General features: G+C 40.8%; 2 protein-coding genes, 1 non-coding gene and 2 pseudogenes across 4 annotated transcripts; 3 read left to right on the top strand and 2 right to left on the bottom strand.

Moving 5' to 3' along the window:
• The first annotated feature begins 115,704 nt into the window (after positions 1-115,704).
• UNC5C (unc-5 netrin receptor C) lies at positions 115,705-481,331 on the top strand. Its single transcript, XM_062199151.1, has 16 exons — positions 115,705-115,828; positions 333,186-333,407; positions 364,304-364,447; positions 384,715-384,818; positions 413,200-413,380; positions 416,817-416,984; positions 419,350-419,514; positions 439,317-439,508; positions 440,186-440,530; positions 443,350-443,437; positions 453,690-453,858; positions 457,998-458,231; positions 471,679-471,828; positions 474,244-474,408; positions 480,405-480,583; positions 481,166-481,331. The coding sequence occupies exons 1-16, from the start codon at positions 115,705-115,707 to the stop codon at positions 481,329-481,331; spliced, it is 2,796 nt and encodes a 931-aa protein (XP_062055135.1).
• Positions 426,840-427,001, bottom strand: LOC133766162 (U2 spliceosomal RNA; annotated as a pseudogene).
• Positions 481,332-492,076: 10,745 nt separating the features above from the next.
• Positions 492,077-926,396, bottom strand: BMPR1B (bone morphogenetic protein receptor type 1B). 2 transcript variants are annotated; one of them, XM_062199848.1, is made up of 14 exons: positions 926,331-926,396; positions 794,880-794,943; positions 735,830-735,887; positions 667,788-667,876; positions 551,811-551,970; positions 540,262-540,364; positions 537,350-537,452; positions 529,467-529,563; positions 528,274-528,412; positions 518,109-518,301; positions 516,458-516,755; positions 502,231-502,406; positions 497,578-497,708; positions 492,077-495,915 (listed from the first exon to the last, which is right to left on the bottom strand). In XM_062199848.1, exons 5-14 carry the CDS (start codon positions 551,951-551,953, stop codon positions 495,790-495,792), a joined length of 1,509 nt encoding a protein of 502 aa, XP_062055832.1. In that variant the 5' UTR covers positions 551,954-551,970; positions 667,788-667,876; positions 735,830-735,887; positions 794,880-794,943; positions 926,331-926,396; the 3' UTR covers positions 492,077-495,789. The 2 variants fall into 2 exon arrangements, with proteins under 2 accessions (XP_062055832.1, XP_062055833.1); XM_062199849.1 differs by lacking the exons at positions 667,788-667,876; positions 735,830-735,887; positions 794,880-794,943; positions 926,331-926,396 and having other exon boundaries at positions 540,262-540,359; positions 551,811-551,925.
• LOC133766101 (U6 spliceosomal RNA) lies at positions 614,417-614,519 on the top strand. Its single transcript, XR_009866657.1, has one exon. It is a non-coding gene; the product is annotated as a U6 spliceosomal RNA (small nuclear RNA).
• Positions 796,514-798,183, top strand: LOC133765310 (magnesium transporter NIPA2-like; annotated as a pseudogene).
• Positions 926,397-1,011,250: the final 84,854 nt, after the last annotated feature.

Below are 1,011,250 nucleotides of genomic sequence, written 5' to 3' on the forward strand. Positions count from 1 at the left end.
AAGAAATTTTAGATCAATATGCTACCACAAAACAGGCAAAGATCATGAAACTAAAGTATTTTAAAGACTCCTCTTTACCATACAGCTGTCTCTCTTGTTGCAGTTGTATTTTCTAAGTCAAAAATAGCCTCAGGGTTCCACTAAATATCTACAGAATGATCTCATTTATCACTACCTAATCTAAACCATAATTCATGTTTCATTCCCATACCATCTTCCTGGACTCATCCTCTTGTACAAAGGATTTGTCCCCTTGAGGCTATTCCATGAAATAATCACTCCTGCATCATGACTCTCCATAATCAATCATATCAATAATGGAAAAGTCAGTCATCACTATGTTCATTTCTGCTCATGATTGCACACAGGAGCTGCATGCCCATTTTAAGGCTTCCTGGGTCAACAACAACAGCTTGATCTTCAGAAAGCCCTGTCGCTACTTTGATACCATATTTTCTGACACTCTTGTGTAATGAATCACATCTTAAAAACTAGGAGGAGGTATAGGTATATCAGTCATTTAAACCTACACAGGTACATCTTGATTCAAGGTCAGTTCTCCATTTTATTCAACTTTTTTTTAATCCATATGGATGGGTGGATTTCTTCACACACAAATTAGATGTCAGTTCACCCCAGTTGTTTCTCTGTTTACTGTAATTAAATATGAATAATATGTGAACTCTTCATCTGGAACAGTAAATGTACTTGAAAGTACTTCATGTTTAACCTTCAACTGAAACTTCAGAGCTACATAGAAAGAACATAACTTTGGAGTCTAATAACTCTCACTTAATCTTTGTTCTCCCAGTTACTACCTGTGGGGCTATGGATAGGAGCTTTGCTTCTCTGAACCTCAACTGCTTTAATGTGGGTGTGATGATGTCCAATTTCATGTGTTGTGATACTTCTGTGAAATCTAGATGAATTGCCTGTCATATTTTTAGTTTAGTATTGTTATAATTAACATTATTAATGACATGTTTCTGAGTTCATCTTATATAATATTCTAAAAAGTCAAAGGTACATTGTCTCAATACAGGGGTATATTCTGGTTTATTTATAAATTCATGTTTGGACAACTTAAATTCAGTAATTATAGATGATCAAATAATGTTAACTGACTTAATATGATCTCCAGCTTTATAAGTGACAAGGAAATTGCTTATGATTGTGATAGATCAATAGCACTGCATTTCTTTTCTCAAGATCCTAAGAAAATATCTTACTGAAAGTATTGTCCACCAATATATAACCATTTTTCCCTGCAGCTTTAAAATATCTTACGTTGGTAAGACAAGATGTCAGTGGTTTTACGATAATTTTTTTAATTTCCCAAATACTACCATAAAAACAGAGAAACTAAAACATGAAACATTTTTTAAAAATCTAAAAACATGCATTAAAATAAATAAAATTAATAATAAGATACAGAAAGGAAAAATAAGCATCAACAAAACCAAAAGTCACTTCTCCAAAACACCAAGATTGCAGGTGTTAAATATGACAAGGAGTTAACCTCCCAGAAATAAAAAGAATTATGAGGAATACTATGAACACTTGCATGTCAAAAATTAGATAAAATACATAAAATAGATACATTATTAGACACATACCACACACTGCTCTTTAACAAATAGAGACTGACTAGACCCATGATAAGAGAGTGAAATAATAATCAACAAACTTTTTACTTAAAGAAAATCCCAGATTCCAATAGCTTGATTGGTTTATTTTACCAAAAATTTAAAGAATGACAAATAATTCTGCACAAAATCTTCCAAAAGTAGATAATGATGAAACACTTTTGTATTCATTCCATGAATTTAGTAATTATATGACAACAAAACCATATATACCAAAGGCTATTATAGACCATTATTCTTTATGAACATAGAAAAATGCTCAACAAAACATGAAAATCCAAATCCAAAAACCTGAAAAGGATTACATGTTATGACCAAGTTGGATTTGTCTCAGAAATGCAAAGTTGGTTTAACCTTGAAAATCAATCAACAAAATAGAAAAGATTACAAAACTCATATTAATCTCAGTAGTTGAAGAATATGTTTTGTCCAAATCTCACACATTTTATGGTACACTCAACAATTTAGAAACCAAAAATTCTCATAACATGATGAAGTGATTTATGACTGCTCTAAAGCAAATAGCAGACTTAATAGTGAAAGGAAGAGACGTGTGCCTTCACCTATTCTCTTCAATATTATATTGAAGGTTCTATTCTAGGCAATTAAGCATGCCCAGAGTTATAAAAGATATCCAGATTAAAAAGGAAGTGATAATATTATCTATATTTCCAGATGGTATAGTCTTAGAGATAGAAAAATCCCAAAAAATTCTAAGGAAACTTTTTAAATGAACCATTATAACAAATAAATGAGTCCAGCATAGTTGCAAGAGTATATAATGTCAACATACAAAAGCAGTGAAACAATATGAAAATGAAATTAAACTATTCCATTAAAAATATTAAACCCCGCGGCTCACTAGGCTAATCCTCCGCCTTGCGGCGCCGGCACACCGGGTTCTAGTCCCGGTCGGGGCACCGATCCTGTCCCGGTTGCCCCTCTTCCAGGCCAGCTCTCTGCTGTGGCCAGGGAGTGTAGTGGAGGATGGCCCAAGTCCTTGGGCCCTGCACCCCATGGGAGACCAGTAGAAGCACCTGGCTCCTGCCATCGGATGAGTGCAGTGCGCTGGCCGCAGCGCGCCTACCGCGGCGGCCATTGGAGGGTGAACCAACGGCAAAAGGAAGACCTTTCTCTCTCTCTCTCACTGTCCACTCTGCCTGTCAAAAAAAAAAATATTAAATAGGATACAACTGAGAAGAAATTAGATAGGTATAAGACTTATACACTTAAAACTACATAGTTGAATAATAAGAAAATAATATCCAAATAGTAAAGAAATCTCATGTTAATAGATTGGAAATTTTCTTTTTTTTTTTTTTGCAGTTTAAAATTTGCTATTTTATTATTTTTATTGGCTACCAATATTTTTATTGTAAGAAATACAAAAGGCATGACAAATGAACATTTTCTGTTTTGTTTCATTCAATTTAGCTTACACATAAGTGAACACAATGGACAGTGACACTTCAACAATTTTGAAAAAAACAATGAATTCCATTATCTGACAATAAATACTTAAATTTGCATTCTAGCACCCAGTAATACATCCAGTTTCCAAAGAATCATTGAACTGTAACTCTCTGCATTTCCTGATGACAGAATCGCCACTACAGGTCCCCCTCTCTCCAATGAAGTGTCAGTTAGGTGTGGCCAGGAATGGCTCCCTTTGACCTCAGAAACCAGGGGCATGTGGGGGTGGGGGGGATGGGGGGCGAAATTTTCAATATGGTTAAAATGTCCCAACTTGACTTAAAGGTATAACACAAGGTCAAATTCTCAGATTACCTTTCTGCAGAAACCAAAAAGCTGATTGTAAAATCTGTAAATAAATAAATAGTAGTCAAAACAGTATTGGAAACAAAAACATAAACAAGGTGGATGACTGACATATTCTAATGTCAAATCTCTCTACAAAGTAACTGTAATCATAACAAACTTACAAAGCAAATGGGTAAACGTATTATTAATAAAACTGAGAGTCCAAAGGCAAACCCTTTTGTTTATGTTCAATTATTTTTAGAATGTTACCAAAAAAGTTCGAAAGATGAAAAAATAGCCTTTTTAACAAATAATGCTGGAACTATTAGATATATACACATGAAATTATTAAACTAGAACCCTTTCTAATATGAAATTTAACCTAAACTACACCACATACCTCAAAGAGCTGAGCCCTATAACTTAAGTACAGGAGTAATTTTTCATGACCTTGCATTAAATAAACCTTAGATATGACAATGTAAGGTGAAGGGAGAAAAAATAAATTTGACTTCATCAATATTAAAATATTTTGAGCTTTGAAGAGCATCATCAAGATATTGAAAAAGCCACCTGCAGAATCAGATAGATATTCCATGGCTCACTTGGTTAATCCTCTGCCTGTGGCACCGGCACCCCATATGGGTGCCGGGTTCTAGTCCCAGTTGCTTCTCTTCCAGTCCAGCTCACTGCTGTGGCCTGGGAGGGCAGTGGAGGATGGCCCAAGTGCTTGGGCCCCTGCACCCGCATGGGAGACTGGGAAGAAGCACCTGGCTCCTGGTTTTGGATCAGTGCAGCACCGGCCGTAGCAGCCATTTGGGGAGTGAACCAACAAAAGGAAGACCTTTCTCTCTCTCTCTCTCTCTCTCTCTCTCTCTCTCTCTCTCTCTCTCTCTCACTGTCTATAACTCTACCTGCCTTTATAAAAAGAAATTTAAAAAAAAATGACAGATCATCCCCTAGTGCAGAAATATGAAGGTAGGGACAAAGAACAGCTATCAAAAGATACATGAGGTGGCAATGACCCCGTAGCAAGACACAAAAAGAAACCGAAGTGATTAGCTTAGCTGTTAAAATACCAGTTAAGATACTGAGGTCCCACATGGGAGTGTCTTGAGTTCAATACCCAGCTCCTGATTCTAACTTCCTGCTAATAAAGACCCTAGGAGACAGCAGTGGAAGCTCATTAGCTTCATGCAACCCATATGGGTGACGTGGAGTTAGCACCTAGATTCTGCTTTTTATCCCCTAGGCCATTTCAGGCATTTGGAGAAGGAACAAGAAGGTGGAAACTCACTCACTCTCAGTCTCATTCTCTCTCGGGATGCCAAGGAAAATACTTTAAAAAAAATTTTTAACAGAGAAAAGAGATTCCCAGTGGATTTCTAGAGAGAGATTTCTAGAGAGTCAAAGTCTATGAAATGAAGTGTCAATAAGTATTCCTTCCCAAATAGAGTTCTCTCATCTGTATGCAAATTTCAGTGGATCAGTGGAGAACAGCAACTGAGACTGGATAAGAGCAGGCAAACTCCATTTCTGTCAAAAAGAGAAGACATTGCAAAGTTTCACCAGTCCAGGGCAATCTGGGCTCTCTAAACTGTAAAAACCAATGAATTGTTGCTAGTTTCTAGGACTCATCCCACCCAGAAAAGAAATCACCTGGAAAGAGAAAATTAAATTGAGGAAGAAGGTGGCATTGTAGCCTAAAGAAAAAAAATTCCAAGTAGGAAGAGTAGCTGATGGCACAGGTCTCAAAAGTGCACAAATCCATGCTTTTAAATATCTGGTGTTAATAAAAGAAGAGGGAACTCTAGACATAGGGTTGTGAAAACATATTCTAAGCTCTGTCTCTTCTAAGAGAACAGGAAAACCAGTACTTCTGCCAATCATTCATTTATTGAACCTCATTTTCAAATCCTCCCTGCTATGCTTTGCTCTGTGATGCTCAATCTGGGAGTTGCAGACTGTTTGTCAACTTGATCCTGCTAGATTCTCTAGTGATAGGATGTACTTGAAGCAGGCCCTAGAGGGACACAAAGGCAAATTGCCTTACTCTTCTAATTTTATATTGTTCCTTACTATTGCCCAAGGCAGGTTGTTTTAGCATGACAGCAGCAGTTGGTTCTGGTTTCCAGATGCCTTCATCACTTCCAGAACTGGTGGCATGATTACCCCCTCCATCATTATCCTTGGTAGATGGACAGAGCCCCCCGCCCCAATAAGAAATTCTTAGTCATAGCTCCATGAGGTCTTCATTGAAGAGTAAACTTTGATAAACCCAACTTCTTCCCTGTGTTTTACCAGGTCTGTATGTGATGGCTGTTTCCAAAGCTATAATCACCATGTTTACCCCAGTGTTCCCTATTTTCACATATGTACTTTCACGACTTGCATAATGAGTTTATATATCAAATTCACTGTGTTGAAATAGCCAGTTTGTCTACTCTGTTCTTGAACAGACCCTGAGAAACGCTAGGGTTAGCTGGCAGTGTTTTGCAATGCAGGCTGGATTGCATGACAGTGTGAACTAGGACCCTGGAAATCCATAGCATCTGGTGGCAGGCATCATGATAAGTTCAATTTTTTTGCTGCTGCTGTTTGTGCCAAAGTGTCCTTTCAAGTATATACTTTGACAGGTCAAAGGGTTGTTTCCCTACAATTGTCAAGTGGTGGTAATGGTAACTCTAAGAAGCATGGGGAGGGGCTGGTGCTGTGGCGCAGCAGGTTAAAGCCCTGGCCTGAAGTGCCAGCATTCCATATGTGTGCCAGTTCTAGTCCCCGCTGCTCCTTTTCCGATCCAGCACTCTACTATGGCCTGGGATAGCAGTAGAAGATGACCCAAGTCCTTGGGCCCCTGAACTCACTTGGGAGACCCTGAAGAAGCTCCTGGCTTCAGATCAGCACAGCTTCGACTGTTGAGGCCACCTGGGGAGTGAACCAGCAGATGGAAGGCCTCTCTCTCTGTCTCTACCTCTCTCTGTAACTCTTTCAAATAAATAAAATGAATCTTTTTTAAAAAAAAAAAGCATGGGGAAGGATGACTGTTCCTTATTACATTGGAGAGATTTACAAAAAGAATGACCAAGTTGTGACTTTGCACTCTTTCACTGTGACTTAAATGGAAACAGAAAACTTGTATTCTCTTACAGACCTAAAGGAATCATTTGTTCCTTAGAGCCAAAGAGCCAACTGATAATAAGACTCAGCATTTAACTGGGACTTCAAAGTACTGTGCAAGTTCAATTTACAGATTCACCAACAGAAAATTAGCTGTTTCCCAAATGATTAAAAAAGACTGGAACTCTGAGATTTGTGATGGGAACACATAGGTGAACCCAAATGATGCTGAGCATCCAGAATCTCAGGTTTGCCTGAGTCCTCTACCCCCTCTCTCCATGTTAGAGGAAACTAGTCCTCTTGTTGGAAGACCGTGTACTCCACGTAGCTGAGGCAGGAGCATAGAAAGGAAGTGTGATGCACCTGAAGAGCCACCCTCAATCCTTTATTTGTACCTCTAGGCCTGTATTTAGGGTCAATTCTCAGGAAATTTGAAGAGAAAAAGTGAAGACTAAGAGGATGACCTTTACTTCAATGTAATTATAACTTTTTAAAAAAGATTAGCAAATTTGGGAAATGAAGATGAATTCTCAGAGTGTTAGACAGAACATGGTTCTTGATCACAGCCAAAGATTAATAGGGAACAGCCAGAAGCAACTCTAGAAGTTGACCTGAAAGTGGCCTATAATCAATAAAGTTTATATGCTGCATTTTGTTTTGTAAAATACTGAGATAGCAACCTAAATGTTTTGGAAAGCATCGATATAAGATAGACTTATGTGCCATCTGTACACTTAACACTCAATACTGTGAGAGAACTCAGTGGTTGAACCTTTGAATAAAGTATTGAAAAATACGTCAGACAGGGTGGAGGCTTTCCCCAGAGTTACTGATGCAAAACAGCAAGGCTGAACTTGGAACATCTCTTATGACCTATCCTCAGAAGTCACATATCACTTACACAATACCTATTGGTCACATTATTAAACTCAGTGAAAGAAGTGAACTGTATGAGAACACACACACTGGGAACAAAAATCTTCAAGGCATAAAAATTTTAAAAATTTAGAAGCTCACTACAATATTTGTTGTGAATTTGACTTCAAAATAATAAACTATTCCAAATAAGATAAAATTAGAATATAAATATCATAAATATCTTAAGATATGAAAGACAAATATATTTTTATTTTGAGAAGCAGAGAGACTTTAAGGGACAGAGAGTGAATTCCCATCCACTGTTTCATTTCCCTACTGCACAGAACAACCAAGATTGGGCTGGGCCTGGGCTGGACTGAAGCCTGAAGCCAGTAACGCAATGCAGGTCTCCCGAGTGGGTGGCAGGAACCAAATTATTTGATCCAAGGTCTGTGTAAGCCAGAAGATGGAGTCAGAAGCAAATGCCAGAAAACAAACCCAGGATTTCTGATATGGGATGAGAGCATCTTACTCATTGGACTAAATACCCACCCAAAATGCAAAGTTTTATTATATATCTATTCTAGTTACTTATTGAGTTGCTACATAAGCAATGACAGGAACTTCTCAAGTAACTAAATACAAAATTTGAACTGTGCTTATGTATCCCTAATTCAATATACCTTAAAGAGCTGAGAAAATAATTTCAAAAATGTTTTGTGTGAACGCGTTATTGGTGGTAGTGTTAGTTATGTTTTCTTCAAACTGCTTTACATGTACAATATTTGGAGTAAAGCACATGACTAATTATATTCAAGTCATTGAGACCCTCGGTATTCAGGGTTGTTGACAGGGGATACAGATAATCACCAATGAGATTATATATACAATTCTAATTCAATTATTCCCACATTTGAATTCATAGTCTGCAAGGACTTAGTAAGTGTTGTATATGCATTTGTTAATTCTTCCTCTAAAAAGACCTAGAAACTACAAATGAGCCTAGTTGTATGGCTTTGCTAGTCTAGTTCTCAGATTATGGTCTGTGAATATCATTTCTCACACAAGGGACTCTTTGTACAGTGATTCATTCCATGTCTTGGGAGGAAAATGTTTGAGATGAATCTGGAACATGTTATCAGCCAGAGAGCAAAAGAATCTAGCAAAGACTACAGGGGTTTAATCAAAAGAACTCTGTAGCCAACTTGAAGCATTTCCTACTACATAATAGATTAAAATACAGCAAATATGGTTGAATTCATGGTCCCTTAAGATTCTATTAAAAACTAAAAGCAACAAAGGAGGGGAAAGAGAAAGAATGGGAAAGAAAACTCACTATTCTTTCTTCAAAATACATACTTTATTATTCATTTTTAAAAAGTTAACATGGAAAATAATTAAGTATTTTTCCTACATCACCTATATCTCACAGCCAAATGTCTCAAGAAGTTTTTCTTGATAATTATGGACTCACTAACATGTGTAAGAGATATAATTACAGCAGCATCATTTTAGTCTTTAGTTCATAGATTTAGATAATCAGTAGATTACCTTAAAAGAGACACCTATGCTTCTTGATGGAAACACACAAACCAAATCTGAAGGTTTTGTTTAGTTTTGACCAGAGTCTAACTGAAGTAAGATCAAGCCCATAATTTAACACAAAAGTTTCAGAAAATACAAGGATCAGAAAATATATTTCCACAACAAAATTAAGACTGTCATGAAATCCATGACAAATGATTCAAGTTTTTTCAAAAAGTTAATTTAAAAAAATATTTTAAAAAATTAATATAAAAAGAACAGATTTCATGTATTTTATTGGTGCAGTTTTAAGATAACCAAACTTGCCTCCCTTCCTCCCTCCAACAAATCCCCCTCCTCTTTAGTTTCTTGTTTCCTTTAATTTTTGCAAGAATTTTTTTTTATTTTATATATACAGTTTTAAGAGCATAATGATTCTTCTCACCATATTCTCCCACCCTCTCTCACTCCACCCTCCCTCTTTCTTCTCTTATTTTTAAAAAATTTTCACAATAATATACTTTAAATTTTCTTTGTAATCACAAACTTAACTCTCCAGTAAATAAATTAATCTTTTTAAATAGGGGTGGATGTTCAAGATGCTGCCTGGGATACCATACAGTTGTGCCTGGGTTCAACTCCTAGCTCCACCCTCAATTCCAGCTCCCTGCCAATCTGCTCCATGAGAGGCAGCAGGTGATGTGTCAAACACTTGGATACCTGCCACTCATGTAGGAGACTGCACTGAGTTCTTGGCTCTTAGTTTTGGCCTAGACCAGCTTAGCTATTACAAGGATTTGGGGGGTGAACCAGCAGATGGGTGATCTCCCCCTTTGCTTCTCCCCTCTTCTTTCCTCTTCTCACTTCACTCTTTTCTTTGTGTTTGTCTCTTTCTCTGTAGTCTGCCTTTCAGAAAATAAAAATAAAGAAATTTTACAAATAATTAGAGACTAGTATTGTGGCTTAGCAAGTAAAGCCACTTCCTGATACACCAGCATCCCACGTGGGCACCATTCTAGTCCCAGCTGTTCTAGTTCTGATCTGGCTCCCTGCTAATGGCTTGGTAAAAGCGGCAGAAGATGGCTACTGTGGGAGACCTTGATGAAGCTCCTACTCCAGGCTTTGACCTGGTCCAGCCACAGTCATTGTGGCCATCTAGGGAGTGAATCAACATATAGAAGACCCCTCTCTCTGTCTCTGGCTCTCTCTCTATATCTATGACTTTCAAATAAATAAATCTTAAAGCAATAAGATTAAGATACTTGGGAGTAGGCATTCAGTGTAGCAGTTAAGATGGTTGTTTTCCACACTGGCATATCTAGCTCAATTCCCTGCTCCAACTCCTGACTCCAGCTTCCTGCCAGTGCAGATCCTGGGAGGGCATAATTATGGGTCAAGTAACTGAGTTACTGTCACATGAATGGGAGATCTAGATTTTGCTCTTGCTCCATGTTTTGATTGTGGCCCAGCCCTGGCCGTTGGAGGCATCTTGGAATTGAACCAGTGGATGAGAGCTCTCTACTTCTCAATATCTATGTCTCTCATATTTATAAATATTTTAAATGATTTAATGTATATCAACAAATTACAGTGCATAAAATTTGCCTCTTGGTTTAAACAAACACTTATGAGACAAAGGGGCGTATTTGAGCACGGATCATGGAATTTGCTGGTATTAGAAGATTTTTTTTATTATAGTAGTGGTACCAATGCTTACCTTTAAAGATTGTACCTTTTGGATACTTATATTAATATTTATAGATAAATTAATACAAAACTTGTATTTTCTTCAAAATTAAATCTAGGAAGATGAGAATGAATATGGATATAAATTATTGGCCCAGAGTTGATCATTTTTGAGTCTAGGTCAACAGGTATGTGCTATTGAAATATATTTTGAGTTTTTAATAATAAAATGCATTTTAAGATTAAAATATGAAACATATTTTAGACTTTTACTATGACTCATAATACTGATGGTTATAACATCAAATCTTATATAGTGCCACATTAATATCTATTTTATACCTGGCAATCCTTATGATTAAAGTATCTTCTACTTGATCTGTATTGCTCCTGGCACTTTGGATAGCTACAACCTTGCAGATTAGCACATGGCTTTTTGCCCAGGCTGTTAGACACGAGACTAGAAGTAACAATAAAATTATGACTAAGCACTATCTGTTATTTACCTTTAGTTAGATGCTCAAAGGCTTTGGATTCCACAATTAACCAAATTACATTTGGCTTCAGATAGTCACTTAATTTTATAGCCTGTTGACTCTGATAGTCATAAAGAACATGAGTTGTAGAGGGGAAATTTGACATACATAGAGATAAAGTGATTGCGTTAGTCCTTATTATCCTTGCATCTCCAGGTCTATCCAGAGTGCTTGGCACACAGCAAGTCATTACTGAATTTTGATTTCTCAATAAAGGAAGGAGAACAGAAAGAGATTAAGGGAAGAAGGGAGATAGAAGGGTGGGAAGAATCACTATGTTCCTAAAGTTCTATAGGATGTGCATGAAGTTTATGTATCTTAAAGTTTTCCAGGGGGAAAAAAGAAAAAAAAAATTCTAAACACACACACACAAAAAAAGGAGGTGAAGGGAAATGGAAGGAAGCCATGCCATTTATCTATTGCTGCAATTGTGCTGTGTAAAAAGTACCACAAAACCTCTGTGGCGTACAAAATTAAGCCTTCAATACCCAAGTGTCTGGCATGTTTTCTACATGGATCTGCTGAACTTTACTGCACTTGCTGGGTTGGTATTAAGCTTATCCAGGCAGATCTCAGATGAGAAAGCGAGTAAATGGGCCCTACTATATGTGTCTCCACTCAGACAGGCATGCCCTTGTGGTAAATTCAGCAGGACACAAGAGAGGTCAAACTGATACTTCCAGTCTCTTGCAGCTTTGTTTGGTCATGTCTCCCGATCTTACTGACTCAAGAAATCCACGTGGCCAACTATAATACAGTGCTAAATAGATGATCATGAACATTAATGTATGAAACAGGCAGTAATTGAAACTTTTTTTCACTTTTTTTTATTTTTACCATCTACTACAAAAGAAATACTAGAAAGAAGAAAGAGGTGAGATATCTGGCAGATTATGTTGGAGTTCTGAGTATTGGTTTCTCTCTCTCTCTCTCTCTCTCTCATTTCAACTCCTCAACAAAGCCAATTAATCAAATATTTTGGTTTTAATGTTTATGTTCAGTAGGATTTTCAGATCATTAATTCATTTATTCCAACAAACATTTATTGAGCTAAACCTCTTTGCAAACATCTAAATAAAGTGGTTCCATTTTCACATAGTAACTACTTGGTAATGATTGATTATAGCAGTTTGGGTCACCGGTGCTTTGTCTACTTAGTACCATTCCTTACTTGTCCCCATTACCTCATACCCAAGAATTGTCTTAGACAAAGCAAGTATATTACCTTGATTCTTCTCTCTGAATGATTCCTTAGATATAGAGGCAGCCTGTCTAGCATCACTGGTCTTTCTGTTCACATTCCACCTCCATCTCAGGTGGAGTGATTTTTCTAACTAATGAGCCTGGAAAGAGAAACTTAAATTTCCATCTCTGTTTCTCTTTGTCATAGGAGAACAGACTTAAACCAAAGCTAGTTTTGCTCTATCCTGATCCTCTATAAAGTCTCTGTTACTATAGGATGAATACCATCTAGTTTCTGATTCAATATTAAGAAGGCCACATGATTTCAGATATGACGCTCCAACAGTCACATCACTGTACCAATAAAAGATAATTCGGGTTGTTTATACCTGTTTTATGATTTAGAACTTACATGTAGTATGTATGTATATGTTTTTATGTGTGTGTATATGTGTGTGTGTATATATATATGTGTGTGTATATATATATATATATATAGAGAGAGAGAGAGAGAGACTTTTGACTGGTCTATTTTCATTTTATTTAAAAGGCAGATACAGAGAAAGATCTTCCACCCACTAGTACACTTCCAAGTACAAATAACAGCCAAAGTTAGGCAAGGCCAAAGCCAGGAGCCTGGACTCAAGTTCTTGAGCATCATCTGCCACCCAGGGTATGCATTAGCAAAAAGCTATGTTCTAAGTAGAAGACTTGGAACTTGAACCAGGAGGTACCACAATATGGAATGTGAATGTCTTAAGTGGTATCTTAAACCTCTGCACCAAACACAACCTGACCAAAATAGCTTAGAATTCCAATAATAGTTCAGGAAAATACATTATTTTTATGCTTCCCTGACCCAAAAATATCATGAATAAGTCACATATTTTAAAATTTTTATTCTTTTTAATTCTTTAAAAGCAGAGAGATAGAGACAGGGACAGACAAGAGCTCTTCCATCTGGTGGTTCATTCTCCTCAATGCCTACAATAGACTGGCTGAACCTAGCCAAATCCAGGAGCTCAATCCCAGTTTCTCATGTGAGAGGCAGATTCCCAACTACTTGGGTCATTACCTTTTGCCTCCCAGGATGAGCATTATTAAGAAACTGGAGCCAGAAATGGAGCTGTGATGCAAGCCCAGAAACTCTGATATAGAACATATGTGCCCAAGCAGTATCTTAATCATTGAACCAAATCCCTACCATAATACGTAACATTTTATTATCCAATGATGTAATTTATTTGTTATTAGAGTGTTGGTAGTCATGTGGATTTGATCTAACACAAAGGAAAACATATTTCTCAGACTGCATAATCTCTGTCATCTTCAAACAGAATTTTGAGAAAATCAAGATGACTACCTTTCTCGCATTCCTTTCAATGTCAAATTTTATCAAAAGAGCTTAATTCAAAGTCACTTTCAGACTGAAAATTTCAATAACTTTCATTTCAGATAACATGCTTCTTCTTATTTCCCAAATGATCTACTAACTTTAGCTTTGTATAATATATTATATCTAAATATTTTCCCAAACCAGTTGTATAATATATATCTACAAAATAAAAGATGAGTAGCTAGTCTTGAAAATAAAGATGATGGATATAAAAATTTAAAGTGGCATAGCCCTGCTCTATATCTTGAAAATAAAAATTCAGCATTTACAAAAATTATATTTTTTTATTTAGTAACTAAATTTCCAAAGTACAGTCTATGGATTACAATGGCTTCACCCCCCCCATAATTTCCCTCCCACTCGCACCCCCCATCTCCTGCTCCCTCTCCCATTCCATTCACATCAAGATTCATTTTCAATTATCTTTATATACAGAAGATCGATTTAGTATATATATTAAGTAAAGATTTCATCAGTTTGCAACCACACAGAAACACAAAGTGTAAAATACTGTTTCAGTACTAGTTACAGCATTACTTCACGTTGGACAACATATTAAGGACAAATCTCACATGAGAAGTAAGTACACAGTGACTCCTGTTGTTGACTTAACAATTTGACACTCTTGTTTATGGCGTCAATAATCTCCCTAGGCTCTAGCCACAAGTTGCCAAGGGTATGGAAGCCTTTTGAGTTCGCTGACTTCGATCTTATTCTGACAGGGTCATAGTCAAAGTGGAAGTTCTCTTCTTCCTTCACAGCAAGGTACCTCCTTCTTTGATGGCCCCGTTCTTTCCACTGGGATCTCACTCGCAGAGATCTTTCATTTAGGTCTTCTTCTTCTTCTTTTTTTTTTGAGTGTCTTGGCTTTCCATGCCTAAAATAATCTCATGGGCTCTTCAGCCAGATCTAAATGCCTTAAGGGCTGATTCTGAGGACAGAGTGCTATTTAGGACAGAAGAAAAACACCAGAAATCAATCCAAACATTTACAGCCAACTTATATTTGATCAAGGATCCAAAACTAATCCCTGGAATAAGGACAGTCTATTCAATAAATGGTGCTGGGAAAATTGGATTTCCACCTGCAGAAGCATGAAGCAAGACCCCTACCTTTCACCTTACACAAAAATTCACTCAACATGAATTAAAGACTTAAATCTACAACCCGACACCATCAAATTATTAGAGAGCATTGGAGAAACCCTGCAAGATATTGGCACAGGCAAAGACTTCTTGGAAAAGACCCCAGAAGCACAGGCAGTCAAAGCCAAAATTAACATTTGGGATTGCATCAAATTGAGAAGTTTCTGTGCTTCAAAATAAATAGTCAAGAAAGTAAAGAGGCAACTGAGAGAATGGGAAAAAATATTTGCAAACTATACTACAGATAAAGGGTTGATAACCAGAATCTACAAAGAAATCAAGAAACTCCACAACATCAAAACAAACAACCCACTTAGAGATGGGCCAAGGACCTCAATAGACATTTTTCATAAGAGGAAATCCAAATGGCCAACAGACACATGAGAAAATGTTCAAGATCAGTAGCAATCAGGGAAATGCAAATCAAAACCACAATGAGGTTTCACCTCACCCCGGTGAGAATGGCTCACATTCAGAAATCTACCAACAATAGATGCTGGAGAGGATGTGAGGAAAACGGGACACTAACCCACTGTTGGTGGGAATGCAAACTGGTTAAGCCACTATGGAAGTGAGCCTGGAGATTCCTCAGAAACCTGAATATAACCCTACCATACAACCCAGCAATACCACTCCTTGGAATTTACCCAAAGGAAATTAAATTGGCAAACAAAAAAGCTGTCTGCACATTAATGTTTATTGCAGCTCAATTCACAATACCTAAACCTGGAACCAACCCAAATGCCCATCAACAGTAGACTGAATAAAGAAATTATGGGGCCGGCGCCGTGGCTCAACAGGCTAATCCTCCGCCTTGCGGCGCCGGCACACCGGGTTCTAGTCCCGGTCAGGGCACCGATCCTGTCCCGGTTGCCCCTCTTCCAGGCCAGCTCTCTGCTGTGGCCAGGGAGTGCAGTGGAGGATGGCCCAAGTGTTTGGGCTCTGCACCCCATGGGAGACCAGGAGAAGCACCTGGCTCCTGCCATCGGAACAGCGCGGTGCGCCGGCCGCAGCGCGCTACCGCGGCGGCCATTGGAGGGTGAACCAACGGCAAAAGGAAGACCTTTCTCTCTGTCTCTCTCTCACTGTCCACTCTGCCTGTCAAAAATAAAAAAAAAAAAAAAAAAAAAAAAAAAAAGAAATTATGGGACATGTACTCTATAGAATACTATATAGCAGTCAAAAACAATGAAATCCAGTCATTTGCAACAAGATGGAGGAATCTGGAAAACATTATACTGAGTGAATTAAGCCAGTCCCAAAGGGACAATTATCATACGTTCTCCCTGATCGGTGACAACTAACAGCACCAAAGGGGAAGCCTGTTGAAGTGAAATGGACACTATGAGAAACAGTGACTTGATCAGCTCTTGTCCTGACTGTTGATGTACAATGTAATACTTTATCTATTTTAGTATTTTTTGTTCTAGTACTATTGGTTGAATTCTGTAATTAACACATAATTATTCTTAGGTGTTTAAATTTTAACTTAAAAGTGATCTCTGTTAAATATAAGAGTGAAAATAAGAGAGGGAGGAGATGTACAATTTGGGACATGCTCAATCGGACTTGCCCCAAGTGGTGGAGTTAGAAACGTGCCAGGGGATTCCAATACAATCCCATCAAGGTGGCATGTACCAATGCCATCTCACTGGTCCAAGTGATCTATTTCAGTTCACAATTGATCACACTGATAGGTCTAAGAGTCAAAAGGGATCACACAAACAAGACTAGTGTCTGCCAATACTGACTGATAGAATCAAAAAGGGAAAGAACGATCCATCATGGGAAGCGGGATACACAGCAGACTCATAGAATGGCAGATGTCCTAAAAATTATATTTAATCTCAATTTAATCCTCAAAAAGTATTTCCATGTTTGTAAGTGATATTTTCATCTATGGGCAATGAAATTATTATAATTGGACTCGAAGATTATTTGATTGCATAGAGAATAATGGGTAACAAAGTGAATTAAACATTATTTATGAGTTAAACAGTATCTTTTCATGACCTAGTGCAACTTTGAGTAGTAAACAAGGACATAAGAAAGATAAAATCTATCAATGTTATGCTTCAAATATCACCTCTGTAGATATAGTTTATTTCTTATTGCTAAAAATGTGTTTGAAAAGGGTTCTCAACTTATTTGAAATTCAAATAAAATTTTGCTCATGAATGAAAGGATTTTGTTAGTCATGCATGTACTGTTTTTTTCCTACGTGACCTCTGTTTTCAAGTGAATGAGTCATCCCTTTTCAAAAGCTGAAGGATTCTATGAGGGGGAAAAAAGCTACTCCAGCTTTGAAAGACAACTATTTGCCTTAAGTGCTTATTTCAGTATATTCTGATGCAAAGCTGAGATGCATCAAAAACAATTTCCCTGGTTTTATTTGTATTGAGTTTACCATTTTGGAAATGCACTTGGTATAAGAACTTAATGGAAGGATTGTGGATTTTCTTGGAATCCTAATCATGGCTCTTAATTTAAATGCACTGAAAGATGTGAAAGTGTCAGATAAAAGTAACATAAAAGGAAAAGTAATAGAATCTATCTGTGTAGTCGTGGAACATGACTGAGTAGCAGAATAAATATATACAATCCATAGGCATATTGTATTCTTTTTATATTATCACTTCTCCTGTGGGAAATTAAGGGATATCTGATGAACCACATTTCAGCATAAAATAGAGCACAGCATTTCTTACACTACCTAAAAATGCTTTTGAAGGCCAACTCCAATCCAATATGTAAATAGCTGTTACCTAGGAACCAGGGATGCCTTTCGTTGTCATCAAAATTATAACCTTCATGTAGCACAAGAAAATAGATTCATTCATTTTGTAAAATAACACTCTTTCACTCTGCCTAGGAAGCCTTGAGGTTAGCAATAATAACTGTGGATTTAATGTTAACATTTATTATTGTTCATAGAAAATTACATTTAGAGAGCAAAGATTTAACATTTTAATCAGAGGCATTTTAGATTGTTTTCTTTTTCAATTCACAGTTGCTATTGTGCTCAGGTCTTCTTATGGCTCAGATAATTCAAGACATACACATAAATTTAGAAAGTTGGCCAATGTTTACCACAAAAGCAAAGGAAAAAATATGCAACTGCTTATGTATAAACTATAAAATGAAAATCACTTCTGAAAAATATTTTAGTTGTGTTATTCAATCAGTATATATACATTAAGTGCCAATTCACTAAATGCCAACTATAGTACTAAGTCCTTGAAGAAGAAAACAGAACACAAACATATAGGCATGCCATATAGATGTGAAGTTTCAGTTGCAACAACCACAATAAAATAAGTATCACAATATAATGAGTCACATGATTTTTTTATTTTCCATATAATATAATAGTTACATTTATACTATAGTGTAATCTAGTAAGTGGATAGTATAAGTATGCCCTTAAAAATGAAGCATAAACTTTAAAAATATATATTGATCAAAAAACATGATATATTTGGTTTTTTAGGTCTATTTAAACAAAATGGTCTCCAGTTTTATCAATTTTGTCAAAAGACAGGATTTCATTCTTTTTTATGGCTGAGTAGTATTTACCTATATTTAATAATAAATATATTAAATATATTTAATAATAAATTTATATTTAAATATAAATATATAAATAAATTTAATAAATATCTATATTTAGATATATAGATATAAATTTTATATCTATAAACATATATAACATTTATAAATATATATTTTATATATTTATATATAGATATCTATATAGATATACCATGTTTTCTTCATTCTGTCATCAGCTTATGAACCTTTGGGTTGATACTATATCTTAGCTCCTATAAATAGAGCTGCTATAAACATGGGGGTACAGATTACTCTTTCATATGTTGATTCACTTTCCTAGGTAAATTCCTATGAATGGGACGTATGGGTCATATAGCAGATCTATTTTCAGATTTCTAAGCAATCTCCATGCTGTCTTCCATAATGAAGTGTACTAGTTTACATTCCCACCAACATCCTCACTAGCATTTGTTACTTTTTGATTTTTGAATGAGAGCTTTTCTAACAGGGGTAAGGGGAAATCTCATCGTGGTTTTTAATTTGCGTTTTCCAGATGGCTAGTGATCCTGAGCATGTTTTCATGTGTCTGCTGGCCATTTGTATTTCATCCTCTGAAAAATGCCTGTTCATATCCTTAGCTCATTTCTTAAGAGGATTATTCTGTTGTGGAGTTTCCTGAGCTCCTTATATATTCTGGATAGTATTCCTTTATCAGATGCATACTTTGCAAGTGTTTTCTCCCATTATGGAGGTTGCTTCTTTGTTGAGTGTTTCCCTTGCTGTACAGAAGTTTCTTCGTTTGATATATCTATTTTTGCTCTTACTGCCTGTGCTTCTGGGTTCTTATGCAAGAAGTCTTTGCCTATTCAAATGTGTTACAGTGTTTCTTCCAGGTTTTCCTCTAGTAATTTGATGGTATCAGGGTGTAGATTTAGATTCTTAATACATTATGAGTTGATTTTTATATAGGGTGAATGGTAGAGGTCTTGTTTTATACTTCTGCATGCAGAAATCCAGTTTTCTCAACACTATTTGTTGAAGAGACTGTTACCAGAGAATGCAAGGGTTCTTGTCTTCATGCAAAATGAAATCAGGCTTGAGACAGAGAGTAGTGGAAAGCAAAATAGTAAGGTTTATTAGGGTAGGGACATCCATAGGAACGGATGGACACCTCTCCAGACAGAACCTGAGAGAGAGTGCCCAGTCGCTCAGCCTTGGGGAGAGTGGGGTTACGTGGTTGAGAGGAGAGAATACACCCGGGCAGGGCAGACGGGCTGCTCAGCAGAGAGGCAGAGGGCTGAACGTGCAGTCTGGTTGAGGTCAGGAGTTTTTAAGGGGATCGGTCTTGCCTCCCACCTCTGCTCCTCCTGGAACAAAGGACTTTTTGGATGTAAATGCGAAAAATTCCTATCTGAGTTTTCCCCCTGAAGTTATTAGACAGGAGGAAGCCTGGCTGGTGTCACCCTACCTTAGAGGAAGGATGAGCAGAACCATATGGAAGATTAGAATCCAGGGCAGGATGTTTGAAGTGCCGATACTGGGCTGCACCTGGAAGGTTATCAGGCAGAAGAGGCAGGGACCCCCACCTGGCAGATTATCAGGTAGAAAGGGCAGGGCAGGATGTTACAAGTACAATTATGGGGCTGCCCGTGGAAGGTTATCGGGATGACTTTGAGATGCATATGCTGGACATAGAGGTCTCCTTAGGCCTTTGTCACACACACACACATATGCTCGTATCTGACTTTCTACCTAAAAAGACTATTATTTTTCCATGTTGTAATTTTAGCTTGTTTGTCAAAAATTAGAAGGTTGTATATGTGTGAATTAATTTATGATCTTTCAATTATGTTCTATTGTTCCACATGTTTATTTTCATGCCAGGACCAGGGTGTTTTGATTATAACTACCTTATAGTATGACTTAAAATCTGGTGTTGTGATACCTCCAGTATTGTGTACATTGTTTAAGATTGCTTTAGCTATTCAAGATCTCTTGGACTTCCAAATGAATTTTAGGATCTTTTTTCCTAAATCCAAGAAAAATGCCCTTGGTATTTTGATTGGCATTGCATTGAAATTGTAAATTGTTTTGGATAGTATGGACATTTTGGTATTAATTCTTCCAAGCCAAAAACATGTAAAAATCTTCCATATTTTTGTGTCTTCTATTTATTTCCTTAGTGTTTTGTAATTTTCATTGCAGAGATTTTTCATGCCCTTGGTTAAGTTTATAACAAGATATTTTAAAAATTTCTGTAGTTACTGTAAATTGGGCTGATCTTAGAATTTCTTGCTCAGCCTTGGCATTGTTTATGTATACAAATGCTACTGATTTTTGTGTTTTATTTTATATACTATAACTTTGACAAACTCTCTTCCAAGTTCCAGTAGTCTGTTAGTTTAGTCTTTTGGTTTCCATATATATGTATATACATTTCCATATATATATATGTATATATATACATATATATATATATATATGATCATGGCATCTGCAAACAGGGACAATTTGGCATCCTTCTTTCCAATTTGTATCCCTTTAAATCTCTTTTTCTTGTCTAATGACTCTGGCTAAAACTTCAACACTTATATTGAATAGTTATCTTTAGAGTGAGTTTCCTTTTCTTGTTCCAGATCTTAGTGGAAATGCTTCCAGCTTTTTCCAATTCAATATGATGCTGGCTATGATATGTCATATATTGCCTCAATTGTGTTGAGGTATGTTCCATTTGTACCAAATTTGCTTAGGGTTTTTAATCATGAAAGAATGCTGTATTTTATCAAATGCTTGCTCTGCATCTATTGAGATAATCGTATGGTTTCTGTTCCTCAATCTGTTAATGTGATGTATCGTATTTATCAATTTTCATAGGTTGAACCATCCCTGCATCCCTTGGATAAATCTCATTGGTCTAGGTGTATGTTCTTTTAGATATGTTGTTGGATTTGATTAGCTGGCATGTCACTGAAGATTTCTGCATCTATGTTAATCAGGGATATAGGTTTATAGTTCTTTCTTTGTTGTATCCTTTTCTGATTTTTGGATTACAGTGATGCTGACCTCATACAAGGAATTTTGGAGGGTTCCATCCCTTTCAATTGTTTTCAGTAATGTAAGAAAGACTGAGTTTAAATATTCTTTAATTAGTAAAATTAGCAGTAGGGTCATTCAGTCCCGGGCTTTTCTTTGTTAAGAGGGTCTTTATTAGTGATCCATCTACCATTTTGGTTATTGGTCTTTTTAGCTTTTCTATGCCTTTGTGCCTCAATTTTAATAAATTATATGTGGCTAGAAACCTATCCATTTCCTCTAGATTTTCAAATTTGTTGGAATATAGGTGTTTATAACAACTTCTGATGATTCTTTTTATCTTTGTGATATTAGTAGTAACATGTCCATTATCATCTCTGGGTTTATTAACTTTGAATCTTCTGTCTTTTTTATGTGTTTTGGGTTAGTGGGGTCAATGGTTTATCAATTTTGTTTGATTTTTTTCAAAAAGAAAATAGCTCTTCATTTCACTGATTTTTTGTACCCTTTTTAATTTCAATTTGTTCTCTATTTTTTATTCTTTCCTCCTACTAACTTTGGGTTTGTTTGTTTTTAGGTCCTTGAGATGTATTATTAGATAATTTATCTTATACCTTTTCAATTTCTTGATGTCTACACTAATTACTATATACTTTCCTATTAGCATTGCATTTGCTGTATACCATAAGTTTTGATGTGTTGTCATCTTCATTTGTTTCAAGATATTTCTTAATTTCCCTTTGTTTTTCTTCTATGACTCACTGTTCATTCAACAGCATGTTTTTCAGTCTACATGTGTTTGTATATTTTCTAGAGTTTGTTATGTTGCTGATTTTTCATCTTTATTCCTTTGTGGTCAGAAAAGGTACATGGTATGATTTCAACTTTTTTGAATTTGTTGAGAGTTGTTTTATAGCCTAGCATATGGTCTTAGAGAATTTTCTGTGAACTGATGAAAAGGATATATATTTTGCATCTGTCGGATGAAATGTTCCATAGATATCAATTTAGATCCATTTGGTAGATAGTACAGATTACGTCTATTGTTTCTTTGTTGATTTTTTGACTGGTTGATCTGTCCATTGATGAAAGCAGGGTGTTACAGTCCCACATTCTTATTACATTAGCGTATATCTCCCTATAGATACATTGACATTTGTTTTAAATAGCTAGGTACCTTAGTATTATATATACTTTTACCATAGTCAAGCCTTCCTGTTGAATTGATCCCTTAATGATAACCTTCCTTGTCTCTTTACAGTTTTTGTCGGTCTATTTTTTCTGACACTGAGATACTCCTGTTCACTTTTTATTTCCATTTGCATGGAATATATGGAATCTTTTTTCATCTTTTCTTTCAGTCTGTGTGTATCTTTGTTGTAAGGTGTATTTCTTGAAGGCGACATATGGATAAGTCTTGCTTTATAATCCATTCAGCTAGTCTATGTGTTTTAATTGGAAAACTTAGTCCATTTCAGTATTTTCTCCTGAAGTATCATTTGTAAGGTTGGCCTTGGAGATCATTATTTTACCTTAATTTATAAATAAGATATAATAATTTATAAATAAGAGTTTCACTGGGTATAGTGTTCTGGGTTGACAGTGTTTTCTTTAGAGACTTGTGCTATCTCTCTCCATTTTTTCCCTCGCTTGTAAAGTTTTGATGAGAAATCAGCTGTGAATCTAACTGGAGATCCTTAAAGGTAATCTGGCATTTCTGTCTTGAGCATTTTAGGATATTTTCTGTTTTACTTTTGAAAGCTTTAGTATAATGTGTTATGGTGAAGATCTTCTCTGATCATGTCTACCTGAATTTTGTGTTCTATTCTTGGATATCCATATCTTTCTCCAAATTAGGGGAATGTTCTCTTTTTATTTTACTGAATAAGTACCCTAAAGCCATTCCATTTTTCCATTCCTTCAGGAACTATTAAAGCACATATATTTGGTCATTTGATGGTATCCCATGGATCCTGGACACTACTTTCAGTTTTTCTAATTTTTTCTTTTTTTGTTTCATTATTTCAAAATGTTTGTCTTCTGGCTCATCAAGTCTATTAATGGTTTTCCACTATATTCATTTATTTTATATATTGAATTATTCATTTACAATATTTGTTTGATTTTTCTTTATTATCTCTATCTCTCTGCAGAATTTTTCATATCATCATGCATGAAATTCCTCAATTCACGTTACTAATCCCCTGCAGATATTTCATCATTTTCTCATCTATACAGTTCAATATTGATTTATTATCGTGTTCCTTTTGGGCAGTCATATTGTTTTCCTTGTTCAAATTTCTTGTATTTCTATGTTTACCTTTATGCATCTGGAGAAAAAAAAAATTGTTGTCTCCACTGAAGGCTTTGTTCTTGGAACTGTGCCTCTATGGCTTAGTGAAATGGCTGCACCTTAAGCAGATATCCAGAGGTGTATGCTATGTGGGGCCAGGTAGTTCTGGCCAGCATTTGGGGGCTGGGCAAGAGTCCAGAGTGACACCCACATTGGTTGTCATGGATCTCATCTATCATCAGTAGGAGAAGGGGATGGTCATACTGGCTGATGTGTTCACAACCTCAGCCCTTCTCTGAACTAAGGTGAACCAACTGCCTAGAGTGAGTTCATAATTCCTGCTAACCCCACCCACTCTGGCACATGAACCTAAAAACGGATCTATGCACTCTGTAGTATGAATGCCAAGAACATGAGGTGCCTCCCCTCACTCAGGGAATTCTGAGTTTCTGGAGTCAGACCATGTGATTCTCCAAAGACCCAGGCATCCCCTAAGCCCTTCTCAGTTTCCTGGTCTATGTAGAAGTCAAATAGTCACAAAGGGTTCCCACTGTCATAGGGTACAGGTCTCCAACAGTCACTGAGCTCAGGGGATCCACTCTCAGTCTTGGAAGTCTCCCCATCCATGGTATGAGCTGCCCCTTCCCCAGAGCCAGGTGCCTGCTCAACAAAGGTCAGCTGGCATTCTGCCTTGGAGAGCTGAATCTGGAACTTTGATTTGGGGGAGGACAGAGAAACTACATGGCCTCCCTGCCCCCCATCATCTCTCCTTGCCAGTCTAAAAGTCAGTGGGAACTAGGGAGTTCTCCCTCTGACAATATCACCACTGGCTTGTGGGCTAAAGCAGTCTACTCTGACCAAACTCTGGTAAGATGGCATCTCCCTTCAGGCCACTGGACATAGAAGTCACTGGGAGTGTCCTGACAGCTTCTGCATATTTGTACACTGTCTTTGTTGCTCTATGGAATCTGCCTTTTTTATTCTATATACTTTCCACAAAAAACTCTCCAGCTGTCTCATGGGAAGGAAGTCCCTCCCCTATTCTTTTGGCATCTTCCTGTTGTCAAAATCCAAGTGTCTTTTGTGTATTCAGACATCTTGAATTTCCTTTAAACTTGTGCAACTTCCTCACCTATCTAGTCCTTAGTAGGTATGAAGATTGTTAGTGCCTTGCTCTGGATTAGGTTTTGGCTTAAGGGATTGCTGTGACTGGTTTGATCTTCAATCTAGACTACTAATGATAGTTTCTCCTTATCAGCAATAAGCTGTTTTGCTTTCTTAACATTTGTGTGTTCATAAGAGTGCCACTTACAATTCCCTTAAATAACTTTGTATTCACTACTTGGCCAACTGGTTTAAGAGACCAAGTTTTCAGCAGGTCCCAGTTTTCAAATTGTCTTCTTCACTAAGTTTATTCATGTCTAGCTTTTGATTTAAATTTAAAAAAAAATGCGAGTCTTCCTTCCACTTGAACGTTTAGAGGCCATTGTATGGTTATTGATTGGCCTAATATCAATATTGTTGTGTCCAAGTGAATAGGGAGATTCAGAAGGGGAGAGAAAAAGGTAAATGGTTTATCTGGGTAGCAGTCAGAACACACACACTTATCATTTAAGTTCACCATCTAATATAGGTGCTGTTTCCAGCACCCCAAACAATTACTATTGTGAATCTCAGATCACTGTAATAGGTATACTCATAATAAGTTTAAAATATTGTAGGTTTTCCAAAAATGTGATACCAGAAATGAAATAAGCACATGCTACTGGAAAATGGCATTGATATACTTGCTTGAGTCAGGGTTACAACAAATCTTAAATCTGCAAAAAAAAAAAAAAATGGGAATATATAAAGTACAATAAAACACTGTATGTCTGTACTAGCACCCATTACCTTTGTAGTTATTTTGGACACATAGTGGGTATGACTATAGTCTATAGAAGAGCTTACTGATCATTAGAAGGTTCAATAGCTTTCCTGAGCAAACAACTGGAAAGTGACACAACTTGGATCTGGACTCACAATTATTGGCCTTGTATCCTAAATACCTCTGTTTTACTTGATGGTTTATTTGTTCATCTGATCTACTGAACCCCTGTCCCTTTGAATTCAAAGATTGTGCTTACACATTTTTCTCCATTGCAAATCTCTTATGGCATTTATTATCTGGAACTCACTAAAGTTTCTGCCTTAGCATTGTCACTAAGGTGGTAGTAATGGATTAGGGAAGGTAAATAATGGATCTAATAAATATTGGTGTGAATAAAAAAGTCCCAAAAAGATTGATACCATATGTTTTCCCTGATCAAGAGTAACTAATAGAGTACCTACAGTGTAATGTATTGGAGTGAAATGGACATCTTGAGATTCGATGATTGTTTATAGCCCTTATCCCTTCTGTTGAGAAGCAGCGTTTTGTTTTATTTCCCTTCATACCATTTGTTGAATGATTTTATTTAGTGTAGGGTTAACCTTAAAATTATTAAGTGAAAGTAGATGTCTATAAAAATTAAGACTGGGAACGAAAGAGGGAGTAGGTGGAGTGTGGGCAGGAGAGAGGGAAGTATCACTATGTTCCTAAATGTGTATATATATAATACATGAAACATGTATAACTTAAATAAAATTTTAAACAAAGAATAAGTTAAAAAAAGGTAGATTTTGCTTACCAAATAGATAGACATTGTCTCTTTTATATATGCAAATACTTGTGTGACTTCAAATGGATGTTAGTATCTTAGAGTCAGAAAATCTTAGACTTTAGACTTTATGCCCTTAATATGGGGAACTGAGATTCAGGTTCATTAAAGTAACGTGACCCATGGTGCACCAGTCTCAGGTTTCTCCCCATGTAAATTGATTTTTTGATAGACAGCAGCAAATAAATTTATAATGTATCATAATTTTTAAAGAAAAGATTTAATGAGAAGATTTGGTTAATTTTGGTGTGCACCAGAAGTGAAATATGGTTTCTCTTGATAAGATCTTATATAATACTCATCATTTAATAACTCCTCTCTAAACCAAATATCATTGTGTTCATAGAGAATTATAGACTAGCAACGTATAACCTTTGAACAGCATTCTTACTGGTTAATAAGAAAACGAAATGACAAGTTTTAAAAGATGCAGGGAAATTTCATATCAAAGGTTTAATATTATGCCTTTTATACTTGCAATACATCTATTAAAAGTTAAAGATTGATCTTTGGGGCTTGCTGAGTATAAAGATTTTCTAATACTTAAGAATGTTACAGGAAAAAAAACTCAGCTCAGCATGATTGTAAATGAAATAAAAAGGCCACTTAAAGGTAGAAATTTGAGCCATAGCATAGGAGAAACACAAGCTTAAAATTATTCATAAATTCAGGAAGGTGGCAGTAATACCAAGCTATTTCACTTCCCAGAATTATTATATTTTAAGCAAAAAGCCTCAGTGGTGACAACCCCCCACAAAATGTGTAGATAAAATTAAGTATTCATTAAGGTTATAAATCCATGTCATAAAAGGAAAAAAATCAAACAATCAACATTGAAATGGTGATGTTAAGTAGGTGGCATTTGATACGTTTCTCATAATTTTATAAAACCCAGGAAAATTATTAATGCTAATCCCCAGGGATATGACTAAATTGGATCTAGATAGATTAAATGTAAAGCCAATTAAAAAATTAAATTGCTAATATATTACTTTTTAACCCTGAACTCTTCTGGTTAACAGTATTGGTTGCTTCATTGAATGGCACAGGAAAAGTAAGGATGGAAATTTAATCAATTACCCGTGAGTTATTTTTCCCACACTCCCACACACTTTTTGACTGACTGCTATGTCCCTGGAGAGTTGTAACCCAGGTATCACTGTGGACTTTGGAAATAGGTTTAGGTACCAGATCCTGCTGTTAAATGAATTAACATGCATTGCCATCTGAGTGTTAAGTTTTTCTAGTCCATTCCTAGAACATCCTGTGACTTCACCAGAACCTGAGGTTTCATGGTAGTCTGAGCTCACATTGCTCCATTAATGCGGCTTCCAGGGTTACACATGATAAATGGCAATGGTAGCCTCACTCCTAATTTTGTCCCTAGTTGCCAGTCTGACTGTTGCCTATCTCATATTTATTCCATAATCACTCTTCAAGCCTATGATGTTTTCTCTCCTATCCTCTTTCATTGTTGATGATCTTGCGTCCAATTGTATTAAGAGAGTAGAAGCAATAAAAAAGAGTTAACTCTTTTGCTAACTCTTTCCATGTTTCTAACTCTAGTTCTTTTGTCATGGCTGTACTCCCTGCATATCTAACAAAGAGTAATCCATCAGTCTTCTGGGTAGCATGCATGCAAAGACATCATCCCAGCCATTTTTCCCTTTCTTCTCTGCCTTTCCTTTTTAATATTTAAAGATTTATTTACTTATTTTAAAAGTATAGCGAAAAAGAGACAGAGAGAGAGAGAGAGAGAAAGAGAGACATCTCCCATCTCCTGGCTTACTTCCAAACAACTGCAACAGCCAGGGCTGTGCCAGGCCAAAGCCAGGAGCCTGGAAATCCACCCAGGTTTTCCATGCTAGTGGCAGGGGCCCAAACACTTGGGCCAGCATCTGCTGGTTCCCCAGGCACATTAACAGGGATCTGGAGAGGAAACAGGGCAGTGGGACTTGAATGGTACTTGGATATGGGATGCTGTCTTGATAAGCGCTGGATTCATCTGTACCACAGCACCAGCCAATCTCCTCTGCCTTTCAAAATAGTTCCTTTTCCGCTCATTTCCATCATCACAAAAATGCACTAAAACAGTTCCTTTTAAAATGCTACCTTCAGCCAGCGCCGGCTCACTAGGCTAATCCTCCGCCTTGCGGCGCCGGCACACTGGGTTCTAGTCCCGGTCAGGGCACCGATCCTGTCCCGGTTGCCCCTCTTCCAGGCCAGCTCTCTGCTGTGGCCCGGGAGCGCAGTGGAGGATGGCCCAAGTGCTTGGGCCCTGCACCCCATGGGAGACCAGGAGAAGCACCTGGCTCCTGCCATCGGATGAACACGGTGCGCAGGCCGCAGCGTGCCTACCGCGGCGGCCATTGGAGGGTAAACCAATGGCAAAAGGAAGACCTTTCTCTCTGTCTCTCTCTCACTGTCCACTCTGCCTGTCAAAAAAAAAAAAAAAAATGCTACCTTCAGTGCTATAGGCTTCCAAGTGAGAATCCACTATCTCTTCTGTTTACCATTATATTCTTGGAAAGAGCAGTTTACTCAAGAGAATAATTAGTTCCATAGTGTCTTCTCCCATTCCCTGTTGAACTTGCTCTTTCCCCCTACCTCCCCATCAAGGGTTGCTGATGGCCACTATATCCATCACTAAGCAGAATGATTTTACTCCACAGTAGCAGCATTGGACAGAAATGATTGTGTTTTCTATGCCATCTTCTACCTGGCATATTTTTTTTTATTTAATTATTTAAAAAGAGGGAGGAAGGCGGGGGGGGGGGGGGGGTTCATCTGCTGGTTCACTCTCGGAGTGACTGAACCAGCCAGTGGTGGGCCAGGTCAGAGTCCAGTGTTGCTCCTGTGGGGCTTATCCACAATGACAACAAACCCCATTTCATACATTATTGAAATGATCTTCCATCCTAAGGTCTACACCAAGATAAGTCACAACAGTCCTTTCAAAGTCTAAATCAGGTCATTGTAATGCTATGTAAACAAACTCCTAATTGCTGCTTTTCTCATTCACAATAAGAGGCAAAGTCTTCAGTTTCCACTCTCTCTGGTTCCCTGAGGCTGCTCTGACCTCACCTCTACTCTTCCCTTTTCTCCACTCACTTGCACTTTTCTGTACTGTTTAGAATTGACCAAGGTCGCCATTACCTTGGATTTTGCACTCTCTTCTGCATGAGATGGTCTTGGCCCAATAGAAATTCTCTTGTTTTCTTCCTATCTTTGCTCTGTTGTCATTTCATCAGCCAGATTGTCCACCAACTCTCATATAACAGAGCAACACTCCCCTTTTGAATCTTCCAGTGTCCATTATTCTGTTGTATTTACCTCCATGGTACTTACCACCACCTGAGTTATGGCATACCCCAGCCTCACACAACAAGATAGATCAAGTTGGAAATCTTAATTTGTTCATTATTTCATTCCCAATAGCTAGAATAGTGTCTGGGTCAAGTATTAGATTCCTAAGTAATAGAAAGCAGCAGATGTTCCATGAGTGTTTGTTGAATGAATGAATTTTACTGCTCTTTGCTGCCAATGGAAATTTCTATACTTGCTAAATGAAGTCAATTCTTTTTTTCAGGCATTTTAATTTAAACAACAGAAAATTCAGTGGAGGTCAACATAGTTCTTTATGCCTGACAGATGTGTCTTTGAAAATTGGCTTCCTTGATTTTATAATCCCTTCTCACCTTGACCAACTCATCTCATGTTTGCCTGCATGAATTTTGAAACTTATCTCAGCACTGTCCATTTCATCAATGATCTGCTAGAAGTTCCAGAGTAAATTGCTGCAAATAATTGCCAGCAGGACCTAAAATGTGGAGAACAAAGGCAACAAGCACTGCACTGGCAAGTCCAAAGGAAGCCTTCAACTCTGTTCTGATTAGAAGAGCAGACATAATACTTAGCAAGGTCTGCTTACTATTTGAAGGGCAACTGAGACTGTGTCCCCAGATTTATACAAAGTCACCTTGAAGTTCAAATTCCTGGCACAGAAGCCAAGCACAGCAAAGCTTCTGGTTCTTGTAATTAGGTGAATATCCTTTTTTTCAGGCTACCTGGTCATATCACCATAGCCTTTTGTGTGCTAACAAGTGGGTCTGCAGATGTTGGCACTGAAAGGACTGGCTGGGTGTATTTCAGAGCAAGATTCAGCCATCTTTACATGCACAGGGCCAGCCAGTAAATATTTTAAGCTAAATTGGCCATATCTTGTCCTTGTCACATATCTTTTCTGAGCTATAACAAAACCAGGTTACACTCTGTATTTGGCCCTTTGGCCATACTTTGCCTACCTCTGTTTTACAGTTGAACTTTTTCTAACAAGTGAAATGCATTTGGGTATGGAACAGGACCCCACTTATTAGGAAGATGTATACACATGCAAAGGTATATGTATGAAAAAAAGGTATATGTATGTATACAATTGGACAGACCTCACTGAGGAGAGACAGATAGTTAAGTAGGCACTCAGATGATAAGAAGATCACTACATAATCCAACTAAGATGATGGCAATTGTGAAATGATCCAGCAAGGAACTTTGCAGGTACAAGGAATGATGGGAAGGCGAGTGTGCCTGGAGCATTATAAATAAGGAGAGGCACCTATGAGACATCTCTTCCTCTGAACCCTATCATGCTCTAAGCACCTTGATGTGAGCTGGAGATAAAAGCACAGGCTCTGCTACCACCACATATCATTCAGTCTCAGGTAGAAGCACTGCAATTATACAGAAGGAAATCGAGATGAAGCATTTACTGAACACCACTAAATCAGAAGTGATCCAAAAAATCAGAAAATGAATCAGAAAATAAGCTTTGTATTGAGTCCTCAAGGCAAACTTGAAGGGATGGGTACCAGCCTAGCAGTTAATAGCTTAAGGGATAACCACATCCCTTATCGGAGAGCCTGGGTTCAATTCCTGGCTCTAGCTTCTGACTCCAGCTTCCTGCTAATGCAGATTGTGGAAGGCAACAGTGATTGCTTTGTAGCTGGGTTCCTTTCACCCATGTGGGAGAACTGAATTGAGCCCAAAGTTTTGGGTTCTGGCCTGGCCTCGCCCTGACCACTCAGGGCATTTATGGACTGAACCAGCAGATGAAAGTATGCTTGCTCACTCACATGCACTCTCTTTCTGACTTTAAAATAAACAAGTGAACATTTCTCTCTCTCTTGTTTTTAAGCTACCTTGTAGACTGAGTTTTTAGTTATAAGACAAACCTGTCAGAGAGGTTAAAGAACCTATCAAGTACAACCACTTGGTACCTGACACCACAGCCTGTGTTCTTCTGTGCTTTAAGTGACTGGAAATTTGGAGACTCATTAAGAAGCACGGCTCAAGGCCAGTGAAGCCCTAAGAATTAGAATGTCTTGCTATTAAGCTTACACCTGCTTTGCTAGAATTCTTTACCTAGCTTGTCTAAGGAATGGTGTTTTGGGGAGTCTTGGGGGATGCTGAGCACACTGCTGTAGTCTAAGCAGTTGATTTTGGAAATGGTAGCAGCTGCTGCTAAGGTCGACAGGCAGATCATTATTCCAGTGACCCTCAAAAGAGCCCACAAACCATCTAGGCCCTTTGCCCTGGGTATCCTGGGGACATTTCGTTATGATTTTGCCATGACTCAATTTTATGTCCACGTCATTTCAGAAACACATTTTTACTTATATCTTAAACGGGAACATCATTCTTTAGAAAAACTGTTGGCTGCTTAAAAGATAGAAGGACTAGTACTTAACAAAATAAGCCAAAACCCAAGACTGGAGATCCTAAAGTTATTAACCTGCCTCAGAAATGAACAGTTATGTCTTCTCTTCAATTTCAGCTCTATTTTATTAAGACTATTAATGTGTCAATGCATGGCAAAAGAAAGATTTTTAGAGTCGTTACCTTTGAGACGGAGATAAAATCTTCCTACATGAGAGTCTGTGTAGAACAAGGACTCGCATTTTGTGGAAAGACAGATGCCGATTGTTATATATTAATGTTAGCCCTTGCAAAATACACCGAACACCGGAGCAAGGGAAAAGGTTTATGGGGGGACACCCAACAGATCGGAGTGAAGGGGCGGTGAAGGAAAAAGAGAGAGAAAAAGTATAAGAGAGAGAGCCAGAGGAGAGGAGCTAATGAGAGAAGATAGAGCAGAGAGACGAGAGACGAGAAGAGGAGAGGAGCCAAGAGGGAGCCAAGAGGGAAGAACCAAGAGAGTGCAGGAGAGAAGGGCCAAGAGAGCAGGTGTTCAGGAACAGGCCCTTTTAAAACTTTGCCTGAGGGCAGGCAGGGAAGCAGGAGCAGTGAATCACATTAGGATGGGGTTGGAGCCTGGCTCAGGTAGCTGGGCCATGCGGCCACCTGGCTAAAAGTGCTCCAGTTTCCTAACACTAATGATAGAATAATCATAGTGTTCTAATAGTCTGGATATTTTCCCCTGCAGTGTGAAGGCTTCCCTAGGTTCCAATGGAATGTCTCTGTTATTTCCTACAATTGTTGGCACTTACCTACCATCTTTGGGTCTGAGCAAATGATTAACACTTGAAAGCAGCAGCACCAGAGTGTAGTTATAGACTGTCATCCTAACCAGAGTGTTTTAATGCAATTCCGCATTGGTACTGGAGTGGAGACCTCAGGTTAATATCCACTGCCTTTCACTTGCAGTTTAAATGGGAGATTAAGGATGATTTGCTCTTTTTGAGCGTGACAGAGATGTTTTAAGATGAAATGTCTTTAAGCCAATTTGGTTGCTGGAGTTGTTGGACTCAAATCCCTAAGGGTAAACATGATGGTGACTGCTGAGAAATACCTCTGAAGTTCTTAGAAATGACTGCTTTTTAACTGACAGGCATGAATACCAAGCAAAACAGTTTCCTTTCTGTCTTTTGCCTACTCATCTTTTCAAAGAAGAATAATTTCCTTGGCCAAAATACTTTTCCTTACAGCTTCTCTCCATTCACTCTATCTTCTATTTTTTCCTTCTATGGACGGGAATATCAGCATTCCTTTTCCTTCATGAAAATGTACTATATATCCTTATTCACCATAGTTTTTAATGGCCAAGTCATGCAGCTTTCAATTTGTCTTAGATTTAGTTCAATACCACCGTGGGCTGTCAAGTCCTTCAGATGCAAGCTTAAGCAGTTAACTCCCTTTTGTATTGGGTTCTTCCCAATCCTTTCAGTGCAGCGAACCAACGTAACTTTAAAATAAGAGCAGGATGCTCTAAAGTAGACACATTTTACTCTTGATAACCAAAGGAAAAAAAATTCGTTATTCTGGTCACCCATAGGCTTGTTTTCCCCTGCTCTTGCTGAAGTTTGCACATAGTAAGTGCTCAATACATGGCTGCTTTTGTTTTACTGTGTTTGCTTTTAAGGAATATGAATGATGTGTTTTTCAAAGTTTCCCTCTGGATGAATTTTAATAAATCTACACATACTCATATACTAGCAAAATTTGTGGAGTTGTGCTATTACAAGAATAACCCATTCCGTGACTAAATCGCTTACTTTCATATTCTAAATCCTTTAGGAGCCTCAAGTTTCAGGGCATTCCCACTGCAGAATAGCCTTCAAATAACAATATTGACAGAGTTTAAAACAGCAGAAAAGAAAAAAAAACAGTATTATAGAAAACAAACAATGAAAAGCAGTAAGGCTAAATCATAGACCAACTAAGACTCGGATAATCTCTCTAATCTCTTCCAGCTTGCTCAATGAGAAGTACAAAGACTCAGTAGAACTAGATTACAAAAGATACAGTGAGAAAGCCAAGCAAAACTGTATCAGGTATATGCATTCTATCTTAAGTTTCTTCTTATAGTAAGTTTAATAAGTTGTGCTAATTGAACCATAAACATACCTATCAGAATGAAGTAAGCTTTATAATTGCTTTTATGCAATTTTTATTTTAATTTCCAAGGATAATTATTTTAAAGAACTAAATGTAGATTAAGAGCTCTTAATAGAGGAAATCTAGAGGAAAAATAGTGATTTCAATAGCTTTCCAGTTATTTTAAAGCCACAGATTGTCTTTCTCTTAATTCAATCACACAATCAGATGCCTGTCCTATACTTTTGCTGCCTCTCATTCCAGAAGTTTTAACAATATTCTGTGCAAACCGCAGCATCTTAAAGGGGAGTTCCCAGCTGGAGAAAGCATAGTGGGCTATGTCTTGGCCCCCTCTGCCAGCGTGCTCCTCCTCTTAGCTTTTGAATGCAACACAGTGAAGTGCGTGGTACTGTGACCTTTTTCATCCCTGTTCCCTTGTGATGAGAAAAGTAACTAGGTCAGAGTGATGTCTCTGAACTCAAAATTGTACATTACTCCAACTTAGCTTTCAAAATGTTTTCACTTAAACAGAAGTTGACAGTACATTTCAGTATTATACACCATACTGTGCATTGCAATATTAAAGGTGGGAAAAAAAGAATATCCAAATCATCGGTGTGCTTAGATCTCCTCTGCATTCATTTGTTCTCATTCTCTCTCTCTTCCTCCCTCCATTCCTCCAGCTTCCCAGACTTGATGACTGCACTCCTGAAGGATGCAGAAGGCACACACAGCTGGGCCTAAGGAAGTTGTAGGCATAGATGGGCTGTGTGCGAAACTATTTACACTGGTGCGTGGGAGGAAGCGAGAGATTTTGTTGCCCGATAAAGAGCAAGGAGAACAGGGGAATGGGAATTGAGAATAATAAATGTTAAGAGCCTCAACATCTGACATTTAAAATGTTTACAAACCATGAAACTTCCATTAACATAAGCAGTGTTATTTTAAAGCAGCAAGATACAACCTAAAGAGACACATACACAAATACTCTGTGTATTTCCTGCATCAGCGCAAATGGCACTAGATGACCTCTAAGTTTCTTGTGGGGTGACTCTGCTTAGTCTTGGCTTAGGTGCACCATGGACATCGCTGGCATCAGAGAATGCATACATCACAGGGCTGCTGCTTTTAAGTTGCAACTACTTTCTTTCACAGAACTTCATGTTCCAGGATTCCATAATGGCATTATCATCCTCTATAAATTGTTTATATTAAAATAGTAAGCTCTAATAACATGTTAAAAATTTGGCTTAGTACTCAAATCAATTCAAGGCAGATGCTTTCATTTTTCTGATCAGATATGCTAATCGGCAAAATTCAGTCATTTGCCATGGGTTTCCCTGTCAGGGGTATCCATCAAGGGGGCTGTCCCAGATGCAACTGAAAGAACAGAACAAGAGAGGGAAATAAAATAGGTTTTCTAAAACATCCCTGCAAACCACTTTGAATGAAAACTGTGTGGTTTTTAATGAAAAAATACAGTGAGAGTTGAGAACATAACACCTTGAATTTATGGAGCATTGTAAACCTAAGGAATCTATTTTAGGCTCAGCTGTGTGTGCCTCCTGCATCCTTCAGCAATGCAGTTGTCAAGCAGGAGGGAGGGAGAGAAGGAGGGAGGGAGGGAGGGAGAGAAATGAATGAATGCAAAGGAGAGATTTGGAGCATAGATGATTTGGAGATTTTGTTTTCCTACCTTTAATATAGCAATATACAATATGGTGCACAATACTGTAATGTATTCTCAACTTCTGTTTAAGTCCCCTTAGGAGCTATTTGGGTAGTCTGTAGGGCAATGATTTCCCTCTGCCTGCAGAAAAAAAATATGGTAGCAGTTGCAGCAATGCCCCGTTTTAGCACTGCCCTGTGCTTAATTCGTCTAGAAATGAAGAATTAGTAAATCTTTCTTATTACATTATGTTAATTTGAGATTCGATTCCTAAAACATCAAGAAAGACTTTTGAAGTAGTTTCAACTATTAAGCTATTCAACCTGAAATTCTATTAACTTGGAAGTCCCCATGAATCCAAGCCAAATATTATTCAGTATTACGAGGTCTACTTTAGTTATGGACTCAGTGCATGTTGTCAATGAGCAAATGGTAAATGAATGAATATGATGTCCTCAACCATAAGTCACTCTTTCTGGCCATTCTAACCTATGTCCCTTCGTGACTCAGTCTTAGGTTAGATTCCCTCCAGAAGAAAAGCTGAAGCTAATGATTTGAGTGTAACAGTTGATTCTAGAAGTTATCCCAGGAAGTGTAAGTACAGTGGTGGGGAAATGAAACAGGAAAGGAAGCTTAACCAATAATGCATGGATTCTCATGGTACAGTGCATATCCTGGGTTCAGTCCTGCTGGCAACTTCTGGGAATCTCCAAGATGAGTTGCGTAGTCTTTCCACCCATTGGGCAAAAAAAGCTGCATATTTAGATGTCAACTACTGTGCATTATGGCTTAAATTCTGCTTCTGTTAAACTTAGAAAAGGGCCGGCGCCGTGGCTCACTAGGCTAATCCTCTGCCTTGCGGTGCCGGCACACCCCTCTTCCAGGCCAGCTCTCTGCTGTGGCCAGAGAGTGCAGTGGAGGATGGCCCAAGTGCTTGGGCCCTGTGCCCCATGGGAGATCAGGAGAAGCACCTGGCTCCTGCCATCGGTGCACCGGCCGCAGTGCGCCAGCCGCGGCAGCCATTGGAGGGTGAACCAACGGCAAAAGGAAGACCTTTCTCTCTGTCTCTTTCTCTCTATCCACTCTGCCTGTCAAAAAATAAAAATAAATTTAAAAAAAATAAAACTTAGAAAAGAAAGTCATGAGGGCTTACAGGGAGAGTCCATTGGAGAGCACAGAGTGGTGAGCACTGGGGAGATAAAAGCAGGGCATCCATAGCAAGTGGTACTCTCCAGTGCAACAACTGACCTCGCAAGATTCTCCCACTACTCTCTATCACAAAAATGATAGACACTCAAATTGTAGAGGTAAAACCAATTATAATTTTATTTTAATTTTGAAACAAATTACCTGGACAGGTACAAATATGCATGCAGGTGGATACAACATCCTTTATGCCTTAATAAACAAGAGCATAATTCATAGCTTCTCAATTTGTTTCTCATTAAAACCAACTGAACCACAGGCAAGGTATAAATATCAAAATCATTTTTTATTTTTTAAAAAAGAAAGATCATACACTTTCTGCATTTGTCCATGGAGCCTGTATGGGAAGCCTGTATGTATTTCATCACAACTAATAGTCATATACTTATCTGATGCTGGTAATATTTTTCTAACCCTTTTTAACCCCACCATTTCATGCACCCTCAGCCAATGTTTAGGAATTCACCATCATGGAAGACTCAGTGGAAAATATTTTGTCAGCATTCAAAAGGGAGAGATTAACTCTCTTTTGGCACATAGCTGACTCTAGAACCTTCTGTCCTCATCAAAGTTGTTTACTAAAAGAGAGTCCGTAAGAACTTGATTTTTTCCCAGAATTATCTCATGTTTCTTCATCCTTCACCTTCCTATTGAGAAAGCATAGAGCTCTCGGTAGGTTTGAAGGAGGAACAGGCTCCAAGTAGGAGTTTTTGGATGGAAGAAACAATCTGAGAGGGTTTCTTTGTGTGCTACTGTACTTGAAGTCCACAGGCCCATATGGCCCTGGCCATCTGTGTTTCTGCCCACATAGCTACTCCTGATGTGCTTCTGAATGTACTCAACTGTTCCCTGAAAAACACACATATTTAAGGCATTTGTTAACGTCCGAATAGTAAAAACAACCATAGGAGGGCTCATTAGTGCAGTTGCAGATGGAATTAGCAGCAGTTCCCAGTTACAAAAGGTGCTGGTGAAACCTAAATCTGCCTCACATCCATATCACTACCTTAGAACTTACTGTCTTGCTAATTTTCATCAAGTTTATGGTTACCGACACTACCTTTTCAGATTTTCGAAACTCCATCCTTTATTCAAGGTATTTTTTGTGATTCCCATTTCATGTATTTGCTTCCTCTCTTTACTCACAATTGAAAAATTCAGATGAGGAGAAAATAGACTTATAAAGGCTAACCAAATTTTGCCAGGACATACCCCTAGCCACACACAGAACCATGAGGCCCATACATGAAGGACTCCAAAGCTTAAGTCATTGTCGTTCTTCTGTGTTTACAATGACAACATAATAATACCCAATATAGACAAAGGGGGAAGTCTGTAGCAGAAGGGATAAGAACTTTAAGGGGGACCTCCCTAACAATTGGGAAAAGAGGAAAGGCGCATAAGGGATGCATAATAGAAAAATAGGGTTAGAGTCAGTGAGTCATAATAGTACTTTACATTTTATAGCAACATGTTTTACCCCAATCTTATCAATGCATTTTGTGTATCTGTTATCCAACATTCACTCAACAATTTTTGTCAGCACTTATTATATTCTAGGTACTGCAGATACCAAAGTAGAATGCAAGGTCTCATCAGTTTTTCCATGGTGATGGGGCAGAAAAACAATAGACAAAGAAACAAATAAATCACTAACATAATATCAAAAGTGAGGGATGGATCATGGTCAGTGATTAAATTAGTGCATCGGATTCATTATTCTAGCTCTAGTTCTAGTTTAACCTGCTAGTTCATGAGCTAGATACTATTTCAGATAGGTAAAACACACTGAGGAAATAACATTAAAATATCACTTGGCTGTTACTGCTTTTGGGAGGCAGAAAAGAGAGTATACTCATTTTCCTAAGAGAAATCAACTCTCAGCTCAGTGAAGTGGCTTACATGTTGTGTCATTATAAAACTTGGAATGATATAGAGAGCTTGAGATATTCAAGTCACTGTTAATAACAATTGTGTTTCACTCCATTCTCTCCTTTGCTCCTGTTGGCTAGGAAAGGTTTATACCATTATCTTATTTTTTTTTCAAGTTAATAAACTGAAGAAAATAATTCTTAAGAACTTAACCAAAAGTTAAAAAATCAAGGGAAAGTCTGATTTCAGCCCTCAGACCACTTTTTCTGAACCCTTATCACACACTGAAGTACCTTCCAATGTATCAACAGACTTCTGGTAAGCATTGATTCCACTCCTCTTGTAGTAATTTAAAGCATTGGCTATATTTCAACAAGTGTCACCCACCATGCACACAGGCTTCTTAAAAAGAAACAGTGCTGTATTTCCAAGGAATGTGTGAACAAATTGGTTACTAGAGTCCTAGGTTTTTAGAAATCACGAATTCTTGTGAGAATCTGAGGAAGGCTAAGGGCAGTCTACCAAAATAAATTCACAAATTTTCAGGGTTCCCACAGGCATTTAGATGCATATTTGTGAACTACTGGGGTCCAGGAACTTCCAGGTAAAAATTTTGGTAAGGAATAATGTAATTGTGAAAACATACCTCCTATAAAAGCAAACAAATCAGCATCTCTCCTTAGTTAGGCATTCTGACATCTCAAATGGATGCAGTGTCCATTAAGAAATTAAGGGAATGAAGCCACGAGACCATATAATCGAAAGAGTGACTGCATAGGACCTGAGCCACACAGACTTGGCTGATTTCTCTGAGCTTTATATTCTTGACATGATGCTTAATGTCTTTGGACTTAGTTTCCTCATTAATGAAATGTGGAAGTGATCACCAATCATTTTAAATTAGATAATGTACATCAGGTACTGAGGTCAGTGTCTATGCATCTGTAAATACTACATCATTAGTATTTAGTTTATTGTTTTTCTTGCCATTGTGTTATGACTCTGAATAGGTATTACATAAACAGAGTATTGCAATTAGAATTTTGACAAAAGATCATGTTGGAGATGAGAACTTACTACTATACAGAAAGCTCCAAGTTTGGCCAGAAGAAAAAAGAATGATGTGATAAAAAGATGAACCGCTGAGGGTTGCACAAGTTATTTTGCAAGACAGTATTTTGTTTAACTGAAATAAGGTATAATTAAACACAAAAATAGTAACTGCTATTTCAGAATCTTTTTTTGGTATTTGAGAAATGTGTTCTATGAACAAAATGCATTTATATGGATAGGATTGTAATTGGACACATTTTTTAATCAGTAGGATTATGTCTCCAAATTTTGAAACATTATACAATGATAAAAAGGATTAGACAAAAGGAAAGGACAACTCCTTCAAACTTTCCCCCTGCATCTGGGGAAATGCTAAACAGCATCTGAACAAAGATAGCTGACTTTCCATGGCTCCCACTGATATGTTCGGATTTATATACAAGACGAGAGAGTCAGTGTTTATATGTTTGGTTATATTTGTTTTAAATATTTACACAGTGCAAACTGCTTAAGCATTTTGAAGATGTTTTGTGAATTCCTCATAAAGTTTTAGTTCAAATTAAATTTGTTGAGAATGTCAACATAAGTGAAACCATTTGTTGACCAAAATGAGTCTTCCCATCAGAAAGATGGGAAGGAGGGGTATATGTTCAGATATTTACGCTAACTGACCTAATGTATCTCTCCCAATAAAGTAAGATAGTCAAGCTTGTGCTTGAGATCCTAGTACTTCTAAAAAGAGTGCCATATTTGATCTGGGTCCTTGATTTCCATTGTAACCACCATATGGTAAAGACTGAATCATCCAAATACAAACTTATTCTCTCTTTCATTATTTCCAGTAATAGCCAGGAAATCATAAATCATTTTCCTAGTCCTTTTGAAACAAGACATGGCCATTTAACATTCGACACAAAAGGAGGAAGTGTTTTGCAGGGATTCTGGAAAATCCCCTTAAAGATGAAGAACATGACTTTAGTCTACCATGCTGTTTATCTCTTGCTGGGAGGGACCTATTGGGAGAATTTGCAGTATCATTCTGGTTGGTTCAGATGGTGGCATGCTGGGGAAAGAAGAGAAGTAAGATAATGGTACCTAAGAATCTGATGACTATGAAGTTGCTGCACTAGTAAGAACCTATACCTGGGTATTAAAATGATAAATTTCTATATTTTGCTTTTCTACAATTGACAACTACAACAAATTCAAAACTTCATTTTATTCCAGCAAGTCTTTAAGAGATTTGCTTGCCTCAGACTTTATATCTGGCTCTCATTGACTGCTATTCTTTTATTCATTTACTCACCATATATTTATGAAGAACCCTACTATATCCAAGCTATTGGGGCAGTACTTGGTGGTTGATCAAGGGACAGAATAGATAAGATTGTAGCACTTAGAGTCTAGCAGGCAGACAATTATTAAATAACTATATGCTTAGAAACTATAGTGTGAAAAAGGAAGTTATGTGATGGAATTTAAAAACACTTATTGATTTGGATTGAGAGTCAAAGCAGGATTCTCTAGGAATGATATTAAAACCGAAGGATATGCAGTTAGTAGAAAGGAGTTGGAGGGGAAGAGCTTGTCAAAATAATATCAGCCAAACAAACGTTAAGTTTATTCCAAGAAGTGGAAGACAGTATGCCTAGAGGCTAAAGGATAAATTAAGGAATGTTAAGAGATGCCACAATCCTACCTACATTGGGATGGGTTAAATCTTAGAATACCCTCAACATTGACTGACAGTTTACTTCTTCTAATATCTCTTTACTACCACTCATTTTGCCTGGTCCCTCTAGTTGATATGCTTTTATTCTGCATCCCTCTTACCCCTAACTTGAGTGTATTCTTTGATTAAAATCCCTCTCACCTATACTCTGACAGCAAAGAAAAAAATCTGTTATTGTCTCATGTTGACATAGACAGGACATTTGTTAGAATTGCCTCGGGCCTTCTGGTTCTTCCCTGGAGGAAGATACACTCCAAACATCCATTCATAAATATCCCCATTCTATGAAGAACTTCTGAGAGGCTGCCAACCTTCAGGGTTCCAGTCCAAAATAATGTGTCCACATCTCCTCTGCTTTTCATTCTGGTCCCTACATGAGTTTGGTGTGGCTTTCATCATTTGCCTCCCCCTCCATCATTTTCAGACCTGAGATAATCAGTCATAGATCCCTTCACAGAAACTCCAACTCATTTGCTTCCTGTTTGACTGCTGATCTCTGTGCAGGTTACCTCTGAGTTCCAAATGAGGACAGACTTGTTACCCACGTGCTGTGACTTACTAGTGGTACTAAGAATGTAGAAACCGGCCGGCCGTGGCTCAACAGGCTAATCCTCCGCCTTGCGGCGCCGGCACACCGGGTTCTAGTCCCGGTTGGGGCACCGATCCTGTCCCGGTTGCCCCTCTTCCAGGCCAGCTCTCTGCTGTGGCCAGGGAGTGCAGTGGAGGATAGCCCAAGTGTTTGGGCTCTGCACCCCATGGGAGACCAGGAGAAGCACCTGGCTCCTGCCATCGGAACAGCGCGGTGCGCCGGCCGCAGCGCGCCTACCGCGGCGGCCATTGGAGGGTGAACCAACGGCAAAGGGAAGACCTTTCTCTCTGTCTCTCTCTCTCACTGTCCACTCTGCCTGTCAAAAAAAAAAATAAAAAAAAATAAAAAAAAAAGAATGTAGAAACCTAATCTAACCCAATTGTGATATGTAGGAGGCGGGACCTAATAGGAGGTTTTAAGGTCATTACTGGTGCACCCTCAAAAGGTAGTTGCAACGGGACCTTTCAGTTCTCATGAGGGTGTTGTTACAACAGGCTGAGTTTGGGCAGCTTCCTCTCTGCTTCCTGGCTCACCATGTCATCATTCCTCTACACATACTCTGCCTTTGCAGTCTGCTGCTCTCAGTGGCCAAACTAATGGGGCCACTCAATCTTGAGGTTGAACCTCCAAAAGCTGACTAATACACCATGTTTGCTCTTTTTAAATACTAAGAATATAGCCTTCATTCTACTGTTCCTAGGTGCCTTACCATTTGAAATTCAAAAGCCCTGCCCTAGCACATTGCAAATCTTGACTCAAAAGGCTAATTACCTTCATTGTGAGTTTTAAAAGTCAACTTAGATAACCAAAAGCCAAAAATCTGTCTGGTTCATTGTTTCCTATATTCTATGTAATTATTTCCTAAAGCAATGCTTGCCTCCCAGAGAAAGGGGAGTTCCTCAGAGTAAAGTGATAGAGAATGAGAAATAACCAGGAGTATATAATTTCAAATTTATATAAAAAAGTCAACCTACTTATATTAGAGGTCTGAATCTGTTCTGGTTTTGAGATAGTTATAAGTTCTGTAGTTTTTGCATCAGACAATCTGGATTTCAGTCAGCTCAGAAACATCCCAGCTGAGATGCTTTGGGCATTTTAATTAGCTGTTCTAAGCATCAATATCTTTATCTGTGCTGTTACTTGTATCAGAATTGAAAGGATTGTTGTGAAGACTAAATTATATAATCCATATTAAGTGGTTATAATAATGCATTTAAATGTAACTAGAAAGAACTCAAAAAAAAGTTTAGTTTCATTATCATTGGCCAAAAAGTATATATTTAGTGATTTTTCATAGCAAATTATACCAGCAAATTATATCACATAGATAATCTAATCCAGAACTATCAATCTGTACAGGAAGAAAACAATTTTTCAAAGGATATAAAACCTGGGCTCAGCCTTTGAATTCAGTACTTTGTACTCTTATTTTGTCTATTTTATCATATTAACACTGAATTGGGTGATCATAAAACCAAATTTATTTACTGATTATATAATCATTAATAATACCTAGATATATACAATTGATAATTTTAATATTAACATTAAATATGAAAAGCTGCAAGAGTATTTGGCTACATCAAAATATTCTAGTTAATGAGCAGTCCTCTTTGTGTATATCCATGAGGCAGACACATTTAAAAGACACTTGGAACAAGTAAATGCAGTTTTATTTCTGACCTGAGATTCAGAGTTCATTCCCTACTCTGTTTTTAACCAAAGATGGTCCTCATTGCTATTTCTCTAGAGCAAATGTTACCTGAATCAGTCTTAAAGCCACTGTATGATAGAATAGGGCCTTCATTAAAATTTGTGTGTACGATGCAGAGGAAAACCTTAGTATCAAGAGATTACATTAGAGGACAGTGTTAATGTATACATGGTGGACACAGTTTTAATTTTAATACATCAGATTGAAGATAAGGTCGAATGATTGAAAAGTGGCAGTATTCATCATTTGTTGTCCATAGGTTGTTTTAGAAGAAAAATACTACATTATAATCGCATACTAAATGGAGTAATAGGAAGGAAATGATGTATTTACAGGGCAGAAGTCCTTGAATGGAAGAAAATGAGCAGGATTAAATACATTCTGTAGTGCCCTCAAGAGCAGGAGAATTGGATGCATTGTAGAAGGAATACAGATAGTACATATACAGCCATATGTATGTATTTGATAAATCTAGTAGCAGGAATATAAATAAGTTTTCTTCTCATTGCTTGAAATAACAAGACCATCAGCAGAGTCCACTTTGAGACTGTGCAAGGGAACTGACTTGGAAATACAGTGAGTATTGCTAGGAAGTGATGAGAGTAGGGTGGAAGTTTGACCTAACTCACAAAAACATTCCTATAATAAATAATGCACTCAGTGAACCAAAAGAATATAAATGAAATGCAACCAAAATCGTGGTGCTAAATATAAAATGTTGGAAAATGTGATTTTACATGTTTTAATAAAATAATGAGATAGAGGATGGGTGCAGAACAGCAAGAACACTGAAACTGACACTTTCCTTATAAGGGTCTTCTTTTGCAAGTTGATGATGTGCTTGGTAATGATGGCAATGGAAAACTAATCCACTAAATGGCTCAGACAACTGGCAAGTATAGGAAGTGGCAGCAAAGCCAAACCATAGGCATATGGGCACGAAATCAAAATTGTTATTTGAAATGATCAACAGCAAGTGAAGACCCTGATGTAATTGATAGCTCTGACATGCACTCAATTTCAAAGCACGGAATATCCAAACTGTTAAGCATTGGTTTGAGGAGGGATATGAAAGGAATGATGCTGACTACCGAAAGGGGATCATACCACCAATAAAGTAAAACAAAATAGGAGGTAATATTTTTGCAAACCTTTGAGCTACCTACCATGTAGATACCGTCTGTGGAAAAAAAAAAGTTTCATTAAATAAATTTGAGGATGGAGTTACTGTAGCTATTTTATTTTTATGGTCCCAAATTCATGCTCAAGAATGAAAGGAAATAGCAAAGACTCTAAACTATGTTTTGGAGTTTATTGACAAAATTTTATAAAGAATTTCCATCATAAATAACCTTAGCAAACAAGCAAAGAGTAAAAGAGAAAGACACTGGTTAGTCTACATTTATTGATGAATTGGATATAAATAAAATACAGAAACAGAATCTCCATACAAAAGTTTGAGAAAATCCTCAGTTGCATAAACTATAACTAATGTACATGCCCATGATCATAAAAAACAGATTTGCCAAGATGTGCCCCAATACTCAAAGTTTCCAGAAAGAGCAACTGAGCATATGCAATTAAATTATCCTGACTTGCATGGCAGGAAAGCTACAGGCATAACACTATTTTCAGAAACGCAATCCGTTGAGACCAAGGCAACATCATTCTCAATAATGTCCTAGAGTTCTTTGGGAAGGACAAATAAATGGATGGACAAGAAGAAACTAGTAGATAATTGTTTTTGACAGTAGAAGTTTTAAGATGTTATTAAGCCTCTATAATATAATCAAATTTTGTTAGCAAGGCAAAGCATGAAGTGATTTTTAAAAAATTCTGTGTAAAATAGTTGAAGCCCAGATTTCTAATTCATCTTACCTGAAACCTATCCTAAATCTCTCCCATATTATTAACACAACATGAAAACATGCATACATACTTGAAAATATCAATATGCCTTGTCTGCATCCCCTTCCCCAATTTAGTAGGAATAATTATCATATAATGCAATCGAGTCCAGATATCTGTGACTCCATTGTCTCAGAAGACATGGACACAAGCAGAGGAGATCTTGATCCCTCTAACTTGAAAAATACAAGAGCTGGACTTAAGAGAAGGCCGTAGTGCAAACCGGATTCCCACCTCTTAGTTCATTCTCTCCACTGAAATGCCACAGTGGTAGGCTGCACAGACAAGTGCTACACAGCCTCACCAAGGGGAAAGACCGCAGACCATTAGGCAGGAAGACAGCAGGGCTTCTGCCTGACATGAGAGTGAGGGCAACTTCAGTAAGGCAGCCAGGTATCAAAATGCCTTCCATTTGTCACAAAGGGAAAAAAAAAGGCCAAGCCAGAAAGAAAAAAAGAGTACAGATATTTGACCTTTCAGACAAAAATCCACTAAGCACAAAGTCTGCTGGAGTTACACACTCATACTATGCTCTCTTTCCACTGTACTCTGGATCCAAGGTCTCTGAACTAGTAACATAAGCTTACATCAAGCACCTTTCAGACACAAAGAATTTTTTTAATTTAACAAACACACAGAGAGGAAATACAAAATAGCAGTAACTGTAGAGATTGTGACCTGTGACTCATATTTTAGATAGAGAACATAGAGAAGCTGGTTTGGGAGCCACACTGATTCAATTAATTTGGGGTATGTTGAGTTTCAAGTGGCAGTGATATACTGGAAATAGATGTTTAGTTGGTGATGGCTCCCAGTGTTCTACCTCCTGGTATTAATGCCCTTGTATAACCCTCTCATCTTGAGGAGGCTGGACCATGACTCAATTCGAATGAATGGAATTCAGCTAAAACAATGAGTTGATACTTCCACCGCTAGGTTATACTAAGTCTGTAACTTTCTTCTTACTTGCCAACCTCATTCTATTACTCTGAGCAAATCCAGCTTTTGTATTTTGAGCTGCCCAAAGCAGGATCTCACTGGGCAAGAAATCAGGAGGTGTTCAAGGCCAGTCCTAGGGAAGGCCTACCAAAAACCATCACAGTGCTTATGGAAGCAAGTCTTCTTCCAGGCGGGTCCTTAAGGTCACTGTCAAGATTTACACATGGACTGCAACTTAGAAGAGACCATGGGCCACAAGATATAGTTATGCAAAGCCCTAATGTCTGACCCAGAAATACTATAACATATTCAATGTGTGTTGTTTTAAGGGGCATTTTGGCACACAGAAATAGAAAACCAACTCAATAGTTGGAAATAGCTGTATAGAGTTCAGGATAGAACCCTGGAGTGGTCTTGTAATTTTAGGGATATCAGTGTGTAGGTGATATTAGAAGTAAGAGAACTCAGGGAAAGACAACAGCACAAAGCATACCATACAGAAGTCTACATATTAAGTATGTCACCTTACCTACAAATAGCCTCTAAAAAAAATCTTTTTTATCTTTTTTTAGGATTTGCTTGTTTTGAAACCAATTCATCCCAAGCATGAATACACATAAATATTCTTACAAAGACGCCACATAATTGATACCTGCCTTTTAACTTGAGATTACCTTTTTTTCATATGTATAATGACGCAAATATCACATTGGTTCTTTCTTCTCAGAACCAACTATGAAATAGCAAATTGCTAACTTATAGAGATATTTTTATTCTAGGTCAGAGTGTTCCACCAAAATGCCTTTGAGCTGTTTTTAACTGCGGCTGCTTTCTGAGAAAAGACAAAATGTCAGCAACAGCCAGTTAAACAGGGGTTTTTGTTTGTTTCATTTTTGTGTTTTAGGATCATGTGTTATGATATTTTTGAGAAAACAATAAAGAATGATTAGAGCAAATTTCAGTTAAAATTAAATCATTTAATTTTTCTCCATAAATGACAGTAGGGACAGTAAACCTTATATTATGATAAAATTTTAAACATCAACATTTCCATACCAGCATCAGCAGCTCATGCCTACTGATATACTGCCATAACTATTGATATTCAAGTTCTGAAAATACTGTAGAAAGTCCTCTTCTTATGGGAATGTTAAAAGCCATTTATATATTTTATTTACATTATCACATCAACAAGACTGAAGATATTGCAACAATAATTTGATAAAAATCCTAAGCCTTGCTGAATATCTAAATGTTTGTTCCAAACTCAAATTTGTTTCTTATAGTTTCTAAATTATGAAATAGATAATGATGGAAAAATCAAGAAGTAATTGGGATAACCTAAGCTAAGTGTAAGAGTCTAAATGACAGGCAACAAGTTTAGAAAAAGTAATCCATATGGTCAAAAACAGAGTGTAATATTCCTTTGAATAAAATATAGACATCAGTTATATACTTTAATTTTATAAAATCCAGACCTCCTTAATACCTCTAAACTTAACATGAAGGCTAGCTAAAACTACTCCTTTCTCTCCCAGAGTTTAGAGCTATTTCTGAATGACCAAGAAATGAGGATGAGCAGCAATGCATGTGAGGATGGTCAGATACAAATGATCATGAAATAAATATCCTATAATTCACTCAGATGATTCTCACTGTGTCTCCCTTCACTTGTAAGTCAATGTCCATATTGGTGTGCTGATGATTTCTTCACAGTTTTCCCTTTCATAACAGCATTCTACAGATCTACAGTTCTTGATTTGGGTTGGTATCCCAGGAGGATGACATTCATGTGCTTCCACAACCAGACTCCCTTGTCTTCTGGCTTTTGTTTAAGTTTGGCCCATGGCACGCTCCAGCAAGAGAGTGGAGAGCTATCACAGATGGAGGTGGAGATATCCATGTCTGTGGATACTTCCCTATCAGACCATGGTAGGGTGCTGGGTTATTTCCTGTAACAAATGCACCTTTCCAGAGCTTTCGTTCATGTCTTCAAGTGCCACTCCATTCCTTTCCCACTGCCCCTTTTCATGCTAGGTTGTTAAAGCTGTCTATCCACAATTTTATAAACTGCCCGTATATTGAGTTCCTCTTAATTATTTCATTGAATCTATCATTTTTTCATGCTAGAATCCTGAAAATAACATAGGCAATGTATACAAACATTATATAAACTTAGGTATTTGTATGAAATTACCAACAGATTCATGGTCTTTTAATGCAACATACACAGACATTCAAATGTGTGTGCAATTTTTTTTAATCATGCACTTTCTTTCTTACTGTATAAATTCAAAAGTAATAGGAAGGAGAAATACTACCTTTATTTCCAAAATCTGTTGTTAGTTTCCAACTATTTAATAGCAGCGTGAGTGAAAATAGCACTCCCTTACCCGCAAAAGTGACATACTACAGAGTGGCAACATCCCAATTTAATCTTTCAGGTGTTATATGATCCAGCTTTAATATTTACATCTGCAGTAGAAATCTCTATTCACAATTTCCCAATAGATTTATAAAGGTATTTCAAAAAGTTCATGGAATACTAAAAATAAAAGAGAAGTCTATTACACAAGAATTTGAAATTCATGCATAGTTTTACCATGGTATGCATTTTCCATGAACTATCTGATAATGCCTGGTACACAGTGATTTCAGTATTTTGCACCAAGATGTGTTTTATTTGAGCAAGAGACAGAGAGAAATAATTCCTATTCAGTAATTCCCTCCCCAAAGGCATCTAACAGCTGGGGCTAGGCCAGGACCAGACCCAAGAGCATCTCAAGACTTCCTCACGGGTGACGAGAATCAGAATACGTGAGCTACAGTGGAGACGCTCAGTCATTGCTGTTGTTTTTTCACAAAAATAAATTCTTTTAATTCCATTATTTTCATGAAATTTTTAAAGTATCCTCACATATGGTACTGTTTCTCAGTGGTTTCTAGATGATTCTTACCAATGCGAATGTTCCAGGTGGTCATGAGACAGAATATAAAGGAATGAAAGCACAGAACTATCCTCTTCTCTCTCATTCTAATGTTCCATCCCTTCTCCTGTTTGCCAATAAATAAATAAATGAGCCAGATCGCTATGTTCTTTCACCGAATAACATCATAACTATTCGCAAAAGCAGCCCCTAAAAGTTTTGCACATTTCTCAATGTCGAATTTGAAAGTTGGTCTTTTTTTTTTCCAGAAAAGGTCTCTTCTCTGCATCTCTAGTTGGCATTTAAAAACCTCAATCTATGCCATGAACTGCAATGTAAAAGCTCTTTCCTACAAATGTAAAATGCCAAAGTGATATTTACAGAACTGTAAATATCGCCTTCATCAAATTTAGAACTATCACATAGGAGGGCAAGAAGTCACTCCTTACCAGTGCTGAGAAAAACTAGGACAAAATCAAATAAGTAAATTTTCTGTCACAGTTGACCCTCACCACTGCAAATGTCGCTGTTGGGAAACATCAAATAAAAGACAAGTGTGTTATGGCAAGACCTAAGGAATGATTCTTCCTTTATTACATGGAAACCTGGCATTGAATTTAAAATTTACCAGAATTTTTGTCAAAGTGAAGTTCAAACCATGAATGGTTATGAGACTTGGCAGAGTTTTCTTATCTATTAAGTGAAAAATAATGCTACCATATATGACTCTGGAGGATTCTGTGCCTTTTCTGTAGGAGTCCTTGTTGAACACTGGTTTTCTTCTCCACTGCAATTTACTACACAATGAGTCATGTCCACACAAAGCAAATTAGGTAGACTATGGTACATTGCATGAAATGTATAAATTTCAACTGGAAAAATATTGTTAGATATTATATCTGGTTGATGCTAGGTCAAAGGCATGAAGAGATAGAACTACAAAACTGGAAGAGGAAATGGGAGCTTGCCAGCAGAGTAGCCTATTTTAAAAAAAGAACTTGAAGTAGACATATCTGAAAATGTGGATTTATACCAGTGCAGTCTTGACAATGTGGAAGTACCCTCCAAAAATGTTTTCCTACAATTGTTAGCTACCTTTAATGAGTTGCTTGCTTGTTGTGGTTTCATCTGAGTGGTGAGAGGTGGATTTTCATAAACATTCTCATACGGATTAGATGAGCAGAAGAGCAAGTGTTGCAGGGGCAGATCCATCAGAAGTTGCTGAGGATAGCCCAGGTGATGTTGGGATGAGGCAGCATAGGTGCAAAAGGCCTAGAAAGTGATGGAGAAATGGAGACACACCTCAGCTGATAACAAAAGGCTGAATGTTCATCTAAAAGAGAACAGGTAAAAGATATGTCTTTGAAATCAAGCCTGAGTAACTAGTAGACTGGCAATATCCTAGCCAGAAGAAGGAGGATTTTGGGAGGAAAGCTGAGGAAGTTAATGCTTTCACATAAGGGATTTACAGAGTGAAGACATAAAAGTGGCCATTTTTAGTAAATGACTAATCAAAAAATCAAATATAGCAAGACCCCCATGAATAGAGAAATACATTAAGAATCCATAGTTAGAAGCTGAAGATGTGGATATAGATAAAGTCATAAGATAAGGAAAAAGAAAGCTAAAGGCATGGGGTCTAGAAAATCCCTGTATTTATAGATAAAAGAAAAATTATTTGGAGAAATATAATTATGGTGCTTGCAGGAGCAGAGAGAAAATCAGAGCATTATAATATTGCATGGTATTGAAGAAATTAAGCAGACTATGGTTCCAGTCCTTGCTCTGCTTCCTCACATGAACAGTGGAGATAATAATGGTACATGTCCCACGAATTTCTGTGTGATTAAATCCAGTGATATAAGGCAAATATTTAGTAACATGCTTGGGACAGAGTTACTATTCAATAAATTTCAGTAATAATCACAAAAGAGTAAATCTTCCAAAAATAAAATAAATCTGTGAAACTGATCAGTAAATATCATACAGTCTTTATTTTGCAGATCAGAAAAAGAAGCCAGAGTGGGGTGGACATTTGACCTAGTAGTTAAGATGTGGATAAAGAGTCCATCTCATATATCAGCTTTATTCCTGGCCTCTGAGCTTGATTCCGGGTTCATGCAAATATGCAGGTGGAGAATTTTATGGTTTGTGAATTTTTTCTCAATGTAGTTTTTCTAAAATGTCACTAGAGTATGATACATCCATACATGACAAGTAATTCGGTTCCTGCCTCCCACCTAGGAGGCCTGGATTGAGTTTCTGGCTCCCAGCTTTGACTTGTCCCAAGTCCCAGACATTTGGCAAGTGACCCAGCAGTTGGGAGATCTCTATGTATGTCTGTCTTTGCTTCTCAAGTGAATAAATCAGTGATTATTAAAAAGAAGAAGCCAGGGATATTAGGTACCTTGCTCAAAGAGCCATAGATGATGCCTCCAATCTCTGACTCTAGAATACTTATTCACTTGGTAGTAATTAGTTTTTAGACTCAAATTCCCTGAAAAATGATTCTAAATTAAGGTCTATTCATGGGCATGCATTTTAGCTTGCTTTCTCAAATTTTGTTTTTGTTTCCATGAACTGGATTTTGCCCAGAAGCTTGTAAACAGAAGCTCCAAATAGCATTTATCAAGCACACATGTGCATTCTGAATTTATATTAATACAGTGAACCCATATATTTGCCTCTAAAAGAATTCTTAGTACACTTAAAATTTGTTTTTTGAAGGTGTTCTAGAGTTTGAAAGAAAACAGCTAGAAATTGTATTGCTTTCAATTTTGTGAGATATTTCAGTTTGTGAAACATGTATATTCAGAACATTCACTTTGAGATTAAATTGTGAAAGAAATAAACTAATTTGTTAGCTCTCTGTTGATGCGATTACTGTTTTAGTGAGATTAAAAAAAATACCCTCCACAAAGACAAGTATACCAGCAACAAAAAAGATTGAACCATTTTTATTCTGGTGACTATTAACTCTACAAGCCATCGTAGGGCAGGATAGAAAATGGAAGATGAATATGACACTTGAAACAGTTCATGGAAACTGGAATCAAGCTGTAACTTGATTTTGGTGCAAAATACTTGAAATTCATGCATAGTTTCTTCATAATACTTAATTTCTATGAAATGTTGAAGATACCTCATTTGCGTATATTCACACACTTATATGCACATGCTTAAGTTAATTAAATCCCTACTCTGAAATTCTCAAAGATTATATTTATCAAAATTTGATAAAGGCCATCCATTACATTCTCTACAAAACACATATAAATCACAAGATATAAAAAGAGATATACGGGCAGCAGCTAGTCAGAAAAAAGTTGATGTAGTTCTCCTAATATAAAATAAAGGATTTAAAAAAAAAAACTTCAAAAAACATCAATTGCTTTATGAAAATAAACATTTCAAATTACCAAGAGTCTATTCTGTACACAGATGTCCTTAGTAACATAGCTTCAAACATAGAAATATCAACCATAAAGTAGAGGTTTTACACACATCTCTTCTGGTGGCTGATAGAGCAAGCAGATAAAAATAAAGTGAAAATAAATTGGGATTACTTGGAACAGCACGAAGGAAATTCAGAAGCATGCTGATGAGCAAAAAGCAAATCACATAGAACACAGATGAGTGACTATAAGGCTGGGGGCTGTGAGGAGAATAGTGAGGTAATATTAATGGGCATGGCTGTTTTGTCGGGGGTAGTTATAATCTAAAATTAGATTGTGTTGATGGTTGTACAATCTGAATATTCTAAAAAAATGAGTTGTACACTATGGGTGAATTTTTTGGTTTGCAGATTTTTTTTCTCAGTGCAGTTTTTCTAAAATGTCACTAGTGTATGATATAGCTGAGCATTTAAAATGTTTTTCATGACAATAATCAATTTACAAATAATGATAAAGACAAAATCAAAATGATGCTACAGCTTATCCTGGGCTGCACGCCAGGAGACTGGTGTGAAAAGAGGGCATAGAGATCTGCCACGGTAATGTTTGGTTTTTCTGGTTGCATGCTTCTATAATTTTATTATCACACTTTAAACCTTTATATATGTTGTGTTATATTTGTCTCTGTGTATGCACTATTTCATAATTTTTAAAGCACTGATTACGTTACAGTTTCAAATTAATTCTGATTGTTGGTCTACTCATCATGAGTCCAAATAAAGTGGGTGCTGATTGTTTCCACCACAATTTCATATGTGTTATCTCACTTCAGCTTCACAGTGAGCACAGTTAGGGGCTCCAGCATCATCATCATAAATGAGAAAGTTAAGGAAAAGCAAATGTCCAGTTGACTGATTCGTAGAATCATTGAAAAAAATCCATAAATTCTTGTTGAAGACAGAACTGTTGCCCATGTTTCCTGTTCTAGCCCAGTACATTTTCCAGTACAACCAAACTAGCATTATTCTTGTTTGTTTCTGTACTTCTCTCCACCAGGAAAACCCTGTGAATATAATGAGAATTATTGAAACAACCTGTCACTGATTCAGTGCATACCATGAGTTTGGATCTCTACTTTAATTATCTCATCAAATCTTTCAACATTTTGGTTGAATACCGATAGAAACATTTTTATTCTTACAAATGAATATATGAAAAATAGGGAAATATTTACTTATGCAACATTATAAACTTCAGATGGACAGGTGATAACAAAATACTGGCTTACATAGCAGCAAAACCAACATTTTGTAAGAGTACATTATCGGCCGGCACCGTGGCTCACTTGGCTAACCCTCCGCCTGCAGCTCCGGTACCCTGGGTTCTAGTCCTGGTTGGGGTGCCAGATTCTGTCCCGGTTGCTCCTCTTGCAGTCCAGCTCTCTGCTGTGGCCCAGGAAGGCAGTGGAGGATGGCCCAAGTGCTTGGGCCCTGCACCCACATGGGAGACCAGCAGGAAGAACCTGGATCCTGGCTTTGGATAGGCACAGCGCCGGCCATAGCAGCCATTTGGGGGTTGATCCAATGGAAGGAAGACCTTTCTCTCTGTCTCTCTCTCTCTGACTGTCTAACTCTGCCTATCAAAAAAAAAAAAAAGTATTTTATCTGCCTAGAATTTTTTTTATATTTTCTTTTTTTTTTTTATTTTTTTTTTTTTTTTATTTTTGACAGGCAGAGTGGACAGTGAGAGAGAGACAGAGAGAAAGGTCTTCCTTTTGCCGTTGGTTCACCCTCCAATGGCCGCCGCGGTAGCGCACCGCGCTGTTCCGATGGCAGGAGCCAGGGGCTTATCCTGGTCTCCCATGGGGTGCAGAGCCCAAACACTTGGGCCATCCTCCACTGCACTCCCTGGCCACAGCAGAGAGCTGGCCTGGAAGAGGGGCAACCGGGACAGGATCGGTGCCCCGACCGGGACTAGAACCCGGTGTGCCGGCGCCGCAAGGCGGAGGATTAGCCTGTTGAGCCACGGCGCCGGCTATATTTTCATTTTTTTAAAAAAGATTTTTAAGATGAACAAATTTCTTGTATATCATATATACAGATTTAGGAACATAGTAATACTTTCCACCCTACCCTCCCTCCTTCCTACCCACCCTCTCTTTTTTCCTCCTTCCTTTCCCATTCCTTCTTTTCTCATTCCTTTCTTCAATTTTTATAATGATCTACTTGGTTTATTTTATATGATACCCTAAGTAAGGAATTCAACAAACAGTAGGAATAAAAAAACATTGTACATCAACAGTAAAATAAGTAAACAATCATCAGATCTCAAAATACCAATTTCACTCATACATTACAAGTTTTTGTTATTCTGTTACCACAGATCAGGAAAAACAGGGTATTTTTTTCAGACTGGCTTATTCCACTAAGTATGATGGCATCCAGTTGCATCCATTTTGTTGCAAAAGAGAGGATTTCAGTCTTTTCTATGGCTGAGTAGTATTCCATATTGTTTATTTCTTTAGCCATCAGTTGATAGACCTCTGGGTTATTGTGAGTTGGGCTGTGACAAACAAAGGTACATATCACTCTTTGATATGCTGATTTCATTTCTTTTGGGTAAATTCTCAGGAGTGGCATTGCTGGGTCATATGGTAGATTTATTTTCAGATATCTGAGGTATCTCCATGTTCTCTTCCACACTGGCTGCATTAGTTTACATTCCTACCAACACTGGATTAGGTATCTTTTTCCCCACATCCTCACCAGCATTTATTGTTTGTTTTTTATTTCTCTAAGACAGCCATTCTAACTGGAATGAGGTGAAATCTCATTATGGTTTTGATTTACGTTTCCTTGATGGCTAGTGATCCACAGCATTTTTATTTCGTGTGTCTTTTTTTTTTTTTTTAAATTTTTGACAGGCAGAGTGGACAGTGAGAGAGAGAGACAGAGAGAAAGGTCTTCCTTTGCCATTGGTTCACCCTCCAATGGCCACCGCGGCTGGCGCACTGCGGCCGACGCACCACGCTGATCCAAAGGCAGGAGCCAGGTGCTTTTCCTGGTCTCCCATGGGGTGCAGGGCCCAAGCACTTGGGCCATCCTCCACTGCGCTCCCGGGCCATAGCAGAGAGCTGGACTGGAAGAGGGGCAACCAGGACAGAATCCGGTGCCCCGACTGGGACTAGAACCTGGTGTGCCAGCGCCGCTAGGTGGAGGATTAGCCTGATGAGCCATGGCTCCAGCCTCGTGTGTCTTTTACCATTTCAATTTCCTCTTTTGAAAACTGCCTGTCAACTCATTTGCCCGTTGCTTAACTGGGTTGTTATTGGGTTGTTGTGGAGTTTCTTGAGCTCTTTATAGATTCTGCTTATTAATCCTTTAGCAGATGTGTAGTATGCACATATTTTCTCCAATTCTGTCAGTTGCCTCTTTATTTTGCTGTGTTTCCTTAGAGTGCAGAAGCTTCTCACCTTAATGTAACCCCATTTGTTTATTTTTGCTTTTATTGCCTTTGTTTCTGGGGTATTTTCTGAGAATTTTTTGCCTATGCCAGTATCTGACAGAGTTTCCCCAATGTTCTCCTCTAGTAATTTGATGGTATCAGTTTGTAGATTTAGATCCTTGCTTCATTTTGAGTTGATTTTGTATAAAGTATAAGTTGGGAATCCTGTTTGATACTCCTAAGGACTCACTGGAATTTAGGAGGGTTTAGAAAAAAAACTGATAGAATTTTAATGAAGATACATTACATGTATGGAATTTACAGTATGTAGCCATTATACAAAAACTGGTGGTACTTTAGACTCTGGTCTCCTATTTACCTGCCCTTTTTTTTCACAAAGATTTATTGATTTATTTGAAAGACACACACACAGAGAGAGAGAGAGAGAGAGAGAGAGAGAGAGAGAATCTTGCATCTGCTGCAACAAGTAGGCTGGGTCAGGCCAGAGACAGGACATCCATTCAGGTCTCCTGCATGGGTGGCAGGGATGCAAGACTTGGGCCATCTTCTGCTGCCTTTCCAGGTGCATAAACAGAGAGCTGAGTCAGAGGTGGACTTGAACCAGCGTTCATATGGGATGCTGGCATTGCAGGCAGCAGCTTAAACCACTGTGCCACAACACTTGCACCAGCCTGCCTTTAAACAAATAGTTTAGGGACTAAAAGGAATATTGCCAAATCTATTTTCTGATACAGATGAGTACAGTTCCTAAACTTTTAACTTTGCATGGCTTTTTTGACGGGCAAAATTTCTAAATTTCATTAGTAAGAGTAAACCCCCCAATGCCAGGAATACATACATGTCTTAGTTTGGTTATCAATTAATAAGTTTTAATTTAATTTCTGTTCTGAAAGTGAGACAAAACAAGACAAGCAGTAAGCTTTGAAAATGAGATTAAGCCATTGGATTCAGACCAGAAACATAAAGCAGAGCTTTGCAGCAGTAACATAATTTGTTATTAATGATTTATTTATGTATTTGAAAGTCACTGTTAGAGATGGGGAGAAACAGATAGATCTTCCATTTACTGGTTCACTCCCCAGATAGCTGCAATGGCCAGAGGTTGGCCGTTCTGAAGCCAGGAGCCAGGAGATTGATCCAGTCTGCAACGTGGATGGCTGGGCCCAGACACTTAGTCCTCCTGCTGCTGCTTTCCCAAGGCCATCAGCAGGGAGCTGGCTTGGAAGGATAGTAACTGTGACACTGGACCCCATGGGAAGCTGGCGCTGCAGCCAGTGGCTTTACCTACCACACCATAACGCTGGCCCCAGAACATAATTTATCAAACACTGATGTTAACAATCTGTTTGATCATAATTCATGCAAATTATCTATTTGATACATAGGTGATTTGGGTGGAATATGTGGCTTCTCTTTAGAGTTTACTAATATAATAAAAGAGTTTATTGACTATCCCTTCCAAGACAGAATCATGTTGCTGAATACCAAAATTCAAACTTGGGAAAATCAAATTTGGATGTTTAAGTTTTAAATAGCATTTATAATTATTGATTTATAAATTAACTAGTTAGGGAACCGAGAGGACAGAGAGAACATATACTCCTACCTACTGGTGCACTCCTCCTATACAGCAGCTGAGATTGGACCACACTGAAGCTGGGAGCCAAGAACAAATCCAGGTCTCCCACATGGGTGGCAGGAGCCCCTATCCCTGCTACCTCCCCATGTGCACATTAGCAGGAAGCTGGAGTCGGGAGCTGGAGGTGGATTTTGGACCCAGGCACAGATGCTGGTATTTTAACAGGTATCCTAGCTGCTAGACTAAATGACAGCCTATGCTTTTTTCTTATGAGGTGTACCAACAAAACTTTACCAACATTTATAACTTTCAGGTCAACTTGTAGCTATTGAAGAAAGTTATGCTTTCTAATGACGTGTCCCATATCCCTTTAAGTTGTCTCCTACTTCTATGGGGATCTTGATGGTTCCCATCCCCCTTGAGAATAAAGTGATTATAGCTTAATTCACATGTGGATAGTGTTTGGTCAACAAAAAGAGAATTACATTTTGCAATTACTCTGAAGATTTAATGATGGCTTCAGCATCATCAAGCTTATTTAATCATTTGGTCATAATCAAATAATAAAGAGAATGTGACTACCAAAAAGCTCAAATATTGTTTCCTTAAAAAACTTTAAGTGGGCTGTCGGTATATTCAGTTCCAGTTGTCTATTACAGTAATAAATATGTTAAAATTTTTCTTGGATTGTATTTCATTAAGACCTACATTAAACAAAATAATAATTACTTTGGTAAATGCCTAGAAATTTTTTCTGTATGTTTAGTCTAATGTGTGTATGCTCAGTTTCATATTACTATTTCCTAATATATTTAAACTATTGTAGTCTTTTTATTAATTAATGCATTTTATTTCTATTTAACTAGCCTAGGATAGGAAATGTAGACTTGTTAAAAAATTAATAGTGGATAGCTGTTAATCTGGGTGTTCAGTATATAATGAGAATGAAATATACTAGTTTGAAAACCAAAATTGTATTAAGTCCTTTAAATTACACTCGTGCTTATTTATGTAAAATGATTGTGGGATCAGAAGAGTGTAGGGACAAGAGAGTTCTGACACGAGGTGAGGCTTTACAATAAACACTTGAGATTGGGTAAGACTGAAAGAAAGGGTAGTATGGCATGACAGGCTTTGGGTGATCTAGGCCATGCTCCCTGCTGAGACTTCTTGTCTGAGTACTGGAGAAGAAAGTGATTCAGCTGTACAGAAAAACTCAATGACTGTGTTTTGCTCACTTTGTTGACCTGGATATTTGAGAACCAGGGACTCGTGTTTGCTGCCTATTGCCTGCATGATGTAACTAAAGAAAATAGATGGATTTCTGCATTGATTTGCTTTGCCATCAGAGCCTACATGGCACTAAAGCTAAGGCTGAGGAGGGGAGACCCAGTGGGTCACCACTGGATTGAAATGAGAGTAGTGACCTGAAGTCTTCCTTCCTTTGGGCACTTCTAGCTCTTCTATGTTATGAGAAGGATCCCAGGGCTCCCAGTGAACACTTAAAATGATCTGTTTTCTTGAAGGCCAGTGTCAAGGGGAGTATAACTGTATTGGAGGATTTCAGAGGCTGTGACTCCTGGAGCATACTGAGCGATTGAAATGGGCACCCTTGGGGAAGATCCAAATGTTGGCAAAACCTGAGTGCGTTGCAAGCTGAGCTTTATAATTGTGAGAATTGCAAGTGTGTCATATGCTGCTTTGAAAGTGGGTCAGAAAGAGAACTGGATACCAGAACAAAGGGGACCTTGAAAGACATCTAGTTTTAGTTATGTCACAGAAATCTGAAAAAATAAAGCTGTCTGGGAAGGAGATTAAAACCCACCAAAGAAATGTAGAGTTGGAGAAATATATTGATAATTAGAAGAGAAAGGGAAGAAACCAAATAAAAAGCTATTAGAGAGACTTGAAAATAAAATGTGCTGTCATGTGCTCAGGCCCTTGCTCTGTTGTGTGTGTGTGTGTCTCTCTCGCGCACACACACACACAGCTGTATTCTATATCACATAGACAACTCTGTACTTGGATCATGCACTGAGCACCAGCAGAATATGAGCATCACCACAGAAAAATGCTTCTACATGTCTCTTGACTGATGACCTCAGAAGGTCACTGTGTGGGGATGTCATATGGAATTGGGACCAGTGCTGTGGCAAGTGTAAGAAAAGAACATGGCTCCCAAATTTTATAAGTAAGAAAAATGACAGTTAATCATTTGTAAAAATTTTCCCTCAAAAAATCAGGAGGAGTAGATTCCTGTGTAACAAAGTATTAGTCTCAGTAGTGCCAAGCATTCAGCATTCATTTTCATTGCTTTGCTCTTTGTCCCAGATAAAGCATCTGGAGGTACTCTTGGGCTTGGGTGGAATTTACATATTCACATGTGGTGTCTGAGAAATATTTTGCAACACTAGACGACTTAAACTATTACACCTAAGTATTCACAGGCCCATGTCTACACAAAACTAGATGTTAACTGGAGCTACATTTGATTACTTTTATAAAAATATTGGAGGCCAGCGCTATGGTGTAGCAGATAAAACCACTGCCTATGATGCTTCTGCATCCCATATAGGGGCCAGTTTTAGTCCTGGCTGCTCTACTTCCAATCCAGCTCCCTGCTAATCCATGTAGGAAGGCAGCAGAGGATGGCCCAAGTCCTTAGGCTCCAAGCAGGAAACCTGGAAGAAGCTCCTTGCTCCTGGCTTGGGATTGGTCCAGATCCGCACTTTGCAGTCATTTGGGGAGTAAACCAGCAAATAGAAGATCTCTGTCTCCTTCTCTCTCACTCTGTAACTCTGCCTTTCAAAAAAATAAACACATCTCTTAAATTATTTAATATTTTAGTATGAAATTTTCAGCATACTTATATAACTTGATTTTAAGTTTTTATTTACTAATGATATTTTTTGTTTTTTCTTAAAAGATGTATTTATTTGAAAGGCAGAATCACAGAGAAACAGGAAGAGACAGAGACAGAGATCTTTCATCTGATTCACTCCCCAAATGGCCCACAATGGCCATGGTGGGGCCAGGCTGAAGCCAGGAGCCTGCATTAAACCACGGTCATTTTGTAAAATAGAAAAGCGACCTAATAAGCAGGCAGTGAGTCCTTCATTCTTGCAGATGGTTGGGAGGCCATCATTTCTTTCATCAGTACCCATTGTATGCAGCACTGATTGAATCTCCAAGGGACACAATTCTAAATGTTGAAATCTCAAAAACAATAATCTCTAAAGTCTAAAAGCTTGAAAAGTAGCAATCCCAAAGATTAAAATACCCAATATTGAAATCCTGAAAGCCATAATCCCCAGGACTGTCATTTCCTTTAAGAAGTTGGGTAGAGGCTATGATAGGAGAGGTAGAAAGCTAGATTCTGGGGCAATGGCTTAGCTCACTTTCAGTCACCGCCAGGATTCTTGCTTCAAGGTAGGTGGGTGATGCGGGCCAGTCGCACCTGTCGAACAGAACCTGAAGGAGGGAGTGGGAATGAAAAGAGGGACAAGGGCGCAGAGAATGGAGCCAAGACAAAAGTCTGATCAAGGCTCGTTTATTCCAGCATCTCAGCGATATTTTATACATAACCAGCTGCAGCTCAAGGCAACACAGAAGTGAACAACACAGGCAAGCAACTTATCAGGCTTTTGCAACACAATCATAACATAGTTAATTTTAGTGTAGTGTTCTTGTTTGATCATTCTGCTGGAGTATGGGAATAGGTGACTTTTGTTCCTCCCAGAAATTCCACAAGCCAAGACTGACCTTGACTTGTCTATGACTTGTTTATGGGCTGCGTACAGGTGGGCAACTACATAGGTAATGAGAGCTTATTGTGATTATTTTATGAATTCCATTAAAGACTTGGATTATTGGCCACCACATTTATTTCAGATGACTGTCATTATATTCCTGGGCATTCATAATTACCAACCATAGTGATATGTGTTTATACCTTATACTTTTTAACTTGTTTCTTGTGAATATGGCTTACCTGTTCATTATTCTTACACAAGTCCGTCTCTTGTTACTGTACCTGTTTTTGCTTGTAGAAGTTTGTATCTTATTTATTATGTATAAAATGACCTATAAAGTGCTCTGTCATTCTTTTCTGTTTCTTATATAAATTTTATTTTTTAAAATTTCATTTGAAAGGCAGAGAGAGAGAGAGAGACAGAGACAGAGACAGAGACAGAGATCTCTCATCTACTGATTCATTCCCCAAATGCCCACACAGCTGGGGCTGGACCAAAACAAAGATGGCAGCTCAATCCTGGTCTTCCAGGTGGTATCAGTACTTGAGCCATCACACCCTGCCCCTCAGGGTGCACATTAGCAGCAGGCTGAAATTGCAAACATAAACAGAACCCAAATCTAGGCTGGCGAATAAGGGGGTATGTGTCCCAAATCAGCATCTCAATCTCTAATGATTACCCATACATTTCCTTTTAAAAATACAAATAAATGTCATTTAATTTTTAAATGATTTTTTCCAGATTTATATTTTGCAGTTTTGGGTCTTTGGGGATTTTATGCTTTATGGATTTGGATTGTTTGGCCTTTCAATATTTGGAATTAGGATAGCCAGAATTGTGTATTTTGATATGGCAGCCCCAACTCCATTTAGCGTTACCTTTTCCCTGAGCTAAACCCTTGACTGATGGGGATTCTTCATCTGAGGGCTCATCCAAAGCTTCATTCCTAAAGAATCTGAATCCTCTGTGTTTGTACATCTTGGTTTGTTTGTCTTGGTACGGTTTTCCAGAAATGTTTACTACTGGATATGGAAACACTCAAAGCCACCACAGGAACTGCACTGGGTTCCAAGCATAATCTGCCATTACCCCAGTAGAAAACAGTATCCCAGTTTCCTCTTGATCATTGCCATAGCCATTAGAGCAACCTCTTCCCCCTTTCTTTGACTATTGACTCAAAAGCAGGAAAACTTCAGAATCCACGTAGCAATCCTGTTCAGTGGGCCTCTTGTCATGTCCCAGCATTGTGGTCCTCCTCTGACAGCTTGGAGCTCTGAAGCACCATAACTTCAACTTACATAGAATGGAAGGAGGATCAGCCTATGAGTGTGTCATTAGGTGTAACTGGGAGAAGGGCCATTTTTATGCCCAGCCTTGCTTCCCACACATTTTTTTTCAGTAAAAATTGTAATGAATTGGTCACTGATTCAAGCATAAACTGTACCCTGGAGGATGGAATTCTATTGTTTCAGGGTCCCATCTCTGAACTGGTGCAAGGGAGTGTTACTGAGAAAACACCTTAATAGTTAGCACATGTATAGAATATAATTTATTTTTGGCATTTTATGTTTAATATACATTTTTGAGGCAACTGTGTTCATTTTCATGTTTATATGTAATTGTACTCTATTTTTAAACCTAGACCATTATAATTGATTGCAAGACCAGATCATGATAAAAATAGAAGATGCATAAATGGAACTTAAAAAAAGATGTTTGAAAAACAGAAAATCTCCTGAGAGTTCATCTGCTTAAATTTTTAAATGTTGAATATGTAAAAGAAGTAAATTCTATCATAGACAGCATATAGCATCTGAAGATGAGATATTTAAATGTTAATGATATTTTAGTTACTAATCATAATAGAAATTAGCATTATAAAATTATTTAATTCTCAGCTTGAGTAGACCTGATAAAATCAAGCATATTATATTATTTATTGGATGATGTAATTACTGATTCAGGCAAAGAAAACAAAAACCAGAAATACTCATAGCAAATCCCCAATTCAAGACTAGCAAATACCTGGTAGAAAATTATATTCATGAAGTTGGTAAACTGGACAAAAACAAAAAAGCAAAGGTCCTCAATCATCTATGATGTTTATTAGATGGTAATCCTGGAAATTGGTAATCATCATTTTGAAAACATGAGAATATTTCTAGCAAAACATAATTTGAATTTAATGATTCAGATTTATCATTCCAATTTTCCTTTCTATTATCCTGACAGAATATTTGTATTTAATTTTATGCCAAAGTTATTTCAAATGGAGAAAGAAATCGTGGAAATGAACATTTAAGAATTATCTAGGGGCAGGCATTGAACCTAAGGGGTGAAGAAACCAGATTAGATGCTTGCATCCCATATCAAAGTGCCTCAGTTCCATTCCTAGCCTGCTGTTGACTTCAGCTTCTTGCTAATGCACACCCTGAGAAACAGCAGGTGATAGCTCATGTAGCTGAGTCTCTGCAAACACATGGAAGAACTAGATTGAGTTCCTGGCTTCCAAATTACCCTGACCAAGCCATGGCTGTTTGGGGAGTAAACTAGTAGATGGGAGGACTTCTGCAATTCTTCTCTCTCTCTCTCTTTCCTTCCCCCTTCTCTTTCTCTCTTTTCCTCTCAAGCTTAAAAAAGCTTGGCAAAACATAAATTACATGAAATTTACTGCTTTATCCATTTTCAAGTATAGAGCTCAATGTTATTATGTACATTAACATTATTGTATAACTCTGACTAGAAATTTTTCACTACCCCAAACTGAAATTCTGTACTTATTCAAGGATTCCTCATTCACCTCTCCTCTTAGAGAAATGAGCTTTTACTTTGTAAATTATAAATTATAAAATTATGAAACTATTACATTTTTTCACAACCTATCTTCAGTATCAACCTCAGAATTCATGCATGATGGAAATGTTTATAGTGGCAAACAACAACAACAAAAAAAATCACTATACAGAAAGACACACATATAAGCAACTGCAAGGACCAGGGACAAATAAAAATGGGAAAAACAGCAAAAACTCAACAGCTTTCAATACAGGCAAGCAAATGCCCACAGTTTTTTCTCACCTGGGGGATCAACAGATGACCTGGGCTTCTGCCCTCCACTTCTGCACTCTTGTTACTTACATGTGTCATTGCCAAGTGTGAGTTTTATTTTCACATCTTGTTTTGAAAAACATCATGCATTTAATCTACTTATCAAAGTTGCCTCTTGGGGATGAAATTAATTCTCTCAGAGTCTGGAGAGTTTACTTGAAAGGATGTCAAGGAGATTACTCAGTATTCAGGAACTGCAGGGTTTTCTTCTGGAAACAGTTTCTCTGTTCAGACTGTGAATGCTGCTCTCCTGTGAGCGTGTGCTTGGTAGCTGCTGTATGGTGTGGGTGGGTCCTAGGCACGTATGTGCACTCACATTTGTGTGGAGGTATGCAATTCTCATGGATTGGAACCCTACAGTCAATACTGTCTTACATGAGCAAAATGATAACACAACTCAAGATACTCATGGTATTCAGATTTGCTGGAGAAGCATCGAGTCTTTGAATAACTAAACCAAAGTTAGCTAATTCATGATGCTTAGTTATTTTCTCTTTATGTTTTTGGTATAACTCCTCCTATACAAGAGAAGTCTTTTTAAAAATTTTTTTCCACATATGCTTATGTTGACTTTTGTTAGGAGTGGAAAAAGAAACTTTCTTTAACATATCAGTAAAAAAAAAAAGTTTCCTTTATTATTTGAAGTCTGGGGTGTTCTTTTTCCTTTTGAGGAATGATTTTTCATTTCCATTTCATGGAGGAAGGCCGTTAGAATAAAAAGCAGGCAGGGACCCAGTGAGGTGGAATGTCAACTAAGATAGAAAAGCAAACATCTTTAAATCCTTCCTGCCCTCAATGAGTTACTAGTGAGAGATTTGAGCCCTTGGTTCTGTTCCCTTAGGATGCTGTCTTTTACTCTGAAAGAAAAGAGAAATGAAATATTAATTTTTCCTTTTTAGAGAACACCAAATGTAAAGTTCTTTTAAAAATTTATTATATTCTTTAAAGTTTCAAAGAGATGGCATAAAAATCCAAAAAACAGATCAGTTCCTTAGTCCTGGCTGTGGCTCAGAGGTCAAAGCTTCTGCATCGAGGATGCCACTAAGGTCTTAGTTAACATGGGACTAACACAAGTTCTGTACACCAGAGCCAAGGTAGTAATGATCCTTTCTAACCCACGGCAAAGAGAAAGCTGGATGCTGACCTGAAATGCTCAGTGTTTGTCCTAACGTGAAAGAAGATGGAGCAGCTATTTAACCCAGTGGTTAAGAAGCTTGCTTCCTACGTAGCATGGCCTGGATTCAATCCCTGCCAGCTGCCGATTCCAGCTCTCTGCCAAAGCAGATCCTGGGAAGCCGTAGTGATGGCTGTAAGGAATGGTCTCTGCCGTGCAGCTGAGAGACCTAGGTTGAGTTTCCATCTCCAGTTTCTGCCCCAGATGTTGCAGCTTTTGGGGAGTGAACGAGCATCTAGGAACACTTTGCTTCTCTTTCTCTGATTTCAATATTTCAAATGAATAAAAAAAGGAAGGAAGGAAAAGGGAAAAAAAGAGTAAGAGAAAGAAGGAAAGAACCTTGAGCTGGAGCTCCTTGTAATGGAATTATATTTTGTAATGGAAATGTGCAGTGTAATTAAGACTCATGTCATTTGATTTTTGTAGAACTAGGTGACATATAAAAGCTTATATGGAAGTTGTTTCATGTGAGTTTCCTGGATGAGGATTTCTCTGTGCTAACCCTGTGTACATTCCCCAGAATTTCTCAGTATGGCTTCAATTTTGTCCCATAAGTGCCTCTAAGCAACTCAGGCTAGGTGCAAGCATAATTGGGAAAACCTCAGCAGCTCAGCTGCCTTTTGTCACTCACCTGGCAAATTTAATTTTGTGTGAAACAAAATTTGCTTGGGACTTGCTGTGGTTAGTAATATTTGATGCGGAGACATAGGTAGGAAACATTTTCTTGTGTGGCTTGATAGCCAAATTATAAACTTTACACTATTCAGGAAAAAAAAAAAAACCACAGGTACAACCAACTAAAAAACAGAAAGGAAGTTACCATGGGAAAGTAGGTAAAGGGAATAGTCTCATGTTGATGAAAAAAAACTACAGGGTTTTCTAAATGGCTAAATAAGTATCTCAGAAACGACCTTCAGCAAAAAGGAGAAAGGACAATTTTCATAGAGATGCACAACATAGGGCTCTCTGGTCAGTCTGGAGCTTATGTCCTTAGGGTTACAAACACACTTATGGGTCTCTCTCTCTCTCTCTTTCTCTCTTTCTCTCTTTCTCTCTCTCTCCTCATTTTCATCAACTTGAAAGGCAGAGTTACAGAGACATCTTCCATCTCCTGTGTCACTCTCCAAATGACTATAACAGTCAGGACTGCATCAGACTGAAGCCAACAGTCTAGAACTCTGTTTGGTTCTCCTACATGGATGGCAGAGCCCCAGACACCACTCTCTGATCTGCCTCCCAGAATGCATCAGCAAGAAGCTAGATCCAAAGCAGAGTAGCTGGGACTTGAACCAATGCACTCGTAGGGTGCATTTCAGGGAGCTGGAACTAAACTCCAGTGAGGGCGACAGAGGAGACTGTATGACACTCTTCCAGACATAAAGCTGAAGGTCATGAAGCAAGGCTAAAGAAGCAAGAACGAGCAGGAAAGCATTCTACCACACTATTCCCCTTAAGTCTCAGACATTCTGCTTGCGAATTGCATTAATCCCCACAAAGCCAATAGGAGACTGATGTAGGCACAAAACATGCCCCTTTACGGTGAGATGTATGACACTAGGATCTAAGAACATGGACTGGGAATCAGCTTCTTGCATCAGAATGTTCAATTTAGCAGAATTTCTTATACTGGTGTATGTGTGATAGATACCTCATTAACCAATCATATTGGAACAATTCTTTAAGGAATGTTGTGCATTTGCATATTAACATTTGCAAATGTTAATACAAGGTTGGCACTTAAGGAATTTTTTCCCTTTTTCCTTGTGTACCTACCAAACCTTTCTGTGTAGTCTTAGGCACTAGACTAGACTAGTAGTCTAGAAGGCAGCCACACCCAAACTGCGATTTGCCAATATGCTAATTTCCCTTTCTTCAAACTAGCTGTGTGGGTGGGTGTTTAAACCAGATGTGGAGGTAGGGAAAGGGCAAGAAAAGGGCAGAATAGCCTTGTTACTCTCAGAAACGTGACAAATGGAACAACATAAAATCAAGAATTCAAGCTTTAAAGTGATAACTCCCCTGACAATAGACTGATATTGAGCATTAAGAATAACAACACAGCAATTATAATTTTTTAAATATTCAGTTTATCAAGTTATTATTCAAGGTTACATACTTCATTTTTTTAAGATTTATTTATTTATTTGAAAGTTACACAGAGAAGGAGAGGCAGAGACAGAGAGAGAGGTCTTCCATCTGCTGGTTCACTCTCCAATTGTGCTGCGCTGATCTGAAGGCAGGAGTCAGGAGCTTCCTCCAGGTCTCCCACGTGGGACTTGGGCCATCTTCTACTGCTTTCCCAGACCATAGCAGACAGCTGGATTGGAAGTAGAGCAGCCAGGACTCGAACTAGTGCCCATATGGGGTGCTGCCACTACAGCCGGCGGCTTTACCCACTACACCACAGTGCCAGCCCTGCAATTATAATTTTGTAATAAGTAGAAACCATCATGTAGTCAAGGTAGTCATTTAGAATATGTTAAATCTATTAAAAGAGTCACGTTCATACCTACAATCATGTGTGTGTGTTTTCTGGTACATACATAATTTCCACTGTTTTATTCAAAATTTATATTTGAAAAGTTAAAATAACTATTCAACAAATTTGTTGCTTTCCTGCTTCAATACCAGGCACTATTCTACAAGAGTTGCAGCAGTGTGCAACAGACATAAAATCCCTTCCACTGTCAAACATTCCTTGTTAGTTTTCACTCTCCGCTTTTGATTAACATTCATCCTCAAAATTATGAATCATAAGTAGAAGTAATAGGGAAAATCTTATTAAGGAGTACTGTTAAAATCATATCATTGTATTATCTATTTTAAGTTGGGAAATATAAGAGCATAAATATCAAGATATATAAGTATCAGCAAATGTTGAAATCCCTCAGCTTCAGTCTATGATAAAATGCAGATAAAAATTACAGATCAGTGATGATATCCAAATCTCTGAAATTAGGGCTTATAGGGGGAATGGATCCCAGCAAAACAGACTGGGAAACTGAGTGCTTGTAAGAGTTGATTTTTAGGTCTATGAACAAGATAACCTTTAATACCTTCAGACAGCTCTCTGCCGCCCCAACCACAGCCTGCCCCTTGGCCCACCAAGTGAGGAAAACAATTCTACAACAGAGATACAAACTGAATATCTGTAAGAGAACTAAGCAAAATCCAACCAAAATCAATTTTAGATTGCTAGCTAGAGATACAGTGCTCAAGGGCCCCACTAGCCATTAAATCTATGTAGGTCAACTGCAGCTGCCTGCCTGCCTGCCCTAGTTACCAGTGAGAGCAAAGGTAGGACTATTATGATAACCAACCAGAGTTAGCTGATATAAAAAGAGTAGGCAATAAAACATGGACTTATGACAGCCTTTTGATCCTCAAATAGGGACCAGGTGTTCATCACAAGTGAATCCAAGGATGCAGTTGGAAATATTTCATGCATCGAGGTCTTGATACTTCTTGTTTGCTTCCTGCAGGAAAAGGGCCTTCCCCTCTAGGGTGAAGATGAGAGAAATTTGGACTTCCTGAAAGTCAAAGCCTTTGAGGATAAATCATTTGCATGAATTGAGGAAGCCTCTGGGCTCTCTCAATGCTGGCTTTGTGGGGAAGATGTTGTAGGCTGTGGATACAAGCTGCTGCCAACAGGGAAATCCGTGAAATCAGAGAAAGAAAACAGAATCTTCCAGCTCCATCTGACTGAAATGTATTAGAATATTGCAGCCAGATTTAAGTTTCATTCTTGGTATATATATAGAACCGGTGCTTTTCATAATATGTAGGTCTCTCACTTAATGCCTCTCTTACCTCTCATTTTTCTTGTTTCACATTCTTTGAAGAGATACAACTGCTCACTACACTCAAACACGTCTGAAGATTATGTCATACCCTTTTCTCCCCATGTCAAAAAGACTCAATGTCTTTGTTTCATACTCACTGAAACATCTGTATTACTCACATTTGGTCAATAAGTTAATTCATTAAAATTTGTAATCAGAAATACTTCAATATTCCAAACTATTTGGAGAGAAATATATTTAATAGATGCTTTAGAATTTACCCCCAGCTCAATTTCATGAAAAACTGAATTTCCTCCATTTTGCCTTAATTTTTTCTTTAATATTCATTTATTTATTTAAGAAGCAGAGAGAGAGAGAGAGAAAGAGCTGTCATCTGCTGGTTCAGTTCTCAAAAATCCACAATGGCTGGCACTGGGCCAGGCCAAGGGTGAGAGCTGGGAACTTAATCCAGGTCCCCCATGGTGCCAGGCACCCAGTTACTTGAGTATCACTGATGTCTCCCAGGGTGCACATTAGCAGGAAGCTGGAGTCAGGAGCTGGAGCTGGGTATTGGACTCAGAGACTCCGTTGGGTTTTTAGCTCACTGTAATTATTATACCTTCCTTCCTATTTTCACTAATGCTGATACCACTTCTATTCTACCTGCTTCTCAGACTGAACACTTCAGGGATTTCACAACAGTCTCTTGCTTCTCTAGCCCCCCTTCTTTCATTTCTAACTTTCTTCAAACACCTGTATGTATCACATTATTAAATATTAGGTGAAACCATCTCCTTTCTCTCCATGGCTCTTCCCTAGTTCAGTCCCAATGCCAGTTACTTGGATGTTTCTCCTGTGACTGGTATCTACATCTCATCTCCTCTGTGCACTATCCTGTGTCAGAGTGCAACCTGCTGGAATTTTGCCTAGACACTTTACATTTCAAAGACAAGCTTCATGTCCTCTGATTCTGGGAATGAAAGAGGAAGCATATGAAGTTGGCCCTCAAACGGCAAAACAAGTGACAACAGTCTGTGCCCCTCGAGGGTAAGCTGTGCTCCATGGTGCACACCTCCAGTGCACTCCCACTTACCAGCATGTGCAGAGTGCTCTCCGTTGGCTCCTTGGAACCTGGAACCAAAATGTCAGGGCTTGGCATCCCAGGTTTGGGTCCTACATCTGCTGCTCAGTAGATGTGTGAGCCTGGACCAGGTGGTCAGTAGCTCTGTACCTCGGTTTCCTTTCCTATTAAAAAGAAATGAGAATAGCATCTCCTTCCCATATTTGCAAGGATTGAGTTAATACCAAGTTCTTTGAACCGTACCTGGTGTCAAGAAAGCACTAAACAAACGCTGACTGCTGTTACAGTTGAAGAATAAATGAATGAAGAACAGCTCAGCTTTCCACTTAAGAGCAGGCCTTTACCACCTCTTTAGTGTCCCCTTCTAATGATTAGCTTCCTGCATTTGCCCCTCATACCTTTCAAACTCAAGTACTGGTTATGACTTTATGACGTTGCTGCATATTTCTGCTCTCAGAAATCCTCCTATATCCGAGGCCAGAGTTGTGGCACAGCAGTTCAACTCAATGCTTGCAAAGCCAGCATCCCATATCAGAGTTCTGGGTTTGGGATCTGGCTGCTCCGCTTCTGATCCAATGTCCTGCTAAATATGCCTGGCAAGAAGGGATGATGACCCTAGTGCTTGGGCCTCTACCACCCACGTGGGAAACCAGAATGGAATTTCTGGCTCCTGTCTTTGGCCTGTATATTGCGGCTATTTTTGGGAGTGAACCTGGGAAAGAAAGATCTTTCTGTCTCTCCCTTTTTGTCTGTTGCTCTGGCTTTAAAATATGTAATTAAGTCTTTGGTAAAAAAGAAATTCTTTATTCAATATCCTTCTCATACTTGGTTATTCTTAGTCCTTTTTTAAGAAACCATGTTGTACATATATACCATTCATTGGTGTGATTTTTTTTGAAGATTTTATTTATTTATTTATTTATTTATTTGAAAGATATAGTTACAGATAGTGAGAGAGACAGAGAGAAAGGTCTTCCATCCATTGGTTCACCCTCAAATGGCCGCAATGGCCAGAGCTGTGCTGATCTGAAGCCAGGAGACAAGAGCTTCTTCCAGGTCTCCCAGGTGGGTGTAGGGGTCCAAGCACTTGGGCCATCGTCTACTGCTTTCCCAGGCCACAGCAGAGAGCTGGATTGGAAGAGGGGCAGCCAGGACTAGAACCTGTGCCCATATAGGATGTTGGCACTGCAGGCAGAGGATTAACCGACTGCGCCACGATGCCAGCCCCACATTGGCATAATTTTAACATGTACCTCGATTGTCCTACAGTTGTACAGTTATCCTGTATATGTGTTTGTATATATATATATATAATATATCCTGTATATATATATATATCATATATCCTGTGTGTGTGTATATATATATATATACATATATCATACATCCATTACTTCTTTCCTGAATTTGGTTTTAAACTCTCTGAACTATATACTTTTGTCATCTGGTGTAGGATTCAGTGTCTAACATCAGCATAATAATCCATTTTTAAAATTCCTCTTAACTCTGTGCCAGGTACTATTACATGGGATAGTGTACTTAATCCTCACAATGACCTTGAGTTGAATATTATTAACCCTCTATTGATGAGCAAACTGAAACATGGAGACTTTACACAATTTGTGCAAACAAGACCAGAATCAGATGGTCATGCCCTTACCTATTTCCTCTCTTACAGAAAGTTTGCCTGAAGTCCTTGGAAAAACCTTTCAGAGTAATGGAATGACTGGTCTGAAAGCTGTCATGAAATAACATGATTTTCTCTTGGTCAGGTCTGGAAAATTAAATGGTAAATGTTTCTGTCCTTGTAAGAAGTGTAAGTTGTAAAGTCAACGGCTGCCTCCAACAATTCCTGCTGCAAGGACTTTGGCGAAGAATTGCTCCAAGACTCACTTTTCTTGTTTATAAAGCAAGATGCTGTGGACCTCCAAATATTTTTTAGAGATTAAGTAAACAAACACATAAAAAGACCATAATGTGGTGCTTGATTCTTACAGAGGGCCCAAGGAATGTGTAGAAAGGGATTCATTCTATAGGAGGCTTGAGGTGAATTGTTCTTTGAGATGTGTAATCAAACACAAATAAGACGCGGCTGGCACTGTGGTGCACTAGGTTTATCCTCCGCCTGTGCACCAGAATCCCATATGGGTGCCGCTTCTAGTCCCAGTTGCTCCTCTTCCAGTCCAGCTCTCTGCTGTAGCCCGGGAGGGCATTGGAGTGTGGCCCAAGTGCTTGGTCCCCTGCACCCACACGGGAAACCAGGAGGAGGTACCTGGCTCCTGGCTTCAGATCTGTGCAGCGCCAGCCGTAGCGGCCATTTGGGGGGTGAACCAACAGAAGGAAGACCTTTCTCTCTGTCTGTTTCACTGTCTGTAACTCTACCTGTCAAATAAAAATAAAATAAAAATCTTTTTTTAAAAAAACGCAAATAAGAAACACCTGGAGCAGTAGGCATGGCCAGCTTGAAGGATAGGGAGTGTGTAAACATTGATGTAGTTCTGTCTCTACCTGCAAAATCCAGTTTGGCTTTTTATTTTAATTTTTTAAATAGGTTAGTGTAATTTAGCATTTGTTTCAATGTTTCTAAGTGCATGAAGTGTAAGGAAAACTAATGACTCATTTGTTTGGGGTTCTGTGGAGTTGTCATAGCGATACTGGGTTTGGTTTGTCTTCTGTAGTTGTCTATTTTGCCTCCCAGTACACAGAGGAGATACTTTGTCTTCAAGAAGCAACCAGCTTCACAGTTGAGGCCAACAGATCTCTTCCCACTTCCTGAGAGCACAGATTACTACACTTTAGTTTCAGTGTGAGAAGTCATAGCAAAGAAGGAAAAACAGAGCTACTAATGAAAAGTCACAGGAAAACAGACATTCTGAGCTCTTAAGCAAACATAAACTGACTTCTAAGTATCCTCAAAAATATGTATATTTTACTGAATTCATTCAAATACTAGGAGTTACTCATTTAAAGTACTTGAAAGCAAATTTCATATTCATACAGTATCATAATCTTTGTCTATAAGACCCATATTTCATTTCTTAATGTTACTGTGGAAAATACACAATGGACAAGGAATGGCATGATCAGACATCTCAAAGGGTGCCCCATTCTAATGCCTTCCTAGATAATCAACAAGTGGACTTCTATATGTATGCCATGAAAAGTACTTAATTTTTTTTAATTACTTAAAAGTCAGTTAGAGAGACAGATCTTCCATCTGTTGGTTCAGCCCCCAAATGGCTGCAATGACAGGACTGGGCCAGGCCAAAGCCAGAAGCCAGGAATTTCCCAGGCTTCCACATGGGTGCAGGAGTCCAATCACACAGGCTATCTTCTGCTTTTCCCAGGCCATAACCAGGGAGCTGGATTAGAAGTGAAACAGGGTGTGAGCTCATGCCCATATGAGATGCCGATATCAAAGGCAGCAGCTTAACCCTCGAAACAACACTGGCCCAAAAAGTACTTTATATTCAAATGACACTGACAGTTAAACTAACTAGTATAGATAATAATTTCTCAAAAAGGAGATTTGTCTATCTAACTAAAAGGTAGAATTACAAAGAGAGGCAGAGGGCAGGCAGGTGGGAGGGAGGGAGAGAGAGAGAGAGAGAGAGAGAGAGAGAGAGAGAGAGATCTTTCATCTTCTTGTTCATTCCTCAAATGGCCACAATGGCTGGGGCTGGGCCTGGTGAAATCCAGGGGTCTGAAATTCCATCCAGTCTCCCATCTGGGTGACAGGGGTGCAAGCATTTGGGCCATTTTCTACTGCTTTCCCAGGTGCTTTAAAAGGGAGATGGATCAAAAGTGGAACAGCTGGGACTTGAAACAGTGATCATCATACTGGATACAGGTATTGCGGGCTGTGGTTTTACCAGCTGTGTCACTACACCAGGCCCCAGTATAGATAATTCTTAACATTTTATTTTATCAATGGCTGGTTTATTACTTAGATGTCTCTAATAATATAGAATTTGGGCTTCATAAACTTTTTTTTAAAGATTTTATGTATTTATTTATTCATTTGAAAGGTAGAGTTACAGACAGTGAGAGGGAGAGAAGACAGACAGGTCTTCCTTCCACTGGTACAATCTCCAAATGGCTGCAATGGCCGGTGCTGTGGCGATCCAAAACCAGGAGCCAGGAGTTTCTTCCTAGCCTCCCATGCGGGTGCAGGGGCCCAAGCACTTGGGCCATCTTCTATTGCTTTCCCAGGTCAGAGCAGAGAACTGGGCTGGAAGAAGAGAAGCCAGGACATGAACGGCACCCATATGGGATGCCAATGCTGCAGACAGTTAACCTACTGTGCTACAGCGCTGGCCCCTCATAGACTTTTGTCAGCGTTTTTATGCATCTTCACTTTTGCAAGAATACTAAACACCTCCAAACTGAAAAAAAAATTACCTCTGGCAAGAGTAATATGCCTCTCAAAAATGCATATTTGATCTAAATTTTTAGTCTTCTAAAATTTTATTAAATCTTGATCTTATCAAAATATTACTACTGAACAAATATGAACTTATTACTTAGGGAAATTCTGTTCCCTCCTTTTTCAAGCCACTGTAGCAACACTGCTATTTTTAAAGATTGTGCTCAAATGTGCAATATGTTTCTATCTCCTCTCATCTGTACAACAATCTCTATTTTCATATGGATAAGACTTTCAGAAATATAATATTTCTTTGTAATATGTAGGAGAGGGTGTTTTGATAGCTCTTAATACTTTAAAAGTTTAGTGCAGTTGTCAAATTTTTTCTCTACCCTTTTTAAAAATTTTATTTAAGGTATATAAATTTCATATATATAGATTTAAGAACATAGTAACACTTCCCACTCTACACTCTCCGCCACCCATGCTTCCACTCCTCCACCCTTCTCTCTCCTCCCTCTCCTATTCTCAGTCTTAATTTTTAGAAAGATCTATTTTCAGTTTGCTTTATACTCATAAGATTAACCCTACACTGAGTTCAACAGATAGTATGAAGAAAAGAAAACAATATTTCAATATTTCTCAACAGTAGAGACAAGACCTATAAACAATCATTGAATCTCAAAATGTCAGTTTCACTCCAAACATTACAATTTAGGTGCTCTATTAGTTACCACAGATCAGGGAAAACATGTGGTGCTTGTCTTTTTGGGACTTGTTTATTTCACTAAGTAAGACTGTCTCCATTTGTATCCATTTTATTGCAAAAGACAGGATTTTTTTTTTTTTTTGCTGCTGAGTAGTAGTATTCCATATATATATATATATATAAAATACACACACACTATAATTTCTTTATCCATTAGTCAGTTGATGGACATCTGGTTTGATTCTGCATCTTAGCTATTGTGAATTGAGAAACAATGAACATGAGAGTACAGATCACTCTTTAATGAGCTGATTTCATTTCATTTGAGTAAATTCCTAGGATGGGATGGCTGAGTCATATGATAGATCTATTTTCAGATTTCTGAGTTATCTCCATACTGTCTTATACATGACTACACCAGTTTATGACCCCACCAACAGTGAATAGAGTACCTTTTTCTCCACATCTTAGCCAGCATATATTTTTTGTTGATTTCTGTATGCGAGCTATACTTTTTTTTAAGTTTTATTTATTTGAGAGGTAGAGTTAGAGAGAGAGGGAGATAGAGATAGAGGTCTTCCATCAACTGGTTCACTCCCCAAATGGTCACAACTGCTGGAGCTGGGCCAGTCCAAAGCCAGGATCCAGGAGGTTTGTGTCATTTCTTTCTTTAATGTTTTGTGGTTTTCATCTTAGTGACACTTCACATGCTTGGTTAAATTTATTCCAAGATATCTGATTTTGGTAGCTATTGTGAATGGGATTGATCTTAGAAGTTTTTTCTCTTGGGGCTGGCGCTGTGGCAGAGTGGGTTAACCCCCTGTCCTGAAGCACCCTGTCCTGAAGCATCCCATATAGACGCCAGTTTGAGACCCGCCTGCTCCACTTCTGATCCAGCTCTCTGCTATGGCCTGGGAAAACAATAGAAGATGGCCCGAGTCCTTGGGCCCCTGCACCCATGTGGGAGACCCAGAAGAAGCTCCTGGCTCCTGGCTTCAGATAGGTGCAGCTCCAGCCATTGCGGCCAGTTGGGGAATGAACCATTGGATGGAAGACCTCTCTCTTTCTCTGCCTCTCCTATCTCTGTGTAACTCTTTTTTTTTTTAATTAAACTTTTATTTAATGAATATAAATTTCCTAACTCTGACTTTTTTTTTTTCAATTTTCTTTTTTTTTTTTTTAACTTTTATTTAATGAATATAAATTTCCAGTGTACAGCTTATGGATTACAATGGCTTCCCCCCCCAATAACTTCCCTCCCACCCGCAACCCTCCCCCCTCCCGCTCCCTCTCCCCTTCCATTTGCATCAAGATTCATTTTCAATTCTCTTTATATACAGAAGATCAATTTAGTATAAAGATTTCAACAGTTTGCACCCACATAGAAACACAAAGTGAAACATACTGTTTGAGTACTAGTTATAGCATTAAATCACAATGTACAGCACGTTAAGGACAGAGATCCCACATGAGGAGCAAGTGCACAGTGGCTCCTGTTGTTGACCCAACAAATTGACACTCTGGTTTATGGCGCCAGTAACCATCCTAGGCTGTCGTCATGAGTTGCCAAGGCTATGGAAGTCTTCCAAGTTCACCGACTCTGATCATATTTAGACAAGGTCATAAAAGACAGAGTGAGGATAGTAACCAATGATCCTAAGAGTGGCATTTACCAGGTTTGAACAATTATACAGCATTAAGTGGGGAAGAGGACCATCAGTACACACAGGTTGGGAGTAGAGCCATTGGTGGTAGAGTAGAGGTTATGATTACAAAGGAATGAGGCCCAAGTGCACTAGACAGGGCCTAGAACAAAGGACAGAGTCATTATTAGAGGAGCTAAGAAAGGTGCTGTCTAAGCTACAATTAAGTTTTCTGATTGAGAGGCAAATAGAACCTGATAGAAGGGGCTTGATAATAATCTGTTGGGCTTTAGGCCTTGTAAATTCAGAGGCCCAGACCTATCTATCTCTTCACATGGGGTATATCCTAAGGGAGGTGTGAACCTCCTAGGGGAAGGCACTCTGTTGACTTTCATTACTTGGCTGGCCTGGGAGGAGAGCTGGCCAGGTAAAGGCAGGGGGCATCTCTAACAAGAAATTTACAGTTCTGCCTGCAATGTTGCTGACCCTACTTGACCATCCCCTCAGCTGCAGTGGTCACTTTGGAAGTTGGGCTGAGTGAAGGGCTTTTCAGCTTAGAGCCAATAAGATCTGTGGCTCTGACCTGGGCATCCTTCGACTCCAGGGCAGGTCCATTTCCAGTGATCCAACTCTTGGCAGAGCTGCCAGGGCTCTTCACAAGCTGACTTCTGCTGAAGCCCAGGCTTACCACATTGAAAGCCACTGCAGTGGACTGGCCTGTTGGGTCTCCTTGAGGGCAGATCACTGTACAGATCAGCCATTAATAGGCCTGCCACCCATTGCTTCTGATGCCGAGCTTTCTTTTCCTCCTGGTTTGTGTTCAAGCAGACCAGAGGATGCAAGTCAAGGGAGTGCCCGTTTCCCATCTCTAATCTTCGGTGGCCTGAACTACAAGTCTATAGTCACAGGCATGTTCTGTAGTAGTTTTTCTAAGGTAGACAATGCCCATGAGGAAAATTATATTCTCACTTTAAAACTTTCTTTCCCTTTGGTCTGAAAGGGAGGTTTTTTCTACTTACTGTATACTTCGCTGATGGCGAAGTGAATCTAGCTATGAGATTATTATTTGAGTTCTTATTTTGGCTATGCTATTGCAGAAAAATGTTAGCCATCTCTTTTATAAGGTCTAAAAATTAAATTGTGCATCCTACAGATTCCTTCATAATAGAATTAGTTTCCTACCTTGAAGAGAATAGAGAAATGAAAGAACAAGTTGGGCTTAGAATAGAGAAATGAGGGAGCAAGTCCTAGATCGCTTGCTGACAATAGCAATATCACATGAATACTTAGCAAATAGTTTCAACCATTAGATAATAACTTAGGAAAACATTTACCAGAAGGTCCAATGCCTTCTATAAATTTTAAGAATCATGTATTTGAAAACACCTCTTAAATATCTAACATGGTGTAGTTTGTTTAGCCAGTAAACTTAAGCACAACCATCTAAAATGTTTTTAGTTTCTTTCTACCAACAAGTCTAAAACATATGATACACAGATTCAGGTCCCACAAATTAAAATGTATCTTTGATTGATTTTAGCAGCTTAAATTTATGGACAATCTTATCTATAAGCCATTTAAAATAAAACTCTTAATAAAATTTCCCCATGTGGACATACAATATGTACACACATATAATATAGCATAATAGACCAATACATCAATTTTAATAATAGCTTTTAAAATCTTTAACTCTTTTTGTAGATTGCCAATTGATTTGAATTGCTTTTTCTTTTTAGTAACCTCAGTTAACCATACTTTCTCTCAGTTGGTACTGTTAATACATTATTGGCTTCATCTGTTTACAGAGGCATCCCAAAGTACTGAATACAATAAAAGTGGCTGGAAAAAGTCCATAGGAACCTATAGGAGGACAGCTAAACACAGAACCAACAACACTTTAGTTTTATGAGCAGCAGATATTCAAATTTTTGAAAAAAGCACATATTTAAATAACCCATATCTCTTAATAAAAATTCAGCTGTTTTTGAACAATTAGAATTTAACAGACATCAAGAGAACATAATAGATTACTTTAACACATTGCTTTAACAGAGCATCAGAGTTTAATTCTATGTCAAAGAGAAATTGAGCTTCCTGTGATCTTTTGCTGTGAGGTTTCCTTCCTTTACCTTCTTTCATATTGGTGACCATGTTTCTGTGTTTCTGTGTGTAACACATCTTTAAGCATCTTTTGCAGGGCAGGATGAGTGGCAACAAATTCTTTCAGTTTCTGTTTGCTGTGAAAAGTCTTAATTTCACCTTCATTCACAAATGAGAGCTTTGCAGGATATAGTATTCTGGGCTGGCAGTTGTTCTCTCTTAGTACCTGGGCTATGTCTCGCCATTCCCTTCTAGCTTGTAGGGTTTCTGATGAGAAGTCTGCTGTGAGTCTAATTGGAGATCCTCTAAGAGTGATCCGACGTTTCTCTCTTGCACCTTTTAGGATCTTTTCTTTATGTTTCACTGTGGTGAGTTTGATTACAACATGTCGTGGTGAGGATCTCTTTTGGTCATGTTTATTAGGGGTTCTATAAGCTTCCTGTATTAAGATGCCTCTGTCCTTCTCCAAACCTGGGAAATTTTCTGCTAGTATCTCACTGAAAATGCCTTCTAATCCTTTCTCCCTCTCCATGCCTTCAGGAACTCCTAGAACCCGAATGTTGGGTTTTTTAATAGTATCCTGTAAATTCCTGACAATATTTTTTAGATTTCTAATTTCTTCTTCTTTTCTTTGGTTTGCCTGTTTCCTTTCCTGTTCTCTGTCTTCTAAGTCTGATATTCTCTCTTCTGCTTCGCCCATTCTGTTTTTAAGGCTCTCTAATGTGTTTGTCATTTGATCTATTGAACTCTTCATTTCATTATGATTTCTAGTCACTATCAGAGTTTCTTGTTCCACTAGTTGTTTCATTTCATTTTGATTCCTCCTTAATATTTCACTTTCACGAGAGAGATTTTCTATCTTGTCCATGAAGGATTTCTGTAGTTCAAGAATTTGTTTTTGAGAACTTCTTAATGTTCTTATCAATTTTTTGAGATCTGCTTCTTGCATTTCTTCGATCTCATCATCTTCATAATCTTGAATTGGGGTGTCTTTTTCATTTGGGGGCGTCATAGTTTCTTCCTTGTTCTTGTTAGCTTGGTTTTTGCGTTTGTTGTTTGGCATGTTGGAGATATTTGGTTTCTTCACTGTGGTGTTTTTTCTTGTTACACTATGGCTCTATATTAAGTGGACTGTCTGCTTTCAGTGGAGCCTTAGAGGCTTGAGATGAGTGTGGACTGAGAGCTGTGTTTGGTTCCTCAGGGTTGAGGGTGTGTCAAGGATGACACTCCCAGGTTAGGTGTGGTAAATCTCTCTTTCTTTTTTTGATTTAAAAGGGAAGTAATTCCGCACAGCTGAACGTAATTGGAGGTAGTTAGCAGGCAAATGATATACCCACAGGAGCCAGAGATCAGAAGCTCTTTCCCAAGGACCACACAGGGAATCTCTGCTGCCCTCAGTGTGGGCTCCAATTCTCCTGCAGTCTCCCACTGGGTTGCCAAGTTAGATGCTAATCTCCTGTTATTTCACCCCTCCCCACAGAGTCAGGTTTTTCTGCTAGGCTCAGGGCTGGTGCAGACCTGAGGTCGCCCTGCTTATGACGTATGTCCAAAATGGCGCCTGCTCTGTCTTGCTCGCCTGTGAGAGGTGAGCGGAGAGAGAGAAACTTGTGTCCGTATCAGTCACTTTTTTTATTTTTTTCTCTCTCTCTTCTAGTTAGCCTGGTGAACTTTTCCCCACGGAGTTTCAAGCCTCGTTCCCTCTAGCCTCCTCTTTCCGTTTGCCTGCCGGTATCTCGGGCTATGGAGGTTCGGCTCACCTCGCGTTCCAGCGCTGGTGCGTTGAGTCTGCCGCTGGTGTCCCGAACTTGGGCTCCCACGCTCTCCACGCAGGTCCACTGTGAATCACTAGTTCCGGAAGAGTTTCCTCTGCTGTTTCATCCCCTACTCTTCCTTGACACTGCAGTATCTCCACTTATATTAAACTTTCTCTCCCCCCGGACTAAGTGTGCTTCCTGCCTATTCCGCCATCTTGTTCCGCCCCCCTAACTCTGACTTTTAAAGAAATAAATAAATATTCTAAAAAAAGTTCTTTCTCAAGCCATGGCATTGTATGCGCATACAATGGCCATTGATTTTTGTGTGTTAATTTTATATCCTGTGACTTTAACAAAGTCTTTTATGAGTGCCAATAGACTCTTAGTGGAGTCTTTTGGTCGCTCTCCATATAGAATCATGTCATCTGCAAATAGGGATAGTTTGACCTCCTCCTTTCCAATTTATATCACTTTGATTTCTTTTTCTGAAGCCAGGAGCTTCTTCCAGGTCTCCCACATGGGTGCAGGGGCCCAAGAGCTTGAGCCATCTTCTTCTGCTTTCCCAGGCAATTAACAAGGAGTTGGATTGGATGCAGAGCAGGGGGGACTCATCTGGCACCCATGTTGGATGTGTGCACCACACACGAAGGCTTAACCTACTGTGCCACAGCACTGGCCCCTGAGAGCCATTCTAATTGAGGTGAGGTGAAATCTCATTATGATTTTGATTTGCATTTTCCTGACGGCTAGTGATCCTGAGCATTTTTTCATGTCTGTTGGCTATTTTAATTCCTAATACCTGTTCAAGTCCTTTGCCCATTTCTTTACTGGGTTATTTGTTTTGTTGTTGCTGAGTTTCTTGAGCTTTTTATAGATTCTGGGTATTAATCTTTTATCAGTTGTGTCATTTGCAAATATTTTCTCGCATTCTCTCTATTGACTCTTCACTTTGCTGAGTGTCTCTTTTGCTGTATGAAGCTTCTTAGCTTGATGTAATCTCATTTGTCCATTCTGGCTTTGATTTCCTGTGCTTCTAGGGTCTTTTCCAAAAATCTTTTCCTATGCCAATATCTGGCAGAGTTTTCCTAATGTTCTAATAATTTGATGGTATTGGGTCATAGATTTAGGTCCTTGATCCATTTTCAGTGGATTTTTTGATTAAGGTTTAATCATACTTTTGTATACGGGGACCCAGTTTTTCCGGCATCCTTTGTCAAAGAGACTGTCCTTGTTCCAGGGATTTGTTTTAGATCCTATGTCAAAGAAAAGTTGGTTGTAGGTATGTGAGTTGATTTCTGGAGTTTCTACTCTGTTCTATTGGTCTATATGACTTTTTTTTTTCTTTATCAGTCCCAGGCTCTTTTGATTATAACCACCCTATAGTGTATTTTGAACTCTGGTATTGTGATGCTTCTGGCTTTAGCTAGTCAGGAGGGTCTCTTGTGTTTCCGTTTGAATTTTAGCATCATTTTTTCTAGATCTGAGAAGAATGTCCCTGGTGTTTTGATTGGAATTGCATTGAATCTGTAAATTGCTTTTCGTAGTATGGGCATTTTGTTGATATTAATTATTCTAATTCATGAACATGGAAGATTTTTCCATTTTTTTGTGTGTCTTCTACCTATTTCTTTAATGATTTATAATTTTCACCATAGAGTCCTTTGGCATCATTGGATAAATTTATTCCAGGGTATTTAATTTTTTGGAAACTATTGTGATTGGGGTTGATCCTAGAAATTCTTTCTCAATCATGGCATTGTCTGTGTATACAAATGCAATTGATTGTTGTATGTTAATTTCATATCCTGGAATTTACAAAACTCTTTTAAGAGTTCAAATAGTCTCTTAATGGAATATTTTGGTTCCTCTACATCTAGAATCATGTCATATGCAAGTAGGGATAGTTTGACTACCTCCTTTCTAATTTTTATCCCTTTGATTTCATTGTTTTGCCTAATGGCTCTGGCTAAAACTTATATTAAATAGCAATTCTGAGAGTGGGCACCCTTATCTGGTTCGATCTTAATGGGAATGCTTCCAACTTTTCCCTATTCAACACGTTGCTGGCTGTAGGTTTGTCATAAATTGCCTTGATTGTGTTGAGGAATGTATCTTCTATACCCACTTTGCTTAAGGTTTTCATCATGAAGACATGCTGTATTTTGTCAAATGCTTTTTCTGCATCCATTAAAATAATCATATTGTCAAATTTATTAAAATGTGTACAAGTAAAATTGTAGAGACTCCAACTAATCTTATATTGACTACAAATCTTACATTAGAAATATTTTTAATTGATAACCTAATTTTCTTTTTTCCATGTATTTGCCTATGATTTCTTTTAATAATTCAACATAGATAATCTGATCAGTGAAATAACATCTTCATTGAATGTACTCATGTGTAGATACATACAAATGTGAAAATATCATGTTTGCTACTAGCACAGCACCTGATGTATAGGAATGACACATTAACTCATTTTAAATAATTGAATTTCTTCTTTTAGGATGTGAAGAGAAGCCTCTAATATTTTTATCAGTAAAAATATGTAGTTAAACAGTTATATTGAGTCATTTATAGTGTTCTAGAAATTCTGCCTACTTAACAGGACATATTTTTCAATATTTGAAGAAGAAAATATTGGGGTAGAAAGCTTTATGCAACAAAAATACTTAGACAAAACTATAGAGTTAAGCTTAAATTGTTAAATACAACCTAGTGGATGTTTTATAAAGTATAATACAATATATGCCTTCTTTATAGCCGGCGCCGTGGCTTAACAGGCTAATCCTCCGCCTTGCGGCGCCGGCGCACCGAGTTCTAGTCCCGGTTGGGGTGCCAGATTCTATCCTGGTTGCCCCTCTTCCAGGCCAGCTCTCTTCTATGGCCCAGGAAGGCAGTGGAGGATGGCCCAAGTCCTTGGGCCCTGCACCCGCATGGGAGACCAGGAGAAGCACCTGGCTCCTGGCTTCGGATCAGCAAGATGCGCTGGCCGCAGTAGCCATTGGAGAGTGAACCAACGGCAAAAAGGAAGACCTTTTTCTCTGTCTCTCTCTCTCACTATCCACTCTGCCTGTCAAAAAAAAAAAATATATATATATATATGCCTTCTTTAAATCCTAATAGTATTAATTTTCTAAACTATTATATATTTGTAGTAGAAAAAAAAAACATTAATTCAGAAAATCACCTGTTGTGAAGGGAGAGAATTTAAAAATACTAACATCTAATGATATATATATATATTTTTTTTCTTTTTCTGGGCACTTTGGTGTTGCTTAAAAAGGAATTTAATTATCATGCAAAAAATGGCATTTCTCTAGCATAAGAGTCTTCTCACAGACAAATGCTCTTTAGGTACTAATCTATTTAATCCTTTGTTAAAAATCACTAGTAGTCAGATTTTATAGCTCCCACCAACAAACCTCTTTCATTACTGCTACTTCATTTCCTTACTCTAAACCATATCATAGTCCTAGGAACTATTGCACAAAAAGTAGAATGAACTACCTCAAATCAATATCTTCCCTAAAGCCACCAGATTCTATAAGTCCTTTACTGCATTTTATTGTTCTTATTATCATTAAATCAACCAGGACATTTCATTTAATTGATGCTTTTGTATTATCAGTGACTCTTCAAAAATGCTTTTATTACTGGACACATTTTTAATGGGCTCCTTTCCTTTTCATAGAGTCATTGGAACAACCAGGAACAAAAATCATAAATTTGATGTATTGGTTCACTGGAGATTTAATTTGCCGTGGGTCCCTGCTTTTACATTTGGTTAAGGTTTAAGAGCTCAAAGTATTATTCTTGACAACACGTTAAATGTTTGAGGTATGGATGTATAATGGAATAATGCAATAAATGTCTTGTGTCCATATTGATTTTTTAGATGAATCTGCTTTGAACGTTCTGGCACCCAGCAGCCGAATATCATTCGACTGTGGTAACCTTTGAGTTTTTCAAAAGAGTGTGGCACTTCTGTACTCAGGTGTCGTCTCCAGCAAACTCCTAGTGACAGAAGGAGAATTGATTCTCATCCTCTCAAACTCTAAGGTCATTTAAAGGAATTAGACTCTCAAGAGCTGCACTTCCAGGAAAGCTAGGTGATGCCAACGAGCAGAGACACAATTTGAGGTTTTCTACAATGTGTCTGGTATTACTTTTAAGACAAAAGTATACCTTGAGAATTATGGAATTACTGGGGTATGGAGCTCTGAGATGTGACAAACAGTAAGCAGTGTCACACCTTCACATTAGACTTACCAGTATGAGATTTGTGATGAGTTAGAATATTCTTTAGAGATCTGGATAAACCTCATAAAACAATGGAGGAATTCTCTGTTCAATGAAGGTAACAGAGTCCAGAAAACATGAGGATTCAACAATCAGTTTCTCCTGCCGAGTTGATATTTCAGGGTCAGTGGAAGAATGTGACAGCATAGACAAGCTGTGATGGGGAGGAGAAAGTGAAAGAAGATAGGGAAAGCATATCTTTGAGGAGCTCCTTCGTTTCTTGATTCCTGTATTCCTAGTCCATATTCTCAGTATCTGTTAAAGTGAGGAGCTTCCTAGATAGTCCTTTAGACTTGTCAAATCTTAAAGAAGATGGTTGAGTCTTTCGGTAGAGAATCCATTAGCCTGTGTTTGAACAGGAAGGGAGGAAATCAAAGAATCAAAAGTGGAGGGAAAGAGAGGAAAGAGCAAATGAATGAATTAAGGAACAAATAAACGGGTGTTTATTCAGAAACTGATAAAAGAAATCACCAACTGAATCATGATATATTCAGCAACTTTTGTCTCTGTCTTCTCTTGGTCACTTTTCCTATCAATGAATAATATTCCAAAACAAAAAGCTATGGTGTATTGTTTTATGCATTAGGTAGTTCTCTGCATCTGTTCCTATGATTGAGGATGCATAGTGATTTTTAAGTTCTTCTTTACAGTGCATTTCATTTTGTATTACTTTCCTTCCTATACAGAGCTGAAATCAGAGAATATCATGTAGGAGAACAGCTTCAACTCACATTATGTTGGCAAATGCATTCACGCCAGTGTATCAGTACTCTGCTTTCCATCATCCTAAAATAAATTTCACTAATATTCTATCCAGAATGATCCCATGTTAGGGAGAATATGTTCATTCTTTATATTTTTAGGGAACTCATCTGCATGTGATGGAAAAATTTCTTGAGCATCTCGGAGGCTGTTGTGTGTCCACATTCGTCCTGGTCCTAGGGCCCCATCCATCAGTCAGACATCCTGGTTCACAGGTAATTAAGAGCCCAAACAAAAGGCAGAGACTAAACCAAAACAAAAATATTCACTTAATCTGTAGCCTCATTAATACATACCTAAATCAGCCGTCACTTAATCACATATTAAAGCACCTTTAGTAAATAATTGAGAAAAAATTATCCTGGGTCATTTTCCTGAAATAGGAAAAAATAATATTTATAAACTTTTAAACTTTGTTTCTAATACAAATACATTTTATTTGTCTACTTCTAATCTTTCAGTTTGGTGAAATGTCTGTAATGTTAATTGGACTATTTATCAATTGTCAGAATGTTGGTTTTGTCAAATTTAAATTCTGTTCTCAGCATTCATTTTTCATATCATTTAATATTGCAGAGTGCACCCTTTTAAACTGTGTGCCCTACATACAAAATCATCAGGCATAAATAATATCTGAGTAACATATAATTCTTCAATGAATAAGATTCAGTCATATGAAAACAATACATAGATTATGAAAAAAAAGTTTGTCTTGGACCATCCTAAGCCAGATAAAGAACTTTTTAAAGAATAAACATACATATTAACATATCCTTGCGGTGGAAATTAATATTAACTTTTATATTCATATTATCCTTAATCTTAATGTTATTGGATTAAGTACAGTTAAGAAGAAAAATGCATTCTGTATCCCTTTTGCACTATTTCGTAAGTACCGCATTTTAAACTATCAAGTGACCCAAAGAAAAAGTATTAACACTATAAAGGATGCAAAAGCGATTTGATAAAACGTTGTTTGAAGTCTCTGAGAAGTCTCTGAGGCTGCTAAAGGCCAAATACATGGAAGTTTATTTTCCATCTTTACTAACTGTGGTTTGATACAGACGAATGAGCCTTTCATTTCATGGTATTTTCTCGATGCATCGCTTGAGGTTCTTGACTCACCACTATTAGGAAACTGGAAGAAAGCAGAGCTACAATTACCAGGGCAAGATCCTATCTGACACAGCGACTTGGCAAGCTGTTACAGTGTGTTAGGCTGCCTTTGACCTTTTCCTCATCTCAGTGAGCTACAAAGCAGAAACTCTCCTTGAACTGTTATTTTTCTCCTAAGATCCATAACTTGTCAAAGCTTCAAACAGAAGTGTCCTGATCATAAGAGAATACAATCACAATCTATTGCCCCCAGAAGCTTCCTGAAGTCTTCAGCTTGCTACTTCCACATTTTTTTGATTACTACAAAACACTTGTTAGCAGTAACTTTGTACCAGAAATCATAGTCCAGCTGGTGGATTTTATCCGATGTAACATAAATTCATGACTGTACTGTTTTTCTCTTGCTGAATAAGGAAGTATATTGAAAATAATTGGGGTGAGGAAAAGTTTGGTTTCCTTCTTTTATGTTCACTTTTTGCTATACTTTGTGGATATACTGCCTCATATTGTTGCGTTTATATTGTCTCTCTAGGTGCACTATAAATTCCTTAGAACAATGGAGAGGTTTGCTAATTTGGAAAAGCTGCCTTTCTTACCTAACACTGAATAAAATGTACAGAATCAAAGCTTCCTGAAATAGCTAATGTTTAGTTAATGAAAGACCACTTCCTTTGAAAGAAGTCAATTCTATAATCAGTATCTATAAAATTATAAATTTGCTTTCCAAAATATCAAGAATATTTTTGAAAAAAATCTGTTACTTTTTTCAAGGTAAAATATTAGTTTGCATTCTTTTGTGGTAGATAGCATCTACTACACTTATTTTACCATACATAACTCACATGTACATTATACATTATGCTCACATATACATTATATATGTAACCATTTTTAAATCCATGCATATATTTCTCATGATACACATATTCCACTAAGTTTTTGAAGATTCCTTGTGTACAAGACTTCAAAAATGTTTTCACCAAAATAAGATTTTTGATTCAATTCTCCATGAACGTTTTTATGTCCACTCTCATTCATATATAAATAGACTAGTATATTATCAACTAAGTTATTAAATGATATAAAAAAATCCAAATCTTCAAAAAGTTGAAAATACAGTATTTTTCTTAAAGGACCATTTATTTATGTACTCTTTTATCTAATCTCACATTCCTATGAGCATTGAAAGTCTTTAAAAACACAGTTGTCTATCCAATAAAATTAATGATTAGATCTAATCATCTAGATAGTGACTTTTAGGTCAAGTATAAATTTGATGGAATCTTTGTTTATTCTACTTGGAGGGCAAGTCCCTCTGTTTTGTTTGCTTGTGTAATCCAAACACAACAGTGCTTGCTGCTTGATAGGAACGCAGTAAGTATGAGCTGAGTGAATGAGTGGATGACTTATGAATATATACAGAGGATAATATGTATGTTTATATTTGGTGGCGATATCTAGATGAAGGAAAATAGGATAAAAGTTGGTAGGAAAAGAGAATAGCATGTGCAAAGGTCCTGTTGCTGAAGACAGTGAGCAGTGTTCTACTATGTAAACCCTGAGTCAGTAGAACACAGAAGATGGGGGAAATTTAATGACTTAGCCTCAAAGGTATAAAAGGGCTGTATTATAAAAATCTTTTGGGGACATGTAAGAATGGTGGCTTTTATCATCAGTGTAATGAGAAGTATTGTGGAATTTTAGGCTGGTTGGGGACGTGATCTCATTGGCACTTGGGAGAAATTATACTGGTGAAATTGAGAACGATTTGATGGCAAGAATGGAAGCAAGGAGCTCAGCTAATAGCCTGTTGTGCATTGCTCCAAGTAACAGATTAAGTTTGTTGGAATAGATGACAGTGGGGAAGATAGAAGTTTAAGGTCACAAAATGTTTTGTACCTTCTCCATCTCATTTATTGGAGTTTGTAATTCTGCATTTGTTTGTATGATTATTGAGTGATGTCTGTCCCTACTAATCCCTTATCCACAGAAGGCTGAGACTGTGTTTAATTTGGCTGTCCATTCCACCATTGCTTAACACTGCACCTGGAAAATAGTGTGCCATACATATTGATTCAATTAACACAAGTGCTTTCAAAATTTAAACTGTCTTGTCCCAATAAATAAAAATTTTAAAAGATTTCTTGTTATCCATGCTTACAGCTCTAAATTTTACAATTTATAACAAATTCAAAAGTAATATAGAAACCTTGAGATGTGTAGGAATCCTAGAGTTTATCATATTTTACAGTTTGCAAATTATTTTAAAATGTGATTATCACCTCACCCCTGTCAGAATGGCTATAATCCAAAACACAGACGAAATGTTAGGTAGGAAGTCAGTTATGAGCTTATGTGTGTGTGACAGGCCTAAACAGAAGACATCTATATGCATCTGCATCTCAAAGTCATCCTAACAATGTTTCAGGGGAAGCCCAGATTTCGCATCCTGCCTGCCCTGCCCCCTTTTACCTGATATAACCTGCCAGGTGGAGGCCCTCACCCCTCCTGCTTCCTGCCTGATACATCTTCCACAATCTCCCAGGTGCAGCCCAGTATCTGCATCTCAAACACCCTGCTCCCTTCCTCAGGTCTGATAACATTTGCATCCATAAAGTCCTTTGTTTCAGACCTTCAAGAGAAGTTTTTCTATTTACATCCAAAAAGCCCTTTGTTCCAAGAGGAGCTGAGGTGGGGAAGCAAGACCCATCTCCTTAAAAACCCCCAGCCTCAACTGGACTGTGCGCTCAGCTCTCTGCATCTTTGCTGAGTTGCCCGCCTGGCCTGGCCTGGCCAGATGTACTCTCCATTCACCCATGCAGTCCCCCCCCCCCCCAGTCTGAGGGACTGGGCACTCTCTCTCAGGTCCTGTCTGGAGAGGTGCCCATCCGTCCTTACAGATATTCCTTCCTAATAAACCTTGCTATTTTACCTCCCACTACTCTCTGTCTCACGCCTGAATTCTTTCTTGCGCGAAGACAAGAACCCTACAATTTCTCCGGTAACAGAAACAAATGGTGGCAAGGATGTAGAGAAAAGAGAATACGTATACGCTGATGTTGGGAGTGGAAATTAGTGCAGCCTCTGTGGAAAATGGTGTGCAGATTTCTTTAAAAATCTAGAAATAGACTTGCCGTATGATCCAGCAATCCCACTACTGGGTACAAACCACAAAGACTTGAAAACAGCGTACCAGAGAGATACCTGCACCACCGTGTTTACAGCAGCACTGTTCACAGTAGCCAAAATTTGGACCCAAGCAGGGTGCCCGTCATCAGATGGGGACACACACACACATACACACACACAATGGCCTATTATTCAGCTATAAAAAAGAATGAAATTCTAGCATTTCTAGCAAAATGGACACAACTGCAGGGGATAATGTTGAGTGAAATAAGCCAGACTCAAATACTGAATGCTCTATATACAGGCTCTAGAATTTGAAAAACAAACCAAAAAAGTCTGTATCAGTAGTATAGAAAACATAATTTTGTAAAATGGTTTTATACATTTATCAAACCAATAGTTAAGAACGTTGCGCTACTATAGTTTTAATGATCTGTGATTGCCTTAGTCTACTGTATATGGGTGAAATGATCATTTTGTTGCAATCACCATTTATAGCTATTGTCTATATTCCCTCTAAACTAGGGTCTTTTTGCTTTTTACTTGTTGAGCTTCTTATCCAGTGAGGTATCAACCCTTTTTATGGTAACATAAATTTAAAATTTTAGCTCTACAACTAAAAATAAAGTAGAGGGAGAAGAAAGGAGGGTGAGAGGGAGAGAGGAAGAAGGAGAGAATATCATTATGTTCTTAGAATTGTATGTACAAATCACATTGAATCTTAAAAACTAAACTTTAAAAATTAAAAATAGGGGCCGGTGCCATGGCACAGTAGGTTAATCCTCTGCCTGCAGCACCAGCATCCCATATGGGCACCGGTTCTGGTCCCAGCTGCTCCTCTTCCGATCCAGCTCTCTGCTGTGGCCTGGGAAAGCAGTAAAAGATGGCCCAAGTGCTTGGGCCCCTGCACCCACATGGAATACTGGGAAGAAGCTCCTGGCTTCTGGCTTCAGAATGGCGCAGCTCCAGCTGTTGCAGCCATTTGGGGAGTAAACCAACGGAAGGAAGACCTTTCTGTCTCTCCCTCTCACTGTCTGTAACTCTACTTCTCAAATAAATAAATGAAATCTTTAAAAAAAAAAACCTATAAAAATTAAAAAAATAATGTGGATTTTGAAAAGTATTTATAAGAATGACAGAGGCAGACAGAGCAATTTTCCATCAAAGCCCAGAACTCCACCTGTGTCTACCATATTATTGACAGGCACCTAGACCATTTTCTGGTACTTTTCCAGACACATTAGCAGGGAGCTGGATCAGAAGCTGAGCAGCTGGAACTCCAAGTGGCACTCCAGTATGGAATTATAGCTCTGCTACAGACAGCATAACTCGCTGTACTACAACACTACAACAGGTTTTTGTTGTTTTTTTTTTGTTTGTTTGTTTTTTTTGTTTTTTGTTTTTTTTAGTTATTTTATTTGAAAGGCAGAGTTACAGAGAGAGAGAGAGGGAGGGAGGGAGGGAGGGAGGGAGGGAGGGAGGGAGGGAGAGGTGAGAGGGATCTTCCATCCTCTGGTGCACTCCCCAAATGGCCACAATAGCTGGAGTTGTGCTGATCTGAAGCCAGGAGCCAGGAGCTTTTTCCAGGTCTCCCAGGCAGGTGCAGGGGCCCAAGGACTTGGGCCATCTTCTGTTTTCCCAAACCATAGCACAGAGCTGGATCAGAAGTGGAGCAGCCAGCTCTCAAACCAGCACCCATATGGGATGCAGGCACTGCAGGCAGGTGGCCCCAACACCAGTTTCTCAAAGTTTGAAGTAGTTCTCCCATGAATAACCCACTGTCCTATGAGCTAAATAATTCAAGTGCCAAAGAGCTAGACATTAAGGAAATTCCCATAATAAAACAAAAATCTACATTCTTTTCACTTCCACTATTAACCCTAGCTGTGAATCCTGGAACAACAGAGGGAAGAATCTGGTACCTTTTTTATGTTACAGTTGTCTACTTATTTAGAGATGACCCTGCTTACTCTACTGTTCCAAGACTAAGTGATTTCTTCTATATAACGTACTTTCTGCCTCCTGAGATACTGGATGTTGGGGCCAACATGTGGCACAGCAGACTAAGATGCCACTTGGAAAACTCCCATCCCATGAGTGCCAGTTCATGTCTCTGCCTGACTTCTGACCCAGATCCCCCACTAAAGCTCTTGGGAAATCAATTGATGATGGTCCAAGTGCTTGGGCCCCTGCCATCCCTGAGGGAAACCCAGATGGAGTTCCAGGTTCCTGGCTTTGGCCGGTCCAATCCTGGCCTTTATGGTCATCTTTATGGTGAACCAGTGGAGGGAAGATCTCTGTCACTCTGCCTTTCAAATGGGATAAATAAATCTTTAATGAAAATAGGACTCCAGGTGCTTTCCTATGGATTTTTTTTTTAGTTTTCCAATGATCTTAAATTGTGTATCTACATTTGGAAAGCACACATTGTAGATATAGCTGTAAGCAAACATTTTTAAATGTGTGAAACAAAGGATCTCATGCCATGGCGTTTCTGCTTCCTCTGATCTGAGCATCATCTTTAAACAATTCCAACTGCTAAAAGCCACTAAGGATAACTTGTGTACCTAAGCTGGGAGTCCCTGATTCCCAGTCCACGGTCTCACCCTGCAGGATTATGTGAGCCTCTGGAATAGCACAGTTAAAATAGGATGGTTAGGAGAAAAAAGATCTTGTTCCTCAATGACTTCCATTGTTGAAAAGCACATACGTATTAGTACTTTCTAAAATCCAAGCATGTTGATTTCAGTGTAAATAGCTTTTAATAAATTAGGCAGGTTTCCTTATAGGAGAATAGATAACGTTGTAATCAGAACTCAAGTTCTCTGTATATAAAATATGGTTCATCTAGGAAATGCACATCTGCTTGGAGAAGCAATTACAAATGGAGAACCTTGTCAGTTTTAATTAAGGGAACAATACAAACCACACCACGGAGGTGATTTTCTCTTATCTAATAAGCTTTTAGGTAAAGATCTGAAAATGTATTTAAAAACACATAAAACAAAATCATATACGGTTATTAAGGGCAGCTGCTGTTTTCATCTGCTTGCAATTTTTCAACCCAGATACAGTTTGTTATTGCTATTGTATCTGATATACTGAAGTCTAAATAGTATAGTGTAATTGAGTAGGTTGTTAGTTGTGGGAAAAAATAACTACACCAGAATCCATTATACATTATATCTATTATTAAATGACAACCATTGCTGTAACTGTTATATTGACATAAAAATACGGGAAAATGTTAAGGAATTTCTAATTATTAAATGTATTGCTTCATATTTTGCCTTGTTTGACCTTCTAACAACAGATAAAATCATACTTGATAAATTTTTTAAAGGAACTACTATAGAGAAGCAAGAAAATGAACCTGCATGGCAAAATGTTTGTCAAATGGCATAGTATATCATATAAAACTAACATTTATTTTATAATGAACATTTTTACTTAGTATTTGCTAATGTGATATATTATCTTTAAAATTTAGTTGAATTGACTTTAATTGTGTTTTAGAATAGTATGTAATATGTACAGTATATAAATATGTTTTCATGTGTGCACGTATTTCTTGAGCTGGAACACATTTAGATAATGACATGTACTTTTCTATTAGTTGAGCAGTTATTGGTTTTTCAATAGATAAATAGTGAATGTAATTAAATTCAGATTGTTATTCATAGCAGGTTCTTTCTATTTACCAAGTCCATTTGTTATAACAACAACCATTATTAGTTTGTGCAATAAATAAGTCTCAGCTCATAAAATTCAGGAAAAAATAGTATCTGGATTATCACCTAAAAGCTGGTCCAGGTGATTACTTAAGGTTCCATCTATTTATATTAATCTATATTTCTGGGTTATAATTTTTATTAGTCGAATAAATTAGTTGTTACTGTGATTAAGATGTGATGTAATAAAACAATATAATTAGGCCGGCGCCGTGGCTCAACAGGCTAATCCTCCGCACACCGGGTTCTAGTCCCGGTCGGGGCGCCGGATTCTGTCCTGGTTGCCCCTCTTCCAGGCCAGCTCTCTGCTGTGGCCAGGGAGTGCAGTAGAGGATGGCCCAAGTTCTTGGGCCCTGCATCCACATGGGAGACCAGGAGAAGCACCTGGCTCCTGCCTTCGGATCAGCGCGGTGCGCCGGCCGCAGCGCGCCGGCCACGGCAGCCATTGGAGGGTGAGCCAACGGCAAAAGGAAGACCTTTCTCTCTGTCTCTCTCTCTCTCACTGTCCACTCTGCCTGTCAAAAAAAAATTAAAAAAAAAAAAAACAATGTAATTAGACTAACAATCTTCAAAATTCTACTTAAATACTGCCTAAGAGAATTTTGAAAGCCTATAATCCCTTCACACAATTTTAGCTGACAACTTTTCATAAAGATTCAAGTCATTGAAATTATATAATTTTAACATGTTGTAGTTACTGACACTGTTAAGTAAAAAATCTTCCATCATGTTAAGATATAGCCAGTAGAATTTCAGTATGATAGCAATTTTATACATGCAGTTTTCATGTGCAAAGATAAAGGAAAATGTCTTCAATAGTTAGAAATTCCATATAATGAATTCTCTCCTTGAACTTACATATCCATTTCACTTTTGTAGTTAGTTTCACTAAGACATAATAACTTAGCAGGTTCTCATTTTGTATTATTGTACTATCATACTTATCGACAGTAGAATATGTATTTAGATTTAAGTTTTTCAAACATTTTCCCCTGATTATAGGGTTCTTAAGTCCTAAGAGCTTCTTCAATGCAAAGAACTACAATTATTACTATAAAAATTTATGTAAAACAGCATGCATGTATTATGTGTTTCATAATAGTATTACACATAAAGAAAATTTTAGAAATTCATCTTTTAATGAGATGAATGCAGTTTTAGTCTCCTTGTTAATTTTTATACCCAACGATGAATATTATTTATTACCAGAGTAAGATAGGTTTCTCCATCAATTCTATTCAATTTGACTATCATTAGATAACACATCAATTAGATACTCCTTCAATTTTGTTGAAAGCAAAGAATTAGACACCATCTGATTTGCAAATGGATTTGATATTGTTATTAGTTTCATTTACTACTTCATAGGAACAACCACATTTATAATTGTCATTTTATGCTGAACTAGGGCTTGTCCACTAAGAAAATTCTATGATGGCTGCTACGAAGGATGGAAGCGAATTGTGTCTTTCCTTTGTGAAGAAAAAGACAATTGTAAAGGGGCAAGTGAGAAAGGAAACCAGGCTTATTTTCTCAGGTATGATTTCTCAGGCCAATCAATGCTATTTTTAGTACTTATGTAGGTAGAAGATCTCTGATTTTACCCAGTGTTCCATTAGCAAATTAGTCCACTGTAAAGCAACCTTGAGAGGTAACAGCGGTCACTAGCCCTCCATGTCCACATTAGCTCAATGCAAGTTTCAGTATTTAAGAAACTCTCTGGTTGGAGAAGTAGCGCTGTGGAGAAGGAATTCTTAGCCCCTCATTGGTAACCAAAGCTTTCGCTCAACTATTTGAAATTTCTCTGATTTGTTCTGGACAATGGTAGGATTGAGCATAATGTTAACAGGTACTACACCATCTTGTAAAACCCTGCTTCAAATGATTTTAATCAACACCATCATTCAGGTGAAGTAAAACTCGGCTTTTAAGAAATGATCTCATACCTCTCCTATCCACACACAGGCATTTCCCACTCAAAGTCAGAAGGATCCATTGCTGTGGTCACTGGAGACTCAACTTTATCAGTTAGATTGACTTTGTTTTTACTAATAATGCTGGTCATAGTTGTTCTATGTAGGTCACGTTTTAAAACTTGTTCTTATTATACAATCAGTTTTTCCCTGATGTAAACTACTGCATTCCTTTTGAGCTAATATAGGCAACTATTTTCCCAAAAGAAAATGGTGTTACTTTGAGATAATATTTATCGTGCTTTCTACTAAATAACATTAACTTATATTAAAGTTCACAAATTGTGTGACCTAGAATTTTTTCCATGGATTACTATATTTACCAAAATGAAATTTAACCATTTCCTTTTTTGGAAAGTAATATTTGCTAGTTTTCCAGGCTTTTTTCATCCCTGCCATTTTTTTTTTAAAGATTTTAGTTACATTTTTGAGAGAGTTATTAAGAGAGAGAAGGAGACAAAGAGAGAAAGGTCTTCCATCTACTGGCTCACTCCCCAAGTGACGACAATGACCAGAGCTGGGCCAATCCAAAGCCAGGAGGCAGGAGCTTCTTCCAGTTCCCCCACGCAGGTGCAGAGGCCCAAGCTTTGGAGCCATATTCCCAGGCCATAAGCACAGAGCGTCTACCATTTATTTTTGATTCATCAAACATCATAAGAAGTTATATATCTTTGTTTATAGTCATATTTCTCTGTGTTTACATAGACACTGCCAATATAAGACAGCTAGACATTTTATTATCTGACTGGCTTTTATTTTTTTCAAAACTAAGTCACAGTTCGCAATGCATTTTGAAAGTTTCTTTTGACAGAAAAATGAAGCAAAGCATTAATTTCATTAAATGAATCAGGATAGGCTGCATTTCCATGTGAATTACAGTGCTAGAATTTTTGATTTTCATCAGAACAATTTGCATATTTGAATATGGAATTTTAACTATTAGACATACCCACTTATGCAGACAGGGCATGGATGATTCATGTGTACACTATAACTGCCCATTTTATAAAATTTATTATTTTATTTGAAATGCAGAGTTAAAAATAGAGACAGATCCTCCATCTTCTAGTTTACTCCCCAAATGGCTACAACTGCCTGGGCTGTGCCAGGCCAAAACCAGGAGCTCAGAGCTTCTTTTGGGTCTCCCATATGGGTAAAAGGACAAAAAGACTTGGGCCACCTTCTATTTTCCCAGGTGCATTAGCAGGGAGCTATATCAAAAATGGAGCAGCCAGGCCCCAAACTAGCACCCACTTGGGAGGCTGGCATCACAGGCAGTAGCTCAACCCACTACACCACAACGCTGGCCCCAGTAGTCTGTTCTGATGAACATTTAAGTCACTGTTAAGTCTTCTGCTAAATGTGTCCCACTGAAATTATTTAATATTAAACTTACTTAATTAAAATTATTAGATTTAATTATCATTAAAATACTTTATTTCTCTTAAGGTAGTTCTTATGCTGTAATATAGTCCTTATCATAACTGTATTAGTACGTTTTTCCTTCATGGTAAAATTGGTATCCATCATCAAGAATCAAGCTAGATCCTAAAATGTTCTCTGAATGAAATCTTTTCTTTTTTCTTTATTTATTTTTTTATTTTTGACAGGCAGAGTGGACAGTGAGAGAGAGAGAGAGAGACAGAGAGAAAGGTCTTCCTTTGCCGTTGGTTCACCCTCCAATGGCCGCCGTGGCCAGCGCGCTGCGGCCGGCACATCGCGCTGATCCGAAGCCAGGAGCCAGGTGCTTCCTCCTGGTCTCCCATGCAGGTGCAGGGCCCAAGCACTTGGGCCATCCTCCACTGCACTCCCGGGTCACAGCAGAGAGCTGGTCTGGAAGAGGGGCAACCGGGACAGAATCTGGTGCCCCGACCGGGACTAGAACCTGGTGTGCCAGCGCTGCTAGGTTGAGGATTAGCCTATTGAGCCGCGGCACCGGCTGAATGAGATCTTTTCTAAATAGTATTGGCAAAGTGAATATCACTTAAGTCCCATATTTTTTTTAAAAAGATTTATTTTATTTATTTGAAAGAGTTAGAGAGGTAGAGACAGAGAGAGAGGTCTTCCATCTGCTGGTTCACTCCCCAGATGGTTGCAATGGCTGGAGCTGTGCCAATCCGAAGCCAGTAGCTTCTTCCAGGTCTCCCACATGGAGGACTTGGGCCATCTTCCACTGCTTTCCCAAGCCATAGCAGAGAACTGGATTGGAAGAGGAACAGCTGGGGCTAGAACCAGCACCCATATGGGATTCCAGCGTGTCAGGCCAGGGCATTAACCTGCTACGCCACAGCACCGGCCCCAAAATATGAAATTATTATCAACATTTTCCTAGTAGCAATTCTAAGTGTTTAATAAGTCAGGATAGAATACCTACCAGTGAATTAGAAACTTTCCTAGACCCTGAGAAACCGGTAGCACTTTCATTTAGTCACTGAAGTAGTTATGAGGCACCTACTATGTGTCAGACACAATGAGAGCACTGGGGAATCAGTAGAGAAAAGGTAGAAGGATCCCTGCTTTCAGAGCACATGTACAAGAGACAGAATCAGTCTGGTAGTGCCAAGTATGATGAAATTAAAAACAAAAAACTGATAAAGAGTGGAAGTTGAGCGTGGTCATGGAAAACCTTTTCGGGACCCTTCGGGGCAAGAGGTTGTAGCAAGGAGTGGTGGAATTCAATGCTAACCTTGAAACATCTTTGACCTACAGGACTGACATCCATCTCATGGATGCAGGCTGATTTTACAGATTGGCCTGCCCTGTTACAGAGCAGGCAAACCATTCCTTCTCCATTTCCTTCTAGGTTATCTGTATGCTTTCTTCAGCCAGATCCTCCCATCAATCCTAGAGTTCCATGATAAGTGCAGTCTTATAACTCAAGTTTTATCTTGGGAAATTATAGAAATGGGAAGAATGACAGAAGTCAAGTTTGATCACCTGGCCAGCATTGGCTAGTGTGTTTGATATGGAAAATGCTCCATGGTTGTGGAGGGATCCAACACAAGAACTGTTGTTTTTACTGTGAATGTACATGAGATTAAAGACCACAGCTAACCTGAGGTCTAGGTGATCCAAAACAGCATAGCTACATAAATAGGGTCAACTGGGGGAAACACAGCATTCTTTTAGTAAATGTGGATGAGTCTCAAAAAGATAGATGTCAAAATTGAGATTTCTCTAAATAATTATTCAAGTAGCATTTTGGGAAAATTCTACCCTGGCCAAAACTGTCCCAGCAGCTGGGGACGTAAGCTTCAAAACTATGGAAGCTACTTCCCATGTAACCACAATAAAGCAGTAGGAACAGATATGCACATAAATATTATGCCCAAGAAAAGGAGTGATCTCTTTTTCCCTGAGATGGATCTGTGATTATTTCATAGACAGTAACTGGCTGGTTTGATGGACAAATAGTTATTGAATGGGTGGACATTAACAAGTCCTCTTATGCTCATACAAGGTAAAAAGATGCCTTAAGTAAATCAAGGAATTATCTAGGAGATGTATAGATAACCTGAAGAAGGCAGAAGGAGATCATGCAATGCTTCAATCCATACAGTATGGCTACTGACAATGGAAGGCATAGTTTTATAGCTACAAGTTTGAAGAGAGTTAGAGGGTAAGAAGTTGGGGGTGTAGCCTTATGCATTTGCCCTAGAAAGGTTACAGATGTCTGAGATGCACCCGTGCTTGTCAGGAGAAAAAAAAAAGATGCTTTTCATGGAACTATCAGCTACCCACAAGGGCAAGAAGGCATCTACAAAATCCAAGTAATACTAGCTAGACAGAGAAGGATCCAATAATTTCAACAAATGGCTACTTTGATGCTTGTATTACCTTTTGCACTTCCTTATTATATGAAAACATCATATTGTTTTTTGAGGGAAGCAAGTTGCTGTCCAGTTTAGATCAGAATATTAAATCTGATAGGGGATGGGTGGCAGCATGAGCAAACTCCTCCTCCAAGAGGAAGCTGCATGTAGGGACCAGGAATGTGACATGGAAAGTTCAGGACTAGGTGTTCAGATATGCCCTCTGCCCTTTAATGAGCGTGTCCTTATGGAAGGTTAATTAAGCCATGATATATTGGCCCCTTTCCTGGGATGGAAACAATCAGGAGGGAAATAGTTCAGAGGCGCCAAGAGAGCTGAAGCTTTCAAAAGCCTTCATAGGCCCAGCAAGTGTATCATCAGATCTGAGACACTGATTCCAGCACACAACGCTTGCTCTCTACCCTGCTTAGAGAGGGTAGCAAGGACTTCTATATTCTTTCTCTTATCTACTCCTTTTTGTATTTCTCAAATATTCATTGATCAACCCCTAAGTTCCATGCTTTGTGCCAATGGCCCAAGAAAGGAAGAGGTGCAATGATGATGATTTAGGCAATTGTCCAGGCCTGAAGGGAGTTCAGAGACACCTACAACTTTTAGGAGTGGGAGTTCCTGCACCTCTGGACTACTTCAGCATTCAGAAGTCCAGAACTCTGCAAGGTTTGTTGGCATTTGAGCCTCCATTGGCTAAACTTCCTGTAGACTGTAGAAGCGTGCAGAAACAAAGTGGGATAAAAAGAAGGGAGAGAAGAAAGAACAAGAGGACTGTTCAGGGCTCCTGGCTTCAGCCTGCCCCAGCCCCGACTCTTGTGGGCATTTAGGTAGTAAACCACTGGAATGGAGGTCTCTGTCTCTCTCTGCCTTTAAAATTAAAAAAAAAATCATTAAAAAATAATTAGGAATGGTGAATTGCAAAGAATTCACAACTGTAAGGCTCTTAATATCCATGGGGGACTGGTTTCAGGGCCTCTGAGAATATCAATCTAAGGGTGTTCAGGTCCCTTCCATAAAGTGGGTGACATTTGCATACAACCTGCACACATGCACCTACGTGCTTTAAATCATCTGTAGGTGATAATAACAAATAAAATGTTAATGCTGTGTAAGTGGTTGTTACACTATTGTATTACTTGGGGAATAGTGACAAGGAAAACTTTAGTACCATCATAACATTTTTCTTTAATGTTTTCAGTCTGGTATATTGAATATAGCAATGTGGAGCCAAAGGATGGATATAGATGGTCAATAATAAATGATATGGAGATGTGTGTGTGTGTGTGTGTATGTGTATGTGAAAGAGAGAGAGAAAGAGAGAGAGAGAGAGAGGAAGACAGACATACTACAAAATTACCTGGTAATGCTGTACAACTAGTGTTAGGGAAGTATTGGTGAAAATCCCCAAAGAAAGAGCTCGTTAACACGTTCACATAGTCTCTCCTTCCTGTCCTATCTACACAAACACATACCACTATATCAGGCTCATGTTGAAAGTCAGGGTAGATTGCCTTATTCAGAATACACAAAGAGCAGGCATCAGTGTTACCATGTGGCATTTGACCTGGTGGCCAGGCACATCCTCAGTGATGAGCTGCTTTTCCTACCCCCAAGACTGTCCTTGCTCCTAGCACAATTCTCACTTGCTCCAGCCCTTTTTTCTCTTTGTAGACAGTCCCCTCCAGGGAGTATGTGTATGCTGAAAACTGGGCTGGGAAGACCCTGACATACACTGCCTTATCAAAATAGACCTTGAAACACAATCTTTTCCATAGTGTATGGAAAAGTGATCCATTTCTGACAACTTCTCTTCAGGTATTCCAAACTGATTTGATTATAGCACTATCTAAAGAAAGGCAGTGAGGCTGTCTTCCCACCCTCCCAAGCATGGGGATCCTTTAGTGCAGGTGTAACTCCCTCTCCTGTGGCAGAGATTGTGTGTCCCCAGGGGATACCAAGGCAACTGTTTGGATTTCTCTCCCTGGCATCCATTACTTTCTAGGATTAAATCAAGGCCTGAAATTCATGCTGATTTGAATGCTCAGACATATGCAAATTATATTTTTCTTCTCCTTTAACTTAACCATTGGACCTTACATTTTAGCATGCATAAGAATGATGGGGTGAGTCCATACACATAGGCAGAACACATTTACTATACTTCATGGTATACTTAAAGGATCTTTCAAAAGTAATTCTGGCTATAATTATTTTAAGTATTCTAAATCTAAACCTAGCTTCAGTGTTTCCCCTAATAACACTTGAGGGGGTGGTTGCTCAGATGATAATGCATATAGTTGTGAATCATTTTAGTGTGACCTATGTATGTATAGAAACCTACCCAAAAATTATCTTTGAATGACCATGTAAGACCTACAATCCAGCACCTCCATACAAATGGAAATAATGTAGTATTTGAGCTAATCAGAAGCTTTTAACTGTGCTGATTTTAAGACATTGTTGGGATATTCATGCTTTGAAATGTATGACATGAAGTGCAAAAAATGCGATCACATAAGTCTCTACTAGGAAAAAAGTTCATTTTTTTACTCTTTAGCTCAAATCCTTGCCTACATGACATTTATCTCTGTTTAAGCTCTGAATAGTGCTACACAGTGGGGGTGAAGCACAAGGCTATCAGAATTACCCAGGAAGCCTTTTTGTAACTACACCAGCCTGCCCCTGCCTGCAGTACCTCCCCCCCCCCCCCCCCCGAGGTTCTGCCTAAGATGTGTCTCTGAACTTGAGGAACACCATCTGTTCACTTACAAATAGGCATTTTATCTCCAAAAGGGCAGGCTTGTGCACATGAGCCTCTTACATGTCTAGAAGGGGTGGGGAGAGGGGGACCCCAAGGCATACATCAATGACATAATCTTTCAACTGAATGCTGACATGTTCAAAAAAATGGATATGTCGCTAATAATTTCTGAGTGATATATTCAGTTGGTCAAACTCTTGTACTAATGAGATGAAAATTGCTACTTTAAATACTCATACAGCTCAGTAAGCTTCTTTCTGTGAAATTTTCATAAATGCAACCATTTGAGAAGAGTGCATCAGCTTAGCTCAAACCAACTATGTACTTCTGTTCTAAAAGCATGATGGTTACGGTCAACTTCGTATCAGAAGGAACAAGTCATTTTTATTCTGTACATAGTTCCTATACTTTATATCCCCAAGACCATCATGTCACAATCCCTTGAGCATATTTTTTTCCTTTTAAAAACCACTGCGAGAATTTGTAGCTATTGTTTTATTCTCCATGGAACTGACCTTCCAGGCTTCCTTTGCTGAACATCTTTAGTTTGTGAACACAGGGTACAAACATAAATATACATACTGCTCACATTTTAATGTTGTATTCACATAACTGAATAAAATGATTATTTGTTTGTATTTTATACTTCTTCATTTGAAAGGTACAGTGACAGAAGGAGGGTTGAGGTAGAGAGAGATCTGCCATCCACTAATTCACTTCCCAAATGGCCCTGACAGCCAAGGACGGGAGCCAGTATCTCCACCCTGGTGTCCCATGCAGGTGGCAGAAACCTCAAGTACTCGAGACTTTATTTATTACGTTCCAGTTCATTCGCCAGAAGCTGGGTTGTCAGCGAAGTAGCCTGGACTCAAACCATTGTTCCTAGGTGGGATGCGTGTGCCCCAAGCATCAGCTTAACTCAGTGTGCCATAACACCCACCCTAATAGTTGAACTATTGTATTTTAGTATACTTTTGCCAATTTATTTGGGATATAGGATGTGTTGAGCTTCTTTAAATATTCGTAAATCATTTCATTTTTTAAAAGTGGAAAATTCGAGCAGATGTGACAAATTACTTACGGAATTAGATATTCAAACTATTAGAAATATATAACAAGTGTTCACATCTGTAAAAGATTTATGAGCTATCTCTTATAAATACTTATTTACTGAACTATAATATTTTTAAAATATAGCTAGCAATAATTTTTTACTCTGTCTCAAAAAAATGATTATTGTTACTCGATGTAAATGAGTAATTTCAGATAGAGCGGGGAACATGAGCAAAGGCCTAGAGACTGGGTGTTACCATTTTCCTAAGTTAATATTAAGGCTGTGGTCCACAGAAAGCTTGCAGCCTGGGAGAAGGGAAATTGGCCATGCCAAGAGGGAATCAGTGGTGCAGTCGTAACACCCCTCCTCCAACCGCTCTTTTTACTTCTGGAGAGAGTTTGGCTTCCTCTGTTCAGATAGACTTTAATTATTTGGCTTCTTTTATACAGCCACATGTACTCACAGATACTCCCCCTGAGCTACAACCAGCACACTTTGTGTTTGCGTAGATGGTCAACAGCATGAAATGTAAGCCATTACTCATACATGGTTAGCCTGTATTTATAAAAAATGACACGTCAGCCTACAGAGAAGAGAATGATCAGTGAGATTCTCTCTTTGACCTCATCAAGACAGAAAGTTAAGATGACATTTGCGTTTAAGAATAACAATGAGTAAGAGATTCTCTTGGTCATTAGAAGAAATAAAATTACAAAAAGCAGGAAAATAGCATCAATTAAATTAAAATGGATATAAACATAATTTTCACATTTATTTATTCATTATCCAGTTGTTCCTAGGTTCTAAGGGTTAGACTTGGCTTAGGTGATGCTGAGTCAATTACTTGTATTACTGAAGTAGAGTAAAGTCCTTCTTAGGAAGCTCAGAGTCTTGAACAGCACATGTAAATAAAAAAGCAAGTAATTGCAAGGCCATCTGTGTAGTGCAGCAAGTTAAGCTGCTGCTTTAAGTGCGTACGTTCCTATATCAAAGTGCCTGGTACAAGTCCCAACTACTCTGCTTTGGATCCAATTCTTACTAATGCACTGGCTAGACAGCAGAGGATAGCTCAAGTACTTAAGACCCTGCTACTCATGCTGGAGATCTGGATAGAGTTCCTGGACCCTGGTGTTCTGGACCATCCCCAGCTTTTGGATAGTACGCAGCAAAATGGAGGATATTTCTATTCCTCTCCCTATGCCTGTCTCTCTCACCATCCCTCACTCACTCTGCCTTTCAAGTAAATAAATCTTTTTATAAAGGCCATCCGTTGAAACAGCTGGCTTGTAACATTGTCATGAATCTAATATTTGGCTAATCCTACCCCACATCAGGCTGTTTTGGCCATCAGGGCCAGCTTGTAGACCACATGAATGATTATTATGAACCATTGTTTTTTCATTATTTAACTTCATCTTATTCTTTGACTTTTGTCTCAGACAGTTTTGTTTAAAATACCTCTGGCATATTCTCACTTGAATAGCTTCTCTCTTTTCTTTCCTAGTATTCTCCGTTTGTTTCCAAATTATAATAAGAAAAATTCATTTTTTACCTTCATTTGTATTTTGTTAATTTACCAAACCTCCCAAAAATCAATATGAGGAGATTTAGCACTAGTGCAACACTTATATTAAAGAAAATGAAATTTTTCTATTTACAATCCAAATCAGACAAGAGAGGGGATGACTGGCTTTATTGTGGACAGTTGTTGGAAATATGAAATGAAATTAGAAATTGCCGTAAACTTTTATATTTTCTTCCTAGTCTTTATTTATAGCATAAGCACAAAGATCAAATGCTTCACCTTTGTTTGACTTAATTATGCTATGTTTTTATTGAATTTTATGTGCTATAATAGCATTGTTTTCTATATAATGACACATGATTAACAGGATTGTGTGGGCTGACTTCCAGACCACAATTTATGGCATGTTTCTCAAAGATAAATCACCATACATTTCTAACAAAGAACTTACAATAAATTTAGAAATAAAAAATTTGAAGTAAATTTGTAACAACTGATTTAGGTTATATTCTATAACAGTTCCTTATGTCTAATTTAAAAATGTTCCTTGGAGTGGGCATTCAGCCTTGCAGTTAAGATGCTGTTTGGGACACCTGCATCCCATATCACAGAATATCTGGGTTTGACTACTGGCTCTGTTCCCAATTCCAGTCTCCTTTTAATGTGCACCCCAGGAAGCAACTGGTGATGGCCCAAGTAGTCCAGTCCCTGCCATTCACATGGGAAACCAGGATTGAGTTCCTGGGTCCCAGCCTTGGCCGTTGAGTAGCCCTAACCCCTAACCTTGGCCCTTGTGGAAATCTAGAGAGCAAAGCAGCAGATGGGATCTCTTTCTCTCTTCCTCTCTCTCTCTCTCTCTCTCTCTCTCTCTCTGACTCTCAAATCATTTTTTAACTGTGTATTGATTAACTTCTCTGTTCCAAGCAAAATGTTAGGGAGTGTAAAAACAAATACTATGACTATATAACCAAAATAATATTAAACCATTACAATATTATTTGAGTAAGCAATTTCAAATCCCAATGAACACTAGTAGTCCTAAGAAATTACTGTATCTCTCTCATCTTTTATGTCTTATTTTTAATTTTTTAATGTCTTTAATTAAGTTGAGGGTAGTTTACTGTTTCAAGTAGCTTTTCAAAGTTATATAACTTATTCTTAATTATATCATGAATATTTAATAATACTTTTTTTTACCCTGTGTTCTGGAAGCAGTAGCCACCAGTTCAACATCTTGTATATATCCTCTTCATTTTTTGCTTATTGCTACTTACATTCAGTCTCCCTACTTCTCATAGAATCCTAAGTGGAGATGCCATGATTTGTCTTCCCACTTTAATCCATTTGCACATTGGTGTCATATACTATGGCCATCTCATTGCTCAAGACCTTTGGTTGCTTTAATGCATGAGGTAGGGCAGACCACATAATGATCCTCCAAACGCCTCTCAAAAAATAGCCCCCTCTTCCTTTCCAAGTTTACCTCATGGTATTTACCTATATCCAGATGAATTCAAGTTCAGATCCTAATCTGATACTAATTTAGTGTAAGCAATTTCCTCCTGCTTAAAAGGAGAATATAATATTCTCAATTATATAGAATGCTTTATATAATGTGTGTATTAAATTAATACACACTATATACATATGACAAGGTGTGTTTGGCTAACTAATGTTCAAAAATATTGACCACAACAATGTTTTAAAATTGCAATTAGTAGTGGCATTACATGTATTACACTCTGGGTTCCAAACTAAATCACTCAGTATTTGCCATCCATGTCTTGCTCCTCTTCCCAGCCTTTTATCCAGGAGTGCCTTTGGCTTGAAATGCCTTCCTCTGCAATTCAGCAAACACAAAGTCTATTTTTTCCTATAGTCCTAGATTTAATGTATTTTTAGTTAAGTCTCCATTGATCCTTCAATTTGAAGTAAGTGTCCCCTCACCACACCTACTGTAGGGATCCATCCATACCTTCTCCATGGCAATTCTGCTGTTCACTCTCTTTAGTTCTATGGTCCATCTTATTATCTCTTACCAGTTCATTAGCACAGCAGCAGAAACTATCATATGGTTTATCTTGAACTTAATCTGAAGACACAATTTCCCACACTACGCTTGTCAGACAGCTCTTGCTACAACAATGCTGCACATACACACACACACGCATCACCTGCAAACATGGCAGCTGAACACAACAAGTACTTTTTTCTTGCTTATGGGTCACTGAGTCTGATGCAATTGTGTTAAGCTCAGCTAGATCAGACTCTGGGCTCCAGGCTGCACAGCTCCCCATGTGTCTTTCATGCACCTTACACTGGTGACCACCTGCAGAATGTTCTAGTGGCTCATGACTAATAGCAGGAGCACATGGAAAAGAGTAGAGGTATGCAACAGGGGAAAGTGCAGCATGGCAGCACCCCCACATTCATGGCAGAAACAAGTCACTGGGCTAAGCCACCATCAGTTAGGATGTGAAAGCAGACCAGCTTCTACGAATGCAGTTACAAGACCACTTGGAACATGCACATATAATGTGTGGCTGTGGTCCTGTGAGTCCCACAGACCTTTAAGTAGGAGAATTGTATGGATTTAGTAATTGAGTAGGTGAAAGGAGAGAGAGATAGTAAGAATAACTCTAAAGTTTACACTGAGGTGCTGCCATTCATGTACAGAAAGCCACAGTAATGAATACTGTTCTTCAGATTATTATGTAAAGTAAGTACAAGGAACAATATAGAGCCTATCATAATAATGTCTCAAGTATAGACACGTTACAGAGAACTTTTGCACATACCTCATGTTCACAGTAACTTTATATGTCCATACTGTTGCCATTTTTTAAACAGAGAAATTATGAAGGAGTTACAGGGACTTCTGAGCAAATAAGTTAGGCAAATGAAGACTTAAATTCATGTTTCCTGATCCATCATCCCATAAAGTTTCTTCTCTCTTCAATTTGTGAGGAAAAAAATGGTATAATTTTAATGAAAAATTAGAAACAAAACGAGGTATTAGAAAAGCTCCAGTGAGCAATAATTATAATAGTTATCCTTAGAAATATTCTTCTAAATTACACATTTTGTTATATTCCTTATTTTTGTTGAGCTTTTCATTGTTTTTCCTCTTATTGCCACTATACCATACTATACAAATGCAGAAATCACAATGTATTTGATTTATTTGCTCTTTTATTTTTCTTCTCATTCCTCTTTCCCTTTCTTCCTTTGTTCTTTGTATGCTTCTTTCATGCTTCTTTTTCTCTCTTCGTAAGCTTGTCTGTCATCGTCTTTTCCGCTTTCACTTTTTATTAATATTGTCTCCACAATCCAACTCCTTGAAATGTTCCCTCAGTGCTACATACAACACAAAAGTTCAATGAATATATACTAGTGTCCATAAGTGGAGTCCTTTCCATTTTTTTATTTCCCAGCATGATAGAAAACATAGCCCTCCCCCTTTACTCAACCAACACTAGAGCTATTATCCATCTACCTGTGATTCTTGAAAGTACTCCTCAACTCTTTTAATGTCTTTTATTTCTGTCCCTTTCCTCCCAGAGAGTTGTGCCAACCATAGATGATCTGGCCAGCATTCACAGTATCCATTATTGGTCACCACCTATGATTGAGATTATTCTAAAGGGACCATTTGATGACAGGAGATCAAGAGAATTAAAATTACTTGGGCTAAGGGCTTCCAGAAAAGTTATTGTGAAGGCATCTAATCTCACTACATCCCCCTGATCATGTTCTTTATTTACCCTGCCTCAAAAGAGCCCATGATGTCAAGAGGTGGAAAAGCCAAAGGCAGATAAATAAAATAAAAGCCACCCATTATGGGACATGGAGCCAAGCTATGAAAAGAGCAGCACTGACCTCCCACATTGGCCCTGGACTACCTATCCCAGATTTCATATTGTTGGAGAAAGACCCATTATGCGTCATATGACACTACTGATATGAATATGTCAGTCTTATTTTCAGGTGTGTCTTTTCCCAGACTCCCACAGTTAAAAGTATATCATGTTCTTACATTGTCACAATATTTTTGACCTATACTTAGAATTCTTTCATCAACTCATCTATATTGTCTGTAAGATGGTAAAGCCTTGATTCCCAAGGATTATTCATGTGTATTCTTCAGGAGCCCTGGAGTGGGTTCTCAATATAATAGGAGCCAAATGAAAGTTTTCTGAATTGAATTGGACTCAACTCTGCCAATTAACAGTAAAAGTGGAATTACCTGTTTTTTAGTCATTCTTAAGCAAAGCTCTTCATTTGCCACAATGATGTGTTGTGGCTCAAAAGTAAACAGGAAGAACTAATTCCCACACAGCACAAAAAAAAAAAAAAAAAAAGGAGGGGGAGGTAATCTGTTGTTCTGCCTTTCCTACATCCATTCTCTTGGTATATATTCTTTGCATTAATCTTCCATCTTCACATACTGACTTTTCTTTATGAGGGACACCTTCTGCCCACTCTCAATCCAATTTTCCAGTGTAAAAAAAATTGGCACATGCCTTAGATCTTGCCACTGAGCTTATTCCAACCATCTGGCCATGGTGATTCCCTCAATTATTGGTAAGTGAAACAAGATAGGCTGGAGACATAATTCTACATTTTCTTGGCCATCTCAGAATGAGGATGCTCTTTGTGTTGAGATTGGTCATGATGAAGACAATGTAAACTTAGAGCTTCCAGGAATCAGAGCATGGAGATCACAAAGTCCATGAAGGAGACCAAATCCAAATCAGAGGACAGCAGAACCAAGCTATTGGGGTGGGAGAGGAGGACCAAGTCCTATGAATGTTTAAGTTCTTGCATTTAGAATATGACCCGTGAATCAGGCACTAAATAAGTGCTAGTCTAGTATGACCTTGGGGCAAGTTATCTAACCACTCTTTTCCCTCACATATAACATAGGGATAATAGTTGCTGTGGTTTGAATGTGCTCCCCAAAAATTTCTGTTGGAAATATCCCCAGTGTGGTAGGGTGAGAGTCAGGGCCTAATGGGAGGAGTTTGATTGGTGGGTGGGGGGAGGCAGGGGCAAGCACCAGTCTGCTGAATGGATTAAAGCCATTACCTCAAGACTGGTTTTGTTATCATGGAAGTGGGTTTCTGAAAAAGGAGGAGAGCTGGTCACCTCGTGCCTCCCTCATAGTCTCTCTTCCCCCTCCACCATCAAGAACGTCATTGTCAGTTACTAGTTCACAGATCTTAGATTTGCCAGTCTCCAGGCCTGTGATAAAATAAGTTCCTGTGTTGTTGTTGTTTTTTTTTTTAATAAATTAACCAGTCTGTGGTATTCTATTACATCAGCACAAAACAGACTAAGACAATAATAGCACTATAATTTAATCCCCAATGTGAGAATTACATGAGATAATCTATGGAAAGACCTGGGAATAGTGCAAGACACACAGCCAGTGATCAGTAAATGTTAGCCAGTATTAGTCTATGTTTTTAATCCATCAATTTTGAGTTATGCATAGGAATAATTTCACTTTTTGCTTAAGCTGTCTTAAGTTGGGTTTCTTTCAATTGCACATAAGTAAGTTTCATCTGATATAATTCATAAAAAGCACAAAGCTCCAGGATGCATGGGCTTATGGCAGGCCAGCTCTTTCTTGGGGCTAAGAGAAGGTGGGTTGATCAACTGAATCGGGACCATCTGGCTCTCCTTAGTTGGTGTCTAGCAAGAATGTTGTCTGAGGTTTCTGGGCCCCCAACTCCTACTTAAGAAAAAGTTTCCCCCACATCATCCTATTTGTTCACTAAAATCATCCTTTTTTCTTGCTAACCTTCCTAGTATGAAGTTATTATTAGAAACACATAAAAAGACAAAAAGTAAGGAATCAAACATAAGGACAGAAATAAACCTGGAAAATATTTCTATAATTCAAATATATGTTCAGTTGTTTTTATTTAAGCCTTAAGCTGGAAACTTTTCCCATACTGGCTTAGAGTAAATAACATTATTACTAAGCAGCCTACATGCTAAATAGCATACTTCTCTTGGTGTAGATTTCTGGAGGGATATGCAGGGGATTTGCATGCTTAATTCCCATTAGCACCTGTCACTGGGATTTATTATCCCAGAGTTAATTCTGTACTCACTGTAGCCAAGAAAAAGGAAGCCCTTGTATATGGATTTAAATGAAGCTTTTTATTTTTCAAAATGAGATGAATTTCTCATCTGTTCCTTAAACACCTGCATTATCCCAACCCTAAAAGATCATATTCCGATAAAGCTTCAGTGAAAAAAAAAATTGTCCAAATTAGTTTTTATCCAATAACTTGTCAAGTCAACTCATAATTTCAAACTGCACAGTGGTGGGGGTGTTAATCAAAGACTTCATTTAAAATTCATTGGCTCTCATTCACCCATTGCATATTCAGTAAACATTTATTGACCATCTATTCGATGCCAAACTACATTCTAGATTCAGGGTACAGAGTGCTGAACATACTATAAAAAAAAGAATTCCTCCCCTTGAGAAGCATGCAATCTCTTGGAAAGAATACATACATATACTCATACCTGTGAGTATCTGTATATTGTGTATACACGTATGTGTATATATAAAATAATGACATATGGAAAGTGGACACATGTGAATGCAGTTGAGCATGATGGATTGGTGCTGTAGGTATGCTGGTCAGAGAAGTCATCTCAACAACAGGGATATTTGAGTCTGTGTCTGTGTGACATTAGCGACTCAATGGCTCAGAATTCCATGAAACACTGTGCTTTCATTTTCATGAAAAGAGAAATAGGATAGTCAACAAAATCTCTGCAGAGTATGTTGATAACCCAAGATAAGCTGCTCTGTGGCTGCAGATAGCAGGAAACTTGCTGGCTGGTGAAGCCCATCTATTTGCAAGTGTTTTCCCTGCCCTTGTGCTCTCCCTCTCCCCTGCTTTCCCATCTCTGCTCCACAGACCATTTCTCAAACCATTCTTCTGCCCTCTTTAGGCTGAATTTCAGTACTGAACCACTTTTTCCCTTTTGATCCCTTAGTCTTTCTGCCAAGGAATTCATTTCATGTGGTAATGGTTATAGAGCACCTCAAGGCTCAAGCAGTAGTAGGCGACAATTTCAGCCTTCTTTGACTGTCCTGCACACTGAGAATTTTTCCCTTTTGAACCTTTGTGATGATGGATTAATATTGATTGAGCACTAACTGCATGCCAGGCTCTGTGCTAGGAGCTGCAGATGAAATGATAAAGGCAAAAGTCTCTGCAATAGATAAAAAGTGAATAACTTTTGGATGTTGTTCATATGAGAGGGAATATCCAGAGGAATTTACTTCTTACTATTACATCGTCCTTCTTGGAAAATTTCTAAAAACAGATAACAAATGACCCTTTTTGGTGATCCTCAAAAGAAATGATGGTCTTGCTATACCGCCCAACATGGTAGCTACTGATCACATGTGGCTATTTAAATAAAAATTAAAGTTCTCAGTTCACACTAGCCACACTGCAAGTGCTCAGTAGCCACATAAATCTAATGTCTACAAAGTTCTGTTGAACAGCTCTGGACTAGATAGCCTGAGACTGATGGAAATCTCCCATCAATGGAAAGAACAGCAATTAATGATAACTTTGTGTTAGACGGTTTACATATGTTTAATCCTTATCCTTATATAAGGATTGAATAATTACCCTACAAGATAATTATTACTACTACTCCCATTAAACTGACTGGGCAAACAGAGGCACCTAGCCTTATTGCTCATTACCTGTCAGGTAGTCACTGGAACTAAGAGTTTAACCAACAGTCTGGCACCAGCACTCCCCCCACCTCCCTTTACCAAATGTCACAGTATCTTGTCGTCTGACAGCTGAAGAGGGGGTGTAGAAATTTTAGTGTGGCAGGCAGAAACTCCATAGATATAAGACAGAACAGTTCGGTCAATGTCTTTGGCAATCATGATCTTTACAGACCTATCAAATTTGTCCAAGACAGGACTCACTGGCTCTTTAGGTGAAGCTGAGCAGACACACCACAGCATGTCAGAACTAACAAGAAGAAAATATTTCACAGAGGAGACGGGCAAAGGTTCCCTGACTGGCCCAGGGTAACAGAAAATTCAGATCATAGCCAATATAGGCCTCCAATGCCCTACCCGTGTGTTCACTACGCCCCCCTTGTACATAGAGTTTTAACATTTCCCTGATGCATTATCTATTAATTTAGAAGTGTACTATTCTTAGAGAAGGGATTTGTTCTTCCCAAAATGCTGGCTGAGCCTTGCTGTTTGACCTTTTTACCCATCCCCCTGTCTTTTTGTCTAGCCTTGCCTTAGTTTTGACTCCTACATTCCTCATTTAATTCTTCCAACAAGACTTCACCACCTAATTACCCAGACAATCCTTTCCCATAGAAAGGTAAAATATTCAGAGGTTTGAGTCCTTCCACTTCCCGGTAGGAATCTGGACACGAAGCTATAGCTCCCACCATCACTTTGAGTATCTACAAATATTGTTCTTTTTTTTCCTTTTCCCCTGGGAGATTTTCTCCCAGTATCCCCTCACCACCCATAACATACTCAACGTGCCCAGTCACCAGGATGCACGCAGAGCAAGCACTGCTGAGGAGGACTTTTCTTGGAGCTTTTAATTTTTGTTCCACAACAGACAGGTCATGGACGCTCAGAGCATAAAACAGTCTAAGTGGCACTGAGCACTCCAAGAGTGCAGTGGACTGGGGCACTGCCAAAGCTTCAAGCCTTCTTCCCCACCACTGAGGACTTCAGTTCTAGCTTGCACCTGGCTTCGCCGCCGCAAGACCCGAAGTGGGAGAGCGAGTCCAGTCCAGTCCCGGGAATCTGGCTCCGGCTTTGGCGACTCGGTGAAGCTGGCAGGAGGCAGGCTGAGCTCCACTGCAAGCAGCCAAGTGGCCCGGGGCGCGCCCGCTGCCCTCCCAGAGCCCAAGTCTGGCGCACCGCGGGGGGCAGGCGCGTTCCCATTCCCGGCAGCCGCCTGGTCCTCCGTCGCTCCCCGGGCCCTGCTTCTGCGGGTCGCGCCAAGGCCGGTCCCCACCATCCACGCTGGCTGGCTGCGGGTCTCTCTCCGGAGTCTACCTTACATAAGGCGGCCGGGCGCGCTCCCGCCGCTGCTGACCCCCCAGCGGAGTTGGGAAGTGTCCTGCACGCCTCCTTGACTGCCTCCTCTTGGGAGCTGAGCGCCCCTGGTAGAAGGTGACCCTCCCTGGCCGCCACCAGCAGCGGCAGCCTGGGCGTCTCTGTTGCCCGCTAGAGAAGGCTGCGATTGGAGCCGGGAGCGCCTCGCTGTGCCCAAGCGCCTTCCCTCTGCTCCCTCCTCCTCCCCCCACCCTGTGGCTGTGTGTGTTCCCTGCCTGTGAGGGGACCGGGCCAGCAGTCCAGGCTCAGCGCGCGGTGGAGCTGCGGCTGCTCGTGCTGCTGGGAGGAGCGGTGGAGGTGGCTGCCTTGCGCCTCCCCAGACTTCCCAAGTGGGGGCAGAGCAGGCGCTCGCTGGAGACATCAGTTAGAAGGCACAGGCAAAGAGGGACCAGCAAACTCCTCCTTGGCGTCTCCTCTCCACCCCCTTTTGGTCCCTGCCCTTGGAGAAAGTGGAGTGTGGCGCTGGGTTGTGGCGATTTCTTCTGACTGCTTCGTGGAGCACGGATTCAGCAGCTGCCGGGCGGCGCGGGGCTTTCCGCTGTTTGCGCCTCTCTCTGGGTGGCTTCCCCACGGCACACCTCTGTCTACCATGAGGAAAGGTCTGCGGGCTACAGCGGCCCGCTGCGGACTGGGACTGGGATATGTGCTACAAATGCTCGTGCTACCTGCCCTGGCCCTGCTCAGCGCCAGCGGCACGGGCTCTGCCGCTCAAGGTAAGGGGGTCCCCCAGGCTCAGCGGCCGCCTCCCCGTGCTTCCTCCTTCCCTCCTTCTCCCTCTCCTGCTCCCCAGTTCTACCCTTTTCTGTGTAACCCGTGGCTCGCAACTGGAAACCACTTTGAATTCCACTTTCCTAACTAGTCAAGATGCGTGAATGGTGCTGATGAGCTTGAATCCATCTTCCTAGATGGGCATGGATGCAACGGGGAGACGTACAGGGTGTGGACTTGGCGTCCCTGTCAGTGCCTGGGGGTGCCTGGGGGTGTCCTTTGCACTTTCAGCCCTGCACACGCATGTTGCTGCCCGCGGTGCACGCCAAGTCCCGAACCTCGGTGGCGACAGCTGGGTGGCATGCCAGAGATGCGCCCTGTTGTGCCTGGTGCTCGGAGCCTTCCGTGCTGTGCCACAGCTGGGGGTGCAGGATTATCATTGCTTGGAGACCAAGGGGAGCTCCGCTACAGAAATAAGTCCATTACCGCTGAGGACCCACCAGTGCGGGTTTCCCCCCTGGGCGCTGTGGAGACAGAGCCCTCCAGGGCCGGCTGTGGCAGCGTGGCGGGTCTAGGGAGCCAATGCCTCTCCACGCGCCTTCTCCCCCTTCCCAACAGGCGCCCGAGAAACTTAAAACCCCAGAGCTCTGAGGGATCCGGCTGGTTACTCCTACCAAATCCGAGACTTCCCGGGGTAACCGGCCAGTTTATAAGTCTGACATTTTAATTTAACGCGTGTGAGCTTGGAAATAAAGTGTCCCGACCTGGGGCTACGCCGGTGTTGGGAGGGGAGCGGCCAAGGCCACGAAGGAGTTGGTGGTGGGCCAGGGAGGAGAGAAGGCACCGGGCTGCTTGCCTGGCTCCCTGTTTCCCCCGGAGTTTGGAATGGTCTTGGCAGCTCCCAGCCTTCTGAGCCCAGGAAGCTGCGTGGAAGGGACGTTGTGGGGTTGGGCAGGACAAAAAGTCAAGGCTGCCCCCTTTGGGGGTCTCTCTGTGGTCACCTGGGCCCCCAACCTTCTGGCCAAGCCCACCTGAGTCTTTGCGCACAGTTTGGAGGCGATAGAAGGCTGGGGGAGGGCGGCTCAGCTTTTCCTGGAAGCGAGGAGAGGCTGAAGGCAGCCTAGGCAGCTTCACTAGCAACTCAGGGACCCCCCATCTCCATTATACTTCTTTCCAAATTTGGAGGGCTGGAGAGGAGCCGGCAGAAGCCCCCGACTCCTCGGTGACATGCAATCGCACACGCCGTGGTGCTAGGACAGCATTTCCTCCGCTCCCTTCGCTAGCTCGCTGGCTCCGCGCAGGGCGCTGGGGACGGCACGTTGGGGGTTGAGGGCGGCATGGAGCCCTGGCTGGTGCGCGCGCGGGGGGTGGGGGGGTGGGGGTGGGGTGGTAGGTCATTAGCAAAGCTTTGTGAATTAGCGCTAGCTACTTGCGGAGTAAATTTTCCTGCTGCCCTGCTAAGTGGCCACGCTCATAAATCCTTCCTTCTCTTCGCGCCAGATACCTCCCATCCTGGCTCCTGAAGGGTCCGCTCTGGTTTTCTCATGCACACCTCCAGAGCTCTACTGCCTGTCCATTTCACAGAAGCTCCGTTGAGAATCGGAGCTTGTTTGCAGATTGCTTGCAATTGCTAAGAACTTCTCAGGATCGCTTAGAAGAGGGTGATGGGAAGCTTAAGTGAACAACCTGATGAATAGCCGTGGAATCAACCGCGTGACTCCCTGTGGAATCCGCCTGCTGTTATTGGGCGCACAAAGAGCTGAGCCATGGGGTGGGGGGGACGGAACATAGTGGGGGGGGGGAGGACAAGTTAAAGTCCCTAAAGATGCCAACCAGGAGATAGGATCCCTGCCGAGAGCTTACAACAGCTAAATTAAAAAGACTGGGTAGAAAAAGGATCAATAAAGATAATCAAACAGGGGAGATTGTAAGTGGATTAATATTGAAAGAAGAAGGGAGAAGAGATTAAAGAAAACAGGCCCAGGATAGACTGTTTTTGTCTTGCACTTTTTCTTTGCAAGCACCAGGCAAGTCAAAGATTGAGGGCTGATTCTGATCTCCGGTGGAAAAATAAAACCTATTCTGTTGGGTGTGTGCATTTCAGTGCCGGTCTTCTCCGTTTACTTTAGTTCCTTTGGTTCCTGGTGAATAGCATTTTTGTTCAAATCTTGTGATCTGTGACATGCACCATTCTGCCACTTTTATCTTTGTTATCCTCCATGTTCCAACATACTGGCTCTTCCTGTGCTGTCTGTTAGATAGCAAAGGAAGTACAAAGCTGTAAACTCAACTATCAGTGCTATCACTGTCACTGCTATCCCTTACACCAGCCTGTTTGCTATTGAACTGCAATTAACACTTTCCTCTCAGAAACACATATTTTCTAATGGTCCCAGAGTGTGACCTCCACTTCTTTCTTATCTTCCTTTCTTCTCCTCTCTGTAGACTAGAACCTTAACTCATACCCCCAAGGAATGGTTCCCTTCTGTTGATGACTTAAAGATCAGAATGAACTGTTTTTAATCAATGGAAGTGCATAAGCAATTAAGATGGGGGAGTTAATTTAAGCACTGTATACTGTGGCTGAGGTTTTTATTGTGTTAGAGACATGTTGGGAAAATCAAAAGTTTAAGTATATATCTCTATAGAGATAACCAATGAAACAACATAAGTTTAAGATTAACCCTCACCCTGTTTTTTGTTTGTTTGTTTGTTTGTTTTTATTAGTGAATGTATTCAGTTTTGTAACTGTGGTTTAAAGAGAGACAGCAGTCACTTAAACAGGTCCTTGGGAAATTCTCTAGGCTTAGGCAACAACTTTCTCCTTTCTGGCTAGGCCCTAATTGTTTCATTCAGGATTGCTGGGAACTCTTAGCTCCCAGGAATTTGTGGTGCTTCTGACTTCCAAGAATGATAGGTTTTACTAGGACAAGGCTGTGTGTGTGTGTGTGTGTGTGTTCAGTGTGTTCAGAATTAATGACCTCCTGTTGTACATATGCATTTATCTGGACTGCATAGCATTGATATGCTGCTTATCTAGCACCAACTAGTGTTATGAGTGTTAACATCACCAAACATAAAATTACTGACGACTCTAAACAGATTGGGATATTTTCCTATTATTGTAAAAATAATGGATAGTGTCTTTAAAAACAAATAGCAGTTCTTTCTATATAGGAACAAAAATTATTTTCACATAATATTTATGCATAGTGACACAGTACAAATAGAAATTTGGCTTCAAAAACAACCGAATTGCATTGAAATTCTGTCATGTAATTTTCCATTTTAGGAGCAGAGAAAATCATGAATTCATGTTGGAAATTTGCATGAAAGAACAGCAGACTAGTTAGCCATGATTTTGAAAAATAATTCCTTGTAATCTAGTGCAGAGAATGTTTAAAAGCCTTGAGTGAACAAACTTTTCAGGTCCTTGCAAAGAATGCGGAATCATTAAGATTACAACAGGCAGTTGTTGACTCCCTGGCCTCCTGAGCTGTGGACGCTGGGCGTGAAACATCAGGGTCCTCAAGCATAAGCATCTTCCCTTGTACTTTGGGAGTTCATTGTTGTAATCAGAATTGATGCGGATCTATTTTAAGCAAACACCTTAAGGACTGCACCAGGCAAGAGATCTCCCAAGCAAATCCTCTCAGCTTACGAAGTCTTGCTGCTGAGACTTAAACATAATTGTTCTGCAATGTATGCTAGGTCCTGCAATTAGAGCGAACAGCCAGAATGTGCTCTATTAGGCCTTCACTGCCGTTAGCACTCTTGTGATTTAGGTCATGGCTTTGCTGGAGCAGCAGAGGGAGTCACTCTCAGAAAAAGCATTAAAGTTACAGGCTGCCACCACTTCAGGAAGATAATGGAGGAAATGGTGGGGGCGGAGACTGAGCTCTTGCCTTGCAGTTTTAGCCTAAGTCTTATTTACTTTGACTTTTGCATACGTGGCAGTTAAAAACAAACCTGTTCACATTTCCCTACAAATTCGAAATGTATTAGCTCATTTGGGTGGAGTGTTTGAGGTCTGGTTCATAATAGTCATCGTGCACTTATGCTGTTTTCCCAGACTGTGTGTTATTTGGTAGACATACAGTGTTGAAGACAATTTCCCTCAAGCAAGGTAGACATGGAACCATATAATTATTAATGCACTTTCTGAAATATAGCAGAGGGCCTAGGTGTGTGGTCCTTTCCATATTCAAGCATCCAAATATAGTAAATAGAGGTCAGCTTAGGATTCTAGTGGGAAGGAGAGAAGGAGTTACAAACTTTTAGCACAGAGGAACTTCAAGGCAATGATTTGGCTGGACATGAGATGTTTTTGAAGCTAAGTTTGCATGTCTGCAGTGTGTTAACAGATTTAAAATGTGCTGTCTGGCTTTCAGTAAAGTGAAGCTATTAGTGATGACCACCTATTCTATCAGAACAGTGGTTACCAAGGCCCCATATTCCTACTTCCAGCACCTCCTACCCATGTGGTCAGGGGTAAGTTATTTAACCTCTCTCTCTCTGCCTCAGTTTCCTCTCAGGTAGAATGAGATGATATATACTATAGGTTATATTAGGAGTAAATGAATTAATACATGTGTAGTTTTTTAAAAAATGTTTAGCTCATGCAAATTAAAAGAGTTGTTACTTCCTACTCTGTGGCTAGCCAAGAAAACTAGATATTAAAGGTCGATTTTTTTTTTTATTTGACAGATAGTGAGAGAGAGAGACAAAAAAAAAAGGTCTTCCTTCTGTTGGTTCACCCCACAAATGGCCACTATGGCTGGTGCTACGCCGATCTGAAGCCAGGAGCCAGGTGCTTCCTCCTGGTCTCCCATGCAGGTGCAGAGGCCCAAGCACTTGGGCCATCCTCCACGGCCCTCCTGGGCCACGGCAGAGAGCTGGACTGGAAGAAGAGCAACCGGGACCAGAACCCGGTGCCATTATGGGATGCCGGTGCAACAGGTGGAGGATTAACCAAGTCAGCCACAGCGCCGGCCCCAGGTCAATAATTTTGATCTCAGAGTAGAGATAGAGGCAGAGACCACTTCCCCCAAAACCAACAATGGAGCTATCTGAGACGATACACCACCATGGATCACTGCAAACTCCAGGTCAGGGCACAGTCCTTGAATAGTTAGTGGGAATCTCACTCCTTTCCATAACCTCTTTCTTCCTTTTTGTTCTCTCTGGGAAAACAAGCCTTATGAACACCAGTTCTAGAAATGCCATAGTGAGTCACTATGAGTTAGGTCCTGACAACAAACTGAATCCTTGACTTTTTTTTAAATTGTTTATTTTAAAGTCAGAGTTACAGAAAAAGAGGAAAAGACAAAGAGATATTCCATCTATGGTCTACTCCCTAGATGGCTGCAACTGCTAGGGCTGTGCCTGTGGCTCTGGCTGTGGCCATGGCTGTGGCTGAGCCAGGACCAAGCCAGGAGCCAGGAGATTCTTCCAGGTTACCCACAGGGTAGCAGGGGCCCAAGCACCTACACCATCTTCAGCTACTTTCCCAGGCTATTAGCAGGCAACTGGATCAGAAGAGGAGCAGCTGGAACTCGAACCGGTGCCCTTTTAGGGGATCCCTGCATTGTAGGCAGTGGCTTTACCAGCTACACCACAACTCTGGTCCAGACTTTCTGACTTTTCAAGGAGTATATTGAAAGGCAACTTTTCATAAAACCATAAACACTTCTTTGGAAGAAAATAAGTCACTTTTAAGGGTTTCTGATAAGGGTTTGGAAAAAAATCAGCCTTTTAGGTGAATGAGAACAATTTTTCTGTAGAAGAAAATAGAGACAAATGTACAGCCCATAGACCACAATGGAGTGCCAATTGAAACAAAATAAGAAACATATAGAAAAATAGGTTGACATGAAAGCAAAGCAAAATCAGCAGGACTCTATTTTTATTTATTAAGATTGATTCATTTGCTTGAAAGGCAAGTATAGAGAAAGGAAAAACAGAATGAGAGACAGGGATCTTCCATCCACTGGTTCTCTCCCCAAATGGCTTCAAAGGCAAGGGCTGGGCCAGACCAAAGCCAGAAGCCTGTACTACCATCATGGTCTCCTACATGAGTAGCAGAGAACCAAGCACTTGAGCCATCATTGCTGCTTTCCTAGGTGCATTAGCAGGCACCTGAATCAGAAGTGTAGCAGCCTGGATATGAACTGACCCTTATATGGTAGATGCTGCTGTCACAGGTGGTGGCTTAACCAGCTGCACTACAACAATGGCCCCAGACTTTTATTACTGATACAATAATTGCAATAAAAAGTTTATGCATTCAGCCGGCGCCATGGCTCAACAGGCTAATCCTCCGCCTTGCGGCGCCGGCACACCAGGTTCTAGTCCCAGTCAGGGCACCGATCCTGTCCCGGTTGCCCCTCTTCCAGGCCAGCTCTCTGCTGTGGCCAGGGAGTGCAGTGGAGGATGGCCCAAGTCCTTGGGCCCTGCACCCCATGGGAGACCAGGAGAAGCACCTGGCTCCTGCCATCGGAACAGCGCGGTGCGCTGGCCGCAGCACTCTACCGCGGCGGCCATTGGAGGGTGAACCAACGGCAAAAGGAAGACCTTTCTCTCTGTCTCTCTCTCACTGTCCACTCTGCCTGTCAAAAAAAAAAAAAAAGTTTATGCATTTTAATTTAGGACAGCATAATCTAGATACATATAATATGTTAAAATCTTTACATTTAATTATTTATAATTGTATTAACAAATGCCCTGTTGCTCTTTCTTCGCATGCTTCATGCAAATGTCATTTTATGTCAAAATTTTAAAATCAACCTAGTGATTGACTGGGCTTGTTATAGTTGTTAAGACAGTTCTTTCTCCTACAAAAGTTGTCATTTCACTTTCAATTATTGGTAGCCCTGTTTTTCTACCCTTTCCCTCACCCAGTTAACCTGACTTCTTAAGTCTAAGTGTGAATTCTTCTTGATCTCATTTTTATTTGGACTTATTACTGCTTATATGTCTGTGGAGCAAGGCTAACTGAATATGAGACCTCAAATACCATTCAGGTCTCACTTAGTTCAAATATATCTTACTTGTAGAAACTCAGTGATAGTTTTTATGCCACCTCTTTGAACTAGCATAGATCTGCCTTGAGTGATACTCAAACACTAGGGTTTTCTTTTTTCTGGTTCTAGAAAAGACATTGAAGAATTGGATAATTGATAGTTTGCCTTGTAAATATTTATCTTCAAATATACAGAAGTTTTTATTAAAATATATTTTTTGCTTTCTGAGTTAGCAAGTTCAGAAATAGTAAGCTTTTTCATCTTCTCTACCTGCTTAGAGTTTCCAGAAGAACTCCTGCCTCTTCATGAAAACCCAAAACAAATATTTGGAATCTTTATAAGCAAAATGGCAGAAAATATTGAGCTGTAACTTTACAATTGAAAAATGAAGTTTTGAATTGAATTTTTAATGCGTTTGCTCACTTCTAGTATTTCTGTCCCCTCACCCAAAGTTGCTCCCTTAAATGTACATAATGAGATTTTGAAGTACAAAAGAATATCTCTGGATGTGATAGCTACTTAAACATACCTAGCCTTCTTCATGGAGTTTGTCATATTAAAATTACAGTGGCGTTCATTAAACTGAGGTTGTAATTTAAAAAGTGACTCTGCCTTTGAAAAGTGCCAAATATGCACATTTGTCCTCATGTTACTCTACCTTTTATTAGAAAGGAGCAGCAATTCAAAAGTGCTTTAGCAAAACTGAAGTAAAACATCAATGTTTCAGGGACTATCCTCTTTTAATTAAATGAATAAAGCACATTTCATGGTCAGTGAAGCAGTGGAACAGGGAAGTAGGGGCAGGTATGTCATTATGTTAACATGTTTGAGTTCTTGTTCAAATACTTGAGCTCACAGTAATCGTGGCCCCAATGATATTGATTAATCAAATTTAACTACTGAATTGCTAGTTTGACTTATTTTTAAATGTTGTGAGGGTAGAGGATTTTTATCTTCATTAATCATTTTGTCATGTGGATCCTGTGGATCATTTCATTTCTCAGCAATTATGGGAGCCACCAAAATGCCTCCTAAAGATGAGCATGTCTTATCTGCTCTTCCAACTAAGGGTGTTCAACAGCAAAAACTCGCTCAGCATGTTTAACCAGTTTATTGATGAATGCTAGCATTTCTCCTTTTTAGTCAATGTCATCATTGATTATTTAATCATGGACTTCCTGAACTCAACTATAACTTACTGTATTCTTTTTCTTTTTTTCTGTTTAGAAGAAAATCCTCAAGTGTTAACATTCCTTTCCAGTCAAAATAGATCAGTGCTTGCATTTAAAATATATCTTTAACCCCAGCATGAGGGCAGCTATATTATCCAGGAATAGAAATGTGGATTTTTTTTAATACTCAAGATACTTAGTGTATATAATAATAAAAAAATGAAAGAGTATTTTAAGAGTAAAGTATACTGTTTGTTAGAAAAGTATTCATGTAAGATTAATTCATAATATGTATTCTTTTAACAATAGAAATTCAAGGCAATATAATAGGTATGTGAAATGATACATTTTTTGGACTTTCAAGAACCTAAAACTCCTTTCAAGAACTAGATCAAAGAATAGTTTTTAACAGATTGCATTCTCTAACTTTTCCAGAAACAAAAAATGCTAATCATTGACACAATACTTTTTTATACATGATTTTCACAGATTGTTATCTCTAATCAAAACCAAACCAAAATCCAATTACTACCACAACAAAAACTTTATGATTAGAAAGATGAAGTAAATAACTGTAATTTCAGTTTTAGCAGGTGTCTGTAATGTATTGACCCTGGTGTTTCTCCTTTTGGTGAAGAGGAACTGATACACTGTATCTTCATAGAAAGAAAGAGAATTTACCAGATATACACATTGTAGCCACCCAGTGGAAGTGTTCAAGTTTAACAAGCAGCAACCTACAAATCACTCTGAAATAAAACAGTAATTATGTTGCCTGTCATTTTCTTTAGCAACTTTCCTTCTTCCCTCTACTTCTCCACAAAATGATGAAAAAGATATAAGCTGAGAAAAGTGCTATGGATACAATTCAAAAATAGGATTGAATGAGGCTAAGATCTTTCCCTCTCAACCAACCACAGCCATCACCCACAGAGCGTGCACCGTGGTGAAAACAGAAGCCTATTTAAGTAACTGCCCTCAGAAGCTGAGGAAAAACAGGCATGTTGAAATGATTTATTATTCGTGTTATCCAGAATAGACAGTAAGATTTGTATTTCTTCATAATATTATTCAACAGGCCCACTGACATGAAACTTTTATCTAAATAGAGTCTTGATTTGCCCTTATTTCAATTAATGTAGCCAAAGAAACTGCAGGTATATACTTGTAAGTAATGAAGCTTGGATTTGCTTTGACTCATTCAGGTTTGATGTGTGTGCTTGAGAAATCCAGAATTATATCGCAGACATATTGATATCCTTGAGTGCGCTTTATAAAATGCATTGCTATTTCCTGAGTTGCTCTGTTAAACATTGTCATTTATAACAGCATCAATATTGTACCGCCAATCTCACCTGCACTGAATAGAATACTCTTAGAATGATATAGGCATTCTTACGGACAATTATCCCACACAAGATATTGCAGTAGTGGAATTTATCTTCAAGAAAACATGAGTATACTTTAAAAATATTGTCTCTTTTTCTGCCCTTGTATATTCATTGAAAACATACCTTTATTATTGTTTGTACATACGTATCTGTATAGAATTCAAAAGGCCACAATGAATAAAATATAGTTTGCTTACTATATCATGAAGACAAAATGGAGAAGAAAAGACTCAACAGGACATACTATTTCCCAGTGGCAAAGAATAGGGGATCATTTTATTGGATTTCTTAAGAATGATGACCACACAAAAGATACATGTGTCATTTTTTATTGGGTTAAATATCTGGGAGAGACAGTATTTTTAGGCAGACTCTTAATGAAGTGGAGAATTATAAGAAATAGACAAATGTAGTTCAGTAATTCCCTGTGAGCGTTCGTAAATATATGCATGAGCCCATTGTGAGTTTGTATATAGCTGTTTCTGTTCGAGCAGCAAGAGTTCATTTTTCAGACAGGGAAATATCCTCAAGAAGCAAATGGAACATATAAAATGAAAATAAAACTTTTAAACTTATAAACACGTCCATAAAGGTAGTTATTGAATAGGAATTTGGATTTAATCACCAATTTTCAGGTGAAATTATCTTATTGCGACAAGTTGCCTTGCTATAGTAAACTGCTAAGTCATATCCCTCTTGTACAACAATGGTGCCTCATTAGTACAGTGGCTTATCTGGTGGAACCAAGTTTTGTTCTGACATCCAGTGATCTCCACATTGAGCCGCTTCTTCAAACGTGTGTTGGAGAACTTCTGTTGTTTTGCTCTAAGGTGGGTGATGATTTGTTGACCAAAGGAGAGTGTTGCCTTTCATGCATGCAGGGGTAAAATCGTTTATCCACTTTCATGATAGCATATCTGGACCATCTGCAGGAGAGACAGCAGTTTCCTGGTAAGCAGCCTACATGAATGGCCTCTGCTGTGGGCCGATCGAAGCTGAGGCCAGTTCCGTTGTTCTTCCCTGACCAGAATGCAGTGATTGTTTGCTTCAGCCTCTTCATCAAATGGCTTGACGTTTGATTTTCTTGGACTCTCTCAGATGCCATACTGATGGCTTTATTCCCAGGTTTACCTATTACATACCTTTAAAGATTGATTGAAACAGAAAAGCAGAAAGTCAATGACATAGCAGAAGGTTGTGACTAATGAAAGAACATAGAAAATTTCAGGATACAGTGATAATGTGTGTCCTTACTTATAACCAATATTAAATGCAAGTTAATATATAAATATCTTCATGCTACATCACTATGTAGTTATATTCTGATTATTGCAGTCTGCTTCCACATCATTTGGTATTTTTGAATGTCCTATTTTTAAAAGATGCAAATAAATTTTGCAACTTGGGAAAATGTTTTTGGTGTTCCCTGTTGTGCATATTTATTGATGACATGGGATTTTCTTGGAAAAATATACAGTCTGCCATTGAGAATAGCAAAGTGTACAATACTGCCTCACAAAGTTTTGTGATTGCAAGTGTAAATGTTAATGAAGGAGGTTTCCTTTCTAATGCTGAATCACAAGACTTAAAGAGAGGGTCTTAAAGATAACAGAGGACTCCGGGAGTCCTTGAGTTTGTTTTACATTCAATGACAGTCACTAAATTAGGGAAAGGAATGTTCAAACAACACACTTGAGGAAAAGTGATTTTTATAGAAAGGAGCCATTTCTGCTAATAGCCAGTAACTGCACATAACCCCGCTGACATTAAAAGTCCATTAGCTAAGCCCAGTTTAAATAGCAGCTGATGCAGTGTCAGCTAAATGTACATTGGAATTTTTTCATATAACACAGTAATAGCAGTTCCGTAATTTTTTTTTCTAAAACTATGTACATTAAGTAAAACAAATGTCATCCGATAGTGGTCACAAGGCCTCTAATAAAGAGGCAGAGATTTGTGATGAAACAAAAGTAACAACGGTCTTTGTAACGAGAAGATAATAAACGGTCGGGATGGTTTCAAAGGGGAGCTTTTGAGAAAAATCATACGGAGCAGCTTAAGCTGACATGCAGAAAGAGTTGTTTCCATAGAAGCATGTATTAACCTGAGCTACTCTGAGATATTCATTTAAGGTGGGATGGATTTCTTTTTTCATATTTAGCTGCAAGGTTTAGATTTTCACTGTATTTTTTTAACTACAGGATCGTCCTCCTCAGATAGTGTTGTGTATGTCAGGTGGGGAGAGGGTTAGGGATTTGAAATGGGGAGAGTGAAAACACGGGTATAACTTAATAAGCGGTAATATTTTAAAGGTGATTACTGTATTTTCAAAAGCACTGTGATGTATTAGTGCTTTCTGAAATGAAATTGAAGGTTAAAAGGTCCATCTTGTCCTCCCAAAAGAGTTCTTTAAATATACGTATTTCCATCTCTCGAGTATTTTTCCAATCTCCATTTTAATCATCTGAATGACAAATCTTATTGCAAATTGTCTTAGAAGCCAAAGATCTTTAATAAGTTGTTTTCGAGTATTCTTTAAGCCAGCGTTCTGTAACTATGAGACCATTGTGGAGGGAAAACAGGGTTGCTCAGTAATCGAATGTGTGAGTTGAGAACAGGGCAGTAATTAATCAGTGGCTGTCGTGCTCACACCACTGTAAAGTATTACGAGAACCTCCATGCCCACCTCCCCCTCCCTATTATCAGACCATTAGTGAAACCCTGTACAAGTAACAGTGCGGGAGCCCTGCTTAAGCAAATGACCCCAATAGATGGTACATTAGCTTGGTGAGCATTTTCACAATGATCATTTCAAAGCTCCACACTTTCTAATGCTCAGAATTATTTATTCAACTCTTTAACTAGAGACATCACATCTTTTATTTGCTTTATTATTTATCTATTTCTATGAGGGTATTTCAAACATTTCATGGAAAATAGAATTCAAAGGTAATTTTTTGATGTGAAAAAAAAAATCCTGAGCCTCCTGCATAGAATTTATTTTCATGATACACATTTTTCTTGAACTTTTTGATGGTATCTTATTATACCTGGATTTCAAAAATTTTTTGCACCAAAATAAATTTAGCTTTTAAATCAACTTACCATGAAGTTTTTGGAGTATCCATGTATTTTGAAGTTAAGTTCATATTTTTATATATAAGGAAAAAAAAAAAAAACACCTCACATTGCCCTGAATTTCTTGAAAAGGAACAAAAAAAGAAACTTTAAAAAAAAAAAAGAAAATGCTTATTCTATAACTGTAGTGGAGTGACAGAGATCTCCCTTTCATTTTACTAGATCTTCATACAAGCATTTCTTAATAAAATCAAGAGGTACTCCATGGTGTTGTTGCTTTTAATTCAGTTCAGGCCACTATGAATGCTTATTTTGAAGCAATTGGGAGCTTACACAGACAGAGTCTATGAAATTAGATTACTAACCAAACTACTATTTACTAACATATTATAGCATAAGGGACTTGATGAATAATCTCATTTTTGGTATAGAACTCAAACATTAATAACAGATGGAAATATGCCTCAGTTCAACCAGTGGGCTTTGATTTTTAATTCTTAACTCCCTTTATTTTTTGTAAACAGAAACATCTGCCAAAAGTGACTATTTTCCGTGTGTTTTTCCTTTTGTATTGCCTAAAACTTAATTCTATTGCAAGATGAAAAAACGATTGCTTGTTGTGTTTGGCCACACAGTAAATCTGTACACATCCATGACCCAGTATTATGAAATTGAATTATGTTGTAAATAATAAGATGATGCAAGATTGATTGAAATAGGACAATTATTACATTAGAGTTCAGAATAGATTTTACAAAAATGTATTAGTCAATGTTAATATATTGTTACTTTCTGGAGTAGATTTAAGTTCATTTTTTTAATTACGTTTTTTTAAAAAGATTTATTTATTTATTTGAAAGAATGACAGGGATAGAGGAGAGAGATCCTCCAACTGCTGGTTCACTCCGCAAATGGCTGTAATAGCCTGGATAGTTTTAGGACAAAGCCATGTTCCTGGAAATCCATCCCAGTCTCGTGCCTGGGTGTCAGAGGTTCCTAAGACTGCAGCCATCTTTTGGCCCAGGGCATGTTAGTGGGAAGCAGAGCAGCTGGGTGGCAGCTTAACCTGTTGTCCTACAACAAGGCCCCTACACGATTTACATTTTTAAAGCATTTGAGTGAACACAATATATAATAGAGTTTTATTCTCACATTAACTTGTTTATATAGCTATGCTTGAGTAACTTTTCTTGAAACAGTGTCTAATAATGTCCATTGTTTATGGTAGCATGTCTATGTTTCAGTGAGTGGGTGGTTTCAAATCTCATTTTTACCAGCTTAACTTTTCTTTCTTTGATGGATAAAAAATTAAAAATGTTTTAGAGGTGTTCATGTTTGTGTGTCTTTGGATCTGAAAATGGAAAATTTCAGATGTGGGAAATTTGGGATGTACACAATTTAATAAAACTCTTTAAATAAAATGTGTGTGTGACAACTGGGGAGGTAATAATGCCAACCTTAATATAATTCTTTTGGTAAAAGTAAATAAACTGCTTGCAAATTCCATACAAGCCTCAAATCTTAGTGTCACTCCATTTTTGCAACTGAAAGGTCAGAATAATTAGAACAGTCCAGCATAGAACTGTGAAGATTGTTATTCAAAGAACTGAGAATAGTTCTTGGCACCAAGTAAGCACTGAGTTCACATTAGCAATTGTTGCACTTGCTGTTCTATTTTCAATATATTAGTGTTTGCAATGACTTTCATTTGGCATTGCTATGGAATAATTAGGCACATCACAAGAATGAGGGGATTCCTTTCATGGGGAGGGGGAAGAGTTGGGGAGGAGAGGACCATCTGGTGGGAGAGAGTCATATGGACCAACCAAACCGTATTGAGAGTTAAAATTCCTAAAAGATTCGGTAGATTTTGAAATTTCATTTTATGTCCAGTTCTGAGATTTTAATTTTGCATTAAGAGCCTTTAGAAAGTCATCACATGTTTGTTTTAGTTGAAAGAAAGCAAGTTTGGGCCATTTCTCTCTCTCTCTCTCTCTCTCTGTGTGTGTGTGTGTGTGTGGCTTTGAAGCTAGAATATATTCCAGTGAAAGTAGTACCTGATAAACTTTGATAAACAAAAAATCATGTTGTGCTTTTCTCTACTGTACATTTGCTGTACTTGTAACGACAAATATAAGTTAAAAAGCGGGGAAAACCAATTAGCAGTTTCTCTACTTTGTGCTAGCACATAATTTCTGTCTAGAGAAAGAGAAATAATTATCCTTATCCACTTCTATAAAGAATTTTAACACAACAAGGCATTTACTGATCCTAGGATAAAGGCAAGAATTAATTAAACTGAAGTTTCGAAGGAAGGTCAAAATTCTACATGTCTAAAGGAGCATATTATAGTTTAAGCAAAAGCAAAATTAGATACCCAAACTGTTAAACATATGTTAGCACTGACATATGCTTCATATAATTAGTTTTGAATGGATTAGTTAAGGAATAGACTGTAGTCTAACTCTAGTTTCTCACAAGCATGCCTGGGTTATTTATGACATATAAGAAAGGAAGGGGAAAAATTAAAAAATAGGTCCAGTTGGAGAAAGTTTTCCATACGTTTATGAAATGAAAGTGTACGATTGCTTAAGCAATCACTTTATTTTGAAAAAAAAAAAAAAAACCAAAAAAACCTTTCAGCTACAAACAGTGTTCAGTATTATGCTTTTTGATTTGTGGTGACATTAATAATCCCTTTTGTTCTTTTTTATATTCTTTAAAATGCTTCATTGTAAAATTAAGATAAAACAAAGCATAAAAATTCTTTTCTTCAAAGCATGTCAACTTGATAGGAAGAACATAACCCACAATATTTATAACCCAAATTAATGCAATTGTAGAGCTTTAGCAAACATAATGCAATAAATGCCTTAAGTAAATAAACAAGAACAACTCCTTTTCTACATCAAAATGATACCCACACAGAAAACACTTTAAGTAGTGACAGTGAATTCAAACTCTTTTTTTGTTTGTTTTTGAGCAAAAAGCAAAGTTTAACACTCTTGTTTTTCAGCCCCAGCACTCTCCTCCTCCACTTCACCAAGTGTTGTACTGTAGCGAGCATTCCTCTTTTTAAGAGGTAAATTAATAAGTGCTCTGGAATCAGCAGTGTGGCTCAGTCCCTATATAATTATAAGAAGCTCTTATCTTCATAGGATCTTATTACAGTTAAAGAACCCAACAGAAATAACCTAGAATGCCTTTCTTGTGTGATTGAACTGCTTAATTTGGGTTTTTAGGCTACATGTAATATTTCATCTGCGGTAGTTTTCTTTAAAGATTTCTGGAATGGGGGCTGGGGATTGAATACACAGTGCCATCAACCATGAGATTTTATTCATGGTCCCTTCTTCTTGGTAATAACTATGTTGTTTTTCTAAAATGAAAACAAGGGCAGGCCTAGATTTTAAGCCATCAGTTAAATATCTGACTCCAGCTTCCTGCCAGTGCAGACCCTGGGAGGCAGTAGAGTTGCCTTAGGCAGTTGCCTCCCCAGCACCCACATGGGAAACCCAAATTGCACTCCCAGCTCCTGACTTCCTCACCAACTATTTCAGGCATTTGTGGATTGAATCAGCAAATAGGGATTCTATTTGTCTTGCTCTCTTCATCTCTCAAATAAGTTTTGTAAGTATAAAATTTACAAAGCTTCTCAATGTTAATTTTCTGAACATTAAACTGTCTTAGGAAGTTGTGTTTTGTGATGACCAGAGTTTGTGTATTTTCATTGATATGAATAGTATTTGTTTTGTGCCAGAATATATAATCACTTGCTATTATTTTGTTGAGTAGGAGAGGAGCTTAGACAGCCATATGTTACACACAAATAAAAAATTACTTCCTGGAGCCCCATATATGTGTGCAAAAATTGAAACATATTCAAACATTTAATGATGTTTTGTTAAAAAAGATGGTGTGTGTTACCTAAATATATTTCAAGTATATCTGTTTTTCTCAAATGATTCACTGAAGAAGACTCTGCCGGTACTTTGCTGTGCTGACCTACACTCTCTGCCGAAGCCAGGCTAATCTTAATCCCATCCCTAGGGCTCCTTTTGTTATAACTTCTTGATGACTTTCCACTGCCTGTAGAATAAGATCTGAACTCCATACCATGACCAACAGGGTTTTATTAATGCCTCCACCTCTGCCTTTATTTCCAGATACTCCTCTGTAATGGTCACCTCCTTAGACTGTGAATCTTCCTAAGTGTGATGCAAGTTGTTCAAGTGCAGCTCTAGACAGGGACATCCTTCATGCTGCCATGCTCACACAAGAAAGCTGCACTGATGCTGTCTTTCCTGTGCTATGTACAATGTTCATTCTTCATGGTCCCTCCTTTCCCCTGATTGACTCCTATTCAGTCTTTATGTCTTAGTTTAGGTCTACCTTCCTTCATAAAGCCACCTTTTACATCCAGCTGAATTTTTTTTTTTCCTATGTCCCCAGCATGTCAGCCTGATGAATGCAAGACACTTGATCATCCTGGTATCTCCAGCATGTTTGCCACATACTTAATATGTAATAGAGATCCTTTAAATGATGTTGGGCAAATGAATATTTTGTTTAGGCATAAATAACATATATTAAAGGAAGTGTTGTGAGTGTGTGTGATGATTCATGGTGGTAGAGTGAGTAGAATCCTTCCAGCTTCTTTTTATCACTTCCTGTGAGCTAATGCACAGAGTGAGGTGAATGGGAAGTTCTAGGTAGAAACTGAGACGGTCTCAGGTTTGCGGGCCATATCTTAGACACTAATTAAACAGCCAATCTCCTTATCCTCAGAAATCCATTCCTGACTTCAGATATTCTACCCTGTAATTTGGCACTATTAAGTCATGAAGAATTTGGATTGCATTGTAGTTGAAGCACAAAAACCCCAGACAATTGGTGGATAAATAACATGAGCACAACTGGAATCTAGCTGATTTGTTCAATTTGCCAAAACTCACAATTGTGAGTTAAAGAAAACTGTAAATCAAGCTGTACCCCAGTATCCCATCCCCAGAGAATGTTTTAAATTATTCCATTATAGAATTTTATCCTATGGAATATTGATAAGATCATTGACTTTCCAACTGGGTGGTGGACTTTGGTTTGCATGACAATTGCTGTTACTCTAAAATGTCCCATGGAATATTTATTATTTCTACCCACTATAAAGTAAACAGATCTCTTACAGGGTGTGATAGCTTGAGTGTGAAGTGGTTGGGGGGAAGGGAGGCTATTGAGTTGTGAACACAATGGCCGAGTCAATAATAAAACCTGGTTTCGGGTATAGATTACACTCAGGTTGTTTCCCTGTAACTGACTATTGTCTGACAGTTCCTTTGGTAGGGCCACAGCTTATTATCTTTAGGCCGGATATTTTGATTTTTTTAGACTAGGAAATAGTATAGTGAAATGTATCATTATAAAGCATTATTGAATCAAATATTCTCATAGGTACTTTTAAGGTGACCAAAAGATGTTATGGTTTATGCTACGTGGCTAACAAAGAGGAAATTATAACAAGTAACTGCTTCTTTTTTCTTAAGCCTTAGGTAAATACAGACTCAACTTGCCCTGAATAATTACTGCAGAGAGCCAAGCAGTGGTCTGTAACTGGTAGTTGTTTGTAATCAAGCAGCCTGAGTCTTGCCTTGACATAAAGCAGAGGAAGTGGTTAGGAGACAGACCTGTAATTATCAGCAGCAGGTGCCCATAATGGAATGCCAGAAAGATGTTTAAAGAGGCAAACATTACTTTAGAAAGATTTCAGGACTGTCAATTTAGACCAAAAGGCATTTAAGTTAAAAAAAAAAAATGGTTTGAGAGCAGTTATATTAAAAAACTACTTTTTTGAAAAGAAAATGTATATAAAGATTCATTATATACAAAGAAAAATGTATATAAATTGCCTCTGTTGCAAATTCACCCTTTCTTCCAAATGTTTAAACACTACCAAGATATAAAATCTAAAACCTGACTGGATACCACTTTCAGCAAAATGGATGATTTAACATTAGACTTTTCTATTTGATTATTAAAAGAAGATTTGATTATTAAAAGAGTTAGACAGTGAGAGAGAGAGAGAGACAGAAAGATCTTCCTTCCATTGGTTCACCCCCCAAATGGCCGCTACAGCCGGCGAGCTGCACTGATCCAAAGCCAGGAGCCAGGTGCTTCCTCCTGGTCTCCCATGCGGGTGCAGGACCCAAGCACTTGGGCCATCCTCCACTGCCTTCCTGGTTATTTATGGTATAAACCAAAAGCTTTGCTCTTTAATAAGTACCACATGAAAAAAGTTGAATAATTGACATATTAGTTTCTTTTTTAAATTTATTTTCATGACTTCAAAGGAGACCACCAAAGCTTGGCTTCATCAAATGAATGTATGACCAAAAACTTTAGTCATACATTTTTTGCACAAAATTTTGTGTTTCAATGCTAACATTTGTTAATTTTCACTCTTTTTATGAATGGAAATAAATTGTTATCATACATGGTACTCAGTATGTGGTAGTCTTTAAGAATTATGAGCCATAGGATAAAGAATATATAATAAAAACTTAGAATCACATTAGATAGAAATGTTAACTGCTGATTGATGATACCAGTTCCCCTTTTAGAAGTATCCTAGCTGTTTTGATAGTACACTACTATACTACAATACTTTTCTTTTTATCTTAAGCAATATACTGCTTGATTTATATTAACTTACAGGAAACTCTGTTGTATGAGGCATAGATGAAAGAAAACCCACAAAATATAATTGCCATGGTGGTTTTTTGCATTATTTCAGTGGAGAGATTTCTTTTACTTTTTCTTCCTTTCCCAAGTGAAAATATACTTTGGTTGTTTTTAAGTTGTGGGAGTGAATGAAACTGGTGGGACAGAACACTCCTAACAGAGAGGAGTCGTGAGATATCTGTATGACCCCATTCATTCTCAGATGTGCTTAGCACATATTTTGGGGAATATTTTTTTTTCCTGCCTAATGCTAACCATCTATTTATCACTATGAAAACAAGTGCAGAAGTCAATCATTTGCTGTGCTTGCCAGAAATGCCTTCAGCTCCCACAGTAGTTGTATGTCAAGATCTTGCCCTACTTAAAAAGGAAGACGTAAAATTTATTCTGGAGGTTTACCAAGACAGACTAGCCTTCAAAAATGTGAAGGAAAAGATCTCCGTAGCTAAATTAACATAAACTTAAGTCACACTTGACACATTGTTCTTAAGATAACTCCATCTAAAAATACATATGTAAGTTACAGAGGTTCTCAGTTCTTGCTCAAAGTGGACACCAAAAATAAAAGAAATTCAAAAATTACCTAAAAACACATGGATTAATAAAAAGGAGGGCATAACATTTTTAAGATTTGTAATTTATGTGCATATTTTGACTTACTTGGAGTTCTTTTTCTTTAGGTTGTCAAGTAAATTAAACTAAGCCTGACACTGGGGCTATAGTTTATATAGGTGTAAGAAGGCATCCAAGTAATTTCCTGAATTCTCACTAGGGAAGTTTTAAATTTACATGAGGATAAGGATGTGACTGAAACTAAGGATGTAGGATTTTGAATGTAGCTATATATTTTAACATGTAATATTTTCTCTCAAACCATGGTTCAATTTAACTTTTATTAATGAAGAAGTAAAAAATTCTGCTCCAACTAAGATTGATTAAATTCTGGATGCATTACTGTATCCTGGAAAGATAAATGAGATAGATTAGGGTCATCTACATTTTCTGTCTTTAAGAAAGTTAAAATTTTGTTACAAAAAGAGTACAGATAAAATATATAAAGCTACAAAAGAGTAGTAGATGTGACAAAGTATATAAAAATACTTTGGAAGAGATAAAAGGAGTGGAAAAAAAATGTAGTTTGGTGCTTCGACTTTTCTACGGGGATAAACTCCAAACTGATTTCAAAAAAGGGGTAAAGCAACACTTCTCATTGCTTTTAATGGGAACTGTTCTCACTTAACTCAGGCTACTGGGGTTTTGTTATAGCCAGATACAATTATGTTTCTCTTTTCACCTCTTTCCAGTTTCATTTACTTTCAATTTTGAGAGCAATTCCTCTCCCAGGCTTCCCCTTCAAATAGCTCTTGTCTTTACCTTGAAGTGAGCAGCTACACAGAGATCTGGTCTCTGATTTCTGGAGGGCTCTCTGTCTTTTCTCGTTCAGGGCTACGTAACACTTCTGTGGTGCAAAATGAGCCTCCAAACCAAATTTAGCTCCTTTATGACATGTACTATAGCTAAGCCACTCTGAGCCAGACATGACTGCATCTCAGCAGCAGAGTTTGAGTTTAAGTTGTGCAGGTTTGTTGTCTCCTTTTAAATGCTGTTTGACATCTTTTAATACTTGTTTGGATTTTGAGTAATGGTCTCCTTGGTGCTCTGGTGTTTAGGAAATGATGTCAGGCGTTGAAGGTAGAGAATGGTGATGTTAAATATTTCTCCTCTCCAAAGGGTAGGTGAAGAGGAGGGGGACCTAGTACACAACTGTCTGGGGATTGGGGAATTGATGGAGTTAAGTATAAGTAGCCTGTAGAATGACTTCAAAGTCAGTTGTAGAAACTTCTGCAATTAGCCAGAATTCTTTTGGCAACTTTAAGTAGAAAGACTCAGAGGAATTATATAACTGATTCTGAAAGATTTTAAATTCAAAAGGTCAGTATGTTTTTACCTGACATCATGCACTAATAAGTTTTAAAAGATATGTACTAAATAGATATGCCTTTTAAATGTCTCCACATATGAATTTTTAGAGATATGATTTCCTTATTTATTAGTCCTCCTTTTGGTAAAGACTTAAATTTTTCCAGGGCCTTTTGTCATTTGGAGACACTAAGAGAACTACTAGAGTAAACAACATATAGGATGCCAAGGAATCTTTCTGGAGATCTAGTATTCTCTGCGTTTAGAAATGTCAGTGTTGAAAACAAAAATGTAGGTGGAGTGCAGGCAAAGTGTGAGAAGCGGTATGTGGTGTAGTGTCTCAGCCATACCCTTGACATAAATTTCTCAATTGATTAGATGAAAGTGCATGCAACGAAATTTTGTGTTTTTAATTAATAAAGACGACCCCACATTTTCTCAAATGAAGTCAGCATAATTTTAAAATCCTCTTCTTCTCATTTGGAATACTAATTATAAGTCTATAAAAATAGGCAATTCATTTTCCTCCAGTCTATTTTAAAACACAATTACAGAGTTATGAATTTCTTCCTTTGTGGAATGGATACATGAAAACATATATTGATATTGATATCCCTTCAGGGCACTAACTTGAAGACTATGAAGATAGATATGCAGGCAAAGGGTTGCTCCAGTATTTGAGAAGCCTAAGCTTACCAGAAAAGTACTGGGGGATCTTTCTTTACCTTTATCAACTCTGTTCCCTAACTGTGATCAGTTTTTCTGATTTGCAGTCGTGTAACTTTGTGCTTAAAATGAAAAAAATCTGTGTTTCTTAACTATAATTTTATATTCATAATACCAATGTAATGAGACTTATAAATGTGCTGAATATTAATATTAAGATAAATGATCCATTTAAATATAATTATTTAGAATTCAGAATTCAGAAAGTACTGATATATTTTATATATTAATGTGTTTTTATCATTAGTTTCTAAAATATTTGGAATTGACCTAATAGCTTGAGTTGAGTCAGTTTTTATCATTTGATTATAAAAAATAGATAGTTTTGGAGTCCTCATTCTCATGAACCTTGCAAATAGGGCTGAAACATGTATAAGACAATTTGTCTATGGAGTGTTTACATTGATTATTAAATATTGTGACTTGAAACTTTATCGAAAAAAATTGTGATACCATGCCTATAGAGGTGTTTTGGTTCATATTATGATTTTCTTTATTGCCACAATTTTTTTTAACAAAAATTGAACCCCCAGGCATTTTTAATTAAGGAGATAGTCCAAATAATATATTTTTTATTTTTCTTGTTTGTTTTGTCGGTAATATAAAGTGTTAGGATCATTTTCCAATACACATAAGTAGCTTCAAAGCAATACAGAGAAAAAATACATTGTGAGAACAGTATTTTACATTTTAAAAACGAGGGGCCTATTTCAGACCCATTTTCAACATTGGTTTATCTGAATTAATTCATTACACAGTGTTTGGGATATAACTTTTTAATAGGTAATCTGTAACTGTTTAAATAGTTTGGTTCAATTTTGCTTTCCAGACAGAACATTTTCACAGATGCTACAAATGATGCATATGATCTGGTATTACTAGTTATTTAATCTAGTTAACATCTTTGAAAAGTTTTGTCACTGCTTAGTAAACTTAAAATGCAGCTTGAATGAAATTTGAATGGAAGTATGGTTACTTGCACTTTGTATGGTCAGTCTCCTTTGTTGAGCACTTGCTTTGTCTGGTTCAGTCTTGTTGAATCAACATGTCTGTCTGCAGTGCGTTGTAGAAATGTAGGAATGCATGGTAGTGACCCAAGGGGTAGAGGCTACATAATTTATTGCCTAAGTTAGATCAGCTTTCTGGATAAAATGGAAAGGTATCAGTAATTACTCCAGCAAGTAGAAACTGGAATTGTCCTGGGTAAATGGGAAGGAAAGTCACAGGACCGGTATCCTGAAAGATCATGTGATACTACTGTCTTAACCCCCAGAAGGAAGATGTTGGGTCTTGCTCAATGCTATTTTCTTTTCTCTCTGTCTCTTTTTTAAAATATTTATTTATTTATTTGAGAGGCAGAGTTACAGACAGAGGGAGAAGAGAGGCAGAGAGGTTTTCTATCTGCTGGTTCACTCCTCAGATGGCTGCAGTGGCCAGAGCTGGGCTGATCTGAAGCCAGGAGCTTCCTCCAGGTCTCCCATGTAGGTGCAGGTGCCCAAGAACTTGGGCCATCTACCACTGCTTTCCCAGGCCATAGCAGAGAGCTAGATTGGAAGTGGAGCAGCTGGGACTCAAACTGGCACCCATATGGGGTGCTGGTGCAGGCTTAACCTACTACGTCACAATGCCAGCCCCAGCACATACTTTTTTCTATACCTATGTGGATCGTGTTCACTGTTGTTTAAGAATTAATATTCATTCTATGTCTCTGAAAAGTTACTGTCTATTCATGATGTACAGAGTAACAGATGAGCCAGAATGGCTGTTGTCCTGCCTATGTCAAATAACAGAATATGCTCTCCTTGTGCACCTTCATTTGTCACTAGGTCTGTTTGAATTTTTCTCCTTAAAGGTATCCTAGGAAGTAAAACAGTTGGCTTCCAATAACAGATTACTTTTTTTTAAAGGAATAGAAATCAAGGTTTGTTGAAAAACCCACACACAAACTTTGACTATATGTGGCCAGGGTTGATCCTGCCCTGTTTTGTCCTGTCTTGGTTAGCTGTCATTACACAACTGAGAATTTTTCCCAAAGATCATCTACCTTTGGGTAAGGCAGCTATTCTGATCAGTAACAGAACATTAAACAGAAAAAACGTTAACAGTAACCTTCTGTATGTTGACTTACTGCCCTTTGTTGATCTCTATTTCAGAGGTTATTGAAATTCAGCCGAATGAGTCAAAATAGATCATATTTTTAACAGAAATAAAAAATTACACACATTTGGGGGTACTATGTGACATTTTGCTTGATTGTGTGTGTGTGTGTGTATGTGTAGTGTAAATATACCTTCAGTATAAATGCATTTATCTCTTTAGGTATTTAGTGTTTCTTTATGGTAAAGGCATCCAAAATCCTATCTCCTAAGTCTTTTTGAAGAGAAATATATAGTATTTAATATTGCCTATAGTTACCCTACTGTATCTGGGAACCCCAGAACTTCTTATTCTTATCCAGGTAGTACCACTGAGTCATCTTTTCCTCCCGCTTCCTTCCCCAGCTTCTGGTAGCCCCATTGTATTTCTAACTTCTATAGGACCACCTAGTTTTTAAACTGCACACATGAGTCAGATCATACAATAGTTTCTTTCTGTGCTTGGCTTATTTCATTAAATCTAAGTGATGGAAAATAAGTAGTACACCCAAGGAAGAATCTTGGACATCAGCAAGATATATTAGATGTCTATGTCTTTGTTTTTAGAAATGATCTTAGCACACCAATAGGAGAATTACATATATACCATATAGGTACTATCTTGGATGAGAATATTGGTGACACATTTTGAACAGCACATGTCTCCCATCTTTTTATTGTGTGCAACTTGCAAGAGTCATTTAATTAAGAATTTCTAGACTAAAATCACTAAGAATACATCATGACTGCCATAAATTTCAAAATGTAGTTCTGCAAGTTTGTAAGAGAATAAGGCTGGAATTTTACTCCAGAAGAATTATAAAGCAGATCTCATTTCCTTCGATCCTAGGAGCATTTGTGGCTACATTAGGAAGAGGAACAAACTTTGGGGAAACAATTAGTTCTATTTATTCAGTTAGAACTAACTCGTGAGGCCAGCAACACAGGGAGGGCATTCTCAAATTTGCTACTCTTATGTATGTTAAAGTTCCTTTTGGCATTTGAGCTTCCAAATGTATTCCATCAACTCTGTGTGCAGCCTTTCTGTTTTTGACAGGGGCATGTGGAGTGAGCGCTTTCTCTAATTCAGCCAGGCTTCAGTGGCCCACTAATTTGGCATCATTTTTAGAAAAGGACACATGAGAAACTGAAACCCAGATGGGGACCTGGCTTGCCTTGTGCTCTGAAACTTGACCTACCCAGAACATAGATTTCACAGATGAGGAAACAGACCCCTTACAGAGCCCGGAGTTCACACAGGTGTTTATGTCGAGCTGGGCCTGTCACTTACGTCCCCTGGCTCCTGGGTCCAGCTGCTTTCTACCACACAGCACTGCATCTTCCAATAACTACCCCTATGCAGGTTTATATTTCATGCCTCTGAGTCTTATTCTTCCTTGGCAAAGCCACCCATCCCAAGCTCCAGTGCCTATTGGGAACAACAAGGTTACATGAGTAAGTGGGCTGAGTGCAGGGTGACAGATACTAATGGGGACTGTGGCAAACTGGAGAGCACATGTCCTGTCTGACAGAAAAGTCTCTAGGTCTTCCCTGCAGGAAAATGGCCCCAGTGGGGTGGTAGCTTCCAGTTTTTTAAGAAAAGCCAGATCTCAGTTTTTATGTGACATTTCTTATGGAGGGCCGACCCAAGAAAACAGGCAAAATGCAGGTGGACATTTGCCAGCTGCCTGCCAAACTGCAACCTCCACTTCAGGCATGTTCCTCATCTCCCCAGCAGCAGAAAACTCATAGCTCCTGATGCTTAAAGTGTGCACGGCCCCGTTGATGTGTTGTCGCTTTCAATGCGCACAACCCAGGGAAGAGTTGAAAATGAGCAAAGTGAGGATCTACCAGTTTGAAGTCATTTACCAGAGCCAAAGAACTAAATGCAGGGTTAGGATTGAAGCCCAGGTCTGTCTCATCCCACAGCTTTTAATATAACCTTAACGCCACTCAGCGTCCTTTCTGCCTCGTTGCTGATAGAACGAAAGCTATGGGTGAATCTGGAGAGCTCTCCCAAGGCCGTTCCATTCAGCTTCTCAAACACAGGTTGCATGAGCACTATGTAAAAAGTATCGTTGTACCCTGCAGAGGAAAGTTAGCATTGCAGAAAGCATGAAATTTGGCCTGGTGAGCAAGCTAGACATGTAAACTGATAATTAGTTTAAGCATCGACTGTAATCATTTCCAGAATTTAAATCAGATCTCTGGTGTAATAAAATTCTAACTGCTTATTTCATTGGCTTCTAGATGGGTAGCCATTTATTTCTTCTCATTTTTCTTCTGGAAAAAAAGAATCAATAGATTATTTGTACACCTTTAACTGAGATGAAATTAAGGCTTCTAAAAACCTTATTAAGGGATTGCTACTCTGGCCATTTATTCCTAAAGGTAACATTGTTTCAAGCTGATTTATTATGTATTTCAAAATTTGAACTCTAATTGGGTCTAGTTTACATGTGATTTTTTGTGGTACATCATTTAACTGCAATTATAAACATTAATTATTTGGTTATTTATTACCTTGTGTTTCCAACATGGAAAACAGCGTCATCACTGTCACTCTAGTGAAACTAGCAGAACACTTTTTTGAACATCAGTTCTGAATCTGTATAGTATGACTGTCTCTCTCCCTCTACAGTATAGCAGCCATGCATTCTTTCACAAGCTATGCCCCTAATTAATTGCCCTGCCAAATTTCATTCCAACTACAGTCATCACTGTTCATCTGTCCTCACGTCTGCTTCTGCTCCTTGCAGAGATGATCAGTTACGTCCAAGGAAAGGTGACGGAAATCCTCTAAGGAACGGGCACCGCAGTGGATGCTGTTGCTTTCCTGCCTTGATCTCCTTTACTGGACGACTGCACGCATCCCCCAGCTGCTGCCCTGTTGGCGGCTAAAGGCTCACGGCTGCCCCCTCCTCCCTTCTCCACAGAGCTGCCTTTGGCTGAACCAGGAGCTGCCTTGCCTGTTTGGCTTCCTCCAGGCTGGAACAACTGAGTGGAGCAGTTCATGCTCCAGAGCTCCCTCTGGAGCAGGCTGGGGCTTGGCTCTGGTTGAGACACCCTTTTGCTAAGCGCCTCCTCTCTTCCCTGATGCCCCACTCCCTTTCTCCTGAGGATTCCTCCCAGGGAAGTCTCAAGCACACAGGTTCTCTTGGCCAAGCTCTTCCAGGAAACCTAAGCAATGAGACAGAACACATTAGTGTTGCTAAAACACATTGTAACTTGCTCGGAAAAGTGTCTATAACTGAGGGGCCCTTTTCAAATCTTGTTCTTCCCTGTGGTCTCTGGTAGTGTACAAAACCAGGAACCCTAGGAAACTGGAGTGTCTGTACTGGACAACTGTGAGAACATAACGGCTGCAGGCTCCTCTTCCCAGCAGCCTCTTAGATTAAAAAGTCACTCCCGTGGGACATGCATTTGAGCCAGCAGTTAAGACATTGGTTAAGGTGCCCACATCCCATATCGGAGTCCCTGGGTTTCAATCCTGGCTGCACTGCTGTCTCCAGGTTCCTGCTAATGTGCGCCCTGGGAGGCAGTAGTGGTGGCTCCAATGGTTAGGTTACCGCTTTGCATATGGGAGACTAACTCCCAGTGTCAGCCCAGCCCAGTTTTGACAACTTGTATAGACACTTCAGAGGTAAACCAGCAGATGGGAACTTACTCTCTCCCCCAACCTTTTTCAAACAATTGAAAATGAAATATAAATTAAAAGTGGCTGTTAGGAGAAAAAGAAAGAAGAGGCTAACAGTAAAATTCCATAGTGATTTCAAGAATGCGGCACAGAGGGGTTAGAAGGCAACCCTTTTTGTGAAGGCAAATGGTGCTGCCATCTGCTGATTTTAGAGATTTGCTCTCAACTCTGAACTTCTGGAGACTCATTGTACAATGCTGGGCATATTCTTTCCTCCCTGTATTAAAAGACAAATCACAGTTTCTTGTTGGTAGGCTGTTTTTTGTGTTAACTTCATCACAGAGACTGGCACTGTGGTGTAGTGGGTGAAGCCACCACCTGCAGTATTGGCATCCCTTATGGGCGCTGGTTTGAATCCCAGCTGCTGCTCTTCCAATCCAGCTCTCTGCTATGGTCTGGGAAAGCAGTAGAAGATGGCCCAAGTCTTTGGGCTCCTGTACCCAGTGGGGGACCCGGGAGAGGCTCCTGGCTCCTGGCTATGGATTGGCTCAGCTTAGCCATTGCAGCCACTGGGCAGTGAACCAGTGGATGGAAGACCTCTCTCACTCTCTCTCTATGCCTCTGCTTCTGCCTCTGCCTCTCTGCAACTTTGCCTTTCAAATAAATAAATAAATCTTAAAAAAAAAACTTCATCACAGAGAACCAACTTTTAAAATTTCACCGAGACCTCTAACCACTCCCTGCTCTTCCTTCCCTCCCTTCCCCAGGCCTCACCCATGAGTGGATGCTTTCTCTCTGCTGTCTCCTTTCAGAATGGCTGTCATCCTGCCCAGTGTATGGTTGTGGAGGGAAATCTTAGCATTTCACGTGTACAATGATTACTTACAGCTCTTGGCCATTTGTGAGATAACAATATATGCACCATTCAGGGTGTTTTGATTTTAATTATTTTATAGGAAGGTTATTTTTTAAACATTGTTTTACATGTGTAACCGAATATGTGGAAATCAAATTTACAAACTATACATTTCTAGAAATTTTAGATAATATCCTATTCCACATGCGGCTGTTCAGCCAGGGACTTGTTTGTAGATGATCTTGGAGGATTTAATATGATTTAGTGTATACAATTCAATTAATCCAGAAATAAATTACTGGAAGAAATTTGGTCATTTTTTTTTCCTCAGGAAGAAAATGCACATTTCTGACATTTATTTTCAGTTTGATATTCATTAAGTTGAATTACACAATTTGTAACTGCCAGTTTGTAATTCACCAAGCCAAGACCAAATTGAATGATAAAATTAAATAGGAAATTATGTTTACTTTTTCATAATTTCACTCATTTTATTTTCCCTTGCATTCTTTAATGAAAATAGAAGGAAGTTTTAATGATGTATGATTATTTCTTTTGGGTCCTCATATTTTAGCAAGTATTTTGGGAGGTTTATGAGAATTTATGCACCTTTCTCACAGTTTTATCATGGATGAACACTATAGATTACATATGTCCTCTAAAATTCGTCAGTTGCAACCCTAATCCTCAGCATGATCGTATGGAAGATTTTTGAGAGGGGATTAGGATTAGATGAGGTCAGAGGTTAGAGCACCGCATAGGGACTAACATAACACCCTTTTATAGAACATATACTTGAAAATGTTTCTGAAAGAAAAAGTTTTGAATCCGACTACTCTAATAATGCATGAAATCTCAGTTTTGCATTATTTCATTTTAAATCATTTTATCCAAAGATAAAAAATATCTTCAGATGTAAATATATCAGACTTCAGAGATAAACTCCTATCATATTTTTGCCTTCATCCATTTGGAGTTTGTTAACTGCTATAACCTGAACAAATACATTGAGTCAATAAATCATTAAAACCAAGTAATGTAAGCCTTGAATTTTACTCTTATGTTTAAATGTAACTAAAGATAATTCCCATTTTAAGTGATTGCATTTTTGGAATGACGATACAATGAGACATTGATAAACCTACAGTTAAATTTCATATTCTATATGAGAAAGCAAGGTGATCAACAAAAAGATCTGGAGATCTCTTTCTTGTTTGGTATCTGGAGACTGGATAACCACTGTAACCTTGGGGAAGTCATGTGAGGGATTTAACATTTCTTCAATCATCTTTAGGTTTCTGGAGAGTTAGTAGGGATTGTCATATCCTACAGTTTATCTGAAAGGCTAAGAATTCATTTTGGCGTTTCACATAGAACAGTTTTGTATAATTCCCAGCAGCTCAAGTGCTGGTGATACCTGGGTTAATGACTCTTCAGGGAGGAGAACGTCTTTGTTATGAAGTCAGCATGTTCCAAAATCTCTTTATAAATCATATCTGTTAAAGATGCAGGCATTTGCAGTTATACGAGACAAAAATATCTTCAGCTATGCTTGCAATTCAGGTTTGAAGGTAAGTAGGGCAGACAGTGGGAGAAATGGGAAATCCATAAAGTCTCCCCTTCTGTTCCCTCATGGACTCTGGACAATTAAAACTCATTTAATGAATACACCCTCAATTAGTTCCACCACTTGCATTGACATAGAAAAGTATTTGCAGGTAGGCAGGTAAGTTGGTTTTATTTGAGCCCCATGAGTTGTACTGGAGACATCGCCCCAATCAGCCTGTGGAGGAAAGGTTTAAAAAAAAAAAAAAAAAGGTTGAGGGTGGGGGAGTAGGAGTGTGTGTGCTTATATTTCTTTTCTGAAGAAAAAAGTTTTCTGAGATAGTAAGAGAAGCGATGTTCAGGTCCATTGGGCATAAGCAATGGTGATAGTAGTGATGAAGCAATAATTTGGGTCTGTGAAGGGGGAAATCATTTCAATCATTTAATCACTCTGCAATCATCAGGCTGATGTGAGGGCCTGATGGGAGGTCTCTGGGTTCTCTCTCCCCATGGACTCTTCCTATTCTCAGCATGAGGACATGCTGGTCTTACTCTAAAATCTAGGTACCCAGTTCCACTTTCTAGGGACTTCAGGCTTTATTTTATTTCCATCAGAACTGTTTTTGCACTTAACCAGGTCCTTGCTGTTTAGTGGACTACCCAAGCATGATCATAAAATTCTCTTTAAGGGAAGGCAGTTAGCCAACCAGTTAGGATGGCCAGTGAGTACACCTGCTAGGGTACCCGGCTTCAATTCCCAGCGTCAGCTCCTAACTCCAGCTCCCTGCTAATGCATACACTGAGAGGGTGGCAGCTGGTGATTGCTCAATTACTTGGCTCTCTGCCACCTACATGGGAGACTTGGATTGAGTCCTGGGTCCTGGCTTCTTCATGGCTCAGCCCTGGCTGTTGCAGACATTTTGAGTATGAACCAGCTGAAGGGAGATCCCTCTATTGTGTCTCTCTCTCTCTCTCTCTCTCTCTCTCTCTCTCTCTCTCTCTCCCTCCCTCCCTCCCTCCCTCCCTCCCTCCTCTTTTCTCTGTGTTCTAAAGCAACATTTCCTGGTCTGTGATCTTGGAACACTAGTTTCAAAAGATAAACCAAGATAGTCCACAAAAAATAGAAACTGTTTCTCTACTCAGATTTTCTCTCTCTGATATTCAAAACTAGTTTCTTATTAGACAGTTTTAGAAATATTACTTTAAACCAATTCCATTGATTCTGTAGCACCAAGACACAATTTTTTTTTAACCAGAGCTGCTTCTATGCCTCCTTCAAATAATATTGTGGATGTGTACTTATCAAAACTTAAATCTTAGAAAAGCAATCTCTTCATCAAAAGGCTATTGGTATTTTATTTAATTATACTTTGAGCTCAAGGAAACACCACACAAAGTAGGTCTTGGTCGATTGCCTTTCTATAAATGAAAAATGTAATTATTCAAGATTAAGTGACTGAAAAGCATTTTTAAAGAGAAATGACAATGCTTCTATATATTACAATGAAAAATAAATCTTCCAAGGTGAGCTACTATAGCTGCAGTCAGTTTTCTAGGGTTTCTTTGATATTTATGTATCTGAATTTGGGTTCTCATGAAGTTTTCTTTATAAGCATGCACATTTAAATTCAATTTGAAAGTATTTTGACATTTATAGCATAATTACTGAATGAGTTTCTGTGTGTATTGTTTTAGCTTTACCAAGTTTAAATCTTATCTTGAATGTCAGAGTCTTGCCTTTAGTGTTCTCTTGAGGTTACTCTACAGATAAATGGAGTGTTGCTAGAAGAAAGAGAATGAGGATCATCATCTTGCTCAATGTAAATACTGGGTGCACGATAGCCTGTGATTTATTTGGAGTGAGAAAATGGGCCTTGTTTTCACAGACACTGTCACCAGTGACACACAGGCCAAACATAAAGGAGATTGCATGGCTGTAGCTCTGGAGATCTGGTGGGACAAGGCTTTCTCCCCAGCACTTTATCAGCTCCTGGACAAGGACTGCAGGGTTATGTTGAGTAACACATTCACTATCTCAGTCTTTTCTCCTCATTAAGGGAAAAAAAAAAAAAAAAAACTTGTGCCATAATGTGATCCATGATTAGAGTTAATGCAGTCTCTAACGTCTCCCAGATGTTTTAACGTCACTCCCATCTCTTGCAGAGTTTATAAATGTGATTTGTCTACTGGTATATTCTTTTTTGGAGCAAACATTATCATTCTGCTTGAGGAAAAAAGAAAAACCTAAATCAGAGTCTCAATGAGTTACTTAACATAATTTACAGTATGTTTAGAAACATTGCTAAAATGCAGAGTATGTAATCAATGGCACATTCTCATAAAGAATGGATTTGCACTCTGTAACAGAAATGTGATCTTGCCAAAATGCCCAGATGTCTCTTCTTAATGGTATGCTTTTTTTAATGCTGTGCCTCAATTTCAACTTTCAGTGATCATAAATTATTTTCCTGTTTCAGTACGGGGATGGAAATCACATACTTCCAACCTAGGGAAGTCTGCCTTTGTAGTATGGGGCTACTAGTTTAATTCTCAAAATTGCTGTTGTCATCACAATAACTTTAGGAATGACCCAATCTGATTATACTTTTTTGTTTTATTTCAAGTTTCTGTGTTGCTTCAGTTTTCAGTTCGTGTGTGTGTGTGTGTATGTGTATGATGCAACTGGAACATGTCCCTTTCCATTTTTTATTGGGTGTGTTAGGCACTTTGCCTCAGTCAGATGTTGCTATGCGGTAAGCATGACTGTATCATAAGGTCCCTGGGGCTTAGAACACCATCCCTCCCCATTCCCAGATTGAAACACAACCAACTCACCGAACGAAGATGCAGAAATTGAGAATATAAGGATTGTGTTTAGAGGAAAGAGTAATTTTTTGAGTAGAATTCAAGGAGTAAGGTAATAGTATCTTGCATTTAAAGAGCACTTTAATGTTTTTGTCATTATTAACAATCACCAGGATCTAGCTTTGCAGTTGATAAAAGCAAGGGGCATGCGTTGTGAAGCTTAGCCTTCACAGTCAGCCACAGAGTAAGGAGAAATAGATACTGAGATTCTCTTATCCCTCCAATTGCTGAAGAGAATGCAGATGAGTGAGTAACAGCACCGAGCACCTCTCCTGCCAGGTGCTCTTTCTCAACACTGTGCAGCCTCTCACATCTGTCCTGGGACTTCCATCCTCTTTTCACATTGCACTCTATGTAAATGCATTACAGCAAGCACAGAACTTGGCATGTACTGTGGACCCTTTAGGGCACACAGGGATTGCCATTCCAAGAAGAGAATTTAGAATGTGTGGTCAAAATGAAGGCCTTCTGTTGCTTGGCTCTCCAAGATGATCAACACCAGATGCAGACATTGATGTAACAACAATGATCTAGGCGGATGAGTGTGTGACTTTGATTACACCAGCAATGCACTCAGAGGCGGTGCCTGGAAAAGCTTTGAGAGCAGCAGGAGACTTGGCAAATCCATTTCTCCCTCCATTCTCCAGGTCCCCGTGCCCACTATGAAGAGGGCAGTTGACCATCACTCACTGTTCACATAGGGTCATCTCCAAGTTTTCACAGTACACCAGCTAAAAGTCTAGGCAAGCAAGACATTTAGTCTTCATAATCTGAAATATCAGCTGGTTACCAACAGTTTCATTGGGACTGGGGGTCATGTGTGTGTGTTTTGCTCTTCATCAGAGATGCTCGTTGCTTAGTATGTTTTGCTTGAATGAATGAAGGAAACTCCAAACCATAGGCCGTTCTGATCCAGTGCTCTGTTTTCTTTTAACATTTAGATGTAAGGGGCACAGTCTAGTATTCTACAACACGGTGAAGTGACTATAGCTGACAGCATCTTATTATATTTTATGATATATATATTATATTTTATGATAAGCGAGGACAGAGGAGCTCTATGGATCCCAACGTAAGGTACTGATGAGGTGGAAACAGTTATTCTGATTTGATCAGAACACACTGTATGGAAATATCACACTATATACCCACACCCAGAAATATATGCTAACTTTAATTGCATTTTACTATATTTATTTGGTTTTATATAAGCCAGAGAGAGAGAGACAGACAGACAGAGACAGAGCCGATAGAACTATGAGCTGGTTCACTCTCCAAATGCCTGCAGTAGTGGGGGCTGGGTAAAGCCAAGACCAGGAGCTCAGTCTCCATCTGCCACATGACTGACAGGGACCCAATTACTTGAGTCATAACCACTTGCCTCCCAACGTACACACCAGCAGGAAGCTGGAATCAGCAGTGAGGCTGGGATTTGAACCCGGGCATGATAATTATTGTTATCTAAATAATGTGATTAACTATAACTGAATTATATTTTAGGCATTCACTTGGAAAATAAAAGCAAATATTACTGCCACAGTAACAAGGGGAGAAAATGAAGATTTTTCTGCATGGTGATCCAGTCCAAAAGCATAAGTAAATATAATTACTTAATTTGACTTGTCCTATATATGCACAGTTAACATGTTTTAATATAAAATGTGGTATGCACATACATATACACTCATAAAGAGTTGCTTACAGGACACTTTAAAAGGTTTATAGAGAGGGCTGATGCTGTGGCCTAGAAGGTAAAACTGAACTGTCGCCTGTGATGCTGGCATCCCATATGGATGCTGGTTTGAGTCCTAGCTACTTCACTTCTGATCTAGCTCCCTGCTGATATGCCTGGGAAAGCAACAGCAGATGGCCCAAGTTTTCTTGGGCCCCTGCACCCATGTGAGAGACCCAGAAGAAGCTTCTAACTCCTGGCTTCATCCTGGTTCAGCCCCGGCCTTTGCAGCCATTTGGGGAGTGAACCAGCAGATGGAAGATCTCTCTCTTGTCGCTTCCTCTCTCTGTGTAACTGATTGGACTCCTGGTTTTGGCTGATCCAACCCTTGCTGTTTCAGATATTCAGAGAGCAAACCATTGGATGGAAGATCCCTTGTATCTATCCATTTCTCTCCTACCCCTGCACCCCCACTGTGTGTCTTCTTGCCTTTCTAATAAATTGAAAATACTTTTTCAAGTAAGCTTATCTTTCAATTCCACTTTCCATGGACATTTTGGAACATATCACTCCAAAGTTGTTTAGAAAATCTTTCCATATCATGTTCTTTGGCTGAGGATGCCCGAGTAGGAAAAAGTGATCACTAAAATGAAGAATTGCTAAAATTGATTTTGTGTGTATATGTTTGCCAAAATAGACCTTTATTTTAAAGTGAATTATTGCAAATAAATCCCATTAGATATGTTAGATGTTGTTTCCCCCTGGGTCTTTGTTGAACATCTGTTGACTATTGGCTATGCATAGTACATGATTATAGCTCTTTAACTACATTATTCATACTTAACATTCCCTTCTTCCTTTACTAGAAAGGAAAAATTTAGATGCTTCCAATTATCCATTTTATTCAGTGAATAAAAACAGGCTCAGTGAAGAAAACCTAATATGGCAAGCCTAAGTATCTTATTTTGAGGGGCAAGTTATTAACTAGTACTCCAAGAATTCTGTCTTTATATGATCTTATTCAGAGAATATCAACTCTGTCGGTATTCTCTGCCAGGCATTTACTTTGGGTGGGATCTGAACACTTTGAGCCTCAGTTTTTCCACCTTTAAAGCAGGGGCATTAGCACTTTACCAGAGACTCCTCCGATGATTTATTGAGAAGATACACATGCAAGCAACAAGTTCTGAGAATGTACCGTAGTTAGGAATCAGAGTTTTTAATTAGTCATTTCTTCACATGCATGCTAGTTGAAGTACATATTATGTAAGAAGTGAGATATTCTTTTTAAACTTTTACTTATTTTCAGTTTATTTGAAAGAGTGACAGAGAGAGAGAGAGAGAGAGAGAGAGAGAGAGAGAGATGTTCTATTAGCTGGTTCAATCCCCAAATGCCCACAGCAGTCAGGCCTGAGCCAGGCTGAAGCCAGGAGCTGGGAAATCAGTCCAGTGAGCCTTCCTGGTAGTGCCTTACCTACCATGTTGGAAATGCCCTCCCCAAGAAGTGAGGTATGCTTGATGCTATTTCACAATCATTGTGAATTTCCCATGTTAGAAATGTAAAGCAGTTGACATATATATATGTACATATACATATATATGTGTATATATATATATTGTGAACAACCTATCTTTTTTTGAAAATTAGATATATTTAAGATGGTTTGTCATACAAATGCAGAAACATCAAGCAATAAGTCATCATTTGTCTATTCATTCATTCAGTAAATACCTACTGTTTCCTGGCACCTTCCTTCTATCTAAGGATTTGGTGTAAATAAAACTAATGTGCAATTCCTGCCCTCATGGAACACACAAGCTGCTGTAAGAGAAAAACGGGGTGAGCAGAGGAGGAAGTTATTTAATTGCAATTTGTAAAGTGCCTTGAAGGAGAGGTACAGTCAATTACAGAAACACATGGCAACTTGTGGAGGGTGCGGGAAGGCTTCTCAGAGGCTGGTGGGGGATTTCCCCTCTGGAAGGTTCCTCAGAATTAGCACAGCTTAAAGATCATTCCAACTCTCTGTTAGGGGTCAAGAGAACCCTAAAGTTTTCAAGATTAGTCCCAGAATACTAAAGTCACCCACATTTTTTAAATGTCTGGATTTATTTTACGTTTGTACTTATTATGGAACATGATTTTTTTCTTTTGATATTCCTTTAATTTAGATACACACATTGAATGTAGACATTTAGATACAAATGAAAATTTTCTTTGCATTCCTTTTGAACTAATAAAGCTTACCTTTAATAGATTTGATCTTAGGTTATAATGTAGATAATTTTTGGACAAGTATTTTCTATGAACACGTTGTTGTGAGAGAGACCCTAGGAAAATAAGAGAAGTATTACTAGGATTGAAAAAACTGGTTATTCTCAGAAAGTGGCTTTGAGAAACCAACAGTTTATTTGTGGCTAATTTAGGAAATTTGATATTGCTTCTGAAGCATAACATCTGCCCAGAGCATGGGGTAGCACATATTTTATAGAACTCAGAATTATCCAAGTTATGCTTTAAAGTTCACAGAAGTGAGGTAAATCTGCGATTTCTAAAATTAAAATTCATGTATACACAACACAAATGAACTGTCCAACCAAGTTAGTCACACATTTGAGAGCCTCCTCATGATGGTTGACAATACAAGGACATCCAAGGACAATATAATTTTCAAACTTCTGGAATATTCAAAAGAGATTTGCCCAATTGATCTAAGGATGTTGTATTAATATGCACTATTCCTATCCAGTTTACCTCTTACATTTGGTATAATCCATCTTTCCACATCTAGACATTCACAATGGAAATAAAAGAATTAAGATGTACATTTTATGTTGTACTCATGTATCTTAAAGATATATATTAAGCTTGAGCTTTTTGAGGGAGTTAGTAAGAATTACCATGAAAATTTTACATGAATAAGAATGAAATTTTCCAATTCTAAATTTTACCTCATGAAGGCTAAGTTGATCTTAACCTTAATAATCCTGGCAGGTTTTAAATCTCAAATGTGTTTTAGTCTATATTATAAGGTGATGTAGCAGAAAGGGAAGTTTATGAGAGAAAATTGCCCCTGACTCAGTGAGATTACAACGTATTTGTTTCTCTAACCATGACCTTCTTATCAGGTTATGAATGGAGGCCCCACTTAGCACACTGGGCGAGGGTATGCCTGGCATTCTGAACCTTAATCTGACTAATGCCCCATTGCAAGACGTAAATAGATTACAAAGAAAAATTCAATATTTTCTCTCTTCTCCCACCAGAGCAGCCCACATTAGCTGTTTCCTGACATATAATTGCATTACATGCCAGGATGTGATCCACGGTTAATGGCAGTCACAATCAACTGTCACTTTGCTTTTAGCCTGGGTCATTCAGTGTGATTTACATATTTAGCACCATGACAAGAACCACGTGGTGATAGCTACCTCTGTGAAGAAAGTGGTTGTTTTCAGTTTGCTTTGTCTCCCCAAGAGGAACACCTTTCCCAGGGAGTAAAGTGCACTTGTATGTTAGTACACTCAGCATCCAAAGGTAAATTAAGTAATTGCTCAAGGTTTTCTATGTCCTTAAAACTGTTGATGATATTACTGGGACAACAATTTCAGAAATGATTTTATTACCTGGAAATTAATTTTCATAATTAATGTTCATAATTTTTATAACAATTTACCTAACTTTTAAATCAAATAAATAAGAAATTACTTAGTATCAACAAGTACCTATACATATTTGTATGAACCTGACATGAAGACTTTATCAGTCATTAAAACTTAATTTCATGGAAAATTTCCTTGAACCTTATTAAAATGTGAGAGAAAGCAATTCATTTTCTTACAGATTTATTTATGTATTTGAAAGGCAGAGTTACAGGGAGAGACTGGGGTGGGGAGAGGGGAGGGAGGGAGGTACAGAGGGACAGATGGGTCTCCCAACTGCTGGTTCACTCCCCAAATGGCTGCAAAGGCCAGGGCTGGGCCAGGCTGCAATTAAGAGTCAGAAACTTCATCCCAGGACTCCCACGTGGGTGCAGAGTCCCAGTCACTTGGGTCATCTTTGCTGCTCTCCCAGGTGCATTAGCACAGAGCTGGATTAGAAGCGGAGCAGCCAGGACTCAATCTGTCCTCATTTAGGGTGCTGGTGTTGCAGGTGGCGGCTTAACCCACCGTGCCACAATGCTGCTCCCCCTCCCATAGTAAATCTTGTACTAGTTTCTGTTATGTATACAAATAATTCAATTTAAATGCACTTAAATCATTCAGCTATTTATAGGAAATTTTCTTCACTGGAGTTGCGTGGATACCCTAGAATTCTAAGAATGAAAGGTAGGGACTGTATATGTATATGTATACACACACACATATATATGTAAAATACACTCTCTTTTCAAAACCATACCCAGTTTACCATATCACATTGTTCTAGAAGAGAAGGATGAAATAATTGCTAGCTGTGAGCAAAAAATTGTGTTTTTTGGCTGCAAATGTACTTCCAGTCTCTCTGTCAGTATCCTGATCTATACATATTAAGACTAATTGGCCAGCATCACGGCTCACTAGGCTAATCCTCCGCCTGTGGCGCTGGCACCCAGGGTTCTAGTTCCGGTTGGGGCGCTGGATTCTGTCCCGGTTGCTCCTCTTGCAGTCCAGCTTTCTGCTGTGGCCCGGGAGTGCAGTGGAGGATGGCCCAAGTCCATGGTCCCTGCACCTGCATGGGAGACCGGAAAAAGCACCTGGCTCCTGGCTTTGGATCAGCATGGTACGCCCACCGCAGCGCGCAGGTGGCAGCAGCCACTGGGGGGTGAACCATCGGAAAAGGAAGACCTTTGTCTCTGTCTCTCTCTCTCACTGTCCACTCTTCCTGTCAAAAAAAAAAGACTAATTGTCTGACTCCAAGCTATTCTTCATACCTTCACAATGCTCTGTGTGTACATGAAATGCAGAAGTAATACTACTTGCTCAATTTTTTTCACATTTTTACCATATTTTTCTCTTGTACCCTCATCAGGTTCAAGCTTGAACCATTAAATGGTCCCTTATCACCAACTAAAGGGAGGCACAGTTCCTTGAGGGCATGAAGTATGCCAGGCCATTCAGGCTCTGCCTCCTCCCTCCCATCTCCTTGTTCAGACCTGGCTTTATTTCCGTGTTCCACTTACATCACCATGTTCTTCAACCCCACAGTGCTCCATGACTGATGTTCTGCTTCCCCACATCCCACAAGTATTCTTCACAAACCCTTCAAGTTTCTGCCCAAACAAGATGATCTTGGTAAACAAGATGATCTTTAGTGCATCAGCTTCCAGACAATGCCCAAGAGGTAGCTGCTCCTGCAAGTCCTCAGAGAAAGCTTCCGCTGTCATTGGTAAACATTTCTGTTGTGGTCTTTCCCCATTTCGTGTTTGGAATCCCTATGCTTTAACACATGCAACAGGAAACTCTACAAGGGAAGAGACAGTTGATTGGCTTTATCTCCTGCTATTCTAACAGGGGCTGAGTTATCTGAGAGTAGATGTGGTTACTGCTGTTTCCTGGAAACAAAAATTGAAGATCTACAAATTCTTTCTGAGTAAATGAATCAGTGCAAATGTTAAGGGAAGAAACCATTAGGCAAACAAATTAACCTGATAGTTAAACCTTTCTCTATCAATTTGTATAACTTTTTTTTAAAATTTGTATGTAATTTAATTATGTTAGACATTTAACACAATGCTGGTGCTATGTGCCTTATTTTTGGCATGGGGAGGAGAGGCAGCTTCTATTTCCATTAAAAATCTGGCATAGCACTTGTGCTACATCCAGCAGCATGCCATAAAAGTGTTGGGGTTAGAAAACACTTTGAACCAGAGATTAACCAGGATTAAAAGCCATCTCTTGTTAGAGAAAACTCCTGCATCCAGATACAATTAAAAATATGTGCATATTGCTCAACTCCTCTTTGTGGTGTGTGGTTTGGCTTCTGCCATGGTATTATTAGCTCCTGCTAATTTGACAAGGTCAGCAGTGCCACTCTCTGCCTTGCAATTATCAAAGGTTGTAAGGCGTTTCTCTGGGATGAATCACTAAATCATTAACTTCTCTATCACTGAAAGAGCTTCTCAGCTATTCTTTCTGTCTTTCGGAATCAATATCCCCAGGGTATCAGTGTCCTTTTATATTGAACAGAAATTATGAAATTGTTCTCCCGTGCTTCTCAGGGCAGTGGCTAATGGGAACCTGAAGAAGACTTTAATTGTCTCTGACAACAACCTAACCTCCTCTTTCTTTGTATATTGATGTTGGTCTGCTTAGTAAAAGAAAGGGCAAAGCCAAGTTTGGAAAATGCTGAGACAAATTCTGAGTGGTGGTATAGAACATTGCATAGGCCTTCATTAAAATCCCATTCTTTGGGGTTTTATGAATACATTTTATTGCCAAAAGCTAGGCTGTGATTTTCATCACTAGAGATCTCCAATGCAACTTGTCTGATAAGTTTGGATGCCTGATTTGGCTATAGCACACTATATTTATAACACCGTTTAAATGACAAGTTGTGGAGGGAAAAAAATCACTCATGGAATGTAAACCATTTTCATTTTCGTGTGTGTGTGTGTGTGTGTGTTGGGTTGGGGAGAGAGAGAAAAAATGAACCAAAGCTAAAAAGAGGCAGATCTGAATTGCTTTAATTGCTTTAATTCCATATTCGTGGTGCCTAGCACTTAGTGCGAACTGGACAAGTGGTGTTGATTGAAAGAGTGAAGAAATGAAGGAAAGAGTGAGCATTTGATGTAACTACTAGCTTGAAGGAGCGCTTCCATTCAGTTGTTGTAATTGAGATCGGTGTTGCTTGCCCTCTAGTGGTCTGTTTTAATGGGTTTTAATTCTGGCTTTTAAAAGGTGAGTATTTAACGTGATCATAGTAAAATATTTATGGAAAATCATTTATAAATGAATAGTAAAAATTTTCATTTATTAATGAAATATGTTCAATAAGCTACCTTATATACATTGGATATATTCTTTTGGAATATTCTGATCACAACTAATTAAAAACTAATAGTTTAGATACTAGTGTGGTTGATTAATGCTTAGTTTTTTTCATGTTATTTCTATTGCTTATCTTTGATTACTATTATATAAACAATTATTTGGATTCAAATAGCTTCAGATTCTTACATCGAGAATGGTAATCTAATGAGTATAAAATACACATAAAAATACACATAGAATGGAAGGGGAGAGGGAGCGGGAAAGGGGAGGGTTGCAGGTGGGAGGGAAGTTGGGGGGGGAGCCATTGTAATCCATAAGCTGTACTTTGGAAATTTATATTCATTAAATAAAAGTTTTAAAAAAAAGAAACAAGACACTCTGGAAACAAAAAAAGAAGACCTAAATGAAAGATCTCTGCGAGTGAGATCCCAGTGGAAAGAACAGGGCCATCAAAGAAGGAGGTACCTTTCTCTGAAGGGAGGAGAGAACTTCCACTTTGACTATGACCCTGTCAGAATAAGATCGAAGTCGGCGAACCCTAAAGGCTTCCATAGCCTTGGCAACTCATGACTAGAGCCTAGGGAGATTACTGATGCCATAAACAAGAGTGTCAAATTGTTAAGTCAGCAACAGGAGTCACTGTGTACTTACGTCTTATGTGGAATCTGTCCTTAATGTGTTGTCCAATGTGAAGTAATGCTATAACTAGTACTGAAACAGTATTTTACACTTTGTGTTTCTGTGTGGGTGCAAACTGATGAAATCTTTACTTAGTATATAATGAATAGATCTTCTGTATGTAAAGATAATTGAAAATGAAAAAAAAAACTTGGTTTTAAATTGGAAATTGCATAGAAAATTAATCAATTTTTTAAAAAAAACCTTGTAGGATCTCTATCCTTAATGTGCTGTACATTGTGATTTAATACTATAACTAGTACTCCAACAGTATTTTTCACTTTGTGTTACTATGTGGAGGCAAACTATTGAAATCTTTACTTAATATATACTAAACTGGTCTTCTGTAAAAAATATACACATAAAAACTTACATTTCAGGAAATGTATTTTTCTTTCAGCATCTCACTAATTATCTAATAATTACCTTCAGTCAGTATAGTTGCAATTATTTTTAATTGAATTAATGAGTATATATTTTCAATGATTTTTACAAAGCAATGGTTGAGTCAGTTATTTAAAAGACTGAATGTCAATCTTTAGGACTTCTTTTAAATTTATTCCTTCTTTTGTTCTGATACTCCAACATCTCCTTTTTTTGTTTTAGTTTACACAATAGAAATATAAAATCATAATCTTTCAAGCTAGAAGGCAAGGCATAGAAATTGGAAGTTGATGTCAGAACTGTGTGCAAAAGAGCATAAAATTATAGAATAAGAGTAAAATCAATCCATGAACAAAGTATTTTAAATTTATTTTAAAGTCAGAGTTACAGAGAGGAGAGAGAGAGGGAGAAAGACATTGATCTTCCATCCAGTGGTTCACTCCCTAGATAGCCAAAATAGCTGAGGCTGGGCCAGGCCAGAGGCAGGAACCAGTAGCTTCTTCCAGGTCTCCCACATGGGTAGCAGGGCCACAAACCCTTGAGACATCTGCTGCTACTTTTTTTTAAAGTATAACTTTAATCAGCATTGTATTATTCTGCTTTCACTTACAACCATAAGACACATTAATTATTGCATTTTAAGATATTGCTGGAGGTTGCAAATATCTTTTATGGTTACTTAAAAAAAAAAAAAGCTATTAAAATGTATTACTCTAGAGGCAGGCATTTAGCCTGCATCCCACATTGGAGTATCCAGACTCTATACCCAGATTTGGCTCCCAATGTTACCTTCTCATCAATGCAGACCCTGGGAGGCAGTGATAATGATTCAAGTGGTTGGGTCCCTGCCACCCATATAGAAGACCTGAACTAAGTTCCCATCTCCTGATTCTGGCCCTGGTGGTTATGGTCATGGCTTGCCCTGACCAATGCAGGCATTTTGAGAATAAACCAGTGAATGTGAACATTTATATTCATTCTCTCTCCCTCTCCCCCTCTCTCCCTATATATATAAAATCTTTGGGTTTTCAAAGTTCTTCATTGCTACAGACATTAATCAAGAGTAAACTTAATAAGATGTTATGAGATATTTTTAATGCTGATTATTCCACATGCATCATATGTTGACCTTCTTACTTGATAGAAAATTTTTTCAACACTCATTTTTATAGGAATGACTTGAACTCAGTTTTGAAATGTTAGAAACAGTGGGAAATTGTGAATATGACATAATTTCAAATGAAAAGATTTTGATTTCTTTTCCTGACTCTGAAATATTGATATCCAGATTTCTAATAGTTTCTGGAAGGAAAAAATTGTCTCATCTTCAAAGAAATTTAAGACACTGTGTTAAAAATTCTTTATGTCACACATTTCAGAAACCATTAAATATTAATGTGTGCTATCTATCTCCAGGATAGGTTATAACATACAGCTTTTACCTAATTTAAGGAACTCCTCTAGACAATTTGTGGCATATGAAATCCTGATCGGATATATCCTCTTCACAAACAAGCAAGGCTTGAGTTAAGTCATTGAAAAATGATTAGCATGGTAAAGGAGGAGAGAAATGAAAACACCAAAGGAAGACAGGAACGTTGTGAGTCACAGCACTATTGAAATCATAATTGCAAAGTACAGTTCTTAGTTCATCCTGCTTGGAGCAGAATTTCTGTTAGCAAACACTGTTCTTTGAATCTGAATGATTAGCACAGTCTAGGCTGTGCAGAGGCTGATAGCCAGGTTAAAGGATTAGGGCTTTATCATATAGCATCCAGGAAGCTATTGACAGTTTTTAATGAACAAAATATTAGGAACAATAACAATGACGATGCTTTATTGAGTACTTGTCCTGGGCACTTTCCTGAGGGCATTATATGCATTAACTCATTTATTTCTCTAAGCAAGCCTATGTTGTAGGTCAGGAGTAAGGAAGCAAAAGGTTATAGAGCTTTTCCAAGATTGGTGACCTAATGAATGTTGAAGCTGGCACACATGCATTCCCAAGCAATGTGATTCTAGAACATTTAAACTCAGTTCAGTAGTATACAGGAAGCTCATTTACAAAGAGTGGTATGGAACCATATGGAAGAAGAGTCCAAGAAAAGTACACTGGGAGAAAAATTGCTTGGACAGGAGGCTATTACAATAAACTCAGTGTGAGGTGCTAAAGAGTTCAATATGACAGGAGTAGGAAAAGGAAGGAAAGATTGAAGGTTAGCCATTCTAAGAAGGAAACATTAATGCTAAAAATTTGACTTAATTGATGGCTGCACATTGATTCACAGAAGTGGAGATCCCTGTATCGGTTATAGCTGATGGTGGCTTTTATTAACAAGCCAAGAGAGAAATTATGATACCAGTGACAACACTGAGAACCTCACACAAAAGAAACACGCAAAAGTGATGGGTCGAAACTTTAAAATTCCTTTGTTGGAAATGTCAGTCTACTAGAATTTTGTGACTATAAGTTGGTAGTAACAAATGGCTATACATAGAGTACTGGAGTCATCAACACAGGACTGTGCTGAGATCAGGGTAGGTATGAGCTTTTAATGCGAAGAATGAGACAGGAAGAGATGAGGCTCATTACTACAAATGGGTGGAGGAAGAAAACTCAGAGGAATGAACTTAGAATTTCTAGAGAAAAAATTGTAATGGGACAGAGCCTACATAGAAAAAAATATTTGAAGTGGTGATACCCAATGCTGTTAAAGAGGACAGAAAAGAAAAAGAAAGAGGGGGTGGCAGTGAAGCCATTTCTGTGGGTTAAATTGTTCAACTGACATTAGGAGGAACTAAGTAAGTCACTCCAGTTACCAGCTGTCATTTATTTATCCTAATTATCTAATGGTGAACCATTAGCTCATTTCTTCTTCCTGCTAAGTTTAAATTCATAATCCCTTTCCTTTGTACCTGCCAATTAGTTTACACCATATGATATTATGTAAGAGAAGAAATGAAAATCATTCTCTATTTTTTTAAAAAAATATGCTTGATAGTCTCAAATTCATAACCATAGAAACTTTGAAAACTGAAAAATTGTAACACATTTATTATATCCCCAAATATTTATTGAGTTCCTACTCTGTGACTAAAAAAAAATTTAAATCATTTTCAGGTAGTTTACTTACAGTTTTTGATTGCCCAAGATTTATGTATGTTTTTGTGTATGTATGCACATAGCATTATATATATATATATATATAACACTCATATTATGCCTGTATTTATTAAGCTACTTACTCTAACATGAAAGAGTGAAAGTATTGAAGGATACTAATTATGAATGAAATTCAGATATACTTTGAATATTATCATTGCCATATATATAAGAAAGTATTTCCTTCTTTATTTTTGTATTGATTTTTATTTAATTTGAGAAGCAGAGATGGGGAGAGAGATTTTCTACTTTGTTTAACCCTCAATGGTGCAACAGCTAGGGCTGGCCCAAGTGGAAGCCAGGTGCCTGGAACCCCATCCAGGTCTCCCATGTGGGTAGCAGGGACCCAAACACTCAAATCATCTTTCAGTGCTTTCCCAAGCACATTAGCAGGGAAGCTGGACTGAAAATGGAGCAGCTGGGATTCAAACCAGTGCTTCAATATGGGATGCTGTATGTGGCTTTAGCCTGCTATGCCACAACACCAGCACCTACAAGTTGCTTTTGATTATTTTCAAGTAATATATAGAATGTTTTCTACTTTGTCTACTCTCAAAGAAAAAAGTATTGTAGACTTAGTTCTCACTGCTTATGTTAGTTTAGTCTTGTCATCTTGGAATCTGCTTTTGGACCTCCTTTGAGAGAAAGATAAAATCAAAGCTGTGGCCTTACTGCTGGTCCTTCCAAATGACATAGTCTCCCACCACCGGCAGAAACTGTGCTATTTGCTTTCTCAGCATCTCTTATGTTTCTGATTGAGAGTAGGCGGTTTTGTTGTTAGATATAAGGCTATATAGACACATGATTTTCCCCAGTAGTGTAGCTTGTGATGAATTCTTTTGGAGATCATTAAAATTTCTAGAACAAAAATGCAATGTGCTCCCATCACCTAAATCTGACAAGTGTTGAGGAAGAACTTTTGAAAGTAATGATCAGACCAATTTGCTTGACTTGCTTAAAATATTATGTCACCCAATGACAGAATAAAAAAAAGTGTTTATAAGGCATATGGCATAATTAGGAAGTAAATTCCTAAGATATATGGCTAATGGGTTTGAATAACACCATTTCGAAAGCTGAATCATGCTCTTTGATGAGAGTGGACTATAACAATGCAGGCTTTGAGAGCCTTGCAAAATCTCAATTAAGTTGCTGAAATGTTTCCACAGTTTATTTTTCTAGGATCTTTTCCATGACTGCTTGCTCATAAAGACCTGGCTGTGGAAGGAAATTGGGCAGGAACTTTTGAATCGGTCTCTTGTTTGCCTAGTTCTATTGACCTGTACCATGGTGGTTACACTTTGGGAGCTGTAAGTTGTTCATTTGCTACTGTTTGTAATCAATAAAGTGTCCTCTGTTAATGAATCTTAAAAATGACTTCTGATAATGGGCTGATTGAAACAGGAAGCAAAGTTCTGAAATTAAAAAGTAAATATTTGTTGAATTTTCTGTCTCTAATATCTAGCATTGTGATTTTTATTTTTTAAGAGAGTATCAGAAATATTTGGGTAAATAAGCTTCTGAGTGTTAGACTTATTAAAATGTAAGTAATTTTTTATAATAGAAATTGTTTATGGAAAGTAATTGTATGAGAATTAAAAACTACATAATAGTAGATGAAAAGATCATAACACAAAATAAATATCTCTAAAATTTAAACTTGGATGTCTGACAAAATAAAACAAATATTAGTCACTGAATCTTGTGAGAGTATGTCCATGAATATGCACTTATAGTATCTTTGAAAAACCATTAATTTAATTGGGGAAAGGGATTGACTTTCAAGTCTGATTTAAAAAACAAAACAAAACAAAAAAAAAAACAGCTCAGTTTTATTAGGCTTGCAGTATTGAAGTGGTATTTTCCTCCGATTAAAATAAGTCCTATTTGTCTTTAAACAGAGAAAATCATAATGAAATTCTCCCTAAATTATTCAATACCATTATAATGATTATAATTCAAACCAGTTTTTAAAAGAGTGCTATCAAGAAATTCAGTTTACAAAGATTGACTTGCTTGACAAACATATGTGGTATTTATATGTATTTGTCACAGAGTGAGGTCAGAGAAAATCATAGGCGCCTAAAAGAAACAACTTGGGGATTTGAAAACAGGAAGTTAAAGAAATGCTTAAAGTGTTCAGTTTATATTCTATTGTGTTTAGAACTGAGTCGGTGAACTTCTTGAATAGAGAGTTCTATTTGCGATAAGGGGAAGAAGCACCTCCCATTCCAAAGCAGAGAAAAGAATCTTCTCTGAGAATCCAAGGACCAGGAAGTAGCATCTTATGTTACCACCCATTGAATGTTCATTATTTCATAGAAAACGTTGGTGAGATTTTAAGAAGCAAAGTCTTACTTTACTGTGTAATACAAATGGAGTTAAGATAAAAACTATACATTGCAAACCTGTAGGAAATAAGTTTTTGGGATTCTTAATGATATTGGATAGTGGCGATTGATTAATTATATACATTTCAAGTTCCTCTTACAATAATGTGAGGTGACAATTAGGGACCGTGATGAAAGAGAGGAAAATGCTACATGTTTCTGAATTTCTGAATCTCTTTTGTTACATGCTGGATCCCAGTGCAAAATAGCCTCCAGATATAAGCAAAGTAAGTTGAAAAGGGTGAAGGCAGTGTTACATGACTGAAAACTATAAAAAGTCTGAAGCGAAGAGGGGCTATGCCATTTTCTGCTTTTCCAAAAAGAGATGATTAGATGTTTTTGCATATTCTTCAAGTAAAAGGGCAGAAATGTAATTAAAAAGTATGTAATTTATGTGATTATTCTTCTAGTATTGTAATGTCTCCTATTAAAATTGCTGAAGCTTTCATTTAACTTTTATTCTACAATAATTTTCAGAAAGGTATGTCCTGATGGCAACCAAAGAATGTTAGAAAAATGAAACTGAATTTCTTACATTAGAAGAATTATGTCAAATGACTCCTGTAGGCAATAAATTACAATGTGAGTCAACATGAATGTCAACCTATTAATGTTACAAAAAGAAAAAGATATATTGCCCAGTAATTACAAATTTGAACAAAATTCAAGACATATGAGCCAAACTAAATAGGAAGTTAAGATATGGAATACATTTAGTGAATATAAACAAAAGTCAAGAAAGTAATTTTTTAAAGTGAAGAGGAAATCAAAGGCTGGTCAGAATCCAAGATAATATCTCAAATATGAGCTATGTGGGAGTGGATATGAGTGGGTGGAACTTTTAAAGATTCTGGTGATAGTTAGTGACACTGTAATGTTCAAAGTAAGCAGAATTTAAATCTGTGTTGTGTCTTAAAAGGAAGTTATGGGGATGATTTTATTAAGTGTGTCATTTTTCATTGTTGAGGATAAAAATGATAACTGACATATGTTGTGTGCTTTCCGTGTATGGTGTCACACCTGTGCTGAGAAATATGCACTGTCATTTAACTGTTCTGATTCAATGTAACTCTAGCACAAAATGTTTGCGATTAAGTATAAGTCAAAAATTGTTTACATGGGAATTATTTTTTGTTGCATTTCTAATCCAGTTTTTACAAGATCAGGGCAGAATTGAATCCATGGTAGTAAAACAATCAAACTAGAACAAGTAATGTGTTCTTCATTAAGAGATCAAGTATAAATGTTCATTCACTTCTTTTGTCAAAACTAGTGAGAGAGTATGAACAACTCACCACCATAAGACCTTTTTTCTTCTTTAAAGATTTATTTATTTATTTGAAATGTAGAATTACAGAGAGAGGAGGAGAGACAAAGAGAGATCCTCCTCTGGTTCACTCCCCAAATGCCTGCAACTTCTGGAGCTGGGTTAGACCAAAGCCAGGAGCCAGGAGTTTCATCAGGGTCTCCCACATGGGTTCAGGACCCAAGTACTTGGACCATCCTCCTGCTGCTTCCCAAGGCCATTAGCAAGGAGCTGGATTTTAAGTCTAGTAGCCAGCAGCCTATATGGGATGCCAGCGTTGTAGGCAGCAACTTAACCCTCTTCACCACAATGCCTGCCCTACCACCATCAGATCTTGAAAGCATAAGTATATAAGTATTCCTCACTATGGCCCGTTTTTTTTTTTTTTTTTTTTTTTTAAGGAAACAGAGTAGTAGCCACTTCTAAGGGGCTTGATTTGTTAACCTAATACTTAGGGAAAATAAATTTTTCTCTTTTAACTGTGACTGCATCACCACAGGATTCTCATCAAGAAATAAACATTTCCAGCAAAAGAGAAGCTTTGGTTAGTATGTATGTGTGTTTCAAAAACTCTACGGAAGAGGTCATTCATCACTCTGAGAATATTTTCAAAGGTGTGTCAAATGTGAAATTCAAAACTGCCTCAAAGCTGAATCCTGAAAAAGAAACTATAACAGACAAAAAAGTACTGGGTCCTATACATCTTCCTAGGATTCTGTTTTGCCATCACACTATATTTATACAAGTTAGAGTGTGTTATTTTAAAGCAATTTCACTTTAAAAGTATTGTACTTCAGTATCTAGTCTGTGTGCATGTGTTAACAAGAGCCAGTAATTTATTAACTGTAGTGTTTGAGATTTCTGTACTCAGGATTGTGTGATATTGCTAATATTTGTTAGGTGGAAAAGACTTTTTTTTATTTGACAGAGTTAGACAATGAGAGGGAGAGACAGAGAGAAAGGTCTTCCTTCCGTTGGTTTACCCCCCAAATGGCCGCCACGGCCGGCGCACTATGCCTATCCGAAGCCAGGAGCCAGGTGCTTCCTCCTGGTCTCCCATGCGGGTGCAGTAGCCCAAGCACTTGGGCCATCCTCCACGGCTTTCCTGGGCCACAGCAGAGAGCTGGACTGGAAGAGGAGCATCCGGGGCAGAACCCAGCGCCCCAACCGGGACTAGAACCTGGGGTGCTGGTGCCGCAGGTGAAGGATTAGCCTAGTGAGCCACGGCGCTGGCCCCAAGACATTTGTTCTAAGAAGAGGTTTTATTAGTTAAAAAAAAGGGGGGGGGGCATTGTAAATGGGGACAGTTAGTGTTCTTAGAAGTCAAAATCCTTCCAACTTCTCTTAAATAGTGAGCTTATATGTAAACATAGTATTTACTGAATGATAGTTGTGGACAATAGAAACTCTAAATCATTGCATAGTTTGCAGTTTTGGTCAATGAAAAATTCCTCTATCTAGTCTTTCTTTTAAAGAGCATAAGCCCACATGAAACAAAGGACTAATTGCAGATAGTTAAAAGGTTAAATTTAGTTGCACTGTCATTTATTTCAATATTTAAGGCAAAAAATAATTTCCAAGTACTAAAATAAGATGAATCTATATTCTATTTTAAGGCAAAATCTCAACTTTTTCTCTCCCCATACCCATGAATATGACCTAAATTCCACAAATATTCATTGACACATAGGAAATACTATCATTCTAGGAGTTTTTCCACTCATGGCTAAGTAATAATATTTGAAATAGCCATTGATGTTATAAAGTTGGCACATTTGTTTAACACATGCTCTGCCCAAGGAAGAAGATTGGCCATAGTTGTATATAAACCCAATCAAGGTCATGTCATGGGTTTGATTTTTTTCTTCCTTAACCACTAAGTGAAAATTGCTCTCTAGTATTTCAAAGAAGAAAGTACTAAAAACTATTAGTGAAAGAGATTTACACTTGACTGTGTTAATTTCCTATTCATTTCATTAAAGGAAAAGTTTTGATAGAATTTATAAATTGTAACATGTTTCTAACAAAATAATAGCTTGAGGAAGAACACACAGTGGGTCTCTTTAATAAAAATAAGAGCAAGTTGTTGGTTCTGCAGCTGAGGAACCTTGAATTGGGATGCTTCTTTTATTATTTCTATGTCAAATTAACAGTAACACATAGAAACATGGCCAAAGATGTATAAAAATTTAGCATACAATATACTAATGTGACTCTGATAGACTTTTTTGGGAACTCATCTATTTATTAACCAGTTTTTTGTTATTTTGTACTTAATATGGGTTAGTCACTGGGCTTTTTTTCTTTTTACAGGTAGAGTTAGACAGTGAGAGAGAGACAGAGAGAAAGGTCTTCCTTCCGTTGGTTCACCTCCAAAATGGCCGCTACAGCCGGCACGCTGCACCAATCCGAAGCCAGGAGCCAAGTGCTTCCTCCTGATCTCTAATGCAGGTGCAGGGCCCAAGTACTTGAGCCATCCTCCACTGCCTTCCTGGGCCACAGCAGAGAGCTGGACTAGAAGAGAAGCAACCAGGACTAGAACCAGTCATTGTGCTTTAAGCAGCAAAGCCATCATTATAAGCAAAATATGGCTCCTGTCCTCATGGAATTTATTGTTTGGAAGAATGCTAGTGAGTAGAATAAGGCTTATAGGATTCAAAACTTCTGTGAAACTGGAGACCCTCTCACTAATACTCTGTATGGGATGAACAGGGTTCCAAGAATGAAACCAAAAATGAAAATTAATTTCTATTAAAGGAAAATATCACAGCACTTCTGTGAACTAGGTGTTAAAGGATTGACAGTTTCCAAAACAAAATAAACCTCCAAAATTTTTTAATCATTTACATTGTTTCCATGTCAGCTAGCTTTACAGACTACGTTTATTTAGTCCAGCCACTATCAATTCTGGCACCAGCAGTGTATAAAGTGTTCAAGGGATGGAGGGATTCATCCTCATGTACCCTGTGATTCCTGAAATTCAGGTCTAGACCTAACCGACTAGACTAGCAAATGACTGGTTCGCCTTCCTGAAATAGGCCGTGGTCCTGCCTTGAGATGTTAATCTGCACAGTGAATGAATGGCTGTCCTTTCATTCCAGTCTTTTTCCTCCTCAGCTTCCCCATGTTTCATCTGTGCATGTACATGACAGCAACTTCTAACTGGACATCAGTGTAAACTTACTTAATAGCTTTGGCAAATGTCTGTGAGTGATGGGAAGGAGCTGATTGGAGTGTGTTTAGTCTCCTTGGCAGACATAATGGGGTTGAGGATTTCTGTGATTAACTGTTCTGCTCCTCCCCACAAGCTTTCTCTGGCCAGATCAGTGTCAGTGGTTAAGTGAATCTGTTCTTTGAAAGCTTTCTGTTGACCTATCCATCATGACTGATTGCGTGAAAAGTGCCCAGGGGTGAGGTTTCCAAAGAGAAGGACAGTTATGCACCTGCCCAGGTGGCCACCACTCCCAGTAGTTCCCACAGAGGCAGGAGCTATGTGTGTGGAAGCAGGGAATGAGATCACTCTCAAGTAACCATAAGCTAGCAGAAAGCCACATGTAACCTCTTCCATAGCCTGTGGGAATTATTTATAAAGAGAAGACGAAGTAGAATATTCCTGAAAGGGACAGTGACCAGGTCTTGGTTTGCCTAAGATATCAAACCAACTTTCCAATCTTCATATATTATTTCCAGAATATTCCTCTTACATTAATTCTGAGGATTTCCAGATGTGATTTTTTTTTTCGAACTGGAAATAACATAATAAGTGAGATGTGGCCTAGAGAAGGAAGCATTTTTTGAAACTGTCTTCTTACAATATTTTCCTTCCTTAAGCTTGAATTTTATCTGGACTTTGATAAACATTCATTTTTCTCCATGATCACAAGTGAAAAGAGGTTTCATTTGCAAGACTCAGCCAATAGAAAATGTTATGATGTGCAGCTTTTTTATTCTGTCAGCACAAATGATGTGTTTTTATTTGAATAGTGAAATAGATTTACCTCAGCAGAAGATAGTAGAGAATGGTGATCGAAGCAGCAATTATAGGTGTCTTGGCCAACTTGAAAGTCCCCGTGGAGTTTTATCTATCATTTCATAGAAATCAACTGCAAACAAATATTTTCAATAATCTGAATTCAATTTTAAAGACATGTGATCCCCAGGAAAAATTATATTTAGCAATCGGAAAATATTTTAGAAGGAATAAATGATAAAAGAAGTTTTCCACTTTATAAATTTTTCAAACATGCAGAGATGGGCTCACATTTGGGATACAATTAATCAGTATATCTTGTAATTATTTGTTATGATTAACTCATGTTTTCCAAATCATGGGATGTTTTTCTTATGTAATATTTGTCAACTAATCAGGACAAATGTAAATGTTTAAGTAGCTACTATCTGCTAAACTAATTGTTAAAATACATTTCTGATTAGGTTAGAAAATAAGGAACTTGGATCTGGCACTCAGTCTAGTGGTACAGATGTCATTGGGGACACTCTCATCCCATATCACAGTGCCTATGTTCCACTCCAGGCTCTGCTTCTAATTCCAGTTTCCTGATAATGCAGACCCTGGGAGGCAGAAGTAATGACTAAAGTAGTTGGGTTCTTTTCATCTACATGGGAGACCTGGATTGAACTCCATGGTCCTGGCTTCTGTCTCCCGGCTCCAGCTGTTGTGGGCATTTGGGGAATGAGCCAGAAGATGCAAGCTTCCTCTGTCTTCCTGTACTTGTCTCTTTTCCTATGACTCTCAAAAAGAATATTATGTATGTGTTGGGGGAGCAAGGGAGAAAATAAGAAACTCAAGGGACATTATTATTTGTAGATAGTGTTTCAGGAGGAGCTAAATAAAATAATCCAAAGAGTAATTATCCAAACTATCATAACCTAAATCTGCAACCTTAAAAATTATATATATATATATATATACTATTAAGAAATAGTAGCTATATATATATATATATATATATAGCTACTATTTCTTAATTCTTTGTTGAATTTCAGGGTATATGATAGAAACTTTCTAAATATTTCAGCCCTGATGCCTGTGAAGCATGACAGGGATTTACTATTATCTCCATTTTACTGATGAGAAAATAGAGTAGTGAAGTGGTAGAACAATTACCTAAATCTAAACCCAGTCTCTGAGATTTGGAAGCTTGTGGTCTTTACATTATGCCAAGATTAGGATGCAACTACTCACCACCTAGAATATTATGTAGCTTTTTAAAGCTTATCAAGGAATTATGTTCAATTATATGAGAATGCTTCTGAGAAAGTAAATCAGAATTTATGTTACAAGGAAAGACATTTTTAATAACTGGAAAATCATCTAAGATGAAAATGATTTTTATACCTTTCTGCCCTTTCATTAACTTTCCTTAATACCATTATAATTATATTGCTCATACATACCTATTTTTAATTTTTAAAATTTATAAATGCTTATTTTTAAGTAATAAATGAGACAAATGGTTGAGTGGTAAATGCATCTGTGGATAATATCAATAATTGTTTCCTTTATGTGCCTTTTATACTATGTATCACATTGTCTTGAAATTCGCTCACACCTCAGGGAAACCATGAGCATTTCTGTATGAGTGTGGCTGGTGTTGTCTTCATTTGTCCACTTTCATGACCTCCCCATATGCTCACTAAATAAACCCCACGTGGATGGCTATTGAATAATCAAGGATCCTTGGTAAAGCTTATTGATAATAATAGTTTGTGAAATGAGAATAGAACAAATAGCTTGTAAGATGTATGTGAATATGGATTTATATTTTAAATAAGCACAAATATCTGCGTCTTTTTATAGTGGTCTTCAGTGCTGTTTCTTTAGTGCCCAGCATTTATGTCACTTGATCACGCTCAGGCTCTCCTAGTTAACAATAATGTCTCTTTTAAATCTAGAAAGGGCTAAGGCGGTTCTTTTGTTGGTAGTATATTCTATAATATTTTCAGGTTTAGAATTTATAGATCACTGAGGGTAGGCAATCATAATTTCCTAATTAAAATAACAAAATCTATAATTATTTCCCATTCTGTATTTTTGAAATGTTTAACACATCACAGGTTTAGGTATAAAACACTTTGAAATGCACAATCAGTACTTTTAATTTCTTGTCAGGTATTAATATAGTTCTTTGGCCAACCTGCATCATTCACTATCTTTTAAGAAAAAAAAACTTTTTAGAAAATTTTGTTAAAGCTTAATTTCAGAAGCTAGTACATGTCTCCTCTGAAAATCAAGAAAACTAAAATATGCACTGACAGCAGAGGATCCTGCTGTGCTTCTTGCTAAATTGATAAAGATTTATGCACAGTAATTTATGTATAGAATGGTTAATGGCTAATATCAATTTTCTCCAGAATATTATGCTCTTCTGATCCTCAGATTTTCAGTTTTCCAGTTGTAGACATTTTGCTATTAAAGAAAAAAGTACATTTGGCTAGCATTTATTGACTTGTTCCTCTGTGCAATATAAATGGGATAATGTATGAGTAATCCCTTAAAAATTGTCAGAATCCTATACAAATGGAAAGGATTTTCATTAACATTAATTTATGTCCCTGATTAATTTCTAATTTCTCTGAGTAAAATGTTGCATGAAATATGTTTTTCCATTCATTTGATCTTTTTTTAAAAAATTGTTATTTTATTTAAAAGGCAGAGTTAGGGAGAGAGCTCCTCCACCCACTGGTCCATTCCCCGAATGGCTGCAATGGCTGGAGCTGAGGCTTTCTGAAGCCAGGAGCCAGGAGCTTCATCCGGGTCTCCCACAGGAGTACAGGAGCCCAAGCACTTGGGCCATCTTCCACTGCTTTCCCAAGCCATAGCAGAAGCTGGATTAGCAGTGGAGCAGCAGGGACTCAAACCAGCGCCCATGTGGGATGCTTGCATTACCAGAGGTGGCTTTACCTGCTATGCCACAGTGCTGGCCCTGTTTATTTGATCTTGATTAAATGTTTGGGAAGTTTTCTCTCCTTTTTGGCCCTTTGTGTCATTGTTGCTGTTCTGGTTGACAAGGAGGGATTACCACTAAATGTATAAATTAAAAATGAGGATAGGGGCTAGCTCTGTGGCATGGTGGGTGAAGTCACTGCCTGCAGTGCCAGTTTTAGTCCCAGCTGCTCCACTTCCTCCAGCTCTCTGCTGTGGCCTGGAAAAGCAATAGCAGAGGGCCCAACTCCTTGGGCCCATGCCCCCACGTGGGAGACCCGGAGGAAGCTCCTGGCTTCTGGTTTCAGATCAGCTCAGCTCCAGCCATTGCAGCCACCTGGGGGATGAACCAGTGGATGGAAGACCTCTCTCGCCTTCCCTCCCTCCCTTGCTCGCTCTTTCTCTCTGCCTCTCTAACTCTGCCTTTCAAATAAATTAAGTCTTTAAAAAAATGAAAATGGCAGTTGGCGACAAGAAGAATATGAGCTCCAAAGTTAGAACATGAGAATTTTTGACCCTGGGGCAGCCAAGTCACCCACTGGAGCCATAGTTCCCTATCTATAAAATACAGATTTTTAACCCACGTACTAATTTATTTTCTGAGATTGTTGTAAGTTCCAGAAAAATAACCTATATGGACTTAAGGTGATTTTTTATGATGTTAAGTATATACAAATTACTACGTTTTTATAATAATATAATGCATCTTGATTCCCAAATAACATCTACCCTTTTCCTCAGAGGTTCCATCAGGCCAAAAAGGATGTGTGCTAATTTGATCTTTAAATTCCCACTTCTCTCCTCTGGTATTAGGAGCAATGATTGTGTCAAATTCAGTGAAGCCTTTATACATGGTCAGAACCTGATCTCTGTATTGGCTATCCATCTGTCCATCATAAAATTCACAAAGTTACAGGGATTGTACTGTTGTTGAGATCATTTCTAAGAGTGGAAAATCTATCTCAGGTTCCCTTGCAGTTAAGTTAGAATATAAAAAATTGTATATATGGAGAGAAATACAGAATAGTTTCCCTTTTGAAATAAGGAAAATGAAAAATGGGTATGGGACACTGGGGGAAAATATATGTAAACTCTTTCCAACTTAATGACCACCTAACTTCTGTTAAAAATAATTAGAAATGCATGCATGATTAACATGTGCAATTATACATATTTTCATGACTGAATTTATTTGGACATCACATCCAATTTACAGATAATCTTGATGTATGGTGGCTACATATATTACTATAAACTATTCAAATTTGTCATGCAATGTGTCTTCATCCAATTAATTTTTTAATTCAAATTGAAAGAAAGGTTGTATTGAGTTACTTCTGGGTACAAATACTAATGAAGACTTTCACAATAAATAGTGACATTAAAAATTTTGTAACAGCGCTGCACTTTGATAACATGAATAGCGTGTTAGCTAAGATTTGGTTTAATAGGTTTTAATTTTAGCATTGTCTCTCAAAAACAGGACACAACCCTTCTTTCCCCACCAAATTTGTTTTTTTCTCATCTAAATTTTACTTCTTCAATCTTGAAAATTTTTGTTTAGTTTGAGAAGACCTATAAGGAGTGGCATTTCTTTGAAAGGCATTCCACACATTTTGTCCCAGGGAAAGCAGTACCTTCTGCAAGTTGTACTTAAGGTGATAGAGAAAGCAACAAGATCTGAAGATCTCCAATGCCCTAAGCAAATTATGGGACATCTTTGGTCTTAATAGTCTGGAAAATCTCATCATTAGTAACCTCAGCATTAGTAATCATTTTTAAAGATATATTTCTTTTTATATAAAGCAAAACAGTGAGAGAAGGAGAGGCAGAGAGAGAAGTCTTCCATCCGCTGATTCACTCCAGAAATGGCCAGAACAGCCGGAGCTGCACTGATCAGAAGCCAGGAGCCAAGAGCTTCTTCCAGGTCTCCCAAGCTTGTGCAGGAACCTAAAGACTTGGGCCATCTTCCACTCCTTTCTCAGGTCAGCAACCAGGACTTGAACCAGCACCCACATGAGATGCCAGCACTGCAGGCGGCGGCTTTACCCGCTATGCCTCAGCACCAGCCCCAGTAATTGTTTTATAGGTCCTGAAGCCTTTGAATGAATCACTAGTTGCCATTACTAAGATGCTGGTTGAGTATCTGAACATACAGATCCGCCTGGACACTGCCACTGAATTACAAATGCTTTGCTCTTCTGCGGTGTGTAAATAGATCTAAATATCACTGGAGTCAAACTTTATATTACCAACTCATTCCACTCTTCAGCCTATCCAGTGAGCTAGGTTATTTTTAAGCAGTCATCTTTCCTTTTTGCTCACTGACCCTGTGTTTGTTTGTTTTTTTTTTTTTTTCTTTCTTACTCTTTTCAATTTGGGAAATATTTTTAAAGAAAACTTGACTGAGGTCAGATAACTGAATCCTGCAGTCTTAATACCTCCTTATTGAATTTGGATATCACACTTTGTATTTAATCGTGACATGCACCATATATTTGATATCTTTGGCAGACTCAATTTTTTAAAACTAAGAAGAGGGTTTCGTCATCGAAATAGAATGTAACCGGGAAATAGTATTGGAGATTTGTTCTCACTGCCTTCAGATTGTTTATTAATAAAAATTATTAATTATTATTAATATGCTTGGGCTTTAGATCAGAATGTTGTTGATCGATCGGGCATCTTTAATTTTCAGCTAACAACGATTTGCAAAGCTTTCCAAAACAAGCAGAACTAAGCAGCAAGTTGTTTTCACCTTTTTTTTTTTTTTAACTTCCTGACCTAGTTTAGGTAGCTTAAAATACTAAACATTTGCGTCACAGTACGTAGTTTGAAATGAATACTTAAGCACAATTTGAAAATTAAAAAGATTTATTGAAAAACATGTCCTGTGCTTTTTTTTTTTAACCTTTTGTGGTGCTATTGACTTTTACGCTAAGTTAAAAATAAGTATTCTTGGGCCGGTGCCTGTGGCGCCGGCATCCCATGTGGGTGCCAGGTTCTGGTCCTGGTTACTCTTCCTCCAGTCCAGCTCTCTGCTGTGGTCCAGAAAGGCAGTGGAGGATGGCCCAAGTGCTTGGGCCCTGCACCCGCATGGGAGACCAGGAAGAAGCACCTGGCTCCTGGCTTTGGATTGGCTCAGCTACAGCCGTGGCGGCTATTTTGTTAGTGAACCAACCAACGGAAGGAAGATCTTTCTGTCTGTCTGTCTCACTCTCACTGTCTATAACTTTACCTGTCAAATAAAAAAAAAAAGTATTCTTAAAGTTTATCAAAGAGCATCATCTATTGTTGCCATCCACTAACAAAGTGTTTTGGGTAAAGGGATTAAGAAAATTCTTTTTAAAAACAATATACACAACAAACCCATCATTTGAAATTCAGTATTTAACAGTCTTTTCCTAACTCATCTCTCCTGCCATCTTTCTAGCTGTGAGTTCTGGACTGTAATTAGGTAGATATGCTCCAAGATTTCCAAAGAGATCTCACGAATTCCTATCTCCAAATTAGATCCTTGCTCTGTCCCTGGAATTTCTTGAACTTTCTCCGCATTCCAATGTGTTCTAGCTCCTGGAATATCTCAGTCCTAATAACCACAGCCCCTGGTCATTTCACATTTACTTCTATTTGGAATTATAATTTATTATCTTTATTTGGGGATTAATTTTACATTACTGTATAGTAATGTTGGCTACCATTAAAGGTGCTCCCAAACTTGTCAATATTTTAAGTTCCATAAAACATATATCCCCCATACAATGAGCGTTTAATAGATATTTTTGGTTAATTTTTAATTGCACAGAATATTCTGAGTTGGTCAAAATTTAGAATTATATATTAATTTAAAGGAAATGCAGTTATTTGCTACTAAATAGACATCTACCTACCCAAATAAGAGAGTACTTTTAAAATTTCATGGAAATGTAATGAAAAGATGTGCATTTGGGTGCAAAATTGAAATCCATTTCTTGTTTTTTTCATAATATGCGTCTTCTATGAACTTTCCATGAAGACTTCTTCATGTTAACAAGTAGGAGTCCTTGGACAATTGCTTTAAGACATAGATGAGAACAGGTAACATTAAGCCTAAAGTTTCACCTAAAGTAGTCGAAAAGTTTGTTCCAGTCAGTTCAGCACAGAATTTGTATGAATGTATTCATTAGGTAATCTGTCACAGAACAGGAGTAAACTTTTAACACAGGCCTCTCCACCAGTAACTTAATTTGCATGAAAGGTGAATTTGGCATTATTTTTTATGATTACATAGTGAATAAATTGTACATTTTTTTCTGCCTTTAATATAAAAGGCTAAACATGGCTAAAGGTATCAGTGCACAAAGCTTACCATAAAAGAAAAAGGACAGATACTAACTGAGGCTCTACAGGCTGAAAGTGTAACAGGAGATAGTTTCTGTGAAGTTGATTCCCTGTTAATATTAATGGGCAGATAGAAACAATATTTTTAAAACATGTAGCAAAGCCCTGAGAATTTCTAATTTTTAAAAACTCAATAATAAATGGTAGAAGCAGCATGACTGGAACACCCACACATAAAAGTTAAGAACTATTATAATATGAGCACTCAGGGCAAGGAAAAAGTATTGTATTAAGGTATGTATGAAAAGTTCCATACAAATCCTTCCAAAAAATAAAACTGTACATTCCTATTTAAATATCATAAGAATATACCCATTTTACATTATAAATTAATTTCTCTCTTCCATCTTCCTTTTTCTGTTTTTTTTTTTTCCACAACTACACATTCCCCTAACAAACACAGGCACAAGCAAGCTTCCTTATACAGTTTTGCACAATATATAAGAATTAGCTAATTAATATACTACATTTCAAAACCTCAGTATTCTTATTTTGTGTATAAATTTTGAGACAAGCCAAAATTCTCCAGCTAACCTTTATATTAGCTAAACAGTGACAGTGCCTTGGACATTCCAATAGTTAGACACAGACTGAACTATCTGATGTGGTAATTGTCATTCCTTAGTGTAAACAGGTCCACCAATGAAGCAGTGAATTAGGAATTGAGTACCCATTCTCTGTGACTGTCCAGAGGTCTTCTCTCTCTATCACAGCTTCACAGTAAACAGAATGCATTGTTCCAGAAAACAGTATGACTGCTTTTGCTGACTTATCTATTTATGGATAAGCAGTTTTCCCAGACATAAATCTTTAAAATATTCATTAAACTACCTTATGTTTTGCTTCTTTGCCTAACACCAAGCATTTCTTATCCCAAATTCAGGGTTTGTGTTTTTTTTTTCTCTATCAGTAAGTGAATATGATTACTTCTACCAAATATTGCTCCCTTTTTGTGTTTCAAATCGCAAGATAGCACTGTACAGGGGAGATTGGCCATTTGTCCTGATGATTATTTTGTCAGTCTGCAGATACAAATTTTACTATGCTAGCATTTGCTTCCTGTTTACATGCAAATTCTAAACATATATCTGCTTTTTCAGCTAGTCCTTGAAAACAATTGTGTTTGCAAATGATAGAATTTCAGAGTGGCAATTTTGTGCATTCCCTCCATCTTACTTTGTGCTACTCTCTGCCATTCATTTGTTCATTCAGCATGGATACTAACTTCCTACTCCATTTCCTGTGCTAGGCATTGGGGAATTTGATACACCCAGTCTCTGCCATTAGGCTCCTTTCTAATAGAAAAGCAGGGAATATATATAAGTTAAATAAATTGTACTCTATCTTTAATCTAGAGCAGTAAAATGAGACCTGCCTGGATATATAATAATTTAAAAGTTGTTAAATTTTAATTATTTTACATTGCAGTAAATTTTACATTTTAAAACATTTTGCTGTTTATCCTTTAGCACAAATTATGAACTTCAGAGGCTTAATGGCCTATCTTTAGATGTTCTCATAATCAAGATGACTAAATGAATAAATGTATTCAGAAACAAAATTTTCCCTTTAGCAAGATTTTTGAGAGAGAACTGCTGAATGATAATTTTCTTTGGCATTTATGTTGGGGATTATGCTGATGTTTTCGAATGATTGAAGCAGTAAGGTTTCTCACTAAAATGTGGCTGAATCTATTGTGTGTGTTAATTAGGATATATTTCATACTATAAATGGACAATCTGAGTCCTAGTCAAGATGTTACTCATTCTGTAATGATTACAATATAGTAATATAGGGGCACCTTTGTATATTCAATAAAAAGTTGACAATGGGATCAGCTCTTTAGATAAGCAACAGACAGGTTTCTCAGTAAAAATATCTTGGAAATTTAAAACAATTTTAGAGTTATTCCAATTGAATGCCCTTTTTCCTCTTTATTTTGTCCTCTGAGTGTTTGTAATTACCTTCTGGGTTTGAACTTGACCATGCAACCCTTCCCATCTCGCCAGAGTATTTCTCATGACTGCTGTGAAGTTGCATCCTGGTTCCCTCTGTCTGTCAGATCTTTCCCACTCAGTCTCTTTTCTGACTCTCCTCTCTCCACATCTCTTATGTGCCAATGCTCAGGGCTGCATCCGGGGTCTCCTCCTCTCCTCTGTGCACACAAACATTTGAGCTGCATGCCATTGTTCTGATGACCACTGTAGACTAGGGCACTAGTCGCATGGACTGGAATTTCATCTATATGCTGATGCCTCTTGAACTCAGAATCCCAGCCCTGCCCTTCCCCCTAAAATCTAGAATCTTATGGTCAGCCACATAGTTGGCATTCTCCTTTACAAGCTGTTCATAGTAGAATCCTGGGTCTCTTGCCTTTCTTCTCTCACCTTAAACTTGTCTGCATTCCATTCACACTCTTGTGGACATTAGTCATCAGCATATCTTCAGCATATTTCTGGATCCATCTACCAACACCTACCCCATGTGCATCTCTGCATCTTCTCTACTCCCTCTCTACTGCCTTCCCCAGAGGATGGCAATAATCTGTTTCTGCTTTGGCCTCCAAGAAACATTCTGCAGAGCCAGGGAGGACTCTGAAAATGTATACCTCATAGTGACATTATTTAATATGATCAGCTAATACTTCCCTGCATTCAGAATAAAATAAGCACTCTTTATTGTGGCTACAGTGCTCTTTATCATCTAGTTTCTTTTGACTTCTCATGTTACATCTTCCTTCACATTCACTCTGTCTCATCAAGACCCACTGGCCTGCAATTCTGTGCCCTAAAAAATCCCCATGTCCTTTCCAGCTTTGGGTGTTCTATTCCTCAGCCTGCAATGCCCTGTTGTCAGAAGTTGAATGACCTGTGCTTGCTTATGGAAATTGGCCCTATCATAATTGCTTAGATCTTGAAAAGTAGACTTCATACTTCCTGCTTCCTTCCCACCCATTCTCCCTCCCCTCCTTCTGTTTTCTGAATTATCTCATTTTGACTGTATCATTATTGCCTCCTTCCCTTAGTGCATGACATCTGCCCCCTTGCAAGGTGTAGTCAAATGCTTGTTTGCTGGGCTGATCTTTTCTTAGGATCCCTCTGAACGCTGGAGAGAATGCATAGGCACATGAATGTGAGCTACTATTTTATCCAACACGATCATTATCTACAGTTATCTAAATATTTGAAATATTCTGTGCTAACAACTCTTGCCTCCTCCTGAGACTGTGAATAGAATTATTTCCAGATGGTCATGAAGTTTCAGCATATTGCTACAGTTAACAAAAAGCTTTTGTAAATGTTACATTAACCACTATGGGGCATGTGCTACCACTAATTTGTGTTATGAGTTCCTGTTATTAATGGCAGAGTTTGCCTGAGTGAGCATTTTTCTCCTTAAATCATATATAATAATTATAGTATGGGTTGCTAAGAATCACAGATACCAAAGAACTGACATTAAAGTACTGAAAAACATGTTAAGTGTGCCTCTTCACAGAGGACTCACTTGCAGAAGCTGTGGAAGTATTGCACTGTTAGATCTAAAGGAAAATTTCTTTAAAAATCTCCCGAAACAGAACTAGAAAGACTTAGGCTACTGTTGTCAGCAAGTGCATAGTGTCAGACTCACATTTCATATTCTGCTTTATATCAGGTAAATTAATGTAAATTCTCTTTTGAGTTTCTGTTTAATTGGTAGTATGAAAATAATAGTGTAGTGCATAAATGACACTTTGTTTCTTAAAGTTTCTTTATTTATGATCACAGAGATTACATTTAATTTACAAATCTAGCATTATTACTCCCACTAGGGGCTCAATGTTTATTTCCAAAATATTTCCAGGTTAGAGAGTATTTAAAAAGTCATTTGGGCAAGTGGTAGTTTGACTAAAAGAAACTAAAAATTCATTTACATGATTGACCCTATGTATTAATCAAAGAAAGAACCAAGTTGTCCCCATTGTTTTCGCAATACAAAACATTCAGAAAATTTTTGAAGAAAATAGGATGAGATTTAATAAAATCCTTCTTAACCTACTTATAAACAGTTGACTTAAATGAAAAAGACAAACCTAAAGTTAGAATGCTGTAGCCCACGAGGAAGGAATTAACCAATAACGAATTCAAGGTCATAAAAGTATACTTCCTATTTCTTTACAAGAACCTAAGGCTACAGTTTCTCTTGCTGCTTGCCAACTTATATATGGTTTCCAAGGTAAATTCCTGTCCTAAATTATGTTGCATGGAACTTAAATGTATATTCTTAATTTAGACCACGAATTTAGATTCCATTTTTAATAAGTAGGATGTGGTAGGAGGGAGTTCTCTAATAAGTTAACATTTGTAGTTTCTTGCTTAAAACAGAAAACTTTTTGGCAGCATGTAAGTATTTATGGTAGTATAAATCAATACATAGCACGTCCAACCAGCTCATAAATTTAACCAGTCTGGTTTCTTTGTCTAAATAAAATAAATTGGGCAAAAAGCAATGTTTTACTTTGAGCGATGATTTTGTGTATGAATATTTAAAAGTATACCATGGAGTTCAGTGTTTATAGAGTATTGCCCTTCTGTATCTCTTGTTGTAAAATACATGCTGGAGATTTATGAGCATATATTCAAATGGAAATAAATATTTAGAGAATCTTAGAGAACATGCCAACTCAGTCCTTTCATCAAGCCTTGCATTCAGATATTAGAAATAGCTATTCATTCGCCCCTTCGTTTATTTAAAAGCAACATACTGTTTGCTACTAGGTACAAAGCAATGTGTACGAAACAGCAAGGATTCCAACCAAAAGTTCTGCTCACTTTTAAGGAGCACACATGGACAAAGGGTGCACTGTCAATGATCAGAGAACATTTTGATTAATTCTCTGAAAGAGCAGTGCTCTACTTGCCTGGGGTCCCATGGGCTGGAGGGATCTAGGATATCTCTCTGGAAGAAGAAATGTTGTACAGATGTCTTGAGACAAAGAGTAACTCAAGTGATCAGCTCCGGAGCAGTCTGAAGGCTGGTGGAAATGAATTATGACTGCTGTGTCATCAAGTATAGGTAAATGACAGTAGGAATGTCAAAAAGTGATGACAGAGTATTGACAAGACAATGATTTGACATCAAAGAATGTTCCAGAATGAAAGGGCTATTGATAGTGAATGTCTATATTTTATAGGGTAAGAAGTGAAAGCCCAGAAAATAATTTTAAAACAGGCAGGCCTCCATTGTGGTACAGAGGTTAAAGCTATTGCTTGCAATGCCAGCGTGCCATATCAAAGTGCTGGTTTGAGTCCTGTCACTCTACTTCTTTTTTTTTTGCCAGGCAGAGTGGACAGTGAGAGAGAGAGACAGGGAGAAAGGTCTTCCTTTGGCCATTGGTTCACCCTCCAATGGCCACCGCGGCTGGCGCGCTGTGGCCGGCACACCACGCTGATCCGAAGGCAGGAGCCAGGTGCTTCTCCTGGTCTCCCATGGGGTGCAGAGCCCAAGCACTTGGGCCATCCTCCACTGCACTCCCAGGCCACAGCAGAGAGCTGGCCTGGAAGAGGGGCAACCGTGACAGAATCCGGTGCCCCGACCGGGACTAGAACCCGGTGTGCTGGCACTGCGGGCGGAGGATTAGCCTATTGAGCCGCGGCGCCGGCCGTCACTCTACTTCTGATCCAGCTTCCACTAATATGCCTGGGAAGCAGCAGGAGATGGCCTGAGTGCTTTGTCCCCCTGCCACCCATTGGGGAGACCAGGGTAGAATTCCTGGCTCCTTGCTTTGGCCTGGCCACACCCTGGCTATAGTGGTCAGTTGGAGAGTAGAGCAGTGAATAGAAGATCTCTGTCTCTATGCCTTTCAAACAAATAAATAAATCTTTTAAAAATAATAAATAAAAGACAAAAGGGATATTAAGGCTTTGTCATTGATGAGTGTGGAACAGTTTTAGAGACATTTTGTACCCTAAGGTTAATATAATAAAGCTTCCACAATGGTTATAAATTCTGAAAATATACATTGTATTTTATGTATATTTGACATTTTGAACTTGATCAAATCAGAAACTAAAATGATAAGCCTGATAATATTCTTTTAAAAATCAAAGCTGATTGAATTAGGAAAAAAATATTTTAGCCAAAGGTTGTTTGTTATTCAACCTTATTTTTTTCTAGAAAATTTCTGTATAGTCCTTTTCCAACATAAATTTATGAAATTGTTTCATGTCATGTAACATTTGTTTGGCTATCACAATGATCTGAATACTTCATGGGAAAGGTATTGGAAGATGTACAATTGAATGTGTGATTGGAGCTGTTGATTTCATGTTACCCAGTAATACACATCATTAAAAGTGACCATCTAGGTGGTGCATTGATGTGGTTTACAGAACATGCTAGACCTGGCCCTTTTAAAACCATAGTTGAGGTTTAATTACAAAATAAATAACAGGAGAAACTGCCAAACCTTGATCATAATGAGATTTCCTTCTCTATTCCCCTTGACAAATAATAGCTAAAAATCAACAGATAGTGCACATCAGGCCTGTATTAATTTAGGACCATAGTATAGTCATCACTATGACAAGTACTTGTGTTGTGAAATACACAGGGCAAATATGAAGTATTCCTGAAATTTCTGAGGGTTTTTGTATTGTATAATATTCAAACACTGTTCATTTCTTTGGGTGCCACATGAAAGTCTTTATATATAGTGTTCTTAAAAACATTATACTGTGGTTTTCTTAAGGCAGAGGGCATTGACCTTAGGAAGATTAAGAGCTTCTTTATTTCATCAAGACATTACTAGGCATTCATCAAATACCTAGTACGTGTTCTCAGGCATCACCATTTTATTTATTTTTATGTTTGCATAAAAGCGAGTTCAAGACATTCAACATCAGACATGTCTTTAACTGTAGGAGCAACTTTGCCTCATATATGGCCTTACTGAAAGAATGGAGGCTGCCGTAGTCTGTCTTTACATAAGGTTCTTAGTCATTCCCAGTAGAGGTGAGTGAAATGAGTATTCAAAAATCAGGTCTCTTCTTAACAGAATTTGTTGTCAGAACATTCAATTAATGATATCAGATTCCACTAAATAGAAATTGATATTCTTTCAAAAAATATTATCCCACTAAAATGAAGGTGAAATACAAGTGTCAGATATTCACTACTATGTTAGTTAAGGGAATTATGTCACCCGAAGAGATTATGTATACTTAAGTGGAACCTATTTGCTATTTATTATTTTTTACCAAAGACAGAAGTGTAGAAAGTGGGTTCATATCTAAAAATAATTTTAAAATTTAATAAATTTGCTATAAATAAAAGAGAGGAATCAGCCAAGTGATTTAGCTTTAGCTTCAAAATTTTTAAAGATCTCACCTCCACTGATAACAACCTGGGTCCAAGCCACTGTCATCTCACAACTGAGTTGATTGTCACACTTCCTAAAAAGCTTATTTTGTCACAACAGGTTAAACTTTAGCAGAGATAATTCTCAACTCTCCAAACTTCGGTGGTTTAACACACACACACACACACAAAGTATGTGTGTATGTAAAAGATTTTATTTATTTGAAAGGCACAGTTACAGAAAGAGAGAGTGGGAGATAGATCTTCCAACTGATTTGAGCCAGTCTCTGCTGCTTTCCCAGGCATATTAGCAGGGAGCTAAATGGGAAGTGGAGTAGCCAAGACCTGAATCAGTGCCCATATGGGATGCTGGCACTGCAGGCGGCAGCCTGGCCTGTTATGCCACAATGCCGATCCCCAAGGGTGTATATTTTGTTCATAAATGTCTACTTTAAGTTGGGAAGAGAAAAGGAGGGGCCAGGGAAGCATCTTATAGTCTCTTTTTTAAAAAAAAATTATTTAATGAATATAAATTTCCAAAGTACAGCTTATGGATTACAATGGCTTTTCCTCCCCCCATAACTTCCCCCTACCCGCAACCATCCCATCTCCTGCTCCCTCTCCCCTTCCATTCACATCAAGATTCATTTTCAATTATCTTTATATATAGCAGATCAATATAGCATATATTACGTCTCTTAAGGATCCAGGCTGACAAAGGATATGCCACCCCCAAGGTGGAAGCAGTTGGGGAAGGCAGGGACTGGAGAAACCTAAGCAGTTAGGTAGAAGTGACATGTCACTAACAGCACATTTCACTGCCCCACACCTGTCTCCTGCAGCCCCACCCAACTGCAAAGGGGCTGGGAAATGCACCATCCCATATGACCAGACTAAAAAGGGGGTGCTGGGATCTGCTGAGCCCTCATAAGTTCTCTTACTTTGGTTTTGGATACTGCATCCCTTCTTTGCAATGAAGGAATCAACAGAACAGCCAACAAGCATCATTTGAATGTGTCAGCCCATATCACTCCTCTGCTCAAAATTACTGAGTGGCTGACAAAATATGAATGAATGAATGAATGAATGGGCTGTCCTAAAAAGCCTGTTATCAGGAATCTCATTTCCTCTGTATAATTAACTTGTTCATCATGTACTATTCATCAAGTACTGACTTCTTTTTTCTCCTTGCCTTTTTTCTTTCTTTCTTGAGGGTATTGCTGAATTCATTCACACGTGATTATGCCCTATGCTTAATGAGATCCCGGTTGAAAACAGTAAAAATGAGATCTGCCAGCCAAACATGGGGTACCAGGATGCTCTTGCAAGATTGTACTGGGGAGATGGAACCCCACAGTCTGCAGAGACCTGATTTGGGGAGCCTCCTTACTGTGGCTTCTGAGTCAAGTTGAATTCATAAGAGGACAACATAGAATTAGGAATGGATCTATCTCTTTATTAGATTTGTTTTCAGAATGTGATAGTAATTTTTTAAGTAAAGGATGCTCAGACTGCCATTTTATGTGTTGAAGTCGTATTCTTCTAAAAATTAGAATGTTTCTAGTGGACAGTTGCCCTATTAACATGATAAACAGAGAAAATATGCATCTATGTTATTCATATCACCTTTACATTATTATTTACAAAATAGAGAAAATAATTATAAAGATAATGGGAAAAGTGCTGATTTGACTTTAATACTTGAAAAATGAATATCTTTTTCATTCACTTGACAGGAGATGAACTGTCAAAGGGAAGACAGAAGGGAGTCTGGGTGAATTATATGCTAGCATGAGACTGGTGATTTATTATGCCTGAATGGAACTTGAGTTCCTTGCCAGTGGACAGTCTAATATACCAGAACCAAAACCAAGGCATTTGCTGTTAGCAGGAGGTCTTGAAAACAGGGTAGGAATGGGCTGGTGCTTATAAAGGGCTGCCTTGTGGGAATTCATGGAGCTCCCTGCTGTTCTTCCAGTGAATTCCATTGTGGTCATGTTAACATGCTGCCCTCCCTCTTTTTCATGTGCAGCATAATGAGTTGGCTGTGTACAATGGCAGAAAAATGACAGGGGGTGGTCTTTGAGAAATTTTTCAACCAGATTCCATCATATATATGTGCAAATGGTAGCATTTATTGCTCATTTCTAAGGTCATAGCAACTATGCTTTAGGTAACTGATACGGAAAAATAGTAAGTACCTAAGAGGTAATTAAATCCCTTTTGGATAAGTCAGTATTCAGAGAAACGGAATCAATTTGATACATAAGCGTGAAGAGACTTATTGTGAGGAACTGGCTCACAGGATTGTAGATACCGGGAAGTCCCCAAAACTGCAGTCAGCAAGGTGGAGACCCAGGGGTGCTGATGGTATAGTTCTAATCTGAGTTCAAAGGCCTGGTAAACTGGAGAGAACCAATGATGTGATGTCCAGCCCGAGTCCAAGTCCAAAGGGAGCAGATGAATGATGTCTCAGGTCAGATATTCAGGAAGAGAGAAAAAAGTCTCTCTCTCCCAACCTTATTGTTCTACGTAGGCCTTCAGCAAATTAGATACGACCCACTCATTTTGAAGAAAGTTATATTAGTTACCCAACTACGAATCCAAATGTTAATCTCATGTAGAAACATCCTAATAGGCATAGTCAGAATAAAATGTTACCAGATATCTGGACATTCATTGACCTAGTTAACATGTAAATTTAACCATTGCATCCATAGAAAGTAAACAATTTGGAGGGTAAGAGAGTGGTTTGGGGGGGATATATATACACTTTCTTGGGTTTTTCATAAACTAAAATATTCCGTATGATTATGAGGACTTGTTTTCTCTGCTAAAGGCATTAAATTTGCCATTTTGGATCTTTCATGGGTTTTGTTGATAGGTTCAGAACCTCAGTGTTATTTCAGATGTTCATGTAAGTAACAGAGGATAATCCTGAGTACTATAATGATCATATAGTATCTACCCTCTGCTGTGGCTTACACCACAAGACTTTAGTCCTGGCTGCACATAAGCATCATTACTTAGGGGAAAATATCACTTATTTCTGGCATGATCTTTAATACAAACCCAGTATAATCTGTCCAGTGATCTAAAATTCCATATCATCTAAGCCCACACAGGAACAATGAACCCAATTTTCTAACCAAAAATAGAAACAAAAAGAACGTATATATCTAATCCATTATATGTCTATATAAATAATGGGAAACAATAATTGAAATGAAAAATAACCTGGAAAATAAAAATCAATACATTTCCATACAAATCAACATAAGGGGGCAGCTATGCATACCGTAGTTCCTAATGGTAGATGTTCAAATGAAATATGATTCTGGATTTTAGACGTAAGAGTCTGCCGTGTCTATCATTGACAGAGTTAAATAATCAAATGTATTGAGTAAAGAAGAAACCTCTACATCAATCCAGGCTAATTAAAGTGCTTACCAGGGAGCAACAATATCAGTGTAATCTACAATAAGGGTATGAAATTGAAACACCACAAGATATTAGAAGGGTCGTCAGCATGAACACTATTGTCTCTAAAAATGGCAGAGGGGATATATAGTGGATGTGAAGCGATCCTAAACTACTGAAATGAGTAGAAGAATGTCTAGGATCTTAGTAGCTGATTATGGAAAATAAATGCCCAGTAATACGGATATTAAAAGATGATTTGTTAAATGATCTCAGTGAAAGTAGCTGTGGGAAACAAGAAAAATGATTGCCTTTTCTCCTTGTCCTTTGAGGAGGAAGCTTAGTAACATAGACACATGGAGGAAGGTTCAGTCCTCATTGGCAATGAGTTACCAGGGAAAAGTGGCGATGTTAGCCAAAATGAATGGAGGGATAGGAGAAACTTGAGAAGCAAAAATAAAAACATAGGAGAGGTAGTCAGTACGGACAGTTGCCTGTTTACAAGTTTCCATCATACGATGGTGGCATATGCACTCAGTGGAACCATACTTTGAGTTTTGAATTGTGATCTTTTCTAATCCAGCAATATGTGGTAAAGCAGTGAGTCACAACTCCCAGCAAGCCATGTGATCGTGAGGATTAACAACTAATTCTTAAAGTGTTAGGATCTTGATAGGTTAGTTGTATTAAATGCATTTTTGACTTACAGTAGCTTCTTAAAATTTTTTATTATTTTCTCTTTATTTGAAACCCAGGTGCGCACACACACACACACACACACCCCACACATTCAGAGACAGACTAATAGGGAAAGATCTGCCATTTGATGGCTTACTTTCCAAATGACCACAACAGGCAGGGCTGGACTAGAGCTAAGCCAGCAGCCCAGAATTCAGTCTGGGTCTCTAACATAGGTAACAGGGACCTAAGTGCTAGAGCCATTACATGCTGCCTCCAGCAGAGTGCATTAGCAGGAGGCTGGAACTGGAAGTGGAGCTGGGACTCAAACCCAAGCACTCCCATGTGTGATGCAGAAAAGGTCCAAACACCAACCCCCCCACACACACACACACAACTTACCATATTTTCAGCTTATGATGAGTTGATCAGGATACAAGCCCTTTGTGCATTGAGGTAAAGAGAGGAGCATCTGTATAGAAAGGATGTACAAAAAGACTGACAATATTAATAACACCAAATAATAGTTGAAATCTATTGAGCACTTAGTCTTTGTCATATACTGTTCTAAGCTGTTCACATTGCTAAACTGATTTAATTTGCATAACAGGCCATAAAGTAGGTACTCTTATTGGTCCTAGAAAGAGGCTATGTAATTTGGTCCCAGTCACATGATAAGTAAAAGCTGGGATCCCAATCCCCGTAGTCTAGCTCCCAAGCCCCTGCTCATAAGTATAGTGTGTGTTCGTCGTACTAAAGTACTTGCTCTTCAGTGTGAACAGCAAAGGTGTCTGTTGAGTGTGTGTCAAGGGGCTATGCACAAAAACCATGCTTTTTACAAATCCAGTATTATTCTAGATTTAGAGAAAGTTCACATGGAGCAGGGGATTGGTGAAATAGAGCGGGAAAAGGCCCGATGTGCTGTTTATTACACAACATTTGAAATGGCTGCTTGGTGCCTGTGGACCAGGACAAAGGCATTGGAGGGGATGTTGTTTATGAAAGGTGCTGAGCTCTGACCACCTGCGTCTTCCTCCTCATGTGGGAATGACCCTGTCTGCTAGACCATGATGCTTTAGACCCTGAAAATGCCTGGAGTGGCCCCACCAGATCTTTCCTTTTCTTCAGTCCACATTAATTTCCTCTTACACTGACTTGTTTCCTTTATATATGTCAATATTATCACATAAATCTTTTTGTCTGGGCATCAGGAATCTCTTAAACGTAATGTTACGTAGTAGAGTACCTAAAATGTAATCTATAGAAGAGAAATTGACACTTTGAGATGCCATGACTTTGAACAGCCATTGACTGGACTGTTGAGGAGCAGTAGATAGATAGATAGATAGATAGATAGATAGATAGATAGATAGATAGATAGACAGACAGACAGACACACACACACACACATAAATACATATATATATATAATTTAACTCTGTACTTAGTGTAGAGTTAATATTATGTGTGTAAAGTTAATTGAAAATAGATCTCAGTAAAAAAGTAAGAACAGGAATAAGAAAGGAAGGAGGAAGAAGGGTGAGAGTGTGAGTGGGTAGGGTGTGAAGAATCACTATGTTCCTAAAGTTGTATGTGTGAAAAGCATGAAATTTGTAGACCTTAAATTAAAGGTTTCTGGGGGAAAAGAAAAGCAATTTTACGCTTTTTCTGTTAGGAAAAGAGTTGCAGATTGGTGCCTCCTCACAAGCGGCACCAAAATGTTAGGAAAAGAGGCACCAATAGAGAGGAGGCAGTGTACGAATTTACAGCCAGACCGAATTTATTCAGAGAAAATAAATTCGCAGAGGTGGGTGGCCAACTGCCCACGTGCACACGATGGAACATGTAGCAGAAGGCCTCGACCCCCAGGGGCCGGGACTTTTTATATTTTAGGAGGGCTAGGGATGGGTGTCCAGGGTAGGGGGCATCATGCAGAGGGTTATTCCTGGAACTGGTCTTTCAAGTGTTCCCAGCAACTGGTCTTTCAGGTGGCTGTGGGGAATGGGATATGAAGGCAATAGGGCCTGAGACCCAATTGAGATTCAAGGGCAAGGAATACATTCCAATGTTTACCTTTTGGGCAATGAGCAAGAATGGCTGAGGCTTATGTCTGTCCCATCACTTTCTTTGCTTTGATTTCTTTTGTATTGATTTCATAGTTTAACCTTCACCAGTCAATCATGTTTCCAGATTTGTGGTCTGCTGTTCAGTATGACATAAAAAGGATGATAAAAATCATTTGTCCAAAGGAGACCTTGGGAGGGGACCTAGGGTAGGTGGTTTGCCTGATGGTTAAGACACCTGTGTTAAACACAGGAGTGCCAGGATCACACACCTGACTCTGGCCCTTGACTTCAGGTTCCAATCAATGCAGATCCTAGGAGGCTGCAATGATGGCTCAAGTAGTTGGGTTCCTTCGACCTACAGGGGAGACCAGAATCGATTTCCCTGTTCTCAGCTGGCAGCTTAAGCTTTGGTCCACCCCTGGCTGTAACAGGTACTTGGGGAATGAATCAATGGATGGCAGCTTGCTCTCCCTTTCTGTTTGTATTTTTGTTTGTCTCTTTGCTTTGCAAGCAAATAAATTTTTAAAATAAAAATTGTTAAGGGGGAGCCTAATTTATATCACAGACAGTAGGCAGGCTGTGACATACATGCCTTTAAAAACAACTTCCTACATCTTTACACCTGTATCTATCTGCTCCTTCCCAAAATGTATCAGCAGTCTAACTTAATCATTATAATAGCTAGCTTTGGGCATTTTCATGCTAGTTAAAATTGATTTCTATTTCTCTTGCTATCTCTTTCTGTTTTGGGCACACATGCACACATGATCACAAATTATCACAATTTAGATTATGGTTGTGTCAAAGAGGATGAATTTTGGTGAACCTACTTTTCCTCAAACAAGGCTGTGGAAAAGATGCAGTCAGACCTGGGCCAAATGTTATGGGTGACCTTGAGGAGTCATTTAATCGCGACTAGGCGTGGTTTTTTCTTATCCGTAAAGTAAGAATCAAAACAGTATAAATTCCTCCCAGGATTGAGAAGATCAAATGGAAAGATTCTTACCGTAATAATGGAAAATATTTAGTATTGCACAACTATAAATTTTAGTAGTAGAAGCAGTTATGTACCTTTCTTAAGTGTAACATTGTTTTTTTCAGAAAAATTTTGGAACCTGTGTCAAAACAAATACTAACATTGTACGTGATCATCTTGGCTCTGATCTCAAACTAATCCATATTGAGAGAAAAATGCACAAACACACCGAGAGTTCCTGACTTTGTAACAAATTACTTTTACTGAATGCTTAGCCTGTCATTATATACAAATTAATACATGTAACACACAAGAAGATTAATCCATTACTTCAACTCCACAGCAAATTGCAGTTCACATCTTACTGTTCTTACTCAGTGAATAAAGAGACCATCTTTCAGAGACTATGAAAAATGTGCCCAAGGTTCCATAGCTAGTAAGGACCATAGATTTGAACTCAGGCCTGGCTCCAAAGCCTAGGCCCTTCTCACTCCATTGGCTGCTTTCCACTTTTTGCAAAGTGCATTTCACCTGAGATTTTTCTTTTATCTACATTTTATATTTTGGTTAGTGTAAAATGTATAGGAAAATATGAAGCTGTTTGTGCTTTTAAATTTAGAAAAAATAATAGAGATCAAGAAAATAATCTCAAAAAAGGCAGTGGACACCCACTTCTAAAAAGTTCTTTTTCTCCTGGGTATTAGAGATACTATGGAATTTGTGTAATGTTTTCCGCGTGATCTACCAGCATCTTCTGGAGCAAAGTAAATAGCTCAGGATCTGTCCTCCCCAAACTGTGACATTCTTCTGGGACAGCGAAGTACCCTGTGGTGAGGGTGGATAGCAGCCCTTTCAAGACTCTACAAAGACTGGATGCCAACTGGTTTCAAACAGAAATATTTACTGAGAAACTAATCCATGAATCAAAGATCTGAAGAAAAAGAACCTGGCCAGCAGCTGAAAATAGAGCTCATTACTGGAGCAATCTGCAATGATCCCAGAGGGAAGTTCTCTCATGCTAGACAGGATGTGTTTAAAAGGGAAGGCCAAGAAACAAAGATAGATCAAATGGTATCTTTGAAGGAAAGAGCTGGACAAAACTGAAGTGACTGAGCGTTAATAAAAACACATAAAATAAGCCTCATTAAAATAATTATAAGGCAGCATGCAGCCTTCATTCATTCATTTTCCCAATTAGGAATATTGGCCAGTACTTGATAGCACATAGTAATAAAGGTAAGCATAGTCTGCTTGAAATAGTTACAAGAAGTTTTATAAACCTTTTATGGCTCTAAGAAATGCAGTGGGGACTTGCTGGTTGCCCTCAGATCTCTTTCTGTCCATTAGCTAACGAATGAGTTGGTAATAGTTTTGATGCAGGGTTAAGCAAGAAACAAATTTTTCAGTATGTATGTATTTCTAACAGGAGGAAAAGCTGACAAGGTAGTTACTAGTAAGTGCTAAGGTCTCCCAGGAGGCTAGCTGTTTATTTTGGTATGAGAAGACTAGTTTTTCAAATCCTTGTGTGAGTTTAAGGAGACCGTGACTTGGAGTACCCTGATGATGCTACATGTTTTGTATGCTGGAAACCTTGTGACTTTAAATTCTGAGTGAGCACCACCAAGCAGAACTGAAGAGACCTGTCCGCTGAAAGTGTACCTACACCAGTCATATTTTTAAGGTGCACCCTCATTTAGGTCTCTTAGCAATCCTTCGAGTTGGGTGTTGGGTGTTGCTATTGCCTCCCCTTTATGAACTGGAAGATTAAAGCACAAGTGAGATGGCTCATGACTTAGGCAATGCTCCAAATGGGTCTTGAACTCAGATGCCATGTTCACACGTTTGCCTCAGTCTTGTGGCTACTTGGTGGAGTCCCTGGAGTTTCTTGTCATCCTTAAGTCAAGGGGAGAGTAGTGTGGAGAGTGTTTCTACCATGGCAGCTAAAATGTCATTTAGGGCATCTGCCTTGCATTGTGGAATTCCTGGTTTCCAGACTTGGCTCTGGCACCTGAATCCAACTTTCTGCCATTGCAGACCTTAGTTGGCAGCAGTGTTGGCCCGAGGAATTGAGACCTTGCCCCCGTGTGGGAGATTCAGATTGAGTTGCAGGCTCTTGGCTTCAGCCTGGCCCGGGCCTGTCTGTTGCAGGCACTTGTAGAGTAAAACAGTAGACAGGATTTCTCTCGCTCGCTCTCTTTCTCCTCTACCTCAGCCCCCGGAGATTTATTTACTTGAAAGTCAAGAGTTAGAGAGAGAGAGAGAGAATCTTCCATCCACTGGTTCACTCCCTAAATGGCCGCAACAGCCAGGGATGGGCCTGGCTGAAGCCAGGAGCCAGAGGTTTCGTCTGCATCTCCCACATTAGTGCAGGAGCCCAAGCACTTGGGCCATCCTCCACTGCTTTAACAGGGAGCTGGATCATAAGTGGAGCAACCAGGATTCAAATCAGCACCCACATGGGATGGCGGCGTTGCTGGTGGCAGACCAATCTGGTACACCACAACTCTGGCCCCACGTCTCTTATATAAATGCATGAATTTTAAGAAACAGGAGAGATCATAAAGACACATGTTTTTTAAATTTAAGACTATATCTTTTGTTCCTGCTCTGGAAAGCTCAGACATTTGACCTGAAAGTGAGCAGAGCAGGAGGTAGAACCGATGATCACTTTGGCAGAGCTCTGGTAAAGACAAGAGACTGCAGGCACCTGCTTCAGTGGGCTTGGAAGTGGAGCAATACATGGAGAGAAAATCAGCACAAATGTGCTTGATAACATAGGTAGAGTGAGGCTTATTTCATACCAAGTGTTCTAAAGCAATCTTAAACAGTTCACAAACTGGGAAAGGAAAGCAATGTGTAGCATTAGAAGTCAGCATGGGGGCTTACACTTGTACTAAGAGGTGACTGAAGACAGTATAAGAGGAACTCCTGGGATTCTGGTCCAGAATCTGTTAAGCTGTATTTGCAGTCCAAGTATTGTTCTTATTATCCTTATGTTCATTTTATTCTTTTATTTATATATAATTAAGTTAGTTTCCACAGTTATCTGGCCCCTCAGGTATTGGTTTCAATCCGTTTTTTCTGCAGCATCTTACAGATATAAATGACAATGTATTTGTTAAAAAAGGAGCATGCATTTACCCTAGTGATTAAGAGCCCTGCATCCTCTGTCTGACTAGCAGGGTTTGGTTCCTGCTCTAACTCCTGACTGACACTGCCTGTTAGTGTGCAACAGAGGAGTCAGCAGTGGTGGCTCAAGTAGTTAGGTTCTTGCCACTCATGACTCCTACATTGAGTTCCTGGCTCCCAGATTTTGCCCCAGCTCTACCTCAACCATTGCAGGGATTGGGGTAGTGAAACTGAAGACAGGAGCTCTCACACTGGTTTTCTTTTCTTTTCTGCCTCTCAAGTAAAGACATAATAATTTTTTAAAATTGTGTGTATTTATGTATATCTACATATGTATGTATGTATTATGTGCATATAAGTGCGTGTGAATGCATAAGCACATATACATATGCCCAGTTTGATCTATCTCAACTTTTCAACTCGGTGGCTGCAGGACAGTCACAGGAGGCAAATAAGTTGTGAAAAATGAAAGTACATTTCTGTGTGATATGAAAAAAGTGGGAAAATAATAATAATTTCTGAATGTAAGGAAAATAGCGGGTAGAGAAAAATTGAAAGAAAAATTCATCACTGAAGGCTTAGGTGATATAAGCAGGGTAGTTGATTAAATAAAATATCAGTGCCCTCAACACTGAGAAAATAGAAAGCTGAAGAAAAATGAGTTTTGTGATTGTAACCTACCCGTGTTGAATAATCCATCTCAAGGATTCAGCCCAGAAAAGAACCAGATCATCGGGTGGGAACTATTATCCTAACAAACACTTCCCTTTTAAAATTCTGACATTCTGAGACTCTGTGCTGACCTCACTGTCCCATAATGAAGTCATTTATAGCACTGTCACCCTCCATAGAGGTTTTCAGTGCAAATGATACTGGATTTGGAGTCCAGCGCAAAGGCCTGGAGATCTTAGTATTTCCTAAGCAAATTCAGCATAAGTCATTGCCTTTGGAAATCTACCTTTATGTGACCAACTCTAATAAGACTTCCTTTCACGATGGCCTTCTGGGAAATGAATACATAAGACAGGTCACCTCAGTTTAGCCATGAGTTACACCTGTGATCAGGAGAACATGGAAGAAAATTAAACCATTATGAAAGATGAAATCTAGGTGGAATTTGATCTTACTACAAAATGTGAGTATTATGTAGGGAAATTTCCCAGCCCAAAGAGAAAAGGATATAAAATAGTGTTCATAGACAAAAAGCAGCAGCACGCGCTCGAGAGTCAAAAAGGAATTATATTGCTAAACTGAACAAGAGTGACTTCAGCTTCCTTTTCACAGATATGAAAATAAAACAGGACCTCGAGATACCATGGATGGAAATGTGACAAAAATCTTAAGCAAGTGTGTGTCTTTATTAAAATTAGGTTGCTGATATTCTGATTGTGGCAGCTCCTGATCACATGTTCCTAGGGGAAGTTTTAAGGTAGCCTGTGAGAAGTTAATAAAACACAGACGAGGAGGAATTGGCACGAGTTCCTGGATGAGTCTCTCATCTCATGACATTTTGAGGAACACATTAAGAGTTAAATTCCAAATGCTCTGTAGCATTGGCAGCAAAATATAAGATATTTGAATAACAGTTTTGTTATTAACCGATTTATGATCCTTTTATTTCAGTGGAGCATAAGGGACATGATGGAAATTTACTACAAGTAAACGGCAGCTTGTTGAGCAAGAATTTTTTTTTTGTTAGATTTTACAACAATAGAATGGGCCAAATATCCTTGTAAATTGCATTAATGAGATTGATTGCTACTTTTAATGGACGCCCTGTGCTCTATGTTATGCCTTATGCAGATTTGCCAGTTAATAAGCCTGAACTGTGTTTCTGTTTGTGGAAAATGAATCTGAAACGATTGTCAGATTATCTGTTTGGCATGCCTGGCTGGTATCTGGAATGGCACTTTGCTAATGTGCTATTACTCAGTGTCATTAACCCACACAAATGATTGAAAGGTGAATTTATGTGTGTTCCATGGGGTTCAGCACAGGGAACAGGCTGCAGGGAAATGGTGCTGCAAAGGATAAAAGGAACCCTGCATTCTAGATGTCCATTCTGTGATCTTCGTGGTCTCACTTAAAAGACACATGGTATTGAAGCTATTGGAAGCAATGAGACAGGACTAGGACCTAAAAACACACAACTTCACCTTGCATGAAAGTTACGTAGTTGGAAAATGATCCTCGTGCTTGGGGAAATTTGACACAAAATGATAAATTAAGGATTTTAAATCCTATTACGTACAAGATTATTTTGGAAACTTTTATTAGAAATGGAGAGCTGGTGGAAATGTGAAATGAAAGACTTCTCACTCCTTCATGAGAGGAATTTAATTTATCATAGTGTAGATTAATTGAAATACTTCAAAATGGAAAATTTTTTTCTTTAAATAGTGACGCTATGACAGAAGTGACTATAGCAAATCCATCAAATGGGAGCCACAAAATATTTTTCATTTTGGTCTTTTAAAATTATTTTATTTACATCACGAGAATAGGTTTCATGGATTTCATATATACAATGTTATGCACATCATATTTTGCTCTTTTTAACAAGTTTCGTTTGCTATTCCTTCAGAAATTTGAATACACATCTATACTTTCTAATTCCAAATGTTAAGGAAATTCTGAATGAGTTTTTAAATTAAAGGGCAAGTCCTCGTTCCGTCAAAGAAACAGAAAATATGCTCTGAATGTGATTCCTAAGTTGCATAAAGCTGTATCTATTTTTAGGCTTACTGGAAGTACTTGAGGCCTAAGCTATTTCTAACCCACCTGATCTAAGTCTAGGTGTTAAGACTATTTGAAATTTTAAGAAGAAAAATAAAATTAGCCTTCTTAAATTGAGCTGTCTGCAGGGTAAACCTTTTGGATACTGATGGATATTCTTTCACACATACTTGTGCTTTTTAGATCCCCAAGGAAACTGACACCTCCCCCAAAAGGTAGTAAATTACCTAGGTATGAATGTGTTTGCAGGAAAAGGAGATTTTGCATAAATAACGGAGAAGCAAACTGTTAATGGAAGAAGTCATTTTTCCAGTAAGATGAGATAATAATAAATGAAGCCAGGGGTCATGCTGACAGGCAGTGTGTAGTCAGTGAAGACGGGGCAGAGCCTTCTAAGTGCAGTACAAGCACTCCTGCAAGCTCCAGGTGACCAGAAATGCATTCTTGTCTCTGAAATAATGTATTAGGTAGCTAATTTCCTCTGTTACAAAACTGTTATTCAGGTCGTTCCCCCATCGCAACACTGCGCTTTTCCTAATCATCTTTTTGAGTGCTGCCATCTTTCTTTTCATACTTTGCACATTGGCATACTTATGTGAAGTGTGCCATCCATGAATTCTTACCTGTATATGGCATTATTATCTTTATCTTATAACATGGTCATGCTATTTTCCTTTGTCCAGTTTCAAGTTAAAATCAACATTTTGAAGAAAAATCCTTTCCTAATTTTATTTCTGGCTTTCTCACCATGAGCTTAGAACCTCCACCCCACAGAAACAAGGAGATGAAGTTGTAGTCAATATTCCTCTATTTAAGATTCAGACAGAGCACAAAGGATATTTTCAAATGTTCTAATTTTAGGAGTTACTTGGATAATGGTTTCCATCTTTGGATCTCCTCTTTGATATAGATAAAAAATTTAAAAAGTGCTTCCGGGCATTCCTGATAGCTAGAATTTTTCAGCACCATTAATCTATCTTGTTGAAAGATCAAATATTTCATACTTCTTTTTTTTAACAAGGCAAGCCCTTGAAATTTAAAAGAATAATTAGTAATTTTTGCTCAGCTAAGCAAACAGACCATAAGGGTAATTTGGAGTTGCCAGAAATGGGTTTTCTTTATCACCTCCTCAAACTATTTATCAAACCAGAATGTTGTTTATTTCCCTGCATAGTTAAAAATGTTTGTTAAGCATAACATTTGATAAATATCTGTCCTGTCTGAACCTGTTATGTAAAGCTTTACTCTGAGTATTCATTTTGTTCACTCTTAGAATTTGTTGTCACCACACCCTGCAATTTTTCCCTGGCCTTTCTCTCTGCCCTTTTTTATCCACCACTTGCTTCGCATCCCCAACACCTAGAGCTACCTCTTCCAAAGCAGCGACTCATTCAAAGATATAGTCCTCCTCCCCTTCCTGGAAGCTGTACAAACTCATGATGTTGACCATCCTCTGCCAGCCCATTGACTATGTTAACTCAATAAATGGGTCCATTCTCATCTGCTCGCTTTCCTGACAGGCCTTCCTGGAAACCATCCTTTTATGTAGCAAATATGCAGACACAGGTCCTCATTTAACTTTCACTCAAATTTGTGGCTCTTCGGCATTTATCCTTAGAATCCATGTAGCCATTTTGGTTAACTGGGAAAAGTTGCTATGGAGTAGTGATTATAAATTCCAGTGAACATCTGCAAAGAAAATATATGCTTACTGCAAGGATTCCATGTGCTTTTCTCTTCTCCCTCTCTCTTTGTCACTTTCAGTTGGTCTTCATAAGTTTTTTCTCTCTCCATACACACTGATTGCATTTTCTGTTATCAACTTAAAACACAAACATTGATTGTCTTGACATAGGTTCAGAGGGCCTGGAATCCAGAAGTAGTTGAGTTGGTTGGTTCTGGCTCGTGTTCATTCATAAGGCAGCATTCAATCTATTATATGGGCCAGAGTCATCTGAAAACTTGCCTAAGGCTGGATGTGCTTCCAAGTTGGCTCATTTACATGGCTTTTGGCAGGAGGCCTCAGTTTCTCATTATGTCCAACATGACAGCTGGCTTCTGCAGAGCAAATGATCTAATAGAGAGCAAGGGGACAAGCAGGGAGCCATGGTGACTTTTCTGAGTCATTCTAAGGTTGCACACTGTTAGTTCTTCCCATTAGAAGTGAGTCGCTGGATCTACTCAGTGAGAATGGAGTTGGGCTCCACCTCTTGAAGGAAGTAGAATCAGAGACCTTATGAACATATCTTAAAATTGTCATCCTTATTGAGAAACAAAACATATCAGTCATTGCAGTACCACCATAATGAGATTTATGGATGGCTTTTACAATTCAAACACATTCGCTTTGAGGGCTGGGATTTTTTTCTTTTATCCACTCCTATATCCAGATCTCAACTGATAACATAGAAACTGGCATTCAGTAATAGATACTGAAAAGCTGTAGAATTAATTGATAGCTGGCTTGTGGCATAGCAGGTAAAGCCTGTGAGACCAGCATCCCATATGGGCACCGGTTTGAGTCCTGGCTGCTCTGCTTCCAATTCAGCTCCCTACTAATGGCCTGGGAAAAACCGTGGAAGATGGCCCCAATGCTAGCTTCTCTGCAACCATGTGGGAGACCTGATAGAGCCTGGCCTGGACCCAGCCATTAGAGTCAGTTAGGGGTGTGAACCAGTGGATGGAAGACCTCCCTCTCTCTCTCTCTCTCTCTCTCTCTCTCTCTGCCATTCAAATAAATAAAATAAAACTCTGATTAAAATATTAATTGATGTCTCTAAATGCTAGGATGAGTTTTCTGAACACTTAAAATTTTACTGGCTATACTTGGCTCCTCTTGCCCTGTTTCCAAGAATGTTACAAAGGGGAAAATGAAATTGGGCTTATTTCCTTTCATTTTGATTTGGTTGTAAAACTTACAAGTGTTCCAAATCATCTGCTTATTACTACCCAACATATGTGTGGTTTATATGCAGTATATTACTACCAGTTATCTTTCATATATTTTGTTTATTGTCTGTTACCTTCACTAGATTTTAAGGTTCATAAAGGCCAGGACTTTTGCCAATTTTGCGCAAGGCACTATCCCGGGACTGGGCCACTCGACATATCCTATGAATTCTATAAATGTTTATAAAATGACTTAAGTTTCTCTAGGCCAAGGATGTCAAAACCTTGCCATGTGCATGGATTTCACTTGGATAGTTCTACATGGGCAAACTTATTTGGAGATCTTCAAAATCTCTCTCTGGGTTGAAGTTTTCAATACTAAAGAGTTAGCATGTAAAAGCCCATTGTGGAAACATAGTTGTTGCTATTGCCAAGATGCAGGCCATTAGGACCAGTTTATTGATCAGCCTGTTGTACCCTCAAAAAGTAGAGTAAGAAATGGGGTAGAGCAGTTGGACAGTCAGAGTATGTCGGAGAAATCCCTGGTAAGGTTAAGCCAACATGTCCCAGGGCCTGAGCAGGGGGGCAAAGAGGAGGAAGGTCCTGGTGGAAGTCACTGTAGCTCCAGTCCTGAAATTAGAAATGAAATCATACATGTAAACCCAAGCTTTTTTAACCTGCTTTGGTTCCCTTTATATATGTTTATCATCATTAGGTTTTCTATTTTCTGCATGTAAATTGCTATATATCCTAAAATAAACTACTGAATATTCTTTATGCATTTTTACCCATCCCATATGTTAACCCAAGTGGTGGTACCAGTCTACCTTAAAGAACCAAGAAGTCTGTTCAGAAAGGAAGGCACTGAAAGGGAGACTACTCAGCTTTCTTCCCCTGAGGAAGAAAAAACAATGCCCATAGATAGAAGCTTATGACTTTTTTTTGTGAATCCAACACAGTATCCTAGTGTAGCACATCACTCAGATAATTCTCAGGTTCAAAGTGACTTTAGAGACTAGGTGTTCTTGTCTCCTTTGATAGCATTAGGTAAGTCGGGTGATTTTCCACCTCGAGTGTGTCAATGTGACAGTTTTTCCAACTGAACTTCTTCATCCCTGCTTTAGAGATGGAAATTACTGGCTGCAATATAGCTTGACAGGCATGGATAATGTAGGGAGTCTCTTCGAAATAACTCAGCCACATCCCTTCCTGAGCTTTCCTAAGTCTTTGTGGCTTTTTGTTTTAAATTTTTTATTCTTTACTTAACACAGCCTGCAAGTGACCCGTGCAGTTTGCTTTGGAATATATGCCTTAGTGAGGCTTTTTATGACACCCTGAAGATGTCAGGCAGCGGCCAAAAGGGTTTACACCATCGCTGGGGACACGTGGGCAGGCTGGATCATCTCCCTGTGAAGAGTTCCAGAAGAATTCCTCTTTCATTATTTAACACCCAATTATGGTATTTTATTTGAACATTTGAATGCTTCAGGTTCAATTCTTTGGCCAAAGTTGAAACATAACTCTTAACCCTATCGTGTAAATTGGTCAGTGTTGAAAGGTCTGAAAATGGAAATGAATTCTGAGTATTTTTAAGTCTGAAAACTTGCATGTGGATAGGTAAGAAAACACCCTCAATAAAAAAAGAAAGAAGAAAAAAGCCTGTTAGGAATTTTTTTAATGCTCCTGATAAGAAAATAAGAGGGTGATTTGTAATACAACTTTATAAAAATAAATCTCATAAATCACTTTGATTACAAAATGAGTTGGATACATTTATAATTAAGAATGCATCTATGACATTTGGAAGTATCATTAGGAAAATGTTACTTCTATTATATATTCTTGTTGATAATGCATGAGCACATGTGATTATATTCATAAATTGTCTGCCTTAAAAAACCCTTTCCTATGTCACATAGGCACTGTCAAATGACAATTCCTAAGCCTTGGAAACTTCTGGATGGGACTCTTAATGATGCTAAGCTCTATGCTCGAAATGTGCCATCTTTAACTGTCTTTGACTAATTCTTGTGTCTTTAAGAAAGATGGAATGGCTCTCAAATGCTAAGATTAAAATGCCAGATGCGGCCCATGAATCAATTGTAAATGACAAAAAGGAACAGTAACAATTTCATTTCAGTAGGAACCCATTCATTATTATGCAGCTTGCCAGCAATCCCCATTGTTCCCCGCAGCCCAACTTAGCCTTCACCAAAGAGTTCCCCTTTAAAATGAAATCAATACGAAGCATTTTCAAAGAAACTTCTGGTGTGATTCAGCACCAGTAGGTCCCAAATAGACTGTATTGGGTCAGTAAAATGAGATATTTCTCTCCATCCACATATCCAACACTTTGCTGTGATAAGAGAAAACAAGGACCTTGTGCATAAAGAAATGAATCGTTCTTTATGTAAGCTTATATTTTCGGCTGATATGGAACTATTTATATTGGTGTACTTCATCTTGGAGTTTGCGGGAAAGTTGGTTTATAGTAGGATTAGTAATTATTCTATTAGATTGCTCCATTTTCTCCAGCTGAATACTAATAGCTTAATAATAGTTGTAGAATTAAAGGTTGAGCCCATCTTTTTCCCTCCCTAGACTGTCCCCAGAGGTCACAGCCTGTTGTTGAAGTTTTTATGTATAAAGTACCCAGTAGAGTGGTTTGAAAGTAAAGAGTCAATACAGGTCTAAAAGAATTAAGAGTTAAATGGATATAAATATTATCACCAGGCAGACAGTTTTCGAATGCCTTGGGATTTGCATTTACGGTAATCAGAGAATTACAATATCCCAATGTAGTTATCAGCTCCATTTTCTTCCCTCCTTCAATTTGTCTTCTGTGTCATATACTGCAGGTTATTCATGGATTTTACCAGAAAGACAGCTCAGTACCTACAGCACCCAGGTTTTGTGGTCTCACATCTGCTTTGCATTAGAGTGGGTCTTTGGGTCCCCCAGCATCTGGCCCTTTAGTCAGGAAGTCTGGTGTCTTCTTGGGCTGAGATCTTTCCTGCCTCATCTCCTCCTAGCAGCCCAAGCAAGCCAGCTCCTTTTCCCCTTCTGCTGAAGCTTCCCCCAGACACTGAGCTGCTTCACTGTTCTTGTCGCTTGTCCCCAAGCCTAGGTTGCCATTGGATACCACAGCATGACTGCCCCTCCAACCACTGGCCACATTCCTCGGCGCCTTCTTTAGTTCTCTATGTGTCTGGGAGCCTGGGTTTCGCCAGTGGGCAGAGCACAGCATGTTTGAGGGTGGCAGCTGAAGGACTACCTTCCCCACAAGAAACAGATCAAATGCTCCTCTAAGGTATTTCCAGGCTTCCTCCTTTAAGAGAGAGACGGATCAAAGACACTGTCACCCTGAAGGATTTGAAGACTAGCAGAGCAGCCACAAGGCATTCACCCCTTCATGACCCCTAACTGTTCACTGTGTTTGTGGTGACTTTGCACTGTGTGATTTGACTGTCTCCTTTAATCAACAAAGCTGGGGAATCAAATGATACACTTAAGCAGACATTCTTGAATATCAAGAATAGGGTCATTCATTAATTATTTGAATACCTTGGAAGAAAATCATCTGTATAAGTTGTCTTTATTTAACCAGGGTACATGCTAATGATGGCTGGTATTTCTCTCTCTCTCTCTCTCTCTCTCTCTCTCTCTCTCTGTGTGTGTGTGTGTGTGTGTTTAATGGAAAGTTTAAAGCATGTAAGGTTAACTCTTACTCATTATACTCATAAAGGTTTCCCTGACTTTCCCTTAAGACTGAATTACCTGCTGTGTGTTGTGACATTGCAAGAATTTAACCTTGATCTAGGAATTACCTTATAGCCAGGGATAACTTGACTGTATTCTCCCCTAGCTTTCAGGCTGCTAAGAGCCTTTATGGGAAGGAAATGGGTCTTACTATGATTTTATTCCTAAAGTCTAATATAGCACCTGGAACATATTTGTCACTCAATAAATATTTCTTGAATGTCTAAATTAAGTCATAATGTACATGTGCTGTTGTTGTTGTCTAGTCTGAATATTCCATTTTTTGTTGTCCACACTTGGAACCACATATTTTCTATGCATTTGCTTAGGTATCATCTGTATACACATACATATGTTGAACAGAAGGTATTTATATAGAGGGAGAGAACATGGGTGAGTGTTGAGGAAGTATTTTGCCCATGTAGTAACAGTTTAAAAACAATAGTTACTTTTGCTTGTGGTTGTGTTGTATATTTCAGCATATAGTTTTGTCTCTGCTCAATCACCTCAAATCACCCCAAGGTTCTATCAAGTTGATAAAGGAATGTGTAAACAGATTAAAAAGTCAGTAAATAGTTCCAACTGTCAATCATATAGCCATAACATAAAATAGGCAATCAAAAGCAGCAGAGAAATGTTTCCTTTTCTGAGCAGAATTCTCATGCTGGGGAAGCACGCTGACTCTACCAGCAGTGTTAAAAGCCCATGGACAGCATCATCACGCTTTAGTTCCAGCTCAATTCCTCCTTTGCAGCAGGCTCTGGGATAGGCAAGGGATTGGAAGACGCAGAGTTTGAACTGTGGGACAACATGCTGAAGATGGCCTTGCCAAATTACAGACCCAGAGCATGTGTCGTTGGTATATTTTTTAAAATTTACTTAAGGTATATGAATTTCATGTATTTCATATATACAGATTTAGGAACATCGTGATACTTCCCTCCCTACTGTCCCTCCTACCCACGCTCCCACCATCCTTCCTCTTCCCTCTCCTATTCTCACTGTTAATTTTTACAAAGACTTATTTTCAGTTTACTTTATACTCATAGGACTAACCCTACAGTAAGTAAAGAGTCCAACAAATAGCAGAAAGTAAAAAACACTGTTCCTCAACAATAGAGACCAGGGCAATCATTTAAGTTCAAAATGTCAATTGCACTCCTAGACATTACATTTTAGGTACTCCTAGTTACCACAGATCAGGGAAAATATATGGCATCTGTCTTTTGGGGACTGGCTTATATCACTAAAGATAATGGTTTCTAGTTGCATCCATTTTGTCGCAAAAGACATTTCATTTTTTATAGCTGAGTAGTATTCCATAGTGTGTGTGTGTATACCATAATTTTTCAATCCATAATTTTTTCAACAGTTGATGGACCTTTGTGTTGATTCCATATCTTAGCTATTGTGAGTTGAGCTGCAATAAACATGGGAGTACAGATCATTCTTTCATCTGCTGTTTCATTTCCTTTGGGTAAATTCCTAGGAGTGGGATGGCTGGGTCATATGGTATATCTGCTATCAGCTTTCTGAGGTTATCTCCATTCTGTCTTACACAATGGCTGTGCCAATTTATGATCCCACCAAGAGTAGACCAGGGTACCTTTTCCCCACCTTTTAGCCAGCATTATTGTTTGTTGATTTCTGTCTGAGAATCATTCTCACTGGGGTGAGGTGAAAACCTCATAGCGGTGTTGATTTGATTTCCTTGATGGACAGTGATCCTGAGCATTTCTTCATGTATCTGTTGGCCATTTAAATTTCCTCTCTTAAAGAATACCTGTTCAAATCCTTTGTCCATTTCTTAACTGGATTGTTTGTTGTTGTTGAGTTTCTTGAGCTGTTTATGGGTTCTGGATATGAATCCTTTATCAGTTTCATAGTTAGCAAATATTTTCTCCCATTTCTCCGGTCTGTCTGTCTTAATTTTGTTTTTATAGATTAAGACTAAAGATAATGTAATAGAAAACAATGTGACCACCAAAATTGAAGAAATCTGTCACTTTTAGCACTATGGCTAATCTTGCTCTTAGGTTTGAGATAATGTTTTTAGGTTAAAATAGAAATTATGTTTAGATTAATAAAAATTCTTTCATTTGGATTTTAATGGTGTTGTCAGAAGGCATACAGTGGGGTTTATGGTTTATTTATGGGAGTGTTTTTTTTTATTTATTTTGATTATAAAATGTTCATAATATAGCATTTTTATCACAGAGATTGACAGCTTAACAGCTTTTTTTTTTTTTTTTTGATAGGCAGAGTTAGAGAGAGAGACAGAGAGAAAGGTTTTCCTTTTCCATTGGTTCACTCCCCAAATGGCCGCTATGGCTGGTGCACTGCGCCGATCTGAAGCCAGGAACCAGGTGCTTCCTCCTGGTTTCCCATGCAGGTGCAGGGCCCAAGGACTTGAGCCATCCTCCACTGCCCTCCCAGGCCACAGCAGAGAGCCAGACTGGAAGAGGAGCAACCGGGACAGAATCAGGCACCCCAACCGGGACTAGAACTGGGGGTGCCAGCGCCGCAGGTGGAGGATTAGCCAAGTGAGCCGCGGCGCCCGCCCAACTTCTTCTTTCTGTGATTTCTCTCTTCTGACAACAATTTAACTCATTTCTGCTTCCTGTTTCATATTGGAAAAGGGCTGTATTGCATGTTATTTTTATGGGAAGATTCAAACTAACATTAAGTGAAGTAGTATAAATGTTGGGCTTCAGACTATCATTGGAGGAAAAAGATACTTTTTATTAGGAAGTCTTCCCTTCTATTCTTTCTGAAAGAATAAACAGGATATGTATATCACTGGAGTAAGTAACTAAGGAGAATAGTTGTCATTGTCAGTACTGTAATTTAAAATTGGAATTCATGTGGGTTGGTATTGTGGTACAACAGGTTAAGCCACAGCTTGTCATGCCCAGCATCGCGTGTGAGCACCGGTTCGAGTCCTGGCTGCTCCAGTTCCAATCTTGTGCCTGGGAAAGCAGCAGATGATGACCCAAGATTACATGGGCCCCTGCCACCCACCCATGTGGGAGACCCAGTTGGAGTTCCTGCTTCTTGGCTTTGGACTAGCACAGCCTTAGCTGTTGCATACATTTAGGGAGAGAATCATTGGGTGGAAGATTTCTCTCTGTGCCTTTCCCTCTCTCTGTGTAATTCTGCCTTGCAAATAAATATAATAAAACTTTTTTAAAAAATAATTATATTTAATGAACATTCTTAATCCACAATTAAGTAATAAATATGTAGCAAATTAGAAAATTATGAAAAACATTGGTTTGAAATTTAATGACTGCTGACTGCTATTCCATCATTAGAGTCTCATAGGCCATCACATGGTGAGCTGCTCTTTCAATGTCAAATAACTTTAAGCCACATTCAAGTTTCTCAGTGTTGAAGTTGGATGAACACTAGCTAGTCTGCAGTTAACTATATTATCCTTGCTAAAACTGTGGCCAGAGTCATGCTCAAGGTTGTTAGAATATTTATAACTTATGAGGAAGTGTATCAAATCCATTGTATTGAACTAGCTTGTAATTACAAGTCTATTTGTATACATTTATTATATTTTCTCCATTTACAATGTGACTTATGGCTCTGAAATAGTCTCAGTCAATTACATTTACATGATGATTATCGAACCAAAATAGACAATGGCAGACCAGTGCCAGTTTAGTCCGATGCTATAATGGGACTTTAGAGACTTTTAATACACTGATTACTGGAACAATAACAATGTCAATCTACTAGATGACTTTGCACATTTTGATTTTTTTTAAGTCTTCAGATACAAAACAAAGTAAAAGTTACAATGCCAAATGAAAGGTCTTGCATTTTAGGTGTATGCAACATTACCATTGTAGTACTTTCGGTTCTGATCAAAGAAAATTTAAAATGATATTTGATGTTTCCCTTTGCTTTTTCTTAAATTAGATGTAGTGAGCAAATAAGACAATTTCTTGGCAGGGTTATAAACGAAGACGTGCTCACCATGTTCCCACATCATATCTCAAATTGCAAGAGAAGAGAAGCCAGAACCTTTTAAGAGCAGTCTGAAGTAAATTAGAGTTGTCGAATTCCTTTAATATTAAATGCCTGAGATTAAAGATAGTTAGACTGTTATGAAATCCCATCATATCGATTAAATTTGACAACACTGTGGACTTCAGAATGGTGTTAAAGAATAGCTGTAATAGCACTTACTATATTGAATCATTGTGGGGATTAAAGGAGTCAGCATATGTAAAGCTATAGTAAGTATTCAATAAAATGTTACCATTGTTCTTCATTTGTTCTTTTAAACCAAAATTTCCCGAATACCTACAACCTGTCTGAAGAGAAAATGTGTTTTAATAATCAGCCTACGCTGAAGGAAATAAGCTTAATTCCTGAAAAGCCTTAGAAGAGATGTCGGTGAAGCCCTCTTCATTCAATTAGCTCTAATTAGGGCAGAGAGATTTTGTAGTTCAAAGAAAAGTGAGAGACAAATGTTAAAGTTTAGAAAGAGACCCCAAAGCGCAGGCAACAAAAGCTAAACTAAACAAATGGGACTGTATCAAACAGCAAATGAAATGATCAAGAGAGAAAAGAGACATCCAGCAGAATGGGAAAAAAATATTTGCAAACCACCTTTCTGGCAAAGGATTAGTATCCTGAATATATCAGCAACTTAAAAAACTGAACAACAAAGACACAACCAATCCAGTGGAGAAACGGGCAAAGGACTACAATAGACAGTTCTCCAAAGAAGAAATACAAATGGCCGACAAATATATGAAAAAATGCTCAACATCACTAGCCATCAGGGAAATGCAAATCAAAACCACAATGAGATATTACCTCACCTCTGTTAGAATGGCTACAATCCAAAACACAGTAACAAATGCTGGCCAGCATGTGGACAAAGGGGAAAAATTATACATTGTTGGTTGGAATGTAAATTAGTGCAGCCACTGTGGAACACAGTGTGCAGATTTCCTTAAAAACTAGAAATGGGCTTGCCACATGAGCCAGCAATCCCACTACTAGGTATATACCCAAAAGCCTTGAACACAGTGTACCAAAGAGATACCTGCACCACCATGTTTACAGCAACACTGTTCATAGAAGCCAAAATTTGGAATCAGTCAAGCTGTCCATCATAAGAATGGATAAAGAAAATGTGGGATATATACATACACAATGGAAGATTATTCAGCTCTAAAAAAGAAAGGAATTCTCCCATTTGCAGCAAAATGGTTGCAGGTGGAGGACATCATGTTGAGTGAAATAAGCTGGAGCCAGAAAGACAAATACCACATGTTCTTCCTTATATGTGGCAGTTAAAATTAAAAAAAAAAAAAAACAGATAAAAATAGAAAGAAATACCCATGTTTACCGGTATTGCTGCAAATATGGTTTTATAAAACTGTGTTGTATACCTTTGTGAAACCAATGGTTAAGAAAGCTATACTACTCTAGTTTTGCTGATTTGTGATACTTTGACATTTATTATATATGGGTGAAATGGCCATTTTTCTGTTCAATTATTATTTATAGCCATTGTCTATATTCCCACTAAACTAGGATCTTTTTGCTTTTTCTGGTTTAACTTCCTATAGGCAAAGTATTAAGCCTTTATAATGTAATGTAAATTTAAAATATGTTATCTCAAAACTAAAAAAAAATGAGAAGGAAGGAAGGCAGGAGGAAGAAGGGGGAAGGTAGGGAATATCATTATATTCTTAGAATCATACCTAAAAAGCACAAACTAATTAAAAATTTTAAAAGTGTTTTATACTCTAACAAAAAAAAGTTTAGAAAGAAAAAGGAACTGGAAAAGGCCTTCTAAAAATCAAATATTTCTCAATTTCTGTGAGAGGGAAGTATGTCTCAGGGGAACAGCAGAAAATTCTATTGTTTTTACTTTTCAATCATTGATTACTTGACAGAAAAATATGTTCTGCACAAATTCTCTTAGTAGGAAGGCTTGATACAGATATCGTCCATTCCTTTTCCCTCAGTGACCCCAATTTTCTGGCCAAAAGGGAGGCAAATGGGAAGAGAGGCACAGGTTAGCCCTTGCCAGTGCCAGGCTCCACTTGGTTCATTTCAAACTCCTGAAGTTCCAGCCCCGTCATTAATAATAGGCAACATGAAAATTGATTTCCTTATATGTCTTTGTAAGCTGTATTGAGGCAGTGTAATTAAACAAAATTAGAAGTGAGAGAAGAAATGCATATACACATGTATATACACACACATTCACAACCACACATGTTCAAACAGAAACAGACATGGAAAAGGAGTGTGTATTGAAAATGCAAAGATTACCTCCATATAAATATTACCAGGCATCAGAGGCTGCGTCACATTTTATATGCTATTTACTTTTTCATTCTTATTCATGAAGCAAACCTTAAATTCGCTTCTGAAGATATATTCTCCTGGGTTAGCACAAGAAAGCTATTCACATGGCTCAGGGTCCTACAGGACAAAACTCCAGTGTCTTCAGCGTGAAGTCAAGCCGCCAGCTGACACTACCATCTTATCTGAGGCACACGCCCACTTCCAGGCTCTCTGGTGGTGGTTGTTGCCAGAACACAGTTCTTTGTCTTTGTAAGACTGAGGTCCCTGTTTTCTTTTCTGCCAGTTCTTCAAGACGCTCAACCTCTCAGCCTATCCTCCTTTCCCTGTACTCTGTCATCTCCATTTCTACCCCTCATTTCTGTCTGTTCTCTTCTCCAGAGCCTGTGACTGAGAATTGAGAATTCAATAGCTTAAAAACTTCAGTTTGGCCCTACTGCTACAGTTGCTGAAATATTAAGAGCATTGAATGTAGGCAAATAGGAAATGTGAGTGGAAACCGAAGCCTTTCTTCTGTGTACGCTGCTCTTACTGGTTCCTTAAAACAGAATCTCTTGTGCCTCTCCCAGACCAATGGAAAGTGACAAAGGCTGTGGCCGTATTTGATGCTGTCACAATTCCTTGAAAGCAAAAATTTGGCAGATAGCTAGAGAGGACAAGAGAAGGTCACATTCATATTTGTTTCCAAGAAGCACATATTTTCAGAAGAGTATAAAACACCCTGGACAAATCTGTAGTCTTTGTGAAACATGGTTCTTTTATCGACTTTTTAAGATCATTTGCTCAAAATCTGTACATAAACAGGTCTGAAGTAACAAAATATACATTCTTAATGATTCTCAATTCAAGTTGAAATTAACTCAAAACAGAGCCTTCAAAAGTATGATGAAATACTTTTTTAAATGTATTATTAAACATGTAGATAAAGACTTTAGTAAAATTTTATAATTCGATTTTAATTTGATCATTTAAAATATGTCAACTGGTTTATAAGTTATTTAAGCATCCAAAATAGGTAGGATTTTCTGAGAACATTAAAGACAAAAATCAACATATCTTATTGCGATTGTTCGTCATGACATTAAAAGTCAACCATCTATTTGTTTGTTTGTTTGTTTGTTTTGACAGGCAGAGTGGACAGTGAGAGAGAGAGAGAGAGAAAGGTCTTCCTTTTTGCCATTGGTTCACCCTCCAATGGCCACCGCGGCTGGCGCGCTGCGGCCTGTGCACCGCGCTGATCCGATGGCAGGAGCCAGGTGCTTCTCCTGGTCTCCCATAGGGTGCAGGGCCCAAGCACTTGGGCCATCCTCCACTGCACTCCCTGGCCACAGCAGAGAGCTGGCCTGGAAGAGGGGCAACCGGGACAGGATCGGTGCCCCGACTGGGACTAGAACCCGGTGTGCCGGCGCCGCGAGGCGGAGGATTAGCCTAGTGAGCCGTGGCGCCGGCCACATCTCTTTGGTTTAAGTACCTATGGTCTTAGAAAATAATCTCAATTGCTTTTGATTTTCTAAACAAATCAGTCTAGCTCACATTTGCAAAGTATGTAGTATCTTTTAATAGTATTTATGTAAGTCTCATTGATGAATGTGCTCTACCCATTGAATGTAACAGTATATATAATTGTAATTTTAAAAATAAAAGTTGGGGTGGGTATTTAGACTACAGGTTAAGATTTAATTAGGACATTTGTATCCCATATTGGAGTACTTGGGTTCAATCCCACCTCCAGCTCCTGATTCCAGCTTCCTGGTAATACAAACCCAGGGAAGCAGTGGTGATGGCTATAATTGGGTTGTTCTCCCCCATGTGGGAGACCTAGATTGAGTACATGGCTTCTAGCTTTGGCTCTCCTGCTGTTGTGGCATTTGGGGGGTGAACCAGCAGACAAGACATCTCTCTTTGGATCTGTCTTTCTTCCTGTCCCTCTGCATCACAAGTTTATAAATCTTTATACAGAAGAATCTTGTATTTTCATGTATATATGTAACTTTACCTTCTTCCACCTGTGCAAATCATGGGTCAATCTTAAATATTTTTAATTTCCTTACTATGAGAGTACTTTTAAATGCTTGCGGAAAAAAAGTCTGAAAAGAACATTTTATTTTGATGCAAAATCATTTGAAAATCCTTGCATAACAAGAGATTTTCAGAAAATTTATAAAAATTCATATTATGGAAAAACTGTGCATAGGTTTTAAAAACTTCACACCAAAATAAAGTTATCTTTTATTTCCAATTTTCCACTAACTTTTTAAGTATCCTTGTATACCCTTGGTTTCATAAAGTGTTTTTTTTTTTTTCAGATTGTGCAGTATCTGATATCTGAAAATTAAGTGTAAAAACAACTCGTCACTTGATTTTCAGGATGTGGGTTGAACACAAACAGCAAATTAATCTCCTGCATCCAAACTTTAATGAAGTTTCAGTGATGCAGTTGGTGAAAATTCTGATTTGTGGCAATTGAGTCTACCAAAGCAAGTCTATTTCTGTGACCTCTTTGGTTAATTTCAATGAACTCTCCATCCTTGATTCCTGCAATGTACCCAACCTGTGTACCTTCTTCATACCAAGAAGACTTAAATGTGAGATTAGGAGTGGGCATTGTGGTGCAGAAGCTTAAACAACTGCTTGGACACCCACATCTCATATCAAGAGTGCCTGGGATGGAGTGCTACCTCTACCTCCAATCCATCTTCCTGTTCATGTATCTATGAGGCAGCAGGTGATGGCTCAGAGACTTGCGTTTCTGACACCAATGTGGGGGGCCCAGATCGGGTTTTGGATCCCCAGATTCAGCCTGGGCCATCCTTGGCTGTTTTAGGCATTTAGGAAGTTAATCAAGGGATGGAAGGTATCTGTTTTTCTGGATCGATAAATTGATCTCTTGCTTTTGCTCTTGCTCTGCCTTTCAAGTAAATCAAAAAGAACAAACTTTTCTTGAGATATGAAATTGGCTTATCATGTTATAGTATTTTTCTTCAGCAAATTTTCTGAACATTTCTACTGTAATCTCTCTTAGGTATTGGTGGATACTTCTATATAATAAAGCTTTCATTGCCCTATTATAATTATCATCATTATATACATAGCAGTTAAAATTGAGGGAACAAAGTACTTTTCAATGCAGCCACTTAGCAATACAGTAAGCTGTGTTTTGCACACAGACCAAGTCCTAGGCTGTCACCCACAGACCTCACTGGGTAGCAGCTGTTTCCTTAGCAACTTAACCACCATCTTGCTGGCTCTCAGACTTGTGGCTGCATAGATTGATTCAGTCCTATCTCATAAATATGTTGATATATATCAAACTAAAATGCCAATCTAAAGTGGAAAACAGAATCATTACGTGGCATGTAATAGTCCCATGGACATGGTAGGCATAGTCTACATGCATGGGAAGTTAAATCTTATGGAATATTAAGGTATTAATCTACAGTAAGAATTAATATCTCCAGAACATGAATATCAGGTCTGTATGAACACAACTTTCTATTTGGTAAATGTGCATGGAGATATAGTAACAAAGGTTGCTTGGAATCAGAATATGGAAAATTACATAAAGCATAGGTTTCCTGGCTTTGGGTTATTACAGATGGACACCAAGTACAGCACAGAAAGTTTGCAAATGGACAGGATAATGCAAACCCTTGCGTTTATTTTCAGCTTAAAATGACTTTGCCAGTGGAAAAGAATTCCTGAAGTCTATTGCCTGAAGTTCATACTCTCCTGGACAATGTTTGAAATGTACTTTAAATATTGACCTCTTTGACTAGCCATTTAATATGATCCAATGGATGATTGATGGTCCTTTGTCTCCTCCAGGAAATAGGATGTTATTTTTAATATATATGTACATTTTCCATGTACTTCTCTTGTGCCATTATATTTTGTATTTTACTCATATTCAAACATTAAGAGAACAAAATAATTAATTTCTTGATATTTTCAAGTTTTTGAGGAACATCCTGGCCTGCAAATATTTACAAGTATGTATCTCTTAATGTCCTTCCCAGATGCTTCGTTGTAACATTAGAAATGTTCAGCGTGTGTTTGAATATGGATATGATCAAATCACAAGAAAATGAGTTTTATGAGGGTAGTTGATCTAAAAATACATGTGCCTGCCATTGCCCACAGTTATAGCCAGAAGATGATAAATTCTGATGTCTCATTCTATATAATAGAACACCTCTGGAAGCACTGTACTCAACCAGTTGGAGAGCAAGGCAACTGTACCCTGCAGCTCAGTATATGGCACTTGTAATTCACCTCTTTGTCCGTGTATCAATTTCCCCTCCTCCACAACCCCCACTTGCTTGTTTTCTTGCAAAGCTGCCAAGAAACTGTGAACAAATTTAATGTCTGAATAACTGATTGCTCTCTCAGTGACCTTGAAAAATTACTCACATCATTAAAAATTCATAGGAAATAAAGTTTTTGAAAACACTGCCATACGTAATCATGCAGCCTCCTGTTTTGCTTCTTAGGATTATAATCTTGTGAACTTTAAAGAGTTTATCAAAGACATTAACCTTTATCTAGTTATCCAGTTATATCCAGAGTTTCTCTCTTACGTTTTTCTCAAATAGGATCACATGATTTTATGCATATAGAGAGAAAGAGAAAAAAAGAAGACACTGGTTATTTCCCTAAATTTTTGTGACTATTTTAAACTGACACAAAATGTCCAAGTATTTCAGATATAAGGTTTGTTGATGTCGTTTGGAGAGACAGACACACAGGCAGACTCAGGAAAGAATTCCCATCTGCTGGTTCACTCTCCAAATGCCTGAAACTGGCTGGGGTGGACTGGGCCGAAGATAGGAGCCAGGAACTCAGGATGGGTCTCCCAGGTCTGGGCCAGGAACCCAGATCCTAGAGCCATCACCTGTTCCCCACTCCTCACCTTCAAGGGTTTGCCTTGGCAGGAAGTGCGAGTGAGGGGCCTGAGCCAGATATCCAGCTGGGGGACTCTGCTTTGGGACATGGGCAACTGCCTTCACAGTTAGGCTCCCTCTTACCTCTGAATTGTGTTTTATAGAATTAGTGTGAAATTCACATAACGTGACTAAGCATTTTAAGTTTGTGACTTAGTACTCTCCAGTGATTTGTGTTGTGCTACCTTCACCCCTCTCTAGATTGAAAACTTTATCATCACCCCAGAAAAACATCCTTTGCCAGTTAAGTCATGAGCACCCACTACTTTCTCCTTTCTCTTGGTAATTCCTCATACTTTGTTTTCATGGACTCACCTATTCCAGACTTCGACTGTTTTCATTGTAAATATGTGTAAATTACAAACTCTGTTCATTGATTTTATACATGATTTTCCCTGATGAAAGAGATATTGAAAAGAAAGATGTGAAATCCTGAGAATAAGCCTTGGGAACTTGAAGAAGAGGGAAAGCTGTTATCCAAAGTGGCCTTCTGATAACACCCCCCAGAGCAAGTATCACGGTGCATTGTAATGGTCTCTTCTTTGTTTTCCCTTCAAGACTGTAATCACTGCTGGACTTCTGTTCTCTTCAGTTCTACAGCACCGTGCCATGCCATCATATGTGTGAGTGCTTGACTTTTGCTGAAGCAAATGGGAGGGGGAAAGAGAAGGCAGGGAGCTCATGGATAATATTTGACCCTACATTAAAAAATGAGAAATGATTCAATTGGGTTCCCTTTCTCCCTCCCTCCCTTTTTCATTCCCTTTCTCTCTCTCTTCCTCCCTTCCTTCCTTCCTACCTTTCCACCTTCATACCCTTACACCTGCCTTCCTTCCCACTCTCCTTTCCTTCCTTCCTTTTGGTCTTTCTTAAAATTACTTTAATAAATATGAAATTGGTGTGTGTGTATATATATTTTATATATATATATATACTATATGTGTATCTATATCCATATGTATCTATATATCTATCCTAATATATATTCATATATATATATATATATATATGGCTAGGAACTTCAGAAACACTATCTCTAGCCCTCTGAATTTGAGGGCTGCTCAGTGATATATCTGTGTTAGGGAAGCTACAGTAGCTTTTTTTTTTTTTTTTATTTAAAGGACTTACTTATTTGTTTGAAAGTTGGAGTTACAGAAAGCGAGAGAGATGTTCTATCTGCTAGATCACTCCCCAAGATGGCTGTAATGGCCAGAACTGGGCCAGGCCAAAGCCAGGGGCCAAGAACTTCTTCTAAGCATCCGACATGGGTAGCAGTGGCCCAAGCACTTGGGCCATCTTCCACTGCTCTTCACAAGTCGTTAGCAGGGAGCTGAATACCAAGTGGAGCAGCCAGGACTCAAACAGCCACCACTTTGCAGGCAGTGGCTTTACCCATTACGCCAAAACACTGCCCCTCCACCAAGTACATTTATGGAATTAAAATTAATTTTACTGAGCTAGCTTTATTGGCACATAAACAATGATTATAGAGCCCATATATTATTGTCTAGTATGTAAAAGAGCTACACTTAATTATCTGAGTGTTGCAATCTGCCTTTGCTCTGCCTCCTTGCTTTCTCTAGATACCATCTTCTCTTGCAGAACCCTCATCTTCCAAACCCACCACCACCCTGTGTCCCAGAGCCTTGGTGCTTGGCCTACTCTGGCAGGTGCAGTCACTAACATTTGCCTATGGGAAAAGAAGAAAAATGAGTTTCCAATTCCATTCTTCCTCCTTTATATTTTACTAAAAGCTGATTATTTTGCATGGGATGAGGTAAACATAATAATTTAAAAGCCAGTTTCAACCCCATTCAGTTTCCTCTAAGATGGCGGGCTATCATTTCAGCAACAGATAAAATATAGCACTCTGTTTGCTTTCCTTTATTCCACCTCATATTTTAAGATAATTCCAGTAATCATCACAGATCTGTATGGTGAGGCTAACAAAAACCAAGGGGAAATAAGAGCTGTGCATAAGGCTTCAAACTTCAATGTCTGTGAGACCTCATTCTGAATTGGCTTGGGTGATGTCTTCCTAGGTGAGCATCAGGAGTGTATTTTAATCTTTTCTTTCCAAAGTTCTATCAAGATAGTGCTGCATATTTGATTTGTGGGTAAGTATAGCTCCTGGTTGACTTCAGTGAATTCCTAAGGAAATTGTTTTCTGCTTGTTTTGTCTTTCCTCTGGATAACACATGGCATCATCTTGTATGGTGGTGTCTGCTGCTTGCTCCTCAGTGCCATTAGCATACATCTGGGCCACCCTTTGTGTGGGACTGTTCCCTGGTGAAAGCCTCAGTGGGCTGGGATGGAGAAAGACTGCAATTTGCAGAGTCCATTATCACCTCTGGACGTGTACAATGATAATGGAAGTGACAGAGGTGCAGCTGAAAATTGGCTCTTAATATTTTATGTGTTCAAGCAAAAGATTGGAAATCTCATGCTGCTCTTTAGGGAAAATGAAGTATGTGGTTTTTTTTTTTTTCCTAATGGAAAGTTATATGCAAGGGGTTGAATGCAAAGTTTCATAAAAAAGCATGACAGCATATTCATCTTGTGTTAACCAATACTTCTCACTGGAGGTTGGGAGGGAACAGTACCTCTGTGTGAAAAATTAACACATGGAAACAAAATCTATCCAACATTGAAGCCAAGTTTTAGTGGACAATTTTAAATCAATGTACTACGACTATTACTAGTCTTTTATAACCAATGTGTTATATCTATAGAATCACAACTATTTTAAAAAGATTATCTTCAAATTTGTTTTTTTTTTAATTTCCCACCAACATATTCTTTTATTGCTGGTATAACTTAGAAATATGTTTCAAGAATTATAACTATCACACTGGTTTTGAAGACAGACATTGCTTTATAGGATAAGATAGAAAATAAAAGCTGTTGAAAGAGTTGTATTAATAATTTAATATTGACCAGTATATTGCAGTTATTAAACTCACATTAAAGAGGTTATGGTTAAAAGAATTTCTTGAAAAACATAGTTGTTTTCTGTCTTGCTTAAGATGTGAAATATGTTACCCTTTTAATCAATATTTTGCTACCTTGCTTTAATCTTAGACAAAACAAAAATAGTACAATTATGTTCTTATTAAAATATGATTTGAGATTTAATAAATCTCAATATTGGTCTGCATTGTTCTAATATATATTAATGATAAGAATTTTTACTTTCTTCCCTTTACCAAATGGTGAACACTGTTGGCATTACTGTATCACTATTGCCTCATGGTAAATATGTCTAGATTTCATATTTTGAGGAATTTGGAGATGGAGGGATTCACTTGATGGGGTTTGCACAGCTGCTTTTTCAGAAAAGACAGTCTAGAGTCTTGTGTGGGCTCCTGTCAGTGTTTCTTTTCCAGAAATGAACATCACTTTACTAAGCTGTGAACAGAAAAAGCTTCAGGTGGCTTTGGTGGGCTTCAACCCCCGTTTAAATCAGCAGTGGTTGCCCCTGAATAAATCCTCTGTGGATCGGTTCTTTTAGATGTGTCATTTGATTCAGTTGCCACAAACAAGATCAGAGTCACAAGAGTGGTAGGTTAAGATTTAAAGAAAATTCTAAATGCTACAAGGTAATACCTTAGCAGCAATGCCCAACTGATAGCTAGTTATGTTATAAATTTCTCATATTTTTATGACACAGGTACAGTATTTAAATTGTATAGAATCAAAATTAACATCACTATCTTATCAGTAACATTTTTTGAGTAATATGTGTCAAACAAAATTTTAGGCCCTTTTATATATATGTGTGTGTGTGTGTGTGTATGTATATACATATATATGTGCATATATATACACAAACATATATATGTGTGTATATATACATGTATATATCTATTCTCTATATGACACTAGTCTTTTCGGGTTTCCAAGCTTGTGAGGCAAAAAATGGCTGTCTTGTCATTGTCAGCTCTGGACCTGATTAATTAAGATCCTGGAAATTGATAAGAACCCCCTTAAGATTTATTGAATAAATAAGACACGACTTTAAGTTACAACATGCTAACTAGGATACTATGTAAATGTTTTATTTTTCTTTAGACAAGTCTTATTTACCATATATTCAGAGTGTGAGAGCTCACACCGACTCCCCAAATGTCTGCCATGGTTGGGGCTGGCTGGGGACTGAAGCCCAGAGCAGGGATCTCAATCCAGGCGGTGGTGGCAGGAACCCAGCTGCTTGAGCCATCACCGCAAGCCTCCCAGGGTCTGCAACAGCTGAAAGCTGGAATTAGGAGCAGCAGCCAGGAGTCATCCCCAGGCCTGCCAAGCACCTTAACTGCTGGGCTAAACTCCCACTTCTGTGTGAAAATTTAAATTTACCTCCTTCAAATAAGCAACTGCGGAAACAAATGGTTAATGTCTTCAGTTTGCCAAAAGGTAAGCAAGCACATGACAGAATAAACTAACTTCAGCAGCATCACTGATGAGAGGGAATTAAGAAATAAATTTCCTCATTGAGGGCATTGAGACTGAGGAAGGAAGCTGAAGGAACAATATCCCCCAAACTGTTTTGCACAGCGAATTGAACAATCTCAGGTCTTCATCATAAGTAACATTCTTTTCACCCTCAGCAGCACTAAATTACCCATAATGACTAGAGGCAGGGATGACATGTTGGAAAGGACAGACCCACCGCCTGTTTTTTGGCAGATGAAATACAAGCATTCTTATGGAATTGAACTCTGCTTACTATTGGGAACCAAAATCAAATCGAGAAAAGTAATGACTCTTGAGTAGTTAAGAGTTGTTTGTTTCAGATGAGAGTAACAAGTGACTTGGGTATAATTGGAATCCTCCATGTTAACCTGAATACTGAATTTATGAAACACAAGTCTCCAAAGTCCAGCAAATGCTCCAGTATTAAACACTGCTAGAATCCAGAATACTCACCACAAAAGCAATAAAGTAGGACAGTAAAATTTAAGTGACCTTTCTATTTCAACAAATATGACTCATATTTTTAGTATGGTCATTAATATACTTTTTAATTGACACATTCACTAGTAGTTTCTGTTCAAGGTTTTTATGTATTTGTTTAGTTACAAATCTAAAACTTTCAAAAATATCGCTTGTTACAAATCTAGAACATTCAAAAATATTGCTTTTTACTGTTGATTCAAACATCTATTTTCTTTCTTTCTTTCTTTCTTTCTTTTTTTTTTTTTTTTTTTTTTTTTTTTTTTTTTTTTTTACAGGCAGAGTGGATAGTGAGAGAGAGAGACAGAGAGAAGGGTCTTCCCTTTTTGCTGTTGGTTTTGCTGCGGCCAGCGCATCGTGCTGATCCAAAGCCAGGAGCTTCTCCTGGTCTCCCATGCGGGTGCAGGGCCCAAGGACTTGGGCCATCCTCCACTGCTTCCTGGGCCATAGCAGAGAGCTGGCCTGGAAGAGGGGCAACCAGGATAGAATCCGGCGCCCCAACCGGGACTAGAACCCGGTGTGCCGGCACCGCAAGGCGGAGGATTAGCCTGTTAAGCCACGGCGCCAGCATTCAAACTTCTATTTTCTAACTGCCATGTATTTATTAGAGGCACTTGGAGTTGGCATTCTTCTGGGAAAACATTTCAAACAAAGCGGGAAAATTCTATTATTCCATGATCATGAGAGATCCAGCTGCATTGAGATGTAGGTACTGCATACAGTCATTCTCCATGCACAGGATGTACATATTCACCATGACAAATTCAGAAATATTCTCACTGGTCACTCTCATGTAATTAAGTGTTCTTTCCAGAAGTGTCAGCGATTATTTTTCCAGGAACTGATTTCAAGAAAGGCCTAGAGTTCTGGAACTAATGATAGCATAGTAATTCTCCTTTTGCTTTGGGTACCTAGAGTGTAAATAAATGAAATTCCAGAGATAAAGGCTTTATCAAGCTGAGGGCTCTGTTGGTCTTCTGTTTTGGGTGGGCCAGATAACAGTGGTGTTTCTTTTTTTTTTTTTTTTGTTTCTTTTTTCTTTCTTTCTTTTTTTTTTTTTTTTTTTTTTTTTTTTACAGGCAGAGTGGACAGTGAGAGAGAGAGAGACAGAAAGGTCTTCCTTTGCCGTTGGGTCACCCTCCAATGGCCGCTACAGCCAGCGCACTGTGCTGATCCGAAGGCAGGAGCCAGGTGCCTATCCTGGTCTCCCATGTGGGTGCAGGGCCCAAGCACTTGGGCCATCCTCCACTGTACTCCTGGGCCAGAGCAGAGAGCTGGCCTGGAAGAGGGGCAACCGGGACAGAATCCGGTGCCCCGACCAGGACTAGAACCCGGTGTGCCAGTGCCGCCAGGCGGAGGATTAGCCTGTTGAGCTACGGCGCCGGCCAACAGTGATGTTTCTTTTGTTACCTCATATAGGTATTCCCTCTGGATCTTGTCACATCTGGAACAAAGTATCATATCTGAGGTGTCCTCTACATAATTTGTCTCTGCTTTGTAGGGCTAAGTTACATAAACAATAGGGAGAGGCAATGAGCATTGCTCCTGATCCTTCTGGATCAAATGGCCTCATAACTTTCAAGGGATTTACATTACTGGTGGCCCCAAGAAAAAGGGGTACCTAGAACTGAAGGAAAACTACCTCTACTGTCAAATTAGATTATCCTGAAACCACTTGAAAAGAATTTTCGCATCCAAATACAGTGAATCATAAAATGCTATAAAATAGTCATCTCAAAAGACAGCGTATCTGTTACTGACAGCTTTTCTGTGCGACAAGGTATTTCCCAGGTGCTGTTACATTAGCATATACTTTCATGTTAAAAATATGCAGGCATTGTTGGTAGTTGTAATTCAATTTATCAAAGGAAAACACATCAAATTTCCATTCTTCTACTTTTTCACACAGCAGATCATTATATGCACTTGTAACACGTCTACATCCATTGCCACCATTTTCTCTCAGCAACATTGCAGTGGGAGCTGACCCTTGCACCACACATCAGGGCAACACTGGGTCAGCAAAGCAGGATATGGGCATATTTTGTCTTTCCTTATATTGCTCCCTTTTATTCCCTCACTAGAATTTGAAATGCATTTTGTATACACATGATGTATTTTGATCATTGCAACATTCTCCAAAGAGCAAGACAGGGCAGATCATATTATTATTGAACTTAATGTCTCAGATGAGGGAACTGAGGCCCATCTGGGCTATATGGTTGGCCCCTGGTGATGAGATTTTCAAATGGTGTATGTAGGGCAGCAACCCTGGTTCAGTGTTCATCCCACAGAAGCCGTAACATAATGTCCACAAATCACACTTACATTTCTCTTTCTCTTGAGTTAGCAGTCATGGCACCCAACCAGACATTACCTAGAAAAGCATTAGTAGCGAAGTAGTTGTTTCTTCTACTGCTAGCCAACACAATTAAGGTATAGAATATCATCATTGTGGGTCAGTGCATCTGAAATTAAGCAGATTGAAGTCTAATTCTGCAAACTGCCACTTTGACTAGCTGTATGTCATTGAACATTTTCTTGACCTCCAAAATACCTTCATGCCCACACTGTGCTAATCCCGATCCTTGCTCCCATTTTATTGGTACCACTTATCTGTTTCTTCTATCTGTAGTGTTTTCTTCCCTGAATATCATATAAATGTGATCATATAGTCTGTAATTATAAGAATTTGTGTACAGATCCGTAAGCTATAAGACTATGAAACATAAGTTTTCAGTTCTCTTGGATAAATAGATTTTAAAATTATAGGGTATTTAAATTTGAATAATTTTATTTAAAAATAACTGAAGATATCTTATCCTGATATTTTAATTGAATAATTCTAGATTTACTTTGACTTTTCAACAAGATTAGGCATCATATAAGATTTTCCTAAATAGTCATCATGAACACAACTTACTGATATTATTGTAAGTGATTATTTGTTGTTTTACTACATGGTCCTTCAGAATGAGTAACCATACAAACATTGATTTTTTTTTAATGGATTCAGACAACTGTTTTTGCATTTTTCTCTTTAAAAAAAAGATTTTTCTTTCCCATTTTGTCTTTACAACTTGCTTTCAATTTACCCTCTGGCTACTACTTGATCTCTTGTATGTTCTTATATTGATATCAGTAAATCCAACAAAGTCAGTTGTTGAATTATTGGTTACTGTACACCTAAGTCTCTGAATGAGTCCTTGTCTCTTTTCAGTACTCTTGAGAGAAAAGGTGTCCATCCTCATTCTAAATCCTTTATAAAATCCACTGGCATAAAAACCAACCACTTTTCTGTGGGTTCTTGTTAGAATACTGCTGGTGTTTTGATGAGGAACTTGTGGCAGTGCTGTCTTAGTCATCCCATGGAGTCACATGCCAGTCTTACCCCCTCTTCCACTCCAGCAGTGAGCACCTGTCCTTCATGTAGTAGCTTAAGACTTCCTTCTACTTTTTCAGAAATGCATCTTGATGATTCTAGCTAAGTTTCTCCATCTCATGTTACTCAGATTCACCTAGTGCTCTATAACATACTCACCTGTCTCTTAATAATTTTGCACTTATGTTGGCAAAAAAACTATTAAGAATTTGCTTCTTCCCTCGAAATATTTCCCTCTTACTAGATGTGTTCCTGCCACACAGGTAAACATTTAGATTGGCTTCTTGATTAGATGCTGTAAAGTAACATTACCAATAGCATCATTGCATTACAGAACTTGCATATTTGGTGTTGCTGATTCTTTCACAGGGAACTATTAAAACATTCACATTCTAGCTGTTCTTGTCACATATGATGGAAGAAAGACTAAGCTGCAGCCAGACAGAAGGGGACAGAACCCTATGCTGCATTCAGCCACACCTCCCTCCCTTTCTCGCAATAATTCACATGGAAAAAAAAGAAAAAGAAAAAGTTTCCTTCCTCTCACTAATGTATCTAAGAAAAGAATGGAGTATGATGAAATTAAGGAGAAAAAACATAAGAACAGAAATGAGATATGCTTGATTTGCATGTGAGGTGGAGAGAAATAAGCCTTGCTGTTATTTTAATTTATAAAGCATCCTCTGAAATTTGATATACATTTGCTATGTGAATTGTCTTTATACGCTCTTCTTTGCAAAAATAGAAAAGCAAAAGCAACTAATAATAAAAATAAGTTGGGTGAGGTGACAGCTTTGTCACTTTTTTAATTGGATTCACTTTCTCTTTCCTTCTGGAATGACGCACTCAAGGCTCTGCCTCCACAGCTGTCAGTTAGGTACCTCCAATGTCATTAAACCTTGCAGTGAAGGCACCATTAGAATAAATCTTCCAGAAGTGGCTATTTATATGCTTCTCTGTACTCTTCTAAATATAATTGAAAACTATCTTAATGTAATATTTGAGTTAATTTTTTAATGGAAGTACAATCTTGGATTTGCAGAATGGTGATACTGCTCCTCAGGCTCATGAATATCAGAGCTAGACCAGGGACCATGGAAGCCAGGAGTCCATGAGGGAAGAAGTAGTGATCTACTTCTTTTGTTCTGAGGACAATTCTACTTATAAGTGTAGTAGATTCAGTGTTGCCTTGAGTAATCCTATGGGTTCAAACAGGACTTGAAAAAGTGGTCCAATCCCTGTTGGCTATCTGTCAGACAGACAAGTATCCACACTTTATAAAGAATCACGGAAGCCCATTCACAATCTCGTAGTGAATAAAGGAAGAAGAGATTAGGAGATGCCCATCTACTAGTGGTATATTCACTATAGAGTCCTACACTAACAAGGGTGATCCCAATTCTTCTGTCCATCTCTCCATCCCCAACATAATACATGAAGAAAGCTTTGTTTTCGCAAAGGATATAGTAATAGTAGACTAAGGATATATGAAAATGTTGCATTTTAATAGTCATAGCCATGATAAAAGACTAAGGAGTTCACTCCATCAGTATTCAAAAAGGATGAGGAATTCTTAATGGATTGATATGTGATTATATATATATATATATATATATATGATTCATTAGTTAGGAAGTTTTCTAAACTTTGTTTTCATCTATGTATGGTAAAAAAACAGTTTTCATATCATACAAGAAGGAGTAGGTCAAATCCTACCTGTACTTGTATGTAAAATTCAATAAACTCACAAAGCATGTATTTAGCCAAGCAGATAAGATGCCCATATCCCTCAGTGAAGTGCCTGGATTCAGTTCCTGGCTCAGCTCTGGACTCCAGCTACCTACCAATACAGACCTTGGAAAATGGCAGTAATGGCTCAATGAGTCAATAGGTTCCTGAAACTCAGGTGGGAGAACTGGATTATGTTCTTGGTTCCCAGGTACAGCCCTAGCATTTTTTTGGTATTTAAGCAGTGAACCAGCAGATTAGAGCTGTCTTTGTGTTATGTCCCTCTGCCTCTCAGATAATAAATTTTTAAAAATAAATAAAATTTTAAAATTTCAGTAATCTCACAGAAACTTAACAAAGAACACTAATATAAAGACACAACAAAAATATATCCCAAATAAACTTTGCCTACCCTTTATTATCGGTAAAAGTATCTAGAAACATGTGTTTTCATATTATCTCTCCAAAAATGTGTAAACTGAAAATAAGAGTAAGAAAATGACACAGAACTCTTCAGATTCAAATGTTCAGGTAAGGTCTGTCTTCATCAAACCTGGAAAACACCTGCCAGGGATACTAGCATAATGAATGACTTAGGAAAAAGTTGAATGTAGTCTGTATCTGTATAAGTGTGTGTGTGTGTGTGTGTATGTATGTTTACACATACACTCATGCATGGGGCTTGTAAGAGGAAAGTAAAGAGCACATCTGCATATACTATTAGTATAATAGCTGCTATGTTGACATACGATAATAATTGAGTCTATGTCAGACAGCTGTTATCTTGCTGCACCAGAGTTTTTCCAGCTCTGAACAATAGAAGCAGAAGAGAATAGACATGGTTAAAAGCAGACAAGTCTTTACAAGTTTACCACGTTCTCTCCACTCATCCCACTGTTAAGGTCCATGAGGTAGAAGAGACGCAGAAAGCTGACAGAGTGCAGAGGGTCACATGTCTAAGAGACCATGCAACAATCCTCCTGACTAGCCTCCTAAATGGAAGCCAAACAGCTTCTCACTTTCCAGGCTGTCCTTTCTTCCCCGTGGGCTAGCTAGATCTGCCTGCCTGCATCTGATAGTCTTAGTACTTTAGTATACTAGTTAGCGTCTTGTGAGCAACTTATTCTAAAACAGTACCTAAGAGTGCTTCAGGCTTGGGAGTCAGACTGAGTTTGAATCCTGACTATATCATTCACTAGATATAGCACCTTAGTTAGGTAAATAACAACACAATGCCTCACTTGCTCATCTGTAAAACAAAGGTAGCAATCCCTGTCTTTTGCTGTGAAGATTAAATTAAATATGAAACTTACTATTTTGCATGTAATTACATAGGCAAATATATGCATGCTTAGTTTATATATATACACACAATAGCAATTATAATTACCAGTTTTCACTGTATTTCTAAAACACTAATTTGTAGAGTCACTTAAGGCAAACAAAACTCAAGTATTAATTTATATTAAGCAAATAATACCTAATCAAAGTAATTTAGCAATTTTATTATTAGTCAAATACTGATTTTTCAAAAAACATTCTGGGTATTTTTTTCACAAGTAACCATAGAATTTTCCCTCACTATTAATTAAATGTAAAATAATTTCAATATTATCTTTTGAAACATATAATTTTAAAAGTTAAATTTACCACAAGAGCATAATAAATTCATTTGAAGTCCATTAAGAAGGACTTTATATTAAGTATCACATTAGCAGTGCCATCACTTCCTCTCATTAATCTGGGTAATGAGGAGACAGCCATACTTAGCTATTCAAGAAGTTGATAGAACCAGGAGGCAGAAATTAGATTCTGGTGGCTTTCCACTGAAATTAGGGCTTTTGTATCAATCTTGAGACCAGCTTTTTAAACAATCTTGAATGTAAATAGTCTCTGTAAAACAATGCTTTCATGCGATCAAAATCAATTTTAAAAATCAGAATTTCCAAACTCTAGTGGCATGTTGACTCTCTACGTCTACTTCTTTGTTGTTTTCTTTTTTCAAATCAGCTGGACAGGTCTTACAGTTTCTCTTTGTGACATTCTTTTAGGTTCTCCAAATGATTATTATATAACTACAAAAATATGACTCTTAATTCTCAAGAGTGTTAGAAAAGTTACTTAATGTTTGTGAAGTACCTGCAAGATGAAAACGGTGATGTTAGCCCTAAGTGCTGTTTTATTTGGTAAAGACAGTCATCCTAGAGCTATGTTTGCTGATGAGTACTTTTTGAATTTCCTTTCAGTGAGCTTCTTTGAAAAGGTCACTGAGGCATGGCAAAATGTTACTTAAGAGCTCCAGGAATCTTTTCCCCCTTTGGGGAGGTTCTGTTTTCTTTAGTGCCTGGTCTTAGGAATTCTGATTGTCTCTTCTTAATCATCACCACTGTTAGCATCTAAATACCTATAATGCCTTAAAATTGGGTTCAAGTGAAATCAGAAATATTTGCGCTTTTGTTTTTTGCTGTAATTAGTAGTATTCTCTTCATACTTTATTAATTAAAAATCCAACCTCTGTTTGAAATAGGTGCAAGAATATTAAAATGAGAGAATCAACCCTTCTCTCAGTGGTGAATAACATGAATTACTACCATTAAAGAAGGTTATAAAAATAGTCTATTTTGTTTGAATTTCTGACATTTAGGAAGCAAAATTTTCTTTAAGATGTGACCAAATTTATCTGGACAGTTTGTTTTTCCATTTTCGCATTTTTCTCTAGTTCTAGTGCATAGGAAAACAAACAAGACAAAGCCAGGAGACTCAGATAATTCACTTCCCACTGAAAATAATATAACGTTCCCCTTTATCCGTGACATTCAGTTCTGCCTCCTTCATCTATGTAGAACAACAGCGAGCTCCTCTGATTTTATAATCTCCGCACAGAAACACCAACGAAGGCGGCTGAGAACAGCTGTGATGCCAGTCAGCAGGAGTGGCAGAACCCCCCATTTTGGGAAACAGAAGCAACAGCTGGCCACATTTTTGGCCTCAGAGAGAGAGAGAGAGAGAGAGACAGACAGACAGACAGACAAAGCATCCCCTAGTAAACCAGGAAAAAGAAACTACAGCATCCTCAGTGGGTAAGTGCCTAGCCTGTCCCCTCCTCCTTTCTCTTCCTCTCTAACACTTCTCTTTAAGAAGCTGGGGGAGGCGTGAGGCCAGGGAGTTCAAGAGAAAAAGTGGCATTCCCTTTCTTAGTGCTTGTGGGGTCACTATATACCTTGACATGTGAGTGTATGTTTCCTACCCAATTAGCCAGTGTAAAGGGGAGTGCTCAGTGCTTTAGACAAATCCAGGTCGACACGAGCATCTCCTAAATTTATTTGACCTCAGAGCACGTTTCCCTGGAACTCCAGGAACTAGTGTTCCCTGGGGAAACAATGCTTTAAAGAACCAAAGTTCCAATTGCAAATTCAACATACCACATTTATAAGGGAGTATGTGATGTTTTGGGGTAAAGGAGTTCAAATAAACCATGGCTTTGTTTCTAAAAGTCTTTTCCTTTCATCTCAGAAGCCTATCTATGACCCCAGCCGTTTCCAGTAACTCTGGGGATGTTTGTATGTTGTGTTAAATAAACTTTCTCTTAAAGCATAAAAAGAACAGGGAGAAAGCAAAGCAAAAGCTCCCCTAACACCCTTCTTTTTGCTAAATGAGTCTGATTCTTCCTCTTGAGTTTATGGTTCAAACAGCTTCCGAACTCTTTTTCAGATTATCCGTGCCACCCGTGCTTATAAATCTTTTACATTCTAGAAGCTTGGGATGTTTTATTATTTATCTATATTTGTTGGGTCTAGTCTTGGTGAAGAGGACTGTTTATAATGGACTGCTCATTGCAAGGCCTGTGAAAGAAAAATAAGCTGAACTTGGCCTGTGAACTTGGATATGTACCAGGAGTGTGATTTTTCTTGCTACATGACAGGACAAGAAGAGACTGAATATCACTGAGAGAGTTTTTGAAGATTTAGGGATTGAAAACAAGCCTATCTGGTCTCATCTTCTCTTGGGAGGAAGGAAGGGCATTGAGCATTTCTTGGTGACCTGCTCTTACCCAGTGCCCTAAATTTTACTGCTAAGCTTCTTCATTGTTTATGGATAACAGGAAAAGAAGTTGGCACATTTTTGAAAAACTAAATATTTTTAGAAATTGGCAATGTCATTTGTAAATTTTACAAATCAATGGATTAATAAAATTAGCTGTTTAAGAAGGGACACACAGAGCAAGCATTTTATGTTTCATTATATCTAAAATAATATCTGCTTAAATTTCTCTGATACAAGATACAGATATAAGAATATACATATGTTTTCAGAATGTTTGAGTAGGAATTCTGTTATTGCTCTCATTATTGATAAAGAATTGAAAGCATTTTTCTTTTTTTTTAAGATTTATATATTTATTTGAGAGGCAAAGTTAGAGAAAGAGGGAGAGACAGAGAAACCTTCCATCCACTGGTTCATTCCCCAAATGGCTCCAATGGCCAGAGCTGCACCGATCCAAAGTCAGGAGCCAGGAGCTTCTTCTGGGTCTCCCATGTGGGTGCAGGGGCCCAAGGCCTTGGGCCATCTTCTCCTGCTTTCCCAGGCCATAGCAGAGAGCTGGATCAGAAGAGGAGCAGCCGGGATTAGAGCCGGTGCCCATATGGGATGTTGGTGCTTCAGGCCAGGGCTTTAACCCACTGAGCCACAGCACTGGTCCTTTACCTTGAGTTTTTTCCTACTGTTGGGAAAGAAAATGCATACAGACTGTTAGTGAATTCAGAAGTGTGCATGTGCACAGTTTACCTGTGTTCTGGTCCATCTCTACTGCCCAAATAAAGTACAGCAGAGGTGTTCTCCATTTGTCACACCCAAGCCCTGTGCTCTGATGCAGATCCTGGCATTCTACTCTAGTTCCTTTGATGCTATAAACCAATTTAGCACTTTCCATAGTTGGGCCTTGTGCTTTCATTACAGAATCATAGGGTTGATGTTGTAACTGTGTGACTGAGCATCATTCCAGGGGTCGGGGCCAGCTTGTTCTACTTTACTGAATTATAGAATTGCAGGAAGCTGGTTGATATTTCTACATCTGGACAGACTTTGTTATCTACCTAATATGAAACACGGGTGGCTTTTGGTAGTCAAAAACATTTAGTAGTTTTGAGGTGAGCATTTGGTACGGTGTTTAAGATGTTACTTGGTATGCCCATATCCCGTATCAGAATAGTTAGGTTCAAGTTCCAGCTCCACTTCTGGTTCAGCTTACAGAAAGAGCACACCCTGTGAGGCAGCAGTGATGGCTCAAGTTACTTGAGTCCCTGTCCCCAGGGACCTGTGCGAGACCCAGACTGAGCTCCATACTCCTGGCTTTGGCCTGGCCAATCCCCCACTGTTAAAGGAACTGGAGGAGTAAACCAGTAGGCAGAAGATCACTCTTTGTCCAAACACTCCCAAATTCCTCCGTCCTCTTTCTGAACCTTTCAACTAAAAATAAATTACTGGAAAAAAATTTATGCTGTAATTTCTTATTTAATCATATCTCCTTTATTTATTGAAGAGTATTTGGCATTTCTTAAAAACTTGAAGATTTTTTTTCTTATTGCTACAAGTTTCTTATGTAGTATACCATAGAAATAAAGGCTTTTACTCTCATTTATATGATACTGTGATTAAAACATCTTCAACAAATAAAGTAATGGCCTTAGTAATTTAAAATCTTTTTCATTTTTGGAATCTTTGGGAATTTTAGATTGTACAAAAGAATTGTAGTATATGGTATAATATAACAACATATTCAATAATTCAGGGTCACCTACATGTAAATGTTTAATATTTTAACAAAAATTTATGAATATATTAGAATTGACATGATATACTTAGATAAATCTCACAATAAGAGTTGCATAATTTATTCTCATAAATATTCGACATGTGTTTGATGCTCTACTATGCTTTTATTCAGTTTAAGATGGTTTCTATTCTATTTAATTAGCTCAGTTTGCTATCTCAGTTCTTTTACTTTTTCCTTTCTCTCCTTAGTTAGAAAGTTGCATTCCTACTGTTTTATATTAAGTGCCTCTTTTTTTTAATAAAAAAGGCAAGGAAAATCTAAGTTCAGGTAAAAGTTGTTTCTTCAGTTTATGAATACCTCAAAAATGTTCTCTGCTTCTGTGAAACATTATGAAAACTCCATGATACATCTGTCACAGAAAACAGACACTGAAAATTACACGCAGCATAAAACTCTACCGAAGATCATCATTTCTAAGATCATAATATTGACTGTGTTCTGGAACAACAGAGTATAATGTCACAGAGACAGGTCTCCCACAACCTTCCTCAACTGGTTTGTTAGCATACTCTATATTTCTATCAGTGACAGTATGTCGTATTCTAGTAAATTCTGAGAAAATATTCTAATATCTTAGTAGCTGAAAGTGCTCACTTTGAGTTACTCCCGGAGTTCATTAACAGAAACAGCACATTGCGTTTTATCATAAGTGACCAGTCTTCACAGTTCTAGCAACATGGCTGCCTCAAAAATGCAGAAACGCAGATTAGATAGATCCATAGCTGTTTCTACAATTAATGCTGTGGTGAATCTTTGTGTTAGTCACAGTGTAATATCTGGACAATCATTGTGGTTACAACTTGCTTGAATTTGGTAATTATGAATTTGATTCAGTTTTTCATACTGAAGAATCTTTCCTAACTTCAAAGCAGCCCTACATTTCTTCTTCAAGAGCATAATTCTTAGAGTTTTTGAAGATACTTTCCTGTAAAAGAAGTGCGTTTTCTCCTTTCAAAGTGGGAAAGACTCAGAGACTCACGTGGTGACATTGTGGATAAAGCCACCACCTGCAACACTGGCATAGCATATAGGAGCCATTTCTAGTAGCAGCTGCTCCACTTACAATCCAGCTCCCTGCTAATGGCCTGGAAAAGCCATTAAAGAGGAAGATGAGCAAAGTACTTGGGCTCCTGGCTTAAACCTAGTTTAGACCTGGCTGTTACAGCCTTTGGGAAGTGAACCAGTGGCTGGAAGACCTGTTTCTCTCCCTATCTTGCTGTAACTCCGACTTTCAAATAAATCTTTTTTTTTTTTTTTTTTTTTTTTTTTAAGAAAAAAAGTGGGAAGACTTTAGACTGGCAACTATGGACTGTTATGTTTTTATCTATGAGATCTATGAGGTAATGGTTGGTCCATTGAATTTTCTCTTTTTTTTTTCTTCTATCACAGAAATTGTAACTTCTTATCTCCCCAATTTTTGTTAACCTTATATATGGATAACATTAAATCATTGCAGTAAGAGTTTTATTTTTAAACTTGCACATAATTTTTTAAAATTCAATTTGAGAGGCAGAGATAGACAGGGAAAGCTCCCATCCACTTGTTCATCCCCACCCCTGCAGAGGCCCACCAAGGCTGAGACTCAGCTGGGGTCACAGCCAGGAGGCATGAATTCAATCCAATTATCCCAGATAGGTGGCAAGAACACAGCTACTTGAACCATCACTGCTACTTTTTCAGGGTTCAAATTAGCAGGAAGCTGGAATCAGGAATAGGAATTAGATATCGAATCTAGCCACTCCTATGTAGGACATGGGCATCCTAACCTCTAGGCTACTAAACACCCACTCCAAATTTGCATCTATATTATAGCAGAGTGATGGTGTAAGCAATGAGGTCCCTGTGACTTGTGTGAGAGACCTGCACTGAGTTCTCCCAGCTTCTGCCTGGTCAGCTGTGACTCATACAGGCTTTCAGGAGAAGAATCTGCAGATGGGGCAGCTTGCTCACTCGCTCTCTCGCACTCTCTCTCACCCTCTCACCCTCACTCACACTCCCTATCGATTTAAAAAAAGCTAGACATACCCAGATAGAAACCCAATACAAATGGTAGAATAATTTTCCAAATGTAAGTGGTTAATAATACCTAACTGATAGAAAAAATATGGGCACAGTTTACCTTGAAAGAGACCAGAAGTTGGCTTGTAGAAGATGATGCTGAAGAGCCACAGCTTGAGCATTAATGGGAAAGAAGTGGAAGGAAGGCTGTCTCAGGTGAGACAGAAAACTGTAACAGCAACTATGGGCAAATGTGCCTCCCAAGACACATGGAAAACTGAGATAGCTGGCAATTGTTTGTGTGTGTGTGTTCATTTTGAATATTCCTATTCCATTTTGTATAGCTCAGTTCAACTGGGTGCAGTTTTCTGAAGTCATTTATTGTTTATCACAAATGAAATAATGTATAATTTGGAAACTTGGATCATGCTGAAATTATTCCCTGTGGGGAATTCTCATTTTCAAAACAAGAACTATAGAGAAATGACTCTACATTTGAAAAATGGGCTGACGACCTTTCTATCTGAATATGATGTCACTATGATGCAAAAAATAAAAGAAAAATTGACTCAGGATGGGCATTTGGCTTAGCAGTTAAGATGCACACATCCCATATCCCTGTGCCTGGGTTCTGTTTCCAACTCCAACCCTAAATCCAGCATGTTACTAATGCAAACCCTGGGAGGCAGTAGGTAATGGCTCAAATGCTTGGATACCTGTCACCCACAGGAGACTTGGATTGAGTCCCAGGCTCCTTGCTTCAGCTACCTAGCCCCAGGAATGGTGGATGTTTGGGGAATGAATAAGCATCTGGGATCTTTCTCTGTGTGTGTCTCTCTCTCTCTTTGTCTCTCTGCCTCACAAACAAACATACATTTTTAAAGGGGGATTCTATAATAATGTCACTAACATCAATATAATTGAAGGGCAGTGTTTTGAGTTTTCCATCCACTGTTAATAGAAAATGAACTTTAACCTGTTTGTTCAACTCGACTCACTCATTCCAACTCGATTTTGCATTGAGAACTAACATCTTACCTGGAAGGAATATTCAAATTGCAAAGGCCTCTGAGTAATCACATAACATTTTAAATGTTCTTCATTTTTCTGCTTTCTTGTATTCTCTCCCTCTGCGAATTTGTGCTTACCAAGCAATCAGTATGAGCAGCCAGGGCACTGTATGCGTTCAATGAATGAATGAATTTAAAGGAGCAAATGAGAAGTGTGGGGCATGCAGAATTTATTCAACCTGACCGATTTCCTGTTGTACATTTTTCTGCTAGAGCAGAAGCTCCGGGGATGCGTTACCACACCCTGAGAGAAGCCAACAAATATTGGTAGGGATTGGGCTTTCACAGACTTCTGGCTTCTCTGGCCCTTGTGCTGCTGTGCTTTCATATTCTGGAGCTAGACTCCAGTGCAAAGAGTAGAAAAATAATAAGTTCTTTGAGATGAAACTTCATAGTCACTGTGGGATATTCAAGAAGGAGACCAATGGGGAGAAAGATAATATAGTCATAGCTTTGAACTTTTCCTGGATTTTACTTGCTAGGAACCAGGCGAGAGTCACTCTGACACCTTATTATTGCAAGCTCTTTCTCCGCATAGGGAAAAGTACTCCACAGTCCATGTTGATAAAAGTGAAAGGGAGTTCACACATGAGAGAGGAGGAGGTCTGAATTTATGTGTAAAGGAAGTAGAGTAGGCTAAGATCTGCTCCAAGCCTTAGCTTGAAGACCACTTTCAGTAGCAAGTCTTGCCTACCCTCTCCAATCCAAGGTAGGTGCCCTTTCTTGCATTTCCAAACACTTTGCAGGCTGTATCGCATTCGTTCTCCATTGTGGGCTGAAGACAGAAATGTTGCATTGCTGTTTGGTTCCCCCATTGAATTTCCCATTGTTATTTAATTGTCTGGTGCAGAGAAGGTACTTCATAAAATTGCACGAATGAGTAAATAGGCATGAAGACTCCAAAGCTTACTGTCCAAAGGGAGAGATAAAAGGCAAATATAAACACTGATTAAGAAACAATATGATGCATTATTGTAGAAAGAACGAGTAATGTTCCAGAAAGAAGAGATCAAAGTGGGCTAAAATTCATCGAGTCCACAGTCTTTGGCTGCATGCCTCCCAGGTTTCCTGTGTCAGATAACTAGTGTATTAGAATATTCCCACAATCATAGAGTAGAGGATCTAGCATACTATGTGTTTATTCACTGAATAAAGAAATTATGAACGCATACATGATTAAAGCTTTGATAAGCAGGATTATAGAGCATGGCTGGGTAAACAAATTATTTGGACAGGTGATGGTGGCACTTCTTAAAAAAGTTTATTTAAGGTATACAAATTTCCTGTATTTCATATATACAGATTTAAGAGCATAGTGATACTTCCCACCCTACCCTCCCTCCCACCCATACCTCACCCTTCTTCCTCTTCTATTCCCTTGATCTTCCCAATGATCTACTTTCATTTACTTTATACTCATAAGATTAACCCTATCAAGAGTTCAACAAATAGTATGAAGAAAAGAACACTGTTCCTCAACATTAGAGACAAGGATTATAAACAATTACCAAAGCTCAAAATGACAATTTCATTCCTATCTACTACATTTTTGGTATTCAAAGGTGATGGTATGTGAAAGTAACAACTGAAGATAAGGAGAAACACAAAGGATTGACCTGTGTACTGGAGCTCAGGTTATGGGTGAATATGGGTGAAAAAAAAAGAAGACTGCTTTAGCTGGAGATAAGAAAACCAGGCAAGGTGGTGAGGGGTTATGAGTAGAGAAGCCACTAGAATCAGACCACAACCTAGTAGAAGGTTTAGATTTTAATCAGGAGGTTGCATGCATTTGCTCAAACTCTGTGAATTCAAACTTAACACTTGTGAATTCTTCATTGCTAAGATATTACATAAAAATGCTGGACACATTGAACTCTTATAAATGACATATATGTTTAAATATTTAGGAAGAAGAGTTATGGGGTTTATAATTTACTTTGAAATGTATCCAAAAAAATAAGATTTTCAGGTAGAGGAATGAGTAGTTATATAAAAGCATAATAAAAACAAATATAGCAAAGTTACCTATAAAATCTAGGCAGTATATATAAAGATGTTCACTGCAAAATTCATTCAACTTTTCTATTTTTTAAAAATGTTCATAAAAATATGTTGTGGGTTGATGCAATTATCCTATATGGATGCCAGTTCACATCCCAGCCTTTCCCCTTCTGATCCAGCTCCCTGCTAATGTACATGAGAAAGCAGCAAAGGAGGGCCCAAGTACTTGGAACCCTTTACCCATGTGGAAGACCCAGATGAAGTTTCTGGCTCCAGGCTTCATCCTGGGCCAGCCCTGGCAGTTGTAGCCATTTAGGGAGTAAATCAACAGCTGGAAGATCTCCGTGTGTGTGTGTGTGTGCACATGCGCGCGTGTGTCTGTTTGTCTTCTCTCCCTCTGTAACTCTGCCTTTCAAATAAATAAAAAGTCTTTTTAAAAATGTGGGAAACTAATGCTCTAAAGTATAATAATCATGCAACGTATCATAATCCAAAGGATTACTCTAACAGGTTACCATTTGATTCTTTTTCTATGACCTTGTGTTTTCACAGAACTGATACCCTGCTTTTGCAATAAGAAGCTTATCCCATAGCTTAAAAACAAACATTTTAAAATGCTTTCATCATTTGGCATCACTTAACCTTCCAAGTTTCTGATTAAGCATTTCTTTGAGTAAGTAAGACACGCCTGCGCGATGAGAACCCATTGGCCCTCTAGTGTCTCACCAGTGCATTTCAGAGTAGCAGAAAGGGAGGGAACAGCCTAGAGTCTGTGACCTTGGTCGACCTTCAGTGGAAGATACTTTTCTCAAAGGTTGTTCAGGTTTGTGGTTGCTGTCAGTGACATCAAGGAAAGAACCACTGTGTCTGAAAGTGAGCTGGGTATGCCCAAAGTCGGTGTGTTCAGTAGTGCGGCTTCCAACCTGTCTGGGTACCAGTGTCAGTAGTGTGGTGTGAAGGCTGAGGAACAGACTGCTGATTTCTTCATGAGTTGCTCCCCACTCCAGGTATTTTGCTGATAAATGAGTGCATCACAGAGTCCCGTTAGAAACCTCATGCTTGATCTCCCTGTGTTTTCAATGAAAACATTTCCCTTTTATTGATGTTTGCTCTTATTGACCCTCTGAGGTCAGAAGACAGAGTGTCTTTATTAAATCGGTAAATCAGGGGTATTTAATTGGCTCTAGAAACTTCTGAATGGTCTTGGCCAATTCCAGCCCCAAACAGGGTTCTGACCAACCACTGTGAATTCTGCTTTTCCAAGAAGGTAGGGGGTGAGACATTATAACAGGCTCTGTGTAAGTAGGCAGTCGCTCATTGCTTTCAAAGCACTGATTTTCTTGGTGTAGGCAAAATGCCAACATCAATGTTTTTAACTCACACAAAGGAAATAGTTCAGCATGTAGAAAACTGCCTGGCTATCCCCTTTTTCTGAAAAACCATCAGATGTTTTAAAAATCTTGTGTTTTTACAGAGGGACTTAATTTCATTCTCCACATTACACAGAAAAATAATTAGATGATTGTTGGCATTAGCAACTGTGCTAAGATCAATGATACTGCAGGCAGGATGAAGGCAGACTTTCATAATGAGAGTACATGGCCCGCAGTCTGTGAGCTATTGCTGGGGATCCTGTTAGAGTGCCACCACTGCTAATTAAAACCTGAGAATCAACACCAGAACCATTCAGGAAATATGAATGCGGATGGCAGCACCAACCTTGCGGGTCATTCCAATTTCAAAACCATCTTCACTGGAACTTGATTTTTAAAAAATGTCTCCAGAGAAGCCTAAGCCTCACTTGCATTCATATCCTTTTTCTATCTTTCTTACTTGGTTTCCTAGGTTTTTTGTTCTTGTGCTTGACATCATTATTCCTTGATATGAGGCATTGAGAAATGAGGGGAGCAAGTTGTTCAGAAATCATGCCTGTGGCAAGTATTTCCAGACCAGGGAATGCAGCCTCATTTATCATCATCATTATCACTAAAAAGCTATAGGTCAGGAATGTCTGAAGTCCCCTGTGTTTCAGCATTGTCTACTAAATTGGGGTTAATTAAAATGTCTCTCTTAAAAGTACTTCTCTTCAACACACATACACACACACACACACATATTTTCTCCACTCTTTTTAGAGAAGGCTCATTATTCAATTTCTTGCAGGGAAGATGGGCTTTACACATGGAGGGCATGATTTCATTTTTCTAGACGAGAAGAAAGATCATCTGGAGAATTGTGACTCTCAGACATGTAAATGGCTTTACTACCACATAAAAGCTATATTCCACATTAAAAAAATCCTTATATTTGGTGGTCTTTACCCATTTTCTTGTGATTTTAATGAAGCAAAGGTAGTTTTTCTTTTAAGTTTAATTTATTTATTTGAAAGCCAGAGTTACACAGAGAGAGGAGAGGCAGAGAGAGAGAGGTCTTCCATCTGATGGTTCACTCCTCAATTGGCCACAGAGGCCGGAGCTGTGCCAATCCGAAGCCAGGATACAGAAGCTTCTTCCGGGTCTCCCACGTGAGTGCAGGGGCCAAAGACTTGGGTCATCTTCTACTGCTTTCCCAGGCCAAAGCAGAGAGCTGAATCAGAAGTGGAGCAGCTGGGTCTTGACCCGGCGCCCACATGGGATGCCAGCAATTCAGGCCAGGGCGTAAACCCGCTGCGCCACAGCACTGGCCCCGATAGTTTCAATTTGTGTTTCTTCCCATCCAAAGAATATATTTCTCTGTCTAGTGGTGCTGAAATCGATATACTCATTACCTGGGAAGTTATCAGTAGTACAGATTTCCCACTCCCGCACCCAGAGATTTTAATTCAGGCGGTCATTGTGGGACAAATCAATCTGTTTTAACAAGCTTTGGGGGGTGATTCTGAAGCCCATGGTTCTTGGACATGTTTTAAAAATCTCTGCCTTAGTGTTAATGTAGAGTGTTATGTTGGGGACAGGGGCTGGGGTACTATTGAACTGCACAGGAGGGGAACCTAAAACAAGAGTGGTGGCACTGAGATGCCAGCTGAGGACTGAAGGTTATGGGAGCTACCTAGTCAGGCAGTTAAAAGTTCATGAGCGTGAGAGGGTGAAGACATTTTAGGTGGAAATAAATTCAAGTGCAAAGACATGTAGGAACTAGAAAGTGGTGCTTTCTAGGGTCCATAAATACACATATCTGGATGAAGAATATATGAGTGAGTGTGTATATTATTTGAAGATAACTACCACCCAATAATTAGAATTGCTTTTCTTCCTTGAGCCTTGAGTCATAGCAATTGGGAAAAAAAAAACAATAGCATTGTGATAAAATAATGTCACAAGGAGAAAATAGGAGGAGGAAACAGACCTAAAATTCTACAATTTAGGTCCTAAGGCTTATTTTTTAGTGCATTTCTTTTTCATTGGAAAGTAAAGGTAAACAGGGCACCTATGGTTACCTTTGAGTGCATTTCACCATGTAATTTAAATAAAGAAGTTAATGTCTCTGTCCCCATCCACAAACTGTTAGGATACACATTAACCATTCAACTGAAGTTCTTTAGACTTTATTTTTTAGGTTTATAGTTTTAGGTTCATAGCAAAACTGAGCATAGGGTACAGAAATTTCCCATACACTAGCATTTCCTGCCACAACATATGTACAGCCTTTCCTATGGTTAACATCCCCACTAGAATGATGTATCTGTTACAGTTGGTGGACCTACATGGACACATCTTTATCACAGTCTGCCATTTACAGTACAGTTCACTGTTAATGTTGTCTATCCTATGGGTTTTGACAAACATACAATGACACCTACCCATAGTGTAGTAGCAGAGGGGTTTCCCTGCCCTATAAATCCTCTGTGCTCTGCCTATTCTGTCCCCACCAACCCCTGATCTTTGTTCTCCAGAGTTTCTACAATGTCTTCTAGTCAGATAACACAGTAGGTAGCCTTTGGGGACAGGCTTCTTTCAGTTAGCCATGTGCACTAAAGTTTTTTCCATGTCCGTTTAAGCCTTGATAGATCATTTGCCATTCATTTTCTCAGAGTTGGCAATAATTGTTTTCTCCTTTTGTGTGTGTAAGCATATGTTTTTGTATCAAGAATTATAAATTGAGAAATGGCGAGAAAATGTGTCCCAAAGTGATCGGAGTGTAAAAAACCAACTGACATGAGCGTAGATTTGATGTGTTGACTCTGCTGCTGTGAACGCAGCTTTTGTGACAGCCACCCTGATGCCCATCAGTGTGCAAACACGTTGGAAAGGAAAGCCTACTGCCTGCCAGGGAGAAACTTTCTTTTTTTCTCCACTTAACTTTGAAAGTGGGGTATTTGGCTTTCTGAACTGTCAGCCAGTGTCAGTGAAGAACAACTAGATTTTCCTCCCTCGTATTTGATTTCTTAATCTTCCCTAAGACCTAAACAAGAAAGCAGCCATCCCTCTAAACAGGTGTTGGGGCAAGAAAACTCTTCTACACTAGGAGTACCTGACATCAGACAGACAGTGTGTGCTCTCTAGCATTTGACAGTTAAATCCAGAGTTGTTCTGTTTTGTTTTTAGGAACGAGGGACAATTATTTACAGGGAACATATACATTGTTGCACCAAGTAGAAATCAAATCCTTAAGAGTCTTTAGAGGCGATTCAGACATGTCATCTAAATGCAACTTTGAAAGTGCTGCCTAATGAACCAGAAGAAACCTTGATGGGCAAATTTGCTTGCCTGTGGTCTACTGAGTAGGGAAAGGCTTGTTTAGGGTGGGTTCTGCTTTCTCAAATTGCCCTTCTTAAACAAACAGAGCAAGGGAGAAAGCTTTTAGATGTATAACATGAAGCCATTACAAGAAGCTGAAAGTCAGCCCATGAAAGAATGGAGCTGTTTAGCGAGTTTCTAGTTAAGGATCTGGGTGGTGCTGGAAACAGAACGGTGGATAATAGACTTCCAGTGACAGGGCTGTCAGGAGACAGAAAACTGTAGCAGCTCTGTGGGAAAATAGAATTGCTGGGTTTGCCCACTTGACCTTTACTCTGAATAGATGGCTTAAGAAGATCACAAAGGGCTTTGCAAAGAAGTGGTCTGCCTAGTTCTTTCAGTGCCTGAAACCGCACCCCCTCCTTTTTTTTACTGTGGATTTTAAGGTTTGTTTCTTGTTCTTCTTAAAGGGGTTCTGTGAAATCCCTATTATCATGCCACAGGTATGTGTTTTAAATGAAGGTATTGCTCACTAGATGGCCATCTCATGTTCTGGACATCAGTGACACGGAGTGTTTCTGAGAAAGGATTACTGAAGAGGGACTCCAGCCTCTGTATGCTCTGCGTTCTCAACTCCCATCGAAGGCATTCATTGAGTGCCCTTCTGAGTTTCTGAGCAATTGCATAATCTTATTTAAATGAGAGACACAATCACCATTTGGAGGCAAAATGTGTATCAAATGCATATACACTGCTATGTAGATGAAAGGCTTGCAGATTAATTGCCAGCATTTTCAGAAAATAGGACTTGACAGTAGTGGTTCATGTGAAAAAGATCTGGGAGATTTTACTCAAGTGTAAGTTGAATACGGGCCAAGATTGTGACATGGTGGCCAACAACCCAATCTAATCTTAGTTGCACTCATAGAATTATAATTTCCCACCCTAGGATGCATGGATGCCAGTTTCTCGTTTTAAAAATTGTGTCTAGTTGTGGACATCACACTTCTGGATAAAACAGAAAATCAGAATGTAGAGAGGAGACCACTTTTCAAATCTCCTGAAAAATCTTAAAATGGATCAATCTTACTAAACATACAGAAAACTGGTGATTTGGTTGGAAGAAAATTGGTAGGCATGATAACATTTAAAATATTCAAAGGCTAATTATGTAGAAAACTATCATCAGTGATGTTTCAGAAAATTTATAGTTCCCAAACCTCACATCAGAAAAAAAAAAGGATAGATGGAATAAAGAGATAGATGGGAGAAAATCATAAAAATGCAGAAGAAAATAGAAGCAAATATGTAGTTTCTTTGGAGCTAAAATGGATAATTCAGAAGCTAACAGAAAATGTTGCTATCAATGCTTAGGAAGAAGTAAATCAAAAAGGCTTAAAAGATCATTTTAAAAACTGAAAAATATAAACTGAAGAAAGTCTAAAAATTACATTCAAGTGTGGGTATTTTGTGCCCTGACTGATGTTTCTGGGGATGTCCCCTTCCTATACTGGAATGCCTGGGTTCCAATCGCATCTCTGCTTTCAATCCAGCTTCCTGGCTGATGCACATTTTGGGAAGCAGCAAATGATTGCTTAAGTAATTGAGTCCCTGCCAACCATGCAGGAAACATGGCTTGAGTTCCGGGTTTGTGACATCAGTCTGGTCCAACTGTGACTGCTGTGGGTAGTTGGGGAGTGAACCAGTAGATAGAAGATCTCTCTCTCCCCCTGTTTCAAATAAATATTTTGTTTAAAATTCACATTCAACAACAATACTCAATGGCAAAGATAAATGTTCACAATATGATGCTGAATAGAAGATTTCTAAATCAAATTTTCATTTTTAAAATTAATATGTATATGTATATCCACAAAAATCCCTTTAATGGATTATTTTGGGTGATTAACTTTATTGGTTTTTCCTTTATTTGTGCTACTTTTGCAGTTTTCAAAACTTTCTAATAACAACCCTATTTTCTTTATATTTGCAGAAAATTGCATGAAGTAATAGATACACAAAACAAGGGAGTCAATTTTTTAGACGTCATGGGTACATGCTTATAGCTAACAATAGGAAGGTATTTCTAAGAATTTATGGGCTTTCCTTTCCATTGGAAAGATCCATGGAGAGAAGTGCTGTAAATTACAGAAGTTACAGAATAGACTTCTCCCTTGGAGGGAGGGAGGCAGGCTTGGTTTGGTGACCTCAGGTGCCCTTTCAGCATTGAACTTTAGAAGGATGAGGCCTAGAATGGGGAGTATTTGCAATCTGAAACATTAATCAGGTTGAAATTGAAAATTGGCTTCAAGATCCACAACTCCAAGTTATGTTTTTATCTATGTTAAATATGACCAAGTCCTTTGAAGACTGCTTTTTAAGGAGCTTGAAAAGTAATCTTCTTTGTATGTTCTCAAAGTTGCTGATCTGAGAACTGAAACGAAAAAAAAATGGAGGTCTAGAGATTCATGGTAATGAAGCTTAGACCAGTTCTCACCCCTACTATAGAGATGATAGTTTGATGGTTAAAAAGTACCTGTGTTTGAAACCCAGTTCCATCGCCTCTGGACTTGTCCATGCCTCAGTTTCCCCATCAATAAAGGAAAATACCAGAAGGCCTTTTACAGAGAAAAAATATCATTTGTAAATGGGTTTCTATATGTGTGAGGTTGCTGAGAAATGTAGGCATTTTCAATACACAGAAATTAGCACAATGCCTGAAATATCTGAGTGATCACTGTAACTGGATCATATACCCTTATATATATATGTAATACTTTGGGCGGTTTTGTATTTTGCATTTTTAAAGATTCATATATTTATTTGAAGATCAGCATTACAGAGAGAGGGAGATACAGAGAAAGGGGTATCTTTTATCTTTGAGTTCACTCCCCAAATGGCCATGAAGGCTGGGGCTGTGCCAGGCCAAAGTTGGTAGCCTGGAGTTTCTCCTGGGTCTCCCTTGTGGGTGGCAGGGGCTCAAGCACTTGGGCCACCTTCTGCTGCTTTTCCCAGGCCATTAGCAGGGAGCTGGATGGGAAATGGAGCAGCTAGAGCATGATTCAGTGCCCATTTGGGATGCCAGCATCACAAGTGGCTACTACGCCACAGCACCAGCCCTGGTTTTGGTACTTATATATGTGATAATTTTGATGTTTTGATTTTGGCTACCATGGGTAGGTATATACAAGAGTATTTTACAAAGTTCACAGAAAAAAATGGAATTAAAAATACATTTATTTGAGGCAGGTGTTTTTCATAATGGTTAGGAAACTGCTTGTGAAGCCTCCATCCCATACTGGAGTACCTGGGTTTGAGTCCCAACTCCACTTCTGATCCAGCTTCCTGTAGATGCATAGCCTAGGAGGCAGCAGGTGATGTGTCAAGTAGTTGGGTTCCTGTCACCCACATGAGAGACGTGGATATTCTCTCCCCAACCCCTCTTTGTGTTTGTATTTCTACCTTTCAAATAAGTGAATGAAAATCAATAACTAATTTTTAAAAATAATCAGTTTATTTTGGTAGGAAAATTTTTGAAATCCATGCATGGTATTTTTCCCTAATATGCATTTTCCATGAATTTGTTGAAGACCTGTCATGTATGGAGTGTGTGGGAGGGATGTCAAGGGCTGGTCCACGTTATTTGTTTAGTGTCTTTGAACCTTCAGAAGTCGCTTACTGGTTTTCCCATTCTGCCATAAGTCTACTAAATGTTTCATGAGTCAGTGGGACAAAAAAAATAGAGTCCTTGTCATTTTTCCCTCTTTGAAAAGGCGACTCCACTTTATGTGTGAATTATTGCTCACCTTTTATTTAGTATTTAATGTTTGTGGAAATTGACTCATTTTCTTGTACAGTTAGCCATGTAAAGACCTTCAAGTTTGGTTTATAAGCATATTTTGTTGAGTTCTAGAAGCAATAATAACTACTAAAAATGCCCATTTCGCTCTTCTTCAAGTCCTTATACTTTAAGGTTATAAAGGTAGTAAGAGAGTATGTAATGTTACTAGGCTCTGCCTGTTAGGCACATCAACACAAATGTTCACACGGACAAGAACTTCTCTGTTCTATGCATGACCGATTGAGCACAGATGGTCAACACTTTTTAGAGAAAAAGACTGGGATTACTTCTGCCTTGGAATTCTACTCTCAATTTTATAAGACATTTCCCCCCAAATTCTTCTTTAGGTATCCTGTATTTTTTATTTATATCCCCCTAACTTCCAAGCAGTTTTTAACTATGGAAAGAAAAACTTCTTAAAATATATTTATTCCAATTGAAAATAACACTCTAAGCACCCTTTTTCTGTCTTGTGAGTGTATTTTATCATGACAGCCTTTTCAGTTCTTGTAGCAATCCATGGGCAGAGTCCCTTACATGTAATATCATGACTTGGTGTCACTTAAAATTATTTAAATTATTTAAATACACCTGTATCTGCTAATGTGAGCCTAGAGCAGATGACTTGCTTCCTCCCACCACTCAGAAACAAGAGCTTCACAAGTGGTAGTTGGATCCATTTATTCTGGGTAGCATGGCCAAATCATGGTCAAATCTTTAATATCACAGAGGTTTGAACAGCAGGTTTGCTTCTGCCAACCCCCAGGGAGAAATTCCTTCTAGTAAACTCAACATGATTTTCAGCTCAAGATATTATGTCTAGCAGAAGACACTATCTTTTCCTATAGAAAATGTCAATCATTGCACTGCAGCTTGTTGAGGGATTTGTCTGCACTGATAACAGTGTTCCCTGGGGTGGCAGGGGAAGTCTCACTGTTGAGCAGAGACCATGGCCACTTTATACATATATATATAATATATACAGTATGCATATTAATATATAAATGTATTTTACAATCATTCTCCTGAACTTTCAAAAATTAACAGACTTAAAATTTTTAAATTTAGGCCGGCGCCGCGGCTCACTAGGCTAATCCTCCGCCTTGCGGCGCCGGCACACCGGGTTCTAGTCCCGGTCGGGGCACCGGTCCTGTCCCGGTTGCCCCTCTTCCAGGCCAGCTCTCTGCTGTGGCCAGGGAGTGCAGTGGAGGATGGCCCAAGTCCTTGGGCCCTGTACCCCATGGGAGACCAGGAGAAGCACCTGGCTCCTGCCATCGGATCGGCGCGGTGCGCCGGCCGCCGCGCACCTACCGCGGCGGCCATTGGAGGGTGAACCAACGGCAACAGGAAGACCTTTCTCTCTGTCTCTCTCTCTCTCACTGTCCACTCTGCCTGTCAAAATAAATAAATAAATAAATAAAAATTTTAAATTTAAGAGTTGCCACTTTTTATAACCCACTCACTATGCACATCTTTGTCTTTGGGGTTCCAACTTCAGGAGTTATGTTTTCAGGGACCTTCTTCATAACCCTCATCTCTCTCTCTCTCTCTCTTTCTCTCTCTTTCATAGCTGGGAGAGGAAGCACACCTAACTACACGCCAATACAGCAGAATTATCCACTGGCAGCTATATCTGCAGAACTAATTAAAGAGAAGAGCGTATTAACATGCACACTGTAAAGTTAGCTCCATTCTCTCCAGAGTGTTCTCTCCTTGAGATACTAGAACTTTATCTCTGGCACAGTGGGTCTGAACTAATTGAGATGTCATAAAAAAGCAGTCAGTTAAAAAGGTTAGGGGAGCAGGATGTTGTAGAATTATCAGTCTGCAAGAAGTCATTCATTGGTGAAAATACAGCTCCCAGATTTGGCTCTAATCAGTGGTGGGTATGGGACATGGGGGGAGGGAGGAGAGAGAGAGAAGAAAAGGGGTCTCCATGAGAAATAAAAGAGCAAGACCCTAATTGAAATGGGAAGCATTCTCATTTTAGAAAATGTTTTCTTAACAGATTGCTCTAGCCCTCTGCCTCAAGGTTTTGATTAAATTAATGATGCTAGTGATAAGCTCCATTAGTGTTGTTGTTTCCAGAGGGAAATTTCTGCAGCCTCCTCTCTCCCTTCCTTCCCCAAATCTCAGGTATGACAATAGAATTGCTAATTGAGGCCAGAAAAAGCCAAGAAGATGAGCTTATTATTACTATGCAAATGCAGACAATCCAGGAAATTAATATTTCATGTGCACCTACCTAAACGAGTAATGTTTCCATTATGGGCTTGGTGTCACTCAGCTGGGAAGCTGTTGCTGCAGCTTGTTGTCGTCAGTGAGGTCTTGAACTTCTCTTTTTTGTTTCGTGTTGCCTGCTGTCTGGGGACCAGTCAGCACATCTGACACGTTGTGCTCAGTTGGCCCTGGCTGTTACCACGGATCTTTGACGGGTGCAAATAGATGAACTTGTTGTGATCCGTAGGACATTATCAACTTGATTTCCTGTCCTGGTAGTAAAGTATGAGAAGGAAAGAGCAGCCAAGTCCTAGATAATAAAGAAGGAGGAATGTATTTCAGTAAAATGAACCATAAAATCCATAATAGCAACTCGTCCATGCAGCGTAATTAGCTTACCACGAGCTTTGGAAAACATAGTAAAATGAGTGCTTCTTTGGGGGCCTGAAATAGTTCCCCTAAATTATTCATAAACATTTGTTTGCCAAACATGATTATATTTCATAGTCTGATGAAGACTATTGTGTTAACCATTGTGTATGTTGGGGATGTAAGGGGCATGCAATAGAACAAGTGTGAAGTCATTTTGTTTTTTACTTTCTGATTCCTATTTTAGACCAAATACCAAATAATAGAAATGCCACTTCAGAACAGGAACCCAAGAAATATAGGGTTTTTTTTTTTTAATCTACCATAGTACCTCAAATACCACCAAACATTCACATAGCCAAATAGATGTTCAATAAAGATGCCGAATGTGTTTTTCTAAAGTCATTGGAAAATAAGTATGTTGCAAAAGGGAGACACAGAGAAAAGGGGTAGAAGATGGACTTGTTGGGGTCTACCCTGTCTCATGCTGTGTGTGTGCATGGCCATTGATCTGGATATTATATTGCGCAATTTGCTAGGGTTTACCTTAGCTTTACGAAAAACAAACTTTAGCTATTAAATTACATTCAGTAGTAGAGATATTTTTCAGGATAATAAATCAACAATGTTCTGAAAAGATCATGTGGAAATGATTCTGTTGTAAAGTTTGGAGGATGCAAAGTAATTTGTTTAGATAGAAATGAGTGGAGAAGGGATTTTAGAGGGGGAATGTGTGTCTGATAATTGAGAAAGGCAGAAGTGTTATTCATATTTGCCCAAAGGATATGAAAAAATGCTGCCCTAAAACAGTATAGGAATTAAAGGCAGATCTTTCAGAGAACTGGCTGCAAATCTTACTAGCTAATAGGAAGTGACCTGGAATTGAATTTCTGGATAGCCTTGGTTTTAGATTTCCTAATCTCAAGTGTTAATCAGATGATTTTCTAGAATTTGACCATAGACATTTTTGTTCTTGATTTTAAGATGGAACACTTTGTTAAATGTGACCTTGATTATCTTACACATCCCTTTTCCCGACCTCCTTCAAGTTTCAGGTTTCTTTTCCATCTTATCTATAATTCTATTGTGCTCACTACAGAGGCTTCCTATGAAGATAAAGAATATGTTCTGCTTTTGTGTTAAATCTACAGTTAGTTTGAAACTTTTTATTATTTCAGCTCATTATAGGAAACTGTAGAAGAGAATTCCATTTAAAAGGTAACACAAATGAAGCCGGCGCCGCGGCTCACTAGGCTAATCCTCCACCTTGAGGCGCCAGCACACCGGGTTCTAGTCCCAGTCGGGGCACCGGATTCTGTCCCGGTTGCCCCACTTCCAGGCCAGTTCTCTGCTGTGGCCAGGGAGTGCAGTGGAGGATGGCCCAAGTGCTTGGGTCCTGCACGCCATGGGAGACCAGGATAAGCCCCTGGCTCCTGCCATCGGAACAGCGCGGTGCACCGGCCGCAGCGCGCCAACCGCTGCAGCCATTGGAGGGTGAACCAACAGCAAAAGGAAGACCTTTCTCTCTGTCTCCCTCTACTGTCCACTCTGCCTGTCAAAAAGAAAAAAAAAAAGTAACACAAATCAATACACGAGTTTAGACCGATTTAAAACTCTAGTATTGTTTTAGCATATTCATCAATAAAACATAGTTGTATCAAGTTTTAATGGGATGTATTTATCAATACCATTTTATAAAATAAAGGTATGCAAGTGCAAATAGCTAGAACAAATTAGATTCTTTGAATCTTTAGAGTTATGAAAATATTGGTTTTTTTTTGTTATGTGTCCCCATTGACACAAATGCATCTGACATTATCAATGAAATTGCTTATAAAAATAGGCAAACTGCCTGGAATTTTATATGGGACATGCTAACGAAGTTAACCACGGAGAAAAACAGGAATTGAAGCTGAAGTTACTGAGTTCAATGAGTTTTCACCATATTTGGAGTGTATAGGTTCATAATACTTTCCAATAAGACTTTTTAACCTGACTTATTTTTATCATAGAAAGGTAGAATAAATTAACAAGTACTAAATGCTTACTAATTCTTTGCTTCCACATCTAATATTTGTTATTTATATTTAGGATTTCTCAAAGGGGAAATATTAAATACATCATTTTTTCATAAGACACATCAAAATTAAGGAAATATGATGTAAAATATCAAGTCCTTTTTATGTATACGCTCTTATAAACAAGTTCCATGTAATCCATTGGAGCTGTCCTGAGATTCTATTTTGGAAGCTAAATTGTAGTGAGCCAGGATCCTTCAGATATAAATTTATAGTATCCAGTATGTCATCAAGAGCAGTTGTTATTTTACCATGAACCAGAAAAGCACAACTCTAGGAGTAAAATCCCTGCTTACAGAGATCTTGAGTAGCGAGGTGGTGATTTCCTTATTATATTACTGCAACACCACTGTCTTATATAGAGTGGTGCTCAATAAATACCCATTTATTTGAATTGAGTGAACGTAAACAGCATTTACTAGAAGCCCTCTGTTGGCAAGCCATTGCATGAGGCTTCTGAGCCCATGGCATATCCTCCAGGGAGTTGGAGGGATTTTTTAGTCTCAACCTTTGCTCAGAGAAAAGGTTCTCAGTTGGGATTTCTTTATAACCACTAACATGGTTTGATAGCAAAGAAATTTCTTCTTATTATAAAGAACCTTTGGGTAAAAAAAAAAAGCCAATGGAGTAAAATACTGGGTATTCTGGAAATTATTAGGGAATTCTTAAGGATTTTCATCCATTTGAGAAATTATTACTTTTTCTGTATATGTTTTCATAGTAACAGGGCTCCTTTGTCATCTTAATTTTCCTGATATAAAATCAAGTAAGCCTGAGGGCATATTTAGACACCAACCAAAAAACCACCTGGATGTAATATTTTTCCACCTCCATCAATCATTTATCACAAATTTGATATCTTAATGTTTCAGCTGTTGGAATATTGACTTTAGCTAATGAAAGGAAGTCTTTATTTTTGTTTATATTATCCCAATTCCCAATCTCTCTCTCTCTCTCTCTCTCTCTCTCAGGAAAAATTAAGGGATGTCCAAAATACTGAAGATTATTGAGTCTCACCTAATGAGATGGGTACTCCAGAAAGTGAGCAGTAGAAAGGCATTCTGAAGTCATGAGAGCAGGAGTGGGGAGGAGGGAGAAGGGAGGAGGAGGGGGTTAATCTCAGACATTCAACTGCACATGTGCTGTGAGAACTCTGTGTTAGCCTTTGACTGTGACGAAGAACAGAGTCTGCCCTGTAACTGTTTATCATCTTTCAAAAGAAAGTTTGATTTTCCCTTCATTACCATGGAAAGCTTTCCTTTTTTCTCTCTATAATGACTCAAAGTATTTGATAACGCCTTTTGTTTTTATAAATGGCCAGGAGTCGGAGTTCTGCCCAGCTGGTGCTTGTTTAGGAAAAGCTACTCATGTTATCATAGTAAAAGGCAGACCTCAAGTTACTATAAATACTTCCACATTCACTACTCAGATGTGCATCTTGGATCACAGCATGATTCCTTGAAGTGCATTTTGTTTCATCCTTTACTTCTTGATTTTTTTCTTTCTGAAAAATTCCTATCCATGTTTATCCTAAAACTAGCTTCCAAGATCACTTGACGTGCCTCCGGGTTTCCAAACACTATCAGCAAATCTAAGTGAAAACCACCTGTCATGGCATTTCTAATCAGACTTGCATAGTTCTAGAAATGAATATTGAAAGACAGCAATAACCACAGGCTGATATTTCAAAAGAGGATGACATTGTTGTTGAAAGGAAATCGCCACTATAGCATGACTAAGGCTGTAAAGCCAGGAGGGTCCAAAGCACAGGTCCACATTGGTCCTTCATCTGAGTGGAAGAAATGTGCAAAGCTGAGTTTGGAAGAAGCAGCCCATCCTAAAGGCAATTTCTCCCTGACTTTTTGCTCCTTCCTAAACTACCACCCCTCCATACTGGAAAAGGTGTAGTAATAAATTGCCTAATCACTTCTTGTGAATATCGATTGCTGTAATTGATCAAGAAGCCAATGTCTTTGGGAGAAAAAGCAGCAGACTATCTAATGCTCATAGTATTAGGTGCAGAAAAGGAATCACAGGAAGAGGGATTTTAATTGTTTAAGCTTTCTCCAAGCAGTGACTCCTTAGCAAGCAAGTAAGTCCGCTGTTGCCAAATTCTAGAATTTGGAATCATTCTAAGAAGCATAGAGGAAGTGTACTTAAGTAAAGTGAAATACCAGGTTAAACAGAAGACTGTAACTGTCTTTAGACAAAGCTGAAAATGTAAGCAGACTCATAAAGCATTTAAATTGGGAATACTTGGGTGTGTAACCCTAATGTTTTACAGTTGGTATGGTGACAGAGAAAAAAATGATACTTCTTGTCCCCAAGTGCCAGTTGGATGCAGAATTACTTGCATACTGAATTATTTAAATACAGCTTTCTCTTCTTATTTCCCCCCTCTCTCTTTCCCCCTTCTCCCCCATCTCTTTCTCTCTCTGTTTTACTTTGAATTTCCTCTGTTCATATATGGTGGTTTTACTTGTCTTTGATAACAGATGAGGGCAGAGGAAAGAGTTGGTGTGGTTCCAACAACCACCTTTTGTCTGATCCTGCATAGTACTGGAAACATACACTCAGTTCTGTGAGTACACATGAACCTACTCATTCCTCTGGCATGGTGCCTGCTACCAATTCTTTCCTGCCTTGACTCAACTTCATGAATAATCATCACACAAATGATGAAGTGCAACTACAAATTGTTATGTCAATTACAGAAACTTTACATGATGTTAATTATCTTAGAACCCGAAGATGCTTGCTGCCTTTTTCCTTAAATTAGTTTTAATCTATCTGAACAACATCCCAAGAAAGCATTTGGAAGAAGAATTACAAAATGGTCATCAAGAGGATGATTTTACTTCCCACTAAATGTGAAAATCACTATGCAACAAGTGCATGATGTCAAACACTGGGAGTTTATTAATAATGGAAATACCAGAATGTAGGTCAAAGAGCTTTGTGAGTGGGGAGCCACATCTAAAACACATGATTAAACTTAATGCAAATTCAGGACTTACAGTGCTAATTTATGTGAAAAGATTTATTAAGTCTTTACCTGGCAAAATCATTCCCATGTGCAGTTCATTTATTTTCTTTGTGCGATAGAATGATAGCTCTTCATACTGCAGGTATCCTGGTGGTGCTCATTCTAACATAAATGAAGAAAAATGCAGTAGAACAGGAGGGATAGATAGAGTTCACCCAGCCCAGATTTAACTGTGGGTAAGTGTGTAGATTTGGAGATTGTTTCATATTTTGCACTTACCTTGAGCCACTCCCTTGGCCTCGGTTTTTCAACAGGATGAGAAATGGCATGGAATCTGCCTCATAAAGCTATTCTAAGAAATAAATGGGACAAGAAATGTAACACCCTTTAGATTGGAGGGACAGAAGCATAGGCCATCATAAGCAGTCTACTGGTTCTAATATATGCCTTTGATGAGTTTTCATGGAGTGTTAGCATGTGGCAGGATAGGCTCTTTGCTAGGTGATGAGTCTTTCCAAACTGCTTTGTACTGCATATGCTATTCAATGCTTAGGTTGTCAAGAAGAGGGACTATTTAATTATGTTAGGGATTTGGCTCTATTGCCCTGTGACTTTGTCATGATATGCAAACATTTTGATAAAAAAAGTTTTGAAAGCAAATGCTTATTTTTGGATTGCTAATAAAAATGACATAGGAGCAGGCGTTTGGTGATCATAGGTGTCCTTTGTCCTGTGCCCACAGAAGCAATGATGAGTGTTTTCTGCTGAGGAGCCAGTCCATTCTATAGAAAAATGCTGAGATGTTCTTCTTTACAGTGACATAACTCTTCCGATCTACCATTCCCCAGTTCTGTGTCTGACCTCTGGGCAGTCTCTCACTTATTTTCCCCAGTTTTAATTTGAACGTGCCAACTCCTATCTATGTTTTTTTAATCATCTGATTAGGTTTGGAATTGGGGATGAGAGACAAAGGGACCTTATTATCTTTTTGGTAATTTCCAGAATAAAAATCAATTTTAAAAAGTGATCTTAAAAGCAATTGAAAAGTAATCTCGTGATAAAGGTCTTTTAAAAAAAGAATGATTCTGTCCCACTTAGGGTTGCCTTATAACAACTTCACTTCCTGAACTGAACCAACAAATCCATCCTATTATCAGAAACTTTCCAGTTATTCACCATAGACACCCATGCAGCAGATTGCTCCCCATCAAGATTGTTTTGGAAATCAGATCTGGTAACTATAATAAACCTTATTTGAAAAAATCAGCATTGCCTTAATGAAAATGAGGCACTAAATTTAAGGGTTAGAGAGTTGACCTTATGAATAGTGTATAACTTGTGCTTAGAGACAAGAAAAGTGACTGGCTCATAAAAAACTCTCAAGGAATATCAGTTCAATCAATAGCTGATTGGTTTAGCATATGCATTCTATTTCTTATCTACTTGCTCTTTTGGGTCAGTCAGTTCACTGGTTGGTTGGTTAGTTGGTTCTCTTAGAAACTTGTATTTAGAGATAACTAGGCCGGCCCCGTGGTTCAACAGGCTAATCCTCCGCCTTGTGGCGCCCGCCGGCACACCGGGTTCTAGTCCCGATTGGGGCGCCGGATTCTATCCCGGTTGCCCCTCTTCCAGGTCAGCTCACTGCTATGGCCCGGGAAGGCAGTGGAGGATGGCCCAAGTCCTTGGGGCCTGCACCCGCATGGCAGACCAGAAGCACCTGGCTCCTGGCTTCGGATCAGCATGATGTGCCAGCCGCAGCGGCCATTGCAGGGTGAAGCAACGGCAAAAAGGAAGACCTTTCTCTCTGTCTCTCTCTCTCTCACTATCCACTCTGCCTGTCAAAAAAAAAAAAAAGAAACTTGTATTTAGGGATAACTTAAACATTTGCTATGAACCATCTATGTTCTCAACCTCCTTTGTCCTTGGAGATTTGGTTTCAGAAAGCCAAATAATTTGAGAATCATTGTTCTAATATATTTGGGAAAACTGAAATAAAAATTTGTGACTACTATTAAAGAAAATAATAGTTAAATATACTTGTTAAAGTATGGCAAAGAAGACTTAATTCAAGCCTCTTGTGATTAAGTACAAGAGACCACTGCACTGGGGTCTTGTAGTAAGGGAGAGAAATTGGGCTCAACTCTGAACACGACATGGGAAAGTGAGAATTCATAGCCAAGGAGCAAGATGGGAGTTTAGCCCAGCCATTAAAATGCTGGTTACATTGCCTGCATGGGCATTTGGGGAGTGAACCAGAACATCGGAGCTCTCTCTGTGTCTGTCTCTCTGTCTCTCAAATGAAAAAACAAAACTTATAGCCACAGAGCAGGATAGGGGTCAGTGAATAGAAAATTGCAAAGAGGAAACATCAAGGGCAAAGGTGACTCTGACTTAACCAACCAAATAGGAATCCTGCTAAAGATAAGCCAGGGTGATCAGACGCCCCGTCCAGGGGATAGTGGAGGAGAGGAATCAGATCAGATATCCAGAATTGAAGATTCCTGCTCAACTGCAGTAGCACAACTCTTTGCTAAAAGCAGATTTTAGCACACATGGGCCTAGCATAAAATGCAGCAGCCTGACTAAAGCTTGGCCAAGTGAAGAATCTTTGTCACTGGAAGTAGGAAGCAAATAAATGTTAGACTAGGTTAAACAAATAACTGCTAATGAAAATATTGCAAACCAAGCATTTTGGAAAGACTCTTTCACATGTGTGCTTCCAGCACTGTATATAGGAGGTAAAATAGGTCTGTGGCAGCTCGAGATAAAGTACCAACAAGATAAGAAAAGAAAGAAATTCTTGACTGTGATGGCCAGGCCTCAGATGGATTTATAATCAAGGGTGAGGCTTAAGCGTATATGAATTTAATATGATGAGTAAACATTATTGTACTGAAGATTTTGACTTTCCCTTATTTCCCACTTGTAAAAGAAAGGTCACAATAATCTCCAAAATTCTTTTCTTTATCTTTTCAGCATAATTACCCAGATCATTTTCTGTCCTGCACTGCACTGTATAACCTCCTTGAAGGAAGCCTGCTTAAGTTCAAAGACAGTTTACTGAACCTGAATAAATTACCTCAAAATATTAGGTTATGGGTTTCCGCCTGCCCATTTGCACATGTGGCTAAGGTTATAGTTATTAATATTCTCTTATAGAGAGGAATTTAAATTACCTTTGACATGTACATGTATATTTTATTAGAATAGAATGTGGACTAAGGGTTAGAGAAAACTGACATCATGAGAGTGTTTATGACCACATGCTCACACAGTCATAAGCTCTGTATCCATGTTAAACACAGGAATGGTTGGCTCTAGGTACCATCGTTACTGGTATTTTCTTTATACTTTGCTTTTATCATCATCTGGCAAGTAAATTCAGATAAGAGCTTTTGTTGGCTAATAGAATTCAAACAGCTGCTGGGAGTCCCCAGAGCCTACTCTGGTCCCATACTCAACTTGAGTTGTAGGAAACTGGTCAGCAAGAAGAAAGGTGAGGGAGCCAGAATAACCTGTGCAGGCAGGGGACTTTTGGATACTTGCCCAATTTCTTCACCAGTCTGACCCTCTATCCCCTTTTATCTTGCCTGTCTCTCTTTGGGAACTTTCTCTCTCTACCAGGACTATATTCCTGGTGGAGGAAAACTGAAGAGGAAGGGACTTGACACTAACTCTAAGGAATTCATAAAAGAACCTGTCCTTCATTTCAGAATTTCTTTTTTTACCAACTGTGTGAGCTCTTCAGTGAATTAACTCGGTGTGCTATCTGGGCTAATGCACAGATGGGAGCACAAGAAATTGTATTTGTCTAATGTGTCTCTACTATTTAATATGGTACAGGGAAATTTGACTCTGCATTTGGGTCCGGGTGCAAATTAGGAAATGGCTTTTCTTTGAAGATGAGAACTCGCTCTTTCCACGTCTTACATTAACAGGACAACTAGGGAGCCATTGAGCGGCTGATTTAACAGCTGCACACTTGCGGGGCTTGCCATGGAGGCTGTGCAGCCTGATGACTCCGGTAGCTGTGCCAGGAAATTTATGAACTTGTGCCTCCTTGGCTCTTGTTGCACAGACTCATGAATAGATATGTGGGGAAGTTTGGCACTCTTTTGGAGGAACTTCCCTTTAATGAAAAGTATTTTTATAAAAAGAGGGATGGGTGTTTGGTGCGATAGTTAAGACTTGCTTGTATTAGCCACATCCCATATCTGAGTGCCTGGGTTTGATTCCCAGCTCAGTTTCGAATTCCAGCTTCCTACTACTGCCCGGGAGGCAACAGATGACGGTTCAAGTACTTGGGTCTCTGACACCCAACTTGGAGACTCAGATTGAATTCCAGCCTCCTGGAGCAGTCTGGCCCAGTCCTGGCTATTGCAGATATTTGGGGGAGTAAACCAGGGGATAGAAGACCTTGGTCTCTCTCTCTCTGCCTTTCAAATAAAGTGACTTTTAACAACAACAACCAAAAGGAGCAAAAATGAGCTATATGAGAGTCCTAGAGAATACTTTGCCCAGTCTGTGTGCCTTTCAAGCTTCCTTCTCAACACTGGCTGAAGGAATTTAGCTGATTATTCTGAATCATGTTATCTTCTACAAAGTGCAAAGGTAGTAAGACTCTCTGCACAGTTGTGGTGTAATCAGGATAACTAGATATTAGATCAGATCTGAATGATGAGGTTGATGAAAAACCATTCCAAAAAGAGGACTTTTGAGGGGAAAAGGTTAGAAACCAGGCCTGAGAAGCAGGGTTGGAGGTCAGCAGGGAAATATAGGTCAGGACTGGTGTAGGCCTCTCCAGAGAGCAATAAAAAGCCAGGTGGGTTGCATGGTGATATTGTGGGAGATTTTTGAAGCAGAGGAGAGACAGGCCATTACAGAACATGGAACGGTCTATGTCTCAGGCTTATTAAATCAAATTTGGAACCCAGGAAAGTCCAGGACACAGTAAGACCAAGAGGTTAGATAGTGGCAAGAGCATTGGCATATGAGTTTGGGGAATTGAGTGTAGTGACGAGGGAAGATGGTTTTACCAGAAAGTCACATAAGATTCTTCCCTTCCTCTTCACCAAGATTCACTGTGTCTATGAAAGAAAAAAAAGTGTGTTGTTCACTTTGGTTCAGTTTCTATAAGTGAAAGAAATGAGGAGAATCTGGATATGTAGATGGAAAGTAAGGGCTGGTGCCAGGGGTGGTTAAGAAGTTGATCAACATATGTTCATTCTTCTACCCTGTTCCCTGTCCACTCCTGCCTCACCCTGTGCTACCTGCCCTTTCTCTTTCCACTGATATCTTGCAGTCTTTTGCTCTCCTCTGTGGTCACAGTGAGAACCTAAAAACTAATTCAAGGTCAGGAGTTGGTGACTCAGGGTGTTAAGTCTTACCAAGAGTGTTTGCACTTTAATAGTCTCCCAGGAATTAGGCTATAAATCATTTACAGAATAAATCATGAATGGGAGATTTTCAGGCATCAGTACATTTTGGGCATGGCAGGGGGTCATAGGGACAATGCTTAACTTCCTATTCATTCTCATATCAGACCAAATATGGTGCCGTCTACCTCGATGTCCTCTTAATGTGTTCGTTTATCCAACACAAAGTCGTCAAGTGTTCACTAAGATGTGCCAGGTGCAATGCTCAACACTTTAAAAAGACCCTGACCAGGTAAAGGTCAATCCTTCAAAGGGTTTATAATCTGGACAAGGGGAGGGTGCCTCACAGAAGCATAAAATGTCTCACAATAAAATGTGAGACAATTAAAGCGGGTCCAGAGGACAACAGTGATGGAATAGCTGTCCCACATGGAGTGTTCAGGGCAGCCCTCATGGTAAAGCCAATGCTTGGTTTGAATTGCGCATAAAGGGAAGAAGGGTGGTGTGGAGGAGAAGAGAATGATATGCGAACATAAAAAGGTTTAAACCAGTACCCTCCCTTTGAAGAGTTACAAGTGAGTTGGCCTGACTTCAATGTAGGTCAGGCAAGAGAAGCAATGATGAAAGAGTAGTCAAAGGAGATCACGCAGGGCCCTTGGCCAACCAAAAGTTGGCATTTGCTTTGTGAGGAAAGAGATGAGACTTTGCATGGGGGCATTGACTGCAGAATTGTGCTGTAGAAGAAAACGTTCTATGGCCTTGTGGAAAACTGATGGGAGGGAGTGAAGACAAAAGGCCCAGGGGGTCAGTTAGAAGACTGTTGGGCTTGTTAGGGAAGGAATGGTAACTTCCCTAATGAAGACAGGAGCAGTGGGTGCAGGCAGGAGGGGACCAGTTGGAAGGAAAATAATGACTGGTCTAGGATCCATGATCGCCCCTGCTGAAAGCCATTAGGAAAGCTTCAAGTTAATAACCAGCGGTATCTCCTGGACACCACTTAACCAGCTCTGAACATTTTCAGTTTACAAAGAAAAGGAAGAGATGGAAACCCAATTTGATTGTGAATTTTTAATGTGCCTAATTTCCTCCAGGGCAATACGAGTTCAACCCGTGATATGTGAATGATTGAAAATATATGTACGTTTCCTGTAGTGTACAGATTTATGGCTGGATACAAGAGAGTCTGATGCTAACCATATGTGCATATTCGTTTTTGAAAATCAGGGAGCTAGAAAGTGACTAGTTCCTGCAGGAACTTCTACCAGAAACCAAAAAAAAAAAGTAATACTCTGTAACAGAAAGCTTAAGGGACTGGATCAAACTAAATGGCAAGGCAGGGAGCCTGGGCCACCCAAAAGAAGGTAACTTTCTCTTTCATATTCTGCCCTCTGTACCTCTAATCAGATGGGCCAAGTGATGGACAGAGTGCCTCTGATGGACATGCGAGTTTCCTTTGCCCTCTACGCCAAAACATAAATCTTGTTTCTCTAATAAAGACATGTAAGGCAGAAAGTTATGATAGTGTTGTCAATATCTTACAGTTAGATGTGCAGGGACTCTTGAAGACATCCATCTTCCCTGTCCAGCACTTCGCTGGTCTCTCCCGAGGGACTGTGGCATGTGTTTTCCTTGAAATTTTCAATAAAAGATAAGAAAATAATTTCTTTTGGATCACCCGCTTCCCCTGCTGCACTCCTGCTAGGTTGACTTGTAGAGACAATTAGAGCCAGCGTTGCTCAGTGTAGGTGGACATCGTTATTGCAACATTTGTCCCTTTCCTGACAAATTGTATTATTCCTCTGCCCTCCGAACCATTAGAAGGTCCAGAGGGAGCCAGGTGGTGATGAGGAGGGGCTCATCTCACATTTGTCAACCCCGAGGCAGGGCCAGGCCAAATGCAGAGCTCTCTTTGATTCTGGACACTGGGTAAACGGGCGGAGGGCTGCATTGAGGTGGGGTGCTCGCTTAAATGCCCTCATCTGCCTCTGAGCACAAGGCCGTCATCTCGGGTGTGCAAAGTGAATGTGATGCCCCCAGATCCGTTCAATAATTGCCCTGATTTCTGCCTGAGGCTTGACTTTCTTGTAGCTAAACGTTGCGTCCCCTAACACTCTCTCCCATTACTAACAAAGTGGCTCTTTCATTCCGCTCTGGGCAGCACTGTTCGGCCTGGGCTTCAGCTCTCAGGCTGATGCAGCATCACAGGCTGCCCTTTGTAAGTGTCTCCACCCCACTTTTCCTCTCCCCTCCTCCAGGAGATGAAAAATAATGGGGGACTTTAGTTAATGCTGAAACATCTGTTGAATTCTAAAGAAGGGGGTAGTCTTGAATCCAGGCACAAAAGTGAAAGTAGACAGGTAGCCCTTTGGATGGAATCTGTTGGACTCTTCTCTATTGCCGGGACCATTACCTAGTAGGAGGCAGCCTGCATTTGGAATGGGTGAAGACAGTTTTTAGGTTCATGTGGATGTAGTGAGAGGAGCATCAGCCCAGAATACAATGCTCTTCTGAGAATCAGTTCCACCCGCAAAGCAGACAGAAACACCCTCCTTACAAATCAGGGTGCAAATGCAGTCATATGTAAGCCACTAGTAACTGCATGCCTCGCACTCACCCCCAAAACCATTAATAATCACTGTCTTCAATGATGTAGTTGTTTTCCTATGTATACTGTGGTCAGCTGCTCTAAGAGTGTACAGCCATGAACCAGCTGGGAGATTAGATGTGGAAACATAAGATTAAGATGTCCACGCTGTATGAATGGCCTCCTTTGAGCCAGGGCAATCCTGGGTACTCAGGGTGGTGAACCAGGGCTTCGCTGCCTCTGCCTTCCTGGACTGCGCCCTCTTGTGGGAGAGGAATGGAGCTGAGCAGGCCCCCTTACAAGTGGAATAAAATAAGTGAATGTCTGGGTTTGTGATGAGTGCTTTGAAAAAGAAAAGGGGCTGAGATAGGGAATAGTAAGTGGAGTGTGTGCTTGATTTAGTTTGGCTGCTCAAGGTGGGCCTGTGAGTGCATGGAGCCCACTCTCCAGACTTGCTGTGTAGGGGGTGTGTTTCCAAAATAACAAAATGGCGCTCACCATTTTTCTTTTTGTACTTTTAAATTCCATTGGTTTGAGGATATACAAAGAGAAAAAGCTGCTAGAATTCAGGAAAAAGCTTCAACACAATTGTATATTTTATTTAGTGGTGTACTTTCGATGCACATTTAGAAAATAGAATTATACTCGTATGTGTGTGGGATATGTTCTTGATTCCTTCTAAGGATAATGCCAAGTTTGTACTTGAACTTGAGAATTTGAATGCTTCAAAATTATTCTACTCTCCCTCCACCTCCTGATCTTTCTGCCTCTCAGATAATAACCATACAAACAAGGATAGTGATGTCTTATTTGGTCTCCTAATTGTGTGAGGTTAAACCAGACAGGTGGGAAAGTTCTTGTAAAGCATTTTGAACCATGTAAAAATAAAGTGTTGACACTGGCTTGAAATAGGGATTCTAATACCCTAGAATCAAAGTGGGTCAGTTGCTTTAAAAGAGGTATTTGTCATGCTATGCTCTCCACTTGCATCTTCCTGGCTCAGAGCCATGAGGAACACCTCAGCCTGAGTCCATCTCTCGAAAGGATGTGAATGTGACTTAATCACAGGCTCAAAAGTGAAAATGGGGCATTATCCTCACCCCTATGATCTTAGGGAGGCTATGCAGTAGAGACTAGTTAAATGCTGCAGAAAAAGAGCACGTTTTCCTTGTATTTGACGGAGCAAGGAATCTCTCTTTCTATATTATTTCCCTTGTATAGACTCCCTGCTTCCATGAGTAAAAATGCACAATTTTTGTAGACTATCTCAGTGCAGTAAGCACTGAGATTTTGCTTTGTTAAATAGCCATGCCTCATGCATGATCTGCCTTCGTCTATATAGTTCAGAGTTCAGTTAGAATATGTAGAATGATATTGACTCTGTTGCCTTTATATTTGGTAGCCAATACTTGACTATTGAAAGAGGTAAGATTTCCTATAGAAATTCAACATAAAGAAGGTCAGCAATTCAGAACAGATCCTATAATACACCATGTATTTTTATATTTCAGTGGAGAGTGAGCCACTGCAAAAGCACTAATTAAAACCGACTTAATGCAAGTATGCGATAAAGAACAGAGAAGGAAGATTTCAGGGGAAAATCCTTGGTGTCTTGTAAGACATGGAATGGTAGGCAGAAAGTAGAGCATTTTAATGCTACAGAAGTCTCAAAAATACTTTGAATCATTGAAAACATATAGCAGACAAGAAGAACTTGAATATTTTGTGGCAATGAAATATTCTTGCTACATTTTACATTCAATGGTATAAAAATCTCCTTTGGGATATTTACAGAAATTAATTTATTTTAAAGTAAATGTATTGAACAATATATATTAATAATGTTGAGACATTTACTTCAATTTTCAGATTAATTAAAAGGGTAACACATTTTGACCAGAATGATAAAATATGACATTTTAAAAAGTCACATAATTCCTTACACTCCTCTCTCTAGCCCTTAAGTCAACCAATTTTGATGCTTATTATTTAATTTTTGCCTATTTCTAAATTATTATTCTATTCTTAACATTTCAGTCATTCCAAGTTTGAATTTTGATCTGATTTAACCCCATTTTTTGCCCTTCATCCCCACCCTGCCATCTTTCCAACAAAGTAATATAACACTCTTTGGGTGAATTTCTATTAGATGCATTAGCCCTTTGTCTGAATATTATTCAAAGGTGAATTATCCTATGAATTTATTCACTTATGTAAGCAAGAATTTGCAAGTGGGTAATTGGATAACTTTTTGTTTTTATTGAAGGTAATAATTTGCCATCCTGCACAGCTCTTCCCTGCCACCTCCCATTTCTCATCTCCTTGGGTTTCCACGTACTGGCATTGAGGTATCCCCTAACGCTTCTTCAAAATTCTAAAACTTCTCCCCAAAAAGCCAAATGCATCATGTGATCTCTCTGTTGTCCACTGAACTAACTCCATTCAGAGACCTCTGCCCCAGCTCTGTTGGTAGCCCCTGGACTTGTCATATAAGTAAGGTATCTACCTAAGTTTTCCCAGAAATGCACTCTGCCTCTTACTTTTGCTGGACACCCTGCATTTCCAAATACCAACTGTCTCCTTCTATGTTTTACTCTCCGTTGCTCCTGTGTTGGTGAACCATGCTGCTTAGTATCTTCTTCAGAATGGATAAGTGTGGAAGGTAAAATTTTAGTGAGCTTGTACATGAGAAAGTATCTTTATTCTCTTTATGGAGTCAATTGATGCACTGCATATAAAATTTTAGATAAGAACTCTTTTATCTAAAATCTTTTAATAATTCATCATCTTGTTTCTATATTCAAGTGTTAAAAAAACATTTATTTTTAATCTGTATGTGTCTCATAAATACAACATTATGTACATTTAATTCTTCCCACCCATTCTCCCCCTTCCTGCTCTCTCTCTTATTTTAATCCAAGAAAGAGAAAGAAAAAGAAAAAAAAGAACAAATGGAGTAAAAAAAAAAAAACAAAGTGAAGTGTTCCTCAACTGTCTATACAAGGGCTCATCTATGTTACTGCATCTTGAAGGTGATTTTGCTTTTTCTCCCCCTTCCTCCTTGTCCTTCCTTCCTCTCCCTTCTTTCATTTTAGAAATTTAATTGTCTTTAAAGAAGAACCCAAGGATATTACTTCTTTTGTGAGCTCTTGGACATAACTATAATTTATGAGACATAATAATATCCTCCTTTTAATATACTAAAAGGAAGTGATTCTTGAGAACAAGTTTTACTATTAAGTGTCATTGTACAACTCTTTGGGGACAGAGGTCCTGCATGGGAAGTTAGGGCACAGTGACTCTTGTCGTTTATTTAACAAATAACACTCTTATGCATGACATCAGTAATCGCCCAAGGCTTTTGACATGATCTGTCTCTGCTATGGAAGTCTTTTGAATCCATTAGCTCCACAAAGCCATAAGCAAAGTAGAAGTTCTCTCTTCCCTTCACAGAAAAGTACCTCCTTCTTTGGTGGCCTCTTCTTTCCACTGGGGTCTCACCCATAGAGGTTCTTGGTGTAGAACATCCTCTGCTGGAGTGTCTTGGTTTTCCATGCCTGATATGCTCCTCCTGGACTTTCTAGCCTGACAAGAGTGGCTTAATGGATGATTCTGAGGTCAGAATGCTACCTAAAGCAATTGTTCTTCTATGAGTCTGCTGTATCGACTGCTTCCCATGTTGGAGCCTTTTCTTCTTTTTAATTTTGTTTATTATTGTTTCCATAAACTTAGTCCTATTTATATGATTACTTGTTCACTGAATCCTATCTATATGGTCACTTTAGTACTTAATCCTACCTATTTGGTCTTTATAGCACTTAAGCTGCTATTTTTATCAACCAGGTTAAGGGATTTTGGGGTCCTATAGCATTTTGTTTAGCTGTACCCTTACAAGGCGTCTGTAGGAGAGTATGTAGGTCTATACTGCTTTGCAGCTATGCCCTTCATGCTTTTCAAAATTATATGACCTAGCCATCCTGCTCCTGGGAATCTACCCAACAGAAATGAAATTAGCATATGAAAGAGCTATCTGTACCTCCATGTTCATCACAGCTCAATTCACAATAACAAAGACATGGAGTCAAACCAAATGCCCATCAACTAAAGACAGGCTAAAAAAAATTATGGGATATGTACACTATGGAATACTACACAGAAGTTAAAAAAAAAAAAGTGGGCATTTGCAACAAAATGGATGAAACTGGAAATCATCATACTTAGCAAAATAAGCCAATCTCAAAGGGACAAATTCTATATTCTGTATATTCAGAATGTATTCTATATTCTGACATCTGATAACAAATAGAGCAACTAAAAGGCAACAGGTAGAAATGAAATTGACACGATGAGAAGCAATGATTCTGAACACCCCTTCTCTTGACTATTGAGGAACAGCTTTTTAGTGTATATTTTTGGCTATCCTTTCCTTTCTTTTTCCCTAGAGTATTTTCCTTACCTTTTTCTCTTTCATACAAATCACTGAACACTATACATAACATAGATTAATCATATATGCATAAAGTTAATTGAAAATAGATCTTAGTAAAGAATAAGAGAATAAGAAAGGGAAGAGGAAGGAGGTGGAGTGGGTAGGAGGGTGGGAACGGGGTGGGGGAGGAGAATTGCCAAGTGTTTCTTTTTAACAGCCTTCCTCTACTATTGTCTATAGTTGCATTCTCTTTGATTTCATGTGGTGTAGCTTTTCTGTTTCTTCACTGGAAATAGTGGGAGCTGGGATAAAGATGAAATTACTAATACATTAGTGAGTATTGCTTCCCTCATGAAATCTCTAAAATATGCCCATTTGATATATTTCTTAAATTGTCATCTATAACAAATGAATTATTTGATGGTAAAGGCAAATGTTTGCATTTTTAAATAATGAAATAATGTTGTAAATATAGTGGGAAAGAACCACTTTTTAAAATACATAAATTACACTTCTATAACATTTTGAAGCCTTAAGATTTAAATTTTACTTAAGTAGTACTTTATTTCTCAGTGTTTGAGTTGCTTCATAATATAGAATCAAATCTTTATGCATGAGATAAGTAATGAATAAACATTGTTAATGATACAGGATAGCTTCAGGGACTGAAAGAAATCAAGGGTTATGACCCATTTTCTTCATTATGTAACCTATTTTTTCCACATTCTGAAAAATTTGGACTGTGAATCAAGTCTGCCCTAGTTGCATTTCATATAAGCCATGCTAAACTAGAGTTGTCAGTTTTCATTTTGAAGAAATGAGATCAGGGCCTGATGGAATCAAACAATAACTTTTCAGATGCTGTCAAGGTCTTTGAAAATCCTGCCACAGTACCTGTGGATCCTGGCACACTCTCCAAGAAGCCAGTGTTGTATAATGCAGCACATCAACTGGACACGAGCGACTGTCCCACCCAACCTAGTATTAGTACAGAGGAGAAGCAGAGCATTAGGAAGCCAGGAAGTGAGCCACATGACTAGTAAATTGTTTTATCAAATGATGTAGAGTTGGAAATCAAGATCTAGGGGAGTCAAAAAATTGGAATTAGGGAGGATATTCATTGTAGCTGTTGGGCTGCCACTTGGGGCACTCACATCCCAGATGGGAGCTCAACACCTGGCTCCACTCCTGAATTTAGATTCCAGGTAATGTGTACCCTGGGAGACAGCAGTTGGTGGCTCAAGTATTTGGGTCCCTGCCACCCATGTTGGGAGTCTCAGATTCTGGCTCTTGGTTCTAGCCTGACAAAGTCCCACCTACTATAAGCATTTGGGGAGTGAACCAGAGGTTGGGAGATCTCTCTCAGTCTGTTTCTGTCGAGTTATTTTCTCACTAAAGGAAATGGCCTCCATTTTCTGCCACTGTGATGCCTACCATCAGCTTTTATGAATGTTCATTTTTTTTTTTTTACTAACGGTAGTTTTAAGTCCAGACTTCTGACAAGAAAAAAAATCTAAGTAAATGTTGAAACAATGTTAGGAGTTCATCTTACATGTATTGGTGACCTTCTACTCATGCGATTGACACTAGTTTCCCTTTACTGAGATTATACGTTGTTTATTCTAATTAATATGTTCAAGTAAAAATATTAATTGGTCTCCATAAAATACATACAAATGATAGTAAAAGTGGTGATAAAATATATCAGAAATTATGGACCTGGTACACACACTGCTGAAGCTTTGGAAATGCAGAGATGGGGAAAAGACGGGAGGTCTGGACTGTGGTTTGGAACTTGGCAAATGTATGACATGAGCAATTCGTTTAACGTTTTCATGCTTCTCTTTCCTCAACTAAAAGAGAAGTTGAATGAGATTCCTTCATAAACCCCTTATATTTCTTTTTCTTAGAAGATTTATTTATTTATTTATTTGATGGCAGAGAGAGAGGGAGAGAGAGAAAAAGATCTTCCATTTATTGTTTCCCTTCCTAAATGGTCACATCATCCAGATCTGGGCTGATCTGAATCCAGGAGCCAGGTGTGTCTTCTGGGTCTCCCATACGGGTGCAGGGACCCAAGAACTTGGCCATCTTTCACTGCTTTCCCAGGCCACAGCAGAGAGCTGGATTGGAAGTGGAGCAGCCAGGATTAGAACCGGTGCCCATATGGGATGCCAACACTGCAGGCAGAACCATTACCTGTGACATCACAGCACCAGCCCACCTTATATTTCCGAAACTTTGTGATTTCAAGATGCATTGATTTGAATATGGTTTTTCTCCCCCAAGAGTCCATGTGTTGGGGACTTCCCCAACGTGGCACTATTAAGATATGGTAGAAACTTTAGGATGTGTACCTTCTGAGGCACTGCCCTCAGAAAGGTTTAATATAGGGGGACCCAGTTACTTCCTGTGAGAGTGTTTTATAAAAGAGCAGGATTGGTCCTTCTGTGGTCTCTGGCTGGCATCCTGTCTTATATTATGATCTCTTCCACACATGCTCCCACTCAAGGGAGACTGTGTCATGAGGCCCTCATTGGAATCAGGCAGAAGTCGGTGCCATGTTCTTGAATCTCCAAAACTGTGAGCTAAGTAGACCTCTTCTCTTTATAAATACCACACTCAAGGTGACTTGTTATGGCAACAGAGGATGGGCTGATGTACAAGGACTTTCTCTCTCATATATATATATATATATATATATATATGTGTGTGTGTGTATGTGTGTGTATGTGTGTGTATGTGTGTGTGTGTGTATATATATATATATATATATATATATATATATATATATATATATATGCTTTTCTTTTGACGCAGCTAGAGAGGAGGGCAAGATTCCAGATCAGCAAATGAGAAGCATCCATGGCATCCCAGTGAGGAGCATGGGAGGGATGGAACAGGCTAACTTTATTTCATAGCTTTAGAGCTGGTGGCATCCTCAGTGATAAATCAGCAAACTAAAATGTTCCAAAACCTTATGTGACCAACTGTCATACAGTTCAATAGTTAGAGGCAAAGAACTAGTTGTTGTGTTATAAGATCTTCCTGATGTTAAGAAGAAAGGAGAGGTATACCTAGGTGGTAAGAGTGTGTACACCCAACACATTCAGAAATGAAATAAGGCTTAGACAAGTGGGCCCTGGAATAATCACAGAGCTAGTATCATCAATACAAGTAACTAATGAAAATAATTCAAGGCATGTTTTCTCCTGGTATACTGTGCATAGTTTTGTCTAAAACTAACATATGTCCCTTTGGCGATTAGAGCTAACAGACATCTTGCAGGAACATCATGAACACTATAGACATTACTTCAGAATTGTACACAGTTGAATGATTAATTGTTTTTTTCTCAGTGATAGAAAATAAAAAGTGATTCTTCAAGAAGAAGTGGAGGAGGAGAATGCGGCTATGCTTTTGGTCTTTTCCTCCCAGTCCTTTCGAGTCCATTGACTCTTCATCAATTTAATTACTGCATATAAATGTCTAATGCACTGGCTACACAGGATGCTAAGTACTCTCCTTCCCCCAAGGTAGTTTTGTATTGCTGGAAAGCAATCCATCCGTGAGCCAGGCTGGCCTCTTTGGAAATATCCTCCTATTGATTATTCTCCTAGAAAGAACTTTAAAAGATGACTCAAGGAACACTACTGAGGAAGCACCATTGTTTCTACCTTTCATTATGACCTAAAGCAAATTCCTAAAACAAGGGCTGCAAAAAATGATTCATGGAGCCATGCAGATGAGTGCAGTGGGTAGCAGGAGATGGGTAAACCAGAAGGAGATGTACATAGACCAGAAGCAGGGTGCTTGTGAAACAGTGAGCCATCTAAGCCGCCTTTGAATACGGAAATATAATTTTCCACAATGAAGTTAGTATATTTAAACTATTTATAGTGACTCCCAATGGGAAGCAAGGTTTTGAATGGTGGCGGAAACAAAATTAAAATATTAGCAAATATTTATTAAGGGATATCGTCCTCCCTGCCCACTTTCAGTGGCTCCCTGCTGTCTGTCAGATGAAATGCCTTCTCTTCACCTCCATGCTGAGCTGGGTCTCAAGTGTGAATCCCAGCCTCCATCTGGCAGCTGGATTCCAGCTAATAATCTGACTAGTTCATGAGCAAGCTTAAGGTTGCTCTTCCAACATGTTTTTGTGCAGTCTGTTTTCCCAAATGTTCTCTTTCCAGCACTTTCTGCTTTTGGAAATGTCATTAATACTGACAGGCTCATTTCAAGGCCTCACTTTGAAAAGTCCTACCTGTGTCTCTCAAGCAGATGCAGTCTTTTTATTTTTAATGTGTACCATACTTCTGCTAAGTATCCCCCTTAGTGATTATTGGCATACATGTCTAATTCCCTTTTTTTTCTTACTAAGACTGTAAAGTTCTTGACATCCTCCTGAATGTAAAAATCATTTGTTTTCATCAAATTGCAGTGACATTTTAAATAACCTACAATGTGTTTTAAAGAATTCGTATCTGATCCATGGAGAGGTAAATCTGGAACTACAGAACAACCATCTCAGAGACTTGAGAGAGAGAGAACATTTATATAATGACAGTTGATATGATATAGCTCACAAATTGTAAATATCATATTTGTCCTCAAACACAACCATGTACCACTTAGATGCTATAAGCTTTCAAGATCTTTTAGGATTATCTGTTTATTCTTCCTTATTTATGTGATCAGAAGCAGGGGGAAGCATTATTATGCACTTCATTCCACTTAAAGCTAAGCAGTTCTTTAAAAAGTAAACAAGTAGAGAATGATTATGCCTGTTGTGCAAAATAAGACACTGAGAGAAGTGTGCTTGATCACAGAGCCCTGGCTTAAACATAGGGCTCTTTGCAATGTTCAGATCTCCGACTTCCATGGCAAAGCTTCCTGTGTGTTGCAACAGTATGCTCCCAGGAAGAAGATAGACCAGATATGTATGCAGAGCTGATTGATGTTATACATGGGTTTGCAGCCATCGGAAAATTGGCATGATCACAGTGCAACATAGATGACATATTTAAATTGTGCAATAGCACTGATATAAAGGCATTCTGAAAAAAATTATGAGTAGGTAGAAGCAAAATTAAATGAAGACATTGTATTAGTAGTAGTCACAAATTGAGTGAAACCACAGATATTACATCTATAGAAACAGCTTTTAGGAAAAGCTAGATAATTGGTATTTGAAACTGCACTCCGAGAGCAGAAGCACCATTTCTGTATTCATTTGCTCCACCAGGAACACTGTCAAAGTCTTCAACAGCCAATGTAAGACACCATGTTCAAAACGTGTGCTTGTCGATACCCCAAATGTACTCTGGTATCTCTACAGCTTTCCATTAAAAGTCAGGGTTGCACCAATGTCAAGTCTGCATTCAGGGGAATCCATAGAAGAATAAATTGTTATTCCTGGCTTCCTTTGAGATGGGGGAAGTATGCCAGTGTACCCTACCCAGTGTCTCCTCCTGCAGGCCCTCAGCCACTTGCTCGGTCCCCAAACTGTCAAGGACACTGCCTCAGCCTCTCAGAGATAAGGGCTAAAATCAAAATATCATGAAGAGGCTCTGAAATGTTCATTGAATCCTTTGTATTGTTATCCAGTCTGTATATATGATTGGACTGTCTGTTGCCCATTCGCTTCAACACCCCCTCAAAATTACAACCTAACATACGTATCCTGTAGTGTATGTGGTAGGTACCCTGTTATGAACAAAATGTCCAAATTACAAAATATGTTGGAAAGGAAAAAACCTCCCGTATTTCAAGGGAAAAATGCTTATTTTAGTTAGAGAAATCATCTCAAAAATATCACTAGCATCTAAAAACTCAGTTATTAAAATAACAGAAGATCAAACTATACTGTAAAACGAGAAATAAGGCGTTTGAAGGGAATTTGCCTCTGGGTGTGACCCAATTTGGCAGTTAGATTCATTTCTGCTGCCACACAAAAATTCCCACAGAATGGCAGCTTAAGGTGCTCATTTGTTGTCTCACATTGGCTGTGGGTAAGGCGTCCATGCAGTGCTGGCCTGAGTTCCCTGCTCAGGCTCTCACTAGGCCACACTGGAGGCTCAACCTGGGCAGAGGGGCAGGATCTATTTCCAGGTCACCTTGAGTTGTTAGTAGTCCGTCTCCTTGTGGCTGTCAGACCAAAGGCCAAGTTTTCTCGCTGCCTCTTCACAGAATCGGTATTCACATGTTCCTGGCTGTTTCCCTGATCAGGACATGGCAGCTGGCTTATTCCAAGCCTGCAAGAGGAGTCTGCTGAGAATCGAATTTATGATAATCTACTCACAAGAGGCATGCCCTCACCTTTGCCATATCTGGTTACATGCAAGTCACAGGCCCTTCTTCCCACAGTGAAGGAGAGGAAATTATGGAAACTGCTGGCATCGACTTAGGATGTGTCCACAACAATAGTTTGTGCACCATGATATATATCATGAGATAGATAGCTATATAGCTATCTACAAATAGATGTGAATCTATGTATTCAGATATATAGATACGTACATGTTGATGTCTAGAGTGAGAGAGAGTGCTCATCTGGGAGAGAGAGAAATGAAAGATTGGCTTACATTATCTACAACAGTGTTAGAAACGAAGTCCTCACCTGAGAAGTTATTTCAGGAAAATGTATATATGTGAATACACACAGATATAATGCTCTCTTAGAGATAAACAATACAAGCATATATAGTTGTGGAACATATCATCTCATAGGGAAGATTAACATTAGAGACAAACATGAAAAATTTTATTCCCATAAATATTTTGTTTCCAATAAGTACTGAGAAGGAATTGAGCAGAATTGTAAGAAGAAAAAAAAATTAAGGGAAAATTGCTTGGGTGCCAAGAGAGAGAACTATAAGGAAAAGAACTCTGGATTTCATGATCATCTGAAGAGTTACTAGAGGTTAGTCAAGAGGAAGGTAAGAGAACTTGGGATAGTGATCACACAGGGGCAAGGGGGCCCCAAGGCAGGAAAGACCAAGAGCATTTGAGAGACTAGAAGACCAGGGCAACCAGAAGAAATGCATCATGGGTAGATGAGGAAGCAGAAAGGGGCTGCAGTCCATGCTACTGATTTCATGTTGATCCTAAATGCAAAGAGAATCCTTGGAGGGTTTTCAGCAAGGGAATGGTATGATCCAACCTGAAAAACATTGAAGGAGAAAAAGTATTTTGAAATTTCATTTTCTTAATCCTCATTAACTTTAAAGGGTCCTTGCCCGTTGTACTTGATGTGGTGCTTTTGTTGTTGTTGTTGTTGATAAATTTTCCCAGGTAATCTCAAGGGATGGCCCTGCTTAAATTAGCTGATACTTAATCATGTATCAGTCACCATTCTTAGAACACTGCTTTGGGATGACACTTCCTGTGCCATTGTGTGCTTATTTTATAGTGGTTGTATTTTCACTTTAAGGATGTCAATATCGCAAGCAACATTCATCTGTTTATGTTTGTCTCCCTAATTTTGTCCACAATAGTGCAAAGACTTCTGTAATATAAACTGACCTCATTTTGGAAGATGTCAGGGAAGAAATACACAACCTAAATTCTCTATTTCTCCAGTACTGTTCAGGAAATTCATGAAGTAAAATAATGTTTTCAAGTCTCCTCTCAAATAATAAATAATATATTTCTGTGATTTTTATCTAATTAGTTCTAAAGCAGCATTTATGTCTGAAAATTCTGCACTTCATTCCCGCCCAGAATTCGCTGTTGGCAGAAAAAGGACACACTGCTGAAGTTTTTTGCTACCAATTAAATAGCAAAAATCCATCCCACTGAGAAAACACAGAGGAAACTTTATCTCATTAAGACAAAGTCCAGATGCCTTGTTTACTTGTGGTTGAAAAATCAATGCCTTTTTGTCCAGGAATATATAATTTGCAACAGAAACAAGAAGCAGGAGGTATATCTTCATTGTTCCATGTAAGCTAGTAATTCAAATGCAAGTTTTTATTTCCAAATGGACACTATTAACAAGCCAACAATGGTTTAAAATGACAAAAATAACTCAAAATGGAGACTTCTCGGCCATGGTAGAATTTTACTTATTGCACTTAGAAGACATTCAGTTGTTGAAAGGATGAATAATGAGTGATTGGATGAAGTTAGACTTGTGAATTGCAGCTATTATCTCTTGAGTTTGGTACACAGTTTGCAGTATCTGGCCACCAGTGTTGGGCAAGAACAGGGTCACAATCAAGGACGATGCTTTCTGGATTGCAACTTAAATAGAATGAAAAAATTCAATTATTCGGAAGTAATAATATTCTAGGGAGACAGTCTCTTCTGATTACCCACACAGTTTGATGACCCAGGTAAATGGTTTTGATTACAACCAGGGAATCCTTTGTCTCAATTTACATATACTTAGTGATATGAATTTTCTTCCTGCTTTTTGGGAGTAAGGATGTGTTATCTGGTGTAGCGTTTTGCATAGGAAGGAAAAAAATGCTACATTTGGTTGCTTCTTTTTGGGAAATTGTATTCCAAGGGTGTAGTAAAGATGCCAGTTTTATGGAACAGATGTAGAACTGGACATTACTGAATTATGAAGATGGAGTAGAATGCAAACAATAACGCTACTATTCTAAAATATAGAGGAGTTTCAGAGAAATGTTTTTGATAGTTGTCTTATTTGCACAATAGCATCATCTCTATTTCCTGCTTTACAGAGTTAATTTTTAAAATGTGCTTTAACCCATGAAGTCTGTCAAAAAGCTTTGCAGGGCAGTAAAAACTCAGGCATTATTTTTTCAGTATATGGGTATTTTACAAAGGACAAACTTATACAGGATGCCAATAGCCTTGTCATGTACATTCATGTCCTGTGCATCTAATGACACATTCATACAAGCCGCTTAAAAAGAGTTACAGAAGTTTCTGTTTGCACTTTGTCCTATACTTTTGCTGTTCAGGTGAGAATATTTGGGGTATGTTTGAAAATTATTAGTGTAATATCTAATGCGGGATTAGGACTTTGCCTAAGAGTGTAATTAAGTAAATCCTTTAAGTTGCTAAGTGTTTTCTTACTGACTTCTCTAATGGTGCCATTTAAAACTCATTAGTGGGATGGGGATCGCCAGATATCAAATGGGAATTCTTGTATCCTTGCTTGTTTGGTTGAAAATATAACAGACGGGTGAATATTTCAATGCACTTAATTGATTAAGCTTGAATTTGTTAGTTTCTCACTTTGTGTAAAGTACTTGCATTTCACTGAACTCTGAGTGGAACCTATTTTATGTTATCTAAGAAACCAGACAGCACATGCCAGACTCTGTGCCCTTCCTTCTCCCACTCCTTCGATGGCATTGGGCAACCTGGCTGCTCCAATCTTAAATGTGTTGAACCTGTGGATGCTCCCATAATGTCCAGAGCATAGTAGGAACTTTAGAAAATGTAGGTAACCTTCAGCATTTAGGGCTTTGATTCCTTTACCTGTAAAACAGGTTTAGTGGTAGTACCCTCCTCATAAAGTACTTATGAATATCAAATGAGCTAAATGTTAATGAAAAGTATGTAAGTAGTGTTTGGCACATAGCATCATCATCATCATCATTATCAAGATCACCATCCTCTTATAAAATTAAAACTCTATTAAAAGTAGAGATGTTTCCATTTTTGTGAAAAGAATAAACTGGTAATTTCTTTTTCATCACATCTCATCGACTTAGAATTTTGAGTATTTCATGGGCCCTTGAATCTTATATTTGAGATCTTTTTAAGTAAGAAAAGGGATTGCCATAGAGTTGGAGTTACCTTACCCAAGATTCTACAGAAGGTTAATGGGCAGCAGATCTTGATCCAATTGTTCTTGCATCCATGGGGCCAGCACATGTTTTTATATGGCAGAGTGTCTCTTTCCCTGTAGAACTCTACGTTGCTAAGGGCACAAACCCTCACAGGAGTATCTTCCTCACCTGAAACTCTTGCCCTGGTTAAAAGTTATCTGTCTGCTACAGCTTGAAAGTTGGTACTGAGAGCTATGATGATGAAGTTTGAAAAACTGTACTGCACTGAGAATTGCCCACCTGCTTCTTCCAGCTCTGCAAGACCCAGAAACAGACAGGTCAGCCTCATGGGCTTGGAAGTCAAAGGTTCTGGAATTTAGAAGAGTCCCATGCTTAATTTCATACTCTGCTATTGCAAGGTGGGAATTCTTAACGTTTTTTATGCAAGGAATCTCACATTTTCATTTTTCTCAGGGCCCTGCAAAGTTTTTGGCCAACGTACATAAAAGTAATCTTTGTAGTAAATCCCTCGACGTTCAGTACACGTCAGATCAGCTTTTTCTTGGGAGGAACTACTATTAATAGCAAAACTCAGGACTATAAACCCTTAGTAACAAAGATGAAAACTTGTTTTCATAAGAGCAGCACGCCGTATTTTGTCTAACGAGGAGAGAAAGAGAACTCTTTAGCTTTGTTGTGACAGCTGATGACCTGTTCTGAGATGGCTGTACCCTTCGACAGGTCTTAGAAGAGGACACTAAGAGTTTGATCTCTGTAAATTTAACCTGGCCCAATTCAAGTTCTGTTTAAAGGGGCCTCATTCTAATTTTCAAAACTAAAAGACATAGTTTAACATACAAGAATAAAGTTGGGGATGGACATTTGGCTCAGCAGTTATGACTCCATTGGAGATGCCCACATCCCAATCAGAGTGCCTGGTTCAAGTCCTGGCACCTCTACTTCCTATCCAGCATCCTGCTGACATGTACCCTGGGAGGCAGTAGATGATAGCTTGATTACTTGGGCTCCTGCCACCTGCATGGGAGACCCGCATTGAGTTCCAGGATCTACAAATGAAAGTAGCTTTACCGTGATGATCATCAGTATCTAGACCATCCAACTAGACTTGTGGTTGTCCTGGAAAAGTAATATGGTAACATTTAAAAACAATCACAGGCGCTGGCATTGAACCCAGTGGCTAAAATGCCCACATCGTACATTAGAGTGCCGTGTTTGATTTCTGTCTCTGACTCCTGACTCCAGCTTCCTTCCCATCCAAACCCTGGGAAGTGGGAGTGATGACTTTAATGTGTTGAGTTCCTGTCACACACATGGGAGACCTGCATCGTGTTCCTGGGTCTTGGCTCATCACCGGCCATTGTGGGTATTTAGGGAGTAAAACAGTGAATGGGGGCTCACTCTTACTTTTCTCTCTCTCTCTCTCTCTCTCTCTCTCTCTCTCTCTCTGTGTGTGTGTGTGTGTGTGTGTATAGACACATATATAATGTGTCTGGGTATAGCTCTCTCTCCCTCACTCCTTTTTAAGTTTTATTTTTAAATCAAAAAGATAAATAACTTGGGATCCAATTAACCACCCGTTAGTGTTCCAGCATAGACAACTGGCGGAGCTCAGACTAATAGTACGCAGGACGTGGTCTCACTTTTCCAATGATGTGCAATAAGGCTTGGCCTAGTGACCTGCCCTCCACCGAGGGCTCCTCCAAACTGTTTACCTCCTGGGCAGATAGGAGCGCTGCAGAAGCAGACTGGTGAGAAATGGGGAGCTTACTCTGAATCTTTGCCCTTTGAATTAATTCTGCTTGACCTATTTGAGCAATGATTGAGGAATTTTTGATTCAGTTTGCCCCAATCTTTCCCCTGGTGAGCATGGGCTTGTTATTTTTTAATGAAACCATTTTCACAGCCTGTTGTTTTTGGTGTCAAGAATAGAGGAGAATGAGGCTATTATTTTCTTTTTTTGATTCTTATTCCTTTTTTTTTCTTCAATCCTTCAGGTGCTTGTTTTGCTTTTCACCAGCATCTTACAGCAAAGCATAGTTTCTAGCAAACAGCAGGATAACACTAACAAAGGATAAAAATGATCCCAGATGATGACAAATAAAAAAATATATATATATATATATATGTGTGTGTGTGTGTGTGTGTATAAACAAATACCTTTCCATAGCAGATGCTGGAATTGTGATTGATTTTTTTGTCATCCTTTCTGATTTATGTAACAATTTCTGTTGAGAGCTATTTGTCCCAACATTGAACTTTTCTAGAGCAACTTATAACCTATCTCTAGAAATCAACATAAAAGAATTACTTTATTTCGTTGTTCCGTTGTTAGAGTGAACTGTTTATTTACTCCGGTTTTCCTCTTTTAAGGCAGGAAGGGTAGGTAAGGGTCAAGTCCTGTTCTCCAAAGAGGCATTTTCCAATTAGAAGCACTTTATTCAAACTCTACAAAGGGTCGACTGCACAGTTTGCATCCCTCAACTCCTAAGGTGTCATCACCTCCTTTTAAAAATTGCTTTAGTAGGATTGTAGGTGTCTTCACAAATTATTCATGAAGTTGTCTAAATGGGCAGAGGTCCTGATTAGATAATTGGAAAAAAGCTGGGTGCACGAGTCAAGTTTAGCTAACTCTTAAAATAAAATGAATGGTGTAGCAATAGCACAGAGAATAGTTTTCTTCATAATATCAATAAGAACTGCAGAATGCACACCTAAAGCTAAAGCATTAAAAAACATTCAGTACCAGTTTGCAGATAACATGTCCTTAGCTACCCAGCCATACATATTCAGTTGTTTTTCTATTTCTCAATAAAACTATCAGAAGATAGGTTTTGAAAACTGAGTGCCATTATCATAACTTTAATCTTCTTTAAATTCAACATTGTCCTCTAGGGTTGATGCCTAAAGGAGAGACTTGCAGTAATCTATCAAACAGAAAAAAGGCAGATTGCATGGAAATTAATACTTGGATCCTTTTTTTTTTTTTTACAAAAGCAACTTGGTAAAAATGTCCATTTTAAGTTTTAACTTCGAATGAATGAATGATCATAGGAAGAAAATATCAGTGTGCTAAATATTCTCCCTATAAACCTGGTAAAATTACACTCATGTCCATAATTTAGAGGTTGGGGGGTGGATAATTAGACTGCAGAAACAATATTCTCATTCAATATTTAGAAGCAACAAAAATATTTGCAAATGTTAATGGTTCTCAAAAGAACCTCCTCATGAAGTCCAGAGAGCAACTCAAATTACTCTTAGAAAGTATTCCAGGAGAACCTTAAGATGTGATCAGTGTCCTGTGGGGCTATCACTCCAGTCCAGACAATGTGTGTTCTAAATTGGGTCTTTTTTAAGATTTGTTTATGCCCTTGCTTAGTATATACTAAGTTGATCTTCAGTATATGAAGGTAATTGAAAATGAAACTCGATAAAGGGCGGGATGGGAGAGGGAGAGGGAGAGGAGAGGGCCACGGGAGGGAGGGAGGTTGTGGGGGGAAGCCACAACAATACAAAAGTTGCACTTTGTAAATTCACATTTATGAAATTAAAAAAAAAAGACCTGTTTATGTATTGAAAGGCAGAGTTTACAGGGAGAAAGGAGGGAGAGACAGAAAGGTCTTCCATTCACTAGTTCATGCCCCAAGTGGCTGCAATGGCTGGCGCTGTGCCAATCTGAAGCCAGGAGCATCTTCCAGGTCTCACACTTGCTTTCACAGGCCATTAGCAGGGAGAGGGATTAAAAGCGAAGTAACCAGGACTTGAACCACTGCCCACATGGGCTGCTGTGTTGCAGGCAGCAGCTTTACCTTCTAATGCCACAACATCTGCACCCTTTAAATATCTTAAAGAAAACAATTCTATGCCTCTTTCCATGCTATGCCCCTTTGATTCCTCCAATGTTGCTCCACTGTCAGCTCATGTGATCAGATCATCATAGTTCCATCTTGGAAAAATTAAATGATTTCCATTCACCAATATTTTCCATTTTGTTCTTTGACATCTTTAAGATAATAACTCCTCATATAGTGGATGAGGAGGGAGGATTAACCTTGCAGCCAACAGACAAGACGTCTAGCTTCTCTGAGAACCGTCTCACTCCTCCATCTCTCCTCCTCCCACCTTGCACTGTATCATGAAGTGACACAAAATAGAAGAGCAGCATAATAAATCTAAGCCTGTGATTTACTATGTTTCCCCAAGGGTAGAAGTCCCTTCTGTTTCTTTTCTCTTTTGTTTCCAGGTTAAAGGGTGCATTTGTGGACATCTAATACCACGCTTGCTGATCTGAAGGAATTTCCAGGGTGGGGGGCAGAGGATGTGAAATGTATATATTTTATTTATAGTCTCATGGGACATTTTTACTTTCAGATACTCCCAGTTAAATCAATATGGCCTCAGTCCTTCTTAACCAGTGATATATGCTTACTAAATTGACTTATAAAACTTCTGATGAGTTAAAATTCTTTTATTTCTTAAGATGCTTTAGAACATTTTGCAGCAATAAGTATTCCATAATAGAATAGGCTGTGAAAAAGTGTTTAGATAATTTAAACTCTTAAAAATTACTGTTTCAAGTATTTGACTTATGACAAAAATTGGTGCAATTTTTAGATTCATGACTTGTTTTAATTGAACTGCTTTGTCTTAGCCTAAAAATGTCAATCAGTTATATACAGTAATCATTTCCCATTGACTCACAGAAGATGCTAGAAATAACCATATAATTATTCTGTAATGAACCAGTATCTGGGGAGGAAATGGAGTTTCCTCAGTTGAAAATCGGGAAATTGTCAAAGCTATGTGAGTTCTTATAGATCTCAAAGATACATTTCCATAAAAATATTCATTGTTTTAAATTCAAATCAAAAATTATTATGAGTACATTTCAAAAAGTCATTTTTTTCCATGAAAAGAATATGTGGCTCTTTCATAGTTTGTATTACATGCTATTTAAAAAAAATCAAGTAGGTTGTCATAATATTTACAATACTGTCAACTCTATCATTTATATCTATATTTGATAAATTCTAAATTCTACAATATAAACTAAGTGATGTTGGTAATTGAGAAATAGGAAAGTACAAGATAGAGAATGAAATGAGAGTCTGATTAGCTGGCCCTTCTCTTGTAAATTAAGACATGAAAATGACAATCAGAATAATATACTGGAAATTGATTTAGATTAGTTGTAGTCCCAGGCTCCACGGTTTAAAGAAATATGTGTATCTGAAGGACATAAAGCCTGTTTGAATCTCAGATTTCTCCTCCCTAAGAGGAAGTGAAGAAGCCTTTCACCAGATTGCTGTGAAGTAAGTACATGGAAGTGCTGCGAGAATGTGGAGTGCTGTGTGTTAGCGTCTCAGAATTCATTTAGAATCTCAAACTTTGAGCACTAGAAGAAGCCTTTACACATAGTGTGCCTCCTTGTCACCATTTTGAAAATAAAGGAACAGGTCCCAGGAGGGAGTGACAAGTGGGAGATGTGGACTTCTCTTTGGTTCACCTGTTTATTTAGTGGTTGTGTGTGGCTCTATTTACCTTTGGCATGCCATCTACAGGGTAGAATGCTGTTGGGATCTATAAGAAGCATAGAATTGTGCTCATTTAGAAGTGTAGACGCCATGGATGGGAATGCTGTACAAATATCCTTAGTTGTACACTCCTCTGTTATAGTAAATGGGTCTATTTTTTAACGTGTTAGAAATGTACCTGGGTGAGTTGTCTGCTACTCTCAGTCTAAGCATTTTCCCATACCCTGATTTAATTGAACCAGTGCTATTGGGCACAGTGGAATGAGACACCCCATAGATTCTCCCAGTTTTCTCTTATAATTAAGGTGATTAAACCCCTGTTGAGACTCCTTAGTAGTAAAAATCACACTTTTTTTTTTCTTTTTTTTTTTTTTTTTTTTGCTGTTGTAAGTAGGATGGAGGTTATGATTGAGATAAGTTATTATGATTCGGCAAGTTTTGGCAAAACTAGCAATGATTTTACAATCTTACTTTCTAAAGCAGTACTCTGAATAACTAATCAGCACTACACATAAATATTTTGGTAGTAACATTAAAAAAGTAAAAAGCAGCAACTAAAATTAATCTTAATAAAATTTAAATTTGATATAGCTGAAATGTCATTTCAACATGAAATATTTGAAAACAATTTTTGTTTTTTTTTTAAATTGTATTTAAGATACACAAATATCATATACACAGATTTAGGAACATAGTGATACTTCCAGCTCTACCCTCCCTCCTACCCATGTCCCCATCCTTCTTCTTCCTCCCTCTCCCATTCCAACTCTTAATTTTCATAAAGATCTATTTTCAGTTTACTCTATACTCATAAGATTAACCCTACATTAAGCAAAGAGTTCAACAAATAATGTGAAGAAAAAAACAGTTGAGACGAGCTGTAAAATATTTAAAGATTATTAATGAGATATTTTATATTACCCTCTTTTACACTAAGTCTTTAAAATGTGGTGTATATTTTTGTGGGGAAAATGTACCCTAATACACTCTTGTTGGGAATGTAAACTGGTGCAGCCATTTTAGAAGACAGCATGGAGATTCCTCAGAAATCTGAAAATAGATCTACCATTTGACCCAGCCATCCCACTCTTGGGAATTTACCCAAAGAAAATGAAATTGGCCATATGAAATAGTTCTCTCTACCCCCATGTTTATTGCAGTCAATTGACAATAGCTAAGATGTGGATCAACTCATATATCCATCAGCTGATGACTGGATAAAGAAAATATGATATATATACACATAGAATATTACTCAGCCATAAAAAAGAGGGAAATCCTGTATTTTGCAACACAATTGGATGCAACTAGAAACCATTATACTTCGTGAAATAAGCCAATCCCAAAGAGACAAATACCATATGTTTTCCTTGATCTGTGTTAATTAATAGAGTGCAATAAAATGTAATGTATAGAGTAAAATTGACATTTTGAGATTAGATTATTGTTCATAGTCCTTGTCTCTACTGTTGAAGAATAGTGATTTTTTTTTCCTTCTTACTATTTGTTGAATTCTTTACTTAGTGAAGGATTAAGCTTATGATTATAAAATAAAGTATTTCATTGTAAAAAATTAAAGAATAAGAAAGGAAGGAGGAGGGAGAGTAGGGTAGGAAGTATCACTATGCACCTAAAATGCATTTATGAAATGCATGAAATTTATTTACTTTATGTAAATAAAATAATATCTGGCATGTATTTTATATTAGCAACACATCTCAATTCAGATGCTAAATTTTCTTCAGAAATGCATGATCTGTATTTGATTTCATAAAATTTGCACGTGAAAAAGTAAATTTACATACCCAAGTTGTTCCAAACATACTTAAAATTATCCGAATAACTGCATTTGATATCAGTCATAAATTTAACACTAAAATCAATTAATATAAATTAAAATGAAAACTTCACTTAGATTAGTTGCATCTCAAGTGTTCAATAATCACATGTAGATAGTGTGCACCATAAAGGGTGGCACAATGGAACAGCGCCATTCCAGAAGATGTACATTGCTCTTGTAGCACATTGCTGTGTATGTTGAAGGAAAAAAAAAAAAAACAGAAAAATCTATCTATGCATGTATTTTATCTTATGTAATGGAATAATGCTTTATTTTGTAATGCAAACATTTCCTACATACCTTCTGTAGTAAATACTAGGTTAGGTTTTCCTTTCTGTAACCTGTAGTAAACCATCCTTTATGAGAACTGATGGGAAGATAAAAGTTGGGAAATTGCCTTGACTGTTATTGTTAGTACTGGAATTGACCAGATTTCCTTTCCAAGGGCTGTGAATGCTTTGTGGGTTTGTGTAACATGTGCCTTGCTTTATAAATACTTTCAGAGAAACCTGCTTTGTTTCACTTGATTGCTCTAGCATGGTTAAGGACAAGTGTTTTTGAATAATAACAGGCCTATCAAATTGCCAACTGGGAGATTCTGGGAATATGCTTAGGGCAGCTTTTTGCAATATTTCCTGTACCTGGTGAAGAATTTCAGGAAAAGCAAACGTTTAATAGCAGAGTGGATTCTTAACTGGCAAATTGTAGAAACCACTTCTATATATGACATACCTATTTATTACCTAGCATTACGTTGTAAGGTTAGAATGTTTGGGGCCAGACAGACAGTACAACAAAGAAATTCAAAGCATGGCCTTGGAGTTGGACTGCCCATGTTTATGCTGTTGTGATGCCACAATTTATAAATTATGTGAATTTGGTCATAGTCAATTAGTCCTTCCAAGCCTCAGTTTCTTTATTCTGTGATAGAGCTAAGAAGAGTTCCCAGTTAATAGGGTTGTTGGAGAATTAAATAAGGATATACCTTTAGCCTAGATCTGGCACAAAGAGTGCTCATGAAGTGAGTTATGACCCTACAAGACTGCTAGAATTAGAAGCTTCATCATACTTTATCCCATCTCCAAAGGTTAAGGATGGGAGAAGCAAATGCTCTGTATGACCCTGAGGTAGAGAACTCAAAGGGCGTAAACCCAGAAGCACAGATCATGGAGGCCTCATCTCCAGTCTGTTTGTCTGTTGTCATTTTTCATTAGTATGCAAGATGTTTCTGTCAAGGACCAAAAGGCATCATTCATCATTTTCACTTGAAACTTTTTCTTCTCCTACCTGTCCCAACATGACTGGTTTGCATCTGTTTTGAAATAAGAATTTATAAACACATTTTCTAAAACCATTCTATGAATAATAGATCAAACATTTAATCAAGGTATGGTTTTATGTTCAGAAAATTATAGCAAAGATAAACATCATAAAGTACATTTACTTGGCTTATGTAGTGCCAGATTGGTAAATTACTGTATTTTTTTGCTGCTCCATTATTGTTGTTGGTGGTTGTTTTTTAATTTATATCATCCTTCGTGTTTCTGGACTCCTATTTCTCAGAACCTCTTTCTGTATTATTATTATTAGTGTGGCACATTTAATGTTTATAGCGTTTGCATAAAAATAGATCATCTCTGGTAGGTACTTTCCAATGCTAAAGCAAATGCACTTACTCATTGAATTTAAATAATATTCCCTGAGAATAAATGTAGAACTATCCATCTCTTGAGCAGAATTCGTACAAGTTCTTCTTATCTGCCTAACAACAGATAACTGTTGCTTCAAAAACAGCTTGGAAATCATTCCTGTATTTATGGGGCAGTAGTCAATTATTGAGACAGTGTCCACTGAACAGAGCTTCCTTGAAGGAATCAAGTTATTACATATAAAAAATATTTTAGAGCAGGGATCTATGCCAGCAAATGTGAAAACCTACACTGAACTGATGTTTAAAAGCATTATCAGAGGCAAAAAAAAAAAAAAAAGTTTTCATCATTGTTGGACAGGGTTAGTTACCAAAGATTGTAGTCAGAATAACAATGCAGGAACACAAGGTATTAGAATGTTAGGCATTATTTTTAAAACCTTAAATATTGATTGTTACCTTTGCCCATGGATGGAATTTCAGAGTACTTGTTTTTGCATTTTAAAAGTGGAACTAGGGCAGAAAGTGGCACAAAATTAGAAATGTCAAGATAACTTAATTTTTTAAGATCCATTTATTTACTTGGCAGTCAAAGTTGCAGAAAGAGAGAGGGAGAGACAGAGATCTTCAATCTGCTGTTTCGCTGGCTGCAATGACCAGGGCTCGTCCAGGCTGAAGCCAGGAGCCAGGACCTTCTTCCAGGTCTCCCATAGGGTACAGGGGTCAAGCACTTGGGTCATCTTCCATTGCTTTGCCAGGCATATTAGCAGGGAGTAGGATTGAAAGTGGAGCAGCCAGGACTCAAATCAGCACCCACTTGGGATGCTAGTGCTGCTGAGGGCGGTTTAACCCACAAAGCCATAGCACCGGCCTCAAGAATATTTAATTTTAAAGTATGACTCTTTATTCTTAAAGATAACCTAATTCAAACAGTACACCTGGTCACATAAAACATGAAGGTGTTTTTAAAATATTAGTTTCCTTATGTGAGTTACAATGTATTTTTTTCCATAACTTAAGTGAATATTCCTTAAATCTCATTTTATTTTTCTGAAGAATGAAAATGAGTGTCTCTATAAATCTGAATTTAGTTTGGCTTAAACATTGCAGCAAATGCCCAAACCTTAGCATGCTCACTATATTTGGTTGGCATCTCATATAGGTTTCAAATCTTGTGTTAAAACTCTTATGTATGTCCTTTAAGATCTATAAGAAGATCCCCATGAAGAAACAATAAAAACTTTGCCACACGAAGAGTGGGATTCTGCATCCCTTCCCTGGCAAAGTTAAAGACCCAGCCATAGCATTCTTAGCCCCAAAAGAGCCCAGCATGCCACAGTCCCTGCTAACGTTGATCTGAACTAGTTAACAGAGATCATCTGCATCTCGGAGGATTAAGCAAGCATGAGACAGAGAAGAACAGAGGGCTGCAGGTGGACAGGGGTGTGATCAAAGCCATTCATGTCCAGACTTTGCAGCTCTGCTGAGAGTGCTCAGAAGAAAGAAATGCTTGAGTAGATTTAAAAAAAAAAAAAAACCCACAGTGTCACAGTGAGGAATCGGGGAAAACTGACAAAATGTGGAGACATGAACACTCAGCCAACAGTATACAAAAGTGTATCTGGTCACAAAAGTAGGGCCAAGAAGATCAGTTAGAAATTTAGGCCGGCGCCTTGGCTCAGTAGGCTAATCCTCTGCCTTGTGGCGCTGGCACACCGGGTTCTAGTCCCAGTCGGGGCACCGGATTCTGTCCCGGTTGCCCCTCTTCCAGGCCAGCTCTCTGTTATGGCCCGGGAAGGCAGTGGAGGATGGCCCAAGTTCTTGGGCCCTGCACCCCATGGGAGACCAGGAGAAGCACCTGGCTCCTGCCATCGGAACAGCACGGTGCGCCGGCTGCAGTGCGCCTACCGCGGCGGCCATTGGAGGGTGAACCAACGGCAAAGGAAGACCTTTCTCTCTGTCTCCCTCTACTGTCCACTCTGCCTGTCAAAAATTAAAAAAAAAAAAAAAAGAAAGAAATTAGTTGCAGTAATTTGTAGGAGAGTCGGGAGAGAATGGAGAAAGATGAGAGAAGCATCAGAAAAGTTACAGGGAGTCAGACACTGCAGATTGCAATGGGTGATCAGAAATGGACTAAAACTTGTACTGACTACTGCTATGGTAGTACTGCCACGAACAGCCACCGGGTGAAGAGAGGATTAGGAGATGTGTTTTGGGAAAAACTAGGGCTTCTTAATGTTTCTGCTTTGTACAAACCTAACTCAACTCCTAAGTAACTGAGGATTTGGTTTATGCAACAATTGTCATGCTATATGCCAGCCAGGTTTTCCTCAGGTCAGCACTAAATTGCAGCCAAAGTGAAGAATTTTGGACAGATTAGAACTCAAAAAATATGCTAAACCAAAAACAGGAGTTGAAAGGTGAATTTATTAAACTTGTGACTTGAAGTTACAGGAGACTGAGGCTGAAGCTTTGCCTGGCCAGCACTGTAGATAACATATGAATAGCTATCAGCAAAAATCATAAAATTATGGTAAGAATTCAAAAATTGGCAAGATCCTCCCAGGCTGTTTGTAATGTCCATTTTTTCCCTTTTTCTGGAGTAAGAACCAGCTACTTGGTAACAATGGAGACTTCTGACATTGCTGATTGTAGAATCTTAAAATAATACACTATACTGTTAAAATCCTTCTTTCACTGTTCTGTGTTCTGTGAAACATTATTGAACAACTAGACCTTACTCAGACTTCTTGTGTAGTGGTGATGATAGTGTGAATGAAACATACTTTTCACAAGAACAAAATTAAATTTAGCTGCCCAACACTCGACGTGGCTTCCATCCTTCAGTAAATAGCAATCTATCATTTTGTATAGGTTATGAGCATCCCAACATATCTACCCATTAGGGAAAAATTAAAAATGGCTGAGAGCATGATTGAACTAAAATGAGTTGTTTCTTTCCAGCAAGAAAAGGTTGTTTCTGTTTAATTGTGAGGCTAGTAAGTACTAGGCAGGGTGATGTCATCAGGGGACCCCTGGTTGTGCCAGTGGTGCAGAGCATTTCGCCTTGGTTTGGAAGACTGCCCACTGCTACTTCCACATCAGTCCCAGACCTCCTCCTGGGCACTGATGCCATGTGAGGGGACTCCTGACCTTTCTCCCCCTTTTGAACTCTATCTTATTCTTGCATCTTCTAATTTATTGATAACACCTGCCTGCCGGCCGGTGCCGTAACTCAACAGGCTAATCCTCCGCCTTGCGATGCCGGCACACCGGGTTCTAGTCCCGGTTGGGGTGCCGGATTCTTTCCCAGTTGCCCCTCTTCCAGGCCAGCTCTCTGCTATGGCCCAGGAAGGCAGTGGAGGATGGCCCAAGTCCTTGGGCCCTGCACCTGCATGGGAGACCTGGAGAAGCACCTGGCTCCTGGCTTCGGATCAGCACGATGCGCCAGCCGCAGCGGCCATTGGAGGGTGAAGCAACGGCAAAATGGAAGACCTTTCTCTCTGTCTCTCTTTCTCTCACTATCCACTCTGCCTGTCAAAAACACACACACACACACACAAAACAAAAACAAAAAACACACCTGTCTGCCAAGGTAGATAACTGTGTTCTTATCTCATCCTTCCCTCCCAGTACTCCTATCCAATCAGAGATCTCATCTTCTCAGTCCCACTTCTCTGGACCTGCAAAATTGTATTCCCCATCTCCTTCAAAGCCACTATTTCAGTAGAGGTCTCTGTAGCCTCTCACTGGCTTTGCAGTATCCCTCTGCCTGCTTGTTCCATTTCCTTTCTTCTGCCCCTTCGGTCCCTCCCCCTCAGAGACACCAGAATTCACATTTTTAAAATAGAAATCTGGATGTGTTACTCTCCACCCACCCCCATAAAAAAAAAATGGAATTGCCCCCTGCTGGGAGTTCATCCAAGTTTCTTTGTTTGACTTTTGAGATCTTCATAAGGCTCTCCAGCCTTTATCCATGCTCAGACATCACCAAACTCCCTGGGGTTCCTTGCACCCTGGGGCTCTGCTTGGCCCCTTCTGTAGCATGGCAATTGTTTAGGGTGCCTCCTACCCACAGGCTAACCTAACCAGGTCCGCTTTCAAGATTCTGATAAAACGTTATCTCCTGCAGCTGCTTTTATCCTTGGCATCATCTGTTCCCTTTGCTTTATCCTTGTATCCATTATTCCTATATCTGTGATCATTCTCAGCTTCTCCACTACACTGTGAACTCTTTCAGGACACAAGGTACCCCTAAGAACTTTGTATTTGCAGGGCCAGGCACAAAACCTAGCACAGTTATTTAATAAATATTTGTTTCACGAAGTTGAGAGGAAATAGGCAAAGATGTTGAAATAATGTTCAGTTCTCTACTTAACGATATCATTGACAAGCTTTCATATAAAACCTATTGAAATAGTTATCCGTCTTTCTCACATATATTGTATTATATATTAAATCCATATTTTGGAAAGATAATTATATGTAATAGAATATTTCTATTTGGAACATACTCTGCTAGCTATAGCTCCCTCTTAGAGCAAATCATTTTTGGAATATTCTTCTGATAATTAATAAATAGTTTTTTTTAATGAAGTAAGTTAATGCTATTTACAACAAGTTTAGTATATGAATGTAAAATTACATTTTTAGAGAAGCTAGTCTTCTTTTTTAAATGAAAGAGACAGGTTTGAGTATCCTGATATGAAGACAAAAAGCAGCAGGCCTCATTTAGAATTAAGATGGAAAGGTTACATGTGTAGTTATTTGCCAGTGTAATGAGAAAGTCCGTGTCTCTACTTATTAAAAATAGGGAAGTTTATATGAAAGCCAGTTGCCGTGCTTCAATTAAGTTAGCAAATATGAATGTCAATATTATCACAAATGCAATATTGGAACTGGTGTTTGGCCCTGTGTTGAATGTAATGATTAAATTAAGTCTAGTTTGCTACTCGGTCATATTGAATAAGGAGTAAACAGGCTGCTATTTTTTTGTCACAGAAATCTCCTTGGTATGTTATTGTAGGATATGTATAGAAACAAGCAGGTAGAAGAAGTAAACAGATTATTTTTAGGTTGTTGTATCAGTAAAGTGATAATTGAGTCTTTTTTTTAAGATTTTTTTTTTTATTTGAAAGGCAGTTACAGAGAGGCAGAGGCAGAGAGAGAGAAATTGGCATCCTATGATCCACCCCCAAGATGGGCGCAATGGCCAGAGCTGTGCTTATCCAAAGCCAGGAGTCAGGAGCTTCTTCCAGGTCTCCCATGTGGGGGCAGGGGCCCTTCCCAGGCCATAGCAGAGAGCTGGATCGGAAGTGGAGCAGCCAGGACATGAACAGATGTCCATATGGGATGCTGGCACTGTGGTGGTGGCTTTCCCCACCAAGCCACAGCGCCAGCCCCAATAATTGAGTCTTAACATACCAAAGTAGAAATTTACAGAATGGTTCTAATGGGAATAATTTTCAAAAGAGAAACCACTAAATCACTTTATCTCAGGAATTTTATGCATTTAACAAAACAATAAATAAAATTCATGCACTTGTAGTTTCGGGTGTTAATTCCTTTATAACCATTCATTAATTTGGAAAAGATGCCCATGTACAAGTACACATACACACACACACAAACACACACGGTCTTCAAAAAGTTTCTGGAAAAGGCAAAGAAAAAGCTACGCAAGGATTTCACAAAAATTTTTGCACCAGAGTAAACGTCTTTTTTTTTTTTTTGACAGGCAGACTTTAGACAGTGAGAGAGAGACAGAGAGTAAGGTCTTTCTTTCATTAGTTCACTCCCCAAATGGCCGCTATGGCCGGCACGCTGTGGTGATTCGAAGCCAGGAGTCAGGTACTTCCTCCCGGTCTCCCATGCGGGTGCAGGGCCCAAGGACTTGGGCCATCCTCCACTGCCTTCCCGGGCCCCAGCAGAGAGCTGGACTGGAAGAGGAGCAACCAGGACAGAATCCGGCGCCCCAACCGGTACTAGAACCTGAGTGCCAGTGCCGCAGGTGGAGGATTAGCCAAGTGAGCCGTGGCGCTGGCCAAGAGTAAACATCTTTTAATTTAATTTTCCCTCAAGCTACCCGAAGCCCCCTTCACATTACATGTACTTGTATCCTTTGTTGGAAAAAGAAAATGACAAAGTGTTGACAGTTTAGGTTCTCATTCCTTTTTTCTCATCAATTCTAATGTCATATTAATACAAAGAGAAAAGATTCAGTGTAGTTCATAGATACAATTCTAAGACTATATTGATCTTTTATCCTTCCATTGTTTCCTCTCTCTCTCTCTCTCTCTCTCTCTTTCTTACTTGTTCTCTAGTTTTTGAGATAACATTTTTAAGAGATGACATATTTTTAATTTACATTATAGTCAAAATCTTAATGCTCCACTAAATAAGAAGTTCAACAAGTAAAAAGTAAACAGACCTAGTTCTGCGGGATTGTGTAAGGGCTGTAAACAATAATCAAATGAAGAGATGACCATTTACTCATACATAATGAATTATAAAATAATCACAAGTCATTAAAACCCTCATAGTACATCATTCTTTTATTTTTGTTGGCTATGTGCACGCTGATCTCCTTTGATGCCACATCAGGCTTTGGCAGTATCACTCACTGTTCTTTCTAGGGATACTTCCCGTACAGACCCTCTGTTACCACATCCTGCTAACAGTATGGTGGATGGAAATTTGGGGAAAGCAGCAGTAGGAACTGCTGTGTATCTGCAGTAAGTTAATCAGATTTTGATACCCCAAAACTAATACAACCCACAAGACTGATAGCCCAATGCTGCAGCAAATTGTTTCTTAGCAGGAAATCTACAGTAGCAGTGTAATTTGGACAATGGAGCATTTGACAGCTAACCCATCAAAGCAGTGCACCCTGAGGAAGTCGCTCACTTGTGGCTTTACATGCAGTCAAGCATTGGTACAGCAGTGGCTAAATAGGGGAATCAATTTAGAATCGAATAGTAGCAAAGCTATTTATTCTATTGCCAAAAGGGGACACAGGCAGATAGCAGATTACCCTACCTGAGGTCACCCATGCCCCCTGAGATTCTTTTGAGTGCCAGTTTGTGAATACAATAAGCATGATTAAAAGCTATGCTATTACTGTTCCCCAAAAATGGATTTATGCTAAGTAATACAAGATAGTTCTAACTTGTCTCTCATGCAGGGTGCAAGAAGTAATCAAAATATAGAAGATGTTCACAACTTCAAAGAAGAAAGATATCTAGAGAATATGTACTAGATGTTTCTGTATGCAAGCTTACCTTATATAGTGGGCTAGAGTGTTAAAGGATTTAATGAAGGTAAAATACATTCCACCTCCCAAACTTGGAGAGCATTTCTGTGAATATGAGATTTTAGAGTGTTGTTTTTTCATATTAGGCTAACTAAATACACAGTAATTTCACTTGTCCCACAGTTGTCTCAATGGGTCAAAGCAAGGTCCATAAGGAAGGGCATTTAATATATAGTCACCCTACTGACTCTCTGCTCTTTTTTTTCTGTCTGAAAGTAAAAGATTTCACATTCAAGACCCTCACTCCACTACCCAGTGGGTGCAAGGAACGGCCAGAGATGCCATGATGTTGAGGTAAAGAGGGACAGCCACGCTGTGACCGGGGGAGCTCAGTGTCACCAAGAAACCAGACCCAGCATCACATCTGTAGGCACGTAACCAAGACAAGTGATTTGCTGTAATTGGTGTAACAACCGGGCCAGCATCAGTGTGCCATCAGGAGCAGAAACAAACACTTGTAAGCTAAAAGGAAGAAGCATTGCAAAATGTTTCGAAGATCACCATGACAAAGAACTGCAAGCTTGAAATTACAGGATGTTATTATCATTAAGGAAGCAAGACAAATCAGATTAACACATACTAAATGTATAACCTTTGTCACCTAGGAAGGCCACCAGAGAGGGCAATGAAACAAACACAAAAAAGAGTATTACAGCTGTGTGGCAAGCTGTGAAGAAAGGTTTCTTTCCTGAATTTTGTGATATATTATTTTCAGATTTCTAATTTATAACTTTCTTATTTTAAATAATATGGTCAATTGGCATCTAAACTTGTGGACATCATATTTTAATTATACATGATTTTGGGTGGTTCTTTTAATGAAGCCTCCCATATTTTATGCTTCCTGAAGGTCAGAGATGATTATGAATTAAAAGTGTGGGGGGGAGACTTTACATTTCCCAAGTGCTGATGTTGTACTGGAGATAGGCCACTCTTGAGCAGAACAAATACATTAATAGCAGTTGTTGATTGACTGGAAGCTCAAAGACCAAGTTCTCACTAAGCTTAGTCTGGGGCTTCTGAGCTCCAGGGTGGATGGACCACAAACCATTTAACTTGAACTTTACTCTTCTCTTCAAGCAAGACTCTGTTACCAATCAGCTGTCCTCCCCAACCCTGCTTCCCAACACACTCACACGTGGACACACACACACACACACACCCTCACACCTACACACCTACATATTAGGGTTGTGAACAACAGCCAATCCCTGTTGAATAGATATTATACCAGTATGGGTTTTGAGAGTACTTCAAAAAGTACATAGCAAATGGAATTTAAAAATGAATTTATTTTATTGGAAAAATTTCTGAAGCCAATGCGTAGTTTCATAGCTGTTTTGTAATATGCATTTCCTAGAGATTTTAGATGTTTCTCTCTCTCTCTCTCTCTCTCTCTCTCTCTCCCTCTCTCCCTCTCTCCCTCTCTCCCTCTCTCCCTCTCTCCCTCTCTCTCCCTCTCTCTCCCTCTCCCTCCCTCTCCCTCCCTCTCCCTCCCTGCTTCCTTTTCTCATATAGGTATTTGGTAATTATAAATGCTTTATTTTATGCAGTATTCCCAAATTTCCACTATTGACATAAAAGCAATTTAAGAGGAAACTATCAACTAATTAGGTTGTACAACTTGATATGACATTCTAGTGTCTTAACTTTAGATATATACTTCAAAATTTATTTCTTTGTTAAAATGAACTTTATGGTCACTCAGACAGGGATATGTGATAGAGGAAGTTCTTGTATGGTTTTTCTTCTCTGCAAAGCTAAAAAAGACAAAAGATCAAATTAGAAGACAGCAGAATAGGAATCGTCACTCATTCCACTTCCATTTCCTTCTCTCAACATTGCACTCCCACACCTATATACATTTTCCTTTCACAGTAAATCTGCTGCAAACTTCAAGCCATTCAGCACCTTCATCGATAGTGTCACAGAAATATACAATCAACACATCCAGCTCTACAATGTAGTTCTTCAAAGTGACTCTCTTAGATGCACTCTGGGTGTTCAATAATGATGAGTGTCAATGTATACAAGCAAAGAATACATCTCATCTGACAATGAGGAATTCAAATTTTACCTATTTGATGTTAGCACTGTAAAAATGTTATTAGTATATAACTCTAAGATCAAAAGCTCAGTTACAATATATGATTTTACTCACTTGAATTAAACAATATTTAACTCCTATATATGTTGTTTCCTGTGTGGCAAACAAAATCCATTTTTAGTGTAAATGACATCCTTAACAGATATTTGTGAAGATGCTGAACTGATAAAGTAAAACTGAACAGAATATAAACTTTCCCGTTGTACCTGCCACAGGGTCCCTGGGAGAGAGACTTTCTTTGATGAGGTTAAGTTAATTCAAGAGGCTTTAACACTGTTAACTACATGCAAAATATGAAGCTAAATCCTTAATCATAGAAATTCAAGACATCATTTAATGAGTTCTGAGTAAATAGTGTGGTTTTACCTTAGGGCATTCACAAAAGGGACTTGTTTGTCACACATACAAAGAAGGGTAAGAAAGACAGCATCACTGAAAACCTGGGATTCAGCTTGCAGTGTTTTGTATTTTTCTGAAAAATGATCATTTCAAGAAGTTATGATAAAAATAGTCATTTGAGAAATATAAAGTTCATCAAACATAAGGAAAAAGAGAAATTTATAATAATAATTATATAAGCAATCCTGAGTTTTCTTTATAATACATTATATATGACTAAATCTAGTTATGTATAATAAATACATTATATATGACTAAATTTTTAAAAGATTTATTTATTGATTGGAAAGGCAGAGTTACAGAGGCAGAGGTAGAGAGAGAGGTCTTCCATTCACTGGTTCACTCCCCAGATGGCCACAACAGCCAGAGCTGTGCTGATCCAAAGCCAAGAGCCAGGAGCTTCTTCTGGGTCTCCTACATGGGTGTAGGTGCTCAAGGACTGGGCCATCTTCCACTGCTTTTCCAGGTCATAGCAGAGAGCTGAATCAGAAGTGGAGTAGCCAGGACTCGAACCTGCGGCCATAAGGGATGCTGGCACTACAGGCAGTGGCTTTAACCACTAACCACAGTGTCAGCCCCAATCTAGTCATTTTAATAGTACATAAAGTGTACATTGATATCCTTGATGTTAATTTTTAAGTAGATTTAAATGTTATATATTATTTTAAACATTGAAATCAATATATTTGATATATTTAAAAATGTAGAACTAGATGTATGAGGATATAGCTAAAACAAAATGAAGAAATGGACAAAATATGACAGATGTCCATCAAAGTGGGTGAAGAAATGGAGTTACACCAACAAAGGGGACCAAAATAAAGAGCAGAGAGAATTTCCAAATCCAAAACTTTCAAGGGGATGTTCCTGAAAGCTTCCACTGGAGAAGGGGGAAGGTGATAAAGGAAATAAATGCTGCAATCATAGCTATCGTTTTACAACGTCCAGCATCTCGGCTTCCTGCCACTTTTCATGGTCCTTATCAAATCTACAGGCCAAGCTAGCAACCAGCTCTAGAAGCAATTGACGGGACTAACAAAGGCATGAGGCCACATGGCTGTCTTGTCACCTCGCTGTCCTAGTGCTGTGCAGGGAGTCCCCTTATCTTCCTCGGAAGTGCCAAGTGCTTGTTACTCTGACGACTGCTGAGCACTGATCTACCATGATGTGAATCTAAATCATGTGAAACTAAATCCAAAATTCCACAAGGAATGGGGTCAACCTATCAGTGAAAATAATAGCCCATTTGAGCACCGCTGCTCTCTCTGACCGGAAGGCAAGCTCTTCAAAGTCCTCTGGGGATATTTCCTAAAAACACTTTGAAAGCTCACACATGTGTGCTGTGATTTTTTTTTTTAGAAAGCAGGATACCCTGCTTGGGGAATAGGATGGCCTCCGTGAGAGTGAAAAACGGTAGAAGTGGGAAAGATTTGTGGGCATGTTCTGAGAGGTTTTTGCATAATTTAATGTTGTTTGTGTTTTCTGAAGCTGAAATAAATACTTATTAAAAACTTTAGCAAGGGGAGAGAAATAGTGCTTGCTAAACAGTAGTCCCTGTACGGCCTAAACCTATTTCAGCAAATTTTCCAATAGTGCACAGCATGCATCTGTGACTGAGACAAAAATCAATGCTTATGGATTTAGCAGTGTAATCCTATCACTTGTTTTGTGAGATATGATTTGAAATGTAAAGTACGTTAAGACTTAAGTGAACTTGGAGGCATGAAATCTCTGGGGAGTTTCTTAGTATCCTATTTATTATTGATCAGACTATTTCTTTATTGTCTCTCTCTACTCCTTCCCCCGGTTATCCAACCCCTCCCCCCACCAATAGTTTTTAAATTTTGTGCCTCAGAACCAGTGAACCAGTATGAATATTTAGTTACGACTTTCAAAGCAAGTGGCAATTTTAAAGTCCTCAAACCAAGAACATAATCGTGAGACCAATTGGACTGTCTTAAAATACTAGTAAAATAGTAGCTGAAGATTTTAACTTGGCCAAGAAAACTTAGTGTTTTCTCTAAGCACATAACAAAAAGCTAGTGAATCAATGACTTCTAGGTAACCTTAAATAATCCAAATTATTGTGCTTAGTTCTATCAGAAGTCACTAGTATATAATTTCAGAAATTAGAGATCTTAATCTAATTTTGTTAAGATTTAAAAATTGCATGCTTGCTCTGCCTTCAAATTTACCATGAAGGAACAATTCAGTGCACTTTGAGATAGTTATAGTTACCTAGAGTAACACATTCATTTATTAAATACATATCTACTGGAAATTTACGATGTGCCAGGTACTGACAGGGTCTGAGAAAAGTCCTGAATTCTGAGAAGGCATATTTGCTAGAGATCCATCATAAGTTCTCCATGGGCAGCAGTTAGTAACTGGAATCGCATAAACCACATTTGATTGTTAATGCCAAAAGATTGACTTTCTGTTAGCTTCTGGGATGATCCTCAGCCAGAATGGCTTTAGGAAATTTTTTTAAAAAGATCTATTTATTTATTTGAAAGTCAGAGTTACACAGAGAAAGAAGGAGAGGCAGAAAGAGAGAGAGAGAGAGAGAGAGGTCTTCCATCTGCTGGTTCACTCCCCAATTGGAGAGCTGGATTGGAAGTGGAGCAGCCGAGACTCAAACTGGCACCGATATGGGATGCTGGCACTGCAGGCAGTGGCTTTACCCTCTACGCCACAGTGCCGGCCCCCAGGAAATCTTACGTTAGTTAGTTACATGGACTTTCTCCAGTGCCCTAGTCCAACCTGATTTGTCTAGGTGAGTAAATGTCCTTCCCACTCATGCTGCTATCTTTCCCTGAAAAGCTGATTTTTAGTCTCCATTTTGAATGTGGATTACACCTTGCATTTACCATATTCTTTTGACATAGGTAATTCAGGAGCAAACTACTCTGAATTGTTAAAACTCTTATTCTCTTCCTCAGCAGTGTATTCTTTGGGGGAAGAGTGTGGCCTGATGATGAAAGTTGGGCCACACTCTGCATAAACTCCCGAATGTTGAGTTTATTTTACCTGGATGGCTTTGGACATAGGCAAAAGTTGTAAAAGACAAAATGGGCTTCCACCTGAGGTAGAGCATGCATGACACCATGCAAAACCACTTCTGTCCATATTCTGTGTGTTAAAATAGAGAGATCAGCGCTTCTTGCTTGGATGTTTGCACCTTTTTAAAGCAGATCTCTTCCTGAGAAGGAATCCTTCTGAACACTGTGAACACCATAGATCCTATCTGCTTATGCATGCAGTCTGAGTCTTTTAAAAGTTATTTTGTCTTTAAAAGAGCACATCCACAGAATGACCTTCAGCTACGATTAATCCATCTAAATGTAGGGCGTGAATGCAGAACACATCTGCCATCTGTCAGTGGAGAATTCCCCTGCTACCATGCGGCCCCACTCCCTACAACGTCCTCTTGGGGCTAGGATAACTTAGGGAGAGGTCTGTCTTGGCTGGCAAGGAAGGAGTGCATTTAGACTAATCATTAAAACCCATTACCTAACAAAGTGCATGTTCTTAAGGAACACAGTGATACTTGCCAATGAATTAATCAGCAAAGTAGACTGTGAGAAGGTGAGATTAGCAGTCTCAGAAAAGATCAGAAACCATGAGATGCCAAAGGAGTTTCAGATGTCATAAATCTCCCCACAGTTAGAGGGATTTTCTCTTCACATTTAGAACTCTGACTGGGCTTGGTCTATGCTATGCGGTAGCTGGGGATGGAACAACCACCAAGGTTTTCCTGGAGCTTGAGAGAGAGAACCATTTATTTGAATAATTGATCATTCAATTAGTAAAGCAAATGTTGAACAGTTGGACAGCTCTTTTATCAGTGTTGAGCAGAAGTAATTGGCTGCAGTTCATTATAAAGCAGAAAATTGAAAAGTGTGATTTTAAAATAATAATAAATACTGTCTCTACCACCAGATAAAGCCCTCTTACCTGCTCTTTCTGTCATCATCGTTTGATTTTCTTTACTTTCAGTGCAATTATGTGCCAAAATATAATCAAGCAACAGATTACACCCCCTGAATATTACTGAAGAATGATTTGCGTATACCCCAGTTGTTTCGGCTGTTAAATAATGAGGCTGACAAGTGGAGAATGATACTAGCATTTTATTGGTCTAAAACAATAGAGAGAAGGAAGATAATCAGAATTATCATTATAAGGAGCTCTGTAGAAATTTGGGCTATGTCAAATCTCTACTTTGTTTGTAAGAAGAAACTGTAATTTCAAGAAAAATTCTTGAGGGCCAGGCATTTGGCCTACAGTTGAGAGACTAATATCCCATGCTGTAGTTTCTTGCTTAAACTCCCAGAACTGCTCAGATTCCAGGTTCTATCCAGTAAAGACCCTGGAGGGCAGCAGGTGATGGCTCCTTATGTGGGAGACTTGGATTGAGTTTCCTGCTTCGTTTGCAGGCTTTTGGTAGTGAAGCAACATATGAGAGCTTTCTCTGTCTCTTTGTCCCTCACTGCCTCTCATATAAATACTCAGCTAGAAAGTGAAAGACAAATGCTCGCACGTTACATGGTCATATTGAATTTTTAATAATAAAATATGTGATGGATGTAGGGTACGTTATGGCAATAATAATGCTTTATCCTAAAAGCAACTTGAAAATACTGAATCAAGGGAAAAATTGTATAATTCTAACCTGTGCTTATTTCAAAAGTACATTTAAACACGTTAAAAAAAACTATATTTTGGTTTGAAAGGTATATTCACAAATCAGCTATCAGCATAACTAAAATGTTTTATAGATTCATTTGAATATTTCAAGAAATTTTCTTATAAGTTGGAAGGTATTTTAAAAAAAAACTTTATTTCACTGAAAAAAGAAAGCTATGTATTCATTGCTGGTTCTCCAGTTGACCTTGTTTAAAACCGACATAAATATTGATAGACTAGCATAGTGTATATATATCTACTTGGTCATATGTAATATGAACCTAAATTTTTTAATATTTAAAAGGAATCGACTACTCAAACAGTACTCTATACTTTGTGCGTCTGTGTGGGTTCAGTCTGTTGAAATCTTTACGTTGATCTTCTGTATATAAAGATAATTGAAAATGAATCTGGATGAAGAATGGGATGAGAGAGGGAGTGGGAGCTGGAATGGTTGCAGGTGGGAGGGAGGTTTTTGGGGGAAAAGCCACTATAATTCAAAAGTTGTTCTTTGGAAGTTTATATTTATTAAATAAAAGTTGAAAAAAAGGAATCTATTGTATTTTAGTCTCTATCATCAGATAACCTTATTGCAAACTAATACACTTTACTGAAACCATATTTGTGTGTATTTATGTATATATATATATATATGCTCATACACACACATAAATATGAGAAACATATCATTTATATAGATAGTTACTTCAAGGGAAAATAAAAACAATCAAACATCTATCTTGTTTATCCCCTATATTTAAAAATAATTTGGGGGGATGAGAACTTACATAATAATGTTATTAGAACTCTTATTTCTGGATTCATAGCGACTTTCTCAATAATTTTGCCATTGAGAATAATTGAGACAATTATCTTTGCTTTCCTACTTTTATTTTCTTCTTCATTGTAGAAGGAATATTGATTTTTTTCTTGAAAATGATTTCTTTCAAACAACCCATTTCTGTCACTTACCCTGTTTGGTAGTATGAAAGATATATCTTTCTGTGACATTAAAGAATTTTAAATGAAGGTACTTATACACTGGTTTCTTCTTGTTTTACCTAAATTTTAAAATGAATTCTTCAATTATGTCTTTAAACAACCCATTCAAATTTATTTTATGGTAAACTGAAACTCCTATTGACATTTTTTTTTAATTTAGCTTTTTATTTGTTCATCTATTTCTTATCCAGATATTTACTAAGAGTCTACTATATGACAAGCCACTAAACAAGGGGGATGAAGGAGAAATAAATACAAGAATATGCTCACTTCCCAACCTCTGTTTAGTATTTTCAGTACATGGCACTCCAGTCTGTGTTGTTTTTCATATCAATTCAACTATTTAATTCTTGATGTTGTAAATATCCACTATAACAATGTACCCTATATGATACATTTATATGTACCCTAATGATAATTTAGCAACCCTGGTTGACTTCCTGAGAATTGGTAATGTGCTTTTTCCATTCCATACTGCATTTACTTTACGTGACTTAAGTTCTATATTAGACTTCCTTGCTTTTCTCCCCTCATTTCCTCTTATGGATGCGATTATTGTTATCAGGCTATGCCACCCTTAGCCCTGGCTTAAAGGACCTGCTACCCTGGATCTTCTTCTCAAAGGAGTCTCCATTCTGAATCTCTTCCAACTAAGCCCCTCTTCACCCACATCCTCTTCTAGATTGTGCCATGAGGATACAGGACTCCAGAATCCTTTGCTCCATTGGTTCTAGCTGGCTTCTGGGCCTCCATGGACTACTTCCCTGGGTTTGTTCCCCTCAAGTATAAACCTTATGGTCAGTGTTTACACTGCTAGGTCTGAGGGGTGGCCAGCTAGATGTTGATGGAGGTCAGCAGCAGACTGGGATGGCCACATAGGTGTGGGCAAGTTTGCTCATGGAAACTAAGGGATCTGGGGAAAGAGAGCAGGTCAACTCTTCCCATGTCTCCACAGAAAACACAGCATCTAAGAATGATAATTTAGAACCTAGCCATACCAGAAATCCCTGGAAATCAACTTGTCAAGACTGGAAGATAATAAATAGTTTAATAGTTGATCAACTTGACTTATAACCTTAAAGTAGTTAGACATATGGTACAGGTACCTCCATTTGCACTCGTGTCCTAAACTCTGCAAATGCTGGAGACTGGTCTGGGTTGAAATATTATTTTCTGCTGCTTTCTTGAATTATTTCCCTAATTCATTTGAGATGTCTGCTTTGACATCTTCTTCCTGTTTTCTTAACATCGGAGCACATGTTCCCCAAGTTTTATGTGAGGATGTAGGTAGACCTGCTGATAATGTCTTTGAGGGGCTAATTCAAACGCATTCTTCAAATTCAGGGAGAGATGACAGGTGCAGACCAACTGGAGATGAGGGCTCATCTCTGGTGATTTGATTACAGATTATCATCAAAACAACTCCATTACATTTAGAATTGCTTAACACTAAGATGAAACATGTCTATTCTTGCCTTCTTACTTTGAAGGTTAACATAGTTAAACCAGCAGAGGGGAGTTAGGGAAAGCATACCATCCGCCTCCCACATTTGTAAAAAGAATTACTCTCCTTCTATCTCATTTTCTAGTAGCTAAGTTGTTTATATCCTGTAAACTAGAGGTTCATTCAGTTATTCAGTAGCTATTTATTGACTGCCTGCCTTGTGACTCTTGCTGTGCTAGTGCTAAGGATATAGCAGTGGAACACATTTTAAGACACCTGAGAAGAGGAATCAAATAAAATTTCTTTCGAAAAAGTCAACATATGCCTTAATGTTGGGCAAAATTAAAGGCCAAAAAGAAGACTGAAGTAGTAATTAAGGAGATATTTCTCAGAGAGGAGTCTTCTTTGGGGCTGCTATCCTACAGACAATTCTCAGGGAAGCAGACAGGGCAAAGTGTGCAGGTACCTGAAGGAGAGTGCCCTGGCCCAGGGGAGATGTTTGGCAAAAATGAGAGGAACATCCAGAAGGAGCAAATGGCTGAGACAGAGTTGGGGAGGGAGACAATGGTAGGAAATAGGATGGAAAAATAGAGCTAGAGTCAGCTCATGTACATACATATAAGCTATTCTAGGCCATGGTGAAAGGAAGCCACTGGGGGATCTTAAGAAGCGTTGTAGCCTGTGTTTATGGTTTAAATAGCTCACTGTGGCTGTTGAAGGACAGTAGCCTTTAAGGTTTCTAGTCAAAGGGAAGATATAGAGAGGCTATTGTGATAGTACAAGATCACGGTGGCTTTGATCCTCTTGGTAGCAGAGGGCCTTATAGGAGGTGGTTGCATTGGGAGTATATTTGGTGCTATGGAAATCAGATCTTCATTAATCCTAGCTACAAGGAGTACTCACAGAATCTGCTACCCAATACCCCATCCCCCACTACCCCTTTTTAAACTCTAGTGTGAAGTTGTTGCTGCCTAAACTTACTGAGAGTCCTGTGTGGCTGCCTCTGCTCAGCTTTTCAGAACTCAAGATGTACTCCTATTATCATTGCATCCTCTGAGCATGGCAGATGACTTCTAACTACTTGGCTTAGAAACAAAGCAAGAACATCTCTCCTGCATTCTAAAACCACCAACTGCACTTTATCCAGGCTTTAGTTTAAGTGCTGCATTTTATATCTATTTCTATTATAAGATGCCTCCAATCTCATTTGGAATGTGAAATGAATACTGATTTTTCATTAAAATGTCACGTGATTCAAACAAGACTAAAGAAACTGAGAAGTAGTGTGTTGTCATCCATAAAATGTTTTTGGCAGTTTCTCAGTTTGGTAGACGGTAAGAGGAAGGAATGAGAAATCACTTTGCAATCAATGATATACCTAATAGAGAAACTGTTTCCTGTTCCAAGATGGCTTTCCTGTGTGTAGTGGTGGCAGGAGCACCACATACAACAACTGGAATATCACGGAGACCACTAACTCTGCACTTGTGTCAGTGGGTGAACTTAATTTCGTCCTCTACTATGCGGTTGCCAAGCACTTAGAAAGCAGCTGTTCTTCTAAATGTATTAAGCAATTTACTTTAGGTAATGTAGCCTATAAAATTTTAATTTTGGATTAAATAAACCATATCCTTCAGCATGCCTGTTGCACCTTGATGTTCAAAAAATGAAATATAGGCATATTTAGTGAATTTCTACTCAGGATGCTCCACTGGAGAAGGGTCAATAGTTTCCTAATGAAAATAGTCAATAGCAATTCCTCTTAGGAAGCTCAGAGAAATTAGCATTAAACAACAAGCATGGGCGTCTTGGGTGTTACACAATTATGTGAGAGGATTGGTACATGCTTTAGAAAATGGTTTCGGGAGGCCTTGCGTCGAAGAGGTAACTGATAGGAAGCAGTGTAATTATCTTGCCTCTGCTACTGGTTGCATTATTATCTAGAAGCCATAAAGGCACATAGCTTGAAAACCTTTACTGAGATGCAGAACATGGTCTTTATACATAAATTGCCAAAGGTTACTAAGGGTTATTGCATTTTAATGTTATGATTTGAAAGAGAGCAGATGTTGTACAGAGTGAGAATTTGAATTATATATCAGTTTGATTTATGGCTTCTCTAGTGCTCTGAATGCTGTATGCATGAGATTTTGAGCTTGCTTCTTTCTAGGAAGAGCTATTTATTTAACAAACATGGTATAGCTCTTGTGTTTCCCATGCTTTGTTCATATGTTTAGTTAACAAACATGGTGTAACCCTTGTGTTTCCAGTGCTTCGTCCACATTAACTCCTTTAGTCTATATAATGATGCTTTGAAGTTGGTAATAAAAGTATCCCCATTGCTCAGATGGATAAAAGAGAAACAGAGAGAAGTTAAGTCACTTGTTCATATTCACACAGGAGTGAAATGGAGAACTCTGACAATGTGTGTATACACAGAGACTTGGCTCCTAGCCTGCCATCTTACTGCCTCTTTCTTATCCTTCAGAGAAATCAAAGCTGATGATGTTTTCTAACTATAATTGCAAGCTCATTTGAGTTTACCAGAGGAAAAAAAAATCCTGGGTGTTTGCATTTCTTTCTTACCATACCTGGAGGTTCAGTAGTTCTTGAAGCCCAATGTCCGACCTGCATTATGCAAAGCAATAATTGTAAAACAATGTGCGTTGTCTCACCTTTACATTTCTTAATTATTTTATGCCACTGTATCTGTCAAGATATTACCTGTGGAAAAAACTTACCGAAGCGTAGTGGTGACAATAGCTTAACTGAAGTGTTGGTGAAATCAGACAGGCTTTCGATCCCTGTTTAAAGTTACTTCCCAGTTAAAAGAAGGAAATTGGTCACAAATATTGAGCCACAAAAGTTTATCTCTTTGCTCTGTAGCATTTAAATAAATAAAAAGTGAAAAGAAAATCAATGCTTGCCTATTTCCTAATGCCAACTCTGGTTTATTTCATTGTCTAATTAACATTTGACATACAATGTAGTGTCTTAAAGAACACACAGAATTCACCAGTGGCTACAAGCAAAATCCACTGCTGTGATTTTGCTAGACCTCTGAAGCTAAGCTGTGATAGATAAGTAAATTGCAAAAATACCAAGGACTGTTTTAACATTGGAGAAGGTTTTTTTTTCCCCCACATATATGGCTTTTGTCCATTAAAGTCCATTCAAAATTAAAGACAGCTGTTCTAAAAATCCTATATGATAATGTTCAAAGTTCCTGTCACAGGCTTCACATGTCATTCAATCTTTCTTTTCTTTCTAAAAAGTTGGCACAAATATAGGAAATTATACCTTGTCTCCGTTTGTCCTTGAAATTTTTTCAAGTTCAATAGTAGCCTTGCCACCATTCTGTTTGATAAAAGTATGCCTTATGTTCCTCGGTTAATAGCCCTTTTTGTAGCTCTGTGTAGATAATTTACTGAACACGTACTAAGCTACTACTATGTAGAAGGCCAGATAGATGAGAAAACACATTGCTGTCAGTTTGATTAGCTGACTGCCAATGAAACCCGTTAGATAAAATTAAGTGTTATGGAGGCATGCAATGATATTGATTAATACACTGAAGAAATACAGATAAACTTCAAAAGGAAGGGAGTACTGAATCTGTGGATGTAAGGACTGGTGAGATTTTGCCACCTATGGGATGAGTAATTAGGCAAGGGATGGGGGGGGGGGGCGTGCCTTGGAAACGGAAGATAGAAGGAACAAAGTCACTCAAGGATTGTATATATTGAATCAACAGCTATTTACTAAGCTCTTTGTGTTTTAGAAACCATTCTACTCATTTGCAGTGATGAGTGTATCAAGGAGAGAAGCAGACAGAGATCCCTGTTCTTGGTGGAGTCTGCACATTTTAGGTTAAAATTGGCAGTAAATATTAGAGAAATAAGTAAATTGTCGAAAGTTAGGCACTTATAGACAGGAGGGGGGAAATGTATAACAGAGTAAGAAGTAAAAGTATTGGATGGGGGATGGAGGGCTGCAATTTTATTAAGTCAAAAGAAGATTAAATGTAAGAATAAAAAGCCAAGAATTGAAGATCAGCACCAACAATTACATTAAGGCCAGGAGTTAAACCTCTAAATTATCAGAGTTCTAAATGTCAGATTATGCTAAAAATGTGGACTTGAATACAAGGGTACTTCACAAAGTTTGTAAAAAGTAGAATTAAAATACACTTTATTTGATGCAAAAAGTTTCTGAAATCCACAGGTTTTTTTTTTCCTTTCTTATTTTCTTATAAAATACTTAATTTTTTTTTTTTAATTTGACAGGTAGAGTTACAGACAGTGAGAGAGAGAGACAGAGAGAAAGGTCTTCCTTCCGTTGGTTCACTCCCCAAATGGCCACCATGGCTGGCGCTGCCCAATCCAAAGCCCAGAACCTGGTGCTGCCTCCTGGTCTCCCATGCAGGTGCAGGGCCCAAGCACTTGGGCCATCCTCCACTGCACTCCCAGGCCACAGCAGAGAGCTGGACTAGAAGAGGAGCAACTGGGACTAGAACTGGCATCCATATGGGATGCTGGTGCTGCAAGTGAAGGATTAACCAAGTGAGCCACAGCGCTGGCCCCAAAAATACTTACTTATTTTATTTGAAAGGCAGAGTAATAGAGAGGGAGAGACATCCACTGGTCCGCACCCCACATAGCTGAAACAGCTAGGGTTGGGCCCAATAGAAGCCAGGAATCTGGAACTCCATCTGGGTCTCCCACATGGGTGCAGGGGCCTAATTTCTGGGGCTATCTTCCTCTGCTTTCCCAGGTACATTAGTATGCACTTGGGTGGGAAGTGGAGCAGCCAGGGCCTGAATGAGTTCTCTTATGAGATGCCAGCATCACAGGTAGTGGTTTAGCTCACTGTACCACAAGGCTGGCCCTCCATTGTTTGCCATAATACACATTTCCCAAGACCTTTTTGAAGACCCCACATATGTTGGGATATCAACAATTTTGCACCAAAATAAACATCTTTTAATTCCATTTTCCATAAAGTGTTTGAAGTACCTTCATATACAGTCTATACAATCCTATCAAGTATTTGTCTAATAAGTGATCTACCTAGCATCTCTCTCTCTCACTTCTGAGCACTTAACACTCTTTTATTATGAAACACGGTTATTCTGTTGATCTCTTCTTTTGTTCCTGCTCATCCATGAGTTCAAAGCAACAACTGAGTCAGAGGGACAAACCACAAAACTTCACTCTTTGCCTTGGTTTAACTTAATGACCTCGAACACCGCAGGAGAGTTCACATTATTTTCTATTGTTACTATTGTTATTGCCTGAGAGCTTCAGTGGGCAGAATTCCTTAATTCATCCTTTGCCCCATGGTAACAGATTAGTAACATAGCCCCAAAATTTCGTATGTGTTATTGGTTAACTCCTTTAGAAGTTGCAGTGTAGCCTAACAAACACCAGGCTCTACAGTCGGGCCAGAAAGCATTTCCTTTTCTTCAGATTCACAAGGAAGCCAAATGACCTTGGGAAAACTACCTTCACAGCTCCTCATTCCTCATCTAGACCTGAGGTGCATATATGAGTGGAATGTTACAGGCATTCGGAAGACCATGGACATGAAGTGTCTATACACAGTATGCTCTCAATGAATCTATGAATTATTTCTGAGAAAGGAATGGCAACTGAATGAACAGAGGATGCTGAACACTGGCTATGACAATGAAGAAGAACCATCAGACAACTACTTCATGTTGTCAGTTCAATAGTAATCAAGCCATAAGCTAATTGAGCGATGGTAGGGACAACCCCAGGAGTACACTCCTTCCTTTCCTGCTCATTTATTAGAAAAACAGATGTAGCAAAATCCCGTGTTTCTGCATATTCTATTCTAAAGAATATACCTCTTCCATTTATAATTGAGATTTCAGGTAAATAGTTCTGAGAGAAAAAGGCAGATTTGCTGTGATTACTATTGATTAGAAATTTATCTGAATTAGTAATTGGAAAAACATTCCTTAATGCTAGAGAGCATGTAGTTGTATACATTTGAAATACTCATAGATACCTACATGGAATGCTAAAGTCAGTGTTTACATAAATTGCCATTTAACTTCTTACAGCAAGATAAACCTTTTAAAAGGTGAAATTTATTAGCTGTTTTAGATTTCCGTCATTCAGGCAAACTTATCATCCCTTTAAAAGAAAGTAGTGGCATTGATGGACCTCTAGTAGGCTGTCCTTCAATGTGACTTTGTCCATTTGTTGCCTTTTTGAAATCAGTGCTTGTAATTGGTGTGATTAAATGGTGTCTTTTTAATGAGGCTTGCCTAGTTCCTATCCTAAGGGCTCTCTTCAGGAATCTGGAGAGGCTCATAACTACAGCTTTGGAGGGCAGGAAGAAATCGACTCCTCATTATCTGGGCCACAGAAGTGTGTTAAGTGACAGTCCCAGAGCAGCAGACAGAATTCCTGTTAAGAGCCAAACATAGAGAGTTTGTGGTGTAAAAGCAAACTTTCTTCACACCTGGAAGATGAACAGAACCTTCATGAAGGATGATGGGCATGGCACCTCAGCTGAATGAGCAAGTATCTCCCATGCCAAATCTGTATTGAGGAATTTACAATGCTAATGCTAAGAAAGAGTACCAAGGCCAGGTATGATTGGCACCCTTATACCAAGACGTTACCACCGAAACCAGATGTGATATCACTTTATAAGTTGTCCATACTGAAGATTCCAGATACCACTTAAATGTATGTACAAACAAGACATGCAATCCAGATTTGAGCAATCATTTTGCCTGTCTTGGTGAACACTAAGGATGCTATATTTGCCTCCTGCTGGCCCAACACATGCACAGCAGAGCAGTGCAACAAGCAGCCCAACACCCTCTCAACTTGTCTGACAATCTTAGGACAATACTTTTTATGTGACAACCAGATCGACGTTGTAAATATAGAGGCTTAAATAAAACTATAGCTTTTCTTCAGACTGCTGGCCCATTACAAAATATCAGTGATGACTTAGAGTTGCATATTCTGTTGAATTACATACTTTTTTGTACAACCAATGATTATTTTATTTATCTAATCAGTCATGCAGTGCTTTTCTCATGGTACCCTTGCCTTACAGTGATAAAACGCAAAGCTGCACGTTGTAATTGCACAGTCACCCACAATGGGCGGTGCAGCTTTGCTACTTCTGCAACTCCTAAAAAATGAAAAGCACAAATCAAGCTGCCAAACCTAAGGGAGAAAAAGAAAGGTTCAGAGAACAAAACAGCAATTAGCTGGAAATGAGTACAGATAAGCCTTCCTTTTCCTGTAGGTCCTGGAGTACACCTTAACTCTGTTTGCAGAAGCCTATGAGAGGAAAACAGAGGGCTCCACTGTGGCTGTGACTGTGCAGCCTCTTTTTTTAAAAAATTTTTTATTTGACAGGTAGAGTTATAGACAGTGAGAGAGAGAGACAGAGAGAAAGGTCTTCCTTACATTGGTTTACTCCCCAAATGGCCGCTACAGCCAGTGCTGCGCCGATCTGATGCCAGGAGCCAGGTGCTTCCTCCTGGTCTCCCATGCGGGTAAAGGTGCCCAAGCACCTGGGCCATCCTCCACTGCCCTCCCGGGCCACAGCAGAGAGCTGGACTGGAAGAGGAGCAACTGGGAATAGTACCTGGTGCCTATATGGGATACCGGCACTGCAGGCAGAGGATTAACAAAGTGAGCCACGGCGCTGACCCTTTGTGCAGCCTCTTGGTAGCCCATTGATTCAGTGAAAATCAGAAATCTTTCATCAGGCCTCAGGTGTCAACTCTGTGATGTTGGCTGTTTCAAACGTTCTCTCTAGATAGTGATAATAAAAATATAATAAGACTATGAATGAAAATTTTAATTGTCTAGTAGCTTCAGAGAAAAAAGTGAAATTAATTTTAGTAATATAAGTATATAACCCAGTGTATCTAAAATGTTGTCATTTTAACATGTATTCAATATTTAAAAACATGTATTCAATATTAATATTATTAATTAGATATTTTACATTTTTATTGCTAGGTCTTTGAAATTGAATGTGTATTTTATACTTACACCCCTTCTCAATTTGGACTAACTATATTTCAGTTGCCCAATAGCAACTATGTGTGGTTAGTAGCAAATGCATTGGAGAATCCAACTCCAGACAAAAGTTTTCTTACTGATAAAAAGAATTTGAAATAGATGGTTCTTAGTGCCTTTATAGCCTTAAAAAGCATGTCCCATGTTCTCTTGTGGACAGGGAATAGACAGGTGGCAGTATTATTCTGAAAACAATAAAATGATAGAATCACTCTGCTGTTTGGAAAAAAATTAGACTTATAAAGAGCATTAACCATGATGGCATTTCAACTTGTCTTCATGCCCTAGAATTCTGTTCTTATCTCCTGATGTTTTACCTCCTATTGTTGTTGAAATATTTTGCATTAATTTTCTTTTAATCTGTCCGGTATAATAATCCTAGAGTTGGACTATGGGGCCATTTAGGGCTTAAATATTGCTAATGTTCTAAGGAATTCTTACCTTTATTTAATTTGCTTAAACGATTCCAGATATGGTTTTTAGGAAACTTCTAAGGGTTGGTGGTGTAGCAAAGCTGGGTAAGCCACAGTTTGGCATGTTTGCATGCCATATCTGCGTGCTTAGTTTCAGTTCAGGTTACTCCACTGCCAATTTAGCTTCTTGCTAATGCAACTAGGAAGGCAGTAGATGGTGGTTCAAGTGCTTGGGCTCTTGTGACCTGCATGGGAGACCCAGATGGATTTCTGAGTTCCTGGTTTTGGCCCTGCCCAGATTATTGTGAGCATCTGGGGAGTAAACCAGTGGATGCAAGACATCTGTCTTTTGCTCTCACTCATTGTCACTCTGTCTTTCAAATAGATGAAAATAAACATTAAAAAAATTCACGTTTGGATAAGCAAATCTGCCTTTTGAAATACACACACACAAATATATATACATATACACACACGTATATATGAAAACCAAATTCAAATCAAGTATTTCCAGTGGAAATTCAGCACCCAAAATTCATTTCCAATTAGATTGCTGAAACTGTAAATAAAATATCACACTGGGTTTCATAGGATTGGTATAAGAAAAGTAATATAAAGCATCTCACCAGTAAATTTTAATATATGTTATAATAGCAATATCCCTGGTTATATTTAGTTGAAGTATAACCTTATAACTTATTTCATTTATTTCTTTTTACTGTTTTTGACCTGATTGGAAAATTTTAAGTTACATGTGTGGTTTGCATTGTATTTTATTGTACAAACACAGTAGGTGTTCCTAAAGACACACGAGCTTTGAGAATGTCTCCAACAATTCATTTGGGAGTAATGGCCAAAAGTAGAATACATTGCTAAAATCTGTACATCATAACTAGCTGATATGTGACCTCCTAAAGCACAGTTTATATGAAATGCAAAGTAAACATTAGCCAACATCAAAACCATTCCTTATTTTCAAAATATTGCTCTGTGCTTTTTGTGTTTCTGAGTTTGTTGAGATTTTTTTCCATTTGTTTATATATTTTTAAATGAATTAATAATTTTTGCCAATGCTGTAATGGGACCTGAAATGTACTAGTAAGCCCTGTAATTGGTAAAATTTTTGTAATTGGTAATAAAAAAATTCCACAAATTATTTTATTTAGATTGTGTTGGTAGAGGGAAAGAACATAGACTCAATTCCTTATTGAATTTGCTTTTCTAAATACCTCAGCATTCAGTTAAACTACTCATTTATGGTGTATTATAATTTCCCGCATCAGTGATAACCAGATCACATGTTATTTTAGATATCAAGATGTTTTTAAATCATGAAAGCAGTATTCGTATGCTATGCTAACAGATTGTCAGCACACCAGAGGCTAGTTCAGACTCTGGGTTGCTTCCGTGGCCTCTAATGCTTCAGTGAAAGCATCTATTCACTGTCCCATATCTGTCTTTCATCAGAATGAATTTTTTATTTATTTGAAATTCAGAGTTACACAGAGAGAGAAGGAGAGGCAGAGAGAGAAATCTTCCATCCACTGGTTCACTCCCCAAATGGTCATAAGGCCAGAGCTGCGCCGATTTGGAGCCAGGAGACAGGAGCTTCCTCCAGGTCTCCCACGCGGGTACAGGGCCCCAGCCACTTGGGCCATCTTCTGCTTTCCCAAGCCACAGCAGAGAGCTGGATCAGAAGTGGAACAGCCAGGACTCCAATGGGCACCCATATGGGATGCCAGCACTGCAGGCAGTGGCTTTACCCACTGTGCCACAATGCCAGCCCCCAGAATAAATTTGTCAGCCATTTCTAGGAAAGATAACACAAAATATTTTCTAAATATACCCTTTGTGTTCAATTGTTAATCTGTAAACTTCTTAGATAGCAGATCAATTTAAAAAGAATTTCTTAAGCACCTACTATATGCTAACTATGGTAGGCAACATAATCCACTCTTTTGAAATAACCAGAACTTACATGAATCATCCAAATAGATCTATGTGAAAAGTTTAAGCACCAGAACAAAGAAAGATGATGTTAATATTAGTATTAAAAAATCAAAGTGTTCTAAAGTCTGCATATCATCAAGAAAACAAATAGTCTTTGTGTGATGTGATTTTCTAGGGGTTAGCAATATGGTCTTGGAGGAAAGATAATCACATATTTAGATAATTAGTATAGACTATTTAACAAGTAGAACATTTAGACTGTCTAACATCTATAGTCAAAGAAAGTAGCAACAAACAGTGTTGAAAGGAACTGTAGAAGATGTAAGAAGATGCTGATTCTAGATCTGACCTATCATTGACCAGTCATATGAGCTGGGGATATGTTATTAAATTTTCTGAGGCTTGCTATCTTTATACACAAAAGGGGGATTGATCAACCCTACTGGGCCTGATGTACAGGGTCTTGGTGAAGATGAAATGAGATATGTTTGCACAGGGTTTTTCTGAAACTTGCAATGACTAGTCAAATGTGTTCTAAATCTCACTTCCTAAATTCCTGTGAAGACTTATAAATTCCCTTGCTCTCTATCTAGACACTATATTACTGCAAAGTATACCAGGGCATAAATTGCCTCACAAAGAGATGCTATTGTTATTTTACAACAGCCTCAATGTTTAGCTCTGCTACTTTTATGTAACAAAAATAAGATTAACAATTAGAAAAGATATAAAACATCAAGTTAGATTTGTCAGGATTTAATCAGAAGGCCTTTGATGGCTGTAATATGGAACTACTACATTTGAAAATCATTTGGTATCCTAGATATGAACCTTGCATTTTATGCTGTAATAAATCCTATCCGTAATAGCTTATTATTAAATTTTACAGTGAACTTTATGACTGGGCTGGTATTTAATTTTTCTTATTCAAATAGGATATTTTGGGATATGAAGCAGTTTCTCAAATCTCAGAGGAAGCCAGGCAAGAGATTGGGATTTTAATTGTGTGATTGTTATTGTTGGATGCTCTGAGGCAGTTACAGTTCAGCAGGAAGTTTTGGGGAAAAAAAAGAGAGAGTGACTCATCTCATAATAAATTTTGGATGTAATATAATTTCTAAATTAATTAGTGACTTCAACATCAATATGATTTATTAGTATAAAGCAATGCTTATTACCTTGAGGTATATTTCCTCAAAAGAGCATACACTTGTACCTTTATCTTTAGAAAAGTGGGAGGTTCCAGAAATTTTGTGACAAAACCAGAGAGTGTATTGGCAGCATCCTTGCTCAAGGATAACTCACAGAAGCAAATTAAATTTTTCTTCAATGGAAGAAAAAACGTATATTGAATCAGGTCCTAGAATTTGGATGAAAAAACTGCTTCCTGGGAAATTCTGTAGAGTGAAGAAATCCTGGGGGGGAATATTGTTCACTACATGGCAGCTAAACCCTGGATAACAAGGAAAATATTGCCTTGTGGATGAATGTCTGCACTCAGGTCCCTGGAAGCAATCAGTCATCCCAGACAACCTGAGTCTTGTTATTGTACTTGTGTTTTATGTTGTTTATTCTCAATAATTTTTCATATGCACTGATATTTAGGACATGTCTCAGTTTAACTCTATGTATATTAGAAAATGATCTGGGTTTGAAAAGAGAAATAAGAATCAGTTGACATTTTAGCACTAAACTCTTAAGAAAACTCCTAAATAAATATGAGCATTGAAATGAAATCTTTAAGGAACATTATGAAATAAAATTTCCAGTAAGATTATGATCATTAAGAGCCAAGTGAAGCACTATCTCTGTTAGAAAACTCATGAAAATATTTATTTTGTGTATATCATGCAGTGCTCAATAATGAATTTGACAATGCTTAGAAAAATACAAAACCATAGAGAATAGCATAAATCATTAAGGAAATTGGTAGAAGAGCAAAGTCATCATGGCACTTGTGATGATGAACTGGTGACGATGATGATGTTTTGGTCACTCTGTGCCTAATGGCAGGCGCTGCTGTAAGTGCTTTTTGTGTATAAACTAATCTCATCCCCACAGGTACCTTAGAGAGAACTTACAGACACAGAAAAGGAGTTAAGGTGCATGTCCTCATCACAGAGTTAAAGCAGCAGAGCCCCTGTGTGGTATCTACTGCCTGGCCTTCGACCTTGGGCTCCAGGTCACTGAGCTCCCATCTCCTCTCTGTAAAGCTAGCATGTGGAGTTACATACACTTTTTACAGGTGCTGCAGATGGGGTTCTGAGACTTTAAGCAGCTAAAGCAAAGCCACAAACAAAATCATAATGTCCATAGCACAGAAATACTAAGCAGTCTGGGGATAAAGTGGAATACATTATAGGCATTTGAAATCGTCTTGCTGTGCCAAGTAAGATAGTCTACTCTTATCAATTGGGGCATACATTACATGACCCACAGTAGATGCCTGAAATTATAGATTATAGGGAATTGCATAAATGTTATGTTTTTTGTAATATACATACTATAACAAACTTTAATATATAAATTAGGCACAGTAAACAATTAACAATAGATTATAATAAAAATAGAACAATTTAAAATAAAAATTATATGAATATTCTCTTTCTCACTCTCAAAACATCTTGTGCAGTGCTGGCACTGTGGTGTAGCAGGTAAAGCCATTGCTTGCAGTACCAGCATCCTATATGGGCACTGGTTCGAGTCCTGGCTGCTCCACTTCCGATCCAGCTCTCTGCTATGGCCTGGGAAAGCAGTAGAAGATGGTCCAAGTCCTTGGGCCCCTGCACCCACGTGGGAGACCAGGGAGAAGCTCCTGGCTCCTGGCTTTGGACTGGTGCATCTCCTGCTATTGCAGCCATCTAGGGAGTAAACTAGCAGATGGAAGACCTTTCTCTCTCTGCCTCTGCCTCTCTGTAACTCTACCTTTCAAATAAATAAATATTAAAAAAAAATCTTGTGTGTACTCACCCTTCTTAAGATGTAAGATGGTATATCGCCTATGTGATAGGATGATTGACTTCTTTTTTATTTAATATTTATTTATTTATCTGAAAGGCAGAAAGATAGAAAGAAGGGAGGGAGATTTCCAAAGGCAGTGTGTGTGGGGTGCTCCCATCAGCTAGTTCACTCCCCAAATGCCCACAACAGCTGGAGCTTGTCTAATCCAGGAACCTAGAACTCCATCCATGTTCCCCATGTGGTTGGCAGGAGCAAAAGCACTTGAGCCAATATCTGCTGCTTTCTCAGCTGCCTTGGCAGGAAGCTGGACCAGAAACACTCTGTTATAGGATGCAAGTATCCCAAAGGGCAGCTTAACCCACTTTGCCACAACACCCACCCTACTGTTGACTTCTTACTTGAATACAAGCAGTGTGATACAGTGACAGTCCCTCTGGTCATACCAAAATGGCCACTAAGTGACAAGGGATGGAGGATCACACAGAATGTCGTTCGACTGGACAAATGGATGATTCACTTCCTGACAGGACACAGTGACATGGAATGAGATTTCATCATGTTGGTCAGAATGGAGTGCAATCTGAACTTACGCTTGCTTGCTTTCTGGAATTTTCTACAGACAATTCTCAGAGCATAGCAGACCTCAGGTGACTGAAACCATGGGTGAGAAGGAATTACTATATTGAATCATGTTCTGAGTCAGATTATCACCCATGTCAGTAAGAGGTTATAGCTCTTGAAAGGATCCACATTCTTCACATGAGCATTTTAGTGCAACTTTGGTGTCTCGGTAAAATATCTCCTCAGTACGAGGATTTGCCCTAGCAGCTTAGATGCCACTTGACAACCAGTTCCCACATCAGAGTGCCTGGGTTTGAGTCCTGGCTCCACTCCCAATTCAAGCTTCCTGCTAATGCACATCATTGGGGAAAGGGTGCAGAAGGTAATGGCTCTGGTATTTGGGTGCCTGCTCCCCAGTTGACAGAACTAGATCGAGTTTCCTGGCTTCAGCTTTCCCAGTCCTGGCTCTCTTGTGAGCATTGGAGGAATGAGCCAATGGTGGATGCTCCCTCCATCTGTCAGTCAGTCTATCTCTCTCTCTTTCTCCCTCTCAAATCTGTATCATATATTATATATATATATGATTTATATATAAAAATTTTGAAATCATGGTTGCCTCTTCAATATCTCCAGACATAACACTGTAGCTCATGGAACTGTTGGTGGAGTCATGTATCTGAGCCAGGAAAGCACAGTTGCATTTTGCCAGCTGAGTTCACAGCCAAGCCTCTCAGCATCCAGACCTTTGATATTTGGGGCATGCAGGCCAGGGAGTGCTTCAGAAAGGTGCACGTCATGGGTTAGAGTGGCAGCCGAAGGTTGCACTAGGAAAGATTGAGATGGATCATTTTGAACATGCAGTCAAGTGGCAAATCTTAGTATGTCGGTGCATACGGGTGTGAAAGTGTGTCAATTTGTCATCACAAGACTTCAAAGAATTGGCCAAGCATGGTTCCAACGTTGTAGTACACTTGCTTCCCCCAGAAGAGTGAGATTCAGTATCTAAGTATGGCAAACCTATGAACTCAAGTCTGGCGACCAAAGCAGGGAGGGTGACCTGGTCTCGGTTTGATTCCTAGGGGGTGAAGGCAAGCTGTGGCTGTTTTTACACCAGGGAAGTTCTGAAAGCCTTTTCTCCAGCTAAGCAGTGAATTACCTTGGCATTGTTTCAGAAGTGGCATTATATCAAAGAATGTTCCCCCCCCCCTCTCTCTCTTTCTGTGACTAAGAACAAGAGAGACGCAAAGCCTCTTTTTATATAGTGCATATTAATCACTATCAAAACACACAGCTGTTGGTTTAATTTGGCTACTAATTTACTGATAGTTTGATTTTGCCACTTAAAATGAAGTATTATGGCTGAGGCAACAATGTGAGAGTGTGTTGTTATAAAAGGCCTTGGAGTCATAAAAGCACCACTTGTTTTGCCAAATAATTAATCTGATGTTTCATGAATCTCCCACTGCCCAAAGACCTCTGTAATCCCGAGATGAGACATGTTGTGTTTGCAGATACTTGATTTAACGTTGCCTCTGCCGGTCGCTCACTGACAGATGATAGCAGAGCCAAGTAAGACCGGCAAGATTTGTGTCTGGTTTGTGTAATGGTAAACCTGTGGTGCCAGCTGTCTGCCAGAAACACCCTCTAAAAACACGGGCAATCAGCAGTTCATTTAAAAATGAAAGAGCCAAGGAGAACCATTGTGGTGATTGAAACCACTTGCTGGTGCAAGGATTTCCCCTAGCCATTGCACCAGCTGGCAAAGATGTCAGCCAGTAGGGTCATGGTGTATGTGTGTAACTACAGGGGAAGACATTTTGCTAACCTGTGGTGTCAATGGCGCCCCCTAGAGTCGTGAAAAATACTGTCTCTACGTTTTCATTTTGTACAGTTCAGAATTCTTTTCATAGGATTCTCTTATTATTTAGCACATTTCTGTTTCTCTTTGCCTGTAAACTCCTTCAGAATTTGTTTCATTTTTGTGATTTTCTATTCCCAAGTCCTGGAGTGCCTTTTGCATAACAAAAGTGGTTTCTTTAAAAAAAAAAAAAAAAAAAAAAAAACTTGTTCATTCACTTGAATAAAATTGCAAAGAGCCAAGGATTTTAGCTTTTGTGTTTAAGTGAGAAATTTCAAACACTGCTACATATGTTTGTTTGCTGCTCAGTCGTCACATTGTAATAGGAATATGTTGGGAACAAGTGAAAAGAAGCCCAAATCAAACAAGTTTAAGTCAAAGGGAAAAATAAAATTTATTTGTTCATCTAACAGAAAATTGGATCTATCTGGTTTCAGTGGCAGTCAGATCCATTGACCAAAATGATGACCTGAACACATTCTTGCTCCCTGTGTGTGTGTGTATTTAAGATTTATTTAGCTATTTGAAAGTCAGAGTTACAGTGAGAGAGGAAGAATTGGAGAGAGAGAGAGAGCGAGCGAGCTTCCATCCACTGGTTCACTTCCCAATTAATCACAACTGGGCCAAGAAAAGCCAGGAGCCAGAAGTTTCTCCCTAGTCTCCCTTGTGAAAACAAAGGCCCAAGCACTTGGACCATCTTCTGCCACTTTCCTAGGCCATTAGCAGGAAGCTGGATCAGAAGTGGAGCAGCCAGCACACAAACCAGAGCCGATATAGGATGCCGCATTGCAGGCAGTGGCTTTAGCGGCTGCGCCACAGTGGACACTCTGGCTCCATCTCTGGGCTCTGCCTCACTCTCTTCTTTCTTCTGAGTTTGTCCTTTCTGTCCCACATCAAGATGGCCCCTACAGTCCCTCCCCAACAGCCAGTCTTTCAGCAATCATTTTCTTTGCCTGACAGCAAAATCCCAGGTCTCATTTTAAAGATACTGCCCTGGGTCAAGTGCTCATCCTGAACCAACAATTGAGATCAGGGGATTAGAATATTCTAATGCACTGGAAGGGAGGCAAGTGGGGAACTGAGCCACATAGCCTGACAGTGAAGGAGACATTTCTGTTACGAAACAGGAAAAGATGAATGGTGGGAATAGGAAAACAACATTTTCCCACTACGTTAGCCCCCACTTAACAGGTGGTAAAACAGGTTGGAGTAGATGTGTATCATTACTGTGCAAGTCTTCTGACACCAAGTCACTATGTGTTTGACGTTATGTCCCATTCATTCCTTAGTAGTATCAGGTTTGTAGGCAATTAACAATAAGCCTTTTTTTTTAATTTCTCAGACATGTAGCACTGTCACCTGAGAACACTGCAGAGCCAGAAATAGTGAATGACAAATTGATAGTGAGAAGCATACTGCTATTTTTTGAGTCTTTAGTTCAGTAGGCTTTGCTTGCTTTTCAAATTTATGCAAAAAAAAAAAAAAAGGCAGCTTGATTTTCCTGACAGATTGTGCAAGTCGAAGCTTTCCCTGAAGTACTGGCAGTGATTTCAAGAGAAACAATCAAATTCCAGTGGCTGCCCTGGTTCTCTGCACTCCTGATTAGTGAGAGGGTTCTGTTGGCTTGGATTTGGATGTGGTTCTGCTTTCTGCTGAGAATGAAGTAGCTCTTTGGCCTGAGGGGCTGGGTGTGTTGGGGAGTCCTGGGCATTGCAGCTGCTGGCAGCCCACCCTGAGCCAGAGACGTTTTCATAAATGCTGCTTGATTCTGCATTCACAACTGAACAGCTCAGCGTAGCCTGGTTAACCGCATTCTAACCTAGCTCTGTTTATTTTTTAATTCACTTGGGATGACAGTTTCTCGGGAAGGTCTGAACTGGCTAATGATTTCACAAGAACTTGGGCTGAACCCGTGCAGAGATGAGGGAGTTAGGCAGCCCTGAAATCAACCTGCTTATTTGAGTAGATTTGAAGAAAAGCAGAGCATGAAAACAGCAAATCAGCCTACCTTATCTAAGAGGAGTGGATAAAATAGTCCCTCCAGGAGGAAACGTGTAACCCAATCCAGCAGTTTATCACATCTTCAGGAAACCTTGAAATAGCTCTATGAATTTATATTGTTTCCGAAAGACATGTGAGCCGTGCTGTGTTATCCTGCCCCACTGCGAACCCTGAAATCTATCCGTTGCTCTCTCAAACTTTGGGAAAATGATATGCTGCTCGTCTCCGTGAACTAGCTGCATTCCCAGAAGGCGTTTTCACTCCCTGAGTTCAGTGAAGTGGAAGACACAAAAGGTATGCCTGCCTGCAAATAACCACATGGGCTCCAAGACCTCTATTTTCCTGACATGAGTACATTTTTGATCAAATGTTTCCTTAACATGAGAAAGCCTTGTGAGTCTCCCTTTCCCCAACTCACTTACCTCCTTTATATTTGCAAACATTGTCAACTCCTATTTCTTTTTGGAGGTTTGATAATCAGAGGTACTGGAGAAAGGAAAATGGATAAGATTCAAGGACCCTCACCTCCTGCCTCCACAGAGGCCAGCGTTGGACCCTGGGGGCCCCTATCTTTCTACAGATCACCACGCTCTGCCTCAGTTTACATTAGTTCCAAGCCATTGTTTTATAGCCTAGATATTCCAAGGAAGCGCATTAGAGGTTGATATAATGCAGGTTAGGATTTCTGGCTAACAAGCAATAGAGAAAGGTAGTTAAGTATTGCAGTTGAATTGTACTGATTCACTTGCAGTCTTTCCTTGTATTCTTTTTACAAAGTGTATCCATTTGCTATTATTTATTTGACAATAATTCTAGTGTGCTAATACTGTCCTCTGTGGAACAGTTTACAATGTTCAAATAGCTGGCACACATTCTGTGCACCTTGGGTTTTATTGTCCCTCTTCACAATGATTTGCTGAATCTTTTTCCTGTACCTTACAAAATAGCTTTTGCAGGTAATTTAAACCAGTTTTGACCAACGTGTTGGCTGCAAAAATTAGAAAGTTGAGCAAATAAAAGATCCCTAAAAGTATATCATGGTGATCTCTGAGGAGACCAGTAAATATAGTATGTACTAACTTATTTATGTATTGAAATGTAATCTTTGTATACTTATTAAGCAATAACCAATAAATGGTCATTGATCCCACTATAAGATTTTCCACTGAGCTGATTATTCATTGGGTGATTTTCTTAGTGTTTCTAAAAGGAAATTTAGGCCAATTATTATCTTTGTAAACCTTGGGCAAGTTAATTTACTTCTTCGTGCCAATTTTTTCATCTTTAGAATGGAGATAATGATATTATTACCTGTGGTGCTATTGCAAGAATTAAATGAGTGGATTTATGTTAAGGCCTCAGCAAGGTCCTCAGCATTTAGTAAGTGCTTTACCAATTGTAGTTTTTTAATAGCTGTTTTGATGTCATTGCTAAACTAATACTTGAAGAGAATTGTCTCCATACGTAAGTCTTTACTTTGTGGGAGCCAGTGTCACATATTAGCCAGAAATACCTAGATCCCTTTCCTGGCACCTCTTGAGACACACAAATAGTCGTGGGAAACACACTCCAACTTTCAAAACCCAAGTTCTTTTCTAGGTAAAACATGAATACATTTAAAAAGTAACATCCCAGAAGGGAACTGAAAAATGAGAAGGCAATAGTATTAAATAATATAGGAGGAAAATGGCTTCAAGAGAAAATATTGCTCACAGTTTCATATAAGCAGTATGGTGGCAACCACTAAAGTGAGAACGTGCTTCTTTGGCTTACACAAGTCATAGTGGAACCTTTCTGTAAATATCATTTGATTTTTGCCACAGAGCTGAACACCCTTGACCAACAAATGAAATTTTATGCCTGATATTTAATTTTTTAAACAGCAAAAAGCACCATTTTCTAATACATATGAAATGTAGAAGAAAATCTAAAGTAGTTGGCAACTTGACAAATTTTCATTTTGTTTCAACATAGAAAACACTTTTTTTCATTAAGGTTTTTTTTTTTTAATTTTCTAAAAAATCTCTAAATAAATTTTAGCTGTGGTTGATTGCTATGGCCTAGATCCAGCATGTTATTTAATAGTTGGTCAAATTTGAGTATTATCATTGCTCTTTAGTGTTTAAATCTGTGTCATAAAATTGAGGAAACAACTGATATTTGTAAAGTACTTCATTAGTGTATTTTATTGTTACATATTTATTTGTATTTTGGGGGAGGACATAAAGGATACATTTACTCCCTAGTGATCATCAAATTTAATTGTACTGATTTCTTCTTTTTTAACAAAAATTATTTAAGGTATACAAATTTCAACCATTTCTTACATACATATTTAGGAACATAGTGATACTAGTATACTAGTATACTAGTATACTAGTATACTTCCCACCTTACCATCCCTCCTGCCTGCGTTCCCAGACTTCTTCCTCCTCCCTCTCCTTTCCCACCCAATTTTTACAAAGATCTATTTTAGTTTACTTTATATTCATAAGATTAATCCTACACTAAGTAAAGAGTTCAACAAATGCTATGAGAAAAAGGTCCTCACAGAGGTTTAGGAATTAGATCTGGAATATGTCACTGCTTTATCTGTTGAGATAAAATTTGATTTAATTCTTTGCTGTCTACAACTTTCCCTTTTGTCTTCTTCTGAATATGTAATATTAAAAATACTCCTTAATTTAAATATCCAACATAATTCCAAAGACAGACTTATTGGGATGAGTTCAAATGTACTTCCTGTTTATTTTTCCCCAACTTTTCATTTTAGTCCCCCCCAAAAAAACCCACTTTCAAGTGGAATATTAAATCTTAAAAGTTTAACTGTCTTAAAGTAAGACCAGAGTCCTTGGAACTTTTTGTTTGTCGATAAACTTCTAGGAACTAGAAATTTCACGGCTGTTGAAGCATTTGTCACATTTGAAAATGCCATCTTTATCTGAAGCATCAAGGTAGATTTAAGTCTTGAAATTTTTTTTTATCATATAAAATAACTCACCTCTTTCAACTTCATAGAAGGATGGCAGGCTGGGCTAAAGTGACAAAGAATGCCTTAAGGGGAACTTGGAATGAATAACTTTGAAGGAAACCATTTTCACCAAAGACTTGTCCAGATTTAATTAGTTATGGGGGTTAAAGAAAGGAGGAAAGGCCAGATGCCTGAAGGGATTTCAAGAGTGAAGTGTCAAGGAGAGGTGAGGTCTCACATGGAGAAGGAAGTGTTACTGCTTGAAGGTTTAATAATTTTGTGACCCAGTGTCAAGTATTGTGATTTCCAGTAGCAGGGAGGTAAAAATGTAAAACATTAACCAGCCCTGTACTTTGCTGGAAGTGATTCATACTCTTACCCTCTTCTTCCTTAAATTGGGTATATTATCTTCCAAATAATAAATTTTGGAAGAATGCCATTCGTTGCATCAAAAAAGGATAAAATGGGGGCACGTGTTCATAATCAACTGCCTCACTCAACCAGCAGAATCCACCCTTTCCTGGCAATGTCATAAAAGATGACTTTGTATCACATGCCACATGGAAACTGATTTCAAAAAGATAACAGAGATTCAGAATTTAATTACTGGAGTCAAAGATAGAAATGACTTCAATAAGGGCTGGGATGCTTGTTTTTGTTGCAAAACACAGAAGATCTGCAGAAATTTTGGTGCCATGCAAAATCACCAAAATCACCAAAGCAATACATGTGTAGTATTTTCTTAAAAACGTTGGATGATGTTAGTTTATGTTAAAGATAGTAGGACAGGAGTTGGCATGAGGTAGGTTTATGTAAGTGGGAAATCAAGCAAGGCAGAGAGTATACTCTGAAAAGTACTAGCCAGGCCACAGAACACTTACTTGCAGAATCCTATTAGTATTCTTTTTACAATGCTATATAAATATTCACACACATTTACACATGCACATTTACATTTTTTATTCTAGGATTCTAAATAATTGAGCTGCTAAAACATATTACTATTGTGATTTTTTAATGAAGAGAAGATCAAAACAATATCCCATGGGGTAACTCAAAACTAAGCAACAGCAAATAAACTCTCAGGTGAGTTAGACCTCGGGCAAAGGGAAATGTCAGGCAAGTTTCAGGTTGTGGAAGAACTTTGGGCCACGCTGCCAAACCTGGGTTTATCTTGCAAAGGTTGTATGATTTTAAGAAGAAAGTGACTTGATCAAATCTTGCCTTAGACAGGAGGTAAAGGACACCAAATTACAAGATTTTTTCAGTGCTCTGGCTGTGGAATCAGGTAACAACAGACTCAAGAAGTACCGAAGTCATAAAATGAGTAGGACTTGTTGACTAATTTTTAAAATGTTTGTTTGCAAACTTGAAACGTAGAGCCACAGAGACAGAGACAGAGATATCTTCCACCTGCTGGTGCATTCCCCAAATGCCTATAACAGCCCAGCCCAGGCTAGGCTAGGCAGAAGCCAGGAACCTGGAGCTCCATCTGGGTTTCCAGTGGGAGTGGGAGGGGCCCGAGCACTTTGGCCTTCCTCTGCTGTCTTCTCAGGTGCTTTAGCAGGAAGCTGAGTTGGAAGCAGAGTGGTCAGGACTTGAACCAGCCAGTCTGATATAGGAGGCAGACATCTCAAGTCGGGGATTAATGTACTGTGCCTCAACATCTGCCGCTTGTTGATGATGTTAATGTTGGAAATGTGGGAGAGGAAAAGAGTCAAAAATGACTGTTAGATTTCTAGCATGGGCAATTGTTTAAAGGACAGATTTTATAATTTTGAAATTTTCTGTCCTCATGAACTTCATTATGGATGTATAGACAGCTGTGTTTCCATGTGTATTTTTAAAAATCATTTTATTAAATTTAAAGGATGACTTCTTCATTCCAGAGTGATTAAACAGTTTCTGATTTGAATGACAAGTCTCTAATAAAAGGTTCTTAATAGTTGTATCTTTTAAAATATAGTTTAGGCCATGTTATCTTAATATTGTTCATAATTCTTTTTACTGTCTTAGTTTTAAGGGTGAACATTATACCACATAAACTTGGTATCTAATTTTCAACCTATTCATATTTCATTTTCATGGTTTCCAATATATTATAAATCTACTTCTTTTTCTTAGCTTGGTGGTATTTGTCTTATTCATTATTTCTGCCTAGCACTCTGATATCTACTATCAGTTTCCCTTAGTTCTGAATACTGAATATGTTTTTAAAAATCACTTTTCCTATGAAAAAAATCAAAATTCCAAAAGTTGGCAAATGGTTGGAATTTGTCAAAGCTGGTTTATGTGTAACTAAGGGTCTCTATTCTGTCAGTTTGCATACCCTTGAAATTTTCCATAATAGTTAAAAATGTATGCACATTTTTGATAGAGACTGATAAATACATTCAGGTAACTTGAATTCTCATAATATGTAATCTATGTAAATGAAATTAACTTTCTTCATACTTCATGAAAAAGGACATCAATTTTGATGTGTTCGCTTCCACAGAGAAAAATTTTTGAGCGTATGAGGTGTAAGGTAGAACTCACCTGTTCTAAGTGATTGAAATTCTCAAATTATGGTAAAGAACTTCATGAGCTGGACAAGGAATAGTTTTTATCTGAGAAGATTAAAATTAGATTTTTGAATGGGATTGAGATAGGCATTGAAGAGTCAATAGGGAATAAACCTTTATGTACAGAGTAGATTTATGAAGTGAGAAAAAATTTAAAAGGTTACATTTACAGAATATGGACTCACCAAATTTGGCTTGGTGACATGATAAGTAAACTGTAGACTGAATAAGTTTTGGGCCATAGTATGTGGAACACTGAGAGCTTCCAGCAGAAGCTATTATGATTCTACTTTCATTTGGAAATGCTAATATAGTGATCTGAAACAGTCATAGAGTAGAGACAAAAGTCAGAAGTAGAGCAAGTCAGTCTCTAGGCTCTTGTAACAATCTACCTTTTAAAAAGGTGAGGACCTCAACTTAATTACTAGGGCTGAAAAGGAGACTAGGAGTGGCTGATGAGTGACACAAAGCTGGCATGTACTGCATTTGGCAATGGATTATCAAAAGGAGAGACTAGGTTTAAAGGGAAGATAAGTTCATGTGATGCTGATGCTGAGGCAATGGTGTTGAAAAAATGGATAACATTTCTGATCTCATAATACTTGAAGTTTTATGGGAGAGGAAAGAAATAAAACAGCTTAGTAAACAAGCTAGTTTGAGATAGAGATAAATGACAGGAAGATCAAACAGAATGAAGTGTTCTTGGAAGAAGCATCAGTTAGAGATTGGGTGATGGAGAATTTCTCGTTGTCATGGAGACATCTCTAGCTGAAGCCTAAATAGCAAGAAGGAAAGGGAAGTGAAGGGCAAGAGCAAGTGCCTTAGGCTGGTGTGTTTGTGTGTTCAGATACCAGTCACAGTAGAAAAAGGACAAGAGACTTGCAAAGGAGACTGGACGCTGGAAACAATCAGATCGGTCAGGTCCTTGTTGGCCTTGCCATAGTCTGACTACATTCTCAGTTGAATCAAAGGCACCTAAATATTTTAAGACATGGGGGAGAGGGTGTTTGTGGAGTGGAAAGTTGTGTGTGACACAGTCTGATAATTGAAGTGCTTTATTTTTGTGATGAGGTGGTCCAGGGAGAGACTGCAGGAGAAATCTTAGTGAGTATCTGAATGTATTTAGGCAGCAAAGAAGAAAGGGAACAGTTGAGTTGAAGAGATAGGTTGGGAAGCAATAGAATGCAGTCAAGTTTATGTGCAGTCTCTAAGAGAGAAAGAAGCTTCCAAAAGGAGAGAGCCATGTGAGATGTCAAATGAGGCCAAGAGTTTTGGAGGCACTGTCATGAGATATATCGTATTATTTACCCTTCACATGGGGGAATCCCTGTGTATGTGTGTGTGTGTGTGTATGATTTTGGTTTGGGAACTGGATCAAACTAACAATAAAGAAATAATTTTAAATATATATGATTCTGTTATATTGTGTACAAGGCTATCATCTAAGTCCTGTGATTGCAGCTAATATAGTCTCTATTCATTTCTTGCTTATCCTGTAGAATATCTTTAGGGACAATGCAATGTAAAAACAAAACCCTGAAAACTATGCCAGCCACTGGATTAGACTGAACTGTGCAGAAATGGGTTAATTACACCTGTCATTGATCTTTTGCACTTAACCTCTAGTGGAGATGAACAGAGAGCAATAGGAGAAGACATCAGGGTTGTGTCTAGCAGGTGAGGTCTTTCGGGGAAGAGATGTTTAAACTGAGAACTGAAGCATGAGTAAGTTAGGAGGGCGAGTAGGGATGGCATGGTAGGGAGAGTCTGATGGTATCAGCTTGGCCAAGCCATAGTCCCCAGTCATTCAGTCGCCCACTATTCTAGGTGTTGCTCAGAGAAGACTGTGCTCTGCTTTCAATGCCTTTCAATGGTTTGAACCAGGCAAACCCAGACTACTCAAGTTAGCTTTCCTTACTTAAGTTCATAAACATTAGACTTATTCACATCCACAAAATGCCTTTACAGCAATACCTGGAATCATGTTTGACTTTATCTCTGGGAACTGTAGCCTGGCCAAGTTGATGCACAAAATTGACCATCATACAGAGTTTTACAGGAAAGAGATGTGAGAAAAACTGTAATATTGAATTTTCACTCTCTATTAGATTCTACACTATAAATCATTTGTATTAACTAGTCAGGGTTAGTCCTATGTTTATGTTCTTATTTATCTTTCAAGAATTGTTTAATTTTTTTATTTCTCTTTTTTGTTCTTTAAATTCTTAAGATTCATGATAATACATAATTTGTAGCTCTAGGCATTTATAAAAACTAGGAAAATGGTAGAATTTGTCCTAATTTCACTATGCAAAGCTTACCACATATTAACAAACCTTTCTGACATCTCCAAATTAAACATTTTAAAGTGAAAAGTTAATGAAGTATAAATTACTAATAAACATGGCACTTATATTACCAGACTAATAGATCTATTATTACTGTAAATCAAGATTATCATAAATTTAATATCTTCTGTCTCATGATTTATTTTTTAAGCAGCAAGATTTTAAAGTACAGCTTCAGCTGCAATAGCCAGGACTGTCCTAGTACATAGAGGTTGATCAACAAATATTGATTTTTGAACAAAATGTGAGAAAGGTAGTAATCTATGTTAGTTCAAAGTCAGAAGTCATAGAAATGAGGATATCAAGAGAATGGACTATGAGAGGAAAATGAGAGGAAGCCAGGAAAATTATATAATTGCTGCATACTTGCAGGTAACATGGTCTGAAGCTACAGGTTTAATAGAGACATCAAGTAATTTTTCATGGAGTTAGTGTCATTGGTTCAGGAAGTTGGAATTTAGTGAAGAAACCTGTAGTGATTATTCCAGGCAGAAGCAGTGGGTTGTACAAGGGATTACTGAATTTTTCCATCTCTTATTTTGAGTAGCTCAAAAATACACACACGAAAATTAGAAATCTTCCATAATCTAGGATTTGAAAAAACCTATTTTAAATAAAAGTAGAAGTTCCTCCTAAGCCCTCCAACTGTTCTTTGCACAAGCAATGACAATATTTTTGTGCATCTGCTTCTAGGCCTTGTTGATGTATTTTGTGATCTATTGGTGTAGTCCCTTCAACACACACACACACATACCCACACACACACACACACACACCCTTTCCTAATTAAATTTAGAAATTACATAATTATACAGAAATCAGCCCCAAAACTTGTTCTAATTGCTTAGTAAATAATGGATATCCTAGGTAGACCTATACAAATCCACCTCCTCATTTGTATTGGCTGAAGAGAATACTCTTGGTTGAGTGTTTCAGGGATGATTTAATTGTGGTACCTATTTACATTAGGACAAGTATACGCAAAATACACATTTCTGCAACTCCTCATCAGTCATTTAATGTTTTCAGCTTGGCTGATAAGCAAAAAGAAGTTTACTTCTTTGCATTATACTTACTAAATGATTTCAAGAAAGTAGTAAAATGATCTTTACATTCCTCCTAAGAGCAAAATAAGTCTGAGCTAGAGATGGCAGGTAGGCAAATATTTCAAAGGGATTTTTGTTAGTAAAAGTCAAAGCTCACAAAGCCTTAAACTGGGGCAGAAGGAGGTGCCTCCATTTCCAAGGAACATGTGTGTCAGATAGCATGCTATGCTACCTGTATATCCCTATTAATAATGAGAGGGCATGATTTGGCAAAGTATTTCTTTAAAAGCAAAAGAAAAAAATGTTTTCTTTCTTTTGAAGTTAGAAATTGTTCTGTACTTCCAAATCGTGCAATAGATTTAAGGCATTATATATATTCAACTACTTGAATTTAAATGATAAATCCATTAATATGTTGCATGAAATAAAAACCACAGTCTTTGTCTTCCAAAGGATATTTTAATCAAAATACTAAAAATAAGCTGGAGTTCCATTCAAATAGTTAATTCCAGCTGCCTTTTGTTGCAATATATCATGAATTATCTCTCTGATGGATGGGTAGCCAAATGCAGATAAAATTAGCTTTGCAGTCATTCATTTTAAATTGCTCTTGAATCATTTGGAAGTAAATTCCATTTCAGAAGAATATGCTTCAGGTCTTAGACAAAGAGATAATGGTCCTATATTTTATGATATATGCAATAATAGTTTAAGTCTTCTGATTCAGAAATATGGAAACTTATGTATTAAGTTGATGAAAATTAAGGCTTGATATTTAGCAATAAAACCAGCAACCCAAAGCTTCTTAGATTGATGTTCATAACATAATATTTTCCTGTCAAGAATTAGGTGGAATGAAAGTCGATAAAAATAATACATGCTGCAAAGCTTTCTCGTCTTGTATATAAATGAATGAGCAAAAGCCTATATGAGATAACAGAAAAGGAAATACTGAGATTTACTGATATCAAGATAGAAATGGCACTACTGTTGGAATGTCATTATTGAGTAACAGTAGAAAGAAGAAAATTAAGTTAAATGTTAGAGGAGCATGAAATGAATAATAACATTTTATCTAAATCCCCCAAAACGGCAACAATAGCTCTAAGTTGATACTGAATTTGGTGAGCAGACCAAAAGCAAATGGAAATTTTGACTTTGCTAATTTGAATGAACTGCATGTAGAAAACTCGGCTAGCAATTTAACTAATCAAGTCATTCTGCCCAAATGGTGCAGTGCCGTCAATATCAGTATCTGGATTGTGTATTTTTCCAGGATGTAATCGTTTAGGATGACTGTAACATGTTACCAGAAATAAGTTTGCAATCTGAAGTTGCTGTTCCCCAAATTGAATTCCTATTTTCACCTTGAAGTCACTCCTTCAGATAGTTGTATTAACAAATAAAATGGTAAGAGGATGCACTCACTGATCTCCCTGAAGATAAAGCAAAATTGTTCCCTTATAACATCAAGCTTTGTAGCCTGGACTTTATAGTATCATAAAGCTGGTTAGTTTGTACAGTAAAATGAATTGTATGCTAGGATTCAATCTTGGTAAATAGTCTGCCAGCTCAGGGTAGCATCTCGCACTTTCTTATCCCCATGTATACCACAGTTCCTTCGTGCTCAGAAAGCGCTAACCTCAGCGAGGACATAGTTTGAGTCAGGCCCAAGGAGAAATGGATGGAGCCTGGGGCACCTCTAACAGGAATGTCACAAATGCACAAAATGCCTTCACTTGCACACCACTGCAAACAAAATGCTTAGAGAATTGTACCTGAGTTTCTATGTTTGAAAATCCATGTCTCTAGGGAAAAAAAAATTACCATAAGAAGGTATGAAATACCAAATGAGTAAAATGAATATTCACTAACAAAGATGTAATTTCATGTGTCAAGATTTCCCTACAGTGGAACACTCATTGAACTGACATTTGCAGACAGGGATAGCTTTGTGGGCCTGTGACCTGTGCTGTCACTCAGGACTGGGCTTCATTTAATGTACTGCTGTCACCATTTCAGAACTCTTAATACATTTTTAACCAGTGTCCCCAATTTTTCCATCTTCACCAGCCATACAAATTTTGTTACCAGTCTTGTTTGTAGATACTATTGCTATGAAATCTTATAAGTAAATTTGAGGCACTAAAAATTCTAAAATACCTTGGGTAGCTTTTAGGAATGGCCCAAGTTGTCATTAGCATGGCATTCATGCTTTTATAAGATTTGTACAGGACTTGGCACTGTGCTAAAAATGCGAAAAGTAAAAATGAAAACAACACAGTCCCTGCTTCAAAGACATTTTATTCTAGCATGAAGCAATTACTAGATAACCCTAATTTTTTGAAAATCGGTAACAATTGCATAAAACCAGTTGCCAACACAGAACATTAGATTGCTCCATACATGTGAGAGACAAATGCACTCTGCAGAGGAAAAGATGTTCATGCAGAGGAACGAGCATTTGCAGCACAGATTTTCTCATTAAATACACATTCAGATGGCTCTCCCATTTATAATGATTCACTGTAACAACTTTTCTGCTTTATGATGGCATGAAAGTGATAGGTATTCAATAGAAGCCATACATAGAATATTGATTGTTGACCTTTTCCTAGGCTAGCAACATGTGGTGTGATACTCTCTGGAGTGGCTAAACAGTGGCCCCTGCTCCCAATCAGCCCTGCCATTATGAGGGCAAATGACCAGCACTCTATAATGTGCTGTGTGTCAGAGCTGGTATGCTCAGTAAGTTGGGTACATGAAATGTGTTTTCCACTTACAGAAGTCAAGGAGCATCATGGATGTATCCATATTCAATATTTAAATGCTCAAAAGATTTAGATTTTATTTTGTTTGAAGAGAATGGGCTTATTTAATTTTCAAAACTTACTCTAGAAGAGAATATTTCTAGACAAAATTTCAATGACAAATTTCTAAAATATCTCTGGCTGTGTATTTAGAAACTAATGCTGACACCATTTTTGTCTACAAAAAAGTCCGAAAATGTTCTCTTAGCTTGCTTAACTTGAGGAAGAAGCTGTTTTATGGAACAACTTCCATGATTGGCTGTTGTACCCAGGCCTTGTGGTGCAACAATGGAAGGCAGAATTTTGCAGTAACCTATGAGTCCCCTAACTGTAAGCCATTTTGCATTTTGTCTCTTAAGTCCAACTGTATATATCTATAATCTAGGAATTTTGATTTTTCTTCATTAATGTCATTCCCAACACCCAAATTGAGTATTCTAAAGGACATACCATATTTTGCCTGATGTGAATTCATTCAAGGTATAGACTTGGATTTGTTGTGCAAGATATATTAATAAACTAAGATGCTGTGGGTTGGTTAAGGCATCTCTAGATCAGCCTTACAAGATGGGTTCTGCAGAAACTAGGACGGCATGGAAGAGAAACACTGGCTTTATCACTTGAAAAAAAAACATTTCTGAGGGTAGAAATCACTCCTAATAATCTCCTTTTTTATTTTTTTATTTAAGAATTTTATTAATACGTTAGATACTCAGGGACACAACAAATGCATGATAACTACCACAACACAACTTTCATCAATTCTCATGTTAATGTGATATTAATGCATAGAGAACAGATTGAATGTAGTTCATGGATACAGTTCTAAAAATAAGTTGCATGATAATTGTTAACAAACACCTTGGAAAATCAACAATGTCTAAAGCCTCAAAATGAGCCATGGGTTTATTTCCATTTGTTTGTAGTGATCATCTTTTCTTAAAATTAAGGAAAGACAGAGAGGATTTGCCCAAAATGTTATACATAAGTATAAAGTCATTACTTCTCCCACACCCATGCCACCCAGTAATTAGCATAGCTTTTTTGACTTGAAAATATATGCATGACTGTGTCATCTTGCATTAGTTTTGCCAGTAGTTTATGCTAAGATAATCAGAAGAAAGAGATACATGCTTTGGCAAGGCAGGGAAGTCAAGTTTCAGAGACTCTCTGTGAAGTCTTAGGATATGAACTGTAGGAATACTTTTGCTACATTGTTGAAGAAGGGAAGAACGGAAGGTGGTATGAAATCATTTAATGTATTGCAGCAATACCTTTTTTAAAAAAAGTTTCACCGTCCCAAACAATGGCTGAAAAGGGGGCTTTGTATTTTGCAAATTCAAATGCATGCAAACATAGTAAATGCATTCACATGTTTTATAGGTATATACATACACCAATAGAAAAAAAAATCTAGTTGGAACCTTTGCCTTTCTGAATAACAATTCGAAATAATAGTTAACCTTCTACAGAAGTCGGGGCTTAGATTTTGTGGAATTTATTGATTACCAGCACTGCCCTTCATCACATATACCAGGAAGTGCTTGAAGTGCTTTAGAAGGAAGAAGAGATTGGACCAGACCCTCAAGACCTCAGTTTTGCGTTGGCGGATCTTTCAGTGGTAGTTCAGTTCCTCACCCCTCTGCCTGTCTGAGCTATGTTTATTTTAGCAGGCTTGAGTGTTCTTGCATATTGACGAGAGGAGCTTGAATAGATGGAAAGTAGGTTATTCTTTGGGAAGCTGACAGTTTGGGTCCTTGTTCTTGAACAATGGCAAAGTAGAAATGATGCCCTGCCGGGGGAAAAAAAAAAAAAAAAGGCGGGGCGTCAGGGAGGCAGAATGAGAAAGAAAGCAAGCTATGAGAAACAACAATTGCCGAGCTGCTTTGAAAGCTAATTTTGTCTGTGACGCAAGGAAGACCAATTTTTCCTGCAAAACACATTGGCAGAGACTGGGCATCATTGCTGAGTAACCTAGATAAGAAAAGTCCCAAGCCAGGTTTCTTGGAGAACTGATGTCTGCTTTACCAATGGCCATCTCCCAAGACAGGGCCACAACTGAATGAGTAATAAAATGAGTGTCTGGGTGTCGTCTGAGCAACCAGTCTTTACGTGCAAATACCACAACCTGTATTTCCTGCTGAATAGGTGTACATTCAAAGAACTTGTGAAAGTTTTAATTTTGACCTCTGAGTTTCAACCTTACGTATTAGGCTACAGTATTTAATCAATACAAGGAATTAATAATAGTTTTGTTCTCCTCTGTCCTTCACGGGAAGATGAGTATTGGGTTTCAATTACTCATAGTATGTTGAAAAGACGCTTCTTCCTTTGATACTTGTAAAACATGATAGTAAGTTTTATGAAAAGACATTCTTATAATTTTCATTACTTGCTGAGAATCATACAGCATTGAAGTTAAAGAAAAACATACTACAATGAGCACAAATATCTCAAGGGATTTCAGGTTTTGTTTAGTCTGTGATGTTGTAATATCAGGGGGCGAGCAATATGAAAATTTGCAGTGCTTTAAAAGTGAAACCATTGTTCTCCATGATCGCAGTGAGTAATAGTCTGGGGAGAAGAGCCATGACCAGTCATAGAACATTAGGTAAAATCTGAAGAACGTTCTCAAAAAGAAAAGACCAAATGGCAATTCCAAACTCTAGGTTTGGAACTCCAGGTTCTACTAGGGCTCCCCTATGGACCAACTTGCTATAGCATCTGTATTATATTTCCATTGCTGAGCATAACTCTCAGTGGGATAAAGATTTTTTAGCTGATAAAATAAATGAGTATTCACACAGCAGCATCTTTTAAGAAATAGCAATAGACTGGAATCTTAACGTGAACATCCTTAATTGCTGTTTCTAGTATTCTGTGCAGTTCACTGCAAAGGATTGAAGGTGAACCTATGAACCTTAATGCTTTCCAGCAAATTTGTCTATTGAGGGTCTTTTTGCTTTGGCCAGCTCTCGGGGATGGCATGGTTTTTGACAGAAAAGCTTGAGCTCCTGTCCCAGTTCTGCTGTTTCCTACTGTTGACTCAGAGCAGCTTATCTATCCCCCCTGATGTTGAGCTTCCCCATGTGTAAAGATGAGAAGAATCATCTCAATTCTTAATTGAGCAACCAACCAATAGACTGAGCATACTGCCTGGCAAGTGGCAGACACTGGAATCACTTAATTAGCTCCTTTATGAGTCACAGTTTTCAAATGAGTAGCAAGTAAAAAGCAAGTTGTTATGATATTTTCACCATTTTTTCCACTTTCTTCTTGTTTACTAGACGACGACTTTTTTCATGAACTCCCAGAAACCTTTCCGTCCGATCCACCTGAGCCTCTACCACATTTCCTTATTGAGCCTGAAGAAGCTTACATTGTGAAGAACAAGCCTGTGAACCTGTATTGTAAAGCCAGCCCTGCCACCCAAATCTACTTCAAGTGCAACAGTGAATGGGTGCATCAGAAAGACCACATAGTAGATGAGAGAGTAGACGAAACATCTGGTGAGTTTTCTGTTGCATTTGGACTGCAGTTTAAGATCACTTTTGAGCTGCTTCTGGCCTGTTGTTATACCTTTATTTCAATTAGTGAGATTGAAAATGAAGTTATTATCCTTTGGTAGAGAGTTCTCCATCAGTTTTAGATAAGATTTGATGGTCTTGTTCCAGGCATTACAAAGGAAAATATAATGAATAAATTTTGGCTTGATTTTTGTTGTTGGACTACATGAAATTAAAACACAGATTTTACCTAAGAAGATAAAGAAGGTGAATAAATAGATTGAATTAATGCGAAATGACAGCAAAAGATGTCTGAATTCACTTATGCGTTCATCAGTTTTAAATAGCTGGAGACTTATTCAATAAGGATAAGCATTCAATAAGCATATTCAGTAAGGATAAGTTGTACTTACATCATTATCAAATGTTCATTCTTTGCATATCTTCCCTTTATTTATCTAAGTAATCTGTAAATTTTATAGATTCAAAATATCTTATATCCCAAACTTATATCCAAAAATGACCCTTAGTTTCCTAACCCCTAACTGCTTTGAGGGACATAAGTGGTCACTGTCACTGCTTTCTGGGTGATTCTTGATCAGAGTATCTTTGCCTCTGGTGTGCTTAAAACTGCTGACTTTATCCTTTTGTAAATATCACCTTTAAAGATAAAATACAAAAGGCATAGAAAGGCTAAAGGAGATTTTAATAACCTGGGAGATTTAGACAGGCTATAAAGTAAACTTTCTCAATAGCAATATTTTACTCCACAATGAGTAACTTAGGGATTTTTGGAGTTCTTTTAAATTGGAAAGACATTTATCTTTCTACAGTAGTTTAAATGTTTTTGCTCTCCAGCAGGGAGAATGATTCCTTGAACTTCCAGAACACTTGCAAATCTGTGCTTTTATTGTATTACTACATACATTTCAGGCACGAAAACTTTATTGATCAACATTCCCAAGAAACATAATAACAAATAAGACAAAGAATAGAAGTGTTTAAAATTTTTCTTAGGCTGGGCTTTTATCCTAGCAGTTAAAATACTGATTAAGACAGCTGCATCCCATCTCAAGATACCAGGGTTTGATACCGGGCTCTGGTTCCTTTCTCTAGCTTCCTCCTACTGCAGACCCTGGGAGACAGCAATACTGGCTTAAATAATCATGTTCCTATCATCCATATGGGAGACCTGGATTGAATTTCTGGGACTCCAGCATTAGTTCCAGTTGGGGGCCAATACAGGCATTTAAGGAGTAAGCCAGCAGATGGGAGCTCCCTCTGTGGGTACCTCTCTCTTTGCCTCTCAAATAAATAAATAAATAAAATTTTAAAAACCTTTTTTTATCCTTCATTGATACCTCTATGTACCAAAACAGATGCATGTTTTCAAAATCCAAATTGTATAGTGATTCATACACGTGCCCAAGTGTTGGAATAACCAGCCAGAGGCAAACAGAGACAGAACTTAAGGAAGATTTACATTCAATGTTCTTAGCAACATACATAGCATATCAAGGAAGTAGAGCATACAGAAATAGGCTAGACCATGAGCCCCCTTAGAGGAGTATATGTTGGACATACGTAATATAAATGTCTTAGACAATCAGGAGGCAGCTCTACATAGTTGTTTGTCAATTCATGAATCAATATGTTCACCGCACGCAAGCTGATGACTTGCAGAAATAACTGGGTATCCAATGGTAGGATGGCTTACTTCAGGGAATTGTCCCACCTCCCAGTCTAATTACTCAGAAAATAATCCACCAGATGTCTTTAGATCTCAAGTGTATTGAATTTTACTGGTTTCAGCTCATTTATTTGTAAAAATTTCAAACACATAAGCTTTTAATGATGGGGGAAACAGAAAGAAATCACAAAAGCAAAACTGAGAGTGATAACATATTTAGTGAATCTGTCTTCTCTAAATTAATGAAAATGCCTATATGCAAAGCTTATAAATAAAAACAAAACCTCTCTTATATCGAGCACTTCTGCCAACCTTACACTGTGTTGATTACACACACCCACGTATTTTCTTTGTGTCAAACATTTATTTCCTAGATTTCTGTACAAAGTTAATTAAGTTAACTATGAATTACAATCTGTGGCACAATTTCATTCCTATTCAGGCTGGATAGATGAGAACTACAGGAAGATTTGGGAGCTCCAGTGCCTGCGTAGCTCTCATAAGATGCAGGGATGTAGTTAAATGTGGTGTAGCTTTTAGCCAGCTTTCATTTCTATCCAAAACTTTATAAGAAAGCCAGCATTCTGCAAAATGTTGACACAATAGAGCAGTGTAAGTACTACCTTTAATGCTAGCAAAGACAGAGATGCCCACAGATATCATGATTATTGAGTACAGTGCTGTTAGATGAGATACATAGTCAGGAGCCATACAAACTGTAGAGAAATGGGAAAGAAAAAAATTAAAAATAAGAGAATACAGAACAGTAACTGATAAAAAATTTACATGATCCATTAACTTTTCTGTGTACCAAAAGTCAATTCAAATTGAAATGCAGTAAGATATTACTAAGAATTATAATCTAAAAGGAAAACATATAGGCATAACATTCAGAAATTTACAGAATTTTAGAAAGGAACGTTTTAAAATCTCAGAAATAAATACATTTATACACAAGGACACACACACATGTTTAATGACCTGAATAAATGAAGACATATATTATTTGGGAAAATAAATGAATATCTTTTAAATGTCTGCTATGTATAAATGAATCTGAAAAGTCACAAATATTATATGAAAAGTAATTTGAAAGATGTCTGGGGTAGTTCTGAAATTGGAGAGTAGTGAGGGAGCCCTGGCTCTTTATAAACATTATAAACTTAAAGAAAATAAAGGAGTTTGAGCTAACAAAAGGACAAGACACACTGATCGATGGCTTGTACTAGAGAGCACTCACACACCTAAGGCTTTGTAGAATGCAGTAAGATAATTTTGTCAACCAATGAAGAAAAGAATTTATTCAATACGTGTATCGAGAAAATGAAGGAGGTTGTTGGAAAGAAGAAGAATAAATAAATGAAGCTTGTATTCAACCTCATTTAGAATAAAATAAATTCTGGATGTTAGGGTTTAAAGTCATTATCATTATCATCATCATCATTATTAGCATTATCACTTGGAGAAAAAATTAGCAATTTGTCAAGTGATTGGTTAGTGTCAGTAGCAGGCAAACCTTTCTCACTCAATCACAAAATATAAAAGGGAGGAAAGCATTGTTAAATTTTAACATCTGAAGTAAGAAAACACAAGCAAAGGTAAGAAAGTTTAAAAAAATCTGCTTTTCATATCTGTAGATACAAATAAAAAGAATAATTTAAATAATACATAAATACCTCTTAAACTGTATTTAAAAAATTATTAGCAACCCAATATAAAATTCAACATATTTGAACATGGACATACAGGATAAGAAATACGAATATTAAATAAACATCTAAGGAGGTATGGTTAGATCAAAATATTTCTTAGTGTACAGTGTTGGATTAAAGGCATACTTTGTCAATAGGCGTATAATTTGGTAATACGGTTTTAAAGACTGATTTGAAAATACTGTCGATATCAAAAGATATATTCCATTTCACTGGGATATTACAGATATATCAAGATATAAAATTCCAGATGTGCACAAGGCTTGCTTGCAAGGTTTTCTATTGTACTGGGTAGCAAGTAGTGTGACAGGCACTGTTCAATCTAGGATGGAATGTTGTAAGGCTACTTAAAACAATGAGGTCACTTTGCATGATAGCTGTGGACAAAGCTCTCAGATAAAATTTTATGTGAAAACCATAGCAAAGACCACAGTGTGGGATATGTTCCCATTGTGTAATGAGAGAGGATGCGCACATATGCGTGTTTGTGCATGCATTGGAATTTTATGGAGAAATGGACCAGCAGGGATTCTTTTGGGGGTGGTGGTATTGTGATTGTATTATTTTCCTAACAAATAGGGAAACCTGAAAGAGTGCCCATAACACTTTTTTACAACTCTTTGCTTGGTATCATAAGTCTCCAATCTGGACAAATGTTGGGACAAAATTTGTAGGCCTCTTATCTTAGGGCTCTCTTGATTTCCTGTGAGAGCAGACATATTGTGAATGAAATTCAGATAGAAACACTGGAGTTGCATTTTTGTTTTCATTTGTTTCGTTTTTTCTTAAACCTGAATTCACCAGCAACTTTGGTCCTCATCTCTTCATTTGCAGACTGACAGCAGTATTGTTGGGCCTTAGTGGTTTTCAATAGTAAGAAATGCTAGAATACTTTGTGCTGAAATACACTGCAAAAGAGTGCAGTTTTTGTGGCATTTGAAAAGCAGACTGGTTGTCAGATAATGGTACAGAGAAAAATCACTGGAAACAATTTCATCTTCACTGTTGCCTCTGCCTCAGAATAATATTTTGAACTATATGTAGTGGCATCTGCTACATCCCCTTGAAACAACAAATGAATGCATGTATTTTGCATTTATTAGATGCAACTACATTCAGTAAAATCTCTATCAAAACTAATTCTAATTTGGAAAACCACAAAACAGTAAAACTGAAAGAAAAAGAAAAGAAAATCGTCTCCAACTCACAAAATTCATTACTCTCAGGTGTGAGGATGATTATTTATACTCAATAAATAAAGCTATAACATTGGTAGATACAATTGGTACTGATGAAGGGTCATTAATTACCATTACTTCAGAAGCCTGAATATAACCCTACCATACAACCCAGCCATCCCACTCCTTGGAATTTACCCAAAGGAAATTAAATTGGCAAACAAAAAAGCTGGCTGCACCTCAATGTTTATTGCGGCTCAATTCACAATAGCTAAGACCTGGAACCAACCTAAATGCCCATCAACAGTAGACTGGATAAAGAAATTATGGGACATGTACTCTATAGAATACTATACAGCAGTAAAAAAAAGTGAAATCTGGTCATTTGCAACAAAATGGAGGAATCTGGAAAACATCATGCTGAGTGAAATAAGCTACTCCCAAAGGGACAAATATAATATGTTCTCCCTTTTTGGTGATAACTAACCTAGCACCAAAAAGGAATCCTGTTGAAGTGAAATGGACACTATGAGAAACAGTGACTTGATCAGCCCTTGTCCTGACTGTTGATGAACAACTTAATATTTTATCCCTTTTAGTATTTTTTTGTTCTAGTTAATTCTATTGGTTGAACTTTGTAATAAACACAAAATTATTCTTAGGTGTTTAAATTTAACTGAGAAGTGATCCCTATTAAATATGAGAGTGGGAATAAGAGAGGGAGGAGATGTACAATGTGGCACATGCTCAATCTGACTTGCCCCAAATGGTAGAGTTAGAAACGTGCCAGGGGATTCCAATTCAATCCCATCAAGGTGGCATGTACCAATGCCATCTCACTAGTCAAAGTGATCATCTTCAGTTCACAATTGATCATAATGATAGGACTAAGAGTCAAAGGGAACACATAAACAAGACTAATATCTGCTAATACCAACTGACAGAATAAAAAAAGGAGAGAACGATCCAACATAGGAAGCGGGATACACAACAGACTCAGAGTGGCAGATGCCCTAAACAGCACTCTGGCCTCAGAATCAGCCCTTAAGGCATTTGGATCTAGCTGAAGAGCCCATGAGAGTATTTTAGGCATGGATGCCAAGATACTCTGGCAAAAAAAAAAAAAAGGACCTAAATGACCTAAATGAAAGATCTCTGCGAGATCCCAGTGGAAAGAATAGGGCCATCAAAGAAGGAGGTACCTTTCTCTGAAGGGAGGAGAGAACTTCCACTTTGACTATGACCTTGTCTAAATAAGATCGGAGTTGGTGACCTCAAAAGGCTTCCATAGCCTTGGCAACTCATGACAAAAGCCTAGGGTGATTACTGAGGCCATAAACAAGAGTGTCAATTGTTAAGTCAACAACAGGAGTCACTGTGCACTTACTCCTCATGTAGGATCTCTGTCCTTAATGTGTTGTACAAAGTGAATTAATGCTATAACTAGTACCCAAACAGTGCTTTACACTTTGTGTTTCTGTGTGGGTGCAAACTGCTCAAATCTTTACTTAATAATTTAGTATACTAAATTGATCTTCTGTATATAAAGAGAATTGAAAATGAATCTTGATGTGAATGGAATGGGAGAGGGAAGCAGGAGATGAGAGGGTTGCAGGTGGGAGGGAAGTCATGGGGGGGGATGTACTTTGGAAATTTATATATATTAAATAAATGTTTTAAAAATTACCATTACCATAGTCTTTCCATAATTTAAACCACCTTGACATTTTTTGTATATTTGTAATATAAGAAACAGAAAAGTAGCAAGCAGCACATAGTGGATATTTACAAAACTTCAGTATTCAGAAGCTGTTGATTAGGAAATTTATGTAGCCTTCAGAAGTCTATAGGAATCTTGATCTCAAAATTTTATGATTACACTTTTAAGAAAAAAGTCTCAGCTGCTTACTTTCTATGTACTGGAAGTCTTTTCAGCTCTTGTTTCCATGGTACTTAAGATCTACCTTCCAAAATCAAACCACAGAACACAAAATAGTTTAAGAAAGCACTGTGCAACACAATTGGCATATTTTTTAAGAAAAGAAAATGTGGTTCAGAATGTCAGCTGTACGTGTGTCTGCCTTGCTTTCCTTGCCTGGTGTCAGTTTTCCACATGAAGGCCTTTGTGATTCTTTAATAGCATAAACTAGTGCTATTATTATTGAGGTCTAGGATTTATTGTTTTTGTTTTTGAAAGCCTTTAATATTTGTCAAGTTAGCAAAATGCAGGCCTTTAAAGAAAAAAAAAAAAGAAATTGATGAAGAGAAGTTAAAGTGTGGCCTGAATTTTAGTGAACACCTTCTACCCAAAAGCTCAACATGGAACTATTACAGACCAACTGTGTTCACTCAAGTCCCCATGTATGCCGGTAGTGGCCCAGTTGAAATTCCTTCTCTTGTACTAACTTAATTCCTCTTCACTAACTCAGCACCAAAAAGCTCAGCTTCATCCTTGAATGCAACAACCCAAATGATCATCAGGTACTACCAATGCCTTCTCATTTTATCCACATATTTTTAATATTTGCTTCTACTCCCCTCATACAGGTCTTTTATTTGCCTCCTAAATTAGTTAAGCAGCCCCTCTACCTTCTTGGTATTGGCATTTCTTCTCAGTGGTGCATTCTCTAGGTAGTTATGTCTATTAGTATATGAGAGTCTTTGGAAAGTTCTACCACTTGGCCACTGTATTCTTTTTTCATAGACCCTCTATTAAAATCTCAGGAAACGTTCCTGTCACACCAGAACATGAGTGGGAAATGTTGCTCGTACACTTCAAAGGGAAATTGGAGAAGATTTGCGTATTTGTGTATTTTATTAAGTGATGTATGCTCTTTTCTTGACATTTTCATGTCTTAGAGTCATCGAAGCTTTAAGTTTTGAGAACAATTGTAGCCATTTAAATTAAGGAGTTGTTGGCATTATCTGAATAAAATTGAGAATAACTATCTGTTCTCTTTACTTCAAAGATTAGAAAGTAAGTCTGGTCACGTCCTCTTCCCTTATTAATGTGGGATACTAAAATGACACTGTTACTGGTATCTCTTTTCCCAAGGTCTGTCTTTTGTTAATTCTAAATATTATATACTATAGAGTAAGCCCTATAAAATCAGGGGTTACGGCTGCCTTACTATTCCAGGCCTATGCTTAACTGGTGTTGGGTACTTAGTAGGTGCTCAATTGATGCATACTGAATGAATGAATTCTCTATACCACACTTTACTCCATCTCGATTTTGTCAAAACCTTACTCATTCTTAAAAATATCTTTAAGAAGTACTTCAAATGCAGTGCTGTGGATAAAACCCCCAGGTGTAAGGAAACATACTCTCATTTATCTGTAATTCTATTCCATTCTGCTCAAATGTGTTCATTCTCTACGTGTTGTAGGTTATCATTATGAAATTATCAATGGTCCACCATGTTTGAGGTGCAAAATTTGTAATTTCATTTTTTAATTTTTTTAAGATTTATTTATTTGAAAGAGTTAGAGAGAAGGAGAGACACAGAGAGAAAGAGATCTTCCATCTGCTGGTTCACTCCCCAAATGGCTGCAACAGCCAGGGCTGGGCCAGGCTGAAGCCAGGAGCAAGGACCTTCCTCCAGGTCGCTCATAGGTGCAGGAACCCAAGTACTTGGGCCATCTTTTGCTGCTTTCCCAGGCACATTAGCAGGGAACTGAATGGGAAGTGGAGCAACTGGGACTCAGCCTACATGGGGTGCTTGCATTGCAGGTGGCAGCTTTATTAGCTACACCGCAACACCGGCCCCCATGATTTCTTTTTTTTTTTTTTTTTTTTTTTTGACAGGCAGAGTGGACAGTGAGAGAGAGAGAGAGACAGAGAGAAAGGTCTTCCTTTGCCGTTGGTTCACCCTCTAATGGCCGCCGCGGTAGCGCGCTGCGGCCGGCGCACCGCGCTGTTCCGATGGCAGGAGCCAGGTGCTTCTCCTGGTCTCCCATGCGGGCGCAGGGCCCAAGCACTTGGGCCATCCTCCACTGCACTCCCTGGCCACAGCAGAGAGCTGGCCTGGAAGAGGGGCAACCGGGACAGGATCGGTGCCCCGACCGGGACTAGAACCCGGTGTGCCGGCGCCGCAAGGCGGAGGATTAGCCTGTTGAGCCACGGCGCCGGCCATCCCATGATTTCTTATAAGTCAATATACTGTGTTATTTGAGAAAGTTTTATATATATATATATATATTTAATATATATATGTATAAAACATGCACGTGCGTAGCTAATATCTATCTCTTCAACTAGATTGGGATGGTGTGATGTGGCTTATATTTTGTAAAGCTTTGTATTTTCTGAAGTTTACAGTTCCTGTACTAAGTACAGGAAATGATCAATGAAATTTTATTTTGTGAGATTAGGGCTATTCATCTCATTAAATTTGAGTAATGGCATTTAGTGAAACATACTGATGGTGTGTTTATTTGGAACATTTCATGAATTGGTAATTTGAAGAATACATAAAAGTAGCTTAATGTTCTGTAAGAAGAGTTATTTTACACATTAAGCGTACACATCATACCAAATGCTGTTCTCATACAAAATTATTTTACATTTAGTTCTCATTAACAGAGTGAACACTTTCAAAAGGAAGTTAGGTGGGTTTTGTTTAAATTTTAGTAAGTGATGCATAAGACTTGGAAACTCTATTTTAACTGCATTGCATAAGTTTTTGTTTAAATCAGTGACAGTGTTGCATTTGCCAGACTGGAGCCTTGTATCTGTAATGCAGTTGTCTGCCAATGACGATGAGTGATTCTGGAATATAAATCAATTATTTATTTGATTTCCTTTGCTGAGGTACGTATTTCAATACCAGAATGCAACAATTTTTCTTTTCAGAATGAGGTTGGCCTCAGGGCCAAGTTTAATATATATATATATATATACACACACACACACACACACATAAAATGGATAGGGACCCATGTAGTACACGAAGGCTCTGCTACCCCGTCGACGTGATATATATATACACACACACACACACACACACAAAATGGGTAGGGATCCATGTAGTAAACGAAGGCTCTGCTACCCCATCGACGTGACACTTTCACAAGGGAGTGGTTCTCAGTCCTAAGAGAATGTCAGTTATCCTGAAGTATATGCATTGTTTATTCATCCCCTGGTAGTATTCACAATCGATGCATCCTTATTTCACCTTGACTTAAAGTCTTTAACCACTGGGGTTGCCATAGCCAACATAATCTCAGCTGTAATCACAAAAACACGGTTGGGTTGGAGTTCTCAAACTTGGGTTACAGTTGCTGCTTTCACTTCTGTTCAGTCAGGAACAGCATGAGAGTGCTGACTGAGTTTTTTGGATCCCCTACTGTAATACATCTGATTTGGGTCTTCATCCTTTCCTTAACTTACAAACAGAAGTGAGTACTGGAAATTTTTAGGCTTCACACTTGAATTCCTTTTATTTCCAATCTATTGTCATGAAGCTATTGTTATTGTTATTGTGTGTTCATTTTTGATAATAGTAAAATCTGCAATTGTCAATATTATACTCCCAAACACATTGACTGAGCTAGGACGCAGAAACATGCAGCTTTAAATTATTACCCCTGGGGAGTATTTTTGATGTTTGAATTGCATCCTGTATAGAAAAATTTAATATGCATGTTCATTGAACAGATATAGTCCAGAACATGATTACAAAATAAAGGTGAGAAAATATTCAATGCAATTTTTTATTAGGAGAACAAAGGAATTTTCTAAAATTACACGTAGTGAAAGAGTTTTATTAACATAATGAACACAGAGGAACTCCCTCCTACCAATTAACCCTTAGGGTGAGGTTACTTATAACAAGTTACTCCTTTTTCTTCCTACAGCTAAGATAGAAGCATTGATTAATACAATTAATTAAGTAGATGCATATAAGTAGAAATGTAAATATGTGCATATTCATGTGTGTCTGTTTCCTTAAATTTAGAAAAGAGAAAATCAAATCCCATCCCTCCTCAGGCCCACACAGTGGCTACAATAAGAAGCAGGAGGCCAAGGACATTCTTCATGTATATTGCTTGTTCTCCACCCAGGGCATTGCAAGAGCAAAACTACTGATTGTGTTGCTATGGCAATTTTGCCATGTGCCCAGCAACCATGCACATGCTATGGCTTAGAGTGTTCAAATGCCCACTTCAAAGTGAGAATAGCACAATGGTTAAAAGCCGTAGTGGGCTTTTTTAATCTAACCATTGGCAAAAATATAAGAAGGTTTTAAGGGGAATCTCTTAGACTTTGTTTTTGCAAGAAAGAACATATTTGGTTGAGTTTTGGGTTGTAATTGAGACAAATCAGACATCATGTTTACAGAAGTTTAAGAAAATTTAAGCTTTAAAGAGGGGAGGGGTGTTCTAGGGTGGATATTTAGCCTAGTGGTTATGGTTTTTGTTAGGATGCCTGTGTCCTATATCAGACTACCTGGGTTCAGTACCCAGTTCTAGCTCCTGACTCCAATGTCCTGCTAATGCAGACCCTAGGAGGCAGTGATGATAGCTCAAGTAGTTGAATTCCTGCTACCCACTCCCAGAAACCTCCCAACAGCAGCCAGAGCCTCTACAGGCGATTTTGCATCCAATAGTGAACCAGGAAATGGGAACTCTGTGCTATATATATATATATACACACACACACATATACATACATGTATGTATATTCACATATATGCATATACACACAAAAAAAACACACATATACACACATAGAGAAAGAGAGATAGAAAGTCTTTTTTGGTGTCTGAGCCTATTGTGCTAAATGGAAATAAACTTAGTCAATTATTTTGAGATAATGAGCCAGGCTCTAGCCCTTTTTATCCTGTGATGGTTCTACTATTTGAGTTTGTGTATCATTATATCTTAGTACCCATTATTCTTCTGAATAACTTGCCCAAAACCGAGCCTGATGCTTTATTTCTCTCTACCCCAACATTTTTTGGCACTTTTAAAGACACAACAGAGAACATTGTTTTGTTTGTTTAAAAACCCCATAATCAAGGAGAAATATAATGCTACAACTGGAGGGGAGAGGATTTAACCACTTCTGGATCCTTTCATCCTGTCTGTTACAAACCATCAATCCTGCGTCATCCCTTAGGTAGTTCTCAGACCCCTCTCAGGGCTGCCTATTGAAATACCCATCCTTGCCAGATATTCTGCAAAGCACATTTGGAGATTTAAAAAAAAAAACAAAACAGCATGTATAACATGAGAGCTACAATTAGCCAACATCAGGGGCTGGCAAAAACACAGCATGTAGGAAGTGTAACATCTAGTGATGAAAAACAATTCGGATTAGGAGCATCTTGGACTCATTCCTAATTTCATCGAAGGTTTAACCTTATTATAAAAATCTGTTCTGGAAGAAATTTCCCAGAACATGAAGGCAAAAGCAACAAAGAACGATTAGAGAAGGAACTGTCAACCCTGACTGCACTTGACAATCACCAGGGTGGGGAGGGGGGGAGTTTGAAAACACCTATGTCCTGGCCCCAGCCCCAGAGATAATGATTTAATTGGGAACAGGGCATAGGTTTTCCTTTGTTTATTCATTTGTTTTACACTCACTTGTAGTGCTAATGTACAACCTGGCTTGAAAACCCAGCATGAGAAAGACACTTGTATCAAAGCGTGGCGTACAAGGAGTACGTAGACCTTCTGTTCAAAAACCATGACCCAGATTCTTTTTTGGTGCATAACCAAGGCATGATGACTGCATTTAAGGAGATTCTGGTCTAGGGGGATCAACACAGAGAAGGGAGAAGACAGAGAGAAAGAATGTGCTCCGGTTTTCATGTCATTCTGAGGATAAATTCATGAAACGCCTTGGTAGTTCTGTGGTGTAGAGTTACGTGGGATGGAGCCCCTGCCTTCTTCAATATCCTTTCCCTGTCTCTGCCTATTAAACCACTAAGACTGAGAGAAAGCAGCCTCCTGGGGAGATGGGGAACTTTGGGGCTTGAGTGAATTAAAATTTAGCTGGAAAAACCCAGGGGGATGTTCTGTACAAAGCATGTGCAGGAATGGCAGGGAATGAACGACATGGCTCTCTTTATAACCACAGCCTGGATGATCTCAGACAATGAAACCCTCTGTGTAAAATGACGTTAGGGATTAAAAGGCGACCTCCCCACGCCCATTCTGGGGGCATTTGTGAAACCAGAAAAACACCCCAGGGCACACAGCTTTTCCTCACCTTGTTGATCCATCAGATTTCTTGAGTCTACTCTGAATGTGGAGACCCAGTTTGAATGAATGTCCTTAGTCATTGTATTTGTTTTCTAGGCCTGCCTCCATAAATTACCGTGCACTGGGTGGCTTAAAACATCGGAAATTTATTTTCTCACAGTTCTGGAGACTCGAAGTCTGGAATCCAGCTAAGCCACCCTCCCTCCTGGGACTCTAGAGGGAAACGAGCCCCTTGCCTATTCCAGCTCCTGGTAGCAGCTCTGCAAACCCAGGCTGCCTCTGGTGTCACATCTCTTCCTCTGTGTCTGCTCCTCTGTCCCTTCTGATCTAGGGCTCCACTGGAAAACCCAAAGTGGCCTCCTTTCCTCATCTCAAAGTCCTCAAGAGTCCTACAAATTCCTTTATGCCAAATAAGGTCCCATGCATTCAGACATGTGTGTATCTTTTGGGGGCCATCATTCAATCCAATAGAGTCACCAACCATCTGTTGAGAAAGTCACCTAAGTTGCTATTGGGAAAGGGATTGAAGGATGAGACAGTGTATAGGTCTGGCAGGGTTTCAAAGGAAAGGCTTTTACCTCACTATCTTTCCTCATTTAGCCAATATTTCTAACTATAAATGAACAAGCAATGAAAGCATTCCCTGGTGTTTAATATCAGTTTTCAAGGCCTCTGCCAATTTGCTCTGTTGTATGCTGGGCTAGAGACAGGGAAAGAAGGGCTTGATCAGGCTCTGCCGGTCTCAGTTCCTCGTGCCCATAGAATGGTTGCCACCCCTGCACAGTGACAGTCATCCCAACCATGGATACCTGAAACTTGCAATGCTTTGTTTCCCATGCAGATCCCTTCCCTACATCATTGCTGAGGCAAACCCAAAACTGCCAATACAATGCAAACGGCTTCACTTCGTAATTTCCTGTACATACATGCACTCATGCACACACACACACACACTCTTTCTTTTGCTTGGCCTAGCTACACAATGGGAATGTAAACATGTTGTTAATGCAGCCGCTCTCAGTTGGCTTCCCAGATGGCTTAAGTTCAATAGATTTTTCCCCCTGATTTCCTCAGCTTCTCCTAGCAAGTGCTAAACAGCCATTATGCCTTTTCGTGCACATTGAGATTCATCTGCAGCTTCTAAACTGCCTCCAAAGTGCTTCAATTTTGCATGAGCGCTAAGCTGGGGACTGGGAAACATTACCCAGTGCTGAAGGCCCAGATCATTAGAAAGAGCATGTAAATCCTCTGAACCAGAAATAAAAAGTGCAGAGACTTCCTTTGTGAAGTCCCAACTGCAGCTTTATGGAAAACACAAACCTTTGGCAAGATTTCATGTAGCGCTTTTTACCTTCTAAATTTTGTTTGTGCTTTTCTTCCACTTTGGCATATGTATTCTAATTTCTTTTAAGCAATGAGTTTTCTATCAGAAACATATTAGTTAATAGTCATTCCCTGTCATTGTTTCTCTTCTGACACCAGGTCCCTGTTCACTTGTAGAGGTGATGCTTCAAAATATTACTTAAGGGTCATCCATGTGATAGGTTTTTAAACAGATCTGAAAACCAGCTGAATAGCAAGAGATATTGAGGTATGTGAAGGAGAATGGGTTGATATCCATAAGATATGTACAGGTTACATAAATCTATATTATTTAAGTATAGATGTAGGGAATGTTACAGATAGTGGATTATAGAAAGAAGTTGGAATAGAATCAAGAGGGGATTGTGAAATTTATCCCTGTATATTTGTACCTAAAAGTCTCGTTTTTATTTTTCAAACTGAAACACATTTTATCTGCACTTGATCAGTATTTTCACCTCTGCTGTGCTCCCAGTCTGCTGGTCAGACCATCTTGCTGCAGACTGAAGGTGTGTCCATGGTCAGCTCCAGCAAGAGCTAGAGAAGGTGGGCAGGGCAGGGTTGCACACCAAGATTCCCGAGGTTTGCATGCTGTGGCGTTGGCCTATGCCCATGCCCATGCCAAAAGGTATGGAAAAGGCACTTAGGAGGGGAAGATTGGCTCTCCAGCTTCGCTTGGTACTTCCATACAGCAGAATTGTTTTCACAGTTCTAAAGACCTTTTTTGGTCCATTGTGTATCCATTCAAGAGTAAGCAACTAGGCTTCCTTCCATGATTGCTCTACAATTGTAGAGCATGATTGCTTCTATGTATGAATATGATAGGTTAGGCTGTCTTTCTTTTGGGATACTGACTGAAAAATATGTCTCATATACGTTTATGATCGGTCACAGCAGTTCATTATTTATAAACACGTCCAAGGGCATATATTAACAACTGATATATTCGACAGGGCATATGCCAGGAGGATCTGAAAGACATGTAAGTAAAAGTATTTGCAATAGAATATGAAGTAAGTGCATTCCAACTTGTAGGTAAAGAGAAAATACTAAATAAAATATGCATGTCAATGTACACAGAGATGTTAGGTGCATGTTATGCTGTCTATGTAACAGATCCACTCAATGCTGAAATTGTTTTGTCAGTATGTTGTCTGTAACCTTTAATCAGAATGTGCTACCCATTAATTTCCCTCTACTAAAAGCATAACTAATCATGACAATGTCATCGTATTTATGAGTGTTAGTATCCTTGCAAAATATTATTTTTATGATTCTGTACTTCCCAACTCCTAACTGTACATATTAAATAACTAGCTTTCATGTTCTTTCCATGGAAATTATTTATCCACCACAGTATGTATCCTTTGAAGGGGATTCATTTATAAAAGAAGGAGAGCAGAACTTTGCCTAGAGATATGAACAGACAGCTGATTGAAGCTGTTTGTTCAGTTGGCGATACTCAACAAGTACAGCTACATGTCTCAGAGAGTTGGAGTCCTGGTGGGAAACAACCGTTTTTCTTCCTTTTTCTTTGTGAGGCTAGTGTGGAAGGGGCATGAAGACGTTTCAAAACAAACAATATCCTGAATCAGCTGTAAGAGGTTTAAGTTTTTCTGTCTCTTGGGAAAACATCAAAATGTGATTGACAGTAAACAAAAATGATATTGGTGATTAAACACTATGACCTACCATTTCATATCAATTCAACATTTATATTGGAAAATATATTTTGAGAATCATTACAGATATAACATTTTGAAAATATTCTGAAAAAAAGAAAAAGAAAATATTCTGGGTGCTGGTATTATGGAATAGCAGGTTTAACAGCTTCTTGTGACACTAACATCCCGTATCAGATTGAAGTCCCAGCTGCTCCACTTCTCATCTAGCTCCCTGCTAATGATCCTGGGAAAGCAGCAGAAGATGGCCCAAGTGCAAGGAACCCTGCAACCCACATAGGAGTCCCAGAAGAAGCTCCTGGATCCTGGCTTTGACCTGGACCAATTCTGGCTTTAAGGCCATTTGAGGAGTGAACCAGCAGATAGAAGATGCCACCCCCTTACTCTGCCTTTAGAATGAATATTCATACACACACACATACACACACATATTCATATGTACATATGTATCCTGGGACCAGCACTATGGCATAGCGGGTAAATCCGCCACCTGCAACACCAGCATCCTATATAGGCACAGGTTCGAGTCCCCACTGCTGCACTTCTGAACCAACTCCCTGTTAATGGGCCTGGGAAACCACCAGAGGATGGCCCAAGTACTTGGGTTCCCACACCCGTGTGGGAGACCCAGATAAAGCTCCTGGATCCTGGCTTCAGCTGAGCCCAGCCCTGTCCATTATAGTCATTTGGGAAGTGAACCAGAGATTGGAAGACCTCTCTTTGCCTCTTTCTCCCTCTATGTAATTCTGCCTTTCAAATTAAATCTTACAAAATAAACCTTTAATAAAAATTCTGTTATATAACTAAGTTCCCCTGTTTATTCTTTTGAGGATAATGTTAGAATTAAACATTGAGATATTTGAAAAGTTGCAGAATTAATAGAAATTCTCTAATAAGCTCACATTATAAAAATTTTAATAATTTGGAGGTAAACATGAAAATGTGTTTAAAAAGAACCAAAGTATTCTGAGATTCATTTGTGTTTTCTTTATCCATTTATCCAGTAGGATATTTTATTGAAAGCCTGTGTACCAAGCATACTGTAGTCTGTGGATTTTAAGTCTCTGCTCAGCTATAGCAACGTTGAGACACCCACAAGGATAGAAGGGCTCAAGCATGACGGCAAGGTGCAACTGCTCACATAACAGTTCCCAGAAAGTGCTCTGCTTCCCTTCATCAGGCATCCGCCCAGGCTCCTTCCATCCTGTGTCTCTACCATCCTGTAAGCCTTCTTTCTCTTCCGCATTCGGCCAGCAGGGGACCAACCCAGCTGCTGCTAAAGCCTGGCCAAGGAGTACTCCACGTGCCTCCTGCTCTGAATTCTATTGACTGATATCACTCGGGACCCCATCTAAAATGAAGGAAGCTGGAAGAGGTGGTCACATTGTTCTTGTGGGAAGATGTGAGGGGCTGGCTGTTTCAGCCACATAGTCTGTGTAGAAAAGTAGTTTCTTAGGACCAGCGCTGTGGCAAAGTTTAGCCTCCACCTGTACTGCTGGCATTCTTTATGGGTGCCCGGTCAAGTCCTGCTTGCTCCACTTCCCATCCATCTCCCTGCTGATGCCTGGGAAAACAGCAGAAGATGCCCTAAGTGCTTGGGCCCCTGCACCCACGTGGGAGACTCAGATGAAGTTCTTGGCTCCTAGCTTCACTCTGACCCAGCCCCAGCCTTTGTGGCCATTTTGGGAGTGAACCAGTGGATAAAAGATCTTTCTTTCTCTCTCTCTCTCTCTCTCTGTATCTCCCTCTCTCTATGTCTCTGCCTTTCAAATAAATAAATGAATCATTAGAAAAAAAATTGTTTCAGGATTTCTTGTGATTCCATGGCAGTCCTTGGAAGTACATGAAGAAAGACTATTTTTATCAATTCAGCACTTCAGAAAAATGAAATATTTCAATATCTTGCTCCAGGTTCTTCATTGTAATAGCCATGCCAGGACCAAAAACTTGATTTTCTTCCTTTTAGTCAAATGTTTGTTTATTTTATCTTTTAGTTCTTTCCAACAGGAAAGATGTTCATACCACAGAAACCAATAAACTCTTATTTGACTAGACTACTATTAGTATTTCAATTTCATTGTGATTTCTTAAAAATGAAATTCCTTCTCTCTATTTATGTAGCTTTATCAATTATATTGCAATAGGACTTCTAGTACTCATAGCTACTTCTCTTCTCCTTCCTGGGCATGTGGGAATATGACTTTCCCAACCTCCTAGGAAGTTCAGTTTCTGGCCAATGGGCTGCAAGTAAAAGTTCAGCTGCCTCTCCCAAACACTGCCTTTTTTTTTTTTTTTGGACAGGCAGAGCTAGATAGAGAGACAGACAGAGAAAGGTCTTCCTTCCATTGGTTCACCCCCAAATGGCCACTATGGCCAGCATGCTGCGCTGATCTGAAGCCAGGAGCCAGGTGCTTCCTCCTGGTCTCCCATGCAGGTGCAGGGCCCAAGGACTTGGGCCATCTTCCACTGCTTCCCGGGCCACAGCAGAGAGCTGGACTGGAAGAGGAGCAACCGGGACAGAATCCGGCACCCCAACCAGGACTAAAATCCGGGGTGCCGGCGCCGCAGGCAGAGGATTAGCCTAGTGAGCTGTGGCACCGGCCCCAAACACTGGCTTTTAAGAGCAAGTTGTGGGTGGATTGCTAGGAATTTCACATGTGTTACCTCACAGGATCCTTACAAAAACCACTGGGGTCTGGAATTTTAATTTCATTGTCCTGTCCAGTAATGCAACATGTAGTAAGATAAAGCAACCTTCCCAGGGTCACTAAAGGATATCAGAATTTGAACCTTTTTCAAAAATCATACTAGCAAAGCAATTGGTGAGGAGTAATTATAAGACCACCACAAAACACACCAAACACCAGAGTTAAGGGAAAGGTTTACTGTCGGGTGGCAGAATCCCCACGGGCTGCAGGGAGAGGGCCGGAGAGCAAGGTATCAGAGAGAAGGATCAGGAGAGAGAGAGCATGTGTGCTGGAACAGGTCCTGCTATACATTTTTAGGGGGTGCAGGACAGGGAAGTAGGAGCAGGGAATCCCATTAGGGTCGGGGTGGAGCTGACACCTGTGGTTAGGCCATGGGGCTTAGGACAGAGCTTATTGTGCAAGGTAACTACAGGGTCCTGAGTCTAAGATGGCATCCTGGACATAGATGGTGCCACAGATAAGATGGCATGATTTTATTAATGGTAATTCAAAGTAAAGTTTTATTGGTATATCTGTAGCAGTATTATCTTCTGGAATTCAACCATATCATTGGAAAAGCATTCTGTTTGTTTAAAAAAAAGTTCTAGAAAATGGATTGTGCTTGCTTGTATTGTTTTCATTAAACCTCTCTCCTTTTGAAAGAATGATTTGAGGCACAGTTTTCAGAAAGTATAGAAATGTTTTGGAAATACCGGAACACATCATTATTTCTCAATTTCTATATAAAGTTAACTTTGAAAATGGGTATTCCAACAAAATTCAATGCATGTGGCTTGGAAATATGACATGCTAGCATTTGTTATCTCTGCTTCGAGTTTTCCAAGTAAGATTTTTTCCTTCAGAGTAAATTTGTGAGTCACCTTTGCACTTGAGAGTTCCTTTAAAAAGATAAAAAGCAAGAGAATTGGTAATTGATCTTTGTTCAATATTTGTTCTTTATTATAGATTATTTTGTAGGTTCTGAAAAACATAACCATTTGTTTCCCATTTTTTTGTGACTGTCCATATCAACGTTGAAGTAATGTTGTTTGAATGAAATTTTTCTGGCTATGGTGGAAATAACAGCTCCTATCGTGACAACAAAGTTCATTTACTCCAAAATATAACTATATATAATCAAATATCTTTCAAATAAGATTGTGATAATGTCCTGGGGAAATATTCTTTCATTAATTCAACAAGTATTTACTGGCTGCCTACAGTATGTACTGGGGGGATTCTTCTAGGCCATGGCGATCCCATGTTAAACAAAAATCTCCACCCTGTTGGAGCCCACGTTCTACTTTGGAAGTGAAGAGAGACTGTAGAAATCATGACTATACTTAGTGATTTCACATTTTCATATAAATATGAGCATTTTCCTTTTCTGCCCCAAATTAGTCAGAACTTAGCCTACTTAGTAATGTTTATTCACTTCTTGAATGTCCTTGCCTCCCCTAGATGATTGTAAAGGAATACAAGGAAAGCCTGGAAAAATAAAACAAAAGCTGTGCAAGCATTTTGGTTGCCAACATAAGTAAAGCTTATACATTTCCTCTTACCACATCAGGGTAGTTCCACTTCAGTATACTGAAAGGATACTAGTAAAATTCCAAGTGACTTGGCTGAAGGATGAGAAACTGAAAGGCAAATCCCTTTGAACTCCTTTCTTCTGTTCAAATTTCATTTACAGGTATCCTATCCTCACCTACATTGCCCTGATCAGCCAGACCAAACTCATCCAGCTTGGGTGCAAATTTCCAAAAGCAGCCGTATTTTCACATCTGGACATGTCCCTAATATAATATCCAATCCCTCAATGGTGCTCCTGTACTCTCCTATGTATGCTTAGTACTTCAAATGATAATTTTGTATATACGATGTGGCTTTATTTTCAAAATAGTACTTATTATTATGCTGTATATTTTAAAGTCATTTAACAGATCTCAAATACATTTGCTATCCCATTTCTTTATTCACATCTAACAAACCAAACACATTTTCTGCCTAAATTTATAAGTTGGGAAACCATGGCTTGATGAATTTAAGACTTGCCATAAGTCAGCATTGAGCACAAACACAGAGCAAGAATTTATTTTCATATCTAAATAAATCAGTAGGTTTCTGTGTGTTAGACTAATATTTTCTCAGTGCCCCAATTGTAATAATAATTGTCCTCGGTGAGTTGAATTTTTTAAAAATGTGAACCTTTGCAGATCTGTTTGAAAAGTTTCATTAAGAATATGAAACATACTGCTTTCAAAATAAACAATAACTGTCCCCAAGAATATACTGTGTGTGACCTACTATAAGTGGCAGTCACTTAGAAGTGATTGCTCTTAATGCGTATTTTCAAATCATCTGGGGTAAGTGCAAAATGAAAGCTCAACAGTACGCGTAATTATTATTCTGAACACATGTACCTGGTTTCAATCAGCAAACAGTGTTTTGAGAAGGTCACCAGGACTATTGCTCTTAACATGCAGAACTAATGACTTGATGTAAGATCAGAGATCTAAAGGCAATTTTGCAATAACATTAAAAGTTAAAATTATTAAAATTCTTTTAAAGTACATCAACTTAGCCTTGTGTACTGATAGACATGTTAATCTTGCTAAAGCATATGTCATTTTAAAAATTGTCATTTCACCAATTTACAATTTTCTGTCTTCCCCATTCCAAAGAACAAACTTTGCCAGCTGTCATTCAGAGCTCTCCGTGAATCTCTCATCTAAGTCAATGTCTTATTTCTTAGCTAAAATCATGTAAACTCTTCTCATCTGTAGTGTCTTGGTGCTGTTCCATCTGCCTGATGTGTCTTGAAATTTTTTCTCAATTTTTTTTAAAGGACTCATTTATTTTTTTGAAAGGCAGAGAGTCACAGAGAGAAAGAGGAAGAGGCAGAGATCCTCATCCAATGGTTCACTCCTCAAATGGCCACAATGGCCGGAGCTGGGTCGAACCAAAGCCAGGAGCCGGGACCTTGTTCCAGGTCTCCCACGTGGGTGCTGGGGCCCAAGGATCCGGGCCATCCTCCACTGCCTTCCCAGGCCACAGCAAGGAGCTGGATTGGAAGTGAAACAGCCAGGACTCAAATTGGCACCCACGTAGGATCCTGGCATTGAAGTTGGCAGCTTCAGCAGCTACACCACAGTGCTGAACCCTCTAAATCTTTAAGCCCAGAACATGCTTCAGGGTCAATCTCAAACCCTCCACTTCCTCACTTTCCCCCTTGTCTCTTTCTGAAGCTATTCCACCATAGCTTTCTTCATGGACTTTTCAGAATTTTCCAAATTGTGGGTTACTTTTTTTAAATAGCTCAACATCCAGAATGCTCAGCAAAGCCACGTTGAAAGCCAGGGTGAGATGGGGCTCTGTGTCTACAGTACTGTAAGGCTCTAGTGTTTAACACATAGAGGGGAAACACTGCTAATCCACATGAAACAGATTTCTTTATACAGAAGTCCTGATCAATGTCTTCAATGTACTGATGGCCATTCAGATTTCTTAGTGGAGACCATTAAAGAAAAATCCCCAAGCTTCTTTGACCATGGAACGTTTTTGGAGACACAGTTTGAGAGATGCTGGTGTAGGGAAAGGAATAGAAGCATTGGATCCACATGTGTGTGACTCTAACTCCTTACTGCATTACTTTCTGGCTGTGTGGACAGTTGTTTAAATTCTGACTTTTGCTCCTTGCTTATATTATAGGTGTAATAATGCTAATCTCCAAGGACTGATATGCAGAGTAAGACACAAGATAGAGTCAAAAAATACTACTTACCTTTACTTTTGCAGGCACAATGAAATGTACTTATACCTGGAATTCAGCACCTTATGTTGTTTTATAGTTAGTGTATATGTACAAGCCACTCATTCATTTCACACATTAATTGGACAAATTATTGCATGATGGATGCATAATGCTTTCAACAGAGTCCCTAAACTCAAGGCCCTGCTATTTTAATCTTTACACTAGTAAACCTCTGAAGCATTGATCCATAAGTAGCTCATTTCTAAGGAAACTACCACTACACAAGAAATAGGTGCTAAAGAATTATCTTCAAAATGCAGTGTTACCCATGGGAGGACAGAGACCTCACCTGTCCTCTTTACCATGGTATGCCAGCAAGTGGAAGAGCACTTTGCCTACAAGAGTTTAAGTAAATATCTATTGAATGAGAGATTGAGCAAGAGTAAGGTTAGGTCTATGGTTTATAAGTATACTGTTAAGATTTCTAAGAAACATATTACAATGTTCCACTCTTCTTGACAGGAATCTTTTTAAAAAATTTTTATAAAGTTACTGAACAAATGCCTGATGCAAAGAAGCAAATAAATACATGTAGTCAAATTTAGATCATAATTAAGAATTAGACTTTAAAAGAAAGTTGGGCCAGTATTTTGGCATAGAGGTTAAGCTACCGCCTGCCATGCTGGCATCCCAGATGGGTGCCAGTTTGATCCCGGCAGCTCCTTCTGATCCAGCTCCCTGCTAAATGACATGGGAAAGCAGTAGAAGATGGCTTAAGTGCTTTGGCCCCTGTGACCTCTGTGTGAGACCTGGATGCAGTCCCAGGCTCCTGACTTCAACCTGTCCCAGACTTGACCTCTGTCATCATTTGGGGAGTGAACCAGCAGATGGAAGATCTCTCTGTGTGTCTCTCCCTCTCTGTGGTAACTCTGCCATTCAAATAAATACATCTTTAAAAATAAGTAATTAAGAAATAATTAAATAAAGTTGGTATATACATTCAGGTACATATAATAGGTTTAAAGTAGGAATTATTTTAATATTTTAGTTTCATTTTTTGTTTGAAAGAGACAGATCAGAGATCTTCCATTTACTGGTTCACTCCACCAAATGCCCACAACAGGCAAAACTGTGCCAGAACAGTCTCCCACAGACATGGCAAAGACCCTAGTACTTAACCTATCATCTGCTGCCTCCCAGAATGCGTATGAGCTGGAAGCTGATTGTAAAGTGGAGTAGTAACTTAAACACAAACTAAGCACTCTAATATGGGATGCAGGTGTCCGAGCAGCAACTTCACTAATGTTTCTGCCCCCTGAAATAAGAAAAATGCTTAAAAGAATGTTGCATTTAACTCAGTGGAGCGTGCTCGGTGCCCTCCAGAATTAAACGAATTGCTATCCTATTTTTACAAAACGGCTTTGTTATATTCTAAAGAACATTGACACATATGGCAGAAGTTAAACTGAGAAAGTATTTTAGTCCTATTTTGGTCTCAGAAAGGCTTCTTGGCACAAATTCATCATATTTTTTCCATCATCAAAGAATAGGAACTAACTGATGGTTAATGCTGGTAAGATTGATTTTATCAACCCATTACAACTCTAAATGCAAGACAGAAATATTTATCAGACTTCCCACTCCTGCTATCTCTCAAACATGGAGCTTCAAGTATAATGGTCATTGAAGAATCAAATTCAAAATTGGAGGATTGTTTCTCATGTAAAATACAAAATCTAACACTGTCCAAAAAGGAGAGGATAAAACCATGTTGTTATCACCAGAGAATCACTTATCACTCTCTTTTCCCACTTTATCATTAAATTTTCAAATCTCAAGAGGGAAAACTGCATTGATCTATAGTTCCATAGAATTTTCTAGAAGGAATAAAAATCCCCCTGAATGAATAGTCTTCTCAGTCTACAGAAAACAAAAATATAATTAAATACAGATCCTTATTTTACGTGTATGGTACCGGCAAACAGAGCCAAGGAAGTAAAAGCCATGAATATAAAAAGAATCAAATGGATGACCTTGATGTGAAATACCTCCAGGCCAAGCCCTTGAATGATTCATTCCCAGCTATGTTATTTTTAATCCTGTGAGTAAATTTTTTTAAATTATCAAAAATTATATATATTTATGTTATATAATAGGTTGTCTTAAAATATGAATACATTGTGGAATGACAAAATCAAGCTGATTAACCTATCCATTACCTCGCGAACTTACTTTTGTGTCTTTGTGTGTATATGAGATAGGAACACTTAAAATTATTGTCTCAGTAATTTTCAAGTATATAAGACATTATTATAGTCACCCATTGTACATTAAATCTCCTGACCTTTATTCTTCATATGTAACTGAAATTTTGTATTTTTAAAAGATTTATTTATTTACTTGAAAGTCAGAGTTACACAGAGAGAGAAGGAGAGGCAGGGAGAGAGAAAGAGAGAAAGAGAGAGAGAAAGAGGTCTCCCATCCACTGATTTACTCCCCAATTGGCTGCAACGGCTGGAGCTGCGCCAATCCGAAGCCAGGAGCTTCCTCTGAGTCTCCCAAGTGGGTGCAGAAGCCCAAGGACTTGGGCCATCTTGCTTTCTCAGGCCATAACAGAGAGCTAGATCAGAAGTGGAGCAACTGGGACTCTAGCCGGTGCCCATATGGGATGCCAGCATTGCAGTCCATGGCTTTACCCGCTACACCACAGTGCAGGCCCCTTTGGTTTTTTATATGTAAGATTATGTCATCTACAGATAAAGATTATGTCATCTACAGATAGAGACCATTTAACTTCTTCCTGTGCTTTTTCTGCGTCTATTGAGATGAACATAGGTTTTTGCCCTTCATGCTGTTGATATGCTTCACCACACTGATTGATTTGCCTATGTTGAGCCATTCTTGTGTTCTAGAAATAAAGTCCACTTGATCACAATTAATCATTTTTTGAAGTTCTGTTACACTTATTTTACTAGTATTGGATGTTTTAACACACTGTTCAGGCCTGATCATTTCCTGTCCTGTAGTGTCCCCATCTAGTTTTGGTAAGAGAATAATGCTGACGCTATAAAATGAGTGTGAAAGTATTCCCTATCCTTTGCTTTTTGCTGGAATTTGATAAGGATCATTTTTAGCTCTTTGAAAGTTTAATATAATTCAGCAGTGAATCCATCCTGTCCTGGGCTTTTCTTTGATAGAAGGCTTTTTCTTACTAATTCAATCTCCTTACTCATAGGTCTGTTCAGATTCTCTGCTTTTTTCGTGAGTCAATATTAGTAGGTTGTAAGTTTCTTAAATTCTTATCAATCTCAAAGATAGGAAATGTGACTTTCCAAAATCATACTCATAACAAAGCTAACATACCAGCAAGTTACAATTCCCTATAGCACAAAATACTTGTAAACTTGAGAGCCGGTTTATATACTATGTACTATACGAAAAATTCAAGGAAATCTTAGAGTGTTGGTAAACTATGTGTTTATAGTGTCTTATTTTCCTGCTCTAGTTCAAAGATTGCCAAATGACTTCATGTACGATAACATAGCATCTCAATTATGAAGTTCTGCCTTTCAAGTTATCATATCCCAATTTTTATAGTGAAAGTTCTAAGTTGCTAAAATAATTACCCGGTTTTTTGGTATGACATCCTTCTAAATAATGTCAGGGTATATTTGTGTTATTGAATTTATATTAAGGCATCTAGAACTGGTATGTTTCATATTTTAGATCATATTAGTGAAAACCAATAGGATTAGGCTCTGAAGAAAGCACGAAAAAGAGCTTCACTAATTCAATATAACATTGTAATATATTCCAGAACATCTCTACCTGCAGATTTGTACATTTTCCACCAGCCTGCATCCTAGCAGTGAATGAACTATAATGAGATTTGGCGAAGTGAACGCTACAGCTCTTCTCCCATTAGAGAGGCTGCAGGGGGAAGCTGAATTGCCATGCCTGCTGAACAGTGATGTCTCAAAACTTCTCTTTGCTGCGTGAAAAATAGTCATTGAGAGTGATGAGAAATACAACTCAGATGTACATCACGCTGAAGTTTAACGATGGGTTAGAAGTTTTTAGTGAAACACATGAAGGACATCAGAAGGTGCTGAGTGATGGCCCCATTCTTTAAAATATTTTAAGAGGATAGTTTTTTTTGTTTGTTTGTTTGATTAGGTTTGGGGTTTTTTTTAGTATTACCGAATAAACAAGATATGTTTAGACACTAAGTGAACAGCTTGAAGCTAAGTAATGTTTGATCTGTCTTTACATTTCTAAAACATACTGTAATATCTGACATTAATGGACTCTTAATAGGTATTCATTTGATAGCAATATGGGTTACATTTCTGGGAGAATGTAGATATTTTTGTACATAATTAAACAATAGGATTTGACATGTATTTGGGATACTTTATGGTAATATCCTAGAAAAACACTGTGTGGGTTGTCGGGCCACTATTAATGAAATCAACTTATGCTAAAGACAAGGAATAAATGTCATTTCCAGGTTTTATTGGCTGTTTATGTATGGCCTCACAAAGATCCAATCAGAGTGATGTATTTGCATCTGGATTTCTGCGTTCATTTGAAAGTCCCTACTAACAAGTGCATACTCTCACTCATTAGAAGACTTCTGGGCAAAACATGCTAATTACTTTCCTGCACCCTGGCTCCCAAATCACAACGAATCCTCTTATAAAAGCAAATCACTGCAAACTTCAAACAGTGTGCATCCTTGAGATGCCATTATGAAAGGAAACACACTGATGGGAAATCTTTGATGTTATCAGATGTGATGGAAACTACACATTTGTATTTGAGTAAGCCCTGTCAACTGAAGCATTTCCCCCACTGTTAAATAACCTGAAACCAATTTCAGGTTCCCAAATGCTCTTCAAAGCAAAGTGCCCTGGAAGTAATGCTGATGGCATTTCAAATTTCAAGGAAGCTTGCTTTTTCCATCTCAAAACTTCAAGAAGATTTTAAATTTTACTTTCAAAGAGAATAGATATTACCTACTGGTACGCAAACTACTAGGCTATGGTTCGATGAGCAGAAAGTCCCAGGTATTGAACTTACCTATGTAATGAAATGATGGTGTATAACCAAGCAGCTCAGAGTCTGAATAATGCAGCTTATTCCAGGAAATTCTGAGCTGTGAGTGTTAGATACTTCATGCTTCAGTTCTTTCTTGTTCTTGTGTTGCTGACCAAAACTTGGAAGGTAAACTTTGGGCTATGTGACACAACCACTGTACATAACCCACCTCCTCCTGAATGGGGTGTCTGTGAGGCTGAAGACAAAAATCAGTGTGTGCTTGACTCCAGCGTGCCCAGGGAGTCTGGGCCATACAAATCAGAACATTCATCCTATGAATAGTTCCTGTAGTGGGAGGGTCGGTCTGTGGCTTCTTAAAAGGCTTCAGGTTTGTGGTCAGGCAAAACATCCATGAGCCTATTTGGGCTAACGGATATGGCGGACCTAGTGAAGTTCCACTAGCATTTAATTTGGTTTCCTGTAATTGCTTTAAGTAAAAAGAGAGGAATGAAACCTGAGGTTATCATCTTGGGACACAAAATATTTGTATGTGGTTTTAATATCCTGAGCCCATTTGTCGCTGCTCTGCATTTGAGAAAGAGCCATTATGGTTTGAAGGAAACACACACTGCAGGTATATCAGCCCTTCGGTGACTGTAAATTTACTGCACCAAACCTTAAAGGAAGAAGTTTGTTTCCAGTAATTGAGTTTCTGCATGAACAGGGAACATAAAAACAAGTAAAAACAGGCAAAAGCAGTAAATGCCAGAGAGTGGGAACAGAGGGAGAAGAGGAAAGTGAGGGGGTGGCGGGAGGAGGCTGTTCTCTGTCTTCCCACAGATTCCTTAATAGTGGAATAATGAGAAAAATTAGAAAAAGATGGGAAATGAGAGGGCTGAGCAGGGATCAGAAAAGAAAGAAGAAAGTAGTGTTATTTATTAATAGCTTAGGATTAGAGCTGTGAAGGTTGTTGTATTCATTGGACATTGGGTGAAATAATAAACTAATATTTTCATAGACAGAGTGACAACTGGGATATACTGGCTACTTGAAAATTCTTTTAAAACGGATTATTATGTAAACCATAGTAATGCTGCTAATTTTCACAACTTTAAATTCATTTTAAACGTACTTAATAAAATTTTGACAATAGAGTCTCCCCTTTAGGATCTTGCCCTGTCGTGGGATAATAAAACCCTGTTTTCTGGGCTTCAGTCCAGTTCAGGGAGACTTTAGTGGACCTTGGGGTCTAGTAGTTTCTATGATGCAAGCTGCATCAGCTCTCAATAGGAAGCCTTGTTTATTCCCCCAATGGGAAAGCACCTACTTCCATTGGATGGTTGTTAATTTCCCTGAGTGCTCTTAACCATTAGAATATTTCCTAGGTGGTAGGGAAAGTTCTGAAACACTTTTTTTTCTTTTTTAAGATTCCCAGAAGACATACCTTATCCTATCACATATGTTTAAACATTTTTTATTTTTATTTTTTTAACTTTGCAATCCTTTAGAGTTTAACACATTTTGAATACACAAGCATGCATACACACACACACACATATATCCATTCACGAACATAAAGGCTGTTTCAAAAATTCATGGACAGTGAAATTAAAGGTTTATTTTAGTATAAAGAATTTGAAATGCATGAGTAGTTTCTTCATAAAATGCATTTTCTATGAGTTTTTGGAAGATCCTTCATATATATGTACATGCGCACGCATTTCTATGTCTTCCATATCTTAAAATTATCATATAAACGTTTAATTCTCATCCTGTCTTCTACATGCTTAAAACATCTTGATGAGATCCCTGGCTCTCCGGAACATACCCAAAGTCATAATTTTTTTGTCCAAGAGTGAATCTGAAATTCAGCAGGAGTCTGAATTACTTGGAGGGCTTATTAAAGCATGGATTACTAGGCCCCATCCCCAGAGTTTCCTCTTCAGTGACTCTGGGTTGCAGCCTGTGAATCTGCATTTCCCAGAGGTCCAAGGTGATGCTGCAGCAGCTGTTCTGGGGTCCACTCTTTGAGAACCACTGTACTACAAAGCCATATAAGCTAGACACTTTCTTATGTATAGTTTCATCTCATAACACTATTCTCTGTATCGGCTGCTGCACTCTCTTCTCCCTGGTTCTCAACCTCCCAATTCTCTTCTTCCCATATCTCTTGCCCTTTTCATCATATAATTTATCTGAATAATTCATATTGGATTTTTCATGTTAAATTTGGTTCCCTTGTTATTCACTCTCATCTCTATACATCTTCTTTGCAATATTGAGCACAGTTATACCTAAATAATAAATCTGGCAAAGCAGCAAAGAATGGACCAAGAAGTCCCTGGGCCCACGTAGGAGATCCAGATGGAGTTCTTGTTTCCTGGTTTCATTCCTGTCCAGACCTTATGTTACTGCCATTTGGGAAGTGTAACTCCTTATTAAGATGATTCCCCTTCACAATAATATAAGCTCACTGGGGATATGACTAACTTATCAGAGTCTCACAAGTGCGTAGTTCAGTTTCTATTATGTAATTAATATTTAATAAATATTTTCAATGAATGAATAAAAATAAGTTGTGCATCATTCTTCTTGTAACCATTCTTGCCCCAAAGCAAATTCTCCTGCTATCTATAAGAGTTCTGCTAGTTCTCCCAGTGGACATGAGTCTGGAAATAGGTGCCTTCAATCACCCTGAGACCTAGCAGTTGCCCAAATATATTACTCAGATAATTCCTCTTGCTCAGTGCAAAGAGGAGCACTGCACAATGAATCTCTGAAACAACCTGATACCTCAAGATAAGTACTGCTAAAATGATGATCTGACATTCATAGTTGAGATTTTGTTATGTAGGATTACATAATGCTGTGAAATAAATTCCAATTATTTGAGCATTTTAGCTGGAGGCACTTTAACAGGATTTCAGTAACAGTGCAGTTACAAAGAAGCATTTGGGCTTTCAACATATTATGCATGAAAACCTCATTTATTTTTTTGGATAAGAAACCAGAGGTCTATTGACTGAGGCTAGTATTCTTTCAAGATAAATGATGTTCCATCATAACCAATGCATAACTGTTAAAGTAATTTAGTTGTTAAATAATCACTGCAATTGTAGCTTAAGGTTATCCTTTCTTCATTTCATGAAGAGCTGGGAAGGTCTAGCTATTGTAAAACAATGTACAATATGTGGATATGTTAGCCACAACTTAGCAATCAAAGTAGGATCCTTACAGATTGGAAATTCAAGTTCAGGGCTGAATACACAGAAGTCGATAACTTGGTGGCAGGCAAATATTAGTGATCTCTATGGAGGAAACATTATTTTGTGGGGTCATAGATCTACTCCACTTTCACCTTCAGATGAAACTCAGAAGATTTGAAATAGCAAATAAGAGAATGGAAAACTTGTTGAGTAAATAATTGGATCCAGAAGAAAATCAGAGGAGATGAGGGAGAATATCTTGGGTGTTCATCTGTGGCATCAAGGAGGATCACTGAGGGAGAAACGTGGTGCGATGTCTTATATATTTTTAGTAGACACCTTCTCTTCACTTACATCTGCCTTTCTGCCATCAGGTCTCATTGTCCGGGAGGTGAGCATTGAAATTTCACGCCAACAAGTGGAGGAACTCTTTGGACCTGAGGATTACTGGTGCCAGTGCGTGGCCTGGAGCTCAGCAGGCACCACAAAGAGCCGGAAAGCCTACGTACGCATCGCATGTGAGTCCATGTACCCAGACACCTTGGCTTTCAGAAGCTGATGGGATGATAGAAAGGGTTATACTACAAAGATCTAGCACAAAGAAACCCTGGTAAAAAGTCAGGTCCAAAACTCTTCCAAGATTTCTGCATTTGAGCTACACTTTCCTTTCACATCACCAGGATATTTTAACTTCTGTTGCGTAGTACTGAGCAGTTTTCCTTCAGCATGTGAAAGAATTCGTGCCTTTTTCTAAGTATTATGGTTATCTTGTAATCTGGTAGTAATTAGGGCTGTGGGAGAATCAAGTGTATTTCGTGGTATCATTTGGGAGCTTGTAACAGGATCCCTGAGGATGCTCAAACCCCTTATATGAAATGGTGCGGTGTTTGCACCCGTGTACCTTAAATCATCGCTATACAACCGAGAATCCTTGCTACAAATATAAATGCTATGTAAATCGTTGTGAGGTTGTACTTAAGTAATAATGACAAGAAAAGAAAGCCTATGCATGTTCACAACTGATGCCTTTTTCCCCCAAATATTTTCAGTCGAGGAAGATTTCTTGACTCTGGAGATGTGGAACCCCAGATATGGAGAGAGGCCTACTCTGTATTCCTTTAATGAGTTTCTTCTGCCTGTCAGTTGAATAGTTTATCAGAGAGAGAGATTACCCAGATGAAGGTTGTATTTCTTTATTTTGGAACTATTCTAGAATAGTGAAGCAGAATTGCTTTCAAATTCTGTTCACTTCTAGAGTGTCACATTCAGGACTTCAGAATGTGCCTTGAAGAAAAGGGTTCTCTGATGGCATGAACATAGGGAATATGTTTGTGACACATTTGCAGACTTGGCTTCCTGGCGCGACTTTGGAGACTCTTTAATATGCTAATATGCATCCCTGAGAGGCAGCCCTCTCTCCCTCTCTTGGGACTTTGCTCAATGCACAGTCTTCTGGCCACCCACAGCTGGAATCCTGCTGCAGCCTGTCTTAAGGTTCTGAGCTGAGCACTGCTATCTTGTAGGAGAGAAGCCATTGAAAAGCACATGTTCTATTTTCTGAACCTCAATACAGCTCTGCATGTTGCTCAATTCTACTTGATGGTTGATGTCAACATTACATAGGTGCAATGTGTTGCTCCATCCTAGCTATGCTGGCTCTGATACTTCCCACACTTGTATGCTGGCCCCTTCCTTCCTGTCTTCTTGATCTAGATCGAACCATCACTAAAGGCACTTCAAGAATTTCATGGGAAATTGGAATTACAGGATCAATCTGTTTGAGTTGAAAGGAATTTTGAAAATCACGCATAGGGTTTTCATAATATATGCTTTCCATGAGCTCCATGAAGACCCCTCACACTTCCCAGAGAGCCTCTACAGCTTGAACAATTTCCCAGTTTGTCCTCCCTCCACAAATGCAGTCTTCCTAAAACTCAGGCCTCATTCCATCTAACACACCCTGGCTTCAAGCATGGCGGTGATGTGTGAGATAAATCAAATTTCTTACAATGGCATTTAAGATGTATTAGTTTAGTGGAGCGGAGCTGCCAAAATAAAGTGGCACCAACTGGACATCTTCCACAGCAGAGACCCTCTTTCTCCCAGTGGGGTCTTGCTGGAAACCCAAGATCAGAGGGTGGGCAGGGTTGGCTTCTTCTCAGCCTGCAGGTTTGCTAGTGTCCTCACATGTTCTCTCTGTGGGTGCACCTTCCATGTATCTCATTACATGTCCAAAATTCCTGCACTTAGAAGGACACCACTCAGATTTGATTAGGGCCCATTTTAATGGCTTCTTGTTAATGTAATTATTTTAAGGCCTCATTTCCAAACCCGGTCACATTCGGAAGAACTGAGGGTTAGGGCTTCAGCACAAGAATTTGAGAGGGAAACATCGCTCAGCCCATGGCAAGCACATTGCGTGGTTCATGTATCCAACCCATGTTTCTACCTCTGACCTCTAAGGATTTCTACCTTTCAGTGACATTGTGTAGAAATACTATGATCTCCATGCCTCTCAGCTATGGTTCGTGCTGAATGATTTCATCCTTGCCTTATTACTCTTCATAATTGTAAAACATCCCCTGTCTGACAAATATGTAGTGACGATCCCCTGTGTCCTTGCAACCACTCTGGATGTTGGGGATAGTGTAGGGAATGATACCCATCACACTCCTTGTCCTCTTGGAGGACCCTTTGGAGTTGTCCTGTCTAGAAGACTCGTCGTTCCTCTCATAGACCAATCAGTGGATGCCAACTCTTCCTTCTCTCCCCACCGCACCAGTCCACCAGTGTATGTGGCTTGGGCCAAGTCAGCTCTCCCACCTGAGGTTAGTCCTCCAAGAGAGAGGCCCAGAGCCTCCACCACCAGCACTGCCCAAAGGTGGGATCAAAGCCCAAAGGGGATCTTGATGGATTACCACCACAGTCACTAGACCTTTCCACCATGAATGTTAAGGAACTGATGTTTTTGTAAAGAAAGATCACTTCAGTCACTTTTTAATAACTAATTGTTTTGGTCAAATATGTAAGCAAATTCAAAATCAGCTTTGAATGGCAATACAGAGACACACTGAGAACAATCAATGCCTTTATCTTTCGCTTCTACAGATTCATTAATGTCAAACAGTCTACATTTTACACTAAATTGGCATGCCCAAAGTTTAAGGGCTGCATAGTTCCAAATTATGTATATTTAGTTAACTGATTTTTAGAGATTATTGTACCAATTTCATATGTATGAAATGTAATATGTAAGTAATCTTCCAAAAGTTCATGAGAAAATGCATATTATAAAAAAAACTATCCATGAGTTTTGAAATTGTACCAAATTAAACTTACCTTTGAATTACATTTTCCATGAACTTTATGAAGTAGCCCTGTACCGTGTGTGTGTGAATAACTTGTTCCTCATGAAAAATTAAATACACGTAAGGATAAAATTCCAATTTGTCTTTGCAACATACTTTGTATACTTCAGTATTTTCTTCATGACTTTTACATGTAATTTGGCATTATCATATAATGTTTAAGAAAGCAAACTCTTCCTCTAGGAAGAGACTGATTTATCCACAACACCTTCACCTTGAAGTAATAAGACTAAAGAATAATTTTCCTTGAATTTCATAATTAACTGAACTCATATGCATGTGGCCAAGGAATACCATCCATTGTTTCTAGATTTATTCTTGTAGATATATTTCGTGATGAAAAACAAAAAAAGGTCAAATGTCCAATTCTCTCTGCAAAGGCTGATCCCAGGCGAGTGGGTTCTTGCCAATGCTGCAGAAGGTGTGTAGATTCTCCAGTCTGCCCTGGGTCAAGTGAGCCATGGTGCTTTGTGCAGTAACACTTGATAGATGGCCACCAAGTACATGGCAATTACACTTAAATTTGTCACAGGTGAGGATAACCACAACACTAAGGTTAAATGAGTGCAATTACCTTTCACTGAATTAGATTTATGCTTATTAGGTGTACTATGGTGGTGCCCATTGTTCCTTCATGAAAAAGCTCTGTTTTTATGTTTAGCAAGTAGAAATTAATACAGACCACTCACTCAATTGACTTACAGTGTTTCCTTCATTTAAACTATTTAAAATATGAAAATCACTTCATGAGACAAGAGGGTCAGAGAGAAAAAAATGGAAATACAAAAGTTCAAAATCAGCCAGGCACAAGCTGAGAGCATAATATGACTACTGGGGAAAGTGCCAGTTTTTTGGGTGGCTATTCTAGCTTCCGTTACAGACAGATGTGTATTGGGAGGGAACTCAGGTTGACACTACAATAGTTGTCCTAAATAGAACTCTCATGGGCATACAGCTGGCAGTGTCCTAGGGTTTTCTAGAGTCTCTTATTATAGTCCAGTGGGAAAACCCCCAGTGTGCAAGGGAGTATTCAATAAAATTTCTAGGAAGCTGCTATATTATGAAATATACCTTTGGTCTTTAGCCCTATTCCCTTCCACGTAATTCCTGAAAGTCTTTGAATCTCTGTGAGAGTGTTTTGGAAGTGAAGAGTTGGCTAATGGCTCGATGTCCCTGGGTAGCTTCAGATCAGTCACTGGAAAGACTCACACAGGATTAGAGGGAGTGGAAAGGAATGAAGGTTAAACTGATTGCTGATAGCCAATTATTCAATCAATTGTGCCCTTTGTAACTGGGCCTCCAGACTTCCACAGACCCCTGAAAGAACAGGTTCCTGGAGGGCAGCACGGCCTTCTACACCTGACAGTACATCTCTTCATATGTGTCTCTTTGTGTAAAAAACTGGAAAACAAAGGTACTTCCTGGGTTCTGTAGGCTGCTCTAGAAAGTTAATCATAGCCAAGAAGGTACCACGGCCACCCTGATGGACAGCACAAATAACACCATCTGGGGCTTTTGGCTGGCCATCTAAAGTCATGGCCAAGGGGCAGAATGAGCCCTCAAACTGTGGGATCAGTGCACCCTCCAGGTAGACAAAGTCAGATCAGAATTGGATTGGAGGACAGCCAGCTGGTGTCTGTTGCTGTGGCATTGCTTGCTTGCCAAGGGGAGAAATCCTCACACCTGCTTTGCTCACAGAAGTCTGAGTTGATTGTTATGTTCTGAGAGCAGAGGAAAACAATTCCTTTTTCTTACAGAGAGGCTTTTGATTTGGACTGAGTTCCTGCCCTGGACCCAGCAGGCCAAACCAACATAGAGTTCAATCACGGTAGCTAAGCTTCAGGTAATTGCAGGAGGCTTTATAACCAATAAACCAAGTAAGCTGTAACCAATTGAGTTTCCTTAATGCCTCACTCCCATTTTCTATAAATGCTGTCAGGTCGTGTTGTTGTCGGAACATTTTAGAACATAGTCTGGTTCTGAAGGCTGCCTGACTCACAAATTGTTTCAAGATTTGCTCGAAGAAACTCACATTTAAGCTTGTCCGAGATTTTTCTTCCTAACAGTAGGAAAACTTTATTCAGGCCAAATGGTGACAAATATTGTCTTTCTTCTGCGTCTCAGCACTGTGGAGTTGCTGTAAGGGTTGCCCCTGGTGCTGTGCTGCTGGGTGTTTGGGGAGGAACGCAACGTGAAATGAACAGCATGAGGGAGCGACTGGGGCCATCTTGAAGCCAGCTTGACTCAGACCCTACTTCTATCACTCCCTAGGGTGACGTTGGTCAAGCTACTTGGCTTCTCTGAGCCTTACTTTCATCAACTGTGAAATGACAATGGTAGCATTATTTTAAGATTAAACAACATAAGCACATAAAGCATAAGGCCTAGAGTCAGGGACCAATCCACTGTTCCGTGAAGGATAGGTATCTCACTAACAGACCCCAAACACTTCCTTCGTTTACTGTGAAACATCAATATCAAGTAGACGTCAAAACCTAAAAAGTCTCTCCTTCCTTTGCCACTTCTTGTCTCTGACTAGGGCTGTCCATCCTTGGATATGAAATACTCTTCTTATTCCCATGAAATTAGACAGCAGTTTTTCCACATGCCTGAGTAGGCAGGAGCACCCACACGCACATCCTGCTCCTACGATTCCAAGAGCACTACAGAGATTTGTGTGTGTATCCAGAATTGATCTTCTTGAGAACTCCTTGGGATTTTCTCCTCTTCGTGTGTGCAAACCAGTAAATCACATCCAGTGTCACAAAAGCTCTGGCTCCTGAGAGAGATGGAGTTCCTGGAAAGAAGAGGGATGTCAGGGTGGCTCCTGCTGCCCTCCCCTCACAGCTCCCTCCTGCTTTTCCCTGGGATGAGAGCTACCCCAGGAGTCACTGTTGGCCCAGGACACGCCTTGCTCATGTTTATAAGTCTCCAGCATCTAGCCCATTAACGATAACAGCACTGTCCAGCAGAATTGCGATGCTAGCCACATGTTCTGTAAATGTTTCAAGTAACCACACAAAAAATAAAACAGGTAGGATTCATTTTAGTCACCTACTTAGTCTGCTAGCTATCATGTCAGTGTTACCACCAGTATAAACAAGTATTAATGAAATAAACTTGTGCTCTGTTGATATACTAATAATCTTTGAGATTTGGAATGTTTGAGCTTATAGTACGCCCGGGTTACAATGAGCCACATGTCAAGTGCTCCAAAGCCCCTGGGTGGCTAGTGTTAGACCCTCAAATACAGCAATGGCAGTGACGTTCCGTTTAGCTTTAAAGGCATTAGCTCTTTCAGTCCTGGCAACCACGCTGTGTGATGTGTGCCATCATTAACCCCATATTATAGATGAGGAAATTGAGAGCAAAGGAAGATTAACAATCCTACCTGAACTTCCATGGCTGGTATAGAGTACTGAGTCGGTACAGAAGCTACGTCCATGCTTTTAAACAACGTACCAGGTACCAGTGAGGGAGAAAGTGACAAGAATTTTTGTCTGGTTGAAGTTCACAAACACATCTTATTTTCCACATACAGGATGTTTAAAAGTTATTATTTATAATGTAAAAGTATAAACACACTTTGGCTTCTTGCTTTTCTCCTTTTTGCTTGGTCTGCTCTAACCACACCTATTTTCTTATTTTCAGAATGTATCACTTTCCAGATGCAGGCACTTTGTGGCCATTGTCCCTCCCCACTTGCAAGACTCTTTGCCCAGCTATTGGCTGGGTTCACCTCCTTTTGCTCTGGTGTCCCCTCTTTGAAGGGATCTACTAGGCCTCCCAACCCTGTCACTCTCCTATTCCCAAGACTGCTTTATTTTTCTTTATACCATTTTCCTTCATCATCACTCATTTTCTTTTGTGTTGAGCTTAAATCCCTAGAATATAAGCTTCACAAGCAAGGGCTTTTTTTCTTCACTGTTCTATGCCCAGTGCCTAATAGCATGCCTTGAATGTAGGGGGTGCTACATAAATGAAGACATACATCAATGGAATCAAACTGGAAGCATATGAGGCGAGGTAAGGATGCGGTTCAGTGTTGGCTGTTCATTTATACAAATGTTTTCATCCCTGAGAAACTCAAGAACACCAGATATCTTGAAGTGACTGCCTCTGTGCTCCTGTTCACGCCACCATTGCTCTTGTGGCCTTCTTTTTCTCCATAGCTGTTATCAACTTCTAATCTCTATGCATTCACTTACCTACTATGGTCATGCTTTGCATTCTGACCCTTCTCATCTCCTTAGAAAGTAAGTTCCACATTGACAAAGATTTTTGTTTGATGTGCTCATGGATGAATTCAAAATGTGTAGGGTGATACCTGGCCCAGTGTAGGTTATTCAATAAATACAATCAAGCAATCAACAAATACTTCTATATTTATATTTCTCCAATTAACTTTATATGTAATCTTGTGAGTTACTGTGTTAATTTTTATATATGCATATATCCATGTATATGTAGAAGTTATTTGTTGTGTTCTAGCTTGTTATTCCATTTACTGTCTACCTAGCAGAAAATAAAATTAAATATGCAATTTAACCAAATACTACATTTCTTTAGCCAAGCATTCTAAATCGTGTAGGTTATATCATACACAGTATCTAGTAGCCTGATGCCAGATGTCTTGGTAGAATCCAACAGGTTTCTCACATATCCAAATAAATGACCTCACATTTCTGAGTTGAAGTCTAATCCCTTATGCAACCATTAAATAACCCAATAATCCAATTTTAAGTAGCAGGGGTTATATTTTGAATTAGAAAAGATGTATTACATAATTTAAAATATTTTAGATTCCTGAGAAATTTTGTGTAATAGGTTTTTTTCCCTTGTTTCTTGTAAATCTCAACTGTATTAAATAGCTCATCATGCTGCCCCTAGTTCAAGATTAAAAACTACAATGCATAGCTGATTGTGTCAGTCTATATTTTCTCAAACACACTTGCTGTTGTACGTAGGCAGATAGTACCCAAGTTTCATGGAAGCCCCACAGATCCATGCATACTTATAACCTATTTTTATTCTGAAAGCTAGAAAACCAACTGATAGAACACTGTCTCATAAGTCATATTTTAGGGGAAATCATCAACCCATATGTCATAGGCAGGGCTGATAACCCACTGGACTGAAATATATTATAAAAGTATGTTTTATGCCAAGTGAAAAGTAGCATGTGTAGTTAAAATGTTTATTTGCAAAAAAAAAAAAAACTTAACTGCAATTATTTTAGTCTTTTTGTTCATTCTAAGAAAAGAGCCTTAAGTTCTTGGCATGTCAGGTTCTTATCCATAAAGCTGGCATGTTTCTTACTATTTATCCCTAATACATACCTTAAAAATGTTGTAATGACATACAATCACTTTTTCTGAATCTTAAGATTCAGTACGAATATAAAAGAGTGACTTGTATTTTTTTTTTCTTTTCCCTTTTGGCATTCTAGTTCTAAAATCTTTCTTTAAAAAGGAAGAAAAAAAAAACCTTTAGTCAGATTATGTGAATACAAATGTATTTGTTCTGTAAATGCCCCAAAATCAAGAAATAAAAAATAGCTAAAATTGTGTTTCCCTTCTGCAAAGACTATGCTCTCTTGGAATTTCTTTATTGAAATGATCACAGCACAGTAAGAGATACCCAGGCATTGGCCCAACTAATGATAATACCGAGATAATTTTCCTGATGAGCTTAAAGATCATTCTGGCCTCTGTCCCTGCACATGAATTATAGTATTATGAAAGTTTTCATGTGAATTCCAAAGAGCAGATCAAAACTTTAGCTCTTAAAATGGTAGAATGAGGTTATGAAGAAACAGGGGGAAAGTAAAAATTTATTGCCATCTTTCATCCTTCTTAAAACACTGTGTCAGGGTACATTACAGCATTTCTGCTATGTGCCTAACCCTTTTGTAGCTCCCTGTGTGTGTTAACTATGATAATTCTCACAACAGTCCTACAGAAGGTAGTTTCTGTTATTATCTTTATTTTGTAAATAACAAAACAGAAGCACAGAGACTTCAGTAACTTTCCTAAGTCACCTGTTTGGGAAATGTGAATTTGTTGTATTTATTTATTTATTTATTTATTTATTTATTTATTTATTGAAAAACAGAGATCTTCCATCCGCTGGTTCCAATTGCCCACAATAGCCACTTCTGAACCAGGTCAAAGCGAGGAGTCAAAAAATCCACCTGGGTTTCCCAGGTTGGTAGCAGGATCTCGAAGACATGAGCCATCTCTTCCTGCCTTCCAGAGTGCACATTCGCAGAATGCTGAACTCAGAAGTGGGTCTGAGTTTCTAACCCGGGCACTCCAATACAGGATATAGACAACCCAAGCAGCAGCCTAACCACTGTGGCCATCACAGCCTCCTGAGTCAGTTTGAAAGCAATTTTCTACTTGCAATCCAGTTCATTGCCCAGAGTTTCAATCTAATCATCAAAGGAACTACTTGTGCTCAATATTGGCTTGTTGGTTGGATTTTGTTTACATTTATTATTTTACCATATTTGAGAAGGAAAGGCAAGTAGAAGATTAGATATTCTATTGCTGAGAGAGAAAAGCAAAGCAGAATACTGAGGGTCCCATGGCATGATGTCAGGCATCCTTCATGTTTAATAAGTGCCCAAAACACTGACGACCAGTCTAGTCTCCCAAAATAAGCTGCACCAGTCGGTTTGTAGCAGTTATTTCCTGTTAACTGCCAGATTTGGTGATGTAAGAATGAATTCTGCTCCACTATGACAACATAATTAGTCCTTTCCATCAATATTGGAAGAACAGTATATTTTTCCCTTTAAGAACACAAGTAGTGATGCTTTGTGCAATGATGAGGAGTATTTTGAGAACACATTCAAACATTTTTAATTGAAAATGTATTTAGTACCTTTGTTCACTGAGCATGCGAGAGAACTCATGAAAAGTAATTTGAACGTGTGAAAATGTGAATCGTGGTAAAACAGCTATATTTGTTCATGCCAGGTCTGCCCTGTGTCAGAAAGTAGGTAAGATAGACATCAGCAAGTGCTACAACATGAATCTCGTCTGATACAGGGTCTCCTCAGATATGCAACCATTTTTTCAAGACTAGCTCAACTTGGGAGTCAAAAAACTTAATTCTGATACAAAGGGTTTTGGGCTGTTGGTAAAAATTAAATAAATCTGTAAACATCAGAATAAGCACGAACTCTGGGAACTCTTGAAAGCTTTGCTGATTTCAGGGGCAGGCAGGGAGTGGTAGCTACATCAAGACACTCATAGACACCAATTTATGTAACTGCACTTTCCTAAGTATTGTATGTGTTTAATATTAATAATATTGTTAATAATGTTAATAAGCAATAAGGGCTATAATTATCCTCATTATTATGGGTGATGCAACCTCACTAAGAAGCAAGATTAAACCCAGGGAGAGGGGACCCAGGCTCCATGCTTGCAGCCACTCTAGTAGGCTAGATTATGGCACCTAAAGGCATGGGGTCCAAATCCTTGGAACTCGTGAATGCTGTTTTACATGGATAAGGCACCTTTGTAGATGTGGTTATGGATTCTGAGCTAGGGACATTATCCCCAGTAGAATCTAATTAAGTGCTTCATAAGAGAAATGCAGACGGAGATTTGACAAAAGAGGAGAAAACTTCGTAACCACAGAGGCTGAAATTGGAGGGGTGCAGACACAAGCCAAGGCTGGCAACCATCAGAATCGTTAAGAGGCAAGGCCACATATGAAAAGCACTTCTGCCATGTTTAGGAGTGGCAAACCCTCAAAGGGTTCTCTCCACAGGCTGGTTGTGGACAAATGAGCTGGAAGGGAATGCAGTGGTGCCAAATATTGCCTTTCGTAGCAAGTGTTAAGCCAGATCATATCCACTCTTTTTTTTAAGCTTTTATTCATTTATTTAAGAGGTAGAGTTACAGACAGAGGGAGAGACAGAGAGAGAGGTCTTCCTTCTGATGGTTCACTCCCCAGATGGCTGCAATAGCCAGAGCTGGGCCAATCTGAACCCAGGAGCCAGGAGCTTCTTCCCGGTCTCCCATGCGGGTGCAGGGCCCAAGCACTTGGGCCATCCTCCACTGCTATCCCGGGCCGCAGCAGAGAGCTGGACTAGAAGAGGAGCAACCAGAACTAGAACCGGCGCCCATATGGGATGCCAGCGCCACAGGCAGAGGATTAACCTAGTACACCACGGCGCTGGCCCCAATCATAACCATTCTTAACAATTTCCTGCCATACCTGGAAGAGCTTCAGGGCAGAAGGCCCGACTAACAGTAAATATACTTGCACCCCAAATTGGAGTACCTGGGTTCACTTGCTGGTTCCAGCTCCTGACTGCAGCTTCCCACCAAAGCAGAGGCTGAGGGGCCACTAATGATAGCTCAAGTAGCTGGATCCCTGCCACACGTGTGGGATACCTATATTGCATCCGCAATTTAAGACCTTGCCCAGCCCCAGCCATTGCAGACGTTCGGAAAGTGAACCAGCAGTGGCAAGCAGCGTGCTCATCTCTCTCACTCTCTCTTGTCACTCTTGCTCTGTTTCTGCCTCTCAAATAAATAATATAAAAGCTTTCAATTAAAAGAAGAGCTCCAGGGTTTTAAAAATTGTATCTATTTTTAAAGTATATTTGAAAGAGAACTCCTAAGTGCCTTGTTCACTCACCAAATGCCTACACTGGCCAGGGCTGGGCTAGGCTGAAACCAGAAGCCTAAGAACTCAATTCTAATTTTCCACATGGGTGACAGGAACTCAACTGCTTGAACTTTTACCAGCTGCTCCCCAGGGTGTGCATTATCAGGAAGCTGAAATCAAGAGCCCAGCAACTTGAAGCAGACACTCCAAAACGGATCGCAAGCATCCCAAGCAGTGTCTTAACTAGGTATCCATCGAGAGCTTCACATTCTTATATGTAGCAACACTAGCAGTGACAACATAGGTTCAGAACAGAATGTAGGGACATTTTTATCCTATGCAGTCACCACGAATTACAGAAATGATGACAGCATGTCTTTCGGTCATCAAGGAACTTTTTGTTTGCCTAACCAGGAGTTTCGATTTATTTAAAAAGTCAATCCTTCTGAAGTACACACGTTTATTGCCTAACATTCTTTCTGAAAGTAGGTAAGGGAACATAAGTTAAGAATTGTAAAAATCTAAGTCAGAAAATGTGATACATGCAATCCTCCTAGCAAACCCACTTTCCCCCACCAAGAGCTCTTGGTGAGCTTTCTCGGTTAAGTATCTGAAAGTGAGAAGCAGAGGTCTGTGGAGAGAGCCTTGGGCATTTTTTCAGAGAAAGGAGAAAGGCCACAAGAAATATTAACATGATATTTTCAGCATGGGACTAGCTAAACCAAAGGCCTCAGAATGACAGCCCACAGACCCAATATGGCCACCAACTGTTTGGTTTAACCCTCAGAATATTGGCCCACACAAGTGTTTTTTTAAAGTTTCAAGGATTTGGCAACATATACAGTTAAGGGAGAAAAATCACATGAAAACCTGCATTACCGGCTTCTGTTAGTGATCAGATACAGGATGTATGGCCCTCTGAGCCTGCTTTCCTATCTGTGACTTGCAGCCAGAGCCAAGAAGCAAGAATAAAGAGGAAAGGGATTGGTTTTGTACTCATGTTTCCAGAAATTTAGAAAAACAATCCAAGTCGGCATTCGGTTTCAAGGGGGAAAAAACCTCCAATGCCTAATTTTCTCTTTACATTACTTGCATGGGTACTAGACAAATGTGAAATTCAAATGCCATTGTACACAATATCAGCTGGCAGCTGATACCAAACAGTTCTGCCGACACCGTGGAAGCTCCAGGCAGGTAGAGTCACAGTGTGGAAGCAGATCTACTTGTCTGCCCAGAGTGCTAGCACAATGCCACAGGTACTATGGTATTCCATAAATAATCAATCTGTCATGGGTTCTAAGGTGTTACTGCAGGGCACAAACCACACCTGTAGGGTTTGATAAGACCATATCTGCAGATTCCCAGAGCCCAGCCTGAGTATGGAATCTGCATTTTTTTCATGTCTAGCATGATAATCTCTACATTTCTCTTTGTGAACCATTACCTTCAATCATTAGCTCTCTTACACTCTAATTGCTTTGTCTCATTTGGTTGTGTGTTTTGACTAAAAATAATACCAAGTGTTGTTCTGACTTAATAAAATTCATTATACTGTGGAAGAAAGGTGTGGTAGGGAATGACTATCTTTTGACCACTTATTATATGCCCCATGTGATAAGAATTTTATGGGCACTCCTTCCTATAACTCTGTGAAGTAGTTGTTATTACTGTATCCAATTTCCAGCTTAAAAAGCTAAAGCCACGAGAGGTTAAGCAACATACTTAAGATCATACAGAGGGTCAGAGGTAGAGTTAAGAGGTAGAGTTGAGACCCATGTTTGTCTCACCAAGCCCTGCTGTTAGCCACAATGTTATCCTACCTCCCAGTGGCTCTCTAATTGTATTACAATGACCTATTGTCAAAAAATGTTTATATCCTGATCTATTACATGTATATTCCCCTCCTCACACAGGCAAACAAATGTGTAGGTAGGTATTTGCACACACATACTTAATACTATGTATAAAGTATCTTGACATTTTCTGATACTCAGTTTCCTATTTTTCAATGCTGGCTCTTACTCCACTAAATAGATTTCATAACCCTCTAAAGGGTCATGACATACAGTTTGAAAAACAACAGTAAACCTGAAATTCCACAAGAATAATCAGGAATGTTAGAGGATATGTTTTATGGACCAGATGGCCAAAATCTGTAAAGAATGACATGTTGAAAATTTACACATATGAGTAATCATCTTTCATTCCAGAACTCTGTGTAATAATAGATATGATGATAGTCATTTATTATGTGTGTTTTCTGCCTTATTATCTTCCAAAAATTTTTCAGATTTAATATTTATTGTAGTATTAATAAAACCCTTTGAGGTCTAAAATTAAAAACAGATAAAATTAATAATGTAATATTTCATTTATAGCTTATTCCATGGAATCTAAGGATTTGAATTTTTGCTAGAATAGTCTATTGAAGTATACCCATTGGGGAATTCTTGACTTCATTATGTCAGTCTGTCATATCACTAAGTCTTTATATTTTTTAAAAGAATTATTCTAATAAATATTTTGCATAATGAGTTGAATTTCTGAGAGAATAAACATTTTTAATAAATGTAAATCATTTTTAAATATGCAATAAGAACATGTTTATCTGTTTCAAAGATGATAGTGTCAGCAATCTGCCTGCCTAAATATAATAAGAATACTTTTGTCCTCACTTCTCTTCTTCTCTTTCCAGAATCAGCATGGCACATAAGTCCATTATACTCAAAGCTGTGGCCTGCCCAGCCTTTATTTTTCCATGACGGAAGACACACACCCTTTTTAGGGGATGTCAGGCAGAGTTGCTCAAGGACCATCTCAGGGAAGGTGACATGGCCTTCTGCCTCTTTTGTAAACATGCACACTGACAGGAGTAGTATTTCCCTCCACCATCCTTCTTGTCCTGTAAATACAGTTTTGTCGAAGTAATTCTTGGTACATTTACAATCATCAGACTTTAACTTTCATCTGCTTCTGTGTAGTACAGTATGTGTGTGTGTTTGTGTGTGTGTGTGTGTGTAAGATGTATTTATTTATTTGAAAGAGTTACAGACAGAGGGAGAGATGGAGAGAGAGAGAGAGGTCCTCCAAATGGCCTCCAAATGGTCTGGAGATGAGCCGATCTAAAGCCAGCAGCCAGGAGCTTCTTCTGGGTCCCCCACATAGGTTCAGGAACCAAAGCACTTGGGCCTTCTTCTGCTGCCTTCCAAGCCATTAGCAGAGAGCTAAATTGAAAGAGGATCAGCCAGGACATGAACTGGTGGCCAAGTGGGATGCCAGTGCCACAGGCAGAGGCATAATCTACTAATGCCACAGCACTGGCCCCAAGTACAGTATATTGTATATTACTCTCTCTGATTAATACAAGAATGTACTGATTTTTTAAGATTCATCTTCTAGAACCCACCATCTCCCCCACATTCTTTTCCCCATTCTTTTGGATCTAAGTGTCCCAAAGTTCTATGAAAGTTGGTCCACAGAGAATATTACATAACTTTTCAAAGATACATCAACTCCTCTGCTTTAAAAAATAATTTTCTTTATTTCCCTTGGATGCTGATAATTGCAACCAAGAAGTAATGTATTCTCTCTCTCTCTCTCTCTCTCTCTCTTTTTTTTTTGACAGGCAAAGTGGATAGTGAGAGAGAGAGACAGAGAGACAGAGAGAAAGGTCTTCCTTTTTGCCGTTGCTTCACCCTCCAATGGCCGCTGCGGCCGGCACATCATGCTGATCCGAAGCCAGGAGCCAGGTGCTTCTCCTGGGCTCCCATGCGGGTGCAGGGCCCAAGGACTTGGGCCATCCTCCACTGCCTTCCCAGGCCACAGCAGAGAGCTGGCCTGGAAGAGGGGCAACCTGGATAGAATCCGGCGCCCCAACCGGGACTAGAACCTGGTGTGCCAGCGCTGCAAGGCGGAGGATTAGCCTGTTAAGCCACGGCGCTGGCCAGAAGTAATGTATTCTACACAGGATTAACTTTCCCTCTCTAAAATCTTAGTGTGTTCAGTTCAAGGTCCTTATAGCCACAGAGTCCTTCACACACATCTAGTCAGTTATTTTATTTTATAACTAAGGAAAGTGAATGCTAGTAAGAATTCTGTCTCTCAACTCTGTTTTCTGTTAACTACAATGTGAAAAAGTAGAGTTCATGTTTGCCAAATTATTAATTAGTATATCCCACATCATGGATAATTTAAAACCACAATACTATTACTGTGACCAAAAATCATTGAAAGCTGTACAATTCTACCATTTAAAAAAGGGGCTTTGTGTGCTCACATATGTGTGTTCAAAGACTTTCTTGGGTTATATGTAAATGGTAAACAGAAACCCATATTGTTTCAGATCCGATTCTACATCTGCTAATTGGATTTCAGTGTATGGATTTAGTAAGCCAATATTCATGTTTTTAAGTAAACAGCTCACTGAACACATGCATATGACAAAGCTGATTTTTCTTTTTATGGGTAGAATCAATAACTAAATCAGAGTAGGGCCAAGCTGACATTGCAAAAGCAATCTAGGTTATGATGAAAGGACTTTATACTTGTACTTATTTTAGTAACAGCCTTAGAACTAATGGGAAGAAAACAGAAATGTCAAATCCTGACAGTCATCCAAGGGCAGGAATTCATTTTTTCTCTTCTGACAGGAATACCCACGTTATTCTGTACCATTCTGTTCTACATCTAATTCCTGGCTGGCAAGTGTCCGTTTTTCATGCTTATTCATTCGTCACCCTTGCATTCTCTCTGCCTGCAAGGCATCTGGCCTGCCTTCTCTTATATCCCCAAATGATACAGGACAGGCTTTCGCTGTGGCCACCCTCAGCTTGCAGAGTGATAGGGAGGTACACAGCACAGTCCACTCTACGCTCACTACACAACATGCAAGCTAGAAAAGAGGTTTTATGGCAGAAATTAAAAGTGGTTTTCTGCAAGAAGTATGGCCTGCTAGGGGGTCAAATGTGAGCTCATTTTAGAAATTAGATCAAATATCTGTACAGTTTCAAGCCAAATCATTAAAACAAAATAATTGTATGGTCTTCAATGACAGTTGTGTTAAATCTGACTCTTGAATTAGGTGCCTCTGGCCATCACCGTTTTCAATCAGGAAATGAAGAAACCAAGATGTGCCCTCTTATGTCAGGGATTTGAAAACTGTGCCAAAAAGTACACCATGTGTTAAGGAGACTTACATAGCATGCTGCCCTCCAGCCCACGCCCCTTAGCTTTGCGGTGACTTCTGTCACCATGAAACGTTGGGAAGTTGTTGGATGTCCTCAGAATGGTCCTTTCCCCGGTCCCCATGCACTCCTCAGCACAGCTGGGCTTCTGCTCCCTTTCCTGTCTCAATCCCCCAAACCAGTGAGTTCCTCTCCCTTCTGAGTCCTTTGCTGCTTGTCTCCTGTTGACCTCCCCACTTGTTAAAAGCCGACACTTATCTCTGTGGACTTTTCCCCACCTCTTTGCTCACCCTCTGTCATCTTTCCTGGCAGCATTTCCTCTTAAATGTCGATGTCCTCTTTTATTTATGGGACTGTCCCTGCCCTGGTGATGTCATCTCTTTGCAGTGCTTCAGTGACAATGAAGTGTAGGAAGTCCTACCAGGATGACTTTTCCTAGCTCTAAGCCAGTGGTTCTCTACTTTTCTACTTTTTCACCCCAGGGGATATTTAGCCTTGTCTGGAGGCGCTGTTTCATCATCGTGACTGAGAGGGGTTCAACTGGCATCCAGAGAGTGGATTTGGGGATGCTAAATATTCAACTTTGCAGAAGACAACCCCACAATAAAGAAGTATCCAGTCCATAAAGTTGGTAGTGTTGAAGTTTGAAGTCATGATATAGGGGGCTAGCATTGTGGTGTAGTGGTATATGGTGGCATCACAAACAGGCACTGGCTCGTGTCTCGGCTGCTCTACTTCTGATCCAGCTCCCTGTTAATGGCCTGGGAAAGCAACAGAAGATGGCCCAAGTGTGTGGGCCCTTACACACACTTAGAAGAGCCATATGAAGCTCCTGAATTTGACCTGGCTCGTCCCTGGCTTTCGTAACCATCTGGAGAGTGAACCAGGAGACAGAAGATCTCTCTCTGTTTCTGTCTCCCCCTCTCTCTAACTCGTTCAAATAAATTAATAAATCCTCTTTTAAAAAAAGAAAACCATGATGTAGACCTACTAGCCTTTTACTTTTGAAGATCCTATAGATAAAAATAATCCAAACTGGTACCAAAATAAATGTGTAGCCTTTCTTCCTACTTTTTTGCCTAACTTGCTACTATTTTGTTTGGTGTTGGTACCAATCTAACAGTGTAGTACCTAAGAATATAGCTTTATTCTTGCCATTCCGCCCTCCACAAATACCTAGGTCTTCCTGAGGGTATGATCTCTTTCTAGAATCTGCTTTCTCCTCCTTCTGCCCACCATCACTAGCTGAAATAGGGACCCCATTATCCCTCTGGATCCATTCAGATGGGTCCCTAACTACTTTTTGTCTCCTCTCCACAACCTCAATCCTCTGTCACTCTGAATATGACATCTGTGATCCATGCTTCGCTTAGAACCCTTTGAGGGTTTGCATTCCTACACATGGTAGAAGGGTTTTTCATAAACAACCTACCTCTCTAGGCTTAATTGTCTATCTCTCACATCTTCATCCTAAGTGCCTAATTAAATGTCTACCATATAAACTTACTGTAACTATTTGGATACATATGCCTGGCTTTTTCTTTCTCTTAGCCCTTGTTTCGTGATTTCCTAATTAATTTAAATAAGAGTGAGCCAACATGTTACTTAATCTGAAAGCTAATTCCAGTCATTGTCTTCTCCCACCCCCATATCAGATGGGAGTTCCTCGGGATCATTTTTCACAAACTAGATAAACTTGTCAAGAACATTTTATCCTATAAAATTATTCATTGCTGCTCATTTTATTGGTATCTTCTGTTTCGCCAGAATTTTTATCTCAGTAGAGATAAAAAATAACAAAGAGAAATTGCTCTATCAGTAGAGAAAGGCCTTAGTGTTTCTATTGGAAGGATACAGATTAAACAAAAGGGACATTAGAAGCACTTGTGAGGTTGCAAAATATCTAAAGCCGACATTCAATAGTTCTAATGTAGCATCAATTATTTTGTTGTAAGACTTTGTGTAATTTGGTAAACATACTTCTCATACCTAAATGGGGACATGCTTTATATAACTTCCAAATTATTGTAACTCTGTGGATTCTAAATGTTCATTTCTACCACGTACTCATTTTCTTGAGCATCAAATTAGAAGTGCTCTTCTGACAGAAATTCTGTCATCATATAGATAGTCTCTAGTCTTAACACAGGCCCACATAGATCTATAATTTTTCTCTCTAGCCCTATAATCTCGAATATTTCCTTCTGTGGAGAAATTCAACTAAATGGCAAGTATGTAACAACAGATTCTTTTTTCTCAGTGCATTTTCCAGTTGGTGCCTCTGGTAAGGGTATGTTAGGGTTATACCTCTGGACTCTGTATCGCTACCCATTGGTTCAGTTGGCTGCCATGAGGTTTTCAGAATGTTTTTAAAAAAATTTATTGATTTATTTGAAAGTCAGATTTAGGAGACGGGAGAAACAGAGAGAATGAAGAGTCCTACCTTCTGCTGTTTCACTCCCCAAATGGCCACAACAGCCTTGGCTGGATCAGGCAGAAGCCAGGAGCTTCATACAGATCTCCCACGTGGGTGGCAGGAGCCCAAGTAGTTGGGCTATCTTCCACTGATTTCCCCAGGCTAGTAGGGAGCTGGATCAGAAGTGGAGCAACCAGGACACAAACTGGTGTCCAAATAGGATTCTGGCATCACAGGAGGCAGATTAACCCACTATGCTAGCCCCAAAGGATTGTATGTCTTCATCAGGGTCATGGATGAAAGGAGACAGGAGGCATTCATCTTTATTCAAATCTACTGGATTAAATGCCAGTAATCTACTCATGCAAAATAAAGTTACTGAGGAATTTTTAAACACTGTAAACTCTTTGAATAATTCTTAATTGTGGAAATTCAATAAAATTTACTGAGTTTAAAGTCAAACCATTCTATGATGGCTTAGTTAAGTCTTTTCCTGAAGTAGGTGCCCGTGATGTGTTCATAATGAAAAGCTGGTTTCTAATACTTTTGCATCCATCTTTAACAGTTTCTAAAAGTTCACTACATATTGCTGTAAAAGCTCTACCACAACCAGATTTTTGAAAAGGAATTATTTAATCTCCCCTTTGACAAATGGGCACTTATTTAGATACAGACATACTTCTGGACTCTTCTCAATAGTTGCTTTTCCCCTGCCTTGTGCTTGAGACATCTCAAGAAGTTATATTCACTCTTTTAAGATTCCAGCACTCTGTTTCCAACTCTGAAATAGCAATTTGCTTTTGATCTATTGATCAAAATGTTCCAAAGTTACTACAACTTTAATAGTATCTATTGTAAGAAAAGAGTACAACATTTGTGTTTGCAAGGGACATGAATAGGAGTTTCTTTTGATTAAAAATGTGATCACCATAGTTGATTACCAGGAACCACTAAATAAATGTAATTAATGAATTTCACTGATTGTTAAAATGGAGATCCAGAAGGGCTAGAATTGAAGTTTAAAGTTGGAATATTTCATGGCTTCTGAATTTCGTAATTTCCACCACATAGATTATGGCACATTACTAAGAACAATGGGTTTAAAAAAATAAAAAGACATAAACTACAAAGCTGTAAATGGATAGATGAGATTCAGTTGACACACATTTATCATTTGTGCTTTCCAGATCTGCGGAAGACATTTGAGCAGGAACCCCTGGGAAAGGAAGTATCCTTAGAACAAGAAGTCTTACTCCAATGTCGGCCACCCGAAGGGATCCCAGTGGCTGAGGTAACAAAAATTGTTTCCATTTAGCAATTGACAATTAGTTATTCTAACAGAGGCCTAATCCATGGCTAATGGTGCAGTGAATTAAGGTATGGCATGATGAATGGTTGGTAATGGCATCCTAACTGCCTACTGCTGGCAAAATAGATTGATTGGGAACTGATTAATGACTTCAGAGTCAATTAGAATGCCCCACTGGACAAAGCCACAGGCAGCTTGGTTTAATTTTTTCATTCTTTCAAGAAACCAGAACAACTGTTTTATTTAGTACTAATCAGAGAGAGGTGGTATGTTTTTATGTACCAACAATTTTGTATTGGTCTTGATTATATGCAGAAAAATGTGAAATTTAACTGAAAAGTGATCCTTGTTAAATATAAGAGTGGGAATAAGAGAAGGAGGAGATGTACAGTTTGGGACATACTCAATCAGACGTGCCCCAAATGGTGGAGTTAGAAACGTGCCAGGGGATTCCATTACAATCCCATCAAGGTGGCATGTACCAATGCCATCTCACTAGTCCAAGTGATCAATTTCAGTTCACAATTGATCACACTGATAGGTCTAAGAGTCAAAGGGATCGCACAAACAAGACTAGTGTCTGCTAATACTAACTGATAGAATCAAAAAGGGAGAGAACGATCCAACATGGGAAGCGGGATACACAGCAGACTCATAGAATGGTAGATGCCCTAAACAGCACTCTGGCCTCAGAATCAGCCCTTAAGGCATTCAGATCTGGCTGAAGAGCCCATGAGAGTGTTTTAGGCATGGAAAGCCAAGACACTCTGGCAAAAAAAAAAAAAAAACAAACCTAAAGGAAAGATCTCTGCGAGTGAGATCCCAGTGGAAAGAACGGGGCCATCAAAGAAGGAGGTACCTTTCTCTGAAGGGAGGAGAGAACTTCCACTTTGACTATGACCCTGTTGGAATAAGATCAAAGTCGGTGAACTCAAAAGGCTTCCATAGCCTTGGCAACTCATGACAAGAGCCTAGGGAGATTACTGATGCCATAAACAAGAGTGTCAAATTGTTAAGTCAACAACAGGAGTCACTGTGTACTTACTCCTCATGTGGGATCTCTGTCCTTAATGTGTTGTCCAATGTGAATTAATGCTATAACTAGTACTCAAACAGTACTTTACACTTTGTGTTTCTGTGTGGGTGCAAACTGATGAAATCTTTACTTAATATACTAAAGCGATCTTCTGTATATAAAGATAATTGAAAATGAAAAAAGTGAGATGAAGGAGGGGGTGTGTGTGTGTGTATGTGTGTGTCTGTAAACCTGTGACCACACACATGAATTTACTGTTCCATGATGGAAGCATGGACCCCACAAGTGTATCTCCTGTCCAGTAATGTAATCATGAGCATCCCTAAATGTCATATACACACATTTGAGGAATAATGGGTGTCAATTAGTTTTGTCCTATGAGCTTTCCATCATGCTCTTCATTTTTATTTTTTGTTTCCTGCTAAAACAAAGCATATGTATTGCTAATGAAGTATTAAAAATCAAATTCATGCTGTGACTTTTCATTAGCACCAAACAATACTGTGCCCTTTGAAAATTCATGTCTTTAGGGGTAGGCCTACATGACTCCCAGGAGAAAGCCTGTTCTCCTGGGGACATTTACTATCATCTCAGAGCATTCTGTTGGGGAAAATCTTCCATTTGTTAACAATTCTAAATTCTAAAGAAAATGCTACCTCCATATTATTATTAAATGACATCCTTTATAGGCTCCAAATGGCTGCCCTAACTGATCTAGTATCCAGTAAACCCAGGAAAACTTTAATTTGACAAATGATATAGCTGCCAATTTGTAGGTGGTCCTGGTTAGCATCCAAACTACACTGAGGCATTTGGACTTTCCATTCTTTATTGCATATGTCAAAAGCAGCATATTTCTGTTACTTGGACCTGTATATGGGTCCCATAGATAGGGGTGAATTGAGTTTTTGTAAAATTAACTCCTGAAATTTTGCCTTTTTATGAAATTGAAAAATAGAGTTATTAAGACATTGTCCAAAATGTGATTAATATTGCATTTATAATTTGATTTCTCATAGTTTTTCGTCTTCTAAATATTGAAGCAATGGTTGTAGTCAGCTCAGTTATCTGTACCTCTGGCAACAAAATCAAACATCACATCATTATTTCTAAAGTAATACTAAAAGTAGTAAATGAATTAAAAATATAGGCAAGACCTTTATAAAATGACTCCATTTTTCTGTCACAGACATTCATATCTCCATGAGTCAATGCAAAGACTCAAGGGAAATTTTAATGAAATTTCCTTTTTAAGCTTGAAAAAAAGAGAGCAAGCCAGTTTTTGCCTTGTAATTGGCATCCTGTGGCACTCCCTAGCACTGTATCAGAGTCTTTGCATGATTATAACTATTTCATCCAATTCCAAGTCCTCATCTTCCAGCACTGAGGCACAGTATGATTTAGTGTGACTAAGATGGAAAGTCTTAACTATTCAATATTTCATTTCAGTGACTACAACAGTTCATCTGTCTCCTTAATTGTAGTTCTGAAACCTTAATGCAAACCTCTCCCAATAAACCACCTTAAAGATCAAAGCATATCATGAGTTACTTGGGTATCCATTGCTCCACTTTTACCCAGGGTTTCTCAAAGGTAACTTCTCTGTGCCAAGACACTCAGTGAGGAGATTCTAGTAATTTCTTCATTTTCTTCGGTCTCCTCAACAAAGTAGTACACTTTGTCAGGGAGTAAGATTCATGACTGCAAACTAATTGGCTATGAATTTTATTTGTATCATCACTGGGGAAGAGACCAATTAACACTTGGCAAGCTCAAAATTCATATACCCATTTGACATTCAAAGAACTATATTTAATGCATATTACTTTTCCTTTTTTTTGAAGTCAGAAGACAGATCAAACACACATTCTCAAGAGCAGGCTAATAAACTGCTGTGTAGATTCTTTTCAACACTGTGAAAATCACCAAGATCAGAAAGCTAATGAATACCTTAACATGACATATTACATCTGCCATTTGCTCAAGAGGAACAAATAAATTTAAAAGGAGAGGGACATGAGGGAACTTGGCAAGTTAAAGGATTATATGACCATTTAAATTTAAATATAAATGCATTCATTATTTAATATCTCATTTCCATTTTAAGGAATCTTAAAGCATAAAAATAGCATGAAGGGAAATGTTGATCTTAAAAGGAAACCAGCAGCTAAAACCCAATTGTTTTATAATAATTAGGATCAGTCCTTAGGATAGCAGACAAGACTGAATATGTGCTTCTTTTGTATCCAAGAAAAATTATCCAAAATTGAGTCATATAGTAAGTGTTCAGTGAACACACAGCTAATTGAGTCAGTTGATATTTGTTTTATAAGCCTATGTCTAGCTTCATTGCAAAGTAGTTGGGCACATTCTTTGCAGAATATCAAGAAACAGAAATTTCCTTCCTCTACCTAAGTCAGTAAATTATCCAAGAATTCTAATAATAGTTATAATAGCTCCAAGTCATCTACAAATAATGGGACAGGCACTTCTGAGGTAATAACATTTCGCTTCTCCCCTGTTTCACCTCATTTCCTTACAGAATTCCAGGTTTAAACCTAAGCATTAACATTTTTGACTCTTTGAACTGAAATTTACTCAAATTACAAAAGGGAGATAATAATAGTATCTGTGTAAAATGTGGATATAGGGTTTAAATGAGATGTTGTGTACCAACGATTTAGAACATGTCCAAAGCAATCAAGGGACATTAGTATTATTATTTTCTCACTCATGAATTCACAAAATGAATTCAACCTCTTGGTTTCAAAATAGTAACTGAACTCCTTGCTCTCCTGTTTAGCACTGAGGAATATGCGGAGGGGGCTTTCAAATTGATGAAGAATCAACAGGACAGAACCCCCTTCTATATTCTCTAATTGTTTTGGTTGGAGTCCAGAACCATTGCAAAGGAAGATAACATTGTGAGCGTTAACACAAGGAAGTGCCCGTTCAGCATTGCTGTCACAAATAACCTGTTCATGTAAATACCCATACCGGTTTCTGACGTGCTGCTAGGCTGAGTCAGATTATTAAAGCTCTTGTTGATTTGGTCTTCCTGGTTCCAGGACAGAAGACCAGTCCTCACATTTTTCTCTCAAGGAGGAAATTTAGGAAGAGCCTACTGTTGATAGATCTCCTTTTTGGAACTCAAGGGAAGACAGCAACAAAGAAAGTCTCAGAGGAAGAAGAGGCCAGTCCAGGACTCTTTACATCCACCTCTCCAGGCAGTGGCAGTTCTAACAGCTTCTCCCAGTATTCATCAGTTAAGAAAAATTACATCACAGGGACCAAGTTTCAGGACCCTAGGGTTGCCTGCTTCTTCCTCTGCTCCCCCTAAGCCCTTTATTTATATCTAGTGAAATTGTTCAAAATATTTAATAACTGTACAGCTTCCTTAGCACTTGAGCAGAAGTGTGGGAGTCAAGAAGGTCCTCTGTTGAATCAGATATAATCCCTCCACCTCCACAGCCATAGGGGGCACCAGGAATCCTTGGAGCCAGCCAAGGAATGGGGCTGGAAGGCCATATTATTTAGTGACAGATGCAGAATTATTTCAGTATTTAACACCTGGTATGGAGGAACCAGCATGACTGCTAAGTGGTAGCCTGGATATATCACAATTTAAATAGCTCTGACTACTACTTTTATTGACATTTATCTGTTTTCTCTTCTGCCTTCCTTAACCAGATAGTGATGAGGAGCCAAAGGTTTATTGCCATGTTTTTTCTCTCACATCAGCAGATTACAGGTCACTTAGTAGATTCTCGACATATATTTAACTAAAGGAAAGGAGCAATTTTGTTGGATGTGATAGAGGCTAGATCTCAAAAAATAGAACTTTTTAGAAAAGGGATGTTTTCACCCCTGAATATGCAACCTGTTAAGAGAACCTGGTGTAGAGTGAGGGAAACCATTCATCTTAAACCTTGAAACCAGGGTTCCAACCCACTAGGACGAAGAATAAAAGACCACTTTAGTTTAAGGATTGTAGAGGAGGTTAATAATACTAATATTAAACTTTTGAAGTAGACTAGATGAAAGAAAGAAAAACTAATCCAAGAAATACTCTGGTCTTTTTTATAACACTGCACTGTTTTTAGGGATGTCAGAAATATAAGTCTATTTTTCCATTTCTGGTGAGGAATTTTAACAGACAATCCTCCCCCACAACTCCCAGAAGAAACAAGAAATTAATGCACCAATGGAATGGTGCTGAGCTGCTCCAGTGGCATAATAGCAACACTCTGTGAAATTAATCTCTCTTTGCTCATTTTAGTTTCTGCCTAGAAAACATTTCTGTCGCATGGCAGACCAGATATAGATTCGATGATGCTTGATTCCATAAGATTATCTCCTTTGGAGCAGATTGGGATCCAAACATCAATAGATACAAGATCTGTTGGCATCTCAAAAGGAACAAAACTGAATTTTTCACTAAAAGTTGTGATTTGTTTCACCTTTAACAGGGGGATAATTGCTTCTCTAATTATAATTGAGCTATTTCTCATAGGAGTTTAATTGGAGGAACAGGGCACAATGTTCAACTTACTGACCCCATCGTGCATAAATACCATCATCTTATTTATCAACATTTGCATCTCTAATTAGCAAGTGGGAAAAAATGGGGTGAAGTGCAAAAGAATAGATTATTTTGCTGCGTAGAGTCATGATAAATAGGGAACAGGTTTTGTTTTTTGTTTTTTTTTTTTTTTTTTTAAAGCTGATACTGCCAAGGCCAAAAGCTGCAGGCAGCTAGAGGCACCGTCTGATTATCAACAGGACTGCTGCACACTGTTGCATGAGAGCTATTTGCATTTCCCTACTGTCCTCTCATAATCGGAACTTCATGTTGCTGAATTTCCACACAGGTCCGTTGTCTCCCAAGCTGTGCTTTATGTTCTTTGTAGTCAAAAGAGATAGACAGCAAACAAGAGTTTGAATACTAATTTGGAGAAAGAAATTCCTTTTAATGCCCACTAATATCTACAGAATAGATAGATTCCTTGTAGATAGACTTCTTGTAGCATTGTACAGCAACAAGAAGGAGTTTTGATTGTTGTGTGATTAGCAGCCTTGAACAGGAGTTGTCCCAAATCTTAAGTTCCCTTTCAGGCTTTGCATTGGTCCCATCAACAGCCACCAAAGTCTTTGTTATGATCACCCCATACTTTGGTCTCCAATATCTGCCCCTACCAGTTATATGCAGAGCTCATCACAAGTCCAGATAGGCATGTAAGCAAAACTAAAAATCATAATAAAATTAAACAACACAAGCATACTTCTGGAAAACCAAAGTAAGAAACAATAGAGCATAGTTGACATAGATTCATAGCTTTCTTTCTGCACATGCAGAGAGATTCCATCCAGCCTACAGTACAGAATGCAGATTTTATGTATTAGTCATCAATTCTTGTATTCAATCAATAAAGATTCATTGTGTCCCAGATACTCTCCTGGTGTCATGGAATATGAGTCCACTGAAGCCTTAGAAGAGGAAAAAACAATAAGCAAGAATATAAAGGAATAAAGAAGATATTTTCAGGTAATTACAAGTGAAAGGAAGTAAGACCAGGTCCTCTAGGAGAGGGTGTTGGTTGGTATGGACTGGAAGTCACTTCAAAGTTCAAGGAGACTCTATCTGCAGAGATAATATTTGAGCTGAGATCTGAGTGACAGGAAAGAGCCAATCTTCAAAAAAGATCTGGGTCAGAAAGCTCCAGGCAGTGAGAGCAGCAAATATAAATACCCCCAAAAGGAGCTGATGTGGTTACAGGATTAAAAAGCAGGCCAGTGTATGTGAGACTCAGCGAGCAACAAGATTACTCAGTGTGTGGGGGGTGAGAATCTGTGTGTGGGGAGTGGGGGAGTTCAGGGACGGACAGACATGGCCAGAGACTTGGACTTGTTTCCTAACTCGTGAGAAGTCATTGGAGATTCTAAGTAAGGAACTGATGGATCATTTTGGCTGCTACATGGAAAATATATTTTATAAGTTCAATAACAAAAGCAGAGGGAGCTTTGCTGTGACCGAAGCAAGAGGAGAGGATGCTCGTGCTAGGGTGGAAATAGAAGAGATAGGGAAAGGGATATATTTTAATTCCACTGGGAATCAAAATCTCTGAATTTGGCTTGTGAAATGAAGAAAATTTAGGAAACATTGTTGTTGTTGTTTTTTTTCCCCAAGATAAAATGAAATCATCCATGCCAATGATCAGCAGGCCCACAAGAATGAGCTGTTCTTAGCTGACCTGAAATCAGCGGTCAGGGGACCTCAGCTGTTTTCCAGTGCAATCTCTGTCTCAGGGGTGCTTCAGCCAACAGGCAAAGGGCAAAGAGCTAGCCTGTGCTTATAATCACAGGGCAGGAGGGTCTTTTGTTGTGAGGGCTCTTATATGCTGTAAACAGTGTATCTAGTTTCTCTGGTAAGTTCCCCTGCCTTGGAGTTTCTTTCAGTGATTATATGCCTACAGGCACTATTTGTCATAACCTCATTGTGGCTGAAAAATGGCTGCCATCAACAGCAAAAAGCCCGTACTTTCTAAAGACGATCAGACTTAGCTATAGGCCTGAACACTTTTCATTGGTAAATAACAAGAAGGGCTGAGAGTTCCAGATCCTGAACGAAAAGTTTATAGAAGGGGAAAAAAAAAATGGGGGGGAGGGGGGCTAGAAACAATCCATGGGCAAGCCAATTTATAATCATTTTGCCCTAGAAAATTTGGTCTCTAAAGGCCATTTTGGTACCATTTTGTTCCCTTGGAAAGCACTCATACATAGTCATGCTATTTTGGATTTGATTGATTGGTTAATTGGAGGGGGTGGTTTGTACTATTTGTTCGTTTGGCAACATGCTATGATCACCCCAAAGCTGAACTTAGGTTTAGAACATTACAGATTTCAGGAGACGTTCCCCCTCACACCATGGTCTATATGCATTTAGCTCTCAAAAGCAATGAGCCAGACATATGTGCAATTAAGGCAGTGTTTCCCCAGCAGGAAAACAAATTCCCTATTTTTGGCAAATTCCTTCTCTATGTGGAATTTGCAACAACTGAGCAAAATGCCACCACAGTTTCCACTTGATTTTTTTTTAATCCTTTGGCTATGTTTTTACAATTGTCTAAAGATATAATTTCAATTTTTTCAAACACCAACATTTGTTAAAGCAGAAAAATTCCCATAATCTTGGAAACCCATTGAAGGTACAAAGTATATTGCTTAATGGTCAACACAGAAATGAAAGAATACAGATTTTATTCCAAATATGAGAAGCTGCATACCAAGGTACATTTCATTCTTGCAAGAAGATATGCAGCATAATGCTTCCCAGGTGAGGACTTTGAAGCACCAAGAAGGAATGAGTGACATGCCCATTCCTGGTATGAGAAACTAGGAGACAGTCCTAAGATTCCAGTTGGGGCAATTGGAGCCCAACCTAACTGTGAAAGTCTTCAGAAGGCTTGGTAGCTATAGCTATAGTTTACAGTGGTGAAGGGGTTCCTATTCGGGTGGGGGCACATAGCTTATCCACACTGACGTAATCTGGGAGCTTCACAGAAGAGCAGAGTATCAGGCCCCAACCCGGATCACTTAGTTAGAATCTGTATTTTCACAAGATCATCAGAGCCAGGGTACAGCATTGGTTTTTACACTTGGAGAAGGTTGGAACCACTTGGGGCTCATCAGACCACACTCATGCTTAGGTCCTACCATTAAGATGCAAGATTACTAGGTATGAGGTACAACCTGGTTGTCAAGACTTTTTAAAGCTCCCCGGGTGATTTTAAAACACAGCCAAGTTCAAGAACCACTGGTCTAAAGGGCGAGTAAAACAAACACACACACCGAACCTTCAAACCTGTCACTTCTAAAGCAGTCAGTAATCCTTGGCCGACTCCCAGCAGCTGGCTAATGCTCCTTCGAGAAGCTTGGCTTGGCTACATGTGCGTTTGATAATTGCCCCATAATTGCTTTTCCCATTTATTTGATTAATGTACCTGTATACAATGATTCCAAACTGAATCTCCATTCTCATAGGTGTGCACACACTTCTCAACTCTGTTGTGTCATTTTCCATCCCATTGTGCTGACTGGATGGACCCCGGGTTGAGTTTCATCTTTCTGATAGATGTGGATTTCTCTAGCTAATGGTTGCTAGACTCACTTTTCATGTTGGGTGGCATGTGGCAGTTTCCCTCTGTTAATTAGGACAAATGTGCCAATTATGTTAATGTTTCTCCTGATAGCAATCAGTGAATAATTAGATACAACACATCTGTCTTTCGCAGGGGAGTAGAATAGAAAAGAAAGCTGCAAGGTGTTCTTTTCTTTATTATTGACATATATGATTTGACAATACCTTACCCAATCACAAGGATAACAAGTTGATGGATCTTATAGAAAAAGGTGCCAACAGCAGGGCTGACACCACTCTCACTGTTAGCATAGTCCTGACCCACATGTGAGGAATCTCTGCATAGGATTCCAGTGGCCTTTCCCTCTGTTTTAACAATAACAACAAGCTTCCATTGCCCTATTGGTAAGTAGGCCATCTACTTACATTTAACTGTAAAAACAAGAAAATTATTAAGTGAAGGTACTTAAACCTATCATAAAAAATTCACCTTTATTGATATGAAAGATCCCACTCAGAGAAATGAAAAAACTTTCAGTCTACTGAATTGTATTGAAGATGCTATAAACATGTAAATTCTCATTGAATTATAATTTCTTATAATTTCTGTTTATGTGTTTATAAACAACTTTGGGGCCATATGGCTAATAGAAAAATTGATTTTGTTTCTGTTGTCATCTGGGGGGAAGTTTCTACCTATGCTGGAAAGGGCTTTAGATTGGTGGAGTTGTAGCCAAATGATATCATGATACACACCTTGCTCTTGTGTTGATTATAGAAATGTGAAGAAGTAGCACAAGAAATCAGCACCTTAGTGTCCTTGAACATAGTCAAAGTGAGCCCTAAGATTAAGCTTTTTATTTAGTTTAAAATGTAAAGAAATACTTTCTAGCAAATATGGTTCACATTCCTAATGTTTTTAGAATTCCACTCTGTACCTTTATCATTTAAAGGTACATCCTTTGCTATTGTAATATGTATCATTGTTGTTTCAGATATATTGTCCCTAATGTTTTGCTAGAAGCAGTTGGTCAGATAAAATCACCAGAATGTCAGCTTATAAATGTGGTTTTTTGTTTGTTTGTTTGTTTTTTACTATGACACTATAGGGGGGAAAAAAGGCACAATTAAGAAGGGACATTTAATGTATTTGAAAATACATTAAATAAAATACCAGCGCCAGGCATTCCAGAAAGCCCAGAGTGTATGAATCATCCTGGGATAGATTTCTTTGCCAAGGGGATTGGAAGCAATGAAGTATCAAGGAAGGAAACCATGGTGGTTGATCTTTATCATTGTGTCCCCAATATCCTTCTTTTTTAATAGCAAAATAGGAACATATTTCTATATTAAGCAACTTTTCATAGCATATCATGAAAAATTTACTGGAAATAATACTTGATACATAGCTGTCTTTTCTAACTGGGTCCTCCCTTTCTAGATTCAATATGAAAATACTGTTGGAAATTTTAGAATCTGTCTTAGGTAGCCTCACTTTTATGATGTTTAATTACAAAGATGGAAGGGGGAGTGAATGAAGGTGAGAAAATGAGTATGGGAGATCAAAATTAAACTGAGGATTATAACTTATCCCATATTTAATTATGAGCTATAAATGGATAATCCATTGGGAATGGTAATCCATTTTTCTCTGCTTTGTTGGTGATACAAAGCAAAAATAACTTTAAAGAGTAAATTACTTAGGGAAGGAGTGATAGAGAACTTTTGCAATATGAGGGTTGTTGAATTCTGGAATAGCCACTAAAAAAAAGTTATGGAAGCATGAGCCTTTTAAAAATTATCTCCATGTTTTGCTGCAAGATTTCTCTTTTCTGAACAGTACTTAGACAGCCAATAGTTCTGACTTTTATAAAACACCAGTAACACTGAAACTATAAAGCCATGCAGCTTTGGAGCCATAAAAAAAAAAAAAGCTATTTCTTAAATCACACCATACACAAGTAGGGATGGCAATTTTATACACATTTTTTGAGAACACACAATATGGAATCAATATGCTCCAGTCCTAAAACTCGTAATCAAATTGGGGATCACTCATCTCCATTAATAAAAATCACGTTAGTATTTTGAGAACTCTGTGCCAGGCAAGAGGCATCAGTAGAACTAAATACCCTACCTGCTGGAGGGATTGCGCAACACCTCACCCTCCTGCTAGCAGAGTTGGGAAGCAGTTCTCACCAAGGAAGGTCAGAAATATGACATCTCTTCTGGTGCATGCACTAGACAGGATTGAGGCTATAAATCAGGGGAAACTTCCCTCAACAGGAGAGTTTTGTGAATGAAGACTCATAAACCATCACCTATAATCCTGTGCAGAAGGAAATTGAAAGATTTCTCCTGGGTGTTTTGTGTGTGTGGTTTTGTGTGTGTGTGTGTGTGTGCGCTAAATATTATGAATTTAAAGATAGAAAATTCTTAATGGAGACACTGACAGAAAGTTACTCCTCAATGTTTAAAGTGTATTTACGTAAACACAGCTCTGTTTGGAGTAAGTCTGTATCAGAGAAGAGGTAATTAAAATAGACTTATTGACTGTCTCCTAATTCCAGTTGCTTTTCCTTCTGTATCTCAGTTAATCCTCCTACAGTGACAGGAAGATTATACTTATACTCCACCTTATACTGGTGGAGATTGTGATCTACAAGCTTACAAACCTACACGAGGCTGCAAAGTCAATTAGTGGGCAGGCTGAGCTATGGAGGCCAGACTGACTAGGGCCCTATCAGATCCTTGTAAGAGAAAATAATTTTATTGACTTTATGTCTTTGAAATTTGATTCATGAAAATGGAGCACATTGCATATGTGACTTTATTTGATCAGCTTTTATAAGCTCCTCACATAATATCCAGACAAAATTATCTTTTGGAAAAAGTCATTTATTTAGCGTCTTTTGGAAATAGTCATTTATTTATAAACAAAAGCTGGATGTGGTACATTAATTGTGAAAAATACTAATATGACATGTTTATAGGGGAAGTGGATGGGGGTATCTGGGCTCTCTTTGTATTACTATTTCATCATTTTTCTTCCTAGAATGTAAAAGAGAAACTCAACTTCAGGGTTCATTAATGACTCCATTATCTAAGAAAAAGATGATTAGGAAAACCAAGATTACAGAAAAGGAACCAATGTGAAAAAATACCATGATGGTTTCAATACCTGTTAAGCTTGTCCTATTTGTTGAGCATTCACATGGAATTATCTAGAAACTCACTGGAACTATGAGTAGATCTTAACAAAGACTGGGACTGAAGATAATGATCTTTTGAGTTATCAACTCCAAGAGTAAATTAGATCACCTGGACAACACATAGAACCCTATGGTTCTCAAACCTGGCACATTGGCATCACTTGAGGAGCTTTTGAAACTATCCATGTGTGGGCCCTTCTTCAACCCAGTGAAATCAACACCTCTACAGGTGGATCCCAGGCATGAGATATTACTAAAAGTTCCCCAGGTGACTCTGATGCACAGCCAAGGTTAAGACCCACTGTATAAAGAGGAGAAAAGGATAGAGAGATCCTTGAGAAGGACCATCTGAAAATGATGGATGAAGACAGGGAATGAGTTGAAAGAAATTTTAGAAAGAACAGAAAATTAACTGGCAAGAAAATAACAGAAGGTTTTCAGAGGGACAGTGCAGTTATCTGTTATGGAGAGGCCTTTGAATCTGGCAATTAGGGTGGCCCCAGGTCACCTTTGAAAGTGAAGTTTGAGTAGAGTGGTGAGCAAGAATCCAAAGGTCAGTTAAAGAGTGAGAAGGCAAGTGGATTGATGGAGACTGAATACTCTACACTTTAGACAGATTATCCACCAAAGAAAAGAGAAGACTGCCACTTAGCTGGGGAGGGCGGGCATGTCAAGGGACAATTTTGTTGGTTTGTTTTAAGGGCAGAGTAGATGTGTGACTTTTGTGGGTTACTTGAGACTCAGAAGAAAGGAAGAGCTTTAGGAGCAGTTTCACCTTTTGGCCTTTTTGCTTTGTTAAAAAACAGAGGTATACAACATCTGCTCAGGATAGGGAGATCATGAAAATACTGAGGACTCTGTGGATGACCCAGGGCCTCAAAAACCTCAAGAAGTAGACAACTAGGAAGTCACAAGTAAGTGTAGTTTCTGAATGCAAGATGTTAGTAATGGAGAGTTGGGAATGGTCTTGGAAGTGGTTTCCAAACCTTCAAGTTTCTCTCTTCTGGGTGAACTTGCCTATCCAGCACTTTTCAGCTAGAGTAGGCTGGCCTTATTTTTTTTTTTTTTTTTGTCTCTCCTTGAGTGAATGTTGAGCAAGGCCTTACAATGTGAAGATGACTCCTTGCCACTGAACATGTTACCTGAGAAAATAACAAGCCACAGAGTGTCCAGTTAGACTTCACATGGTGAATTATAGCATCGGGATATGTACAAATAGTATCATCTGGACAGAATTTAATGGGATGTAGTTAGGTAAACAAATGTGTCCATTGAAAATATTTTTTAATATCTTTCATTTTGTACTAGACATTATCCTCTTTATACTAAACTTACATCTTCACTGATAACTTATTTAATGTAATAAAGACAACAACTTAATGTGTGGAATGAATTATTTACTCTGTAAAGGAATAATCCTCTTTTAAAGATTTATTTATTTGAAAATCAGACAGGGGGAGAGACAAAGAGATGATTGATTGATTGATTGATTGATAGATAGATTGTTCTTCCATCTACTGGCTTACTCCTAAACAACTGCAGAAGCCAGGACTGGACTGGGCCAAAGTCAGAGTTCCACATGGGTATCCCTCTTGGATGGCACAGGCTCAGGTACTTGGGCCATCTTCTGCAGTTTTCCCAGGCACATTAGCAAGGAACTGGATCACAGGTAGAGCAGCTGGGACTGGAACTGGTGCTTTGATATGGGATACCGCGTTGCAGGCAGCTGTCTAACATGCACAACACCTGTTCCTAGTGGAAGAATTAACTTAATATTACTATCAACTTAGCATTTGCATGGCAGTCATCAAAACTGTTTTCACATCTATTATATTTTTCATAATTCACAAAAATCTTAGGGAGTTGCTAAGTAGCTAAGTTATTCTTAGTTTAGAGGGAGATAAAAAAAAAAAGCTTTAATGACTTCTTCCTATGATTTGTTCAAGATGGTAGACTAACTGAATGGCACATCTGGGTCTTAACCCTCGGTCTTCATTCTTGACACTCAAGTGTCTTTGGCAAGATCTCATTGGCCTTCTGTAGAGGTGCAATGGCATTAACTACAGAAACATCTCAGAGAAATTTGTGGAACTCTACCGCCTTGGTCTCCAACTCCCAGTCCTGTTACTCTCCTGCCCATTATTATTCCCAGGTCTGTTTCCTTCATTCTTGCCTGGTAGAGCTCCCTCCTTGATGACAGAACTACAGTTAGCCCATACCCTACTATAGAGATCTTCAAATCTTTTTACTAGCATATCCATAAAAGTCTTTAAGAAAAACTGTGTATTCCTCTGCATACTCTTAACTTAGTATATAAAAAACTTTTATCACAAAAAGTGGGCAAACATACCATGTCTGGGTATATTATGAATATTGGTATTTAAAAAAAGTTAGAGAATCCAAAGTTATCTAATGGAATGTAAACACCAAAATGATTTTTTACTCAACATTGCCAATTAACAAAATATGAGAGCAAATCCTTCTTTACTAGTAGCAAAATTTACAATATTCCTTTTTCTACTGTAACTTTTATTTCTACATAGCTCCCCATAGATTTTAATCCTGATATAAATTTTAGTGATAAAATTTATTGACAATCATATTTCTCTGAAATAAAAATATGCATATAAATTTTGTCTCCTATGACCATTAGAATTTAAGTACTAAATTTCTTCTGAATTACCTTGTCAGTATATTCATTATGATTATTACATGATTAGTCTAAAAAACTCAAATATATTTTGATAAGCAATTAGCATAAAGACTGAATTTTTATTAGAAATATATCTTTTAATAGGAGAAATGGGGTTGTCATCCGCCCCTAATAACTTCTTAGTCATGTGTGAATGTTATTAATGCTGAAATAAGACAGGATAAAATCAATTTTCTTTCTTTCTGCCATTTATAATAAATTCAAATACTGAGAATTTTCTTGTCATACCTAAGTAAATAGTTACTCAGAGTTATATTATAACCACGTCCCTCAACTCTGCACATTATAGGCCAAAAATTGAATAGTGACTTGTTACCAAAATTTACATTCAATGAGCCATCAACTGGTCTTTTAGGTCTTCCTTCATTTTCATGAAAGTAAAGAATTGTAGAGGCTGTGGTATAGCAGGTAAAGCCTCTGCTATGCTCCCACATTGGTGCTGATTTGAGTCCCAGCTGCTCCACTTCCAATCCTGTTAATGTGCTTGGGAAAACAAAGAGAATAGCCCAAGTCCTTGGGCCAACTGAATGCAGATGGGAGACCTGGATGAAGCTCTGGGCTCCTGGATTTGGCCTGGCCCAGCCCTGGCTGTTATGGCCATTTGGGGAGTGAACCAGTAGATAGAAGACTTCTTTCTGTCTCTCTGCCTCTGCCTCTCTCTAATTCTGACTTTCATATAAATAAGTTAATTAATTTTTAAAAAAGAATTGGAAACTATCTTGTTTACAAAAGGATTTATTACCTGGTTGTTCCAATCCTGTGTTGTCTCAACTACTGCACTCGTATTCCCACCATTTCCCCATCTTGGAAGTTCTTGCTCAATGTACAATGGTAAGATTTCAATGCAAGATATGCCTTTCTTTTGAAAAGTAGAGGACAAGTTCTTGGGAAGTTATATTGAGCAAGAAGTATAATGTTAAGATAAAAACACAGATTTGCTTAAAAATACTTTTGCTTGCATCTCCCTTAGATATGTTTGCATACTACTGGATCATTGATGCTAGCTTTGAAATCTTGGTTTGAAATCCTACTTGAATCCAGTTTGAAATCCTTGGACTTGCAAATACTTTTTTAATCTAGAAATTATTTATAACTAGAAACCATTTATATACCTTCTTTTATAATGTTCAGCATGGCTTAGTTTATGTTATTTCACCAGGTCATTTGCATGTGAAGAAAACCTAATAGAAGAATTAAAAGCTAGTCCTTAAAGACATTTCAAGTCACACCAAAGATTTGGGAAGCAATTTTGAGAGCAATAAAACTTTCCTGTTGTCCCTAAAATCAAATCACACCCAGTCCTGGTGGTAGCTATGAAGTAAACCTGTACTGGTGACCACTGGTGGTAGTGGAGGGCACATTCAGTGCCTCTTTCCTACGGATCTCACTTCTTCTCTGGGAGCACCAGCCAGGAGCTGAGCTAAGTCAAGTTTGGGGGGGGGGGGGGGCTAGGATGTGTCTTGGTATCTCATCTTCATCCAGCCACTAGCTCATGACCTGGTGCCCTCAGTGACCATGCTCAAGGTTGGAGCATTACAGTGGCCTCCTTCCAATTCTGTGCTTAGCAGACAGAGAAGAACCCAGAGCTCAGGCAGTTGTGAATTCGGCACTCAAGACTGAACAAACAGGCATGTAAAAGGCCTTTCCAGACCTGTTGCATGGACTAGAGGTAAAGTATACAGTCTGCTTAGCTGGGTGCCTGGAGTGCGCAATAGAAGCTCTTGTCTCCTCCATCTCCTCTGATGGCCAACCTCTCCATTCCTTTTACCCCTATCTGTGCCCTGCTAATTTCAACATAAGGAATGCTCTCTGCTCCCTTAATCCAGGTTCTGATTCTTGTGATTTGCATTAAGAACTACAGGGTGTCTTGGTCTCCTCCAGATCCCATGCTGGATTTCTCCTGCACCAAAGAACAGTTATTGTTGTGTAACCACAAGATGTGTCTGATAATTCCTGCCTCTTTTTATTCCCATTAAACCAACCCATCTACCCCAGAATCCTCTCTGTGGGAGGAATAGAAGCTGACAAGTGAGCTCAGAGACAATCAGTCATGAATTTGGGAGTGATGGAGACAGCAGAGGTGACTAAGAGGAAATCCCATCTCTGGAGGACTTGAATAAAAATATTAAAGCTCCTGATATGCATGCCATGCAGTAGGGGTGGGGCAGAGTAGACACCGATGTCCCTGAAAGAATCAATGATGGCAGATAAGTTGAAATACTAGGAGAAAAAGACTGAAAATTCACAAAGGTAAAATTAAAAAAAGATCATAATGTGGATGATTTAGGCTAAGTAAAGAAATCCACATTTTTATAGTCTCTATTCTAAGTAAAAATAATAGTAAAATATACTGCCTATCATTTGCGCCTTATTAGCAAAGACAATAGTGAATATGTCTCAGATTAATTTTCATAAAATGCCTTTGATTAGAAGTCTGCTTATACTTTCAAAAAATGATGCAGTATATGATTTCTTTAGCTCAAAAGAATTAGAAAATAATATTTATACAGATTAATTAAAATGTTCTAATAACTGCAAAGCAAAGGCATGCAAATGACATCTCCAGAATTACGGATTCATAGAATTTAAATAGAACTACATATTTACACTTAGCATACAAAAAAGATTGGTCAATTTAATACTCAATTGCTTTAATATTTCTAATGCAGTTGTATAGTTATAATCCAAAGGTGAGTGGACTTTGTCTGGTAGAACTGTCAGTGTAAGTAAAAGAAGCTCGGATGTTAAAATACTTTTTGTAGCTTTTAGATTAATACCACTTATCTTTTTTTAGCATTATTTGTGCTTTGTCCATCACCTTTAATATATCTTCTAATGTTAATAATAACTTTTGAATATTTCCTCTAGACCAGGCTCTAAAGTGTTTCACATAGTAACTCATCTAATCCTTAAAAATCTTATGAAATGGCTCTAGAATTATCCTCATTTCCTAAATGAGGACCCTGAGGCATGCAGAAGGTTAGACTCTCATCCAAGAGATGTGCAAACTTTAACCCAAAAATGTTGGAGCTTGACAGCTAACAGCAGCTCTCCTAGTTGGAACTCCAAAATAAGATTTTCAGTTGCACACAATGGGGCTATTCAACACCAGTCGATGAAAGAATATACAAATAGGTCACCCTAATCTGGCCTTACGATTGTTTTCATTACCTGTTAATAAAATCCCATGCCTTTATAAATACTTGGGAAGATTACTTCAAATATACTCCAAGTATTAAAAAGTCTGCAGTTCCTGAGCTACAAGGACAGATGCAATTTGAACAGTACTTTGTACCACTGCAACCATGACAACAAGTTATGGTTAATGATCGAAGTCTTTTATTGTTTTCTGAACTTCCATCTATTTTTCTCCCTTCTTGAATGTTTTATACATATCTAAAAATAACTCCTAACCCAGAAAGACTTTTCTCTTGTATAAATCTTGCTAAATGGACAGTATGGGGAGAAAACCAGCCACAGGGTGAGATCAACAGAAAGCATTAAAAATGCCAAAATATGAAGACTAGTCCAAAGCCAGTCCAGGGTACTGACTTCTGATTAGTTTGCAAATAAATATCATTGCAGTAATATAGCTAATTAATTACTGACCAATGCAGTAAAATTTAGCACCATAAAAAATCCCATGTTTCTTAGAATTTTAGATACAGTGAATGTAAGGAGATTCACTCTACAATTAATTCAGATGGAAGAGCATCACATTCTCTAGCAGTGTTTGTCCTGAAGACATTGCATGAAAAGTATATAATTTTTTTACATATTTTTATGTATTTATTCAACAGGCAGGGAGAGGAACAGAAAAAGAACTCCTATCCACTGGTTGACTCTCCAGATGTGTGCGATGATGAGGGCTGAGCCAGAGTTGAGTGCAGGAGCTGTGAGTGGCAGGCACCCAATTACCGCTGCCTCCCATGGCCTGCATAGAAGGAAGGTGGAATCAGGCGCTGAAGCCAGGGATCAAACCCAGGGACGCTGTTGTGGGACCCAAGTATACTAACCACTAGACCAAACACCCACCTGAAAGGATTATTTTTTTTTTAAGAATTATTTATTTTAAAGTCAGAGTTACATAGAAGTCTTCCATCTGCTGGTTCACTTCCCAGTTGGCCACAAGGGCCATAGCTGTGCCAATCCACAGCCAGGAGCCAGGAGCTTCTTCCAGGTCTCCCACGTGGGTGCAGGGGCCCAATGACTTGGCCCATATTCCACTGCTTTCCCAGGCCATAGCCAAGAGCTGCATCGGAAGTGGAGCAGCTAGGTCTCAAACAGGCACCCATAAGGGATGCCAGCACTACAGGTGGTGGCTTTACCCACTATGCCACAGGGCCAGCCCCCCTAGAGGATATTTTTAAGTTGTGATTGTGTCTCTTACATTATTTTCTCTTGCTGATTCAGGCAATTTTTGCATGATAAACAGAAGTATTTTCACACATTGTTTTACCCACCTTGTATCTTCTGTTTTAATTAATGCTTTATCATTTTTATCTCAGACAAAATGGTAATAAAGATTGTTTGGGCCATATTAGCCCTGTACATATTCTTTTTAGCAATATCAATTTTAAGTTCTTAATGCTAAAATAAGGCTGATTTAACAGAAGCAGAAGTCATCAGGATTTCTATTTGTGTGGATTTTTTTTTTTAATTTAAAAGGCAAAGAATCTGAAGATACAGATTTTTCCAACCACTGATTCACTCACCAAATGCCTGCAACAGCCAGTGCTGGGCCAGATCAAAGCCAAGAGCCCAGAACTCCATCCGGGTCACCCACATGAGTGGCAGGGGCCCAACCACTTGAGCCACCACCTGCTACCCAACAGAGTACACTTTAGCAGGAGCTTGGAATTAGAAGAGTCAAGACTCAAACCCAGGCACTCCAAATGGAATGCAAGCATCCTTGGTAGTGCTTTAACTTCCAGGTCAAGCACATGTTCCAAAGTACCAACTTCATGGATGCCTAAAAATATGCATAACAAATTTAATCCCATTACGTTTGTACCTTCATCCAACACTAATTAAACACCTACTACATGCCAATTCTAAGTCCTGAGAGGATAACAATGATTAAAAATAAGACTAAAAATCTCTAGAGCTTACATTCTATTGGGCAATACAGCCAATAAATAATAAAAGTGAAATATAGAATATGTGAGATGGTAAGAAACTCTATGAAATACATAAAGGAATGGAAGGTGATAAGTTAGGGTATAAGCAGAGAGATTGCAGTTTTAAGGGTTGAACAGGAAATGTCTCATGAAGGTGACATCTCAGAAAAGAACAATAGAAGGAAAGAGAGCAAATTTTGCAAGTCGCTAAGGAAAGATTACTCTGTGCAGATGCACCAGCAGATTCAAATATCCAAAATAAGAGCATCCCTGAGGTATACAAGGACGAGGAAGAGGGTATACCTGGTAAGAGTGAGGAAAGGAGACAGAAAGCAAAGGGGGTGAGTGAGCTCAGAGGGGACAGGGGCCTGGTGATGCCAGCTGATCGTTGTAAGGACTTCAGCTTTGTGAGATAAGGAGATTTTGGAAGGTCTGCGATGTGGAGTAGCATGTTCTGATTTAACGTTCATGAATCACACTGACTACTGTGTTGAAAATAGCCCTACTGGCCAAGGGGACAAGGAGAAAATAAGACCAGAATTTATTGTGAGGATGTGAGAAGTGGGCAGAGCCCTGCTGTGCTGCTCTAACACCAAATGGGCAGAGAAAGTGGGGAGATGAGTGAGTGTGTGAAGCCTGGGGTTTGTGTCTCAGTAACTGGAAGGCTGCAGTTGGCCGTCCTGAGCTGGCTGAGGCTACAGGAAGAGCAGGATTGGAAAGGCAGTGCCAGAGGTCACTATGAGACAACTGAGCGGTGTCACACAAACGCGGTTGGATATATGAGTAGAGAGTTCAGGGGTGGGGTCTGGGCTGGAGATAAATTTAAGAGTCATCTGTGTGAGACTGGATGAGCTCAACAAAGAAGAGAATGGATAGAAAATGCACAAGAGAAAAGGCCTAAGTACTGTGCCATGGGAGCACACAATGCTGGTCCCAGCTCACTGTATCCTACAGCAATGTGCCATGAACAAAGAAAGCCAGTGAACAGTAGGAATGGACCATCTCCGTCAAATCCTGCTGATGAGTCAGGTCCAGCGCATTCTAAACGGGCACCAGCAGGTGTCACAGAGTGGTGACTAGAAAGTGAGGTTGTGCTGAAGTGCTGGAACTGAGTACGATTGAGGATGGGTTCTAGAGAGATGAAGAAGGGAATTGAAGACAGCGAGCATCAACAGCTTTGTCAAGGAGTTGTGGAGAGTGAGCAGGGAAGTGTAGGGGTGACTAGAGGCAGACGTGGGTAGGGAAGGTTTCTGTTTTAAGTGGTGAAAAATAATAGCATGTCTGCTTCCTGATGGAAGTGATTCAGTATCTGGAGAAAGCTGAATGATCCAGGAGATAGAGAGGGGATGATGGCCAGGATGAGTCCTTGAGAATAGAGTGGGGATGGGAGCCAGAGTACAGATCAGACGTGACATAGAGGAGCACAAAGAGCTCCCCCAGGGACAAGAGAGAGGGTGTGGTTGGGGTGGGTCTGTAGATAGGGGAAGCTTTGGGATAAACTCCTGATTGTCAGTTCTCTCCGTGACAAAATTGTGGTCATCAGCTGTAAGTGAAGACGGAGGAGGCGGTAGTGTTTTAGGAGAGAGTGTGAAATCGTTGTCTAGGAGAGTGGGAGAGTGAGCAGACGGTGAAAATAGAGTACAACTTGGCAGAATTAAGCGCCCACTTGCGTTCTGTTATCCTGAATTTAAGATGAGCCCATCCACTTGTGTTCAGTTATCCTGAATATAAGTGTGTATGATCGTGTTCCATGCCAAGAAAATAGAGATAGTGTAGGAGAATAGTGGGCAAGGGAGTGGCTGAATGACAGACTCGAGGAAATAATGCAAGGACTGGTGATAAAGTTAGGCACTGGAATTTATGCTTGGGAAAGATGGGTGGGGTGACATGAGAGGATAAGAAATAAAGATTGTAGGTCCTGGTGAAGGGTTGTTGAACTAGGCATAGACTCAGCAGGAAAGATGGAAAATGGTAAAAGGAGTGGGTGGTTGAAACCGAATTTATGGAAGAATTGCAATTCATTATAAGGACAAGAATTAAACCAGTGCTTCTCAAATTTTAATATGCATATGAATCCCCTGAAGTCCTTGATAAGGTTCACCTTGGATCTGATAAGTCTACATGAATGGAGCTGAGTTTCTGCATTTCTTTCAAGCTCCCAGGCGATATGGATGCTCTTGGACCAGGAATCCCATGTCAGAAAGCAGTATTCAAGCTTGGTATTTCTCAACCCTAGCAGTAATTTACAATCCTTCAGTGAGTTTAAAGATAAAAACACTAGACCCCTGCAGATCAGTGAATCAGAGTTTCTGTGGGTTGGATTTAGTTTCTCTGGGTTGAGTTTAGAATTGATATACTATAAATGTTCTGTAGGTTATTCTGCTGTGAACCCTGACTTGAACTACTTCTGGCCTTTGAAGATGGCACTTTAGAGACCAAGATCATTGTAGGACAAAGACTCTTGGTACTCAGGGGACAAGATGTTGGCAGTATCATTCTTGTAGTTATCAAAATAGAAATTATATTGGATAAAGTGACTATACGCCCAGAGTTCTGTACGTGACTAAAAAAATGTAGTGCTCAGATGATAGAATTGGATGGCATGAGATTCAGAGCATCTGAATCTGGAATAGAAAGTGCAAAGCATGGACACTTACCTGTAACCCAGGCCCAGTGGCACTCGGGATTTAGGAAATCAAACATTCATGATTCACATGGATGCCAGAAGAATAGATGCTAATGGCATGAAAAAGAGCTAGGGTTGCCCGGTGCCATGGCTCACTAGGCTAATCCTCCACCTGCGGCGCCGGCACACTGGGTTCTAGTCCCGGTCGGGGTGCTGGATTCTGTCCCAGTTGCTCCTCTTCCAGTCCAGCTCTCTGCTGTGGCCCAGGAGTGCAGTGGAGGATGGCCCAAGTCCTTGGGCCCTGCATCCGCATGGGAGACCAGGAGAAGCACCTGGCTCCTGGCTTCGGATCAGCATGGTGCGCCCGCCACAGTGCGCTGGCCGCAGCGGCCCTGGAGGGGTGAACCAATGGAAAAAGGAAGACCTTTCTCTCTTTCTCTCTCTCACTGTCCACTCTGCCTGCCAAAAAAAAAAAAAAAAAAAAAAAAAAAAAAAAAAACTAGGGTTTAGTTACAAAAAGTTGAAGGCAATACTCTAAAAAGAGTTTGAAACTGAATAATTTATAATTTTGCTGATCTATTCCAAGGCAGTGTGAAAAGCTCAGGGCTTGTGAAGAAGGGGATGTCCAGTGCAGCCTGCAGCTACGGTACAGGTGGTAAGGAAGGACCTGCTGCCATGCCATAAGCCCCTTGTGAAGAAGATGGTCCCAAGGCAGAGGGCTGTGGCACCTCCAGCCATCCTGGGACTTGGGAGCTGAGGAGGTTTCCAGAGAAGATGAAGTCTTTGGCTCCCCTCTTCATTCCTGCATCTGTTTTCTACCTTTAAAGTCCTTTGTTTCTTCCAACAAAAGCACACAAGTCAACCCAACGTGGAACAGATGAAAAACAGAGCTTCTGTGATTTAAGAGGTGGTTAGGGGTGGGAGACTGAGCCCTCTCCAGGTCTCTAAGGCCTCCACACTGCTGTTGAAGCTCCTCAGGAATCCTAAAAGTTCAGGCCATGGTCACTGCTCCAACATGGGCAGCAGACACTTGAGAAAAATGGGGGGTTATGTATGAAAAAACAGAGGTCATCAACCAACAAGCATGTGCATCTCTTTAAATCTTCTGTCAACCATGCACATTGAACTCTTTCTTTCATGTAATAAATTCTTGAAATAAATAAGTGGTTGCTTATATTCCTTTGGATCCCTTTAAGTCATCCATGATTAGGATAACATCACCAGTGTTAAACTGACTCAGTAACATAGACGATACCATAATATTGCACAATCAAGACTTAGGCCAGGATCTCCAGAAGCAAGCCATTGTATCAAGTAATTTTTAAAGAAGTGCTCCCAGAAGAGCCTAGTAAAGTTGAAAGAACAAGCAGAAGAGCAAAGGTGAAGCCAAGTAGTAATGTAAACTCAGGCCATATCCCAGGCCTATTGCTACAGCCCACAAGGGGGCTGGACAGAAAGCATATTTTATTTATTTTTTTAAGTTTTCAAATATCTTTTTTTAAATTGTTTTATTTATTTGAAAGACAGAGTTAGAGAAGTAGAGACAGAGAGGTCTTCCATCCACTGGTTCACTTCCCAGATGGCCGCAATGGCCGGAGTTGAGCCTATCCAAGGCCAGGAGCCAAGACTTCTTTCAGGTCTCCAATGCAGGTACAGGGGCCCAAGGACTTGGACCATCTTCCACTGCTATCCCAGGCCACCACAGAGAGCTGGATCGGAAGAGGAGCAGCCAACACTAGAACCGGTGCCCATATGTGATGCTGGCACTTCAGGCCAGGGCATTAACCCACTGCACCACAGCGCTGGCCCCAGAAAGCGTATTTTTTTTTTCTTATCATAGGATTTTTTTTAACTTTTATTTAGTAAATATAAATTTCCAAAGTACAGTTTATGGATTACAATGGCTTTTCCCCCACCCATAATTTCCCTTCCACTCGCACCACTCCCATCTCCCGCTCCCTCTCCCATTCCATTCAAATCAAGATTCATTTTCAATTATCTTTATATACAGAAGATCGTTTTAGTATATATTAAGTAAAGATTTAATCAGTTTGCACCCACACAGAAACACAAAGTGTAAAATACTGTTTCAGTACTAGTTATAGCATTAATTCACATTGGACAACACATTAAGGACAGATCCCACATGAGATGTAAGTACACAGTGACTCCTGTTGTTGACTTAACAATTTGACGCTCTTGTTTATGGCGTCAGCAATCTCCCTAGGCTCTAGTCATGAGTTGCCAAGGCTATGGAAGCCTTTAGAGTTCACTGACTTTGATCTTATTCCGACAGGGTCATAGTCAAAGTGGAAGTTCTCTCCTCCCTTCAGAGAAAGGTACCTCCTTCTTTGATGGCCCCGTTCTTTCCACTGGGATCTCACTCACAGAGATCTTTCGTTTAGGTCGTCGTCGTCGTCTTTTTGTTTTGTTTTGTTTTGTTTTACCACAGTGTCTTGGCTTTCCATCCCTCAATACTCTCATGGGCTCTTCAGCCAGATCCGAGTGCCTTAAGGGCTGATTCTGAGGCCAGAGTGCTGTTTAGGGCATCTGCCATTCTACGAGTCTCCTGTGTATCCTGCTTCCCATGTTGGATTGTTCTCTCCCTTTTTGATTCTATCAGTTAGTATTCGCAGACACTAGTCTTGTTTGTGTGATCCCTTGACTCTTAGACCTATCAGTGTGATCAATTGTGAACTGAAATTGATCACTTGGACTAGTGAGATGGCATTGGTACATGCCACCTTGATGGGATTGTAATGGAATCCCCTGGCACGTTTCTAACTCCACCATTTGTGGCAAGTCCGATTGAGTATGTCCCAAACTGTACATCTCCTCCCTCTTTTATTCCCACTCTTATATTTAACAGGGATCACTTTTCAGTTAAAATTTAAACACCTAAGAATAATTGTGTGTTAATTACAGAGTTCAACCAATAGTGCTAGAACAAAAAAAAATACTAAAAGAGATAAAGTATTACATTGTACATCACAGTCAGAACAAGGGCTGATCAAGTCACTGTTTCTCATAGTGTCCATTTCACTTCTACAGGTTTCCCTTTTGGTGATCAGTTATTTGTCACTGATCAGGGAGAACATATGATATTTGTCCCTTTGGGACTGGCTTAATTCACTCAGCATGATGTTTTCCAGATTGCTCCATCTTATTGCTAATGACCAGATTTCATTGTTTTTGACTGCTGTATAGTATTCTATAGAGTACATGTCCCATAATCTTTATCCAGTCTACTGTTGATGGGCATTTGGGTTGGTTGGTCTTAGCTATTGTGAATTGAGCTGCAATAAACATTAAGGTGCAGAGAGCTCAGAAAGCATATTTTAAGTACCCTCTTGCAATAGCTAACGGGGAAGCTGCAGATCAAGTTATGAACTCCTAGGCATTTCGAGGTCATGAGAATCCCAAACTCTGACAGTGGTTTTTAAGGAAAAGGCATGCTGAGCAAAAACAGTAGAAGAAACTCTAAGAGCCAATGAGTGCCTTCTCTAAGTTGGAAGTTTTCTTTAGAATGGAATCGATAACCTAGGTCATGACCAAATTAACCAACATTAATGTCAACTTTCAGTTATCATCAAGGAGGTTTCTAGTAATATAAATTTTGCTACCATTTCCTGAGCACTTCCAGTAAGATCATATTTCACACAGAATGTGATATTGGAGAAAATCCAGGTCAAGTGAGTATGCGTATGTACGTATTCCAAAAACTTCATGCAAAATGGAATTAAAAGAAAAGTTTATTTGGGTGACCACAAAAAGGTTGAAATACACACTTACACAGAGTCTTAAAGAAGTTCATGACATTATGAAAAAGTTATGCATGATTTCAAAATTTGGAGTGCCAAAATAGTACCTTTTAGTTTCATTTTTATGAACTTTTAAGTCCATATATCTATATATATGTATATCATATGAGCTATATCTAAGAATGGTCCTGACTTAATGTACAGTCTGTTTTTGAAAACAAAAATCATACTTTCTTTTAATTCCATTTTCCATGAACTTCTGGAATTCTGTGCATAAATATATATATATATGTACATATATATGTACACACACACATATACATACACGCACACACACACACACACACACACCAGATGTATCCAAGGAATGCCCTGATTAAAGGTGCAATCTGTGAAAACGAAAGCATACTTTAAAAATCCACTGTTTGAGGTGGATTCTATTCCTTTGCTCACTCACATTAGTGTAAATATGAAGGAGGGTTAGCTATTTCAGAATTTACACCAATACTGATACTTGTTCAAATCTACATCCCCCTATGTTTCTGCATTTCAGGGCTGCTGTGTGTTTTTGTTTTGCCCTTTCTGCATTGCCTCTCTTCTAAGGATTAGAAGCACGTTATTGGAGAGTCCCTGCATGCCATCTAATTGAGACCTGTGATGTCAAGCCCACTGGCAGATTTAGAGATTAATTCCTAGACCTCTTGTGGTGCTAGGGAAGCTTCTTAAAATTTTTGAAAATGGCAACAATATTGACTCCTGACTAATAAATGTTACTTGTATCCACATCTACCATAATGTAGGAGGAAAGTTTAAGTGTGGTAAATACCAATGTTGTTTTTTCTTTATTGAAAAAAAAAATCCATGGTTAGCAAGAAAAACAACACAATTGCCAAGATAAGAAATAAGTTACCCTTCACAAAGATAGCGTATACAGTTGTATTTTCTTCCTTTTATTCAGCAAGGATAACATCACTGTCGCTAAATTGACACTATTTACATAGAAAAACTGTAATTCAATGATTTTGAACAGTCAGATCTTGAATCTAGTTTCCCAAAAGCAAACCATGAGCAGAAGACCAAAGCGCTAAAGATATACAAAAAGAATGATTTGAGTAGTACTCATCAGCTCTTTGAATTGTATTGAGGGTTTGTAGAGACAAGTTTGTGTGTGTGTGTGTTATGTGTGTGTGTTTTAATATTTTGGCTTAAATGTGCTTTGCTACATTTTACAATCAGTGCATTTTCAGGGAAATTTAATCCATGTGTTGCAGTGAGGCTACACGTAAATCATCCAAATGTTGGTTTATTAGAGCTGCATGATGTCTAAAATGCCTTTTGAGCTTTTTTATAGTCCTTATATTCCTTTCTGAAAAGCAGCAGGTAAGTTGCCAAGAGTAAACAAATCAAATAGCAAAAGGTTTGAGTTGGGTTTGAAATGCTTAGCCCATTATTTTTGATTGGGTTCTGAACTTGGCAGTGCATATACCCCATTCCTGCCTGCAGGGCAAAGTGAAAACAATTTGAACACTGTATTCCCTAGTGGGTTCATTGACATTTGAAAATAATGTAGTACAGACAGAATCAGCATGTTTGGCAGGTGAGTGATACTTAACATGACCTCGCAAAGTTACTTGCTTCCAGTTTGCTGAAGTTCATAGTGTGGAATGATGTTATACATGTCACAAAACACAAGTTAGGGTAAACAGTCTTCAAGGGCCCCATACTGGGGATTTATCTGACTTTCTTGTGCATCTTTAGGTGGAGTGGTTGAAAAACGAAGACATAATTGATCCTGTTGAAGACCGGAACTTTTACATTACTATTGATCATAACCTCATCATAAAGCAGGCCCGACTCTCTGATACTGCAAATTATACCTGTGTTGCTAAAAACATCGTTGCCAAGAGAAAAAGTACAACTGCCACTGTCATAGTTTATGGTGAGTAAGCTTTCCAGCTCTCTGTCTAGTTCACGTCCAGCTGCAGTATCTCGTAGGTACGGGTAATTTCAACCTCCAGTGCTATGCTTTCTAGCCTCCCACATGGACAGTGAAGTTTACCTACTTCCCTGCTACCCAGGTAAGAAAACCTTGGCTTGGGGCTGGCCCTGTGGCACAGTAGGTTAAGCTGCTGTTTGCAGGGCTGGCATCTCATGTGGACACCAGTTGGAGTCCCGGCTGCTCCATTTCTAATCCGGCTCTCTGCTAATTGCTTGGAAAAGCAGTGGAAGATGGTCCAAATGCTTGGGCCCCCATACCCACACTGGTGACCCAGAGGGAGCTCCTGACTCCTGGCTTCAGATCAGCCCAGCTCCTGGTTGTTGCAGCCAACTGGGGAGTGAACCAGAGATGCAAAATTACTCTCTCCACCCCCACCCTGCCCCATAACTCTGCCTTTAAAATAAATAAAATTAATTTTTAAAAAAAGAAAGTCTCAGCTTAAAAATTCTCAGCCATTGGTCATGAGCTTCCAGAAAAGTGTCCATGGATCCCCAAGACACGCACCACCCACCCCGCCTCAGCCCCACCAGCTGTGGCACCAAGCCCTATGCTGAAGTCTGGGGAGGAAGATGCTTAATCAGCCTGCTGCTGTTTCTGTGGGCAGGGCTCAGCCTAGCGACTACCAAATCTTTGGAACGCTGGAGCTGGCCTGTTCCCCAAGCACGTCAGAACTTGAACTTCCTAAAACCTGTTGATTCCCTCCCTGAGACACATGCAAAGGGATGATACGGACTGCCATGGTCAAGTGGCCCTCACCCCAAGAACATGCCAGAGTCCAATATGATGACTTCTTCAGCTTCTTCCCTTTCTGGTACATGTCATCTCTAAACCTATCATTTTTCCTCAAGTACTAAGCAATTTCTCACTGAGTTTTGATGTGGCATGCGTGCTTTGGTCTCCCTGGGCAGTTTAGCATTCCATTGTTTTCTGGTCATTTTACGAAACTTTCATCTTCCCAGCGAAACTTTAAGCTCCTCTGTAGCCTGAGAGACAGGTGAGTATATTGATATATTTCTCACAATGTTTGACACATAATAGATCCTTGGCATATTGATGATTTATTGTCTCAAAGGAGACACAGCAATCCTAGGAAGAATTGTGAGATTTTTGCCACCTCCTGTAATGATAAATGCCCATGCCTTGTCACTACCCCCTGCTTCTGTGTTGAATGATACTCAGGAGCCTTGGTGCCTGCCTGACTGTGAGGAAGGGGTAGAGGTAATCTGCTCTTGGCACTTACTTACTTCCAACAGCACTAAAGGACTTTAGCACCTGGCACCCCCAAAATACGCCCTTCTGACACATTGATTCCTTCTAAGTTAAAGGCATTTGTCATGCAGCTGATATGACATCCCTGCACCTTCCCTTCTGCTGCTTAAAAGCAGGAGATAACATTCCCCTGTGAAAGGCGAGTTCCCTGCACTAGAAGAAAAGTAACATCCAGGAACAGGAAGTCCAGACCAAGAAAGTTCTATCTAGATCTTATTAAAATAACTCTCTCTTGCAGCCTCACCACATAATTTGCTTACTTGTACACAATTCACTACTCTATCCAAATTAGTATGTGAGTGGTTCACTCCAACTCAACGCTTGGGTCTTCATTTTTTCATGAAGGTGCCCATGCCACAGACAGCTTGCATTAAATATATTTGTATCTTTCTCTCCTATTGCTTTCTTAAGTCAACTGAATTCTCAAGTCTAGGAGAAAAAGCCCTAAAAGTATAGATGCTAAAATTTTGTCTCCCTTACAGTACCATTCAGGTAGACGTATACTTATGATAGAAGAACTTATGAGGACAGAAATCACTGTGATGTTTCAAAGACTGAATTTAGCAATCCTTTAAAGCTGTCGTTTTAATTAAGGACAGATGCATGCAGATTTTCTTGATCCTATGATTACTCTGGGGTTTAATTTCCTAGACCAGATAATGGCTATGTTGAATTATAAGCAATTGCCTTTCTTAAGTCATAATAAAATGTTTCCTGCTTTTTATCTTTTTCTAAACTGCCTGAAAGTCTTAACTAACAGCATTTGAAATGCAAAGAAGCAGTGGGGCACAATCACAGCAATGTACCAATCGTGAATAACTAATGAGAACAATAAATATAGATGTATTCTATGGATGCACAAAACTCTGCCTTCCTACAGTATGCTTTCAATATCCATAGTGCAATGTATGCATTTTCTTTTAGGAAATATAAAACCCAAGTGATTTTAGCATTTTGAACTAGGAAAAGAGCATTGTACTGAAAGTCGGGAATCTTGTGTTCTAGGACCACATCTGTCACTAACTGTGTTTTTAAACCTGGATTCTCTGAGCCCTTGTCTTCCCTCTATATGATGGGATAAGCCCAGAATCTTCAAAGAGACCTTTCTGTCTCTGAAAGTTTCTGATTATTCAGCCCTCATTAGAAATATTTGGCAGAACAGTGGTTGTAGCCCATAACCCCGAATATCAGCTTGCCAGTATGTTAGTAAGCAATTTACACTGACAATGCCATGACATTTGGAATTTGTAAAGCTGAGCAGGTTAAGTTCCTTCCTAGCTATCAGCCATCTGTTTGTCCTTTTCATGGCCTCATAAAGCAAGTTTAAAGCTCATGGATTGGAATCATCAGAACTCTACAGAAAAACTTACACATTTAACTAGTATTTTATTTTTTGAATTTATACATGTATACTTATATATATATATATGTATATACATATGTATACACACACACACACACAGATAATACACACACAAATACCAGAAAGAGATAATAACCCTTTATACACACAATAAGTGTCCATTCCAGTTCCATCAACTGGTTGGATTGCCAATTCAAATAACCAGTTTGCTTAAAACTCCAACACTGTAAGAATTTCTTTTTTAACCTGCTTCACTTATTTGTGGGACTGACTAAATATACTTAAAAGGTTGTTAAGTTTACATGTACCAAAGAGATATAATCAATCATCTGTTTTTTAAAAACTAAATGGTTTTATTCAGTTCCCATACTACGGACTTATCCACTTGCAGCCTTGGCATAAGGATGTAAACATTTATTGAGATAAGCTATCAAAAGTAATTTGGGGAATTCAACAAGGGAAGGGGGTGTATTTTTTTTAAAGAGTGTTGGCCAAGGAAAAGAGACTACAGTCCTATTTATTTTTGTGAGTAAATCTTGGTGAATAAATTTCCATTTATGTCTGTGTTTAGATCTTTCAATAATATGAGTGCAATAAAATTCTGTATGAAATGGCATGACTCTTCTAGCCTTCTTTTAGATGTTTTGTATGGTCACTTGGGAGAAGACTTCTGTTCGCATGTTGTATGTGGCTTGTGTATCTTCACAGAGGTGCATCTACTTGATATTGTCTTTCTCCTTTCAGTGAATGGTGGTTGGTCCACCTGGACAGAGTGGTCGGTGTGTAACAGCCGCTGTGGACGAGGGTATCAGAAACGTACAAGGACCTGCACCAACCCAGCACCACTCAATGGTGGTGCCTTCTGCGAAGGGCAGAGTGTTCAGAAAATAGCCTGTACCACATTGTGTCCAGGTAAATCGGTCCATCCTTTCTGTCCAAATGTGTCCCACCGTTCTAGAAACATGTTTTAGAGAACAGAGACAAGTGGCTAATTCTTGACCTCAGGGTGTGATAAATATTATGTAAATCCATCCTACAGTCAATGTTTACATTGCTGGAAAAATCAAGTGCTTTCTTCCAAAAGAGTACTTAAGGTTGTTATCCAAATATGCAAAATAGTATCAAAGAGGAGATTAAACACTCTTGAACATAATCCATCTATATTATTCAGCAGAACTGCTGGAGCCCAGATTAGAGGTTCTATAATTCAAGGGATTTTGAACAGCATTGAAAGCCACACATTTTTAAGAATAACAACCCTTGATCCTCAGAAAACCAGGGAACTTAATTGGAATTGAAATTTAGAAAGTGTTTTAGACTGAAATATTTGATATGTGGTGTCAGTTTCTGGGCAACAGCAAATAAAACATTTGGAATGAATTAAAAGGAAGACAGAGCTTTGTGATACATGGGATAACGGATTTTGAAAGTACAATGCAGCTATTTCTTTATTATCTATACATGTTGGTCATCTGTGTTAGTTTCAGTTGTACCTATAGCAAGATTGTGTCCCTTTGCTGTCTAGCATCCTTTTGTACTATTTCATATTGTCAACAGCTCTTATCCCTAGGTAATCGAAGCTAATATTTACCAATACCAAAATCCATTAAAATGTCTACTTATATAACATAACCAAAGTGAGACTGAACTTATATATAAATGCTCAATACATTTGATACACTCATTGGAGTAGCTATTTTGTTGTCAGTTTAATTGTTTTGATGCATAAACTCCTTCTCTTTATTTTACCTAACTTTGCTCCAGTTCATCCTTTTAATAGAATTTTTCTGAGACAAGCTGCAGAGATGACTGGAGAGAAAAATATAATTGACATGTTACTTTCTCAAGTGTTGATTTCCCAGTATCAAAACAGTCTCCCACACTGAACTCTTTGAGAGCTTTTATTTATAGAACACATTTTGGCACTTAGCTAGACTTGGAATTTCAGATTTTGCCTTGTACTACTCTGTATTTTATCTAGGAGCAGACTCAATTAAAAGTGAGTGAGAGGTTGTGTGTGTGTGTGTGTGTGTTTCTGTTCACTATAACAGTCTAGGCCTAAGCAGATGTCTTCAGCACAGATAGTTGAGAGTTGCTGATACAGCCAGTTCTGTGTGATAGAAATATTAATGCCTTCATTTTTTTGTATGGACATATTTCTAAGCCTATTATATAATATATATAGAATAATTTGACTATTAAATCATATATATTTCCCAAAATATGTAGACCATCTTCCCAAAATATGTGGACTGTTTTGCCAATATGCAGGTATGATGTTTGATGTTTTATATCAACTCCTAGATAATCATAATTTTTATGTATTTCAGAGAACATTAAATGTTTTAAAACTCTTCTTTCAACATTTTTATCCTGTTTCTGTGATAAGCTTAAAAGGATTCATTTTAAAGTATGATGGTGAATTAACTCTCATGTATTTTCTTCAAACTGAGATTTAACTTAACTTGCATGATCTATAGAGATAGCTCAGTTCATTATCATTGAAATTGCTGACAAGTTGGCTACCAAAACTAGAAGGACAGTGAATCAGTTTTAAATGTCTGGATAACTATAAAATTAGGGACTTAGCTAAATATTATTATTAAAATGAAATGAGAACTAGATATATGATCAAATAATGGAATGGAATCATCTGATAATAAATGGAAGGTTTCAGTAGAAATTAGCAGCCTGGATGAAACAGCTAAAGTAAATGGGGTTTAATGAGAAACGGATTGGTGAGTGGATGGATAAATGGATAGGTGGATGAATGGATGGACAGATTGCTGAATGGAGGGAGGGATAGTGGATGGATGGATGAAAGGACTTCCCCCTGCTGTAGCAACCTGTTCTCTCAATTCCCACACAAGCTTTACTGTCAAGATGACACTACTCATAAAGGAGTGTTAGACCCAAAGAGATACCCCTAATTTTCAACACAAAATCCAGAAGCTTCTTTATTAAAAGAAGGCAGAGGGGGCACCCTCGCCAACTCTCGTGTTACTCCTGGTGACCACTTTGGTTTCTGTGTGTCCCATGAGCACTCTTATGGCCTGGGTCCATGAAGAAACAGTTACACATCCTCTCAGAAACATTCACAAGACCCAGACAATGTAGAACACACTCTAGTTTTCAGTGATGGAGATGAACACAGTACTTCTAGGTCCAACCTTTCCTTCCATTGTGGTCTCGTTCTTTTGTACTTGAGCTCTGCTTCCCTTCCCCCTCCCCTGGCTGCTTCTCCCCCTGATCTCATGTGGGCTTTTTTTCACGGCAGTGGATGGCAGGTGGACCTCATGGAGCAAGTGGTCTACGTGTGGCACAGAGTGCACCCACTGGCGCAGGAGGGAGTGCACGGCACCAGCCCCCAAGAATGGAGGCAAGGACTGCGACGGCTTGGTCTTGCAATCCAAGAACTGCACGGATGGGCTCTGCATGCAGAGTAAGTGGATCTGAGCAAACTACAGACGGCTGGAGGGCCTGAGATTGAACCATGTGAAAAATCTTTGGAGAAAATATTAGAAATTAAGAATTCTTTGAACAATGGCCAAAAATGCTCCAATATAGCAATATCCAAGCTCTTTCTCTGAAAACTGGAAAATACTAATCTCCCAGGAACCGGAATGAATAATAACTGTCTGGTTAGCAAGTGACGCACAGTATTGCTTTCCCACGAGCAGGGCATGATTTAGTCTTTTCCATGGAGAGATCGTCATTCTTTCCAGACCAGGGAACCATAACCCAGTGTTATTAGAGGGCACAAAAGGGTGTTCTAAACTCACGGAGTCAAAACATGACTCCCAAAAAGGGAGCTGTTTATTCGTAATTCATGACTGATACAGAACCAATGTCCACAGAATGTGAAATATACATAAGGATGGTAAATATTTGTGCAAGCAGATTTGTCAGTTTACAGTCAATGTTTAGGATGTACATCTTCACGTCCCCTTGAAAATGACCAGTTTGTGTCAGAAGTTATAATGCGGGTTCGATTTAGTTTATTTAAAGCACATAATGTTACATACATGACACAATGTTACATACATTTTTCAAATGAGTGCAGAAAATTGGCTCGGGAATGGAATGGGTGTTGTAAGCTAAATACTCTCCTTTTTGCAAGCCTTTGTTCTTTAGATTATCTTGATGAGGTGGTAGTTTAATTTCCATGCTTACCAACTCTTTTCCCTTTATCGAGGATCCCTTAGGTATACACAGTTTACCATGTCTTTCCATGAGTGAAGGTATAAGAATTGTTCTGGGCCGGCGCCGTGGCTCAACAGGCTAATCCTCCGCCTTGCGGCGCCGGCACACCGGGTTCTAGTCCCGGTCAGGGCACCGATCCTGTACCGGTTGCCCCTCTTCCAGGCCAGCTCTCTGCTGTGGCCAGGGAGTGCAGTGGAGGATGGCCCAAGTGCTTGGGCTCTGCACCCCATGGGAGACCAGGAGAAGCACCTGGCTCCTGCCATCGGAACAGCGCGGTGCCCCGGCCGCAGCGCGCTACCGCGGCGGCCATTGGAGGGTGAACCAACGGCAAAAGGAAGACCTTTCTCTCTGTCTCTCTCTCACTGTCCACTCTGCCTGTCAAAAAAAAAAAAAAAAAAAAAAAAAAAAAGAATTGTTCTGAAATCACATACATTCAGAATAATGAATCAATGTGCTATCTTTGGATCTAAACGAATGGTGGCCAAATGTTGACATTCTCCTAACACGTTGCAAATTGCTTACAGAATACAAGCAGCCAAATGTGTTTGTGTAAAGGTATTTGTGTTTGTCATTTAGGAATGAAATATTTTGTTTTCAGCATATGTGAAATTGTTTACCTTTCAGAGTCTATACACACAAGGACCCTTAAAAAGAAATCTTGCTTAAAATACAAATAAATAATTATGTTATTCACACAGAATAAAAATCCAAGAGACCACTTATTTTTATGATCAGGATGTATTGCATTCTTTGACGAGGAGCTGCTGCTGAGCTTTCCATAAAGCTGCTGGTTCTGATTTGAGGACTGCTACTGTGCATCCTACAGAGTTTGTACCAGAAATGCAAGAATGAAAAGAATACAGCTGTTGTACAAACCCTTTATCCTGAGACATGGGGTTTGTCCCCTCCAGCGTGAGTTGGACTGAGAATTAAAATGACAGCATAACACAGACAAGTTTTAGTTTAACACTGTTATTGTTTCGTATTCTTTCTTTACTATAGAACAGACTGATTCATGTCATTGAAAGCAATTTTGGGAGTTTTCTTCTCCTTCTTTTCTTTGTTCTCCTTTTCTCAACTTCGTACTTCAGCCACGGGTGATTTAACGCCTACTGTTTCTGTTGTGCATATTTAAAAATTCTCAAAGCAACCTATTTAACAAGGAATACCATGCCACCATATGGAACACTGGACCTTTTATTAGTTACATAAAATGACACATTCTACATTATGACATTTGTCAACTACAGACATGAAATATTCAGACCAAGACAGTAACCCCTTAGCATCTTGATCTTTTCTTACAGAATGAATAGACATTTTTCTGTCTGATTGGATGTGTGCCAGTAGTGCTGACCAGAATTCTGCATGTAAATAGGGAAGAAGAATGAGGAAGAGGAGTTTTGTTTGTTTACATATATATGTATGTCTTGTTAGACTGAAATGGATTGGTATTTGGGTTAAATTCATTCAGCTAAAGAGTTGTTTATTTCTGCAGCTTTGATTGCTATAGTAAAAATCCCTAGTAGTCAATAAACCATTTCACCTGCTTCCATATCTGCTCCAGTCCAACAGAGAATTGTAGTCTACACTGCTATTGATTTCCTCAGTGATAAAAACCACAGAGATATTGCTGCAGTGTGTAACTATAGTATTTTACAGTGAAAGCTATAATTCCTGTTTACCGGTAAGCTTGGTGTTGCCGGCATGGTATTGTTGCCAAAGTGTCGCAAAGAACTAATGATGCTTTAGCCCATATTTTGGGACACAAAATATGTAAAACTATAAAACTTGCAGAAAGGCCAAGGATATACAAAGAATGAAGGTAGAAAAAAACAGCCAGAAGGTTACAAAGGATAGTTAAGAGTTATCATTTAATATTCATCTACTTTGGGAGGAACCTTTTGGATAATGCAATATTATCTCAAAATGAAATGAGCCTACTTACCATTGAACCAGGTATGAGATACAATCTCTGAATATACTCAAAATTATATACAAATAATTCTGATATAAATGTAGGTAAAATGCTACGTAGGAGAAATTCCCAATTCTTACTGGATATGAGTAGGATTCTGAGTTGCCTAAATAGTCTAATATAGTATTTTTTTAAAGAAAAGCTAAATTGGTACTGAAGAGCAATACAGTGTGAAATAAATGAAAAATATTAATGTCAAGGTTTAATTAATCAATACAATTAATTCATTCTTTTGTTTGAAAACAACCAAATTCAGGGGCTGGTATTTGGCATAGCAGTTATGATGCCAGCTAGTGCCCACATCTTACCTCAGAGCCCTGGCTCCAGCTGCTGATTCCAGGTTCCTGCCAATGCAGGTCCCAGGAGGTAGTGCTGATAGATTGAGTAATTGGATTCCTGCCACCCTCCTGGAAGACCTGGATTCAGTTCTTGGCACTCATCTTGGCTTGGCCCAGTCCTGGCCATTGCAGACAGTTGGGGAATGAACCATTAGATAGGAGCACTCTCTCACTCTCGCTCTCGTTCTCTCTCTCTCTCCTCTTTCAAAATAATCAGACGGATAGACATACTTCTTCCATAGTCACCCACATTAATACAAACACCTTTAAGTGAAATCCTATAGAAATATTGGGTAACGTGTTACAGGCTTAAAAGATACACACACTGGGGCAATTGTGGATAGGGAGAGAAGAGATTCGGAAGAAAGAGAAATGCTCAAGTGTCAGAAATGTTGCGACTCAAAGCTTAAGAGTCAATCATGTGAGTGATGACAGCAGCACACGTGGATGAGGACAGAGGTCCCAGGGCCTGGGAGTTGGGGGTTTCAGTTTGGGCACAGAGGCAGAAGCCCTTGGTGAAAGCCTGAGTCTGAGACTTGGAAGGAAGAATCTTGAATAAAGCTAGGGCCCACGAACGGCTATACCACCATGAGAAAGAGCCAGGAGGTTCCCCACCGACCAGGCCAGGGAAACCACAGGAAAATTCGTAGTAAGGAAAAGGAAAATGAAGTATTCACTTAAATAAGACCTCTAGTAAAACCACAAGCCTACACCCAGATCTGGTGTGGAGACAAAGAAACAGTGCAGGGAAGAAAAACAAAGGGGGTATAATTAACATAATTGGTAAAACTTCTGGGGTACCAGCAGAGGGAACAGCAGGTCACCCTAAAGTATCCCTCCCACAACTATAATGTGATGTCTATGATAAAAATAGCCTACACTTAAAAATGACCTGACTTCCAAATCAAAGTTTGAGATCACGCTAGTGGATTTACTTCCAAGGAGAGTCAGTAGCATAATACATGAGTAAGCATTCTATCAACACACAGCTTCATAAAATAATCTGAGTCAGACCATAAAGCCAGTAAAACACAAACTGATTTTTAAAAGGAATACAGGCACAAATGAAAGAACAGATTATTGCTTAAAGGAAGATAGTGTTGGGGAAAAAATCAAATAGAATGTCTGGAAATTTAAACATGCTCATTGAAACTTAGAATTCAATGGGAGATTAAAAATAAGATCAGACATAGCTTAAGAAGAAGCTGATGGGAAAATCAGTAAACTGGAATATATCCCATGAAACTTGGAGAATTCAGAGCAGAACAGTGGATGAGTTAGGATGTAAATGGGAGATTAAAACACCTGTGAGGACAGAATGAGAAAATCCAACATTACTCATAAAAGCAACATTTAAAATATTTTCACACAATCAAGATTTATTACTCACAAAGCCTTACTGAGTCAACTACTAAAAATGTAAAATAAAAATTGATTCTTTAAAAAGTCACCGAAACAAATTGAGGGGCTGTTAAAAACAAGATGGGCATAAACTGTAGACAGAATTACCATGGAATTCAGCAAGTGTGAACTAAGTTAAACTTTTCCAATTTGCATTTATTGTTTAGGAAAGAATAGTTCTGCTATTTGCATTAGACTTGATGCAAATGTTCAGGTTAAAATGTTATTGCTGAGCACAAAAATGGTTCAAAGCGTAAGATCAAAATAAAATTTCTATGGGAAGGAAAGGAGCAAAAAAGAAAGATGAAAAGCCATGCTATATGAAACCAATAAACAAGATGATAGAAATAGGAGTCGGTGCTGTGGCATAGTAGGCTAAGCCTCTGCCTGTGGTGCCAATATCCCATATAGGCACTGGTTCATATCCTGGCTGTTGCTGTTCTAATCCAGCTATCTGCTATGGCCTCAGAAAACAGTGGAAGATGCCCCACGTTCTTGGACCCTTGCACCCTTGCACCCATGTGGGAGACCCAGGGGAAGCTGCTGGCTCCTGGCTTCAGTTCTGCTCAGCAGGCATTTGAGGAGTGAACCAGCAGATGGAAGACCTCTCTCTCTGCCTCTCTCTCTCTCTCTGTCTATAACTCTATGTCCAAACCAATAAGTAAATAATCTTTTAAAAAGATAATAGAAATATATTGGGAATTATAATGTAAGTGAATGAAAGTCATTTGTTGAAAGAAATTAAAACAGGAAAAATCCAATGTAATAATGTTTGTGAGGGACATTCTTACAACCTAATTATAGAGAAAGGGTAAAACTTAAGATGGTACAGCAGGTTAAGCTGCCACTTGAAACACCTATATCTTATATCTGTCAATTCTGGTCTCTGCTGCTCTGCTTCTGATCTAGTTTCCTGCTAATACACCTGGGAAGGTAGCTCCTGATGACTCAAATGCCTGAATGCCGGCCACTCACATGGTCACATAGAAGACCCAGATGAAGTTCCTGGTGCCTGGCTTAGAATTGGCCTGGCCCTGCCTGTTGCAGACATTTGGGGCGTGAACCAATAGATCAGAGATCTATTTCTCTCCGTCTCTCCCTCTCTCTCTCCCTCCCTCCCTCCCTCCCTTTCTACCTTTCCCTCTCTGCCACTCTACCTTTCAAATAAACAAGATAAACCTTTTTTACAAAAAGTTAGGTGTTTAGCATTGTGGCACAGTGAGTTAAGTAAGCTGCCACTTGCAACAGCAGCATGCCATCCTGGAACGCTGGTTCCAGCCCCTGCTGCTCCACTTCTTAGCCAGCTCCCTGATAATGCACCTGGGAAAAGCAGCAGAGGCTGGCCCAAGTACTTGAGCCCCTGCCACCCAGATGGAGTTCCTGCTGTCTGGTCTCAGCCTAGCCAAGTCCTGGCTGTTGTAGCCATTTGGAAAGTGAATCAGTAGATGGGAGATTCCCTCTTGATCGCTCTCACTCTCGCTCTCTCTCTCTCTCTCTTCCTCTCCCTCCCTCTCTGTTGCTCTGCCTTTCAAAGAAAGAAGAAATATTTTTTTAAGGTTGAGATGGTACCTACAATATTATTCAGTATTTATTTTAAAATGTCTAATTAATGGTGTTGACTATCAGATTGGGCTATTCCTTATACAATTCCATTTCTTGGTATGCCTAAATAACAAATATTAGACATTTGTTTTTGCCAGTAGTTCGAATTTAGCATTTTGTTTTCCTCAGACTTTACAGTTTTTATGATGTTTAGATTTCAACAGAATAATCAAAAAAGTTTTCTAGATTGTTTAAGAGCTATTAATATTTGTGTAAGACATATTAAAAAGCCATGTCTTTTCTTAAATTTCAGTGCCAATTGGAAACGTTCATCAACAGGTTTTGAGAGTAATTAGTTAAGTGGAAACTCTCTTATATTACAAATGGGAATGCAATTTTTTTACAGTTATCTGAGCAAGCAACTTCACAGTATAAGTCAAGAGCTTTAAAATTGTTCATGCCCATTCAGCCAGAGTAATGCTACTTAAATGAATATCTGTGCCAAATATGTCCATATTCTTTGCTGTTTTGTTATTGCAAGCAAACAAAACTAAGGTGTGAGCATTTGGCCTAGCAGTTACAATGCTGGTTAAGATAGCTGTGACCCACATTGAGGTTTCTGGATTCAATTTCTGGCTCTGGCTGTGGCTCCTGACTCCAGCGTCCTGCTAACACAGATCCTGGAAGACAGCAGTGACGGCTCAAGTAGCTGAAGGCTGCTGCCCATGCAGGAGACCTGGATGGATTTCTTAGATCCTGGCTTCAGCCTTGCTACGATGGGCATTTGAGAAGTGAACCGGCAGATGGAAGCATGTTTTCCCTCTCCCTCTCTCCCTCTCTCTCTCTCTCTCTCTGCCTCTCAAGTAACATTTTTAAAAATAAACAACCCAATAACAGTTAAGTAATTTATAATACTTCCATAAAATGAAATATCATGGATTCACTAAAACGTTTGTGATGGTTTAACATGGAAAAAGAAGACTGTGGATTTATAAGAGGAGTCTTCAAAAACTCCATGAAATGCATTTAAAAATGCATGGATTTCAAAAAAAATGTACCAAAATAAAATTAGCTTTAATTCCATTTTCCATGAGGTTTTTGAAGTGCCCTCATAAATGCATTTGATCATAACTATGTAAAAGTCAGCTTAGGACAAAGATGCTAAAATTTATACATTTTCTTGGCTGGTGAGATTACAAGTAACCTTTTTTTCTTTTTCCATATGTTTTCCATTTTACACATTCTTTATGTTTGGTATCCTTTATGGTTATAATTATAGAAGATATTTTATGAATAAAATGTTGAAAAAGGGCTAGAACCACAGCATGATCATGGAAGTAGAGGCCTCTGGGTTTGGATTACAGTAATATCACCAACTTGGAAATTTGATTCCATTGATTTAAATTAGATTATGAAAAATATATGTATTTACTACACTTGATCTTAGCCAAAAGGCCAAGAAGCGATAAAATATATATATTCATTGGGGGGTGAACTAACAGAAAAAGGAAGACCTACCTCTCTGTCTCTCTCTCTCACTGTCCACTCTGCCTGTCAAAAAAAAATTAAGTAATTAAATAAATAAATAAATAAACAATATGAAAGCCTAAGAAAGAGTTACTTATAGGCAGTAAACAAAGTATTTTGATGCCATGAAAATTTGGAACTGATTTATAATTCTGTAGTATTTCCCAGATCCCTGTCACATACCTATCACCATGTCCTTGCAACCATATTTATTCTTAGGCAGTTTGAGAAATAGATTCTTTACATTATATGTAATTTCACTTGTAAAAACAAGATCTCAGTCTTTAAACAATTTCATAGACTTCACAAAATGTTTTGGCCATTCATACATATTCATTTGTATTTTAAGTATAACATATAATTACTGGATATAGTCTCATTGGCCTGAAAAAGTAATTTCTACACTGGAGATGATTTCTTGGTGCCCTTAAAGTAAGAACACCCAGAATCAATGTTATTACACTATTATGTATTATTAAAGGGTAACAAGAAACCATCAGAGCTACTTAAGTTCCCCCCAAAAAGTTAGACATCTTTGGTGTATGACCACATCATTAATTTTTTTAAAAGAAAATAAATAAACATTTTAAAAACTAGAGTCCTTCAGTGTACTAAATGGCATCAAATGCGTTGACCAAGAGAATAATCACTTGGAGTGTTTAAAACGACTGAACACACATGTCTAGTCTTTCTGATATGAGAAAAACTTAACATCAATAGCAAATTTTACTGTCTTTACTTAACAATAAGACAGGATATGTTTTAACTTAGAAAGTAGTATGGGAAGGTCCATTGTATTATCTGCTCGTTAAACTATTTAGGCCTCTTTTTATCACCCCTAAAAGGATCTGCAAGTAGCCCCACCCTTCCATTCTGCAATATGCTTTTGAATTAAGATTCACATGAAATGGTTTGATGAGCCACAAAAAGAGAGATAGGTACAGAGAGATGTAGACAGATAATCAACACAATGAGAAAGAATACTGAAAAAAGCACTTAGAAACCCTAAGCACATATGTACATTTACCTTTTAAGATGCAATACTTTTGTATTACTAAGAACTAAGGACTTTTAACTTATAAAATTCTTATAATGAATTTGTAGTAAGACCTGTTTTGCCACGGTTGTCATATAATAGTTTAACTCAAGCCTACCTCTTACTCTTGAAAACAGCAATCCAAAGACTATATGTAGTCCAGAAGTGATGATTTACATATATTAATGAATGTACTAGATGAGATTATTACATTCCTGCAGCTATTCCTATGGATTTGAGTTTTTAATCGCATTTTAAGCTTGGAGTTCCACAGAGGCATATGCAACAATTCAAATCTGAATTTAGAATGACTCCTCTTTACTGAACAGGGTTTATGCCACAGTAGACAAATTAAAAATTGCAATTTATAAACAAGAGCTGCCTGGAATTGTGTCTGCATCAGTGAACTTCCTGACTTTGGGAAATTAAAACGTTATGCATTCTGCAAATGTAGCACTTTCTACTCATTAAAACATTTACATGTCACACTGCTCTTCCATTAATTCTCACCAGAGGAAGTGGCAGAACCCCCCATGTGTAAATTGTGGTGTGGCCACACTGCATACCAAGGGGCCCCAGAATCCCAGGTGTGTTTAAGCTGGGGATATCATTTACAGATAGTCATTTCTAGACTTCAGAATGGGGTGTGTAGAATTGCCCATGGTAGGCATTTGAGAAGGTGCTAGTCAGTTCCCAGTGAGATTCTTGTCAACACAGCAGTTTGATAGGAAAGCAAAATGGTGAGTGTTAGACGGTGAATGTTTGTATCTGCTGCTCAGAAAAAGTTGATGTCATGGCTGTGTTTGTGTGGTTCTTGGTATGCACACTGTCCCAGCTGGCAAATAAATATTCTGTGCATGGACTGCCCGTCCAACCCAGTGTTTGCCAGCCTCCGGTGTACTAAGTGTGGTTTGTTGTTTTCCTTTCTGGCCACTTTCCTGTTTTGAAAGCAGGGATGTGGTTGTAACGTCAGCCCGCAGAAACCCTATGAACACCCATGGAGTCCCAGGCAGCTTAGTGTGAAGAGCAAGTCTAGTTCTTCAGCTTCTAGATGCGAAGGGAACTCTGGAAGGATCGAGAAAGGTGCCCGCGTGCAGACAACCGCCAGCAGGGCAGAGGATGCTTCAAGGTCACCTCGGGTACTGGCTGGTAGCTGGGTGTTCTCTTGGTGTAGCACAGTTCAGCAGATATGGGATGTCTTGTAGGAATCAGTCACCTTACATCAGGACTCCACATCATCCTGCTCTTTCCACCAGGTGGAAGTGGAAGGATATGAATCCCATTGCCTCTGGATCTGATACTTTATTACTCTTTAAAAAAAAAAGATTTGTTTATTTATTCTAAAGGCAGAGTTACAGAGATGCAGAAGCAAAGAGAGAGAAATCTTCATCCATTGGTTCAATCCCCAACTGGTCACAACGGCCAGAGCTGGGCCAGTCCAAAGCCAGGAGCCTGGAGCTTGTTCTGGGTCTCACACGTGGAGCAGGGGTGCTTGGGCGATCTTCTACTGCTTTCCCAGGCCATAGCAGAGAGCTGGAATGGAGCAGCCAGGACTCGAACCAGCGCCCACATGGGATGCCTACATGGCAGGTGGCCACTTTACCTGCTAAGCCACAGCGCCAACCCCTTTTTATTACTCTTTAGAGGAGGATAGGGATGGAGTCTACTATGTGGAATTATGTGGGCTGCATGCTGATCTATGGGTTGGTTTTTACTAAACTCTGGAGTTAAAAGTCATGCATTTATGCTTCACCTGCCATGAGTCATAAAACTTTTACATCCTTGGGTGGTAATTGTGTGCTTCTCATTTGCAGGAGAATGTGGCTGTGCACTGTTAGGGACTGGGCTGTGGACCAGCTTAGCAAGGCATGGCCAACTGTTCCAAAAGTGAAGGCAAAGGCTGGTGCAACAAATTACCATGACAATTTAGACAGCTGACATGAGTGATAAGCAAATGTTCTTTTCACTTTTTGTTGTCATTTCTTAGAATTTATCTATTCATTTATTTGGAGTTCCTTAAGCCCCATCAATAACTAAGGCCTCAGAAGGGTGGTAAATTAAAATAAATGACTCCGGGTGTCTTTGCCAGACCTGACCTTTGACATCATTAGTGAAGCACTGATGGGACTGCTAGATAAGAACTGACCTAAAAGCAAGAGAGGAAACATGGCCTTGTTGATTTTGAATGGCCCTTGAGGTTTTAATAGAACATTTGCATCAGAAGAAATATAATTGGGATGAGAAAAAAAAATCCCACATTTTGACTTAGTACAAAGTCACTGGAAAAAAAAAAAAAAAAAAGACCATGCAACCAGGTCAAGGAGAGAGGAAAATCCATCAGGAACACAGATGCTTCTAAAAAATAGGATCATCACAGGAGGAGAGATCTTAGAAAGTTGTCTAGTGAACTTTACACAGACAAATATGACCAGAGCTAACTCAATCCTTGGTAAATTAAAAATATGTACTTTTACAGAATACAGTTAATGCGCTTATAAGCCACAATTGAGTACATCCTGTATGACCTACATACTGACTCCTATATAAGATGTGTCTTTGATCTTCATGACATTTAGAAAATTTAAATCACATACAGAGGTTTCCTCCTTTAAAGGAAACAGTTTGCAAATGGTGTCTTGTGTCAAATGTGGGGCAAGTGCAGAGGTGCCCCAAGCCTTGCATTTTGGATCCATGGTATTGAGAGAGCTTTGCTAGCATGAAGTAGTCATTAACGTGTGATAACCACACTGTAGTTGGCATAAAACCTTGTGATAAGTAAATATTTAAAGGAGGAACATCATGTCCCTCAGGAATTATGTCATCAGGGAAAATAAGGGATAAACACACATAATTGGAGGCACTCTGCACATCAGAAGGAAGCCCCATTTTAAGGCATTGCTTATGGGCATGAATGGCCTGTTTCAGTTCTGTATGTCCGTTTCTTCTTTTGCAAAAGAGAAGCATTGCTACAGCATTATCAAACACTCTGCATGGTGATATCTTTCTACTTTCTCTGGTGTTAACTCGAACTCAAGGGACTTTTATCTCAGCTTGGCCACATCTAACACAGTATACTAGAGTCAGAAGCACCTTGTCATGCACTAAATGGAAAGTAAGTAGGGTGAAAATTACACGTGAAATTCCTGTAAGCTACAAAACATAGAACATAGCAATAGTTATGCCTTCTGAAGTTTGAAAAACCACTGACCAAGGCTTAGAGAACACCTAAATGGAAAGTCTATGTAGGCATGTACCAATTAAAACTCTCTTTCTATTAGTTACCAAATCCCTAGCCAGAAGGGAGATGAGTAGAAATTTTTAAGGTCCTCCTGCTTGCCTTCAAGGTTTACTCATTATGTTCCAATGTAGAGTTGCTTCTAGGGCCTATATACATGTATATAGACAGGATTCCATAGGGTTTAAAATAAGAGGATTGATTGATCCATTAAAATGTTTCAAATGAAGAGATTATTTTATAGCCTAAATCATTAGTGTTATCTCACTCAATCACTAAATTACAAATGAAGCCAGGAACATGTCAACCCATTTCTATTATTCCCTTATCTCTGCTCATTAATAACTACCATTTAATGCTCACAAAGTCCTTACTAGGGCCATGGAGCTATGGCCTGATGAATGGGATCCAATCCTGGCTCTGGTGTCACCAAATTTAATGTCAGACAAGTCTGTTTACCACTCCATACTCTGAAGAGTTAAAATAGCAACTGTCAATCACTGTTCTAACTGTAACATCCTGAGTGTTTGCAAGGTAGTGAGGGTATCACCTTGATTTTGAGGAATGAAAATCTAGCCAGTGATGCTCAGAAGTTAGGACAGTTCTCACATCTGTATGTTTGCTTGATAATTTTGTAAAAATATTACTTATGGCAAAAAATCAAAATTGTTGGCCGGCGCCGTGGCTCAACAGGCTAATCCTCCGCCTCGCGGCGCCGGCACACCGGGTTCTAGTCCCGGTCGGGGCACCGATCCTGTCCCGGTTGCCCCTCTTCCAGGCCAGCTCTCTGCTGTGGCCGGGGAGTGCAGTGGAGGATGGCCCAAGTCCTTGGGCTCTGCACCCCATGGGAGACCAGGATAAGCACCTGGCTCCTGCCATCGGAACAGCGCGGTGCACCGGCCGCACCGCACTACCGCGGCGGCCATTGGAGGGTGAACCAACGGCAAAAGGAAGACCTTTCTCTCTGTCTCTCTCTCACTGTCCACTCTGCCTGTCAAAAAAAAAAAAAAATCAAAATTGTTTTACAAAAAAATGTAATCATAAAACCATTATAATGTTTGGCTATCATCTTCTGTGCACATGTAGTTAGATATTGCAGTGTTACAGACTGCAACTGCTAACCAAGGAAAGCACTTTTTCTGTCAGAAGATAGTTGGATACGGGCTCTGATCTTTTATAGTCATTGGACATCTGCTGAAAAATGTGAGAAACCCCAACCCTAGTCTAGCAGATGACCTTGTGCAAATTAGAAAATTCTCTTTATCCTCCAGTCATTTTCCCACCATCAACAAACAGCAATGTGAATGGTGCCACCACAGGATTGGACTATCCAAAGCTTGCACAGGGTAAGTGTACTGGTAGCACTGAGTCCCACTTACAGTCGAACAAATTTCCATGCTTTGGGTCACTTTGAAGATAACACTTCTCACCTGTAGGGCTCAGCCTCCTCCCTGGAGAAAGGCCAGCCAAGATAATCTCTTGAAATGAAGTTGTGAGCAATTAGGAGATGGCTTTCGAGGAAAGGGAACACTACGACAGCCTACTGCAGTTTTCAAACTGTACCCTCCCTTCCTTGGAATTTCTCTGTACAGTCAAACCGCCTCCACTCCTGTCCTCCCAGTGCAGGGAAATCTCTTCTTTTAAAAAATAAGGTTTTCTTTAGAAATGCAAATAAAATAGAAGGGATTGTAGGATGCAAGCATTCCCCTTGAAACAACAGCTCTGCTGTGGTCTTGGTTCCCACTGGTTGCAGTCAACAGGAGCCAGTCCCCTCAAAGTCCTTAACGAAGGAGGCATTTTGTTGCAAGCATCTGTTCCCCGTTCCTTCCCATTGCAGGACTTTGGTGTCCGTGGCCCTTGCACACAAAATGCCAAAATCAACCCCTTCATCCTAGGACAAACAAGAAACAAAGAAAATGGAATCCACCACCTTGGCCTCATTTGCAGACACCTCTTTAAGAAGTGGCACCATTCCTTTTGGAGAAATGCCTTTAGCCTTAATTCGCAGCTCTGCCCTGGAAATCTGCTTCTGAAACGTGTCACTGTATCTTTGCCAGAAGCCACAAAGGCCAGGCAGAAACCTCTTTAAACAGAGAGGGTGAATGAGTACAAAGTACTGACAAGAGTGCATTGCAGACAGTTTCTCAGAAAAACTGGAGCTCTTTGTCTCTGTAATAACTGGGGAAACTGAAACTCAAGTTTCCCAAGATCACTCAAGAAATAGTGGGCTGCATTGACTCTATAAATACCATCCCTTAAGAACCCAGTACCTCCACTGTCCCTGTAAATAGAATATTTTTTTAAAGAATAATATTGGTATGGTTATTGTCACTGATTGCTTACAACATTCCTGCACTTTATAAATTTCATCTTTTCGACAGCTAAGTAAGTAATTATTTGTGTCCCCTTATACAGATTTCAAAACTGATAGTGAGGTCGGTTGACCAGACTTTTACTACTGAAGAAGTGGCAGAGCTGGGAATAAAACTTTTACTTCATGCGACTGAAAAGCTGAAGTTCCTGGGTGCTTCATGGCCTTGGCCTATAAGCCCTGACGTTTTTCTGTTCATCTTGCTTTCAAGTAGCAAGAAAGTTAACTGAAACTTCTAACTTATGAACCAGGCTGTCAGTAGTGACACTAAAAACAATTATTTTGCACTGTGTTCTGCCACAGATGTTATTTTTCATTATTGCTAAGACTGCTCTCAGCGGTGCCACCTCATTAGCTGGAGAAAATGTTCCCTGTTGTTCTAGGAGAGACAGATCAGATGGAGCAGCCTAAAAACAAATTCTAGAAAATGAGTCTGTCTTCCCACCCTCCCCGGAGTTCAGGGGACGGAACAGTAATCTTCCTCTCCTCTGATTCCCAGCGTCCTAAGTGCTGCTTTACTGCAGAAGTCACAGAAGTGTTTTGAAAAGAATGGAAAAAGTTTTACAGGTTGCCTTCCAAGCCTGTTTACCAACGTTTCTGTCACAGAGGAAATTGGGGTGTTGAACCATTGATGAAGACAGGTCTGTTTTAAATTTCCCCATGTAAGGAAATAACTGTTTGACTAGATTGTTCCTAACTGGCTATCAGAAATAATTGATCATGTTTAGTTTTGTGTATGGATTTTTAATCTAATGTAACTGTAAAACAACCTTAAATGTAGACACTTCATCAGATATATGGATGCATCTATTGATAGATCATCATTAAATCTCATTTGGCTCTTTTTACAATTCATTATCAATAGAGCAAGTTTTTTTTTTTTTTCAAAATTACTCTTTATCACAGATATTATTTTCACATAAAATAAAACCAAAATTCTCATCATGGGCTACCGGGCCCATATCATCTGGCCCAGTCTTTTGACCCCAATTCCTTGCTTCCTCATCCTGCTCACTTACCTGTAACCACTCTGTTTTTATTAGAAATCTTTAAAAAGATCATGGAAAATTCATATTGTAAAACAAAAAAATTCATGTGAATTTTCAAGAATTTTTGCACCAAAATATGTCTTTTAAAGTCTACTTTCCCACAAACTTTCGGAAGTATCCTCAGATGTGAGGACTTCTGCACTTCCTGTCACTGCTTGGGGAACATAACTCCCTCTGGATTTTTACTTGATGGAATCCTCGTAATTCCATCTGTCTCAATAAAAAATGATTCCTTAATTCTCCAAGTTAGCTATCCCTGTATCTCTAATCATACTACGGGCTTTTATTTTTAAAAGTACTTTTTCAGTATTTAAACGTCTTTTGTTTACTTGATTGTTTTCTGTTAAACTAGTACATAAACTCCATAAAAGCAGGAAAGTGCCCTCCGTGTCTGAAATGGAATCTAACACATAGTAGATTTCAAGAGGACTCTTAAATGAACGAATGAATGAATTCAAATTCTGTTCACTGAATTAAACAGAATTCTCAGATAAGCACCAAAGGCACAGACGTATTTGTTGACTAGTCTAGATCTACATGAATACAGGAAAGCTGAATTTAAAATAAAAACTATATAGTTCTTTCTTTTATTCTCTGATCAGTTGACAAGAACAGAAATTCTGTTGAGAAGTCAGGACATAAACCAGGGAAAAGTCTAAACTGCTCACTGGAACAAATTTCAAGCTGTGGTAGATCTCTCTTGAGATTAGCTTCTTTTTTAAGACAGGAAAACAGCTCTTCTGCTTACTCAATGCTGATTCTGACCAACACTTTCAGTATGAACATCAGAATATTTCCAATATCCTTGCCCTCTCACCTGCAAAAGTAATAATAATAAGGTTTGGGGTTTTTGCTTTGTTTTGGTTTTGTTTGTTTGTTTGTTTGTTTTTGTCATTTCTCTGCTCCACATCTTCACTTCCTAAAGGATGGCTTTGTTATCTGGCCTCTTCTACTACTTGCTTTGTCTCAAGTCTTTGGGCTTCAAAAATAAAGCCTGTGTGTGTCCCTGATGTCCTCTTACTGAGTTCACAGAATACAAATGGAAAAAGGTTATTACCAGACAGACGTGTTTAAAAATGAAAATCAAACCTAATACATGGACTCAGAAAACTAGAATAAGGAATATAATATTTATAAAACGGAGTAGGAGGTTGCAATCATTGCTCTAAAATAAAGCATTAAAAATTAATTCAGAGCAAACCTGTCTGTGCTACAGCAAACCTCTCTTTCATTAAAGTAGCCCTACATGTTTCTCCAGAATTAGTTCCTCCAAATAGGTAAATAGCTTGTAAGAACCAAGTGTTCTACAAACTACAGAGCAGCTACCTGAGGCACGATCTAGAGTTGTTTTTAGGACTAAAGCTTTACAGACTTTTCATTTTGAACCAATTAATTGTGATTCTTGCAGTTTCCCTATATTTTTTGCCCTTGAGTATTACTACGAAGGTTTAATTGACACGCTTCTCATTCATCGTCATTTGATTAATCCAAACGGCACTATATTATTTGATTAATTCATATGCTGCAGAATATTAAATCTTGGGGGACTGTGGGTGCCAGTAATGAGTCAGATGTAAAATTTTCTACAGGTGCATATCTTCATGATCTTTCTCCCTATCTTCCTCCATTTTACATTGTTATGGTTAGTATTGCATTGTTGTTAGTAGTAGTAATAATAGTTTCCTACTTCAGAATGCACTCAAAAGAAAGAAATGTCAAACATACAGTGGTGCTTTTTCTGTTAAGATGAGGTTTTTATTTTGCCTACTGTATACCATTCCTCTGGAGCCCTAAATAAATAACCTTGTAACCTCCAGGCTCTACTGATTTTCAAATGATTTCAAATAAAAAGTATCCAGTTCCCATTGCCTTCAGAAGTCATCTAGTCCCTGGGTAATACCTACTGGATTGCTATTTAAGGAAAGGGACAAAAAATAATAGAAAATCAAAAGCGGATTTGTGATGGAGGGGAAAGGCGGTTGACTGTCAGCTCAGCTCAGCTCAGTAAATGGGTACTCAACCTTTGGCCAGTGACCACAGCTCTTCTTTTGTCCTGCAAGACCCAGAGCAAGCTGTTAGGATTAAATAAAAATGGAAAAAAAAAAAAACTGTTTAGAGCCTTCCTGAATATGTCCTGGGAATTAAAGCATATGGCAGGGAGAAGGAAAAAAAGACTTTCCTTATGCTAATGACCCTTGATGTCTGAAATAAATTAGATCCATTAGAGTTTATGCTCAATAAAAGAAAGACTTTAAGCACTCCAAAGTTAGTGACTCGAGACCAGTTTTTGCTCCAAAATTCAATCTGCCTACTTATTAATTCTTAGTGAGACTCCAGAGCAGACAGGAGACGCAAAATTATAATCCTGTGCCGAACTAGAATTTTAAAAGACTACATTTCTTTTCCTTTTCTTTTAATTAAACCATTTCTCATGCTTCCCATTTTGTTTCCCTCATTAATTTGATTTTGTTCCCATTTTTGTTCCATTTTTTCTTTCTTTTCAAGGTTTCATTTATCCTATTTCAACTGAACAGAGAACCCAGAATGAATATGGATTTTCTTGTAAGTTTGATGTTTGGATTTTATGTTGCTGAATAATCATTTAATGGTATTGCCCCCAGTTCAAGTTTACCTTTCTTTGCAACACAGATGTGCACACAGGAAATAGGAGCCTAATGTATTCTAACACAAAAAACAAATTGGATTTTCCTGCTGAAAAGAAGAAAGGGTCATTTCATGTCTTTGCCAGCTTTAAAATCTATCAGTCTGCCATTCAAAGCTTGAGTTCTGGTAGTTGACAAAACCTATCATGAACTATGCTGATATAAATAAGGAGCAGAGTTCAAATATTAAAAAGGAAAGGATTCAGGAAATGCAGATCTCCTGCAGGAGATATCAGGAATGTTGAATAAGTAATCATGGCTCTGTACAGCACAACTTTGACTTAAATATAATGTTCTGGCCAGAGTTCACAATCCTGCTGCAGGGCCTCAAATAAGTAGCAGTTCAACAAAGTCATCACCGTGAAAGCAGTGCTCACACAACCAAAAGTATTTGGGATGCCATTGGCTTTCTGAACAACCAAAATGCTGTCTTTGTTGATTGATGAAAAAGAGGATATTCTGGAAACTCTGGGAAGGACAGTACTTATTAAAAAGAATGTGACACTCAGATTCAGGATATTTAAATACAAAATGCCAAAAGAGGTGGAGAAATTCCTAGCAGGGAACTCATCTTTCCTGCCAGTGGATGGAAGATACCACGGCATGAGAGTGTGGGTTATCCTATAAACCACTGGTGCATGAACTATGTTATCGCATTATATAAACCTTGTGACTGTGAGCCTTACGAGGGAGCAGTGGTTCCTCAACTTGCAAGAGGTCATGAGACCTACAGGTTTGAAAATTCTCTACCTCTGCACATGTACACAGATGGGAAATTGAATATACAATTTTGGATTATTCTTGGCTACCTGAAGTGACAACTTACACACCTCTTTTACGGTGGACAGAGAAGCTTTGGTTTACCTAGCTGAACATTTCTTGTGGGTCACAGAAAATTAAGACCAAAGACTTAAAGATGGCAAAGGGGTTTGGCCAAGGTTCAGTTTTGTTGTACTAAGCAGCTTCTATCACCTTTTCCACTTGGACCAAAGCATGTTCTGTGCCACCAAGGTAACTTGCAACATTTCCAGGACTTCTGTTCCTGCTTTAGCCCAAACAGGCCCCTAGGGAACTACATGCTATATTGGCCAAGTGCTTACTTGCCTTCTAGGGTAATCTGAACTTTCTGATCACTGAGCCAGGAGTTCATCCCAGTTAGTAGAGCTATATTTTATGCCAGGAATGAGTAGCCCAAATGTAAATGTAAATCTCTGACGAGATCATGAGAATCTGGGTCCTCAGAGATAGTACCACATCTCTATCAATATCCGGGCTTGAAGAAGGTCCTTGGTACTAATCTCTGCTCCCCATAGCTGGGTTTCTGAAAGCACAACTTTCAAACCCAATATTTTTGGTCCTTATATTTGCTTTTGCTTAATTATACTGTTCTCACCCAGCCCCTCCAACGATTTCTGGAAAACTAGGAGTGCTGTGAAAAGTAATTTGAAGACTTGGAATGATATTCACAAAAAATATTCTGGTTCAGTAAATATGGAGGTTCAAAATATGCCGGATATTTCTACCATGGCACTTATGTTTTTAAAGAACTATATCAGTAAATTCAAAAACCCTCCCAAACTTTTCCACCTGAAATGCTTAATAAACTTTTCTCCCCACTGTGGATTAGGATGGTTTCTTTATATGCATAGTAATAAATGGTCTGTTATGCTGCACAATTAGAAGAAAGATTAGTGGGTGGATTGATGCAGAGTGAGAAAGGAAAAGAAATCAGAGATAATTTTCCACTGAAAGGCCACAGTCATTTTATATAGCTTTTGAAATAGATTTGAAATTAACCTATAAAAAAGGCAATAAATGTCTGAAAAAATTATAGTAATACATATGTATACCTTGGGCAATTTCTGTAAGCAGTTGGTCTAACGGTTTCGCTTCTCCTGTAGCTGCTCCTGACTCCGATGATGTTGCTCTCTATGTTGGAATTGTGATCGCGGTGATAGTGTGCCTGGCGATCTCTGTAGTTGTGGCCCTATTTGTGTATCGGAAGAATCACCGTGACTTCGAGTCTGACATTATTGACTCATCGGCACTCAATGGAGGCTTTCAGCCTGTGAACATCAAGGCGGCAAGACAAGGTCAGTTGATGTTCCAAGTCACACTCTGTCATGCGTGTGAGCAGTCTCCCTGTGTGTCTTCAGTAGCAGGGACAGTTGGATCAGCCAGCTTAGCTGGAATGTAGGCTCAATGAAGACTGTGATTGTCATTGATTTAGTTCATTACAGCGTTAGCGTCCCTCATATAACCACTGAAGAGTTGACAAGGTGCACAAATCATGCTTGTTTTCTTTTCTGATGGATTGTTCTATAGTACTTTTTAACTCCTATTTGAAAAGAGTACACTGATTGAGTTCTTGAGTTCCTTTTCCAAGACCTCTCTTTTGTATTGCTGCAAATACAGGGGATCACAGACTATTCCAAATCCACTATCATCAAGGGAAATTGTTACCTAACAGTGACCTCGTGGGGCTCATGGTTCAAGTTAACCTTTGAAAGAGCTAAACACATTACGTATAATGAGTAGTCTTCAAAGGAAAGTGCAGAAAGAGTTGGCTACTCATCTCTAGTTGATAATACAATAGATCTATTTCTGATTGCCCAATCTTCAGCAGTGCCTTAGAATCTATGCTTCTCCAGTATCAGCTGAGCTGTTTGCTTTGGGCTCAGAAGGCAAGAGGGTGAGGGATGGGTCCTGACTAATGTAGTTTGGCCTGAATGGAGAATGCAAACAGGATTCTCTTCTCTTTCTAATACAGATCTTCTGGCAGTGCCCCCAGACCTCACTTCAGCTGCAGCCATGTACAGGGGACCTGTCTATGCCCTACATGATGTCTCAGACAAAATCCCAATGACCAATTCTCCAATTCTGGATCCACTGCCCAATCTGAAAATCAAAGTGTACAACACGTCAGGTGCTGTCACTCCCCAAGATGACCTCTCTGAGTTTACTGCCAAGCTGTCCCCGCAGATGACCCAATCCTTGTTGGAAAACGAAGCTCTCAACCTGAAGAATCAGAGCCTAGCCAGGCAGACAGATCCATCATGTACTGCATTTGGCACCTTCAACTCCCTCGGGGGTCACCTCATCGTTCCCAACTCAGGTAATGCCTGAACGCCAAGACTGCCAAGGATGTGACTTCAGTCCACACTTTTTTGTGCCAAAATCTTTTCCTTTGTCTTGATTAGACCTGAAAAGTTCAAGTTGGCCATGGGGTGCTTACATACCTATGAACTCTGCAATGGTGAACTTAAGTTAGCCTTCCTAAACCAAGCCTCCTTTCAGTATCAGCCAAACATTACTTGAGACAAAATCAGCAAAGCCATTTATCTTCCCCAACCAACTGTGGAAACTTATCCTCTAGAAATATTTTACTCACAGTTTTCTGCTGGGGTGTAATTCAGAGCTGTCACTGACCATCATCTTAATAGAACTTTAGAAGGCAATATCAAGCCAGCAGTCCTCACTGTTGTCACTATGCTTTAAAAAGGACAAATTAATTAAAAAATAAATCAGTTGGTTCAGTTCCAGTTTACTACAAGAAACAATACTTCAGAATACTAATTATAGATGATCAGAGAACATCATAATAGACATCAAATCTTCATTTCATTAACTCTTTAATACACAGTATTGAACCACAAAGTGTTTATAGGGAACTAACATCTAGCCCTGGTAGCTCCCTCTAGGCTCTCACCATCATCAGATATCCTTTTGTAGTACTATTTAGCTTCCAGCTTGTTGTGCACTATACCCACATCTAGAGAATAAGCCTTAAAAAGGTCTTCAATGATGAATTTAAGTTAAAATGATTGGAAATGTTAAAAAAAATTGGTATTCACTGATCAATGTAGCAATGGGTTTGGAACCATGGGTCCAAGAAGGTTAATGATTTCCTCTTTGACTCTACATTAATTATTTTAGGCAATACTGTGAATTTTGGATATAATAATAAAAAGCAACTTCATTGACCCAAAGTGTTAGTTACCTTAAAAAAATTGTGTTTATACAGTCAAGTGATACACTGACAAGTGGATCTCTAAGGCTGATTATGAAATTGTCTTTGATTCTTCTTCTGATTCAGTCTCCTAATTCAATGCCTTAGCAACTTTCCACCCCTTAACTTTAAAAGGATAAAATAAAATTGAAATATTTAATAGACTACCATTTCATTTTTTACATATACTTTTAGAGTTATATAAAATGCTTTTTAAATAAATTCTCTGTATTAATTCTCATGAGATTAAATACTCTTTGAAATAAAGATTTAAAGTATCTTTATGACAGTCCATCATATGAGTGCATCAAACATGCCCTCTTGTTCTTCTCTTGTTTAAACTTTATAATTAGTCCTAAGTTCTTATTGTCCATGATATTCATTAGATTCTGATTTTCCTTTCCCCTTGCTATACCTGCCACGTTTTTATATGTGAATTATTGTAAAGGCTTCTTAAATAAAGGTGAGAGAGGGAATGTTTGAAAGACTTTGTATCAACTTGGTGATGGTGGTTAACATACATTATATTATCAAAGATAGTGTTTCTTTAGTAGAGCAATGATAGTTCTATAGAGCAACAATAGTGAACTAATTCAGGCCTTGTTCTTTTTACCTTATATCTATATGATTTGTTTCATCCCCATAACAAATATGAATGTATAGTCTATGCTTTTAATATAAAAATATGAAAATCCAGGGTCTTAGTAGCCTGATGTTCAGTCTTCCCACTGCCACTCTGGGTCCTTCCCAAAGCTTCCGGCTCACCAACATGACACCATGGCTCTCAGTTACCTTCCTTCTCAACGCTTGTGAATAATAAACCCCTGAACTCTTCATCCTCTATTCTTGAGACTTCCCAATGCAGGGTGTGGATGTTGTCTTATTGCCCCATGTTTATTTGGGCATATTCGGTTTCCTGGCTCCTTAAAGTATAGGTTACTCAAAGACATGAATACCACCTTTTACTTTTGGTATTCACAACCATGCCAAACACTATACTCACAAAAATGCTCCATAAATTTTTATTGAGCTGAGCTAAAACTACATTTCATGGGAATAAAATGATGGAGCAGAACATCTTTAGAGTGCTGCTTATCCTGCACTACTCTCTAGGATGATGACCAGTGGTAATACAGGCTAGTGGTTCCTACAGGCTAGGACCAGACCACTATCACAGGCTCCCCCTCCGGCCACTTGTTAGCACTGCACTGTCTCCTGTCCCACCCCAGACATGTCGAGTCAGGAACTCTGGGAGTGGAATCCCATAAGCTGTGTTCTAACTAACCTCCTAGTGGTCCCAGTGCAGCCAGCTCAACAAAATACCAGCTAAACAGAACCCAGTGACCTGCTGTGAATAAAGTGCCTGTGGCTGTTTACTTTCAAGAGTTACACAGAATAAAAGAAGTCCTTCAGCAGATCTGATTTGGTTCTGGAATAACACTGATGCTAGCCAGGAATTCCAGAAAGAAATGTGTGGTGGTGTTTGTTTGTTTGTTTTAGTATAGTTGAAGTTAACATTTCTCTGACTTTGAATCTTTTGGGAATTTTTTTTTTAATTGGAAACGATGCATCTTTACAGCTGCTTGAAATTTTAATAGCAGTTGTTGGTTTTCCCCTTATTTTACAAGGAAAACAACAGTGGAACCATCTGTCTATTCCTTAAATAAAGCAAGAGTTTAAGTAGTTACATCATCCCGTTAAGTGATTCCATAGCAGTTGAGAGGGAGCTATGGTAAGAAATGAGGCCTCAAAGGACGGAAAGCAGAACAACTATGAAGATTTCCACAATTCAGGGAAGAGGAGGCAGCCCTTGGCTGCTGGGTCAGAGCACCTCCCCACTGGCTTGAACTGGCCGCAGAGGTATTCCGTGAAGTTTCCCTTGGATTCAAGGGTCTTACTGCCGGCTTTTCTCTTTTGCTATTCAGGAGTAAGTCTGCTGATTCCTGCCGGGGCCATTCCCCAAGGGAGAGTCTACGAAATGTATGTGACTGTACACAGGAAAGAAAATATGAGGTAAATATGCTTTTTTGGGTGCACTTGACTTTATCAATGTCTAACTGGGAGGAAAATTGTGCAATAGGAACAATAAGCCTAACCTATTTTTGTCTTGCGTGCCCTACTTCTTGAACACCTATTTTTCCTGGACCTACGAAAGGCCAAGTTTTACTTCTCTTCATCTGTGGGGCTCTAGACATTTGGGGGGACATTGACTATGGGTGGAAGGCCAGAGATCTTTTCCCCACGTGGTTGGGTGGCCATATTAACAGGAAATCTTGTGAGAAATGTGATCCGTGGATGTTCCAGAGAGACATAAGAATAGACACAGAGATGTCAACTTTAGTGGCCTGACTCAGAATCCAGGCTGTTCCCATTTTAGGGCTAAAGATCACAAAAGATGGGGCAGCCCTTCACCCCTGAGCCTCCCCGTCAGCCTGGCCCTTAATTTTTACCCCTACCCCTGCATTCTTCCTTTTGTGACTGCTCCAGCTGTGGTATCTCAACCTTCTGCTGCGATTACTCTTAGCACACCAAGATCTTTCAAAATGGGTCTCGGGTTGATTAAAACTAGCTCGAATCCCAAAAGCTGTTTGGAAAGTGTCACAGTTGTAAGGGCAAAATCATTTTAAGTAAAAATAACAAGAGGAGTTTACAAGTCCTAAATTCCATTTTCAGTTTGGCCTCTAACAAGTTGTAAGTGGCCTTCTTCTTTGCCCTAAGACGTGTGTATGTGTGTGTGTGTGTTAAATTGTGCTTTGGAACCCTGATTCCTGCTCTGAGTACACTGAGATCTGAAAATAAGAGATGCTGTCAAAATGGAGATCGTCATTGCATAATTATCAGTGTCTTCCCAAGGGAGGGACTTTGGCTTCTGAGCTCTGGGCTCTTTGTGCAGTGCAGGTGACAAAGGTAGAAGGGGTTTATCATTCTAATACATTCTACCTTTTCTCTTCTCTGCTGTCATCCTTAGGAAAACATGCATTTTCAGTCTTGATCTTCAGTGGCTGAAAAGCTCTTTTATTGTGCTCCCAGGTGGAGATACTGGTGTTTATATTCAGTGTGACCCAGAATATTTTTTTTTCCTCAGGTGGTGTACTTTCACCTACACAGACATTAGCCAGGCTAGGAAAATAAGGTTTCTGGAGCATTACTCATGCTTTAAATTTGAGCAACAGAAAATCACTAAAGGCTTTGTGTTTACCCACATCAAATATTCATTTTTTTCTCCATTCCCAAAGCAAAGCAACTTTCACAGGCCTTCAAATTTTCTGTCGTATGCAGCAGGAGAAAAGAAGATTAGCAAACTCCAAAATCATTTTATAGTTTTATTTTATTCTTTCCTGCTCTTGTTCGGAGTCAAGGTTAGCATTAAATATATATATTATATATATATTATATATATATTTTACCAACACAGACCTTTAGTGTAAACATACCTAAGTATTGGCTGTTCTATGCGCTTTATGCTGAGAAGGCATGCTGTGTGCCTACTGTCTTACCAGGGTCTTGAAAAAGTTCATGGAAAGTATGCGTTATGAAAAGAAGCATGCATGGATTTTGACTTTTTTCCCACCAAAACGAACTGATCCTTATTTCATTTTCCACGAACTTTTTGAAGTTCCATGGTTTCCATCTTCTTACCATTGTCTTCAGCGAACCTCAGGCCTCAAGGGGCTGCTGCAGCGCCAGCCCAAGCAGGAAGCACATGCACTCCCACGCCTCCTCTGCTTTTCTGTCCCCTGATCTGGTTGGCACCGCACCAAGGATTATTGTAGAATTTCAATGCAGGAAAGAGAAAACACGGTTGATCAGACTGGATCCTCTGCTTTTAGGGGCCTCTGCTTGAGACTGAAAAAAAGGGAACCATAAACACCCCATTCTATGCTGGTCCCCCAAAGTCAGTTGCAGAGGGAATTACTGTATTGAAATGAGTGTCCATCAAAGAAACCCTGTTTATGAAAAGAAAGTGAGAGAAACCTCAAGATCTCCAATGAAAATAGGCACCAGAGACCATGAAACAAGAAAACAACTCAAGCAGATAACCATCTTGGATAAATGAGAAATCGTCCCATCACTAATTATCTGTTGTAAATTAGATGTTTGTAAAACACTAGGACAAGACAGATTGCTTTAAAATGCAGCAATCACACAAAGCATCAGAGACATTTATTCAGCAAACTCTTTTTTTTTTTTTTTACATTAAAGAAAGACTTTGATATGAAGTAGACAGAACTAACATAAGGTCCTGTTACGTAGTTGTAAGTCACTCTCTAAACTGCTGAGCCTGGGAGTTGGGAGGTTTAAGTACACTGAGAGCATGGACTGTGTCCAGGCTGGATTCCTGGTAACAAGGCTATGTAAAATTTCATTTTATATTTTCCCTGAGAACCATAGAAAACTATCATGGGATAATTCTAAGAAAGAGGAAGAATAAGTTTCCTTGAAATTGTAAATTAGCTGTGAAAATGCTCTAGAGCAGTTCATAGGTTGTAACACATTACTGCTTTCCAAATTTTTGTTCACTCCTCACCACAACTCTGCAAGTTAAGAATGAGCTCCCAATTAAAGAAAAAAATAAGGCTCAAGACAATTAAGTCACATAGCCCAGGTCCCACAGCTCATAACCAAGAGAGGCAGAATTCAAACACAGGTTGATCGGACCCACAAGCTCTTCTGCTTTCAAATGTGCCATTGGTCCTCTGTAGCACCGATACCCAAACACACGCAGCCTCTGCCCTCTGACTACCCCACATTTCCTATTGCTCGCTACAGACCCTTTCCATCCTCCACTGGTCTGAGATGAGACTTCTCTGGGAGGTGGCAACAGGAGATGTGGCTGTTATTTCAAGGCTCGCGTAAGACAGTGCTGAACATTTTTCTAAATTTTCCCCTCTCCCTGATTCCTTTTATCACATCCAAACCCGTGCGTGTGTGTGTTTCCAGCTGGATGCCAGCCAGCTGGTCATCTGCTGATGTGAATTGTCAGAAGGGAGGCGTGAACTTAATTACATGTGGCACAGCATTAGCACTGCCGAATAGGCTGTAGGAGAAAGCGCAGAGTGGCAGGTGACTGGTCTGAGCCTGAGCGGGCGGTGGACGCAGGAGCAGCCTTCTCTGAGAAGAATACAGAGACCTGCGGGGCTCCTGCTGCATAGCTCCCGGGAGAGGCTGTAGCTCTGTCCCTGTGGTTTCAATGTCCAAGATTCCTGCCCCTACTGCGGGCTTCTTGCCTTGTTTCCAGCAGCAGTTTGAAAATAGGAGTCTGACTCAAACCAGAATTCCGCCTTTGTTGATTCTTACTGAAAAACATTTGAAGATGTGAAAGTTGGTTTCCCCCTTTCTTGACATTCTGCATTGATCTGGCAGTTTTATCAAAAGGCCCAGGGATCCATTGAGCAAGTCCAAACATAACGGAACATGGACCACTGTTTGTAAACTGTGGGGAGCCTTGGAAGGTGTCTGAGAAGGACAGTGGCACACGGGAGGCAGTGCTGTCGACAGATGGATCTGGTGATGGGGGGATGTGTTGGCCGGGGGAACAGAAGTCTCCTCCTGAAGGCTGGGTGCTGGGTTGCACAATGGCAGGGACACAGTGTGTGGAGGAGAAGCAGGAATGGGCCAGCTCTGAGTTCCAGAGAACACCCGGGAAAGAGGCTTCAGAAGCCTCATGTTTCACAACCGCCCGGAATTGCTGCAAAGCAGTGGCAGAACACACCTGAGTGATTCAGGAAGTGAGTTTTCAACGTCGTGAGAACCGTGAGAGCAACAGGAGAGGTTTTTAAGCTGCAGTTGGTCTGAGGGAGAGGACAGATCCTGAAACTAAATAGACCAAGTAAACGTAAGGCACATGAGTAAAGAATCTGCATGTGGCTTGGTACTAAACACACCCGAGGGAGCCCTCCAGGATTTTCAAATGGTAGAATGTGTGTGTGTAAGGATAAAAAAACCAGTGTAGGCTGGCGCCGAGGCTCACTAGGCTAATCCTCTGCCTGCAGCGCCGGCACCCCGGGCTCTAGTCCTGGTCGGGGCGCCGGATTCTGTCCTGGTTGCCCCTCTTCCAGGCCAGCTCTCTGCTGTGGCCCTGGAGTGCAGTTGGAGGATGGCCCAAGTGCTTGGACCCCTGCACCTGCATGGGAGACCAGGAGAAGCACCTGGCTCCTGGCTTCAGATCAGCACAGTGCGCTGGCTGCAGCGCACCGGCTGCAGTGGCCATTGGGGGTGAACCAATGGAAAAGGAAGACCTTTCTCTCTGTCTCACTCTCTCTCACTGTCAAACTCTGCCTGTCCAAAAAAAAAAAAAGAAAGAAAGAAAGAAAGAAAGAAAGAAAGAAAGAAACCAGTGACCAGTGGAGAGCAGGACCTCAAAAATCAAAGGGAAAGAGAACTTCAAGATAGAGGATGTGGTTAACAGAGCTGGTATTAAAGCTAAAATGTGGGGATGGCACCGTGGGTACGATGCCACTTGGGATCCCCGCATCCCATGTCAAAGTGGAAGGCGGTGGTATTTGTTTCTCCTTTTAAACAGATTCCTTTCTCATTCAAGAGCCTGGTTTTCTCAATCTCAAGGAATAGCTCTAAACAGACTAAAGGTGGGCATGGGACAGTGAGCCCAGGCATATGTAAATCTGACTTTCTCACAAGTCTACACAGTGTCTATTGAAATCCTTCCTAGAAAGAAATACTTCAATGTTGTTTCTGCAAGCACATTCTTTTCAGTGAGAGGAAAAAGAATTAAATAAGTGGGCAAAAAAGATAAGCAAATGGGGAAAGAAGGTTATAAAAGAGAAGATCAAGTTGAGGTGCCGGATTCTGTCCCAGTTGCTCCTCTTCCAGGCCAGCTCTCTGCTATGGCCCGGGAAGGCAGTGGAGGATGGCCCAAGTGCTTGGGCCCTGCACCCACATGGGAGACCAGGAGGAAGCACCTGGCTCCTGGCTTCAGATCGGTGTAGCTCCAGCAGTAGCGGCCATTTGGGGAGTGAACCAACAGAAGGAAGATCTTTCTCTCTGTCTCTCTCTCTGTCTAACTCTGCCTGTCAAAAATAAAAAGAGAGAAGATCAAGTGAGAAGTTAGAATATAAAATATTTGGCATAATGTGGTAAGTTACAAATCCACATATCCATGAGGAAAAAATATGTCCAGAAGAGGCTCAATTGTTTCTCCTTTGTCTCCTCATAACGAAGGTATTTTGTTAATACAGTGAATATCCTTGAAATAAAATGGCAGTGAGTGTCAAGGGCTGCTTCTATTAGCATGGAAGTCACGTGGCTAAGGCCAAGTACAGCAGTCCCTCTGTTATCATGGGCAGTTGGTTCCAGAATCCCCATGGATACCCAAATCTGCAGACGCTCAAGTCCCTTATATAAAATGGCTTCGTGTTTACATATGACCTACACACATCCTCCCATGTGCTTCAGGTCATCCCTAGCTTACTACAATACCTCATCTAGTGTAAATACTGCATAAAGAGTTAATATGCTGCCTTCTTTAGAGAATAATGACAAGAAACATCATCTGTATGTTTACAGCACAGACACAATTTTTCTCCGAACATTTTCAATCTGCATTTGGTTGAATCCACAAATGAGGAACCCATGGATATGGAAGGCTGACTATATAACTTCAGTAAAATAATTCCACAGGATTCAGACATTCGGTCCAGAACACGTTTGGCCATTCTGATTGAATCCAGGGATAGATTTGGAACTATTTGGGGGAATGAAGGTCTCCCTTTTGGTGTGTCCTCCAGATACACACATGCATACATACATATATACGTATATTTGGGGGGGCAGGCCCTGAGAGGTCTCTGGAACATACATATTTCAAGTTACCAGTCATGGTGAAGGCATGTGCTCTAAAAGGCAGCTGAGGCTAGGGTGGGATTGTCACCTCAAGGGATGTGACAAAAGCTGCCTGTGTTCATGGAAGGCATTGCAAGTTCACAAAAAAGGTGGATGGCCAGAATGGTTTCCAGCAGTTTTGAGCCTGCTCTAGCAAGCACACATGAAAAATGTATCAAAGCCCTAAACCTATTATAAGCAACCCAAAGTACACCCCTGTGTGAAAGAAATTGAATGAGTTGTGTGTGAAATGTAGCCTTGCCGATGACTAGCTTTGGGTCCTCAGGCTGTGGTGTTAATATCTCTGGACTTCAGTTTCCTGTCTAGAAAGGAGGCAATCTAAGTGCTTATTCTAACCACCTTACAGGTGTGCCCTGAGCAGCAAATGCAATTGCTTGTGTGAAACTTTTGTAAAGTCTGCACTTCAGTGTGGAAGTTCTCTTCCTGGGTGACAGCAAGCAAAAGATGAGCGACTCTCAGGCAGGAAACAGAAACTTTTCTCTGTGGGCTTTGTCCTAGAAACCAGAACTCAGCCAGCATTGACCGCAATATTATCCTTCTTGGACTTGAAAAGCCTTTAAAATGTTAAGCATTGTTCATTGTTGAAGTTCTACTTAATTGCTACCTCTGCAGCTAATTTTCGCTTTGTGTTCATTTCCATATCATCCACAATTAATATTTACAGGCTGTTTGCCTGAACAGCTAGGCTAACACATGAAACATCAAGGAGTGAACACTTCACTCTGAAAACACAAAATGTACTTTTCTATGATTTTGTTTTATGTATTTTCATATCCTCCCTTTATATAAATAAAGGAAATATGAATTTAGACACTATAACCTTTGGTTTCATATAGTTAAAAATTTCACCTTCCCTAAGTCACTCTTTCCATATATGCTTGGGAATGTTTCCAATTTCAATGTTAGTTCTTTCATCTTGAAAACATATAAGAGATTCTTATCATTATTTCTTCTTTGTTTTTGATCCCCTGTTATGAATTCCACTTCACCACTTCCCTATTCATCACATTCTCGCACCTCACTGGGTTAATAAATTCTTTTGACACCTCCTGCTCCTCCTTCCTCCCTCCCTCCCTTGCTACCCCTCCTCCAAGGATGGTGCCCATCAATATTGCATGCCAGGGGTGTGCTGGGAGAGGACAGGGCTGACAGTTCCCCATCCCAGCAGGGGATCGTCTTCTCCCTTCTGTTCCAACTCAGTGGTGAGCTGAGCCCCCTCCTTCCCGCCTCAAGCACCGGCTGCTGACACCAGCCTGAAAGACAGATGTTTCCAATCCCCAACTATATTGCAAGAGCCACTTGAAATGGATTCCACTTCAGTCGCCTTCCTTAAAAGTTGAATGCTTGCTTCTCAAGGTACACTTGTCACTGAAAGGTAGCGAGAGTAGTGCTCAGGCAAACGCAGCCGTTGCTTTCTCCCTCCAGTAGGCAAAGTGGAAGTGAGCAATAATAAGGTCACTCCCTATGGCAGATGGCGTGATATTAACTACGACACCATGAAAGCAAATCCTTACTCATGTTCTAGGAGAGTGAGTTTTATTCTGGAAGAAGGAGAACAAACTGGCTTAAGAGGAAATGAAAACCACAGTGATAAAAGGGATAATAATGAAGTCTCAGACTGTTGCCAATAACTTTAGGATCCCAAATCAAAGCACATTTCCAAGTACCTAGATAACTTTAGATTTAATAGAGGAAACTATGTTGTTATTCATAGAGAATGGAGATAAAATGAAAAGGCTGAAAGTAGATAAAACTCATTTTGGTTTTCTACAAGAAAGAAATACCAGAGGTTGGTGACAGCCTAGTGCAATTTTAGAATGAGAGGGGAAGCTGTGATAGCCAAGAGTGTTTAAATGGAAAATGTGCCAAATTATAATTCTGTTTTTAGAACTGATAATAACTGGTAACTTGGAAAGTTCTGAAATGTGACCTTGTTTATGAGTTACCAAGTTGGCTGTCATTGTTTTACAGAAGCTAAGAGAAGACACAAGACCTTTAGATTAGACACAAGGGACAGTGCTACTAGCAGCACTACCTGGGCTATCATTATTTTTGTGCCTGTTTCTTAAGGTCCAGTTCTGAAAGGGTTCTACAGAGAGGATCAGATGACATCTGTATACTCACTGGTTGCATTCCAGGAAAGGAGCTCTGAGATTAAGGAACCTCTTTAACAATAAAAGTATACGTGCCTGCCATGTGCTCCAGAGGTAGACACTGTTTTCCAAGGCATTTGCTACACAAAACTTCCTTGAAAAGACAGGAACAGGCAGTATCCTGAGAAGTCCAAGGAGAATGACCTTCCAACCATATTAAAAATAACAGAGTTGCTATCATTCAGTGACTATTACATGAGGATAAGCCATAGAAATAAACTAACTAACTTCTAGATTATGTAATAAATAATATATAAACTATAGATAAAGGCTAGAGGAAAAATCAATTTCAAGTGGCCATTGCCATTATAAAGGAATCTGATATCCCCTTGTCATATGCATGTGAATGAAATGGAAAGATGTGAACTAGGCAATGTATGTTTTAATGGGTTTAGATGTGGCTGAACTAAATAACACAAAGTATTGACATTAGACTAGAGAGAGGTTTCCAGTGATGTCCTTGAAAAGGCCCCTGCACTTGCCATATTCTTGTGTTACAGTTTCATCAATGATTAGAATGACGACATAAATGGCAGGCATATCAGATTTGTGGAGGGTAAAAGAGCAGAAGAGACAGCCAATATTTGGTAGAAACACATAGAATTAAGAAATAGGTAGCTGAAATTTACCCTGAAATTATTAAGTGACATTAAAAAGCTAAATATAAATTTCTGCTCCTGGGTTCAAAAGCCATCATTACAACCACAGAACTATATAGACTTAGCCTAAGAGCTTTCTGTGCTTTGAACACTTAGAGTGGTCAGCTTTAAAAATTACTTACCTCCTTGGGGCTTCATGCTTCATTTTTATAAAAGAGATGTTTAACCATACTATCACCATCTATCCATCTAACTGGAGCCTGTTAAATAGCATGTGTAAGTAAGGACTTGATTGAGAAAAATGTAAGGCAACAATTTGGTGACACATGAATGTAACTGCACATTCCCAATCAAAGAAAGTAGCAGTCATCTTCTCTGTGTACCCTAGTATTGAGTTAATTTTCAGATACCTCATTTAATGAGAACCTTGAGATCTTGACAAACACCCAAATGAAAAGGAAAGTATAAATATAAGAAAACTGGATATCATACTTTTCCAGCTGAGCTTCAAAAAATGAAGACATTTGGTCTGTAATGAGTGTAGAAATGTCATAACATGCTTCAAATACATGAAGCAAAGTAAGACAGAAAGCAGCTCACGGATATGTGGAAAGAAATTTCAAGAAGGCAGGTTGTGTTCACTCCAAGTCTTTATAATCAGTGAGGTGAGCTCGGTAGCAGTGAACTATGATTCTGGGTGTGTCTGAGGCACTAACCACAAGTCAGCCATGATGTAGAGAGGCCCCTGCTTTGGGAGGAAGGTGATGTTAAATGACCCCTGAGAGCCCTTCTAGAATTCTGTGACTCCATGATTTCTAAAGTCATGATATTCTAATAAACAGTTTGAGTATTGTAGTTGGGAAGGCATTAGTTTTAGTCCCATTACTAACCTGGGCTTGTTAGTTGCCAGAATTTGGGCAATCCGCTCAACTTCCTCACATATCAGTTGATTGGTTGGGTTCATTGATCCATTTGCCTATTGATTACAGTCTTGGTAAAGAAGTAAAAGATATTTTAACAATAAAGAATTTGTAGATTTAAAGTTCTTTATGCCCAGACGATTGAGTATGAAATATACAAGTAAAGAGATATCATTATAGATTGATACAGAAATACAGTTCTATATTATTTTTGGTCATATTTGAAAGAACAATTCTGCCAAATACCAGCTAGAATTCTTCCTGAAAGTCTTTGGGACTAAGTTTACCTCTAGGGTGTCCTCATTCTGAAGTGATTTTTTTGAAGTATTTTTCAAGGGAGGTCCTAAAAACACAAGCATTATCAAAAAAGTTGGTTATGTAACTTCACACTGACTCTGTTCTTTCTCGTTCCATCCTGAAAGCATTGGTACATGAATTCAGAGGAAGCTACCAAAGGCAGACCTGTGTCTAAGGGAAGGGGATCAAAGTGACAGGGGCAAATTGACTGTTATCATAAAGACCTCCAGTCTTTCATGATCAAAGACTTAGTATAAGGAGCATGTCTTTCCATTTAATTCTGCTGCACTTCCGCACTGCCCCCACCCAAGACATGAAAAATCCCAAGAGGAAACTATTCCACCAGGTTGTGCAACTTGAGAAGTCAGAACTTAATGAGTACAAAGGACGTATACCCTATGGGGATGTCTGATCCCATTCTCTGCTCTCCCACCAGGCCACCCATGGAAGACTCACAGACACTTCTGACGCCTGTGGTGAGCTGTGGGCCTCCAGGAGCTCTGCTGACCCGCCCCGTCATCCTTACCATGCATCACTGCGCAGATCCTGACACTGAGGACTGGAAGATTCAGCTCAAGAACCAGGTGGCACAGGGCCAGTGGGAGGTGAGCCTCTAACTGGGACAAGGATGGAATACAGGAGCAACCCAAGCAGATGAGTGGGGCAATCATGGGAAGCCTTTTTTTTTTTTTTTTTTTTTTAAGCAAAATGTGGGCTGTGGGTAGAATTTTACCCAACTCTCAACATACAGACTAGGTTCCAAGTGCTTTATTTTCTGGCACATAGGCACAAAGAAAATGATGAGGGAACAATAGCTAACTCACAGGAAAACTATACTTGAGCATCTTTGACAAGCCTTTTTTGAACAGAGATAATGTATATTGGGAAGGCGAACATACACAAGTACAGGGGACTACATCAAAAAGTTCATGAACAATGGAATTAAGGTTTTTTTTTTTTAAATTATTTAGTTAAGACAGAGAGAGAAAAAGAGAAAGGGAAAGATAGAGTAATCTCCCAGCTACTGATTCACTCCTCAAATGCCTCCTATGGCCAGGATCCCAGTCAGGAGCCAGGAATTCAGTTCAGTAATCTTACGTGGGTAGTAGCAGGACAACTAGTTGAGCCATCACTACTACTTCCTAGGGTGCCCACTAGCAGGAAGCTAGAATCAGGAGTGGGAACCAGGTGTCAGACCCAGGCACTCAGATGTGGGATGTGGTTGTCCCAACTAACAATTTAACAGATAGGCCTAACAGCTATTTTCATGCAAAATAAATTTTTTTCTGAAATCTATATATCCCATTGGGACTTCAAAAAGTATATGAAAAATGGGGAAAAAGATAAGGCACATGTTCCACTGTGTATATTTAATAAGGAAAAATGTACAGGTGCAAACGTCCACTAGTCATAAACATTGCTCTTCTGCACAATGCAGTTGCTTCTCATATCCTCATATACTGAAGTGTCCTCCTATGTGTTAATTTACAGGTAGAGAAACTTTGCACCTGTGTCAGAAAATGTTAGGTACTTCATGTACCTGGTATGTAGCTCTTGCAGACTGAATCTAGGGAAACAGAAAGAGTGTGTTTCCAAAGATCTACTAGAATGAAGAACACCGAGAGCATCTTGGCTCCCTATGGCTGTTGCCATGGTAATTTCTTAAGGACACTGCCTTAAACATGTCACTGCACTTATGTCAGTACCCTCAGGGGAAGTGTTTGGCCTAGTAGTTAAGGCACCACTTGAGATGCCTGCATCTCATATTACAGTGTCTCGGTTTGAGTCCTGGCTCCACTCCCTGTTCCAGCTTCCTGCTAACATGTACTCTTGGAGGCAGCAGATGATGGATGAAGCACCTGGGTCCCTGCCACCTGAGTAGGAGATTTGGATTCAATTCTTAGCTTCTCAATTTGGCCTGGCCTAGCCCTAGCTGTTTTAGGCATTTGGGGAGTGAACCAGTATTGAGAGATCTCTCTCTGTTAGTCTTTCTGTCTCTCTCTCTCTCTCTCTCTCTCCATCTGCCTTTCAAATAAATAAAATACATAAGTGAGAAAGTTAGAACCCTTCTCTGAGTAACTATACTTTGGGAACATTTATCAAAAAATCAAATAATTATCAAAAATATGATATAAACCTCAATACAACTCAGAAGATACATAAAATGTGAAAGTATCCAAAGATTATAATGTGTATTTTGTTATTACTTGTGAAATTTTTCTTTTAGAAAAAAATTAAGTTGGGATATTTTTTCTAGAAATGAAGTCTAGCTTGTAATATTTGCAGAAAACATACTGTTATAGTTACAAAAGTAGCAGGACATCTCTGAGATTAACAGGAATTTCTCTCCTATAGATGTCTTCTACTCTTAGCCATGTGAGGAAACACTCTTTGCCAGAGGCCTTACTAATAAGTCTAAGATTGGAGTGTAGGGATGTGCTTTATTGTAAGACCAGACTTGATCAGATAGACCTTTAATCTCTTTTAAGCTTGAAATGACTTATTCACAAAACATCTCAAAGTCTTAATCTCAAATGATCCTAAATTATTTGCATGATTCTCTAATACTCTTATCCATTTCTGGGTTTGAGTAATAATAACAACAATAACAATAATAAAGAGATGAGGAGCAGAGTGGACAGTCTTGATGAAAACACTTGTAGACTCGTAAGTGCCTGGGACATGGGCAATTTTTTCTTGGTCACATCTTCTAGGGGATTCCCTAGAATCCCAGGGATGTTGTAGGTTGCCCTTTGTCCAGCTGGAACACAGGGCTTCTTCCTAGGTGTCCTTTTGAGGCTGAAATACCGTTGTGCATACTGAGCGTCCCTCTCTTGTGTTTTTCAGTTTGAGCTTCCATTTGAGAATATTTCAAAAAGTGTGTGGAAAATGAAATTAAAATATAAGATTTCTGGTTCAAAAATTGTGAAATCCTTGCATACAGGGGTCTTCAAAATGTTCATGGAAAATGCCTAATATGAAAAGTGAACACAGGGATTTCCAAATTTTTTGCATAAGGTTAAAATTATCATGTAATTCCATGACATGAACTTCTTGATGTACCCTCATAGACTTTATTTCATTGGTGCTTTTAAAACACAAACTTTATCATAGCTCCAATAGGCCTAACCTTATCATCAACTACCTGAGGTGGCTGCTTCTTTCCCATCTTTTTCCAGACCCAGGAAATAAATTTATGATGGTACATTCATTCATTATTTTTGACAAATAGTTACTAGACACGCACAAGGAGGCAAGCACACTGAGGCAGAGTGGAAAACAAAAGAACCATGGTTGCTGCCCCTGTGGAGATCAAATAACCTAATACACAGACTGAATCATGCTGTGCATGTGTTTTTATTGCTACCACATGAAATTTCTTTTAACTTCAATAAATTAAAATACGGAGGATTTCACCTAAAAAGGTAAACTTTCAAATTCTGGAAAAGTCAAAGCTCCATGTCACTGGACTGGCATTCCTAGGTAGCAGACATGGGCTGATGCCAAGTGTTGAAAGAGCTCTTTAGACCCACATGCGCATGGGTCTTAGCACTGTCTTCACTCCTTATTGTCCTGCTTTTCCCCAAGAGGAATCCGGAATTATGACCTTTGGTCAATGGATACTACACTTGATCATTCAGTTTACTTAATGTAGTGGGAGGCACATAACTAAATCAAAACCTGGTTGAATTAACCACTGTGTTTACAAAAGTCATCACTGCCAAGTATTTTTTTATTTCTTGTTAAACATTTTAAAGTCTAAAAGATTAGATATAAATAGTTCAGTGGGTTGGCGCTGTGGCTCAATAGGCTAATCCTCCCCCTGCGGCACTGGCACACCAGGTTCTAGTCCCAGTCGGGGTGGCGGATTCTGTCCCAGTTGCTCCTCTTCCAGTCCAGCTCTCTGCTGTGGCCCAGGAAGGCAGTGGAGGATGTCCCAGGTCCTTGGGCCCTGCACCCGCATGGGAGACCAGAATAAGCACCTGGCTCCTGCCTTGGGATCAGTGCGGTACGCCGGCCGCAGCACACCGGCCGCAGCGGCCATTGGAGGGTGAACCAACAGTAAAGGAAGACCTTTCTCTCTGTCTCTCTCACTTCCACTCTGCCTGTCAAAATAAATAAATAAATAGTTCAATGACTTCCATGAAAAATAACAGAAAAAAATTGTCTTACAGGTAATAGAGTTTTCTTTAGAAATTCAACAATCAGAATTCTTTAGAAAGAGCAGTGTATTACTTTTGGAAGTAATTGACAGGCAAATTTTGAAAGAGTGAAGTAGAATGGTATTGTATAAATCCTTAATTTCTCTAATTGTTTCCCAAAATAACACATTTTCAGAGAAAAAGAAATGCAATAATGGGAGTACAATCATATTTTTGAATTAAATAGGAAATGTAGAGATTGAAGCATTAAATTTTCATAAGAATAGTAAATTCAGGTACACTAATGTTAATAGGACAATTGATGAATGTCTTTTAGATTTTTATGTAGAACCCAGTGGTGTAGATTCTTGGAAGATTAAAAATATTAAAGTACATCTAAATAAAAGATATCATCAGTATAAGCTAATGTTAGGAAGATAACAACTAAGAATGGAAAGAGAGGTATCCTAAAGCCTAAAAAAGAGAACAGGAAAAAGAGCACTCAAAACTGAGAAGTCTTACTCCATCCCATGTGCCACCATCCATGATGGCCTGCACCTGTCCTCGGTGGCTCATCATGGATCCTGTCTTCCATCCCCCAGGACGTGGTGGTGGTCGGAGAGGAAAACTTCACTACCCCTTGCTACATTCAGCTGGATGCAGAAGCCTGCCACATCCTCACAGAGAACCTCAGCACCTACGCCCTAGTCGGCCAGTCCACCAACAAGGCAGCTGCAAAGCGACTGAAGCTGGCCATCTTTGGGCCCCTCTGTTGCTCCTCCCTGGAGTACAGCATCCGGGTCTACTGTCTGGATGACACACAGGATGCCCTGAAGGTAAGTGGCACCCCTTCAACCCCCCTCTTCTCCCTCATCTGGAAACCCAGCTTTGGTGTGGCTATCCATATTTAGAGATGTGTGTGTGTGTGTGTGCGTGTGTATGTACCCAAGTCTGTGAGCACATGCATTTGGCTCCAAAGGACGCAGTTTACAGAAGAGAGACATTTCTCTGAAGCCATGCTGATATATGAGCTATTTCCTTTATTCTGATTCTTCCCAAGGGCTACTTTTGTTTATTTTCCTTGATTTCTTTTAATGAAAAATTTAGAAGAATCTGGCAGTGAGACCCATGGATGGTAAATAATCTGCTTCCACGTTTATCTCAGCTGTGTTCTTCCTATAACAGGAGTTGGCGTAATTGCTCACATTGTATGTTCCTCTTGTGTGCTACTTCATTTATATGCATTCCCATTCTCTTTACGAGGGCTGTGAGGGAGAGGGTATTTGACAACAGGCTGCTGCTTTGCAGAACAAATGAGCTTAATTCCTGGTGCGATTATGGCCATTCATTTCATCCCAGTTGAAGCTTTCAGGGATATTATAAGCGCCTGCCTTTGAGGAAGTTATGATGTAGAAGCAGGAATAAAAGAAACATTCCAAGGATGAGGAGGTAAGTTGACTGAGAGCAACACCACAGCTGGATGCAAAGTTCTATGCTAGTTCAGAAGAGGGAGGCATCTTATTGTTTTGAGGACATCTGCAAAGGAGCTAACATTTGGCCCTAATGGAAGTTGGCCTTCAGGCAGAAGTAATGGGGGGAAAAATTACCATATTTCTAGGTGGTGGGAATAGCATGAAGAAATACAGATGTGAACAATAAGTAAAGACCTACTACAGGCTCATCATCGCAAGCCTAGGATAATATACAGGGGTTTCATTGGGATGGACCTTGATTGTCAGAGAGAGGGGTCGATATTGAGTTTATTGAGGTGATAAAGACTGGGGATGTCTAAACAGGAGAGAGAAATGATGGAAACATGTTAAAAATATTAGTCTGACTTCAGTGGAAAACAGAATCAAGGTAAGAAAGAGTACCTGGAGCATCTGTGGTGATGACAGAGCAGAGAGAGGAGAGGAACAGGCATAAAAGGCCTGTTCAAGAAGCCTTTATTGGGTTTGGCAATTGACACTCAAGGGTGGGCCAGAAGATCAAGTTTCTGTCTCTACATTGCAGGGACAAGCTCAAGGGACAGAAAGCTTTGTTCTATAGCCTGGCTTGGTGCGGCCTATTATGACAAAGCACCACAGCCTTTTCACATTCATGCAGGCTGGAAGGCTGAGACCAGGGTGCCAGCACTGTTGGGCTCTGGTGAGGGGCTCCAGGCTGCCCACTTCTCAATGCCTCAGCTGGAAGAGGGGGCTCTGACATCACTTTGACAAGGGTACTAATTCCCTTCATGAGGGCTCCCCCTCCGTGACATAACCGCCTCTCAAAGGCCCACTTCTGAATACCATCACATGGGGGTTAGGATTTCAACATACAAATTTTTGGCAGACACAAATATTCAGTCCATTACACTGCTTTTTTTCCTTTGGAATGCTAAATTGATTGTATGAATTAGACATCTAGACACAGATGCCTGAGGAACAGTTAGAAATATGGATGTGAAGATTAGAAATCTTCATAACCACCTCTAAGTAGCACTGTCCTCACTGATGTGCAACCCAAGGCACAGCAAGGTTAAGTGAGTTGGTCTACATCATGCAGCTATTAAGTGGATAAAATAAGCTTCATGCCCATGTCCTCTGCTGCCGTTGGGCTCTCAGCTAAGCTGGGCTTCTTGAAGAACCACACCCTACTGCCTCTGGAACAATAAGGACTTGCTGAGGGGAGGGGTAGCCCACAAAGGATTTGAGGAGGTTGGATATGTGGAGAAGGAAAATAAATCAGATAAGCCAAGAAACCTCTGAATATCAAGAGGGTTACTTCTGGGGTTCCCAGGCAAAGGGAAGTTGTGAGTCATGAAAACTGAGTGTTGCCCAGGGGGTCCTGGGCAGTGGGCCATGGGAATGGGTCATGGAGAACACAAATGGAAAGAGATAAAAGAAAAGCTTATTGCAGTTACCTGTGCCTCTCAATGGATGTGATCAGCATGGTCCCCAAAGAGGGGATGAGATTTGGTTGGTTGCCTGATATATTTTTGAAAGTAGGGCCTGTAGGATTTTCTGATATTGAATAAATTCTGTGAACACACATCTCCAGTGTAAAGCTCAGGTTTACTTCTTTTATATTCCTTACCAATGTAATACTTCTAAGGCACTGGATTTCAGGATAGAAATCAAGGAAGGATTAGATTCTTCTCAAAGAAAATTGTATTTGTAGGGGAATCATGGGATCTGATTAAAGCAAGTCTTTTGAACAATTCCAAGAAGAATCATGCATTGCAAAGAACACAATGCAGAAGATTCATTTTATATCCAAAATGTTTGATATACATGCATGCCTTTGATATTATACACATGGTCATACTCAGGAATCCTTGATCTGTCTTCCAAACTGACATATACACAAATATATGCAAAAATGTCATCTTTTCTAAAATACTTTTGGTTATTTAAAATAGTGATAAAGAGAAGCAAAGAGTCAACTCTGAGAAAAGTTGATGTATAGCTTTAAGCAAAGAAAACAACCCAAGAGCACTTTGTATTGAGTCAACACTTTCCAAGCAGGCATTTGTAAATTCTCAGCATCTGGGGATCTAGTGCCTAGCCTGAAACAAATATGAATAATGGATGAAGCTTTCTTGTACCTCATGGCCTTTTAATAGTGCAGAAATACCAAAATCCTACTTCTAGGTAAATGACCCATCCCACCTACCAGTGAGACAATTAGTGTCAACACTGCCTAACATTGAAGCTTGAATTGGAAAAACTTGGGGTTGATTAGCTCAAAAATGTCCTTTTGTACTAAAGTGTCCCCCATGGTACCCTACCTGCTGAGGTTCCCTCTTAGCTTTCCTCCAGCTCCTTGCTTCTCTGATCACAGTTATCCAGACATGCGATCTTTTGCCTCACCCCTCCCAAATTCCTCCTGCTTCTCCAAACCTACCCACTCCTGTTCTTCCTACATCAGTAGTTTTCTATCTCAGTGCACAGAGATTCAGGCAAGGAGCTTTACAGAAGACTCACTCCAAGATCCTACCCAACTGGGCTGGTCCTAGGGATTATTTTGAGTACTTGCTGTGTCATCTTATCATGCAGCCAAGTTAAGAACCTTCATCCTAAACAGTTTCATAATTCTTTTGGAACTTGGATTCTATTAAGGATAAAATTTCCCACATCTTCAAATCATTCTTTCTGCCATCCCTTCTTCTCTTGGTTCGCAATCACTGTCACTGGTTCTTCTAGGTACCACCTCAGCCGTTACAACACCTCTAGAGAAGACCATACCCTCTAACCAAAAGGCCAAGAGGAAAAATTCTAAAACTTCTCATACCCCATGATCACTGCTGGTTCAGCTCTCCATTTCCTGGGCTGGATCCTCACTCTATTGCTCATTGTCCACTTGAATTCCTTTACACAGACTGCCATGCATCTCCTGCCCTGGACTCTTCTTTCCACCCACTTGATTCCCATCATTGTCTCAAATTCCAAGTGACCGTCCATTCTCTCTCACACATGGCACAGGGAACTGCCTTTTGTTCTCTGGTCCTCTGGTCCACAAAGCCCTCATCTATTCCTGCTTATACAGGGAACTCGGTTCCACCCTGAAGTCTCTTGTCATCTTGAACTGCTGCACACTCCTAATTTCTGTAGCCAAGGATGGCCTCCACTGAACAAGCTCTCTCCATCACCACTTACACACTGTAGAGATGCTATTAAAAAACTCAGACATCTCTGACTGGATATACTGCAATCTCTAAAGAGATGCCTCTCTTGCTTCCTCATCACCTTTTGTTGTCTATATTTTCTTATTAGTCAGATTCTATACCACTGTTTTTCCATGTATCATTCATTCTCCTGAAGTCCCTTATTGAATCTCTGGCCCTGTCACACTTAGTAGTAACCCTAAGCTTGCAATGCAAGTCCCCTCAGCTGCTATCCCTTTGACTTCAAGGTTCTCACTTAGTCTGTATTTTAATGGACAGGAACTCTGCTGACTTGTTTGTGTCTTAATCCAACTCCTTGCCACCTCCATCTCCAGCACAGAAAAGCACGTCTGAAGGTCAGTCTCCCAAGATTTGGTATTTTCTTATAGTTACAGCCAGGTGCTGGGGATTCTTCCTGAATTGCAGACAGACTCATGGAAATGTTGGACTAGGGCAGAGATGGAGGTCAGTGGAACATTTGTTCTCGGGGGTCATACCTACACAGTCCCTGAGAGCTATTAGAAAAACTCATTGGTCCAGACTGTCTCAAGCCCAGTGTTTCAAGAAGACTAATTATGATTTTTTTTTATTGTATGTGGTTACAGTACCCATGTGGATGGGGAAAAATTGATACCTCCACATCAGTCAGCCTCAAGCAACCCTAATATACTCTTTTATCTCCCCACGTCCCTTTTGAGTTTGGAAGTTTTTGTAATAATTTCCCTGAGGTTTTTTTTTTTTTTTTTTAAGCCTCAAGGCAAAAAATGGTCACCTGAAACTTAAAAGCTGCATTACCATTTGGAAGCACTGATGTAGAATTAGAAAGTTAGCAGTGACTATCATGGGAACTAGAAGGTCAAGGCTGGTGGGAGATGGTGGAATTCTTGTCCACAGATTTCAGGGGAAGCTTTTCCCTCATGTTTCTCCTTGAAGGACCTGGGGAGCAATGCTCATGTTGAGTTCACAGCAACAGATAAAGATGCTAAGAATTGAGAGAATAGTTCAGAAGCAACTTCAATAGAGAGGTTAAGCCTATTGAAAGACTTTGGTGCAACAGAGCTGTACTTTTTCCCACTCTTCGGGTGATTAAAGTAATAAAAACAGTGTTTTCCTTTCATTATTTGTGAAGGCTTAAATCCTAGTATAAATAGACAGGAAATTAACAGAGATGAAGCTTACATTTCGGCTAAGTTTAAAAACACCCAGGGAGAAACATATCAATGTGGAAATAACTAATGTCTGCCCCACTATCCAAAGGGCACAATTTATAAGATTCTCAGCTCATCATAAAGGGGTTTATGCTAAGTTCTGAGATTTAGAAACTAAAGGAAGAGTTCTTTGTATATAGAAACAGCAGTGTGTGATTTTTATTGATTCTCTAACAAATGTGTATGTGAAACAGACCAAATAATGAGGATCTGGCTTTCTTTACGGAATCATTTTGCAAGGAGAAGGCTTTCTTGGATTGATTCAGTTTCACATACAATTGTCAAGTCTGTAGTATGCAGTATCAACTGTGTGAGTAATAATTGTAAGGGGAAATCGTGAAAGAAGAATGAGACACTCAAAATGGAGAAAAAGAAAGTAGGTTGGATGAAGCCCAGTTGTGAATTGTATGATACCCACTTCCTTGGGCCACAGCAGTCAACAGTGATAGGCAGCCTGTTAAAGGGGGAAGCTAGTTTGATTTTCATCCCACCAACTGTGGTCTCTCCTACTGTGTCCTTCCAGTATTTCCTCTGTGGCAAGCTGTGGCCTGAGCTCAGAACTCTCCAGTCTGCTCTTCTGGGCCTTCTAAGGCTGGCTTTGCATGGAATTGGCCCTAGTGAGCCTTCCGTTCCTTTGGTCTCCTCAACAGCCTCAAAACAAGCCTGACCTATATTTTACACTTTCAGGATCCTGGTCTCTGGAATTCCATGAAGATAGATATGGATAGATATAGACTCATACACATGCACACATATGTATGTGTATATATGTATGCAACAATGTATTAGATAACAGCAAGAAAAAATGCACCAAGCCTGACTCAATTGGCTCTCCCACATAGGTGGCAGTGGCCCAAGTACTCGAGTCATCTTCTACTGCCTTCCAGGTGCACCTGCAGGGAGCTGTATCAGAAACAGAACAGCCGGGACTTGAACCAGCACTCCGATATAGGGTGTTGATGTCACAAGCAATGGCTTAACCCACTGTGCCATAGTGCCAGCCCTTTGAATTTATTTTTTGAGAGATTGAAAATAGAAGTTGTGGACTGGCGCCGCGGCTCACTAAGCTAATCCTCCGCCTGCAACGCCGGCACTCCGGGTTCTAGTCCCGGTTGGGGTGCCGGATTCTGTCCCGGTTGCCCCTCTTCCAGGCCAGCTCTCTGCTATGGCCCAGGAAGGCAGTGGAGGATGGCCCAGGTCCTTGGACCCTGCACCCACATGGGAGACCAGGAGAAGCAGCTGGCTCCTGGCTTCGGATTAGCGCGGTGCGCCGGCTGCAGCACGCCGGCTGCAGCAGCCATTGGAGGGTGAGCCAATGGCAAAGGAAGACCTTTCTCTCTGTCTCTCTCTCTCACTATCCACTCTGCCAGTCCAAAAAAAAAAAAGAAAAGAAAAATAGAAGTTGCGGTATGCACAACTCCCCCGACCCCCCACCCCCACCCTCCAAAAAAAAGACACCTACAATTCCTGCTCAGAACCTGTAACTCTGGTCCTCAGATGTGATTGCAAGAGAAGAGGAGATCATCCCAGATTATCTGGGTAGATCCAATCTAGTTACACAGGCTCTTGAAAGTGGAGAAACTTTCCCAGCCACAGTCAGGAAGAGTCATGACCATGGAGAGAGGATTGGAGAATTTTGCCACTGCTGGATTTGAAGGTAGGGGGAGGGAAACCTAAGCCAAGAAACCTGACCGCACTCTGGAAGGCAGAAAAGACAAGGAAATTCTCCCCCTTGAGCCTCCAGGAAGGCAGGCAGCCCCACCAACACCTTGACTTTAGCCTTGTGCCACATGTATCAGGCTTTTGGCCTGCGGAAATGTCAGATAATACGTTTGTGTTGTTCTTAGTCATTCAGTTTGTGGTCATTTCTTAATGGTAAAAATAGAAAGCAAACAGAGCAGCTCAAAAAGAACATGTGGAAGGCTGAAAGGAAATACAAGGTGACATGGAATGTCCTAGAACAGCCTCAGGAGTCCCAGGTCCAATTCATAGATGGGAGAGGGAAGATTTTCCTTGGGCCACTTCCCTTTTCACTCGCTCAAATCCAGGCTTTGGTGTGGGGTCATCCCTCTGTGAAAGGTCACGGAGTGACCTTGGGGAAAGCGGAGAATGGAAGAAACACTGCAGAGTGGAGGTGAAGGGAGGGAGTGGGATGGCGCCTGCTGGAGAATTGAGTGATACTCAGTTATCTTTTTGGGTAGGCTCAGATGGATGCGGGTGACAAGGCCAATTCCCTGAGAGCTCTACACCTTGGCACTTTGCTTTCGAAGCATCAGTAACCACCCTGACTGGGCAGGCTGTTAGTGGCAGCTCTGGCCAAGCCTTCATGGTGACAGCAGCTGTAGGAACAGCGGGCAGAGCCCCCAGAAGTGCAGTGACTTGACAAGGGGGCTGCATGCATATGGCCACCGCATCCAGCCTTGTGATGATTAGAGATGAAGCAGAGCAGACAAACTCCAGGGGAGAGCAAAGCACCCAGCGTGAACACAGGAGGGGAGAGTAGCAACTCCAGGCCTGGCGCCAGCCGTGCTACCCCGAGCAGGTGGGAGAGGTTGGGCTGGCCGTCAGATGTCCCCTGGCTGCCCAGCCCAACAGCCTGAGCCTGGAGGCCAGACAAGGAGCCAGCACACACGGGGCTGAGAGCAGCCTCATTGAAAAGCTGGCAGAGCACACAGAGAAAGATGACTGCACTTTTTGGCCTCTGCTTTGGTGGCGTGCAAGTGCACAGCTGTGACAGAGTCAGTGGCGACAGCCTCAGTAGCAAAGAGAGAAGGTTCTGAGCCCCAGATGACAAGGGCAGGTTTCAACACAGGATTAAAGACTGCACTGAAGCAAGGCAGGTTCCAGAAAACCTGATGGCAGCTGGGATTTTTTTTTTAACTCCACTCATTGCATGCACTCAGTGAGAGTTGATCTTTGGAGGCTTCGTACAGGTGGCACGCTGGATACTTGCTGGGGTGGTCTTTGTGCTCTGGAGAGCAAGGGTGTCTGGGTCGCAGAAGCACAATGAAAGGGAGCACCACAGCCTATACCTGAGCCTCAGTGCTTGGGACAGGGCTGTGTGTGCAGCGGGAACGCCAAGCCAAACAGAAACAACCAGAGTTCAAGGCTAGCTGCTGCTCCCCTCGCTGTCTTTGCTGTGCAGTCATCTTAGTGCTTTGCACACAGAAGCTGCGTGCTCCTGCTCGTGCTGCTCATCCCAAGCTTCAGTAAGGCTAGCCAGTTCATGGCTTGGGGTTTCCATGAAGAATAAAAAGTGCACAAACAGTGCGATGGAGATTCAATACCAAGAACCCAGCAAGGCAGGGGCAAACAAGGCCCTCACGTTGCCTCCTCTTGCAGCAATTTCTATGAGTTCCAGAGGACTTGAGGTTAGGCATTTGTTTCATCTTTTCTCTAGCTGATGAGGTTTCTAAAAAAAAAAGAATGATGGGAAAAGAGTTGGAAAGAAAGTAAGAGACAAAGAGAGCTGATAGGCTAGACGTTTTGCAAAAGAGAACACCCTGTGAGATAGTGGCTGCAAAAACCAGCTCCTCAGAGGTAGAAATGGCAGAGTTTGGAGCCCTGGACTGAGAGAGGGGCAAGTTCTCCTGCAGGGTAGGGGTGAGCAGAGGAGGAGGTGGAAGAGGGGGGTGGGCAGAGGAGGCCAAGGTAGGGCATAGACCCAGGCAGCAGTGCCAGTGCCTGGAGTCTGGGGCCCAGTACATCTGCCCCAGACTGTTTGGGCACAAAGTCACTGTGTCTGTAATACTCTGTCCCCAGCTTCCACGAGGTGCCTGCAGGCAGAGGTTGCTGCCCTTAAAGATCCCTGCAGCCTCCCTGCGTGTGCAGTGTTCTGCGGTGTGAGGGCCACCAGGGAGCAATACTTATGAGACCGATACTGAAGGGAAAGTGGCCAGGAGGAGAAGGCAGCCCAAGGGAGTCAGAGGAGGCAGAGGCACCTTCCCTCTGACAAGGATGCCCATGCAAACCAGAGCACAGAGCACAGAGCACAGGGGTAAAAGCCTCCAGACATATCCTCGCTCTTGCCTCTCTCTCTCTATCAGGCCTTAACGAGGGCAGAGCTTGTGGTCCACGAGACTGGGAGAGCTCTGGGCACAGGCCAGAGGGGCTCCCTCGGTGCACAGCAGCCTTTAAAGCAGCTTGAATTTATTGTGGCTCTTAAGCAGCCCAGGCTAATGGCTTGGCATGGATAATGTCTCGGTTTAATTGGTTATTGCGCAAGCTGCTTGTTTCTACTGCGGAATCCCTTGTCCCTGCCTTCAGAGCCATCTCTCACAGCCTCCTGGAATCAATGCAGCCCTCACTCAGACTTGCCTCAGATGCAGCCACTGCATCAGGGAAGGAGCCTGTCTCCTACGATTGTGGCCTGCTTGGTGACACTGTCGTTGGAGTTCACGAGTGCGCAGATGTGTGGGTTGCCACGAGGGGATGGGATGGAGACACCTCTGTCAGTAACCAACTCTTGGGGGTGTCATTTTTCAAGATCAAGGTAGAGGGAGGGAGTCACAGATGGACAAGGAAGTGAGAAACTAATACCTTCTCACGTACGCAGAGCAAGCCCTTCAAAGCAACAGGTGCATCCACCCAGAGCCTAAGCAAGCCTCTGAGGTGGGAGATGCCGCCCAGAGGGAGGACAACTTCTTCAAAGCAGGAGATGGTATTTATATTGCAGAGAACAAAGAGCCTGGATGATCCTAATTTTTATTGCGGCATTTCTTTCCACGGTCCCGATATTTTTCTTATGCCTTCCTAAATCTCTTGACCTTAAGTATATTTTGTTCTTGTTTTCTTTTAACGTGTGGGAAATATCCTAACCTTTGTGATCCAAAAGCCACTTGTCTGGAAGCTGTTGTAGGCTGAGCATGCTGTGATGTGATACAGTGTTTTCATGGTGGACTCCCAGCCCCATGGGCCAGGAGCAGTTGGACATAGGGACAAGGACTTGTCTGTGTGGCTCAGAGCCTGCCTTGGTTCCTGGCAGGTCTCACGGTCCCACTGATGCTGAATGAAAGTTCCCAGGAAGATTAAGGAGAGGAAAACATTAAGCCGTGCAGCCATATCTTATTGATTTGTATGTCAGTTATTTTTATGTCCTATTACATATTGGTATCATCTATATATTAACCAAAATGATTTCATGCCAAAAGAATTCGGAAAATCAAGGTTTCTGAAGTACAACTTACAGCATGTTTTAAATGGAATCTGCTAGAGCAAATCTCCAATTATAACGCTTAAAACCATAACAATATGGAACAAAAACTGCCTTAGCCTGTCAAATGGGCTGGCTGACTCTGTCTCCTGATACACAATTTACATATGGAATTTGCCACATGAGACGTCTGGACTCATGTGTGGATTTAGATTATTTTAGTTGCCAAGGAGTTGTTTTCTTTATTGGTTAAATTTATACTTGAATACCCTTAATAATTCATGCTGCGGTCTTGTCTTTTCCTTTAGCCTGTAATGTTAGCTGTCATTGAACATCCTGAGTGTGATGGTACCAGTTGCTACTTTGCAGAGGAAAAAGGTCAAATTCCAGTTTGGTAGAGATTCTTTTGGCCTCAATCATTCACCCCTGGGTTGATCTTGTTCCCAAGGTGCTGGAGAGAGGGAGGTATGGAGTTGGCAGGCTGCAAAACACAGTCCACACCCTCCAGGCCCAGTGAACCATGGGGACAAGGAAAGACAGTATTGGTACTCCTGTGTGTGTTTATCTGAGATCATACTTTTAACTTTATGTATATTTTATAAAGTACTCTATTAACCTACTGATGTTTTAACATAGCTCTAATGTACAGACACAAAAAATACATTGACTGCTAGGATTATATTTAGAGACGTCTGCTCCAAGCTTAGTGGCCTCCTGTTGGCAAGTCCATCTTTCTCCAGAGTTCATATCCAATCGAAGGGAAGAAAACGGATTTCTCCCAGCTTTGTGGAGCAGCTGTGTGACGCTCCTGGCTGAGGGGAGTGTTGGTCTCTGGCCCTGATGTCTTTAACAATGGCACTTTACATGGTCCTTTCTCTAGGAACAAGGGGCTCTCCAGGCCAGACTTCGCCATGATTTCCGAGGTGAAGGACTGAGTCCTATTCTTGGGCTATCTCCAGTCTAGATTGTATGCTCAGAGTGTGGTGTTGGCTTCCCTGACTCAAGGTCATGGCCAATAGGCAGTGAGAGTTAATTCAGTGTTCCTCTCTGCCAAGAAAGCTGATAATGCTCTCTGAATCCTCTGGCAGTCTATGCTGATTGTAGGGATGGGTGAGGATTATACGTTGTTGGGTACAATTACCTCCCAGAATACAATGCATCTTCTTTTAGACATCCCAGGGAGATAATTTGGACGTAATGAAGATCTATAGTAATCAGATAATTACTATCGATCGCTCTTTAGACGTCTTGATGAGGTAATTAGGGCGTACTGGAAAGAAGCTAGGACTGATTGATTGGCATGACTGTAATCTCAAAGATTTCTAATTATGTTTCTTTTCTTCTAATGGCTTATAAACAAACATCATTTTAGCTTTAGAATTTGTCAGGTGCCAGGTTCACTGGGAACATCAGCTTTCCCTATTATGCTAACTAGACACCGAACATGATCAACATAAGCTCATTATGTCTTCCTGCTGAAGCAGAAGAAACTGCAATTAACCCTCACTTTTCTCAGGCTTCTGCATTTCCACGTGGCCAGATTCTAGTCAAGGAATGGGGCACTGTATGAGGTGCATGTGTGTCAGATCTGTATGGCCTGCTGGGTTGCCTCAGAGCCTGATGATGTACAGGAGGAGCAGAGCCAGGGCACAAGGACACAACATACAAGACAGGGTGGCTGGCTGCTGGTGGTTGGGGGCTGTCTGACTGCTCGGGCCTCTGTCCCAAGTCATAGCTGCTCATTAGGTAGCAGCAGTAAACAGCAGGCCAATGCTGTCAGGCAGCTGGATGGGGTACTACTTCTATCTGCGAGCTCTTGCCTCATGGCTTCCATTTGACACTAATTAGAGGACTCCCTGTCTGAGACCACACTCCGAATTCTCCTAATATTTCCTACACCTTTTAAGACTTTTCAGTAGCTTGCACTGTTCAGAAGAGTGGCCTGACCCAAAGATGATGGATGGTAAGGACCACAAAACTTGAAGCTTGCAATGAGCTATTTACTGGACCACAAGGCCAAGGGTTAGAATTCATTCAACAGATGCAATGTGGGTGCATTTTGGAGTATAAGTCAATCTCATGTCCACACTTGACATTCCTCACTGTGACCCATCTGTGTACTTGGTAACCTGGTAGGTTACACTTGGAATCCATGTGTGTAACATTCTGAATGAACACCTGTGTTCTTGAATTCTCCACTTTGTTGAAATATCACCAAAGAAGAAAGTCATATTTTGCTTTTGTATTTTTTTGTCAAATCCATCCTTTTCCTGCATCCATATTTTTAAAAAAGTCACAAACTTCCTACAGATTTCTCTCTCTAAAACTTTTAGAGTGGAGAGAAGTGAAGTACACAGGGATGGGTTAGACAGCAAAGGAGACCCAGGATATTTTGTTCCTTGATAACGTATGGTGTGCTGCTGTTAGGATAATTACAGCTGTGGTTGGAAATGCTTCATTAACTCCCATTAACTAGTTTGAGAAATGGAAGTATATATGAAATTTGTCTCTGTGTTATATCTTTATAGGAGAAATACACAGAGTTTTTTCATCATTCACAATAATTGAGAAACAAGGTGTTCTTTTTGTAAGCTTAATCTGAGCAACCGTTTAGTTCAATGTTGGGTATTGCAAAACTTGCCTAGGCTGTATTGGAATACTTTCATCTAATAGGACACATAATGAACATATTCGATGTTTTTAATACTTTGAAAATTTTTAGTCAATCATTTTAAGCAACATTTCCATGACATTATTTCTGCACATAAAGAAATTATAAGGGATATTGAATTAATATCTAAAACATACTCTTGTTTGTTGGTTGGTTTTATCAAGTCCAAGATATGGGTTTGTTTTTTTGGCTGCCTGGCCCTTTCCCTAGAAGTTAAGTGAAAATCTCTTTTCCTATCTGCTTATCTACATTTTAACCTATATTTTCTTTTACTGAGAGTTCTTTCAGCTTTGAATTCTGATTGTTTTTCCATGGTACTTGATTTCAAGTGCTATACTTGTTGGTTGGTAAGAGGAGATTACTGAATTTCCTCCACATTGCATGATGCAGATTGCAACAACACAGTTGGTTAGGAGGGCCCCATCCAAATGACCAGAGCTCCAATTTCTGGGGCCCAGGGCTGCCAAGGTAGATGGTTATGGAGTTGCACAGGTTAGGTGCACTGTTCTGGAAGCCCAGTGGAGAAACTTGCTCACTGAATGAGCGCGCTCCAGAAGTGCGGCAGTGCAGTGAGGCACCTCTGGTTCTGCACGTGTCATTGCAGGAAGTTCTACAACTTGAGAGACAGATGGGAGGACAGCTCCTAGAGGACCCCAAGGCTCTTCATTTTAAAGGCAGCACCCACAACCTGCGCCTGTCAATTCATGACATCGCCCATTCACTCTGGAAGAGCAAATTGCTGGCTAAGTATCAGGTAAGGTTCCCAGCTTTCTTCAAGTCTTGATGGTGACTCCAATTATATACACAGACGAAATCCCCTTTCTTGAACTCATTCTTGTACTTGTTGGTCCAGGATAGCCTGACGTAACTTGGGACTTTGGAAAAATACCAGATAGGCATATGTGAAGGGATGCTTTTTAAAAATTCTCCCTTATGTGATGGGCATTTTGCCTAGTGGTTAAGTTGTCTGAGTATCTGGGTTTGATAACCAGCTCTTCCCCTGACACCAGCTTCGTGCTAAGGCAGACCCCCTGAGGGCTCATGTAATTGGGTTGTTGCCACCCACATGCGAGACCTGAGTTGAGTTCCCAACTCCTGATTCTTCAGCCCTGCCCCTGATGAGGAATTTAGAGAGTGGGCCAGCAGATGGCAGCTCTCTCCCTGTCTCTCTGCCTCTTAAGTGAATAAGTAAAAGCAATTTTTCAAATAACTGTGCTACCACGGTTTCATTTTTAGTAAATAAAAGATTCCATGTTTGTCATTTCAATTAATTTTCATAGTAAATGTTCACACTGAATTGATTTTTTTTAAAAAAGATTTATTTATTTACTTGAGATGCAGAGTTACAGATGAGAAAGAGAGAACGGTCTTTCATCCATTTGGTTTATTCCCCAAATGGCCACAACAGCCAGAGCTGAGCCAATCCAAAGCCAGGAGCTTCTTCCTGGTTTCCCATGCAGGTGCAGGGGCCCAAGCATTTGGGCCATCTTCTACTGCTTTCCCCGGGCCATAGCAGAGAGCTGGATCAGAAGCAGAACAGCCAGGACTGGAACCAGCACATAACGGGGTGGTGGCCTTATCCAGTATGCCACGGCCATAGCACTGGTCCCTGAATTGACTTTTTTTTAAAAAAGTGAATTACAGTTACTTGCAAAAGAGACATTATTACCTCATGTCACGCAAATTAGGTTTTGGCATTTATATTGAAAACTTAAAAGAAATTCCAATTTGGGAACTGAAATAGCATATAAAATTAAAACCCAGTCAGGGCTGTATTAAATAGCAAGCATAAAAATACTGGTCCCAAGTTTCCTTGTAGGTACCTCTAGGAAAATGACAGGACTGGCCAGTGCCTTTCACTCCTCCTCCTCCCCCCCTCCTCTGGGCTCTCAGGAGTCTATTTTGATGGGATTGCCAGCCTCTCCCGCAGCCCTAGGAGGGGCAGACACATACAAATGTAACCCAAAGCCCAGCACTGCAGCTCCCTTGGTTGCTCTCTTCTGATGTGAGTCAGTGAACATGCTAGGAGGACTGAAAGGAAGACTTTGCACCTCCATCCTACTCCCCTAGGTCAAGCGCACTTGCACTTGAATTAAGGGATGCAACCCCCCAGTGGGTTAACAAGGGTGAGCTCTGGCGGGCCTGCACATCAGATTCTGCTATGTCACTCAGCACGTGATGGAGACAGTGGACTTCTCACTCTCCCACTGCATCCTTCCCTTTAGTTCAGCTACCTTGATACCATAACGGAAACTACTACTTGCAGCAGTAATGATAATGTGGTATTGCTTACAGCTAACCCTAGCCCAGTGCTTGCCTGCTGCCAACCCTCCTGTGCATTGTTCTCTCTGAACCCCAGGCCGAGGAATTAGGTGCTCTTCTGCTTATACTTTTGCAGATGAAGACACTCAGGCATGGGGAGGCTCATTAGCTTGTCCCAGCCTATCACTGAGGCCAGGGGAGGCTGCTCTGGTTGGACTGGGTTTGGCTCCAGATCCTCTGCCCTTTAACTCCAAGGCCCCTGCTTTTCATGCATCAGCCTTTTCTTTCCCGTATTGAACAGACTCTTGGATGTGCTCAGTAAGGTGGGCTACACTTTTCAGAAAATGAAAGTCTGTTAGAGGCTTGGCAGCTTTTAGGCCAAGGGCTTTCTTGTGGCAACTAATCGAGTCCTCCTTCGCAGCCATGGTGAGGTTTGGCTCCCTGTGTCCTGCACAGGGAGAGGACAGAGGCATTAAAAGGAAGTGGCCTCCCTGCCTGGTCCTTTACACTTCGCTTTCTCTAGAATGGCCCGGCAGGGATTCCTTTTAATGAGCCATTGAGTGCTGAGCAATAAGGGACCTGTGTACCAGTCGGTCTTTGCACTTTTCTAAACCTCTTTTTAAAAAAAAATCATTGACAAAGGCTCTCTTTGCAAATGGGAGACTTGTGGCAGACAAGTGAGATAGGTGGATGCTGGAGGCTGCATCCCTGGGTACAAATCTCAGCTCTGCTGCTTTCTGGCTGTGTGGCTTTGGGAGAGTTAGTGAACCTCTCTGGATTTTTTTTTTTCCATACAAGCAGTGGAAGAGTTAGAGCTTATCCCTCAGGCTGCTATGAGGAACAAACAAGGTAGTACACATGATGCTGTGTGGCCCTCCCTCGTGGCTAACACTTTTGTATCCTTTAGGAGATTCCTTTTTATCATATCTGGAGTGGGTCTCAAAGAAACCTCCACTGCACCTTCACTCTGGAAAGATTCAGCCTGAACACGGTGGAGCTTGTTTGCAAGCTCTGTGTGCGGCAAGTGGAAGGAGAGGGACAGATCTTCCAGCTCAACTGCACCGTGTCAGAGGTAAGACGTGCGAGTTTGCTTGACACCAGATGCAGCGGGCAGTGGTTAAACCGGCTCTCGTCAGGTGCACATCCCATACTGGAGTGCCTGGTTCTGGTGGGGCATCTGGTGAGTGAACCAATGGAGGGAAGACGTGTCTCCATCGGTCTCTCCTGCCTATCAAACAACATGAAAATAACTTTGTAAAAATTTTAAAAGAGAAATCCGGGGAGAGAATGACTCTCAAGAGGAAAGGGAGAGTAAAAGGGTATCCTTCTATAAGTCATACAAAAAGTCTTCTTATGAATCACAACTTGTAAAAAGCTATCTGAATGTCAAGTGTGAGGTTTAATTTCAGTGGCATGACCTAACTTTTCCCCAGGCATCCCCTGCCCCTCCATGCAGCCCCCTCCCTTGCTGCTGCTTTCCCAGGGCCCTTGCTTGCTTTTGTCGCTGAGTCCGGTGGAGGAGGGGAGAAGCTCTCCCTCCTCCATATCTTTACTTTTCGCTCCATCTTGAAAGGAGACATCTCCTGTTCTCCTTTCTCTCTCATGCATCATTTCCCAAATAGCACAGATGTCTATTCCCCCACAGTGGAGAAGTGGTCCAGAAATAGAAGTAAAACCTACATAGGTGTCCTCTAGGGGCCATCATGTTGGCCTTTCTTGGCTGTGATCGCTGTACCCTTTAGCCGGCAATTGTTGCCTGTGCATGTTACAGAAATAACAGAGGTCATAGGGCTGGTGTTGGGGTGCACCAGGTTAAGCTACCTCCTGGGATGACTGCACCCCGTATGAGAGAGTTGGTTCCAGCCCCTGCTCCTTGGTTTTCCGATTTAGCTCCCTCGGAGGCAGCAGAGGCTAGCCCAACTACAGTTCCTGGCTTTTGCATGGCCCAGCCTTTAAACGAGGCATTTGGAGGAGTGAACCAATGGATTTGAAACACCCTCCTCTTGCTCTGCTTTTCAAGCAGATTTCTAAACACATATTTTAAGAAAACAGAAAACCATCATCACTATTTAAAACCTTTTCTGTGAAGAAAGCAGGTGCCCACAACCTCGCATGTTCCCTTGGAGCCAAAGGCCACGGTTGGGTGGCCCTGCTGGCCAGCCAGAGAGGCCAGAATTGTAACCTCTGAAGCCGGCACAGGACTGGAAACCCTCCCTCACCAGCGTGCGAGAGGAAGACGGTTTCGCCTGCCTGGCTGGGCTGGCTCCGCATGTGCAGCACAGCCTGGCAGGGAAGCAGGCAGCTCCACTGCACGCAGCCTCTCCGCCTGTACTTCCAGGAGACTTTTGACTCCTAAACAACTTTAGTCACAGACGCTGGTGACATTCAGAAGGAATGATCTTGGTGTCAGGGTGCCATGGCAACCGCCGGGCCTTGCTATCTCCCTGGTGCACTGTGCCGCCCACCTCCTGCTGGCTCCGGAGGGTGTGTTCACTTTCCTAGCTCAGCAGGTCTGCAAAGTTCAATAAGAGCCCAGCCCCAAGGACAACAAAGGCTGTGGGATTTGGCAGGGGGTGACAGGGCCTGGAGCTTTGAAGCCGGCTCTCTGGTCAGCGTGAGCATGGGCTGTGTGCTGAAAAGGTGGATTCAGAGGCGGCCACAAATGAAAGACAGCTGCTCAGGGCTCTCTCCCACCAGCCTCCTCGCGGAGAAAGCACCGTGTGATCACAGCTGAAGAACTTTCTTGTGCCAGCATCCAGGAAAGACGACTTCTTTTGCACGTGGTGGCAGTCGGCTGAGAGAGCAGCCGTCGGCATTCGCCCCTGTGTGACAGACAAGCACATGTAACGGACCGGCATGGAGAGGACTTTGGGGATTATGGGGCGCTCTGCTGCTTTGACTTCTGGCTCACTGCATGCCACCACTGCGGTTAGCATTTGAAAACGGGTGCTGCTCTCTGTGTGGATAAACAATGGCCTCTGAGACCCCATCCTCCTGAAAACCTGGCAGAGGGGGCAGGGTGTGACTGACAAACCCATCCACAAGGCATGAAGGGGCTCTGTTTTGGGGTCTCAGGGCAGGACGGCAGGTGGGCTGGGCTTCCCCTCCCAAGCCTGAGCACAACTGTGCTTCCCAGTAGTCCCTGTGGAAGGCTCGAAGCCCTTGGCCGCCCTCATCAGCCCGAGGACCTGTTGCCAGCCCCAGAGACCAGGCTGTTCAGACACATGCTGTGATCACTTCAAGGGCGGCCAATGACTCCTCTCTGGTTCCTTTAGAAGCCTCTAATTTCACTGAGATGAATTTAAGTATGGAAATGTCTAGAAGGCTAGAAGTATTGCCATGAATGAAAGTCAAAATGTACACAATGGTAACACATTTTGCTTTTTTTAGACAGATGTTGATTGAGTCATAACCAGAAAGCTACCCATAAGAAGGCAACTGATGGTTTTTTCAGGCTTCCGGTACAGTTTTTGCTGTAGACAAATACCCATTATAGGAAAGCCCTAAGTGTACAGTTCTGTGAGAATACCAGCAAACAGCTTATCCTGTCTCGCCTCAGCTTCCGCATGTCTAAAGAGATATAAAAATGTATTATATCATGGGCCTGTTGTGAACAGAGCTTGGCTGACAGCACGCACACTATTACTATTGTCAGCAGTGTCACTATGGCAGCAGGTGCCTGTGTGACCTCTGCCACTCTGAGCTGCAGGGTCTGTCATCAACTTAAGCTTCAGAGGTCCTCTGAATCGAAACAAACCAAAGGCTGAACCTAGTCCCTATATAAACAGTAGATCATTGAAAGTAAATATAGCCAAACAGAAATGGGCTCTTGGAAGAAGAAGATGCTATCTCTCTCCAAGTAGGGCTGTCACACTATTGCTGTAGTTCATGGTTTTGAACCATGGAAAAGGTACAGCTTAAGGGGCATTTTCAGCCACCTAATTATAATAGATTTCCAGACAATAACAATTATTGTAATTGTGTACATTTGCTAGAACTTATAACCTCTACTAGCTAGTGACATGTAGCAGTTTGACGCACACGAGAACTGAATTAATGTACATAGCTAACATCACTCTGCTACAGCCATTCCCTCTTTACACTCTGTTTTCCATAACCTGTTCAAAATGACCACTGGGAGAATCTAGTTGCTTGCTTGCTTGCTTGCTTTTTTTTTAAGGACTGTAGGAAGACTCATATTCCGAGAGTAGAGGGATGCTTCTCCTGTGGAGTCCTCAAAATGTGTGCCATCACCATAACAGCTGCGTGGTTAACGCTGACAAATCGTATGTTTCCTAAGGCAGATGGTACCAACATCATAAACAATTATTGTAATAAGCATTCTGTGACAGTAACCTCTACTTTTACCTGCAAGTCAAGGAAGAAGTAATAGCAATTGAAATTACTAGATGAGACCTCAATGTAAATGTAGATACATACTTTTCTTTTACCTCCGAAGCTATTGCCATCCCCCTGAAAAGAGAGACAAGAAATGACACCCTACTGAGGTTACTTCTTCTACACAGAAAGAGAGTAGCCTGGGGGGGAGCACTCGGGTCTTTCATGTCCACTTGAAATGGGGATGGTTCTTTATGTACCAAGGAAAGGGGGCCAACATGAAGGAGTGAGCAGACCTGCCTGAGATCCTGCCTATCTTTAACTGGCCTTTCCCTCGAGGATGTAACAGCGAGAGGCATCAAACCCTTCATCGCACTGGATTGGAAGGAAGCTCAGAGTGCTCTGGGGGTGGGCTGCCATCGGGAACTGGCCTTGTCCTCTTTCTGTCCTAGAAAAGCATCGTTTCTGTAATTTCAACAAAACTTGACTAGCTGCCGTGTGCAGGGTACAGTGCTGAGTACCACAGGGGTTCTGAGAATGACAAAAACACTCTCACCTCTAAGCAATCTGAGAATTCAAAGTCACAAAAAATACAACCACTTGTGCACTGGGCAAAAGGGCTGGGAACCTGCTCCTGGAGGCCTCGAGATGCATGCCTTTGGTGTAGTACTCAGGGGCGCATCAGAGCACTTGTGTGTGGGGCTGGGCTTTGGGGGTTTTTCCAACACAGGTCAAAAGAGAGGGGAGACCAACTGTCAGGGGCACAGCCTCAGCAGTGACACTGCACACAGGGAGTGGTCCAGCCTGAGGACGACTCTCCAAGGATGGGGCAACTGGGGGGCGGGGAGGGAGGCACATTCTGATTGGGAAGTGGTGGAAGCAGCTGTCTATCAGGCCCCTGCTCCATGGCAGGCCTGGGCCCTGTATTTCACATACATCAGCCTTGTGGCCCCACACCAGCCAGCAAGGCAGGTCAGGCTGTACAAAACGTTCTTCACTGCTTAAATAACAGTTGGAACTACCTGAGGGAGAAAGGGCATTTAAGGCTTGGAAATGAAGAAATCAGAGAAAGAGATGGTTGTGTACCCCAATGCCCCACTGTAAGCATAGCCTGGCAGACATGCTGGATGGACCACAGGTGAGCAGTGGGGAGTGACTGTGGCCAACAGTAAGAATCTCTGGGACCTTAGGGTTCAGACATGTGGACATGTAAATCCATGGATAAATACTGGCGTGTACCCTCAGGTCACTGTCCCTAGAGATTACAATCTTTCCCTAGCTCACTCTCTGTCCCCCCACCCCATGCCTGTTGGGAGAGCTCTGGGCTTGATAGGGAAAGAGCTGTGGTGGGATACTCACCCAGGGACTCCAGCTCCCATTTATGGCTTCTGTGTTTTGCACATCAATCTTTGAACTCCTGGTGTGTGCTAGTGCCAACACAAAGGAGCCAGTGCAGTCCACAGGGTCTCAGTTTGCCAAGCTGTGGGTTTTTGAGGATAAATACTGTGATTAAACCCACACTACTGTGTGTATTATGGCTAAAAAATGAAGAATAAATTAGTTTTTTCTGTAAAATGCTCTTCAAGAACCCAGATGGGCTCTCTTCTGTCGGGTTACTCAATCCCACAAGGGAGCACTGGCTGCTCATCCTGGAATGTGGAACACATGGCTAGAACACAGCTACCACACAGGCACCCCCCACCAAGGCATCAGCATCCCCACGGCTGTAGAGGCCACTGCAGCAGTGCAGGGCAGGGTCTGGGGATGTGCCGGGTGATGGTGACACTGACGGAGCTGAGCACCCAGACATCAGAGACTTCCTGATGGCAGGAACTGTGTATGACTACTTTATCCTGCACCAACTAATTATGTACACCAAGGAGTTACCTGCCTTCAGAAGAGGGAGAAATGACATTTAAAGTAGATTAACTAGATTCTCTCTTATTGCTGTAATAGTTCCCAGGCAACATTTGCTTTTGCTTTTCCAACCAGGAGAAGTGATCAGAAAATGATTAGAGTTTCTCCTACAGAGAAAATTCAGAGTTTGCTTTGTGCTGTTTTATGAGCTGAAACTATTTTAAGAGCCACTTTATGGTTTTATCTACTAAAAATTAGATTAAAAAAATATGGTTGTATAGCCATTGGACAATGCCATTACCTGTTTGCCCTAAGGTGACATGCTGTGTTTACCGAATTCTTTAAAAAAAAAATAAGTCTTAATTTGGTATCATTTAGCTCCATTCCACTTCATTCAACAAAAGCAGAAAGAACTAAGCCATCTTTGGCAGGGTTTCCAGGTTATGGGGGCATTCCCTTAGGTCAGTCTCTGGAAGCTCTCTCCGCTTTCTAATCTCAGATCTGTTCACTCTCAGAGAACTGCCCTTGTGAACACTTTTCCCCTCCTGAAATCTAAACCTTGGGAGCACTGAAACTCCTTATCTTCCTCCCTCATCCTGAAGAAACCCATCAGAAATGCTGTTATGTAATCACACCAGAACTTTCCATCTAGCCCAGGCCAGGCAAAGTTAGCTCTATGTACCTCTTTCTTGCAACCAGGTTACACAGCACGACCCCACAGCTGTGGGGCCAGGAAGAAGCCATTCTCCCCAAGGAGAATAACAGCATTCATGCTCTTCTTATCACTCACAGCAAGGCATTATGTTGTTTGGTTCAATAGGGACTGCTTTTGTCTTCAGAAATAATGCTGTGTTGTTCCTGGCCCTTATACAGGAACCTACAGGCATGGATTTGCCACTGCTGGACCCTGCAAGTACCATCACCACCGTCACAGGGCCGAGCGCCTTCAGCATCCCTCTCCCGATCCGGCAGAAGCTTTGTAGCAGCCTGGATGCCCCACAGACTAGAGGCCATGACTGGCGGATGCTGGCCCATAAGCTAAACTTGGACAGGTGGGTATAACAAGGCTCCAGCACTACTTTCTGCATTAGATATGATTTGCCAGGACTGACAACTGGTAGACCTAGGGCAGCATTCATTTCTTTCCATTCGTACATCTGTTTACTTTCTCAGTCTGCAACTACAGCTTAATCACCTTCTTTGCCCCGTATCTTGCAAACCAGATGCTATGACATTTCTAAGCATCCAGTTTTGTGATCCACTCTGCCAAGTTGATGGTCTCAGTCTGCCCTAAACACTGAAGGATGTGGCATGACCTGTCCCAGATCAGAGCCTGGGCTACAAAGAAAACCTACGTTTTTTTGAGTCCCATTTAGGTTAAGACACACAGACATCTTATGTCTTAAATTATCTTAAGTTTTGAGGTTAACAAAGTTAAACATCACATCTCTCATCTGGGGCTGATCGAAGTCCGTCTGGGCCAGTTATTTAGGACAGCCCACTGTAAACCACAGTGGGACTTAGGCTACCCTGAGACAGATGCAGAGACAGGAAGGCTTAGCCCCATAAAAAAGCGAGAGAAAACAGATCTGTAAATCACGCCATTCAGCACATTTTCCCATTCCCCACTACAGGTACTTGAATTACTTTGCCACCAAATCAAGCCCAACTGGTGTAATCCTGGATCTTTGGGAAGCACAGAACTTCCCGGATGGAAACCTGAGCATGCTGGCAGCTGTCTTGGAAGAAATGGGACGACACGAAACAGTAGTGTCGTTAGCAGCTGAAGGGCAGTACTGATCACGCGGGAGCGGGAAGTGGATGGAGACACACAGGGAGTGGGTGGCCCCCCTGGGGTGTCACTGCGGAGAAGGACATCAGAGACTAGACCCAATGAGCTTCACCGGCCAATCACAGCAGGAGAGAGAAGAAACACAGATACAACTTCCAATACACATGCCCACTTTACTTGGACAGCACTGCCGGAGTTAAGAAAAATTGTGTAAATGTGTACCTTGAATTTAGAAACCAACCTAATTTTCCTCTTAGTTGGGCTGTATGCTGTATGGTACAGGATCTTACAGTTTCCTAGGAAACGCTTTTTATTGCTATCCAGATATATGGATAAACTTTCTTAACCCAATTTCTACAAACGTTGTTTACATCCACTTGGACAGGGATGCAGAAACTGTCCATGGCTCGTTCTATTTTTGTTCAAATCATTTGAAGTTGAAGCTGTGGACGGTTTGTTGTGTCTACTTCAGATTAGTAATTTACAGATAAATCACAGACTTTTGCTACACATCGTGTACATCGAGTGTCTCAGATAATCCTCCATCGGTGTTCTGTTTCTAGAACTTGTAGAACCAGTGTTACTGTTTGTATCAGGGAAGTGGAGACTCTAAGTGTCAGGGAGAAGGGACCGAGACTCCTTGTTCCTTGCAGGGGAGACTTACCTTGTGCCCTTTGAGGATAAAGCTGTAGCATTGCAGGGAAGATAGTGATTCATGTCCAACCACAAACACACGCATTTCTCCACACCATGTATGTCATATGCAATTTGAAGTGGTGTTTGTTTTTTAAAAAGGTATCATTATTAGTACCCTTACTATTATTATTGATGTATATTTACAAGTATTCTAGCAAAAGGGTTTTCTTTTAACTTCTGTTTTTGTTAGCAGTACTGTTAGTATTTGGGTATTGATTAGACTTGCCCCCCCCCCCGCCCCACCTTCTCACATAACAGGGTGGGTGTGCTCACCTGTTAACAGGCATTGCTTCCTTGACCTTTGACCTTTCTTCTACCAGTCTGCCCTAGGAAGATAGAAAATGATTACTGGCTTTCTCCATCTTTTCTTTAAGCTCACTCAGTCAGGCTCTTTCTCCTCTGGGTCTTACCATGAGAAGCGGAATCAATGATGTATGGTTCTGAGGCCCCATGTTGACTGCCCCCATGGTGCCCTGTCTACCTTATGGGCAGTGTGGTGGGAGGACCAGTTTCCAAACTGGAAATCAGGAAACTAGTTCTTGTTCTGGGTTTTTTGTACTGCTTAGCTCTGCTGCTTTGAGATCATTTAAACCTCACTGGACTTCAACCTCCATAATAGCTTGTAAAATGAATAGTAGGAGCATGCCATCTCAAGGGTCTAGGATGCTGGTCTTCCACTGTGCTGCCTCCAGTCTCACACAATGTCTGAATACCACATGGGACTCTGATTTAAATAATTAGCTAGTCTTTTCTCCAGGCTACATTATGCCTTTCAAATAGTTCTGATGTGGAAGATAACCGTACTAACCAGCTACATATTTATTTGACTGAAGTCTCATGTTTTTTCACTGTATTCTATGGTTCACTAGGAGATGGCATCCCTTTCTTCTCATTGTCTTGTCCTCTCTGGGAACTCCTCACCTTCCTGACTAGTTATAAACTGTTTCACTGTTGTCTCAGTTTCTTAATACCAATACAAGTTTATCTGCAAATAGGGAATTGGTGCATTTTTTCTCTCTCCCCCTAATCTTTGCTTTCATGATAGCAGCATACACAAAGGTTGTTTCATTAGTCCTTTTATACTACCAAATGTTAGTCAACAGACTTTGTGTCAACTATGACATTTCCTTGGGGCCATCACAGGCTGTTTGTTTTAACACAGGGACTCAATTCATTCAGCAGTTGGCGAATGAAGAGTCAACAGCCCAGTAACCAAACTAAGACTACACAAGCATGCATGTGTATGATTCAAAACCTCCAATAAACATGACTGTGGTTCACTTTCGGCCTGGAGGTAGCCATGTTGCTGCCTGGATCTGAACAGAAATCACTTATGTTTTCTCCGATCTTTGCAAATGGATTTCTTCTTTCTTTTGGTGATTTCTTGGTATTCTCAAGAGTCCTTCGGCCTTCTCATTGAGGGGGGAACTGCTGCTGTCTTTCTAGGGGGCCTCTTCTTTCATGCTTTTCACTTCTGGCTTAGACATGTATTCTATAGTCGTGTCTCAGGACATCCCCTGGCATATTTCCATTTACAAAAATATTTGTCACTCTTATTGTGGAGAGGAAAGACTGCATTTATAAGTTCAATGGATAATGTTTGTACCAATGAGAAAAACTGTACTCTAAATTTTCAAATTTTAAAGATATATTTAAAAATCAGGAGAGGGGAAGAGAGCTAATGTCCATTGCTATATCTTAAAAATAAATGTAATTTGTCAAGATTACTCATCAGTGCTGGAATTGCAGAATCAACTATGGAAACTGGGAACTGGATACTCAAAAGGAACCTCTATTTCTATTAAAACATTGAGGAAGCAAATTGGCAGCTAACCAGATGAATCTATTTCAACACTTTCACTGAAAACTTTGATTAAAGAAAAAGTCACCAACACTGAAACAGTGAGCATAACAGGAACTGCATTATGGAAGCTATGGAGGGCCCTTGGGGTTCGCTGCAAATGTTTGCTTTCTCATTCGACCCCCCACCACCAGGAAAGGGAAAAGTGGTAGATTCTTTGTGAGGGTCTCATAGAACTCTGTTATGTTTCCCATCAAGTGAATGATAATTTCCCTATGTACAACACAGCATTTATGTCAAATAATTCTCACTACAAATTCTGAGTTCCTTCTCCTTTGGAGTAAAGTCATAGCTGTGAGAGTGTTCTCAAACCTTAGAGCGTTCAGATGCAAGAGTTCATTTCATAGGGAGTCAGTTCATCAACCATTCTATGTTTTATGTTCTACTTCAACACAGCTTGAAAAGAAAGCCACGTTTTTCTCTGATGGGAAAAAACTATAATTTGTGAATGGAGCCACCTAGTGGTGGCCAACACAATCGCCCCTGAGTTTCATAGAAAACTCACTAAAAGTTTGACAAGTAAATATGGGAAATTTTCATTTCAAATATATGATTTTCTTATTCTCACATTTGTTTCACTTAAATCATCTCAAAATTACAGTACGAGCTGATTGTAGCATGAATTCGTTCATACAAATCTTTAGCTGTTTTTTTGTAACAAAGATATAAATTCTGTATGTCTTTGGAGAAGTGTCATTTTCAACATTTATAATTTTCATTGGAGTTTGTATATTTTAAATCTCCTTGCTTTTGGTTCCCTACTATTAATCTTTGGAAATGTCAGAAGTATCCACTTAGAAAGCGGTCCTACCTCTAAGAAAGAGAAAATGGTCACTCATAGTTAAGGAGAAAAAAGAAGTATCTATTCTTCTGATTTTGAGAATCTAAAGACTGGGGTTTCATCCTGTTGCATTCTCTGCTTGCCACACTTGTTCAAGCTTCCTTAAAGTGGTCTGGAAGGAGAAGCTGAATTCAGGATTGACCACTGGGCACATGGTAGTGACAACACATAACACCTCACAGCCTTTTCATAAACACCACCTTCCAATGTGGATACTCACATGTATCACCAGAAAATCTCCATCTTCCCAGGGCAAGGTGTGCAATATTAACCTGCAGAGTCTTTAGTCATTTTCATATATGCTATTAACTTTATAGATTTTAATCTCTGAACTACCAAACACCCCAGTCAGCCATTAGGGAAAATTCATGGAGACTGAGTTGAGGACACTGAACAACTACACATGTGGTAACTTTTTAAAAGGCATTTCTCCTATAAATAAGAGATAAACATAAACACCCAAGGGTAAGATCCTGATCTTACTTTTAAGGATCTGGTTGTACGTATCCATCTGTGTGTCCTGCTCAGGAACCCAGGAGCTGTGTTCTGGGCCCACTTGCTCCTCTTAGGCAATGAATGAAGGGAGCCACTAAGGTGATCACTGTTTCCCCAGGATTCCCAGGCATTTGTGTAAAATATGTCCCCATGGGGCCAATCAAATGGAAAACCATATAAAAAGACCTGTAAGAGAGTGTAAAGAAGGGAGCATACTTACTTTTTTCAGTCTCCAAGTTGAATGTGAATTTCAGGTTTGCAAGCAAATGTTCTGGACAAGTCATCAGTTTCAAATGGAGACCTCCACGCTGCCTAAGGCCAGTGAGAGAGAGGAGGGTCATGGGAACATGGCTCATAAAGGAATGGGATTTTCCTATCTTCTTGGCAAACAGAGGAGCTTTTGTGAATCAGAACATCATTGCTCAAAACCAACTATTTGTAAAGATGACGGTCAATGAGCATTAGATTTTATAGATCCAATAAAGAAGAATATTTTTTATTATCTCAAGGTAACAAAACATTTTTTACCCTTCCAGTGCCTCATAGGACCAACTATTGTATTTTGCTTTTGCTTTGTATTACTTTTATATTTTTTAACCTTACTGAGCTAATGTTGACTGAAATCCTTAGAACTTTGCCTCTGTGCAATGAAGTACTGTTTCTCTACCCTAAGAAATCTATTTGTATAATCTCTGGCTATAATGATCACTTTGAAAGATTTCCCTTGCATCTCTATGATTTTTTAGTGGAATAGGGAGACTTAAGAATACTGTAACCAATGTTAAAAATTTAAGCCTGTGTCCACACAGGCCAGTTAAGCCAAAAGAAGTCATAAATATTCCCATAATTGTGTCTTGGAAGCCTACTTTTGAAAAGTGGGAAGATGGCCTTTGCATGTCCCTGGGTGGGTTTTCTCTATAGGCTAACAAAGAACTCCCCAATCCTTTAGTCTTATCAGCCTTATGGTTGCTTCCATTTTCAGAAATCCTCTTTCAACAGTCTGTCTTCAGAAGAGTTCATGCACCCAGGTTTTCCAGTGTGCTTGTCACCTCCCTAGACTGATTTATGCTGAGATATTCATAGGTTCATTCAACCAAATGTAATGGCTGTCTTAGATCTATTGTAGCATGGTCACAAGGCACCACCAGGTACTCCACAAATGTGCTAGCACACAAATCCAAGCAGTTAGAGAGACTAGTCCCCAGCCCACTGTATACTCAGATTCCTGCATACTAGGGGGATCTGTCCAGAGATCTTCTAGAATCCCAAGTTGGGAATCTCTGCAGAATATCATGAGAGTCATGCTTATTACTTGTCAAGCAAAAAATAATGATTCTCTGAGATACAGTCAGCTGCCCACCAGCTATATTATTTGCTACTATACACCACCAGTCTTTCAAAATACCACATTCAATTTGTGCTTCAGCAAAATAATAAATTCCAAGTCCTAACCCTTCAGGGTCCATGATAAGTCAAAATCCTATGTCATCCTTAAGTTCCAAAGGTCTACTGGATAAGGCTCTCTTAGCCCTGCTGTTGAACCTGATGGCACTGATCCAACCTGGGATACCTGCCAGCATTGGTGTTTGGAATGGGAATTGTGAGCAGATTCTGCTGCACGGCAGCCTAAAGGTTGATGAGCTCTTGGCCTCTGATCCTCAGCACCACAGGGAAGCAGCAGCAGATGACCAGAGCTGTGCTCTTGATGTTAAACCAAGACCCTTTTATAGCAGCATTTAAAAAGCAAAACCAAACCAAACCAAGAAATCTATAGCCAGGGGGAAATGTCGTTGCCCTTTTATGTTCTTAAAGTCATTAACGGCACCTGTACATGTAGAGCTACGAATTCAGATGCAGCCTCTTCCAGACCCTGGGAAAGAAAAAGGACCAAGATCAGAACAAGCTGAGCACGTGCTTTGAGCTAGCTCTTCACCCTTTCACACACCCAGTCTTGACAGTGAAGCCCTCCCCCTCCAGACAGATGTGTTTGGCCTAAGTGCAGGGTATCTCATCACTCTGTGTGTGCTTTAGATGCCGCAGTGTTGTAAGCGCTCAGTTTAATGTCGAGCTCGACCAAGGTAACTTCCCTCTTTGCTTTTTCTAAGGATGACCAGTGACTCGCTAGTGGAGGCTGTCTCATCCACCTGCTGCCCCGCCGTGGAACTGCTCAATTGCAGAAATGTCAGATTGAAATTGTGTGCTTTGCCATCTTTTTTTTTTTTTTTTTAAACAAAATACCACCAACCCTGGCTTTTCAGATATGGTACACTTCTGTCATTGTGGTAGAGTTCCCTTCTGCTGTATCTTCTATGCAATTCCTTTTCTAAAAAAATAAAAACAAAAAAACCCTGGTGGCAGCAGAGTGCTCTCCAGGCATCCGCCACTGCCGTGCCGTGTGGCGGAGGTGAGGGATACAGCTCTGGGTGTGCCTCTTTTCTTTCCCTGGCTGCCTCTCCCAAGTTTTCCTGCAGTCCCCTTGGTTCGTATTGCCTGCATTTATTCTGTCAGCCAACATGTACAAAATGTAAGAAAGAATTTTTAAACAGGTAATAAATTATATTTATAAGCAAGAGCGACTGCTGCCTGCCTTGTTTCTTCACAATAAAGTCCCCCTCTGTGGAGAGTCACCCTACACTTCTTCCACAGAACAAAAACCCTGGTGTCTTGAATGGATGGGGTTCTGGGAAGGTACACCTCAAGCATCTCTGCGCCCTGGAACCACCTGGGTCCTACCTCCAGGGATTTGGCTTTAACGGGTCTGGGAACAGCTTGAGCATGGAGTTTTAAAAGCTCCCAGGTGATACTAAGGGTGAGAACCAATGACTCAGAATATCCATGGCAGAATTCTCTAGCAAGCTTGTAAACAGTGCTAGGCCCTATACTCAGGCATTCAAGTATTTTCTTTTTTTTTTTTTTGAAAGATTTCTTTATTTGAAAGGCAGAGAGAGAGAGAGAGAGAGAGAGAGAGAGAGAGAGAGAGAGAGAGAGAGAGAGATTTTTCCATCTTCTGGTTTACTCCCCAAATGGCTGCAATGGCCAGGACTGGTCTGGGCAGGACCCAGGAGCTCCATCCAGCTTATAAGGCAGGGACCCAAGCACTTGGGCGATCCTCTGCTGCTTTTCCAGGCACATTAGCAGGGAGCTGGATTGGAAGTAGAGCAGCAGGGACTTGAATGGGTGCTCATAAGAGTTGCTGGTGTTGCACATGGTGGCTTAACCCACTGCACCACAGCACTGGCCCCCTCAGAGATCCAATTTTAAATGAAGTTTGCAAACAACTACAGGAATAGGACTTGAAAGGTAAGCCCAGTAACACAGCACAGAGCACATTGCACCCAAAGTGAGCATCCTCCCAGGGTGAAGCAGAAAGTAGCTTGGAAGGTAGGGAGGGAAGCAAAGTTGGCAGTCCTTCCCTCCATGAGAGAACTACCTGGAGAAGTGTTCCTAGACAGGCTCTACACCTGAGCCTGTGCTGGGATCACAACAGATCATGTTCAGAGCTAAGGAAGTCACAGAAACACACATAAAGTGGACCCAGGGTAAAATCAAAGGGAGAACAAAGATCAGTAGCTGAAAGAAACTTCAAGTTAAGGGGCCAGTGTTGCAGTGCAGCAGGTTAAAGCCCAGCCTGAAATGCCAGCATCCCATATGGGCACCAGTTCGAGTCCAAGCTCCTCCACTTCAGCTCCAGCTCTCTGCTATGGTCTGGGAAAGCAGTAGAGGATGGCCTAAGTCTTTGGGCCCCTGTACTCACGTCAGAGACCTGGAAGAAGCTCTGGCTCCCAACTTCGAATCAGCTCAGCTCCGGCCATTGCAGCCATTTGGGGAGTGAACCAGCAGATGGAGGACCTCTCTGTCTCTACCACTGTAACTCTTTCAAGTAAACAAAAAAAATATAAATCTTTAAAAAAAAAAGAAATTTCAAGTTAAAAAACAAACCAAGGGGTCAGTATTGCGGCATATGAGGTAAAGCCACACCCTGCAGTGCCAGTATCCCATATGGGCGCCGATTTGAGTCCCGGCTGCTCCAGTTCCGATCCAGCTCTCTGCTGTGGCCTGGGAAAGCAGCAGAGGGTGACCCAAGTCCTTGGGCCCCTGCACCCATATGAGAGATCCAGAGGAGGCTCCTGGCTTTGGATTGGTCCAGCTCCAGCTGTGGTGGCTATTCTGGGAGTGAGCCACTGGATGGAAGACCTGTCTCTGCCTCTGTGTAACTCTCTGCCTTTCAAATAAATAAATCTTCAAACAACCAAACCAAAACAAAAAGGTACTTCACAAAGGGAACACAGTGGGGCAGCCTCAGACTGTTACTCACCTGTGGGCCACTCATTTGGAGCTTCCTTCATAGCCGGGAATCCTACTGAGAAGGCTGCATTTGGGAAAGCACATGAATATTTTCAAGGTCATATTGGCAAGGGGCCTGGACTCACAGGGAGCCTGTCTCTCAGCTGAGGCCACTGGAGGGTTCTGAGAATCGGGCTCTCTCTGCATCCCTCAGTGCCAACCTAACAGGTGCCAGGCAAACAACCCTGACCCACCCCTGAGACCTGACAGCTGGATTAGTATCAGAAGCCAGGGTGGCAATTACCTGGCAAAAGCAAAAGTTCATCTTATTTCAGAACGGTGACCATAGGCAACAACCAAGCTTGAACTTCTCAAATGACCAGCATCCAGGGAAAGCCCCGTTTCCCAGCTGGGGTTGACTACCTGAGTCCAGAGAAAGCACTGAATGGAACCAGCTACACACAGAAGACAGTGTAGACAAAGTGAGAGGTGCCCCGATGGCAAATCTCAGCTTGTCTCAAATGCAGAGAGCTTCGGGTCCTGTAACCTTTATGGCCGAGGGCCAAGCAGTGAGCCTGTGCACCTGCTACCCACCTGGTCTGGGCTGTGACAGATTCATCTCATTTGCTCCTCCTAAGCGCACCACGACGTGAGGTTTTTAGCCTGATTTTCACCCTAGGTGAGAAAAGCAATGGTTGGACATTATGTCTTTCTGCAGGATTGAGAAAGTGGAAACAACAGGATGTGAGCCGCGTGGGTCTGAATCCCAGCACTAGGAAGCAATCATTCTCCTGGCACTGTCTCACACAAACCTTCTGTCCCTGCATGGACCGTGACTCAAAGCAAGTCCATCCTATGGACAGTACTCCCCAGAAAGAGTGGGGTCCTCACTGGCCGGCACCACAGCTTACTAGGCTAATCCTTCGCCTGCGGCGCCGGCACACCGGGTTCTAGTCCCCATTGGGGCGCTGGGTTCTGTCCTGGTTGCTCCTCTTCCAGTCCAGCTCTCTGCTGTGGCCCGAGAGTGCAGTGGAGGATGGCCCAAGTCCTTGGGCCCTGCACTCGCATGGGAGACCAGGAGAAGCACCTGGCTCCTGCCTTCGGTTCAGCGCGGCGCACCAGCCACAGCACACCAGCCATAGCGGCCATTTGGGGGGGTGAACCAACGGAAGGAAGACCTTTCTCTCTCTCACACACACTAACTCTGTCAAAAAAAAAAAAAAAGAGTGGGTCCTCGCTCTAGACCCCGTGTCTGACAGATCCCCTCAAACCCCAGCTTACCACTCTGCCCTCCAGGGCTGCACAATGCTTTGACCTTTTGCTGAGGGTAGTCTACCCCTCTGGGGCTGTTTCCAGGGCAACAGCAGCAGCAGCAGCAGCAGCCACATCCTTCCCCACCCTGAGTGCCCTACATGAGGGAGCAAGGGTGAGCTCCTTCTCACACCACTCTGGATTATGCATTACCTGTGCACCCACTCAGTCAGCCCCTAAGCCCCAAGGCCCACCAGGCCCACCAGGCCCACCAGCCTTCCCCTGGACTCTCTGGCCCTGCCTGCTGCCCTGCCCTTCTCCTGTAGCCCTGGAGAACTGTCCAATAAGCTCCACTCCTCAGCACTCCTCCCATCCCTGGGGGGGACTTGAAACCCAGGACGAGAACAAAGCCCAAGGCCTGGCTCTCTCACTGACTGGGACCTCCCACTCCTGCGATCAGCCACTCGGCCAGGCCCGGGCCTGTGACCCTCCTTGGGAACCCGGATTCTGGCCACAGCCTCCCCTCAGCCACGGCTTTTGCACAATTTCACATCCAGCAGGGTCCCCTGTCATTTCACCTCCTTTCTTCTGCCTTCTTACTTCCGCCTCTCCTGCATTCTTTCCCCATGACACCCAGCCTCCTGGTGATTCTCATTTCCTCTGCCCACTAGCTGCCTAGGACTGGTAAACCCCAAACCAATGGCAGCTGTCTACATGCCTACGTTTGGGTTGCTGCTAGAAAGACAAACATCACCAACCACACGGAAAAGCGGCGTATGAATGTGGAATCGTAGCTAACGGTACTGAGTACTTACTGGTGCATGGTGCGCGGATTGTTCCATTTCATCTGCAGGACAACTCTGTGTGGTAGGCAGTAATATCACATCCTCGAGAAGTCAACACGTGCCTAGTGTCACACCCTGAGGCATAAGAGGGGCCGGACAGCAGGAGGCCAGGCTCTGGGCCACTGGGCCACACACTTAGTGTCATCACCCCTCGGCACTGCCCAAAACCACCTGACTGTGGTTCCCCAAGAAGCTGGGATTTTCCACAGCCCAACATTGAAACCTCCCTCGCTTCTCTAAAAACACTTCTTCCCTGCGCGTCCCGTTGCTCTCAGCAGATGACTGAGTTTCCCAATGACAGAGAAAACGGAAGCCATCCCAACACCTCTCTTCCCTCTGGCACAGGAAGCAGACTTCCTGTATCAGCCCTCCCACCTGATACAACGTGAGATTCTCAAAGACAAAATAAATAAATAATAAGACAACAACAACAACAGGCACAACTGTAAGACAACAGTCTTGCTCTTTCCAAGGGGAGAATGAAGCTATTTTATTTAGGGGAATGTTAAAACAAAGCCATATACAATCTGTAACAAATACAATACAATCGTTTGTTCCCTAGTCCTGAATAATTACAGTATATACAGATTCCATAAGGCACTGGTTCCCCAAGGAATACAAATGAGTCTTCTTTTGAAACAGACAACAAAACCCCTATAAATTGCCAACTTTTCTCCCAAAAAATATGGCATTTTTTTTTGTTTCTGTTTTACAAGAGCAGTCATAATTGCTAAATTAAATCACTTCTGATGCTAACTTCTTTCATTTTCACTGCTACAGGACTGCATTTTCTAAGGAGATACAACTACGCAACACGTTCAAGTTAAAAAAAAAAAAAGTCCTTTTCTTAGTGCCTTTGCACACACAGACAAAGAAGAGGCAAAAGAGACCAACAACATAAAACTTCTAATGAATATGCATGACCCGAGCAACATGAAATTCAGTCATTATTGAGTACTTGCTATACTTGACTTCACATCAATTGAAATGTGTCAAAGGATTCCCTGTAAATAAAATCTCAGCATGTTTTCTGAGAAGCTCTCTGCTTGAGGAATAAAAAAGAATGGTCACTGGGAACTGTGCGCGGTGCTTTCCAGGAGGTCAGAGGCCTGTCTCCTCACACTCAATGTTCATCCCACTTCACTTGTGATTGAACGACCTACACACTTTCATAAATAAATATTAGGTTTCATTTAGTACTTTATCATCCATAATAGTTTACTCTCTAATCCACATAATGGAGTTGCACCAGACTCCACACTGAACGTAATATTTACATATACATATATTTATATAATATATACACGCATAAACTATAAACCTGAAATCTTAGCATACAAAACTTTTCTAATATCTAATAATTTAAGATTACTCTGACAGGGAGGAGTTAGGAGAAAAAAACCTTAGTCTTTGAAATAATCTTGAAACTATGCAATCAACTATATACTATTAGTCTCCAGGTTCTCACTTGTCTGAATCAAAGACCAAACAATAAAACAAAACTCAATTCTGAACCCCTAGGAATTTAAAAAACATTCAGGATTATTGGGAGGTGAGTAGGTAGCCTTCAAGAACAATTTAGTATTACCTAAGTGGATTTTGGTATGATAAAGAGGAAAATATTTTCATAAATAAATCCCTTTCTCATTAAAAATAATTAAGTGGGTCTTTTTAAGTATCTCAGAAATAAACTTCAAAATGTTCATGGTAAGTAAATCAGGCTGGGGAATAGAGAGTAAGCTAGAGATTTTTCCCAAAGCAACCAAATGGATAATGCAGAAGAAATCTGGACACTATTTTAATTTCTCCCATTCTTCACTAGAATAAACACTTCCCTAAAAATCATCACCCTCCCCATAAAATATTCTAAGCTACCCCATGTTCAAGAACTTACCAGAAAGAAAGCGTGATTTTTGACTAAGAGGTTAATTCCAATCTCAAATTTAGGGCGATCCCAAGAAACACAAATGCATACCGGTTAACTGCATCCATGTTTACTCCTTTGATTAAAGATGATCTGATTACACACAGGCAGATTGTCTGCAGGGCTCAGATGATTATCACACCCACCTTAACCACACATTCCTTCTAAATTATCACAAAGAATATAATCGGACACAAGAGAAAGGAATCTTTACATTGTCCATCGAGGTTATTTTAATATCCATAAAAGCAGCACTCTGATTAACACAGTATTTGGAAGCAACTGTTTTTACTCCTAAAGAAAAAAGAAAAAGCAGGAAATTTCTTGTCAAATTAAAGAAGTAATAAATTCTTGGTTACAAAGAAACTGTGGATGAGATGCATTGGGAAGTGAGTGCAGAATGTAGGATATGTGCTTCTCCTAGGATTCTCCCAAACTGGAAGCACTCAGCGCCCTAGGATGTTTTCTGGATGATCAAGTCACCAGCTGCACGCCACTTCACAAGTGAGGAAAATGTTTCCTCATTTCTCATGCACCTGTCAAATGTTTTAAAAGTCTCCATCTTTCAGTCACCCAGCGGGGAAAATGTGTTATAAAACACTGCCCCCTGGAGTATTCTGGAAGGAACATCTGTTTTTATTGGCCAAAGGGGAGGTACTTAACAAATTCTTTACTAACCACTAAAGAATTTCTAAGAAGTAAAAGCAAACCTCAATAAAGATATGTAAATGAATGGAGCTGAGAGGGACATATACAATATTTAACATTATTATATTCCTCTTGCTAGAGACTATCAGCCCTGTCAACAATTTTTAATATGATGCTTAAAAGTGAAAACTCCATAGAACTGAATAGCAGAAGAGATGTTTTGACAAGTGCCACAGAGAAGAAAAAAATAATAAATTAAATAGTGAACTTAACATCATGAAAATAAAATAAAATGAGTCAGCATTCGTAAAGTGTGAAATGATCACGTAACATGTACGGAGTCAATCCCTATCTACATAAGATAATAAAACACAGCAGCGATATCTTGTGGCCTCCACTCCCCTCTGCTGTCCCATCTGGAGGTTATATTTATCTATTTTTTAAGTTAAAATTTAGTTAAATTAACCTGACCGATGCTTCCTCTTTATTCTTTTAACTCAGACACACACACACACACACGCGCACACACACACAGACAATAACCAACAGAAACCACTACTGTAAAATACTGTGTGCATCCTTTTTTCCTTGTGCTTCTGAGACTGCCTCCTTGGCATCTGTAAGACACAGCCGTCAGTCCACTCCGCCGTCCTCCCCACCTCACTCACGTGTCCTGCTTCACACAACAGACAATGAACTCCATCGTAAAGCACCTTGTCTTTAACACGACTCATGGCTTTGCTTACTTAGTACTGATCTTTGGATTTGAAAGATCAAAAGCATGCACAGGTCAATTTTCTACACTTAAAAATAATAATAAAAAAGCTTGTTTGTGTTTTTCTGAAAAGGAAAGGATTTTACACCATGAAAGGAATGCCTGACAGCCTCAGAAACACACGGTGGTTCTGGAGAACACCATCCACACGCACTGCTCTTAGAGTCCCAAGAAACCTCCATTTGTTCTGAGTCGCCGGAAGCTGCAAAAGGCCACCTGCAGCAAGTCCCGAGTGCGCTCCCTGACGGTGGCGGCTGTCTGCAGGTGCGTTCACATTACCACCACAGCCCCAATGGCAGGGCGGGCCGCAGTGGTCTGGGGGCCGAAGCGGCCAGGTTCTGGGGTCAGGATGAGCTCTGTTCTCTGTTCTCCAGCGTCACAGATGGTCTTCTGGCTTGCAGAGTGCCATGATATTTTACCAATGTGAAAAACACGTATCTCAATTTACCTTCCAGCACAGAGTTTCTGGGAAGAACTTTCGTTGACATATCTAAACTGTAATAGTATAAATCTTAAAACATCTAGGTTATTTTGGCAAAATTAAAGCATCTTAAAAAAATGAAAACAAAAACAAGAAGGCCATCCCAACATACAGGGCTTTCTTAGAAAGCAACATGCATCACATCTCAAACACGTTACCCACGTGGCTTTCTCCCTCTGACAGGCAGGGGACTTGAAGCTGTGCAGCGGGCACTTCTCTGTCTTTGTCCAGGTTGCTGCCTGAGAGGTGAGGGCTGCACCTGCTGGGTCAAGGCTTCCAGTAGGGGTGCTGCTCTCACATCTGCTCTGCCCACAAACAGAAGAGCACCTGGTGGCTTCCTGCAGAGACACCTCCTCTCCCTCGTGTCAGAGTTTAATGTCCTGGGACTCCGACATCTTGGCAAGGGTTTTCTTGACACGCAGAGCCGTCAGCCTGGATGCAGGATTGTGAGCCCAGCATTCCGTCATGAGCTTCCCCATCTGCCTTAGACACTGTGGAAGGGAAAGGAGGCATTGGAGCAGAGTTAGAGGACTGTATTCTCGCAGGGCTGGGTGGCTCCGGACAGCTGCTCTGCAAGTCTGTAGCTCGTGAAGCTGCAATGTGTATTTTTACTATTTTTTTAAAAAAGATTTACTTACTTATTTGAAAGGCAGTTACACAGAGACACAGAGTACATGCAAGATAGAGACCTTCCATATAATCATTCACTTCCCACATGGCTGCAATGGCCAGGGCTGGCCCAGGTGGAAGCCAGGAGCCTAAGACTCCATCGGGTCTCCCACCCAGGTGGGTGGCAGGGACCCAAGTATTCGGAACATCTTCTGCTGCTTTCTAGGCACTTTAGCAGGGAGATGGATTAGAAGCCGGCCTCTGGAATGTACATTTTTAATGGCACCCATAAAACCATGTAGAAATAAAACCCCACAGACATTCCTTTTCTTGAAAAATTACCTATGAACAAAACAGACTGTCATGCCTTCCTTGTGACAGGAGCAAGTAAGTGGCTTACTGATTGTAAAACAGCACCTTCAAAATCAGTATGAAACAAATATAAAAATACCCTGGGAGACTATAGTTCACACCACACTCCCAGATTGTTTACAAAGCTTGATAAGTTTACACTTTTTATTGAATTCCCTATGATTCAAACAAACATGGTTATTTCTAAATCACAGCTGTCAGTCTGCTATGACAATAGCATCACACTGTACTGCTTAGTATTAGCAACCTATGCACAGCAATGCTAAATTTTTTTGTGTTCTCCTGGGATACACCAATTACCAGCCTTCCTGTTGAAAAACACACTTTTCCTTAACCAGACATCCTCAGCGAAGGGACCTGAGGTGACACCAGTGCCCACCGCTACCTTCAAAATCACCCAAGTCCACTGGCTCACCATGTTTTCTGCACAGCTTGTTAGGAAACATGCGCATTAAGTCGCATTTAGGTAACTAGACACAAAACCAATGTACCAGAGTTTATTTTTAAATGAATTTTACACTGAAGAATTCATGTATATAAAGGGTGCTGGGTTCATTTGCTTGTGATGGTTTTGGTACATGTGTGCTAAGAATGGGTTTGGTTCCTGGGAGTGCTTCAAACTCACCCTGAAAGTTTGAGCTGTCAGAGCAGTTGAATGGTGCGAGCTTGGAGGTGGAGGGAGTGGAAGGAGAGGAACAGGGAACAGGAGGTGGAGCTGGGCAAGGCAAGGCCTGCCAGACTCTTCCTCTTGCCAAGCAGCTCCTTTACAGACCCACATTCAATACCACATTCGTACAGCCAAGCTCAGTGTGGATGTTTTCCAACCAACCACAACCATCAGATGCCTACCTCTTGCCCTCATCCCATAGGAGTCAGCTGTCTGGGAGGGTGTTACAGAGCAAAATCATGACACCCTACAAAGGCACATACAAACTAATGATTGCCAGTGGTAAGAAGTGAACAATAATAATATTACCTGTTACACAGACTAAACACTGGTTTAATCAATGCATCAAGTAGCACAGGGAACTTAGAGAAATACACAAATAAGCTACACTTATTATAATAAATTACACACAAATTACTGCACCAAGCCAAGCCAAGTCCCTAGGATGACACTCTGGCATCTGTCTCCCAAGTCCATCATGGCCACAGGGTGACGCAAACCTTACCTCATCACTGCTCCACCGGTTGGGGAACGAGGGGCGTAACTTCTTGATGCACACAATCTCTCTCATGTCCTCATAGGAGGGGTCACTGGGCACTAGGTCATGATAGGGGAGCTGGTACTCTTCCACTATACCTGAAAATGTATTTTTATTATTCATTAGTGTTTGCCAGGAAGTGGCAATCAGAATCTAACATACAAACTCTTCCCAAAATAAGTGTGATTAATATCACAGTTCTTCAAACCTTCTAATTTCCAAAAAGGAAGCCAAACAAGCACCTCAAAATTATTTTCAATTTCATAAAGACATTTATTTTTAAAAAATCTTCATTAAGTCTCAATGTAAATTTGGCAGATATCTCCTGAACTCACCCTGCATAATATGTGACTGCTTCTATTACTCTACTACGACACTGGGACAATCAGAATAGATTTGGAACTGTATCCTACTTGAACAAAGTGTCAGATCTACATTTTTTCTGTTTAATCATAGGATATGGATTTGTATATTAAACATGCAGAAAATTACATATAAAAATATTAATCATAATTTTTAAGTTCAAGGATTTTTGTCTGATTTTTATTTTCTTCTTTAAATTTTCTGTATTAATCCAAATTTTCTAAAAGAATATGTAACTATTAGGGGAGAAAACTGATTAAACGGTCTATGCCATCTTCATGGAAATTACACTTAACATTCTAAGTTCTATTTTACCTCTTCTTTCCTTGTCCTTAATTTCAACCTTTTCCCCCTTCTTGTCCTTTAAAAAGCCAGCTACTAGCACCTTCTTTTTAACCTTATCTGATCAACTCCTCACAGTAGTTATAAGCAGCCCTAGAGGATGATGCTCTGAACAGCCTTTCTGGAGCACACTGTCTCCAAACCCCAAATCATCTGATACAGAAATGTCACTGCCTGCTACCTGTAAAAGAGGATACCATGCGACTGGCAGATCATACAACATGTTAAACTGATGGCAGGTGGGGGCATGTGCTAGCAAAATTTGGGGTTGGTGTTATGCCTTTTATTTAAATTAAAACCTAAATAAAGTCATAAAGAAAAAGGATGCTTTAGAGTGTTCTCAGACTGTTTGCACTCACCATTTGGTTGCTATTTGTGGTTCTACGACTGAAGCTACAGAGTGTAAACTCAGGTATTAAGTAGGCTACTATTTCCTCCTGTGTTTCAATGTCATCTCTACGTGAGATGAGAGAGGCACAGGGCCTAGAACAGGCTCCTTTCATCTCAGTCCTTTCTCCCTTTCTAATTCTCAGGACATTGGGCTCGAAAACATCTTGTGGGCCAGCACCGTATCTATTTAATTCATCTCACATTGCCCTCAGCATCTACTGTTGGCACCATTACCTGCATGGATGGATGGATGGTGTGGTATGCGTACACACTATAGCAGGCTTAGGCAGAGTCAACCTCGTAGAATTATGATTTCAGCAAACTGTGGCTTTGAACTATAGGCCTCACTCTTTCCCTTTAGTAGGCAATCAAGTAATCAAAATTTTCCATGTTAACTACCGTTTCATTTTGTATTTGAAGACTCAAAACATTTTTTTCTTTTAAAGTCTGAAAGGCCTATGTCTGGATACATACCCTTCACTCAAAAGTCCCTGAGCTAGAAAGAGAAAGTCAGTAAACCTTCATTATTTTCATAAAGGAAGGTGGCTGGAGAATAAAATTTTCTATGTGCTGCTTTCTGGAAAAAGCAAAGAAAGTCCTTTGATGAGAACCTACTGCTACCAAGCACGCAGGGAGGGATGCCATGTAACTGATCTTACTTAATTCTCACAAACTCACGTATGCGATAGCACTATTGTGTGCAGCATTCAGATAAGGAAATGTGGTTCCAGTGGGCTAAATCACTTGCCCTGAGTCACAGAGCTGGTTGGGCACAGCTGTGACTCTAACATCCCTGGGAAGCATTTGTCGAACTCAGCCAGAGATAAGGGAACACTATGCAAAGACAGCCTGGCAGCACCATTAATACCCTGCTGTTCACATAAAGCTTATGTATAAGCTACGAATAATTTCTCATATATGTGGCCCACGGACTTTCAAATACAAGCTCCTTACAGCCCCATTTGTTTCAGATACTCAAGAAAATAATTAGAAAGTGATCTTGTACTCTGCTATGTGTTCGCCATCTACATATCTATCTTAGCTAAATGTAGGGATATAATTCAAAATTTGGCTCATCTGCTTTCTACAATGCACGAAATCAAGCATAAACAATTAGTTTATATTTTGGTTACTTCTTTTCTTCACCCTTATGATGGAAGACCTATTCACTATTTGCTTAGGGGAATCTTCCTGCTTCAGCTATCCTTTTGGACAAGGCAGTTCTGTCACTTCAGAGGGAACCCAGTCTACTTCAAGTCACTCATGAGAGGGCACCGTGTCACAGAAGAGACTTTCTACAAAGTGTGAATGTTCATTTTCTTCCTTATTTAAAACATACACCTAAATATGTTACAGCTCCACTAACCAAAATAAAAATTAATCATGATAATCACTAACACATATTTGAATACGATTTATGGACCAGGCAACTGTAATTCTCTTTGATGGAACAAGGACATAAGCTTCAGCTAGTTTAGGTTCTTGTTACCTCTGTCTTCTTTCAAGAGACCAGTTCCGTCTCACATCCTGTGTTGTTCCCCATCCCACCCTCTGCATTCTTCCCCAGATTTGGAAGCCACTGGGCCAACCTGAAGAACCAGGATGGAGAAGCTCATCTCCACCCACTGTCCCCCAGCCCCACCCCTAGGCCACCTAAGATATAAAAAGGCCTGCTGGGGTCAGGGCCTCTGCCACGTGACCTTTCAGTCTGTGTATATGCCAGCAGTTGGTCAACCTCTGTGCGTCTATGTTCTCTGAATAAGTCTGTTCTGGCTGCGAGTTCATATTCTGTCTCCTCTCTGTGTCCCTTTTCCTTACATTTGGTGCCCCGTGTGAGGCAGAAGCAACCTACATTCTTTTTCTTACACTCTTTATATTCACTGCAACCTCACAGCTCAGGTATGCAGGGGAATAATAATCCGCCTTGTGGTTAGGAGGACAACACTGGAACCAAGCAAAGTTTAGGCTCCCACTCAGCATGTCACAAATAAGAAACAGCATGTATAAGAACAGCTTTCTGGCCAGCGCTGCAGCTTAACAGGCTAATCCTCTGCCTGCGGCGCTGGCACACCGGGTTCTAGTCCCAGTCGGAGTGCTGGATTCTGTCCGGGTTGTTCCTCTTCCAGTCCAGCTCTCTGCTATGGCCCAGGAGTGCAGTGGAGGATGGCCCAAGTGTTTGGGCCCTGCACCTGCATGGGAGACCAGGGGAAGCACCTGGCTCCTGGCTTCGGATCAGCGCGGTGCGCCAGCCGCAGCAGCCATTGGAGGGTGAACCAACGGAAAAAGGAAGACCTTTCTCTATGTCTCTCTCTGTCCACTCTGCCTGGCAAAAAAAAAAAAAAAAAAAAAAAAAAAAAAAAAAAGGCCAGTGCCGCAGCTCAATAGGCTAATCCTCTGCCTGCACACCGGGTTCTAGTCCCAATCGCGGAGCCAGATTCTGTCCCGGTTGCACCTCTTCCAGTCCAGCTCTCTGCTGTGGCCAGGGAGTGCAGTGGAGGATGGCCCAAGTGCTTGGGCCCTGCACCCCATGGGAGACCAGGAGAAGCACCTGGCTCCTGCCATCGGATCAGCACTGTGCGCCGGCCACAGCGGCCATTGGAGGGTGCACCTACAGCAAAAGGAAGACCCTTCTCTCTGTCTCTCTCTCTCACTGTCCACTCTGCCTGTCAAAAAAAAAAAAAAAAAAAAAAAAAAAAAAAAGAACAGCTTTCTGCAAGCAGGCATCTGCCTGCTTCATGGTCAGGATCTCAGGTAAGCTCCTGTTTTTGCGAATATGTGAATAAACTGTACATGGTGCAGCAGCACAATCTGTACAGAGTATTCGGGGTACCTGATACAAAGGAGGGAGCCGAAAACTCAGTTCTGTAGCTACCTATTTAAAGACAGATTATGTAGCAGCATCCAAAACAGCACAAGTAGTAATACTTCTGAATACATACAGATGTCTTATCTGTTATGATTAGTATTACCAGATAAACCTTATGTTTGTAGATAAATGATCATGAATATTAACAATATTCTGAAAGCTTTAATTTCCTTTTTATAAAAACTGATGTTTACAGGTTGGTATCTGAGGATGTTTCATAGAAAGTAAAGACACAGGGGAGTTAAGGAATGAGTTTCCATCCACATTTAGGTCTCTACTGTCCCCTCTACAGGGGAAGTCATAATCAAGCACTGGAGAGGGGATGGTGACCAGTGCACAGGTGCTAAGCTCCAAAGCATAGGGAAGGGGGTTGACTTGGTGGAGCAACTGCTGCTGGAAGAGAAAGGACATGACACAGAGAAGAGGGTGATCTGAGAAAGGGCAGGGAAAGTGCACACTGTGTCTAGAAGCGATTCATAAGTAATGGTAGTTGGAGGGAAAGAGGCAGCTCAAGATTATTCTAAGATGATAAATATCATACAGAGGACAGTACCAACAAAAACATAGAGAAGAATAAAAGAAAATCTGATTTGATATACAATATGATAGCTTTGATTTTTGATCAGAAGTAGCTTTTCAAAGACATCAGTGTTTCTTACCTCCCGATACACATCTCCTAGCAATCTCCCAAAGGATGAGTCCAAAACTGTACATGTCAGCCATGATGTAAGACTGAAAGTGATTTCTGTTCAAGCTTTCATCCAACACTTCGGGAGGCATATAGCGCTTCGTGCCAACGCGAGTGTTGGGTGGTATGTCAACTTCATTGGTATCACTAGGGAAAAAGGAAAGGAAATCGTTAGCGGCACTGAAGAGGAGCAAGTGACAAATCCAGGTGACTCTTGAACAAAGGACTTCAGCCAAAGTTGGCAAAGGAAAACCTTCTGGGGAATAAAAACATTTCCTTGAAAAAATCCTTCTTGCTCAAAGTAACTCTATATATTCATAGATAAAAGTCCAGTGGGAAGACTTAATCAGAGTGAAGCCATAACATATAAATTGTACCACCACTAGATCTAATTTAAAACCATTGCTCCATACCCATTAAATGTTTAGAAAATACCTTGTTTCTCTTCATATTCTAATTTCTTGCTCTTAAAACTGACATGTGTACCTGCCAAATTTTTTGAGAATATTTTTTAAACCAGGTGCTGTGAAGATTTTATATCTACAAACACATAAGAAAGGGGATAAGGAGAGGAATGAGGTAAAAGCTTGCAAATGTTTTACTTTGCCCAGGACAGACATATATAAAAAAAACTTCTTTTACTATCGTTTCACAGCCAAATAGCATTCGATTTTTTTTTTAAAAAGAAGAAAAACGTTATGAAATATAATCTACTTAGTTGTGTGATAACTGTACAATATGGTTGCTTTATCATTTCTTCCTGTCAGATGGGGGAAATGAACAACAGAAAGAAATGCAAGGTGAAAGGTGGAGAACCGCTTCCTCAAAGCAGTACATGGGGCCACAAGTCTTTTATTATTAATATAAACAGAACAAATTTTATGTATTTCATAGGTACAGTTCTAAGAGGGTAATCATATTTTCCTACCTCTTTCCTTTCCTCAATCCTCCTCCTTTTAATTTTTGCAAAGACTTTCTTTCAACCTACTCTACAATCATAGGCTTAATTCATCACTAACCATAATATTCAACAAGTATAAAGCAGGAAGACCACAGTTTCACAGGAGTATAAATAAGGGTTAAAAACAACAATCATATCAAAAGATGTTTGTTTCATTCTTATAAATTTTTTTTTGTGTGTGTTCTATATTAACTGCCACATATCAGGGAAAATTCGCAATATCTGTCTTTTTGAGACTGGCTTATTTCACTAAGTATAATGGTTATTCCACTACATCCGTTTTGTTGCAAAAGACAGAATTTCATTCTTTCTGATGGCTGAGTAATATGCCATAGTGTATATATACTACATTTTCTTTATCCAGTCATCAGTTGATGGACATCTGGGTTGATTTCATATCACAGCTATTGTGAGCTGAACAACTGTAACCATAGGGTTATAGACAATTCTTTCATATGCTGAATTCATTTTGTAAAGGGGTAATTCCCAGGAGTGGGATGGCTGGGTCATGTGGTAGATCTATTTTCAGAGCTCTGAGGAATCTCCATACTCTCTTCTATAATGGTTGTACCAGTTTATATCCCCACCAACAATGGATTAGGGTACCTTTTCCCCCACATCCTTGCCAGAATTTGTTTTGTGATTTTTAGATGATATCCATTCTAACTGGGGTGAGGTGAGGTGAAGCCTCACTGTGTTCTTTACTTGCATTTCCCTGATGGTTAGTGATCATGAGCATTTTTTCAAGTGTCAGCCATTTTTATTTCATCTTTTAAAAAAATGCCTGCTCATTTCCTTTACCCATTTCTTGATTGGATTGGTTGGTTGTTGTTGCATTTCTTGAACTTTTTATGGATCTTGGATATTGATCATTCACCAGTTGCATAGTTTGCAAATATTTCTTCCAATTCTGTCAATTGCCTCATCACTTTGTTGAGTGTTTTCTTTGCAGTACAGAAGCTTCTGATCTTTATGTAATCCCATTTGTCTGTTTTTGCTTTTATTGCCTGTGCTTCTGTGGTATTTTTTGGGAAGTCTTTGCCTATGCCAATAACTTACAGAGTTTTCCTGATGTTTTCCTCTAGTAATTTGATATTATCTGGACACAGACTAGATCCTTCATCGATAGTGAGTTGATTTTTGTATAAGGTATAAGGCAGGGGTCTTGTTTCATACTTCTGCATGTGGAGATCCAATTATTTCCAGCACCATTTTCAAGAGACTGTCCTTTTCCAGAAATTATTTTTAGCTCTTTTGTCAAAGATTAGTTATTGTCATTGTGTGAATTTCTGGATTTCTATTCTGTTCCATTGGTCTACATGTCTATTTTTATGTCAGTACCAGGATGTTTTGATTATAACTGTTCTTGAAATCTGGTATTGTGATGCCTCTGACTTAATTTTGTTGTTAAAGATTGCTTTAGCTATTTGGGGTCTCTTGTGTTTCTATATGAATTTTAGCAATTTTTTTCAAGATCTTCAAGATCTGAGAAGAATGTTCTTAGTATTTGATAGGGATTAAACTGAATCTGTAAATTGCATTGGGTAATATAATATTTTGATATTAATTTTCCCAATCCACAAACATGGAAGATTTTTCCATGATTGTGTGTCTTCTATTTCTTTAAGGTTTTATAAATTTCATTGTAGAGATATTTTACACACTTGTTTAAATTTATTCTAATATATTTAAATTTTTCATAGATTTGTGAATGGGACTGATATTATAAATTCTTTTTCAGCCATGGCATTGTTTTTGTATAATAAAGACAATTGATTTTTGTGTGTTGATTTTTTTTGACAGGCAGAGTGGACATTGAGAGAGAGAGACACAGAGAGAAAGGTCTTCCTTTTTGCCGTTGGTTCACCCTCCAATGGCCACCGCAGCTGGTGCACCACGCTGATCCGAAGGCAGGAGCCAGGTGCTTCTCCTGGTCTCCCATGGGGTGCAGGGCCCAAGCACTTGGGCCACCCTCCACTGCACTCCTGGGCCACAGCAGAGAGCTGGCCTGGAAGAGGTGCAACTGGGACAGAATCTGGCACCCCAACCAGGACTAGAACCCAGTGTGCCGGCGCCGCAGGCGGAGGATTAGCCTATTGAGCCACGGCGCCGGCCTGTGTGTTGATTTTATATCCAGCAACTTTACCAAACTATCTTGTGAGGTCCAAGAGTCTCTTAGCGGAATCTTTTGGTTTTCCTATATATAGGATCATGTCATTTATAAATAGGGATAATTTGACTTCCTGTTTTCCAATTGGTATTCCCTTATTTCTTTTTTCTTATCTAATGACTCTGACTATAACTTTGAGAAGTATATTGAATAGCATTTGTGAAAGTGGGCATCCTTGTCATTCTGGATCATGATGGAAATACTGGATCATGATGGAAATCATGATGATGGCTGTTTGTCATATACGGCCTTGATTTTGTTGAGAAATGTTCCTTCCATACCCAGTTTGCTAGAGGTTTTTTAAATCATGAAAGGATGAAATATTTTATCCAATGCTTTCTCTTTATTGAGATAATCATGTGGTTTTTATTATTTAGTTAATGTGATATCACATTTATTGATTTGTGTATGTTGAACTATTCCTGCATACCAGGGATAAATATCACTTGGTCTAGGTACATGTTGTTTCTGATGTAATGCTGGATTCGATTAGCTAGTATTTTGTTGAAGATATTTTTGCATCTATGTTCATCAGGGATATTGGTCTAGAATTCTCTTTCTTTGTTGTGTCTTTTTCTGGTTTTGAAATTAAGATGATGCTAGCCTCAGAGAAAGAGTTTGGGAGGATTCCTTCCTTTTCAATTGTTTTGAGTAGTTTGAGAATTGGAATTAGTTCTTTAAAAGTTTAGTAGAATTCAGCAATGATGCCATTTGGTCCTGGGCTTTTCTTTGTTGTGAGGGTCTTTAATTAATGATTCAATCTCCATCTTGGTTATTGGTCTATTTAGGTTTTCTACATCTTCATGACTCAATTTTGGTAAATTGTTCATATACAACAATCTACCCATTTCTTATAGATTTTCCAATCTGTTGGAATATAGCTGTTTGTACTTAATTTCTGATGGTTCTTTATTTTTCTGCAGTTTCCTCTTTAACAACTCCTTTTTCATCTCTGATTATATTAATTTATAACTTCTCCCACCCCTTTTTTTCAGTTAGTTGGGACACTGGTGTATCAATTTTATTTTTTCAAAAAACTAGTTCTTAATTTCACTCATCTTTGTAACTTTTTTTGCTTTTATTTTTATTTCTATTCTATTTTTAATTATTTCTCTCCTCCTCCTAATATTGGGTTTAATTTTTGTTTTTCTAGGTCCTTGAGATACATTACTAGATCATTTATTTGATGCCTTTGATGTAGGCACTAACTGCTATAAACTTCCCTCTTCACACTGCTTTTGCTGTATCCCACATGTTTTGATATGTTGTGTTGCCATCTTCATTCATTTCCAAGAATTTATTTCACTTTTGATTTTTTCCTATGACCCACAGTTCATTCAAGACCATATTATTCAGTCTCCAGGTATTTGAATATTTTTTAGAGTTTCTTAAGTTGTTAATTTTCATCTTCATTCCATTGTGATTAGAAAACATACATGGAATGACTTCATTTTTTTTTAATTTGTTGAGACTTGCTTTATGGACTATACAGTTCTTGATTTTTAGAAAATTTATACAGTTGTACCAAAGCAATTCATTTTAGAATGCTTTTGCACTGAATCATTTGAAATTGACAACAGTGAGGGGCAGGAGTTTGGCACAGTGGCTGAAGCCCACTTGAGAGACACGTGGCATATGGGAGTGCCTGGTGTGGGTCCTGGCAACTCCAGTTTCCTGCTAATGCACTATGGAAAGCAGTGGGTGACAGGCTCCAGTATTTGGGTCTCTGCCACCATTGCAGGAGACCTAGATGGAAGTCCTGGCTGTTGCAGGAATTTGGGGAACCAGTAGATGGAAGATTTCTCTCTGTGCCTTAAAAGTAAAATAAAGGGGCCAGTGCTGAGGTAAACTGGGTAAAGCTGCAGCCTGCAGTACCAGCATTCCATATGGGCATCGGTTCAAGTCCCAGCTGCTCTGCTTCCTATCCAGCTCTCTGCTGTGGACGGAGAAAGCAGCAGAGGATGGTCCAAGTCCTTGGGCCCCTGCTCCCACGTGGGAGACTTGGAAGAAACTCCTGGTTCCTGGCTTCAGATCAGCACAGCTCTGACCACTGCAATCATTTAGGGAGTAAACCAGCAGATGGAAGACCTCTCTGTCTGTCTGTGTGTATCTCTCTCTCTGCCTCTCTGTAACTCTGACTTTAAACAAATAAATAATTCTTATAAAAAAAAAAAGATGGGCCCCATGGGAGTACATTCAGAAAGGCCAAAGATGTACTCTGATCACAGCAGATAAAGATCTGGGGCAATTTCATTCTCTCCTTAGTCTTAGCCTCATAATGCTACTTGGATTTGGCAAGTCAGGAGAGGATAACAAAATCTGATATTGAGACATCTATTGGAGAAATGAAAAGTGACTGCTACCTAATGACAGAATGAAGATTTGTGATAGCTGGACTCTACAGAAAGGTACTTCAAAAACCTTGTGAAAAACAGAATTGTAAAAGAAGTTTATTTCAGTGCCAAAAAATTTTGAAACCCATGCATAGTTTCTCATACACCTTCCCAGGAACTTTTTGAAACCCCTCATATATAGGTCATCTTTAAACTCTCTTTCCCTCAAAGCCTGCAAAAGTATAATCAAAGACTCTGAAGACGCATCACATATGCAAACCTGATTCCTCACACAAGCCAGGCACGCTCAGCGAGGCCAGTGACGAGTGTCTGGATGAACAGTCTCCCCACTAGAATCTGAGTCAATACTGTCAGGAACTTCTTTGAGCCCAAAGTATCTGTCACAAGCATTTAGAATATTTCCTAAAAAGGACATTCATGTTGTGTCATGCCAATCATACACTGAGTGAAAGAGGGAAAAGGCCAGCCTTGAGTGTGCTTTGATATGGAAAGAAGAAAAAATTTAAATCTGTTCTACAAATACCATAAAATGAGAGATTGCTGATACAGAGAAGGATAGAGAGAATTTTGTTGAGCAAATTCATGCTGTAAAATGTTACTATTAACCCAGTGGGAAAATCCTTTCACACTACATTGAAGCATCAAACATACTAAGTTCACAGTAACTAAAAGATAGTATCAGACATAGAGCCCTTAGACATACAGCTCTGCCCTTTCTTCCCTCCAGCATGTTTCTATGCTTGAAAGTAACTAAAGTGCATTTCTTCCTTGGGTTTTCAATACCATCCCTCTACCTGTTCCCAAATAATGCAGCAGAGAGAGAAACTGGGCTTGTCTTAACCTGGAAGATCAAAAACAGAAATTACAGTGATGTTAATATTGGGTCACCAAAGTTGGCGCCGTGGCTCAATAGGCTAATCCTCTGCCTGTGGTGCCAACACACCGGGTTCTAGTCCCGGTCGGGGTGCTGGATTCTGTCCCGGTTGCCCCTCTTCCAGGCCAGCTCTCTGCTGTGGCCCAGAAGTTCAGTGGAGGATGGCCCAAGTCCTTGGGCCCTGCACCCCATGGGAGACCAGGGGAAGCACCTGGCTCCTGCCTTCAGATCAGTGTGGTGCACTGGCCACAGTGCACCGGCCACGGCGGCCATTGGAGGGTGAACCAACGGCAAAGGAAGACCTTTCTCGCTGTCTCTCTCTCTCTCACTGTCCACTCTGTCAAAAAAAAAAAAATATATATATATATACATATATATATGTGTGTGTGTATATATATATTGGGTCACCAAGAATAAAGAACAAGAGAGAAAAGCAGAGTGTGACAGTATTGTGCATGGAAGAACAGGGTACAGCATGAGAGAAGGGCCAAGGAGGAAGAAAGAAAGAAGCGGAGGTGGCTGGGGGCTGTCAGCTTGCTCTGGCTTCCCTATCCACAGAGGGGTGAGAACCAAGGCTGGCAAGAAAAGGTGGGCCTTGCACTGAGGGTGTAGTCAGCTGAAACAACTCCAAACCCACCAGGTAATCCTATGCACACCTGTAGTCAAACCATGCAATCATACACAGGAAGTGTAGAGAGGACACCAGGTAGTTCTAGGAGGGATAAAAGCGGATAAATGCAGGAGGGAATGTAATGGGGCTATCCACATTTCATTCTTCTAACACAGAAAACCAGAGGAAAATAAGGCAGATAATCAACACTTGTTAATATTAAATTTTTACCTAGGTGTTTTTCTATTCTGTACGTTTCTAGGAAACAGATGTATTATTATATAAGTAAGAAGAACCCAGCAGGATCAGCAACTAGAAATGTTTTGGGAATTCAAAGGCAGGTTCTAGACATGAAGATCATAAGTGACCTGAACGACTGAACAACATTACAGGGCAGATGAGTCTCTACCAAGGAGACCTGAAGAACAGGCTGGGGTGGAATCTGACTCAGTCATAAAAAGGATGAAACCTTGTCATGCGCAACAACACGGATGGAACTAGAGTCATAAGGATCAGTGAAACAAGCCAGGCACAAAAGGGAAAGTAGCACATGACCGCACTAACTCGTGGAGTCGAAGAAGTCGACCTGATAGCAGAGCTTCACGGTGGTTACCCAAAGCTGGGGTAGGAGGAAGTGACAGGTGGCAGCAGGTTATTTAATGGGTACTAAGTGACACCGGAGTAAGGAGCTCTGGGGTCCCACTGCACAGGAGGGTGACTACAGATAATGAATGACAATACCTACTGTTCTAGAAAAATAAAAACTAAAAGAAAGGGTCTTGAGTGTTTTCACCATGAAGAAATGAGAACTGTCTGCAGAATTAGGTATGTATATCCTGATTTGACATCACACGACATATGCACATACAAATCAGGACCCCATACATATGTAAAGGTTTTATAGATCAGTTAAAGTTTTTAGAAAACACAAACAAAATAACTGAGTGCAGCAGTCACCCTGGGGAAATATGCTCTCTTCTCCCTTCCCATGAAGAAGGGCTGTGCGTGTTTGCACTGAGGGGTGGACACCTGAACAGTACAGTTCAGATATCACCAGGGAAGGCAACTGAACCACACACACAGTATAATTAATACCCCCACTGGGCTTAACGTGGCTGTTGTCCCTATTAATGTGAGTGCCCATGAGATTAAGTAGAATTGGAAGGAAATAACAAATCAGATTTGAAGAGAATCAATTAAGAGATGGAAGGTAAATCCCTTTCCAGGAAAAGCCTTTTTATAATCACACTTTCAGGCCTATTTTTCCTTATAAACATTAGGGAGAATAGGGCTGACATAAGAAACAAAAATATTCATACTTTTCTGAAAAAGTGAACATGAGGGGTTGGGGCATGAAGATGACTCATTTGGGGAGATGATGGGTTCTGCCCTTCCAGCCCACAGTGGGTTGTTGGGAAAAACACACCAGGAGCAAGGTCCTATTGCCATGCATTTCAGTACTACACTGTATGCAACACATTCCAACACAATCCCAGTGGAGATGTCTCAGACTGTGAGCTGGTGGCGGTTTGGGATGCAGGGAGCCAGGAGCAACATCCTGCAGAAAAGGTGCCACCTGTGAACCAGGCATGGGGTGGAGGTGGCAGAGAGGGGTCAAGCTCCTCCAAGTTTCTAGGTACTGGGATTCTGGGGCTGTGTAGGAAGGCGGATGGGAAGAGCTAATCTTATCCCATCTTAAAAGGCAGGGCTGTCCTCCGTTAGGATTCTATAAAAAGGCATGCCAACCGAAGTCCCATTGTTGACATCACAGGGTCTGCGATGTGACAGAAAAAGCCCAGTGTGATGGAGAAAGAGCTCCACTCTGATGACCAAAAGCTCCCTTTGGGGACACCCCAATGGCTCCGCCAACCCAGGGAGGTTGCAGAGCAAGTGCGAAGTCTCAAGGCTTCGGGACAAAGGAGAGAAGCAAAAAGACAATTTTGACACTGTCTGTATCACAGATGGGGGAGAGGAGCAGGGGAGAGAAAAGCAGATATAGAAGTAAAATCTTGCTCTTTTCTTCCTCTCCTGCCCTAGTGGAGAGGAACAGAGCCCAAGAGGGGGTGACGAGAGCAAAGCACCCTGCTGGCCAGTGACTCTCCCCACTGACACTGTTCAGAACCCTGGCACGCGGTGATGATGGAAAGCAGAGCTGTAGTAGGTTGTGCAATCTACATACAGCGACTCGCTCACTGCCAGAACCCGGCTGCACTGCCTCAGGTACACTCCTGATACAGCACCAGTGCCTGGTGTGGCCAGCGTGCACCCCACACGTCAGTGTGTGAGTGTGGGAGGGAAGTCAGGCACTGCCTGTAGGCACGGAGAGGCTGAAAGTGGAGCCTCCCACCAGGCCCCGGAGCAGGCTGGAGAATGAAACACGAGCATCCCCCAGGGCTCTGTGAACAGTGCCTGCCTCATAAGCTCTCCATCAAGCCTGAGACAGAGGTGAGTATGAGACTTTTGGTGGCGGGGGGGGGGGGGGGGGGGGGGGGATAAAGGAGATTTTAAAAAAATATATGAGTTTAGGGTCTCTACTTACTTTATGTGAAATGTTTTTCATGTTAACAGAACTTCCTCACTACAAATCCATTCCAGGAATTCTGGCAAGAAATACACTCCTCCACACCTGCCCCCTGCCCTTCTTCTCGCACCTGCTGGAAACAGCCCAGTGCACACTCCCCTTGCTATCATCAACTGCAGTCAGAGTTTCAGGAAAACAAGAGCAGAGCCCCTGGTGGCAGTGGGAGGCAAGCATGGGAGCTCAACACTCAGCTGTAGCACAGCGGCTCGGCCTCCCTGAGCCTGTATGCACCTGCGGGTGGTCCTTCTGCTGCAGTTGCTGATGCCCTAAGCAGAGGGAGGTGAGAGGAACAGAGGCAGAAGGGAGAAAAGAAAGATAATAAAGACAGGAGACACCAACATTATACACCTTTTGTCCATTTAAAAAGCTTTTCAAAAAATAAGACCTGCACGTTAGAGAATGTGTGAAAGGAGAGAGACCACCACTGTTTTGCCTGCAGTTGATAACTGATGTCTAAAACTACAAACACTGGAGGATGCTAAATCACCTCTCAGCCTACAGATACCATCCCACCCCCAGCCTGACAGGCTCTCCAAAAAGGGGCCATGCCTGGGTGGTTGCCACAGATCTTGCAGACAGCTGTGGAAATCACTTGCCACACTGAACTTGTGCCAGTAGGGTGATCACCCAACGAGTAGCTGCCAGCAACACTTTTCCCAGGCTTCATGGCTGCTAGGAGTAAATCCTGAGACACCTGGGGTTCCTTAGAAACTCAACTAGAAGTTCTTGAACAGAAGGTAGGTATGGTTACAGAAGGCATGATGGGGGGGAGGGGGTTCTAACTCTCACTAATGAGGCTTGGTCTGTGGCTCTGGTAAGTCATCGAGCCATGTCATTTAAAAGAAAAAAAAAAAAAAAAAACAAGTACACCAGGCAGAAGCAGTGTTCCAAATAATGACAATCTGACCAAGGCATCTGTGTCACAAGGTCAGTCCTCAGTGTCGCTTTTCTATCTAACATTGAATGGTGCAGATGCCCTAAGCCAGGGTTTATTCTGCCACTAAGAAAACATTTTATCCTGACAGTGAAGTACCAGAGGGGTTGCTTGATTCTCCGGAGTGAAAAGTGAAAATGTCTGTGAGTTCCTGTGAGCCCTTTCGTGAGTCATGGTTTCATCCTCCCAAGAGAGATTCAAGGTAGCAGTGATGCTGGCCAGGGCTCACCTGCATTCAATCTCTGTAGCACAGGAAACGCATCAGCACTTACATCATTTCCAAGGGAGTGCAGGATTAAACAAATATTACACGAGCAGGAAATCTCTAAGGCACTGGCTATTGTCTTCGTGGTTCTCAACTTCCCTGGGAACCTCCCAGAGATGATTTAGAAACTGAAGAGAATGTTTACCACTGTGTAGAGAGCTGGGTAAAGATTAAGTTCTCACAGAAAGCTCGCCTATGAGAATTCAGCACTGGGCCAGCTATGACTGCACTTGTAATAAAACACTGTGAATATCTGCATGTGTGCACGTGTGCCTGTACATGTGCACACGCACACACACACACACACCCCGACACAAGACAGGAGGAAAGAGTTGAAACCAGGGCAGCACGTAAAGCAAGGTTTACATGTTATGCACAGAAATTGAGACAAGCAAATTTTGAACCATGGGAAATAAAAAAAAACAACAATTTACCCCCAAATTAATTGAATTATTAGGCCTCCATATGAGGAATGAGGAGACCAAGGTGCAGAAGCTGGTCTCAGTGATGTCAGCCTCTGCAGGTGACATCTGAACCGGCAGCACATCTCCCCTCCTTTGATGAACCAGTCAATATATGCCAGGCACATCTCCAAACCGTACCCTGCAGAGTTCTCTTTCCTTCCTAGAATCAGGCTTTGCATGAAATGTGAGAGGCCATTCAGTCTGCTTCCCTTACATTAAGCAGAAGTAAGTTTCAGAAATACAACATATAGTCAATCTCTTTGTTTTAAGGTTTATAAAGGAGATGAGTTTAAAATTATTTTGCTATTGCCTACCTTTATTGATTCAAAATGATGTTAGGATGCTTATAGTGGGTAATTCACTATGTCCCAGCAAATGGGAAACACGCTAATTACCATGGATGCTGCTCTTGGGATGCCCAGTGACTAACAAGAAAGATGAGGCAGGCACCAAAATATTGACAATGGCAGGCAAACCAGGGCCAGGAGGTTACTACAGGAGTGCAGAGGGTGTGCCATTCTTCCGAGCTTGGGGATGAGTAAGGTGACTGAGAGGCAACTCCTAAGATTAAATACTACAGGAGTGCAGAGGGCGTGCCATTCTTCAGAGCTTGGGGATGAGTAAGGTGACTGAGAGGCAACTCCTAAGATTACATTAAAGTACCCGGAGAAGCAGAGACTTCCCAAGCTAAAGACTGTGCAAAAAATCAAGAGCAAGACAGTAGCAAGCATGAGATATACATGAGGAGAAAACACAGGAGTTTTATCAAGAGAGCACACAGACTGGAGAGTTTGCACAATATAAAACTAGGGATGTGGACTCAGTCCACAGTGTGGAGGGTCTTTGGAGCCAGGAAAAGGTGCTATTGGGCTTCATCTTGGAGTCCATATGGAACCATTCACTTATCCATTACATGAAATTTTTAGCCAGCACCTAAAAATCAGCACCAGGGAAAGGTACCAGGAATGCAAATGCAAAAATAATCACATGTTCTACCTTCACTGTCCATTGGGAGTGACAGGGAAGAAGCCAACACTGTTCTACAGATTGAGAAATGTCATGACAATACATACAGGGCCACACTGGAACTACAAAGATTGACTTAAAGTGAGACTTGTGAGGGAATCACAATAAATGGCATCTCACAGCTTAGCAGTGAGCATCTGGATAGAGAAGGCTGTGTGAGGGAATGACAGATCCAGGCGAAAATGCTTGCAGCTGTGAGACGTATAGTGTTCAGTCAGGGTAACTATAGAAAATGGTCAACACTGAGCTGGGGACAGGGCTCAAGAAGAGGCCAGGGTCAGACAAGGAAGGATCTACTGCACCCAAGGACTTTAACTATAGTTGAACCACAGTGAGAGGAAACTGTGAAATTCTGATGTTGCACAGTCATGCTTCAAGAAAATAAATCCAGAGCAGTGTGCACAAAAGCCTGCAATGAGAAATAGGAAGTAACAAATGCTTTACAGCAGAAACTAGGAAAATGCTAGAGGCAGCCCAAAGTGCACCAGTACAGGAGGAATTCCATGAAGACAGAATTTATCCCACTCTACATACCAAAAATTAGGGGGAAAAGGGAGGTGCCAGGCACCCACCTTCTATAATGGATCAATCCTAATGGGAATAGGAGAGCATCAGAAAAAAAACACTCAAGAGGTAAAGAGAGCAGAAGCAGTGGCGAGAGACAGGGAAGTGGTGGACAAAGGTACATGAGGAAAACGGGAGGAGGTAAGGTTTGGGCCTGAGGACAGCCACAGGGTGATGGGACAAGGGCTGGCGACAAAGACAGATGGCAGGGAAATCTGAGAAGCATCACGAAGCTGGGTGGTTTTAGTTTTCTTTATTTTGGTATGAGAGACGTGAAAAGAGTTGCAGGCCAGAAAAAAAGAATTCAGAAGAACGGATTTAACAATCTACTGGCAGGAGGTTCATGTTTCTAACTTAAACTTATAGCCCCAATCATTTCCCTTTGCTCTGTTTTGAAAGATCAAGAACTTGAATTTGCCATGCACTAAATGGTGTATTATTAAATCGAACCTCAGCCTTTACAACCAGGTGAAAATACAATCCATTAGTCCTTTCTTAGGGGTTTTCTTTTCCAAACCCTGAACCGTCTCATGGCTTTTCCTCTGTACCCTTCACTACCTTCTACGATGTCTGAAAACATCTACAAGGGAGTCCAAGAATTTGTTAAACTCTAAGCCTGAATTGGGCTTTGAAAAAGGCGACGGCATGATGATCCCACTACAGCAGTGATTTGCAAAACTCAATTTGCTTATCTTACTGTCAAAAGAGAGGAACCATCTCTTCCAATTAAATCATCTAAAAGAAATATCTCTACTTCAAGTGAGAGTAAGTAAAACAGTCTCCAACCCACGTACACATCCCCTCCCCAGTGTGCAAAAGCTTCCAGTAAGAACATAGTTCCAAGGCGCCCCCAAGCACTTGAAAGCCACTGTTGTACATGTCCAGGCATTATATTCAGCGTGTGAGCTGCTGTGTAATGATGCTGACTACCCAGCCTATTTTGTTAAGAGTTCCCAACATCTTTCATAAAGTACTTCTGCAAGTTATCTTCACTATATATTACATAAAAAGATTGCTTCTATCACTATACAGACTTTAGATTTTTCCTGACATGTTGCCCTGCTTAACAATGCCAGGAGAGCTCGGACCACGTATCCCCAGGCATCAGCTCCCTAAGCTTTCCCATGCAGCTACATTCACCGCAGCCACAAACCTAAGGTGAAGCAGTTTAGAGCCAGGCCCCCAAAAAGCCCAAATGCAGCAGCCCTGATGCTACAAATCCAAAGTTTGGTGGTTATTTTTCATCTACAGAAAATAGAACCTGTCAATTATTAATATCCCAGAAGTTCCTCAGTTACCAAACCCTTTGGGAACACTGGGCTTTAAAATTCATACTCTACTAAACAATGATAGGAAAGAATCCTGAATAGCATATTTGTCCAATTTGATACTAACCTAATAAATTTAACAGCCAGGCCCAGGTCAGCTATACAGCAAGTTCCATTTTTCTTCACCAGGATGTTCTTACTTTTCAGATCTCGGTGGGCAATTGCTGGTTTGCCTTGCGTACTGAAGATTTCGGTGTGTAAGTGGCATAAGCCACTGACAGAAGAGTAGGCTAGCTTCAGCATCGACTTCGTGTCTAGAGTGGTGGACTTCAAGTAATCATAAAGGGAACCATTTTCATGGTAGTCTGTGATTAGGTACAACTGGGTCCAGGACCCTGTCCCCTTGATGTCTGCAGCAATAAACCCTAAAAAGAAAAAAGGACAAATAGGTTTGGAGGGGAAGTTTTTTTTTTTTAAGATTTAATTTACGCATTTGAATGGGAGAATTACAGAGACAGAAGGAGAGTCAGAATTACAAGAGACAGAGAGAGGGAGAGAGAGAGGAGGGAGACTGGGCCAGGCTGAAACCAACAGCTTCATGGAGGTCTCCCACATGGACAGCAGGGGCCCAAGCACTTGAGCCATCCTCCCATGCTTTCCTAGGTACGTTAGTAGGAAAATGAATTGGAAGTGGAGCAGCCAGGACTGGATCTGGCACTCACGTGGGATGCTGGAGTCACAGGTAACAGCTTAATCGCTGTTCCAGAATGCCAGCCCCAGGGAGTGTTTTTTGAATATTATCAAGAAGAATTTGTTTTCTCAAACATCATTCTTTGTCCATTGGTGTCTTTTGTTTATCATTTCACTCAATTTTCTGATTATGTGAATGACTATCAAATTATTAATACTAGTCAGAGGCAATCAAAATTGCAGTGGTAGAGAAATATTCAGAGCTCATATACGAAAACATTTTTTAAATTAATTTAAGAGATGGAGAAAGAAAAGAGCCCCCATCTGCTGGTTCACTGTCCAAATGCCCAAGATGGCCGGGGGCGGGCTAGCCAAAGCCAGGAGAGAAGAACTCAATCCAGGTCTCCCATACGGGTGGCAGAAACCCAATTCTTTGAGCGATCATGTTGCCTTCCAGGGTCTATGTTAGCAGGAAGCTGGGGATGGCAGCTGGAGGGGTGTATTGAACCTAGGCACTATGATATGGCATTTAGGTCTTAACCACTAGGCTGAGTGCCCTCCCCAGGATGTCCTCCTGCTCAGCAGTTGTAGTATGGCATTAGATATAAGACAGTGTTTACAAAAGAGGGTCTTGAGTTAAGGGACACACCTCACTGATTAGTCTACTTGAATGATTCAGATAGATCATGTCTAACCTGAGAAAACAGAAAAAAAAAAATTCTCAGCATAGACTCTTGATATAAAAAAGCACTGCGGATACAGTTACTGTAACTTTTCACATTTAAATTATGCCCCTTCAAGTCCCTAAAACTTCCCAAAAAAGTCTGGTTTTGACATTTGCATTTTCTGTTGCTGCAGAAAAAATGGTAGTGAGTATTTCACTTGCAGCTCACCATTCATTAGGCAGTGCCTTAGTCACTCCTCCTGTGGGGTCTCCCACTTAGACGCTTACGAGGTTCTTGGGCTTGGGCCAAGAAGGAAATTCTGTATGTTTCATAACGGGTCTAAGCAGACGAGTTAGCAGGCATCATCAGAAAGACAGGAGGAAGCTAGGAAAATCCGAACATTGCTCCTCAGACTTTGCTCACCCAAAATGTTTTCGTGCCTCATCAACACTGTCTGGTAGATTTCGGTCTCTCTGAACCAGCTGGCTTCCTCCGTGGTGAAGAACACTTTCACGGCCACCTTTTCGCCACGCCACTTGCCCATCCAAACTTCCCCATAGCGACCTTTTCCAATCTGCTTCACCATCTGAATCTGCTTAGCTATCGTCCTTTGGACCTGTGAAATCCCGAAACACACTGTTATTGTATTCACAGCACTACAGATGGGTTTGGTTTTTTTCTCCAGAGAAGAAACAATGCAAGATATAAAATAGCCAGTATTTTTTTTCTTTTTATAGACAAGTTATTTGTGCTTAGTTATTAATTTATGCAATACAATTTATGGAATACCTTTCAAATCTCTTTGCAGTAGACTGAGGATTCTGAATGTTCAAAATCTTGCTTCTAAATTGCTATCTCATTCTACCTACTATCATTTTCACTGAGACAAACAGCTGAATGGCTTCACAGTAACTGGTGGAATAGACAATTTCCATTCCTCCCACCATAATGGGATGTTTCATACTCTGAAGGGACTCTTGCTGTCATACTCTCAATCTTGGATAAAATATAGGAAAACAAAATTGCAAGGCACTGTTGGGCACATCAGAAATAAAGGACATCTGTAGGTAGGGAGCAGGAAGGGAGAAAGGAACGAGGGAGGAGAGGAGTTGAGGGCAGAGCAGGGAAGCATAAGCAGATACAAAAGCCAGGGTACTGTTTGGGCATTGCTCAAGAGCAGCACTGGCACCCAATGTCTAGGAGCTGATCCCTGTAACACTGGGGCAAGGACCACCCAATGGTGCCAAACTTGCCCTGGGGTGGGAGCATGCCACAACTCCCAGAAAAGCCAAATACAAAGCCTCTCTGGGCAATCACTTGCATGGTCATTCTCATTCCACAACCATGGTGAGATAACAGAACTTTGAAGCAACTCTTGCTGTCAAACAATTGATCATGGATAAAATACAAGAAAGAAACTTTAATGGAGTTGAGCTCACCAAGAAATAAAGGAACCCTCCAAGGGAGGTTGGAGGGAAGGAAGAGAAGAAAAAAGTAAGGCAAAAGAAGAAAAGGGAGAGAAGGAGGGAAGAAAAGAATAAATTCCTTAAAAGGGAAGAGCCGTGATCAATGAGGAGTCAACTACAACAGCCCAACTGGACTCAACTCCTTCAGATTACACAGTGGAATTTTCAGATGTAAAATCCTAAGGAACTGGAAATGCAATTCATAATGAGGGAGATGGAATGAAAAGTAAGCATGCAGGAAGAGTACTGAAAATGATACTTCTGGGACCAGCGCTGTGGTGTAGTGCAGAAAGCCTACACCTGCAGCACCGGTATCCCACATGGGTGCTGGTTAGTGTCCTGGCTGCCTAACTTCCAATCCAGCTCCCCGTGGATGCACCTGGGAAAGCAGCGGACTATGGCCCATGTGCTTAGACCCCTGAATCCACATGGGAGGCCTGGAGGAAGCGGATATGCCAAGCAACCATAAAACCTGACAGCAGTAAGCACATGTATAGAGAGGTCTCCTCCCTTAGAAGTCCACCACATGATGAGGGGACCCTGGGAGTGCTTCTGTTCCCAAACCAGTGGACAAAGCATCAAGAGCCTTAAGCAGCTTAGCAGTCAAACACACAAGTAGAAAACTCTCTAGTGAGGACACTTCCCACACTTATTAAAGAACAATTATACTTAACTTACAAGTGTCGTACACTCCTGTGTCTATGGAAATCTTTTTTTTCTCTTTTTTAAACTTTTATTTAACATATATAAATTTCCAAAGTACAGCTTTTGGATTACAGTGGCTTTTTCCCCCTCCAACCTCCCTCCCACCCACAACCATTCCATCTCTTGCTCCCTCTCCCATCCCATTCACATCAAGATTCATTTTCAATTCTCTTTATATACAGAAGATCAATTTAGTATGTATTAAGTAAAGATTTCAACTGTTTGCACCCACACAGAAACACAAAATATAAAGTACTGTTTGAGTACTAGTTATACCATTAATTCACATAGTATAACACATTAAGGACAGAGATCCTACATGGGGAGTATGTGCACAGTGACTCCTGTTGTTGATTTAACAATTGACACTCTTGTTTATGGCATCAGTAATCACCCGAGGCTCTTGTCATGAGTTGCCAAGGCTGTGGAAGCCTTTTGAGTTCACCAACTCTGATCTTATTTAGACAAGGTCATAGTCAAAGTGCAAGTTCTCTCCTCCCTTCAGAGAAAAGTAACTCCTTCTTTGATGCCCGATTCTTTCTGCTGGGATCTCACTCACAGAGATCTTTCACGTACTTTTGTGGGTTTTTGTTTTGTTTTTTTTTTTTTTTTGTTTTTTTTTTTGCCACAGTGTCTTGCCTTTCCATGCCTGAAATACTTTCATGGGCTTTCTATCCAGATCTGAATGCCTTAAGGGCTGATTCTGAGGCCAGAGTGCTGTTTAGGACATCTGCCATTCTGTAAGTCTGCTGTGTATCCTGCTTCCCATGTTGGATCGTTCTCTCCTATGGAAATCTTTTTCTAAGCAGCTTTGCATTTGCCTTTGTTCAGAAGATAGTATCATCTTCTTACAAGTGAATGTGAGTCCTGACAGATGTGGCAAAAATTAAAAATACAATGTTTTTGAGAGCTAGTGTAACATCGAAGGGCTCAAAAATATAACTTGAAAAATTTTACATCTGTGATTTGTTTATTTAATTTAGCAAATGTTTCTAGTCTCTCTGTGCCTAAATTTTTATTCCTTATTATATTAGATAACTATTTTAAAGGGTGATTATATAAATAAGATGTCCAGAAGATTTAATCATTGTAACTAATTCCAAAAAGAGAAGCAAAAAGGAGTTATAATAGGGTCAGTTTGTGGTGTAGCAGGTCAAGCTGCCTCTTCAATGCCAGCATCCCATATGGGCACCATCTGGAGTCCTGTCTGCACCACATCCTATCCAGCTCCCTGCCGATGTGCCTGGGGGAAAGCAGCAGATGATGGCCCAAGTTCTTGGGCCTCTACACCTATGAGGGAAACTCAGAAGAAGCTTCTGGTTCCTGGCTTCAGCCCAGCTTTGCCCAGCCCTAGCCATTGCAGCCATTCGGCTATGCAGCCTTTGCAATGGACAGATCTCTCTCTCCGTTTCTGTCTCTCCAACTTTCTGTAACTCTATCAATTAAATAAATAAATCTTTAACAATAAATAAATGAAAGAAGTTATCACTATTCCAGTATTGTCACCTTATCTAGGGATTAAGTATAAGTATCAGATACAGATAGTCTCTAATATTTAAGTCCATGTACATATGACAACACTTCAAAAAGTTCATGGGACAATGAGTTTAAAAGATAACTTTACAGGCCGGTGCCGTGGCTTAACAGGCTAATCCTCCGCCTTGCGGCACCGGCACACCAGGTTCTAGTCCCGGTTGGGGCGCTGGATTCTATCCCGGTTGCCCCTCTTCCAGGCCAGCTCTCTGCTATGGCCCGGGAAGGCAGTGGAGGATGGCCCAAGTCCTTGGGCCCTGCACCCGCATGGGAGACCAGGAGAAGCACCTGGCTCCTGATCAGCGAGATGCTCCATCCGCAGCGGCCATTGGAGAGTGAACCAACGGCAAAAAGGAAGAACTTTCTCTCTGTCTCTATCTCTCTCACTATCCACTCTGCCTGTCAAAAAAACAAAAAAAAAAAAAAAAAAAACACATAACTTTACTCTAATACACCGCTGGCAGAAATGTAAACTAGTACAACCATTATTGAAGATAGTATACAGATTCCTCAGAAATTTGAAAATAGATCTACCATATGACCCAGCCATCCCACTCTTGGAAACTTACCCATAGGAAATGAAATCAGCATATGAAAAAAATACCTGTAGCCCAAGATTTATAGAAGCTCAAATCACAATAGCTAAGATACGGAATCAACCCATATATCCATCAACTGTTGAATGGAATACTATTCAGCCATAAAAAAGAATGAAATCCTGTCTTTCACAAAAAAATGGATGCAACTGGAGACAGACCATTGTGCTTAGTGAAATAAGTCATCCCCAAGTAGACAAATTTTCTGATTTATGGTAATATATAGAGTATAAAAAAAGTAATGTATATGAGAGAAATTGAGATTTTGAGATTTGATTATTATTTACAGTAGTTTTTCTACTTACTAAATTCTTTATTTAGTGTAGGGTTAAGTTTTTTTTATTATATATTGAAAGTATGTCACTTCAAAAATTTGAAGAAAAATAAGAAAGGATCAAGAAGGGAGGATGAGAGTAAGGGAAGGAGGGAGGATAGAATGACCTGATCAGCTCTTGTCCTGACTCTTGATGTACAATGTAATACTTTATCCTTTTTAGTATTTTGTTGTTGTTGTTGTTCTAGTACTAGTGGTTGAACTCTGTAATTAACACACAATTATTCTTAGGTGTTTAAATTTTAACTGAAAAGTGATCCCTGTTAAATATAAGAGTGGGAAAAAGAGAGGGAGGAGATGTACAATTTGGGACATGCTCAATCGGACTTGCCCCAAATGCAGTTCTTAAAACTGCATTTATGTAATACATGAAATTTGTTCCTTTTATAGAAATATTTTTTAAAACTTGAAACCACACATATGTAGGATCTTCATAGAAAATATATATTATGAAAATTTATGCATGGGTTTTAAAAATTTTGTGCACCAAATTAAACTTTTTAAAAATTAATAATAAAGAGAGCTAGCTTACTTGCCAAATGCCTGAAATGGCTGGGGCTAGGACAGGCTGAAGCCAGCAGCTGGGAACTAAAGCCAAGTCTCTGGAGTGTGCCAGAAACCCAACTCCTTGAGCCATCACTTGCCGCCTCCTAGGGTCTGCATTGGTAAGAAGCCGGAATAAAGAGCCAGAGCTTGGGATAAAACTCAGAGACTCAGAAGTGGGAAGTGGGTATCTCAACTGGATTTTAACTGCTATACCAAATATCTGCCCTAACTTACCTTTTAATTCTGTTTTCCATAAGCTTTTTGCAGTACCTTCTATAAGCAATGCTCTGAACTTTCTACCATGTCCCTGAATTATTCCCACCCCACACACTCTTCTACATGCAGATATATAGCTTACAAGTCTTTATTTAATAAGGCTGAGTTAAAAATGGAGAAAATGTTTCCGAAGATTGCTCACTTAAGAGGTTAACGTTCAGTGTGAAAAGAATTTATTTCACTTTTAATTCCCTTAAAAGTTCAGATAAATTGAATATAAAAAAGCAATAGAACTTTACTTATTATATTATGTGTATGTATTAAATATTCTGCTGGGCATTTGCATATATAGTAGCTAAAAAAACACAAAGAAAACAAAAACAAACACTACCTTACGTCTTACAACCTTATCTTCTGCCTTCCTTTTGAAGAAGAAAAAAAATAAATAGATAATTTACGAACTAAGAGAAGACTCAAAATGAAAGGGCAATGTAAAGTCTTGTGGTGAACACAAAGTCCAAGTTGTGTTTTTATGTAAGGCAGGAATTTTTCCATGATGTTAATAAACTAAATAACAAATCAGTATGAAGATGAGGTATAATACATGGAGGGACTACTATACACTTACTGTCTTAAAACCAGATATTAAATCTGTAATACTGAGACATTTTCTTTATTGAACAAGGTTCTCTAAATTGCTCCTTCCCACCTGACCCGATCGAATGTATTTATTGCACTGAACTAACATGTGAGTCTTTGCTCACAAACACTAAAAGCATGGGTTCTACAGGCAGATCTCCTGGGTTCGAATCCCAGCTCTTCCACATACAAGCCAGTTGGACTATCTGGGCCTACATCAACTGAAGTGTAACAGGGAGGTATTTCTAGTGCATTCACGGGTCACAGAATGACATTTCAGTCAATGTCAGGTCAAATATATAATGATGGCCTCAGTTCCCTAAGAGTATATCATAGCCGTCTCAGTTTGTGTGTACACAGAGTGTTGCCTGTGACAGCTCTTGGCGGAGAGGGGTATATATTGTATCATTAGGTCATCCACGGGTATACTATCTCACAGGGTTGCAATGAGGATTAAATGAGAATATATTTGTAAAAACTACTACCTGGGCAATCTGGTTTGAGAATATATGCTCTTAAGTATAAAATGAAATAAGTCAAATGCTGTTTTTTTTTTAACAGATTCTATAAGTCAAGACAGTATTTAAACAGATATTAAAAGTAAGAGCTGGGGCCAACGCTGTGGCGCAGTGGGTTAAAGCCCTGGCCTGAAGCGCCGGCATTCCATATGGGTCCCAGTTCTAGACCTCCTCCACTCAAGCTCTCTGCTCTGGCCTAGGAAAGCACTAGAAGATGGCCCAAGTCCTTGGGCCACTCCACCCACATGGGAGACCTGGAAGAAGCTCCTGGCTCCTGGCTTCAGATCAGCACAGCTCCGGCCATTGTGGCCATCTGAGGAGTGAACCAGTGGAAGGAAGACCTCTCTGTCTCTACCTCTCTCTGTTAATTCTGTCTTTCAAATAAATAAAATAAATATTTAAAAAGAAAAAAAGAGTAAGAGCTGGCAGCATTTGCTTTAACTTATTTGGGAAGTAAAGAGTCAGAGAAGAAACAGAAAAAAAGAACTCCCATCCACAATTTTGCTCTTCAACTACCCACAACAGCCTGGGCTGATCTGGGGCCAGAGCCAGAATCAGGGATTTCAATCCATATCTCCCGCATGAGTAGCAGCAACTCAACTACCTGAGCCATCACTGTTACCTGCCAGGGTCTGCATTAGCAGGAAGCTGGAGTCAGGACTTGATGTGGGACACAGTTATCTTAACCTCTAGGCTAAATGCCTACTCCTTGCAATCTTCAGAAAAAATGACTGTGCAGGCCCTTTCATGAATCAAGCACTCTAACTGGGGACAGGAAGTGAACAAAATGGAATTTCCACCCTCAAGGAGTGTGGTGGAATGAGAAGGCCATGCCAAGATGGCCACTGGCTTTGGAAATCCCCTGGGAAACCACCTGGCAACAGAGCCTGCCTGGCAACAGGCTGTGAATGGATGGCTTTGGAAACCACATGGTAACGAAGCCTATCTGGCAACAGGCTGTGATTGGTTAGGGCATAAACCACCCCTTGACCAGATTGGTAGCCTTGGCTATTTAAGCTGCTGTACCAACTAAAATAAACGAGTCTGCAGACAGCTCGCCTCTGGCCCACTTTCACCCGACTCCCAGGGTCTGTGTGGTGACTCCACACCTCTTGCCCCCACCATGCTCTTCCTCTCAGAAGGAGTCCACAGCAACAAAGGAGGACAAATTCCATCAAAAGACACGACACATTAACATCAATGACAACATTATTTTAAGCTGTGGTATTGGTACTAAAATGAAAAACATTACAGCAGAAGATAAATAAATACGCCAGCTTAAAAGAAGTTGTCACAGAGGCAGAACATGAGGTAGGCCTCAAGCCCTAACTGTGGAGAATATTCCTAAAGAGAGGACATTTGCAAATACATGGATGGGGTTGTATTTAAGAATTTAATGAACAGTCACTCAACGGTGGTGTAGAGTTTGGAACGCAGGTGGCAGGGAGGTGGGAGCAGGAGATGGGTAGGCAGGCTGAGCGTATACACCGTAGGATCAGGCTAAGAAAGAGCCAGCAGTTCTCTTTCAATGCTACATCTTTTTCTGGCTTAGGAATTAAGGTGATGCTGGCTTCATAGAAAGAATTTGGGAGGATTCCCTCTTTTTCAATTGTTCTGAATAGTTTGAGAAGAATTGGAGTTAGTTCTTCTCTAAATGTCTGGTAGAACTCAGCAGTGAATCCATCTGGTCCTGGGCTTTTCTTTGTTGGGAGGGCCTTTATGACTTTTTCAATTTCTGTCTCAGTTATGGGTCTGTTTAGGTTTTCTATGTCTTCCTGACTCAATTTAGGTAGGTTGTATGTGTCCAGGAATCTGTCCATTTCTGATAGATTTCCCTGTTTGCTGGCATACAGTCCTTGTAGTAATTTCTGATGATTCTTTTTATTTCTGCGGTATCTGTTGTTATGTTTCCTTTTTCATCTCTGATTTTATTGATTTGGGTCTTTTCTCTTCTTTTTTTAGTTAGTTGGGCCAATGGGGTGTCAATTTTGTTTATTTTTTCAAAAAACCAGCTCCTCGTTTGGCTGATTTTTTGTAATTTTTTTTGGATTCAATCCTGTTGATTTCTTCTCTGATTTTAATTATTTCTCTTCTCCTACTAGGTTTGGGTTTGGTTTGCTGCAGATTTTCTAGATCCTTGAGATGACTTGAAAGAGACCTAAATGAAAGATCTCTGCGAGTGAGATCCTAGTGGAAAAAACGGGGCCATCAAAGGAGGAGGTACCTTTCTCTGAAGGGAGGAGAGAACTTCCACTTTGACTATGACCCTGTCAGAATAAGATCGAAGCCGGCGAACCCTAAAGGCTTCCATAGCCTTGGCAACTCATGACTAGAGCCTAGGGAGATTTCTGACTCCATAAACAAGAGTGTCAAATTGTTAAGTCAACAACAGGAGTCACTGTGCACTTATGTCTCATGTGGGATCTGTCCTTAATGTGTTGTCTAATGTGAAGTGAAGCTATAACTAGTACTAAAACAGTATTTTTACACTTTGTATTTCTGTGTGGGTGCAAACTGATGAAATCTTTACTAATTATATACAGAATCAATCTTTTGTATATACAGATAATTGGAAATGAAAAAAAAAAAACCTGGTGTTAAATTGGAAATTGCATAGAAAATTAATTAATTTAAAAAAAATATCATGTAGGATCTCTGTCTTTAATGTGCTGTACACTGTTATTTAATGCTATAACTAGTACTCCAACAGTATTTTTTCACTTTGTGTTGCTATGTGGGGGCAAACTATTGAAATCTTTGCTTAATATATACTAAACTGATCTTCTGTATATAAAGAGAATTGGAAATGAATCTTGATGTGAATGGAAGGGGAGAGGGAGCGGGAAAGGGGAGGGTTGCGGGTGGGAGGGAAGTTATGGGTGGGGGGGAAGCCATTGTAATCCATAAGCTGTACTTTGGAAATTTATATTCATTAAATAAAAGTTAAAAAAAAAAAAGAGCCAGCAACAGCACTAGGTATTAGAAGGCTATATCCATGGAAATGACATAATAAGATCAAAGATTTTAGAGCAATAACTGCATAGTAATGGGTTAGAAAGAAGAAAAGTTCTAGAAGAACAGTCAGTTTGAATCTGAAAAGCAGGAGCACCTAATCCATGAATACTAAAAGGGAGTTTTACTACTTGTACTTTAAAAAAAGTACAACCTATTTTCAAATATAAGATTTGTATTTGCTATGTATTAATTAAAGCTGGGAATAAATAAGTCAAGCAATTTGATTCTAAAACTTCTACAACAATTTGGATCATTTGGACCATACTGCTAAAAATAACCACACAAGTCATTTTGTGCCAGGCCTTAAAAATATATCTTGTTGTAGTAACTAAAAGGTCACAATGAACCAAGGAAGCAACAGTCAAAAGCCAGCATCAGACCAGAAGGATCTTCAAAGTTTACTAAGGAAACAATTTCTAATGAAAATTGCTCTTCCATCCCAAGTCCCGACCATCTTTCCACATGGTGCATAAAAGCAGCAAACACTTCTGTCGTGGAAGCAAGCGCCTTGGACCGGGCCGACTGTCTCGTCAAGGCTCACAGTGCGGACAGCACTGACCATCAGAAAACTAAACCCCTCCTGAATGGAAAGCCAGGAGCTCACCCTGAAACGTAAGCCCCGTAGCGGACATGGCCTTTTTTCCTTTGTCAAAGTGCTCAGCTCCCAGATGGCAGTCATACCTTAGCCTTCAAAAGCCAGGCCGAAGTGCAGTAATGCTATCCCCACCAAAAACAGAGGTAAGATGGTCCGATGTTGCGTGTTTTCTAATCAGCTCTTTATCAGAATGTCTGAGGGTCTGGACAGTAACCCTACCCGTGCATTAAAAAACAATCACCTACCCTCAATATGTCAAAATGTTATCAGGAAGCCCTGCACCTGAGATCTGATGGCCAGCTGACTACAGAGCGCTTTCTCCTTGTCCGGGGCCCTATCTGTTTCAGTAAAATGAAACCCAGTGTTTACTGACTTCTCCTTTCAGAAGACATTTCCTTTAAATTCAAGATACGTTCTTCTCCTACCAGCAGAGGGAGGCCTGATCCACTTCCCGAGCTTTGAGACTGCTCAATTAGGTCTCTCAGGGACTCTCCTGGAGGAATGTAGGTTTCATCCTGTTCTAACCCAATGCTGTACCGAGGTCGGGTTTCTTGCCTCTTATACCTGAAGAGGGAAAAACGCAGATAATTTGAGAGAATAGGATGCAACGAAAGGGGTGAAGCCTTCCAGTAATCAGAATTCATCTTAGCAGATAAACATAAGATTAAATGCTAAGTATGTGTTACCCTTATGTTTCTGATATCCAAATGATAATTATTTTGCCAGTGTATTTTTAAAAATAAACTATATGATTTTACTTGGTCTTGACCACCTATAAATTTTCTTCTCTATTCTTTTTCTTACCATATATATATAAGCACACTACATTCTGCTAGTGTTTGTAAACAGCTCCTAAATGAATCTCCTAAAATCTTTTAGGATCCTTAATTTAAGATATAAATTTTTGGGTCATAACATACATTACAATTAACTCTTATGTAAGGTAATATAAAATGCAATATCAAATGGAGTAAAATTAAATTTCAAAAACATTTTGTAAGTAATTTTAATGTTTTCACTTCAAAATAAATTTATTTGAATCAACTCACTCATTTACAGACTATCACAAATTCATATTAAACTGCTCAAAAGGCAAATTATATGAATAGAAAAATTCTTCAAATTTCACAACCTAGAGAATCAGTTCTGAGGTAACAAAATGATTTATAAATGACCACACTTAACTTCAATATTATGACATTTTATTTTAGTAATTAATCTATAAATTATAGCTAAACTTTTTTAATATTAGAAGGAAAGTTTAGCTCAACAGCAAATTCCTTGGACCATCCTAGTTAAATATGGGTCATTTTTCTGCTTAGAGTGGAAACTAAGTAGCAACCAGCCCCCAAATTTCTCAACAAAACTAGATTCCCTAGGGTTGAAATATATATCTGGACATTTCTGATGTCTGAAGCAGAAAAGAGATGGGCATCTATTTACAGCTTCATTAGGACACGTATGCACTAATGGTAACTAATATTTTCAGTTAAATGCAATATCTAATCAGGTCCAAGTAAGCCATGATGGAAAACACTGACAGGCAAAAGCAGTAGATTAGTAGTGTAAGGAAGACACTGTGAACTCTGGGCACTCCACCTCCATGCTGGAAACTTACCTGAAGTAACAGAAGAGAATGATAAGGACCAAGAGCAAGCTACAGACCGTCACCGATATGAGTAGGGCCTTGTGGTGGATGGGTCCATCAACAAAATCTGAAATTAAAAGACAGACAGCCATCATGCACAGAATAGTTCCACATACAAACTCAGGAAACAGCTCTTTGCCTAGAAGTACTTGCTAAGTATCACAGGCAAAAATGAAGTGGCATTTTTATGCACTAATTTTTTTTTTAAAGAAGGATGAGTGCACAGGAGGTGGGGAGGGACAGTGGAGAGGGGCAGGACAAAGAGTTTTTCCATCTACTGGTTCACTCCCTAGGTGGCCACAAAGGCTGGGGATGGGCCACAACAAAGACAGGAGTGGAGAGCTCCAGCAGGGCCTCCAACATGGGTACAGGGTCCCGAGGTGTATTAGCAGGGAGCTGGAGAGAAAGCAGAGCAGCAACTGTTGCTCAGGTGGGATGCCAGTGTCAAAAACAGCAACTTAACCCACTGTCCCAAAACACTGGTTTCTAACACGCTAACTGGCAGCAAAAATATGCACATATCCCCAATGAAATGTTTGACTACCATGACTGACCACTCCTCCAGGACACATGTCTACTCTGGAGGGACAGGCTGGACAAGGATAAAATCACAGAAATAATGTGAACACAGGTGAAGGCACCAGTACACTGCAAATAGAAGCAGGAAGCTCATCTTTACTCAAGATTCCACTGATGAGGTCACAGCTCCTTTCATAGGGTTTCTGGAGCACGCTATACCAGGCCATTGGATAAAAGTGAACCTACAGTCATTGCAGATGAAACAGGAAGTTGTCTTCTGATGGGCACAAAGGAAGAGGCTGCCTCAAAGGTTGCCAAACACAGACAAGGATGTGCATCACTTTCAACAAAAATGTGCTTCAAAAATACATAGCTTTATTCCTCTTCAATGGAACCCTAATTTTAAAAGATTGACTATTTTCTAGCCAAAGATGTGAGTTTTACCAAACTATGACGTATTATTTGTTAGAAGTCCAGTTCCTGACAAATCGGATTTACTTTAAGCATGCCTTTTCTAACTTTATATAAATAAGAATGACTCAGAGAGCTTTAATGCAAAAGTATATTTACTGACTTCAATCCCAGAGATTTTTAGGCAAAGGATTTCATTGTTAATCATCATCTCAGGTGATTGTTATACAGGTGATCTCTGGAGAAAAAGAACCAAAAACATGTACAATTACATGGTAATCAAATTAGCAGTATCTTATTAAGACAACCATATGCCCTTGACAAAAGAGTATTATTGTTTATTTTTAAATGTTTATGTATGTATGTATGTATTTGAAGGGGAGCACAGGCAGAGGCAAAGGCAGATAACTTGGCAAATGGCTAAGTAGCTCAGGCTGGTTTGAACTCAGACGCTGGGAAGTCAATCTAGGTCTCCCTAAATGAGTGATAGCAGCCCAATTACTTGAGCCATCACTGCTTCTTCCCATGGTCTCCAACAGCAGGGATCTGCAGCTAGGATCCACAGTCAGGGATGGAACAAAGGCATGCTAATATTGGACATGAGCCCCTTAACTGCAAGGCTAAAGGCACAAGCAGCATTCAAAAGCACGACACGTTCATGAAGGAAAACTGAAAAGCAACAACCAACTAAAATAAACAAACTTGCCACTTCCTCCGCACTCAGTTAACATGGAGTCAGGAGACTGAAGATTTTGTTATGACGCTGAAGTTCTGTAGTGACTACTCTGACACATGCATCCTTGCACAAGTCACTGATTCTATCCCTTAACTGAGATTTCTAGAAGCAGAATTAATAACTCAAAGAACATGTATTTTAAGTTCTTCGCAAATGTACTGTCAAATATTCTTTTAACAGATTGTAACAATTTATATCTTTTACAAGAGTTCTTGTTAAGATTTTACCAGATTAGTTTTTTAATTTTCTTGCGCTCTCAGTGCCTGTCTATTCTGTGTATAATCATAGACATGTAAACGTGTGTGTATTATATCTATTTGCATGCTTGTGTATTTTTTTACTCATTTGTATGTCTGTATCATTTTTGGATCATTTAAAGTTACAGAATAATGCCTCTATCAATCTGTAAATGTTTCCTAAAAACATGGCCACTGTCTTACAAATATTAATACAATTACATAGATCATGAAATCAATCTGAATATATACACTGAAAAGAGATATTTTGAAATGTTGCAGGAAAAGCTTGTATTATTGCTTATACACTACAATCCACAGATCTTGATGCTAATTTCTTGCCCAATTTCATTGTCCATCAATACTATGATTTACTCAAAAGTCTAAAATACATGTTTAATAACTTTTTATGATTCATACTACATGCAAAGCACTAATGAAAGCAGTGTTCATGCAGGATTTAAGAGATACTTAAGAAAAAGAACAATAGGATTTGGGGATAGACTGGGTGGGGATTAGGAGATTAAGGAGTTAAAGTTTCTGTTTTAGGCACCAGGTGTCAGGTCCTTCCATCCAGAGATGAGAAAAGCAGGCGAGGGAAGTGTTTCCTTGGTTGGGGAAGGAAGTCTGGTTTGAAAAGGGCAGTTTAACTTTGGATGTCAAATTGTTAAGTCAACAACAGGAGTCACTGTGTACTTAATCTCATGTGGGATCTGTCCTTAATGTGTTGTCCAATGTGAAGTAATGCTATAACTAGTACTGAAACAGTATTTTTACACTTTGTGTTTCTGTGTGGGTGCAAACTGATGAAATCTTTACTTAGTATATACTGAATCGATCTTCGGTATATAAAGATAATTGAAAATGAAGAAAAAAAAAAAACTTGGTTTCAAATTGGACATTGCATAGAAAATTAATCAATTTTTAAAAATATCATGTAGGATCTCTGTCCTTAATGTGCTGTACATTGTGATTTAATGCTATAACTAGTACTCCAACAGTATTTTTCACTTTGTGTTGCTATGTGGGGGCAAACTGTTGAAATCTTTACTTAATATATACTAAACTGATCTTCTGTATATAAAGAGAATTGAAAATGAATCTTAATGTGAATGAAGGGGAAAGGGAGTGGGAAAGGGGAGGGTTGCGGGTGGGAGGGAAGTTATGGGGGGAGGGAGCCATTGTAATCCATAAGCTGTACTTTGGAAATTTATATTCATTAAATAAAAGTTAAAAAAAAAGATTAGTAAAACAAGTAGTTTTATTACTAATAAATTCACAAATATTGCCAACAACCCAGGTAAACAGAGGTCAGAACTCAAATCATATGGTGAATATCCAAAGGGCCATTAAGGCTTTACCACAAACAAGAGTCTTACATTCACAGAGCCTGCACTGTTTGAAACACATTACTTAGTAAATCCTGAAGACAATCCGTAGGCTCTCAAAGTAGCCTAGAGCTTTATACAATTAAGTGTCCTGGTAATTTTTTCCCTCCATTTTCTACATACGCATGCACAGACTGCCAACAGAAACCTAGTTTAAGGTATATTTTCAATTTCTAAAAGATAACAGAGTCTGATTTTGCAGAAACCCACACAGGTTGCCAGACACTCAACTAGAACTAGAACGAACCACACAATCACAGCTCATTGTCAATCTATGAACACAGAATACTTTGTCACTCCAGTGACGTAATTTTAATAAAAGTCTCCGCTTCATGGCTTTTTACAGTCCATGTAAATGCAGAATACAGAATCCCCCCTGAACTGCAAACACTGTTTGTCCCACTCCTCTTACTCTGTTGCTGACTTATGAGAGCAGTGAGACCACAAGGAGGTCAAGGATTCTTTCCTTATGGCCCCGTACTTTAAAAGTCTCCCCTCACCTTCCTATTTCCCTTCTCTGGCCCCAAGAACCCTGTCCCCTGCAGCCTCATCTCCTGCCTCCTTGTCTTCCCTCATGAATAGGTGATCCTTATCAATCAGCTTTTTGTCTCTGCTGGTCACGCTGGTCATGTTTTATCTGCCATTACCTGTGCGCAGAGCATCAACAATGTAAACATTCAAGTCACTGCCAGGGTCTGGGAAGGCGAACACTTCCAGATGCCTATCAGGAAAGGAGCCGGGGCTGCAGTCCTGTGGGGGTGGCAGATTGCGACCGGTGCTGTCACTCCCGCTGCTCAGGCAAGTGGAGCCGAGAGCTCCCCAGGGAGGAGGCGAGGAGGACTCAGCCCAAGCACACTCGGTCTCATAAGCAGAGCGGGGTTTGTAACTGCGTGCAATGAATGCTGGGACTGTTAATGGAGCTAGAAGATGCGTTGTAAGTGCAAAAACGAAACTGGGGAGAAGAATCACACAGCTAGGAAGAATGTGGGAAATAAGCAGTTGCCGGAGCCATCTCTCCGTGCAGTCTAGGCAGGACAGTCACAGAAAGAGAGAGAGAGACATCCTTCTATTAACAGAGCTCAAGGCACCTGAAAAACATATTCCTCTCAGGATATTTTCATCAACAGATAATTCCTAATTCCGCACAGCTCTATATTTATTGTCAATTGGGATTCCCTCTTAAACTGTGGGAATAAATTCTATTTAAGAACAAAAATGTTAACATTATGGTTTTCCCTGCAAAAAAAAAGCCAATGTTTAATATTATATTTCCTGATAACAAATGAGATCGAGACAGATATTTTATATTCAGATTATTGTATTCAATGAGGAAGACAAAACTACATCTAAATTCCTTGGACATGTCCCATGTGCAAATCTAAACTGATATTCTGAAACAGTGAAGAGCAAGATGTTTCAAGACTTGTTAGCACTACTCTGGCAGAGAGCTGAGCTCAGACTCGTGTTCTGGGTGTATGGGTGTAATGTAGTCAAACGCAACAGGAGAGAGCTCCTGGCTCTCAGCTCTGCAGGCTGGAACTGTCACACATTCAATCTATTTGTATGGAAGAAAACATGGGATATTTCCCTGGCTAAGTGTCTACTATTGGTAGTTAATTTGCAACTGGCAGTACTTAAGGGATAGCATATAATCATTTATTTCTTTTATTTGAGAGGAAGGGTGAGAGACAGACGTCTCCCACTTACTGGTTTACTCCCCAAATGGCCAGGGCTGCCCAATGCTGCATCTGGGAGCTGGAAACTCCTTCTAGGTCTTCCTTGTGAGTGTCCAAGGAGTCCGGCTACCTGAGCCATCACCTGCTGCCTCCCAGGAGTTGCATCAGCAGGAATCAGAAGTGGAACTGGGACTTGAACCCAGGCACTTCAACATGGGATGTGGCTGTCCCAAGAGGCATCTTATATGCTAGGTCTGAAACACCCACCCCTAAGGGATAGCATTCTAAAAACAAATCTATAAGCTGCCTAAAACCTACTTTGAAATAAGAGTTCAAAATAATATATGAAATAAGATAACTTTTAACTTCCGAAATTCTACATTGTAATTTGCCTTAAACCACATTGGAATGATCATATCTCATGCAGGTGTCATTTCTGATAAATTCTTAGGAAGACTATTTGTTTTACATGAGTAATTCCCTTAATCAAACATTTAAACATGTTTATTTCAAAAAGCCTACAGAAATTTTATTTTGCAAATGTCAAATCAGAGGATGCCACTAAATAAAGCAAACCTTCTGTTCATTTCAACACCAACCCTTTGCTGCCTTAGGTGCTCATTACAGAAAACAACACTAAGAAATGGTAACAGGTGATTCATGGCAGGAGGGGAGGTGGCATCACGTTCTCTGGCCTGCCTGGCACTCACTTCAACAGGCCAGGTGCACATGGCCTCAGTCAAGCACCCGATGCTCAGCCTCTGGGCACTCACTAGTCCCAGCACCCCCATTACCCAATGTCACTAATCCTGCAGGTAGGGAGCCAGACACCACAGCACCAATTCCCCACTAAGGCCTCAACATAAAAATAGACCTCTCTTCCTACTCTCACCACCAGTTGTGGTGCCACTGGACTTCCCAGACTGCATTTTATCATTTATGATAAAGACCCTGCACTTCATCTAATGACTGTCATGTTCCTTGTGCTGCAACTTCCTCCTATTTAAAGTGGAGGAAAGTATATGGGCATTGTAGTTGGGGGGGTTAAACGATGGCCTGGGACAGCCACATCCCATTTTGGCATGCCTAGCACTGTCTCTGATCCAACTTTTCACTAATGCAGACCTTAGGAGGTAGAGGATAATGGCTCAAATACTTGGGTCCCTGCCACCCATGGGGGAGAGTAAGAAGGCATAGTTTCCAGTTCCTGGTCTCAGTTTGGCTCAGCCCCAACTACTGCAGGCATTTGGGGGAGTGAACAGCATATGGGAGACTTCTTATGCCTCTGTTTATATGCTTTTTCAAATAAGTAATAAACTGAAAAAAAATAAAGTGGGAGAAACAATCCTAAGTACCATACTGGGGCTGCTGGGAGGCTCAAGCGAGTTAATTACAGTAATACAGTAGCTCATTTTTGAGAGGTAGAGTTATAGACAAAGAGAGGCAGAGAGAGAGAGAGAAAGGTCTTCTATCCACTGGTTCACTCCCCAAATGGCTGTAACAGCCAGAGCTGTGCCGATCTGAAGTCAGGAGCCAGGAACTTCCTGCAGGTCTCTCATGCAGGTGCAGGGGCCCAAGCACTTGTGCCATCTTTTACTGCTTTCCCAGGCCATAGCAGAGAGCTGGATCAATAGAGGAGCAGCCGGGCCTCAAACCTGCACCCATACAGGATGTCAGCACTGCAGGCCGAGGATTAACCTACCACACCATAGCGCCGGCCCCCAAACCTGAGTTTCTGATGTGAGTTACTATGAATTAATGTTGTACAGCTTTCTAGGTTACAGGAAGAACAAGTATGCTATCAAAGTCATGAAATTTTACTCTAAAGGTCTCCCGTTCTCAATAAATTAAAAGAATCATGAAAGATAATTTCAAGTGACTCATGAAAGAACACATAAGTCTACCAAAATTACAAATCACCTGTTCTCTGGCGAAAGCCAGGAGGAGCAGGGAAACACAGGCTCTGTTTCTAACACAATGTCTTTGGGGTTGCAGGATTTGTCTTTTTTCATGAGTAATCCTGAATGTGTATGTTTTAAAATTAAATATTGCAGATATCTCCTCCATCTTATCCATATGCAAATAGTTGAATTGACTAAAAAGTTGTTAACTCTAGTATGGGGAAAATGAAATACTATACAGCAACTCATCTTTTATTTCATTCTCTGTAAGGTCTCTATTTCTAAATTGACTGATTTTTTAAAATTTGAAAGGCAGAAAGAGAGAGAGAGAGAGATTGAGAGTTGGCATCTGCTGGTTCATTCCCCACATGCTCAGATGAACACAGTCAGGACTGGGCCAGGCTGAAGCCAGGAACTGGGAATTCAGGTCTCCCATGTGGGTGGCAGAAATGCAGCTACTTGAACCTGATGCTTCATGTGGAATGCATTAGCCAGAAGCTGGAGCGGAAAGTGGAGCCAGGACTCAAACCCAGGCACTCTGGCCTGGGATGTGGGCATCACAAGAAGCACACTGACTAATGGACCAAGCACCTGCTCCAAGTTCTCCTACTTTTAAGGTGAATGTAACCAAAGAGTATTATTTTATTGAAATACAACTGCTGAGTAACATCTAGTGTTAAGCAGAAAGCAGTAGCTTCATTTCCTATCCTGCTGCAATACACTACAATCTTTAGGAATCGGAGTTTTCAGAAGTAAAGTAGGAAGAGGTGAAAATCGAAGGAATCTTAGGAGTAAAGTCACCTACAACTATTTTCCCAGAGTTGCTTACAATGACTTGGAATGTCAGTGTCAAGGTGTCATCTTGCCTTAGTCCTGGTCTAGCAGTGTAAACGGTACAGGCAGGTTGATTTGGAAAAGAGAATGATTGCAGTTTTTATTTCCACCATGCCCAGAGCTTTTGCCATCCGGCAGCCTTCCCGCCTTACCTCTGTTTTTCAATGGAGGCAGTGTGGGGTGTAGATCCTTATTACATTCATTCCTTTCTGTGCAGCATTCAATGGATCTTCTTTGATGAGGAATGGGGGTATCCTAAAATTGAACGCAAACAGCTATTAATGACTTTTCTCTAAAGGTCAAAATCATTTCATCTGAAATGTACAAATTATCACTATTTAGAAAATTCATCTATAATTCTAATTTTTTATTCAAACATCTTGAAAATGTTATTTTCTTTTTTTATTAAGCTATTTTTCTTTTCTAAGTTTTTAAAATTTTTTTCCCCAGAAACTTTTCAAGTATAAAAACTTCATGCATTTCATAAATACAAATTTAGGAACATGGTGATTCTTCCCACCCATACTCCCACCTTTCTTCCTTCTCCTTTTCCCATTCTTATTTTTTATTAGCATCTATTTTCAATTAACTTTATGCACAAGATTAACCCTATACTAAGTACAGAGTTCAACAAACAGTATGAACAATGACAACAACAACAACAAAATAAAACTGTTCCTCAACAATCGAGACAAGAGCCGTTCAAAGTCATTGCCTCTCAAAGTGCCAATTTCGCTTAGGTACTCTACTAGTTACCACAGATCAGAGAGAATATATGGTATTTGTCTTTTAGGGACTGGCTCATTTCACCAAGTATGATGTTTTCCAGTTGCATCCATTTTGTTGCAAACAGGATGTCATTTTTTTGTTTACAGCTGTGTAGTATTCCATGATTTCTTTATCCAGTCTTCAGTTGATTGGCATCTGGGTTGATTCCATATCTTAGCTATTGTGAACTGAGCCGCAATAACATGAGGGTAACAGGTAACTCATATGCTGATTTCATTTCCTTTGGTAAACTTCCAAGAGAAGGATGGCGGGCCATATGGTAGGTCTATATTCAGATTTCTGAGGTATCTAAATACTGTATTCCACAGTGGCTGCACCAGTTCACATTCCCACCAACACTAGATCAGTGTACCTTTTCCCTCACATCCTTACCAACATTTGTTGTTTGTTTGTTGAACTCCATAAGAAAGCCATTCTGAAGGAGGTGCAGTGAAACTTCATTGTGGTTTTGATTTTCATTTCCCTCATGAGTAGTGATCCTGAGCATTTTTTCTTTTTTTTTATATTTATTTATTTATTTGATAGAGTTACAGAGAGGCAGAAGCAGAGAGAGAGAAAGAGAAAGGTTTTTCCATCCACTGGTTCACCCCCAGATGGCTGCAACAGCCAGAGCTGTGCCGATGCAAATCCAGGAGTCAGAAGCTTCTTCTGGGTCTCTAACATGGGTGCAGGAACCCAAGAACTTGGGCCATCTTCCACTGCTTTCCCAGGCCATGGCAGAGAGCTGGATCAGAAGTGGGGCAGCTGGGTATTGAACCAGCATCCATATGGGATGCCAGCACTTCAGAAGGCGACTTTACCCATTAAGCCACAGTGCCGGCCCCCCTGAGCATTTTCTCATGTGTCTGTTGGTCATTTGGATTTCCTCTGTTGAAAAATGCCTGTTCAAGTACTTTACCCAATTCCTAACTGCATTGTTTGTTTTGTTGTTATTGAGTTTCTTGATCTTTTAGTATATTCTGGTTGTTAATCCTTGATCAGTCACTTAGTTTGCAAATACTTTCTCCCATCCTGTTGGTTGCCTCTTCACTTCCCTGACAGTTTCTTTTGCAGTGCAGAACCTTCTCAATTTGAAGTAATCCCATTTGTCAATTTTGGATTTGACTGCCTGTGTCTCTGGGGTCTTTTCCAAGAATTCTTTGCTTATGCCAATGTCTTATAAGGTTTCTCCAATGTTCTCTAGTAATTTGATGGTATCAGGTTTTAGATTTAGGTCTTTGATCTATTTTGAGTGGATTTTTGTGTAAAGTGTAAGGTAGGGGTCTTGCTTCATACTTCTGCATGTGGAAATCCAGTTTTCCCAGCATCATTTGTGTAAGACTGTCCTTGCTTCAGGGCTTGAACTTAGCTCCTTTGTCAAAGATAAGTTGGTTGTATATGTGTGGATTGATTTCTGGAGTTTCTATTCTGTTCCACTGGTCTATCTATTTTTGTGCCAGTACCAGACTGTTTTGATTGTAACTGCTCAGTAGTATGTCCTGAAATCTGGTATTGTGAGGCCTCCAGTTTTGTTTTGTTGTGTAAGATTGCTTCAGCTTATTTGGGGTCTCTTGTGTTTCCAAAAATGATTTCTATCAGGTAATTTCACTCAAATTATCATGTGTTATTTTATTACAACTTTTTTTTTTTTTTTGAAAGAGACACAGAGAAAGAAGGAGATAAGGAGAGAGATCAGTGTTGCATCCACTGGTACAATTCCCAAATGGCTGCAATGGCCAGGGCTGGGCCAGGCCAAAGCCAGGAGCTTCATCTGAGTCTCCCACATGAGTGCAAGGGCCCAAGGACTTGGGCCATCCTCCACTGCCCTTGTAGGCACCTCAGCATGGAGCTGGATAGGGAGTGGAACTGCTGGGACTCAAACTGGCGCCAATATGCAATACTGGCACTGTAGGCAGCACCTTAGCCTTCCACACCACAGCACTGGCCCCTCTTATTTAAACTTCCGTAATCCAACAAAATTACTACTACATTTGTAATAACCAATGTACCTAGTGCAAGCTGAGCAGGGAATTTTGGCTTAATACAATTATCTAAATGGGGTTTTGAGGAAAATAAACCAACAGAACACTAAGCAACAAGTTAACAGCAAAGATAAAAAGGAGTATTTCATTTCAAAATGAAGTGAGAATTGGCCCAATGAGAATTTTCAACAGTTTTCCAAACAACCAAAAGTAGGCTAGCCAAGAAAAACCATTTTTTTGGTTATGTTGCTTGAAAACTGCTGGAATTGTAGCCAATGGGAGTTTACAAAGCAAAATTCGGTTATCTTCCTTACCCGACACTGAAAATCTGAGCCTTCTAGGCCAAGACATCCGGAAGTGACGACCGGCATCCCAGAGTCATCTTCTTCAATCATTGTGAAACAATATCCGTCTGTGCTGAAGACGAGAGCGAGTGAGCGAGCGAGAGCAAGAGCGAGAGAGAGGGGAAATATTATGAATACATGTTTGCCTGTGTGTCCAGTGGAAAAAGGAATGAATGATGAGTATCATCTGTTTCATCACAAACAAGGTCAGTGATCATTTACAGGTTATAACCTGCTATAACTTTTCATAAAAGTGGATTTAATTACTATTAAAAACATCTGGTAACCTTTCCTTTTTCTGGAAACTTCTGAGAAAGAATGTAACGTGCAGTGTTCATTTCCATCAGGAACCATCTCTACCAGTAACTGAACACTTATTTTGACTCCTACACAGACACCACTCTTCCAGACAAATCCAGATAAGTCTGCGAGGCAGGTAGTACCTTATAAGGAAAGCGAGCCTCAGAGAGCTTACATAATTTCCCAAAGAGTACGCAGTGATTGAGGAGGGAAAGGCCCTGAACCCATGCAGGTGAAGGTTTCTGCTGGTCCTGCTTGACCCGAGGTAGGGAAATACACCTACTCGTTACTAAGGCACAAACACTAAGACAGGTGGGAGTCAGGACAGCAGAGAAAAGGGGAAGAGGATTCTGCACTGGGCACCTCTGACGCTGGGCCAGCCTGTCACACAGACACATTCAGCTCCGCTGGAAGCAGGCTGGGCCTGGGTTGGGCTGGGGTAAGCACGAGCCATAGACAGAAGGGGCTTTCAGAAGCCAGCAGAAAGCAAAGAAACAATTTTTTTTTTTTATCATTTCTGTGTGATCTTCTCAATCAAAAATAGCATTCACTTATTTTGTGTCATGAGACATGGAAGAAAGGAATGTTCCCATTTTATAGATGGAGGTGCTGAGGTTAGATAAAAGGAATAGACCCATCTAAGGTCACAAAACAAGCGGTTACAGAATCGGGACTTGTATCAAAGTCCTTTCACTTTGCCTCAACATATTTCCTGTTATCGCCTCCGGGGACTAAACTGAGAAGCCTGAATATAGAACTATTTGTAGGCCGGCGCCGTGGCTTAACAGGCTAATCCTCTGCCTTGCGGCACCGGCACACCGGGTTCTAGTCCCGGTTGGGGCGCCGGATTCTATCTCGGTTGCCCCTCTTCCAGGTCAGCTCTCTGCTATGGCCCGGAAAGGCAGTGGAGGATGGCCCAAGTGCTTGGGCCCTGCACCCCATGGGAGACCAGGAGAAGCACCTGGCTCCTGGCTTCGGATCAGCGTGATGCGCCGGCCGCAGCGGCCATTGGAGGGTGAACCAACGGCAAAGGAAGACCTTTCTCTCTCTCTCTATCCACTCTGCCTGTCAAAAAAAAAAAAAAAATCTCTAGAACTATTTGTAAACAGACATTACTGTCTTCATAAGTTTGTATGAATGCCATCAGACTCCCAATATAAGCCATAAAGTGTTACTACTATATGTCTTAAGAAATAAAGTTTTCATACATATGCACGCCCAAAGTCCAGGTCTCACAGTGTGGCCTGAAAGACCATGGGAAGAAAGAGTATGTGATTTGTGACAGTCTATTCCGCGTTAGTGGCAGCAGTATTCTGCCATCTGTTAGCCCTTCAGTTAGCATCAACACCCTTGGAATTGCTCACTTGGTTTAAAACCTCAATTGGACCAAAATACCTCCATTTATAAGAACTAGCACAGCAAAACTCAAACATCCTATTGAGTGGCCAGGAAGGGCCAACGATGACTCTCTGTTAGACAAAGGTCAAACCATGGACACTGTGGAAGAAAAAGTATCCCCGAAAGGCCCACGCTCTCAGTTCTTTGGGGACTTTTAGCCAATTTACTAAAACCTTTATGAAAATCATAAAGCATATAAATACTGAATGAGGCAAAAATAATAGCTGCTACTTGGAAATTTACTTAATATGAGTGAGCAATACTCATGCAATAATTTTATTCTTTTTCTACACATTTAGACTAGGAGTTATCAGGATTAAGATCCTAGTTTTCTAATGTGAGGGATTCACAGGTATGAGAGAAGTTAATATGACATTTAGTATCTATCAGCTAATTTCTTCTTAATCATGAGTTCCCTTTACTCATGATTATAAGTATACAGAAATGTGCTTCTAGAAATTTATAAGAATCTATAAAGGGAAGAGAAAAATAAGTAAATCAGAATAAATGAAATTGTTTGTTTCAATGTCCTGGAAAACAGGAAAAGTGTATTTAAGCTTTAAAATTGCATCCCCTTGTTTTCAAGGAAGGAGGAACAAGATATATAAGATGGGAAGGGAAGAAACAGAGTGGCCCTGTAGGAAAGAATCAATGTCTTATATCTCATAAATTCAGAAAGTAATCAAATATTTAGTTGGAGGAGAAGAAAGGAGATGAGAGAGGCATTTCAACATTATTGGCAACAAAGCAAAAATAATTTATAAGCTTTTCACTAAAATTGGTATCTAGCAAGAAACTTTTAACTGGAAAGTAGCAATGTCATTATAGAAGCTTGAGAATGACTTGAGAACTTTTAATTCTCAATCAAGGACAAGTATAAAGCTATGCTCCAGAGTTAAAGCTGACCAACCCTGTCCACCATGGAGAGATGGCTGCTGGCTCTTACAAGGGTGGTGAACTTTTACCAGTGGCTTACCTGAACAATGTACTGCATGGCTTCCATGTGTAACCTCTGCTTTATACACACAGATTGTTAGCAATCACTCCTAGCGTTTTGAATGTTACAAGAAGAGAGGAAGAATCTTGAAGTCAAAGTTGAAATAATTTTAGACAAAATTGAGAGTAGTGGGATGGACACATGAATGTAGGGTTATTCTTTTGAATTTTTGACTAAAATAATGATTATGAATGAAAAAAAAGACAACTGATACAATATTGCAAAATGCCACCCCTTGGGAATGGGCAGTTAGCCTCATGGTTAAAGATGCCCACGTGCCATATCATAGCACCTGGGTTTCAGTCCTAGCTCAGCTCCTCTTTCTATCTTCCTGCCACAGCACATCTAAGAAGGCAGTGGTGAGAGACTTGGATTACGTTCTCAGCCCCTGGCTTTGGTTCCAGCCCAGTCTAGGCTGTTGTGGGCATTTGAGGAATGAACAAGAGGTAGAGAGATCTCTCTCTCCCTTTCTGTCTCTTTCTCTGTCTCTTATTTGGTCTCTCATTAAAAAATAAATTTAACGGAGACTTCGTGTTATAGGAAAAGTGACTGACAAAATGGAAAAGCTGAATTCATACCAAGATAATAGATATCAATACTAAATACCTCTTGACATAATACTGGTTTGTAAAAAAGCATAAGCACTTGAGAATCCAAAGGGTATATCAAATTCAAGGTAATGACAATATAACTTTTGCTAAAATCCTTGAAGGGATCTATAGGTTCAAGGCTTCTTCAACTTTCCCAATGTCTGAAAAGCTGGGCCAATCTGAAGCCAGGAGCTTCTTCTGGGTCTCCCATGCGGGTGCAGAGGCCCAAGGACTTGGGCCATCTTCTACTGCTTTCCCAGGCCATAGCAGAGAGCTGGATTGGAAGTACAGCAGCCAAGACTCAAACTATTGCCCATATGGGATGCTGGCACCGCAGGCAGCAGCTTTACCTGCTACACCACAGTGCCGGCCCCTTTAATTTCTTTTAATGGTCTGTCAATTTGTTTTAAAAGGATGGTTGGTTTTTAAGCACTTATAAGGGAATCCTTGAGAATATTATGACTTCTAAAATATTGACTTTGGGAAAGGAATTAGGCACAGTGATGAAGACACCACCTGGGACACTGGCTTCCCAATCCAGAGGGCCTGGGTTTGAGATCTTGCTCTGCTCTCAGGTCCAGCATCCTGCTAACGCACATCCTGCAGGGCAACAGGTGGTGGTTCAAGTAGTTGGATCTCTGTCTTCTCACATTGGAGGACTTGGTTTTAGTCCTGGCTCCACTCTCAATTCCAGCTTCCTATTAATACACATTCTGGGAGGCAATGGGTGGTGGCTCAAATGGTTGGATCCCTGCCACTTACATGGGAAACTTAGATTGAGTGCCCAGTTCCTGTCTTCAGCCTGGTCGAGCCCTGGCTGCTTGTGGGCATTTGGGGGAGTGAACTACCATATGGAAGATCTGTCTTTCTCTCTCTCCTGCTACCTCCCTCTCTCCCTTTTTTCCTCCCTCCCTTCTTCCTTTCCTTTCAAATAAATCAAAAATTAAAAGGAATAAAAATAAGCCATCTATTTCACATTCAAAAGAATTAAGTTTTCAAAGTCTCTGTTACAAGAAAGCTCAAAAATGCACACACTTTTTTTGCATTGCTATTTGATTCATGTAGATTTTAATCAGTTAACTGAAAGAGCTGAAGGCAGCTTATAGCTTTGTGAACAGTGTTCGACTTCACATTCCTGGACTGCCCTGCGTGTGGCTCAGACACAGTCAGGAGCTGAGACTACCAGGGAAAGGAAGAGGCAACCTTTGCTTTGAGGGGGTCACAGTCAACTGTGGCCACCAATCCAGGAGGAGGGAAGAGCACTCAGCTTCCAGCAGTAGGGACAGAAATCAGAACCTCAAAAGTGTTTGCCACTGATCAGAAAACAAGCCAAGAAGAATTACCGAAGCAACAGAATTACCAGAGTAATAGAATCCCATTGAATTGTTTTATCTTAACATCGTTGAAGGAGAGATTGCTATAATGCTAGAGGGAAATATGGTAAAATATGTGTGGCCCTACTGTCCTCTGAGTGGTCACTGCATTGGACAAAGGTGAACATACAACATTAATGACATCATCCTAATGTGAGAAATGTGTTTATGTTGTATCCTCAAGAATATACAACTGGAGCCGGCGATGTGGCGTAGCAGGTAAAGCTGCCACCTGCAATGCCAGCATCCCATATAGGTGCCGGTTTGAGTCCAGGCAGCTCCACTTCCTATTCAGCTCTCTGCTATGGCTTGGGAAAGCAGTAGAGGATGGCCTGAGTCCTTGGGTATCTGCACCCACATGGGAGATCTGGATGAAGGTCCTGGCTCCTGGCTTCAGATCAGTACAGCTCCGGCCATTGTGGCCAACTGGGGAGTGAACCAGCAGACAGAAGATTCTGTCTGTCTTTCTGCCTCTCCTTCTCTCTCTGCGTAACTCTGACTTTCAAATAAATAAATAAATCTTTAAGAACACACACACATACACGTAGCTAGCACTCCTCCTTCTCCAGCACCCATACCAAATGAGTTAGCATTTTGTTGACTTTTTTCAAGGCAGTCCAGATTGTCTGAACTTGTCCCAGGTTTCACATCCATCAAGCATTGGTATTTCTTCGCCCCCAGCCTGTTGTGCAGGCTCTCACTATCTCTCCCGTAGACTGATCTGAAAACTTCTCCATTCTGAATAGCTCTGCCTGAAAAATTAAACAGTGACTTCCTGTGATCTTCCTGAGTTCCCTACATGTAACTGCACAGATCCCTCCATTTTTAGATCTCTATTATTCACAACAAAAAATTGGGCCCATTCACCAATCTCATTTATGAGGCACAAAAGAATTTTTCTCTTATGAAACACCCTATAAATAACTTTGAAACCATAGCCTCTTACAAATAAATTCATGTGCAAGTGGAGGACCCACCACTCTCATAAGTACAATGGTTTGGAATCAGCATCTTGTACCAAAACAGTAAGATTCGTGAAGATCAATGTTTAGACAGACTGGGCAATAGTAGAAAACACTTGGTGGCTTACAATGACATTCATCATGCAAGGTAAGATGCAGAAACACACTAGGACCACGCGCACTTTAAATATTCTGAGATTGTCGGGTTGGGAGCACCTATGCACTCAGTACGAAGTTTAAAAAGGGTGACTACAAACTGTGAAAAGGCTCATGGCCCTCAAGCCTTTCCTTCTGGCCCCTGAGACTCCTCTAGATACACAGTTAGGTAGCCTGGTGTCAACTGCACATTCTTTGTGCATACACACAATGTGATTTATTACACTTATAAACTCTGAAAACTCCCCCAGGTAGGAGAATTCTTGGCCAGAACCCAACAAATCAATGAGGCGGCATTAAATATTATCTCTCAAAAAAGAGTCAAAATCATTCTTGCATTTAGGTAGTTTTACACGAGCAAATAGAGGAACTTAAGAAAGGTGACGAGACAAGGATAAAAATGACTCTTACTGATCACATCAAGTAAAAAGAGGAGGGATCTGTAAAGCCAGACTGAATGACTCACAGAAAAACAAACAAGGTTGAGATAACATTTGTTAGCGTAGGAGAATAAGGGGGAATATTGGCGTGATAAAGGTCAAGTGACTCAAGGAGACTGCAAGATTCAAGAAATGCTATAATGTCTGTGATTCTAGATATAGAATCTGAAAATGGAACTGGAAGAATTACAATGCAAAGTGACAACTGATAGTCTATATAGGATATGGGCATTATCTTGAGAGAGAAAGGACAATGGCTTTAACCCCTTACTTTGAAATATAAAGAGAATGGCTCTACTCCTGTATTAAGCCATGATATATTTGCATGACACATTGGAAATGGCATGGATTTTTGGAAGCAGATAAAATCTACATTTGATAGTGATCAAGCCAAGAGTGACACTGGCCTTGGTGTTGACTGCTGGCATAATTGATAATATATTGAAAAGTTTATATGCCCCAAAACATGGTGTCTAAGTTAACATGTGTGGGTTCAGAATCTTTTTTAAGCAGGATGTACTCTTGATTCTTAGCCTCCTTTAGGAACTTCTCTCCAGGGAGATAGAAGTATTAATGAACATGAAATCCACCTGGGACAGTTCGGTTGCAATCTGCCGGGTATAAGGCCACAGGCAAGACAGATCATGTCAGCCTTTTTCTAAGGCATAAGAAAACACTTTCTTGTCTTTACAGTTTTTTTCAACAAGAGTGCAGATTCAGCACAGAATTATTCAAGGTGTGTTTCACTGTAGGTCAACAAACTACTCATTACTGGTCTGTGAAGAGGTTAATACAGAAATGGAATCTCATATAGATAGCAATTTGAGAGAATAAGTTTTATGTCTGTTGAAGCTAAATGATAGGAACCAGAAAAAAATGGGCATGTAATTGATAACTATTTTCATTTTAAAAAAGTTAAATTATTTTGTTTATTTGAGTCACATAGAGAGAAATTTTCTATTCCCTATTCTCTGGTATACTCCCCAAATGCCTGTGACAGCCAGGGCTGGGCCAAGCTGAAGCTGAGATCTGCAAATCTTTGGGTCCCCCAGGTGAGTGGCAGGGACCCATCCACTTCATTCATCACCTGCAGCCTCCCAGACCCTTTGTTAGTAGAAAACTGGAATCAGAAGCTAAGCCAGTATGAAAACATATCCATTTCTATACAAGCTGTGGGCAACCCAATCATTGCACCAAATACTCACCCCTGTAATTTTCTAATGCCTCATTTTCAATATACTTCATTAAAGTTATTGGTGTACTTCTAACTGCGAAGGAAAAACTCTTTCACTAGAGATTGTTTGAGAAATACTGACTTGGAAAGCCAAGAGCAGAATGTGGACCTACAGGAATGGAGTTAGGAAGTCATGGATTTATTCTTGGTAAAAATAAGCCCCCGTGATTTCCATGTGGTTGGTCTCAGCTCACAAGAAGGCTTAAATGGAGAAAGTATCTCCTTAGCAAAATACATGCTTGGAGAATCAAACCGAAAATATAAGACTTAAGAATCTTGACCACAATTTTTTGCATCATCTATCAAATCTACTGAAAATTATTTAACCTTTCAGAGTCTCAGATTCCTCATCTGAAAAATACAATGTCACATTCTTTATAGAAATGTGATTAGTCATAGGTGAAGCTAAGCATGCTGAGTGTTATGGCATACCCATGTTCTTTTAAAGGGTTCCATTGGTACTATTACTGCTTTTTGTTTCTGTGGCATTTTCCTTTTCTTTACTGTTATAAATTGAAGATCTGTACCAGAATAATTAATAGCCTATTTCAAGCTGATTTCCATCACTACTACACTAAACATCTCTAAACTGCAATTATCTATATCAATAAATCTGACTTTTCAGATTTCAGCTCTTACCCTATTTGACATTGAAGAGCATCCAACATTGCTAAACTCACTTTCTCCTCTGTGTACCTAGATTCAGTAACGCTAGGCTCACTGCTTGAACAGGGATTCTCAGTCTCTGGTGACATCCTCTATTATCCAAGCATTCAACATTCCAAGGCTCAGACCTACTCTGGTAGATGGGACTGTCCTATTGTTGACCCCAATTTTTCACAACTTGCGTTAGCCTTGGCTTGCCCTTGACACTGAGCTTGACCACATCAATTAGTTTGGCAAACAGGATAGCACAAGCCATTACACAAACTGATGATTTGTGAGGTTGATCCCTCATTCTCATGGGAGAAAGAACACACGCAGGGTAACTGCTGGCCCAAAATGAATAAAGAAATGGCCAGCGGGCCTTAACTCAGACAGCCACAGAAGTCAAGCCCACCCAACTGCAGCAGAGCCCAGCCCACTTACAAACCCCTGAATGAAATCATAAATGTCTTCAGAGGCAAGCGACTGTGATTTGGGGGTGTTTATTTCCCAACAAACTCTCACTAGTTCTCTACCCTGGCCCCTCTCCCCAGATTCTTAGCTAAGGACAGATCCATGGCCTACTGCCTATTCTTTGACATCTCCTCTTCAAAATGTCAAAGAAGCTCAACGTAACATGTCCCAGTTGAAACTCAGTTCTCTGCCTCCATCTTCTTTCATATAAAAGCTACGCTATGTAACTAAAGCCATATCCGGAAACCTTAAGGCCCCTCTTGACCTCCTTCTCACATCCAATCCATCAACACAGAACTTTCCCTTCTAAATATTCCTTGAATACAAATGACTTTCTCCCATACCAGTACCACCCCAGTTCAAGATCTTTTCCTGTTTTCCTTTCTCTCAACTTACTGGTTGGTTGGTTTGAAAGATAGGTACAGAGAGGGAGAGACAGAGAAAGAAGGAGAGATCTCATATCCACTGGTTCACTCCCCTGATAAAATATTTAGAAGAGAATATTTAGAAGAGAAAGTTCTGTGCTGATGGATTGGATATGAGAAGGAGGTCAAGAGGGGCTTTAAGGTTTCTGGATATGGCTTTAGTTACATAGCATCCAGGCCTGGGCCGGGCCAAAGCCAGGAGCCTGGAACTCCATCCAGGTCTCCCCCACAGGTGGTAGGGACCCAAGAACATGGGCCATCTTCCGCTGCTTTCCCAGACAACAGCAAGGACTGAATGGGAAGCAGGGCAGCTGAAATGCTAACAGTGCTCACATGGAATGCTGGCATTGTAGTCAGCAGCTTAAACCACTGAGCAGCAATGCTGGCCCCAAGAACATTTTCTTTCACATACTTAATCAAGTCACTTTTCATTTTCTCTAAGTGTTCATGATTTTACTATTTTCTCTTTCTAATACATACAATATTCTGCAGCAAAAAAAGTTTTTCAACAAAATAAATCAGATCATGTCAACCTCCACCTACACTTCTGCTTATACACACACACTTCAGTGGCTTCCAATCTCTTAGAAACAGGCTCAGCATTCTTCCAACAGCCTCCCAAGGCCATGGGAATCTGAACCTGGGTGGAGATGCAGCTCCTACCACATCCTCCCTACTCCCTGTGGTCTAAGAAAACCAATGTGCTCCTGACAGGCCACACCTCTTCCCACCACAGAGAACTTCCACTGTACTTACTCCTGCCCAAACACTTTCTCACAAAGCAGCTTAGGACACGTCAATGGTTTATAAAGAAAATAGGCCAGAATATTAAAATTGCGACAGCAGGAAAAAAATCCTGAAGATGTGATTACTGAGACAACAGCTCCAATGACAGAAACAGATGCATGCTCAATACCACAAACTTGAATAAAATTGTCACACTCCCCTAGCATGCTGCCTCCTGCTAATTTCCCTTTGTGCGGAATTTTTTTTAACATTTCTTATATGCATTCTTGTGTCCTGTAGAGGCAGTGTGTCGCCCAGGAAAAACTACTGAGTTTTGGAACCATTTTACATTGATATAAAATTCAATGATCTCAGCAGTTGCTAAACCTCTCTGGATCCCAAATTCCATGTCTAAAAGTAAGAATAAGCATTTCCTATAAGGCCAAGTGATCTTGCTGATTAAATCATGAACATATTTATGAGTGTGCACAACTTTCCTCCCTGTGCCATTCAGTTAATATACTTTTCTTATGCTAAATATATGAGGTTCTGGGGTGCGGTACAGTAATCAGCTCACACAGGTTGAGTAGCCCTTACCCAAAATCCTTGTGATCAAATTTTGGAATAGCTGCTTATGCACAATGAGGTATCTTTGGGATAAGATCCAAATCTCAACAGAGAATCCATGGATGTTTCATATATACCTTATAACACATAACCTGAAGATAACCTTATGCAGTAGTTTTAACTGCATTTGCATTTTAGCTATGACAACCACATGAAGTCATGTGAGGAATCTTCATCTCAGGCAACATGTCAGTGCCCCAAAAGTTTCATTTTGGAGCATTTCTAATTTTCAATTTTTGGATTAAAGATGCCCAACCCCAATTAGATCCTGCTTAGTGGAAAACATAAAAAAAAAAAAGCACTCAGAAAAAAAAAAAAAAGCATTCGAGTCACATCCATGCGCCTTCCTGGCTAATGAAGCCCCAGATAGCTGCCCAGACATTCTTCCTGGTCGCCACACCTGGAAATCCACTTTCCACCTCCCTATGTGTCCCTGACCTCTCCAGAGGCCTCCCTCCTTCTCAGACATTGTTATCCTGAGCCCCACGTTGCCCTGGTTGACGTATCCATGTCTCCTGACACACTCTGACCTCATGAGGCTATGGCTTTTAACTCACCACTGCCCACACCCAGAGAGCAAATGCAGCCACAGGGATCAACAGAATGGATGTGGCCACAGAAAGATGTGTGAGGGGAACAGGACAAGAGTCTGCTCTCAAATGTTGTAAAGCAGCTCTAAGAACATGGTTACAAGGTCTTGTACTTTTTGACGATGTCTTTCCTAACATCTGGTAGATTCACATAAGCTGTTACTCTCCTGCTTTTCCAAATCAACATAAAACTATTCCCAGCAGCTTTTTCTCCCAAAATGCTAACCCCATCAGCATGATGAATGGGTGAAGCAAAAAACATCACACAAGCTTGACAGGCCCTACTGTTGAACTGACTGTGGGGACCAGGTCTTTTGAAAGAAAACTAGTGGACCTGGCTCCCGGGAACTGGGTCCTGGTGTACATACATGTATGCTGTCTGCAGAGAGGAAGGATCTGAGAATACCATTTCCGTCTTAGCCAGAGCTCCATGATTCTCCAGATACAAGCACAGCTCTGAAAGGTACTAAGCTTAGGCAGTGTTCTCCAAAATGTGTTCTTGGAAACACCAGTCTACAGTTCTATGGTTAAAAAACATGAATATCTTGTTAAAGCTAGGTTTCAATCAACTGTATCACCAACCTGCAAATATTGTTGACCGAGTCCTCTGGACAATGGTGATGGCATTTACAACGCAAGATCTTCGGACGAGGGGTGGGGGCTGTACTTTCGCCATCCTCTTTCTTGGTGCCCACATTTAATTTTCCTGAACTTCGCAAAAGCATGTTATCAAGGAAGTTTGCTGAAAAGAAGAGAGAATGAGAATTAAGAATCTAGGAGAGCCTACTGCAGTCTTCTTCCATGAAGAAGATAATATTAAATGAAAAATGAGATATTCATGAAATGGATATTTTGATGTTTTAGACAAAAATTATAGTTTCCATATAGTAGATGTCTTACATAGGGAAAAGACATTTCTGTAATCCTCTCAGGGTAGTATTTTATATATTAAACTAATAGCTGAAATTAATTCAATGCAATAAGTAAGCTCAATGAGATGCTCTCATGCCAATTATTTCTACTCTAAATAGTAATACTATTGGTAAATAGTATCATTCTCTTGTTGTCAGATAAGAAATTTGAGATTCAAAATTTTTTTTGACATGCAGAGTTAGACAGTGAGAGAGAGAGACAGAGAAAAAGGTATTCCTTCCATTAGTTCACCCCCCTAATGGCAGCCACGGCTGGCGCTGCGCTGATCCAAAGCCAGGAGCCAGGTGCTTTCTCCTGGTCTCCCATGTGGGTGCAGGGACCCAAGCACTTGGGCCATCCTCCACTGCCTTCCTGGGCCACAGCAGAGAGCTGGACTGGAAGAGGAGCAGCCGGGACAGAATCCAGTGCCTCAACCGGGACTAGAACCCGGGCTGCCGGCACCGCAGGCGGAGGATTAGCCTAGTGAGGCGTGGCACCAGCTGAGACTCAAATTTAAGTGTTCTGTACATAATCAACAAATCAGGGATCCAGCATTTAAATCCTGTCTGAGTCCTAAAACTGTCTTTCTACCATGCTTTCACCTGTTTGCATGCTTCTAGGCTTAACTTGTTGGTAAACTCACATACCTCATTCCACAGTCAGTTTTTAACAGTTTATTTTGTGCAGAATAAACATTCCTAACTCAAAATCCAAAATATGAAATTTTCTGAATATTGACATGACACTACAAGTCTAATGGTTCAATGTACACAAATTTTTGTTTCATGCACAAAATTATTTAAAACATCATATAAAATTACCCTCAAGGCATGTGTATAAGGCATACATGAAACATAAATGAGTTTTCTTTATAGATATAAGTTCCATCTCAAATATCTCATTAGGCATATGTAAATATTCCAAAGTTCAAAAAAACTTGAACTCTGAAACACTTCTGGTCCCCAGTATTTTGGAAACTCAATCTGCAGTATTTTATAGGATACTCTAGGGTCATTACTTTAGCTATTAACAAAAACATTTGAGTAGGATAATGTCAAGCTACCCTTGTGATACATGCTTGTCTCCAAACACCAGAAAAATCAGTTAAGAATCACACTTCACACAAGGAATACGAAGAGCAAATATTGCTATTAGCCTCTCTAAAGATACTTAGTATTTTAATATGCAGTTAGATTGTATGCATTTACCAGAGGCATACTCAGAAAAACAAAAATATAGGAAACTACCAGCTAATAATAGAAACACTATTTTTATATACTGAACTGTATCCTGAAAGAGCAAGTAAGGTTGCTTCATACAATGTAGACTGAGTAAGTAAATGCTATGGGAAGAAAAAAATGACTGTTTCTAATTAAGCATTACTAAATAAATGATTCAATGAAAATCTGAGAGGTGGAGTTCTTTACTTGTCTTTGCCAAAATAATCAAATCAAGGAAGTAATTCATGTAAAAGCATTCAATTGCTATTCATTAATCTATATGTAACTAATTCCTTATGAGTGAAAATCATTATCATATAATTCATAATACTTCCAATCACCAGAGGAAATTAAGATAACTGATCATTTGGCAGTTAATAGATCTAAGGTATGACAGAGAGAGGTAGAAACAAGGAATGAACCTAGTTAGACTCACATTAAAAGCTAAGAACAATGTAAATAGAAAAGATTATAAGATATTATTTAATCCTTAGTTCACGGTTGATTAAAAGTTCCAAACAAAATCTGTACTGTTGTATCTAATTCTACGACTATGAAAAGGGGTTTTTAAGAGGATCAATTTCATATTGAGTCAAACTGAACTTGCACAAAATCCATCCTCAGACATAAGTGAGGCATTTTAGATCATATAAAAGATAGAACATATCACTTAAAACATAAAAAATCCATTACATGCATAGTAAAGAATAATCAGTTTATACAAAACATGAAGTTAGTCTAATACTAAAGATGCTGAAATCAGAAATGAAAAGAAAGTCAATGACTTATTTATAATAAATGTGAATGTTCAGATGAACAATGGATTAGCAAAAATGAAAATATATATCAAATATTAGATGTTTGATTAAAATAACATATCAGATCATATTTTCATATTTGATGAAATTTTTCTGAAACAGGAGGAAGGCAGATATCAGAAGAAATAATGAAGAATTTGATTTAGGAACCAACAGACCCAATACAGGAACAGTAGAGGACTTTAACACCACATTCTCAGAAATGGACACATCATGCAGAAAGACAATCAACAATGAAACAGCAGAGTTCAACTAAACCCTAGATCAACTATATCTATGACACATACAAAACATTTTGTCCAACACTACAGACAACACATTTTCTCCCCAACAGTTCATGGAGCATTCTCCAGCATAGATTATATAGGGTGGGGGGGGGGGTGGGTCACAAAACAAGTCTCAACAAATTAAAAGAAAAAAAATCATATCAAGTATCTTTTCTGACCAGATGCATTAAACTAGAAATCAATAACAAGAAAAACTTCGGAAGCTACTGAAACATATGGAAATTAAACAAACTGAACAACTAATGGATCAAGGAAGAAATTAAGATGGATATATAAAAAAGTTTTCAAAAATGATTAAATATCAGAACATACTAAAGCCCATGGGATAAAACAAAAGTAGTATTAAAAGGGAAGTTTATAGCAACCAATGTTTATATTAGAAAACCAGAAATATCCCAAATAAACAACTTATTAAAGTATTTTAAGGAATTAGACAAACAAGAACAAATGAAGCCCAAAGCTAGTAGAATGAAAGAAATAATAAAATTCGGAGCTAAAATAAATGACATGTGGAATGGATGTTTAGTCCAGCTGTTAAGACTTCTACATTCCACATCAGAATACCTGGTTTGATACTCAACTCTACTTTCCCGTCAAAGCAGACACTGGGAGGCAGGGGTGATAATCCAAGTAATCAGGTACCTGCCATCCACATGGGAGACCTGGACAGCACTCCCAGCTCCCAACTGAGTCATTTGCAGGCATCTGGAGAGTGAACCACCACATGGGTGTGTGCTCTTGCTCTCAGTCTTTCTCTGCCCTCTCCTCTCTCCTCCTTCTCAAAAATTTAAAAACATTTTAGAAATTAAGGATATAAACTGAAAAACAACAAAAAACACAATGAATTAAAGAGCTAGCTCTTTGAAAAGATAAAACTGACAAGCCCTTAGATATCTAAGGAAATTCAAATACATAAAATCAGATATAAGAAAGACATTAAAAATAATATTGAAGAAATATAACGGATTATTAGCAATTATTACGAACACATATACCATAACAAATTTCATAACTAGAAGAAATAGACAAATTCCTGGTCATGTACCCTTTAAAAAGACTGAATCAACAAAGATATAAAATAACTAGAGAGATGAGTAACAAGTATCAAGACTGAATGAGCAGATCAGTAGTAAAAAGTCTCCCATCAAGGAAAACCCCAGGGCCAAATGACATCACTGCAGAATTCTTCCAAATATTTGAAGAAAAATTAATACCAATTCCTCTTAAATTATTACCCCAACAAGGATGAGGACAGAATTCTTTCAAACTCATTTTATAAGAGCAGCATTACCTTGATAAATAAAACCAAAGACACAACACACACAAAAAGAAAGCTCTAAGCCAATGTCCTTGATGGATACAGATGCAAAAATCCCCAACAAAACACTAGCACAATGAATCAGACAGCACATCAAAGATTATTCACCAAGATCAAGTGAGATTAATCCCAGAGATAGAAGAAAGGTTCAATTTACACAAATCAATAAATGGGATACACCACATCAATAGAATGAAGAATAAAAATCATATAATCATCTCAATAGATGTAGAAAAAGGCCTTTGATAAAATTCAACATTCTTTCATTTAAAAAATTCTGAGGCCAGCACCTCGACTCACTAGGCTAATTCTCCGCCTGCGGCACCGGCACCCTGGGTTCTAGTCCCGGTTGGGGTGCTGGATTCTGTCCCAGTTGCTCCTCTTCCAGTCCAGCTCTCTGCTGTGGCCCGGGAGTGCAGTGGAGGATGGCCCAAGTGCTTGGGCCCTGCATCCACATGGAAGACTAGGAGGAAGCACCTGGTTCCTGGCTACGAATCAGCATGGCATGCCGGCCGCAGCACACCAGCCGTAGTGGCCATTTAGGGGGTGAACCAACGGAAGGAAGACCTTTCTCTGTCTAACTCTGCCTGTCCCAAAAAAAAAAAAAAAATCCTAACAAACTATAGTTCCAAGGAACATACTTTAACACAAAAAAGACTATATAAAACAAACCAACAACTAATAAAAATTCAGCAAAATTGCGGGATACTACATCAACATATAAAACTTACAGCATTGTTATACACCAATAGCAAAGTATCAGAAAAAGAAACCAAGGGAGCAATCCCATATCCAGTAGCTGTAAGAAAAAGAAACAAAAACTAGAAATAAGTCTAACCAAAGAGGTGGATAATTTCTTTAAAGAAAATAGCAAATTGAAGAACAAAAACCATATGATTATCTCAATAGATGAAGAGAAAGAATTTGATTAAAATGCAACACCCTTTCATGATGACTCTCCACGCAAATTGTGTATAGAAGGAACATTCTTCAATAGAATCACACCCAATGTCCTACTGAATGGAGAAAAGTTGGAAGCATCCCCACTGAGATCCAGAACCAGACAAGGATGTCTACTCTCACTACTGCTATTCAATATAGTCCTAGAGGTTTTAGCCAGGGCAATTAGGCAAGAAAAATAAATCAAAGGATTACAATTGAAAAGGAAGAAGTCAAACTATCCCTATTTGTAGATGACATGATTCTATATGTTGGATCCAAAAGACTCCACTAAGATACTATTGAAATTCATAGGAGAGTTTGGTAAAGTGTCAGGATATAAAATCAACACACAAAAATCAACAACCTTTGTATACACAGACAATACCGTGGCTGATAAAGAACTTCTAAGATCAATTCTACTTACAATAGCTACAAAAAAAAAATGAAATACCTTGGAATAAATTTAACCGAAGAGATCAAAGATCTCTACAATGAAAATTACAAAACATTAAAGAAAGAAATAGAAGACAACATAAAAAAAAATGGGAAAAATCTTCCATGATCGTGGATTGGAAGAATCAATATCATCAAAATGTTCATACTACCAAAAGCAATTTACATATTTAATGTGATACCAATCACAAAATCAATGACATTCTTCTCAGATATAGAAAAGATGATGTTGAAATTCATATGGAAACACAGGAGACCACAGGGCAGTTATAATCAAAACATCCTGGTACTGGTACAGAAACAGATGGATACACCAATGGAACAGAATAGAAATGCAGAAATCAACCCACACATTTATACCCAACTTATATTTGACAAGAGAGTTAAATTCAATCCCTGGAGCAAAGAGAGTCTCTTAAAAAAATGGTGCTAGGAAAACTGATCTCCACATGCAGAAGTATGTGGAGACCTACCTTACACCTTACATAAAAAATCCACTCAAGGGGCCGGTGCTGTGACTCACTTGGTTAATCCTCCACCTGCGGCACCAGCCCCATATGGGTGCCAGGTTCTAGCCCGGTTGCTCCTCTTCCAGTCCAGCTCTCTGCTGTGGCCTGGGAGGACAGTGAAGGATGGTCCAAGTGCTTGGGCCCTCCACCTGCATGGGAGACCAGGAGGAAGTATCTGGCTCCTGGTTTCAGATCAGATCAGCACCGGCCGTAGCAGCCATTTGGGGAGTGAACCAATGGAAAAAAGACCTTTCTCTCTGTCTCTCTCTCTGTCTATAACTCTACTTATCAAATAAAAAAAAATCCACTCAAAATGGATCAAAGACCTAAATCTACAACCTGATATCATCAAATTATTAGAGAGCATTGGGGAAACCCTGCAAGACATTGGCATAGGCAAAGAATGCTTGGAAAAGACCCCAGAGACATAGGCAATCAAATCCAAAACTGACAAATCGGATTACATCAAATTGAGAAGCTTCTGCACTGCAAAACAAACACTCAGCAAAGAGACAACTGATAGAATGGGAGAAATTATTTGCAAACTAAGCAACTTATAAAGGATTAATAACTAGAATCTACAAAGAGCTCAAGAAACTCAACAATAAGAAAACAAACAACATGGAGTTACACAGGCATTTTTCAAAAGAGGAAATTCAAATGGCCAACAGACACATGAAAAAATGCTCAGGATCACTAACCCTCAGGGAAGTGCAAATCAAAACCACAATGATGTTTCACCACACTCCTGTTAGAATGGCTTTCATACAGAAATCAACAAACAACACATGCTGGTGAGGATGTGGGGAAAAAACTACCCTAATCTGCTGTTGGTGGGACTGTAAACTGGTCCAGCCATTATGGAAGACAGTACAGAGATACCTCAGAAATCTGAATGTAGACCTACCATATGACCCAGCCATCCCACTCCTGGAAATTTACCCAAGAGAAATTAAATCAGCATATGAGAAAGTTATCTGTTACCTCCATGTTTATTGCTGCTCAATTCACAATAGCTAAGATATGGAATCAGTCCAAATGCCCATCAACTGAAGGCTGGATGAAGAAATTGTGGGATATGTACATCATGAAATACTACACAGCAATAAAAAATGAAACCCTATTGTTTGCAGGAAAATGGATGAAATGGGAAAATATTATACTTAGTGAAATAAGCCAGTCCCAAATTGACAAATACCATGTATTCTCCCTGATCTGTGATTACCTTTTAGGTGCTCTATTAGTTATCTATAGAAGTGAAATTAACATTTTGAGATGCAATGACATTGAACAGCACTTGTCACAACTGTTGGGGAACAGGTTTTTTTTCATAGAACCTGTTAAACTCTTAGTGTAAAAGTAATCCTATTGTATACAGTTAATGAAAATTTATATTAGTAGAACATAGGAATGGGAATAGAAGGGAGAGGAGGAAGAAGGGTGGGAGTGTGGGTGGGAGAGTGGGTATGGTGTGAATAATCACTATTTTCCTAAGGTTGTATTTATGAAATGCATGAAGTTTTGCATTCCTCAAATAAAAGGTTTCTGGGAAAAAAAAACAGTAAAACACTGATAAAAAAAAACTGAAGAGAAAACAAATAAATGGAACGAGAGCCTGTGTTAACGGATGTGAAGAATCAATATTGTTAAAATGTTCAGACTGTCCATAGTGATCTACAGATGCAATATGATCCTTAGGAAAAACCAATGACATTTTCACAGAAAACTCACAACTAAAACTTGTATGGAAACCACAAAACATCCTGAATACCCCAAAAAATCTTGAATAAAAAGAACAAAGCTGGAGGTACTACATCACCTATCTTTAAAATATATCTAGAAATCACCAAACAGCATAGCACTGGTATTGACACATGGACCAACGGAACAGAACAGAGACCCTAGAAGTAAACCTACAGATCAACAGCCAAGTGATCTTTGACAGCAGTGATAAGAACATGCGATGGAGAAAGGACATGTTTTTAAAACATGGTGATGGGAAGTCAGTTATCAGAAGAATTAACCTAGGTCCCAACTCTCACCATGTACAAACATCAGCTCAAAACAGATTAATACAAATGTAAGACCCAAAACTGAAACTACTAGAAGAAAACATAGGGGAGATGGATGAGGACATTAGAATGGGCAGGATTTTTGGACTAGATCCCAAGAGCTCAAGAACAAAAACAAAACCAGACAAATAGGTTTCATCAAACTAAAGAGCTTTTGCTTAGTAAAGGGAACTGCTAACAAAGTAAAGAAACAACACAGAAAATGGAAGAAAATATTTGCAAGTTGTACATGTGACAATGGGTTACTAGACAGAATTCATAACGTATTCAAACAAGTCAATAGCAAAGACAAAATAATCCAATTTAAAAATAGGCAGTCAGATCTAAACAGACATTTCTTGATGGAAGATATACAAACCGCAAAATGGTATGTGAAGCAGTACTCAACATCACTAATCATCAGATAAATGCAAATGAAGACCACAATGAGATATCAACTCACTCCAGTTAGAATGGCTATTACTAAAAAGATTTTTAAAATATAACTGCTGACAACAATATAGAGAAACAAGGACCCTAGCACATTGCTGGTTGGAATGTAAATTAGTTCATCAATTCTGGAAAACAGTAATGGCAGTTCTTCAAAAATCTAAACATAGAACTACCATATAATCCAGCTATACCACCAACAGGACCTATATCCAAGGGATATGAAATCACTCTTTCGAAGAGATATACACACGCCTATGTTTATGATAGCACTGTTCACAATAAGCAAGAAATGGAAACAACCTAGGTATTCACTTGTTCATAAATCAATAAAGAAAACAAGACACATATACCTAATGGACCACTATTCAACCATTAAAAAGGAAGAAATCATGTCATTTGCAGCAACATGAAAGAAAGCAGAGGTCATTATGTTGAGGCAAAACAAGCCAAGCACAGAAAGTACCACATGGTCTCACTCATATATGGGATCGTTAAAAAGTGAATCTCATAAAAGTTGAGACTCTCATGTGGTTACCAGAGGCGGAGGAGGAAGAGAATAACGGAATGGTGGCTAGGGAAAGGTTAATTAACTGCTACTAAGTGATTGATAGGAATAAGAAATTCTGGTAATCTGTAGCACAGGATGGTAACTATGATAAAGTACTGTGTATTTGTGTTAAAAAGAAAAAAAGCTAGCAAGGCTTTTTAATGCTTTCACCATGGAGAAATATTTGAAGAAATAGTTATGGTTACCCTGATTGGAAATGACTTGGTGTATACGTGTAAAGAAATATCACAGGGTACCCCATAAACATGTACAATTTTTAAATGCCAGTTGGAAATGCAAAGGAGATTGATTTAGTTGACTCATATAAATAATGTAAGAACTTTATTAGCTAAATTCTCATTTTACTTGATTTCGTTTTACAGTTCTACATAAAAGAAAATAATCATTTTTAAACAAATACCAAAACTTTCATTTAAGCAAAAACACAACACATTCAAGCACAGGACATTCAAAAACATTCTCAGATGGTTTTCTTACTATACTTGTTTTCAGAATGAATACAGAAATGATCCTGTTAGCCTGCTGAATGTTTTATCAGCTTTTTGATTAATCATTTATGACTGAAATATATCCAACCCTTAAGGAAACATTATGTGTGATTTAGTATATTGTTTTTATTAATCAATACAGTAAAATCTCCCTTTTTTTCACCAAAGAAAGCCAAATAGGGTAATTTCTATTTAGTTGTTGAGCAAACTTCAACAAAATTTATTATTTCTTTGCAACAGACTTCCAGATAATTGTGTTTAAAATATATTTAGCAACAGAATCACAAGTAAACTGCACAGAAAATAGGAGGGCAATCAGAAAAATCAGACTGTCTAGAAATTTCTTAGGAATAAATACTATACTGAAGAAGTCACACTTTCAGAAGTCCATCCCACTTTTCTGTTCTCTCCTCTCTCTCCCACAGTCCTTACCTTCCCTTTTTCCCCAACTTTCTTTCCTTTCTTGACCTATTCTAGCTTGATAGAGTGAATTCAGATACATCTGATGCAATTATCACATTATAGTTAACACAAGTAGTTAACTACCCAAATTACCATAATTACAAAGAGTAAGGCTTATGAAAGGCAATCTAAAATTGGTTCTCAATTTTTAGAGGACCACTAAATTCTCCAGGTGCAAATGAACCCTAGGATTACTTTCACTGAGACATATTTGTATATGTTAATGAATTACAACTAAATTAAACAGGCTATCTGTCCCAAAATAAAGATCCAAAATCTAAAATACTTCTGATTCCAGGCACTTTGGACAAAGTTTATCAACCTGTATTCCTTAGGATTATCATATGTAAAATAGAGATTGATAAATTTTCAGGCAAATTGATCAAATTTCATTAAATATCATCATGATAAGTAAGCAATAATAGTTCAATCCCCATTCAATGGTAAAGGTTAAACAGAATGTTATTTTAAATATATCTTATTGACTGTATGTTACAGATATATACATGTTTTCAGTTATATGCAAGTTTTCTCTGGACTCTTCTTTTACAGGCAATAGGCAGAATCTCAAAGAGTTTCTTTAAAGTACTTGGAAACACTGGACAGTGATAGCTGGAAGCCTCATCTAACCACTATATAATAACATATTTGTTGATGTATATGGTTAATAAAGCAGCTCTTTGGTTTCAATGTATTTCCACATCGTTTTATATTATTTTGTACTCTTCCATGATTCTTTTTTTTAAGCTTTATTTATTTATTTATTTATTTATTTATTTATTTATTTTGGACAGGCAGAGTGGACAGTGAGAGAGAGAGACAGAGAGAAAGGTCTTCCTTTGCCATTGGTTCACCCTCCAATGGCCGCCATGGCACCGATCTGAAGGCAGGAGCCAGGTGCTTCTCCTGGTCTCCCATGGGGTACAGGGCCCAACCACTTGGGCCATCCTCCACTGCCTTCCCGGGCCATAGCAGAGAGCTGGCCTGGAAGAGGGGCAACCGGGACAGAATCCAGCGCTCCGACTGGGACTAGAACCCGGTGTGCCGACGCCACTAGGCGGAGGATTAGCCTGTTGAGCCATGGCGCTGGCCTCTTCCATGATTCTTACAGAAAACACAGAACAAAAAGAAAACCCAGAAAAAGCATTCACAATATCATAAACTAAGGGTACATCTTTGCAACCATATTTTCTTTAATATACATCTATTACTGCCTAAAATGTTCTATCCATACTTCAATTATTTTTTGCAGTAGAATGGTTATCACCTCAAAAACACCAAAAATGAAACATCATGAATTTGTGATATTACATATTTTAGTTGCCACAGCAAAGAAAATAGCAAAACCTACTATCACATTAAAATGATCTCCATCGACAATAGAGATAAAGGAAGTCAAATTCATCTCAACATACAATGAGCTTTGAAATGGCAGTCTTTAAAATTCATTTAAAAACAACATGATGATTTTGTTACAAAATCTACTAATCATCTATCTTCCTTTTTTCTTTCCTTTTCTAAATTCTGCCCCTCTTCACTGTTCTATCCCAACCATATACACTAGAGGGCAGACAAGAGCAAGAACAGAGACTGAAATTCATGTCACACAAGGCTGCGTTTTAAGTATCTTGGGTAAGAAGGTAGGTTGGTTCAAAAATTCAAGTACTGAATTGGCTAGCAACAACTTCAGGAGAACCCACCCCCTCTCCGCCACCATGTGAACGAGAGTCTATTTTATTTCTCAACCAAAACTGGTCTAAATCGCCACATTCGTTTGTTTAAAAAGAGTCTACTTTACACAGGACCAAAACTTGAATCAGAGCTTAAGAATAATATTAAGTTCTAAAATAAACTTTAATAACATTGAGTAGTGAGTTTAAATAAATAATTCTTATTTTTACCACTTAAGCTTTGAGTCATTTAACTCAGTTTTGAATTATATAATTTACTAAGTTTTTTTTTCAATTCAAACGCTGAACTTCATTTGCAGTGCCTGACTCTCATTATATGATGGCATTTTCAAATACATCATCTTCTATATGGTATTCACCAAAATCTTAGGAGAGGAGTGCGACATGGGGGAGAGGGGAGGAGAAAGTGAGGAAACATGAAAACAAAGCATTTAATAAAAAAATTCAGGGGTGGGCAGTGTGGTGCAGTGGGTTTGGCCATTCCTTGGGAAGCCTGCATTGCTTGGGGATTCCTGGCCATTCCACTTGCAATCCAGCTCTCAGTTAACTGATTCTGGGAGGCAACAGATGATGGCCCAAGTATTTACATCTCTGCTACCTGTGTGGGACATCCAAATTGAGTTCCAGGCTCCTAGCCTTTGGTCTGACCTAACCCCCACTGTTATGGGCACTTGGAAATTCAATCAGTGAATGGAGGATCTTTCTTTCTTCCTTCTTTCCTTTCTGTCTCTCTCTCTCTCTCTCTGCATTTCACATTCAATAAAAATAAATAAAGATTTAAAAAAAGTTAGGATATGTACCTGAACTCTTCTAGAAAGTAACAAAATATAATCAAAGATACCAGAGTAAAATCACATATAGGGAAAAAGTAGATTTTTCTGTTATTAACAATGATGTTACCTCCTCAGGATTCTTTTTCCTTGAAGAGTCAAGTCAGAGGAGAGATGGACAAGGGGAGAAGTCGGAAGCAACAGCAGGGATAAGCAACGATCAGGAGAGCCACTCCTGGCCAGGATGCCAACCAAGACAAGGGAGTTCCAAGCTCAGCTCAGTTACTTCTTTGCTAGGTGGCCTGAGTGAGTGCCTGGAACTTCCTTCTAGAAGGCAAGGAGAAGCAGCAGAGAGCATTGGCTGGAGTGAGCAGCAGACGAGAACATCCCAGTCAAGCACCTAGCAGAGTTCTCTGCACGCAGCAAGCTTCAAACCTTGGTTGTTTTCTGTGCTGCTGAAGCTCAGGATTCAACCTTGTTTCTATTCGTGGTGTTTTTTTCTCTTGTCAATCTCGATTTTTCTTCTAACCTTCCTTTCTGCTGCCCTATCTTACTGCTCTTCCTCCCCTCGTCCCCTCTTTCCCTTCCTGATTCTCCTCTCTTTCAATGCCTCTTTCTTTTGCTTCATTTTTCTTTGGCTTTCTCTTCCTTTTGCCATTCATTCGTGCGAGCAAAGAGGTCTATAAAAATATAGAGCTTTTTGGGCTAACTAACAAAAGTTGTTCAAAGATGACTAATGCATTATTATGAACTTTCTTCCCTTCTGTAATACTTGAACTTAGCCAGCAAATTGCCATTAAGCCACTTGACACAACACGATGGCCCAGAGTACTTAATGGTGCCCTCAATAAAACAACAACCTGGCTGTAAAGACAAATCAACCCCACGTGGAACACGGTGAGACAAATCAACTACATATGGAAAACCAACACACCGTAGATGAAAATGATAAAACAGATGTCACAATGCCACATACAATTGTCAAATGTAAGCCCTAGATAGGATCACAAAAGGGAGATTACTTCGCGTGGCAGTAATCAACCAATACCTTTTATCGAAAACAGAAGTACCAAAAGCCAAGGGCACTGCCAGGTTTTCAGTTCACCCACCCCAATTCTTGTTGACACTAGTGAATAGGTGAAGAGAAACAAATTAATTTCAAAAGGTAAGAGAAGCGCTAGCTCCCTCCAGCAAGCAGGACTTTTATCGTCAGATTTACATCCATGTGTCTATTCCTGAGCAATTGCTCCTTGTTTCACCATACTCACGTTACCACATTGTTCAGACTGCACTGGAGAACACGTTTTCAACATTTTACAGCCTTAAAAACCCCACAGAGAGACCCAAAAAATATCTGGAGAAATAATAAAAGCTTCAATCATGTAAATGTTTTATATGACGCAAAACATGAAAAATACATCACATAAATGCCAACAGACAACATATACATCTAAATTATTTTTTGCAGATAGCTGATGCAGAACTATGAGCCTAAGTAAGCATAACAATCGATTATGATGGAAATTAAAGTTCTCTGCACTAAATTATACTCTTCAAGTTTAACTGTTTAACTATAAAGCAACATTCTTTTTTTATTTTTATTTATTTTTTTTTTGACAGGCAGAGTGGACAGTGAGAGAGAGAGAGACAGAGAGAAAGGTCTTCCTTTTGCCGTTGGTTCACCCTCCAATGGCCGCCGCGGTAGGCGCGCTGCAGCCGGCGCACCGCGCTGATCCGATGGCAGGAGCCAGGTGCTTATCCTGGTCTCCCATGGGGTGCAGGACCCAACCACTTGGGCCATCCTCCACTGCACTCCCTGGCCACAGCAGAGAGCTGGCCTGGAAGAGGGGCAACCGGGACAGGATCGGTGCCCCGACCGGGACTAGAACCCGGTGTGCCGGCGCCGCAAGGCACATTTTAATAACAGCCTTACCCTTAGTTTTCATTATACTTTTGAATTTAGAGAAGCATAACATATACACATGAATTAAAAATCTTTGAAACCAATACTCTAAAACACAACTTGGTTAAACACCCTTTGATAAAAGGACATAGGATAAGAGAGAAAATGACCTGACAAGCAAGTAAGCATGATGCTTAAAGGTATTTAACATTAACCATAAAACAGCATAATCAGAGCTGATAGGATAATTAAAATTTTAAATGTCTTTGTATTTTAAATTATTTAACATGTCAGTTCAGCTCTCCATTGCTGGAAAAGAAACTAAACCATGGTCTCTTTGACAATAATGTCAAAGAATCAACAAGAACTTGGCAGATTTCCAAGCCAGGAGCTATGGTTTTATTCAGCAGAGTTTCCACCACGAGGACTCTTGCTTCACAGAGTCCTGAAGCTAATTGAAGTAGATGTTCAACTTGCCACCACAGCAAAACCAACTCTGAAGCTCTGCAAAGCACTCCCAAGACAGCTTGATGTGAGGAGCTCCTTTGAACAGATTCATATGTGTAAAGAAGAGAAGTGACAATGAAGCGAGACAGATCAGAAACCAAAGCACCACGTTCATGCTGTTCTTTTTCCCCAAAGAACAAAACCTGGAAAGCCTTTAGGGTCTCTCTGTTTCTAATCCTTACTGTATCCTTGAATTGAAGAACTATAAAAGGATACCTAGCTAAGGTCCATACTGACCCCTAGACACACAAGACGTTGAAATCAGGAATGCATAAACACACACAGTACATATTTTGATTATAAAACTACACTTAGAATACACTATTTTAAACTAGCAGTACCAACGCATTCTGGTGAAACTCTATACAATAATGATAACTAGCAACAAAACGAACTACAACTAATCTGAGTATTAGAAAGCCATTATAGACTTTTGAGAGAAAACAAAACTTTAGTAAAATGTTAAAGCATACAGTGCTATCCATGCAAATTGGTTTGGTAGTATTATGTTGCACGAAAGTTTTCAAAGACCAAAAAATGCTGCAAACGACTACATTGCCTTTTCTCCAAATGTGTATTTCATCTCGATAGAACAATTTATCAAATTCCCTGCAGAAAAGGAGTGACTCCGAAACTGTATTTACAGACATTCATGCAATCTAATATGTCATTAAACTTATATCTCAAAACTATTTTCATATTTTTTAAAAGTCTTATTTTCAAGCAAGCAACTTTGACTTTTACAATCTCTGAATTTAGAGTTGGATACCCTGTACAGAAAAACAATTCATAATGTCAAATACTATAAACAACTGAATTACACCACAAGGACTTGACATGGCCACTACTCTTGATTTTAACCATGACGGGGTTGGAAAATGTGTAGGGGCAAACACACAATCCAACACGTATGACACAGAAGTTAAAATAATATACCCGCTTCACGAGTTTAAAAGTAACCTCAATTATGCAATGCCAGAACAGTTCAACAACACCGCTTTCTTCTGGCCTGCGACTTCTGAGCCCCCCTGAACTGTTTTATACCCCCTTCTGTGGCAACAAAGACTAAAATTTAACATATTTTTCTTGTGCCAGAACTGGCTTTGCTGATGCTGCCTACGTACTTTGGAGGAGAATGGGCTGCAGGAGATAGCAAGCTGCTCCCACCACTCACTGCTGATCGTCCGTGCATGCTTGCTAGGTCATCGCCAGGTTCCCTGGGACGGGACAGGAGGAGGAGGCACAGAATTGATAGGGGTTTCCACTGGAAAGCCCAGCAATGTGGGCAGCACTAATCCTGCACCTGTGATGTGTTATTCAGCAGTTGAGAAATGCAGTCCAGGCTGTGGCTGTCTAATACAGCTCAGCTGTTTCTCTCCCTTTGATTATAAGCGGGCCAGGGAGATTATTCCAGTCAGGCACTGAGCTGTGTTCAGGATCCACAGCATGTGACAGTAGAAAGGTAAAAAAGGAACCTTGGAATAAAAAAGAAAGAAAGTCACTAACCTCAGTGTATTGTGTAACATTTCCAGATGCCTAGGAGCTGCCTCTGATTATATGCAAAGCCAAAAATTTCTAGAATTTATCATTTAAACATCCAGAAATCCAGTTTTTGATAACATCCTTTTGACATTCAGGATGGTATTTCAACATGCAATGTCCTAAGTTTGTCCTAAAATAAGCACAATTTCACCAATTGATCAGCAGTGCAATCTTTTTTTAAACAGTTTTACCTTTACTGAATGTCAAATTCATTTTATAATTTGGAATCTTTCAAAATGCTGGGAAAATGGAAGACCCAACAACTGCCATCAATTCTACCTTTTATTAAATCCACTATTTTTTTTATCAACTCATTAATTTTGATATAAAGTTTATATTTGACATGTAACTATCCTATTAATCAGGTATAGCTAAACCAGAATGAAATATTTATTAGAATCGACATAAAACTGCCAGCAATTCCAAGCAGATTTAAGGAATATTATCATACACAAGCTGTCTGCAAGGCAATGTGACTAAGCTCACAGATCTTAAAATCTCATCAGAAAGAACGGCACGGAAGCCATCAGTTTTGTAGTTTTGTTTTATAAGGGCTGCTGACTCTCACACCAATACTTGGCTGTTCACTCACACCAATACTTCCACTTCACCTTCTCCTACACTCTATATGAATGCAAAACCATCTGTCCCCCAGGCTAGTACCTGTGCTACTTTCAACAAATCATCTAAAACTTACCCAAGAAAACAGATATATTTTCCTAACACCAGATGGATAATAAAACAATTTTTTTATGGAAGTAGATGTCTGACCTAACAGTTCAGATGCTTGCAGAGATGCGGGTATCCCATATATGAGTACCTGGATTCCATTTCCAGCTCTGGTTCCTGACTCTGACTTCCTGCTAATGTAGACCCTGGGAATCAGCAGTGATGGCTCAAGTAACTGGGTCCCTGCCAGCCACGTAGGAGATTTGCATTGAGTTCCTGACTCCCGGCTTCAGCCTGGCCAGTCCCAAGCTGTTAGGGACATTTGGGGTAGAAAACTAGCAGATCTGAACTAATATTCTCTTTCTTTCAATATCTGTCTCTATCTCAAATCCATTCGTAAAGGTTATTTTTTATACAAAAAGCTGAAATGAAAATATATCAATTTCCAAGTGTTTTTAGATGTTTATACTAAGGAATATATTTTGCTGTTTTTTTACTCAGACATCAATTACAATGTTTGCTAAGCTAAGAAGTGTATAAAAATATTATTTGTGGGGCCAGTGCTGTGGCGTAGTAGGTTAAGCCTACACCTGTGGCATTGGCATTCCATATGGCACAGGTTCATGGCCCAGCTGCTCTTCTTCCAATCCAGCTCTCTGCTTGTGGCCTGGGAAAGCAGTAAAAGATGGCCCAGGTGCTTGGGCTCCTGCACCTACATGGGAGACCGGAAAAAAGTTCCTGGCTCCTGGCTTTGGATGAGCCCAGCTTGGGCCATTGCAGCCATTTCGGGAGTGAACCAGCAAATGGAAGATCTCTCTGTCTCTTTCTCTCTCTCATTCTCTCTCTGTAACTCTACCTCTCAGATAAATAAATAAAAATCCTAAAAAAATTTTTATTAAGAAAAAATCCTGATACTTGCATTCAGAATATATATTAATAGCAACAGGGTAAAAACAAGTTCCCATGTATATAAGAACTTTCATCAGAATTTCACAAGTCTGAATAGTTTTTTTTCCTTTATATTCAGACACCAATGGTAGAGTTCAATACTGGGCCTTAAGGTCAAACTAATGCCCTGAGGCCACGGGAAGGAAGCCCAGTGTTTAGAAGGTATGCCACAAGCCAAATCCTGTCTGCTCACACAAGCTAAACCAAGGCAGTTGAACTGGGTCCTGGGTATGCATAAGGATAGACTACATACAGTTTTGATCATTTCAGACAAAAGAAAAACAGCTGTTTTCTGAAATTAACTGGCCATTAACTAGTGCTGACATTCTGAGCCCATATCTACTTTGCTTTGATTGGTGGGAAGAGGAAGGCCAAGGGACAACTGTGCTAACTTCTGGGAAAAAATGCTAAGGGAAGGTCTGAATTGAAGCTCGCTTGCGCTAATAACTGTGTGATCTTCCTTCTGGGTAGAGCACACACAGGAACACTCTGGCCTGATCCTGCACAAGCTATCCCTCTGTAAATAAACAAACGGCTTCAGTCTGCAGCAACATTCTGCAAAAGCACTTTTACTTTCTCATTTTTAAATTGTAAAAAGCCCCAATAGCTTCAGTGGTCTGGTCGTCAAGAGTCTCACAGATCTGACCTTTCCATTTTGTTTCTTTATATTCTTTAGCCCAAGCTGTACCTTCTCATTTACGCCAACTGTATTCTCATCCATGCATTTTATTCCAAGTTCAAAATGTTTCCTTCCTTATCTGTGAAATAATTATCAGTAGATGTTCTCCAAGTAAGCAAACCACCACCCAAAAGGAACAGCAAAGAATCTGAATGTAAGGTGGTACATGATAGTTATGACCTCTTCCCAAGCCTTTCTTGAGAAGTTTCTGTATGTCGAGCCAAATCTACATAAGGCAGATGTATCTACGTGTATTGTATTTGTTTACCCTGAGTTATTCAAACACTCTGGTATTTTAAATTTCACCATCAGGATAAGAAAATAAAAATATGAGTACACTTACTCATGGTCTTTTTAAATGACCAAAGTGCCCCCAAACAATCTTACTAAGATGGGGCAAGAGTCAGTGGTTATCTTCAACAGCCACAGCCAGCACGTTTTCCACATTCATACAGAACGCAGGAGATCAAAGTATCTTACCAAAAATGTACTGCTTGTTACTCTAGCTGTATGGGAATTATTTCCCTGTTGCACACTGTCACGTTTGTACACAAAGTCCTGTTCTCTATCTTAAAACCCAGCAAATAATCAGAGGAGGGAAAATCGAGTCAGCATTGGCCATAAGATCATCAAGCCTGTTGATTCACACTTCAAGTTTCACAGTTGCTTCCTCCTGAAAGCCGCAGCAAGATGAGCTTTCTGAATGAATATGCTCTAGTTATGATAAGTGATTGACATTCCTTATTCCTGTCTTCCTTGGGAGACAAAAAAAAAAAATGCTTCCTTCCATTATCAGAACCTGAGCAGCTATTTGGTAGGAATATGAACATTTCCCAGTGGTTCCCTCTTCCTACCATTAAGTCAAATAGCCTGGAAAAAATTAGAATTGTGCTTTTGATTAAGCAAGCAAGAATAAAACAAATCCCTCTTAACAGTCCCTAATAATTCTTCACCTCAGCTCTTAGAAACCAGTGCTTTGTGACAGCTTTTGTGCATGACAAAATCATGTTCAAGGACGTTATTCCTTTTCCATTTCACACCAGTAAAGGGGAAAAAGCCTTGACCAATAGCCCCTGTAGCCAACAATCCACCCACCCCCAACTGTGCCAGGCTCTTGCCTCTGCAGAGTTCAGTGTCTCCCAGCAGCAGGAAAGCATAAGCAGAGAGATCATTAGTTATGACATGAAGACTGTGGCTGATAATGTTGACTCACTTCAGGAGCTATTAAACTATAAACAGTGTGCTGAAAGCCATTTATCTGCATTTTAGGATAAACAGCAGAAACTACTCAATTAAACAGATTGCAAGAAATAAGCTGCTGATGCCAAGCCAAGTGAAGCCTAATTCTGACAAGAAAAATCTGTGACTCTAACAAAAATCCATGGGGGACACTGGGAATGCTAGCGTACAGAAACATCCCACATTTTGTCTTATAAGCATGAAATATATATTGTGACATATATTTTTAAAAGTCCAACTGACTCAATTGTCAAAGTCACTGCAGAGTAGTTGGAAGTTCAAAGTAAATTTAATGACACTTGACAGTTTTTCTTCAGTGACAATATGTATGTTAATCCTAAGGAAGAGTCAGTGTGTGATATCAGCAAAGCTTTATCATCATGTAAAAGTCAATGGGTCAGTGTTCTTTATCACCACTGTTCTATACACTAAGCACAATGAAGAGACATAGTTTCTAAATGTCTCCCTCCAACACAAAACCTTGCTGTTTTAGACCCAACTGTAAATAAATACACATGTATCTTCCTCTGGCATGTTAAAATGCTTCAAGAAAAACACTATCTAATAAATATAATCTGCCATGAAGTCTTAGGAGGTTTTATTCGCCAGGTGATTATCAGAAGATGATGAGACAAATCAAGACCTTTACCGCAAATGCCATAAATGGGTAAAACACTACAGTTAGAACTGATTTTTCCTACTTGCCAGAGAACAATTCAAAATCTGCTCATTTTCACACTTCCAGATGTCGGAAGCTTTTCAAAACAATTTTGAGGGCAGAGAAGAGAACGCACAGGTGTGTGTTATGTCAACTCCTAAAAAGAACGGAAAGTTAGCCCGGAATCGGATCCCTGGGTGCACACATTCTTGTGGGCATTACCAGCACTCCCTGAAGGAGCATTATACTTAATGCTGACTACTTTTGAAAAACATCCCAAATCTCATTAGCTCTACTCCTTAGCAGTATTGTTCACAAGCATTGCTGCTGGTAACATCAATCTCACTGCCACCTCTTAGTAAACCTTTCATGTCTTCTCCCGTGTCACTCCTGCTGTTGGATTTCACTGACAATGCAACAGGGTGAACAGCAAAATGTTCAATATCAACACACATAAGTTTTGCCTTCTCGTAAAAACTATGACAATCCACACCTTAAAAAAGTAAATGTTAGGCTATTGGTAGCAAATGTTCAGAATAACTGGCTCACATTAATGGCCAGTGGTCTTGGGGAAATGAAATTTTTCACTGCTATTGAAACCAGCTTGGCCCAGCCCACTTTCAAATCAGAAGTCATCAGTGTTTATGCTAAAAACACCATGCATCTGTCCTTCAAAACCTCTATTAAACAGCAACGAGAATGTAAGTGTGACATGTTGCTCATTAAAAAAAAAAAAAAAAAAAAAAACAGGGCCAGTGCCGTGGCTCAACAGGCTAATGCTCCGCCTAGCGGCGCCTGCACACCAGGTTCTAGTCCCAGTCGGGGCGCCGGATTCTGTTCCAGTTGCCCCTCTTCCAGGCCAGCTCTCTGCTATGGCCTGGGAGTGCAGTGGAGGATGGCCCAAGTGCTTGGGCCCTGCACCCCATGGGAGACCAGGATAAGTACCTGGTTCCTGCCTTTGGATCAGCGCAGTGCGCAGGCTGCAGCGCGCCGGCCACGGTGGTCATTGGAGGGTGAACCAACAGCAAAGGAAGACCTTTCTCTCTGTCTCACTATCCACTCTGTCAAAAACAAACAAACAAACAAACAAAAAACAGTGATAGGAAGGGAATTCTTGCTATTAAACAAATGATTGACTTCCAAACCAAGATTAGAAAAATTGTGACAACCAGCAAAATGACTAGAGACACAGATTTCTCATATTTACTGGTGATCCAGAATCAACATGTCAGTTGACATTTAAAAATTCATTATCGATCATATTAACCTTCATTCAAAACATTGTGTATTTACATAACCCTTTCTGCACACACACACAGCACCCCCAGTGTTAGTCCACAATGAGGAACTACAGGTGACAAGTTATTCTGCAAAGCTGTCTCTCCCTGCCAATGTTCCTAGAATTTCCTACCCCACAAAAATGTTTTACTACTGAACAAACCTCTCCAGCTAAGGATCAAAAATCTAAAACTTAAAAAAAAGAAACACTTTTCCCTTTGACTTTTAGTTTTAACCAGTGTGTGCAAGTTCACCCCCTGGCTGCATCACGGCCCTCCAAAACTCAGCTGCTGGGGCTGTTGTGGAGCAGTGGGTTAAGACACTGCTTGCAATGCAGACATCCCATATCAGAGCGTAAACTCAAGTCCTGGCTGCTCCATTTCTAATCCAGCTTCCTGCTGAGGTGCGTGGGAGGCGCCTGATGGCCCAAGTATATGAGTCTCCGTCACCCACGTGGGGGACCTGGGTGGAGTTTTAGGCTCCTGGGTTTCAGCCCTGGACCAGCACTATCTGCTGTAGCCAGCTGGGGAGTGAAGCAGCTGATGGAAGCTCTCTGTGCCTCACCCTCTGTCATTCTGCCTTTCAAATAAAGCTTGACAAAAATAAACTTCTGCTGCAGTATCAACCACGTCTGGTCAATCTGTTTGCATATTTCCTATCCACATGTAGCAAGCTTCTCAGCTTTGCTTTGCACTTGGCAGCAGTAAATCCAGAGGACTTCTTAACTAATCAACCACACGGCATGGGGAAAGCAAGGAGAGGGCAATGTCTCTACCTGTTTATGTGTAGAATATGCCCCTACCCCTTTGTGAGAGAGAGAGAGACAGAGAGAGAGAGAGAGACAGACAGACAGAGCTCCTATCCACTGATTTGTTCCTCAAATGCTTGCAATGGTCAAGGCTGTTCTGAGGTCAAGGCCAGTAATGTTGACCTGGTCTCCCATGTGGGTGGTAAGAAACCAATTACTTGAGCCATTAGAGGTGCCTTTTTAGCTGGAGTTAGAAGCCAGATCTGAGGAGCCAGCCTTGTGGCATAGCAGGTTAAGCCACCATCTGCAAGCACCGTCATCCCATACAGGCGCCAGTTCAAGTCCTGGCTGATCCTCTTTCAATCTAGCTCCAGATTAATGTGCCTGGGAAAGCAGCAGAAAATGACCCAAGTACTTGGGCCTCTGCACTCATGTGGGGAACCGATATGAAGCTAGTGGCTCCTGACTTCGGCCTGGCCCAGCCCCGGCCATTGCAGCCATTTGGAACCGGCAGATACAAGATCTCTTTTCTGTCTCTCCCTCTATCATTCTTTCAAATAAACAACAAATCCTTAAAAAAATAAAAATAATAAAAAAACCAGGAAGAGAAAGAAAAGGCCAGAGCTGTGATGCAGGTGTCTTAACCACTAGGTAAAATGCATGAACCCAGAATATGCCTGTGGACCTGAGATCCTTTTCTGCCTCCTTCATTTCTTATCTCCTAACCACCAATGGGTTCTCAAAAACAACATTCGAGTCCCAGCTGTCATCTTTGTCTCCAAGCCCCATACTCACTAAGAAGCTTTCTCTCCAGTGCCCAGCCCTGCTAGGTATGAGATGTCCCCTTCCTACCCACTCCATTCAAGATGGAACTCTAAGCATGTTGTTCATCATTTTTGCTCATTGTCCCAGGGCTGCCTGGCCCTGCATCTGAAGGGACTCCGTTTCTCCTCGCACCCCCAGCTACACAGCCAGGGCCGTGGCCTCTCTCACAGAGGATGGAGCCTGTCTGCACGCATCCTTTCCTGCATGATATGCAGAGCCGTCTTCCCAGCCTGTTCAATGCAGCTGGAGAAGAGCTTTAGGACAAAGAGAAAACAAGTGTATGGAGAAGGAAGGACAAGGAATCCTGAAAGGAAAACCCAAGATGCTGATGTTTGTGCCTTCATATCAACACGTAGTAACTTATCCACGAAACCTGTAACCAAGCACCAACTCTTACAATGGCCAAGTCGCATGCGTCACAGGATAACCACTCCAGACAGGTGTAGGAATCACGATTCCTAGCCAGTTCTTTGCTGCTGCTGCTGCTGTGGAAATCGCCAGAATTTCTTGTTTGCAAAACCAGAAGAGAGAGGATTTACCCAGGACTGCTTGGGCAGTAAACACAGATTCTTAGGATATATTTGTTAAGAGGATATTCAGTGAGTAAACTGGCCCACTAGGAAAGACTCGGCTCCACAGACCTGTCTGGATTAGACATTTAGTGCCGGGGAAATGATCCCGAGTCAACACCATAGTGCAGTAGTGCCTCACTGTCACTGCTTTTCCCATGACCACATTCCCTGGATGGGTAACAAAGAGAGTGATAATGGATGTTTCTAAAGAAAGGAGTCAGGTGCTGGACGAAGTTATGGCTGCTCTGGTAACTTCAAAATATTCCAAAACACTATAACATGTTATACCTCTACCTCCTTCTGTCTCTACCCTTACCTCATAAAGAATTTGGGCAAAGGAAATTTAACTCCCCCTTGCCTAAGATCCTAACTAGCGACAGACAGGAGGAATAATAACAAGCCAAAGCCTCCCGTATACCCATGATCTCCTACATAATGAAATCTAGAGTTTTCTCTTTTCATACTATACATTTTTCTATGAACTTTGTGAATAACTCTTCTACTTATTTCAAAAGTTTTTGCACCAAAATGAACATTTTAAATTCAATTATTCCACAAACTAAGGTACCTTTGTATATTTATTAAAATATAAAGTATTTATTAAAAAACATATACAGAAGTCTGATTTCACCCAACCACATGCAGGCTGGTTTTAAGGCTGACATTTACATTAACAGAGAGACTACATATGAAATTGTTTACGCTTATGAGATTCTATTAATGAGTTTATTGTGAAAGAGTATTTAAATTAACTGAAAAGAGACTATACTGTATCACAGAAGAGCAAAAATGACAAGACACATGGCTAAAAGGTAAGAGAAGTTGTGAACTTCCAAAATTAACATATAACCTGAAAATATTTCCATTTTGTTTGAGTCTATTATTTACAGAAAATATATTTAATATATTTAAATACAAGTTGTATTTTACTTTGATATAGCATATGAACTCAGTTAAATATGTTTTTAATTCAATTAAGTAGCAAATTATGAAGAAACGTGAGAAGAATAAACAAACACCATAGCGTAGGGAACCAAGAGCTTGATTCTCCTACTCCACAAAGTATCTTTGGGTGTAGAGGAAGAGAGGAGGCCTAGTAGACACAGTATGCTGTTGTGTCCTCATTTCTCGAAACCACCAAAACATACAGTGTTATCCTAAAATTGTATTAGGCTGCTCTGAGTAGAAAAGGCTACCTGATTCTACTACATATAGTTTCTTCTTCCAAACATTTCCACTTCTTTTTGTCTTTTTATTACAGCACTAACTATAATAAAATAAATAACAATTAAAATACTAAATCCATTACATTTCAATGTATTTTGCCAAAATATAGTGGCACTGTCTTACATTTTTGCAAACCTCTTTAATGTCTAATTTAATACAAGAAACTGGAAATCTGCTTTTGCACTTAATTTACTGTAATATATTCTTAGGGATGATATATGAGGAATATATATTTGTATATAGGTAATAGTCTGAAAGTCTGAAAGGGAGGATATTTTTGTAGCCTCACATATCTGTAATAGTACTCATTCTTTAATATGTTCAAAATTCAACAAGTCAGAGCTTCTTAAAAGTTCATTATATAAAGGGGGATCTGAAACTCTATCAATGAAATTTTTGTACTCTGATCAATTAAAACTTCACATTAGCAGACAGCTAGATCAGAAGTGGAGCATCTGAGACTCAAACCAGAGCCCGTACTGGCCATATACGGTGAGCAGATTTCTCAGCCGTGAATAAATATGAAACAACAGACTTTCATCATCTGAGAAAAAACTCTGGCTGAATTAGGCAGATCAGTTAGTGACACAAGCTTCTGCAAATCTTAATTTTTTGCCAGAAAGTTTGAGATTTATCATCAGCAATAAACAGTGTCAGCTGTTTTCCTTGAAGTGCCAGGCTCACTTTATCCATTGTTGAGAAAGCATGTGAAAATACTCATATACCACAGTATGCCTGTCACTCATTCTTTGTAGCAAAAACTGTGTTTCTCCAGACAATCATTAATCTTCAGGGCAACAAAGAAGCACAGTATATATATTTCATATTGTATTACACAAAATATTAAAAAGAGAGAGATTAAAGCTTGAGAAAATTAATCTTTTACTGCTTCATTAAGGATTCTCTGAAAAGAAGCATGTCCTGAGTGGCTGGTTAGTTGGTTTGTCAGTTTGGCTGGGTTTGGTTTTGGAAGGAGGGAGGGAGGGTTTTTTAAAATTTATTTATTTATTCGGCAGAGTTACACAGACAGAGGAAGAGACAGATAAAGAAATCTTCCTCCTACTGGTTCACTCCCCTAAATGGCTGCAATGGTCAGGGCTAGACTGGACTGAAGCCAGGAGCTTCATCTGGGTCTTCCACATGGGTGCAAGGGCCCAAGCCCTAGGGCCATCTTCTACTGTTTTCCAAGACACATCAGCAGAAAGCTAGATCAGAAGTGGAGCATCTGAGACTCAAGCCAGAGCCCATACAGCATGCAGCCACAACGCCAGCTCCTTGGCTGTTTATTTGTACTGTGAGAAAAAGTGAAGACCATGAGTACAGTTTGGTACCTGGCCTTGTATTATGGTAAGAGTCTATCATTACTTCTTTTGTACCATCAATGGAAATGTTAACGACATATCTTAACATGATTATGTTTGCAAATCACACTTTGAGAACCAAACCACTAGATGACTGACTACTGGTCATTAGAACTGGATATAAAATTTTCACATATATTAAGGTAAGTTAAGAAATATCAACTATGGTAGAAAAGGGCAATTATTTTTTAAAAAGAATATAACTTTTATCTCTTTGAGATCTAAAGACAGTTTTCTATTTAAAACACTAGATTATTCAGAAAATTATTAAGGATATGCAAAATACATATGAAATCAAATACTAACGTAAATTTATGATTCTATGCATTTAACTGGTCTTTAAATGCCACAATTAAGCTACAGACCTTAACTAATCTAGCAAAACTTACATCCAGTTATGAAATGTTGACAACCGTTGGAAAAAAGAAGTAATCCATTAATAACAGAGTGAAGCAAACACACAGATCACATTCTCAGGAATGTAATTAAAGAAGAGGATAGGAGTTTTAAAATGTGGTACATCAGGCTTCTGAATTCTGGCTTCCTGTTCACTTGGTTAGTTTCAGTTTTAGGCTATCACAGGCAGTACTGTCCATTTCTTCTGAATGTCTTTCTTTTTTCATAATTGAACACTGAAGAACTGGTGATACTGAGCCAAACTTTTCTCTGACACTATGTTTGTTTATGTCTTGATCTGAACTTAGCTTAAGTCTTGGTTTCCAGACAGGTCAGTTTGGTTTCCATGCTGCAAAGAAACAGCCAAGTCTGAATTAAGAAAAAACATACTATTTCAGATAAAGTTCTTAAAGAAGGGATACGCCAAGCAGATTTTTTTAACTTACCTAAAAATATTCTTTTGAGAAGTTCTACAGTATGGGACAGTATTTTTCTCATATGATGGCTGTTACTTCACACTCTGCATGAAATGTTGACAATATCCAAATTAGAGTAGAAACATCCTGAGAAAGACTTACATCTCTTTGGCTAACCAATGAATCCTCAGCATCTATAATTCAGCCAGGCACCCGACAGGCATGTGATAAATTTTTGGTGATTGACGGTATGTACACTAACTTCCCTCTTATGAGAGCATCAAGATCATGTAACTTCACAGAATGGCCCATCACAGCTCCCTCACATGTAATTATGGCCCTGTCTCTCAGTAGCTGTGTGTGTGTGCATTTTCTACCGTGATTACTATTTGGTAAAACCTCCACTTTTTAAAATCGGAAGTGAAAGGAGAAAATGCATTGAATTCTTACCTCCAGCACATAATTTTCAAACTCAGGAATTACAGACTTAACAGCCAAGCCAATTCCATTAAATTCTATTGTAGGCTAATATGGAGTACAATTTCAGAGCACAGATGTGAGAGGAGGATTCTGAACACTATCACCAGCGCCAATGTAACCTGGATGCACCTCACAGAACAAAACATGTGGGCTGGAGACCATGCCCAGCTTGACTAAGTAGCCTTGGGCAAATTCATTAGTTTTATTCAGAATTCAATTTCTTCACCTTGAAACTATGGGTGATGTCTACTTCTCACGCGGTTGCTGCCAAGATTAAATGAAGTATGATATAAAGCACTTAGCACAGGCCCACTGCCGGAGATGGAATAAAGGTCCAGTAAACATTATTTCCCCTCACTCGGCAGAAATCCATTACCTAAAACTAGTCAGCCAAGATGTGAGGTTTCTAACACTGACAAGATACAACTTCCACTGAAACTCTGTAGGGTATAAAGCCACTGCCAGAATCCAGAGCCACGTTAAAATATACATGATGTGCTAAAGAATGTACACACACGAGGCTATTTGTTAGCCTGTGCTACGTTACTATTTGGTATTTATCATCAGTAATACTCACTGGTACTAATACATATTTCCAATATTTCCAATTTTTAGTCAGTTCTAATCACTTTCTCATGTGTTTTGTGATTTAAAGAACTGGAAGGAAATTTAAGGAAATTCCATAGCTATGGCCCCTGTTAGCACTAACAAACACGCACTGCACTATTCAAAGAAACGATATAGATCATTATGCATCATGGGAAGTATGCTATTTCCTCATATCTATGGTCAATTAGCACGTCATGTAACTTTGCCTTCCAACACTTTACAGAAATAGACCATAAACATGGCATGACTAGGAGCAGGTGTTTAGCCACGTGATTAGGACGCCTGCATCCTACATCTGAGGACTGGACTTAGCTTCAGGTAGCCCAGGTCACTGCAGGCATCTGGGGAATGAATCAACAGCTGATCATCTCCTTCCTTATCTGTCTCTCAAATAAGTATTCTTATTTTAGTTATAAAAATATAAATATTCTTAAAAATTTTAACTAGTATGCCTTACAGACCATATTTGGTTTTTCATACAAGCCATTACTGCTAGAAGACATAAGCTAATATTTTTATAATTATATAGCATCTTATACTTTGCAACATACTGACATGAATATATATGTGCATATTATAGATTCAGAAATTCTACACACACAAATTCTGTAATACTTAAGTAGGTTTTTAATGAGCCAATATTTAATATTTTAATTCAGATCTTTCATTGATATATAATCAGGTAAAGTCAGTTCAATATTTTCTTTGCACTCTGCCTGTTTTAAAAGGAAATCAATGAAGAGACCATCTAGCTAACATGGACACTCACTCTAAATGTGGGGGGGGGGGGCAGCGTTGCGGCATCGCAGATGGAAGTTACGCCTGTCTCTCTTTCCCTTTCTCTTTGTAACTCTGCCTTTCAAATAAATAAAAAATAAATACTTAAATAAAGTGAAATGGATAAAGGCACCAGCATTGTGGCATAGCAGGTAAAGCCACTGCCTGCATACCAGCATCCCAAACGGGCACCCTTTCATGTCCTGGCTACTCCACATTTGATCCAGCTCCCTGCTCAAGACACCTGGAAAAGCAGAAGGTGGAACACGTGCATGGGCCCCTGTACCCACGTGGGAAATCTGGAATAAGCTCCAGGCTGCTGGCCTTGACCTGGCACAGCCTCAGCCACAGTGACCATCTGAGGAATAAACCAGCAGTTGGAAGACATTTATGTATTTCTCTGTCTCTCTGTAACTCTTCCTTTCAAATATATAATTTTTTTACAGAAAGTATGAAGACAATCTAAAAACTGTATGTAGACAGTGGCTTGTCAATGACCTGTGGCTGTAAACAAGGATGATCACAACGTGCTGCCATATTTCAGTAACTACATGACAATTCCTGACACAGCCACAAGTGAAAGAAGGAAAATACCATTTACTGAGTACCTAGCACAGGCGAAATCCTGTTCTAAATTTCATATGCTTCCATATAATTCTTAGAAAGCCCGGCAGAATATGCACACGTATCCCTTTGTTTATAAGTGACTGAGGCTCATATATAACCCATTAAGGTTCAGCTAATATTCACATTATTCCACATGTTTGCTTTAGCCAAATCACTGTAATAATAATAATAAATATAATCTCCCCAACAGCAGGCACGTAGATATGAGTTCTCTTCTCTCCAGTAGCAAGGATAGGTTTTCCTGAGTCTTCCATGTTCCCTTACGGCAAAATACAAGCTGTGGGCTGGGGCCCTCCTTTCTATCCCCTTGATCCCTGCCCCTAATTAGTGACATCCTAGTGCCCTCTGATGTCCCTCCCATTCCTATAATCCATTACTTTCACTGCTATCTTCCCAAAATAACATGCATTCAAGCATGCACTCACAAATCTAAAAGTCCAAAGCAAACATCTCTAATGGTTCCAAGGTTTTCTCGGGAAGGCACCCAAGGTTCCTCGCGAGTTGACTGGGTAACTTTTCCAGGTTCATCTTCTACCCTGGTCTCCTGCCTGCCCGTAGCTTATTCCTCTTAGAGTACCATGCCCCTCTCACCCCCGTGCCTTTGCTGGCGATATTCTTCTAGCCACCAACTGGCCCGCTGCCCTTCACCAGCTGGGGCATGTTTCCCAAGCAGAAGTATACGTCTGATTTCTGAGGTTTCCACGGAACATTGGCATATTACAGATTTCACCCACTTTAAGTGGTCGTTGTGTGTCTGTGTGTGTACACACACATGTACTCCGGCCTCTCAGTTTCTTCCCTTCCTTCAAGCAGTCAGCTTATTTACGTGAGTCACCCAATTGATTATAACTTGGATTAGTTTTGTGACCTCAGAGAAGCTACTTAACTGTTAGGAAATTCTGTTTCCTCCCCTGTAAAATGAGAATAACAACAGTGCTTATCCATATATGTAGAAATCCTTAGACTACAATCCTAGAACAGTTTGTCATATATACATATATACACAAATATATGACTTATTTATATACTATTATTAACTGCTACCTGTGACAAAAGAATTCCACTGTTGATGTGAATTGGTTCACACAGGCATCCAACTCTGGATTTAGCCTTTGTAAGTTTTTGAAGAAAAACATTTACATGTAAAAATATTTTTAAACTAGATTACCTTACAATTGTCACTGTAATTTTCCATCAGCAAATGTAGTCATTTTCACAATGGCTTAAAAGACAAGCAAACTATAGGACCATGCTGGAGTATAACACAGGTAAAGTCTGAATGGATTCTTGCAGAACACAAAAGAAGACTGTCCCTGCAGGCAAAGCATCAGTTTACCCTAAGGTTTCCTATAGGTTGTAAATCAAGGTAGGCTGCCTGGGAAGAGATGAGCATATTCACTGACTTTTTTCTATTTCTGAAAACTATCTAAAAACTTTCCAACGCTCTTTGACTATTTTACTACACACACACACACACACACAAATAACAGGCCTTGTTTTCTGGTTACAGGATCTTCACAGTTCAACATCTGGGTCTCATTCTCTTCGGACTCGCTGTGCATTAGAGAAGGTAACGACTCTAAGCCTTCAGTCCTTGGCATCTACAACTAGCAACGCAAAGGGCATCAGGCTGCCAGAAGAGGAAAGCAATGGACCAGGAGATACACACCAGAGGTAGCTGGAAAGTGCCCGTGTATCTGAGTACCTACTCAGAAAATAAGGAAGTGACTGGCTGTGTTCTTTAAGTCTTTCTACTCCAAAACAAAGAGTGAATGGGCAAAAATTATACAGGCAAATTTAACAAGAATCAAAGCAGGGTGTCTACATCCAAGTATCCAGTCATCATTAAATGATAAAAGGATTAAATTCTCATCTTTCACCAGCGTCACATTACTGGCACTACGAGTATACATGTAGCATATGAAAATAGTCTCCCTGTGCTGTATCTACAATACCACAGACTTTATAAGTCACAGCAGAGCCATAACGTTTGCCCTCCTTCAAAATCGTAAATGCAACAACCATTTTCCAATAGAAAAGAATTAACACAAGCAATAGTTTACTTAGTTCCTGTGAAGCAGATCCAACACCTTGCACACAGACTCAGAGAGGAGCAAAAATTCCAGGCGAAACTATGACTAATTATTATTAAATTTATGAGGCTTGTCTGCAAGATAAGATTTCAGTTAAATAATTGCTACTCAGCACTTCACAAAGATAAATCTAATCATATGACCCACAGTGTGCAAAGTGGGAGGGTGAATTACTTAAGTGGGGTTCTCTTTAAAAGAACACATTTATCAACACAACTACAAATTTTAGGTGTCCAGGTCAGTGCTTACTCTTAGAAACGTTAAGTCTCACAGAAACAGAAGTATGTGGATGCTTCATTCCATCTCTGCTCATGCTGACATACACTTCTATTTCATACGGAAAACTGCAGTCAACAAGCATGTACTTCTCCTAAGCCAGTATCAGATTTCATGTCCCATTATTTCTTCACCTCCAATACCAAATAACAGTGATTTACATGGAGTAGCAACAAACACAGTTTAACTGCTCTAACTTCAAACTTTCTCACTTACTCTAGAATTCTAGCATTCACATGGCTGCTGTTGTGGCACAGTGGGTTAAGCCATCACCTGCAATGCTGGCATCCCTTATGAGTGCCATTTCTACTCTCAGAGGCTTCACTTTTTTTTTTTTTTGACAGGCAGAGTTAGAGAGAGAGAGAGAGAGAGAGAGGTCCTCCTTTTCCGTTGGTTCACCCCCCAAATGGCCGCTACGGTCAGTGCGCTACGCCAATCCGAAGCCAGGAGCCAGGTGCTTCTCCTGGTTTCCCATGCGGGTGCAGAGGCCCAAGCACTTGGGCCATCCTCCACTGCACTCCAGGGCCACAGCAGAGAGCTGGACTGGAAGAGGGGCAACTGGGACAGAATCTGGCACCCCAACAGGGACTAGAACCCTGGATGCTGGCGCTGCAGGCAGAGGATTAGCCTAGTGAGCCACAATGCCGGTCGAGGCTTCACTTCTAATCTAGCTCCCCGCTAATGCACCTGGGAAAGCAGCGGAAGATGACCCAAATGACTGGGCTCTTGCCACCCATGTGGAAGCCTGGATGATGAAGCTCCTAACTCCTGGCTTTGGCCTGGCTCAGCCCTGGCTGTAGTGGCCATCTGGGAAATGTACTAGTGGATGGAAGATCTCTCCCAATCTCTCTTTGTATCTCTCTGTACCTATGCCTTTCAAATGGATACATAAATCTTAAAAAAGAGAGAATTTTCTCATTCACAAAAGACTGCTTTGTTTTTACTAGTGATTGAATATATATTTAGAAATTCCTACATTCAAATAAGCATCATATCTGAAGCATGAGAACAGCTGAAGTCCAAGGGAGCCTGAAGTAGCAGGATGGAGAACCTTGTGGTCTAGGGAAGAAGGAAGGGAGACAAAGTCAAGTCAAGAAGGAAACTAAAAGAACATCCACTCCAAGTGGGTGCTCCATTACTATTCCCTGGCACCATCTCAGCAAAGCAAAAGCTAAGACCTTTCCAATAGCCCTAGCAAGAGCCAAAGAATGCAAACTGAAAGCAATGGTTTCTCAAGGCAGAGACTATTGTACTTTTCATGCATTCACTCAGTTGCTTCTTCCAAAAAGGCTGTGGGTCATGGGGTATTATTTTCTTCATATTATAATACAGAAATAGAGGCACGGCAAACTTGTGCAAGGTCATAGTGCCAGAAGCAATTGAAATTGAAAATGAAACAGAAACAGTCTGATTCTGAAGTCTTGATCTCCTAGCTATTGTGATCTGCCACATAAAAGCAGGACCACCAAGTATCTTCAGAAGAAAAAAAAAATTCACCAAGCCAAAAGTAAATGCAAAATTCACGTCCCCATTTAATAATCAAATGTCTACCACATTCAAACTGTTACCCAGAATCATTTTCAAAAGACACTTAGTTCATTTGAACAGTGTTTCTGCCTTGACAATTCACATCAAGGATAGATATGGGTTTCCAATTGCTACCACATTCGGCCTTGCTTTTAAACGTGTTTTCATCTCTCTTCTGCTGAAGTGAATTTTAATGAGCCTTTAATTGTCAAAGGACTTCATAAATATTCATTAGACATTAAGAGAAGTTGTGTTTTCCTTCCCTAAAAGCTGAGAGGGAACAGTAAGACTCCAAAGTGAAGTAGGCATGAAGAAAGACTAAGTAGAATTTTAAACATTCAATTTTCTATTAGACACATCTCCAGGGCTCATAATCATTAGAACACTTTAAAAATTCTCAGTGTAGAAACAGTCTAATTTTCGTCTTTATAAGAAGTAATCCAGATAGCATCTCTGGGATAGTGATTTTTTTTTTTTAACTTCTCATCCAATTTTGATTATCAAAAACATTTCACTAGCCCTATAATGCCTTCTGCACCAGTGAACAGTAAAATGGTTATGATGTTGGGAGGAAATGATTTTGATCTAAATCAACAGGCAGGTCCTGCTATTATGGAAATGCCACCAACCTTTTTCAAAAAAAAAAAAAAAGCCTTGCCCATTGGATTTATCTTCAATGAAAGCATCCCCCAAAGTGTTGCATCTTACCTCAACGCTACACAGCACTGCAAGGATATCACATACAGAAATCCCTCCTGAGGAGTCAGACTTGAACACTTCCTAGTCACCCAAAGGTAAGAGATGCCCACCAGACACCAGGGCGATGCCGGCCTTCCCAAGGTCAGCGGACCTCAGGCCAACAGCCTGGCCAAACATTAACTTACTAAGACAAATCCCTCCCAAACCACATTTGATTCACTGATGAATAAGTATCTGGAAAAAAAAGAGTAAAATATGTTTGCTATTTCCAGACGTGCAGCAATGGTCTCCCCTCCCTCTTATCTCTGAGATCTTTCCTATCCCTGACTAAGAAACAGAATCAGGATTCTGTAAAGGTACCTTCCAAAAAGATTGAACCGCCAAAGTCACGAACTTGTCATTGCCATGTCACTAGGAACAAGGGAACTGTCAAATTTGCAGAAAAGCAGAGATAATTAAAAATTCATAAAATGAATACTACCCTTATCATTTTCAATATGAGATAAGGTTCGAATATTTGAGAGAATATTTAAATCATTTCAGTTTTCCAATTTTTAAATGAAAATAAAATGTTTTGTTTTCATCTGAAAAATGTCATAAGGTCTGCAACCTATGAATGGATTAGGCCATTATCACATGGTCAGGTATCCTGGTGAGTTTACCTTCTGGGCTCTGGCTGAGGACAGGTATGATGATGCAATCAAACAAAAAAGTGGTAGAGGCAGGACATGGACCAGCAGCTCAGATGCTTCTTGACAAGACTGCATGCCATACCAGAGTACATGGTCACAGTTCTTAGCTTCATATTTTTTAAGATTTATTTATGCATTTGAACAGCAGAGTTACAGAGAGGCAGAGGCAGAGAGAGAGGGCGGAGAGGGAGGGGGAGAGGGAGATGTCTTCCATCGGCTGGTTCACTCTGTGAATGACCTCAACAGCTGGAACTGGGCCAATCTGAAGTCAGGAGCTAAGAGCTTCCTCCGCATCTCCCACACAGCTGCAGGAGTCCAAGGACTTGGGCCAGCATGCACTGCTTTCCCAGGCAATAGCAAAGAGCCAGATTGGAAGTAGAGCAGCTGGGACACTAACCAGCACCCATATGGGATGCCGGCACTGCAGGCAACAGCTTTACCCGCTACAGCACAGCGCTGGCCCTCTTAGCTCAATTCTTGATTCAGTTTACTGCTAATGCGGACCCTGGAAGATAGTAGATGATGGCTAGTACTTGGGTCCCTGACAGCCCACATCAGAGTCCTCAATGGGGTTCTTGGCTCCTGGTTTCAGCCTGGCCCAGCCCTAGCTGGGTATTTGGGGAGTGGACCAGCAGATGGAAAATCACTCTTTATCTAGCTTTCAAATCAATGAAAATAAATTTTAAAGGAAAAAAAAAAGCAAAAAAAGCAAGTGTATAGGTTTCTAACAACTACTTTATAATTTAAGTTTACAGCAAGAAATTGAATTTGAGTCCAACATACTTCGCTTCGATATATATAAAAACATCTTGGTGAAACTTACATTTAAAATGTGTACTTAAAATCTGTATTTTTTTCTTCATTTTATAAAATGTCATTTTGATCTCAATTAAGGGTTACCCAACTACATTTTAGTATACTCCAAATGTCCACAGAATTAAATCTATAATGCTAACTGACTGAATTATTTTAAACAGGCTTAAAATAGGTTATCATGATGGTTCGTTCTGCCTGTCAAGGGGGCTGGGACACAGTGAGGGAGCAGTGCGGGGTGGGGTGGGGATGGGTAGGTATTTGCTCAGACATAATTCTGAGTGTGTCTGAGAGGGTTTTCAGATTGGTGGACTGGGTAAGGCAGATTCCCCTCTCTAATGTGAAAGACTGTGGAGAACAAAAGGGCTGACTCTCCTTTGAGTAGGAGAGACTGCCTCCTGCCTACCTTTGATCAAGATGGTGCATGGCTGCTTTGTTTGTTTTCCTGGCTTCAAAGTCAAACCCAAATCTCAGCTCTCCTGGACTTAGCAGCCAGCCCATTAGAACAAGAGCATCAAATTTCCTGGTCTCTAGCCTGTCGGCTGCAGTTCTTGGGACTTGATCTCTGTTATAATCACACAACACAACTCCTTATAAGAAATTTATACACACACACACACACACACACCATAAGCTCTGTTTCCTAGAGAACCCTAACACAATTATTTTACATTTACAAACTCATTGAATAACCAAGCTTCATACAACTGATGAATTGAGTTAGATCTGAACTACATTGGGCCCTTGAGTGATGATTCTCACAATTTTTCCTTCCAAGAGAGAGGAATTATAATTTTTACTGCCAGCAGTATAGTGCAGAGCTCATACACATGTTCGGAGTCTAAGCTCTACTGACAGCAGTTCAGACAGTGTATGCCCTACTACATCCGTGCTTCATAGAGCATGCAACGTAAGGCAAAACTCAGAGATCACTCCCATTTTCAGAGCACACCACCAGGTGTCATTTTGAAATGACACAGCAAGGATTAAGCTCAAATTACAAGTTAAAGATTTCACCCACAGCTAACATCCACTCACCAGTAAGGGTTGACCACAGGCCAGAGTAATTTTGTCTTTATTTCCACAAGTTTCTTTGGGGCAGCATCTTTCCCATGTCTGTCCTCTATTGGCCCAGAGATTTGTATATAGAAATCTTTTCCAACAGTGTTGCCTCATGGGAAATCAAGTTGTTTAATAAATTTCAAGGTGGAAGACTGGTTCAAAATGCTTGACTCTCCTCTTCTAAATAAGGTCATAAAAATCACCAGAAGTTTGAACGCTATTGGCAGAGACCTAAGCTTCAAAAATACACGAAAAATGTGTTGTGTTGGTGAAGAACACAGCCACTAAAATCCTTATATTCCTAAACAGATATATATTTATCAAAAACCTTAACATGAAATATATAGAAATTTTTCATTACCTGCCTTCTGAATGTTTCACTACAAGAACTTACTCATTTCTGGGGACCAAGGAGGGAAAAAATTACGTCCACATGTTTTTCAGTAACTGTGAAAGCAAAAAATGGAGTTTGAGGCTAGCCAGGACAAGCTAAGGTAAATTCCTCGTACTCTAGAGGCACTTAAAGTCTCATCTTAAGATAAATGCCTCTCTGACTCTTTCAGAAGTACCAACAAAAAAGTGAATCAATGTGATCCTTTTTCTTTTCTCTCTTCCAGGGTTTCCTCTTTCCAACTTAAAAACCAAATATTCTGGCCGGCGCCGTGGCTCAACAGGCTAATCCTCCGCTTTGCGGCACCGGCACACCGGGTTCTAGTCCCGGTTGCCCCTCTTCCAGGTCAGCTCTCTGCTGTGGCCTGGGAGTGCAGTGGAGGATGGCCCAAGTCCTTGGGCCCTGCACCCCATGGGAGACCAGGATAAGTACCTGGCTCCTGCCTTCGAATCAGCGCAGTGCGCCAGCCGTGGCGGCCATTGGAGGGTGAACCAATGGCAAAAAGGAAGACCTTTCTCTCTGTCTCTCTCATTGTCCACTCTGCCTGTCAAAAAAAAAAAAAATACACAAATATTCTAGGAAAGAAATAATGATAAGAGATAAGAAGATCCATTGCTGAACAGGAACAGAGAGAGTAACCGTGGTTTTTCTTGTTTGGTTTCTGGAAGGCACAAACCCTCCACAAGCACACCTTCTTGGGCATCAGTTAACACCATAATACCCTCTTCTGCTCTAGACTTACACACACAACTGTCTACCAGACCTCTGCCATTCGATATTAAGAAGTCTTGCTGACATATCAAAGTCAATACATTTAAACCTGAACGTATCCCTCCTCCTCCCTGAAATCCCTCTCCTCTGTCATTTCCCTTTCCAAAACTGCTCACACCCACCTGGTGGGGCCAGAAACCTCAGGGTCTTCCTAGACAGACAGCTCTCTCCTCCTCTTCCCAACTAATCCATCAATGGCACACGGTATTTTGGTACGTGATGAATTTCTGTAATCCTTCCCCATCTCCCCACTGAAGCTGCTCAAAGATGCAAATGAGCTCTTCATCATTTCTTACCTGACAGCAAGTCTTCTAATTGCTATTCTCAAGCCCTACCTTCCTTTTATCATCTTTACACTGCAGCCAAAAAGACATTTGCTAAAATATACCTTCATTCACTTCCCTCAACAATTACTCAGTAAGTACCTACCTAGCAGGTATCAAGCTGCCATCTAGGCCCAGGACAAAGCCGTGGAAAGAAATATAGAAACAATTTCATGTCCTCACAAGACTTACAGACACTGGAGGAAAAGAGCCAGTGCAAATATAACAGGAAAATAGATACACCACGTCAGGCGTATGGCACAAAGTTCAAGACGCCACTGGGGATGCTTGCCTCCCTTACTGAATTACCGGATTTAACTTCTGGTTCCTCTATTTCTGATTCCAGCTCTCTAGTCCCCTGCCACCCATGTGTGAGACCTGTACTGAATTCCAGGCTCCTGCCTTTGACGTGGCCTAGCCTTGGCTGTTGTGGGCATGTGAGAAGTCAGCAAGCAGATAGAAGATCTCTATTAGTGGGTGGGGGGTGGGTGTGCGTGTGTCTCCCCTTCTGACATTCTGTCTTTCAAACAAAAAGATGAAAATCAACAAATACAATATATACATATAAATTACACTAAGTGCTATGGAAGAAAATAAAGCAGGCAGGGGAGATGGGATTTACTGGGAGTGGTTGTGATATTGAAGAAGACGTGGAGACTTTCCTCAGTGCTAACGCCATTCTGGGAGACAGAGAGCAAGCTATGAAGAAAAGCAGAAGAATGTTCTCCACAGAAGGAACAGCAAGCAAGAGCCTCGAGGGGAAACACACCTGCTACTCTCAAGGAGCAACACAGGCAAGGCTGTCCAGCAAGATGAATAGTGGTCGGAGGCGAAGTCAGAGAAGAAGCTGGGAACAGACCCTAGCAGGCCCAACTGGAGAGGTGTACTCTGGCTGCCGTGCTATGAATAGACTATAGAGAGCAGAGAATAAAAAATAAAAGAGCCAATCAGGACATTATTGCAATAACTAAGGGAAGTGCTTAGTTATCTGGATATGGATGATAGTGGTAGGAGTAACATGAAGTGGTCAGATTCAAGATTATTGTATTACTAGTAGTAGCAGTAGTAGGAGCACTGCTGCTGCTGCTACTACAACTGCTGGCAGAAAGGCAGAGACAGAGAGCTCCATTAACTAGTTGACTCCTCAAATGCTCATAACAGCCGGGACTGGGCCAGACTGAAGCCAGGAGTCAGGTACAATCATTGTTGTCTCCCAGGTTGAGTATTAACAGAAGTCTGGAATCAGGATTGAGAGCCAGGTTTCCAACCCAGATAACCTGACATGGGATACAGGTATCTTAACCACTAGGCTACTTACCCACCTCCACAAAATATCTGAAATATTCTGTCAGAACCCTGAGTTTCTTGCACAGAGTACTTTGAGAATGTTATCCCAGAAAGCTGGGAGTGCATGCCTAGGGATGTGAAATGGGGAATAAAAAAAATGACAATTCAAGGATGAATTGTGTAAGTTCACTGCCACTAGGGGTGTCAGGAAATGAGTCTCAGCATGATATGCAGGAAAAAAAGATGTGATTACCCTGAGCTGCTATGCCCATCGGTCAGGCCTGGCCCACTGGGCAGGCACCTGTAGCTCTCTGCAGGCTGTACAGGGTTCCTGCCAGAGTTTCATGCAGGTGAACCAAGGGTGCACAGCAGGAGGCCGGGGGTGAGACAATATCCAATTCCACCTGCCCAAGGTGGTCCATGTCTTCATGAGACTGCTTGCTGCAGCCATCACAGAGTGAGGGGTGGATCCCAGAGGATTCTGAAGGGGTGCACGTGGCTGCACAACAAAGATCACGCTGAAATCATTTTCTAATGGACCACATGTACGATGCGAGAGATGAAGCAAATCAAAGGACGATGCCTCAGGTTTTGACCTCAACTCCAAGGATGAAACTGCCATTAACTGAAAGGCAGGATATATGATTATGTTACCTTGCTCATTAAGAGGCCCCCATAGGACATAGAAATCCATAGGACATAGCCTTGGTCCACACAGGCCCTGACCATCTGTGCCCTGCTTACAACCTCAAACCCACCTCTCACCGTCCCTCATCTTCAATGCTGCCTGTACACTCACCCCATGCAGCTCTCTGGCCACACCAGAGCGCTCTCTGGAATTCTGCTCGCCTGTGTGCAATGTGTTTACTTTCTTTTCATGCCCACGTAACTCCTTGTAGGTCTTGAGTTCTCAATCGGGTTGATAGCTCTTTTTAAACAAGATACGCATCTTTGCTATTCCCAGGTATATCGTGTTGGGCCACTTGTCCTGCAGAATGGGACCTCCACCTGGGAAAATCTACCTTGGACTCATAGACATGTCACAACTGGAAGACCCTAAGCACATAATGAAAGTTTAGTAAAAGATGGGAACAACGATGTCCCCGAGTCGTCATATGTGTATTCTGAAGGTGCAGTAATGGTGCCCACGCTGACTTTCCTTTCAAAGATACTAAGGGTGAGGTCCAAGATCACGAATGTGCTTAGTTACAGGGGAACAAGTAACACTGATGTCTGATTCCCATCAGAAAAGGCTCCTGCCTTTCCCCACACCGCTAATTAACTCTTGGACAAGATCTAAGGGTGATATGCTCTAGGGTGTTCTATGAGGACTAGGTAGATAAAGAGTAAAAATGCCAACTGTGTCTAAACACTAACTTCTCATGTCAACGTGCAGCCAACGTCATCTGGAAGTAAAATTACATCAAGCTGTCTATGACTCAGAAGACACTCAGAGAGGAGGCACAGGATCACATTCGGTGAGGCAGCCCCATCCCAGCTTTACAGGTGGACGATCCATTTCACCACTTGTATCATACACAGGACCACACAACATGTTTGGCTATGCTGCCCCGGCAGGGCAAAGACCAGCAAACTCCTCGACTTCTCCTAGTGCCTGCTTGGCTTCATTCCATCTTCATCCTGATGGAAAATGTGAGCCCATTAGTTTCAGATTCAATATAGGTTTCTGTCGGGTAAACTCTTGGCTGGCTGGCGTTTCTGAAGCGAGCCCCTTTCACTTGGAACAAATGTATTACTGCAGAAGATGCCAACACATCATGTGTTACTGATATATAACAAGATTAGGCTGGAAAAATGAAAATATTGGAAATGCAAAACATACTTGGGGAAAAATTCCAAAGTAAAATGACCTGGGGAATGCCCTTAGCCATTTTCAAAAATTAATCTGGATAACATCTTCAGGGTTTAAAAGTACACCTAGGTCCTATTAAATATGTAAAATATGTTAAGCTTGGAGAATAATCCAGCACACAAGAACCTATACTTTATAGCAAATAAAAATCAGTTACATGTGAATTTCTGAAGCTCTATTACATTGTTAAACAACGCTCATTTCATCAAAAGAAACTACAGGCCAATGTTACCTTTCAGAAGTATATAGATTAAATAGACTGCTAGCTTTTATGGCATTTTTATATCTACCTAAACTAAAATTCTTTCACCAGAAACACAAGGCAGAAGATTGTGCTAAGTGAAACACTACTTCAAGCATCCTGTAACTGTGCTCAGACTTCCTATGAATTCTCACTGCCTGTGGGAAAAAGTTCAAAACATTCCCCTGCCATTGAAACACCAACATAATTTAGTCCAGTAGTTCTCAAACTTCAGTGCACATCACAATCACTTACAGGGCTTGTTAAAATACAGATCAGTGGACGCGAATTTGCTTTTCTAACAGGTTCACTGGCAATGCCGGCTACAGGGACCACAATCTGAAAAGCACCGCGTAGTCACAATCCAGCTTTTGTGTCCCAATTTCCACCCTCCCACACACACTTCTGGTTCCGCACAGTTTCTCACTTCTTTGATCTCGTCTGAATTATTCCAATCGCCGTTATGTTTATAGGCTGCCGATTTAGAAGAAGTTAAGTTTGACTTAACCCGTACACTCCAGGGAAACTGTATTTCCAACTCTCCTGGAATGCTGCCACGACTCTACTCCAACCTGCTCTGAACCAGCACTGGCACCACTTGGTGTTCATCCTCTGATGTATAAACCTCAAGGTTCCAAGGCCATTTCTCCCTCCTCAGTGACGGCCATGACCCTGAGTGGGAAAAGTGTGGTACTATGTTCTAGGAAAAATATGTTTTTGTTATGACTAGGAGCTCCGCCTATCTGAGAAGGGCTTGTCAGTGCCAGCAATTTCCCACCCCATCTCTCCTCCAAGCTAGGGCAGGGCAGGGCAGGCATTTCTGGGATATCCACAAGTAAAAGAGTAACAGGCACCTCCAGTCAGCAACAAGCTTCTTGGCCTGCAGGCACACCCTCTGTCCCCAAGAGTGTCTTTGCATCTGTGTGGGGAGAGGCCATGAGAAAGGTTCATACGCAAGTTAACAGCTTCCCACAAGGCCGGCCTCAGGCTTAAGAAAGGCAAGACAGCCACTTCCCCTCAGTTGAGTGAGCAGGTTGCAGGTGGGCTACTCTGCTTGAGTTTGGCAAAGGAAAAATCATCTGATCTGCGTCAGAAGTAACAGTAACTCTTACAAAGGATTTTTCTCATGAACCAAATAATAAATGACAAAACTGCCTTACTAAAAGTACAATTTTAGATGTAAACTATGATTATAGTAGATACCATAAAAAGCATAGAACAGACAACATAGTAGCCTGATTCAACATTTTATTTCTATAGAATAATTTCTAGAACCAGGTCTTCAGTATTAGAGAAAAAGAAGCCCACATGCTTTCTAGTCAAAAAGAGAGTAGGATAAGTATGCACTTAAGTTTCATTTCCAGTTATCTCTTCTGCTATGTAAAATTCTACAGATAAATAAGGAAGACCAGGCTCCCACAATTTATTTCTATGAACAGTTTATTTTTAAAGAATAAAATACTAAAGAACGAAGCCGCACAAATACCAGCTCCTTCTATTATTTCCCACTATGCTAAACTTGCTATTTATCACGCCTACAAATATTTTAAGAACTTTATTGAGATATAAATCACATACTATAAAATTCACTTATTTGACATGTACAATTCAATCCACTTTAATATATGCTTAGAGTTGTGCAACTATCACACAATCTGATTTAGGACATCTCCAACCACATCAAAACAAACCCCATACTCATTAGCAATCACTTCTTATTCTTTCCTCCAGGCCCAAGCCTCAGGTAACCTGGGACTAACAAATCTATCATCTGTTCCTGTAGATTTACCTATACCAGACTTCTCATATAAATGGAATCACAAAATCTGTGATCTTGGCATTTTGCTTCATCCCTTAGAATGATGTTTTCTAGGTCAATCCATGGGCAGCATGCATCAGTATGTCATTCCTTTTACTGGCAAATAATACTCTGTTGTATAAATAAAACATTTCATTTATCCGTTCATCTGTTGGTAAACACTGGGCTGCTTTCACGGTTTGGCTATTATGAAGCACGCTGCTATGAACATCTGTGTGCAAGATTTTGCATGGACACATGATCTCATTTCTCTTGGGTATGAGCACAGGAATCAAATTGCAGGGGTCATATGGTAACCATATATTTAATATTTTGAGGAATTGCCACACTGTTTACCAAAAGCTATTGCACTATTTTATGCTGCCAGAGTGGTGTATAAGGGTTTCCATTTCTTCAAATCAACACCAACCCTTCTCATTATTTGTCCTTTTGACTATAGCCACCCTAGAGTGTGGGAAGTGGCTTTTCATTGTGGTTTTGATTTTCTATGATATCTAACAATTTTGAACATCTTTTCAAGTGATCATTGGCCTTTCATATATACGCTTTGGAGAAATGCTTTGTTTACATTCTTGCTCATTTGTAGGTTGGGATATTTTTTTCTTTTCATTATTGATTTGTAAATTTTCTTTACATGGTTCAGATTCAAGCCTGTTGTCAGATATGATTTAAAAATACATTCTCCCATACTATGGGCTGTTTTTCCCCTGTCTTGATGATGCACTCTGAAACATGACAGCATGCTTATTAACTGATAAAGTCCATTTCTTTCTTATTTTTCTATTGTTGCCTCTGCTTTTGGTGTCATATCTAAGAAATCACTGCTTATGTTTCCATACAATTTCATGCATTACCCTTCAAAATGGCTCAAACAATTTATATTCCAACTAGCAATGGTTAAGAATTTCCATTTCTTCATGTTCTGGCCAAACCCTGGTTATCTCGGTCTATAAATTTATTTGACCAATCTGCTGACTGTAACTTGTATCTCATATTATTTCAACTTTTAATTCTCTATTTAGCTTCTTTTCCTGGACCTCCATCTTCTTTCTCTGTGAATGGCCTGTTCATGTCTTTTGCCATTTTATTGTTCCTGAAATTTTTGCTCATTTTGAAGCCATACTTCATATGTAATTCTTAATAAATACTTCTCAGGTATGTGACTATCCTTTTAAGTTAATGAGTTGTTTCTGGTTTGCTTTATTGAACCACTGCTAATTTACTGTTATCAGATTTTAAAGGTTTTTTTTTAAAGATTTATTTATTCAAAAGAGAGAGAGAGAGAGAAACACAGAGAGAGAGAGAGAGAGGGAGGGAGGTCTTTCATCCACTGGCTCACTCCACAAATGGCTGCAACAGCTGGAACTGGGCCAATCCAAAGCCAGGAGCCTGGAACTTCCTCCAGGTCTCCCACACAAGTGCAGAGGCCCAAGGACTTGGGCCATCTTTTACTGCTTTCCCAGGTCATAGCAGAGAGCTGGATCGGAAATGGGGCAGCCAGGACACGAACTGGCACCCGTGTGGGATGCTGGCACTGCAGTCAGCAGCTTTTATCCACTATGCCATAGAGCTGGCCCTGGGTTTTATGTTTTGTGTCCCTTTTTTTTGAACTTTAAGTCATAAAAGGATTATCCTCTAAGAGATGTTGTGTAGTACAGCTATAGCTGCTAATAGATTAGGCACAGCCAACAAGCTATCCTTATTTGAATCTAGTTTCACCCCATATATTAGCTTTATGACCTTGAAAAAGTTATTTAACTCCTCTGAACATGTTTTCTTTTTATATAACAAAGAATAATTTCGAAAACACCTTTGATCTATGATAGGCCATATCTGCATGATTTTAGTTACCATAGCTAGAAAATTATAAAGTCAAAATGAGTTTTTACATTGGGATGGAAAGGGATCCTTACCTCATGCTGGGCTTAACATCTATTAGTGCAGGCATTCACATGCTAAAAGATAAAGGAGTGTTGTCCTTTGTGTCCTTGGGTTTATAAATTAGAATATCACAAATGAAATGTCAATTATTGCCTCTTAGATTGTTAATATTTAACGTAACTATAAGAATGTCACTTGCTTTTTTACCGTTAGACTCTTTTGTACATTATTTTTACTGCTAGATTATTTTGTAGGTACAGGTAATGATTTATTAAAAGCTACAGGGATAATAAAAATCTACATTGAGAAGGAAAACTTCTGGGAGTTAATTTTGCTTGAGTGTCTTATAAAATTCAAAGGATGACTTGACATTCTTAGCCTATCTTTAAGACTTCTTAAGTAGCAAATACAAGAATCAAAACAAAGCCACCAAACCAAAAAAGGCCAGGCATTCCTACTCAGCCTGCAAAACCAAAGTCTGGATTCACAGTTAATCAAAGAAAAAAAAAAATCAATGGAGAGGTAGAAAAATGAGGGCAAACACCACAGCAATTTTACTTGCTAAGACAGCTCATCAATTAAGCTAAAGCATTCTACAGCAACAGCTCAAAGCCATAAAACCCAATGTGTAAATCTAGAGGATCCCAATTCAAGTGCTACCTTACAATGGAAGGGAACAATGACCCTGCAATTTGAGTGTTAGGAAATAAATCCGTAGAGGTGTCAGCACTTTCTCTCAAGGTGTCAAGCTGCAGATCACATTTCCTATTTGTAGTCAGAGCTGCTCACAATATCTCGCATGGGATTGCTTTAGATGGACATTTTGGGAAGAGGAAACAAAGGAAAGAACCATCCGTTCTTCAATGTGGGATGCAAACTTTTGCCCTAGAACTCAACTGTATGCCTCAGCTCTGTCTACTGCTCACCTCAGATACTCAGGAGTTGGGCTCAGAACAAATGCTGCGACAGTGGCCTCCCGCCAGAATGGATTCTGACAGCACCGACCTGGCTGACCAGAGGGCAGGACTTGTAAACTAGAATGTGGCTCAATAAAACAGCACATTCAAAGCCGAAACTACTGGTTCTGAGCTCCATTTATACTTGGAAAATTTGTCTTTGTGGTGATACTGAAGTGGGGATGATGGAGTGTATCTGTAAAAACTGTGTTACTACATAGTCAGCCTAAATAATCCTAATCAAAATTAAATGTAATTCCTAAAGAACCAGAACTAAAGCTCTGGGGTCCCAAGTTGTGTGCTGCCTTCAGAACTAAGAGTGAGACTTGAGATAAGTCACTGAGTAACCTGCACCTCATCTTCTTCACCTGTACAAATCAAGAAGCAGAACTCAATTCTGCAAAGTAACTAGGTTTTTCCAAACAAGTGTGTGGGTATCTTTAATATATATTTCTAAGTTTGTTTTAAACTGTGTGAATGCTTGTTTATACATCATGGCACTTTATCCTCTGTTAAAGAATCCTTCACCTCCATCATCCCACACACAAACTACTTCCCTTCTTACTTGAAAGGAAATTCCTTTTCAAGGTTCACAGTACATTAGAGACAGCTGCATTGCTGAGCGTCCTCCAGAAACTTTAAAAAGCTGCAGATGGAGCTTGGGCATGACATGGATCATGAAAGGAGACAATCCCAAGCATTAAGATTGCCCCTTCTTTTAATTTCACATATTCTGGGGTGTTGGGTGCTGCCTATATACATCAAAAGAGGTGTGTGTGTGTGTGTGCATGTGTTTATTTTAAACCAAATCATTGAAAGAATGCAGGAGTTTGCTATAAATGACCATCTTGATCACTCTTTTTCAAAGCGAAATGAAGTAAAAAGTACATTTCCAGTTAAGAATGTTTTAACGACAGACATTGACTATTAACTTCCAAAGACACAAACCTCCCATCAACCACACCTTGCCTGGGTAGGTTTCCATAAGGCCCTGGAACTCAAAAGTGTTTGTCTGGAAAGCTCAATTCTGGACTCAGAACCAGCACAACAATACAAACTGAAGGTAGTTTTAGAAGTCTGGCAGAGAACTTTTCCAGCAGAAGCTGAGAGGAGAGTTATGACTTGATTTCTTTCCAGAATCGTCCCCACAACTGCTGGACAACCACAACGACATAAACTATTTCCATCGGGAAAAATGAGGTTCAGGAGCCCCAGACAACAATGCGGCACACTCTTAGTGTGATTCAGAGGCAAACCCTGAGCAGATGTCCAGGGCTTTAACAGCTGTCTAGTGGCTGTTTGGACACAGAAACTAATTGCATAGATCTGAGGAAGAGAAGAGAAATTTGGGATTCCCATTTCATTTCAGTATCCCAACAATCCTTCAATTCACTGTTCTAAGTAAATTAAGACAAATTAGCCCTTCCTCATCATTACAGATACTATTTTAATAGTGCTAGAACAACTGTTTTATTAAACAATGTGTAATGATAACGTAATATTTTATGAAAGATTGTCTAAACTGGATATGTAGGGAAAATAAAGACTGTTTTTTTTAATGCACATGAATAGACAGTTTCTTCCCAGTCAAAATGCAAGGGGAGGGGTCACAGTCTCCGTGCATAGGTAAAAAGTGAACTGAAATCTATTAACTCACATCCATTGTACATGGAATCCCTTGGGATGGCTTATTAAGTTGAGCTTTCTGGGGTCAGCTCCCAAATAATTGGCTTCAATTTGGGATGGGGACACTGGGACTCACCTCTTGAAAATGATCCTGATTCTGATGTAGGAAATTCTAGTTCATAGAACAAAGCCATGAGAATAGCAGACACAAACTGACGAATGAGGATCACACGTTGCTCACCAGCTGATCCTACCCAATGGCCTTTGCAGCAGGCCCTCAGCTGATGCTCACCTAACATCTGCATAAAACCCTCAATTCTACCAATCAGGTCAGAGAAAGGGGAAAATCACCTGATCCTGAACTCAGGTCTCTTCTGCCACGCTGCACAAAGCTGCCACAAAGCAAACACATTGGCCAACTGTTATATTATTGTTGGCAAGCACTGAAATTTGCTTAAAACCTTTACAAATGAAACCCAGCTGCTTAAGCTCAATACCAGATGTCTTCTACAATGTGTGGCTTTGATAGATTAAATTGAGCATAAGAAAGAGATGAAATATATGAAAATCTAATTTGCAAGATGTTTGTCATTAAGTCTATTTAACAAAAAAAGACAGAAAATTATATTTTTCACTTGAGAAGGTTAAGTAGGGTAGATTAATAATATTCATAATAGCTACTAAAATGCTTATGTTATAAATAAACTGTCCGGCATTTATTCATAAAACCCAGGCCAAAAACAATCTCTAGAAATGCCCCATTCAAAGAATGTCATGTGTCGGTGAAATCACATGATTTAGCGCAAGGTTCCTTTTCCTTTAGGCCCATCCCCCAACTTGAACATGTTTTCACTCAAGGCATAGGAAATTAAGGAGGAAATATTTAGTGATATTGTCTGATTTCAATAAACTCTAGAAATCCTATGAAAACATATATATAAGAAACACATGTGTGTGGATTTGTATATGTATAAGAAAGTGTGTGAAGTACAAAGGGAATTTGTTCAGCAACCACAACGACGTGGTGTCCATCTCAACTCTGTTCCCAGGCCATGATGGAACTCTTTCTGTGGTTTTCCAGCTCATGCACAGTTCTCCACTGCAGAAGCCGAGTTAATTTCAGACAGCTACCGAAGTACTCCTCCAAAGAGCTGCTGCACTTTGCCTCATTCAAAAGGGCTAACATTTCATGTGTAATACAGAGTACTAGTCTTAAAATATAAACCATTAAAAAATGAATAGGAACAAAAAAACACTGATGCTAAAAACACTCTCATAGAAGTGAAGAGATGTTAGAGAGAATAGGAGGAAGGGAGTGAGGCAGAAAGGTTCAAAGAGTATAAAGTTAAAGTTGGAGAGCAATAAGAAGTTCTGGGGTTCTAATGCCTCGTAGATGGGCTATAATGATAAACTTCTCTTAACAAAAGCTAGAAGAATCATGAATTTCAACATACATGATAAATGTTTGGGGAGACATATGTTTATCCTGATTGGGGCATTACACCATGTCTAAATGTAAACATAATAGGGTACTCTATAAATATGTACAAATTTCATTTTTTTTTCATTTACTTGACAGACAGACAGACAAGACAAACTGACAAACAGAATTCCCACAGGCCTGCAAATACCAAGGCTAGGCCACACCAAAGCTGGGAGCTGGAAGTGAATTCAGGTGGCAGGGACCCAAGTACTTGAACCATCACTTGCTGCCTCCCAGTGTTTGCATCGACAGGAGCTAGAATCAAGGAGTGGAGACCAGACTTAAAACCAGCTACTCTGAGACAGGACACAGGCATCTTAATCAGCAGCCCAACTGCTCAAACATCTGTCACGATATATACAATTTTAATATCTCAGTTTAAAATACATAGATTGATGCTTGGTAATGAAATCTGAAAATACCAATTTGAGCATATTACCTCTATCCAACACAAACATTCTTTTTATCCTTTACCTCCATGAAAAAATGCATAGTCATTAAAGTTCCACAACAATTATAATTGGAAAGGTTTTTGTGCCTTTTTAAGATTTGAAAAAAAATTATTTTTCAGATTTGGAAAAAAATAATTTTCTATTACAGAGAAGCCAAAATAAAGAACATTTTGGCAAAGGAATAGTTTGATAATAACTATTTCTATAAACACAGTAACAGAAAGATAATTTCATGCAGAGTCTGCAAAACAAACCCAGGCTTGGACTTTCTGAAGCTGATATATAGAGATATATAGAGAATATATAGAGATATATAGAGAAAAACGTTAAGACATCTTGTTATATTGTCCCGGGGTGAGCATTCAGCCTAGCAGTTAATATATCCATACCCCGTACAAAGCACCTGGGTTTGACTCGTGACTTTAGCTCCTGATTCCAACCTGGATTAAGTTCCCAGTTCCTGACTTTGGCCGGGGTCCATTCCTGGCCATAACAGGCATCTGGAGAATGAACCAGCAGGTGAGAATTCTTTCTCTCAAATGAAAAAAAAAAAAAAAAATGTAAAACTGTCTCACATTTGTCTGATATCCCAAGAATGTAGCTTTCTTATCACAGAAGTTCCCCAACTGATGAAGAAGTCGTGTAAAGTCACTATCTCCTTATACATGAAATTCCCATTAAAACTGTGAAGGCACCAAGATGAATAGGAGGTACATTACATCTCGCATACTGTAAAATACTATGAATCGAGCCAGTTTTCAGCAGAAAAGTCTTGAGGATTTTTTTAAAGGGGAATCAAAAATACATATTAATTTTCCTCTAGACTCCAGAAGAGATTAAAAGCCTACTTTTAGACACTAAGTTCCCAGAATCCGATCAAATGTATGATGTACACTACTGGCCTCAAACCCATGGCCTGCTCAGAGGTTATAAATGCAAAACTTATGAGATGCTCTTTGTGATGCATAAGCTTGAAATTACTATTTTAATAAAGGAGAATTAAATACAAAAACCTGTCAGAACCAAAGCCTGTGGAGTCACAAGTACTTTGAGTTGTCATGACCCTGCTATGTTGTCTCTATGCCACCTTATTTTAAAAAGCAAAACATAATCATGTATCTCATCATTTACTGCTACAGTAATTCTGTGGAATCTACAAAGATACATTACCATCATTTTTGGTAGTAACATTAGCCATTCATTGTCCACAAAGAAGTGCCAGCAGTATTCATACTGCTATTCTGAGTGACAAGAGAAGCTATATTAAACGCTTGTGATTGCCAACCTAATCTGAAACCTCTTCCAGAAAAACTGCACCTGCCCTAGAGGTAGAATTCTGTTCCTGTCTAGGAGCCATCTTAATACTGGGTTCATATTCCAGCTGGGTTACATATGATTATTCAACAGGCCAGCAGCCAATCAAAGTCACCCTCTGAAAAGACAAAGACAAAGGAAAGGAAAGGGAAAAGAAAAAAAGGATGGCAAGACAAGCCAATGAAGCATGATTAGCTAACTTCGGAAACCTAAGCAAAAACGGTCTGAGACCGTCAGGGACTGCAGCCACTATTTCCAGTGAGGAGAGGAAGTGTGAGACGACTCTACAGGCCAAGCACTCAGTGACTTCCTCTGAGAGTGACACAGATCATGAGATATCACACAGACCACAGATGAAAAACAAAACTTACAGGGAGGGATTCTATCAAGGGGATCTCATTTCATTTAGACTATTGGAGCCAGTGTGGTGGTGTAGCGGGTTAAGCTGTGGCCTGCGGTACTGGCATCTCATAGGAGCATAAATTCGAGTCTCAGTTGCTCCACTTCAGATCCAGCTCCTGGCTAATGCACCTGGGAAATCAGAAGAAGTCCAAGTGCTTGGGTTCCTGCAGTCACGTGGGGGACCTGGAAGAAGCTCCTGGCTTTGGTCTGGCACAGCCATAGCTGTTACAGTTATCTGAGGAGTGAACCATCAGATGGAACATTCTCGTTCTCTCTCTCCCTCCCTCCCTCCCTCTGTGTGTGTGTACGTGTGAGTGTGTGTCTTTTTCTCTCCATGACTGTGCCTTTCAAATAAATAAATATTTTTAATAAAAAGACTTAAGTAAAACTTAATAGCATTTAAGCAAAGGCATGGACAAACAGAGCAGAAAGGCAAAGAACTTTACAAGCTATGGAAATGGAATATGTGAGTTCCCTGAGTGAGAAAATGAGTGGACCTTTTCATTTATGATTTAATTCTGGACAATAGAGGGTCATATGGCTGATACTCAGTAGGTATGGCCCAGAGCTCAGACCAAACCTTGCAGGCCATATAAAAACCTGAACCTTCCCTAAATGCAAGGAGAATTCATTGAAGAACTTTAGATGGAAGGGAAAGAAGAACAGACCAGGCACACAGCGTACAAGAGGCGGCGGCGGCCTAGGAGGCCCCTCAGGACAAATGGAAGCGCAGGTCCTTGTGGCTAGCTGTGTCCCCTGAGGCCTGTAACGATTCACTTTTCTTCATGCCCCCATTCAACTGTTTTCTCTACTTGAGTTTTTGGGTTTTGTAACCAAAATATCAATAGTAATACTAGTGATTCAGATGAATGGCCAACTAATCGAAGAGATACGAGAAAGATGACACAAAGTGGTGAAATCAGTTATTCCCAAAGCCACAGCTTCTCCAGAGTTGAAAGTAACAATGGAAAGGCAAGCGTTTGGCCCAACAGCTTAAGTCACCATGTGGGGTGCCAGCATCACATACTGCAGTGCTTGGTTCCAGCCCTGACTACCCTACTTCTGATTTGGTCTGCTGGCAATGTGCATGCTGGATGTAGCAGGTTGAGGTCCAGTCTGCAGACTTCAGCCTGGCCCAGCCCTGGCTGCTGCAGGCATTTGGGGAATGAACTGGTATATAGGCCTGACTTTCAACTATGATAAAAATAAGTAAAAGAAAAATGAAGAGGCCTAAAATAATAATTACATTCTTCTGAGTTCATGGTCAGAAAATCATTGTCACATATTTTGATGTTAACATTTCCAAACCAACAAACACATATTAAGATATACCAAGTGACAGTTTTAACCATAATCATCAAGAACAAAAGAAAGTTTATCTAGACCTAAATTTAACTAAGAAAACCTGATAGAAAATTTAGCTAAGATTAATTTTCCTATAATTAATTGTCAATATTTTTCAGTTATTTCATAAGCTCAATTTCTTAAATGAATCTTAAATACAGACACACATTTTTAAAGTTAGGGAAACTTTTCATAGGTTTGTCCCTGATAATTCTAAATCAATAAAAGATTTGTAAAGTGTACTTCAGATTCAATTGGCCTAACAGAGGAGGAAAAATGGATTTGTTGTTACTCTGATGGTTCTAAATACTACTGTTCTTCCAGAAGCCCCCACATAAAAAAGTATTTCAAAAACTTTGCAGGAGGGTGGGCATTCAGCCGAGTGGTAAAGCTACCTGGGTTCAATTCCCATCCGTAGCTCTTAACTACAGGCTCTGACTAATGCAAACAGTGGAAGGCAGCAGGTAATGGCTCAAGTTCCTGCCACCCATGTTACAAAACTGGATGAAGTTCCTGGCTCCTGGCTCTCGCTCACCCCCCAAGCCCTTGTGTGTACAAGGTGAATGAAGCAGCAGGTGGGAACACTCTCTGTTTTTCATTGCTCTCAGCTAAATAAATAAAACTTCTATAAAGTTCAAGAAAAATGGATTTAAAAATAAGTTTAGAGCAAAAAGTTTAAAATTGTCCATAAAAGAGGTCTTTATAATATTCAAGGGAAATGTAAATTTTGAAAAACTATGTGTGGATTTCAAAAATGTTTACATCAAAACAACTTATCCTTTACATCAATTTCCATAAACTTTCTGAAGTACCCTCATATTTATAAATAAAAATATATAGGTATTTATATTTAATAAGACATCTATATGTTGCCACCACTTTTATAAAAACATTACTTTCTCATGAAAAAAAAATGAGATCAAATAATTGGAGTCAGTTATGTGAAACGTGTACTATCCACTCAACTCTGCAGCATCTGAGTTGAGAACTAACTACAGCTCATTCATTTCCTCCCAGGTACACTACCACAGAGCTCGAATTTCTTACATCTGTGATGCTCACCACAACTTGCAGTTACTGTCAATTAATAGCTGAGGATTAATTGTTGGAAATGCCACATAATAGCTGCAGTAGAAAACATTCTAAACACAGAACCACATTTATGCATTTAACAGCTGTGTTGGTCTAACAGTTCAGATTTTCACTCCACTTTGCCATATGGTTTCAAGGATCATTTTTCACTTGAAAATATTACCAAACATTGATGCCCTAGAGTCATACTACCATTCTACTCTCGCAACTACGCATTCACAGTTATGGCTGTTATCCTCCTGCTATCGGATTCCCTATTTGCCTTAATTTTACTTAAAATAGTTTATAACTGATTTTTTGAATTTTAAATTAGCGTCAACCAGGTCAAACGTAAATCTTACATGAGGAACCCTATGGAATATGACCTGGCAGTGGGGAGGTAGGATATAAACTTTGGGTTATAAAACTGTAGGGACCATGCAGGCTGTGACGTGCTCTTGTTCACTGCATTTAGGAATTTTCCTGTATTCTAAAAGAATTGACTTGTACTTCCTATCTCACCTCTTTTTTTTTTTTTCTGTCCTCCCTGATGTAGAATTACTTCTAAACTTAAAGGTAAAAACGTAGCTGCCAACTTTCATTTTAGTCTCGTTGCTAAAGTAACCTATTACTATGATCTCAAGAGAAAAAAATGTAAAACTACAGGACCACTCACATGTATATTTAACAAGGCGCTAAATGAAAATTGCACCTCTTTAAATGCCAGAACAGGAGACCCATCCACTGCAGGAAGGGGACATTGCTTCCACAATGTCTTGCAACAACAAACAGAAAATCCAGTAGTTTTTAGGTCTGGCAGTCTATCACCTTTATAGCATCACTAAACTCCTTTAGTAGACAAAAGAGAACAGTAGTAACCAAAATGACACTTTCAGACTATTTACACTTTGCCCTCCATTCGTTTGATTGCCTGGGATTCTCTATTATGTTTTGAAAAGAAAGGGGCTGGGTAGTGTAAGTAGCTTAATCTAAAACCAATCCATTTTAAGTAGAAATGAACAGTAAAGGTTGTTGTCCTCACAGGTCATATTTTCTCTTTTAGGAAGGAAATTCCACATTCCAAGACTCCTAGCTTTAACAAATACATTGCTGAAGCAAACACGATGTGCCAATTTTAAAGACATGAAGTTCAAAACTTCTAGCAAGATGTACTATTGGTTTTTTTTTTCCCTAAACCAGTGCCTTATCAAGTAAAACATCTATGATGGAAGCAATGATAAGACTTGGGCTGTGGGATCACCCTATACCCAAGCCACCCTCACTACTACCTCAAATGCAGTCTTCCTTTGCGCTTAATTGTGACTTCGAAGAGATTCGCACCATTTGTGGTAGAACTGCAAGGTCCTTATGGACTCATGCCAGCTAAGATGGGAAGTACCATTATATTCTTAGAATTGTATCTAGGAGCTACACTGAATCCATTTTGTATATTAATGAGAATTAATGGAATTCAATTGTAGTAATTATCATGCATTGGCTGTGAGAACCAAATGTATTAATAAACTCCTTTAAATAAAAATAGAAATTAGGAGGTTTCCATGTACAAAAGCACATCCAAAAAGCTCATGGCAAAATCAAACTATAAGATAACTTGATTTCTATGTCAAAAAATTCTGAAAGCTACACATAGCTTTTCCATATGTATTTTTCTTAAATATTATGAATATCCCTTAAAAGCACAGATTCCAAATTTTTTTTCACCAACTGAACATGTTTAAATTCTATGTCCACAAACTTTTTGAAGTAACATATTTAATTGGCAAAATATTTGTCTTGGTCCAAAGCACACATTCTCCCAATGTGTCAAGTTGTCATTTTGCAATGCATTTACTTCAATAAGGGCTTAGGGTCTCAGCATATTAATCTTGGCCTTGTCACTCACTCAAGAGTCATGACCACTTCATTGATCTGTGCTTCCTATTTACCGTTTAGTGTGTGATCCTCATTCTCACTGAAGCAAATGCAGAATTAATGATTGAAGAGGTTTCACGCATTATCAATGCATATTTAACTTTGGTATTCCAAGGTGTTTAATCTTGGTGACACCTGTAAGTGGCTGTGTATAGCACACTCTGACTTCATCAGGGAAAAATCACAAAGAACATTAAGTTCATTTAGTTCATTTTGTAAAAACTTAAGAGAAATTTCTTAAAAAAAAAAAGCTTGACTGATGACAAAGCTGGGAATATCAATGGGGACTCAGCGTGTGAATCACATTCACATGAGCTACCAGTCTGCAGAATCTTGGCTCAGTGTACAATTCCAGCTTCCTTGATTGTTGGTCTTGCAAATACTGATTATTAAAAATCACACTAATAATAGCAAACTCCCAGATCTATTATGTGCCAGATTCTATTCCATATGCTAAAAGTTTCCTCATTTAGTTATCAAGCAACGTTATGGTAAATACAGTTATTATCCACATTTTACAGTTGAAAAAACTGAGATATAAATACGATGAGCTCATGTGAGAGTACACCTCTGGCAAGTGGCAGAGCTAGGATTCAAACCCAGGCATTCTGGGTCCAGAATTCACATTCCTGACCCACTGTGCTATAAGATAAACAGAAACACACAAACACTAGTGTATGCATCAAAGAGGCTTGGACAGGGAGTTTAAGAATGGAAAGCTATATGGCCCAGAAAAGCAAGGCATGTCTCTGGCTTCAACCTCCTCCTTGAAAAACAACTAGACATTATTTTATACAGCATTATTTCAAGGTACCTTCTATGTCTAAGATTTCATGATTCAGTCCAGAGCATATGGCCTGTTTTTTATTGGCATAACTCCACAGTAAAATCAGATATTCATGTGTTTCAAGGAAAATGTTAAAAGAGGATACAAAATTATCTTCAGTCAATGAAGCAATAGTAGCAGCTGGAACAGAAGAATGAGAATTTTATCTCACATCTATCATGCTTTGCACTTCCTGCAACACTGTTCAGAAGCCGTTTCATCTAGGTCTTCCTATTCTTTTCTAGAAGGTACCAGATTCTAACTTTTGGAGAAAAGGAGAAAAACTAGCATCCCAGGTAGATGAACTACCTGTCATTCCTTCATGTTAATGCACAAAACTCCCTTCAGTTCCACTATCTATACCAGAAATTAAAAGCATTTTTCTACAGAGCCATGCCATAAAATGTTGTATTTTAGTTACATCATGGAATACTTAGAGATTCTGAAAACCTTAATCCTGTAAGTGCCAACCCCAAGTACAGAACAACTGATAACACACACTTATCTGTGAAGTAGCACAGCCAAATCAGTTCTGCAAAACTCATCCACAGACACATAAAGTTGAACTGTAAATGCATTTCAATCTTGTGCATGCTCCCTTTATCATCAGGCTTTGTTGTATAAAGCCATTATTTCCTTATCGTCAACTTTTTAACTCCCTCATTGCAATCACTACCACCACTAATTATTTCATATTCATTGTTACCTTTCTTTTAATTTGAAAATAGTACATTTACTCTTAGAAATTACTCGTTTATTTAAACATTTCAGAGAATATACTAAACTGTTCTATTTCAGCTTGATTCCATGATCTGCATAGAACTATCAAAAAAGCAAGACTCTTACATGTGGATAAGCATCTGATACATTCACAAGCCACAATCACTGCCACTATGAAATTACAGACGAACTCAATGCATGCACAGAACAATTATAGCTCACTTCAAAGTTAATTAGCTGACCTACACAAATCTAACAGTACTCAAATTCATCAAGGTATTGCCTGTTAGAATTATTTCAGTACTTCACATAGAAAGCATCACAGCATGTTGACAGTTCCACTCTGAAACTTCCAAAGCGGACTGAGTTTAATTCCGAGTGGCTAGAGAAAAGAGAAACTCTAAATCCGTTTAAAAAGATTCAGACAGAGCACCCCAAAAGCCTTGCCCTGACACAGCACGCAGTAAAAGTGACAGAGCAGTTGGGGAATGGGGATCGGGACACTGAGCCACTGAACTTCTCTGGGTGACAGAGCCAGGAGAGCAGACAGGAAGTCAGCCCCTGCAGCACTGCTGTGTGGGGCGCCTTGATCTCCTTACCCCTCGCGTGCACAGACAGAAGAACGACCGAGGAAACGTGAAGCTGCCCGCGGAGTTCCTCAAGCCAACCCATTGCAGCAGGAGAGCAGTCAGTGGGACCCGCCTGGGAGCCTCCGGCCTCCGGCTGCTGGGCCTCTCTGCCTCTCCGTGCGCCTCGCGCGGCTGCCACTCTTGTCAGAGCCGCCGGCCAGCCTGCCAGCAAGCCCGAGAGACAGGAGCGTGAAAGACAAGCCTGTTACAAACTGGTTCTGTCACCGCCCGAGACCTCAGCGGATCACCTCGTGGGGCGGACAACAAAGGGCGCTGAGGCCCCAGAGCAGGACTGTTTTCTTAAGAAGGGAGCCTGACCCAGCTGCCCACACCAGGGCCAGCCCTCGCGGGGGGCTTCGCGGGGCCCCACCCACGCGCGGGTAGCAAGAAAACAGTTTCTTTCGTTCCTCCAGGGTGTTTCCCTGAGAAATGTGCAAAGATCAGGGGAAATCGTTTCTTTTCTGTGATGAAATGACGAGCGTGGTGTCGCACATCAGGGCATCACGCTAAGGCAGTCTCCTCACACGTTTAAATAATGACGCAAAGCTCCTGGAGTCAAGTGCACAGGCCCGGGAGAGCATCCCAGGGATGCACAAAAGCCATCTCCAGTGAACGCTGCGCGCTGCCACTCACTCATCAATTAATTTTAAATGACTCTAGCTTTAACTAACTTATAAAAAAGTGCTGGGAACCCAGTCAACCTTACTACACAAATAAAACCTTTCTAAGTGATTCAGTATTTTAGATTTTAACTGTAACTGTGTCTCAATGTAAACTATGGTAAAGTTTCATTTCCCGTGATCTTCAATGATCAACAGGAAAGCATTTTTTTAATGTCTTTTCTTTTATTCTGAGATCTGTCGAGATAATGAAGAGCGAGAACTATAGACAGGCAGCATGCGTAGAAACTAAAATACCACCACAGACACCAACAGAAGCAGTGATTACCCCGCATCAGCTTGCCTGATAAAGAATTAATGAGAGCAGATATATTCCAGTTGCTATACCCACAGGTTCACTTGATATTTTGAGAATTATTTTCTTAGAACAAAAATCTCTGCCATCTGCTTGCTTTAAAGACGCCCCCCAGCCCCATCCCACCACATCCTACACCCACCCACCGTCGTCTCTTGGAGGCCATTCAAGTCTACTCTCCAGATCAGAGCAGCGCATCAGGTGCTTTTTAGGATATTACAATCAACCCCACACCCTCAGTTCATAGGAGAGGAAGCTGAATAGAAACTTAGCACTTCCACCGTTCAGGCAATCTTGAATACTCAGAGCGCGATAAAACACACATTTCACAGAAGCCACACTACCGACTTGTCAGGAACATGGCAGTTGGGGACAGTGAAAAGGAATTCCCTTTCCGTGTTAGTTATCTGTATCTGCTTTAGTTAGGAACGGAGACTGGGGCACAGTACAACGAATAAAGGTCATCGGGAGAGGAGTAGCTATGGGTGGGCAAAGATGACAAAAATCAGGCAAACATCGTTCAAATGTGAGCCAACTTCACAACACGGTTCCTCTGCCAGTCTGGAGCCCAGCCTTGAGCTTTGGGGCAAGGAGTGAATAGCTAAAACATGACACAGCTCCCAGTTCCCCAGTGTGACCATCCACAAAGGGTTCACAGCACAGAGAAGATCTTTGCCCTCTCTCCAGAATCATAAATCAGTGCAAGCCAATTTATATCAGCAACCATTTGTGCTTTTAAACTATGTGCTAGCTGAAGATAAGGCACTCCAAGAACTTACAATACCACAGAGAAAAAAAAGAGGCAATATAAAGGATTATGAAAAAGGCATTATACATTTTAAGATGAAGTCCCCCCCAAAGAAATGCACACGGTCATCCAGAGCAGAGATGGATTACGCTGAGCCAAAGATCGAAAGGGGAGCCGAACGCTGAAAGATGACTTGAACGTGTGCAGCAGTAAAGGAGCTGAAGACAGAAGAAAGTCCAAGAGCAAGACTTAGTGGTAGGAATAAATATTTCATTTATGCAGTAGCATGGGAAGAAAACATCTTCCTGGAAGAGACAGCTCTGTTAGTAAGTGGTTGGAGGGAAAGAAAGCTAGACAGAATGGAACCAGATCATGCAGGGCTGTGAATACAGGTTACCGAGTTTGGACGATAGATTACACAAATGGCTATAGGCTTCTGAGCAACTGACTGGCTTAATGAATTTAGAAAAAGAAAAAAAAAGTGTTAGGACTTTAGGATGTAGTGTGAATCTGTGAATCTTATTTTCCAACAATGTGAGGAAAAGGGAAACAGATTAAAAGTGTAAGGACAGGTTTCCAAATTTCTGGCCAATACAGATTTTTTTCATTTAGAAAAATTAAGAGATTCCAGATGCATCCCTATTAATTTCCTCCACTTTGCTTTATGACTTAGTATGTGCTGGGTGCCAGCAATGAAGGCAATGGTCCACAAAATACAGTATAGGTCCTAGAATATTAGTCTCAAAAAATAAAAGAAGAAAATGAAACTTTTATTATATATATGAGAAAACTGGCTTAGCAAACAATTCAGATTTTCATGATTAACCCACTGACCTTGATGTACATCATGTGATCCACCATTCACATCTTAATTTCCAAAATCCAATCTAATTAAGGCTCTATCTGCAACAGGTCAATTAACAAATAAACCTTCTGCAGGTAAATAAACTTTCAGGGATAGACACTGTGTTGCAAGGGGTTAGATCTCCACTTGGGATGCCTGCCTACCATATCATGGTGTATGGTTGAATCCCGCCTCTGCCTCCTACCCAGCTTCCTGCTAATGCATACCCTGGGAGGCAGAAGGTGATGGCTCAAGTACCTGGGTTGCTACCACCCATGTGGGAGATCTGGATGGAGTTCCTGGCTCCTCACTTTGGTCTGATCCAGCCATGGATATTGTTGGCATTTGGAAAGCGAACAAGCAGATAGAAGATCTCTCTCTCTCTCTCTTCTGTGTGTGAGTGTGAACACTCTACCAAATTAAAAAAAAAAAAAATTCCAGCAACAACACCTTCAGTCCTGACTTCCTAACTGGAGAGCTGCCTGCCAGAGGAATTACTGCCGCCAACCAGCTTGCACACTTGCTTATGAAGCTACCACAACCAACTCATTCCATCGCTCCCCTAGATTCTCTTTAAATTTCATCACATCTGTACCTACAGGGAGAAACCCCAGAAAGCAGAAGGACAATGGTTGTTATCTGAGGTGTTCAGCTTCTTCTGTACACAGCCTCCTTAGTTTGCAAGTTGATTTACACACCAAACGAGGCTTCCTGGGAAGCTCGGAAAGGGAGAGGTCTGCTTGCAGACTTCTTACCCAGGCAGCCTCCTTCTTGATTGAGAGAAGCTTTGCCGGTGGTCAGGAGAGCCTGCTGGTGCTCTGGGTGTAACCTGGGGCACACTGTTTGAATTCTCAGGACTATAGTGTGCTCACGGCCTATCTGTGAATGTTGTTGTACCCATTAAACAAGTGAGTGAACATTAACTACTAAATCTCATGCCCAGAACCTAGGAAGGCATCAGAAAGTGTCAGGGATTTCCCAGCAGCTCTCACAAATCACTCTTGAGCTTTCTAATCTGAAAGTCTTGGCTAACAATTCTCTTTAATCTGACAGGTTAGGGGGCTGGCACTGTGGCATAAGCCATCACTGGTGACACCAGCATCCCAAATCAGGGTGCAGGTTCAAGTCCTTGCTACTCTGCTTCTGATCCATCTCCCTGCTAACGTGCCTGAGAAAAAAGGGGAAGGCAGCAGGGGTACTTGGCCCCCTGCCACCCATGTGGGAGACCTGGATGGAGTTCCAGTCTCCTGGCTTTATTTGCAGAGTAAACCAGTAGATGCAAGATCTTTCTCTCTCCCTCATCACTCTGCCTTTCAAATAAGTAAACTGAATAATAAAAATAGTAATATAACAGGCTGCAAAGTAACATTTGTCAAATGTTACAAACAAATGTGACTATTAAAACAATGATATAAAGTATATCACATATTGCATCAAGGCTTAAAAAACTCAACTTATACCTGTAAAATACTGAATCAATTTATTTTTAGTGAATTCATGTATTTGAAGCAGAGGTACAGTGAGTAGTTTTAAACTGAGTAACTACCTTGTTCGCAACTTCAATTTGTGAGTTACTTTCACATAACCTCCCATTCTCCTGATTTTATGCATATACACAGCTTTTGATATACCACAAATATTCACATTTGGTTGTATTCAGAAAGATGGTGTCTAGAGGTTGAGGATATGCGAACATTAAAAAGAGACAGTTACACCTTCTTCAGCAGCACTTATACTAAAATTGGAAGGACACAGAGAAGGTTAGCATAACTTCTGCACAAGGATGGCAAACAAATCTGTGAAGTGCTCCATTTTTTTAGGGGGCCAATGCTGTGGCACAGCGAGCAAAGCTGCTGCCTGAAGCGCTGACATCCCATATGGGCACTGGTTCGAGTCCCAGCTGCTCTACTTCTGAACCAGCTCCCTGTTAACGTGCCTGAGAAAGCAGAAGAAAATGTGCCAAGTCCTTGAGCCCTTGTATGCCTGTGGGGGATCCAGATAAAGCTCCTGGAGCCTGAATTGGGATTGGCCCACCTCTGGATATTGTGGCCATTTGGGGAGTGAACCAGCAGATTGAAGACCTTGCTCTCTGTCTCTGTCTCTTTCTCTCTAACTCTGCCTTTCAAATAAATAGATAAATCTTTAAAAACAGAAAGAGTGGGTGTTGTGGTGGGGCAGGTTAAGCTGCTGTTTGCAATGCTGGCACTTGATGCAGGGTACAGTCCTGGCTACTCCATTTGTGATCCAGCTCCCTGTTAAAATGCCTGTGAAGACAGCAGATGATGGCCCAAGTACTTGAGGCCCTGCCACCCAGGTGGGAGCCCCGATGGAGTTCAATGCTTCTGGCTTTGATTTGGCCCAGCGCTGGTTGTTGTCACCTTTTGGAGAGTAAACCAGCGAATGCAAGATCTCTCTCTCTTGCTCTTTCGATCTAAAATAATAATAAAAGGAGACAGCGCCTGCCTTCATGTCTGAGCATCCTATGTAACACACCATCAAATCACGAGGCTGCAGCCCAGTCACTGGCTGCTGATGAGGAAACAAAGAATGGTGGAGAAACCGAGATGAATTCTCCCTGAAGCTGGGGGCTGGGCTCCTGCAGGGGAGGCATTTGAACTGGGTTTTCAGGAAGAAGTAGGAATTCACTGGGTGAAGAGGAGGAAGAGGAAGGCCCAGCAGAGACAACAGAAGGCACAGACCCTCTTGAGTCAAGCAAAGAGCTGTGCTTGCCGGGAACCTGTGAAACTGGATATGCCTAGAGAGTGGCAGCAGTGCAAGAGCAGGGCGGGTGAAGCCGGGAAGGGCCTGGCACCCCTCTAAGAGAAGTTCTGACTTCATCCTCCGTGCACCCGAAGCAGTGTGGCTTGAGACACCTGTGCAGGTTTGTTTTTTGTTTTTTTTTTTTTTTTTTCACTGTGCAACCTAACTGCAGCCATTGCTTCTCACAGCTGATCATATTTCAAAAGAAAACTAGTAAAGTCTTAGAATAAGGTGAGTGTTATTATTTGATCATCCCTGCTGATATTGTGTGGCATGAAATTCAGTTTTTAATTAAATTTCTGCCCAAAGTACATTAAAAACAACAGTTATTTCCTTCCTCCTGTTCGAATCCATAGCATCTCATATCTCTACTCTTCCATAGAGTTCTGTTTTAAAATATTTTTCAAACTCTCATATGTGTTATGCCAAAAACAGATCAGTGTAATTAGAACTGTAGGGGTAATTCAATGTATTATTCTGGTTTATCACTAAACTAAACACGTAGTGATGTAAAAAGTTACTCCCTCTGCTAGGAAGAAAGAAAAATGAACAATGGAACCCAAACACAAAAACTGTTTCCTGACTTTGGAGTTTCTAAAAGAGCATAACTCCAGCCCCTTCTCGGGAGCCTCCCGCCTGCCCAACCCCGTTCTCATTTGCAGCATTCCACATCACTAGTCACTAACAACCGGCTCCCCTCAGCAAAACAGCCCAAGATCATCACATCCTTGCAAATAAACAATCCCTTCCTCCCTCCACAGGGTGACACAGTATTCTGAGCACGTCTTCGCTCTCACTGCTCTGCAGAGGTCCCGATGAACGGGAAACGGTGAAGAGAAAGAAAGAAAAATTAATAATATATCCCAACTTGGGGAAAACACACAGAGGATGGTTTGTGTCCTTACTTGGGGGACAGGACTGTCACTGCTGGTCTGCTTCCAGGCCTAGATTCCATGTGATACGGCCTGACCTTCTTTAAGTATTCACACATTATGCACTCACAGAGAGCAGGCAGGACACAAAAGTCCTTTAGATGTTCTGGACATCAATCAAGCGCACAGCATGGAGCCTGCCAAACTTTTCTTCCCTTTAGCCAGGGAGAGGAAGGGGGAGTCCAAGGCAGACTTAATCAAGTTTAAAGCAATGCCACAGTATATTTGGGGGGACCACTGTTATTAAAAGGGTGCTGTTTACAAAAGTTCTCTATAGTTACCATGGGCAACAACACAAAAAATTCACACATCAATACAAAGACGAGACCGGAGTTCTTTCTAGCTTTGAAATTTCAAAACTTTTATTATTAACTGGGTCTCAATGGCTTTAGCAGATTGCCATTTTTTCCCCTGAAGTCATTTTGTAAAGGACATTACTTCAAACACTAAAATATAAATTTTCTTTTATCACAAGTATCCTTAAGAGGCATCATTTTTGAGGGATTTATAAAAGTACCAGAAGAAAAACATTTGTATTAAGTATTAAGTGTATTTGAATATAAATGGCATACTAACTGGTCAACAGCACAGACCATTTTTCATCTGATACAAATATGATTGTTAACAGGCAAGAGTATCAACATCAGCAAGAATACACGAGGATACAAGTATCTTCCGGTAGGGGCATCCAATGCTGGGCTTCATTATAGCCTCTCCCCAAAAGTCATTAAGGGGATTTGAGGGAGTTTCTGAAAAAGAATAAATCCCAAGTTGTATTCCCCTAAAACTGTACAATACCGTGTATATACATGAAGTGCATAATTTGCTCACTGGAACAATCAAACTCATCTGAGCAAACCATTTCACGGAATTTCACAATAAAATGATATCTTCAATCTGTAACAACCTATTTATCTAGAGATTAATGAATTCTGTATTAAAAGCTGAAGTCATGCCATAAATTTAAAAATTATATGCACAGCCTTTGTATACAAAAACTAAACTCAAAACCAACAATTCATGAGGCAACATATCAATGAACATTTAAAGAGTAGGAAGAAGGGCTGGCTCTGTGGTGTAGCAGGTAAAGTGGCCACCTGCAGTGCTGGCATCCCATATGGGTACCAGTTCTAGTCCTGGCTACTCCTATTCCACTTCAGATCCAGCTCTCTGCTATGGCCTGGGAAAGCAGTGGAGGATGGCCCAGTACTTGGGCCCCTGCACCCACGAGGCAGACCTGGGGAGGCTCCTGGCTTTGGATCAGCGCAGCTCCAGCAATTGCAGCTATCTCAGGAATGGACCAGGGATGGAAGATACCTCTCTCCCTTCCACTTTCTCCCTCCCTCCCTCTCTCTTTCTCCCCCCTCCCTTGCTTCTGCCTCTCCGTAACTCGTAACTCTGCCTTTCAAATAAATAATGAATTAAAAAAAAAAAAAAACAGTAGGAAGAAAAGTCCAGGCAACTTACATGAGTAAACTATCAACAAAAAATTTCAGTGAATTTACTGAGATATATTCCATACTTTAAATAGCAATAATATGAGCCACTGTTGCGGTGCCTGCAATGTCAGCATGCCACGTGGTTGTCATTTCAAGCCTCGGCTGCTCTATTTTTGGTCAAGCTCCCTGCTAATGCACTTGGGAAAGCAGCAGCAGCAGATGGCAAAAGTACATAGGCCTCTGCACCCATGTGGGAGACCTTGATGGAATTCCAGGTTCCTGGCTTTGGCCGGGCCCGGCTCCAGCTGTTGTGGCCATTTGAGGAGTAAACCAGCAGACTGAAGAACTTTCTAACTCTGCCTTTTAAATAAGTAAATAAATCCTAAAATAAATAAATAAAACGGTAACAGAAACCTCCAGGATGCCTCTTAGATGCATAATTTACAAGAATGTTTACCTTCTTTAAAAGATTTAGTTATTTATTTTAAAAGGTGGAGACACCGGGAGAGATTTACCGCCCCCACCTTACACCCCAGTGTGGTTGCAATAGGCAGCCCTAAACCTGGCCAAAGCCAGGAGCTTCATCCAGTCTTCCACAAGGGTGACAGAGGCCCAAATACTTGAGCCATCTTCCGCTGCCTTTCCAGGCCATTAGCAAGAGAGCTGGATCAGAAGTAAAACAGCCCAAATATGCACCAGGGTCACAGGTGGTGGCTCTACCTGCTACTCCATAATGCTGGCTGCAGTGCAGGTTTAATTGTTGTATTTAGTGTTACTTTGCTGAAGGATTACATAGCCAAACTTGTACCCCAGTAACAGGAAAATAGGAGCTAGATGAAATGTGGGGGCCATTCATTATGTTAATCACTGTAGGGTGCATGATCACCTGGTAAATGTTAGGCCATGAAGTGACACTGAATGGAAAGAAGATATCTTGGCTGAAGTTTGGCAAGCAAGGATGCTTGGAGGGCAAGTGCAGTTGTTTCCAGACAGAACAGAGCACAACAAAGATGGCAGCAACAACGATATGAAGATTATGACATATACCACCCGGCCACCTGCTATTATCTGCTGGTCCTGTGCTGTAGAGCTAGCATTTTACTTCCTCGAACCCTCCTTGTCCCCGTGTGTGGTGCTCTCATTCTCCCTTATACACAACAACACTGAATGGGGCAGAGTCAAAGAGGCCTGGGAACCGGCAAAGGGCTGACGGGATCAAGCATCAGGACTTCCCTATAGCTAGAGACCCATGCATTTCCGCTCTGCAACAAATACTTGGGGCAGAAGTAGTACCGCTCAGTAGATGGAAGACTCGGAGATTCTGGGAGGCTGATGACATCCAGGCTGGCATCATGACTCCTGAAATTCTGAGGGTTGGCACAAAAGAGGGGTCAGATACCCTGAATCCAAAGGTCAGCATTCACAGAAGTCTGAAAGGCAGGAGCCTCTTCCAAAGCATGTCAGCTGCTGCTTATACAAACCAGTGTGGTCACCAGGAGACATGCACCGGCACTAACTTCAAGCAGGGCTTCGTATGACTTCTTCACGTTCCCAACAGTCCTTCCAGGCAGGTTGTCCTGACCGCGTTTTACAAGGGGAGCCTCTAAGGTGAGGGGGCACCTGGGACCTGAGCTGAGAATTCTTCCCCTCCAATGGGGCTGTGCTTCGGGGGCCCACGGGGGGCCACACTGCAGATTCCGAGGACGATGCCGCTCATGAAGGAAGTTTCCTGACCAGGTCATGGGTCCTTCCTGCACCAGGAGAATCCGAGCTACCTGAAAGAGGCTGTTTCCTTCATGCCAAGAGGAGGGCTTTTTAGACCTACTTTGCCCCACTTTAAGAAAAATACATGTAACGGACTATTTGTCTGTTTGTCTGTTTAAGTAATACCAGAGGCATGCTGCTGGCTTAAGGGTCAACACTTTGGCTCCTGGACTCCACAGAACTCCAGTTACCATTTATGCAAACCCTGACTTGCCAGAAGCTCTACTTTAAAGAGATTCTACGGACAACCTCTTCTTCAGAGAAATAGTACTGAAGGATCGCTGAGAATATCAAACTCTCTCCCGTTAGCCACGTATAAAAGGCTGAACAAAGTTTCACACAAAAGTCAATTTCTTGAAGAGGAGTACCACAACTTCCATTCATTAATTGTACCTAAAATTCATGTAAACTTGAACTTGTGTAAGGAAAAAAAAAAACTGACCATAAAAATTTAATTAGGAATATCGACAAAAATGATATTAGACTTCTATGTCTCCTGTAATTCCCTTTGAACCACGCTGAGAAAGAGGGGAGGTGCTCTTTAGCATATGTTTGAAGGGGGAGCAGTAGGAGCTAAAGCACAGCTCTTTAGACTCTTGAAGCTTGTATGTTTCCGTTGTTTCTGCACCTGCCATATGAAGACAGCGCCCAGAAAATCCGATTTCTGCTACCGGGAAATACCCACATGGGGAGAAGTTTTTCCAGTAGAACAGAGGATATTGGTAACAGAAAACTTCTGTTCCCCTTAAGCATATACCAGCTTTGCCACAGAAAGCCTCAACGACGATGCTATTAAATGTCAGTATAGGATTAATACCTTTATTAGTAAACTTTGCTCTTAGTAGGCTTCAGAATTTCTGCTGGAAGAAACACAACAGTTTCAAGAAGCGAATTTTTTTAAAGTGATATTTAAAATCTATGTACACATAAAAGCATTTTCAAATCAAAGAAGCAATGCCTTGATTTTTGACCTTCTAAACTATTTCATCTCTCCCAAAGTCAACTGTGTGATTCTGAAATATTTTTCCAATGATACCAAAAGGAAGCCTGAACACATACAATGCGTCTTTAAATAAGGGTATGTGTGGGTCTTCTCTTATCCTCTGTCACCTCTCCCAGACACAGAGCTCGGCTGCTTAGTGGCTTGAGTTATTTTCCTTATGAGAAATAACATTTCTTGATAATCTCACTAAAGCCTTCCTATCAGATTCCATGCATGGAAAACGTTCAGAAGCCCGAGGGTTGGTCTGGTGTTTAAACAACTAGTTTGCGTATGGGGAGGGTGGGGAGCGGGGTATGAAATGAAATCCCACGTACAGCCCCTACGGAGAGAACGTCACTGTACAGGGAACGCATGCTTTAGTCTCGGTAAAACCCAAACACCAAGTTACAGATGCTTCTGTGTCCCATCTAGGGCAGTGCAGCCAGATATTTTAGTGTGCACGAAAGGAGATGCTGCAATTAAGAAGTCAAACAGGACAGTCTGTAGTGATCACAATGCCAGATAAAACCAAAGAAGTCTTTTCACAAAAACCAAACAATTGGCTACCAGGCCAGTGGGAAGTTAGAAAATCATAGTACTACTCTTGTGAATGTTAACAGCCTTAGCTGCTTGGGCATTCCTTTATCTGATCACCTTCCTCTGCATTCCTTATGACAATTTATCAATATTCTGTCTGTGGTTATGTCTGCAACAGCTGAACACCCACCGCTGAAAAGTGAAAAATCTAGTCAGTCAGTTATTGTAAGAACTATGCCTGTGCTGGCGCCGTGGTGCAGGTTAAGCCTCCGCTTGTGGCACCCGAATCCCATGTGGGCGCCAGTTCAAGTCCTGGCTGCTTTTCCTCTAATCAGCTCTCTGCTATGGCTTAGGAAAGCAGCAGAGTATGGCCCAAGTGCTTGGGCCCCTGCACCCATGGGGGATACCCGAAAGAGGCTCCTGGTTTAGGATGGGCTCAGCTCTGGCCTTTGCAGCCATCTGGAGAGTGAACCAGCAGATGGAAGAACTTTCTAGTTCTCCCTCTGTCTGTAACTCTACCTCTCAAATAAATAAATACTTAAAAATAAAAAAAGAACTATGGCAAATGAAATATTCAAATTCAACCTTAACCAAAGTGAATAAAATTCATATTTATCCAGAAGATTTAAGGGCCATTATGACAGCCAACATGATTTAAATTGTCACTGTAATTTCCAATCTGAGGTCTCATGAAAAAAAAAAAAAAAGGGCGAGCACTGTGGCGTAGCAGGTAAAGCCACTGCCTGTAGTGCCAGCATCCCATATGGGTGCCAGTTCTAGTCCCAGCTGTTCCACTTCCAATCCAGTTCCCTGCTATAGCCTGGGAAAGCAGTAGAAGATGGCCCAAGTTCTTGGGCCCCTGCACCCGCATGGGAGACCCTGAAGAAGCTCCTGGCTCCTGGCTTCGGATGGGCCCAGCTCCAGCGGTCACGGCTAATTGGAAAGTGAACCAGCAGATGGAAGAATTCTCTCTCTCTCTCTCTGCCTTTCCTTCTCTCTGTAACTCTGATTTTCAAACAAATAAATAAATCTTAAAAAAAAAAAAGAAAAAGGAAGACATTCAAAAGAATATATCCTTGTAGAAACACCTGCTTTTGAAAAGTCTTCTCAATTGTTCATTAAAATGATATGGGTATACAGGAGGAAAAGAAAGCTCGGCATCAGAAGCAATGGGTGGCAGGCCTATTAATGGCTGATCTGTACAGTGATCTGCCCTCAAGGAGACCCAACAGGCCAGTCCACTGCAGTGGCTTTCAATGTGGTAAGCCTGGGCTTCAGCAGAAGTCAGCTTGTGAAGAGCCCTGGCAGCTCTGCCAAGAGTTGGATCACTGGAAATGGACCTGCCCTGGAGTCGAAGGATGCCCAGGTCAGAGCCACAGATCTTATTGGCTCTAAGCTGAAAAGCCCTTCACTCAGCCCAACTTCCAAAGGGACCACTGCAGCTGAGGGGATGGTCAAGTAGGGTCAGCAACATTGCAGGCAGAACTGTAAATTTCTTGTTAGAGATGCCCCCTGCCTTGACCTGGCCAGCTCTCCTCCCAGGCCAGCCAAGTAATGAAAGTCAACAGAGTGCCTTCCCCTAGGAGGTTCACACCTCCCTTAGGATATACCCCATGTGAAGAGATAGATAGGTCTGGGCCTCTGAATTTACAAGGCCTAAAGCCCACCAGATTATTATCAAGCCCCTTCTATCAGGTTATGTTTGCCTCTCAATCAGAAAAATTACTTGTAGCTTAGACAGCACCTTTCTTAGCACATCTAATAACGACTCTGTCCTTTGTTCTAGGCCCTGTCTAGCGCACTTGGGCCTCATTCCTTTGTAATCATAACCTCTACTCTACCACCAATGGCTCTACTCCCAACCTGTGTGTACTGATGGTCCTCTTCCCCACTTAATGCTGTATAATTGTTCAAACCTGGTAAATGCCACTCTTAGGATCATTGGTTACTATCCTCACTCTGTCTTTTATGACCTTGTCTAAACATGATCAGAGTCGGCAAACTCGGAAGGCTTCCATAGCCTTGGCAACTCATGACGGCAGCCTGGGGTGGTTACTGGCGCCATAAACTAGAGTGTCAATTTGTTGGGTCAACAACAGGAGCCACTGTGCACTTGCTCCTCATGTGGGATCTCTGTCCTTAATGTGCTGTACATTTTTATTTAATGCTATAACTAGTACTCAAACAGTATGTTTCACTTTGTGTTTCTATGTGGGTGCAAACTGTTGAAATCTTTATACTAAATTGATCTTCTGTATATAAAGAGAATTGAAAATGAATCTGATGTGAATGGAAGGGGGGAGGGAGCGCGAGAGGGGAGGGTTGTGGGTGGGAGGGAAGTTATGGGAGGGGGAAGCCATTGTAATCCATAAGCTGTACACTGGAAATTTATATTCATTAAATAAAAGTTTAAAAAAAATGATATGGGTATAATCAGAAATTAACAACTGAACAAAAAAATTTACTGCATTCCACACATTTAGGCAATGGAATCACACATCTTACAGCAGAGGTACCCTCTGCCTCTTCAGGAAAACGACTGGTCTTACTTTGCTTTGGTTATATAACATTATGTCTTAGTGTTGGTTTTTACATTATCATTCTGCCAATGGTTAGAAACAGCAAAAGGTTAAGGAAATTAACCTTGTGATCTTTCCGAATTGTATAAGAAGCTCTTCCAATTGTTGTTCATTTCCCAGAGGGCCACAACAATCAGGGTTGTGTCGGGCCAAAGCCAGGAGCCTCTTCTGGGTCTCCTACATGGGTGACAGGGGCCCAAGCACTTGGGCCAGCTTCTACTCCCAGGCCATCATCAGGGAGCTGGATTGAAAGTAGAGCAGCCAGGACATGAACCGGTACCCATAATGGATGCAGTGTCCCAGGCAGCAGCTTAACCGACTGTGACCCAATGCTGGCCCCGCCATTTGTATCTTTAACATTTTGAGGAGCTTGGCTATAACAACTGACATTTCTATCAACAGTGTGCAAGGGTTCCCTTTTGTTCACATCTTTGCCAGCACTTGTTCCCTGTTTTCTTTTTGATAACAGCCAATCTAGTTGGATGAGGTGCTATCTCAGTGTAGTTCTGATTTGCAATTCTCTGATAAGTGATTTCAGCATTTTTTTCACATATCTATAGGCTATTCTTATGTCTTCCTTTGAAAAGTATCTTTTTAGATCATTGCCCATTTTCAATAGGATTATTTGGTGGTTTTTTTTTGCGATAGCACTGAGTTCCTTATGTATTCTGGTTATTGTTCTGTTATCCGCTATGTGACCTGCAAATATTTTCTCTCATTCTGTAGGCTATGATTTCCCCCTGTCGATCATTTCTTTTGTTGTACAGCAGCCCTGGACAACATTTGTCTATTTTTGCTTTTGCTTCCTGTGCTTTTGGGGTATGATCCAGAAAATTCCTTGCCAATTCCAATTCTCTGAAGCACCTCCCCTGTTTTCCTCTAGTAATTTCATAGGGTCAGGTCTTACATTTAGTGTGTAATCCGTTTTATGTATCTAAGATTTTTATTTATTTGAAAGCCAGAGGGATTGGGGGGGGGGGGAGAAAGGGAGAGAAGAATAAACATAGGGAGAGGGAGGGGCTCATCTTTCATGCACTGGTTCACTCCTCACATCCACTATAACTGGAGCTGGGCCAGGCTGAAGCCAACAAACGAAGCTCCTGGGGCCCTGGCCATTGCAACCATCTGGGGAGTGAACCAACAGAGGGAAGACCTCTTCCTTTGTCTCTCCTTCTCTCTCTGTAACTCTGCCTCACAAATGAATAAATAAATAAATAATCATTTAACATAAACTAGTAAAAATAAAGACACTGATCCATTTAGTGTATGAAAATGCAATGTCTTTCCAGTGGGCAAAGGATCTCCACAGAAATCTCTCCAAAGAAGATATAAAACTGGCCAACAAGTAATATGACCAGATGCTCTAGAAGACTAATCACTAGGAAAATGCAAACCAAAACCACAATGACATACAACCTCATATCCAACAGGAACAATACTGACAAAAGCACAAAAAAACAAGTGTTAGTGAAGATGTAGAAACACAAACTCGGCTGCATAGCTGCTGGTAATGCAAAATGGTGTGGCGACTACGGAAAACAGTATGACTGTTCCTGAGAAAATGAAGAATTGAAATCAGAATCTCAAAGATATATACATCCGTGATCATAGTAGCATCAGTTACAATAATCTCAAGGTTTAAGCAACCCAAGTGCCTCTCCATGGGTGAATGGATAAACTGTGGTACATACATTCGGTGGAGAACTATTCAGCACCCCAAATGAAGAAAATTGGGGAATATACCACAGCATAGATGAATCTTAAGGATATTAAATGAAGCAAGCCAGTCAAAAAATATACGTATTGTACAAGAGAAAGTACTTTCAAAAATAAGAGTATGAGTTTACCTTGGTGAAGTCAATGCATAGCTTTTCCTGGTATACATTTCTCATGTTATAAGTAACTGTTTGCACACCAAAAGAGACTTGTAATCTTAATTCCATTTTCCATGTACTTTTTGAAGTACCCTTACATGATTCCACTTACATTAGATACCTAATGGAGTCAGATTCTCAGGCAGTAGAATGGAGGTTGTCAGGAGCTAAGAGAGGGCAAACAGGGAATTGTTGTTTGACAAGGTTTAGTGTTCATTATAGACTGACCGCTTGTGTCCCATGTTGAAACCCCAGCTCCCAGTGTTATGGTATCTGGAAGTACAGCCCTTGGGAACTAATCAGGTTTGGATGATGGCATGAGGGTGAGGTTTCTGTGATGGGATCAATGCCCTTATAAGAAGGGAAGGAGAGATGAGACCAATTATGTAGAGCCTCGTAAGGATACATGAGTGGTAGCCACCTGAAAATAGGAAGAAGGCCCTCACCAAATCTGCCAACACCTTGATTTGGGATTTCCCAGCCTCCGAAGGTGTAAGAAACATCTCTTCAAGTTCCCAAGTCCATGCTATTGTGTTCCAGTGGCCAGAACAGACCAACTCAGAGTTTCAGCTTTGCAAGATGAAAAGAACTCTGGAGGTTGGCTGTGAAGGAGCCCAGGGATTGTCACCCCAAAATATCACACCCTAGAATGCTGACGATTTTCAATCAAAGGAAGTGGGAGAGCGGCAGGTGCTGGAAGAGGCTTTCTTCTGGCATTTTCTTGTCTGCCTGAAATCTGAACCCCCAGGAAGAAAACAATGACCTCTGGCCCTGTACTGACCAGCCTTTTACTACTGCCACCAAAGACCTGACACAATAACCTTTATCAAGAAAAAAATTTCAATTTAGCTTACAGTTTTAGAAGTTCAAGCCCAAGATGGGATAGCCCACTGGCTCAGCCCTTCATGACAACTGAGCCAGCACAAAGCAACACATGGTTAGAGGGAATGGAGGGGCTATGTTTATTAGGTCTCCTAAAAGCCACAAGGACTTAATCATGGGAGCCCCACCAAGCAACCCTTTTTAATCCACTCACACACACAGACCCCACCTTCACACCCCGGACCTGGAGTAAGTTTTCACCCTCTTAGTCCCATTAATTTAAAACTTTGGGGACAAAGCCTTTACATATAGATCTTTAGGGGACATTCAACATACATACAAACTAATATCCAAACCATTGCAGGGCCTTGCTCCAAATTTCCATGAACTGAACTCAGACCATAGGGAGAAAGACAAGTCTGTCACACACCTGGACAGATGTTACACACCACTGCCTTTTCGTTCCGTCTCCTAGAGAGTAATTCATAAACTACTTAGCAATCTGTGGGCAAAAAAGACTTTGTCCCAGGCCAAGATAAGTTCTCCAAAACCACTGCATCAACCTAAAAATCATGTCCTCTGCCCTACAGAAAAAGAAATATATACGTTCCTGAATCATTCTGAGCCAATGAGTAATCAGAGGCCTGTGGTTTCCACTGTTCTGTGCTTCTCTCCCCTTCACATGTTAATAAATGTGTATGCTTTTTCTTCTATTTAGTCTTTGTCTCTTATTCCAGTGAACCTTCAGAGGGAGAGGGGAAATTCTTCTTTGCCACTACAGCTACACAACCAGTATCAATGCACACAACTGAGCTATCCCAAAAGTGACTAAATGGTAAATTTCATGATGTGTTTGTTTCACAACTAAAATAGAAAGAATATTGAAAAACAAAGTCTTCTGCTTTACTCAGACTGGGGAAGCAGGTGCCAAAGCCCACCCTCAGCACTGCTGGCAGAGTGACCAACTGCATAAACCCTGCAGTGGCACCATCACATCCCCCGTATGTGATCCCCTCTCCTGGGAACGGAAGCACCTGTGCCACTCAGTTCTCAAATTCCACCTTCTCAGCACCCCAGGCTTCGGTCACAACTTTCTGTTTCCAAATGCAATCTACTCTGATATGCCACCTTCTCCCCCAGCTGTCTTCAATCCAGTTGACATCATTTTTATTGAACACTATACATAGAGGGCTGGAAAAAGATGGAGTACTGAGAGTGAAAAAACGTTTCTATTCCTAAGAACTTAAAAGTCAGTGGGGAGACATACTCATCAAGAGCTAAAGACAATTACTGAGACACATATTTTAGCTCAGGCACTATTGGTATGTTGATAAATATGTAAACACATACCTCTGGAATTTTAGCTTTAAGCAATGTTTTCAAATGCTTTCTGATCGATGTGCAATGTCTGGATCACATTTTAATTTCATATTAACATGTTTATTGATACGTAATCAATATACAAAACGGCTACAATAGAAACAGTACATTTCTAGCATTTTTTTTACTGGAAAACATAATTTTGCAAAGCACACAATCACCACCAAACAATGCATATTTTAAATTTTTCAAAGCTTAGAATCATGATGAGCTTGAGATTAAAGCCCATCAACTTTACAGGAGAAGAAAGTTCAGGTATATTTCTTAATAGTCCATTCACCATTATAAACTTAGATAATTTTGCCTCTCTTCCAGTTTCATAATTAAAGTTTCTCCTGTCATTTAGAGTAAACACAATTCCAGCCACGGGAGACAAGAATGACCAGTTCAAGTTCAAGGGTTCACTGCACATGAATAACCATAAAGACCCCTTGACAGTCTTAGTAGTATAATGAACCTTGCAATTACTCAGCAGGCCATCACCACAATACATGAACATAATGCTTCCAACGTCAAACAACAAAACATTAGACAAATAATGCCAACCAACTGTTCCAGTTCACACAGGGCTTCTGGAAACTAATTAAACTGCAACAGTTCCTCTTAAACTTTCCCAAGTTTGCAGGGATTTTTACCTTATTGAGCTACGCTTCTGGGAAATAATTAATAGCAAAAGGTGTTGGCATTATATACAATCCGGAGATGCCAATTAGCAAAATCCTCCTTCAAAATGACACCAGTTAATTCCCACATGAGCTCTCTGAGTGAAATAGCTTCTCTCTCAAGCCAATGCTAGTGCCTCATTGTCTTTAGGAATGTCTCCAATCAGCCTATATATAATCTCCTGGGGTAAATGCTCTGGGCCCTGCCTTTCTGTTGCCTCTGCATGGAAGAGACCGTCTTCATTAAGTCAAGTCATAGGAGAGACAGTGCGCTTTCCTTACTCCGGGGGCTCTCCCATTGTGCAAGGTTAACTTGTAAGACGATGTTTAACCAAGTTGGCAATTGCCAACTAAAAACCCACACACAGATAAAACCTGATTATCAGCACTGCCAAGAAAATGTATGGAACACACTGGATGATATATGCGTAGCTGTGCATAAAAGCAGGCATCTCATCGACCAACGTAATTCTCTGAGTGGTCTGAAGATTAAAGTACAGAACTGGAAGTGAAAACATTTGTGTTCTACTAAGATACTTTACTCGAACTCACACATTCCTGTCCATAAGTTGAAGACTACCTCTTTGCAAAGTACACTGGAACACAGATATCAAGTCCACAATTATTAAGTTGGTAAACAGGTGCCCTGAGCTATTTTCCTCACAAAGGGCTTCTTGTTCCTCTCCGCATCTTCAGAATAGGCTTGACCTGAGGGCTCATCATTTTTCATGCAGTTCAAAAGCGAAGATGAATAAAAAAGCAAGCTGAGTCTCCCTCTCAGACTCACAGGAAAAAGCATGTAGGACTTGGTGGTGAGAAATGGAAAAACAGCTAACTCTTAGAGGTTTCTAATCAGACAACTGCTTCAGCATCTCAGATCCCAAGAAATTACTTCAGGAAGCAACCACATTTCTACTCGAAATTTTTCTTTTTGCAAAAAAAATAAAAATACAAGAGAAAAAATAAGTTAATTAGGAAACAAGTTCTTCTAGGTTTGGAAACAAGTATTTCTTTTCATCATGTAAGGCTGTGGCTTTTTAATGGGAATGAGGGAAAGAACAATGACCCGGACTAAGGAAAACTTTATCTAAACAGGGTAAATCTGCTTTCATCATTTTATAAAGAATAGAATTAATAAAATTAAGTGTAGCATACTGAACAAAAATGAAATTTTTGAGACACTTCATAATTATCACTTTTATATAGACTAATATAAAGATGGGGAAAATTTTAATCTGTAAATGAATATTAAAGATATTTTTCCCAGAAAAAAATGGAAAATACTAGTAATAATACGATGAACCAAAGATAAACTCAGAATAGGAAATGATGAGAAGTTATACTTAATGTGGACAATCAGCACAGACAATTACTTTGTAAGAGGTACAACTTCACAATTATATTCTGAAGGCTTTACCTTTCAGAAATTTTAGGATTGATCTTCATATTTAAATGTGAGGTTGAATTTCTGTCCAAGGTTTCCAAATTAAATAAATCATGTCTGAATAAAATGTTATAAATTAAATGATTCAAGCTAAGCCTCCAAACTATCCACTGAGGTTACAAGTTCCAAACTCCACAGAAGGAACAAAGTACTGTGCAAATTGATTATACCAGGGGTCCTGATGTACTGTCCAGTGTACTCGTGACATATAAAAATGCAATCATAAATATTTGAGAGCAATAATAAAAACTAAACAAATGTTTAATTAGCTAGTATATTTGCTGTCTTAAAAGAACATTAAGACTGTACCAAGTCTTTCAAATTCATAGCACAAATCTAGGCAATGTTCTTTATCTTCATAAACTATCCTATGGTACACATATTAAAAAACCATTCCAGGGAACCCAGACTTTGATCAAAATTCTGCAACAGATACTCCAGAAAGGACTCATGTTTCTAAAAAGATGATGTTTCTAAAATCCACTTTCAAATTAAAAGAGTGACTTTAAAATTTGTCCCACTTTCCTTGTCAAGATCTATATTTGACAAACAGAAGCTGCAATTCTGCACACTCAACCAGATGATAATGATTAGAAAACAATTCACATACACAATGTGGGTCTACCAAGGACCTTCAAGCTTCCACAAGAAAACACAGAAACAAATAAGAAGGCCAAGTCATTATCATTTTGACCCTTTACAAGAAATATTTTCAGTTCACAAACCCATGAGGTCCTTCTTGACTGCATTCTTTCTTTTGAGTCTCACACCCTAAACATTCTAACAAGGTCTGGTAATGCTAGCAGCCAAGTAAATCTCAAACTGAACTGCTCTGGGCCACTTGCACTGCAAAAACCCAACATCAAGTCCCCTTCACGCATCTTGCAGCAATCACTCTAACAGCTTCCTGTTTTGTCTCTGGATTCCACTCATGTGCCATCACAGACCACTCTCCTCTCAGCAACCAGAAAACGTCCACAAAGTGTAAATCCCATCTGAGTGCTCTGCTTAACATGTTAGAAGTACAAATGCCCACTCGCTGCTGTGGCCTACAAGAGATGGTTTCTGCCTGTTCCTTGGACGTCACCTCTTGTCATTTTCCTCTGGGCCCAAGCACTCCAGGAATGTGGGCTTTGTTCCTGTCTCTCCCCTGCTACACTAATTTCTTTGCATAGTCCTCTCATTCCTCTGTCTTCATAATCTCTATTTCAGTTCCATGACCGTCCTAAGCAACAGTAACCTCATCTTATTCTCTTCAAAGCATTCATCTCAATCTACCTCGAAAGTCTCGTTTCTGTATTTGTGACACCTCTTCCTGAACATCAGCACTCTGGGGAAAGGTATTATGTCACGTTCGCCACAGAATCCTACATACCCATGACCAAGCCCGGCACAACTGGCATTTGTGGAGCAAATGAGGGAGGCTGGATTATTCATGTTCATGGAGACTTCAGGTCAAATAAGCCCTTGTCCATTCTGTTGTGGAGTGGCCTAAATCTCAGACTAAGTAAGACAACCATTACAACAGCAGGTGCAATGGGTTAAAGACAGAGGTTCCCAGACCTCACAGCCCTTCCACAATCCTCTAAGGCTTTAAAATGTTCCCTAACACTGACCTGGGAAGGAGGAGACAGGAGAATCCTCCAAAGTCAAGAAAACCCTCATGGGCCAAGATGCTAACCTGGCAGATACAACTCTATCCTGAAATGTATGAAATACCTTCAATTATCAAGGTCAACCATCTTTCATCACCTGAGATAGAGAATTTGATAAAGGCAAATGGGAAGGACCAAAAAGTTACTTCTTTAATACATGATGGAATGACAGTGTACAAACATTGATTGCAATATATAAGCTACTACAAACATCATTATTCAATGAGCTGAGAGTTTTGGTCTTATGGGCTAAATCAAAAATTCAGCAATTCAGAATTCAACATCCTGTTGATGTAAAGGATCTTCTTGCTAGGTTTGGAACTGCATCTTTGTTGTGGTGTAGTGGAAAGCAACTTTGACTAAGCACCCCAGGATCCCTGTTCTACCACAGTTCTGAGTAGGTCACTTAATCAATCCCAGGAAGCAACAGTTCTTACTATAAAACAGAATTTCCCTATAGCTCACACTCTAATCACACAGAATAAATGATATATCATAACGTGAAAGCTTATAACCTGTAAGATATTGCATAAAATTATACTCCTTTCACTAGAACTTGCTGTAACATAATTATATCTCATTCACATTTATAAACTTGCATACATTAAAATGCATTTGGTGTGGGAGGCCTGTTTCATTGGTGGGCATATGCTTCAAAGCCACCAACCTGAGAATGTATTACACACACGCATATAAACACTTTTTAAAAGCAGTGAGAGTTGAGGGTTTGCCATCACTGCTGCTAGATCTGTGTAAGTTCAAGGGTCTCTGACGTAAGAGTTGGAAAATACATATAAATTTGAGACATTTCACCATACTAGAAGTTTTGTTGGCAGACATGTACTGAACAGGGGAAGATGGGGGCCTCTGGGGCAAGAGGGAGAAGAAAGGTGTGGAAGAAAGCTTTGGGATGTATGTTGAAGCTAGAAACATGTTAGCTTTCATTTACTGCGGTCTCTAAGGACTTTCCATCACAAATGGGAAACACTCTCAGATTAAGGAGAATAAGGTTGGCAGCAATTTCACGACCAGAAAGATAAGCTGTGTTTATGGAATAAAAAACTCACGTGCAATTTTCCTTCATTTGTAACTTTGCAATGCAGACCTTCCAACAGGTAGTTCTCAACTGCATTATCTAAGCTGAGCACAAGGCATCACTGGCTATCCACAACACAGTCTTTCCAGCAATATAGCAGGTGGTTCTCCACCCTTTGGCCAGAGGAAAGTTGACACATTCTCTCATGTGCTCAAACAAGTAGTAGCAATTGCAGAACATCTACCCTCCTAACTCCATTTCAATAAAGCTTCATTTAAAAATGCAGTTCCTATAGCCTTTATCCAAACTCAAATTTTACAAATTGCACTGATGCTACAGAAATGGACTCTACTGGTACATACACTTGTGAACATCACAGAAATAAAAAAAATATTTCAGGACAAAGAATAGAACATTTAAACTCTGGACTGGACCTATCATGTGAATAGCAAAGATCATATAGAACTTCAGTCTAACTTCCTTCAACTTCGTATTTTATGTCAGCTATGGAACATCTGCCAAAATTCACAGAAAAAAAAAAATCTCACTGTGTCAAAGGATTATAAATGACTTCTACTATTTTTCAGAAACAAGCATACCCCAACAGAATTTGAAAAATGCTGATTGTTCAAGGTAGCTACTTAATTAATGTGTTCAGAAAACACATCTGTTTTGCAACATGTACCTAGTCACATTGCACAAAAAGGTATTTTCTAACACCTACTACTAAAATTTGCTTCCAATTGGGGAGTTTTCGTATTTTCTTTTCAATAAAACAAAATGGCCCTTTAAAAACCATATGGTCCTGTGCTCAAAAGAGGTTCATTCAGCATCTATTTTTAGACACAAGTTTCCTTATAAAATATACTGCAGTCACCAAGCTGAATGAGCCTCCATGTTGCTGGTGACAAAGGCTCTTCTCTACATCTCTGCTAACCAGGGTACCTCTCTCATTTCTTCTCTCCTAGGGAATTAAAATATTTTTAAAGGAATTGTTTTTCAAGCAAGTTATTTTTCATTTATTTAGCAAGTTATTTCCCATTGATCACATACTAAGTTCCCACTGCTTCTCCACTAAGCTCTTTAGATATAGTATGCTTTACTCAAAACAGCAAGATGGACCAGTTTAGCAGAACAAACAAGTATCTCTATTTCAGCCAATAATCAAACAGCATTAATGTGCTCATTTAAAATTTCTCAGGTACAATGGTGGTTTCAGAAATACTGATGTGCTCCATAACTTAACATATAACATACCTATATTTTGTATGTATAAAATAGTATGCTGCCCTAATATATAAGAAAGTCAGCAACAATTAATTTACTGACTTTTGGTAAATAATACCTCAATATTAAACAGGGTATTATCTCAATCAACATTTACTTAATTGTATTTACATCATGAAAGAAAAATGCGGGTAGTTGAAATTTAAAGTGTTTCATCTGGATCCAAGCTATGATTTTCATATTATGTAAATGTTGGGTTTGCATTTACAGATCACAGATTGTACATAAAATCACATATGAAGCAAAGATGGGGACAGATTTTTCAAACAGATGAATCAAAGCCTGATTTTGGCTACCAGGTAAAATCATCTTGTGATCTCTAACATACACAGCCACTCCACTCCAACCACATGGTGCAGGGCTTTGTAAACACAAAAGTATGCAACAGATCACACCACTATATCTCCACTGCTCTTCTTTCATTCTGAATAAAAATAAAGTGGGACAGGAAAGAAAACACAACAAAGAAATTGTAACTGCTATTTCCTATGACATTTCAAATTCTCTTTCCCATGAGCTGCTTTTCATTCCTGCTCTAGAATTCATAATTTGCATGGGAAAGAAAAAAATAAACATCGGGAATATGGCCTTATCAGTTAATCTCACTCAACCCAATCCATACACACCCACCTATGACTCTCCCTCCCACCCCCCATATACAGCATTTCTACTTGAAGTTTCCAGCAGCTTCACAACGCAGTCATTATAAACAAGATAGTGATTCATGTGAAAAGGCTACCACTGAGGTAGGGCTGGCTTCTCAGTTCCAGCAATAGGAATGTTTGGGCTGGAGAATTCTTCAGGGCGAAGTGTCCTTGCATGGCCGGATGTAGCATCTCTGACCTCTACCCTTTCACTGCCAGCAGTCACCTTTCCCACAGGTGAGAATAAAGTGTCTCCAGGCATCACCCAACAATCCTTGGTGGGCAAAACTGTTTCTGGTTTGGTCCAGAGAACCAAACATTTAAAAATCATAGGTATTTCAGTTTCACTTTAAACATAAATTAAGATAAAGCAAGAATCTCTTGTTAGGGACTTTCATTATTATGTAATAAATTCATTATTTATGTAATAAAGTATGTAACATTAAGTTCATACAAACAGGCATTTTTATCTTCAATAACACTTTTAACCCTTATCAAGGTACCAACAGTGGAAGTAGCTATTTCTGATTTTCCAAAAATATCATCCAATTAAAATGTTTCCTTTCACCATTTGAGGAAGATTTATTTTGGTTTTGGCCTGGCCCAAAGGTTAGGTATAAGAACAGGAAGTTTTATCTGAAAAATGAACATAGACCAAGTCATATAAATTGGCTCTGGTGCTATTTCCTATCATAGCTCCTGTTTGTTTACATTGGAATTCTTATAAATTGGGTGTTATTTCCTTTCTACTAAGTTTCAAGGTATTAACAGCCGAAGAGGTGTTTTTTGACTTCTTCTGCCTCCTTTTCTCCCATTTATCCCAAATAAATAATGCATTTGTGAATCACAATTTTTAGACCAGTTCTCAAACTTCAAAACCACCGGTGAGATGAGTTTATTTTACTTAAACCCACCTTTATACTTGAAAGCACAAGAGTCTCTTTAAAATGGAAATGAACAAAATATGCATTTTCTAGTAGGAGTTGCCTTCCAACAGAATCATTTATCTGGTCACTTCACAACTAAACCTTGCAAATTCTTAAGTAAATTGGTTCCATTTATTTTGACTTCCTGCCTAGGCTCTGCCTTCCAGAGAAAACATTACTCTAATATTTTCATCCATTAAGTACTCTTAAAAGTAAATGTCCCTATTTAAACAATTTTTTTTTACCCTGTGAGGGGGAAAAAAAAAAGCACAATTAAAGGAAACAAATTTCTTTCAATTCTGTGTCTAGTTTTTAAAACGTGCTTGTTAGCCCCATGAGTGACTTCCATTTGTCTAAAGCACTAACTATAATGGTAAAACAACTGGCTTTATATGTAGCAATGTGTGACAGTTGCAAAAGTGTCCTTGACCAGTGAACTTCCAGGGAAAAAACTGTTGAAAGTTCATGCACCCCAATTGCACATTCATTATAATTAAACAAGAAGATTACACAGACATTGCTGACAAGGATTATCAAAATAGAATGGCGCCACCTGCCCCTTGCTATCCCATTAATTAGTATGGAGTTGGAGGTGCCAATTAACAAGAAGAAGCAGAAAAGGATCAGTAAACATTGCACAAGCTGAACTTGAAGATTAACTCTTCCAGTTCTGGTTTCATGTCTTAACCATACTACGTCGGTTTGTGTATGCAACCCAAAATTGAATCCTGTGCTGGTTTTCTTGGGAGTTCTGAAAATCAGTAGTTATATATCCTTAGGAAGGCATTTCAGTTGTATGAAATAATAATTCCAAAAATAGCCTGCACAAAAACTTCATACAATTCCATGAACAAGTGGCCATTCAGGGATGCAAAATACTAAATAATCCAAGTAATCCAGCAACTAAAATACTTTCACATTATAAATTATAAATCTGGGGTAGTTAATATTAACTCTCCAGGAAACAACTAGAGTACTGTGTGGTTAGTGGTAACTAGCACCCCTCCGGCTACTAAATAGCACTTTATGGGCCTAAGAACACATTTAAGTGAGTAGAATAAATGGCTTCATTATTTGTTTTATGGAACTATTATTAGTCACTTATAAATTTGGACATTCATTCTTTTAACAAATACTTTCTATAAACAATACAGGTATATAGCTATATCCATGCAGTTCCCAACCTGATCTGTAACTTCTCTGTTGACAGTAGTATTAGGCTGAAAACCAAAATTTCATTTATTTCTTTTTAAAAAGACACCAATGCAAATTATCAGCACAAAGTGAGAATTTAGAGCAAGACTACATTATGCATAAATGACTAGCATGCATGCTTCAATGATGCTTTTATACCTATCATTAAATATTTGAATTTAATTTATAAATAAAAGTTGCTGAACATGAACCGATCTTATTCAAAAGAGGTTATTTTCCTCAAAATTCAGAGAGGAACCCTCCAAAGCCTTCTATATTTGATCACCCACTTCACAACTGTACTTCCTCTTTGATGCTGAATCATGTGCATCGAAGCTCTCTCTAGAGTTGCTACAGCTTTAGAGCAAATGTCCCTTAAAAACACTCTGCGAATTCCAACTGAATAAAATGTAAAACCAAGACAGCAGAGACAAACACACTAAGGCCATTTCAAGATCCAAATTCCCCAGCAGCATCACAGAAATGGAGGAAGCACCTCACTGAGTTGCTGAGAGGATTCAAAGAGATTGCACAGTTGAAGAGGTGTGTAAGGGCACACTGAACTGCTGATGCTAAACGAAAGACTCATCTGCCCAGGCCCAGGGAAAACCTGAAACTTAACCTGTGACTGGCAACACTGTTAACACCTTCTTCCTTTGGGTCACACTGCACTCTGGTCAATAAATGCGAAGGGGCCTGCGTTGTGGCATAGCGGATAAAGCTGCCGCTGCAGTGCCGGCATTCCATATGGTCACTGGTTGGCGTCCCAGCTGCTCTACTTCCAATCCAGCTCTCTGCCATGGCCTGAGAAAGCAGTAGAAGATGGCCCAGGTCCCTGGGCCCCTGCACCCTTGTGGGAGAATGGGAAGAAGCTCCTGGCTCCTGGCTTCAGAATGGCTCAGCTCTGGCCATTGCAGCCGTGGAAGACCTCTCCTCTCTCTGCTTCTTCCTTGCTCTTTTAACTCTGCCTCTGAAATAAATAAATCTTTAAAAATGAGTAAATGTAGGTTAAGCCTAAGAATCTGAATTTTTGAAACATTTTTATCAGAAAGATCTCCCATCCACTGACTCACTTCACCAGTGCCTGCAATAGCCAGGGTTGGGCCAGGTCCAAGCCAAAGAACTGCATCCAGGTCTTTCCACGTGCATGGCAGGGATCCAAATACTTGGGCCATCTTTTGCTGCCTCCAAGTGTGCACATGAGCAGGAAGCTGGTTGGGAAGAGGAGGAGCCAGGACTCGAACCAGGCACTCTCACATGGGATAGGGGTACCTCAAGCAGTGTGTGTAGTGCCACACCAAATGCCCACCCAAAAGAATTTGAATTATTAACAAGCTCATCTGGTGAGTCTAACCTAGGTAACATATGATCCACGACAATTCCACCCTAAGATACCGGGAAACATGGTCCTCATTTTGGGGTGTGCACTCTGGGGGTTCTGGTTCCAACCCTCTTTATGCTTCATCCTCCAACAGCTATAAGGAACCCACGAAGACAAGCGGAGGGAGAGGGATTCTCTGGACCTTATGGCTCTTCCTCTCAGATTACAATCTGTACACCTGCAGCCCCGGAATTCTCTTCCTAGGCCATAAAGTGGCCAGCAGAGGCTAGCTGTTGGCCCTGGGAGACACAGCCCGGAGAAGGGGACTGCAGTGTCCACATGCACACAAAAGGTGGCCCTCGTGGGTGCAGAAAGAGAAATGGAGAAAAAAGCAGGTGGGAAGCCAGGGGCCAGGCCCAGACCACCTCTCCCAAGGCAGCAGTGGCCCAGCACACGAATGGGACACATCTGAGCATCCTACTTGGCAGCCTGGCATTCCCATTTGACTTCCTCTGAGGAACTTAAAGGGGCAGTATCCATGGGAGAGGAACTGCCTGCACGGTTTGCCAAAGGAAACCTTGCAGCTCCCTCCCCAGGCATCTTTGGAGAAGTTTGGTCAGGGGGTTAGAGGAAGGGTGCAAGATCCATGGGCAGCTTCACCCTCGTGGGCACGAAAGGCCACTTTCATACAGAGGAAGAGAAAGTATTCTCCCTCTGGATCTGAAAAATGATTGGAAGGACAGACTGAAGGAGCAAAAACAGCATCAAGTCCTTTCCCCTGCTCCTCTCTCTCCTGATCGATGCTGCTGGGTTTCCCTGGCACAAATCACCGGCCTTGTGGAAAATGACCATCATTTTGGATGGGTCTTATCCACAGTTACATGGTATAAACCACTGCTTTCCATGTACCTTTTCTACTGAGGTTAAGACAGTATTTTTGTTGGGGGACAGGGGCTAAGTGTATTTTATTTAGCAGTCCGTTAACTTATTGCTGTTAAACATGTTTGACAAATGGTCTGCAGTTCTCCATCTGTACTCCCGGCTCACAGCCCGAAAAAGTCAGAGGCAGATCTGGAAGACACTGTAAATACTGTGCTCTCTTTGCTTTGATCTCTTATGTCTGCTGTCCATGTTTAATTGCATACATCCAAAATGCTCCAAATGTATGTATTTATTCCATTCTTTCAACATACCAGAAAGAGAAAGGAGTGAAACACTTATGCACTGGTTCAATACTAGCCAATCGCTGTTGTAGTAACAAATGGCAATAATGTGAAAATAAATACCAAATTATATCTCCATATCTATAAGCTGTTAAGAAAACAGGAATTTATAAACCAAACATTCAGCACAAGTATAAGGAGCGAAAAAGAAAGAATTAGAACACACAGACCTGTCTCTAGCGGAGCTTTAAAAATACGCACAATCTTAACCAGAAAAAAAAATCCCAACCCCTGACAGGGTTATCTGGAAGGCAGAAGGTGCAAAATAATCATATGTTCAGTGTATCAGTGGATAAAAACAATGGGCGGTAATGTGGCACTGTGACAACACTAATTTTGAAGTTTTACTTATTTATTTTTACTTATTTGAAAGGTAGAGAGGAAGGCAGAGAGAGAGAGAAAGGGAGAGAGAGAGAGAGAAAAAAAACACGCAAAGAGACATCTTGCGTTCACTGGTTCACTCACCCAAGTATCTGCAACAGCCAAGGTTGGATCAGGACAAAGTCAGGAGCCTGGTACTCAGCCCAGGTCTCCCACATGAGCAGTGGCAGGGATCCAACTACTTGACATCACCTGCTGCCTCCCAGGGCAGGTGAGTAGGAAGCTGGATTGGAAAGGGAGCAAGAATCTGAACCCAGGTACCTCAGAATGGGATGTGGGTGGCCCATGTAGTGCCCTAACCACTGTACTGCAACACTGACCTCAATATCCATGAATCAAGGAAGATCACTGTGGGCCTAGGCACAGAAGTGGTCCCTGCTCTACCTGAAGGTCTAGAGCCTGGCATCAAATGCTTTGGTCTCAGGACTTCTTTACTTTTTTTTTTTTTTGGACAGGCAGAGTTAGTGAGAGAGAGAGAGAGAGAGAGAGAGAGAGAGAGAGAGTGTGAGTTAGTTAATAGACAGTCAGAGAGAGACAGCGAGAAAGGTCTTCCTTCCGTTGGTTCACTCTCCTAATGGCTGCTACGGCCAGCGCTACGCCAATCCGAAGCCAGGAGCCGGGTGCTTCCTCCCAGTCTCCCACGTGGGTGCAGGGACCTAAGCACCTGGGCCACTCTCCACTGCCGTCCCGGGCCACAGCAGAGAGCTGGACTGGAAGAGGAACAACCGGGACTAGAACCCGGGGTGCCGGCGCCACAGGCGGAGGATTAGCCAAGTGAGCCATGGCACCAGCCATACAGTCTTTTTAAAAAGTATTAAGGAGGGGCCAGCATTGTGGCATAGTGGGTAAAGCCGCCACCTACAGTGCCAGCATCCCAAATGGGCATCAGTTTCAGTCCCAGTGGCTCCACTTCTGACCCAGCTCTGTAACAGCGTGAGAAAGCAGTAGAGGATGGTCCAAGTCCTTGGGCCCCTGCACTCATGTGGAATACCTGGGGGAAGCTCCTGGCTTCAGATCAGCTGAGCTCCCACCATATGCGGCCATGTGGGGAGTGAACCAGTGGAAGGAAGACTTCTCTCACTCTCTGCCTCTCCTCCTCTCTCTGTGCAACTCCTTCAAATAAATAAATAAAACTTTTTTTAAAAAGTATTTAGGACCCCAAGAACCATCTGTTTATGACTATTTTGTCCATGTTTGGTTTAGGCTTATTTGGTTGATCTTTAATTTCTAATAAGGTAAATAAAGATAAGACATAAAGATTTTTTTGTAAGCTATGTAACAATAAATCTATCACATGTCACCATATGCTTTCATGAAAAATAACTTCACCATTCAAGTAATTTGTTATGAAGAATGTTGCCTAGGGGCTGGTGTTGTAGTGCAGGTTAAGCCACCACCTGCGACACTGCATCCCATATGAGCCTCATTCGAGACCCAGCTGCTCTGCTTTTGATTCAGCTCTCTGTTAATGCACCTAGGAAGGCAGCAAAAGATGGCGCACATACTTGTACCCTGCCTCCCACATGGGAGACATGGATGGAGTGCCAGGCTCCTGGTTTTGGTCTGGCCCAATTCCAGACATGGTGGCCATTCAGGGAGTGAAGAAGCACAGGGAAGATCTCCTCTCTACTCCCTTCATCCACCCAGTCTCTCCCTATTTCAAAGTAACTCTGCCTCTCAAATAAATAAAATCATATCTTAGATAAAATATTTTAAAAAGAAGTATCTAGTCTAACAGAAGATGGCTCTCAACTTGGCTTCTGCATTAATATGCTGTGATAGGCTGCTTTGGTGGAAGCATAAGAGTGACTTCAAAAAGTGTGTGAAACCTAGACTTAAAAGACAAGGGGTTTTTTCCCACAAAATAGTTCCAATATCTCTGCAGTGTTTTTATAATATGTATTTTCCATGAACTTTTTGAAGATACCTCATAAATGAATAGATACAGGTCAGAAAAGCAAGTAATGGCTAATCCTTTCAAGATACTGTAGATATTCTTCCTTACTAGGACTGCAAAGTTTGACAAGTAGCAGTTTCTTAACATTTGGTTAAAATACAGAATCTGAACCATATTCTGTAACCATATTCTGTTACATTATAATCCATTCAACTATCTTGAACTCTGAATCTTTTGTCCCTGCATAATTTTGTAACATTATGAATTGATCATTTGGAAAATATCAGTTCCCTGGGTAAGTCATGCAGAAGTTACAAATGCTTATATACTTCTGTATGCAATAAAAAAATCACATCTGATCAGAATCGTTATTCCCAGAAAAAGACTTTGAATACATGGATGCTTCTTTAAAGCCCTTTAGCACAGGGACAGTTACAAGTTTTCCTAAATTGGAGTTCTTATCTGAAGCTTCAAATTTTATCATGGGCACAAAATACTGTCAACAGTTTTCCTAGAAGTAAAAGCTTTACTCCACTCAATTTTCAAAAAAAATCTGCCCCATATCCAAGTCTGAATTGTCATGGTCTGTCAGTCACGATTTCAATTAAAAATGATGTCCTATTGAAAAGGAACGAGTTCTACAACAGCTCCTTGAGTAAAAGCATTGTTCTCCAATAGGCAGCAGCAGGACAAAGCACATTTCCATTTCATCACACAGAATATTAAAAAGGAATGTGATGTAACAGAATTGATCATTTGTTTCTGTTTTATCAAGGACATTTTTAAGTTAAATGTTCTTTTCCTTTTTTTCTTCAAGTATGTGCAGCAAAGAACATAATGGCAAATAATACCATCCTGTTGCCACTGCTCTGGTACCAATTGCCAGTGATTTTAACTTCCATTGCTTTTGAACCACCAGAATTCAAATAACACACACACACACACAGAGGCAAATCACAACTTATTTTTTTCAATTTTCTGTAATCCTTTAATTAAAAAATTGTAACAGGGATATAAAATTATACATATTTACAGGGTACAATGTGACAGCTCAATACATGTATACACAAATGTCTAATCAGGGTAAAATATATGTGTATGTATTCATATGCATATATTTGCATATATACATATACATGTAAGTGTGTATGTGTGCAGTGTGCATGTATATATATTGTGTATATGTACACACATATACACACACATAATCTAACACCTAACATTTTTATATGGCAAAAGCATTCCAAATCCTACATTCTGGTGTTTCTTTTTTTATTGAGAAATGTATAATACATTATCTATAATCACCCTATGCACAGTAGAACCTCAAGGCTTTTTACTTCTATGTAGCTATGACTTAGTATCTGTTAGTATGTCACCTTCCCAAGCCTCTGGTAACCACTATGACACTTCCAATCTTAGAATCATCATGAAAATACTTTTGAATTCAGCAATGCCAAAGAAGATTCTCAGCAACCCCAGAATTCTATAGGGCACTGGCTGCCCCTTCTCCAAATCATAAGGGAGCCCAAAGTGGGCAGGTGGATGGCATTCGGTGGAGAACAGACCCCTTTGTTCTCAGCAGAGTGTCTCCTTTAGTATTTAGAGGAAGATCACCGGGAAATAATGACATTTCAAAAAAGCACCAGTATTTAAAATCAGTGTTAAATTAATCCTGGCAGTAAAAATCTACACTATAATAATTTAAATGCTAAGGATTCATCTTACCTATAAAATACTGAGATTAAAGATGGATTAAATTCTTTGCACAATTTTGATATTATAATAAAATCAGATAAAAGGTCCCAGTACGATCTGACCCTAGAAGAACAGAGAATTCAATCATTCCCCAAACCTATTTAACAGTCAGGTTAATGGACTTGCACTCCATGTAAATGGAATATAAACTGAAGAGAAATTCCCCCTCAATTAATCAATTTAATATTAGAGTTTAACATAATATAGTAAAAGTGAAATAGATTCATCAAGTTAAATATGTGAGTTTTTTCACTGTTTCTTAAATCATAGTTAACTGAACCCCAGAAAAGACCATCTTTGTTAATAACTTAGTTCTCACAGCCTTGACTCTACATGTCTTGGTTGGAGTCTATCAATTAGAAGGTAAAGCAGTCCAGCTGCTAAATTTGGATGCTGATATAACATTTGCTGCATCAACAAATATTTATACCAATTACAGAACTTATAATTAGAAAAGACTTTAAAGTTGATTTTGCAACAAGATGGCACATGTGCCTAGTACTTGCTTGCCCTTTCAACTATTGCAGGACCATTTATTCTTGTGACAACTAATTATTTAGTACTCAGGACCTGCCAGTCACCACCCTAAGCTCCAGACACACAGCTATGAACCAAAGAGTCCTTGGCCTAATTTACCACAATATGTTATCTTTTTAATGTCATAGATTTAGCCTCAGAATCCTCAAAATACTGTACCAAGAAATCACTACTCATCAGACTTGCACTGGATCTAGTTAAACATCATTATTTTTCACTTATAACATGTCTGACATGATGCTATATGTTACAAGGAAATCCTGAAGAAATGAGACAAATAACTCCCCCCCAAGAAGACTACAATCTAATTAGGATAAAGATTTATATATATATATATATATATAGCATATATACTTATATATAAATATATATATATTTATATAAATATAAATAAGAATATATACATATATAAAGAGTACAATAAAATGCTAATTTTATAACAAGTGCTGCAGAAACCTAGACTTCAGTGTAGGTTGGCAACTTCAAACAGCATCATTTTTTCTAATGCATCGCCTCATCATCCATGCTATTTTCTTCTATCAATCAGTAGTGCCATCCCAAGTTTACTGTAGTGCTATTCCAAGTTTACATTTAAGAAAAAGTATTGTCTTTGAGAATACTGGTTGCTGCCATGCTATGGGAAAGAAAGGGTGTGCAGATCTTGAGAACAGGGCACTCTTGGCACCTGTTTTCCCCGAGCACAAACAGCGAGCCTGGGGAGGCATCTCTGCATGGGGCAGGCTGCCTCATCCGTGAAGCCTCTTCATGTGGGTCCTTCAGTCCTCAGCCGTACCTGTAAGTCAGCCAAGGAAGCAAATGTCCGTGCTTTCTCAAAGGAAAATCAGATAAAAACAATTTTATCCAAACCAAAATCGGCTGCAGGAAACACATGAGGAACTCGCCTTCCAGGGCTCAACCTAAAAAATTAACTATGAAAATAAAATTCTACAACTTTTACATAATCAAGCTGGACAGATAAATGTCATTGTTCGGTGGGAAAACTGACTTACAAAAATCGTATTTACTAAATCTGTTTCTCTACTTGGTATATCCTCCTAACTCTAATGACCATACAACGGTTTTTTATTTGAAAAGTTAATTCTTTAATGAAAAGTAGCACCGTTTATAAACTTTGCTTTCGACATTTTGAGAATGATAAAGTTTAGTCTCTCAGAAGCTCTCTTAGCAAAGTTCTTCCTTACGTCTGCTAGGCACCTATTTGTTTCTGTGGGAGACAAGGTTACTAATTCAAACTACGCTACGTATTGAGAAACACTTCTCAGAAGTTCTGTTTCTTCCTCCAACTTCTACTGTGCCGCAGTATCTTTGTGTAAATACCTGTAATTCTGCCTCTATGATAAAAATCTGTATTTAAGATATAGCAAATCAAAAACAGATGTCTAAAATGAAGTCCACAATGGGTGCACAATGAAGTTCTAAATACTGCAAGCACAGTAAATTATGTGATTAAATTTAGCCTGTTTATGCAATAGCGTATCTACAGAGCTGGAAAAGCACCAAAAATAAGTTTCCTACGGCAATATTAATTCAAAGTCAGTATTAATTAAAAGCAGCAAAGGTACAATAATATCAAAGTACATAAAGGGGAGGTTAAGTACTGATGCTGAAGAGTAGAAGTAAATCATTGAAATACATCAGGAAGAAACTCTCTTGAATTGGTAACTCTAAGTTATTGGAATAATAATTTACAACCTATTCATCTGTAACCATGGACAAATTATGCCTCATTTTCTTATTCTGCCAAACCACATGTTCTCTCTTGATGGGTTAGCACTCAGATACAGAATTCTTTAGTTGACCCCTATGTTCCTTGATTATCTCAGACACTCAGGGTAACATTATTTGAAACCTTTCCCTAGAACAATAGTTAACACAAGGAGTTAGAAAAACCAAACAGTAGCAGTTTTTGAAAAATTAGTTTTAAATGGCTAACAAACTTTCAAGGTGCCATCAGACACATCTCAGGATGGGGAAACAGCACCATGAAAGGATGACTAAAGAATAACATCCATTTCTCCTGCTTGGGAAAGATTCCCATCAGTATCTTATGCAGAACAAAGTTTGTTACCACCTACTCTCCATTTGCTCTTCCTCCTTAGCAATGAAATCCTATACTTTTAGTAGACCCATCCAACAGGATGTGGCCATTTGATTAAAAGTTGGCCAAGGAAATATAACCACAGGACCAGCTGAATTCCTGTTTGAGAAGATACTGGATTAGGCAGTGTGTCTATATTTTTGTCCCTCATATCCATCTCTTTCCTGCTGCCTACAGATTGACAGGCAAGACAGAATGATAAGCAGCCACCAGGGACCAGACTGTGCAATTGAAGATGGAAGTCACATGATACACCAAAGGAGTAAAAATAGAGACCAGAGCCCTGATACCCACAGCACAGCCACACAGCCCCTGGATTGTCCACTTCTTTATACAGAAGAGATATCAACATTTATTTTACTCTACCATTATTCCCAATTTCTATTATTTCCATTCAAATACAATTCCTAAAAGGAATCCCTACATCCAGAAAATGAAAAATTAAACACACGTACTGTGCCTCATGAAGATGATCCTCATATTTTCCAATGGAAGGAAGAAATCCTTCAACCCATTATGATCTATATGGACTCCAAAACTCATCCTGAAACAAGTCCTCCTTAGCTAATACTGATTACTTGGGTGGTTTTCATATCATCAGATGTACAGTAAACATATACTACTGCTCTGGATAAATGGGTAATGGAACTCCTGGCTGCCTAAAGGTTCCTGCAATTTCTTTGAGTTCCAAGAGCTGGTTAAGGAAGGAACTAAACAAATCTTCATATAGACCAAGCAATTTCCAAGGAGAGAGACTCTTTAACTCTCTATTCTTTGAGGCTCAATAGGATTGGGGTTTTGTTTTTTTTAAAAGAAACTGGAAAGATTCCAAGAACAAAAGATACCAAACTCTGAAGGGAAGGGAAAGGGCACCAAACTCAGGTTCCAGCTGATGGAGTTCTAAGAACAGGATCCAGGCCGGTGCTGTGGCTCAATTGGCTAATCCTCCGCCTATGGCACCGGTACCCCGGGTTCTAGTCCCAGTCGGGGCACCGGATTCTGTCCCGGTTGCTCCTCTTCCAGTCCAGCTCTCTGCTGTGGCCCAGGAAGGCAGTGGAGGATGGCCCAAGTGCTTGGGCCCTGTACCCGCATGGGAGACCAGGAGGAGGCGCCTGGCTCCTGGCTTCGGATCTGCGCAGCGCGCTGGCCATAGCGGCCATTTTGGGGGTGAACCAATGGAAGGAAGACCTTTCTTTCTGTCTCTCTCTCATTGTCTAACTCTGCCTGTCAAAAAAATAAATAAGAACAGGATCCAGGGGCTGGCACTGTGACACAATGGATGAAGCTGCCGCCTGCAGTGCTGGCATCCCATATGAGTGCTGGTTCGAGTCTCAGCTGCTCCGCTTCCGATCCAGCCCCTAGCTATTGTGCCTGTGTTGGGGGTGGGAGTAGTTGAAGATGGCTCAAGCACTTGGGCCCCTGTACCCACCATAGGAGATATGGAAAAAGGTCCTGGCTCCTGGCTTCAGAACAGCCCAGCTCCAGCTGGGACAAAAGATTCATTCATTCATTCATTCATTTTCTCTCTCTCTCTCTCTCCCTCCTCCCTCCAGCCCTCCTGCCATCGCTCTAATTCTTTCAAATAAATGCATAAATCTCAAAAGCAGCGTCCAATATAGTAGATAACGGAGGGTAGGTGTTTTTCTAAACCAGAAGGTCCCACTTTAGGGAGATAAAGGATCTATTCCAATAGGGAAGAAAACAACCAATGGACAACCATCCACTGGAATGCGTAGAAATGGTTTTTAGCTGACACAAAGTGGGGAGGTTCAGAAGGACAGCCGTAAGGAAGATGACGAGTTTAACTGCAACTGACAAAACTACTTACAAATGTCGATGTGAAGTACCCACCTTTACCATAAAACGTCCCCCACCGTATGTTTTCTATAGTAGTAAAAAAAAAAAAAAAAAAAAAAAAAAAAAAAAAACCAGCATTCAGCCAATTGGCTATTTGGGCAAACATGAAAACTCTGTCAGTACTCCTTCTGCATGTCCCCAGGCTGCTTGGTTTATGTACTTTTTACATCTTTAAACTTTCCCTTGTGTTTCCGCCCTCTGCCTCATTCTGTTGTGTTACGACTGCCTTCCAAAGAAACGCCAAAGTCCAGTTCAAAATCCTCCACCCTGGAAGTGGGCCCCTGCATCCGTCAAAGGTCCTTCTTCACAGACAAGAAAACTGTGGCGCTTGGAGGAGAACTTACGCAGGACCCGGTAGTGGAGGCAGGCTCACAGCTCAGGTTGTGATAGGCTTCAGAGCCTATTCCGTTAGCCTCTTATCAAACTCAAGCCTGCAGACGAATCCTCAGAGGAGAGAACAGGAGTATACGGAAAACTGATGTCTAAACTCGCTATCTACCCCCACACATGGGTCTGCAAAACCTTCTTCTTAGCTAGCCTCAACTTATACTATGAGCTTGGGAAGTAGCAGCTCTGCCTCGTGAAATAAATAGATATGCGCTACAGGAAATAACAATACGTTTGGCGGCGGTACGTTAACGAGCTGCGGTGGAAAACTCTTACACATAGCTAAATAGGTATTTTGGTAAAACAGCAGTCTACAGAACTTTCAATCAAATAGTTATGTGCCAAATGACAGTATATCAGTTTATCACAAACTCAAGTTTTATTAGGTAGGCAGCAACTATTTCAACAAATGTTTGGGAGTGTAGCCTCATATATATTTTTAATTAATGCACCTATATTAAAGTACTCTCTATATGTTAGAAACTTACAAGGCATTTATGTATATATAATACAGTTGAATTTCATTTTTCCCAAGCAAGCTATTAGTATACAGAAGATGGCCTCTTAGAATTGAGAAAACATTCTATTTAAAGAACCATCTGTGGAGTACAAAGCACTATAATGGAACGTAATGGAAAGAGAAAAGGAAACATGCAGGTAATTTTTTTCCTTTCTCCTGCTTTTGGCTCCTTATTACATTTTTTGGCAAAATAAAGGTTTTTTTAATTGTTCTGTCAGTATACTGTTTTTTTTTTTTTTTTTTGGAGGGGAGGTGTATTGATTTTTCCATACCACCGGCAAGTTGACAAGTTCTTTGCACAGGTTTTCTATTATGAAGTAGTTCAGTAATGTTTAAAGGACAAAGCAAATACAATGAACACCCAGGAAGACACTGTTAAGATCAAGAAAGTAAATGTCACAGAAATAACTAATTTCAAAATTTTAAATGTTCTTTCCCTCCTTTTAGAGATAATCACCATCCTGACTTCTATTTGTCATTAGCAGGAATATTTGTGTGTAGGTGTGCATGCATGTGTGTCCACAGTCCATATATGCTATTCTGTGGACTGTTTAAACATTTTCAATAAATGGTATTATAAACACATGTGTCCCTCAGTCTCATGTGGGGGGCAGGAACCCAAATACTTGGGCCATCATCTGCTGCCTCCCGGGTGCATTAGCAGGAAACTCGATGGGAAGCAGAGGTGGGACTTGATCCCAGGCATCTTACACGGGACACAGTCATACACAGCAGCAGTTTAATGAGCTGTACCACAACATCCACTCCAAATATTATGTTTGAATGACTTATTCACGTTTGTAGGCACGGCTTGTTCGCTTAACTGCTAGATGTGATTTATTTCTCTTAACTATATAATTCTTTATGAATACAGTTATGTGTTCCACCGTGGATGAATGTTCAACTGCTGTCATTATTTTCTTTCACAGTGACAATGAAGATTCATGCACCTGCTGCTTCTCACAGAATTCTAATCAGCCTCATTATTTCCTGAATCATTCCTCAGGACAACTCAAGCTCACGAAGGAAACTACTTACTATTCAGGACTATATACCACTTGTAGTTCAAGGGAAGAGGTTGTTGAAATACTACACTTAGTCATAGTATTTCATGGAAACTTAATAATCCTTAATGACAAAGCAGTAAAATGCCGCAGAAAGGGCCGTCGGCGCTCCCAGTTTAGCAGATGGGAGATCCAGCTCTTGCAGGTTACATCCTCAACTACACAATAGCACAAAATTCCACAGAGAGGCACTCTCAAACGTCCCATAAAACAGACTGCACCACTGATTCACTATTTCAAGCAATGATTATATTCACATAGAAGAATTCATAACTAGACATTCAGAATAAGAAATTACTAAGAGTATCTGAAATCGCCTTTTATAAAATGTCCTCAAATTAAGTTGTATTAAGACCGAGTACTTGTCATCTGATGGTGAAGAGCGCAGGCTTCAGCTTCAGAATCAGGTACTCCGCCGGCGCCGTGGCTCAATAGGCTAATTCTCTGCCTTGCGGCGCCGGCACCCCGGTTCTAGTCCCGGTCAGGGCGCCAGATTCTGTCCTGGTTGCCCCTCTTCCAGGCCAGCTCTCTGCTGTGGCCCGCGAGTGCAGTGGAGGATGGCTCAAGTGCCTGGGCCCTGCACCCCATGGGAGACCAGGATAAGTACCTGGCTCCTGCCTTCAGATCAGCACGATGCACCGGCCGCAGCAGCCATTGGAGGGTGAACCAATGGCAAAAGGAAGACTTTTCTCTCTGTCTCTCTCACTGTCCACTCCATTAAAAAAAATAATAAATTAAAAAAAAAAGAAAAAAAGAATCAGGTATCCCTTAGCACAGTTCCATGCTGACCCCCTTTCTAAATTTCAGTTCATCTTTTATATAACCTAAGCCTCAGTTTCATCGCCTATATAAAATGGAGATGATAAAACCTACTTCATGGATTACCTTTTATTTTTAAAGATTTATTTATTTACTTGAAAGGCAGAGTTACACAGAGAGAGGACAAGACAGAGAGAGAGATCTTTCATCCACTGGTTCATTCTCCAAATGCAACGGCCCAGGGCTCAGCCAGGCCAAAGCCAGGAGTCAGGAGCCTCTTCCGGATGTCACATATGGCTTCAGGGGCCCAAGCATCTGATCCATCCTCCACTGCCCTCCGAGGCACATCAGCAGGGAGCTGGATCAGAAATGGAGCCGCCAGGTCTCAAACCAGCATCCATATGGGATGCTGGCCTTGCAGGCAGCGGCTTAACCTGCTATGCCACAGTGCCGGCCCCTGGATTTTATTTTGATGAGATTTAAGTGACAGAATACATAAAGTGTTCTTACTATTGCTGTTGCTTCTCTATTATTATTGCTGCTTAGTAGGATACAGGCTGGGACTATACTTTAGATGCTGATAGCTGTGGATGCACAATTGTTGGAGCTACCAGTTTCCTCCAATCATCTAGGAGATAATTCAAACATAACCCAAAACAAGGATCCTGACATATGTAGGCCATTTCTGAATGTGTGAGTTGCATGGGACGTGTGTATAGGAAACAGAGGGAAGAAAGAGAAAGAGAAAGAAAGCCAGAGATTCACTGACTGGTTGACTGATTTTTGTCACATGACAAAGCTGTAACAGAACTGCAAAATTTCTAAAAGCAAATTTTCAAGGAGGGACTAGAACCTCTATTTATCCATATGGAGGGGGCCAGAGGTGGCAAGAGTTGGGAACAGGCCCAGAGATTCAGAGAATATTGCTTCCACTTTAACTCGATCAATGTGGCTGCAACCCTTACTGATCCACCTTCCTGAGTGACACATGTGCCCACAGAAGACAGAGATAAAGCCAGAAAACATGATTCCAAAACACGTGCACCACAGCAGAGTCTAGGCAATCACACTGGAGTCACCAATCGAGAGCAGATAGCAGCAGGAAGGCCAGTGCTCCTCTCACTTTGCACCAACAGGCGCACTGTCGGGACCTGAGAACAGAGAAGGCTGGTAGGCTTGAGACACGACTGCACCCTAGGGTCTAGCAGAAGCACAGCATCAGTGTGGAGGGCACGACCACCAGGAATGAAGAACAGACCACCATCATCAAGAGTACAACAAAAGCAAAGGAGAACGGTGAATAGCAATGACACGGAGTAGTCACACCCCCAGCTGCCTTTGAATCTGCCCTTTCAATTTTTTTTCTTCCCTACAATCTTTCTGGGAGTCCTCAGGGGATGTGCATACATGTTCACACACAGGCCAGGCTGCCTCTGGGAGCCCAGACCCAGGCCTTTCCTAACGTGGCTCCAGACTCCACTCTCCAACATGGCTGCCACTGTCACTGCTCTTCCTGCTTCCGGCTGTGCCAGCCCTCTCGGTGCGGAAGTTCTACCACTCTCTCCCAGAATCTAACTCCTTCCCGCCAACAACAGGCATGTTCTTTCAATATTTTGTTGTTTTTCTATTTACCTGGAAAGCAGAAAGAGAGAGAGAGATCTGCCATCTGCTGATTTGCTGTTTCCCTCCCCAAATGCCCCCAACAGCCAGGGCTGAGTCAGGCCAACCCCAAGAGCCAGGGACTCCATCTGTGTCTCCCACATGGAAGGCAACCACCTCCTGCCTCCCAGGGTACACATGACAGGATGCTGTTATCAGAACTGGAGCTGGAACTCGAACACTGATGCTCTGATGTGGGATGCCAGCAGCTCATGCAGCGTGTTAACCTCTGTGGCAAATGCCTGCCCATGGGTTCTCACATTTTTAAAAATATTTCATTGATTTTCTTCAATGATTGATTTTCTTTATAGTTTGCATACATGTGATTTCATTAAAATATTTTTTAGGTTTTCTTTTGGGCAAAGTTTTATTAACTGAAAACAAGTATATGTTTCTTTACCTCAATTTTTTCATTCAACATTATGTTTCAGGGATTCACACAGGCTCATGAATGCAATTGCAGCCCATTCAAATTAACCTGATGCAAATTTCCAAATATTCTTCAACTTACCCATTTTGTTCTCTATTTCCAGAATTGTTATTTTTTTTATCTGTTTGTGTTTTACTATTATGCACAGGCTATCATAATGGGGAAAAAAAAACTTAGCTATTTCCTGAGGCACACAAGCAAAAGCTTCTAAAGGGCATATATAGTAAGGATCCGGAATGACTTTAAAAAAAGGGGGACATTTATGCTAAATTACGATTTCTCAATCCAGTAGTACCAGTTACTATTTCCTCTGGTAGTACATGTCAGAGTTCCTGCTCCTATATTCACAATGTTTGGAATTTTGAAATTTTTATATTTTTACCAACATGATAGATATGAAATTGCATGTCACCTTTGTTTTAATTTGTATTTCTTTAGTATTAAACAGGCTCAGTTTGGGCATCTTTATTATCCCATGGATTCGCTATTTTTGAAATTCCTATTTCTATGTTCACTGACTGTACTTTTCTTATTAATTTAATGGAAGTTTAAAATATCTATATCCTAAACCAATTTGGAGCTTTTCTCTTCTTCAGTGTCCCAGGATGAGCACAACTTCCATTCTCTTGCATGTTGCTGAACTTTCTAATGTTTTTTTATAGTTTGCTCTGCTTATGTCTTACTAAATAAAACCTTATCTTAACCACAGAATAATAAAAATATCCATTAATCAGTTATCACTTTTCATAGCTAAGTCCTTCTTCCACACAGAATTTGACCATTTAAGGAATGAGGTAAGTAGGGAACAATTTTCATTTTCCATATAGATAACCAATCACTGATTATGGGCGCAACTTGGATTCAAGGCTCACCAGGACTCAATGGAAATATATGTTGGACTGGTTGGTCATGTCCACTATGGATGGAGACATTAAGTTGATGTCGACAGCGGAAGACAGAGATGGAAAGTGGAGAGGGTTAAAAAAAAGCAAATCTACTTGATAAATCTACTCCAAATTTGTATCATTTTATATAACTTACATAATCATATATCACCACACTATCTTCACTCTGTCCCATTTAAAAAGAAACAGATATTCAATAGTTTATTTAAACTGGCCTGTATATGCCTACAAGCCTTTTACTGATATACCAACACAGTTTAGGAAAATATTACTGCACCCAATATACTGATTAAGAATTTTTATGTGATAATTCAGTGGCTCTCAAACTAGACTCCCACATAATTCCACAAGCTCAATACAGGTGTTCTGCCATTATAATCATATTAAATTCCTTTCTCAGTTTTCAGAAACTAAATTAAACTTACAGAATTTTCTCAATATTAAATAACACTCAAAATTTTCTTCTTAAATGACTTACACCTGCTATTCATTACTACTGCTAGAGTCTGGTATAGGTTAACATGTAATGATATATTTGTTTATATTCTCATATATTTAAGCTAACCAAGTTTTAGAATTATTCTGTCAATGTCAAAAATTGGATTTTTCACTCTGAGATCTTCACCCCAACCTCACTTCATGCTAATTTTTCTACCCAGAAAATACATATACTTCCTTCAAAGCATTTGGGGAAGCAAGGTGAAAATAAACACTAGGTATAAAATTGCTTCTAAAAGCTAAGACATTTCCAAACAAGAATTATAATTCATAATAAACTTAAACTCTATATTACAAATGGGAGACTTAAATATCTTAAAAGATAATTTTTAAAGATCTTTTAACCTAATATTTCTTTCATATCACAGGTTTTTTTAAAAAATATGTTTAAGAGTAGACTACAATTAAAATGTATTTAGAATGTCTTTTCCTGCTCTCCATAATTTCTAATAAATAATTATGTGATTAAGAATTCAGGCTGTCCTATCATGATGTAACTAAAAGCCTATTAGAGTCAAATTGAAACAAAAAAAGTATCTAGATTACAGATAAAGAATTGACCAGTATCACAAACATTCTAGAGTATACCATGGATTTATTTGGAAGAAATGCTTTCCTAGAATTTTTCTTGTTGCTATTTATTCTTTGCATGAACCCTGTCAGAGTTACAAAAATGAGGAAGAAATATGAAACAAAATGAGAATAATTTGCTAACATTATGATTCATTTCTTCTGTTTGTAAATATCAGCAAAGCCTTGTCTTCCTTATAGTAGGTGAAATTGGTATTCTCTGATTTGGACACATGTGACATCTGAAATTCTGCACTGCTGTGCTATTTTTCAAATTCTTAGGCACAGATAGGAATAGGAAAGTAAAAATGCTTTTTTTTTTTTTTTTTGAGATTCATTTCTTTACCCAAAAGTCAGAGTTGCACAAAGAGAGGAGAGTCACAGAGAGAGAGGGGTCTTCAATCCAATGGTTTACTCCCCAGTTGGCCACAATGGCTGGAGCTGTGCCGATCCAAAGCCAGGAGCTTCTTCCGGGTCTCCCACATGGGTGCAAGGGCCTAAGGACCTGGGCCATCTATCCCAGGTCGTAGCAGAGAGCTGGATCAGAAGTGGAGCAACAGGGTCTCAAACTGGCGCCCATGTGGGATGCCAGCGTTTCAGGCAAGGGCATTAACCCTCTGCACCACAGCGCCACCCCTAAAAATGCTTGTTTTAAAAGAAAAATCAGGGGGTCTGGTGTTGTGGCTCCCTGCTAATGTGTCTGGGAAAGCAGCAGAAGATGGCCCAAGTCCATGGGCCCCGCATCCATGCGGGTGACCCAGAAGCAGCTTCTGGATCCTGGCTTTGGACCAGCCCAGTCTCAGTTATTGTGGCCATCCATAGAGTGAACCAGTGAATGGAAGATTTTGTGTGTGTCTGTGTGTGTTCATGTGTGCACATGTATCTTGCTCTCTTTCAAATAAATCTTTAAAAACAAAAAAAGTCATATAGCACATTTTAAAATTTTATGAGTTCAAAGGAACTGAATTCCAATCCTACCTCCTCTCCTTCCCAAGTTGTAGGATCTGAAGTATTATTTAAATTTCTGAATTCTATTTTCTCAGCTTTACAATAGAAATAGTAATACGCACCCCACAGAATTATTATAAGGGCCCAGTGATACTATTATCATATGTAGAAATATCCAGGATACAATGCCAACCAAGTTACTATTGAATAGAAAATAAAGAGAGTGGATGACCTGATGAAAAATTAATGATACTATTTTTATCACACTTATAGGCATTTAATGTTTCAGTTAAAATTCGGAAAGATTCTCTTCAAATTATACAAAACAAGAATGTTCTAATAGAACTGGGTAGACAGATGCAGGACAGAGGTGCAGGGAAAGGTTGAAGATAAAAACAAATCAGTGACAACTTGATATTACAGATAACCGGCATATGTGTAACACATTTAGAACTGTTTCGTTTTGACAAAACAGTGGAGGGCAATAAATGACATGGTGGTTAAGACAGTGCTTGGGACACCCACATCCTGTAAGGGAGGCAGCAAGTAATGTCTCAAGTACTTGAGTTGCTGTGCGTTTATGGGAGACCTGGGTTAAGTTCCCAGCTCCTGGCTTTCACCTGGCCCGGCCCCAGCTATTGCAGTCATTTAGGGAGTGAACCTGCAGATGGGAGTTGGGTCTGTCTTCTCTCTGCCTCTCAGCCTTTCGAATAAGTAAATAAATTAACATTAAAAATCCCAAAATGAATAATCAGGGGGGAAAAAAGGAGGGAGTGGAAAGAAGAGGGAATAGGAGAAAGAGAAGGAAATCAGAAAGGGTGGAGGAAGGAAGAAGGGAAACAGAGAGGCAACTCCTGGCTTTCATGAATCCTGGCCAGGTGGGTGACTCTGGGCTGGCCACCCAGCCTATTTGAGCCCATTTGGAGAACTGCTCAACCTACAGAAATGAGCAGCCTATAGTCTATACGGGACTGGAAGGCAATGTGCAATTGGCCAGCTGTGTGTTCTACATGCCTTATGGTAATCGTAATCCAGCCATTTGATCTCAGGTATGTTTTATGTCTGTAACAGCATCAATTAATACCACCAGCAACACACACCGATAAATAGAAACATGTGTGTGTCACGGAAAATATTTTACTAAAATCTAACCAAAATTTAAAAATTGATTCTCTACCTCTATAAATCATGTATTCTGGACTATTAAGAAATTGAAATCATGTCAGCATGAGTATCATGTTTCCTCTCTACTAGCAGGAGCACGCTGCCTGAGACCAGCTTCAAATTGACCACAAAGCCAGCTCCCCAAGTTAAGAACACATGGTTTTAGCAGACATTTAAACTTCCACTAGACTTTGGAAACCACACTCATCCACTTCAGCAGCACAAGGAAAACAAATCACCCCAAATAATTGTCCATTAATACCAAAAGCCACTTAAAAGAATTACACATGGAACATTAATGAATAACTCAAAAGATTATATATCCATTGTGTGCTGGCTCACTTAAAACAAATAAACCAAAAAAAAAAAAAATTACACATTCAAAGAACTGTGAATTCCTCTGGTGGAACGGTGTGTCCTAGGTCACCACGCTTTCTTTCTCTGTTATTGTCAAGTTCAATTTGCCAACAAGCCTCTGACAACAAACAGAAATATAAATTTTTGGGTTAGTATGTTAAGCCACTCCTGGGAATAATATGTTAATCTGATGAGATTAAAATTGGTATGAAAAGAAGTAGAAAAGACAGACTTGAAAGTGAAGGGAATTTTACATATAGAAAAAAGCAAATACTTATCTGGGGAATTAACAAATTGAGTCATAGATTGAATTATGTTGCAATTATACATTGTGCAGTATTAACCTTTTTATCGAAGTGGTGACCTTAATATGATTGAAAAGAGGAGAGATAATATGAATAGCCATTTATAAAATTTAAGAATACTAAGTATACAGATACTGAAGCATAATTTTCTAAGTAACAGTACAAGAATAACCTACTCATTAGCTAAAAGATAAAGCTTGCTGTTCAGATGTTCCAGGAGAGGGCTACAAAACAAAACCCCAACAAAGTGCAGTATCATTGTTACTAAAGACACACCAATGTGCCAACCAGAACAGAGTGCCCCAAGGAGGGACAAGTCCTATATTAAGTGACATGATTTGCCTTAAGTTAAAAAAGAAAACAAAACAAAACAAAATTCATGGTAGCCAAATGCATAACAAAAAATTAATTGCAAATGATGTCACTTCATAAACTTTCACATGTGTGCTCCCCCTACACACACACAAACACCTACTGTATTTATGAAGTTTGCTCATTCTCTGCTGACTGAACTAGCCTCTTTTATACCATTTGAGGCAATGGACTAGTAAGAACTGAGTTCTAATGAAACCAAAATATCTTAGAATTTCCTTTCCTGCTTCAATTACCAGAGCTGGACACCACAGTAACAAGGCTCAATCTCTACAATGAGCAGCTTTAAATAGAGATGATAGCGATGGCTACTGGTTACTCAGACTCATTCTTCCCTGAATGAAACTCACACTACAGAAACAGCAACCCAAACACAATAGTCAGTCCTTGCCAGTTTTCCTGGGAAGGTCACGTGCAGCTACGCGGGGAATGAATGGTGCTATGTTAAGCATATGAGGAAGAACTGAAGTAGTAACTGGCTTAAAACAGAAGGAAGGGGATGGTGTTTGGCCCAGCAGCTAAGCCACCAGCTAAGACACCTGTGTCCTACATTGGAGTGCCTGGGTTTGAAACCCAGCTTCTTTCAAATGCAGACCCGGGGACCCAGTGGTGAGGGCTCAGCCACTAGATCCCTGCCACCCATGTAGGAGACCTGGACTGAGCTCTAAGCGCCTGGTTTCCACCTGGCTCAGTCCCAGCTATGATGGGCATTGGGGAGTGATTCAGAGAGGGTAACCCCCTTTCTGATTTGTTTCTCTTCCCCTCTCCCCTCGCCTAATCCCCCTCCCCTCCTCCCTCCCTCCCTCTCACTCCCCTCCCTCTCTCCAATAAACAAAATCAAGAGTGGTACTAAAATCTACAGGCATTAAAATAAATTTTTAGCTGCTTTCCAACTGATTTAAAGAATAAGATGATCTTTTCCATTTTGCAATTCTGGTGTCTTAGGTTCTAACTCTAATTAAGAAAAGAATCGGCCTGCGCCATGGCTCACTAGGCTAATCCAGTTCTAGTACAGGTCTAATCCCGGTCGGGACGCTGGATTCTGTCCCAGTTGCTCCTCTTCCAGTCCAGCTCTCTGCTGTGGCCTGGGAAGGCAGTGGAGGATGGCCCAAGTCCTTGGGCCCTGCACCCATATCGGAGACCAGTAGGAAGCACCTGGCTCCTGGCTTTGGATTGGCACAGCGCGCCGGCCGGCCATAGCAGCCATCTGGGGGGCGAACCAACGGAAAGGAAGACCTTTCTCTCTGTCTCTCTCTCTCTAACTCTGCCTGTCCAAAAAAAAAAAAAAAAAATCATTAATGTCATTTATTTGCTTCTAACTCTGAAAGTCACTGTTCCCATTGTTCCCAAACTCACTTCTTCAAGAATGGACCCATGCTGGGAATCTTTTTTTGGCTTTTTGTTTTGCAGTATTTTTTAAATTTTTGAGATAAGTTTTAATTTACATTACAATCATAGGTTTAATGTTCCACTAAACAAAGACTTTAGGAAATAAAAGGTTAAAAATACCATGTGCATTGTTCAGCAGGAATATAGGAAAGGACTATAAACAACAATCAAATCAAGACATTAATTTCAATTATATACAGTAAATTTTAAAATAGTCATAGCTTATTAAAACTATAGTAGTATATCATTCCCAACCAACTGGTTTGACAAAGAATTGACAAAGTTGGACAAAACACTATGCTTGCAGGAAAATTGATAAACACAGGCATTTCTTTTGTTTTTGATTGTTTTAAAATGTTAGCTCCATATAGAAGGAAGAACGTGGGGTATTTGTCTTTCTGTGTGCAGCTTACTTCCCTCAAGTAAGTCTCCTGTTGCGACCATTTTGTCACAAAGGATCAAATTTCATTCTTTTTATAAAAGCTGGATAATATTTCACTATATATATGCCACATTTTCTTTATCCATTCACCTGAAGGACTCATTGGTTGATTCCAAATTTGGATACTGTGAACAGTGCAGCTGTAAACATGGTGATGGAGGTATGTCTATGATACAATGTGCTCATGTCTTTTGGGTATATTCTCAGTAATGGGATTGTTGGATCATATGGCAGAATTATTTCTAGTTGTTTAAAAATATATATTTTTTAATATATTAAGATATATATACTTTAACTATTTATGTATTTGAAAGGCAGAGTTATGAAGCGGGGTGGGGGGCAGGGAGAGGGAGAAGCAGACACAGAGAAATCTTCCCTCTGTTGGTTCACTCCCCAAATGGTAGCAATGGCTGGAGCTGGGCTGATCTGAAGCCAGGAGCTTCTTCTGGGCCTCCAACATAGGTGCAGAGGCCCAAGTACTTGGAAAATCCTCCCCTGCTTTCCCAGGTGCATTAGCAGGGAGCTGGGTAGAAGAATAACAGCCAAGACATGAACCAGTGCCCATAAGTGATACTGGTGCCACAGGCAGTGGCTTTACCTGCTGTACCATAGCACTGGGCTGCTATTTCTAGTTTTTCAAGAACTCTCCATAGTGTTTTTCCACGGTGGCTGAACTAATTTATTTATTTTCATTTTATTTGAAAGTGAGACAGAGAAATGATGGTGGGGGGAGGGGGGCTCCCATTTGCTGATTCATTCCCCAACTGCCCAGAGTGGCCAGGGCTGGGCCAGACCCAAGCCAGAGGCTGGGAACTCAATCTAGTTCTCCCACATGGGTTACAGGGACCCAAATCCTGTAGCCATCACCTCCTGCCTCGTAGTAGGTCCATCATCCAGAAGCTAGAATCAGGAGCAGAGCCAGAACGTGAACCCAAGCACTCAGATATGGGATGCAGGCATCTTGACCACTAGGCCAAATGTCCACTCCCAGGTCTGAGGTTATTTATTTTTTTATTTTTGACAGGCAGAGTGGACAGTGAAAGAGAGAGAGAGAGAGAGAGAAAGGTCTTCCTTTGCCGTTGGTTCACCCTCCAATGGCCGCCGCGGCCGGCACACTGCGCTGATCCAAAGCCAGGAGCCAGGTGCTTCTCCTGGTCTCCCATGGGGTGCAGGGCCCAAGGACCTGGGCCATCCTCCACTGCACTCCTGGGCCATAGCAGAGAGCTGGCCTGGAAGAGGGGCAACCGGGACAGAATCGGTGCCCCGACCGGGACTAGAACCTGGTGTGCCGGCACCGCAAGGTGGAGAATTAGCCTGTTGATCCACGGCGCCGGCCTACCAGGTCTGAGCTTAAATCATGACCTTACCACTTATTAGCTACATGAGTCTGACCAAATTAATTTATCCTTTAGGGTCTCAGGTTCTTTAGCCCCAAAAAGGAAATAAATCACCCAAAGGCCTATTACAAATAAGGATTTAAAAAGAATATCCATAAATACACATATAGCCCCTTGATATACTGCAGCTATTATCAATGCATAATCACTCACTCACTCAGATCATAGTTTTTCAGGTCTGTTGTAACCTAAGGATATAGTTCAAGATGTATGCCAAGTTAAATCTAACACCCCACCCTAGCATGTCCCAATGCTTAAGTCCCATTTAACAAAAACTATGAAGTTTTTTCCAAAGAGATCAAATTTTAACGGTAATACAAAATTAGAAGTAGCACAATTTAAATGTGCACCACAGGAATACAAAATAAAGATGACTTCACAGAAAAGTGGGAAAGATAAACAATGGTTCAATAAAAATTCTGAATGATTTGGTTAGTAAATTCCTTGTGGATCATAGTATTAATAGCTAAATACACAATAAATAAGTAAAAATAGTTTTCCTATTTCTGTGTAGAAAAGAGATTTCTTATTTCTATGAGGGTAACAGGGGGCTGACCATGTGGCATAGTGGGCTAAGCCACTACCTGCGGCACAGGCATCCCATATGAACGCTGGCTCTAGTCCTAGCTGTTCCTGTTCTGATCCAGCTCTCTGCTACGGCCTGGGAAAGCAGTAGAATATGGCCCAAGTCCTTGGGTCCCTGCACCTGCATGGGAGACTCAGAAGCAGCTCCTGGCTCCTGGCTTCAGATCGGCCCAGCTCCAGCCACTGTGGCCATTTGGGGAGTGAACCAGCTGATGGAAGACCTTTCTGTCTGTCATCTGTTGTGTCCCTCTCTAACTCTACTTCTTAAATAAAATAATAAAAAGAGATAAAAATACATATTAGCTTTAACAATAAAGATGCTACAAAAGTACTTTTATTTCAAAATGTAAGCAAAAAAATCAATCACCTGTGAAAGCAGTTTTAACTAGTAAGTCTTTGAAGAAACAAGATCCTTTAAAAATAATAATAACAACAACAACTTTAAGCCAAAAACAGCCTCTGGTAAAACATCAGTATACAAATAGATAAATGACCAAAAATAAAAATTCTTATACTCAATTATCTCCTCAGATTAAAGGTCACTACTAATTAAAAACATAAATACAAGTAAAAGAGCACCTTCCTCTCTCATCTTGCATATTATAAATCTCTTTGCAGGCAAGAATTAGAAAAGATGGAAAACAAACATTACAAATGAAAAGTTTCAATCCAATGGGAAACACCCACTGAGAAGTAAGCAGACTTTCTTTGCTGGCTAGGGAGGTATGGAGAAGAGGGCACTTCAATTCCCCCATGAGAGAGAAAGGGACAGAATTCACAGGCTAAGGTTAACAAGAACTCTGGGATATTTGCTCAGAAACCCTTCCATCATTCAGAGAGCAAACAACTGCTAACCAGCTCCTCACTATTAAAAGAATGAAGGGGCTAAATAGCTCCCAATGTCTTTGGGTTGAATACAGAATCAGAGAAACAAAGACCTACTAAGAAGGTGAAAACCAGCTTGATTTTGCCCCTCTAGCTCTTTAATTATTCACAATTTGTTTAAAAAAATTGCTAGATGAAAGTCAGTATAACTTGGAAAAGCACATTTGGTTCTCTGGGTTTTGTTTAAATCAAAGTTGTTTTCCTGCTGTATAATTATCTTAAAAATCCAGTTATGAAGCAAAACATCACAGTTATTCCCTATTACGATCTCTTGGATAGAATCAAAGCATAAGGACTGTTTCATAGTTTGTACCTTTTGTTTCAGGAACATTTACTGTGTTCTACTGAAATGAGAATGCTTGTGAAGAGATGTGATCCTAACACCAAATAGAACAGGGGAAAAAAAAAACCAAGACAGGAAAAATATTTCTATAAATTTCTACATAAACTATATTATATATTGTTTAGGTATGGTTATGAGTAGAAAAGTACTCCACCTCACTTGACAGTAACTGTTGTTAGCTTTAGCTTCGAAAAATCAAGAAACAATGAAAAGTAGCCTACAACAACAAAACACAGAGATACAACAAGTAGAGCTGTAAAATGTGGTACACAGAAAAATAAAGCAATTATAATCAGACAAGAAAAGTCACATTATTAAAATACTAGCCTTATAATTACATACTTCTAATTTATTCCCATGCAAATCTTAAACGTTGAGGGCAGGCTTTTAGCAACCTTTGTTACGTGCTTGTGCCACAACTGCCCACCTAGAAAATGAAAGGGTAGAAGAAGAAAGGCTTCAAGGTTCTACTTCCAGAATTAATTTATTCTCCTCTCAGGTTCTATGAATTTTATGCCATACATAGCGATAGAGAAGTTCTGATCGGCAAGGCAAGCTGCTAATAGTAATAAAAGAAGAATTTACTCTCTGATAAAATCTTTCAAGCAGAGTTCTTTGATCTCTGGTTGGCAGAGGTGGTGTTGCTAACATCTTTGAATGTAAAAGGCAAGCCTGGGTTTTTCTCTTCACTGACTGGGAGGAGGTGCGTTTCTATGGCTGTGCGCAGCTCACAGTCTTATGCTCTGTGTGTTACTGATATGCCAATGAGAGCTACAAAATGTGTGCTTGCAGCTCTTGAGTAAGGCACCTTCCCCTATCTGTGGGACCACAGGATAGTTAGATGGGAAAAATGTCTGAAAAATCCCTCCAAATCGAATGGTGCTCCATCCCAAGCAATTAAAAGGTTACCAAATTTTCCTATGAAAATAGCAGTTTTGTTTTCATTCCTAAGACAGATACAACTGGAAGTTAAATAAACAAGAGAGTCATATTCACTGTGTGGAAGAGGTTTATAGGGCCGAGAGAGTCATGGAAACTGCTGATAGAGTACTCCACGAAGTAAAAATAATCACAACAAGAGAAAACGAAATCACTCTAAACTGTGCGTGAAACTTTACGTTTATTTCTGGTACACAAAATATTGTATATACAAAGTAAGTGCTTTCATGTATGATGGGCAAATCAAACACAATTAAAAACAAAATCAATGTTCTTTTTATTGAGTACCAGACCTGAAAGAAACAGCTGCTATTTCTCAACTATTTCTTTAAACACTGACTTCCTTTTCTCTCAGCATTTCTATTTCTAGCAGCAATTCCTAGTCTGACAAAAATGCACAATCACCTTTTGGGTTGGAGAATGCTCAAGTCAAGATTTTCTATTATTTCATTAAATCGTTAACTGTAAATAAAATTCCACGGCCTTTCGCTAGGATACCCAAGGATGGACCTATTCCTCCCCAAGGTTCTGGGTCATTTTGGAAAGTGTGACACTGTCCTTAATTTGCTAGGGCATCATTCATTCATCACAGTAGTTCATGTGGTGGCAGGAGCAACTAGCAGATTGTGTTGACAAATTTTTTATCAAATGAATTAAGTAAGTAACACTTTGGGGTTATATGTCCTGAACTTACTTGTGCTAATTTGCATAATTTTTGATGTTTTATTACTCAAAATAAGTTTATCAGTTCAATAAATACCTATATATATGGACATACCTATACACACACACACACACACCAAAAAAATGGTTTCTGCTAAAAAGACAAACAAAATTTTTTGAAAAACGCTAGTCTTACTCTCAACACATTTACCATCTGTTTAAGGGACTTTCCTCAAATTACTGAAATTTGGAAATATATTAAGACAAAAATGCCATCAAGAAAAGTGTTGTGTCCTTAAAATGAACAGAATAACGATTTTGTTTACTTCACATTCTGGACCACTTGCATACACTAGATCTGGGGAAGCAAGGAATAAATTTAACAATCTGGCAACGAGTTTCAAACGAAGCACAATACGTTCGGTGGAGGAGTTTTACCAAGTTCTGGGACAGAGGTCTCTATGGGAGGCCACGCCAAAGACACTAAAGAGACCAGCAGGTCTCCCGGGAGGGCTGCCTCCACCCAGGCTGCTCAGAATGCAAAGGGGTCTTTCCAGACTCAGCAGCTCCACTTCCAATCCAGCTCCTTGCTAAAGAGCCTGGGAACAGAGGGTTCCAGAGAGGGGCAATGTGAATGGATCTGCTTGAGAAGTGCAAGATGAGGAGCAGTGGCAGAGCATCAGAGGGAAATGGGGATGCGGTCAGTGCCTGGTAAGAGATGGAGGCAACAGCCCAGACAGGATGGTGGAAGAGACAGAACAAACTGCAGCAAGATCAGAACCAGCCTCACAGTGTCGAGAAGCTTGACCTTTATTCTGGGGGGATGCAGGTACCTGCAGGAAAGAGGTGTGTTTCTCAGGGTGGGAGACGGACTGTAGGAGGAGCACAGTGGATACACTGGGGGTATAGCAAATGAGACTCAGAGCTCCCTAATGGATCTCACGGCCCTAACAGTAATATTTTAAAGTAAACTCACTCATCAGGCTTTGGTAGACACTTAACATACAACACAAAGAGCTCCAAGTCTTTTTCAAAATAACATACCTGCATATAAAATGTTATTTACCAACATTCTAATTAACTAATATCAGGAATGACAATAAAGTGAAAAATAATATTGAAAAGGTATTTCAAGTTTTAAAATACTTAACTAGCCCTTCAACCAAATCCCACTTTAGACTTTATCACACAATATCATAATTCTCTATTTTCTCTTTTCACTGAAAGGAAAACCTTTAGTTTCTTTTTATTGCTTGCCCTGCTTTCTGCCCACTTTCAACCAGTACTACAGAAACAAGAATCCTGGAGGGATAAACTTACATTTAATAATAAAAAAAAGGATAAAGAAGTAACATCATGTAAGTTTACACACACAAATAAAAAAGATACTGAATAAAACACCAAAATTACAAACTTGAGCATGAGATATTAAACAAAGGCAATAGCAAAGAAAAATATACAGATGAACTTGGCAGTCAGGTTCCTCAGTGGGACATGTTCTTTCTAGATCAACCATGAATGCACTTTCAAAATTATGTTTAAAATTATCACTTTCAAAAATCTAAATTGGGTTGCCATGGTGACAAAACAGGTTAAGCCACCACCTGCAATGCTGGCATCCCATATGCCTGGCTGCTCCACTTCCAATCCAGCTCCTTGCTAATGAGCCTGGGAAAGCGGCGAAAGATGTCCCAAGTGCTTGGGCCCCTGCACCCACGTAGGAGACCTGGGTATGACTCCTGGCTCCTGAATCAGCCTGGCCCAGCCCTGGCCATTGTGGCCACATGGGGAATGAACCAGTGACGGAAGATCTCTCTACTTCTCCCTCTCATTATCTGCCTTTCAAATAAATAAAATAAATCTTTAAAGAATCTAAATAAAACCCACTAATAAATTGGTAGGCAAAATCTGGAAAAATACAAAGATTATTGAGTCAGAGGCTAAAGCAAGCATTAAATGAATGCTATAATTTAGTTTAGAATTATCAATTAGGTTAGCCTTAAAGCATTTCTGAATAAAATTGATTTGGAAAAAACCTGTATCATTTCAAAAATCAGATATGCATTCAACAGAAGTGATACTGCACAACCACAGGTCCTGGCTAATTTGAAGATGTTTACATTTAGACCTGTTCCGCCTGTTGTTTTGCATCTGGTTTGTCCCATGTTAGAGGGAGCTGGTTTCAGCATGGAAGACCCACCACAGAATCTGTGCCAGCATGTTAGCTTTTCCTTATGTCTACACTGGCTATAGTGTAAACTGTACAGCATCAGTACTAGTATTTTGTTTTTGACTTCAATAGGTGCTACAGACAGCCCTTTGGAACTGCCCATCCACAACTGAACTTAAAAGTCGTAAACATCATGCTAAAGCTTCTGGTTCCACAATCTTAAAAGAGAGAGAGTGTGAGAGAGAGAGAGAAAGAGAGAGAGAGAGAGAGGAAACTTTCCCTATGCTATTAAGTACATTTTGTCTAGTTAAAGGCAAAGTTGTAGTGAAGTAACACGTTTCTTTCCTAATCCACATGTAGTAGACACAAACATAGGAGTTCATGCATTTCATGAGTCTTGTCGATCAGAAAGTAGAAAACTCTCTCTTTCTGTGTGCTTCAGCACCACAGCTTTAGGTGATGACTTGGGGTATGCAGAACAATAATGATACATGAACACATCACAGCACTATGAACATACAGGGCAACACGTTCCAAGTGCTGCATGTGATGACGGGAGAAAACTTAAGTACTGATCTGTAGCAGGACATGCTACCGTTGAGCTGAAGGTTAGTAGAGAGGCGCAGTTCATAAGGAACCAACCACAAGTCACTTGGACAAGCACAGAACTTCTAAGTGCTAAGGGCTTTTACACCTTGGATTAAGCAGAGTTCGTACTTCTCATCACTCCTAGGTCTCTCTGTTCCCCAAGGTGGTGACTATCTCCCTTCAATTCACTGTCAAATGAACACTGTTCTCTGCCAAAAAAAAAAAAAAAAAAAAAAAAAAAAAACAACAACAACAACAACAAAAAACCAAAAAAACCTCAACCGACCCCAGGTTGCCCCATTCCCAACTTCTACATTTTGGTTTTGTCTACTATGTCTTCACATGTTCATCAAAATCTTCCCTTACATTCCATCTCTAGACCACTCAAAGCTGAAGTTTTAGTACTGATAGCAAAGCAAATGGAAATTCACCAAACGGGAGACCCCACGTTTGTCGGAATGCTGAGATAGAGATCTGTCGCCAGGATGCAACAGGGACTTAGTGTGCGAGAAATGCTCCTACCACGCACCGTGAGACAACTGCAGACACACACAGCATTCTCAACAGCAGTGCCCAGAGCCGCACCGCCACCAAGGACAGTCTGCGAAGGCAGGCAGCCCCTCCTTACCGGCTTCGGCACGCCACCCAGAACCTCTGCCAAGTGATGCAGAGCAAGCAGCCAACAGGGAGGTGGGAGTTTACGAGAAAAAGCGAGACCAAGCTCGCTAATTACTTACCTTCTCGCTAGGGCAAGGCTTGCTGGTTTAACTTTTTGTTTCCTCTCTTGTCATCGCTCAGCACCAAATGATTCAGCAGAAGTCTGAACCTGACAGTGAAAAAGAAGTTTTGGGTTTTTTGTTTTTGTTTTCTCAGAAAAACAAGTAGCAATCACAGTTTTCCTCCACAGCGGTCCTGCTCGGCGGGCCCTCTGTGTACTGGTTCCTCTCTCGTTTTCTCTCCCTGCGAGGCAGCTACGTAGTGGTCTATAAATATTGACCCTGACACTTGCTCTGGGCTTTACTTGCTCATGGCACAGGTCTGTGTTACTGAACACCGTGGTAATGCGCCGGCGAAGTTCTCAGCTGCTCGCACAGAGCTGTGGATTGGCTCACTACCCGGCAACCCTGTGCCTGCCTGGAAACACCATTTTGCTGCCAGCTTTACAGATGCTATGGGCCTTTCCTGAGCCCAAGGCAGGCACAGGAGGGCAATTACGAGGTCTGCCTGAAGAAATACTGCTGTTCACAAGCAGGTGGAGGAAAGGGGGCGGGCGTAGGGGAAGACAAGAAAGGAACTACTACTTTGTTTTCTCCAAGTGCCACCATCTCAAACCCTTAACACGAGGCATGCCTAAACGTCATTTGCTCAAGCTTCAGAAAGCCTTAAGTGCCACGTGGTAGGAGTCACCGAAAGACACAGGGGAGCATCTCTCGAATAGTTTTTAATATTGTTTCTCGTCAAATGAGGCTGAGGGGACTAACTGGCTACAAAAAGTGTTCTAACATAGAAGTAATTCACTTCCAGAATGACAGATATGTACTGGAAAGTTCATCGTTAATCCTACAAATTATGTATTTGGTGAAAGAAGTTGAAATGTCATCTGAAAATTATTTGAACCCACAAAATACATTAACTGGTAGACTTACAATCATGAGAATTTGTACTATTTTGCTTTTTTGGATATTCAGGATAAAAGCTAAGAAATGACACTATATAGTTTCAAGCTGGCAATAAACAAAATGTACATTATCTACATGTACCACTAATAATGTCCACAATATGAACCATTAGAAAAAAAAACCAAAGGCTATATGTTTTCCTTTTACTGATCTTGCCAACGATAATCATTTACTTATTTCATTGAAATTTTTTTAACTTTTCTAAAAACATTTATTTATTTGAAAGGAAGAGTGGCAGAGAGACAGACAGAGAGGGGAAGAAGAAAGAGAGAACATGAGAGCGAGAGAGGGCCAGAGAGCATGAGAGCTCTTCATCTGTTGGTTCACTTGCCAAATGCCCACAGGACGGGCCTAGGCTGAGCCAGGAACTCCATCCTGCTCTCTCTCGTGGGAGACAGGGGTCCAAGAACTTACGCCATCTTCTGCTGCCCTCCCAGGCACTTGAGGAGGTGGCTGGATTGGAAGCACAGCAGCAGAAAACTCAAACCGAGACTTCAGCATGGGATGCCAGCAGTTTAACCTGCTGCACCACATTATCAGCTCTGGTTTCTTTCATGATTAAATCAAAGGTGAAGGAATCTGGTCCCCTACACATTTTACAGATGTAAAACATAGGCCCCTGGTGGGTTACTGTGTCCCTGGACTCACAGCAACTTGGAGGCAGACCCAAATTAGAGTTCTTGCATTACTGCTCACAGTGCCACGCTCCGTATAATAGGGCAGAGATTCTCATACTCATTTCCAGGTCCATCTTCATGCAAAAGCTAACTGCACATCTTATCAATAAACGTAAATAGCACAGGCAGAGAAATAACCTGCATCAAACAAAGGTAGCCTTTTATACTTCAATGGACAGAAGCGGTATGCACAAGAATTAACTCTCAAGCATCCTGGCTTAATTAATTAGTATTTGTCCAACTAATTTATGGACAGGAGAGGGATACAGTTGGCTGCTGGGGAGATAAGGATAAAATACAGCTCCTTCTCTCCAAGCCCTTCCAGTCTGGTTCTGGGCAGAAAGGAGTTAATCACAGGTCAGTGTGTTGAGTAAAGAGGCAAGGACTACAGGCAGGTCCTGAAGGGGCAGCTGAACCAATGGGGAGGGGCTGCAGCAGGTCCCTCCTTTCTCCAGGCTTCCAGGTCTTAGAGAATGAGCAGAAGGTAGAGAGACAAAAGAAAGAAAACATATGCCCAAAAGCAGGAAAGGGCACGATCTGCACACGGAAGATCAAATTGTTTCTTTTTGCTGGAGCATAGGGTGTAAGACAGAAAATGGCTAAAAGCAAAAACAAACAAACAAACAAAAAACTGAAAGGAGAAAGGTATGCAGTCACTTTATCAAGCAGGATCATAAACTTGGGTTTTACAGGGTAGGGTAGCCTATCAGTCTCCAACTACTTTTGTTCACAAATTCAAGAGTATTTAAGAAATTCTGGAATGCTCAGGCATTCACAAGTTAACACACACAATTTTTCACCTATGGCAAAGTATATACAAGTGTACTTTGAAAAGGTTTTGAAAAATGAAATTAAGGATAAGCTTACTCTGGTCCAAAACAAGATTGTGCTCAGATACATGAAGGGTCTTCAAATAGTTCATGGTAAATACATAGAATGACAAAAGGCACACAAGGCATTTTGTACTAAAATACACTATTGGAAATATTGGCATTTTAAAACAAACTTATATCAACTGTTTAAAGTATACTCAAAAGATTCTAAGTCTATGGTAACTTAATATAAGCATTCCCCTTATAAACAATAAATAGGCATTTCTTTTAACAGCTGAAACTTTTACATTGCTTTTCTTGACTTCATTTCCATCTCACTTTCCATAAAATTTTATGTAATATATTTTATAATTAGAAGTCTCTAACTGTTCACCCTGCCACACTTTGCAATGAAAATGTAATGCATTAGTTGGAATTGTTAAATCTTCCATGATTCCAAGGCAATGTACCATAGTAAGATCTGGTATGGAAGAAGGTGTGCCCTTTTGGGAGCCTTGATATTATGTAGACCAATTTTAGTAAAGTTATAGGCAGAAGTTGAGAGTCTTATCATGGACTCCATTAAAGGTAGCCCTTCAACTGCTAAGTGAACAAGACCAGTCTGAAAGGCTCTATATTGTATGAACCCAACTGTAGGACATTATGCAAAAGGCAACACAAAGGGGACAGTCAGGAGATGGGGGTTGCCAGGGGAGGCTGAGTGAAGCAAAGGGAACTTCCAGGGCACTGAATTACTGTGTTGCAGATGCATGATGCTGTGTACCTGACAAAAGCTACAGCACTGCACAGCACGAGGAGGACTCCCTAACCTAATGCAGACAAGAACTCTGGCGAGGTCTCTTCCCTTGTCTTTCTGAAGCCTATGGCCCAGAGGGAGTTGTTTTTATTGAATGATTCGTGTCTAACAAGGGCTTTAGAAATACTCTAACACTAAGAACAGCCCTGACAGATTACTATGCTTCTGCCTTTTTTTAAGATAAAGAAAACGAGGCTTAGAGTTATTAAGTGGCTTGTCTGAAGTCATAGAACTAATAAATTGTAGAACTGGGATTCAACCCAACTCTGTCTGACTGGACTACAGGACCTCAGACTGCCTCTATTATCAGCCACTTAAGAGGCAAAGGCAGAGGCTGCCCCAGCCAGGAAAGGAAGCAGACTAAGCAATGCCTTCACCGAATCAGGGAGGAATGAAAGAGCCTCAGCCTGCATGGCTCCCCAGGGACTGCTAGACTTTTCATGCTAAGTATTGCAAAGTAGCAGAGAGATGCAACGAACATATCCATTATTGGACAGAATGAAAATAACTGATAAACTCTACTGGGAAAATCTTTATCTTCAATTTCATCAAAGGGTTAAGGAACAAATAAAGAGTCAAATAAAGGTGGCTTGGGTACCTGGATCTTGGCTAAGACAGAAAGAAGAGGGAGAAGTTTAGAAGAGAGGGCTGGAAGGGAAGAGGGACTCCATTTTGGACATGAGATGTCTGTGTTGTATCCCGGTGGTGATGTCTGTAATACAGGAGAAAGACCACAACAAAACAGTAGTCTCCTATTGTTGTTCTGCTTCAAGCTGTGTCAACATACTGTGTACCCTCATCACAAAAGCCAACGACACTGAAAAATACCGGTCACATCACATTCATCTTCCAATCAAAACCCTGCACTGCTCCCCTATTTTTTTTTATTTGACAGGTAGAGCTACAGACAGCCAGAGAGAGACAGAGAAAAAGATTTTCCTTCCATTGGTTCACTCCCCAAATGGCTGCTATGGCCGGCGCTGCGCCGATCCGAAGCCAGGAGCCAGGTGCCTCTTCCTGATCTCCCTTGCAGGTGTAGGGGCCCAAACTCTTGGGCCATCCTCCACTGCCCTCCTGGGCCACAGCAGAGAGCTGGACTGGAAGAGGAGCAACCGGGACTAGAACCCAGCACCCATATGGGATGCCAGCGCCGCAGGCAGAGGATTAACCACGTGAGCCACGGCGCTGGCCTCTCCCATTCTACTCAGGATAAAAGGCCTATGTCCCTAGGATGATCCAGAAAGCCCTATTTGATCCACTCCCTCCTTATGTCTCTAAGAACATGGTCTCCAGGCCCCTCCTTTTCTCAGAGCCAACTGAGCTGTCCTCATACCGCCCCTGAAATGTGCTTGACAAGCCTGCAATCAACCTGTTTGCCCTGCCCCCAGGCTGCTCTCCCTGCAGAAAGGGCCAGAGCTCCTTCTCCATCTCCTTCAATTCTCCGTTCCAACACAGTGTCCCAGCAAAGCGAGCCACTCCCACACCACTTCCAACTGCAAACTTCCTGCTTTACTATTAGATGGCTATTGTTTGCCCTAACAGAATGTAGGGACAGAAATAGATAGAGTTCCAGTTCCTAAACTGACACTGGCATATAATAAATGTGTGAGTATTTGTTGGATGAATGACCGAGACAGACATTGGTGGGTGATATACCCACATGGGTGTTTCCAGAAGTCATGAGATATCTCAGTGGTTATGAGAAGAGAAGGGACCCAGAACCAGCATTTGAAAGGTAACTCAAGAAAGAGAAGCTGGTGAAGACTGAAACAGGGTCTTGGATAAGTAGGAGGAGTATGTGGAAAGGGTGAATGAGGATGGCGTTTGGAGGGGAGTATGGACACGCCAAATATGCCACGGAAAAGCTGACATGGGAAGGTGACTGAAAAGTGCCCCTTACACGCAACACGCGGAAACCACTGTGATACGTGAAATCACCGACACGATCATTTATAAGGGTGAATTTTATGGTAGGTGAATCGCATTTCAACAAGACAGCGATGAAAACAGAAATCAAGTCAAATGAGACAGGGATAGAATGTCTCTTTCAAAAAGTCTGGCCATAGCAGCTCTGCCAAGAGTTGGATCACTGGAAATGGACCTGCCCTGGAGTCGAAGGATGCCCAGGTCAGAGCCACAGATCTTATTGGCTCTAAGCTGAAAAGCCCTTCACTCAGCCCAACTTCCAAAGTGACCACTGCAGCTGAGGGGATGGTCAAGTAGGGTCAGCAACATTGCAGGCAGAACTGTAAATTTCTTGTTAGAGATGCCCCTGCCTTTACCTGGCCAGCTCTCCTCCCAGGCCAGCCAAGTAATGAAAGTCAACAGAGTGCCTTCCCCTAGGAGGTTCACACCTCCCTTAGGATATACCCCATGTGAAGAGATAGATAGGTCCGGGCCTCTTAACTTACAAGGCCTAAAGCCCACCAGATTATTATCAAGCCCCTTCTATCAGGTTCTATTTGCCTCTCAATCAGAAAAATTACTTGTAGCTTAGACAGCACCTTTCTTAGCTCCTCTAATAATGACTCTGTCCTTTGTTCTAGACCCTGTCTAGCACACTTGGGCCTCATTCCTTTGTAATCATAACCTCTACTCTACCACCAATGGCTCTACTCCCAACCTGTGTGTACTGATGGTCCTCTTCCCCACTTCATGCTGTATAATTGTTCAAACCTGGTAAATGCCACTCTTAGGATCATTGGTTACTATCCTCACTCTGTCTTTTATGACCTTGTCTAAATATGATCAGAGTCGGCAAACTTGGAAGGCTTCCATAGCCTTGGCAACTCATGACGACAGCCTAGGGTGGTTACTGGCGCCATAAACTAGAGTGTCAATTTGTTGGGTCAACAACAGGAGCCACTGTGCACTTGCTCCTCATGTGGGATCTCTGTCCTTAATGTGCTGTACATTTTGATTTGATGCTATAACTAGTACTCAAACAGTATGTTTCACTTTGTGTGTCTATGTGGGTGCAAACTGTTGAAGTATTTATACTAAATTGATCTTCTGTATATAAAGAGAATTGAAAATGAATCTTGATGCAAATGGAAGAGGAGAGGGAGCGGGAGAGGGGAGGGTTGCGGGTGGGAGGGAAGTTATGGGAGGGGGAAGCCATTGTAATCCATAAGCTGTACACTGGAAATTTATATTCATTAAATAAAAGTTAAAAAAAAAAAAAGTCTGGCCATAAAGTAAAGGAGAAAGAAGGACCAGTGTAATGATTTAAACAAACAAACAAACAACAAAAATACACTGTCGAGGTTGGGAACACTGAAGTCCAACTCACTTTAGCTTCCTTCTTTCCTAAGATCCATTTCATTTAAGTGTCTAAGTCTTCATTTTCTCATCAGCATGATGGATTTAATACTGGAGGCTGTCATCTTGAATTGGCACATTTCATGATATTGTTGTCAACTAATATTTCATTGTCTAGATACATCAGTTGTATTTATCCATGCATCAGATGACAAATATTTGGGGCAGTTTCCACTTTAGTTGTTAGGAATAATGCTGTTATGAACACACAGGTACAACTCGCTGCTTCATCCTATGTTTTCATTGCACTTGGGTCAATGTCAAGGAGTGAAATAGTAACATAGTAATTTTATGCTTAACATGTTAAACTGTCCAACTGTTTTCCAAAGCCGCTGTAGCATTTTACATTCCCACCAACAACTGTGTGAAGGTTTGAATTTCTCCACATCCTTATAAACCCATGCAATTGTTTCTTTCTTTCATGGGGATGTTAGTAAGCTTGAAGTAGAATCTCATTGTGGTATAATGGGCAAAGCCACTTCCTGTGATGTTGGTATCCCATATGGGCACTGGTTCAAGTCCTGGCTGCTCCATCTCTGATCCAGTTCTCTGCTAAGCAGCAGAAAATGGCCCAAATGTTTGGGTTCCTGCCACCCATACAGGAGACCCATATGAAGCTCCTGGCTTCAGGCTCTGGCTGAGTCCCATTGCTGCCATCTATGGAGTGAACCTGTGGACGATAGCGCGCGCGCCCTCGCTCTCTCTCTGGGTGTGTGTGTATGTATATGTCTCCCCCACTCTCTAACTCTTTCAAATAAATAAATAAATAAATAAATAGCTAGATCTCATTGTGGTTTTAATGCCTTTGTTCAACAACTAATAATTTTGAGAACATGTCACATGTTATTGGCCACTGGCTATTTTACTCTGAACTGTCAGAAAATATGGTTTCAGAAAACTTAAAGATCACAATAAAGTTTAAAATATATTTTCACAGGCACAACAAAGTTGCTTCTGGCTTAAATATAACCAACTCACTTTGAACAAATAAATAAGCTAATAAAAGAAAGTAAAAAGTTTAAAATATTTGTCTTATTCGTATATTATTTTATTTTCAAACTAAATTTTAACTCCTATGAAGTTTCAATAGAATTTTTAGTAGATAAGGGAACTATAGAGAAAAATGCAATTATAAAAAAAAATGTGCCAATTTCTGTTCAATATTATAAGTTCCTACACTGATGTTTTTAGTTGGTTAATAATACCCTATCAGTCAATATGAGGAATTGGAACTGGAATCTAGTTAGTTAATGCTTTAATCGAAAGCTTCCTTGAACTTAGAAGTTAAAAAAGTAAAAAGCTAAGCACTGAATTATTTTAAAAGACATTGTTGACAGGCCTAATCAGATATGAATGCTACAAATTCATTTAACACTAAAAACAAGGAGACACTGCTCTGGGACCACTGATAACAGTAAAATACTAGCAGCCCACCTGTGTCCACCTGAGAGGACCCATGACTCTCAGCGTGATGGCTGAGGACACACAGTTGTCTCCACCATGCCCTCGACAGAAGTAACTACAGCTACTTTTCTGACCCCTCTGGGGGCCTATTATTAGTCCTATCACATCCAGAGCCAATTATCTTTAACTCTGAGGTTCTTTGTTCTCGAGTAATAAATACTTTGGGCTCCGGAGACCCCGCAGGAAAATCACATATAAGTCTACCAACCTTTGCTGCTGCCTTTATCTCAAGCACTTATCTGGTATTAGTTTAAACAGTATCGACTGCATTTATTAATTAATAAATAGGCCATTTGTTCTTTTCAACTGAAACAATGTGGTATGTACATCTAGAAAGAATATACTAAATAAGCAAACCACCGCCTAGAATGTGTGTCCATTTTAACTTTCATTGACATCACCGAAAACTAATGCCAAACTAAACTAAAACACCTTATAATTTATGAATAGAAATCTTTCTGAAATTCAAAGGGCATAGAATACACATAACCAGAATCAATAATAAAGTTCAACTATGTCTAATGTAATAAGGTAGTAATAAAGAGTCAAACATATCAGATCAAGTTATTTTTATTTTATAATGACTTGCTAACTGGACATTTAAAAACTTCACTGGGGCAGAGGTTGTGGCATAGCGGATTAAGCCTCTGCCTGCGACACCAGCATCCCATATGGGCACCAGTTCAAGTCCCTTTTGATCTAGCTGCCTGCTAATGCACCTGGCAAAGTTGCAGAGGATGGTCCAGGTGCTTGGACCCCCCCACCACCCACATAGGGAACCCAGGTGAAGATCCTGGCTTCTGGCTTCAGCCTGTCTGTTGAAAGCCATTTGGGAGTGAACCAGCAGATGGAAGATCTCTTTGTCTGTCTCACTATCTCTCTTTGCCACTCTTTCAAATATAAATAAATCTTTTAAACAACAACAACAAAAAACTACTTATCGCTCTTCATGCTTACTCATAAGAGAGTTTCTAGCCATGTATTAGTATTTCCATTTGTTTAAAGGACAGCCTCAAAAAGTTCTTTAACATTATAAATATTTGCAATGCCATTTTGAGAATTTTCTACCTTTAAAAAAGTTTCCAGTTATTAATATCAGCATATATCTTTAAACAGAGATTTCCTAAAGTTAAAGAAACAATCCTTACTAATTTCAGGCTTTTTACTACCACTCCAAAGGGGAAATTAGATTAGGTTTATGTGAGAATAAATATTTGGATAAGAATTTTTAATTCCCTTAAATCTCTGGATAGTTCTAATATCCAGATGAGATTATTCTTGGACTTTCAAACAACTATTTTTTTCCTCATTAAGACACAGGCCGAAAATCTTTGCTTCTTTTTAGAACTAATTTGAGGATCTTTTAAAAGATAAAAATAATTAACAATCTGACATTAGTTTAAAGGGATGTTCATTTTTAAGAAAAACTGCAGTACCTTTTACTCCAGACAGTGGAACTGGAATCTCCGGAATACTAAGTGTGCTGTCCCAGGTGTGTGTTGGTGGTGGGGGCTGGGGGAGGCTCCTGGGGAGGGGTCATAAAGGTGATTCTAAAAACAGCCATATCCCCTAAACAGCACTCTGGCCTCAGAATCAGCCCTTAAGGCATGCAGATCCCTCTAAAAAGCCCCTGAGAGTTTCACAGGCATGGAAAGCCAAGACACTGTGCCAAGAAAAATGACCTAAATGAAAGATCTCTGTGAGTGAGATCCCAGCGGAAAGAACGGGTCATCAAAGAAGGAGGTACCTTTCTCTGAAGGGAGGAGAGAACTTCCCCTTTGACTATGGCTTTGTCTAAATAAGGTCAGAGTTTGTGAGCTCAAGAGGCTTCCGTAGCCTCTTGACAAGAACCTTGGGTGATTACTGACGCCATAAATAAGAGTGCCAATTGTTAAATTAACAACGGGAGTCACTGTACACTTCCTCCCCATGTAGGATTTCTGTCCTTAACGTGTTGTACTATGCAAATTAACGGTAAAACTACTACTCAAACAGTACTCTATACTTTGTGTGTCTGTGTGGGTACAAATTGTTGAAACCTTTACTTAGTATATACTTCTGTATATTACTTAGTAATATACTTAGTAATATACTCAGTATATTACTTAGTATATTCTTCTATATATAAAGATAATTGAAAAATGAATCTTGATGTGAATGGAATGGGAGAGGGAGCGGGAGATGAGATGGTTGAGGGTAGGAGGGAGGTTATGGGGACAAAAGCCACTATAATCCAAAAGTTGTACTTTGGAAATTTATATTTATTAAATAAGTTTAAAAAAAAAGAAAACAGCCATATCAGGAGAGGTTATATCAGCTGACAGGAGAGAAGCAAAGACTGGGGGATTCCTTAAAAAGCTAAGGCCTTAACTTCATTATGATGAAAAAGCAGACATCTCAGCCTTGAAAGATTCAGCAAAAACCAACTCAACGTCTCCACAGGGGAGGAGAATGCTTATCTCCAAAATTTAAGGGTTTTTTTTTTTTTAACCATTTATTAATCATATGTGGTAGTTCATAAAAATACCATTCAATGGCTGAATTTAACTAGGCAGTGAAGCAAGAATATACATTGTTTCATGATTCATAAAATACAAACAATATTGATTCACTTTACTACTCTGTGATAAATATGCTTCTACATGGAGTTTTTCAACTGGGAAGCTGCAGAACATCAACATTCAATAGCATATTTTTCTAACTACAATATATTTCAAATAAAAGAAGAGGAAATAGGAATAAATCAATAGTGCAAACTAATTTTATTAAGAAATGAATGAGGCCTCCATTACTTGGCTTGCCTATAAAAGGTGGTTGATGCTACTGGCAGGCCTCATTGACAAGACCTGAAATTTTCTTGAAGTGTGGCATCAAAAGTAACTAAAGACTAAGGGAGGAAAAAAGACTAAAAATGAAATATCTGTTTTATTTCTGTACTGAAGGATCTAATATTGTCATATACAATACGTACTGTGCATTGTCATGAACATTTCCAACAACCAAATACATTACATCGTAAGATGAATTGAAGCACTTCTTTTAGTTTTGCAAAGCTTTAATTTCATGGGACTACTTTGGAATAGGTGAAAACTGTACAAGAATATTTTTCCCTCCTCTAATTTGCTGCTTTCTGGTATTAGGCCTACCTTGAGCAAGAACAGAGCTAGAAGTGGGCCAAGGATACAGGAGATGTGAAAGCAAATGAAAGAGCAAGAATCAAGATCACCACAGTGCTGTTTTATTTTATGACCCTTAAAGAGATGAGATAATCCAACAAATGCCATATCAATTTGGTAGTCAACCTGTTTGTTTTGTCTTAAAGGAAATTTGCATCAAATCAAACTAAACATTCTGTATAAATATTTGTGTTTGGAAAACCATTATAAATAGGTATTTATGCTTGATACTTAATGGTAGTACACAACATGAAAGTATTTTTAGAAGCATAGGAACTTTGTAAAACATTTATTATTTTTTATTACTAAAAAAGTAAAAGACATGATGAAGTCTCCCAATTCGAGGCAATACACCCACAAATGGACAGCTCTCATCTCAGTCTCCTGGGTGTAGGCTAACCACAGCATCCTTACTTTGCCATGCAAGCTAACCATTTCAGTGTTCCACTTGATTACCTTTATTTCCAATTACTTATTATAGATGCAAGTTTCTATCACTCAAGTACCTCTGGAGTGGGCCTCATCCTTTCCCTTCCTACCAAAATTCAGGCTTAGCCTTTACATAACCTTAACCAAATTATCACAACCTAGTCTCCCTGTCACCACTTTCCCTTCTCCTCCACCGATCTTCTGCGTTATCACTCCATTTTTAAAATGTTTTTATCAACACCTCTTCTTGCTGACAACACAGAGTTCAAACTCCTTGGCAGAGAATACAGCCTTCTGCGCCCTCCTGACCTGGGCCCACACTTTCAGTTTCATTTCCCCTTTGCCCAGAATGCAAATCCCACATAACACTCTCCTGACACACCAAACCATATGTTCACTGGAAAAGCCGTGCGCAGCGTTTCCACACTTCTGTGTCTCTTCACAGAATGACCTCCTGCTAACCTTTATTCCTACGGAGTAACATTTAAGTCTATACAGAACCAGATCCAAGCATGTGGGAATGCAGAGACAAATCAGGGTAAGGAAGATTTCTTTGGATGCTAGGCCACTCGTATCAAGACTCCTTGCTTTCTGTCTCTTTCTTAGAAGTGTGACACACGGCTTAACTTGTCCGGGTAGTGTTTCCTCCTAGAAACAGAGGGGAAAAAGCATGTGGAGTTCCCAGGCTCCCAACGACGAGGTAACACTGCATTTCAGTCCAATTTTCTGGGACCTGGAAAGCATTTCTGTCTGAACACCCAACTCCTCTTTCTACTGTGATAGAAAATGAGGCAATGAAAATATGTCCATTTCATCTGTGTAGGTTTCCTTGTGAAAGACCTACTCATCACCACATAGAATTCCATGTAATACTACTATAGAGCTTTTGCATCAGGATACAATCTGATACAGGAACTTTAAATAGTATGTAAGTGCTACAATTACGACAAGAAAACCCATGCAACTAATAGGGCCTCAACAAAGAGAATTTTAAATATTTATGGGCCCAAAGATTGCGGCAAGTTCTTTGGGGTAGAATAACAAAGTTCAAAGTACACTGATGAAAAGTTATCATTGGGTTTACTGGCAATCAACATCAATTAAAAGCTACATTTTAAAATACATATCAGGTGTTACTGGAAAATGCCTCTATCTGAATAGCAACTACTGAAAAGAAGATATCAAAAGAGCAAATAATGTATACAAGTCCCAAGTGAGTGATGAAAATCCTGTTCAATGACAAGCCACTCATCAGTTGGAAGCCAGTACTCAGACTCACTGGCACCAACAAAGTTTTCTTAATTTCCTAAGCGTGCAAAATATCACACTCCACCATTTGGCTTAGGATATTCTCATGCTGTTGCTTAATTCTATTAAAAACTACTTCAGCTTAAATTACTGAGAAATGCAGTTCATAACCTTAATTATCAGTTCTAATGCGTGTGAAATATTTCGCATGTACTCTATGTTGTCAATGGACAAATACATCCCAAGTACCTGTTGTGGGCCTGGCATTTTGCACCACAATCTCTGTTCTCAGTGCGGTTGGTGAGGGAAGACAAACTGGTACATGGTCCCCAAGGCAAAATGGCAAGAGCATGACGCAGACACACAGCACAGGAGACAAACCTGACCATATTCAGTGCCAGGGCTGCCGCATTTCCTGTATACTTCTCTGTTGACATTTCTACTCATGCCTTTAATTCTCATTTTTATTTTTAAAATAATTTTATTTATTTGAAAGGCAGAGACAGGCTTTCCATCTGCTGGTTCGTTACCCCAAATGCCCACAATCACTGGGACTGGGTTAACACAAACCCAGGAGCTGGGATCTCAACAAGGGTCTCTCACATGGGTGGCAGGAACCCATGTTCTTGAGTGATCACCAGCTGTCTTGCAGGGTGTGAATTATCTGGAAGCTGGATTGGAAGCAGAGGAGCCAGGACTCAAACCAGGAACTTTGACATGAGATGTTCATGTCCCACGCATCAACTTAACTATTGTGCCAAACACCTGCTCTGCTACAATCCTGCTTAATCTGTATATTGTTCATGGATTCACAAGATACTTATTGAGCCATTGCCATGTGACATGCTTGATTTTAAGTGTTGGGAATATGATGGTGAACCAGATAGGCCAGGTGTCTATCATCTGAGACATCATTCCAGTAGGAAAAAGAAAAACAAATGAACCTGACAACATCACATATGCAAAAAGTAGGCTGGAGGAAAGAAAGCTTCAGACAGAGAACTTAAGGAAAGTTCTACTGAGGCAGCGCCCTGGACGTGGAGGTGAGAATGGTGAAAAGCAGCCAGCCATGCCCTCCTAAGGGAGAGCGTTTCAAACAGAAGGAACAGTGAATGGAAAGTTCCCCGGATTAAGACATCTTCGGTGTTCAAGCAACAAGGGGGTAGGCGTGAGGGTTGCAGACACTGAAGTCAAACAAGTACATGGTGGCTGAAATATGCAGTTGTCTTGGGTTAGTGGTTCTTAGACCATGCTGCACATTAACGTCGACTGGTTTATTTTTCAAAACCCAGGTGCCCAGGCCATATCCCAAACCATGGAACGAACTGTTGGACTAGTCCAATAACATAAACAGAAACTGCAAGATAAAAAGTTGACTGGAAATTTCTGCCACGCATCTAACTGTTGAATTTCTACCTGGAACTCTGGTAAAAAAGGAGCCATATCCCTTCCTTTCTAAATTTAGCAACCTCTTTTTAAGGACAACAAAAATGAACGAAATTATTGAAGTGCTTTTCTCTACAAAGTCAGTTCTCAAATGAGTTATTTTGGAAATGCCCAAGGCAGTTACATCCATTTTCAGTTCATTGCATTAATGTATTCTCCTCGTGCTTTTTAGACCCTACTTGCTGATACTCTGTGAATAATTTTCTGTGTGTGGAGAAGAAAAGAGGCACAGAACACTGGAAATAGGATGTGAATTCGGCTTACCCTTTTCATTATTCCTAACGCTGTCCACCAGGATTCTGCTAGTGTGGGTCATGTGTGCTGGATCCCCTCTGCCAGAAGCTCCATCATTTGGTGGCAAGTTGTTCTGATAAGAGTTCAGACCCGAGAGCTCATGACTCAATGGAGGAGTGATCTTTGAAAGTAAGTGCTGCTGCTTTCCTAAGACTGTTGGAACCTGAGACTCATCATGAGTTTGCCTGACGGCTTAAACATTTATATACATTTATCCAGGACAGCTGCCATTTCTATTGTTCAAATAAACACACTGGAATACTTTTACTTGGAGTAAACTTAGCAGAAAATATTGTCCAAATTGTAATAAAAAGTCACATTTTCCAGCTCTTAGTGTCAATGTAGGTTGTTTTTTTTAACAGTTGATAATCAAACACAAAGTATGCAGACTAAATTAAGTTTTAAGAAAAGCAGGGGCTGGAGCTGTGGCACAGCAGGTTAAGCCACAGTCGGTGACTGTGGCATCCATACAGGTGCTGTTTTGAGCAGCACGGCTCCACTTCCAATCTAGCTCCTTGCTAACGCACCTGGGAAGCAGCGGAAGATGGCTCAAGTGCTTGGGCCCATATGGGAGATCTGGATGAAGTTTCAGGCTCCAGGTTTTGGCCTGGCCAACCCCTGATCTTTGGGACCATTTAGGGAGTGAACCAGCAGATGGAAGACTCTCTCTGTAACTCTGCCTTTCAAATAAATAAATGAACCTATTTTTAAAACTTGTAAGAAAAGCAAAAGCACCAAGTACTGGTCCCACTACAGGAAAGCAAACCGGCTGGTTAAAACCTGAATCGATTCTGTTGCAGCCCAGTAGTCCCAGGCATTCCCAGTCAGCTCCCATTAGCACAGGGCAACACACCACTACTCAAAGGACTTCATTACAAGTGCAACCACTTGAAAGAAAATAAGTTTGGTACTCCTCTACCTCACCTACACAATATTTTATCAAGATTGCATATATAAATATTACACTACCACCGACTGTTCTTTACAGGAATTTAAGGCAGCAAATTTTTCTGCACAGCCCATTGGTCAAGGAATTCAAAACATGTGAGCTGAAATGAATCACAACTTGACTCAAACCATTCTTCTTAAAGATCTACCCGATAAGCCAGCCAGGGTAATCTCCCTATCTCAAAACGGCCTTCACGTTCTTTCTGCACTCCACTAAAACACACAGTATTCTCAAGTCACAACAGACACCTGTCTGTCTTCCCTTTTCTAGTAGACAACACCTTACTTGAAATCAGAGGTATGACTTACACCCTCTTGTGTAAGGAAGGAACTCTGAGTGTGCCAAACACCTCAATAGTGAAGACAGATCAACCTCACACTCTGAAAGGAAAGAACCATGAAAGCGGCACAGAGTGTTGCAGGCTGCACACAGACACTAGCGCGTGCAAGCCCTCTCTCCATCTCGCTAGCCTGCAAATCCCTGCAGTCAGTGGCACTGTTCTGTCCTAGCAAGAAGGATGGATCAACAAGAAAAAGGACAGCTGATTAAAGATTGCTCACTCAACTGAAACTCAAATAGGGCCATGATTTCACTCAGTCACTCATGCCTTAGGAAATAATGTTATCTAATTTATGCCAGGCGTCTATTACACACAAAAATAAAGAAGACACAACCACTACCTCCAAGTAGCACACAGTCAAAAATCTATAATGCATAGTAATAAAAGCATAGCAAGAGCAAAGCATAAGTGACAATAAAACAGGCACCTAATTCCCTAGGGAACGCAAATGGGGTCTAGGAGAGGGGCAGAGGGGATTCATTCCAGAAAGAGGTCCAGCTGTGATAGGCTTTTTCTTCTGTACAAGGAACGTCAGGCAACTCCCTAGATCTGGCACAGGGACAGCAGTGCATGGAGTGTCAGTAGACAAGGAGAGAAAGGGAGGAAGAGCCTTGATCACAGAGGACCTGCGCCACCAGGAACGAGAGCCCACTGAGCAATCGTAGGAAGCACAGGGCTAAGCTCCGAGTTGTGGAACAGAGGGTGGGAGGGAGCACTGCTTATGAGGCAAGCAAAATAATATAAAGGCCTAGAAGCTTTACTTGTAAATCATTACTCAATTCTGGCTTACAGGAACCTGTACGATGAAGTTACATACTTAAAACCATTACTACCATGATCATCAATGAGTCAGTCACCAGCCCCCGTTGAAATAAGCTCTAGAATTTGGTAAGAAAACTAATAAATATGACATTTAAATCCCTCTTAAAGTAAATGAAGGACATGTTTAACTTTCAAGAATAAGGACAAACTAAATAACAAAAACACATCGGTATGTATCCTTCATTGTACACTCAGATGCAAAAAGTCAACTGAAATGATTTTTTTAAAAAATATGTATTTGAAAGAGCAAGAGAGAGAGAAAAGTACCTTCCATCTGCCATTTCAGTCCCCAAATGGCCAAAAATGGGCCACGTTGAAGCCAGAAGCCAGGAACTCCAGCCGGGTCTCCCACATGGGTGGCAGGGACCCAAGAACTTGGCCATATCCACTGCTTTCTCAGATGCATTAGGAGGAAACTGGATCAGAAACGAAGCAGTCAGGGATCAACTGGTGCTCTGATATGGGATGCTGGCGTTGCAGACAGTGGCCTACCCCTCCATGCCACAAAGCCAGCTCCAGTCTTAAAATATTTTTAGCAAAACCTGACATTCCAATAATCTACCCACATCTACTATTTTTATAATTCAGTTTTCAATGTTTTTTTCTTGTTTTGGAGGGAGAAAGAGGTAAAGAGACCAAAATAGACAAACAGAGCTTCCATCTGCCAGTTCACTCTCCAAAAGCCCACAATGCCTGGGGCTGGGTCAGGGCCAAAGCCAGGAGCTGGGAATGAAATCTGGGTCTTCTAAGTGGGTGGCAGGAATCTAATTACATGAACTGCCTGCACCACGGCCTCCCAGGTTCATTGGCAGGAAACTGGAGTTGGAAGCCAGAGCCAAGAATTGAACCCAGGCACTCCAAAATTGGATATGGGCTAAGCACCTGTCCCGTCAATGTTTTTCATGTTTTCTTTGCTGTATGCTGCTTTTACAGGTTTACTACCTCCTTAATGATTTAATTTCTCTTGCATGAAAGATAGTTCAACAGTCTTAAAAATCAGGTGTTAATTAAAAGAGCAAACCTATTACCAATTGTATCAAGCTTCTAGGTTGAATTCATGTTATAGTACCCAGGATTTGCCCTGAGGGTGAGTCACTGAGGTACAATTAAGGTAATTACATGGAACAAACAATCCTGTGTTGAAACTTATTCTAGTATAACTGATTCCACTCCATCCATGCTTTGGCTGTATTTTAGAACATCACTCTTAGTTAATGATTCACCAAGAAACACTGCCTTCAATTTTGCAATAACTGAATTTTCATTGTCAAAGGCCAAGTTGGCGGCCACAAAGCGGTGTGCTTTGTTAGGTACAGTAATTGTCATGAACTGAAAGGACTGATTCTGGCCTCTCCCTTCACATTTTACCACTTTTGATCCTTTCAAGCAGGCCCCATGGAACCTGGTCCCTTGGTACCCCTGTGAAGGCGCACTTGGGCTTCACACAGGTACCAGCTTTCGGGTCCTTGGTTTTCCCAAGATGCTGTATACCTGGCTCTCTCTTAAGACCTAGCTGCACAGTGTTGCTGCTGAAAGCAAAGGGGAAATGAAAATAATAAGAGGCAGTGAACAGAGCCCAGCCTATGCAGACTAAACATCCGAAGCAGTCAAATATTTTCCAAAGCTACACGTGGCCCACATATGTAGTGACAGAAGATAAACTATGCTGATGTGGCCAAGAAGAAAGGAGAGGTTGGCAGCTGCACTTTCGTCACCATAAAAGAAGTTTTCACTGCTCATATTCATGAAACTCAACCATATGGTTCTCGATACCTTAAAAGACGGATTTTAAGAATCACTGGCACAATCTGTCAATACTTCTGCAGAGCTCGATTTCAGGAAGAAATGTCATTTCTCCTCATTTTTAAGGGACAGTTTTCCTCTCTTCTTACAAAAACACAAGGTTTCAATAGTTGGCCAGTGAAAACTATTACCATTCATAAATTCTGCATGCCTGAGAATTTGATACCCCTTAAAACATGTACCACCCACAATCACAATTTTGGCTTTGCTAAGAGAAAAACATCAAACTTAGATAACCATTAAATGTTACAACTCAAAATTCACTGGATATTTAACTAGCAAAATGTGAGAATGAAAGGAAAGATGTTAAGTTTTTAGCATCAAAGGTTCTACATCTCTATCAACATCTGGATCTATCATCTGCTAACTTTAGAGTTAATCAGGATACAAACTATAGGCAGACTATATTTTGCAAACATGACCATAACATCTCTTCCATCCCTAATGTTCTTATACACTTTTTTTTTTTTTGGACAGGCAGAGTGGATAGTGAGAGAGAGAGAGAGAGACAGAGAGAAAGGTCTTCCTTTTTGCCGTTGGTTCACCCTCCAATGGCCGCTGCGGCCGGCTCATTGCGCTGATCCAAAGCCAGGAGCCAGGTGCTTCTCCTGGTCTCCCATGTGGGTGCAGGACCCAAGCACCTGGGCCATCCTCCACTGCACTCCCGGGCCATAGCAGAGAGCTGGCCTGGAAGAGGGGCAACCGGGATAGAATCCGGCGCCCCAACCGGGACTAGAACCCGGTGTGCCGGCGCCGCAAGGCGGAGGATTAGCCTGTTAAGCCACGGCACCGCCACTTTCTTTTTCTTTGATGGTGTTGGGGCCGGGGGTAGAGGGGGAATGTCCACTTACCTATTTTCATCTACTTGAAAGGCATGGCTCAACAGGCTAATCCTCCGCCTGCGGCGCCAGCACACCGGGTTCTAGTCCCGGTCGCTCCTCTTCCAGTCCAGCTCTCTGCTGTGGCCTGGGAGGGCAGTGGAGGATGGCCCAGGTCCTTGGACCCTGCACCCACATGGGAGACCAGGAGGAAGCACCTGGCTCCTGGCTTCGGATCGGTGCAGCACGCCGGCCATAGTAGCCACTGGGGGGATGAACCAACAGAAAAAGGAAGACCTTTCTCTCTCTTTCTCTCTCTCTAACTCTGCCTGTCAAAAAAATTTTTTTAAAAAAGAGAGAGACAGAAAGAGGTAGATCTTCCACTTCTCAAATGCACACAACAGCCAGGCTTAGGCCAGCCTCAAGTCAGGAGCCCAGAAACGTAACTCAGTTTCCCACAATCACCAGCTGTTTCCCAGGATGCATGAGAAGAAAGTCAGATCAGAAGCACGGTAACAGGAACGGAAACCAGCCCTTCTGTATGGAATGCAGGTATTCTAGGTGGAGGTTTAAAATGCTGTTCCACGGGGCCTGCTCTGTGGCGTAGCAGGTAGAGCCACTGCCTGCAGTGCCGGCATCCCATATGGGCACCAGCTTGAGTCCTGGCTGCTCCACTTCTGATCCAGCTCTCTGCTATCACCTGAGAAAGCAGCAGAAGATGGCCCAGGTTCTTGGGCCCCTGCACCCACATGGGAGACCTGGAAGAAGCTCCTGGCTCCTGGCTTTGGATCCGTGCAGCTACGGCCCTTGCGGCCAATTAGGGAGTGAACTAGAGAAGGGAAGACCTCTCTCTCTGCCTCTCCTCTCTCTGTGTAATTCTGACTTTCAAATAAATAAATAAATCTTTCCAATTTTAGTATAAGTGTTGCTGAAGCAAGCACTATAATTAAATCTTAAAATAAAACAAAACAAAATAAAATGCTGTTCCACAACACCTGACATTACAATGTGTCTTTAAGCACACTCCTATTGACAGGTTCTTTGTCTTTGAACCTGGGCGAGCTTATGACTGCAGCAAAGTGACATCATATAAATCCCAAGACGATGTCACAAAATTTGATTCAGGTCCCACCCTAGTTACTAGAATATACGTTCTGCAATCTTTTCACTTCAGCAATCTGACTATCCAGGGGAACTACATTGCTAGAAGAACCAAACTATCCAATGAGAAAAAAACAAGCAAGCCTCGAGACTCCATGAGTGAAGATATGCCAAGCAGGTCGTGGCTGCTTTAGCTTCTCACCAGACTGCAAATGCATGAGAGACCCTGAGACACAATGACCGTGCTGAGCCCCGCCCCAAGTCTGGACCAGCAGAAATCATGAGAATCTATGAAACTGTTTCAGCTATGTTATGCCAGTAAGAATTAGTTACTTGTTAAAAAGCAAGATAACTGGAATAAAAAACTGAGACAATATAATTAAAAACCATAATTCCTGGATTTGATCATTACACACATGAATGCATGTATTGAAGTGTCACTTCAGAAGTTCTTCCTCAGCTGTGGCATTGCCTGTGTATACAAAGGCTGTTGATTTTTGTGCATTGATTTCCTATCCTGCTACTTTGCCAAACTCTTCTATGAGTTCCAATAGTCTTTTAGTTGAGTTCTTTGGATCCCCTAAATAAAGAATCCTATCATCTGCAAAGAGGGATAGTTTGACTTCTTCCTGCCCAATTTGTATGCCTTTAATTTCTTTTTCTTGCCTAATGGCTCTGGCTAAAACTTCAGAACTATATTGAATAGCAGTGGTGAGAGTGGGCATCCCTGTCTGGTACCAGATCTCAGTGGAAATGATTCCAACTTTTCCCCATTCAATAGGATGCTGGCCATGGGAATCCCATTCACAACAGCCACAAAAACAATCAAATATCTTGGAATAAACTTAACCAAAGACGTTAAAGATCTCTACGATGAAAACTACAAAACCTTAGAGAAAGAAATAGAAGAGGATACCAAAAAATGGAAAAATCTTCCATGCTCATGGATTGGGGAATCAGTATCATCAAAATTTCCATTCTCCAAAAAGCAATTTATACATTCAATGCAATACCAATCAAGATACCAAAGACATTCTTCTCAGATCTGGAAAAACTGATGCTGAAATTCATATGGAGACACAGGAGACCTCAAATAGCTAAAGCAATCTTGTACAACAAAACAAAGCTGGAGGCATCACAATACCAGATTTCAGGACATACTACAGGGCAGTTATAATCAAAACAGCATGGTACTGGTACAGAACAGATGGATAGACCAATGGAACAGAATAGAAACACCAGAAATCAATCCAAACATCTACAGCCAACTTATATTTGATCAAGGATCTAAAATCAATTCCTGTAATAAGGACAGTCTATTCAATAAATGGTGCTGGGAAAATTGGATTTCCACGTGCAGAAGCATGAAGCAAGACCCCTACCTTGCACCTTACACAAAAATCCACTCAACATGGATTAAGGATCTAAATCTACGACCCGACACCATCAAATTATTAGAGAGCATTGGAGAAACCCTGCAAGATATAGGTACCAGCAAAGACTTCTTGGAAAATACCCCGGAGGCACAGGCAGTCAAGGCCAATATTAACTATTGGGATTGCATCAAATTGAGAAGTTTCTGTACTGCAAAAGAAACAGGAAACTGAAGAGGCAACTGACAGAATGGGAAAAAATATTTGCAAACTATACTACAGATAAAGGATTAATAACCAGAATCTACAAAGAGATCAAGAAACTCCACAACATCAAAACAAACAACCCACTTAAGAGATGGGCCAAGGACCTCAATAGACATTTTTCAAAAGAGGAAATCCAAATGGCCAACAGACACATGAAAAAATGTTCAAGATCACTAGCAATCAGAGAAATGCAAATCAAAACCACAATGAGGTTTCACCTCACCCAGGTTAGAATGGCTCACATACAGAAATCTACCAACAACAGATGCTGGAGAGGATGTGGGGAAAAAGGGACACTAACCCACTGTTAGTGGGAATGCAAACTGGTTAAGCCACTATGGAAGTCAGTCTGGAGATTCCTCAGAAACCTGAATATAGCCCTACCATTCAACCCAGCCATCCCACTCCTTGGAATTTACCCAAAGAAAATTAAGTTGGCAAATAAAAGAGCTGTCTGTACCTTAATGTTTATTGCAGCTCAATCCACAATAGCTAAGACCTGGAACCAACCCAAATGCCCATCAACAGTAGACTGGATAAAGAAATTATAGGACATGTACTCTATAGAATACTATACAGCAGTCAAAAACAGTGAAATCTGGTCATTTGCAACAAAATGGAGGAATCTGGAAAACGTTATGCTGAGTGAATTAAGCCAGTCCCGAAGGGACAAATATCATACGTTCTCCCTGATCGGTGACAACTAAGCGAGCACCAAAAAGGAAACCTGTTAAAGTGAAATGGACACTATGAGAAACAGTGACTTCATCAGCCCTTATCCTGACTGTTGCTCAACAACTTAATACTTTATCCCTTTTAGTATTTTTTTGTCCTATTTAATTCTATTGGTTGGACTCTATAATTATCACACAATTATTCTTAGGTGTTTAAATTTAACTGAAAAGTGATCCCTCTTAAATATAAGAGTCGGAATAAGAGAGGGAGGAGATGTACAATTTGGGACATGCTCAATCAGACTTACCCCAAATGGTGGAATTAGAAATGTGCCAGGGGATTCCAATGCAATCCCATCAAGGTGGCATGTACCAATACCATCTCACTAGACCAAGTGATCAATCTCAGTTCACAACTGATCACACTGATAGGTCTAAGAGTCAAAGGGATCACATAAACAAGACTAGTGTCTGCTAATACTAACTGATAGAATTAAAAAGGAGAGAACAATCCAACATGGGAAGCGGGATACACAGCAGACTCATCGAATGGCAGATGTCCTAAACAGCGCTCTGGCCTCAGAATCAGCCCTTAAGGCATTCAGATCTGGCTGAAGAGCCCATGGGAGTATGTTAGGCATAGAAAGCCAAGACACTCTGGCAAAAAAAAAAAAAAAAAGAAAGAAAGAAAAAAGAAAAAAAGAAAGAAAGATCTCTGTGAGTGAGATCCCAGTGGAAAGAATGGGCCATCAAAGAAGGAGGTACCTTTCTCTGAAGGGAGGAGAGCTTCCACTTTGACTATGACCTTGTCTAAATAAGATCGAAGTCAGCGAACTCAAAATGCTTCCATAGCCTTGGCAGCTCATGACAAGAGCCTCGGGTGATTACTGAGGCCATAAACAAGAGTGTCAATTTGCTAAGTCAACAACAGGAGTCACTGTGCACATACTCCCCATGTAGGATCTCTGTCCTTAATGTGTTGTCCAATGTGAATTAATGGTATAACTAGTACTTAAACAGTATTTTACACTTTGTGTTTCTGTGTGGGTGCAAACTGTTGAAATCTTTACTTAATATATACTAAATTGATCTTCTGTATATAAAGAGAATTAAAAATGAATCTTGATGTGAATGGAAGGGGAGAGGGAGCAGGAGATGGGAGGGTTGCAAGTGGGAGGAAAGTTATGGGGGGAAAAGCCATTGTAATCCATAAACCATACTTTGTAAATTTATATTTATTAAATAAAAGTTTAAAAAAGAGCTATGGCACAAAGTTTGCTTTAAAAACTAATAAATAAAAAATGTCACTTCATACCTTATAATTATGTATAATTACTACATGCCAATTAAAAATAATATATATATATTAAAGATTTATTTGAAAGTCAGAATTAGAGAGAAGGAGATAGAAAGAGGTATTCCATCTACTGGTTCACTCACAGATGGTCACAATGGCCAATGCTGGGCCAGATCAAAACCAGGAGCTTCTTCTGGGTCTCCCACAAGCGTAGCAGGCACCCAAGCACTTGGGCCATCTTCTGCTGTTTTTCCCATGCCATTAGCAGGGAGCTAGACCAGAAGTGGAGCAGCCAGGACTCAAACTGGCACCTATACATCGCAGACTAGTGGCTTCACCCACTAGAGCACGATGCTGGCCCCCAAAATAAAAATATGTTTTAAAGACAAATACAGAGACTGACATTGTGGTATAGCAGTTTAAGCCATAGCCGCAACACTGGCATCCCATGTAGATGCTGGTTCAAGACCCAGCTGCTCCACATCCGATCCAGCACCCTGCTAATGCACCCAGGAAACTAGTGCAAGATGACCCAAGAACTTGGGCCCCTGCACCTATGTAGCAAACCTGGAAGAAGTTCCTGGCTTCTGCCTGGCCCAGCCTCAGCCATTGCAGCCATCTGGGGAGTGAACCAGCAGATGGAAGTTCATTTGTGCTCTCTTTCTCTGTCTCCCCTCTCTCTCTACAACTCCAGCTTTCACATAAATAAAAATTTAATCTTAAAAAAAAAAAGGCAGCAGGAATGGAGAAAAGAAAAATACTCCAAACATGTGGCACTAGCCTTGCGATCAGAGAGGAGACGGCAGCCAGAAGTGCCCAAGACACATGTCAGTAGAAGTAGATGAGCCTCCAGGAGTTTAAATGTGTGAACTTCACAGAGATTAGGATTATGTTATTGGAAGGCAGAGACTCTGGATACACAAGGGCAGCAAAGGTAGCACTACTACCGCCCACACATAAAATGCACCCAGTGAACTCTAAGGATCTAGCTAAGGACACTGACAAGCAGAAAAGAGACGGAACACCTGGCTTCCTTTTGTTACTTATAAGATGTGTACAGACAGATGAGTTAAGAAAGAAACCATTCAGTTTTCAGCAAAATTTAGAGCAACTATAAAGAAAAAAAAAAAAAAAAAAGCACAAACTTTCTGGCTTTGAATCTGAAACTATTTTGCATTCCCTGTCCTTCCAGAAAGCAAAACAGTCTCAAAATAAGAAACAGCATCAGGGTGCGGCTGTGGGATAGGCACTGCTGTTGTGGTGCAGTGGGATAAGCCACTGCTTGGGACTCTGCCATCAAGGCCAAGTTCCAGCTAATGTGCCTGGAAAAGCAAAGGAAGCCAGTCCAAGTCCTTGGACACCTGTACCCACATGGAAGACCAACAAGTAATTCCTGGCTCTTAACTTTAGCTCGGCCCAGTCCTGGCTGTTGCAGCCATCTAGGGAATGAACTAGCAGGCAGAACATTGCTCTTCCTGGCTCAGAGAGGGAGGGTGAAGGGAGGTGAAGGGGAGAGAGGAGGATAGAGAGGGGAGGGGGGAGACAGAGAGGGGAAGAGAGAGAGAGAGAAAGCTATGTCACTCTCAAAACTGTCTACTACAACATCTAGAATGGGGCGGGGCAGGGCTGAGCCAGGCCAAAGCTATGAGTCAGGAACTCAATCCAGGCATCCAAAGTAGGGGACAGGAATCTAATCACGTAAGTCAGCCACACAGCTCCTCAACGTCTTCACCAGCAAGAAGCTGAAGTCAGGAGTCAAAGCTTGGCGCTGACCCAACAAAATCCAAATTAGGACACAAGCATCTTCACCAGCATCTTCAGAACAAAATGCCCACCTGGAAGGAGCACACCAGCTCACCTTCCCTCAGCACAAAGGCCTGCTAAGAACCTTCAGGGTGTTATCCCACCACTTCCTTACAGGGACTCGGAATCGCTGGTGCATAAGTGATTCTCTTGAACATTTGGGGATGTGGCTTTTGCTAATGGGCTGGATTGTAAATTGAGACATAAGAAGCCCTCAAAGAGTTATTTTCAAATGTCCATGTTGCAGATGAAAGAAAATAAAGACAATTTAAAATATAAAGTAGCTTGGACCCCAAAACTTCCATGCATGGAAAGAAGACTGAGGAGTGAAAAAAAAAAGTCAGCTATAACATAGGGCATGTTAGGGCCAGTGCCTTGGCTCACTTGGTTAATCCTCTGCCTGTGGTGCCGGCATCCCACATGGGCGCTGGGTTCTAGTCCCGGTTGCTCCTCTTCCAGTCCAGCTCTCTGCTGTGGCCTAGGAAGGCAGTGGAGGATGGCCCAAATGCTTGGGCCCCTGCACCCACATGGAAGACTAGGAGGAAGCATCTGACTCTTGGCTTCGGATCGGCAAAGCTCCAGCCATTGCGGCCATTTGGGGGGTGAACCAACAGAAGGAAGACCTTCTGTCTGTCTCTCTCACTGTCTATCTGTCAAAGGGGGGGGGGCATGATTTTTGGGGAAAGACTGATGATTCATAGGACAGAAACCAGAGCATGGGATGCGGGTATGAGGTGGCATGGGGGAGCCAAGAATGACAAGTAACACCTCCCAGGAAGCAGTCTGAGCACTCACTACAGATATAACAATGGGGCAGTCTTTTGCTATGGAACATAACAGTCTCTCATTTCTGAACAGGAAGAGCTACAGAATTTTCTCACTGAATGCTGGATATGTGAAAGGCAGAGAACTCAATTCTTCAGTTCAAAAGTTTTTGGAAGAACTTTTAGTTCAAAGCTTTTTGACATTCAAGGTGCCCTATCTGTACCTGCACTTGATTTAGAAGAGAAGATCCTGGACTTCTTGCAACTGTAGTCATGGAATGAGATTTGGGGCTTTGAGGGCAGCAGTGAGTGTGCATGTTCATGCTGGGGTGCTCTAAGTGGTTGGGGTCAGAGGTGGGATGGTGGCAGGTTACACTTTCCAAAGAAGACCGTGGTAACAGCTTCTGACAGCAGAACTGACACTATTGCCACCACGGGTTAGAACTTACACTGCCTCACCTTGCGTGTTTGGTCAGAGCATTAAGTAAAGCTATTTCATTTCAGAGATGAGATCATAAAATGCAATGCAGCTCTCACTTGGTTCACTTCTTTTTTTTAAAAGATTTTATTTATTTATTTGAGAGGTAAAGTTACAGACAGTAAGAGAAGTCTTCCTGTCATTGGTTCACCTCCCAAATGGCCGCAACAGCCGGAGCTGTGCTGGTCTGGAGCCAGGAGCTTTTTCCAAGTTTCTGACACGGATGCAGGGGCCCAAGGACTTGGGCCATCTTCTACTGCTTTCCCAGGCCACAGCAGAAAGCTGGCTCAGAAGAGGAGCAGCTGGGACTAGAACCAGCACCCATATGGGATGCTGGAGAATTAACCTACTGGGCCATGGCGCCAGCCCCACTCAGTTCACTTCTAATGCTCTCTTAAAGCACCCAGCTCTGTACTAACCATCTGACTGCCTTGAGTCTGCCATGCCATGAGGAAGGAGGTAGGAGGACCACATGGTCAGGTCTTTCAGTTATATGAAAAACCAGCAAGGCCAGACCAGCTCGAACCTGCTTCCCTCATTCACCGGCTGCCCCAACACCTGTGACTGTCTACAAATGTATGGAGGACTCTGCCAAACTCCACACAAATTCCTGACTCATGGAAACTGACCGAAATATCATAAAATAGTTGTGTTTATTTATTGATTGATTTTTTATTTTATTTATTTATTTGAAAGGCAGAATAACAGAGAGAGGGAGAGACAGAGACATCTTCCATCCTCTGGATCACTCTGCAAATGGCTGCATTGGCAGAGGCTAAGCCAGGTTAAAGCCAGGAACCAGGAGCTTCATCCAGGACATCTACATGGTGAAGCCCCCCTCCCCAAATCTACTGCATTCCCAGGCACATTAGCAGGGAGCTGGATGGAAAGTGGGGCAGCTAGGATTCGAACTGGTGATGCCGGCATCACAGGTGGCAGCTTAACCTGCTGTGTCGCAATACCAGCCCCCAAATAACTGGGCTTTTACACTGGCTCCAAAATAATTGTGTTTTTAAATCATTACAGATTAGAATCATTTCTTATATGGCTAGAACCAATAAATATCGCAAATTCCAATAGAGAAGAGAGAGGGAAAGAAGAGAGAGAAGGGAGGAGAGAGGTGAGAGGAGGAGGGAGGAGAGAGAAATTGATTTCGATCTTCCATCAATTGGTTCACTCCTCAAATGGTTACAACAGCCAGGGCCTTGCCAGGCCAAAGCCATGAGTTTCATCAGGTCTCCCATGCTCCCACATGGGTGCAGGGGCCCAAGGACCTGGGCCACCTTCCTCTGCTTTTCCAGACGTATCAGCAGGGAACTGGATCGGAAGTGGAACAGCTGGGATTCAAACCGGTGCCCATAGACACACACCAGCACTGCATGCAGAGGCTTAATTCTCAATACCACATTACTGGCCCCTGTCTAGAAATCTTTAGGTGAAATCATCAAATAAAACCAAAAATAGGTCAGAAATAAAAATTTACTCATATTAAAGGAAAGCAAATTAAAGTAAGAGAGTTTGGATTTTCTCATTAAGGCAGTCAAGTTTCCAAATGGAGAAGACTTTGGCTGGGTAGAGTTAGCATCACTTTGTCACACACAAGCGATACACTGGGTCCCCTCCACAATGCTGGCTGCCAACACAGGCCCCACCCACCTACCTACCTCACTGTCAAAGCCCACACCCTTGGGGACACCTTGCAGACTGCATAGCCCAATTCCTTTTAGGGCACTTTAAATAAAAATCTGGAAGTTTCCTCCCCATGTAGTCAGCTGGCTCTCCAGAGTGAGTGGTCTCCTGGTGCTCTGTAGGATGTGTACGAATCAAATCAGAGAACTGAGAACACAGAATGCAACGAACTCCAGAATGACTGTTCCAAATCCTTTATCATTCACCTCTCTTAGCTGTTCTGCCACTAGGCAAAAACCAATGTGTGTGTATGTGCGATTTGAGGAAAGCAAGGAAAAGCAGGCAATTACATGCGGTTACATAAATTAAGAAGTGCCCACTGAGTATTTCCAATGTTCACTGTCTGCTCTGGGAAAATGGGAACACATGCAAGCAGAAACCAAGAACCCTGCTCTAGGGCTGGCACTGTGAATAAAGCCGCTGCCTGAGATGCCGGCAAACCCTGTGGGTGCTCCACTTCCAGTCAGCTTCCTGCTAACGGACTGGGAAATCACAGGAAGATGGCCCAGGTGTTTGGACCCATGCCAACCAAATGGGAGACCCACAAGAAGCTCCTGGCTTCTGCCTGGCTCAGCCCCAGTGATGGTGGCATTTTGGAGAGTGAACCAGCGGAGGGAAGGCAGATGTCTCTGTAACTCTGTCTTTCAAATAAATAAATAAAATCTTAAAAAAAAAAACCTGCTCTGATGTAAGTTGTGGTCAACTTACTTACATTTGATCAACTGACCAAATGATCAAAAGCAGGAATTATAAAATAAAATATTCAAGTGCTAAACCAGAGAATAACAGGAATAATCAGATACTGGAGCCTTGCCCAAGCTTCACAGAAGATGTGCAAAGGCAATGTGGACACGTGGCAAGAACACTGTGACAGGGACACACTTGGGACCTACCACCGGCAGACTGGGGGAATGTGTGCCTCACAGTGATATGGGGCAGAGAGATGGCAAAGACACAAGGGATGCAGGAAGAAACCAAGACATGGGGAACCCCGAAAGCTAATCTAAGAAAAGCCAGAAAAGTAGCTGAGATATGAATCAACACGAAAATGTGGTATTTGCAATAGCTCTCTTTGAAAAGTGAATGTTAAAAAACTTTGAGAAATAAAATTAAGGCTAAATACTAGGCTATAAATAGTATGTTTTTAGAAATTCCACTGAGTAGAAATAGCTTTACTGTATAAAGAATACATACAAACTGGTAAGAAAAACATTAAATAATGAGCAAAATCATAAAATACACAGGAGACAACCATAACTTCAAAAGTAACTTTAATTTCACTAGTGATTAAATAAGTGAAAATTAAAAGAGCAATGAAAGTTTCGGTTGAGCAAATCAGTACACACTTAACGATATTCAGTGCTGGCAAGGTTGTGGAGAAAAAGGGCTTTCCCACACTGCTGCTGGAGGTAGAAGCCGAAACACTCCAGAGTGCACTTTGCATACATGACTGGAGTCTATACAATGTCAGTACCTTAAATAATTGTAGAACCTGATCAAAAACAAGAGTCATAAACATGAAGACTGAATTTGGAGTTCAGTAAATGAATTCTGTGGGATAGGAGAAATAATTTCTGGTGTTACTCTTGGCCAAAAATTAATGGAATACTTCAAAATTGCTAGCAGAAAGAATTTTGAATGTCCTCAGCAGGAAGAAATGGTGAATGATGAAGGTGATAGCTATGCCAATCACCCTAATCTATTACATAGTATATACATGTGTTGCAATGTCACACTGCACCCCATGAATATCCACAAATTAGCGTATTCATTAAAAATGAAAACATACTTTAAAAATAGAAGTATGAGTTTGGACTCATGGTTAAGATGTCACTTGGGTACCCCATTGCCCACACTGGAGTGCCTGTGTTTGCTTCCCAACTCGGACTCCTGATTGCAGTCTTTTAAAGCTAAGGCAAACCCTGGGAGACAGCAGCGACAGTGTAAGTGAATGAGCTCCTGCCACTCACACGGGAGACCCCGAGTGATTCCCTACTCCTCAGGCCATTAAGAGCTTTGGAGGAGTGAGTCTGCAGATGGACATCCTTTCTGCTGTCTCTCGTTGTCTCTAACTTGTCGCCACTTAAATAAATGAGAATTTAAAGCATGGAGTAATGCTGAGCAATTATTATTATATAACTGATATCTATCTCAGTACCCACTATAAACTGTGTGGGTTTAGTTAAAAAAAAGCTGTTACATAGTACTTGTACTATTTAAATGACTCAAGGTCACCATTAACTCTAGTTCATAAATAAACCAGAAGGAATGAAGTAACAAATTCAGAACAAGTTATACTCAGACTTAAAACATGCACATGGCTCCGACTCCAGAGTTTATGCTCTTTCCATGTTTTTATGCTCAGTGATGATTCTGAGACCACAGAATAGGGGCCAGTGCTGTGGCGTAGCTGGTAAAGCTGATGCCTGCAGTGCCAGCATCCTATATGGGTGCCAATTCGAGTCCCAGCTGCTCCACTTCCAATCCAACGCTCTGCTATGGCCTGGGAAAGCAGCAGAAGATGGCCTAACTCCGGGGCCACTGCACCTGTGTGGGAGACCCAGAAGAAGCTCCTGGCTCCTGGCTTCAGATCTGCACAGCTCTGATCATTACGGCCAATTGGGGAGTGAACAGCAGGTGGAAGACCTTTCTTTCTCTGTCTCTCCTTCTCTCTCTGTGTAACTCTTTTAAGTAAATAAATAAATCTTTAAAAAAAACACACAAAAGAAGTCCAAGTGACCAGTGATTGAATACTATACAAATATTGAAAATACACCTTAAAGTAAAATATAAAAATTAAAGACATGTTTAAGATATTATAAAACATAAAATTACAGAACATATATGTCATGAAGTGTTTTTTATTATGAATATGGATGCACACATTTGCCTAGGAGAAAGTAATTCAAAGAAATGAACCATATGTTATATATGATTATCTCAGGAAATGAAACTATTGAACATCTTTTCATATTATGGACATTTTTTAAATGTTTAAATTGAATATATATTACTTTAGAGTTTTTTTTTTTTATGGAAAGGGCAAACAAGCAACTGAGCTGAAGTTACAGTTGCCAAGAGAACAAACTGAATACAAATTCTATGTTTTCAGTGGACCTAACTCTTCCCAAGATAGTTTGTAAAGAAAAAATTTCATGTTATCTGTAACTTGATTGCTTTCCTTTATCTTATCATTTATTGCAGGAAAAATTAGCAGAATACTACATTTTGCCATGGTACTATTAAGTTTGATAAATTAATTCCTCTAATTTCTTCACTGATTGTGAGGATAAATTTGTATTATATGATCACACAAACTATGAACAGAAATAAAATGCTACATATTGTCAAGGGAAATTAAGAGATTTTTTTTTTTTTTTTGACAGGCAGAGTGGACAGTGAGAGAGAGACAGAGAGAAAGGTCTTCCTTTGCCGTTGGTTCACCCTCCAATGGCCGCCGCGGCTAGCGCGCTGCGACCGGCGCACCGGCGCTGTTCCGATGGCAGGAGCCAGGTGCTTCTCCTGGTCTCCCATGGGGTGCAGGGCCCAAGGACTTGGGCCATCCTCCACTGCACTCCCTGGCCACAGCAGAGAGCTGGCCTGGAAGAGGGGCAACCGGGACAGGATCGGTGCCCCGACCGGGACTAGAACCCGGTGTGCCGGCGCCGCAAGGCGGAGGATTAGCCTGTTGAGCCACGGCGCCGGCCAAAATTAAGAGATTTTAAAAACCATTTAGGTGCTATATCATTTTAAAATAAGATCAGATTGTACTTCTATGAATTTTCTGTTTAGCACCTTTGTCTAGGATGTGAAATATTTTAAGAAAAACTATTTGATTAAAATTGTAGAGTTAGAGGAGAAATTATTTGTAAACTAATTTCTAATTTTGTGGTAGCATATGCATCTGAGATTATATTTTACTGTTAATAAAATTTATAATATTCATGTCTTAAATTTAAGTATTGTGACATTAGATACTTTAAACACTTGAATTTTGTTACTGAACAACATGAAATATCCTAATAACAGCAAATACTGAAAGCAGGAAGTCTACCAGTGAGTGAGTAGAAAGAGGGAAAATGGTAATGAGATGTGATCCGTGTAGCGCTCAGCTCAGTAAGACAAGGAAGGGAAATAAGACAGCAAGCTGTTGCCTTCATGGAGACACTGAGAATTAAACTAGAATTCTGCAAGGATACTTCAAAAAGTTCACAGTACAATGGAATCAAATGACAAATTTATTTTGGTGCCAAAATGTTTTGGAAGCCACGGAGAGTTATTTCATAACACACCTTTCCAAGAAATTTTTGAAGACTCCTCATCAATGTTAAACCACGATGCTTTAACAGCCATGTGAAACTAAACACTACAGTTAACTGACATGAGTTACAGAGGCCAGTACTGATTTGTTTTTCTGTAGAGTAACAAACTAAAAAATAATATATCTTAGTAGGATTCCATCATTATTAGTGATTAATGTTAATACATGTCTAGATCTAACACCCAGGGCATCACTCTTTTCCAAGTGAGACACACTCATACTTTCTTTTTTTCCTTAAATAAAACTGAACTCTTCTGAACTATATTCATCCTTAGAGGGAAAAAACAGTTGTTTATTATAGTGCATGGTCCAGTTCTCTCATTTCACAAGTGCTGAAACTAAGACCCAGAGAGGCTGGGCGACTTTACCTGGGAGATATCATCTTGATTCTTACAAGCATTTTGCTAGACATCTGATTCTAATATTCTATAAAAACTGAAGAGGCCCCTGGGGTGGCTGATTATGGATGAAACGTGCACCTTACAAAGCCTGTCACACACCGGAAACATCTGGAGTGGTGTTCGAATCAGTGCACACTCTCAGCTTCAGGGCTCCTTCATGGAGAAGCCCAGAGAGGACAAGATGGACTCTGCCACTGACCTTGTGGAGTCCTACTGCCCCGAGCCTCAGCAAGCGAGCTGCTTCATCCATGCAGCCTCCGATGGGTATGTTTTCATTACATTTCACGTCAGAAGCTGAGCCTTACAATCACTGCTGGGTGATAAATCCCTCGCCTTTAGTATTTGGTAATAAAAACCCCTCTCCAAAATACCACTTTATTAGCGCAATTGAAGAATTAAAGTAATATGAAGGAAGACAATTAAGGTTTTTTTTTTAAGGTTTTCCAGTAGCTTTGTGGTTCACATGGGAATAAATTATCCAATAAATGAACCTTTCATGATTCTCAAAAACTATCCAAACCTTGGAAACATAACTACAGCAATTAATCAAATATAAATCATTATTTATATTGCTACACTACTATTTTGTGCAGCACTGAAGGGGGAAAAAAAAAAACTTCTGCAGTTGCCAAATGACATTAAGACATATCTCAAATTCACCAGTTATAAAACGTGTTAAGACTGTGTATCTTAGGCTCAATTAAGAATGGTATAGTTGATTTTCAGAGATTTAATGGGTTCACTAGAAATGTAAATTAAAGAGTCATAAAAAGAAAACAGGCAAGTGGACATTTGGCACAGAGGTTCAGATCCCGCTCAGGAGGCCGGCACACCAGATTGGAGTACCTGGTCTGAGCTCCAGCTCTGCTCTTCACACCAGCTTCCTGCTAAGGTTCACCCAGGGAGGCCAGAGGTGATAGCTCATGTCACCCATATGGGAGACACAGATGGGAGTTCCCTGGCCATTGCAAGCATTTGGGAGAGTGAACAGTGAATGGAAGATTACTTCCTTCCTCCCTTCCACCCTCCCTCCCTCCTACCTTCCTTTCTCTCCTTACCTACCTACCTACCTCTCTTTCTCTCCCTCCCCCTCTCCTTCTCTCCCTCTCTCTGCCCCCCACCCACCTCTCAGATAAATAAAATAAAATAAACAAGATATATAACAAAAAACAATCCAGGCCTACAGGACACCAGGAAGCCATCATGTAATCATAACTAAAGCACAGTAACCACTAAACATTTAAAAGTAAACCTTTAAAAACTCATGAAATGATCACACCATTCTTTATATAATGTAAGGACCCACAAGGCAATCAGAGACTACAATCACAGACTCCGGTAGCTTTCTAAACTTAAAGACATCAGTATGTGACAAGGTTGCAATATTCTAGTCTACAAACATAGATTGAACATATATGAAGGTACTTCAAACAGTTCATGGAAAACAGAATTAAAAGGTTGTTTATTCTGCTGCAAAACAATTTTGAAATCTATGCATATGAGGGGCCTTCAGAACATTCATAGAAATGTATTTTATATATAAACCACACAGATTTCAAAGTTTTTTACATCAAAATAAATTTCTCTCTTAATTTCACTTCCCACAAACCTTTTTTTTAAGCTTATTTATTTGAAAGGCAGTTACAGAGAGAGAGAGAGAGAGATAGTGCGCCTGCGCGTGTGCAAGAGCTAGCTTCCATATGCTGGTTCACTTCCCGAATAGCCAATCCAGAGCCAGGAGCCAGGAGCTTCTTCTGGGTCTCCCAAGTAGAAACAGGAGCCCAATCACTTGGGCCATCCTCCACTGCTTTCTGAGGTCATTAGCAAGAAGCTGAATAGAAAGTGGAACAGCCTGGACTCAAACCGGCACTTATACTGGATGACAGCGCTGCAGGCAGTGGCTTTTCCTGCTACACCACAGTGCTGTCCATACCCCCACCACCACCAATTTTTTGAAGGGTCCTCACCCTATAGGATATAAAAACTGTTATGAGGACTGAAGCTACAGAAGGAAACAAAGCAGGCAACACTCTGTATAGCCAACTAGAGCTTACATTCTAGAGAGGGAGACAAATGATAAATGAGATTCAAACATGAAAGAAATACAGAGTACTTTAGGGAGAAGTGCAAAGCAGAAAAAATAGAAAAATAAAAATTCTGCTTTATTGACCCCTCTGCTAGCAAAAGCATGAACTCTTAATCCAAAAGTACAAAAGGGATATTTTTACATAATCAGGATTTTGTCAGAATGATAAAGGTGTAGGGGAGGCTATGAGCTTTCTGAAAATATTATTCAATGTTCAAGTAAAGGGCCTCAGGCTTTTTAATAGCCTGAAGAACCCAACCTACCAGACCAGCAACTGCAGGCTTCCGAACAAGCAAGTGTCCCAATGTCAGGATGTAGCTACAATTGTTTCTCGGCCTTCTGGCTAAGATCAAGTGTAGGATGTAGCTGCGGTGACCAGTAGAATGCAGCAGACCAAGCAGACCCAAGAAGCAGAGACAAATGGCGCCCAGCCTGAAGAAAAGCATTGGACAAGCCACAAAGAAAGTAAGAGTGTGGAGCTGGGAAACGCAGGTAGAAGAGCAGGGAAATCCGGCAGCACAGGGTGGCATAAGAGCCCAAGGAAAATGACAAAGACCTAATGACTCGGGAACATAGAACCAAGGCCCAAGAACATATTGGCCTCAGTGGCGCAACTCACTCATCAAGACCTTAAATTCTCACTGACTTAGCACAGAATGGACAGTAGAGCTCTCTCAAACACTGCAGGCCCCTGGGGTGATATGCCTTCCAGCTGCCCCCACTCCATGAGCTACCCTCAAGTTTTAGCACAAGAACCAAAGCCAAAACCAAATTCCAGTTAATAGAATTATACTGGGTTCACTGCTCTTCCAGTACCCACCACCACCCTCCATGTTAATATATCAGAGCCTGAAAGAATAATGCATAACTCCCTGCCAGCATTCTTATGCACAATACAATAGGGTATCTAAGTTTTAAATAAGCCTATTTTGCCCAGAACTCAATATACAATTTCCTTTGGAACATTTTAAAGTACAGTGCACACACACACACACACTTTTCTTAAACATTCCCCTTATTTAAAAAAACAAAAACTACTCCCCAAGTCCCAGAGCTAAGCATGACAAGTGCTCCTCCAGGTGGAAGCTGAGTGAGACTGTCGCGAGGCAGGGTGGGGCCACCATAACTAGCAAGTTCTGATCACCTGAGTCTTCAGTTTGTGTTCTTTCTGAGCAAACAAAGTACAATCAATCCCCCAAATATTAAGTCATGATGTCTGGAGAGATTCCAGGAAAGTCCAAAGATAACAAAAAGAAAAAGCAAGACTACTCCCTGAATGTGAAATTACAAGTATGCTTTATGCTTGTTGAACTAATGGGAAAAGCAATCCAACTTCCACAATGTTATTATCACTACCGTTATGGAGATACTCTCCAAGGGAGAGAAAAAAAATCATCCTTTATCCGGAACATATGATGTTTCACATTCTCAAATAAATTTCTGGGTCTGATTTATTTTAAGTTCTCACACAATTATGATCAGAATAAAGTGTGCTGTTTTATTAGATAGTTAAAGGGGAAAAATTCTTTCATATGAACTAAAGACTTGCAAATAAAGGTTACCTTTCTATTCTAGAACTTAGTAGGACAATGGAATGCAATTACAGAAAGTTACTTAACAATCAGTGTGTCTGATGGATACAACCTGTATCAACAGGACTGTATTTGTAACAGTCCCTACTCCCAGTGGCTTCCTTTCATTACGGCAAGAAAAAACGTTAAGGGTGTCTCTGTTTCCACTTAGCAGAGGTGAACAGTTCACTAAAGGCCTAAAAAGGTTTTGTCTTGGTCAAGAAATATAAAAGAGGGGCCCGGGGCTGTGGCATAGGAGCTTCAAGTCCCAGCTTCTGCACTTTTTTTTTTGTTTTTTGACAGGCAGAGTGGACAGTGAGAGAGAGAGAGACAGAGAGACAGAGAGAAAGGTCTTCCTTTGCCGTTGGTTCACCCCCCTCCAAGTGGCCGCTGCAGCCAGCGCACCGCGCTGATCCGAAGCCAGGAGCCAGGTGCTTCTCCTGATCTCCATGCAAGTGCAGGGCCCCAGCACTTGGGCCATCCTCCACTGCACTCCCGGGCCACAGCAGAGCTGGACTGGAAGAGGAGCAACAAGGACAGAATCCAGTGCCCCAACCGGGACTAGAACCCAGGGTGCCAGTGCAGCAGGTGGAGGATTAGCCTATTGAGCTGTGACGCCAGTGCTTCTGCACTTCTGATCCAGCTCCCTGCTATTGCCCTGTGAACGTGCACCCACATGGGAGACATGGAAGAAGCTCCTGGCTCCTGATCCACCCAGTCTGGCTATTGTGGCCATTTGGGGAGTGAACCAGCAGATGGAAGGCCTCTGCCTCTCAAATAAAGAAATCATACATATATATATATATATATATATATATATATACACATAATTATATAAGACAAGTAAAACTATCCCTTAATTCTACAGTTGCATTCTTCTTAAAGTTTACAGAACTCTAATAGAATATAACTTTTGAGACACTATCATGGATTCCTATCTCCTTCCTATGTATCGGCACTATACTACGTAAAAATAGCTCAGCCTCTTGGCTTACCTGCCTCTTCCTGTCATCTCCCAAGACAAAATAATCACTTCATTATACAGGCTGACTAACATTTCTCCAAGGGCCCTCACTCCCTCTACGGAATTTTCAGAACCTGTTCCGTACCTCCCCCATATCATATCTTAGCGAACAGCTGCTGTGCTCATGAAAGTTTTCCAGTATAAACTCACTATATCAAATACCTGTCAACAATTACAAAGAATCTGCAGTTAGTCATCAACCTTGAGGTTTTCAGCACTCAAATGCACTTCAAATTGAAACTAATAAAATGCAAATGTGTATATGTGTGTGTGTACACATCCATCTCCAAGTGAAGGTTCTGGAATTATCCAGTCACTAGGAGATTTTCTACACAGTGCAGTATAAGGAGTTTATTAAAGAATGTGCACTGTAATGGATTATTCAAGGAAAAGGTTTTAATTGTGGCCAATTAAACTTTCATTATTTCTTTATGGTATATTCTTCACAAGTTGAATAAGTAGACATGTCTGTTTTTCTTGTAGCAAAAATTCTACACTAATTTTTTCCTAGGCACTTAACTAGTTCACTTTCTTCTAATACTGAACTTTTCATTGAAATTATTCCTGATGCTATTTTTATTTCTAGGATTTATTTTTTAATTCTGGTAATTTTTCTGAGAAACATCATTAGATTTATTTATTTACTCAGCATTTTAAAATCTAAATATTTATAAGTCAGTTATATGAGAAGAATTCTCACTTTTATTTGGGTAGGTTTGAAGCTAAAATTAACCTCAACATGTGTTCTCATGCAATGTATTCCCAGAACAAGAAAAATTACCAGGGCTATAAATCAGAAACAACACAGTACTAGTTATCCAACAACGTCGTGTTATTGCCACTTAACATGTGGTGAGAAAGATATTGCAACATGGCATATATCAACTTTCATCCCATTTCAAAAGTCAATATTTAAAGTAAGGGAGTCCAAAGCCAAGACTTTGGGTTGAGGGATTCAAACTCTCTTCTACAACTGTGGGGTCACATGTCCATTCTAAGTGCTCCGCTGGCTAATGATTTCCCTATGTGCCAATGAACTCTTTTTCCAGTGTTTCTTTGTCTTTGCCAATCCCACAAATGTTCCATTGTTGGGTCACGGTTGCTTCAAACACTGATCAGAGCTGTGGAGTGCCTTAAGATGTGTTTGTCATATCAATACTCCTGTGCACGTATGTAAACATGAGAACACACACACAATTTACTCTCAGTCTAAGTCAAATTATATTTTGACACACATTAATCAGGAAGTACACAACCAGATAAATTCAGAAGAAAAAAAAAAAAAAACAAAATTTTAACAGCTTTAGCCAAAGTCACTCTTCTTGTTTTCTCCAATTTCTTTTGGTGTTTTTGAAGAAGAAAATTCACTTACAGGAAAAAAAAAAAAAAAAAAAAAAAAAAAAAGCTCGTAACTTTGTAACTTTGACTTGAAATATCTCCCATAATATCTCCCAGAAAATAAATGGATTTCCATGCACTCTCTGTAATACCCTCAACTTTTTTCTACTGGCCATAGAGATCTCACTTCAGATTTCTTCAGTTCTAAGAAATAAAATAAAAAGAAATAACCTGAGTTGAGAACCTACTATGTGTCAAACTTTTGATATGTTAGTTCAACTAACGATCACAATGGCCTTGAGAAAGCAGGGGTTCCCTTCATTTAAAAATAATCTGGGCCAGCACTGTTGCTCAACAGGCTAATCCTCCACCTAGGGGAGCCAGCACACCAGGTTCTAGTCCCTGTCGGGGCACCGGATTCTGTCCCGGTTGCCCCTCTTCCAGGCCAGCTCTCTCCTGTGGCCCAGGAGTGCAGTGGAGGATGGCCCAAGTGCTTGGGCCCTGCGCCCCATGGGAGACCAGGAGAAGCACCTGGCTCCTGCCTTCGGATCAGCGCGGTGCGCTGGCCACGGCGGCCACTGGAGGATGAACCAACGGCAAAAGGAAGACCTTTCTCTCTGTCTGTCTCTCTCTCACTGTCCACTGCCTGTCGAAAAAAAAAAAAAAAAAGAAAGAAAGAAAGAAAAAATAATCTGAAGCCAGCATTGCAGTGCTACAGGCTAAGCTGCTGACTATGACACTGGGCTCCTATCTCAGAACAACAGATTCAAGATCTGTTTATTCCACTCCTGATCCAGCTCCCTGCTAATGCACCTGGGAAGCAGCAGATGATGGCCCAAGTACTTGGTCCCCTGACATCTTACATGGAAGACCTGGGTGTTGTTGCAGGATCCTTGCTTTAGCCTTGACCAGCCCCAGTCATTGTAGGCATTTGGGGAATGAACCAGCATACAGAATATCTCTTTCTCCCTCTCCTCTCTCTTTCTGTTACTTGGCCTTTCAAGTAAATAAAATGCATCTTTTTAAAAAAAAAAAGTTCATTAATGAGAGGATTTATTTGATTAAAGGCATGCAGAGCTGATTCAAATCCAAATGATTCCAAAAGCATCTCTTCTGCTCTCATTTTTCATCTAATACGAAATGGACCGAGAAGTGTTAGACTGTTAGCCCTCTAAGTACAATCTCATTTCAATTGCAATCATAACCAACAATATCCAAAGCACAATTTGCTTTCTCCTAACTTCACTTTCAACTGACCAGCAAGAAAACAGTAAACAACAGGAGATACACAGAAATCTGAGGTCTCTGCAGTGTAGCAGTAATAGTGAGGTAGATCAATAAAAGATACTATGTAGGGCATCCCAAGAAAATGCACAGGACTTTCAGGAAGTAAACTCTACACATGGGAAGAGTGGGTCTCAATATTCTGAAATAATATTAAGATGTTTCAGGTAAGAAAAACTGATTGTGGTTTAGCATCTGCCTAATATATTTGCTACAATATATGCTACCGGCTGTACCAGGAAGCTCTGTGTACCAGATTCTAGTTTTCGTGCCGTGGACAATGAGTAGGACAGCACAGGCATAGCTGGAAAAGGCTCATAGCTGGAAAAAGTTGGAAGTTGGCATGGTCTTGAGAAAAATTTAGCATTATGACAGGCAGATTTAAGTGTTCTCCTGTATATAACTTCAGCAACGATTAAGGTCTGGAATAAACCGGAAACTTTTAGATAAATTTCTATAACTGGAAAGAAACATTGAGAACATTAAGGATGAACCTCTCATTTCAAAGGTAAGAAAAGCAAGTCTCAGGGATAATTAAATGGATCGCCCAAAGTCACAAAGCTCCAGGCAGGCGTTGATGAAAAACACGGCTCGCTGCGCTGAGACCAGCGTCACTTCCACTCTAACAGGAGCTCCCACGCATCCTTAACCACGAGGCCCCAGGGCTCTAAGAAGCTGTCTCAGGAGCCTAGCAGGACGGAAGGGGCAGGGAGTTCCAGAGACGGCATCTAGGCTGTAGTCCCTTTTAGGTATTCAAGGACTTCTGGTAAGATTCAATTGAAGAAGAAATTCCTCTGTGCTAAGAAAGCACTCATCAAGGCTCCCGAGTGACCGATCCACACTGTTGAGCTCTGTGCTTTACTGATACACACAAACATTAAAGAAAAAGGTCTCTCCGCTGAACTTAATTTACTCACTTAGCAATCAACTACTAGTGTACCTTATATGCCAGGTACTCTGCTATACACTGGTTTTGATGCAGATCTGGTCTGTGGTTAGGTGGTGATGAATGAGAAAGATGTTAACAAAAGAGTAAGCATAAGGCCGGCGCCGCGGCTCACTAGGCTAATCCTCCGCCTTGCGGCGCCGGCACACCGGGTTCTAGTCCCGGTCGGGGCACCGATCCTATCCGGTTGCCCCTCTTCCAGGCCAGCTCTCTGCTGTGGCCAGGGAGTGCAGTGGAGGATGGCCCAAGTCCTTGGGCCCTGCACCCCATGGGAGACCAGGAGAAGCACCTGGCTCCTGCCATCGGATCAGTGCGGTGCGCCCGGCCGCAGCGCGCCTACCGTGGCGGCCATTGGAGGGTGAACCAACGGCAAAAGGAAGACCTTTCTCTCTGTCTCTCTCTCACTGTCCACTCTGCCTGTCAAAATAAAAATTAAAAAAAAAAAGATTTATAAAAAGAGTAAGCATATAATACAAAGAAACAAAAACCACCACCATAACTGGCACAGTGGCAAGTTGCAAGATACAAAGAGCACATATGACTAGGAGGAATTTTTTTAAAGACATATATTTGAAAGGAGGGAGGAAGGGAGACACACACACACACACACACAGAATCTTCTATCACTGATTCATTCCCAAATGGCTACAATGGCCAGAACTGGTCAAGGAGGAAGCCAGGATCCAGAAATTCCATTCCACATGGGTGGCAGGGGCCCAAGTACTTAGGCCATCTTCCACTCTCTTCCCAGGGCACATAGCAGGAGCTGGATCAGGAGTAGAGTAGCGGGTACTCCAAGTGGTGATCCGATATGGGGTGCTGGCTTCACAAGCAGTGGCTTAGCCCGCTGCACCACAATCCTGGCCCCAACCAGCAGATTTAGCCCAAGAAGCACTCCCTAGCAGACGAGATGTCTGTGAACCAACAACCGACAAATGCATTCTCAATGCCGGCTGTGCACAAGTCTCTGGTGACACTGAGGACTCAATGAAGACCTGGGCAGGGCCCCTTCCCAAGGAAGGCAGCAACTGTGTTTCATCTAAGAAGGGCTAAAAAGCACATATTATTAAGGCATAAAGAGCTGGCAGGAAAGGAAGGGTAACTCAGAGACATTATCTGCACAAAGGAAGAGAACGTCAGCAGACATTCAGAAATGGCAATCCGACCGCAGAGACAGAGCGGCTGTCTCAACAAAGAAGTGGACTTCACCAGGCATGCAGGCTGCACAGCCCCAAGGCCATGTATTTCTGGAGGAGGCCTGCCATGGAGGGGGCACGGGGTTGGAGAAGGCTGCAATCCGTGCAATCGACATGATCAGAACTGTGTTGCCTAAACCCCACTCGAAGGCTGTGTAGACTACAGACCAGAACAGGGAAAGACTGGCGGTAACGTGACCTAATAGAAGCTGCTACTATTTCACAAAACAAGGGTAACGTAACTCCACTGTGGTCCTGTCTTAGGTTTCCCAGCACCCACTGGTATTTAAAAGTATGATAAGTAAACTAATCATAAGTGAATAGGAAATAACGTTGGCAGGCAAGAGGAGGACCAGAATACAGAAAATAAGGAAAGGTGGGCAAAAATGCTATGACCTGAAGCTGTAGCCTACAGGAAGCCACTGGAAGTTTCTGGTCCCAAGCGCATCATGGGAACTCTTTATGAAAGCCTATCATGGCCAGTGCCACGGCTCACTAGGCTAATCCTCCGCCTGCAGCGCTGGCACCCTAGGTTCTAGTCCCAGTTGGGGTGCTGGATTCTGTCCCAGTTGCTCCTCTTCCAGGCCAGCTCTCTGCTGTGGCCCAGGAGTGCAGTGGAGGATGGCCCAGTTCCTTGAGCCCTGCACCCGCATGGGAGACCAGGAGGAGGCACCTGGCTCCTAGCTTCGGATCGTCGCATTGTGCCGGCCGTTGCGGCCATTTTGGGAGTGAACCAACGGAAAAAGGAAGACCTCTCTCTCTGTCTCTCTCTCTAACTCTGCCTGTCAAAAAAAAAAAAGAGGAAGAGGAAGAGAAGAGGAAGAGGAAGAGGAAGAGGAGGAGGAGGAGGAGGAGGAGGAGGAGGAGGAGGAGAGAAGGGAAGGGAAGGGAAGGGAAGGGAAGGGAAGGGAAGGGAAGGGAAGGGAAGGGAAGGGAAGGGAAGGGAAGGGAAGGGAAGGGAAGGGAAGGGGAGGGAAGGGGAGGGAGGGAAAGGAAGGGAAGGGAAGAAAAAGAAAAGAAAGCAAGCCCATCAGGGGCAGGTGTTCGGTGCAATGGTTAAGATGCCACTTGGGAAGCCCCTATTCCATCGCAGCATACCTGGATTCAAGTCCCAGCTCCATTCCTGTCCAGTTGCCTGCTTACATGCATCCTGGGGGGAGGTAGCAGGTGATGGCTCAATTACTTGGATCCCTGCCATCCATGTAGGAGAGGTAGACTGACTTCCTGCCTGTTACACCATCACAAAACACACTGAACACCGGAGTGAGGGAAAGTGTTTATTGGGGAAAACCCAGCAGACCGGAAGGAAGGGGTGAAGAGGGAGAAGGAGAGTAAGAGAGAAAGAGGAGAGAGGAGAGGAGAGAGGGGAGTGAGAGAGGAGAGAAGGCTAGAGTGAGTGAGCAGGAGAGAAGAGAGAAGCCAAGAGAGCATGTGTTCAGGAACAGGCCCTTTTAAAACTTTTGCCGGAGGGTGGGCAGGGAAGCAGGAGCAGCAAATCCCGGTGGTTGGGCAGTGTGGCTACCTGGCTTTCGGCAATGGCGGCAGGAACCCGGGGCATAGGATGTAAATCAGGGTGTAGATCGCACCATAGATAAAACTGTGCCAGTTTCCTAACACTGCCTGTCTTCAGCCTGGCCCACCCCCACCTCTGTAGTCATTTGGGGAGTGAACCAGGGGATGGGAGATCTTTGGTTTGTGTCTCTGTCTCTTTCTGCCTTTCACATGAGTAAAATAAATAATTAAAAGAAAGGTTATCATGTTATAGTATCTGACAGAATAAATGATGGAACTGCAAATGATTCAAGAAAGCTTTTAACAAGGCAACTAAAGTAGATATGAAGGGCAAATATTCAGCCTGGTAAGAGGCCAGAATGAATAATGACAGTAATTAAAAAGGAGACATTTTCAAAGAAAGACAAATGAAGTAAATAAAGCCAGTCAACAGACTAGGGAGAGATCAGCCCATTTTTACCTAAGGGACTGGATTCTAAATAGCTCGGGCCACGTGGTCTCTGACAAAGCCACTCAACTTTGCAAATGTAGCCACTGCCAACCACAGACAAGACATTAACAAATGAATTACCTCATTCCAACAAAGAGGGAGGGAGGGAGGAACGGAGGGAGGTAGAACGCAGGCAGTAGGCTAGACCTACTTACAGACCAAGTTTACTGACTGTTGGATTGATACTGCTGCGAAGAGAAAATGCATCAGCCATTAGCATGCTCAACTGTGAGCAAATGAAAACTGAGTAGCAGGACAAGACAGAGTTCTCTCTCAATCTAAACACACAACCACACCATAACAGAAGGGTCTGACACGGCATCTCCTCAATTCTGAAAGGCCTGGGCTCCTTCTACACTGCTATTTCACCATTCTTAACATGTGCTTTCAGCACTGGTGCAAGGCATCCACCAGTGTTCCAGCTATCAGATCAGCATGCCAGCAAGCAGGGAAGAAGAGTAAGAAAGCACGTGCTTGGGGCTAGCACTGGGGCATAGCCGGTAGAGCCACCGCCCCCAGTGCTGGCATCCCATATGGGAACAGGTTCCAGTCCCGGCTGGCTACTCCACTTCCAATCCAGCTCCCTGCTAATGTGCCTAGGAAAGAAGCAGAAGATGGCCCAAGTTCTTGGGCCCCTGCACCTATGTGGGAGACCCAGAAGAAACTCCTGGTTTCGGATCAGTTCAACTCCGGCCATTACAGCCATTTGGGGAGTGAACCAGCATATGGAAGAGCTCTCTTTCTGTTTCTCTCTCTCTCTTTCAAATAAATAAATAAGTCTTTAAAAAAGAAAACACATGCTCCTTCACTTTAGGGACAACTGGGTAACTCAAAGCTTTCTCCTTGGCCAGCTGTCTAATGCCATACAGAAGCCAAAAAGGGTCACACGTGTGTCTAAATGAATGGCTCAACATCTTGAGCTGTTAGCATTCATTCTCACTAAACCACAAAATGTTCAACTCTTGATTGTTGCCCTGTATAAAGTTTCTTATTGGCTAGAAGATACTGCATAAACTGTTTTCCTTCTGTCTGTAGTAATAAAACTATACAACACTATAAACATTTTCCATGTTTAACTCCAAGATATTTGGTTTTCTGGCTAGAAACAGTAGAGCTTTTGTTTTTAAAATTAAAGCAGACCCTTAGACCTAATTTGCCTCCGAATACCAAGTATTTTTCTCTGTCATTATTTTCTAACATTACTACAACCTACTCCAAAAACATGGGGCTATATAGAAAAATGACACCACCAGCCCTAGATTATCACTCAAAATGCTTCTCTAAGATAAAGAGCTGGAAAAACAATAGCCAAGGATAAACATCTCTTCAAGAGTCTAAGATCACAGGAGATTTATGCTGTGAAGTAATGCTTATGCCAAACCAGAATCGGCCAGCCACAGGGGGAGATGTTTTATTTACAACTGGCAATACAGATAGGGTATTCCCTTTTATTGAGATACAATCTGACTTTCATTAAAAGGGGACTTGTGACTACAACTTCCATCTTAAAGTGCAAATATGGGGCAGGTGTTTGGCTTGGCAGTTAAGACCCGCCCACTCCCACTCCACGGGCTGCCACATGCCACACTGGAGTACCAGCATTCAATACCTGCTCTGGCTCCTGACTCCAGCTAATGCAGGCCTGGGCAGGTAGCAGTGGCGGCTCCAGTAACTGGGTTCCATCCACGCATGTGGGAGACCTGGACTGGGGTCCCAGTTCCCAGCGTCATCCCCAGCCCAGCCCTGATCTTCCCAAGAATTTGGAGAATGGACCACAAGACAGGACTTCTCTCTGGTATGTATGTGTGTCTCTCCACCTGTCAAATCAATGTTAAAAATAATTATAGAGGGTCAGCGCTGTGGCTCAATAGGCTAATCCTCCGCCTTGCGGTGCCAGCATCCCGGGTTCTAGTCCCGGTCGGGGTGCCGGATTCTATCCTGTTTGCCCCTCTTCCAGGCCAGCTCTCTGCTGTGGCCCGGGAAGGCAGTGGAGGATGGCCCAACTCCTTGGGCCCTGCACCCGCATGGGAGACCAGGAGAAGCACCTGGCTCCTGGCTTCGGATCAGCGCAGTGCGCCGGCCACAGCGTACCAGCCGCGGCGGCCATTGGAGGGTGAACTAACGCAAAAGAAGACCTTTCTCTCTGTCTCTCTCACTGTCCAGTCTGCCTGTCAAAAAAATCATAATAATAATTATAGAAAATTACAAAGATTCATATTTTCAAGAAAAAAATGGAAATTAACACTCCAAACAATTCTAATACGTTAAAAGGAGTAGACTTTCACAATAATTGAATCTGTGCTGACATCAGCCCCCAATTTAAACAATAAATCAAAGACTACTAAGCTTTTACTTGGACACTAAAAACAGGCAGACAATTAACATGTAAATCTTTGAAAATTTTTAAATGATCTCTCACCTTGACCTTTAAATTTTTTACTTTTAAGGGGATTTAAAAAAATAATGTACTAAACTTTCCAAGTTGCCACTAAGGCATTCTCCTACCCTAGATTCGGATTCCGATATACCTCAATCCGCATAATACTTTTATTACTTGACATTTTAATCAAAGATCAAAAACTCTACTGGCCAACGCATTTCCAAAACTCTGTGAAGTAAATTCACTTTATGAAATGGAACCCAACTACATATTTTGTAATGAAATTTTATATTACATTTCAAGAAAGAATGTTGTCCTTATAAAGATAGCCAATGTGGCTCAGACAATAATAAATGGTAAAAATATTTAGAAGAAATGTGAGAAGTAAGAAGCATGTTAGCCATCAAAGCAGCCTTCAACCTCTGGGAGTCTCCATCTCCAGGATTATCCAGAGTCCAACCCGACTGGGTTTGGGCAGGGTCCCTACATCTCACGGTGTCTTCACGGAGAGGGTGAGGCGGCGAGGAAACCGCGCAAGCGCAGCCTTGCAGCCTCCTACACGCTGATGAGACTGCTAATATGGCAGCTACCATGACAACCAGGGTCACAGGGCACCAACAAGGTCATTCCAGATGTCCTAAAGGTATTTATTTTAGGCATGAATGGATGTTTCCTTTTGTAGATTAAAAATATTTTTTGTAGGGTAAAAAAAATAAAAGTGTGTGTGGCTCTCCTAAAATTCCTGTGCTGTCACTCTGCAGTGGTCTTTAACACCAGCTCCCCATCACTAGGAACATGACAGTTAAAGCACCTCAGCTTGGCTTGCAGACCGCTCTAAATCCTGGTCTCACCATGGGCACTTAACCTTTCTAGCCTTCTGAATGCAAAGTGCTTTCCATACAAATCAGCTATCTCCCATGTTTTCAACCAGGAGGTGCTCACTGCCAGCTCAACTTTGTAAACATTGCTGGTATCTCCTGATCTCTACCCGCTCTGCTTAAACTCGCATCCAGTTAAAACCCTAATGTTTTCACATGAACTGCTAACCACTCCAGCCTGTGCAAAGCCCTCTTATTTCAGACCAGGACAGCATATCCTACTGACACTACCCCCATTTTGACTCAGTCAGCATCTAAGAGCATCCTTACAATAAGCAGCAAGTGTGCGGAAGCACTGACTGCCGCTGCTGACCTGTCCTGATGGGCTGAACTGTGCTCTCCCCACCCCAGCTTCAGACTTTGAAGCCCCAAGGACTCAGAGTGTGACAGGATTTGGAGACGGCGCCTTTAGAAAAGTAAACAAGCAGCAGCAAGGGTGAGCCCTAACGGAACACGACTGGTGTCCTGACAACAGAGGAAGATCAGGGCTCAGAGAGAAACGCTAAGGGGACGGATGACCTGGATGACCGTGGGAAGAGGCAGCAATAGGGAAGCGACCATCTGCAGACACAGGAGACAGGAGGCCCCTGAAGAGACCAACCGTGCGCACTCCTTGGTCTCAGAGTCCCAGCCTGCAGAATTGAGGGACTCAGCCGTCGCTGCTTCAGCCTCCAGGGCTGTGGCCTTTTGTTAAGGCAGCCCCGGCAAGCTAGTGCCCTAGCACGTGCCCAGATGCTGCAGGAAGTGTCCGCCATGCATTAACCAGCGAGTGCTCCATAGTGCACTAGGGAAAGTCCACTTATTATCTGAGAACATTGGGGACAATGACACATACCAGAGCCTTAATCTACTTTCCTCTAAAGAACATCCTATCGGGGCCAGTGCTGTGGCGTAAGCAGCACCAGCTTCCACACGGATGCCAGTTCCAGTCCTGGCTGCTCCATTTCTGATCCAGCTCCCCTGCTACTGTGCCTAGGAAAGCAGCAGCAGATGGCCCAAGTCCGTGGGCACCCCCGTACCCACATGGGAGACCTGGATGAAGCTCCTTGCTTTGTCCCAGCCATAGCAGCCATTTGGGGAGTGAACCAGTTGATGGAAGCTCTCTGTCTCTCCGTCTCTCCCTTTTTTTTTTTTTTTTTTTGACAGGCAGAGTGGACAGTGAGAGAGACAGAGACAAAGGTCTTCCTTTGCCGTTGGTTCACCCTCCAATGGCCGCCATGGAAGAGGGGCAACCGGGACAGAATCTGGCGCCCCGACCGGGACTAGAACCCGGTGTGCCGGCACCGTAGGCGGAGGATTAGCCTAGTGAGCCACGGCACTGGCCCTGTCTCTCCCTTTCTGTCCATAACTCTGACTCTCAAACAAATAAATCTTAAAAAGAAAAAAAAAAATCAAGCTTTAATCACCACGCTCTACTGCGTATACATGAATGTTTCAGACAGAACATGATGACGCCTAGCACTGCTTTTAGAGTGGAGTGCCAGTGGGTGTAGACTGATGGAATGAGAATTAGAAAGCGTCTGTTTTCTTTTTGTTCCATGTATCTTCTTAATAATATGTAGAGCAGCCAGGTTCCAAAACCAGTAATGGCCTATTTAAAGGAGTTGTTTTCAGAAATGCTAACAGAGAGGGAGAGAGGGAGGGAGGGAGGGAGGGAGGGAGGGAGGGAGGGAGGGGGTGGGAGAGGGGAGGGGAGGGGAGGGGAGGGGCAGGCACACCTAAGCTTATCTTGGTTCCATCCATGTTATAGTTCTTTCTTCATATCAAACATGATTGTCAACTCCCAGTAATAAGTGTTACCATCATTCACTGAAGCACAAGTATGTTTTTGTTTTTTACATTTTATCATCTTTGGAAAAGATCCATCTTGCAATCAGTCACATTATCATCACCATAAGAGAATCAGAATGCTTCTTACATCTCAGGGTTGATGAAACTTTACTTCCCTAATGGAAGTTCTATGTTGCCTCCGAGAATTAAGTACAAAGTGAATGATCACAACATCATCTGTGATGCGTTTTTGTGAGGCAGTAAAGGAACAGAGGGTAGGTGGGACAGGCATAGCCAATCCAAACAGGAGCGGCCTACTGGGAAGCTGGTGGACTGGCAAGCTCAGTGGGCCAAGCACCAGGGCTCATCTCAAATCAGCCCGAAGGCTGCTAAGAAAAAAAGACAAAAAGGAAGAGACACATAGATTCCCTCAAGGGGGAAGGACCACCACGCAGGAGGCAGACTCTGTGTACACAGCGTGTCCATAAAGGGGAAGCCAGTCTCACACTTTATAGTCACACCTCATATTCGGCCAGGGAAGGCAGGCCTCCTAGGAGAGGCATCGAGTTTCACAGCCTCACTCAAACGCAGGATTGTTAACACAATCCACAGCAAGATCCATGAATGAGAAGAAAGAAAGATAGGTAAATACTCACATGAAATATGGCTCCAATCCGAGGACTCTCGAGGCTTGGCCTAAGATTGTCTGCTATTTTGGCAAATGAATAAACCAATAATCACCCATAAATGCAGTACCATCTACACAGTCATTTGAAGGATTATTTATCAACTGAGAGCATAATACAGTCTGGTTCATCTTTAGTTACCCCTTAAGTAATTGCTGTTAGAAACGGAGTCGTTTTCTTTGATCTCACAAGGATACAACCTACATGTCAACAGAAAAGGATGTAGTTACAAACAAATCAAAATGAAACTGAGACAACCTCTTTGAAGAGAGAGAAAAAGATAGATTTATTTTTTCCATTAAACAACACGATAAACATCAAAATCTAGTTCCTCCAAAGGGCTGCCAAGAAGACTGCTGATGTTACTTGCCAACCAACCTCAAGCCACATCATAAAGACTTGACAAGAGCACACTCAGTCTATCAAAGTTGTTAGAAAGCAAATTCTGGTCCTCGTAGGCACTCCCGGAAACAAATGACATCCAGAATTCGACCACAGTAAATAATTTGCAAGCCCACCACTCTTTTTTTCTCCCCAGACATGAGCTTTAGCAGTTGTTCTTACTCATACAAATAAGAAACCATTAAAATCTGATGTGCTGACATAAAATACCAAAAACAGGTTAAAATAATTTACTCCGCATTCCAAAACATGAAAGTCTTTCATCTTTTTGTGTTATTGTTAATAATCATATTATGTCTTTATGAGGAAGGAATTATCATAAAAAAACTATTATTTACAAAGAAAGAAGTGAATCTAAAACCATTGAACAACTTAAGTCTTTTAAATCTGAAAAGGGAAAACTACAAGGCGAGAGAGAGAGATCTGATGAACAGGATGGGCATTTGGCATAGCAGTTAAGACATTGCTTGCAATGTCTGCATCCAGTACCAGAGAGCCTGGGTTTGAATCCTGGCTCTGAGCTCAATTCTAGCTTCCTGCTAATACACACCCTGGGGGGCAACAGGTGATGGTCACAGAGTTGGGACTCTATCACTTGCATGGGAGAGCTGGACTGAGTTCCTGGCTCCTGACTTAGGGCTTCCTCAGTCCTCGCTATTGTATGTGTCTGGGGATTGAACCAGTAGAAGAGAGGATATTTTCTGTCTCTTTCTCTTTCTCTCTGCCTTGCAAACAAGTAAAATATACTGGGACATAATTTCAAATCATTCAATCTCAAGGAATTGTAAAGGCTTTCATCTGTGAAGTAAAGCAATATCTTCAATCTTGAACATAAGTACATCTCGGCAGGATCAGATTCCTCAATTATAAAACTGAACAACACTCATTGCCTCATAGACTTATTGTAAGATGTAAATGTGTTGGGGGCCAGTGTTGGAGCACAGCCAATTATGCCACCACCTGCAACACCAGCGTCCCACATGGGCGCCAATTCAAGACCCAGCTGCTCCACTTCAAATCCAGCCCTCTGTTATGGCCTGGGAAAGCAGTAGAAGATGGTCCAAGCCCTTGGGCCCCTGCACCAATGTGGGAGACCCAGAGAAAGCTCCTAGCTCCGGATCGGCGCAGCTCTGGCCATTGCGGGAAACTGGGGAGTGAATCAGCAAATTGAAGACCTCTCTCTGTGTAACTCTGGGTTTCAAATAAATAAATCAGAAGAAAGGACAAGGGAGGGGAGGGGAGGGGAGGGGAGGGGAGGGGAGGGGAGAGGAGAGGAGAGGAGAGGAGAGGAGAGGAGAGGAGAGGAGAGGAGAGGAGAGGAGAGGAGAGGAGAGGAGAGGAACTTCCTCCCGAGCACAGGGCAAGATGTGGGTCCTCTTTAGGTAACACTATCAATGAGGCAGAGGGTAGGAAAAGCTGAGACCACCACAAAGGTGCAGATCATGGCCCTGGCCATCAGGTACCTCCCAGGGAGAGAGACTGAGACAGGTACACTGTAACAAAGCCTAGACCACAAGTTCAATCACCTTCCTGCTATATGACATCCCTAAAGATAATATAGCCATTCAAGTATAGGGGGGTTAGGAAAGATCTAATGGAAAAGGATCCAGGGCTGGTGCCATGGCTCACTAGGCTCATCCTCCGCCTGCAGCACTGGCACACGAGGTTCTAGTCCCGGTCAGGGCACCGGATTCTGTCCCAGTTGCTCCTCTTCCAGTCCAGCTCTTTGCTATGGCCTGGGAGTACAGTGGAGGATGGCCCAAGTGGTTGGGTCCCTGCACCCGCATGGGAGACCAAGAGAAGCACCTGGCTCCTGACTTCGGATCAGCGCGGTGTGCCAGCCGCAGCGCGCCGGCCGCAGTGGCCATTGGGGGGTGAACCAACAGCAAAAAGGAAGACCTTTCTCTCTGTCTCTCTCTCTCACTGTCCACTCTGCCTGTAAACAGACAGACAGAAAGGAAGGAAGGAAGGGAGGGAGGGAGGGAGGAAGGAAGGAAAGGATCCAGAATGTGAAAGGTAAGTCATATAGAATAACTCAAAAAGTTCAAGGAAATTGGAATTAAAAGATAAAGATTATTTTGCTGCAAAGTTTTTGAAATCCACACGTAATTTTGTGATCTGTATTTTCAAAGAACTTTTTGAAGATTGCTTCCTTCAATGGTAACAAGAAGAACTACAAGTTAAAACACATTTAGAACCATATGAAATGCCAGTCACACAAGCAGAAAAATGCTAATATATATACTGTGTTCAGTACGTGCCAACAACAATTTTAGGTGTTTAATAAATATCATTATATTGGGTGACACAGATATGCAACAGAATACTACTCAGCCGTAGAAAAGGAAGAAATCCTGTCACTTGCTACAACATGGATAGGGTTATAAGTAGTATTGGCCGTTAGCATCCCATCGACACAGACATTCTCTGAGAAGCTGTAGGCCCAGTCCACCTCCATGTAGTCACATGCAACTCTGTTTGTGTTGTATCCACAGGAGGGTCATTACATTAAGTGAAATAAGCCAGGCGCACACACACAGATCCTGCATGACTGCACTCCTATGTGGAATCTAAAAACGTCTGTCTCCTACAAGTTCAGAGCAGACGAGGGGCTGCCAGTAGTGGCTGAAGACGGAAGTCGGGAAGTTTGGTGAGCACGAAGTTACAGTCAGAACAGAACGCAGTAAGGTGCTCTGGTGCCCTACTCTGTAGCAGCTGACTATACCTAACAGTAACCTACTGCACACAGCTTGAAAGATGCCACAAAGATGACAGATGTTAGAAGACACAGTTACGTTTATACTGAAAATCATCACACAATCTATACACGTGTCAGGACATATCTCACAGCACCCTGTTAAGTATGTACGATTTTGATATATCAGTAAAACTGACAACTTAGTACATCTGATCTTCAAAATGCCCCTTTGAGGGGTCAGTGTTGTGGCACAGTGGGTAAAGCCACTGCCTGCAGAGCCATCATCCCATATGGGTACCGGATCGAGTCCCAACTGCTCCACTTCTGATCCAGCTTCCTGCCAATGTGCCTGGGAAAAGCAGTGGAAAATGGCTCAAGTGACTGGGCCCCCTACACCCACATGGGAGACTCAGATGAAGCTCCTGTCTGTTGCAGCAAACTGGAGTGAACCAGCAGATGGAAGATCCTTATCAATCTCTATCTCCTATTCCTCCTCTCTTCCTCTACTTTTCAAATAAATTTTAGAAAGTTTTTTTAAAAAATCCTTTAGAGCTAGGCACAGTTGTCTCCATTTTTTAAAGATAAGGAGAAAGAGCCACAGAACAGTTAAGCACCTTGCCTAAGATCATACAACTAGTAAGTGGACGGCCTCAGTTATAATCTCGGGGACTTGCACTACCTAAGCGCGCTCTCTCTGGAATCACACAGACCTGCAGAGGTGGCTGTGCATCCCACACATTGTAATCTACGTGAACAGAGTCCCCGGCATTGTGCAGTGCACAATCTGGCAGCCCTCCTGTGAAGACAGGAAGTCTAGTGACCTAGCAAGAGGTGCAGAGTTTGTACAGTCAAGACCTGAAAGACAGTCTCACTCTCTTACTCAGCCATGGAGTACTTACAGTTGTGCAGAAAACGAAGGCTGACAGTGAAAGGACAGCAAAGTCAAGACATGGTAATGAGTGGGATTTGTTCTGGCCTCCAGCTTCCAGCCTATCAAACCACAGACTCTCAAACAAAGAGTCTCCGGTTTGATGAGAGAGAGAGACCAATGAGAAGGCATGACGGTGGTTAGTTCATGTGCCATCTGAACTCGCTGCTCCCAGTGAGAGCAAACGTCATGGAACACTCCTGAACAGTACCGCATCTCCAACAGCCTCCAAGCGCTGAGTCAGGCAACAATGTGAGGAGGAAACACGAGAAGGGGTAGCCCCTTCTCCAGGGCAGGGAACCAAAGATGAACAAACAGAAGGCTACAGAACACTTGGGATCAGAGAGATGACAGGAAAGAATGAGGCCCAAACCACGTGCACAAGTGCCTGAAACAGTTGGCAGAGGGTCAACTCATCAGTAAAGGCAAAAATATCCTGCAGAGAGCGAAATCTTCCCAAGTACAAAATGTTAAATATGGGGGCTGGCGCTGTGGCGTAGCAGACAAAGCCACCACCAGCAGTGCCGCACCCCATATGGGCACCGGTTGGAGTCCCAGATGCTCCACCTCCGATCCAGCTCTCTGCTGTGGCCTGGGAAAGCACTAGAAGATGGCCCAAGTCCTTGGGCCCCTGCACCCACATGGGAGACCTAGAAGAAGCTCCTGGCTCCTGGCTCCTGGCTTTGGATCAGCGCAGGTTCAGCCATTGTGGCCAACTGGGGAGTGAACCAGAAGATGGAAGACCCATCCCTCCCTTCCCTCCCCTCCCCTCCCCCACCTCTGCTTCTCTGTGATTCTGCCTTTCAAATAAATAAATAAATCTTTTTAAAAATGTTAAATGTATAACAATGGCCAGGAAATGTATCGCAATGGCAAGGAAAACCGAGCAAAGTATGCGATGACAATATGGCACTGCACCTATTTTATACAACACGGTTTCCTTTTCGTATTTGAACAATCATAAATTATCAGAATAACATTCAGGAAGAAAGCAAGGAAAAATTATAAAATCCAATGCATTTATTACACTTATTTTTGGACTAAATTCTCTCAAACCAGTCAGAAAGAAAGAATCAAATATGAGTAAGTAGCACTGAATCTGGGCCACGGGGGCTTCAGGATGGGCACTGTGACACGCTCCCTCAGGCACCTGCACACAAGCTGGCTGCATTTCTGCAGGAAAGAAACATTTATTACAAACTCAGTGTGAGGTCAGACACTCATTTCTGAGGTCACTTTATGCTCAGTGTTTCCATCAGATAGGAATTAATGCCTTCATTTTACAGATAAAAAAACCGTGTCTTAGTTAAGAAATTTACAAAGGGCACTTGAAGAAAGTTCAGCAATTTGCACACTCACTGGAGACATAGTGATTTTCTAAAACTGCTTTTTGCTCTACTAACCCACCTTCCTCTCGGTTGCCATGTATCAATCAACACAGTCACAATTACACAAACCTCCTGACTACACTGATGGCCTCCAGTTCTTCCGAAAGAAGATTAACCAAGAGCACACAGCAGATGCTCTGATTCCATCACCTGCTAGGAAAAGTAGATCTGGCTGTAGATGCTTCTGTCCTACTGAAAAACATATTCCACAAAGGAAATCCCAACCAATAGTTAGCACCAGTAAAGAGGGCAATGTAATTGCAGATACTAAAACCAAAGTCTAAGTGAGACATGTTTGTTCCTCTTTATACAACTCCTGGATAAAAGGCAAACATATTCCATTCCAAACACGAGAACTCAAGGGTAGGGGGAAAAAAACCTATAAAAGTGATAGGAAGAAGTCTGGGCATATTCTTCTACACTTGATCAAGAAACCAAATATTTTTCTTTAAAAAATCCCAAATTTTTAAATTTAAATTCTCTTTAAAGTTAATTATTGAGAAGGATGTATAAATGAGAAGAACATGATTAACATACTTATTTGGTATCCATTTAACAGTCCTAAGATAGCTATCTTTTTTCACCTCATTCAAAATAACCTATTTCATTATTCATCCTACAAACAGCAAGCTCAATAAGATCACATTGTTTTCTCCAAGAAAGTAATGTATCTAGCACTTGGGAGACATACAATTAGAGAATTAAAAGAATGAATGAACATTAATTTGCAGAAACATTAGTAATATACATACATCCTTAAAATGAAAGGCTGGGGCAAGGATTTAGCGCAGCACTTTAAGACACCACTGAGGATGTTCATATCCCCTGTTGGAGTGCTGGGTGAAGTTCCAGCTCCCCCACTTGATTCCAGCTTCCTGCTACGTGTACCCTACCCTAGGAAACAAGTGTTTGTCCTCTGTCTCTCTCCCTTCAAGTAAAATGAGAACAAATTTTAAAAATCTTAAATAATGTCTTTTAAAATCAGGCCTTTTCCCTTAAACTTCTCCTTTTAAAAAGTATCATGGCATAGGGGAGGGCATTTGGCACAATAGTTGGGTCACAGCCTGGGAAGCCCATATCCCACCCTGCAGTGCTTAGGTTCAAGTCTCAGCTGCACTTTAAATCCAGCTTCCTGCTAATGCTCACCCTGTGAGGAAGCAGGTGACTTCTCAAGCCCTTTAGTCCCCGACATCCACATAAAAGATCCAGACTGAATTCCAAACGCTCAGCTTTGGCTTGGGCTAGCCCTGGTTACTGCAGGAATTTAGGAAGTGAACCATGGAGTTGAAAGACTTCTCACCACCTCGTTCCCTCCTTATTTTTCAAATACATAAAATAAATACCATGGCATAAACTATGAGTTCTAATTTTAAAATGTATCATTTGAGACAGAACAGCATATTTACCCAATGTTGACTTTTTTGCTTGAATATTTAAACTAGTGAGCTGAGGCTGAAAACAGATTCATAATTTTAGCCCACTCTTAGCAATGTGTATCCTAAGTTCAATTCTTACCCCTGAAAAAGCAATTATATGTGGCTTATTTCAAATTTGGTCCTGTGCCACGTAGAAGAATTTGTACTACAAGACCTTTCTCCAGAGAAATGTTGTCCTCTGTGTCAGATCTCCTAGCCATAAAATGTTTGCAGACAAAGTGATATATGAAAACAATGATAAAAGCATTCAAAGTTTAGGAACTACCATTCCTTAAGAAGTTCAAGATTCTTTAAAACTACATTTTTCCCTTCATTTCAGTGAAAATCTGAAAAAGAACATTTTATATCCTGAACATTGTCAAGCAAGAAGCAACTAATCCCATTCCAAGAAAGTGACAACAGTCATCTAAAAAATCAGTGATCGTTGCCAAAAGATTCGTAAGAGATAATGAATACACTAACCCTCCATGGCAGTGCTCACTATTTTCAGCAAGGGCTGTGCAGGTACATTTGTGAGATCACTGTCGTTCCAAGAGTCCAGATTTATAGTTATATCAGGAATTCATCAAACATATTCTTCTAAACAGAACTTCCCATCTCAGAAATCCGTGTCAAAGATACACTGCAGAATTTTCAACGTCCCAGAAAAAAAATCACATTTCAAGGTTATTATTTAGCTCTCTCATACTAGAGAAAACAGACACAAGAAGGTGTAGAGTTTGTGTTGCAAGTCACTGGACCGATTAATATCCAAGAAAAAGGAAGTCTGGCAAGGCAAACACGGTACGTGAAGAACGTCACAGGTAGGTCTACAAAAGCTACATAAATGTCTGGCACAATGCTTCGTTTTTGCTTTACTAGTATGCAGATTAGAAATAGAGCGATCTCTTCTCCTACATCTAAGTAACCCAAGGATGCTGAACCATGAGAATTTTTAGCCTATCATATTAGGCTAGATTATTACCTTTATAGTAAAAATATGCATTTGTATTGTCCATCTTCATAGTTCAGTGACTTGTTTAATTTTTTTTTATTTGACAAGTAGAGTTATAGACAGTGAGAGGGAGAGACTGAGAGAAAGGTCTTCCTTCCGTTGGTTCACCCCCCAAATGCCCGCTACAGCTGGTGCGCTGCACCGATTCAGAGCCAGGAGCCAGGAGCTTCTTCTTGGTCTCCCACGTGGGTGCAGGAGCCCAAGCACTTGTGCCATTCTTCACCACCCTTCCGGGCCACAGCAGAGAGTTGGACTGGAAGAGGAGCAACTGGGACTAGAACCCAGCGCTCATTTGGGATGCTGGCACCGCAGGCAGAGGATTAACCAAGTGAGCCACGGCGCCGGCCTCAACTTGTTTTTCCATTTACAGGATGAAAAATGGAATATACATATGCTGGAAAATAAGGTCAACATTTCAAAACTCAACTTCAGATATGCCCTATCTATTGACACAAACTATGATTCTGTATCATTTCTATGAAGTTACACTGAACAAGAGGATTTGAGTTTGGTTTATAGCCCTTGTCTATGCTCCTGTAAGATAGTGGTCTGTCTACTTTTTATTTGTTGAACATTATGGTGAGTGTTCCATTCAGCCTGTGATGATAGAGCAAATTAGAAGTATGTTACTGGCCGGCGCCGCGGCTCAATAGGCTAATCCTCCGCCTTGCGGCGCCGGCACACCGGGTTCTAGTCCCGGTCGGGGCACCGATCCTGTCCCGGTTGCCCCTCTTCCAGGCCAGCTCTCTGCTGTGGCCAGGGAGTGCAGTGCAGGATGGCCCAAGTCCTTGGGCCCTGCACCCCATGGGAGACCAGGAGAAGCACCTGGCTCCTGCCATCGGATCAGCGCGGTGCGCCGGCCGCAGCGCGCCTACCGCAGCGGCCATTGGAGGGTGAACCAACGGCAAAGGAAGACCTTTCTCTCTGTCTCTCTTTCTCACTGTCCACTCTGCCTGTCAAAAAAAAAAAAATTACAGAGGGCCGGCGCCGGGGCTCAATAGGCTAATCCTCCACCTTGCGGTGCCGGCATCCCGGGTTCTAGTCCCGGTCAAGGCACCGGATTCTGTCCCAGTTGCTCCTCTTCCAGCCCAGCTCTCTGCTGTGGCCCGGGAGTGCAGTGGAGGATGGCCCAAGTGCTTGGGTCCTGCACCCACATGGGAGACCAGGAGAAGCACCTGGCTCCTGGCTTCAGATGAGTATGGTGCACCAGCCACAGCGCGCAGGCCACAGCGGCCATTGAGGGGTGAACCAATGGTAAAAGGAAGACCTTTCTCTCTGTCTCTCTCACTGTCCACTCTGCCTGTCAAAAAAAAGAAAAAAAATAATAAAAAAAGAAGTATGTTACTGCAAAAATTAAAGGGAAAAAAGAGAAATAAAGGAGGGGGAAATAGGGGAGGAAGTATGGTTATCTTCTTAGCATTTCATCTGAAATGCATGAAATCTGTTCTCTTGATATTAATAATTATTTTAAAATTAAAAAAAAAAACTTTTAGCCAATGTGCTGTCCCCCTCCCCTATTGTGTTACGAAATGTTCCATACGTGGGGCCCAAGTCATTACTAGATCTGTTAACAGGTTCACAGCTCACAGTTTGGCTTCATTTGTTAAGCATCAAGCTACCCTATCACTTGGTTAGAGCTGAAAGGGTTGTTATGGTTCATACTGTGAAACTCACAACAGGGCACAGCTGCCATGCATACTCTCAAAGAAGTCTGCTACAATAATGATGTCACGGAAAAAGGCTGGAATCTATTACATGTCCCAGACAGCCCAGCCATTCAATCTCTCAGTCAATGAAGGTATACAGGTTGCACCCATAAACGTTATGGCAGCATTACAAAAAGGCAATAAGTTCATTTTAAAAAAATCACTGAGTAGGTAATTAGTTCCTCTATAGTTCTGCCTTTAGTGTGCGCCTTACTTCCCACTGGAACCACTCAAAAAGTACAAACATCGCCCACTTGCCGACTGTGAGCTTACTTTGAACCACAGAGCTTTGTGAAAGTTACAGATCAATCATTAGGTCTTGGAGAAAGATTGTACAAAGTCATCTAAAAAAATACAAGCTTTCTTCTTTCGTTATATGTATCTATATAGCATTCAATCATGGCTCCAGAAAAATGTAAGGCAATAATATATGCATAATATGCACAATCTTAAGAGTTCATATATACCTATTAAGAAACGCCCACCCATATTATGGCACAATTACTAACCAGTCCATTCATGGGTCAGAAGCACGTGTGGCAGAAGAGTCTGGTCTCTTCATTTTAGTATTATTTTATAACAAAACATACAAAATTGCTCTTCAAGTAAGAACTTTTTAAATGACTTCTATAATAAAATAAATGGATACTACATATTTTCTATGATGGACATGTGCAGAATAGTAAATTATTTTAAATTCTGAATTAGAGAAAATTTAACAATCTAATATGTAAATTATAACTATTAAAATAGTTGGAAACCTACCGAGATAAAACCAGAACAGATTCAATGCACTGAGAAAGGCCTAAATTCTAGTGTCAAGTCTGCCACTAACTAGTTGTAGTTCAAGCAAATTACTTATAGCATTCTGTTTCCATTTCCTTACCTTCAAAATGAAGAGCACAAGAAACATGCTGTGTAAATTCCTACTTTCCTGCAATAGTATTTCTCACGTTAACAGCATCAGGTATCAGAAGACCAGACACCAGAAATCCGATAGCTAAGTCTTTCTTGTTCAGTGCAGGGCAACGTTTTCAGCATAGCACATATATTAATTCATTTGATCTTCAAACAAACCCACGGAGTAGGTACTATTATTATCCGCTTTCAGAGCTAAAGACACAGATATAGGCAGCTTACCCAATGTCACACAGGCATTGTGGGTTGAACAATGAGACCTTACATCCAGAACGACCAGTGCAGAGCCAGCTCTTTCCATTACCATTCTGGACTGTATATACAAGATGAGTATACAAAGTACTGGGACCAGAACAGAGGGATTTTCAGATTTTGGAATATTTGCATAGATGTGACCAGTCGAGCATCCCTAATACAAAACTTTAAATGGTCCCAAATGTGAAACATTTTCCACATATGTGAGCAGTCAAAAGACTTTGGGTTTTGGATTCTCAGATTATGAAACTCAACTTGTACTGGGATATATTCAGAATGAATGGGTCTTGCTTAAATTTTTCAGTGAAAAGGACAGGTCAAAATTTAATAGTGGAAGGTTGTGACTAAGAAAAATGCAATGCCTTGGGATCACAACCATGAATAGCAGTTCTAGAATACAGGCTCATAAACATGCTGAACAAGTGTTCAATAGTTCTTTAACTCCCACTTTTAATCTACCCACTAAATACAAACATAATTGTATACTTGCAAATAAGACCGCGTTTATCAGCCTGGACATAATCTATCCTAGGACTGCAACTCTGGGACAACATTTCTTAACCACTGATTGTATTTGGAGGCATACTGTGAGCATAAATGCAGTCCGATACTGACATGCCTAAAGTGACAGTGACAGAAATCTGATATCAGCTCTAAGATGATATTTAAATGTGGTGTCTGCTACACATAACGACAGTTTGAAAATGAGATGTTTCGATCATGATTATTTATAGCTGAAGGCCAGCCCTTCTTCCCTTCTTATCAGCATGGGAAACTGCTTTGTTTAAGTTACTGCCTATTGAGACTTACTTATTTGGTTGATAAATAACAAGCAAATAAAGAATAGCTTAATCTCAGTAGCATGAAATATGCAAACATCCAAAAGCTCCAAAGTTTTGTTTACTATCTCAACCAAAGTATGACAACTTCATAAAATTTCCTATATGTTCCCAATCTGTGATTTACAAGTACAATCACTAAGCAGATAATTTTACAGATGGAGTGGCCCTCACATGTTGTTTACTACATCAAAGAAGTATGAGAGACCTTTTCCTCCACTTTAGCAGACCACATAGATCTAAAATTTCTGAGAATTTAAACCATCTTTCATTGTATCTTCACGCAGCTGTGAAAATAAAATTATTCTGACTCCATTTAAATTCTTCCTTGCCACAACATAAATACACATGCCAAAATATACAAGATTAATAGGAAAAAAACCCGTGTATCAGCACCAGGGCTAAACACAAAACAACCTCAGTCCTCCCACGTCTTCTTTCTTACAAAGTAACAGCAACATACAGGTAAACCTCAAATTAGACTCACTCTCTGTCTTCTGGACTAGTGCCTGAGCCAGGGGACCGTGTAATCAGAGAACTCCTTTTACAGTAAACAGCTACAAATACAAGGTAGGTGTGGAAGGAGTTTCTAAATGACTGGCCATTTGGGCACAGCTGGCACAACACCTGTTGGAAATGGACGAGTGATGTTTGAAACAAAACAATAGAGAGGAATGTTCACACAAATTTCACTGCACGCTTTTCAGCATCTGCTGTTTTAAGTTTATAGAAAGATTTTGATGAAAAAGCAACAAAATAGAAGTATATTAGTATTTTATTTTTCTTCTTGAAAACACAGAGCAATCTACTCAGGGAAGTGGTGGTCAGTGTTGTGACACAGTAGGCTAAGTCTCTGCCTGTGGTGCCAGCAACCCATAGGGGACCAGTTTGTGTCCCAGCTGTTCCTTTTTTTTTTTTTTTTTTTTTGACAGGCAGAGTTTGACGGTGAGAGAGACAGAGAGAAAGGTCTTCCTCTTCCATTGGTTCACCCCCGAAATGGCTGCCATGGCTAGTGCTGTGCCAATCCGAAGCCAGGAGCCAGGTGCTTCTACTGGTCTCCCATGCGGGTTCAGGGCCCAAGCACTTGGGCCATCCTCCACTGCACTCCTGGGCCACAGCAGAGAGCTGGACTGGAAGAGGAGCAACTGGGACAGAATCTGGCGCCCCAACTGGGACTAGAACCTAGGGTGCTGGCGCCGCAGGCGGAGGATTAGCCAAGTGAGCCACGGCACCGGCCACAGCTGTTCCTCTTCTGATCCAGCTCCCTGCTAATGTGCCTGGGAAAGCAGTGGAAGATGGCTCAAGTGCTTAGACCCCTGCACCCATGTGAGAGACCCAGAAGAAGCCCTGGTTCCTGGCTTCGGATTGGCTTAGCTCTGGCCTTTGTGGTCATTTGGGAAGTGAACCAACAGATGGAAGATCTCCCTGTCTCTTCCTCTCTGTCTGTAACTTTGCCTCTCAAATAAATAAATAAATAAATCTTAAAAAAAAAAAAAAAAGACCAGGAAAGTGAGTCACCACCAATTCACTAACCCTAACTGATGTGTGAAAAAGTCCTATAAAAATACGAGTTTTCTTTCATATATTTATGTTGCCCACACAACCTAATCTTCCATAATTTTTATTTTTTAAATGTTCAAATATATTTTACAGATAAAAATGGGAAATCTCTATAAAGAAAATAATTTTACTATTTTGACCGATTAAATATTTATTCACATTCAAAAGTAACTATTGCCTTTTTTCCCCCTTGCATCAGTTATAGGAGAACCAGTGTGCAGGCTTTACAATTAAAATTTAAAAGTGTACAGAAACCACTGTGGGAGATATATGAAGATACTTCAGAAATCTGAATGTAGATCTACCATATGACCCAGCCATCCCACTCCTGGGAATTTATCCAAAGGAAATAAAATCAGCATATGAAAGAGTTATCTGGACTCCATGTTCATTTCAGCTCAATTTACAATAGCTAAGATATGGAACCAACCCAGGTGTTCATCAACAGAAGACTGGATAAAGAAATTATGAATATATACATTATGGAATAATGTACAGTAGTAAAAAAAAAAACAAACATGAAATCCTGTTGTTTGCAACAAAATGGATGCAACTGGAAACCGCTATACTTAGTGAAATAAGCCAGTCACAAAAGGAGAAATACCATACAGTCTCTCTGATCTGTGGTAACTAATATAGTACTTAAAATGTAATCTGTAGGAGTGAAACTGACACTTTGAGATGTGATCGTTCTGAACAGCCCTTGCCTCGACTGTTGGGGAACAATGTTTTTCTTGTTTGCTTTAGTTCCTTACTTCTTTTTCTTCTTTATACTAATCTGTGAACTCTCTACTTGGTGTAGGATTAATCTTATGAGAATAAACATTAATTGAAAATTGATCTCTGTAAAAAATAAGAATGGAGGAGGAAGAGAGGTAGCAGTAGGGGTGGGAGAAAGGTGGGGGAGAAGCATCATGTTCCCAAATCTGTATGTATTTAAATACATGAAGTTATATTCCTTAAACAATTTTTTTAAAGTGTACAGAGAAGGAACATAGCTGAATATCACAGGATTTTTCACCAAATGGGAAAAATAAAATATGAGTTCATCATTAAAATTCCCGGTACCCAAAGTATCTGACTTTTTACCTCTGTGAACTCAGTCTCAACCAATCAAGAAGCATTTCTTGCATGCTGACAAGTCACCTACCACCACACACACCTCAGCATGCAGAACAACTTTTCTGCAGAGGGTAGGGGAAAAAAAGAAGTGGAAGAATTAATTAAATCTCTGCCTAAAACCCAGTGATCCAAGGAAGAAAGTCTTAAAAACAACTTCAATTTCATGTCTGCAAACAACTGGAATGACTCGTCAGCATGTAAACCTTCGGCACACTCCCACAGGCTCCTCTTTTTCAGTTCACCAGAAAGATGGTTCTGCTGGCATCAATCTTTCTCACCCTTCTCCCCATACCTAGTGAATCTGGATTTTTGTTTGCGTGTTTTCCACTTCTGGCTTGCTCTTCATGTTCTCCACAAAGATCAACAATGGTGTAGCCACAGCATCTTGGATCTCAAAAAGCATGGTTCACAACTCTTTTCAGACCATATCCAATGAGAAATCGTACCTTACTGTCACATAAGATTCTTCTAATTGTCAATCATTCCACTGCCTATTTTGTATTTCCATTTAGGACTTAACTATTTACCCAATATTCCACAATATATGGATTAATTTCTCTCCAACATATCTAGGATCTATTAATCATCCCACTTGCCCTACCTGATTTTTGGACCTTCACAAATTTTTGGATTGACATTTGCTTTTACACTAAACTATATAGAGCATCTGAAATTTACTAAATATAAGATAGGCAAAACATGTTCATGAGAACTTATCAATTCAAGAGACACAGTTGTGCTCAGTCCTCAGACGGGAATGCCACTGCTACTCTCTACTCCCTCCCTACCCGCTCCCATCTAAACTCTTGCCTACTTCATAAAACTTGTCCAGTAACCTAGACACTTGCCTTTCTCCCACCCAAAGTGTGCATGCTTTTGTGTGTCTGAGTATATACACACACATATTTACGGTATCCTATCATATGGCCCCCAATCATTTCCTGTGTATTTAAGTCTCATACACTAAACAGGATCTAAATCATATTCTTAGAATTTTTCTTCCATTCTACAAAGTAGGGTGTTAAACACACAGAACAGGTACCAGTTTATTTATTCAGTGCATGGTAATTAAATTCCCTACAGTTATTGTGGTGAGTGCTGGGGATTAAGAATGAACAGTAGTCACTGTGTGTCTGCAAAAGCTTTGCTGGGAGACACTGAAAATCCAAATGGACAGGCGCCAGAGACATTACGAGAGGACAGAGAGAAGTTCCCAACTCTGCCACAGAGGACTTCCCAGAGAAGGATGTATTTCCTTCAAATAGAATAATGAAAGATAAATAAAATTTGCCAAGTAACAAGACAAGCAGTAGCAGTGGCACTCCAGAAAGAGGGGACGTGTGGCAGACATTTGGCCTAGCAATTAAAGCAATTAAGACACCCATTTTCAATACCCACCTCTGGCTCCTGACTACAGCTTTCTGGATCAGAAGCTTTCTAATGCAGACCCTGGGAGGGAGCATCCATGGCTTTAGTAGTTGCATCTCTGCCACTCATGTGGGAGACCTGGATAGAGTTTCCAGCTCCATGCATCAACCCAATCCGGTCCCAGCCAACATAAGCATTTGAGGAGTAAACCAAAGGTTAGGAGCTTTTCCTCTGTGTCTGTCTCTCTGCCTCTTGAACAAGCGAGTAAACAGATTTTGTTTTACGAAGATCACATACAAAGATTTTTAAAAAGAAAGGAGGAACACGAAGTGCAAAGAGGGAACACCATAGTGACTCAGCAAGCAAATACTTGTAGTAACTGTAAAAGTGTACAGGCTATGAAGTGTGAGTACAGGAAGGCTGGTGACAAGTGACAAGGCTAGAACGGTGGGCAAGGACTTGATGAAGTGTCCATATGCTGCAGGACAGATTCCACCTACCCCAGAGGCACTGGAGACATTGTAGGAGGAGTGACAGGAACACTCCATTCAGTTGATGAAGTGGTAAACGGTTTGGAAAGGAAGAAGAAACCATTTTAGGGGTCAGCACAGTGGCATAGAGGATAAAGCCACCAACTGCATCGCCAACATCTCATTTGGGTGCCAGTTTGAGTCCCAGCTGCTCCACTTCCTATTCAGCTTTCTGCTATGGCCTGGGAAAACAGTAGAAGCTGGCCCAAGCACTTGAGCCCCTGCACCTGCGTGGGAGACCCGTAAGAAGCTTCTGGCTTCAGATTGGTGCAGCTCCCGCTGTTGTGGCTGATTGGGGAGTGAACGAGCAGATGGAAGCTCTCGAGCTCGCTCTCTCTCCCCCTCCGTTTCCTTCTGTCTCTGTGTAACTCCGCCTTTCAAATAAATAAATCTTTAAAAAAAATTAGAATTGAACTGAGAAATGAGGATTTGAGCTATGGGATGCGGGAAACAGAACCAACGTAAGTCAAAGCACAGGTATCAGCGAAAACAGCAAGAAGAACTGAGAGCCAAGAAAAGTTCCCTGAGCAACATCAAGGTTTAACATAAATTCTCCTGAAAGTCAGATTCACCCTTGATTCGGGAACAAATTAAATAGTTTGTCTACCTTCAGAACTACAGTGCTCAACGTATAAACAAGAAGAAACAAGTCGAGGTGAATATTTTAAAGCCTCCACTGGAAGCTGCTTATCTATCTACTGATCTCGGAATGTCTTTCAAACACTAAGTGTTCAGAGATAACAGAATTCCAACTCCCCTGCCTCCTCCCACCATCACAAAAACCTGTCAAAGTCAAGAGGCTGCAAACACATTTGCTCCTTGGGCTTCCCTCGAGGAGTGGGGGCCACGCAATCATTTCCAGGCAGTAAGAAAGGCGTCCAGTCACTCATGGTTTGGCCTCCATGCCATTTCATTCCTCGCCTTCCCCAGCAGCCCTGGCCTGCCAGAAGTCCCCTGACTGCTTTGACACCTTTGCTCACTTTTATGGGCTCTGGTCTGACACATGGCAAACTGCCACGGTTCACCCTGGCACACAGAATCATTTTATGATTTTTTTCCCTTAACATCAATGACTCCATTTCTTATGAGGCATACTATCATGGCAAATCGGATGTGATTTATACTACCAACCAGATATATATGATGCTGGTATCTGTAGCAAAAACTAAACTAAACTAAGAAAGCCACCAAGAAAAGCACTCTTTTCTTACTTGGTTTATACGAGGCACATCCACTGCAGGTACAGCCACTCTCTTGACCACTTGAAACCTACAAAATGAAAGAAATGATAAATAACCGCAAGGAAAAAAAAAATCCAACATGAGATTCACATTCATTTTTACAGTAACAACCACAACGATAACAAAAGACATTCTAATCTTACACTTTCTGCTCTTGTACTGGAGCAAGCTGACTGTAGAAAGATAAAGCATTTTCCCCTTGGGTCATTGCTCATAATGATTTTACTCACAAGATTCCCCAATTTCCCAAGCATTTCCATATCCAAGGCAGTGTGCCTGTCTTGAGAAGTCTATGAAATCTTGTATCACCCTGCAGGGAACAGGACTGCCAGCAACTGAATGAGATTATCATTTACCCAAAGGCCACCCTCTGGTCACTTCAGTCGCAGCTCTAGGATGACCTCTAAGAAAGCAGTCTGCTGAACACTGGGGCTAGCCCACTGAACACCAGGGCTAGCCTAGCACCTCTCGTTCGCAGACATACACACACCCACACACACTTTCCTCCCTTTCCTCAGTTTCTCTTTTCGCTCAACACTCAGCCTGGTCTCTAGTTCCACTATCATGCTGCGTGTTCACTCCATGTGTGGTTTCCCTTTGGGGAACACAAGCCACAGAAGAGCTGCGAAATACCAGTCTTGTTCACCACTATATCCACAATGCCTAGGTGAGTGCCTGGAAAGGATTCAAAACACATTTGGCGGTTAAAAGAATGTTTCCAAACACAGAAACCACCACCATGTTCAAACTCCGTTCTACAGAAAATCCCAGCAAGGAAGCCTTGGTTTGTTAACTGTGTGAATTGACAAGGTACAGAGAGATACACCCCATAAACGGACAGGCTACCATAGGTAGACTCCTTCATTTCAGCTTTCATCCAGAACCACGAATCCAGCAGCAATCAAATATCAACCATCCTTGAAGCATGTTTAAGCAATCCCTCCAATGGAGAAGCAAAGAGAGGAATAGAAAAGGAAATAAAACTTCTCTTCTTGATGAAAGAGAACATGAACACCATACTCAGGAATTCATCAAGAAAACATTTTTCACAATGCCATTCAGGTTATGAGTTACTGCGGTTGTTATGAGCAAACACTTTACCAGAAGAGATAACACAGAAACTGTAATATTCTTCACAATTGGATTTTGGAAGCCAGGAGTGTATTCATATTTGGATCAAGTAATGTGGCTTTCTTTAAAAATGTAAAAGACGACAAACAATAAGACACACAGAATCTTACAGGACTATCTTTAAAAACGTGATGGAGTAAAGTCCTACTTTCAAAGCTTGTTTTCTAGAAGAACCCAGAATGAACTGCATGTTGATGGCGAAAGCACACAAAAGTTGCATTCTCTCTACTCTGGACCCCAGACTCCCAGTTCCCTAAGTACAGCCCATTGTATGTAATTCCCAGGTCAGAGGTGCAGCAGACAAATTAATTAGTCTATTAAGTCTCAGTCGTATCCTGGCACTGATGTTTAGGTTAGCACCTTCAGCAACAAGTTTCTAATGCGTAACTATGCTGCCATTTGTTCCTGAGAGAAACTGGGAACGAAGGGAATAAAGAAAACATGACCGGGAAAAGTTCCCACTGACCTAAAGGCAAAAACATGCACGTTGAGTCAGAGGTAGATTGGTGTATTCATAAAATAGGAGAAAAACTCCAGTTGATTAGTTCATGATATTTTAAGTGATTAGGAGAAAAAGAAATGGCTTCGTATCTAAGGGAAATTTAAATAGCATTTAACACTCGGCAAAGTCAACCTAAAAAAGATGATAATTTGCTATGACTTAGCACTGAAGAGAAACCAATGACTTCATATGATGAGCCTCTGAAGTATTTAACAGAAAGATTAAGTATTTGACTAAATATTTGTAGATGATACTAATGACTGAAATAAACCAGGTGACATTCATGTGTTTAAAAAACATGTACCTACACACAGAGGCAGAGAGAGACAGAGAGAGACTGTGAAGATAGAGTGCTAGAGAGAAGAAGAGATGGAAACAGTTATGTTTCACCTTATTGCAATGTGTATCTAAAGGAATCAAAAACCAAAAATAGTTTCAAATTCAATAAAAGCAAAGTTTGTTTATCACCATATAACACAACAGAATACCCATGTACAATGCAGAAATTTTCTTTTCTCTTAAAATTCTTCCTTTGTTCAGTGAGGTCATGGTACACTGAAATGTTTTCACAACATCACTGACTGAGAGGTGCGCAAGGGAGTCAGCTATAAAAACTGTCTTATATGGAAGAAATTAGGTGTTGAGATAGTCTCAGATATTTCTGAGAGCAGCAAGGAGAAATAAATAACAAGATAAAGAATAACTCAGTTTACCATGACGTTATCATGCATTAGAAATGTTTGTTATCCACTGGGCAGTCATACTCTGTTAGAATCTCAAAACCTTGGGGCCGGGGCTGTGGCATGGTAGGCTGTGGCACTGGCATCCCATATTTCCAGGCGCTGTACTTACAATACAGCTCCCTACTAATGGCCAGGGAAAGCAGCAGAAGATAAATTGGGCCCCTGCACCCACCTGGGAGACCTGGAAGAAGCTCTGGCTCCAGGCTTGCATTGGCCCAGCTTCAGCCATTGTGGCCATTCAGGGAGTGAATCAGAGGACAGAAAACCTTTCTGTCTGTCTCTCTAACTGCCTCTCAAATAAAATAAAATCTTAAAAAAAAAGAATCTTGAAGCCTTTATACTACACTCTAGGTCATTTCAAATTCACCCAGATTACTGAGAAGGCAACAGCAGTAACTATGGTTTACACTGTCTCCTGAATATTCCATTGCCTGGGTTCTAAAAATGCTTAAGCTCATCTCATTCTCCCCAAACTCAGTGCCATTAAACTGAGGAATATTCAAATACAGTTCTATTTCTTGGAATTTTGCTTGGGATAAGTCAGAAATACTGAAGCAGAAAAGAATTTGAGTTAAAAAGATAATAGTTTACATTAGCCCTAATAGTAAAAAAAGAAAAACTCGAAAACAATGACAAAGTCCAATAAAAAAGGAATTAGTTAAATTACAAAAAATGAGATGTTACGAAGTCATGAAATGCCCAAGGAACATTAATGGGATATGAAATTCCTAAATAATAGTGGCACACAATGGAGAATTGTGAAGTGAATGAAATAAAAATGCAGTTTACAAAACTATCTACACAGCTTGACTCCAATCTTTATAAGCACAGTATATAAAATGTATTTTAAATATAGATTATACACACACATAATATGCAGATTAGACAGAAAAAAACTGAAAAGACACACCAACTTGTTCACAAGACCCTATCTTTAGGTAGTGGAACTAAACACAGTTCTTACGATAAACACAGAAAACTGTCATAGCTGGACATGAAGCTACCGTAGCTCCTGTAACACAAGGGTGTTTCAACAAATTCAAGGGATGAATGAGCATTTGGTGTGGCAGTTTAGATGCTGCTATGCCTGCATCCCATACTGGAGTGCCCAGGTGGGGTCCTGGCTCCACTCTCGATTCCAATGCACAGCCTGGTAGGCAGCAGGTGATGGCTCAAGGATTTGCATCTCTGCCACCTCCACATAGATGACCTGGGTTGAGGTCTGGGCTTCTGGCTTTAATTTGGCCCTGTTCTCGCTGGGGTGCACATTTGGGCATTGAACCCAGCAGACAGGAGATCTCTTTTAAATAAACAAAAATAAAGAATTTTTTAAAGGTTCCAGGAGAATGCACATTATCTCTTCATTCCAGTTTCTGAACTTTTCAAAGCCCCCTCATAGTCTGAGCCAAATGAAGCTATCACTACTGAAGATGATGCCAACTTTAAAGCCATCGAGAGAATAAAGGGGTCCACCCTTCTGAGTGATGTTCTTAACAACCTCCTGCTAAGACCGCAGCCCTAACCAAGGCCAGCAAATCATGATACCCTGTAACACTCCTTCTCCCAGGTACCATAAGTCCTTGTTCTACTACTGTTTCTGACGAACATGTACGTTAATAAAATATCTGTGGCCGGCGCCATGGCTCACTAGGCTAATCCTCCGCCTGTGGTGCTGGCACACCAGGTTCTAGTCCCAGTTGGGGCGCCGGTTCTGGCCCAATTGCTCCTCTTCCAGTCCAGCTCTGTGCTGTGGCCCGAGGGCAGTGGAGGATGGCCTAAGTGCTTGGGTCCTGCACCTGCATGGGAGACCAGGAGGAAGCACCTGGCTCCTGGCTTTGGATGGGTGCAGCGCACCAGCCGTAGCAGCCATTTGGAGAATGAACCAACGGAAGGAAGACCTTTCTCTGTCTCTCTCTCTCACTGTGTAACTCTGTCAAAAAATAAATAAATAAATATCTGTGTGAGATGCATTGTAAAACCGTCGATATTTATCCATGCCTGTGGAATTTTTCCTGAGGCAAAAAGAGGACATGTGTGTATGTGTGTGTACGTATTTGACAAACTCATTTATTTATGACAAACGCCCTAAACCTGTTTCACATATGGCAATGGATATTTTTACAAGCTCTGCTGAAGAGAATCCCATCCTTCAAACTGACAGTTATAGTTTCTCTAAAAAATGACATCTTGAAAGTTTTTTAAAATAGCATTCTGAAGCAACACTGCCAACTTTTTAAAGTGTTTCAAAGGATGCAATTGCTCCCTAGATTAAGAGGAAGAATTCTATCTGTTCCTTAGCATCAGAGTGATGTTATGGACAATGTCCATCGCAGCCCGGCTCTTGGAGGCACTTTGTACCACCTCCGTCCACGTGTCCTTTGAGTACACCCCATAGTTTTCCTACCATCTTCATGAAAATAGAGCCAATAGCACTCTTTTGTGCTCTATTTGTGTGGTTACCATGGTAGTGACTTGGATTCTGCAAGTGGGATAAACCTGTTGGGGATGCGGACAAGTAAGTAAAGGACCAGAAGAATGACTGAAAAAGTTAGGGCGATGGTCAACACCTTTAAACATTTACTTTCCCACTGAAACAGCCTTTCGCCAAATCCTGTAAAACTCTACCTGACTCTTCAGCTTCCTGGCACATAGGACTGTGATGTGAACACCATGACACTGGCACTAAACCTCTGCTTCTTACCATCCCCCAAATTTCCAGCTCACACTCCCCTGAATCCCAGCCTTTTCTGGTTCACAGATTCCACTCCCAGTGGATGGCAATATCACGTGGTGACCCAGAGCATGTGATGGAACACAGGAAACAATGGCACAGGGCACAGGCAGCTCCACCTCCTTGCCTTTGAGGAGGGCACCACAGGTTACACGTGAAGAGACAAGTTGGTCAAGAAAATCCTGGACCTTTTCTACTTTCATGGGTGTTCTCAACTATTAGCAAAGTCCTTTCCTTGAATATGTGCTTCAAGTAAACAAGTGGTTTTCAAAGGAGCTTCCCCCTACAATGATATCCAAGAAAATAAAGAAGGAAAATGCAAACAGATCTCAGATGAAAGGTTCATCAGCCTTCATCAGCCACCTGCCACTTCCTTCTGCACTTCCCCACAAATCTGCTTTGACACTACCGGAATGCTGGTGGCCCTGACAGATAGGATTTGAAAACCAATTAAACAGATCTTGTCCTTGTCATCACAGAGTTCATATTTACAGAGCTGACTATTGGAAATACAAAATTCCACATCATATAGTCCTTTGTAAATTTAGGAGTCAGAAGAAGTCACTAATGTTTTCCAACATTTTACTCCATGACAATGAGGAAAATCACATCATGTTGGCATTTTAAAATCTTGGGGTTCATAAAAGTAATGTGCTCAAGCTCTTAAAAAGGCAATAGAGCCTCCTAAATTGTTTAATGAGGCAGGAGAAAGTTATATTTTTTATAATTATACATTTATGAATTTGTTATAAAGCATAAATTAGTTATGAATCATAAAGTCAGAGGCCAGAATCACTGGAAAACTGTTCGATAATAGACAATGCTAGAGTAGTTCCAGAAAGGAAGAGAAAAATAAGCATCGCTTCTCATACATCGCAGCCAGCCAAAGAGCTGCCACAAACTTAACGTATCCTGCCTCACTTTTTTTGAGTCCTCATAAAACTGACAAAACAAAGGATGGGGTGAGGTTTTAAAGAGTCAATAAAAATGTTTTTTAAAGCCATTTGAATACTGTAAGTGTCACAAGGAGGTCTCATTTCAAAGAAACGTGGGTGGGTACCATAAACATTTCTGTGTACTTCTATCATATATCTTCAAGGGTTAGTTCCTTGGGATATTAGCAATTAATCACTTCCCACTTGAAAACATGAGTTTTAATACTTCATAATTGTCTGTTAGTGGCCTTTCAAAATTATTTGTACTTATAAAACTTCTCATCAATGAGTTCCTTGAGAGTAGGATGCAGGTTTTATCAGTCTTCATTTGATTACTCATCAATTTACTCAACATTCATCCTGTATACCTAGTAGCCCTATGCTACTGCTTGTAAGTAACAAGTATATATGGAAAGAAACCACAGTCCCAGTCCATCACCATACTGAAAGTGTAACAACGAATAAGAAAGCAAATGCTTACAGTGGAGTGTCTGAGGGTTCAACACAGCATGCCTTCAGAGCACAAGGAAGGGACAGAGAGCTCACTGGAGTAGCCAGGAACAGAGCGGATCTAAGCTACACTGGAAGCTCCAAATTGCTTTGAAAACCTCTGGGTGGTACCACAGATGAAACAAGTCATCAGAACATTCAAGCATTATTGAACACTCAAGAGTCGCACAGCTTATGCTGAAGATTCTGCACTTTATTCTGAGGATAAACCTCAGAATAAATTCATTTAAGAACGAATCTCGGAGAATTAACTGATGATAAAATGGAGACCAGGAGGTCCAGCACTGTGGTGTAGCAGGTAAAGCTGCTGCCTGCAATGCCGGCATCCCATATGGATTCCAGTTCTAGTCCCAGCTGCTCCACTTCCGATCCAGCTCTCTGCTATGGCCTGGGAAAACAGTAGAAGATGGCCCAAGTCCTTGGGCCCCTGCACCCGCATGGGAGACCTGGAAGAAGCTCCTGGCTCCTGGATCAGATCAGCACAGTTCCAGCCATTGTGGCCAACTGGGGAGTGAACCAACAGATGGAAGACCACTCTCTCTGTAACTCTTTCAAGTAAATAAATAAATCTTTTTTTTTTTTTTTTTTTGACAGGCAGAGTGGACAGTGAGAGAGAGACAGAGAGAAAGGTCTTCCTTTTGCCGTTGGTTCACCCTCCAATGGCCGCCACAGTAGCGCACTGTGGCCGGCGCACCGTGCTGATCCGATGGCAGGAGCCAGGTGCTTCTCCTGGTCTCCCATGGGGTGCAGGGCCCAAGCACTTGGGCCATCCTCCACTGCACTCCCTGGCCACAGCAGAGAGCTGGCCTGGAAGAGGGGCAACCGGGACAGGATCGGTGCCCCGACCGGGACTAGAACCCGGTGTGCCGGCGCCGCAAGGCGGAGGATTAGCCTAGCGAGCCGCGGCGCCAGCCAATAAATAAATCTTAAAAAAATAAAATAAAATTGAGACCAGAAAGAGGAAGCTTCGGTGAGGAGATGGTTGCAGTGATAGTGGTAAGAAATTATGGCAATCCCTGCACCCACATGGGAGACCAGGAGGAAGCATCTGGCTCCTGGCTTCGGATTGGCATAGCTCCAGCTGCAGCGGCCATTTGGAGGGTGAACCAATGGAAGGAAGACCTTTCTCTCTGTCTCTCTCTCTCTCTCACTGTCTAACTCTGCCTGTCTAATTTAAAAAAAAAATGCTATCATTCCAACCAGCCTTGGTTTACCACAGGCAATGACAGATATGCTTGAGAAGTGCAGAGGAGACAGGATGGGCAGGACTTAAAAACTGAGTTGAGGAGAAAAACTGAACTCATGGACAATTCCTGGCAAGAGCCAGAATAAGGATGAGGTCTACCGATTAGGGAACACAGAAAGACAGGCAAATCTGGTGGGGAAGGGAGGACGAGGTTCCTGGGACACCAGATGAGTCAAGTTTGAAGCTCCTGTTCACATTCAAAGCAGACACATACAGAAGACATGGACACAATTATTTGCACACGAGATGGAGACTTGTTCTAGGACACAGAATGTGGGAGCCATCACTACCTCGTGCTTCCTAGCGAGCTCATGCAGGCAGATGGAATAAGGCAAAAGGAGAAAAAAGGCTTGGACTGAACTCATTCGAGCGCCAATAATGGGGGCAGAGGAAGAGCAGAAACTGGCAACAGCCTTGAGCGAGGCAGCAGCAACTCAGGTGTCTGTAGTGAGTCAAGAGAGCACAGAGTTTGTAGAAATGAACTCCCACCTTTCAAATGATCCTGTGAGCCACACGAATACAAAGAGACCTTTATATTTTGCACCTAAAGAAGGAATTCTGGGACCTATGCAAAAAGTTTCATCAGTGAGACAGCAAGAAGAACAATACAAAAGTTACGGAGCAAATGTGATGCATGATGTGAAAACACAGGAAATGGTCCTAGCATAGCTCCTGGCACATACTAAATGTATCAACTGATTTGACCTTACTTTCTCCATTGTGTGTCACCTAGAGCACGCTTTTAGGAGATCCCACAATCCCCCTAAAACAATCTCCTCCAAGAAACAACAAAAACACGCTTCCTGACGGCTTGGATGACAATCAAAAACTCAGTGAGAAGACAAAGAACTGCTCTGGGACAGTCACTGGATTCCAGTTTGCAGGAAGCCTTTAAGCCATCATCTTAGACAGGCCCCACATCCCACAGCCTAGGAAAACTGGACTTGGCGAGAGGCAGTGGCTTGGGCTGATAATAAGCGTATGTGTTATGGAAGCACGTTAGAGTTGTGTCACAAATAATTGCATTTTTTGTAAAGTAAATCTTATGGGAGCAACAAAAGTGTTAATCTGACATGTCTTAGGTATAAAACTTATAAAAGACAAAGATAAGATCAAAAGCAGATTATGCCATGGATTTTGTGTGGTATAATTAACTTAGTAAGGTAACTCCCATTCGTGGTTCAATTGTTATTAGTCAATATTAACTGTAATGCAGGCTGCATTTGTTAAGAGTTTACCTATCATATTGCTCATTAAACATTTCAATTGGGTTCATCTAGGAGTTTATATAAAGTTAAAGAATTGCATGTTATCATTTGTATAGAACAACGGTACATAAAACAGATTAAAAGGGTATATGGGTAAGATATCTGATAGGAGCCAAAGTACAAATATAAGCGCTCTGTTTTATGCATCTTCCTAAACATGCTTTAACATCTCAGGGAAAAGGTAGCAGCAGTCTCAGTCATCTGTTTTCGTAAATAAGCATCTAGCTAATTAGTAACATTTTTCTCCAGGCCTACTGTAGGACTTTGAGGAAAAATGTTTCACTTCATTGGCATGACAACCTGACAAGCGGTGGATCCACCCAGTGCAGTTTAAGATATAATCAGAAATTAAAATGAGATCTCACTTCTCTGAACTATTTTTAGTTTATTAAAATTAAAATGTCTACAGGCTTCTGCATATAACTTTATCTCTAAGAAATTTATGAAAGAATATAAGATACCCACCAAGAAGACTTCCATATACTGGTATTAACCACACATACATTTAATTATGAGATTTTTGTCCACAAGAGCTATAGGGGGAATGGAGGTGGGGTGGAGTATGAGGAAGCACATTTAAAGTCCATTTTACCAAATTCCTGTATTTTCTCCAAAACAGTCCCTTCTTCTGACTTCTCAATTTCTGTTAACAAAATAACCAACATTCCAGAGACAGTCTTAAAACTCTGGCATTGCTCTTAACACCAGTCTCCCTCATGCTCTTCATACTGTTAGTTGCCAAATACAATGGATTCCACATACCCAGCGTGCCAGGCATTTGTCCCTTTCATTCCGTTACCTCTGCTACAGGGCAGTCAAGCCCTTTATCTCTATTTGGCCAACGCCTGAACGCCTTCAGTTCTGCCCAAGCAGAATTCCCAACTGCTCTCCACAAAGCCCACTTACAAGCTAGTGCTTTTCAGCCTCGAGCGGTTCTTGGCAAAATGAAGGAACACTCCTGGCCTGGCATTTTTAAAAACGCATCACCTGGCAGTTTTCTTCATGCACAACTCTTCCAGGCTTGCTATTCTGGAACCTGATTTCTCCATCATTTCCCAGCGTCTGACCTCCCCAAATTGCCTCACATCATGTCTGCCCATGCAGCGCCCTTTTGCCCCATCTCCTCTTATTCTACAGCAACTTGATGTCTCAAGAATAATCTCAAAATGTAAATTCCTTCGCAACCTCAGATACTGATTCTACCGGATGCCACCTTATTTTTCCAAAGCCATGCCTCACCCTGCTCACTCTGAGCACTCCCGAGACACCTGTGTCTTACACAGTTCCTATGGCATGGCTTGAATACTGGTCATTTTTGCCTTTGCCTCATGCCATTTAGAATCTACCAGCTCCATGAAGACAAGAAATGCATCCCAGCTATTTCTCATCTAGGGCAGCCTAGCAATGTGGTCATGGCAGTACTCTATGTGCTGGATGTGACTGGAAATGGTAAAGTGATAAGGTAGGCTTGGAGCTAAATCAATTCATCCATGAGCCACAAGGAATAAACAGGCTGGCCTGTCCACTAGAGCTCTCACCGACCCTTCCTTGTGCACCAAGCCTGTAACTTACCCTGTGGGTCCAGATCTTCTGATTATTGTGAGTGAAACGTAAACATTTCAGATGAGTGAATTATCTATGAATAATTTTCAAACAGTAAACACTAGTTCAATTTTGAGATGGAAATATCATTTGAAAAGTACCTCGTTATTCTAGAGATGGAAAAATACACTTTTATTAAGGTTCAACTAAGATGAAATCATTTTAGACATTGTTTTAGCTGCTCAACACATAAATTAGTTTGAGGTCATTTGTTTTCTAAATGTTATCTCCTAGATTTTCACCTGTGAGAACCATTCAAAGATACTATTTTAAAATATTTTCTTTAAACTGTAACAAGGAAAGGTAGCCATTTATACACATACACTAATTCTCTCATATATATTTGTATATATATGTATATATATACACACACACACACACAAACACACATATATGCTTAAGACTACAAGATTCAATGAAAATAGTGACAGCTTTAAAAAAAATGCAACCTAACATATAGCTGAGTGACTCATGAAACTCAGCATGCATTGCTGACTTTGGACATGACCACCAAATTTAACAAGGTGTTTCTGAAAGAAACAAAATAAGACAGGTCTCTGGAGCATCCACTCACACTGGCAGATGCATCTGAAGGGCAACTTTGCTAGGCGAATATTATGCTTGGCTTTCAATAAAAATTGTAGAATTTAAACATCTTTAAGTAATACTTCAGAGAAACATTCTGCAAAAATCTGGCTATCATATGTAACAAAAGAATTAAAGGAAGCTGAAACCTAAAAACAATCATGTAATATTTCTTTATGCATAAGACCAAGGAAAGCATGATACCAAATTAGCAAACTTATAAAAAATCTATTTAAAAGAAAAATCACTAAGGAACAACTTTTTCATAAAAAAAAAGTTCCCTGTCATTCATTATCAAGTCACATATATCAAAGGTGTCATTTAAAAAAGAAGGAGAGAAGAAATCTGTGACTTGCAGATAATCTTGGCTGGAAATTACCTGATACTAGATTGACTGAACCTTCTTTATATATGAAGTCTTTAAAAATATCCCAACTCCCATTAAAATCTCAGCCCCTTGTCAAGTTTCAGAGAGCTTGTATGCGTTTCCTTACATGTCAATGTGATATGGATGTTGAAATTTAAAGGCATCTGTCCTGAGCTATTTATCTAACACTGGGTGAAAGATTTGGGCCGATCTGTGAAACTATTCTCAAAGAAGTATTTTAACTACTGGTCACACTTCGGATATGACCGGCTAAGGCTCAGGGAGCCAGTATGTGATTAAGAAAAGCAACTGCAAAATTCACTGAGTCATACCAGAACACACTGCTGACCTTTGGCATCATTAATTCCTAGCTTCCCTGTGGTCTATGCTGTTTCAGAATTATCAATGATGAGGAAAATGACCATTCTTCATCACTCCTACCTTCACCTCTTCCTCAAAATTCTCATCATTAAAATAACTGTACTTCTATAGTCAAAAGGGACAGAAATAGTTAGAGATTCTGAGACTGGCCAGAAGTATATGACATTCATGTTGTTAGAATGGAAGGAATCCACATTCCTAATACCAAACCAGAGGAGAAGGCAGCAGGGTAGGTGCCTTTAAAAAAAAAAAAAAAGTTGTTTTTTTTTTTTTTTTTTTTTTTTCAGGGTTAGGGGAGAGGAAGGGAGAAGGGGAGGGAGGGAGGGAGGGAGAGAGAGAGAGGAGTGAACTGCCATCCACTGTTCACTTCTCAAATCCACAACAGCTGGGGCTGGGGCCGGGAATGCCTTCTGGGTATCCCATGTGGGTAGCCTGGACCCAGTACTTGGTCCTCCATGTGCTACTTCTCATGGTGCACATTAGCAGGAAGCTGGAATCAGGAGCAGAGCCAGGTCGGAAACCCAGGCACTCTGATGTGGAGTGCAGGTGCCCCAAGCAGCAGCTTAACCCACTGTGCTACAAACACATCCCATCCCCCAGGTAAGTCAACAAATCTCCGGATCTAACAGGTCAGGGCTCAGTTCTTGAACAGAAGATAAGAGTGATTCCACAAATACTCTGTATAGGCAAATCCAAAGTCTTCCACTTACGATGAAATGAAGGTCTAGGCAGACAGGAAATTTGACTTCCAGAAAATTCAACTAAATCAGGAAAGTCCAGGCAAAAATATCAAAGGCTTTGATGTAGCAGGGAATTTATTCACTGGCAATGCATTTTAAAACTAATTTCAACATAAAGAACTTCTTGGCTCACATAACTGAAAAGCTGAGAATTGGTATGAGCCTCAGGTAAAGCTCGAGTTCATGAGTCAATGAATTAACCAAGAACCAAGTCCCTTTTCAGTTTTTCTACTGCATCATTTCAGTTCATTACTTCAACACAGTGGCCATCAACTCCTGAAGCTACATACTTCATTTGCTTACATCCTGCAAGGATGAAAGACCATTGTTGTTTCCAAATGCGCCAAAGTTCTGAGGTTCACTTTGTGCGCTGGCTTCGGTCCCATACATCCCTGTAGCCAGAAGCATGAAATACACTGAGTATCTTGATCTAAGCAGCACACAGGAGGTAAATTCAGCTTCCCTGAAAATCCATGGACAACTCTGTAGGAGAGCAGCAGCAAATGAATGCAATAATTCACCTCACCAAGAAGCGGACACATTCTGATTCTGATATCTGAAGCTTTGTCCCTCTCCTTTTTCATAGTGCCTGCCTGTTTTGAGAAGGGGTGTGTGTGTGTGTGTGTGGTGTGCTGTCACTGTCAAAAGAAGCAAAAGTGTCCCTATCCCTAATTGAAGGCTGTAGGTTCCAATAGGTTCTTTTATCTTCCTCCAGCTCATTTGAGATTAGTGTTGAGAAAGCAAAATGTAACACAAAGGTTATTAATATAATTTCTTCCCAATTTAGGAGCACTGTAAATTTTGCCCAGGTACACAAAAGCAAGAAGTCACTACATGAGAAAGAGTTCAGATGAGAGGCCGGTTCCAGTAACTCTGAAGCTCCAACTTTACCTTGTGTGTCCTAGAAAAAGTGGAGGAAAGTACTAACTACAGTTGCCAAGCAGAAGTAATACAGATGTGCCTAGTAAATAGTTTAAATGCCTAAGGCAGGGAGGAAAGCAAAAATCATTCTCAGGAGGGCCAGGGATTTCTTCTATAAAATACCACAGTCCTCAGAACAACACATGCCCAGACACAGCATCCGAAAATTGGATCCCACAATAACTGGAAGCAATTCAGTGTCACAGATAACCCTTCAAAAGTCATTTAGTCCCCACAAGATTTAGCTCCACACCATAAATTTTCCTGGTACCCAGCCAGACCTTTCGGAAGATCACAAAGAAATTCAGAAAACAAATTACCATTAACAGAAAGATCATCTAATCTAGATTTCACCCTGTGCTTGGATTAGGGACAAACAGGGTAGAGAAGGTTCATAAGCCCCTCCCCTTCCTATTCTATTTCCAACAAGAAATGTGTCTGATTTTTATGTATTCTACAAAAGCAGCTTCTGGAAATGACTTCTGAACAAAGAGCTCTGTGGCTAGAAGAATAGTTAAATCATTAGTATTCTATCTGAGGAACTGAAGACCAACAAGGGTTCATCATTTATTTCCAGAACTTGAACCCAGGGCTGTAGAATTCATTCAACAATCGTTGTGCATCTACTGTCAGCAGTCACCTACAGCAGTCTCTGCTATCCAGCTACCAACCACCAGCAAGAGCATCAGAGTTATCTAGGCAGTCCCCTCAATTTGAATGCATACAGTTTTTACAGTACACAAGCCTGCTTTCCTGTTACCTAACTCGTACAGGTCCTACAGTGTCTTGTCCCTCAGTCTTCTTATCTGCCAAGAGGAATCACGTTATGCTACGTCAATGGACTAAAAGATAAAAATACATGAAATACATCAGGAACTGAGACAATATTAAATACGTGCTGATAATAACTGGAAATAAACCAGAGCGGTATTATGGTGCAGTTAGTTGGGTTTTCATTTCAACACGTCACCATCACCTTCATAAAAAATAAACCGAAGGATGTTCAATAGGACAATTACAAAATAACAATGCCTGACGAAGGAAAACAAACCATATAAAGATGAATGTATTATCCACCAGAGTAGGGTGCGCAACTACACTATCAGCTATGGGCTCCATCGGGACCTATGAACTGAATGACACTCAAGAGGCAGGGGGAGCATTCCATCCAATCTGGCCTTACAACTTGGACGAGGGGAAATTTTAGGACAGACTAGAGAAGAAACGCTGACCATGGTTCAGAGATGGCACAGTTTGGGTTCTGAATAACAAAATAGCATCTTAAGCTCATTAAAGTTGTGATGGTAGCTTAACATTTATCCTTAACAGACAGCGTTATAAAGTTGGCTTTATGGATCCTACTGTTCAGTTGAAACTGGCTAAAGACACATCAAAAAACTATCAAGAGACACAGTTTACATTTAATGAATAATTTTCCACATAGTAAGTAATGGCACACTGACTAAAGTTATTTTGATAAATGATAATTGTAACATAGCTGAAATGAAAACTTCTTGAAGTCACAGTAATAAAAAGCTTCAAATTTCCTCTCTGCTTTCGATTTTGCAAACTTGTAACAAACTTTGAAAGAAAATAACCATTTTAGCAATAAAACATTATTGAGACTACTGAAACTACATTCTGTAGTTTGTAAAACTAAACTAATTTTGCACTTAACATACATGTTTTATTCAGTTTCCTTTACAAATGACACGTTGCTACTGATTTAAAAGTGTAACAATGTAACCTATAGATACCACACACACCCCCTCACAGAATGTCTACATGTCACACACACACGTAAGAAACACATTCACTAAACGAGAACTGTAAATATTTTTCACAAAGAATTGCTAATCCAATATGATATGTTTAAAATATCAGAATCTTTTTTTTTTTTAGTTCAGCCTATTTAGGTTACTAAACCAAAGTACTTGATTTTTCTCTTTCATTCACTTCCTAAAAGATATTTCACAATTCCCAAAACTGTCAGTGCCATCTAGTTAAACGCTATCATCCCGACTGGAGGTGCTCATCTTCCTGTGGCATACGGTATTACTACTGCAGGTCTCCAAAGTCCGGCTCTGATACTTCTGTTCACCTTTCAATAGTAACAAAGCTAACGGCACCACCGGAGGTGAAACTGTACCCCAAAATGCCCTGCTTCAGTCTCTAGAAGAAAGGTCCAAAATGAAAAGCAGATCCTTTGAGGCTGAGAAAAACCAACGTCAAGGCCTGGGGCAGCAGTTTCAATCCTACCCGTGGCTCTTTTTGGGAGCTCGGAAAAGTCACTTTCCGTACCATACACACGTGCAACTTAATGGTTAATGGATAGAAACACGCTTTTCCGTATCCACAGAGCTAAACAGATAAGGAAGGACGCGACCTGGACTGCGTCACTCCAGGACTGAATGTTCATAGATAACCGGGATGAGGTCCCCTCCTGGAAAGAGCCCATGCAAATATTTAGTCAGTTGTATTTTTTTTAAACCACTTGGAAAACAATGATTTTCCAGTGCCAAACCTTGAAATGAGCACTCCAATTAATTATGGAGCTGTTTGTGATTTGAATTTCTCCCAAAAATGTAATGAAGTGAGTATTCGCTGAAATAGGGCTCACTGTTTAAAATCAGTCAGCATCTGGCATGCTTCGCGGTCCTGCTTATGCTCCTTGGCAACAACGGTACAGTTCACGCGGATGATTTCAGGGCTTGCTTGGGGTGTGCTGGACATGTCCTCACTCCCACAGGCCTGGAACATGGGGCTTCCCCCCCAGCAGGGATGCAGATCCCACACTGAGCCCATAAAACAATTAGTGGGAGGCCTTGGCACTGCATTCAAAGGCCTTTATGAAAAGCCAATGGAGCCGCTTGTGTGAAATTTGACGTGTGGGGAGCCCCCATAAAACTCTTTAATGGAAACTGGGGGCTCCTTCTGGAAAAGGTTGAGAAGCTGGGCACTGGCTGTATAATTAATGCAGTTAGTTAACAAGAGACAATAAGCGTTTCCATAAAAAGAACCAGACAGCCATCAACAACCGAAAAACTCTGGGCAATATTTTATGTTTGCAAAAGAAGTGGAAAGAACTGCTCTTTATAAAGAGCAGTTTCCTTGGGCACTGGCAAGGTGGAATTGTTTGTTATTTTTCCTTTAGAAGAATCTGTCAGAATGCTACCCAGCCAACACAGAAAACAACATCCCTTTTTGTAGTTTTTACAATACCCACCATATCTGTTTTTAAATCTCATATAAAATCTCACTTGAAAAATCTCCTGGAAATTAGGAACCACACAGTGAAATCCTGCAAAACCACCCGTTGTCACTAGAGGCGCCACTGCCCAAAACTGTAGTCCAGAGCTTAAAGGGAGAATGGCTGATACTCACAAATCGCTGAACCATTACTTTCAAAAAATAAAGATTATGACAGAGGAACGCGAGCAGTGGCCTCACTTTTACTCACCAGCTTTACTCACAGTAGATCAAAATGACTCAAACTCTCCTGATGTAACAACCTGATCCTTATCACTGCCTTGGGAAAGGACACTGTAGACATGTAAGGTGTCAGTCTTTGCCAGGCACCCATGCCCTCATCACGGGCTGGATCCTAGAGTTTACTCATAACACAGAAAGGGCTCAACCTCTGATTAAAAAAGGAAACCCTGATGTTGAGAAGGAAGACGCCTGCCCCTTCTGGTCACAAAAGAGCACGCAAAGGGAACACAGGTGGAGAGCGAGGAGATCAAATTCAAACAAGCTCACAAAACCCTCGCGTCTGGCCCTGGCCTTTTTTTCTGGGAGGAAGGGAAGGTACAGAGGTACCCCTGTCCAAACACCCTGTTCTGATTAGAATAGCAAAGAAAACAGCCAGGTGCATCTCAAGCAGCAAGGCTAAGAGTCAGTGTGCTTCTGTTGAGTGTGTATACAAGAACACCCATAATGGATTATATTTTAAAGTGCATTTCATATTACATTGCATAGCCAAAATGGTGTGAAAGCCACTAGCCTAGTGGAAGGACGAAGATCAGTTCAACTCCATATCCTATATTACAAGGCGATATTAATGTAGCCTAGAAGAGGACGATCCCAGACATACCCAACACAGTGTGATTCTAGGTCTCCATGACTTTAGGATCCTTGCCTGGTATTCAGAACACCCCACGGTTCCTACTAAGAAGTACACTCAGGCTGCACTGTGGCTCACTTGGCTAATCCTCTGCCTGTGGCGCCAGCACTCTGGGTTCTAGTCCCGGTTGGGGTGCCGGATTCTGTCCCAGTTGCTCCTCTTCCAGGCCAGCTCTCTGCTGTGGCCCGGGAAGGCAGTGGAGGATGGCCCAAGTGCTTGGGTTCCTGCACCCGCATGGGAGAGACCAGGAGGAAGCACCTGGCTCCTGGCTTCGGATCAGCGCAGCACTGGCCGTAGCGGCCATTTGGGGGGTAACCAACGGAAAGGAAGACCTTTCTCTCTGTCTCTCTCTCTCACTGTCTAATTCTGCCTGTCAAAAAAAAAAAAAGTACACCCATGCACAGAAGGTCACTGGGGTAGCAGAGGTCCAGCAGCACCAGAAAGAGCTACATTACTGCGGGACTTTAAAATGAAAGGTAAACATTTGGGATTATGGACTTCCAGGTTATGAACCTACATGAAGACTCAAAGGGCCAGAAAGACCAGTCCACTCTCAGCAGTCACATGTCTCGGCTCAGATCAAGCTAGACTCCCAGCAGCAAAGAGGTCAGTCACCGTGATGGAGAGGACATTGAGTGACCCTTCACCAACACAAGTTTACTGGGACAGGTCCAAGTATCATGTCCTACAGGAATAGGAAAGGGTTAAGAGAAAATAAGACAGTACAAATTTCTAACAAAGTGAATCAGCTAAACAAACATGGTTTAATCCAGAAGAGGCCAAGCCATTATAAACTGGGAAGGACTTGTTTTCAACAGCTCAAGAAGAAGTTTGCATCCATTAAAGACACACAAGTGGCATTTCCTTGTGAATAATATTGAATGCAACCACCCTCTCGCTACATTTTCCATTTAAAATGAGACTATACTTGAGAATAAAGAACTTATTTCTGCACTATGAAAATAAGGGTTCTTCAAAAGCTCACAGCAAATGAAATTTAAATGCGTTTATTTTGGTATAAAAATCGTGGAATCCATGTACCTTTCCATAATACACATTTTTCATGAGTTTTCTGAGAATCCCTTGTTTGTATCAATTTTAAATTTTTCTTTCATATTTGTTCAATTTTTTAAAACTTGCCTCAAGATTTAAGTCTGAGGAAACATAGAGAACAAGAATCTTTCTTCCAGAGTAGCTTGCTGAAAATAAACCCTTTTGTTATTTTTATTTGTGTAGCTACTGGAAACATGATCAAATGTAGCTGTGTTTATATATCAACAAATGGAAACTATGAAATACTACAAAGAATCAAGTGAACCATACCTGAAAACCAGCTTTTTCATTTATGCATTCCTTTATACTAACATTTTCATTATACTAAAACTTGTTTTGATTTCAAAAATATTTTTGAAATACAAACAAGGGAAGAAGTAACAATTACCACACGTAGACAACTGCATTCAAATTATTTTTAAAATAACTATAGAATTATAGTTTACAACCTGGCCTAAACCAGAAAGTTCATCTTCTTATGTGTGTTTTTATGTCAGGATGGGAGGAGGGGTAAGAACTGTTGAGAGAGAATAATACAAAAGGGTTTTGATAACCATCTATTTCCCTGCAGATAATACAACTTCAGTGGCTTTTTCAGAACAAGAATCAAGTACCTCATGTTCTTCCTAGGTTGCATTTTCAGTTAATTATAAAAGGTAGAAAAAAATCTAAGTGTAACTACAAATAGTTGATGATAATGAAGATTGGATCAGATTTCAATGCACGGACAGAATGCCTAATGCAATAATACCTTCAAAGACACAAATGCACAGTTCAAGGATTTTTATTACTGGTACCTGCCAAGACTCAGGAGGTCATATAACTTTTTTAAATAATGGGATCAAGTCATCTTTCATCATTTTCAAATAAACTTCTACAGCAACCTTCCTATTTTGAATGATCAAACCTTCCTAACACATATAACATGACCATTAACTTAATTATGCATAACAAATAAGTTTTATATAACATATCACTACTTAAATACATACATATTATGAAACACATTTTAAACATTTTACAATTCTAATAGGAGATAAGGAGTTTTTGACTGCCCTGTTAGACAAAATGCAATTAACTATGTTTTTGCTTTAATCTATATAGCCTCATAAGTACCTTAATCCCTTAGGACTATATTCTCTATTTATTTTAGTCATCCATGAAGATAACCAGATCCCCAAATTACCATTAGTCCCAAGGTCAATCTTTTAGATGGCACAGATTTCACGTATTCAAATACCTCAAAGAAACCACCATTTTCTCCTCTCCCAGCCAACTCACTCAACTGTGGATATGAAGGCCATTCTTGACTTTACTAGAACCATTGAGCTATGGTTTGGATGTAGTTTGGTCCCAAATGTTCCTGCATTACAACACTTTTTCCAAGTGAGCACCTCCTTGCTCCTACTGGCAATGACCAAGTGTCCAAGTCTGGCTCAGACCTCGCTTCTGTGCTTCCTGCCTGTATGAGTGCATTCCATCCCGGTGTTCCGACCCGAATGCATTCCCTTCACCTGCAAGCCTGGCCCTTATTCAGTGCTCTCTCGCGCTCTCTCCATCTCTGGCCTTTATTTAGTGATCTCTGACCCCTAGTAAGTGAGTCTCATCTTTCTTCAGTTTGACAAGCATGAAACTCAGAAGCCATTTTTTGCGACCACCTGTAGTATTTAGCCCATTTTCAAAACCTCCAGATCCTGTTCATTTTGTATTTTATTTGTCTTTTAAGCATGTCCACGTCTCTCTAGCCCTCGCATGTGAACTTCAGCCTTCAGTGACCTTCCTGGGTGAGTCGAATGAACCTTAGCAGGTGCAGAAAACATTACGAAATTCTTCATATCACTTATCAAACTTGCAATTTTGCATTCTGAGTACTATTTATGTTTCCACTAAATCTGCACTATCCAATAACATAACTACTACTTACATTTAGCTATTCAAACTGAACTTAACTAAAAAAAATTAATGTGCTTTGCTAGCCACATTTCAAGAGCTCAGCACTGCAAGTAAATAGTTGTTCACTAGCATAGTGATCTATACATAAATTTCATTACTGAAGAAAGTTCCAGAGACCAATGCCCCACTAAAAAACAAACTTTATGAGAGCAGGAAGTTTGTCATTTTGTACCCACCATCCACCACCTGGCACTTATCACAGAGCCTGAAACATAGTAGGCTACACAAACACGTATTAGTGAGAATGAATATGAAAACAGAACAATGGCCAGGAATCCTCTTCACCTTTAACAGAGACTCCTAAGAAACCAAACTCTATTGGAAATTCGTGATCCAAACTGTCACACTGGGGACTGGCACTGTGGCACAATAAGTTAAGCTGCCATCTGCAGCACCAACATCCTATATGGGCACCAGTTCGAGTCCCAGCTGCTCCATTTCAGATCTAGCTGCCTGCTAATGTGCCTGGGAAAGCAGCAGAGGACGGCCCAAGTGCCTGGACACCTGTACCCACGTCAGAGACCCAGAAGAAGCTCCTGGCTTTGGCCTGGCACAGCCCTGGTCATTAAACCATTTGGGGAGTAAACCAGCAGATGGAAGATTTTTCTCTGTCTCTCCCTCTCTCTGTAACCCTGCCTTTCAAAAAAATAAATACATGAAAAGAGAAACTGTCACACTGAAGGTTACATTTATCGCAAAAGCTCCAAGCTGTATAAGGTTTAATGAAAATGTCTTCAAAACAAAAAAGAATCAACAGTGGTAGAAATTCTTAGTCTCATTCTGAGGTTTCTGTTGTTGTTAATGCTATAACTCACTATCATCACTTAGGTGAGTATGTTCATAAGCTAAAAATACAAATCTTACAGCATCTGTTGCTGAAATGGAGGTGGAAAGTACAAGGTAGACTAAATCTCTACCTATACACGCATATTCATAAATATATATATATATTTTCCCTACTTGAAAATTATTTCCTGATTCTTGACCAACTACAGCTAACATTAAATCAAATTTTAAAAAAACAAGCCTTCAATACAAAGTATGTGTTACCTTTCTCAAAAAGTAACATAATGTTCAAAATGTATCTAAAAGTGATTTCCTCCCAGGAGTTTTAAGGAAAATGAGCTTTCAAAATTGGCTGGAAGAGAAAAAAGCAAGCACACCATGATTGGCAGAAAAAATGAGACAAAAATCAAAATGATGTACATAAAACACTGAATTCAAATTTAACATTTAACTCTGCTCAAGACTTACCCTGCTTAAATTTTCAGTCCCACATCTGTATGGGAAAGGATTAATCTCATTTTACTAACTCTTGAGCGAGCTGAGGAAAGAAAAGTACCTTCTTTTGGGGGATGTGCCAGGACCAACCCGTGAGGCTCTCTGAAGCCACCATTGTCGCCCCTCATGCCCTCACTCCCCCTGGAGATTCTAAGGCACTCCAGTTGTCCACCCATGACTTGTGACCACCAGCCAGAGAGCCAAGGGAAGCAGGTGTCCAGTAGAGACCCATTTCCCAATGTCCTTGACATATAGGTGGGGTCTTGCGGCTGATGCTCACTGAAGGAACGTGAACAGAGGTTATGTCTGTCACTTCAGCCTTTGGTACGTAAAAGGCAGGTGGGCCTCTCCATTCTCTTCCCCCATACGCCATTTGGCTGAGCCCGCCCAAAGAAACTTTGGAAGCTATATGCTAAAGACAGTGGAGAATCTATCAGCCTGGATTCCTGAGCAACCACATGGAACTGTACCTCCTCTCTTTCCCTATCATCCACATGTCCCGAATTCTGTGAGCAGTCAAAAATTTCTACTTCATATTTTACATAAGAAATCAATACTGAGCATGCTAATCTACTCACATGTGGGGATACAAGGGTTCTACAAAGTGTAAGTGCTATTAAAAGATGAACTTATTTTATTGCAAAATAATTTTGAAATCCATGCATACATAATGTGTCTTCAAAAAGCTTGTGCAAAATATGTTTATAAAAAAACTATGCATGGATTTCAAAGGTCTTTATGCCAAAATAAACTTATCTTTTAATTTCACTTTCCATGAACTTTCTGAAGTACCTTCATTTATCTGTTACAGGAAACGATTTTAGCAAGTATACCCCCAGTTAGACATTCCTTCAAACCACTAACCAAGATCTAGTGTTACTGCCAGGGCAGGCTGCCATTACTAAAGGCACTATGTTGTACGCCTCCGATGTACCAGGGCAAAAAAAATTGAAACTGCTAGCACTGCAAAATTACATACTACTTCTCAAATCTACAACATAAAAATACAATTTTTAAAAGGCAGAGAGACACATATTTCATCTGCTAATTCACTCCCAAAATGCCTACAACAGTCAGTGCTGGGCCAGGCAGAAGTGAGGCCCCTGGAACTTAATCCAGGCCCCCAAGTGGGTGGCATGGACCTAACCACTTGAGCCATCACTCACTGCCTCCTAGGGTATGTGCAAGCAGGAAGCTGGACTGGGAACAGGGCCATGAGTAGAATAGGCACTCTGTTAAGGGATGTAGGCATCCCAAGCAGTGCCTTAACTACTGCACTGAACACCCCCCCCCCGCACCCCAATCTCTAATTTCTAGATATCAGCTATCAGGACTTAACCAGCATTCACTTGTACAAATGTTCATTAATTTGATATTATATTGTCTCTTTAAATGATGTGGCTGTTTGGTAGGTAAAATTTCGACAAACTACACCCAAGACCACAGCTACATGGGGAGACCCGGGAACAGAACAGCCGTACGCACTGTGGCCTGCAGCAGAACCAAGTTGTTGATAGTTCTGTAGCACACCTTATTTAATCACTCCATGGACCTGAGAAGGTCCTGCTGCCTTTTACTCCTGTTCCTATCAGCCAACAGCCTTCTTTGTGCTCCCAAACACAGCTCGGGTGTTAACCTCTCTTGGCAAACATCTGCCCCCCCCCCCCATTCCCAGGTAAAGTTAATCATTGCCACCCCCTGTCCTTTTCACACCACATTTGGATTTGAGGGTTTACGTATCCATCCCTCTTGCAGACTCACTGAGCACAGAGATGAGTTCCATTCATTTCTGTATCCTAATCTGGCAGTAAGCCAATATAAATAAACTTTTACAAATGAACAAATAAATAACTTCCCCAGGCCATCCCACTACACTAAGAAACTAGTCTGTTGTGAATACATGTGTATGCAAAAAACTGAGTCATGAGATAAGAAGCAGGGAACAGCACACATGGCTGACACAAGTACTGGATGGATCAATTCAATAAGTCCTCTTTTTTATTAGTAAGAATTTTAAAGCAAAGTATGTGAAACTTTAATACTCTAATTTCAAAATGTATAGCAGAAATAAGCAATTATACCTAAAATACACACATGTACAAATCATACTGCACATCAAAAGTTATATAAATTACTTTGTTCCCTGAATCTTGTTTTTTCGTCATTGGTCACCATCGCAGGAAAGAATTCAAAAGACTTCAGTTTACATCTGGAAGTCATGACCTAGCATTGAACCCTCTATCACCTGAAACTCGGTGTGATTTTCCTTTAACTTTGAAAAAAGACACACTACAGGTACTCACGAGGCAGTACCTCGTGAAGGGAAATAATTTCTCCCGAGGCCAGAAAGAGGAGAACGTGTTCCCTTACCTCAGGGTCCCTTTGTGGTCACACAACTCACCAGGCACAGAGCCTGGAGTGCGAAGATGTCACCAACAGCTCTGGTGCTGTAGCTGGGAGAAGATTTTTAAACCGGCTTTGCCAACCTAGTTTTTGCAACCCTTTGAAAGTTCCTGCAAGTTACAAGAACATTTCATAGACAGTTTCCTGTAAGAGTGTCAGTGAATGAGAAGGCCACTTTGGGACTTAGTTCAGAAACTCTTTGCCCAAGCCATATAAGGTAACTTAAAGGGAAATAGGAAAATGAGTTAACATTCCGGGGATCCCAGGTAACCGCAGGCACCTGGAGGCACAATAGACCCCACAATCTCCAGCCACTCAGCCGTGCACGGGTTTCTGAGCCGGTCAGCCCAGAGCTGACCTTGACTGTACAACCACTGCCTTCCCTAGCACAGTTTACACATCTTGTGCAGCTCCTCACTGATGACTCCAGGAGAGGCGGAAACAACTCAGCAAACTGTCCAATCAGGAGGAAGGATAAGGAGGGATGCAGTGGAAAAAAGCTTTCAGCAAAGCATCATTTCCTTACCTCTTTTAAAAATATTTACTAATCTTCATTTTTTAATTGAAAGAGAGAAAGATAGTGACAAAGATCTTCCGTTTGCTGGTTTACCTCCTAAATGCCTACAGCAGCAGGGGCTGAGCCAGGAGCCTAGAACTCAATGTGAGTTTCCCACCTGAGTGGCAGGGGCCCAAGTACTTGAGCCACCACCTGCTGCCTCCCTCATTATCAGGAGGCCGAAATGCAAGGCAGAGCTGGAACTCAGTCACTCTGATATGGGATGCACATGTCCCAGGTGGTGTCTCGACCATCGCACCAATTATCTACCCCAGCATGGGCTTATTAAGCAGGAAGACTATGAAAACAACTATCACCAGCAAGTGCTACTTGGAGGCAGGTACTGTGTTAGGTGATTTACAAGTGTGAAATCTTTTCATCTGTACATCAATCCCATGACATAGGCATCATCACTATCCCCACTTTATACCTGAAAAAGATGAAGCACAAAACAATGAACAACTCTCCCAAGGCTCCAGGGCCCAAAGCCGCAGTCTGGCAGTGATTCCTCCCGTATTTTCTATCCTCACTCCACACCACAGCTGCTTAAGCTCAGTATGTGGCACAGATTAACATGCAATGAGCTGGTATTCCCAAAAAGTTCCAGTTCACCAAAAACACTGGAGATAGGATCATTTGTAGACATGATGCATTAAGAGAAAGTCATACCAGATAAAGCGAAGTGCTACATCCAATGAATGGTGTTCTCCTAAGAAAAGCCAAGGACACACAGAGCTGCGTGAAGATCAGTGAAGACAGAAGCAGAGCCTGGTGTGAGATGGCCACAAACCACCCCCAGGGTGCCGAGAGCTTCCCCACGCCAAGAAAGGGCGGGGAGAGATTCTCTCCCGTAGCCTTCCAAGGGAGCATTGTCCCACTGACACCTTGACTGCAGATTTCTGATGTCCACAAGATTAAAAAAATTCATTTCTGCTCTTTTAAGTCCACAAGTTTATGGTGATTTTTTTTACAGCAGGCCACGGACAGTGACACAGAGAGTAAAATCACGAAGACAAGAACTATGAACAAGAAAGAATCAATAAGGCAAAGAATGTGGAGTTTTCCTAATTAAAAACAGCAGTTGGCCGGCGCCGTGGCTCAGTAGGCTAATCCTCCGTCTACGGCGTCGGCACCCCGGGTTCTAGTCCCTGTTGGGGTACCGGATTCTGTCCTGATTGCTCCTCTTCCAGTCCAGCTCTCTGCTGTGGCCCGGGAGGGCAGTGGAGGATGGCCCAGGTCCTTGGGCCCTGCACCAGCATGGGAGACCAGGAGGAAGCATCTGGCTCCTTGCTTCGGATCAGCGAAGTTCTGGCCATAGCGGCCATTTGGGGGGGGGGGGGGGGTGAACCAATGGAAGGACGACCTTTCTCTCTCTCTCTAACTCTATCAAAAAATAAAAGAAAAAATTAAAGAGAGAGCAGTTATCTGAAATGAATGCATTCGTGAGGCACCACTGGGCCTGATGAAAAGCTGAGATAATCCAACAGGCCATCTTCTCCCTCTACTGAACTCTGGAATGAATTACTACCTACCCCTAAAGATTGAAATAAAATTTGGGGGATTACTGATATACAGATAGTAGAGTCCCTTAAGAAAGCATGACATTGCAGCTTATGGTGAAAAAAAAGTCGATATGAATAGGGTCCAGCAGTATGGCACAGTGTGTGTGTGTGTGTGTGTGTGTTTTATTTGACAGGTAGAGTTACAGACAGTGAGAGAAAGAGACAGAAAGGTCTTCCATCCATTGGTTAACTCCCCAGATGGCTGCTACAGCCGGTGCTGAGCCAATCCGAAGCCAGAAGCTCCTTCCTCGTCTCCCATGCAGGTGCAGGGGCCCAAGCACTTGGGCCATCCTCCACTGCACTCCCGGACCACAGCAGAGAGCTGGACTGGAAGAGGAGCAACAAGGACTAGAACTTGGTGCCCTATGGGATGTCAATGACACAGGTGGAGGATTAACCAAGTGAGCCATGGCGCTGGCCCTCAGAACAGTGTTTTAAGCACCACTTGCAATGGCCAGCATTCCATGTCAGAGGACCACTCCAGATTCTTGCTAAAGGCATTTGGAAAAGGAGAGGAAGATGGGCACCTGCAACCCACATGGAGACCAGGATGAAACTCCTGGTTCCTGGCTTCACCCTTGTCTGGCCCTGGCTGTTGGGACAACTTCTGGGAATGAATCAGTGCATGGAAGATCTCTGTGTGTGTGTGACACTGCCTTTCAAATAAACAAATCTTAGCAAAAAAAAAAAAAAAGTGACTGAATAAAAGCTCTATCCATTTAAAGGTTTGGGATAAAAAACGAGCAAGAAAGACTGAAAAACTTCGAGTAGAAAGACAACCAGGAGAGGATAGCATCTCAGAAGCCATGAGAAAATCGGGCTTTAAAGAAGAGACTCAAACCCATGTTGAACGAATGAAGAGAACCAAAGAGCTGACTTCACAAGTGCTGTACACAATTTCAGACACACAAACCACGATGCTAAATTTAATCTGTAAAAATTCTGAAACTCTGGTTCATGATCAAACCTGGAAATTCAATCAGGAAAGTATAATTCAAAATATGTTCTTGTCTCCTGTTAAAGGGTAAAATTTGGGGCCGGCACCGTGGGGTAGTGGGTAAAGCCACCACCTGCAGTGCCAATATCCCATATAGGTGTCAGTTCCAGTCCCAGCTGCCCCACTTCCGATCCAGCTCTCGGTTATGGCCTGGGAAAGCAGAAGATGGCCCGGTCCTTGGGCCCCTGCATCTGTGTGGGAGACTGGAAGAAGCTCCTGGCTCCTGGCTTCGGATTGGTGCAGCTCACTGATCGCAGTGAACCTCTCTGAGACATCAGCCTGGAGACAGGTGCAAGAATTCCGACAGTGACTATAAAAAGCAGGAGCCGCTCTGCAAGACCCATACAGGGGCTAAGTCACAGCAGACCCAATACAAAGGATCTTCCTTGTACTAAGTAGTCAAAAACGCAAGCTAGCCCCTAAAAACTGAAAACAGAGGACAGATTACTGTCCTCAAGTACTTCAGTATTAACAGACCAATCATCCCAGAGAGACATAAAATGAAAGGTTGCAACTTTCTGGGTTGAACAGTCAGAAGAGACACAATGAATCATAAACTGTTTCTGCTTTGGGCATGAATATTCTAAATCATTTTTCCCATATAAGACATAAATAAGTGTCTAGTCTGAAAGCATCTGTATTTGGACTAGGTTTTCTGACATACCGAAACTAACTTCAAGCAAAACAAAGGTGTAATTTTAATTTGGTCACCAAAGGCATTCTCAACGTACTTTCCGTGTGGATTCTCAAAGCTGATTGGTTTATCAAAATGTCAGTGGGGGGAAAATCGATCTGAGGAGTAATATGTAGTTATTACTGCCAGGGAAAAGTCGGGTCACTGGAGATAATGTGAATTACATCCAAGCACTATTCAGAGGAGAAAAATGTTGGCTGAGCAGAAACTCAGTTTCCTTGACCGGAATAAACTTTAGCTCTGAAATACTTATTAAAAATCACCAACAATGCTTTGTTCATCTCACTGTCCGATAAGCGTTTCTTTGCAGCTCAATACTTTCTCAAACGGGTGCATATTCTCGTTACTAGTGAAAAATAAACAATGAACATTGTAAACAAAAATTCCTGAATGCCACCATTTATATTGCAAGATATATTCTTCTCTTAGTAAGTGTAAAATTTCAAAATTTTCCATCAATATAAAAAAGTAAATACCAGCACAATCAGAGAGAGAGAGCCATGCCCTCCATAATCCCCATCATGATCAAGTCATAGCAGACAGAGGTAGGCAGTCAGATCTGGTAAATTAGTCACAGCTCCCTTTTGGGTAATATATGCAGTTGAATGAATTAGAGCAAGAAGAGTCGTAGAAAGCATACATAAATGTAAGATCTGATTACTCAAAAGAGGTCTGATTTTCATAAACCCAAAGTGGCAGAAAATATGGATTGACTAAATTTCACTGATAGTTATAGAAACAATTAGTGGTTATTAAAAGTTATTTTTAAACTACAAGCCATTGATAAAAGCTTACTCTCTTTGCATTAGTATTCAGTATTGCTACAGAAGCAATACCAAGTGGTAATAAAGACTACATATTCTATACACAATGAGCATTGGAAAATGTGCTACATCTCTCTAAAGCAGTCCAGTGAAAAGTGAAGCAGTTTTTTATGTAATGAGTAAAGATTCAAGAAAATCATTTAAACTAATTCATAATATAAGATCAAGTGAGAAATTCCAGACTCTATGATGATCGTTTTAAACTAAAGAAAAAAAATCTCCCAACCTTTGGACAATGTTTACCATGGAATTCGCACATAAAACATGACTAAAATGAAGACATCTATTTAAAAGAATTCACCCAAAGCAATTCTCATAGTGTCTGCCAAAAATAGGAATTATTTAAAGATTCTGGGGCATTTAAAGCTCAGAGTTACTAAAAACAGAGATCTTAAAATTCAGGATAGACTGCATTTGTCTTCTTGTAGCATTTACATACAGCATGTTGAAGGGTACTAAAGAAAAACAAACTGAAGAATGCAATAATCCAAGTATGCTTGTCTTCACGCTCACTACGCTGAAGAATAGAGCATGGCAATGTTGAAGAATAAACTGCTTTAAAACCAACATTTTCGCTGGTGCCGTGGCTCACTTGGCTAATCCTCCGCCTTGCGGCGCCAGCACACCGGGTTCTAGTCCTGGTCGGGGCGCCAGATTCTGTCCCTGTTACCCCTCTTCCAGGCCAGCTCTCTGCTGTGGCCTGGGAGTGCAGTGGAGGATGGCCCAAGTCCTTGGGCCCTGCACCTGCATGGGAGACCAGGGGAAGCACCTGGCTCCTGGCTTCGGATCGGCCAGCCGTAGGGGCCATTGGAGGGTGAACCAACTGCAAAGGAAGACCTTTCTCTCTGTCTCTCTCTCTCACTGTCCACTCTGCCTGTCAAAAAAAAAAAAAAAAAAAAGACAAAAACAAAACAAAAAAACCAACCTTTTCACATTTCAGTTTTTCACAATGTAACATATTTTTAAAGTCACAGAGAACTTACCTCCACACTCAGTATCAGAGGAAATGGTGTTTTGCATTATTAATTATCACATCTTTCATTCTGGAGTAAGCAAAAGAACACTTCACAACTGGCCAAAGTTTTAGTCTATGATTTCTCTTACTAATAATTCACAAATCTCTTGGGGTAGCTGAACTGGAACCAGAACAGCTAGTCTGCAAAGGCAATGCAATAAATAATATTTGCCAATAACTTAAGGACAGAATGAAGAATTTGAGCTTATTCAATATTCCAAACACATATATGCTATCATATCTACCTATCTGCATCTATATATTGAGAGAGGGTGTGTGTGTACCACTTCTTAGAACATTAGACGAAAATTACTACGAAATCTACTGAAGGGGCAAAGTATCTGGAAGGTATTAGAACTTCCAAGTCACTACTATAAGCACAGTTATTACTACAGAACCACACATCTGTAATTGTCACATGGCTACGTATAAACTAACAAGCTGCCATGAACTGGAATTTAAAGCAAAGCATTGATGATGGCATATGACTATTACTTAAAAGACTACATTGATGTAAAGCACTATCTTGTAGAATACACACCTGAATTTTTAAAATTTCCTTAATACCAGCATTCCACCTTTCCGTAAGATTTAAAAGGCAGATCGGATCGCTGTCTTAAAATTCAGGGTAACAAAATAAAAGCTCTACATATTGATCACTTTCCTCAGTAGATTAGCTTGCCAGGGCTGCTGAAAGGGCACAGACTGGGTGTTGAAGGATCAGGAACCTATCTCCTTACAGCCTGGGGCAGCGGGGCTGCAGGAAGGTGTGAGCGCCAAGGCTCCTTCCCCTGCTAACACACAGCCTTTCTCCCCCGCCATCCCCGCGTCTCCACAGGTCTTCTCTGTGCTCTCTGTGTCCTGACCTCCTCCACTGAGAAGGGCGTCCTTCACCCAGTGACCTCGCCTTGACCTAATTCCCTCATGAAAGATCCTATCTCAACAGTCTCATTTTGAGGGCTCAGGAATCAGGAGTTCAGTGTATGAACTGTGAGGTCACATAACACTAAGTAAGCATTTGCTTTACCAAACTCCTGTCTGAATTTCATTAAAATTCAGGAATACCTTAAATGTTAGGTTTTTCCAAAAAAAAAAAAAAAAAAATAGTGAGCAACATACATCCTAACAGGACTATAACTCTCTGTAGTGATAATTTGTCTTCTGAATTTTTTCAAAGAGAATTTCGTGGCAATTTACAATGGTTAAGGCTACATGAAGCCTAACAGTAAAAGAGAACAAAAGCAAATACAAAAATCAGAAGCCACCAGACCCTAGAGATACAGGTATACGCAGTAATTCTACTACGCTCAATTTAACCACATTAACTGGAAACTGAGGTACAAAAAAAAATTGGGAGAGGAAGGGGAACAAAAAGACAGCTGATAACACTGGGCAAGAGAAAGAAACCTGGGGCCAGTGCTGTGATGTAGCAGGTAAAGCCACCATCTCTGATGCCAGCATCCCATACGGGCATCTGCTGCTCCATTTCCAATCTAGCTCCCTGTTAATGCACCTGGGAAAGCAGTGGAGGATGGTCCAAGTGCTCGGTCCTCTGCCTCTCACAGGAGAGACCAGGAAGAGGCCCCTGGCTTTATCTTGGCCCAGCTCCAGCTGTTATGGCCATCTGGAAAGGAAACCAGCCGAGGGAAGCCCGCCCGCCCTCTGTGTGTGTGCGTGTGTGTGTGTAACTCTACTTCTGAAATAAGTAAAACAAATAAATCTTAAAAAAAAAAAAAGAAAGAAACTGTGTTCCAATACTAAGTTCCAGGAGGCAAACAGGCATCTCACAGCGTCTTCTGCTGTAATTTGATCACATATAATCTCTATTAGTCATGGTGCATGCACAAGCTAACAGAATATGGAAAACCATTCACAGCTGGAGATGCGTTTGCATCCATCCATTTACCCACTCAACAACTATTACCAAACCCTACTACATGCCAGGCATGGACTACGCCACACAGGTGGACCAGAGATCGATAGTGAAGCCCTCACAGAGCTTCTAGTCTGGTGGCTGTGGAGGCAGAGAGCAGGGACTACATTCAGCAGTTTGCACAGGCTAAATTAAGAATAAGCAAAACGAAAGAACCAAAGTTTATCTGCTAACTGCTTCCTTGGAATGAACTTGACACAATGGAGACCAGTAAGTATCACTTGGGATTTAAACAGTTTATACTTTCTTCAGAATATTAAATTATAACTTTTCCCTTTCCTTCAAAACAGTAAAATAATGCAAAATTTAATCAAAGAGCTATGGAAATTATAACCAATTCACTAACCTAAGATTAAAAATAATATTTTTTCAAAGATAAGACTATGCTTTAAGTTGTTCAATATTTCAGACAAACAGAAAACTTCGTAAGTATATACTAAATATGAGCATTTCTCCTTTTTGCTTCAAAATCTTTTCTAATCACGCAGAATGCTACAGATAGTAACTAAAATACCACCACGAAGAACACCATCATGCTTCCCTGTTCTCTTCCTCTTCAGAGATTGTTTCTAAAATATTATTTCTATTCAGGTTTTTTTTTGTTTTAACACATGCAAATGCCTAGACATAATAGATACTGTGTTTTACAGGTCAAGGTTTTCCATAAATAGCATTACATTACATGACTCCTTTTGCAGAATTTTTTTAATCTTTAGTGTATGTATTGTAAGTGAATTCCCACTGGTACAGATGGAGATAAAATTTATTCACTATAATCACTGTTATTTACAGCGTAAACAAATCTTGGTGATTCATTCAATAAAGGGATAGTCAAGTGGCTTCCTTTAAACACACACACACACACACACACACACGACTAGCAGAGCTCTCTTAGCTATTCTCTCTCTGCAATGGGACAGTAGAGATCGGACATCCAGTCACTTGAATTGGATCACATACATGGATACACATCAATCTCAGCTGTACCCAACCGCAGAGGTGCACACGCACACATGGTGCAGTGAGTACTTGGGCGCAGGGGTCCCTGTACAGCTGCTGGAGTTCCTGCAGGGACGGCCTGTGGCCACAGAAGCGCTGGGTCAGAAGACACACACATTTCAACTTTACCAGGAATTGTCCAATTGCTTTCCAAAGTGAAAAAAAGTAATTACCCTTTTGCCACATTCAGGCCAGCGTTGGAGACATCAGATAATATTTTATGATTTGTGATGTGTATAAAGCGGCATTTCACTGCTATTTTTGTTTCTACTTCCTAGACGACTGATAACCTTTTGAGATGACTGAGCTCGTGGGGAAGTGTCAAATCTCAGGACACTAAATGTACTGGGAAGAGAAGCACTAGGCCACTCTCTTCTTGTTCTGCTCCCAACACATTCATCTGCCTATGTAGTAACTGCCCTCGGGAACCTCAGCTCTACCTAAGCCCTGAACACACAGATCTAACAGTGTATGAGACACTTCTTCCGCACCAATCTAAGAACAGTCTATTAGAAGGCTCTATATAATGCTGCAACACAGAAACAAAATGTTCACAAGGCAAAGCTTTATCCTTATATATAAGGGATACATGTATTTTCTATTTTATTTTAATTCATATAATTTCTGAGACCCATTAAATTGATATCACAATCCCATTAATGGGCCACAACACTCAGACTGGAAAACACTAGGAAAAATGCCTAGGTAAAAGAGAAGATTCTTTGGGCTTTCAACTCATGAGCTAAGGGCCCCATCCCAACATTGTACAAGGTAGTTTTCAGTAAAATATATCTAACAGGCTCTCTATTCACAGGCTCCCAGCCTGAGTCCATTAGTGTTATGGAATCCTCGTCTTACAGACAGGAATATGGGAGGTCTAACCTTCCTGGGGTATAAGTATACAGGCTATTTTAATGATTTTTGGAGGTTTGGTTAGTCTTTTTCAAGCACGGTGGCATTTGCTTGGTAAAGCGTCTTCCGGATACTAGAGATGCAGGCCAAGAGCCCAATTTGAATACACCTAGAAGTATATCTTTATTTGTATTTGAGTTCCCAAGATTTACCATCACAAAACAGAACTGTTTCTATACATTTCAAAGGCTATCAAATCATCTATTGATATTCTTACTACACAAATAACATAGACAGCTTTTTTGATTCTCAACCATTGCCAAGAATAAAGACATCTGTACTATTTAGCAAAATAATCAGACATAAAACACTGGGCTTACTTTAAGTTGCTTTTGTGACCTGAGTACTCTGCCCTCATTTTTAACACTTCCATTGTATGTAGTTGAGCCTAAGCACTGAAGATATCTGGTCATCACCGTATTTGATTATACCTATGATACTTAAATTGTACCTTTAGAATTTTGCATCTATAAATACAGAATGTTCTTAAAGCTTAAGAATGCTACGCCAACTATTTTGTACTGGCTATTTTAGCCTTTCTTTCCATTTTACTAGATGCAATAGAAAAACACACCATCCGACCAGCTGACATCTTCAGTTTAAGTTGTACACAAAGCCAGTACTGAAGGAGATTTGGGGACCTAGAGCATTGCACTGTGGTGTCTTTCTAAAAGTGTGCATGCACTCGGCATGGAATGTTATGATTGGATAAGTTACAGGTTTCCAAATTTAAAAAAAAAAACAAAACACTGTTTTCATTCCAATCTTGTTTATGCAAAGGTTCTGAAGATTAGAACTGGCAGCTTATTGCTAACCCTCGCCTGTGCTCCCACCTTCCCTGAGCTCCTCTCTCATGCTGGGAATCTAGAAGTGACAACCTGCTATTTTCTGGAACTTTACAGTAGCAATTTGAATAGCAGGCTCTGAGCCTGGTAGAGATTGTCAGAAAAATACACCTGAAACTATAACTGTACTATGTGTGGGTGAACAGGGAAACTTGGTTGACATCCAGAGTATTTATAGAGCAAAAACATGCCCAATTTAATTCCAGGGCAGTCATTCTTGTTTCAGAAGGAAAAGTTTTAATATCCTGCTTAACTTTAACAGTAACTATAAATTTTCTCAATTTTCTTGTATTGGAAACTTTCACATTTCTAATGAAAATCTTCTCAAACATCAGTTACAAATATCAGCTCTTATTATAGATCAATAAATACACATTTAATAGTAGATAAAAATACTTGTAAGAGATTACACTACTGGAGGTCTTCACATCTTTTTCATTTTCATTTATTAGTTTCATCTTATTGAAATGGTAGAAAGACACAGTCAGACAGGTATCTTTCATCCACTGAATTACTCTCCAAATGCCCACAACAACCAGGGTTGGGCCAGGTCAAAGCCAGGAGCCTAGAACTCAATCCAGGTCTCTGATGTTGGTGGCAGTCACATCCTGTTGCATCCTAGGGTATGCATTAGCAGGTATGCTGGGACACAAACCCAGACACTCCATATGGATTACAGGCATCCCAAGTGGTCAAAGCTTCTATGACAAATGCCCACCTCACATCTTTAAATTCATGTTCACATTTTATATTCAACCAAATCATTTCCCAGGAGTATTATATATTTGGCTGTACACAATATATAAAATTTAAACAAAAATCCAAAGCATTATTCAAAGTACTATACTTAGTAACAAATGATTATAACAGGATGAACAGTGGCACCTGAAGGCACAGGTCCTCATTTTTGGAACCTATAAATGTTACCTTATTTGGAAAAAGGGTATTAGCACAGGTGATTAAGAATGTTGTGATGGAAAGCCTATCCTTTGTTATCTGGGTAGGACCTAAGTGCCATCACAGGTGTTCTTCTGAAAGGCAGGCACACAGTGAGTGCATACAAGAAGAGAAGGCAGTGTGCCCAGGCAGGCAGAGCCTGGAGTGATGGGGCCACAAGGCAAGAAATGCTGGCAGCCACCGGAAGCTGGATGAGACAAGGAATGAATTATCTCCTAGAACACTCAAAGGCAGAACATCCCTGCCCAGCCTTGACTTTCACTCAAGGATACTGATTTCAGCTTTCTATTACTCCAGAAATCTGAGAGAATCAATTTCTGTTGTTTTAAGGCACTAAGTTTCTGGCATTCTGTGGCAGCAGTCTCAGGAAATGAATATAAGGTTAAGTGCTATTGTCCTAGGATAATCTACAGAGCTTTCAAATTGCATTAATAAATCGGAGAAAAGGGAAATGATCCTATTTAAGTGTCCTGGGCAACCTGAGAAGCACTCCCAGAAAAAAAGAATGTTTAACATGTGAAAGCCAAGAGAATGCCCAATCCAAGAGGCCAATTTAAACTACATTCAAAATCTTTCAAATTAATTTGTCAATAATTATCAGGAGCATCAAGGCACTTTTACCCCTTGATTCAAGAAATCCACTGCAAAACTCAATAGCAAGAACATATACCAAAATCACATTCAATTTTATAAATTAAGGTTTTGTCACAGCACTTACATAGGATTTCAAAAATGATAAGCAATCTAAATACCCAAGTATAGAAGAGGTAAACAATAGGTAAGCAATAGGCCTCCTTGAATATACATCTCTCAAAATGACTGTTTATAATGATGTAGACCCAAAAATAGCAACATACAAAGGAGTACACATGTTATTAACTTTCTTTTCATTTAAAATGCATTTCTTTCATTTAAAATGCATCCGAAAAAAAAAGGAAGAAATATGCAAGATTATAGTAGACTTTTTTTCTTTCTTTCAATTCTGTTAACAGTTTTACTAAAGTACACCAGAGACTTTGGGAAGGGAATACCATAAAAGGGGTGGTTGGCAGGTATGAGTGCTCCAGTTTTCTGGGTGACTGGAAGACCTAAGAATAATACCATAGTAGCCAAAACTCCCAAATCCCTTCAAAGGTCTAGCATTATCTACAATGACTTTCAACATCCAAGAGTCTTGAAAGAATAGATATCACTTCTCACTTATTGACACCCAGTGCGCCCAAGGCACAAGAAGCTTTAGAGTTCACCCAAGGTCAGCCTATCTGTAGGAGGAGCAGGGACAGAAGCCCAATCATGTCCTTCCTGACTGGGACTGCTTTCCCTCCCTGTGGTGACTGGGAGGCAGCAGAGCCAGGCTTAGCTACTGGCAGTGGACAACTCTTCTTATTAGAAAGTTTTAGCAACATTAGCTGAAGTGTTCTCTTTCTTTCTTTCTTTCTTTCTTTCTTTCTTAGCCCAGAAATGTGCTGCCGTTGTTCCCTAATCGCTTTGAAGAGCTAGAACATTAAACACAGGGGGCTGTTTGAAAGCAGCAGCAGCAAATTTCAGTGTGGGCTTTCTCTTGTCTGTCCCGCGAAGAGTCTAATCTATTCATGCAAAATTCATACACGCGGTGTTGCCGGGGGTTCAGAGGAAAACAGTGGGATGAACAGGGAGACATGGGGGGTTTAGACAACTATTCTGTAAGACACTGCAATGCTGCCTACATATCACTGTGTACTTGTACAACACAAGGAGTGGAGCTGAACATAAACTATGGACTTTTGACATAATACCATTTCAGTATTGGTTCATCAAGTACAACAAATATATCACACAAGTACAAACTGTCATAGGGCCACCTGGGGAGAGGACAAGGGAGAGCACAGGAATTCTCTCTACTTACTGTTCAATTTTTCTGTAAACCTAAAGCTGCTCTAAGAAGTCAATTAAACTTTATAAGTTTAAATCTACAAAAAGTGGCTACAGAAAAACAAGATCAAGACCTCAAACTCATCCTGAAGGGCTGATATTTAAGCATGCAAAGTCCAGCAGGTAAGATGTCTATAGCTTCCCTATAATCCTTCTAGATTCATGTATAAATCAAGCTATAAATAAATCAAACTGTTATAAACATTGTCTATGATGTATAATCATAATACTCAAATATTCAATCTTTCAAATCAGTACCCTCTATTCATTTAATTTATTTTTAATTCAGATGACAATTTTTATTCATTTACTGGTTTAAACCTGTCCTTACAACATTTGATCATTTTGTAAAATCATTTTTGGCACTTAATCATTTTATAAAATATTTTCTAAATCATTTCCAGTATTTTATAAGCCAACAATTTTCTGCTTATAACAACAGCTTTGAACTTGAGAAGTTCTTTGCATTAGAATAGATTTTTAGGGGTCAGCGTTGTGGCACAGTAGGTCTGTGACTTGCATCCCATGTGAGCACAGGTTCAAGCTCCAGCTGCTCCACTTCAGATTCACCTCCATCATCCCTGCTAACATGCTTGGAAAAGCAGAAAATGGCCCAAGTACTTGGTCCCCTGTCACCCATATGGGAGATGCCAACAAAGTTCCAGACTCCTGGCTTCAGCCTGGCACAGTCCTGGCCACTGTGGCCATGTTGGGGAGTGATCCAGCATATGAAGATATATCTCTCTCCATCTAATCCTGTCTTTCAAATAGATAAATCTTTTTTTAAAATAATATATTTAAGTGGTATAATTATATCATGAAAAATAGGATCATGGTCAAATTTGAACCTACTGCACATTTTCAGGAGGAAACAGCAAACTCAGGGCATCAAAAAATTAATCTTATAAAATTACCTCTGAAATGTTAAAGAATTCTATTTATCAACCTTTCATCTTCATGTAGTAGAATAGATGTTTTCAGCATCAAGCACAGATTTAACCATAAAAATAATATACTCATACTGACAGAATTAAAAAGGAGAGAACGATCCAACATGGGAAGTGGGATACATAGCAGACTCATAGAATGGCAGATGTTCTCAACAGCACTCTGGCCTCAGAATCAGCCCTTAAGGCATTCGGATCTGGCTGAAGAGCCCATGAGAGTATTTCAGGCATGGAAAGCCACAACATTCTGGCAAAAAAAAAAAAAATGACCTAAATAAAGGATCTCTGTAAGTCAGATCCCAGTGGAAAGAATGGGCCAAAGGAGGAGGTACCTTTCTATGAAGGGAGGAGAGAACTTCCCCTTTGACTATGGCCTTGTCTAAATAAGGTCAGAGTTTGTGAACTCAAGAGGCTTCCGTAGCCTAGCAGCTCATGACAAGAGCCTTGGGTGATTACTGATGTCATAAATAAGAGTGCCAATTGTTAAATTAACAACGGGAGTCACTGTACACTTCCTCCCCATGTAGGATCTCTGTCCTTAACATGTTGTACTATGCGAATTAATGGTAAAACTACTACTCAAACAGTACTCTATACTTTGTGTGTCTGTGTGGGTGCAAACTGTTGAAATCTTTACTTAGTAAATATTAAGTAGATCTTCTGTATATAAAGATAATTGAAAATGAATCTTGATGAATTATGGGATGGGAGAGGGGGTGTGGGAGATGGGATGGTTGAGGGTTGGAGGGAGATTATGGGGGGGAAAAGCCACTATAATCCAAAAGTTGTACTTTGGAAATTTATATTAAATAAAAGTTAAAAGAAAACAATTTAATCATGGGCTATGTATACTTGCATGTGCACAGACATACATCATACATCTCATTAATTTGAAAAGTTACATCGACTTGATCAACAAGAGGATAAACATATTTTAAGCCCCTAAAGAAAGGTATCATTCACTTCTATCCTTTGATTTAGTATTAGCAAAGTTTATATATATATATATATAAAAAAATCCCCACAGAGCTTTTAACCAGGACTACATCATTAAATGAAAAACAAGTCTTTAGAAGAAGAAAGTCTGAATTGGTATCCTTGCTAAAACATTGCTAGTTATGTCTAGAAAGTTAATCCTGGCAAAAAAATGGTCACAAAAAGTCTACTAAAAATATATTCACCAAAAAATACATGTCACCAAAAGATTTAAACTCAAATGCCCACCAGAAGCTGTCTAGACATACCCTACAGATAATTTAATTTCTTTGCCTTTTATGATCTGGATTACTGCATCACATTTGGGCATTAAATATAAAAGTTTACTTCAAAAAGTTCATGAAAATGCATATTATGAAAAAATATATATGTATCTCAAAACAACTTTAAAACAAAATAAAGTTATCTTGCAATTTCATTCTCCATGAACTTTTTAAATTTCCCTCGTATAGTGCAATGACTTTTGGCTATTTGAGAAGGCTGACAGGATATTTCTATTAGGTAACCATAAAAGAAACACTGGTGTTAAAGGAAAATTCTAATCATTTAATAATCGTGCCATAGAAGACATATTTTTGATACCCTCTAAAATAGACAAACGAACATCACACACCTCATAAACACCAGAGTATGTCTTAACGATTACCTTGAAATGCCGTATGTTCAAATTTAACTAACAGATGCCTCTAAGACACCAACACTGAAATAATTCTGCATGGTCTAAACAGCTGAGAAAGCAACTTCGGAATGAACCTGATTATATAACTGAACAACAGAGCTGAAGTACAGCAGGCTACTTCTCCAGGAGCTAACATTTGGAATTAATGGACACGGGTGTCTAAAATCTCCATATTTAAAACAGAGATAAAACATTTCAATTTTCTCATGGATTATAAATCAAAGAAAAATTGAAAGCAGCTACATAAACAGTTCACCAACTGCATCTGTTGTATACAACACAATTATCTCTAATGTAGAGCATTTAGCCTATTCACCTCTTTGCTGCCACCTTTGAATAAACATGTCTTAGAGCACCATTAATCTAAGCAATGCAGGACATTTTTCTTTCAAGAACAAATAAATTTTCAACTTTGGACTTGCTAGAACTGCAAAACCAACGGGGAAAGAAGAATTTTGTGGTATTTGTTGACATTAAAAGTTGAACACAATACTGCCCCGTCTGCAACGGGAAGGTGTCTCAATGGGACACAGCACATCGGTAGTACCTACTTTCTTTTCTACTGTGACTCCTCTGTTCCGTGGCAGCTGCAGAATAACTTTTCTGTGAAACACTCAGAGAACCCAGAGGAAATCAGTGGTTTCATTAGGAATTTAAAACAACTTTTAAAAACCAATAATGACCAAAGGAACTTTATATAACCATAGTAAGAAGTATGCTAAAATGTGAAGAAGAAAGGAGAAAAATCACTAACAGCCTCACTCAGTGAGAACTCAGTGCCCACTGGAAGAATATGAAAAGATTACTTTCCTCACTTAATTCCAAAATAACCAAAAGTCAAATCAACAACTCCATATTGGAAAAATTATCAAAGATAGAGCGAGGAAAATACATGTCTAGTTTTACAAATTAACTTTTAAACTATTCTTTTGGGGGTAATATGAAAAACACAGTATTCTCAAAAGGAAATCCTTTAAAAGTTAATCCTTGAAAATAAAGTAACAGACAAATGAGGACCAAGATCAGGTAGCACAACACTGCCCTGAGACTATATAGAAACTTGTGCAGAAATGGTAATTAGGCCTTTCTCTTTCCCTCCCTCCCTCTCTCTTAATAAAAGCCATAATGCCTATGTTTGTTGAGGGAAAATAGGTGAGGAGAAAGGTATAAATGCATACTGTTCAAGAAAAGCTGGTCTGTGCCAATACATTGGAGAAACTGTTCAAAAAGTGTTGATCTATGTGAAAATGTCACCCCTGAAAAGCTGCCAAGGTCATGGAGACCCGGGGCAATCTTGGCTGTACAATGAGCACCAGTGGTGTATTCGTAAAGAGAACTTGGGCAGGGGGGTATTTTTAGATTATGCCTCCCATTGCAAACAAGTTGAGAAAAGAAAAACGCAGATTGGCTGTGCTTTTACAGTATTTCATTTCATTCTTCTTCTTATGGGGGTTACTAAAATGCTAGCAGGACCCTGCTCACGAGATCCATTTGATGCCTTTCAAGGTGGGAGTTCGCAGCACTGTTGCGCAGTGAAATACGAGAGCAACATTGCAATTTCCAAATTCAATTTCGGTAACATTAACATGACAAGGTTCTCAAGAACTGCCAAAGGCAACACCAGTGAACTGCTTACCTGGAGTAGCACATTTCACCGGAGACTGAAATGCTGTACCTCAGCCTGCTTTCTGTTATCCCCCTCAGACTCGGCCACACAGCAGTGGGCTCTCTCTACAATCCTTGCCTTTCTTCAGATCAGTACCTTCCACCTGCACTTTGCCTGCAATGGATGGAGCTTCAACACCATTTTACAGAAAGAGAAAGGCACACCAAGCAATTTGCCCCGCACTCAAACGGAACCCCAGCTACAGAATCCCAAGAGAACCCGGCTCCTGAGCACTGAACAAGGAACATGTCTTTCTCACTGACTGCAGAAACCAATTCCAGCTCTGTCCACATGAAAGAGACTCCGCTGCTCCTTGTGATCCTGAAACAGACATGTGCTTCCCAAACTCGGGAAGTAAAAGACAGACGAAGAGTCATATACTTTCTCCAAGAACATATGTGCACACTTTTTTTTTTTTTTCATAGAAGCCCACACACAACATGATGAAGAGTCCACTTCACACACATTTCCTATTCAAATATTTAAAAGGCTTCAGGGTGAAGCCTCATTAAGAAGAACTGAAATGGGCCATTACTACAGACAGAGAGGGCCTGTCCTGAGATTGGCCATAAACACTAAGTGCAAAGTCTACAGCCAAAGGAGAAAGTTAAAGTCTGCAAGTCTTCCTCTTGGAGAAGGTGAAAATATTTTTTGCAGTCTGTGGATATTATGACTCATTAATTTTCATTTTTAAGTCTTTTCACGTTTTAGACACACTTATATTTTAGAGGAAGACTTATTTTAACCATGTGCCACATGGTTGTACTCTCCTTTTGCTAATATAAATTAGTAACATTATATCAGGAAAAAATTAAAAGTACTCTTAGAATTATGAGTCATGCTTAAAATGTGTTATACTCCACCATGCTAGATTCTTTGCTCCTGTATGCTTTATAACTCTGCAGCCCTGATGTTCCTACTGCACGTGAACAAACTAAGGTTCAGAATGCGATGACTCACCCAGACCTCCGAAGTTCATGATCCTGTATTTCCTTAGGAAAGAAAATAATTGTACCATATTGACAAAACGTGCCCAAGTTCATGGAACTTGATTTAGGAGCTTACCGAGTGATTTCAAAACACTCTGAACATACTATCTCCAATAATTCACTGCTCAAAATTTAACTGATAAAGGGAACCTGCCATAAGAACCTGAGCTACGACTCCCTCTCCATGAACAAATCCTTGTGGGTACGCCAAAGTCCAGTTCAAGCACCATGTCTTTTCTGAAGTTCCTTATTCCATTCCTTATTATTCCACTGTGTCTTCAGCTCCCAGCAGAGTAGCAGGTTTGTGTTCAATGAAAGCTTGTTGAAAGAATACATGTGAAGGGGCTGGCACTGTGGCATAATGGGTAAAGCCACCACCTGCAGTATCAGCATCCCGTATGGGCACTGGTTCTAGTCCCGGTTGCTCCTCTTCTGATCCAGCTCTCTGCTGTGGCCTGGGAAAGCCATAGAGGATGGCCCAAGCCCTTGGGCCCCTGAGTGGGAGACCCAGAAGCAGCTCTTGGCTCTGGGCTATCACAGCTCTGGTCATTATAGCCATCTAGAGAGTGAACAAGTAGATGGAAGACCTCTCTCTGCCTCTGCCTCTCTGTAACTCTGCCTTTCAAATAAATAAATAAATCTTTTAAAAAAATACATGTGTAAATAATACGTGTCCACTATGAGATTAGATAAAATCTTATCGTATATGAGAAATATAAATTAAGTTTTGCATTAAAGCTTACTTTTCTTGAACAGCAACACATAAGCGTATGTAAGTTTAGTTGAAATAGAGGCTCATGCAGCTGGTGGTATGGAACATTGAGTTAAGCTGCCACCTGCAACCAGCATCCTGCATCTCGCATGTAGGAGACCCGGATGAAGATCCTGGCTTCAGCCTGGCCCAGTCCCTGCCATTGAAGCTATCTGGGAAGTGAACCAGTGAGTGTAAGATATTTCTTTCTTTCACTATGCCTTTCAAATAACTTTAAAAAATAAAATGGAGGCTCAGGTCTGGTGGGTCTGGTACAGGTCTTCCAACTCTGCACTTCTAAGAACCTCTCAACTGCTGACACAGCTGCTGGTGCCCAGAGGAGCAACCACCTGACTACTGAGAAAATGTGAGGCAGACTTGGTGAACGATTCAGACATTCAGCAAATCAATGCTGCTCAAATACACACAAAAACATTCTTTCCCTAGAAATCATCAGATTTGTATTATTCTAAAGAATGCTAATTTCTGGCACTTGATGGAAATTCTAACTGATCTGGGAAGCCAAAGAGATGTAAGTAAATCTGCAATGCTGTAGGGGTCACTTCATCTCTTTGCTCTTCTGTTTCTGAATTTTATCATTTTCCCCCCTCAAACGCCATGTATACTTTAGTGCCAACGTTTCCCTTTCACTGTGCCAAGGCTGAAATTCGTGGCCACTACTGTTTTAAGCTCTAAATTACTGCCACCTCAACAACCACTGGAAGAAGCAGACATTAGCCTAGTGGTGAAGACGCTACACCTTACATCGATGTACCTGGGTTCAACTCCCAGTTCTGGCTCCCGAGTCCCACTTCCCACCTAAGCAGACCCCAGAAGGCAGAGGTGGTTATCTCCCTTTCTGTTAACCACGTGGGAGACCTGGACTAAATTACAGGCTCCATGTCTCAGTCCCCAGCCCAGCCACAGCCACTGCAGGCATTTGGAGAGCAAATAGGAACTCTGTGTATACTTCTCAAATAAGTAAAATTAACCATAGGACAGAAGCCACTACAATAACTTTCTCCCCATTTACTCTCTAAGTATCAGAATGTTAGCTCTACATGCACAGAAACATAGTTGAACAGGGAAGACATGTGTGAACTTTCTAATTATTTCTTAAATGTAGCTGTTAGCAGACTTTGGTTAACAGAATCCAGGAGTATTGCTTTTCTTATCAAAATTCACATCCATAACTGCTCCACTGAACCAAGTTTTACTGCTTTATCTGTACACATTCAGCAAGAAGAATCAAATAGTATGCACAGTAGGAAGGTGCTAAACATGTTTAAGTTACCTAACATGTTAAGAGATAAATGTACCAAAGTATTGAGCACACGCTACACAGAATGCACACATGAAGGGGATGTGAAGAGCAGACTAATAATATCCCAATAAAGCTCGAGAAAATTCAGATAACTACATCAAAACATTAGATAATGATTTTAAAAGTCTATCGATCATTACTTTTTAAACTAAATTTCAAAATAGTTATATAGGGGCTGGCATGCTGGTGCGGCGGGTTAAGTTGCCACTAGCAACTCTGGCATCCCATACATGCAAAGGTTTATGTCCTGCCTGCTCCACTTCTAACCCACATCCCTGCTAATGCTCCTGGGAAAGCAACAGAAGATGGAAGACCTCAGGGAAGTTTCTGGCTCCCAGCTTCAACCTGACACAGCCCTAGCCATTGCAGCCACACGGGGAGTGAACTATTGGATGCAAGATCCACCTCTGTGTGTGTGTGTGTGTGTCCCCCTCTCTCTCTGTAACTCTGGCTTTCAAATAAAGAAGTAAATCTTTGGGAAAAAAATAGTTTCAGAGGCATACATACACTGAACTTCAAAAGATACCAGTATTTATCTTGCCCTTTAAATACTTCTGCAGCAGACTGGATTACTGACCATCTCCAACACAGATGTGATGGCACTTGGAGATGGAGTCTTTAGGACATAATCAGGTTTAGATGAGGTCGTGCCCCTTGATGGGATGAGTGCCCCTGGGAGAGGGAAACCAGGGAAAAGGTGCCAGTCCACAAGCCCAAAGAGAGTCCCCACCAGACTCTGACCATGCTGAGACTTGCATCTCTGATCTGCAGCTTCCAGAGCTGTGAGAAAGCAAATGTCTGCCGCTCAAAGCCACCCGGCCTGTGGGATTTTGTTATGGCAGTGAAGATGAGCAGCAACTCAACTTCTTCAACTGTGCGAAAATATTCTGGATCATATTTAAGCTCAGGTAATTTAACTTGCCATAAATGTGGGTTTTTTTTTAATGAAATAGAAAGGGGTTTAGTTATAAGTGGGGTTAGTAAATAAATACCCATTGTTCAATTGCCAGTTATTCATAAAAATGCAAGAGAGGGAGGGGGGAAAAAACCTGACATTTATTTTAACAAGTAACTCAGTAACACGCGTTGGGTGTGTGTGTGCGCGTGTGTGTGTGTGTGTGTGTTGGGGGCTAGCTCATTAGCAGTGAGTGCAGACATGCAGCCATGCCCTTACACAAAACCTCTTTCAGCAGCATCAGAGAGAGAATGCCTTCTGCATGTGTCACTTCGCAGGTCCAAGCCTCCAGCACGCTTCTTGTTCTATGCAATTAGCTCCATGCCAAGACTGAGTACGTTTCATAGTAAATCCCTTGACCGCATTAACTGGAGGCTTGGCAAAGTTGGAAAGGCTCTATTCACCACGGCAAACAAGCCACAGGGCTCACCCGGCAGCACAAGGCCCTTGCTTGATGCCAACACACTACAACTTTCAACAGCCTGCCATGCCCTCCTTCATCCCCCTCCTCCACCTGGGGTGCAGGAGGGAGGGAAACACCATAAGTTTCCATGTGACTGTGGATTACAGAATAGATAGGGGTTTAAAAAAGAAAAGAAAGAAAGCTACAACAAACTTGGATTGTTTCCTTCCTCCTCCTCCCAAATCTTGTTACCAGCTTGTTCCTTGACCTAACCCTCCATAGCTACCTAAAGCCACATCATGGAAGAGATGCGGAGTCTGCTCCGGTTTCAACAGTAATCATCTGTTGCTCGCAGGAAGACTGTGGCTCCTTCTCAGTGTTCCCACTTGGAACCTGAAGGCTACAGGACGTGACGGGGTATTCTGTGTGGGAAAACTTCCTGCAGGAGCACAAGCAAAGACACAAGCCAGAAGTGAACTGCAGAACCTGGGCACGCTTCCTCTGTTCCTATCACAACGCAGAATAAAAACCTTTCGTTGGTTTCAGCAACCATCTTTTTGTGAAAGAATCAGAACCCTAGACCTACAGAGTGGAAGCTGCATGAATCTGACAATCAGTCCTGTTTTCACTTGGTACCAACAGCCTCAATTTCTTCAACTGGGAAATGAGATAATGGAGTTGTCTTAGGGTTTAGAAATGTAGGGGACAGCACTGTGGCATTGTGGGTTAGGCCATTGCCTGCACTATCCGCATCATATATGGCTCTGGTTCACAAGTTCTGGCTGCTCCACTTCTGATCTAGCTCACTGCTAATGTGCCTGGTACAAGGCGACCAAGCAACTGGGCCCCTGTACCCATATGAGAGACCCAGAAGAAGCTCCTGGCTCCCAGATTTGGCCTGGCCCAGCCCTGGCTGTTGTGGCCATTTGGGGAGTGAACCAATGGATGGAGCATCTTTCTAACACTACCTTTCAAATAAACAAAATAAATCTTAAAAAAAAAAAGTGGCCTATCCTAACCAAGACACTTAATTCTAAATCTTTCATATTATGCCATAGTGTTAGTGAGTGAATCATGAATCACAGGCAAACTATGATGAAAATGTAGGAAGACAAGGAAGAAAAGGCCTTTAGGAAAACTCCATTACGTTTCCTATGGATAATACATTTGAAAGATCACCACTGGCCTTGGACCCTTCTGGTACTGACACACTGAAAGCATTTCTTTGTAAATTTCCTCCTGGTTCTTTCAACCTCGAGTATACATATAAAATAAGAAAAGCAGGGGTAGTGTTGTGGCACCGCAGGTTAAGGACGCACCGCCTGCAATGCTGGCATCCCACGAGTGCCACTTTGAGTCCGGCTGTTTTCCCAGGCACGTTAGCAGAGAGCTGATAATGATGGCCCAAGTAGGGCCCTGCCACCGACGTACGAGACATGGTTGGAGTTCCAGGCTCCTAGCAACCACATGGCCCAGACCTGGCCATTGAGGCCATTTGGAGAGTGAATCAACAGATGTAAGATTCCCCTTTGTCTCTAACTCTGCCTTTCAAATAAGTAAATCTTAAAAAAAAGAGTAGGAGTTCATAAACCTCTTATTTTTCAAAATATATTTAAATATAGTCTTATGCATTACAAAATGCATTTAATATTGGTAAAAATATCTTGAGTTTTCAGTGAAAAAAATAATGGTTTCCTTAGAGATAGGGTTTCCTGAGAGACATTTCATAGCTTTCCTAACACTAAAATTCAAACACATAATTTACAACCATGTAAATAATCTTATAGGCAAGTATCTGAAACTGGGACTAATCTGGAGTATCTAGGTCACTGAGTCACTTAACATGCGAGCTAAAATTTCATCAAACCTTCTCTGTGTCAGTCTCAGCTTCACCACGGACCAGCTTTGGACCAAGTTACCACTTAACTGCCCCATGCTTTAGTTTCTAATATGGTTCATGATTAATAAGTGCACCATCCTCACATAACTGTAGTGAAGAAATTAAATAGTATTCACAAGGTGCTTAAAACAGTGCCTGGCACATTCACTTGGTATCACTGATGCAATTATCATTCGTCCTATTATATACAATCATATAATACTGCAACCCTATGTACTTACTACTGCCTACACAACAGAGAGCTCTATTTCCCTTTCTTTTCACCTTTTCTCTTCCAGATAGGGTATCTATCTCATCGCCCCTTTGTTTTAGTTCTCTATGAATACTTCTTTATGTTTTACACTCATCATCAGTCCTTCCACTAACATTTCCCCATTCATCACTTGGATGGATACAGCCTGTGCTCTACTATCTATCCCAGGAAGAGCTGATGAGCACAAAATTCCCAAAGCTCTTTTATGCTGAAAATTGCTTTTCTAAGGCCTGATATTGGAAGGATAGTTTGGATATAGAATTCTTGATTCAAACTTTTTTATTGAAAATAAAAGCAACAACAACAATAGCCCTACTACTGCCTTGCTTTGGGTGTTGCTTTTGAAAACTGAACGCTAGTATCATTATTTTGCCTTTGCAGAGGACTTGTTCTTTTTGCCTACTGACCTCGGGATTTTTTTTTATTTTATCTATTATTTATTTATTTATTTGACAGGCAAATTTACAGCCAGTGAGAGGGAGAGGGAGAGGAAGAAGGGTCTTCCATCCACTGGTTCACTCCCTAAATGGCTGAAATGGCTGGAGCTGGGCTAATTCAAAGCCAGGAGCTTCTTTTGGGTCTCCCACGGAGGTGCAGGAGCCCAAGGACTTGAGCCATCCTAGGCCATAGCAGAGAGCTGGATTGGAAGAGGAGCAGCCAGGACTAAAACTGGTGCACTGCAGGTGGTGGATTTACCTGCTATGCCACAGTGCGGGTCCAAGGACCTTAGGATTTTACCATCATCTTTTAAATAGGCTGCATCTCCAAGAGGACTGTTTGAGAGTAATTTCTTCTGGAAGCACTTTCCATGTATAGAAATGCAGATTTTATTCCCCTTCTATTTCTGAAAAAATTCTTGGGTTTTGGTTTCAAATACTAGTTCTGTGAATTACTATTTTTCTCTTCAGTCAAGCAGTACAAATGTTATTCTATGATTGCCCATCTTCCATTTCCCCTACTTTCTCTATGACTCACTTTGCTTATTTGTTTTATTTGTATTTTATGGGTAATTTTCCTGTTTTTTTTTTATCTCCCTTGTTAACTTTTATTTTTTGATGTTCCTTATGAATTTTTATTCGAGTCTATTCCTGCTTGGATGTCTTTTAACATATATATTTTTAAGATAATTTTGTCTTTTTCTTCCATTTATTTACCAAGTTCAATATATTCCACTTTTTTCATGTCTCCCTGCTTTTCTTTGTTTTTACTTTTAGTCTTCAAATTTCATATTGGGGTACCGGCACTATGGCTCACTTGGTTAATCCTCCACCTGCGGCACCGGCATCCCATATGGGCACTGGGTTCTGTCCCGATTGCTCCTCTTCCAGTCCAGCTCTCTGCTGTGGCCCAGAAAGGCAGTGGAGGATGGCCCAAGTGCTTGGGCTCTGCACCTACATGGGAGACCAGGAGAAGCATCTGGCTCATGGCTTCAGATCGGCGTAGCTCCCTCTGTGGCGGCCACTTGAGGGGGGTGAAACAACGGAAGGAAGATCTTTCTGTCTCTCTCTCATTGTCTAACTCTATCTGTCAAATAAATAAAAAAAAATTCAGATTGGAAGTGTTGTTTATTGTTTGTATGTTCACTTTTGTTTAGAGTGTAAACACACTCTTCTGCTTGAAGGTTCTTTCTCACAGTGGAGATGGTATTTTCTGCAGTGTACTGGTGTGAAAGTTCATTTTCTCATTCATCTTAGTAAATCTGTATGCACTGTATTTTTCTTTTGTTCATTTTACAGAATTCTGACTTTACAAGTGCCTCTCTGTCTGTCAAAGTCCAGGTTCTTCAGCATTTCCACTGCAGTTCCCTTGAGTAGCAAGGTGATTTCTCCAGGTGTGGGGCTCAATCCTGCTTTATAGAACCCTCAACTTACACCCATTCCTTCTTTCCCCTTTACCATCTGATTGCCCAGGAATCCCTCTTCATCTCCCCAGTGGTCCTTCCGGTGTTTTCCCATTCTGAATATAGCTGACCTCCGTGGTGGCCTCTCGGTGTCCCTCATCTTCTTGCCAGCCTGTGTCTGTACCCTGCAGAGCTCTGCAGCATGACTGGGCAGGGGCAGGGCTGTGCAGGACTGCAAGACTCAATGGTGGTCTGCAGTTCAGGCATGCTCTGTCCTGAACAGATGTCCAGAGTATATTATGCACAGAAATTTAGTTGTAAATGTTTTTCACCATCATTTGGAGAGGCGTTTGGGAGAATTTACTTACTACACAGTGTCCACTGTCTTCAGCTATATGGAATGTGTGGTCATTTTTTAAAACATTCTTTGGGTCTTTTGAAAAAGAGTATATTCAACAGTTTGTAATACAGCATGCAGTCACTATATCAAGCTCAGTATTTCCGTGGCTCAACTCTCCAACACGCTTACTGATTTGGGATCCGCTTGGTCGATCAACAACAGAGAGCACTGTGTTCAAATGTCCCACTGAAAGGCCGGCACCATGGCTCAATAGGCTAATCCTCTGCCTGCGGCACTGGCACGCAGGGTTCTAGTCCTGGTCGGAACGCTGGATTCTGTCCCTGTTACCCCTCTTCCAGGCCAGCTCTCTGCTGTGGCCCGGGAGTGCAGTGGAGGATGGCCCAAGTGCTTGGGCCCTGCACCCGCATGGGAGACCAGGAGAAGCACCTGGCTCCTGGCTTGGGATCAGCGCAGTGCACTGTCTGCGGCGCACTGGCCACAGTGGCCATTGGAGGGTGAACCAACGGTAAAGGAAGACCTCTCCCACTGAAAAAGTCCATTTGTAATTTCCTTCATTTTAGCTCCCTAAAAAAATTTAGGAGCTGGCTTTGCAGTACAGTACTCCACTTCTGATCCAGCTCCCCATTAATGTGCCTGGGAAAGCAGCAGAAAATGGTCCAAGTACTTGGGCCCCTGCCATTCACATGAGACCCCCAGATGGAATTCAGGGTTCCCGTCTGGCCTAGCCCTGGTTGTTACAGTCATTTGGGGAATGAAACAGTGGTTCTCTTCCTGTCTCTCTACTTTCAAATGAATAAGTAATTTTTAAAAGATATTAGCAGGCTTTTAGATACACACATCTTAGGAACTGTTGTTTTAGGATGTTTTAGTCTTTTACCAAAATGTAGCGACTTTTTATCTGTAGTAATGTTTTTTCACCTTAAAATGTTATTTCCTTTTCTATCTAATCAAGTTACCTTCAATGCTTTGGCTTATATGTATTTTTTCACATTTTCAACAATAGCTTAACTTCTATTTTAGGCATGGTACTTAATGCTAGTATATAGCTGGATTTTTTTTTTCAATGAAATGTAATAATCTTTGTCTCTGAACTACAAAGTATGACACATTTATATTTATTGTGACTACATATGTGGATATGGATTTATTTCTATTATATTTATTTTGTGCTCTTTGTTTTTTCTTCTTTTACTGTGCTTCCATCCATGGGGGAAATTTTGTTCCAAGTACATCCTTTCACTGTGAATACTACACTTCCAGGGCAGTGTCATGAGGGCTTTGCGATATGCAGAATCCTCTTATTTTCTGGGTTCATGGTTTTTTATTTTGGGCCTCTCAAGATTTCCTGGAACAAGCATTGTGCTGCAGTGGGTTAAGCTGCAGCCTGCAATGTGGGCATTCCATATCAGAGCACAAGTTTAAGTCCTGGCTGCTCTGTTTCAGACCCAGTTACCTGCTAATTAAATATATTTTAAATTCTGGATATTTTTCCAACTTTTTGTTCTGCATTAATGCCATAAATGGAATTCATATTCTTCTTTTTCTATATAAATATTTAACGTATCCTTCAAAAACTACAATATTGTCAAGCATTTTGGCAAAATATCTTCTGGACAAATTTAGCCATTTATAAACTTGTTAGCTCCAATGGCTTCGGTTTAAAATAAAAGATACACTGTATTCCTATTTCTTGTAATTTTTTAAACAAAACAGAATAGGAAAATGTTCAAATCCCATCATTCTATGCAAAGTCTTAGGAACAGGCAGATGGAGTTTTCAAATTCTCCTAAACACTAATAATTATGATTTTCTAAATAAAGAAGAAGCATTTTCAATTTGCTCCTTTTTACTGAGTCTTCAGTGATTGGCTGGAAACAGCACTAATATTTGCGTAACTGTTAGTAACGGCTACAATAAGCAACCCTAAAACTCAGCAGCTCCAAACATTGTTCATGCAGTCAGCTGGGAGGTGCTTCAGGTCTCAGCTGAGCTCACTCACACTTGTACAGTCAGGTGCTTGCTGAGTAAGTGGCTCTGCTGATCCTGGCCGAGCTCTTCTACATGGTTTTGGATCAGCTGGCTGGAAGCTAATCTGGTAAGGCTGACCTCAAATAGAGGGACCTGGCTCTATTCCACCTGGCTACTCATCTTCCACTAAGCTAGTCTGTCCCTGTTTTCATGTTGGTGGCAGAGTTCCAAGTGAGAAGAGAAACAAGTCTGGGCTCTTGAAGCCCAGACTGGCAACTGGCACACCCTTACTCCTGCTACATTGTATTGGCTAAAGAAAATCCTAAGGCAAGCCCCAGATCCAAGGGCTGGGGAAACAACCTCCATGTCTTAATAGGAAGAGCTAACAAAGGCACACTGCAAGGAAGGGAAACTTGAAGCCATTTTGACCATCAGCCACATTCTGTAAATATGAAACTTAGGCTTACAGTTTATAATTCATAAGATGCCATCTTATTTGTTTCTGAAAATTGTATATCACCTTAATAAGGTTATATGAAATTTCTGAAACCTTCCTGTGGTTATTATAACTCTTAACCAGTTTGAGATGATCCTCCATTAATCTGATTTGAGGTCAGCTGGTTTTTTTTGTGTTTTTTTTTTTTTATGAGACTAAATTAGTAGGCAACAGTTAAAACTTTACCCAAGTGTACTGGGAATGTATTTATGGCTTTCAATTAAGGAAGTTATATTACTATATTTTGGATTTCTTGGAGAACTACTCTGGTTTCAAGAAATGGATCAGAACAGAGTCAGGAAAAGCCTTTTAGTTTTAGTAGGTGATAAGCTAGAGAAGCAGTTCAGATCAGGGTATAGACTGTAGAAATGCTTGAGAATAGACAAACATGAGGGAAATTTTAGAGCTGGAACTGACTATACTGCTAAATCTGTGTTCAACTAATAAACACTCTGATAAGATTCTGGGGATTCAACAGCCCATCTACCCTCAGAACATTTAGCTTAATAAAGAACAGAAATACAAGTTGGATAATCACAGATTCCTCAAAGGATGACTGAAAAATCATTTCCTTTATGCAAAAACAGTTTAACTGCAAACGTATCCAAAATATGAATGTCTTTAATTCTACAGAGGGAGTAGCAGGGGTCAAATACATCTGCCTTTGCCCAGGTTTGCTTATATTACAGGGTTTCTCCTACAATGCAAATGGCAATGCTTTAGGCAGTGCAATTACTCCCTATGTTGTCATAGTTCCTACTCATTCCTATCACCCTACCCACAGCCACCCGATTCATTACAATCCTCTATTTTGTGACTGTTGACATCTTGGCATAAGATGGAAAAATAATTTCAAAAACAAAAATCAAGCTAAGTAGGTATTCCATACCGTGTAACTCAATTTTTTTGTTATTTGTATAATTCTGTTTCTAGCAATATATACATATGCATACAGCAAGTCTTCAAAGGGTTTATGAAAAATGTACATTATGAACAACTGAATGGATTTCAACTTTTTGCAAAATAGCTATCTCGGTCGGCGCTGTGGTGCAGCAGGTAAAGTCTCTGCCTGCAGTGCTGACATCCCATATGGGCACTAGTTCGAGACCTGGATGTTCCACTCTGCTCCAGCTCTCCGAGATGGCCTGGGAAAGCAATACAGTATGGCCCAAGTCCTTGGGCCTTTGTACCCGTGTGGGAGACCCAGAAGAAATTACTAGTTTTGGATTGGGGCAGCTCTTGCTGTTGCAGCCAATTGGAGAATGAACCAGCAGATGGAAGACCCCTCTCTCTGACTCTCCTTCTGTGTAACTCTGACTTTCAAATAAATAAATAAATCATTAAAAAAGAGTTACCTGTACCCCAATGTTCATTGCAGCAGTTCATTCACAGTAGTTAAGATATGGGCTCAATCTGTATGTTCATCAACTGTTGACTGGATAAAGAAATCATGGTATATCTACACTATGGAGTACTACTCAGCTGTAAAAAAAAAATGAAATCTTGTCTTTTGCAACAAAATGATCACAACTAAGAACCATTATACTTAGTGACATAAGCCAGTCCCAAAAAGACAGATATGTTTTCTCTGATTCAAAGTAACTAATAGAGTAACTGAAATGTAACGTATTAGAGTAAACAGACACTTTGAGACTGGATGATTGCTTATAGCCTTGTCTCTTCCACTGAGGAACAGTGTTTTGTTTTCTTTCTCTTAGTACTATTTGTTGAACTCTGACTTAGAGTAAACTAGACAATCATTAAGTATACTGAAAACAGGTCATTGTAAAAATGAAGAATGGGAATCCAGAGGGAGGGGAAGCCAAGGTTGGAACACAGGACACGAGGGGGTGGGGGAATGCTACTATGTTACTAAATATGTATATATGAAACTTGTATAACTTAAATATAATTTAAAATTTTTTAAAAGACAAAATAAAAACAAGTAGGCAGAACTCAGGCCCATTGCCCAAGACCCACCCTCTTTGAATATCTAATTAAGCCTTGTCCCAGAAACTACACCATATGCCTCCAGATGGTACAAGAGAGGCCCAAGGCTAGTTGATAGCACATCATTCTCTCTAGAGCTTTCCCACACTTTATTAAGTGTGTACTTCTGCTGCAATTTCATCTTGCTTTCCTACTTCCTTTTGCCTGTGTTTCATCTCTTCCTTGATTTTTTTTCTCACTGGAGATAAAAACATAGACCAAGTCCAGACAGGGACCAACCCACCATGCCAAGCCCTGGTAAAATGTCTTTTACCTTAGAGGTTGAACTCTGACCCCAACAACTGGGAGTAGGACTCAAAAATGGATGAACCCTTTTGCAAAGTCCTCATCCTGCCCCAGACCCTGGCCTTCAGGAAGAGAGTAGCCAGATCAAAACTTCTCTCTCCTGCCTTGTTCTTTAGCCATCTCTGCTCAAGAAGAAACTTCCATGATTCTAACACCAAAATCAGTGTGGAGTTTCAGCACAGTAGCATAATGTAGCAGCCCAAATGAAATTTACCATGTTAAAAATTTAACCTCAAGGGGTCAGTGCCATGGCTCACTTGGTTAATCCTCTGCCTGCGGTGCCGGCATCCCACATGGGCACCAGGTTCTAGTCCCGGTTGCTCCTCTTCCAGTCCAGCTCTCTGCTATGGCCCGGGAAGGCAGTGTAGGATGGCCCAAGTGCTTGGGCCCCTGCACCCACATGGGAGACCGGGGAGAAGCTTCTGGCTTCGGATTGGTGTAGCTCCAACCGTAGCGGCCATTTGGGGGGTGAACCAACGGAAAAGGAAGACCTTTCTCTGTCTCTCACTGTCTAACTCTATCTGCCAAATAAAAAAATAAATAAATAAATTTAACCTCAAAACAACCCAGGGGAAAAATTACATTGTATTTATTCCCACAAAGGAGCAAGAGTAATACTTCTAATCTGTATCATTTCTGAATTCTCATTTAAAACTATGCCACCAAGTTAATATGATTATTTTTAAAAGATATATTTATTTGAAAAGTAGAGCAAAGAGAGACAAAGAGCGATGGCAGCAAGACAGAGAGACCTTAGGCCACAACAGCCAAGTATGGGCCAGGTCAAAGCCAGGAGCCAGAAACTCCATCCTGGACTCCCACACGCATGGCAGGAGCCAAGCACTTGGGCCATCTTCTGCTGCCTTCACAGGCACATTAACAGGAAGCTGGACTGAAAGCAGGGTAGCCGGCAGTCCAGCTGGCCCTCCTATACAGGATGCCTGCACCACAGGCTTCGGGCAACCCCACCGTACTACAATGCCAACCTCTTAATATGATCACCCTTAAGCAAACAATGAAATCGCTTATGAAAACGCCAAAGTAACTTCCTTTTCAGAAAGGTTTCACTCTACTGAGTAGATTTATAACATTTTAAAGCATAAAAACATTGGACAGCATTCACTGGAGTAAATTAAAGACTAACATTAAGACGTATAACTTGTAATCTTCTACATTTGCTGATTTGCTATTAGAAAAGATACACACAAATGAAGCCTGTCTTCACATGGTTCTTCTAGAACCATTCAGCCTGCAGTGACCCCAGACTACAAGGGCCAGTCTACTCTCTCATGATCCCCTGTTCTTGGTGACTTTCTCCTTAATGAGTCCGCTCAGTCCCGCTGGTGAGAGCAGCCAGTGAAAAATTCTAACTCTGTTCACGTTGCACCAAGATTGCACTAATTCTCTAATTACCAAGAACGAATCAAATAACTTCTCTAAGCTGACTTTTAGGTTTTCTGATGCCCAGATTCTGAAGAGTCGTTCATTCATCCACAGTCCTTCCTCTGTCTCATGCTGAAGAGGTGTTTGTTCCCCTTTGATGTAGCTGGGGGTCAACCCAGAGATTAAGGTCTGAACCCTTTCTAAGGCTTCTTCTGTCTTCCCTCTGCCAGGGCTAGAATTCAGGTAGTTGTCACTAGGCACGCAGTACGACCTTTGGTTACAGGAAGAGCAAACAGGTGCAGCTTCTAGTAGAGTCTATTTTTATAGAAAACCTTGCAAATAAACAATTCCTGGCACCCATGAACCCTCAGAGAGAAACATGATGTGGAACGCGTCTGAGAATGACATGATCCCGGTATCCTGAACAGACCCCCACGCCCTTCAGCGGAAGATTTTCTGCACATCTCTTTTCTCCACAGTGCTGCCAACATGAACTGCACACTCCAGACAGTATTTACTTTACATCTCCAATACTGCAAAGAAACATGTACCAAGTTCATGGAGATTTCCTGTCACAGAATTTACCATTCATCTTGTAGCATGGGACAAATATTCCAGGAAATAAGAAATAATGAAACAAATAACTTCCTGAACAATTTTAAAGAAGAAAACTGAAAAAAAAAAAAAAAAGGATCAGTGACAATGAAAGGATGAAAATTCTATCATTTAATAACATCTTCACCTTTTATCACAACAATGTAAATCTTTAAAAACATGGAAAAACTTTGGAAATTCAATTGTAAGACAGTCATTGGCACTGCCATCCTCACAAAAATTATTTTTACAGTTTTGTTTTGACAGAAAACAAAGCAGGTCATCAAAAATTAAGAGATAGCTGTGGCCGGCACCATGGCTCACTTGGCTAATCCTCCGCCTGCGGTGCTGGCACACCAGGTTCTACTCCCAGTTGGGGTGCTGGTTCTGTCCAGGTCACTCCTCTTCCATTCCAGCTCTCTGCTGTGGCCCGGGAGTGCAGTGGAGGATGGCCGAAGTGCTTGGGCCCTGCACCTGCATGGGAGACCAGGAGAAGCACCTGGCTCCTGGCTTTGGATCGGTGCAGCACGCCAGCCGTAGCGGCCATTTGAGGGGGGTGAACCAACAGAAGGAAGACCTTTCTCTCTGTCTCTAACTCTGCCTGTCAAAAAATAAATAAATAAACAAAACAGAGACAGCTGTGAAGTACGGAATTTTACATACAGGTAGGATTTGGCCCAGAGTGTGAGTTTCTAGCTGAAGCTGTGACAATCAAGAGTCTGCTATTGAGTAATGGCATTCCAGCAACATTGTAAGTTTTCAATACAGCACAGCAATAAAGACCAAGAGGTCTAAATATAATTCCAGCTATGTCACTTGCTATCCCTGGAATTTCCAGCAGGTGTCTTATTAATGTGCCCACATTTCAGTTTTCACATCTATAAATTGGGACTATTAACAGATGAACCTCCTACCCTTGTTAAGAATTAACTGAATGCAGAAAAGAATTTTAACAGGACCTGACCACAGCAGCACATTATGAAAAGGAGCTACATACAGGGGAAAAAAAGATTGGAAAAATGTCTCTGAGCGAAGACAGCAATGTACATGGTAACCTACCCAGTTCACACCACCTGTTTCACACTTGCCCTCTAAAATCAGCAAAGGAACTCAATCTATCAGCATAAGAAGTATAATGGATTGGATTTGCTTCAAAACAGTGTAACTCTATAACCTGATTTGTACTAACCTGAACACGCTGTCATGGTGATACCAGCAGTGTCTGGGAAAAGGTGATTACAATGTGTGTAAATGTTTGAGGACCAGCCTAAGTGTGTAAGCCAACATTTCCAATGAAAGGCACAAGTTCCTTTCTCATTATATATAACAAATTCACACGCACTTTGTCTTGTTGATTTCAACCAACTTCCTTATCTTCTGTGTTTTTTTTACTGATAATTAAAAGAACAATTGTACATTCCATTCATTGTGTAAAATATATTATCTGTTGACTTCAGCATTCCACAAAGTCAGAATGCCAGAAAGTCATCGTGATGCCTACCACACATCACAAACTCTTTACTAATTGCTATGAACCTACCTTTATCACTCTGGCATGAAATGACCTTCCTTTCCTTTCAAAAGAGAGTAGGTTGAACTCCACCCTGTCAACAAAATGAAAGAAAAAAAAACTAAGTTGCTATTTGTTTTAATCAATTGGTTTAAGAAAGGTTTGAGTTATCATTTACTAACTTAAATCTAACACTAGAGGGAATACATAATTGAATTGGCAAAAAAACATAAAATTATACTATAGCACCTCAAAGTTCTAACTTTTGAGCCCCAAGTTTTTTTTAATTTTTTTTGCCCCAAGTTTATAAATAAGGGAATATATACTATCCCATATAATAGGATAACAGGAAAAAAACAAAACAAAACAAAACAAAAAAAAAAACAGCTTTCCAAAAAAAAAAAGCAAATACCAAGACTTGAAGTTTTGGAATATTATTTAAAGCAAGGACTTTACTTAAGAATAGCTGCAGATTTTTAGAGCAGAAAAACTTGATTTTTATTTTTTTTTTCTGAAATGTATGGAGACATGCAATGGTTCATTCCTCAAAGGCCTTCAACAACAATGGCCAGAGGAGTTCGAAGCAGGAGCCAGGAATTCAATCCAGGTCTCCAATGTGGGTGGCAGAGACTCAACTACTTGAGCTCTCACCTGCTGCCTCCCAAGGTACACATGGCAGGAACGCTGGAATACAGAAGGGAGACAGGACTTGAACCCAGGCCCCAAATATGGGGTGCAGATATTGAAACATCTTCTTAACCCCTGTGCCAAATGGTGGCTTCTACCACCAACATTTTTATATGTTTATTTACCAAAAAGTTGAAAGCTGAAAAAACGCTTAAAATTCCATACCCTGTGTTATTATTCATATCACCAACACTGTTCCACCATAAAAAGTATAAACCACAATTAGATCTTAATTTGGTATGAAATATATTTTCCAAGGTTTACATATTCTCCCTTTTCATATTTTCCAAAATATAATAAATGAGATGATTAAAAGCCATGTAAGTCTAGTCAAAAATAAGACTAACAACACCTTTTACTATAATGGCATCAAAATAGTCAAATAAATCAATTTCTGGATTAAACATGATCCAGTGAGATGAATGCCAGGTTTGATATAATTAAACTGCCAAAGGCCAAATTGAAATAAAATGCATTTTAGGGGTAGCCATTTGGCATAGCGGTTAAGAAGTTGCTTAGGAAGCCTGCATCCCATACTGGAGTGCTCGGGTTCAAGTCTTGGGTCTACTTCTGATTGCAGTCTCTAATGGGCACCCCAGCAGGTATGAAAGGTGGAAAGTGATGACACAAGTGGTTGGACCCCGTGATAAATACTGAACACATCCTCCATGCATAAGGCTTGTAAAACACACTGCTTTCACTTTATAGAATCTTGATCATGGGCCCGGTTTCAAACCCCAGTGGAAATCATGTCTGAAACAGAGGAGCCCATCTTAATTTCCATGCTGCCAACAGCACCAGTATGGCCTCTTGTGATACTCGACTATATCCATGGTTGTCTTGGCTCCCACCCTTGCTCCCTGCAGCACCAAGGCCACAGGTCACCCCTGGCAGGTACCCCTCTGCACTCGATGGCCATGAAACTGATGGCTCAGCAGGCACAGGAGAGAGAGGCCAGCGCAGCCTGTTGTGGCGGTATGAACCACGGTGTCAGGGGCCGGGCACCAAGGGGACCATGCAGACAGCCCCGTGACTGGGGCCCTAGGAGCTGTGACTGCCCATCAGCTGTGGAGAGTCAGAGTCAAGCATTAGCAGGTGTGAGGGCGGTGAAGCACTCGGTCCTTACAGCACACCCCACTGACATCTTTTCAAAGTATTTGAAGGCTGCACCATCCTGCCTCTGGTACCAGTATTCTCTGTTCTGTAATCATTGTGATTCACAAGAATGTCTAAAGAAACAAAGCTAGGAGCGTGGAAAACAGCACTTTTATATTGGTCTGGGATTGGCTAGGAGCTCCAGTATTTGCACTGGTGGGAGTTTCATTTTGAGAAAAAATAAAATGGGGACTAGCATTTGTGGCACAGCAGATTAAGTCACCCCATACACCAGCATCCCCTATGAGTGACAGTTCAAGTCTTGGCTGCTCCACTTCTGATGCAACTCCCTGCTAATGTACACGGGAAAGCAGTGGGAAATGGCCAAAATGCTTGGGCCCCTGCACCCACGTGGAAGATGCAGATGAAGTTCCAAGCTCCTGGCTTTCGCCTGGCCCAGCCCAAATGTTGCAGCCACTTAGGGGGTTAAACCAGTAGATCCAAGTGCGCTCTCTCTCTCTCTCTATTGCTGCCTTTCAAATAAATCAATCTTTTAAAAAGCAGTGGTGGCGGGTTGGGGGGTGGGGGGGCTGCAGAGATTTGCCAGCAAAGGCTCCATGAGAGCAGGTCACGATGGCCATGCATCCCTTGAAGAATGATTGTGGTGGGTGGAGCTGCTGTCAGCGGGAGCTGGGAAGGGGGCCCACGGTGCTGCTCCTGCATCTGTACAAGCCACACTAGTGACTCCGCTAGCAGCTCTCAGTGTGCTCATTAAATACCATTCGTTCATCATTGTCTCTAAATGAAAGACTTCATCTTCATGGGAAAACAGGATGTTTATTAAAGTATTCTACAATCTACAGATACAGCCATTCATGTTCCAAGAGAGAAGCAGACTGGCACCTTACATGAAATGTCTCACTAACTAGGTGATCCAGGTTTTGTTGGCTGGGCAACACTTGTGGTCCCTGCGTCTTCATCTCCGTGGGAGGATCGCACCATGGACAAACACTCTTGTGTATCTAACAATCGGCTCTGCCACTGGAGCGTTTTCAGTGTCCTGTGTGAAGGGCCTGGGCACTGCTATCAAAGAGCTATTTGCAGGAAAGCCCATGCTGCAGCATCCCCCGGCCTGCATCCTGCTGGTGAGCCTGGTTGTCTGTGCCAGCGCCCAGACTGATTACCTTAACAGGGCCTGCACACATTCTCCACTTCCATCAGGACTCCAATACAGTGTGTATTCTGTACAACCTCTGTCTTAACGTTTGAAGGGGTGGTAAGATACACCTGCTGCCAGCGTCTCTCGTACTCTGAGTGGCTTCTTTGTGGGCATCTTCCTGGTCATGCCATTAGAGGCAGCAGCTTTAATACAGCAAGTTTGCCCAAGTCTTTTCAGAAAGATGAAAAGGCAGTAAATGGCCATCTCTCTAATGTGTATAAAGTTCTTAATAATAATGAGCAAAGCTTAACCTGTGGAACTGAACAACACACCAGTGAAAATGTCTCCTGAAGAAACAGAAACCTGATGGCTTTTTCACAAAGATGTAATTAAAAGGCTAAGGTATCATTCTGTTACAAAGTGAATTTGAACGACAGAATGTGTCTGAAAACACACTGTCCTCAAATAATGTTCTCTAGAGACAATTTTTTTTTTGAGGTTTCACTAATTTGAATCAAGAACTACTTTTTTAATAAAGATATTTATTTGTAGGCAGAGTAAGAGAGAAAGAAAGAGAAAGAGAGAAAGAGAGAAAGAGAGAGAGAGAGAGAGAGAGAGAGAAACTTCCATCCGCTAGTTCACTCCTTGAATGGCCACAACAACCAGGCCAAAGCTGGGGGCCAGGAACTCTTGGGCCATCTTCCACTGTTTTTCTAGGCACATTAGCCGAGAGCTGGATTGGAAGTGGTGCAGCCAGGACTCAAACTGGTGCCCTTAGGAGATGTCAGTGGTATAGGCTTTGGCTTAACCCACTGCACCACAATGCCAGCCTCAAAATCACTTTTCTTAATTGACGGTAGCTCACTATAATGACCTCAGAACAAGACCAATTTCTAGTAACACTGTATTTTTTGTAGAGGTATTTTACCTTTAGACGCATTCTCCAAAGTCTAACACTAATGACAGTTTTAACTGCATAAAATGCTTGTTCTTTTCAATAGCGATGGAAATCTTAAAAGTGCATTTGTCATCCAAACCACCCCAATACATTATCCTGTGACTAAAAATGACTAGCTTGATGAAGTATTTTAATTATGAAATGTTTGTAGGTTTCAGGAATCCTAATGTTCTACATGGAAGAAGCTCATTTATAAAACAAAACAAAGACAGGAAATTGTAAGGAAACAATTCTTAGACTGAGCCATTTCATCATGCATCCAGTTTCCTGTGTGCATGTGATGGCCTCAGTACCTGGTCAAGGCTGGGCACCCCCATCGGTGGGGCTGGGTAATCTCTGCTCTGAGGCCAGGCTGGATTTATTCTTCGGTTTTTCTAACCCCATGGTGCCTGTAACCCTGACTATCATTTTACAGCAGCTCCTCTACTTACCAACGTATTTTCAAATTGGGTTACACTGTCATCGAGACCTTTCAACAACTCTGGGGAAAAGACCACTAGGGTTATTTCTAAAATTTAGTTCATTATAATAAAAAGGCTAGTTGAAACAAAGTTCTTTTTCTAAGTCTAAATGCTTAGAAAAAAAAAATACTAAGTATTTGTAAAATATGGTCTCTGTACCAAATATTTTACTTTCTCAGGGGTTCCTCTGACCCTCTATATATTTTCAGAAAATATTTATGAAAAATTTCAAACATGCAAAAAAGCAAGAGCATATAATGAACCCCATCCAGCTTCAAAACCTAACCACTCAGCCACTGGTTGTCCTTTTAAGATGAACTGACAGTTCCCTCTTGTGTGGTGGGAAGAGCACCGACTTGGGCCTGTCCCTATGCATCGCTCCCCTCCGAAGCTGGCAACATGTCGTGGTCAGCACGCTGGGCACCACTCGAGCCTCTCAGAGCAGCGGTGCTGATGTGTTGTGTAGCTGTCCACGGTGCTCATCAGGCAAGGGCTGGCGGTCTCCATGTCTCATGGACAAAATAAACAGCCTTTTTAACAACTTTACTATTGGCCCACTAAGGAACCTTCTGAGAGATTTTTGCCTAACTGCCTCCCCCCCATATAATTTTAATACCACATATATACAAACAATACATAAACAATACATAAACAGACATATAGTATATCTGTGGTTTGTTCATTAAAGAACAGCTTTTCATCCTCTTGGGAATAAAGGTTCCTTCACTGAGAATTCATAGATCAATAATGCTAATATATTTTCATTTAATATATTATAGCAAAAAAAACTTCCATGCTACCAGAATACTTATCTTACGTCAAAGAGTTTTTACTCATATTCTCAGAGAAATGAAAATTCTTTGTTTTAATCATGATAAATGTACTGAAGTAAGTGTTTCCTCATCTTGCTTATTTTTCAGTAAAAATTCACTTTCATCATTCAGCAATGTTCCATTAATGCCATCAAATGCCACTCCCTGGAAGACCAGACAGGACCCAGCACCCTGATACAGGGTACTTGCTTGGTCCTTCACCCAGGAATCCAACTCACAAGACCAAAAAATGGCTAAACACATTAATTCACCTAGTATTTTCTAAATATCTGTTGCATGCCTGATGCTGCAAATAGTCCAGGAGACACAAGCATGGATAAGTTATACAAGGTACTTGTTTTTAAAGGGTAATATTCCAAGTAAGTAGCCAAAACAATCATGAAAACAATGCTAGAGGAGTCACACTTCCTGATTTCAAACAGTGCGACTGGCATAAAGACTGGCAAGTGTAACAAAACAGGGATCTCAGAAACAAACTCCGTTGTATACGGTCAAATCATCTTCCACACGGGAAACAATATGAAGTTAGATTCTTATACCATACCCAAAACAGTCACTCAAAATGAAATGCAGTCATAAATATTAAGACTACAACTATATTGGGGCCGGCGCTGTGGCACAGATTAATCCTCCGCCTGCATCGCCAGCAAACCATATCGGTGCCAGTTCTAGTCCCGGCTGCCCCTCTTCCAATCCAGCTCTCTGCTATGGCCTGGGAAAGCAGTAGAAGATGGCCCAAGTCCTTGGGCCCCTGCACCCACTTGGGAGACTGAAGAAGCACCTGGCTCCAGGCTTCGGAAAAGTGTAGTTCTGGCCATTGTGGCCATTTGGAGAGTGAACCAATGGAAGGAAGACCTTTCTCTCTGTCCCTCTCACGATCTGCAACTCTACCTCTCAAATAAACAAATAAAATCTTAAGAAAAAAAAAGACTAAAACAATAAAACTCCTAGAAGAATACACAGGACAAAGTCTCATGACTTTAGACTTAGCAATGACGTTTTCAATGCGACACCAAAAACACAGAAAGAACAAAGCAAAAGTGGACGCATGGGACTACATCAAACTTGGAAATGTGCAAAGGCCATAATCAACAAAGTGAACAGTCAAGCTGTGAAACAGGAGAAAATATTTACAAATTGTATGTGTGATACGGGATTAATATCCAGAAAATGCAAGGAGCCCCTATAATTCAAGGGAAATAACTAAACCTGATTTAAAAACAAAGAATGTAGATAGGCATTTTCCAAACATCATATGTTAATGGTCAAAATATGAAAACATGCTGACCATCAGTAATCTTTAGAGAAATGCAAATTCAAATCAGGTATCACCTCACATCCATTGTGACAGCTATAATTTTTAAAAAGACCAAATGCTAAGTGTTGGAAAGGCCACAGAGAAATTACAACACTTGTGCATTGGAGGTAGGAGTGTGAAATGGTGCAGACAACATAGAAAACAATACAGTGGTTCCTCCAAAAGTTAAAAGTAGCAGTCTCACTTCCGGTTATACATCTCAAGTTTCAAACAATGACCAAGGATGAAAATCAGGACCTCAATGACGGATTTGCACACCCATGTTCACAGTAGCATCCTTTGTAACTGCAAAGAGGTGGAATAACTCAAATGTCTACTGAAGGGGGGGCCAGCGATGTGGTGTAACAGGTTAATCTATACCCTGCAATGTTAGCATCCCATCTCGGCACCAGTTTGAGTCTCGGCTGCTCCACTTCTGATCCAATTCCTCCATCCAGCTCCCTGTTAATGGTCTGAGAAAGCACTGGAGTGTGGCCCAAGTCCTTGGGCCCCTGCCACCCATGTGGAAGACCTGGAAGAAGCTTTGACTGCCAGCATTTGCAGAGTGAGCCAGCAGATGGAAGATCTGTCTTTCCCTCTCTCTTTCAAATAAACAAAATAAATTTTTAAAAAATGTCTACTGAAGGTCAGATGGATAATCAAAATATGGTAAATACAAACAATGCAATTGACTCAGCCTTAAGAATGAAGGAAATCCTGTCAGGTAGTATGACATGGATGAACTCGGAAGACATAATGCCAGTGAAATAAAGCAGTCACAAAAAGACAAACACACCTAAGTCCATTTAAATGAGGTCTCTGACGTGGTCAAACTCTTAGGAAGTAGAAAGGTGGTTGCCAGCAGCTGTGGGGAGAGGGAAACAGGCTGTGGGTTCATGTGTGCGGGTTTCAGGTCCACCAGCTTGGGAAGTTCAGAACTGCCGCATGGCAATGTGAATATACTTAATACCTCGGGTTGCTAAACTTTACGTTGTGTCTTTTACCTCCATTTTTTTTTTTAAAGGCCATAAGCTACAAGTAATCTATGAGGCTACAAAGAGAGAATGGACAGCCTTGGAGTATGGATAAGATACCGAGAAGCAGAAAGAGGGTTAGAAAATCCAGGTAGAAGATCCAGTCCACCAAACTGTCATCTGGAGAGAATCAGAAAAACCCAGGCCAATGGGCAAGTAATGGAAGAAGAGTCCAGAGAAGCTCCAGGGGCTGAGTGCGGATCCTTGGTTAGGTGGCCAGCACTCCAGGCAGAGTCTGAAATGACGGACGAGTGAGGCTCCGGCCACAAGGATCGGAGAACTGAGAGCAAGCACTCAGACACACCTGCTGCAAGATGTTCCCTCCTTACTCAAACATCTGCCGAAAGGCAAAACAACTCACAGGGAAGACCTCAGTGTTGTCCAGGGACACGTGAGCTCGACCAGGGGAACCCCACAGGCAGCCTAACCTGAATTTTCCTAACTGAACACACACCCTAGACACATTCTAGGCAACCTCTTGAAGCCAGTGTGGACGTACAGTACCACTGAAGTCTGTCCAACTGCAGGTTCTTCAAACTGAACGTCCCAAGCAGAGGCTGCACCTTATTCTTCCCATCACAGGGTCTGTTTCGTGCGCACAGTAACTGGAACCACTGGTCATCTTTTATTGCTAAGTGCTTAAGGGGATGTGTACTTAAATATTTTAATACAGCACAAATCTTAAATAGCATTCAAAAATACCATGCATTCCTCAATTCAATCCATACTATTTATGAAAAATCAAAGAAAAAATTTCAAATTTTCCATGAAAAGTAGGTTACAAAATTCACATATTTATACTTCAATCAAAATATAGAATTTCAACATTTCTATTTCAAATAGCTGTCAGCACCACTATATATGTTGATATGGATGGGGACTTTTTATACATCCTTTTGAAAAGCAGGTTCTATATTTTTAGAGTATTGAAAACTCCTACTTAGACTTGAGAGTTTAGTCTACAAATATTTACTTTTACATAAAGTATCGTTTTTCTGAATCCCCGGGCCATACTCTACAACTCTGCCTTCAAGGCTGATGACTAGAAGCTAAAAAGATTTAGACAGCGCCCTATGAGGTCACGGAGGCTGCCGGGGCTGAGTAAGACAAAGCAGACCTCACTGCCCGGATGTCAATCACCCAGCCCTGGGCACTGGCTCACGGAGTGTCACAGCTTCAAATCATTATAAAGATAGCATTAAGACAATTAAACAAATTACTCGGAATCAAGAGTACTTAAAATCCATTCCTAACCTGAATAAAAGGTACCAGAGGACAACTTCAGAAATTGAGGTAAATTACAGAAAAGTGTTACAACATGAGTAAGCATTCATTTGTTTTTCAAGCATCCAGAATCAGACCCTGGGGTATTTCCGCAATGCATACGCACGTAGAAAAGTCTTAAAATAGTTCAGTGATGCACCAACACTCCAAGTAGCTCGTGTATAGGTAGAAAGCTAAGTCATTTAAAACTTTGATTATTCAGGATCCTTACAGATGTAATCCATCCTTTTTAACGTTTACCATGATTTTGCTTTTAATAATGGGATATTAAAAATTCTTTCTATTTTCATGAAATTCTAAGGGAGTAGTATAATTAATTGTTAAATTCTGGAGTCCAGAAAATACTAAAAAAGATTCTGAAGTGAAATTAACCTGTTCAAAACAAAAATCCATAGGATAGATCAGGGGAGGGGATATAGCCTTCCCTTCTCTTAGTAAAGATGGAGAAAATGTAACCCAGAAGTACTTCACAAATCAAGAAACATGACATTGACAAAATTAGAACAATCTAGTAGGTGTAAAATATTTATATAGAAAATTCTGAAGGATATATAAAGCCTTAACATAGCAGAAGGGATTAACAACAGTCCCAAGCTCCAAACAGGTCCATACTTTTACAACACCAAAACCAACAGCTTACTTTGCAAAGGGCTCCGCATTAGCCTATTTAATCCTCACAAGCAGCACACAGCAGTTCACACGTAGCGACACGCAGCGGCCCCGAACCAGGTCAGTGAGTCACGCAGCCCCTGGGTTGACCGGCTGCGCGGCCCCGGGCAAGCTGCTGACCCTCATCTGTGACATGGGAGTGATGCCTGCCAGATTCCCCACCAGAAGGAAGATGAGGAACACGGAGGACGTAGCATCACACCGCCCATGCACGGAAGCATCACGATTCACAGGTGAGTGTCGGAACTCCGAGAAAGCCGCAGAGCGCCCTCCAGAAGTCCCTGTCCCAGCTCCTCATCCCCGTTGTGCCCCCTGCTTGGTACTGGCTCTCCAGGAGCCTACAGGGAGACATCCCCAACGCTGAGTCATGGTCTTTGCTTCCTGAGTGAGGTCAGAACCCGCTGCACGATGCTCTGTAATGCGAAGTCGTTTCACTGGGCGGTTAGAAGCTAACTTTTGTGCTGGAAGACTATCAAATCCACAGACAAGGCAGCAGTCTCACAGTAACCCAAGCTTTGGGGTTACTTCTAACAGACTCGAGAAAAAATCCAACTCACTGATGAACACTAAATCATTTCTGACTATTCCCAGTTCTCTAGTGTCTAGGGTATGACGAACTGAGCAAAAGGACCAAGGAGACAAAAAGCTAAGGCGGCCACTGCTCTTCCACAACGTGCAGAACTTAAAGCTGCCAGCTTCGTCAGAGCAGCGACGCCGTTACCGTCACAGGGTGACAGCAGACCCAAGAAAAGGAGCCCCCTTCCCCAGGTGGTCAAGCTGCAGGAACCTTTCAAGCAATCAAGACCGGAAATAGAAAGGGAAGTCGAGTCACCGAGAGCCCCATCACAAGCTGTGACTTCGTAGGCACGGGGATGGAGAACCAGCCTGGGACTCTGACTGCCCCTTCATTCAGCTTGGTGTCCCAACTACAGTGGAAGAAAATCCCCAAAACAAGCCCTGCTGTGGCACAAGGCTCACATTGCAAGAATCCACGTGAACGGATTTTTAACCCAAAGTTTAAAGCAAAGCCAAGATTGATCAGAATTTATAAAAATGGAATTTTAAAAGGCTGTTTAGGACACCAAGATAAATGTCTTTTCCTTACAACCTAAATTGTTTTGCTGCTTTTTCTCCAATGGAATTTTTTAAGCCTACAAAACTCCATAGATTTTTCAGCTCTGTCATTCACAAAGCTTGCTAGATACCCCTAGAAAGTACTACGAATCATTTATTCAAGCTGAAAGATGTTTGTTATCCTGTATACAAATACTGACTGGATCTCAAAGGGAACGTGCTGTCTCTTTTCCTTATGATTCAGCCTTGCCTTTACAGAAAATAAAGGCCATGCATACATAAAACATGTACCATTGTATGAAAACCAGTTTTTAAGGAAACATCAACATGATCTGGAGGAAACTAAGTTATGAAACGTGTACATACTTAGAAATTCAGTCACATTTTATTTTACAGTGTTTCAAACGCAGGCCAGTCTTCTGAATCTATGTTACGTAGAAGGAATACACTTCTAATTCAGTCAAAGCCAAAAGAAAAAATGCTACCTGGTTCAAGCAGGGACCATATGCAAAACTGAAGCGCAAAGATACAGCTATCTGAATTGCATACATTTAGACAAAGAAGTCCAGATTAAAGAGCTGGCCGTATATACTTAAAAGTCTACATTTGATCAGCTAAGAAGGGCCTCAAAACGAAAGGACAGGGTACTCCAGCGTGTGATCTGGAAGAAATTTTAGCATCACAGGAGAAATCCGACTTTCTTCTGGTGCTCAGCAATATACAGGAAAAGGTTTGAAGGAAAAAAGTGTAAAATTGTTTTCATACAATCTACGAATAAAGAACAGTTCATGGAGATTTTATCTTTTCCCCTATGAAAAGGATGGACTGAAATTTACAAGTTACTTAGCAAGCAGAAAAACTATTATTCATTCCTCTTTTAAAAATGTGTACGCGTGTGTGTACAAGGAATTGAGGAATTTGGGCAAATCAAAAAAAAAAATTTTGACAGGCAGAGTTAGACAGTGAGAGAGAGACAGAGAGAGAGTTATAGACAGTGAGAGAGAGACAGAGAGAAAGGTCTTCCTTCCGTTGGTTCACTCTCCTATTGGCTGCCACGGCCAGCGCACTGCACCGATCTGAAGCCAGGAGCCAGGTGCTTCCTCCTGGTCTCTCCCATGCGGGTGCAGGAACCCAAGCACTTGGGCCATCCTCCACTGTCTTCCTGGGCCACAGCAGAGAACTGGACTGGAAGAGGAGCAACCGGGACAGAATCCAGCACCCCAACCAGGACTAGAACCCAGGGTGCCGGCGCCACAGGTGAAGGATTAGCCAAGTGAGCAACAGCGCCGGCCAAATTGTTTTAATTTTAAGGGGTGGGCATTTGTCCTGGTGGTTAAGACGTTGGTTGGAATATCCACATTCCACAGCAGAGTGCCTGGCTTCAAGTGCCAGCTCTGTTCCCCTTTCCAGCTTCCTGCTAACGCAGACCCTGGGAGGCAGCAGTGATGGCTCAAGTGCTCAGGTCCCTGTCACCCATGTGGGACACCTGCATTGGGTTGTCAGCTTCTGGCTTCAGCAAGCCTTTGCCCCTGCCACTGCAGGCATTTGGAGAATAAACCAATGGATGGGAGTTCTATCACTGTCTCTCTCTGCCTCTCAAATCAAAACTAATTTTTGAAAAATTTAAATAGAATTTTGAGAAATTTAGGATATAATCTTTAACTCCTCTTAAAGAATTCTAGTAGTTAATTTTTGGAAACAACTTTATGGAGACACATACTACCATGAAAATAAGCAATGATACACGAGAAATTACAAGTCACAGAAGAAATTAAAGCGTAGCTTCAGTTCTTCATGTCTACCAAACTGAGAATCCTCGAGATGAAAAATACAGTAAGTTTTATAAAAACTCAATGGAAAAATATGGTAAACTTTATAAAAACTCGATGGAAATAGCCAATGAAATGCTTTATTAATGAGAAAATGCACATTCATAAATTCAAATGCTCATTTTGATGTTCCAAGAATATTGTCACCTGCTTCTTTTCATGGCACCAAGCTCTGGCTTCTGCCTTCCCTCTGCCTTAGTTGACCTTTTCTTCAGATCTGACTGTCCAAGGCCAGCTGATTTTTCAACAATGGAAATTAAAGACTTTTTCTGGTCCCTTCCAAGAAAAATGTTTTAAAGATTTACTTATTTGAGAGATACAGTTACAGAGAGAGAGTAGCAGAGACAGAGAGATCGTCCACCCACTGGTTCACTCCCCAAAAGACCACAGTGGCCAGAGCTGGGCCGGCCCAAAGTCAGGAATCGAGAGCTGCTTCTGGGTCTCCCACATGAATGCAGGGGCCCCAGGACTTGGGTGATCTACCGCTGCTTTCCTAGACACATTAGCAGGAAGCTGGATAGGAAGTGGAGCAGCCAGGACTCAAAATGGTGCCTACATGGGATACCAGCACTGCAGGCCACTGCTTAACCCACTATGCCACAGTACCAGACCATCCAAGAAAACTGAATACCATTTAGTCCCCCACACCCAAACAGGATGACAGCAGTGATCCTCCGTTTTTACTGAATAAAGTACATTATGATCTTAATACGCAACAGGAACTCATTTCCAACAATAAATTACAGCTAACCTACAACATGCATTGAGCAATGAGTTATCACACTGTGAAGGTTCTGAAAAATTATCTTCTGCCACAAATTCACTGCTTAGTATTTTCAATTTCCTGTATAAACAGAATCTCATACATCCCAGAGCAACTTAGAAAAGTTGTCTTTGTATTAAAATGAAAAGAAAAAAGCCCACGTTGGAGAGGCAGGCAAGGAGATCAAGCTAAGGCTCTTCCAGGTGAAAACTAAGATGGAAGTGAACCGAAGCCCTAAGACAGGGAAAAAGAAGAGAGGCAGAACTGAGAATAAAGACACAGGAACAGACAGCAAGGACTAGCAATCTGTCCCTGGATTTCTAGCTCAAGGAGCTGTGTATCAGGTGACATCTGTCATCGGGATGTCACTTGTAGGTAATATTGTAAAAGGACCAGGCTTTGGGAGACTGAAAATGAGTTTAAAATTGGACATGCTGAGTATGACGTGTCCACGGAATACACACACACATAAACGTAAGCCTTAGAACACGGGTCAAGACTTCAGATGAGTGACTTGCTCTATATGCATCTTTGGGAAGTATGCACGTGAACTTGGTGTCTATCCAAAGCAGATTAAACTTTGATGAATTGGTTGCCAGAGCCTTAGACAGACCAAATATTCACAACGCAGGTAAAGGAGCCAGTGGAAAAGCCTGGAGAAGGACAAAGCATGCAGATAAAGAATTGGAAAAGGCAATTCAAGTGAGAAAATGTCACTCATTGAACTAATATTTACTTTGTGTTCCATATGGGGTCCCACAGGGTACCAGGGTTATACCATGGCCTGAATCATGGGCCTAAGGGTTCTGGAGAACCAGTGGTCATTAGTGACTTGGTAAAAGCATTTCCAGCTACAGACTACAATGAAATAAACAAAGGCTGGGTGGTAAGGAACACAGGCAGCTTTTTTCCAGAGGGATAGTTTGGGCAGCAGTTAGAGGCTGACAGTGGGCCAAGGGAGGGTTTTCTAAAAGGAAAGAGATTGTAAAGGAGTTAGCAAAACACTGGGGGCTGAGAAAGAAGAGAAAGAAAAGAGGATTGAAAAAGGTACTGCTGCAGCGGGGGCGGGACCCAGGCAGCATGCACGCATGGCAACCCAGGCCGGAGCCAGACAGCTGGTGGGCATCCCTGCCGACCTGCATTTTCTCAAAGAAGAGAAAGTTCCATCTTCTGAAAAAGGACAGATACAGTAATGTGGGGAGCTTGAGAAAATGCAGGAAAGGCAGAGGGAGCAGCCTGGGGAGATGCAGAAGCTTAGCTCTTGCAGCAGTGTGTGCGGTGACCCACAGCGTCACCAGTACACAGAGCTGCCAGACCCAGGCATCCACCTACTCCCTGAGGCTTGGACGTAACCACACACTTCACAACATGGACGAACTTGCACTGAGCAAGTACAATCATTAACTACACACTTGAAAAGTCTGCATACAAAATCAGAAAAACAAATGAACAAGTGTTCAACAAGACCACTACCCTACTTCCACAAGTTGCTCCCCCTACAAAAAAACCCCAATTTTGCTATCAAGCTATCATATAATCCATGCTGTTGTTCCTCCCCCTTAGCAAATGAGTAACTGAAAAAGCTGAGGCTCCTGTGCTATAGATTTTGGCCTTCACCTTTAAGGCAATAAAAATTATTAAAGGTTTTTTTTAAAAGATGTATTTTATTTATTTGAGAGAGAGAATGAGAATCTTTGATCACTGGTTCACTCCCTAAATAGTCTCAACAGCCAGGGCTTGGTCAGGATGAATCCAGAAGCATCTTCCGGGACTCCCATGTGGATGCAAGGACCCAAGTGCTTGGGCCATCTTCTGATGCTTTTCCCAAGCCATTAGCAGGGAGTTTAATCAGATGTGGTACAGCAAGGACCAGACATGCATCCGTATAGGATGCAGTGTCGCAACCAGAAGCTTAACCCATTACACCAAAACACCAGCCCCTCATTGAAGGATTTTAAGTAGAAAATAGCACGAACAGATTCACATTTCAAACTACGTTCTACATTCTTGTACTCAAATAAAACTAATATGCAATATTTTTTCTGAATTACTCTAAACATATCCATAAAACTTGAAATGAAGCATCTATAACTTACTGAAATCAATGCATCATTTGTAAATTATAGAACAAGTGTCCATTTCCTTCTAAACAATTATAAATATTTTTCATGTACAACACAAAAAATCTATTTATAAAGGAAAATATAGTAAGTTGAAGATATCTGTACATTGGCCTTATTTACCATTTTAAATAGTTAAATAAAACTGATTATTTAGTTATTTGAGAAGCAAGCAGAGAGAGCTCCAATCTTCTGGTTTCCTCTCCAAATGCCCACATCTGCCAGGTCTGAGCTGAGCCAAAGCTGGTAGCTGGGAACTCAATCTAGACCTCCATAAGGTAACAGGGACAGCACCACTTCAGCCATCACCTCCTGCCTCCCAGGGTCTGCACAGGAGAAAGCTGGAGTCGGGGGCTTAAGGCAAGTGAGGAACCCAGGCACGCTGAAACAGGATGCAGGCATCCTAATTGCTAAGCCAGGTGCTGACCCCCAGTTCCACTCTCTGTTGACTTTCAGCCTCTAGTCCTAACATTTCCAAACCAGAAATAAAGCCCCTCGAGCTTGGACCCCTTCTATCCAAACAATAGCATAATACAACTAAGCCAACTTACCAAAGTCAAGAAATTCTAAGAAATGATCAGCTTAAATAAAATTTAAGTCTTAATATATCTTTCTTCCCTATTCAAATGATCCATCTGTGTACAAAGCAAAACTTTATGGATCAGAAATCATAGCTGATATTTCCTTCCCACCAGACTGAGGTCACCCTAGTAACAAACTCTTCTTCCCAATCCTCCCTTTACACCATTCACCACCACTCCCAAAATCTTCTAAACACAGTCTTAACACCTGCTGTTTAATAATTGGAGTTTGGCTTTTTTTAAATTTTCATCTTTATTCTGACACCCCCACCTCCTCAACCTACCACCACTAATCCCCACTTACCATGGAAGAGATGTGAAACCTGAGACAGTAAGATCCCTTGTGAGGCTATGACTCAGAGGGTCTGCAAAAGCCTGGAGCCCAGCAGTTACACTGGTCAGTGCGCAAGCCACAGACCATGTCCCTTGAATTTTGCTGCTCAAAATGCTGATAACTTGGGAATATCCCTGACCATCTTTTTGCGTTATTTTTTCTTTTATTTGATAAACACCAATAAGATATCAACTAATATCTACCACAATTAACAAAGAATTTTAACTATTCAATCCACCATGTATATCAGAATCTATCTTCATTTTCTTTCATCTAATTATCAGATACTAGCCACTGGCATACTGATACTATTCTGACAATCACACATTATCGAGTAGTCATTTAATTAAATATAACTTCCAGTGAGCAAGTATAAAGTATCTAACAACATCAGAAGATGATGTGTAATTATTTAGATAGGGCTCCAGGAATGCACCAACGGGAGCAACTCTGAAACACATAGATGAATCACGAAGATATCTGCCTCTTCCACTTGTATAATTAACACTATTTCTGAAATAAGTCCGAGTCTGGTTCCCATCACAAGGGATTCAAGTAAATAAAACACAGCCACATTGTCGCCTAGAACTGAAGAAAAAGCATATCATAAAATTTTATCCACAAGAAAAGTTCATTTTAAAACATACTACGTCAAAATGAAACAATAAAGGAAAATACACAACCTAAATCAGAAGCCAAATAGCAACTACCAACTAAATTATACAGAATGGCACTATTCATCTTTCACTCCGAACAGCCTAAAGATCTCTACTTTGAGTAGACAGGAAAATCCTGCAACTGGTACCACCCCATGTTGCCAAGGACAGCAACCCCCACCACCACCACCACTTCTTGATATCTTTGGGAGCCAAAGACAGCTTGGCTAACTATCTCAAAGCACTATTTGCATTAAAAAAACAAACTTTCTAAACTATTTCACTGATAAAGATGTTTCCAAAGTTTATATTTCAGTTTGGAATCTCCCAAGTCATGATGACTTTTCTTACACTTTTTAGCAAGATTAGATAACAGTAGGCAGGTAGAAAGTGGTCCACAGCAGGTACCATGTAATGGTGGCTACTATGTCACCACCACTGTATTAGTTTCTTCACAACTGAAGTCTAATTAGCAATAAACATAAACTATTCACCACATGGGAAAAAAATCAGCCTGAGGCTGACCCTATTTTATTCAAGCAACTTTCAGGGCATGCAGAATGTTAAGTAATCTCTGATTATTTCTAACCTATTCATTAAAGGCACAAATGAAATCGTAAATGGCATAAATCTATTCTCATCTACATCACTTCTAAATTTCTCTTTTGTAAAACTGGTTAGCAACAAGCATACGGTTACAGTTTTTGTGTATCGAATAAGTTCAGCTTCCTCGGTTTATTGACCCCGTGAAGTACAGTTCATGCATTTGCATCCAAAAAATCTGCACTCTAGTTTAGTGGCATGTGTTCTGTTATATTCAGGGACCATGTTTTTACACTGATAGTAAGAAAAAGGTAGACCAGAAAGCTTCACTTGGACCCTCCCCATAGTTAGAATTTAGGTTGCTGGAGCACAATACAGGGTGTTCTAGGAACTTGCAGAATAGGGAGGCTGGGATATCCCAAGGGAAGAGTTCATACTTGGCCAAAGAAAAACACAAACATCATACTGGATCAGAAAATACTGTAGGAAGACATTTAATATCAAGTGCTAATCATCCTTCAAAGACAAAAGTATTCAGATAGCATTACACATTGTTGTAAGCATTTTACATCTGTTATTACACATACTGCTCACAACAGCACTGAGAAGTAATATTATTATGTAATTTTACATATCAAGAGACTGACACATAGAAGGATCAAATAATCTGCCCTGGATCATACAGCTAATTTGACTTCGAATCTACTCTAGCCACAGTGTCCCTTACTTTAACCACCACAACAGAGTACCTGTAACTCTCAGGAAACAGAAAAAATATATATACACACATAAAAGAAGGACTAAAGAATGGAATGGAAAAGGATGGACAGGAATGAGATCCTGTGAAACAGATCGACACGGAAGCTGATTTTTCGCTGGCCTTAGTCCAAGAACCTGTTGTAGAATGCACTGGCAGTTGAAAGGCACAGAATCAAGAATATTCAGTGGCAAGTCCTCGGTGCAAGTGATTCACCACCACTTGGGATGCCCACCTCCCATATCAGAATGCCTGAGTTTGAATCCCAGATCTGCTTCCAACTGAAGCTTCCTGATGATAGTTCAAGCATAGTTGGGCCCCTGCCACCCACATGGGAGACCTGAATTTGGCTCCCGGCTTTGTCTTGCTCCAGCCCTGGCTGCTGTAGGCAGTGGGGAATTAAAACAGTGGACAAGAAATTTCTTTCCCACTCCCTCTCCCTCTTTCTCTGCCTTTCAGAAAAAGAAAATAGATCCTCCATGCTTCAAAGCTGATTTTAATATTATAACACAGTTTTTACTATACCATATAATCTCAATGCTCATCAGTAAGGGGAAAAGTAAACTGCAAAAAAAATCTTTAATTGAATATTTATAGGTACTGCACATTTTTTTAAAGCATTACTCCTGGTAAAAGAGACAGATACATGCAAACAAGTTTAATAAAAGGATATAATTTGAATACTTCTGCCTCTATTTTTTTTCTTGATGGATATATTTAGGCAAATCTACTACATAAGTTACTTTTTGAGAGGTAGGAATTAAAAATTACATAAGAAATAGCTCTTATCATCAAGAGTTGTCTTTGGACAATTATACACTGATTCTGCAGCATCCGATGACTATTTTGGAAGAGGCATTCATTCAGCATCTCAATGTTGTTTCTCAATTGCTAAACGCTTTTAAAAACAGTTTCTACTCTTCAACTTTGTCACCCACATCATGCAATTCTTAAACTTTAATTTCCTCTTCACCCACAGAAGCAAAGATTTTCCCATCAGTGAAAATAATCTGGATATAAAATAATGTAACAGCCTTGTGAATGTTAAGTTCATTCACCTTTCCATTTCTCCATTTGTCTGCAGGACTCCCACCCAATGGAGTGAAATGAAAAAATTATCTATGAGGTGAGAGAAGAATGCTTCCGTTTTCCCCATGAGGGAGTTTCACCAAGGAGGCAGAATTCAAATCAAACCGAGTTTTAAGTAGTTACAGATGAAAATCCTTGAAAGGAGGCTGATCACAATGCAAATCATTAACTGAGCTCCCGGAGACCCAGGAAGAAAACATCTATCATTGGATGAAACGAAAATATTTTACTTTTGAAATCTTAACTATGCCACTCATTAGTCATTTACATGCAATTAAGTAATTTGCTCACAGTCTGGGCCAAATAACTCAAATTTTATATTTTTTTTATTTTCAGATTTCTCAAACATTAAGTACTTAATACTGCCAATTAACTCTTTTTTTAAAGCCTTGTCACTGAGCGCTCCTGTTTTAGGGTTCATCATCTTTATGCCACCTGGTTTGAGATCTGCTGCAAAACTCCCGCAAGACACTGATCAAAGTGTTCCCAAATCAAGGGTGCAGGAGTTGACCACATGAGGAGTCCAGGCCTTTTTGTATCTCTGTTCTAAAAATGGCTATGCACAATCAGACCTTCTGAAATAAAGTCTAACCTGGTAAATCTAGGTGTAGGGGACACTTTCTTAGCACCGTACACACCACAGTACAAAATAAGACTGGCTTGCTGACTTCAGTGACAAAGTACCCCTTAAGGGAGGGATATTAATAGTGTGAATTAGTATCTCTGGTTTAAATAATAAAAAAATTTACTTATGTATAACTGAAAAGGTGGAAAGCTCAGGGGCTTTTGTTTTCAAAGAATTGCTAAGCGGAACATGTATTTTTTTCCATCGTTAACTCTTAAGAGTGACTATCACTTATTCAAACATAAAGCCTCTTAAAGCTGAATTCTCTCATTCCCAATTGAACTTGCTCTAGACCATCTGAAGGGACCATAGTTCAAATTCTTCAAAAAGGCAGGGACCTAAATCACTTCCAGATCTGCCTCTGGTGAGCTGAAATTCTTGCATTAATGAAATAACATAATTATGGCAATAGTAAACTACGTTGACAAGCTTATCTATAACAGAGATGACTACCTTTCTGTTTGCAGCTAAAGAAAAAGAGCAAACAGAACAATAACATGAGCAAAAATGCCTTGGACTTAATCTCATCTGTGAATAATTAGAAGAATTTAAGTTGATTTGGAAGGGTGGAGAAAGAGGAGATAGGATTACAGTGTTTTCCACTTTGATGTACAGAAAATGAAGAAGTTACAAAGTTTAGTGAAACACAAATACCCATGTACACAAGCAAGCAACAACAGCACTAACCTCCTTGCCTCCACTCTGCATACGGCTGGGGTTGATACAAATGAGGAGGAGGATTGTATTCAACTCTCTGATGAAAGCAAAACAAACAACAACTATTTTCACTCTACTTTGACTCAGGATAACCACCTCAATTTTGGGGGGCTATCTGATCTCATCATTACAATTCCAGAAGCATTAACTCTATGAGGGGAATTCAAAAAGTTCATGGAAAGAAGAATTAAAGATAAGCTTAGTTTGATGTCCCCCCTCCTCAAAAAAAAATGAAATTCATGCATACAAGGGGTCCTCAACAAGTTGATAAAAAGTATGTTATTAAAAAGTGATGCATGAACTGTAGAAATCTTTACTTGGTATAGATCTTCTGTATATAATTAAGAATGAATCTAAATGAAGAATGGGATGGAAGAGGGAGGAGGAGATGGGATGGTTTGCAGGTGGGAGGGTGGGTATGGGGGGAAGAACCACTATAATCCGAAAGTTGTACTTACAAAATTTATATTAAATAAAAGCTTTCTACTTAAGTGATGCATGAATTTCAAAGTTTTTCTCCCAAAATAAACTTATATTTTACTTCCATGTGTTCACAAACTTTTTGAATCATGCTCACATGTGCATCACTAAAGATCTGGTCAAAATACTTTTGACAGATACAGTTAGTGAGAGAGAGAGAGAGAAAGGTTTTGCTTCCGTTGGTTCACTCTCCAAATGGCCGCGATAGCCGGAGCTATGCCAATCTGAAGCCAGGAGCCAGGTGCTTCCTCCTGGTCTCCCATGTGGGTGGAGGTGCCCAAGCACTTAGGCCATCCTCCACTACACTCCCAGGCCACAGCAGAGAGCTGGACTGGAAGAAGAGCAACTGGGACTAGAACCCGGTGCCCATATGGGATGCTGGCGCTGCAGGCAGAGGATTAACCAAGTGAGCCAAGGCGCCGGCCCCCAAAATACTTCTTGACATATTGTAAAGTAATATTTTGCCTAACCAAAAATTTTGTGATAGTTAATATGGCATGATTTCCACTGGAAGGATGATTCCATTTTACACCCTCTAAAGCTTATTGCTTTATAGTTCTCCAAATTTCTTTCTATAAAGTTTCTATTTTTTAATAATAAAAGTATTGGCGGGTGCTGCGGCTCAATAGGCTAATCCTCCACCTGGGGCACCAGCACACCGGGTTCTAGTCCCGGTCAGGGCGCCGGATTCTGTCCCAGTTGCCACTCTTCCAGGCCAGCTCTCTGATGTGGCCCGGGGAGGGCAGTGGAGGATGGCCCAGGTGCTTGGGCCCTGCACCCCACGGGAGACTAGAATTAGCACCTGGCTCCTGCCTTTGGATCAGCACGGTGCTCTGCCCGCAGTGGCCATTGGGGGGTGAACCAATGATAAAGGAAGACCTTTCTCTCAGTCTCTCTCTCTCTGTCCACTCTGCCTGTCAAAATAAAAAAAAAAAAGAATAAAAGTGTTACATTCTTTCTTGCTGAAGAATAATTAGTGATTCTTAGGCATACAGGTGTAAAGCAATTCTATTACCCTGAGATAATTTTAAACTATTGATGTATTTATCTCCACATATCTATATATTTATTTCCTAATCAGAGATTTTACTGTAATCTGATCTGTTCCACTGAAGACAGCTGTCCTGTGGTATAAAAATACAAAAAAAAAAAAAAGTGAGTGGATACGTTTTTGCAGACTTGTAGTCTATGAAGTGCTACCTACTATGATTTTTATTAAATTACTCACAAGTAAGTTATAGTGATCTGCCTAGCTAGAAGATGCCCAGATTTGCTCCCCACTTAACATTTTCCTGGTTCATTTATCAGCATTCATTGTAGGAAACAGAATCTATATCATATCAGGAGGATGCTTCCATTTTAAATATTTCCAAAACCACGATTATAAGACTATAAAGTATACTTTAACCCTCTCATGCTTTGCTATAGATGCTTTCTGAGTTCTGGTTATTGTTCCATATCAATCTTATTATAAATGTGTGACTATTCGTTTAGGATAACGTGCAAACATTTTCCAAGGGAAATGCCTACAAGATATTTCAAACAGCACTTTTCTGCCAAACTCATATAAAGAGTGGGTTGTCATTTGTTTATTCATTTGGCACAAACTAGGGAGTGACTTTTAATTTCATTTACATGTCTGCGTAAGAGTAAGACTAGATTTTTTCCTATTTCATGGGCCATTTTTATTTATCGTTCTCAAATTGGACTTCAGTGCTCGCCTCCATATTCAATACCTTCTATCTCATTCTTTTCATTTCTAGATCCTTCTCTGAAACCTGAAAAGAATTTTGAAATTTCTTGAAAGAACAGAACCCCATTCTGTTCTTCAGCACTGATTTAGTTTTTCAAAACATGGATTCTTTCTGGTCTCCTCTGCAAATATTAGTCTCTCCATGTGAGCGCTACATTCAATCTTTCCCACCTTTATAAAAGTCCGAGTTTGTTTCAAAGTTTCCTAACACCCTACCTTCTACCTTCTGTACATTACATTCTTCTAAATCATCTTTAGCTATTGGGACTATTTCTTTTTAAAAATATTTATTTATTTATTTATTTATGCAGTAGAATTGCATTCAGAGATAGGGAGAGAGAAAGAGATATTCCATCTGCTGGTTCACTCCTCAAATGGCCACAATGCTTGGAGCTGAGATGATCCAAAGCCAGGTGCCAGGAGCTTCCTCCAGATCTCCCATGCAGGTGCAGGGACCCCAGCACTGGTCCCATTTCTCCACTGCTTTCCCAGGCCACAAGCAGAGCACTGGATTGAAAATGAAGCAGCTGGGACTTGAACCAGCACTCATATGGCATTCCAGCACTGTAGGCAGAGGCTTAGTCTACTGTGCCACAGCACTCACCCCTAATTGTAAATATATTCCTCAAAATGTGCTTTTCTCTTGCCTTCTCAGGACAACAGCTATTTTGTAATAGGCCCCAAATTGTTTGTGATCCTTCTGTTGCCCCTGCCTGCAATGATGATGGGATCACCATCAGCCACAGCTTGGCCTGGCTCCTTATGCCCTTGTGTGCTTACAGAAAGCCCTTTTCAATGTTGCAACAGAAATACAGATACATGAAGTTATTAAGCCGGATTCTCAGGGACTGTGGAGCATCAATTAAAAATCAGTCTTCCATACGGCAAAGGGGACTTTGGCTTATATAAACTGCCAGTCTGACAAAAAGACCACCTGTAGACTAAGTGCCTACCACTCTGCACTCTGTCCTCACTTGAGCCCTTTGCCTGGGGAGACCATCTCCTGCCAGGATTCAAGAGTCAGCTGCTCTGGGGCCGGTGCTGTGGCTCACTTGGTTAATCCTCCGCCTGTGATGCCAGCATCCCATGTGGGTGCCAGGTTCTAGTCCCAGTTGCTCCTCTTCCAGTCCAGCTCTCTGCTGTGGCCCGGGAGTGCAGTGGAGGATGGCCCAAGTGCTTGGGCCCTGCACCCCATGGGAGACCGGGAGGAAGCACCTGGCTCCTGGCTTCGGATCAGCATAGCACTGGCTGTGGCGGCCATTTGGGGAGTGAACCAACGGAAGGAAGACCTTTCTGTCTCTTTAACTCTGTCAAATAAAAGAAAAAAGTCTAAAAAAAAAAAAAAAAAGTCAGCTGCTCTACTTCTCCCAACCCTTCACATTTTCATGACTTGAACCTGCTGGGTGGGTGTACAAAGACATAACAAGAGATAAGAGGCACTCAGAACAGGGCATCAGGAGGAGCCCCAAGTGACTGCTAACACTGTAGCTTCCTCAGAAAAATGGTACCTTCCCAGCAGACAGAAGGTGGCCCCGTTTTCTAGCTGTTTGAAGAGCATGGCAAGCAGTGGACATGACACAAGGAACTGACTACATTTCCTGTTTTGCACCAGTTGGGGTATCTGTTTCATGACAGTTTCTTTTTCCAATCCAGTTCCCTAAAGCAGAAGAAATAGATGGAAATTTCTAGCAATTAAGTGAGCAGTCTTTATTTTCCTCATTACTATGAGTTTGAGGGTGGTTTTCTGGGTTACCTTCCTCTGCCCCCAATCTTCATTGGTCTTTTAGCAGAAAACTGGAAGTGTGTCAGCAGCTACAATCAAATGCTATTTTTTTCAGTTTTTTTAATTGGCAAATAGTAATTATGCATATTTATGGAGTACAACTGGACATTTTAATACACCCAAGAGTACTCCAAAAAACTGATGGACTATAGAATCAAAAGACAAGCCTACTCTGGTGTAAAAGAATTTTGAAATCTGTGTGAATGAGGGGTCCACAAAAAAGTCAGGAAAAAGTATATTATGAAAACAAAAAGGGGGCTGGTGCCGCAGCTCACTAGGCTAATCCTCCACCTGCGGCGCCGGCACCCGGGGTTCTAGTCCCAGTTGGGGCGCCGGATTCTATCCTGGCTGCCCCTCTTCCAGGCCAGCTCTCTGCTATGGCCCGGGAGTGCAGTGGAGGATGGCCCAAGTGCTTGGGCCTTGCACCCGCATGGGAGACCAGGAGAAGCACCTGGCTCCTGGCTTCAGATCAGCACGGTGTGCCAGCCATAATGGCCACTTGGGGGTGAACCAATGGAAAAAGGAAGACCTTTCTCTCTAACTCTGCCTGTCAAAACACACACACACAAAGAGGACTAGATTTCAAAAGTTGTTCCCCCAAAAGAAACATACTTTAATTCTAGTTTTCCACAAAATTTCTGAAATCCCATACATTACATTGTGGGAGGATCCTATCAGCACTGCCTACATTTCAAGTGTAAGTCTATTTATTAAAATATTACTGTTGGGGCCACCGCCTGCAGTGCCAGCCTCCCATATGGGCACCGGTCCATGTCCCGGCTGCTCTACTTCTGATCCAGCTCTCTGCTATGGCCTTGGAAAGCAGTAGAAGATGGCCCAGGTCTTTGGGCCCCTGCATTCTCATGAGGGACCCAGAAGAAGCTCCTGGCTCCTAGCTTTGGATCTTCACAGCTCCGACCGTTGCAGCCAATTGGGGAAGGAACCAGCAGATGAGAGACCTCTCTCTCTCTCTGCCTCTCCTTCTCTGTGTAACTCTGACTTTAAAATAAATAAATCTTAAAAATCATTGTCAAGCACAAGACTCATTTGATCCATAGAATTTTAAATAAAAGTATTAATGCTGAAAAGAATGACACACAGAAGACCAGAAGACACGGTTTATCCAGATGTCACAAACATCACTAGTGGCAGCATTGCAAGCTCCTTCAGTCTGGAGTTGCTGGCGCCAGGAGAAGGGAGAAGGAGGTCTATCCTGTTAGTTGAGGTTGAAGATGATTAACAAAAAATATGCACTACCTTCTGCCTTCGGGGTTTTATTATGCATGTAGCTTTTGTTAAGTACATGGCCATGTTTTCATATGTTCTACCATTCCAGACCACACAGACTGACTGACTAGCTAGCTTATGACTGATGAGCATCATGATGTTGGCAAAACCAAAGTATTTGGACCGCCCTTTCCCTCACCATGTGCATAATTCACTTTCATGTCTATATACATCTTAAGTGAGGGAAGACCGGGAAAGTAAATAAGCAGAGTTGCAGTTAAATGTGACATTAGGGCAAAAGACAAGAAGGTCTGAGCTAGACCCATGTTACCAGTGATGATCCACCTGTGCAAAGACATATCAGAACAGCATTGCTAAACTGTTGAAATCTTTACTTAATATGTACTAAATTGATCTTCTGTATATAAAGATAATTGAAAATGAATCTTGGGGCCAGCGCCATGGCGCACTTGGTTAATCCTTCGCCTGCGGCACCAGCATCCCATATGGGCACCGGGTTCTAGTCCTGGTTGCTCCTCTTCCAGTCCAGCTCTCTGCTGTGTCCCGGGAAGGCAGTGGAAGATGGCCTGAGTGCTTAGGCCCCTGCACCCGCATGGGAGACCAGGAGGAAGCACCTGGCTCCTGGCTTTGAATCGGCGTAGCTCTGACCGTAGCAGCCATCTGGGGAGTGAACCAATGAAAGGAAGACCTTTCTCTCTGTCTCTCTCTCTCTAACTCTGTCAAATAAATAAAAAAAAAAAAAATGAATCTTGATGTGAATGGGATGGTATGGGAGAGAGAGTAGGAGATGGGATGGTTGCGGGTGGGAGGGAGGTTAAGGAGGAAAAAGCTGCTATAATCCAAAAGTTGTACTTTGGAAATTTATATTTATTAAATAAAAGTTTTTAAAAAATTATAAAAAATAAAAAAAGAACAGCATTGCTGTGGAGTCAGAGAAATGTGCAGGTGCAGGGACCCAAGCGCATGGGCCATCTTCCACTGCTTTCCCAGACCACAGCAGAGAGCTGGATATGAAGTGGAGCAGCCGGGACTCAAACTGGCACAAAGACGCAAACCCAAGCTTAAACCCTGGCTCTGCAACTTCAGAGTTGTGTGGCCTTGAGCAAGATAATTAATCTCTCTCTCTGACTGAGTTCTCTTCAATTCAAGTAAGATAATAACATCATCGCTTCATCAAATGGTTATCAGATTTAGCAATGAAGAGACAAAACAAGGAAAATACTAGCTGTTAAATAAGTGCTCTAAAAATGTTCAGTGTTATCGTCTTCCACATATTATTTAAAATAGAAGGCTCGACATGAACCAATTTCTACTTAAAGACACCAAAGGTACCTTAGGTAATCACTTGAGGATGTTTGTTAGCAAATGCTAATTTGTCTACAAATTCATTTTTCTACCTGGATTAATGTAGTTCACACCGTCCAGTGTGTTAGACATAGGGTAAGACTAAACAATCTGCATCCTTTGTCCTTATATTTACGGATAAGATGGGAAAACTGGATGTACTTAAGCGGGGTGGGAAACGGATCCTTTAGAAAGAAGAAGCTAAGTGGCCGGCGCCGTGGCTTAACAGGCTAATCCTCCGCCTTGTGGCGCCGGCACGCCGGGTTCTAGTCCCGGTCGGGGCGCCGGATTCTATCCCGGTTGCCCCTCTTCCAGGCCAGCTCTCTGCTATGGCCCGGGAAGGCAGTGGAGGATGGCCCAAGTCCTTGGGCCCTGCACCCCATGGGAGACCAGGAGAAGCACCTGGCTCCTGGCTTCGGATCAGCGCCGGCCGCAGCGGCCATTGGAGGGTGAACCAACGGCAAAAGGAAGACCTTTCTCTCTGTCTCTCTCTCACTATCCACTCTGCCTGTCAAAAAAAATAAATAAATTTAAAAAATAAAATAAAATAAATAAACACTTGCCCTTCAACCTTAAAAAAAAAGAAAGAAAGAAAGAAAGAAAGAAAGAAAGAAAGAAAGAAAGAAAGAAGCTAAGTTTAAAAGCTGAACCTAGAGCAAAGTTTCCCAACGGCATTGCTGCTGGCTGGCCTTTCTGAAGCTACAGTTACTACATTTTTCACATGTACAATAACAACAGTGCATTACCTAATTTTTATAGGTTGAGAAATACACAGAAGAGTCTCAAAGACAGAATGTCCCTGGCTACCTGATGACTTTTTAAATGAGCTACTGACCCTTGAGAATGCAAACTATGTTTTTAATTATCTCCATTTTACATATAAACACTGAGTATTTATCAATGACTTCTAATATACAGTGAGGTTCCCAAGAAAGCAACAACTACGTAAAACAAGGTCATGTCATACTATCAAAAACTCGCACCACAATCTCAGTGCTGTGTGTTGTTGCTGAGTCACTTTTTTAAAATTAAGATTTATTTATTTATTTGAAAGTCATAGTTACATAGAGCGAGAAGGTGGGGGGGAGGTTTTCCATCCACTTGTTCACTCCCTAATTGGCCACAATGGCCAGCGCTGCGCTGATCCCAAGCCAGGAGCCAGGAGCTTCTTCTGGGTCCCCCATGCGGGTGCAGGGACCCAGGAACTTGGGCCATCTTCTACTGCTTTCCCAGGCAATAGCAGAGAGCTGGACAGGAAGTAGAGCAGCTGCGATTTGAACCAGCAACCATATGGGATGCTGGTACTGCAGACGGTGGCTTTACTTGCTATACCATCGCGCCGGCCCCTGGTTGACTCAATGATATGACAAAACTTCTGCACTTGCCACTGGGACGTATACAATGATGTCACTCATAATTGTAGCAGTGTAACTCCGTCATTTTCCCTAGTATAGTCACATCCACACATTCCTATATTGAAATTCGCATTAAAATTCTGAAAAAGTATTTGTTAAGCATTTTGATTAAAAGGCAATCATTTTCATATAATTCCTCCTTTATATTCACAGGGTTATCACGCCAATGTTTTCTCAGTGCAGGATATTGAAGAACTGCTGGAAAATAGATTATATACAGCTTGGGGTTTGATAAACAGGCAGCAGGAATAGAGAGAGAGCTTCAGTTATGCAAATATTCATGTCCGTGATTTCAATTTTGGGGGGGAACCAAAACAACCTTATCTTTTCATTTCATTTTCTACAGACTTTTCAAAGTCTCCTCACGCACGAAGGCAGCCCAGAGGAAATGCAAATAACACAAACACTTTGCTTCAACTGCAGACTGAACAGGGAAGTGCACCTTTCAGTAAGAAGTTCCGTTGTGAGACAGAGGAGGAGGAAGGGTGGGAGCATGGGCAGGAAGGAGGGTAGGAGGGAAGTTAACTACGTTTCTAAATCTGCATATATGAAATACAGGAAACTTGTATAACTTACATAAAATTTAATAAAGAGTAAGAAATTCGGTTACACATTTTGAACACTGCCCTGAAAAAAAAAACAACATAAATCACTAGCATGACCGAGAAGCTACTGATTGACATGTCTGAGCCATTTAAGAAGGAAATAAAAGCAAAATTTTCTTAAAAATTAAATTGAGAGGCTGGTGTTATGGCATAGCGGATAAAGCTGCAACCTGAAGTGCCAGCATCCCATATGGGCTCTGGTTCTAGTCCTGGCTGCTCCTCTTCCAAACCAGCTCTCCGCTATGGCCTGGGAAAGCAGTGGAAGATGGCCCAAGTGCTTGGGCCCCTGCCCCACTTGGAAGACCCAGAAGAAGCTCCTGGGTTCGGATCAGCACAGCTCCTGCCATTGCGGTCATTTGGGGAGTGAACCAGCGGATGGAAGATCTGTCTCTGCCTCACTGTAACTCTACCTTTCAAATAAATATATAAATAAATCTTAAAAAAATTAAATTGAACTGAATTGGGACAATTGCATAGTTATCCATTTCATGTTGATCTTAAAATTTCAAAATGTTGAATTCATATAGAATTCAGTCTTCAGTAACAGCATTAGTGCCTTTATATGATTTGGAGAAACTGAGGATAGAGTGTGCAAAATGCTGAGAAAGTGCTTGTGGCTTGAAGGTAGCAGCATATGTTGCTAGCGTAATCATGACCTCCTTTCCCCACCCCAGCCCCCTAAAACAGAAAAATCGCTGGGCCTGTAAACGGGAAAGTTTACTCTGGTATCTGTTAACTCAAGTACAGTACAATGTTCTCTATGTAAGCAGCATGAATTCTGAATCACACTCCTGGCATTAAGGGTAATATATACAATTTACCATTACAGATAATTTCTGTGCATATTCTCATCACTGAAACTTCACAACCACTTGGATCTTTCACGAAAAACTTGGATATGAGACAAAAAGTATTCCAAGTTTTGACAAATGCTATCAAGTAAAATTCAGCCAGTTTTTCTATTCTTTGCTTTACATTTGAATATAGTAGGTTATGAATTAATTGACTGATTGTGGGAGTAAAAGTCTCACACATCTGACAGTTCTGCAGGTTAAGCTTCAAGCTGGCATGAGTGTTTCCACAGAGAAGTTTTTATTTTTACTCCATGAACTCTATATCACAAAAATTTAGCAAACTAAACAAATTGTCCTTTTTACACAAGAAACAAATTTGCTGATTTTTAATACACCAAAGAGCCATCACTCCAAATCAATGTTTTTGACCAAGATAGTCAATGGTACAAATCAGGGTTTGCAGGTCCCTAAGAGTCTGGAAACTCCAAACTGTTAATCATGAAGCCACAATATATTAGGTTCTAAAGACAAAATATGACTATTAAGAGCAAACCAGTTTTTCATAAATGGACACTCAATTTTAAACCACCTAATATTTCTTTGTCGAAACCCCGGAATTTCTCCTGTAGCTGAAATTCCACACATGGTCTCCATATTCCCCAAAGAAATGCCCTTTCCAGATGAGTTCCTAAGAACAGAACCTTGTTTCTTCGAAGTCAGCAAGCTATTTATAAAAACTACAGTAGCCCCCAAGGGAAGATCAATTGGCAAGTATGAAATTACTTTGTATAGAGTCTCGTAGTTGTTCTGCCTTTTTTTTAAGGAGGAGAAGACAATGATGATCAAACAAAAAAGGAACATGAAATTCAGTAATTTTAATAAGGGTGCTTGCCATTCATGAAGAAAACACTACTGATGGATTAATTTTCATGACCCTGTAAAATGTCTGAATCCCATTGCAGAAACAAGTACATAAATATGAGAAAACCAATAATACACTTTCATTACCACAACTGCCATTTGCAACTAGAAAAAGCAAGGTCTTAAATGTAAAAAAAAATCTTTTTAAATAACAGTAAAATGCAACTTAGCAATTTATACTGGTATTTATACTTTGTCTATATTAATCAGAACTGTATTTTTAAACATGTGACTTAAAGAAATTGAGTTTAACCACATTTCTGAATTCTAAATCCCAGCAAAATATAAATCATTCAACATGATCTTCATCAGACTTCTGTGGGAACCAATGTACCTGTCTGACAAAGAGTCTCCCTCAGCTTTTATCAAAACGACTTACATTTGGAACTCTGGGATTGTGAGGATGTCAATCTTCCTGGACCCACTGATGAAATTTACATGTTCAACTAAGCTTACCAATGATGTTCACATGGTGCTCATTAAAGGTTCTTCCCTTTATAATAGTCTCCAATTTATGCAAAATTCATTGACTTTCCACTGAAAACTTAAGAAACACCTACTGATTCACCTGATAAACTTTTTTTTTTTTAATTTGACAGAGTTATAGACAGAGAGACAGTGAGAAAGGTCTTCCCTCCATTGGTTCACCCACAAAATGGCTGCTACAGCCGGAGCTACACTGATCCGAAGCCAGGAGCCAGGTGCTTCCTCCTGGTCTCCCATGCGGGTTCAGGGCCCAAGAACTTGGGCCATTCTCTACTGCCCTCCTGGGCCACAGCAGAGAGATGGACTGGAAGAGGAGCAACCGGGACTAGAACTAGGCGCCCATATGGGATGCCAGTGCTGCAGGTGGAGGATTAACCTAGTGAGCCACGGCGCTGGCTGCCTGACAAACATTTAATGAGCACAAGCCAATCACTGATTGGCCACACCCAGACAAGAAAGGCTGATCACTGCCCTTGTGGGAAACTGAAGACAGAATAAATGCAAGCCTATCTCGAGAAGGGAGAAAAAGAACCAAAAGCAGGGATGGATGGAGAGAGAGAGAGAGATTCCAAATACAAGAACCAGGGTTGGCTACTGGCAGCCCTCCGAGGCAGCACATAATGGCTCCACTAGTTAAGAACCCAGCAGCCACCTGGGAGATCTAGAGCAGTTCTCAGCTGTGGGATTATGCCTGGGCCACTCCAGGCCACTTACAGGCATTTGGGTTATGAGCCAGCAGCCGAGAACTTCTTCTCCCGTTCCTTTACTGCCCCAATCCTTTTCCATTCCTCTCCCCCTGCCCTCTCCCAAACAAGTACATAACTTTTAAAAACAGAAAGATCTGAGCGCAACCAGGTTTATCTGTTAGGAGTAGGAGTCAGAGAAAAGGGGACAGGGGAGGAAGGTTCAAGGCTGGACCACAGAGAGGAGGATCAGCTTTAGACAACAGAAGCACACTCAAATACCTCTAACGTGGGGATTATTGACCTAGGGACTACAGATATCCAGCAGACCCATGCGGAGAATGAAGGGCTGGATTTGGATGGGGAAAAGACGGTCACTATTTTAATGAACCTCTGGTCATCCTCTAATGATGATCTATGGACAACAGAACACAGAACTATCCCCAACACCTGTGACTGACACCAGTGGCCATCATGAACATTTTCATGCCAACTCTCAGCTGTAAACTGAGGTCTTTCTACTTGCTCAACTCTCTATTTAGTGTTGCACTAAGCCTTTTGACTATGATGTAAATTAAAAATGTTATCTCAAAAAAAAAATCTCAGCTGCTGCAGACATCTTAGAACATAGTTTATGTGACTAACTTCTTGCAAATTAAGGTAGTCATACGACCTGTCACTAGAGTGTATTGTTTAACACGTAATGAAGACACATAATATCACAAGTGATCTTTAATATTTCAGAAACTATTTCATCTACTGGTTTCAATTACTGGTGCTGAATTTTTTTCACTAAACATCATCTTGAGGAGCTGGTCTCTAGGCTTTGCTGGTCTACGAAAGGGATCCATGGCACAAAGGAAATTAGAGCCCCCTGCTCTGGAGCAAGAGAGAAAGGCTTTCACACACACAGGCAGGCAGGATTATGTTGTAATCTCTCGCCATTGTCTGTACTCTTAGGCAAAGCCTGCTGCTCCCAGGGGCTGTGTTCACAGTGCTGTAGGAGACTGGAGGGACAGCTCCTGCAAGAACGCAGAGGAAAGGCAAGCAGCCAGGGCCAAGGCCATGTTCCCTGTGCTGCAGGTTTTCACTGAGGGTTGGGACAACGGGAGTCAGAACACAACATATCCCAGGACCGGCAACTGCTAGCCTTTCACTCTGTGGTTTCTCAGAGTGCCTTCTCGCCCCATCCCGGCCTGTCTTCTTGTCCCTACGTCCTGCAGTCCTCTGTCTAGGACAGCTGGCAGAGACTACAAGTGTGCACACATTCTGTTTTATTATGCCCACCACACCTCAATACCAATCGCATTCGCATCTGCACGCTTGCTCTCCTCTCCTAATGGGACAGACAGTGCACCACCTAAGGCCACTGGCTTCACTGCTCTACAGCCCTTCCCCTCCGACCAGCACTAACACACAGCACTAAAGCTGTCCCCCACCCCAACTCTATGATCTCACTACTGGATTATTCCCATGTGGTGTGCATTTTTATTTAGCAGTGTATTTTTTCATTTGTAACAAACACATAAAAACTGCACACAATGATGGAGAACCATGGGAGGTTTCAACATATGCATACATAGTGTAATGCCCGAGCAGGGTAAATGCATCGATCTCCTGAAACATTTAATGTGTCTTTATGGTGAAAACATTAACAATCCTATCTCTTGTTTTCATTTTCTAAAAATAGAATCAAATATACCAATTTATACTGATGTCATATGCTACTCCACCTACCACCTGCTTCTCAGTTCCATTTTACCTACAGTCCCTTGCCTCTTTCTTGTCTTCTCTTGAAACCGACCCAATGTGACCTTCCCTCATGCTCCAGCAGCTTTGGTCAAGGTCATGTGTTGACCCTCCATGCTGCTGAACAGCATTTAACTCAAGTCATCACTTCATTCCATCACAAGGCTGTCAGGACACACATCAACTCCCAAATTCCTTTATACCTGACTCCTTCTCAGTTTCCTTCACTGGTCCCTTCTTATGTCCCCAGCTTGCAAACCTTACAGTGCAGTCTTCATACTGCTTCTCTATCTATACTCACTCCCTACATGGTCTGTCCGATCTAGTAATCCGAGGTAAAACCCACCTGCTAACAAACCTCAAATTAGTTTCTCAAGCCAGGTTCCTCTGGGAACTCCAGCCTCCCATATCCATTCTAATTGGCATCTCAGTGTGTCCCAAATGAACCCCTGGTGTCACCCATACCTTTACCTCATTGCATTTGGTGCCCTCACTGGGAATTCCATCCTTTGATCTGGAAAAACCCTTGAAACTGTTTTTGCAGCCTACCTCTCACTCAACCCCCAAGTCCAACCCAAATCCTTTCTATTCCTCCTTTAAAATACACGGAAAGTTTACCTCTCCTCAATGGCTGCACACCTGTCACCTCAGCACACCGGCAAGGGCTTCAGTAGCCACCAGCAGGTCTCTCTAGTCCCAACTTTTGTCCTCAAACTCCTCTCCAGGCAGCAGCCAGGATGATCTTTTTAAAGCCAGTAACAACTCAGGCTGCTCACTGGATAAGCATCCCAGCGATGCGCCACAGCACTGAAAATAAAAGACTGGCAACACCACCATGCCTGAGCCAGCCGCCGGCTCCCTGTTAACTCGCTCTTGCCATTTTCCTCTTGGATCCTTCCACTGCAGGCACCTGGCCTCCGTGCTGACCTCGGAGCACATCTGCCACACGGCTGCACTGACTCATGCGCACGCACTGCTCTCTGCCACGTGGCCTGCCCTCAATGCAAAATCAATCCAACCTCAGCCCTGATACCGAAAATCACTGTAGCAATTAATTCTTCAAAATAACCCATTTCCCTGTCTGTACTTCTGTGAACGAGAAGTGTTCCAGGGAGGCACTTCGGGGCATTAATTATAAAGAATGATTCCATATAGCAGCTCAATGAATTTTAATTCCTCTCCCAAAAGTGGATTTCATAAGTTAAATCAAAAAGCTTAACTAAAATTTCACCTCATCTTTCTTCTAATTCCTAATAGAATCCTAGAATTATGGCAGGCTAGAAATTCATTTATGTACCAGAACAACTCTATCAAATTGTCATTTTTCATGCTTACTTCCACTGTAATTTGCAACAGTTTTAATATAAAAAAGATTAATATAGGTTCCATGGGGGGAAATAATTTTTCAAAATTCCTTCTCTGTCTTGATCCTTTATTAAGTCAAAATAATAACACCTACTGACAGTAGTTCTCCTTCAAGATTACATGTAAATAGACTAGTCACTAAAATTTTTATTTATACTTTGACAGAATTTTAATTAAAAAGTGGTTTTTCCAAGTTTAAATGGAATAAATAAAAAGCAGAAACTTCAGGATGTAATTGAAACTAATAAGAGTCTCAGGTAACTTTTCAAAGTAATCTTTCCTAAAATAAGAATTCCCTGTTGTATTGTCAGTTGTTCCTGTCCTAACAATTTATTTTAACTGCCCTAAAAGTCAGTAACTGCTAATATGGAACCAAAAGTATTTTTAAAAATATATATTTAGCCTAGAAGAAATATTCCTTCCTGTAACTTTCTACTCATTTGCTTTTTAGGTTGCATAGCTAAATCCTCTACTAAGTACGTCAGCCATGATAAATTATTTCACAGAAGTCTAATTCGTAACATCTGTGGTGGCTCTGTCTCATCCTTTAGTGCTAACACTCGACCCTGCTCAGACTGCTGGGAACCTGCACCTAAGCCGTAAGAACCGGCACAATTACTAATGTCATTGTTCCCCCTCTGTCCTCTCTGGACTGTCCATGAAGAGGCTCCCAAGAGAGCTGTTAGGTTCTGGCCCACTGCTACCCTCTCAGTCACATTCATTAACCTTATAAAATGTGCACTCCTGATTAGTGAAAAACATGGCACACTGAGAATGACCCAGCAATCAATATGGAATTGATTTGGAATCCGGAACCACTACTTCTTTCCTTTTCCAGCAAAAGTTTCCTCCCAGAGGAACACTGTGCCTCCAATGAGACTGTGTAAGTCCCAGACTGTGTGTGTGTGAAGCAAGCTCCCTCGTGCAGGAAGCGTCCCAGCCTCCTGCACAGAGACAGGGTCGGGCGGGCACTGACTGCCTCCTCCCACACTTCCTCCCAGACGACTCAGCCCTGAGTGGAGATGGTGGCCACAGGAAGTCACCCACCAGCAGGATCCCAGGTGAATGGGCAACTGGCTCCCTTGCTAACGCCTCACTGCTCCACCCACCACCCTTGGAGTCCCACTGAAACCTCCCAGTTCATTCATTCGCCTTGAGTTTAGTTTCTGTGTCTTGTGTCTAGAAGAGAAGAGATTCAGGCAGGCAGGGAGGAAAGAAAAAAGCCAGCCATGATGGAAGACGACTCGAGGCAGATGACCCACACCAAAGACACCTGAGGGGGAAAAAATGTCTTTCTTCTTTGTAATAACGACAATCTCTCTCCCAACAAAGCTCAAGTACACCATACATGAGTAACGGCAGTCACCATGCTGTGCATTAAATGTCTGCAATGGCTTCCCCTCAGAACTCAAACCCTGTGCCCGGTGACCAGTGCCATCTCCCCATTCCCCCACTTCCTAACTCGCCCCCCACTCAAGGTCACCACATTTCTATTCTTTGTTTCCTATGATTTCAAACTAGAAAACATTAGGAGGACATTTAACCAAGTGTGTGGCTTCCGGCTGCAGACAAAGCTCCCCCTCCTCCACCACATCTATAAACTTGGCAGTGCATTTGGCATTGACAGGAGCGGGAGGTCAGAACCTAAGCTAAAGGCGGTGGGGTGAGCTGCACCCCAATATGGGGATGCAGGAGGCAATGACGTTTCAGCCTTTGCACCTGTCGCTTTACCAAAACAAAACACTCACTACACCTCTTTAAAACAGTGCAGGTAGCATTTCCAAACCTGTTTGTTAAAGTTTCTCATTTCATATGTTACTGAAGAAGTTAAACACATAAAATAACGACCAAAAGATAAAGCTTAAAACTCAGCATTCTGATTAAACTAAGCTTCTCCAAAAACGCAGCCGACTCTGACCAACGTGGCAAGGATTAAAGAACCCGCGTTCTATTATGTTATCGCTGAAGAATGGAACCATTGCTGTACATTTGAAGTTAGACACCTGAAAGGAACCTGGGCAGAAGAAACACATCAAAGACGCAGCGGAGCGTGACTTCAAAAGGTGTGCTGCAGATGGGAGCTCCTGGGAACTGCGCGCTGAGGCCAGAGCCAACAGAGCGCTGGCTCCAGCCAGGTGAGTCCCCCCGCAGCCCCCCCAGAAGGGGCCTGCATAATAAACTGACCTGCCAAAGGCTGCCTTCTTATTAACAGAGTAACTAGGAGTCAGCACAGCGCCTGGGTTCTGCAGACTGGCCAGCTATGTGACTTTTGCCAAGTTATTTAATCACACTGGATCTTGATCTGCCCCCCTCCCCAGGGTTAATGTATTAAATGTGATTATACTTTAAATGTTAAGGTAGAGCCATAGAGATAGTGAGTCCCAGTCCTCCTTAAAAGTAACTAGGAGTTCTTCTTTACATTCAATGCTTCATAGGCGATCTGGGTATCAGTAAATGGATAAATCTATATAAAGCACTTATATATCTATAATAAATCCTAAAAACATATACAGTCATATACATATAGTGTATGAGACAGACAAGGGGGCACGGAGGGAAGTGGGAGGAAGAAATGAAAATGTCATTATGTTTAAAAGGTATTGAATAGGAGCCTGTGTTGTGGCGTAGCAGGTAAAGTCGCCTCCTGCAGTGCCAGCATCCCACATAGGTGCCAGTTCAAGACCTGGCTGCTCCACTTCCAATCCAGCTCTCTGCTATGGCCTGGAAAAGCAGTAGAAGATGGCCCAAGGCCTTGAGCCCCTGCACCTGCGTGGGAGACTGGGGAGAAGTTACTGGCTCTTGGCTTCGGATCGGTGCAGCTCCGGCCATTGCAGCCAGTTAGGGAGTAAACAAGTGGATGGAAGACCTTTCTCTCTCCGCATAACTCTTTCAAATAAATAAATAAATCTTTAAAAATAAAGGCATTTTTACTGCTGAAGATAAAAACAGCTAGTTTTCCTCTTGGCTTGGCTATCTTTCATCCCACAATTATTTCAAAGCAAATCTGGGGTTAGGATTTTAATTCTGGTCTTCAAATCGTCCTGCAGAACCATTACAGCTACTGAACACGTTCACAGGCTGCATTATGAAACCTACATCAAGACACATCTTCATCTGGATCTGCATCTCCCCTCCTAGCTTCGGAGGAAAAGTTCCCCTTTCACCCAATCTTAACCAATCTCCCCGCTCTCACTCCTCTAGCTGGGCTTTGAACTTCTGAATTCATTCATTCTTCTGAATCTCCCTTTAGAATTTAAAGGATTTTCAAGCTTCTGATTTCATACATTCAAAAAATATCCCACATCAGATCAGCTCCCCAACTCCCATCCAGTGTTTCTCCTTGGGCAAAATAAATTGCTCCAATGACCAAGTTTTTTTCATCTTGTAATGTGGCTACTAAAAATGCTTCCACAGGCAGCTTGCATGTCATGCCTACTGCAGGGCAGGGTCCTGGGGACAGCAAATCTCAACTCCACGCTCTGTCTTCTGCTCCCAGATCCCCTGCAGCTCCTCAGACAGCTAACGCATCTCCCCCGTGCCTCTGCTGTCAGAAGTCCCGCTGCCTGCACGGCTGTCAAGATCAGCTCAGGTGCAGCTCATCCACGAAGCCATTTCCCACCTGCCTTCCCATCCCCCTGCAAGGCAGCGTTTTCTTCTCCTTCCCCAGTGAGCCACCGTGCAGTGTACCGATGTCTACCACAGCACTTCCAAAACCTGACTGCAGAGTTTTTAAATGATACTTCATGTAGGGCAGCAAACTTCTAAAAATCGCAAGCACATGAAAAAGCGTTGTCTATTTTAGAACGAGGTTTTTACATTGAAGAGAGAAAACAATCAACTATTCACCAGAGGTCTTGCTCAATTTAAGACCTTATGCACGAACAAGTAATAGAGATCTAAGATATTTGGACAGGTGTTGGCCGTATGCCTGCCTTTCCGAAGTCGGGAATCCCGTAAAAACAGGCCTCCACATCACTCAAGTACTGCACCCGCCTTAGGCTTCTCTGATGCCAAGAACATGCTAAGTTGTCCAACATTTACACCTCACCTAAAGTCCAATCACAATAAGCCTGATTCTTTTTTATAGACAGAAAAAGATAACCCAAAAAGCACTACTATTTATAAACATGATCTTTCAGGCGTCAGTTTCTTGCACATAGTATATGCTCTGCCTTAAATATAAAAACTGAGCATAAAAATTATTTCAAAACAGTACAGATAATTGTCACTTTATTCTGAGGTAAGGAGTACATCGATTTCTGTTTTTCCATTTGAAAAAAAAAAAAAGTATGCCAGATCATTATGTTACTCAGAAAAAAAATTCAGAAACCAGAATTTTTTTTTTATCATCAGAAATATTATACTGTGAGTCTTTAAGAAAAATGGGCTCAGGCATTTAATATATTTAGAATAGTTAAGAGGATAGGCCACAGGATCAAACTACCTGAGACCAACTCAGCTATAAGACATTGGGTAAGTTACTTAAGCTTATCTTGGTTTTGGTTTTTGAGGATAAATGTATATATAAAACCTAGGCTTATGGGGGGGGGAGAGAAAAAGGTGATATACCAAGTAAAGATACAAACTGAATATTTCCCAATTATCAAAAATGGCTATTTTCCCTGATATATACCCAGATCCTAAAGAAAAAGTAAGTCTAAAGACTAGCAATTTATAAGAAACAGTCAGTGGGGCCAGCACTGTGGTTTAGCAGAAAAACCACCATCTGCAATGCCAGCATCCCATATGGTGCCAGTTTGAGTGCCTGATGCTCCACTTCTGACCCAACTCCCTGTTAATGTACCTGGGAAAGCAGTGAAGGATAGCCCAAGTGCTTAGCCCCTGCACCCACATGGGAGACCTAGAAGAAGCTGCTGGCTTCAACCTGCCCAGCTTCAGCCTTTGCGACCATTTGGGGAGTGCATCAGTAAATGGAAGATCTCTCCCCAACCCACTCCCCATAACTGCCTCTCAGATAAATTTAAATAAATTTTTGAAGGAACAATACAAATATTTTACCATAGACATTAAAATAAATGACTTTACCTCTCCCATAATAAGAAAAACATAAAAGGAAATATTAACAAGATAGTACTTTTTTCTTTACCAACTTTTCAAAAGATTCAGTTTGATAACATTCACCTGTCAGCAGATAGGGTATAGAGAAGCAGGCATTTTCACTCATCACGCGTGGGCAGGGCAACCGGTACAAGCTGTGGTGTACAACGCAGTACTCTCCCCTCTCTGGAAATGTTCCTATAGATCTATGCAAACACATATTCAAACAGCCAATGACTGGAAAAGGGCAATACACTGTATATATCCATACAATGCAACCTGTATGAAGTCTGTAAAAAGATTCACTTCTGTATATGCCAAAATGGAACAACCAGCAAGATACAGGAATGTTAGTGATAACCAGACAAAAGAATTGCATATAGCTACTCTAATTTGCATTTAAAACCAAGAATTCTATGCAAAGACTACTTCTGGATCCCTAACAAGAAGCTGGACCACAGCAATTGTCTCTGTAAAGGACATCTGACTGGAGGGAAGACAGAGTAAGGAAGCTCATTTCTGTACCTATTCAGTTTTCTACCATGTGCCTATAAAACTTTACTCAGTAATATAAATAATTTATTTAAAAGTGAGTTTTTCATCATGCTGAGTGAATTAAGCCAGTCCCAAAGGGACAAATATCATAGGTTCTCCCTGAGCAGTGACAACTGAGCACCAAAAGGAAACCTGTTGAACTGAAATGGACACTACGAGAAACAGTGACTTGATCAGCCCTTGTCCTGACTGTCGATGAACAGCTTAATACTTTATCCCCTTATAGTGGGTTTTTTTTTTTTTTTTGGTTCTACTATTATACTATTGGTTGAACTCTGTAATTAACACACAATTATTCTTAGGTGTTTAAATTTAACTGAAAAGTGATCCCTGCTAAATACAAGAGTGAGAGTAAGAGAGGGAGGAGATATACAGTTCAGCACATGCTCAATCAGACTTGCCCCAAATGGTAGAGTTAGAAATGTGCCAGGGGATTCCAATTCAATGCCATCAAGGTGGCATGTACCAATGCCATCTCACTAGTCAAAGTGATAAATCTCAGTTCACAACTGATCACACTGATAGGTCTAAGAGTCAAAGGGATCACACAAACAAGACTAGTGTCTGCTAATACTAACTGATATAATTAAAAGGGAGAGAACGATCCAACATGGGAAGTGGGATACACAGCAGACTCATAGAATGGCAGATGTCCTAAACATCACTCTGGCCTCAGAATCAGCCCTTAAGGCATTCAGATCTGGCTAAACAGCCCATGAGAGTTTCTCAGGCATGGAAAGCCAAGACACTGGGGGGGGGGGGGGGGGGGACCTAAATGAAAGATCTCCGAGTGAGATCCCAGTGGAAAGAACAGGGCCATCAAGGAAGGAGGTACCTTTCTCTGAAGGGAGGAGAGAACTTCCACTTTGACTATGGCCTTGTCTAAATAAGATAGGAGTTGGCAAACTCAATAGGCTTCCATAGCCTTGGCAATTCATGACTAGAGCCTCGGGTGATTACTGACGCCATAAACAAGAGTGTCAATTGTTAAATCAACAACAGGAGTCACTGTGCACTTACTCTCCATGTAGGATCTCTGTCCTTGATGTGTTGTACTATGTGAATTAACAGTATAACTAGTACTGAAACAGTATTTTACACTTTGTGTTTTTTTCTGTGTGGGTGCAAACAGTTGAAATCTTTACTTAGTATACACTAAATTGATCTTCTGTATATAAAGAGAATTGAAAATGAATCTTGATGTGAATGGAATGGCAGAGGGAGCGGGAGATGGGAGGGGTGCGGGTTGGGGAAAGGTTATGGGGGGAAAAGCCACTGTAATCCAAAAGCTATACTTTGGAAATTTATATTTATTAAATAAAAGTGAAAAAAGTTTTAAAAAGTGAGTTTTTAAGTGTGGGCTTTTGACATAGCAGTTAAGATGCCACTTTGGACACAGAGTTTCTGGATTTGACCGTAGCTTTGTTCTAGATTCCAGCTTCCTGCTGATGTGCACACTACAAGACAGCAGGTGATGGCTCCAGTACTTTGGTCCCGCCACCCACATGGTAAACCTGGATGGAGTTGGCTTTGGCCTGGCCCAGCCCCAGCTATCATAGATATTCAGGGAATGAACAGATAGGAGATATATTCTCCCTCTCCCTCCTCTCCCTCTCTCAAAAAAAATAAGCAGGCTGGCGCACAACTCAATAGGCTAATCCTCCGCCTGCGGTGCAGGCACCCCAGTTCTAGTCCCGGTTGGGGCGCTGGTTCTGTCCTGGTTGCTCCTCTTCCAGTCCAGCTCTCTGCTGTGGCCCAGGAGTGTAGTGGAGGATGGCCCAAGTGCTTGGGTCTGTGCCTGCATGGGAGACCAGGAGGAAGCCCCTGGCTCGGGATCGGTGCATCTCCAGCTGTGGCGGCCATTTGGGGGGTAAACCAATGGAAAAAAAAAAAAAACCTTTTTCTCTGTCTCTCTCTCTAACTCTACCTGTCAACATTTAAAAAAAAGAGAAAATCAATCTTTAACACTGATCACACTGTTACAAAGCCCTTAACAGAGAGTGTTTCCATGAAAAGGGACCCCATGTTAGTTATTACCAAAATCATACCAGACAGGGGTGGGAGAGAGTAAGGAAGAGACGCATATCATCTCCCCTAGGTTGCTCCCTAGGAAGGTCACCCCATAAAGATTTGAAAGTATCCCCAGAAATGTTACTGAAAAATACATCATTTATACATATTTTAATCATGACCACATTAACTACCATCAACAGGAAAATGATGACTCCTTAAATGGCCAGTAATCTTTTTCAAACTTTTATTAAATGTAAATTTCAAAAGTACAACTTTTGGATTACAGTGGTATTTCCCCCCATAACCACCCTCCCACCTGCAAACCATCCCATCTCCCACTCCCTCTCCCATCCCATTCTTCATTAAGATTCATTTTCAATTCTCTTTATATACAGAAGATCAACTTAGTATATACTAAGTAACGATTTCAACAGTTTGCACCCACACAGACACACAAAGTATAAAGTACTATTTGAATACTAGTTTTATCATTAATTCACATAGCACAACACATTAAGGACAGATACCCTACATGGGAAGTAAGTGCACAGTGACTCCTGTTGTTGATTTAACAGTTGACACTCTTATTTATGACATCAGTAATAACCCAAGGCTCTTGTCATGAGCTGCCAAGGCTATGGAAGCCTCTTGAGTTCACGAACTCAAATGGCCAGTAATCTTAACTTCTGATTTAAATACTAGTATTGCTGGGGCCCGTGCTGTAGCATAGCGGGTAAAGCCGCCGGCTATAGTGCCAGCATCCCATAAGGGCACTAACTGGAGTCCCGGCTACTCCACTTCTGATCCATCTCTCTGCTTTGGCCTAGGAAAACAGGAGAAGATGGCCCAAGTCCTTGGGCCCCTGTATCTGTGTGGGAGACCTGGAAGAAGCTCCTAGCTCCTAGCTCCTGATCAGCACAGATCCAGCCGTTGCAGCCAATTGGGGAGTGAACTAGTGGATGGAAGACCTCTCTCTCTCTTCCCCTCCTTTTCTGTGTAACTCTTTCAAATAAATCTTTAAAAAAAAATTTAAAAACTAATCTTAAAAGATGACTTAATCTTTCAATAGTTAAGTTTTACAAAACTCATATACTTAATAGCTTCACTAGAAATGTTTTCAATTTAAGTTATTATTGTATCTTTCCAACCACATTTGCTTATCACCAAAAATATTATCACTATGACAGTACACAATATTTTACCTATGGATAGGGCGTAACTTTATGGTTGAAGACCTGTGTGCGTACTGCTGCCAAAAATAACAAATCATGTCTTACATTTTAAAAAGTGCTGTAGAGACAAGCCATGCTTTTCCATAGAAAAGTAAAACACCTTATAAAAAGATTTTTATGATTATCTATACAACCAAAGAGACTCAACCAATAAAATATGTATATCTATTTTCCTTAAAGGACCCTGAAACTACAAAACTCAGTAACTTTGAAATGACTCTTCCCTATCTAGCACTGACTACACAGTATTTAGATTCCTCTGAAATTTTAATGCCAGTCTCATGCTTATGAACTTCTGGATTCAATCAGTGGGGAAACAATGAATCCTCTTTATTATTAAAACAGCTAAGCTGACACTGTCTGCTTAGATGTGGAAGAGCTGCCACGGTCGTGTGGTGGTGATGTTGAATTCTGTGTCCTGGAGAACCAGTGATCCAGGAAGTGTAGAACACTGCCACTCTGCTGAAGCATTTTATTGGTTCTGGTTCGTAACACTCTAAACTATAGAATTTCATTTTCTAGGCCAAACTTTAATCTTCCAGTGAAACGGGAATTTAATGTCTTTGGAGGGGTTTAATTTTGATCAGTTTTTCACTGCCTGTGTCAAAGATGTACAAGGCTTCATACAAAAATGTTAGAATTTAGAGAAGGAAAAAAGTCTCCTTCCGTGTTTGAGACCCAACAAGAGGTCAAGATCAAAGAAAGAAAAGTTTTTAAAGATTTTTATTTATTTTACTTGAAAGTCAGAGTTACACAGGGAGAGGAGAGGCAGAGAGAGAGAGAGAGTCTTCCATCCGCTGGTTCACTCCCCAAATGGCTGCAACAGCCAGGAGCCAGGAGCTTCTTCCGGGTCTTCCAGGTGGGTGCAGGGGCCCAAGGGCTTGGGCCATCCTCTGCTGCTTTCCCAGGCCATTGCAGAGAGCTGGATTGGAAGTGAAGCAGCCAGGTCCCGAACCAGTGCCCACCGGGATGCTGGTGCTTCATGCCAGGGTTTTAACCCGCTGCGCCACAGTGCCGGCCCCAGAAATATTTTCAAGTGTGCCAAGTTGGAGGAGGAGGCCCAAAGAATGGAGAAACAGATGAAAGGTAGAGAGGAAGGTGGAAGGAGACAGACAGGGGTGGGAGAGAGTAAGGAAGAGACGCATATCATAAAAGTGCAACCTAGTGGAGCCGACCTGTCCTCCAGAGGAATCTGTTCATGTAAAGCTCCTGCAAGGAGCATTGGTGTCACCAGTCCCAACTCTCTGTGGCTTCAGGCAGATAACCGCCTCGGGCTAATCACCTGCACGTGTCCAAGCAGGCAGGAGGCCCACAGCAGCTGGAGAAAGCTGCTCAAGCTGGTGATATGTAAATCCCAGGGTGTAATGGGGAGCGATTGGCAATGTTCATACTGTAATTAGCATATTTCGAACACAATAATACTTCAAATCTGTTTAACACAATTTACAAACACCACAAGAATCCATTTCATCCACATAAGCAAACACTGTAATCTGTATGGGTAGTTCTCAAGTTAGCTTGCACACAGCAAAGCACTTACCTCCTCAAGTTTCAAGAACAACAGTGTCTGATCTCAACATCAGGCTTATCTGGAACCTGTACCTAGAATAACTGCAATCTGCACAATACCGAAGTCTGCATGGGGAAATGTACTCATTCAGATTTCACCCCTCCCTTCACTCACTCAGCAAATATTTATTCTCTGCCTACTATGTATTCAGGACCAGAAGATGCTCTGGAGTGGAAAGACAACAAACAGCCCAACTGTATGATTACACCATTAGTTAACAGTACGTAAGGAACACTGGCAATACAACTGGGAGAGCACCTGGCTTGGGCTCTACAGTACGAGCTGAAAGGGGATCAGGAAAGGCTAAGCTAAGGAGCTGAGGACTTCTGAGCTAAACTCTGAAGGGTGAGAAAAACAACTAGTTGGCCAAGGGAGAACAAGAAGAGAGCACCTCAGGAGAGATGATAACAAGGTAGCACAAAATCCCTCAAAGATGCAAAGGAGCTTGAATGGCTCAGGGAAAGGAGAGAAATGGGAATACTACCCACATAATGGTTACTACATTGTTGCAATGTTAAAGACATTGATCTTTACCTTAAGAGTAATGAAAGGCTATTGCAAGTCAAGTGAGAGGACTGGTGCTATGGCACAATGGGCTAAGCCTCCACATGGGGCACCGGTATCCCGTATGAATCCAGGTTCAAATCCCAGTTGCTCCACTTCCAATTCAGCTCCCTACTATGGCCTGGGAAAGCAGCAGAAGAGTGCACTTGCATGGAAGACCAGGAAGAAGCGTCCGGCTCTGGACTGGCAGCCATTTGGGGAGTGAACCAGTGAATAGAAGACCTTTGTCTCTCCCTCTCTCTCTCTGTAACTCTACCTCTCAAATAAGTCTTCCAAAAAAAAAAAAAAAGTCAAATGAAACATTTAAGTACCAATATTTCTTGGTCATCTACTGTGTGCGAGGAATGATCCTAGGCAGTTTGCGTTAGTTAACCTTTTCAGTCCTCACAGTGACCCTCAGAAGCAGGTATTATTCATAGATGGACACACACACACCTGCATTGTACAGATGAAGAACCAGCACAAAGAATAGGTCACTGACTTGCTCATTTCAAGTGCAAGGCTGAGATCTGACCCATGCAGCGTGACCGCAGCCTTCCCTACCCATAACCACCACACACACTACCTTTTACATGAGGCCAATCTGACCAGACAGGCAAACCAGCTGTTCTATGCTACAAACCAGCCTTCCTCTGTCACCCTTGCGGGACTGCTGTTAATGTCAGTAATAACAGCATCCTACACAGATGACATACGTACCTCAAATGGCAAATCCAAGTAAAGGTCATATACACAAATTTCATCAATAGCCACTTCTATGATTTCAGACATTATGGCAGGACCTGGAAGTAAATTCTCCCAGACCTAACTCCAGTAGTAACAAAGCCATGACAGAGTTTAAAATGAGGAATAGTGGCCAGCGCCGCAGCTCACTAGGCTAATAATCCGCCTGCAGTACTGGCACACAGGTTCTAGTCCCGGCTGGGGCACCGAATTCTGTCCCGGTCGCTCCTTTTCCAGTCCAGCTCTCTGCTATGGCCCGGGAAGGCAGTGGAGGATGGCCCAAGTCCTTGGACCCTGCTCCCGCATGGGAGACCAGGAGAAGCACCTGACTCCTGGCTTCGGATCAGCGCGATTCACCGGCCGCAGCGGCCATTGGAGGGTGAACCAACAGAAAAGGAAGACCTTTCTCTCTGCCTCTCTCACTGTCCACTCTGCCTGTCAAAAAAAAAAAAAAAAAAAAAGGAATAGCAGGGAGCTGGCACTGTGGCATAGTGGGTTAAGCCACTGTCTACAGCACCGCCTTTCCCTATGGGCTCCGGTTCGAGTCCTGGCTGCTTCAATTCCGATCAGGCTCCCTGCTGAAGTGTCTGGTAAAGCCGTGGAAGATGTCCCAAGTGCTTAGGTCCCTGCACCCACATGGGAGACCCAGAAGAAGCTCTTTGCTCTGGCCTGGCCCAATCCTAGCTGTTGTAGCCATTTGAGGGCTGAACCTGCAGATAGAAGACCTCTCTGTCTCTCCCTGTCTTTCAAATAAATAAAACAAACCTTAAAAAAAAATGAGGAATGGCAGAAAGCATCTAAGATTATATACTACACAGAATCAAATCTTACACTACTCAGAGATAATTAATAGTCATCCCAAAGTACCTGAAATAATAAAACTTTAAAATTAAGAGTTTTATCAATAAAATATGAATACATTATTTATCTAATAATATTATATGTACAAATCTAAGAAGCATGAAATGTAAACACAAATATAAACAATTCTACAATCACACCTTGTGGCAACATATTCTTTTCTAAAGATACCTCCCCAAGGTCTAAATGACATGTCTTCCTTCCACACACACACACTGGGCTTTCTTAGTGGAATATTTCACTCTTCAGCAAATGCCTGTTCCCCTGTCTTCACCTCTCGGTGCACTGTAGGCCCCATGACAATCACACTGCACTCCTAGTTTACCAATGTGTGCCCAGCACTATACACAGCACCTACCGTACCCCTAGTAGGCACCAACAATAACTCTGGGAAAAACTTCCTAAGAGCAGCATCATAAGGAAATCGTGACCTATCAGAACAAATTGAGAGACCCAGGAAGCACAGAGAGAAGGGTAAAATCTCTCCTCCTATGAAAACGAAAATCCTGAGCAATTCGTTGTAAGCCATCAGTTGTAAGTAAGCACTTCAACTTACAGAAGTATTAATGCGAAGTACAGTCAGGGTGTGATGGGTAAGGTCAGACACATCATCTGAAGCTAATCCAACCTCGCTTTTACTAAATACTGAATCATAAACTTTCAGCACCTTTTCCATTCTACTCCACCTATTCTACTTGGCAAGAATGCGTTTTTCTTTTCCCCTGGGTGATTTCACACACACATACACACCAGCATAAAAACTTGAGACCTAAATATCACCACTCGGAACAGACTGCCTTCCTTTGAAAAGCATACATACACAAGCATTGAAACTTCATTAGATCTTTATTTTCCAAACTGTGTTCCAGGAAACCCTAGTACAATGGCTCTCACATGTACCACGATCACCTGGAAGACTTGTTGGACACAGCCTGCTGGCCCCACCTCCCAGGAGGTTTCAGGGGGTCCAGGTGAGGGTGATGCTGGCAAGTCCTGGGACCACACTTGAAGGACTAGTGCCCTAGTGTGCTATGAATAGACTTTCTGTAAGACAAATCCCTTCGCAAATACTGTTGGAAAATGCAACATATTCCGTACGCCCTCTTAAAATGTCAGTGTACACATTAGCATATGAAAAGCCATCAAAAACTCTGCAGTACATTTATATATTTTGCACTGTGTGTCAAAAAAAATTGTATGACCCTGGAATCTCTTCAAAGAGTAGTAACCAACATCTTATCATGCTCAATAAAACATGTTTTCAAAAAAATTAACACTACACTCGTGAAAACTCTTTTTCCTTAGAAATGTATTTCAATAGAAAATAATTCTGTCCTTGGAAGCAATCCAACTTCTTATCATAGAAGATTCCTGTCCAGATAAAATAATAGCATCTCAGCATCAGACAGGTGCTTTCCACTCAATTATGTGTACTGTCTCTTGCAAAGTTAATTTTTGTGGTTTTGGGTGTGACAGAAATATCAAGATCACTTAACATTTTAATCATTAGTCCAATTCGTTATAAATAAAACATAATTTAAAAGTATGCTGAATTTGAATGAATGAAAGCCACAAATTCACCTTTGTCAATAATTTACTACCGAAATGCTGCAGTCAGTGACATGAAATACCTTAAGTGCGTTCAGGTCAAAACAATCTCTCACACACAATCTTTTCTGATGTTCTCAAACCACCTGTGGGAAGCTGATGTGGTAGGCATTTCTCATTCTGTTAGCACGAGCTGGGTAACTGAGAAAAGCAGCAGCCAAGTGAGTCACCAGTTCACGGGAACAGGTGATGACATGTCTTTGACTCACATTCCAGTCGCCTATTCCACTGCACTGCCTCAGTGTCAACTTTCGGGCTCATCTTTTCTCTTTCTCCTCTCTTTCCACCCCAAAGCCTGCATGTGGCGATGAAGCGTATTTAACGTCTTTCACACAATACTGAGAGACTCTTTCAAACACCGCCGCCTTAGAACCTAAGTCATGTCGGCTGCCACCAGGATAGCAAGAATGAATTACAAGAGGAATAAAAAGAACGAACGAACTTAATTCTGAACAAAGGCATCAGTGAGTACTCAACAGGATTCAGAGGAGTCAGCTCCCGGGGCGCCCAGCCGCACGCCTGGCACATTCTAGGTATTCTACATGGATTGGGCGAGGAATGACTAACAGGCAATAAAGCCAACAGCACAGAAGCACAAATAAAATGCTTGAGCAACAGACTTTAGTCCCCCGCATACACTTTCTAAAAAGATTATTTAGATTTCCAAAGGGCACTATGGACTCTATCCAACATAATCCTGCTGTCTAATGATGGCAAAGCTGGAGGAACTGCCATTTAAAACGCCAGCCCTGCCAAAGGAGGCACTGCTGGGGCCCAGGCCTCAACTAATTCAACCAAGGGGGATGAGGAAGGAGGGAAAGAGAACCATCTATTACACAGGCGGCTGTTTTAGGAACAATATGCCTTCAATGAGCTACATTAGATTACATTTCATATTAGTAAAACTACTTCCTTAAAAAACTATTGGTTTTTAAGAATTCAGTGTTTTTTGGCTTATTTTTATAATTATATCATATAGAAAGTAGTAACATGCTGCATTTTATACATATGAATTATTTTAATTAAAGATTTACATCTGTTTGGCAAAGTTTCTATATTTTAATTCCTACATTTTATTGAAGTGAAATTGTTACTCTTGGAAATGTAAAATGTTTCACTGAAATCTACATTGCTAATGTAAAACTACTGATTTCAGCTTCAACAATATAAAATTGAGAATATATATTTACCTTTCCTTGTGGGTAGGCAGAATAAATTTCTTCCTAAATTACTAATAACAGAGATTTCTGACAGGAGGCAGGGTAGCAATTATGCATCTGTTTCCATTTTTATTATTGTTCAGAACTCTCCAGATGTTCCCCTTCATTGATATTCCCTAAAGAATACATTTACTAAGTTCTGTTTATAATCACCTTAGGAATGGTAACATAATTGAATAGAAAAAAAATTAATAGGAATCTCAGTGATCCCATACTTTTTATATTAGAAGAAAATCTAAGATCTGCAAGAACAAATCCCCACCTGCAAATGGCTTTAACCACTGAGAGCAAAGACGCAGCTGAGCAGCACAGGGGACCAGAGAACAAAGCGAGCAGGAAGTCAATCTGGAAGCAGTCTAGCCCCAAGTGAGCTTTCACGCAGGCTGAAAAGAAGCCCCCGGTGCTGCAGGTGTGCAGAGGGCTGCTTTCGGCACAGGAATAACATCTGCACTAGCCTCTCAACCCCTGCGGAACCTCAACATTCTTCCCAAGCTAGCAGCCCTGCTACCAAGAGGCTGGAGCCCACAGTCCCACGCGAGACCTCAGCTGGCCCAGATTTAAGGAACTAACCTTTCGTTCACAGTCCACAGTGTATCTTTGAAAACCTAAGTTCTGCATCCAGTGCCATCCCGCCAATCCACTTTCTCTTGTGACTGATCACTACCCAATAAAAATAAACAAACAGGACTTCATGTTCTTTTCATGAAATTATTTTTAATGTCCTTTTTTTGCCACCAAATACAAATAAAATTTCAGACTTTTTTGAAGTCATCAATGGCATTGGGGGTAAATGTAGCATTGTTATTGGAAATGGTCTCCACATGGTGGCAGGGACCCAATGACCTCAGCCATCACCCGCCATTTCCCCAAAGTCCACATTAGCAGGAAGCTGGTATCAGAGGGACACCCAGGCACTTCCGTGTGGGAAGTAGGCATCCTAACCACCAGGCTAAACAGCCACCCTTGTTGTGGGGGCTTTTTCAATTTTCCATAAATGTAATGTATAACTACAGGATTTGTTAGTATCTTCTCAAAAAACTATTCTCATCCATGTGCAGTGAATGCTATTTTTCCCCAATATCCTGCAAAGCAGTTTGCTCTTTATACACAAGCAATGCAGATTTACCTGTTAGCAGTAGTGATTTGCTCCCCATCATCTACTGTGACACATACAAGTCTAAGCTAGTCACTGTCATCTATTTCTCATAATGATGGTTTAGGAACCAACACTCAATTCCTGCCAAGGAGAAGAGAGGGCACGTCTGCTGGGAGACTTCTGACAAACAGTTCTTCCATCTTAAGAAAGAGATCTAGGGACAGAAGACACTGTTCTTTCTCTGGAAGAGTTTTCAGATCTGGAGATGTCTGGCACTGCCAGCCAGAGGACAGAGCCGATACAAAACCTCAGAGAGTCCAGATAAATGCCCACCCTGCCCAAACACCGGCTCTGCAGGGATGTCCTTGAGCCTCCAGCCCATATCAATACCTCTGCTCTACAGCCAAACTACCTGCACACCCACAGAGCAGAGATCATGAACTTCCTCCTGAGTCAGGTCAGTTGGGAAATCATCTTGCATCGGAATTTTTTTTTTCTATCTAACATCAATGAAACAAAACGCTCATTGAAACTGACAACAAACTCACTCGAGGATTTCATTCCTATCTATGGCTGTCAATAACTAAAATCTTCTGTAGAGCAGAAACAGGGCAGTAATTGAACACTACACTTAAACTGTATATAGAGTCCAACATTAAAATTTGCCCAGTATACAAATTTTTATCAAAAATAGAGCACAAAGCTTCCCCTACTGACTTCCTCATTGAACAGAACACTTTCTAAATTCAATATTTTAAAATTTGTGTCTTCTTTTATAATACTCTCAATGCTCTCAAATGAAACAGTCTCTAAATGCAATGCCTTTGGTACAAAAAAAAAAGTTCTGATTTTATAATTTGTTGTAACATAATTTAAAAAAAAAAGACTTTAACAACAGATCAGTTCAGTGGCCAGTGTTGTGGTGCAGCAGGTTAAGCCCCTACCTGCAGACACTGACAACCCACATGAGCGCCAGTTCAAGCCCCAGCTACTCTGATCCAGCTCCTTGCCAATGCACACTGAAAGCAGCTGCAGAGGGTCCAAGTATTTGGGCCCATGCCCCTGACACGGGAGAACCAGATGGAGTTCTTAGGTCCAGACTTGGGCCTGGGCCTGGCCTAGCCCCAGGGTATTTGGGGAGTGAACCAGCTGATGGAAGACTTCTTTGTCTCTCCCTCTTTCTCTATCGCTCTGCCTTTCAAGTAAATTACATAAATCTTAAAAAAAAAAAAAATGACAACAGATCAGTTCAAAGACCATATGAATGCTTTACCACGCTGTCTACATTCTGGGCTGAACCATGAAGTTTAGGTGAAGAATCTGGGGGCCTCGTAGCTGATGCAGATGCTAACTCTGTTCACACGCTCGCGGTCTAGGAAAGAAACCAGACATGGAACAGACAATCGCCATTTCAAAAAGCACTACCAGAGAGCTGTGGACTGGTATGAAGAAGGGAGCGCCCTAGTGCCTGGGCAATTTGTGGCGAGGAGGGTTTCCTTAGCTTGCTCCTCGGCAGATGCATGGGAAAGCTGTGACTACGATCAGGCCAAACAGAATTATGTGGTAAGTTAATGCATCCGTATTCAAACCAAAAATGATCTAAACAAATTAGGAGCTCAATTAAACATTTAATTTCACCACACTACTGTGTTGGAAGAAATTTAAGACCAAATGAGGTTTTAAACCCTAAGGAGTAAAGGAATGCTAAGATAAACTGTTCGTCAATCAGCCAGCTGTCTACCACATCCCAGTCAGAACGCAGCCTTGGGGAGTAAACACAGGGTCAGTCCTTTGTGCCACAAAGAGGTTGGGCTGAACGTGCAATCCCAGCTCTATTTGCTCTTCACGTTGCCTCTCAGAATCCCTGTCCACCTACTGGTTTCCCATGCTGGGCACAGAGTTCTCCAAAGCACAGAGCCAAAGACCAGCTTTGCACCCAACTTCTTCCCGTAGCTCACACATGGGCACCCATGGGATCTGGCAGCCCAGCACCAGTGAAGGGAGCCAAAGCTGGCTTTCGATTGAGTCAGTTCACCCACCAACCCCTGCACAGCCAAGGAGCCCTTCCTTCTAACCATTCCAGTCTAGCTGTGACCAGACACTCTAGGTTGAAAAGTAGCTTGTCTCTGAATTCCTAAAGGCCTTATGTTGCTCTTCGGTGAGGCTAATTTATGACACAAGTTTAGAGAGGGCACCATAACCTCACCAACAAATGATTTCAAAATATTTCAGCTAAGTGTTTAAAACAGTTTCTGGTTAACAGGAAAGCTTACATTGTGACATAAACCTTGGCTGTCTGTGGAACTGTTTGCCAAACACTGACACCAAAAATTAACTTGGTAACACTTCTTTTTTGCATCAGTACTTTTTAGCCAGGAATCAAAAACATAATTCTATCTAAAGCACACATTCTAGGAATATCACTTCCTGTTCAAATGCGATCATCACTCAAAACATAGCTGACAACAAAGTCACCAAAGCACTGAGCAAAGAACGCTAAGGATTACACTCAAAAAGCCTCAGCAGGCCGGCGCTGTGGCTCACTAGGCTAATCCTCTGCCTGCGGCGCCAGCACACTGGGTTCTAGTCCCGGTCACAGCGCCAGATTCTGTCCCGGTTGTTCCTCTTCCAGGCCAGCTCTCTGCTGTGGCCCAGGTGTGCAGTGGAGGATGGCCCAAGTGCTTGGGCCCTGCACCCCCATGGGAGATCAGGATAAGCACCTGGCTCCTGGCTTCAGATCAGCGTGGTACACCAGCTGCGGCACACCAGCCGCGGCGGCCATTGGAGGGTGAACCAATGGTAAAGGAAGACCTTTCTCTTTGTCTCTCTCTCACCATCCACTCTGCCTGTCAAAATAAATAAATAAATAAATAAATAAAACAAAAAGCCTCAGCACCCTTTTCACTGGCTCAATAGAAGTGGCGTAACGCTGTTGTACAATGGGAGTACAGGGTGCAACCCTGCCCTCCCACCCACCATTTCTAGGTGAAGGCCATTCCTGGGGTGCACCCAAACTTGTCATCTAGATACTAATTCTATGGCAGTGACCTCTGAAGGTCTAGAGACTCAGCTCAAGCCAAACCCATTATAACCACTGGTGGCACTGACGAGTAGAAGGCACTGCCGTTCCTGGAGGGACGTATGATCACCACTGGTCTCAGGAAGAGGGCGGAGAAGGTTTCTTATGCTTCCTCCCCTCTTTGTCCTCTGTCCTGTCCACTTTCCTCTTCATTCTTCTGTTTTCCAGCCCACTACTTCTTCTTCAATTTATTAATTTACCCAGTGATCTAACCATAGTTCAATATGTCCAATGTGTTGGGAAACTCCACACTGTAAACATAAAAGTTGTTTCTGCATTCTAGCAGTTCAAGTTCCAATTAAAAAAATCAGAGAGGCTAAGCGTAATGCTTTGAATGCCTCTGCCCTCCCACTCATGTTGAAATGTAGTTGTTACTATGGCAGTATTAGGAAGGGGAGCCGCTGGTGTTGACTGGGCCATACAGGGCCTACATGAGTGGGTGGGGTTAACTTAGCCCTTATGACAGGGCAAGCTCAGTCCCTATCACCTGTCTTGCCCTTCTGCCTTCTGTCACAGCAGGAAGGAACTCACCAGACACTAGAGCTTTGCTCTTGGACTTGCCAGTGCCCAGAACCAGGAGAAACAAATTTCTGTTCATTGTAAGCTACCCGGCCTCAGGTATTCTGTCAAAACAGCACAAATCGGACCAATCACCACACAACAACAACAACAAAACTGCTACCACAGTGCTATGTTCCAGCGCTCAGAAAGCAGTAGCTCCCTCACCAGGGGAGAGGGAGAGAGAGGAGTTGTAAGATTCCCTTAGCTACAACCAAAACAGATGCACAGACATGAATTTACCAAAAGCAACCCAAGTATTAAAAAACAAAACTAGTTACTGACACACAATACCATCCAATAAGAAACTATTTATGAACCTTGCCTTATTCCTCATATAATTAAGTCCACATAATTTAGCACTTAAATCTCATTCATTCCCATGTCCACACTGCCTAGAACAATGCCTAAAAAACAGTAGGTATCCAACATACATTACCTTCAGTTGAACTGAATTCAATGGTTTGTGTGTACTGCTGTTTTACCAAACCATTATTAATTTTGATTGTTTTCAATGCTCAGAGCAGGAATGACTCCCAACATCTTCAATCAAACAGCAACCCTTTTGTCTGAATTCTGTTTGGGATTATAGATTAGGTCTACATTTTTTTAAAACATTTTGAAATTTTATCACTCTAGCTAAATTCTAGCTAGAAATTACTTTCTAAAAAGATTCACTAATAATATTAACGTTTTATCACTATTAGACTTCAGAAAAGCTAAATAAAACTTACCTCTTAAGGGCTTACTAATGCGTGCTCATTACAGAATACATGTTTTCAATTAGTAAGTTGCAACACCTTTTGCCTTTATTTTCCCAACAATTTTCTGTGGCAATAAATTCAATTTCAAAAGAAAGTAAGTGTATATTATGGAACTGAGTCTAGTTGTGTAGCACATAAATAAGTCTCAGCTAGCTTTAAGGCATATTAAACAGAGTTGTGAAATATATGTGTAAACATGAAATTCTGAAGTGTTAATCCAGTGACACTTAAGTACTGGTTCTAGTTTATAAACAGATGCTTTTAAAGCTTCCAGGCAAAATATAAGGAGTAGTAAGGGTGCGCTCTGTCCCAGCTGCTAGGAGTTACAGCACATGGGGCACCCTCATGAGCTGGCTCAGAATCCATTCTTCTCATTACTCTGAGTACCTTAGTTCTTGAAAATTCTAGTTTTAGCAACCTATGTTACGTGGCTGATGTCAGTGCTAAAGTAGAATGAATCAGGCTCTTTTTTTTTTTAACCCGTTTGGATTTACATGCCTTTTAGTTTATGAAGTTTCTCAGTATAAATTAGATTGGGTATCTATGTCATGATGTCAACATCTGTAAGAACTGAAAATAAAAAAAAAAATCTACGGTTCTGACTTGGTTCTTTTTACTTCACCAACGTGAGTCAAGAATCCTGGATCCAACCACTCTGGGAGCAAATGTTGGTAACCTTCTTCAACACCGACCCCTCTAAAGTCACCAGCAGGGAGCAAGGTTTCTGCTATCGTAGTGAATCACTAATGTACCTTTACAGAAAAAGGACGTCGTCATCGCACAAGTGGCATAAAATCCATTTTCATGGGACACTCTGCACGCTCCTGGGAATACACAACGAACAGAGCACTCCTGCCCCGCCAGGAGTGTGCAGTCCTGCTGGGATGGCTGAGGGACAATCAGGTGACCAACAGGTGGACTGCACAGGACTCTGAAGTTTCGGGTGGCTGATGCCTTTCCCCCCAAATGCACTTTACATTCAGTTAGTAACAACTGACCTTGTGCTGAAAATAAACCATTGGCTTTGAGATCAGACCACCTGATTTAAAATTCCTGCTCCGTACAGCCAACATCTGCCACCCTAGGACAATTCCTTCTCTGGTCCCTTCCACAGGTCTCGGAGGATGAGGGTCGAGGGTGCTCAGGGGCCTCACTGACCTAGGTGTGGAAAGAACGCTCTGAACAGGCTCCACGTTGGGCAGCAAGGAAACGACGGGTTGGCAATGAAGACCAGGGATAAATCCTAGCAAACTCGATTCATTCAGCTACTCACTAATCACAAGGCAAATGGACCAGGACTAGGAGTGAGCAGGAGAGAGTAAAAGCTCAGGATAACACACCGTGTTAGGAACTGGTCGTTTTGGAAGGAAAGCTCCCTCTTCCTAGCAAACTGTTTATCAGATTTTGTTAGGTGAATTTTGCCACCTGCTAGGATGGGACCAACTGTATCCCAATACACAGCAGTGGGCGAGCTCCTGGCTTCCAGGTTTGCTTCTCACCACGAGGCTGACACTGTCCCACAAAATCCCTGCCGGCATGCACTTGAAAATCTCAAGAGCGGCAGGCGAGAGGAAAGGATCACCACGAATGCTGTATTTGTGAAGGGCTGAACGAGGGGCTCCAGTCTAGGGCCTTGTGGGGCACGGCGGGGTTGGGGGGAGGTAGGGAGAAGAGCTTGTTTACACATACACAGAGCAAGCAGCTGTCTAAGCGGTGTGATGAGAGGCTAAAAATATGCCCACTGGCTGTGCCCCAGAGCCTGGAATTCCCACACGGTTCCCTCTTTGCTGCCCGCGTGCAAAGTCCTGCTCAAACGCAGCGGGCATCAGAATGGGCAGCTCCTTAATCTCTTATCCACCGCTAATGTTTCATTCACTGGTTGAGCACAGCTCTGAGAACGGGAAGCCACGAGGGGGAGATGCAAAGTGAAGGAGGGGCGATACAGGCGTGGATACTGGAGGATGAGAAAGATCTAACTATAAACCTGCACAACATCAAACAGGCTCCAGGGAATCTACACAGGGGGCAGGGATTCTTTTCTACAGACATTCACCTGCCCCACACCACCAAGTCAGTCTAACCTAATAATGCATTTCTTCAAGTAAGGATGATGTTGATGTTGACGACGACAACGATGATGATGGAGGCAGGGACACACACAGAGAGAGGCAGTGTTTCCATCTGTTCATTCTCTTCCACAAATGCTCGCGACACTTGATTCTGGGCCAGGGCTGCAGGCAGGAACCTGACACACAAATCCCCGTGTCCCACAAGTGCGCCAGAGACCCAAGTGCCTGAGCCATCGCTGCAGCCTTCCAGGGTCTGCACTGACCTACAGTAAAGTAGCAGAAGATGGCCCTAGTGCTTGTGCCCTTGTACCTATGTGGGAGACCCAGATGGGAGTTCCAGGTTCCTGGTATCAGGCCAACAAAAGTTCTCTTTGAACAATCCTCAGGCATCCTGATCATTAGGGACACCCAGCTCTGGTCACCACATCCCTGACCCAGGAGCATGTAACACACACCATCATCCTCACAGCACTCTGGAACCAGAGGAAAGTTTAAATAGACTTGGCAGCCAATCTGACACATACACTGATCCATCAGAATACCAGCTGAATGCAACAGAAATATACAGCTAATGAACAGTCCTGCTTACATGGGGCGATACGAGGCAAATTCCCATTTTGCAGAGCAGGAAGAAAAGCTGAGGCCCTGAGCCTAATATGCCAAAGGTCACACAACATACCTTTGGCCTAATCAGAAAATGAAACACGGAAATTTTTGAAGCCACAAAATTCAGTGCATGAGAACAAATTCCAGGGACTTTGTCACACATTATTCTCTGAACTAAACTGTCATCTTCTAAACTGGCCAAGAGTACTCAAAAGATTTCACAGGTTTCTCTGTGTGTGTTTGTTCGTGTGTGTGTGTGCATGTGTGTGTGTGTATACTATTAGAACAAAATACCCCAGACATCATAAATTATCACTAAGAGCAGAAGCTTGTTTCTCACAGTCTGGGGGCTGGAAAGTTCAAGATCAAGGTGCCAGCAGGGTCAGTGCCTGGGGGAAGGGCTATTCTCTGCTTCCAGACGGGGCCTACTTGCTGTGACCTCTGGAGAGCAGCAAAGCTGAGCCGTCACATGGTGAGAGACCAACAGAGCATGAACCCACTTGCTCGAGTCCTGGCCTAAGGACTCTAATCCAATCCATGAGGGCTCTGCCCTCTTAACTTAATCACTCCCTGTAGGCTCCACCTGTCAATGCTATCACATTGTCCATTAAGTTTCAACACATAGATTTTAGAGAATACATTCAGACCACTGCACTTTACACAGACACACATACAGGAAAAGAAAATTACTTGCACCTTTGTTTTCAAATAAAAACTTTAAGAACTAGGTCAACTGGGATTAACTTTGCTTTCTGTGATAATGGTACCTTCTGAACTACATCATTGTAACTTCTGCAAAACTGAATTTTCAGAAATTAAAATGAGTAGCAACAATACCAACATCTAGATTTTTTTTATTAGGAAGTGTTCTGTATCTTTATTGTCTTCTATAAAAAAAGAGCCTTAGCTATTGAAGAACTTCAGAATGAAGAATAATGGTCAACAATTTAGAAACATTAATTTAGAAGCGCACTTCACATTTAAAACCACATTCCAAACAGAATGAAAAGTTACAATGAAGCAACTCAAACCACAAAAATACTAGTATAAAGCAGAACTATTTAACAGATACGTGGGAAGTCTTGCAATGAGCCACACACTTTTTATAAAAAAAAAAACCACAAGTTGAGTATCTCTTATCTAAAATGTTTGGGACCAGAAATATTTCTCATTTCAGAGGTTTTCAGACTTTATAATATTTTCATAGACTTTACTCAAAACTCTGAGTGTGATGTTGGGTGTCCAGTGTTTCAGATTTAGGAGCATTTTGGATTTCAGATTTTCATGTTAGAGATGCTCAATCCATAAAAGTAACAGAGAAGAATAACAGCAAACTAGGCAAATTATGTTCAAAGCCAAAAGAACAGAAAATGTCAACATTTGGATTCTGTTCTATGAAAATGGTATTCAGTGTTGAGGATAAAATACTCCAAGAACTCTGACATGACAATTCATACAAAAGAACTTAATATGCAAGCAAGCATCAAAATGCTCAACATAACTGATCATGGTAACAGCCAGAAGTAAAGAAAGAAAAAAGCTGAGTATAATGATAACTTTCCAAACTGCCAGAAACCAAGCTATATTATGTATTACTTCACTTCTTCCTTATAATAACCACATCAGGCAGACAAGTGTTTGCCCAGGAGACCAATGCAGAGAGGAGATGAGTTTCCCAAGCTCACACACCTCGCCACGTGTGACTCTGAGATTTGAACCCAGTCAGCTTCGTCCCAACACACGTTCTTCATGACGACGTCCCCTCAAATTAACAAAATAAAGAAATAACAATCTAACAGTACTAACTTCAAATTAGCAAAATAAAAATATTGACTACATCTCATCGCTAGAGCACATTCACCAGTTTTAAAAGAAACACTGGAAAATGTTTCCACAGCAAGAAGCACACATTTCTTTTCCTAGTAATTCCACTCTTAGGAGTTTCATCTCAGAAAATAAACGACAATAAAGGAGAGCTATTTGTTGGGGAAATATCAAAACTCCCATTAGTACATAGCAGCACTTACTCGGTATAGAGTTGATCTGCTATATAAAAAGATAATTAAAAATGAATTTTAATGAAGAATGGGATGGAGGAAGTAGGAGGTGGGATGGTGTGTGGGTGGGAGGGTGGGTATGGGGGTGGGAAGAAGAACCGCTATAATCCCCAAGTTGTAGTTATGAAATTTTTATCTGTTAAATAAAACCTTTCTATAAAAAAGATGTAGCTTCCCATTAACACTGTTGTTTTGTGTGGTAAATAGCCTGTGGAGAAAAGTATGCCTTCAAATTATATAGTACAGTAAAAGACAGATTGCCCAGTAAACATTTTCACCCACAGTAAACAATTAATGGCAGATAATGATAGCTAACACTTGTGCACTAACCCTGTCTGTACCCAGCACCGATCCAAGCAGTGCATACGTCTCACTTTGTTTAATTCTCACAGCAATGCCATCCTTGTGTCAACACTGGATTACTACTAAGTAAAGTGCAACACAAGGAGAGTACATAGTTTGCCAAGCTCAGCCAGCTAAGAAACCAGAGTTAGGAGGCTCTCAAACCCAGAGCCCACACTCTCTACAGCTAAGCAGCTCTGCTCCTTGGCACAACCTGGACACCCCATTAAGACCTTCTGTAGAGACACAGAGGGGAGACAGCAAGCCTACAGGCTACTGATGACAGTAACTAGCTGTCGATTTAGGAAGGCTTAGCTTCTAGGCCTCAAATCAAAGACTGCTCGAAGAACCCATTACCAAGCTCCAAATTTATAAAAATCAGTTAAAAACAAGATAAAGCAGAGCAGGTGGCACAGTGGCTCAGTGAGTTAAAGCCCTATCCTGCAGCACTGGCATCTCATATGGGTACTGGTTTGAGTCCCGGCTATACCACTTCCAATACAACTTCCTGCTAATGTGCCTGGGAAAGCAGTGGAAAACGGTCCAAGTGCGTGGGCCCCTGCACCCATGTGGGAGACCTGGAAGAAACTCCTGGTTTCAGTCTGGCCCCCCTCAGGCCATTATGGCCATTTGAGGACTGAACCAGTTGATGGAGGATCTAACTCTGCCTTTCAAATAAATAAATTTAAAAAAAGATAAAGCAAGGAAAGTTCTTTGAGAAACATACTTTAAAAATTTTTTAAGATTTATTTATTTAAAGGCCGAGTTACAGATAGGCAGAGGCTGAGAGAGCGAGAGAGAGGTCTTCCATCCCCTGGTTCACTCCCCAAATGGCCGCAACAGCCAGAGCTGCACCTAGCGTACAGGGGCCCAAGGACTTGGGCCATCTTCCCCTGCTTTCCCAGGCCATAGCAGAGAGCTGGATTGGAAGTGGAGAACCGAGACTCTAACCGGCGCCCATATGGGATGCAGGCAGCGGCTTTTACCTGCTACGGCATAGCGCTGACCCCGCTATTTTTTTTTTTTGAAAACTATTTTTCTTATCATTATAACATACCCTATTCATGTTAAAAGGAATATTATAATCTCTGTATTTATGACTTGACACTTGAGTTATCGCAGCCAGTTTTATATTAACCCCATTTTCTCCACAATATCATTAGAACACACTCCAACTCCGGCCCCTGACCGTCACCTTCACACTGGCAGATACAGCTGCCTGCCTGGCATTTCCACGCATGCATCTCAGACACAGCAACTGGGGACGCCCAAACCTGAGCTCCACAGACTCCCGCCCCTCCCTCTGGCTTTCCCGGAGTCAGTGCCGCTAACCCCCTTCCTGGGGCAGACACACGACACACCTCAGCCTCGGTCCCACCTGTCAGCACAGCTAGTCTGAACAGGAGCCCTTTCATCACCTCCACCGTGGTCACCAGGGCCCAAGCCCTTCTCTTACCTGGGCTGCCGAGGGAGCCTCCCCATGGCCTCACACCTTACAGAACCCACCATAGTTTGCTCTCAACACCACAGCTCCAGCAGTCCTTTCCAAACCCTCATCTTGGCTCAAAAGAGAAAACTCGAAGACCCCCGTAGCGGCCTATGAGACTCCAGTGACCAGTCTACCCTCTCCCTCCCAGTGCCTTCTCCTTCCACGCATGCCCACCACTGCTTCCCGCAGGCCAGCTCACAGCTCTTGCTGTCTGTCCTGTGGATCACGCAGCCCGGGTGATGCTCACTCCCCAGCCTTGGCACCTGCTGTTCCTCCACCTGCAAGTGCGCTCCCTGGCAGTCCTCACTGCCCTCAGGTCCCTCCCACCTGGTCCTGTCTCTTCTGCATGAAGCTCCCTAACCACCCTCTATAAAACAGCAGACCCTCAACTGGCCCAGGCGCCTCCCCCTGCTTTGTTTTATCCATGACCCTGAGCACCAGCCGCCACTGTATATAACTCCTTATGTACGTGATACATTGCCCGTGGCCCACAGAAGAATGTAAACTTTCACGGCCTGGTTCATCTGAGCATGTGTAGCTGCTCTATAAATACCTGTTTAATTCATGAAGCCAATTAGTTAACTTGTCTTCACAGCAAGAAAGGATAAGGGTTGTCTTAATGTTCTTGTTTACTTTTGAGTGTTTTCCTGGATTTGGTACATGATACAATTTATTAACTGTATGTAAGTTAAGTGCGTTAAAGTTTGGGTCAAACTTGCTCCTCAGTTGAACAAATTCTTATCTTTTTCGGTTTCTCATGCCAGAGGAAAAAGCCACGTTTCCAATCCAACTCATCACAACATTGAGCAGCCACACCTCTGAATGATCTTGCCTGATGTATGGGCTCCACGCCCAGTGCCTGCCCTCACCCTCGCTTTCCTGCCTCTGGTCTTTTTGACACTGACTTAACATTTGCTCAGCAAACAAAGTGATCTTTCTAAAAAATGAATCTTGGGGCAGGTGTCTCACCTAGAGGGGTTATTCCTACGGCCCAGATTGGACTACGTGGGTTAGATTCCTGCCCCTAGCTCCTAACTCCCAACTTCTTGCTAATCCACATCCTGGCAGGCAGCAGTGATGGCCAAAGTCCTTGGGTTCCTGTCATCCACATGGGAGACCCTGGGCTGCATTCCTGGCTCCCAGCTTCAGCCAGGCCGAGTCGTGGGCATTGTGGGTATTTAGGAAGTGAACCAACAGAAGGGAGATCAGCCTGCCTCTCTCCTTCTTTCTCTCCTCCCCACCATGTATTATTAAATGTATTATTAAAAAGATACATAGGGGCAGGCATTATGGCTCAGTGGGCTATCCCATTACTAGAGATGCCCAAATCCCATATCAGAATGCCTGGAATCAAACTCTACCCTCACTTCCAATCAAGGTAGCACGCACCCTTCCAGGCAGTAGATGATGGCTCAGATACCTGGGTCTCTGCCACCCAAGTGGGAGACCTAGATGCTGGCTTCAGTCTGGCCCCAAGAGATGGAAGATATCTCTTCCCCTTCCTGCCCCATTGCTTTTCCTTTCAAATACATAAAAAACAAAAACCTCAGAAATGAATCATGAACCACAGATCTGAGCATCTCATTGCCCACACTGAAACCTTCCATAGTTTCCCAAGGCCAACAGAAAAAAACAGAAAGGCCTCAGCACTGTCCCCAAGTCCGGTCCCACCACGGGACAGCGGCACCTCCTACCCCGCCTCCCTGAATCACCAGAACTCCAGCTTTCAACCTTTTGGAATTCCAGAGTCCCACTCATGTCATGTCCTTTCCAAGCAGCCACCACTTTTCTCAAGTATTCTCCGCCCGGAGTACGTGGACCCCTCTCCACGCCAGGCACGTATCCATGGATTTTCCAAGGCCAAGAGGATATGTTATCTCATCTACGAAACCTTCACCATCTCCTCAGAGACACCAGCCCCTTCGTCTTCCATCCTCTGGAATCATACAGACCACATGCTGGAGTCCACAGATTGGGAGCTTTTCTCCCTACGTGACTGTAAATGCAGGAGGGCCAGGGCCCAATCAGGAACAAGACACACAACACACGGCCGATGCTCACTGAACACCCGTTTAATGAATGAGAATACAAAATAGTGTCCACCAGAGCAAGCAGACCACATAACCTTGGAGAAAAAAAGTTCGAAATGCCCTCTAGATATTGTTTCTTTCACTTCTACAACATAAATTTATGAACTATAAAAGTTAAATATTTTCAAGTTTTCAAACTGTACAAGGACTTTATGAGGATCCTTTACATCTCAAAACCCATAAAGTCTATGAAAAAATAAATTTCCACATCTCTGAATATGGTAAAATTGTGTTTATATGGAAACACTGGCACCGTATTTCAGGAGAAAGCTTTTTGGCACTCATTCACAGGGAGCAATAAATCATTTCCTTCTGCAAATGAATGTTATTGTGGGTGGGCCTTTTACACAGAGAAAATATTTGGATTCAAAAAGTTCCCTCCCTGGCATCTGAGAAAGTTGTCATGACCAAGGTATCAAAGCTTAGCAGTTCTTAAACATAGGGATTTTGTACTCAAGCATTCGGTGTGAGCCTGATTTTTTTTAAAGGCCATGAATTCTGTTAATAAGTTCCCAGATCAGATTATACTAATCATATTGAAGTTATTTTATTTATAAATGGAAAGACACAATGGTTGAAGATGACTACGTTGCAGCTGATTATCTATAGTCTAGCACACAGCAAGACAAGATTCATAGGAGTAGGTGTTGTGGGGCAGAGTGAAGCTCAGTGACAGCTACTGACCCAGCCTCCTTCTAATTCAACCTGGAAGACAGTGGATAATGACCCAAGTACTGAGGTTCCTACAACCCACTTGGGAGATGCTGATGGAACTCCAGGTTCTTGGCTTTGGCCTGACACAGCCCCAGCTGTTGTAGGTAGTTAGGGAGTGAACCAGTGGATGGATGATCTCTGTCTCTCCCTCTCTTCTGTTACTCTGCCTTTCAAATAATTTTTAAAAATTCAAATGATTAAATTTTTTTAAAAAGACTATACACTTAGCTCTTTGCAATTAGGTAAGGACCTCTGCATGAATTCTAGCAAGAAAGTATGTATAACATCTCCAGGCCAGGCCCCTGAAAACCTCCAGTGTGCAATTTCCCTGGTCTTTCTTTCCCCTATGTAAGTTTAATACACTTAAGCATCATGGAAGCCATACACGGAAAATGGCAGAACCATTAAAATCAAATTACCTTGGGTCCATGATTCACTAATCACAGAACCAGCCATTGGCTGGAACACTTACTTGGGACTTCATATGAATAAGAAACAAAATCCTGGTTCTTGTGATGGTCGACCATTGAACATCTTGAGATATCTTTGTATGCAACAGATGGCGTAATCATGACTACATATACCCAGAGCCTGAGAAGTAACAATTGGAGAATGCTGATTCTTTTATTCCTTAGCATTATTTGATTCTTTTTTAGTTTTATGTAGCTACCTTTTTCTCAGTTTCACTTCAAAGGAAATCATACAAACATTACAATTTTCCTTATAATCAGAAGTTCTACCCAATATCCCTGACACTCTGCTAGCCCCTCTCTCTCTCTCTCTCTCTCTCTCTCTCTCTCTATATATATATATATATATATATATATATATATATACACACACACACGTTTATACACACACATATGAAGATCTACCTATACCTATATATATATGTACAGATATGTAGATATAGATATGACTAAAGATGACACATGATGCCTTCTTTAAAGAATCAAGCCAAACTAATCCAATAAGCATCATTTAAATACCTACCATGGGCATGTCACTCACACACACAATGGTGACAAGAATACAGTGCCCACCTGTAGAATTACATACTGCCCAACTTCCTTCTCTGGTTTGCTCATCATGAAAAGCTTGGGAAGCACAGTGCAGGCTATGTTCTGATAGCAGAGGGACTGCAGTATGAAGCATATTTTGACAACAGACTTTTCAACTTAATTTGGCTTTACACGCCATGTAAAATATAAACCCAACTCCATTCGCTTTGTCTGTAGGGTCAATCATGTAAAGTTAAAACCCAAACTTGCTGTATTACTGAATCTCTGAACAATCACACAATACAATTAAATTCAAGTTCCCACTCACACACCAAATTTAGACCTCCTCTACTTGCACTGATTTTAATTCCAGATATTGATTAAACACTACTTTAACACACAGGAACAAAAATGATGGATGCAAGGGATCCAAGAAAGCTGAACAGAGAAAAGACATGAAGGAGAAATGACATGAAGATACCAGAAGAAAAGAGGAGGGACCGCATTCCCAGGGAACAACTGGAAAGAGGTTTCCAGTAGAAAACTTACAGAACAAAAGAGAACTCTGTGGAGCAGCAAGAACAGTGTACAAACACCCAGAAGCTGGCAATGAGCTATCGGCAACTCTCATACCCAGCAGTAGAAGCCTTCTTCCCAGAGCGAGGTGAGAGGAGGCTGCACTACTGGTGATCTTCTCTGAGGGAGAATCCCACAGTCCCAGCTGACCTTGAGTCTGGCATAAGAGCCAGTGAGGGGCAGGGCATCCACTTAGCTCCACAATGGGAAGCCACATTGCTTCCTTCCTTCCATCCCTCCAAGAAACCCAGCAGCCAGCAGGGGAAGCACCAGACAGTGAAGCAGGCCCCTAACAGCCCGTGCACCGTAGGTAGATTTTGTCAGAGCAAGAATGCTGTGGTCCCCACTGACTTTGAGTCCAGCCTAGAGAGATGGCAGGAGGCACACCGCCCACTTAGCTCCACGTGGGCAGTCCACACCAATTCCCTCCCCTCTCCTAACTAAACCACTAGACTCAAGTTGCAAAGGTCAAGTTCCAACAGACCTGTCAGGCAGGTGGCTTCCTCTAAGGACGGGAAGGCTCACAAGGCAGAGAACAGGTTGCCAGCATCCTGAGACTGCAGGAGACTACCTTGTGACTATGAGATCTCTGTGACTGTGCAACTTCTGCCCAGGCAGGGAAGCTGACAAGGACATGCAGTGTGCCTGGGTCTGTGGAAAACTGCAGACTCCAGCAGTTGGAAGCTGAGAAATTCCCAAGTGCTGGGGAGTAACCTTGCACAGGTATCATACTAAAGACCACACAGATCCTTTGTGCATCTGTGCACCTGAGTGGGTGGGGCATACAGGCTTGGCGAGCTCACCCCAAGCATTCGGTTCAACATGGCACAGAGAAGGGCTGAGGCTGTGAACACAACAGCCAGCATGATCATCCCCCACACCCTACTGACAATAGAGATCTACCACACCCAACTTGGGTGTCACTCAGGACATTTGCCCCACCCACAAATGCTGGCAAGAACTCCCTGACCCCAGGCAGCACACACTTCTGGATATCTGCTGAAGGTGCAGGCATTCCATCAAGCCTTCAGAGAAGATACTATCAAGTGCTTTCCCAAAGATGCATAAAAATAACACAGAAATACAAGAAACATGAAGAAAACAATATGGCAACCCCCAAAGAAACAACACTTCAGTACTAGACTGTGAAGATGAGCAGACTGATGAAATGCTTGAAAAGGAATTCAAAAGAATGATTGCGAGAGTATTCAAAAACACAGAGAAGCAATTACATGAATGAATGAAATCTGTACGTGGCATAGATTAGAAATTCTGCAGGGAGAGAGATATTAAAGAAAAATGAAGCCTGAAATTAGAAAAGAGGAATTCCAGGTAAAAAAAAATATACAGTGGAAAGCATTAACAACAGACCTAGTCAGATATAAGAAAGAATTTCAGGCCGGCGCCGCGGCTCACTAGGCTAATCCTCCGCCTTGCGGCGCCGGCACACCGGGTTCTAGTCCTGGTCGGGGCACCGGATTCTGTCCCGGATGCCCCTCTTCCAGGCCAGCTCTCTGCTGTGGCCAGGGAGTGCAGTGGAGGATGGCCCAAGTGCTTCGGCCCTGCACCCCATGGGAGACCAGGAGAAGCACCTGGCTCCTGCCATCGGATCAGCGCGGTGCGCCGGCCGCAGCGCGCCTACCGCGGCGGCCATTGGAGGGTGAACCAACGGCCAAAAGGAAGACCTTTCTCTCTGTCTCTCTCTCACTGTCCACTCTGCCTGTCAAAAAAAAAAAAAAAAAAAAAAAAGAAAGAAAGAATTTCAGAATGAATCCTGATGTGAATGGAATGGGAGATGGAGTGGGAGATGGGAGGGTTGCAGGTGGGAGAGAAGTTATGGGGGGAAAAAAGCCACTGTAATCCATAAGCTGTACTTCGTAAATTTATATTTATTAAATAAAAGTTTAATAAAAAGAATTTCAGAGCCAGAAGACAAAGCTTTTGAAATATCTCAGAAAAAAAAAATGATGAAAAATTAGAAAAACTGAAAACTGTTCACAGTATCTAAGGGGGATACCATCTAAAAATGAATATACATATCTTAGGAGTTCCTGAAGGAATGGGAAACCAGAACGGCTCATAAGACTTATTTAATGAATAGCAGAAAATTTCCTTAATTTGGACAAAGATATAATCATCTAAGTACAAGAAGTACACAGAAACCCAAATAGACATGACCAGAAATGATCTTCACCAAAACACATTGAGGGCAAACTTTCAAAAACAAAACAAAGAAAAGATCTTAAAGTGTACAAGAGAGAAACACCAGATAAAAGTTTCTCTAGACTGACAGATTTATTATCAGAAACACTACAAGCTAGAAGAAAATGGAGAGATATAGTCCATGTCCTAAAGGAAAAAACCTTCAGCCAAGCATACTATACCGATCAAAGCTATCATTTATAAATGAAGGTGAAATAAAGACCTTCCAAGACAAAAAAAAAAAATTAAAGAATTTGTCACCACTTGGCCAGTCTTACAAATGACACTTAAGGATGTACTACACACAGAAACAAAGAAAGATAATCAGTATCATGAAGGAATGTGAAAGCAGAAATCTTCCAGAAAAAGTACAAAACAGAACAAATAAACAAACATTTATGGGAAAATGGTAGGACCATGTGGTTGCTTATCAAAAATAACCAATAACCTTGAATGTAAATAGACTAAAATCTCCAATTAAAAGACACAGATTAGCTGACTGGATCCATATAGACCCATCTATATGCTGCCTACAATAAACATACTTCACCAACAAAGACACGCAAAGTTAAAGCAAAAGTATACAAAAATATACTCCATGCAAACTGAAATAAAAAATAAGGAGTAGCTATCCTAAAATCAGACAAAATAGGCTGTAAGACAAAAACTATTGAAAAAGACAAAGAAGGTCATTATGTAGTGACTACAGGATCAATTCAACAGGAAAATGTGACTTTAATTAATGTATATGCCACCCAATGTTGGGGCATCCAGCTATTTAAAACAAATGTTAATGAATCTAAAGGGAGATACATGCTCTTACACAATAATAAGGGGGGAGAGACTTCAACACCCTCATCAGAGAAAGGTCAACTTTACAAAAAATCAGCAGAGAAACAACAGGGCTAATATACACTGTCGACCAAATGGATCTAACTGATAGCTTTAGAACGCTTCATCCCGCAGCTATAGAATACACGTTCATCAGTACACAGAACATTCTCCAAGACCATATGACAGGCCGTAAGATAAATCTCAACAAATTCAAAAAAAAAGAAATTGTAACACGGATGTTTTCTGACAACAATGGAATGAAGTTATAAATATCATAGGAAACTCTAGAAAACATACAAACTCATGGAGACTGAACAACATGCTCTTGAGTGAACAAGTGGGTCACAGAATAAATCAAAAGGGGAAAAAAAGAGATTCCTTAGAATGAGTAAAAATGAAAGCAGAACACATAAAAACGTAGGGGACACAGCAAAAGAAGAGTTAAAAGGAAAATTTATAGAAATTAATGCTTAAATCAAGAAATAAAAAGGTATCAAATAAATGATCTAACAGTGCATTTCAAGGGTCCAAACCCAAAACTAATAGGAGGAAAAAAGTACTAAGAATTAGAGAAGAAATAAAGATAATTGAATGTAAAAAAAAAAAGATAAAATAAGCAAAATTAAGACCTTTTTTTTGAAAAATTGATAAACCACTGACCCAACTAAAAACAGAGAATATCTAAATTAATAAAGTAAGAGATGAAAAGGGAGATATTACAACTGATAACTGTAGAAATAAAACAAGTGATCAAGAATTATAACAAACATCTATACGATGCCAATCAGTTAGAAAATCTAGAAGAAATGGATAGATTTACAGAAACCCTAAATAGACCAAGATGAAGACTGAATCAGTAACAAAGACCCTCCCAATAAAGAAAAGTCCAGGACTGGATGGCTTCATTGCTGATTTCTACCAAACTTATAAAGAACTAATCCTTATTCTTCAGTAACTACTCAAAACAACTGAAAGGGAAGGACTCCTGAAATTCCAGCATCACTTTAATTCCAAAACCAGAAAAAGATACAATGAAGAAAGAGACCCATAGACCAATATCCCTGAGAAAATGGATGCAAAAATTCTCAATGAAACACTAGTTAACTGAATTTAACAACACATCAAAAAGATCATCCACCCACAGCAATTGGAATTTATCCCAGGGATGCAGGGATGGCTCAACATTTATAAATCAATAAATGTGGCACATCACATTAACTGAAAAAGAACAACCATATGATTATCTCAATAGATACACAGAAAGCATTTGATAAAATACAGTATCATTTTATACTTAAAAAAAAAAACCTTGCCTTAAGCAAATTGCTTATAGAAGGAACATAACTAGACACAATTGAGGCAATGTGTGACTAACCAAAAGCCAGCACCATACTGAATGGAGAAAAGCTGGACTATTTCTTTTATAAAAAAAAATTTATTTATTTGAAAGAGTTACAAAGGCAGAGAGACAGAGGACTTTCATACACTGGTTCACTCCCCAAATGGCTGCAACAGTTAGAGCTGAATCAATCCAAAGCCAAGAGCTTCTTCTGGGTCTCCCACATGGCTACAGAGGCCCAAGGACTTGGGTCATTTTCTACTGCTTTTCGAGGCCACAGCAGAGAGCTGGATCACAAGAGGAGCATCCCAGACCCGAATTGGCACCAATATGGGATGCTGGCACTGCAGATGGCAGCTTTACCCACTATGCCACAGCACCGGCCCTGGAATATTTCCAATAAGATCCAGAATCTCGCAAGAATGTCCTCTCTCATCACTATTCAATATAATTCTGAAAGTTTTAGTGAAAGCCATTAGGCAGGGCCGGTGCTGTGGTGTAGTGGGTAAAGTCTGTGCCTGCAGTGCCAGCATCCCATATGGGCACTGGTTTGAGTCCTGGCTGCTCCGCTTCTGATACAGCTCTCTGCTATGGCCTTGGAAAGCAGAAGATGGCCCAAGTCCTTGGGCCCCTGCACCTATGAGTCAGTCCTGGCAGAAGCTCCTGGCTTCGGACTGGCCCAGTTCCAGCCATTTTGGGGAGTAAACCAGTGGATGGAAGATCTCTTTCTCTCTCACTCTCTCTGACTCTGCTTCTCTGTAACTCTGACTTGCAAAGAAATAAATCTTGATGCCAGTATTGCAGGTGGTGGTTGAACCCACTACACCCCAAAACTGGCCTTAGGAGTGGTGCCCTTATAAGATGATCAGGAGGGGCCTGGGGGCAAAGCCATTGCCTACAATGCCAGCATCCCATATTGGAGCCAGTTTGAGACCTGACTGCTCCACATCCAGCTCCCTGGCTATGACCTAGCCTAGTCCTGGTCATTCGTGGCCATTTGGGGAGTGAACCAATTGATGGAAGATCTTTCTGTCTCTCTCTCCGTCTGTGTAACTGCCTTTCAAGTGAATAAATAAACCTTTTAAAAAATGGAAAGAACACCAATCCTGTCCAGTTAGGGCTCTCTCTCTCTCTCTCTCTCTCTCACTGTCCACTCTGCCTGTCACAAAAAAAATTAGACAAGATAAAGAAATAAAACAGGTAACAATGGGAAAGGAGGAATTCACATCACTCCTGTTTGCAAATAACATGATCCTATTATAGGGAAACCAAAAACTCCACACTAAGAGACTACCAGCACTCATGAGAGGGTTTGGCAAAGTTGTAGAATATAGAATAAAACCACAAAAACCAATAGCATTTGTATACACAATTCCATGGCACAGACAGAACTTGTAAGTGCAGTCCCATTTACAAATTACAAAAATAATTAAATACTTTGGTATAAATTTAACTAAGGATATAAAAGATACAATGAAAATTTCAAAGCACTGAAGAAATAAGACACAAGAAATGGAAAATCTTCCATGGTCATGGACATCAAGATGTCCAGACTACCCAAAGCAATTTTCAGATTGAATGAGTCCCCACAAAATATCAGGGAGATTCTTCTCATACCTAGAAAAAAAAGAAGATCCTAAAATTCATATGGAAACACAAGAAACTCTAAATAGCTAAAGCAATCTGAATAAAAATAAAGCCATAACCATATAACACCAGATTTCAAGATATACTACAGGGCTGTTATAATTTAAAAAAAACTGGTACTGGCACAAAAATGGACATGTAGACCAATGGAACATATTAGAAACCGTAGAAATTAACCCATGCATCTATAACCAATTAATCATTGTCACATGAGCTAAAACCACTGCCTGAAGAAAAGAAAGTCTCTTTAACAAATGGTGCTGTGCAAGTTGGATCTCCACACGCTGAAGGATAAAATAAGACCCCTACCTTACAGCCTATACAAAAATAAACTCACAATGGATACATACCTAAACCTAAGACATGACTGTAAAATTACTAGAGGAGAACACTGTGGAAACCCTGAAAAACACTGACATAGGGAAAGACTTCTGGGTAAGAAGCAGCACAGGTAATTAAAGCAGAAATAGACAAATGGGATTACGTCAAGCTAAGAAGCCTCTGCACAGCAAAGGAAGCACCAAAATAAACAGAATGAAAAATTATTTGCAAACAACACATCTGATAAAGATTATCTAAAATACATAAGGAACTCAAGAAATAACAACAACAAAACAAATAATCCAGTTAAGAAATGGGCAAAGGACATAAACAGGCACTTTTCAAAACATGAAATACAAATGGACAATAGACATGAAAAACTGCTCAGGATCACCAGCCATCATGGAAATGCAAATAAGAAACACAATGACTTCACCCCAGTTAGAATGGCTATCATCCAAAAATCTGAACACAATAAATGCTGGTGAGGAAAAAGAGAAAATGGTTGCCTAATCCACTGTTGGAAATGTAAAGTAGTACACCATTGTGAAAAATAGTATGGAGATTCCTCAGAAATCTGAAGATCTACCGTATGACCCAGCCATCCCCCTCATGGAAACATAAGGAAATGAAATTAACATATGAAATAGTCACTTTACCTCACATTCATAGCAACTTAATTCATAGTAGCTAAGATACGGAATCATATCTTTGTCCATCAACTGATAACTAGACAAAGAAAATATGGATATATCCATGATAGACTACTACTCAGCCATATAGAAGAATGAGATCTTGTCTTCTGCAACCAAATGGATACAACTGGAATCTATTATACTTAGTGAAAAATGTCAGACCCAAAAATATTAATATCATGTTCCCTCTCATTTGTGTTTGCTTAAATATAGAGTATAAGAAAAACCTTAATGCACATTATTGAAACTGATATACTGTGATTTAATTATTGTTTATATCCCTTGCTTATATTCCTATAGTGGGGGAAGTACTCATTTAGAACCACTTAAAAGTTGTTTTAAATGATCACACAGAAGCGAGTGGAACAGTGATCACTGCAGACTGAGAAGGGTAGGGGTTGGGGGAGTGAAGAAAAGTTCGGCAAGGGGCATCAAAATAAAGTGAGACTTGAGCAATTATCTGGTGTTCTATAGCACAGTAGGGTGAGTCTGCAAACATCTCTGATATATTTCAAAAATAAATAGAAGAGTCCAAAGTATCCCAACACGTAAAAATGATTAATGCTTTAAGACACCAAAATGCTAATTACCCAGATTTGATCACTGCACAATGTACACAGGTTTCTAATTAGTTTACTGTATTCCATTAATATGTGCTAGTATAATTTCAATAAAAAATTTTAAAAGACCCTGTAAGCCAAATTAAATGACTGATTCACCTATTCAGGCTGACAGTATTTGATTGTATATCTATTTACAGTATTACAAGTTGCATGTTTTTCAAATTTCTGCATGTTGCTTAGTATCCTGAATATGTGAAGTTATTATGGTACTCAGAGTATAGCAAAAAAGAAAAAAAAAAAAACTATAGAAAATTTCTAACACAAAACAGTAAACTACTTTGAAAGTCTTAGAAACAAATGATGCCAAAATGCAGAATGACATGTGAACATGAAGCAAAAAGTTGTATTTCTAGAAAGTGGTTAGATAGCCAGAGTGCCATGTAATTCTCTCCCTTTCTCTTAGAGAATTTCATTTCAAACCTCTTAAGACAGGAAAAGAATTAAACTTTTTTGGCTTTTAATCCATCGATAACAACTTTGGGACAAAAAAGCTATAAATTCACCTATTACACTGTGATTTTATCAAGCAACTGAGAGGCAACACTGACTTACATAATTTCTTTTAGGGATTCAGATCTCTATAGCCTCTAAAACAAGTCTCTACAAATTAAAAAAAAACAAATTATGTTATCATTTCTTATCACAATACCACAGAACCAAAAATCAGTAATTGTGGAAACTACAAAAATACATGAAAATTAAACACAGTCCTACATAACCAATGAATAAAGGAAGAAATTAAGAAGGAAATGTGAAAGCCGGCGCCATGGCTCACTAGGCTAATCCTCCGCCTTGCGGCGCCGGCACACCGGGTTCTAGTCCCGGTCGGGGCGCCGGATTCTATCCCGGTTGCCCCTCTTCCAGGCCAGCTCTCTGCTATGGCCCGGGAAGGCAGTGGAGGATGGCCCAAGCCCTTGGGCCCTGCACCCCATGGGAGACCAGGATAAACACCTGGCTCCTGCCATCGGATCAGCGCGGTGAGCCAGCCGCAGCGCGCTACCGCAGCAGCCATTAGAGGGTGAACCAACGGCAAAGGAAGACCTTTCTGTCTCTCTCTCACTGTCCACTCTGCCTGTCAAAAAAAAAAAAAAGAAGGAAATGTGAAAACTGATTTTAACAAATGAAAATAAGAAACAAAACAAACCAACACACACAGGATACAGCAAGAGCAGTACAAAGAGCTAAGTTTATGGCAACCAATGCATACATCTACAAATCAGAAGCTCTCAAACAACCTACCATTGCATCTCAAGAACTAGCAAAAACCAATCAAACCCAAAAATAGAAGGAAAAATAAAAATATCAGAAATAAATGAAACAGACTAAAAAAGAAAAAAAAAAACAATGAAACAAAGAGTTGGGTTTTTGAAAAGATAAATAACAACCCCTAACCTAGACTAAGAACAAAGGAGAGATGATTCAAATAAAACCAGAGACAACAAAAACAAAGACATTAAAACTGACACCACAGAAATACAAAGGAACACTAGAGACTACTTTGAACAACTACATGCCAACAAATTTAATAACCTAGAAGAAATGAAAAAATTCTCAAGACACATATACCTTACCAAGATGGAATCACAAAGAAATATAAAGCCTGAATAGAACAAGAAACAAGACTGAATCAGTACTAAAATGTCTTCCAACAAAGAAAAGTGCAGGACCAGAGGATTTCACTACTGACCTCCACAAAATACAAAAAGAACTAATACCATTCTTCTTAAAATTATTCCAAAAACCTGTAAGAGGAGGAAGAAATTCTTATAAATTCATTCTACAATGCCAGAAATTATTCTGATATCAAAACCAGCAAAAATACAACACAGAAAGTAACAGGACAATATCCCTGATGAACATGGATGGATGGGAAAATCCTTCACAAGATACTGGCAAACATAATCCAACAGCACATCTAAAAGATTACTTTCCATAATCAGATGAGATTCATCCCGGGGTTGCAAGAATGGTTCAGCTTGCACAAGTCAATCAGTCTGATGCACCACCTCAACAGAATGAAGGGGAAACAATCATGCTCATCTCAGCAGACACAAAAAAGGATTCCAAAAAAAAATCAACACCCCTCTATGATAAAAACTCTGGGCAAATCATGTCTATTATGCTGACATATCTCCACAAAATAAAGGTCATATATAACAAACTCACAACAACCAAACTCAAATGAGGAAAAGCTGAAAACAAGGATACCAACTATCACTACTATCAATCAGTACAATACTAGAAGACCTAGACAGAGAAATTAGGTTAGAATAAAAGGCATCCAAAGCTAGAACAACCAAGTCAAACTCTCATTGCTTTTAAATGACATGATTTTGGGCCAGCGCCATGGCTCAATAGGCTAATCCTCTGCCTGCGGCGCCAGCACCTTGGGTTCTAGTCCTGGTCAGGGCACCAGATTCTGTCCCAGTTGCTCCTCTTCCAGTCCAGCTCTCTGCTGTGAACCAGGAGTGCAGTGGAGGAAGCCCAAGTGCTTGGGCCCTGCACCCACATGGGAGACCAGGAGAAGCACCTGGCTCCTGGCTTCAGATCAGCTCGGTGTGCCGGCCGCAGCGCGCCGGCCGCAGTGACTACTGAGGGGTGAACCAAAGGCAAAAGGAAGACCTTTCTGTCTGTCTCTCTCACTGTCCACTCTGCCTGTCAAAAAAAAAAAATGACCTGATTTTATGGGTAGAAAACACCAAAGATTGCACCAAAAGAACTAGTAGAATAAATTAATTCAGCAAAGTTGCAGGATATAAAATTTTTTAAAATCAGTAGCTTCTCTATTATAGCAACAGCTAAATTATGTGAAAAATAAAGTAACCACATTTACAAATAGATACAAAAAATACATACCAATAAATATAACCACAGATCTCTACAAAGCAAACCATAAAAAAGGATGAAGCGTACACCAAGGACATCCTGCACTCAGGGATTTGAAGAACCAATATTATTAAAATATCGGCAGTACCCAAAGCAATCTACAGATTCCATGTAATCTCTATCGAAATACCAATGACATTCTGCACAGAACTAGAAAACAATCCTACAAGTCATATGGAACCACTAAAAACCCTTAGCAGCGGAAGCAAGCTTGAACAAAACAGGAGGCATCACACTATGCAACTTCAAAATATACTACAAAGCTATAATAATTAAAAAGTGTGATATTTGCATAAAAACAGACACCTGGACTAAAGAACAGAATCTAGAGCCGAGAAGTAAACCCATGCATCTACTATCAACCAACGTTTGACAAAGATACTAAAACGCACAGTGGGAAAGGGCAGTCTCTTCAATGAACAATACAAGCAAAACTGAATATCCACATTCAAAGGAATGAAATTAGATCCTATGCCTCACCAATTTCAAAAGTTAATTCAAAGATTAAAGACTCAAACTTAAGAAGCAGAACTGTGCAACTACTAGAAGACAGACAGGGAAATGCTTCAGTCATTGGAACAACCAGACTTTTCTGGATAAGACCTCAAAAGCACTGAAAAGAAGAGCAAAAATAAACAAATGGGATTACAAGAAACTTGAAAACTTCCACACAAAAAAGGAAACAACCAGAGTGAAGAGATAACCTACAAAAAGACAAAATATTTACAAACTCGGGGCGCCGGATTCTGTCCCGGTTGCCCCTCTTCCAGGCCAGCTCTCTGCTGTGGCCCGGGCAGTGGAGGATGACCCAAGTGCTTGGGCCCTGCACCCCATAGAAGACCAGGAGAAGCACCTGGCTCCTGGCTTCGGATTAGCACGGTGCGCCGGCCACAGTGCACAGGCCGTGGCAGCCATTGGGGGGTGAACCAACGGCAAAGGAAGAACTTTCTCTCTGTCTCTCTCACTGTCCACTCTGCCTGTCAAAAAAAAATTTTACAAACTATATATAGGACAAGAGGTTACTATCTAGAATAAAAAAGGGAATCAACAGCCAAAAACCTGTTGTTTTTTATTTAAAAATGGGCACCAGGCCTCAATATTCATTTTCTCAAAAGACGACCTTTAAGGCCAGTATGAAAGAATGCCGAGGAGCCAGCAACGCAGCACAGCTGGTCAAGTCGGTGCCTGCAGCACCGGCATCCCATATGGGCGCCAGTGCAAGCTCCGGCTGCCCCACTTCCAATCCAGCTCTCTGCTATGGCCTGGGAAAGCAGAAGATGGGCCAAGTCCTTGGGCCCTGCACCCACATGGGAGGCCTGGAAGAAGCCCTTGGCTTTGGATCAGCCCAGCTCTGACCATTGTGGCCATTTAGAGAGTGAACAAGTGGTTAGATCCCCCGTCCCCCACCGCCGCCGTCTCTGTAACTCTGCCTTTCAAATAAATAAATAGGCCGGCACCGCAGCTCAATAGGCTAATCCTCTGCCTGTGGCACCGGCATCCCAGGTTCTAGTCCCGGTCGGGGTGCCGGATTCTGTCCTGGTCACTCCTCTTCCTGTCCAGCTCTCTGCTGTGGCCTGGGAAGGCAATAGAGGATGGCCCAAGTCCTTGGGCCCTGCACCCGAGTGGAAGACCAGAAGAAGCACCTGGCTCCTGGCTTCGGATCAGCGTGGTACGCTGGCCACAGCAGCCATTGCGGGGTAAACCAATGGAAAAGGAAGACCTTTCTCTCTGTTTCTCTCTCTCACTGTCCACTCTGCCTGTCAAAAAATAAATAAATAAATAAATCTATCTCACAAAAAAAAAGAGCCTAAACTAATCATTGGGGAAATGTCAATCAAAACCACAATAACTTAACTTCTCATTTCAGTCAGAGTGTCTATTATCCAAAAGACAGAAAATGACAAGTGTTGGTGAGGATGTGGAGAAAAAGGAACCCTTGCATACTGTTGGTGGGAATGTAACTTAGCACAGCCTTTGTGGGAAACAGTATGAACATTTCTCAAAAAACTTGAAACAGAACCACAGGATGACCGAGCCCTCCCACTACTGGGTAAATATTCAAAGGCAAGGAAACCAGTGTGTCCAATAGACTTGCACACTCCCGTGTTTACTAAAGGACTATTCACAACAGAATGAAGCTAAGTGACAAACTGAATAAGAATGCGGTAGACACACACAATGTAATACTATTCAGTCATTCAAAATACTGAAACCCTTTCATGTGAGTTGACACAGATATAACTGAAGGCCATTATGTTAACAAAGACAAATGCTGCATGATCTCACTCAAATATGGAATCTAAAAGGGCTGATCTGAGAGATTTTGAAAGCAAGACAGTGGTTAGCCCAGGCCTGGCAGAACAAGAAGGAAGAAGGTGCGGAGGGCAAATTTATCAATGAGTACCAAGTCATCAATAAGACAAAAGAAATCCTGAGGGCTGGCACTGTGACACAGCAGATAAAGCCGCCTTTGGTGCTGGCATCCCATATGGGTGCTGGTTCGTGTCCTGGCTGCTCCACTCCTGATCCAGCTCCCTGCTAATGACCTTGGAAAAGCAGCAGTGGATGGCCCAGGTGCTTGGGCCCCTGTTACCCACATGGGAGACCAGGAGGAAGCTCCTGGAGTCAGCCTGGACCAGCACTGGCCACTGAGGCCATCTGGGGGGCAAAACAGTGAACACAAGTTCTTTTTTCCTTTCTTCCTTTCTCTCTCTCTTTCTAAATAAAAATAAAAGAAAAAAATTCAGGTGCTGTATCCCATAGTAAACTACAGATAACGATTATGTACTGTCTATCTCTAAAAAGTCAGAAGAAATCTGAATTTTTCATCACAAAGAAATGATAAATGTTTGATTTAAATATGACATGATGTATACATATATCAAAACATCACAGAGGACCCCACAAATATGCCCAAAATTCAGAAGAAAAGAATCCAGATTCTAGAGGGAAATGCCAAGAGCTGCCTGGGTCCCTCCCAAGCCTCAGGCGAAGGTTTGGCTCCACCTCTGCCTCCATCCGTGGCTGCAGGCAGACAGTAGACAGCATGTCACTTTGTACAACAACTCTGTCTCCACAGTAGAAAATGGACCTTCTCCCTTTGTCCTTCAGATTCTTGGCCACTGACTCTGAAGACTAAAACAAATGCTTGACAGAGAGAAAAATAACAATTATTCAGGCAAAATACCGCTCCTCTTTTCTACATGCTGGGAGGGCAGGGCTGTGCAGGGAACCAAAGGGAGAGGCAGTACGCTCACAGCTTTCTAGTATGAATATTCTCTAACAGCCAGACCAGGTGTCCACCGCTCGCACTCCGAGTTACAGCGCCCAGGCTCCTCAGACTGGGAAGCGATCCTATCTGAAGCTTTTCCATTATGAAAGGATGGATGGGTGGACATTTTACAGAGCAACGGTAACCTCATTTCCGAGTGAACCTGCGTTTTTTTTCATGTTGGCTGTGTAATTTGGTTTAAACAGAAGAATCGCTGAGTACTCTGAGCGTAGCAGCTTGATCAATCCAAGTATTGTTGTAAAATCACAAAGGTACAAAGAAGGCAAAACCAGAAATCGCTCAATGGTGACAATTCTATAGGACGCCCTATTAACATACTAATACTAATACTTCAAATTAATATTGAAGCAACAGGTATCTATGAAACTCTGCTCATGTGCCTATAGCACAGCACCACTCTAAAATGTGATCAAAATATCAGAAAAAGGAAAATGACCAACTATACATCAGTGATTAACCACCTTTGTAAAGGCTCAACCATAATAAAAGAAATGTAAAAACTTTCAGCTCTAATTAAAAAGTAGCAGAAGTTTTGGAAATGTAAGAAAACTCAATGGTGAAATGTGACAGTTCTTAAAGACCACCTGTGTTGACCACAAAAGCACAACCTTCTCAGACAGCTTTGAGAGCATAGATCTAGAACCTTATTGTATATGTACATGGATATATGTGTCTGCGTGTGTGTGTGTGTGCATGTGTGTGTATTTCTCTGAACCATTAACATTTTACTTTTGGTAATCATCCTATGGTTAAGAAAAATCACGATCATATAAATAGATGTTTGCCCAAATTGCTCATTTAACATGACGTCTAATAACAAACTACAGCCCAATCAAACGCATAGCAGTGTGGGAGTGGCTGAGCAACTCACTGTACACATAACAATATACAGGACATAACAGTAAGTAGCCTTTAAAATTATGTAATGCTGCCGAATTATCAAACAATACAATCATCATGACCACTCAAAACTATGTTCACAGAAATATGTGAAGAGAATAAGGTAAAAAGATACTGGAGGTTTTCTTAGGGTAATATTTCATCTGCTAATTTTCCATAAACTCCAAATTTTATCCATTGGGTATATAATTACTATTAAGTACATAAAAGAAAACAGAACATATTTAAAATAGCATTAACAGTAAATCTGTGTTCATTTATTTTTAAAAGGCTATTTAGCAATTTAAAATACTAAAACTATAAAATTATATAGGAAAAAATTAAGTTTTCAATACTCTTAAACAGTAATCTAAAACCAAGTTCAATTAAATCCAATGCTAAGGGGCTGGCATCACGGCATAGCAAGTCAAGCTGCTACCTGTGACACTGGCTTCCCATATTAGATACATTCATGTCCCAGCTGCTCTACTTCTGATCCAGCTCTCTGCTAATGCCCCTGGGAAAAGCAGAAGATGACCCAAGTGCTTGGGCCTCTGTACCCACATGGGAGACCAGGATGAAGCTCCTGGCCTAGGGTAGCCCAGCCCTGGCTTTTTGAGGCCATCTAGAGAGTGAATCAGCAGGTGGAAGATCTTTTGTTCTGTGTTTTTCCCTCTCTGTAACTCTTTCGAAATAATCTTAAAACACACACACATGCGCACACACACGCCCCTAACGTTGGGTGCAGACTGTATTTACATTCATTTTCCACAGTTTACAAAGTATTACACCATGTTCTTGTCAGTCATAGTGTGTCAAGTATAGCTAACACATTCATGGAATGTGCCATCACCACACCTCACTACTTACAATTAAATTATTACCTAAGTGGTCTTCATATCACTACATGATTTACTATAAAAAGTGTATCCACATCTTTTTCACACACCTTTTACTCTCACCTGCTCTTTGACCCTTCTTTTTCACTCTTTTCATTCCAAATTGACACAATTGTTTACAATAAAAACCACAACTTCTATTACATCTAACCTAATGTTTCAATTAACTACATTATAACTATTTTAACGCACAACTAGCAATTGTCTAATATTTGTCATTACTAACTTAATAGTAATATCTTTATTGTAAGAAAAAGTACCAATTGCTAATAATGTAAAATTCATCATGTAGTAAGAGTTAATAAAAATGGAAGACAGTTAAATGTCAATTCAGACAAATGGACAATAATTTTTGTGTGTGAGTATAACCCATCTCCTATCTGGAACAAATAAACTAAGCCATCACTTGCTGTTTATGTGAGATTCAAGTGTAACTGGGGGTTGTATTTAACCTGGAAACCTTGCACATAATGATGGCCTGTTAAGTCACTGAACACAACTAACTGCTTTATCTACAGTTCAAGCTGTAACAAAGGAGGACCAATGGGGAAAGGATTACTAGTCGCTGGTCTAAGTCTGCTCAGGAACAATGCGGAGCAGCTGACACATCAAAGAAGTATCTCATCCACATCAAGCCCCGTGAGAGACACGCCTGTTTGTGCACCATCCGCGCACAGTCTGCGCGAGCCTGTGCAACCAGCACCAAGTTCATCAGCCAGCAGTCTGCGCAACAATGGGCACCGCAGTCCAAGAGCATCACAGCGCCAGCCAAGTCCCTCGGTCCAGACTCCCGGCAGCACAGAGGCGCGTTTCAACTCTGGGCCTGACATAACGCTGTCAACACTGACTGAACTCACTGAGCACTGCTAAGTGTCTTGACTCAGCCTGGATTTCAGTTCCACAAACACCCTCTCATGCTCCTCGGGACACCGTAAAGACAAAGGCCCATTTAGACAACACGAGGCTAGTTTTCCTGAACAAAAAGTAAATTGAACTGCTCTTACAAATCATCTCACAAAACATATTTACTGGAAAAAGTATTTGTTGACTTATACTCGATTCCAACTTGTATGGCTTCCCACTAACATTCAGATAATGAAAATATCAGACAAATTATAAGGGAACTGGGAGCTTTTAAATGGTATGGAAAATATTCTTCTGTGACAGTTACTACTACAGTTTTCTAGATCTATATTTATGCATCCATTCATTTTCTTCATTCTATATATAACTTGTCAGCTGCTACTAAGTGTTAGCACATGGAAATTTCAACATAAAAAATAAAAAGTCTAGGACAAAATATAACAGCTTTATTCATTCCCAGGGCATGTCAGATTAAAACCCAGGGTTTTACCAAAAATCCCTATCTACATCCACACTGCTTTTCTACTTTTCAAACTACTTTCCCTTTTTTCCATGTTCTTCAGAACAATCACATTTCTTTTCTATCTAATCACTTTTATTTTGCATTTTTAGGAACACAGTGATGTACAAGGCCATTTCAGAAGGTTGGTGCAAAGTGAAATTAAAAAAAATAAATCTATGTTGAAGCAATTCATGCATCAACGAGGTCCTCAAAAACCTTTTAAAGATGTTAAGACAAACATATAATACACATTTGCACAATATGATTGATAACTACAGTATTCATTCATTTCATTGTGGCTCATATATAAAAACTCTGGATCGGAGAACAGAAATCTTCTGCCACAAAGCCCCACTCTTGTTTTCCTTCTCAAGTTCACAACAAATGATGAGTTTCTGCTCACATTTATACATTTCACAAATACTCCTCAATGTGAATCAAATATGTTTCATAGAGACAACAGGAGAATTTACCAACCATAATTAACATTTAGCTTAAGAGCTTAAAAAACAGATACATTGAGCTTCAGCGTAACATTTTATCCAAAACAATACTATCTAAATCTACAGCTCAGTTTACAAGTAAAGGTAAGATTCTATTTTAGTGCTCAGTTCGGGATCCTAAAATTGTTATTTCACTTCTCTGGCCTCATTTCTCTGCTTCTATGTATGGAAAATATAAAAATAAGTTTCTCCTCGCTCCAATATTCTGTACTTCTCAATGTAGTATTCTAAGTCATACCACCTCTCTTTTGTATGCATAGCATTTATTTCTTCATTTGGCAGAACATGGAAGAAGTCTTTTTAACTAGGTACTATTACTTAGCACATTACTTCAGACAAATGTGCATCCTGGCTATTTCTGTCCATAATGAATTCCAGAACTATGTAAACATAAATATTGTGAATGTTATACTCTGTCTGCAGAAAGCTGACACAGGAAAGGTCTCCAGTGAATTCGTTTGCCTGCAGCCAAGCGAAACATTTCAGACTCTCACATTTGCTCAGCAGAGAAAACTAATTGGATCTAACAAAAGCCTCACTGCTTAGGCATATGTGTTACAAAATAGTTTCCACATCACATAAACTACTTTACCAAAAACTAATTCCCAGAGAAAACGATTTCTACCTGGAGTTTGATTCAAAATAAATACTGGGGCAACAGGTTTCAACCAAATACTCAGTTTGAAAAAATACCTTCATAACAGCCTGGTAATCGCTCTTGGCACAAAAAAAAAAAAAAAAAAAGTATTACAAACCCAATGTATGGACAGCCATTCAAATCTCAGGTTTTAAGGCTCTAACCAGCATGGTAGTAACCTTGCTCTGTAAGTTAGCTACCGCCGTAGGTAAAAACTGTTTTCCACAAGGAATCAATAGATTCTTATTTTAAAAGGCTTCATGGTCAATACTTAACATACTTTTAAAAAATGCAGGACTTCTCAGAATCTTTAATAAGCTGCTATTTGTTGGAACACTCTAAGAGGCAGATATCCTGTTTAGCCATAAACCCCTGTTGGTAGGAGTCATTTTAAACTTCTTATTAACTAGTCCTACCAGACACAGGTTGGAAAATCCACTGCAAAGAAATTGGGTCAGCTTTCTGAGTCACTTCTTTACCACTTGTAATGCATTATGAAATGCTAACATGGTTTTTCACTTTTTGACTTTTTGAGCACACGACCTTTTCCCAAATCTGGCTCAAGCTTCCATCCTGGGAAGATTAAGATTTATCACAGAAGAAATGCATACACAAAGACAAAGACAGAAAACATACCATACTCGACTTCTGACATTCGGGAAATAGATTTTGCATTAAAACAAGAGCTTTGCAAATCAAGTTATCTCAAGAAAAGATGGCACAAAGCCCCTGTATCCTTCCTTGCCTATCTCTCAGCTGTGCTAAAGTTTAAATCCTACACGTGGAAGTCCTGACAGGAAGGAGGGAATTGCACCTCTTTCTGATATTGGAAGAATCATGGGAGAAGATGGGAGAGGGGAAGGAAAAAGAGGAGCAGACAATAACCCATAGGTTCTCCACTTGTCAGAGCCCCTCTACTCACCAGCTGTATGTCCCACCTGACAGTGAAGCTACTCCAAACACTGGGAGTGGTGGCACCAAGAAATCCCAGGTGTGGCCAGGCAGAGAAGATACTGAGGTAGAGCTTTCTTAAACGGTGCCAGTGCACTGTGTAGGGCAGACCAAACCCAGACACAGTGAAGAATTGGTCCAGAAAGCTTCTCAGAGGGAGATCTCTGCCATAACTTGACCTCGTGGTAGCTCTAAGACCTCTGCAGGGTGCAGTACTGCAGCCAAGAACAAGTGGGAGTTGCAGCCAAATGTCCAAGGGCTCCGTGGTCCAGCAAGAGCCAAGCAGAAGCTTAGAATCAGCCAGGAAACACTCAATTAGAGCAATGAAAAGGTTGGACCATGAGTTCATCAGTTGCAAGCACCGAGCACTGCAGGCCACCAGAGCATTCAGGCACTACAGAAATGAGAGCAGACGTCCCAGAGACCAGGACAAGGGACAACAAGCACAAGGTCAATCAACGTGGACCCCCACACTACCCTACCTGCTATCCCACACAGCTCCCCATTTTGCAGGCGTGCAAGGAAGGACAGCGAGGCATCTGAGAGACTGGCCATGTTCCCAGGAGAAGCATTATTACCCAAAGAGATCATTTAAATCATCAACTAAATCTACTTGAAATCAAGACTGACCCATTACTCCTTCCCCTGCCGAGAATGGAAAAAAGGAGCCTTATTAGAAAGTCCAGTTCAATTACATACAAAATAAATCCCCATTTATCTGTGAATTCTGTGACCTCACAAAGCATTTTCCTTTAATCCCATCAAAACTTCCACTAAGACCCTCCCTCCTTATCTGTTCTAGGTCACTGTTCACATTCTCTAAGTAAACTCTACCATTCCTCAAAGATCACCTGGAATTCCACATTCACCACAATGCCTTCTCTATTTTCTCCTCACTCATCTCTCTGTTCACTGACCTCCTTAAGGTTTAATTAAGAGAACTTAAAAGTTTGGCTGCACTGCACTGCTGGGTTGACAAAGATCCCTCAAAAACAAAGCCCCTGAGCTGCTTCCCAGAGTCACAGCAACTGGCGGGCTCCCGGAAGCCCCTGGAGCCAGTCCATGCTGCCAAGGGGACCAGTCCCAAAGCCACAATCCTAGACCAGGCTGCTCTCAACACTTAGGAGTCCAGCCAGAAGCAGTGATCTGCACCACACAGGAAGTCAACACTCAGCAAATGCAAGGTTTACAGCACCTGTCTTTCACCAGAATTTCAGGAGACAACTACTACACCATAGCCAAATACAAAACATGCCCTCTCCCAGGGAAAGTATTTCTCTCACCTAAAAAAAATAACTTGTAAATACTTAACCAACTTACTTCAGTATATATTCAACTTCATTTGTAAAATATGAAATGAAAAAGTAGAACAGGTCTTATTCTAATTTTGATAGGTCAATACAGACTTCTATGACTTATCCACAGTGAGGTCTTCAAAAAGGTCACATAAAATGTATGTTATCGAAAAACTCTGCATGGATTAAACAATTTTTTTAAATTGCACCAAAATAACCTCATCGTTTAATTCCATTTCTCCACAAACTTTCTTTCAAATTTTTACTTATTTGAGAGGAAGTCAGATAGGAAAGAAATAGGAGCAAGACTGCACATGCTGCCATTTGTTGGTTCACTCCCCCAAGTGCCCAAAATGGCCAACCCTGGGCCAGGCTGAAGCCGGGAGCAAGGAACTCAGTCAAGGTCTCCCATGTACATAGCTGGGACCCAACTACATGAACCATCATCTGCTGCCTCCCAGAGGCTGCATTAGCAGGAAAGTGGAATTGGAACTGAACAGGCACTTGGACCTGAACCTATGCCCTCTGATATGAGATGTGGGCATCTCATCTGGTGTCTTAGCCACTATGCCATATGCCCCAACCCCACACTTGTTGAAGTTCCCCCATATAAAATCTCATAATGAAAACATGAGCCAGTCGTAATTCACTTGTAACTCATTTTATTTTTATTCAATCATAAATTTCATTTTATCCACTGCTGAGCAAAATCCATAGAGAAATAAGTTTTCACATATCAGTATGTGAAAACTTCTTAAAATAAAAAATGATTTTTCAGTTCTCTGTCACTGGAAAGAATACATACACAAACTTAGTTCAAGTTCTAGTACTTAAAATTAGTTGGAAGTCCTTGGACAAGTCTCTAAAGTGTAAGGACTTTATTATTATTTACCAACAAGAATGATAATAGTAATATTCAATTCATGAAGCTGTTATGACAAAATGAAATGATGCATTCAAACCACCTGGCACCAGATCTAACAGGAGGTCACACTAAGTGTAATAACAGAGTCTTCCAGAAGATACTGAAGAAGATAGAGGAGGGCAGGCTTACCTGTGCAGCAAAGGCACTGAGATGGTGGTCAGTCATGAGATAATGACAATGGACTGGGAAAAGAAGGTGGAAGATAATTCCAGGAAGCAGAACTAGTCCATGCAAGGGGCAATAAGATAGAAAAGAATAAGCTGTGGGTACAATGGGGCATATGAAAGCAGAGGATTTTCAAATTTTTTAAGTTTATTTACTTGGAGTTTAGAAACTGCAAGGGGTAGGGGGAGAGAGAATATTAATGAATTACCCCCCTCTATTGGCTCACTCTCCAAATGCCTACAATGGCCAGGGGTAGGCTGGGACCACAGTCAAGAGCAGTGAACTCAATCCAGGTCCCCCACAAGGAAGGCAAGAACCCAAACACTTGAGCCATTTCCACTGGCTCCCAAGGTCTGCATGGGCAGGAAGCTGGAGTCAGGAGTTAGAGTCTGAAATCCAACACAGGAACTCTGATACAGGCCGTGAGTATCTTAGCGACTAGGCCAAAGGCCCACTCTGAGAATCTGCAATTCTGCAGTAGCAAGGTGAAGCCAAGTTGCACAGCTTACTTGCCAGCTTTGTTCCTACCACCATGACCATCCTTGGCTATAGGTCCAGGTGTCTGCTCATACCCTCTGCCCTGACCACACTTAAAAAGGCAGCTCAAATCCCACCTCCTCCTGCAAGCCTCCTTCTAACCATCTACCCACAACCATCTCTCCTTTCCCTGATTTCCTGTACAACATAAAACTATAGGCCGGCGCTGCGGCTCAATAGGCTAATCCTCCGCTTGCAGCGCCAGCACACCAGGTTCTAGTCCCAGTTGGGGCGCCAGATTCTGTCCCAGTTGCCCCTCTTCCAGGCCAGCTCTCTGCTGTGGCCAGGGAGTGCAGTGGAGGATGGCCCAAGTGCTTGGGCCCTGTACCCGCATGGGAGACCAGGAGAAGCACCTGGCTCCTGACTTCGGATCAGCGCGGTGCGCCGGCCGCGGCAGCCATTGGAGGGTGAACCAAAGGCAAAAGCAAGACCTTTCTCTCTCTCACTGTCCACTCTGCCTGTCAAAAATAAAAATAAAAATAAAAAAAAAAATAAAACTATGGAAAGAGAACTGTGTGTGTATCCTGTTTTACATAGTTCTTTAAATATGAAAGGACACAGAGCAGGCACTCAGCCTAGAAGCCCACCACTGGGGCCAGCACAGTGGCCCAGCAAGTTAAAGCCCCGGTATCCCATATGGGCACCAGTTCGAGTCCAAGCTGCTCTACTTCCGATCCACCTAGAGGCCAATGTGCCTAGGAAACCAGAGGAGGATGGACTAAGTGCTTGGGCCCCTGCACCTATGTGGGAGAACCAGAAGAAGCTCCTGGATCCTGGCTTCGTTGAGGCCATTTAGGGAGTGAACCAGCAGACGGAAGCCACCTCTCTGTCTCCCTCCCCCATCTGTCTCGACCTAACTCTGTATTCCAAATAAAATATAATAATTTTTTTTTTAAAAAGTAGCAGCAGCAGCCCAATTCCCACATTGATTTCCAGCTCTAACTCCTGCCTCCAGCTTCCTACTAATGCAAACCCTGGGAGGCAGCAGGAATGGTTCATGCAATTGGGTTCCTGCCTCCCACCTGAGAGACCAGATTCATTCCTGGCTTCAGGTTCCGGCCCTGGCACAGTTCCAGCCATTGCAGGCATCTGAGGAGTAAAACAGCGGATGGGAGCTCTGTCTCTCTAGCTCTTCCTGCCTCTCAAATATATTAAAAATCTAAAACAAAATAAAATTTTAAAAAATTAGGAAGAAACCTCAAAAAGCTAGTGGAAGTATGAAATTAAAAGACATATTTAGGAGCCTGGTGTTGTGGCGCAGTGGGTAAAGCCACCACCTGTGACACTGGCATCCCCTGTGGGTGCTAGTTCAAGTCCCAGCTACTCTGCTAATGGCCTGGGAAAAACAGCAGCAGACAGCCCACAGGCTTAGGTCCCTGCTTCCCACATGGGAGACCTGGAAGAAGTCCCTGGCTCCTGGCTTCAGCCTGGCACAGCACCAGGCATTGTGGCCATGTGGGGAGTGAACCAGTGGATAGCAGCTCTGTCTGTCTCTCCCCCTCTCTCTGTCTCTCTCTCTGTAACCAGACTTTCAAATAAATAAGTCTTTAATAAGTGACCACACCAAAAATCTACAATAACAACATCTACTAATGTTTCAATAATCATTTTATAACACGGTGGGGCGGGGGGGAGGGGGGCAGGCAATTTAGTGCAGCAGTTAAGACACAGATTGCAGCCAGCGCTACAGCTCACTAGGCTAATTCTCCACCTGTGGTGCTGGCACCCCAGGTTCTAGTCCCGGATGGGGCGCTGGATTCTGTCCCGGTTGCCCCTCTTCCAGTCCAGCTCTCTGCTGTGGCCCGGAAGGGCAGTGGAGGATGGCCCAGGTCCTTGGGCCCTGCACCTGTATGGGACACCAGGAGAAGCACCTGGCTCCTGGCTTCGGATCAGCGCAGCGCGCTGGCTGTAGCAGCCACTTGGGGGGGGGGGGGGGTGTGTGAACCAATGGATGGAAGACCTTTCTCTCTCTCTTACTAACACTGTCAAAAAAAAAAAAAAAAAGACACAGATTGCAATGCCCACATTCTATAGCAGTGCCTGCGTACAAGTCGGAGCTCCACTCCTGACCCCATCCACCTGCTAATGGAGACCCTGAGAGGCTACAGTGATGACTCAAGTAACTGCGTTTCTGCCACCCACGTAGGAGATGACTTAGACTGAGTTACCCGCTCCTGGTCTAGCCCGACTCCTGACTTAGCCCTGGCTGTTGCTGCATTTTGGAAGTAAATCAGTGAATGGATGCTCGCTCTCTGCCTTTTTAAATAATTAAATAAATAATCTCTTAAATACATAGCTTACCTTGATCCTCAAACCAGGCCCATTAGAACAGCAAAGTGTTGGTAACATGGTAGTTTCCATCTCAGGGTGGAGGACAGCACAGTGCAAGGGCAGGAAAGGAGGTAACAGCTGAAGTCACAGGGAGAATGAACGGCAGAGCAGGGCCCGGCTGTTCTGGAATGCTGTGCCACTCACTAAGGTGCTTATTAACACTTCGCAACTCCAGGGTGGGCCTTGTGGCACAGCGGGTAAAGCCGCCACCTGCTCCAGTCCTGGCTACTCCACTTCTGATCCAGCTCCCTGCTAATGGACTGGGAAAGTAACAAAAGATGGCCCAAATGCTTGGGCCCCTGCCACCCACGTGGGAGACCTGGAGAAAATTCCTGGCTTCAGCCACCCGAAGAGTGACCCAACAGCTGAAAGATCTCTCCTTCCTTCCTTCCTTCCTTCCTTCCTTCCTTCCTTCCTTCCTTCCCTCCTTCCCTCCTTCCCTCTCTTTCTCTGTCTTTCCCTCTCTTTCCCTAACTCTGTCTTTAAAATAAATAAAATCTAAATATATATATATCCATATATGTAGTCCTCATCTCACTCATTAAACAGTGATTGAGAAAAAAGATATTAAAACAACTGACAGACCTTAAAGTAACTGTGTTCCCCACCACAAATAAATATCTAAATAAGCCTTAAAGTCAGTTTCTATAATAGGGTTATTTACCATTTCCTGTTTTACTAATCCCAGAAACATAAAATAAACCTTCTCCTATACTCTCTTCAAATAGAAATTCCATAACTGGTGAAAGTCACATGTCAATCTAAAAGCTCTTTCTGCACAAATGATCTGATTATAAATTTGTGCACCTTGAAGATCAATTTCTGACTTCAGATACTGAACAATCAATATCAGACTTCAGAGGACTGTCAGTGGCCAAAGAACCACTGAAAATCATCTGGAATTTCTTTTTGTAGACACAACAATGAAAGAACACCTTCTGCAAAAGAGGCCACAAAGGCAAGTGATGAGAGAAATGTGGGAGCATTGTGTAGTTTTATCTAAACAGAGAAACCCACTGCAGTCACAAATATTACACGATTCTAAATGAATTTGACCCAGAAAAAGTGACAGCCATTGAACCTCAGGTACTCAAGAGAAAAAAAATCATTAATTACAAATATACAGTCATTTTAAAGTGCATGACAAATGCACTTCTCTTTTTAAAAATTTGCCTTCCATGTCCCTTTGGGCGGAAAGTTTGCAAAAATTTCTAGCTTTTCCCTGGAGACGGAAGGATGGGTCAGCGTTACTATGCAATGGAGTCTCTGAACTGCATTTAGTGCAGCATCTCAAAGATACGATGGCTGCAGAAACCACGAGGATGAGAGACAAGTCTGCATCCAGGAGGAACCAAGCAGTCATCCATGAAAACTTACATTGCACAGGCTCTCACACGTGATGAGGGCCAGCCACTGGTTTTCATGTGCTCCAAACTAGAGTGGAGGGAAAAGCTTCGCAGGATGCTCAGAGCAGCACCCCATGAATCGCAGCCAGCTGCTCACTGGGGAGTCCAGACACACACAGCAGGAGGACCCACGGGAGCCTGCTAGCATGCTGAGGACACTGCCTGTGTCCCGTTTGGCTCTCTGCATGCCATTGTCTAGAGGAGCAACAGGTGTGAGCAGGTTCTGAAGACAGACATTAACTAACCTGCTCTATGCCATGGCGACCCATCGAGGTGTGGAGGCTGAACCCCTTGCGTCCATTAAGCTGCCAGCAGGGAGCCACAGAGCGGCTCTCAACCTCTCCCCATTCACCGACTCACCCTGCCAAATGTCTGTCACTGAGTAAAATCACCCGTGAATATCACCACCACTCAAGTCTGAAGTTTTGGAACATCTCTAGGAGTAAAAAGATGTAGGGGAGGACTCGACCTGATTGAGTTTTGGGGGTGGTGGTGAGGTGGCGATGTTACATACAACTGAAAGCAGGTGACAACCTGGGACCAAGCAGGCTACCTAATGTCTCCATGCCAATGCATTCCTTCATAACTGTGGGACAAGTTTCCTTGGGAGCGGTAGCAATCCCATCATAAAACGCACTATAACCAACACCAATTGTTTCCACAATTTCTTTTGAATAGGAAATATAGGAAGTAATGGTAACAGGGATGCTGGGTTTTGAAGCTTGGGGCTGTTAAGTTTTCTCAGAGTAGGGAGAACCACAACACACAACACTAGGGCTGGCGCTGTGGCGTATCGGGTAAAAGCTGCCACCCGCAGTGCTGACATCCCCTTTTGGGTGCTGGTTTGAGTCCCAGTTGATCCACTTCCGACCCAGCTCTCTACTATGGCCTGGGAAAGCAGCAGAAGATGGGCCAAGTCCTTGGGCCCCTGCACACTCATGGCTCCTGGCTTTGGATCGGCTCAGCTCTGGCTGTTGCAGCAATTTGGGGAGTAAACCAGAGAATGGAAGACCAACCTCTCTCTCTGCCTCTGCCTCTCGGTAACTCTTTCAAATAAGTAAATCTTTAAAACACACACACACAACCCACACCCATGCTTTGGTGAGAGGCTACTGGTAACCAACTGCCTACTTTCACTTCCTTCCTCCACCACTCCCTACATTTCATCCTAGTTATGTCACAACTGGGTTTCCTCATCTTTAAATAAATTATAACTAGAGGAAATACATAAAATACACAAAACATGCTGGATGGAGAAACACGACGCCTGGCATGCCTTAAGCACTACATGGTTACTAGCCATCCCGATGAAGCAGCAGTACAGTTCCTCCCCGAGTCAGGACTACGAACTCATCCCTCACTGCCATGGCACCCAGTCCCCATCAAACACCACAGAGAGTGCTTTGTTTGGCAGCCACAGTCGAGAGATTTGGCATCTGAAGCTATTTCCAGGCTAGCTCTTGAACCCGTGAGAGTGCTTGCCAAACATGCTTCATGAATACAAATCATCAAGAGTATGTGCTTATTAAAAATACACATCCATGGGGTGGGCACTTGGTGCAGCCATCAGGACCCTGCCTGGGCCACTCACATCCCATACTGAAGTGACTGGGTGGAGTCCCAGCTCCTCCGCTGTTGATCCAGCTTTCTACTAATGCACACCCTGGCAGGCAGCAGGTGAAGGCTCAAGGACTCAGGTTCCTGACACCCAAATGGGAGGCAGAGAATCAATTCTGGGCTCTTGGCTTCGGCCTGGCCCAGTCCTCGCTGCCGGGGGTATTTGGGGAATGAACCAGCAAATGGAAGACCTCTTCCTGTTATCTATCCCTCTGTCTTTCAAATAAAATGAAAAAGAATTGCTAAAAAAAATGAATGAATGGCTTTGCCCCCAACACTGCTCAACGAGAAGCTCTTCAGAAAAGATCCCAGAAGTTCGTTCTCTCCTTCCCTCCTCCCCTCCCTCTCGTACACACACACACACACACACACACTGCACCCCCTAGTAGAGCCTTGTCATCAGGCACATTTGAGGAAACTGTTGTCCAGAACAATGTGAGTTAATGAAATTCTTAAACATCAAGCCCAAAATTCTTCAGTTTGCTTCAGTAATTTCCACTATCTTTTGAATTTTCAGTATTAGTTAAGTGATTTCTTCCCTTCAGGAATAGCTGTGACGATACTTCAAAAGGGTCATGGAAAAGTTGAATTAAAAGATGTTTACTTTCAGTGAAAAAAAAAAAGTTGACATCTATGCATAAAAAGATCTCCCAAAAAGTACATGTAAAGTGTACTAAGAAAAAACTATACTTGGAGTTCAAAAATGTTGACAGTCAAATAAACTTATTTTCCAGTTCTCTTTTGACCAACTTTTTGAAGTACCCTCACATCATAATTGAAATCACTGCAAGAATATCCTCTTCCGGGAAACTTTCTGCCACTCTAACGTCTGTCTTTGATGAGATTAAAGACAAATCCAGAGGAGTGCTTAAATAATATCCTTTATGCCATTTAGTCAGTCTGACTGAAACTTAAATAAAAAATAGATTCTTCAAATTTTTAGATTAGCTCTTCTTGATAATTCTAGAAAGGCTTAGAATATACTTTGTTCAGTATGTAGTAAGACTATTCAGAAATACGTTGATGCCACAAACACCCGCTATAACTCTGCCAAGTCACCATGCCTACTATCATGTAGACCAGACACAAACACACTGGTACCTAACTGCCTTCATCTAAATACTACTCAGTACATGGCGTATCTGCAGAATTAATTTTTAAAATTCATTATTTAATTAAGAGGCAGAGTGACAGAAATCTTGCATCCACCAGTTTCCTCCTACAGAGCCTGCAACAGCCAGGACTAGGTCTGGCCAGAGCCATGAGGCAAGAACTCAATCCAGGTCTCCTACATGGGAGGCAGGGACCCAATTACCTGAGCTATCACTGCTGCCGCCCAGGCTCTGCATTCGAAGGAAACTGGAATCAGGAGCTGGAGCCAGTCTCCGAACCCAGGCACTCTGTACAGGGTGCAGGTATCTTCACAACTAGGCCAAATGCTGGCTGCCTCCTAAGACACCATTTTTTTTTTTTTTGAAAGGCAGAGTGGACAGTGAGAGAGAGAGACAGAGAGAAAGGTCTTCCTTTTTGCCATTGGTTCACCCTCCAATGGCCGCCATGGCCAGCGCACTGCGCTGATCCGAAGCCAGGAGCCAGGTGCTTCTCCTGATCTCCCATGGGGTGCAGGGCCCAAACACTTGGGCCATCCTCCACTGCACTCCCTGGCCACAGCAGAGAGCTGGCCTGGAAGAGGGGCAACCGGGACAGGATCGGTGCCCCGACCGGGACTAGAACCTGGTGTGCTGGCGCCGCAAGGTGGAGGATTAGCCTATTGAGCCGCGGCGCCGGCCCCTAAGACACCATTTTTAAAAGCCCACGTAAACTTGGCTTGATGTACTTTACTGACCATCTCCAAATATGCCAAGAAATATCACCACTTTTGCCTAGGCAATATGCATCTGCAAAGGTACAAATTAAAGGGCCAAGTTAAAAGTTCTGCTTGTGGGCTGCCATCTAACTCCCCAATCATTTTCATGTCTTCAGGTGTGACATGATATTTTCCTTCTTTTGAACAGTAACTTAGATCTGAATTATTTCAGTAAGAGGTTTTGTGGGGCTTGCACTGTCCACTGGTGACAAGCACATTCTTATGGACACCAGTCCATGTTCTGGCTGCTCCACTTCTGAACCAGCTCCCTAAAAATGGCCCAGCCACACAACAGAAAATGGCCCATGTGTTTGGACTCCTGACACACAAGTGGGAGGCCCATGTGAAACTCCTGGCTTCGGCCTGGCCCAGTCCTAGCCATTGTGGCCACTGGGCGAGTGAACCAGTGGATTCAAGATTTGTCTCTATCTCTCCATCTAACTCAGACTTTGAAATAAAAATAAATCTTAAACAAAAAAACAGAGGCTTTATGTATACTCTTCCTTCATGACATCCACAAAACAGATGGCACAAACACTGTGTGTGGCATCACCATGGTAATGAACTTGATCACAAATGCAATGTGATAAAGAGGACAAGAGGTAACCACAGAAGTACCCTGTCCTTCCTGTAGAAGTTTCCAAGCGAGGCAGCCATATGGGGCAGAGGTTAAGGCGCCACTCAGGACACCCACATCCCAAACTGCAGTGCCTGAGTTCGAGTTCCAGCTGTACTCCAGCTCCTACTACTGCGTGCCTGGGGAGGCAGCAGGTGACGGCTCAAACTTGGGTACCCACCTCCCACATTCAAGATCAGGACTGAATTACCAGCTATAGACTCTGTACTGACTCACCCTGGCTATTGCAGGCATTGGGGAGTAATCAGCACATGAGTTATCTATCTATATCTGTCTACTCACCTTTCTATGTATTTCTGTGTGTCTGTTAAACAAATCAACAAGTCCTCAAGATTAAACCTAAAACTGATCTAAAAAGTCCAATTTTTTTTAACTTAACAAGACAAAAGAGAAATTCATTCTTCCTCAGCAAGTCATAGGAAGAAATAGTAAGAACCATGGATTAAACCCACTGAATGGGAAAAGCCCAAATGCAGACAGCAGAAAACCCGAGGATGCCTCCTCCAGCGTCAGGTTCCTCCTCTGTGAACCCCTCTGCGGAACGTCAGGAAGACCCGGCCAGGGCTGAGAGCACAGAGGAAGCACCATGGCTTCTCAGCATCTGGAAGTCATAAGCCTCCTAACGGATACTCCTGCCCCCACAACCCCCACGCCCACCCAGCAGTCATCCCCCATACTCCAGGACTGAGCGGTGTGTCTAAACCTGACAGCTCTTCCCATTAGTGCGCCTACTGTGCAAGGGCAGCCACTCCCATGGGTTCACCTGTCAGATATTTCACCACACTTTCCCCTCAGTTAAAAACTGAGTGTGTACCCTTAACATACATACACCTATTTATAAATTAAATAACAAACCACATACGAAGATATTATGCATTATATACATAAATTTGTCAAGGATAATAGTAGCTATTACTAAAATTTATACAAGTTCTATTATTTTTTACTACACCACAATGAACAAGTACACCATCAATTACTAAACTCTTGGGCAATGTTTTTTTAAATTTATTTATTTAAGAGGCAGAGAAAGGAGACAGAGCTCCCAGCACTGAGTCACTCCCCAAATGCCAACAGTGGTCCCACGCTTGGGCCGAATCCAGGAGCTGGAGCTCAGTCCAGGTGTCCCATGTAGGTGGCAGAGACCAAGCACTTGGGCCATCGCATGTGGCCTCCCAGGGTGTGCATTAGCAGCAAGCTGGAATGAGGAGCAGCCTAGGCACTCTCATATGGAACTTGGGTATCCTAACTGCTAGGCCAATCGCCTATCCCTGTAGGATAAGGTTTAGAGCCCTTCACCTGACAATAAAATCTTACCTTTTCCTGTTCTCTTACGATCTCAAACTACCAGTTCAACCTTCACAATGTCCCAGAGGCTACTGTGCACTAACTAGAACAAGCACATCCCCTCCTGTCTCAGGCTAGCAGTGGAGTTCATATTTCTGCCTCAACACAGAGAGCCGCACGGAGCCACTGCATGCTGCTGAAAGGGAAAAGGATGAGCCATGTTTTGTCTCCTTCGCATCTTCTATTTCTTTCAAGTTAGGAGTCAACATTTGGGCGTCTAGGTGTGAACTTCCTCATGCTTCCAGGTGGTTTCCCTGCCACTCGAGGAAGTTTCTAGAAAACCACATCCATGCTACTGAAGTGGTACCTGGGCCCTGGAGCTACCAAAACTCCTGGCCCAGTGCCAGGGATGGAGTATGGGCAAAAGCCAGGCCAGTGAGAGATAAGGAGGGGATGGCCAAGGCAGACGACCACAGTTTTAGTGGGAACTATCCAGGGGCCATGCTAAAGGGGAAGCCCAGCAAGTTGCTCCAGCACAAGCAGGTGCAACCCACTAGATCAGGGAGGCACATACTTGAATCTAGGGCAAACTACCTGTTTGGATACTCAGACCAACTTGCAGTCTCTTATGAAATGTAGACCTCACAGGAGAACACCACCCCCACCTCTGTTTCAAGACAGGAGGCACAAACCCAGCTCGTCATGGTCGTGACAGACGCTTACCTTAAAAGAGACTGAGAATCCTAGACTGGTGATTTTTAAAAAGATTTTGTTTATTTGAAATGCAGTTACAGAGAGAAGGACAGATGGAAAGAGAAGTCTTCCATCCACTGGTTCACTGCACAAATACCCACAACAGCTAGAGCTGGACCCGTCTGAAGCCAAGAGCTTCTCCTGGGTCTCTCATGTGGGTGTAGAGGCTCAAGCACTTGGATCATCCTCCACTGCTTTCCCAGGTACATTAGCAGGGATCTGGATTGGAAATGGAGCAGCCACAACTCGAACCAGCACCCACATGGGTTGCCAGCATTGCAGGCAGCGGCTTAACCCACTATGTCACAGCGCCAGTCTCTGGTTTGTGCTTCTGAAGGTGGCCCTCTAGGTCTACATGTATCATCCGCTCCCTGGATCTCCCAATTTAGGGTTCCTGTCACTCTTGACCAGTGCTCTAGGGAAGCTGGGGGTTTTGTCTTATGAAGTGACCCAGACCCTTAGCACCAAGGGGCTTGGGCCTGTGACTGCTCCGGCTATGGTTGCTTAAATTGTTCAGTTATCACTACACAAGAAAAGACCAGAAGCCAGCAAAGTGAATCATCTCCTCCCTGGGCTAGAGACAGTACTACAGTGGGGACTAGGAAGACTAACAGTTACCCCATCTGGGGTTCAAAGCTCACTGGTCAAGCCAATACTTCTTTCGCCTCCTAGGGCACTGGCATAAGCTCCAGGTGAACAGGTGGCACTTGCAACTTCCAACCAATAGAATTCTTACCATGTCTTCCAGCCAACATATTCCTCACTCAACCTCCAGGAATCATGACCTCTCACCCAGGACAGCCAAGCACGACAGAGACAGAAAGCACCAATTTCAAGCAAGTCCACAACTGAGGGGCAGAGACAAATCCAACTTCCACCTCTTGATATGGTGCCAACTTAGCACCATACAGGCTGCATTCAACCACAACGGTGCCCCACAGCTGCTGCCCCAGCTGAGTAGTTGTTCTTCTCCATCATCATGGGCTCCAGCAAAAAGCAGATCCCTTAGTGTAAGGAATCTGTGTAGGGTGCCATGCTGATTTTGTTGGAGAGGAAAAATACATTTTTCTTCTACTCATCTAAGTTCTTGGTGAGTCCTATAACAAGGCAGATTAACATGACATAGGAGCCACTTCATTTTGAAAAACCAAAGTGGTTAAACCTGTTTCCCATGTTTTTATTTGAAAGAGAGAGCAATCGAGACAGAGAGCTCCCATCCAGTGACCCAATTCCTAAATTCCCACAGTGGCGAAAGCTGCTCCGGGCTAATGCCATGAACTATGAACTGGAAACTCAATGGAGGTCTCCAACGTGGGTCAGGAGCCCACTTACTTGAATTATCACTGCTGTCTCCCAAGGTCTGCAAAAGCAGGAAGCTAAACTCTGGAGCTGAATCCAAGTACTCTGATGTGAGGCACCAATGTTTTAATCAGCATCTTAATAGGTAGGCCAAACACCCACTCCAAATCTAAGTGTTTCTTTGTTAGGGTTCTGGACAGCCAAAGTCCTAGAAAAACATCACAGGACAAAGGGCATAAGGTATGTGTAAGAAACTGGGGGAAACTTCACAAAGGCTATTCACTTGGATTCCCCTCAGCATCCCTCTGTCTTGGGAGATGAGGAGGCTACAGGGAGAGCACCCCACACACAAGGGTCATATGATCTGCCTCAGGGCAGAAGAATCTGTAGAAGAAGGTCAGAGACCCCTCCTGCTACTTCTCTGATTCCTTCAGCTTAGAATATTCAATATGCCAAGGTGTCACATTTTGGGTACCACATCTTCAACCTGTCAATATATTTGGCACTCAGATTAAACACCAATATGGTAACACTGGTGGGATCTCTGCAGGCACAGGCAGTAGAAATTTCTATCTAGTATGTGTGTATCAATTCTGATCAGAAAGCTTCACTACCTCTCCATGGGTCCCAGATGACGCACCTGGCATCAGGAGGTCGGCTCACCTCCAAGTCAAGGACTGTCAAGTCAAGAACTCAATGTGGATCATCCTTGTATCAGCTTGGGCATTCAGCAGGAGGTTCAGCGACAGCACAGTCCTCTTTGCTATGGGGAAAGGAATGCCCTGGGGCATGTAAGTATTGCGTTCTCAAGCCTTCCCAAGCATACCTCTACTACACCTGCCCACTGTAAATGTTTCCCTCTTCTTCAGTAATATGCCTAGAAACTTCTGACATTTCCACATCTCTTTGACAGAACATTTAATCCTAAATCACACGTTAAAGCCCACATGACCATGCTCTCTGTGGACACAGAAATGAGGTCTCCAGTTTTTCCAACGGACTTTAAATTGACATTAAGCTACCCTTGGCCAGTTTTTCATTTTTCAAAGCCTCTAAAGGCTCCTAAAGAACCAAAAACTTCACAGTCATCCAAGTCCTTATATGGAAAACACACAGTAGCCACATGCCTTGACTTGCGCCCTCATACCAAACACTCACAGGGGAAAGCCGGTCATCCTGATGCCACTGCAGGCCAAGGGTGATCCCCTCACAACCAGTAGTACACTCAGCCTTCGGAGAAGAAAGCCATCCAAGTGTAAAACCCCATCCTACAAACGTATTTTTGAGAAACACTACTACATATGTTCCTTGATGTATGACTGGGTTATGCCCTGATAAGCCATTATAAGCTGAAAATATCCTAAGTCAAAAACACAGAGAATACACCTAACCTACAAACAGCCTCACTTGACAGAGCACACTGTAGGGTGCCGGCGGCTTCCCGTTGTGACGGCAGGGCTGACTGGGAATGGCAGCGTTGGCAGACATCACTCACTGCCTGTCATTAGCCCAGGAAATGGTCAAAACTAGAAGTACAGTTTCTATTGAATTACTGTCACTTTCACATCACTGTACAGCATAAAACTCCTCAGTCAGATCATCCATATTCAAGGACTATTTTGTTGTTGTTTTTTTTTTTCATGTTAAATGAATGAGGGGGTAGAAGCCTGAAAAGCAGATGTAGATCTCTTTGTACTAATGTAAATGAATTTTATGCATTTCATCTTGAAATTCATCTCCCCCCCAAAGAAACCTTTCATTTAAGAAATATAGACTTCATGCATTTCATAAGTACAACTTTAGAAACACAGTGATTCTTCCCACCATACCCGCCCTCCCACCCACTCTCCCACCCCTCCTCCTCCTCCCTCTCCCATTCCCAGTCCCATTCCCCACTAAGATCTATTTTTAATTAACTTGATACACAGAAGAGCAACTCTATACTAAGGAAATAATTCAATATTTTTCATAGTAAAACAAAAAAAGAAAAAAAAAAACTGTTCCTCAACAGTCAAGACAAGGGCTGCTAAAGTCATTGCATCTTGAAGTTAATTTCACTTTTTTAGAAACTTACTTAACTTTAATGAAGCATCCAAGAATGATACATCTTTTGGGAGCATTTAGACATAGTTATAATACAACTCATTGAGGACAAAGGTCCTGCATGGGAAATTCATGCACAGTGACTCTTGCTGTTAATTTAACAATTAACACTCTCATGTATGATGTCAGTGATCACCAGAGGCTCTTGACATAAGCTGCCTAGGCTAATGAAGCCTTCTGAATCCACAAAGTCCATCAGTATTCAGACAAGGCCATAAGCAAAGTAGTTTTCTCTTCCCTTCAGAGAGGAGTACTTCCTTCTTTAATGACCACTTCTTTTCAAGGACCATTTGTAGTGATAATCATTTTGGCCTGAGTTCCCTGGAAGCCAAATTTTGAGGCAAAGCTTAGATACCAATGATGTTGTAGTGAGGACAGGTAAGGAAGAGTATAGGCAGAGGGGGAAATGAGAAGCCATGGAGGGAAGACAATGCAAATGGTTCATTAGCAGACTGCCTGCAGTCTCACCAGAATTCCTAGTTGGCCAGTCATGAGGAATATCTCCCCAGAGGCTACACAGAAGCAAACAAATCCACCAGCTCCTTCCCATCTCCCACCACTCACTGATCAGTGCTCCACAGCATGATTCCTTCCTTGGGTTTCGAGGCTGTCACTGGATCCCTCTAAGCAGCTGCCGGGAAAGCTTAAGGCTGTGTAGATGTAGCCAGGTCAGACCTTGCCTTGGATCTGTGGTGGCTCCTTCCTCAAAGATCAGATGAAGGCTGCATCAAAGCAGCAAAGAGAAAGCTGAATGACCTGTGGGACCCCAGAGGTTACAGTCCAAACGAGCCAGGCTGTAGGCTCATGAGAAATGGCATGAGCTACGGCCCCGGCCACTCTAAAAAAGCAGCAGAAGAGGTGACAAACAGTCTGAAAGTGAAGCCAAGTGACTCCCAAAAAACTGTAAAAAAAGAAAAGAAAAAGAAAAAAAAACTATGAAAATTCAAAGAAAGATAGAAGGCCTGAAAAACCCTTAGAGTAAGAAATGTAATCAAATGTTTAAAATCAATACCACAGGTTCATACTATATTACAAAGTTATAGCATACTTCCAAAGGACATTCTAATCTTATAAAAGTTAAAGTTGATCCAAAAAAAACAAAAAAAGATTGATAGTCCCTCCTCATTCCATTAGGCTCTCCTGGACTATAGGAAATAAAGTTAAAAGCTAACCTAACCACAGTGTACTTCCAAAATGGTAACAGAAGGACCTCCACAAACTCACTCTACAGCCAACACCATCAGGACAGCAAAGAATTTTAAAATGTTAAGTCTTTGGAAAGAGTCCCAAGAGCATACAGAAAATCAAGAAACATTCATTCAAGGAAATACTCTAAGCCTTGGTGAGAGTCGACGGCCCCTGAGTCACAGCCTTCTCTTTTTCCCTACCCTCTGTCCAACACGAGGTCAACAACACTCTCTGTGAATATTAGAGGTCATCCCTTAGTTCCCAGTCAAGGGATAAACTCTACCGCCAGGAGACAGATGCCACTGTTTCTCATCATTCTAGCTCTGCGTAGCAATAGCTAAATTCCCAGTCAGTGTGGTCAAGAGGTCAGTGCTCGTTTCCTCCACCAGTCTCTACTCCTAGGGCAAAGTCTCTATACCCAGCACAGAGAGCAGAGCACACAGGGCCATGAAGGCCTTAGCCCCAGCTCACTCATAATGCCATGTTTCCACACCAGGAGAGAGAAGATGGGAAGAATAGAGGCTGATACCTCATCCCAGAACCATACTTGCAAAGCAGATGCAGCCTCCTGCACACTCCAGCCAGTGGTTCAGAGACTTCTGCCCAGCCAGCAGGACAACCTTTAATAAGAACTCACCAAGAGTTCAATCCTAAGGGTCCTGCAGAAACGCAGGAGATTTTGGTGATGAGCGATCAAGAGAAAGCTGGTTGTTCCATGAGAGACTAGATCATAGGCCTGATGGTTCACCAGAGAGAAAGAGCCAAGAAGTGTCCTCCTTCAGGCAAAACAAAGTCCAGACACTACACCTGCAGAGTGGCCTGCAATGAATCAGCCCAGATCATGAAGCAGCGAATGTGCTGGAGCACTGTCACAGCAGAGCCAGCAGCCTGCGATCATGGAGCCTAACATTTGGTGTGGTTACAGAGTTCTGTTAAAGCCACCGTGCTCTACATGCTCAAGGCTGCACTCTCTGGAAAGGGACATCGGTCCAAGGGGAAAGATTTCATTAGTCAGCAAGTCACTGAAAAAATAAACAAGCAAATAACAAAGTCAAGAGGCAAAGAATGAGACAATCATATTGCAGAGCTGCTACAACGTATTACCTAAAATGTCCAGTTGGCAACAAAAAATTACAAGACATACAAAGAAACAAGAAAGTATGACTCAAAGAACAAAAGCAGATGCCCAAACTACCTAGACCCAGACACCCACTTTAACAAAGGACCTTACAAAGTAGCCACTACAAAGATACTCAAAGAACTAAAGGAAACCATGCTTCAGGAAATGAAGGACCATGTGCTAACAATGCCTCATTGTATCAGGAATAGCAATGAAGATAGAAGTTATTTTTCAGAAGAAATTCTGGAGATAAATAGTATGATGCCATTAAAAAAAAAAAAAATGAAGAGATGGCTTTAACTGTGTTTTTGACCTGACAGAAGAAAGGATCAACAATCCAGATAATAAGTCATTAGAGATTACACAATCTGAAGAGCAAGTTTTGTTTGTTTGTTTTCTAAAGATGTATTTATTTGAAAGGCAGAGTTACACACAGAGGAGGAGACACAGAGACAGAAAGATCTTCCATCTACTAGGTCACTCCTCAAATGCCTACAACAGCCAAGGCTGGGGCAAGTGAAAGCCACAAAACAGGAGCTCCATTCTGTTCTCCAAGTGGGTGCAATGACCCAAGCATTTAGACCATCTTCTGCTGCATTCCCAGGATGCATTAGGAGGGAGCTGGACTGGAAGTGGAGCAGTTGGAAGTGAAACGAGCATTCATATGGAATGCAGGCATTCCAAGTGGCTCCTTAACCATACCACAAGTCCTAAGAGTAAGTTTTTTAAAACAAAGAAAAATAGGCAAAGCCCCAGACAAGTTCTTAGACACCACTGAGCCTACAGACTTGTATGTGTAATGGTGTGGCCAAAAAGAGGAGAAAAACCGAGAGCAGAGGCATTTTTGAAAGATACAGTAGCTTAAAACTTTCCCAGTTCAGGCTGGTGCTGTGTTGTAGTAGGCCAAGCCTCCACCTGTGGTGCTGGTATCCCCATATGAGTGCCAGTTCCTGACTGGGAGGCTCCTCTTGTGACCCAGCTCTCTGCTATAGCCTGGGAAAGCAGTGGAAGACGGTCCAAGTCCTTGGGCCCCTGCACCCACGTGGGAGACCCAGAAGCAGCTCCTGGCTCCTGGCTTCAGATTGGCCCCAGCTCCAGCCATTGCTGCCATTTGGGGAGTGAACCAGTGGAAAAAAGACCTCTCTCTGTCTCTCCCTCTCTATCTCCAATTCTCAAATAAATAAAATCTTTTAAAAAAAAAGCTTTCCCAGTTCGATGAGACATTAATTAAAAAATCAAAAATCTAGGAAGCTCAACAAACTCCTAACAGATACAGAGATACCCACCCAGATACATCAGATAAATCAAGGTGAAAATACAGAAAGATTATTCTGAAAGCAAAAAAAAGAAAAAAAATTGCATGTTATCACATACAAGGAACATGTGTTAAGACTAACAGTTAACTTCTCATCAGATACATTGGAGGCCAGATTGACTGGGTTGACAATATTTAAAAATGTCAAAAAAAAAAAAAAGCCATCCATCAGAAACCTTATATTGATCAAAGCTATCTTTCAAAATTGGCAATGAAAACATATCAGTATTTATTACTGTAATGGTAGGATTTGGGCATAGGAGTTAAGAAGCTGGCTGGGGGCCCGCACTATGGCGTAGCAGGTAAAGCTGCCGCCTGTGGTGCTGACATTCCTTATGGGTGCCGGTTCCAGTCCCAGCTGCTCCACTTCTGATCCAGCTCTCCGCTGGATCAGAAAAATGACCCAAGCCCTTAGGCCGCAACACCTATGTGGGAGACCGGGAAGAGCTCCAGACTCCTGGCTTCAGATTGGTGCCGTTTTGCCATTGCAGCCATCTGGGGAGTGAACCAGTGTTTTGAAGACCTGTCTATCTCTCTGAACCTCTGCCCCTCTGTAACCTTGCCTTTCAAATAAGTTAATCTTAAAAAAAAAAAAAAAAAACAGGAAGAAGCTGGTTGGGACACCCCCATCCCATCTTAAGGCTACTACAGTGCCTGGGTTTGAGAGCCAGCTCAGCTCCCGATTCCAGTTTCTTGCCGATGGCCACACTGGGAAGCAGCAGTTAAGCAGTACTGAGGTTCCTGCAACCCGTGGAGATGTGGACTAAGTTCCTGGTTCTTGACTGTGGCCCCACTGCAAGCATTTTGAGAGTGAACCAGAGGACACGAGTTGTGTGTTTCTGCCTCTCAAACAGTAAACAAAATTTGTTTTAAATACAGAAATTATCTTAGATCAGGACATGGTTCTTTAATAAGATACCAAGCACAACAAAAGAAAACTATGAAATCATAATCAAAAAAGTAAACAATAAATCTTAATAGCTGAATGTTTTTGCTTCTGAGAACAATATCAAGAAAGTAGAAAAATAGCCCAGAAAATGGGCGAAACTATTGTCAAGTCATACACCTGAAATGAAACTTGTACTTAGAATATGTAATAATTCCATAATAAAAAATAACCCAATCTTCAAATGGACAAAAGATTTCAATATACAAAATTACTCCAAATAAGACATATAAATTGCCTATTTAAAGATGAGTGACATCATTAGTTACCATGGAGATGTAAATCAATTCCACAATGACACCACTTCACACCCACTAATAAGGTTATAATCAAAATGCTGACAGTTAACCCTTGGTATATTCAGGGAGCTAGCTCCAGAATACCCATGGATACAAAAACCTGTAGATATGCAAGTGTTCCATATAAAATGGCTTAATATTTATAATATAAACCACACCAATCTTCCTGTATACTTTAAATCATCTCTAGATGACTTAAAACAACTATTATGTAAATGCTATGTTCATAAAGAATAATGACAAGAAAAAACAGTGTGGACATGACACAATTTTTTCAAGTATTTCCGAAACATAGTTGATTGAATCTACAGACACAGAACCCATGGATACAGAAAGCCACCTAACATAAATGTTGAGAAAGGTGTGGTGAAATTGCAAGCTTCATACCCTGATGGTATATAATTGTCTCCACAGAAAGTCCTTTATAATCTAAAGAAATATTATCATTAATAGTAAAGCTGTGTGGGATGGCTGGACATAAGGTCAACATATGGAAGAAAAGTGAAATTCTATTCATTAGAAAATTACAAAACATACTCAAAAATTGATACTATCTCCAAGAGTTAAAAAGTAAGGTAGGCAGGAACAACTGTAACAAAACACACAGCAGGACCTTATGAAGAATGTTACATAACTAAATGCTACATAACTAATGCTACAGTAATGCCTCAAGTAAGTCATGAAATAATGCCAATTTGCTACTAACAGGGTAACACCATAAAGATAACTCCCCAAATTCATAAACTCGCTATAATTTCAATTTAAAAACCTTGAAAAACATTAATTATAAATGCATGTGGATGTAGGGACTAATAACTGAGACTATCCAACATGGAGAAAAAAGTAGAAAGAACTGGCCCAAGATCCAAAATAAAATGTTAATAACTAAGGCAGTGTCCTATCAAAAAAAGTAATCAAAAAAGTTGCAAGAGTTGAAAAACAGACCAATGGAATGAATTGAAAAGCTCAGAAACAGACTTTCACATTTACACATATGGAAAAGACCGGTACGTAAAAGAGGTGACACAAATGGACTATCACTCTTGAATGAATGGCCAGTCAATAAATTCTGTCTGGACAATAGGTTATACACATGAAAATAAAATAAAACTGCACCTTAATTCATACGTTACAAACAAAACCCAATTACAGATAGAATAGTATTACAAAAATATTATATGCCCTTCAAGTGGGCAAGGATGATTTAAATAAAAGTCACAGCAGAAAAGACTATAAAATTTGGCATTAAAATTGAGAATTTTACTCTAAAACTACCAGAAAAGGTCAAACAGACAAACCAAAGTCCACAATTCAGAAGAAGATGGCTGTAATACATCTAATTGATTTTTGAAAATCACTAAGAGCAAACAGGAAATCAGCAAAAGACATGAATAGGGATTTCACAACATTGGCAGTGGGGAAGAAAAACAGAGAAAATCCATGAAAATACAGCTCATCACTATTATCAATCAAGAAAATATAAATGAGGACACCAGTAAGAGCTCTTATTAAACCTAGATATTGGCAAATACTTAATAAGTTTAACAATATCGAACACTGATCAGAGTGAGGTGCGACAGGAGCTAGCATGTGCTGCTGATGGGAATACTTGTTAAACCTGTGAATGCCTATTCTCTGTTGCCAAGCAAGCCCATCCCCAAGTAAACAAAGAACACCATGCACCCATGCACCAAGAAACAATGCAAAAAACTCCTAACATTGTTCTAATAGCAAAGATGGAGAAATAACCCGTCAGAAAGAGAATGGGAAGCTAAATTATGGTCTAGTCCCCAAACACTAGAATGGCAAGAAGTAAAATATGAATTCAGGCAACAAGGATGCATTTCAGAAACCTAAATTGAGAAGGGGAAAGAAACAGGGTACACTATCCACACAGTGACTCTTTGTAAAAGCTCATAAATGTATTGCTTAGGTATATATACTATATAATGGTGGAAAAATAAGTGAACGGGGGCAGGCATTTGGTACAGCAGTTAACACACTTAGAATACCTACAACCCAGTCCCAAATTGCAGTGCCTGGGTTCAAGTCACAGCTTCTCTTTTGGTTCCAGCTTCCCACTAATGCACACCTTGGGGGCAACAGGTGGTAGCTCAAGTAGTTGGGTCTCTGCCACCCACTTGGAGAGCTGAAGTCAGTTCCTGGCTCCCAGCTTTGGTCTGGGCTAGCTCCAGATGCTTGGGGCATTTGGTGAGTAAATAGCAGATGGATAGATAATCTCTATCTTTCAAAATAAACTAATTTTAAAATAAGTGAATAATACACTGTGTAAGAAGTTTCCAAGGTATTGGGTTTCATAACCTGTTGGTGGATGAGCAAGCATTCACTATTTCTTCAAAATGCACCAATATTAGGCACCCTTTAATGGGGGAGAAATATTTCATTTAAAAATATATATTTAGGGGCTGACGCCATGGCTCACTTGGTTTATCCTCTGCCTGCGGCGCCAGCATCCCATATGGGCACCAGGTTCTAGTCCCGGTTGCTCCTCTTCCAGTCCAGCTCTCTGCTGTGGCCCAGGAGGGCAGTGGAGGATGGCCCAAGTGCTTGGGGCCCTGCACCCACATAGGAGACCAGGAAAAAGCACCTGGCTTCTGGCTTCGAAGGCGCACAGCACTGGGCCGCAGCAGCCATTTGGGGAGTGAACCAACAGAAGGAACACCTTTTTCCCTGTCTGTCTGTCTGTAACTATACCTGTCAAATAAATTTTTTAAAAAAAGTATAACTCCAAATTCCTCCTTCCTTTAAAAAATATATATATTTAAAGCAAAAAAAGAATCCGGAATTATTTTGTGGTCCAGGTTCTGCTACAATAATAGGAACTTTTCACAAAACACAAAACCATCTGAAATCTCATTTTGCATTCCAAGATTTGGATTAGATTCTTCACAGGTGCATTTAGCCACTGACTTCAAGTATCTTTGTATGAATTCATAGTTTTTCCTTTAAGTCATTTCTATTGTTATAAATTAAACCCTAGAATAAGAGAGCTGAGATAAAATTGCATTTCCTTTATAAATTTAATATATAAATCAAAAGTAATGGAAAGTATTTGTAAGTAGTTCTTCCTGTTTTTCTTTTTTCTTTTTTTTAATAAAAATAACAAAGCAAGTTTCCACTTACTCAAAATTACTTGGGTAATTTGGGTCTTTCACATTCTCTCATTTTTTCTAAACCTCAGAGATTTCATAGATATAACTAAAAATTTTTTAACTCACAACCTGAAAATATGCATAAAAAAGGACAGCTCTCCTGCTGGTAGAATTGTAAATTAGACTCATGAAAAATAATTTGCTATTTCACACGTAATTATGCAGATTTTACTACAGAATATTTGATCAAAAATAAGGAAACTATACAAATGTTAAATTCATTAGTATTTTAAAGCACGTAATGAGTAAACACTGACGTTTCAAGCAGCAGTAAAACATGATACAAAATTACAATGCAATTTCCCACTTTTGTTAGCATATCTAAAAATAACACATGAAACAGAACAAAGACAATTTACAAAACTAGTAAAAAAAAAAACTGACCTCAAATGGTGTGATTTCAGGTGAGTTCATTTGTGATCCCTGTGTTTTACAAAGTCTCCATTGAATATGTAACTCATTTAACAATCAGGACATAGTCAAGTAGTAAAGGAATGGATTCAGATTCCAGGTATCACAAGTTTGGCTTTCTACCTCTTAGGTGAGCATGGTTAAGCAGAAAATTTGCATTCTCATGCTTTTTCTCTAAATAGCATTAAATAATTGAGTGAAATGACATAAAGATTCCTTTCCAAAACTAAAAGTAAAACACACATATTATTAAAGAATAGCATTTGTAGAAGAATCTTCCAATACTGAGGCCAAGGGAAAAAAAAGAGAATTAAAGTACTTTATGATTATTATTTAACTGAGCAAACGAACACCAAAATTTACTTAGAAAAAGTCTTCATGAAGAAAAAAATGAGACAAGACAGAAAGGCGGGCATAATGGTCTCCAATCCAGAGAGTGACCTTAAATGCTTGCAAGGCATCACAGTAACATTTGCTTTTAACATAAAACAGAGGATCTTGATTTACAGTTTGTCAATAAAATACTTCCAAAGTCTCTCCAGATTTCCTTTTGTAGAGCTATTGTACAGATTATTACAGTGAATTTTAAGAAATCCATCTCTCTAAAGTTACTTTAACACAGGGCAGAGAAAACTTTCAAAAGGGAAAATTGCAAACTTTTAAAGAAAGAAGGTTGCTAACTTCTAACTGTAGTCATAATATTTGAAACAGATGTTTATCTTCTTTTAGATCCAAACTGGATCATAGTTTTCACAGTTTAATAAAACTTTAATTAAGGCTCTGCACCAGGGTAAGCTGATCATGTCCATCATGTCATGGAACTAAACACTGGCTCAATATTAACCTCTCTGCAAGCGCCACTGATGCTGAAGTTACCCAGGCTTTTCTCAAGTTATCGAAGGGAAAAATGCCCCTGAAATTAACAAAAAAACAAACAAACTACAATTTATGCTTTTAATCTCATTATCTGAAATTGTTAAGAAGCGATCCACTGAATTAGAGATGGAAGGATCTCAAACAGAATGCCAAGGAAATAACTTTGTTTCTAAGAGCTTATTTTTAAATAGGCACTTACATTGTAACAGGAACATTTGTGGCCTACAAATGTTTACATTCAGAAGCATTTTGTAAGAAAACAATTTTACACTAACATGAATCAACTAACTGTGTAAATTTATCTCATTGTCTTGGGAGGACATCTTCACATAGAAACCTGATAAAGTAGGCCAAGTATCAATGCCACTTAAAAACATCTAAAATAAAGGACAAAGGGTGGGCATTTAGCCATCTCATATCAGAGTGTCAGATTTTCAGTACCAACTCTGATCACCATTCCAGCTTCTTGCTAACGCACACCACGGGAGGCATGGTGGCTCAAGTACTTGGACCCCTGTCGCTCACATGAGAGAACCAGACTGAATTTTGGGATTTGGGCTCTGGTCTGACCCAGTCCTGCCTGTTGCAGGCGTCTGGGGAATGATTCAGCAGATGGAAGATTTCTGTCTGTCCTTCTCTGTCCTCCTTTCTCAATCACTATTTCAAAGAAAAAAAAAAAAAGCACAAGAATAATGATTTACTGAACAGCTATTATGTGACAGGCACAGTTCTAGATAATTCAGTTGATCTTCCTGAACAGGTACTCTTAGCACACCCAGTTTTACATAGGAAGACCAGGTGTCGCAGAGCCAGAATCCAAACCCAGGCATCAGCTTCCTAGCTCCAGTGCAGAACTTGTACAAAAATGAGGAGAATTTTCTTCCTATTTCCATATGCCGGAATGTATTTTTAAAACACACACAACAGAAGGCATATTTATAAGAATCAATAGGCTCCTTGCATATTCCCCAAATTAAAATACCAACAATTACAAAGGCTATACACATTGAGTTGTCCATCAATCAACACTGCCCAAGCATCTTTTGGACATTATATACCTTATTGGGGTATGTGTACAGAAATTAGAGAAACAGGAAGCCAGGGCACTCCCTACAGCCCAAACTGAAGCAGGAAGGACATTAGCCCCTCAGGAAGCGTAATGACGACAAATTGCTCCTGTGCAGAGTACGCAAGATTAGAAGGGAGGGCAGGTGGACAAAAGAGAGGAACAGGGTTAAGTAAATTGGATTAGCAGAAAATTTCCTAAAAGGGAATCAGAAATCCGGTTTCAAAAGCACAGAAAAATACAAGAATAGTAGCACTATGAAAAATTCATGAATAAAATTATGCATGTAGAGCATAAAGGTTACCAGACTATTTTTTCATTTTCAATCCAACTTCCAAGGGAAGAATCCACATAAATGGGACCCTACTGCGTTTCACATTCTTTCCCACTTCTGACTCAAAGGGTTTCGTATCGTGAACCCTAATCCATTCGCCACGGACAAGACCATGTTCAGGACTTCCTCAGAACTGGCATTTCTTTCCCCTTCGTCTAAGAGGAGACAACTCAGGTAAAACAAGCAACTCGATAGTTTTTACTGCAGCTTCCTGGTTTCTACTCCCAGCAAATGCTCCTGGGTGAATCTGGTGAGACACTGACGACAACTTCTCAGTTCTATTTTAGCTAGGACTGGTAAGTATGATTTTTCCTGTTGGCACGTACTGACACACGTCAGGGAAAGGCTATGCACCAAGCGTTCTGAGATTAAAAATTTGGTATGGACAATCCAGAAAATGCCACTGGAATCCCCACACATATAAAAATAAGTTGACTGTTGTATGAAAATATAGTCCCTTAAAAGGAAATTACTAATAACTAGAAAATAAGGATACATCAAGTTTCCAATATATTTTAGAGAAATAAACATTTAATCAATCCAAAAACAATATGAAAACACAATCCTTTAAGAAAAACAGAATAGGCATTAACTTCCCAAAGAGAGTACCAGTTTAACTGCACATCTCAATCTAGTTCCCTCTACGGAAATGGGTTTTTCAAGAGTACTGGAGGAGGTATATGGCACAGCAGGTGAGATGCCTCTTGGGATGACTGGATCCTGAATCAGACTGTCTGGGTTTGAATCCTAGCTCCAGCTCCTGATTCCAGCTTCCTGCTGATTCAAACCCTAGAAGGAAGCAAGTGATGGCTGGGTCTCTGCCACCCACTTGGGAGATCGGGACTGTGTTCTGGGCTTCCAACCCAATCCTTACTGTTAAAGCCATTCATTTGGGGAGTAATCCAGTGGATAGAAGACCTCTCTCTCACTCGCTCCTTGCCTTTCAAGTAAAATTAAAATCCACTTTTTTTTTTTTAAGAAAAGAATATCTAGTACAGAAAAGTCCAAGTAACAAATGTAACCAATAAAGCACACAGAGGAAATTATCCTTAAGGATCAGTGAAAAATTCGTCACAGAAATTGGTTTTCATCTTGCTGGCAAGCTCTGCATATATGATCTCTGGTCAAGTAGGTCACTATATTTCAACAGAGTCAAACATCAAACTCATTTTGATTTCTGAACAAAACCTTTTTTCAACAAATACCTTAAAATTCTTAGAAAACAGGAGTACACTACTGACTGTGGCAGCATTATTTCTTATTAACCCCCATAATTTGCCATCCCTAAGTAAAAGGTATATCTGTCAGAGCACGCAAATGATGCCCAGGTGGCGACTCTGTCTCGAATATGATGTCTTAAGAGTTGGTAAGTTTTGGCCGGTGCCACGGCTCACTAGGCTAATTCTCTGCCTGTGGCGCTGGCACCCTGGGTTCTAGTCCCAGTTGGGGCACTGGATTCTGTCCCGGTTGCTCCTCTTCCAGTCCAGCTCTCTGCTGTGGCCCAGGAGGGCAGTGGAGGATGATCCAAGTGCTTGGGCCCCTGAACCCACATGGGAGACCAGGAGGAAGCACCTGGCTCCTGGCTTCGGATCGGCACAGCACGGGCCATGGCGGCCATTTGGGGGGTGAACCAACGGAAGGAAGACCTTTCTCTCTCTCTCTAACTCTGCCTGTCAAAAAAAAAAAAAAAAAAAAAAGAGTTGTTAAGGTTTAATATCAAAAACCTACTTTTGTCTCTGAAATTCCAAAAAACACTGGGACAAAAAAAAAAATACAAAGATACAAAAATACAAAAGATACAGTTACGGTGTCTTGCTCCGAAGAAACAAATGTCATACTGCAGATCTCATCCAAGAGAAGATGTCAAGGAACTGTAGCAATTCAGAGCCAAAAAAGACCTTAGAAAGCTTGCCCATGCTCTCATTTTAATTGATCAACCTGAGATTCCACAACTAATTATGGCTTTCGTGTCTCCCAATCACACATTCTTTGCAATACACTCCTAGACTTCGTCCTCTGGAAGAACAGACGTAAAATGCCGAAACAAGACCAATAAACGTACTGAAACATACTGCTCAGCTCATCCTTTACTGTGATGACAAATGGCAAAAGAAGAGTTATTTGACCTGAGAAATGAGAACACAAAGAAGATCTGAATTATATGAGATTAGGAAAGTTAAAGTAAAAAATAATCAACTAGTCCCTTCCTTATTATATGGTTTCATAATAAAATTATGATGGGTCATTCAATGATTTAAATGGCAGGTGAAATTAAAACAAATAAAAGGAAATACCCTTGACAGGCTTAGCCAACGTCCAGAATACACAAGCTCGCGGAACAGAGGTCGCGTCGTTAAATCCTGTAACGTGATTTTAAAATAAGCTGGATCATTAGTGAAGCAAATATCTGATTATTTATGTTTGACATAAATATAATTTTCCATAATGGAAAAATTATATTTTGGAACATAAGGAGTCACTAAGAAAGCTTTCTATTTGTTACAAATTATACCATACCTTAGCATGTTTCTCTAACAACTAAACTCCTTTGGGAAAAAAAAAAAAGATCAGATTAGAAAAAAAAAAGTGTTGATTTAACATAGGCATACTATGTGTAATATTAAACATTTTAATTAGTAAGTCTTCAAAAGCAGATTTGTCATTTTACTTTTAAGGCCTAAATCCATTTTAAGCCTCGATTTCCTCATGGTGCTTTGGCTCCAAGTAAAATACATGTTTAATCTGGTTATTTTGGAAACTAAAGATTTCTTTAATTCAGTAACTGCCTCAGCTGAACTCCACTGCTGCAGCCACAAGCTCCATTGCATTTTTCTTTGCATATAACAATGGCATTAAGCTTAAAACAAACGGGAGGGGAGGTGGCTTCCTGGCAAAGACACACGAGGACAGGAAGTACACTGGCAGACAAGAGCAGCTTCAAGGGTATGGACCAGTGTGGCACACAGCGGCCGTCAATCCTGCTCTGGTCCATTCTGATCAATCACAACAGAAGCGATAACGTACAGTCCCTCTCCCTTACAGACGGCCATCTAGAGTCACTTAACATTAGAGAACACTCATTCCCCAGAGGTACAAGGTGAAACTCTCCTGGAAAGTTTTGATGGAGTGTTTAGTCTAATTTCTTTTGGTCCCTTCCAACAATTTAATACCAACCTTTTGTCAAGCCCGATATCAGGTTTAAGTCACAGTGCTTCCTTCAAAGTAAATTGTTTGCATTTTTAAAATGTCATTTCAAATAAAATGATCCATTGAAATGATTGTTTTTCTTCATGCTGCATTTCTCTGTTTTTGGTGAATTATCTGATTCCCCAAATTCAGTAAAATAGCATTGTAGTCAACCCCTCCACCTCCCAGAGGGATCTATTCCCCTACACACACACTCCAGGTCCAACACATGGATCAAGTGGCCCAGTCAGTTTGAGCAAAATATTCTCTACAAACACACTGCCAGGACTCTCTGCATAAAAACACCACATAACTGAAAGAGAGGACATTACATCACTCAAAGTTCAAAATACGTTTCTGAAGATTCTAAACATTTTCTCTTTATCCATCTCTCTTCTCAGAAATATGGTCAATAACCCGAGGCTCTATCTTAAACCTTGTTTAGTTGTCAACCTTTCTCTGTGCTGTACAACAGGACTTTCCTTGCCCAGGCACAACTTTCCATGTCTCGAGGGTCTTCGAACTTCATGGACCACCAGGATTGAGTGTCAGTCTTCACTGTGCCACCAATAACTATACAGCTCTGGCCCTAACAGACTTCGATCACTTGAGCATGGACTTAAAAGGAGAGATTCCTACATCAGAGTCCAGGACTACCACCTGCTCAATCTCCTGATGCTTTCAACTCCTACAGCTGTCAATGGGATGACAATGACTACCATCTTCAATGTGATACAGTTAGCATACTGTCTGGAACATCAGAGAGACAAATACTATAGCGTTGTTCTTGCTGATGTTTCTATTTAATTGAATTTCAATGATCCATATTAATGCTGAACTTCAACTCTCTTATCTGAAGCCTTAAATTTCCTCAATTTCACGCTATAAGTACTTATTTATTAATTTGAAAGGCAGGGTTACAGAGAGGCAGAGGCAGATACAGAGAGAGAAGTCTTCCATCCACTGATTCGCTCCCCAAATGGCCACAATGGCTGGAGGTGGGCCAATCCAAAGCCTAGAGCTTCTTCTGGGTCTCTCACATGGGTGCATGGACCCAAGCACTTGGGCCATCTTCTACTGCTTTCCCAGGTCACAGCAGAGAGCTGGATTTGAAGTGGAGGAGCCAGGACTCGAACCAGTGGCCATAAGGTATGCCAGCACTGCAGGTGGCAACTTTACCCGCTACACCACAGCACCGGCCCCACAATTACTTCTTAGTAATTTAGCAATTCTGTAAAGTCTATACATGCTGAGGCCGGCACCACAGCTCAAAAGGCTAATCCTCCGCCTGCAGCGCCGGCACACCCGGTTCTAGTCCCGGTCAGGGCGCCGGATTCTGTCCCGCTTGCCCCTCTTCCAGGCCAGCTCTCTGCTGTGGCCCAGGAATGCAGTGGAGGATGGCCCAGGTTCTTGGGCCCTGCACCCGCATGGGAGACCAGGAGAAGCACCTGGCTCCTGGCTTCAGATCAGTGCGGTGCGCCGGCCATTGGAGGGTGAACCAACGGTAAAGGAAGACCTTTCTGTCTACTCTGCCTGTCAAAAAAAAAAAAAAAAGTCTATATATGCTGAAACAAGGTCACTGAAGAATCTGGTGAACATAACCATGGTGGCTAGTTCCCCCCCACTGCCCCCGGAATAATCATGTCTTGACCAATAAAAAACTGTGTGGTGCCTCAAAGGAAAATCCAGTCAATATAATCCACTCAAATCTTTAAAACGCCCTTGACAAAGTACTACCACAAATGTTACTAAAGTGAACTGAGTCATCATAGGATTAGACAAACCTATACTGGAGAAACAAAGATAGTGAAAAAATGCATTGTTTTGGCAGGAAAACTAGAAATATGGAAGATACTGGAAGTGGTCTTATGTAACATCTTTATAAATGAGGTAGAAGAGGAAATATAGATTAAATTTTCCAGGTCTGCAGGAGATACTAAGTTTTTCCAGTGTGGGAAATACCAAGGCAGTGGGATAACCTACACAATTTCCAAAACTTTATGAATTACTAGAGGAAAGACGTCAAAGATTCAAGTTGAAAAACTATAGGGTTACTGCACTTCTCAAGGTAATGAATTTAACTTATCATAAAAAAGGGCTTAAAAGTCACCTCTGGTGGCCGGCACCGCGGCTCACTTGGCTAATCCTCCACCTGCAGCGCCAGCACCCAGGGTTCTAGTCCCGGTTGGGGCACCGGATTCTGTTCCAGTCGCTCCTCTTCCAGTCCAGCTCTCTGCTGTGGCCCAGGAAGGCAGTGGAGGATGGCCCAAGTCCTTGGGCCCTGCACCCCATGGGATACCAGGAGGAAGCACTTGACTTCTGGCTTCAGATTGGTGCAGCGTGCCAGTCACAACACACGGCCATAGCGGCCACTTGGGGGGTGAACCAACGGAAAAAGGAAGACCTTTCTCTCTTTCTCTCTAACACTGCCTGTCCAAAAAAAAAAAAATTCACCTCTGGCATCCTGCATTAATGTGTTCCTGCAGCCAAGAAAGCCACAACGACAGGAACATCACCTGAGAGCAGAAAACATGGCTCTCATCTTCTGTAAAACCAGAGTTCACCTCTATTCGAACGGCACAGGCACAATGCCACCTCGCACTCCTATCTACTGCTCAATGGAAGACAAGTGTCACCCCACTTTCAACAGAAAAACAAGAACGATGAAAAAGAAGAGGCAACAAAAACAAACAACTGAGGAAAACCCAGGCAAACAAAATGTATCAAGTGAACCACAGAACAGCCCTATGAAGTGGAATAGCAAAAACAGTGTTCCTTCAGTCAAGAAAGAAAAGGCAACAAGGAAACATCACCCATAGGCACTTCAAAATATCCATGGAAAATGGAATTAAACCTTCAGTTCAAGTGCCAACGATGTTGGAAATCCATGCACACAGGGGCCTTGCAAAAGGTTACAGGAAACGCACACACATACACACACACTGAAAAAAACCATGCATGGAGTTCCAACATTCTCTGCACCCAAATAAACTTACCTTTAGTTCCATTTTTCCACTTATGTTTCATAGTCATCTCGTAGACATAGCAACTTCACAGACGGTACAGGGATGGATGGTATGAACAAGGCAAATCCAGGGCTGGCGCCTGTTTCTACACTTCCATTAGAATACCCATCTTGGTGGAAGGAAAAGGAAAGCCAAGAAATGAAATGGGCTCAAAAACACTAACCAGGTCCAAGAATAGAGCAGATAGGTTCATCACTTGCAGGCTGCCATGGCCTAGATGGAGTAAAAGCAAGGAGTTTGGAGGATATAATGCTGTATTGTGCAAATGGAATCATGGACCACCGGTCTCAGCCTTCCCGCACATGTCCCAGGAGCAACACGTACAGACAGAATAATGGACCAAGTCAACTTAACACTTCACAAACGTTCCCATCGACTTCGCATTTTGTCTCTCCAGTATCCAGTCTATTTATGTTCTGTGTTATTTTTTGGTAGTATATTATCTAGAAATTTAAACATCTTTCTCTGTAAAGCAAGGCTCAATTATCTCTTTGACACACTTTCATTTACACTATGGCATCAAAATCATTTGTAGCACATAAATATTTAATAATTCCATTTGTGAGAAAGACATGATTCACAAACTGAAGATGTAAAATATTATTGTTAAACTGCATTATACCTTCCAGGTTTAGGAGAGACGAGCCAAAAAGGGAAATTACAGGCTCAGAGTACATCAGAGTACCTGGTACTGAGTCTGAAGAAAAATGTTTAAGAACGCATAATAACAGCTTTCACACTAAAGTACGTGAAATTTCCGATAAAACAGAAGCAAGTGCAGTATTGATGAAAACCTACATAAGGTAATTACAGATTTTCATATACAAAAATATCATGTAAAGGAATGAAAATCACCTAGATTCAAGCATCATCTACAAAACATTTTGAGAAATATATGCCCATGCCATTATTACCTTTTTTGGCTGTGGGAACACATTTCTTTAAATGTTTAAAACATGAATACTCCATAAAGACATTTTGAGTGGCATTACACAAATAAGTGATTTCATAACAAAACAGAATTGCATCTTGCTGTTCTTGTGTTATTCAAAGTTGTTAAGACTTTAACTAGAAATTCTAGATTGTCTTTGCAATGACACCCACCAGTCACCCTTCCAGTCATTCAGAAGGCAGGGCAGCTGGGGGGGAGGGGAGCCTCTGAATACTCAGGATAGAGCTGAGGGTTTTAATTCTCTCTGGCACCAAGAAAGAGGAGCCATGGCTACCAGTGCTTTCAGATCAAGCGCAAAAGGGAGAAAGACAGGAAGGGGGGAGGGAAGAGCGGGCAAGTGGAGAGTGAAAGAGTGCGCTGATGGATTCCAGGGTTTGGGGAATTGTGAAGTTCAGATTCCGGCAAACATTTCTAAAAGGAAAAGGACAGTTCTATCCTTAAACTGCTAAATAGGAAGTACACAAGAAATGAACGCAGTAAGCTACAGTTCTGGTGCCAACCACAGAAATTTTATGTCCATGCTGTTATCATAAAGGATACATTTTACACCACAAAAACTTGGAAACTCTTATAAAGCACTCCCCACTTTCATAGCAGCTTGGTGAAACAACTGATTGCAGTGAGAAAAGAAGGCAGAAAGTGAAGTACACCAAATCTTTGATGTGCCTGAAATATAAAATATTTCGAGGCAATACATTTTACAAGAAGTTTGTAAAAATGGCAGCGATAATTCAAAACAGCAGCATCTGCTTTTATTAGCGATGGTGTCGAATTCTATAAAACAGGTATGCAAGAAGTTAGTTTCTATATGGCTGTTGATCACAGCTTTAACATACTGAAAAAATAAAATTCAAATAATCCTTATGGTAGCATTAAGAATTTCTTATCTATATTTAAGGTAAAAGCATACATTATTCCATACATATGCATAAATAGAGGGAAGGAAATGCCTAATTTGCCTACAGAAATCTCAAGGGTTTGACAACTGAAGCAAGGGGTGAATCAGGCCCATTGAGAATTACTAAGAAAAACATAATCAAACATAAATGCTACAGAATACAAAGATCATTTTCTAAATTGGTTCCAGAAACAGCTCCTAGGTAAATTTCCATGAGAAGCTAATTTAATTCAATTAAACAGTGCAGTATGGTTTTCCTCTTCAGAGAGGGCTTACATATTTGCCTTTGCAACAACTGTTAAAGGTAAGTATTTAAAAGTGACTGATTTCATCTTGATGAAGATTCAGTTTTCAAATAAGGACTTTTGAATGCAAATAGCTCACCGAGCAAAACTGGTTTTTTACCGCTACGGTATCCAGGATCATGAAGCACACTAAGTAAAACTAATAACTGGCATGTTTAAAGTCCTTCTATCACATACTGTCATTTAAGTTTAGTATTATTTCCTACTGAAAATTACAGAACACGGTAAAATATTGAGAGATGATGTTTATCCCCTGCATTAGTATATTATTGGAATCCTGCCTCCAATATGCAAGAGAGGGAACAGACTGACCATTTAAAAATTAAATGCTAGTAAAATTTACTTTGGAACAATTCACGTTCCCCTGAGCGACGTTTCGTCCTGCATCTCAGTATTGTAGAAGCTCGCTCTCGGCGGCTCAGGATGAGTAAGTCATGACTCCACAGCAGCCTGGTCATGGATTCTTCTCGGTCCATCTGGCTGCTGGCTGCACCACGGCAGTGACTCACAAGAATGAAGCAACCTGAGGTCACCTACTCCAGGTCTTTCAGACAGAACTGCCAACGGCTTACCAGGTGGTTCCAATTTCCGAGAATAGTTACAATGAGGGAGAAACTCCTAGAGACACCATTTTATTTTCATATTGTCTCTGGCCACAGAACTGGGTAAGGAAGGAAGGTCTTTTGAAATGCAGATTACCAATCATTCTGAAGGCAGAATCACTGCATGGCTCGGATTAAAAATATAATATAAATAAAGTCGAGTGCAAAAAAAAGGAAGGGCACAAAACCACATTATTTTATGCTCCTAAATTTGTAAAGAGAAAAGGAACCCAAAATGTTAAGAACGGCTATTTCTGTGTGGCAAAAGTGATCTTATTTGTTAAGAGTTACTTAGGGCCGGCACTGTGGCTAAATTAATCCTCTGCCTACGGCACCAGCACACCGGGTTCTAGTCCCGGTTGGGGCGCCGGTTCTGTCCCAGTTGCTCCTCTTCCAGTCCATCTCTCTGCTGTGGCCCGGGAGTGCAGTGGAGGATGGCCCAAGTGCTTGGGCCCTGCACCCACATGGGAGACCAGGAGGAGGCACCTGGCTCCTGGCTTCAGATCAGTGCATGTGCCGGCTGTAGTGACCATTTGGGGGGTGAACCAACAGAAGGAAGACCTTTCTCTCTGTCTCACTGTCTAACTTTGTCAAAAAAAGAAAAGTTACTTAGGTACCCCAAGTTGACCTTGAAGAATATCTATTTTTTACTATTAGAAAAAATAACATTTTTTTAGAAAACATTATGCACCAATTTCATACTCTGTCAGCTACAGGTCCAGCATATACTCACATGTATACTGACTGGAAGTCTTTCTATGGATGATAAACACTCGTTTTCACTTGTATAAAGAAGATGTTTTTCAAAGAAAACACGGGCACTGGACTCCTACTCTATGATTAGCATGATGAGACGTAGGAACAAATCTTGGCAAAAAAAAAAAAAAAAAAAGGTGGCTTTCTTTCAGGAGACAACTGACTGGTGAGGATGTTTAGTCAGCTATTTGGCTCTGCTTTTTTTTCCTAAAATATGTTAAGAACAGTAGCTCAACGACACATGTGGGGAAAGATACACGTCCCATGGTCAAAGACACCTTTGGGGAAATGCACAATGAACATGTCTGCAGGTCTCAGGTTTTGTTGATCAGTTATTTACTCACTCATCAAACTCTCAGGCGGTGTTCACTACCTGCCTGTCACTGTTGTAAACACGTCACAGACATCCACTATCCTAGTTCTCCAACAGTCCTATGTGGTACGGATTACCGTCATCCCCGCGGTACAGATGACGCACAGAGATTTAGTCATTTGCCCGGGATCTCAGCTGGGAAGTGACAGAGCCAAGAATCATACCCAGACAGCCCAGCCCCAGAGGCCCCACAACAAACCAACTGTGGGGCCTCCCCAGAAACCCCCTGGGCTGCACACCTCACACTCCACAAAACCACTGCTACAGGGAACACATGTGCAAGGGCACAGGCGATCAGGTAATGAGACAAACGTCTCCACGCAAACTGCTTATCCCGATTAGCCAAATAGTTCACCCTACCCAGAAGGCAGAAACTGAAAGGAATTTTGATGAAATAAAGAAATACATATATAAAATTTTTTTTCAAAAAAAAATTTTTAAATAAAATTTTTTTGTATTTAATGAACAAAGATCTTCCATCCACTGCTTCACTCCCCAAATGCCTGCAAAAGCTGTCGCAGACCAAAGCCAAGAGCCCATAACTCAATCTTGGTCTTTCATATGGGTGGCAGGGGACCCAACGCTTTGAGCCATCACCAGTCGCCTCCCAGGGTATGCATGAGCAGGAAGCTAGAATCAGAAGTGGAGCTGGGACTTGAACCCAGGGACTTGGATACAGGATGCAAATGCCCCACGTGGCATCTTACCCACTGTACCCAACACTCGCCCCAGTGTGATTTCTGTACTATCACAGTCAAGAGTATCCTAATTTCCAGAGATTATCTGTGTGGTAAAAGTAATTGGCCATTTTACTATTTTCTTCCTACCTACACAACTTTCTAAAAATTCTAATAAATATAAACAGCAGAGAAGTGAGGAATCTTAACACCCTTTAAGAATCAGATTAAACATTAAATGCTTAGAATGCACATACTGATGTAGAATGATATTACCAATGCATGGCTGAATGGAAAATGCAGCTAATGAAACATGATCCTATTTTGTTGAAAAAAATACATGCACAAGAAAATTCTTAAAGGACATGTGTATATACATATATATCAAATAATTAATTTTAGCTAATGGCATAACGCAGTTTCTTTCTCAAGGTTTATCTGTAATTCTGAATTTTCCTGCCAAGAAGATTTACTGTACGTGTCATCAGGAAAGCTTTTCAAATTCACACACTAAAAGCCTGCATTAACAGGTGCAGGTTAGCTACAGCCCCTCAGACATACACGCCCTGCCTCTCAGTGCTTGTGATGTCAAGCACATGCGGAGTCCTCCTACTAGCCTCCAACACTGCACCCTGCTCATCTCTTCTTTGGCCACAGTCACAATCCTCACCCTCACCGGTAAATATTACACTTATTTCCTTACTTCCTGTCCCCTCCCTAATGCTCAGCCCAAATAAGGGCAAGGATCTCCCTTTGTGTATGCACAGTGGATGCCTAACAGAGCACCTAGGCCTGACAAGTGACTCTATAAATATGCACTGTGTGGATGCATGAATCAATGAGTGGGTGGGATGAAGCATAGACATTGGATGCAAACAGACTACAATGTAAAAAAGCTTCAACCAATAAGTGACAAAGTAGTTATATAACCACAACTTGGGTCAAAGTGCCACTGTCTCTCTCTCTCTCACACACACACACACACACACACACACAGAGAGAGAGAGGGGGAGAGAGGGAGAGAGAGAACAGATCCCAGAGGAGAACAGATGTCCACGAGAGGTTAGGAGGCCAGCTGTTCTTCCCAAGTCAAGAGGACTCCAAAAAGGAAGAGGCAGAAGCTGGCTCAACTGAAAATGGGACCCCCATTGATTCAGCTCCTAACAAACGGAAGATTTATAAACAATTTAATACAGAGTGTGTTGGCGTGTAAAAGCACCCCTAGGGTGGTACAGTAAATCACACGCGTAGAAGCAAGGGAGCTATCCCAGAGAGGACTGGAATCCAGAGAAGGCCGCCTCGCAGGGTGCAGTGACTCAGAGCACAGGGACCCAGGCAGCCCAGGCTGACTCAGCCACGAAGGAGCCACCAGAGGAGAGCCCACCCCATTCCCCACCCTCCCCCTGCGCCGTACCATGGGCTCTGCCACGACCCAAGCCAGAGTGGGGCATCCAGGTTATCTTCCTGTGCCAAGAGGGTCTCACACAAGCAAACAGCAGAAACCTCATATGGAAGCCGGGGCAGTAACATGGAATTTTAGCAAAAAGAAGTAAGACTGAGAGAACACAAGTACAAGGAGACTCCACTAATTGGAAGTGATCGAGAGAAATGGTGCAAGAGAACTGGCAGATAGATAAAAGTTAGGTCATGGCACGCACTGTGCTACGTTCTAATCAGAGGGAAGGATTTAGGAGAGTCTCGCATCATACAGACTATTACAGATAAATGGCCACTGGACAACAGAATAGCAGCTTCTTTCCAGAAAAAGAGCCGATGATAACTTAGCGCCTTTTATAGATGGTTGTAAAGTGTATTCGTTAGATAAAACTCACTGATTCCTTTCAAGAGATTAATTTAGACAAAGGCACCATCATTACAGGCTTCCTTGCAGTCATTGTAGATTTGTAAATCATCAAATTAACTAGTGACAGATGTTTCTGTATTTGTTTAAGTCCATATCTATCTAACTGCTATAAAAACGACTAAAACGTTTATCTCAAGACAGCCAGGCAAGAAATGTTATAAAGAGATATACTGGCTTGTATCTTTTTCCTTTAGCCAATATGTAAATACAATTTCCAGAAAATTCATTTCCAAACTTACTACTTTGTAGTTTCTCAAGCTGCAGCCACACACAGCCATACGCTTGTTCAAAGACAGGAAAAATAAAATCAGACAGCTTTAAGTTGCTGCACTCTGAGAGGGTGCCTTCAACAGGATGCAACAACTACTTACTGAATGCCCACTGCGTACTAGCACCCAAAGGGCTGGGACTTCATGGTGGCAAGATGCAGATCCAACAACTCAGACTTCACAGTAGCAAGAAGCCTCCCACGCTGTCAGAACTGAGGGTTCCAAACAATGGCATACCCAGTGATAGGCATCCTGCTTTTTTTTCCCTTTCCTTTCGGGCACAGACCCAGATGTATGAAAATGAAGCCAAGAGACGCTGGTTCAGGTTTGCCGTCCCCTCTGCTTTTTAGAACAAGCCAAGCATCCGCCTGCAGTGCAGGTATCACTCCAGTTACCACACTTCCCAGGACAGACCACAGGGGACCACAGGCTCCCACGGGCCTGGAGATAGCTGGAGGAAAGCAAAGAGGTGACATCAGCCAACGATGAGAAGGTGCCAAGGTCTTATGCTGGAAAACACAAGTAACCGTTCAATGATTTCTTGTAACGTAGACCAAGGCCAAATGAAAATGGAGAGGCGTGATTCAAATGATCCTCCTGTTAGGTGGCAAGAATGCTACCCAATCAATCTCTCCAGGGCTCGCCCCCCCCCCCCCCCCTGCAACCCAGCCCTTGGCTACATCATTCTCACAGCCTCCCAGGGAGTCTTCCTCCAGACGGTCCCACTCCCTCTGGACGGATGTGCTAGGTCATCGCTGCGCACGTCTGTTTAAAAATCCTCCGGGGTGTTCCACAAAATGCACCACAGGCCTGGCTATCTCTGACCTCATTCCTATCATTTCCCACAACTGCCTGAGTCCAAGCCCCGGGGCCTGTCCACTGCCAGCTTCCTCTGCTGGGAAGTGCTCCCAGACACCATGGACTGCTCTTATTCTCCCTGAAGTGTCTTCAGCGAAGTTCCTCGACCATCAGATCCGTGGCAGCCCAGCCACTCCCTGGGGTGTCACCCTGCCTTGTTCTCCTAATGCAGCTGGCACTGTCAGAAATTATCAGAAATTGTCTTTCCTGTGTACTTGCTTGTAGGTCAATCATGTTTGCGCTCTCTACAACCTAAGTTCAATGACAGCAAGGTCTTGGGTCTCTTGGGGCTACAGTCTCCCAACAGTGTAGAAAAGCCACAGGCAGAGCAGACAAACGTTTCAATTAAAATGAATGTAATTAAAGTATTGCCATATAAGTGGATGTCCTTCAAAAAAAAAAAAAATCACAGGAACAAGACTGCTTAATGAAAATGATGCATTCCCCTTCTCCTACTACTACAGCCGAGTGTAAAACATACTCAGAAGCAACATGAAAATGTCCCTCTGTTCTACTCCCTTCTCTCCCCAGGCTCTATCCATAGCAGCTTTTATTTTCCCTAATTTAAGACATTCATTTGAAAGGCTGAGTGGCAGAATGTAAGAGAGAGACAGAGGGAGAAAGAGAGAGGAAATGAGAATCAATCTCTTTCATGTGCTGGCTCACTCCCCCAGATGGCCACAACCGAAGGCAGGAGCCCTGAACTCCAGCTGAGTCTCCCACGTGAGTGCAGGGGTCCAAGCACTTGGACATCTTCTGCTGCTTTCCCAGGTACATCAGCAGGAAGCTGCTTCGGAAGTAGAGCAGCTGGGACTCTGAGAGGGAGAGGGAGTGCCAGTGCCTCATTCAGCACTCTAACCCACTGCACCACAATGCTCGCCCATTTTTTTCCCCTCAATTGAATGCAGTGGAAATCACTTTTGAATCTGGGTGTCCTGCCCTAGTCCCTCTCTTACCTGAATGCTCTCCTGCCTCTGTGGCTTTCCAACAGCTTCCACTTCAATTTCTGCCATTACCACTTCAGCATACCAAATTCAACAATCAGTTACCTCTCAGGCAAAATCAGTTTCTCCTGCCACCCTTAATACTCTTCCCAACCACCATCTAGATACGGTTAGAGAAGCCACAAAGGCCTTGATTATGTGGTCAACAAGAACTGAGAGACTGCAGAGCATCAGCCAAAGTGGTCTTCAAGCCTTTCTGAAGCTGTGTTAGCCTTTATTCATATAGAAGCTTCCAAGGAAGTCTGGTATGTCAAACAGATGAACACACCGTTGTTCTGGGAGTTAAATGGGTGGTGTCTGAAGAAACATTTCAAAAAGCACCACTAATCTGTCCCAAACCTTTCTCTTCTCCCCAGCCTCTCGGCACACTATGAGAAAGGAGCAGAAGTTAGCCTGGAGAGCCCCAATCCTCCCTGCAGGCAGGAATTCCTCTGCTCCAGAGGACACAGTTAGCACCCAGCACCCTCGAGCAACTTGTAGATCAATGTTCTGAGAGATTGTATCACAAATGATGGTCAGTTACTACAAATCACACATTTCATGCCCAGATTTTCTTGGTGGGCAAAAAAGCGTATCTTGAGAGCTGGATCACAACTGTCAGCTTCTAATCATGCATGGATTTATCCACTTCCCATGAAGGCAGGCAAGCAGGAGTCCCAGCAGGCAAGCAAGTGGGTCCCTCCATGCCCCAGCACCTCTCTTTCTGCTCCTGAGCACCTTTTGCAAAATCGTCAGGCCTCCCCATCTTCATCTTTTTTTTTTTTTTTTTTTTTGACAGGCAGAGTGGACAGTCAGAGAGAGAGACAGAGAGAAAGGTCTTCCTTTTGCCGTTGGTTCACCCTCCAATGGCTGCCGCAGTAGCACGCTGCGGCCGGCGCACCGCGCTGTTCCGATGGCAGGAGCCAGGTGCTTCTCCTGGTCTCCCATGGGGTGCAGGACCCAAGGACTTGGGCCATCCTCCACTGCACTTCCTAGCCACAGCAGAGAGCTGGCCTGGAAGAGGGGCAACCGGGACAGAATCCGGCGCCCCGACCGGGACTAGAACCCGGTGTGCCGGCACCGCAAGGCGGAGGATTAGCCTAGTGAGCCGCGGCGCCAGCCCCCATCTTCATCTTTAATGTTAACCTGTGTGAGATGGCCTCCCAGACTTCCATTCCTTGGTCCTGATCTGCTCTTAGTCCAGGCTCTCCGGTGTCCCCTGTGCTACTGCATCAACCAAGACCCACTCCCACAAGTTAGAGGCGAGCTGGAAGGCCATCCACCAGCCATCAAGGACTTCTTGAGTATGTCTTACATGCCAGGCACTTTGCTGGGCACCTAAAATTCAGAGAGAACAAAGGAAAGCTGTCTCACCTCGCTGAGGTCACTGCCCAACAGGGAAGAGCCCAACATGCCACCACACAACAGAGAGGCGGGCACTGACACAAGTGCATCAGAAGATCTGAGCCATGGAGGAAGATCAGGGGTGCTGGGGTGTAGTAGCTGACAGCTGGCTTCAGAGCTGAGTGCTCATTCAGGAACCCTTGGGGAAAGACAGGTGCCACACCCACTGAAGGATATGCATTTCACATAACAATACCATCAGCAGGTGCTGCAATCGAAACACTCGATCAGGCCATCTCACTTTTTCAAAATTTACAAGGCAGAATGTGGACAATTTCCTTTTACTAAACATTCCTAAGAGCTGGTACATTTTGAGAGACCTGGATGAGCACACCACAGGTAGTGGCAGCATGTCACCCAGGAACGGTCATCTAACAGGGGACTTCAGACAACCCTGTCCAAATGCTGGGTAGCACCTGGCAGACAAGGTAGCCAATAAACTGATGATTCACTCAGTGACATCAATCAAGATTTTTAACTCCCCAGAAACCAACATTTTGATTTACAAATCACAAATCAGTGCCATTAAAATTCAGCAGCAGCTCCCAGCACATGAGTAATGAGATCATATCAACATGTCTCATGTGACCCAAAGGAAAACGTGGGCTTTCTAACTGGTAATTCAGACTGGACAAACAACACACTGTATCAAGTTCTGTAGCCCTAGGCCATATTTTGGGGAAAACAAAGGTACCTTATGCATGACTAAAGCAAACAGTGAAAATCAGAGCAATTAATTCGCCAGCTATGTTTCCCGTAATAAGCCATCACTACTACCGTGATCTGCTTACAACACACACAGTTTATTTGCATCACACAATGATCGAAGTGTGTCCCGAGTCTTGTGTTCCACTAAGATGTCATATCTTTCAAAACATCTTCATAAAGAACGTTCTCCAAAGAGACGACTGATCCCCGGGATGTCTCGTGTTTGAAAAATCACTGACAAATCCTTGCCTATTTTCCTTCCAGTTAGAAATAGTTCTTCTTGATCCCGAGAGTGTAAAGAGGTATGAAAGTACAAAGACTGAGTATTTTCTTAAATACAAATATCCCAGTGGACAGAGGCCATTTCCCATAAGTTTCCCAAAACAATACTTAGGAAAAAAGGATCACTAGGATCCTAAAAATATATGTAAGAAAACAGAGATTAGTTGGTATAGAATTTTCCTTTAAGTGCCTTTTCAAATACTTTGCAGCTGAACCCTCTCAACATTGGGGAGTGAGTGTGTGTGTGTGTGTGTGTTTCCCCAGAACTGGGAATCTTTTCTCAGGTGGTTCTGCTTTGCTCCGAGTACGCGTGGCGCATTCTCTTACACGCTGAAGGCAATTAAACATCCCTCTCCTGTTTTCTTTCACTGTCACCTTTGGGGCCACCCAGAGCCACTGACCTCACCTTGCGGAAAGATGACTAAGAAATGAACACTTCCTAATAACACAGGTGAGCCACAGCGTCCCCAACGACCACAACAAGGGCAGCAGCCCGAAAAGCCCCCGCACGCGCTGCCTTGGAGGACCGAGTCCAGGATCTGAATCCCAACCCCGCAACCGTGCGCACAGACGGGAACGCGGAGCCCTGGCGGTCACCGGGAACCGCAGGGAGACCGAGCTCAGAGCGCGGGGAGAGACGGAGCGGAAAGGACACTTGGACAGAGAGGAGAGCTAGGGAGAGGGAGGCCCAGTGAGCGAGGGGGCCGGAGGGAAGGGCAGAGGGACCGCGGAGTGGAGGGAGAAACGATGGGAGTGAGGAGAGCCGGAGAGACGGACGGACAGACACAGAGTGAGCGAGCGCGCGAGGCGCGGAGACGGCGACCGAGCCGAGGGACCTCCCAGCCGCGCACCTCCGCCCTTGGAGAGAGGCTGGGTCCCGGGGCAGGTGGCTGGGCCCGAGCCGGGAGCCTGCGGGTGGTTGCCTCGGCGGGCCCCGCGCCCCGGATTCCGAGCCCGCCTTCACTCCATCCCTCGCGTGCAGGTCCCTGTCTCCCCGGCCCTGGGTGCACGTGTCCCGCCCGCCGCCGCCGCCGCCACCACCACCCCGGCCCCTCGCCAGAGCGGTCGGCTCGAGGCCTCGGGTCCCGGCAGAGCCGCCCGCACACAAAGCCCAGGCGGCGTCCAGCGCCTGCCCCGCTCCCCGTCCCGCCCGCAGCCACGGCCGCCCGGCTACAGCCCTGCCCCGCGGACGCCCGCAGGCTCAGCCTGGGAGCCCCCCAGCCCGCGTGCTGAAGGAGGGGGCCCCACCGCGCCCTCCAGCCCGCGTGCGCTCCTCACCCGCAGCTCCGCTCCCGCACTCGCGTCCTCGGCACCGCGGTCCCCGCACCGCCCGGAGCCCCGCAGAGGCTCCGCCGACTCCGCGCCCCGCGCCGTCAACTTCTGGCCGCCGCGGCCGCTGTGCCGCCGCCGCCGCCGCCGCCGCCGCGGGACTTTTTTTTTTTTTTTTCCCCTCTGCTCCTCGGCTGCCTCTGGAATTTTTTTCACTTGCCCTCTCCAGCTCCCACTAGTGATTGGAGACTGAGAGCCAAGCACTTAGCGGAGGGATTGCACCGCCCGACGCACTTGGAGCGGCCCCAGCGCCGCTGCCTGGGTGAACAGCGCGGGCCAGCGGCGCTGCCCGGTACCCTGGGCGCTCGTGGCCCGGGGACAGCTTCCCAAGCCCGGGCCGCTCCCCAGGGCGTCCCCTCCGTGCCGGTCGTGTCTACGAAGGGGCTCCCCCAAACTGCCCTGGGATGTGAGGAACAAAGATCCGCGGCAGCAGTGTCCCGGAGGCGCCGCCCGCGCGCAGAGGACCCAGGGCGTGGACGCGGATGCCCGCGGACACACACCCGGGGCGAAGCCGAGGCGGCGTGGACGGCGCTTCTCAGACACGCGCGCCGGGCCGCGGGCGCTCGGAGGGTCAGGTGGGGGCGTGAACAACCTGCAGACCCACGGTTGGGCCCCCTGGGGCAGTGAAAGCGGCGTGTCTCGCGACTGTTAACGAACGGAACAAGTTTTCCCGTTTGTAGTTGATGACACGTTAACAATTAGGTTTGCGAAAAGTCTGTAACATCTTTGTGTTGGCGGTCTCCTTGAGACTCGCTCTCAGGAAGTAAATGCAAAGGAAGCTAGCTCAGGGTCTTTCGGGAGACTTGGGGAGAACACTTAACTTCTTAAAAAAAAAAAAAATCGGTCATTTTGCCAACTCTGTATCCGGAGGGAGATGGCTCCTGACAAAGAATCCCACCTCACCCCATCCCTCCCACCCCGTCCCGTGCCTTTCAGCTGCGCATCCTAATTTAGCCTTACTTACTTCCCTCATTAAGTAGGTTGTTCTCTTTTTCCAAATACGTGAATTAACCCTGTCTGGTCTCCAGCACAGGTTCACTCTGAAGGCGCTTTCTTCAATGGTCTTCATCCAGTCCTTAGCTCACTGTTGCACATCGCCTCCTCCTCGCTTGTCTTAATCCTATGAAATCATTTGAAGTTAGACATTAACTATGGTTTTGCATTTCTCAATAAGAAAATTACTTCCATGGTGTATCAGTTTATTTTATGCAGCTCCCACCTGGGAGGAGGTAACACACCTGACATTCATGAATGAGTGAAATGTGGACATGTTTTTCTCCATAAAAGTAATGTGAGGAGCAGGTGTTGCGGGGGCAGCGGATTAAGTCACAGTTTGGGGGGTCTGCATCTTACATCAAAGTACTCAGTTCATGTCTCGGCTCCTCCACTTTCCATTCAGCTTCCTGCTAATGGTCCTGGCAGGCAGCAGCTGATGGCTCAAGTAGTTCAGTCTCTGCCTCCCATGTGGGTGACCTGGTGAGGGCTCTGAGCTCCTGGCTTCAGCCTGACCCACCCCGGGCGGGGGCAGCCATTTGGGAAGTGCACCCCAGCAGGTCGAATCTCTCTCTCGCACACTAACTCTCTCTCACTTTTCTGTCGCTCTGTCTTTCAGATAAATTAAAAAAAAAAAAAAAAAAAACAATGCCAGGGGCACCAGGAAAGTCTGCTTTTTCCCCATAATGTATCTGTATCGTGATTCCTGGTACCAGACTGAAAGAAGAAAAGAGGTTCAACAGGAAATTGTCAAAAGAAGTGATATTAGTCATTGTAATCATCTCACCTCCCTTATTCAACCATTGCTGTACCCCACAATGCCACTGTACCCAAAATTCCATTTTATCCCCACCCCAACTCTGTCCTGGTATCCTCACTCCTATCCCCTCTTACTTTCCATCCCTCCCCCCCCCCCCCCGCTTTTAAAGATTTATTTATTTGAGAGGCAGAGTTAGAGAGAGGGGACAGAAAGAAAGAGATCTTCCACCAGCTGATTCACTCCCCAAATGGACACAATGGCTAGAGCTGGGCCAATTGAAGTCAGGAGCTGGGAACTTCTTCTGGGTCTCCCACATGGGTGCAGGGGCCCAAGGGCTTGGGCCATCTTCCACTGCTTTCCCAGGCCATTAGCAGGGAGCTGGATCGGAAGTGGAGCAGGAAGCTTAACCCAGTATTCGGTAGCACCAGCCCCATCCCCCTTGTTTCAAAACTAAAGGATCTGATCACCTAATTACCTTCCCTCTGGTCCTCAAATTCTCCATCTCCATCCTCTGACATTAACTGGGTTTAAAGAGGGACAAAATCTGATTGAATCAATCCCTTCTGCTGTGTGAATGCCTGAGAACTTTGATTTGCCAGTTTACATATTCCCCTTTAGCCTTTCAGCCCTCACAAACCACTGTGAAGTCAATCAGATGTTATGGGGAAAGTTTTGGAACAGTGTCCGAGTCATCCATTTCTTTTCAACAGCTACGCCAGGATTAGCTTTCGTTGGCTCAACTCCATTCCGCACATACGCTTCTGAGCATCTGCTGGATACAAGACCCTGATGGAGGAAATGCAGACTTCCCTGGGTAGAGAAGGCACAGGGTCTCCTTTAATTAAAGACAAGGGATAGAGTTTTGTAATATATACATATATATAATATATAATATATATGTTATATATAGTTGCAAGACTTTAAATTCAAAATCAGAGAAAAAAGAAATTTCTGAGTGTCTTCAGACAAAAGAATTACCCCATGAGTAAACCATGTTTGAGGTGAGCCTGAGAAGCAGCACTTCAACATGCAGGAATACGAAGTCTGGAGAGAAACAAAAATTAGTAAACAACATATGCTGAATGCCCATGGTGTACTACACGTTGTATTTGAGATTCACGTCCTGTCCATTCTTTCTTTTAAACTCATAGGAACAAGGAGTAGAAATTCCTCTTTTAAAGATTTATTTGAAGGACGGGATGATGGTGGTGGTGGTGGGGGGGTGTCTTTCATTCATTAGTTCACTCCACAAATGCCCACAACAGTCAGGGCTGGGGCAGGTGGAAACTGGGAACCAGGAACTCCATGCAGGTCTTCCATGTGGGTGGCATGAACCCAAGTACTTTGTTCATCATCTGCTGCCTCCCAAGCACATTAGCAGGAACATGGATTTGAAGTGCGGAGTAGCCGGGACTAGAACCAGGCAATGAAGTATGGTATGAAAGCGTCCCAAGCCGTGGCTTAACCCGCTGTGCCCCAATGCCTACTCTGATATTTCTTTTTAATTGCAAGTTTCTATGAAAGGTACAGCAAGTAATGCATGAGCACACAAATTATTAGGGCACAGAAAAAGGAACTGCCCTGCCTGGGAATGTCAGGAGAAGCTTCATAGAGTGGTCACATTTTAAAAGGGTCCAGAAAGATCTTTGGGGACCGGAAGAGTTAAAGAATAAACATTCTATGTAGAGGAAACAGCATGGAAATTCACAACAGGCTTCAAAGGAACAGCTGGTGGCTCAGTGCTGCCACCCAAGTGATGAGAAGGTACAGCAGTGAGTCTGCACCCTTCAGAAACTACCTTGTCTGACATCCTAATGAAATATGCTCCCTTAGAAGGCAAAGAGGAGGCACTGGAGAATTTTAACCCAAAGAGTCACCTGCTGGCTTGGGATTTTTCAGGAGCTCATTTAGAGGTACCTAGAGAGGGAGAAAATAATTAAAATTAATTAGGAGTCTGTCGTAGAAAGAATGAAGATCTGAATCAAGGCAATGGTGTAGCAATGGAGTTCACCAACAGACTTGCAAGACATCTCAGGCAGCAGTCCTTGGAGAAGGGCGCAAACGTTGGCCACGGCCCCCATAAGACACCATTTGGGCTGCCTGGATCGCGTATCGGAAGACCTGGGTTCAAGTCCTAGCTCTGCTTCTGATTCAGCTCCCTGCCAATGAATACCCTGAGAAGTAACAGGTGATAGTCCCTGCCACCCACGTGGGAGGCCCAAATTGGATTCCTGGCTCCTGGCTTCAGTCTGGCCCACCACTGGGGAAGTGAACCAGAGGACAGAACACCTCTCTCTCACTCTTGCTCTCTCTCTCCCTTTCAAATAAATAAAAATCAATTTAGACATTGAAGAAGGAAGCAGTTGCAGAAACTGATTTCCTGCTTGGAAGCCTGAGACGGTGGTACTTTTGAAGACAGTAGGGGCCACTAGGCCAGCAGCTATGGAGAAAAAGAGGAAGGAGCGGCCCTGTTAGGCACTGCAACAAATCTTAGCAAAGGCACGAGTTCTTCCTTCCCTCTGACTGTAAAGGAGGACGGCAGGACAAGCACAAGGCCATTAGCCCAAATCGTTTTGGGGATTTACTTACAAGGAAAAAGCACAGACCTGGGGAAAAGCTGATGAACTGGTAAACTTGCCGCCATGCCTCTGGCCTCCCCTCCTCCAACGCCCCCTTCTTCGATACCTTTATCCCCTCCGCTTTCCATTTTTCATCTCCCATGTCTTTCAAAACTACAAAGGATCTATCCACCATTAATAGTTTTCCGTGAGGCCAGGGCTGTGGCATAGCAGGTAAAGCTGCCATCTGCAGTGCTGCCATCCCATATGGGTGCCAGTTCAATACCCGGCTGCTCCACTTCTGATCCAGCTCTCTGCTAAGGCCTGGGAAAGCAGAACAAGATGGCCCAAGTGCTTGGGCCCCTGTACCCATGTGGGAGACCCAGAAGAAGCTCTTAGCTGCTGGCTTCGGATCAGCACAGCTCCAGCCGTTATGGCCAACTGGGGAGTGAACCAGTGGATGGAAGACCTCTCTCTCTCTCTCTCTCTCTCTCTCTCTCTGCCTCTCCTTCTCTCTGTGTGTAACCCTGACTTCAAATAAATAAATAAATCTTTAAAGAAAACAGTTTTTCATAAACCAAGGCATACTAGGCATGTAAGAGTCTAGAACACGTGCCCGCAAACTGTTGCTCTATAATTGACAATAGAAGGCCGAGGCATCACGTGAAAGAAATGGTTCAGCAGAAGGAAGAGCTCTCTTTCTTGCTCCTGGATTCATGCTGCTGTGGTTGCCTTACTGCTCACTGCTCCACAGTGCCTTTACACACACACACACACACACAAGAGGGTCAGCCTCCTAACTAGAGTATTTCAAACCTTGCTTGACATATAACTAGGGGTGAAATGTGTAGCTTCATTTCAGGCATGGAAAGCCAAGGCACTCTGGCAAAAAAAAATGATCTAAATGAAAGATATCTGTGAGTGAGATCCTGGTGGAAAGAAGAGGCCATCACGGAAGGAGGTACCTTTCTCTGAAGGGAGGACAGAACTTCCACTTTGACTATGGCCTTGTCTAAATAATGTCAGAGTTTGTGACCTCATGAGGCTTCCATAGCCTTGGCAGCTCATGTCAAGAGCCTCGGGTGATCAATGACATCATAAATTAGAGTGTCAATTGTTAAATCAACAACAGGAGTCATTGTGCACTTGCTCCCCATGTAGGACCTTTGTCCTTAATGAGGTGTACTGTGAGAATTAACAGTAAAACTAGCCTTCAAACAGTACTTTATACTTTGTGTGTGTGTGGGTGGGTGCAAACTGTTAAAATCTTTACTTAGTATAGAGTTGATCTTCTGTATATAGAGATAATTAAAAATGAATCTTAATGAAGAATGGGATGAGAGAGGGAGTAGGAGGTGGGACAGTTTGGGGGTGGGAGGGTGGGTATGAGGGGAAGAACCACTATAAGCCAAAAGTTGTACTTTCAAAATTTATATTTATTAAATAAAAGCTTTCTATAAAAAAAGAAATGTGTAGCTTCCATAACCAAAGCCAGATTTATTCCATGACCACTGTGTTTCAAGCACACTACTAAATAGATCACCTTAATTATCACCCAGAGGCAGCAGAACAACGCATTTATTATTTTAGTTCCATTTTACAAATAAGGAAAACAAAGCAAAGAGAAGCGAGACAACATCCAAGACGTAGGGCTTGAAGCCAGGAAGCCTGGCTGCAGCACCTGAGTCCTAAGCTGGGTACGAGACCGTCTCTGGGGCAGTGAGAAGACTTCGTGTCCACCGAACAGACACTAAACAGAACACCCTAGGGACATGAGTCCAGGGTCCTCAAGTCCTCTGCATCTTGTCCAGCAACTTCCTGAGGTTCCTGAAAGCTAGCAGCCAGGGGCAGAAGCTGGATTGCCAGAGCTTGGGGCTGGCACTGCGGTCTGTGCCTTTGAAAATTCACCCTGGGGTCAGGGCTCAGTCCCCTCCATTTGCCAACTGTGCGCTTCTGGGCATTCGCTCCCTATCTTTACTATGTTCTTTACTATGTTTCCCTTGCTGTCTTTTTTTTTTTTTTTTTTTTTTTTTTGACAGGTAGAGTGGACAGTGAGAGAGAGACAAAGAGAAAGGTCTTCCTTTGCTGTTGGTTCACCCCCCAATGGCTGGTGCACCGCGCTGATCCGAAGGCAGGAGCCAGGTGCTTATCCTGGTCTCCCATGGGGTGCAGGGCCCAAGGACTTGGGCCATCTTCTACTGCACTCCTGGGCCATAGCAGAGAGCTGGCCTGGAAGAGGGGCAACCGGGACAGAATCCGGCGCCCCGACCGGGACTAGAACCGGGTGTGCCGGCGCCGCAAGGCAGAGGATTAGCCTGTTGAGCCATGGCGCTGGCCCCCTTGCTGTCTTAATTGCACAACCACTTCCACTAGCTATCAAGGAGTGCACCAAGCTCAATGTCAGGTTTTTGCATTTTGTAGAAGAGTGAAATGGACTATTATAGGAATAGGAAAAGGACAGACTAAGCAAAATTCCCAAGATCCCTTTCTACTTTTTGATTCAGTATTTCCCATACCTATTATGAATAATTTAAAATATTAGTATGAATATCAATATAGACATTTTATATGATTTATATTGATGCAATTCAGGTAATACTAATGGTAATAATTCATATAGATATTAACTAACACTAACATAATTCATATACACTATAATTAATATAATTTTATAGATAGCTGATCATTCACTCTGTTGCATAATACAGCATTAATGACTCACAAGTGAAATACACATCAGAGCAAGCATTTGGTGCAGAAGTTAACACACCATTTGAGACACTCACATCCATATTTGAGTGCTGTACCAGCTCCTCCACTTCCCCTCTAACTTCCTGCTAATGTATACACTGAGGTGCAGTAGTTGATGGCTCAAGTTTTTTTGACCCCTGTCACCCACATGGAAGACCTGAACTGAGTTCCTTGCATCTAGCTTCAGCTGGTCCAATCCCAGCTGTTGCAGGCCTTTAGGGAGTGAACCAGCAAGAAGACCTTTCTCCCTCTCTCTGTTTCTCTTTCAAATGAAAATGAAAACAAATAAAATTTAAAAAACACATCAAATTACTCCCATATTTATATCTTCTATTTTCTGCAGAAATTTTTAAATGATTTTATGTAGAAGAATTATAGTTACATAAGGGACAAAATAACACAGATTCTAGTTGTGTAACAAATTAATTTTATCTAGTATGTAAGTTACAGAAAACTAGAATTGCACATTTGGAATAGAATAAAGCTATAAACCATGAAAAAGAATCTGAACTAAAAATGCTAAAATGATTTTTGCTTTCTTTTACTGTCAACATTGTTCCAATTTTCCTTGGTAAAAGCAGATACAATGTTCATCTAATTCCATGCTACCAAATTATGCAGGGCCTGATTAAATTAATCGTTTGGGCAGGTGCTGTGGCTCACTTGGCTAATCCTCAGCCTGCGGCGCCAGCACCCCGGGTTCTAGTCCCGATTGGGGCACCGGGTACTAGTCCCGGTTGTTCCCCTTGGAGGCCAGCTCTCTGCTATGGCCCCGGAGTGCAGTGGAGGATGGCCCAAGTGCTTGGGCCCTGCACCCGCATGGGAGACCAGGAGGAAGCACCTGGTTCCTGGCTTTGGATCGGCTCAGCGTGCCAGCCGTAGCAGCCATTTGGGGGGTGAACCAACGGAAGGAAGATCTTTCTCTCTGTCTCTCTCTCACTGTCTATAACTCTACCTGTCAAAATAAAAAAAAAAAAATAAGAATCCTTTGAACTCATATTTGGATACACATCTCTTCAATATTATCAATTTTTTAATTTTTTAAAATTTCTAAAACTTGAGCACCATTTTTTTTTCTCTACATCATCCTGATCCACACACCTACCTACTTCCTAGAACTGGAAAATTTGGAAAAAATTCTGAAGCAAAACTTATAAACAGTAATTCTTACATCTGCTTCTTGAGAGTCTCAGTTCCTGATGACTTTTTCCTGCTACAATTATTTGCCAACATTGGAACTTCTCAGCTTTTTCCCTGACTCACAATATGTTTACAGTGTGGGCCTTGGGAAGAAATATACAGCAACTATTTCCTTCTGGACTATAAAACAGCACAGAAAAGTTAGAAAACACAAACACATGAGGAACAAATCTCTGATTAAACTACCTGAAAAAGGATGAATTTCGAATCTTATTCACTAAAAATCTGTTTTTCCCATCATCCTTTCCTAAAATAATAGAATTGTTTTAAGCTACTGGAGAAATTTCACCTTTGTTTAATAATTTCAGACAGTATACCTTATAAAATTTAAATAGCTAAGGGTGAACATTTGATACAGCAGTTACATTACTGTTTGGAATGCATGCATCTCGTATCGCAGTGCCTGAGTTCAAGTCCTGCTTCCACTCTCCAATCCAGTGTCCTGTTAAATGCACACCCTGGAAGGCAGCAGGTGATTGCTCAAGAAGTTGGGTGCTTGTCACCCACAGGGAAAACTCAGAATGAATTCCCAGCTCCTGACTTTGAACTATCCCAGCCCTGGATATTGCGGGCATTTAAGGAGGGAACTAGTGGATAGTTGCTGTTCTGTGTCTCTCTGTCATTCTGCCATTCAAATCAATAAAATCATTACTTTTAAAAAATAATTTTTAAAATCTCTAACATTGGCCAGCACCACCGGCACCCCAGGTTCTAGTCCCAGTCAGGGCGCTGGATTCTGTCCCGGTTGCCCCTCTTCCAGGCCAGCTCTCTGCTATGATCCAGGAGTGCAGTGGAAGATGGCCCAAGTCCTTGGGCCCTGCACCCGCATAGGAGACCAGGAGGAAGCACCTGGCTCCTAGCTTCGGGTCGGCGCAGCGCGCGGGCCATAGCAGCCACTTGGGGGGTAAACCAATGGAAAAAAGACCTTTCTCTCTGTCTCTCTCACTGTCTATAACTCTACCTGTCAAATTAAAAAAAAAAAAAAAAAAAGCAAAGCTCTAACATTGAATTAATGTCAAAATTCATGTTGAAAGCAACCACACTTTAGGAATCCTGTATTGACATTCCTAATCATGAGAAGAGCATACGCATTCATAGAATATGCTGGGACGGTCTGCGTAACAGAGCAGTGAACGCCGTGCAAACGCTCAGACCACCAGATCACTCAAGTGAGGATTGACAGCATACACTGCCGGAGAGAGCCACAGCCCTCCCGGGGAGGGCTCCTCTTATCCTGCAAGTCTCATGCCACTGTGGATGGCAAGGAAAACGACAGAATTGAAGTCAGAATAGGCAACAACCAAAAGAGCAAACAAGTCTTCCAAGCAAGGGTGACACCACCACAAACTGTCGGCGGGAAGGAGGGAAAGATGAGGAGGGCGCTATGCTCTTAAGGACAGCCTTCCTTTCTGGAAGCAGAACGTGGTTGGCTGGCTGGTGAGGTGGGTGGGTGTTTTTTAAAACCTGTATTTGTTTATTTTCATTTTATTTGAAAGGCAAAGAGACAGAGGAGACAGATCTTCCATCCCATGGTTCACTCATCTAATGTCAGCAACAGCCAGGGCTGGGCCCGTTCACAGGCAAGAGCCCAGAACCCAATCCTCATCGCTCAAATGGGTGTCAGGGAATCAAGCACTTGAACCGTCACCAGCTCCCTTCCCCGGGTGCACATTGGCAGGAAGCTGGTATTGGAAGCAGAGCTGAGACTGGAACGCAGGCACTTTGTGATATGGACATAGACATCCCACTCAGAGTCTTACCTACTGCACCAAATGCTAGCACCTGTGATTCTGGTTTAACACACAGATCTGATTTCTGATTTTGTTAGACAACACTATTTCTTCCTTCCAGACTCAGGAATTCAAAGCTGTCACCTCCAAATGGTAGAAACGGTCATCAGGTTATGATGCGACTCAGAATGTTACTGGACATTCAGAGCATTCTTATCTGAACACTGAGTATTCTGTTTTCTGTGGCAAATGAAAGCTCCTAAAAGACATCAACACAAAAGTAGTAACGTGGCACCTTGCATGTGTTATAAGTTTGGTAAACAAAGGAGGAATGGATGGATCATGTAACATGCCCTGGCATATCAAGCTCTACCAATGAGGTTTCACCCACTTTGTTCTTATAGCAGAACAAAGACAGACTAATTCTTCTTATACACACTCCTAGTATGGATCAAGTTCAATAATTTGGGCTAAACCAAAATAATAAAAAGAGAAACAATAATGCAGCGCAAATAATGACTATTATTTGCTTATTGGTTACTATGTATCAGGTTCTAGAGCATTTGCTTTATCTCATTTAATCAAAATATATTATCTATATGATCATTTTATAGCTGTTTTGGTAAGTTACTTCCAAGGTCACAGAGCTAGTATGTGAAAAGAGTCTAAATGTAAATCCATACTTCTTAGGGTATAGAACCCAAAGTCTTGGCCAGAACACCCTCCTATATCCTCAGAATGTTGCTACACATTTATCTATAGTTAAAAGTGCAAGTTTAGTGCATCCATGTTTGGATGGACTGAACTACTAGCTTCTTCTATCGTTTTGCTTTATTCGCTGTCACAGATGTTTCTGTAACCACAGACTTGGCTTAGAACATCTTTTATTATGAAACAAAAGAAGCAGACGGTGATTGAAGATATTTTATAATCTGTTTCACTATCTTACAATTACTTCATCACTTTTAGCTTTGGACTGAAAATTATTAAAGATGGAGCTGTCATGCAGATACCACAGAGGACTTTTAATATCATCAGAGATTAAAGACATAATTTGGGACAGGCATTTGGACTAGCAGTTAAGATATTTGCTGGGATGACTGCATCCCATTTTGGTGTACCTAGATTCAATACTCTGCTCCAGTGCCAGAATTCTAGTGTCTGCTAATGTAGACCTTGGAAGGCATCAGGTGCTGGCTCAAGTAATTGGCATGGGAGACCTCAGAATGAGTTCCTGGCTCCTGGCTTTAGCCTGGCCTAATCCTGGCCATTGCAACCATTTCACGAGTGGGCTTGCAGATAGGGCTATTTCTCCTCACCTCGCCTCGCCTCTCCTCGCCTCTCCACTCCTCTCCATTACCTCCCTCCATTTCAAGTTAAAAAAATTTTTAAATTCCAATTTTTATGCATAATTGAAATTCCAACTTTAAGAGGGAATAAGGAATGATTTTTAACATGGCATCTTCTTTTCCTCAAATAATTTTAGGCTACTAAAATTACATTGTATTTTATGTCATCTTTCTCTGTCAGTAGTTGCCAAAGTTCTTGAGGTGAGACTATGTCCATTTATACATAAGTTGCATTTTGTGTTCCCAGAATTTAGCACGTTCTATAGCACATTAATGACCATGAAATATAAGATCAATGAATAGGTAGGTCATATTATCTATATTGTTAACATAAAGGTCAGAATTAAGCAATAAATAAGCTTAAATCTTACGTTGATACTTTAACAAGGATCCTGAAACAGGAACACATCATCCTTCACACCCCAAGGATCAGCCCTGCAGGAGACAGAAGTAGAGAGTAAAAGATGATTACTAAAGGTTCAGGGTTGGAGAATGTTGGTTATAGGATACAAAGTTTCAGTTAGACAGGAAGTGTAATCAAGAGATCTATTGTATATCATGGTAATTGTACTTATAACAATATATTATATGTTTAAAATTTCTGAGAGTAGATTTTAATTGTTCTGAAAACACAAAAAATAAGTATTATGGGATGCATGTGTTAATTAGCTTGTTAATCAGACATTCCACACTGCATACATATGAGGGGCCTTCAAAAAGCTCATGGAAAATGTGTATTATGAAAAGACTATGCATGGGCTTCAAAACTATTTGCACCAAAATAAACATCTTTTAATCACATTATTCTATGAACTTTTTGAATTATCCACATATGTCAAACACATCGCATTGTACATCATAAATGTATACAATTTTTATTTGGGAATGAACAAAGACCTTGCAGTTGTGAACGTTTTAGCTGATTGCTTTCTCCCCCCAAAAGTATTCTGACTTGGGAAGCACAAGATGGTCATTCTATTGCCAGTCTTCAAAGGCAAGAGGGGCTTTCTTCGAGCGGACTTCTCACTGTTCAGAGAACATTCAGATTTGCTCAGTGTCCTTCGGCAGACCACACAAACCATGGTCTCTGGTTTCAGATTGTTGTCAAGGAAGTCCCAGGCTTTTTGCCAGCTTTGGGACGTCTCTCTCTCTCTCCTGCAGGCAGCAGCTTTACCTGCTATGCCATAGTGCCAACCTCCTTTAATTGTTTACAGTTTTTGATAATAGTTTAAATCTTTAACACATTTTAGTTGGTTTTTGCATATGATGTGAAAAGAGTGTCTTATTACATTCTTCTGCATGTAGAAGTCCAGCTGTTCCAATATAATTTATCAAAGAAATTGTCCTTTTTCCTATTGTATGTCCTTGGTATTTTGGTCCAAAATTAGTTGATTATAAGTGGATTTATTTCTGAGTTTTTAATGACTTTCAAATCATTTAATAAACATCTCACGTTGGTAATTATTATCAATACAACTCATAATCTCAAAATTACTAAAATTCATAATTTCTACAATTAGCAATAAACAATTTTGTGTTTGGTACACAGTATTCCTGAAGATGACTGGTTTAGAGGTAACCAAGGTATTAAGCTCAGTATTTTTTTTTTTACTGCTATTGTGGTTCTAATGATTTTCACTCTCCAGGATCACTTCCTTTTGGGAAAGTGCTATATGAGTATTTATGTATGATGTCCAAAGGAAGACAGCAAGGCTAGGAATCCACTTACCTACAACCTTGATGTCTGTTACATCAAAAAGATATAAATCATAATTCTTTGTCATTCCATTTGATAATATTACTCCTCTTATAAATAATGAATTGAGTTAATCATTTCAGTATATGCGCAAGAGACTATGCTTCTTATTTGCAGAGCCAAGGTTTACATGTTATTGAAAAAGCAGGCTGGTGCCGCGGCTCACTTGGCTAATCCTCCACCTGTGGCACCGGCACCCCGGGTTCTAGTCTCAGTTGGGGCACCGGATTCTGTCCCAGTTGCTCCATTTCCAGTCCAGCTCTCTGCTGTGGCCTGGGAAGGCAGTGGAGGATGGCCCAAGTGCTTGGGTCCTGCACCCGCATGGGAGACCAGGAAGGGGCACCTGGCTCCTGGCTTCGGATTGGTGCAGCAGCCATTTCTATGTAACCAAGACCTGATTCCAAATAAATTTCATATAAATCACTTAGGTCTTGATACAGCAGCAGTTAGAAAGCCTTGACACCAATATTTTGAATTCTTTTAGACTAATCTCCAAGGAACTACTTGAGTCCTGGGTATGACTAATCTCTATCATGTAGAATGAGCAAATGTCGATGTCATGTCACAGGTCTGGAAGTGAAAGAACATTCAGACAATAATACCCCACAGCCTTGCACTGTAGTTCTAGGTGCATAGGGAATTTATTAACAGCAATTCACAGGACTTTTTCTTATGTCTTGTTTGTTTTGTTTTTGTCTTCTTGTAAAGAAGGTCTTACTAAATCCTTTAGTCACAGTCTATTTTGTTATAGTCATATGGGTGTTACTGTGAAGGTGAAAACCCAATGATTGTAGCAGGAAAAAGAATTGGCTATGTCATGAATCATGAGCCTGTTTATACTTCTACATTAACCATAATCACTTGTTTAAACAAAAAGCTCTGCATTTGAATTTCCACAATTGTGTGCACATTATAAACATCTCATGTTTCACCCAAGCTCAGTCAACACTTGGATTTGTTGACACTCATAATCAAGGAATAAAACCCCATGCTAGCAAATTATTATCCTTCAGAAGATAATAAAAGCAAAACTTTGACTTAGAAACTTTCTAATTAATACTTTGGGTCTTATTTATTCAAATATTTTATTTAATTTTAAAATAAATAAAACTTTATGACATATTAATCATTTATTGAAAACTTTCTCCTTTATCTCTCAAGGGCTTATCTTCTCCTAGTGTTTGGCTTAGATGTCTGGTACTATTGATTTTACCTTTAAAAAATGTTAATATCCCTCACCTGTGGCATACCAAGACAGCTGCTAAGTATACATTCATATTTGTCCTAGATCATTCTCTAGTTCATGTAATTTCCTCCCCCATTTTTTTCTCATAGAGGGATTTATAAGATTTAGGATTCACTTCGTTCACGTTGGTTTTCCTATGGAAACCAGGGTATTTTCAAAGAAAACATATTACTAACTCTACCTTTCTGTGTGCTACATCTGGAGTGCAGCCTCTTTCTGCAGCATAATTACTTCATTCCCTGGACTTTATCAGAACTTGCAAGCAAGCAGAGGTGTTAAAGGCAGCCTTCGCAATAATTGAGTCCAATGGGATAATCAGCAAGAATTTGCAAAGGAAGCCAGAATGTTTTTCCTATTCTCTAATAAAAATAATTTATTCATATCTTTATTATTAGCTACCTGTGAATCCGTTAAAGAAGTCACCGTTTTGCTGTGGTACTACTAAAACCAGCAAGAGAGTAATCCTGCATTTCATGATGTAAACTTTCCACCGTAGCTCTGTCTCAAAGGATGAACAGAGATGAGTGAGTCTGGTGATCTAAGCCAGTGAATATTCAATTCCAAGTTAATTCTTACTCATGGTCTTGCGTACCTCATTTACCAGGTAATGAATGTATTCAATTGATCATCTGAATCTTAATCTCCTACCAGTTATTTTTGGCTTCAATAATTCAACAAATAAACAAGCAGGCACTGTGCTAGATGCTGAGGGCACATTAGGCAAGATGCAAATCCCAGTCTCCGTCGAGTTCACAGTCCAGAGACGAAGTTAGACAAATAAATAAATAGGAAGTTATTAAAGAAGGTGGTGATTTGCTCGCCACAGTGCTAGGTATTGGATGTACAGCAGTGAGCAAGGAAGGCTGCAGCTAGCCTTACGTCCCATCACGTAGAGGGTATTGAAATCAGCCTTTAGGGAACAAGGAAGTTGTTTTGGACACAGTGTCAGCTTAATTGAGAGCCAAAAGGCAAATAATAGTTGGCTAAAGAAAAGGTGAGGACAGGCTGAGTGTTCGGGCACAGGGAGGGGGCAGGCAGAGACGTATTCGACACACGGGTCTCCAGAAGTAGCTCCGTGTGGCACACGTAGAAGATGATCAACAGGAGTCTGTGAAAATGAAAGTACACAAAGTAGTCAGGGAGCAGACTGTGAGCAGAACGTCCAGGGCAGATTGGGACCGACCACAGTGGAATCCGAGCCAAGCTGCCTGGGTTCAAGTCCAGGTCTGGATACTTACAAGTTGTGTCTTGATGACTTTAAGTGTGCTGAATCATTCTATTGTCCACTTGGTTAACCTGAGAACCATACTGAACATTCTCTTTCCATGAGTAGTTCTCTGTTAGCACTGACAAAATAAAGAGCTTGAACAAGATTTAAGGTGTCTGGTTAAAACATGCTTGGGATGCCTACATCCCATCTCAGAGTGCCTGGGTTCCAGTTCTGGTGCCACTTCCAATTCCAGCTTCCTGCTAATGTGCACTCTGAGAGGCAGCAGGGGATGGCTCAAATACTTGGGTCCCTGCTCCCCATGTGGGACACCCAGCTTGGTTTCCTGGCTCCTGGTTTCAGCCTCTCCCAGACACAACTATTGAAGGCATTTGGAGAGTGAATGAATAGATGGAAGATGGATCGATCTCTCTCTCTCTCTCTGCCTTTCAAATAAATAAAAATGTAACAGGGAGAACTGAAACAGAAGCCATCAGAATTGGGCTTGGGCTTGGTGATGATGGAGAGAGAGAGAGAGGGAGACAGAGGGAAGGTCCCAACTTGTACTCCCCTCCTCCCCTCTGTTTCCAGCTCTTCTCAACTCTAACTCCAGGAGCAGTCCTGGTACCATCACAACACCCCTGACTACAGACCTACAGATGAAAGAGCTTCCCACAGGCTATTCCACCAGCATTGCACACTCCTACTTGGGTGAGTGCTTGTACTTGGCTTTGATATCGTTTGGCTCGTGACAGCTTTATCTCACAATCCCTTTTCTCCAGTTTTTGCTTCCCTAGACACTCATAATGCTACAGATACACATATTATAACATAGTCCTATCCCTCAGCTCACAGTGGGACCCATTTCCCTGACTGACACATCGGATGATGTGATTGACCTCAACCCCATTAGGCCTGTTTCTTTATCTTGAAAGAGGATGGTTCTAACAGTATCTGATTTGTGAGGTTGCTCACCAAATGACAGCTAAATTAGAGTCATTGATCCTTTACTCTGAGGTCAATGGGGAATCAATAAAAGATCATTGGTAAGGAAATGACAGAACAGGTTTATGTTTCAGAACAATTAATCTGAGAGAAATGTGGAATATAGATTTGAGGGGGCCATATTGGAAACAGAGACATTCGGAAACCTGATACAGTAATCAGAATTTAAGATCTTAGAGGTAGTGACCATAGGAATAGAAATTGGTGGACATAATCGGAAGCCATTGAGAAACTAGAATAGTAAATATTATGTACAGTGGTTAAGACGCTGCTTGGGATGCCCTTATCTCCTATCATAGGTCTGGGTTTGAGTCTCAGTTCTACTCCCAAATCTAGGTCCTTGCTCATGTGCACGGTGAGATGAGAGGTAGCAGGTGGTAGCCCATGTCGTTGGATTTTTGCTACCCACAAAGGAGATCCAGGTTGAGTTGGCAGCTTCTGGCTTCTGCCTGGCCCAGCCCCAGCTACTGTGGGCATTTGGAGTAAACTAGCAGATGGGAGTGCACATATTCTCTCTCTCTCTCTCTCTCTCTCTGCCTCTCAAATACATATAATAAATAAATAAATAAATATTTTTAAACGAATAAATCATGGGGGTTGTGGCACAGCAGGTTAAGCTGTCACTTGGGAAGGCCCTTATGCCATATCCTGGAACGCTTAGGATTGGGTCTAGCCTCTACTTCCAATTTGGCTTCTTGCTAATGCACACCCTGGGAGGCAGCAAGTGAGGCTTGTGAGCTTGGAACCCTGCCACCCACAAGGAAGACCTGGATGGAGTTCCTGCCTGTTGGCTTTGTCCTGGCCCAGCCTCAGCCATTGTAGCCATTTGAGGAGTGAACCAGCATATGAAAGATCTCTCCCTCTCTCTCTCTGTATGTGTGGGGGGAGGGGAGACAAGGGTCGTATGCTTCTCCTTCTCTCCCTTTCACTCTGCCTTTTAAATAAAATCTTAAAAGAAAAAAAAAAAGAAACTAGGAATGACTAGATTGGAAAGTCATTGAAAATAGTAAAGGTGGGAAGAGAAGCACGAAGCTTTGTTTCCAGACTTCTAGTTCAAGGAATCGAGTCAGTTATGAGACCATTTTCTGAAACAGTACAAGTGGAAGCAGAACTTGTCTGCAGCGATATAAAATTTCATTTTATTTATTTATTTGAGAGAGCCACGCACAGAAAAAGAGAGCTCCAAAATGCCCACAATGGCCAGCACTAGGCCAGGGGCCGGAAACCAGGAGCTGAGAACTCAATCCAGTTCTACACACAGGAGGCAGGAAGCCACTGGAGCCTCCGTGGTCCATACCAGCATGAAGAAGAAGGGAGTTGGAACCAGAGATCAAACCAAGGCACCCCAATACAGGATGTGGGTATCCTAGCAGGACGTGGGTATCTAAACCACTAAGCTAAAGACTTGCCCAGAGATTTGGAGCCTGAGCTACTCAGAGGGCAGCTGATTGAAGATGTCCAAAAGAAGCTGTGAACACTGGACAGCTGAATGTGCAGATGAGCCATGACACCTCTGCCCTTCTGTTACCTCGTTACACTTACAGGTAAACACACCTCCAACAAGGCAAACAAGTGAGAGGCTGAGGTACTGGACTGGGGAGTGTGTGTCAGGGGTGTCTACCTCTGCATTCCTATGATATTTGGTCTTAGGAAACCTTACACTCTTAAAAAATCTTGAGGTACCCAAAGAGATTTTGTTCACTTGCAAGTATACTTGTATGTAGTATGATTTTTAAACTGAGACATACTTAACTTTTAAAAACATTTATGAATTCTTTGCAAATTAAGAAGTTATGACATGTTCATATAATTAGCATTTTATGAAAAATAACCCTTTTTAAAAAATAGAGATGAATATAGCATTGTTTTACTTTGTATAAAGTTCTTTAAGTCTGGCTTTGTAGAGGAAAGCTGGGCTCTCCTTCCTGTTCCAATATTCAACGTGTTGCAACATCCCACATCGTATAGCCTCTGGAAATCTCCACTGTTCACTTCTAATAGTGGAAAATGCAAATAACACCCTAGAATTATTTTGGAAACAGCTTTGACTCCACAGACCCCCTTAAAAGTTCTGAGAACCCAGGATCCCTGAGCCACATTTTAGAAAACACTGGTCCTTGTGAACAGATCACCAGGGACCATGCTCAAGAGGGAATGGAGAGGAAGATCCACACACTCAAGTCCGAAGGGCAGGCAGGCAGAGCCTGGGAGTCTGACAGTTGACAGTGACACAGAAGAAACGTGATGTCTCTGACTGGTTCATGATCACTTGGACAAGCAGAGTGTAAAAGAAAAGGGAGACTTATGAGTAGCATTGAAATTGTTTCAGAAAATGATGGCAATTCTGATCCCACCTCCGTTTGCTTAATGGGAGGTATTTGGGAAAGAAAGCAACACTTTTATGAAATGGTTGTTGGAGAAGCAATGTCTTCTACAAGAGCCAGGATTCACCTAGCAGGTAGCAGAAACATAAATACCCTGTTAAATAGATGAGGGAATCTCTGGACAATGAGTGGTCTTAAAAGTGTTTATCAAAAATGTATTCTTTGGAAAAACATATGCCTGGATATATTTTAAAAACTTTTGCACCTTACACCAAAATAAAATTTAAAATTCCATTTTGCTATGAACTTTTAGAAGTTATTTTAGCCACACAGCAATGACTCTGAGTCTGGATTGCCTACAGCTTTCTGCCTTAGAAACAAAACCCCAATTTTCAGCTGGGCCTCCAGCCACCCAGAATAAATTCTCTGTTTTCAGCCTCCCTGACAGCTCATTGTTGCTTGGTGACTAATTCCTGGACCATGAGATCCCTGTGAAAATATTGGTGGGTGGGGGCTCATACAAAGGCAGCCAAGTTTGGAGAAGCACTCTTTTGCCTTCCCCCTCACTGCTTCCTGGAACTTGCACGTGACCTTGGAGAAAGGATCTCGCAGACATACAGGGCAATCGGCACTCAGCAGATGTAGCACTGACATGATGTTCAAGGAAGCACATGGGTGACACCGATGGCAGTCGGTTGCTCAGAGCAGATGTTCATGCTTTACCATCAGCTGGGACAAAGTCTCCCAAAGACTCGCAGCTTGCTCATGGTGAAAACGCAGGGGGCAGTTGTCAGGCCTCTCTAGAAAAATGACTACATCCTGGATTAGCCCTGCTCCCCAGGGAAATCCTTGCCCGCTGAGCAAGAACACAACAGGTGTGTGCTTAATTCCCAGGAGACTGAGCAGTGGTAGAGACAGCAGAGGGGCTGGATGCAGGAGGATCTGTGGGTCTTTGGGTGGACAAAGTCAGGCGTAGCCTAACAGATAAAGCCTCTGAGAGGGTCCTGGAGCAGGGCTCCACGCAGGCAGGCATCACGCCAAGCAAGCTCCTCCCTGAGAGTTCATGAAGAGGCAGATTCAGTAGTTGTGGTATGGGGCCTGGGATTCTGCATTTCTTTTTTTTTTTTTTTTTTGATAGGCAGAGTTAGACAGTGAGAGAGAGAGACAGACACAGAGAAAGCTCTTCCTTCCATTGGTTCATCCCCAAAATGGCCGCCACAGCCGGCGCCCTGCACCGATCGGAAGCCAGGAGCCAGGTGCTTCTCCTGGTCTCCCATGCAGGTGCAGGGCCCAAGGACTTGGGCCATCCTCCACTGCCCTCCCAGGCCACAGCAGAGAGCTGGCCTGGAAGAGGGGCAACCGGGACAGAACCAGCATCCCTACCTGGACTAGGACCCGGTGTGCTAGCGCCACAGGCGGAGGATTAGCCTATTGAGCCACGGCACTGGCCAGGATTCTGCATTTCTAACAAGATCCAAGAGGGTGCAGATACTGCTGACCCAGGGATATTATTTTGAGTAACATGGATAAAGACCATCAATACAGAATAAACCTAAGGCCTAAATGTAGACCATGAAGCTAAAAGTCTAATTATCAGTCTCAAATGATTTATGGCATACATGAATTCATGCATTTGATGAATGTCTATTAAAGGTATATTGTGGCCGGCACCGCGGCTCCTATGCTAATCCTCCGCCTGCGGTGCCGGCACCTCGGGTTCTAGTCCCAGTCGGCTCCAGATTCTGTCCCGGTTGCCCCTCTTCCAGGCCAGCTCTCTGCTGTGGCCCGGGAGTGCAGTGGAGGATGGCCCAAGTGCTTGGGCCCTGCACCCGCATGGGAGACCAGGAGAAGCACCTGGCTCCTGCCATTGGATCAGTGCGGTGTGCCGGCCACAGCGCTCTAGCCGTGGCAGCCATTGGAGGGTGAACCAACGGCAAAGGAAGACCTTTCTGTCCGTCTGTCTCTCTCACTGATCACTCTGCCTGACAAAAAATAAATAAAAATAAAAAATAAAAAAATAAAAGTATATTGTATGCCAGATATATGTGAGACTCTGGAAAAGACAGTAATGAGAAAAACAGAATTCCCACCCCTCAGGCAGTTTAAATTTCGGTAGAGAAGCCAACCACTAAAGAATTGTGCAAACCAATATTTACTTGTAAAACACATGGGCCTAATCCGCCCCTGGGACACAGGGATTCCTCCATACACATGCTGGAGTAAGCCCTGAAGAATACTCAGAGTTCCGCGGCTGCATATAACCTGGGGACCCGTGAAGGCTTCACTAACGCGATGATGCTTAAGCAGATAGCTCCCTCTGGGACACGTGGAAGTTCCAGATGAACAGGTGAGCAGCAGGGGTACGGGAAGCAAGGGAGTAGAGTGCTTTTAGGAGGAAAAGAGAAGCCAGAGCACCGGGAAAGGCCAGCAGCAGGGAAGGAATGGGTATAAGGAACAGATTAGATCTTTAAAAATGCATTAAATAAATTATATTCAGGTCAGGTGAATTTTCCTAAAGAGTGAATTTTTTTTTTTTTTTGGACAGGCAGAGTGGACAGTGAGAGAGAGAGAAAGGTCTTCCTTTGCCGTTGGTTCACCCTCCAATGGCCACCGCGGCCAGCGCACCGCATTGATCTGAAGGCAGGAGCCAGGTGCTTCTCCTGGTCTCCCATGGGGTGCAGGGCCCGAGTACTTGGGCCATCCTCCTCTGCACTCCCAGGCCACAGCAGAGAGCTGGCCTGGAAGAGGGGCAACCGGGACAGAATCCGGCGCCTCAACCGGGACTAGAACCTGGTGTGCCAGCGCCGCAAGGCGGAGGATTAGCCTGTTGAGCCATGGCACCGGCGTAAAGAGTGAATTTTAAATGATAATGTTACTTCCAAAATTCAGACCAAATTAAATTATCTGTTTTGTTAGTTTGTTCTCTGATTTATTATGTTCTCTTTGGATAAAAAACCACCAAATTAACATGATAGAAAATAATCAATCACCTGGAAGTCAGTTATTTCATATACTCATAGCTTAAGTTTTAGATATTTTTATGAAAGGTAAAACAACTTTTTACAAACTCTAAGAGGTCCAAGCCAGCACAATAAAGGCAAGAGAAAAAAGTGAAATGATAAAAATTGGAAAAAGAAATGCATGATTATTCACAGATGCCATTACTGTCTGGAGAAATGCAAAATGATTGCAAGTCATGCAGTGGTTAGTAAGGATGGAAGATACAAAATCAATATGTAAAAATCATTTCAGTGTCTATGTGCCAGCAATAAAAAAATAGAAATATAATTTCTAGGGGCGGCGCCATGGCTCACTTGGTTAATTCTCCGCCTGCGGTGCCGGCATCCCATATGGGTGCTGGTTCTAGTCCCAGTTGCTCCTCTTCCAGTCCTGCTCTCTGCTGTGGCCCAGGAAGGCAGTGGAGGATGGCCCAAGTGTTTGGGCCCTGCACCTGCATGGGAGACCAGGAGGAAGCACCTGGCTCCTGGCTTCAGATTGGTGCAGCACCTGCCATAGTGGCCATTTAGGGGGTGAATCGACGGAAGGAAAACCTTTCTCTCTCTCTCTCTCTCTCTCTCTCTCTCTGTCTGTAAGTCTGTCAAAAGAGAGAGAGAGAGAGAGAAAGGGAAGGAGGGAGGGAGGGAAGGAGGAAGATAGATAATTTCTAGGGTCTTGTTCATGTCCTGGATGCTCCACATCCTATCCAGCTCCCTGCTAATGCATGTGGGTAAGCAGCAGGAAAATGGGCCAAGTATTCAGGTTCCTGCACCCACGTGGGTGACCTGGAGGAAGCTCCTGGATCCTGGCTTCAGCCTGGCCCAGCCCTGGCAGTTGTGGCCATTTGGGGAGTAGACCAGCGAACAGAAGACCTCTCTGCCTCTGTCTCTGTCTCTTTCTCTTTCTCTCTGCCTTTCAAATAAATAAATAAATCTTTACAAAAAAAGGAATATAACTTCTAAAAGATGTCACTTATAGTACCATCAAATAATATAAAGTACTTAGAACTAAATCTTTAAAAGGCCTTTATGATGAATATTATAGAGTTTTCTAGAAGTATTTCAAAGAAGATGGGGAAAAATACCACATTTATGGCTTATAAGTTTAATTGTCATAAAGCTACTAATTTCTCCCTAGCTGATCTATACAGTATCAGTCTAATCGAAGTGTCAGAGTCAGAGGATACACAGAACCTGACATGGCCAGGAGCCGCTTCTGTAGCCCTCACTCTACCTGATTTTGAAATAGAACCTGCTAATTTATTTTGTTCCTATATACTCCATGAACAAGCCTTCCATTAATCGTCAGCACTATAATAAGACTGGAAAAACAAAGTTTGTAAACATGTACATAGTTCTGCTGCTTAAAGAATGAACAATGAAAATGAGAAAGAGACCAACAAACTAGGAATCCAGTGCCACATGTGACATCATTTCTTAGCTATTTATAATTTTTTAACAAAGTTATATCCATAATACTACCATTATACATTTTGAAGACCCCACAAAGAATATTATTTTCTTCTTACAAGCATGAGACCAACCACCGGAAGGAATTAATCCACCAGAAAACCAGGTTAAGTTTTTCTTGCACAATAATTTCAAGATGGCTCCTCCAAGTAGACAGTTTTATCTAAGTATCATTTTGTAGTATTTCCAAACTGAATGACATGAGTGTAAGTGGTATTATTCATAGTCAAGACACAGGGTAAAGCTGATGTTAGGGCTTGAGGACTTCAGAAAATAACACAATGTTACTTATTGAAATCACTGAGAAAATAAATGATAATAGCATCGGAAGGCGTCTTCTTACTCCAGACTTCCTATCATTACTGTGGACTTGTGCCTGTGTTAATGCCGCTGATGGAGATGGCTATATGTGCCCATTTGAAACCGTAAAACAATATGCTGCTTCCTGTCCATCGTGCTTTATGGATATGGCCAATATGACAGTGCTCTTGAGGCTCAATTTCCTAGAAAACTTAGTAAGTCAGGTTTAAATTTAAAATTAAAACTTACTCAAAGTATTCTCGGACTGACAGAAGCAGCAGAGAGTAAACAGTAAATCAATTAAAGGAACACTGAACCCAAGTTGTTACATTATCTTGGTTGAACCAGAAACTTAATCTTTCTGCGATGGATGACCTAATTGTTCTACTGGATTCCCTTTCTAGGGATAGAAAACTCTTGTCTGAAACCCACTGTGATTATAACGCATTTGCGTTATAGGGAGCCTCCTTTTCCACGTCTCTAAGAGCTGAAACAATTTTAATCATCTTCATTGAGGAATGATTTACCTACAACACAATTTACTCATTTAAGTACATAATGGGATACATTTTAACAAACGTTTTCAGCTCTGTGAGCACCACCACACTCAGCTTATAAAACATTTCTAGAGGCCGGCACCGCGGCTCAATAGGCTAATCCTCCGCCTTGCGGCACCGGCACACGGGGTTCTAGTCCCGGTCGGGGTGCTGGATTCTGTCCCGGTTGCCCTTCTTCCAGGCCAGCTCTCTGCTATGGCCCGGGAAGGCAGTGGAGGATGGCCCAAGTCCTTGGGCCCTGCACCCCACGGGAGACCAGGAGAAGCACCTGGCTCCTGGCTTCAGATCAGCGCGGTGCGCTGGCCGCAGCGCGACGGCCGCAGCGGCCATTGGAGGGTGAACCAATGGCAAAAGGAAGACCTTTCTCTCTGTCTAAAAAAAAAAAAATTTCTAGAGATGTTCTTTTGAAAATACCCACTGTTGTTTATTCTTTCACTTCCTTAGTCAATGTTCTGAGCTTCTATTCTGCAAGAGCACATGAAATACATGCACACAATGCATGAGTGACACATGTAGTCTCTGGTGTCAAGTGTTCATATGCGCCCAAGCCCTTAGGAAGAGCCATAGCAGGAGGAATGATGCAGGGCTTGAGAGAACCTGAGCCCAAAGATCAATCTAGACTGGACAGTTCCAGAAATCCATCCTAGAAAGACCTGGAAGGAAATTAATATTTGCTGAGCAGCTACTTTTAGACAGGACTCTATACTTGTGGGTTCTTTTATGAAACATTTTATTTAAAGAATGCAAGCCAGGACAGAATAAAAGTTAGAGGCTGGAAGAAGACGACGACCATGTGGAGTTCAATTCCTCAACACTGGAGCTCATGTAGTGGTATAGTGGGTTAAGCTACTGCCTGTAACATTGGCATCTCATATCTGAGTGCTGGTTTGAGTTCAGGCTGCTCTGCTTCTGATCCAGCTCCCTGCTGTTGTGCTTGGAAAGCAGCAGAAAGTGACCCAAGTACTTGGGCCCCTGCAACACATGTGGGAGATCTAGAGTTTCTGGCCTGGCCCGGCTCTGGCTGTTGAGGCCATTTGGGGAGTGAACAAGCGGATGGAAGATATCTCACTCTCCTTCCCTCTCTCTCTGTCACTCTGTCTTTCAACTAACTAACTAAATAAATAAATCTTTTGTTAAAAAAATCCCCAACACTTTCACTTACTTGGCTTTGCAATCTTGGTTAAGGTATGAGATGTCTTTGTATTCAGTGCCCTTATCTGTGACACAGCTTGTACGAATCCCTCCCTCACAGGGTTGGTGCACGCCAATGGGCTCGCACGTGTGAAGCCCTGGAAAGCACACCTGCTGCAGAGTCAGAACCCAAAACACGGGCACTACCACCATGAATGGAGCCACCTGATGGCACCATGTGGAAGCAGATGAGAAAATTGCATGGTCAGTTTAAGCACCCTGTCTGGGGTCACCCAGCCAGCAGGTTGCAGGGTGTGACTTGCAAATAAGGCTGTCAGATTCCAAACTTCCTGCTCCTTGTACATCTTGGTTGAATTAAAAAGTGGCCAGGAAAGGGGGGAGGGAGGGCCATGAACCTGTTCACTGTGTTTTCTTGTCCTTGTTGCTTTCTTCTCCTGCTATCTCTAGAATGCCCAACTGTAGTGACCACACTCAGGGCCACCACCCTAGTCACTCTCTTGGGATCATGACACTTCTCCCCTGCTCTTCCAATTCTGGAGTAATTATGATCATTTATTAATAATAATTTGGCTACTTGTGGCTTACCACTGCACCTGCTCTGTGAATTACCTTAGGCCAAGGCTACCTGCCTCATGCCAAGGTCATTGCCCATCCTCAAGGGCTACTTGCATCTGAACGCCAGTTCATAGTCTCCAAGTTCCCTGTCTTCAATTTGAGACAACTCTGAAAGCCTCCCTCCCCACACACCCCCAACCAGCAGAGCTCTAGAGGGGCCAGCTGGAGCCTTTCCCAGTCAGTCTTACTGTTCTCCCTTCCTTACCTGCACTGCCCCAATAATCCTGCTCCATTCAAACCCCCATCTGGGCATCTGCTTCCAGGAAACCCAACCCAGGATCGGTGCTAGAAGCGTCCTAGGGAGCAGGTGGAGCACCCAAAGCCCCTGGAAGGATGGGAAGGAGATGGATTTCACGTGACAGAGAACACATGAAGCGTGCTGGGACCCAAGGCATCTGAGAAGTGGTTACAAGGAGGCTGGAATGAGATGGATGCTGCTGGGTATTAGGGATACCATCAAAATGATAATGGTGATTAATCTCCAATTTGAAAGCATGAGTTGGAGACCCTTCCTGGTAGCTTGAAAGTGGTTTATTTCCTGTAGCTGGGGAGCAGAGAAAGCCAAGGATCAGATACTGTGCTTAATTAGAAAGATGGTGAAGTCCAAAGGTTTGCACTCTCAAACCTGACACAGTGGCTTGAACGTAGGGCTCCGGTGGCGAAACACCTGAGCCTGGACATAAGGACTTCTGGGTTCAGAAACCTGAGTCAGCTGGGCCCTTTGGGACTATAGAAGCCATCCTCCTTCCAGCTGAAGGCTGGATGATACAGGATCCTCTGCCTCACAAGGTACAGGCACACTCACACTTCACAAGGAGATGGTCATTATGAGGCTCTAAGGACTGTGGCATCTCATATCTGCCACCACCAAGAAAGAAGAGCTACACTTTGTAGGTCTTTTCAGAGTTTGGAGACACTTCAACTGTCTCAGCCACAGTGCCCTTTCTTTACAGTATACACCATGTGCTGCCCCATTTAGGAACCTGAAACTAAGTTCATTGCTAATGTATCTTCACAACATATACCAGGGATCTTTAAAATGCTCATGGATTTTGACTGTAATGCAAACTAAAAGTATGTTCTCTCAAAAACATAATAAAATATTAAATAAGATATCAATACTATATCAATAAAATATTAAATAAAAGTCAAATTAAAATGTTCATAGAAAGTGCATATTATAAGAAAATAGGGATTTTGAAAGTTTTTGCACCAAAACATTTATCTTTTTAGTTCCATATTTCCACAAGCTTTTTGAAATATCTGCATATGTTTGAAACTACTCAATATTCTAATATGAGAAAAAGGAATTTATAATAAACTAGAATGCATTTCAATACATAAATATTTTTAACTACACTGCAAGACATAATTAATGAGATTCCTGAAACTGTCTCTCATTGCCAATTGTCACAATCATAATGTGGGCTAATATGGTTATGTTCCTCAAACGCCACAGATGATGTATCGGCTGTAAGGTTTTCCAAGATAGAGAGCAACTCCTGGTAAAATTCCAAACACTGAAAGATACAGTTATTGAGGTGGGAGCTTGGTCTCATGATGAATACACTAGCTAAGATACTCATGACCCGCTGATACTACCTGGGTTCAAGCCCAGCTTCAGCTACTGATTCCAGTCCTCGACACCCATAGGGGAGACCTAGATGGAAGTCCACAGATGGCCGCCTAGGCAGTACTGCTATCTTTAGAGAACCACGGTTCCAGTATATCTGAATTGCTTCTATTTCCTTGTTTGCTCATGACATGCTAGTTCTTTAGGGCATCAGCTGCAGGCTAAGAACCCCAAATCCACAGCTCCAGCACAGACAGCTTCTTAATCTTTATGCTTGTACCTTCACCTTTCTGAAACATATAGAGCCTGAATTTCTTACTCACACCTCAAACTCAACCTGTCCAAATCACACTGTTAACTTGCAACCCCCTTCCATTGCTGTTGTCTCCATCTGTAGCATGACCACAAACCCCGTCTGGAAGCACGTTGGGATATCGTCCTTTTGTCCTCACTCCCACATCAACCCAGGCACTAAGAACCTCCAGTTTTCCCTCGTCTCTATTCTACAACCTGTGCCCAGTCAGGCCCTCTTCATATAGAAAACAGCCATCTACCAACCAGTGCAACAGGGGGCTATGACTGTGATCGTGTTATTCTACTGCCCTAGATTGGTTAGTGTCCCTTCTGTGTTCACAAATAATACCTTGTGTGTGCCCTGACCATTGCTTGTATTATAATCCCGTTTGCATCTCTGCCCCACCTCCTTCTCTCAGGGATGGTATTTAATCATCGCTATATTCCCAGGGCTTAGCACAACCCTGGACAGAGCACAGTCAATAGATATGTGCTGATTGCATGAAATACTCATAGGAAACTCCAGTATTGATGGTAAACTTAACATGTATACATCAGGAATAACTTGATTATAACAGATGCACATTTTGTTGCTGAGCTTACACAGTATCAACGATATGCTTTAGAATTATTCTGGACAAAACTGAAATGTAAATAAATTTAAGACATTCTTGACTGTAAATAGACAATAAAAAAAAATTGGGCTGACAACTTGATAAACTTCTCCCTGTAAGAACAAAGGAATTTTTTTTTTTTTTGACAGGCAGAGTGGACAGTGAGAGAGAGAGAGACAGAGAGAAAGGTCTTCCTTTGCCGTTGGTTCACCCTCTAATGGCCGCCGCGGTAGCGCGCTGCGGCCGGCGCACCACGCTGTTCTGATGGCAGGAGCCAGGTGCTTATCCTGGTCTCCCATGGGGTGCAGAGCCCAAACACTTGGGCCATCCTCCACTGCACTCCCTGGCCACAGCAGAGAGCTGGCCTGGAAGAGGGGCAACCGGGACAGGATCGGTGCCCCGACCGGGGACCGGGACTAGAACCCCCGGTGTGCCGGCGCCGCAAGGCGGAGGATTAGCCTGTTGAGCCACGGAGCCGGCCAGAACAAAGGAATTTTTAAAACCTCTCTTCTAGGGGCAGGCATTGTGACACAGAAGGTTAAGCTGCCACTTGGGGTACCCACTTCCCCATCAGACTGCCCTGCTGCTGATCCTCCTGTTAGTGCGCCTGGGAGGCAGCAGGAAATGGCTCAAATACTGAGTCCCAGACACTCATATGGGCACCCAGATGGAGTTTTTGTCTCCTAGCTTGGGCCTGGCCCAGCCCCAGCTGTTGTGAGTATTTGGGGGAGTGAACCAGCAAACAAAATCTCTCTCTCGCTTGCTCTTGCTCTCTCTCTCCGTCTCTCTCTTGCACCTGCTCTGACTTTCAAATAAATAAAAATGAATAAACATATTTCGAATTGCTGAAAAACAAACAATAAAACACGCACACATATACACACTCAAAGTGAAACAATCCAGAAAGATCTTCACTACCTTTAAAAGACTGATAAAGGGTTACAAATGATATACTGTTAGGAAAATGAAATCCAAAAACAACTGGACAGTGAAGAAAGAAAACAAAAGTCCACTTAGAATTCTGCCCTTAGCAAAAGCCTATTTCCAAATTAAATATGAAATGAATAATTCCTGCTCCCCTCTGGAGCAGGCACTGAGCGTCGTAGTGAAGATGCCTGCATCCCATTACCAGAGCGCCCTATCAATGCTTGGCTCTGGCTCCTGACTCCAGCTTCCACCCAGTGTAGACCTTGGGAGGCAACAGGTGCTGGCTCAGTGATCGGGCTCCTGCCTCCAACCCGGGAGACCTGGGCTGAGTTCCCAGCTCCCCGCTTCAGCCCAGTCCAGCCCTGGCCATTGTGAGCATTTGAAGAGTGAACCTGCAGATAGGGGAACTGTCCTGGATCTGTGTTTCTCTGCCTCTCAACCAACCAACCTACCAACAAAAAAAACGAAAACAACAATACCACTCTATTCTAATCATGAGATGTCCTTTTTCTCATTGACTTAAAATTAGTTGCTAATTTTTTTTTTTTTTTTTTGACAGGCAGAGTGGATAGTGAGAGAGAGAGACAGAGAGAAAGGTCTTCCTTTGCCATTGGTTCACCCTCCAATGGCCAGTGCGCTGCGGCCGACACACCGCGCTAATCCGAAGCCAGGAGCCAGGTGCTTCTCCTGGTCTCCCATGCGGGTGCAGGGCCCAAGCACTTGGGCCATCCTCCACTGCACTCCCAGGCCACAGCAGAGAGCTGGACTGGAAGAGGAGCAACCGGGACAGAATCTGGCGCCCCGACCAGGACTAGAACCCGGTGTGCTGGCGCCACAGGCGGAGGATTAGCCTATTGAGCCACGGCGCTGGCATAGTTGCTAAATTTCAACCACGGGCCAAACAGTGCGCAGGAACATGGAAAACGATGGGTGTGGTCTGATGTGGTCTTTTCTTAAGGCATTTAAGGCTGACAGGGAGAGAGTTCTGTAAACAGAAGTGGCTAGGCTTGTGGCGAAGGTGACAATGATGTTTGTACCCAGGGTTATGAAGGCGCTGAGAGACAGGAGTGGAGCCGGCTCCCAGACGCATTTGCTCTTGAGTCAGGTTGAATTATTCCATCAGCTTGGTAGGCGAGATGATGCCACGGTAAAACACACGACTGCAATTTCCGCCGAGGCGACATGTACACACAAGTTCATACCTCGCTCATATTACACGTCCAGTTCTGGTTAGCTGGGACCTCCTGCTCCACGTGGGCACCAGAAGGCCCAGGTGACACAGTCTTCATTTGAACACATGCCTTCTGGCCAGCTGCAGCAGGGGAAGGAACTCCACACCGCTTACTTGTGAAACTTCCGCCAGGAAATCTCTGCCTGTGCACCGCACCTCTGCTCAAGACATACTGGACCCTGTCTGATGTCAAATGGGGTGGCAGAAGAGCAATGCTACCACACCCCTGACAGTGGGAGAAACTGCTCGTTTGTCAGCAGTCTTAAGGATCAGCAGCTGTTAAGGACTTAGCCATAGGAGGAGAGAGAGAAGTGTGCTATGTGGAAGGGATGGCAGGCCCAGGGTCACAGATGTGCATGAACAATGACATCAGGTTTAGTGTTGCCTGGGGCATACGCTATCGAGGCAAATAGGTTAGAAAACAGCTGGAGAGCGCCAGCACTGTGACGTAGTGGGCTAAGCCTCTGCCTGTAGCACTGGCACCCCTATGGGTGCCAGTTAGTATCCCAGATGCTCCTGTTCCTATCCAGCTCTCGGCTATAGCCTGGAAAAGCACTGGAAGATGGCCCAAGTGCTTGGGCCCCTGCACCCATGTAGGAGACCTGGAAGAAGCTCCTAGCTCTTGGCTTCGGATTGGCCCAGCTCTTGCCATTATGGCCATTTGGGGAGTGAACCAGCAGATGGAAGACCTCTCTTTCTCCCTTTCACTATCTGTAACTCTACCTCTCAAATAAATAAATTAAGTACATCCATGGCTACCAAAATCCATTCCCTCACTCGTGCATTCATTCATTCAAATTCTATCAAGTTTCCCAGCTGGATTCCCAACCTGGAAATCCAATACAATAGGGATGCATCAGGTGTGTAAGAGCTGGAACAACACCTACTGGTAGGCACACAGAATAAGGGGTGGGGGAGGCAGACAGCACTCCACTGTTCCCCAGGCGTCGCTTGGGCCCTGCTGCCATGTGGGTAAAAGTAACGCATCTTAGAGTTGAAGCGGCTGTTTTGGGAGGACCTGGACACAAACAGTGCTACTTTGGGGCTCAGGTGTCTGACCGGGCCTCCGTGGAGAGGGAAGGAGTGCTCCCCCTATTTCCGCACCAGCCTGCAGGTCACCAGCACACCACAGGGAAGATGGTGCCATTGTTTTGTACCTAGAGGATGGGCCCCCACCCGACAGGCAAAGCCACCCGGTAGCGCAGGTCCAGGGAGACCCCTCATGCTGGGACAGTATGGAAATGGTGGCCCTGAGGTTTTCCGGGGTGTCATCTTTAGGGTTGTACACAGCCCGACAGGCAGCCCTGTTGAGATGCTCACAAGACTGCAAAGGTGTTAACTTTGCAGGCTGGGTGCCCTCAACAGCTCCTAATCAGCTGAAATCAGAAAGGCTGGAGCGAGGCCGCACAAGGAAGGCAGCTCCTCTCCCGCGGCCAGCAACAGCGGCTCAGGCACCAGGGGCCGGGCGCGCCTGCAGGCAGAAAGCGCAGTGGCAGCTTTTTCTGTGAGGGAACAGCTGGGGCCTGGGGCAACTCGGCTCTGGCTCACAGAACACATTTACTGAGCACCTAATATACAGGTTTTTTAAAAAAGCATATTGAAAAGATAAATAAAAAGTCTAAGGGCATTTTACTGTCATCTGTGATCAGAGAGCTTCCTCTGTGTGGCCTCCCGGCTGTGATTCCCTCACTATGCATAGCAATCACTGCTGGGGAGACACACACACACACACAGTCACAGACACACACACAGTCACACACACTCAGACACACACACTCATACACACACTCACACGCAGATTCTCACATACACACACACAATCATACACAGAGTCACACACACTCACACACACAGTCACAGACACACACACACAGTCACACTCAGACACACACACTCACAGAGTCACAGACACACACACTCACACAATCACACAGTCACAATCACACAGTCACGCACACTCATACACACACTCACACGCAGATTCTCACATACACACACACAATCATACACAGAGTCACACACACTCACACAGTCACACACACTCAGAGTCACACTCATACACAGAGTAACACACATTCACACACAGATTCACACATACACACACTCAGAGTCACACACACTCATACACACACTCACACACAGACACGCACAAATTCACACATACACATACTCACACAGTCACACACACTCATACACAGAGTCACAGACACACAGTCACACACACACACTCACAGAGTCACACATTCATACAGAGTCACAGACACACACACAGACACACACTCATACACAGTCACAGACACACACACAGATTCACACACACACAGTCATACACAGCATCACAGACACACACACAGTCACACACTCACAGAATCACACTCATACACAGTCACAGACACACACTCACACGCAGATACACATAGATTCACACATACACATACTCACACAATCACATACACTCATACACAGAGTCACACACAGTCACACACACAGATTCACACATATACACATAGACACACACACTCATACAGAGTCACAGACACACACACAAATTCACACATACACACACTCACACAGAGTCACAAACACACACATGGACTCACACACACATTCACACACAGACACACATTCATACACATAATCACACAGTTATACAGTCACACACACATTCACACAGACACATAATCACACACACAGTCACATACATACACACACAGAATCACACACTCTATACATACACAAACACACACATGGATACACACCCACATACACACACACTCACACACATACAGGCATATAATCACACAGTCACATACACATACACACTCAAACACACAGATGCACACCCACATACACAGACACATATACACAAACACATAATCACACACACTCAAATAGTCACAAACACACACACACACTCATACACATAATCACACATATACACACACTCAAAAATACACATATACATACTTACACACAGATGCACACCCACAATCACAGAGCCTCTCCCATACACACCCTCAAAAATACACATTCATACAGTGACTCACACACCTGCACACCCTTAGAGACACAAAGATACACAGACATACATATTCACACACACACAGACACACAAAGATCCATATAGGCACCCATACACACACACAGATATAAACACAAGCAGACATTCACAGACATATGTATACACACACACTCATATACAACACACACACTGAAACACACCTATACACATACACATAAACATACACAGAAAACAGACACACAAGTACACACAGACACACATGCATATGCACATACACACAGATACACACACGTATATGCAGACATATTTATACACACAGACGCACACAGAGGCACAAGCACACTGACACACACCTAGAGACACACACTAACGCTTTCCTTGCTCTGTCCATAGTTGCATTTAAACAGAAACAAATACTGAAATTCCCATGAGTGCTCTTTTTCCTGATTCTACATCCAGCATAAGTGATAAAACAGAAAAGATTTTCTCATTTTCCTTCCAAATTCCAAGTGGTATTAAAAAATAAAAAGGTCTAATAAAACTGGTGGTGCGGCCAGGTTTGGTGGAGGTGCAGTCTTGGCCTCTGTGGCGCAGCACACGGCTCAACCCTAGTGGGGAGACCTGCCGAACGTCACTCTGAGACCCGGGGCCAAGAGCAGTGGCACTGAGCCGGTAACAGCTGTGGACACTAAGATCTCCGGATCCAGGGCGCATCTTCTCCTGGGTCTCGTTTTGCCCTTGGACTTGGAGCAATCACATGGCTCTACCTACACTTCTGAAAAAACCTCATGCAAAATCAATCCCTCTCCACCCATGTAAAAACCTGCAGTTCATTTGGGGTCCAGTTTCAGTCCTGCAAACCAACACAACATAAAAACAAGGAGAAAAGTATCGGGACACCTTGCCAGCAAAGTCAACTTTCCCCCATAAGATCCAAAAATCCCAGGTTCATGGCCCACAGAAAACATTTTACACTGTCGCTTTGGACAGGGCATTTCCAGCGATGCTCCCCTCTGTTTTTTCTTTTCTATTTTAGCCTTTAAATATGTTAATACCCTGGATCATGCTTCACACTCTCATTCTCACCCTGGACATGAAACTGTTAAGCTCCGAGTGACAGATTTTTATTTTAGGAAAAGAAGCTCACTGCTTAACAAAATACATTCATTTCCTCACATAGAAGAGAGTTGGATGGCTGCCCCTCCCGCCCCAAGACTGCCTCTGTAGACCAAGCTAATGTTTAAGCAGCAGTTCACCTGGTCTGCTGACAAAAGTGACATCAGAGGGCCTTTGGTCAACCTCCCCTCCCAGGTGATAAATGAGAAAGCACTTTAACAGGAATTGATTGAAGCCAAACGCTTGGCCCACTTTGCACCTTTTTCTCACACCGTTTCCTTTACTGATGTGAAGTCCAAGTTGACAACCAAGAAAGTTGCGGTGACATTTTACAGGCAAAAGTGTTTCTTGTACTACGATTAAAGAAAAGACCATATTGAGATTTCTGTTAAAACTAAAAGATGTGCCACAGAATGCCAAGGCAGTCACCAACATGGCGTATATATGGTGTGGTGGTCACACAGATTAGCCTGGCTGGGTAGGGCCATCCCCACGCAGGGGTGGCTAAGCATGTTCTGTGCTGTTCTGTGCTGTCTGCACAATGGTAAAATTGCCTAATGATGCATCGCTCAGAACTTCTGCCTTCGGTAGGCAACACGTGACTGTGATGTTTTTGAGCTAATGACCAAATGGCTGGTTTAGAAACGAGTTCGCAGCTGTTTGTAGGCTGTCTGCATTAACCACATTAGAACATGTTCACCCTCACAAAAATTACTGAACTCTTATATTTACTTAGAGGCAATGGTTCACGTTTTTAATCAATGAAGTTCTATGTTGTTTTTTTAAATTTATTTGACAGGTAGAGTTATAGACAGTGAGAGAGAGAAACAGAGACAAAGGGCCTCCCTCCATTGGTTCACCCCCAAATGGCTGCCATGGCTGGAGCTACGCCAATCCGAAGCCAGGAGCCAGGTGCTTTTCCTGGTCTCCCATGCGGGTGCAGGCGCCCAAGCACCTGGGCCATCCTCCACTGCCCTCCCAGGCCACAACATCCCACATGGGATGCCAGCACTGCAGGCAGAGGACTAACCAAGTGAGCCACTGCACCGGCCCAAGGTTCTATGTTTTGGGGATTGAGGAACTCATTTTTTAATCCATCGACGTAAAGATATCGATGTAAATATATTGGGGCCAGCGCCATGGCGCACTAGGTTAATCTTCCTTCTGAGGCGCCAGCATCCCATGTGGGCGCTAGTTCCAGTCCTGGTTACTCCTCTTCTGGTACAGCTCTCTGCTATGGCCTGGGAAAGCAGCAGAGGATGGCCCAGGTGCTTGGGCCCCTGCACCCGCAAGGGAGAAGACCAGGAAGAGGCTCCTGGCTCCTGGCTTCGGATCAGTGCAGCTCCAGCCATTGCGGCCATTTGGGGAGTGAGCCAGAGGAAGGAGGACCTTTCTGTCTCTCTCTATCTCTTTCTCTCTCACTGTCTGTAACTCTGCCTGTCAAATAAAAAAATAGAAAAAAAAAAGAATATATTTATTAATGTGACTCTTGCCAATTTTTGCTTTTCACTACATGCTTATTGGAACCTAGGAAAGTGATCGCTCAGTTTTAAATGCTCTGAAGGAAAAGCAATTATGTCTTAAGTAATGTTTCAATTATCTTTCCCAGGAGATTGGGGGAGTAAGTCAAGCCCTTGGTGCTTCCAAACACCTATCGCCAAAACCGTGGGCCTACGGGACTGCTGAATATGAGCATTTCACACCCAGATATTGGAGACAGGAAAGAGCAACTGTGTTTCTGGCTTTAACCATGCTCACCGCATCACCAGACTGACTGTGATTAAGCTGAATGATTAATGTGATTTTGTTAAAACCCACTGTGGTCAGAGCAGTTAAAATAGCCAAACCGTTTCACATTATCATTCATATTTACACTCATCATGGTGCCCCAAACTTTAATTATAAAATCTTCTATGAGTTCATCACAAAAGTTTTTAATCAAAAAAAGCACAAAATGAGTGATAATGGAAAACATGAAATGGTAAAATACAATCAAGAACGCGGGGCTTGACGTGTAAGAACGGAGAGGATGATGAGACAATGCATGCTAATTACAGCCTAGGCTAGGCAGCATACAAATCATAATTTAAATACTTTTTTCTACCAGAACACAAGTGAAAAGGCTGTTGTGTTCTTATGTAAACAAGCATAACTATGGGTGTATATTTTACGAAACTTAAGTGCCAGGATCCAAATGGCAAGTTTTAGCAGGTGCAGGATTCACGGCCAGTTTTGTGGTTTATCACATCTCCCCTTACAGGAAATGAAAGTGAAAAAAAAAAAAAAGGAGCAGAAGCTGTGAATATGGTCAAGGGCAATTGATGCTTCTAAGTACATACTTAACTTTTCTGGCTAGTGTTTTACAATCTCTATGTTGTAACGAACTGAAAAGTCCCTTCCACAGAGAGTTTTGTCAAAATACATTTATACCAGCCTATTCTCACTCATTTAGGAGGTGGTTTGAGACAAGGAAAGCCACAATTAAAAAAAATTTCAGTTCAATTGAACAAAATGTGTATCGAACACTTTGTTAAGGCAGTACATGTTATTATTCTCAAGGACACAGAATAATAGATTTAAGCTGAAAACTGGATAGATTCATTCTTGAATGTTTTGAATGACAACAAAAATCAAAATCTCTTCAATGAGAAAGAAAAGTTTGTACTTAATGTTGTTCAGAAAACGCATACACAGTATTGTGGCACAACAGGGTAAGCTGCCACTTGCGATGCTGGCTTTCCATGTCAGAGGACTAGGATGAATCCTAGACGCTCCACTTCTGATACAGCTGCCTGCTAATGCACCCATGAAGACAGCAGATTATGGCCCAAGGACTGGAGCCCCCATGTGACCCACATGGGAGACCAGGATGGAGTTCCTGCCTCGGCTTTAGCCGGGGCAGACCTGGCTCTTTCAGGAATCAGTAGATTGAACATGGATCCCTCTCTCTCTCTCTCTCTCTCTCTCTCTCTCTTTCTGTGTGTGTCTGTTTGTCTCTGTTTCTATCTCTGCTTCTCCCTCCCTGTCACTCTACCTTTCAAATAAATAAATATTCTGTTATTTCAAAATAGAAAACACATACACACAACTTTCAACAGGGTGACTAAATGTGGCTTTGCAGGTTGTCCCAGCCCAGGAGACCATGGGGAGCTGAGATCTGACTGTCACCCCTCTTGCCAAGCCATATACCCACTCAGAGAAAGGGGTACTGTTGTATAATTCTCACAAAGGCACACTTTGGGCCAGGAGAGGCAGGCCCTGCTTTAAAAAGAATTATCAGTGTTTTCTAGGGCTCTACTGCCTATCCTGCTCCAGGAAGATAAACGGGTAAAAACTGTCAAGGGGCAATTCAGAAGTAGGTGTGAGAAGCCCTTGCAAGGTCCATGTCTTTTGATCCTTCAAACCTCATCTTTAGGAATTTAGAGATCAGTTGTCACAGTGGTTTTAAAATGTGTCCACAAAATTTTTAATACTCTTTGTTTCCATCAGTGGGGTGTGACTTCTCACCTCTGGGTTTGGGGACCTGGTTAGCAAGGACCCACCTGTAATGGATGCCATATGGAAGAAGCAGTTATGTGAACTCAAACACTAAACAGTAAAGAGGACAGCTTCCTTGCTCTGTCTCAGATCACCTGCTCTGCCACTGGGGTAAGAAAGCCGAGCAAACCTTTGGAGAGCTCTACATTGGAAGGAACTGGGGCCTCCTGTCCCAAACCAGCAGTACTGACTCCCTTGCCAGCAGCGAGAGCACCTGACTTTACATGACTTATAGACCCAGCTGGCATCTCAACGACACACAGAGGTTCCCAAGCTAGAACTGCCCAGATATGCATCCGGAAAATAGACTACAAAAGTCTATTGTGTTAAGCCATTAAGTATGGGGCAATTAGTTAATGCAGCAATAGCCAATTTAATACAGCTGCAAGTAATGCTCCACTTTCATGGATATTGATCACAATATTGTCTTTAACAACCAAGAGTAAGAGAAAAATGAAATATTCACTGTCAAAGTTATTAGATTATTATCATACAACTCACCATAAGATGAAGAGGAATATGTTAAAAGTGATAGTATTTATTAGCATAGGAAACATGTATCAATACTATGATGTGAAAAACTGATTTATAAACCATTAAATATTTCCAAAATGTGTGTACTTATAAAAAAGATTAAGACTCCCCAAAAAATATTAGCAGAAATTTTCTATGGGTGACATGGCATTGAAGATTTTGTTTTTTTCCTACTCATCTACATTTTCCAAATTTTCTAGAGTAAATATGTGTTAGTTTTGTCAAGATAAAAACATTTCAGATCAAGATAAAAACAAATTGGGGATGCCAGCTTTGTGGCACAGTGGGTAAACTGCCACCTGCAACGCTGGTATCCTATGTGGGTGTAGGTTTGAGTCCTGGCTGCTCCACTTTTAATCCAGCTCCCTGCTAATGCACCTGGAAAAGCAACAAAGTACTTGGATCCTACGACCCACATGGAAGACAGAGTTTGTGGCTCCTGACTTCAGCCTGACCCAGTCCTGGGTGTTGTGGCCATTTGGGGAGTGAATCACTGGATGGAAGACCTTTATCTGTGCATGTGTGTCTCTGCCTATCTCTATGTAACTCTGCCTCTTAAATAAACAAAAAAAAATCTTTAAAAAAAATTGGAGTGAACAGAGGAGTTAATTCATTAGAATAGTGGAATGCTAACACCCCTAATGTTTGGGCTCTTTCTACAGTGTTCTTAGAGTTTAATTCATCTAGTGAACTAGAAACACTCTTACCCAAAGTGACACTTTGTGTCTTGAAGCAGCTTCTGTTGAGAAAAAGTTATGCTTTATATGAACTGAAATTATTTTGTCTATAATTTCTATTCTAAGACTTTGAGAGGGAACACACTCTAAACACGAAATAATTTGTGAAGAATTAAAGGCATTTTTCATCTCTCTTCCTCTACATATAGAAGTCTAATCAATGGAGTACAAGATTTTATTAATTTTTGGTGGCTTATCTTACCAAGAAATCAGAGCTTACTGTCAAATATAAACCTCTCAACTGCATAGATCATTCCATTCATTCCAACCTCTTCCACATCATGGCACACATGGAAAGTAGTCACTTTCATTGGGCTAAGCAGAGAAGGCCAGAGGGCAAGGGGTTCCATTTCTCCAGCATCAGCCACTGGGAAGGAGTGATTATACTGTCCATATGTAATCCATTTGTGGGATACTTGGAGCACCCAGTATTTAGGAATCATTGGCATAAGTTAGATATTTTGATATATAGAGAGGCAAAAAATATATTTTAATAGCTATCACATTAATCGATGCAAAATGATGTCTAATTGACAAGCTAAACTGGTTCTTCTCAGGATGTACAATACTTAAAAGAATACCATTTGCTCTCAAGTTATTTTTTTTTTAAATTTATCTATTTATTTGAAAGGTAGAGTTACCGCAATGGCCAGGGCTGTGCTAGGCTGATACCAGGAATCAGGAGCTTCTTCCAGGTCTCCCACATGGATGCAGGGGACCAGGGACTTGGGCCACCGTCTGGTGCTTTCCCAGGTGAACTAGCAGGGGACTGGATGGAAGTAGAGCAGCTGAGGCTTGAACCAGGAGACATATGAGATGCTGGCCCTGCAAGCTGTAGCTTAACCCTCTGCACCACAGCACCAGCCTCTCAAATGGTCTTTAGATGGACATAAATAACTCAGCAAGTATAAAACAATTCTTAGACATCTTGTTTCAGTAAACATTGATTGATGCCTACCAAACCAAAAATTAAGCGCTTAATAGTCTTCCAAGAGTCCTGGATTTCTTTATTCTTAGCATTTGACAGACTTTTCACACACACACACACAAAAGATGATAAGATGAAAAAGAACAAGAGGAATGGGCAGGTTTACATGATGTAGGGGAGTATTAAAAATAGAAAGCTTGGACTGATGGATGTTATCTCAGAGTGACGACCATGTGCAATTTAGTCAGGGTACCTGGGCATCCCAGACTCCAAAAGATAAGGAAGCATCAACCTGAAGAACAGAATCAGAGACTTCTAGTTTAAGGTGGTAGATGGGAAAGAATTGTCTACTGCTTCATACTTAACAGCCGTATAAAAATGAGAAGATTCTCTAATGCTCACTACGGTCTTACAAGGAAGTGGCTGAAATGCTTTGCTTGTACAAATGGATTTCATCTCAGCCACAACCTTTGAAGAAGGTACTTGCCCGACTGGCAAAACTCATATAGGAGTTAAATACAAAAGTACTTCAAAAAGTTCAGGGAACACCTGAACTAAAAGATAACGTTATTCTGGTACAAAGGGATTAATAGCCAGGCATTGCCTTTTCCTAACACGCATCTCTCATGATCTTTTTGAAGACTTTCTGGTATCTTACCCTCAGCCACACATCACACAGGTGGCCGAGACTTAAAGCTGCAAATGTAATTCTAGATCACATGCTTCGATCCACTCAACACCAGGTGCCTAGCAGAGTTTTTTGTTTGTTTTAAAGATTTATTTTATTCAAAAGGCAGAGAGAGAGAGAGAAAGAGAATATCTTCCATCCACTGGTTCACTCCCCAAATGGCCACAGCAGCTGGAGCTGAGCTGATCTGAAACCAAGAGCCAGCAGCTTCTTCTGGGTCTCCCATATGGGTGCAGGAGCCCAAGCACTTGGGCCATCTTCCACTGCTTTCTCTTTGCCATTAGCAGAGAGCTGGATCAGAAGTGGAGCAGCTGGAATACGACTGGCGCCCATATGGGATGCCAGCGCTGCAGGCGGAGGCATAACCTACTCTGCCACAGCGCAGGCCCCCCCCCCAGCAGAGTTTTAATAGATGTATCAACCAACAAACAGAAAAGTTCACCAAGCCTCCAAATAAGGAATGGGGTATAACATACACGGGCACGGGGAACTGCTGGTACTGGGAAGCTTGGGTTAGAGTCCAAACCTCCGCATTTCAGAAACCGTGATGGTGAGTTCACAAAAAAATCTGAGAATGCCCACAAAAACTCCCAAACATGGAGAGGAAATTGAGTTGGTTTTATTACCCTGTTCCTCTCCTGACAGAGGAATGGCAGAAAGAGCTAGAGGGGAGAAGTGGGTGGGAAAAAAAAAATCCAAGGCCCAAGAGGCTTCCCCAGTGGGAGTGGAATGAACGCCCTAATTAGTTGGAGTGACTCCTGCACAGGGGCTGTAATAAAATCTTGCTCGAGGCTGGGGCCTCAAACAGTCTGCCCCACCATTCCCTCAAGGTGCAGACAAACAGGATAAGAAGGAGCGAGCCCTGCAGCTGTGGGCGGAGGTAGAAAACAAGGAAAGGAAAGGCCAGACCCAGTGGGAAGAGTAGAGGGAATCACTCACACAGAGCAGCAGCACAAAGAGATACGGCAACTCTGCAACGTGCAAATAAAAAGTGGCACGCACCAGCATGCACCCAACACACTAGCCACGCCAAGCAGACCATGCACGGGACCCAAAAACCCCAAGAGGAAAACCTAAAATTCAAGACTGGAGGATTCCTCCTAGGGCTTTGCATTGTTCACACTAACGAGAACAGCAGGCAGGCAATAAAGAGGAGCTTGGAGGAGGGAGCCTACCGGACTGAGGGAAAGAAATGTGATAGTGACAAGGAAACGAAGTTAATGGACTGCGACAACAAACGAAATCAACACAAAAATAAGCATAAACGAGGTCCCTGAAGCAAAGATTTCACCCAAAAAGTGTAGAAAACATATACAAACATAGGGTAATTAAAAATATTTTCCCTAAAATGAGGAAATTAAAAAAAAAAACCCTCGGGATTGGTGCTGTGGTGTAGTGGGTTAAGTCTCTGCCTGCAGCGCTGGCATCCCATATGGGTGCAGGCTGCAGTTCTGGCTGCTCCACTTCTGATCCAGCCCTCTGCTATGGGAAAGCAGTGGAAGATGGCCCAAATGCTTGGGCCCCTGTACCCACGTGAGAGACCCAGAAGAAAGTCCTGGTTCCTGGCTTCAGATCAGCCCATCTCAGGCTGGTTTGGTCATTTGGGGAGTGAACCAGTGGATGGAAGACCTCTCTCCCGTCTCTTCTCCACCCCCTCCTACTCTCTCTCTCAAATAAATATATAAAATCTTTAGGGGAAAAAAAAAAAGTGCCGGCGCCGCGGCTCAATAGGCTAATCCTCCGCCTGCGGCACCAGCACTCTGGGTTCTAGTCCCGGTCAGGGCGCCGGATTCTGTCCCGGTTGCCCCTCTTCCAGGCCAGCTCTCTGCTGTGGCCCACAAAGGCAGTGGAGGATGGCCCAGGTCCTTGGGCCCTGCACCCGCATGGGAGACCAGGAGAAGCACCTGGCGCCTGGCTTCGGATCGGCGCGGTGCGCTGGCCGTAGCAGCCACTTGTGGGGTGAACCAACGGAAGGAAGACCTTTCTCTCTGTCTCTCTCTCACTGCCTAACTCTGCCTGACCAAAAACAAAACAAAACAAAAAACAACAGGAACAGGATATACAAAGAAACTACTCAAAAGTTGGTGGGAAAACAGAATGAAAAGTTTATTTTGGTGCAAATACTTTGAAATTCATGTAGTTTCCTCATAATGCACATTACCCATGAATTTTTTTGAAGATGCCTCATATTTCATTAAAACTTTTTTTTTTTGACAGGCAAAGTTAGATAGTGAGAGAGAGAGAGAGACAGAGAGAAAGGTATTCCTTCCGTTGGTTCACCCTCCAATGGCCGCTACGGCCGAAGCTATGCCGATCCGAAGCCAGGAGCCAGGTGCTTCTCCTGGTCTCCCTTGCGGGTGCAGGGCCCAAGCACTTGGGCCATCCTCCACTGCCTTTGTGGGCCACAGCAGAGAGCTGGACTGGAAGAGGAGCAACTGGGACAGAACTGGCACCCCAACCGGGACTAGAACCCTGGGTGCCAGCACCGCAGGCAGAGGATTAGCCTAGTGAGCCACGGCGCCGGCGCAAGATTACAAATTAAAAACAAACAAAAAACCAGGGGTGAGTGTTTGGGCTACTGGTTAAAATACCAGCTAGGCCACATATGGGAGTACCTGTGTTCAATGCTTGGTTCTAGTTCCTGACTCTAGCTTCCTACTAATGTGCACCCTGGGAGGCAGCAGCAAGAGCTACAATAATTGAGTTCTGGCCACCCACATGCATTCCCAGCTCCTGGCTTCAGTCCAAGCCCAGCCCCTGCCATTTTAGACACCATACCTGCAGAGTGAGCTGGCAAATGGGAGTTGTTTCTCTCTCTTTGCCTTTCAAATAAAAAAAAAAAACTAATTCTATCCAGCCTTAATATAACAATATAGGTGTGCTGATGAAATCTGCTAGTGTTACTAAGAAATTTAATATTGAATTGATAATAGGAATTTGTTTTACAGAAGTTTAACATTATAAACATGGAGAGTATAAAACAGTAATAAAATAATAAAATCAGGACATGAAGGAGTGAAAAGCAAGACTTGTGAGGGCTCTCAAGGTCCCTCTTTCCTAAGAAAGGATTATTTGCCATTTTAGAAGAAATTAAAAAACTATTTATGACAGTGTCAATGTTTAAAAGCTGAAATTATTTTTAACCTTAGAATAGCCTTTAGGAAATAGCTCCTGAGGCACGTGTGTATATACCATAAATGTGTGTGTTCCCACACATATGTGTACACTCTAATAGATGAACAATTTATTCTCTTCCTCTTCAGCTTTCTTCTTAATGGTCAAGAAAAATTAAAGACTTTTATATTAAAAGCAGCATCTATAGTATGATTGCAAATTTGTGTAAGTCATTTTACAAACCTACTTATCTCAATATGCATGCAAAGAAAAATATTCCAATCAATTGTCATCTCTTGTTAGTGCTGGTTATTTTGGGGTGTGCAATTGGAAATCTTTTTTCTTTGTGCTTATATTTTTCTCTGTTGTTGTAATTCTTTGCAATCATTATGTATCACTTCAAACAACTGAGTGATTAAGTGGAAGGAAGGAAACAAGAAGGAAGGAAACATGTTCAAGTTGGTTAATCCTAGATGGTAGAAATGTGAAACAAAATATTCTTTGTGTATTTTTGTCTTTCTTAGATTTCTAATCAGTGAAATGTTAAAGGGCTGAGGGGGGAGTAGCAGAACCAAAATTGTTTCATTCACATGCAAAATCAGATGACCATGCATTTGCCTCCCGTATTGGAGAGCCTGGGTTTAAGTCCTGGCTCTGCTCAGAGTCCAGCTTTCTACTAATGTGCACCCTTGGAACTCTCAGGTGACGGGTCAAACAGTTGGGTCCCTACTACTCCTGTGGGAGTCCTGGGCTCCTGGCTTCAGCCTGGCCAAGCCTTGGGCCACTGTAAGGCATTTGGGAAGTGAACCAATGGGCTGTGCTCTCGCTCTGTCTGTGTCTTCCACTACCTCTCAAATGAATAAATAAATAATTTTCTAATTACTTGGTTGGATTTAGATGATCATATTCGAGTGTCAGGGATGCAAGGACTTCTCATTTAGTCCCTGTGCTCTGCCTTGTATGCTGTTACTACCACCTGATAAGGTTGCCCCTTTCTACCATCTCCCAGCCCTTCATGGCTCCCACAAATACTTCTGGAAAGGACCCTGGAGAATTCTTGCCTTCAAGGATAACCAGAATGAACACCAGAGAGTGAGACCTCAGATTTGCTTGTAGTTTGCCCTGAGCTGATAAGCCAAGGCACACCAGCAAAAAGAGGTTTCATCCCTTATATCAAAACATGAACACCTGAGTAAGTCAGACACCCGAGCCAACCAGAAGTCTCAGGAGGCTGTGGCTCGGGTTGAATGACAGTACGACAGAAAAGACCGCATTGTTCCCTCTCTTCTGCTTTCCTGTAGATTTCTGAGAAGCATCCCCACTGCCTGCTCAGGTGCTACAATAAAATAATCATCTCCATGCCTTTTGGAAAACTGTTTTTAAGAGTTAGTAAGGCATTCTGGTCTGGCTGAAAAGCCCATGAGAACATTTCAGGCATGGAAAGCAAAGACACTGTGGCAAAAAGTGTCCTACATGAAGGATCTCTGTGGGTGAGACCCCAGTGGAAAGAGGGGGTCAAAGAAGTAGGTACTTTTCTCTGAAAAGAGTCGAGAACTTTCACTTTGCTTAAGGCCTTGTCTGAATACTGATGGAGCTTGTAGATTCAAAAGGCTTCCATAGCCTAGGCAGCTCATGTCAAGAGCCTCAGGTGATTACTGACATCATACATAAGAGTGTTAATTGTTAAATTAACAACAGGAGTCACTCTGCACTAACTTCCCATGCAGAACCTCTGTCCTCAATGAGTTATATTATGAGAATTAACAGTAAAACTTGTTCTCAAAGGTTTATTTCATTTTAGTGTAATAAGTAGAGGATATTCTTATGTCTCATAAGTTTTAGTTATGCCCAACCAAGTGTTGAACTCCATTGCTTATTTTCTTAGATGCTTCCTTAATTAATGATAAAACTTCTTCTCAAGGATTTACTTCTGTTACTGTATTATGTAGAGGATATTCTTACGTCTCATAGTTATGTTGAAGTGCTTACTAAAGATTTATCATTTGGGGGTTCTTCTTTAAAGTTAATTAAGTTTCTCAAAAAAAAAAAGAATGCTTAAAGAAAGAAGTGAAATTTTAAAAAAAGTTAGTAGGGTGGCTGGTGTTGTGCTGCAGGAACAGCATCCCCCCTCAGAGTGCTGGTTCAAGTCTCCGTGGCTCCCTGCTAACGTGTCTGGGAAGGCAGCAGATGATGTCCCAAGGAATTGGGCCCCTGCACCCACAGGGGAGACCCTGAGGGCGCTGCAGGCTCCTGGCTTCAGCCTGGCCCACGTCTGGCTGTTGTGGCCATTTGGGCAGTAAATCAAAAGAGGGAAGATCTCCCTCCCCGCTCCCCACCCTGTAGCTCTGCCTTTCAAAGGAGTAAATAGATTTTTATTTAAGCAAACTTCAATAAGCCTGAAGTTAATGGTTAATCTGTAAGTGGAGACTCAGAGTTGAGAATGAAGGAGACACGTCTGGCTTCCTAACTCTTATTTCTTCTTGCGTATTTGTCCTTCTGTCCTCTGACATTGCCGTGGCACCTGCTGAAGTGGCATTCTCACTGCTAAGCTGGCGCTGAGAGGCACTACAAAGACTGGATTACAACAGGACTTACTTGGTTTTAAACAGTCAACAATGAAGTCATACTCTGATCTGGCTATGAAGATAGTAAGAATTTATTTTCAGGTACAAGGACTTCGGCTTACTCTAAATGGGTTCTCTGATGGCACGGCATCCTCCGATACTGAATATCTCATGTGTGATTGGCACTGTCATGAACGAAGAGGGAACATCTGGACAAAAACGCTTTCATTTTTAGCGAGTGTGTGTGCACAACCGCCCTTATCCTCCACTTAGCAGAAGCTGGTTCACTGCCGAAGGAGAGTCCACCTAAGCCAAGAGCAAGTAAAACAGAATTCAAAGGCCGACATCCTGAGAATCAGGGCCATTCCTCCGAACAGTGGACCCTGGATTACTTGGGAGAGAAGTGTCCTGGTTACTTCCTTTGCTCACCTATGGGTGGGAGAGGAGAGAAAGAAATACATTCCTCCAGCCACTCCCCCAATCCATAGATTTATACATCGAGCGCTAGTGAGCCTCTGGTTTTTTCCACAGCACCTGTGTATTCCTTTGGGCAATAACCCTTCCCCTTTCCCGCTCACAGTCTACTTGGCTCCATTAGGGCTAATTTCCTTCCCTGGCACGTGACCCAGGACTGGTCTATTAGGATTTTTTCTTCTTTTGGCTATAACATTTGGTTCAAGGAAGGCACTTACCCCAAGGTAGACCCACGGGACTTAACTGGGGACTTTTACTGGAAATACTGGGAAAAGGAAGGTGTTTTCCACTGGATCGACTGAGTTGAAAAACTATGATGGGGAAGCCACCAGCAGCCATTTTTCTCCTTCAATTTCATAATGTTGGCAATGGAGCTTCCTTGCGCTTGTAAAGTTGGACGCTTCCTCCAGCCCTGAGGGATCACAATTTGTCTTCTAGGTCGTAGTCGTCATCCTTGGCCGCATGTCAGAATCACCTGGGAAACTTACACAAGCGAATCTGATGCTGGGTCGCATCTCAGAACAACCTCATCCTCAAACTCAGGAGGCAAGTTCCACACATCAGGATTTTTTCAAGGCTCCCAAGATGATGCCAGCATTCAGCAAAGTTTGAGACACGCTGGCCCGTGTCACTCATGGTAACACCCTTCCCTTTGGCTGGTGAGTACCGGGATAGGCATGGACCCCAGAGGAGCATACAGCTAAGGGCCCAGATCCACGCAGAGGCTGTTAGGGAAGCCCACGGTTTCTTGGAAATGGAAGATCTTCCCAGCTGAAGACAGACTCATGACAGACTCCCTCTGTCTGTAACTCTTCTCTCTCAAATAAACAAATAAAATCGTTAAAGTCCACCTGGAGGCACTAAGAAAAATAGAAATAAAACTTGCATATGCTAACTCCATCTAGCTCCCTCTCCATTTGTATATTCAACAAAGGCACCACTCCCACCTCTTAAAAGAGGCTGAAAACTGGCGCCTGGCTCACTTGGCTAATCCTCTGCCTGTGGCACCGGTACCCTGGGTTCTAGTCCCAGTTGGGGCGCTGGTTCTATCCCGGCTGCTCCTCTTCCAGGCCAGCTCTCTGCTGTGGCCCGGGAGTGCAGTGGAGGATGGCCCAAGTGCTTGGGCCCTGCACCCGCATGGGAGACCAGGAGAAGCACCTGGCTCCTGGCTTTGGATCAGCGTGGTGCACAGGCCACAGCGGCTATTGAGGGGTGAACCAATGGAAGGAAGACCTTTCTCTCTCTCTGTCCACTCTGCCTGACCAAAAAAAAGAGAGGCTGAAAACCTGGGAAAGGCCTTTTTTTTTTTCTTTTGCTCTTGACCCTGCCTGGGGATTCTTCTCAGGCCTCTTCCTCTCCCTATCTTCTCATATTCAGCATTCTGGTCCACTCATTTTGGGTTTTTCTCTGTGTAGGTAGCTTACACTGACTTGTTAACGTATGATCACACTGTCTCTTTAAGTAAGTCCCACTCTCACTTGTGCATTATACACACACACACACACACATGCCTCTGCTTTGCATTCGGATCTTCCTGGGGGCATGAACCTAGAATAAACATGAGGATACCTAGGCCCAAGCACGCATTTTGGTGCAGCGGGTAAACCACTACTTGGGATGCTTATTCCCCATATCTGAGTACCTGATTCAAGCGCCAACTACTCTGCTTCCAACTTATAAACAGCAGCATACGATGGCTCAAGTACTCCAGTCCTGTCATTCATGTTGGAGACCCGGATGGAGTTCTTGACTCCTGACTTCAGCCTGGCCCAGCCCTAGTTGTTGCAGGCATTTGGGGAGTGAACCAGTGGATGGAAGATCTTTCTCTCTCTGTCTCCCTCCCTCTCTCTCTCCATTCCCCCTGTCCCGTCAGCCTTTCAAGTAAATAATAAATAATTAACTCTTTTTCTAAAACATGGTATAATAGCAAGGGAGAAAGAATCAAGATCCTTGGTATTATTGCTAATATCATTTACATATTTTATTCATATTCATATTGACAGCCATTCATGAAACCTGGAACTGCTCACTTTACTTTTCTTGCTATGTGAATTAATCAAATGCCTCTGTTGCTGCTGATGACACAGCTAGGGGAGTACCCTAGTACTTCCTGTTGAGCATGCTCCTAACAAATAACTTACTGCTAGCTTAAGAAATAGGTTTCATAAGGGAACTATGTCTTTGGAACAGTCAAAAAGGTCTTAGGACATAATAGTCTTTGTATATATCAGAGCTTACAACACAAAAGACAGAACCGAGAAGCAAATGTGAAAGATTTGCAGAACCCAATTCTAAGAAACACAAAGGCATTTATGTAAGAGAATGAAATCATCGAAGTAGCACTTTTCTGACTCTCCTACTTCCTTATAATGCCTTTGGCTTTCTTAGCTCCACAAATGACCTGTCCCTCTCTTATCCTTAGTTCTAAAATCAATCCTGATTTGGAACAGATATTAAGTATCAAGCAACCTAGCCAGCATCTTGCCTCTCTCACTCTGGTGAAGCCAAATATTAGGGCACTTCCCTAATTTATCTGAAGAACCTCATGAACCTTAGAAAATGCTGATGCCTAAGACTTGCTTCCAGAGATTCCAAGTGAATTGTTCTGGGGGACAACCCAGACTTCAGATTTGCTGTGTGAGTGTCCCAGGTGATTCTGACCTGTGGCTGAGGGTGACAATGACCTCGAAAACCAATTACGATCCCTCAGGGCTGGAGGAAAGGACCATCTGTCCAAGCTCAAGGAAGCTCCATTGCCAACAGAGTGACACTGAAGGAGAAAAATGGCACTGGTGTCCTCAGATGCACAATGGCCCAGGTCAGCGGCCCTTGGTTCTATCCCCACCTTCTTCCTGGTTGGGCCAACTGTGCTTCTTTGACTCCACTTTAAAATTATAAAGTTGTTAACCTCTTTGTTGAATACTTTTATAGTGGGGTTCGTGAGTACAGAGGAGACACCAAGGCCAGGAAGCAGTCTTTGATGATGGTGATGATGATGCTCTGATGATGATGTGGCTGCCAGCATAAGGCCCAGCTGGATTTTTAACCAAAAGCCTGAGCCCCAAACAAAGAGGGGCATCTTATTACTATGCTTTTAGCTTCTTTGTCTCCCTTATATGGCCACATGTGTACATTAGATTGATATGCTAATGTTACATGGTGACTATAGGAATTGATACAATACTGCACATGCACACATAGTTACTGATGATGCTCCTTTCACACACATACGCTGTCTGGCAAGGGTTGACACCATTGCTCTGGTTAGCGAGCAGAACCTGAAATGGTTACGTAGAGGCAGATGAGAACTACAGTTGAAGCGTTCATGTTCAAGCAGATCATGACCACACTCCACTTCCGGGGTGTCTTTTTCTGCTGACCTTGGAGAGGCTGCTCCCACACTTTCCCACACTGCTGGAGCACTTAGGCTCCTGTCTTCCTTTCTGTGCCTGGGTTTCCTCATCTGACTTCTCCTTCCTGTGCATGCCTTACTTCAACACTGGGGTTCTCTTGTGGTGAGTAATTTCTGATACTCGACGTAGTATTCTAGCCTATGTCTACCACTTGTGTCAGCGTCCCTGGAATAAAAACTCTGTCCTTATTCCCGGACCAAGGTCTGAGTTTTCTTGCTTCTAGCAGACATTCATTTATATAAATTGTCTGAACTTCCAACAACCCTCTACCTTGAGTTCTATGTAACTGGTAATTCATCTCTTGAAAGATCTCATTTCTTGTTGGGTCTCTGATATTCACTCTCCAGCTCATCAGTAAGCCTACGCCTCTTGCCAAGTGCTGCGAAAGGTCTGGGATGTTACTGTCCTTGCAGGCTAACACGAGAATGTCTCCATTCCATGCATGCTTATGGAAGACATAAACGTCTGACTTAGAAACTAGGGAGTTTATTACTCTATAGCTATAGCCAGACTATCAGCATTTTTTCTTTCCTTAAAAATTGTACTAAAATAAAGAGAACAGGTTTCATGCAGTTCCTGGGTGCAATCCTAAGAAGATAACTATATTTCCTTCCTTCTCTTTTCCCTCCCTTACTCCCACTCCTTCCTTATTTTAATTTTTGCAAAAAGGTAATTTCAGTCCACTCTATGATCACAGGCTTAATTCACCACTAACCATAATAGTAAAGTAAAAACACCAATTCCTAAAGTCCCGTTTCCCACAGGACAAAATAAAGAGAGCCAGGTGGCTCCGGCACACGCAGTGGACTGCCTTATAGGACTCTCCTTATAGGAGAGAAGAGTGAACATGGGGAACACAGATCTTTCAGAGTGACTGCTAAGTATGTCTGTCCTCTACTCGGGAGAAATGCACTCTTTTCTCCTCGAGGCAACTGACTCATTGGTTAAGACAGCTGTGTCCAACATCATGGTAACTTGGTTAAATACCTGGCTCTGGCTTCTGATTCCAGCTTCCTGCCAATGCAGACCCTGGGAGGCAGTGGTGATAACACAAGTGATTAAATACCTACTACCGGGGCCAGTGCTGTGGCTCAGCGGGTTAACATCCTTGCCTGAAGTGCCGGCATCCCATATGGGTGCTGGTTCTAGACCCGGCAGCTCCACTTCCCATCCAGCTTTCTGCTATGGCCTGGGAAAGCAGTGGAAGATGGCCCAAGTCCTTGGGCTCCTGCACTCTCAGGGGAGACCCAGAAGAAGTTCCTGGCTCCTGACTTTGGAATGGTCAGCTCTGGCCATTGCAGCCAATTGGGGAGTGAACCAGTGGATGGAGGACCTCCCCCCCCCCCTCTCTCTCTCTCTCTGCCTCTCCTCTCTCTGTGTAACTCTGTCTTTCAAATAAATAAATGTTTAAAACAAACAAACCAAAAGATGCCTACTACTCATGTGGGAAGACTTGGATTGCATTCCTAGCTCATGGCTTCAGCCCAGTTCCAGCCAATGAGGGAGTTCATTGGTGGATGGGAGTTTTCTTTGTCTTTCTGTGTGTGCCTCTAAAATTTAAAAAAATAAAATAAAATGGTGACTGTTTGCTCTACAGAAGGCTGTAGTACAGAAAAGATAAAGTAGCCCATAACAAAAGCCACCCGTGCCCCTACTTGAAATATATTCAGACATATGAGTCACCCACGGAGAACTGCATCCAAGTACCCATTCTAAATCACACGCTCAAATACTTTGCTTCTATCTTAATGGGTCACTGAGAGGTGAGTGCAATAGGATTTTTTTTTTTTGACAGGCAGAGTGGACAGTGAGAGAGAGAGAGAGACAGAGAGAAAGGTCTTCCTTTGCCGTTGGTTCACCCTCCAATGGCCGCTGTGGCCGGCACACCGCGCTGATCCAAAGCCAGGAGCCAGGTGCTTCTCCTGGTCTCCCATGCGGGTGCAGGGCCCAAGCACTTGGGCCATCCTCCACTGCATTCCTGGGCCATAGCAGAGAGCTGGCCTGGAAGAGGGGCAACCGGGACAGAATCTGGTGCCCCTACCGGGACTAGAACCTGGTGTGCTGGCACCACTAGGTGGAGGATTAGCCTGTTGAGCCACGGCGCCGGCCTGCAACAGGATTTTAATTGGTCTTCCTTTCCACTATCATCCCCTTACAATCCACTCAGTGTACATAAAAGTCGAAGTGCTACTCTTAAACACAAACCACACTGTCTTCAAATCTCTTCCTCAGTGGCTCCTGTCATGCTTGTCACAATATGCAGCTCCGAGAGCATGAAGTTCCATGTGTTCTAACCCTACCTCCTTCTTTGACCTCAACTTCTCCTACCTTTTCCCTACCTCACGATGCTCCAACCTGTGACCTTTTTCTGCCTTCAAATATAAAAAAGCTCATTCCCTTCTGAAGTTCACTGCTCTTGTTCCTTCTTCCAGAATACGTCCCCTAGGATCCTGGTCAAGTCTGGTTCTTAATAAGGCCTTCCCTGGGCCCTTCTGACTCCACTAACTTCTGTCTTCAGCTTATATATCATAGCTAAAGCTATCTCTTGGGGTGTTTTAAAAATCTATCTATCTATCTATCTATCTATCTATCTATCTATCTATTTATCTATGAAAGAGAGAGAAAAAGGGAAAGGAGATGCAGGAAGGAGGAAGAGAGGAGAGGGAAGTGAGAAGAGAGAATTTCTTTCCACTGGCTCACTTCCTGAATGCTTAGGACAGCCAGGGCTGGGCCAAAGCCATAGGCAGGAGCCAAGAATTCAATCCAGATCTCCCGTCAGAGTGGCAGGAGCGCACCCAGTTCTGAAATCACCACTGCCTCCCAGGGTCTGCTTTAGCAGGGAGCTGGAGTCAGGGACCAGAGGTGGGGATCAAACCCAGGCACTCAGGTGTGGAATGCAGGCAACTTCACTGAGTTTTTCATTTCAATTATTCTATATGGTTCTGTGTGGTTTTTTAAAATCAAGATTTTTCTAAAAATGATTTTCTATTTACTGTAGCTTATTTTACAAAGATTTATTTATTTACTTGAAAGTCAGAGTTAGAGAGTGAGAGAGACAAAGAGAAAGAGAGTGCCGAGTTCTAGTCCCGGTTGCTCCTCTTCCAGTCCAGCTCTCTGCTGTGGCCTGGGAGGGCAGTGGAGGATGGCCCAAGTGCTTGGGCCCTGCACCTGCATGGGAGACCAGGAAGAAACACCTGGCTCCTGGCTTTGGATTGGCGCACAGTGCCAGCCGTATTGGCCATTTGGGGATTGAATCAACAGAAGGAAGACCTTTTTCTCTTTCTCTCTCTGTCTACAACTCTACCTGTCAAAAAATAAAAGAGAAAGAGAGAGAGAGAGAGAGATCTTCCATCTGCTGGTTCACTCCCCAGGTGACTGCAATGGCCAGGACTGAGCCAGGCCAAAGCCAGGAGCTTCATCTGAGTCTCCCACGTGGGTACAGGACCAAATACTTGGGCCACCTTCTAGTGCCTTCCCAGGTCACTAGCAGGGAGAAGGATCAGAAGTGGAACAACCAGGACAGGAACAGGCACCCATGAGGGATGCTGGTGTCTCAGGCAGAGGCTTACCAGAATGGTGGCCCTCCTGTAGGCAATTTTTTAGGCTTTCATTTTTATGTCTTTAAACATGATTTATCCTAAACATATAAATATATTATTATATTTACATTAAAATCTGTCTCATTATACCAACATTTAAGAAATATATAGGTCTGTTTTTGTTGCCTATTTTTTTTTTGCTCATGGTGATTCTCACTCCTGGTACTTCATTTCCTTGTGTGCTTGCTTATTGTTGACTTTTATTTAAAGATTTATTTTATTTGAAAGAGTTACAGAGAGAGGTAGAGACAGAGAGAGAGGTCATCCATCTGCTGGTTCACTCCCAAGATGACCGCAATAGCCAGAGCTATGCTGATCTGAAGCCAGGAGCCAGGAGCTTCTTCCGGGTCTACCACATGGGTGCAGGTCCCCAAGTACCCAGGCCATCTTCTACTGCTTTCCCAGGCCATAGCAGAGAGCTGCATAGGAAGAGGAACATCTGGGACTAGAACCGGTGCCCCCATGGGATGCCAGCATCTCAGGCCAGGGCTTTAACCGCTGTGCCACAGCGCCAGCTCCTAGTGTTGAACTGCTCTTTTCCTTTGAAAAATTTAGTGTGGGAAATCTTTGTGGACTGGGATATGAGTGGTTTTCTCCAGAAAGGACTCGTGCTTAATTTTGCTCTGTGTACAGGTGTACTAGCGTCCTGAAACATGTGAAGTCCAAGACTTGAACTCTCTGGGATCTTCCTGGATGAAGTGAATTTGGCCCATTAAAATCTCTTTCAGAGGGTCTGAATCTGTGGCACAATAATTTGAACCACTGTCCACAGCATTGGTATCATACATGGGTGCCAGTTCGAGTCCTGGCTGCACCACTTCCAATTGAGCTCCCTGCTAATGCACCTGGGAAAGCAGCAGAAGATGACCCAAGTGCTTGGGCACCTGCTGTCCACATGGGAGACTTGAATGAAGCTCCTGACTCCTGGCTTTGGCCTGGCCCAGCCCCAGCCATTACAGCCATTTGGGGAATGAACCAGTGGATAGAAAGATTCATTCTCATTCTCTCTCTCCCTCTCTCTCTCTCTCCCTGTCCCTGTAACTCTGCCTTTCAAATAAATAAATATTTTTAAAAAACTCTCTCAGGACTTACATTTTCTTTATTCAAGGATTGCTTTATTATATTTTCCCTTTCCCTGCTCAGCCCAATGGGAGTTCACTTTCTTTTTTTTTTTTTTTTTTTTTTTTTTTAGATTTATTTATTTATTTGAAAGGCACAGTTACAGAGAGGCAAAAGCACAGAGAGAGGTCTTCCATCTGCTGATTCACTCCCCAGTTGGCCACAACAGCCAAAGCTGGGCCAATCCGGAGCTAGGAGCCAGGAGCTTCTTCTGGGTCTTCCACACAGGTGCAGGGGCCCAAGCACTTGGGCCATCCTCTACTGCTTTCCCAGGCCATAGCAGAGAGCTGGATCAGAAGTGGAGCAGTCGGGACTCAAACTGGGATGCCCGGAGCTGCAGGCTGCACCTTTACCTGCTACACCACAGCGCTGGCCCCCGAGATCACTTTCAATTCTCACAAACCCCCAAGGCTGGGAGCGCAGGAAACGCAAACAGGGTTTATCCTTAGTTCCCCCTCTCAGCCTTACACATGCAGTGGAACCTTCTGAGATCCTAGACATGTTAGGAGTGCACTTGTTAAGAGGCTCAGCCTCTTACTCCATGACCTTGGTCTTCTGCCCTGCACTTGAAGCTGGGCTCAGCATCATAGCATTGCTTACCTTTCTGGCTAGTGCCTTTACATGAGTTTTTCCTGAAATTTCCCTGCTGTTTTTTTTAAGCATTTTATGCTTAAACAGCACCACCCCCTGACATACACACACACAAACACACACAGCATTTTTTCTTTTCAGTGAGAAGCTTGGTTGAAGCGGTCCTATTGCAGACATGAAACTCACAGAAGCTACCATATCTCCAAGCTACTTACAGAATCCCTTGCCCACTTTCTGTTCCCATGTTATTGAGCCCCACCTGAATTGTTGAGATGGCTTTGGAACAGGTTTCTTGCTTCCCAGTCGTCCCCCACTCCCTTTATCCTCTGCCTTGCTAACAAATACCGCGGAAATCACGGACCCATCATGCCACTGTTTTACTTAAAAACAGCAGTGGCTCCCTGCATCCTGTAGTGGTCCATTGCTAGTCTTCTGCCAACTTCACTCGACTCAAGTTCAACTATGTTGCTCTCCACACACCAAAACGCATCCCTCAACCAGCACTTACTTTCATACTCCCACGCCTTTGTTCAAATAGCTTCTCCTATCCGGCTACTCACTGCACTGTGCTGGGGAAATTTCTTCTCATTCCTCGTGGACCACGGCTAGCATCTTTCCTTCTCTGAGCCCAGTCTTCATTCATTCAGGGAGAGGGGATCCTTCTTCCCGCCCCTCCAGCCTTCCATATTGTACATTCATACTTTGCTTGCATGGTCATCTGTCAAAACAGAACGTGAGGCTGAATGACCTCAGGGAATGAGTGTAACTGGTTCAGTTGGAAAGTTTCTAGGCTTTAACAGAGTGCCTACTACAAAACCGGTGTTTATTTATTTTTTTTTTTTATTTTTGACAGGCAGAGTGGACAGTGAGAGAGAGAGAGAGACAGAGAGAAAGGTCTTCCTTTGCCGTTGGTTCACCCTCTAATGGCCGCCGCGGTAGCGCGCTGCGGCCGGCGCACCGCGCTGTTCCGATGGCAGGAGCCAGGTGCTTATCCTGGTCTCCCATGGGGTGCAGAGCCCAAACACTTGGGCCATCCTCCACTGCACTCCCTGGCCACAGCAGAGAGCTGGCCTGGAAGAGGGGCAACCGGGACAGGATCGGTGCCCCGACCGGGACTAGAACCCGGTGTGCCGGCGCCGCAAGGCGGAGGATTAGCCTGTTGAGCCACGGCGCCGGCAAAACCGGTGTTTATTAAGGGAATGAATAAAGGTAGTTGAGATTGCCTTTATAAAAGTCCAGTGTGTAGTTTTTTGTAGGTTTCAAATTCCCCACTGATGGCGGCATAGTCATGGCAGTTCACAATTAAAAGGCACTTCAGTAGTCATTAGTACAATGGCTTTTATGAGTGTAAAAATTAAAAAACTAAGGCTCAAAGTGGTCAAGTGCAAAATGCCATGCAAGCTCAATGGATGTTTGTTTCCAAGATGAACAATCAGTTTAGTCACGGCTTACTGAGTATCAGCCATTGCTAAATATGTTACATAGACATTGACTTCCTTTTCCCCACGATCCTGTAAATCAGGACCAGTTTCTGTGTTCTCTGCCGTGTTGTATCAGTTCTACCAACTACACTTTGTGATCTGAAGTCAAGCCACAGGTTCAAGTTATTGGACCTTTTCTTGGCCCCTGGCACCTTCTCCTTCAGCCAGTTCCTGGCTGCCATGCAGAGGAAAAGGTTTTATTGCCTCCTTAACACCTTCTGCTTACTCTAGGCTCTTAATTTTTCTCCCCCTGGGCTGTTCCCGACTTTGAGGCTACAGCTCTGAGCCCCCGTGCACTTTCTGCTTTTATCAAAATGGTGGCAAATCATTTTGTGAAGCTGTGTGCCCGCTGACTGAGAGCGGCTTCTTCCTGGAAAACAAGTCCTGTAGTCGCAGCTCCGGTTTCTAGGGGAGCACGCCCTTCTCACGTCCATTTTACATCTATTTGAGGTGTACGAGGGGGCCTCTGAAAGTCTGTGGAAAATTAAATCAAAAGAAAATTCAAGGGATGAGTGTTTGGCACAGTAGTGAAAATGTCACCTGGGCCACCCATAGCCCATATGTCAGGGTCTGGGTTCAAGTCCTGGCTCTGCTTCCAACTGCAGCTTCCTGGTGATGGCTTCAGTAGTCAGGTCCCTGCTACCCACAGGGGAGACCCAGACTGAGTTGCTGTCTCCTGGCTTTGGCCTGGCCCAGCCCTGGCTGTTGCAGGTGTTTGATGAGTGAACCAGGTGCTGGAAGACCTCTCTGTGTCTGTCAGCCTTTCTCTTTGTATCTCTCTTTCAAATAAATAAACACTTAAAAAAATTACCAAAAAAAATGAAACTCGAATTTTCCAAGAAATTTCTGAAGGCCTCTTATATTTCCTCCCACCTGCATCATGTCAGCCAGGTTGGAACAACTACCTCCTTTAAACCAGCATGATCCGGTTCAATCAGGATTCCTTCAGTCAGAAAGTCTGCAATTCTGTGCTTTCTATGTCACTATATTATGTTTTTCTGGCTAATTGGCCTTTTCATTATCAAAAAAGAGTTTTCTGATTTTCCTAGTGTGGAGTCTGATAAGGCTGAAATAGTTGGAGTCATTCACTATTTGTACATTAGGTACCAATGGTTCCCAGTAAGCTACAGAAAGCTCAGTAATGCAACCTAGATTTCAGTAATCAAACTTTTATTATTTTTAATAAAAATATTACTTACATTAATATGCATAACATTATCAGTAACTGAATCAAGTTTTACTTAAGACATTATGGAATTTTCAATAAATGGAAAAAGAATGAAGAAAAACGGAAAAATCATCATTAGGCAAGCATTGTTTTAATTGTTTCCTCTCATTTTTATTTTACTTTGGTTTTATCTCACTTACAGGTCTTCTTTCTCTTTTTAAAGATTTATTTATTTATTTGAAGGCAGAGTTGGGGTGGGGGGAGGCAGAAAGAGAGATCTTCCATCTGCTGGTTCACTCCCCAGATGTCCACAATGGCCAGAGTTGGGCCAGGCCAAAGTCAGGAGGCTGGAGCTTTTTCCAGGTCTTCTACATGGTCAGATTTCTAAGCATTTAGGCCTCTGCTACTGCTTTTCCAGGCCATAAGAAGGGAGCTGGATTGGATATGGAGCAGCCAGGACTCAAGCAGCACCCATCTGGGATGCCGGTGCTGCAGGTAGCAGCTGTAACTGCTATGTGACAGCGCCAGCCCCTGGGTCTCTATGGGTATCAACATTGGTGAGCAAAAGTACAATAAGCAGCAGCATTTTGGGGGGAGAGGGGGGATGGCATTGAGGCATAGCAGGTTAAGCCTCCACCTGCAATGCCAGCATCCTATATGGGTACTGGTTCAGAGACCCAGCTCCTCCACTTCTGATCCAGCTCCCTGCTAATGTGCCTGGGAAAGCAGTAGAAGATGACCCAAGTGCTTGGGCCCCCGCATCCACATGGGAGACCAGGAAAAGCTCCTGGCTCCTGGCTTCAGTATGGCCTAACCCTGGCTGTTGCGGCCATTTGGGGAGTAAACTAGCACATGGAAGATTCTCTTTCTCTCTCTCTCTGCCTTTCAAATAAATAAAAATAAATAAATCTTCCAAAAAAAAAAAAAAAAAAAGAAAAGAAGCAGCATTTTGGGATTGTCTGAAAGTATCCTCACACTAGATAACTTCTAATCACAAAGGGGAAAATTGAAACTTCAGAGTAGAGTGGCCTGGCACACATCATATTAACCAAAGAAGCCAAGTTGACCTCACTCCTTAGAAAACCAGTTGATGTCAGTAAATTCTGATGTGATAAATCCAGGATATACTACTTCCGTGACTTTCTTACCAAAAATCTCTACCTTCAATTTAATCTTAGAAAATTTCAGATGAACCCAACTTGCGGGATGGACAGTCTACAAAGCAACTGAGCAGTACTCATAAAAAGCGTCAAGGTCATGAGACAAAGGAGAGACTGAGGAACCATCACAGACTGGGGGAGACAGGACCGTGAATGCAATGTGGCATCCTGGATTATACTACAGATGAGAAGAAAGAGCTAGTGAGAAAACGATCGAGCTCGACTAAGGTCTGCAGTTAAGGTACTAGTGTTGTGTCCATGTCAACTTCCTGGTTTCATTCACTATTTGATGGCTATGCAAGATAACATGAGGGGAAACTGGGTAAGGGCACCTGGAAACTCTCTCAATGATTTGTACTTTTCTATACATGTAAATAAATTAAACAGTGAGAAGCAATAACAGAATTCCAACAAATAAGATCTTTAAGCTGTTGCTCCCCTTAAGTATAACCCAGGCAAAAGGAAATAAAATGTTGAAGGCGGGGGGGTGGGGTGGTGGTGGGCATTTACCCTGACAATTGAGATGGCAGTCATTGCACATCAGAGTACCTGGGTTGGAATTCTGGCTCTGCTCCGGATTCCAGCTTCCTGCTGGTGCAGACCCTGGGAGGCAATGGTGATGGCTCAGGTCACTAGGTTCCCGTCACCCACCTGGGAGACCTGGATTGAGTTCTCAGTCCCTGGCTCCAGCCCATGCCTGCCCTGGCTGTTGCAGGCATTTGGGGAGCGAAAAAGCAGATGGGAGCTTTCTCTTTCTCTGTGTGTGTTTCTGTCTCTCAAATCCATACATTTGAAAATTTATTTTACAACCTCGCGCTAGGTCAGTGATTTGCACTTCTATCACCTGTCTGCATGAGGCGATGCCAATAGATGAAGTGGTTCCAGTCATGAGAATTGGAACTGTGAGCTGCTGGCTGATCCCACAGCGTCACTCTCAACCTCTCACTTCTTGCTCCTGTCCTCCCACTTGCATCCCCTCCCTGGCATCTGCTCTCCTTACTCTGTAGGGCTAATCAGAGTTTCCTTTTGTGGTTTGTAACCAGAAATCTTGTACATAAGCGGCAGAGCTAGCTCACGTTCCCCAGTTCATGCCCATCTTGCCCCTTAATTTCCTCACATTTGTGTTTCATCTTGGTTTCTCTTTTTTATGGAGGAACTTCAAAAAGTTGGTGGAAAGTGGGATGAAGGGCAAGTTTCAGTGCAAAAAACTTTGAAATCCCTGCACAATTTTTTCATCGGACACATTTCCCAAGATCTTTCCAAAGACCCCCTCCTAAGCACGGTGTTCCAAATTTTTTTGCACCAAAGTAAACCTATGTTTTTACTCCATTTTTCCCATGATCTTTATTTAACCTTGTCTTTCATTTATTTTTTAAATTTTTATTGTCATTTGTAATTAGTTTTTAACTGATTCAATGTGATTTGTAGATACAATTTTAAGAACATAATAATATTCCCTCCCTCCCACTCTCTTTCCTTTTTCCTTTGTTTTTTTTTTTTTTTAAGTCTTTGGGATAACAGCTTTTAAAACTACATTACAGTAAAAGTCCCGTAACCTTTTTGAAGTACCCTTGCATTGTTCTTAAGTAATACCTTTCTTGTGCTCAAGATACTCCCGTCTTTCTCTCTATAAGTCTCCCATAAACTTCTAGTCATGTCTACTGTATCACCTGCAATTCATAGGACCAGTTAAAATCTGTTCCTTCCTTCACCTTGATTTCTTATCCATTCCTTTACCTGACCCTGTGATGTGGGAAGACCTACACTGACCCTGTGTTCAGACAAGCAAATTGAGAGCCGATGTAAACTGATGGGCCAAAGAACCAGACAAGACTGGGGGCTCCCAAGCTCTGAGCCCCTGGCTCTGTGAGAACCCCTAGTGATGCAGTGGCACGAGGAGCACTGCCCAGAGGGCGATGGCACCAGAAGAGGGCTCTGTCCGCTGTTGATGGTGAACACAGGGAGCAGACCTGGGTGGAGCCCAATGAGACACCCTCTGAATTCCCCAAGGCCCTGTGAGCCCCGACAGCAGCCGAGCGGTGCAAACCGGGCAGAGCTACCTGTGCCTTTCTTTGGCTTTCCTAACACAAGCACCCCCCATTCGGCTCCCTCCCCGGAGTTCCTCTTTCCAAATCAAAAAAGGTTCACCAGTGTCATAGTTCTTCCTTTTCAAAATGTAAAAATAAAGGGAAAAGGTTTGGTTATTCCAGGGCCTTTGCTCTGAAAATATCCAGTGATTAGAGTGAGCTATGTCATTTGGCAGTGGCTGTTGGACCACCCTTGGGTTTTGTCTGTTCCATTCTTGAAGGCCATGGGAATTCTTGGCGCTCGGCTTTCTGTTTTCACAGCTTTGCCCCAGCACCTGTTCCAAAAGCAATTGGAACGGCTTGACTAGATCCTGAGTCTTAATTTTCAGCTCACAAGCAAGAATGCTTAGGACTTAAGGTATAATACTCTATTTTACAGTGTAAGAACTGAAGCTTTTATGTGGAATTATACCATAAAACACTGCACGATTTTGTGAAAACAGTGCATTTGTAAGGGATTCTATTCCTTCGGCAAGAATACAAGCACAAGCTTCCATGATAACCACGCAAGGAGGGAAAACCACTTCTTTGTGTGAGCTTTGATTGCTCTGACCTACAATCCTTAGACCATAATCTTTTCCCTTCCCGAATCCTGTAGAGAGCAAATGCCTTATGCTCACAAGTGTTGTCTCCTCAAACAACGAAAGAACAGATCAAGGAACGACTCCACTATTTTGCCCACCTATGTGAATCAAAGATCCATTCACTCCCACCACTGTGGGTGAATTGTTCATTAAGGCATCAAAAATAACATTACTAAATTAAGTGCTAATTAATTCAGTATACTCAAAAAACAGGGTTCAAAACCATCACCTGAGCATGGATCAAGTTCCTCCAAAGATGATTTGTTCCAAATTTTTATGGAAAACAAGCCTCTTATACACTTTTAGCTAATGTGGAGGTCACTAGGAGGGGAAAGGAGGAAAAACAATGGTTTTAAGGGATCTCTTCAGTACTTCCATGGAATAAAAGAATTCAAACCTAAGCCACTATAAATTGACTTTAAACTATAAATCCAATCTGTCATTTAGAATTGACTAAAAAAAAAAAAAAGCCACCAAAGCCATAGTTATAAACAGTACTGACTTGGAGACACACTGGACCTCGGTGGGGACTGGCTCCCCGGGTAGGGAGGGAGGGAGGGGCCAGGACAGGTGCAGGGGACTGTTCTCCTCAGGGTCAGGTCAAGGACAGTGAAGGACAGGGAGGTCTGAGTGACAGGAAAGCTGAGCAAGGCCTGGGCCTGTGAGGGCAGGAGCACCCAGCTTCAGTAGTGTGAAATTCCAGTGTGAAGGCACAGGTGCAAAAACCTGAACAAGTTTTGCTAGGAATTTAAGATCAGGAGAGGGCAGCAAAGAGGTTTCCAGGCCACGCTGCCTGGGGTAGAGCTGGTTGTGTGGGGAGGGAGGGCAGCCTGGGTAGTACAGAGGGCTCTGGAGCCTGGCGGGTGGGGCTGTCGCCTAGGACAGTGTCTGACCACAGGAGTGGGCACCGGTCACATCTAGACTTGAGAGCGCGTGCAGGAAGATGAAGGTCATGTTCCCACGCAGTCTGGATGCAACTCAGAAGAAAGGCATTCTGTCCCTTGACACTGGGCTCTGAATTATGCATGAATTGGCCCCTCTAAAATCAACTGTGATGTCCAACCAGATCGCTTCAGAGCACTTCCCAAAGCACAAGAAATGGTCATGCATTTTCTCGTGTATGAAAGTGCTTCAGAAAGTTTCTAGAAGAATGGAATAAAAAAAAATCTTTATTTTGGTGCAAAACAATTTGAAATCCGTGCATACTTTTTTTCAGGCTGCTCATTTTCCATGAACTTTTAAAATTTATTTGGAAGTCAGAGTTACAGAGAAAGAGGAAGATACAGAGAGAAGGGGATCGTTCAACTGTTGGTTCACTCCTCAGATGGCTGCATTGGCCAGGGCTGAGCCAGGCTGAAGCCAGGTGTCAGGAACTCTCTATCTGGATCTCCCACCATGGTAGCAGGGGCCCAAGTACTTGGACCATATGCTGCTGCTCTTCCCAGGCCATCTGCAGGGAGTTGGATTGGAAGTGGAGCAGCCGGGACATGAACTGGTGCCCTTATGGGATGCCAGCATCACAGGTGGAAGCTTTACCTGCTACGCCACAGCAGTGGCCCTTCATAAATGTTTTGAAGTACTTTCATAGAACTGAAATTTTTATTTATTAATTTTTATGAGCAAGACAGAGACAGACAGATGATTCCTATCTGCTAGTTCATTCCCCAAATGCCCACAATGGCTGGGACTGGGCCAGGCTGAAACCAGGAACCTGGAACTCCATCTGAGTCTCCCAGGTGAGTGTCAGGAGCCCAAGCACTTGAACCATCTTCCATTGCTTTCCCAGGTACTTTAGCAGGGAGCTGGATTGGAAGCAGAGCAGCCTGGACTTAAATGGGTGCTCATATGGGATGCTGGGGGCACACACAGTAGCTTAACCCTCTGTGCCACAATGTCAGCCCCTATAAAACATCTTAATAAAAACAATGTAGTGCACTTTTTTTGTAGACAATGTATTCTCTTTTTCATATTATGTGGTTGGAAACATAGAGGGTTAGCCCTAAAACATTCAGAAACTTCTGACGTAGTCCAGCCTGAGATGCAGGATGGCAGAGTTCCCAAAAGGCAGACTCAAATCTGAATTTCCTGACTTCTGCCCCAGGGCCATTGCCATCAGAACAAAGGTAAGCAAATAAAACAATGTTCATCAAACTGATGACGAACTTTAAAAAATGATAATAGGATGTAGTTCCAGATTTTGCTAGTGTATTTATAGTAAGTGGCAATGAAAATATAAAGAGAATCTATAATCGTGTTTGCTTTATGAAAAGAAGTTTTAAGCTTGTAATGCCAATGCAATGTAAACTTTATGCTTCAAGACAATTTGTGCGGATAAATTCATGGAAATAAGAGTACAGCAGGAAGCAAACACTAACTCTGGAGGAGGAGGAATTGTGCCAGTATCATAAAATTCAGTACCACAAGGTTTCGATTTTACACCAAAAATATAAAAAGTAAACAAATAAGAACACATTAACAAAATATGCAGAAAACCTATTAAATGTTTAAGGGACAATAAAACTGCCACCAACCTATTAAACATTCTCTTGTAAGCATCAGATCAAGAGCCAACAGCACCAAAGTTGCCAGAATTGAAAGAGACATTCCAAAGGATGTATTTATCTAAAAGTTATAAAATAGGTTTGTCATAGATGAGAAAGTGTAGGTATTTAATATCCTAAGCCTTATACCTACCTGCACTATTGTATACCGTAAGCAAAATAATTTTGCAAGAATATAACAGTTGAAGAAAATAAGATGTTTTAAATCAGGATTAAATTAAGAAACTGGCAAATCTTCAAATCTCTTAACAGAAACAGAAGAATATGATTTACAGTTTGTTTGTTTTACACAGTTTGAAACAGTTCACACATTGTATTCTTAATGAGGCAGATATCTACTATGGACTGTAATCTGGAAAAGAGAATGAAATTGTTTTTAACTGTAGTATGTTTTATAGAATATAAATGTACTTCATGAATTAAGAAAGAGTAGTGACTTAAAATGATATATGTATGTAACGTTAAAGTGAATACATTATCACCATTTTGTTCAAATATTTACTGACAATATGAAAAATTTCTTCAGTTGTATTTGTGAATGGTTTAAATCAGACTTGTTGAATTTCAAAGAGAACTCAAAAGGGCCTTTACTGTTGGGATAGATGTGGAATCTGTTTTCTAACAGGTGTTCTCAGAGGGGACAGGATATGTAGAAATACAGTCAGAGTCTACCATCAGGAGAGGGAGGTCTTAATTTGATTAACTTTCTTTGCATCCGCTCAACTTAAGTAGGCTCCAGAGTCGGACTGTCTGGTCTTGAATCCTGATTTTATCATGTGCTAGTGACTTGATAATATTACTTCTGCTAAAGGATTATTTTGTAGCTATAACTGGGAACCATATACTTACAGATATTCATTGTTCCTATTTACAATTCTTATAATAGCTTCCAAGAAAAATTCACAAGTGGATTAGGGATAGGTGTGTGGAGTAGCAGTGAAGACTTTGTCTGGGGTGCCCACATACTGTATCTGAGTGCTGGATTTGAACCCCAGCTCTCAGATTCCAAATTCAGTTTCCTATCAGTGTACGCCCTGGGAGGTAGCAAGTGATGGCTCACGTTCCTGCTACCCACATGGGAGAACTGGATTTACTTCCAGGCTCCTGGCTTCAGATTGGCCCAGCCCTGGCTGGTGTGGACTTTTCGGGAGTGAACCAGAGGATGGGAGATCTCTTTTTGTCTGTCTTCATCTCTCTGCCTTTATAGATAAATAAATAACAACTGAATTAAACATCATAGGAGAATAAAAAATACTTCAAAATCTGTATAGTTTTCATAATATTGCTGAGGCCTCTTCCTTTGAGAGTCTCATATCCATAAATGTTTGCCTCATTAGTTTTGCTGGGCAAAGGGAATAGAAATCAGAGACGTGGTCCATACCTTGTGAAGAATATATAGGAAATCCTTGCGCAGGAAGCCGAGATGCCCTTGGGTCACATCCTCAGCTTAAAACTTAACTGTTAGTAAGCCAGACCATGGCTGGATCTGAAGTCCAAGTTCACACCATGTAGGTTGTCTAGAGAAATTAAAGTGGCTCTATACTAGCAGCTTATGGAACTGTTACATGTTAAGGCAAAAGAACATTACTAGAAGCCAAGACAGAAATTTAATAATGCCAAACTATTTGCTCCATCAGCAATATGTAACAATTTTAAATTTGCATGCACTCAATAATGTACTTCAAAGGCATAAAGCAGAACGATATGATTAAAAGGAGAAATAAAATGAGTTTTATAAGTAATTTCATAGAACGAATAGACAAAAACACAGTGAAGTTGAAAAAGATTCATATAATATTATCAGTAAACTGGACCTAAAGGACATATATATAAAACTGTAAGAACAAAATACATATAGAATATATATATACACATACATATATATATTAATGCATGGCACATTTACAAATGTTAAACATAATTAGCCATAAAGAAAATCTTATTTCAATGATTGAAATCATACAGGGGTTATCCATAATCCCTGGCCATTAAGCTCAATATAGATAACAAAAAAAGAAGTAGAATTCTACACATTGGGAAATTAAGAACTTTACTTTGAAATGATTAAAGATCAAAGAAGAAATCTAATTAGAAGATATTCTGGGGCCGGCCTTGTGGTGGAGCTGGTGGAGCTGCCGCCTGCGACATCAGCATCCCACATGGGCACCGGTTTGTGTCCCAGCAGCTCTACTTCTACTCCAGCTCCCTGCTAATGCGCCTGGAAAACCAGCAGAAGATGGCACAAGTGCTTGGGTTCCTGCCACCCACGTGGGAGACCTGGATGAAGTTCCTGGCTCCTAGGTTCAGCCTGGCCTAACCCTGGCTATTGTGGCAATTTGGAGAGTAAAATAGCAGATGGAAGAGCTCTCTCTCTCTCTCTGTCTCTTCCTCAGAAACCCTGCCTTTTAAATGAGTAAGTGAATCTTCAAAAAAAAAAAAAAAAAAAAAGTAGCCTACCAAAATTTACCCAATAAAAAAGAAATTACCTGAAGTATTCTATAATGCTAAAGAAAATTAATTGTCAAAAATCACCTTTCAAAGCCAATGAGGGCCGGCGCCGCGGCTCACTAGGCTAATCCTCCGCCTGCGGCGCCGGCACACTGGGTTCTAGTCCCGGTCAGGGCGCCGGATTCTGTCCCGGTTGCCCCTCTTCCAGGCCAGCTCTCTGCTGTGGCCAGGGAGTGCAGTGGAGGATGGCCCAAGTCCTTGGGCCCTGCACCCCATGGGAGACCAGGAGAAGCACCTGGCTCCTGGCTTCAGATCAGCGCGGTGCATCGGCCGCAGCGGCCATTGGAGGGTGAACCAGCAGCAAAAAGGAAGACCTTTCTCTCTGTCTCTCTCTCTCACTATCCACTCTGCCTGTCAAAAAAAAAAAAAAAGAGAGAGAGAGAGAGAGAAAAGAAAATAACTAAAATCTCTATGCCTTCACCAGAAACATCTACCAAATAGTTACTAACACATTATTGGAAGTAGGCATTTAGCTCAGCAGTTAAGATGCCTGTGTCCTACACCACAGTGCCTGCATTCAGTTCCCAGATCTGGTTCCTAACTCAGCTCTTAGCCAGGACAGCCCCTGGGAGGCAATGAGGAAGGCTCACATAATTGGTTTCTTGCCACTTATGTGGAAAACGTGGATTGAGTTCCCAGTCCTTGGCTCCAGCCTTGGCCCACTCTGGCATCAACCCTGCCTTGGCCTTTGAGGGCACTCAGGGAATGAACCAGTGGGCCAGAGTGCTCTCCCTCTCCCTTTCTTTTTCCTTGTCACTCTGCTTGTCAAATACATAGCAATTTTTAGAAAGGGAAATTATCCTATCTTACATAAAACACTCCAGGAAAAGAAAAAGAAGAAACGCCCTCAATTCATTTTATAATTATTTTTCCACCAGCAACCAAAAGTAAAAAAAGTAACTTTAAGACATACAAAATATGGCCGGTGCCATGGCTCAACAGGCTAATCCTCCACCTTGCGGCGCCGGCACACCGGGTTCTAGTCCTGGTCGGGGCACCGGATTCTGTCCCGGTTGCCCCTCTTCCAGACCAGCTCTCTGCTGTGGCCAGGGAGTGCAGATGGAGGATGGCCCAAGTCCTTGGGCCCTGCACCCCATGGGAGACCAGGAGAAGCACCTGGCTCCTGGCTCCGGATCAGCGCGGTGCGCAGGCCGCAGCGCGGCAGCCATTGGAGGGTGAACCAATGGCAAAAGGAAGACCTTCCTCTCTCTCTCTCTCTCTCTCTCACTGTCCACTCTGCCTGTCAAAAAAATAAAAAATAAAAAAAAGACATACAAAATATTAAAAGTCCTAGGAATAAATGTAATAGAAGTTATGTTATTGAAAGAGTTTTCTTAGCTCCTCTAATAATGACTCTGTCCTTTGTTCTAGGCCCTGTCTAGTGCACTTGGGCCTCATTCCTTTGTAATCATAACCTCTACTCTACCACCAATGGCTCTACTCCCAACCTGTGTGTACTGATGGTCCTCTGCCCCACTTAATGCTGTATAATTGTTCAAACCTGGTAAATGCCACTCTTAGGATCATTGGTTACTATCCTCACTCTGTCTTTTATGACCTTGTCTAAATATGATCAGAGTCGGTAAACTCGGAAGGCTTACATAGCCTTGGCAACTCATGACGACAGCCTAGGATGGTTACTGGCGCCATAAACTAGAGTGTCAATTTGTTGGGTCAACAACCGGAGTCACTGTGCACTTGCTCCTCATGTGGGATCTCTGTCCTTAATGTGCTGTACATTGTGATTTAATGCTATAACTAGTACTCAAACAGTATGTTTCACTTTGTGTTTCTATGTGGGTGCAAACTGTTGAAATCTTTATACTAAATTGATCTTCTGTATATAAAGAGAATTGAAAATGAATCTTGATGCAAATGGAAGGGGAGAGGGAGCGGGAGAGGGGAGGGTTGCGGGTGGGAGGGAAATTATGGGAGGGGGAAGCCATTGTAATCCATAAGCTGTACACTGGAAATTTATATTCATTAAATAAAAGTTAAAAAAAAAAGAAAGAAAGAGTTTTAAAGGGACCCAAATAAATGAATAGGTACACTATGTTCATTGATTTGGTTGCACTGACTTGGGTATTGGCCAAATACTTGGGAAAGTAGGCGATAAGAAATACATTGAAGGTAAATGGTTGGTTTCCACATATCATTCCTAGACCAACTGAGAGCATTAGGGGAGCTTAATCTTTGGGGCTCAAGCAGAATGCCTGACCAGGGGCCCCAGGATTATTGCTGGGATTAAAAAACTGGGAGTCTTAGTAGCCTGCAATATCCTCAGGTTCTTGTGGGAGCCAGTGCAGGCAGAGGGGTAAGTCCAGACAACAGCCTCCTGAAATACACACATGAGCTTTCTTGCGGAGGGCAGAGAATGTCAGCTCTTCCTGGGGGCTAGGCTGGGAGGCTCCTCCCCAGCACATCAAATCTCATGCTCCCTGGTGCTGCTGAGAAGGCTTAGACCTGGCCTTTGTGGAGGGCAAAGTTCATCTTGGAAAATACGGAATAATTAAAATCTGCTTATCAGTGTTTTCAAAATTGTGTTTTTCATACCTTAAACTTCAAAAACTTGGCATAATATGTTAAAAAAGGGGGGAGGGGAGAAGGGGGATGGGCATTGTGGTGGGAAGGGTTAAACTGCCACTTAGACACCTGTGTCCCTTATCAGAGTGCTTGGTTCATTCAAGTCCCAGCTGGTCCACTGGTCCACATCTCTAATCCAGCTTCCTGCTGATGGCTCTGGAAGGCAGAAGATGATGGCTCAAGTACCTGGACTCCTTCCACCCTCATGAGAGAACCAGATGGAGTTCCTGGCTCCAGGCTTTGGCCTGGCCTAGCCCTGGCTGTTACAGGCGTTTGGAGAGTTAACCAGGAATGGAAGATGGATGTCTGTCTGACTCTGTGTATCTCTCCATCTCTTTCTCTCTTTGCCTCTCAAATAAATAAATCTCTTGAAGAGATCTTCCATCCACTGGTTCACTCCCCAGATGGCTGCAATGACTAGGACTGGGCCAGGCTAGAGCCAGGCACCTGGAACTCCATCTGGTCTCCCACACAGGAGCAGGGACCCAGGCACTTTGGCTGTCTTCTGCTTTCTCAGGTCTTTTAGCAAGGAGCTGCATGGTAAGTGAAGCAGCCAGAAGGTGAGCCAACACCCACACGGGATGCCAGAGTCACAGGCAGCGGCTCAACCCACCGCCCCAATAGTCTGCCCCATGAATAAATACATCTTTAAGAATAAAAATAAAAGGTAGTCACCTTTTTCTAACACAGGCAATTTCTCTGGTTACATATATGTGTAGCCAGGCTTCTCCAAAGAAACAGAAGCAATAGGATATCCTGGAGAGAGAGAGATCGATTGCAAGGAATTGGCTCTTATGATTCTGGTGCTTAAGTCAGAAACCTACAAGGCAGGAATGTCAAGAGCTGATTTTTCAGTCTTGAGTCCAAAGGTAGAACTAGAGGCAGCATTCCTTCCTCTTTGGGGGACTTCAGTCTTTTCTCTCCGAGCTCTCAACTCCGAGGATGAGTGTCCACCCACGCTACGGAGATGATTTACTCAAAGTCTAGGAATTTAAATGATAATCAGATCTTTAAAAAAATCTTCTTAGCAACATCTCCAATGGTGTTTGCAGGCAAGCCAAGTCGAAAATATAAAAGTGTCCCAGCTAGCAAGCATCATTGCCTTGTGAGTTTGGGAACCATTAAAGCCACTGGAGGCTTCCCCCAAAGTTTTGTTCACAACAATGGTTTTCATCATTCTAAAATTCTGCCCATTCTTCTGTAAGATCTGAGTCATTTATGAGGCCAGTGCTGTGGCACAGCAGGGTAAGCCATCATTTGCAACACTAGCATCCCATATCATAGCAATAGTTCAAGTCCTAGCTGCTCCACTTCCAACCCAACTTCCTGCTAATGTGCCTGGGAAGGTAGTAGAAGATGGCCCAAGTACTTGGGCTCCTGCCACCATGTGGGAGACTTGGATGGAGTTGCAACCCTGGCTGTTGTGGCCACTTAGGGGGTGATCCAGTTGATCTTTATGACCTTCAAAAAATCATTAAAAAAAAAAAAAAGAAAAGAACCGAGGCACTTCACTTCTGTTTGCTAGTTGAGATGCTAGAGGCTACACTGTAGTATAGTGGAGACATTTCAGGTTTTTTAAAAATTTTATTTTTAGGCCGGCGCCGTGGCTCAACAGGCTAATCCTCCGCCTTGCGGCGCCAGCACACCAGGTTCTAGTCCCGGTCGGGGCACCGATCCTGTCCCGGTTGCCCCTCTTCCAGGCCAGCTCTCTGCTGTGGCCCGGGAGTGCAGTGGAGGATGGCCCAAGTGCTTGGGCCCTGCACCCCATGGGAGACCAGGAGAAGCACCTGGCTCCTGCCATCGGAACAGCGCGGTGTGCCGGCCGCAGTGCGCTACCGCGGCAGCCATTGGAAGGTGAACCAACGGCAAAAGGAAGACCTTTCTCTCTGTCTCTCTCTCACTGTCCACTCTGCCTGTCAAAAATTAAAAAAAAAATTTAAAAAAATTATTTTTATTTGACAGGTAGAATCATAGACAGTGAGAAAGAGACAGAGAGAAAGGTCTTCCTTCCATTGGTTCACCCCCCAAATGGCTGCTACAGCTGGAGCTATGCCAATCTGAAGCCAGGAGCCAGGTGCTTCCTCCTGGTCTCCCATGCAGGTGCAGGGACCAAGCACTTGGGCCATCCTCCACTGCCTTCCTGGGCCACAGCAGAGAGCTGGACTGGAAGAGGAGCAACCAGGACTAGAACCTGGCGCCCATATGGGATGCCGGCGCTGCAGGCAGAGGATTAACCAAGTGAGCCACGGCACCAAGCCCTGAGATGATCACATCTTAAGACAGGTGTGTGAGTGAGCCAAGAATTGTCCTTGTCAGTAATTCAGAGCTTCTAGGAATGGCCTCACTGTCCTACCAACTCATCTGTGCTCTGGCCATCAGGGGATTCTCATTCATACATTCTTGTGTATGTATGTGTGTGTATCTGGGCATGTGTGTGCTAGAGGGGTGGGGGTATGGGATGGCTGCAGTTATTTTCCTGTTCACAATTTTCAAAACAGGCACTGATCACCAGTTCCGGTGATCAGCAGAACACAGGGCTCGCTCTACCGCTCCCTGATAAGGAAGAGAAAGGAAAGGCCAGGATCTGATAGAACCTCGCCTGGAGGCCGGCTCAGGCTGCCTGCAGGGTGAGGCTGTTTTTAAGATTTTGATTGCAAATTGGCATCTCCTTTTGAATGTATAGGAAATTATACCAAAGTCACTTGGAAAGGGAGCAGCAGGAAATGAGTCTTATTCCAGGGGAATTTCATTTGAAAGAGGAGTGGGTGGTGTCCAGTCTAATTTACGATGCTGGCCCTACACATGTCAGGAGGATTTCAAGGTAAGAGTACAGAAGCAATTTTTGCCAAGCTTCCAAAAAAAAAAAAGGAAAGTAGATTCCAATAAAGACCACAGATGCAAACCTGGGAGGATCCTTCCATCCACTGGAAGACAAACAATGTACTTGTAAAATTGGTCTGTGGGCACACGCACAAGGTCTTGTTGGAATTCAAAGCTTTTTCTAAAAATGTGTATGACTTCCAGTGACTTTTTCCTAACTGGATTTTATTGAGTATTCTCTGATTTCCTCTTAGGAAAACTATAAAAATTTCTAGTTAGTAATGAGAAAACGTTGTTTTTAAAAAATCATGATCTACCCCAGTAAAGGCTTTGAAAATCTCCCCAACTCACATGGTCATGTGTGTGCTGCACTGTCACGAAGAGAAATTAACAGTGATACGATCTGACATTTTAAAGTATCGTACTAGGTCCAGGTGACACCTGCTATTGTCTATAAACTTCAGAACCCCAGGAAATAAGGTAATACTGTCTTTCCCATTTGATAGATAGTAAAACTGAGGTTTACATTCATTAAATGGGGCCGGTGCTGTGGTTTAGTAGGTTAAGCCACCACCTGTGGCACTGGCATCCCAGATGGCCACCAGCTTGAGTCCCGGCTGCTCCACTTCTGATCCAGCTCCCTGCTAATGGCCTGGAAAAGCAGTGGAGCATGGCCCAAGTGCTTGGGCTCCTGTACCCACGTGGGAGACCCAGAGGAAGCTCCTGGCTCCTGACTTTGGATTGGCTCAACTCCAGCCTTTGCAGCCATTCAGGGAGTGAACCAGTGGATGGAAGACTTCTCTGTCTCTGTCTCTGTCTCTTCCTCTCTCTCTCTCTCTCTCTCTCTAATTCTACCTCTCAAGTAAATAAGTAAATCTTTAGATGAATAAATTAACTTTCCTAAGATTGTCTTTCTAGGAAGTGGTATAGGTGGAAGTGAAATTAGATCTGATTTGACTTCAAAGCACACACCATTTTTTTTTTCAGCAAATTGGACAGCAGCATCATATGGTAGTTGGGGGAGTCAGCTCATGGTCCCCCAAAAATATCCATACCCTGATCTTCAAAGCCTGCAAACAAAGTACCTACATGATGGAAAGGACTGTGAAGATGTGATTCGATGAAGGACCATGAGATGGAGAGAGCAGTCTGAATTAGCCACGTGAGCCCAGTGTACCACAGGGTCCTTAACACACAAAACAGGAGGTAGGCGAGAGAGGGAAAGGGTGGATGAGGGCAGTGGAGGTCATAGGGTTTCAACATCACAAGGAAGCCAGAAGCCAAGGAATGCAGCCAGCCTCCAGAAAATGGAATAGGTAAGAGGCAATTTCGTGCCTGGAGTCTCAAGGAGTGAAACCCAGTCCCACCAACAGCTTGACTTCAGTGTTACAAGACCCGTTTTGGACATCTGGTCTCCTGAATGGTTATATTAATAAAACTGGCCTGCATTCAGCTACCAAGTTTGGGGCGATCGGTTATAAATGAAATAGAACACTAACATGGCAGCCAAAGAGAGTAACTGTGCTTCTGAGTAACCGAGAATCTGAGTTCATGTCTGGAAATACAAGAACTTGGCGAATGTTTGTTGAATTAAATAGGGAGGGTCTGATATATCATCCAATTTTAAGCCCAAAACGTTCATGTGATGAAAAGGGACACTAATATATCCCAGGTCCATGAAGACTTGTTGGTTCTTGGGCTCTCCCAAGCTGAGGATCTCTCTGCTGAAGGCAACACTGTAGTTTTCTGGTGAATATTTAAAACGAGGCCACGAATGGGAGCAGACTCCCTAAGGGATCAATCATGGCAATGTCATAGCCATCACAGGAAAGCACGGATTAAAAACAATTAACTGTGCACATCCTCAAAGCCCGGTCTGCAGTCTCAGTCCATGGCAGAGGCTTCATGAGTCAGGCTCTGGACCCCAGCTCCCAGGGGTGGCGTGTTGGGCAGCCCTGGGGTGCCAGGGAGCAGCAGGGCTACGTGCCCAGGGACATTCACCCACTAGCTCATGACCTACTTACTGAGTATGTGCCATGGGAGTGACCACGATAAAGAAGGCTCCCATCTTCACGGAGCTTACCTGCAGAAAGAGGAGCTGGCAACAAGCCAGGTACTGCAAAACGCACTCTGTCCCGGGAATTGTGCTGCTACCGTGAGGAGAGGACAGTGGTAGAGCGCATCCAGTCTCAGAGGCCTCCCCTAACAAGCCAGATGAGACCTTGTTACATGCTGGGTTTACTGTGAAGTAAAGGCAAAGTTCTGAAGCCATGGAGAAACAGGGGCTGTGGGATCAGTAGCAGATGACATGGTATTTCTACTCCAGACCATCCAGTGGTCTTCCCTTGGCCCACAGAATAACATCCAGCCTCCATGACACAGCCCACCACATCTGTTACGATCTGCCTCGTGCTTCCGTCAAGCCAACCTTCCATCCTTGTCTACGGCACCTTCCAGCTCCCACCCTCTTCTTGGTTGGCTCAGCAGGTACCAGCCTAACCATGCCTCCTCCAGGAAGTCATTTCTGATGGCATATCTGGGTTCGGGGCTCCTCCTCGTGTGCTTGCAGCTTGTGCTTCCTCTACGAGCACTCCCCACGGTGTACCTTAACTGCTTGTGACCTCGTATATTCCTTTGCGACATCTCTAGAGCGTGGTGTCTGTGCAGGCAAGGGTCCCTGTTGCCTCGTGCACTCAGGATGTACATGTTTACATGAGCTGGGGAAATGGAAGAGTGGCAGGAAGCAAAGGCCAAGAGGAAACACCGCTGTGGGCATCTTTGTGGGTGACAGAGGTGCCGGCTCATCGGGCTGCACTGAGATATTCAAGAGAAGTAAACCCAGGGAGGGATATAGGCCTATCATGTGTCTCTAGCCCTGACTCCCCGTTGTAGTTGGCTTAGGGCATTTGCTGCAAGGCATCAAAGCGGGCTATTTTTAAACTGAATGTTTAGGATGTCCCCAAATTCCTATGTTGAAATCCTAATCTGCACTGTGATGGTTTTTGGAAGAGGGACTTTGGGAGGTGTTTAGGTCATGAGGGTGACATGAGTGGGACTGGAGCCTTTATGAGAAACATGAGAGATTCTCTCTCTCTCTCCCTCCCTCCCTCCCTCCCTCCTTCCCTCTCTCCCTCTCTCCCTCTCTCCCTCTCTCTCCCCCTCTCCCTCTCTCCCTCTCTCTCCCCCTCTCCCCTCTCTCCCTCCCCCTCCCCCCCCCTCTCCTTCTCTCTTCTTCTCTCTCCCTCTCCCTCCCTCCCTCTCTCTCTCTCTCTCCCTCTCCCTCCCTCCCTCTCCCTCTCCCTCTCCCTCCCTCTCTCTCCTTCTCTCTTCTTCTCTCTCCCTCTCCCTCCCTCCCTCTCCCTCTCCCTCCCTCCCTCTCCTCTCTCTCCCTCTCCCTCTCTCTCCCTCTCTCTCTTTCTCTCCCCCCCCCCCAATGTGGCTATGTAAGCTGCAAGAGAACCCTCATCAGGAACTTGTGGGCATCCTGACCTCAGACTGTGTAGCCTCCTGAACCAAGAGAAACAGACATCTGCTGTTGGCACCACCCAGCCTGTGGTATTTTTTGTCCTAACAGCTCCAGTTGGCAATGACAGGGAGATAGGCACGGACTGGGGCTAATGCTTAGCCCACTGCTCACGTGCCTCATACCCCGGTCCCCAGTGGAGCTGTGTCCACCCTAAGGAAGAGGCACCAGTCTCTCGTCAGGAAGGTTCTTAGTCACTCTGTGCTCTCGGGAGTTTAGGGGCTGGTCCCCTGGGGGCTGTGTGGACATCGAGGGACAGTCCATTTTTCTAACTCTCTGCCCAGCAGGGATCATTCTGTGACGTGTCTGGAACTTTTTTTGATTGGGCACAAGCGCCAGACACAGGCTAGCCACACCCAGTAGACTGAGAACCCAGGCGAGGCACCAGCGTCTAGCTAGAGTGCGCTTCCTCCTCTCTCTGGGGCAGTTTGTGTAGCACGAGCCCCGTCAACAGCACATAGCGCTCCAAACTGGTAGCGATGCCAGGTGTTCAAAATGTTCAGAACTGCACACCGCCATTTTGTCTTTTGAAAAAATTGTATGCTTTCAGAATGGTGCCTGTTCCCAAATGCCTTGTAGGAGGCGCCAGCAGTCTCCGAGATGCCTTTTTATTGGCTTGTTCCGCATACATTTCTAGGTCTTTCTATTCATACGGTGCCTTTGTGCATTCTGCCTTTCTAAGGCCCACTTGTAAAACCACAGGATGCTGATCTCCTTACACATAATATAATTCTCACAATGGATATTTAAAATTTATGGCCAAATCTCCCACATGAAGGTGGTCTGGCAGCCATAAATTTTTTCCTTCTGGACCTAAATGACCATTAACTGTTTGGCGTTTCTGCAGACAGGTTTTGATGAACTATGATATTTTGCTTAAAATCCTTCCAAGAATAATGTCAGACTTCCTAATTGCCTTACCCACGGCCACCAGCAGGCAACAGTCACCTCCACTGCACAGCTTATGGTCAAAGAAATCAAAGTGCGACTCCAACACAGTGGTGAGCACAGGGACACAGGGCAGACAGCTCCTTTTCTGCACCGGTTTGGGAGTGGCCCTCTCAGCGGCATAGTGATTAGACCATCATTATCTCTCTGCCTTATTTCTGCAAGAGGAGAAATAAGCCACGGGGGCTGTTGCAGAGCTGAGAAAAACTCGGCAGGAGGTTGAACACAGAGCAATCGTCAACATTCAGCCACAGTGGCAATACGGATATTTCAGCTGGTAGCTGGGGGCCGGATGATCAAACGCCAGATGATGTTCAAGTGTTCACTCATTTGGAGTCACGTCAGGCGTCTTGTGCAACATTTTATACATGCAAAAACAAAAAGACATCTGTGTGTCAGCGCTAGACCGCCAGCCGACTTCACGGGGCAAGAGCTGTCAGTTGTTCTGAGGTTACATCCTTCCAAAAGCATTGAAGTTAAAACGTCCTTTCTTTACGTAATGATTGCCACGGTAGACAGGAATTGTCGGTCGGTGGAAAGTTTAAAAATTGTCAACTGCTGAATTTTGCATTTGGAAATGCAATGCTGCAGGAAATCCAAAAGTCTTGGGCCCGCAGGTTGACTGTATTTTCGATTTTCCATGTCTCCTTTGTGCTGTCATACTGAGGAGCCTCACAGAACATGGCAGCAGTGTGGGGGGCACAAGGCCTGGGACTTGTTCCCAGTCACAGCCTCTGTGCAAAGAAACAGGTCTGTGTAAAGAGCTACAGCCCGTCAATAGAAACCCATGGAGAAGGGTTTCAAGATCCTTTTCAGTTCAAGAAAGAAGACAAAAAGAGGAAAAAAAGGAAAGAATTGACAACAACAACAACAACAACAACAAAAAACCCTGGCTATTATGCAATGTATGGTTCCGTTAGAACTTTCTTCAAAACATTTCTGATACTGGCATTATCTTACGCCATCACACGGGAATGAACTAAGTCCTCAACACAGGGAACAGTCTCATGCTACACAAGCTGGGTAAAACAGCTTTTCCTGGATGGGCCTTTCTGTCCTCCTCTATAAAACAAGACTTGGACTCGGAAGCTCAAGTGCCTCCCAACACTAACATTACCCACTCACTGGCATCTTCAACTTACAAGTACTACTCTGCTCCCTAGCATGTTAAGTGGAAAGATGTGAATGGAAGCTAGCAAATATGAGGGAGTGCTAGCAACTGTGCCAAGTACTTTATACACCACAGTTAAAGACCTCTGAGGGGTCCTCAAAAGTTCACGGAAAATGCATGTTTTGAAAAAACTATACATGGATTTCAAAGATTTTTTTTTGTACCAAACCAAAATTTTAATTCCATTTTTATTTTTTTTTTTTTATTTTTATTTTTTTTTTATTTTTGACAGGCAGAGTGGACAGTGAGAGAGAGAGAGAGACAGAGAGAAAGGTCTTCCTTTGCCGTTGGTTCGCCCTCTAATGGCCGCCGTGGTAGCGCGCTGCGGCCGGCGCACCGCGCTGTTTCGATGGCAGGAGCCAGGTGCTTCTCCTGGTCTCCCATGGGGTGCAGAGCCCAAACACTTGGGCCATCCTCCACTGCACTCCCTGGCCACAGCAGAGAGCTGGCCTGGAAGAGGGGCAACCGGGACAGGATCGGTGCCCCGACCAGGACTAGAACCCGGTGTGCCGGCGCTGCAAGGCGGAGGATTAGCCTGTTGAGCCACGGCGCCGGCTTAATTCCACTTTTCTACAAATTCTTTGAAGTACCTTCATGTTTTCTTAATTTATTTATTTCTCACTTCAAAAGGAGGGCTGCGGGCAGGGGTAGGGGGGAAGGAGAAAGATCTTCCATCTACTGGTTCACTCCCCAAGTGTCTGGAATAGCCAGGGCCAAAGTCAGGAGCCTGGAACTCGATCAGGGTCTCCCATCTGGGTGGCAGGGACCTAAGTACTTGAGCCAATACGTGCTGTCTCCCAGGGTGCATGGCAGCAGAAAGCTGGATCAGAAGTGGAGCTGGCTCTGCCTACAGTGCCGGCATCCCATATAGCGCTGGTTTGAGTCCAGGCTGCTCCACTTCTGATCCAAGGCCTGGGAAAGCAGTAGAAGATGGCCCAAGCCCACCTGTGTGGGAGACCCAGAAGCAGCTCTTGGCTCCTGGCTTCAGATCGACCCAACTCTAACCATTGCAGCCATTTGGGGAGTGAACCAGTGGATGGAAGACCTCCCCTATCTCTCTGCCTCTGCCTCTCTGTAACTCTGCCTTTCGAATAAATAAATACTTAAAAAAAAAAAAAAAAGTGGAGCTGGGACTCAGACCCAGGCACTCAGAAAGAGATATAGGTGTTTCAAGCAGTGTGTTAACTGCTACACCAAACATCCACCCAATCTTCATTTTCATCTATCACTTTGTCTTTCTCCTTGCTTGCTTGCTAAAGCTCTTCATTGCATTACTTTGCTACTAAAAGCAAAGCAGTTTATCATGAAGAAATAACGGATCTCACACCCAGGTGCTTACCAGGCCAGGCAGGCAACAAAGCTGAGCGCAGCTGATCCAGAAACCCTGGGGGACAAACCACGATCTCTGGTGCCGGGGAAAGACCCAGAGGCCACTCAGCTCCAGCCCGAGGGGACCCAGCTGGACAACCACACATCGTCCAATCTCTCTCTCCTGAGACAAAACACCTGGTCTTTTGGCTGTGTAATCGTTAGGAGTATACGGTCACATTATATGGTCACACAAAGACCGCAATGGGCAAGTGGGCAGGCAGTTTGTTGGCAGTTTTTGAAACGAAGGAATGAAATTCTGAGGATCAAGGGTCTGTCATGGAGCCTGAACTCTTCAGCAGCCCAAAATACACTCCTTTCATGTCCTTATCACCTTAGGAATCAGTCGTGGAGCCCCTCACTCCCAATTCCTAGACAAGGCCACGGAACACTTGCTTTGGAGATGGATCCTGACACAAGTGCCAGTTCTATCATCAGCTCCCTTGTGAAAGGCACCTCAATTTCTCCAGTTCTTTTTCTTTTAAGATTTATTTATTTATTTGAAAAAGAAACTTACAGAGAGAGTGAGAGAGTGAGCAAGAGCGAGAGCTAGAGAAAGATCTTCTAACCACTGGTTCACATTCCAAATGGCCACAGTGGCCAGGGCTTGGCCAGGAGAGAGTAGCCTAGAACTCTATCCAGGTCCCCACATGGGTGCAGGGGCCCAAGCATTTGGGCCATCTTGCATTGCTTTCACAAACACATTAATAGGGAGCTGGATCACAAGTAGAATAACTGGGACTTGAACTGGCACACACACAGGATGCCAGTGTCACAGGCAGCAGCTTAACCCACTGTGCCACAGTGCCAGCCCCGAGTTTTCCCAATTCTAAAACAAAGCTAATTATCTCCGCTTCCTGTGAGGGCTTCCTTTCTAGCCGGAAGGATTTTGGATTCATTGCTGTGCCCTGCCTCTGCTACTCCCTGTTCTCCACATGGAGACCAGACTCTCATCCCCTCCCACCCCATGGCCCCTGTAGACCAGCTCACTGTGAAGTGACATCTGTGCTGCACCCCTGGAAGAATTATCTGTGGGGTCGGCACTGTGGGGTAGTAGGCTAAGCCTCCACCTGTGGTGCTGGCATCTCATATGGGCTCCAGTTGGTGTCCCGGCTGCTCCTCTTCCTATCCAGCTCCCTGCTAATGTGCCTGGGAAAGCAGTAGAAGATGGCAAGTGCTTGGGCCCCTGTACCCATGTGGGAGACCCAGAAGAAGCTCCTGGCTCCTGGCTTCAGATCAGCTCAGCTCTGGCTTTTGCCGCCATTTGGGGAGTGAACCAGTGGATGGAAGGCTTCTCTCTCTGTCTCTCCCTCTCTATAACTCTGCTTCCTAAATAATAAATCCAAAACAACAACAACAAAACCCGAATTATCTTTGCTATCACCCAATAGCTCTCCTTTTAGCTTTCTTCCCTGTCTCGCATTCTGAGTTTCAGTGAACACTGAATATGGTTGACCAGGGTTAGAAAGAGTCAAATTATGGGGCTGGCACTGTGGCATAGTGGGGTAAAGCTGCTGCCCGCAGTGCCGCCATCCCATATGGGCACCAGTTCAAGTCCCGGCTATTCTTCTTCTGATCCAGCTCCTTGCTATGGCCTGGGAAAGCAGTAGAAGATGGCCTAAGTGCTTGGACCACTGCACCCACCACTTCTGGAAACCCAGAAGAAGCTCCTGGCTCCTGGCTTTGGATTGGCGCAGCTCTGGCCATTGCAGCCAATGGAGAGTGAACCAATGGATGGACGATCTCTCTCTATTTCTCTCTCTCTCTCTCTGCCTCTTTCTCTCTCTGTGTAACTGAAAAGCTAATACTCAGAAATTATCTAGAGTTTGACCTCTCCTAAGCTTCATGCCATCTATAACACCCTATAACATCTAACTCCCTGCAGTGCTGCAAAACTCCCATGCACAGTGCTTCCGATGTGGGACAGGGTATCTTTTGCATGGTTGCCTCTTCATCAGCAACAAAAACCAATTTCAAAAGGCACAACCCAGTCTCTCCCACCACACCTCTTAAATAGCAGCAGCAGCAATGGTAATAAGAATAGCACATGGCCACAGTTGCTTCCTCTCGTACTCTAAACCATGGCCCCGGTTGGAAGCTGCTAATAAGATCCTGCTCTAATTCCGCTCTGGGCTATGTCCAGATTTGATGGCGAATGCACTGGAGGTACCGAGGGACACAGCAGCCCCAGGAGTGTTTTTTGTCAAAGCCTGGCTGTCGTGATAAACCCTGCACTCTGAGGAGATAAGTGATGCCCTCGCACGGCCATCCATTTCAATATCTGTCCAGTGTGGGTTTCTCTGGAGATTTATTTGCACTAAGTTCCCATGATGTCACAGAGAGGTGGTGATCTGGAAACGGAATTAGAGGGAAGTGTTTGGGGGAATTATTCTGATAAATGATTGGTTGAGGGTGGTAATTGGTGGGGGTGGGGTAGAACCCTGCTGAGCCTCTCTTGTTTGGGTTAAATGATCACCTGCCAACTTGTCCCTCAATGTTTGAACTTCATGAAACCTGGCCACACAACAAGCAAATGCGCATGGTGTGCCTGGAGTCCAAAAGGAACAAACACTGTCCGGGGATTAAACATCCCTCTGTGTGCCCAGAGAGAACTCATGGCTGTAAAACTTAGAGAACTTGGTTACGGGGCCAGAAGGTAGTTTGGAGGTCAAGGTCAACATTGGCTGGCTGGACAGTAACTGAGGAAGACAGGGAGAGGGCAGGGTGGAGGAGCGGTGTAAGGAAGCCACCTCACCAATGGCACTGAACAAGGGGTGGGGGTAACAGCCACACCGGAGTTCACAGTCCTCGTCAAGCTGGTCCCCAACACCATGGCAAAATCTCTTGCAGGCCAGACCCTTTGAACATGAACACATTTATCCTATGTGCTCGGGACCCCCTTTTGCCCCGAGAGTACTCCTAAGAGTTATTTTCTCCCCCAGAATAAAATATCTTGGGCAGGGATGCCAATGTGTTTTCCCCAAAGCCTTGCAGGTCTCCAGGACAGGTGAGACTCACTTTAAGACAACGTATTGACCAAAGAATTAAGCAAAAAACAATAGCTTTGTGTTTTTATCTTTCCGCCTAGAACACCTCTTCGGTGGCCGCCAGCAGAGCATACTCCCTTCACTTGAGGGTGCAAGTTCACGGACATAACCTCTGGTGTCCTTTAGCGATGCACGGACTTCCAGTCCCTTGCATCCATTGCTCAGTCATCCCAGCCCTTGAGAACGCCCCGCGAAGCGCCTTCCCAGTGCCTAAAGCCGCTCTGAGCAAGGGGCTGCCAGATGTTCCTCTCACGCCGCCGCCCACCCTGTGAGAAGGCGCTCCCTCTGGGCAGCAAACCATCACGAAGCAAGGAAGGGCAGCTTGAAGACTACTACAGGTTCTGTTACGGAAATTAGAGGCAGCCCAGACTTGGGAAATTTCATCAAGATGAGAAGGACATAATTTTTCTTACAAGCCAGAAATAGAACATTCAGGAAGCCCTGCCCTGTGAAGAAATCAGAGTAAAAGTCAAAGGTGGTTGCTAATGCTGCACACACACCAGCCCTTCCTTCACGGACATCGGAATGTGGTCCATGGTCGCCAAAGACCTGCCAGAGACGTCAGGGGAGACAGAGAGAGAATGAATAGCAGCCTAAAGGACTTGTTAGCTTTGTCTTTGCAGTAAACACCAAAGGCCTGAAATGGTCTCCCAGACCCTGCGCGGCCACCCCAGCCGGCTTCTCTCCTGCTCCCTGGAGCCCGGCTGGTCCTCCACTGCTCCTTGAACGTGCCAAGCTGCCCTTCCTCTGCCTGGAACAAATGCCTTCCAAGTACCCTTGTGGCTCCCTTGGGTCCGCCCACACCTGCACTCCCTCGCATCTGGACTGCGCAGCCCAACCGTCTGACATGCTGCACATTCAGTCACTAGCTTGTCCATTGCGTCCCTCTCTGCCGTGTTCCCAGTGACCCGAATGGAGTCAATGGTAGGGGCCCCCATACATCTTTGACAAAAGTACACGTGACAGAGGGCACCGGGCACCAACACACGGATCACTCTTTCCACTCCCTTGCAGAAATGCATTCTGGGATGACAGTTCACATTTGGTTCGTAGGGAAGAGCTGATAGAAAACATGCAAATGGTGGTCTCTCCTATGTCCAGTTTGGAAACATGAGCCATTTCATTACTCTGTCTGTTGTATAAGGACAGACACAAATTCCTTTAAGGGTTTGTGATCTCTGGAGTTAACGCTTATTTTCATCTTTAAACAGTACAGACCATATAAGTCTCTCCTCTTAGCTGCCAGCAAAGTAACTTACTACCACAACTAAGTCATGCAGAGTGTGTGAGTGTGTGTGTGTGTGTGTATACACCCAGGTCATCCCTTTAAGACCATTTGAGCTCTTGCACATATATGCATTTGCTCCCTAATACATCGCATGGAATTTGGAGAAATGTTTGCAACTGTTTCCTAGGACACGCGTGGTCCTTCAAATCGCTCAGGGGTCCTCTGAGATGGAGGTAACTGACATAGGAGCCAAGGGCATTGTCCCAGGTCCCACCAAATGCAGAATCCCCTCCCAGCGTGTGGGCAGGGAGAGAGGACGGGAAATTGGAAGAGGACAAGCACCGATGGAGGAGGGGGCCGCTGCGCTCTGGGGGCCTCAAGAGGAACCAAATGGGATCCTGGAATCTCCATTACACTGCTGAGAGCAGCGTTCACCTTGGCCTCCGGCCAAGCAGGTTTAGTGGGAAAAGTATTAACGCCTGCAAGGTGGTCCCGCAGCAAGGTCCCCACGGACAGAGGCTCCACTATAGCTGGGGAAACCAAGAGGAAGAGGCCCATCCCCGCACCGCCGAGACTGCTGCGAGGTGA

This window comes from Lepus europaeus, chromosome 8, assembly GCF_033115175.1.
Source record: "Lepus europaeus isolate LE1 chromosome 8, mLepTim1.pri, whole genome shotgun sequence".
Classification (NCBI taxonomy): domain Eukaryota; kingdom Metazoa; phylum Chordata; class Mammalia; order Lagomorpha; family Leporidae; genus Lepus; species Lepus europaeus.

What these genes read in the sequence shown, in the direction of transcription:
- UNC5C (XM_062199151.1), top strand. Translation starts at nt 115,705, where the DNA reads ATGAGGAAAGGTCTGCGGGCTACAGCGGCCCGCTGCGGACTGGGACTG. An exon ending in CCTCATCGTTCCCAACTCAG is followed by an intron (nt 440,531 to 443,349) that starts GTAATGCCTGAA and finishes TTTGCTATTCAG; the next exon opens with GAGTAAGTCTGCTGATTCCT. An exon ending in CATAAGCTAAACTTGGACAG is followed by an intron (nt 480,584 to 481,165) that starts GTGGGTATAACA and finishes TCCCCACTACAG; the next exon opens with GTACTTGAATTACTTTGCCA.
- BMPR1B (XM_062199848.1), bottom strand. Translation starts at nt 551,953, where the DNA reads ATGCTTTTGCGAAGTTCAGGAAAATTAAATGTGGGCACCAAGAAAGAG. An exon ending in GCCTCCATTGAAAAACAGAG is followed by an intron (nt 529,564 to 537,349) that starts GTAAGGCGGGAA and finishes TTTTAATTTCAG; the next exon opens with ATTTTGTTGATGGACCCATC. An exon ending in GATCAGGCCTCCCTCTGCTG is followed by an intron (nt 518,302 to 528,273) that starts GTAGGAGAAGAA and finishes GGGATTTCACAG; the next exon opens with GTCCAAAGGACGATAGCTAA.